Genomic DNA, 1,153,433 nt, shown 5'->3' with positions numbered 1-1,153,433 from the left:
CACTGCTAGCTTCTCTATCTGTTTAAAAAGAAGAGAACCATCACAGAATGGCAATTATGACAATGCATGACCACCTAAATCATCCCTTATCCCAAGCAAAATGAACTGTTCATTTCTCCCTCTAGGTCTGATGGATCTCAGCCTATCCCCCCTTTCTGGGTACTCTGCCCCTTCATCTCTTACCTCACTATTTTCCCACTACAACCTAACCCACTCACTTCGCCCCTCTAACGCCCACCCAATCACTGTACTTCGATCTCGTCTTTCTCAGGGGTGACCCTTTGCCCGTGTCCTCCCTCCTCCTACACATCTGCCAGTCCACCACTCTCCCCACCTTCAAAGCCTTATTAAAAATCACATCTTCTCCAAGAGGCCTTCCCCGACTAAGCCCTCATTTCTCCTACTCCCTCCTCTGCCTTTTGCATCCCCCTTGCACTTGGATACGCACCCTTTAAGCACTTGATATTCACCCCCTCCCTCGGCCCCACAGTACTTAAGTACATATCATTTATTTTAATGTCGGTCTTCCCTTCTACACCGTAAGCTGCCTTTGGGCAGGGAACTTGTCTACCAACTCTACTCTATTTTACTCCCCCAAGTGCTTAGTACAGTTCTCTGACCAGGATAAACGCTTTACAAATATCACCGATTGAACGAATGCCTTACTCCCATACTCAGCTAAAATACATCTAATAAGAAGACTGCTGAATCTTAAAGGTTTAAGATCACTGTATTTTTACCCTTTGGTTGAGGACCAGAAGTCCGCAAAAAAAGTCAGCGATTTGAATCGACAGCAAAGCTTCAGACTATTCATTCAATAGTATTTATTGAGCGCTTTCTATGTGCAGAGAACTGTACTAAGCGCTTGTAATGAACAAGTCGGCAACAGATAGAGACAGTCCCTGCCGTTTGACGGGCTTACAGTCTAACTGGGGGAGACAGACAAGAACAATAGAGTCAAGGGGAAGAACATCTCATTAAAACGATAGCTAATAAATAGAATCAAGAGCTAACTGTATCGTATTGTCCCAAATACTTAGTACTGTGCTCTGCATGTAGTAAATGCTCAGTAGATACCATTGATTGATAGGCTTCAACCTAATGGGGAGCTGAGTTTTGTAAAGGGATCATGGTGGAAGGAGGGAGGAAATGGTCAGCCTGCCTATGTGCCAATCTCCCATCTCTAATCAGTCTCCCTCAAATATGAGGATTGAATTTTGTATTGAGTCATTGTCCACTGGTCAGTGTTCTATTCACTGTCAAATCCTCCCACCTATCTTCTTACCCTCATTTTGATTGTCCCACTTTCTACAACTTGGTCATTCACTGTTTCAAATTTTGTGTTCCTTCCTAGATCTTACCCGGCCCCCCATCCTTTCTGCCCTTGTTTTCTTTTATTTTGACTTTTAGCTCATCCTTTCCTTCAGTAATATCTATTGATATTTCTTCTCTTTTTGTTTTGCCCTTTCCTCATTATGCATTTTTTAATTTCTGCACAATCGTTTTCCCATTTTTCCCAAGTTTTTTTTATTATTTTTTTCTTTCTCTGATTCCCTATACTATCCCTTTCTCCTAACTCTTTTCTCTGACTTAGCTGCTTTCCGCTCAAGTGAGAAAGCCACCGAAGGCCTTTGACTTCCAAACCCCAGAGGTCTTGGGAGGTGGGGAGGTGCAGCGAGGGAGATTGATCATAACATATTATCTGAGTTCCAATTCTCTAACCACGTTCAAGACATGAGAAGATGGCTTGGTCATAACCTTCCTAGTCTTGAGGATCCCGAGGGCCAGTGCTGCTGGGAGGGTTGGAGCCATTATCACCTGCTCCTGCTTTTCTCTCCCTTTCTGCTCTTTGGTGATGAATGGCCAGACAGAAATCTCTTCTTTCAGCTTTAAAGGAGCACAGATTTTGTACTAGTGGTGCTTCACTCTCCTTACGAGGGCTAGCAGAAGGTGACAGGTAGGGTAGACTTGGTGGAAAATTAGAATTGCATGATGTGTAAGGTATGTGGATTGAGTCTCTTCTCAGGAACAGCAGATAAGCCTCAGGCCCGAGATGCCAGGATTGAGCTCCTGAATGAAGGAATTGATTCTAATGCTGGGGGCGAACACAAGACTGCTTTCACTCCCCAATTTTTTGCGAGAGTGAAAAGAGCAGGGAGCGGGGCCAGGGTGCACCCCATTGCAAAGTACATGTATGGGTTGTTGTTTTTTCCTCCATTGTTCTTCCTCCCTATAGGGTTCCTGTCAAAGTATTTCTTAAAGGGTTTTGCAAGAGATCTTTGCAACAGACTAGGCACTGCTACAGAGAGAGAAGGGCAAAGTAGGAGTTTCTACTCTGACGAGAGTGGAGTATTTCCCCGCAAGGACTTTGTGAAGGAGAAAAAAAGGGCTGCCAGGACCAGAGTTTCTGGGTCCACACTTCAAACCAGGAATAATATCTTCAAGTTGTTCTCAAAATTGCTACTCCAGGTGGCAGCCTGGTCCGCCACTCCTCTCCCTACTCTCAGCAGAACTAGGAAGAGATAGCAGCGATTCCAAATGTCAGAGCTGTGCCAAGAAAAAGAGCTGAGAGAGGGACAGCAAAGCTGCAGCTGCAGTAATGAGGGAGGAAGGCTTGAGAATGGAGTGTCATCCAGCGTGGAGGCACTTGGGGAAATGCTCTAATAGGAGGAGAGGGGCAGGTAGGGTAGCAATGTGGAGGAGAGAAGGATGAGAACGGTAGTGGAAAGGCAGGAAGGAGAAGGGAAGCTGTGTCAGAAAAAAACAGGACTCCCTTCCTTCAAAGAGGGTTAGGAGAAAAAGTTTTCAAGGAGATTACAAAAAGAAAAGTGGTAACAAAGAAGAAAAATCCACTATAATGCCATCCACTATTATGCACTGTAATGTGAAACCAAAGGCAACAGTAAGAGTTTGGACTGGAGATAGAAAAACACGGATACAGAATTGGGATATTGAGTCATAAAAGGGCACTTGAATTATGTATGAAAGACACAGAAAAGTATCAGAATAGATGTGAATTGAAGATTGATATGATCTCAGTGATGGAGGAATGATCATTTTAACAGCAGCACTTTAAACAGACTTAAAGAAACAGAAAAGACAGTAATGGCTGTGAAGGTGAGAGCGAACCAATATCAAGGATGAGAGTTAATTATGGGAATAGAGAAATGGGTTCCTGTCCCACATCGGCCTCACAGAGTTAATCCCCATTTTATAGATGTGGTAACTGAGGCACAGAGAAGTAAAGCAACTTGATTCGACCAAGGTCACACAGCAGACAAGTGGCAGAGGCGGCCCTGGAACCAAGGTCCTTCTGACTCCCAGGCCTATGCTCTACCCTCTAGACCCACTGCTTCTCTGCTATCTGACACCTGAGAGATTCCAGCTAATCAGGTGATAGCTGGTATCTATCCCAGCAGTTAATACAGTGCCTGGCACATAGTAAGCACTTCACAAATACCATTAAAAAAGTTGTTACAATTAGATTTTTTTCTGAAAAATAACCAGTGAAGAAATTTGACAAGAGGAATGGCAACAAACTTTTCAATTCATAAGAGAACCTAAGCAGGAAAGCTTCCACTTAGCCAGAACAAAAGAAGTTAAGGTGTCCAAAGATAAGCAAGAATGAGAATTTGGGAATATAGTCAGATGCAGCATGAACACTGATCTTCTACCGATAGAGAGGATTAAAGTTACTGCCTTTAGAACAAGGTCTGGAATCAACAGAAAAATCCTAGAAATTTGATAGAAAATACTAGATCACTAGATATATAGCAAAGCAGTGCCCCTCAGATGAGGTGCAAAGAGTTCTCCATGGTTCCTCAATCGATCACTTTTATTGAGCACTTAGAATATGCAGAGCACTGTAATAAGCACTTGGGAGAGTACTAGCCAACAGAATTAGCAGAAACGTTCCCTGCCCATGATGAGCTTACTGTCTAGTGTCAACATGAGTCAATTATCACATACCTGGAGTTTCATTTGATACAGAATGACACACTATCCTCAAAATGATGCAGCCCAATATATGTGTGCTCCTCCCAATGTGTGATGGATGAGTTTGGATCTAGCTCAAAATGAGAATTTCCACATAGAGCTCTGAAGGGCTTGTCTTGCACATTTCTCCCAAAGCGCCAATGGGGGTCTTCCATATTTCATGTATTCTTTGGGGCAGAAGATATGGGGAAAGAGTGGCGTAGCAATAGAGACTGAAGATGACAGTGGAGAGAGAACACTGAAGGAAGTGGCAGTAATTTGTGGGAAGGTGAGAAGAAAACGAAGACTCGGAGGATCCTTAGTAAAGACCCACCAATTATTAGATTTAAAGAGAGGACAGATAGTTATGAAGAGTAAAACAGAATACTGCCAATGTTGCTGAACGTCAAAGTAGGGGGAAGAGAAGAAGGAAAGTTGTGAAAGAGAGTCAGATATTTCACGGGTCATCGGCAAAGGCTGAGTAACTGGAAAGACTTTCTCCTCATGAACACCAAGGTAATGACCTGCTAGAAGGTGCCAGATTTGAATAGGACAGTGAAGTCAGAGTCATCACGTTTTCTTTGGAGTGATCTTCCCTTCTGAATCTACTTTTCCTGAGTCTGTTCTGGCAAGGTTTGATTTCCCTTGGGACATGGCAAAAGAGAAGCAAATTTAGCAATATAACGTATTTGAATGAATAATGACTAATGGCCTGGTAAATTCATTATTTAAAGAATCACAGAATCTGAAGAATTTACACAGTTTATCCAGTGCATAAATAATCCGTTGCATTCTTTTACTTTCTAAATTACAATGCAGTGTTGTGCAGTGTACGGAACTGGCCTGCCAAGTGACCTCGGGCAAGTCAATTGTCTTTTCAGAGTCTCAATTTCCTCATCCCTAATATTCGGATAATCGTACCTGCCTTTCTTACTGCACAAGGATCCTGTAAGAACAAAGTGAGTGAGGGCTTTCATCAATTTAGAAAATGAAACACTATAAATAATTCCAAGTACAATTTAATGCAGAAAACCTAATTTTGGTGGCTTTACTGAAATACATTTTAAGCTTCTCTAAACTCCAGCTTAAATTTTCCTAAGCTACTTCAAAAGAGGAGCTTGAGTTCCCTGATCGAAAAACTCTCTCAAAACGAGTTTATATTTTTTCAATCAGTGTTACTTACTGAGCAATTACTGAGTGCAGAACACTATTTAGTGCATGGGAAAGTACAATACATGAGTTGGTGGACGTAATCCCTGCCCACAGGATCTTACAGCCTACAGGGGGACATTAAAATAAACTACGTAGATGGGCAATAGCAGAGTATAAGGCTATGTACTTAAATGGTGTGGGGTTGGGGTGGGTATCGAAGTGCTTAAGGGGTATGGGATAGACGGGATCAAGATACAGAGAACACGCTATTAAAAGATCAGAGTGTATGGACTGGGTTGTGGTGGGAGATCAGCAAAGCAAAGTGCTGTAAAGCTGACGGTAAGGAGTTTGATGTGAAGCGGCATGGCCTAGTGGATAGGGTAGGGTCCTGGAAGTCAGAAGGATCCGCCACTTGTCTTAATTTCTCTGTGCCTCAGTTACAGTATCTATAAAATGGGGATTGAGGCAGTGAGCCCCATGTGGGATAGGGACTGTGTCCAACCCAATTTGCTTGTATCCACCCCAGCGCTTAGTTCAGTGCAAGGCACAAGTCAGTCCTTAACAAATACCACAATTATAGTCATTATTGGACTGGAATGTAAAATGAGGTTAAATTTTATTTTTTCACAGAGCTAATAAAGAGGGCACCTTGGCCTAAAAACTTCTTCACTTCCATCCAAAATGCAAGTAACACTGTATTAAAGCTTTACAAGCCTTTCACTGTATGCCACATTATATATACCTCTAAAATACATTCATTCATTAGTATTTATTGAGCGCTTACTATGTGCAGAGCACTGTACTAAGCACTTGGAATGTACAATTCGGCAACAGACAGAGACAATCCCTGCCTAATGACAGGCTCACAGTCTAAACGGGGGTTCACAGTCTAAACGGTCTAAATACACCTAGCTATGTGATAAATACATTCAATCATCATCAGAAATCCAAATTACTGAATTGGCCACTGCTCCATAAGGTGTGTACAATTGAGTTCATACTGCCTTATCTTGCTCCTAATTATAGCATCATCAGCAAAACTGAAATCTTTAAAGGAAAAAGAGCATCAGGAGACTAAGTTTCTTTCAGCAAGACTAAATATAGGGGCAGAAAACTGAGGCTGCCACTGGGCTGAGGGGTTTAGAGTACAGGTCATCTCTCTCCCCAGATCCCTATTGTAAGGACTGGGAAAGAAAAAGGGAGAAGTTCATAAATTAGCAGGTGGCAGAAATTCATGTTATCATCCCATTTCCCCTCCCACTCCCACCTCCTTCCTCGTTATTGTGATCTCAGGTGTGAGCTGTGACAGCGTACAGGAGGTAGAGAATGTGTCTATCTGGTAACTGGTTGGGGAAAGGTGGAAGCACTAAAAGCACTCCTTACTTAAGGTTCTAAAGAGAGCTCTGCCTTTAAGCCTACTTCAAAACTGTATTATCTAAAAAGGCCTGCCTTTTTTTAAATAACAACTCATTCTACTAACCCCCAGCAGGATCCTTTTTTAATATTTCTTTTGTTCAATGTACGTGCCAGGCACTGTATTAAGCACTGGGGTAGATACTAACTAATGAGGTTTGGACATTGTCCATGTCCCGCACGGAACTCACGGTCAAAATCTCCATTTTATAGATGAGGAAACAGGCCCAGAGAAGTTAAGTGACTCACCCAAGGTCACCCAGCAGTCAAATGGCAGAGCTGAGTTGGAACCCAGGTCCTTGCTCTATTAGGCCACACTGGTTCTCTTATTTTAATTCTTTTTAATGTTTAATTCCTTTTCATTTTATTCCTAAAGGGAAAGGGAGGTGAAATCTTTTTTAGAGTCATAACTTAAAACACTGTTTTTCTGCCCTAGTTGCTTTAGCATTCTTATGGAAAGTCAAAAACAATTTTGCCTCCAAATCCATCCTTAAACTGAGAGGAACTGCTGTGAAGAGCACGGAGCTCAGGGTCAGAGAGTCAGTTATGCTTTCTTTGCCATATGTTCTTAATCCAAAGTCTCTTAATTAACACTGTGAATAGTAACGATTGCACAAGATGCACAGGTGTTGGAAGAAAATAAAAGGAAAATTTCCAAAGGGCACATAGGATTTGGAGATAGTTTAAACCTTAAGAAATGGCTTTGTTCCCATCCCTCTGGTTTCAACTGGCAGTAAAAACATGCATTTGAGAGCAGAGTTCGGTTGATCATGACATCAACGGTATTTATTAAGCACCTACTTAATGATAAACCTCTGTTAGATCTGTTTTTCTTCTCAAGACAAATCATTTCCAGGGAGAGGTCTGGCTCCCTGTTATTTGAAACAGGCTAGTCATTTTTTAAAAAATGCACTTTTCACATTAGGGAAAGATAGAAATACTTAGAAAAGGGGCAAGCAAAGGAAGATGACCACTTCATAAAGTAAAACAACATTAATAATAACGCCCTAGTTGGTTCAGTGATTTGGAAAAGAAGAATAGACGACATATACGCCTAGGCTCAGTGATATATTTAAGATCCTGCTAGGAAAGCAGAATTCCTCCCCAGGTGAAATCTGCTGGCGGCATTTAGACTAGTCTGTCCCCCTTTTACTTCCAGAATGCCCAACTCAATTCCGTCCGTTAGGGTCCATTAGCTCTCTGGCCTCCCCGCCAAACTGCTTCACAGACATCCAGTTATGGGGTAGATGCCAACTCAGCACCCAAGCACTCAGCTACGGGGAGCAGTTCAATAGAAAACTGGAAACACCCTGGCCCCGCTGATGAGGTCAATTTCAAAGTTCCCAGTTACTGTCCTTTACTTTGCTGAGGAAGGAAGAATCCACGTCTGTCCAAATCCCCATTAAAGTGTTTCAGCCACCCACCTTTTTAAGAACTCATGCACACTTTTGAATCCTAATAAAAAATGATAAACAGACTTAAAAAGAAAGATGAATATAGTATCTGTGAGGAGGACAACTTATAACACCAACTAAAAAATTTGAGCGATTCCTTGTGTCTTATGTCTGGAGCCGACAGTTAAGTTTAAAGTTGAAGTGCTTCCAAGCAAAACCACTACAAAAACAATCTGAAAAGCTTAGCGTCACTTCTGGAGAGCAAGCACTTGTTTAGAATATAACGTGCCGTACATAGCTGTATAGGAAGAGAGGATGTTGATGAGGCATGATTGCTGGTAACTAACATATCGAGTTTTGGTTCCTGCCTCCCAGGAGCTGAAGTTCTTAATTTTGAAATGCTACGGCAAATGGGGTAAGAACTGTTAATCCTTACGACATGCCAAGGCAAGCATTTTCCAATCAATAAAATGAGCAAAACAGCTGGACACTGATAATTCCAGAAGAAGGTTCCATTCGGTTTCCCGTGGAGAATACGATAAAAGGCAATTGTTATTTTAGGGATACACTTCATCCATCTTCTTCACTAACGTCTTTAAAGCATTTTGTGTTGCTCAAAAGAAAGTGCACAGTACGTTCTAAAAGATAAATGGCAGTCTGCTTTTAACTTAGTTCTGGGTCCCTTATTAACAACTTAAAAGTAAGCAATTTTTAAACATATTTGCTGCCATGCCCCTTTAACTGCTAAAAAGTCATATTTTGTGTATCCTTAATATATTTTTCACCTGAACGCTCAATCAAGTTTTTACACTTAGACATATGTAGCACCTGCTATTAATTCTGACACCGACAAGTTCCATAGGCAGCAGCTCAAATGCAGTGATGTAAATTTTTAAAATAAGTATTCTCTAGTGTGGGGAAATATTAAAAATAGGTCGCTTAAGTGAGTGCGTGTATTTCTAAAGCAATCATCATCAGGAGCAGAAAACTCCCTGAATTCCTAAAAGTATTCTAATTCTACACATAGTTGAAAATATTTAACTATAGGCGCTTAATAATAACCCTTGCAAACACTTTGCGAAAAGGAGACCACACCAGCCCGCAGCTGATGAATGTTCACAAACCACCTCAATCCTTCACACAAAATTCTCATTTTACATGCCATGTGCCACAACTCCAAGGAGAGCCTTGGGGAAGCCGATGAGGAATATAGAAAGGATTGTAGGTACGGGACGTTTGCTTCCACATAGTTCCTCTTGCCAGGCAAGAGTGCGGTTTCTTTTAAGAGGCAACGGCTAACATTTTGGGTGGTTTTTTATTACAGCAATTCCTGCCCGGCTTCCACTTTAAGTCCCAATTCCAGATATCGATCTAATAAAATCAACTGATGTAAAGATCGGGGATTAACAGCACCTAGAGTTTCCTCTAGCCACAAGCCCCCAGCAGATAAGAGACGAAGTTAATTGCTCTCCTGGAGAGTCAGAAAACGTAAGAACCTCAACAGGGAGATTTCTTGCCTTCTAACATGTAACTCTGACTTTCCTAAATGATGCTTTTCAGAAGCAACCCCGTCCCACCGGACAAGGACAAGCCAAACTACTAATCCTTGCCTCTGAAATGTAGTCACCAATTCGTTTTAGACCAACACTCCTGCCGAGTAGCTAGGTGGTGACTTCAGCTTCATCTTAAAGCTAGGGAAATTGAGGCCGGGGCGGTTTAAATGACTCGCCCAAGGTCACAGAGTCGCTCATGGCGAGCTAAAAATTAGCCACCTGGACTCTTGGCTGACATCTAGCCCGGAGATCTCACCTTTAATGGTATTTGTTTTTTATTAGGCCAGGCACTGTATTAAGCGCTGGGGTAGATCGCAGCTAATGAGATTGAGCCCCCCAAGGGGCTCTCAGTCTTAAGAGAAGCAGCGTGCCTCAGTGGAAAGAGCACGGGCTGGGGAGTCAGAGGTCGTGGGTTCTAATCCCGGCTCCGCGGCTTGTCAGCTGTGTGACCTTGGGCAAGTCACTTCACTTCCCTATGCCTCAGTTCCCTCAACTGTAAAATGGGGATGAAGACTGCGAGCCCTACGTGGAGCCCGTCACTGGGCAGGGATCGTCTCTCTCTGTTGCCGAACTGTCCATTCCAAGCGCTTAGTACAGTGTTCTGCACATAGTAAGCGCTCCATAAATACTACTGATTGAACGCACGACCCCCAGCGTCTACCCCCAGCGCTTAGAACCTGGTGAGCGCTCAACACATCCCACCCTGATTCTTCTTCTTAATCCCCCTCTGGCAGGTGAGGTGCCCGAGGCACAGAGAAGTGACTCGTCCAAGGTCACCCGGTTCTCGCTGGCAGCAGCGTGGCTCCAGTGGAAAGACCCCGGGCGGGGGAGGCAGAGATTATGAGTTCAAATCCCGGCTCCGCCGCTTGTCAGCTGGGTGGCTTTGGGCAAGTCACTTCGCGTCTCTGAGCCTCAGTGACCTCATCTGTAAAATGGGGATGAAGACCGTGAGCCCCATGTGGGACAACCTGATCACTCTGTATCCCCTCCAGCGCTTAGAACAGTGCTTGGCACATGGGAAGCGCTTAACAAATAACACCACTACTATTGTGAGCGGGACACCTGAAGACTTTGTTTCCCCCCCCCCCAGCGCTTAGAACAGTGCTTGGCACATAGGAAGCGCATAACAAATACCAACACCACTACTATTTTGTTAATTTTATTTTGTTAACGAAATGTACATCGCCTCGATTCTATTTAGTTGCCATTGTTTTTACGAGATGTTCTTCCCCTCCACTCGATTTATTGCCATTGTTCTCGTCTGTCCGTCTCCCCCCATTAGACCGTAAATCCGTCAAACGGCAGGGACTGTCTCTATCTGTTGCCGACTTGTTCACTCCAAGCGCTTAGCACAGCGTTCTGCACATAGTAAGCGCTCAATAAATACTATTGAATGAATGAATACTATTGGGAGCTAGGGACACCTGAAGACCTTGTATCCCCCCCCCCCCCAGCGCTTAGAACAGTGCTTGGCACATAGGAAGCGCCTAACAAATACCAACACCGCTACTATTGGGGGCTAGGGACACCTGAAGACCTTGTATCCCCCCCAGCGCTTAGAACAGTGCTTGGCACATAATAAGCGCCTAACAAATACCAACACCGCTACTATTGGGGGCTAGGGACACCTGAAGACCTTGTATCCCCCCCCAGCGCTTAGAACAGTGCTTGGCACATAATAAGCGCCTAACAAATACCAACACCGCTACTATTGGGGGCTAGGGACACCTGAAGACCTTGTATCCCCCCCCCAGCGCTTAGAACAGTGCTTGGCACATAATAAGCGCCTAACAAATACCAACACCGCTACTACTGTGAGCGAGGGACACCTAAAGACCTTGCATCCCCCCAGCGCTTAGAAGCGCTAAAATACCAACACCACTACTATTGTGAGCTCGGGACACTGAAGACCTTCATCTCCCCCAGCGCTTAGCACAGTGCTTGGCACAAAGGAAGCACTTAAATACCAACATCACTACTGTTGTGAGCTCGGGACACCTGAAGACCTTGCATCCCCCCCAGCGCTTAGAACAGTGCTTGGCACATAGGAAGCGCTTAAATACCAACACCACTACTTTATGAGCTCGGGACACCTGAAGACCTTTATCCCCCCCAGAGCTTAGAACAGTGCTTGGCCCATAATAAGCGCATAACAAATACCAACACCGCTACTATTGGGAGCGAGAAGCGTTTAAATACCATCACCACTACTGTTGTGAGCTCGGGACACCCGAAGACCTTGCATCCCTCCAGCGCTTAGAACAGTGCTTGGCACATAGGAAGCGCTTAAATACCAACCCCGCTACTATTGGGAGCTCGGGACACCTAAAGACCTTTATCTCCCCCAGCGCTTAGAACAGTGCTTGGCACAAAGGAAGCACTTAAATACCAACACCACTTCTATTGTGAGCAGGACATCTGAAGACCTTTATTCCCCCCCAGCGCTTAGAACAGTGCTTGGCACAAAGGAAGCGCTTAAATACCAACACCACTACTGTTGTGAGCGGGACACCTAAAGACCTTGCATCCCTCCAGCGCTCAGAACAGTGCTTGGCACAAAGGAAGCACTTAGATACCAACATCACTACTGTTGTGGGCTCGGAACACTGAAGACTTTTATCTCCCCCAGCGCTTAGCACAGTGCTTGGCACACAGGAAGCGCTTAACTACCAACACCACTACTATTTGGAGCTCGGGACACCCGAAGACCTTGCATCCCTCCAGCGCTCAGAACAGTGCTTGGCACAAAGGAAGCACTTAAATACCAACATCACTACTGTTGTGGGCTCGGAACACTGAAGACCTTTATCTCCCCCAGCGCTTAGCACAGTGCTTGGCACACAGGAAGCGCTTAACTACCAACACCACTACTATTTGGAGCTCGGGACACCCGAAGACCTTGCATCCCTCCAGCGCTCAGAACAGTGCTTGGCACCTAGGAAGCGCTTAACAATAGGCTGGCCAACTCCCTTCCCTTTCGCAGCCCCTCTCCCCGCATCGCCGAGCCCAAGGTGCAGGCTGCCACCTGCCCCGCCTGCCCGCCACTTCCCGCCTCTCTCTCGCCAGGACCGTCCCGAAGCCCGGGGGCTTCTTGCGGCCCCTCTGGATCCCCCCTAGAGTTTGGCCCCGCCTGGCCGGTCTGGCCTTACCGCAGGTGGCCAAGGATGCCATCCTGAGCCGTCCGGGAGCGGGCGGGCGGTCGGGGCGGCGGAGGGCGGGAGGAGGCCGGTGGAGGAGGAGGCGGCGGGCGGCCGGTCCCGGCCTCGGCCCCTCTCTGCGCATGCTCGGGCCCGGGCCGGCGGCGGGAAAGGGCGGGGTGGGGGGGAGGCGGGGACCGGCTCGGGCCGCTTCGGGCAGGTTCGGGCCGACTCGGGCCGGCCGGGACTGGCGGCGCGCGGCCCGCTGCCCCCTGAAGGCGGCCGGTCCTGCCCGGGGCAAGCGGGAGGAGGAGCCCGGGGAGGGCGGGGTCAAGAAAAAAACCCCACCTCCCTCCCTCCTTCCTGCCTATTTATTAATAATAATAATAACGTTGCTATTTGTTAATAATGCTGGTACTTGTTAAGCGCTTACTGTGTGCAGAGCACTGTTCTAAGCGCTGGGGTAGACACACAGGGGAATCAGGTTGTCCCACGTGGGGCTCCCAGTCTTCATCCCCATTTTACAGATGAGGGAACTGAGGCACAGAGAAGTGAAGTGACTTGCCCACAGTCACACAGCTGACAAGGGGCAAAGCCGGGATTTGCACTCATGACCTCTGACTCCAAAGCCCGGGCTCTTTCCGCTGAGCCACGATGTGTTAAGCGCTTACTCTGGGCAGAGCACTGTTCTAAGCGCTGGGGTGGATGCAGGGTCGTCAGGTGGTCCCACGTGAGGCTCACAGTTAATCCCCATTTGACAGAGGAGGGAACAGGTCCAGTGAAGTGACTTGATAATAGTAATGATGGTATTTGTTAAGCGCTTACTAGGTGCAGAGCACTGTTCTAAGCGCTGGGGTGGATACAGGGTCATGAGGTGGTCCCACGTGAGGCTCACAGTTAATCCCCATTTGACAGAGGAGGGAACTGAGGCCCAGAGAAGTGAAGTGACTTGCCCATAGTTCCACAGCTGACAAGTGGCAGAGCCGGGAGTCGAACCCATGACCTCTGACTCCGAAGCCCAGGCTCTTTCCACTGAGCCACGCAGCTGTGGGACCTTGGGCAAATGACTTCACTTCTCTGGGCCTCAGTGACCTCATCTGGAAAATGGGGATGAAGACTGGGAGCCTCCCGAGGGTCAACCTCATTACCCTGTATCTCCCCCAGCGCTTAGAACAGTGCCCTGTACATAGTAAGCGCTTAACAAATACCAACATTATGGCTCAGTGGAAAGAGCCTGGGCTTGGGAGTCAGAGGTCATGGGTTCGAATCCCAGCTCTGCCACTTGTCAGCTGTGGGACTGTGGGCAAGTCACTTCACTTCTCCGGGCCTCAACTACCTCATCTGTAAAATGGGGATTAACTGTGAGCCTCACGGGGGACAACCTGGTGACCCTGTATCTCCCCCAGCGCTTAGAACAGTGCTCTGCACAGAGTAAGCGCTTAACAAATACCAACATCATTATTATTATTATTACAATTCACCAGGATACATCGACGGGCCCGCTGCTCGGGCATCCCAACGAGGTTTAGCGAGAAAGACCGGGCTTGGGAATCCCCCCCTTTCCCTCTGCTCTCCCCCTCCTTCCCCTCAGCACTGGACTCATTTCTATATATTATTTATTACCCTATTTATTTTATTAATGAGGCGTCCTTGATTCTATTTATCTTGATGTTGTCTTGTTATCGTCTCTTTTGCTTCGTCGTCTGTCTCCCCCGTTTAGACTGTGAGCCCGTAATTGGGCAGGGATGGTCTCTGTTGCCGAATTGTCCATTCCAAGTGTTTAGTCCAGTGCTCTGCACACAGTAAGCGCTCAATAAATACTACTGAAGGAATGAGTCAGAGGTCGTGGGTTCTAATGCCGCCTCCGCCTCTTGCCAGCTGTGTGACTTCACTTCTCTGGGCCTCAGTTCCCTCATCTGGAAAATGGGGATTACAGCCCCACGCGGGACAACCTGATTACTTTGTATCTCCCCCAGCGCTTAGAACAGTGCTTGGCCCATAGTAAGCGCTTAACAAATACCGTAATTATTAACTCTTATCCCTCTGCCCTGCGGGTTCGGGGGCATCCCATCCAGGAGAAGCAGCATGGCCTAGTGGCTGCAGCCCGGGCCTGGGAGTCAGAGGGTCATGGGTTCTAATCCAGACCCCGCTACTTGTCAGCTGGGTGACCTGGGGCAGGTCACTGCACTTCTCTGGGCCTCAGTGACCTCGTCTGGAAAATGGGGATTGAGACTGGTGAGCCCCACGTGGGACAGGGACTGGGTCCATCCCGATTTGCCTGTATCCACCACAGCGCCTAGTACAGTGCCTGGCACAAAGTAAGCGCTTCACAAAGTCCATCATCATCATCATCATTATTATTATTATCATTATTATCATCATTACCCCCCCCCGACCCCTCCCTTAAAGTGGCCAGAGCCCAACCCCGGGCCCCTCGCCAGCCTTTGGCAGGGGTGAGGCGGGAGGGAAAACTGCTACTATTCATTCACCTGAGCTCATTGTGGGCAGAGGATGCGTTTGATGTCGTATAGTACCCTCCCAAGCGCCTAGTACAGTGCTCTGCCCGCAGTAAGCCCTCAATAAATACGGCTAATCGTAGTGATCCTTGCCATCTCTGTTAAGCGCTTCCTCTGTTGCCCAGCACTGAACTAAACGCTGGGGTAGGGACGAGGTAATGGGGCCTTCCAAGGGGGCTCTTGGTCTAAGTAGGAGGGAGAACGGGTATCGAATCCTCCTTTTGCCCCCGAGGGCACCGAGGCACAGAGAACTGACGTGATTCGCCCCAGGTCACACAGCAGACACGTGGTGGAGGCGGAATTAGAACCCAGGTCCTCCGACTCCCAGCCCTGCGCTCTAGCCTCTGCGCCACGCTAATGCCCCAGTACCTGCCTGAGGCTCTGCATTTCAGTAACGACGATGATAACAATGATGGTACTGATTACAAGGTAATCAGGTAGTCCCACGGGGGGCTCACAATCTTAATCCCCATTTTAGAGATGAGGGAACTGAGGCACAGAGAAGTGAAGCGGCTCGCTCAAGGTCACACGGCGACAAGTGGCGGAGGTCGGATTAGAACCCACGTCCCTGACTCCCAAACCCGTGCTCTTTCCACTGAGCCACGCTCCTTTTGCTTTTTGATCACAGGACATGTAGGGGAGAGCTCCTTGCTACCAGGACCGTCACCTCAACCGCCACCAATTTCCTTGCGACAGCTGCCGCCCTCATCATTTTGGGGACTAGACCGGTTTTCAAGTTTCCAGTTATTGCCCTCCACTCTGCTGACGAAGGAAGAAATCTGCTCTGTCCAATGGCCTGGGTGCTGTCAGCTTTGCGAGGAGCCGCGGGGGTTAGAAGTCGAGACCCATCCGTTGGTGGGCACCCCACTTCCAGATCCCAGATCCCAGTCCCAATCCCATTCCCAGTCCTAGATCCCAGCTCCGGTCCGAGCGCTGCTGCACCCCCGGAGCAGGTGTCCCTTCCAGGGGGCTGCTCCCCCCAGCCCCTCCCAACAATAGACTCCAGGCTGTTCAGGGCTTCTCTCCCTTTAAACCAGGAGCAGACTGAGGGAGCTCTCCAAATATTAAATACACAGTAAAAATGTAGCCCCTTCACTGACCAAAAAAAAAAAAGTTCCTCTTCTTATCGAATTTTAAAGTAGGGAACGAAGTCAGTAGAGACCAAAAAAGGATTTATAAAACATGAAGCAGAGGGACGGGGGTTTTAAAATATCCTCCACCCAGGAAGAAGGGGCTAGTGCTGCGGGACTGGGTTTCCGTGGGTTTTTCCGCCGGTGTTTAGCAAACACTGTCCCTAACTGCACGCTGGACCGGCCAACTCTTCTTTTGGGCCGGGACCTGCCTGTAGACTAGGCAGGAGATGGAGGACAGCAAAGGCGTGGCACAAAGGGGTGTCTAAGCGCAGTGGGGGCTTAATGGTGGCTTTTCTAGACTGGCAGCTCCTTGTGGCCAGAAGAGTTGTCTACCAACTCTATTGGACTGCCCTCTCCCAAGCTCTTTTACAGTGCTCTGCTCTCAGGAAGCACTCGATAAATACCACTGATTGATTGATTGATTTAAATGCTCACATTAGGTTCTTGTTCAATTGCCTCCCTTCTCTAGTTCCAAGCCTGAAAGTGCCCTGGCTCTCTTCTTTAGCCTTGACTCATGGCCTAATGGAAAGAGCAAAGGCCTGGGAGTCAGAGGATTTAGTCTTTCAGTTGGTTCCTACGTGACCTTGGATAAGTCACTTAACTTTTCTGTGGCTCAATCACCTCCTCTGTAAAATGGGAATTAAATCCTCCTCCCTCCAATTTAGACTTTGAGCACCATGTGGGGCAGGATCTGTGTCCAGCCTGCTAAACTCATATCTACCCCATTGCTTAGAACAGTGCTTGACACATAGTAAGTGCTTAACAAATACATACAAAAAATAGTGCCCGCTGGTACCACCCTGGGGGCCTGTCCCGATCCAGTCAGCGGGAGCATCACATCTCCTCACCCAAGCCTGGGATGTCCTACAGGGCTTCCCTTGCATTTTCCTTCCCGCACAGCAGGGTCTCCATCATTCTGTGACGAGGTGAGGAGCAGTGGCTCGCCTCCTGCATACCTCCAATCCTGGGTTAGCAATCGTCTCCCCAGTCCAAACGAGACGGTCCTCAACAGTAATAATAATAATAATGGTATTTCTTAGGTGCTTACTATGTGCTAGGCACTGTACTAAGCACTGGGGGAGGAATACAAGTAAATCGGGTTGGACACAGTCACTGTCCCATATCATGCTCACAGTCTTAATCCCCATTCTCCAGATGAGGTAACTGCAGGCCAGAGAAGTGAAGTGACTTGCCTAAGGTCACCCAGCAGACAGGTGGCGGAGCTGGGATTAGAACCCATGACCTTCTGGGTCCCAAGCCTGTGCTCTATCCACTAGGCCATGCTGCTCACCCTAAAGCGCTCAACCCTGACTAGGCTTTAGACCACTCCAGAAATGGTAGGGCCTTTGCAGAACCCCAGAACAGTGGCTCCCTTCACACCTGGTTTCCCCTACCAGCTGTCTCTAAGGGGACCTCCAGGGCAGCAAAGAGCATGAGGATTTGTCTGTCTTTTGTCTTTTGGTAATCCAGCACACTCCACACTCTCCAGCATCCTGTGCATTTTCCCCTCCCTTAGAAATCATGCATCTCCTCCCCACACTCACTTTGAGCACCTTTGGTCCCTAAACTTTTCAGAATGTATTTCTTACCACTTCCTACTTTCCTCCTACTTCTTCCAGTTGGAACGAAAATAACAAGTTCTTAGTGGTTAAAAACATTGTGTTTGAAATCTGTCTTCCTCAGGAGTGTGGGTGAATCTCACAGACATTGTTATTCATCATGTATACTTGTGTTTTACAGATATATCTATCTACATCTAGCTATATATATATATATATACACACACACACACATATATATATACCATTCCACTGCATCAGTCTCCTCACTGATGTCCCTGGCTCCAGCCTTTCCTCTCTCCGGTCAATATTTCATTCCGCTGTCCAGTCTAAAAAATCATTCTTTGCATGTCTTCCCACTCCCCAAAAATCCCCAGTGGTTACCCATCTATCTCACATTCACAGAAACTCCTCACCATTGGCTTCAAGGCAGTCAATCAGACCTTCATGAGTGAGAGGGCCTCAAACAACCCCTTGGTCCTTGCCCTGCTGCAGTGGAGAGGGCAAGATGGGGCCCATTTTTCAGGGGAATGAGGCTATCTGACCTTGGTTTCACAGACACAGAACACTTCTGGTTCTCCTCCTACCTCTCTGACCGCCGCTTCTCAGATTCATTCACTGGCTCCTCTCCACTTCTCATCCCTCAAAGCTTTATTCTGGATCCTCTAATTCTTCTTGCTTTATGCTTACTCTTTCAGGGAGCTCATAGGCACACTTGCCTTTAATTACCACTTCTACTGGGTGATTCTACCTCACCTGCCTCAACCTCCCACCAGTTTTAGTCTTGCTTTTCCTCTTGACACCAGGATATGTTCAGATGGATGGCCTGCCACACACCTCAAACTCAACACTGTTAAACTAGACTTCTCTTCTTCCTGCCTAAACCACTCCTCCTCAAAACTTTCTGATCACTTTAAAAAATACAACCATTCTCCCAGTCCCAGAAGCTCCCAGCGTTGGTGTCATTTTGGATTCCTCACTATCTAAAGTCCCCATGTTCAACCTGTAACCAAATTCTGACAGTTCCTTTTTCATAATATTCCTCAGCTGTACCCTTTCCTTTGCACCCAACAGCTCTCCACCCTGTGTGAAGTTCTCCTCAGTTGACCATAACCATCTCCTTTTATCTTCTTTTGATCTTAGGCTAAGATCAACCTAAGGAGCTAAGGCTTTAACTCTGCGTCTAATAGACATCCATTTGAAAAAGGAGGATCAAGGAAGACAATTTTTTCTCCTACTTTTTCAAAACGATAGAATTAAAATCGCTTCAAATGACAATGCTGTCTAAGATTAGTTGAGCCTTCTCTTTCAGTGAGGCTGTTGTATTTGGTGATCTGAAATAAAGATTTCATAAATGGGGTGGACTTGAGAGTATTTTGAAGACCCAATGAAGCAAAATATGAGGCATAATGTACGACAGTTATACAGTAGTGAAGAGAGGCAGCAACAGAGAGTGACCAACAGAAGCTTCAGGAAGATTGCCACAACAGAAGGAATTAATAAATACAGTGTCTGGCATTTTGGGTGTCAAATATTATTATTATCACATTTGTTAAGTGCTTACTACGTGCCAGGCACTGTTCTAAGCTTTGGGGTGGATACAACCAAATCAGAGTGGACAGAGTCCACTGGACATTATAACAGTACAATATAATTTCACCATCAGTAATATCATTTTCAAAGGTGAAGGAGAGCTATATAACAGTGAGTGGTGATTTCACAAGACAGTATCAGAGATGTGGTCATATACTGTGAAACAGTATTCCTAATGGAAAGAGCGTGAGACTAGGTGCCATAGGTCTGTTCTGTGAACTTGGGCAAATCATTTAGCCTTTATATACTCCAGTTTTCTCATCTGTAAAATAGGGACAAGATATCTTCTCTCCCTACACCTCAGACTGTAAGACCTGCATAGAACAGAGACTGTGACCTGATTAACTAGCACCTACAATACAGCAAACGCTTAGTAAAGACCATAACTATTATTAACAAAAAAAAACTTAACTTATCTTCCTGAATCATCCTGATGAAACTTAGAATGAGCCCAGAAATATGTAAAAAAAAAATACTGTGTATACAAATAAAGTAAAAGTCTTGTCTTCCAGCTCACTTGTTTCTAAAATTAATTCTTTATACCGTAATTCATTTTGCTTAAAAGCATAGTATAGTGAAACCTTGTTAACTTGAAAGTACAAGAACCTTGAAAACAGGCTTTGAAATAACCAATTTCACATTATTTTTTATAATTGGAAAAGAAAAATAGGTCATCTACCCAGCAGGAGAGTGGCAATTGCTTTGAATTATCCTATGGTTCGACTATTTTGCCTACTGAGAAGTGTGTAAAAAAATCATTACAGCAATAAATCTATACATCATAATGGAACACAAAATTCCTGCCACAAGTAAGAGCCTGACAGTTTCTTTAGACATAACATCCAAACAATTTCCATTTCTCAAATGGCCGAGCAATGTTCTTCAGTTGACAAGCGGCAGAGCAGCCCACATTGCAGGGTTCTGCATATTATTCTGCACTGTCTGGCTTTGCGTGAAGGTCTTTTATAGCACACCCCACTACTTTGCACTTGACAAACTAGCAAAATTCAGGACCGGCAGATCTTGGTTTTTGTTATACAATCCTGGTTTTGCTTCCCTTCTGTATCATCTTTCAGATAAATTATCGTAGGATTCAATTTAGTTTAGCTGTGTCTTTAGACATAAAAATACATTATACTATTTCTTGAAAACAAGTATTTACCCCAGTATAATAGAATCTAGTGAGATGTCAAAGATGAATTTCACAATATTTTAGCAATAAAAATTTTTTTCACATAAATTTTTATATGATTGCCTATTAGTCCCACATAGGCAAAAACAAACAAACAAACCTTGAGCTCCTTGATACAAAAAAAATTTAGTACCTATTTACAAAAATTCAAGCTTCCTTCCTCCACTAGTGTGTAAAGCAAGGGTGAGTGTAAGGACAGCATTGGGAGCATCCATAAAAGAAAAGAGATAATTAGACATAAATATTTAAAACATAAACTTGTTAGCTGAGGTGAGAAGTGGTTAAGTTATTCTAGGAGAATGAATATGTCCTAATAAAAGCCTCCTTCTGATGGTCTGGTCACTTGGTGTGAAATTTATCCTTTCCAATTTGGCATAAAACCAGCATTTATTGTGAAAAATTAGCTTCAAAAAGCACAACTGCCCTAAGTAGAAGCACAGTTCCCCAAAAGAAAACAAAAGCCTCAGAAGCAATTAAAAAATAAGTTGAACATAACTGTACAAAGTGAAGAACAAATAGAAAAAAGACATGAGAAATATGCTGAATATACATTGTTAAATGCCCCAGGAGCTCAATTTCTTGAGAGAAATATCCTCATTAGGGAAGATAATATTTGCTTCTACAGCAGAAATATACGTTGAGAAATGAAAAATAAACAAATTCCAGAAAGGCTGAAACAAAACAATAGCAGCAGGAACCTCCAATATAAGAAATGAAGAACACAAAGAAACTGTCAATTTCCAAAAGCCATTTAATGGTGGCATTTGTTAAGTGCTTACTATGTGCGAAGCACTGTTCTAAGCACTGGGGTAGATATAAGGTAATCAGATTGTCCCACATGGGGCTCACAGTCTTAATCCTCATTTTATAGATGAGGTACATGAGGCACAGAGAAGTTAAGTGGCTTGTCCAAGGTCACACAGCAGATGAGTGGCGGATCTGGGATTAGAACCCAGGACCTTCAGACTCCCAGGCCCATGATCAATTCACTGTGCCATGCTGCTTAGTGACTTCTTAAAGTGTGCCTTAACACTGCACAAAAAGACAATGTACGGTACCTTGCACATAAATAGGTCTCTGTATTTATCTAAGATATCGATGTTTGCTGTTTCCTTTCTGCATTTTTTCATTGCTGCTACAAAGTAAGTTCTACTGTGCTCAGAGCACTATATTAATCATTTTGGAGTACAATTCATCAGAGTCGATAGACACATTTCCTGTCCCACAAGGAGCTCACAGTGTAGAGTCTGTATTTCAGGCTTAATTGTTAATAGTACAATAAATACTTCTTTGTTGCTTGAAATACTTGTCATTTTAAAGGTGAGATCTTCACAATCTGGTCCACTTTAATCAATATAACCTTTCTTTGGATGAATGAGGTATAGAGTGGGACAGAACTAGGCAAAAATGGGAAGGGTAAAATCACTGGGAATGGGAGAGTCCAGACTTCGGAGCTTTAAAATGCAAATATTACTATAAAAGAAATTAACAAAATGACCATAAGTTATCTGTTAGGATAAGCTTAGAATTAGGTGGATTTTCATATTGCAAGAAAGAGTTAGCATGTTAAGGGAAGGCACCCAAATGTCCTAAGTGGGATTGTTATATTGTTGTGTCATAATCTCGCAAGCCCCTAGTAGAGCGGTCTGCGAACAGTAAGCACTCAATAAATATGATTGATTGATTGTCAAGCCATCAGCCTAAAAATTAATGCTGCAGATTATGTTGAGCATACCAAGAAAACAGCTGATAAAGAGAACACCTGGCTTTTCTTTTCTTTCTCCTTCAGATTCTGCAAAATCTCCCAAATTCTCTTTCTTATATAAACTCCTTAAGGACAGAGATTGTATATACTCTCCCAAGCGCTTAGTACATTGCTCTGTACAGTTAATATGTAATAAATTCAATTGGTTGATTAGATTTAGAAGTAGAACAGTTTAAATTTTGATGCCTATGAACTTCACGAATCTTAAGTTAAACCTCACCTCCAAATCAAAAGACCATTAAAGTACGGCTGAAATGAAAACAAAAAATACTTTAAGAAGTAATTGAGACTCTAAAGCAAGTGGTTCAAACCTACTTTAAACTCTTCGGTCCAAGCGACTATTATTTAATTACTGTATGCGATTGTACCGGGGTGCTTTCATTCAGCTCATGCAATCCCAGAGAAGACTATTTTCTGGACTTTGATGGTCTTACACAACTCTGAAGATGAATTATTTTTGCAGAATCAGGGCCCACAATTTCAAGTTTTGAGCATCTTCATAAAAAACTCCTGAGGCATGGCCTAGTTTATATCTCATGCCTCAGGACTCTCTGCTCTATTTATATACTGGCTTAGACTCTCGATTTGGTTTGAATTTTTTTTTTTAATGGAAACAAAAAACAAGATTGGGAATATTTTAACTAGAAACTCCTGTGAATGAGCTGTCATCTTCAAAGCCTGTATTACATCATGCCAATTCATGAAAAATTTTCTTTTTAATTGCTACCACGTGTTCCAAAATGGGTCTTTTCCTTTGTCGTCCTTGCCTCTCCTCTCCAACCCTCTCTCCAAGTGAAATGTCTTGCTTCAGCATCTTAATCACTACCAAATCTCTATTAGGTTTTTTTCTCCCATGACTGATTGTGTTCTCAAATGGATTCCTGAGATTTCATCTGTGAACCAAGCCAAAATCAATGATGGGATTTCTAGCATGCTTTATTATAACAGAAGTTCTTGCATCTGTCCCACTAATAATGCTTCCCAGAAGACCTGTCTCCTGTCAGTTGTAATATTAACTATCCTAGTAGATGAGCACTGAAGAGAATGGAGATTGGGGTCAATTTCACTACAAGAAGGATTTACCATATATATAGCCATATACACCTATAAACAAATGCACATAAATCCTCGCAGCTAATTTGTTCCTAATCTCCATCCTCACTTCTATATACTAAATAAAATTATATATGCCACCTTCCCAACTCTTAGCAAAAGATGGAAAGAAATATCAGGAACCCAGAACCTCAGGAACCCAGGACCTCAGGAGTTGGAACATCAGGCATCTGGAACCCCAAGAGGCCGGTACCTCAGAAGCCGGGAACCACGGGAGGCCTGAACCTCAGGAGCCCAGAACCTTGGGAACCTGGAATCTCAGGAACCTGGGACCTCAGGAACTCAGAGTCTCAGGAACCTAGAACCTTGGGAGCCCATAGGCTCAGGAGCTGGGGACCTCAGAAGCTGGGGACTTTGAGAGCCTAGAATCTCAATTATCTAGAACCTTGGGAGTTTAGAAACCTCAACAATCTAGAACCTCTGGAAGCTGGAGCCTCAGGAGGCTGGAAACCCCAAGAGACTGGAACCTCAATGATCTAGAATCTCAGGAGTCTAGAAGCTCACTAGTCTAGAACCTTGGAGCTGGGTCCTCCAGAGGCTGGAACTCCCAAGAGACCGGAAACTCTGGAGCCAGGGACCCCAGGAACCTAGGACCTCAATGATATAGAACCTCAAGATTCTAGAACCCCTGGAGTTTAGTGCCTCATGAGTCTAGAGTCTAGAAGCTGGGGACCCCAGGAACCTCAACAATCTAGAACATCAGGAGTCTGGAGCCCCAAGAGACCAGAAACTCTGGAACCAGGGACGCCAGGAACCTAGGAGCTCAATGATCTAGAACCCCTGAAGTTTAGAGCCCCATGAGTCTAGGTCTAGGAGCTGGGGAGCCCAGGAACCTCAACAATCTAGAACACCATGAGTCCAGAGCCCCCAAGAGAGTGAAAACTCAGGAGCCAGGGCCCCTCAGAACCTAGAACCTCACGAGTCTAGAACCTCAATGATCTAGAACCTCAATGATTTAGAACCTCACGAGTCTAGAACCTCAGTGATCTAGCACCTCGGTGATCTAGAGCCTCACGAGTCTAGAGTCGTTCCAGTCTAGGTTCAGCCTACCCCCAAGAGACCAGAAACTCTGGACCCAGGGATGCCAGTAACCTAGGTACCTCAATGATCTAGAACCCCTGGAGTTTAGAGGCTCATGAATCTAGAGTCTAGAAACTTAGGAGCCCAGGAACCTCAACAATCTAGAACATTGGGAGTCCGGAGCCCCCAAGAGAGTGGAAACTCAGGAGCCAGGCCCCCTCAGAATTTAGAACCTCAATGATCTGGAACATCACGGGGTCTAGAACCTCAGCAATCTAGAACCTCGGTGATCTAGACCCTCGATGATCTAGAACCTCACTAGTCTAGAACCTCGATGATCTAGCACCTCGGTGACCTAGCGCCTCACGAGTCTAGAGTCGTTGCAGTCTAGGTTCAGGGACGCCAGGAGCCTAGTTACCTCAATGATCTAGAACCCCTGGCGTTTAGAGTCTGATGAATCTAGAGTCTAAAAGCTGGGGAGCCCAGGAACCTCAACAATCTAGAACATCATGAGTCTGGAGCCCCCAAGAGTCCAGAAACTCTGGAGCCAAGGACCCCAGGAACCTAGGATCTCAATGATCTAGAACCCCTGGAGTTTAGAGCCTCGTAGGTCTAGAGTCTAGGAGCTGGGGACCCCAGGAACCTCAACAATCTAGAACATCATGAGTCTGGAGCCCCCCAGAGAGCGGAAACTCCCAAGCCAGAGACACCCAGGAAACTAGAACCTCGGGGAATCTAAAACCTCGATGATCTACAACCCCAGTGATCTAGAACCTCACGAGCCTAATGTGTTAGTGATTTAGAACCTCACAAGTGTAGAGTCTAGGGGCTGGGGAACCTCAGGAACCTAGAGTCTATGAGCTAGGGATCTCAGGAACCTAGAGCCACAGAGACCTAGAACCTTGGGAACCAAGAGCCTCAGTGATCTAGAACATAGGACAGGTATTGTGTTCGACCCAATAGTATCCATCCCAGCGCTTAGTACAGTGCCTGGCACACAGTAAGCACTTAACAAATGTCATTATTATGAGATTAAAGAGTCATGCAGGGTCCCATCAATTCTGACATGACTGACCAAACTATGATGAGCTGGATTGAAGATCTTGTTGAACATTTTAGGCCATCCTAATTTACTTTGAAGTTGACAGAGCCTGATGTTGAGATAATTTCAAATACTTTCGGAAGAGATCTGCAGAATGGTACAGAAGTCCTAGAGAGGACCTGGCCTTCTTCTGAATCTATTACTCTACAAAAATCATATCCATCTTGCTGTGTTTTGATTTGAAGTCATATGGTTATCCAGGTATGATTAAGTATGTTTGCTGGCTGAAAAAAAATTGAAGGGTCACTTGTCCCAGCACAGCAATTAAATTCAGAAGACATGACTTCACCAGTTCTAAAATGCTGAAGTTGCATTTTCACAAAATTTCTATATTAAGAAAAACACACAATGGTATCGTTTCATTTTTTTCGGTTTCCTAAATCGTCAGATAAGAGCACAATTGAATTGCATAGCATTTTAGTTGACATTGTTGTTGATTCATATCAATGTAGGACCTCCCTTTCAAATAAATGTTATATTCTTATTGTCTCAATCAAAGTATTTATTAAATACCTATGTGCTGAGGACTATATTTGAGAAAATCTAATGCAATTAACATGTTCCTCTTCTCAGGTTTACACTCTAGAAGGATAAACAAAGACAGATACTAGAATGCATTACAGATTATATTATATTGTTATACTCTACTCTCCCAAGTGCTTAGTACAGTGCTCTGCACACAGTAACTGTTCCCAACCCTCCCCAAACTTCTGACCATTGACTTCAAGGCACTCCATTAGCTCTCTCCTTCCTAATCAAGCAATCAGTGGTATTTATTGAGGGCTTACTCTGTGCAAAACACTGCTGTTATTAAGCACTTGGGAGAGTACAATCAAGAGAGTAGGCATGGTCCCTACCCTCAAAAAGCTTAGTCTTTCTTATCCACTCTCTTGTCCCACTATACTTCAGCTCCCACTCTTTGTTCTTTTGTAGTTAGCCTACTCCCTTTGACTCATTCTCATCTCTTTCACCTCTAATTCTTTGCTCTCATCTTTCTTCTTGACTTCTTCAGATAAACTCTTCCTATCTTCAAAGCCCTTTGAAATTATATCTCATCCATGAGGCCTTCCTCAATTTATTTTTCTTTACCCTGGGTTATAGCCCCCGAATTACCACCTCAGAAATTCCATACCAACTATGCACTTGTGCATTCACACCCACACATAGCATTTCTGAATGTAACATCTTACGTACCCTACTATTTAAGCATCTCCTCATCTACATATTCTCTCCCTCTGCTGTACTTGCTATACTCTTTATCTCAATAGCCTGATTTTCCATTTTTAATTAAAACAGGGACAAGAAATTCTTTGGAGCTATTCTGAAGGTTGTAACCAGGTTTACCAAAATAGCCCCATCCTGACAGCACCATAAAATGATGAAGCTCCTTTAAAATATGTCCATGTGTATTTATAATAATAATAATAATAATGTTGGTATTTGTTAAGTGCTTACTATGTGCCGAGCACTGTTCTAAGTGCTGGGTAGACACACGGGAATCAGGTTGTCCCACGTGGGGCTCACAGTCTTAATCCCCATTTTACAGATGAGGTAACTGAGGCACCGAGAAGTTAAGTGGCTTGCCCAAAGTCACACAGCTGACAAGTGGCCGAGCTGGGATACGAACCCATGACCTCTGACTCCAAAGCCCAGGCTCTTTCCACTGAGACACACTGCTTCTAAACTTATGAAGAATATGAACTTATGAAAAATATATCAAGCATTGGTCCAGCAGAATTACTTTAGAGTCAAAGCACTCTCAGTATTTATTTAGCAAGGGACTATCCTGGCTTAAAAGTAAACATCTGGTATTAAAAATTTCCTGTCTTCAAGAATTTCTTTCAAATACTTAGTAAAACAGGTCGATTAGGAGAATATTCTCATAGTCTAATTTCATGTAGACCAATTTAAGTTTTTTAGAACATTTAAATACATAGTTTGTCTTTCTCTTAATTGAAAGTGAAAATAACCAGAACAGGTTTGTTAAGGGTGAAAAGATTGTTAAAGGTGATAAATTTGAGATCCAAGAGCCCCAATACAGCTCCGTTTACATAGAGAACCCATGGTTTTTAGAGTTCATCCTTTTTCCAATCCAAAAACATCTTCTTCATTGATCTCTACAGAATGGAGCACATTAAATCATTTCCTACTGCTTTCTACCGTTTTTTATGGTTTTGTACTAAGTACTAAAATAATTGACTTTTTATAAATAATAAAGAAAATGCTAGCAGGATGTGTTTGTGGGATGGTTTCTGTGTGTGTGTGTTTCCATATGCAGCATGTGAAAACGTTATGAAGTATGGCTGGGCAACTCAGATTTGAAGGTTTTGTCTGACCTTTTCCCAAACCCCAGTGGAATAAAGCAGGCTGACTGTAGGCAGCGGGCAGCTTGGTCCAAACTTGTTTATCTTATTCTGCATAGCCATGCTTGAGGATGCAGCTAAGAATATGGGAGTTGGGATCAGAATGACTCCTACCCTCTGCAAAATATCTTACTCATCAGGATAAGGTACATTATCCAGAGTTCTTGCATAAGCCATATAGGCTTTGCTGATGACAGAATTCTGTAACCACATCCACCAAAACACACCCAGAGGATTAGAAAACTCTTTTCAGAGTCAGCATAGCACTATGGACAAACAATTAGCCTGAAGAAAATGAAGGCCATGTACCACTGGAATCAGGAATCCCAGACCCTTTGCTACTGGTCTACCAAATTACTTATGGTATTTATTAACCACAAACAATAATTAATGAGAATCAGTGAACAAATCACTCATGAGCAAGTCTGTCCATTCAATTCAAGGCTTGGCCATGGCTGATTAAAGCAACTGGTCAAGGGGATTGGGAACAGGCTGGCCCAGCAATAGCAGAGTATTATCACCTTTAACAGAGAGTGCTCCTCCGCATTCTCTCTGCCATGGCAAATACAGGGAAAAGAACAATGGATGGGGAGACTACGATTGTTCAAAAAGGGAAAACTCGGGTTGCTCAGAGCTTCTTTCCCCTTGGAACTGGAGGCAAGTTATGGCGAGGACTGTACGGAGCAAAGAAACATCGATTGGTGTCCTGGCTCTCTTCAAGTTATTTGGCACTGTCATTGAAACAGAGACCGTACACAAAGAAGCAGAAGAAACATTATGAAGATTTAATGAAGGAAACCTCAGAATTTGACATGTAGTAAAAAGTGACTGGTACACTTCGCAGCCTATAAGGACTAGCCTAGGGAGCTGCGATTAGAGATGAGGGTATGATGAGATTGAAAAGATTGTGCTCCACGAAAGAGAGAAGGGAAAACACTTTTAGGTACTCCTGAAAGCTTATGAAAAGTGGGGAAAGGGACCTTCGTCATCCACTGTTCCTTTTAGCAAACTTGCCATCCCATCCCTGGCTTCTTCTTCAAAGCCTGAAGAACAACTTTGTAGATACAGTCTAAGGTTTGTTTTTTTTTGGAACTGATGTTTAGTATGCATAAATACTACTGATTGATTGATTGATTGATTTAGTTATTTGGCTCTCCATGAGGTTGTAAACTCCTTATCGGCAAGAAGCATGCCTTTTGACTCTGTCAGATTTTTCCAAATAATAATAACAATGTTAATGTTGGCATTTTTAAGCGCTTACTATGTGCATAGCACTGTTCTAAGCGTTGGGGTAGATATGGTAATCAGGTTGTCCCACGTGAGGCTCACAGTTAATCCCCATTTTACAGATGAGATAACTGAGGCACAGAGAAGCTAAGTGATTTGCCCACAGTCACACAGCTGACAAGTGGCAGAGGTGGGATTCGAACCCATGACCTCTGACTCCCAAGCCCGGGCTCTTTCCACTAAGCCACGCTGCTTCTCATATGCAGAGCACTCACTAGATGCTCATCAGCAATCAGTGGTATTTATTGAATAATTTCTGTGTGCAAGGCACTGTACTAAGTACTTGGGATAATAAAATACTACGGAGTTGGTAGACATTATTCTTGCTCTCAAGGAGAAGCAGCATGAGTTTATAGAAAAAAGTCTAGGCCTGGGAGTCAGAGGACCTTTTCTTTTAATCGTTCTTTTAAGGGATTGCTGAGTCAAATTCTGTTCTAAGCATTTGGGTAGATACAAGTTAATTAGGTTAGGCACATTCCCTCTCCTGCATGGGGCTTACAGTTTAAGTAAGAGGAGAACTGAGGCATAGAGAAATTAAGTGACTTTATCCAAAGTCACAGGGCAAGCAATCAGCAGAACCAGGATTAGGCTCCCAGGCCTGTTTTTTCCCACTAGGTTAGGTTCTAATTCTGGCTCCACCACTTACTTACTGTGTGACTAAGGGAAGACACTTCATTTCTCTGAGGAAGCATGGACTGCTGTGTGCTTTACTCTAATTAGAATACCATGCTCTAAGTGTGTTTTAAATTCTAGGTGGCATCCACAGAATATTCTTTTAAAGATGGTCATAAACAGAAATCCCTGTTTTATTGTATACACTTGGAAACTGAAACTCAGAAGTTATGGATCAAATTAGTATCTGGCTAGAGTTATAGTCACTCACCCACAGTGTCTTTCAGTCATAATATAAGAATCGTAGAACTAAAATATACTGGCGTTATTATTCCTGGATTTCCATTTTATCTACTGTGTCCTTTGAAACTGGAAAGATGAAGCTGAGGGGTTTGGAACGTTCTCTTCTAAAAGGACAGTTGAAAAAGATAAATAATTCTCCCGATCTTTTCCAGTAGCTTCACTTCGCTTAAGCCTGGAAGTTCAGACAGCTCTGACTCGGGTACGAGGCAGCGCAGACCCTCAGGCTCCTTTTCTACTGTCCCAGAAAACCTCATGCACCCCCCACTCAATATGGCTGGGGTTACTTTTAGCCTGGAGCAGTAGCCTCAGATAATGCAACACGAGACAGGTACAGGATGAAGGGAGAAGGGAAAGGAAGAAGGGCCTAGTGCTTTCTTGGGACACTCCCTAAGAGCGGTGGGCTGAAGGCTGTGGCCCCTTTTATCCCATTATTAAAGTGGCTGCACCTTCCAGCCCGAATCTGGCTAAGCTTCAGACAGCTCTTTTCCAAAACCTGTTTGTCCTCAGAAAAACTTTGTTTTTATAAGCAAAAGACACTTCTGCTGGCAAAATCTGCTTTATGCTTAGTGTGGAAAAAGGCATGCACGAAAAGCATTCTCGACAGCCGATGGCCAACACAGAGGACTTCAAATGGATTTTCAAATAAAGTATGCCCATGCTATGTTGGGACTTCAGTAATGAAGAGCACCTGAAGTGTCTTCAGTATGCAATATTGTGATTAAATTGGTGAAAAAAAATCAGAGCAGATTATGTAGTTCATCAGTCAGGGTGGTTTTAGTGGAGAATGTCATTTGATTTGGGCTCTGTCCTTATTTGTGCTGCCAACTCAGATTGTGACCTTTAGAAAATCATTTCCAGTCCCTTGGCTTCTCCAGTTGGAAGTAGAAATGCCAGTTAACTGTTTAATTTGGAATGGTCAGATTTAATGAAGTAATGTTTATAATAACCTCAGTATAAGCATTATTAAACTGCTCCTATAGGTTCTTCTGCCTTCTGGAGTCAGAGGACCTGGATTCTAGTCCCTGCTCTGCCAACTGCTTGCTTGGTGACCTTGGGCAAGTAACAACTTCTCCGTGCTTCAGTTACCCCATCTGTACAATGGGGATTAAATCTTCTTCCCTTCAATTTAGACTGCGAGCCTCATATAAGACAGGGACTTTGTCCAACCGATAAACTTGCATCTACCCCAGTGCTTCGAATGGTTCTTGACACATAATAAGCATTTAACAAATACCATTAAAAAAAGTTTCCCTTCTGATTAACAAGAAATGTGTGGACATCGGGAAAGGCTGACCCTAAGGATGTCCTTTTCCAGTTTCCCAAGTTTTACAAGCTTATGCAGTTGAAGAAGGTTCAAATCAGGTGATGCTTCATCTAAGTGAAAGACAACTCCGTCTCCCTATTTTATAAGTACTTTTTTCTTCATTGTTACATTTACACAGGCAAAGGTTCAACTGAGATCAGCACTGCGAATCTGAATGCCAATGTTCTTCACTTTAGTTATCAGGGGATAGAGCCTTAGTTGTTATCACGGCGGGGACTATCGTTGTGATTGAAATGCGGTGTGTAGAATGACGAAGAGGTTTTGATCTCAGTAGAATACCAGAAGGTTCTTTACCAAAATGCTTCATTAAATGTAAATGATGCCAAAGTATACGTTTTTATTTTGATTTCCTTTTACTGGAGGAGAATGTGAACATGCAATGTAGCAAAAGGCTTTGGAATGGGGCTGTTTGGAAATAGTACTGTAGGTCTGTAGCTTGAGGCTTCCTGAAAATGCCAGCTAAAATGATGCTCACCCACTTAGAGTAGCTCATTATTCTGATGAATTCACTTCTGGATGAAACGCATCAGATGTGGCATACCACCCTAACAGATATGCCCCACACTGCTTTTTGACTGTGTGATTTTTCCCCTACTCCAGTCCTCTCCCTACCTACACCCTAACTCCCCATCCACCTCACCCTCCCCTTGACTCTTTGAATCTTCTACTATCCCAGCTCCTCTAAGCCCCATTCCCTGCACTCCTAACACCCCACTCTCCACCCCTGCACCCCACTTTCTTCCACTGGACTAGCTTAATGCTTCTAACATTCATTCATTCATTCAAGCATATTCATCGAGCGCTTACTGTGTGCAGACCACTGTACTGAGCACTTGGAAGAGTACGATATAACCCACAAAGAGCTTATAGTCTAAACGAAGCAGCATGACCTGCAGGATAGAGCCCGGACTTGGGAGTGAGAAGAACCTGGGTTCTAATCTTGACTCCACCACTTGTCGGCTTTGCGATCTTGGGCATGTCACTTCATTTCTCAGTTCCTTGGCTACCTCATCAGTAAAATGGGGATTAAGACTGTGATCCCTATTTAGGACAGGTACTGTATCCTACCTGATTAGCTTGTCTCTACCCCAGCATTTAGTAGAGCGCCTGACAGTAAGTGCTTAACAAATACCATTAAAAAAACCCATCATGCAGCTTTCTGTATTCCTTTTACCATAGATTGGCTGCAGCTTCACCTACCTCTCCCTAACAGCCCTGTTCCCCCCAAACCTTGGAGAAAAGATACAACTGAACAATAACAATAATTATAGTATTTGTTAAGCACTAACTTTACTTTATACTTTATTTTACTTGATATACTTTATTTGTCCTTGATGCCCAAGAGGGCATTCTACCCTAAAACACCTTTGGGTCAAGGTAATGAAATGTCACCCAAGAAAATGTTTATCTTAGGCAAATTGGTACAATTGTTCCTTTCTCCAAGCAGTGTTCTGTAAAACTACCTTTAGACATTGATTAATCCATAGATTTTCTTTGTTGGTGTTATTCCCATTTTTCCAGTGGGGAAAGCAAAACCATTAACAAATAATTATGTATTTGTTTAATGCTTACTATGTGCCAAGCACTGTTATGTGTTGGAATAGAGTTGAGTTAATCAGGTTGAAGACTGTCCCTGTCTCCCATTGGGCTCACAATCCAAGTAGAAGGGAGAACAGATAGTGAATATCCATTTCAGTTGAGGAAATGGAGACCCAGAGAAGTTAATTGACTTGCCCAAGGTAACACAGCAAACAGAAATGTGGCCAGTGATTTGTTCATGAGGAATAGAAAAACTATTTAACTCCTTGCCAATAACATGAAGCAGTAGAAGGTCAGATCGTCCAAACACGGCTACTCTCCGGGCTGTGTGAAGGTAGATGTTCTTTCGGTTCAGATCTCTGGCAGAGACAGTTTTTGGCCTGAAAGAGACTCTGATGGCTGACAGTGTTCCTTAAGTTTTCTTTTAGAGATAAGGGTGAGTCCAAGGGGAATTGAAGAGCAGCATTGCCTAGTGGAAAGCGCCGGTTTGGAAAGTCAGAGGACCTGAGTTCTAATCCCAACTCTGCCTACTGCCTGCTGCATGACCATGGGCAAGTCACTTATGTCTCTGCACTTCAGTTTCCTCATCTTTAAAACAGGGATTTCATACCTGTTCTTCCTTCTATTTAGACCCTGAGCCCCATGTGGAACAGGGACTCTGCCCAGCATAATTAACTCGTATCTACACCAGTGCTTAGAAGCCTTCCCTCTTAAGTTCCCATTGTCCCAAGTCATGCAAACCCACCAGCTTCTTCAGCACTTTTGTACATATACCCACCTCAGCACTTTTGTCTCTATCTTTACTCAAATGTACATTTAATTACATACTTTGATCCCTCTATTTGTAAATATTTTTACATTTGCCCTCCATATTAGAGTGCAAGTTCCTTGTGAGTAGGGAACACATCACTTCTCTGTGTTATACCTCTCAAGCACTACTTTAGAGTGCATTGTACCAGTGTGACCAATGCAGTGGTGACATTTTAGAGTACCCAATGGTTATTTTAATCCACCTGCAAGTATTCATACTTTCTAAGTAACACACTGTGCTAGCATCATTGACATATTTGGTAAATCCAGGTAGCAAACTCTTTGGAAAGTACTGAGCTTACTTTTAACTCTCTAATCTTGCAACATCCAATTCAATTTCCCCCCTCCTACAGAAAGAGTCTTTTTTAATAGAAGAAACTATGCATACACAGTATTTACCACAAAAAGCAAACAAAATCATCTTATTGTTTTGTTACAAGTCTCCAGCTAAGATGTTAAAACAATTCTGTTTTCATTAGATACAACATCTGTTCCTCATTCAAATACTAATTTTTCAACTGACTTTTAAACTCTGAAAAAGGCAAAGCATGTCCAGTTCGACCTTCTGAATTTCCCTTGCTTTGTTTTCTTGAAAACAACTCTTAAAGTCATCAAAGGAGATAGAGATGCATCCATAAAGTTCTAATCTAAGAAAACCAACACCATTACAGCACATAGCAACAAGTTGCAAAACAGAACATATTGAATTGTTTGAGACTCCAACTTCACATTTTACTAGAGGACTGATGCAAAATGGAGTGAATAAAGACTCTGGGAAATTGTAACTGCTCAAAATTAACTCTCCTTTCATGTTTAGTATTTAAATTACTTCATGGCTATTTTGTCTGTAAATCTCATTTGCCAAACATGGGAAGGAACAAGTAAGAAGAGTTACCATGACCAAAACTAAAGAGACTGCCACTGATCAAAAGAATTGAAGACCTTTAGTCAACATAACCCCTTACCTTACTTAATTTCATTTGGAATTACTTTAAAGAGAGCCTCACCATATTATATAAATAGCTTGGTTGAAAGAGATCTAATTAAGGTTTATGTCATCCATATTCTTTTCTCAGTTCTCATTTCCTTTTAAGGATGGAGAGGCTTCTAATAATGATGATGGCATTTGTTAAGAGCTTCTATATGCCAAGCACTGTTCTAAGCGCTGGGGTAGATACAGTTAAATTGTCCCACATGGGGCTCACACTTTTAATCCCCATTTTACAGAAGAGGTAACTGAGGCACAGAGAAGTTAAGTGACTTGCCCGAGGTCACGCAGCAGACACGTGGCGGAGGCGGCATTAGAACCCATGTCCTCTGACTCCCAAGCCTGCACTCTTTCCATTAAGCCACGCCGCTTCTCTGATGATAGGTAAGCCATAGTCCTGAGAATAGGAAGGAGGAGAAAGTAGGCTATGTTGAACTATGTCTTTACAACCTTGGACAGACCTCTCTAGATTGCAGACTCATCGTGGGCAGGGAGCATGTCTACCAACTTGGTTATACGCTACTCTCGCAAGCCCTAAGTACAGGGTTCTGCACACAGTAAGCCCTCAAATATGGCTGATTGATTATTTTATAGAAATCAAGTGGATAAAGGATCTCAATACCTTTATATACCAGTTCTTGACTAACAGATGGACAAGAGTTGAACCTGGTTTCAGAACACTTGGGTTCTGTTGCTGGTGGGCTGGTAATGGGTGAGTCTGGGCACATCAGATCATCTTTCTGGATCTCAATCTTCTCATCTGCAAAATGAAGACTGTAATAATTGCCACTTGCTCTCTCAAGAGGACTAACTAGATCATCCTACCAAAGCAGCAGGGCCTAGTGGAAAGAACACGGACCTGGGAGTCAGAGCCACACTGCTTCAATCAATCAATCAGTGGTAACTATTGAGTGCTTATTGTGAAGAGCACTATGCTAAGCACTTGGGAGAGTACAATCCAATAGAGTTAGCAGATAAGATCCCTGCTCAAGGAGGAGCTTACAGTATGCAGACAGAGATTTGAACCAAAAGAGCAACTTCCTTCACACAGTCTGGAGAGTAGCTGTGTTGGGACTCTCTGACCTTCTGTTGCTTCACGTCACTGGCAAGGAATTAAGTAGTTTTTCTATTCCCCACAAACAAACCACTGGCCACAGTTCTGCACAATTTGTTAGATTTGATCTGTACTTAATGGGGACATGGTGTTATTCCCTCTTCCTTTCTAGGAGGAAAGGAGACTTGTGGGCTTTAGGGTACACTATCCTTGTCTTGCTGCCTCTAGATTATCTAAAATCAATAAAGGGGCTGGTGAGCCTTTTTTAGCTTCCTATTCAGGTGGGTTGGACATTTTCATTTGTGGGATGCCCGCTGCCTGCTCTCTCTTTAGAAAAACAACAACATAAATCAACTGCAACAAATAAACCTGACAAATAGCTGAGTGAATTCTTTTAAGGTTGTTTCACAAAGATAAAGAAGACAGTTTTGTTTGAATTGCTTTGATTGTTGGTGCAAAAATCTCATAGGGCCGACTGTTTATTTTATCCTGCCAAGAACACGTTTGCTTTAAGAGCATCTAAAACATCATTGCGGTGAATACCTACCAGTGTTTTCTTGACAGACGGCTATAGAGAGGACAGATCTGGGGAGGTAGGGGTGACAAATGGTTATGCCCTTCCTGCCAGTTAATCAATTGTGTTTAATGAGTACTTACTGAGTGCAGAGCATTGTACTAAGTACTTGGAAGAGTACAGTATGACAGAGTTGGTAGACACGTTCCTTGCTCACAGCAAGCTTACAGTTAGCACTTGGTGTGACCTCTTCAGTGTGACCCCATAAAGCCACCAGTAGGAGCCTTGCGCTGTAGACCATAACATCTGAACCCCAAGGACTAGAGTGTCTTCAGGGCCTAGAAGTTCCGGCCAGTCCCACAGAAGCCCAGGGGCCCTGCTCTTAGTTTCAACTGTTCCAGGGGTATTGCCAATTAGGAGCAAGCCATCCCTTATGGCCCAGAGAATCCCCTGCTGGCCAAGGTCATTGCCAGCATTCAAGGGGTCAGAACCCCAGGACACTGATTTCATCAGGTTCCCATCCAAAACTCTCCTGAATCCATTGGAACAGGAAAGCTCTGGTTCTGCTCCACCTCCTAGGCATTCTCCATACTAGAAAGAGAAGCAGCATTGCTTAGTGGTTAGAGCACGGGCCTGGATGTTAGAAGGATCTGGGTTCCAATCCCTGATCTGACACTTGCCTGCTGTGTGACCATGGGCAAGTCACTTAATTTCTCTGTGCTTGAGTTACTTCATCTGTAAAATGGGGATTAAGACTGTGGGCCCCATGGGAGACAGGGACTGTGTCCAACCTAATTAGCTTGCATTTCCCCTGTGTTTAGAACAGTGCCTGGCACATAGTAAGTGCTTGACAAATATCATAAAAAAAACCAAACCCATTCCAGCCTGTCGCAGACCCATGGTTCTCCCTATCTTCTCTATACCTTCTGCCCTTCCAGTTTAGAGCAGCTGAAATTTGCTAGGCTGCCTGAGTTAATTCTACCTTTACCAGAGGATTCCGGTCATGATTTGTGGAGCTTTTAGCCTGGTGCTCCAAAATTAAAATCAGCAGTGTTGGCCACCAGAGGATCATGATTTTTTCCTGATTGGGGGGCAAGATTTGGTTGCCAGAAATCCACAATGCTGGATTTCCTGGCAGGTCCAACAGTTAATGAAATCCCGTTCTCCATATCCTTTGTGAGAAATATATAGCTCACTTGATGTCTGCCAAGAGCTGCCATTTGCCTATTAGACATGGCCTAACTTTCCATTTTTCAGCTGATCATAGGTTTAGCTGATCCTCTGCACCTCTCAAGTTACCCAGTTTTGTGGTATCTGCAAAACTGAGGAAGCATATAGGCCCTTCAGATAAAATGGGCACACTGAGACATGTATTATGGGTGGAAAGTATTTTTAATTTATGTCATGGCTTTTGGACTTATTAGACTGTCTAGGCGACCACAAAAATACTGGAAAGATCCTTTGCTCCGTGTTGACATTCTTGTAAATGAAACATTGCTGAACACTTTGCTCTCGGTTGACTATCCAGTTAGGATCAGATAAGATAGCCTAAGCATGTGAATTTATGTGCTAAAATATTCCAGTGGGATGCCCTGAAATATTCTAGTTTAAAAATAAGAAACTGTTTTACTTCGATATCATCACTTTTTTGCTTTGTGAAGTACTTCGGATCTTTTAAGCTGAAGTGGATAACTTTTCAAGTAACGCTTTTTAAATAATGGCAACTAAATGCTGTTTGTATTCCAGTTTGAAGAGTTTGAGCCACAAAACCGTAGCTCAACCTCAAACCCAATCTTCCCTGTCATCTTTCTCATTTAACGAAAGAAAACCAAAAAAACCACCCAATATATATATATGGAATCCTCTGATGCTTAAAAGATTTTCCTAGAAAATTCAATAAAAGTGCTGATGAAGGAGTTGGAGAATTTGGTTTAAAAGGTCATAGAAATGGAATTATTTTGTTCAAAGAGGACACAATGTTATAAATTGAGAAATGGTCTTCAGGGGCTCTCATACAAGCAGGGGACATAATGGTTTTGGTTTTTATTTAGATTAAAACAGTAGAAACTGACAACTATAGCATGAGAAATTCAGATTTCATAAAAGGAAGAACTTTCACCTAATAAGATTCGCTGAAGCCTGTGAAAGAGTATCGCCTCACCTGAAGTGTGTTCCTTGCAGGTTAGAGTCCATTCTTTCTGAATGTAGAACTGCAAGAGAGCACAGAGCAGCCTGGCCTGGCTTCTGCACTGGGATTCTATGATTTCCTAGGCAGCTCCATACCATTGTTTGAACTTAATTTTCTCTTCCTCCAGCTTATAGAGGAATCTGTGAACTTTTATAATTTACATACCATTGTAAATATTTAATCTATCTCATTTCATCACTACCTTCACATTTTATACTTATAAATACACTAATTGAATTTTATTAATTATTCATTAAACAGCAAGAGTTTTGGCTAAAGTAAAATATTAACTTTCCTTAAACTTTATTTATAGAGAGTATCTATTCAACCATTCATTACTTTTTCTTCAAGATATCTTTTCATAACTAATAACCGAAACCTCTAGGTGCAAACTAGGGTCTAATGAATTCCATTTCAATAATCTTTGCCTGCAACTTTTCTTTTCTTCAATTGACATAGATAGGGATCTATCAGATAGGTTTCTCTAACTATGGATAGACAGCACCAGGAGCTGCAAAACGACCTGACACAGGGCAGTCTACATGTGAGTATGTCATGGTCAGAACTTTGGGTCCCACATTGGCCTTATAAGCCAAACACATACTCCTAGGTGAATTTCCCTATTTCACTATGGTGTCTTCTGCGAATATGAAGGACAATACACATTCACAAATGCATACTCTCTCATGTGTGCATATGTACACTCTCTCTCAACTGGAGCCAATAAATATGCTCCCTACCTTCAAGGAACTTACAATCAAATAGAAATAGGTAGGCAGATACATATTATTTACAAATAGTAGGAGCAGAAGAAAAAACAAAGCTACCGTTGAGAATTATAGCAACACAAAAAGATGTATAGATTAAAAAAATGTGAAAAACCGGTGCATCTAAATCATTACCTTCATAAATGATAAGGATTGTTGTATTACCCTAAAGATGGCTGTTTGGCTTATGTGATTTTGGGCAGTGGACCTTTAATCAGGGAAGACATCCTGGAGGAGATTTTGATTATTTTTTTCCAGGACAGTTTTGCCTTTGGTAAGAACCTAGGTCTGGCTGATTTGAAAGAGAACATTCTAGAGAGAGAATAGGGTATCATCAAGGGGTCAGAAGCAGGAAAACAGAAAGTGAAGTTACCTAAGGGAAGTGAAGAGCATGAGCTGGGGAGTAGTTTGTGAAGAGAGTAAATATGAATGAAGGTTAGGGCTGTTGCAGAGTCTTGAAGCCCACTGGTCAGGGATAGGGATGGAGGAAGATGGGCAAATGGGTATTTGAGACAATATTTAAAGGTCTCAGAAAAAGAGAGAGGTATGATTTATTTGTTAAATAATACTTTGATGTCACAAGCAAATGATTAAAAGCTGTCATTAATTAGTAAACAATCAGGAAAAAAACAGGTAAAAGATCTTTACTTCCGCTACTATTTTGCATTTTTTTTTTAGGTAATGTTAGTTCGCTAAATCTTTCCCTTTTTTCCTAGGGTTACTCACTTCAATTGCACTCCCTCCCTCTGTCCCATGTAAACTCCAGCCCCAGCACATAAACATTTTTCTAATAGAACAGGACAGAGTTCATCAGTAACAAATGAACTAGAAGGAAGAAAGACAAAAACCAGGTTATTATGGAAGATAATTATAGAAAAAGTAAAGAATAGATATGGTCCATAATGCTAATTTAATTTTAAAATAGCTTTCATATTTAAAAGTAAAACAATGCCTAGATAACCAAAATAAGAACGGCTAGTTGTTATTCATTATTTACAAATTAGTTCAGCTGTTATGGAAGATACTAATCTCTTAGCATTGCCAGCTTTGTTAATGATTAGAATTTTGGCTTCTTTTTTTATTGTTTTGTACTTAATTCATAAGAACGCCTAGAAGGAGTTAAGCATATTTAACCCAAGATAATATTTGAAGGCTAGAGACTTGCTTATTTTAAGAAAGAAGATCTAATCAGCAGGCAGTAAATAATATTGACGTATGGGACTTGAAAATAATGTGTGGGATGTATTCTTGCAAAACCCCATGTTAAGGACAACTCACATTATAGTAAGCACCATGTTTGACACTACACCCCTGAGCAAAAAAGCCTAAGAAACAGTTTTTTCCTCTTATCACCAGCCTTCCAATCCCCAATCTTTCAATTCCCTTCTATAAAATCTACTGTACTGGTTTGGTAATTTTCTTTAGTGCCTCAAAAACCATGTGAAAACAAGTCAAACACTTGTCTCCTTCATGGTAGAACATTCCTTCCTCCTATTAGCCCTTGGTGCCTGACCAGTGCTCTCCTTAATGGCAAGGAACCAGAAAAGTGCACTATTATGTTTTAGTGAACAAACTGCAAATGTGCAAGAGCTGTCCTCTCAAAGACCCTCATATTCGTGGATGCAGTCTCACCATTCACAGCTTCTTCTTTGAACGGGGGGGGGGGGACAACTCTATTGTTAGTATCTTTGCCAACTCCACAACACTGCCATTCCCCCCTTCAAGAAAGGGGAAGAGGGCCCATTTCCCACTCCCATATCAACGTGCCTGGATTGTAATTGTAGTTCAACCTGAGTTTCTGTTGGCTCTCACCAATCAGCCTCAACTCTTTTCACCTGTGGTGAGAGAGTGGTTTCCAGAGAACTGAGCAGTGTTTTGCAGATCCACAATCACTGCCTGCCTGTTCTATTTAATGCATTTTCCAGCCAAGATCAATGCTTTGACTCCATTATTTTATCTGCCACTTGACAGCAAGATGATTTGATTGATTTTTTTAGCTCATTTTTACCTTGAAATCACAGCTAATCTTTAATGGGCTATCTTGGATTTGAACAAAATCAAGACTGTAGATATGGAAAACTGTTCATTCCATTGCTTAAACAAATCAATGTTATTATTTGGACATACCAAACTTCCTCTCTACTCTATTTTGCAATTAAGCTAAAATAATCAACTTTCTTTTAAAAAATTGATATATCTATAGCTATATCAATTTTCTTTTAAAAAATTGATATATCTATCTATAGCTATATACATATATATATATTTGTTTGGAAGTATTCAAACTATTCAAGCTAGGATCTTAAAAAATATTGTTAAAAATTAAGTACCTGAATAAGCATGTTAATGTTAATACTGATATTCTTGGGGAAATACTTATTGCTTTTACAATCACTAGTTATAATCATAGTCTGAGAGGACTCCTTAGAGGGTTTTGCTGGATTTGAAATCATACAAACCAATGCTACTGCTGTTTTTTCAAAATGTAATGAGCTTCCACAGCATACTAGGCTCTCTATCACAATATACATCTATATCGATTTTTCACATTTAAAGGTGAATTTAAAATTTTAAGTTTTGATTTGAAGGCTGGAAAACTCAGGAGAAGGATGTGGTCCCACACAGAAGTTTTAATGAAGATCCCTCATTCTAATGGCCAGCCATTCAAATAATTGAGGTTGTCAAACAATCTGGTGCACAATATCCAACTTAGAACAAGGTGATATTTCATTATAGGTCCAGTATCAGTGCCATGGGCTTCATAGTTCCATAAAAAAGCACTGTGGCCTAGTTGAAAGAACATGGGCCTGGGAGTCAGGAGACCTAGGTTCTAATCCTAGTTTCACTGTTTGTCAGCCAAATGTCCTCGAGCATGTCACAACTTCTCTGGGTCTCAGTTTCCTCATTTATAAAATGGGAATTTGATATCTGTGCTCCTTCATACTTAGACTGTGAGCCCCATGGAGGACAGGGACTGTGTCCCACCAGCTTAGTCTTTACAAATATCACTATAATCAATTACAAATTTTTACTGGAGATGTTCAGCAAACTTCTAGAATAATGAATAGTTTATTTTCAAAACTGGGAGTAAGAAATGATCGATCTGAAGATATAGGACAAAGCAAAAGGAAAAAATCATTCCCACCTATTAAAATAAGTTTGGTATTTCTAATTGACCAGAAAGTAAATGAAAACATGAAGTTTTATCACAGGGAATACCTCTTCATTGAATTAAAGACATTTGAAGTTGAATCACCTTCTTAGTGTAACCTCATCAAAACCATTGTAAAGAAAATGTATTTGCAAACACAATAAGGTAAATAAAAATGTGTTCTAAGATAAGAACAATTTCTCCTTAGTAAAGGAGCATTGGGAAGTGAGACAGGTGGTGGGAAAGGGGAGACAGGAAAGGGGAAGAGTCAGGAAGGGAGAGGGATGTAGCGGGAGAGAAAAGCGGTGGAAAGGCAGAGCTAAGGAGATGGAGAGGGGAGACGAAAAAAGAAATCTGCAAAGAAAGGGGTAGGGAAGAAGAGAGATTGACAAGCAGGACCACCACATTTACTTGTGGGGACAGCAGCAGTGGGTGGCAATCTGGGTTACAGTAGGGCTAATGCTGAGGTTAGTGGCAAAATCAATCAATCAGTCTTATTTATCTTTGGGTGTGTCTACTAAGTGCTTGGGAGAGTACAGTGTAATAGTGGTGATAGACATGTCCCCCGTCCACAAGGAGCTCACGGTTTAGAGGTGGCATAAGAAAGGCCAGCACCAGGATCAGGACTTCTGCCAGTTGGAGCTCAGGGGGGTGGCCCATCAGCAATGCCGACTGAGCTGGAAGCTCCCAGACTAACCCAGTTCACACCAGAAACTCCCATTCGTGGCCCCAGAATTCTGATGTGACCTGAGAGAGTATCAGCGAGTCCCACATGGGGCCCCAGGATTCGGTTAGTTCAGGGGCAGTGGTGATGGCGGCGATAGCAGCAGTAGTGGTGATTGATTCCCCCCTGCGACCTTGCTTCCATGGCTCTGTGTTCCTTCCCACCATCCTGGACAAAGGCAGGGCCCAAGGGACTTCTGTTCTCTGTCTTTTGAAAACAGAGTGGTTTAGTGGATAAAGCACGGGCCTGGGAGTCAGAAGGACCTGGGTTCTAATCCCTGCTCTGCCACTTGTCTGCTGCATGACAACTAACTTCACTTCTCTGGACCTCAGTTACCCCATCTTTAAAGGGATTAAGAGTATGATCCCCACTTGAAACAGGGACTGTGTGCAACCTGATTAACTTGCATCTACCCCAGTGTTTGGCACATAGAAAGTACTTAACAAGCACACATTATTATTATTATTTTGAGGAGTATGAGATAATAAATCCCATATTTGAGACTAGCCCATCTAATGAGGGACACCTGGTCACTGTCTTGTACCCAAGGGCCAAGTAACAAACGCTTTTTTAAAATGTGGATTCCTGACAGAAAGATGGATTGGTCTCTAGTGATTTCTGAATCAAACTTTAGCCATAAAAAGTATATTTTAGGATTGATCCTGGGCTTTCCAGGAGCAATTGAAATGCAACCATTTAGGAATGAACATTCTAAGCTCAGCAGTATTGTTCTGTCTAAAAAATTCAAGGTTATTCAGGGTCACAAATGGTAGGAAAGTTATCTACCCAAAAAGCTAGAGCCTGGTTGAATTGTGACAAATCATTTGCTTCTTGCCTTACTTCTTTTGCTGGCTCTCTATCTTATACAGATCTATTACAATTATTTCCCAAAGAGTTCTCTGTGCTTGTATAGCTATGTCTTACTAAATAAATCATGTCTCTGGAACTGTCTGGAAAAGAAGTAAATGCTATTTACAAAATGGATGGAACAGCAAGAGGGAAGTGCCCAGTTAGAAGGCAAACAGGATATAACCCCAAATTTCTGGCCTGCCTTTATTGTATAACACTACAGTGAGGATGCCTAATAATTCTAAAAGCTTTAATCTCAATTCCAGGGCATGGTAGTTTGATAACTTTTAAAATTCCAATTTAAATAAGCACATTTTTCATCTCTCTGATTTGCTCTCAAAATCCTTATTTCCAGGAAGTCAGACAGCTAATTCTGGGGATATTAAACAGTTAAAAATGTATAAAAGTGCTAAGCCTCTCTCCTCCACTTCTCACCCAAACCCTGCCAACCAGCCTGAATTTCCTAATTGTCTTTCAGTTAACTTCAAATGCAGGTATTCAATCTGCAAAATGTATTCTAGCCCACTGAAGTCCTGACTAGTTCCAATGTCAGATAAATTATTAAGTTCCAGACAGTTGGGAGTTGATTAAGTAGGAAAATCATTTGAAGGATAAAAGCATGGCTGTTTCTTTTAAAAGAATGTAGCATAATATCACTTGGTTTGGGCACCCCGTTGATTACGCACCATTGGCGAGAACCCCAGGGAATACTTTTTTAGTTTGTTACCAAGGAAAAGCCCAGCAGGGATCTAGGCTGTCTGATTTCTAAATCTCCTGGAGGAATCAGCCCTGCTGGTGTTTTTTGCTGGTTGCCCTTGAAATTCCCCTCAATCTGCCTGCACAAAATCAGATTTTGCTGAGAGCAGGGCCGGGTCACACGATTCTAATCACTCAATGTCACTACGTTGATTGTGTTTTTCCATTTGTTCTATGGTCACAACCACATGAATGAAGACCACCTAGAGATTACTCTATTTTGTCAGCATTTCAGGTAAAAGAGGTGTTACGTGTTAGACTAAGCAGAATTTCACTGCTGGCATTTTTGACAGTCAGCATTCCCAGAAATAAAGCAGAGCTGAAGCTGAATCCCCTTGGAGTGCAGTGAGAAAAACATATTCTGTCTGTAGATTGATTTGTTATCTCCCCATCTCCATTCATTTTGCTTCTTTTATTCTGTTCTCTGCTTCGGTACCCACAAACCATAAATGCCTGGTTCCTAGGAGGGGGTTTCCTAAATTTTCTGGTGACCTGGCTTTGCATGGGGCAAATCTAATCCTTCAGGCAAACAAAATGTGATGCAGACAGATGCTTGAGTCAACAAACAACTAATCCCAAACCAGACCCTCCGCAGATCTCTGACATGCCAAAACTAAAATTATTAGCGCTAGATACTCACTTCCATTGTCTGGGATCTGCACTTCCTTGAATCCCTGTGGTTCACCCACAGTCAATCACTAAACTCCCCATTTCACTTCTTGTGCTTCCTGTGCAATCCCGGGAAAACTTCGCCCAACCCTAGGAGTAATAAACTTCACTCACTGAGTTTGCATAGTTATCACTCCAATGAGGTTGGTAGGAGAAGATATTCTAAACCCCATTGTACAGATCAGAAACTGAGGCTCAGTGAAATGAACTTTCCCAAGGTTACGGAGTCAGAGATAGAACCCTAACACAATCCAAGGGTCCTGATTCTCACTCCTGCTCACACGGGTGTCCAGCTACAACCAATCAATCAATCCGACAAACTCATCTTCTAGACGGTGAGCCCACTGTGGGCAGGGAACCTGGCCACCACCTCTGTTATGCTGCACTCTCCCAAGCGCTTACTACAGTGCTCTGCACACAGTAAGCACTCAATAAATACGATTTATTGATTGAAATGTGAAAGAGGGAATGATCTTATTCTAATGCACTAGCCTTCTTACCAGGGAGCAACATAGACAAGGAGAAAAATCAAGCCTCGAGCCCTGTTATAATCAGGATTAGCAGTATTTATTGAGCATTTACAAATGCCAAAAGAGAGCTCAGGACACATTCAACCAATGGAGCCAGTCGAAGAGCACCTGCCTGGAAGTCAGAGGGACCCTGGGTTCTAATCCTGGCTCCGCCACTTGTGTGCTGTGTGACTTGGGCAAGTCACTTAACTTATCTGTGGCTCAGTTACCTCATCTGCCAAATGGGGATTAAGACTGTGAGCCTTATGTGGATCAGAGACTGTGCCCAACCTGATTCGCTTGTATCTATCCCAGGACTTAGTACAGTGCCTGGCACATAGTGAGCGCTTAACAAATGTCACAGTTATTATTATCATTAGGTGATCTGTGAAAACAAACCTTCCAACAGAGAATCATGGACTCCCAGAAGTCAGGGTCATCTGTCCCCAAGAAGAGGTTTGGTACAAAGTAGTGAAAGCCTTATTGAAGGCAGATCTTCAAGAGGCCTTCCCTAACTAAGCCCTCATTTCCTCATCTCCCATTCCCTTCTGCATCCCCTTTGCATTTGGATTTGCTCCCTTTTTTCACCCCTCCCTCAGCCCCAAAACACTTATGTACATAGCTATAATTAATGTATTTAGACTGTAGGCCCATCAAACGGCAGGGACCGTCTCTATCTGTTGCCGACTTGTTCATTCCAAGCGCTTAGTACAGTGCTCTGCACATAGTAAGTGCTCAATAAATACTATTGAAATACTATTGAATGAATATGTGTCTCAGTGGAAAGAGCCCGGCTGTGGGAGTCAGAGGTCATGGGTTCGAATCCCGCCTCTGCCACTTGTCAGCTGTGTGACTGTGGGCAAGTCACTTAACTTCTCTGTGCCTCAGTTCCCTCATCTGTAAAATGGGGGCAAAGACTGTGAGCCTCAAGTGGGACAACCTGATTACCCTGTAAATTTCCCCCAGCGCTTAGAACAGTGCTCTGCACTTAGTAAGCACTTAACAAGTACCAACATTATTGTTATTATTATATTAATGTCTGATTCACCCTGTAGAACGTATGCTTGGTGTGGGCAAGGAACATGCCTACCTATTCTGTAATATTATCCTCTCCCAAGCGCTTAGTTCAGTGCTTTGCACCCTGTAAACATTCAGTAGATGTGATTGATTGTAACTTACATCACTTAGGATAAAGGTCTTGGCAGTGCTGGCCTTGGCAGATACTAAGAAATATGATCATTTAATCTGGCTAATATCACATTTCGAAACTCCTCTACTGGGCCCAGTATGCTGAAATGTAAATCTAAAAGACGGCCACCCACTGACTAGTGTTCGATTTCCAAGTTTTGTTTTATATGGTCACATTAGATCTCCCTATTGCCAAGGCAGTAAATACAGCAATAAATACCTATAAGACATTACAAGGAACTTTAGTGGAGTATATACATCATTTATTATAATCTTATTGCAGCAGATGTTTATATTCGGCACAAAAATAGCTACTAGTGTACAGCGTATCAGGATGACCTACCACAGGGGTAATAAAGGGTGTTCTTTATTAAGTGCATTGGCCAACACGATTTGCTCCTTTTTTTGATACTCATCTTTTAGCCAAGTCAAATATAAAGCCCAGCATATTAGAAAAGCAAGCTTTGAAAAGTAGCAGTTACATTTTCGAATCACCTTTAACTCCTGGTACCACATACTCATCAAGATGAACATAGAACGTTTGACATAGGGTAACTGGATAAATGTGATTATCAATCCACCAGGGCTCTGCATTAAACACTTGGAAGAGTACACAAGAGTTAAAAGACATCGTTCTCGAGACATCAGAGAACAGATGATGAGAAGAGCAGAACTCTGTTCTCAAGTACCTTATCTAATAGGGGAGAGAGAAATTAGAATACATTTCAGATTGGCTCCATAACCACTCCCCCACTTATAGTATTGTTTCTTATCCGAACATTGTTTCCAGTTTGTAATGTTTTGACTTATATACAAGGCAGTTTTGGGAACCAGCTGTGAGTACTGTCCATTTGTAACACTAGTTTAGGATGCTAACTCTTTCTCTTGGGCAGTAGTCCATGTATATTTGACATTTCAACTTTTTTCCTAGGTCTAAGCTATACAGTGTGGTTAAAGATTAATTTTGCTTTCTACTTTATTGATTTTTCCTCCAAAGAATGAACTTATTTTTGCAGCATTTTCCACATCAATTACTATTTGGTTCATAAGGGAGAGCTCCAATTGCCTCATACATATCTGATCTATTTTCCAAATTACAAAATAGTTTGCCGAAACTATTTTCATTCTCTACATACATTGTTTGACCACTTCAGTTTATCCATAGCTTCCCAATTAAGCGTTTGACTCATCGTCACAATGAGTACATTTCATGTAGTCTTAATTGGTTATGAATGAGCAATGAGAGGTAAATCACAAGCTACAGTCCACTTTCTCCTTATAAGCAGTAATAACTGACTTTAGACTTGCTTCAAAATGTCCTTGTCCTTTTTCTGTTCACTTCTCACTGCACTTCCAAGATCTCTGAGCTCAGCCAGTCTCTGGAGACCTCCTTATTCAGCTCAGTACAGTTCCCACAAATTTCACTTCTACTCTTGAATCAATGCTTTGGTTGCAAACACTGTCCAACACAAGAGTCTCTGCTTGTAAATGAAGTTGACGGTTGACTCTTCTAAGATGTTTTGGTTACATAGAGGCCACGGTGCTTCACATAATATTATCACTATCAACACTTTAATGTATTACTCCATTCAGAACTGTGCCTTCTGCAGTAGGGAAAAAAATTAAAGAGAACAGAAAATAGATATGGCCTCTCCCACCAAGAGAATTACAGTCTAAGAGGAAGAGTTACTACCTTGCAGCAGATATTTTAGCTCTCCAGGTGCAGAAAGGCTTAGGATTGCAAAATCCTGAAAAAGCAGTTCCTACAGATCAACCAATTACTGGGCAAAGTCACAGTGCTTCAAAACCATTCCCTATTCTAAACCATCAGTCAATCAATTGATTTATTGAGGATTTTCTCTGTGCAGAGCACTTAACTGGTGCTTGAGAGAGTGCAGTGGAATAAGTATACACAATCCGTGCCCTCAAGGATTTAAAAGTCTAGCACAGGAGGCAGACGCCAAAATAAATTTCGAGCAGGAGGAAGAAGCAGAGTTTAAAAATATTTAAATAAGTACTGGGTCAGTTAAGTATCTACCTGCTAAGAGGGTGAGTACTCAAGGCTCAGGGTGAGCGGTAGGGGGGTGGAAATAGGATGGAGGGGTGAGAGATTATTCAAGGAAGCCCTTCTGGTGGAGATGTGATTTTAGTAGGGCTTTAAATGGCTTCTGGGCCTCCTCCACATCTGCAGAGAATAGGCCAGGGTTTAACTGGCTCAGGCATTACTGAGTTACAACTTCACACTCTGTGGACAGAGACTTGGGAGGTGTGCTGGGGCTTTGGACTTTGGGATGAGCCCCAATCAATCAACCAGTCAATCATTTGTTTTTTATCAAGTAATTATCAAGTGCTTGGGAGATTACAGTACTATACAGTTGATAGACACCATCCCTGCCCACAAGGAGCAGACAGTCTGGAGAGGGTGATCAACTTCAAAATAAATTACAACTAGGGGAAATGGCAGAGTATAAGGTTATGTATCTAAGTGGGTTAGGGCTAGGGTGAGGTGAGTATCCAAGATTATGCAGAAGGGAAGGTGAATTAGGACATCAGAATCCTGTTGCTCTCCAAGGTCAGGATCAGGAGGTCAAGATAGGTGAACGGAACAGTCTCTTGAAACACAGCCCAAAGCCAATAGAGTGGACAGACCAGAAGTACAACTTGCCATTGGTCAAGTCAATCATTCGACTGGACTTAAAGTGCACTGTACTGTGTGTACTATACTAAGACCTTAGGAGAGAACAACTGAGGTAAATAACTTCCAATCTAATTGGGAGACAGGTGGATACTCCTAACTGCAAAGAGTAGGGAAAAACAGAACTATGACTAGTAATGAGTAGGGAGAGAGTTGGATAAATGAAACAGTAAGTGAGTAAATGTTGGAGTATGTAAACTGAGATGCTCACAAATGCCGAGATTGCCACTTCTCATTCTCCCTCTTCTGGATCTTGGTAGTTCTAGCAGCGATAATCCTCCAATGGCCCTCAAATGGGCCAAGTGTTTTCAGAGAGCCAGTTTTCTGAGTGCCGCATTCCCTCCCCCCATTGAAAGTTCACCCGGGAGCAGGGGTGCATGGCATAATGGCTTGCTTATAGGTGGCTTGATGAAGTTGGTGTCCTGCCCCTTCTCCATCCTCAAGCCCACTGTCTACAGCCCACTCACTGGGCTTTGTCCAACACGCAACTTCTTCTTGGGACAGAGTACTCTTAAGGAGACTTTCCTGTCTGTAGTGTTGTCCCTGGATGTGGAGGGGGAGGGTAATGTTGATACCTGAGTTCTTAAGGCTTTGGAGTTGATTTGAAGGAGGGGTTTTGGGGTTTTTTTTTTGCTGGGGGAAGGAGAAAGGTCTAATGAATGCAGCCCTGCTTTAACCCTTATTAATTGAGATCAGAATTCCTAAAGTTTTAGATTTCTATAATTTCCCCTTGGCTAAGTTTTCCAGCTGAAATTTGCACAATACTTTATATGTAAAAGTCACCCTGCAATTTTCAGAAAGGTTGTGACCTCGGTGGACTGATTCCGAGACAGCTGAAAATATCAGGTAAATTACAAAGAAGAAATGGACTGTCACCCCCATTTCCATTTAGATTCAACAAGGGAAACTTCCCCAGATCATGGATTATTCCTTTTGCAATTTAAACATGATGAACACAATCCTTGGAGTGGGACTGTAAAAGTCAGAAATAATCTGTATAATAAATGTACAATTAGTATTTCTTTCACCTTGCCACCTCTGACAGTTTAAATTATACTTTGCAAGGGAGCAAAAAAACTTGCTTTCTCCTGTGAAGCTGGGAAACCGGAAAGCGACACAGAGACTGCCATTTCTTTGTTCCTGAATGGAGCTAATTTCAGACATCTCTGCAGGGTGATGAGCCTTTTGTGACAGTTGGTGTGTAAACAGGAACAATCACAGCTCGTTTTTGAGGTGAAATCATTTCTAGAGAAAGAATGGAGCCAAATAATTTAATTAAAAGGAAATGTTGCATTAAATAGGTTTTGAGGATTTTTTTTCAGTTAAATGAAGAATCACAAATATTCTATTAAAAAGTTCCTGAATTTAATGTACCTATGGATGGTTTAGTATGTGCTTTTTCTTCCTTCTTTCCCTAGGTTTATTTTTAATCCTTTTCAGAATGCACCACGGTGGGCTTCCGAGATTCTGCAAAGCAGTAGAATATAATAATAATACTTTACTTTTAGTGTTTCAATGTGCTTTACATTTTCGAAGTTCTTGGCCACAGTTAACTTTATCAATCATACAGAGAATCCTGCTGGCTAAGTAATTGCAGCTCTGCCTGTTTTTAGAGTACGGTGGGGAAGCCTCCGTTCCTTCAGGCATCTGTTAGAAGTCTGACACGTGGGAGCATTGACAGATATAGACCCAAAAATGGCTCCTGTGCTTGATCCTGGAAACACAGGACAAGAAAGAGCAAAAAACAGAAATGAGTACTTTTAACGTATGGAAATATGCCTTAGTCATCTAATGATTTTTCTACGTCCTCTCTCCTCTCAGGTAACCGATTGTTCATTGCAGCTTTCCTGACCAGTCAGGAACCAGTCCTGACCAGTCAGTCAACCGATGGTATTTACTGAGCACTTACTGTGTGCAGAACCTTGTCCTAAGCCCTTGGGAAAGCACAATATAACAGATCCCTCACCACAAAAATTAAATTTGCAGTATATTCTTCTTAGCAGTTCTATCTTTCTCTTTAATGAGTTTTTATTACATTATACTAGTCCTCATGCCTGGGTCATCTCTTAGACCATAAGAAAAAAAATTGAAATTTGCCAGCCTCATGCCCCAAAATGAATTCAAATTGCTGTCCAAAATGACTGCCCCAAAGCCTGAGTGATCCTATGATTGAAGCGCCAATTGAAAGTGGTACTATTACCAGCTAATCTGCTGATTATCCCAACACGTTAAAGACTGACCTACTCTATGAAAAAGACTCACAACTCTCAGAAGCAAGATAGGCCTCGCTGAGATGATCAGAAACAATTCTTCTTGCACATGGGGTACGAACAGCATTGAACTTGACTATCTGCAAGGATTCCTAAAACCATCTTGTAATTGTACCTCACTCTTAAGCCTTCTTACTGAGACCCTTTGCTCACTCAATTTCCCTGGCCTGTAACTTCCTCCCACCAACTCCACCATACCTCCTAATATCCTATCGCCTTAATAATTAATAACAATTATTTGTTGAGTGCTTACTATGTGCCAAGCACTGTACTAAACACTGGGGTGAATACAAGCAAATCAGATTGGACACAGTCCCTGTCCCACATGGGGCAAACAGTCCCAATCCCCATTTTCCAGATGAGGTAACTGAGGCCCAGAGAAATGAAGTGACTTGCCCAAGATCACGCAGCAGACAAGCTGCAGAGCCGGGATTAGAATCCATGAACTTCTGATCCCCAGACCCTATCCCAGGCTCAATCCACTATAGCAAGCTGAGGAAAGGTTCCCTGATCAATTCGCAAAAGCTTCTAAAAGCTTCATTTGGCACTTTTGCATTTTATTTCTATTCTCAACATTTTTCTTAGTATATCCAATGATTTATTCTGGAATATAATGGAATTCCCTGACTATTGAGATATATAGTCATTTATTAATAAACATCAGTGAGGTTCCATGATAGCCAGGCAGAAATCCCTCATTCTAGAAGTGACTGAAGTTGGGTCTTTTACAGATGATGTAACTGAGGCAAGTAGAAATTAAGTGACTTGTTCCAGGGAACACAGCAAACAAGTGTCAGAGCTGGGATTAGAACCTTCTGACCAAGCGCTTAGTACAGCGCTCTGCACACAGCAAGTGCTCAATAAATATGATTGAATGAATAAACCAACAACTCCCAAGCCCATGCTCCATCCACGAGGTCATGCCGCTTGGACATAGTGAGCCCTTAAATACTCATCATTGTTATTGGTAAGGATAATGATAATAATAATAATAATAATGTGACTTTCCACTGAGTCCATGGCACTGAAATCATCCTAAAATTGAGGAGAGGTACTCTTACTTTTTTTACTTTACAGATAGAGGAAAGGACATAAGGCAGCTTTGAATTATCTACTGCTTATGCCCTGAATGAGTGTCATGGCTGAAGAAACACTAAGATCTTCTAATTCTCAGTCCATTATTCTAAGTTAGACACCTCTCCTTACCAGATTCTACTGGCCCTGAATTCAGTCCAGTGATGTTATTTTCAAAAGAGTTCATAAGACTCAAAAACAAACTGTGCAAGAAATTTTGACCTTGAGTTTCGAAACCACAGAGTTAATAGAAACTAAATAATCATTTAATGTACTTCCAGGATGCTATGGATCTATTTTAAACCCAAAGCTATTACTTCGCTCTCAGGCAATGTCAAAATATGGAGAAAAGATTAGAGATTCTTTGATTTTCAGCTCTAAAGGATCCAGAGAGCAGGATAGGAGGAATGTTGTATACAATGAGTTTAAAATCTCTGACACTTTATGAAGTTGGAGAGTAATACAAAATGAAACTGCTTTAAATGACTAAATTGGGAAAAAACCAGCTCTTTAGTGTTGGGACAGTTTGTTTTTAAAAGGCTGAAATAGGGTAAGACAACCAAGTGAGAAGAAGCAGAATAAGAATGGAGTTGTGAAGATAAAGCAGGTGATTAGGAACAGAACAAGCAGAACCTATGCCCTTGACCATAATCAGTCAACGGTACCTATTAAGCAATTACTGTGTGCTGTGCACTGTACTGAGAGCTTGGGAGAATGCAGTACAATAGAGTTAGTTGACACATTCCCTGCCCACAAAGAACTTGCAGTCTAGAGGAGAGTATGGTCTCCAAGCAAAAATCAAGACTCCGCCTCCTGCCAAAACTGGATGAAGAGGTAGTCTTCTTCCCTTGGTGGAGAGGCTAAACTTGAAGATGCAGAGGGAGAAAAACCCTCATTATTGACATAGATACCATTACTATTTCTGCCATCTCCACCACTGCCTCTTGCTACTCCCAGATCCAGGCCAGTTTGCTGTACAAATGATGGAAACATCATCATTAATCTTCATTGGGTCTTACTGAGGGCCTAATGTGTGCTGACTCAGGTTTCTAAGACTGAAGCCATCTTGCTAAAATAACCTGACAGTCTTCTGTCCAACAGGACATTCAAATGAAATAAAGGAGGTGTGAAAACTGAATCTAAATGGAAATTCTGCATGGGTCTTTCGAAAATGAGAATACCACTCACTCTGAGAATACCAAATGCCTGAAATCTGGGGGAAAGTAGAAAGTAAAAATAAAGCCTGTTGCAGAAAATGTTGAAAATTCTGCTGTGAATATAAAAATGGCACTTAATCCTACATGACAAATAAGCATGGATCAGCTTCCTTGTTTCCACAGGATTCAATTTCAGCTAAGTAATTCCTGAGTAATGTCAGTAATGGATCATGAATCAATAATGATAATAATAATAATAATAATGGCATCTTTTAAGCACTTACTATGTTCCAGGCACTGTAGGAAGCACTGGAATAGATACAAGCAAACCGGATTGGACACTGTCTTTGTCGCATGTGGGGTTCACACTTTTAATCCCCATTTTTCGGATGAGGTAACTGAGGCACAGAGGAAGAGAAGCGACTCACCCAAGATCACACAACAGACAAGTGGTAGAGATGGTATCATAACCCACGACCATCTGACGCCCAGACCTGGGCTCTAACCACTACACCATGCTGCTTCTCCAATCAACTCCAGCACTGTTGGGCCCCAATTCTCCTTGGACATTGCTATTCTGCTTGCACAGCTTTGGTAAAGAAATCAATGAACTCATCAGCCACAGAGTGAAGAAAGAGCTTTTGTTCATTTTGACTTTATCCCTTTTAAGGTTCAGTGACTGTCCCTAGAGCTGGCTTTGTGAGCTTACATCATGAGTGAACTCCTTGATCCCTGCACAGAATAGTCACATCTACCAGCAGGTAGCTCCCAATCGATGCACACTTTAGCCTAGCTAAATGGAGGCTACTCATTCTATTCCCATAATAGAGTTCCCTGTATCCAGTATCCAGGATGACAGCCAAAAGGTTTGCAAATGTAGAGAGGCTTTTGAGAGACAGTTGAAGTTTAGCTATCTGGGATGCAAATTTTTTAAAAAAGACAGCTGATCATATTCCGGTTTGCTGAAAAATATCGATAAGACTGTATATGTAATAGAATCCTGCCCATGCCTAAGTTTTATAGCTCAGCCTAATAATGGTAATATTGTTATTAACAGCCATAACAATTCTGGTATTTGTTAATCACTTACTAGGTGCCAAGCACTTTACTGAGAACTGGGGTATACATAAGATTAACAGGTTAGAAACAGTTTCTGTCCCTCATGGAGGGAGAACAGCTATTGAATCCCCATTTCTCAGATGAAGTGGGCAAGTAATGAGTCTAGAAATTCTGTTATATTGTGTTTTCCCAAGCACTTAGTACAGTCTTCTGCAAACAGTAAGCGCTCAATAAACATTCATTCATTCATTCAAAAGTATTTATTGAGCACTTACTATGTGCAGAGCACTGTACTAAGTGCTTGGAATGTACAGATCGGCAACAGATAGAGACAGTTCCTGCCCTTTGACGGGCTTACAGTCTAATCGGGGGAGAACATGACTGATTGATGAAGGAACAGAGACACAGAGAAGTTAAGAGACTCACCCAAAGTCACACATCTGGCAAGTGGCAGAGCAAGGATTAGAATTCAGGTCCTCTAGGTCCTAGACCCATGCTCTTTCCACTAGACCATACTTCTTCCCAAGAAAGACCTAGAATGATCCCCAAAGGAACCAGGAAATTTGGGGCCCCCCATTCAGCTTTCCAAATGTTTGTATTTCACCCTGGTAGTCCCACAGATTTTAATATGGCCTCTTTAAATCACTCAGTGGGAGACCCCCCCACACACAGAAAAAGACCCCCCGAGGAAAACCAGACTAAACAAGTGCCATGCCGTTACTCTGTAGGAGTTCAGAAAAGGCTTAGGTTAGGAGATATTCCTTCGCTTGTCCTGGGGTCAAGAGAACAACGTGGCCTAGCAGGTAGAGCATGGGCCTGGGAGTCAGCAGGACCTAAGTTCGAATCCTGCTTCCACCACTTGTCTGCTGCGTGACATTAGGCAAGTCACTTAGCTTCTCTTTGCTTCAGTTCCCTCACCTGTGAAATAGGCAGTGAGCCCCAAGTGAGACATGAACTGTGTCCAACCTCATTATCTTATATCTACCCCAGCGCTTAGTTAGAGTGCCTGGCACATAGTAAGCACTTAACGAATACCATTTTAAAAAAAGGAGAGTAATTTAATCTATATTTTTACCCACCCTCCCATCTTGCTGTGAGGATCTAGGCAATGGGTACAGAGAGTAGCCTAACCTTTGGGAAAACTGCTGCTCAGCAATCTTCTCCTTTGTACTTACCACGGGACATGGGTGATAGGTGCCTGTGAACCACTCACTGCTCTGGGAAAAGAACATGGACTATTCCTGTGAATAGGCCTATATTTCTCAGCATGGATTGTCCCCCTCTTCTCCATCCATAGGTAGTGGTTTGAGCAGAGAAGGAACTAGTTATGGGCAGGGGATTTGTCCGTTTACTGTTATACTGTTCTCTCCCAAGCGCTAAGTACAGTGCTCTGCACGCTGTAAGCACTCATTAAATACCACTGAATGAATAAATTAGTTTAGGGGGAGTTTGGGGAAGGGGAGGAAAAGAGGGAGGGAGTGGGAAGAGGGAATGGATAAGGAATTGGTTTCTAAACTGTAGATGGGGGCCTAATGGGGTTATCTCATCCATCCTCCTGCATTCATGCAAAACTGCTGCTAAACCACCCTAGATCAATAAATGCTTCACAGTCTTATGCTTAACTATTTCCAAGGAATGAGCTTCCACAATCTCCCTAGGTACCATTCTAAGACACAACTCTTAAGGTCAGGAAGTTTCTCTCTATGCCGAATGTAACTCCCTCTTGTTGCAATGTGAATCCATTCATTCTTGTCATATCAACAGCAATTTTCAAGTACACTGTGAAACGGAAGAACAGTTGGTAGTTGGTTATCACCTTCCATATTATTTCTGCCACTTGTCTGCTGTGTGACCTTGGGCAAATCATTTTACTTCTCTATGCCTCAGTTGCCTCATCTGTAAAATGGGGGATTGATACTGATTGATATTTATGGAAGCAGCGTGGCTCAGTGGAAAGAGCCCGGGCTTGGGAGTCAAAGGTCATGGGCTCTAATCCCGGCTCCACCACTTGTGTGACCTTGGACAAGTCACTTAACTTCTCTGTGCCTCAGTTACCTCATCTGTGAAAATGGGGATTAAAAAATGTGAGCCCCACATGAGACAATCCGGTTACCCTGTATCTACCCCAGCACTTAGAACAGTGCTCTGCACATAGTAAGCACTTAACAAATTCCATGATTATTGTTACTGTCAGCCCCGAATGGGAAAGGGACCGTGTCCAACCTGATTTGCTTGTATCCACTCCAGGGTTTAGTACAGTGCCTGGCACAGAATAAGCACTTAAATACCATTATTATTATTATTACTAAGCACAGAGGCTTCACAGACCAAAATAAGCCAAAAGAACAAGCAACAACTAAACCTAGTTAACAATAATAATTGTAACAAAACTGTACGAAGAGCTAGAGTTAATACAAGATAATACACAGTTCCTGTCCCACAGAGTCAGGGTTAGAGTAGCCACCCAGGAGTAGGTAGCCAGCCTGGCCCTCAACCGAATGTCCAAATTCTTGCTGAACTAGTCCTACCTTGATGAGAAGAGAAATCATTACAGCATAAGTTCTTCCAAGGGTTGCAGTTTAACAGCATTACCCACTGGCTTCCAAATAACTGAGAAGACCCAATTGGCCTGGGAGAGCTGAGGAGCTGACAGCTTTGTTTCCCAAGTATCCCTTGCTGACTAAAAATAAGTCATTCTTGCAATAAAACCCCACAAGGTGAATTAGCAAGATTGTTCATAGAGAACGATGCTTGCCTCAAAAAGTCAGCCTTGTCTTCTGTTGGTGTGTAATAGGTCTCACTGGAACTCTGGGGAATCATAGCGTCAAAGCCTAGAGGGTATTGAGTTTATGTGTTTTGTGAAAACATAACTAGTGTACTTTTCCACAAAAATGTCTCAGGAAGTGTTGTTGAGGATCAAAGAAGGGGGCTTAGAATATAATGCCTTGTACACTGTTAATGAAGCATCTCTTTGTCTGAACTGAATTCAACGCAGTTGATAGACACAGACTCTGTCCCACTTACTGGCTTTACCTCCAAATCCTTGCTGAATAGGCAGGTGGCTCCAAGTTAATATTTTCTGTTTCCAGTGTGCTCAATTATTTGGGACTTTCTGCAGAATGAGATGTGGCCTTTTGCCAAGTTTTCATTAATGACGGTAAAAATGAGATTGCACTGCAGACAAGGAGAAATAGGCTAACATTTAAAGCTCCTTATTTGTTTCCTTTAGAACAAAATATTTTCTATCTGCAATCGTCACCTTTTTCCCTTCCTTCCCCCAACTAGGCTTCCATCTGGGCTTGTTCCTCCACCGTATCTTCTTGTGTGTGCTGATACTATCTCAAATTTACCATTAATTTTTAATTTGGCCTTTATGTCCCAAGTAGTCCTGGCAGGCTTCAAAGCCTGGGCTTTGTTCAATATACTGCACTTTCCTCCTCTCTCAGAATCCCTGGCTTGCAAAACATAGGACAGGATTTACTTTGGTTAAATATAGAAGCACAGGGGGCTATTTTTGCCCCTTTATGTCCATAGGCACCTAGCATTTGCTTTCATTTCTCATCAAAGCATTTAGGGTGTTAGGGCCTTTTAAAGAAAGTAAGCAACTGTGTAAAATTCTATTTTTCCCCCTTGTTCTTTCCAGTGAATAACCAAGATGGTCCCTTGCTGGACTTGTAAATACATTTTTGAAACAGTCACCAAAATCTTGAGGATGGAAGGAATATTGCTTAATTCTCTGAGTCAAGGCAGGATTACTGAAAACCACCTCATAAAGATGAGGCTCTCCTCTGGGTCTTTGAGAAGATTACCCACAACTTCTCTTGGTGACCTGTCTAATCATTCTCACAGTCAGAAAATGGTTCCTCACCTAAACCCACACCTTCCATCTTTAATAAAGATACAAAAGAGTTTTATTCTCCTAGAAGCCAGAAGTTTCCAAACTTCTGGAGAAATTCCAGTCCTGAAGTCTCAATCTTTCATCACACACCTCCCCTTAATGATTTCCGCCAACCTGACAACGAGGACAGCCACTTCCCAATACAACCCATACATATACACTACAAGACTTTCATTCACTTTTCCATAAGCCTGCACTATCCACCTTGGTTCCCAAAAGATTTTTCTGCTTTGCAGCCTCTGTTCTAAATGAGATTCCTTCATATACTGCCAAATCTGTTTGGTTCGGATGGTACTAGTCTGCAATTTGTGATCCTTTGACACTCCTTCTCTGATCCTCCCTTTGCCCTCTCTACTGATGCTAAAGTAAGGCAGCCCGTTTCTAAAGTACTGGATAGTAAACATCATACCACGGTTGCAAAGGCTCTGGGAGTCACATTTACCTAAAAGAGACTCACTTAATTACGTAGACTTTATTCAGGATTAAAAAAAAAATAAATTCCAGCCCAAGTCCCTCCCACCTCTCCTCCCAACCTCCTCCTCAGCTTTGGTGTTACAGTGTTGCTGGTACATTGCCGATATTACACTCCTTGCCCATATGCCAGCTGCTGATCACCCTCTAAAACATGCTGGACCCAATGACATGCTTGTCTGACCTAAACTGTGATAAACAAAGCTTCGGCAGGAGATAGGCAGAAAGAAGAAGGGGATGGGCAGGGCGTTGCCATGAGAGGAAGAGAGAGATGAGAAACACCTAACTCAGCAGCTCCCTTAGGCAAATTAGAGACAAACCAGGATAGACATCAGGAAGCAAAGCCTACCTTAGCCCATACAGAAAAGAAACATACATACGCACACACTTCTTTTTACTAAAAAAATTTACATTTAGACATTACGTCAATCAGATTGAATTCAGCTTTCAGTAAGACCAAGGGAGATCTTATGGAATTTGAAAATCTTTTTTCATTCATTCCCATTATAATTTAGGGAGTAGGGACTAGCATCCCCATAAATTGCGAGCTGAGGGAAAGACTTCCAGGGCTCTCCACAGCTTGTGCCCCTTGGTTCTAGGCATTAGGAGACATAGAAGGACTAGGAGGATGGGGGGAAAGTGACCGGGTTATAGACTCAAGACTCCTCCATGCAGCATCAGCCCAAAACTCAACTCAAAGTGATACTACAAGAGCTTCCTAAACCTAGGCTACTGATCCAGTCAACCTAAGCACTCTTAGGGCCATGTGTTTGTGTGGCAAGGTTGAGAGCAAGACTGGCATCATGACCTAGAGGAAAGAGCTTGGGCCTGAGACTCAGAAGACCTGCGTTTTAATCCAGATTCAACCATTTTCCTGCTGTGTGACTTTCAGCAAGTCGCTTGACTTTTCTGTGCCTCAGTTACCTCATCTGCAAAGTGGGGATTAAGGCTGCGAACCCCATATGGACTGTGGACTGTGTCCAAACTTGATTAGCTTGTATCTACCCCAGCATTTAGAACAGTGCTCAACAAGTTCCATAAAAAAAGAGTACAGAGAAAAGCAGGGCAGGCTCAAAGAAGCCACTTCCAGTTTCTGTAGGTTAGCAGCGGAGCCACAGAGACAAGTCGAGCCTGTTGAGGTTTCGGTGCCATTTCCCCCCCAAACGATGGAGGTAGCACAGTGGAAGTCCTTTTGGGGTGCTCAGCTCAAGTGGCCCAGGAGCTCTAAAACACAGGGAACACAATCCTTTCATAGGGCAGTTCTTCCTCCTCCTTTTCCTCCACCACCAGTCAGTCAGGTAGCGAAAGTCAGAACCAACAACCCATTCCACCTCCAGTTCCTTTCAGAGCTTAAAGGGAAATCAGGCTAGCTACAGCTTCCCACCTCACCACAAGAGCTGTGGGTTTGAAGATGATAACTTCACTCAGTGCCAATCCCACTGGGGTCAGGGCTGTTTTGGAAGAAGAGAGAATGTGGATGAGGAAGCAGGTTGGGAAGTTATGATGAGACGTGTTGACTCAATCATTAATTAGTGTCATTTATAGAGAGTTTGAGCACTTACGATGGACAGAACACTCTACTAAATTCTTGAGAGAGAACAAAAGCATCAGAAGATTTAGCCCTTACTTCAAGGAGTTTACAGTCTTGCAGAGGGCTGGGGGGCAGACACTAAAATAAACGCAAATAAACTACAGGTAGAAGCAAGAGTGGATAAAGATAAGTACATAGTGCTTGTGTTGAGAGAGGGGAGATACAGGAGAAAGTTTGAGTTCCTAAATGCTAAGGCAGCGCAGAAGTGCTGAAGTTAGGGTCATAACTGTGGGAAGGTGAAAATCAATCAGGAAGTCATCCTGGAAGAGATTCAGAGTTGATGGTAAATGGTACTAAGTGATGATGAGGTCCACTGTGGGTCCACATTGGGTTCAGTGGACTGGAGAAGAGAAAATGGCCCTTCAGTTTTCTGGATGAATAAATCCAGTTCCTTTAACCTTTCTTCTAAAGCCTCATTTTTCCAACCTTATAATCTTTAAAGTTCCTCTTGACTCTTTCCAGTTGTAAAGCCTAAATTGGACATGTAGTAAGGTCTAACCACATCTGAGTAAACTCTCCTTCCAAAAATGAAAGGAACAGGGCCTGCAAAGGCCATTTTGCTATTTTCATTTCAGTAGCTTCAAAGATTGTATTCTTGCTTAATTCTTAGTAAGATGCACCTTTGGTGAATTTTTTTTCCTTATTTTACCAGAGCCAGGCAAAACCCACTTTCTTCAACCAGAATAGCAACTTCATTAGTATTCTGAATCGTTCCCTTAGCCGTAACACACACGTAAACTCATAACTCTGTTGGGATTTCCTCCAGTAAGATAACTCACATTTTCCTCCCCATTACCACACAACTGAGGTTACAGAAGGAAGGAAGGAACTGAATTCACCCCAGATCAAAGAAAGGTCCTTCAGAGGTTGAGTAATTAAATAAAATATAGTGTTTATCAGTGGACTCTAGAGTTACGACGGATGCAAAATTGGTGTGAGAATATTGTACCACTAGAGGTCTCCATAGTACATATAGTAATAATTAAATCCCACCCGAGAAATTAAAGAATTTATGAACTCAAGCACATGACATGATGATGCTTCCACTCCCAGCAAGAAGTACAACAGATAAATGATTCACGTTCCCAAGGTCTCATATTTATTCCCATGCCCTCATCGGAGGTCATAGTGTCAGGCCCATGCCCATAACCCTAAAATCTTGTCACTTGCCTCGCTGGTCTTTCAATTGGCTTATTCGAATATTCCCTCTCCCTGCATATAATATGTGTTTACTATGAGTCAAGGACTGTTCTAGGTAGATTAGGGTGAATCAGGTCGGACAAAGTCCCTGTCCCGCTTAGGACTCACAGTCTAAGTGGAAGGGAGAACAGTTATTTAATCCCCAATTTACAGTTGAGGAAACTGAGGCACAGAGAAGTTAAACGATTTGCCCAAAGTCACACCACAGGCAACTGGCGGAGCCTGGATTAGGACCCACTCCTCTGACTCCCCGTCCTGTGCTCTATCCTGGCCATGCTGAAAGCTTCAAGCAGATGGTTTGGTCACTTCAGTGGATTTGAACACAAAAGATAAAGTAGTAAAATGCAGCCATTTTGAAGTTCTTTTAGGATTTTTTTTTCTGCCTGAAACAAACGAAATTGAATACAGAAGATTAACTCAAAACAGTTTCCATTTCAGCCAGTACGCCGCTTCAAGCCACTTAATTTTCACATGCATCTGTGTTAACAATTGAGAGACGTTGTTGAAGACATCTACAGACTCACCGTGGAGTCACAAAAACCACTCTATTGTGTGAATTCATGTTAGATGATAAACTACTAGAAAGATGTTCAACTAAATTCCATTAATCTGGAATGGGTTGGAACAGACCCTTTCTCGTTTTATAGGATTTTTCCAGAAAAATTGAACTCCTGTAGGGTCTTTTTCTGAGGGCAAGGGGGAAAATCCAATCCCTTAGCTCCAATAAAGACCTCCTTTGGGAGCTGTGGGCAAAATTCACTGGTTCCAGGCCGAGTCGAATGATGTCTATAGGAGCAGATGGCAACCACAGAGAATGCTTTCTGGAGATTTCCAGGAGAAAAAAAAAAGTAAGTATTCTAGAAGAACATCTAGACCCCAGGCTGCATTATAGCATTGTTCTACTTTCATGTATTCCTTTTCTGTTCCCTTTGGAAAATTACGCAGGTCTCTTACAAAAAAACCCCTAAGTTAATTGGGGAGATTATTCAGGTATCCCCAAAAGAGGCTACAATCGAATTCACCTTTACATTCACCTTGAAATGGATTCAAATCATGGTTCTAATTTGCCACGCATGTACTTAAATAAACTCAGAAAATAAACTCAGAAAAAGTCAAGAGGGTCAAGATAGACCACACATTTCAGAAGATGGAAAACGCCCCCAACAAAGTTTAAATTTAAAATTCAAAATGCTAGTCAATATATAATCTCACAGATCGTAGCCGCTAAATGCAGGTTTTTTATGTTTAAATTGGCATGAGAGATCATTTTCCCTCTGACCCAACCCAATAACTAAAATACTCAGGTTTTCAAAACATAACAACTCTTTTGGAAATACCCATTAAGTGAAACACAAAATTTGAAACTTGTATATTTTATTTATCATGAGGTTATACAAAATTAAAACTTGAATAGTACATAAGAAAAGATGCACAAATAATACTATTTTGTGTTCAAGAAGAGTTTTCTCCTAAAATCTGTTCCAAGTGCACAAAAGTGTTAACACACCCTCTTTGATACTATTACACTGCTTGCATTTGCACTCTCCACCCATACAAGTGAGGAAGACATCAGCCTTGTAGAACAGCAGTTCAAAATCAGTGATCCATATGGTATTGTATTTTCTGTAGATTCCCAAACAGAAGCTTTGATATACAAATACTTTAGGGCAAAGGAAATGAATTCAAACACTATTGCATTCTTTTGGCAGTTCAACGTTTTGTTTTTTTAATTCCTTTATTAATTCAGCCTTATTGTAGTCATGTTAGTTTTAAAAAATTAAGATTACCCATTTTCCTCCTGCCAACAATTTAAAGATCAACATTTTAAAATTAAAAGAATAAGCATTGGTATATTTCATAGTAGACAGCTGAAATAAAACTAAGTAGAGATGCCATTTCATGAATGGCGTTCTAAACAAACTCTAAGTTGTCTGTTGGAGTGATAAAATCATGCATTTTAAATTCATACTCTCTTCTGAGTAGCCTCTCTATAATAAATTAGCAATAGTATGAAAACTTTCCTTCTTAATTGTTCCATATATGAAGTTTTCTAATTCCCTGCAACTTGGGAACACAAAAATTAATTCTTATGCATACTGTTATATTAGCATTCATATATATATACATATGTCATGTGCTTTGATATCTCTTTTTCAAACTGTAATTCAAGTGTAACAATTTCAAAGGTTAAACTGCATGATCCCTAAACTGTCTTTACCACCACCTGATAGGTAAGGCATTTAATCATTAAAAAAGGACTTCTTTTATAAACTGAAAAACCTTTATTTACTCAAATTAAGTTTTTAAAATAGACTCAAACTTTGCTAAAATAAACTGTTCTCTTTAAAAAATAGGTCTGAGGAGTGATTATCAAAAACTTTAATGAATTATTGTATAGAAGGCTCCCAACAAATGTGTTTTTAATAGTTTTATAGTCATTTAAAGTCAGTCTCGAGTTCATAAGTACTAAGAGCACTGACACTATAAGATTTATATAGTTTTGAGATTATCTCTATAGACAGTTGTAAGCCACGTTCTCGGTAATATCTACTAGACACCAAGTGTTCCACACCCTATACGTAATAGCTGAACTAAGAAGCAAGAGCTGTACAAAAATACCCTTTTAAGAATCTGTCTAAGACTTCTGAGCAGACTTTAAGGAAGACCGTTATGTATCATTCTGCTCAGAATTTTTCCTTTCTATCACCAGTTATGTTATGGCTGTACTTGAAATGAGTTTTAACCTAAAATTAGCCGAAGGTTATTTTCAGCAGTATATCTCTAACGGCAAAATTTAATTTCTGAAGTCACTTGATACTGAAATATTGAAAAACAATTAGTGATGGTTTTCCTAGTTGTTGTGCTAAGGCACAATATGATCAAGAGCGACTGAGTCCTAGTTTTCCTCATAGAAAATTGCACAGTTACCCATGTAGAATGGGGTTTCTATAAGCTTGCACAGACAGTTTAATTACTGCCCATAATACAGTGTATCAATCAATAAGTTAAAGTTTATATTGAAACTATAATTATATAAAATATTAGTCTTTGAAAGAAAAACAGAAGAATCAACTCTGATTCCTGTCGGAAAAGCATATCGCTGAATAAATTAAAATCTAGAAGAGCCAAAGAAAGTCTACAGTAACAGAGTAAAGCCAGGCTGAACCAGCAGCATTTAATAACATTCAACCTGCTAAGTTTGGGGTTGTGCCAAAGCTAACTACATTTTTAAGCAAAATGCCAGGCTCTTTATTTTGCAAGAACCCATAGGCACAAGCAAATACCATGAGAATAACTGGTGCTTCATCTCACAGTTGACCCATTTACACAAAGATTACAAATGATAAACATTTTAGTAGCATCAGTTAGCCTTTGGATTTCCTTACAAGGACATTAACAAAATGCTGAAAATTTTAATCCAGTCATACTAAATTCCAACTGCTCAGTTCATGACTGTAAACCTCATCATTTTACCTTTTGCTGTAGCATATACACTCAGTTCTTTCATAACCTATTTCCTCTACATTTTTTTGAACAGAGCGATGTTGGTGACAAGGCACATTTTTCTGAATAGAAGAATTGTGATTTTTTTTGTTATTTTCAAAGTGGTAGGCACGTGGAATGGTATATTAAGGCACCCATAGCATGATGAGAGTTTTCTTTAATGAGGAGGACTCATCAAGAATGTAATCCCTAAGGTACAGGAGAAATGAGTATACTTGATTTCTGACACATATTAAGCCCTTCCCTGGGCCTATTTTTCAAACATCCCTGGATAAAGCAACAAATGGGAGAGTGAATATAAGATTTAAAAATACACACATTAACATTTCTTCTTTACTTTCTAGGCTTCTTGCTGCCAATCATAACAAAATAATGGTCATCTTCCTTCTTAAAAATAGGTTTTTTGGCACCACTAACTGTTTCCTTGTTAGCTAAGAGTGGCTTCTTTTCCGAAGAAGCCGGAATTTGGCCCGTTTTTTGTGGTGCTTTCACTGAAGACTGGCTCTTTGGGGAAGGTTGGGTCGTCTTTCCTATAATTTGTGTTTTTGAAGAAGACTGGGGAAGCTTCACAACTGACAGAGGGGTGCGCCCAATAGGTTTTGTGGAACTAGATCCAACCGGAAGGCCTTTAAACTTATTCTGGGGCTTATTTTTAGCAGTTGAAGCAGCGTTGTTACGATTCGATTCCAGGATAGGTGTCAACCTTGCAGCTTTGGCAGGAGAGGCTGAAGATACAGATGCTGGTGGGGTGAGCATCTGGGTTGATTTCACCTTCTGGGCCTGTTTCAAACCTGCTTGGGGCCCTCGGCCAGATAACTGAGGCCCTGTTACTGTTTTTGTTGTACTTTTGGAACAGGATTTTGCTGTTTTTGCAAGAGATTGATGTGAAGGTGGAAGCCTAGATCCCACGTGTAAATTTGTATTAGGTGTATGGCTAGGAGATTTTGATGAATTTAGGTGTGTTGCTGAATGGGACATTAAATTGCACTTGGTGGGAATAGCATTTTGGTGTTTAGAATCAGTGGTTTCTGTTTTACCGGAATGTTTACTGGAAGAGGGAGAAAGTGGAGCATTTGGCTTGCCTCTGGAAGAATTCTGGGATGGTGAAAACCTGATTCTGGGATTATCCGGTGACAAAATGCGCTTGCGCAGGGACTCGGGGCCAACAGCTGTGGGTGAAGAAGTGCTTTTACTTACTGGATGAGCAAGACGGGGAGCAACAACGGAAGACTGAACATTTTTGGCAGGAAAGTCCATTTTCTTTGACGATGCTTTTAAAGTTTTATGATGTAGCGGAGAATCTGTTGCCGGCGAACTTGCTAATTTAGAACGGCCTACACCAGAATTCAGTTGACCTGATTTCAGAGAGGACGAGGGGCACATTACAGCTTTTGGAGATGTCTGAGGGTGTTTGGAAGTAGCCTGCTTAACTCTGGCCCTGACGGCGGAAACTGGAGTAGAGGGTTTGAAATTTTGCTTCTGATACATATTGACTGCTGACAGAGGATTCATTAAGGGAGGCTGTGGTGGTCTAACTGACGAATCAGGGACACTTTCATTTGAAATGCCTTTTTGAAATGCAAGAATTTTTTGCTCAAGAGTTGCAAATTGCAACACACGGCAAGGATCATATTTGAGTAAAAAACCTTGAAGAGTATCCCAGCCTCCGCCAACACGAACCATTACATGCTTGCCATGAAGCATCTGGGGAAGAAAAAAACAGCACATTTTAAAAACATTTCATTCTACGATTCATTTTCTTTCCATTTTAAAGTAGGCTAAATTTTAATTGCAGAAGTTGACGGGTATTTTTAGTGTTCATTCTTGCATAGTTAGCTTTTGTCGGTGCGATCACACCATATAAAGTTACATAACAGCATGTAAAATCACATGCAATGGAAAACTAGATGTTGAGGGTGGTTTCCATAAAAGGACATCCAGATCTTTATACAGTCTAATCGAGAAGAAAAGCCAACAAGAATTGTTGAAACAGTGGCTGAAAAAGTAAAAATTCAATTTTTCTGGAAATGGAAAACCTTTCTTAGAATCATAGCCACTATTTCTATTAACGAAAAAGGAAATTAAGAAAATCAAATTCTTTTTCTTATGGTATTTGTTAAGCACTTGTGTCAAACACTGTGTTCAGCACTGGGAAGATACAAGTGAGTTAGGGTGGACTTAGTCCCCATCTGGCATGGGGCTCACAGTATAAGTAGGAGGGAGAACAAGAGAACTAAGGCATAGAAAAGTTAAATGACTTGCCTAAGGTCACAGAGCAAGTATTTGGCAGAGCTGGTATTGGAACCCAGGTCCTCTGACCCCCAGGCCTGTGCTCTTTCCAGTAGGCCGTACTGCTATACCATAATATAATTATACACAATTAGATTTTTAAAATCTACTTCTCTCTAAAGATTGGACTTACCCTTATAAAAAGTATTTTATCTCCCAACCGATAACGTCCTTCTGACAAGTACTCAATAGAAAATCGATGAGAACAGCTACAGGGAGGATCTTCAGCTATATGCTTAACCTATTTAAAAAATTGAAAAAAAGGATCTTGAATAACAATAGTTATTTTTTAAATGGAGGTTCAAATAGAAAATGAAATAGGCAGGTAGGAAAAATGCAAACTGAACAAACAGAATTCAGCAAAAAGAGAGGCTACCTAAAGAATTAAATGGCATTCAAGAAGCATGCCAGATAGAAAATTCTATCAGGAACAGCTAAGATGTATGAACCTGTTTGTGTGTATATTTATAAATGTACATACATGCTCATATTTTTATTTATATATATATAAAATATACATCTATAGAGAGAGAATGTGTGCACGCACACGCATGCATGCGTGTGTGTGTGTATGTGTACATGTGTGTATTTAGAGGAAATGAACCCTTGCAGTCAATTACGTTTTTTCCCAAAAAGCTTATAGCAGGTGTCCTGGTTCAAACTGTCTTAAATTATCTGAATAATGGTTATGTTTAATCACGTACATAAACCTAGTCCACATCCAGAAAGAAATCAAGCCTAATCAGGTTGTGGGAGAAGCACTCATTTGGTAAATAATTACATTATAATCTAAACACTTCTACAAGCCCTTGTACTCAACATCAGGTGCACCATCACTACAGAACTGGTTTAATATGGGTGAAACTTTAGCTGGCTGCTAAAAGTTTTTTAGCTAATGGATTTTAAAAAACTCTATCTGCAAGATGTGGATCAGCATTTTCTTTCACTTCCTATTTTTACATTAAAAAGCCCACATTGCCTAAAGTTATTTTTGGTTACCACATTAGCAATCATTCTTCCCAAATGCCATTACTGAGTGAACATTTCAAACCAAGGAACACAACATCTCTGAAGGTCTTGAACAGGATGGAGAACTACTCAAAATGTTAGATTTGGCCTTTCCCACTACTTTACTGCTCCTTTTAGGAGGCAGCCAAGGAACATCATTAATTCTTTTAAATCTTACAGTTATGTCTCAAACTTAGCAACTGGTGCAACCTCAAGCCTCACGTGAGCAAAATGAAAGTGCAGTTTGGACTTACAGCTTCATGTAGTTCCTCGTGGTGACAACATGTCTTCGGAGTGTTGATAGGAATTAGAGGTCCAGAGGTATTTAGCAAGGTCTCTTCCAGCTCAATTTCTTTCTCTAGTTTTACCAACACAGGTGGCTCAACTCCATATCTAGAAACAAATGAAAGAAAAGGGAAGGGGTTAGATCACGGGCCTGGGAGTCAGAAGGCCCTGCGTTCTAATTCCGGCTCCACCACTTGTCTGCAGCCTGATCTTGGGCAAATCACTTAACTTCTCTGTGCCTCAGTTACCTCAGTATAAATCTCGTGAGCCCCATGTGGAACATGGATTGGGTCCAACGTGATTAGCTTGTATCTACCCCAGTGCTTAAGTGCCTGCTACATTGTAAGCACTTAACAAATACCATTTTTAAAAAGGCACATAGCAAAGACTCTTAAACAAAGACGTTTATCAACAAAAATCTCAGTTACTCTCAAGCCTCCCTTTAACCAATAATTTTAATCTCCTCTCCCCCACCTCAAAATTTTACCAGAGCTCTTAAATTGAAACAAAGGGCTGATTTGAGTTTCACCTTATTGACTTTCAAGAAGGGTTCATGAGCACCAAACGCTCAGAAGACAGGCAGGAATCACAGAGTTGTATTTCTGAGTATTCACTACATGCAAGGAGTCTCAGCTGCCTTAGAACTTGCCTGGCCCCGTTCCAGTCCCCTGCCCTTCTCTGTCCAATTTGGACTGGCTGCAGTGTGGCAACACCACTACCTCCTACTTAAAATCAAAGACTTCAGGACAGGCAGAGAGAAGGATTATGCAGAGAGAAGGATTATTAAGTTTCCCCTAGATTTTTAAAAATGAACTAACTTAATCCCCAATATTTTTGAAGTTACAGTCTTGCAAATATATATGAAAATTTCCAGCCTTCTAGTAAATTTACCCCATGTTCCTTCAGTTTGATCATGCTTGATCTTGCTTATCTAAATGAGAAGAGATTGTAACTGCTATCAGTCTGCCCCAGTGTTTAGTATAGTGCCTGGCACATAGTAAGCACTTAAATACCAGAATTATTATTATCAGCCACACTCATACACCAATAAAAATTCAAACCTTAAGACTAATTCTACATGTGTATATATGTACCTATAAAAAAAAGCTACATTTTACACACACACACACACACACATAAAAATGTTACAATATGGTGACTAATAAAATCAAACCCTATGAGGTGACAGATATTGATGCCAAATACCAAATATGAAAAATGACAGAAAAGGGGGGAAGGAAAAGTAGCATTTTGGTCAATAAATTTTGAAATTAAATATTTACACTTTAAGTCTTTAGTTGTGGTTTTTTATTAGAATTCTCAGTTATTTATTTCAAGCCATTTGTGATCCATTACTTCCAGCATATATTTTGACTCTTTGTAGTAAAATTATTCTACCAATCATGTCTACTGAGCACTTACTCTGTGCAGAGCACTGTACTATGTGCCTGGGAAAGAACAATTTAACAATATAACAGAGTTGGTAGACATGTTCCCTGCCCACAACTAGCTTGCATTCTAGAGCGACACTAATGTAAATAAATTATGGATATGCACATAAATGCTGTGGGACTGAGGAAGGGGTGAATAAAGGGAGCAAATCAGGGTGAAGCAGAAGGGAGTGGGAGAAGAAGAAGGGGGACTTAGTCCTGAAAGGCCTCTTGGAGGAGATGTGCCTTCAGTAAAGCTTTGAAGGTGGGGACAGTAATTGTCAGATATGAGGAGGAAGGACATTCCAGGAGGGAGGCAGGATGTGGTCAGCAGTGAGAGAGATGAAAATGTATAGTGAGTGGTTTGGCATTAGAGGAGCAAAGTATGTAAGTGTAATCAGATACATATACTTGGTTTATTAACTTAATTTTTTTAATTGAAGTTATTTACCTACCTTGATACAATTCGACCAATTTCAAGCAAGCAAAGATACACTTGTCTTGGGTCTTTGTGCAAAACTATAAGAAAAATGAGATATTGGTTAACAAAAACTTACACAGAAACTTGTCCAAGCAAGGAAGAAAACTTGGAAAAAAATGCAATAAAGTAGGTGTCTATCCCATAATCTATGAAAAATAAAAATTGGGAGTATATGAAAATCTTACATCCATATACACTTTCAAAAACCTTTTCAGATTACACAGGTATTGACATTTTCTTTATGAATTTCCACTCATTTGTTAATACTTTTAAGACCTTCCATCTCACACCTCTGTTCATTTCAAGACAGAGGTTGAGGAAACTGGTTTTTAAAACAATCTTAGCACAGAACTGTGCCCTTAACTGTCGCTATTTAACCTCATTGCCTCTGGTTCACCATGTGACATAAAGAAATAATATTTACTTCGAATTGAATGCAATAAGTATTAAGCTACGTTAGACAGAGCCCATTTTCCAAATGCTAAATAAGTTCATCATAGCTCAAAAGAGATGGATTGATTTTAAGGCACTTCTTTTGGGATAAGCAATGTTTTACATTAGTGCCAGTTGCAAGTACCTTCCAGGTGTTTGATTTTCTCATTAAGTACATTTTTACTCTCTTAAGTATTCAATGGCTTCCCACTGCTTTAAATAAAAATCTGTAAGTAACATGTACTGACTTGCAGCACGACACGGTCCTTCTCCAATGAGGAGTTCGATGTTCTCGTGTTCCACACTGCAGTTTATGATTTAAGGGAAGGATTTAAAATTTTCCTACTTTAGAATACTGCATCAAGGCAGGTCGAAAGCTTGAATGAGATAAACATCATTTATGGTAGGAAAATGATCCTACATAATTTAGCCAAGGACATATTTGTATTGAAAGTTTTTAAAATTAGTTTTTTTTAATGCTTCTAGTATATATATATATACTTGCCATTATCTCAAAGGCATCTCTGCATTGCAACAACAATATCACTGCTTTGAGTTCTAGGTCCCTCTCCTCTTGCTCTCCCTTCTCCTCTCTTAAAAAGGGAGGCAGAAATCAACAGCCCTTTGCAGTGTACAAAAGCCTTAGATCATTAGTCACGATTTTATAAATTTTCAACATTATAGGGCTATTTACAGTTTAATACCTTTCTGACCTTCAGCCCTGGGCAAACAGCTTCATGAATGAGAAGAGAAATGCCCAGAACGGGACAATCGGTCTCATTTCCTTCATCAGGAAGTGAAGTGGGCAAAAGAAGACAATTTGCTTCTCCTTTGATCTCTAATGCTTTTAAAGATCGGTGCCACAAAATCAATTAGTGATGTTAAACTTGTAAGCAAAAATAAACATCCTTCAAAAGCACTAAAGGTGAGATGCAATTTTAGAAGGAGACCAAAACCTGCTACTACATTTTTATTTATAGTCAAACCCTAAAGGATGAATGCATATATTTGCTAACATGTACTCTAATACTGATGGACTTGTGCTAATTTAAAATCAATGCAAAGACTTAAGAATTCTTGAAAAAGTTTAGATTCTTCAACCTAAACTTCTTTTTTCAGATGATATAGGGCCTTTGAAACATATATTAACTTTTTAAATATAAGTTTCTGAGGTTCGTTGGCATCTAAAAAATAGGTCTGGCAGCTGCTATGTAAGCTCTTTGAGGGCAGGAATCCTGTCTACTCACTCCACTGTACTCTCCCAAAAGGTTTAGAACAATGTACTGCACACAGGAAGCACTTAATAAATATCACTGAGTTTAAAAAAAAAAGGCTAAATTATACAGTGTAATTTTTAATATGATTTTTAACTACCTAGATAGTTGCAACTTTGTGTATGGAATCTTATTCAGAAATTTATTTTCACACATTGATTTTCTATTATTACAGTTAAAGATGTTTGAGTCAGTGGACTCCTTGACATATATTTCTAGACTCTTTTATATTTTATCCTCCCAAGGGCTTAGTACAGTGCCCTGCACACAGTACGTGCTCCATAAATGCAAATGATTGGTGTTTTTCTGGGACTCTAAATTTTTTAATTACATTCACCCATCTCAGGGATCAGCTCTGCTTGTGGCTGCTCCTGCTACTCCTCCCGACACTATTCAAAGTCTTTCAGACAATGCTTAAGAGCTACTGACCTTAGAAGAAGGTTTCACCACTTGAGCACTCCTCGAACAAAAGATGGATCACTCCATCCATTTTCGACTTCACTTAATTTACTATTCCTGCAGTGAGGCTCCCCAGGAATGGCTAAGGAAACCCATCTGGAGGCCAGATGTACAATTTTTCCATCTTGAGAGGGGTAAATTCACCTGCCTTTGTACTGTAAATGTGTGTGTGGAAGTGTAGGACAACAACTATCTCAGATTGCCTGGAACCCTGCTGAAACATAGGCCTATGGAGTGAGATGTTAAGGCAGAGTCCCAGAGGACCCAGCTAAAGAAAGGTCTTAATGTAATTAATACAAAAAAAATATATTTTCCAATTATCCTTTTTATAAAATGCCACAAACCTTTTCACCTTGCGTTAAGGTTTGTCTTGGGAACAAGATGTAGCACTAAGATTTCCATCTACAGGATAAATGCGAAACTCTGGAAGTTAGACAATCAGTTAAGGTCTTTTTAAACATAAGCACTCACCTAAACCCTCAGATTCAAAGAGATAAGTCTCATCAACACCAAGGCACCTACACCAGTGAAGGAAATTTGCAGTATTGTCTCTAGCAAAAAATGAGCCTGAAGAAGCATCTTTTTTACAAGAGACTTTTTTCATTGGAAAATCCTGGAAAGATAAAAATTTGAAGTATCTAAAATGTATATACAAGTTCAAATGCCTATAAAGCAGTAATATTAGAAAGTATGCAATTTATTTGTCCACTTCGACTCAGAGACGTACATCTTCCCCGTTACTGAAGACAACCACCTTGCCACAATCTCCAAGGCACTCCCATCAGCCCTCTCCCTCCATCTTATCTATCATCTTTGCTCACTAACCCCAACTCACCCCTTCATTCCTCTCAAGACAACCTACTCGCTGTGCCTCATTCCCATCTCTCCCACATCTGAGCTCTTACTCTTGCCCTCTCTCCAGGCTGAAAATACCTCCCTCCCTCCAGCTTTCTTCAAAACTGACAGACCACAGCTCCCAATCTTAAAAATTCTGGAATCAGGAAGTTTTCCCCAATGAATTTATCTTCTCCCCAAGTTATATTCCCCCAAGAGCTACCACCTCAGCACTTCTACACTAACTGCACACTTGGTATACTCAAAGTTCACCTATTATACCTCTGTACACAGCAGTTGACAATATCCTACTATTTAACCCCTGACTTGAATACCTACCTATCCACTTCTCCCTCCTATCAGCAAATTACTGTACTGTCTGTCTCGCCCACTAGATTATAAACTCCGTAAGGGTAGAGATCAGTCCATTGGTTCTAATGTACTTCAACTCTCCCAAGAATTAACTACAGGGTTCTACATACAGTAGAGCTCAATAAATACTATTGCTTGATTGAGAAAAGACTCGGTTTAATGCCTCACATCAATATGGTAGCTTGAATCTGCCCTAGCACTTAGTACGATGCCTGGCACATAGTAAGTGCTTAACAAATACTGTTTAAACCAAAAGGCTGGGAAGAGGAAAATAATAACAATTATAGTATTTGTTAAGCGCTTACTATGTGCCAAGCACTGTTCTAAGCACTGGGGTAGATACAAGGTAATCAGGTTGTCCCACATGGGGCTCACAGTCTTAATCCCCATTGTACAGATGAGGTAATTGAGGCACAGAGAAGTGAAATGACTTGTCCAAGGTTACACAGCAGACACGTGGCAGAACCGGGATTAGAACCCACATTCTCTGACTCCCAAGCCCGTGCTCTTGCCACTAGGCCGTGCTGCTTCTCATCTATCAAAATCTGCCAGAACAGCATCTGAAACCTTCTCAGAACAGCCTAGGTAACCATTTAAAATAGGCAATTATTAGCTATGAAAACTTCACTGTGCGCGTATAAAAGAACCCTGTAAAACAAAAAGGTGACTCACTGATAGTTCCTTTGAGCTACAGCATACTTTAACAGTTTTTTGAAGGACTTCAATCAACTGACAAAGTAGTACCCCATTATCAAGTTCTTCCAATAACCTTTCAGTTGTAACTTTTACTCCTGAAATTAGACAAAAAAATTAATATTCTTCCAAAGGCAACAAACTCAAACAAAAAGAAAGTTATAGGTAGAGGAACATGGAATGGGTTGCTGTTGGAGTCCAGTTGAAAAACATTTCTCTAAAAACCTATCACACTTCATCAAGTAAAACTAAAACAGTTGACTTCAAATTCAACAATTTTAGAAAGAAAATTCACCCATCTGGCAAGGCACTGAAATTTATCAACTTGTAATTTATAGGATTTTACCTTATTATTATATTATTATTATTATTGCCTGGGAGCAAAATATTAAGGTAGTAATTGACTTTCCCAAGCACTTAGTACAGTGCTCTGCACCCAGTAAGCACTCAATAAATACCAAAGATTGACAGGTGATCATCAAAAATTCATGACTTTATTTCCTCTGGTTTCTGGAATATTCCTCTTCTAATAATAATAGTATCCGTTAAGCACCTACAGTGTGCCAAGAAATTTCTAAACTGGGGTAGTTACAAGATAATCAGGTCAGAAACAGTCCGTCTCCCACATACAGTTCACGGTCTAAATAGGAGGGAGGATAGGTATTGAATCTCCATTTTACATGTGAGAAAACTGAGGGTCAGGGACGTTAAGTGATTTTCCAAGGTCACACAGCAGGCAAGTGACAGGGCCAGTATTAGAACTCAGGTCCTCTGACTCCAGGACCCCTGTTCTTTCCACTAGGCCATGCTGCATCTGCAGAGTTGAACAGGAGATGCCCACCAACAATACGGGTTTTGCCAGGTTGACTAGTAATGTGCCACTGAATAAAAACAAAAAGCAAAAATTAGCATTCCTCTGCTATGCTTTTTTTCTGAAAATATGAGTCTTTTAATAGCAAAAGCATTCCAAAATGTTCTTATTTGTCAATAGGCAACGCTGGAAACTGGGCTGTTCTGAACCTGCAGGAGGTGTTCAGGATAAATATGACTGGAGAATGCCAGCAGAATATGCACGTGCAAGACTAATCAAATGAGCTGCATGCCGTTCCAACCCCAGGTTCAGTGATTAGTTACCCCATCAATACCAAACAGAAACTATTTTTGTTGTTCAGAAAAGAAGCAGTGCTGATAATCAATCAAAGGTATTTATTGAGCATTTATTATGTGCCAAACTCTTGAAAGAATACAATACATCAGAATTAGCAAACATGTTCCCTGCCCACAACAAGCCTATAATCTGGGGGTGGGAGGGTCCCAGGCTCACCTCTCCTGTTCTGTTGCCAGGGCTGAGGAGTCTCATTTATCAGAACCAGGAAACTTCCTTCCCTGCTATAACCTCCAAGGGGGGACAGGAGAGAAGGGGGTATAGCCCAAATCTGCATTATTATGCTTTGGGGTAATTGCCATTGTCCATCAACTGAGTTATCCGGACAGAATTACAATGAATTGCTGTAATGTCAGCGATGGGAGCCTCTGGGCACTCTTTCAAATACCTGCCTTTCCCAGGACTTGGAAATAACCAGAGAAGCAGTGTGGCCTAGTGAATAGAGCACGGGCCTGGGAGGCAGTAGAACCTGGGTCCTAATCAGGGCTCCGCCACTTGTCTGCTCTGTGACCTCTGGCAGGTCACTTAGCTTCTCTGGGCCTCGATTACCTCATCTGTAAAACAGGGATTAAATCCTACTCCCTCCTGCTTGGACTGTGAGCCCCAGTTGGGACAGGGACTGTGCCCAACCTGATTAGCTTGTATCTACCCAAGTGCTTAGTATAGTGCCTGGCACATAGTAAGTGCTTAACAAATACCATTAAAAAGACAAAAAAAATCAAGAAACGGGCAAAAAAACCCAAGAGGAAATTAGTCTATTTGAAACAAATAACCTTTCCATTTACGAAGAATCCACAGTAGAGGCTCTCTACCCTGGGAAAACTGCTGCCCATAACCTTAATTTCCACCTCGAGGCATGCCACTTCTGACTAATTTTACAAGTTTAGAATGATTCAAAATAGTGTTTATTCAAAAAAGGCTTTTAAAGTAGAGAATATAAATACTTTTCAAATGTAAAAACTGATGAACTAGGATGATCTTAAAAACAGCTGAGAGGTCAAGAGTTGACTAAGCAATTTCCCAGGCCTTACCTAGTAAACCAGTTAACCAGATTGAAAGATCTTCTTGCATAGGCACCAGGGTAGCTTCATGCCGGACAGCTATCCATTCATCATACTGATAAACATCTGCCAAACCTGGCCCATGTCTGGGAGTCAGAGGACTTCGTGGACTTAGAGGCAGATCTTCTCCAAACCACACCTAATAAGAATATAATAAGATGACTAAATTGTAGCCAAAAAGTAGATGGAAATCCCTCTAATGATGGGCTCTAAGGTTAACAGCGATGAATCAGAAAAGAGATCTAAGAGTCATAATAAATAGCATTATTATTAAATGCTTACTATGTGCCAAACAAGTGCTGTGGTTGAGGCAAGATAATCAGATCAGACATAATCCCTGTCCCACAGGAAGCGTTAGTTTTATCAACTTAATGTGAGGTGGCAGCCAAGAAGGACAACAAAACACTGAGTTTTATCAGGAAGAATTTGAGTTAAAAAATAAAAAAGAGCAGATTTCGATCATTATATAAAACTATGAATTGAGTGCACCGGGAATACCTCATTTAAATATGGCTGCCACAGCAGAGCTGAAGAAAGTATTGAGTATTGAAAGTATTGAGAAGGCCAACCAAGATAATCATGGGGAGGAAGAACACTCGCATGAGGACGGATGGAAATGATTAGGATTCTGAAGAAGATGATGACTTGGAGGAGACAGGAAACGGAAGAGGAAGAGGAGGAGGGAGAAGAGAAGGGGGAAGGGGATAAAGGGGAAAAGGGGTTGAAGGGGAAGGGGGGGGAAGAGGAGGGAAGGAGGAGGAGGTGGAAGAGGAGGAGCGAGAAGAAGAGGAGGGGAGGGGGAAGAGGAGGAGGTGGAAGAGGAGGAGGGAGAAGAGGGGGGAAGGGGAGATGGGAGAAGAGGAGGGAGAAGAGGAGGAGGGGAGAAGAGGAGGAGGGAGAAGATGGGGAAGAGGAGGAGAGGGAAGAGAAGGAAGAGGAAGATGAGAATTTCTTGGATTTCAACCACTCAAGGTCATAATATGGCAGGAGTGCAAAGAGGAGGTCTAGTTCCTTGCTTATTCACTCCAGGCTTTAGCAAGAGCAGTGTGTTAGCTTGTGCTTAACAAGTGCTTCAATATAACTGTTTGATTGTGTGTGGGTGAGCAGTGGGAGTATGTCTACAGGTATTAGCATTTTTCCAGTGTATATGAAAACATTTCTGGGTCTGAGTACATGTGTTATTGGTTTTTGAAAAAGTAGAGGAAAAGACTCCTTAAAAAAAGGACCAGAGAGGAAAGGTACATTCACAGGGAACAGATGAGACATTATTAGCAGTCAAGAAGTAAAATATTTTGACAATAGAAGATTAAAATAAACTACTGGTGCAATTTAGGATGTTCAGGATTAAGATGAAGATTAGTCAATACTTAAACCAGTTATACATCTGAAAAGTAAGTGGGTCAACAAGTCAACTCTTTAATCATAGCAGATCAAATATCAATTATTTTCTTTAAATAAAAATTAATGAGTACTTTGTGTCTTTTCAATGTGGATAGGGAATGTTACATAATCAAACCAAATGCCTAAGGTAATACTGCCAATACAGTATAATTATTTATATTCTTCGAAGAACCAACTAGTGCATGACTACTTCTGACAGAGAAAATCCTATCGTGAAATTACATGCTTAGAGTTTTGTAAGAGTTTGTTTAGTAAAAGAAACACAAGTCCATCAATTGCTTTAAAACCCTTTGCAAACATCACTGGAAGATTATTTGCCGACTTGTTAGACATGGTAGATTAGTCTTTGACGCATTTTGGTCATAGGCAAGAGACCAAGTATCTAACACCGGTAACGCTTCCAACCATAGACAATCAATTCATGACCCCTGGGGTCTGGTGGAAGGTTAGGAATTCCCAGCTTTAGATTTCCTTTTTCAAACCTCTCAACAGTGTTTATCACCATGATGCCAAAAATTAAAATAAATAAATAAAATAGTCCATTATCAAGAAAGAATTCACATACGTTTGGCTATTACAGGTACCAGGATGAAGGACTTCCCTAGAATATGATGGATGGCCCACATCATCAGCTAATAAAATATTTTCTGGGGGTAGCCCCAGTATGTTTCTACTTAGAATTAGGAGTTCTGTCAAATTACATTTGCCCCCAATTGTGATTAGAGTAATTCAGCAATCCCCCAGACACAAGAATATTTTAGTTCTTTCAGACTAATTTGAAAAGTCGAATATTTCTGAACGACTTTGAGCATTAATGCAACTTACCTGAAACCCAGCTTTCATAATTTGAAAAATGATTCAATCTGCCACCACATTGCCCTAAATGGCAGAGATTATTTGGCTGAAAATAATTAGTCTTTGGCCAGGAAACTATAAATAGCATCACAATTTTTACCTTATAGTTTTTATCTTTGAATTTTGGGCCCATACAGGTGGCTTGAGAAAATACAGTCAGACAAATATGTGAAATATTCTCTGGATTAAAACACAATTTTCAATACCCAAACATATGAAACACATACTATGAACTCCTTTAGAGTTAAATTTACATTATTTAATCAAAGATAAAACTTTGAATAAGTGTAGTACTTACTTGAACTGCATTCTGCATGTTTGTTCTGAAATTCAATCTTTTTCTGAAAATAAAACAAAAATTAAAATATAATCAATTGTTACACCTTAACTCTCTTAAAATATAAACATACAGATCATTCCATCAACTGTACTTCCTGAGAGCTTACTGTGTGCACATTTAACTCTTCAATCTATCCTACATTCGGCTGCCCCCTTCAACTTCCAAATGCTGTTCCGATCACATCACTCCCCTCCTCAAAACATACAGTAGTTTCCCAATTCACTCTACATCCAATACTGGACCACTGGATTCAAGGCTCTCCACCAAATATCTCATCATCATCGATGTATTTACTGAATGCTTACTGTTTGTAGAGCACTGTACTAAGTACCTGAGAGAGCATGACGTCTCCTAAGCTATCCACTCTCTAAACCACTATACTCCCGCTTACATATTTCACTCTTTCCACCTTAACCTCCTAACTGTACAGGACTCTCACGTCTCCTGTCTTCAGCCTATTATGAGTTCCCGTCCTCGGCATGGAACTCCTCCCACCCATCAAATCTGCCAAACTACATCCATCCCCACCTTCAAAGCCAATTTAATAACATACCTCTTCTGGGAAACATTCTGATTAATGTCATCCCATTAGCCATCCTTAATAGTCATGTATATCTCCATTAATTTATTCAATTCATTCATCTTATGCTTATATTTGTTTTTACTAGGTGTATCCTACGTTTCCAAGTGCTTACACCGACTGATGGCTTGCAATGTATGTCGACAGTCAGTGTCTATAAATCGCCTTCATTAGATTGGAAGCTCGAGGGCAGGAACTGTGTCTCCCACTTGAATTTTAATAATAATAATAATAATGATGATGGTATTTGTTAAGCTCTTACTATGTGCCAAGCACTGTTTGTGCCTAGTTCAGTCCTTTACACCCACAGACTCTCATTCTAATTACCTATGTGTAGGTGTTCATAAATAATGATTACCGGGGTCCTCCCTTCCCCAAATCCGAGCAGCCACGGCTGCGTAGGGACCAGAGACTCTATTAGATGAGTCAGGCAATAGGAGATTGCCTCCAGGATGAGAAGAGAAAAGTCATCTCTCTGTTTGGGCACAGCCCTAAAATATAATCATCCAGTAAGGAATGGGTTCTTTCAAGCACAAGTTTTCTAAGGAACGAGAGACAAGCAGGCAATATTGTTTTAATGAGATGTACATCCCCTTGATTCTATTTATTGCTATTGCTTTTGTCTGTCTGTCTCCCCCGATTAGACTGTAAACCCGTCAATGGGCAGGGACTGTCTCTATCTGTTGCCGATTTGTACATTCCAAGCGCTTAGTACAGTGCTCTGCACATAGTAAGTGCTCAATAAATACTATTGAATGAATGAATGAAAAGAGAAAACCACAAGAGGAGCTGCAAACATTAAACAGAATAACATCACAAGGGACAGTCTTTTTATGACCTCAGTGTGGCCCTAAGCTCATTGTGGGCAGGGAATGTGTCTGTTTATTACTGTATTGTACTTTCCCAAGCGCTTAATACAGTGCTCAAAAAATACGATTGAATGAATGAATGAATTATTCCTCATTGGCATTTTCCACTCCAAACACACTCATAGCTACATTTCACTGTCGGGGTGTCTTCTTAAAATACAAAGGAAACTACATATACTCTTCCTGAGCTGTCAGATTACTGAAGTTGAGGAGCAGGGTGACCAGAGGTGTTAGGAAGAGAAACCAGAGTTGGAAGGGAGATGTAAGGAGAAATTAGAAATCTCTAGAAAGGGCTGGTGAGAGTCTCCTACAGTAGACTAGGGGTGTCCAAGCCTGCCTCCCTCACTTGATTATAAGCTCCTTGAGGGCAGAGATCGGGTCTAATACATCTCTGGTGTTCCCCCCAAGCACTTAGTACAGTGTTATCCATAGAGGAAGCACTCAGTAAATACTATGGAGTGATAGACTGACTGCTTGAAGCTCGTGAGCCTCATGTGATTCTTCACATGCTGTAAGATCACTGTTCTGGGAAACAGGAGATCTCAGCTCTAATCCCAGCGCTCAGCGGAGCTAGCTAATGTGGGCAAAGACTGCATATGCACCTAGAAATATCCGGCACTCCTACTTCCCTACTGGCTCACTACACCCTGGACACCCAGCAGAAACATGATTGGTGGGAAAAAGAGAGTGTGGTTGGGATGGGACAATTCATTAGCTCTACAATCGATTCCTCTTTGCAAGTTCTCCATTTCAGGGCCAAGGCTCATACTTTGCTCCTTTTTGGGGTTTTTTTTTAATGGTATTTGTTAAGTGTTTACTTTGTGCCAGGCACTGTATTAAGCCCTAAGGTAGACAGAAGATCATCTGGTTGGATACAGTCTATGTTTCGCACGAGGTTCAAAATGGGAGATTCCACTCACCCACTAAATCGATCAATCAATTCTATTTAGCGAGAATTTACTGTGTGCTGAGATTGGGAGGATCCTCTAGACTGTGAGCTCCTGTAAGCTCTCTGTGGGAAGAATTGTTTACCAACTCTATCATATTGTACTCCTCCAAGTTAAGTACAGTGGTCTGCACTGAATAAACATGAGTGATTGCTTGACTGATTATATCACAAGAGATATAATGGAGACTTGTTTTTTCTGAATGCATCACTACAAGCTTTCTCTATAAAATAAAATTTAAAAAGTTATCGACAGCGCAAAACATTTTCAGTCATTTGCCTCTACTTTTGTGATCGTGAAGTTATGATCTCCATAAAAAGCTGGAGAACAATTCTTAATGCAAAAAAACATAATTATCAGTAATTGGTCTAGGTGGTGATTAAACTGGGCTGCCCTAAATCCCAAATTAGAAGCAGTATGGCCTTGTGGCAAGAACACGGGCTTGGGAGTCAGAGAACGTGGGTTCTAGTCCCAGCTTTGCACTTGTCTCCCGTGTGACCTTGGGCAAGACACTTAACTTCTCTGTGCCTCAGTCACCTCCTGGGTAAAATGGGGATTAAGGCTGTGAACCCCACGTGGGTTAACCTGATTACCTTGTATCTACCCCAGAGTTTAGCACAGTGCTTGGCACATAGTAAGCACTTAACAAAGACCATAATTATTATTAATATTATTATCCAGGAATCCAGTTATAAAGTATGGAGTCCAAGTACAGAATCCACAACAAATAGCGGACTTCACCCTACAAGCTTATTTCTTTTCCCTTAATTCCAAAGACCCACCAAAAGTTTTGTCCATTAATAGTTTTCTTGTTTTCAGGTCTTTGTATAATTTTTTTTTCTGTCAAATAGAAAACTTCTAACTTCCAAGAATGCCACAAAATGGAGTGGACTTCTAAACTGTATGTTTTTTAATACTCTTCAGATTAATTTTTGCCAATTTACTTCTGGATAAAACACACCAAGGTATTTTATTATATGCCTATTAAATTAAATTTAACAAGTCAACTGGGTCCCACAAAATATCACACAGAAGAACAAAAATGTATGCTATTTTAAATTACTGAAAAAATATTATTTACAATAAAAGGCTTATTTTTCCTGGTAAGAGATATAGCGTTAAAACTGCACTAACCCACGCCATCAATAACCTTACTTTATGAAGAGCCTATTTTTCTTCATTTAAGTCTAATAGTATTAATAAACCTGAGCTGAAGATTTAATTTACTCTATCATATTCTCCTTATATGAAAGTAAATCCAGCAGAAAATCCTTTCGCTGTTGTTTTTCTTTATCTGTACTATGGGAAAGAATAGGGTAACACTATCAAGCTTGTTTTGTGTCCCACGACTTAACTCAGAATAGGTTACATTTTTGTTTAGAATAAATAATCCTTTATTCCAAATAAAGGTCCACAGTAAGAGGCTTCCTTGATCATTTCATAAAAATGGCATTAGAGAAGTTGGTCTCATTAAAATAAGGAGCCCCACATAACTAGGCAAAACTCCTAAGAGTTGCAACTGCCAAGCTGGAACAAAAGAATGCCCAATTCACAAAGCAATTGCAAGAAAAATGAACAAAGTGACATATTCACAAAGAAGCTACTGTGTTACAAGAATGTTTAATAGCTGCTCTTTCTAAAGAACATTAGACTAAATTGTTCTGTGTGAAAAAAATGAAGACTTTATGCACTAGTTTGGTACTTGAACTTCACGGGTAGGTTTTTTCTTCTAGAAATTGGTTTGCAATGTTCCCGTCAGGTCTAATGGGGAGACTATTTCCAAGATGAAGAACTACATAAATAAGCACCTGAGAAAGCTTTTGAAAAAAAAGTTTTAATAAAATAGACTTCATGGTTTGTAGTGAATTATTTAACATATTTTAAAATTAATAAGGTACATTTATTTTGGGGTCTTTTTGTCCAAAACCTTTTACATACTTCAGTGGAGGAAGTATTTCCAAAATAAAGAAATACTGTATCCACCAACCATAATCAGGAGAAGTGAAAAAATATTACATCTAACTTGTTAAGTTTTGGGGGGGAATTTTGGAGTCACAGAATTTGAAAACTCTGAAAAGAAATTTGGTCGGGATGTTGGACCTACACCCTATTCTAATGTACAGACATCCTTCATAGGAAGATGACGCCACTAACGATATGTCGTAAACACATGTTAAAACATGAGTGTGGATTTGTCAAGGAAACCAACAGTCCCTACCATATTGTACGGCGAATCCCCATTGTGTAAGTGATTGCAGCGTCTGGTGCTGTTTTCAGTTGTACTGGAGCTTCCGTTAAAAAGAGCCACTCCTTTCTTAATTACACAGAGTCCAAGTTGCTTCCCAATAGCTGCCATGCTGTACAGTCTGAAGCTGCGCTTCACTGAATCCTCAAAAATGCTTCCTTAGCTTTGGGTCGTCCCATTTCAGCTTCCCTGGGTATCTCTTCGCGTGTACTACCTAGCAAAGCTGGGTTGAGGTGACCAGAGCTTTGATGCTCGTTTGATGGCCTACATTCTAAGGGCTCACTTTTGGGGATCTTATTCATTCATTCAATCGTATTTATTGAGCGCTTCGTGTATGCAGAGCATTGTACTAAGCGCTTGGAAAGTACAGTTCGGAAACAGAGACAATCGTATTGCCATCTGTCGACGAGTGGGGCACGTAGAGAAGGCTGACAAAACTAATCCATTTGCCAGATACGATGTCTGTGGCAGGTCCAGGTCTCACTACAGGCACTGCAACTTTAAAGGGAGGGAAAGAGGAGAGGAAAGCGGAAGGAGGATGGAAGCACAGAAGTAAGGAAGATCTAGACCGTAAGCTCCTTACGGGCAGGGAACGGGTCTACCACCTGTTGCTTTGGAACTCTCTTAATCATTTAGTACAGTGCCCTGCACACAGTAGGCACTCAATAAATACCATTGATCGATTAATTGGGAGACTTGGGAAAGAGGGAGAAAAGAAAAAGGGGGGAAAAACACAAGGCAGGAGGGAGTGTGGGCTGGTGATACTTACCACCACCATCTGCCATAGACTCAACCATCTTGGCCATGTCAGCTCGGTCACCTCACCTCCCTTCTCAGGGAAACGGAAGCTCCCGAGCCAAGCTCTGCCAACCAGAATGACAGTACTCCGGTTTCTGCTGCCTAGACTGTGGCAGCACAGCCCCTAACTGGCACAGAACGGGCAGTGATGGGGAAGCCCCAGGGAGCATCAGCTCATGGCCCATGGCTTCCCTTCCCCATCTTTTCCCACTCCCCCCACCCCCTTGGGAATAACATCCAATCTTCCCTGGACAAACCTAAGTTATTTCTAACCTGAATTTTTAATCTCAAATATTTACAGTTCATGCTAAACATCTGGTTTTCAGTGAATCTATTCATTTTATTTGGTGTTTCATCCCCTTAGAAGAACCCAAGAGATGCCATTATTGAGCCAGGACCGAAGTCCACCCAGCATAGTTTTTTTTTGCCAAATGAAGCAACGGAATGCTTGGAGGAAACGTGTGGGGAAGGCCTAGCTTGACATCTATCCTAAGGTTCAGGGACCATCAACTATTCCTAACTTCTCCATCTAAAACCCTCTTAAACCTATTTATAGTTCACCTCCATAGGTTCCTGTGATAACCAACACTCCTTTGGAAATCTCAACCATTCTACAGTTGCAGTGTAATATGCTTTTTATGAAGTGCCAAAACCCTTTAGATTGCAGTTTGGATGGAAATTTTGAATTTTAGGTGCTAATCATGCTAATTTTCACATGTAACTCAAAATGGGTCGTAGGCACACCTTCTTCCTGCACCTGTCCCGGTGCCAGTGGCCTGAGAGGTTTTGGGACAACAACTGTGACCATGAATATCAGAGTTGAGAGGGCAACGGCCAGGCCATCTCTTCTCACCTGCTCTTATTCAGCTATTCAGCTGTTCTTTGCTGGGATCATGGCAGGGGTGAGAGTGCTGGGAAATGAGATTAGAAACCAGCCCCTGTACTTCCTCCAGCCAATCGATGGTATTTACTGAGTGGTTCCTGTGTGCAGAGCACTCTACTAAATGCTTGGAAGAGTACATCAGAGTTGGTAGACATGTTCCTACCCAGCTCCCCAGAATCTGTTGCCACAAAGGGCACAGAAGGAAGAACAATCTGATTGTAAACTCCTTGTGGGCAGGGACCATGTCTACTAATTCTGTTGTTTCGTACTCTCCCAAACTGGGGGAACAGTTTCTGATCTTTCCTACCTACTGTTGCTTCACTCTAAGCGGATGTTGTCGGACTCTGGTTAGCGCTCCTTGAGAATCTGCTCTTCAAACAGTGTATGGCCCGTAGATCGGTATTTAATATACTTCGGTTATTACTATGTGACCTTCCTAAACCACAGCCTGGCCTCTTGGGAAATCCAAAGGAAAATGAAGATTGGTGATCTCCTCCTTTTCAGGGAGAAGCTGATAAGCGGCTGGTCTTCAACAGTCAACGAGAAAGGGTAGGGCTCAGGAGAGGAAGTGCTAAAATACAGTCGATATGGCCTCAGGAAAAGAGCACGGAGCTCGGAGTCAGAGGACCTGGTTTCTAATCCCCGCCCCACCATATGCCTGCTGTGTGACCTCGGGAAAGTCACTTAACTTCTCTGTGCTTTAGTTCCCTCATCTGCAAGATGGGGATTCGATAGCTGTTCTCCCTCCTACTTAGATTGTGAGCCCCATGAAGGTCTTGATTATCATGTACTTGCCCCAGCACATAGTAAGCACTTAGCAAATACCACATTTATTATAAAAAGTGACCAATCCCTGAGATACGATGCCTGCATTAGTTGTTTCAAAGACCAACTCTGCCCATGTCACCACCCCAAGCCGCTGAGAGTCTCCAGGGTCAACAGTATTGAGGAGTCTTTCCTTCCTCCTGTAGTTCTCTCCCAAGCGCTTAGGACAATGGTCTGCACCTAGTAAGTGCTCAATAAATACCACTGATGGATTCCTCCTCCCGGACTCGGGCTGAAATTGAGAATGTCACGAAACTTTTTTTGTGGGGGGAAAGGAAGCCGTTCCGGGAAGACAAAGTCACGAAGGGCAGGGATTGTCTCTATCTGTTGCCGAATTGTCCATTCCAAGTGCTTAGCCTTCTCTCTTTCTACTGCCCACCCCGTACACTCCGCTCCTCTGCCGCTCACCTCCTCACCGTCCCCCGTTCACACCTGTCCCGCCGTCGGGCCCTGGCCCACGTCCTCCCGCTGTCCTGGAATGTCCTCCCTCCTCACTTCCGCCAAACTCACTCTCTTCCCCTCTTCAAAGCCCTCCTGAGAGCTCACCTCCTCCAGGAGGCCTGCCCAGACTGAACCCCCTTTCCCTCTGCTCCTCCCCCTTCCCCTCAGCACTGTGCTCATTTGTATATATTAATTACCCTATTTATTTTGTTAATGAGGTGTCCATCCCCTCGATTCTATTTATCTCGATGATGTCTTGTTTTTGTTTTGTTCTCTTTTGCTTTGCTGCCTCCCCAGTTTAGACTGTCACTGGGCAGGGATGGTCTCTATCTGTTACCGAATTGTCCATTCCAAGCACTTTGCACAGTGCTCTGCACATAGTACTGGCTCGATAAACACGATTGAATGAATGACTGAGCACAGTGCTCTGCACATAGTAAGGGCTCGCTAAATATGATTGAATGAATCAGTACAATGCTCTGCACATAGTAAGTGCTCGATGAATACGACTGAGTGAATGAATGAGTACAGCGCTCTGCACATAGTAAGGGCTTGATGAATACGACTGAATGAATGAATGAATGAGTACAGTGCGCTGCACATAGTAAGGGCTCCATGAATACGATTGAATGAATGAGTACAGTGCTCTGCACATAGTAAGGGCTCCATGAATACGATTGCAGCGTGGCTCAGTGGAAAGAGCCCAGGCTTGGGAGTCAGAGGTCATGGGTTTGAATCCCGGCTCCGCCCCTTGTCAGCTGTGTGACTGTGGGTGTCACTTCACTTCTCTGAGCCTCAGTGAGCTCCTCTGTCAAATGGGGATGAAGACTGTGAGCCTCCTGTGGGACAACCTCATGACCCTGTATCCCCCCCAGACCTTAGAACAGTGCTCGGTGTTTTAATGAGATGTTCATCCCCTTGATTCTATTTATTGCTATTGTTCTGGTCCCTCCGTCTCCCCCGATTAGACAGTAAGCCCGTCCAAGGGCAGGGACCGTTTCTGTTACCGATCTGTACATTTCAAGCGCTTAGTACAGTGCTCTGCACCTAGTAAGCGCTCAATAAATACTATTGAATGAATGAATACCAACATTATTATTATCACTTCGCCTCTCTGGGCCGCAGTGACCTCCTCTGTCAAATGGGGATGATGACTGGGAGCCTCTTGTTGGACCACCTCATGACCCTGTATCCCACCCCAGCGCTTAGAACAGTGCTCTGCACCTAGTAAGCGCTTAACAAAGACCAACATTATTATTATTATTACTTTGCTTCTCTGGGCCTCAGTGACCTCCTCTGTCAAATGGGGATGATGACTGGGAGCCTCCCATGGGACCACCTCATGACCCTGTATTCCCGCCCCCAGCGCTTAGAACAGTGCCCTGCACCTAGTAAGCGCTTAACAAATACCAACATTATTATTATTACTTTGCTTCTCCGGGCCTCAGTGACCTCCTCTGTCAAATGGGGATGATGACTGGGAGCCTCTTGTTGGACCACCTCATGACCCTGTATCCCACCCCAGCGCTTAGAACAGTGCTCTGCACCTAGTAAGCGCTTAACAAATACCAACATTATTATTATTACTTTGCTTCTCCGGGCCTCAGTGACCTCCTCTGTCAAATGGGGATGATGACTGGGAGCCTCCCATGGGATCACCTCATGACCCCGTATCACCCCCCGCGCTTAGAACAGTGCTCTGCACCTAGTAAGTGCTCAATAAATACTATTGAATGAATGAATACCAACATTATTATTATTACTGTGCTTCTCTGGGCCTCAGTGACCTCCTCTGTCAAATGGGGATGATGACTGGGAGCCTCCCGTGGGACCACCTCATGACCCTGTATTCCCGCCCCCAGCGCTTAGAACAGTGCTCTGCACCTAGTAAGCGCTCAATAAATACTATTGAATGAATGAATACCAATATTATTATTACTTCGCTTCTCCGGGCCTCAGTGACCTCCTCTGTCAAATGGGGATGATGACTGGGAGCCTCTTGTTGGACCACCTCATGACCCTGTATCCCCCCCCAGCGCTTAGAACAGTTCTCGGTACAGAGTGGGCGCTGTATCCTGTATTACTTTGCTTCTCCGGGCCTCAGTGACCTCCTCTGTCAAATGGGGATGATGACTGGGAGCCTCTTGTTGGACCACCTCATGACCCTGTATCCCCCCCCCCAGCGCTTAGAACAGTTCTCGGCACAGAGTGGGCGCTTAACAAGTACCAACATGATTATTATGATGGGGGGGGGGGGCAGCGAGGGCGGAGCCCGAGCAGCACCTGCCGAGGGGCCACGAGGGGGCGGGGCGAAAGCGGGGCTCCGAGCCAGCGGGAGCCAATCAGGAGCCCCGCGCCGCCGGAGGGAGCCAATGGCCGCCCGCCCCGGGCCCGCGCGCCGCGGCCTCGCTCAGCCCGGCCGGGGGAGCCGGGGACAAGCCGGAGGCGGCTTCGGGAGGCAGGGCGGAGGGGAGGCGAGGCAGGCGGACAGACGGACAGGGAGACCCACCCCCGGGGGAGAAAGGTGCCCGACTCACCGAGGCCGGACACTCCGCCGGGCCGCCTCCCGCTCCGGCCGGACTCCACTCCCTCCGGCCGCGGCCGCCGCCCCGCCGCCAACCGCCTCCGCCCCCCCCCCTTTCGAAAGGACCAATCGGAAGCCGGGACGGCGCCGGAGGGGGCGGGGCTTCTTCCCCCTCCCTCCCGCTGCCCCCGCTGCGCTCACTCATTCATTCATTCATTCACTCATTCATTCACTAGTATTTATTGAGCGCTTACTATGTGCCGAGCACTGGACTAAGCGCGGGGAATGAACAAGTGGGCAACAGATAGAGACAGTGTCTGCCGTTTGACGGGCTTACGGTCTGATCGGGGGAGACGGACAGACGAGAACGATGGCAATAAATCGAGTCGAGGGGAAGAACATCTCGTAAAAACAATGGCAACTAAATAGAATCGAGGCGATGTACATTTCGTTAACAAAATAAATAGGGTAAAGAAAATAGATACAGTTGAGCGGACGAGTCCAGTGCTGAGGGGACGGGAAGGGGGTCATTCAATCACTCATTCGATCGCTTTCATTCATTCATTCACTCATGCGATCGCTCATTCGTTCAATCGCTCATCGTTCAATCACTCATTCGATTGCTTTCACTCATTCCCTCATTCATTCAATCACTCATTCAGTCATTCACGCAGTCGATCCCTTTCATTTATTCATTCACGCATGCGACCGCTCATTCGTTCAATCGCTCACTCATTCAATCACTCATTCAGTCATTCACACATTCGTTCGCTTTCATTCATTCACTCATTCGATTACTTTCATTCATTCACTCACTGATTCGATCGCTCATTCGTTCAATCGCTCACTCATTCAGTCATTCACACATTCGCTCACTTTCATTCATTCATTCATTCATTCATTCATTCACACATTCGATCACTCATTCGTTCAATCACTCACTCATTCAATCACTCATTCATTCACACATTCGATCACTTTCATTCATTCATTCAATCGCTCATTCGTTCAATCACTCCCTCATTCAATCACTCATTCATTCGTTCATTCACACATTCGTTCACTTTCATTCATTCATTCGCACACTCGATCACTTTCATTCATTCATTCACTCATTCAATCACTCATTCGTTCAATCACTCACTCATTCAATCACTCATTCATTCACACATTTGATCATTTTCATTCATTCATTCACACATTCGATCACTTTCATTCATTCAATCACTCATTCGTTCAATCACTCACTTGTTCACTCATTCAATCACTTATTCACTCATTCAATCACTCATTCACTCATTTATTCACTCATTCAATCACTTTCATTCATTCACTCACACATTCGATCACTTTCATTCATTCATAAACTCATTCAATCACTCACTCATTCAATCACTCATTCATTCATACATTCGATCGTTTTCATTCATTCATTCACACATTCGATCACTTTCATTCATTCAATCACTCATTCGTTCAATCACTCACTTGTTCACTCATTCAATCACTTATTCACTCATTCACTCATTTATTCACTCATTCAATCACTTTCATTCATTCACCACACATTCGATCACTTTCATTCATTCATTCACTCATTCAGTCACTCACTCATTCAATCACTCATTCATTCATACATTCGATCGTTTTCATTCATTCATTCACACATTCGATCATTTTCATTCATTCATTCACACATTCGATCACTTTCATTCATTCACTCAATCAATCACTCATTCATTCAATAGTATTTATTGAGCGCTTACTATGTGCAGAGCACTGTACTAGGCGCTTGGAATGTTCCATTCGGCAACAGAAAGAGCAATCCCTGCCCCATGATGGGCTCACAGTCTATCACTCATTCATTCATCCATCCATTCAATCGTATTTACTGAGCGCTGACTGTGTGCAGAGCACTGGACAAAGCGCTTGGGAGAGGACAACTCAGTAACAGAAAAGAAGCAGCATGTCTCAGTGAAAAGAGCCCGGGTTTAGGAGTCAGAGGTCATGGGTTCTAATCCCGGACCCGCCACCTGTCAGCTGGGTGACTTTGGGCAAGTCACAACTTCTCGGTGGCTCAGTTACCTCATCTGTAAAAGGGGGGTGAAGACTGTGAGCCTCATGTGGGACAACCTCATTACCTTGTATCTCCCCCAGCGCTTAGAACAGTGCTCGGCACATAATAAATGCTTAACGAATACCAACATTATTATTCTTATTATTATAGACACCATCCCTACCCATCAAGGGGCTCACACTCTCATCGAGGCTCACTGTGTGCCGAGCACTGTACTAAATGCTTGGGAGAGTACAATGTAACAATAAACGGACACGTTCCCCATCCACAACGAGTCTAGAGGGGGAGACAGACATTCTTAATGAAAATGATTATTTTGAGGCTCGGAGAAGTGAAGTGACTTGCCCAAGGTCACACAGCCGACTAGGGTGGAGTCGGAATTAGAACCCACGTCCTCTGACTCCCAAGCCCGTGTTCTTTCCACTAAGCCACGCTGCTTCTCTAGGGAAATCAGGCGTTGCTTTTAACATATGCAGCTGTATATAGTTGCAATTTATTTATCTATTTATTGATTGATCTGGCTATTTATATTAATGTCTATCTCGGTAATGACCGTGAGCTTGTTGTGGGCAGAGAATGTGTTTTGATGTGTTGTACTCTCCCAAGCACTTGGCACAGTGCTTTGCACAGAGTAAGCGCCCGGGAGGGCCGCACCCTCTGTTAACGACGAAAAGGGAAGCTCCGGATTAACCTCATTTTAGGTAACCTTCTCGCCGGCTCCTCACACTTCCTCAAGAGGAAAATGGGAAGGTACGAGTATGCCTTCACATGACAAAAATAATAATAATAATAATAATGTTGGCATTTGTTAAGCGTTTACTATGTGCAAAGCACTGTTCTAAGCGCTGGGGGCAAACATAGTGATCAGGTTGTCCCACGTGGGGCTCACAGTCTTCATCCCCATTTTACAGAGGAGGTAACTGAGGCCCAGAGAAGTGAAGTGACTTGCCCAAAGTCACACAGCTGACACCATCTTTTGAGTGCGTTCATTTGCTTGTCTGCAGTGTGACCTTGGGCGAGTCAGTTCACTTCTCTGGGCCTCAGTTACCTCCTCTGTAAAATGGAGGTTATTATTAATAATAATAATTGTGGTATCGGTTAAGCGCTTACTATGTGCCAAGCACTGTTCTAATCGCTGGGGTGAACACAGACTAATCAGGTTGTCCCATGTGGGGCTCAAACTCTTAATCCTCATTTTACAGATGAGATCACTGAGGCACAGAGAAGTGAAGTGACTTGCCCGAGGTCACACAGCAGACAAGTGGCAGGTCCGGGATTAGAACCCATGTCCTCTGACTCCCAAGCCACGCTGCTTCTCAGGTTAAGACTGTGAGCACCACGTGGGACAGCTCGATTACCTTGTATCACCCCAGCGTTTAGAACCGTGCTTAGCATGTAGTGAGCACTTAACACATACCATAATAATTATTATTATTATTGTTATTTCCTTGCGGCTAAGAGATAGCACTCGTTTTCTCCAAATTTGGGTGGAGACCAGCGTCCAGTGTCCTTAACAAATAAAAAAGACCACTGAGTACTTATTGTTGGGAAATCAATCAATCATATTTATTGAGCACTTACTGTGTGCAGAGCACTGTGGGAGAGTACAATATAAGAGTTGGTAGACGTGTTTCCTGCCCACAACGAGGTTACAGTCTAGAGGGACAGTTGTTAAATATTTAAAGAAAGTCAACACGCCTAAACTTTTTTTTCAGTATGGGGAAAGGATGATCCTTTCCTTTCCCAACTAGATAACCCTCTATTGAATCATTAATTTAGGGCCGAACAACACTAGACCTATGACTCACTGGTAGAAACAACTTCTCCTTCCTGCTACAGGAAAAGATCTCCAGAAGAGCCAAACTGAGAACAAAACGATTTTAAAGCATTGTGACTTGTTAACTTTGTATTTATAATGTACTTTCCATATGGTTTTTTTTCCACCCTCTCCATTTTATTAGGTCTTTCAAACTGTTCTTGTTTTTCTCTGTTTATACAATTATCTTATCTCCCTGACATTCATTCCTAATTACTGTGTTAAAGATCAAGATATGAAAGGGTTATAGCAACTGTTTCTCTTTCTGTGTAGGCTTTTTAATTACAGCTTAGGCTATTAATAGGACGTTAGTAGCCCTGTCTACTCAGTCAGCTAATTTGCTCCTAGCTGATATCAAGACAGCGCCTTTCCGGTTCACCTTTTCACCAAATCCTATCTGTTCAACCTTTACGACATCGCTAAAACAGGTTTCCTCTCCTTCCAAATTATTACTACATTAATCCAAGCTTTTATCAACCCTATCCCACCTTGATTACTGCATCAGCCTCCTTCCTGACCTCCCTGCCTCCTGGCTCTCCCCACCGGAGTCCATACTTCGCTCTGCTGCCCCGATCTTCTACAAAATCATTCAGTCCATGTTTTCACACTCCTGGAGAACCTCCAGTGGTTGCCCATCTTGTCACTCCCCTTCTTAAACAACTCCAGTGGTTGCCTATCGACCTCCGCTCCAAACAAAAACTCCTCACTCTAGGCTTCGAGGCTCTCCATCACCTTGCCCCTTCTTACCTCTCCTCCCTTCTCTCTTTCTACCGCCCACCCCGCACGCTCCGCTCCTCTGCCGCCCACCTCCTCGCCGTCCCTCGGTCTCGCCTATCCCGCCGTCGACCCCTGGGTCACGTCCTCCCGCGGTCCCGGAACGCCCTCCCTCCTCACCTCCGCCAAACTGATTCTCTTTCCCTCTTCAAAACCTTACTTAAAAATCACCTCCTCCTAGAGGCATTCCCAGACTGAGCTCCTCTTCCCCCTCTACTCCCTCTGCCATCCCCCCTTTACCTCTCCGCAGCTAAAGCCTCATTTTCCCCTTTTCCCTCTGCTCCTCCACCTCTCCCTTCCCATCCCCACAGCACCGTACTCGTCCGCTCGACTGTATATATTTTCGTTACCCTATTTATTTTGTTAATGAATTGTACATCGCCTTGATTCTATTTAGTTGCCATCGGTTTTTACGAGATGTTCTTCCCCTTGACGCTGTTTATTGCCACTGTTCTCGTCTGTCCGTTTCCCCCGATTAGACCGTAAGCCCGTCAAACGGCAGGGACTGTCTCTATCTGTTGCCGACTTGTTCATCCCAAGCTCTTAGTACAGTGCTCTGCACATAGTAAGCGCTCAATAAATACTATTGAATGAATGAATGAACCTCTACATCAAACAGAAACTCCTGACCACTGGCTTTAAAACACTCAACCACCATGCCCCTCCTACCTTACTTCACAGTTCTCATACTACAACTCAGCCCGCACACTTCATTCCTCTAATGCCAACCTACTCACCATGCCTCAATCTCGTCTATCTCACCACCGACTTCTCGCCCACATCCTGTCTCTGGCCGTCATATCCCAAAGACTACCACATCACAAAAACATATCTCCAAGAGGCCTTCCCTGACTAAGCCCTCATTTCCTCTTCTCCCATTCTCTTATACAGCTCCCTTGCACGTGATACACGCCCTTTATTCACCCTTCCCTCAGCCCCACAGCACTTATGCACATATTTGTAATTTATTTACTTATTAATGTCTGTCTCCCCCTCTAGACTGTGAGCTCCTTATGGGCAGGGAACATATCTACCAATTCTGTTATATTGTACCCTCCTAAGTGCTTAGTACAGTGCTCTACACACAGTAAGCGCTCAATAAATACAATTGATTGATCGATAGCTTTTGGAACTATTCATTCTTTCAAGTGCTTCCTCTTGGGCTTGACACTGTGGCAACTTTTAACAATTAAAATACTAAGTTCTCCAAGAGGGTTATTTTGGGAATGGAATCTTTCTGTAGAAAATTGGGGGTTCTCTATGAATCTTTAGGAGGCGCATTTAACCTTAGGCACCAAGTTAACATTAATGGATTTATACCTAGGGTCAGGCTGAATGGGGAACTCCGCCTCATGTCAATTTAATGCTAAAGCCCCGGGCCCCGTAACAGAAGCAGAGGCTGGATGAACGAGGAGTGAGACCATGTGTCGATGGTTAAGGGAGAAAGGCCCAGAACGGAGAAACAACCCATTCTTTAGGATCCCTCCACGGAAAAGCTTATTGGCATAGGATGTCAGTCACTTAGTTGATGACAGAAGCAGAAACACAACCAATAACAGGGGAGGATTTGAGCAAGGAAGAGGAGGATAGAAATCAGAATTTGCAGAGAAATGAGATAGGGCCGAGAGAAGGAGAGAGAAGGGGAGAAAATGAGAAGGGATAGCCCCAGGGGGTGTCAGAATGGGTTGCTAGCACCCAAGGCTTACTCCGGTCACCCAAACAGGCGCAGCTACTCATATTTTTTACGGTATTTGTTAAGCGCTTACTATGTGCCAGGCACTGAACTAAGTGCTGGGGTAGATACAAGCTCATCAGATTGGACACAGTCCATGTCCCACATGGGGCTCACAGTCTTAATCCTCATTTTCCTGGTGAGGTAACTGAGGCACAGAGAAGTTAAGTGACTTGCCCAAGGTCACATAAAAGACAAGTGGTGGAGATACAGCAGACAACTCCACTTACTGAGTGCTTACATTGTGCAGAGCACCTTGCTAAGTGCTTGGAAAAGTACACTATAATACAGTTGGTAGACATTTGCCTCTACTCTTTCCCTACCTACATTTGCATTTGACTCTATTTTCTCCTGGTCTCTGACTTTTTGTACCTCTGGCTCTTAATCTCTCCCTACCTTCCCATTTTCTTTAGGATTTAATTTTCTTTTCCTATCTTTCTTCCACTCTCTATTGGTATATTTTTTTGTGTACCTCGGTAACTTTCTGAAATGAGTAGATCTTTTCAGCTATTGTAATATTCCTGTCTATCATTTTAGGTTTCTGCCTCTCTCTTTATATCCGTTTCTTTTTATCTCCGTTTTTTTGTGTGTCTCCTATTTGGGATTGAATCTGTGTGTGGCTCTGTTTGATTTACCTTTCGCTCTGTTAAAATTCCTCACTTTTTCAGGGAACTGTTGCCATTTGTTGACTGGCTATTTGTAGGACACTGGACCCCACAGATGAGCAAAGTCAAGCTGAGGGCCCCAGCTTCCCAGGGAGGGGGCTGGTTGGGGACAAAGAAGCAGCATGGCCTAATGGATGGCCTAGCATGGGCCTGGGAGTCAGAAGGACCTGGGTCCCAGCTCCTCCACTTGTCTGCTGTGAGGCCTTGGGCAAGTTACTTGACTTCTTTGTACCTCAGCTACTTATTCTGTGAAATGGGGATTAATAATAATAATAATAATGAAGATGAAGCTCTTACTATGTGCAAAGCACTATTCTAAGCTCTGGGGTAGATATAAGGTAATCAGGGTATCCCATATAGGGCTCACAGGCTTCATCTCCATTTTACAGATGAGGGAACTGAGGCCCAGAGAAGATAAGATAGGAAACAAATACCAACATTATTATAAGTGACTTGCCCAAAGTCACACAGCTGACAAGCGGCAGAAACGGAATTAGACCTCTCGACCTCTGAGTCCCAAGCCTGTGTTCTTTCCACTAAACCACGCTGCTTCTACTAAGACTTAATAGACGACTCACAGTCTATTAAGACTGTGAGCCCCACGTGGGTCATGGACTGCGTGCAACCTGATTAGCTTGTGTCCACCCCAGCACTTAAAACAATGCCTGCCACACAGTAAGCACCTAATGAATACCATGGATTTATTTTTTTAATAAGTGGACAGTCGCAGAATGACAGTTCCCTGGTAAAAAGTCACTACTTCATTCTCTGTAACCTATTTAAACTCTGAGAAACTTAGAAACTGTCCCTTTGGGTCAGTGTTTAGAGGGTTGCTGCTGTTAAGCATCAATTGTCACTGAGACTTTCCCACAGCTGCATTCCGGTTATGCTACACTTTCATCTGTTGGTGCAGGTGCTGGTTTTTCTGCTTTGCTTTTGGGATCCAGGATCCTTCCCCGTTTGCTTTGACTTCCCTCTGTTTGTATCTGGTCTAGATTCAAATGCATATTTACATAGAGCCCTTTCCGCTGAGTTGAACTGGAGGTGACAGTCACGTTGGCCAAAGGGCTGGAAAACTGGGGTTCTTTGAGTAAAGCTTCCTGGAGTAGCCAGACCTTAAACTGTAATTTGAATTTGGGAAGGAAAGAGGCAAGGGGTACAGAAACAGGTGGGGGGGAAAGGAGCAAAATAGGCAAAACTTGGAGAAAGAGGACAGGAGGAGCTAAAAGAAGGTTGAGCAACTTGGCAGAGACCAGATTGGGTAATTGAACAAGATAAGGAAAGTCAGAAAAGCAGGTAGAGAGAGGCCAGCAGGCCAAGGGCTTGGAAACCACCAGTCAAAAGCTTGTATCTGATCCAGAAAACAATGAGGTGCTTCAGCTCCTGAAGAACTCTCCCTAAAGGAATTATGTAAGCCCTCCTGGCTGGGACTAGTGAATTTTTTTTAAAAACAATAGCACAGTGAAATCGATACTGGGCCGACAAAAACTGAGCTTCAGCTCGATGTTAATGAGTTTCGCGAAGATCAGTGAAATGGAGCCACATACCGCTAGCTTCACCTTCAGATCCATCCTTCCCTGGCAACTTATTTTGTTTTGCTGTCTCCCCCTTTTAGACTGTGAGCCCGCTGTTGGGCAAGGATTGTCTCTGTTGCTGAATTGTACATTCCAACTGCTTAGTACACTGCTCTGCACACAGTAAGCGCTCAATAAATACGAATGAATGAATGAATGAATGAATGAATGAATCCTTGGGCCCTTGACATTATCTGATTGTCATGGCCATTCATTTCAGGCTTTCCACTCCCCTGATTCTGTCGCTGTCCTGGGCAACTGGAGGGCAGAACTCAGGTTCCAAGAGGGCTGTAGATGGAGTGAGGGGATAGAGCCTAGCTCCTCCAACACTCTCAGGCAGCCCCTGTCAATCAGAAGAACCCGAAAACCAAGGTTAGGGAAACCTAAGGATTTAATCTTGAGGCATAACATCAAGCTCAGCCTCACACTTTTCTGCTCTTCGGTTCCAAATGGTGATAAAAGTATGGGTGTCAAGTTCCTTCTTGTTAGTTGGCTAAGCTACCAAATAGCATGAGCCTTTATAAAAGATCCAGATGTCAGCCTCTTAATTTGTCCCAAACAGAAGTCTTCATGATCAAAGTGGCTATTTGGGAATATGATTTGAGCTCCTGGGTTCCGGAGGCTTTGGAAGAAAAACTGGTAGCAAGAAGGATTCAGAATCCCAGGAATGAAGTAGCCAGCACCTGGATTAGGATTCCCACGTACCTGAGAGTGACTGACCACATTAAATATTGAAATGCTTCCTATGGGGAAGCAGCACGGCAAAATGGATAGAGCACGGGCCTGGGAGTCAGCAGGTCGTGGGTGTTAATCTCAGCTCTGCCACTTGTCTGCTGTGTGACCTTGGGTAAGTCACTTCACTTCTCTGTGCCTCATTACCTCATCTGTAATAAGGGGATTGAGACTGTGAGCCCCCAGTGAGACAGCGACTGCATCCAACCCGATTTGCTTGTACCCAACCCCATACCTAGTACGGTGCCCGGTACATAGTAAGCACTTAACAAATACCACAGTTATCATTATTATTATTATTCTGATGTGTTGCAGGAAAGTGGATTCAAACTCTGGATGGGGAAACCATTTCAAGGTCATGATCCAAGTGTGCAAAAGCCCGTCAAAGGGCAGGGATTGTCTCTATCTGTTGCCGAACTGTACATTCCAAGCGCTTAGTAAAGTGCTCTGCACATAGTAAGCGCTCAATAAATACTATTGAATGAATGAATGAATGAAAGCCCACCGTTACTGTGATGGTTAAACAACCAAACTTTTTTTATTAATGGCCTCTGTTAATCACTTACTATGTGCTAGGCACTGTGCTAAGCAGTGGGGTAGATACAAGCTAATCAGACTGGTCAGAACCCATGCCCCACATGGGGCTCATAGTCTTAATCCCCATTTTACAGATGAGGTAATGAAGTCATAGAGACGTTAAGTAACTTGCCCAAGGTCACACAGCAGAGACAAGTGGCAGAGTTGGGATTAGAACCCGGTTCCTTCTGACTCCCGGGCCCATGCTCTACCCAGTAGGCCACGCTGCTTCTCCTTCCAAGCTGACCTCCATGCTAGCTGACCCTTACGGGTTATTCTCCCCACGTGCTTTCCTTATCCTTGTATTGGACTTCAGTGGTGGCTGCAATAGCTTTAAACATTTTCAAAAAGTTCTCCTTTGCTAGAAAAATCTTTTTTGGCTAATTTTGGATTGAGTGAGATCAAGGTCATGTTTCTGTCTACTGAGGAATGCTGGAGAGAAAAAACACAGTGTTTCTAAGAGGATTGTCCTGATTTCCAATTGCAAAGAGACAGAACAACTATCCAAAATATTTGCAGGAAATCAACCAATTGTATTTATCAATCAATCAGTCAATCATATTTATTGAGCTCTTACTATCTGCAGGGCACTGTACTAAGCATTTGGGAGCGTACAATACAATGTAAATAGCAGGCACATTTCCTGACCATAAGGAGCTTATTTATTAAGCGCTTCTTGTGTGCAGAGCACTGTATTAAGCATTTGGGAGACAACAATCTGTTATCCATTACCCAGCATGGCCTAGTAGAAAGAACACAGGCCTAGGAGTCAGACGACCTGGATTCTAATCCCAGTTCCGCCACTTGCCACTAAACTTCTCTGTTCCTCAGTTTCCTCATTTGTAAAATGGAGATGTAGTATCTGTTCTCCCTTCTACTTAGTCACTGAGCCTGATGTGAGTCAGGGACTGAGTCTGACTTGATTATCTTGTACCTATCCCAGGGTTCGGCACATAATAAGCGCTTAACAAATACCACAATTATTGCTATTATTACAATACAGTGAAAACTGGTTGATACTTTTAAATGGACAGAAAGATTGAGAGAAGAAGCAGGAAAAGTGGCATGCCCCCTCCCCACAACCTTTCCGGCTCATTGTCTGTGCAAGAATTCCGCAATCGGTGTCTAACTATGGAGCACTAGTGTCAGAAAATGATTGTTTAGAAGAAATATTTTCTGGATCAACTCTGTTATAGTGTACTCTCCCAAGCACTTTGTACAGTACTCTGCACCACATGGTAAGCACTCAATAAATATGAATGATTGATTGGATTAATTTTTAGTATTTCCTACACATAGGGGTATAGAAAAAAACAAATTATTAGTGGTGAAACAACTACTAATTTAATATTCAATAGGTTTTCTGGGCAAACCTCATTAATGAAAAGGCCATCTTTCTCTCTGCTGAGGGAAGACTATTCCTGAACTCCAAAAGACACTTTTTATCATGTGAAGGAGCATGGGCGTATATGTTATACATTGCTAGGTTTATAGTTACAAGATAAGAGCACATAATGTCATTATTGTGATTTCTTACAGTGCACCGGTTTAGAATTCTTTAATAAAAATATGCAATAAAGAAAAGGTGAAGAAAAATATAATGAAACTAGCTTTTCCCTATTTCAGGAAAGAGTTGCAATGGCAATCAATTTAATTACTCAGGAAATAAACAGGGTAGACCAGTCATAGTGAATGATTCTCTTTATCTCCGTAAGGAATAATGAAGAAATATTCTACAACTACGCCATTCCTGTATTTACAGTTGCCAAGGTTTGAATAATTAGTATATACATATTAACAAGAATGAGGCATAAAATTCAATACGAATGCAAAAAATTAAAGATATACAGCCAATTCATTTTGCAAAGAAAATAAATGCATTATACCCCCCCCAAAAAATAACTGATCACTGAACGTCCCAGATTTCACAGAGTAGTGGAGTAAATTTATGATCATTCACTCTCCATGACATCAGCATCTCTGCATGATGATGGTTAAATGTCCTTAACTCAGTGAGACGACCCAGGAGGCAGGCAAAATGTTGAGGATTTCCAGGCTGGTGAATCTTGCACAACTTCTGTAGAACTTCAAGCAGTGGTTCCTGAAGCCTTTCTACAGATTCCCTATCTTTTAGGTACTGACGATCTATTGTGTGATTTAAAATAAGTGAGAGAAAAAATAAGCATCCATTCTGGCAAATATTAAACCCAGGGCCCCCCTCCCTTTCCTTTCTCCTCCCTCCTCTCATGCCTGCTTCCCTCTGCCCCTTTTTCTTCCTTGGCCCTTTGTAGGGTAGAAGCAGTAGACGGATCATGGAGGGTCTCACAAGAGAACACCCCCAGTGGCTTATAGAGTAGTTGGGGGATTGAGTCTAAGGTAGGACTGAAAGATGAGGCACAGGGGTGGATCACAAGGTCACAAGCTCTCCGTGGGCAGGGATCTCGCTTTCTAACTCTACTGTATTTTCCAAAGCACTCAGTACAGAGCTCTAAGCAGAATAAGCGCTCACTCAATCAATCGATGGAAAATTCTGCTGTCAGCATGGAACCGCTACCCTTTGACAGTTCCCCAACTTAGTGTGTGAGCTCGATGAGCAGTATTTGGGAGTTGTGGAGTCAAGCAAGAGGTAAGCAAGACCTTTAGATTCAGGCTCATTAGCAACTTCGAGATAAGGGATCATGGCCAGTGGTTCTCTGCTTTAAATTAAGTTTTTGCTCCCTGATTTTAAACATAAATTCAACTTAATGATGTTTGAATGATTTTCAATGAAATGCTGAGCATCCGAAAGGCCAATCATAAACATTTCCTTATTTTTTATTCTATTTCCCCCAAGATGATTAAGCGATGAGGTTTCATTTAGAGAGTACCTGGAGATAAGATTACAATTGCTGTGAGCAAAGCATATTCTTCTTGGGTCATTTTCAACTCTCCAATACTCTTATAAAAACTAAACATAGGAGTAATGTATTCATCGGATATACCTATGGGAGAGAAAACAATTTGTCTAATCGCATAACATAGCAAAGACTGCAAAGCTTTGAAAGCCTATAGCAACATCGGCACAAAAAACTAAATATGTGATTTCAAAGCACTTGAACCCGGCATTGATAAACTCTAATCCTAACATTTTTAAGGTACTCTTCCTGATCTGTGTAATTAAATAATCCCTTTCCTTAATGTCCTAATTGATTCTACAGAAGCTAATTCATGGTCAGCTCGGTGCGTAAATTTTTTCAAGAAAAATTAAATTCTTTAATCGGTACTAATAGACATTTAGATTCAAAAATGTGATGATGTAAAATTATGCATTAAAGAACACAAGAAGGGTTATAAATTGAAAATGGTCCTAAATGAAATCAATCCAAAATCTTTTCTAACATTAAAAGTGCAAAAATAACATAGTCATGACAAGTTTTTTTCTATTTTATATCTTTTTTCTGTCCTTTGCAGGAGAATAGCTTCACTTTTGATTATGCTACTGTACGATTACAAGCATTTTGCCACAAGAGGGAGCTATATTATAATGTAACAACAATGAAAAGATCAAAAAAACCCAGATGTGTTTACTAAAAACCAAAGATCATTATTGTCATTTCAGTTGTCTGACCAATAATGATAATAAAAACTCCATTTTGACAATAACCAGAACAAAAATACTGGCTGTGTTTGCCCAGAATAAACCTCCTAATTGAAAATATTTAACAATTATGTATTACATCAGAGCAAAATGATATCCACCAGATATAAAAATTAGTCTTGACAAGTTGATAAGTAAAACGAAGATGAAATTATATTCTTGGCTTATGTCTTATAAAAGGTCGTTGATGTCTTTCATTCAATAAAATGATACTATTTGTTGAATTATAATTTTTTAGCTACTATAAAATTAATTTCCAGACTTGTAAGAATGAAGAAGCCTTCAGTTTTATTTTAAGAGTTAACTGTGAAAAAGGTCTGAAGAATTAAGATATTTTAGAAACATAGAAATGAAACCAACATCACCCTTGGATGATTAAGCATTACTTTATTAGTGAGTTTGCTTACTATTTCCTCCCATAAAGTTAATTAACTTCCACTGTCATGTGTAAAAAACTGCCTTTTTCCACCAAGCTCAGAATTTGATGCCTATAATGATATTAATTACATATGCATAATGACATGAACATAATCTACCAATTGCATTAAGATTTCTAACCTCACTTTACTATGTTTAGCCTATCAAGGGCCACATTTAACATAAATATGCCTATGTATGCACACACATACATATATATTCCTAACAGAATAGCTATCTCTGAATACAACTAAATTAAAATGTTATTTTACTTTAAAGCATTTACTTTGGTTGTGTAGATTGGAGTATGCCCAAACAAATAAAAACTTTAAGGGTCTATTTATATTTTAAAACTTGGAACAATATAATGATTTAGCCAAAAACATCTAGAAATCTTGGTCTAATATTTCAAATCTGTGGCCATAAAAGTGGGTCCTTGATATCATTTAAAATTTAAATACTGTCATTAAAGCCTTGATAATCATAGCAATAAAGAATAAGAACTCATTTGAGAATTAGATAGACCAGTTCTACACTTTCATACTATCCAGATAATTTAACCAAAATGTACACAGTGGCTCAACTTTCAGTATTTCAGGTAAAAATATTTTTGAAGCTGAATTAGCAAATGATATATTTTTCATTTTAATTTACCTTTTTAGACATAAAGTTATAAAGGTACTGGTAAATTGCCAGTAAAAAGAGTTTGTCAGCTATATTTAGAAATACAATAAGAAGTTATAAATGAAATTACGAACACATTAGAATTGTGTGGAAACAGTCCAACCCATTTGCAGTTTGGCATCTAGGTCTGAGCATCAATTAACATGCATAAATAGTGCAATCTTCATTCAGTGAAGCTCAGAAGACAGTATCTTTGTATCTATAATTGGGTTTTAATAATGGCAAACTTATGAAAGGATAGGAAATTTGAGGAAGTAGAAAGAAATGTATTGTGGAAAAGGTTCTGAAGGCACAGAGAAAAACTGCTTTGAGATATGACATGATTCTGGAAATAAATGTATAATAAAAATGTGTACTACATTAGCATATGAATTACAATTCTCCTGAAAGACCATTGCCACCAGATAGCGGGCTTTTTTTTTTTTTTGAGCAGAAGCATTTTAAAATTCTAACCAGAGGAACAAAACCCAAAAATATTAATAAATGAGAACAAACAGATGACTAAACAGTTGTGGGAAATATGACTTCTCACATTTTTGAGCTGTCACAGAAACTATATATGAAATCAGAGGGTCTGATTTTTAGACACTTATATAGTGTCGGTTGACTGCGCTGATTTGTACATTTCGTACTCATGGTCTTGTCCTAAGAAAAGTCTAAATCTTTCTGACTCCCCTGATTTAGTAGATGTGTTGCTCATTTTTTCCATGCTGCCTATTCACCTTCTCAATCCAAGTGTTCTACGTAATGTCTGATATTTTATTTTTTGGGTTAAAGTTTCATTTTATTTTGGGATTTGTCTTTTTCTTTTTCCCTCCAGAGTTTTCCCCTTCAAAATTTTGCCTCCATTTGCTATTTCCAGAGGGACTGTGGGAGAAGTGTTGGCGCTGAGCAGCTCAGGTCCTTCTACCATTAACTGAAATCCTTACCACTTTTGCGAATCCTTTCTTCCAAGAGGTCGACGTGTCCAGCAGGAAGTTTCTTGTTGAAAATCTCAGCAGAACGGAGAAACATTGCTTCTACTGCAGAACCCTTCAACAAAGCAATTTGATCTTCATGGTCTAGAGTTTGAAATCCTGGAGCCAACCACATCAAATAATTAATATTCCTCCAAAGTATCAGGAGAACAACAGCAACACTATCATCAACAACTAACCATCCTGACTATATTCATTCAAGGACCTGAAATATTTTTGGCCAGTGGACCAAATTATGCAATCAGTGCAACGGCAGTTTCCTCAGTATCGCTCAGTATAATCGTATAATCAATCATTTCTTGATTCAAGACAGAACATGTGACATGGAGTTTCTTCTCGGTTCTCTTCCATAAACTAACTGGTTAATATCCTTCCAGTTCTCCCTTTCCCCAGCCCTCTCATCACCCCTAACCCCAGTTTTCATATTGGGTTATCTTGTTTTGGAGAAGGAGATAGTGTCTTCAACTCGATTAGCATATAACAAATTAAATTCCTCCTTCAGAGTTAATAAAGAAATGAGTGCATGTGAACGTTTCCGTGATGTGTGAATACTTTCTCTCCAAATTTTATGAATTTCATGCAAGTCTATGTCCATCAAAACTGGCTTTAATAAAATACCATAAGGGAAAAATGAGAGGTGGATTACTGCAATATTTCTAACACAGATTCCATGTTAGAAAGTTGCTTACTAGCTTGAAATACTGCCCTCAACACATGCAAATGCATTATAAAACCACAAAAGCACTAACAACTGCTGAAATTTAGAAAATGTAAAGCCTCCCGAACCCCAAGTATGCCTCAAGAATGCATGAATCAACGTGGTCTAATGAAAAGCAGGGGCCTGGGAGACAGAGGACCTGAGTTCTAATCCCGGACCTGCCCCTTGTCTGTTGTGTGACCTTGGGCAAGTCACTTAACTTCCCTGTGCCTCAGGTACCTAATCTATAAAATGGGGATTAAAGCTGTGAGTTCTATGTGGGGCCCTGTCCACATTGGACAGGGACAGTGTCCAACCTGATTACCTTGTATCCACTTCAATGCTTAAAACAGTGTTTGACACATAGTAAACGCTTAACAAATACCATTATTATTATTATTTTCACTATTAATAATAAGAAGAATAAGAATTTATAGTTAAACCTGAATAGGTGTTCTTTTTGTTTTCAAACATGAGATCAGACTCTCAGGCACCTTGGCTTCTCATAGACAATCTAAAATCATTTCCCACTTCTCCAGAAAAATAACACTCACTATTACAAGGTCGTTCTTACAAATAATATAGGTTGATAATCACGTGAGGAGCATACCTGGCAATTTTTTTGTGAATTCCACAAGAATCTGGACGTGACTGGTAGCCATTTCTGTTAAGATGAGAAAATTGTCTTCGGCACTAAATTCTTCCTTTAGCTAAATTTTTAAAATGAAGAAAACAATTACCGAATAGATGTGGAAAATATGTGCCAAAGCAAAACCATGAGGAAAACCATGGGAAGCAGAGCAGGGTTGCCTGGTGGAGAGAACAGGAGCCTGTAAATCAGACGACTTAGGTCTAATCTAGCTCATTGACTTATCTGTTGTGTGACCTTGGGTAAATCACTTAATTTCTCTGTGCATCATCTGTAAAATGGGGATTAAGACTGTGAGCCTCACATGGGACATGGACTGTGTCCAACCTGATTAGACTGTATCTACCCCAGTGCTTAGTATAGTGCAGTATATAATAAGCACTTCTTTTAACAAATACCATTAAAAAATGCATTCATTCATTCAATAGTATTTATTGAGTGCTTACTATGTGCAGAGCACTGTACTAAGCGCTTGGAATGTACAAATCGGTAACAGAGACAGTCCCTGCCCTTTGACGGGCTTACAGTCTAATCGGGGGAGACGGACAGACAAGAACAATAGTAATAAATAGAATCAAGGGGATGAACATCTCATTAAAACAATAGCAAATAAATAGAATCAAGGCGATGTACAGCTCATTAACAAAATAAATAGGGTAATGAAAATATATACAGTTGAGCAGACGAGTACAGTGCTGAGGGGATGGGAAGGGAGAGGGGGAGGAGTAGAGGGAGATGGGGGAAAAGAGGGTTTAGCTGCGGAGAGGTGAAGGGAGGTGGTAGAGGGAGTAGAGGGAGAAGAGGAGCTTAGTCTGGGAAGGCCTCTTGGAGGAGGTGAGCTGTAAGTAGGGTTTTGAAGAGGGGAAGAGAATGAGTTTGGCGGAGGTGAGGAGTTAGGGTGTTTCAGGACTGCGGGAGGACGTGGCCCAGGGGTCGACGGCGGGATAGGCGAGAACCGGGGACGGTGAGGAGGTGGGCGGCAGAGGAGCGGAGCATGCGGGGCGGGCAGTAGAAAGAGAAAATGAAAAAATGAGAAAAAATGAAAAAAGAGAGCATGAACTGATGTCCCAAACCTATACTCCAAAATTTCAATTAGGTATGTCCATAAAGCTTGACGGTAGTAGGCATTTGACATTTTACTGCATAATGGATAAATGTGGCTCTGATTTCTTATTTAATTTTGATTCCCAGTTGAAATCTATTATATTGGAATATTCCTAGCCACATCCAATTTGTGGAAGCTAGTGAAGGCTGGTAACTTACATATTTTGAAGCACCATACTTACAATTTTGTTGGCTATTTCCTGAGGCATCCTCTGTTTGCTGTATGAATCCATGATATAAAGCAAAAGATTCTGTTGATCTGGGGTAAGTTCTATTTTCTCCTATACTGGCCAGAAAAAAATTATAACCAGAAGGTTCAGTTTTTGTAGTTATCAAGTAAAAATAGAGGAATAATTTATTCTGAACAAGAGTTAGTAGGTAGTGAAACTACAGTAGAAATTCTAAAGGAATAAATGCTTCGACTTTCCACTTCACTTTGCGCATGCAGATTCAATCTGATTGTCATTATTAGTGAAGGAAGCATTTCTAAATAAATTCATTATATCGTGTGACCTTGGGCAAGTCACTTAACTTCTAGGAGCCTCTATTTCTTCAACTGTAAAATGGGGATTCAATACATGCTCTCTCCCTCTCCACTAAGACTGTGAACCCCATAAGAGACAAGGATTGTGTCCAACCTATCTGGTATCTAACCCAATACTTTAGAACAGTACTTGACACACAGTTAGAGCTTAACAAATACAACAATAATAATAATAACAATAATAATGACCTGAAAATTCAAGAGACAACATTATTTACCTGAAACCACACCTTTCATTATTTTTCCCATTTCTATTCAATTGAAGTACCATCAAGAGTATAGGAAATCTACCAGATAGGTACAGTTCAAATCTAAAAGCCTCACCCCATAATGTTTACATAGAGAGAATTTTCACTGCAGAATCTCTTCTAGAGAGGACTTTAAATATCACCTGAAACCACTGAATTTCCCTTACCAGATGGATGAATTGAAAATGAATCTAGAATTGGTAGGGCTTCTTGGGGGAAAGCTTTCCAAATAGAATTTCTTGTCTGTCCGTCTCCCCGATTAGACTGTAAGCCTGTCAAACGGCAGGGACTGTCTCTATCTGTTGCCAAGTTGTTCATTCCAAGCGCTTAGTACAGTGCTCTGCACATAGTAAGCGCTCAATAAATACTATTGAATGAATGAATAGAACAGTGGTTGATAAGTGTTCAGTTTCAATTTCTCCCCTGCTTCTCTCCTTGGCTTGGCACCAAGTGTCAGGATTTCAGGAGGCTATTTCAGAAAGGGGTCTTGGGGTCCCTGGCCAAGAGCTGGAGATGATAGCACTGCCAACTGCTATTGCATGCCTCTCTGGGCTTCCCGCCATCATTGGGAAGGGACAGTTCCCAGGGCCCACGGCTAGTTCATGGGCTCTAGTTCATGGTCCTCAACAGACTGCTTCTAAACTCACTCTCTTCCCCTCTTCAAAGCCCTACTGAGAGCTTACCTCCTCCAAGAGGCCTTCCCAGACTGAGCTTCCCCTTTTCCCTCTGCTCCCCCTCCCTTCCCCCCCTCAGCTAAGTCCCCTTTCCCTCTTCTCCTCCCTCTCTCCCTTCCCACTGTGCTCATTTGTCTGTATTTTTATTACCCTCTTAATTTTGTTAATGAGGTGTCCATCCCCTTGCTTCTCTTTATCGTGATGATGTTGTTTTGTTTTTGTCCGTCTGTCTCCCCCAATTAGACTGTAAGCCCGTCATTTGGCAGGGATGGTCTCTATCTGTTGCCAAATTGTCCATTCCAAGCGCTTAGTACAGTGCTCTGCACATAGTAAGCGGTCAATAAATACTATTGAATGAATTAATGGGTGGACAGGGAACACCAGGAACATTATTTGGTAGGGTTAATAATTAGGTAGGGTTAATATTAAGGTTACAAGAAGCAGCACGGTCCGGTGGCAAAACCAGGGGATCTTGGGAGTCAGAGGATGTGAATTCTAATCCCGTTCCGCCACTGGTCTACTGTGTGCCCTTGGGCAAGTCACAACTTCTCCGTGCCTCACTTACCTCAGCAGTAAAATGAGGATTAAGACCGTGAGCCCCATGTGGGACATTGGCTGTGTCCAATCTGATTAGCTTGTATCTACCCCAGCACTTAGTTCAATGCCTGGCACATAGTAAGTGCTTAACAAATACTATTATTATTATCATTATCATTATTATTAATCAAACCATATCAAGAAATAATTCATATTCACACCCACCCATAAAGTCATAATTTAATTTGATTACCCTGAATGACTTAGTTGTAGATGTCACTTGTTTCAGGTCAGACCCCTCACTATCTTCATTGGCTGACTGATCAGAGGGCTGTTTCACATTTTTTCTCAGGCGTTTAGACTTGCATTGTATTTCTGTTAATAAACCTGAAATATTAAAAAGATGTATTTACAGGATTTAACAGTGACAGAAGATTAATAATCTACGGCAGAATCCCCTATTAAGCCTTTGAAGGGCCCAATTAAATAAACAAATGTCGCTATACACATGTATTGCACCTCCAGTGCAAATAAGGAAAATTTGAGAATTGAGAAGCAGTGCGGCCTCATGGATTGAGCACGGGACTGGGAGCAGAAGGACTTGGGTTCTAATTCTGGCTCCACCATTTGTCTGCTGTGTGATCTTGGGCAAGTCACTTAACTTCTCTGTGCCTCAGTTACCTCACCTGTAAAATGGAGATTAAGACTGTGACCCCCATGTGGGACAGGGACTGTGTCCAATCTGTTTTGCCTGTATCTACCCTAACGCTTAGTACAGCACCTGGCAAATAGTGAGTGCTTAGCAAATACTATTAAAAAAAGGAAAATGGAACCAATCACTCAAAAGTTCCTTTCAACTTTAAATGTATATGGTGTGGCCTATGTTTTCCTCATATTCATAAAGATGTCTTCTTAAACTGAAAAATGGAAAACCTAACTTGATCTTTTCAATCTTTTGATAATATGCAGGAATATAAAAAGGTTGAAGATGTGGGATGAGAAGAAGTCACAGAGACTTCTAGTCCACGGACATCTTTTATCTTTCTAAAATCTCCAACAGCAAGTCCAAAGTAGGTCCATGGATGCAGCCCAGGTGAATGTTAATTTCATTATGAATACCAATGAGCTCCATGCAGAGGGACAACAGTGGTAGAAAAAAGTGAGGAGGTGTGGTCAATTTTGAGGGGTTTATTTTATATGTTTGTTTCTCTCTGGGTTAAGGTTGGGTATTTCTATGAAGGATTGCTGTAGCTTGAGAAGATGAAGCTTAAAAAACTGAAAACAAGGTACCAAGCAAGATAAAAACTGAAGACGGTCACTAAAAGGCTCCCATTCCTCAACATGAAAGTTAAAGAGCAAAGAGCCACACAGTTCTGAATCCAAGAAGTAGGGAAATGTCAAATAAACCCAAGCAAAGCTTTGATGTTTGCAGTCATGAGTGTTCATGCTTTAAAGCAATAATTATTTTAAAGTGGGGCAGGTTATTTGGGTTAATTAATAATGACTGGTTTTGCTTTGAGTCATCCTTTCTCCATCTGGCTAACAAATCCTCAAGATTAACTTTTAAATTCAAGTGTTTCATTCTTATAATTGGGATTTTTTTGCAGCAGCACGAACGGAATCAGCTAATCATACTTGTAAGTACATTTTTCTACAATCCTTTTCCCACATCCACCAAAATCCTGCTATACTCCATCAGCTCATAAAATAATGCTGAACATAAACTGTTCTCCTGGTGATGATGAAAATATAGCAAATTGCAGAAAAAGAAATCTGTTAAAAACAAATCACTATGAGCAATGTGTCATAAGCATTCAATTTTCAAGAAATATTTAAAATATTGAGTTTATTGAAAAGGTATAAAAGTAAATATGAACATAGGACATTATTTTGCATAGAAATCTTAGATATTACAAGAGGATAATACTAAAGTCAGTGTTCCAAGCTACATAAAACAATACTAAAATGCTGTTTATTTTCACCTCACTCCATAATTTCTTCCTCTGGAAAAAATCCTGTTGCTTTCTGTGCTGTCTATTATTGAGAACAAAAGCAACAACTTTCTAATGTCATCATCTACAAGTGAAATCTAGTAAATATTTTATGTCCTTCTGTAACTTTATATTTAAGTAGTTCAGAAATAGAGTGAAGCCATCGCAATTTATTCAACTCTTCCTCCTTTTCATTCTTCAGTAACACTTTTCTTTGTTTCCAGAACTAATTTCAGACTAATTCTTGCCTCTGTATCTTACTGCACATAAATGATTTTGGTCTACTGTTGAACCAGTTCAGATTTATATAATGAACATTACATCCTGAAATGCATTTGGTAGCTTGTAAAGGTCCTTCACTGCTCCTTTTAGAACACATTTATGTTTAAATTATGAGCAGTATAAGATCCCCAGTAACCAAGTCAGTGTTTCCACTGCAAGATCAGATTCAAATAGCACCTATTGTTGTCTTTTGTCTCATATATACAAGATAAGAAAATGATCAGTCTCTCTAAAAGTTTCATATGTCCTGAGATGGTATTATTTACACTGTCCTATTGCTTTTCCTTGTGCTCATTCATTCTTATAAAATCACCGAGCCTATCCTTGCTTCCCTTGAATTTTTGGACAATAAAACTGAGATCACTTTCTTCCAAGGCTTTTATTTCACTCCACATTGAACTCTGGGAATGTTATCATCTGCTGGGTGGAATTTGTTGGTATATTTACATACCATGCAAGAAGATGGCATATCTCAGAATCTCTGGGCTCTGTTAAATTTACTAAATGAAACATTAATTATATTATACTTGTATGCATTCCAAATATTGATAGAGATTATTGTTTCTCACAAAGCCAACAGTTAATTCAGCATCTCTATCTGATGAAAGGATAAAATTATATTAAAAACTAGGAGTAGATTAATTTCCTGTGCAAACCTATGCAAGCATCAAAACTACACTAAAAATGTGTTGAGTTCTCAACAAGATAAATGAATTAAAAGTTCCATTTAGACAGTCCAGAAGACTTTCATATTTTACAGAGCCCTTTATATTAAAACTTCCTATCTACATTTTCCTTTTCCAGAATGAGTCTTTGTTTTTGTTAATTAAATCAGACAGGGCTTCAAGTTTGCAGCTATCATAACTTCTTCCAGTCTAACAGCTTTGACTTTGTTCGGGTTGATTGAAATCTTCACTTTTAATTACATAACAACTATGAGTCCTGTCATTACACACTTCCAAAATCCACACAACCTTTCAGTCCAAATTACAGCAGAGGAGTAAACTACTCCTTTAAAGGAAAGTCAGACCATGAGTAAATTTCGGCTTTATGCCCCAAAAGAACTCCTGTCCTTTGCAATACCTCACATGCACCTAGGTGTTCTTGCTTTCCTGGAAGGAATTGGCTTTTTCAGTGACTTTCATTGCAATTTGATTCCTTGGTGAAAAATACCTGTATACATACATTCGGCCAACATCCCCATCTGTTTGCATTTCCGGAACCGACACTCTTGACACTTTCTCCTCATGTACATGTCCATCTCACAGTTCCCTCCATTTTTGCACTTGTACACAGCATTTTTCGTTATACTTCTTCTGAAGAATCCTGTGAAAGTAACACTAAAACAAGTAAAAAGGTTCTTAGCCACTTCAACTGGAAAAAAAAAAAGCCATCGAGATAGAAAATATTCCACAAGTTTACAGTATTACATTAACCCTCAGAGTGCACCCGAACAGCCTTTTCTGAACTGGGGAGATCACTGCAAGTTTCCATATTGTCTTGTCAAAAACCTACAATCCCTATTTTTACAGCTTAGGGGGGAAATAGGATTTTAGGCTCGTTTAAGCCAGAGAAAGTTTTATGTGGTTTAAACTCCAGGAGCCCTCAGACTCTAGAGCTAATCCAGAGATTCCAGGAATTTAGCATAATCCGCAGGGTTCTGCTTCTGGGTTGGTTCTCTCTGGGTGGTGATTCAGCCCGGTGGAGCCAGGAATTATTTTAAGATTTTCTCCAAGCAGGGCAGGCCTGCCCCAAAAAGCAGCATGGCCTAGTGGATAGACAACAGGCCTGGGAGTCAGCAGGACCTGGGTTCTAGTCCCAGCACCACCCCTTGTCTACTGGGTGACCTTGGGCAAGTCGCTTAACTTCTCTGGGCCTCAGCTACTTCATCTGTAAAATGGGGTTTAAGACTGTGAGCCTCATGTGGGACAGGGACAGCAGAATATTGAAATATATTAGGTGGGCTCTTGGAAACAAGGCTGGTTTACCGTGGAAATGCTGTCTCCTCTTCCATACTTTGTAAAACCCCCTCTAGACTAGGAGCATTTTAGGGGCAGGGAAGGTGTCTGCCAACTCATTTTGTATGGCATTATGATTTCCTAAATTTACTGCACACAATAAGAGTTCAATACCATAAATTGACTGATTGATTGGCTATCAGCTCCTCCTGTTTCCTGTCAGGTATGTCAGGATTTCTGGAAGGATTAGAGTTGGGATTGGAGATCCATGACTTGGCTCATTTTATTTGCCTAGACCAATAATAATAATTGTTAAGTGCTTGCTTTGTGCCAAGCACTGTGCTAGGTGCTGGAGTAGAAAATCAGATCAGACACTGTACCTGTGCTAAGAGGGAGAAAGAACAGACATTTCATCTCCATATTACCATTAGACTTAACAGGAGGCAACAGAAGGCTTTTCAGAGATGGTAATAGAACGCAGTTCTTCTGACTAGCACTCCTGTGATTTTCCACTAGACCATTTTGCTTCTAATGATGTTAGCTAATGCATTCATAAGGAATGATTTTGAAGGGACTGATTCCAGGGAAAATTCACATTTTTTTCCCCAACACACGTAGCCATCACTCTTCTATATTACCCATCTTAAGCATGCTCACAATAAATAAATAATATGAAGGAGTCTGCGGTTTTTCAGAGAATTTTGTTGCCTCCTTACTTCCCAGCTGAAAAATATGCTTCCTTCTGTACAACTCTGTGGTTTGCATCAAAGGCAGAAATTTGAGGCTAATAGGAGGAAGTCAATCAATCACTCAGTTAACCTATAGTATTTATTGAGAGCATATTGAGGTGATTAAAGAGGGCAGTGGTTTTCCAACTTGTTTAATGCATACCCTCTCTTCCGTGTGTTTCATCCATTTATCAAAAAAGAAGGAAATAGGGTAAGGTGATCATGCTGTTGATCTCCTCCCTTAATCATGAAATGATGAACTTAGAAGATGGAAGAGGAGATGAGGGCACAAAGGTAATGGTAGGAAAAGATATCAACAGTTTCAGGTTTGAGGAAGAAGATTGTGTAAAGGAGACATGCTGCCGTAAGCCAACAACTATTTCCAGACTACTTGACCTCCTCCTGACTCCACAATAGCCACCCTCCCTGGAGAGTTCCAAGTCCAACTGAGAAACACTACACTAAATCCATCACACTAGATCCATCTTGGCCAGTTTCACCTTCCGCCCACATTCTTTCCCATTTGCTAAGAGCTGTCACTGAACTCCCTCATCTGAAAACAATAGGTTGTAATCTGGCATTGGCTGGGTTCGGTTAAAGCAAAGCTTTAACAATCTTTCTAGGCTGAGGCGTTATGTGGCAGTAAAATCTATCTTTATGCTTCACCGGTCCACCCTTTTCTATTCTCTTGGCCCCAAAAGAAACCAACAACTACATCTATTCATTTCTCCCTTTTTAGGAGGTCCCCTCCTAATAGACTCAGGCTTGCCAAGTTTTATGAATAGGGTCAACAGTGAGTGTCATTGATGTTTGAAGTTACCTCACTATGATAGCCTCTTTGTCATGACCTGAAGTGAGTAGAATCACTGCCCTCGATATTCTACATTGAATTTTGAGGTGCTATCATTTTTTCCAAAGTGGAAAGTGGAAGAACTGCTTAGGAAACAGTATGTCAAGTATCCCGTCACCAGCCAAGTGGCAGAGTTGCCGGAGGGATGGCTAAACCATAAATGTTCTGTATCAATCTGTGTCAGTGTATACTGATGTCAGTTCTCCCGAGATAGGCTTGGAAGAAGAGGAACAAGAGCCCCGCACACAATTACAGACTTTCACTGCTGACATAAAACTTAATGTTGCCCGCTCCCCACCATGGAGCTGTTAGTGCCCACAGAGGATATGTGAGAAGAAGAAAAAATAGGGTGCCCACGCAGCTGTTGCAAGGTGAATTGAGACAGACAAATAGAACACACAAGCATAAAAGGAAGAATAAATGATTTAAAGGTACAGTAAACACCCTCCTAAACAATGTGATGAAACAGTGTTCTGTTTGGAGACCACCATAGCAAACGGACCAGTGTGAAATATGGGGTGAAAACGCAGTCACTTATTTTTTGGAAAGAGCACGGGCTTTGGAGTCAGAAGTCGTGAGTTCGAATCCCAGGTCTGCCACTTGTCAGCTGTGTGACTGTGGGCAAGTCACTTAACTTCTCTGTGCCTCAGTTACCTCATCTGCAAAATGGGGATTAAGACTGTGAGCCCCACGTGGGACAACCTGATTCCCCTATGTCTACCCCAGCGCTTAGAACAGTGCTCTGCACATAGTAAGCGCTTAACAAATACCAACATTATTATTATTATTTTTAATGACAGCAAATAAAAATGCCATAATGCCATTTGTGCCATATCTGTCAATTCAGATTATCTGTCAGCTCACAAGACTCAGACATCAGTCTATGAGAATCTTCTCAACAAGACTCAAATCACTACAGTTATTGATACTGAAAGGCAGATAATGAAGATCCAGTTATGAAATGTGCTTTTTAAGCAAGGAATTGAGAAGTTAATGTTTAATAGATGACAAATTTCTCTCTCTCTTTTTCAAGAGTCCCAAGAAAACTGAGTGATAATTTGGCTCATTCTTTTCCTTATGTGAGCTGAGTCAGAAACTATAATTCAAATTTTTATATTTGAACTAAACATTTCTCTCTGAGGTAGCAATGTTATACTACCCCTATGACACTTAATAATTTAAATGTGTTCCTTATTTGACACCAGTCTACACACCTGCAAATGCACACACACACATATTGTTTGTTTATATATTATTTTTCTTTGTAATTCATTTCAATAGGGATCAAATGAAAGAATCTAATTTGAAAGTGATTGGAAATAAAATTTTCTGAAAGAAGCAGGCTTCCATACCTTCCATGATTTCCAGGTTCTGAATATCTGAGAAAAATTCTGCTATCGCAAATTTTATATCTAACTTCTTTAGCACTGCATCATGATTAGCTATAGGCGGGACTTAATACCAAATAACGAAAGAGTATCCGAAAAAATGAGGTGTTGATATGAAGCCAGTTTACCGACAGCTGCCACAATAGCCATTTAATTACAGCCTCACTGCCGGTGGGAGTGGGGAGGGGAAGCACTTAGGGGAATGAATGGCTAAACCAACATACTAATCAGTTGCTATACAGTGTGCTAAAATGTGGGAATGGTGGAGGAGGAGATGAGGAGATTAAAGAGGAAAGGACCACCAACGAGGACTGAGAAAACCTGAAAAATTTCAAATGGTTTAGAGCAGCTATTCTGGTGTGAGGCAATTAGGAGTGAAACATCAATTAGTCAATCAGTCAGTGGTATTTGTTGAGCACTTATTATGTACAGAGCACTGGACTAAGCATTAAAAGCCCCTTTCTCAGAATTATTTTTTCATTTTGCTGCTGAAGCTCCTTCAGCCCAAAGTTGGCAAAATGATCTTGAAAGTGACCTGACATTTTGAAACCAAAGGGGATTACTTCCATGAGAAAATATATCAAAAAATCCCAGGTTGGTTTTGTATTCATCTCCGTGAAGTGCAATGACTGCATAAAAAGTCAGAATAAGTAATTACGCAGTAGTGTAAATTTAAAAAATAACGCCTGAAAGAGGTAGGTAGAAAGTACAAGGGAATGGATGTCCAATCCTGTCTGCCCCTTTAAAAGACCGGGGTAACTTTATAAATACATATAATAGAAATCTACATGATCAGGTACTCTAGAAGTAGCTAAACTCTTTTTTTTATCACCAGCATGCAATTCAACAAATGATCTCATCTAATATATTAACTGTCATCTTAGTTGAGGTCATTCTCCCCTGGAGGATAAGATGTACTCCTAATTTATTACTGCACTAGGAGGAAAGAGAATAAAATACTTTAAAGACATAAGCAATCATGCCCATGAATCAATTCAATTAAAATTTCAATACCGAGAGAAATAAAAGCCTTGATGTGCCATTAGAGATTCTGAATTGGACAGTCCTCAAAGTTTAAATAGGGGAGCCAAAAGAAAGGCCACTTTCCTGTGACCATCAGTTACTCAAGGGTCAGGACTATAAGCTAACATGGCCCAGCACTTAATTCTGTACTTGCAGGCAGGCAATCCTGAAGAAATGCTTTTTCACAATAACATGATAATCCTCTGCATAATTTAACAGGGCAAGTTTGAATACGACCTTTAGAGTAGCCACTAGAGTAGAGTATCCCATTGCCAAAATTTGGATAAATTCATGGTCGAGAAATCCCGAATCGGTTATAAAGTTAGAGGTGTTAGATATTGAAGTGGAATGAGAGTTCAACGGTAACCATGAGGATGGCGGTTACATACTTTTCTTTGAATCACTTTTTTGTTGAAAATCGTCAGTCAGGATTTTGATTTGGTCCCATCATCTGACCCAACATGGATGTAAAAATCGAAGGGGCATCAAAGTTGCTCACTTTGTTTATGTATTGCTTGTTTAAATAAAAAAAAGCTCTCCCAATGATTTTTGAGGAGCAACATTGGCCTAGTAGAAAGACCAAAGGCCTGGGGATCAAAGGACCTGGGTTCTAAACCCAGCTCTGCCAGTTGCCTGCTCTGTGACTTTGGGGAAGTCACTTAATATCTCTGTGCCTCAGTTTCCTCGACTATAAAATGAGTATTCAATAATTACCTGTTCTCCTTCCTACTTTGACTGTGAGGCCCATGGAGGACAGGAACTGCATCTGACCTGATTAACTTGTATCTGCCCAAATGCTTAGAAAAGTGCTTGATACATAGATGCACTTAACAAATACCATAATAATGTTAATTATTATTATTGTAGTCCCTTCTAAAATTGAAATGGGCATGACTGACACTGACCTATGTTGAAATTCAGACTGTTTGTTAACTTTCATTCAGCTCTAGATAGGGTTTTTTTTGTTGTTGTTGTTTAGGTTTGAAATTTGAATCACCATTCATACAGATGTCAGCACAGTTCCCTATGCTGTCTGAAGAGAACAAAGATCTTGATTTAATCTAATGTCAAATAAATGGCAGTTATTGTTGGCTCTGTATTATTTTGCTTGAATTTGCTATTTATTATGGTTTAAATCTAAGAAATTCCTCATCTGAGTGCCAAAGCTGTGAATACATGCAATCTAGAAAAAAAATGTTTTTAGATATTTATTAATGTGTCCCTTGGAAAAGTATTAATTTGGAAGAAGTATTTAGAAACTATTTCTATAAGAAAAAGCACACATATTGATATTTGGGATCTGAAATATAACACAATTTACATTAGCAAGTGTTTTATCAACAATTACAATAAGGTTTCTAATTTGTTCCATTTTTTTTTCTTTTAATATATTTCTCTTTTTCTTTCAACAGCTTATTTTTCCAAGATGTCTTTGTAATATTTGAAATGCAGGTAACCTTCACTAATACACTTTCATTGTTACACTTTCTCTAATTTAAAAATTTGAGGCCAAGAAATGTGTTTTCAGATGTCGGCATCATTTTTAAATACAATGGAAAGTGCAGAAAAGGGGGGAAAAATTCCTCACATATGTGTGGCAGGGCTGTTATTAGATCTATACTGATGAAGAAAACTCAAAATACACCACAGTTGGTGTGGAAATAATAATAATGTTGGTATTTGTTAAGCGCTTACTATGTGTAGGGCACTGTTCTAAGCGCTGGGGTAGGTACAGGGTAATCAGGTTGTCCCACGTGAGGCTCACAGTTAATCCCCATTTTACAGATGAGGTAAATGAGGCACAGAGAAGTTAAGTGACTTGTCCACACTCACACAGCTGACATGTGGCAGAGCTGGGATTCGAACCCAAGACCTCTGACTCCCAAGCCCGGGCTCTTTCCACTTAGCCACGCTGCTTCTCTACTTTTGAGACAGTATTTAGGCTGAACGAGAACTGACCTAAAAGACAATAAAATCATTTTTGAATACAGGTCTTCATGACCTCCTTGTGAAGTCTGTGATGAAGAGTGCTGTGGACATCGTGGGTGTTCCATAAATATTTGTGGAAAAGAAGGAAGAAAAAGGAGAAGGGGGAGAAAGGAGCATGAGGAAGAGGAAGAGGGCTGTTAATGATGATTTAACACCTGTGCTGAAACTTTAGGTAACTTCCTACAACTCTGCCTCCACCTTACCTCAAGTGTTCCCTCCCAGTGTGAGTTACAAGTGATGGAATTTGTGCAAATTGGGTGGCGTGCCTTTGTCCTAGTTCTTCTGCCAAAGGTGACAAAAAGATGTTCTCCCTTGAGAATGTTTCCTCTTGCCCTTATCACTTTAATTCCTCTCTCTTGTTTTAGGCCCACTAGATTAATTGTACTCCTTGGCAGAATCTGCTTGTAGTAAAGTTTAAACCCCTGTGGAGGCAGAACTGTAGTCAACAGGCTAAATTAAGATTAGGGGTCTAATATTAGCAGCTCACTGACTGCCTCAGTTACCTCATCTGTAAAATGGAGATCGAGACTGTTGAGCCCCATGTGGGACAAGGACTGTGTCCAACCTGATTTGCCTGTATCCACCCCACCACTTAATACAAAGCCTGGCAGTAAGCGCTTAACACATACAATAATAATAACAATGTAGTCTATCTTCTCTTTTGCTTTATATTCAAATTAAGCTTTTGTTTCAGACTTCTGTGGTGCTTTGATAATAACTGGGACAACCATGGTTTTTCCTTGGTTCTTCCACCTTTTAATTTAACAGATTTAAATAATGCAGAACCTAAAAATGGTCTTCCCTCACTATATAGTGCTGCTCTATCATTTTTCTACTTGTGAACTGAATTCATTCAAGATTTCACATGAAATAGCATCCCTACACGTTATAAACATAACACTTTTAAAGCCAGAAATCTCTGTTGAAAAGTATATGAATTTTTAAAATAACATTGCATAATTATTATAATTATAATATGTAGTCATGGTTACTTTAACAATGTTTGTTGAACATTATAAACATTTCTCATGATAGGTTTGATTTGGTTACCCATTATTTCAATTGATTCTAACATCTATTGTCTTGTAAATACATTATTCAGTTATATTCTCTCAGACACACTTTTTTAAATTTATGACTAGTTGAATTATCCACAGTGCTTTTGGCAAGGAACCTTAGGGACAGTTTTCTAAGGAATCCTAGCAGTAGGTTCAGCTATAAATTTTCAACTCTTCCATTGTGTCCTATGCTTATTAATTTTGCGGAGTCTATCCTTTAAATCTTTTTCACATTTTATTATTTTTCTTTTATGTTTGAGAGCCTGTATTCTGTTTTTTCCAGTTTATTAAGAGATTCTCAAAGTTGATTTGCTCAAAAGTGGCTTTTGTTGTAAAAGCGTAGGGTATGCTTTTGTAAAAATCACCTCCATCTTACCCCAATAAATTAACTTGGAAGAATTTGGGGCTTTGAAGAATGACTAAAACAAATTTCTAGTGGACTATAAAGCCTACTGGTATCTGCTGTCTTTATTCACAGCCCCAGATGGATTGTAGAGTTGTAAAGTTACTATTGGATGGGGCATATTAATCAGTTGAGCACATTTATTGAACTTTTACTGTGCCTAGAGCACAGCATTAAATGTTGGAAGGGTTCAGTATAACAGATTTGAAGACGTATTCCCTGCCCACAAGAAACTTGCAATCTAGTGCTCCATGAATGTGCTGTGAATGTGAAACTCTTTCAATCAACTCATTACTAAGTAATAGAGAAAAAAGTACTTGGTTCCTAATCACCTCCCCCAACCCACCTACACATGCACACACACACACCGCTACTGGTAATAATACAATCATGCCCATGTGTGTGAGTGAAGCAGAAATGACCAGTGGGTGACCAAAACTCTCAACGTCAAGCATCAGCAGTTTAAATGTTGCTGGTAGAGCCAACACATGCTTATTAAAGCAGTCCCCTTCCATTACGATCTTTACACATTTTTAAGTCAATCCTCGGCATCATTCACCCAGCTGTGCAAAGTGACATTGAAGTAAAGAGGAATCTGTACATGTTTTCAGACTTCTTTTCCTCTTCATCCAACTAACTCAGTTAACCTTTTGGGTTTTTGATACCAAACTTTATAGGAGAAGTCAATCCAAGCACCAGCATAGCCTAGTGGAAAAAGCTGGGTTTTAATCTCAGCCCTGCGCTCATCTGCTGGTTGACCTTGGTTGACCAGAGACATCACAACTTCTCTGTGCCTCAGTTTTCTCAACTGTAAAATGAAGATTCAAAACCTGTTCTCTCTCCTACTTTGCCAGTAAGACCCATGTGGGACAGGGACTGTATCCAACCTGATTAGAATAGCTTGGCAAATAGTAAGTGCTTAATAAGTACCATAATTTAAAAAAAACTCATTCACTTTTATAATTAGTGCCTTAGTCAAATATATTACTTACATTAATCTTTAAGATGATATACAGTACCTGAAATGGAATGATCTAGAAACCCAACATGACACATTTTAGAAAAAAGTGACTACATGGAAACATAGAAACATTTTAGAAAAAAGTGACTACGTAGAAACATGTTTCCAGGAGTAATGCATGATATGAGTTCTATGAAGTAGACTACTGAGAGCTTGTATTTCTGTCTTAGTCCAAAAAACAAGTCATTAGAATTGAGGATGGGAAATATGAAATTGTAACTTCAAACTCTCTTGGGGAAAAAAAACACAACTCAAGTGTTTGAATATAGATATGCTTGTATAAATGCTTCATATATTTGTATTTTTAAACTGCTTTCTTGACAGTTAAAATAAAATTGTATAAAGAATGCAATATCCACTACAACTTGATTGTGTTAATTTACTAATGAGAATTCAAAGATAAATTTATTCTATTTGCATTTATTTTAGTGTTCACTGCTTCTTTTAAGGGCAATCATTTGTGTCAGTGAAGAATCTGATCATGACTCAAACAGGTTTTGTTTTAACGTACCTAAAACAGAGACTGAGATCACCCATACTATTTGATGTAACCATGCAGAAGGTTTCAGTGATGTGTTAGCAAGCAGGTTTTCTAATCTTGCCATGTCTAATCCAAATTTCCAACAAGAATGATCTTACCTTTACAACCCTCACAAGTCAACGCATTATAATGATATCCAGAGGCTTTGTCTCCACAAACAACACAAAGCTCTTCTCCTTTTACTCTCCCTGCAGATGCCCCCATTCGGGACTTTTTGGTTACAGGCATATCCATAAACTCAGTCTCCCTTGTGCAGATATTATCAGAGGGTATTCGCCTGAGTTCATACATTCCAGGAGAATACCATTCTTCAGGCTGCTGGGGGTAGAAACCCAAGTTGGAATAATAAGACGGTGCCACTATTTGTTGTTGAACTTGAGGGAACTGTAAATTGCTGTATTGTAAATAATGCATTCCATCTGCATTTTGTCCAAGTGGATCTGTTTGCTCTGTGATTACACCTGAAACAGAAACAGTAAATACGTTAACATGAATTCATTGTATAAATGAGTCCTTCATTTTTTATATCTATTCAACTGCCAGGTAATACAAAACACATAATTAAAAAAAAAAACTTTTCATTTCTGAAAAGTCTCCAGCTGGGGCTGTACCAACAACCAAAACATTTGAATTTGTGTAAATTGGAAGAAAAAGAGGTTAGAAAACCAGCTCTTCCCAATATTTTTTCTGACATTCAGGGTAAATCAAGGACATATGTCAGTGGTCACTTGTTTGGTGATATATTTAGTACTTATATCCACAACTAGGCCTTCATTGTTCTTTTGAATCAGTCAGTATTTATTGAGTGCTTACTGTGTGCAGAGCCCTAAACTAGGTATTTGGGAGAGTACAGTAGCGGTGAAAGGCATGATTTTGATACTATACTGATGCTATAAGCCTTGACTAAAACATTTTTTTTTCCACAACACCAGTTCAAACATTATTTGAGGCTCTAACTCATCCAAGAACCCATTTTATCCACTGTCTTCCCTTGCAGGAAATGTGTCTGTTAGTTGTTGTATTATACTTTCCCAAGTGCTTAGTATAGTGCTTTGCACACAGTAAGTGCTCTATAAATACGATTGAATGAATGGTAACAATCCATTTTCCCTACCTTTCTACGCATTACTCATAAACAGAATTTCCCAGCATTTCCTCACTGCACAGAGAAAAGGGACCATAATATCACCTCAGTTTACCAAAATGTAATCTTTCCAGTTATTTTGGAGTCCAGTTAATATTTATTTGGATACTGAATAATGCAAAACATTGCTAAGTATTAAAGGAACTCCTTCTGAATTAGAATCCAGGAAGGAAGTGACTTTAGCTTATGTATAAACTGTTCTAAGGAATTTTTTTAACACAACACAAACATATCATGTCTACAGATGCATACTGACCATCAAAATATAGTTTATCATTTAAAAGCTCATATGATATTGCATCTGTAGCTGCCTTCATTTTCACATAAAAATATGTCCTTTCAATCAAACTGTAGGTGATGAATCCTTCCATTCTCTGTCACCAATGAGAATATAGTAGGGAAAAAGAGATACTTTGTTAAATGACTGGATTTCACAGATCCAAATATATCCATTAGGTTTCAGTTAAAGTGATCAGGAGATTGGACTGTTTACCACTTTAGTCTATTGGACAGAAAGCTCTGATACTTCAAGGCTTAAAAGCTAATAGTAAACAAGGGAGCAAGGTATCCTAGTGGAAAGAGCATGGGTCTAGGAGTCCCATGATCTGGATTCTAATCCTGGCTCCACTATTTGTCGTTTGTGTGACCTTGGGGAAATCACCTAACTTCTCTATGCCTTCGCTGCCTTAACTGTAAAATGGGGATTTACAAACCCTATAAGGTCCAGAAACATAGTATAGTGCCTGGCACGTAGTAGGTGCTTAACAAATCCATTTAAAAAAAAAAAACTGTCCATAAGTCTTGGAAGGATCATAACCAATTGATTCAGGGAGTAGCTTAGAAAATAGGCAGTCACCTACCTTTAGCTGTCTTCATACTAATCATTTCCATGCCAAGTCCAGAGGAATTTGGGCTGATTTCAGAACTCTCTGGTATTAGGTTTTCTAGATCCTGCAGCTGCATTAGCATTCTTCAGCTTTATTCATAGTAATTGAAAACTGGAACTTACTCCGTGTCCTTCCTCTGAGGCTAGGTAAGGAGTGACACAGGCCAGAGGTTATGCAGCTTACTGATTAACTTCATTACAGGGCAGAAAATTTGTCAATGTTTATATGAAATTGTCATGGTGCCAAATGGTAAAGAATGCTCTATACCGTTCTTTAGGACTTCCTTCTCCCAGGCAATTGCTAGAAATAAAATTTCTGTTCGACTGTTCTGGTATATTGAGATTTTTGTAAATGTGGATAATTACTATCTGTTTGGGCAAGTCATTTGTCTGGCATAATTTTCTAAAGGGTTATGGCTTTATTATAATCTTAAATCAGTGTTTAAGCCTTGTGTTTTGAGCTAACAATAAATAAATATATAAGCTCTTTCTGTCACATGAGCAATTCTTTTTGCCGCTGCATTTCATATTCATAGGAACTCGGTCAAGCTTTGGAAATAGCCATTCATTTAGCTGCCAAGCAAAGAGAAAAAAACCCGATGTCATTGACTATTTTCTTTGTGTAACCCAACAGGGAGAGGACCTAGTAAAATATGTGTGAGTTGCAAAATTTCCAATAAAACTATTTAAAACTATTGCCCCAATCTGTTTAGCATTTCAATCAATCAATTTATCGAACCTCTCCTGAGTGCAAAATCCTTCACTTAAGTGCTTGGGAAAGAACAGTAGAAACAAACCATGCATTCTCTGCCTTCAAGAGGTATATAGGGAGACACACAGACAGAAACTTTTGAATTGTGGGAAGAGGGTAGGCTATAGAAATCTTATAAAGTCATGAAAAACAGTCAGGGTTCTCCAGTTCTCACAACACCAAGACAAGGGGACATTTGAAACTTGAAACTGGTAGCTTCAAAAACAAATCAAAAGTACCAGGTGGAAATAATAATAATAACTGTGGCATTTGTTAAGCACTTTCTTATGTGCCAAGTACTTGACTAAGTGCCAGGATAGATACAAGAAAAGCAGGTCCCACATGAGGTTCACAGCCTAAGTAGGAGGGACAGCAGGTACTGGATCCCCATTTTGCAGATGAGGGAACTGAGGTACAGAGAAGTTAAGTAAGTTGCCCAAAGTCACACAACAGACAAGTAATGGAACTGGGATTAATGTCCAGGCCCTTTGACTCCCATTCTGTGGTCTTTCCACCAGGCCATGCTGCTTCCCTGGTCAGGGGAGTTGTGAATACAGAAAAAATATCCAAAGGTTCAAGAAGAAACTGGATACATTCATGGACAAGTCTACTATAGGTCATTATTAAAGTGAAAATTAGGGATGTTAGAAGGTACCATAGACACATATTTAATAAGTACATAATTGATAAGTTCATAGTGTGCTACTGGGGGAAATTTTAAAGATGAAAGATGGTGCAAACAAACCTTGAAGGTGGATTTGGAACAAAAAATTATCATACCATTCCTCTAAACATCTTCTTTTTGCTGCTGTTGGAAACAGAACAATGACCTGGATTGAAGTGAAGTCACTTCACTTCTCTGTGTCCAACCTGGTTTCCTTGTGTCCATCCCCAGTGCTTAATACAGTTCCTGGCACATAGTAAGTGCTTAACAAATATCATCATAATTATTATTATTATCTGGATGGAAGACCCCTGGGTTATGTCCTCTTGTTTTTATTTGAAATCCATCTAGGTAATCCTTGAAAATCTCAAAGGCCAGCAACTGTCTGTCCTTTATACTATATTTTAAATTTTCTCCATGCCTAACTCGAAGATGAACTCCAATATATCTGAATTTTAATGGTAGCAAAAAGGTAGCAAGCTGTATAAACCTCATACTTCTTTTCCTAGCTCGTCCTACTTTACCCCACCCAAAAACATGCAAGATCTAGATTCTCTGAAATCTGTCTGATTTAAGCCTTAGTGTCGCCACACCACTGCCATGAATAACTTAAAACAACCATGGAATAAAGGGAATACTTTAAAAATCCATAAAATTAGAATTACATTAAAACAGACTTATTTGTGGCTGAATTGATAATCTAGGGGGCAGTCGCATTTTATTTTCCCATTTTATTTTAAATGTTGCTTCTAGCACTTATTTCCTCTTCCCCCACTGAGCATTTAGATATCTTTAGGTCCATTTTTATCTTCACAGTAGAGACTGAGTAATGAGAGTACAATTTAGTTTACTTAAATGTCTTAAATCATATGTCAAATCTTTTTAAACAATAAATCAAAACAAAGTTGGATCAAAACATCTGTTAGAATATACATCTGGCCAACTCTTTATCTAAAACACAGTTATGTAAAAAAGTAAATCCAAAATGAGATTTTAAAAAGTAAAAACAGAGACAATTGACCTGATTAACAAAAGGATTCAGTGAGGCATACCACAGTGAAAAACATTTAGTAGAAATTCAAGCTAATGAATAGAACTAAGTAGAACAAGGCCACTTGGCTGCACATAATAAAAGAAAGGATCTCAAATGTACCCACTTACTGCTATACAAGTTTTTAATTTTCAACATGTCTGTTGTTTGGAGAAAAAAATGAAAATGAAACTATTTTTAAATAGTGGAAGAGCAGATTTTTTTAAATGAAGGCAAGAGAGAAACTAACTTTACTTCCCTTCGAGTGACTAAGATTTTTGACATATATCCAAAAGAACATTTATTTAATCAGTGGTCCAATCAATTAGGCAGTGGTATTCCCCGAGCACTTTCTGTATGCAAAACACTATACTAAGTACTACTGGGGAGAATACAACAGAATTGGTAGATATGCCCAGATATCCAATCCTGTAAGATTAATGTTTATATTGGTTTAGTGGATCAAAGGACGAGGTAAAGCCAAATAGGCTAGAAGACAAGTTCTGATGGGTTTTGGTCTGGAAAAGGCAACTCTTCCCAATTGCTAGCTGTGGTAGTGACTGAAGAAGGGTGACGGATGAGAGAAACCTTTCACTGGAGAGGACAACATTCACCGTCCCTACCGACACTGTCAGCCCACATAACTACTGCCAGGAAAGGAGAGGAGTAAGGCAAAGGATGGAATTTCTAATTTGGCATCTTCCTTGGATTGCTCTGAATTACAGGTTACTTAACATTAGCCCTGAACTCAAATTAACATCTACATAAGGTGCCTAACCCCTAATATGGTGGTGTACTGCTAAATAGCCCCAATCTCATATGAAGGGAAAGCTTCTGAGTGTAATAGTGAATGACCCATTCAATATAGGAAGTTTAGTTAGAGGGCACGAGCATCTTTGTCCTTTCTCTTTTACCTTTCCTCCATCCTCTTCTCCAGCAGGGTGTGGGTAGCATAAATGAGGTGTTGTGGGAGAAGAGGTAGGTAGATAAGAGCAAACCATCTGATGGGATGTCTTAAAGCAGATGGCCAGGGGCTTTTTTTTAATCCAAGACGCAATGGGGGAGTCAAAGAGGATTTAAGAGGTGGAAAGAACTGTGTTTTGATCTGCATTTTAAAAAGATAACTCATGCAGGCATATATATAGAAACTGAAGAGGTGAGAAACTGGAGGCAGTAAAACCAGAGAGCATTCACTGATTAAATTAACCAATTTGGAGGGGAGACGGATGGGAGTGGACCAGAGTTTCCAGGAGGTTGACTGTAAAGACATGGAAGACAGAAAAGTAGGCCCAGGAGGTGCTGAGGCAGAGAAAAAGAAGAAAGCAGAGGGAGAGAGGTGAGAGAGAATATGGATGACAGAAGTGAATTGGGGAGAGGAAGCAGGGTCTCCCTCTCTCTTTTTCTCTCTCTCTCTCTCTCACATACACACACCTGTACCTAAATACTCTTCACTCACAGCTTGGGCAGTGACCAAAATAAGAACAGATATGTTTACTTGATTGAAGGCTGAACAGGCAACAGGAGTTATGGCCTGATCCAAAAGGCAGGCAAACAGGCCAGTCAAAAGGTAGGGATCAAAGCAAGTAGCAAGTTAAACAGGATTGTCACCTGGTAAAGATCAGAGCAAGTCGAAGGTGAAACAGGATAGACAAGAGGAGGAGGTCAGAATTGACCACAGGTAAACAGGATTTAGCAGGAGGGCTAGGCTTAGACAAGAGCCTTAACTATCTTGTCACCTCTTGCTAGTCTGTCAAATATGAAGGAGAAAGGAATTTGCAACAAGGCCCAATTAAGCAAAGCCATAAATCTCTAAGTATCTGGAAGCTCCTTGACAGATACTGTGAAGCTTTTCCAATATCGAGAGAGGAATCACTTCCCTGTGCTACAAGAAGCCAGGTGTCATTACAGCTAAAAGGCCATATATTACATCACCTCTTTACCTTTTACCCTACATTAAGATACAGAGCCTGATTTACTCTCTCAGTAAAAACAATTTTTAATGAAATGCATTTCACAAATATATGAAATAAAGCAGTATTTAACTTTATTATCGTACCATTTAGTTACCAATCTTCTATAAATACCTTGGCACCGCACATCCTCAGAGTTAAATGACTAATCCTGCCTATATAGAGTAGATTCTCCTAGCAGCTCAACAGTGCTGATTACTGTAAGAGATGACTGACCAAGGGAAAATTTACTGCTGAGCCATAAGGAAAACACTCAAGTCTACTATAAGTGTATGTGTTCTAGCTGTAATGTGCCACTGTAAGTTTTATACTCCCAGTAAGTTTTAGACTCCCAGTATACTACTTGGGTAAGGGTGCTAAAAATGCAAAAAAACTACTAAGAAACTCCCAATATCATTTTTTTGGACTGTTACTTGAATTACTCAATTGGATCTGGTTTTGCTGTGTTTAAGTTACCAATAATTATAGGAATATTTGTTGCATAAAACAAAACTTTTGACCCTCAGCTTCACGGTTTTCTAACAGCCAGCTCCCTCTTACTCTCTTGTTGTCGGCATCAGAGAATACCGAGTGCCCCTCTGCCTATCCAGAAGCAATAAATCAACACTATGTATATCACATAAGTTACTTCATGTAATGGCTTTCAAAGGGTACATGGGCTTCGTGGAAATCTTCAGAACGTAGAGTCAAGAAGGCAGAGGGAAGGTTCTCTGTCCTTCTCTTCCACGTCATTGAATTCCACTCCCAGGCCCCTGTTAATGTAGGCGCCACTTCCGAGCCATAGGACTTGGCAGCAGGAACCAAGGCAAAGGGAAGCAGGAACATCTAAAATTAAAATACCAGGCTTAAAGACATCAGGTGCCATATCAGTACTCTAGAGAGGACGGCCAACTGAAAACCAGATGAATAGGCAGGGAACTCACTTTTACCTAGCAGCTTTGCCTAGTGGAAAACGCACGGGCCTGGGAGTCAGAAGAACCCGGGTTCTAATTACAGCTCTGCTTGTCAGCTGTGTGACCTTGGGTAAGTCACTGCACTTCTCTGTGCCTCAGTTACTTCATCTGTAAAATGGGGATTAAGACTATGAGCCCTATGTGGGACAGGGACTGGGCCCAACCTGATTACCTTGAATCTTTTCCAGTGCTTAGTACAGTGCTTAGCACATAGTAAGTGCTTCACACATACAAAGAAGTAGCTTGGCTCAGTGGAAAGAGCCCGGGCTTGGGAGTCAGAGGTCATGGGTTCGAATCCCGGCTCTGCTGCTTGTCAGCTGTGTGACCGTGGGCAAGTCACTTTACTTCTCTGTGCCTCAGTTACCTCATCTGTAAAATGGGGATTAACTGTGAGCCTCATGTGGGACAACCTGATTACCCTCTATCTGCCCCAGCGCTTAGAGCAGTGCTCTGCACATAGTAAGCACTTAACAAATACCAACATTATTATATACCATTATTATTATTACTCTCTCTTCTTCCACTACATTCCAGCTTATATTTATTGGTTATTGAAATGTTCAGCCCTACAGTACTTCTTGTTTCTTTATTATTTAGTCATTATTTATTTATTTATATTGATGTCTTTCCCCCACACTAGATTATAAGATCATTGTGGGCAGGAAATATGTCTACCAACTCTTAGTACAAACACTTAGGAAGGTGCTCTGCATACAGTGAGCACTCAATAAATACCATTGATTGACAGATCGATTGATTCAAGTCCAAACTGGAAAAGGAACTGAAAACAAAGGCAAATCAAAATGGAAATAGGTAATTTAATCTTGCAGTAACTCCAACCTAAGTACTAGGTACTGTCACTGTAGAAAACACCACCAGCCTCCCTGTCTCACAAGCCTGTAATCTTGGTGTTATCTTCCACTCATCTCTCTCATTCAACCCACATATTCCATGTCAACAAATCTTAGCGGTTCGGCCTTAACAATACTGCTAAAATCTACCCTTTCCTCTCCATCCAAACTGCTACCAGGTTAAAACGCAAGCACTCATCCTATCCTATCCTAATCAATGTTATTATTATTTGTAGTAATAATAATAATAGTGGTATTTGTTAAGCAGTCATTCATTCAATCTTATTTAGTGAGCACTTACTGTGTGCAGAGCACTGTATTATGTGCTTGGAAAGTACAATTCAGCCAGAGACAATCCCTGCCCACAATGGGTTAAGCACTTACCATGTGTCAATTTCTGTTTTAAGCACTGAAGTTGGTATGGGATAAGTAGATAGGACACAGTACCTGTCCTCCGTGAGCCTCACAGTCTAAGTAAGGAGGGAGAATAGGTATTCCATTGCCATTTCATAGATGAGGAAGCTGTTGCACAGACAAGCTAAGTGACTTGCCCAAGGTCACACAGCAGGGAAGTAGCAGAGCCAGGACCAGAACCCAGGTCCTCTGAAGTCTGAATTGTGTCTAAATTGTCTTCTGTATGTTCCATAAGGGCCTATAACAGCATTTGCATCTAATAAGAGTTCCATAAACACTATGGATGTTTAAATAAGATATGGAGAGTTTTAGTCAGATCCTTAAATACAGATCACTAGATTGGCTCACGTCTCTTGAGTGTTCAAGCCCTTCTAGCCAGAGATTGAAAACTAGGGTCAGAGTAGATCCAAAAGGAGGAAAAAGGAAAATAACTGAAAGGAAATGAGTGTGTAGAATCTATGGTTTTACCCAGCCCTTCTCGGAACACCCACACAGGCTATCCAACTGCCAAGTCTAATCCTAAATTAAACATTAAACTTTTTATTTTAGGAGGTATAGCATCCGAGGCTGACAGAATCATAAGTTGCTTAACTTTATAGGTCTGTTCGTAAGACAGATTCAACCTCAACTACAGGGCATGTGGTGGAACTGGAAGGATAATAGTACAGGGTTGAAGAATATTTGAAATCTCTGGAGACATTTCCTTCGTTTCTGCAAACTATGTGTGAAAACCTCTAATCACTCATTTTAAAAGCATCACTCATTTTAAAAGCACTCTATTCCTATAGCAATCCTTGTCCTTATTTGACTACTGTCTCCTTTAGGAATCTTGAACTTTGAACAAATTTTGCCCAGTGTCTCTTTGCTCAGCTGACAATTTCCAGGTTTGGTTGTTGTGGACATTTGGACTGTGCCCATTCAAGTTTCACTTCAATGGTTTGAGAAACTCCATGTTTCCCCAGAATTACCCTTTGCCCCAAAACCTCTACTCCCCACTATCAGAGAAGATTTTGGGTCACTCATTTCCCCTCCACTGATGCTTGATGGAGGTGTTGGGGGGTTGAAGCATTGATAATGCCCAGGGAGCAGCAGACTGAGGATTTTCATCTGCAGGAACCTCAGGGATCATCCCTGTAGAAAGTATATTTACTAAAGTAGCTGTGCTTTTCATTCTCCACCTCTCCCTCCTTCTCCTTCACTCAGCTGTGTCTGCAAACACACAAGGATCACAGAGAAGCAGTATAGTCTAATGAAAAGAGCACAGCCTGGAATTCAAAGCAGTCAGTGGTATTTTTTGAATACTTATTACTTGCACTGTACTAAGCACTAGGGAAAGTACAATACAACAGAGTTGGTAGATGAAAAGCTAACAGTTTACATGGGGAAACAGACATTAAAATAGACTAGGGATAGGGGAAATAGTAGAATATAAGAATATTTACAAGTACCATGGGGCTGCAGTGAGTATCAAACAAACTGCATGAAGGGTACACAGCCAAGTTCATAGTCGACACAGAGGGGAGAGAGGATCAGGGACATAAAGGGCTTAGTTGGGGGAGATATGATTTTAGGAGGATTTTGAAGATGGGGAGAGTGATGGTCAGTCGGATATGAAGGGAGAGGGAGTTCCAGGCCCAAGGGAGGATGTGGGCAAGGGGTCCGTGGAAGGATAGATGAGATTTCCAGGAAAAGAGGGTCATCAAGGCAGAAGCAGAAAGATCAAGGAGGATTAGGTTGGAATAGTGGTTATGGGATTTGGCAAGGAGGAGGTAATTGGTAGGTTCCAATCCCGGCGCTGCCACCTCCTGCAGGTTGACTTTGGGCAAATGACTTAACTTCTCCGTATCTCAGCTTCCTCATCTATAAAATGGGAATTCAATATCTGTTTTTCCTCCTACTCAACCTGTGAGTCCCATGTGGGACAGGGACTGAATCCATCCTTATTGTCTTGTATCTATCCCCAGAGCTTACTCTTGGCACATAGTAAGAGCTTAATAAATACCACAGTTATTTGATTACAGCTCCCCTCTTTCTACAAAATAATTGTCAGGGACCCTTTATCGTCAGTTTAGGAGAACCTAGCCAAACTCTACCAGAATTTTAAGAATAAACTAAGAAAGGAAAGACAAGAAGTAACAGCTTCCATTGGACTAAACTTTTGTACACTGCTACAAGGTCAAGAAAAAAAATGCACAAGACAATGTCTCTAAATCAGACCCGGATGCACTTAAAAAGGTTGTCTTTATTGTGAATGGCTATTAAAGCAAGACTTTCACCTTATCAGAATGATGGAGAGACACTCCTTCTATAGAAAGGCTGCCCAACCCTGTGGCCTGATGAGAGCATTCTACAAAGGAGATATTCAGGTCTAATTCCGGGATTGCCTTTGTACTCTAGGCAAGCTGTGTAGTCTTTCATGGTACTGAGCTTGTCAGCGATAAGAAGTACATAATCCAGATCATGATGTAAACTTAAAAATTGATTAAGGTTTTGAAATCTACAAAGTAGTAGGGTGTTGGGGGGATTTTTGGTGGAGGAGGGGATTCTCTTTCATTTAAACTTTTACACCTTTCTTTCACTGATAACATTCACAGTGTGTCAGGTGGAATGTAACCTCTGTTTCTTGGAATGCATTTCTTAATTTCGTATTTATTTATATAGTCACTTGTGTCTTTCATATTTATTTCCTCATCCTAGCTATATTTCTATCTCTGCCTACTATATCTTTCATTAGATTGTTTTTTGGATCTTGGATCCATTATTTTTTATTTTGCCCTAGTGTGTAGAACAGTGCTCTTCACACAGTAGGTGTCTGATCAACACTGTGGGTATTACTGTTCTATCCTTCCCTCAGCCTCCCTCTCAGATTTCTGCCAGACCTGCCATCACAGACATTCTCTTCCCCAGGTTACATACCAGCCCCACATTGATTCCTTCCGCATTTATGTCTATATCTGCAAGTTTCTTATTTATTTCATGTTTTTGGCTCCCAGCTAGACTTTGAATGCCTTGAGGGCAGGAGTGGGTCTACTACCTGTATCTTGGTACAGTGCTTGGCACGAAGCAAGTACTCAATAAGTAGTATAGATTAATTGGATAGATGCTGCAGCCTAGTTGAGAAAGATATGCCTGCCCTGGATATTTCCACAGTGGTATTTAGCAGAAAACTGTCCCTTATAAGTGGTTCACTTGAAAAAAGTGTGCCTTCCATTAATGCCCATGAATCTAGGAAAGCCTAGATCTCTAAGGAAGATTATTCAGCCTACTTCACCCTTAAAATACAATTATACAGTATTTCATTGTATTTCATTGCCTGACAATTCTTAAGATCAAAATGCTTTCCTTATTCCTAAATCCCCCCCTTTTTTTTTAATGGTATTTGGTAAGTGCTTACTACGAGTCTCCTGGAGCAAGAAGTTCTAGTACATTTTGGAGACATTTTTTTCCTAAATCCCATCCTGGCAACATCTTGAGCTCCTTTAGGTAGACTTACCCCCTAGTACATCCACAGCTGTGACCTGATATAGAAATAATCATGTAGGTATCTCTAATTATTTAGAACGTTTGTTTGCCTGAGGACTTTGGTCCAGCTGGAATGGATTTGTTCAACTGTTCATCTCCTTTAAAATAGTCTTGAAATAATATAACCCATTTTTTTCATGCTCTGTACGTGGTAATTGGCTTTGAAACTGTCTGCAACAGCTGCAGAATAAACAACCCAACATAAAATGAATTTCTTTGTCCCAATTTTTCCATATACTGTATGACTTACATTTAAAACTCAAAGGTTCCTAAGCAGTTACCCATATTTTGACCACTACAACTACTAGAATGTGTCAACAGGATTGAAAGCTAGGGAGAAATCCCCTTAACTGCATCATCAACAAAGTTAGAACAAAAGATCATTTGGAGGGGATTGACAATTCAAGCCATTTTGGTGTGAGAATTTCCTAAATTATGGCAAATGCATTTGTTAAGCATACAGGTGACATTAACTTGGGAGAGTTGCCGACACTTTAGATGATAGTAACCTTGACAAATAAAAAAAAACCCGATCAGGCTGAAGCAGGATAAGTTCAACAGGGAGCCCTTCGCCTTCAAGATCAGTTCTCCCTCTAGACTGTAAACTCCCTAAGGACAGGGAATATTTCTGCTAATTATATTGTATTGTACTCTCCCCAGTGCTTAGTACAATGCTCTGCACATTTTTAGTGCTCAATAAATACCGCAAATAGACTGATTGATTCTCCTTCTCAAGACCTCCCAGTACTACTTGTCCTAAATTTTATTACCCCTGTTACTTCACTAACAGCCCTCTTCTCTACAGATTTTAGTCAACAGTCTTCACACTGCCTCTCTCTAGAACTTTTTCCTGCCTTCCTAACCCCTAATCAATCAATTAATCAATCAATGGTATTTATTGAGCACTTACTAGGTGCAGAACACTGTTAACCTTGGGTCACCAATTCAGTTCACTTCCTCCATTCCCGTTCTCACACAGCTGAGCAGTCTTAGCAAAAACCCAGTATTCATTTCAAACTAATCCACGATAATTTACTCTTTTGTGTTCCACCTATGCATTTCACATGTAACTTTCTTGCCATTAGCCCCTGCCTGCTATTTTCCTCTTCTCTCTCTAATTCCCAAACAATCTTTCCATTTGATAGACATCACCACTTCTAAACTCACCCATAAATCCCCTTCCTCTTCTCAGTGTTTTCAGCCCACACCAACATCCTGATCCTTCCCAGCACCAAGATCTCTGGCCTGTGCCTTAAATCATACCTATCTCCTGTCATCTTTTGAAATTATCTTTTCCCAACCTTTTCTCCCCTCCTGTATTCGTCCCGTCAACCTTCCTCTCTCTTCTAGTCTTCAAACAAGCCTCTTGTATGCCTAAACATCTTTTGGTCTACCTTAGTCCCGCAATTGTTCCATTTCACTTTTCTCTAACCATCTGCATCAATTCTTCCAACTCTCCTCTGGATCCCCTGTGATTTGGGTTTTGCCCTCTTCATTTATTGAGATTGCTGAAACTTTGGGGTAAATCTAGCTTCCTTAACATGTGGCTTTCAGCAGATTTATCACCTCTGCTTCTTGAAGCTATCTCTATTCTTGGTTAATAATAATAATACTACTAATAACAATAATAATAATGGAATTTGTTAAGCTCTTACCATGTGTCAAGCACTATACTAAGTGCTGGAGTATATACAAGATAATTGAGTCCCATGTGGGGTTCACAATCTAAGTAGGAGGGAGAATAGGAATTTCATCCCCATTTTATGGATGAGGAAAACAAGATACGTAGAAGTTAAGTGACTTGTCCAAGATCACCTAACAGCAAATGGCAAAGCTGGGATTAGAACTCCGGTCCTCTGACTCCCAGACCCCTTCTCTTTCCACTAGGCAATATTGCTTCTCTGTGTGGAGTTTGCAAATTGCAAGAGCAGAGACCTTTTCTACCAATTACATTGTATTTTTCCCACTGTCTAGTCAGAGTTAGGTAAATCATAATGTACTTAACTAATAATCAAAGGTAGGAACAAATGCAGCATGAAAATATTTGAGCATCATTAAGTGAATTACACACTAAATCTCAGTTACCCATATTGTGCCATTAGAAAACCAATACAACTACTAGAATGTGTCAACAGGATTGAGAGCTAGGGAGAAATCCCCTTAATTGTATCATCAGCAAAGAATTGTGAATACCTATAGGGTGCACATAACTCACTGTTAGGTGCTAGACTACTTACTACGTCTGGGAGGTTATTAGAGTAATATACTTAGTTTTAATCTCTGAAGAAATTGGAGTGGGCCCAGGAAAGAAGATACACACACACACACACACACACACACACACACACACTCACTCAGGGTTGGAAATGGGCTGGGGGAAAAAATTTATTTAATCTAGGAAAGCCGTAACGCCATAAGATGACAACTAAAAACTATGCTCCATCTCAGCAAGGAACAGAAAAAGCACAAAATCTTTAGGTGCATGATTGGAGGGCAGAGTGACCTTATGGAAAGGGTCTGAGACTGAGCATGGGGAAATCCCAGGTTTCAATCTCAGCCTGCTGAGTGGACTTGAGCAAGTCACTTGGCCATTCTATGCCTCAGTTCCCTGCACTCCCTGCATCTGATTGTAAGTTCCATGTGGAGAATTGACCAATTTGATGATCTAATACTTATTCCAGTACTTAGCCCAGTGCCTGACACCTAGTAAGGGCTTAATAAGTACTATAATTATCAGTAAGTAGAATAGGAGGGAGAGACCTTGGCTGTGAAAAAGAACTTTCTGACAATACAGTTGTTAAACACAGAAACCAGAACAGGCTACCTGAGATGCTTGAAATCCCCTGCCCTGGAAGTCTTTTCTAGAAGCATACAGAAGTACTGCTCCTGGCTGGTTTAGTTATAGGGGAGAAGTTTGCTTGAGGGCAGGGGGTAGTGGACCCTTAATGTCTTTTCAAGCTCCTTGCCTCTGACAAGTGAATGTGATTACAGTAAGACATTATCTTTTCAATAAAGTCGGGGCAAGTAGAGTGGGTGGTAATTAACATTTATATTTTTAGATTTCATTTATAGAGTTGGCAATATTCTAACATTCACTGAAAAGACCTTTACTTTGACGCAAATGATTCATTGAAAGCAATGAAGAATGGACAGAAGAAGTGGTGGGTAGATAGGCCATACATCATGAATTTAGCCTTCTTTTGTGATCCCCAAATCTTTGTCATTTTTAGGTTAAATATTAATCCACAACCCAGTATCAAACTTGCATTTGGAGCAAAATAGGATATAGTGACCCTGCAGAGATGAAAACAAACAATTCTACGATGATCAATTTTGAAAATGAATAGTCTAGAGACCCTGATTCATCTGGCCTCTAGGCAAAGGAAAATACTTCAAGATGTCAAAATTATTGTTAATAATTATAATAATAGCGATATTTGTTAAGCATTTACTGTGGGCCAAGTCGGTACTAGGTGCTGCGGTAAAATATGAATTAATCAGGTCAGACATAGTCCCTCTCCCATCTGAGGCTTACACGATAAATAGGAGGAAGACCAGTATTTAATCCCCCTTTTACAGATAATGAATCTGAGCACGGAGATGTTGGGTGATTTTCCCAAGGTCACACAGCAGGCACGTGGCAGTGTCATAATTAGAACCCAAGTCCCCTGACTCCCAAGTCTGTGTGTTTTCCACTAGGTAACACTGCTAAGAATAGGGATGAAATAGACAACAGTTACTCTTATATTTGCATTTTTTATGAATGGTATGTCTTCCTGGTCAGAAATGCTTTGAGTTTGAGGTTGAGGGTTTATTATAACAGGTAATGGCCTCATTTCTTTGTAAACAGTTTCATTGTAATCATACAGTTCTCTTATCCTTTGTTTCATTTTTCTTTGGAAGTCAAAAAGACTTCTAATTTCTCTCATTTCAGAGGTCATTTTCATTGCCCAGAAATTCATGCATCAATTATACGCTTTTAAATGTTCTATTCAAGTACTGTACCTTTGCATTATTAACTCCCTTTGGTTCAATCTACAGCTAATTGTAAAAAAAAAATAGGAAAGTGGGACCTTAATTCACTGATTGCTAGTTAATTAAAACATTGCTTTTCTTCCTGCAGTAATAGATATTGGCCCCACAAAACCCTACTGGGATAACAAAGCTCGTATCAGTTGATTTACTGAGTGGAGGAAGAGAATGTTATCCAAGGCAACGACATGTGGAATCCCAAATTATAAGCCAGGCCAGGTGCTCATCTTTATTCGGAATTGCAAATGAAAATCTGATGAAGGAAAGAATTAGAAGCAATCAAACAGACCCTCTACAACAGAAGAGGAGCCCTTCTCTAAACAAGCAGGGGGTGGATCACCAACTCTCAGGCCAGACACAAATAGAAGCGCTCAGAACAAAAGAACTGTACAGTGTGATTTCAAAAACCCATTGCCGTAATAAATACGGAACTGTTGTTTGGATTCAAAGATGAAGCCCTGGCCCTAGCTCACTGTCCATGTGTGTGAAAGGCTGATGCGGTTTTCACGCTAGCAAATGCTCTGTTTGGTTTGCAGCTGGGCCTTGGGTTTCTCTTGCCTCTGCTTCCTCGACTCGGTTGTTCTGCCGCTGTCGGGCAGAGAGCTCTACTATTGGTTGCTGCACCCCAGGTAAATCTGTCTTCCTCTTCAACCACACAACACCTCCTACCTGAATCGCCACATTTCTTGGCTTTCCCAGGACCCTCAGACATCTCTTCTGCCCCTCTTGCCTCCCAGTTGAGCTCAAAGAATGGTAACTGAGGACTACTAAGGTTAATCTCTCCAGCTGCCTAGTGGAGTTAATAGACTAATAGGTTAATGTCCTATTAGAGTTAAGAGGACATTATGTGGCAGATTCTGTAGCCCCATGTGGGAGTGTGTCTTTGTGTAGAGAGTTCTGTGGGTGAAAGACGCCAATGAAGACAGTGTCACGGGTCTCAACTTTCCAAGTTGAGGGTGGGGGTGACCTTAGGGTGAAGCTCTTCGGGGGGAAACTTGGCTGTGGAGAATAAATAAGACAGATTTGCATGGAGCCTGGGAGGTGTGTGCCCAGATGTGGGGCCAGAGTAGGGAAATATACACCCAGATGGGTCAGGAAAGTGGACCTATAGACACATCCAGGACTGAGAGGATATCCAAGGACCACATTAAGAGCTCAGCAAGGAACTTGCTCGTTTCTTGAGTCTGTTGCTGGCGGGGTCTGAGCACTGAAATTCCCCGCGGAAGCTGGGGTCGGTAGAGAGCCCGTCCGGGGCCGGGGCACTGTTACGGCTCCAGGTTCCGTCTGGCCCCCATCCTGCTGAGAAGGGCGGGGTGGGCCGGCTGTGGGGCAGTGGACCACTTGACCCCTAAAAAGATCGGCATCCCCGCAAAGCAATTTCCTCCTGATCATACATCATTCTAGTGATGTTCCGTCTCACAGAGCCAACAGGACAGCACCCAAAGATCTATTTGGGAGCTGTGTCCGTTGAACCTATGAAAGCATGATAACCTGTGCTGGATCCAGTTCATTTCCAGTGGCAAACACATACTCTCTGGCTCCCAGTGAGCCCTGGGTAAGAGATTCCAAGGGAGCTCTCAGGCCAAGCTCGGCTGTCTCTCCACCTTCTCTTGAACCTATGAAACCCCTGGTATTGCAGTGCCCTCCTTCATGGGCAGAGTGGATGGTGTAGTGAAGGGATAAGGAAGCAGAGGAAGAGGAGGGAGAAAGGGAAGGAGAAAGGAGCAGTGGATTGTTGCGGCATCAGCATTATTGGCCCCACTGCCTTCCAGATCCTACTTCTCCACCTTGTCGTTACAGAGAACTTCTAGGAGGGTCTATCAATAATAATAATTAACAACAATTATGGTATTTGTTAAGTGCTTACTATGTGCCAAGCACTGGACTATATACGAAGTAATCAGTTTGGACACAGTCCCTGTCCCACATGGGGGTCACAGTCTTTATCCCCACTTTCACAGATGAGGTAACTGAAGCACAGAGAAGTTGTGACTTGCCCAAGGTCACACAGCAGACAAGTGGCAGAGCTGCGATTAGAACCCATGTCCTCTGACTTCCAAGCCTGAGCTCTTATCACTAGTCCATGCTGCTTCTCTCTCAGGAAATAGTCCTGAGCAAGTGACATTTTACATGCCTGACGGAGCAACCTCCATACCCTACCCTATCCTACCTTTCTATCTTCCTACCCTAGCCTACTTTTCTATTATTTAAATCTTTTATTTTCACAGCAGAGCCTGCAGGATCCATGGATGATCCAAATTAAGACCAGCTTACAAAATGACTATTTTGAGCTCTTGTCGGTACTAGGCTTTTTTGTTTTCTTTCTTCACAGCTTGGGAGCTAGAGATGGAATATCAAAAGCCACAGGATTTCAGATCCATTTTGTTCTTAGGAAGTCATGCTAAGAGCACTGCAAATTGCATCCTTATCCATCTTAAGAGGAGGAAAGTCAAAGGTTTATTTTTGCACCGCATTCTTAAAATCCTGCTTTATTGTAAGAAAACCTGGCCTTTTAGTTCTGATTAATGCATATTTTTTTGTTCCAGACAAATGAAAATTAAGTGGAGACTTGGATTGTAATTTTAAAACAATCCATCAAAGGATATATTTTATGCAAAATGAAATTTACAAAACGAAGCAAAAAAAAGGCAAATCGCTTTTGGAGAAAACATTGTAGAGAATTATTTTATTTCTTGCAACTTTCTGACTCCTTGGGATCAGACCCCTACAAAAGACCTTAATTTTAATTAATGGATTATGATATAAGGCTAGCAGAAATAAAAAGGGGTCTTGACTCAGACTGCTTTCTTTTTTTCTCTCTTCTGGGATCCCCCACATTTCCTTCTTCAAGGGACTGCCTCTCCCTGATCCTCACCCTCCCACCATCCACTCATCCTGTTCACCATCACCCAGCTTCTCCTGGGCCTCCCCATTCCTCTCCTCTGACACTCTTCCCCATTCCTTTTTTTCTGGATTGACCTCACCAACTCCTCTTGGATCCTTCCCAACTGTCCTGCTGGTTCCTCACCCTTCCTTCTCTCCTTAGTTCCTTCCTAATCCAAATGGGTTCACCTCATCCCCATTCCATCTGGGGACTCCCAACTCCTCTCCTCATTCAGCTTTTTGATTCTTCTCAGGAAATTGAAGTCACACAGAGAACTCACTCAGACACACACACAAACACACACACCACACCGTCTGTTCCCCTCACCGCCCCACACACCCGCCACCACCACTCCCTCTCCCACCAGCAGAGCTGGATTAATGCCCAGGCTTTCAGGGTAAGGTGGGGGGGGTCTATGCAAACCCCTCACAAGGTGGTCCACAGCTGCATGACCTACCACTACTAAGGTTAACAGCCGTTGTTTAGCCAAGCCCCCCTCCAGTGCCACCAGATGAAACCCCATACCCCTCCCATCGCTCCCTTGTCCATGGTGGAACCCCATCCTCCCCCCACGGCAGAACCTGTTAGATGGATTCCCAGGCTGTGTTCTCATCTGAAAATCTGAAGAGACAGATGAGAGGAGAAGCAGTGTGACCTAATGGAAAAACCATGGACCTGGGAGTCAGAAGACCTGCATTCTAATCCTAGATCCACCACTGGTGGAATGTCGAGCAGATTCATTCATTCATTCATTCAATAGTATTTACTGAGCGCTTACTATGTGCGGAGCACTGTACTAAGCACTTGGAATGTACAATCCAGCAACAGATAGAGACAATCCCTGCCCAATGACGGGCTCACAGACCTATGGGAGAACAGAACTGAGTGAACTTGTAATGGCAGAAGTGGGGCTGATGCCAGGATTCTCCCCAGCTGTGACTGTGGATTGTGGGGGGCAACCCAGGGCATGGGGTTTCTAGCGCAAGAACAATGGAAAGGAGAGGGCAAGGAATTCAAAATAGGAGGAGAGGGCAGATTTGAGAACATGTATTCTGACATCAGGGGAGAAGAGAGTGAGCAGGAAAACCCGACACATGGACACCCTCAGTGCATCCTCAGTTAAGAGGACTAAAATAGACAGAAAGTAGTTCTTAGGTGACAATGGCTGTTAACAGAATTGCAGCTCTTCGACTTACTTTTTTCTGTTTCTCAATCAATCAATGCCATTTATTGAACATTTTCTCTGTGTAGAGCTCTCTACTAAGTGTTTGGGAGAGTGCAATATAGTCGAGAGGTACAATTCCTGCTTCTGAGGAGCTTACAAGCTATTGGGAAAGGCAGGAACCTACTTTCCATTTGAGTTTCACTAGTTGTTCTCTTTGAAAGAGTACTGTGGGATAACCTTGAATTTCAGCCAAATCCTTCCCCGAAGGACAGTCTATTAATGGTTAGTAGTATTTCCAAAAGGAAATGTATCTATCTGTTTTTTCTTACTGGAACTCTCTTCCCTTCACATCTGGCAGACCATGACTCACTCTATCTTCTAATCCCTATTACACCTCCTCCAAGAAGCCTTCCCTGACTAATCTCACATCTCCTGAACCTATTTCATCATGGCCTAGAATTGGCATAGCCTAGAGAAGCAGCATGACAATAGAAAGGACATGGGCTTGGGTGTCAGAGGAAATGGGTTTTAATCTTGCCTCTGCTGCTGGCTTGCTCTGTGACTTTGGACAAGTCACTTAGCCTCTCTGTGCCTGAGCTTCCTCATCTGTAAAATGGGGATTAAATACCTGTTCTCCCTCTCCCTTAGACTGCGTGCTGGAGCTCAGAGGGATAGGGACTGTGTCAAGCTTGTCTTGTATCTATCTACCCCAGGGTTTAGTACAGTGCTTGACACATAATAAATGTGTCCTCTAGACTATAAACTCATTATAGGCTGGGAATGTGTTTGCTAGTTCTATTGTACTGTGCTTTCCTAAGTGCTTAGTACAGGGCTCTTCATATAGTAAGTGTTCAATAAATACCAGTGATTGATTGAAGAGTTTAACAAATGAATCATTATTAAAGCACTTGTCTTTACTCTCTGAGTACTCAGGTACTCACCCAACCACACAACACTTTTGTATATTTTGTTATTTTTGATTGTTTCCCCTACCCATTATTTATCTAATTTGTTTCCCACCACTATATTGTAAGCTCCTTGAGGGGAGAGGTCTTGTTTCTTTATTCTACAGCACTCTCCCAAGTGCCTACAGTGTTCTGCACAGAATAAGTGCTCAATATTCATTCATTCATTCAACAGTATTTATTGAGCGCTTACTGTGTGCAGAGCACTGTACTAAGTGCTTGGAAAGTACAAATCGGCAACAGATAGAGACAATCCCTACCCAACAACTGGCTTACAATCTAGAAGGGGGAGACAGACAACAAAACAAAACAAGTAAACAGGCATCAATACCATCGAAATACATAGAATTATAGATACATACACATCATTAATAGAGTAATAAATATGTACAAATATACATTCAATAGTATTTATTGAGCGCTTACTATGTGCAGAGCACTGTACTAAGCGCTTGGGATGAACAAGTCGGCAACAGATAGAGACAGTCCCTGCCGTTTGACGGGCTTACGGTCTAATCGGGGGAGACGGACAGACAAGAACAATGGCAATAAACAGCGTCAAGGGGAAGAACATCTCGTAAAAACCGATGGCAACTAAATAGAATCGAGGCGATGTACAATTTATTAACAAAATAAATAGGGTAACGAAAATATATACAGTCGAGCGGACGAGTACAGTGCTGTGGGGATGGGAAGGGAGAGGTGGAGGAGCAGAGGGAAAAGGGGGAAATGAGGTTTTAGCTGCGGAGAGGTAAAGGGGGGATGGCAGAGGGAGTAGAGGGGGAAGAGGAGCTCAGTCTGGGAACGCCTCTTGGAGGAGGTGATTTTTAAGTAAGGTTTTGAAGAGGGAAAGAGAATCAGTTTGGCGGAGGTGAGGAGGGAGGGCGTTCCGGGACCGCGGGAGGACGTGACCCAGGGGTCGACGGCGGGATGGGCGAGACCGAGGGACGGCGAGGAGGTGGGCGGCAGAGGAGCGGAGCGTGCGGGGTGGGCGGTAGAAAGAGAGAAGGGAGGAGAGGTAGGAAGGGGCGAGGTGATGGAGAGCCTTGAAGCCTAGAGTGAGGAGTTTTTGTTTGGAGCGGAGGTCGATAGGCAACCACTGGAGTTGTTTAAGAAGGGGAGTGACATGCCCAGATCGTTTCTGCAGGAAGATATACACAAGGGCTGTGGGGAGGGGAAGGGGATAGGGCAAAGTGAGGGAGTCGGGGCAATGGGGAGGAGAAGAGGAGCAGAGGAAAAGGGGGGCTCAGTCTGGGAAGGCCTCCTGGAGGAGGTGAGCGGCAGAGGAGCGGAGTGTGCACGCTGGGCTGTTGAAGGAGAGAAAGGAGGTGAGGTAGGAGGGGGCAAGGTGATGGAGATATTTGAAGTCAATAGTGAGGAGTTTTTCAATAAATACTGTTGACTAGTTCTATTTAAGTCCTGTGTTGCGGGATGCATTGAGTTCCTATTTAGTTATACTCTTGAATGGATACAATGAAAATCTGGGGTGCAAAAGGATTTAAGGCTATCCAACAGTATATACAAGTCAATTATTAAGGAACAGTGTCAATTTGCTCAAGCATCTACTCCCTGTGGAACTTCCCTAGTTCTCCCAGTGCCATATAGAATTTTTTTGGACAGGGGTCCTGGGTCTTAAGAATTGAGAGGAAGAGCTAAGGACACACTTTTCTTATCCTTAAATCAGTCTATAGTACTGACACCGTTCAGTCACTAGGTTGGCCATCTGGTTTTCATTTGGTCTGACTGTCCAATATAAGTACATTCCTCGTGCCTTTATGTCCTTTTCTAAAATTTTCAGCCCAGAGTCATTCATTCATTCGTATTTTTTGTACACTTACTGTGTGCGCAAAGTACCGTACTAAGCACCTGGGAGAGGACAATATAACAATGGACATATTTCTTGCCCATAATAAGCTCTTTCTCCACAGTAGCTTCTGCAGCCCAAATCCATGGCTTAGACATGGTAGTGGAGCTCATATGGATGTGGGAGAACAAGAAAGGGGTGGGGGGCATATTCAGTGGTCCTCCTAGAGAAATGCTCTAGGATCCTGAAAAATAGGCATCCTTCCACATAATCCCATATGTGCTGTCATCACATTATGCACATTTCATTATGACCTCACCCATGTAACCTTCCCTGGTAAGTGCCCTTCCTACTTTATGCCACAGTTGCCTGAATAAACAATTTAACTGCCAAGATATCAGAAACATCAACTTTTCCAGTGGCCTCGAGATCTCATCTAGGACCCCTCCTCGGCCCTAAGCCATCGAGCTGGGGTGAAATGTGCCAGTTTCATAGCTACTGAGTCCCCACCATTTTTTTGAGTTGGATTCCCAGGCTTGCTCATCTCAGATCTCTGACTCAGGGCGTTAGAGACCCACTGGTGTCTTTCTGGTCTGTTAGCTCACTGAAGACTATACCCGTCCAGGGCCCACCTTCCTAAAATCCCTGCACCCAGTTTCATCCCCACCCTCCAGAATGTTGAGTCATATGGTCGGAGGAGGTAGCTCTGTTCCTAACAGGCTCCAATCGGCGCTGGAGGCTGTGATGAGTGGTATGAGAGAACGGCAGCCAGAAGTAGAGAGACGCTTCCAGTACCCAAGCACCCTTCCCTACTCCCACTCCTAAATTTTCATGCCACGGATGTTCCGGTAAAGAGCCGGTTTAACCGGGTTTTAGTCCACGGCCTTCTAAGCATGTGATCAGTTACTCAGTAGGTAAAGGAAGATAAGGTTTACTCCATCAGACCATCATAGAGGCGAATATCCCAGCAGTGATTGTGCCAACTGTTTGAGAGGGAGCCAAGCTACACATCATCATGGAAGTCCTGGGATTAGGGTTAAGTAAATAGCAAGATTCTCTCCCACACTTAAAAGTACAGCCCAATTATCAGAGCTAAATTGGATTCCAAAAGAATATAGGGAAATATGGACTGCTTCTAAACTGTTCCACAGTCGTGACCCAACTCTTCAGTCTCTATGACTGAAAACTTAAGATTTCTCAGGTATTAAAAGATGCTGTAGAATGCTCAATATGGATTGATGTAGGAATTCATTTTTAGAATAGAGAATATGGTCATAGAAACCATACTTTTACCTTACATAGAAAGAGCTCAACATTTTGTTATACTTTGCAACCTTTATATTGAAACACAGAACTCAATTTTGGGTCTCCCTGATGTATGTCCTTTCATATTGAGTAAGCCACTAAAAATTAATTGATGATGAAGAGTATTCTCGGGAATATAGAAGTCTTTGTTTTGGAAAATGTATAATTGGAAATGCCAGACAGATACACTAATTTTGTATAAACATTCATGAATAAACCAGTTGAAAACATACATATATACTTAAGTCCAACCAAATCAATCACTGGAACTTATTGAGCACTGTACTATAAGCATTTGGGAGAGTACAGTGAGATTTTTCTAATTGTAAAGCAATTTAAATAAATTCTAAACTTAGCTAGGGCAGGGAACATAGGTAAAGAAAAGGCGGGGAGGGAGGTTACCAAAGTGATTGGACTGCCTGGAGCCAGGTGGGGTTTAGTCTAGAGGAGTTCTTCGTGGAGGAAGTGAACTTTGAGCACTGTATTGAAGAAAGCAAGAGATAAGACTTAGTAGGTGGACAGTCAAATGCAATGGGGCAGCAGTACTGGAGGGAGGCGTATGCTGGAATGGCAAGAAGGTTTATTTAAGTGAAGGAGACTTGTAGCCAGTTTGGAAATAAAGTACAAATACAGCACGTTGAATTGGAAAAAAAAATCTGCATGATTACAAAATTGCTTTCAGCCAACTCTGAACTGCTCTTCAGACTCATTATTAGAGACTGAATAAAATTAGACCCTTTACTTTAATCAGAGAGAGAAGACACGTGTAATTTATAAAAGCTTGGGGAAATAATTTAAGGACATAATTAAATGTGATTCTCTTCACTATGGGGTTTTAGATCTAATCAATCACACTACACATTTGAAGTTTACGAAATGTTTCCCTGGATCCTATAACATCAGGAAGAGGAAGCACCCATTGACGCTTAAAGGTGGTGGGTTTAAAGCAAAACAGAAGGAAACATTCACTCAGAGAGCAGGTGATAAAGCCAGATAGATTGAAAATATCAGTTGGTTCAAAAAACTACTGCAAATTCAATGTTATAAGATGCTGGAGTGAAAGTTAGGACTGTAGAAGGGGAAAGCTATGGATGAAAAGGAGAAGAGTTAAGGCTCCATGGTACATACATAAATAATGAGATCTATGTCAAGTAGGTCAACCATCTCACCGTTCCTCCAAGGATCCTTAGAGGTACAAGGGTCAATAACTTGCCCAAGGTAACACAGCTGAGAAGTGGCAGAGCCAGGATTAGAGCCCAGGTCTTCTAACTCCTAAACTCATGCTCTTTCCTCTAGGCTCTGCTGCTTCCCCAATTTAAATTAAATTTAAATTTTAAGTTTAAAGACGTCAGTTTAGTGGCAAGAATAACCCACAATGTAGTATTGGAATTACACAATGACCCCTGATGAGAAAGCAGTTCTGTGCAACAACACACTAGATAAAGATTGCAATATGTACTAATGCATAAAGGTCAGAGTTTAAAGATTGTGATCTTTCTTTTGAAGGATCTAGACCTTGATCCATTACCTGGAAATTGAAACAAAAATCATAATTCAAGATTTTCCTGGAAGTGTCACATCCTCCAGACCGTGAACTTGTTGTGGACAGGGATTATCCCTCTTTATAGCTGTTTCGTACTTTCCCAAGCACTTGGTACAGTGCTCTGCACACAGCAAGTGCTTCATAAATACTATTGAATGAATGAATGAAACCAAAGTTTAAGTGAACATTTTTTCCATACTGGGTCTTTTGGGATTTGTTGAAGAAAATTGATTATAGCTTATCTGCAATAATACCCAATTGTTTCTAGTCACGCATATCTCTATAGGGGCAACTGAACTGGTATTAGAATAATTAACATACTCTTTTTGACATTTTTACCCTTATTGGCTTTTAAAGTTCCCCAATAAAAAATAAGAAATTCATCAGCCACTGTGATCATTATAAAACTGGAAAACAGAAATCGAGATTAGAAAACAATTTCTCTTGAATTTACATTTTTTCTCAATTTTAGTTGTCACATTAATGAATAAATAATTGGACTCAACATAAATAATGTACAAATGTACAAAAAATTTGGATTTTCTTATTGAAAAATAAAATTCTTATCATGACCAGAGTTTATAGTTTCTCCAAGGGTTTCAAGTTTATAAAAAATTGTTCAAGAACCCCATAGACTAAAATGACATGATATTATGAAAAAATGTTGGTTTTTTTTATTACTGGGGACAGTATAAACCTATGGGGCAAGTTTGAGGTTGGGAGTCAAGAGACTTGAGTTCTAGTAACAGCTCGATCACTGACTGGCAATGAGCCCTCAGGCAAGTCATGATAACCCTCAAGATCTCAGTCAGGGGCATGTTGTGGGAATAAAGTAACAGTGGATGTGAGAGCTTTCAAAAAAATAAAAGCATACACAAATGATTACACAAGAGATTATCTTCATTTCCCTATGGATTCCAGAGCAGTAATAACTCAGGCCTATATGACCAACTTGAAGCAGAAAATTTTGACCATTTTTCAGACAATTCAGTGATTCAGCCAGAAGAAGGATCTTTAAATTTGGAGATCTCTGGTAATTGTCTCACCCTTATTTCACTTTGGCCTTTGAGATTAGGTTACTGTGACTTTGAAATAAATGATCATTCGGTAGTAAAGAAACAATCCAGACCGTGAAAATTTACAACAATCACAAAAGTATATAGATTAAATTATACAGTGATGTATCTTAAGACATAGCCTGGGGACAATCAGGATCTTTCAGGATCATTTGTTGAAGAGACCATGTTGGTCTTATATAGACCTAATTGGTGGTCAGCCATACCTGATACCAGAGTGATGGTGGTTTGCAAAGGCCTTGGAGTTTAAAAACCACGTATGGATAATCATTGAAAAAATTCACTTGCCTACATGCTCAGGAAGAATTACAAAAGAAAACAATGATCAGATTAGAAGAGAAAATGTTTTTGCCTCTCAAAGACAATTTAGAAGAGTCGGATTCAGTCGTTTTTCCACTGTCAAAATAAATCCTCGGAAATCAAATGATTAAAGTTCATTATCCACAAATTACCTACCTGTTTTTAAATAGTTTTTAAAAATGATATTTTCCTAAGCCTCTACTCCATGTCAGGCACTGTTCTAAGCTCTTGGAGAAGACAGAAGTTAATCAGGTTGGATTCAGTCACTGTCCCATAGGGGGCTCACAGTCCAAGTAGCAGAGAGAGAACAAGTACTTAATCCATATTTATATATGAGGAAACTGAGGCACAAAGAAAGTAAATGACTTGCCCGAGTTCACAAGAGCAGGCAGTTGGTAGAGCTGGGATTAAAACCCAGGTCCTTTGAGTCCCAGATCTATACTCTTTCCACTAGGCCATGCTTTTTCAATATTAAATTACTGACTGTCAAATCAATTTTTAAAAAAAGAAACCTCTATCCCAAACACCAATTCTAACCAAATTCTAAATTCCTAACCCTAAATTCTAACCTTAGTTTTATCTCTGATGCTAACTATTCACACTAACTCTAAACTTAATCTAAACCCAAGCCCTAATGAGGTGCTTTTAGCTTTTCACAACTGAAGTCGCCAACTTTTAGCTTTGATTTGGGAAATGCTGATGATTCAAATTTGTCTACTTTGGATTTTAGGTATTTGAACTGAGGTGATTAGTCATTTCCCCATTTTGGCCTATTCCTCATAGTCGAAATAACTCACTTGGGAAAGCAGTAAACCAAAGATCTACAGGCCCTTAGTTCAAAGTTGTATTATTTTCATGGCTATATTATGAACGATCTCCAGCACAGAAGACATTGTTTAATCATTGACTAGGTGTTGCCTAATCTGCCTCGAGTACTTACTCAGACTTCTAAAAGTCAACAGATAATAACATGAAATAAATAAAACCTTTGTCACTTTCTGCCACATCAAGTTTTCCACAAGGCTGTCAGAATGAATTGCAACAGATACCTTTGAACAGCAAGCCAATAAAAGGCTCTGTACTATATGAAAAGTCACTGATAAAGACATGTTTAAAATATAATCGTTACATTCCTGGAATTTAAGAGTAATTAAGCAAATACAGTGATTTCAAGACTCTTTGAACATTACACCTGTTTTTTCTAAGCAATAGAGATTTCCACTAAGCAAGCAAAGAACATAAAACATAATTTCTGCTTTTTCTTTTGATAATCGGAATTATGGTTGTCTTTTAATGCGCTGCACCTTACACTGATGGGTTTTTAAACTTGAAGACCCGATTGATTTTTTTTTTTTACAACCAAATGAAAAAGGAAGGAGGAGCAGGGTGGCCACATGTCTTCTGTGTGACCTTGGGCAAGTCATTTAACTATTCTGTGCCTCGGCTATCTCATCTGTAAAATGGGGATTAAGACTTTGAACCCCACATAAAACATGGACTGTTGAGCTGATGAGCTTGTATCTATCCCAGCACTTAGTACAGTGCCTAGCATGTATTAAGCACTTAACAAGTATCATGAAAAATATATATATAAGACAAGTAGCAAAGGCTGTCATAAACAAGTGAAAGAATTTTTGAGCCTTGAACTATGTTTCAAGGTGGTACAGTGTAAAAGTATTCAAGAAAGCATTTCATCATTTTAAAAATCCATTAATGATCATTTTGAACCATGCAATCTAAGAGAATATTAATACATGCTGTCTTCTAATAATATAAACACTTAGAACGTGATATGAAAAATGCTGTGAATTAGTAAAAGCACAGGACAGATTCTCTTGCTGTGTCATTATCATTAGCTGCACAAAAATGAATAAGCTCTTATTAAAGAAGATTTTCATCATGAAAAAATGCCCTTTAAGTGAACATATTCAATTGAGTTGACAAGGGTTTTTTCATAATTCCTTAAAAGAAATTCAATTAAAGGTCCGATTAAGGTTTTGGCGTTAGCATTATCCTTGTGGGGGGTTTCTTTAATGACTTTCATCATGTTGTGTTAGAGAGAAACTTTACAAGGACTTTATGGAGTTTCTCTTTACCATCGGCTTTAAAGTACTCCATCACCATGCCCCCTCCTACCTCACCTCGCTACTAACCTATTACAACCCAGCCCAAATACTTTGCTCCTCTAATGCCAATATTCTCACTGTATCTCGATCTCCTCTATCTAGCCACCCATCTCTAGCCCACATCCTGCCTCTGGCCTGGATCGCCCTCCCTCTCCATATCCGACACTGATCCTCCCCACCTTCAAAGGCTTGTTGAAAGTGCACCTCCTCCAAGAGGCCTTCTTCTCCCACTCCCTTCTGTGTCACCTTAACTTGCCCCCTTTATTCATCCCCCCTCCCAGCCCCACAGCACTAATGTACAAATCTGTAGTTTTATTTAAATGTCTGTCTCCCCCTCGAGACTGTAAACTTGTGCGGGCAGGGAATGGGTCTGTTACATTGTATTCTCCCCAGAGTTTAGTACAGTGCTATGCACACAGTAAGCGCTCAATAAATACCTCTAGTCTGTAAGCTTCTTGTGGGCAGGGAATGTCTGTTTATTATTGTATTGTACTCTTCCAAGAGCTGCGTACAGTGCTCCGCACACAGGACGTGCTCAATAAATACGACAGAATTAATGATTGACTGAGATTCCCTTTTCAGTTTCAGTAAAATGCTCTTGCTGTATTTTCACTGAGCATTTCATGCTAAAGAAAGAGAAACAGAGGTGATTTGATGCTTTGACTACCAGATTAGTAGGTCATAATTCAAAGTGGAGAGGGGCCCAAGGCCCCTGGCCCGCCCATGACTGTGCCCCGTTCCCAGGCCTGGGCGTGATTTCCCTGTCGGCTCTCTGCACACAGTAAAAACTCAATAAATACGACTGAATGAATGTTATCAACATGAGACCATGAAAGCAAGCTGCTCTTTCTAGACCAGCTTAGTGGGAGGAGGTTGGCTGCTCTGGATGGCAGCTGCTCGCTAAATTTGTTGATATTTGAATTTACAGTGATGAACACTTTAGGTGCCTTCTCCCTGCCCTTGAGGTCACAGGACTGTGGGTCTAATCCTGTATCTAGACTACAATTAAGGAATTAGGGAATGCTTTTCTGACAATGTGCCGGTTTGGGCTTGGCATTCTGCATTATTCAAGAAATTTCTCGAGCAGTGTCAAAACGGGGCAATGCAATGTCAGGGAAGAAGTGTGGTCTAGTGGAAAAAGCGTAGGCCTGGAAATCAGAAGACATGAGTTCTAATCTGGATCTGCCATTTGCTTGCTGTTTGACTTTGGGCAAGCCATTTAACTTCTCTGTGCTTCACTTTCCTCATCTGTAAAATGGGGATTCAATGCCCATACTCCCTCCCACTTAGACTATGAGCCCCATGTGAGACAGGTACTGTGTCCATCCTGATTATCTTGTATCTACCCCAGTGCCTAGAAGGGGCTTGGCACATAGAAAGCAGCTAACCAATACCATTATCATTTTCATAAGGAGATTTCACAAGAACATAACCCCTGCATTACAGGAGAGCTGGTTGTATTTTGAATCCAACACTGACTCCAGGATGCTGGGAGGAACCCTATGAGGTTTTCCTTCTTGACCTAAGTTTATTATTTAGAGATGAAATACTTAATACTTTCTCCTTCCCTCTATGAAATAACTTTCCTTTAATACAATTGGTGACCTTTTCATCCACTAATTTATCCAAATACTAATACGCCTATCGGTGTTTCCTGAAGGGAAAAAAAAAAATCCATGTTATTTCTTATCTCCTGTTGATTGCTGGACGGTGTACCATCTGGAGAGTAGAATTCTGCGGTGACCTTTAGTTCCAATTTGCCCATTAAAAATCTCAGTTTGCAGGTGGGATTTCTACCTCACTTTTTCTAACTCAGGGGAAGCAGCGTGGCATAGTGGAAAAAAGCACGGACCTGGGTTTTAATCCTGGCTCTGCCACATACCTGCTGTATGACCTTGGGCAAGCCACTTAATATCTCTGTGCCTCAGTTTCCTCATTTGAGCCCCATGTGGGACCTGATTATCTTAAATCTACACCATTACTGAGAACAGTGCTTGGCACATAGTAAGTACTTAACAAATACCACAATTACTATTGCAATCTATCATCCAATCTTAGTTCTGGGCCAACTCTGTAATATAGTTCCCAGTCACCCTGTGTCTTCTGGGATAAGTGCCTCTAAGTTACAGACACTCTCTTTCTAGGGCAGAACTTGACCAGCATAGTTATCTTGTATCTCCCCCAGCACTTAGAACAGTGCCTGCCACCTAGTAAGCCTTTAACAAATACCATTAAAAAAAGGACTCTAAACCTCATGTTAGCAGCAACACTTTCTGCATTTCCCAAAAAGCATAGCACCATGAAATTTTTGATCTATATTCAATTTCAAGCCTAGTTGTGAAAGTTTAACCGAAAAGTCACCACATCCCAAAATTTTAAAACTGAAAAAAAACCACCCCAAAACTTAGACAACCGCATTACATATTCTTTAAAAAAAATAGAATTATTTTCTCTACCACACCTTGACGCCTTATAAGGGAGCTATTTTGCAATCATACTGATGTTGTCCTTACTCTGAACATGAATATGGAGGGTCTGTGAGACTGAGGGAGATCAAGACTTGAATTTTGGATTGAATTAGGCACTTGATGTAAAGTCACTTTTTGTTTATCTAATTTTTCAAGAAAGGCAGGCACCAATTCCAATACTGTACCTAGGTAAAAGACACCACTACAAAATTGAACCATTTAATCTGCATTACCTACAGTTAGAATTTGGGGATTTTCACATTAAAGTTCTCAGCATAGATGACAGGGCACAGAAAATTTTGATAAAGTAACATTTTTTATCATTTTGATTTCTCTATGCATGTGGACATGGCTTTAAATGAGTCAATAAAAGACAACATTATAGGTTCCTAATACAGGTCAAAATATCATAAGGTAAAATGAGCTTTCATCTGATTTTGCGGACCTCACAAACAAAACATTTAAACCATACGTTACTAAGACTGTGTATTAGGAAAGCAGTGCTATTTGTCACAAGGAACTTTCTAGGGTGACTAGTGAGTTCAAATGCCATAGCATGCTTTCTTTGAACCTAGAAAACACAAAAGATGATTTCAAAGTAGTTTGATAATATCAAGCGTATACTAATGGCATGAAGGATATTATTTTACAGACAATCAGGTGCTTACTTAAAATGTTCGAAAGGCAGTATCCTGCACCTTATTCACCATGATTTACTGACCAGAAATATATAAAATGAAAAAAAACTTATTAGGATTAATTCTAGAAAAAAAAGTTCATTTTTTTTTACAGTGATGAACCCAAATCTGTGTTTTACTTTTGTACTAATGTTCTTTTGTAGAAATCAAGTCATTAAAAAAATAGGAAAAGTATTGGTTTTCAAATCATCTTCATGTCAACACAAAATCTATTTTAAAACTCTTTGAAATATCAATTATATTGTTTCATACAATTTTGAATGGATCTTATTCAAATTACTAGCTGGTGACTATCTCCAAAGCATTCAAATCCCAGGTTGCAGGTAAATTAACTCTGCCATTTTAACTGTTCATACTTAATAAATGAAATGATGCTGCTTTATAAACCTCTGAGTATTTGCAGTGTTTTATGCAAACTACAGGTGTGCTCACTGAAGGAGGCAATTCTAGTGACTAAAGCTTTTAAAAATCAAAATCAAAATGAGTTCTTTGCGGGCAGGGAGCATGTCTACAAACTCCATTATACCATACTTTCCCAAGTGCTTAGTACAGCACTCATCACATCGTAAGTGTTCAATGAATGAACACTGTTGGAAATTTTGAATATTTTCTATCTCTTCTTTAACTACCAGTAAACCAACTGGATAGTAGAAGAGAACAAAGCTAGAATATTTTGTCAGAGACATTTCACCCAGGATACTTAAGGGGTGACAACTTAGCATTTTGAATCTTCTTACCAATCTGGTGAAATGGAATGGGTATTCCGATCTCCATTTTGGGTCCTTGCGATTCTGAAGTAGTGAAATAAGAACAATTATCTGAGCCATTTTCTACACTCATTATTTACCCTTCCACTGACTAGAAATTTATCTTAATACTTTAATATTTTTCTTTTATTCTTGGCTCGCTAAGTAAATTTTAGTATATTTTGCACAGCTCCCCAAAACTCACTATTTCCTAAACTCTGTCCTAGACCAAAAGAGTCGGATGCAGACAGAAATGTCAGCTAATCTAACATTACCAACCATGGCCAGATTCAAAGCGGGTAGGCTTTAGCTCTAAACCAATGTAGAGGAACTGTGCCGATTGTACATTGCAAGGTAAACGCTCACTGACCAAATGGCTAATGAAATAATCTTTTTCTAATTCCTATCATATTTAGCATTCCACCATTTGGCAAGATTAGTCCAAGTAGGCAATAAGTATGGATACTGCCAGGTTTTACTGCCAGATTTTACAGTGGGAAGAAGGCAGAGTTCCCTTCCCAAATAAAAATTTTCATGTATTAAGACATATCTGGAAATTTTCCATTTTCCTATTGGTAGGAGGTCAACTCTTCTCCTTCTGATGTCACTCCCCTTTGGGCACTCTGTTCCTTTTTCTGAACCTCAGTATTCTGATCAGTGGCTCCGTAAGACATCATCTTCTTTGGACTGGCCATACTGTCGTGGTTCAGTCCCGTTTCTTCAGCCAGTTCATCTTGATCAATTATACCACACTTTTCTTCGCTAAGATTCTCGGGGTCGGCCCACTCTTGTTTCTCTCCAGAAGCAAAAACTCCATAGAAGATCACACCGCTGTAGTGCACCAGAGCAGCTATGAGGAAGACATTCTGCCATTCCTCCCGGGTCTAAAAATGAAATAAATATCGTTAGATTTTAAGCTTCAAAAGTTTCTTCTCTCTCCTTCCTGGGTCAGGATTCTTGCAGCGGAGTTTGTGTGAAGGAAACAGATTTTCTGAAGAGTGTTTTTCATTAGGGAAGTCTGTTTGGGGACCCAAATTTGCATAGGATGCACCTAACATGAAGCCCAGACCTTGCATGAAAAAAAAATTGGACCATATATGCCAGATCAGCATTTTTGGAGCTATCGTCCTACAATTCCTCCTCCAAGCAGACCCAGGAATCCTATCACAAATTCCTCCAACGAATCGATAGCAATTCCCCAGCCCTATCTTATTGTAACCCTTGGGAATGGGGTTTCAAAATCCTCTCCAGAGTCCAGGCAGAATGAGATGGACCATTAATTACCCTCCGGAAAACAGCTAAGTGGGCCACCCCATTCTCAGTCCAACAGAATTTATGTATATATCTATAATTTAATTTAATGTCTTTCCTCCCCACTAGACGGCAAGCTTCTGGTAGACAGGGCACATGTCAACCAACTCTACAGAATTGTACTCTCCCAACCACTTAGTACAACACTTTGCATGCATCAAGGGCTCAGTAAATACCACTGATTGAATGATCAATCTGGAAGTAACATCTGAGGAGACAGTCCCTAAATGAAGAGTCATATCAATGGTTCACCCAGCTTGTTACTGTTTCTCTGACAAGGGACCAAAATACCAGGTCTACTGATTTTCAGCCTTTTGTGCTGAATTTTGACATAGAGAATATAACAAGACTACTTCTTGCACTATGTAACTAGAGTTGGATGTCCTTTGTATTGTTCAGACATAAAGGGAATAAATAAAATTGTTTCAATCTCCCATTCCCATTTTCTCATGCAGATATAATCTGAAAAAGATGTACTTGGACAAAAGAGTCAATCTGTTAGGGCATACACTCCCAGTCACCAGGCTTGAATTTTTAAAGATGCAATATGGATTGCTTAAAAGGTGGTGTATGAGGGGAAAGGTGATAATCTCTTAGATTTAAAAGGCTATGAGACTGGAAAAACAAAAGGGGAAATCAAGTTCCTAAATTCTTCCTCTGGGGTTCATAGTCATAGCATGTTCTGAACCAAATCTGGGCCAGAACACATCTCTAAATGCAGACTAGGGGCAGAGCTTACTGCTCTCTTCTTTCCTGAGCAATCTGAAGGACTCATGTGATCATATTTTCAACTGGGAGGACAAGAGGCTGAACTAAGTGTGGAAACAACCTAAAGTCTGAAATCACGCATTTGTGATACTCAGTTTAAAGGTCAAATGTAAAGGCAGGGTAATCTGGAGCAGGAGTCCTGGAAGGAAAGATAATTCTAATGTGGTTCAAGGTGTTAAGCAACAAATTGGAATAAAGGAAACCGAACTAATTTCTACTTAGTCACTAAAGGATGTAGTCAAATGGCTAATTGATTGAACACTTCAGTTTCCTCTTGGAGTATTCTCAATCAGAGGTATTTACTAAGCACTTACTTTAATAGAGTTGATAGACACTTTACTTGCCCACATGAAATTTGCAACCTACAGATCACTCCTTTCTTCTCAGATAAGAAACTGAGGCCTCACTTCAGCACCCAGCTGCTAAATTTGCCCATTGGCACAGATAATCAGTCAAATCTGTCCATCATCACACCTTCCAAGACCTTCTAAAAAGCTTATTTCCTCCAAGAAGCATTCATTCATTCATTCATTCAACAGTATTTATTGAGTGCTTACTATGTGCAGAGCACTGTACTAAGCGCTTGGAATGTTCAAATTGGCAAAAGATACAGTCCCTGCCCTTTGACAGGCTTATAGTCTAATCAAGGGAGACTCTATTAGTCCTCACCCACTTAATCATGTCATCCCATCAACCATCCTCATCACCCTTCTCCTTTTGCCTGTTGCATGTCTGTAATTTTTGTCTAGTTGACTCCAGGACAGGACCTGGATCTTTTTTATTTTTCTCATAATTTCCCAGGCACGACAGACATTGCTCCGCCAATGGTAGATGCTCAAAAAATACTGGGGATGATGAGTTAAACGGATTCATTTATTCTCCACTGAGTCAACAAACTCAGGAAACACATTGTAAACACAAGTACAAGCATGTGTAGCTGGCAGCCAGGCAAGTAAAATTTGAGTAGACTTTCAAAAGAAGACTTTGAACTGTAGTCTTTGGCAAGCACCAGAAACGATTACCTTGTGTTTCGTCATCGCTCCGACAATGAGGGGGCAGACCATTCCTGAGAGGGTCCCCACACCGTTCGAGATCCCCATGAGAATACTGGCATAGCGAGGGGCGATGTCCAGGTGGTTGACATTGAATCCTATAACAAAACCCACAGCTTGAAATTGAATTCAGAAGCAGCTGCTCTAAATCCTTCCAGAATTGATTCGGTTTTCATGTGTTCTAACAGAGCGAGTCGTCAGCAAAACACTAGGATATAAACCAGCAGAGTAGCAATCTAAACCTCTTTAAGCCACTGTTGCCAACAATGCAGTGCTTGGACGAGGTGAGTTCGCTCTGCCGGGACCAGTTTAACGAGGTCCGCACTCTATCCGGCTACTTGGTTTATCGTGTCTATGGAGGATTGGAGTGCATCGCTGGGAATCATGAGGTCTGGGAAAGCTGGACGCTAGAAGACAACAGATCCCCATTTCTAGTTAGAGATCTGGGAAGAAATACACAGGAGCAAATTTAAAGAGGCTTTGTTTTTGAATCTACAGTAGGCTGTACCTAAAAATGAAAATCCAAAGTGAGGTCATTCTAGTCCCTGGCAAGTATTAGCCTTGGCCAGTATTAGCCTCATTTTCTTTCTGGGATGTTTTGAATAAGAACAATCTGAAATTTGAAAATGTCACTAGCCATACATTCTCGAATGACCTCAAAGTGCAGGCAAAGGGTTTTTTTTTTTTCTTTTTTACTTGACGAGAACAGTCTTTGTACCTGTATCTATTTATAGGGGGAGTTTGATAAATCACTTTTATAATGAACATACCTTAGTTTTCATAACCAGGCACCAGGCCATCAGAATATAAAGCAGCTGCAAGATTAATTATGGTACTGCCGATTTGGAGGTGATAAACATTGTATTAGAAAATAACCCTGAGATAAAAGGCAATTAATATGATTGTCAAGTATTATGCTAAAATATAAAGACTATGCATTTGTTTTCAGCTAGAGATAACCCAGGAAAATCATTTAGATTTTGGAGATGCATATTCTGCCAGGTTCAAAAGAAATGAAAACACTGGGAAAGTTGAACCCGAAGACGTATTTTCACTGCACATCTTGGGTAGGATGTGACACACGATGACTAAATCTGCATGTGGTAAGAATTCTTTTGAAAGGAATTTTCCAAATTAAAAACCATAATTTGTCCAGAATCCACGAGACAAACTTAACTTGGAATGGCAGGTTAATGTGAGCAGGGAAAAGGAAAAAAAATGCTTCCTTCCACCTCCAAACTCATCCCGGCTTGGGTGGTTATGGTGTAATGACACTGGCAGTGTTGCACAGTGGATAGAGCATAGGCCTGGGAGCCAGAAGGACCTGGATCCTAATCCCGGCTCCACCACTTGTCTGCTGTTTAATCTTGAGCAAGTCACTTCACTTCTTTTTGCCTCAGTTACCTCATCTGTAAAATGGGGTTTAAGACTGTGAGGCCCACATGGAACAGGGACTGTGTCCAACCTGAAAACCTTGTATCTACCTCAGTGTTTAGAACAGTGCTGGACACATAGTAACTGCTTAACAATTACCATTATTATTATTAATATTGGCACTGCCTACTTTATGTCAGATTACATTTCAGGGCTTTCCACCCCCAAGTAAGGTCTGCCACCTTAGATCATCTCAGAACAGCCCCAGGATGAAGGAAAAATCAGGCAGGATAGATTGCAAACCCTTAGAAGCCAAGGACCTGCTCTTTTCATTCTAGAATACTCTCCCAAGCATTCAGTACAGTGCTCTGCAGATAGTAGGCACTCAATAAATACCAATGGTTAAAGAGGGTTTGGGGCACTTTCCTGCTACAGCTGCTATTGTCTCTTGCTCTTACCATTAAGGCAAAAGAGCAAGGATATTGCAGGAATGTTTCGTAGCCAAACTATGGCTTTTCTGCCATAAGAGATTCTCCTGCTCTTATGTGTGTTACCATTACTGTGAAGGCCAAATCTAAGACTGTAAGCTCACTGTGGACAGGAAACATGTCTCTCAACTCTGCTATATTGTACTCTCCCAGTGCTTAGTACACTGTTCTGTACAAAGTAAGTGTTCAGGGAATACTATTGATGAATTGACTGAAGTTGCAAATCCATATAAATTTTTTACAAATAAATACAAAAAAGATCAGCAGCTATTAACACGGCAGTCCTCTGATCAAATGAGATGCTGAAATTGAGTACACAGTCTTGCGGGGAAAAAATCCTCCCTACATGCCCACAGCTAAATATTTTTTAGTCCTTGTTTTGTGGCTAAGTACTAGTATCAGTATGTGGATTTTACATTTTTTCTTTACAAATGGGTATTTGTTTTGTTCTATGGAGACTCAATTGGGGAAATAGTGGCAGAAATTTAGGCCTAACACATCTCTTGTTCTTATGAATTGATTTATAGCCATCACCAGCATGTGTGAGTGTGTGTGTATAGATGGACGATTCCAGTTATCTATTTTTTATGTGCGTCTCTCCCGTTAGAATTTACACTCCTGTGGGCAGGGAATGTGTCTTATGCTTTGTTGTTCCTTCCCAAAGGCTTATTACATTATTACATCGCATTGCACTCGTAAAGTGCCCCCAAATATCATTACCACCATTACTCTAACATATAGGCCCCTCACCAGCACTTGTCACTCACAACCAGCAGGGTATCAGAAAACCACTAAGATCTCTCTCGAAGTTCTCCCTGAATACTAACTTCCCTGCAGGCCAACTCTCAAGACCAAAGACTGAGAAACAGGATGGATCTTTTACCTGAAATAGCAAAGCCACTAAATCCGACTGCAAGGACAAGAAAGGAGATGGCCACACCTTTGGTATGAGAAAAGCCAACCACCAAGAGAAGTGTTGCTTCCATGCCAAAACCTGAAAATGAAAAAAAGCAGGAAGAAAATTCAGATGAAGGATTGGTAAACGCCAAGACTTACCAAGTTGTTGGTTTGTTTGTTTTCTAATGGTATTCATTAAGCACTTACTATGTGCCAGACACTGCACTAAGCACTGGGTAGATATAAGGCAACCGAGTTTGAAGCGGTCCACGTCCCACATGGGACTCAGTATCTTAATCCCCATTTTACAGATGAGCAAACTGAGGCACAGAAAAGTTAAGTGACTTGTCCAAGCGTGATCTAGTAACTAGTAGCAGTGCTGGGATTAGAACCCAGGTCCTTCTGACTTGCAGAACCATGCTCTATCCACTAGGACATGCTGCTTGTTCAATAACTAAAGCACAGTGGCTCACCTACTCAGGACATAAAAATCAATGTTCCATAGACAATCTAACGGCTTTTCCAAGCATTCTTGGTACTCCACAGAAGGGAAAAGGCTAGTGGCTACCAAATGTTCCTATAATTCAGTGGGAACCCAATGCTTTATGATTGAACTTGCTAAAGCAAGGATTGAAGCCTAACCACCTAGGAAATTTTTGAAGGTCTTTTCCATTAACTCTTCAAGCTCGAACATTACAAGAACGATATTCCATTTACACCTCATTGGAAAAGTCAAAAGTCTGGTAATTTAAGCCAAAGTAACCCTTTAACTCTCACAGCCAGGAGCATGGGATAGATTAAAGATCCACTAATTTCCAATCTGCTGGGCTTTGTTCATGGAATCCCGCTGTGTGGGACCTACAAACTCTGTTTTGCAATGTTGTCAGTAGGTCTGTAGAGTGCAACACGAAATTGAGAAAAATACGTATTCTTAATATGAAAGATTTCTGGATGTTTTCCCTGAAAAGCTGCCACCAGCCCAAAAACGGTGCCTCCATGGAGACCTTCAGGAAAATTCTCCAATGCGTCTACAAGGCTCTCCTCCTAAACGGCAGCTGGAATATTTTCCTCCAAATGTAGCTTCTAATGTTCTAAATATCACTGGATATTATCTGTCTTGTACCTTAGATACAGAATTGAACAATATCCTGCTTGTGATTGTGAGAATATAAGGAATGAAATGATAAAACACCATTTTTAAATGTACAAAAGCCATCAGAAAGATTTATGGGAACTTCTAAAATTTAAACTACAATTTTCTTTCATTTTACTTGCAATATGCCCTCACTTGGCATGATGGAAAGGTCTTACTTTTATAATCATTAAAGATTTATCTACCGGGCCATGTATTTTTGCCAAAAAGGAAGAGACAGGGATTTGCAGTGCACTGGAAAGAATCATAGAACTGAAAGGAAACTCAAGAGGCCAATTTGTAGGGGGGGGGGGGGGGCGGTGAGTGTGTGTGTGTGTGTGTGTGTGTGTGTGTGTGTGCATGCGCGCGCATGCACGACTGTAAAACAGGGAATTTTTACTTTGGTTTTGTGTTCTTACCACACAGTGATTGAAACAAGCTGGTGTCAGGTTAACCCAAAAAAACCCTGCTTTGTAAAATCCCATCCCAACTTACCTGATATTTTGGCAGTAGCTCAACAAGACAGAGGTGAGTCACCTTCCCAGAAGAATGCAAGACTGCCCCAAGAGAAGCAGCAAGGCGTAGTGCAAAGAACATGGACCTAAGCACCAGGAGACCTGGGTTCCAATCCCAGCTCCACCACTTGCCTGTTGTGTAACTTTGGGTAAGTCACTTCACTTCTCTGTGCCTCAGTGACCTCATCTGTAAAAGGGGGATCAAATCACCTTCCCTTCTACTTAGATGTGAGCCCCATGTGGGACAGGGACTCATTACTTCTCATTGTACTTTTGGAAATATTTTACATATTTTATTTGATCATTTTTGTAAATTATTTTGTCTCCCTGCTTGATCGTAAACCCCCTTGTAGACGGGGATTGCATCATCTCTTATTGTAGGTGGTCAATAAATACTACTGATTGAAGATACGTCTCATGCTTGTGGGTGGGCTTATCTATTGAGGAGTCCTGGTGTCAATCATCACTGGGGTTTTCTGACAGGGCCCTTGAGTTGATGTTGGACTAGGCTATTGGAGCCCACCCATTCTGTTGGAAAGGGTAAGAAAAGAGATCATCAAGAAATCAATCAGTGGCATCTCTTGAACGTTTATTGTGCACAAAGCACTGTACTAAGCACTCAGGAGAGTACAATATAACAGAGTTGGGAGATACATTCCCTGTCCACAAGATACATGTCTTTTTAAAAGTATAGACACAAACAGAATTCCTTGGGAAATAATATAACTGAAGTATGAAAAAACCAAAATAACATCTGGGACAGGGTTTCCGTGGCTGAATAAGTATTGCCCTCCTTAAAACATAGTGTCAGTACGTTGATAGTTCCAGCTGTTGAGATGAGCCAAGAAAACCCCAAATTTTCAATTTCAGTTTTCCACCTATAGTGAATATACTCTAATGCCTAACAACAGGTTGTACAATATGACTTTCATAACAGAATTATTACTTTGGTTTAAACCTATGGTAAATGAAACCTTGGATTTTTGGTGTGCTGACTGTCATTCTGGGATTTTCCAAGGCATGTATATCCAGCAACTATGTGATTTTCAAAATGCCATTATTTAAGACAGTCCTTGTTCTCTGTGGGTTGTAAAAACACTATGAAAAGGTTTTATCTGTAAACGCTACAGTACCTCCACAATTCATGATTTTTCTAACAGCAGTTGTGGTTAAAATTTTTCGGCTTCTTAAATAATCGGCCAGTTGTCCTCCAATAGGTACAATAATTGTCATAACCATGTGGGGAACTGCAGATAGAAGGCCCACCTGAAATGAAAATAATTTTTAATGAGTTTCTGGGATCCTCTAAAAAGCAATCCATTTCAGAATCAAGTTATTCATAATTAAATGAATTCAATATGTCTTATAATTGCTTAAAATTAGATTTTTAAATAAAATGATGAAGGCTCATTTCTGTCACCACGAGATCTTATTCTGAAATCATCTCAACTAAGGTAATGCTAATTTGATTTCCAAATTGACATTCCACTGAAACAAATTATGAACTACCTTAAATCAGTAAGAATTGTGCCTGTTTAGGGTTACTGTGGAAAAGTATTCATTTATCAGCATTGATTACTGGCTCCAAACCAGTAAAGAAGTGTTTACAAATATTTTGTAAGCAAATGTTTTTCATTCTTATTTTTCATTCTTGCTATTCTAAATTTCTTTTATCCATTAACATTAAAATCAGGATTTCAAGAGTGTACTCATTTTCAAGATGGATAGTATACGAGGACAAATTGAGATGGCAAAGTTAAGCATTCCTTTCTGTCCTTTTAGAAAAGCAGTTCATAAACGTTTTACAGCACTGAACGTCAGTTAAACCAGTAATGACGACGAAACAAGTCTCGGGAGTTTAAGTTATCTTGTGTCTAGCCTTCATCTGTGCTTCACAGGACTTCATTATACAGTTATTGATTGAGTAATAAAAAACTGAAAACAGACTATTTTAGGCCACTCACATACTCAGTTTTACCATAACACGGGGTTTCATTACGTTAGATAGAACACTGCTAAAAAATTAGGGATCGGTATTCCAACAACCTGAACTGGTTTTTGGAGACAGCACGCACGGTGCAGTGTTGGGAGAAAGGGTTATGAACATGGCATGTACACAAATGCGTGAGGTGTTGGGCAATGGGAGTTCTCTACAATTCATTCAATCATATTTACTGAGTGCTTACTGTGTGCAGAGCACTGTTTGAAAACATGGGGTTTTGCAAGAAGACATCTAGCATCTGACACCTGCCTGCTGTGTGACCTTGGGCAAGTCAATTAATTTCTCGGTGCCTCAGTTTCCTCAACTGTAAAATGAGGTTTCAATACTTAGACTGTGAGCCCCAAGTGGGACAGGGACTGTGTTCTACCCGATTAACTTGCATCTACCCCAGTGCTTGACACATAGTAAGCACTTAACAAATACCATTAAAAGAAAAACAAAAAATGAAGTCCCCTACGTGAGAACTAAATTTATTTCTTTGTCTCTATCAGACTCTATCGTTGACCAAATAATTCCTTCTCTTCCCCTGTCCCACTCCCCTTTTTCTTCCCCATTCTCCTTCTCCCCTTCTTTTCTTTTCCCACCCCCGCTGGCAACAACAGCTGTTGCTATGAAGCAGCCATGCAGCACAGTGACATCATGCACAGCATAATAGAATGACATCACAGATCATGTAAAGGAATCATAAATTGTATGGCTCTTTGTACACCAACTGCTTGAAGGTTTCATTTTGCTTGGCTCTTCTGCAAAAAAGGTTGCCAAACTCTAACCTAGAACTGACATTAAGATCCATATGGGCTGAAAAGCAGGGAAACCAGTGAAAAATAAAAATGTATAAGAACAGGAAGTATTGGAAACAAATGGATTTAAGCAGCGCCACCTCTCTAAACGAATAGATGATGGAAAGAGAGAAAAAGGAAGACTGAAATAATGACATGACAAAGTATGCAAATGTAATCACTAAAGCCCATAAATGGTTCCACGGTACTTAAGATTCATTACTCAATAATACCATATTGCCAGGAGTAGCTTGTTGATATTACATTTCAAAGATTTTTTTTTAAATAAACAGAGGATTTGCTTCTCATCTTTCATACTTGTCAATCGAGTAGTTTCTGTGGAAAAACAATTATAACCGCGAGAAATATTTCTTTATCAAAATCTGTTCATTTTGTTTTGCTTTTAGACTTTTCTTCCGCTGATTTTTTTTGCCACCACTATGATGCTTGTAAACAATTCTTTATCGGTTTGAAGCCAGTAATCAATGCTGATAAATGAATTCTTTTTCACAGTAATAACTCTAAACCGGCACAATCCTCACTGATTTAAGGTAGTTCATAATTTGCTTCCTCGGTAGGCCAGTTTGGGAATCAAATTAACATTACCTTAGTTGATCTGATTTCAGAATAAGATCTTGTGATGACAGAAATGAACCTTCATCATTTTATTTAAAAGTCTTATTTAAAACAATTTATAAGACATACTGAATTCATTTAATTATGAATAACTTTATTCTGAAATTGATAGCTTTATAGAGGATCCTAGAAACTCACTCATTAAAATAGCAAATTATCCTCTTTTAGCAACAGGTCATCATTATTACCATGGTATTTAAGTATCTCCTTTGAGCTAAGCTTTGAGGTAAAATAGGTGATACTCAGATCACAGTTTCTGTCTCATTTGCAGCTCATAACTTAAAAGGTGTGGAGCACAAATATCTTATGACCATTTCACATCAATCGTATTTATTGATTGCTTTCTTTGTGAGAGCGCTGTACCGAGCACTTGGGAGAGTACAGTATAACAGAGTTGGTAGACACAGTCCCTTCCCACAAGAACTTACAGCCTAGAGAAGAACTTACACGTAGGGAAACTCAAGCACAGAGCAGATCAGTGACTTGTCCAAGGTCATACAGCAGTTGAGTGGCAGAGCTAGGATTAGAACCCAGGCTCCTAACTCCCGACCCCATCTGAACAGCCTCCATTCACCAAGGGATAATCATGTCTGCAATGAACACTAGAGATCCTATTACTAACCCAGTCATTGGCAGTGAACTAATTAACCTTAAACTTCTTTGCTCTCACAGCAATGCTTAAACCAGTTTCAAAAATGTGAGTTTTATAAAAACAGGTAAAAAAATAAGGATTGCACACTGTGCACCAAACATATGATGCATTATCTAAATTTTTGTCTGATTTAAATGCATAACTTTGGAAGATAATTCTTTAGCTAAAGAAAAGACATTTTCAGTCACTGGGCATATTTAAAATTGAGGAAAACTTGAATCACTTAATGTGGCTGATATGAGAATCTTTTACCTTACTTATTGCAAATCCAAAGACCTCTTCAAAGTAAGCAGGCTGACTTATGAGCAGCAAATAGAAGGTCCAGCTTCTACAAAAATTTGCCACAATGATCGCATAAACTGGCAGCGACGTGAAAAATCTTTTCCAGGGTGTACTGAATTTCTACAAAGAGAAATCATGAGAGTTTTAGTGAATAAAATTAATTTGTAGATGTTATATCATAATTCTTTAAACTAGGATATTTATCCAGTAGGCTTGGGGATTACTATCCTGGAACCAAATTTCATCTCTGAGCCCTAATTTTAGTTCCAAAAGTGAAAAAGTCACTTTAGGTCTATCTTCATTACTTAAAACTTTGGAGACAAGGGAAGTTTCCATTTTAGTAGTTATAGGGCCTCCAAATGGGTTGCTTAGTCCTTTAGAGAACCTCTGAAATAAAAAAAAAATGGCCAGAACAATTCCTTTTAAGAAGGAAGCTTTTCAGATGTAAAGTGAGAGAATAAAAGAAGCGTATCTCAGTATCTCGTGAGTACCCAAGGGAGAAGTGTCACTAAGGTGCAAACTACATTGTATCCAAGCATATTCCCCAACTGAAGATGAATCAACCAATTTCACGAACAGATAGTTCAGAAATTTTTTAAATTATACTTACGCTTAGACTGACTAGATTAGTTCCCTCTCCTATACTTGTTTCAATATATGTTCGTTCTTCACTGGAAATGGTTGGATGAGCAGCAGGACTCTCATAGGCATGCAACAACCAAAACATGTACCATATAATTCCAAACATCCCTGTTTGGAGAAAGAATGGACTGCTTCAACAGGATACCTATCATTATTCATTTTCTCCTAGATATTCCCATACGATTTTGAATGGATCAACCCACCAAAATCAATGGAAAGAATAGAAAAAATTACATGTGGTACATAATTATTAAATGGGCCACAAATAGGGGATCTATTTTTGGACTTCATTGTGTATATTTTCTTAATTTCTGTTTGCATTCAATGGAATCCCAGAAAATCTCATGCTAGAATGAAATCATCTCTATCTGTTAGTCATTTAAGTGAACTTGGGATATAAAATAGCTCACCATAAATGTAGAAGACCGAAGACCATCCAATATATTGAACTAATACCCCTGCCAATGGCATGGCCACCACTGCCCCAGCATATGAGCCTAGGGACAAGAAGAGTTGATCAAATAATTAAGGGTTATTTACACTTACAATAATCATCAATCACTACCTCCTGCCCATAGTAAGAACTCACTGAATGTCACTGATTGATTGATTGATCCTTAGGTACAACTTAAGCAGAAATTCTTTCCCATGTGGAAACCTTTTTATAGTGTGGTCTTAGCCACACTCCCTTTCCATGCTCTCCTTAGGAGAGTTTGACCGTTCCCCAGGGGGGAGTGGGTCCTTCCCGCTATTGAGTCGATTGTATTGCATCTACTCCACCGCTTACCGTAGTGCATGGGACATAGTGAGAACTTAACAATACCACAATTGGCAGAATTACCAGATGCATTCCCTGGATAAAAAGGAAGCTAGGGTGAGATATTTGGTGAGCTGTTTTTAGTCTAAACTTTTTTTACAGCATTCCCCCAAGCACGACCTTCAGGTAGCCACATGATAATCAGAACTTCTAGTTTCTGTTAATCAGGTCTTCAAGTCCTTAAAGATATAAAAATTATGGTATTTGTTCAGTGCTTACTATGTTCCAGGCACTGTGCTAAACACTGGGGTGGACACGAGCAAGTCCTCGCAGCTGTAAACTCCAGTGGCTTTATTACCTCGTAATCCTCAACTTTGGTGTTTTCTGATGCTGTTCTCCCCAACTTGAGGTACTGATTAAGTGCCAACTTTGGTCATTATTTTGCTTGGGAATCTGGTTATCATAATCATAGGAACCCTAACAAATCTCTCAACTGGGTCCTGGCATCAAAAACAGCACATAACAAGAAATAATATCAAGGGTCATCAGCTGCCAAAATTCAAGGGGAGCCTGATTGATGGCTATGGCAGGAATTGGTATGAGTTCAATGCAGAGGTGTTCCAGAATAGCCTAAGAACTAGAGGAGAAGGCAAATTTGGAACACTGCAGTACTTCTAGCCTTTCCATAACCCTGTCCTCCTTTTATATCACAAAGGACAACACCAGCCTCTAGAAGCTTCCCTGCACGACCTGGCATCCTAGGAAATTTCTTGGCCAAAAGGCAAAGGAGAAGGTTCAAATTTTTTTCCAGAAAATTCCCTACCTTCAATAATCCAGGGACTATCACCTCGATTTCAAGTATTCATATTTAATTTGCAAAATACAGTGGAATACATAATGTACTTTACATACATGGAAATGTGGTCAATAAAGGATCAGTGTCCTTACCACAAAATGAGGTAGTTGCCAGTCTGCTTCTCTCCAGAGGGGGTGCCCACTTGCTCCACATTCCATGGCATGCTGGGTAGGTAACACCCTGGAAAATACGTTAGCACTTGAAGATTTGGTTTGCCTCCAACTGACATTTTCAGTACAGGTTTAATTTGTACTGGATATTCAAAAACGTGGAGAATGGAAATAGGGTAAAGGAACTGGGATATCTCTGAATTCCTGCTTTTGGCTATCAGAGCATCTTCACATTTAAAATTGTGCTCAATCATTGTGATACCATGCAATATGTTATAGTTAAGTGCCATTACTGTATTTTGGAAGTTCTTTCAGCTTTATCGCCATCAGTGGTATTTACTGAGCACTGACTGTGTGCAGAGCACTACACTAAGCACTTGAAAGAGTACAATATAACAGAGTTGGTAGACATATGTTTCCTGCCCACCGTGAGCTTACAGTCTAGAGAGGAGACAGACATTAATATAAACAATTTATAATATATAATTTAGCTATTTGTGATGCTAGCCATAAAAAGTCTATAATTTATTAAAGTGCAAAGCTTTGTTGAGTTTTTCTCTTTGACTTGGTTATTAGGTGCATTTTATATTAGCACTCAAACGTATTTTGCAAATCATAGTAAAACAAGTACCATCCTACCAGATAAAATGGTGCATTCCTACATAGCTATAGAAACATCTGGGTTCCTACCTCCACAAGGCCTTGCAAAATTCTCACACACATTACACATCCATAGTGAACTCTTGCTGCAGAAGGGATGAACATGTTCAGAGTAGAGGTTAAGAACACTGCTGCTCCAAAAACCCTGCAGGAAAAAAGCACGCAGATGAAATGGTACTTGAAAGGAAAGTTAAGCTCTTGGAAAGGAATGAGTTTCAGCTATTTTAATGGCATTCCTTTTTTATGATATTTGTTAAGCACTAACTATATGCCAAGCACTGTACTGGAGCAGATATAAACTAGTCAGGTTAAACACAGTCTATGGCCCACATGGGGCTCAATCCCCCTTTTACGGATGAGGTACCTGAAGCACTGAGAAGTTAAGTGATTTGCCCGAGATCACACAGCAGGCAAGTGGCAGAGCCCGCTTGATCCCATGGGATCATATGATACAAACTGGACACTTATACCTCATAAACAGAATGAAAAACCACCAGCACATTTAATGTAAATTGCTCCTTGGAAATCCAGGATATCATAAACTGAATTCAGTTCCAGCAAATGATCAACTTCTCAGCTTTGGGATTTTTTTGTAATGCTTTTCCTCAATCTTAAAAATAACTTCGAAGCATGCTGAGAAGATAGGAAGTAAAGAAGGAGGGAACGATCAGATATTTCCCCAGATATCGCATTACTGTTTGCCTCACGGCAGGTTAGGAGTGCTTTTTCAGACTCACAATTCCCCACAGTGGAGAAGCAGAATGACCTTTCCAGGTCCAAAGTCTGTGAAGAACCTATTTTTCTGCATCGTTAAATGATGCTATCACTTGACAAGCACCACCCAGTTGGAGTTAGCAAATGGGATTAATTACTCCTTAAAAGTGAGGGATGTGTTCCATCCCACTCAAAGGTTCTCATCACTACAGGGAAATAAATGACACTGCATCATGAAAAAAACATGGAGAAGAGGAGGAAAAGGTGTCCTGGAGGAGTGAAGTGGAAGTTCTCACATTTCTGACAATGTTTGAAGTGACTTCACACCCCGTAATGTGTTTCTTCATGTAATTTCCTCACAGGTCCGGGAATAAGTAACATGGGACTTGTTGGTTGATCTACATTATTTTTCTGAACAGAAGCAGAGAGAACTATAAAAATCAAACTGAATGATTTTCCTGAGTTACTCAGACTCTTTCTTTTCCCCCATGGTATTTGTAAACACTTACTATGTGCCAGGCACTGTCTTAAATGCTGGGGCAGACAGGTTAATCAGGTTGGACACAGTCCCTGTCCCACATAGGGCTCATGGTCTTACCTTACATATAAGGTAGCTGAGGCACAGAAAAGTGAAGTGACTTGCCCAAGGTCACCCAGCAGACAAGTGGTGGAGCTGGAATTAGAACCCAGGTCTTTCTGACTCCCAGACCCATGCTCTATTCACTAGGCCATGCTGTTTCTTTTGAGGAATCTAGTGTAATTTATAAATTATACTCTTCACTCCTCCTGTCAACTAACACTTAAAAATAACTTTTCCCACTTCACATGTAAGGAGGCTTTTAATATCCATTTGATAAAATTCTGTAAACATAAATGAAATTAGTGAATCTAAATAATCTCTTAAACAGTCCATTAGCTACAACCTAGTCTCTGTTACCTGGCTCTTTTCTCTTGCTAAATTAGCCCAGGCCTTTGAGTAGCAATATGTATGGTCTTACTACTATTTTTAGGTTAGCAAACTACTGCAGCAAAGACTGAGAAGAAGTGTAGCGTAGTAGTTGGTCTCAGGAGTCAAAAGACCTGGTTTCTAATACCCCCTCCACCAACTGACTTCTGTGTGACCTTTGGCAAGTCACTTAACTTCTCCATACTATAGTAACTTCAACTGTAAAATGGGAATGAAGACTGACCCCCATGTGGGACATGGTTGGACCTGACTCCAGCACTTAGTACTTTGCCTGGCACCTAGTAAGTACTTAGGGCCTAGTACTTACTACTGGGAGAGAAAGACTGTGGATATTTCTGATGAGAGAAGCCATTCAGCAAGAAGGTGATTTTCAAATTTCCAAGCAGTTACTGTAAATAATAGGTTTTTTTCTTCCCAAAGTTGCTCTATAAAAATTAGAACAATAAATTAGAAATGCTATTTTTCTGCTTTTAGGGTTCTTTTTTAGACATGACCCTCAGCAGGCTGAGCTTTTTATTCCTATACTCTGCAAATAGGACCTTATGAGTGCTTAAAGAGCAGCTACAATGCAGAGCACTTTTGTGTCCCTTGACATGAATGCAACTGCCTATGTGCTGTTCTGAGAAAATAAGAGTCCCAGCCCTGGTGAGCCCTAGTCAAAGAAACAAATGTCCAGACTCGTGTCCAGTCAATTTTTTTCTCTCTTCAAAAGCATGGATTTAGGCATTTTATCATTAATGTGGCTTTATATTTGTTTCTAGAGACAATGAATTAGGGCCCCACAAAAACATTCAACAGCGAGCACTTTCTGCTACAATTTATTTTTTTCCATTACACAAATATAGCCCCTTTCAGCTGGGAGCCAGGATTTTTGTGGCCTGACCAGTAAGCTCATCTGAAACAATGCGCGACTTTGGCCCAACGGCCCAAAGAGATGCAGCATGGACTTGTGAAAAGAGCACAGGCCTGGGAGTCAAAAGACTTGGGTTCTAATTCCAGCTCTGCCACGTGCCTGCTCTGTGACCTTGGACAGGTCACTCAGCTCTCTGTGCTTCAGTTCCCTCATGTGAAAAATGGGCATTCAATACCTGTTCTCCCTCCTGCCTGGACTCGAGCCCCATGTGGGATCTGATTATCTTGTATCTACCCCAGCTCATAGTACAGTGCTTGTTATGAAAATCCTGACATAAAATCTTGCCTGACACATAGTAAGCACTTAAGTACCATTAGAAAAAATGGCTTAGGCCAGGATTTTCAGAACAAGCAGGACTCTGCCCAATGAAAAATGAAAGAAGCAGGTTATGAGCTCCATATATCAAAAGCTGGAGCTGGACTTAAGTCTGTACAAAAATCCTCTTTCAAAAGGCAAGTGATTTTGAATCAAAATTAAAAATAAATAAATAAGAATTTACTCATATGGATTACATACAATTTGAGTGATGGAGGTCAAAACTCATAGCTATCACCCCTGCCCCTTTTTCCCTGTTGCTTTCCAACCTGTTACCATCACACCTACTAGTGAATTCAATGACATCCATGGCAATCTGCTTTGTGCTATGAATTTGTCCAATACATAAGCCTTTAGCCTGCATTTTTCTAGGGAAAAAAATCATATTGTGAAACAAGAGGTACTCTGAGGGGGTTTCTACTGTCACTTTTAACTCACTCCATTGCTTCACTCTCAGGCTAAAGCATCTGGTCAAAGCAGTGTGTTCTAGTGGATAGAGCAATGGCCAGGGAGGCAGAAGGACATGGATTCTAATCCCAGCTCTTCCACTTTTGGCTACCAGTCCTTAATGTTTCAACTCCAACTGAAGGCGAGATAAGGAAAGGCGGGGTGAAACTCAAGCTTAAAATGTTATGGCTCGTTAACTATCTTGACAAAGCTTTCAGATCAGTTGAAACTAAGGAACAAAATCACATTTATGTTTTTTCAGGGATCTCATTTTTTTTTGGTAATCTTACCTACTTGAACCTCAAAGCAGCTTTAGAGATATTTATGAAAAGACAAAATTGTGTTTACTACTATGTTATGCAAGCAAATCTGTCCAAGCTGAAAATATCAATAAGTTGAAAATTCACGATTGATGTGACCATGATGAATTATTTGAGGGAAAAGTTGGAGATGTTAGAAGGTACGTCTCTAACTGGGTCAAGGAAATCAACTGCAACACTTTCTCCAAGCAGCCTCTTATATGACTGCTGGAAACAGAACACGAAGCTGGATGGACCACTGGTCTAACCCAGGAGAGCTCTTCATAGGCTCTGTTTAAAACTGTCTTTATAAACTCAAATTATTTCATGTTGGCTTACCTGTTAGCAGCTAGTTTATTTGAGATGAAGCCTCCTGGAATTTGTGTCACGATGTAACCCCAGAAAAAAGATCCATGGATAAGCCCGACGGTCTCTGGATCCCAGTTGAACTGAGCTTTCTGCAAATGAGAAACAGGTCCTTTTTTATGCTTTTGAAACACTTTAATAATTTTTGATATGCATGGGATAAAGTGAAATGTGAAAGAAACTATAGTACATAATTCATAAATTTAATTCACAATTAATAAAGTAGAAATAAGATGTGAATCTCATAGCTTCCTGTTTTTAGTCCATTGAGTATCCTTTCCCATCTGGAGATTTACCCTAGATATTCAGGTTGCCACACTCAGCTGCAATTATGAAATGTCTTCCACTTGATCATGAGAGAAATGATGTCCAATTTCATGTGAATCACAAAATGGGGTTGAGCCAGGGCAGAACTGGAGGTAGCAAAATATTACTAAAGATCTACACCTGAGTCCTGAGACGCTGAAGTAAAGCATCTTTTAGATTAAAATCATTTCTGGGGGAATCAATGGGGAAAACCATGGAAACTGAAGAGCTCACATTGTATTGTTCCTTAGGTTTATCAACATGCCATCCCAGAGACCACAAAACAGACTCTACTCTGCCCTATCTTTCCAGGCAACAGACAAATGCAAATAGAATCTCATTTTGATCTGGGCCACAGTTTTAATTAGCTGGCAATGCATACAAAAGGCAAAAAGATAGAAGTGCCTGTGTGTTTGATATACACACCAGAAGCCATGCTAATATATGTATCACCCTTTTTCCAAAACATGATCACTGCAGTGCAAATTCAACCGTGCACTAGTCAAGTCTCAATGATTATAACTATATTTGCCAAGAGCAAAACAATATCACAAGTGAAAAGAGACTTTCCTTCCTAAAGATAAACTATGAGGTGCTCCTGCTCAGATCCAGTCACCCGAAGAATGTTCCATTTCTTTTATCTATAATCCTATGAATACTCTCAGGTAGATTTCTAATGATCAATATTAGTGAATTGGGACCAGAACAGTTTCAAATTCAACAAAGTATTGCAATGAAGCAGTGTGGTTTAATGGAAAGTGCACGGGCCTGCGAGTCAGGGGATTTAAGCTCTTAATACCCTCTCCTCCTCTTGTCTGATGTGTGACTTCATCTGTAAAAATATGTATTAAATCCTCCTCCCTCTAAATTAGACTGTGAGCCCCAGGTATGACAGGAACTGGGTCTAACCTGCCTGGGACATAGAACGTGTTTAACAAGTACCCTTGGAATAATAAAAAAAAAAAGATAGCTTTTTTTATGGGTCTTTACTTGTCTATAAATCTAAGAACCTTGTCTTCCATGACTTCTCATACATGTTATTTCAGAGCTTACTGTCAACTCTCCCATGAATTAAGAGGCTCTACATTACAAATGAATGCATTGAAAGTGCTTGAATCATCATCCCATTCACCCAATGGGTATTGGGTTGACATAAAGAATGGATTGAGGGTAGAGTTTAAAATCATTCTCTTTGAAGGCATTTACAACATACAACATAATACAACAATAATGACGATTCCTAATGGAAAACACATGGAATTGGGAAACACCAGTTCTAATCCCAGATCTACCACTGATATGCTGTGGTCTTGAGGCACTTCTCTGTGCCTCTGATTTCTGATCTGTCTTACGGAGATGAGATGCCCACTCTTCCTACCTCTTAAACCGTGAGCCCCACGTGGGACAGGGACTGTGTACGAGATCTGATACTCACCATAGCACTCAGCATAGTGTTTACCTTTGAGTGATTAAAAATACCAATAAAGGAACATGTTTTCATTGAAAAATGGACACACAGCTTGCCTCCTTGAGTTCTTTTGCTACATTTTCATGCATTTGGGAGTAGAAAGGACTAAAGATCAGGTCTCCTTTCCATCTGAATGCAGGGTTCAGTAACTCCAGAGGGCCCTTAGACAATTTCTGTTCAGTTAGTTTGCAAACTACCCCCTAGTCCCCTTGAGAGCTCCACATTGAGGTCTTGCAACCCAGGAATGTGCCTGGATAACAGAGTGAAGGGACGCAGATCTGGTTCCAACGTGCACCTATGGTTGGAACCATGACCATTATCTGTGTGAATGAGGGCTAAACATGAATCCAGTAAGAGTTGGCTATGCCATGTTTTTTATTTTGATTGTTAAACTACCCAATATATTTTCTAAGTTGAATATGAGCAGGTAAGTTAGATTTCTACATTAGCTTCTCAAGCTTGCTTCATAACTTCCCCACAGGTAAAACTCTGGGGAGTTACCACTAGGACTCTGGACACTGGAGATTGGCTGAATTAACAAAGCAAATTTAGTCCTTCTGGTTCCCGGGGAAGAACAGGTATTCTTTACCTGGACTTCTGGTTTTCCATCAACATACACTGTGCTGTTGTTGACCATTTCCACTATGGCAACACCAAGGTTACACCTAATTCCAAAGGAAATGCAAAAGCCCAAACCACTCATTATGGCGATGATGTAGCGTTTGGGCATTCCACAGCAGTAGCAGTCGCAGAGTGGGCGACTCCGAGCAGAAGCCTGGACTGGCCTCCCCTCTTCAGTCAGCTCTATATTGTCTTCTTCTACATTGGTCCCATCAATTTTTCTAAAAGAAGCACGAGACAGAAGAGACACATTTTTAATAGTGCTTTTTACAGTTTTTACAGAGAGAACTCTGTATGCACTCTTCTGTGAAAGAAAGGGAAGGGGAGGGGAGAATGAAATAAAGGATGGGGGGAGGAAGTAAAAGTTTTGCAATGTCCATGTTAGTAATATAAAATGTTGATGCTATTTTTTTCTCTCGAGAAGAGTTATGTTTATGTGATTTCAACAGTTGTCTAGATATGTGTTTCCATGAATACCAGGAGGACTCAACCTGATGACACTTGAAGGATTTCATTTAGATAAGAGAAGCTCAGCCCTTGGGAGAGGACACATTTATGGCTTTTTCTTGTTAATCAAGATCAGATGTGAATTATTCAAATCCCCAAATCACCTTTATCTTTCCTCTTTAGTCTCCAAAGTTGATTACAGAGCAAAACAAAATGCTTCTGAGAAAAGGTGAGAAAACATTCATTAGCTGCATTGGTGGCGGTTTCTTTCCTTTGAGGGCATTTCCTTGGAGGGGCTAAATGCTCACCGTTCCTCTGATCCAGAGGGGGAGGGTTTCTGGAAACTATTCGCTCCCAGAATTCAGGTTACAATTAAACAGTTTACAGAAACAACAACATGTCATCATAATACAAGCTGAACTCCATCTGTTGAGAACCAAAGAAACCATCACACCCATCATATCTGGTAAGCCTCTAGGGGTCTTAAAGATGCATTAATTAAGTCCTAAATTTCCTATTTGCTCAAAGGACAGCAGCTTCGTGATTTATGTAAAGCCACAGACAGGTGAACCTTTCAAATGCAGCTGCAATAGATGCTATACGAGTGAACGGAAACTGTTAACAGGATGGTTAAAAAATAAAAGCATGTTCACGGTCAAGTGAAGCATAAATTCTAAACCTCCATGAAACATAACCAGGGTTAGGTCATGATTTCACAGCCATACTACGAGTACTCAAATAGGCTAAGAATAATAATTTTGAGCCTGAGAGAGTTGGAGAAATTCAGAGAGGGTTGCAATCACATCCCACAGGGAGTTTGCAGGAGGAAGAGGAGCAGCATTGTTTCGTGGATAGAGCATGGGCTTGGAGTCCGAAGGACCTGAGTTCTAATCCCAATTCCCACACTGGTCTATGTTCCTTGGGCAAGTCACTGTGCCTCAGTTCTCTCATCTGTAAAATGGGGATTAAGACTGTGAGTCCCATATGGGACATGAACTGTGCCCAACCTGATTAGCTTGTATCTACTCCAGGGCTTAGTACAGTACCTGGCACATAGTAAGCACTCAAATACCATAAAAAAAATAGTTTTCCCTTCCCATCTGGTACACCGAGTCCATGCAGCAAGGAGATGTACAAATACAGATCCTGGTACTCTGTAAGAAGTTAAAGGAAGTACATCAGATTTGGGCTGCTTTGGGAGTTCCCTCCCCAAGCTTGTTACCATAAATAAGAAAAAAAAATCAGAAGATGGATCAGTCAGTATTTACTGAGCACTTACTCTCAAGAGCACTCTACTCAGTGCTTGGGGAGTACAAAAGAGAAAGGACTTTCTTGAGCTCTAAAACAAGTCTGCCTCGTGGGACATAGGAGGGTGAAGCAGGGAGGAGAATGTGGAGTCTAGCCTTTTCATTCTGAGCAGTCTTGCCACCCTGCAGTCCATTTATTGCTGAAAATACTTCGTGTTAAGTTGAAGATTTCCACGTTTGTCTACCCTCTACCCTGCTTCCAATCTAGACTGAGCTCCTTTAGGGCAGGGATTGTTTTTTAGCCCAAATTATCTATGGATTTTCCAAGAACTTGATATAGATGTATATACATTATAAATTCACCGTATATATTTATGGTGGTGAGGATAAGAATGGAGCTGGGGGTGAGCTGTGGTTCAGAGCCAGCCACTGTGAAGCCCTGACAGTGTTCCCCAAAGCGTTTCTTTGAGATTATGTACTGGAGTTGTGTTGCCAAAAGCTAAGAAAGCTGCCAGCACTGGGACAGCAATTTTTGGCCCGGGTGGCTTTATCCTGGCTCTAGTACAGAAACCTAGAGCTCCATATTTTACACTTAAATGTGTTAAAGAGTCTAAAATTCTCAACGCACCATGTTGATACATAAAAGCAGAATCCTCCATGTTTCTAAAACCATAATAGTAATGTAACGGATGACTGAAAATAACTTTCTCAAGCAGATACCCCATCTAAAGTAAGCTTTGTAGAAGCTGAATAATTCTAGCGGAATATAGACAACAGGCCAAAAATCAATCTTCAGCTGTTCCAAGAGGGTATCTTCCATGCACTGCAGAGAGCCATAATGTAGCACAAAGCCAAGTGAAAAATCAGGTGTTTGGTAAAAGTCCATCGAACCAATAGAGTCACAGATTGGAGTGTGCCTAACAGATGCTTTCTTCTTTGCAAGTCTTTCTACAATACAAAGTTGGTGTTTGAGAAAGTACGGTGCCTGAGTTTTATACAGTGTTTTGCATACGGTGGGACTCAATAAATACTTCGCCTGTCTGACTTGATTCTTAGGTTTATCTTCACTAAAATACTCCTTCCATCTTCCTTATTCCCCAAGCTCCCAACTTTGGTGATCCTCCACCCTGTAAATTCATTGTGGGCAGGGAACATTTCAACTATCTCTTTTGTACTGTATTCTCCCAAGTGCTTAGTACAGTGTTCTGCCCACAGTAAATGCTCAATAAATACCATTGATGGTGATGATGATATCTTTGACTTCTTTCATTACTTCCCACAAGCAATCTCTATAATAATAATGTTCGTATTTGTTAAGAGCTTACTATGTGCAGAGCACTGTTCTAAGCACTGGGGTAGATACAGGGTCATCAGGTTGTCCCACGTGAGGCTCATAGTCTTCATCCCCATTTTACAGATGAGGTAACTGAGGCACAGAGAAGTGACTTGCCCAAGGTCACACAGCAGACACGTGGTGGAGCCGGGATTAGAACCCATGACCTCTGACTTCCAAGCCCGGGCTCTTCCGCTAAGCCACGCTGCTTCTCCACACTTTATGTTCTACTAAGTCCTTCTTAATGAAAGCTCTCGGGCTCGTCTCCCCTTTTCCATCTTTATAATCACCTCCCAGGATAATTATTTCATCAGTGGCATTTATTGTGTGCAGAGCTACTAATAGAGCTTACAATCTAGCTGAAGCTTACAATCATCACAACCCAGCTGGACTACTCTAACGGGCCTCTTTCTCCCTTACCTCTGTTTATCTTATAATCACCTACACGTATCATCTTATTTCAACACAGATCAGAATAAATAACTCCACTTTTCAGATATCTCTGGTGGCTTTTCACATAAAACAAAACTGTGCATCAGAAGCAGTGTGGTCTAGTGGAAAGAGCATGGGCCTGGGTTCTAATCCTGGCTCTGCCACACGTCTGCTGTGTGACCTTGGGCAAGTCATTTAATTTCTCTGTGCTTCAGTTTCCTTATCTGTAAAATGGGGATTAAGACAGTGACCCATGTGGGACAGGGACTGTGTCCGACCTGATTACCTTGTATCTACCCCGCTGTACTAAGGTACAGTGCCTGGAACATCAGAAGCACTTAACAGTAATAATGATGATAATTTTGGAATTGGTTAGCTCCAGTGCTCTCCACCAATGGTTCTTCCTTACCTATCTGCTTCCTTCTGTGCTTTACATTCCAGCATGTGTCCTTTGTTCCTCCTAAGCAAATGGAGGAAACCTTTCAGTCAAACCTTTCTCTCTGGCTGGTATATTCTCCCAACTCGGCTAACAGATCTTAATAAGGAGATTCTGACACCACATAGCATAACCCACACTGATTTAAAAACTCCCAAATAAAAAGTTTCCAGGGAGCATGATTTTAATAAAAAAATCTGGTGCCCCCCCAAAAAATTAGTGAATCGTCACCACAAATATTTATGAAATTGCCACTATATACATGGCTGTTTAAGAAATGTTACGAGGATTAAGTGAGATGAGTAAACCCATGGTCCCTTGTCTTAAGGAACTTAAAAGCTATTAAAAAATAACCAAAAATTAGAGTTGATCTATTTCTAACTCTTCAGGCTAACTTTGCATATTGATTTTCTGAACACAGATGAAACCTGAAAGAATTCCAAGGGAAAAAATCCAGTGAAAGGAAACCTTTCCCATCTATTTCCTTCTCAAAACAATAAAAACAATTTAAAAGGTTTGCCTTTAAAATATTGAATTATTTTCACCCATTTTATTCCCATTAGCTTCTGTACTTTCAGAATATGATGCATCTACAATTTGACAAGAACATTGGATTTTGAAAGGCAAATCCTATAGACACTAGATGATGAACCTGAATTCTGAGACTCATCTGGAAGTTTAAATTGATCCATCCATTGTAACTTGGAATTCAAAAGTCTATTTGTTGTTTAGTATTTGTAGACTTCAGAGAAAACCTCTGGGAAGGGAGATATGACTGTTTCTGGATGGAAATAAGTACTAAATTAATTAAGAACCACAGACAAAGAATTCCTTTCTTTAGTAGTGAAATACTCTAACCGACCTTAGTAGCTGTTTATTTTGCCCTCTTTCCTTATGGAGTTGTCTGCAGAGCATCGTTAAACTTTTTCATTTTTTTTTTTGCTTCTGCAAAATTGGTCACTGTTTTATCTCCAAGGACAGGTAACTGTTATCTGTGGGTTAATGTTCTTTCTGGGATTTATACAATGTAAATGTTCATTGTTCACATACATAATTGTCTTATGAAACATTACAGCTCCAGTGGTCTAATTACTTAAGAAATGCTAATCAGTTACATTCTTTAGCCTTTAGGAGCTGCCAGAACTATTTACTTACAGTTCAAATGTTCATTGTAACTGTGAACACTTTTTTCCCCCCAAAATCCACATACATACTCCCTGATAAAGAAAATTTCTGAAGCACCAATTAAGTGAGAATAGATAACCCCTTTTTGGATTTTACAATGCTTTACTTTCAAAGACATCAACTTTTCTCTGGTGCCATATGAGGATGGTGTCTCTCTTCAAGATGAGTACTGAGACATCAGGTCTAAGAGCCGACCTCTATATAATGATATGTACATATCTATAATTCTATGTATTTATATTATTAATAATAATAATGGCATTTAAGTGCTATGTGCCAAGCACTGTTCTATGTGCTGAATAACAATTACGGTATTTATTAAGCGCTTACTATGTGCCAAGCACTGCTCTAAGCACTGGGGTAGATACAAGGTTATCAGGTTGTCCAACTTGGGGCTCACAGTCTTCACCCCCATTTTCCAGATGAGGTAACTGAGGCACAGAGAAGTTAAGTAACTTGACCAGGGTCACTCAGCAGACAAGTGGCAGAGGCAGGATTAGAACCCACGTTCTCTGACTCCCAAGCCATGCTGCTTCTCTACTAAACCACGGTATTGATGCTACTGATGCCTGTTTACTTGTTTTGATGTCTGTCTTCCCCCTTCTAGACTGTGAGCCCATGGTGGGCAGGGATTGTCTCTATTTGAATTGAATTTGAATTTAAATTTGAATTCTCTATTTGAATTGTATTTTCCAAGCACTTAGTATACTACTCTGTGCACAGTAAGCGCTCAAAAAATACGATTGAATGAATAAAAGGATTGATTATAGTGACAGTGTACGTAAGAGTGAATGTACTATCTTCCCTCTCTCAATCATACTAATCGAGCACTTACTGTGTGTGCAGAGCACTGTGCTGTGCTTGGGAGAGTACAATATAACAGAGTTGGTAGACACATTCCCTGCCCACAGTGACCCTCCCGTCTACAGAAACTGTTGGGTTTCAGATGTGTTGTGTTTCCACTAGGACACGGAGTGTAATGAACGTTTGGTCAATCTGCACCCTTTATTTACCCTTTCCCTCAGCCCCACGGCACTTACGTACATATCCGTAATTCATGCATTTATATTAATGTCTCTCTTCCTTCTTAGACTGTAAGCTCCTTGTGGCAAGGAATGTGCATATCAACTCTTATTCTATACTCTCCCAAGCACGTAGTACAGTGTTCTTCACACAGTAAATACTCTATAAATGTGACTGATGGATAGGTGGGCAGGGGTTTGGCACATTGTCTAGTGCATACAAAGGTGACCTACAAACAGGCCCCATTTCCAGCCCAAGTGACTGTATCCTCGTGTCAATCTTGTGCTGCATCACAATAACCTTGCAAGTGCTTATCTTGGTGGCAACCACGGCTGTGTTTAGACATGTAAGAAGTGAATTATTGAGACAATTTTCTGGATAATTTAGGCACTAAAGTCACCTTCGACTGAAAATGTGTACAAATAAAGAAAAAGCCTATTTCTAGGCCTCAATGATTTGGCTAATTTGCTAATGTAGGCCTCACTGGAACTGCAGAGATGTTGTTCATAGGTGCGTAAAAATAAAATTTTATCAAATACCACAGCGTCTGTAAAATTCAATTTTTGTTTTAAAAGCCTTAAATTTTCTCCCTGAAAGAAAAACTGGGATGCCAGGAAATCATGAGAACATTGGGATACTATGGCCGTGCAAAGGCACTGTTAATTTATTCATTCATTCAATCGTATTTATTGAGTGCTTACTATGTGCAGAGCACTGTACTAAGTGCTTGGAATGTACAATTCAGCAACAGATAGAGACAATCCCTGCCCAATAACAGGTGCTGTTCTGTGGTCACTTTAGTCTGACTGGGTTAAAAAAAAAAATTCTTGTGGGCACTTCACAGTATGCTACACCCCTGCCTGCCTATTCACTTAATAATAACAATAATGGCATTTGTTATGCGCTTACTATAAGCCAAGCACTGTTCTAAGCGCTATGGGGGATACAAGGTGATCAGGTTGTCCCACGTGGGGCTCACAGTCTTCATCCCCATTTTCCAGATGAGGTAATTGAGGCTCAGAGAAGTGAAGTGACTTGCTCAAAGTCATACAGCTGACAAGTGGCGGAGCCAGGATTAGAACCCACGACCTCTGACTCCCCAGCCTGGGGTCTTTCCACTGAGCCGCTGCTTCTGCTTCTCTTGTTGTACCCACTGATCGAGCAGCAACGTAGCTGGCAGGGACAAGGGCATGTTCGTGGCACTGTGCAAACCAATAGGACTATAATCAACTCCTCATGCAGATTTTTAGTCCCAAAGTCTTCATGACTGGACCAAGACTCACCCACATTTGTAATGGGAGCCTTTATCATTCCTAATGCATTCTCAGCCCTCAGATGCTAAATGGTCACCAAGTGCCTGAAAGGAAGCAGCCGTGCTCCACTGGGTGATCGGTAGTTGTCACAGCATAAAGCTGGCAATACTTTTGGAACTCAGAAACATGAAACCGAAAAAGTCGGGGTAGGGGAGGAACCGGGAGGAGGCGAGGAAAGGGCATGAGGAGGACGAGGAGAAATACAGGTGCTTATGGGGCCTGAAAATTCTTCCTGGAATTTTTTTTTTCCCTTAAATCCTTTTTAGTGGGAAGAAGATGAATCGCTTGGTAGTACAAGCCAGGGTTTGCAGTTGTGAGGACCAAGAAGCAGCATGGCATAGTGAATAGAGCACAGGCTCCACCATTTGTCTGCTGTGTGACCTTGGGCAAGCCACTTCACTTCTCTGCGCCTCAGTTACCTCATCTGCAAAATAGGGATTAAAACCGTGAGCCCCACGTGGGACAGGGACTGTGTCCAACCCGATTTGCTTGTATCTACTCCAGTGTTTAGTATAGTGACTGGCACATAGTAAGCGATGAACAAATACCATAATTATATTTTTATTACCTTAGTAAGGACGTAAATTTGTTGATCAAAGGAGTTCCAAGAGAATACTTACTCTCCTGGAAACATTTTAGGAAGAAAGACTACTTAGGACCTCACGGGTTTTCTTGCCATTTCCTGGCCAGCAGACCAGCCGGTTTCTAAACCGTCTTGAACAGATGGCTGTCTCTTCAACAAAGGTAATTCTACAACTATGCTCAGTCGCACTCTGTGATTTCCATAATCTGGCTCGTTATTCACAGTTCCTTTAATATTTCAGGCTCATAATTAGCTATTCATCAGGACCTCTCAGTCTTTACCGTACTGTCAACGACTAAGAACATTGAAATAATGGAACAGTGACAAGAATAGTGTCTGGTCAGTGCTAATCAAAGGCATCAGATAGTGCCAAAATGCTTCACTACAAGGGACTGCAAATGCCAATTTTGTTGTTCTCTAGCAGATGTTGAAATGGTCTGCCACGGTGGAACATGAATTAATAGTAGCCATCAAGAAATAGAAGAGAGTTCCAAGTTTGGGATGACATCCAAATCAGGAAATGTAAAGAAAGTCATTAGTTTTAGATTTGATATGATGAGAATAAACTCTTAAAATGGAGTACAAACCCATATTAGTCACATTTTAAATAATGAATTCCAAATTTCCATATTTTGATTTCTATACGACATTTACAAGTATCAATGAGGACCTATCTAATTTCACTTTATTTTCCTTACGAATTTATTAAAAGGCATTAAACTCTTTTCCCTAAGAACATGAAACGCCACACTACATAATCCATGAAACTCTGCCTAAATACCCTTCTTGAATCTTCTAGCTTTCCCAGTTTTCTCCTCTATCATTTCCAGCTTTTCCTCCTAGAAACTAATCGAGACCACTTATCCTTCAATTTAGTCAATTCTTTTTTAATATATTGATATCATTTGCCCGAACGGGTAGATGCCTTCTAGTTTCAGTGTTCTTAGATTTCTGATCTAAGCCTCTGCTAGCCCTTCTATAGGCTGACTATGGCATGATCTGCCCTTAGGAGCCCGGTCCTCTCCCCCAACTCATTTTGTAATTCTTGGATGGTTACCATCTTGACCTGGGGATTTACTAACATCTGTTTATCAATTTGGGCTGGTACTTTCAGTTGTGCCCCGATATTACACAACGCCAATTTTCCACAGAAAAAGAAGCCTTCCTAAAATCTTCCTCAAAAAAGAAGCCTCTAGACCATAAGCTTGTCGTGGGCAAGGAATGTGTCTGTTACACTGTTATTCTGTACTCTCTCAAGCACTTAGTACAGTGCTCTGCAGCGGGTCAGCGCTCAATAAATACAATTGACTGATTTACTGATTTGGCTATCTTTTTATGCCCGGTCCACCATTTACCCCATGATTATCAAAGGACTGCACTCCTTTTGGAATAATGGAAGAACCTTCCATTATTAGGTCTGGTCTCCATTTTAGCCTACATCATTTTCTGAATGCATTCAATCTGCTACTTTTTCTTGGCTTTTTTATTGTAGGCTAAGCTTTCGGTTTTTAAAAGTTAATCTTTTTTCCTCTGGTGACTCTTTCAATTTGCCACTACTTTTGTTTGAATTCCTACCTTGTTTTTCATTTTTGGTGCTGTGGTACACATTTTACCTAGGCATCAAATTAGTGCTTTAAACAACCAAATAATAACAACAATAAAAATTGAATTGAGGTATCTGTTATCCTTCAGATTTCTTGAAGATTACTTATTCTTTAAGCAACTCATTTCAGCTTCGTCTTTAAAGGCAATTTGGTTTTGTGATGAAAATCATTTTCACAGTTACCAATAAAATATTTGTAAATTTATAACTATCCCTTTTTACCCTGAAATATACCTAAAACAGCCTTGGTGATTTGAAGCCCCATTGTCCCAGGGCAAAAATAAATCCTACTCACTTCAAATTGTCCAGATCCAGCCTGTTACAGACTATAAAGGGTTTAATAACATAAGGGATGAAGGAATCTTAAAGTGGCAGTGAGGCGGCATATATGGGTTAAAACCTTTGTTAATCTATTCAACCATTTATCCAGGGACACATCCAGTGAGACGGGACTTAGAACTCCACCCATAGGTGGAATAGGAAGGAAAGAAACCTTTACTCTCTTGTAATCTAATTTCTGTGAGGTTTTGAATGATCCTTTACATAAATGCCCCATACCTCAGTTTCCCCTGCTCAGCAGGTATAAAACTACTTGATTCATCCCTCATCTGCTATTTTAGGAGTAAGTAATGTGGACCTAGTGAACAGTCACATGAAAGGCACAGTGGAGATGAATGAAATTTTACTATTTCAATACTTAGGTTGTTTAGTAATTTCTCCAGGCATTTTAAGTTTCCCTTTTCTAAGCTGGCATCCGGAAAGAATAAATATACTGAGCTAACATTTCAAATACTAAAGAAAACTGATCTGGGGTTTACTTTTTCATAAAAAAAAAATTCAAGCCCTAGCAAACCCAGGTATCTAATTTGAGTGCTCACGAAGAGTTAGAGATTCATCTGGGACAGAACCAGCAAGGACCCTAAGTTAATGAAGACCCAACTGGATATAGTTGAGAAATACAGGTTAGCATTACTACCCCTTATTTTCCTGGCAAAATCAAAATAATGCCTTCTGCTTGCATATGGATGTTCATTTTAAAAATCAGATAAGTCAGATAAAAGTACAGATCCCAGATATTTAAAGATTATAGGCTCAGAAGGAGTAGAAAGATTTTAGAGCCTATGAAGGCAAAACTTTAAACATATATAAAATCAGGCAGATAAATGCATTTTTTTGAAATAGAAAAATGCAGCATTAATTCTTACATTTAGACTAGGAATTCAAAGGCTAGTACCCACCCGCAAAATTCAGAAATTTAAAAAAACACAATTGCAATATTCAAAATAGTCCAAGAATACATTATTAAAACCTAGTATCTTCATTGACAGCTAGTCCAGTATAAGTTAATTTTAGAGTTGTGTTTTTCATATTCTTGTAGAAACAAACCATTTTTTAAATCATATACTATTTAAAATCTTGGCTTCAGTTTTAATATGGTGACTTTTTCCTGTCCTAATGAATAGCTGGTTTTTTGTCCTTTCTTCAAACAAAACTGAACCCTTTCCTTTGGAAATTAATCATTTTGGATATGATTTACATAGTTTTGATTTGGAGCAAAAACAATTTAAAACATTTAACCCCAGTAATTGAATGCTACGCAAAATAAAGAAAATATAAATCATTTGAACAAAGGAATGACAAATGAATTTTGGCTGAAAGCTAATTGTTCACATCACTTTATTAGCATCAAATAGTATATTCCCAAGTCTTTACCTGACTTAATCCTACCTAGACTTTATTCCAAAATATTATCACCTGGATGCTTTAAGTTCTGTTACGGAAGTGGAGTGCATTTTACATAACGCTGGCACTTACCAAATTAAGCCTTTAACCATTTAAAAAAATTATATTTAAAATATTGTTTACTCATTATGACCCAAACTCTGTCCAGAGGAAATAAACATATAGGTAACAAAGCAACTAAGCTCAATGGAAATTCTCATCAGATTTTACCTTTGTAAACTTCCCAAAGACTCCCCAAGCATAGTCTTCACTCCTTCCTTTCCAGGGTTCAAGAATTTTTCTTTGAATGTATCAAACTTTTTGAAAGGCATGTTGAATTCTTGCGGCTCCATTAAGTTAACAATTATTCACAATGCCTAACATATTGTCTCACTTTTCATTTAAGGGGAAATTGCTTTCTCGGACTTCCGTTCTTGACCCTTCGTTCTTGACCCTTCAGATGATCATTCCTACTGTAGTTGCTGAGGGGATGAATCCAACCAAGATCTTCCAGAACAGGGCAGGACGATGGGGAGAAAACTGCAGTGAAGCTGGGAAAACTCCTTGGCAAAACTAAAGACTCCGCAGCAGCTTAGTGGCAGCTATCACATCTGTCGGCTGAGGGGCTGGCAGTCTGAAAAAGGGAGCTTGCTCCCAGGGGCTGCAACTGGAGATGCTGAGGTTAGTACCTGCCCGTGGAGCCGCTCCGAACAAGAACGAGAGCCTCCCCCTTTTGTTCCCAATGAATCCCGTCCTTACATGATCAGGCTGAGTCCCTCTATCGTCTACCAAGCTTGGATGAGGCTCTCGCCCTGGAATCCTTTGCAAAGGGATGCTATAGTAACAGACACAATACCTGTCCTCTAGCCACTCAGGTTTATAAATAGGCTCTCATCTAAAGCAAGCGCCCAGATGCAAAGTTTATTAAACATTTACAGGTTTTCTTTCTTCCCAAGTACCAGCACAGAACACAGAGGCGGATAGTCCAAACTAGATAGCTATTTCCTCCGATCCCTCCCCTTTAAGGCCTAGGGGTTGCCCCTGGCAAACACGTCCAGTAGGCTCCTGAAATACTACCAAACTAGGATCACATCCCCTTCCCTTCACAGATGACCTGCCCCCAGTTAAGCAGTTAGTTGCACCTGTGTCCAAGTGAAGCATGGTATTCTAAAGCACTGAGCTAAAATGTCAGCAAGATCACCGTGAGGCCTACTGCACTCCACTTTGGTGGGTAGTCGGATTGTAGCCTCCATATTGTGGCATTCTTCAAGAACTAACTGAATTCTATTGAATCCTTAAAAAAAAAAAAAACCCAAACAAAATATTGGCTGCTCCAAGGTTTTAGGTAGGTTCAATAAGATTTTTGCTATTCCAGGATCTTCTCTGACCAATTCTTAGTCCAATTTCAGGGCTATGTCCAGATGGGCACTGATGACTTAATTGTAATGATAAAGATGATGTTCACGATGTTAATGATGGTGATGAGGAAATACTGCTAACTCCTCAGAGCTCTGCTTAGAGTCTCCCATGCCGATTATCCTTCAATTTAGTCAATTCTTTTTTAATATATTGATATTATATATTAATCACCGATCACTTCGTATTGAGCTCCTCACGCATACAACTTCTGAGCCCCCCATAGTAGCTTCTCTTCTGACCAGAAACCATTTCTTCGTGAGACAGTTTAAGGTTAGGGACCTTCTATCTGTTAATAAATCCAATCTATGGTATTTATTGAGCACTCGATCTCTACGCTATGTAATCAGTATGTTATGTATTTGGGGGCGTAAAAGTCAGCCCTCAAGGTGGTTACAATCTAGTGAATAACTGTAACATTTGTTGAGCAACAAGCAGTGTGGTCTAGTGGAAAGACCATGGGACTGGGAGTCAAGAAGACCTGAGTTCTAATCTCAGTTCTGCCACCTGCCTTCTGTGTGACCTATTGCAAGTCACTTCTCTTGTCTGTGCCCCAGTTTCCTCATCTGTAAAATGGGGAGTAAACACATGTTCTCCCTTCTACTCTCAATCAACCCATGGTATTTATTGAGCATTTACTGTGTGCATAACAAAATACTAATTACTTGGGAAAGTACAATCAGAGTTGGTAGACTCTATCCCCGCCCACAAGAAGCTTCCAGACTAGTGGGGGAGACAGCCATTAAAATAAATCACAGCTAGAGGAAATGGCAGAGCATAAGTGCTAAGGGGCTGGGGAGATTATCAAGTGCTTAAGGGATACAACTCCAAGAACATATACAACATACGAGGGGTGAATAAGGGAAATGAAGGCTTGTTTCGTCAGGGGAGAAGGTCTTTGCAGGGAAATGGGATTTTATGAGGGCTTTGATTGGGAGGAGAATGGTGGACTGTTGGATATATAGGGGAAGGGAGTTCTAGACTGAAAGGAGGATGTGGACAAAGGATTGGTGGTGAGACAGTCAAGATCACGGTACAGAGAGAAGATTGGTTTTAGAAGAGCAAAGTGTGTAGGGTGGGTTATAGTAGGAGATAGACACCTGATTGAGTTGGTAGGAGTTTCACAAATTTAGCATTTTATCCTAGTTTTGGTGACTAACAATCTCAATCTCTCTCTCTCTCTCTCTCACACACAGACACACACACACAAAGAATATGTTCATCCTTGGAGAGTCATACCAAACACCTAGTTGGACCTCACACCTGAGGCAAGGAAGTACTGTTTCTCCAAGACGTTAGCATCCATCTTGAATGGCACCATTCTCCTGCTGCCAAGTTATGAGTCACAATAACGCTTTTTGTTACAAAAAAAAATATATTTCACTTCCATTAGACTCTGGCCAATTGACATCCTGGGGTATAGTATTAATCAATCATAGTTATTGAGCACTAACTGTGTGCGCAGCACAGTGCTAAAGGGCTTGGGAGAACACCATACAACAGATTGGGTAGACATGTTCCCTGCCCATAGGGAGGTTACAAAGTTTGAGGGAAAAACAGACATTAAAATTAACTATAGATTTGTATGTAAATGGGATTGAGGGTAAAGTGAACAAACATCCAGTGCTTAAACTGTCCAAACCCAAGTCCACAGGCATCACGGAAGGGAGAGGGAATAGAGGAAATAAATGGGGGCTCAGTAGGGGAAGGTCTCTTGGAGGAAATATGATTTTAATAAGACTTTGAAGGTAGGGAGAATGATGGTCTATCATATATGAAGGGGGAAGAGCTCCAGGACAGAGGCAGGATGTGGGCGAAGGATCGGTGGCAAGATAAGGTCAGTGAGTTAGTTGGCTTTAGAGGAGCTAGGTGAGATGAGGGGACAAGGTGATTGAGTTTTAAAGCCAATTGTAAGGAGTTTCTGTTTGATGCAGAGGTAGATGGGCAACCACTTGAGGTTCTTGAGGAATAGGGAAACGTGGACGGAATCTTTCTTTTAGGAAAATGATCTGGGCAGCAGAGTGAAGTATGGACTGGAGTGGGAAGAGACCCGAGGCAGAGAGATCAGCAAGGAGACTGATGCAGTAGTTAAGGTGGGTGGGATAAGCCAAATGGATTAGCAAAACAGCAGTTTGGATGGAGAAGAGAAGGTGGATTTCAGCAATACTGTGAAGGTAGAACCGACAGGATTTGGTGACATTAAATATGTGGGTTGAATGAGAGATATGAGTCAAGGATAATGCAAGGTTATGGGCTTGGGGGACAGGGACATGTTGGTGTTGTCTATAGTGATGGGGAAGTCAGGGGGAGGACAGGGTGCTGAGGGTTATGTAAGAATTCAAATGACTGCATGCCCCTGAATGATCACAAACTAGATTTTTTCCCCCTCATGTCCAAAATACTATTGTAATTATAATAATAATGATAAATCACAATGATAATGGCATTTATTAAGCACTTACTATGTGCCAATCACTGTACTAGATGCTGGAGTAGATACTAGATATGTGGATGAAACTTATGAACATAATTTTACTGGAGGTAGTATAGTTAGTCTGGGAGTGTTCTGTGTAAGAGATTTGGATTGAGAAGTTCTGGATTCTAGTTCTAACTCTGCTGACAAATTGCTGTGAAATCTAAGGCCTATTTTGTAACTTCTCTGTGGGTCCATTTACCCGTAACTGTACACAGAAGATAATGATAGTAAAGGACTCAAAATGGCAGCAAGTATACAATATCTTGCAAACGTAAAATTCTTTAGGTTGGCCCAATAGAAATATTATCAATATTCTCCATCTTTATTGGCCCATCACTATAACTAATGCTTATATATATGCCTTATTAACAACTATGCTATTTCTGCATGTTTGAAATAAATAGGTGTAGGCAAGAACTGCTAACGGATAGAATACAAAACCCAGAACAAGGGAATATATGTGATCATGTACAACCTAAATCAATTTAATTAGGGCTTTAACACTTGCTAGAGCTATAAATTTTATAAATCAAGGAATTCAAGCAGCGTGGCTATAGGGAAGCAGCGTGGCTCATTGGAAAGACCACAGGCTAGGGAGTCAGAGGACATAGGTTCTAATCTCGCCTCTTCCACTTGTCTGCTGTGTGACCTTGGGTAAGTCACTTAACTTCTCTGTGCTTCAGTTCCCTCATCTGGAAAATGGGGATTAAGACTGTGAGCCCCACGTGGGACAACCTGATTACTGTGTATCTACTCCAGCACTTAGAATAATGCCTGGCACATAGTAAGCGCTTCACAAATACCATCATTATCTTCTAGACTGTGAGCCCGTTGTTGGGCAGGGATTGTCTCTGTTGTCTTAGTGTACTTTCCAAGCGCTTAGTACAATGCTCTGCACACAGTAAGTGCTCAAAACATACAACTGAATGAATGAAATGCTACTACTTTAGTGCTGAAGGGATAACCAAAACAACTGCTCATTTGAATTGCTAAAACATCCTAATGGTTCGTCTTACATTTAAGCAATGAATTAAAAAATACCAGGCATATTAACTGTTGGTCTCTAAGCCCTTGATATTCACCCCATTCTAAGCCCCACTTATGTATATAGCCTCACACTTCTCCCATTTTCTGCAATTTATTTTAACGACTTCTTTCCCTCTTTTAACTGTAAGGTCCTTGTGGGTAGGGATTGTGTCTACCCACTCTAGTGGACTGTACTTTCCCAAGCACTTACTACAGTGTTCTGCACACAGTAAGCACTCAATAAGTACCACCGATTGATCCCAAACACCAAGAAAGGATACTGTTGGGAACCAAATGGTAACTCGCTCTCACCCTCATCTAATCTTACCTCTGAAAAGATGCTCTTGCTGGTGCCCCATTTGTGTTTTCCAGCACCGCTGGGTCTCTCTGAATTCCAACTCTCGATTGGTTGGCAGCTGACTGTAAAATAAGGATAATAAAACAATTTATGTCATTCTCAAGACCTGCACAGTGTAGTAATTGAAATACTAACCTACTGTGCACAATTAACCTCTTTCTTGGCAGTTGGTTTTAGTTGGTAAAAGCTAAAAGCTCACACTAGGCAGCCATTACCTCTGCATAAGGCAGGTGCTTGATCTTAAAGCAAAAGACCCCTTATGCACGGATTCCCTCTAGAAAAACCCTAAAAGGTTCAGAAACCCCCAAGAAAACTTAGTAGAATGCAAACTACACCAACTGAATAACTTGGTGATAAACCCTGAGCCAGAAGATTACGTAATCTGGAAGGACCCCAGTTTGCTTGGAACACAACCACCATCTCAGGGAATGAGATTGTTTGGTATGGTGTGCAGTGAAGAGATGCGAGTCTGGGTAACTTTAACGATCCACTGGGCTATTTGAAAAGTCCCACAACCAATGTGTCCTACGTGCTTTAAAAAAAAAAATCAAGCAAATTGTTGAAACAAACCTGCACATGGATCTTTCAAAAGCTCCAGCCATGGACTTTTCAGAGAAAAACATACTACTATTCAGATACAAAAACAGGTGACAGGTTTGCTCCTCTGGTTGAGATTGGCGGTGTAGTTAGAAATAAAATGCCACACTTAATTACTTTGGATACAGTGACATCTCATGGTAGTTTACCGACACAACACATATTGAGTAATATCACTTGTAGATTTTTCAGAAATTAGTAGGAGTTATACTAAAAGGATTCTCACATTTCTGAAATAGGCATTAACCAAACAGAAAACACACTTGCTGACCAGCCTTCCTCTTACCAAACCATGATTTAAAACAAAAGACAAGCTCAACATTCATTAAAATTTATTGTCAAACATTTGGCTACTTGGAGCAAGATAAACTTTTTTTAAAATTTTAAAGACAATTCCTGGAACTTTTTTATGTAAAACTTAAGCAACCCTAAGCAGCCCCAGTTAGATGTCTCCATTTTCCTAAAAAACAAAGGTCAAAATGTTTTAACTCCACTGATCTGCTTTCAAATCATTCCCTACTAATAATGAATATGTAACACAGACCAAATAAAGCTAAAATTGACATTTAGAAAATGATTACTATGTCCATCTCATTTGGGCATAGAACCCATATGACCATTTTTGAGTAAGGACTTACACTACTCGGTTGAATTTGTCTTTAATAATAACTGAATCATTAATGCTCAAGATTCCGATTCAGGTGGGATTCTGGTCAAAAAGGCCTAGTTAAGTGCTCAAAATAGCATTTTTCCAATTAACTTGGTTTTCTCAATTAATTGTAAGCTCCTTGTGGTAAGGAAATATGTCTACCGTCTCTGTTATTGTATTCTCCTCAGTGCTTAGTGCAACATTCTGCAAACACAGTAGGCACTTAATAAATACCACTGATTAAGACTGATGTGGAATTATACCGACAGATGAATTCTGACTGCTTCCTCTAGCCACGTGGCAAGGTAAGATTATAAAACTATGAATTGGATTTTAGATTAAAATGGTACTATAAACACTTGGGCAAATGCGAGCAGAAAATCAGAATTCTCATTATGCATGTAAAATTGGCAACCTTTCCACTCACATACCATTTTGCTTTTCTTGTTTCGGCCTATATATTTGGTTATTAGCCAAAATGGCAGTGAGCAAGTATTCTCTCTAGTAAATTCATATATAAAGTGGCCCCCGGATTAGACCTTCAGCTTTTTGGACTTTCTTAAGCGAAATCTAAATCATAAATGTAGTCAAGAAAAGACAATGAGTTTAAACTGCTCTACATCAACTAAAACAATGGTGGACAGTTTGGTGGGCCAGCAAAAGTTAGTTAACTTTTCTATATGCTGCAGACAACTGAACCACCAAAAAAAAAAAAAACAAAACCTAATGGACGATCTTTATTTTGGGTCATTCGGCATATTTAAATAATACATAATAAATCTTCAAATAGAACTCACTTAACAATAAGCCCTTCAATCAAAGGACATGCTGAAAGCCCCATGAAAACTCCTAATCATCTGGAAGACCAAATATATGTGAATAAAAATATTCATTTGCGATCTCAAATTCAAACAAGGTAATATGAAAAGTTCATTTTAATAAGTAACCTAATTCATATTTGAAAACTACACCATTGTCATTCACAGTACAAAGTGAGAGGAATTAACTATTAAAGTACATTTTAAACATTGTAGCTTGCTGATTGAAAAGTTTATACAAGAATAGATTTCTCTCAAGAGTTATGTTGTCCATTACATTGAAGTACAGTAAAGTCATGCTACAAGGGTTAAGGATGAGCATGGGTCAGTGCTGACAGTTATTACACGATATATATATAGTTCATGAGAATTAAATGCTTTACAATCCAAAAAAAAGTTCACGAGATTGTACAGAGAGCAGAACAAAATTAAATATTTTGCACACAAGGCCTGAGTTCACAACAGCATATTTGAGCAGGCTTTTTTTTTTTTTTTTTTTTTACAAGTTTTGAGACCAGTGACCAAAATCAGTAGCTTAACAGACCTGTCCATAGAGTAGAACGGTCTAAATTTCAACACATCTACGGGATTGGTCATATATGATATGAAAGTCCTGGATAACCTTACTGAACTTCAAAGTATATCATAGTTTCACTAATCCAACTTACTTTTACAGCATATTTAGCATAGAAAATTAACCTGAAAATTAGTGAGGAAGACATTTCACTGAAACATTTACCTCAAAGTGGCTTTCAGAATTCACAAAAATAATCACGATAAATTGAAAGTGGGCATTTCAAAAAACGAAACATCTACAGAAAAGAATAAAGGACTACGTAAAATAGACGCAAGCAAGGAAAATGAAATACATGTTCCCTTCCCTAACCTGGGATTCATTATTTAAAAAAAACAATGATGCTGAATTTTAATGCAGTGCAATTTCATTGTTATATTTAACCCAAAAAGACAGCTTTTCATTTTATGATTCAGTTCAGATTTTAAACAGAGGGGCTAAGTAATGAGAGATGTGGTGAAAGGTTTCTCATTAGGGAAAAGTAGGTTTTATATGAAGGTGAAAAACTGTTTCAGCACCTAAGAACCCAGAGTACCTTTTAAATTTGATATTTCTATGAGGAATACTGTGTACTTAAACCACACATTTAATTTTTAGGCACTGGAGAATTATCTTGCAAGAGACATATCCAGGGCTTAGAACAGTGCTTGGCACATAGTGAGTGCTTAACAAAAATCATCACTAAATAATTGCCAATGGCTTTTATCAGTATTTTTCATGTTTACAGCAGGCCAATTTAATACTCTACAACATTCAACAAGATTTCAACATTAGATTATATAATAAAATTTGGACACTATTTGGAAGAGATGATCAAAGGGTGGTGATAAAATAATTTTATGATTTTTTCTTATAATAATCTACAAATAATAATTTAAAGGTTAATCATACCAATAAACAACAAAAAAATCATGATTTTAAACAAAGTGCTATTACATGTAGTTTGAATGTTAATTATACTTGTCCCATTCGGGAAAATACAACTTTTCATAAACAAAAAAAAAATTTTATGTCCCTCTAAATCTCTCTCTTTTTTTACTTGGCGCATGCACACAATTTTACCATTACACGTAAAAAATGGGAATTGTTATGCTACTTTTTAGAGTCCTCTAAACTGTAATCTCCCTGTGTACAGGGATGGTGTCAACCAACTCTATTATACTGTACTTTCCAAACTGTTCTGCCTAGAGTAAGTGCTCAATAAATACTTACGATTGGTTGATAGATACTATAATATTTCTACCTTAAGCGTAAAGGATGCAGATGCTATTTTAAAATTGTAATAATTCTGATGAGAATGTAGTATCTTTCATAAAATACTCTGCAGATAACACAATAAGCACAGTGAACATATTAATTATTATTGCCAAACGTTATCACCAGCCCCATGATCTAGATCTCACCATCTCTGTAAACTCGTTATGGGAAGGGAATGTGTCCGGGAACTCTGTTGTATCTCCCTAATGCTTAGTTCAGTGCTCTGCACATAGTAAGCACTCAATAAATACCACTGATCAATCGATTGATAATATGTGACATAACCCATTCTATTCTAAGGTCCCTAAGGGCAGAGATGGTTATCTTCATTCATTCATTCAATTATATTAATTGAGCATTTCCTTCCTGCAGAGCACTCTAAGTACTTGGAAGAGTGCAATACAATAAAAAGATGCATTTCCTGCCCACAGTGAGCTTATAGTCTGGGGAGGGGAAAGAGGCCTTAATATAAATAAATCCAAGTACATTGCTCTCTGCACAGAGTGGATACTCAAAAAAATTACTTAACTGGTTGGCTGACATGAAAGGTCAATTTCACACCATTTTTACCACGATTGGAAGTCACAATCGAGAATGCTAGCCCAATCTGGTTAGTCTTGGTGGTCAACATACAAAGTTTGTGCCAGGAGAATAAAGTGGTATTGGTAAAGTAAATGATATATTTTAAGTGAAATATCTAAATAGAATGAATAATATGGCTGAAAGGATGTAAAAGTTCTAAAACAAAGTACTTATTCCCTTTGTCAACTAAACAGATATACACCAGATGTTTCTGAGCAACAATGTAAATATATTTAAACCCCAGATAGAACTCTATTAAATTTAAAAATTTGATTGAGTTGATTTGCTTTCCTTCTAGTCAATATTAAAACACACTTGAAATATTTTTCCTAATGGGTAAATAATAATCAACTGATACTCCACATAGAACCCACCTGAAACTGTTCCAAATATTATACTATAAGTAAATTCTTCCTTACAGAAATTTTAATTCTAAATCTTAGAGCTATAACCACATAACTAACCATCAAAGAATTAGGTCATACTCTGAATATTTGCACAAGCATATGAATATTGGTAAAGCCCATGTTTTCCTAATTTCTTAAATAAATGGCCTCCAGTACCACTTCATATTAGGTCTGTCTTAAATCACTGCACAGGAAGTCCTCAGACTTATGACAAAATTGGTTCCTAAAATACCACATCTTAGGTCAAAATGCAAGTCAAAACCCATTTTTTTTTCCTCATAGGAACAAACGGATGATTAGTTTCTGAACAAAGGTCAGATGCCCTATCTTACCAAAACACCCACAGAATTGTGTACCCATTCAATTTTAGTTGAATAACATAACTACATTAATGTATACACTGAGTCAGAAAGGTTCTGCAACAGGGTAGCCAACTTTTACTTCATCGGAAGTAAAATGAACGTCCTTCACCTGGCTTATCTCACCATGTAGCTACCGGTCTCTTAAATATTTCTCCCTTACACCTTTCAAAAAGATTTCCCTTTGGGTCCTGTGCATTCCCCACTCTGCCCACATCCCTGAAAACAGTATATAAAGACACAAGGTGTTGTTACATTGAAACCAATGTCAACCAACGTAAAGCTGAAAGAGTGTAAATTTAGAAATGTTTTAAGTGCCATTCATCTTAACTTGAAACATCTTAAGTCGAGGACTTCCTGTATAACAAACTGCAGCTCATGCAGAAATCGGAGAGATGAGAAAATTGATTTATTGTTTTTCAAGTTCACTCATATTGTATGCTGGCAACAAGAACAGTTTGTTGTCAAATCACATTTTATAATCAAAGTAGAAAGCAAATACAATGTAACCCACAACACCTACTAAGAGTATCGATAGCACACAAAAATGTCACATGGTTTATTAAACCACTGCTGGTCCCAGATAATTTAAAATAAAAATACTAAGGCAGCATCTATAATACGCAAACAGTTCTTCGAAAGACAGGTTTAAAGTTATCACTGCTTTAAACTGTGGAAATATAAGTTAACAAAATACAAATCACATTTACAGCATAAGGCCCTGTGGTTTCTTAAGCAGCAAATGAAAGAACAATATCTTCATTGAGAAGCTTTGAAAATAAAGCATGTTGGTTTTCTGTAAAAAGATAACTTATTAATTCTTTCCTCCTGAAAATGGCCAACTATAGACTTCAAAATGGTATGTAAGAAAGTTCCTGATATGCCAAGGAAAGAAAGAATTAAAGTCCAGTAACAGTAACTGACAGAGGACAGGTTGCATCACAGGCAAGCTGAGCAACGGACTGTTGGCAAGCAGAATTAGAACTGCCCATTCATGGAGAAGGAAACTTTATTCCAATTGGAGCAATACAGCAGAGCTTCAAAAAATTATTTACCAAATACATTTTAAGTCTTAGAAATCTGCTTTCTAAAATTCATTTCAGATATACCGGAGCTTCGCAAAAATTTCGATTCAAAACAACAGAAAAATAGTAGTTAGGGAAATATCTTTCTCAAGTAACTGCACGTGGTACTAAATTCAGTCTGCATTCCTCTTCTGATCCCCAAGAAATGAATCACCACGAGTGTCAGTATTTGAGCAGACCACATCAAAAATCAGTGTACAGTGATTTGTTTGCCTTTAAGCTGTTCAAACCTATTAACCAATAAAAGTTTGAACCAATAAAAAACACTGTGAAATTAATACCAGTTTTTATTTCTAGTTCCTCCCGTAAAATATAGTTTAGCTGACAAGACCAGGATAAACTAATAACCAGAATAAGCTAATGGATGATGCCTTATATTTCATAAAAGCCAACCTTGAGTCATTCCAATTTACCAGAAAAACTACAGTGTCTGGACAAAACAAATAAAAAATTGAAACTTAAAGTACTTGTGCAAAAAGCCCATATCGCCTCAAAGGGCAGTCACCACCACCAATACAATTTTGATCAATTTATGATACAAAGCAACACAAATCAAGAAAAGGTAGTGATACAAATTTTGAACAACATATATACATTTAATGGCATTCCTCTTTTTGAATCAGAATGGTAAGGGCCAAGCTCTTTAAAAGACCCGAAAGGGAAGCAAGAAAATGGTGCTGCAGAATAAATGACTTCAGTGAATGCATAAGAAAAGGCAAAGAAAGGACTTCACCCAACTGCTTGGCTGGGGTGGAAGCAGTTGTTATGCTTTTACAAAACCTTAGTTCCTGGATGGAAAATTTCTTGCCATTAGACAGCTAACTAACCTTACTAAGATGTAAATCAGCTTACCCATGATTAAAATTGAATCCGTTTTTCTACAAGATAGCGTGTGACCTTACCCGAAAATATCTTTTAAATCATTGCTAGCTGAACTGCTGTTGGTGATAGTATTTGTTGGCTGAGCAAAGTTCTGGGGGTTAAAGAAAGGATTTCCCTGTATACCAAAGGCAGGCTGCCCAACCATGTTCATCTGAGTCCCCATTACTGAACTCCCTGCACCTGGGGACCCTTGAGGAGGTGCAAACTGGTTAAGCCACTGGTTTGGTTTCTGTTGAGATAACTGGTTCATGCTAACTTTGGGCTTCTGAGGACCAAAAAGACTATCTAAAGCAGACATGTCTGCGGGTCTCTGTGGGGTCTGCTGTGAAACTGCGGCTGAAGAACTCATAGCATTGAAGTTTGGCAAATTAGAGGGTGTCCCCACTGTCATCTTGGAGATTCCGGCGGATGTGCCCGCACCGCTGAAGAGATTCTGGTTTGTATTAGCCCCCATGTTGAATCCAGGAGAGTGAAAGCTCATATTGGCATTCAGTCCATTTGTCAAATTCCTCTTGGCATTATCGATTGGTGAAGAAAATCCCATGCCAATACCCATGGAAGGAACTGAAGAGAAACTGCTGGAAGCAACTTTAGGGGTGCCAATGGAAAGGCTGGTCAAGGAAGACATATTATCCATCAACGTGTCTGTCAAGTCCTTAGTCTGCAAAAAATATAAGGCAGGAGTTAGATCACATAAAGGTGAATAAACACTTGATTCTGATATCTCCGACTCACTGCTTACGGCTTCCACTGAACCTGAAATGCCCTATCCAGTCAGCAACTGTCAAACTACATTCATCTCCTCCTCCTGAGATACTCTTAAAAAGCATCTTCTACAGGAGGCCTCCCTTAATCACCTTACCTTCCAGATCACCCTAACATGTAGGCTTTTGTTTTTATTTATCGACCTGGTTTGGTGATTTATATCTCCTAACTCTTTTCAACTACTGAATTTCCCCCAGCCTGTGTCTTCTCTTTCCCATTAAGCTGTAAACTCCTCATGGGGAGATTGGATCCAATAGGTCTGATAGCACCCCAGTGTTCCGGAGACGGTAGCACTTTCTGTTGGTGACATCTGGAGGTGAAGGGACTACAATATATTCCAAATTTAACTCTACTGTTAAATCTGCATAACTTCAAGCTCCTTGGAGGAAAAGCTTTAGTCTTTTTAAGCTATTTCGATCGGAATGCGGTGATGACGTGTGAGCACGATCTGGACAGTCGGCTCAAGAGGTTCAAATGAAAACTCTCTAGGAGTGCAAATGGTTGCTAGAGTCACAAGACAAAGGTAATTTTTAGAAGCCATGTGAAAAAATCAATTTGGGGAGAGTAATTCAATGTCTGTCTCCCCCACAAGACTGTAAACTCCTTGAGGGCAGGGAGTGTGCCTACTAAGTTTAATATATTTTCCCAAGTCTTTAGTACGGTGCTCTGTATACAAAAAGCACCAAATACCACAGATTAATAGAGATTTTAACAAGTGGCGGATTCCCGGATAATTTCTGCTATCATACAACTAAAAATGGACAATGATTTAAAGCACTTAGGAACATAAATTAAAACTCCCGAATTTTAAAATAATGAATATGAAGTAATCTTTTTAATCCCTTCTGTTGGACATGAGAAGTCCAATTGTTGAAATCAATTTACTTATTGACCATATTTCTCTTCCTGACCCGCTCATTTTAAATAAAAGGCAAACTGCTTACGTATTGGCCCAAAATTTAGGAAACATGAAAACAGAGGAGGAAGTTACTACTGCTATAAGTACTATTATTACTAATAATTACAACAGTGGCAATTGTTAAACATTCACTTTGTGCCACCAACTCTGCTTAGTGCTGGCTTAGAAACAATATAATCCCATTACACAGTCCCTGTTCTACATGGAACTCACAGTCTAAGAGGGATGGTGAAAAGTATTTTATCCTTGTTTCACAAATGGGGAAAGGCACAGAGAGGTTAAGTGACTTGCCCAAGGTCCTAGAGCAGGTAAGTGGTGGAGCCTCGATTAATATATGAGAAATAAACTTTACCTTAATCTCTGAAGAATCCCTGTAAAGTGTCGCTGTAAATGTTTCAATTCTAGATTTCTTTGCTCTTGAAATGCTACAAAATAAAACAAATTCTCCCTTACCTGCTTGACTGGAGCAACTGGTGTGTGTGATTGAGGCTTGAGTGGCTGTTGGCTTTTCAATTTTTGTGCTTGTTCTTGTTCTTTTGCTAACTTTTGCTTCTCTTCAAGGGTAAGGGATGCCTTCAAAACAACAAAAGAAAATCACATTAGAAGAATTACCAATTCCCTTTAGTCTCACTTATCTAAGTAATAATATTATTCAGCTTTTGGAACGTATTAAAACATACACTCTGTAATTCAGAAATATATAACCCCTTGCTAAAATGCATGGAGTTTACGTCACAACATGATTCGAATTACGCAGGCACCTGGGCAGAATAAACATTTCCTTTCAGATAAAAGCTATTGCTTTTTGGCCAATGAGATGGTTCTGCTAATGAATATGCTATATTGTTGCCCTTTCTGCTCATCGGTGGGTGCTACATGTCAAAAATCCCTGCACGTACTTTTCAATGTGAGGCACCACTGCTACTTTTTTGCTCACGTCAGCCACTGCCCCAGCAGGGATGTGAATAGTTTAGGATAAGACAAGAAAAGCCCTATACAAACCATCATCTCTAAAATCGGTTACTGGTCTGGAAGTCTCTGGACTGGAGCTTGTCCACCATATCTGATGGGAGAGTCCTTCCCAGCCAAAAGTACAAGGTAATGATCTTCGATCCATTGGCTATGAGTCACCTCTTACTGACCTCATGGATCACTTTAAAATGTTTTACTTCACAAACCCAAACTAATGCACCAGAGGATGGATGTGGCAAAGGGGGAAAAAAACCAAAAACTTTTACTAAAGTTTGCCTCCTCTCTTTTTTTTAAGGACTGTAGACTGTACTTTCCACCTGTATATTCTTTCCCAGTGAGTACAGTGCTCTGCATACAGTAAGATTTTAATATACTCCAATATTAATTTAAATAAACTCATTGTAAGCATGTGTAATAATAATGGCTGTAGGATTTAAGTGCTTACTATGTGCCAAGCACTTTACTAATTAAGCGCTGGGGTAGACACAAAAGAATCAGGTCCCACATGGGGCTCACAGTCTTAAGTAGGAAGGAGAACGAGTATTGAGTCCCCATTTTGCAGTTGAAGGAATAGAAACATAAAGACTTTAAGTGACTTGCCCAGGGTCACAGAGCAGATTAGCAGGGAAGCCGGGATTAGAATCCAGGTCCTCTGACTTGGAAGCCTGTGCTCTTCCCACTAAGGTAGCAAAGTGGCATAGTGGATAGAACACGGGCCTGGGAGTCAGAAGGTCACGAGTTCTAATCCCAGCTCCATCACTCGTCTGCTATCTGGCTTTGGGAAAGTCACTACACTTCTTTGTGCACCTCAATTACCTCATTTGTAAAATGGGGATTACGCCTGTGAGCCCCATGCAGGAGAGGAACTGTGTCCAACCTGATTTACTTGTAACCACCCAACTGCTTACTACAGTGCCTGGCACATAGTAAGCATTTAACAAAAACCACTATTATTAATATTACTTTTACTAGGCCACTCCGCTTCCCTAAACAAAAGTGGATATAAAAAGCTGCCTGGACAAATTTATTAGGTTCACCCAGTCTCCTCTTCCCCACACTCTCACCAAACCACTTAGAACAGATGAAAAAGATGTGATTTTAACACTCAAATTATATGCAAATTGTTGACCTATTGGTGAAGAGAGGAAAGACTGAAAGTCTGTCTGGAACTGAATTGATCTGCTAGATAGAGAACTGCCAAAATGTTGGTTACCAAAGACAAGAGGCCACAAATCTCACACTCATTAGTATAAGAAAAGCAATTAAGTCTACAAGTAATTGTTCTGTAGACATGCCAGTAGCCATGTATGGAGGCCTAAAATTGCTTTTTTCTTCCTGACTAATGATTTTAACTTCTGCAATTCTAATCTTGGGATTGACATCCTTTCAGATGAGAAAGGAGGTCAAATAGATTTTTTTTTTAATAAATGACCCTGGAATAAAGGTCTCTAGAATCTACTCTCTCAAAATAATGTTCATTTAAGAGAAAAAAAAAAATAAAATCACAGTAATGATAAAGTACATTTAAAGGCCATTTATTTCAGACTGAAGAACTGGTTAACTTGTTCTTAGCACTTAAAATAGTGAATGGGCAATCCATAAGAAAATGTGAAATGGATTTGAATCTCCTTGAGGTTTTCAAAAGAGATACTAAATTGTAGATTCATGTTTGCTATTTAAATAACATTTTAAAAGGAATGCTGAATGGAGCAATATTCTCATATAAAATGAACTACTTCTTTAAATGTAATTTTGCATTTAAAAAGAATTAAATTCTATCTGCTCCCTACAATCTAGTCCTAACTCACGAAGAATGCTAAAAAAAATATTTCATAAGAGATCAACAAATCTTAAACATTTGTATAGAAAGATTAATGATTTGCATAAATGCAAAGGAGAATGGAAATCATTATATAGCATTTCTTAAGCACTAAACCTATGCTCAGTGCAGGGTAGAAATGAGAAAATCAGATTGGTGATCTTCCCTGTCCAAACCAGGATTCATAGGAAATAATGAACTTGCTATAATCTCTAATTTTGCCATTTTTTCTCAGGTAATAAAACTGTCCAGGAGTTTTACTATTGTACCTCAAAATATGCTAGTTCACTCCTGCATAATCCACTGAATTAACTTGTGGTCCCTTTGAGGCATTAAAACACAACAAATTAACCATTTATAACAGGCATCCTTTGGAACGCGAAAGGCTTGTCCTGTCAAGTTGACATTTAGCGACAAGTTAAAACTACAGAGCTTACCCTTTTTTGTTTAGTCTGTAATCCATTCTCTTTACCGTTTGATCCACCAGTAAGAATGTCTGTCCCCATACTGGTAAAGACCTTGTCAATCTGTTGAAAATGGAAAAGTTATATATTCATAAAAACCTGGTGATCTCATGAGTAAAAATTCTCACTGGATAACTTCAAAGGAGAAATGTGTCATGATGTAGCTTACATTTATATCACTTAAGCAAGGAAGTCGGGGAAAAAGGCACAGAGGAAGAAAAAGGAGAGCCAATAACCATTTCAGAAAGTCATTTACATTTCAGTGAGGACATTATTGCAAATGTGATCTTCAGTGACTCCTGCTATTGCTGCTGTTGTTGAGGTCTGTGGTTCAGATCCTATCCCAGACTTTACTTGACCTGGGAGTAGAACACAAAGGCTCTGGAGCAAGTTGGGGTTCAGGAAGCAACTAGGCCCACAGTGGTCACCAAGATGTAAAAGACAGTAGAAAGAGAGTAGAGTCTTTCCTGCCCAACCCCAGGGCACTTCAGAATGTTTTTGGACAGTAATGGGCTCCTGGCCAAGAGGATGAAAAGCCTTTCTGGGTAGGGGGGGAGCCAAGTTCTGGTGGGGGATGAGAAAGAAAAGTTCTCTTTGGCTAGAAGATGGGGAGGAGGTAGGAAGTTTTCTGTGGTGTCCTCAAAGACTTGAGGGCAGGGTAAATGATTTCTCTCTCAACAAGCTAAATGGGGATAAAATGGATGGTTAATATGGGTTATCTTGGTAATAGGTGACTAATTTCAGTTTAAATCCAGGTTTTCAGGGATGGCTCAAGCAACTCAGGACTACATCCACACGGCCAGTCGATCAGGACAAATTTCAAGGAGAAGGATCTGCTAATCACTCCTTATACTTGGAGAGCTATAGATAATAATCTAGAGAGTTTCCCTTTCAGTGTTCTGTATCTGTTTCCTGAATTTATGTTCTAAATGAAATCCTGTTTGTTTCTCTCATCTGTTTTATAAGGGTAGCTCAGTTATGGTCAAAGGAAGTTAATTAACTTCCTTAGGAGTAACTGGTGGCAGGCTTTATGACCAGGGGTGATTTCAAACCTAGGGTGGTCAGCTCTTCTAGCCTGAATCCATGAGCCAACAGTTTTACTAAGCACTTACTGTTTAAAGCGTTCAGACAGGGTACAATACAACAGAGTTGGTTGATTCCTGCCCTCAGGAACTTAAAAATCTAGCTGTAGTTGGATGGTATATAGCAGAGTAGCCCCAAATTTAGTCCAGCACAATATGAGTGCCCTAGGACCACGCAACATTTTCATACTTCCAGAAAGTGGAGTCTGCACATCTCCTAATCAAGTGGGGCTGTCAATGTCCACCCTAACGGGCACGGGCAGATTGTTAAAAATATCAGCACGCACTTGGGTGGACATGATGAAATCCAAGAGGGTAGAGCTATACAATGCCAGGGAGTGGCAGAAAGCTTTTAAGGTGTATTAGTGGGTCTTGGCAAAGTGGTCAAGAAACAGTAAAACAATTCAACAAAACTTTGGTACCACCTTACCTGATTGCCAGAATTAGGGACTTTTGTCTCTTCAGATACGCTAATTTGATTTGTTATATTCAAAGATCTGTAAAGTTCAAATATTACAAGGTAATGAGCAGAAGTCAAGCAGTAATCATTTATATTCATATACCAAAACGGGTTTGGCATCATGAAAAGAAGGGGAGAAATTTTTTTTTTTTAAAAGACAGACCTTAAGACCTTAAAAGGTCCTGAAATTCTGTGAGTTTTTATTTAAATTAAAAAATATTAACACTTAGATGATATACTCTTCTCTGATTTATAATCGTATTTGCCCCCACCATAAAAGAAACATCAACAAAAGAAAATTCTACCTTTCCTATTATTAAATTAACCTCAAATAAATGATACCTGGACAAAAAAAGACTTAGGTATCTGGACAATTAAATTTAACTGCTTAAAGCCAAAGTTATGTACAAATTTTCCACAGATGTAATCTCCTGCAGGCTAAGGACAATATATGGAACTAAGTCGCATGATTAACATCTCTTCTTCATTGGAAATATTAACAATGTCAAATTTTATTCCAATTTTGTACCTAATGTGAAAGTAACACACAAGTAAGTTTCAGCGGAGCCCTGTTCTGACTCTAAGGCTAAACAGTCAATTTGGGCCAGAACCAAACTACCCGGCTGAGTGAGCAGATGTGGACACATCTACTCCTCCCACTCTCCCCTAACCTTTAATTCCTTTCTCTGCTGCTTGAGTCCCAACTCTGCACTAAGAAATGGGAAACGAGCGATTACATGCCCCTTATATATTCTTCTGCTATTTAGCTTTGCATCCTGCTCAAATCTGTTGAAGTCAGAGAAAGATCGGGTCTCAAGTTTGCTGTGCTTGTCAGGTTGGGTCAGGATAGCCTTAGGTTGGGAGTTTAAGGGCCCCAACACAGAGTTCATGCAGGAGCCTAATTATGGATAGACTAAATCGTATCATTCCTCTACACCCTCACAGTAATAACTAAAGTTAATTATTAATGTTGTTTGCTCATCATTCCACTCCTCAAAAGCCTCCACTGGTTATCCAATCCTCTCTTTATCACATATCAACTCTTGGCCATTGGATTTAAACTACTAGATCAACTTTCTCCTTCACATTTAGTCACTCTATTTTACAATTTTATACTCCAACTCCGCACCTCACTCCTCCTACTGTGCCTCATTCTCACGTCTCCTAAGGCCAATTCCTTGCCCATGCCTCAAACTCCCTCCCCCTTAAAATCTGATAAACCACAGAGCTTCCCAGCTTCCATGTCCTCTTCAAATCACATTTTCTCCAAGAAACCATCCTAGTTCATTTCTACTCTCCCCCAGTTACATCCTGTTATCTCTGCACTTCTATACCCCCTAAGCACTTGGGAACTAACAAATAGATATCCTAGATACGTACTTACATACAGATCAGACATTCAGTAATGCTTAAACACTGACCCATGTACATAAACCCCCTTTACTCTTTTCTTTCAGAAAAGTATTTCAGTGTCTGCCTCCCCCATTAGAACATAAGCTCGTTGAAAAACAGGGATCACGTCCACTAACTTTATATTTTCCCAAGCACTTAAACAATGATTTGAATACAGTATGCCCTTAATAAATACAATGCACTGACTAATATCACCATGCTATCACTGATATCACCATGCTTTATGGAGTACCTTTTACACTGAAAGAAAATGGAAAAATCTTTGAGAAATAGTTCTGAGTGATAGTATTAGAAAAATACTAAATAGTATTAGTAGTAATAGAAATAAACAATACTTACTTCTGCTGTTCTTGCATGATATGAATTTGTTCCAATTTGGTCTTATGCTCAGCCTCCAATCTATGAAGCATTTCTTTTATGACCGAAATGAAAGAATTGAACTATAACAAAAGTTAATGATGTTACAAATTTGTAAGTTGGCAGCAAATTAAATTTCGGCACTGCAGACTAAGCTAATTCAGGGTTAGAATCCAAAGAATTCCATTTCTTTGTATTTTAGTCTAAAGAAAATATGCAAAACTATCAAAATTAAAGAAATGTAGAATCTAAGTATGCATGTAGACTATTGTACAGTGACACTTAGGAGGCTGTATCTGTCAATCAGTTGACAGTTCTTCCTTGAAAGTATACGATAGCCTCCTAAACAGGTTTTGGTGTTTGTCTGCCAGAAAGCATTCTCAATCCTGCCCAATAGAGTCCGGGTTGCCGATAAACTGAGACGAAGGAGAGCAGGAGCCCACAGGGGAGGAACTACGCCTAGAACTTCTCCCTTCTTCTTCAGAGTTATTATTTGCCCCAATTAATGCACAGGCCAATCTTAGTGGATTATAGTAAATGTTTCTTTATCTTTTCTAGATGTTAAAGTGATTAGCAACTCAGAAGAATCCATAAGCTCTGAAAAGTGTCACAATGAAGAAACGTAGATGCATCGTAAAGCCATAATGTAGCTCACAGCATAAGAAAAAAATATGGGAAATAAAGGATTAAATGAAAGTTGAAAATCGACTGAAGGATTCTTCTAATGCCCATAATTTATCCCATTAAGAATAACTTTCATTCATTAATATTTATTGAGCACTTACTATGTGCAAAGCACCATACTAGGCGGCTTAACTTTAATGTGCCATTCCAAATTACTTGAAAGTTTTTGAAAACTATTAAATCAGAACCTATAAATTTCCTATTTGGTCCTTGGTCGCTGGACCGAAATTACTGATTATCATTTTAGTAATTGTTCACCAAGTGCATCGCAAAAATTATTTGCTTAAATTTCTGTCATTTGTGATCTTCTGTAGCTCTATTTCATAAGCTGTGGATCTTTTAATATGATTATGTATGTGTTACTTCAAGTAGTTATTATTAACAGTGAATTCTACCCACAGGTGTGGGTACTTTGAAAAGACCAAAGCAGGATTATCCCGGTGGGCTGGCAGGCTTGCTGTCTGCAGCGCCTGACAACTGCTTTTGTTCCAGGGCCTCACGTTTATGATCCATTCTTGCCAGTTGATGATAATGCACGGCAGGTAAGTGATACTGTCAGAATTGCTCAGTAAGCTAGATGAGGTATCTAGTGAGAACAGACACACACTCATTTCCATGGTGGGAGAGTAATACAGCTGTTGATCTTCAGTTTGTTTCGAAGGTTAATGCAACTTTGCTTCCATACTCTCACAGCCTCCCAAGAAACATCACTCAATCAACTGTATTTATTGAGCGCTTACTGTGTGCAGAGAACACTACTAAGTGCTTGGAAGAGCACAATATAACAGAGTTGGTAGATACATTTCCTGACCACAATAACCTTACAGTCTAGAGAAGGGTCCTAGACTAAGTTCTACACTATCCTGGGCTTCCAAATCTTTTTTGATGGTACTTGTTAAGAATTTACTATGTGCCAGGCACTATACTAAGCACTGAGGGAGTGCCAGGATAATCGGGTTGGGTACAACTGCTGTCCCACATGGGGCTCATGTTGCATAATAGAGGGTGGAGGATTTAATTATTATTATTATAATAGCATTTGTTAAGCTCCTAGTATGTGCCAAGCACTGCTCTAAGCACTGGAATAGATACAAGGTAATCAGGTAGTCCCATGTGGGGCTCACAGTCTTAATCTCCATTTTACATATGGAGAAACTGAGGCCCAGAGAAGTTAAGTGACTTGCCCAAGGTCACACAGCAGACAAGTGGCGGAGCCAGGATTAGAACCCACATCCTCTGACTCCCAAGCCCATTTTCTCACCACTAGACCATGTCAGTTACTTAAATTACTAATCTGGTTGGACACTGCCCCTACCCCCCATAAGGCTCACACTCTAAATCTCCATTTTACAGATGAAGTAACTGAGGTACAGAGAAATTAAGGGACCTATCCAAGGTCACACAGCAGAAACAAGGTGGAGCTGGGATTAGAACTCAGGCTCTCTGGTTTCCAGGCCCACGCTCTTTCCACTTGTCTATGCTACTTTTGACTGGATTGTTTCTACTTCAAGTACTGGAACATCACTGGAGTTGACTAGACTGCAAAATTGTGTGACAGAAGTCAATTACAAGCAGTCAATGAAAATCTTCCAGTGTCCATAGGGTTTCCTTGACACAGGTTTGCTCCTCCATCTCGTCTAGCCCTCAACTCTCAATTCCTTGCACTTCTTTTTGCCTCCAGGTCATCTCCACATGGCTGTTCAGCCAGCTCCTCAAGCATAAAGTGTTCAAACAGAACTCTTCTTCTTGCTTCCCAAATCTTCTCCCTCCTCCTGACCTATTCGTTGTGACGGACATCATTATTGTTCTGTCTCAGAAGCTCACAACTTTGGCATTATCCTTGAGTTCTCTTTCAAGCCAATATTCACTCAGACCAAATCGTGATGAATTTTTCACCACATTCTTCAGCGTCGCCCATCCCTCTCCATCCAAAAGGCCACAATCCTCACTATAGCACTGTTTCAGCCTCTGCACTAGCACTTGATATTCACCCTACCTCAGCCCCAAAGCACTTATGTATACATCTCTAATTTATTTACTTTAATGTCTGTCTTCCTCTGTAAAATGTGAGCTCCTTGCGGGCGGGGAAAATGTCTATCAATTCTATTGTACTGTAGGATCCCAAGAAGCTTGGCCTAATGGATAGCGCATAGGCCTGGAAGTCAGAAGGACTTGGGTTATAATCCTGGCTTTGCCTCGTCTGCTATGTGTCGCTGGGCAAGTCACTGAACTTCTCATAGCCTCAATTACCTCAAGGTCTTGGAAGATTACAAAATCACGGCACAGGTAAAAAGGATACTAATCAAAAAACAGAATTCCCATGTACTTAAATAAATATGGGCCACTGAATATGAAAATGAATATGGGCAAATTCCAAGATTTTTTTTCCTTTAAAAAAGGATTTTCTGTTCAACAGCAATGGCACCACTGGGTCAGTGGGTCTGCTTTGCTTTTGCAGAATTCATACTAGACTTGTAAGTAAGTAGGTGAACAACAGCATGTTGAGCCTAAAACTTTTGTTATGGGTGATAACTGATAATTGGTGTCGGTTTTGAAGGTGGAAAAACTACTAGCTATTGGTGTGGATGTATACCATATGCAAAAACACCACTACCGGTAGAAATGGACCCACCCACTCATTTCCCACAAGGATAGAGGAAGTGAAGAGGGGAAAGGCAAGTGGGGTTATTGCCTCAGGAATGGCATGAAGTGAAGCTCAGTTCTGGCTGGCTACTCAAAAGCAGTAGCTACCACGACATCCAAGTTGCAGTGTCTTTACCAAGGTGGAGACATGGGTGAGAGCAGCACCTGTTGCAAGTCTGGCTGTCCTGATCAAAGAACAAAGCACTCTCTTTTCTCACCACCATCAACTTCCCCCACAGACTGCAAGCACTATTGGCCTCTCCAATCTCCATGTGTATGGCCTGCCCTGAACACTTAAACCAAAGAAATGATGGTAGTCCTACCTGATTGAGATTAAGATTGTTTTCGATGCTAAGAGGAATTAGATGAGGCAGAACTTTTCCAGCTAGCTGCTCTTTGGTGATTCCCAACTTCTTGTGAGTAAATGTACACTTGTAAATCCCTAACACACAAAATTACAAATTCAAACAATGTAGTTAAAAAACCTACAGATAAATTAACATATCAAAATATAGACATAACTCTGTCCTAAGTGTATACATATGAATGCTGACGTCTAAGCAAAGAAGAATGGTGAGGCTGATGCATATTCAGAGTAATTTCATCTTCACCATAAGCCCACATTTGAACGGTTTGGATATTATTTGGACACTAAGACCTGGGACCAAGATGGCAATATTACCCATAATGCCAATGGTAAACTAGAATTGGCCAGTATTCTCATGGAAAAGATACACGCAAAAAGAACCTTCTGGGAAGTATCCTGGTGAAAAGGTGTTCTTGCCAAAGATGAAGTTGGAATTTTATTCAGTGGGTCTGCTTTGCTTTTGCAGAATTCATACTAGACTTGTAAATAAGTAGGTGAACACCACCATGTTGGGCTTAAAACTTTTGTTATGGGTGATAAACTGGCATCTTGTTATAATTTAACTTTAACTGACTTGAGTGAGAGTCCATGATACTACTAATTTTTATTAAGTAGCAGCAAGCAATACAATGTGTTTATGAACATAACTAAGTGGGCTGTACTGCTACAACTGTGAATGTAGGAAGGTAAATAAGCTTTCTGCTTGCCTTAACAATGGAGACAGGTCTCCACTGCATCTTACATTGCAAAGGAAGCGTCAAACTTTAAAGGAAATGGCCACCTGAAATGATTACCAGTCAGTGGAGACAAGGAGGAGCTGGCTGGTCTCAGGCCAAGATGGAGTGGTTACGTGTCAGGAAAAATTGTAATTCTCCTGTGCTAAGCCTGAGATGAGGAGATGAAGAACCTACAATGTATCATTAGTACCCAAAAAAGAATACCCTAAGAGAGGTGTGAGAGGACCCCCGGGTGCATATGGATAAATGTTTTAGTCTGAGGAGAAGTATGTTTTGAGTCTAGCGTGAAATGTCTGCTTAAACAGTCCAGCCCTGCCCACGACTGGAAACTTGTTCATTTCCATTGTAAAATAAATTACAAACTCAATCTGCCTCATACTTTACAGCTGGGGAAATAATGTGTGCTCATCTGAATTTTGAGAAAAATATACATCAGGATGTTTATATTCATCCTGCATGATAAGGAGTAGATTAAGTGGTGAGTGAGTTTAATTGCCTTTGCTGGACCAGGCTTGTCTGATTTTTTTTTTAAATAGAAAGATTCTTATAATCTATATAAATCCAGGTTTTTAAAAAAATGAATAAAATTTCGCTACCTAAAATTCCCATGAGAACTGCAGGTTCTTTGGAAGGTATCTGCTGTAGAAAGGGCAAAATGTCATCCAGTACAAACCATTTATCCAGGTATTCCAAAATCTTTCCTAAGCACACTAATGAATTTACACGAACCTATTAAAGAGAAATAAATAACAGTAGATTACAACAGCTATGAGTAAAATTCCTAATAAGAGCATATATAATTTAAAATATATGTTAAATTTTAAATATGCTAGGTTATATAATAAAACTAACATTATTTGCATTTAACATACCATTATATTTTTTACAGCCTAGACTGTAAGCCTGGTGTGGGCAGGGATTGTTTCTCTCTATTGCTGAACTGTACTTTCCCAGCGCTTAGTACAGTGCTTTCCACACAATAAGCACTCAGTAAATGCGATTGAATGAAATAGAGCTTTTTAAAAGTAGGCGATTATGAAAAGGCCAAGTCATAAAAAAAAGCTGAACATAAAAACATGAGAACACATCAGATTTTATCAGCAATGTAGTATCATGAAAATAGACCATTTTAATTTGTTCTTTTTAGGTTCTAGAGAGAACTGATGCAGTGATACCAGCCTTCCCTCTGCAAAATGTTTTATTCCAAAGTAGATTATTATGTTGAAATAAAATAAAATTACTTTAAATACAAACTCTCTCTTTGTAGAATAAATCAGCTATTATTTACTTTTATTCAAAGTCCCAGTTTGAACATTTTAGAGATGGCATTTAAAATACCCACACAAAATGCAAGCCCCCAATTATTACCCAGTTATTCACAACTAACCTTCAGGAACAGATTAAGTAATTAGTCTTACAATGGAGTTCTCAGGCAGAAAACCATTGAATTGGAAAGGAAATTTTCATTGGTATACATGCCACAACTGGGTTGTATAAAATTCACTATAATTAAGTGCATGACAGAGAGGCCCACATAATGACACAATATTGCAGTTCCTCTAGCTTGGCTGCTATCATCAAGTTCCTTGCTTAAAAGAAAGGGACTCATAAAAACAAATACTATTCCAAAGGTTTCAAAACTCAATGAATTTTTTTTTAAAAAAAAGGGAATAAAGATCTAAACTTAGAACTAGTTGATGATGAAAAACCATTTACTTACTGCAAGAGAGGAAGTCTGTAAACAGGCATTTTTAATTCTTGGAATCAAAGAATTTTTCATAGAGGGATAATCTATAAGGTTTGCAAATGTTGGAATGATGTTCAGGCAGAGTTCCTGTGAAGGAAAGATCTCTGCATTAATCTTATGTCAATAAAAATATTTTCTAATAGTTTTTTTTATTTCTGTGACAATATTAAAATCGATCAGATGATTTACTTAAATTGTTGCCATCAATTAATAACAGTATTTTCACTAAGGCCCATTTTCCCTCTTCAAGCAAACATCTTTGCTCCAAGATACAAAAAGGAGAAAATAATATTACTCTGCTCCAAACTAGCCCACTCCAAAAAACACACCCTTGGCCCCCAATGGCCCAGTGTAGGAGCTACTTCACTATCCCAGAGGAAGAGAGACAGAGAAGGAACACTGGAAAAACAAGAGGACCTGGGTTCTAATCCTAGATCTGCAATTTCCCTGCTGGGTGATCTTTGGCAAGTCAGTTACCTCTGTGCCTCAGTTTCCTCATCTGGAAATGGGGAGTCATACTTGTTCTCCCTCCTACTTGACTATGAGCACCCTGTAGCACAGGGACTATTACTTGATTATCTTGTATTGACCCTAGCATTTACTGCAGTGCTTGGCACACAGTAAGCACTTAGCAAACACCACGTAATTATTAACCAACTTCTTAGAGTACCCCAGTATATTCTTAGAAGGGGATGAGTCAGGACTGCCAGTATTTTCTTAGAAGAGGAAGAGACAGGCCTGGCAGAGAGTAGGGTATCTTTTCCCCTACTTTTTTTAAAGCTGCAAAGGCCTCTGATTACCTACCTGCTAATGATCTTCCCTTTAGCTAGCTAAGCAGACTTCTGGCCGAAGAAATGGATATTTGAATCGAGTAGGTTCATCAAATACTCTCTTGCGTTACTATTCTTAATTACTTTTTTATAAAACCTGAGTTCAATTCCCCCACTTCTAAAATTATTTGGTATATTTCCAAGGGCCTAATCTTAAATTACCAGAGAATAAATTTGGGCACTGAGAAAACTGGGTTCCGAAAAAATCAAATACATTTTAGTATTATTAAGTATTAGAGAGCTCCATTTAATGGAGATCTTGAAACTTCTGGAAAAATGCTATTTTAATTGAAAACAGAAATGCAATTATTATTAACTTTACAATAATATCCCCAAACCCCTTTCAACGAGGTCAAATCAGATGGGATCAACAGAATGCCTTTTTTAGGAACTACAAGATAGATTATGCTTTTAAAAGTAATTCTGACTTTATTTCAAAAGTCCTGGCTAAAATCTTGGCAGAATTCAGGGGAGGAGGGACAAGGCATATCATAAATCCCAGAGTACAAAGCGAGTGGCTTCAGCTACAATTTTCAGAAGTTATTGGGAGATTCTAGGAGTCGTCTGGGCTTCTCAGCCAATTGCGGAAGCGCAAATCCCACTCTGGTTCAGTTTCATAAAAGAGATCATAAATCAGTTACTCTACCTGAATTTGAATGGACGGTGCTTCTAAGGCTCTGTAAACCATTGGAAGAACACTATTTTTGATTTCATCAGGCGGTGTTTTGGTTAGTAGCAAATCCATTTTTTGTAGGAAAATTAACAAAATCTGAATTGAAAAAATTAAAGATTTTTATCTTTGTAATCTTCAAAATGTTCACTAAGACATTCAGTGTGAATATTTAAAATAGTTTCATTAAAGTTCCTTACTATACAAAAGTTATATTTACACTTACCATGTTGCTAGCCTGAAAGCATGAAAATCAAAGAAAGACAAACCAAATATTTTATTTAATTTCTGAAAACAATTCAATCAATATGCATCATAATGTTTTTGATTTGAACTTCAGGATATGGCTTAATTAGTTCCGGTAATCCACTATGAGCTCTCTGTTTTAAGCTTTAAACATAATCAGTCATGAGTATTTACTGAGTGCTTATTGTGTGCAGACCATTAAGCACTTGGGAGAGTACAATAGAGGCTTACAATCTAGTGAGAGACACAGATATTTTAAAAACATTAAAGATAGAGAAAGCTGCATATACTGTACTGTAGGGGGTACAGACTCAAGTGAATAGGTGATGGAGTAAGAGGGAAAATTGAGTGTGAAAATGAGAGATTTCTTGGAGAAGGTTGCCTGGGGGACATGTGATTTTAGTAGTGGTTTGAAGATGCTAAGAGTAGAAGTCTGTCAAATGTGAAGGGAGAGGGGATACCAGGCAGGATAGATGGTGAGAGAGACAAGAGTGAGGCTCAGTGAGTCAACTGGTATTAGAGTGAAGTATATGGACTGATGGGAAGAGCAAAGGGCTGAGAATAGGTAGTGCTGAGAGTTGGCTGAGTACCTTAAATCACTGAACTTTCTCAAAGCTTATTGTGTGTAGAGCAGTGTACTCAGCACTTAAAGCAATGGTGAAGAGATTCTAGTTGATACAAAAACTGAGGCTTCATGAGTGGGGAGATGTGTACTATCATGATTTTGAGAGAGATGACATGGACAGCGGAATGATGCACGGACTGGAGAAGGGAGAGGCTGATGTGGTAATCAAGACTAACATAAGCAATGCCATGAGTAGAGAAGGCCCTGGCTCAATCCAATTTGATCTTGTTCTTTCTGTCCCAACTGTGACAGCACATTTGGAGGGGTGATGAAAGTACAGTCTTCTCTGACACCCATTTAAATGGCAGTGAAATAACTTATATTCCTAGTTTACTCTCTAGCAACACGGAGTACATTTACCTGTAAATTTATACAAACTATACCTCGACCGATTGTCAATGTTATACACTACACAATCGATCGGTGATATTTCAGTGGTTACTATGTGCAGAGCACTGTACTAAGAACTTTGGCAAAGTACAATATAACAGAACTAGCAGACAGGTTCCCTGCCCATAACGAGATAACAGTTGAGAAGGGGAGAAAGATATTAATATGAATAAAGAATTTATAGTATATAATTTAAAGATATGTACACAGGTGCTGAGGGGATGGGATGAATAACGGTGGCAGGAATAAGCATCAGTCAAAATGACCTCTGGCAGGAAGGGGAAGAAAATGTGAAATGATGAAAGAACACATGCCACTGGAATTCATTAGGGTTTCTTCCAGGAGTTAAAAAAATGTTAGGTCAAACAAACACCACAACAACAAAACTATTTCCACACCTGGATTGGTTCTTGCTGCTTAAAGACAGGGCCAAGATCAGGTAGAATCAATCTGACATATTCTTCTTTGGTGCATTCTTCAGCAATAAGTAGAACATTAGGTAAAACAAAAGGTACCATGTCAGGGTTCACAAACTCAGAAGTCAAGCAAGGCAAAATTCTTTGTACTACAACTCGCTAAAGGAGGAAAACAAACATTTTATTAGATATATATTTCCAAATATTAATTTTGAAATAAAATGTTAAAATGAATTGCAGCAGCTTCTCATTTAATAATGAAACACTTGGGGAGAATGTTAACTCTTTTGGGGCAGAGGCACTGTTTACTTTTTGGTTTTGCACATTAAAAGCTACCTACCCTAGTGGCCTGAAACTTTTAATACAATCCCAAAGGTGTTTTTCACCTAAGGACAATTTGCTTTTGGGGGAGGGGAGGGCCGCAGAGGGCTGTATATACCTTTGGTTGGAGCTGTCTGAGTAATAAAATTATGTGTTCGTATTAATATGGAAATTCTCTCAGACTGTAGGGGATATGTAGGATATGAGGCACATGACTATGCCAGAGAGAATGACTTCTTTCTTGGCCAAGAACACCTCTGTCATCCTACTACAAATCTCTGTAGGATTACCACAACAAACCAATTGGTCCTTCCACATGATTCCTGAGAATCTTTCTGTACCACAGTGTTTAATTTCAATGACCCATGAGTTTGTGTGAAGGAATCTCTCCTCTGTCTTTGGAAATACAACCAAATACACATAATGTGCTATAGTTTTAAAAATTAATACTGCTATATTCCCAGAGATATCAAATTAAGAACAAACTGCCTCCCTTCTAAATGTATACTCTTTACATCCAGTTACATAAACCCTATTAGAGATGATCTGACAGATGACCAACAATATGGAAGGGCTGTCACCAAACTGCATGAATCCTTGATTTCTCAGCTGCAATGGAAATGTTTATACACGGGATTATGATACAAATTTCCTTCTGGAAAACATTTTCAAAAAGCCCACTTGGTGTACTGTTGACATGACTTGAAATGACACCGAGTAGTAGACACATTAAAAATACCAGACAAGGTTAAGGCACTGAACAATGAAATTAACTGCCTTTCAATAGAGAAAATACCACTTCTCCTAATTTTATATACGCTCCTCAGGGAGAGAATTTAACATAAAAATCCACTTAATTTTACGTTGCAAAACAAAGTGGGCTTTAACAAGCTTTAACACTATCAATTTCCCAACCCTAACAATTAAAAAACATACTACCTGAAGACTATTTGTGTCAGAAAATTTTGATCACTCTCACTGATCAATAAATGCCAGTAATAACTCTGGGGTCTATCATCTCAAGCTAAGCAAAATAAAATTCTTAATCATTTTGAGGCCTAATCACTCATAGGCTTAAAAGTTAGCTTTAAATATTAATGCTGAGCTGCAATAGGAGTAATAATGAAAGCAAACCTTCGGTAATTTTGGTAGAATTTTTGGCAGTCCCTTAAAAAATTGTGACTTCTGAAGATTGTCTCTTTGGAACAAGGAATCAAAATATTGTAGGGTGACTGCCCCAACATCATCAAAGAAAGGAATCTACAAAAAGAGAGTAAAAAGATGTTTTAGAAAAAGATACAAAGATGTAACCAAGCACACTTTGAGAAATCATGCAAATCAATCCCATTTCCTCCCAGACAAATTTTGCCTATCAATATGAAGGGAATAAGCACAGATTTAAAAATGTCAAAAGGGGAAATATAAGTAAATGATAAAAAAAAAGAATCTTTTAGCTCAGTGTCCTATCTGCAAACCTCTCTCTAAATTCTATCTTTGAGATTACCATATAAATTGTATTTATAGAATGCTTGAATGTGGAAAAATCTCCAAGTTCAAAAAATCGGTGAACCAATGAATAAGTGATTAACCTCTCAAAACAGCTCACCTCTCCTTAGATTGCTCATTACCAGTGTGCCTATAAGATAATGGTCCTTCATAAATAGTGCTTCAGTGGACTATTATCCCAAACCTCTAAGTAATTCCCACAGCAACCTTTATTTAGAGCAGTTGTAAAATGAGGAAGAACTCTTCTTCTCTACTGTCACATGGCAGATTATTAGCTTGCCTTAGAACATGTGAGTCTTTAATAACATGTACAGAAAAGTATACAAATCCTGGAAAAAAACAGTACAACCTAATTTTTTTTAAGACATTCTTGCCTGGTTGTTGGAATATCAGCTGAGTGCCCCATATCCTCTGCTACTGTGACGATATGTACTATAATGTCTTAAAGTTCACAGCCCCAAAATGGCCTTGCCCTTTAAACGAAGCTTCCTCCCTGAGGGCATGGGTAGAGAGTAAAATCTTCTCCCAGAGCCCAACCTCAGAGGAGCAGAAGCAGCAGCATCACTCCTACAGGAAGGTGAGCAGGGAGAGGTGGAGACAGAGTTCGGAGCTCTGTCAGGTAAAGTGAGAAGGAGGAGCAATCTGGAGGCCAGGAAATAATAATAATAATAATGTTGGTATTTGTTAAGCGCTTACTATGTGCAGAGCACTGTTCTAAGTGCTGGGGTAGATACAGGGCAATCAGGTTGTCCCACATGAGGCTCGCAGTCTTAATCCCCACTTTACAGATGAGGTACCTGAGGCACAGAGAAGTTAAGTGACTTGCCCACAGTCACACAGCTGACAAGTGGCAGAGCTAGGATTCAAACCCATGACCTCTGACTCCCAAGCCCGGGCTCTTTCCACTGAGCCACACTAAGCCTGGAGTCTGCTACTAAGTAAGAGACAGGGACAAGAGTGGAAGATCAGCAGCACGAGTAGGAGGGAACTCACGTTTTGTGGGGCAGGTTTAATGATAGATTTTTCAGCTCATTTTAGCTGTAATTAACTGAAAATCAACCATAAAACCCTCTAGGAGAAGCAGGGTGACCTAGTAGAATGAGGTTGGGCTTGGGATTCAGAACACCTAGGTTCTATCTGGCTCTGCCACTTGGCTTCTGTGTGACTTTGCTCAAGTCACTTAACTCCTCTGGGCCTCAGTTCCCTCATATGTAAAATGGAGAGTCAAACAATACCATTCCTCTTCCTACTCACAAATATGAGCCTCACCTGGAACCTATCTTGTATTTACCCCAGTGCTTAGAACAGTGTTTGGCACCTATTAAGCACTTAATACCACAATTATGATGTTATTTATAATTATTTTGTTTAGCAGAGCCCTGGGGTTTCCACATATTTACTCTAGTGGCTGTGACTGCACGAGGCTTGGCTATAATATCATCAGTATCTCAGTTTTTGAGTACAACTCATATGCATCCATTTTGAGCACTAAAATGTAAAATGAAATCAAAACAAAACCATAAATGTCATATTTTGATTCTATCAGTCAAAGGCCCAAGCATTCTTCCCCCAAATTGTTACATGATTGATATTAATATTCATAATCCAGTTATCCAAATACATTGTATTTAATATTAATCTTTTAAAAAACTAGCCGTCAGACTAACATATTTGCTAACAACATTTTCAAGTCATTTTATGTATTTCACAATCACCGAACATCCTCGATGATATCTTCTGTGGTTAAAAAAAGCCAAACCATTTCAACTACATTGCTGCACCTTGGAGTGGTTTCTTGGCACTCACTTTTGTCATTTGATCGGCATCTGGTCTGACAGTTGGAGTTACATTTAGCAGTAACTTTACATGTTCACGGACTTCCTCCGGTATATTCAAAAGTGAACTGGATCCTAAACGACTCAGCTATCAAAAGAATTAGATACTGATCATAAATGCAGAAATGTCTATGAAAAGTTTAAATAAATGATATACTTTCAATTCAAAGTGAGCCTTTGTTCTTTTTTAATGCTTTTTTTGCAAAAGACAATTACAAATTTGGAAATTCTCTTTTTTGGCTCTCTGCAGCACCTGAAGGATTGTGGCCATGTCTTCAATTCCCAGGTTCTTGCACACCCTCTCGATTTTATGAACTATATGCAATGTAACAAATTGCTAAAATGAAATCTTGTCCATAAAAGTACAATTCATTTTTAGGGAACCATTACAGTGACTAGCAAACTAGTAACTATAAAACTAAGTTACAAGCCATGCATTTTTAAGGAATGCTAACATGTTCTATCATTTCAGATCTTTCCTTTAAAAATGATATTTTGGAAAGTGAGCATAGACACCTAATAAATTTATTGTATTCTCAATATTTACTCAAAACAAAAATATTTTTAGGCAGAGAAAGTACCTGATCCAACTGTCTACTGAAACTCTTATATATATCTTGTTTGTTGACTTCAAAGATAGGTTTTCCTTTATTAAACACAGCATATACAACAGCTCCTAAAGAGTACATATCACTGGCGGTCTCACAGCTCACGGAAAGTATGTACTCTGGGGCCAAATATTCAGGATTTGGAAGGCATAAGGACGGTAAATTTGGATCCCACTCTTTACAAGGGAACTTGGGCTACAAAGACAAACAGTAAAAAAAGTAAAGGTTAAATATTTTAAATTCAAATAACATCCTATACCCCATTTTAATCACGATATTTATTGCAGACCTAATAAATAAGTTGGATGTGGCCCAAAGGAAATCGGGTTGGAGGCGCACTCATCACATTACTGATACTCAGTGTAGTAACCACTTATATCTGTGCTTTTGGTGCTTCTGTCTAGGCAGCAACAGCAAGAAAAAGCAAGAGGGGGAGGAAGGGAAAGAGAGAAAAGCAGGACAATGGCCTGCTCTTTTTTTTCTTTTTTTTTTTTTAATGTTCTTTGTTAAGCACTCACTGCGTGCCAGGAACTCTATTAATCACTGGGAAAGATACAAGATAATCAGGTTAGACACAGTGCATGTCCCACTTTGGGCTCACCGTCTTAATCCCCATTTTACAAGATGAGGTAATTTAGCCACAGAGAAGTTTAGAGCCTCGCCCAAGGTCACACAGCAGACAAGTGTCAGAGCTGAGCTAGAACAAGGGGCTTCACACTCCCAAGGTCACACTACTTCTCCAAAGTTACCTCACAAGAGATGTATGAGGCTCTGTCTCATACCTTCTCCAAAGAACAAGGGGTGAAGATGCCCTTCTGACGCACCACTGACACTGCCCTATTATTCGATACCAGGCACATTATCAAAATGCAGATGCACAATCAATCAATGGCATTTACTGAACACTTACTATGTGCAGAGCACTGTACTAAATACTCAAAAGGCTAAAATGCAGAGTTGACAGATATAGTCCCTGGCCACAAGATGCTTACAGTCTTGAGGACCATCTAACAGAAAAGAATGGGAAGAGCGGAAGGGCTTGCGAAGGTTTTCTGTGAGATGCCAAATGGTTTGAAGGTAGAATATCTTTGGATATTTGCAAAACTGATGTTCCTGTGAAACACTGAATAAGGAAACCCACTCTATCATAAGCAGGGGCTGTGTACTTAGCTTTTGATGCCATTTCCCAAGCACTTAGGATACTGTGATGCACTCATTAGGCGTTCAATATCATTATGGAATAGCATTACTGCTAAGAAAAAAAGAGGTGCGTATATTTGCGGACTGTAAGCTCCTCGTGGCCAGGGAATGTGCCACTTCTATACCCTGTACTTCACAAACAACTGATACAGTGTACCATACCAAGTGGGCACTCAAAAAACACTATTATTACCACCATCTGTTTCCTGAAACACACACGCTGAGAAGCAGCGTGGCTCAGCGGAAAGAGTCCGGGTTTTGGAGTCAGAGGTCACGGGTTCGAATCCCGCCTCGGCCACTTGTCAGCTGTGTGACTTTGGGCAAGTCACTTAACTTCTCGGTGCCTCAGTTACCTCATCTGTCAAATGGGGATTAAGACTGCGAGCCCCACGTGGGACAACCTGATTCCCCTGTGTCTACCCCGGCGCTTAGAACAGTGCTCGGCACATAGTAAGCGCTTAACAAATACCAACATTATTACATAAGAAACCTAAACCAATACCTAACTTCAAATGTAGTCACCATAAATTATTTTTAACGAAAATAATGACAGTCTCATTACCTCTTGTTCAGAGGGATTTGTAGATGGAATACAAAAATCAAACCCCATAATTTTCCAAGCTCCACTTTTGTTTAAAATCAGATTTTCAGGAGTAAGATTTCCATGAACCATTTTCACACTGCTGTGTAAAAAGGACAAACCTTCAGAAACCTGTAAATGGAGAAAATAATCTGTTTTCTTACTAATAGCATTGCTTTAAATCAATACACAAAATATTTAGTGAGTCATTTTCATTAAAGCTCAGAATTACTTATTTAACTCCTCTTCCCCTTTAAGTTTATATTTATTATACAAGTCATTCAAGTTGGCTTTTATCAAAGCCAAAAGAGACATAAGAATGTTTAGTTAATAAAAAAGCTAAAATATAGCAAGCAGATAAGTAGAGTAGCAAAAGTGCTCTGGAATAAGAACTGTCTCCTTTTAAATTCCTTCCTGCTGCAGGTATATCAGAGAAAATAAGAATGACAAATTATTTTCCATGGAGCTAATTCACAATTCTATCCAAAGTCTCAACACTTTAATTTATGCCAGGGTGGGAAAACTTGTCCAGGAGTTCTAGTTAAATCACCTATCAAGGAGATCCCTTCTAGGAGAAGTAGCAAATGGTCTCGCTTATCACGTTTCACCACACTGATTTCTTGCTATAGCTTAAAATGTATTTACCTTTCCATGAAATCAAGGCAATTTGAAACCGGCAGTTGCTTCTGGCATATTACTGGGGCTGTCTAAGGTTGAGCCAAAGCCTGTAAGCACCACTCTACTGGGGGTTCAGACATGCCACCTCACTGCCCACTATGCCAATGATGCAGTTGAGGACTAGATGCTAGGTTGTTGGGGCCGAAAAGAAGGCACTGAAGCTGAGAGCATTCAAGGCTATTATGATCAAGATCTCTACGATACTGGTGCACAAAAATAGTTTTCGGACCACAAACTAGCAATTAAATCAATAAGCAAATTTTGTTTACCTGGATGCTTTCCTGATCACAGAGAGAACACCATATGATTTTCAGGCTTAAATGACAAAGCTCTTTCCAAAATTACCTTTATTCCTATTATTTAGCATATTAATATACAAGAATAAACCAAATGGCAAAGAGAAAGCAGGAAGGAAGGAAAAAAATGCTTCATCACCCCTTAATGCTTCCTGGACAATCAAGCCGCTAACTCTACAAGGAGAGTTAACTCACATACTGGGATTAAAAAATGTCAGTTTTGAATCCTGAAATCACAGGCAGGTGTGGTGATTGATCGTGGCTACCTTGCCTGGTGCTACTTTCTTGTGGACCTGCCCAGAAGGAGAGAGACAGAGTAAAGGGGAAGGGAGTAGAGTAAAATTGGGAATTACGGTTTAGTGGAATCCAACTCAGTGAGGTTTTACTGTATAGAAAACAGAATTTTCCAAGACAGCAAAAATGAGGACATACATTTAAAAGGAAGGAAAAGGGGAACCGATAGAAGATGACAAAGCAGAAAAACTAGTTCACAAATAAGCAATTGTTGTGACACGTACACAAAAATTATGGAGCTGAAAATAGGGAAGAAACCAATAAACTGTTCAAAACACACATACCTGAAGCAAACCATATTTGGTCTCCACATCATAAAGTTGGTAATCTTTAATATCGGGACACGCCGTTGAGGGTAGATTGTCCCAATTCCCAAGTACGTTGGCTAAACTTGCAAACACTGGTTCTGTACAAAATGCCAAACAATCTCTAAATATAAACAAAAATGAAAGTTTATGGTTTTTAATCATGCTTTCAAATTTTATTAAACACGAGATCATAATATATTAACCAGAATCTTTAGAGCATCAGGGAAAAAAAGGGTTAAACTGAGTTGATTTTAATGCAAATATTATAAGATTGCTCTAGCCTCAAGGGAATCTCCAAAGGTGTGAAAGACTGGTCACTTAAAGTGAGAATGAAAAGTCTACTGCATATTCATAAGTTCAAAATCAGAATTCATTCTGAATTAAATTCTAATCCATCAGCCACCCTCTAAAAAAGTCCTTGAAACCATGTTTTATGTTAGCAGTAATAAGTTGAGTATAAGATTTGGGATTTCTTGATTGAGTAAAATACCAATTAATCTACATTATACTTATATGACACTTTTTACTTTGAGACTGTTTATTAAGTGTTAGAAGAACAAAATATTAGTACAATATTTCTATAACTGTTATTAGTATTCAGCATCTTACTCCAAGAAGTTCAATGTGCTCCAGTAAAATCTTACCTAAAAGATGATACACTTCCTAAAATCTCCGAAAAGGTTAATAAAGTCACTTTTCCAGACATACCCTACTTCTCACTTCAAAAGGTATAATATTTTAAGAAGCCTCATACTGAACACATTAACAAAAGGCTAAGACATCACAGGTGACAAAGTTGTTGTCACTGAGACGGAAATACGAGAAAAGCGACACTGAAAAACGATCCCTTCTTCAAACTCCAGGATTACGAAGCACCTTCTTCTTGTGTCTATTCTAAGTGCCAGGGAAGAAAAAGAGGAAGAGAAAGGAAGAAGAAAGAACAGAATTGAGAAGGAGGTATGTGAGAATTGTACATTCCAAGCGCGCTGCACACTGCACAGTGCTCTGCACACAGTAAGCGCTCAATAAATATGATTGAATGAATGAATGAATAAGCTTCAGAGTGCTGGTGCTGGTAAAACAGCATTTAAGGAAAATACTTTTCCACTAAAGAGAAAGAAAATAAACTCTGGTTTAACTTCTGAAAGAGAAAATACTCATGCATAGCCCCAAAGGGAAAGCGATTAGAGGATTAAAAAGGACAACAACCGAGTAACTTTCTTTCTTTCCTGCAGTGAGTGACACAGAGAGGCCAACTCCCCCTTCATCCTTGCTGTGATGACTGCTGTTCTAAGGTAGAAGAATGGGAAGAGGAAAAGGAAAAGAAAAAGCTGTAGAGCCTTCATTACGTCTCTGAGGTTCATCTGCTGCCATCAGTACCATCATCACCATCACCAGGAATGGAATGATCTGTTCCCTACTGATTCCCACGGGTTTCTGGCGAGGCCTCTCTTTTGTGGCTAAGCAGCTTCTGAAACCTCCAGGCAATTTCCAGATATTATAGTAATAACAATCATTATGGTGTCGGGCACTGTGCTAAGCGCTGGGATGGATACAAGCAAGTCAGGTTGGACATAGTCTCTGTCCCAAATGTGGCTCACAGTCTCAATCCCCATTTTACAGAGGAGGAAACTGAGGCCCAGAGAAGTGAAGTGACTTAACCAAGGTCACACAAGTAGCAGAACCAGGATTAGAACCCCCAACTTTCTGACTCCCAGGCCTGTGCTCTATCCACTACACCACTCAACTTCCTAAGACTGGGTTAGCAGGAGGCCTGCTTCCAGGGGCCCCGTTACCTGGGCCAGGCTGGGGTAAAGCTTTCCATTTGTTCTGGCAATCCCGACACCCCAAAGCACAGTGGCAGGGTTTTCCTCTGAATAGCAAATAGGTTCTAACAGAAGGGAGCTTCCACTACTCAGAGCCACGATGGTGACAGTATGCGGATGCAGCACGGCCTAGTGGATAAAGCATGGGCCTGGGAGTCAGAAGAACCTGGGTTCTAATCCTTGCTCTGCCACTAGTTTGCTGTGTGGACTTGGGCAAATCACTCAACCTTTTTGTAGCTCAGTTACCTCATCTGTAAAATGAAAAATTAAGACTAAGTCCCCAGTGGGACATGAATCGTGTCCTATTAGCTTGTGTCTAGCACTCAATCACCTTGACTCCTGCTACCTCACCGTGCTACTTTCCTATGACAACCAGGCCCTCGTATTTCGCTCCTTTAATGCTAACCTTCTCGCTATACCTCAATCTCGTCTATCTTGCCCCAGACCCCCGGCCCACATCCTCCCTCTGGCCTGGAACACCCTCCCTCCTAAAATCTGACAATTACTCTCCCCCCTTTCAAAGCCTTATTGAAGGCACCTGGCCTCCAAGCAGTCTTCCCTGACTAAGCTCCCATTTCCTCTTCTCTCACTCCCTTCTGCATCTCTGACTTGCTCCCTTTGTCGTCCCCGTCCCCCTCAGTCCCAAACCACTCATTCACTGAATTCAGTCAGTATCCCAGAGCTTAGTACAGTGCTTGGCACATAGTAAGTGCTTAAATTCCATTTTTAAAAAAGAGAGATGGCATCATAAAGTTTCCCACCCTTCTCAGTCTCTATCCCTTTTCCTTTTCATCGTCTTCCCCCACTGACTCCACCCCATCTCCAAATGCCCTTTTTTCTTCCTCTCCATTTCTCTACCCCCAACTCCCACATACACACACCTCCACCCCCACCTCTCCCAGCCTCTCTCTCTCTGGAACTAATCCACCTTTGGCATCTAAACTCTTCTACCTAGTAAGATCAAATTTGTGATCGTTTCACTTGAATCAGTAGACAATGTACTCAAATTGTATTAAATCACATTTAGAAGCTTCTGAATAAATCTGTTTGCAGTTTGAGAAAGAACTATCCCTTTATGAGTCGAGGTGTGGTTGGAAAGAGCAATGCGTGACAATCCATTCCACGCTAGGTATAAAGATAACCTCTTGCTGCTCCAAGGAAACAATATAGAGGATGAATGGTTAACTTGATTATCTTATTCCAACAAAAAAATATCTGCAGTGTATTTGAATTTGCCTTCTCTGAAGTTGGAAAGTCTTTTATCCACCTGACTAAATTACAATTTAGAGCACCTCGATCATAAAAAGAAACCCAACAGAAGTTACGTGGTGGATTTATTTTAAATTAAATTAGGGGAAATTAAAAATCTGTATAAGTAATGAGGAGAATTAAATAACCCAACTGATGATACAGAAGGGACTCAATTCTAGACACTATATTTTCAGGTGGAATTCTGTGTAAGAAAGTGATAGCTAACATGACTGGATCCTTAACCTTACCTGTGATCTCTGAGTGCAGAATCAATATGTTCCCTGGATGGTTTAGGATAAAGCTCAATCCAGAGAAACAATGAATTAATTGAATCATTCAGCTCTGGCCCTGGGAAGGGACTCCAAAACCTTGGAAACCTATAGCAGTGATCCAGGCATCCCTAGTGTTCTTCTTTGCTCATGCCAACTTTGTCACAGCAGGAAACTGGAAGAAGCAGTAGGCTTCCCTGCTGGCCCCCTATGATATCCCTGTTGGCCCTGGAAGTAGTTCAGGTAGAGGAGAGTTCTGGAGCTGCCCAAATATCTTATACAGGATGTTAGCTCCCTGGAGCTTCCACTGATGCAGAAATACATCAAAAGCGCCTCTGCCAGAGCTCCAAAACAGCTGCCACCAACCCAACCCCTGGGGGTGCGGTACAGACAAGGGAAAATCGCTTTACTTCCAATTCCCATCATAAATGGAATATAGGACACAGAGATCTGTAAAGCTAGAAAAATTGAGGCACTGCTGGATCTTTCCTCCCAGTGCACCACCACCAATCACAGCTCAGAAACTCTTCCAAAACAAGAAAAAAGAACTTTTGGATTCAAAGGTGCAAAATGTGAATCAAACCCAAATAGACTCAAAGCTTGTTGGGGGCAAGAAATGTGTCCACCAACTCTGTTGTACTGTACTCTCTCAAGTGCTTAGTACAATGCTCTACACACAGTAAGCGCTCAATAGATACACACACAGGGACGTAGCAGAATCGACATATTATTCACTTGCAGCGTCCTCTAACCCCTTCCTTTGGCCAGTAGTAACCATTTGGATTTCATAATACCAGCCTTTACTAAAGTCAATCTTTAATAATGGATCCCGAACTAGAGCACGTGGGAATATATGCTGCTGAGAGAACAGGAGGGAAGAAAATCAGATGTTAAGAATATTTTTTATCATGGTTTCTTAGAATTCCTTAGAACAAAATTTTATGTATTCCATCAATCAGTGGTTTTATTGAATGCTTACAGTTCCCTGACCTGAACGAGCTCACAGTCTAGCAGTCATATAATATACAGTCGCCAAGAAGACGTATTTAAATGATATTTAAGTAACTTGGAACACTAAAAAAAAGCTAAACTCAAAAACATTAATCAAAGCAAAAAAATAAATGCAGAACAGCATCTAACCTGGAACTCATGTTTAAATTTAGATATAATATAGTGCATGTAGGAAGAATGCAAGAAAAACAGAGGAGGTATCTTCTTTTGTTCCCCCCAAAGCTATTACAGCTTCTGGATAACTTTATAACATTGTAAATTCCTGGTGGGTATTGCCTGGGCCACACCTACCAACTCTACCGTTTTGCACTCTCTCAGTGCTCCACAACACAGTTAAGTGCTCAATAAATGCCACTAATCAACTGATACAAAACTGGTTCGACAGTTGCTAAAATCAGTTGGCTTTGTTCGTTTGTATTTTCTCCACAATCCTCCAAGGAAGGATAATTCTGTGGCTGATTTTCCTTTATGAATATTCAATTTATGTTAGCACCAAAAAATATATTAAAAAACTGAACTTGTATTTAAAAATCTGCCTCTACTTCTTGTTTTCTAAGTCTGAATTCTGCCATTAGTGACTTAACACTATCAACTTGTCACATCAGTCTCATGGATACAAAAATACCAGAAAGAAGCTACATTTAGAGTTAATATTTCTCAGTTTAGTATTCATTTTTCAAATCATCCAGTTTTCACTGTAAATGTTTGGGGGGTTTTTTGCATGCAGTATTACTAGCTTTATATAATCAATTTCAAAATGTAAACTAAATTGGAAATGACTTTATAAAGCAGGCCATGGTTTAAACCAGACTAAATTTTACCTGGATTCTTCTAAAGGATGTTGAACAGTGAGAAGTCGAGGGTGTCGAAGTCGGGTTAATTGTTGGACTCCTCGTTTTAAAGAATCAATAATCTGATCTTTTTCAAATTTTTGATACTTGTCAATTAGCTTTTTATCAAAGACGAAAACAGCCACTTCCTAATAAGAGAATTATGTTCGATTAAACTTAAGTCAGCATAGTGGAAACAGTATAAATCACTACAATTTGTCACTAGAGTACAAATCAGTAATATGTAGTATTTTTCATAATAGCATTTTTTTTTTTGGAAAACATCCCAGTCTTAAGAGTGGACATTATTCTTTATATAAAAATGCGTTATTTCGTCGTTTCAGAAAGGTTTAATTGTTTTGGTAATTTGAAGGTATATTAGAAGTGTTTTACACAAAAGTTTTCATTTGAGTCTAGAGTAGAAAAGCCTCATCCTGGGTTTCTAAAACAATGTGGTGAAGATTTGAAACGTTAATGGTTCCAAAAGCTGGGAATGGTGTCTTTCCACCAAGGCAGAAAGTTAGAAGTAGCTTTCCCAAATATATGAAACATTGAACTCTTTATAGCCAGATTAAGGCCAGAAAAGTAGATGCGTCATGGTCAATAATAAAATGAGCCAGACATACTCTGCTGAGGTAACCGGATCTACTACAGATCAAACTTATGCAAAAAACCACATCCCAAACTTATTAGTTCACATAACAGAGCCATGTGCAGACCCAAGGGATGGTACAATTTCTGGACTACCTGATATGCCTGGTCCCCTGAGAGTCAAAGATTTGTCCTAAGGGTACACAAGTGACTGAGAGTTTAATGTGTGGAATCCTGATGAGATGCACTCCACGCAGACCACTGAATTCAACTCCAGCGGCAGGCATTGGGTCACCCTGATGGAAGTTAAATGACAAAAACCTCTTTCTAAACATGCATGCAATCGTAACAGGGATTTTAAAATAAGCGCAATACCCAAGAGGTCTCTGAACCCAACCAAACCAGACCAGGCTTGGGTATACATAAGGAAGCCCCTTACCCAACCTCCGGGGCTCAGGACCCATAGGCTCGGCCCCAACTTTCTCGGGGCTCTAACGCGAGACAAACAAAGGCAAGACTACTGGAAGGATGATAGTCCAAAGCCTGCAACACTGCAGGGGTACAGAATGGATGTTATTTTTTTGGAGCACATGGTCCGGGGATATCCACATGGCTGCTGAGCGAGGCAGAGTTTGGGGAAAGGTTGATGGTGATGGCAAGAATGTGGGAAAAAGAAATTCATGGTCAGAGTTCTCACTACCAAGACTGATAGGTGGGGAAGGTTACACTCACACGGGACATTTTTTGGGGTCAGGAGGCTGACCTACATAAGAGTCATTTTTCTTTAGAACCACACCCTCACTCTAAGGCCGTACAGCAAATCACTGAAGTCAAAAAGTGGCCTCATTACTGAACCACTGGGAAACAGTGGGGCCTAGTAAATAGAGAATGGGCCTGGGAGTCAGAAGGACCTGGGTTCTAATCCCTATTCCGCCACTTGCCTGTTGTGTGACCTCGGGCAAGTCACTTTAACTTCTCTGTCCTTCAGTTCCCTCGTCTGCAAAATGGGGATTAAGACTGTGAGCCCCATGTGGGGCATGCACAACCTAATTAGCTTGCATCCACCCCAGTCCTGGCACATAGTAAGCACTTAAATACCATAAAAAAGGCCTCAAATACTTTTTGACTAATGACCTAGAAATGTAAGTTGCAGTCTCTAATTAGCATTTGTGGGTACATCTTACTTTAGAGAAAAGTGTGCCGCCACTACATATTTTATAAAAGCATCTGAAGTAAAAATGTGTTTGTTTTCTCACGATAGTACATCTAAAAGCATCCAACTAATTTGCATATTTAACATTAAATACAGGAATAGTCATAAAAGTGGCTCAGGAGCTGTGGTACTGAGCTTGAGTTTTCAAACTCAAAAGTTGGAAAAAGACTTATGGCCAACCCAAATAAGAAAGTCTAAGTTTCGAAGACTGTTGGCTTCTAATAAGCAATCGGATCTTAGATTGTGAGTCCCCCGTGGGATAGGGACTGTGTCTAATTCCAACCTGTATATTCTCTCCCAATACTTAGCACTGTGCTCAGCATACAGCAATAAATACTATTACCACTTCTATTAGTAGCTCACGGATTAGAATCATGGTTTCCTTTGTCTTTATTTGAAGCTGCTACAAATTCAAGAATCCCCCTTGTAGGCGATAATGTTTGCAAACCCCAAGTCCCACACCTTTGAATGCATCCGTCCCTAAGGCTGTAAACACTATGGTAGAAAGTGCTGGTGCAAGAATAGAGCCCTGCTGGATGCCATTTGTGAAAGTGAAGGGTGTGGAGAAGAAGGTTAGTTCAGAATTCACGAAATGACTTTATAATGTAAATAAACTTTTCTAGGCAGCCAACAGCCCATCCCATTTGACTAAATTAAAAGCATTTAATGTCAGTGAAAACCATGTAGAGGTACTGGTTCTGCTTTCTGCATTTCTCCTGCAGCTGTCTGGCGGTTAAGATCAGGTCAGTAGCTCTGCACCTGAACTCGAAGGCAGACTGCCTTTCAGGAAATTGTACTTATTGAGCACTTCCTGTGTGCACATAGTTGTACTAAGCACTTGGGAGAATACAATATAACAGACTAGGGAGACATATTCCCTGCCCACAACTATCTTACAGACTAGAAGGGGAGGCAGACATTAATAGAAATAAACAAATTATGGATATGTACTAAATGCCGTGGAACTGAGGGAAGGATGAATAAAGGGATCAAATAGGGGTGATAGAAGGAAATGGGAGAAGAGGAAATGGAGGCTTAGTCAGGGAAGGTCTCTTGGAGGAGACGTCCCTCCAATAAGGCTTTGAAGGTGGGGAGAGCGATTATCTGTCAGATATGAAAAGGGAAGGCGTTCCAGGCCAGAGGTGCAACATGGAAGACAGGTCGACGGCAAGACAGATGAAATCGAGGTACAGTGTGTAGGTTGGGATTAGAGGAGCGAAGTAAGTGGGCTGGATTGTAATAGGAAAGCAGTAAGGTGAAGTAGGAGGGGGCAAGGTGATTGAGTGCTTTAAAGCCGATGGAAAGGAGTCTGCTTGATGTGCTGGTTGATGGGCAACCACTGGTCCCAAGGAGTTGGGACACGTACTGAATGTTTCTGTAGAAAAATGATTCGGGCAGCAGAATGAAGTATGGAGCTGGAGTGGGGAGACACAGGAGGCAGGGGGGGTCAGCAAGGAGGCTGATGCAGTAATCTAGGAGGGACAGGATGAGTGCTTGGATTAATGTTGAAGCAATTTGGATGGAGAGGAAAGAATTTGGTGATTGACTGAATATGTGGGTTGAATGAGAGAGAAGAGTCAAGAATAACGTCAAGGTTATGGGCTTCTGAGACACAAAGGATGGTGGTGCTGTTGACAGTGATTAGAAAAATCAAGGGAAGAATGGGGATTAGGTGGGAAGAAGCAGCGTGGCTTAGTGGAAAGAGCATGGGCTTGGGAGTCACAGGACATGGGTTCTAATCCCGGCTCCTTCCCTTGTCTCCTGTGTGACCTTGGGCAAGTCACTTAACTTCTCTTTCTCTCAGTTACCTCATCTGTAAAATGGGGATTAAAAGTGTGAGCCCCACAGGGACAACCTAATTACCTTGTAACTACCCCAGAGCTGAGAACAGTGCTTGGCATATATTAAGTGCTTAACAAATACCATAACTATTATTATTGTTGTTATAAGTAGTTCTGTTTTGTACATGTTAAGGTTGAAGTGTCAGTAGGACATCCACATGGAGATGTCTTGAAGAAAAGAGGAATGTGAGACTGCAGAGAGGGAGAGAGATTAGGGCTGGAGCTGCAGATTTGGGAATTATCTGCACAGAGGTGGTGGTTAAAAGGAGTGGGTGTAAATGGAGAAAAGAAGGGACCCAGAACTCAACCCTGAGGGATCCCCACAGTGAGGGGATGGGAAGCAGAGGATGAGAATGAGCAGCCAGAGAATTAGGAAGAGAAGCAGGAGAGGAAAGTGTTAGTTTTTATTGTTGTGTTGTACTCTCCCTAGCACTTAGCAAAGTGCTGTGCACACAGTAAGCACCACATAAATACAACTGAATGAATGAAGCCAAGGGTGGATAATGTTTCTTTCACTCATTCATTTAATCGTATTTATTAAACGAAGGGGGTGGTCAACAGTGTTGAAGGCAGCTGAGAGGTTGAGGAGGATTAGGATGGAGTAGAAACTGTAGGATTTGGCAAGAAGAAAATCATTCGTGACCTTTGAGAGGGAAGTTTTTGTGTTCCTCAATCTCTTTCACAGGCTCCTCCTCCGCCTCTCAGCCCCTAACTGTGGGGGTGCCTCCAGGTTCAGTTCTCGGTTCCCTTCTACTCTCCATCTATACCCATTTTCTTGGAGAACTCATTCACTCCTGTGGCTTCTATTACCGTCTCTAAGCAAATGATTCCCAAATTTAACTCTCCAGGCCCAACCTCTCTCCTCTGCAGACTCGCATTTCCACCTGTCTTCAGGATACTCCTTCTTGGACATCCCAAGGGCTCAAACTTAACATGTCAAAAACAGAACTCATCTTCCCACCCAAACTCTGTCCTCCCATCGACTTTCCCTGTCTCACCAACTTCTCTCACAAACCTGTAAACCTTTGCATTATCCCTGACTCACCTCTCTCACTCAACCCCGCATATACATCCTATAACCAAATCCTGTCATAGGGAACGTGTCTACCAACCCTGTTATATTGTACTCTCTCAAGTGCGAACTACAGTGTTCAGCACACTGTAAGCGCACAATAAATATGACTGCTTGATAACATTTCTAGACTCAGTCAGTGGGATTTGAGTGCTTACCATGTGCAGAGCAATCAAACATTCAATCATATGTACTGAGTGTTTACTGTGTGCATGGCACCATACCAATCACTTGGGAGAGTATAATGTAACACAATTGATAGACATGTTGCTTGCCACAACAATCTTACAATCTGGAGGGGGAGACAGTCATTTCTTCCTCTTCATCCAACCTTCTATCACCCTGGTTTATGCACTTATAGCCCAACTCAACTACTGCAGCCATCTCCTCACTGACCTTCCTGCTTCCTGTCTCTCCGTACCCCAGAGTCCCTACTAGAGTCTGCTGCCCAGATCATTTTTCTAAAATACCACTCAATCCTCAATTCAAACTGCTTCCATGTTAATCGAGCACTTATTCTAATTCACCTTGAGTACTGTATCGGCCCCCTTCATGACCTCCCGGCTTCCTGTCTCTCCCCACTCCCGTCCATACTTCGGTCTGCTGCCTAAATCATTTTTCTACAAAAAGATTCAGTCCAAGTGGCCCCACTCCTCGGAAACCTCCAGTGGTTGCCTATTCATCTCCAAATCGAAAAGACACTCCTTATCATCGGCTGTAAAGACTCAGTCATCCTGCCCCCTCCTACCTCACCTCACTGCTCTTCTACTACAACCCAGTCTTCACACTTTTCTTCTCTAATGTCAACCTACTCGCTGTACCTCAATCATGTACTAAGTGCTAAGTACAGTGCTTTGCACAGAGTAAGCTCTCAATAAATACGACTGAATGAATGTCTGTCTCATCAACCTCTCGCCCACATCCTGCTTCTGAAATACCCTGTCTTCATATCCAACAGACTATCACTCTCCCCACATTCAAAACATTATTTAAGGCATCTCTCCTCCAAGAGGGCTTCTGTGAATAATAGTCCAAAGTCAACCAACATCTACACATAACAATAAAATGTTCTTTCAAGACGTCTCATCAACTCTGGCTCTAGATATTAATTATTCAATACTACAAAACCAAAATATAAGGAAAAACAAAATCAGGAAAGTAAGGCTATTTTCAGAACACTTTGCACATTTTGATTTTATTTACATTTAAATTCTAATTCTAAGGAATTTAGCTCCAATACAATCACTAATTTTTTATCTAATATGAACTATGGAATTAGTTATAGACAATGGGCAGTCAAAATCCAAATTTCTGCTTCATGAGAATGACCAAATACTGACTTTCTCTATGGTGCTTTTCATTTCAAAACAACCATTCATGAAACAGGTGATTTGAAGAAGAAATGCAAGACAAGTATTTAGTTTGTTTTTCCTCAAAAATGATCACATCGGAGACCTTTTCCTCAGAGTTTAGAGAAAGCTAAAACAATTCTGGAAATATTAACTTCATTAGTATATGTTGATATAAGATTAGGAATATCAGAAACATTCAGCATTTAAATAACAAGGCACAATTCTAGGACCCATCTACAGGTGACCTATAAAACACAGTGAAAAAGAAAAATAAAATCTGTTGGAAAATAATTTTAAACAATCCACTAAAATTGTCCAAGGTAAACTAAACATTATAGCCTATAAATTTTCTTCTAAACATAAACTAGATAAAAATATTTTCAGGTTGAAGTTAAAATAATTTACAGACTACTGTTCCACAAAACGGTAGAAAATAGAGGAGAATTTCTAACTGAAAAAAAATAACTGAAAGAGAAATTTGTCAGTGGCTTTAACAATACCTAGTATCCTAACCAAGTGAAGAATCAAAAATGAATTCCATAGGAATTGATTTCCTAGACATAAATTTACAGACATACATACAAACATGACTGTACTTCATATATGAAAATAACTAACTCTATATGGTGAGAGTTCATCTTTGTGTGTGCTACTGAAAGGTAAGCTTTTCTATGTTAAATTCATAAAAAATCTAGTAGTCCGCCTTTTTTAACCCTGTCCAAGAGAGCATCACACTAGTAAGTAGCACTGCTCAGCCAACGCAGGGCTGCTGAAAGGCACTGCTGCCTCTCCTGCAACTTAAGAGACTCAAATGGAGCTGCTTATTTTGGTTCTGAATTTAGAGGAGGAGGAGGGAAAGGGATAGATCTCTACAGCGGGGCATGGTTTTGATTCGTTTTTGCACTATGCCATGTCTTGACGTACCCAATAACCCGCAAAGTGAAACAATAGGTAATTACATGTACTAATTTTAGCAACACTTGCCTCATTATTCTTACAATTATTATAACAATGATAAATAAAAGCACACTGCAAGATAAAAACATGAATGGGAAGTCTGCAATAAAAGTCACTCTAAACATGTTTGAAACCATTTTCCTCTGCTTTCATGACAGCTACCACGACTTGGATGATCTATAACGTAATTCTCAATATTTTCAGCATTAACATTCTTATTATATTTGGAATTCAAGAATATATTTTCTCTGACCTTTCATTACCAACCTACCTGCTTTGTTGACTTTTTTGTGCCATTAAAAATCTTCCAGGCTAATCCATTGCCACCACTGGCGATATGCCGACCAACATCAAACTCCCTGGTGACAGGATTCCCCATCACTGCACTGGTGACATCAGCTGTTACTTTCGTAACAGTGCTCTTCAGTTTATTAAGCATGGACTCCATTGTTGCAGTGCTTATGATCACGTTTACCTAGAAGCACAGAAAAGAAATTCTAAATGTTTCTATGATTTGAATTTAGCAAAATAAGACTCGAGATTTTAACACTTAATAGATCTGAAAAAGAAAAGCCCTGCTTGGCACCCAAGTCAATAGCAGGATGTAGTATGACCTCATTTTTGAGTTTCCTGCTACTGACTTCTTGCTTACAGCCTTCTTGCTTGCAACTCCATCCCCTTTCACATGTGATAGATTATTTCTTCCCCATCTCCAAAGTCCTTCTAAAAAAAAAAACAAACACCTCTTCCACAAGGTCTTCCTGGATCAATCTCTCCTGTCTCTCCCACTCTATTTCTCCCCTTATTGTCACTTTAACACTCTCAGGTCACCTATGCACTTGAGTCCTAACCACCAAGCACTTGCAGATCCACTCCCACCTAATAACATTTACATACATATCTTTAGACTCTATCTTGCCGCTTCCTGAGTTTATTTTAGTATCTGTCTCCTCTGCCAGATTACAAATTTCTAGAGAACAAAGATCATGTCTCATAACTCTGTTGCACTCTCCCAAACACTTAATAGGTGCTCTGCAAAGAATAAGCACTCAATAAATACCATCGGTAGCAAACTAGTTTACAAAATGAGAGCTTTATGTAAACATTAACATGGGAGTGAAAGATACTCAAGTTTCAATTCCAAACAACACCACACTGTTTTGCAATACGGCCAAGTCACTTCCTCTTTGTTTTGATTTCCGCAATTACAGTTTGGAAATGATCGACACTTGAGGTTTGTTAGCATTAGGAAGTACTCTGAAGGTAAAAGGTGACAAACCAGTTTTCAGTTTTATTCACTCGATCTTACTTATTACCACCCAGCTTCCAAATTCATTCTGGAAAAAAGCAGGCATTACACAAGCTCCTTTTAGAAAAACTTCCAAATTATTACCATCGACAATTGATGCTGACTTACTGAGTACCAATAATATAACAATCAACTAATATTACTGATTTTAAGCTCTTTTGAGGGCAAGGAGGTCATCTACTTCTGCTGTACTCTCCAAGGCATTTAGACCATACTGTCTAATATTATTAAGTGGAAACCTGTCCACAGAGCAGTTTAATGAACACCTTGGATGGTAAGCATGTGTGCGCAAATTACAGGTGAATAGAAGGTTTGAAAAATATTAGATATGCACATTCTACTTTGCAACAAATTCATAACAAAAACCAGGAATAAAACATCAGTCTAGGGAAAAAAAAAACCAAAAAAAACCACAAGATGCTAGAAATCACCAAGTGACCCAGTAAAATGTTGAACATATGTCTGAAGCCCAAAATTGTTTTAAGTTGTTGCAAAAGTACATCCAGCTCAACTGCAAGGCTCTTTGAAAGTCTCTGTCTAAAAATAGAAGACATCCGTATTTCTCCTGTTTCAGGATTATTTACATTTCCAGTTACCCCAGAGGACACTTTATGTGCCGCTTTCAATTACGTCCACACTTCTGTAGTTTCACATGTATGCTACTTTTGCAGTAAAATTAGGAAATCAATGTATACAGCCTTCTTTTCACATCTATTAACAATGAATTCTTGCAAATTACTGAAACTTCTATTGATCACAGCTGACTTTCAGTTCAAAGCTCACTCCCAAAGTTGACACTGAATCGGTGAGTGTGCATATCCTAGAAGAAGAATCTCTTATGCCCTTTGTCCGTACAAATACAGTCACATACCTTCTCTAGCCCTTTGCTCTTCAGGTGAGCATTGCCAGAACATCGAATTACTACTGGTGGCACGGAGAAATCCTTCTGTACAACACCTCCAGGCAAGGGAAAGATAAAGGTCTAAGTAAAAATGACGGCCATCAGTATGGCAGAGGAATTATGGAAATAAGTCAAGTAACAAATTCCCAAATGAGAAACTTGGAAGTAACACTGGTCAGTCTTGGTCCCACTGGGGATCAGGGGAAGGAAAAAAGATACAGGGGGACTTGGTGGAATCTGGAGAGAGCGAGACTAATGGCTCCTAAGTCTCTGAGAATGGGGGTTGCAGGTGCTTGGCCAACAGGGCCCTGAGGGGCTTTGCCATATTCCATTTCTGCTGCTTGGGCTTTGTCCCTAAGGCTCCAGGTCATGGTTCCAAGATTGCCAGCTCGGCTACAATCTCCTTGGCATCCCCAGCTTCATCTCCATCTGCCCATTCATTCATTCATTCAATAGTATTTACTTAGCGCTTACTATGTGCACAGCACTGTACAAGCATTTGAAATGTACAAATCGGCAACAGAGACAGTCCCTGCCCATTGATGGGCTTACAGTCTGGGAACCAGCCCTCAACAGCGGCTGCTCCTTTCTCACATCGCCTGGCCTTTACGAGGCACTGAGCTGTGCCGCCGGTCACTCCATACATGCTTTCCTGTATGCAGGGAATCGGAAGGGCAGCCGCCTGGTTAGTCCGTCCAGGCAGGGGGGCTGGGGAGAACAGGGGACGGTGATTCTCCCTGAGATATTTGGGTAGAGCTAGAGGACAAGTTTCTATCAAGGGAGATTTCTCAGCGAGGGAAATGAGGGAAAAGAAGAATTCCAGACAGACGTTCCTGTGGATTTGCTGTGCAATGGGGGCAATGTTGCACTGCATTCTCTCAAGAAGTGTGGCCTAGTGGAAAGAGCACAGGCTTTGAAGGGGCCTGGGCGCTTAGAACAGTGCTTGACACACAGTAAGTGCTTCACAAATACCATCATCATTATTATACTCCCACTTCTGCCAAAGGCTCGCTGTATGACCCTGGGCAAGCCACTTAACTTCTCACGCCTCAGTTCTTCTGTTCTCTCTCCTACTTAGACTGGTGAGCTCCATGCAGGTCAGGGACTATGTTCCATTCCAATTCGCTCAGGGTTTAGAACAGTGTTGGACACAAAGAAAGCACTTAAATACCATTCAAAAAGGCACTTAGTACAGTGCTCTGCACACAGTAAGCACTTAATCTGTATCATTGATTGGTCTCCCCTTTGCCCAAAACAATAGGGTCTTCAAGATGAGTAGGCAGGTCTTAAATCTAAATCAATATTAGGTTTGCCTGCAGACAAGATGAGTCAGAAATAACAATAATGGTATTTGTTAAGCGTTTACTATGTGCAAAGCACTGTTCTAAGCAGTGGTGGGATACAAGGTGATCAGGTTGTCCCACGTGGGGCTCAGAGTCTTCATCACCATTTTACAGATGAGGTAACTGAGGCACTGAGAAGTGAAGTGACTTGCTCAAAGTCACACAGCTGCCAAGCGGCGGATCTGGGGTTCGAACCCATGACCTCTTATTCCTAAGCCCAGGTTTCTTCCACTGAGCCACTCTGCTTCTCCAGAAATCTGATATGGTTCAGGATATACTAATGAAGGTTTAATATTATTCTCTGAGAAGAGTTACCAAGTTTCAAAAACTTTGGGAAAGGAGAAACAACAACTCCTGGTACAATGCAATGTTTAATATCAAGCAGAAAATGATTTTATCTCACATTATATCCTATTTTTCTCTATGACCTGGAAAAGGCAATTTCAGTTTTATAGGTTCAAGGAAAGTTTTTTTTGTCCAAAATTATAAAAGAGTTTTTAATGAAATGTTATAAACAATACCAGGAAAGCAATTCTAGTGCTAATGGATTTAACCACTGGAACCCCTAATATTCAATGATATTCTTGGGCCTTGAACAATGATCCAATGGCACAAACTGAAATAACAAATATCTCTGTCTTGTTCACATTCTTGATTTCAAGACAATTTTAGGGTGACAGGTTCCACAGTGTGGTTCAAAGCATTCTATACCAGACAACAGGTCTTAAGTAACCTGCACTCTGATCCTTCTTGGCATGGAAAAGACAGGAAGCCAGGTACAGTATTTATATCAACTCTCTCTTGCAATTTAGTGGGGAGTTCCTCAAGAAAAAAAAAATATTACCAGAGTCTCAATAATTGCAAATTTCTTGTGGAAAAAAAAGCAAACCTGAAAAAATGAAGCTTTTTAAAGTTTTAAAGATACCAAGATTTCATCTATCATTGCAAGAAATAAAATTTACAGAAAAGTTAAAAATTAACTTCCTAGATCCCTGGTTCTTTATTATGTATTTCATTCATCATATATTTGTGTGGAACAATGCTCTTTTTCTGTGCACAGGCACTTTTTAAAACTGGCAAAACAAAATGCACGGAAAAAGAAAATTTGGGGCTTGAAGGAAGTGATACTATTCTGTACAGAGTGAATATGTCTGACAGACTGCTCTTTCAACCTAATAAAAATGAAGATGAAAAAATTTGAAAGTGTATTGATTTCATACTAAATATTAAACTGCAAATATATCCCTATTTATAGTGTTTTTTGACACATCACAATAAAAACAAAAGAGAAACATAGGTCTAGTATTTATGACAGAATATGAACAAAGGGACGGTCTAATTTGAGGTGTCATCATATCCTCAACCCTGTCCCAAGTGAGATGCCTCACGCTTAAAACCAGAACAGATTGACACATACACAAAAGAGGACTATTTACCCCAAGACCTCCCTTAGGCTAGTGGCACTTGGTTGCACCATGGTTAGCCCAAGGAAACTCTGCTTCGATAGCAAAGAGGCCAACCTGCCCCAGAATTTCCTCAACTTCTACTTCTTGGGCTCTACATTTGTGCTCTACAAAAATGATGGAGCATCAGGATCGTGAGGCTGGGATTTCCCAATCTGCTCCTTCCTCTGAAGCCAAGCAAACCCGGATCCCATTCTCTCCCTTGATTCCTGCAACCCCTGACCCAAAGTGGAAATCTGAAAAACATTTCCTAATCTTCCAGCTCACAAACCCTGACCTCTGGCTCCTCGTACTCCCTCTTCACTCTGGGAAACCAGAGGAAAGGAAAATATGAAGCGAAGGAGCCAAGAAGCTAAGGCCCTTCCCCTCTGCAGAAGATAACAGACCCTAGCATGTAAAGAGAGAAAGGGGCCAAAGGGTGAAAACTGAATCAATGATTACAAGGATCCCAAAGGAAAAAGATTCAAGGGTCATTGGAGCCTATAGGCAGGATCAAGAGAAAAATAAAACTAGATCCCCATTTCCTTGCCCCAGTGACGGTGCTGTAAAATTCCAAGTTTCTGAGCTGTCAGACACAGTTTTTTGAGCTTACAGGATAGGCTGCATCAGGGGATGGGAGGATGTAAATTGGGTCCACACCTCTGCATAAGTGGGGGGAAAAAGTCACAGAGGCCCATTGGGTTGGGGAAGAAAATACCTTTGGTTAATACTGGGATATGGGTGATCACCTAGGCCAAGATTAGGGGAGGAAATCAGGTCCAGGTTTCCTCCCTCAAAATTACTGGTACTGCCAGACCCCATTCCCTTCTCCCACAGCAGCACTACCAGATTCCTTTTCCTCCCTGGCAGCTCCAAAGGACAAGGGAAGTAAGTGAGCTGGAAATCACCAGAGAGATACTGACTTAAAAAAAAAAAAAGCAGATAAATAGGGAGCCACCTCTGCCCCCAACACACACACACACACACACACACACACACACACTTTTCAAAAGTAGATATACGTCATCTCTTGTGCAATGGGGACTATGGCACATTTTAGCTGACATTCTCCCCGCATAAACATTTAGCCCTTCACCCATGGTTAACTAGAATTAATAGGTTCTATGAAATGGTGCCAATTTCAGAGTTGGAAAATCCAGGTATTCTAAAAAGGTACAATAAGGAATTTAACAGCTCAAAGTGACTCCATACCCTGGCCTTCTAGCCCCCACCTACTGGGAGGAAGAGAAAGCCAGAAGCAATGGGGCCTCTAGATTTCTCACTCCCTTTCCTCAGTTCCCCATGCTGATGCTGAGGAGCTTAAAACCACCACTGCTCACCACTGTTCTTTCCTGCCTGCAATTTGACATGAAAAAGAGAATAAAACAGAAGTCTTCCTGATAGAGATCTGTTTCAAATTGGATCTGCTTAAACCTACAGACCGTAGGGGTGGGACTAAAAGGAACCCAACAGCTTTGGGGCAGGCTCCTATCACATATGGACTGCCTGCTCCTTCTCCTATCTTTTTTATATTACCCAGGTTGAAGAGGTCAGCAAAATATTGCAGGGAGAGGATGGAGGGAGGAAATCACTCCTGCACAGACATTTACACATACTCATAAGGGCTATAAACGGGACACAGTGAAGGCTGGCTCCAAACCGCGCCTGGACAGAAATCCCGATAGCGTTCAGATGGAGTCAGGCTGAGCCTGAGCCTGGTCCGGCCTCTTAACTTTTAGCCTGTAAAGGAGGACCCTAATGTCTGGAGCTTCCACGCAGTTAAATGTTGGGACCGGATCAGAATCAATTCTTTCTAATCGTTAGAGGAATTTAAGGGTGCGGAGACAACTGTGGAAGGACGATGGCAGATGTGTGTGTAAACCCGAGGGACTGGATGGGGGGTGGGAAGAGGGTGTGTGTAAACAGTCTTGGATTTGGGATGTAAACTCGCTGCGGGCAGGGAATGTCTCCTATATTGCGCTTAGTACAGTGCTCCACACCCAGTAAGTGCTCAATGAGTACAACTGATTGGTGGATGTCTGGGTGTGAGCACAACTCGATATGTTTGTTGTATGTGGGTGAAGGTGTATGTGTTTTAGTACATTACATATTTAAGGGAAGTGTTTGTACCAAAACATTCTCTTAGGGACAGAAATATGTAGTCTTGCCAAAAAGAACAGCAGTCCTCATCCAATAACGCTCTTCCTCATCTCCTCCCCCACACCTAGTATAAGTGAATATGCTAATGCTTCCTTCCCTACAAAGGAAAGCAGTAACATGGATTCACAACACTCCTGCACTCCCTGCACGACTTCGTTCTCTCTGAAAACTTAATACGATCACGAAGGTGCCATGAAGTCTAACACGTATCCATTCTATAAAAGTTGATAATTACAGTGGAGTCATTTGGGCATAAAATGTTCACTTTCGCAGTATAACTCGGACGGCCTGAAACTTTTTTTCCACTAAACATGTCCAAACAGGGATCTGGAGCTAGAAACTAAAACGTCTTTTTTTCCAAAACGGTACTTTTATGCCCCAAGTCTACAGTCGCGTAATGACACACCATATTGATCTTCAATCTGCAGGCACTGCACTGTGTGGAAATGGGCAATTAATAATAATAATAATAATTATGAGGATGGTATTTGTTAAGCGCTTACTATGTGCAAAGCACTGTTCTAAGTGCTGGGGGGAGACAAAGTGAACAGGTTGTCCCAAGCGGGACTCAGAGTCTTAATCCCCATTTTACAGATGAGGAAACTGAGGCATGCAGAAGTGACTTGAAGTTAAGGGGCCTGCCCAAAGTCATCCAGCTGACAAGTGGCAGATCAGGGATTAGAACCCATGATCTCTGACTCCCCAGCCCAGGCTCTTTAATAATAATAAAAATAATGGTGGTATTTGTTAAGCACTTACTATGTGCAAAGCACTGTTCTAAGCGTTGGGGGGATACAAGGTGATCAGGTTGTGCCAAGTGGGACTCACAGCCTTAATCCCCATTTTACAGATGAGGGAACTGAGGCACGCAGAAGTTAAGTGACTTGCCCAAAGTCCGGAATTAGAACCCATGATCTCTGACTCCCCAACCCAGGCTCTTTCCACTGAACCACGCTGCTTCGGGGGCCAAGTTGATTTCAGAAGCTTGAACGGCTCCACTTCCAAAAGTTCACGGTCGGGGTCCCCGGGGCGGAGGTGAAGATCCCCTCCTCTCCGAAGAGCAGAGAGGGCTTAGGGCGGCTGCCCCGGGGGCGGAGGGTTCTTTCATCACCTACCGAGGCAGGAAAAATCATCAAGTATCCATAATAATAATAATAATAATAATAATAATGATGTTGGTATTTGTAAGTGCTTACTATGTGCCGAGCACTGTTCTAAGCACTAAGGTAGACACAGGGTAATCACGTTGTCCCACTTGAGACTCACAAATAACTTCTCTGTGCCTCAGTGACCTCATTAAAACTGTGAGCCCGTGGGATCACCAGATGACGTTGTATCCCCCCAGCGCTTAGAAGTGCTCCGCACATAGTAAGCACTTAAATACCACCATTCTTATCCCGACTCTGCCACTTGTCAGCTGTGTGACTGTGGGCAAGTCACTTAACTTCTCTGTGCCTCAGTGACCTGATTAAGACTGTGAGCCTCACATGGGTCAACCTGATTACCCTGTATCTACCCTAGCGCTTAGACCAGTGCTCTGCACATAGTAAGCGCTTAACGAATACCACCATTCTTCTCATTAATCCCCATTTTACAGATGAGGTCACTGAGGCACCGAGAAGTCAAGTGAAGTCAAGTGACCTGCCCGAAGTCACACAGCTGACAGGCGGCGGAGCAGGGATTAGAACCCATGACCTCTGACTCCAAAGCCCGGGCTCTTTCCACTGAGGCTGAAGGACGGGGTGACTGCGGACAGGGCTCGGGCCCATCGGTGCCGGGAGACTCTCTTTTCCTTAAGGCAAAACCTGCAGTGTCGGGTCATTCATTCAGTCACTCATTCACTTTATTTACTGAGTGCTTACTGTGTGCAGAGCACTGGACTAAGCGCTTGGACATGGGTTCAAGTCCCGGCTCTGCCACCTGTCAGCTGTGTGACTTTGGGCAAGTCACTTGATTTCTCGGTGCCTCAGGGACCTCATCTGGAAAATGGGGATTAATGATAAGAACGGTGGTATTTGTTAAGCACTTACTATTGCGGAGCACTGTTCTAAGCGCTGGGGGGGATACAAGGTCATCAGGTCGTCCCACGTAGGGCTCACAGGCTTCATCCCCATTTTCCAGATGAGGTCACTGAGGCCCAGAGAATTGACTTGCCCAAAGTCACCCAGCTGACAAATGGCGGGGAAGGGATTAGAATCCATGACCTCTGACTCCCCAGCCCGGGCTCTTTCTCCTGAGCCATGCTCAAGGACACCTCATTAACAGAATAGAGTAATAAATAAAATCTAATAATAATAATGTTGGTATGTGTTAAGCACTTACTATGTGCAGAGCACTGTTCTAAATTCTGGGGGAGATACAGGGGAATCAGATTGTCCCACGTGAGGCTCACAGTCTTAATCTCCATTTTCCAGATGGGGTCACTGAGGCCCACAGAAGTGAAGTGACTTGCCCAAAGTCACCCAGCTGACAAGTGAGGGAGGCGGTATTCAAACTCATGACCTCTGACTCGCCAGCCCGGACTCCTTTCACTGAGCCATGCCCAAGGACACCTCATTAACAGAATAAATAGGGCAATAAATAAACAAAATATAATAATGTTAATGTTGGTATTTGTTAAGTGCTTACCCTGTGCCAAGCACTATTCTAGGTGCTGGGGGAGATAAAGAGGAATCAGATTGTCCCATGCGAGGCTCACCGTCTTCATCTCCATTTTCCAGATGAGGTCACTGAGGCCCGGAGAAGTGAACTGACTTGCCCACAGTCACACAGCTGACAAGTGGCAGAGCCAGAATTTGAACCCATGACCTCTGACTCCCCAGCCCGGGCTCCTTCCACTGAGCCATGCTGCTTCTATATACTATATTATATAGCATTGTATATATATTATACAGTATAAAAATATAGCAATGAGCCCATCTGCCACTTGTCAGCTGTGTGACTGTGGGCAAGTCCCTTAATTTCTCTGTGCCTCAGTGACCTCATCTGGAAAATGGGCATTAAGACGGTGAGCTTCATGTGGGACAACCCGATGACCCTGTCTCTCCCCCAGCGCTTAGAACAGTGCTCTGCACAGAGTAAGCGCTTAACAAATACCAACCTTATTATTATTAAGTCACTTCACTGTGCCTCAGTTGCCTCCTCTGTCAAATGGGGATGAAGACGGTGAGCCCCATGAGGGACAACCTGATGACCCTGTCTCTTCCCTAGCGCTTAGAACATGGCTCTGCACAAATACCCTCAACAAATACCCTTAACAAATACCAACATTATTGTCACTTCACGTCTCTTACGTCACAGAGTAAGCCCTTAGCAAATACCAACGTTATTATTATTATTAAGTCACTTCTCTGGGCCTCAGTTCCCTCATCTGTCAAATGGGGATGAAGACGGTGAGCCTCACGTGGGACAACCCGATGACCCCGTCTGTCCCCCAGCGCTTAGAACAGTGCTCTGCACAAATACCCTTAACAAATACCCACATTATTATAGTCACTTCACGTCTCTGGGCCTCAGTTCCCTCATCTGTCAAATGGGGATGAAGACGGTGAGCCTCACGTGGGACAACCCGATGACCCCGTCTGTCCCCCAGCGCTTAGAACAGTGCTCTGCACAAATACCCTTAACAAATACCCACATTATTATAGTCACTTCACGTCTCTGGGCCTCAGTTCCCTCATCTGTCAAATGGGGATGAAGATGGTGAGCCCCATGAGGGACAACCCGATGACCCTGTCTCTCCCCCAGCGCTTAGAACGGCGCTCTGCACAAATACCCTCAACAAATACCCTTAACAAATACCCACATTATTATAGTCACTTCACGTCTCTGGGCCTCAGTTCCCTCATCTGTCAAATGGGGATGAAGACGGCGAGCCTCCCGCGGGAGAACCCGATGACCCCGTCTCTCCCCCAGCGCTTAGAACAGCGCTCTGCACAGAGGGAGCGCTTAACTACCACCAACACTGTTGTTGCTGGGGGGGGGGGGGCAGTCTGGGAAGGCCTCTTGGAGGCGGCGACTCGGTGGAGGGGTGCCCCGGGTGCGAAGGGGGGGGCGTGGTGGGGTGGAGGAGGGCTGAGGCGTCGCGGCCGAGGGCGGCTAGGACGGGGCCGGTGCGGTGTGCGCGGCCCCTCAGGCGCGGGGGTCGACGACGCCGCCGCCGCCGCGCGGCCCCACTCCCACCGGGCCGGGCTCCCCCTCACCTCTTCCCCCGCGCGCCACGGCTCCCGCACACGGCGCTGCCCGGGTCCGTCGGTCGTTCAGTCGGTCTGTCGGTCGACGGTTCGCTCCATGGCCGCCGCCGCCGCCTCAGAAAGCGAGGGGGGCAGGGGGAAGGAGGGGGACTCCCGAGCCGCGCTGACGTCACTTCCGGCGGAGGGGACGGGCGCGCGGCGGCGGCGGCGGAGGGCGCGCGGGCGGGGGAAGGAGGGCGCGCGGGGGGGGGGAAGGAGAGCGCGCGGGCGGGGGAAGGAGGGCGCGCGGGCGGGGGAAGGAGGGCGCGCGGGCGGGGGGAAGGAGGGCGCGCGCGCCACCGGCTCTTTTCTCGGCGGGGGCCGGGGGGAGGGGAGGGGGAGGGTCGGCCAGAGGGCGGCAGGTGCCGGGCCGCGCATGCGCCGGAGGACATGGCGCTCCTTTTGAGCCCGCGCTTTCGGCCGCTCGGCGAGGCCCGGGCTCCCAAGAAGAGGATCAGGACCGGCACGGTTACAGGTCAGCGCCTTCGTCCGAGGAGGCCCAATCAGAATCATTTATTATTCCTTCAGTAGTATTTGTTGAGCGCTTGCGACTGTAAGCCCGTCAAACGGCAGGGACTGTCTCTATCTGTTGCCCACTTGTTCATTCCAAGCGCTTAGTCCAGTGCTCTGCACAGAGTAAGCGCTCAATAAATACTATTGAATGAATGAATGCGGAGCACTGGATTTGGACTGTAAACCCGTTAATGGGCCGGGATTGTCCCTATCTGTTGCCGAATTGTCCATTCCAAGCGTTTAGTCCAGTGCTCAGCACATAGTAAGCGCTCGATAAATACTATTGAATGAATGAATTTGGAAGGGACAATTCGGCAGCAGATACAGTCCCTGCCCATTGACGGGCTTGCAAGTCTTTCTTAAGGGCTTACTCTGTGCAGAGCACTGTTCTAAGCGCTGGGGGAGAGACAGGGTCATCAGGGGGTCCCACGTGAGGCTCACAGTTAATCCTCCTTTGACATAGGAGGGAACTGAGGCCCAGAGAAGTGACTTAATAATAATGTTGGTATTTCTTAAGCGCTTAACTCTGTGCAGAACACTGTTCTAAGCGCTGGGGGAGAGACAGGGTCATCAGGTGGTCCTAAGTGAGGCTCACAGTTAATCCTCATTTGACAGAGGAGGGAACTGAGGCCCAGAGAAGTGACTTAATAATAATAATAATGTTGGTATTTGCTAAGGGCTTACTCTGTGCAAAGCACTGTTCTAAGCGCTGGGGCAGATACAGGGTCATCAGGTGGTCCCTCGTGAGGCTCACAGGTAATCTCCATTTTACAGAGGAGGGAACTGAGGCCCAGTGAAGTGACTTAGTAATAATAATAATGTTGGTATTTCTTAAGCGCTGACTCTGTGCAGAACACTGTTCTAAGCGCTGGGGGAGAGACAGGGTCATCGGTTGTCCCTCATGAGGCTCAAAGTTAATCCCCATTTTACAAAGGAGGGAACTGAGGCCTAGAGAAGTGAAGAGACTTAATAATAATAATAATGTTGGTATTTGTTAAGCGCTTGCTATGTGCAGAGCACTGTTCTAAACGCCGGGGGAGATAGAGGGTAATCAGGTTGTCTCACATGAGGCTCAGAGTTCATCCCCATTTTACAGAGGAGGGAACTGAGGCCCAAAGAAATGAAGTGACTTAATAATAATGTTGGTATTTCTTAAGCACTTACTCTGTGCAAAGCACTCTTCTAAGCACTGGAGGAGATACAGGGTCATGAGGTTGTCCCACGTGAGGCTCACAGTTAATCCCCATTTTACAGAGGAGGGAACTGAGGCCCAGAGAAATTAAGTGACTTGCCCACAGTCACACAGCTGACAAGTGGCAGAGGTGGCATTCAAACCCATGACCTCTGACTCCCAAGCCCGGGCTCTTTCCACAGGGCCACACTGCCTCTCCATCCGAATAGGGATGGGGGGCCAGGGAGAAGAGAGAAACCATCCTCCCAGACATTCATTCGATCGTATTTATTGAGCGCTCCCTGTGTGCAGAGCACTGGACTAAGCGCTCGGAATGGACAATTCGGCCACAGATAGAGACAATCCCTGCCCAATGACGGGCTCACAGTCTAATGGAGGGAGACAGACGGACCATTCATTCACTCGACAGTATTTATTGAGAGCTTACTATATGCAGAGCACTAGACTAAGCGCTTGGAAGGGACAATTCAGCAACAGATAGAGACCATCCCTGCCCAGTGATGGGCTCACGATCTAATCGGGGGAGACAGACGGACAAAAACAAGACAACATCATCACGATAAATAGAATCAAGGGGATGGACACCTCATTAACAAAATAAATAGGTAATAAATAATATATACAAATGAGCACAGTGCTGAGGGGAAGGGAGAGGGATAGGGGGCTCAGCTGAGGGGAAGGGGGAAGAGCAGAGGGTGGAGGGGGAGCAGAGGGAAAGGGGGGGGGGCTCAGTCTGGGAAGGCCTCTTGGAGGAGGTGAGCTCTCAGTAGGGCTTTGAAGAGGGGAAGAGAATTAGTTTGGAGGAGGTGAGGAGGGAGGGCATATCCAGGACAGCGGGAGGAGGTGGGCCAGGGGTCGACGGCGGGACAGGCGTGAAAGGGGTCGGTGAGGAGATAAGCGGCAGAGGAGTGGAGAGTAGGGGGTGGGCAGTAGAAGGAGAGAAGGGAGGTGAGGTAGGAGGGGCCAAGGGGATGGAGAGCCTTGAAGCCCAGAGTGAGGAGTTGTGGAGTTTTTGTTTACGTCGTGCATTCTAATTCCACTCTGTCTCTTGTCAGCTGGGTGACTTTGGGCAAGTCACTTCACTTCTCTGGGCCTCAGTTCCCTCCTCTGTAAAATGGGGATTAAAACTGTGAGCCCCACGGGGGACAACCTGATGACCTGGTATCTCCCCCAGCGTTTAGAACAGCGCTCTGCACATAGTAAGTGCTTAACAAATACCAACATTATTATTAAGTGCTTGGCACATAGTAAGCGCTTAACAAATACTACCATTATTATTGTCATTATTGTCTCCCCCCCAGCACTTAAAACAGTCCTTGACACATAGTAAGCGCTTAACAAATACCCTCATTATTATTATTACAATGATATCTCCCCCAGCGCTTAGAACAGTGTTTGGCACATAGTAAGCGCTTGACAAATACCACCATTATTATTATCATTATTGTATCTCCCCTAGTGCTTAGAACGGTGCTTGACACTTAGTAAGCACTTGACAAATACCACCACCGTCATTATTATTATTATTGTATCTCCCCCAGCGCTTAGAATAGTGCTTGGCACATAGTAAGCGCTTAACAAATACCAACATTATTATTATTATTAGATGACGCCTCCAAGCATCGGGGGCAGGGGTGTGTGGAGGCAGATGATTCTGAGCTTCAAAGGAAGGGAAGGAGCGGGAAGGGGGAAGGAGGGATGGTGCCAAAGGGGTGCTGGGGAGCCAGAAGGAGGCCGACCCCTCCTTATGTAATTTTCCAGGAGTCTCCGGTCCTTTTCAAGCCACTCAGCTGTGGAACGGTGTCATCCGTGCCCTTCAGACCCAGGTGGAAACCAAAAGAAGGCGGCAGCACCTGCGGGCCTACAGGGCCTGCTTCACGGGGGCCGACGCCGTGGACGTGGTGTTGAGTCACCTGATGCAGAATGGGCCCCTCGGCTCCCATGACCTCTCCCGGATTAAGGGAGCCCGGCTGTGCCAAGCCCTCATGGATCGGAAGATCTTTGAACCCGTCGGGACGAAGCTGTTCCGAAGTGAAAGGGAGGTGGAATTCGAAGATGCGAATAGTAGTCTTTACAGGTTTCCCGACAGCAGCCCCCCTCCCAGCCTGTGGGAGGAGAATACAGGGGTCGAAAATGCAGGACCTGATGAGAGAGATGCAAAAAGAGAGGCAAGGTCGGTGTTTCTAACGGCAACACGTTGGAACCGTGGGGATGTTCGATCAGCAACACCTTGAAACAGTCACACTTCCCCCCCCCTTCCAAAGCCCTACTGAAGGCTCACCTCCTCCAGGAGGCCTTCCTGAGAAGCAGCGTGGCTCAGTGGAAAGAGCATGGGCTTGGGAGCCAGAGGTCATGGGTTTGAATCCCGGATCTGCCACTTGTCAGCTGTAGGACTATGGGCCAGTCACTTAACTTCGCTGTGCCTCAGTGACCTCATCTGTAAAATGGGGATTACGACTGTGAGTCTCATGTGGGACAACCTGGTTACCCTGTATCTACTCCAGCGCTTAGGACAGTGCTCTGCGCATAGTAAGCGCTTAATAAATACCAACATTATTATTATTCCCAGGCTAAGGCCCCTTTTCCCTCTGCTCCCCTTCCCCTCCCCATTGCCCCGACTCCCTCTAGTTCTACCCCCTTCCCCAACCCACAGCACTTGTGTATATATGTAGATATTTATAATTCTATTTATATTAATGATGTGTGTATATCTATAATTCTATTTATATTGATGTCAGTTTACTTGTTTTGATGTCTGTCTCCCCGCCCCTGGCCCCCTTCTAGACTGTGAGTCCTCTGTGGGCAGGGATTGTCTCTCTTTGTTGCTGAATTGTACCTTCCAAGCACTTAATCCAGTGCCCTGCACAAAGTAAGTGCTCAATAAATACGTTTGAATGAATGACTGAATGAAATTGTGGAGATGTTTGCTTGTTTTTCTCTATTGCCGTTTGCTATATTGTACTTTTCAAGCACTTAGTACAGTGCTCAGCACACGGTAAGCACTCGATGAATGAATCCGGAAAATTAAATACCGATTGTTTTCTTTTAAATAGAATTGAAGCAGAAACGATAACCAATCCTCTAGCACAAGAAATGATTGATATAGGAATAGAAGACTTTATTCAAAGGGCAAATGGGAATCCGAATTTCCATGCAAATATCACGGTTAATAAGTCGGTCCACCCATTTCCCAAAAAAGGTAATTTTGCGTATTTTAAAAACTCTTGTTTCTTTTTAAGCATCGTATGTGTAACAGAGCTGTTTGTAACAATGGTATAAAAATGTATTTGAAGGTTGTCATGTGGGAACTGTTCCCAGAATTGAAGGATAATTGATAGAATATTTTTAAATCATGTAAAAAATGATTCTGTGTACCAATTGAAATTTATTGCTCTTGAGGCGAGGAAGAGTTAAAGATTTATACTATATTGGAAGTTTTGGTTTCTGTCCAACTAGAAAATGAAGCATTTGTGTCTGTCACTTGAGGGCAGACATCCCAAGCTAAATCAATCAGTAAAATTAACACTTATGATATTTTTTAAGTGCTTATTATGTGCCAAGCACTTTTCTAAGCACTGGGGTAGAAAGAAGCTAATCAGGTTGTCCCAGGTGGGGCTCACAGTCTTAATCCACATTTTACAGATGAGGGAACTGAAACCCGGAGAAGTAAAGTGATTTGCCCAAGGTCACAAAGCACACAAGTGGTGGAGTTGGGATTAGGACCCATGACTTTCTGACTCCCAGGCCTGTGCTCTACCTAATACACCATGGTGTTTCAGTAATATTTATTGATCACTTTGTACTGAAGAGTGCTGGAGAACATGCAATAGAGTTAGTAGACCCAATCCTTGCCTTCAAGGATCCTACAGTGAGACAAACACTAAATAAATTTCAGGGAGGAATAAGTAACAGAGTTTGAAGATATATACATAAGTGCTGTGGGGAGGGAGGAAGAAAGAGAGCTACAGAGTGAAGTTTGGCTGCATCCTCCTGTTTCTGAAGAAAATCATTAACTTAGTAAATGACTTTGTTATTCAAAGACCAATTTTAGAAAATAGGTTTCACATTAATTTGCTTTCTTTGAACATATGCGTAACCTATTGTGAGTGGGCTTTTTCTTTCTTGGTCAGCTAGCAAATACCATTTTATAGAAGCTAGTCTACAAGATGCATAATCTTGTTTCCAGTACTTTTAATACTGTGTTCCCTCTTCTTTCCTCTCTTTTTTAGCTGTGGAAGAAATCTGGAAACAGCAGACATTGTTACGGCTTCTTCAGTTAATTCACCTTCCTTTCTTGGAAGGTGTTTTGGAGTCTCCCATCAAAAGACTAAACCCTCAGTTGATCAGAGAAGATGATCTTATAATCTCTAACACTTTTCTGGACAGAGAAGTTACCCTGGGCTTAAATTTGCCAGTGTCAGTAATACGATTTTTATTTCAAGTCTTTAATGAAAATTAAATATACTTATCTTACATGGTTGGGAATGCCTCTTAGTCAAAAATGACACATAAGCATGCAGTGGACCAAAAAAGGCCCTTCTCTGCGAGTGCCAGAGAGATCTGTAACCCCACAGGCTAGAGGTATTTTTTCACAGTCTAGAACTATTTACTGATCGGATTAGGAAATAATCTCTGCTGGAGCCATTGTTTGAAGCAAGGGGCTGGTTGTTGATCTCCTTATCATAACAACACCCCCCGCCAACCCAAAGGTTCAAGGAGCTCTGCTAGGATTTGGAAAAATACATGAAAGCCCCAGGAGCATATACTCCCTGATCACCAGGGAACCAACATCAGCACTGATAGAATTCTCACTGATGGACTGATTAACTAGCAGATAGCTTTAGAGTATTATTAGCCGAGAGTTTATGCAAACACCTCAGGGGAGCTGCATATCCCTCAGAAGGACTGTACCTCTCTGCAAGTCCAATCTCTGCAAATCCTGAGTGTCTGTAAAGCTTTCCAGAATTAGAAAATGTTGGATTATATCGAATTATCGAATTTTGCTCTTGGTCTTGAAGTAGGCTGAGCCAGGTACTTGAAGAAGTAGACTGACACAAATTCTTCCCATTTCCATAGCTGTGTGATTTTTGGCAATGGGTCACTGCTATTTTTCACTGATGTGCATGTAGAAAAGAAGAGGTTAAAAGGTGGTTCTAGTTTAGCTTTCAGGATCATTTATTCAGTTATAGAAAAAAAGCTTTCCATTGACCTGAGTAGATAACCCCATAGTAGGTAAATTTGTAATTAAAATTGATATAAAAATGATTTAATAACTACTAAAATTTCTCAAAGATTTAGTTTTTACTTCTTAAATCTAAATATGGTATTAAGAATGCTTTGTTCACTTAAAGCAGTAACCCTTGATTTACTTTTTTTCCACTAGTACTGACAAATGGCTTAGTGCAGCAATTGAATGTTTGGAATATTTCCCAGACCAGCTGTTTGTGATGGTGAGCCAACAGTTAGTTCAGAATACTAATGAAGAATTAGAATTGAATATGCAGAAGAAGATACTCTTTGATGTTATAGTTAAATATTACAATCAGAAGAGAGACTGCCTCCTCACCGACTGTTATTCTGATGTTCATTCAGGAATACTCGAACTTCTGGGTAAGAAAAAAGGTCAATTTCTTTCAAAATTATGTCGAATGTTTTTCTCTACAAGATAAAGGTGCCAAAATTTCATTAGAAAATTAAAAAAAAAACCCAAGAGAATGGGATGAGTGCATTCTCAAGGGCCTCTCCAGGAAGCTCAGGTTGCTTACTGAGTCTCGTTGTACTTTCAGCATATCATAAGAAATATTTTGTAGTATAGCTCAGATGTTAGGGAACACTAGTAATTTAAACATTAGAGTGTTTGCACCTGGTACTATTAAAATGCAAAATAGAGATTACCTTTAAACACATTTCTCTGTCTTGGTTAGTGGCTGTACGGTTTAATTTTAAATCAAGAAATCTTATCCTTCCTTGATTTATCAGTATTTTACACAGGTATTAAAATGTTTTTCATCCAAAAATGCATGTATTTTAGAGGATGGTAAGAAGGGGAAAGCTCTGGAGGCATCACAGCTATTCTTACGATTACTTCTGCCAAATGTTAGAGAAGAACTGCGAAGGCTACTTACTTTTATGGCAGTTGCATCCAAACCAGATAGCTACAAAATACAAAAACAGGTAAACTTGTTTTTTGAAATATAAGATTAGTTTTTTTTATTATTGTCTCAAGGTACTAATTCTATACAATCATCTAATAATTTATTTTCTTTTTATAGTTTGATAATAAATCAGTGGTTATGAAAACTCTTGCCAAAGCAGTTTTACAACCCAAATCATTGTTAAAAGTACAGACTGAACATTTAATTAATTTTCTTCTGGAAAACCACTCTGAACTTTTCAAGGTATTCTCATGTCTTTCTTGAATTTCTCATGTCTTTCTTGAATCCGTTTGATATTAATCTGCTTTTGATAACCAAAATCTAAGTCATAGATCAGACTTCATTAGCCTTCAGATATGTATATTAAAGGGGTGGGGAGAAGAGATCTATTGTTTAACAACTTCAGTTTTGGGTGGAGAAAAGCATTCTTTAGAATTTTACTGTTTCTTTCATCATTGTTGCTTCCTGGCCTGTGCTGCAGTAGCTTTCACTTAATTAAAAGCTTTGAAATGTTTCTTTCCAAAAACCACCTACAATGCCCTAAATGCTATGCCTGGAGTTGCTCATAGTTCTATACTTCAACTTTTCTAAAAGTTGATTTTGTCCATTTTCTAAAATGTTTGTGGTCTCCATTGGACCTAGGCATTCATTAAGAATTTTAAAATGTCATTGCTTTAAAATCTAATTTTCTCTAGGGAAGAATTTCATCTCAAGTGAATAGAACAATCAAGTTGATATAATTTTGAAAAAATCAAAATAGTGCAATTTCTAAACAGTTATTCTACCATCCTTTCAACTGAAGCTCAAAAATGTTTCCAGCTAAATGCCCCCCTGCAGCACACTAAACTGATGGGGCCTTAACAAAAAGAAAAATTCTTGTCTTCATGTTAAATATACTGGATAAAGGCATCCAACACTAGAAAAATTTTGGGATGTTTATATCGATCAATGAATCAGCGGTATTTTTTGAGCACTTACGGTGTGCAGATCACTGTTCTAAGCATGTGGGAGAATAGCAGTACAACTGACTTAATGGTAATGTTCCAAGCCCACAAGGAACTTACAGTCTAGAGTCTACGGTCTAGGTCTCATGTTATACCGAGAGACAAAAAAGTCTTTGCATTTGAGAGTTCCAGTAGTCCCTTGTTTTCCAACAATATTGGATCTTAAAGACAGTCAGAAATGCACAGGAACCGGATGAAAAGGATACAAAACTTAAAATCTGAAAACGTTTTGTATTTTTCTACAGACACCTTTGATTTTGTTGGAAATGGTCAGTAAGAAATTTAGAAGCCTATTGGATGGAGAAGATCCAGATGCCACAACAGGTACAAAAACCAAATTTACGTGACTCTTCTGATAACTTCTTGTGCGTTTTGTAGCGGGAGTTCTACTGATAATTTTATCATGTCCAAAATGTAGTTTTCTCTAAATCAAGCTGAATTGTTCCTCAAATTTATTTACTGAGATTAGTTAATGTTTGGTTTAGGACTTTTTCAGCTCTGTAAAGCTTAAGTTTCAATTGTGAAAATGTGGCATACTTTAAATTCCATGTTAGAAAATAACCTGGTGAGAAAATCAAAAGGCCCTCAAAAATTTTCTGTAAATAAAAATACATTTGAAATCGAGCATGATGAGCTTTTTAATATGCCCTCTCTCCAAAAGTTAGCTCACGTATTAATTTTCTGTCGTGAAGGATTTTTATTACCTTGTTTAGGAATAATTATTTCTGAGTTTAGTGTACTACCGAAGACCCTGATGAGTAACCTTCTGTTGGTATTCTGTACAATGTTTTCCCGTCATTATTTTAAAAGACATTTTTCTCCATTTCAACTAAAATTTCATCCTCTTCTATTTCTTTAGGTTGCATATATTAAACTCCTTAATACTTCGTAATTGCAATCTTCATCAGCTTTTATCCTCAGTCTCTCTTTTATCCTCAGTCTCTCTGGGACTTCCTCAGTTTTCATTCTTTTCTTTTGCAATTGTTCTATATTTGTGTTAGATATGAGTTTTGATAGATTTACATTTCACTTCATTTCAGATTGTTGATTAAATTGGACAATAAAGTATGATCTTCTAGATAGCTTCCCATAGAAATAATCTGAGATTGCCTCTTAAGCTTTTTAAAAGTTTTACTCATTTCCTTTGTTCAGTTTTATAGTCCCTGTGAGTCACTTAGTATATTGAATCAAACAAAATGACTGAAATTTACAGGCAACGAATCTCTACCGGTCATTGCCCTGATTGTGTAAAGTTGATCGAGTTTTATATACGCCATACAAAATTTCAGTATTAACCTGTTTTGCCAAAGAACTATTAACTGTTCACTTCTAGAATCATCCTAGAATCACATGCCTTATGCTTACAGAACCAAATAGTGATTTTTTTTCTCATGCACACACTGGTTTTCAGCATCAAATTTGGAAAATGTTACCTACTATTGATAAACGAATAGGTCTTATTTCCTATATTCTTCTCTTTGAACATTAGCTCTGTGCGTATCGAGGACCTCTACTGTCCATGCAAAGCAATTGAAAATATTTTAATTGGAATAAAAGTGTCCTGTGATCAATATTTTGATTTTACCTAAACCTGGTTACTTTAAAATAGTTGTTTCACATTGATATTAATTGACCAAGCTGCTACTTTTCCTGATCTGCATTAATTTTCAAATGAAACCCAAGAACAAAGCACTGACTGAAGTATCCCAAACATTTATACACATCAAAAATGTGAAGCATACATAAAGAGAATATTAATATAAAGCTTATGAATTGTATTTAATATTTGTTTCCTAAACACACTTTTCTGCTTTAAGGATTTATATTTTGCCAACGTTTGCCCGGTAGAGATTACGAAAGGCAAAAGCAGACAACAATTCAACATCTCCAGCAGTTGATTCATGAAATTAATAGTAATTCCAGCATTCCTCTTAAACAGAAGAAAAAATTGCTTAAGGAATTTCAGAAACACCATCCTCCAGCTTTTGACCTCTAGGATGAAAATGTATTTTCTCTTGGGACTTAGTGCAAAATAAGGAACCATTTTCTCTATATCCCTGGTTTTATCCAAATGGTGGTGCTTTTAATTAAGAAAATCTACTGCAAAATATAACCTCAGGAGGGAGAACATAAAATTTTGAAAAGCAAAAACTATTTTTAAAAGACTATTCTAAAACTACTTGCACTATCATGCTACTGATTCATTTTGCTACTCTATAATTATACTGAGTAATACAATAGTTAAGTGTTTGTTAAAATTAGGAATTTGATGCAAGTCTCTTAGAAACGTATTAATTTCTTTAAAAGAATATCTTGCAGAAATTTTAAAGACATATCTCTTTCCACTCCCAATTCATTATTTCCAGGTTATTCTTTCGCTGCTATAATTTAAATGATTTGTATTTAAATGGTTTATGGTTTGTGTCCACTTGGAAAGTTATACTGTTTTTAACAATTTCATACTGATTTTTATTGCAAATTTATTGTATATCTATTCTTACTGCTGTTTTTACTCAGATGAAACACAAGAGAAAGCTGCTTGGGGGGAGCAGCATGGCATAGTGGATAGAGCCCAGGCCTGGGAGTCATGGGTTCTAATCCTGAATCTGCCACTTGTCTGCTGTGTGACCTTGGGCAAGTCACTTTGCTTCTCTGGGCCTCAGTGACCTGATTTGTAAAATAGAGATTGAGACTGTGAGCCCCACATGGGACAGGGACTGTGTCCAACCGGATCTGTCTGTATCCACGCCAGCACTTACAACGGTGCCTGGCACATAGTAAAGTGCTTAACAAATACCATAATTATAGGACTATTCTGTGAATATATCAATATATTACAATCTAATAATAATCATTGTGGTATCCTTTAAGCTCTTACTGTGTGCTAACCACTGTACTAAATCCTTGGGTAGATAGAAGATATTTAGGTCAGATACACTCCCTATGTCACATGGGCTCACAGTCTAAGTTGGAGGGAGAACAGATATTTATTTAATCTTCATATTACAGATGTAGGAACTGAGGCACAGAGTAGTTAAGTGAGTTGCCAATCAGCAGGCAAGTAGCAGAGTCGCAGTTTAGAACCCAGGTCCACTGAATCCCAGACCTGTGTTCTTTCCACTAAACTATGCTACACAGGATTATTTTTCCTCTTTGCCCTTTTAGTTGTCATTTATTTAGTACCTGTGGGATGCATACCAGTGTACTAGATCTTTTATAATGGGAAAGTCTTAATATAAAACATTAGTGCCCAGATTTTGGAGAGACTTGTTTCTTTTGGTAAAGCTAAACCTCAGATTAAAATGCTCTCTTTTTAAGAGTACTTTTCACTTCAAGTCTAGTGGTACAAGTATATTTCAGCATATTTCTCATGTGACTAAGAATACTATTCTATAAAGTGAATCTTCTCAAAAATAAATGTCATTATCCTTGTTTTTAAATAGTTTCATAAATATTTCTAAAATATCAAATTGTGTTCTGCTTGTCACTTAATGATTTTTAAATGCTGCTTTATTTGGTGAGTACTCCAAAAAATGTCACATTAACAGCTTTTAACTGGATTGTTCTTGGCCAATTTTTTCATCTTTAAATTGAGACAGTTAAACTGAAGATCAGTGGTATTTATTGAGTGCTTACTATATGCAGAGCACTGTACTAAGCAATATATGGATTATCCTCTTCGATTTTTTGATTATTAGTGTAATATTCTATAGTCCGTAATATTTCTTGAGTCCTCTGAAATGGGTTAGACCAACTAAGAATTATGTAGGAAGGACCACAGGAGAGTATTAGTTCAGCACCCCCCCACACACCCAGAGCAACTATATCAGGACAAATGCTGTATTATCTATTCATTTTAAAATATTCCTCTGGATAAAGACTTCACAACCTCCCTTTCTGGGATATTTATCATTGTGATAATCAACTTTTCTTATGTCCAGATAAACTCTGTCACTCAAGTGTAAACGTTTATGAGCTTATGAGCCATCTGGTATAGGCAGCACCCGAGTGCTGTAGAGAAACTAGTCTTTTTGATTGCCTTCTCCCTTTATGCAGTCCTTCCTGAATCGGAATTGGCTCCTTGCACTTTCCAGTCAATAGATGAATCACTGTCTTGCCAGAGTATTTTATTAATAATCATTGTGGTATTTGTTAGGCATTTACTATGTGCCAAGCGCCGGAGTGGATACAGGCAATCGGGTTGCGGCAGAGTCCCTGCCACACATGGGGCTGGATGGGTGTCCAGCATTTTATTCCCCTTTGAGATTGGGAAACCTGAAGTCCAGATCCTTCTGCTGCACCAGCTTCTGCCACACTTTCCTTTTCCTCTGAGGGATGCAGCAGGATGCTCAGAAAGCTAGACCGCTGTTGGTCTCCTTTGTCCTGCCCCCAATGCCTCAAGTTGACACCCCCAGAATTATTTGCTGCTAGATAGGTGTTGACTGTATTTTTTTAAGCTCCTACTAGGTCCTAAAACAGAACACAGCATCAGTGACCTAAGGTTTCTAGTCTAATGGGCATGAACAAGCAACATGGAAATATAAACAAGCTTAGCAAAGTACTCTGTAGGCAGTAAGTGCTCAGCAAATACCATTGCTGGATAAATTTAGTTATATTCATTCATTCAATTGTATTTAAGTGCTTACTGTGGGCAGAACACTGTACTAAGCGCTTAAACAAGTACTATGGAAGCTATAGTATGTGGTGTGATGTAGACAAAAAATGATGGGGAGGCTTTATGAAGGAGTGGGTTTTTAATATGGTAGTTGATGATCCCCTTTGATTCAGGAAGTCAAAGACTGTGAGAAAAGATAAAACAAACCGACCATATTATAATGGCAATTTTTTTGCTAATTTGTGAATTTAGTTTGTTTTGGAAGAATCAAAACCAAATTCCAGAATGTTTATATTAACACTTTGTAATGTTTTTTTCTTTAGGAAATCATTGAGATACATTTAAATGATTGCTATTAGTGTTTTTGTCAACTATTTTCAAAGAATTCAAAGCACTGAATTCTATTTTCATTTCTCTGAGGCTACAGTGACTGTGATAAAGCAAGGAACTTGGGTTTCTGCAGCATTCGAGCACCTTCTGAGGGCACAGCATATAATGAATATAATGGAAATAAAAAGTGTGGTCCCTGCCCTTGGAGTTAATTTTCTAGGATGCTTTAGGAATAACACTTGGCAAATGCTTGAGAGACAGTAATGAATCCAAACTATTAGGCCACATGAACCAAAAGTCAGTACTTAACTACAAGTAATATCAATGTAAATCAGTGCATTATATATTAAGTGAAAAAGCAGAAAAAATGAAAGAATTTAAAATTCATCCCATCTTTCATTCACCACTGACCAATTTGAAAAGACACATGCATGGCCAGTAGAGCTGTTTGATCTGTTTATTATTCAATGAACAATCCTCCTTCCCAAGTAGCCTTCCACGCTCCCAGCAATAAAAAAAAAATATGGCACAAATATTTACATCGGTCAAGAAAAACTCGTACAATAAAGGGTCACAACAACTGACATGCACTTCTTCAGGAAGAAGCATTTTGTAATTAAAGTGAGATATTCTATATCATACAATAGAATTAGTGTTAGTCCAGACAACTTTAAATATCAAATTTCTCTTCACATATGCAATGTCCATTTTCTTCATAATCATCTCTTGTTACTACCATATCTTCAAAATCATCATTTTCTGATATCAATTTTCCACCTTCCCAGGAGTAAGTAATGGGACTGAAAAGATGACCAGAAAAAAAGGACACGAACTCAGATTATTGTATGAGGCATCAAAATAACTGATAAGTGTATTGGGAACTGCAAAAACAATCTCCACCCAGATTTTAGCAAAAAGGAGGGTCAACTTCTGACATCTGGCCACCCTGAAGTAGGGAAAAGTTTTGCCATCCCCTTCGCTTCGATGCCATCGTGTTAGGCTGTTCTGCACTGACAACTTTACGTTAGTTACACTGCAGGCTCCTTCAGCATCCCATGTGACATATCAGATGCCTATGGTCACACCGCAGCTAGGTCTAGAACCATGGTGTTCTGACTCACAGCCCCAAAGCTATGCCATGGTTTTAGGAAGTATAATAATAATAATAATTGTGGCATTTGTTAAGCGCTTACTGTGTGCCAGAGACTTAATTTCTCAAAACATAGGACAACCCAGGCATCCTGTTAATCTCAATATTAATTGAGCTTAAATTCAAGATTCTGAAGCTTAAATGTATTGTAAGCAATCCTTTGAACAAAAAAAGAATAGAGGAAGCTACTCAAGGGGCCCTTCAAAGTAAAACATTATTTCCCAGGCAATTGATTTAAAAACTGTACATTTTTATCACGTCTGAGAGATTGTAGAATTTTACAATCAAGTCACTTAACTTCTCTGTGCCTCAGTTACCTCATCTGTAAAATAGGGATTAAAAAACTGAGCCCCACGTGGGACAATCTGATCACCCTGTATCTACCCCAGCGCTTAGAACAGTGCTCTGCACACAGTAAGCGCTTAATACAAACATTATTATTATCATATGAAAGTCTGTTCAAAACCTCGAACGTGGAGCATTACTCTGTGTTGTGAGAGTCACTGAGTTCCCCATTCCCAAAGGTGCCGCTTAGTTTCCCCTGCCCCTTCGACAGTTAGCTCTGGAGCATTCTTGTACCGTCTGAAGCTGGTTCTGGCCAAGATTATAGCCAGAGCACCTGATGGCAGAAAAACCATGACGAACTTGCGTCTCTGTTGTTATAAAAAGTATAACCGGAAGGGCACAGAGCACAAGAAAAACTTCCTACTATGGCCAAATTCTAACACCTGGTTAGGCCAGCAAATCTTTCCCTAGGAGCCTGCCGGCTCCAGAACTCAGCTCCCCCATTGAAGAAAAGGAGCAGAGATGACTGCCCAGCATCCAGCCTTCCCCACCCTCGGGGGCTCCGCTCAGCAACCCCTTGCTGTGCAGGAGGGAAGAGAAAGGGAGGAAAGGGAGTCGTTCTCCCACTCTGGGACTCAGTGAGTTCATTCTTTAACCTGAAGAGAGGTTGATGTATCGTTCTGTCACTTACCTGTTATGTGACACTGGGCAAGTCGCTTCTCCGTGCCGCAGTTCGTTCCCTCATCCACAAAATGGGGATTCAATACCTGTTTTCCCTCCTACTTAGACTATAAAGCCCATGTGGAACCTGATTATCTTGTATCTACTCCAGTGCTCAGCACAATGCTTGGTGCATAGTAAGTGCTTCACAAATACCACAATTACTATAAGTCTCTCTGAATAAGTACGGATTGACCACAAAGGTTGGAACAATTCCCTTTCCCATTCGCCTCTCCCCATATATCATATTTTAAGTCAATATTGAAAACTAAGACTTACTTTTCTGGCAAGACAACAGAAACTTCATAATCAGTTGGAGTGAGGCATCTAACTTCAGAGTAAACTCGATCCCTGAATCCCGGGAAGAGCGAATTTCCTCCAGTCAGAACAATGTTCTTAAAGAAATGGGGCTGCATTTCTTAAAGAAAGAAAATAGCAAGGGTGAATTGTTTTTTTTAACTAAAACTATTTTAGATGAAAAGAAAACACTGGAGTAACAATTTAACTAAGATTAACTACGATTAAGCAATAGATAAGTAACTTTTTAAATATTTAATGCAAAAGGAAATTTTTATTTCAGCACTGGGCCACTTATAGTGGTATAATTGTGGTATATTAACCATCATGTGATCAAACAGTACTTCACTATAGCATTGGCTTTTGTTCTCCATCCTCTTCCTTTGTAGAACTGTGAGTCCCTCAAGGGACAGAGCCTGTGTTTAATTCCCATTTGGGTACTCTTTTCCAGCAGCATTTGGTATAGTGCTCTGCACAGTAAGTGCTTAATAAATAGTTTTACTTCTCCCTCTCCCCACCCAAAATAGAGCAGGTACTGAATCTATAAAGAAGCTGTGAGTTGGTGACATAGAGAATCCACTGGTGATAACTTAATAACAGCTAGACTTACCTCCAGGAAGGGTACAGTGAAGCTTTAGAGATCAAACGAGCAAAAGTTACATAAGGAAGGTTTTCCGTATGAGGAACGGAATTTTATTTGCCTTACTGCTATATGAGAGAGCTAGATATAAATTGCTAATCTAACAATACCTACTCTAGAGGAGTAAAATAAATAATCACTTGGGGCAGACAGCATTTGACCCAAATACCCCTGTGTCCACCTGATAATGAAGATTCTGAAGCTTAAATGTATTGTAAGCAATCCTTTGAACAAAAAAAAGAATAGAGGAAGCTACTCAAGGGGTCCCTTCAAAAATAAAACATTATTTCCCAGGCAATTGGTTTAAAAACTGTACATTTCTATCACGTCTGAGAGGTTGTAGAATTTTATTCTCTGGAAATCTTTCAGAGTAATATGGACTATCAACTTGTCTAAAATGTTTTAAGAGTGGTGCTGCCTGAACTGATAGATTAGATGAATTCTCCAAGTCCTGGTATGATGACTCTGGTTCTAAAATACTGCTTAATCTGTCATGGAAGAAGATCACCTACAAAGCCATAAAGTGGACATTTAAATACAAATATTTTTGCAGCTAGGTACCTTCAGGTAAATTCTGAATAGAATAGACGATAGCTTCTGGAATTCCCATTTCTTGAATGCCTATATCTGAAGGATTGAAAAGTATTTCTGGAACCGCAAATCTCTCATTGGCCAGACGGAGTATTTGTTCCCCAGTTTTATATTTTCCGCTTAAAACCATCTCTTCTCTTGGCTATAAGAAATAAGACAGGAAAACATCTTAGAAAGAATCAGGGTGAATTTAAGTTCAATTAATACTGAGATTAAGAGGATGCCTGGGTTGTCCTATGTTTTGAGAAATTAAGTCTCTGGCAAACAGTAAGCGCTTAACAAATACCACAGTTATTATTATTATTATACTTCCTAAAACCATGGCATAGCGATGGGGCTGTGAGTCAGCACACCATGGTTCTAGACCTAGCTGTGGTGTGACCATAGGCATCTCACTTAACCATGCTGAGGCTCAGTTTCTTCATCTATAAAATTGAAATAAGATAACCCGCTCTTCCTATTTCTTAGTTTATGAGCTTTGTAGGGGCGGGGACTGGGTTTGAAATGCACCTTACACCTCTACTCTAGCACTGGCATGGTGCTTGGCACGTAGCTAAGTGCTTAATACTACAAATTCCAGCTTTCCAGAAATACCATCAATATAATGACTTCCTCCAAAATTTGATCCTGAAATTGGCATCTTCACATTATTAGGGAAGCAGCTTGGCCTAGTGGAAAGTGCATGGGCCTGGAAGTCAGAGGACCTGGGTTCTAATCCCAGTTCTGTCACTTGCCTGCTGTGTGACCTTGGGCAAATCATTTAACTTCTCTGTGCACCAGTTTCCTCATCTGTAAAATGGGGATTTAATATGTTGTCTCCCTCCTAGACTGTGAGCCACATAAGTGATGTGGACTGGGAATCTACCCCAGTGCTTAATACAGTGTCTTGCACATAGAAAGTGCTTAACAAATATCTTTAAAAATCTGGTTCAGAGTAAGCATTTAAGCACCCTCATATAATTATTATTATTATTTATTACTTCACCTAGCTTCATTATGCCTACTTTTGGGGTCCCAACTTGGGTCCCTGGATTCCCCGTATTTCAAACAGAAGTTAGTAACCCAGAATCTCCTTTATTTATGGTGTCTTTATTCAAAATCGATGTGACTAAGTTACATTCTTCTGGAAATTATCCCTTGCCCCAGCCAAACTGGTAACCCAGGCCGTCCTTACTGACGCACATTCATTTTGTGTTTATCCCTTGTATGAATGATGATCCAGGCAGTCATATAATGATGTTGGCATTTATTAAGCGCTTACTATGTGCCAAGCACTGTTCTAAATGTTGAGCACTGTTCTAAGCGCTAAAGCACACTGCTCCAGATGGGGATCTTTATTAATCTTCTATTGAATCTTCCTAATAATTAATAATTGTAGTATACATTAAGCACATTCCAGACTCTTTGTTAAGCTCTGGGGCTTAACACAGCTGATCAGATTGGAACAGACTCTGTTCCATAGTGGACTCTCTGTCTAAAAAGGAGGGAGAACTGATACTTAATTCCCGGTTTTCAGATAAGGAAATTGAGGCACAGATAAATTAAGTGATTTGCCTAAGGTCATACAGCAGGTAAATGGCAGAATCAGGAACAGAATCCAGGTAAGTCAGTTGTATTTATTAGGTGCTTACTATATGCAGAGCACTGTGTACTAAATGCTTGGAAGAATACAATATAACATATTCCCTACCTACAACGAGCTTACAGTCTAGAGGGGGAAACAGACCTTAATGTAAATAAATAAAATTACAGATAGGTTCCTAAGTGCTGTGGGGAGAAGAGGGTTGACTCATATTAGGTGCAGGAGGAAAGTCAAGCTACACCATGTGAGTCCTCTCCCTCTACTTGACAGCAGGGAGAGTCGTCTGGCTTCCAGTCCTATGTTTTTTCCACTAAGCTATACTGCTCTAATTCTGAATTCTTTAATCTCATGACTACCACCAACAAAATCCCCAAATGTAGGGGACTCCTATTTCATCACAGTAAAACTAGAAGTAGGAAATTTAAAGGCTTTCGAAAAGAACAGAGTATTGTCAGCTCTGTAAGGGCAGGGTACGTTTGCTTATGTCGTTCTCTCAACATGCTAAAAAAAAATGCCCCTGATTGACTGAACATTTTGCCAGTCAGGATTCATAACCCTCAAAATAAATTTGGTAAATACAAATTATGTCTATCAAAAATTCTAACCTCCTCGTAATCGCTTAATAAATTCAAAAGATATATCCTAGACTACTTACAAATTTAATTTTAAGATATCTTCAGTACAAGGGAAGTTAAAAAGTCCAACTTTGACAACAGAATCTCACCTTAATACTGGTACTATTATTCTTAAACTAAGTTTCTTTAATGACTGCATGTGTTAGGAATCTTGTTCCGCCTAGGAAAAGAAGAGCAATGTAAACCATCGCTTCCCTCACTCAGTTAAGTTGGTTCGACTCTGGCAAAGTGAAACACCAATTAATGCTTCATAATTGAGGGGTGGAGAGAGAGAGAGAGAGGGAGTTAAATAGCACTTCTTGGGATGTTTCTAGAGCAAAGAATGTCACACTGTTTGAATAAAAATGTTTTCTTTGGCTAAAGACAGATTATTAAAAACAATACACTGACCTTGAGAACTTCAGTAGTTAGTACTATTTATGAAAAACCCTAAGAGTCATTTTCACATTAATCCACTTCTAGGAAAAATATTTAAATTCCTTTCAATTATAGTCTATAATTCAGTTCAGAACAAAGTGAATTCTCCAGCAAGGAGCTCATATTCCATTGTACAAAATGCCATTTCCCAAGGAGAGCTAAAACCAAGATCATGAGGATTCAGTTCAAAAATGGCTACACATCAATGGCGGACATATAAATAATAATAATAATAATGTTGGTATTTGTTAAGCGCTTACTATGTGCAGAGCACTGTTCTAAGCGCTGGGGTAGACATAGGGGAATCAGGTTTCCCACGTGGGGCTCACAGTTAATCCCCATTTTACAGATGAGGTAACTGAGGCACAGAGAAGTGAAGTGACTTGCCCACAGTCACACAGCTGACAAGTGGCAGATCCGGGAGTCGAACTCATGACCTCTGACTCCGAAGCCCAGGCTCTTTTCCACTGAGCCACGCTGCTTCCCGCGTAATAATCAAATGGGTATAACAATTAATAATAAATCATACACAAAATATAAATGAAATAATCATAAATAGAACATAAATAATAAAGCATACACACTATGACCCTAATATAACCAACAATCATGAAACAAAAAATGATTTGTTACCTTACAAAATCCCTTCTTAATTGTACTGAAATCAGGCAAAACATAGTCTACCATGACTGTATTTTCTTCTCCTTTTAGTCTATGAAATAAAATTAAAACACGTCACACTATTCCTATAAATTCATATTAATTGATATGGCTATTGATTAGTTTATCACTATACCTACTTTGCAATATCCATATCTTTATAAAAATCCTGAGATACATAGCAAACATCTTCTTTCACTTGATTAATTACATGTGTTTCATCCATAACATGAAGTTGCCTGGTCAAAGTAAGAAAGGTACTGAAATTAAAACTGAGTATTTAATACCAAATTATTTTGACTATTCAATGAAAAATATTGCACATTTTGGCCCCAGTATTGAAACAATTTGCTATAAAAAATACCAGTTTGGGGGAACAAGAATTCTCTAGCTAGCACTCCCATCGACACAATTTTCAATATAAAAATTTCAAAATAAAAGTTAAATAATCAAATCCCATATCATCTTGCCAGCTCACTTTTCCCATTTAATTTCTTTTGATCTTGTGGCATTCAACATTTCCAGATTTTCAGGGAAATAATCATAGCTCCCCACCAAAACATTTTGCCTGACTTGAATTTCACAGGAGTCACCTGAGTATCCTAAGATTTTCAAAGGGTTTTTATGGAATAAAGTGGACACTTCTATAATTTTATAGTTTAAATAATCTTCACAAGAAACAATAGTGTTTTACCTGTAGGAGATGATCTCCTTTAAATGATTGGTTAAAAGCTTTCCTCCCACATTAATCCTGAAAAAAAAAAATTAACTTGCTTTATTTCTTCCTTTGATTAAACACTGTAATGGAAAAAAATAGCACATGCAATAAAAAACAGTTTACCGAATGATTGCTTCTTTTTTCTTTTTACTTCTGCAATAAGGCACAATGTGTGTAAAGGAATAGCCGCTGTCCACAATGATACAGCACAATTCAGATGGATTATCCCGGAAATACCTGTGTGCACTGAGAGCCCCAGCTGCCGCAAAAAAAACCAGTAACACATTAAACAACCTTCTAAAATACATTCATGCTTAAATGATGGAAGGCTGAAAAACTAGGTACGTCCCTGCGTTCTGCTAGTTGCAATAAGCGATTTAAAATGGGATCCCAAAAGGCTGTACTTTTATACCCCTAAACAGTTCTGAAAGGTTGAGAATCTGACAGTAAAATTCTCCTTCTGTAACTGCATCACTAAAAAGCCCCTGCAAATTTTATTATGCAGATTGTTAGTTCATTTGTTGTTTCTGAAGACCAAACATGGAATAGTTAAGTATTGCCAATGCTTGTTTACAGCTTTGATCTTCATGACTAAAGACTTAGGAGTAAAACCAAACTCTTTTCTGGTCCCAGAAGTACCTAGCACAATGTAGGTCATAAATGTCAATACTACTACCAACTTACCATTTACTCTAAGAACTGCTTGGAATTGATATTCTTCAAACAAGATTTCATTCATTGACTCCTGAATTGAACTGAAGTTAAAATAAGGCTCAGTGATGATGATATTGGTATCTAAAAAATCCACCTGTGGATTAAAATCCAAAATTTCAAGCATTTTTCAAGTGACATCACACAATTTACATTACTAAATCTAGGTGAATAAAAGGTTATGACATATCTGTATTTTGAAAAGATGTTGCTATGCTAGGAAAAAGTGAAAAAGGTTTGTACATTGGTGTTTTTTTTAATGTAAACTACCAGGATACCAAGGAAAAGAAGTCAAAGAGTAATTGCTTTTAGATATTATATACTCTCACTTTATGGAAACTGTTCCACTGAAAAAAATCAGAAATAGGGAAAGGCAGTCATTCTAAGTGAAATTAAAGCAAAACACTGTATTTAAGTTGACAGTTTTTCTTGATAAGCCTCTGAGTCACTTGGAGAAACATTACAATCTGAATATGCTTGATAAATTTTTATTTTCTGGGCCCCTCAGATGAGAATGGCACAAATCCCCAGCAATACAGCATGCAGATCCCCATGTGCAGGATGGTAGGGAGGCAGTCTGATAAAAGGCCAGTGCTTTCTGTCTCCCTCTCTGCTCCTGCCATCACCAGGGAAATTCAACTGTCCCCATCTCAAGGGCACAGCAGTCGGGGAGGCTGCAGTCACGCAGGCCAGAGCATGCCCACCATCAGGACTCCACAACAGCTCTCCCCTGGTTGCCCTCCACTGCCCATCCCCATCCCCTCGCCTGCCACCCTCTATGCGACAGCCCGCTGGAGTAGGGCAGCAGAGCCTTGTGACCTAAGGCTTCCTCACTAACAAGACTCTGGGTCTGGGGGATGAAAGCCTGGAGGCACAGGGAGGAGGAGGAGGAGGAAGAGAGGAGAGAGCCACCTTTCCCTCTCCACCCACCAGCCATCCCTGAGAGTAAGGCCCGTCTTAACTGGAGTGAGGCTGGCAAATAAATCTCTTCCCAATGTTTAGATGGTTTGGAAGGCACTTAGGATAGTTCTGCCGGGAGGGGAGGGGAAGGAACCTGAGGATTATTCCTTTTCTCGTTTTGCTCATGTTATTTTTGCTGAATTTACCCAATTATTTCTTTCCATGAATGCTTCTGCCCTTCCCAAACTTTTGGAATGTGAGCCCCAAGGAGGCCAGGTACTACATCTGAATCGCCACCTTGTACTTTTCCTCAGCATTTTTTTTTCAGGAACTGAATAAACTATGGAAAATAAAAAGCTAGTAGTTACTAGCTTAATGTAAACTACCTTGGTATCCTGGTAGTGTACATTAAGGGCACACCTTGCAAACAAATTGACAAACAATTCGCTTGTGGTGGGTGTTTTTAATATGTATACACACCAGAAAAAAACATATGAAATGCTCAACTGGGACAAGTCAATAGTTAATCCAGGGTAAAATTCAAACTCTGCCACAGGAAACAGGATCTGTTGAAGAACAGTTAAATCTACCTCTAGGCCTTGAGAGTAACTTTTCCAGTATCAGTACTATTACATTAAAAAGTTTAAGTTATACATTTGCATCTTAGAGCAGAGATACTGTTTTCCGTATCCCATGGGGATGAGTACTAAATTAATGATCTTTAAATGGTATACCTGAGTATACACTTTAAAATATATCTGACAGTGCACAGAACAATGTGCAGCTATTTCATTTGCAAAGAGTAAATGTTTCCTTCAGGCCAGAAATTTACTCTACAGAACTGAAAAGTGAAGATGAATATCGTTACTTCAAAATGAATACAATGGACAGTCTAGTAGTCTTTTAATGTAAATCCCTATTTGAACAAGATATGTAAACTGAAATCCAAAAACAGGAATGTGTTACCTGATACATTTCTTTTCCAAAAAGGTAATCCCAAACTTGTCTTTGAACATCCCAATTCACCAAGTAGCCCTAAAAGGTTTTAAAAATGCAAGGGGTTTGGAAGAATACTTTGTTAATGGCAATGGCAAAACTTTGTAAGTTGTAGAGCAAACTGTCAAAGAGAATCATACATTTTTCTTCTGTGTGTTCACTCCTCCCTTTGTATGGCTCCAGATTTCAACTTGGATATAGTTTCCGCTAAGAGTTGCCATAGCCCTAACTGCAGAATGGCTGCCTGACAAGTGCTCAAACAACACTCTCCTATCAAACTTCAGTGGATTATGACCCTCTCCGTAACTATGCCTCCAGCAGGTGATGGGTCAAAAGGAAATGTTCCTCTCATGCTGCTGCGCTGCATCTCTCCCTTAATGGAGGCCAGAAGAAAACTTGGCCATGATTAGTCCCTGTCATGGAGAGAGTGACAGGAAGAAAGGAAAGAAAAAGGGGTGGGAGAAACATGGAAAAAGTATAATGTCTGTTAAAAATCAAAAGGTCATGGGTTCTAATCCAAACTCCATCACATGTCTGCTGTGTGACCCTTGGCAAGTCACTTCAATTCTCAATTATCTGAAAAATGGGGATTGAGACTGGGAGCCCGACATGGGACAGGAGCTGTGTCCAACCTTATTTGCTTGTATCCACCTCAGCACTTAATACAGTGCTTGGCACATAGCAAGAGTTCAACAAATACCATTATTATTATTATTTCAGTGTTCAAAAATCTAGTTTTTCAAAGCGCCTCTCTGCATCTATGATCACCTCTAAATTATCCACATTGTTAAGGTGGCTTTGTCTCTGTATGTGGCCCTCAGCAGTGGAGTTCTGTAATCAGACTCCATGACCACTGAAACATTTCCTTTGATTATCTACTATCTAGGGCCACCACTTCTCTTCTGCTGGTTACATGGATCTAAGTATTGTATCACTGGATCATCATTACAACCACTGCTTCATTCATTCCCCAAGTGTAAATAAATAAGAGTTGACTACTTATTTTCCAATATGTGGTTTTTCATCTCCTCTGCTCGTAAATAGTTTAAATACAAAGTACATTCCTTCTGTGAAATATGCACATTTCAAGTGTGATTTACATGCCTATTGCTCCATAGCTATTTAAAAGTATTACAATCCTTTAGATTATAAACTCTTTAAGGTGTTTTGACTGATTCATTCAATTGTATTGATTGAGCGCTTACTGTGTGCAAAACACTGTACTAAGAACTTGGGAGATATAACACCAGACACATTCCTACCCACAATGAGTTCAGTTTCCTGCCCACAATGAGCTCACAGTCTACAGCAGGAGACAGACATTAATGTAAATAAGTACACAGATAGTATTGATTCTGCTGTAGCCTCCCAAGTCCTTAGTATACAGTAGTACTTTGCACTCAGTAGGTTCTTAATAAACACTGCTGGCTGACTTGAGTACAAGACTCCACAACTTCAGTCATAATTTCCATCTTTGCTACAAGCATAATTCCATCCCTTTGCTCTAGAGACTTCACAACATGTGGTACGTTGGCAGAAATTATCTGAATTCAGTCTAGAGATAAAAATAGAAGAACAGTTACCTTTTGAAATGGAAGAATGTAAAAAAGTCCCGAAGGGTCTTTGATTTCGTCTATCTGGTTAGCTGTAAAAGTTTTAAGACGTGCAGTCTTTGACCTGAATTGGCAGTTGGGAATAACACTGGAAAAAAAAAAAAGAGAAAGAAATCTCCCAAACAAATTCTGTGAATTCTAAATGAGGTAGGAGAAAGTTAAAACCGCTAAACTGTGACAAGTCAGGGTCTTGCATTCAGTCGGCAAGACCCAGCTTTCCCACATCTTACTGGATCAATATAGACCAGAAACTCCACTGCCCTGAAGGGGTCGAGGTGGGCACTAAGAGAAACACGTGGTCTGGAACCCCTACACTCTCTGGACTGGCCTCTGTGCCTCATGCTAGAAAACCATCCTTACCTTAGGAAAGCTGGGAGACGTTCACGTTTTGTAAAGAAAGACTGTGTGGACTTGAGGACTTCTTACTTCAAAAACTGTATTTTGCTCCTCTAACTCTGTTGAAGTTATCAAAGTCAAAGGATTTGGGGTCTAATCCCAGCTCTGCCACTTGCCTGCTGCGTGACCTTGGGCAAGTCGTTTCACTTATCTATGCCTCAGATTCCTCATCTGTACAACGAGACTTAAATCCTTCTCCCTCTTACTTAGATTGAGAACCCCGAGTCTCCAACCTTATTTTATTATCTACCCCAGCACTTAGTACAGTGCTTGATACATAGTAAGTGCTTAAAAAGTACTATTATCTTCCATGGTTGATTTTGTAATTTGCAGTTTGGGACTCTGCGAGGTTTAGGCATCTGTTCACCCATTTAGATTGTGAGCCCCTATCACATTGCTAATCTGTTTCTTTTACCTGTGCTTCACACATAAGCAGTTGAATTGCTTTCCATATCTGAAGAAATTTAGAGGGCCCCAAAGCTTCAATAACTTTGCTCTTGGAAGCTATTTTAAAGAGTTAATTTTTAAGGATTTCCTCCCAAACGGCGGGAACAACAGATGAGCCTCTGTTCTGAGACATAAGTAGTCTCAGGTAGTAATGGTATTTATTAGGCGCTTAACAGTGCAGAACACTCTACTAAGCACCGGGAGAGGATACAGAGATGGAAATAAGACACGGTCCCTGTCCCTCAGAGAACCCGTAAGTATAAGTGGGGAAAAGAGACTGGAGAAACAACTCAACCGGAATGATTAAACTGTAAAACATTAAAGTAGGATAAAACCCAAACAGAACCACAGGGAAATGGGCATTACTGTGTGACGGATATTGAACTAAGCGCTTGGAAGAGTACAATACAATAGAGTTGGTAGACACATTCTCTGCCCACAAGGAGCTAAATCCAAAACAATTCGGGACCAGGAACCTCAAATGAGGAATTGATTAGGGTGACAGTCCTACCGATTTTAATAAGAGTAGCTTGCACAGCTCCACTCAAGGTCCCTGACAGAGTTTCACTGGGGTAGAGTGAGTGCAGTAAGCAAACAGGCAGGCAAAGGTGCAGCATCTTGTTGTAGTGTCTTAATAATAATAATGTTGGTATTTGTTAAGCGCTTACTATATGCAAAGCACTGTTCTAAGCGCTGGGGAGGATACAAGGTGATCGGGTTGTCCCATGTGGGGCTCACAGTCTTAATCTCCATTTTACAGATGAGGGAACTGAGGCCCAGAGAAGTCAAGTGACTTGCCCAAAGTCACACAGCTGTCAAGTGGCGGAGCCGGGATTTGAACCCATGATCTCTGACTCCCCAGCCCGTGCTCTTTCCACTGAGCCATGCTGCTTTTAATCTGGCTGACGGTTGCCTCAGTAACCGCTGGGGTCTCCGCCATCCTCATCCACCTCACAGACGATGCACGTTAGGCGGTTCTCTGGTCATAACCTTCACCACTGATGGCAAAACCCTGCCACTAGTAAATAGAAAGAGTACTGCAAATTAGGAAACTGGGTTATGCCTGCTGGTTACGTAGTACTTTTTTTCAATTTATCTGCGAGAAGACGATGGATGGCTTTTAATAAACAGGGTAACCTTTAAGCCCCTTGCAGGCAGGGGCTGAATCTTACTTTAGATGCCTGCATCACAATACTAACCAAAAGCTATTGATGACTACTTCTGATTGCCTTTTAATGCTGACGTCTAGAACTACTTCACTCATTCTACGGTCATTTTTATTTCACCTGATCAAAACACTGAAATACAAAGCCTGTTACTAGCCACACCTTAGTAGCATTTGGTAGCACTCCACTGAAATGAGCCACAGAGTGTAACGTTACATAGTCCCTCGACTGTACATTTCTATAAGTTATTTATTTATATCAATGTATGTCTCCCTCCCTATACTGTAAGCTCATTTTGGGCAGGGAACGTGTCTACCAACTCTTGCAGCGTGGCACAGTAGAAAGAGCAGGGGCTTGGGAGTCGGAGGTCGGAAGTCATGGGTTCTAATCTCGGCTCTGCCACTCAGCTGTGGGACTTTGGGCAAGTCACTTAACTTCTCTGGGCCTCAGGTACCTCATCTGTAAAATGAGGATTAAGACTATGATGATGATCACGGTATTGGTTAAGCGCTTTCTATGTGCCAAGCACTGTTCTAAGCGCTAGGCACTGTCAGCCCCCGTGGGACAACTTGATTAGCTTGTACCCACCCCAGCACCTGGAAGAGTGCTTGGCACACAGTAAGCACTTAACGAATATCATTATTGTTATTATCAATACTCTCCCAAGGGTTTAGTACGGTGTTCTGTCAAGTCAGCCAGTCAAACAGACTTACCGACTGACAGTCCTGCAAACAGTAGGCGCTCAATAAACGCCACCTATGATCCAATCGGTGATGATGATGAAGAATTACGAGCACACACCAGGAAGTATATTTCAGGCTACGATTGCCCCAGCCGGTGTGACGGGAGGAGAGGGAGGTGCTAGCCTTCCGACAGATGATTTCCTGTACCGAATAATAATGATGATGCCATCTATTAAGCGCTTACTATGTGCCAGGCACTGTTCTAAGTGCTGGAGAGGTACAAGGTAATAATAATACTAATTCTGGTATCTGTTAAGCGCTTACTATGTGTCAGGCACTGTTCTAAGCGATGGAGAGGTACAAGGTAATAATAATAATTTTGGTATGTGATAAATGCTTAATATGTGCCAGGAACTGTTCTAAGCGCTGGAGAGGTACAAGGTAATAATGATAATAATAATTTTGGTATGTGTTTAGCGCTTACTATGTGCCAGGGACTGCTCTAAGCACTGGAGAGGTAATTTTGGTATTTGTTAAGTGCTTACTATGTGTCAAGCACTGTTCTAAGCGCTGAAAAGGGACAAGGTAATAATAATTTTGGTATCTGTTAAGTGCTTACTATGTGCCAGGCACTGCTCTAAGCGCAGGAGAGGTACAATAATGACAATAATAATTTTGGTATATGTTAAGTGCTTACTATGTGCCAGGCACTGTTCTAAGCGCTGGAGAGGTACAAGGTAATAATGATAATAATAATTTTGGTATCTGTTAAGCGCTTACTATGTGCCAGACACTGTTCTAAGCGCTGGAGAGGTACAAGGTAATAATAATAATTTTGGTATGTGAGAAGCAGCGTGGCTCAGTGGAAAGAGCCCGGGCTTGGGAGTCAGAGGTCATGAGTTCGAATCCCGCCTCTTGTCAGCTGTGTGACTGTGGGCAAGTCACTTCACTTCTCTGGGCCTGTTTCCTCACCTGTAAAATGGGGATTAACTGTGAGCCTCACGTGGGACAACCTGATCACCCTGTATCTCTCCCAGCGCTTAGAACAGTGCTCTGCACATAGTAAGCGCTTAACACATACCAACATTATTACAAGGTAATTATATTATTGTTGTAGTTACAATACAATTACAATAGTTGTATTACAGTACAATATTACAATATTGTAATAATACAATATTACAATTACAACAATTACAACAATAATTGCAATTATTACAAGGTAATAATGATCATAATAATAATTTGGGTATGTGTTAAGCGCTTACTCTGTGCCAGGCACTGTTCTAAGCGCTGGAGAGGTACAAGGGAATAATTTCATTCATTCATTCAACCGTATTTAATAATGTTGGTATTTGTTAAGCGCTTACTCTGTGCAGAGCACTGTTCTAAGCGCTGGGGTAGATACAGGGTGATCAGGTTGTCCCACGTGAGGCTCACAGTTAATCCCCATTTTCCAGATGAAGTAATTGAGGCCCAGAGAAGTGAAGTGACTGGCCCACAGTCCCACAGCTGACAAGTGGTGGAGCCGGGAGTCGAACCCGTGACCTCTGACTCCCAAGCCCAGGCCCTTTCCACGGAGCCAAGCTGCTTCCCTATAAATAAATACAGCTATTTATTGAGCGCTTACTATGTACAGGGCACTGTACCAAGCGCTTGGAATGAACAAGTCGGCAACAGAGAGGGACAGTCCCTGCCCTCTGACGGGCTTAGGGGGAGACAGGCAGACGAGAACAATGGCAATAAATAGAGTCAAGGGGAAGAACATCTCGTAAAAAACAATGGCAACTAAATAGAATCAGGGTGATGTACATTTCCTTAAACAAAATAGGGTGATGAAAATATATGCAGTCGAGCGGACGAGTACACTGTAAACAGAGTCAAGGGGAAGAACAGCTCGTAAAAAAACAATGGCAACTAAATAGAATCAGGGTGATGTACATTTCCTTAAACAAAATAAATAGGGTGATGAAGATATACGCAGTCGAGCGGACGAGTACACTGTAAACAGAGTCAAGGGGAAGAACAGCTCGTAAAAAAACAATGGCAACCAAATAGAATCAGGGTGATGTACATTTCCTTAAACAGAATAAATAGGGTGATGAAGATATATGCAGTCGAGCGGACGAGTACAATGTAAACAGAGTCGAATCCCAGCTCTGCCACTTGTCGGCTGTGTGACTGTGGGCAAGTCACTTAACTTCTCTGTGCCTCAGTTCCCTCATCTGTAAAATGGGGATTAAGACTGTGAGCCCCACGTGGGACCACCTGATTCCCCCTGTGTTTACCCCAGCGCTTAGAACAGTGCTCTGCACATAGTAAGCGCTTAACAAATACCAACATTATTATCATCATTATTAGAGTCAAGGGGAAGAACATCTCGTAAAAAAACAATGGCAACCAAATAGAATCAGGGTGATGTACATTTACTTAAACAAAATAAATAGGGTGATGAAGATATATGCAGTCGAGTGGACGAGTACAGTGCTGGGGTGGGGGGAGAGGAGAGGGAAAAGGGGGGAGAAGAGGGTTTAGCTGCGGAGAGGTGAAGGGGGGATAATAATAATAATGTTGGTATCTGTTAAGCGCTTATTATGTGCCGAGCCCTGTGCTAAACGCTGGGTAGCTTCCCCCACTGGGCCTTTGTGCGCTCACCTGACATTATCGTGGCTGTAGCCGATCTTGGCGTTGTAGGCCCCGTTGTCCAGGACCAGCGTGGCCATGGCCCCCTCGGCCGCCCGACTGCGCAGGCGCCAACTCCCCTCCCGGACCTCTATGGTTCTTCCTCTGGGGCCCGGATAGAGCGGCCCCACGGGGGAGGCCGGTGGCGGGGCATCACGGGACAGTGGAAGACGGCCGGCCTCTTCTCTCCGGACCGCCAGCGCGCCGGTCACGTGGTGCCTCCACCCTTTAATAAGAGTCATAGTAATAATGTAGGTATTTGTTAGGCACTTATTATGTGCAGGGCATTCTTCTAAGCGCTGGGGGGAGATACAGGGTCATCAGGTTGTCCCACCTGAGGCTCCCACCCTTTAATACTAGAAATAATAATAATAATGTTGGTATTTGTTAAGCGCTTATTATGTGCAGGGCATTGTTCTAAGCGCTGGGGGAGATACAGGGTCATCAGGTTGTCCCACCTGAGGCTCCCACCCTTTAATACTGGAAATAATAATAATAATGTTGGTATTTGTTAAGCGCTTATTATGTGCAGGGCATTGTTCTAAGCGCTGGGGGAGATACAGGGTCATCAGGTTGTCCCACCTGAGGCTCCCACCCTTTAATACTAGAAATAATAATAATAATGTTGGTATTTGTTAAGCGCTTATTATGTGCAGGGCATTGTTCTAAGCGCTGGGGGAGATACAGGGTCATCAGGTTGTCCCACCTGAGGCTCCCACCCTTTAATACTAGAAATAATAATAATGTTGGTATTTGGTAAGCGCTTATTATGTGCAGGGCACTGTTCTAAGCGCTGGGGGAGATACAGGGTCATCAGGTTGTCCCACCTGAGGCTCACAGTTAATCCCCATTTTCCAGATGAGGTCACTGAGGCCCATAGAAGTGAAGGGACCTGCCTACACTCCCCCAGCTGACAAGTGGCAGAGCTGGAATTCAAACCTATGACCTCTGACTCCCAAGCCCGGGTTCTTTCCACTGAGCCACGCTGCTTCTCTAGTAGTTCTGTTGGCATTTGTTAGGCACTTACTGTGTAATAATAATAATGTTGGTATTTGTTAAGCGCTTGCTCTGTGCAGAGCACTGTTCTAAGCACTGGGGGAGATACAGGGTAATGAGGTTGTCCCACGTGAGGCTCACAGTCTTCATCCCCATTTTCCAGATGAGGCCCAGAGAAGTGAAGTGACTCGCCCGAAGTCACACAGCTGACATGGGAGGGAGCCGGGATTGGAACCCACGATCTCTGACACCCCAGCCTGGGCTCTTTCCACTAGCCATGCTGCTTTCCATGTTCTTTCATTTCTTACTTCACTTGGCTTGTAATCTGCAGTCAGTGTCTCCCTTTTAAGATACTAGTTTTCTTTTCTGAATATTTTTCAAGTTTCGTCTAAATGATTCAGGATGTCCTAAGCTTTTCCGCTCTAACTGTTCAGATCACCGAGTTGTATAATGGGAGGTTTTCAAAAAGGAAGCCACTCGTTTCGGTGCTATTTTTGAACCTCTGCTGTGCTCTCAGGTTAAATGAAGTGCTACTGTGTCCTGTTCAAACCCTAAAGCGCTGAAGCGGCTAGAGTTAAAAATTTTTTATGGTATTAGTTTCAGAGCTTACTTTGTGCCAGACACTGTACTAGATGCTGGGGAAGATACTATTATTATTATTGCTATCGCTATTATTATACAAGCTAATCAGGTTGGACATAGTCCGTGTCCCAAATTAGGGCTCACAGTATTAATCCCCATTGTACAGATGAGGTACTGAGGCACAGAGAGGTTAAACGACTCATCCAAAGTCACAGAGCAGACAAATGGCAGAGCTGGGATTAGAACTCAAATCCTTTTTAAAACAAATCTACTTTCAGCTACCAGAAAATTTTTCGTGGTTTGAAAATACATCCTTAAAACATTTCTGTAATCGGGCAGAATTACATGTATGTATATATTTGTACTAAGTACTGTAAATTTCTGTGGAAAATCCCTGGTGTAGTCAATCAGTGGTATTTATGGAGTGCTTACTGTGTGTACAACACTGTACTAAATGTGTAGTAGAGTACAGTATTATAGAGGTGGTAGACAGGATCCCTACCATCAAGGAGTTTACAGCGTAGAGGACAAGTTTACATTCTGAACTGCAATCGCAAATACTTCCATTTATATCTGTATTCTTGCATTTTTACACTCTGGCTTATTAAATAATGGGTGCATCCAAATGAAACGTTTTCAGTTAAGTGGTCACCATCCTCCACTAATCTGTCAAAAGACAATAAATTAACTTTCTTCAATGCTTCCCATGAGAAAAGACCGTTTAGGACAGGCCGTGGGTTCTCTTTAGACCACACTGATACAATGGGTTCTTGATAAAGTGGTGTACTGTAAGACTGTGTTACTGTGTACTGTAAGACAGTGTTAGTTGAGAAACATGTGACCAAATGTTCCAGTGACCCAAATCCCCTCTCATCTCCTTCTCCTTCCACCCACCATTCATTCTCCATTGTGTTTATTGTGGGCCATCAACAACAGGTTGGGGGTTGGTGATAATCTCTCATGAATGTATTTCACCTTTCCCCCTTTAGGCCAGCCTCCTGGCTGCATGCCATAACACAGGTAAAGGTGATAATGGGAAGGTTACAAACAGCTCACCTGAGTGTGGCTTTACAGTGGGTGGCCCCTTGCCCTTTCAGACATACCGTGGAAACATGGTCGGGGTTGTCGTCACTACAAGTGTGCATTGCCCTGTATTTGGGATGGATAAATATTGAGGTCATTGTGTACCTGAACTCTCTTAACTCCACCAAAGTGATATAAATCTTATAGTCCAGTTCATGGTCAAATTTAGGATCCTGATAAAATCCTTATTTATGTAGCTCGAACAGAAATAACTAACATAAATAATTGAAGTCACAGGTATAAAATTCTGTTAAATTGCAAATTGGATTTTCATCACCATAATAATAATAATAATGTTGGTATTTGTTAAGCGCTTACTATGTGCCGAGCACTGTTCTAAGCGCTGGGGTAGACACAAGGGAATCAGGTTGTCCCACTTGGGGCTCACAGCCTTAATCCCCATTTTACAGATGAGGTAACTGAGGCACCGAGAAGTTAAGTGACTTGCCCAAAGTCACACAGCTGACAAATGGCCGAGCTGGGATTTGAACTCATGACCTTCTGACTCCAAAGCCCATGCTCTTTCCACTGAGCCACGCTGCTTCTCTAATGAGGTGTCCATCCCCTTGATTCTAATTATCGTGATTACGTTGTCTTGTTTTTGTCCGTCCATCTCCCCCGATTAGACTGTGAGCCCATCATTGGGCAGGGATTGTCTCTATCTGTTGCCGAATTGTACATTCCAAGCACTTAGTACAGTGCTCTGCACATAGTAAGCGCTCAATAAATTCTACTGAATGAATAATAACATTCTCCTTTATTTTAAATGAATAGTAACAAATTGACCTCTTCCATCCATATTATCAAATTATCCAATTCCATTCATTTTTACCCAAATGTGTTGGACAGAATTCTAAGTGGTTAGAATTACACTTTCCCTACAATACACATTTTCACATTTCCTTCGGCCTTCACAGCATCTCCACACAGTTGTCCTTCTAATAATTATAGTAATTGTGGTATTTATAAGCACTTACTATAGTCCAAACACTGTAATTAGTACAGGCAGGGGGTGGGGGGTTGGTTAGATACAAGATTATCAGATTGGATAAGCACTTGGTTCAGTGTTCTGTACACAGTAAGCATTGAATAAATACCATCTGATTGATTGACATAGTCATTGACCCACTTGGGGGCTCACAGTCCAAGTTACAGGGAGAACAGGTATTTAACCCCCATTTTACAGATGAGGAAATCGAGGTAGAGAGGAGTTAAATGACTTGCCCAAGATCACGCAGCGGGCAAATGGCTGAGCTGGGATTAGAACCCAGCTCATCTGTTTCCCAGACTATTTCCAGTAGGCCATGCTCAACCTGACATCATAGACTTAACATGTTTAACAACACACTGAACTCACCTTCCCTCCTAAATCCTCTCCTAGCCCTGCAGTTGGTCCAGTGAAAAGAGTATGGTTCTGGGTATTCTAGAAAGCAGCGTGGCTCAGTGGAAAGAGCACGGGCTTGGGAGTCAGAGGTCATGGGTTCAAATCCCAGGTCAGCCACTTGTCAGCTGTATGACTTTGGCCAAGTCACTTAACTTCTCTGTGCCTCAGTGACCTCATCTGTAAAATGGGGATTAAGGCTGTGAGCCCCATGTGGGACAACCTGATCATCTTGTATCCTCCCCAGTGCTTAGAACAGTGCTTTGCACGTAGTAAACACTTAACAAATGCCAACATTTATTTATTTTAAGAGAATTCCTGCTGGTGTCATGTCATTAATGGTGAAGGATTCAGATCAAAGAGCTATCTACGGACTTCTGTGAGACCGAGGTCCAACAGGAATCCTGAAATATAATTGGCTAACACAGATGGTGAAGGAAGCTGAGTTATGGAGGTAGTGCTTAGCACATAGTAAGCGCTTAACAAATGCCATCATATCATTATTACTATCGGCACTATGCCATACTGATCGCTTCTGCTCTAATAAACTTCTTTTAACACTTTGCCATGTGCTGCAACCCTGCCCATCTACAAGCTTGTCACCTTCGATGCCCGGGCCGGACCGTGGCTGCCAGCGACGACAGAGTGGTGTGCACAAACCGACTGTTGCTATAATTGATTCTTTTGTGTGGATTCTTGCTCCTGAATTATCAGGCCCCAGGTTTATCCTCTGTTCTTGAGGAAGACTCCTTAGATGAGACTGACACCGTGAGTAAGCTGGAGCTAGAGGAGCAGAGTGTGCAGGCTGGGCTGTAGTAGGAGATCGGTGAGGTGAGGAAGGATGGGGCAGGCTGATAGAGTGCTCTAAAGCCAATGCTAAGGAGTTTTTGTTTGATGTGGAGGTGAATGGGCAGCACCTGGAGGTTCTTGAGAAGTGGGGAGACATGGACTCAGTGTTCATTCAGCATAAAAACACTTAAAAAACTTGTTCGTTGGCAGTGCATGTAGTACTTGTTGGCGGAATTTGCATTTAGAAGATGTATGGTTTTAGTTCCCTTTGGAACAGGAAAAATGAGAAAAAAAAAGATAAAAGTTTCATCCAGTAACGATTAAAAAGGACTTTATATTCAAGTGCTCAGGCTTCCAAAGTTTGTAGAATAGTAGAACCTTCAGAAATTTCGACAAATTAACATTCACCCAAATAAATCAATATGGAATATTGCCCCCAGAATATCTACTACTACTAGTAATGGTGGTATTTGCTAAGTGCTTACTATGTGCAGAGCATTGTTCTAAGCGCTGGGGTAGATACAGGGTAATCAGGTTGTCCCACGTGAGGCTCAAAGTCTTCATCCCCATTTTACAGATGAGGTAACTGAGGCAGCGAGAAGTTAAGTGACTTGCCCAAATTCACACAGCTGGCAGGTGGTGGAGCCGGGATTAGAACCCACGACCTCTGACGCCTAAACCCGTGCTCTTTCCTCTGAGCCATGCTGCTTCTCTACTGTTATGTTATCTCCAAGGCAGCCTTCCCAGGCTTCAGTTTCTTAGCTTCTGATTTCCTTCTAGGATGCTTGATTTGATATCATACACGCAGGGCAACAACAACTTAGGACAATTTCCTACTTTCTTAATAGCTCCTGTTAAACTGTTGTTGGCATACTTCTATTTCACAATTGCAGTGCAATCTTGGCTCTTCTTCCTCTGGATTGTTACCAAAGTGAACTTCTCATCCACCCTCCATTTCTACTTCTCATCTACCTTCCGTTCCTCCCAGCTTCGATCTCTCTCTGTAACATCCCCATTCTCCCTGTCTCTGAAGCCTGCGGCGTTGGTTCATCCTTGCCTCCTCACTGCCGTTTAGTTCCCCCATCAAGTCCTGCCAATTCCTACTCCAAAACATTCCCCAGAGCCCCTCAATCAATGATCGATAAACATTATCGAGGGCCAACTGTGTGCAGAGCACTGTACCGAGCGCCTGAGAGAGTACAGGAGAATTAATAGACCAGATCCCTGTCCTTGAGAAATTTACTGTATGCTCATCCACTCTCCCTAGCTCACTTTCTTCATACTTTTCAAGCTCACCTTCTCACCTCTCACAGTGGAAAGAGCCGGGGGTTGGGAGTCAGAGGTCGTGGGTTCTAATCCCGGCTCTGCCACTTGCCAGCTGTGTGACTTTGGGCGAGTCACTTAACTTCTCTGTGCCTCAGTGACCTCACCTGTAAAACGGGGATTAAAACTGTGAGCCCCACTTGGGACAACCTGATCACCTTGTATCCCCCAGCACTTAGAACAGTGCTTTGCACATAGTAAGCGCTTAACAAATACCACAATTTATTTTATTTATATCTTGCCTTCCACTGGTCCTTTGCTCATGCTGCTTCTCCGGCCTGGATCTCCATCCCCCCCCCCACCAGCATGAGAAGCAGCTTGGTCTAGTGGAAAGAGCGCAGGCCCGGAGTCAAAAGACCTGGATTCTAATCCTGGCTGTGCCACTTGTCTGCTATAAGACCTTGGGCGAGTCACTTAGCTTCTCTGTGCCTCAGTTCTCTCATCTGCAAAATGGGGATTCGATACCTGTGCTTCTTCCTACGTTACACTTTGAGCTCCATGTGGGGCCTAATTATCTTGAATCTTCCCCAGAGCTTAGTACAGTGCTGGGCTCATAGTAAGCGCTTAACAAATATTATTATTATAATGATTAATAATAATGAGGATAAGTCCACCAGACCTCAATCCTCCCCACCTTCAAAGCTTTTCTAAAATTCCACGTCATCCAATAAGCTTTCTCTCATAATTTCCCATTCTGAATCATATTAACTCAACTGTTACCTCTGGCACTTATGAATTCACTTATATGGATCCTCATTTTATATATTCACTTTTATGAGTCATTAGCCCCGACATATGTCTTTATATAGTCACTTGTACTTTCAGTTCCATATTTTTGATTCCTTTACTGGTAAAAAATTTTTTATGTCTGCCTTCCATTAGAGTGTCGGCCGCTTGTGGGTGGGTACACAATCAATCAATCATCCGTATTTCCTGAGTGCTTACTATGTGCAGAGCACTGTACTAAGTGCTTGGGAAAGTACAGTATAACAGAATTGGTATAAACGTTCCCTGCCCACAACGAGTTTACAGTGTAGAGGGGGAAACAGACATTAATATAAATAGATAAATTTTGGATCTGTGCATAAGTGCTGTGGGACTGAGGGGAGGTGAATAAAGGGTGCGAATCCAACTGCAAGGATGATGCAGATGGGAGTGGAGAAGAGGAAATGAGGGCTCAGTTGGGGAAGGCTGCTTGGTGGAGATGTGCCCTTAATAAGACTTCAAAGGAGGGGAAAGTGATCGTCAGATATGAAGTAAGAAGAGGGAGGGCATTCCAGGCCAGAGGCAAGACAAGGGCAAGAGTCGGTGGTGAGATAGACAACGCGTCCTGTGCTGTTACACTTTTCCAAGCTCTCTCTAAGCGGGTATTGGATAAAAGCCAACGCTTCCATAATTACTGTCACGTTTTTTGTTAGCGCAACTTCCAAATGCACTAAAGTGATAAAACAACAGAGCCCAGTTTTTTCCCAATAGCTGTAAATCTGCTCTTTTTGTGTGTGATTTATTCCCTTAAAGCAAAAATTCACAATAATCACCATCTTCATTTTGCATTTCCCAGCCTATTGAAAATGTTGTTATGGACAATCTTCTTTCCCTAGTCCCATTTATCTAGCTTTCACACGTGTATTCCGGGGTGGAAATGAAAATTGCCTAGTACTATTAACTCGTATGCTTTTAAATGATTTGAATGTTGAAGGAAAGTGGGGAGACTCATCCCTATCCCTGGAGAGAATGTGTGCTTCTCTGGTTAATTTCAGGCCTCTGTGCCTGCCAATTGCCTCCCTTTAACTGGGAGACCTCACTGGGACGCTCGGCAGCCGAACTCGTCCATCAATTCAACTCTTCCTTCCTCCCTTGGTGACACTATGAATTCCCCCACCAGGGTTCGAGGGGGAAAAAACAGAATCAGAGACATAAAAGTCAGAAAGGAAAGGGGAGCTAGGTAGGAAAGAGGAACTTAGCTCATCCTCTATACTGTAACCTCGTTGTGGCCAGGGAACGTGTCTGTTTATTGTTAGATTATACTCTCCTGAGTGCTGTTAATCGTACAGCGTTCTGGACACAGAAAATACTCAATAAATACGATTGAATGAATGGAAAAACTTGAAGGCCTTTTGTGGGCAGGGAACATATGGGCCAACTCTGTTGTATTCTCCCAGGTGCTGAGTACAGTGCTCTGCACATAGCACTCAATAAATACATTTGATGCTACTGCTGCTGCTGCTGCTGCTGAAGGTCTAAATAAGGCTCTAGAGGATGTGGGTGAGGAGCAGAAGCCCAAATTTAGAGGACCCTGGGGGAGTCTAGACTGAGGCAGGACTTGGAGAGGGAGAGATAACAGAGACTGAAATCTCCTTTTTTTACACCAAATTGTACTTTCCAAGCACTTAGTACAGTGCTCTGCACACAGTAAGCACTCGATAAATATGACTGATGGAATGAATGTTATTTGTTAAGTACATACTATGTGCCAGACACTGTACTGAGCGCTGGGGTAGAGTCAAGCTAATCATGTTGGACACCGTCCATGTCCCACATGGGGCTCACGGTTTTATTCCCCATTTTACAGATGAGGTAACTGAGGCACAGAGATGGCAAGTGACTTGCCTATTGTAGTCACCCAGGCGCTTAGAACAGTGCTCTCTACCCACAGTGAGCGCGCAATAAATAGCATTGATGATAATGCAGCGTGGCTCAGTGGAAAGAGCCCGGGCTTGGGTGTCAGAGGTCATGGGTTCAAATCCCCCCTCCACCGCTTGGCAGCCATGTGACTTTGGGCAAGTCACTTCATTTCTCTGTGCCTCAGTGACCTCATTTGTAAAATGGGGATGAAGACCGTGAGCCCCACATGGGGCAACCTGATCACCTTGAATCCTCTCCAGCGCTTAGAACAGTGCTCTGCACATAGTAAGCGTTTAACAAATACCAACCTTATTATTATTAATGCTATGGGACGGTGGTAACCTGAAGCTGGTGTGAGGAGAAGGGGGTGGAGCTTGAGGGAAAAATGGGAGGGGCGTGAGGAAATAATACGGTTGGTATTTGTTGAGCGCTCACTCTGTGCCAAGCACTCTTCTAAGCGCTGGGTTAGGTACAAGGTCATCAGGTGGTCCCACGTGGGGTTCACAGTTTTAGTGCCCATTTTTTACAGATGGGGTAACTGAGGCCCAGAGAAGGGAAGTGACTTGCCCAAGGTCACACAGATGACAAGCGCGGGGCCGGAATTAGAACCCACGACCTCCGACTCCCCAGCCCGGGCTCTTTCCACTGAGCCACATTGCTTCGGTGGGGCGTGAGGAGAATAATAATAATAATAATGTTGGTATTTGTTAAGCACTTACTCTGTGCAGAGCACTGTTCTAAGCGCTGGGGAAGATACAGGGTCATCAGGTTGTCCCACGTGAGGCTCACAGTTAATTCCCATTTGACAGATGAGGTCACTGAGGCCCAGTGAAGTGACTTAATAATAATAATAATGTTGGTATTTGTTAAGCGCTTACTATGCACAGAGCGCTGTTCTAAGCGCTGGGGGAGATGCAGGGTCATCAGGTTGTCCCACGTGAGGCTCGCAGTCTGCAGCCCCATTTTCCAGAGGAGGGAACCGAGGCCCCCGAGCAGTGAAATGACTTGCCCACAGTCACACAGCTGAGAAGCGGTGGAGTGGCATTCGAACCCATGACCTCCGACTCCCCAGCCCCGGGGCTCTTTCCACTGAGCCACGCTGCTTCTCTAAGGGGGGAAGCTGCGAGGAGGGGAGGGGGGCGAGGCGTGAGGAGGAGGGGGCGGGGCTTGAGGAGGAGGGGGCGGGGCTTGAGGAAATATGGGCGGGGCTTGAAGAAACGGGCGGAGCGTGAGGGGAAGGGGGCGGGGCGTGAGAAGGGGCTGGGCTTGAGGTGATGGGGGGGAGAAGGGGCGGGGCTTGATCTGAAGGGGAGGGGCTCGGGGGCGGGGCTCGAGGAGAAGAGACGGGCTGGGAGGAGGAGAGGGGCGGGGCTTGAGGCGAAGGGGGCGGGGCTTGAGGAGAAGAGGACAGGCTGGAGGGGCTTGAGGCCAAGGGGCGGGGCTTGAGGAAATGGCGGTGAGAAGAGGGGGCGGGGCTGGAGGAAATGGGGGGGGGAAGGGGAAGGGGCGGGACTTGAGGAGAAGGGGGTGAGGAGAAGGGGCGGGGCTTGAAGAGAAGGGGACGGGATGGGAGGAGGAGAGGGGCGAGGCTTGAAGAGAAGGGGCGGGGCTTGAGGAGAAGGGGACGGGATGGGAGGAGGAGAGGGGCGGGGCTTGAGGAAATGGGGGTGAGAAGAGGACAGGCTGGGAGGCGGAGAGGGGGCGGGGCTCGAGGCCAAGAGGCCAGGCAGGGAGGAGGTCAAGGGGGCGGGGCTTGAGGCGAAGGGGGCGTGGCCGAGGCCGGTGGTCCCCGCGGGCGGTCTCTAGGTGATGGTGCAATGAAGATGGCGGCGTCGGCGTCGGCGTCGGCGTGGCGGGCGGCGCCGTGGGCGGCGGCGGGCTGAGCGGAGATGAGGCGGCGCGGCGGGGGCATCGGCGGGGGCGGTGGTTGCAGCGGCTCCCGCTCCGGCTCCGGCTCCCGGCGCCCTCCCGGCCTCACCGCCCTGCCCCGCCACCATGGCCGGGATCATCAAGAAGCAGATCCTCAAGCACCTCTCCAGGTCAGTCGCAGAGAAACGGCGAGACGGAGAGACAGAGAAAGGGCGGGCGGGGCGGGCGGGGCGGGCGGGGCGGCCGCCGCCGCCTCACGCTCTGTCTGTGTCTGTCTGTCTGTCTCCCCGTCTGCCCTCCCTCCCCGGGATCCTCTCTCCCGGGATGGCTCAGTCCTTCATTCATTCCTCGAGGAGTATTTATGGAGCGCTTACTCTTTGCGGAGGGAGCGCGGGGCTGAGGCGAGCGGGCCCCACGGACCATCCCGGCCCCACCACGGGCTCCCGGTCGAGACGGACGGCCGAGCCCAAGGGAGCAAAACCACACCGCATCATCAAGATAAACGGAAGCAAGGGAGATGCGATCATCATTGTAGTGTTCGTATTGGTTAATGGGTGATAGCCCTCATTAACAAAATGAGGTATGGGTTAAAAGCGCTCACTCGGTGCAGAGCGCTGCGCTAAGCGCTGGGGGAGAGACGGGGGAATGAGCTTGTCCCACGTGAGGCTCACCGTCTTCATCCCCATTTTAATAATAATAATAATAATATCGGTATTTGTTAAGCCCTTACTCGGTGCAGAGCACTGCTCTAAGCCCTGGGGGAGATTCAGGGTCATCAGGTTGGCCCTCGGGAGGCTCACCGTCTTCATCCCCCTTTTAATAATAATTAAATAATAATTAAATAATAATAATAATAATAATAATGTTGGCATTTGTTAAAAGCGCTCACTCGGTGCAGAGCACTGTTCTAAGCGTTGGGGGAGAGACGGGATCATGAGGTGGTCCCACGTGAGGCTCACCGTCTTCATCCTCATTTAATTAATAATAATGTTGGTCTTTGTTAAGCCCTTACTCTGTGCAGAGTACTGTACTAAGCCCTGGGGGAGATTCAGGGGAGTGAGGTTGTCCCACGTGAGGCTCACCGTCTTCATCTTCATTTTAATAATAATAATAATAAATAATGTTGGTATTTGTTAAGCTCTTACTCTGTGCAGAGCACTGTTCTGAGCCCTGGGGGAGATTCATGGTCATCAGGATGTCCCACGGGAGGCTCACCGTTTTAATCCCCATTTCAATAATAATAATAATGTTGGTATTTGTTAAACCCTTACTCTGTGCAGAGCGCTGCTCTAAGCGCTGAGGGAGAGACAGGGTCATGAGGTTGTCCCACGTGAGCCTCACCGTCTTCATCCCCATTTAATTAATAATAATAATGTTGGTATTTGTTAAACCCTTACTCTGTGCAGAGCACTGTTCTAAGCCCTGGGGGAGATTCAGGGGAATGAGGTTGTCCCACTTGAGTCTCACCGTCTTCATCCCCATTTTAATAATAATAATAATGTTGGTATTTGTTAAGCTCTTACTCTGTGCAGAGCACTGTTCTAAGCGCTGGCGGAGAGACAGGGTCATGAGCTTGTCCCACGTGAGGCTCACCGTCTTCATCCCCATTTTAATAATAATAATAATAATGTTGGTATTTGTTAAGCCCTTACTCTGTGCCGAGCACCGTTCTAAGCGCTGGGGGAGATACAGGGTCATGAGGTTGTGCCCCGTGGGGCTCACAGTCTTCATCCCCATTTTGCAGATGAGGTCACTGAGGCCCAGAGAAGTGAAGTGATAGACCTCATTAACAAAATAAATGGGATAATAATATATACCAGTGAGCACAGCAGTGAGAGGAGGGGAAGGGGGAAGGCTAGAGGGTGGGAGGGCCAGCGTGGCTCGGTGGAAAGAGCCCGGATTTAGGAGTCAGAGGTCGTGGGTTCTAATCCCTGTCTGCTGTGTGGCTTTGGGCAAGTGACTTCACCTCTCTGGGCCTCAGTGACCTCATCTGTAAAATGGGGATTAAGACGGTGACCCTCACGTGGGACATCCTCATTACCTTGTATCACCCCCAGCAATTAGAACAGTGCTGCCCACATAGTAAGCGCTGAGCCGATACCAACATTATTAGCGTTTATGCTGTCAGCCCGTCGTTGGGCAGGGATGGTCCCTATCTGTTGTCGAATTGTCCATTCCAAGCGCTTAGTCCAGTGCCCTGCACGTAGTAAGCGCTCGATAAATACGATTGGTTGAATGAATGAATGAGGGAGGGGGAGCAGAAGGAAAAGGGGGCTCAGTCTGGGCAGGCCTCCTGGAGGAGGGGAGCTCTCCGGAGGGCTTTGATGAGGGGAAGAGAGTGAGTTTGGCGGAGGTGAGGAGGGAGGACATTCCAGGACAGCGGGAGGACGTGGGCCAAGGGTCGATGGCCTAGTAAGCGCTCCTTACAGTCCCCTCCCCCCGGGATTGATTGATTGATTGATTCATTCATTCATTCAATAGTATTTATTGAGCGCTCACTATGTGCAGAGCACTGTACTAAGAGCTTGGAATGGACAATTGGGCAACAGATAGAGACCATCCCTGCCCAATGACGGGCTCGCAGTCTAATGGGGGGAGACAGACGGACAAAAACAAGACATCATCACGAAAGTAGAATCAAGGGGATGGACACCTCATTAACAAAATAAATAGTGTAATAAAAATATATGTAAATGAGCACAGTGTTGAGGGGAGGGGGAGGAGCAGAGGGAAAGGGGGCTAAGCTGAGGGAAGGTGAAGGGGGCAAGGGGGAGGGAGCAGAGGGCGGAGGGGGAGCAGAGAAGGAGCAGAGGGAAAAGGGGAAGCTCAGTCTGGGAAGGCCTCTTGGAGGAGGTGAGCTCTCGGGTGCTGTTCCCAGGGGACCCTGTCGCCTACCGGTTGAGGAAGCCTCCCACCTTGATGGCCCCCCAGGCGAAAGAAAACCCCCTCCTCCAAGCCCTGGAGTCCAGCTCGAGAATCACCGCCCCATCATGGTAACAATGATGGCATTCGTTAAGCGCTCACTCTGGGGCAAGCACTGTTCTCAGCGCCGGATCGATGGGCCGATTGATTTCAGGTCATCAAAAATACCCTCTCGTCAAATGATAATGATGGCATTTATTAAGCGCTTACAATGGGCAAAGCACTGGTCTAAGCCCTGGGGAGGATACAGGGTGATCAGGTTGTCCCACGTGGGGCTCACAGTCTTAATGCCCATTTTACAGATGGGGTAACTGAGGCACTGAGAAGTTAAGCGGCTTGCCCAAGGTCACACAGCAGACAGGCGGCGCCCTTGACCTCCGACTCCCCAGCCCGGGCTCTTTCCACTGAACCATGCTGATCCCATTGCAGATGACCCGGTGGATAAAGGCCTGGGCCGGGATGTCGGAGGCCGTGGCTTCTCATCCCGGCTCCGCCACTTATCTGCTGCATGACCTGGGGCCAGTCACTTTGTTTCTGTGCCTCAGTTGCCTCATCTGTAAAATGGGGATCAAGACTGTGAGCCCCATGCGGGGCAGCCTCGTTGCCTTGTATCTATCCCAGCGCCCAGAACAGTGCCAGGGCACCTAGTAAGCGCCTAACAGATACCCTCATAATTATCATTATGGTGTGGAATCCAGCTCATTTTGATCGTCGACCCTCCAGGTGGACGCCCCCTCAGCGGGCGAGCCTGCTCACCTGCCCTGGCCTTGTGAAGGTGAAGTCATTCAATAGTATTTATTGAGCGCTTACTAGGTGCAGAGCACTGTACTAATTACCAGAGGGGTTAATTTTCATAAATGGTTTTTGGAGTCACCTGGGCCGACGTCAGCCCGAAGTTAGGCAATGGCTTCTAAAGGAAGACGGGGTCCCGAAATTGAGAATCAGCTTATGTGATCACCCAAGAACTGTTATTCTTTCCATTTGACAGGGTGGTTCTAGTCTGGAGTATGACTCAGTAAAGCTGGCAACTTGTTAGGTTCATAGCTTCTCCATATTTGTCTCTTAAATCACAGGATTACTGCAATAATTCCTGGTAGTTTTGTCTGGAGTCGGGAAGCCAGCTAATTCTCTTTTGCTTTGTCGGGCATCGGCAGCCCACGTATTCCGTTTAAAGGCATCGAATGTAAAGCTGGTCACGATGGCATTTATATGACCAAAATTGCCATTTTATTTTTGTCAATGATTTCACTTTTCAAACCGAACAGGCTTTGATCCTCCTCTAGACTGGAAGCTCGTGGTGGGCAGGGAAAGGGTCACCGATTCCGTGTTCTCGTACTCGCCCGAGCGCTTAGTCTAATGCTCTGCGCATAGCAAGCACTCAGTAAGTGCGACGGAGCGATTGAGTTTGACTGTGGTGCTAAAAAATCTTTCCCTTCTAACTTTGCCACGTCATCTTCAAATAAAGCAGATAATATCTATAAGAAGAGGTGGTGGGTGGCCTTTCGAAAGGTAAAAGGCTTTCATAGTGCTAAGGACTTCAATATTGCCTAGAAGACTAGGTAGTTATGCTTGTGCATGTAGAAGATAATTTTATATTCAAGCAGTCTATTTTTGATGGTATAAGATTTGTTTAATATCAGAAATGTAGACACATCTAAAATTTAGGAACACCAAGTCTGTTTTTCCAAAGTAAATATCCACCCACATGTTTAAAATTGAACACGAGGTTCGTGTTCCTTTATGTAACTTGAAATTGCTCTGCAATAAAGAGTCTCTTAGTGATTCAGTGATTTTTACACTTGAAGGGGCACATACTTTGAGTGGCAGGAGGGTAGCTACACTACTGATCGCTGACCCTCCGGTCTTTCATTGCTGATAAAATCTGCGTTCTGGATCCCTCGGTGGGGTTGGGGGAATTGCCACTGCCTGCTCTGCTGGGCCCCCCCGGATTCTGGTAGGGAGCCAACTGGAAGCCTAGTTCAGGAGGAGTATTGATTAGGCCAGCGGGGACACAACCCTACCAGACTGCCTGGCTGACCCCAGGGAAAATTGGAACACTGTGGTCAGGGATTGGTTCTTCCTGCTCTATTGACATGTACTGTCCCAACCACTTAGTACAGAGCTCTGCCCACAGTAAGTGCTCAGTAAATAACCTGTCTTGACCTGTCTTTAAAAATTGTATCCAATGCCAGGAAGGAAACTCTTATGTTTCCTTAGAGAAGCAGCGTGGCTCAGTGGAAAGAGCACGGGCTTTGGAGTCAGGGGTCATGGGTTCGAATCCCAGCTCTCCCACTTGTCAGCTGTGTGACTGTGGGCAAGTCACTTAACTTCTCTGTGCCTCAGTTCCCTCATCTGTAAAATGGGGATTAAGACTGTGAGCCCCACGTGGGACAACCTGATTCCCCTGTGTCTACCCCAGCACTTAGAACAGTGCTTAACAAATACCAACATTATTATTATTATTATGTTAAAAACTCAGCTGCGCTCCTATAGGTTAAATCCCCAATTCATAGGTCACTTGTAGGCTTACAAGTTTTTGGTTCCAGAGTAGAAATTCCTCAGTGGCACATCACGTTTCTCCTTTGGATAGCTGAGCAAATTAGTGACTTCCAAAAACTAGTTATATCCTTGGAAATCGTCTGCAGCCAGCTGATTGCCACTGCAGAGTCCTGTTTCTTTGTAAAGGTCCATGATGACCACAGCTGCCTCTCTATAGGTTCATCTGGCCTCTGACTTTGTAGAATGCAATATATAAAAGAAAGCAATTGTCTTTTTTTTTTTTTACTTTTGCAGACTTTCTCTGATTTGGCTTAACAAGCTGACAGCCCTCAGATCTTTAGTGAGCAGCTAATGAGCCTCACCTATCTCTAGAACCAAAGAGTTCTCCTACACTCACTTAGTGACAAATGTGGATGAAGGGATAGGGATTCAAGGTAGTGGGCAGATTCGTTGCATCGATGCCAATGACTAAACGGGCTGATTTTTTTAGTGACATTTGAAGTTGAAGGTCATGAGGAACAAAATCCATCCATGGGTCTGAGGTTCAGCAGCTGTGCCAGTATCTCCAACCTAATCATCTGCTTACAGAAGAGATACCTTGGTCCTACTCAAGTTCTAATCAGTGATACCTTACAACTATCTCGATGTTTGATCCTGGCCGTGTTATTACTTGTATTCTCCACATGTTGGATCAATTCTTGTTTCATTCAAAACTTCCGCTAGCCAGTATATTATTACAAAGCCACATCCGGAGGTTTAAACCACAAAACACTTGCAAAGAGCTTCATGGCAACCTTAGATCGGGCCCATTTAAGAAGTTACTACCTGAATGAACCGTAAATGGAGGTCTCTGTGACAAGGTTTGGCTCGTGGGCTGAATCTGGCCCTCCATTTCATTCACTTCAGGTCCCACCACTTCCAGCTAAAGTGGAGTCAGTTCCGGCAAGCTCTGTGGTTTGGGGGCAAGTGGGAGCTGCCGACTGTATCTTGTGGGAGAATCTAGCTGCTCGTAGGCTTAGAGTGAATTAGGAGCGAAGGCAGGTAGGAGAAATGCCACTTTTTCCAGTTCCTGACTCCCAGGCCTGTGCTCTTCCCACTAGGCCATGCAGTTTCTCTAATTTATCAGGGAGAGGAAACACTGGAAAGGGGCGTTATCAAGCAGCGGGATTTATTTTGCGTCTCCTGTGTGCCAAACACTGTTCTAAGCACTTGGGGGAATACAGTGGAGGTAAAGGACACAATCCCTGCTCTCAGAGAACTTATAGTCCACCTGGGAAGGCAGATAAAGGCACGTACAATTAGGAGGAAAACATTGGAAAGATAGAACAACGAATTCATAATTACTTAAATAGTAGACTATATAAATTGGTATATGCATAAGAAGTGCTATGGCTAGTTGTGAGCACTAGTGCCCGTGGTCGTAGTTGGGAAGATGTGACCTGAGGAGAAGATTTAATCAAGGAATTCCTCATGGAGGAGATGGGATCTTAGAAGGACCTTCAAGGAGGAGAGTTGTGGTCTGGCAGATTTAAAGTGGGAGTTCCAGGTACATTAAGGCATGAATGAGCAAGAGGCTAGAAATGGGAGCGGTGAGAGAGAGAGCGACAGACGGTGAGAAGACCCCCTAGAGAGGAAAGTGTGGATTTATAAATAGGGCTTATGAAGTAGAAAGGAGGCAGGAGACATTCAGTTCTGCCATAACATGTGTCTTCAGTACACATTTTGGCTGGAACCTTGTTATGGCATTAGGGAACGTTTGCCTGACAACACAAACCTGTTGAGTTATTGCAGCCCACAGGATTGAAAGAAATGACTTGGATGCATGTCAGGACGTCAGAATGGGTGAAACCAGGTGGTGAGATTTCTTCGATGCAGGCAGGAATGCAACTCCCGGTGTTATGGGAGAACTGGGCGTACCTTACGTTCTTTTGTACTTAGGAATGTATGGGGTTAAATCAGGTTAATTATAGAATTATCTTTCAATGAGGTCACTGTTTCTTGTTGTTTCATTCCAGGTTAATGATTTACAACATTCCCTCACCAGAAGAACCTGAACAAGTCACCTTTAAAGCTCATAAACTTTGGTGATTCTTCCACAACGTGGATTAAGAAAAAATCACTAGGGATTAGGGAGTGATTGAACTATCACTAGGATTTTTTTTTTCCTGGAATAAGTAGAGGACATTTTGCTAGTTTGGGCAGGGAACGTGTTTGCTAACTCTCTTGTATTGTACTCTCCCAATGTGCTCTGCACATAGTAAGCACTCAGTAAATACCATTGATTTTAAATATGACTACTTGAGAAAGGGATCATAGTTCAAAAAGTAAAATGGTAATAATTATTGGTAGGTTTTCCTATGTGTCACACTGAGGAGGCAGCGTGGATTAGTGGAAGAGCTGCAGCCTTGGAAGTTGGAGGTCTCAGGTTCTAGTTCCTGATCTTCTACTTACCTGCTGGGTGACTGGGCAAGTCATTTAACCACTCCCTGCCTCGGTTTCCCCATCTTTAAAATGGGGATCATAATACCTGACCCCAACTTTCAGGGGTGTCATGAAGAATAAATTACAATAAGTAATATAAGGTGCTTTTGTAATAAAATCACTGAATACAACTCGCTTTCTCCCTCTAGACTGTAAGCTCTTTGTGGGTGGGGAACAAGTCCACCAACTGTTATAATGTACTCTCAAGGTCTTAGTACAGTGCTCTGCACACAGTAAGCACTTAATAAATGCAGGTGATTGGGTTGTAACTGGCAGGCAGCCAGTAGAGGTACTATGTTCACTTTGAGATTTTATAGCACTATTAACCGTATTTACATATGAGAGTTGCACATATTATTAGTTAAAAAATTTTTCCAAGGTGAAATAGATAAGAGTTACACGTACTTAGCTTAAGCAATAGCTGTATAGTATAGACTGCCTTACCTTACTTTTTCAAACCCTTTTCCTCCTTAGTTACTCTGGGTAAATTGTATCAAGGATTCCAGTTAATACTTGGATGACCACGTCAACAATTTTTGGCCACTATTTTCCTAACTTGGATTTGAGTCAACTCCTTGCAGATACATGTGCCTTCAACCTCTCTAGCCAAGAGGCTGCCTAGCCTGGTGAATAGAGCACGGGCCTGGGAGTCAGAAGGACCTGGGTTCTTATCCCAGCTTTGCCCCTTGTCTGCTCTCTGACCTTGAGCAAATCACTTAGCTTCTCTGTGCCTCAGTTACCTCATTTGTAAAATGGGGATTGACTGTGAGCCCCTTGAGGGGTATGGACTGTGTTCAAAACTGATTGTCTTGTGTCTCCTCCAACACTCAGTTCAGTGCCTGGCACATAGCATGTGCTTCAAATACCACTTAAAAAAAGAAAACCCAAAAAACCAAAAACCTGACTCTGCTCCCACAATTAAAGAATTGCAAAAAATAATGCTGTGAATTCCCTAACCACCACAGTGGTACCAGAAGCATCTCAGAAACCATGGCAACTGACCTCTTGCTTTCACCAGGAATGGGGGGCCTTTTAGCTGAATTTCTTGCCCTCAGGTAATTCTTCCCTTCCCCAGCATTTTGGATAGATTGCTAGCAGTCGGTATTCAGTTCCTTTAAAAAGACATTTTGGGGGGTCTGATGTTTGTTTGTGGTGTACTTAGGGGTGTCATTTTCTTGAACGTGAATATGCAGAGCTGAGAGCCAAATGATGTTTCAGAAAAGAATCAATTAAGCAAGAAGGATTGCTTCCAGAATCAGAACGTAGTAGACACTGAAGAGGAGAGAGGCTGGAGGCAGAGAGATTGGTGAGGAGGCTCTTCTCACTGTGGAAATCTTGCTAGGGTCTGGGGATGTGCTAAAAATTAGACGAGGACAAGGCTCTGGTCTTCTTTTTGGCAGTATTTTTTGCACTCATATTTTTGTAGATTCTTGATGGTGAGTAGACCTGTTTTGGGGGATGTAAGTGAAAGCACTGTGGTAGGTTTGTGGGTAATGAAATGTTATGAAAAACCTGAAAAAAAATTATTGCATCCCTAAGTGTGTACCTCCTTTAATGTTTAAGGGCTTACTCTGTGCCATTCACTGTGCTTACACTGGGACAGATGCAAGATCATCAGCGTACATGGTGCTCACAGGCTACGTTAGAAGGAGAATAGGCCCTGAACCCTCATTTTACAGATAAGGAAACTGTAGCACAGAGAAGTTAAATGAAGGAGTCAAGCGGTAGAGCCAGGATTAGAACCTGGGTCCTCTGATTTACAGTCGCTCACTTTTTCCACTAAACCATGCTGCTTCTCTAAGAATGAAAGCATTTAGAGGGACAGTACTTACCCTGGTAGATTCAGTAGGTGGGCAGACTTCTAGCTCCAAGATGTTTTTTTATATTGCATTATTTTGTATTTTTAAATTATTGTGTTTTGAAAAATCTCAGATTTTTCAGTTTTCTATATCTTTCTTCTTATGGATTATGCCTTGATTCCAACATAATGGGTATGGTATCCCCTGAGGGAGGCAGTAATCCACAGCTGGTCTGAATTCACAGAAACTGCAAAAGAGTGGGGAAACAATGGATTGGCAGCTAATATGGCATTAGAACTCTGTATTAATAAAGTCATTTAGCGTGCTTTCCAACATCTTCTCCGCCTGATTGGCTTCCTGCATCGTGACTTGCTTGTTTGTCCATACTTTGTCTCACTGTAGTTTTTGGTGATTTAGGCTTACATGGTTCTTAAGGTTCAGGAGTAAATAGCTCTGCAAAATACCGAGTTCATTACTAACATAAAACTTACTATTAGCTGTGAATTGATGTAGTATTTAATATTTGCAGTCCATCTTCATATAGCTCCAGAGTCTCTCTCTCGTTCATTACAGTATCATTTTTCAAAGCTGTATGTCAGTATTGTTTTATATTGTTTTCTATTTATATTGTTTTATATTGTAGCTTTTAGCCTTTCCCGATTAAAATGGTGACTGCAAATCCTCGCCATATGAAATCACTTAATTTAAAATGTAAACACTTATTTCCTTTGCTATAGCATGAATAAATATTACTGTGTGTTTAATTGCCCAGGAGCTAAATTTCTTTCATTGTATCACTCCTTTCCCTCTCCCACCCTCTCTTTAAACTTGCTCCTTTATGTGTCCCCCGTGTCCCCATTCCCTGCAGTGATCCCTGCTGGCTGTGGTGGAGATTGGTTTGCTGTGAGTTCCCTAATCACCACAGTGGTACCAGAAGCATCTCAGAAACCATGGCAACTGACCTCTTGCTTTCACCAGGAATGGGGGGGCCTTTTATCTGAATCCCTTGCCCTCAGGTAATTCCTCCCTTCCCCGGCATTTTGGATAGATTGCTAGCAGTCAGTATTCAGTCCCTTTAAGAAGACATTTTGGGGGTTATGATGTTCGTTCCTGGTGTACTTAGGGGTGTCATTTTCTTCAACGTGAATATGCAGATGCATGATCTTGGGAGCTCCTCTATAGGCTGAAGTTGCTATTTCATTATGACTTTATAAATCGGTCACCCTTTTGTGGTCAGTAAAAATTGTTTGATCTACTTACACCGGCTGAGATCTGTTAGCTCTACTTTGTGAAGTTTAAAAACTCTCTTTGGATGTCCTTGTGTGAATATCTTTGATCTAGTCTTCCATTCATCATGATAGAGTTTGGAGCTCTAATTTATTAAGTTAACTTTTAAGTTATTAATTGCTACTGCATAGAGGAGATTAAAATTTTTGTCAATTATTTTTAGATGACTTCGAAAATTGCGGTTAAAATTAGGAAAGGTTGGCAGTAGACTAAATTCACCCTTCCTTTTGATTCTTCAAGGTGAAAGAGGAAGTATTTACTTTTTAAAATTAGTTTTTAACGATGCTTTGACAGCATTGTTTTCTGGGGGGGATACTGTGTCATTTTGAAATGTTCCTCAAAATTAAGGATTTGACAAGAAAACTGGGGAATTGACTTGATATTTTAATTAGGTTATTTTTACACATCAAAAGCAGAAATCGTGGAAGAATGTGCAAAGATCTGGCTGGAATGAAATTTTTTGTTCAGAAGGAGGTGACAGGATGGCTCAGTGAATGCCATGTAGGCATATGCCTAAAATATTGGTAACCAGACCTTGCGGCGGCACAGTGGCCTGTTTTGATAGCCAGTGCACACCAGGTTATACCACCTTGCCTTCTCAATCTGGAGGTTTGAGTCTTTTCACATCAATTCTAAGGACACAGATTTCAACCAAGGAAGATCCAAAATAAGGTTACCACATGATCAGTAGAGATAGGACAGTCCCAATATTTGGGCGACTGACTCATCTTCCACATTAGGTTCTTTAGGACATATTTTTTGCCCCAAAAGGTAGCCAAAAAAGGATCATCATACCTTGTCGGTCAAGTAGGGGAAGAAGTGTGCTCCCAGGTTGGAAGAAAGGGGCTGTGAGAGAAGACAGGGAAAGACTCCTACCTCTGTCATGCAAACTGCAGGTCTGTGAGCCTAGATCTCTCTTTCTGGGTACCGAGTTCCCAAACTGCAAACTCTGGGTCTCTGAGTCCATAATTGTGCAAGGTGTAAACTGGGAATTTTGGCCACAACCCTCTGAGAAAACCCAACAGCCCCATGGCAGTGTGACTCAGGACACGAGGTAAATTTTCCTGTCCGGAACTCGTTCAACCTGGGCAGAAGCAGTAGAGAAGGCCTTGGAAACGGAGATTTTCTCTTCATGCCTCTGCCCTTGCCTCTCTTGGGTTTTTTTTCCCCCTTTGTCCTTCTCTCTCCCTCTTTCTTTTTCTGCTTTGCTCCTATCTTTACATCATCTTGCTCTCCTTGGGCCTTTCCTTTTCATCTTACTTTTTCTATTGTTTCAGATTAGAGCGACTTGAAAATGTCTCATTTTTAAGTAACACAGGGACCATGTCAAATTTCCATTTGTGTAATCTTTCCCAGTATTGAGTACAGTGTTCCTTATACAGTAAGCACTTTATAAATGCTATTACTATCTAAGGTCCCAGGCTATTAGTTAAGGAAGTACTTAAAACATTGAGTTTTTAAATTAAGCAAATCTGGAACTACATCACAAACAGCAGCAACAGCATTTATTATGCACATACAGCATTAGAGGGCTGTAAAACTAGAGGAATTCTTATCAATTTTTTTCCCATTTTCCCCATTTCTTATTGATTTATCTTAAAGTAGGTTCACTGGAAGGACTCAGGTTGTGGTGACTATAAAATATTGAGTAAAAAACGGAACTAATCAAACTCTGATCATTAGATCCTATTAAAGGAATCCTACCACTGACATTGTATTTTAAATAATTTTTATTATGGGGGTCTGTGTGAAAGTGATAGTTTGTGAAATATTCTATTCTTTTTGTCCATCTCTTGAGATCCACAGATATCATAGTACTAATATTTACAGACTGATAAATAGTTTCATAAACTTCTTAAGTAATGAAAATATCATTAGCCTCAAGCATATTCACATTCTGGCTTTAACACATTACAAGACAGCATAAAGTGTTCATTCCAGGTTGATCCTTTACATTTAGCTAAAAGTAATTCCTATGGAAGCTGTATTGGTAACTGGGCCAGTGAATGAGCTGTTCTTTTTTCCAGTTAGTCTATTTTTGTTTGGATGTATTTTTGCATATATATTACTATTTTATTCATAATAAGTACTTCTCTAAGGTCACTAAGTGACATTCTCTTCTGAAATAATTCACTCAAAAGATGAACAATTTCATGTAGAGAGTAGTTTATTGATATACGAGAAGTTCTGCTGAAATAGTAATAATTATGGCATTTGTTAAACGCTTACTATGTGTCAAGCACTGTTCTAAGCAGTGGGGTAGGTGCTAGATAATCAGGTTGTCCCACTTGGGGCTCACAGTTCTTAATCCACATTTTCCAGATGAGGTAACTGAAGCTCAGAGAAGTTATGTGGGTTGCCCAAGGCCACGCAGCAGACAGTTGGCCGGAGTTGGGATCTTGCTTGGAGAATGCAAGTTGCCAGTGAGTCATCATTTATAACTAATTAGGAGTCAGCAGTGACCAGCACTGATCAGCACTTTGTACACAGAGTCACACAGATGACCTGAGTGAAGCCCTGGGGTCATCTGTACGGAATTGGAAGGAGTGGGAATCACAGGGAATCCTGGCCTGTACTTGTTTGGCTGAACCCCAATTAATCAGGCAATGAATCAATACCATTTATCGAGCACTTACTGCGGGCAGAATACTGTACTAAGAACCCAAAGAACCCTTTGCTAAGATAGCAAAGGGAGTGCAATTCTGGTCAGCAGAGTTTTCTTGCCAAGCGCAGTTCCCTGGCATATTTATTCCGAGTCAGAGATTTATTACTTGGCTGTAGGGGCATGAGTTATAGGCACACAATACCAAAATTTCAGATCCCTCTCTCCCTCATTATGTCCTTCTTGGTCCTGCCTGGTCCGCCTTAGCTCTTTCACCATCATCCCAGTTCCTCCTCTTTCATCCCTCCTCCGGATATCCCTTTTTATGGTTTGAACGTTAGACCGTGTTCTTTGTCCAGTTGGGTCACGACTTATGCGAGGAGCTATGGGCGATCCTTATCCTAATTTTTCCACTGGGCATATGCTAGTCCTCATAACCAGTCCTTTAGTACATATGTGCTAGCTTTATATTCCTTCTTTAGTCCATCTCTACCCCTTCACACATACCTTTACAGAGCCCCATTCTAACCTAGCTCCCTTATCTTGTTTTGTAAATCATAAATCTGTCCCTCTCAACAGTCATTGTTTTCCATCCTCAGGGTTAACCATTTCCTCAACAGAGTTGACAGGCAGATGATTACTTATTGGATTAAGAGCTACCCTTCTGGTTTGAAAACTCTTTATGAACAGGGAACATGTCTGATAATTCTCTTGGATTGTACTCTCCCAAGCGCTTAGTTCTGTGCTCTGCACATTCAATAAATGCCATTGATGGATTGATTTGAAGCGCTGTGAGGACAGGAACTGTCTTTTCCTCTATTGTTTTCTTCCGGGCCCTTAATCTAGTACTAGGTACACAGTAAACACTCATAAATAATTATGGGTATAGGTTGATATAGAGTGAGGGCTGTTTGCTAATAATATTAACCCAAGGCAGTTCTGCTAGGAATCCAGGGAGAGCTTTGCAAGAGGCTCCTAAGCATGTTGCCTATTAGTCTGAGGAACTGGCATCATCAAGAGAGGGAATTTACTGTTCAGTGGTAGCTGAAACTGTTTGCAAACCAGATAGCCTAAACTTCTGCTAAATGGGGACTTGCATTTCCTCTAGAAATAACTCAAACATTGTAAACTCCTCCTTTGTAAGGGATCAAGTGGCCAAAGTGACCATTTTGTGGGAGAATATCCAAAGCATTGGCTCATCTGAAGCTTTCTGGTTGAAGTGTTGCATTACATAGTTATTACTTAGTATATTCTGTAATAGGATCCTCTCTTGCTGAGATAGGCAGCCTCTTTGTTCAGAAATGCCTAACAAAAGAATCTTTGAGCCATCTTTGAGTATGTGAAGAGCCACTCGAACAGTTGAAACCCACACTGACATAATATACTTAATTGTGAAGGTGTAATTCTGAAATAATACTAAGAGGAAGAATTTAAAGTTAACATTGTACTTGCACTGGGAGAGAGTAAAGGAGAGAGAAAAATGGGAGAGAAGGTAGATGAGAAAAGAAGATGGGGAGAGAGAATGTATTTATTACTGGTTCTTTTCATTGGGAAAAGGGGGAGTGTCAGAGGTTGCAAAGTACAGCGCCCGCTTTGGTAGCCATCTCACTCAACTCTTCCTCCTGCACCGTGTCACTGCTCAGCCACTCTGGGGGGGGGAGGGGGGCGAGTCTTCTCCAGCCTTGTGGGGACGCACTAGTAGGCCTAGTCCGTGGCCAGGGAACCACCCGCGTCCCCTTGTCCGGCTTTTCCCTACTCAGTGGGCAGTCTACCCGTGGCCGCTGTCAGCGCACATGGCACCCAGTTCTGGTGAACGGTTCTCTTTGCTGCCTGGCTTGGCTGGCTGGATAGCAGAAATTGCTCAGTGTTCACATATCTTGTATTTTCTCCCTTCAGATTCACCAAAAACTTATCCCCTGACAAGATAAACCTAAGCACACTAAAAGGAGAAGGCCAGCTGACCAATTTAGAACTGGATGAAGAGGTTCTCCAAAACATGCTGGATTTGCCAACATGGCTTGCAATCAACAAAGTCTTTTGCAATAAAGCATCCATTCGGGTAACAATTTCATTTTCCTTTTTTTCATTCCCTTCCCTCCCATACACCTTTTAAAATAAATCTTTTCCTTTGAAAACTAGTATGTAGGTGTATGTATATACAGACATAGTTGTCCTTCATACTTGAAGACCATTAATGGTGAAGATTAATGACTCATAACAAATTATTTTTATATCCAAAGTAGTTTCAAAAGAGTGGTCATATTTTTTTTTATCTATCAATAGTTTTTGGTCTTCATGAATAGAATTGAGAGCAAATGAAAATAGATTTAGTTGTTGATGTATGTTTTGTTTATACGTTAGGTCTTTCTTACATAGCATTCCTTATCCAACAGAGACAGCAGTAAATTTCTGTTGTGGGGGATCTCATTTCAAGTCAGTTTGAGATATTCCTGTGACATGTGATTCTTTTCTCTTGGTCCCCAAAATATTCTTTCTCTGTAACAGTTTTCCAGTAATCTCTCATTTTTCCCATCTTCTACCACCCAAAAACTAGATCCAGGGACCAAAACCCTGATTGAGTCAGCTAGTTATTTAGTTCCAGCTATCATAAGAGATTAGTTTTAGACGGAGGTGGGACAGGACATTAAAAATGTGCCCTCTAGTCATCTCCTATATCATCTAATTAAAACGTGATAAAGGAAAATAGTTATAATTTAGTTTTCCCAATGTAAAAGATAAATATCCTGGTTTTACACCTTATTCTTCTTTGGATATTTTTCAGTGAATCACTTCAAAAAAAGCGATTTGATTGTCTTGTTTTTCAGATCCCATGGACAAAACTGAAAACGCATCCAATCTGCTTGGTGAGTTCGAAAACACCTAAAAAAATTATTTGCACCAGCCTAATTTAGCTGTAAAGTGGTAAAATTATGCTGCTGTTTCAAAGTATCATTTAAATCTTGACTAGCTTATATTAGGCCCTTTTGTAAAATCATAGCAATGTTTTGGAAAAGAAATATTCTAACAGACTTATTTTCAATAGGAGAAAATAGGGAAAAATGTGTTGCCAGGAACATTAAAACATTAGGCTACCCAGTTTACCATCCTCAAGCTTTGGTGTACACTATTAAAAATGAATGATCTTTAACCAGAAAAGAGAAAATATTTACATTTAGATTTGATCTGGCACTGTTTGGGTAGATATCTGAGGTTTAAACTTCACCTTTCATTTTTATTACTAGTCTAAGCTTGTTTACTAGGCCAGGGGGCAGCATGGTTTATTGCAAAGAATATGAGCTGGGAGTCCCGGCTCTGCCATTGGCCAGCTGTGTGGCCTTGGGTAAGTGACAGCCTCTCAGCCTCAGTTACCTCATTTTTAAAATGGAGATAAAATATCTGCTCTGGCTTCCCTCCTAGATTGTGGGCCCATATGGGTCAGGCACTACCTCTGATCATCCTGTATAAAGACAGCACAGAGCAACATAGTTTAGGGCAGTGTTTGACTCATAATTAGGCACATACTATCATGCTTTTGTTAGGTCTTCTTAAACACCACTTTAGTATAAAGCTATCTTGTGTGGTTTATTTTTAAACCAGAAAATGTGGTTTAAATTTTACAATCACAAAATATGGTCAAGAGCAAGATTCTTTGAAAGTGCAATGTTTCATCTATGTTCTCCAGGAAAGAGTTTTGTTATGAATTTCAAAGGGGAGCTTGGCTTGCTAATATAAATAATCTAGAAATAGGGCTGGTAGTGAACACAGCAGCCCAATTTTTTCTTAGATTTGAGTTCTTCAAGAGTGCCACAACTGCATTCTTGGAGATCTGGATGTATTTTACATTAAGCAAATGGGTAAGGAAACTGTATGCATCCTTTTAACTCCAGAGTTTTGTGAACTAACCACTTTCTTTCATATTCCTTTGATTTGGGAGGTGACTTAATTTTCAATTATTCCCATTTCCCATCTTTGTTTCTAATGCTGGGAAAAATGTCCGAAGCGTAGTTTAGCATGCAGGAACTGGAGGTAATTCTCCTTCTGCACATACATTGGTCCTGTTTTGCTTTTAAAAGATGACCATATTCAGTTTGGGAGCCCACAACAGAAATATGGGGAGCATTTTGGTTTAGAGGAAATTAGAGAAAAACTATTCCTTTATATAGTTTTTTTCTGAATGAATTGGAACGTACTTACTTTTTTATGCTAACAATTCCCTTTGCAGATATTATAGGACCTTGTATAAAACACATTTCTGTGTCCTGATTTTGGCAAAAATGAGACTGATTCTTCACCTCCCTCTTCTTTCTCCCATTTCCCACCACATCCCACATATCTGGAGGAACATGAGATTTATCATAAAGCCCTTAAGATAAGGTTTTTCTATGCTTATAGCACTACTTTCTCCCTCCCTTTTCCTGGTATTTAATGTTAGGTATAGTTGGTAAGAAATCCTCTGCAAGCTTTCCGGACAGAAGGAAAATTTAGTGTACTAAAAAGCAGTAGCAGCCAAAAAAATATTGACACAGCACTTCTTCTCTTAGTTATGTGTGGGTTTAAAGTATGGTAATGAAAAACAATAGACCAGGATGATAATAATTAATGGTATTTGTTAAGCATTTACTTTGTGCCAAGCACTGTACTAAGCACTGAACAAATCAGGTTGGAGGTAATCCATGGCCCACATAGGCTTCACAGTCTAAATAGGAGGGAGAACAGCTATTTCATCTCCATTTTGCAATTCTTGCCCAAGGTCACAAAGTAGGTACATGGTGGAGCCAGGATTAGAACCCAGGTCCTTTGACTCCCAGATCTGTGCTCTTTCCACTAGACCACAGTGATCTCCTGGTGTAAAGCAAGTAGAGAAGGGCAGAAAGACAGGTTCTAAGGCACATAAACACACAGCTAAAGACCCAGAGCTATTAGCCTATGCATACGTACACTACTTAAAAATATTTTGACAAATATTGAAGAACAGATCTAGTTAAGGATTTTTACATAAATCCAAAACAGAGGTAGTGTTACGTACCTGGCACAATATTTTTCATGATGGTGAAAAATCTGATCTCAAAAACTTAACTCCCTAACACCGATTCAGTTATCCATATGGGACAGTGTCACTTTACACACTTTTCCCCAAGAACGATGCTGTTGGAAGAAGCAGCGTGGCCTAGTGGAAAAAGTAGGGGCCTGGGAGTCAGAAGACCTGGGTTCTAATCCCAGCTCTGCCACTTATCTGTGTTACTTTGGGCAAGATGCTTAACTTCTCTGTGCCTCAGTTACCTCATCTGTAAGTAAAATGGGGATTGTCTGCCTGTCCCATGTGGGACATGGACTGAATCCACCCTGAATATCTTGCAGCTACCCTAGCATTTGGGGTACAGAGCCTGGCACATAGAAGACACTTAACAAATGTCATTAAAAAAAAAAGGTCTCCCATGAGAACAGCAGATGAACGTGTTCGAAGGAATTGTGGTAATGGTTTGTGAAGTGCACTTGCGCTCTCCGTTCCTTGCCATTTTTATTCCCACAGGGCAAGAATGCAGAATTCTTAATCTGCTTTACACTGCTTTACTCCTTGTGAAGTACATACAAAGGATTATGTTCAGCACCTGTTCGGGTCCACAGTGACTTCAACATAGTGCCCAAGTTTGTATCACTTAGCAACCGAGCAACATGACCTAGTGGAAAGAACATGAGCCTGGGTGCCAGAGGACCTGGGTTCTAAACCCAGCTTTGCCAATTGCTTGCTGGGCGACCTTGGACAAGTCACTCAACTTCTCGGTGCTTCAGTTCTGTTCTACCTCCTACTTAGACTGAGCCCCATGGGACTGTGTCCAACCTAATTAACTTGTATCTACTCCAGTGCTTAGAAGAGCGTTTAACACATAGCGAGTGCTTAACAAATACCATTAAAAAAAACCCAAGAAAACCTAGCAGGCGGGGTGCCTCGGCTGCTATGGTCTTGGTGCCCCCTAACCCACAGTAGCTACCTTTTTTTCCGGGTCCCCACTGAGTCTATCAATCTTCCCTGATTAAGCCCCCGTTTTCTCTTCTCCGACTCCCTTCTGCTTCCCATTGCTCCCTGTGTTCATCCCCTCCCAGCCCCACAGCACTTATGTACATATTCGTAATTAATTTCTATTAACACCTGTCTCCCCTACTAGACCATAAGTCGGTTGTGGGCAGGGAATGTATCTGTTTCTTGGTATTGTGTACTCTCCCAAGCACTCAGTACAGTGCTCTGCACACAGTAAGTGCTTAATAAGTACGATTGACTGACTGACTGACTCTCTGGAAGCCCTAGATGATTCTTCACTCAGATGATGACCTATCCCCAGCAAGCACAATTCAGTCTTGCACCAAGTCGAATTCCTGTAACTGTGCTTTTTCTACTGGACCCGAGGCAGGTTTCTGAGAAGCAGCGTGCCGAGAAGCAGCGTGGCTCAGTGGAAAGAGCACGGCTCAGTGGAAAGAGCACGGGCTTTGGAGTCAGAGGTCATGGGTTCGAATCCCAGCTCTGCCGCTTGTCAGCTGTGTGACTCTGGGCAAGTCACTTAACTTCTCTGAGCCTCAGTTCCCTCATCTGTAAAATGGGGATTAAGACTGTGAGCCCCACGTGGGACAACCTGATTCCCTTGTGTCTACCCAGCGCTTAGAACAGTGCTCTGCACATAGTAAGCACTTAACAAATACCAACATTATTATTATTATTATTAGAATAGAAATACTCCATTCATTGTTCATTATTGTTAACGATGGGAGTCACTGCACATTGTAAGTGCTCGGTAAATACACCTGAATGAAAGTGGTGGAGCCAGGATTAGAACCCAGGTCCTGATTCCCAGGCCTGAGCTTTATCCACTAGGCCATCCCGCTTCTAGGCTGTTAGTTTGTTGTGGGCAAGGTATGCTTTCATAAGTGCTTTGTATAGTGATCTGTGTACAGTAAGAACTCAATAAATACGATTGTTTCTCTTGATTTCTGAGGGCTACAATAAATATTGTGTGGTTTGATTTACGGTCTGTAATCTGTACTTGGGTAATCTGTACCTGGGTAATCATGTGGTTAAAGGGAAGTATGATGAAAGTATTAAAACATGCTTCCCCCTGGAAAAAGCACATTTTGAAAAAAATAAATATGTAATTTAAAAGCCACCAGTTTTTATTCATTACTATACAGACACACATTTTGTTAACGGAGGGGTGCCAATAAATTTTGATTGTTTAAAAGCAATTCCAAATTGTATTGAATTGAAACCTTCCCCATTTCATATTTTAACATACTTTCTGCATTGCCTTAGTCCCTAGATAAAGTAATAATGGAAATGAGTACATGTGAAGAGCCACGCGTCCCTAATGGCCCATCGCCTATTGCTACAGCTTCAGGACAGAGGTCAGTAACTCTTAGCAACCACCATTGACCATCCTTGCTTCCCAGGGTGAATTTATGCCATTTCAATTTCAATGATCCTGAAATCATCCTAGAAAACTAAACTCAGATAATCCCCAACCTTTTTGCTCTTCTTCTGCTTCTTTTCTTCCCCCTTTTCCTCTCCTTCACAGGGTTGGTCTTCATTTAAGAGCAGGCCCTTGCCTTTGTGTCGAGTGCTTCATACATATTATATTTACAACATTGGCCAACAGTAATTAATTTTAGTATAATTATCGCAGCTTTCTGGCATTCCTACTTCCCTGGGTCTACCTTGTTATTTTGCTTTTATTGCCCACCACAAAAAAGCCTAATGGAAGGATATAGCAATCTAAGAGCGATCTATTTTGTAATAATCTCCTCTAACTAAACTACCTTTTAAGACATGAGAAGCAGCGTGGCTCACTGGAAAGAGCACGGGCTTTGGAGTCTGAGGTCATGGGTTCGAACCCCGGCTCTGCCACTTGCCAGCTGTGTGACTTTGGGCAAGTCACTCAACTTCTCGGTGCCTCAGTTCCCTCATCTGTAAAATGGGGATTAAGACTGTGAGCCCCACGTGGGACAACCTGATTCCCCTGTGTCTACCCCAGCGCTTAGAACAGTGCTCGTCACATAGTAAGCGCTTAACAAATACCAACATTAAATGCTACCATAATGTGTTCTGTACTTTTCAAAATCATTTAGGGTGCTGTTTTGTAACTTAATATTGATGTTAAGTGGTCTGGGCAAGTGAGTGGACAAGTCTGACCTCATCTGTAAAACACGTGCATGTCTTTCGCTTAGGGGAGATTTTGTAAGGGTAAAATGACTTTTTAAAAATATAAGTATGCTGTAAAAATAAAAATATTTTGTCAGTGTGAAATAATTGTCATAAATATTAAAGAATTAATCTGATGTTTCACACAAGCTTCTGTGGTTAGATACTCATGTTAGCATATCAACTAAAATAGAATTGTATTATGTATATGTGGTTTTAATAAAAATGAATGGGGGTATTGTGTTATCTGAAAGTATTATCACATATGGATAGGTAACTTATGCAAAAATATTAATAGATTAGTTTGGGAACGTTGACTTTTTTTTTAAAAAAAAGATCTCTGAGCAATTGCATTTTATGTTTTCTAGTGAATATGGTTTTGCTGAAAAAGTAGTGGAGGGAATTTCTGTTTCTGTAAATTCCATTGTGATCCGAATTGGAGCAAAAGCATTCAATGCTTCCTTTGAACTTTCTCAACTGAGAATATATAGTGTAAATGCAAACTGGGAACATGGAGATCTAAGATTTACACGAATACAAGATCCTCAACGCAGAGAGGTAATGATGCTCCCTTCATCAGAAATTGACAGCATAGGCAATTTTAAAAAAAATCTTTATGTTTAGTCTTTTATTCACCAGCCATCCACCATCATGCTTTTCCGTTGAACCTCATTATCTTTTAATCTTAATTATTTTGTTGTAAATTTTACTTCAGATATGCTTCCTATACTTAGGAAGCGTGTCCTGGTGTTTGTGTATCCAGCAAACTTTGAAAAATATAAAAGTGCCTGAAATTAGCAAAGGGCCATCCTCCTCTGCACCAACCTCAATCTGCTTTCTTTCACTTGAAATGCTTGGATTTCTGTAACCAGATTGGAGAGTATGTCATACATTGCTTTATAACAACATGTCAGCCTTCTCTCTGACCTCCCTTCCTCCTCTCTCGCCCCGCTCCGGTCTATTCTTCACTCCGCTGCCCGGCTCATCTTCCTGCAGAAACGATCTGGGCATGTCACTCCCCTTCTTAAACAACTCCAGTGGTTGCCTATCGACCTCCGCTCCAAACAAAAACTCCTCACTCTAGGCTTCAAGGCTCTCCATCACCTTGCCCCTTCCTACCTCTCCTCCCTTCTCTCTTTCTACCGCCCACCCCGCACGCTCCGCTCCTCTGCCGCCCACCTCCTCGCCGTCCCTCGGTCTCGCCTATCCCGCCGTCGACCCCTGGGTCACGTCCTCCCGCGGTCCTGGAACGCCCTCCCTCCTCACCTCCGCCAAACTGATTCTTTCCCTCTTCAAAACCTTACTTAAAAATCACCTCCTCCAAGAGGCCTTCCCAGACTGAGCTCCTCTTCCCCCTCTACTCCCTCTGCCATCCCCCCTTTACCTCTCCGCAGCTAAAGCCTCATTTTCCCCTTTTCCCTCTGCTCCTCCACCTCTCCCTTCCCATCCCCACAGCACTGTACCCATCCGCTCAACTGTATATATTTTCGTTACCCTATTTATTTTGTTAATGAATTGTACATCGCCTTGATTCTATTTAGTTGCCATTGTTTTTACGAGATGTTCTTCCCCTTGACGCTGTTTAGTGCCATTGTTCTTGTCTGTCCGTCTCCCCCGATTAGACTGTAAGCCCGTCAAACGGCAGGGACTGTCTCTATCTGTTGCCGACTTGTTCATCCCAAGCGCTTAGTACAGTGCTCTGCACATAGTAAGCGCTCAATAAATACTATTGAATATTGAATCAATCAATAGTATATGTTGAGCACTACTGTATGCCAAGCACTGGGTGAGGCATTTGGGAGCATACAATAGAGTTAAAAGATCTGAACCCTGCCCTTGAAGAATTTGCATTCCAGTTATGTCTTTACATCAATAGCTCAGTGGTTCATCCAACCCAGTATTCCGCTTCCAGCAGGAGAAACTAAATCCTTGGATAATACATGTGGTGGTTGCCTTCCTTGCATTGATCCTGATGTTTAGGGGTATGCCATCTAATAATGCTAACTTTCTCTGAAGTAGTTCTTACAGACCGGTTGTTCCCCAAATTTTGGACTAAAGCACTCTGGATCCTAAAACATTCAGTTTTCATGTTCCGACATCCCAGAATGAAGGGGGACTTTAATACTGCATTTACTGCTCCTATCCATCTGCTTCCTCAAGTAGGAATAAAATGTTGCTCAAACTTGTTATTGTGTCCTAGTATCGTACTTTACCAAATGGTCAGCACAACTTCAAAGGATCATTCCTTTCCCTTTTACCGACTGAAAGTTAGAGAATAAATCCTGTAAAGTTATTGACTCTTAAATAAGATTAAATATCTTTTCTTGGAACTTGCCCTATTTTTTAGAATTTAGATTATTAGTATATTTAATACACAGGAATTGTCTGACCTTCGTAGACAGAATTGATAAATATGCAGAGTAAATTCATATAAATCAGAGGGTTGAGAAAAGCATTATTTTCCTAAATCACTTAAAAAATTTTCTCTATTCCATATTCTTTCTGAATTGATGTTGCTTTTTTCAGAAATATGCAAGTTGTCTTTCTTTTCCCTAGGTTTTGACATTTAAAGAAATAAACTGGCAGATGATACGAATAGAAGCCGATGCTATCCAAAGTTCTAACCTTGAAATCATGAGTGCTCCAGTTCGATTGATAACTAATCAATCAAAAATCAGAGTCACCCTTAAAAGAAGGGTAAGTCTGAAAAATCACAAGACAATCACATTTTTGCATTTTTTAAACCTTTTTTATTTTTATATTTCTCATTTCATGAATAAAACAATTGCTGTTCACATTTAATATTCTTGTCTCTAGAAGACAAAATTGTGGTTAAAAAAATTAGATTTTCATGACTAATCTAATCAATAAATTATCGATGCTTTTTGTTGTCTATCTCGGTTTAATTCTGGGAGGATAAAGGTTATGAATATTTCTAAAGTTTTTTAGTTTGATTTTGAGAATTATATTTAATGGAGTACAGTGACACAATTCTATTTGTTCAAGCCTATCGAAAGTATTATACTTGAGAAAATTTTTTTCTTTTTCAACAGTTAAAGGACTGCAATGTCATAGCAACAAAATTAGTTCTAATACTGGATGACTTATTATGGGTTCTAACTGACTCCCAGTTGAAGGCCATGGTACAATATGCAAAATCTCTTAGTGAAGCAATAGAGAAGTCAACAGAGCAAAGGAAAAGCATGGCTTCTGAACCTATGCCGGTAAGCAATACTGTGTGCAGTTCTGACCTGCACATTTTTGGGAATGGCATGAGATTGCTGGAGGAGGTATAAGTGTGGGCGAACAAAGGTAATCAGCAGACGTGGAAAGGTTTATTCAAGGGGATAGACTGAAAGATCTCAGACTTCAGGTGGGAAAGATGAGGCGGAGAGTACATTTTTTAAGTCTGTACAATCATGAAGGATATGTTATTAATCGGTCATATTTACTGAGTGTTTACTGTGTGCAGGACACTGTATTACATGCTTGGGAGAGTATAGTATAACCGAATTGATGGACGTGGTCCCGGCCCACAATGGGCTTACAGTCTAGAGGGGGAGTCAGACATTAATAGAAATAAAAAAATTATGGGATATGTACATAAAGTGCTGTCAGGCCGAGGGAGGGGTGAATAAAGGCTGCGAATCCAAATTTGTAATACGATTCATGGCCCTCAGGACTTCCAGCTTTCAGTCCCTGTTTAGTTCTTATGCAGATAATTCTTTGGACACCAAGAGTACTTCCTTTTAAAGGGGAGATTACTCTGTTCCATTATTTCAAAGGAAGAATTAGTGGCAAATGGAAAATAAGTTCTGTGGCAATGAGTCCCAAGAGGGAGGCTAGAGGTGGCTTGAAGAGGTATCTGGAAAATCTGGTATGAGAGACTGGCTGGAACCACAAAGACGAGCAAGAGGATAAGGCTGAGGAATAGAAGCAGAGAAAGGTGAAGTTGGAGGGAAGAAACAGGAGGAGGTTTAAACCACCCTTTGCTAAATCTTGTACTTTCTTCCTCCCCTCCCAAGATCCTCTACACTTCCCTGGAGGAATCCCAGGGCTCTTGCTCCTCTGCTTCTTTCCCTTCTTCTCTCAGGGCTTCCCAGGTTCCAGTCTCACCCTCTCTGAGTCGTTCAGATGCAAGGGCTCACCTGGTCATGACAAGGCAAACAAATTTTCCTGCTAATCTACTGTCCATTTTCTTCAGGGATCTACCAGCAAAAAGAAGGCTGCAGTGGAAAAAGTTAACTTCTTATTTAAATTTTGGATCGTGTTAAAGGAGGATTTTTCACGCAACACAAGTTTGAAATAAGTTCTAAAAGTACCCAGCATGGTCAAGTGGATAGAGCATGGGCCAATCCCAGCTCCACCACTTGCCTTCTGTATGACCTTGAGCAAGTCACTGAACTTCTCTGTGCCTCAGTCTCCTCATCTGTGTGTAACCTGACTAATTTATATGTACCCCAGCAGACAGTACAGTGCCTGGCACATAGTAAAGACTTAACAAAAAACATGAAGAAACCATAAATGTGCTTTGCTATAATCATATTACTGAAAAGACGTTGATTTCCTTCAATTTTTTTATAGAACAAGTTGAGGAATTTCAAATGTTAACATATGATGATGGTTATTATGAATCTTTTTAGAGTTCCACCCCTGCCCCAAGTTCCCAGCAAGTGAAAACCCCACAGACTTCATCAACACCTGACCAAAATGATGCAATTGTGAAACTGTTTAGCGAATTTGATGTTAAGGAAACTTCACATCACTTAGTGATTTCCCACTTGGATCTCCATATATGTGATGACATTCAAGCTAAGGAAAAAGGTACTAAAATTTGCATTTCAGATTTAATTCCAATGATTCCAAAGTTCATTTCTGACTTTATTTGACTTTCATCTTATGTTGTGGACCATTTGCTGTTTTGCTTTGTGAAGGGTATCCTCTCTTTAAATTGGAATCTAGGCTGATAATGAAACCCAGGAAATAGCTCCAGGCTGAGTGAGACTAATTCTCACTAGTGTGTTTCCCCGCCCCTCAGAGTTTAGGGCAGTGCTTTTTACATAGTAAGTGCTAGTAAATATCATTAGTATTACTAGTATGAAACATTTCTTAAGGGTTAATGAGTTATTGACTTTGTAATTGACCTTGAGTCAGCCAATCTCTGTATACTTCAGTTTGTGCAAATACATATTAAATGGGTTAATTTCCCTCTCATTGAGAAGTTAAGATTAATTTGTTAGTCTGTAAAAGTGGCCTTTGAGATGCATGAATGAAAGGTGCTAAAGTAGATTTAAGTGTATTATAGAGGGGCATAAAACAGAATTATTAACTTCTGTGCTTTATCAATCTCCTTGAAACTGCTAACTCTTTCCTTTGCCCTTCTCTATTTGGCTTTCATCCCAGATTTAACTGGGTTTCAAATAGGTCATTGCAGTGCCACATTCCTTATCTAAGTGGCTGCCAATTTTCTTTGGCTTGAGGTAATTTTATTCATCATGAATTTTGATGATATTCTGTTCCAATTGCCAGTCATTTAGGAAGATGAAAAAATACATGTAGTGTGTCTTTGAACTTGAAGCTGAAAGACTGTGTTAGAACTTCAACTAAACACACAAGTAGAAAGGATTTTGAAGACCCTAACATCTACACATTAAGCAAAAAGACAACTTTCCCTTTTTTAAGTTGAATTTATGACAGGTATACCAGATCAGGTGATAAATATTGCATTTTAAGATGTCCATGAGGTGTATTTTACCTCACATACTCTTCAGTGTTGGCCTTAGTCCATATATGTTTTCATTTTCAGTTTAGGAAGGCCAAATCCACCCTTTTTCCTAAACTCTTTCAGTGAATCAGTCTACATATTCTTGCTGTTTATTGTTATGAGGATAAAACGAGATAACCAGCATGAAAAACATTTTGGTAAAAATAAAAGTGCTGTACAAATTCAAAGTATGACATTGTTATTCTTACTATTAGAGCTACCTGTGAGCTCAAGGAAATTTGGACTCGCTACAGTTCAGTCAAAAATCCCATTATTGGGATAGATTCTGAAATTGTAATATCTTTTGGATATTTTAATCTGTGAAATTTTTAATTGGTAGGATGTCTTTGCCTAAGATTTTGTTCACAGGGTGGGCAGGTGTGGAAGACAATGTACCGTGTAATATATGCTCCTTCCTTGCCCAAGGGAGCTGAGGGCACCTCCACTTATTCCCCCCAGGGTTTGTCCAGCTGCAGCCCCAGACTCTAAGTCAGAGCAGAACAATGTCTTCCCCCGTTTGGAGTTTCACGCTCCAGCAGAGATGTGGGAAGCCATGATCCCCTCTGCGAACATCATTGTCTCCCTCTTTAGACAGTGAGCTTGTTTTGGGCAGGTAATGTGTTTGATGTTATATCGTACTCTCGCAAATGCTTAGTACAGTTCTTTGCACACACTACATTTGAGAAATATAATTCTTTCTGCAATGTGTGAAAGAATTTGTTAGGAAGAGGCTGGGAGTGTGGGTGAAGTGCAGAGCCTGGCCCATTCTTGTGCAGTGTGGCCTGAGAAGTGGCCTGGTAGAGTCTGGGCCTGGGAATCCGAAGGACGTGGGTTCTAATCCCAGTTCCATCACTTGCCTGCTGTGTGACCTCAAGCAAGTCACTTAACTTTTCTATGCCTCACTTACCTCATCTGTAAAATGGAGATTGAGACAGGGAGCACTACGTGGGACAGGGACTGTGTCTAACCCAGTGCTAAGTACAGTGCTTGACGCATAGTAAGCTCTTTACAAATACTACAGTTATTATTAGTGCTCTATAGATTTCCAAGTGTCTAGTATGGTGCTGTGTAGGTTTTGGCTGCTCAGTAATTGCTGTCTTGTAAATAACCAGTAAACCTTGCAGTCATCTAGAGTGACCAAATTAGCACCTCTTTCTTTGGAATGAAGAAAAAGGGTTGAAACTGAAAAATGTATTGCTGAGGAATATTTGGCAAGATTTATTGAAAACTAGATGCCTGGGCCTTGGGAGAGGAAGAATTCAAAGGTATCTCCAAGGTTTCATGCCAGGGACATCTCCGTAGGTAGTAAGGACTGAGAATTGGGTGGAAAAATAATACTCTTGGTTTTAGACATTTTAAATTTTATGCTTTTTGCATTTTACGGATTGTTTGCGGTGCTAGTATTTCTACTTAGCCTATATCATTGTTCCCCATAGCTCAGTGGTTTTTGTATTTAACTTACCTGGCAGTATTATGAAAAAATTTCTTTGTAAATGATTTATCTAAAATAAATTGTAATAAGTGTGTTATTGACCATTTTGATATTATTTTCTTGTAAAACTAAGTGATGGGCAGTTGGAATAGAGGCTAGAATCTTTTTTCTCTGTATACGTGCTCTATTAAAAAAAACCCAAACACAACAAAAAAAATCTGCGCAGTTCTTTCATAGTAGATGAAACTTTTTACACCTAGATGTATTGTCTTTTACAGAGCCAAACAGACGCATTACTGGAGGGGCTATGCAAGTGTCTTTTAGTCAACTAACTGTAGACTATTATCCGTATCATAAAGCAGGTATGTATATTTAATTTAATGATTACTGAAAGATTCTTAAAGATTCCTGAAAAAAATGGATTATGTTAGTAAGAAAGAATGGATCATGAAGTCTTAAATCATGTTGGTTGAACCTGACAGTTATTTTCAATTTTATGTTTCATTTTAGTGATAAGACTCTGAGGTAAAGACAGAGAAGATAAAAGAAATGACTTATTGATTTTGTTTTCTGACTTCTCCCCCTGAAATAGAAAAGAATTGATATGGAAAGCAGATCTTGAGTCACAGTTGAAGGCCAAAAAAATCATTCAAATATATGTTACTTAATTTTAAATGGACCTTCAGCTATAAAAGTGCTGATGTTTAAAATTTTAATGATAAGGCTACTTTTTAGTTTCATGAATTAGGGCAGATAGGAAAATTTTGAGAATCACTGTCGGCTGCACAATTATTTAGATAGAAATAAATACATAATAAAATAACGGCCGCAAAGATTTATTTTTAAACCAAAATTGATAAGAAGCAATTATGGTTTAGCGGAAAGAGCACATGCCCAAGAGTCAGGACACCTGCCTTTTAGTCCCAGCTCTGCCATTTGCCTGCTCTTTGATTTTGGGCAAATCACTGAACTTGTCAGTTTCCTCATCTGTAAAATGAAAATTCAGTACTTGCTCTCCCTCCTGTTAGACTGTGATTCCCATGTGAGGCAACAGACTGTGTCTAACATAATTATCGTGTATCTCAGTGCTGGGCACATAACAAGGGCTTAACACATACTACAATTATTATACTAAGTAATTTTGACTTTCTGTATAATTTTAAATACTTTTGGGAAAATGCATCTTAGATATTTCTCTTGAGGCAGGAACACCTCTAGAAGAGCATAATATTCTAAACTAATCAGTGGTATTTATTGAGTGTTTATTGGGTGCAGAGCATTGTACTTACTTCTTGAGATAATATAATACAACAGAGTTGATAGACACATTCCCTGCCCAGAACAATAATGATCTTTGTATATTTTCAGGCCAATATTCTAAAGTGTTTGAACCTTTGAAATGGAGATGGTGTAATAATCTCAGGGCTCACTAATCCAAGATAATTATGAATGAGAAAAAAACATCAATTTTAATATAAAGACCTTCACACAGAGTTTTCTCCATTATCGTGAGGATTGAGCTTTGCCCTGAGCTAGGGATCATCTCCCACTTTCCCTCTTTTTTAAATTTTATTAATATGGTATTTGTTAAGAATTTACTATGTGCCAGGCACCGTTCTAGGTGCTGGGTAGGTACAGTTTAGGCACAGTCCATGTACTATGAGGGGATCACAGTCTTAATCCCCATTTGACAGATGAGGACCCTGAGGTACAGAGAAATTAAGTGACTTGGCCAAGGTTACACAGTCAAGTGGCAGAACCAGGATGAGAATCCAGTCCTCTGCGCTCTTTCCAATGCTGCTTCCCTTGAACTAACACAGTCTTTATATGGGCTAGGGAGTACCTCTAAATATTACTTATCACTATAATCTCTTAAATCTTCCTCTATTCTGAAACTATTTCTGTTGACCTCCTGACAACTTTGGAAATTTTTCACACTGAAAAGCAAAGCCAAACCTCAAGTCCACTTTTAGATGTTCATACCATTCTGTTGCAGTAAAAAGTTAGAAATACGAATCTGTTACTGATTTAGATAAGTAGTTTTGGATATTTGGGGATTTCAGGCCTCTTCAGTCATCTTAAAAATAATTTCCAGAAGATCAATCAGTCAGTGGTATTTATTGAGCACTTAGTGTGTGCAGCACACTGTACCAAGTGCTTGGCAAAGACGCGATCTCAGTCCGCAAGAAGCTCCATTCTCTTCTTCAAGTTAATCATCCAATAAGAGATATCCAATAGGGATGAAGCCTTTTTCACATCTTCCCTTCCTTTTCCCCTATTTCTTTCCCTCTGCCCTCCCCTCTTCCATATTGCAGGGGATTTAGAAATGCAAATAGTGGGCCCTCTGGACTATAAGCTTGTTGTGGGCAGGGAGTGTGTCTGCCAGCTCTCTTAGGTTGTATTCCCCCAAGAGCCTAGCACAATGCTCTGCACACAGCACTCAATAAGTATGATTGATTGATTGATCGGGACAGAGCAATGGCCCACATGAACTCCGACAGTAGCAATGGGATCTTTGGAGGGACAGAAAAATGGTTGCCCTCCAGTCAATATGGATTTATCATCTCCTGGCAACTTTTTCTCTAGCAATCCGTTATGACTCATATCCCTGAATTTATCCCTTCTGTTCCAACTATGGATATGTTTTGTCATGCACTAATAATTCCTGCCTTGATAGAATGACCACTACACTGTAAGGAGCTTCCAGTCAATTCATGCTATTTATTGAGCGCTGGCTGTGTGCAGAGCACTGTGCTAAGTGCTTAGGAGAGCATAATACAATAGAGTTGGTAGATACGATCCTCGTCCACAAATTTCCCCTTTGGTAGGAACCAGTGTCTATCAATCTGAGCTAGCCTGGGAAGCACTTGCCTGTGTTTTCTGCCAAGTCAGCAGTATTGCTGACCTGGGGGTGGGCAAAGAAGATGCTCTGTGGAAAAGCTACAGGAAATCCTGCCAAGACATTGCCATTAGGCAGCCCTCCTTCCCACACAGGATTAGGGAATCCACCATGAACTTTACAGTAAAATCTCCTGCATTTGGGCCTCTTTATCGTAAAATTTGTGATTATGTAGCGTGAAGCTTCACCGCTCAGTCCTACTAGCACAGACCTTACTGTAAATGCAGTGAGAGAGAATGAATAGGGGAGGGGAGGACGCTGCCGATAGAAAGAGGAACGAAGGAAGGAAAGGGGGAGAAGTCTGAGACTGGGGGGAGGCGAACCCAAGAGCAGAGCAGAGAAAGTGAGTCAGAATAGGTATTGTTCTGCTCCACTGTTTCACTGCCTCTCTTTTAGATTTAAAGAGGCTTTATTACACTTGTTTTGGAGTGCTATAATTTACGTTATGAATGTAATACTGTTCAATATGTTCAGGAGACAGTTGTAGTCATTGGATGTGTTATAGTGATGCCACAAAAACCAAGAGTGGATGGGCCAAAGAATTATTACATGAGTTCACGTGCAATGTCGAACTGCTTAAGCAAGCTGTGGAGGATCATAATGCGGGTTCACCTCCTAAATCTCCAACACATGGTTCTCCTCAGCATGTACAAACAGGTAATATGCCTATGATGATATTACATTGTTTCCTAATATTAAACAACGAAGGAGGCTGGGGAGGTGAGAGAGTCATAGTGGTGGGAGCCACAACAGAGCAACGAAAGCCACAGAGAGAAAAGCGGTAGAAAAGAGCATCAGTTTAAGAAAGTTTAGTGGAAGAGAGGCAGAAAAGTCAAGTTTCATACTGACCATAGTCATACTGACTATGACTCAAAGTGAATTGCTACTCCTCTGTTGGCTGCCACACGTTGATTCGTCGTAATTGTGCCACAGATCACACCCTTGTTTTATATTAATTTGTTCTACACTGTGGGGGTAGATTTTTCTGGAACTCCCCCACCCCAAGAAAGAACTCAAGTTGTAGTACATGCATCTTTACCTCTGACACTGAACACAAGAAACAGTTTCCTCTGGCATCCATGGCATTCCATTTTCAGAGTAATGTTCTGTAATTCCAAAATCCTTAGTGAAAACATGGATTACAGAAAAGGTGAGTGTATTAACATAGTAAATGTGTATAGCTGGACATTATTAACCCGAATTATAGAAAATATTCTAAACAAAAGAAATTCCTCAATTTTAAATTGAAGTACTTTTGAGTATTATAAATATCAGCATTTTTACCCCGAAGCAAATAATGCCACTCCTCACCCATTCCTGAAGGTTTTCTAGATCTTAGTTGGTACAGGGTTTAGAGCCAGCCTAAACTTTGCAGGAAGTTGTGCTTTGATGCTTTTACGGGGTCTGTTCTTTGTGTAAAAGTAGAGGGATTATTTGAAAATTAATTGTATTTATCCAGCTTCTTTGTTCTGTAGTGAACGATGATACCTCATGACCTTGAGTAGATCTCAAGTGTCTAAAGAACCTTACTTTTCCCACAGGGAAAGAACCCATACCCAAAGGGACTTCCAGAACTCCTTTGCTATCACCTCAGCAACCAAAAGCCAAACTGATGTCAAGCTCCGTTGTGGTTAGACTTGCAGATTTCAATGTATACCAGGTAAATTGTATTTTTTAAATGGAATTTCTCCTGGTGCACCAAAATATTCACCGTTATTGGACAGCAAAATGCTTTGGGTCTAAAAATGTATCTCTAAGTATCTCAACTTTTGATAAAAAAGCTTTATCTTCGTTTTAACAAAATGCTACTTTAATTAGCAAACATAATCTATTATGTTTGCAAGGCATTGTTTTCATTTACTTTGACTAATCCAGTATAGTTTTTTTAATGTATACAATATAGACCCTAGAACAAATACTTGTGACAATGAATGGTAAATTTATATTTTTAATTTTTTCTAGGGGTTAGTTTCAAAGCCATTGGTATAAAAAAAATTATTTCTAAAAATCAGGTTACAGGTTAAATCATATTTTCTTGTGACGGTATGTCCCCTTAAAGAGGGAGAAATTGTAAAATGTCTTTAATATTATTTTGCAGTAGCTGTTCTTTAAAATGTGTGAGCTTTTTTTTTAAAAAAAAAAAAACAAACCTTAAAGTGCACCCTTTATTGCTCTAGTCATCCTGTGAAAGCACGTTTCTTCAGTTGAATATAAAAATAGTTCAGTTTCAGTAAACTCAATTCTTTTTCAGGTCTCTACAGCAGACCAGTGTCGTTCTTCCCCCAAAACCATGATTTCCTGCAATAAAAAATCTCTTTATCTTCCACAAGAAATGTCGGCTGTTTATATAGAGTTCACTGAATACTACTACCCAGATGGAAAGGATTTTCCCAGTAAGACTTGTTTATTTCTATTTCATCAAAACAGGATGATACTTATTAATACCTTAAAAAGTTAGAGATGAAAGGTGATTTATAAAGTGCTTTATAAGTTTGTGGAGGGATAGAGGTAGTAGAATTTATAGAACAAAATTGAAAGTTAAATTTTCTTCACCTGGAGAAGCTCAGTGTTGATTTCATATCCTTTAAATATTAGACAAGCTTTTGCAAAATATGTTTTTCATGGTAGTGATTGTTATTAACTAGGAAAGGCACATTTGAGGAAAATTTAGCTTATAACATCACATTTGAATCAGTCAGTGGTAGTTATTGAGCACTTACTGTGTACAAAGCACCATACTAAGCACTTGGGAGAGTACAGTACAACAGAGCTGAAGGACATACTCCCTGCCTGTAACAAATGTAAAGTCTAGAGGGGAGACTGCAAATTGAAATAGTGAATTCAGAGTTGTTTCAAGCTAAAATTAGAACCCTCATGACAAATTTTGCTTAGAGCAGACTGATCTGGCTATCAAAGATCAGGGAGCCATCTCATGACTAAAAGAAGAAGGGTGGGATAACTTTGTGGGGAACAGAGGTGAGGAGGGTTCCCTTTCCTCCTGGCAGTAGCGAGCATTTGCAATAGTGCCAAAGAATGTCATGAAATAAGAGTATGCCCCTCCTCCCTTCCCTGGTACAGAGTTGTCCCCCCAGTTCCACAGTACTTATGTTAATGTCCTTATACACTACTATTTCCCCCATCATCAACAGTGGTATTTATTGAGCAATTACTTGGGTAAAGCACTGTACTAAGAATGCAAATCTATAAGCTATTTTAATGTCTATCTCCCCAGTAGACTAAGCTTCTTGTAGGCAGGGATTTCATCTACCAACTCTACTATGTTGTATTTTCCCAAACATATTCTGCCTACAGTTAAGCAGTCAGTAAATATCACGGATTGATTGAGAGCCATATGCTTTCTGGCAGCAGTTTTAGAGGTGTTCTGCAACAGGGACTTAGTGGGAGCAAGGGATAGATTGTTGCCAGCCGACGCAAATCCTAGAGTGTCTGAAGTAGCCAAAGGCCTATATGTACGGGGTTAACTATGCAGTGTGGCTCAGTGGAAAGAGCCCGGGCTTGGGAGCCAGAGGTCATGGGTTCAAATGCCGGCTCTGCCACTTGTCAGCTGTGTGACTGTGGGCAAGTCACTTAACTTCTCTGTGCCTCAGTTACCTCATCTGGAAAATGGGGATTAACTGTGAGCCTCAAGTGGGACAACCTGATTACCTTTTATCTACCCCAGTGCTTAGAACAGTGCTCTGCACATAGTAAGCGCTTAACAAATACCAACATCATCATTATCAGGTTTATAAGTAACTCATTCGAAACACTGAATTGACAACTGTTTCTAAGCACTTGGGGCAAATTTACTTCATCATTGCATTCAAAATATCTAATTTTTAAACTGGATAAGAGCAAGTAAATTTTCTGGCATATGCATTATATGAGTATTTAATTAAGTTGATCGGAAAAATACGGCTTCATGTCCATAACTGCACTCCTTATCTTCCCAACAAAACCCAGTCCTCCCCCGACTTCTCCCATCAGCATAGACAGCACCACATCCGCCCTCTCTCATCAGCCCAGAAGCTTGGCATTATCCTCGGCTCATCTCTCTCATTCAACACACATATTCAATATGTCACTAATCCTATCGGCTCAACCTCCACAACATCGTTCAAGTCCACCCTTTCCTCTCCATCCAAATTGCTACCATGTAATCCAAGCACTTATCCTACCCTACCTTGATTACTACATCAGCCTTCTCGCTGACCTTCCTGCCTCCTGTCTCTTCCCCACTCCAGTCCCAACTTTATTCTGCAATGTGGAACATTCTTCTCCAAAACTGTTCAGCCCATATCTCCCCACTTCTCAAGAACCCTCCAGGGTTTGCCCATTTACCTCCACATCAAATAGAAACTGCTTACCATTGGCTTTGAAGCACTCACCTGACCACCTTCTACCTAACCTCTCTGCTTTTCTATTAGAAACCAGTCTGCATACCTCACTTTTCTATTGCTGATCTAGTCGCTGTGCCTTAATCTCGTCAAACTGCCAACCATGTGCCCACGCCCTGCCTCTGGCTGTGAATACCTTCCCTCTTCATATCTGAAGATGATCCCTCTCCCCACCTTCAAAACCTTATTAAAAACATATCTTCCCATGAGGCCTTCCCTGAATAAGCCCTCATTTCTCTTCTCCCATTCCCTTTTGCATTGCCCTTGCACTGGGATTGGCACCCTTTATTCACCCCTCTCTCAGCCCGACAGCACTGAAGTACATATCCATGATTTATTTATATTAATGTCTATTTCCTTATCTAGACAGTAAGCTCCTGGGCAGGGAATACGCCCACCAACTCTATTATGCTCTCCCAAGTGCTTAGTACGGTGCTTTGCACATAGTAAGCACTCAATAAATACCACTGATTGATTGGCTAAAAAGACTAGACCTAAATAAAAAACTTTGTTTATGAAGAACTTACGTTTGTTAGCTTTCGTGTCACTTGCCTAGGCTTTTTGAACTTGTATAAACTTTCTGAGTCCGGATAAAGAAAACATTTTGTGGGTAATAAATTGTTTTTTGTTACCATTTTCAGTAAAGAACATAATCCAGGGTTTAAAATTACATATTTTAAAACTTTTAAATGTTTTTTCTCTCTCTAGTTCCGTGTCCCAATCTTTATGTTCAGCTAAATGCACTGCAGTTTACTCTCGATGAGAGAAGTATCCTTTGGTTAAATCAGTTTGTGTTGGATTTGAAACAGAGTCTCAATCAGTTTATGGCTATGTACAAATTGAATGAGAGTTCAGAATCTGATGAGCACGTGGATGTTCGAGTTGATGGATTGATGCTAAAGGTACTGTTTGAAAGGACTGTGTATTTTCAGAGTAAAACATAACTTTTCTTGTAAAAGATTTAGCATTTATCACCTAGATTTAGAGTTTAAATGGATACAGTCTGTTGAAAACCAGTTGATTTGTTTGGTTTTCATTAGCAATTTGATATTTACTATTGTCTACAATTTTGTACTCATAATGACCTCTTGACCATTATCTTGACAAATGAGTCAAGTTGGTAACTGCTGTTCCCGTTTGACCATTTCATTGCTCATGATCTTCTCCACCACTAGATAGCTGTGCTACTTGAGATAAGTGAAATCTTAGGTAAAATGAAATGTGGGGAGTAGTTGGGGATTTAATATATGCATCCTTTTCCGATTTTCAGTACCTTGGCTGTGACTTCCCTGTACCAAGTTGGGATTTGTCAAATAAAGAGTTTATTTGATCCATGTAGATTGGCTTTTAAACTGTAAACAGGCTCCAGGAGGAATCTCTTTGGACTGGATTATCTTCACCAAACAAAAAAAAATTCAAAAATGCTGTACCTTTACTATTTTCTCCAACAAATAATTTTTTGCATAGCAAATTCACTCCCAAATTGTTCCCATTTCCTAACCAGCAACAAACACAGAATAGGCCATTACTCTTTGTCCAAACTCAGGTCAGTGGGCGAAATTCTCGAGTCTGAGCCTGAGGAATCCTAGCGGAGTGGGCATGGGCCAGCACTGCCACAGACTCGCTTGAACAAGGTTGGGGGATTGAGTACTGTATCATTAGTATAATGTTCTCTTCACATTTCAGTATGTTTCTTTAAATCCAAAAGGGCCCGAGGGCCTTAAAAAGTCATACTACATGTTAATTCAGGTTTTCCCATGTGCTAAGAGTCTGTGTGATTTTTAGGAGTGATAGCATTCTCTTGAGAACAAGGTTGATAGAGCCTGAGATTTCTTACTCTTTAGACCATCATTTTCTTGATAGAGATGATTCAGGATATTTAAATGTAAACTCATTAGGGATAACTGATCTTTTGGATAGTAAATGTTCAGTTTAGATAGTGGAAAATTGAGTCAGTTAATGTGTTGTCCCAAACTGAGGCTAGAACACATATTAATATTTTCTTAAAAAGACCAACCTAAAACACCACAATCAACAATACTGGGCAAGCTTCTGTTGCAGAAAACCTAATGCCATTTGGTTCTATTTCAGTTAACAGTCTGGATACTTAGATAATTGACTTTTTATTATAAGCCTCCTCAGAAATTACCTTTACTCTTTCAAACTACAAGCATGCTTAATTCCACTTGGTTTAATGCTTTCCTGGCAAGCAACAATGTTGTTTGAAGGATTAATTCATCGCGCAAGATGTCTGAAGTAAAAGAATAGAAGAGTGGCAGTAATAGTATTTATTAAGTGCCTACTTTGTGCAAAGCACCAAACTAAGCACTTGGGGAGTATGAAGCGTAGAAGTGGCCCATTCCCTGTCCAAAAGGAGCTTACACTCTCCTGGAATTTGTCTGGAAGGCAAACATAAAAATATTAACAAATGTTCTACTTATTTTTTAGAGTTCCACATATTTTACTTTTTTTCATTCAGGTTAAATAAAACAATTATACAAATTGTTATAGTTTTATGAATAAGGTTAATTTAGAAAGGCAGATACTATTGTAAAACCATTGAATACTACTACTTGTAATATTAGAACTGAGTGGGGAGGAGAGTCACAGGAAAACATAATATCACTTGAAGCTTATTCCAGAAGTTTTATTTTTAATTTTCAGTTATTGCCTTACTAGCTTCTCTTAGTCACATGATTCTCATATCACATATCAAAAAAAAAATCCTATGAAAATTAAGTTTCTAAAAATCACTGTGAAATCATACAAGTTAAAGAGTTATGGCTCTTGTAATTCTGGCTCTTGAATAATCTTATTTTCCTTTAATTTTGTATTTGCTGTAAGATTTTGTCTGTCCATGTTGTAGATTCATAAAGTGTTAAAATATGTAGTGAGTAGACTTGTAAGGTATGAGAAGAAGAGTTTCATGTTTAAATAAGACTTTTTTTGAAACTGTTTAAAGTTGTCCTTAATCAGCATTCCCTGAAAGACTTCTTCAAAATAACTCAGTTTTTTTAAAAACAAAAAAACTAGAGTAATTAATTATCTTGTGACTGGGTGTTTTTTTTTTTTTTCAGTTTATCATTCCTTCTGGGAAGAAATCAGAACACCATCAAGATCAACCACATGCACTTTCAATTCAGAGTTCTGAAATGATTGCCACAAATACGAGGCACTCACCAAACTGTAGACACTCTGATCTGGAAGCTTTATTCCAAGAATTCAAAGACTGTGATTTTTTCAGTAAAACCTACACCAGTTTTCCCAAATCTTGTGACAATTTTAATCTTCTGCATCCGATCTTTCAGAGACATGCTCATGAGCAAGATACCAAAATGCATGATGTTTATAAGGGATACGTAACCCCCAAGTTGAATAAATACACTCTTAAAACCTCTGCTGCAACTGATGTCTGGGCTGTGCACTTTTCTCAATTTTGGATAGATTTTGAAGGAATGAAAAGTGGTAAAGGACGGCCAGTAAGTTTTGTAGATTCTTTTCCCCTTTCCATTTGGGTTTGCCAGCCAACAAGATTTGCAGAGTTGCAAAAAGAGCCCCAGAGTTGTGATCCAGCACCTTTAAACATTTCCAAAAGTGAAAGTAGTGATCTAGCTGGTCGCTTGAAGCGCAAAAAACTCCTGAAGGAATATTACAGCACAGAATCTGAGCCCTTGACCAACGGTATTCCAAAACCACTTTTATCAGACTTACCTTCTGCATCTTCATCATCAGATGCGGATATCCACGTCCTTGTTCACGTTCAAAAGCACGTGAGCATGCAGCTCAATCACTACCAGTATCTACTGTTGCTTTTTCTCCATGAGTCCCTTATTCTACTTTTAGAAAATCTAAGGAAGGATGTGGAAGCTGTAACAGGTAAACCTGTCAAGGAGACATCCGTCTGCATCGGGATTTTGCTTAAAAGTGCCGAAGTGGCCCTGTTGCTCCACCCACTGGCTCCCGCAAGCACTTTTAAGCCTCCTGTTTCTGAAGGTGAAAGCCCTAGGGCAACTGACTTTTCATCAATGGAGTATGGAGATGCTCTTTCATCAGAAAGGAAAGCAGTTCCTAATGACAGGACTCGGATCAGTAGCTCAAATGTAAATTTCAGTTCCGATAGTAGGTCTATGAGTGTTGATCTCAGTCAAGTTCCTTTGAGGGATTCCTCTCTTTTTAAATCAGCCAGTGATACAAATCTGCAGAAGGAGATTTCTTTTCTAGATTACTCATCCGATAAAAGTTTAGGGAAAATAAATGAAAATGAAAGTAATAGACTACCAACGAGTGGCTCGGAAGAAGCTGACTCAGACTTAAATGACAAAAATAGCCTATGTTGCACTGATTCAACAAGGAAGAGGCAAGATCCAAGTGGTTTGTTAGTTGAGAAAGATGATGGTCAAAATGTTTTTTCAAATAATCTAACTGATAAAGAAAATGGAATCATCGACTTGGCCTTTAAAGATACAGACTTGGTACAGGACACAGCTGTACTCCCCCAGGACCAATATATCAGCAAAGATAAGGCAACCTCAGCTAGAATGCTTACCTCCCAGTCCTCGTTAAGGTAAGAAAGATTGAATAATTTACAGTTGAGTTTCTTTATTTCCATTAACCTATATGGACCAAAAAGGGATACTGCATACAAGGATCATCTTGAAAGTAATGACTTTTGAAACCAAAGCTTCAGAGGAGAGCTATTGAAAATTATGAGGAAAAATAAGTACCCCCTGACCATTTTATATTGGATCACTCTAGACCCATTAAAGATCATTGGTGCCCAAGTCCTGACCTACTGCTGGACTAGAGGGTAGAGGACAGAGGGCTCAATCTGTGCTCCATGTTTCATCCAAGCCGGGGTGTTTGGGGATTCCTGACCCCCTTTTCCAGGGCTACCACCCGTCTCCTGGAGTAGAGGGAGAGTGACACATGAAGAACAACTTGAGCCCTCTGCACCATTAGAGTTGGACCTGTTAGGTGCTTGTGACCTTGTGGGGGCAGAGAGGGGCCCCTCCTGGGAGCACCACCTGACATTACTATGCCCAAATTCTCTCCTTCCACAGGAGGGGAAAGTGGGTGAAGCGGTGCTACAACAATATTTAGAATTTGGGGATTGTATTGTTTCTCAACTAGGGAGGGAGGAGAGGAAGGGAAAGGGTAAGGGTTCATTTTAATGTTTAAGTAGTAGTGATTTTTATGGGTTTCTCTTTAGCACTCCTTCCACTCGACCCCCTCCCCCTACCACATCCCTCTTTGACTGTAAGATCTTTGTGGTCAGGGACAGTCTTGGTTTTGTTTTCTTTTATATTTCCAAGTGTTTGCAGTGCTGTGAACAAAATAGGCACTCAACAAATATTTGTAATATTAGAGTCCTGGCATATTTATTTTGTGATAAGAAAGGACTTATGAATTGTCTGCCGAAGAGGTGTCGGGTGCTTAACTGGGAATGATATACTGGGACATTAAAGAAACTGAAAATTAGTAGCAGTAGGATTTTAAGTACCTACTGTGTGCAGAGTACTGTACTAAGTTCCTGGAAAAAGAGTACGCAGATAAGACCCAGTGCCAAGAGTAAGGGGTGGGTAAAGGATCGGTGACAGAAAAGGACAGATGAAAAAGCAAAAGATAAAGGACAAGGGTGATGATAGATACACCAAGGGTATTAAGACATTATATGGCAGGAGGGGCAAGATTTTAGTCCAACAGTAACAAAAGTCACAGTATTTCCAGTGCCTGTAAGGTTGAGAGGCTGTTCTTCCACTATTTTGGAGTACTTTCTGGACTGCAGCTGGGGCTGACCTAAGTCCTGGAGACATGGGGTTGAGGGGGAAGCTTCTCTCCCGTGCAGCTGACCCTCATGATCCACTTTTTGGGGACTGATTGGGAACTCAACCTGCTGCCACTGTTTGAGGCCTGCCCAGCTTTGAGCAGGGACCTCAGGGACTCCAAAGGCATGGGAGCCCTTTGTGAAAAGTCCTAAAGAGCTTGTCTGACTGAAATAAGACTATTTAGACTATTTTCAAATCCTCATAGGAGAGAATGGACATAGAGGACTCTTTCAAAAACATTCTGAAGAATTATGTGGAGGAATTGTAGATTTTAAAGTGATGAAATTATGCAAGCCAAACCTTGAAAATGTCTTGAATTCAACAGAACCTCAAGCCACTGAGACAAAGATATTATATGTTTTTTGGTCCACTTTCAAGTTTACATTATCTTTCTGGCATTAAGTAAAAAACTTAGACTAGATGTATAGGTATATTTTAATTTTGTGAGGTTGGACAGAATTTATCTTTCTAGAATACTGTGTTATGAGGGCTAATTTCCTAATTTTTTTTGTATGTTAAAAAGTGTAAAGCCTAAGGACCGCTGCCAGTCCAACCAGCCTGCATTCTCTGTTGCTTATAAGAACATGAAGAGAAGCTCTTCACAGGTCTCATTGGACACCATTTCAATTGACAGCATGATGCTGGAAGAACACTTATTAGAGAGTGATGGGAGTGATAACCATATCTTTTTGGAGAAAGGTAAACTTTTGCTTTCTGGTCATTTTTTCCAAAATCATTAGCGCAAGGAGCTTTATGATTATCTTAGACTCTCCGGTAAGTAGTTTTATTTTATTTTACTTTTTACCATAGGCTGAGATGGAGATGGGCTGGGAGGGAATTGTTATCGCCAGAACCGATCAGCTCCTATCTAATTATTCTGGAGCAAGCTCAAATTGGGAAGTGGATTTCATTACTTTACTACTTTCTGTCTTTTTGATACAGGAATTGAAGATCTGTCGACTATAAGTTATCAGAGTCAAGCAGAAAGTTCAAATGTAGGGTCCAGGATTGGAAATTGTGGTGAATCCTCTCCAGATGCCATTAGTGCAACCTCAGAAAGTGCTCAAGAGAACAATGAGGACCTGGTAATATTTGGAGGATCTTTTAAAATAAATGTAATATGCGATAATTGGCAAAATATTTACCTGCTTTTGTTAGTCAGTATTTGTGTAAAGGACTTGAAAAGTTTTATTATGCTTCCTTTTTCCTAGATACATTTTTCACAAATATTTCCTGAAGCGGTTGCACATGTTGAAATACATTTTCTACCCTTTCAGAAGCTGTCCGCAGAACTAATTAAATTTTGTCACTTGATGCCAAGATTTAAAAAATCTGTGCGTATTTTTTATACTGAAATCATTTTTATCTAAAACTTCCCCAGTAGTAACCGCAAACATCTTTTTTTAGGTTCTGTTTTTTCATTTCTCCCCACATTATGGAAATTTGCCATCCACGGCGAGTGACTCTAGCATGGGATCCAGAAGACTGAAATATGATCATTTTACTTATTGCTCTCTGTTGACTTCATACTGATCCTGTTAATGTATTTGTTCTTACGTATTGAGTAGACATACTTTCAAAACCAGTTCCCCTTAGTTGATATTTCAAAAGATTTTAAAACTTATTCGGAGATCTCAAAAATATGAATTGTCTTTCTACATGCTTGTGAGGTAGTTGCAAGAATGACTAGATTTGGTGACAAGAAAATTGTATAACTTCTTAAGTATTTCACAGCAAGCATGCAACAATGTAGAATTCCTTCTACCCTGCAGTATGCACAGGCTCCTGGATAACCCTGTGTGTCAAATCAGAATACATTTTCAGGAAAGTAAAAACAAACAGCACTGTATTGTTTGCTTATGAAGAGAAGCTTTTTTTTTTTATTATTTCATGATATTTCCCAACCAAGTTGAAAATGCCACTGTGGGCTCATGAAAAAGGACTTGGCATAGAATCAAAGATGAAATAAACCACTATTGATATAATATTGATTTAGCAATGCACTTAAATCTGCCAAATGGGTGTTCAGAAATGGCAAAAGGTAAACTTTCTCCACAGAAAATGTAATTTAAGATTTCAAAGTCATTCAACTTGAATTTTGGATTTATATTTCTGTTCTTATTTTCTGTGTCTATTAATAGATATCAGTTGTAGTGTTTAAAATCATGGGTGTAAATGGTGAAATTGACATCAGAGGTGAAGATACAGAAATTTGCCTTCAAGTGAACCAGGTGACACCAAGTCAATTGGGCAACATAAGTGTTCGGCATTATCTCTGCAACCGCCCTGTTGGTAAGGATTTTAATTATTTTGATATGGCTCACAGAGTCTAGTTTGAGGGCCATTCCTCTGTGGTTTTCATGACACAGTAAGATTTGTCACAGATCTTTTCTTTGATACTAATAATATTCATAAGAAGACTTCTCTTTAGTTTCAAAGAGGAAATACTGAAATGGCTGCCTAGAGTTGGGGAAAATTAATAGGGGAAGGCTTCCTGGAGGAGGTAAGATTTCAGGAGAGTTTTGGAGATGGGGAGAGCTGTGAATTGGTGAATTAAGAGGGTGAGGGAGTTCCAGGTAGGGTTAATGATATAAGCAGTACTTTGAAAGCAGGAGAGTTGAGAGAGGTGTATTTAGAAGGATCATTTAAGAGGAATAAAGAGCAGATCTGGGGAAGAGACATTATTATGGAGAGGATTGATGCCAACGGTGAAGAGTTTCTGTTTAATATGAGGGGAACTCAGTAGTCACTCAAATAATTTTAAGGAGTGGAAAGATATAGTTCAAATGACGCTTTAGGAAATGATCCGGACAACAGTAAAATAAATTAAATCGAGGCTGGGAGACCAGTGCAGAAACTGCCTGTGAGATCATAATAAAGGTATTTAAGATAGATATAGTACAATCAAATTGGACATAGTCCCTGTCCCAGATAGTAAGGGGGAGGGAGAGCAACTATCGTATCCCCATTTTTACAGAAGTGGAAACAGGCACATAAAAGTTAAGTGACTTGCCCCAAGGTCACAGAGCAGGCAAGTGATGAAGTCAGAATTAGAACCCAGGGCCTCATATTCCCAAGCCATGCTGTTTTCTTTCCACTAGGCTTTGCTTTTCTTCAACTGGGTCGAGATCTTGAACCAGGGTAGTAGTTGTCTCTGTGGGGAGGAAGGGGAGGATCAAATAACCAATGGCATTTACTGAGCGCTTACTTTGTACTTGCATTAAGTACTCTGCACTGTACTAAGTGCTCAAGGGAGTACAGTGTAACAAAGTTGATAGACATGTTCCCTGCCCACAAGGAGCTTACAGTCTAGAGGGGGAGATAGTAATATAAATGAATACATAAATAGTAGAAATGTTTAAAAGTTCAGTAAAATCATCATAAATAGTATTTGAGTGTCTACTTTTAAATACGGTATCTCACTGTCATGGGGACATAGAGAAGAAACGTTAGGGGCAAAATTTGCTCTAAAAAGCTTACAGTAGAATTACACTGTTGGTGCTGGGAGATAATTTTGGAAGAAGAGAGCAGCAGCAATTGTTTTCCGGTCAGGATTTCTAGATGCTCCCACTCATTGTTCCTCCCTGAAATGGCAGTTATCTATGATGGGCATTGTCATTTGTGTAGTAGTTCAGGGAGGATTTTCTCCTTCTACCTCTTACTCCCTTACTCTTAAAGGGATAAGAATGCTCCACATTTCTAAGCCTGAATCTAAGTAGGAGGGAGAACAGATTGAATCCATATGCATTCACATTGGACTCTCCCAAGTGTTTAATACAGTGTTCTCCACACAGTAAGTACCCAGTCAATATGGTTGATAGTAAAATGAGATTTTTACTGTCAAATCATATTTACTGAGTCATCTGAACCACAATTGAATAAGCACCCAATAAATATGGTTGATAGTAAAATGAGATTTTTACTGTTAAATCATATTTACTGACTCATTTGAACCACAGTTGAATAAGCACTTAAAAATTAGATTTTTACTATCAATCATGTTTATCGAGTGCTTATTGTATACAGAGCACTGTAGTAAGCACTTGGAAGAGTCCAATGTGAATGCATACGGATTCAATCTCTGTTCTCCCTCCTACTTACAGTGTGAATCCCATTTGGAATTTGATTAGGTTGTATCTACCATAGTGTTTATGAGAAGCAGCATGCCGTAGTGGATAGAGCACAGGCCTGGGAGTCAGAAGGTCATGGGTTCTAATCCTGACTCTGCCACTTGTCTGCTGTGCGGCTTTGGGCAAGTCACTTCATTTCTCTGGGCCTCAGTTACTTCATCTGTAAAAAGGGGATTGAGACTGTGAACCCCACGTGGACAGGAACTGTGTCCAACTCAATTTGCTTGTATCCATCCCAGCACTTAGTACAATGCCTGGCACATAGTAACAAATACCATCATTATTATTATTACAGTGCTTGGCATGTAGTAAGCGCTCAACAAAGACCACAGTATTTAAGAGTTGTAGAAATGTTTCCTGCTCACAAGGAGTTTATAGTCTCACTTACAGTCCTATTAAATTGTTTATTTGTTTTCATTTGGGGTGAAAATGATCAAAAACTTGAAACCACCTTTTTATGAAAAATAATTGGAATTATGTTTGTGTTGAAAAGTCTAAATTTCAGTTTGTTGTTGGTTGTTTTTTTTAATAGGTTCAGATCGCAAAACTGTACTTGGTCTTGCTAAATCTTCACCAGAGATTACACTTAGGTTTGAAAGTGGGCCTAGTGCTGAGATACACTCTCTATTAGCAGCCAAAAATGGATTTCTTCAGTGCCATATAGAAAATTTTAGCACCGAATTTCTAACATCCTCCCTTATGAACATTCAACATTTTCTTGAAGATGAAGCAGAAGCAACAGTTATGCCAATGAAGATACAAGTTTCCAACGCAAGGATAAATTTAAAAGTATGTGAATCAAGAGGTATTTTAATATTTTGCACCAAGAAATTAGATGTTAACAAGCTTGGTCAGATCAGCAGTCCATCCAACCTAATACACTGTCTCTAATGGTGGCACTTTGCTGTGTATGTCATTTATTTTGATGGGCTCTTGGGAGTTAAACATTAATGGTCTGAGTGTTGGGCAGGCTACTTTTGTTCTGCAGCTCTTTTAATCAGTCAGTAGGGGTTTTTTTGAACCCCTATTTTGTGCAGAGCACTGTATTATTCAATAGTATTTATTGAGCGCTTACTATGTGCAGAGCACTGTACTAAGCACTTGGAATGTACAATTGGGCAACAGATAGAGACAATCCCTGCCCATTGATGGGCTTACAGTATTAAGCACTTGGGAGCGTACAATGGAGCAGAGTTGGTAGACATGATCCCTGCCCACCAGGGGCTTACAGCGAACAGGGGGAGGCAGACGTTAAAATAGATTACAGATCGAAGAAATAGTCACAAATAAGAATATTTACATAAGGGCTGTGGGGCTGGGGAGAGTGTCAAGGTGCTTAAGGCACACATAGCCAGGTGCACAGTAGCTGCAGAGGGAAGGGTGGGTATGGGAAATAAAAGGCTTAGTCTGGGAAGGCCTTTTGGAGGAGATGTGATTTTAGGAGGGTTTTGAAGGTGGGGAAAGAGGTGGACTGTTTATTATTACCATAAAAGCTTTTACATGTTGAACAACAAATCTTACTAGGCAATGAAAATCATGTTTTTACTGAAGTCTAAAATGTTTATGAATTAAGTGTTCATTTCATTTTACGACTGACCAAGTTAGGGACAACATATAAAATATTGTGTGCTATTACTTTTTGCTCTAGGATGACAGTCCACGGAAGACTACCTTAACGCCACAACCAGCTCCTGTGATGTTACATATTGATCACCTAATTGTAGAGAGGAATGATGATGGTTCTTTCCATATCAGAGGTGTGTATGAAATGAATATTAAGCAAAATGTCTTAAGAAAAACATAAGTAAAAACATACCTACTGGGAAATCAACTTCAACTACTATTCATTTAGTTCTTTCTGGCTTGTGGTAAGGATAGACTTTCAGCAGATTTTGTAAATAACTTGCTACATAGTAGGATTAATGGTATTAACACTTAACTGAATGTGAAGCGTTATGTTAAGACCTGGGGCTCCCTGCAAATGGTCAATGTGTGATGAATGAAATGGAAACATCAGTAAGGATCATGGTATTTTAGTTATCATTTGTGGGTGTTTTTTTTTAAAAAAAAGGTTGCCAGGTTCATAAATGATCAGACATATACATTCATTTGAAAAGAAACAAACAACACATAGCTGTCCTAACAAAAATGACTGAAACTTTTATCTTTCATCTTGCTCTTATAATATCTGCCTTATTATAATTATTGGGTAACAGCATTTAAGTATCTATTAAGAAAAGAATAAACTATACATTTGCCCAGAAACTTAACCGTGCTGTTTCAATATACCAATTTTAGCTTTGAAAGTGCTTGGCTCCGTTGTCCGTATCGTTCAGATAGATAATGAGATCCACCAGGATTCTCCTTTCTTCTCCATCCAAACAGCCACTCTGCTGGGATTGTCTCTATCTGTTGCCAAATTGTACATTCCAAGCGCTTAGTACAGTGCTTTGCACATACTAAGCGCTCAATAAATACTATTGAATGAACGGTGCAGGCACTTGTCAGATTTCAATTGAACTACATTATCAGCCTCCTCACTGGCCTCCCCACTGCCCAGTCTCTCCCATCCTCCAGCCCATGCTTCACTTTGCTGCCCAGATCATTTTACTAAAACGTTACTTTGCTCACATCTCCCCACTTCTCAAAAACCTCAATGTACATGTCTCCTATTCCTTCTTCTTCCTCTTTGTAAATCTCTGTCTCCTATACCAGATTATAATCTCCTGGAGGGCACAAGTAAATATCTGTTGACTCGATTATTCTCGCCCAAGCACTTATTAGTACACGGGGGTACTTAGTAAATACTATTAATTTATCATGATGACGTTCGTATTTTAGATTTATGCACTTTTAAAAACTTGAAGCTGTTTAGGCTTTTAAAAAATGTTTGCATCTAATAGAATATTGTACTGTAAAGGATGTAAAATGTCCTTTAATTTTACGGCTATTTTGTAACTTCATGGCAGAGTCATCAAGGGAATGAAATTAAATGCTAAGGGAAGAAGCAGTCGAAGGCAACTATATTGGAGCAAGGATGTGGTTTCTAATTTGAATCCAGCCAGCTAATGCCATCATTGTCAATATCCCAATTCTTTATAAAATGCCCTTCACTTTGCACCTACTGTATATTTTAACATTTACACTTGTACACCCACTATGCCACCTACTGAATTAGGTTTTGGGGAAAATACTGTGAAAATTAGCACATATTCTTCCTCTCCTCAAGATGCTCATTATCTAAAATAGGGAAAGATTTACTTTGCAAAATTGTGGAAAAAGCAATAATATCTAATATCCCCCTCTTCATATCTGACATATAATTACTCTGTCCAAAACCTTATTGAAGGTACATCTCCTCCAAAAGGCCTTCCCTGACTAAGCCCTCATTTCCTCTTCTCCCACTTTCTTCTGCCCTGATTTGCACCCTTATCCACCCATACCCCACAGCACTTATGTACATATCTGTAATTTATTTATATTGTCCATCGCCCCCTCTAGATTGTGAGCTCATTGAGAGCAGGGACTGATTCAACCAACTCTGTTATTTTGTACTCTCCCAAGCGTTTAGTACAGTGCTGTGCACACGGTACATGCTCAATAAATGCGGTTGATTGATCTAATTATGATGAACACAGACCTTCAGCGACAGTTCAGGTCAGATAGTCCACATGCCACCAAAGCCAACTTCTGCCTGAGGTTTCCCCTAGCCAGCTCTTTAATACTCTCCTTGTGGCTGTAGGGATCAGTCTTCTCTTCCGGGTGCCAGTGGGTCCAGCAGTAGGTATCTGCTGTAGTAGTAGTAGTAGTCCAAGAGTTGTGTTGTCAGAGCGATTTTAGACCTCCCGACTAGTTCTCCATAAATCTTCCTGCAGTTATGGGGGACCTAGTTGTCCTACCTTAAGAGGAGGGGCAGTTATGTGCTTGTGTTTGACTTTCATCCCGTCTTCAAATCCTCGATCCCTTACTTGCCATTGGTAATCCCTTCCTACCCTTTGCCCTTGGAAATAGAAATAGTGAAGAAAAGCAGGAATGTGTGAAACACTTCCTGGCCTGCGTCTACAGCCCATTTGCCCGGCAGAGGTTTGCATTAATCAGTGACTACCTGTCAGCCCATTTTTAAAGTTGTGAAAGTAATACAGATTACTTTCTGTAAAATTAACAATATAGTAGAAACAGGCTAATATACGTAGATCTTATAGCTAAACCTTTTGAATCAATAGTATTTTCTTTTGATCAGATTCTCAGATTCTAAATACCAGTGTTGGGAAGAAAACCATCACAAGTGATACAGTGCAGCAAACTGGTGGAAATAATGAACTTCTGAAACAACAAACCTGTGTGTCTCAAGCTACACAGACATCTGCAGAAGTTCCTGGACCTTCTAGTTCAGTAGAACATCCTCCTAGGAATTCCAATGACCTTGTCAGAAAACAGGTAACAGGCAAATGAGTTGTCATTTACAGTTTTAGTAGGTATCATTAAAATGATGAAAACAATGAAATATTTTCTGGAGATCGTCATGCCTGTATATTTTTGGTTTGTACCCGACTATTTAGAAATATTGCATGGAGAAGAGGTAATAGGAAAATGAGTGGTCATTTAATCAAAATATTTTTTGGAGATCATCATGCTTCCCTGTATTTTTGGTGTGTATCCAAATATTTAGAAATGTTGTTTGGAGAAATTTTTAATGATTAAATGCCCTTATTTTCTAAATGCCTCATTTCAGCTCCTTGAAGAAAATGAATGTCTGAAACAGGAGCTGGCAAAAGCAAAAATGGCTCTTGCAGAGGCCCATATGAGAAATGATACTCTACTCCATCAAATAAAGAAGATGACAAGTGAACCTCAGTAGTGGCAATCAGATGTTCAGATTACTGCACTCACCTCGGAAGGGCTGCACTTACAGTACAGGACTTCTGAAGGACTCTTGCCTTTTCTTGCACATTGGAATGATGACTTCCAAAACAAATCTTAAAAGAATTAAGTTCAAATTATTTCATCAATCCTTTTTATTATTTTTTTTTGGGTGTGACTTTCTTTTAATGCTATTGCGATGCAGAGAAGTTTATTAATACTGTATAATATCCTTGGAATTGAATAAAAACACTCTCAATTGGAGCCTCATTCAAAGAATTTATGATTCAATATACGCTAAAACAGACCAATATATGATTTCCCCAATTCAAGTAATTTTACCACTTGTTATAACCACAGTTATAAATATTAAGTTTCAGATGTTTATGTAAACGTAAAATAAAACGGGGGTTGCATTTGCACTGTTCACACAATAATGTATTTAAAGCTGTAGCTATTCAGTTATTGTAAAAAGACCAATCAGATCAATCACTTGTATAATAGATCTCTTTGAAAACTTTGGAAAATCATCACCTGTTGAACTTGTGAAGCAACATGAAAATGTGAAGAGAATAGTTTAATGGGTGAGCTGTATAAACCTTCAGCTAAAAGGTACAGTTGTAAAAAGAAGCACAAAACTGTATAAAATGAGTAAAATTTTAGAGTATGCTTCTAAATTTTAAAACCACAAATTGTACATTCCTTTGAGAAAGCAGTAAATGAATAATTTATTTATCTTGTTTAATTTGACGGTATTTGTAACTTGAAAGGTTTTAATTAATATTATTTATGATTTCTTGAAACATGCTTCCTTTACATTAGGGGTTTTGATGAAAGTCTTGTTTTCACACACAATAGACTTTCTCATAACTGTTTCTCTAGTACCCTAGTGGACTTTATCCCTATTGAATTTATAGAGATGGTTTTTCATTAAAGCTTTATGTGGAATGTATAAAATTTGCTGTGATCGGAATAATTGGTAAAATTTGAAGTTGGAATTTTACTTGGGTCTATTATGGTTGTTACTATTATTATTGTTATGGTATTCGTTAAACACGTACTCTGTGCCAAGCACTGTACTAAGTGCTGGGTTAGAGAAAAAAATAATCAGATTGGACTCAGTGGCTGTCCCACACAGGGATCACAGTCTGTGTAGAAAGGAGAACAGGGTTTAGTCCCTATTTTGCTGATGAGGAAACTGAGGCACAGAGAAGTTGTGATTTGCCCAAGGTCACCCAGGAGGTAAGTGTCAGAACCAGGATTAGATCTCAGGTTTCCTGACTTCCAGGCCTGTGCTCTTTCCTCTACGTCACTGTGCTTCTCTCTATATAAAATTATTTTTGGGAGAAAGTTGTGGACTTCAAAATAGAGTTACAAAAGCTTTTAAGAAATACAGAATCTTAGGAACAACTTTATCAAGTAATTGTGGATTTAAAAAATTGTCTAGCAGCTCTCCATAAAAAAAAACACTAATTCCTACTACTCCCCAAGGTTCAACTGTAGGCAGCACTACAGAAGCTTTCATTATGTAAAGCTTGGGCATTTTAAAGCAATTTGAGGCAGTTTATTGTGCTTTTCTAGGTTGGATACTGTTCTAGTGGCTGAGAAGCAATGTGGCTAATGGAAAGGACATGGGCCTGGGAGACAGAGGACCAGGTTTCTAATTCTGGCTCTTCCACTTTTCTGTTGGGTGACCATAGGCAAGTCACTTAACTTCTCTGAGGCTAAATTCAGTTGACTGTAATATGAGGATTAAAATACCTGTTCTCCCTCCCACTTAGACTGAGCCCCATGTAGCACAGGGACTGTGTTCAGTCTGCTCATTTTGTATACTCCATAACTATAATGCTTGATACCTAATAAGTGCTTAACGAATGTCATAGTATTTTACTGGGAGGAAAAAAAGAGCATATTTTGTTTGCAGGAAACTCAGGTTTTCTAGATCCCCTGAAAAGAATATTTTCACTTGTAATAATACATATTATCTCTTTTCATTGCCACAAAAAAGGGAACTTTAATGTTTTAGGAGTCTCTTGTTTTTAATGATAACCTTTGCGTTGTGTAAGCTGGTTTATGTCCCTTTCACTCCATAGGTCAAAGATCACAGATGATCTCCTTTTTGTTAAATCCAGTGGTCTCTACTCCATCTTAATCCCCGACCTCTCAGCTGTCTTCGACACTTATCAACCACCTCCTCCTGGAAACAGTATTCAACCTCGGGATCACTGACACTGTCCTCTCCTGGTTCTCCTCCTATCTCTTTGGTCACTCATTCTTACTCTCTTTTACGGGCTCCTCCTCTACCTCCCATCCTCAAACTGTGGCATCCCTCAAGGCTCAGTTCTGGGTCCCCTTCTGTTCTCCATTTATACCCCTTTCCTTGGAGAACTCATTAGCTCCCACGGTTTCAACTACCACCTCTATGCGGTTGTTCCCCAAATCTATAGCTCCAGCCATGGTCACTCTCCCTCTGCAGTCTCGCATTTCCTCCTGCCTTCAAGATAGCTCCATTTGGATGTCCCACCGACATCTCAAACTTAACATGTCCAAAACAGAACTCCTTTTCTTCCCACCCAAACCCTGTGTTCCCCTTGAATTTCCTGACACTGTAGACGGCACCTACATCCTTCCTGCCTCACAAGCCTATAACCTTGGTGTTCTCCTTGACTCATCATCCTTGACTCACATGGGGCTCACAGTCTTAGAGAAGCAGCCTCGCCCAGTGGATAGAGCATGGACCTGGGAGGCAGAAGGACCTGCGTTCTAATCCTGGCTTGCCACTAGTCTGCTGTGTGACCTTAGGCAAGTCATTTAACTTCTCTGTGCCTGTCCATTTTACTGTGTCCAACCTAATTACTTTGTATCTACCCCAGTGCTTAGAACAGTGCCTGGCACATAAGTGCTTTAAAAATACTGTAAAAAAAAAAAAAAAGGAGGAAGAGTGGGTATTTCATCCCCATTTTGATTGAGAAAACTGAGGCAAAGAGAAGTGGTTTGCCCAAGGCCACGTAGAAGGGGCGGAGCTGGGTTTAAAACCCAGGCCCTCTGACACCCAGGTCTGTCCCCTTTCCAGTAGGCCAAGCTGCTTGAAAAACAGTGAAGTTGGAATATAATGTAACTATTATCAAAAATGATAGGACTGCTAGCTCTGCTCATCTAAAATATTAAATAATAATGCTCTGTCCATAAAGTGCTCAATAAGTACCACATTGATTCTATTTCTGTCTTTAGCAAAGCCAGAGAATCATTGGTTACTGCAAGGACTCCCTGACCCTGCAGCGGATGGAACCCCACTGCTCAGATGCGGTAGGTAGTTACAGATGGGATACAGCGTGGCTTATTTGCCAGCTATTGGGCTTCAAGGTTAATTGGGTGAAGCAGGCTTACTGTATGGACTGCTCCTCTCAGATGGACCATCTGCAAGAGGGTATCAGAACAAGAAGGAGCCAAGAGCAAGCCTGGCTTAGCCTTCCTCCCCTCCTCGCCCTCATTGCCTTTGAAAGCATGCATGCTTCACAGTCAGACTTCAGAACTCTGCCCATCCTGGATTTTCCTCTGCAGATAGGGTCTCAGTGGCTTCAGGCATTTGCACCTCTTTGTCCTCATGGCCACACCCCTGTATCTTCTCTCCTGGAGGCGGAGAGTTCGGGGCCTTCCATGGGGCCAGAGTCTGTGAGCAGGGACCCTGTGCCCGCCACAAGAGATGTGTGCCCTGATGACTGTCAGCTCCCAGGTGGGCTTGGCTCTTCCCAGAATGCAGAACTAGCCTGTGAGGGCTTCCCCAAGTGTTCACGGGGGGTTTTCTCGGAGTTCTTGTCCCGTTTCAGAGTCTTCATGGGGTCCTCCTACCCTTTCCTGGCAAGAGTTTCCCTGTGAGTAGAACTGTATACACTGATTCCAGCTTCAGGGCCACTTGTTCCATCAAGCTTGGCAACCTGGAATAAGTTGCATAGTAGTGGGCTTGCTGCCCAACCTAAAAAAAGCTGGCACTTAATAATAATTATGGTGTTAAGCACTTTGTTCCAGGCACTGTTCGAAGCGCTGGGGTGGATACAAGCAAAACAGGTTGGACACAGTCCCTGTCCCGCGTAGAACTCGCTGTCTTAATTCCCATTTTACAGATAAGGTAACTGAAGCACAGAGAAGTGAAGTGACTTGCCCAAGGCCATACAGCAGACAAGTGGCAGAGTAGGGATTAGAACCTATGACCTTCTGACTCCCAGGCCTGTGCTCTATCCACTAGGCCATGCTGCTTCACATCCCTGATAAATGATTTTGGTATGCACTCATTCTGCTTTACCGTGATGGTGATGGGGAAAGAGAGACAGTGCCTTCCTCGGTGACCGCACTCAGCATCATGGAGTGGCAGGGTCTTGGCAAACTTGTCTGGGCAAGAACTTTTGCTTCCGAGTTGCCAAGACCCAGGACTACTGATGCCATCAGATGGTTTGTGAGGAATATGAAAACATCACAGATGTTTTGGTGTTGCTCCCAGGACTTCTAAAACACTATTTTAAAGCCATGAATAGCTTATACCCTCTACAGTATATAGAATCTATATACAGTATATACACTGTAAGCGCTCAATAAATGCGATTGAATGAGTGGTATATATATATGTATATACATACATAGTATCAGAAAGTCCAAGGGGTTTTGGATAAAATTAAACTAAGACATCAATTCTGGATAACTACAGGGAAAGATAGAGAAGTTGGAAAAAAAAGTGATGTTCGAACCATGAAAATGAATGAATATTAAGGGAGAAAACCAGAAACTCTCCAAGTATGTTGTCATGGGTGAGGTTAATAGTGGGCTGGATGGGCCATTTGCCAATAATAACATTCCTGTAGTTATTCTATGAAGTAGAGAGGACTAACCCTGCTTCCATGTTCATTATTTGAATAATATGAGAATCTACTGAAATAGCTTTATTTCCCTTTGAAGTTCTCTTTTGGGGAAAAAAAAACCTTATGGCCTACATCCACAAGATGTGTGAGCTTTGCAAGAATCTAAATAGTTTAAATTAGATACCAGATAATTTTTTTGCACTATCATGCCAAAAACCACACATAAAACAACTAAGGTAGTATTTAACCTTGTTGCAAGGCATTCTAGAGAAAAGCAAATGTGCTTGCTTGCAAGTGCTGCACCATAACCCAATACAAAATAAAACAGTAGCAGGTTACAAACTAGTTTACTACAGTGCCAGAGTGTCATCTGGCATTGATTACAACATACTGTGTTGTGGCTGACAGGATCTGCCAGGCACACTTGCTAAACAAAATGGGAATTCAATTAGAAGGAAGGTCCCTGAATCTCTCTCTCTGATATGAGCGGATACCCGGGAAACTTTTGTTACACTTGGTTTCTTCAATCACAAGCCCAAATCTCTTTTCAGTCTACTGCCTAGACATGCTTCTGTTGGACTTCGAACTTTTCTTCCAATTTTCTTAGAATACACTTTAAAATATGGTAGCTTGTGAAGGAAAATGATCAACTTAGGGCAACTGCAAATTTAGTAGGTAAAATACCTGAGTACTCAAACATCCTAATAGTTTCATCCTCATCATTCTTGTCAATGCTATTTACTGACCGCTCACTGTGTGCAGAGCACTCTCCTGAGCGCTTGGGAGAATCCAATACAGCAGAGTTGGTAGACACGTTCCCTGCCCACAAGGACCTTACAGTCAAGAGACAAAATAACCATGTGCTGTATGGCACAGAATTCAGGCAACTAAAGCAATTATGTGGCAGGAACAAAGGTTTTCTTCTGTTGGTGCACAACATTAAGTACTCAGTGGCTCGTGGGTGGAGATTTCAAATACCTTGTAGTCCCACTTCGTTTAGAGCTGTTCTTGAATTAGAATAGAAGTTGTAGAAGGTGATACCTGCTAAGTTAAAATTTATCTCATGTGTTCAGGATTCCAGAAAAATTCAGCATGCAACAGTAGCCCTTCAAGTCTGCATTAACTGGCTTTTCAGTGCTGAACTATCATTTCCACTAGAAAGACAAATAAGTGCATGTCTTTTTATGGATAGGAGGCTCCCTACTTCAGAAATTACTCATCTTTCCATGTCTTTGAAACAATGGAGACAGAACCAACAAAACAAATGCATAGGAAGAATGACAAACCGAAAACTTACACAAAATCAAAAGGATAGGAATAAATCCAGGATAACAAACACAACCAACTCTGGCTAAATAGAGATAAGCTTATACATGGAGAGAAAGGAATACATGAGGTGGCAGGGGTATTGGTCGAACAGAGAGGGCCCTCGGAATAAGTGGAAACCAGGTGGGACTAGGCTAGCTGATCCATCATCAACAGAAGGGAAGAAAATTATATATTTCCTTGAAGCATTGTAACACAACTGATGCTAGGACAACTGTCTGCTGCTATCATTGATTAGAAGAATTTTAAGCAATTTTTGTAGATAAAATTTAACAGTGATGAAATTTTCAAAATGATCTCTGGTGTTTTGGGATTTGTTGTAAGACATGAAAACGGGTTTATTTTCTTGGTGTTCAAAGAAAAATATTTCTCCAAAGTCATAGCCAACAATTATTCTTGCATATAATTACTGGGACAAAATGAAGGGGCTGCAGCGTGGCTTAGTGGAAAGAGCATGGGCTTGGGAGTCAGAGGACGTGGGTTCTAATTCCGACTCCACCACTTGTCTGCTGTGTGATCTTGGGCAAGTCACTTGACTTCTCTGTGCCTCAGTTAATCTCCTCTGTAAAATGGAGATTAAAACTGTGAGCCCCACGTGGGACAGCCTGATTACCTTGTACCTACCCCAGCGCTTAGAACAGTACCTGTCACATAGTAAGCACTTAACATATACCATAATTATAATTATTATTTATAAATGAATTGATACTTGCTATGTACTTTAAGCCATTTATTGAATCAAACAGTTTACTTGTCTAATGTAAATAAAGCTGTGTAGAATACTTTTTTCCAGGAAGAACACATTTTCTCATTTCCTTGACATATATCCCCTTCTTGTTTATAAAAAACTGTAAATAATAGTGATCTAGGAGTAGAGTGAATGATTAATATTTCAATCAGTCAATGGTATTTATTGAGCACTTGCTATGTGCAGAGCACTGTTCTAAGTGCTTGGATGAGTACAATACAACAGAAGTGGTAGACAGGTTCCCTGTCCACAGTGAATTTTCAGTCTAGAAGGGGAGACAGACATTAATATAAATAATTTAAAATGTATAATTTAAAGATATATACATAAGTGCTGTTGGGTTGAGAGTGGGGTGAATAGCTCAATGCCCTAAGGTCACAGATCCAAGTGCATTTGGATTTCTTTGGCATTTTCCAGGAAAAACATTTTTAGGATATGACAGAAATGAGCTTCAGTACTTTCCATCTTAATGCCATGATTTAATGAGACTGAAATAAAATCTCGTATAGGAGGTTCAATAAGCAAGCAAAGACACAGTTTATAACTAGATACTTAGGGGTAAGAAAATTATGAGATGATCTTTGAAGTCTGACTTTCATAATCTTGAAGCCCCTTCAGCCAAAATGTGCAAGCAGTATAGTCCACCACTGGAGACAAGCTTCTTGAGGGCAAGGACTGTGTCCTTAATCAGTTGTACTCGAGAGCTTAGATCCACCAGCTTTGCCAAACCACTTGTTTCATTACATGATTTTGATAGAACATTTTAAAATTTAGGGAATTTTCACTAAGGTCTTTGTCTGGATAGAACACAATCTGACGCTGGAAGACATCACTGGGTGCCAGGGGCAAAGTGTTGGGAAAGTAATAAGTACCATAATGCAGGATTTGTCTTTAAGAACAAATCCCCGTATTATAGGAGAACAGGCTGTGCTTTGCACTCAGTAGGCATTCAATAAATACTATTGATTGATTGATAGTCAAAGTGGGGCTCACTAATATGCCATTCACAAACCAAGTGGATTGAGAATATTTACAGTCAAAAGCCATTAACTAAAGCACTTAGTGAGATCTACATTTAAGTGAATTCCTGAAGTTAACTTTTTCACTGTCAAGGATGACATGAAGAAAAAGGTAGGAAACAGTTCTGCGTGCAGCAGTGAAAAATTAACCATTCAAAGCTTTAGAAGGGACAGCATGTCTTTCATCTCCGGATGAGCTTTATTTAGAACAAAATCAACAAAGCTTTCATAGGCATTAATGGTTTGTTTAGTTTTTTTTAGTTCTAGTCCAAGGGTGTATTTTCTATTTGCACAACAGTACTCATCTTACAGTACCAATAATCATGATCAAATGTTTATTGAGGCCTTTGGTTTTTTTTAATGGTATCTGTTAAGCACTTCCCTATGTGCCAAGCACTGTATTGGGTCCGGCGGTAGACACAAGCTAATCAGGTTGGACACAGTCCATGTCCCACTTTATAGATGAGTTAACTGATGTATTCAGAAGTTAAGTGGCTTGCCCAAGGTCACAGAGCAGAAAAATGGTGGAGTTGGGATAAGAATCCAGACCCTCTGACTCCGAGGGCCATGCTCTTTCCAATAGGGCCTGCATTTTCTAGAGTTTTGTTTTACTAAGCATTGATCGTTTAGACTGTGAGCCCGTTATTGGGCAGGGATTGTCTCTATCTGTTGCCAAACTATATATTCCAAGAGCTTAGTACAGAGCTCTGCACATAGTAAGTGCTCAGTAAATACTATTGAATGAATGAATGAATTTATTTCAATCAATCACTGGTATTTATTGAGCACTTACTGTGTGCCGAGCATTTGGGAGAGTACAAAGCAACAGAATTGGTAGACACACTCCCTGCCCATAACAGATTCTATCCCTCAAATGAATTGTTTTCCTCGGCATTTAGGGCTGTCGGTTTCAATTCAGCTTACAACAAATTCTTGCCCTAAATTAGTGGGTGACTGTCCCATTCCACTCACATTCTGAAAATAAGCTTCTTGTTCCTAGAATAAGTGATGTACACTTATTTGACTGTGGCCAACTATTCTTCCTGTCTGCTGGACTAATCCCCTTAATGATCCAATCCCTTTGATATTTTTACAATATTTTCCATTTTTACACCATCTGTAATTTGGGTTCTTCCCAAGTGGTAGGATACTTCTGTAGTGGTGAGCTATGCAGTGGTATATCTTCTGTAACCTTTTACAAATCATGTTCAAACACTGCAAAATATTAAGGATTCTGCAGTAATATTAGTCTGACTGTAAATATTATGCGAGCTATGTTGTGTATTTAAAAGGGAACACGAAAAAAGCATAAATGTAACCCAAAAGGAGGAAACAAGTGCAATGTAGCCAAACTGATATCCTTAAATGCATTTCCTGATGTACAAATAATATCAGCCTGAATTTTCTCCTTTAATTCTTTTTTCATTGTTAAGAGCAATCCCATAATCTCGCCCCCCCGCAAAAAAAAAACACAAAAACAAAGAGAAGAAAAAGCACAAGAACACTCAAGAAGCAATCACAGAAAAACCTCTGCTCTTCACTGAGCCCTTGCTAAGTGACTATAAATGGGTGGAGAGGAGGATTTGATGGATGTCTCCTCTGCCTTGAAGTGTGCTCTTCTGAAGGTGCTTGAAAACAGAGCTGGCAGGAGGCCGAAAGGCTCTGGAAAAGAATCTAGAGTGTGTGCCCCATTGTTCTAACAAGGTGTAAAACTAAGACCGTCATAAAAAACGTGGAGAAAATGTTCTACTTACTGGTCACACCTTTAATACATTTTTTACACTTGTAAATATAAAAAGGAATTTCCAACATGTCAGAATGCAGGCTTGACTGAAATCACTTCAAAATCTGAATATTAAAAAAAGAATTTAATTATGGTATTTGTTAATTGCTTACTTTGTGTCAAGCACTGTTCTAAGTAGTGGGGTAGAGACAAGTTTACCAGCTTGGACACGGTCCCTGTTCCACATGAGTCTCACAGTTTGAGTAGGATAGAGAACCAGTATTTAAAACCCATTTTACAGATAAGGAAGTTGAAGCACAGAGAAATGACTTGCCCAAATCCCACAGCATGCGACTGGCAGAGCAGGAAATAGAACTCTGGGTTCTCTGACTACCAGGCTTGTGCTCTTTCCACTAGGCCATGCTGCTTCAGCTAGACTAGAATTAGCCTGGTCTAGTGGATAGAACCCAGATCTGGAAGTCAGAAGGACCTAGGTTCTCTAGTCCTGGCTCTTCCACTTGCCTGCTCTGTGACCTAGGACATGGCACTTTCCTTCTCTGTGCCTCGGTTCTCTCATCTGTATAATGGGGATTTAAGGCTGGGAGCCGCACGTGAGACATGGACTGGGTCCACCCTGATTACTTTTATTCTACTTCAGCGCTTAGAACAGTACCTGACACATAGTAAGACTTAACAAATACCATAAAAAAAAGAAAAAAATACGAGGTATGGAGAGAAAGGTGTAACAAGATACAGATGGGACAAATAACTTGACTGATTCAAAATTGAGTGAAAAAAGAGGCTCAAACTCATTCCCAACTTTTCTTTTAGGCTTCAAGGACATACATTTCATGGACAAGAGCTTCCACCTCCACATACAAAAATCATGGTAGAATTAAAAATTAATTCTGAAATCTCATCTAGGGTTTGCACCCCAAAGGACATAGAGCTGATCCTTCAGGTAATGGACTTAACTGTTGATTCTAATGATGGTCTCCAAATTTGATCTTTAACCAAGATAAAAAGTTGCTGCCTGGATCAGTTGTAGGTGATGTCCATTTAAATGTATACTTTTCCCATTTCTTCTGGAAATAGAATGTACTTGGGGACAAAACTGAAAAAGCTACAGAGAGGAACTCCCATGGCACAATACTTGTGTATGAATCTGTAATTATATTAACGCCTGTCTCTCCCTCTAGACTATATGCTCCTCGTGGGCAAGGAATACGTCTGCCAGCTCTGTTGTACTCTCCCAAGCACTGAAATCAGTGCTCTGAATAAAACTGATTTAGCATTTCTCACCCCCTTCCAAGCCTGCTGGTTGTCAAGAGTCAGAAAGAACTCTTTATATCAAATAACACCTAAACCCCCCCCACCCAAGGACATAAGTCCAACTCTGTCCTGGACCCCCTCCAATCTGGCTTCCGTCCCCTCCACTCTACCGAGACTGCCCTCTCAAAGGTCACCCGTGACCTTCTTGCCAAATCCAATGGCTCCTACTCTATCCTAATCCTCCTTGACCGCTTAGCTGCCTTGGACACTGTCGACCATCCCCTTCTCCTCCACACCTTATCTCACCTTGGCTTCATGGACTCTGTCCTCTCCTGGTTCTCCTCATCTTTCTGGCCGTTCATTCTGTCTCCTTCGCGGGCTCTTCCTCCCCCTCCCATCCTCTAACTGTAGGGGTTCTTCAAGGGTCAGTTCTTGGCCCTCTTCTGTTCTCCATCTACACCCACTCCCTTGGTGAACTCATTCGCTCCCACGGCTTCAATTATCATCTCTATGCAGATGACACACAGATCTACATCACCTCCCCTGTTTTCTCCTCCCTCCAGGCTCTTATCTCCTCCTGCCTCCTGGACGTCTCCACTTGGAAGAGTCAGCATGTCCAAAACTGAGCTCCTCATCTTCCCTCCCAAGCCCTGTCCTCTTCCGGACTTCTCTGTCAGTGTGGTCGGTACGGCCATCCTTTCCGTCTCTCAAGTCCGCAACCTTGGTGTCATCCTTGACTCTGCTTTCTCGTTCACCCCACACATCCAATCCGTCACCAAGGCCTGCCGGTCTCAGCTTTACAGTATCGCCAGGATCTGCTCTTTCCTCTCCATCCAAACGGCTGTCGTGCTGGTACAAGCTTTCATAATATCCCGGCTGGATTATTGTGTCAGCCTCCTCTCGGATCTCCCTTTCTCCTGTCTCTCCCCACTCCAGTCTCTTCTTCATTCCGCTGCCCGGCTCATCTTCCTGCAGAAACGCTCTGGGCCTGTCACTCCCCTCCTTAAAAACCTCCAGTTGTTGCCTATCAACCTCCGCCCAAAACAAAAACTTCTCACTCTGGGCTTCAAGGCTCTCCTTCCCCTTGCCCCTTCCTATCTCACCTCCCTTCTCTCTTTCTCCTGCCCACCCCGTACTCTCCACTCTCCTGCCGCTCACCTCCTCACCGTCCCCCGTTCACGCCTATCCCGCCGTCGACCCCTGGCCCACGTCCTACCACTGTCTTGGAATGCCCTCCCTCCTCCCCTCCGCCAAACTCACTCTCTTCCCCTCTTCAAAGCCCTCCTGAGAGCTCATCTCCTCCAAGAGGCCTTCCCAGACTGAGCTTCCCTTTGTCCCTCTGCTCCTCCTCAACCCTCTACTCCCTTCCCCTTTCCTCCCTCAGCTAAATCCCCTTTCCCTCTGCTCCTCCCCCTTCCCGTCCCCTCAGCACTATGCTCATTTGTGTATATTTTTATTACCCTATTTATTATGTTAATATACATCCCCTTAATTCTATTTATCGTGATTATGTTGTCTTTTGTCCGTCTGACTCCCCTGATTAGACTGTAAGCCCGTCATTGGGCAGGGATTGTCTCTGTTACCGAATTGTACGTACCAAGCGCTTAGTACAGTGCGCTGCGCATAGTAAGTGCCCAATAAATACTACTGAATGAATTAAAAGTCCATCTTCAGGAAATGATTTCAAGACAGACCTACCTACCCAGCCACCCTAATTCCTCTGCACCCAACTCTATTATTTATAGCTACGTTCTAGACAAACTATTTTTGCATTTAACGCTGACTGGCCATTTCCTGACCAGAGTGTTTAAGTTCCTAGAGGTCAGGGCCAATATCTATTTATGGGAAAGGCTTTAACTGTGTTCCAATCCTGGCTCTGCCACTTGTCTGCTCTGTGACCTTGGGTAAGTCACATACCTTCTCTGTTCCTCAGTTACCTTATCTGTAAAATGGGGATTAAGAATGTGAGCCCTATGTGGAACGGGAACTGTGTCCAACCCGATTACCTTGTCCATCTACTCCAGTGCCTAGGACAGTGCCTGGCAGATGGTAAGCACTGTCTCTATCTGTTGCCGAATTGTACATTCCAAGCGCTTAGTACATTGCTCTGCACATAGTAAGCACTCAATAAATACTATTGAAATAAATACTATTGAATGAACTTGAAGACCACAATTAAAACAGAGTACATGCATCTCCAGGATGCTCGGTAGCTATTCATGGAGGAGGAAAATATGAGAGTTAATCGATCACATTTATTGAGCGCTTACTGTGTGCAGTCCACTGTGCTTAGCGCTTGGGAGAGTACAATATAATCGAGTGGGTTGACACGTTCCCTTCCCACAACGACCTTACAGTCTAGAGGGAGAGTCAGGCGATAATGAATCAAGCAGCGTGGCTCAGTGGAAAGAGCCCGGGCTTGGAAGTCAGAGGTCAGGGGTTCGAATCCTGCCTCCGCCACTTGTCAGCTGTGTGACTGTGGGCAAGTCACTTAACTTCTCTGAGCCTCCGTTCCCTCATCTGTAAAATGGGGAATAAAACTGTGAGCCCCATGAGGGACAATCTGATCACCCTGTATCTACCTCAGCGCTTAGAACAGTGCTCTGCACATAGTAAGCGCTTAACGAATACCAACATTATTATTAATGTTACAGATACGTACATGAGTGCTGTGGGGCCGAGGAAGGTGTGAACAAAGCCAGTAAATCCAAGCGTGAGGGTGGCGCAGAAGTGGAAGAAAAGGAAATGAGGGTTTAATCGGGGAAGGCCTCTTGGAGGAGATGTGCCTACAGTAAGCTTTTGAATCGAATTAATTACCGAAGCATCGTGGCTCAGTGGAAAGATCCCGGGCTTGGGAGTCAGAGGTCATGTGTTCTAATCCCCTCTTTGCCGTTTGTCAGCGGTGTGACTTTGGGCAAAGTCCCTTGACTTCTCTGTGCCTCGGTGACCTCCTCTGTAAAATGGGGATGAAAACCGTAAGGCCCACGAGGGGCAACCTGATCACCTCCTATCCCCCCCCGGCGCTTAGAACAGTGCCTGTCACATAGTAAGCGCTTCACAAATACCGTCATGATTACGATTAATCGGGAGAGAAGGATTGTCTGTTGGCTGTGAAGGAGGAGGGCCTTCCAGGCCAGAGGCAGATGAGTTGAAGAAATTCCAGCATCGGGAGGGAGATCTCGGGGGGCCATGGCAGCGGAATGGTTTGGGGGGAGCAGCAGGCCCTTCCCCGGCCTGGGATCTCCGTTTTGCACCGAACCGATGTTGGGATTTTCCTTGGAGCCCCTTAGCAGGAGGGGTTTTCCGTAGTCGAGCAGATCCGTCGGACCCAACGCAGGGAGCCCCCCCCCCCCCCAACAGTCCTCGCTTCGGGGGGTGCGTCGATGGATTAGAAAGAAAAAAGAGCAGCGACCAAGTGTCACGACCGCGAAAGGGGGCCGGCGGGAGCTGCAGGCAGGTAGGCAGGCTGGCTCCTTTCCGCCCGGGCCCGCCCCAAGAAGCTGGAGAAAAGCTGGCCAAGTTGGCTTCTCCCGGGAAGCTGGAAAAATGAAGGCGTCTTGGGCAGCCCCGGCATCGGCGGCAGCATAATGGAGGAGGCCGCGCTGCTCGCCTTCGGGCCGGGGCCCGGCGGGGAGGCGCTCCCGGAGGGCTCCCGGGGGGCGGCGGCCGGCCGGCCTGCCTCCAGCCCATCCCCCGGTGGCAAGGGGAGCGCTCTCGGGGCTCCCCCGCCAACAAACAGACACAGACAGCCAGCTCCCGGCCGGGGCGGGCGGCTCCGGCCAGGCACCTGCCCCGTGCACGGAGCCACTGGGGCGGGGTCGCCTGCAGAACGTGTTGTCCTGGGCGGGAGCTGGAGAAGCTCCTCCCTCCCTCTCTCCCTCTCTCCCTCCCTCCCTGCCGCACCCCACCCCGGTCCTCCCCCCTTCCCTCCCGGCCTCAGCGGCTCCGGCTCCTCCGCCTCCCCTCCGACCCATCGAGGGAACCCCGAGCCGGGCGGGGACGGGCCCGGGTCCGGGCCTCCCAACCCGCTGCTCTCCCTCGCCCCGGGCCTGAGCTGCTCCTGCCCGTGCATCCCCCTCCAACCCCCGCTCCTTCGCTCCGGGCTCCTCCTCCCGCTCAGTCTCCATCCTCCCTCCCCGCACCCCCAAAAAGCCAAGCCGCCCCAGGCCTCGGAGCCCCCCGCGAATTGATCTAATTCCTTTGGAAAGGCTGCAGAGGAGGAGGAGGAGGAGGAGAAGAAGGACGTGGAGGGGCTTCCCCACGCCCGGCTGGAGGAATCTCTTCTTGGCTGGAAGCTGAACCTGGTGCCTGATTTTTTTTGGGGGGGGAGGGGCTCCTGGATTTATTTTTTTTTCCAGAAGGTGGGAGGTGGACCGAGACGACCTTTTTTTTCTCCCCCCCCCCCTTTTTTTTTTTGGCGTATGTGTGCATGTGTGTGAGTGATCATGGGGAAGGATCAGGAGCTGCTGGAAGCTGCTCGCACTGGAAATGTGGCTCTGGTGGAAAAACTCCTGTCGGGGAGAAAAGGAGGGATCCTGGGCGGTGGATCCGGAGCTCTGCCCCTGTCCAGCCTCTTAAGGTAGGGAAGCGCATCCCGTGGCCAGCCGGTCTTCTCCAGCCCTATAAAGCGCGACGAATGATGATGCCTCTTGCAGTTCTGATTAGGGTTGAACCTGTGGCTGCTGAGGTTTCGTCTCCAATTAAATTTCTTACCCTCTGCGTCAGGAGCTACTTGTTCTGGGATACGAGGTCTCCCTCGTATGCCATGCATGCATCTATTAATGTAGCTTGCTGAACATCGGGGGTTGGCTTTCCTATTTTAATACATTCTGCCTATTGTGTTTTCGAGTTTGGGTTCACTTGTGTTTTTCTTTTCCTTCCCTCCCCGCATCGTTGAATCGAAATGGCACAGAAGCGATTGCCCGCCGGCCCTTACATGGCAGAAGCTACAGCTTTTAGTTGCCGTCTTCAGTTGCAGAAAAACATTAGCCAGGCTAGGGGTTGTGATTCTACAAAATGAAGAAAGTGAGCCATGCCGTGAGGTGTCATCCGCACAGAGTAGCTAGCTATAAAACTTGATGAAGCAGGTTAGACAGCCCCAGCTTTACTTTCCAGTGATCTGGACACGGTTGAGTGAAACTTGACTGTTCTCTGCAAAGGGGAAAGGAGAATCTTAGGGATGGGGGGAGAAAGAGCTTAGGTGTGGAATGGAATTCAGGTGTGGGATGGAATTCAGCTGTGGAACAGATTAGCCGTTTTTGATGGGAAGCAGTTGCAGGTGGCACCTAAATTGCCTCAAACATTTCAGATTTTTGGTACGGTTCAAAAATTGGAGGGTTTGTCCAGCAGTCAGTATGGAAGGCATGGAAATAGCAAGAGATGGTGAAAAAAATTGTATCCATCTCATTTATGAGAGTATTCCTCTTGAAGAAAAGAAACAGACTTGAAGACATGAAAATTCTTTAGATGAAAGGTTAACATATGAAATGCCACAGTCTTAAACCCCACACTTTTCAAGGCCACGGGTGGTACCACAACCTGGATGTACTCTTAGGGAGAAACTTCAGTGCTTCTCCCCACCCCGCCCCACTAAAAGTACTGCACAGCATTCAGTTTGAAAGACAAATCATGCATTTCTTACACTTCTAAAGCTTAAGTGTTCTCCTAAGTTGTGTTTAATGCAAATTCCGTGGTGATGTGATGTTCACTGTTGCTGCATAGACAAGGGAGTACATTTAATTGTTTCTTAATTGCCAAGATGATGGGAGGAGGAGGGGAGGAAGGAACTTTTTGTTGTTGCTGTTGTAATTGGAATAAAATAACTGGTTTGCAGAGGAAGGTTGGATAAATATAATAGAAGATCTTTCTTCTCCACAATTGTTTTTCATTGGTTTCAGCAATCCACTGTGTAAATGGATACACTCTTTAGAGACTTTTTATATAGACCACTCCGTATGATAAAGTCTCCTCATTGATCGTTTCAGTTTGATCAGGCCCCAGTTAGAAGTGTTTACTTATATCTCTGTGACTGGTTACAGATATGCTTGTCATTGGGTCATATGTTAACAGACACGATGATTTAGGTTTAGAAGATAGAATGGTGGAAGCTAGTGGTTGTAATTATAGACTGCTAGGAATAAAAATTGAATACTATTCCCTCTGACTTATTTGCATCAATTTACGCTGCAATCATTTTGAGATCCACTTTTGTGACAGTTTTTTTGGTCCAAATAAAATGTTTCTGTGGGGAAAAATTAAAAATTTAAAATACTACTACTAAATGGTGGCATCCTTTCTTTAAAATCACCATTTTTTCTCAGTGAAAAGCACATCAGAATACTCAATCTGTGTGAGAGATTTTCACTTCCCTTACTTGGGAAATATGTGAGTCTGGGGAAGGTGGAGCAGCCAAGCATATAATATACCAAAATACAATAAAACTTACTGAGCCAAAGTTTAGAGTGCCTTGAACTAGGTTCAGTAGTCTTCCTAGTGTTATTGGCTCAGCTCAGTCTGAATTAAAAATTTGTATGCTATCGGGATGTTACCAAATGTTAAAATGCTATCGTTTAGAAGTTTCTTCTCCTGAAATTACTATCAAAAATCACATGCAACCTCTGTATGTGTAATAATGACTAAAGAAAAGATCACTTTTGGAGAAATATACAGCTATCACTCTGATTTATGGTAACAGCTAAAAAGGCTAGCAAAATGTTGGTTATGAGGAAAAGTATGCTGTTGCCATTAGACTATGGCATGTCCCTACCTTTCATTCTTTGTCATATTTATTGAGCACTTACTGTGTGCAGAGCACTGTACTAAGTGCTTGTGAAGAGTACAATACAACAATAAACAGTCACATTCTCTGCCCACAATGGGCTTACAGTCTAGAGTGAGGGAAACATCACGCTAGGCATGGATCTCCTCATCCTATTTCAGAAAATAGGTAGATTGTCAGCTCCTCGTGGGCAGGAATCAAATCTACCAATTGTATCGTACTCTCCAAAGCGTTTAGTAGAGGGCTGTGCACAGAGGAAGAGTTCAATAGATACCATTGATTGATTGGATGAAATAAGAAAGCTGGAGAAGGTACAGAGCTGAGCATCCAAGATGATTAAAGGGGTCCTTAATCAGCTTCCACCTACTTCCCTGGCCTGGAACGTCCTCTCACTGCGAATCCTAGGCCACAGAGCTCCCCACAGTCAGTAAACTCTCACCCATTACAATGTGCATTTCCCATTCTGCTTCCCCTACCCAAAATGTATTTTAATGTCTGTTTCCCCAAGTAAGCTGTAGGTTCCTCAAAGACAGAGATTGTGTCTACCAACTCTTGCGCTCTCCCAAGTTCTTAATACAGCACTTTGGCACACAGTAAGTGCTCAATAAATACCACTGAGTGATCGAGGAGCTTTTATATGAGGACAGACTGACAAGGTTAGGGATCTTCAATCGACTGACAATATTAAGCATTAATACTATAAATTTGAGCATTTAAAATATGCGGACATCATACTGTGGGAGATGACAGTAGATATACACAATGCGATTCCTGCTCACAAAGAGTTTACGGTCTAACAAAGGAGGCAGACATAATACAGGTAGAAGGAAGAAGTGCTCGAGTAGTAGAAGGTGAATTCAAGAGGCACAAAAGTGAAACTGGGGGTTGTGAGTGCAAAAGTGCTGAGGTGCTAGATGGGAGGATATAGCTTGGGAAGAAAGAAGTTAATTGGAATATTTTCTGGAGGCGATGGGATTTCAGAAGGGCTTTGAAGAGGGGAAGAGCTGAGGTCTGGCAGATTTGAAATGAGAAGGAGTTCCAAGTAGAAGGGACGGATATTAGAAGAAAGTTAGGATTTTTAGAAAGCAAGTTTGGCTGTAAGTAGGGCTAAAAAACGGGATAGGGTGATGGTTTCGTGATCGGAGAAGTTATGGCCTTTGGTGTCCAGTTCAGGATTATGACCTGTAGGCTGTAAACTCCTTGCGGGCAGGGAGAGTGTCTACCAACTCTGCTGTATCATACTTTTCCAAGAGCTAAGTACAGTGCTTTGCACACAGTAAGCACTTAATAAATACCATTGATTGATGAGTAGTCTTTGTTGCCACTTTTGGTGGACAGGATATTGAATATAATGACTGTTGGTTTCACTCAGTAATGACATTTATTTTGATTTTAGGATCTGTGTTGTGTTCCCCCCACTCAAGAATGAGCAAGCATGATTGGGTTTTAAAGCTGTAGATCTGGATGTGAGCCATGGAATGTGTTGGGCACTTAGATTTGAGCATGGTTACTTATATTGCCTCTCAGCATTTGAGCTCTCATTTTCATCTGTGTACTCTTACCCTAGCTCTTAGCACAGTGCTTTGCACACAGTAGACGCTTAGTAAATAGGTTACTGCTGCTGGATGCTCCGTTTAAGGGACCAAATTAAAAAAATGGCATTTTCATTCAGTTTTTTTAGTGATGTTTGTAACTTTCATTTTTCTAGTACTCCTCCGTTTGCATTGAAAAACAGTACAGCGCTCATGTTAATTTAAGTTTTGTAAATTCCCGGGACTGTCATTTGCAAAGCTTAGTATTGTGCTCTCCCAAATGTTTATTACGGTGGTCTACATATAGAAAGAACTCAATAAATACCATTGATCGATTGGTAGTGGAAACAGGTCTCTTTCAAAGATGTTTCTACATTGTTCCAAGAGAGGAGCAGTTTCTAGAATGGAGACCCGAAATGTGCTAGCGTGACACTGCAATTTTTGGTAGGGGGCATTAGAGTCTTGATACCATTGTAACATTAAAAAAGAGGTTTCCAAGTGAGTGATCCTGTTGGGATAAGGGCAGTCTTAAGTGGGAAAGTGTAGTTTTAATATCAGTCAATCAATCAGTGGTATTTATTGAGCTCTCACTATGTGTAGAGCACTGTACTAAGTGCTTGGGAGAATACAACAGAAATAGATATGTTCCCTGCCCATAATGAGCTTACAGTCTAGAGGGGGTTACAGATGTTAATATGAATAAATAAGTAGATAAGCGTGGCTGAGTGGAAAGAGCACGGGCTTGGGAGTCAGCGGTCATGGGTTCTAACCCTGGCTCCGCCGCTTGTCAGCTGTGTGACTTTGGGCAAATCACTCCACTTCTCTGTGCCTAAGTTAACTCATCTATAAAATGGGGATTAAGCCTGTGAGCCCCACTTGGGGCAACCTGATCACCTTGTATCCCCCCAAGTGGCTAGAACAGTGCTTCACACATAGTAAGCGCTGAACAAATACCATCATTATTATACATACATAACTGCTGTGATGTGGTGAGGGGGGAGGTGGCGCAAATATCAAATGTCCAAAGGTCACAGACCCAAGTGCACAGATGAAGCAGAAGGGAGAGAGAGCTGGGAAAAAGAGGACTTAATAGGGAAAGGCCTCTTGGAGAAGACATGATCTTAATGTTTTGAAAGTGGAGAGAGTGGTGGTCTGCTGTCTGTGGAAGGGGAAGGAATCCCAAGCTAGGGGCAGGATGTGGGAAAGGGGTCGGTGGTGATATAGATGAGATCAGGGCACAGTGAGTCAATTGGCACTGGAGAAGCGGAGTAGGTGGGCTGGGCTGTAGTAGAAGATCAGTGAGGTGAGGTGGGATGGGGGTGAGCTGAATGGCTGCTTTAAAGCCGATGGAAAGGAGTTTTTGTTTGATGTGGAGGTGGATGGACAACCAGTTCTTGAGGTTCTTGAGGAGTGGGGAGACATGGAGTGAACATTTTTGCTGAAAACTAATCTGTGAGGTATGGACCCTGCAAGGGGTGTAAACTGTGATACTGCTGTACTTAGGTTATTCTGGTTTTCACCTTTAAGGACAAGCACTTGACTGGGGGGATGCCAACTTTTAATTTTGAGAGGAGATGCACTTTGGGGGTGGAGCATTGGAGTCAAGGTTAGGAATAGAGAGGGTGAGGGAAAGAGAGGTAGAGAAGAAAAGGAAAAGAGGGGAGGAAAGGAGAGAGAAAGCATCTGAGACCACGTCAACTTCCATTGCCCCCTCTTAAGTGCTTAGAACAGTACTCTGCCAACAGTAGATATTGGACTTGCTCCCCTCGCCCCATGCCCAGCCACTTCATCTCCTTCTTTGCTACCATTTCTCTTGTAATAGCTGGGCCAGAGGCTCCTGTCACTTCTGGCTCCAGAAACTGGGAGGGAGAAGCCATCTGGAGCTGCTTTGGCGGTCATTTTAAGCCTCCCATGGCAGCATGCTCTCCAAGACCCCTACCCTCCCAGCCCTAATACCACACATCCATTGGTGTCATCAGCAAAATGGCAGCAGCCTTGCCGTTGGCCAGCTGAGCTGAAGCCACTGTTGCTCACTCTGGAGCCCCAGGAGTGGGCAAGCAGCAGTGGCGTCAGCCCGGGAAAAGGGCATGGAGGTTTTGGGAGATGCTGTAGAGACTGTTTAATCTCCATAGGTCAGGGCGGCTTGCTTCTTAGACCCTGGACCGATCCCACAACATGGTCAGGGTGAACAGAACAGGCCCCCAGGTGGTTGGGGCTGGCTGGGCTGAGGGACGTTCCCTGCCGATTGACCTCTCTCTGGCTCTAAGAGGTCGGTTGGGCGAGCTAAAATTGCCCACCTAGCCCTAAACCCTGTGGGGGTGGAGCTCTTGGGGTTCATTGCCCCCTTTTACTCTTTATGAAGCTAATAATTCGCCCCTAATTCTTCATTTCTTAGACCTCTGATAAGCAAAGGAGCAGTTCTTGTCTCACGGAGTTGCAGTTAAACCCCAGTCTTGTAATGTTGTTCTATTTCTTCATCAGGGCAGAGAGCACTTTAATTAGTTGTTAGCGTTCTCTACAGCAGCCAATTGAGGCCTGAGAAACATATATGGGTCTTTGTGTTCCTTTGTGTCATTTTCATCTTGCTCTATTCTTGTCTCTTTATAGCTTCCCATTTGAATCTCCCTCTTATTCCTCACCAGCGTCTCCTCTCCAGTCCTTTCCTACCCTCCATTTGTCTCTCCATTTCTCCCTCACTCTGGGCCCCTCACCTCCCTTTCCTCTGTCCTCTACTCTTTTCCTGTTTCCCCTTTCATCTTCCGTCTTCTCCCCCTTCTTATCTAGCTCCCTTGCCACCTTTTTTTTTGGTTCTTTCCTTGTCTCTGCCACCTTCCTCCATCCTCTCTCTCCTCCCTCCATCTGGTTTCTCCCAGATTCTTCCACTTCTTCCCACCCCGCATCCTCCTATCATCCTTTGCTTCTCGTTTTTATGCCCACTGCACTTCCTCTCCCTGTTTTAAGTTGCCCCCGCCTGGGATGGGCAGGTGCATTTTGGCAACAGTGAGAGGAGGAAGCACTTTACATGTTATGTGGCGGAACTTATCCAAGCAGTTGCTGCTGTGACAGGTAATTTCATTGCAACCAGAAGCACTGCAGTAGTAGAAAAGAAGTGACCTTTCCCCAACCTCTGCCTGCCACCATGGCTACTGCTGCTTCTAAGCTGTTGACATCTGAGCCAGTAGCAAGCTGTGCCAACTGCCAGCCCAGAGCATGATAATAATAATAATAATAATTATGATATTCGTCAACGTGCCTTCAATGTGCCGAGTACCGTGCTAAGCTCCGTGGTAGAGGCAAGACGATCATATCGGACCCAGTCCATGTGAGTGTTCATGGAGTAAGATAGGGATAACAGCTATTTAGTCCTCATTTCACAGATGAGGAAGTTGAGGCACAGGGAAGTTAGGTGACTAGCTGAAGGTCTGTGGACAGATCCCAAAGGTCTTAGAGATGAAAATGTAAATTCCTGTATTTGACTTTGTGTCAGTCTTGTTTTGTAAAGCCCAACTGCAGTTTTAAGAGACTAATTTTCAAAGTAGCCCTACAAAGTTGGTAAGTGAAAAGCAGAAGTATAGACTCATTCCTTTATCCCATAAGACACTCCCATGCTGTGTGTTTATGAGTACCTCTAAATAAATTGGGCTGTGACTTTGGACTGTAACTTGCCTTTTGAAGGGAGAACTCCAAGTAGTCCCCCAGCCCTGGACAGCCATGGCAATGTTTTGGTGGGTGTCTTCACTCTTTGGACCATAAATTAAGGTGCAGAGCTCCGATACAATCTAGTCACAAGCACCGCCTCACCACAGTCACAACAAACACTAACAATTTTTGGGCTTTTGTTGGCAGGTAGAGTAGAAAGCTACAATGAGAAGCAGTATGGCTATAGATAGTACCTTGAATTTGTAGAGAGCATTAAAATTTTTCTAAAATGCTTTCATATCAGTGATCTCATTTTTTTCCCACAACATCCCTGGGTGGTAGACAGAGGCAAGCATCATGATCCCCGATTTGTAGATGAGGAAAGGAAGGCACAGAGAGGGGAAGGGACAGAGAGGGCAAGTGATGTGCATGAGGTCACACAGCAGGCTACTGAGATTACTGGGACTAGTATCTTGGTCTCCTAACGCCCAGCCCCCTGCTCTTTCCTCTAGCCCGTGCTGCTCCCTTGCATGTTAAAATAATGTTCATTTTGGGTTGACTTTGAGTGCAAATCTTTAGGCCTGAAACACCAGGTAAAAGCATTTCATATTTCATAATCCTAATTAAGAATGAAGGAATTCAAGTGAAATATGTATAAAATCAGCTAAATTAGATCAGTTTCAATCAACCTTTCCTGGTGGGTGATGTGAGGATTTTCCAGCTTCTGCTACTTGAATATAATGGAGCAGAGTTAAAGCGGCCAGAGGAGGACTGCACGCGTCTGCTTCTTTCTTCCAGCCGCCAGAGTTCCCAGTTCTCTTTCTGCCTCCACAAGACCCTCGTAGGAATGCAGGGAGCTGGGCATGCTAGCTAGCTACCCTTCACCTACCCTAATGGCAGGGTGAACACTGCCCATCCTACCCAGAGCTTTCAGCCCAGTCTGGCACATCTCAGTTGACAGAAGGGTGAAACCTGCCTCCCATTTCCCTGACAGTAATGTACTAGTGTGATAAAAAACATAGTTCCTTCTGCTTACTGTTGGAACTTAACCTTTAGGGTGACAGTAAACACAACTTGTGAGGTTTCTGACAGGGACTTAGATCACGTATGTCCTTGACTGTTGTCTATTAGATCATCTATTATATGACAGTCTTTTGGAGAACCGACTGGAAATGAAACACCGTGCCAATAGAAAAGCACAACTTTGCCTTCTGGGTCATTGATAGTGGAGAGAGAAGATAATGTAAGTCTGTTGTCCAGCATTCCACATATGTGGGAATGCTGCTTTTAAGTTACATTAAGTTGGGTCAGTTTCAGTAGTGTCCCTCAGGGATTAAGACTCATCATCAGTAGGGAAAGTTTTTGATATTTATTACAAGAACCAACCGTCTTAATTCCAGTTGCATTTATGTGGTAAGAAGAAGGTGGGGTGGTTTCTCGAGAGTACTGCTAGTTGAATGGTTCCTGGAGATATGTTCAAGTAGATCTGGAAACAATCTTCCTATTTTTGGTAGCAAAGTAGAATTAAAATGGTGAGGCTTAGCTAGGATGAAGTCACTATCTTTATTTGGGTTAGTGAGGCTAAGAATTGCTGAGATTCAGTTGAATCACACATTTCTTAGTGGCTAAAGAAAAGTCTTCTTTCCTTCCTTTTCTTCTCCCCTTTCTTCCTCCCCTTTCTCCTCCCCATTCCTTTCCTTTTCTTCCTTAATTTCTATCCACCCTCCTTCCCCTCCTTCCCAAATTTCTTGCCTAAACCTCCAGATATCCCTCTTTTCTACTTCCACCTCTCCCAGATGATAGGTGATCAATAAAACGTGATTACTGTTGACTTTGGGATCTCTCTTTATTATGCCCATGCTGCTGATTCAGCCCAATTCTGGGTTCTTCAGGAATTGCATCATTTGCAAATGAGAAGCAGCAAGACCTAGTGGATAGAGCACAGGCCTGGGAGTCAGAAGGACCTGGGCTCTAATCCCAACTCCACCACTTGTCTGCTGTGTGACCTTGGGCAAGCCACTTCACTTTTCTGTGCCTCAGTTATCTCATCTGTAAAGTGGGGATTAAGCCTGTGAGCCCCATGTGGTAGTAATAATGACGATGATGGCATTTGTTAAATGCTTACTATGTGCCGAGCACTGTTCTAAGCCCTGGTATGGGGACTATGTCCAACCAGATTTGCGCTTGTATCCACCCTGGTGCTTAGTACAATGCCCGGAACATAGTAAGTGCATAACAAATACCATTATCATTATTACCCACATTTAGGTGAAAAGGAAAAGTCAAGGCCGCCCCCAAATGACTCATGATCAAACCAATTCCAAGAGCTTCACAGCATAAAATGACAGGTTTCTAAATGGAAGGAATCCACCTAAGCCTCCAACATGTCTACCTCAAGGAAGGGGGTGAGCACCCTGACTGCTTGTCTTCTTCCAACTCCTTTCACCTGCTGGGAGTCATCAGTGTCTCCTGCGGGCTCCGGGTAGTCCGCAAATCAGAGGAATGCACTTGGAAGCGATTCAGTCAGTGGTCATCGAAAGTAAAAGGCAGTCATTTCTGACTAGGGTACCGATAGGTGATCAGTTAATTTTCTGTAAAATCCTTCCAAAGCTCTCAGATGCCTCTAGGCTGCATTTTGGAGTGCTGCAAGGGAGCAGCACATCCTAGTGGAAAGATCATGGGCCTAGGAGTCAGAGGAACTGGGTTCAAATCCAGAATCTGCCATTTGCCTCCTGGGTGACCTTGGGCAAGTTTCTTAACTTTGGGCCTCAGTTTCCTCACCTGTGAAATGGGGATTCAGTGTATCTTCTTCCTCAGACTGTGAGCCTCATGTGGTACAGAGATTCTGTTTGACCTGAATAGCTTATATATGTTGACATTTAGAAAGCACTTGAGAGATTCATTCTAAGCGCTTGGAATGTACAATTAGGCAACAGAAACAATCACTGCCCAGTGATGGCCTCACAGTCTAAACAGATAGCATTGTCATCATCATAAGGAGCTGAACTCAAACTCTCCTCCTCCCCCCACTGATAAGCCTCCTTTCCTCAGGCTTGACATGACAGGAATGAAGACTTTGCTCCTCCACGCAATTCATCTGGGGCCGCCATTACTGGGTTGTGGACCTGGATCTCTCCTGGGCTCAGAGGAAACTGGCTGGCATAGAAGTGATTTGGACCTTTGGGGACATCATCTGGAGAAGGAAGGAATCATCCCCTCATCTGGTCTTAAAGCTATGATAAGATGGGTTCAGAAATAAAGGACCCGAGATTGGGTAGAGATTGGGGGTGCTTTGTTTCATTGACAGCGCACTGATCTCCCTCTCGGCTTGGTTCCATACTTATTCAGTGAAGTACAGGTGGTTAGCAAGTTTCCCACATTTCACTTTTACCTTTTTCTTCTTTGTGGTCAGGCAAATTTCGCTCCTGATATGCCCTCATCAATGGTATGTATTGGGCGCTTACTATGTGCAGAGCACTCTGCTAAGTACTTGGGGGAGTGCCGTACAGCAGAGTTGGAAACACGTTCCCTGCATGCAGTGAGCTGGTCTGGAAGAATGATCAGGTGCCTTCTTAAGAATTTAACATAGAGGCAGGCAATGTCTTAGACACTGGGGAGAATGAATTGTGCTGCGTTTTCCTGGCTATGGAAAACAGACCATATTATTTGGGTTAGGCAGTTTGAACTTAGAGAACAGGGAATTTTTCTTTTTGGGAATGCTTATTCCTATGAAAAAAATGAAACCACTTCTCCCCTATAGGGTTTGGAAAGCATCAGTAACACACCCTTCTAGGTATAGAGGAAAATAAATCTTCCTTCTCTCTCCTGGATCCTTGGAGTCCTGGGGCTTACAATCAATATCAAGCAGTAGTATTTATGGGGTGTGTACTTTGCACAGAGCACTAAGTTTTTGGGAGAGTCCCCAAGACGCTTGCAAAGTAGCAGGGGAGACGGATACTAAAATTATAGGTAAGAGGAAGTAGGGTATATGACATGTCGCCCTTGGACTTGGATTTGTACCCTTTATTCATTCCATCCTAAGCCCTACAGCACTTACATACATATCAGTAATTTATTTATTGATAGTAAAGTCCCTTTCCCCTTCTAGGCCCTACACTCCTTGTGGGCAGGTAACACGTCTACCACCTCTGTTATATTGTACTCTCCTCAGCTCTTAGTACAGTGCTCTGCACTTAATACAGTGCTCTGCCCAAATACGACAGATTGAAGTTCACAAGTGCTACGGAGAATAATCGGGTAGATGAGGTATGTACATAAATGCTACAGAGAGTAATAGAGTGTATGAGTTATTTATATATAAGTTCTGTGGCGACTTGTGACCACTTTAATGCTTAGGTAACTTATAGATGGGCCAAAGTGGCAATGGAGGGCTATTAAGTGTGGAGATTAGAAATTAATTGGGGAAAGAAGGCTTTCTGGAAGAGATATGGTTTCACAAGGGCTTTGAAGATGGGGAGAACTGTGATCCATTGGAATGGAGGAAGTTCCAGGCAGGGGAACGTCACTAACAAGAAGTCTATGGTGGGAGATATGAGCTCCTTGTGGGCAGGGAATGTGTCTACCAGCCCAGCTGTCTTGTATTGTTGACTTTCAGGTGCTTACCACAGTGAGTGTTTGCTACTACTCTGCACCTAGTGAGTGTTCAATTAATACCATTGATTGGTTTGTTTGAGAGGAACAAGGAGTGTGAAGTGTAGTGGAAGAAGAGAGTGAATTAGTAGACGGGAGAAATCCAATTGAGTTCCTTAAAGACAAAGGCCAGGAGTTCCTGCTTGATGTGAAAAGGAATGGGCAGTGGTTGGAGGTTTTTGAGGAGTGGGGTACGTGTGCAGAATGACAGTATAGAAGAGTGATCTGGGCAAAGTTTGGACTAGGAAGGGGAAGGATTGGCGGCGTGGAGATTGATGTAGTAATCCAGGCAAGCACCTGGATCAGCCTGGTGGCTGTTGAATGGAGAAGAAGGGGTGGATCCTGGACATGTTGTAGAGGAAGAACTGACAGGATTTGGCGACGGGCCATCCCCAGAGAATCGCTTGGCCACCACGGCAGTCCCTGTGCTGCAGCTGTAATTTTAGGCTCGTGATGCTTGGCAAGTCAGGAAGTTCTTTTCTCTGCATAGAAATTCAGCATGTACAATCGTGGGCTCTGGGTCGTAGATCGTCGTTGAAGACTGGGGAGGGGAGGTGATGCTGAAGGGGATCGAGCCAAGAAGCTGGGTGGCAGAATTAGTGGCAGGGAACCCTCCTGGCTCCTCTCTGCTACTCTTCAACTTGGCCCGATCTCAGCAACTCACTTGCACGATCTGGGTAACGACATGGGCATAGTGGCAAGAGCAGCCCCTGTCAGATATGAATCTCGAGGGCAGAAGAGGAAAGATGCTTGCCTCAACTTTGGAAAAAGCTGCAGCTGACTTTCCTGGGCAGCTTCTTGATGCTCCTGTCTCAGCCATCGGGAGAAACTGGTTTCAGTGATAGGATAATGAGATCCACCACCAAGGCCTAGGCAGTGTTCTTCAAGAGAAACTGAAGTAGTTAAGTGTCAGAGCGATGGATAGGAAAACAGTGCCACTGTAACAAGTGCCGACCCAGAGAGATGCCTTTATTCTATTGGAGTGAAATATTATTCAATGAATAGTATCTTTAGAGTGTGAAATTTTTGGCTGGTGTGTCTTCCACGCTGACCCAGATGCTCTCCCCAGAAAAGCAACCGACGCGAAGAGGACTAAATGATTGCAAACTGTTGGATGTGGGGGATGGAGGCATCTGGTTGTTGGTTTCCCCAACGGACCCGGGGAAACAGCTTTCAGCGATAGGACTCTGATGCCAAATGTTAGGATGCGTGTTCAATTTTCTGACTACGGAGCACTTCACATTTGAAAATAAACCACTGCTAAATTAAGCCAGCCCTATTTTTGTTATTCACTACATAGTTGGAAGGAGAGTAGAGGAATGACTAAAAAGGAGGAAAGAGATCTCATGTAAAAGACTGCAGAGTCTCTTCACAAAAAAGAAGGCTAATAGAACAATGAATACCAGGGTGTAGGATCCAGTTTTCTTGTTTTCTGAATTTACAACTTAGGCTTTTATGCATTGGTTGTACAATCCCAAGCTCTATAAATAGATGGAGTAGGAAGTGAATGATAGCTGTGATTAAGCATCATTTGGGATGAACATTCAAGTTGTTGTTAATGCAGTTCCAGCCTTTCCAAAAGCCATTGTTGTTTTATTTTCAGCTGTAGGTTGATTTCAATATGTAGGTCATTTCATGTCTTTCTTTCCCACCTTGCGGGAGAAACATTTCAAGTACTGACCCCAAGATCCCAATTAAAGCTTTGCCATGCTTTCTTTAATAGTTGCATTTACAATTTATCTTATTTTCCCCGCCACTGCAAGGTATTGTTTATACACTTCTGTCTCCTTCTTGGCATTTCTGTAGCTACTCCGCCAGTTTTTTTATTTGAATGTTTTTGCATTTGAATTAGTTTCTGTATTCCCCACGTGGTGGGCGCCGGCAGTGCTCATTGTATACAAAGCGAGGCTCCAAAAATACCGTTCAACGTACCGAATACGAGGTCAAGTATTAATAGACCTAGTCAGTTGGTCTTACAGTGTTCTTTTTATATTAGTGAAAAACTAGGAAAATGTGAGTGTTATCTTGGCATCTCATCAGTAAGCATCGCTCACACAGATCAGATGCGTATACATGGAAATGTATATGGGCAGATTGAGAAAGTTGCAATTCCTATTTTGCACTGTTCTGGAATTTATTTTTAACCTGTTCTGTCATGTGGTTTTGCACCATATGCAAAGTTTTGCTGCCAGTTTGCTTTTACTTGAAATTCCATGATTATGAAACTGTGAACTGAGTCTGAGAAAATCGCTAGCTAAAATTGTTTTTAAAAAGATGTTGCAGTTCTGTCACCAGGTTTGTTCTTATGGAGTTGGTTCGGCTGAGAATGGTTGGGCCAGTCCACTTTTGGCTTTTTCTCCATTTCGGAGGTGCTTTGGACTCTGCTCCCTCTCCTTACTTGGTTGTGTTGTTCTGTGAAGGTTATGAATGATGGTCACACACTGAGAATGACTGACCCACCTTGGTCTAGTGGTTTCAGGATTGAGAACTCGGGAGAAGGAATTGATAATAATGGGTGATTTGCTCAGCACCATTCCCAGTCTATCTCCCTGTCAGTTTTGTTCCCACTGGGTAGCCCATTGTTGGGTAGGGATTGTCTCTATCTGTTGCCGAATTGTACTTTCCAAGTGCTTAGTACAGTGCTCAGCACACAGTATGCACTCAATAAATAAGACTGAATGAGTGAATGAACGAACAAGCGAGCAGGTGGCAAGAGTGCAGCATATTGAAAAATACATATAAAGGGGTTTTACATGCAGGATCTATTGGCAGCTGAAGCAGCCTGTCCTAATGGAACAAGTGTGGGCCTGTGAGTCGGGATGACCTGGGTTCTAATCTCTGCTCTGCCACTTGCTGTGTGACCTTGGGAAAATCACTTAACTTCTCCATGTCTCAATTTTCTCATTGGTAAAATGGGAATAAAATACCTGTTCTTCCTCCCTCAGACTGTGAGCCCCATGAGGGGAAATGGTCTGAGCCCGACCTGATTATCTTGTATCTGCCACAGTGCTTAGCATTCCTTGGCACATAGTAAATACTTAACAAGCACCACTAATTATTATTATTATTATCATCATCATCCTCATCTCCATTATTGTTGTTACTATGTGAGTGCAGGAAAGGTCACTAATCACCCCTGGGAACAGCCAGTTTACCCATCCTTTTTTAGGTGTATTTTTCACCACTCCCTTTGTTTCAAAACACAGATGTCAACTTCCCATTTTGAGTACAGGGACAAATCTGGAATAGGGATTTTAGGGCTTACTAATGGTGGGCACTGCCAACAGGAACCAACAGGTCAAACCTGATTTGGGATTCCGATCCAGCCCCATTGGAGATGTGGCATGAGTGAGGCAGGAAGACCTTCCCCAAAATCTTTTTGGGTTAAAAAAACAAAACAACAAAAAGTGGGCTTGAGTCCACAGCTTGCTATCCTTGGGGCAATGGCCCCCGTCATCCCCTAGGGTCCCAGTATCATCTTCTTCATTTCTGCTGTTATTGGTCATGTGATTGGCTCTTCTCCTTTAGGTTGTGTATACGTGAAGTGAACTGCCGGGATAGAAAAGTTAATGGGTCTCACCTGAATCTTAAACAGCATAGGCCTTGGCTTCAATTCCAGCTTAATAGAAGATGGGGTAACTTGTGTTTCTTGTTGCATTCAGCACGGTTTGCACGGCACGCAGCACGTTGGGCTGGTGGAGATAGAGCAGCAAGTCCGGGGTGCCCCACTGCTCACCCGAGCCTCTTGATTGGTTCAGGAGTAAGCACAGTCAGCCCCCAGTGTCCAGGCTACCGACGGCCTCGTCCCCTCCCTCCTTCCACTGGAAGGAAAGGACTTTCCACTGGGTTGGAAAGGACTCATCGGTTACTGGAGATCTGGCAGAAGTATGACGTAAGTGATGCAGAACCATGCTCCGATCACATGGCTTTGCATCACATGCAAAAGAGAGGAGAGAGAACTTTGAGAAGGGAGTTGTGGCAACTGCTGACCCAAAATAGTGGAAGCTTCTACAGCTTCATCTTCTGGGCATCTCTCCCACTCTTTCTCTCTGGCCTGACCGGCTGCCTGTCCACAAGGCTCTGCAGGGTCAGTCAGTCAGTTGTATTTAGTGAGCGTTTAATGTGTGCAGAGCACTATACTAAGCACTTGGGAGAGTACGGTGTAACAGACACATTCCCTGCCTACAACAAGCTTATAGTCTATAGGGGTGGGTTGGGGAGGAAGCTGCATTTGACCAATCATGACCTCTTGCTGCTGCTCACTTCCTAGCTAAGATTTTCCCTTCCATTCCTCACCTACCTCCTGCCATTTGGCCCCGTAAAGTTTGTGGCTAGTGGTAGGCCAGCTTGCAGCGTTAAGCTGGCCTTTATAGGCTCATAGCACAAATGAGAGGCCCTGGGTGGATGTCTGTCGTGATATCAGGAGATTGTCTACTCTGGAGTGAGGTAAGTGATGGCAGCTCTAAAGGCCTAGATCTTCCAATTTTGTGCCAGGCCCCAGTAGCTATTGTCTGGACCACTCTAGGCTGGTGTGATAACCTACTGAGGGCTAAAATAAGGGAACGTGTCTACCAACTCTCTCGTATTATACTCTTAGTAAAGGGCTTAGTAAGCACTCTGCCCACAATAAGCGCTCCATAAGTACTATCGATTGATTGGGAAGGGTCTAAAAGTAAATTAAACTTTGGACAATTTTAATTGAGATTGAGGGCTCTTGGGATCCAACCCCTTCTCTTCTCCAAGGTATGCTACTATTACTAAAGATAGCATGGCCTAGTTCATGGGCTTGGAAGCAGAAGACCTGGGTTCTAATTCTGGCTCCGCCACTTGTCTGCTGTGTAACTTTGGGCAACACCTAACTTGCTTATGCCTATCTCATATGTAAAATTTGGATTAAGACTATGAGCCCATGTGAGCACATAGGAAGTGCTTCAATACCATAAAAACATCAACAAAAAAGCCGTCTTTTTCCACCCCACTCCACTGGCTGGGATCCCTAGATACAAACCAGTAATGGTTGGGGTGTCCAACAATCTCATTGCTGAGAATCCCGTGTCTTAGTTCTAATAACTCACACTCTACTGAACATATTCTCCTTCAGGATCCTGGAGCTCCCTGCCATCAGTTGAATCCCTACTGGAGGTTGGGAGTGCAGGGAAGGCTCCAAAATTGTTTTGCAAGTTAACGATTAACATCTTTATTTTTTAAAAAAAAACAACCCTGATTTTCTGGTGTTTTTATTTTCCTGCCGCAGTGGTGTGATTGTGGACTTGGTTGGGACTCTAGGGCTTATCGACTGAATAATAAGTTCCTGTACCGGGGCCGATCTAGATTGATACAGGCAGAACCATTAGATCGAACCAGAGTGCAGAGACGTTTGGTGGCTTTTTAGAGCAAATCAGTCTGTAAGGATTGGGCCAAGCCATGAAATAAACCTTAAAAAAAAATTAAGAATAAGCTTCACCAGGACTTTTCCTGGTTTCCAAGTAGCACTCATTTGTGGGGAAGGAAAATAGGGCAGAGAGGCAATAACCATCATCTTTGCAGTTGAACTGAAGGTGGTGACTGTTGCCAGTGATGTCTTATTTTCATTCCCTATTAATCTGCTCTTTGCTCCCCCCAACAACACTGAATAAGTTTGCAGTAACTGCTGAGGCTGCCGGTCTCTAAGACCCTTGCCCCACTGGGCATCATCTCTGTGCCCCGGTCTGGTCCACCTACACAATTTCTGCCCAGCACGTAACTGTCTTAATCCAGCATGACCTTAGCTGTATTTCTAAATTGGGGTTTTAACGGCATGCAAGGAAACAGGATTTCATTGCTTTTAGAAAGGCAGGCTGATCATGTCGGGAGATCAGACATCGGACTTATAAAGTCTATCCAGAGAAAGGAAGCATAATGAATACACGTTGTTAATAAATGGATATTTTGTTGTTAGATAATGTTTGGGCTGTGTTTTCAGATGGTTGGTCATGCACTGCTTCATTTGCATGCCCTGACTGACTGCTTATGCCAGTGTGGAACTGTCCTCTAGGGCTTCTTTAGGCCAGGGAAGACCTGATTCATTTCCAACCTTCAAATTTTCTCTCTGCCTGTCCTGAACTTTCATTGACACAAGGCTAGGCTGGAATTGTGCTGGTCTTCAGGTAGGGGGATGAATTAATCTTGCTAGATTATTCATTCCCTGGCATAGAGTGTTCAAGACATCCTGTCTGTATGAGATGGTACCTTATTTCACTGCTTATCCTGATTTTCCAGAGATGTCTGGCGGGGGGGACCTTGTAATTGTCCTGTGACTTGAGATCTGCCTTTTTGTACTGTACCATACTGGTGACGGAACTCTGTAAATGGTAATCTGACAACCAATTCCCCGGTATTTCTCTCATTTTAGGGACTTTCAGGGTCTGGCAGCTGTGAAGGAGGCTCATTAGAGCACCTGAGGAATAGAGGCCTTCAGAGAAGACACAGGGAAAGGGCCACGGGAAGACAAAGCATCAAAAGAGAAGTGCAGACAAGACCCAGTTAAAAAAAAACAAACCCACAAAGAACAAAACCTCAAGAGTTTAGTCTCTGAGCAGCATTTTATCTTGTGACTTAATGATTCATAAGATATGGTTTTAATGGAGTATAGGGAGATGAGACTCAAGAACCTAATCCTCTATTTCCCACTCATTTAATGATTCATGGAAAACAATTTCATGAGGATGAGATAGGAGGCCCAAATTTACTTTGGCTCCCCGATACCGCCTCTGTGAATCAGAAGGCAGGACAAATTCCATCTTCTCTCAGAGCAGGCGACTGGGGAGCTAGGGTTGGTCTGAGCCTTGTCATCCTCATTGGGGAAAGCTTTAGGACAGAGGGCCTGGGGGACTAAAGATCAATGTTTTATGAGGAGGTTCTTTAGAGCCCCCAAAGAGGGGGAACGTACAGAACTGAAGATATAAAATAATGAGGAAGGAGAGGAAGGGCAAAGCCCAGGCACCTCAATGTAGATAGGTACCTATCTTGCCTTATCTTGGGCACCCTCACTGTCCACTGGCAAACTGTCTTGGTGGCCTTATCAATGAACAGTGTCCTTCAGTACCTTTTTGGTTAGTGGTAGTTCAGCCACTTATTACTGTGCGATTCTTTTACCTGCCTGTTTTTCTGTTAAGTTGTTTTCTGTTCCAAACCCTTATACTCTCACCCACTATGATTTCAGACAGTCCAAACTCCAGTGAATCTCAACTTCACTCCTATTCAGGGACAAGAAGCATAGTCAAAATGTTGGCACTGTCTTAAAGGCCAAATATTTTCACTGCCCCATTGAAAGTAGTGGGTGGAAACATTTTGTAAATGTTTCCTTTGGCTGCTTTGATGGAAATGTTCACTTCACTATTGGAATCACTTGCCCTGAATGCATTTTCTTTGGAAGAACATGTTTGATCTCTAAGTGGTTTTAAATGAAAGTAGTATAGAAGTGGTCAAAGACAACAGAATGACCTGTGATCTGCCCAAATTACATCCCGATCAGTGGTATTTATTGAGCTTTTACTGTGTGCAGAGCACTGTACTAAGCACTTGGGAGGGTACAGTTCTACAGAGGTGATAGACACATTCCCTGTCCCTGTCCACAAGGACCTTCCAGACTAGAGGAGGGAGGTTTGCTGTGTAGTTTCAACTATAATAATGTTTATAATGGGCAAACAGCAACAGCTTGAAAAACAGGAAAATAATTGTAATGACTACAGTGTTTTCCCAACCTTCTTTTCAATCCAGAGAAAGGGTAATTGATAAGTGGTATTTTTAGTGGCAATCAAGTCTTGTTTTGTCTTAATGGTTATTTGCGTCTGTGAAGGCAAGGCAGCCGGTCCATGATATAGTTTCCTGAATGCCTTCGTCTGATTGGCCCATCTGTCTATGATTGATAGCTGATCCCTGGGATGATGGAGTGCACTGATTTCCTCCTTTTCCCTCCTCAGGCCGCCATTGGCTTGCCTGAACTCTGGGGATGATCCTGAAGCTATGCAGCCATAGGAATCGGAGAAGATGTGAGAGGGCTGATGCCTAAGGGACTCACTGTCAATCAGGGCAAAGTACTAGTATAATAATAGTAATAATTGTGCTATTTGCTAAGCACTTATGTGCCAAGCCCCGTGCTAAATGTCAGAGTAGATTAAAGATAACCAGGTTGGACACAATCTCTGTTCCACGTGGGGCTCACTGACCAAAGGCATGGGCATGAAGGGCACGGGGTTAGAGTTGGGGTCAGGACTAGTCACGCATGTCTCTGCTAATAATAATAATTGTGGTATTTGTTAAACGCTTACTATGGGCCAGGCACTGTAGTAAGCACTGGGGTGGATACCAGCAAATCGGTTTGGACACAGTCCCTGTCCCATGTGGGGCTCATAGTCTCAATCCCCATTTTAGATGAGGTAACTGAGGCACAGAGAAGTGAAGTGGCTTGCCCAAAGTCACACAACAGACAAGTAGCAGAGCTGGGATTAGAACCCCTGACCTTCTGACTCCCAGGCCCATGCTTCACCCACTATTCCATGCTGCTTAATTTGTGTATCTATATGGAGCAGAAACAAAGAGAGTTATACCCATGGGAAAGGAATAAATGCCTTCCAGAAAGCCCCAGGGGCTTCTGGCAAATGCAGACCCTCAGCCCCTTTGCTTCCTGGGACATGTGGGGTTTTTTTTTTTCCTCTTTTTCTTCCCAGTAATTCCTTTGCTAGCTCTCAACCAGTCCTCTGGGGGCTTTGAAATCACCCAGCTCTGAAAGACTGACTGTGACCCAGTCTTTTAACAACCTTATAATTTTTAGTCGTGTGATTTCAAACCCTCCAGAGGACTGGTTGAAAGCTGGCAAAGGAATTGAAAGGAAGAAAAGGGGAAAAAGCATCCTCATTATTTAGTTATGCTTTGGTCTGTGTAAAGGTCTCGTCCCATGCAGGTAGTTCTTTAAGAAGCTTAGAGCATAAAGTGATATGATTAGGAGGTAAAAATAATGTTAAATGTATAAAAAAGGAAAACAGTAGGACTTAGTGGCTACTTTTCATGTGGATGGTGAGTTTGTAGACTGAAAATGTTACATAGGGATATCAAGAAGGGGATTTTCCCTCTAGTTGATTTTCTTATGTTTTTTTTCAAAAAGCGTTGAAACACTACGTGTACGATCTGACCAAGATGATAAAATTCAGTGTTTCTCAGAGGCTTGATAGAAAACATCAAGCTATTGCTCCAGATGAGCCAAGAGAACTAGGAAATTTCAGACTGAAACTCTTCAGGCATGAAATTATGAATTTCCTAGAAACACCTGGGTGAAAAGCTTCCAGAAGTAGCCAAGGAAGTTGAAGCAAGGGAAATCTGTTTTAGAAGGCAAGAAAATGAATGGGTTAAAAACAAGGGGAGAGAGCCTTCTAAAAATAAAATAATTCAGAGCAGTTATATACTCAAGCCCATTCAGTTGTTCATTCAGCTGTGCCAAACACAGAAAAATAACCAGCAGGCGGTTTTGTCATTTGTGAGTTTCCTCCGCATCTACTTAAGCCAAGCTCAATTGAAATGACTCTCAGGATGCTATTCAAGCCTTTTGGTTTTGCTGGGCCAGACTGGAGGTGGGCAGGTAGGTCTACATTTAAGTAACACTCATCGCTTATAGGGGCTCTGAGGCGAAGAATAAGATGAGTCAGTTTTTGTCTCGTTAGGAAGTTCCTCCAGACTGTAAACTCGTTATGGGCAGGGAATGGGCATACCACGAGAAGCAGCATGGAAAAGTGGATAGAGCATGGACCTGAAAGTCAGAAGGGTCATGGGTTCTAATCCCGGCTCCACATTACTTGTCTGCCATGTGACCTTGGGCAACTTACTTGACTTCCCTGGGCCTCAGTTACCTCATCTGTACAATGGGGACTGAGACGGTGAGCCCCATGTGGGACAACTTACTTGACTTCCCTGGGCCTCAGTTACCTCATCTGTACAATGGGGACTGAGACGGTGAGCCCCATGTGGGACAGGGACTGTTTCCAACCCAGTTTGCTTGTATCCACCCCAGCTCTTAGCATAATGTATAACACATAGTAAACATTTAACAAATACCATTATTATTATTATGTCTCGCCCTGTAGAATATAAACTCATTATGGGCAGGGAACCTGTCTGCTAATTCTGTTGTACTCTCCCAAGCACTTAATGCAGTGCTCTGCTTATAATAAGTGCTCAATAAATACCCCTGAATGATTGAAATCAGTGGTACATGAAGTTTTTTTTTTCACTTGGAGCTTTTCAAAATCAACTTCCTAAAATTTCACGGGACCACCTTCCTACCAGACAGTTTATTCCAGTGTGATTGATTTTGAGTCAATACCACTGTTTCAGATTACAGCATTTTTACCAGTGACCTTGGAAACGTGCTGTCAATTTCATGTTTGTACATTTTCAAAATGAAAATTTAAAGTAACTATATGTTTAAAAAGTACTTTTCATTGGTGACCACCAGGACTGTCTATATATGAAATACTTCTAAATTTTTTTCATCTTATTGAAATTTATGATAGTCTTAAAGCTACTTTTTAAGTGTCTTACACCTTTAACCAAACATAATGACACATCTCTTTTGGTTTCCTATTGTCTATTTAATTATTTATGACCACTTGCTATTTAACTCCAAGGCACCCTTGAGAGCCTGTCCCAGAACTCAGCTTGGGGCTCAATAATTTAATTTGAGTAATCTGAAAGTGTTAATGCATTTCTCAAATTAAAACATTAGAGGCATTTGAGCTAGAGTGGTATCTGAAGGATTAGATGAATGAATGTGCTAGATTGTAGTCTCTTTGTGGGTGGGCAAAGTGTACTTTACAGAGTGCTTAGTATATTCAGTGGATTATACATAAGCGCTCAGTAAATCAAATTGCTACTAATTTACGCACAAGAAAGTAGCCATTCATTATTCATCTGAAAGATCAGAAAGGAGAATGTGTGTGTATGCACACACTTGTGCGCACACACACAAATGCTGTAGCCTAAATGTCAGCTTCTGATTGATGAACATTGACAAAAGTACATTTTAAAGCAAAGCGTGGAACAAAACACCAATGATTTTCAACAACCCTAGCTACCTAAAAAGATCGAGTAACAGAATCAACTACCATGCAAAATCATCCTTTCCTATTTGGTGGTGGCAGAAGTTGCTGGCCTTCATGAGGATGCTTGGGTAGCTAATTAGAGTTGTTTCTCTTATATATTTTTATAGCTCAGGTGATTGCTTGGATAGGAACTTCAAGCTGGAGAGTTAGAGGTTTTTTCCTGTGGAGAAAATTCCAAGAGTTTCAGTGGTTTCCAAAGGCAAAGGAGTCTTCTGGAGTAAAAATCATGCCAAGTGGACACAAGATCATTTCCTTTCAGACCAGGTGATATTATTTAATCAAGAGATACATGACACTTAATCAGCCTGGAATTGGGGATTTTCAGCATATTAGCTGGAGACTGGAAATGTCAGGATGGAGGCCCAGGCTTTCTGAAATTTGTGTGTGTTAATGAGGAGTATTGGGAGCAGAGGGAGCAAGAAGGGCCTGAAAGGTAGGGAAGGCGGAGAGGCAGTGATACCTATGAGAAAAGTTACCTACACACCTTCCCCATTCCCTATAACTTTGAGAATCCTGGAGACCTACCTTCCGTCTGACTCCTTTCCGTGAGATTAGATTGTGAGCTCCTGGAGGGCAGGGTCCGCTTCCAATTTAATCATATGCTCTCAAGCACCTAAGATACTGTGCATGTAGTAGGGGCTCATGATATACCCATGGTTATTGTGGATGAATTCGGCTGATCGCTGGTAGTGGAACTGAGTCAGTGTTGACTGGGCTCAGAATTTGTATTTCTGAGAAAATAAAGTCTGATCCCAATCACGCTCACTCAACTCCGTTACCAGTTATTGACCGGTGATCCACAACCAGGGCAATCCAGGTAAACGGCCATCTTCAAACTGAGGAAAAGAATTTGCAACTGGAGACAGAGGACTAAGTTGGGGCAGAAGGAGTGAGGGAGGAGCCCAGTACCCAAGTCCCTAGCCTCACTCGAGCTCCAGCTATGTCATCAGTCCTTTCCTTTAATAATAAAAATAGTAATGATAATTGTGGTATTTGTTAAGCACTTAATATGTGCCAAGCACTGTTCTAAGCACTGGGATAGATTCAGGGAAATCGGTTTGTCCCACGTGGGACTCACACTTTTAATCCCCATTTTACAAATGAGATAGCTGAGACACAGAGAAGTGAAGTGACTTGCCCAAGGTCACACAATAGACAAGTGCCGGAGTCGGGATTAGAACCCATGTACTCTGACCCCCAAGCCCGTGCTCTTTCCACTATGCCATACTGCTTCTCTACTGTTATAACTGTACAGTTTGCAGCTTCCTTTACAGTTATAACATGAAGCAAGTCTCCAATTGTCTTATCAGGAATAGGGAGGAGATCAGGGATGTAGATTGTTTATCTGGTTCTGGGCCAGACGTGGAGGTGCTATTCTTTGTATGCTTAGGAAATGAAATTTATTGATACGAATAGGGAGGCAGAATTATTCCATTACACAGATCAATTTTTTTCCCACATTAAACCAATTAGCGTTTACAGTGGGAGTGACATTTAAAGGAAAGGAGAGAAGACTAGTAGAGTATTACAATATTCTTCCTTTTAGGTAATGTGTCATCTTGCCCCGGTCCCAAAGGAAGTGCCTCCAGAGTCACATTTGATGTCTCAAAGGGGACTCGTTTTCAAAGCCTCATTTTCCTGCACTAAGCCAGATTTCGAAATCAGAAGTCAATTGATTGGAGAAAGCGTAGCAAACGTTTCTGGGAAACTTTCATTTCTGGCTTTGTTTTTCTGCGCTGAATTACTAACCGTATTGTTGAAATGCAACATTAGATACCTTTTGGCCCAGTTATTTAAGTCCAATGGGAAGGTCAAATCACCCATTTCAGTGGATGAACACAGTCAGTTCATCCAAAGTAAGGTGATGCTTATTGCATCTCAGCTCTGCTGGGCTATGTATGAGTTAATTGTGAGTGGTAGCAGGATGCCTAGAATGGATAGGTGAAATGGGCAGTTACAAACAAGGTGGACAGTGCTCAATGAAGTAGACGACAGGCTTATTGGAGCAAGAGGATTGGAGATGTAAAGAACAAGTGAGAATTCAGAAATAGCGGGTGCAAGCAGTGAGCATGGAAGTCAGCAAGGGAGGAGAAGTAGTATTGTTGGGCAGAGGAGAGGGCAGAGTTATAGCTGGTGAGGATGAGTTTGAGATGGTTGAGGTCGGCCTGTTGGCAGTAAGTGGAGGAATCCTATATGGGGGTGATCCAAGGGTTGTGTATTGATGGTGTGAGATTGATAGAATGACAGGAGTGCAAAGAGGTTGAGTTCAATGGAGGGGCTGAACTGAAGGTGTGGATATAGGCGTCATTAAAGGGAAGGATGGGTAGAGAAGCCAAATGGGACACGGTGATTAGGGATGACTGATGGGGAGGTTTCCGTGGTGTAGGGGGCGGGCCAGAGGAGACAGTTTTGTGGGAGGAGTAGTGGGGGAGAGAAGGCAGGTGAAGCTGTTGTGGTAGAAGACTGGGATTTCAGAGTTGGTAAGACTAGGGAATGTACAGCCATTATAAATGTCAAAATCAAGCATGGGTCCAAGTTGGTGAGAGAATGAGGAATAAATTTTCAGTGCTATTTAATTATGAAACTTCAAATATTTGTATTTTTAAAATTTTGATCCTTTGTATTGTTTCCTGTGGGAAACTCCTCCTCATTTAATGTCTTTCAATCAACACCATAAATGAGGTTTAGTGGTACTTGGTTAAAATGAAGCGACCAAGTCATAATCTGCCTCAACATAAAATCATGATATTCAACGTTGATCTCTGTTTCAATGAAAGAATGATAGTTGGAGGGGGAACTTACGAGAGATGTCCTGGGTCTGAATTTTGAACCTATGTGACTTCTTATTTGGAAGTCAGTGCCAATAACAGAAAAGAAACAGGGAGGAAACTCAGCACAAAAAAGTGAGGGATAGCAAACAAGATTTATTGGAGTACAGAGTAAGTTTCCCAGTAAGAAAAACAGCAACCCCTTCCAACATAGATTGTGATAAAGCTGAAGGATCTTGGGACTCTGACCCAGTGAGAGAGATCAGATCAAACTGTCCTTTAACATACTATTTTTCTAGATTTTTTTGCTTTTGTAATCTTTTTTAAAATTCTTTTTTATGGTCTTTGTTAAGCACTCACATTGTGTCAAGCATTGTTCTAAGTGCGGGATACACAGTACAGTCCCTATTTCATATGGGGCTCACTGTCTAACTAGGAAGGAAAACAGGCATTGAATCCCCATCTTTTAATTAAGGCATCTGAGGTACAGGGGAATTAATTTACTTGCCCAAGATCACACAGCAGAGAAATGGCAGAGCCAGGATTAGAACCCAGGTTCTCTAGCTCCTGGGCCTGTGCTTTATCCACTAGGCTATGAGCTGCTTTCCATCTTTTTCCTTCCAGCCAGGAGATATAAAGGCTGTTGGTTAGGGCTCAAGGGGCAATCTTTTTTTACCCTTGATGGTCATTTTGCATATCTGTGTGGGACACTTGCACAGTGAACCATGTCAAGTCAGTTCCTCCAAACTGGGAATCCTCAGTAGGCCAGTCAACAGCAGTTACTGAGTCCCTGGTGTAGGCAAGATGCTGTCGTGGGCTCTGTATACCCTCCTGGGAGATGAGAATCTGGGAGAATCCCCTGGCGAATAACAGAGTGGCAGAACTGGGTCCAGAATGTTTGCAGTAAAATGGTGTTTATTCCGGTAGAATTTATCAGCCATCAGCATGCCTGGCTTGTTGTTCGGTGACTGGGTCTCCCCAGGCCAGAGACACCTTTATCTGAAGCCTTTTCTAAGGAGGAAATGGGGTAAATTATTAATGATGGAGCCCTGTTTTCATTAACACATTTGCCATAATTCAAAAAGAGCATTTCATAATATAATTCCTCTCTTTCAGAGGAGTTGTTTTTTTCCAAACTTTTAGAAAAAGCATACCTTTCTGGACATTGATACTCTCTCTGGGAGGGATAGGTGTAATTTTTTCTTGCCAGCCAAGGTAGACTCTTTGCCTGAAGGCTAACTCCATTTCCAAGACATTTAGAACCACATTTGTCTTTTAGGTGTACTTTTCCGGCCCAAGGCCTTTCTTGGTCTTTGCCAACGTAATGTATCCATTGGCTATGCTATATCCTTGTAGAGGAAGAAGCTCAGCATGGAGGTCGGTCAGTTTAGTGTGGATAAGGAGGACTTTCTGTTTAGCCCTTCCCGAAGAACACCGAGGCTTCTGGTGCAAAGGCAAATGGTCACCCACAGTTTGGCCACTGAAGCAAGGTCTGCCAGGATTACCCCCTGGGTTTGTCTTTGGATCCGAGCAGAATTAAGTGACTTGTGGCAATTGTTTGAGGTCAGGGAATACTAGAGGACCTTTTCTTGGGAGGTTAGTCGGGGGTGGGGAGAGGTGGAGGGAGGTAGTGCCTCAAAAGCTTTCCATACTATGGGGGTCCTGGGATATTCCCAGGCCTATGATAACTTTTAAGAGCCAGAAGGCTCCGTTCCCTGGAGCTTCTCTAGCTTGACAGCTGTCATATCCTGGACTGGCCAGGATCCCAAGAGGCACTGAGGGCCCTGCCCTGGACTCTCTGGAGCTCTCTGCAGCCTGAACACAGAGCAAAGAGCAGCAAACCTGCCAGTATTTCACTGGCTCTAACAAGCACTGTGAAATATGAGGCGGGTGAATTTTGAAAATGTGATTTTTGTTACAGCAACAGGCTGAATAAAGACCAAGAAGATTTTTAATCCTGATTCAAATGCTCATTGTGTCTTAATGGAAGTCCCTTTACTACTTTATGTTTTAGGTCAGGTCTTCACAGGAAAATGTTTGAGAAGTGGAGCTTTTTGGCAATTAACTGGATAATTCTCAAGTAGGTATCCAACCAGACTTCCCAAGGAACTGGTTCCTGTAACTTTGGTTATGGGGTCATCCTAGAGTTAGATGGATTTTGGAAGGTAAAGCGTAGTTTGATATCAGCTTTATGGAACTGAGATATTTATGCAAGCTAACTTTTGAAAGTAGGCTTTACACTATTGATGATGATGACGGTTATTACTGTATAAGAGCTTATTTATGAGAATGAATTATATAGTTCCTGTTCCAAATGGGGCACAGAATCTGAGTTAGGCAGTGCAGGAAATTTATCTCCGTTTAACAGACGAGGAAACTGAGGCCCAGAACAGTTAATTGGCTTGGCCAAGGTCACCAGCAAGCCAGTGGCAGGGCCATATTACCTCTCCTATGGTTGCTCTTCCTACCTTCATTTCAGCTGTTGTCATATTTTGATCATATTTTGTCTGAGGAACAGCAAATGTGCATCAGCATTCCCAATTTTACTTGCTTTCATTTTATTCCCCAAGTTATTTTTCATAGGATGCAGTGTGGCCTAATGGAAAGAGCGTGGGCTGGAGAGTCAGAGTACTATACTGGCGAGTCAGAGTACTATACCTGGATTCTTAATCTCAGCTCTGACATTTTGATTTTGGGTGAGGCACTTAGCTTCCCTGAAGCTCAATTTCCTCATCTGTGAAAATGGGGATTCAATACCTGTTCTCCCTCCTACTTAGACTGCAAGCCCCATGTAGGGTAGAGATTGTCTCTGACCTGATTAACTTGTATCTACCCCAGAATTTAGTACAGTGCTTGGCACATAATCACTTAACATATTATTATTTTCTGTAACAGCCAGGGCAATAACTCTTGCAGGATTTTTTTTTTCCCCAGGAAGCTTGTAGTGGTAAGAAAGTAAAAGTCCTGAATGTTTTTTCCATCCGTGCTTGAGGGAGCATTACCTTTTCACTTCCCTTCCCTCCCAAGTAGTGCTTATTCTGAAACTAAAGCTTTAATCCCTGATCCTGACAAATCCTTATTATGTAAGCATCTCGTATTATGTTGCCAGGCCCTCTACTCTTCCAGAAAGTCTCCTCCTGCTGGTTTGCTACCACGCCTATTCAGATCATGCTCAGGTCCATACCTCTTTGACCAGGCCAGTCCTAGCGGAAAGTGATCAATGCCAAATGTGACACAATATCTTAGCTCCTCTCTCCAGGTCCTCCTTTGCCTAGCCTCATCAAGATAGCAAAAGCCTCCCTCTTACATCTGTCTCCAAGAATGGAGACCCCTGAGTGCTTTTTGGAACTCAAAAAGACTCTGAAAATAAGTTGCCCTTTAAGACAAGGCACACCAGTGACAATAGTGCTAACTGCTGGTTGAAGAATAATGGTGCCCCTTTATTCACTTCAAGAGAAGCAGCGTGGCTCAGTGGAAAGAGCACGGGCTTGGGAGTCAGAGATCATGGGTTTGAATCCCTGCTTTGCCACTTGTCAGCTGTGTGACTGTGGGCAAGTCACTTAACTTCTCTTTCCCTCAGTTACCTCATCTGTAAAAAGGGGGATTAAGACTGTGAGCCTCACGTGGGACAACTTGATTACCCTGTATCTACCCCAGCACTTAGAACAGTGCTCTGCACATAATAAGCGCTTAACAAATACCAACATTATTATTCACTTAGGGTTTTGTTTTTCATGGAAGCCTGTGTCTGTGAGGTACTTTGAATGCATTGTTAGTGGCAGATGCTTTTGTTCCCTTACAAATATGGGAAGCGGGAGTTTATAGAAAGGGCTGGGAGAGATTGTTAAGTGGGGGGTTGGCCAAGGTGATTTTGTTATTTTGGTGAGCATGGAGAGACTATGTGCTATGCTGGTTTACACAGTGGTGTGGATATTTTCTACCACTGGCCTCAATCAATCAATGGTATTTACTAAGAACTTATTATGTGCAGAACATTGTACTAGGTGCTTGGGAGAATACAATACAATGAATCTTCTCAAAGTGATAATGTGTGCATCTAATGTTCACCCTTCCTAAGACTTGGAAGAACTATGTATTTGGGATGAAGGCTTCATGCTGTAGAGTTGGTCATGGCTGTCTTAGATCTTGGATTTTAGTGCTAAAAAAAAAAAAAGGATCCTAAATGGTTTCTACCTAAAACTGTATCCCAGATAGTTTTCCCTACACAGAAATCAAGGCACATGATATGAGATTTCTGTGAGATCCTGCCTGATTTGAACCCTGCTCTATCACTCAATCTGAAAATGCAAACTATTATTCTCTCCTGACTTAAAGTAGAAGAAATATTTTCAGGACTGTTAATTTGTTTTTGAATTTTCTTAATTTGGTTAATTTTGTGGCATCTATGCAATAACAAGGTTTTTATTGCATGCATCACATCTCCTAGTAAATTTAAATGACACACTAAGGATATGGCCGTTTATATTATTGCATGTCATTTAATACTTTGTCCTTAATAGAAAAACCTAGGCTTACTTCACAGTCTCAGAGCTGAACCTGTCTTTCATGAAAAATACTTTTTGAGGGAACATACGGAGGTATGTGGAGGAATATTTACCTTATCGGTAGTATTTAATGTGTCTACTCTGTACAAAGCCCTGTACTAAGTGTCTGGAAGGCACAGTATCTGCCCCCAAGGAGCTTCTATTTCTTCACACTGGATCATCCAAACCAGCATTCTGCCTCCAACAGTGGCAGAAAAGGCAGCTTGGAGGAGCACAGTGATGTGTGCCCTCCTTGATATGCAACCCCATGGTTACTAGTCTATTTAGCCACCGTCTTACATTCCTACCTTTTTAGACTGTGAGCCCCACAAGGAACAGGAGCTGTGTTTAATTGCCATCTGTGCATCCTCCCCCAATGCTTCGAACAGTGCTCTGCCCATGGTCAACGCTTAATAAATACTACCTCTCCTACTATGCCTCCCGTCTTCTCGTTGTTGTCCACTGTCTTCCATTCTTTCCTTTTTCCTAATATTTCTCTCTGATCATTTAAGATTTACATCTGATCTTCAACTTTACCTCAGGACAACTTCTCCATGATGATCTTTGCAGAGTAAAGGCAGATCTATTTAAGTATTGCCACTTTGATCTCATATATTTTGGGCAGTGTGCCTGTGATCCTATTAGTATCTCAGCAGTGATTGTTACTGGCAGCAGGGCATCTTTTTATTCCTCTAAAATGACAATTAAAATATGTACACATAAAAATTTCATTATTTAAACAAAATCGTATTTTGACCATATAATTAAATTATTTATTTCAAATAACCTCTTAAATATGCAAGAGGAGTATTTTATTAACACAGCAAATTGGAACTAGGATATTGATTCACTGTGTTGAAAGTTTACATGAATTGTAGTGTGTGTTATTTAATAAAAGACTACATTTTTCATCAGCAATATTGCACTTGGCATCAAGTAACTAGTTGACTTCAGTGTTTACAAAATGAACATTAAATAAGTGGAAAGACAGTTTAGTTCTCATCTTGTATTTCTCGCCTTTGAGTAATGAAAAAATAAATCTCGCTAATTGCTTGCTTTTAGTTACATTTACGATCCTGGTAAAATTGTATAGTATATCACCTCCACTCGTGGTGTGAAAATATTTGTGCCTTAATGAGATTGTGATGATGGGACTTCCTCTGTAAATAGCACTGGGAAGAAGTTTAGATGAGATGCAGACTTGCCCTTCCCAAATAAGTGAGTTGGATTCTTCTGGGCTTGGAAATGGAAGTATCCTGAGAATCGAGGGGAAGAAGAACTCTCCTTGAAATACTCAAGAGCCCCATTTAAGATTGTGATCCCCACAAGGGACAGGGATGGTGTTTTTCCCATGTAGTGTTCTCTCCCAGTGCTTAGTACAGTGCTCTGCATACAGTAAGCACTTAATAAATACTAATAGTACTGTGCCCTTCACCCACATGACAATAGGAGAGATCAAGCCTTTGCAGTTATTGAGTTCTTACTGTCTGCAGAGCACTGTCCACAACGAGCTTGCATTCTAGAGGGAGAGGCAGATATTAATAGAAACAAATATATTTGGGGTGCGTTAGTCAATTCAAGAAGAAACAAGGCCAAGTACGTAGGCCAAATAACAAGAACAGTTGCATTTTTCGAAGCCATTAGAAATAAATACTATAGTGGATTGTGTGGCTACTTTATTTTTCTGATTGACTTATTTCTAACTATACAGACATAAGAAAAATATCATCACCATGCCAGGCTAATGATCCATCCATCACGGAGGGTAGCAGCAGGATGCTTGGAGAGGAACTGTGTGATGGTTGACTTGCCTTGACTAGTGCATCTGCCTTCCTGCTGACTTCCCAGCCTCCCATCTCGCCCCATTCCAGTCCATACTTAACTCTTCTGCAAGATCATTTCTCAACAGAAATGTTTGGTCCCTGTCTCCCCACGAACCTCCCATGGCTGCCCATCCCACCGCCACATCAAACAGAAACTCCTTGCCATTGGCTTTAAAGCAGCACTCAATCAGCTCTCCCCATCGTACCTCACCTAACTACTCTCCTGCTACAACTCGGCCCGTGCACTTTGTCCTTTTAGTCCCAACTTACTCACTGTGCCTCGATATTGTCCGTCTCACCGCCGATCCCTTTCCCATGTCTCTCCTGGCCTGAATCTCCCTCCCCCTCCTCATATGCCAGACCGCCACACTCTCCATCATCAAAGCGTTATTAAGGTCATGTCTCTTCCAAGAGGCCTTCCTCGATTAGGCTCTTTGTTCTCCAACTCCCTCTCCCTTCTGCATCATCTGTGCACTTGGATATGTGACCTTTGGACATTTGATAATTGCCCCACCCCAAACCCTATAACACTTAGGCACATATCTTTATATTATGTATTTTAAATTGTTTATTTATATTAATGTCCATCTCCCCCCTAGGCTGTAAGCTCATTATGGGCGGGAAATGTGTCCACTAATTCTATTATGTTGTACTCAAGCACGTAGTGCAGTGCTCTGCATACAAGGGCTCAATAGATGCCGTCGATGGGATTGGTTGTCCTACTGGACATCAGGACTGATGGTTAGGGACGTTCCATTTTCCAACCCCAATTTTCCGTTACAAATCTTGATTATGGACTGCTCATCCATGAATTTGTCCAAATCCCAAACTCTTAGTACAGTGCTTTGCACACAGTAAGCGCTCAAGCTCAAGCTGGAGGAGCAGCGTGGCTCAGTGGAAAGAGCCCGGGCTTTGGAGTCAGAGGTCATGAGTTCAAATCCCAGCTCTGCCACTTGTCAGCTGTGTGACTGTGGGCAAGTCACTTAACTTCTCTGTGCCTCAGTTACCTCATCTGTAAAATGGGGATTAAGAGTGTGAGCCCCACATGGGACATCCTGATTCCCCTGTGTCTACCCCAGCGCTTAGAACAGTGCTTGGCACATAGTAAGCGCTTAACAAATACCAACATTATTATTATTATTATTAAATATGATTGAATGAATCCCTGCTGAACCTACTAGTGTTTTCAGGCTGTACAACTGCCACAGCCCTGTTCAACCTAATTTTAGCCCCTATGGGCCCTGTGCCTTTCCCCCTTCTGAATCTTGATCCTTTTCTTCAGATTTTCTTGTTACCATGGCATCAAACTTAAACTGCCAGAGTTCAGCTGGAATGACTAGTGAGATTTGTTGGAATTAAATGGGCGGAACATGGGAGTGGGGATTGGGAAACTGGACTGCAACTGGCTTTCATCCATGACTCACTCATTGTGTAACTTTGGGCAGGTCTCTTAATCCTGTTGTGGCTTAGGGTCTCCTGATCCAAAATGGCAGTGAAAATATCTGTCTGCTGATCATTGATTATAATTGTCTTTGAAAACTTGCTTGTAAATAGGCTTTATTATGATCAAGAAGCAAACATTCTAAAAACAATTTCAGATCTAATCAGCAGCCTTTGGTACTTACTGGGTTAAAAGCCCAAGAGGGCTTTCCACAAGCCAAAGGAGCCCCAGCTGAAAGTCCTTAGTGTAAAGAGGCCAGCTGCCAGGCTGATTGGATCACAGAAGGGGCCTGAGAAGCAGAGAAACTAAAATGGCAGGAAGCCAGTTTGCCTCGTGGCAGAAAATGTGTGTGGTAGATGAGTTTTGCTTTTGAATATAATTTTTGGAGACAGTGAGAAAGATGAGACAAAAAATTATGGAATCCTGAGTGGCTACCCCTATCCGGAGTGTCCCTTTAACTGAGCCAAGGCGCAGTTAAAAGTTGAAAGAGTGGAAAGAGAATTGGGGGATCAGGAGTCAGAGCGTCAGTGTCAATTTACAACTCCAGCACTTGTTGTAGGGTAAGTGGCAGCTAGTTCTGTTATGTATGATGTAAAATAATCAAAGGGTATTTTTTTTAATTTGTAACTTCACTTTTCCTCAATCCCAAGAAACCTGTTTGTTGGGAGGAGGGTGTTCTGGAGTCTGGGTTCCCTTTAGTGCTTCCAGCCTCCTCCCTTGGCAAAAGGGAGAAAATCCCCGTTAGTGAGTTCTAAGTACTGCTCACATAGAAATGGGCTGGGTGGCTGGAGTGGGGGCCCTCATGGCTACCCTAGGCATAGTGAGAAGCATCACGTGCGGGGAAGGTCTTTTACTTCTGTTCTATTGCTGAAACTGGCTTCCTTGGCCCTAAAGCTCAGAGTCAATGAGAGTGGTCCAGCAGGGGAACAGGAAATTTTGGTAGCTGTTCAGCCTGATACTGCTGATGGTGGAGAGGCTGAAAACAGCCTGGGGCTGTGAGAGACAGTGGGCCTGTACTGGTTCCTCTGCTGTGCCAACTCTCTTAGGAGGTGGCGCTTATGCCCAGGCTGACAAAGGGACAGACTTTTTTTTACATTTCAATGGAGAAAAAAATAGCATAGGCCCAACCTCGAGGGTATTTCTCCCCTTGAGCCGAAGGCAAGGGAGAGGTGGCAGTGAGTTTTACTTGCTCTTGAGCCCTTTCTGAAAGGATTTTATTTTCAGGTAGTCTTGGAGTTAAGTAGCTCAGGTGGTCTGTTTTGCTTCTCCTGCCTGTGCAGTTCTGATTATCAGCTCTCTATTTAGCAGCTCTCTCACCCCTGTCTTCTCTCTGGGCTCAGTCCCTCCCCAGTGCCCTGGGAGGTTGTGAGCCCAACTGTAGTTTTGTCTTATGCAGTCGAGTCGTCTCTGACCCACAGTGACACCATGGACACATCTCTCTCAGAATGCCCCAGCTCCATCTGCAGTCGTTCTGGTAGTGTACCCAGAGAGTTTTCTTGGTAAAAATACGGAAGTGGTTGCCTCCTCCCACGCAGTAAACTTGAGTTTCTGTCCTCGACTCTCTCCTGTGCTGCTGTGGCCCAGAAAAGGGGAGTTTTAGCTAGTTCTAAACCCCTCTCACCTTCTCAATTTTCCTGTTTTCCAGTAGTCCCTCAAGAAGGTGAGGGTTCGGGGGAGGGGGCTCTTCCCCACCACCTACTCTTAAAACTTATCCCCTTCACCTGGGCCTCAGACTCCTTTAACTGTTGGAGTTCCTCAAGGGTCAGTTCTTGGCCCTCTTCTGTTCTCCATTTACACTCACTCCCTCGGTGAAGTCATTCGCTCTCACGGCTTTGACTACCATCTCTACGCAGATGACATGCAGATCTACATCTCCGCCCCTGTCCTCTCCCCCTCCCTTCAGGCTCGCATCTCCTCTGCCTCCGTGACGTCTCCACCTGGATGTCGGCCCGCCACCTAAAACTCAACATGAGCGAGACTGAGCTCCTCATCTTCCCTCCCAAACCCGGTCCTCTCCCAGACTTCTCTATCACCGTCGATGGCACGACCATCCTTCCCGTCTCTCGGGCCCGCGATCTCGGTGTCATCCTTGACTCGTCTCTCTCGTTCACCCCACACATCCTATCCGTTACCGAGACCTGCCGGTTTCACCTCTACGATATCGCCAAGATCCGCCCTTTCCTCTCCACCCAGACGGCTACCTTACTGTTACGGGCTCTCGTTATATCCCGGCTAGACTACTGTGTCAGCCTTCTCTCTGACCTCCCTTCCTCCTCTCTCGCCCGCTCCGGTCTATTCTTCACTCCGCTGCCCGGCTCATCTTCCTGCAGAAACGATCTGGGCATGTCACTCCCCTTCTTAAACAACTCCAGTGGTTGCCTATCGACCTCTGCTCCAAACAAAAACTCCTCACTCTAGGCTTCAAGGCTCTCCATCACCTTGCCCCTTCCTACCTCTCCTCCCTTCTCTCTTTCTACCACCCACCCCGCACGCTCCGCTCCTCCGCCGCCCACCTCCTCACCGTCCCTCGGTCTCGCCCATCCCGCCGTCGACCCCTGGGCCACGTCCTCCCGCGGTCCCGGAACGCCCTCCCTCCTCACCTCCGCCAAACTGATTCTCTTTCCCTCTTCAAAACCCTACTTAAAACTCACCTCCTCCAAAAGGCCTTCCCAGACTGAGCTCCTCTTCTCCCTCTACTCCCTCTGCCACCCCCCCTTTACCTCTCCGCAGCTAAACCCTCATTTTCCCCTTTTCCCTCTGCTCCTCCACCTCTCCCTTCCCATCCCCACAGCACTGTACTCGTCCGCTCGACTGTATATATTTTCATTACCCTATTTATTTTGTTAATGAATTGTACATCGCCTCGATTCTATTTAGTTGCCATCGGTTTTTACGAGATGTTCTTCCCCTCGACTCTATTTATTGCCATTGTTCTCGTCTGTCCATCTCCCCCGATTAGACCGTAAGCCCGTCAAGCGGCAGGGACTGTCTCTATCTGTTGCCGACTTGTTCATTCCAAGCGCTTAGTACAGTGCTCTGCACATAGTAAGCGCTCAATAAATACTATTGAATGAATGAATGAATGAACTTTTCTTGCTCCTTGCACCTCCCCACCCTCCCCACTCCTACCACTCTATTTAGTCTCTCTCTCTGCTGGCTTCTTTCCTTTCTGCCTTTTAAAGAATAGAGAGGCTAAGAAAATTTGGTATTTACTGGCCCTCCTGGCCTCGGGGTGAGGCAAGTGGCAATTTTGTAAGTGTGGCTTGAGGACTTAGGTGGTAGGAGCCAAAGAGCAAGTTTGGGGATAATAATAATAATAATTGTAGTATTTAAATGCTTATTGTGTGCCAGGCACTGGGGTAATACAGGATAATCCATTCAGACACATGGAGCTCACAATCTAAATAGGAGAGAGTTTGGATTTTGAATCCCTATTTTATAGATGAGAAAGCATAGAGGTACAGAGAGGTTGTGACTTGCCCAGGGTCACACAGCAGGCTAGTAGCAGGGCTGAGATTAGAACCCAGGTCCTCTAACTCCCAAGCCTGTTTCCTTGAGAAGAGGTGGGAGAAAGATGTTGTTTGAAATGAGATATGTAAAGCTCTGTTGTTGGCATTTCCAAAACCGACAAGAGGGTTCATTTTCAATCTCAGTTATATAAAAATCTCATTAGAGTTGGTTTTGGGATGATTGATTTGTCCATGAATGGGTGGCTGGTGACCAAGCCATTAGACAATTGATTTCTCAACCTCTGACCCATTGAGATTAGATTTTTAACAATTTATTCTTTGGCTTTAGGGATTCTCTTTGGCTATTTCAGGCTGAAGGAGTTTGGGTATGTTCTCCCTTTTGCTCTCCTATCTCAAAACTATACCCCACTTTGTGTTTAGGATCCTGTCACGTCCGGCACTGGCCTTTTGATATGGCTTGTAGTGTGTGAGCTGTGTAGATCCAGTGATCGATCCTGGAGGGGCACACAACTAGATGAATGTATGTATGAGTCCCCTCCGAGGACCCTGAGTCACCAGTTCAACCCGATTGGCAGAAAACAGTGCCGGCTTTTCCACTTCCTCTCCCCACTGCTCTTTATATATATATCCATAATTTATCTGTAGTAATATCGGTCTCCCCTTCTAGATTGTAAGCTGCTTTCGGGCAGTGTGCTTACCAACATCTGTTATATTGAACTCTCCCAAGTGTGCAGTAGAGTGCTCTGCACTCAATAAATATGACTGATCCCCCCACCTATTTGGAGACCCTCAAGAAATTCTCCAGAGTCCAAATAGGTCAGTGGTGGGGCTGGAGGGAAAAAGCAGGGCTACAAACATCATGTAACACGAGCTGTCATTCATGAGCCAGTGAGGAAGCCTGCTGCAGAGAACTATATTATGGATGTTGACTAGTCGCATAGGCTCAACCTGGGATTAGCAAGAGTTGAATTACAGCAATAAGGATTAGGTCCCAAACCCCTTTTTTATTGGCTGTGTGAACCCTGCTTTATGGAGCTCAGATTTTATTTGAGAAGTCCTGAAGTCTGTGAGCCCTCCTCAACCCTCCTTCCCAGTACCTGTTGAGGGTTCAGCCTGGTGGTGAGGAAGGAAGAGCAAATGAAAGTGACATCATACAGGACCAGTTGTATTGAATGTCACTGTAAAGATCACAAAGCTGCCTAGGGCTGTCAAAAATTGAAACCGCTGAGTCTGCTCCTTGATCTTCAAGTTGGCATCACTTATGCCTTCAGTACCTGCATGTGGCTTGAAACAATGCGTACCTCTCCTCCCACGACAGTTTCTCAGAATAAATCTAAGGACCCATCTTACTCTTAGCCTAGGGATTGTATTTGAAGGCTGATCTAACTGGAAAGCTTCAAAATTTTATTATATCTGCCCCACAGAAATCGCCTTTCCTTTTAATGCATTTGTTGTTGGAAAGGGGGTTTGAAGCTTTTCCCAGCTAATAACGGCTTGGAAATCTGACAACTACTTCCCTTTTTTTAAAAAAAAAGTAATCAAATTCAGTGCCTGTTATTTTTAAAAGCTTCTATATTGCACATTTAATTTTTTTTTAGCAGAATAGAAGTGCTAGATGTCAAGGAATATCCAGGTGGGGATTAGATACAGACCCTGTCCCTTGGGGGCCACAATCTGAAAAAAAAAGTGGTCAGAGTAGACTAGTGATAGAGGAGAGATGGAACAAAACACCAAGGCAAAGTAAAGACAAAAACAAAGATCTACGTGGCACTGTGGCTACAGGAGCAGAATTTCAGGCTTCTTGCAGCCTGGAGGCCACAATCCCAACTGCAGTCACAGTGTCCACTACAGCAGTAACCCGTCAAGGGCGTCCACGTTGGGAGACTCACTCTTCTTGTCGAAAAACTGGGTCGCCTGGCACCCAGTGACCACCTTTAGGGGGCGACAGCCCCAGATCTGAGAGAAGCGGGATAAGTAGGTCAGTCTTGGGTAGAAAATCAGTCCAGAAGGCCACAAATGCCAATCTAGAGTCCAGGAAGTGATCCAGGAAAACAGCTTGGGAACACAGGGGACCTTGGAATGCAGAACACTAGGATATGAGGAACAAAGAGCTTTGGCCAAGGGCCCTTTTTTGAGGAGTTCATTCCTTTGGTTTCTATAACGATTAGGGGAGACCTGCTCTCAGTTCAGAAAGAATTGAGAATTGAGACCCCCTTTGGTCTCAACTCTCAGTAGAGACACAGGAAACTAAGTTAATCACAAATCTGAGGCAAAACCTACTTTTTGGGACTTCGATTACTCTTTCACCCCTCCTTTCCAGAGTGGGCCACTGGTAACACTCAAGAACATCTTTTTGATGACTTGAGAGCAGCAAACATTTGTTTCACTTACTCCATAGGTTACATAATGGAACATCAGGGCATTGTGAGGACATATAAAAGGGTTCTCTGTGGATCTTACTGGTTGTTGCTGGGATAATCCCTGACTTCCTTGTTCCACGGCCATTGTCTTTCCCATCCAGATCTCTGTAATCACTGGGGCTGCTACTGAGCGTCAGGACTGTTTGGCAGAAGCTGAGGTTGGGAACTTAAAATAAAAATGTCACATAAACGGACATCAGTGCCATATCCCTACCAGATGGGAGACAATCATCATTATCGTCCTCACTAGTATTTATTGCATGCTTGCTGTGTGCAGAGGACTGTACTAATCAATCAAGTTGATTTATTGAGCACTTGTGTACAGAACACTGTACTAAGTGCTTGGGAGAGTACAATATGACAGAATTAATGGACATGTACCTTGACCATACTGCGCTTTTAGTATACAGAGACTAAGCGCAGAAGGCCCACCTTGTGGCAGGGAGCGTATCTACCAACTCTGTTATACTGCACTCTCCTAAGCACTTAGTACAGTCCTCTGCACACAGGAAACACGCAAAACCATTGATGCATTGATTCTCCCCAGCCCTTGGCTTCATTTTCCTTAGGATTTTTCCAGGGGAAACCGGAAGCGAGTGTGGTCTGTGTTTGTGCCCTGGCAGCACCGAACCTGTGCTTTTCACCCTTGGGGTACTAAAACTCGACAGCCCTTGATAGTAGGGTGGTAATGCCTCTTTTTCTAGACCTCACCATTAAGGAACTCATTTCCTTTACCCCAATGAGGACAAAGGAGTAGATTTTTGTCCCCTGTGTGAACATTCTCTTCCATTTTTGTGCATAAAATCACAAATCTGTTATGCAAAACTTGACAGACTTCCTGCCTCCTAGTAGGACTGCACTTTAAACCATCCTAGGAATATTGTTGTGTAGTCTTTCATTCAGAATTCCAGTTTCCCTTGGCAACAGATCCATAAGAATATGTCTTAGAATGAGATACTTCCTTTGGTTGCATGTCCCCAGAATAAAGAGGTTTCTTTTAGTAAATGATTGAATTGTATGTTAAAGGTTCAGTTGGTTATTCAGGCTACTTTTAAATGGCCCCGAGTATTTGATTAAAACAACAACGGGAGCCCTGAGAGAAGAGAATTATTTTAAGAATGGCATTTTGCCATCATCTTTTTTATTATTCGTGTTAAATGTTTCCACTTCTATTTTTCATCTTGGTTTCATCAGCTGTATTTAATATTAGGAAGACTTGCATTTTTCTTAAAATGCATAGAGTAATAGGGAATTACAGCCAAGTACTCCAGAAACCCAATCTGTCTTTACTGGTATAGTTGTATCAGTTATTCGAGGGCAAGAAGAATATGGCTTGGGGAAGGAGTATTTAGAATGGGGGAACTACAGAGTAAATTAAAGCAAATTCACCCAGTGAAGTTTAAATCCATTTTATGGGGCAAGAGAATGGAAGGTTAAACTTCTAATTACGTAATCTACTTTTAGTAGCTGGTGAATTACTGGAACGATGAATAAAGTAGTCAATCTGTGACACCAAGAGAATGAAGCGTTGATGTGTAACCGGCACAAAGGTTCATCAAAAACAAATCAGGCCCAACTAATTTAATTTCTTTTTTAATAGACTAATACACTCCCTGAATAAAGGAAATGCAGTGGACTGAGAACACTATGTCCAATACCTCAACTTTAGTAAGTCATTAGCTGCAATTCCACATTTCACGCATAAACTAGGGAAATAATAATTAGACGGAACTGCCATGAAACAGATGAACAATGCACTAAATCATCAAACATGCAATAATTCTTAATATCATCATCAAGTTAGGAAGTAGTGCCATGAGGCGTCCCAGTGGGGCCTCTCTTGATTCCTGTATTTAGTATTTCCTACAATGATTTGGAGGATGGAATTGGGACTGTTAATCTAGACATTGTAGAAAACACACGAAGCTGAGAGGTCGCAAATGTGTTCAAGGATAGAATTAAAGCCCAGTGAAACCTTGACAGGTTAGAGGGATCAAAAAGAGATTTCCATGAAAATGACCTACATAGGAGTAGTCTGGGTAGCCGGAGGATGTGCTGGCTAAGGCAGCAGAATCAATCAGTGGTATATATTGAGCACTTACTGTGTGCAGAGTACAGTACTAAAACACTTTGGAAAGTACAGTATAACTGAGTTGGTAGACATGTTCCCTGTCCACAAGTAGTGTGGAGTGTACAGAGGGAGACATCATTAAAATAAATTGCAGATAAGTACATAAATGTTGTGGAACTGAAGGTGGAGTGAATATCAAGTGCTTAAAGGGTATAGTTAGTGCATAAGTGATGTAGAAGAGAGAAGAAGTAGGGAAAATGAGGGCTTAGTTGGGGAAACCTCTTGGAAGAGATGTTCTTTTTGTTTGGGTTGGTTTTTTTTCGGTATGGCTTTGATGGCGGGGAGAGTGGTGGGCTGTTGGTTGTGCAGGAGGAGGGAATTTCAGGCCAGGGGGAGGACGTGGGCACGATAGATGAGCTCAAGATACAGTGAGTAGGTTGGATTTAGAGGAGTGAAATGTGTGGGCTAGGTTAGAGTAGGAAATCACTGAGGCGAGGTGGGATGGGGAGAGCTGATTACTGATTGAATGCTTTAAAGCTGATGGAAAGAAGTTTGTGTGATTTGGAGTTGGATGGGAAACCCCTGATGTTTCCTGAGGAGTGGGAAGGCTGAACTTTTTTTAAGAAAAATGATCTGGGCAGCAAAGTAAGGATCGAAGTGGTGAAAGATAAGAGTCAGGGAGGCCAGTGAGAAGGTTAATGAGTACACAAGGCAGAATAGGATGTGGCATTTTGAATAGAGAGAAAAGACAGATTTTGGAGAGGTTGTGAAGGTAGAATCGACAAGATTTGGTGACAGATCAAATATGTTAGTTGAATATCCCAATATACTACATTGTCATGATAGTGAAGCAGCGTAGAATAGTGGATAAAACTTGGGCCTGGGAGTCAGAAGGTCATGGGTTCTTATCCTGGCTCTGCTATTTGTCTGCTGGGTGACCTTGAGCAAGTCACTTTGCTTCTCTGTGCCTGAGTTCCCTCATCTGTAAAATGGGGATTGAGACTGTGAGCCCCGTGTGGACTGTGTCCAACCCAATTTGCTTGTCTCTACCCCAACATTTAATACAGTGCCTGGCACAGAGTAAGTGCTTAATGAATACTGTAGTTATTATTCTTATTAATATCCCCATTTTCATCTGTAAAATGGGGATTAAGACTCTGAGCCTCATATGGCACAGGGACTGTCTCACCAGATTGCCTTCTATCTACCCAGCACTTAGAACAGTGCTAGGCACATAAGTGTTTAACAAATGCCACAATTATTATTATTACTAATAATAATGACAGAGGTGGTGGTGTTGTCTAGTATGCTGGGAAAGACAGGGAGAGTAGGTTTGGATGAGGCTGTGAGGAATTCTGTTTTGGGTGTATTAAGTTTGAAATGTTGGCAGTACATACAAATAGAAATGTCCTGAAGGCAGGAGGAAATATGATCAGGACTGGAGAGAGAGATTTGGGAATCATCCATGGAGGGATGGTAGTTGAAACCATGGGAACAAATGAATTCTCCAAAGGAGTGGCTGTAGATGGAGAAGAGAAGGGGACCCAGAACTGAGTCTTGATGGACTCCCACTAGCTCAAGGTTGAAATGCATGACAAAACTGAATGTGAATTGACATGAGGACGATGATTAGGAATTGAAATCACACATAAGTCTTTTTTGATCCCTTTATCACCTGTGTTGTTTGTAAGGAAATATGTTCAAGTGGAGAACAATGAGGTGCCTGGCACCCTCTTCTATTGGCACCAACTTTTCATTTTGTGTGTGGGAGCAAAAGAGGGAATGACACTTGCTTGTGGCAGGCCTCCAGATATAATAAAGGATTATTGAGTGACTGGAAGATGGTTTAGGGAAATAACAAAAGTGGCATGGCATGGTGGTTTTTGTTCTGAAGGGTGTGTTCTTAGGTACATATTTGTGAATTATTCATTTATATTAATGTTTGACTCCCCCTCTAGACTGTAAGCTCTCTTTTTTCTTTATGGCATTTGTTAAGCACTTACTATTTTCCAGGCACTGTAGTAAGTGTTGAGGTAGATACAAGGCAATCTGGTTGTACTCTGTCCCTGCCCCACATGAGGCTCACAGCCTTAATCTTCATTTTACAGATGAGAAAACAGATGCAGAGGAAGTGAAGTGAATTACCCAAAGTCACTCAGCAGACAAGTGGTGGAGCCGGGATGAGAACCCGGGCCTTCTCACTCCCAAGCCTTGGCTTTTTCCACTAGGCCATGCTGCTGCTTGTCATGGGCAGAGAGCGTGAATACCAGCTCTGTTGTATTATACTCTCCCGAACACTTAGTACAGTGCTCTACACAAAGTAAGGGCTCAATAAATACCACCGACGGATGGACTGAGAGAGTCCAGACACCCCATTAGCACTAAGCCAGACAGAGCCCCCCACCCTGGTTCCTGAATGCGGGAGCATAGGGAGAGAGGAAGGGAAGCCACCAGTCCCAGACGACCACCTTCTAGGCTTTCTTAAGTCCTGTTCAGAAACTTCTGCTTTTGGGTTTTCTATTCGCCCCCCACTAGAAACAAGTGGGTCAACAATTGGGCTTTAAATCCCCCATGTCCCATTCTTGGGGAGCTGTACTTTGAATAAATGCCAGTAGCCACTGGTGTCTTCATTTTCTGTCCACCATGGTTTCGCTCTCACCCTTCTGGGTACAACTCCCTCCCAAACCAAAATGAAGGCCTAAATTCTCCCATTAAGTTCCAGTGGAAAGAGGTGTTTTAACTACTAAAAGAATCTTATAGATTAATGCAAGAACTCAAACCCCACATTGTGAAGTGTATGGAGGGATTAACCTGGCTTCACCTTCTCCCTTCCACTCATCATCTGTAATATTTATTGAACTCTTACTAGCATGGTCTAGTGGATGGCGCATGGGCCTGGGAGCCAGAAGGACCCTGGAGTCTGGGTCTAATCCCGGCTCTTCCACTTGTCTGCTGTGTGACCTTGGACAAGCCACTTAACTTCTCTGGGCCTCAGTTACCTCTTCTGTACTGAGTGTTTGAGAGAGTACAAAACAAGAGAGATGGCAGACATGTTCCCTGCCCACAGCTAGCTTAGTCTAGAGAGGGAGGCACCTATTAGTGAAAATAAATAATGTGTAATGTATAATTTAAGGATATAAGTTCTCTGGGGTTCAGCCAACTGTACACAGCTTTCCTTTGTCCACCATCTCGTCTCCAAAGCTGGCTTTGCACATTCTTGCTCAATAATCTGCATTCTGTGTTGTCCCATTTTCAGTAGCCATGGTTTTTCATGCCACAAGTCAGGCTGCCCCTTTCTATTTCAAAGCGTTTCCACTCTCTGCTCTTGCTTGTGCTGGTCCTTTCATGAGGATCTTAAGGGTGTATGGTCTTTGGGCCTCACCCTCTCAGACTTGCTTGATGCTTTCTGCTCTTAAGATCCAGTTTTGATGAGCTGTGCTTTTCTCCTGACTTTCCTGATTTTTGCTCTTAAATGGAATCTTGGTTTTAATCAATCATATTTATTGAACACTTACTATAGACAGAGCACCGTACTTAGCACTTGGGAGGGCACATTATAACACTGTTGGCAGACCCTTTCCCTGCTCACAAGGGCTTACCGTCTAAAGGGGGATGCAGACGTTAATATAAATTAAATACCGGATGTGTACGTAAGTGCTGTGGGGCTGAGAGTGGACTAAATAAAGGGTGAAATCAAAGTGCAAGGGTAACTCAGAAGGGAGTGGGAGAAGTGGAAATGAGGGCATAGTTGGATATGGCTTCTTGGAGGTTTCTTAAGTTTTCTAAATGAAAAGTGAGCAGTTCGCAATGCAGTGGGCAAAGCAATTAACTTCACCAGGTTATTATATTTAGAATGATTATACTTTTAATATCAACTAAGAGCATTGATGGGAAGTAAAAATGAATTTTTGCACTCAGGATGTTTCTTTAGATTTCTCCTGATTTTTGCAGCCTTGGGGTTCTGACTTGAGTATCAGGGGACTTTTTGAGCTTTATGCACAATAGCTAATGCAGAAACTGCCGAACCCCATTAGTCCCATAAGCCTTTGGTCTTACTAACCAGGGTATTGAGCCCCAAGCCTCTGTAGAAAGGAAGAATCTGGCACCTGTTTCTGTGAGCTGTCCCTTACTTCTTGCTTCACTCCATGCTAAGAAGTCGACTGCCTCATTGGCACCCATTCAGCAAGTGCCATTCACCGTATTGGAGGACTGTTTTCATTATCACATAGTGTCCTGAATTCCTGAGGACTTATTTCCTTTGGATTTGGAAATCTCTTGTTTGTTTCTACACTGCCAAATCCACTGGTGAATCTCATTTGTGTGGAGCAGGCAATTTTTAGAAAGACCTTTTGTAGTGGTCCTCCTGCTTCAGGATGAGTAGTGCATTCCTACCCAGAGCTGCTCAAAATCACGTTTAGGACTGTGAAATGGGCCCCAGAGAACCTGGTTCAAACCCCAGCTCTGCTGCTTGCCTGCTGAATGACCTTGGACAGGTCACTTAACTTTTCTTTTCCTCCGTTTCCACATCTTTAAAATGGAGATTCCATACCTGTTCTCCCTCGAACTTAGACTGCAAGCCCAGTGTGGGACAGGGACTCTCTCTGCCCCATTTACCTTGTGTCTATCCCAGTGCTCTGCACAATGCTGGGCACATAGTAAGTGCTTAGCAAATACTAAAACAACATTGTAACAATGAAAAGGACTTATTTCATTGGAAATGCAAATAGTTGTAGGGTGCCTTGCTCAGACCCGCAGAGTGCCTCTTTAGCACCAAGTCTTGAAGGCCCTGGGCCACCCGATCCCACAGGGCTTTTGTTTGGGGTTTCCCACCATCAGTGGGATCTGTGCTTGAGTTGAGTTCTGCGCCGTCATCCCTCTCTCACCCGGTCCTCTTGTTACCAGTTGTACATTTGCAAGGCCTCTAGCCTGGGGTTAAAAAGCCTGCGGGTGGCTTTGGAGCAGGATATCTCTGCCGCTTCTCATTGGCGGACGACACCGCTGTTCAGAATGGCCCTCGTTTCCACTTTTAAACCAGTTAGGGTCTTTGCAGTTTGTATAATACAGTAAGAATGGAATAATCCAAGTGAAGCTGGAGTGTCCTCAAGCTGTAAGAGATGATGAACTGAGGAAATTGGCAGACTGTTCAATCTGATAACCTTGCTGATGAACTCCACCACTTAGCCTGCAGTAAGCACTTAATACATGACATTATTATTATGGTTAGGAAGAAAATTGGCAGCCCATTTTTAGCATAACCTTCCAACTTTTCTGGCCACAGCATCTCAATGGTTCATATAGAATTTTGGGGCAGATTCTTGGTCCAAGGTGGCCTAGTACCCAATTTCTATTCTGTTCCCCGTATATATTGGGCTGTTTTTTTAATCAATCAGTCATATTTATTGAGCGCTTACTGTGTACACAGCACCATACTAAGCACCAGAGGAAGTACAGTATAACAGGGTTGGTAGACATGTTCCCTGCCCACAGTGAGCTAACTGTCTTTAATGTGTTGTGGGGAGAGAGTAAAGAAGTTTGTGAGGTGTTTTGTTTTTTTTTCTTGCCTTTTTGGGTACTGAGGAATTTGGTCAGGAATGGGAAAGGGTATGGCATGGGGCCAAGGAGGGATTTGAATAGTTAGCTCCCGATCTCCTGTTGAGGAGTACATTGGTGTAAGCTCATTTTGGGCAAGGAACATGTCTGCTAATTTTGTTGTGCTCTCCCAAGTGCTTAGAACAGTGCTCTGCATATAGTAAGCACTCAATGAATGCTAGGTGATTGATTGTTTCTTACCAAGAATACTCTAGTTTGTCACACAACTGCACCCACATCCAGCTCTGCAAGACCCAGATGGCTTTAGGGGATGCAAGTGGGGGCCCTGGGCTAGTGGGTGTCCCCGCCCATGAGACCTTTAGCTCCAGCCAGGTTTGTTCAGGAGATCCTGGGCTCAGGATCCCAGTGGAAATTTTCACTGGTGACTTCTATGCAACCCTTCTCCAATAACCCCAGTCTTGGTGACCTGATTGACCCAGTCTCACAGAACAAGTGTTGTGGTCTGGCTTCAAGTTTTTCCTCTCATGAGCCTCTACTCCTACGGTAGTAATGACCTAATCCCGGCCCTGATTTCTTTATTTCGCTGGAAGGAAATGGCGTGGCCTCCTAACACCCAGTTGCCTATTGTTTCCGAGCGTTAGAATGATGTCAGAGGTGTTTACCTGTTGTTGCAGGGACGCTGGATGTAATTCATCCTAATGGTACCCGTCACCCAGGTTAACCATTTTATTTGTCTTTACTTGATCTGCCTTTTCTGCTCCCATCTCCATTTGACCCACCTTATCCCCTTTTGGATCACAGACCCACTTCATAATAACAATGATGATAATAGTTATGGCATTTAAATGTCTTCAGTTTGTGTCAAGGGCTGTACTGGGTTAGATAGAAGATAAACCGATCAGACACGATCCCTGTCCTGCGTGGGGCTCTCTACTGACCCTAGACGAAGCCTGGCTCTCTCAAGCTCCTCTCACCAACTTTCCCTCCTGGGTTGAAGCTGAGACCGGGTCTTTCTACTGCTCTTCCTACCCGCAAAGTGTTCCACAAAGGAAGTGGGTCTTTATGGACAATGATCCAGCAGTATGGCAAAATCCCCCCAGATAATCCAATTAGTTGCCACAGAACCTTGCCGGCCACAATTTTCCAAATCTTTTAAACTTCACTAGTCGCAGGGCTAGCAAAGAGTGGGGAGGAGGAAGAGGCAGAGTTGGACTTCAGCTGGCTCAGCCAGCTAGCCCTTTCTCCCCAATGCAGATGGCTCCAAGCTACCCTCTTCCTCTACCTACTGGGGAACTTGGACAGAGCCATTTTGGTTTTCCTTCCTTCTTCTCTTTGTCCCCTTGAGGAGTTGTGGTGGCGGTAGGGGCTAATTGAGGGGAACTATAGTCAGGTGTGGGGAAACTGGGGCTCTCCACATCTGGCTGAGAGGCAGTGTCGAGTCTGAAGCCTCCTGGCGAGAGGAGAGGGGTAGGAGGATGGGGTTGGGGAAGGATACCGATTTTGAATTTTCAGAAGCATTCTCTCTGTCTCTTTCTTGATCTCTTTGTTTAACCTTCAAGTAACTATTACTTGAAAATCAACTGGTTCATTACCAGCAATACTTAGGAAAAACCCAAAGAAATGTTAAAGCAAAAACGCAAGAAACTCCTGACAAAAGGTGGAGCTGCCGCCACCTCCATTCCCCTCCCCCCTCTCATTTATCATTAATTTACTTATGAATTTTATTTATTGGTATTTATTGAATGCTTGGTATAGTACTCTGCCACTTTTCTGCTATTTGACCTTGGGCAAGTTACTTCTCTGTGCCTCAGTTATCTCATTCTGTAAAATGGGGATTGAAACTCTGGGACGGGGACTGTGTCCAGTCTGATTTGCTTGCATCTGTGCCAATGCTTAGTACAGTGCCTGGCACATAGTAAGTAAGCTCTTAAAAAATACTATTATTATTATTACTAGTAGTAATTATACAGTACAATGGAGTTGGCAGGCACAATCTTTGCTACCATTGCTATATCAGGAAGCATCTGTTCAATAGATACATTAGCTGGAGTGACAACTAATTGGATACTGTCTGGTGATGTCAATCAGAAAAGCGGCCTGCAACCGCAGTCAGCTACCTGACATTTGGTCATGAATTTTGTGGAGGAGCAGCGGGGCAGAGTTTGGGGCTCAGCAACTCTGCCCCCTTGTTTTTATACATACACACATACTTTCTCTTTCACTCACTCACTCACTGACTCTGAATTGGCAGATGGTCACACCAATCAGATCCTGGCTGAGGGAATCAGAGGAAGTGACCTGTAGGTGGGCTGTAAAACAAATAAATACCATTGATTAGTACTGTGTTCTGCATAGAGCAGGTGCTTAATAAATATTATGGATGGACAAACCAGGCTGATTCAGATAGGAACCTTCAGGTGGAATCCCATTAGTCACCATTAAGCCAAAAGACAGATATGCTATACGGGCCTGTAATGCAGTGAGAGTCAATTTCTCTGCCTGGTAATTGTGAATTTCCCCAGGATGGGATCTATTAAGGAGCAGTTTTTCTGATCTGCTATCTTGGCTCTAGTCTTTCTTTTTGAAAAGTATGATTATGGTGTTCTCCCTGAAGTGTTGGGGCATCTCTTCAGCATTCCATTTGTTGTGCATCAGCTTGTGCAGGGAGTTGAGGATTAGGTACCCTATCCTCTGTGCTTGGAGACTGTCCATGTCTTTGGGGTAAATCCAGGGCTCATGTTCTTAACCAACTTGGTGATCCCACCCACACTTTTGTTTTGAGATTAAAAACTTTGCTTTAATGGCCATTTCCCTTTTTTCTGCATGTTTCCCTCATGAAGCGTTTAATATGCTTGGGTGTCCTTGGAAAACCTTTTGCTAAAAGAATAGTTTTTGTTGGGGCTTAGGGCTCAGAGTGATTTGGTCTAGCATTAGGAATGGAAGTCTGAAAGGCTTACAGATACCTGTCCCTCAAAGTCTGTGTCAATCAGTTTCTTTTGCCAATCACCTTACCTGCTGGAATATAACATCTTCTAGAGGATATTATGTTTGGATTGGGATTCTAGGACAGCTGGCATTGGGATAATTGGTAAATTTTGAAATCTGACAGCCCCTGACAGTAGTGAGAATGGGAGTATTTGCTACTTTAATAGATGCAAAATCATGGACTGACTGAATGTGATTTATTTTTTTTCCCCACCTGCTGTAAATGACTTTTTCCTTCAATTTATCCCAGAAGCATTCCTATTTCTGTGCGTAGAATATAAAGTAATGTGTCATTTTTCTCTCTTCCGGGACACCAAGGTTTAAGACTATATTTGGTTTTTCTGTTACAAGTTCTCTTTAAGACTGAATTCACTGGAAGTTTTATCTAGAAAAAATGGAAGTGCTGGCAGCTGCTGCCTCAGAGATAACTTCTCCTAGAGGGTAATTGCAGTAAATCCTTATTCTTCTGCAGTTTGAAGTGTCCCATCAGGGAAGTCGAAAGTGGTATTTAGTTGTTGGGATCTAGACTCCCAAGCTGCTTCTCTGTCCTTGCTCCTGCGCGATGCGTTTTCTTTAGGGTTTTCGTTGACCCATCCGTGTCCTGAAAGCATTTGGGAACTGAGTTGCAATTTTGCAAAAGTAGAATGAAGTGTTTTGGTGGAGTTGGATTACCAGGCTTCATACCCATACCTGGAATTTGTGGAGGTGGGCAGAGGGGGATAGGTTGACCCCAGCTCCCTGCCATCCCAGGCTGCTGATCTTGGACTCTGCAAGTGAGACTCGAAACTGCAGTGGCACCAACTGGGAGACAGACCGCCCTTCCAAAAGGAAACTCTTTTGTAACCCGAGGCTGGTTTGATTTGGCTCTGCGTCACCACAAGATTGCATCCCACGTGCTGCTGAACGCCAAGTTGTTTTCAACAGCTGGGAATGGGCAATGAAGAGTGTGTTTGGTTTAAATCAAAAATAGGCGCATAGGCCTTTTGTGGAGATTTCAATAGCTTGATTGTAATTTTGGAGGCATTGAAATGATTGATTATGGATTTAGACCTATTTGAATGGATAGCTGAAGCCATGCTCACACTGGTTATTAGTATAGATCATTTACCCTTTTACAGTGGAACAGTTTGTTTATATTTACACCTGGTCAGCTGCCCTTCTGATTATCATATACTGTTTCATTTTGGAAAGGACCTCAGACTCACACTCTGTGATGCGATTTTAATAAGACTTTGAAGGTGGTGAGAGAGCTCATCCGTTGGATATGAACGGAGTGGGCGTTCTAGGCCAGAGGCAGGACGTGGGTGAGGGGTTGCTGGAGGGATAGACGAGATTGAAGTACAGTGAGTAGGTTGGCGTTAAGTAGGAGCAAAGTGCGCGGGCTGGGTCGTAGTGGGAGATGAGCGAGGTGAGGTCGGTGCTTTAAAACCAATGGTACGGAATTTCTGTTGGATGTGGAGGTGGATGGGCAACCACCTGAGGTTATTGAGGAGAGGGGAACCATGGAACAAACATTTTTGTAGAAAAATGATCTGGGCAGCACAGGGATGATGGACTGGAATGGGGAGAGATAGAAGCCTGGGCGGTCAGCATGGAGGCTGATGCAGTAATCCAGGCAGGGTAGGATGAGTGATTGTACTAATGTGGTAGCAGTTTGGATGGAAAGGAAAGGGCAGATTTGAGCAATGTTGTGAAGGATGAACTGACGTGATTTGGGCAAACATGGAATTCATTACCACAGGAAACTATGCAGGCCAAAACTGTCAGATTCAAGAGGAATTTGTCTAACTTCATGGATGAGAAAGAGCTATGAATTGTTTTTAGAGAGAAAATTAAGAGGGGAGAGTAAGGGTTAGGGATATTGGATTATTCTGTTAAAGGTTAGACCACGAATGAATTTACTTATTCTGTATGCACCCTACAGTGAATACAGTGTTCAGCACAATGCAAGCTCTGAGTGAAGTTTAAAAAACAAAAAACAAACCATCAGCATGAGGATGGATGCCAAGGAAGGCAACCTTCATACAGTGCCTGCACATACCCATTAACATTGTCAGAAGGAAGATCCAGAAATGTTTTTGGTTTTCATATAAAGAAATATGTTTAGGAATAATGCTAGGGGGAGAGATGAGTGGATTGCAATATAGGTTCTACCACAATTGGTCAGGACATTAACTGCTAAGATTTTGTTAAAGGAGCTTCCAATTAAAATACAATTGGGTTAGGGCGATGGAATAAACCTAACTTTTTCCCAGTGTCTCTTTGATTAGTTAGAACTGGCTTCTTACTCATCTTTCGCACCCAGACTCTGTTGCTGTTGAAGTGACCTTCGCTAATAAATGGTCCAACTGTCAAAATTGTTATGTAAATATTTTTCTTAGGAAATGCAAAAAAACTCCTACCCTAGAAACAAGCTAGTCTATTTTTAGTTGCAGATAATGTACAATGGCAATGTATTTTGGTGAAGCCGTGGGCAGGGACTTCAAGATTCTAGGCAGGCACATGAGCCTTAAGAGCCCAGTGAAGCAGAAAGTTTTGCTTGGGGATTGCGGTAAACAGAAAATATTGAAACTAGTCTGCTTGGCCTTATTGTGAAGGAAACAGCTGCTTCCCTCACTGGGATGGAAAGACAAGGAAGTCTTGGTTTTACCTCAGATCCCACATTTCCATCTCTGTCATTCTTTCATTCATTCAGTTGTATTTATTGAGCGTTTACTGTGTGCAGAGCACTGTACTAAGTGCTTGGAAAATAAAATTCAGCAATAAAGAGAGACAGTCCCTACCCACACCAGGCTTACCATCTAGAAGACCCAGTTCTTTCCCTGTCGGCTTCCCCAAACTCCATTTCTTCCTCCCTTCCAGTCTGCCGTGGTCAGGACTGGTTACAGACATGGAATTGATCAGTCAGTGGTATTTATTGAATGCTTTCTGGGTGCAGAGCATGTACTAAGCCTTTAGGAAAGTGCAGTACCGCAGAGGAGGTAGATGGGATCCTGGCCCACAAGAAACTTACAGTCCACAGGGAGAGGCAGACATTAAAATGGATTTTGGATGGGGAAATGGAAGAGAACAAGAATATCTACATAAGTACGCTGGGGCTGGGATGAGTATCCCAGTACTTCATGGGTACACAAACAAGCGCATAGTTGATGCCGACAGGAGGGCGAGTGGGGGAAGCAGTGTTGCTCAGTGGAAAGAGTAAAGGCCTGGGAATCAGAAGGACCTGGTTTCTAATTCCAGTGCTACCACATATCTGTTGGGAGATCTTGGGCAAGTCACTAGCTTCTACATGTTTCGGTTATCTGTAAAATGGGAATTAAGGCGGTGAGCCCCATTTGGAACATGGATGTGTCCAATCTTGTATCTACCCCAGCATTTAATACAGTGTCTAGCACACAGTAAGTGCTTGACAACTACCACTAAAAAAGGGGGAGAAATAAGGGGCTTTATCTAGAAAGGCAACAGGAAACAGTGCCTGGTGAAGAGGCTCTTGGGATATGAGTCCCCCCTGCCCAATATCAAATTTAGCTCTGTTTCTGGGTTGGAGATGTGGATTAGAGTGCCAGTGGGCGCTAAGGAGTGAGTTGTCCTGTTACATGTCAAACGGGCTTGGGCACTGAGGCCCCAGGAGAGGAAGGTCTGGAGATACTCAGCAATTCCAAGAGCTGTTAGCCTTCTAATTAAAAGGCCACTGGCAAGATTCTAAAATGTGACAAAGGCCTCGCTAAATTTTCTAAATTGATTCCAAAGTAATTTTTTTCCATTTAGCATTCCAACACCATATGAAGAAGTGACCATAAATTGAATTTTATGTGATTATTTTAGAACTTGGGACTTCAAGTTTATGATGCAATCTTGAATATAACATTTCTATTTTTGGCAGCCCCCCCACTTTTTAAATTCAGAAATTTCTCAGCATTGAGGATTTGTTGAGTTACACTGCTGCCCTATTTCCTACCAACTATTACACCTTGTCAGGAGTTGTTTGGAATCTGGAAACCTTGTTGCAGCTTGGAATCTGGAGGGAGATGAATCTGTCTGAGTGGACTCCCAGGGCCTGAGTGGGAGCCTTCCCGGGAGTGGGGGGCCTTCACCATGAGGTTGAGGGTGGTGGAGGTCTCTTCTCCCCGAGAATTACTCCCAAATCCTCCCTGGCTGCCATTTGCTGTAACGGATAAATGAGAGAACCTGGGTGAAGTAAACAGCCTCTTGTACGATGCAGTAGAATTGGCAAAAAGAAGTTAATCAGGTTGCACACAGTCCCTGTCCCACATTGGGTTCAAACTTGAAGAAGGAGGGAGAATCCCAATTTTATAATTGAGGAACCTGGGGCACAGAGAAGTTAAGTAACTTGTCCAAGATCACACAACAAGCAGTTGGCAAAGCGGGGATTAGAATCTAGGTTCTCGGACCCATGCTCTTTCCATTAGGCAAAGCTGCCCCATCAATCAGTTTTATTTATTGACTCCTTACTATGTGCAGAGCACTGTAGTAAGCGCTTGGGAGAGGACAGTGTCACACATTCCCTGCTCACAATGAGTTTACAGTCTAGAGGGGACTGTGGGCAGGGAACATGTCTACCAACTCTTTTGTACTCTCCCAAGGACCTAGTACAGTGCTCTGCACACAGATAGCGCTCAGTAAATACCATTGATTGAATGACAAGGGGACAGTAAAGGTGCTCTGCAGGATTTTTATGAGCAAAATATGCAAGAGACTGTCTCTCCATTACATGTACACATGCGACTACAAGCAGCAGCAGTTTTGAACATGAAAGACAGCTCCACTAAGTATAAACTCAGCAATCCATCTCAATTGAACAGAAGATTTAATCAGCAACATCCAATGGAGCAATTTCTCTGGTATTGATTAGCATCTTAGTCATTTCTGTCAGGGCAAAAGTCAACAATGTAGCCTTCCTGGCTCCTCCCCTCCCATCCCAAGGTCCAAGTGATGGCCCACACCGTCTCCTGTTATTTCCCCTGTGGTTTCTAGTACCAGTGGTCTTGGAAGCCAAGACGATCAACCCGAGACCTGGCGATGGTGGAGAAGCTGAATTCTGGAGGCAGCTTCTACATGGCATTTCATCATCAAGTAGTATCTATCAACCAATCAGTGGTATTTATGGAGCACCTACTGTGTCCTGTGCCTTTCATTCCTTCATTCGCTCGTATTTATTGAGCACTTTCTGTGTGCAGAGCACTGAACTAAGTGCTTGGGAGATTACAATATAACAATAAACCGACACATTCCCTGCCCACAATAAATTTAGTCTTCTTGGGGGAGGGGCATGGTGAGAGACAGACATTAATATAAATAAATTACAGATATGTACGTAAGTGCTGTGTGTAGAGTTCTGAACTGAGCCCTTAGATATGTGCCATAAAAGTAGAAAACATGTTTTCTGCCCATGAGCAGGTTACAGTTGTATGGGGGGACGGGCATGATTGTGTGCATTCAAAATGAACAGTGATAATAATTCCTTGACTTTATATGACACTTTTATTTTCCAAAGAGCTTTCCTGTTATCTCATTTTCATCCTCCCAACATCCCCATATTATAAGGAAAGACAGTATTTTTCACCTCAAATAGGAAAACTGAGGCACAGAGCAGTTAAGTGGCTTGCCCATGGCCAAACAGCTAATCAGTGGCAAGAGTTGGGATTAGAACCCAGGTCCTCTTCTTCCCAAGTCTCAGCTCTGGCTCTCTGAACTAGGCCATGCACCCTCTATAATGAGAGGAATAGCATAGATTCAACTGGAAAAAAATATAGTAATCCAGAAAAGGAACTGTTAAATGGAAGCACCTTGTGGACAGGGAATGTGTCTACCAACTCTGTGGTATTGTACTCTCCCAAGAACTGAGTACAGTGCTCTGCTGACAGTAAGCCCTCAAATACCATTAATTGATTGATTTGGAATAAACTCATCTATTTGGATGCTAAGGATGGTTGATGATGTTAGCTAATGATGATGCTTGTCAGTGTTTACTATGTGCCGAACACCAGACTAAGGGCAGAGGTAAATACAAAATAATCCAAAGCATGCTTCTTGCAAGAAACATGACCTAGTGGATAGAGCCCCGGACTGGGAGTCAGAAGGACATGGGTTCTAATCCCAGTTCTGCCACTTGTCTGCTGTGTGGTCTTGGGCAAGTCACTTCACTGTTCTGTCCCTCAGTTACCTCATCTGTAAAACAGGAATTAAGATTGTGAGCCCCACGTAGGACTTGGATTGTGCCCAACTTGTTAACTTGTATCTACCCCAGTGCTTAGTATAGTGCCTGGCATATAGTAAACACTTAATAAATACCATAAAAATAAAAAGGTAGCTCACAGTCTTACCCAGAGGGAAGACACAAGCATAGGGCGGTAGGAGTGAATTATGAGCAATACATAAATTAAAAATAAAACAGCCTAAACTAATAACGTTAAAATCAATGGCGGAGCAGGGAGCAGCCCCTTAGACTCTTGTCCGGTCCAGGTGAACAGTGCTGGCTGATTAGCTGCTGTAGTGTCCCCAGCCTTCTAATGGTTGCTTCAGACTTGGATCCGATGGAGGCAGGCAGGAGGACTGAGGCTGGGTTGGGCCTTGAGCCACACCAATGGGATGGTAGTTTGTTTTTTTTTAATACAGTATTTTGTTGTACGCTTGTGTGCCAGGCACTTACTTGTGGGCAGGGATTGTTTCTATTTATTGTTGTGTTGTACTTTCCCAAGTGCTAAGCTCAGTGCTTTGCCCACAGTAAGCACTTAATAAATATGATTGACTAAGTTGTGGGGGAGAATGAAGCTAATCAGGTGGGACACGGTCCATTGTCCCACGTAGGACTCACAGTCCTCATCCCCTTTTTACAGATGAGGGAACGGAGGCACAGAGAAGCAAAGTGACTTGCTCATGGTCCCAGAACAGACAAGCGGCAGAGTCGGGATTAGGACCCAGGTCCTTCTGACTCCTAGGCCTGGGCTCTATCCACTAGGAAACACTGCTTCTCATGATGTAGGGATGAGTTGGGAAATGCTTCCCGGAGAAAGTGGAATCCCTTTGCAGATGCCAGTGGTTGGTTGGGCTGCCTCTGGCACAGTCACCACATCAGCCAAAAGCAGCACTTCAGGTAGTAAGGAGGCAGTTGGCAATTCCCGGTGGCTCTGCCTTTCATGTGATCAATTGAAGGGGCAGAACAGTGATTAACCCTGTGTGGCTTCTCCCCGATTTCTGGCATTTCCTTCTTCTTACATAGCATTTAGGGATACGAAAACCATCCTTGCCCCGCTTTTCCCACCCCTCACCAGGCTGACCCTGGCACATCAACTTTTGCCAAAACAGCACCCTGCAGTTTTGACTTGCAGTTGGTAATAGTCTGCCGTTGCACAATTTCACTGCTATTTGCATATGAACTTGGAATGGCTTCCCACTTCCTGTGAATTCAGAGCTACTGTATGTCTTTCCTCCCTTTAAATGCCTCTTCAGAATCTATTTCTTTCATAAAGGCTTCCTGTGCTAATCTCCTCTTCCACGCTCATCATCTTGAGGCAGTGGAGCTGCTGGGTTTATGTAACCCATTTTTCTGAGTTTTTCAGGATGTGATTTAAGGAAGGGATTTCGTCTCTTGGTCGCTTTGGAAAACACTCGATACCTTTTAATGAAGTAAATATAAATGATTCAGATCTACAAACTGAATTTCCCTTGACGTACACAGGACTTTAAAAATTTAACAGCCTGGCAAAATTCATTTAGGTTTTTTGCCTAATCTCAGGCTTTTGAAGCACTGCCTGAAATATTTTTCCCAAACCCAAATGTCACTGAGCTTATTGCCCTTTCCGGCTTGGTCAAAATTTGGCCAGTATACTAAAATGAAAATTCATTTTTCCGGTTCTCGTATCGTTCATGGAATTTTTCTCTTGGGCTGCCCTCTGACTCGTTTTGACATGTCATTTGTGTTGAGTCCTCATTGTCCAGTCATTTTCTGGGACCTCATGTCAGTTTCTTTGTTCTGGGTGAACCTCTTGTCAGTTTAACTGGCAAGCATACTTAAGGACATCACCAATTTTTAATAGCAGTATGTTGGTATAAATATTGTATTAAAAGTCCCAGATTTCCAAGGGGGCTACTTTAGCTAATTGCTGTAGCTATGTCTTTAGAGGAGATGAATATTTCATTAAAGTTAGAATGTGAATCTCACAACTCATTGTTGTGTTTTGATTTTTCTCATTGATATCAGGTTTTCCTTGCCTTTAGAGATTGTAAGATTCTGGGTCAAGGATTATTTCATTATGAGTTGTTTCTGATGCCTAGTCACTGTTGCCGTTTAGAAAATGTTGATGAAAATCTGCGTATTTCGTCCTGTAGGAGAAAATGTCATGGGCAGGGATGCTAAGGCAAAAGTGATAATGCACAGTTTTAAGGTTGAATAATGGAGATGCCTGGGGTAGCTTTTGAGATTCTGTTTCGACACAAACAGAACCATCCAGTAATCATAGTTTTTGTTGGAATAGCTGCTCATAATGTTTGTAAGGCCATTTTTTAGGAAGGCCAATGACATTCTTTGGCAGTATCTTTTTATTCATTAATGACTTCTCAGAGGGAGTGCATGTAAGATGTTTCTTAAATTGTTTGAGTGCCAGAAAACATTTTTCATTTCATGTAGCAAAGCTATTTCTCTAATCCCAAAACCCATTTCTGCTACTGCATCAGCCTCCTTGCTGGCATTCATGCCTTCAGCCTCTCCCCTCTCCAGGTTATATTTCACTGTGCTCCCCAGGTCATTTTTTCCCCCACATCCTTTTTTGCACCCCTCCCCATTCCTCAAACCTCCTGTAGTTGCTCATCCATCTCCACTTCACCATTTTCACCATTAAGTTTGAGGCACTCAGTTGGCTCACCCCTCTTGCATTACAACTCAGCCTGCAAACTTTGTTCCTCTTTCACAAACCTACTTACTGGTCCTCGATCTTGAATCTCCCACCGCTGACCCCTTGCTCACGTCCTTCCTCTTCCCTAGAATTCCCTATCCCTTCATATACGACAGACCAGACCTCTTTTCAAAGCCTTCCCCAAGGTGTAATCTGTTCCAGGAAGCTTTCCCTGATTTCGCTCATTTTACCGTCCAATTAATTCAATCAGTCAATCGTATTTGAGTGCTTACTGTGTGCAGAGCATGGTTCTAAGCACTTGGGAGAGTACAATATAATGGAGTTGGTAGAACTCTTCCCTGCCCACAAGCAGCATGGTGTAGTGGATAGAGCACAGGCCCAGGACTCAGAAGGTCATGGGTTCCAATCCCTGCTCTGCCAATTGTCTGCTGTGTGACCTTAGGCAAGTCACTTCACTTCTGTGGGCTTCAGTTACTCAGTTAAGTTAGGGATCCCTTTTTCCCCATAGCCAAAACCTTGAGAGATGGGGCTTGGGAATTTTCCCAGGTTGCCCAGCTTTCAGATCATCCTACCAATAGCATCCAGATTATCCCAGAGGGGCAACTCCTAGCTGGTCATGTCAATCCATCATCCACCTCAACATTCTTGCACTTAGCTTTACTTATTTTTTTATTGATTTATCCACCTGTTTATTATTTAGATCTACTCTCATGCTCTCTCTCAGCTTTTGCATATTCATCAGTTCATCTGCTTGTTTTCCCTATCAGATTGTATATTTGCAGGGAGCTTTCAGTGAAAGAGATAGGATATGACTCTTCTATTGTGTATATCCCCAAGTGCCTAGACAGTGTTCCAATCACAACAGGGCTCTGTTGATGGAGGAGAAACACCTAATGCTGAAAGGGAATAGATGGGAGTGAGGGAGAGAGAGATTGGAGGATAGAAGCCAGAAGAACTGCCCAACTCTGTCTATGACCAGGTGATACAGTTTTGTAATTCCACACTTGCCCACCCAGCTTTGAAGACTAGAAGAGAATCTTTTGCCTCAAGACCCAAATTTAAACCTGACTCCTGAGAATACTCTGGGTTTCGCTAGACAATATGCCACTTCTGGTCTGGACTGGGAAAGAAAGCAGATGAAGGGGCCAGTCCAGGATTTTAAAGGCTCTTGGAAGAGAGAAAGGTAATTTGTGCTTTCTCAGGCATGAGGTAGTGGCTGAAAGTGGACTTGGACCCTGATGGGAGTCCAAGCTTCTGGAGAGATGCTAGAAACCAAGAAGGGCAACAGGATGGTAGGGGAGGGAATGGATTTAGAAGCTTCGGTAGGAGAAATTGAAAGTGTTAGGCCTTCTAGTCTGCATATTTCCAGACTGAAAGGAGATGTGATTAAAGACTACAAAATACTGGAAGATGTATACAGGGCAAACAGTTATTGTTCACCAAATCTTATATCACCACTGAACCTTAAAGGTGGTAGAGTTGAAATAAAATAAACGAAAGACTCATCCATGCATGGTAAACATACAGAACTTATGACGGTAAGTTGTATAGAGTGACCATATCGGAAGGTTCCAGAAGTTTGAAGAAATTCATTGGTGAGGGGTCCTTAGAGATTAGCAAGCATTTTGCACAGATAGGTTCGCGGTCCTGATGTCTCAGAACCTGAGCACCAGATGGGAGACTTCATTATCACTTGAGGGCAAATTATGAAATGTTGTGAGAAAAAGTTAAGGATGTGAGTCAGTGCTAAAAGTAAAAAGAAGAAATATCTAACTGGAATGCTGCCGCAGTGGCCAGTAGGCATTTGGATGAAGGAGGAAGTACTCACGGAGGCCAGTGAGCTGCCGAGGGGAAAGTGCATGGTAGCCAGAGGGCTGTCCAGGTGATGGAGACACGATGCCAGTGGGCTGTCCAGGGGAAGGAGGTGGATGAGCCTTGTTGGTCAGTGGGCTTTATGGGAGAAGGAGGAAGGTACTGCTTTGGTCAGTGGGCCCTCCTGGGGAAGGAGGGAAAGTAGTCATGGAGTCCAGTGAACTCTCCAGGGGAAGGATCCACAATGGCCAGTGGGCTTTCTGGGGGAAGGAGGGGAAAGTGGCATGGTGGGCAGTGGCCTTTGGGAAGAGTTAGGTTGCCGACATTCCTCTGAAACACTAGTTTTGGTACTCTTTCTTATTTTGGAGTTGTGCTTACTTCCCGCACTCATTATGTGGTGCATCTCTAGACATGAAGATGGATGTCAAGGAAGGAGAGCAGGGCATATTTCCTTGAAAAATCCTGTTGCCACTTTGAGAGACAGAATAATGGTTGGATGGACCATTGGTTATGACCAGTAATGGCATTTATTATGTTGTAGTGAACAAATTACCCAACCGATGAAGCCAATGCCTGGAAAAACATACCACGGTAAATAGCATTCAAAGAGTTCAATTTTAGAAAAAGTATGCATCAGTCAATTACCTAGGGATGCAGCGAAAATACAAACAAATCAATGCAAGTAACAGTGAAATAATTAACAATGAGCACAGTCAGAGATTTGGAAATAAATGATGGGTAGAGGGGTTATGGAAAAGATGAATTTGAAAACAGAAGATAAGTAAGGGAGTTAGCCATTCCACTCATATTAGTAATGAAAAAAGAACATAAAATGTCACCAAGTCATGCCAACACCCCAGGACAAACGTGATGCATTGTTAAGGAGCATTTAGAAATATTCTGGGATCTGCTGCACTGTAATGATCTGCAGTCCATCAACCAAGAAGGAGCAGTGGGAGTTAGAAAAAAAATCCTTAAATTCTTTATGTAAACACTAAACAAGGGTATTAGAGTCTTCTGCAAATGAAATACAGTGAAATCAAAGGAACCGTTTGTTCCAGCAGAAGGAAGTTTTAAGGGTCTGTTAATGTGCTTATATGTGTGAGGTGTGTTTATGTTTAAATTATAAGTTCTCTGGTACAAGCCAGACAAAATGACTTCAGCCCCAGGTTTAGATAACGATCCACACACAAGGTCGTCTTCTCAAAAGTGGTCATTCTTCTGACCCAAGCATTTCCAGCCTGTTGGGTTTAAATGGACTCTGTCTCGGGGTCGGCTCCCCTGTATGGTGCCCGACGGGCCGTTCGTCCAAAATCGCTCCCGTGCCCATTTGACCCTCTCCTGCCTCATCTTTGCATCAATCTCCATCTCCTCATTATTCCTTCTAGGTAAATAACTGATTGTTTGGCCTACGTGGACCTCAGCTGAGAGGGCCGTTCTGTTGACTGCAGATTTTCAGTAAGGATGAGGGAGGCCCAAGGAAGAGGTTCTGCAAGGGAAAGAGCAGAGAAACCTTCCGCAACAACAACTGGAGCTAGAGAAACCCTGATGATGGAGCATGGCAGGAGTCCATTGGATTGAATGATGGGACACAAATGGGAGTTGGTTGTATGGGATGAGAAGGCTAAGTAAGGGAAGCCAAAGAACTGATTTGGGGTCTGGCCAGGATTGTCTCCTAATCCTCATGATGGCAGCTGGGGCTGGCGATAGAGGGTGCGGTGGCGGCCTGCTGGAGCCATCTGGTCTCCGTGCCATGGAGACGATCTTTTTCGAGCTAAATCCCGAGGAGATGGGCCAGATCTTCTGTCTTCCAGACGCTCATCCTGCTCCCCTGTTCCACTCACCTCTCCTTTCTTGGCCTTGGGTCCATTATAGGGTGTAGGGCTTGGTGGTGAGGGTCTCAAATTGAAATGGGAGAAAAATGAAAATGAGGGTAACATTTTCATGTCTGTTGAGGAAAAATCCAGGCTGCAATTGCTAATTTAGATTCTGAGCTGATACCACTAGCTTTTTCCGGAATTTTAATGACACCTGTATTATCTGAGGATGGATCCTATTCAGAATATGTAGCTACACTAAAATCCAGAAGAGAGGCCCGGAGAAAAGCAGATTTGGTAAGAACATAATGACTGGAATCTCCAGCAGCATCTCGTTCAGCTAATCTATTGGTGGAATGTATTGGGTGACTGCTGTAGGCAGCGCACTGTACTTAGATTTCTGGAGAATACATTGGAAATAACAGACATGCTCTCTGCTCTACTAAAGGAGGTTTCAGTCTCATGGGAGAGAGAGAGAGACCAAATTATTTACCAAAAAAAAAAAGAATGGAAAGATGGAAGGGTTAAATAGTATTTAAGTCTTAAAGCATGCACAGAGAAGCAGTGTGGCTTAGTGAATAGAGCATGGGCCTGGGAGTCAGAAGGTCATGGGTTCTAATTCCAGCTCTGCCACATGTCTGCTCTGAGACCTTGGGCAAGTCACTTAACTTCTATGTGCCTGTTACCTCATCTGTAAAATGGGGATTTAGATTGTGAGCCTATGTGGAATAGGGATTGTGTCCAACCTGATTAACTTGTGTCTACCTCAGTGGTTAGAATTGTGCTTGGCACATAGTAAGGGACAGGGAAATGATTGGCGTGGGATGGAAAAGTGAAGAAGGTGGTTAAGTAAGAAGGATTGTGGCCTAGTGGAAACAGCACAGGACTCAAAGCAAGAAGACCTGGGTTCTAATCCTGACTTGCCATTTGCTTGCTGTGTGACATTGGGTTAGCCACTTAATGTCTCTGTGGAACGGTTTTCTTACATGTAGGTAAAATTCCTGTCCTCCCTCCCTTTTAGACTATAAGCCCTTCGTGGGACAGGAACTGTTTGATCTCATTATTTTGTACCTACCCCAGGGCTCAGCACAGAGCAAGTGCTCAACAAAACTACTCATTATCATCAGAAGAGAGGTGGCAGAGAAAGGAGAGGTGGCAGAGAACTTTCAAGACAGTAGGAGAAGTTTTTGGTTGATTTGGTGGGAAATAAACAGCTATTGTAGATTTTTGAGGTGGAGTGCTATGGATTGCATAGGAAGATGGTTCATGGTGAATAGAGAAAGGTTGGAGGCAGGGAGATCAGTTGGTATAATCGGATGTGACCAGAGCTTGAATAAGGGTAGGGGTCATTTGGATGGAAAGGAAGAACGGATGGAGAAATACTGGGGCAAAAGAACGGGTGACAAGCTTTGGTGGCAAAATTCAATCTCAGACATTTCCTGTTTCAGAAGGCTGGAGAGAGTTGGACCTAAAAAAAAAAAAAAACCCATCTCTCTCCCTCCAGCCCGCCCGTCATGATGAAGAGAGGTTAGGGCAGGAGGAGAGAGCTGGGTTGCAGAAACGTGGGTGAATTTTCATCCTTGGAAACTTGTAACTCACCCTGAGCTGCTCCAAGTGCTCAGAGAGCAGCTTCAGAGCCAACCAGAAGCCAGTGCAGTGGAAAGCACGGGAGCTGCCACACATCACTGGCTGAACAGAGTTAGTTCATAGGCTGTAGTCAGTCAGTAGTATTTAGTGAGTGCTTACTGTGTGCAGAACACTGTACTAAGTGTTTGGGAGAGTACGATACAATAGTACAACAGAGATGTTCCTTGCCCACAGAGTTTACAGTCGAGGGGGGTATGGATATTAATATAGATTACAGATATGTAATGGTGTTTTATCTTCCTCAGAAAAATACAGTCCGTATATGGTATTCCAACAGCCTGAATTGCCACAGAGAGGTTCCTACCTAGAAGATTGTTTTGTCTCCTTACATTTGTGTGTACAGTGACAACCTTGAAATACCTTATTCTTGGGTCTGGGAGAGTGTTTCCATGGGAAACACACCTGCATGTAAAAATAGTGGCTCGTCAATGAGGGGCATAAATCAAAGATTTGGGGCTGTCTTTTGGTGGTAATTATTTTGAAAATGCAAAACTGAAAATGTGCAAGTGTTTAAAATCATACACACCAGTCTAACGAAAGGATAAAAGAATCATCGCATTGAAAGTGATTGCACACTTCATTTTAATTGGGTTCCCTCCTCCCAACACACAGTTGGTCACAAAAGGCATGCAAATAAAATTCCAGAAAGTGTTAAATTTTTCTGGAGCCATTCCAGGAGCTTGTCAAAAGAACCTTGGAGAAGCACATCGATGGAACGGCCTGGGAATTCATAATGGAATTTATTAATGGGCTTTAAGAAGACACACTGGTAGATCCTACAGTTTGGACAAAGAAAGACTTGAACTGCTTTGTTATTGTTCACGATTTACTCAAGAATTGTTTGCATATGAACAGATTTAATTGTTAACATAAGCATAATATAAGTACAATGGGGAGAAATGTAATGGATTTTTGCCTTGAGAAGGGCTGATTACAATTCATGCTGTTTGAAGATATTCATCAAGAGAGCAGAATTTTTTGGTGGGGACAATCCTCGGAATAGCAAAATAATAGGGGTTGGGAGTTGTGTGTGTGTGTGTGTAAGTATATATCTTGGAGCATGGAATTTAATGATTCCAGCATCCCGAGGAATCTTTTGGGGCAAATATTTTACTCTCTCTTTCAAAACAAGGGAACAGACAGAGTCGTGCCTAAGCAGTTTCATGCCTGTGGCAAGGCTGTTATTTTTAGTGCTACCTAATATACTTACGCAGCAATGCTGTGGGACCTGGCGGGCTGTGGCACACTGAGTCTTTCCCCAAGGGTTGTCCCAAATTCTGGGAGGATGGCAGAGGACACTTGTGGACCTCTCTTAGCTCCTCCCTGTCCCACCTTCAACACCCCACTCCTCTTGCTTCCAGCTTCTTCTGCTACCTCGTTCTCACCTTCTAGAGAAGACACCGAGGAAAGCAGTCACGAAATATTAGATAACGAGTTCTGGGAAGCTTACAGTTCAGTCAGGCGGAAATAGTGGGAGACTTCAATTTTCTTCACCTAGATTGGCTCAAACAGGAAGGGAAGTGGGGTAAGGTTTTTGGATGTGATGAATGATTTTCTGAAAGAGTTACTTGTAGAGACAATGAGGAATGGTAATCTGACCATGAAATTTCAAGTAGTCACCAGGATCTGGCCCAGGAGGTATATGTGGGAAGATCATATTGTAGTAGTGACCACAATTCAATAAAAGCAACCGTTCTTGCTCATGGAGGGAGACCAAAACAACAAAGTTGTTTAATTTTGGAAAAGGAAAATCCACACTTTAATTGGTTATCCATTTCAGCTTTTTAAGAAAAAAAGTAACTTAACCAGAAGTCTGAGCACTGGAAAAAATGCTGTCTTAAGGGCCCTGATGAACGATCCCTGAGAACAACAAAAAACCGTAGGTGACCAAATGGAAACCCTGCATGGCTAATGGGAAAGGTAAAAGAGGTTATTAGAGTACATTATATTTTGAACATTGGAAAGCTGTCTAGATAAAGGTAACTGGCCATAGATTGGTGAATAGCTGCTTCTCAGTTTGGAGTAGAAAGGTCCCTCAGAGATCAACATTTTAACATCTTCATGATTGCTTTGGAAGAGAGTGAGTACTAGAAAATATCCCAAGTTCATTGACACTAAAAATTTTGGGTAGTAAAATGCCAAAGAGGCATGGATAAATCGCAGAAGGATATCCATAAAGATGTGTGAGTAGAGTGAAAGCCGACAGATGAGCTTCACTGTGAGCGAGAGCAAAGTATAATGCCCCTGGAGAAAAAGAATACCCAAGTATAATTACCTGATTATGGATTCGATTTGGAAAACAAATCACAATGTCATTGTCTTAAATCATTGGCCCTTTGTGGGGTAGCAGCTAGAAAGGCCAACCATTGCTAGCCATAATCAGGAGGGAGATTGGAAGCCAAATAAGACATCATTTTCCCTTGTACCATGGTACACATATCCAGTTCTTAAGCATTGTCATCAATATGCCAAGTTGACCTTTTTGTTTTCTTCCTGAGCCTGTCCATTTTTCCAAACAATGGCCTTAAGCAGATCCTAGCTTATCGTGATTTAAAATCAAGACCTGAAAAATTCATATTTTTGTTGTTATATTATTATTACTGTATTTGTTAAGTACTTGCTACATGTCAAGTGCTGTGGTAGATATAAATTAATCAGTTGGACACAATCCCTGTCCCACCCTTGGGCCTCACAATCTAAATAGGAGGGAATTGGATTTAACCCCATTTTATATTTGAGGAAACTGAAGCACAGAGAATTTAAGTGACTTACCCAAAGTCACACAGCAAGCAATTAGAACAGCTGGGATTAGAACTCAGATCCACTGACTCCTAGGTCTTGGCTCTGGATCTTTTCACTAGGCCACACCATTTTTCATTGTGCTCCCATTGTGTGTTTCCCAGTGTCACACTCAAGGAGATGTGCATTTCTATGGTGTCCAGCATTCACAGCTGGAGAAAAAGGCAGGACAACACTACAGTTCTGTGGACCTTTATTTTGGTCTGGAGCTTAAAAATCACCTTGCGGTGACAGCTGTAATTATCACCAAAGGATATCCTGATTTCCTTGACTCTGTTTCCTACTTTCTTGCCTTTCGGTGCATAACTCTTAATGCGGAGCTCTGCATACGGTAAGGGCTAAGCGAATACCATAGCTTGATTGATAGTTGGCTTGTGTTCCTCCTAGGTCACAGAATTCTGTGACAGTATTTATGTGTTGCCATTGTAAATTTTTGGTTGTATGGATGGCTTCTCTGGTGTATTATTGCAATTTCTTTTGTCGTCTTGTCAGTCCAAATGATTGGGTGAAACAGCAAAGCAATTTATAATCATTTGAATGTGTTTTTTGGGTTCTGCTTCTATGGTGCTGTTATCTGCACAGATCAATTCTTGGTAGAATTCTTCAATTCTTCGCCCTCCCTCCCTCCCTCCCTCCCTCCTCACCTCCGCCAAACTGATTCTCTTTCCCTCTTCAAAACCCTACTTAAAAATCACCTCCTCCAAGAGGCGTTCCCAGACTGAGCTCCTCTTCTCCCTCTACTCCCTCTGCCATCCCCCCTTTACCTCTCCGCAGCTAAAGCCTCATTTTCCCCTTTTCCCTCTGCTCCTCCACCTCTCCCTTCCCATCCCCACAGCACTGTACTCGTCCGCTCAACTGTATATATTTTCGTTACCCTATTTATTTTGTTAATGAATTGTACATCGCCTCGATTCTATTTAGTTGCCATTGTTTTTACGAGATGTTCTTCCCCTTGACGCTGTTTGTTACCATTGTTCTCGTCTGTCCGTCTCCCCCGATTAGACTGTAAGCCCGTCAAACGGCAGGGACTGTCTCTATCTGTTGCCGACTTGTTCATCCCAAGCGCTTAGTACACTGCTCTGCACATAGTAAGCGCTCAATAAATACTATTGAATGAATGAGTAGGTAGTATCTAGGACTTTAGGTAGTACCCAGTATTTGAGTTGCACTTAGATTTATACACTTTGGGCATTCGGTATTCACCCCACCCTCATACCCACAGCACTTTTATACATATATGTAAATGATTTATATAAAGATCTGTCTCCCCTGCTAGACTGTAAGCTCATTGTGTCACCGCGACTTGCTCCCTTTGCCCTTCTCTTCCCCCTCTGGCCCAAAGCACTTATGTATATATGTATATATGTATAAACCTATAATTCCATTTTATTTTGAATGCCTGCTTACTTGTATTTATGTCTGTCTCCCCCCCCCAGACTGTAAGCCAGTTGTGGGCAGGGATTGTCTCTCTTCATTGCTCTCTTGTACTTTCCAAGCACCCAGTACAGTGCTCTGTACAGAGTAAGTGCTCAATAGATATGATTGAAGGAATGAATGAGTAACTTGTCTACCAACTCTGTAGACTCTCCCAAGCACTGAGAATAGTGCTTTGCCCACGGTAAGTGTTCAATAAATACCACTGATTGAGTTGAAAGCATCTTCTAGAGGAGTCGGAGCACATTCTAACATTTCCACCCTGGTCGCCCATTCAGCATAACAAAGACAGAATTCTATGGATGTTTTTGGCCGTGACCCTGAAATTAGGAACTTGTCTATGCAGTGTGATGCTTAGACCCTTTAATTTAGGTCGGGGAAAGGAGAGAGTTTTTTTTTTTTTTAAATCAGGATGTGATCAGCACTGACAAAGGGTCTGCAGTGTTGACTTCTTGTACTTCTCCCTTCCGGGAACCTAACTGAACTATGGTCAGACTTCTGAGGAAGGTGGTGCTTCAGTTAGAGCTGAGGTGGATGGTCAAATTCCTAGGTAAAGTCTAAGATCTGGTGGCATATCTTCCACAGCTGAGAGGCAGAAGACACTACTTTAGCAGCTATGTGAGTTCTTCAGTTTGTGGAATACAGAGGAAACGATGCAGCATTTCAAAGGCATGCCAATCATCACCACTTTTGAGATGACTGGAAACTATTGAAGCATCTCACTCCTCGTCCTTTCCGGCAGGATCTAGGCATAGTCCTTCTAGATCAGTGTTGGAAAGCTAGCTGGTCCAGCTGACTGCAGATCTCAGCCTAGGCAGTGGACGGATTAATATCCACACCAGCCATTCAGTACTCAGTGTATGCAAAACATTGTACCAGGAACTTGGAATATTGCCCAAAGTCAGAGATAGGATTCCTGTTCTAAAGAAATGACACAGGAGAATCAATTAGTAGTATTTTTTGAGTGCTTACTCTGTGCAGAGCACTGTACTGAGCATTCGAGAGGGTACAGTACAACAGAGTTGGTACACACAATCCCTGCCCCAAGAGCTCACAGGCCAGGGAGCATTGGGGAAAGGCAATTAACAAGACATTTTGTGTCCCTAAGATGTTTATCAAGATCCTGCCGCTGTCCTACAATGAGATTGCATTGATATAATAAAACATACAAATAATCGTGAGAGACTTTGCAGAATTAGTACGGCACTCTGAGCTAACATTAAGCTTGAAGACATATGAGACAAAGCAAAGGCCTGAGTTTGCGAAGCTGTATGCAGAGATTGTATCCAGGAATAGCTGAGTACAAACAAGGGACCAAAAAACCATGCCTTAGAAATCCCACTCCTCATGCTGGTTTTTTTTTTTTCAGTGGTATTTGTTAAGCACTTATTATGTGCCATACACTGTACTAAGTGCTGGAGTAAATACAGGCTAATCAGGTTGGACATAGTCTGCATCCCAAATGGAGCTCACAGTCTTAATCCCTGCTTTACAGATGAGGTGACTGAGGCACAGAGAAGAGAAGTGATTTGCCTGAGATCACACAGCAGACAGGTGATGGAGCTGGTTTAGAACCTAGGTCTTGCTGACTCCAAGGTCCATGCTCTATCCTCAAGGCCACACTGCTCCTCTTCAATAGCTTAGTTACCTAGTTTAGTGCGGGGCCTAGGGACCTGGTGCGTAGGTGAGGTTAATGATGGGGAAGAAGGGAGTCAGACACTCCATCCCTGCTCTGTCCCTACCCCAGAGTCTTGAGGGGAAGAGAAGGGGCAGCAGAGAATCTGGATGGCAGATGAAACTCCTACTTCTGCTGGGTTCGAGACGGGGTACGATTAGCATGAGGCCTGGGAGGGGATCACAACTGTGCCTAGGGCCCATCTGATCTACCTTCACCTAGTTGAAGGGATTGATTTACGACCCGCTAATAATGAGGTGCGTCCTCTGATTGGATTCTGCAGATGTTCTGTCCTGGTTGCATGGGCTTCTTGCTTTCCAGCAGTGAGTAAAGCTGAAATGAGCCAGATTGCAATTGAGAACTCAGGGCAGAGGATGGGATTAATTGATGCCCAGAGGCTGAGTAGGCCTGATGCCCGGGAGCCTGTGTTTTGCAGAACTCCTGGGGGAGAAAAGCAATGGAAGAGGAGACCAGGGTAGTGTGGCTGATTCTTTCCATCCTTTATGAATGTGTACTTCAGGGTGCTTGGAAAAGCCCCAGGGGGTTAGTAGACGAACGGCAACATGTTGGTTATTGCTGCTGCACTTGGAATCTCATTGCTTACTGATCTCCTCTACCCCAGTCTCCTCTTCCATTTCTTCCTCCCCCAGGAGACTCGTAATGTGCTGGGAAACCGCACTTAGAAACTCGCTTTAAAGTCCACCTCATCCCACTTTTGCAAAGTAGTTAAAGAGTGCCTTGCCTTATTGATGGATGAAATTTAGACTTATCACTTTGTTCACATATGAATACTTGAGCAGATTTATCAGGGCCCCCTCATGCCAAACTTAATCAAATGGGCCGTCAGGATTACACGCACGGAGATTCTGAAACGGTCAATCAGTCGATTGTATTGAATGCTCACTGTGGGCAGAGCACTTTACTGATGGCTTGGAAAGTACGATATGACAGAGTTGGGGACACGTTCCAGTCTAGTTCACAGTCAGGCCACCAGTAAGGGAGATGAGCTCGTCGCAACAGTCTGAATAGAATGCGTGAGGAGAATGAATGTCAGGAGACGACCCACATAGATGCTGTATGATTAAGTGGGCAGGGATGGGCCAAACAAAGTGTGTTAAAGGTACAGAGAGGCACAACCACCCAGTGGTGCAACCTGATCACAGACTGCTGAGAGGCAACAAAGGGAGAAAGATGAATTTGGACTGTGGTGTTTAGCTCAAAGCTTCTCAAAGATGGTTGGAGAACATTGTGTTAACACAAAGCAGAACTGAAAATCGTGTAAACACTGCAATATAACAGATGGAACAGCACAGCATGGAAGGGGTTGCCTTTTCAGTCACATCTACATGGAAGGCTAGTTCACAGGGCAGCAGCTCGGCCTATTGGAAAGAGAATGGGACTGGGTCGGGGGACTGGAAGTGGCTGTGTGACCTTGAACAAGTCACTTAACATCTCTGTACTTCAGTTTTCTTATCTGTAAAATGGGAGTGAAATACCTATTCTCCCTCCCCATTAGACTGGGTGCTCTGGGAAAGAGGCTGTGTCTCACCAGATTATTTAATATATACCCCAGCGCTTAGCCCATAGCTGCTTCAAAATACCAAAATTATTATTGCTACGTCAATAGTCTCACCCTAAACTTTGAGGTCGATGCATTCTTCTCATATAGAGTTCATGCCAAGACACACTGTTTGTTTTCCTTAGGGATTGATTTGTCTGTAAATCAATCAGCCAACCAATCAATGGTATTTATTGAGTTCTCACTGTAAGTGAATTTTGATTCTAGTGCCTGGAATATGCTTTTTGATGGCTAAGCATTGGTCCTATCAACTTTGGTGGCTTATCAGCCAGCCCTGCAAGGAGCCCAAACGTTGGAAGATATTGTAACCGAAGCATTTAAGTGCCTCTGGGTGACAAGCTCTTGAACCAACTGGTGGGAGGCCCTGGCAGGGCTGGGCCATGGGACGGCCAGCATGGCAGGAGCTTTATGCCAAGTGATGGAAAGGGCACAGCTTCTCCTCTGCTGCCTCCTGGAGATTGGCTCAAACAGCAGGACACTTGGAAGCCCTACTTCAGGTTTGTGGGAGAAGCCTGCAGCCCAGGGACTTTCTGTTGCAGAACTTCCCTTTTTTATGGTATTAGGCACTCACTATGTGCTGGGCGCTGCAGTAAGCGCCGGGTTAGATAGAAGATAAGCAGCTTGGATACCGTCCCTATCCCACATGAGGCTTACGGTCACAATCCCCATTTTACAGATGAGGTAACAGAGGCAAAGTGAAGCTACTTACCCAAGGTCACACAGCAGACAAGTGGTGGAATTGGGTTTAGAACCCAGGTCCTTCTGACTCCCAGGCCTGTGCTGAATCCATTAGGCTAAGCTGCTTCCCTATGCCCGCAGAACCTTTGGGTGTAGCAGGGCAAAGAGGGAATCGGCAAACATACCAGGAACTTCCAAGGTGGCCAGAAGGTCTCGGAAGGGCACACCTGAACCTGCTGTTAGTGTGGGCGTTGGGAAAAGGATTCAGCACCCTGGTCTGGACCTCATGCAATGTCTTGCCACCCGCAATGACAGTCTGAAATGAGGCTAACTTGGAACCCAGCATAGAACCCACATTCGCTTGATGGCACGCCAAACAATTCTCATATCGATAGTCCCACTGGGCTATCCCGTGGGCTTTCCCTGGAGTTGGAATGTGTGAGACATAAATCTTAAGGAGGGAATCAGAAATGCTTTATGCAGACAGGTTACAGGTAAGATGCTGCTCCAGGGTTTTGAAGCATATGGAGTCACTTGGCACGCATCTCAACCTCAAATAGCTAAGTTAGCTTCATATTTCCCTCTGCCTCCAGGAGAAAAAAAAAACACCTCACAATCAGCTAAAAGTTTCTCACCAATTCTCCCCAATGTACACATCTATTCTCTTCACCCCACTAATCCCCAGTTTGGCCTTTTCATTCTTTCCAAGGAAGCCTTGTTTTAAAAATGGTATTTGTTAAGCCCTTACTATGTGCCTGATGCTCTACTAAGTGCTGTACTCTCCTTTCAACTGAATCCCACTCTCTCCTTTTTTGCCTCTAAATCCACTCTCACACTGTTCCCTTAGCCTGGAGTCTTCCACTCTACTCCTTGCACATTTATTTACAGACCACAGCTCTCCTAAAATCCTAGCTCCAACAATAGGTAAAAGCTACTTCAGTATATTACCCATAGCATTATGCTTAATACCATTGTGATAACTACTGGGTTGCAACTCTTGTAGCCAAGTATGTTTTTTGAACATGCAGGTGGCAATACTGCTCATTACTAATAATAGTGGCATTCGTTAAGTGCTTACTATGTACCCTGGACTATACTAAATACTGGGGCAGATGCAGGATAATCAGTTCCTGTTCCAGATGGGGATCATGATGGAAAACTGAAAATTGATTTGAATTTTAATTCTAATCTCTGAATATTTGTTTAGCATTTGTGAGCCCTCTGTGGGTTGGGGGACTGACTGTCCTGATTATCCCCACTACTGCTTAGTGTAGTGCTCATCATAATAACTGGCATTTGTGTAACTCAGGAATAGATACAAATTGATTCAGGTCAGGCAGTGATGAACAAATATCATCATCATTATTATTAGTCATGACCACAGGATGAAGTAGAAATTTGGGAAGCCAAGAAGATTTTCACATTTCTGACTGTTGGCATGGCAGAAGAGGATGAGTGACTGTGTGCAGTGGTTTGGTCCAGTGCACTTAGAACAGATAGTTCAGCTTTAGGTGAGAATGGAGTGTGTGCTCTTTTGCCTAAGTAATGTCATTTTTGTATGTTGTATTAATTATTTTGACATACATGACAGCTTAATAGACGAGAACACATTTTATTTTGTCACGTTTAGTTCCTGAAGGATTGCAATTTGCTGAACCATTGTCCTCAGACCTGCAGAAGACATTACAGTGATTCATTGGCATTATTAGGTAGTCGACATTCAGTTAATGAAACAAAATTTTATAAATGTCATCCACCAATGAGGAGGTGAAACTTTTGGTGTACTTAAGGCAGAGCCAAGTTGACCCCGACTGTCGTTCAAGGGAGGAGGCCAGGCTGTTAGGGGCAAGCAGACAGGAGCGATGGCAAAGCTCCTTTGTTGTAGGAAGAGGGATTGCTGCAGACCCTGCTCTTGTGTCTTGTGTAAGTGTCTTGTTTTTTGTCTTGTGTTTATAAATGAATAAATCTTTATATTTAATGTCTGTCTCCCCCTCTAGGGAATGTCTGTTAATTGTTATATCATACCCTCCCAAGTGCTTAGTACAGTGCTCTGCCCACAGTAAACACTCAATAAATATGATTGAATGAATAAACAGATGAATGAATCTTGGTGGGACTGATGTAAACCCCAGTTCTGGGGTAACTGTCCATTCTAATCCTATCTCTGAGCTACTTGGACTGCAAAAGGCGCTTCAAGTCATACTTCCTGTCCCTGTTGTACTCTCCCCAGTGCTGAACAGTGCTCTACAAAGAATAAGTGCTCAATAAATACCATTGACTGGCTGACTAGGCCTGTTCTGTAGTGGATCAGAACACTTTTCCTCTCCTGAGCCAGACTCACCTTGGGGGCTGAGTTGCCCCTTGCCTTTTGGCCTAGGGAGGCGGTTGGACCGTGTGACCATTTGTAGAATGTAGATCACCCGAAAGGCACCGTAATGGTGGCTGTAGCTCCTATTGTTGGACTCCAGAAAGTTGTGAAAAGACCATACTGTGCTGCTCTTCTAGTCACAGTATCCTACTGCTTTTTAAATTGTATTTTTATATTTCTCCCTGGCCGCCTCATTTTTGCCATTTCTGCATTATTATTCTTTTATCATTCTCTCTTGTCTGTCACCAGTCCCCTCACTTATCCATTTATTTTTGCATTGTGAACCCCTCAAGGGCCAGTGGTCATATCAAGTGTTTAGTACAGTGTTTTGCACATGGGAAGTGCTCAATAAATACAATTAAATGAATGTCTAAATCTTACCCATGTAAGAATGTGTCCCAGTGCTTAGGCAAGAGTAAGTGCTCAGTAAATACTCTTTCATACAGGGCCACACTCCATTCTCTCCTCCTGTATGCAGTGTTTTTAGCAGGTGAATTGGTTTAATGTTGACTCACAAGATTCACTTTGATGGTATCTCTTGAGCACTTACTGTCTGTGGAGCACTGTACTAAGTGCTTGGGAGAGTACAGTATAAAAGAGAAAGTAAAGGTGATCCCTGCTGATAGGAGCCTTACAGACTACAGGAGGAGAGAGATGTTGAAATAAATTATAAATTGATGTGTACCTAAGTGCTGAGGGGCCGTAGGAGAGTTGCATATCAAAGTGCTTAAGGGGAACAGATTCAAGTGTATAGGAGTTTCCGAAGTGAGGACTTAGCGAAGGCCTCTTGGAGAAGATCAATCCTTCAGTTGTATTTATTGCACACTTGCTCCTTGCCGAGCACTATACCAAGCACTTGGAAGAGTACAATACAACAGATTTGGTGGACACGTTCTCTGCCCACGTTCTCTAGGCTGGAGTTTGCAGCCTAGACAAAGGGGCTAAAGTCTAGAAGATGGGATGTTAATAAGGTTTTGAAGATGGGGAAAATGTTGGTTGGTAGGACATGAAGATGTGAGTTTCAAGCCAGAAGGAAGAGGTAGACAGGCGGTTTGGGGTGAGAAGATGAGATTGAGATTCAGAGAGACGGTTGGTGTTAGAGGAGCAAAATGTGTGGGTTGGATTGTAATAGGAGTTTATTCAATCATATTTATTGAGTGCTTACTGTGCTCAGAGCACTGTACTAAGCGCTCGGGAAAGTACCCAACAGCAGTAATGAGACAATCCCTGACCACAATGAGCGCATAGTCTAGAGGAGTTCAGGGAGGGAAGGTAGGCGGAGGAAAGCTGAGTGGGTAAGGAGGGCTTGCCTCCCTGCCTGTCTGCCTGCCTGTGACCTCATGGTAATACTGTTGCAAGTAAGTAAGGGACTGAGATGTGAAAAAAAAATAATAAAATATGTAGACACTTTACTGGCTCTCATCCAAATGAATAATTTGTGTTCTAATGCATTCTCCTTCCAGGATCTTTGAGGATTTACTTTACTCTCTCATAACTTACTGTTATCCCAGATTTCGACCTTGATGCCTGAAGCCAAGCAAAGTGAGGGGAAATGAGGATGGGGAAGCGGGAAAGCTGGAGACGGATCAAGTTTAGGAGGACTCTGTGTCTGAAATCTTTCTTTTTGTGATACAGTAGAGTCTGCATTTCAAGACATTATTCAAGGCCTCTCTTTTCACTTGAGCTCTTTGAGGGCATTGGTCTAGTACATCCTCTTTTAATTTTTATTTTTTGTACTGGATGTGCTGGGGATACTACCCAAACTTTCCTTCAGCTGGTGCTGCTGCGATATAGATAAAATATAAATAAGCTCAATATCTGCTCCTGAATTGTATATAGAGAAGGGGATTTCATCTTATTTAGAATATATTTGATCCTTTAAGGTTTTTTCCCTGAGATGTTTTTCATAACCACCTCTTTTCAGAGAGAAGCCGCAAGCCTCATTTAAAGCCCTAATCTCAACCTTTCCTTTAGTATCCAAATAAAACCCCATGTGAGTTTCACCTGGTTCACCTTTCCCTTTTCCCCCTCACTCCCTCGGCCCCCAGGTAGACGTTCTAGCCGGCAACACAATTCCCAGGAGGTGGGAATCTGAGTGAAAGAGGGTAATTATTGTGGATAATTTGGAGTTGGTTATAGCACTGAACTGAAGGGATGAACATTAAAAATAACTTTTAAGAGCTAAAGCCATAACAGTGAATTTTCCAGTCATTATAATATTTAAGCATTTTAGTTAGCTTTCTAAATTATTGAATTTAAAATGCCATCTCAAAATCAAGTGATCTGTTTTGTATTTAGTATAATAGTCATTTCATTTTTCCTCTTGAATTGTGTCAAGACCAAGATGAAGAATAGTTCATTTGTTGAATATTGGTGGGCCTGTTACCTACTGGGCTAGAAAATGCTTCCTTTGACAGTTTTTGAATATGTCAAAGTGTCTTCAGTGCTCTGCTTTTTCAGGAAGCTGAAATTAGCTCCTTCAATTGAAGGTGACAAAAATGAAGATGAGTCACTTGAATAGTTGATTGGGCAGGGCATGTTGATTAGCACAGTTAGAGTGATTTGCAAAGTTGTTGAGATATTCTTACTGTATACACAGGCTAACCATTAGGTCCCTTTAAAATAGGAAATGTCGATCCCCATTTTTGTGCCCAGACCTGGAATAATCAAATGTATGGTTTGTTTTTTTTAAGAATGCTGATCTATTTCCCGCATCGTGCAACTCCCCTCAACATTCAGATTTCTCTGTCAGTGGGAGAGTTCAATCTAATGTATGAATTGAGCAAAATGCATGAGTGAAAGTGGCTGTAAACACATTCCGATTCATGCTACGGTATCCCCAGGGGATCTCTGAGGGAATGATTGATCATATTGAATCAATGGTAATTATTGAGTGCTTACCGTGTGCAGAGCACTGTATTGAGCTCTTGGGAGAGTACGGTATAACAGAGTTGGTAGATACATTCCCTGCCCATAACAAGTTTACAGTCTAGGGGGTGCCTTCTATTAAGGAGTGTTGCCAGAGATGAGCCCAACCAAAATGTGAATTGGTCCATTTCCACACACTCGGCATTTCTGTGGCCAAAGTGCTGCTTGGCCAGAGGCAGCACAGGTGTCTTTTGGTTGATTTTAATGATTTTTCCAGCATGCTCCTGCTCAACAGTAACTCTGCCTTGTGCTTTGTTTGCAGCATCTGGCGAGGTCCCAATGTAAACTGCACAGACAGCTCGGGTTACACCGCTTTACACCATGCAGCTTTAAATGGACATAAGTAAGTGACACTTAATTAGGTCCTAACCGGAACCTGCGTGCATCTAGCCCTCTACAGACAAGGCGATGAACCGGGAAAGCTGGATTGTGGCACACCATCCTCGGCCCCTCAGGGCTCAACCTGGCGAGGCCGTTAGCTTGGTGAGACACCAGGTGGCAGGACCAAAAAGTCGAAAACCAAAGGAAGCGTTTGTTCTGCTTCCAAAGCGTGAACCATGAGGAAATTCTCTGATGTTCAGTACTGTACAACACTGCCAAAGTAATGAATAGATCGTTTTCCTTCTGGGTGGGTGTTTTTTTTTTAATAGAAAAGAATCGTTAAGGCTCTAAGGGTTAAAAGAAAAGGAAACACTCCCTCTCCCATTTCCAAAAGGAAAACTTTGAGGCCTTTCTTCACGTCCCTGGTCAATAAAGGACCAGAGGGGGCGATGAAAGAGGTATGCTTAATTTGAAATCTTGTGTTTCCCTCCTGAGTTAAGCCATGGAAGGCTTTCTTACATTCACTGATCCTCTCCTTTATATCATCCTTTTGTTACCGGGCCTTTTCTGGTTTCAGAGCCTCTGAACCGTATCTTGAAGCAAAATAGATTTGGAGTGAAATATCTTACGAAGTTCAGTGCTTCAAATGAAAAGGTTTCTGGTCAGTCCTGATCTGCAGGTATCTGCTGAGGTGATCTAATGGGTTGTAAGCCAAAGACATGAAATTTTCAGCCATTATCTTGTTGATTCAGAAAAAGAAGAAAGCTGCCTTTACCAGAGTGGTAGCCATTGACTGCCCCGATGAGCCTAAGTCACAGAGCAGGATGTTTTAGTATCTGTGGTCCATACACTCCTTCAGCCTTTTTCTTTGCCCTCCCCGAGGCCTGCTTTAAGTTTTGCAACCGCAGACTTTCCGAGCAGCAGGTGGCTGGATTTGCTTACTATGGCAGGCAGACAGGTAGGCAGGCAGGTCTTCAGCACTTCAAACTTTTGTCCCTCCCCCTCTCCCAAAGCAGCAGCGGGTGTGGCCCATTCCCCAGAGTTTGCCCGTGGAACAACTCTGTTGGGAGGAGCCGAGGATGCCTGGGTGATTCTTCACTGCACGGCAGCTCTGCTGTTATGGCCATTGAAGGCCTTTCCTGAGCTCATTCCTGTGACTGCCTAAAAAAAGAATTGAAGAAACAAACAAATATGTGGTTGAGTAAAAGGAAATCAGGGACAGAGAATTGGGTAAACTGTACTCTGCTTCTTGGGAGACTAGACATTATTGCTAGAAAGTTACTGAGGCTATGAGAAGCAGAATTGCCTAGTAGATAGAGCACAGGCCTGGAAGTCCTGTGAGAAGCAGCGTGGCTCAGTGGAAAGAGCACGGGCTTTGGAGTCAGAGTTCATGGGTTCGAATCCCAGCTCGGCCACTTGTCTGCCGTGTGACTTTGGGCAAGTCACTTAACTTCTCTGTGCCTCAGTTCCCTCATCTGTAAAATGGGGATTAAAACTGTGAGCCCCACGTGGGACAACCTGATTCACCTGTGTCTACCCCAGCGCTTAGAACAGTGCTCGGCACATAGTAAGCGCTTAACAAATACCAACATTATTATTATTAACATTATTATTAAGTCAGAAGGACCTAGATTCTAATTCTTGCTCTGCCACTTGTTGTCTGTGAACTTTAGGCAAGTCACTTCATTTCTTTGTGCCTCAGTTACTTCATCTATAAAATGGGGATTAAGACTGCGAGCCCCTTGTGGGACATGGACTGTGTCCAACCTGATTAACTTTGTATCTATCCCAGTGCCAAGTACAGTTCGTGGGACATAGTAAGAGCTTAACAAATTCCATAAAAAATCCAAGCATTTTTCTGAATTTTATTGCATTACTCAAATTAGCATTCCATGTGATCACGCCTCCAAGAAACAGAGTACTAGGAGCTTCATCGCTATAGTCTACAAGGATTTACTGAATGACCACATGGCACACTCTCCTGAGCTAGCAGTAGTAGTAATGATGATAATTGTGGGATTTGCTAAATGTTTAGACTGTACTAAATGCCGGGGTATTAGTTACAAGATAATGAGATGTGACACAGTCCTTTTCCACAGAGGGCTAAGTCTAAGGGGGAGGGAAAACAAGTATCCCTATTTTACTGATGAGGAAACTGAGTCGCAGAGAAGTTATTTGCCCAAAGTCACATAGGCAAGTGGCAGAGTCAGGATTCAAACCCTTGTCTTTCGATTCTCAAGCGTGCACTTTTTCTATTAGGCTTGCCACTTGATTTCTTTTCACGTCTTTATTATTCGATTTCTTTGTATATGCCACTCCATGAAAATAGTCACTGTATATGCCATCCAGTTTTAGGTTGCTATTAGGTCAGGTGTCTCTTTACTATCTTGTTTGCACAACTTAAAGAAATACGAAAGTGTCTCTTGAAAAAACTAGCTGACCTGGGTGGGATATGTGTATATATCCATCCTTACCACCAACCATTTACCGTTTTCCAAGCTGAAACTAACTGTATTTCTTGTCAGCTTCCTCAAACTTGCCAGGCTTCTCCTTCTTTCTTGAATTAGTATTCTTAACAACTGCCTATCAGTATAATCAGAAACTTTAACAAGGGCTCCTGTTAGTCCCCTAATAAAGATATTAGTAGGAGTTGGTATTGATTCTTACATGCCCATTACACCTCTCCAGCCAATTGGGTAATTTTTCTAGAGGCACTTTCTCCTGTCTTCAGCAGGTTTATAATAGTAACAATAAATCTAATTGAGATTAATTTAAAGAGAACTTCCTTGAGAAATTCACTCACGGGTTTTATTAAAATGAGGATTGCATGCTGTGTTTGCGCTTTTTTTCATTTGCAATAAACCTTCGATTTCTCGGGAAAAACAGCCTTGAAGGATTTTCCTCTCTCTGTTCCATTGAATTGAGAGAGCATTGAGGGTTTTTTTTAAACTTAATGACTGTTCACATTTTCTAATTTGAAAACTCTATGTATCTTTCCACCTTCCTGTGAAAGCCTTAGCATCAGGAAAGAAGCTAGTAGCTTTCACTCCTGTGTTGGTTTCTGCTCTATTTCGTGAATTCCATCCACCCGTTTCAAGGGTCATAGAGCCAAAGGCCTGGAAGAGAATATTTTTAGAAGCAATCTGGTGCGCACATCACCTCCCGTCTGGTGATCTCTTTAAGGAGACGAGGGGGAGGGGAGTTGTCTTGCCTGATTGCTAGATCCCCAGTTTTTTATTTGAATGAGTGCTATAATCATGCTTCCCAGGATGCATGCTGATGGCTGCCCCAAGATTCTCCGGTTCTACTGGACTGCTGATTTGGCCCATTCCCCTGGCAAAACACTATTCATGTTATTTCCCAATGGATGAGAATCTCTTTCACCCTAAAACACTCCCAGAATAGGAAATTCCACAACTCCTTGCATTAACTCACTTCCTTCTCTGTTTAATCCTCTCAACCTGCCATTTAAACACCTTTTTTTTTGGGGGGGGGGTTGTTTTTTTATTTTTAACAGTAATTGTTAAGCCTGTGCCAGGCACTGTACTAAGTACTCGGGTAGATACAAGATAATCAGATTGGGCACAGTCCATATCCCACATGGAGCTCAGTTTCAATCCCCATTTTATAGATGAGATAATTGAAACACAGAGAAGTGAAGTAGCTTGCTCAAGGTAAAATAGCCGACATGGAGGAAGCGGAATTATAACCCAGGTCCTCTGACTGTGCTCTTTCCACTAGGCCATACAGCATCTCCACACCCTCCTCTCCTAACTTTCAGCGATTCTGTTGTATGAGGCCAAGTGGGTTCTCTTTCCTAACTCTGGTTAGACACACCCACAGAGTCTCATCGGATGGTCATTGTTGTGGTATTTAGATTACATTTCTCGGGCACCTTTTTTGAATCTGCCTTTAAGAATCTTCTTTTAGGCTTCCTTTTTTAATTGAATGCAAAGGAGTTATTTACTGATGAAATTATATTCACGTTTCAGCAGTTGCCAAGTTCAGCCTTATTCTCTCATGAAAATCACACACGAAAAATTTGTTCAAGTAGTGTAAGAACCCCTCTCTTTGTGCCAAGAATCAATAAATAAGCGTTTTTTCTAATCAGAGTTAGGTTTATTTACGTAGCCCAGGAACATGGTTATTTCAGAATTATTTTAGAGTCAGTTTTCTGCATTAGCCAGTCTCTCATTTGTCCTTCAAACATATAGAGAAACCTATAAATTATCCTACATCTATTGGCTGGCATTGCCTATTCTGTTTCTTGATTTTTTTTGTCCTTATCTTTTATCTATAATTCTTTATGTGCCCATGTTTAATTCTATCTCTTTTCTATTTCCAGGATAATTGTTTGATTTTTTTTATTCGTTTCCTGGTCTCTTACTTAGAGAAATATCCGTTCCTAATTAGAAGGTTCATTAGGATACCAAACTGGGTAGGGCATTTTCCTGTAAGAACACAAGGAAGGAGTTTTTAAACCTCTGTTAGCGGAAGAAGAAAAGCACACGACAGATGGCAGCAGTCAGCAGCAGGAGAGCAGACATCTAAGCAAAGAAAAAAAATAAGTGGAAGGAATAGCATTTTAATTTTTTTAAAAGCCTGTCCTTCCCCTGCTGCCAGAAAGCAAGCATTCCTAGCCGCCACCTCCCCCCCCCCCCAAAAGGATAATTAGGCTGAAACCCAGGGGATGATGATTCAGAGGTCTTTATTAATATGAAAAACATGAACGCCATCCGTAACTTACAGTATTGAGTAAGATAAGGGGTACCTTGATAAAATACCTAGAGTGAGAAGCAATAGCCCTTCTTCATAGTGTCCGAAAAGGAATAAAAGGGGTATGGAATCTGGCCAGACTAGGAAAGGATTATTTGCTTGAATAATCTGAAGAACTATGAAACACTAACTGTACCTGATAACAAATGTAATTGGAGATGCAGTTGAATAAAATGCAAGAAAGTAAGTTCAAACACATTGAAAACAGGAAACTATGATTTCCACCAGGAAATAGTTTGACAGATCACTAGCCTCTCTCCTCTGTGGCCTCTCTTCCCATCATCTTAACTATAGGTCTAGATTCCTATGATGACCAGGAGAAGGCTCCAGTGTTGTTAGTTTATGCAGCCTGATGTAACTCCGTCATGTGGAGGTGGTGTGGATGCTATAAAATCCTCTAGCCCTAGCCCAAATTGGGAGTTAGCCTGCTCCATATGGCCTAGTAGAAAGAGCACGGGCCTGGGAGTCAGAAGGATCTGGGTTTTAATCCTGACTGCCACTTATCTGCTCTGTGACCTTGGGCAAGTCATGTAACTTCTCGGTGCCTCAGTGACTTCGTGTAAAATGGGGATGAAGACTGTGAGCTCCGTGTGGGGCAAGGACTGTGTCCAACCTAATTACTTTGTATCTGCCCCAGTGCTTAGAGCAGTGCTTGGCACATAGTAAATGCTTACAAATGCCATTATTATTATTATTAGGAGTCAATAAGTGAGGTTACAAAATTAAACCCATATACACTGTAACCCAAGTTGTGGCTGCTTAGAGAGCTTCAAAAGGGGCAGGCTAGTTCACTGAGCTGGATACTTGATTGATGATGTTGGTATTTGTTAAGTGCTTAGTATGTGCAGAGCACTGTTCTAAGCACTGGGGTAGATACAGGTTAATCAGGTTGTCCCATGTGAGGCTCACATTTAATCCCCATTTTACAGATGAGGTAACTGAGGCCCAGAGAAGTTAAGTGACTTGCCCACAGTCACACAGCTGACAAGTGGCAGAACCGGGATTTGAACCCGTGAACTCTGACTCCCAAGCCCAGGCTCTTTCCACTGAGCCACACAGCTTCTCTAATACTTGATTACCACTTTAGTCTCAAGTCTGGTGTTTTGAGGGATTCTGCACTGCTCTTTCAGGATCCCTGCCATGGTCTCCCGCCTCTTGCCAATGTCCTCATCCTCTGCTTACACTCTGAGCCCCTTTTGGGGCAGGTACTGAGTCCGACCTGATTTTCTTCTAACTGTCCCAGTGCTCAGAATAGTGCATGGCACATAGCCAGGACTTAACAAATGACCTTTTTTTATTATTATTTCTACTACTATTTCTACTCCCTACTCTAGTGCAAGAAGATTAGGAGTCAAGCCCCTTGACTTCCTGTGAAGTGTAGTTTATAACTCTTTTGCCAATCTTTGGTAGGTTCCTTTGAGTGGTCTGTTGGATGACCAAAGATTGACCATAATGCAGCATAAATATTTTCTCTCTCTGACCCTCACTTCTCCAGAATTCAGTTCTTGAAACTCTCCGACCTCTATTATCAGGAGTCATTCTTTAGCAAGTAGAATTGGGCTAATTCCATTTCAGTACGGCTATTGAGATATTCATATTCTTTTGACTTGTTTCATATTTGAATATAAAATGCAAAGATTTTTTCTTAGTTGATTGGCATTTTCAGGGGCCCTCTGTTTAGCCCAGGAAACACTTTTGCTATTACACCTGTATGTATCTTTTAGACAACAGATATCAAATAGTTAAAACTCCCAGGCGTTCATCCTGTAGCTTGGTAAACCTCAGTTGTCGATTGACTTCAAGGCTGAGCATCAGTAAAGAACTGGATATCTTGAACAAAGCCTTTGCTTGTACTGGAAATTCTTTCCAGAATTTCGACTGAGGAGCATAACCTTCATGAAAATCAGATGGGGAAGAAATCCCTGAGATGAGCTCAAAAGCCTTCAAGTATCGGCCCATTCTGCAACCCTCTGGGGGTGATTCCTTTTCATTTCAAAATGAGCTCTGGGTTTGGACAAGCTCTAAGGGAAGCATATGGAGCAAAATGAGAAATAAGCCCTCTCTGATGTTTTAATTCCTAGAAGTCTTGCAGCTGCTCTGTATCAATTTGATTTTGAAGGTTCAGGCTTCAGTATAATTTCATTTAGAATATAGTTTCCTGAACCATATACTTCAGGTTTAGCCTGAAGTTTCAGATTGATGATATTCTTCAGAAAAAAATGTTTTTATTATTACTATTATCTTTATTAAATCTATTTGTAGAAACGAAGTTCCCAAGCATTGAAGTTACAAAATGTCAGTAATGTAGGCTGATTCATGGTTATAAAGATATGTAATATGTAGATATTTCTTTTCATTGTAATCATTTTTAATACTGGCACATTATAAGAAGCTTCTCAATTACTCTTTCCATCAACATCTATTTTAGAATTTTTAGTATTGTTCTCAATTATTAGATGCTTAATAATTTTTTGGTACCTAAAACCTTCTAGCAGCCAGTTTCAGAATGTGAAGACATTCTTGGTCATTGACATAATGCCAGTAACAGTACCTAATAAAATTCCTCTGTTACATTTTATCTATTGTTATCAACCCGCAGCAACACGTATTCTAAATTTTAAAATATATATATTTTTAAAAATGGTATTCACATGCATGCAATATGCCAGACACTGTACTAAACTCTAGGGTAGATACAAATTAATCAGGCTGGACACAGTTCCTTTCCCCCGTGGGGCTCACAGTCTAAATTCCCCTTTGACAGATGAGGTCACGGAGGCACAGAGAAGTTGTGACTTGCCCAAGGTCACACAGCCAACAAGTGGCGGAGCCAGGATTAGAAGCAGGTCCTCTGACTCCCAGGCCCAGGTTCTGTCCACCAGACTACACTGCTTCTCTAATTTCTTAGTTGTGTGTGGAGTCCTATGTCAGAAAATAGCAAACAAAATTCATGTGTTGGCCGCCTAGCCTCAAGGGATTTGGGCTGCTATGCCTTTTAGAGCCCACTCAACACAGTGATAGAACTTTTCTGGGAGACCTGCACCTCTGTTGTTTCCTTTCTGGATCCTTCCATCCACATAATTAGGATTTTATGCTTCTTAGTTTATAAGTATATATTTTTTCCTCTTGAGAGCCGAGGACTGTTCTGTCTCCCTAGAAAGACATACATTCTTCACATAGAAAAGCCCATGAAATGCACTTTTTGTCTGCAGTTATAATAGCTGTTCAGTGGGAAGCTTAGAATCCCAGAGTATTTTCTGGAGAGCATCACAGTTGCCCACTCAGTGCCTTCCACGAGGGGTTAGTATGTTTCCTGAAATAAAAGCTGCAATGTAAATTGGGGCTCAGCCCAAAGATACATTTTCACATTGTTGCTGTGTATTGCCAATTATGTTATTTCTGGGGGAAAGCGGGGGCATTGAGAGCACGAAGAGCTTGTATTTGGCTGAGTTTCCCCCAGGGAATTTAGCTCTCTTTATCCTCAAATTTTAACTACATTCTCTTACATGTTAGGAACATAAGGGTCCCAAGCAGAAGACCCATTTTTGTAAAGCTGCCCTTTCCGTAGTGTTCATTTAACCAAGGAAGTGTAATTGCATTTTAATCTTATTAAAAGCCAATCAAAATGTGACACTGTTGAACTTGTAAGAGGAATGGTTAGTTCTCAAACCAGTGTTTATATTTTTCTGATGGATTTTTTTTTAAACCATTAAAATTTAAGAAAATGCTAATTGGACCCCAGGGCTGGCTTCAGATGGACCTTCTGTCTGGGAGGCAGGGGAGTGGCATAGTTCTTAGTAAAGATGGCCAATGCTAGGTCCATGTCTCCCTCTGTCCTTCTATGCGAGGGTGCATGGTGCATTATCAGGGCAGAAGTCCGGGTTTTGTCGCTGCCCAAATTTACGGTGGCGGATGCAGGGGCAGAAAAATACTCTGCAGACCGTTCTTCCATAAAACATTGCGTGGGCACATGTCGTGGGAATTTTAACCATTCTTGGGGCAGCAAAAGTCCTTAAGCTGGCCCTGATTCCACCCTATGTTAATTCATTTCTTAAACCAGTAGTCATAATCCCCGGATCCTGGAATGTCATCTGTTAGTAACATTGCATTGAATCGTAACACTGTAACAATCCCTTTTTCATGAGTCACCAGAAACTTATTTGATAGCCTTAGTCTAAGATTTCTTTTTTTTCCCCCCTTTCAGGGATATAGTCCTCAAATTACTACAGTACGAAGCTTCAACTAATGTGGCAGACAACAAAGGTTATTTTCCTATTCACCTGGCTGCCTGGAAAGGAGATGTAGATATTGTGAAGATTCTTATCCATCATGGACCTTCACATTCCAGAGTCAATGAGCAGGTGATTTAGTCAAATGTTGTGTTTGATTCATTCATTCAGTCGTATTTATTGAGAGCTTACGGTGTGCCAAGCACTGTTTGATCTAACCCTAGCCTTTGCCAGAAAGAACTGTAGACTTGCCTTTAGGCTACTGATGACTCTAACCCTGTGTTTTTTTTCCCTGAGAAGCCGTTGAACATCTGTGACTGATGTACATATCCTTAATTGTGGTTTATTTGCAATACTAGAGTTTATCAAGTAAAATCCTAATTGTATCATAACAGATATGCATGGAGTGTATCTGTGTGAAAGCGTCCATGGTGTGACAGTTCATTGCAGGGTCAAAGTAGAACTGAGTTTATATTTGTTACCATCATTATTGTTGTGAATCCTTGAATTGTTAAAATGACAATTTTTTCCAGGGGTGTGAGGTATACCTAATAGAAGAGAACTGAAAAGACATAGTTGAAATCCCCATTCAGGGCTCTAAATTTGAGGTGATCCTTACACTCCGATTCTACTGGATGTTGAGTCATTTTATTGTGATCTACCAGAAGCCTTACAGAGAGCCAGTGTCTTCACAGAAACACACTCCTCCAAGAGCCCACCCAACCTGCAAACTGGCTTATCTCCCTCGCATAATAATAATAATAATAATAATAATGTTGGTATTTTTTAAGCGCTTACTATGTGCAGAGCACTGTTCTAAGCGCTGGGGTAGATACAGGGTAATCGGGTTGTCCCACGTGAGGCTCACAGTTAACCCGCATTTTAAAGATGAGGTAACTGAGGCACAGAGAAGTTAAGTGACTTGCTCACAGTCACACAGCTGGCATACTCCAGGACTATAGCCACACTGCTCCTTGTATAATGCTCCCTGTCTCCAGCCGGGCTCACCTTGCTCCCAGGGAGGTTCCAGCACCTGAGCTCCACACAAACTTCCTGGCCGGTGTGGCTATAGTCAGTCAACCAATCAGTGGTATTTATTGAGCACTTACTAATGTTCTGACCACTGACTAACTGCTTGGGAGGGTACAATACAACAGAATTGTCCGGGGTTAGCCAGGACGCTCCCAAAGTTTTAGCAGCTGAATCAGACAATTTCTGGAAAATATACAACTGTCCTGGAACAAGTGTGGACAAACCGGTCACTATCTCGAACCAACCCTAGCTATGATTGTTCACTTTACATACTTACACTTAGATGTTGAGGCTGGAGCTGCTCAGTTTCGGTCCCGCAGCATCTTTTCAGGACTTGTAATTTGAAAATGCTGAATTCTGGGTGAATTTTTTTAATGTTTTTTTTTATGCTACACAGGATCCATGCCAAAATTGGAATGATAGCAGTAAATTCAGGGATATAGGACAGTTGAAGGTGACACAGCGTATCAGTATCAGTGTTCCTTAATGAAGGAATTTCTAATTTAATTTTCTTAATAGGCAAATGACCAGAGTGTCCTAAGCATCAAGGCTGGTCCACTAAAATGATAGAATCATACCAAGCATCTCGGGTTAGGCTTGCCCCCTGCTGCTCCTACTTTGTAAAACTGTATTTGAAAACCAGCAGGTAGCCTTGCAATTGAATTATAACCCGCAGCAGAAAAATGTCAGTTGGCGGTTACCCAAAATTAATGGAAGTGAGGCAAAAAGCTGTAGTCCGGTGCAACTGCAGAACTGTGGTGTCGCTACCTCACTGACGTCCAGGATAAATATCAAAGATGTGGTCTAAAGAAAGGCAATCTGAATGAGAGAAACATTTCCCAAATATCAAGAGATGTTTTTTAAAAAAATACATCGGTGCCATTGGGAAAAGGTGCTTTGATAAGTATTCTGCTAAAACCCTCAGTTTCAGGGAGGAGAAGGCAGTGTGCAGGTAGTTGATTTATAAATTCCAACTTTGATTAGGTGATCTAATCACTTCATGTTCTACTTGAATTTTAGCCAACATGAAAGGGAACCCCGGGAAAAGGGAGAATTCCTTATGTCGTGAGCCCTCTGGTGGCCGTCCTTGGAACTGTGGTGAAAGGAGCCACCTAAACGAGGCGAAAAGACAACTTTAAAATAATCACAAAAGTCAAATACTCCACTCTTTTCTTCTAGTTACATTTCCGCGTAAGATGAAATGAATCAGAGAAAAATAGCGGGGTCCCTCCCAATATGTTTCTTCCTTCTGGTTTTCTTCTGTTGGTGTAGTCGTAGAAAAGTTTTAGAGAGAGAGCATCTCCAGAAGAAAAGTGTTGGTAATAATAATAATGTTGGTATTTGTTAAGCGCTTACTATGTGCAGAGCACTGTGCTAAGCGCTGGGGTAGACACAGGGGAATCAGGTTGTCCCACCTGAGGCTCACAGTTAATCCCCATTTTGCAGATGAGGTAACTGAGGCACAGAGAAGTGAAGTGACATGTGGCAGAGCTGAAATTCGAACCCATGGCATATGACTCCCAAGCCGGGCACTTTCCACTGAGCCACGCCGCTTCTCATGTGGTTCCCGTCATGCTGCACAGAGCCCTGCTCCTGGTTCACCTGCAGGAGTTCGGCTCTGAGAATCAGAATGCAATACGGTACTACAGCACTTAGTACAGTGCTTTGCACACAGTAAGCGCTCAATAAATCGCCACCATCTCCAAGAGTCCAAGTCCTCCTTTCCTCTTCTCCCACTCCCTTCTGTGTCGCCCTGATTTGCTCTCTCTCTTAATCCCCCCTTCCCAGCCCCACAGTACTTATGAATGTATCTAATTTATTTATATTAATGTCCATCTTCCCATGTAGACTGTAAGCTCGTTGTGGGTAATCACAGTGTTCTGCATACAGTAAGTTGCTTAATAAGTTGCATTGATTGACTTATGGTGAAGGTTTCTGATTCAGGTACCACCTGGTTCGTTTATTCAGTTCATTCAATCGTATTTATTGAGTGCTTACCCTGTGCGGAGCACTGTACTAAGCACTTGGAAAGTACAACTCAGCAAAAAAGAGCCGCAATCCCTGCCGACAGAGGGTTCATCTCATGAGGTGAACAGACTCTGCAGGTATTTTGAAAAATAAATATCCTGGGTGGCAAAGATCACTAAGCCAACACCTTCCAGGTTTGGGTGCTATGGCGTGGTCTTGGCACTCTGTTGTGGTCATTTTGGTCACAGATGGGTTCTGGCCGTGGGTTCTCTGAGTCTCTACCCACACTTCATTGTGTGCTGGGTCCCTAACCCACTTGATCACTTCATACCCCACTGACAGTTCAGTGATTGAAATGCAGATATGCTAACCACCAGCACTCTAATCAGTTCCTTCCCCTCGGTTCTTGATGGGAGACTCTGGGCCACGCTGGTAGAAATGATCTTGAAATAATTTCTAAAGCAGTGACTAAATTCTCAACCCAAATTTTCAGGACATTTCCTGTAGAAACTACTTAAATTCAGATTTTGTCCCTTTAAAGCTTCTCGAGCTCATTTACCCCGGGATCATTTTAAAGCAAAGGCGTCAGGGATCAGAGCTCTTAATATTACAATATACTGTCCCATTCCTTCTTTTATGAGCTATGCCAAACTGCTAGTGCTACTCTTTCTTTCACGATGGGATTTGTAGAGCAACATTCGAGCACTTAAAAAAAATTAAAAATATGTCAAACACTTTTAAAAAATCAGTACCGGCCGCTTTTTTTCTCCATGTAAAGAACTTAAAACTTATCCCTCAGAATCCCAAACCTTCCCCCCTCTCAAAAATGGTGGATAATGTTACTAATAATATTCAATAAAAAAAAATTAAGGCCCTGAAAACTGTCAGACATCGCTTGAAAGAGCAAGTGAGTCTTGTGGTCCCAGTTGCTTTGACAGTCATCTCAAAATTTCCACTCGATGCTCATTTCGTGTTTTGTGTGTATTCTCTGGTAGGCGCCTTTCAATATGCGTGTTCTGAATTTTTCAGTTCCCTAAATGTTCTGGAGCGTAGCTTTTGGTCGAGTTACTTTGCAACCTAACTTTCAACCTAGCAAGCATTCAGAGTTACATAATTCTTGCTGATGCCCGGCTGCAGTCTACTTGAAGCAGTTGACAGGCCGTGGAAATCCTAGGCTTCAGCAAGTCGGAGAAGAATTTCCTCAATTGAAAATCAAAGTAAAGCAGGAAGTTAAGATCAATGGACAAGATAGGCTGGTGCGATTTAGGTGATATCCTGATTTCTGCACTCTTCCTCTCTTCTTACAGTGTCTGTATTTCCTTTCTTCCTTCTTCCTACTGTCTTTTCGTCATAACTGTTTCATTCCCGTCTGTCTTGCTTTCTTGGTCTCTTTCTTTCTCTCCTCTTCCCCAACCCATCTTTTTCTCTGTAGGGTCAGGCCAAGACTGGGAGTAGGATTGCAGGAGAAGCGTTTTGCCTCTGGTACTGGCTGGGGATTGAGTCTGCCGGGTATAGTGCATCCTTAAATCAGTTTCATTTTGCAGCTAGAGCGCCAGGTAACGGCTTTTGTGAGAAAGTGGAACGCTATTACATTTCTTCGGCAGCTGCGCTGGCTTTTCCCTGGGCATCGGACTGACTGAAAAGAGGCAGATCTCTGAGCTGTTCGCACATGTCCTGATTTAGCAGCACACCGATCGCTCATCAATTCTTGATTTCCTCGACAGCATATTCATCGCACATTACGGTGTTAATGGTGGTCATGGAAGGGCAGTACGAAGTGGTCGTTATGCATGTGCCCCACAAAAAGAATCCAGAAACATTATTAGAGACTCATGAATGGCTACCCTCATTGCTATTGAGCTATTTTTGCTGGCAGTGCTATTTATTATCATTATAATAAGCATTGCCACTGAGTCAGGCTTTGGGCCATAGCCAATGTCCCACTAGAGAAGGGGTTTTGAGATTTTTGCAATAGGTCCTCCTGTGCGATCCTATAGTGTGAAAAAGCGAAAGTAATAACACTGTATGAAGTGCCAGAAATTTGGCTTTGCGAGCGAGCCTCATGCCATGTCACACATCGGCGATGTGTGTTTACTGCAAGAGGAGGGAAGAAGGCACAGTAAGGCCAAAGCTTTTGCTGTGATTTCTTTCTTTTAAATGGGCCATTATCTAAAGTGTTTAAACAAGTGTGTCAAATTCCTCTTGGAGGACCGATTTGAACACCGTTAATGCCTTTTAATTATTCACGGAGAACCAGAAATGTATTACGCAATGAGCGTCAAACAGTTTTTGTCTAGTGGGTTCATTGCCTAACATTTCTGACCATCGATCTCTATTGACAATTTCACTCTCTCTGGGATTGTTAAGGAAAATTCAAGATAACTACTTTTACTGAAGAACTCAGTTTGTTTATTCATTAGAACTTAGCGAGCTCCCGTGTTCAGAGCACTGTACTGAGTTGCTTGGGGGAGTTCAGTGCTCTGCACACAGCAAGCGCTCAAGCAATCAGTGGTATTTATCGGTTGCTTTCTGTGTGCCGAGCACTGTACCGAGCACTTGGGAGAGTAATAGATACCACTGATGGATTGTTTCGACAAAAGACAAAGATGTGGCCCCTGCTCTCGAGGAGCTCATAGTGGTGGTGCTATTGAACCTAATACCCGTATGACTGGGCAGAAGTTTTAAAAACACATTTCCAATTGAAAGCACAATGTCATGTGACTCTCGGAGTGGTAAATCAAAACCCCATCCTTCTCAAAGTGCTTTCCATCGGGGGGCCGGAGAGCAGCATGGAGCTAAACTACTCGGTGACTTTTCAAAGCCGGTTTTACTACTTCTTCTCCGCCAGAATAATGAAAACGAGACGGCCCTGCACTGTGCGGCGCAGTACGGACACTCCGAGGTGGTCGCCGTTCTTCTGGAAGAGCTCACGGACCCCACGATACGAAACAACAAGTTGGAGACGCCGCTGGATCTGGCCGCACTCTACGGGCGGCTGCGCGTGGTGAAGCTGATCGTCGGGGCCCATCCCAACCTGATGAGCTGCAACACGCGGAAGCACACGCCGCTGCACCTGGCGGCGCGCAATGGTCACAAAGCGGTCGTCCAGGTCCTCCTCGAGGCCGGGATGGATGTCAGTTGCCAGGTGAGTGCTCCCCGGGCTCTGTGGGGTGAGGGAGGGAGGGAGAAGCGAGGCTGAGCTCATCTGTCACCGCGGTGGGGTCTCTCCCATCTCAGCTCTCACTCCCCCCTCTGCCCCCTGACTAGTCAGTTGTATCTACTGAGCACTTACTGTGAACAAAGCACTGTACTGAGGGCTTGGGAGAGCACAGTATGACCAAGTTGGGAGACGAGTTCCCTGCCGACTAGGAGGTTACGGTCTAGAAGGGGAGACAGACATTAAAAATAATACATTACAGATGCGTACATAGATGCTGTGGGGCTGCAGCACCTCTGAATGGGCGGAGGGCACCGGTGCCTACCGACCGACTTGATTCTGTGATCTCACTACCCCTCATTACGGGTTCCTCCAAATGAGGGCCCCTCCAGGCCTGCCTTCCAGTTGCTGCAGCAGCCGTAAAGCACAGTCACTTCATCTGCTCGGTGTCTCTGGGGAGACTCTAGATCTGAAGCGAGGCCCATTGGTTCCCAGCTCAGAGCTACTGTGTGGTTGGAACGGGCCAGACGTGTCAGCTGACTGCCCGGCCCCACGGCGGCCTCACCCTGGGGCCAGGGAGAGGAGATGTTTTGTCAGGGTCCTCGTTCCTCCGGGTGAGGCACCCATTGGGTCTGGGACTCTCTCTCCACCTTGCCCAGTCCACCTTCTCCCGCAGCTGGGTTCTGCTGCTGGCAAGCGGGGCTGGGAAATGGCCACCCAGACAGCTCAACACCATGGGTTATCCAATCGGCATATAGTTTGGAGGACCATGACATCCTCTGCTCACCTTCAGGGATGATTCAAATGAAGGGTAGGGTTATCTCCCGTTGGTCCAAGAAGGTTTGCCTAAACACGGATATCCTGAAGGCCAGAGCCACTGACCATAAACCTGAGTCCCGTTACTCGCTAGACACCCCAATGCGCCAATTAATCCCATGGGCAGCTAATACGGGAGACTTGGTGAATCACTGTTGGAATCACGGGACTTCTATAAGCCTCTGTGATTTGACTCTCTGGCTGGGTCACTATGTCACCTTCCCCAGGGTTGGGGCATTCCTTTAGCTGGGGAGATTCTGCTCTAATTAGGGAGAAGAGCTTAGCGGGTTTCCAGTGCCCCCCCAAAGCAGGAGTAGGGTGGGGAGGAGTTGCTCTGAGCTGGCATACACGTTTGCTTCCTGGAGTGTACTTCATGCTGGGATGTAGGATTGGGCTTCTAGAAACAGTGAGGAAATCACCATCCTGTTCCACAACCCCAAGAATATCCCACTTGGATCCAGTCCTACAGGAGTGGCAGCTGGGATTCTCCAAATGAATTCCAGGTGGCCGATGCCAGGATAAATACCAGCCCATCCCTGGAATTTGATTAGACCTGGCTGCAGAGATGATTGAGCTCAGGCTGGGTGCTAGGTGAGCATCCAATCGGCCGCAGGCCTGACCACGATGAGATCTCATGCCTGCACAAGGCCATCTGTTCCCCATAGCGCTTACCTCACTGCCTGTGCACCCGCTCGAGTCCCTAATGAAGAGCCCCCAACTTCCAGTTGAGAAGACAAGTCTGGCCCAGTTGCAGTGGGCTTAGCCAAACTAAGTGGCGGGCAATGAAATGACCTACAGGTTAAACCCAGGTTGCACTAGGCTGGGTTAGGCCAGTCTGGATCTCTGGAAGTTCAACCTGTCTTGGACTCTGCCAGAGATTCCACAGTTTCTCGGGTTCTGGATCTCTGGAGTCACAAATGAGGGTCCTCACCCACAGTCCTCCTTTCCTGTCAGCCCCCATATCTTGGCTATGTGGTTGGAGTCTTCTGGGAACTGGGGAAGCACGGGAGAAGGAGGCCCCCACCCACCATTTATCAAGCCCATTGGGGCTGCCTGAAACAAAGCATGTGCTCCAGAAGTTAAAGATTTATTGAAGATAAATATAGCCTGAATCTTGAGGTACTTCCTTATATGGAAGACCATCTCTCTGCTTCCACTGTCCCATAAATATATATCCGGTGCACATAAGCTGTACTTTATTGAAAGCCTTTTGAAATCCAAGTTTATTAAATGCTTTGCTTTTTCAGATCACCTCTGTGGTCTCTGAGGGCTTTTAAAAAGCTGCGAAAGCATGCTGCTCCTCATAAATCCACATTGGTATTACTTTGACTCGTTTACCCGAGGTTTGCTTTAAGTTTCGTAGGAACTTGATAAAAGAAAAGACTTTCCCGGTCCTTCTCTTGTTGTTTTTCTCTAATAAAAATAGAATATGGATACTGTCCAGAAAGGCAGGTGAATGGATTGCGAATCAGATGCACACGGATTGCAACTTGTGCCATTTAAGCTTTCTGGGCTCTGCCTCATCTTTGTGAAATTGAAACAATGTTTCCTTCTACTGAAATAACGTCCAGTTAAAAAGATTGTGCAGCGAAGTGTTTTGAACTCCTTGGAAGAAAGGGACAGCAGGAAGTTTAAATTTGAGGCATTGTCATTGCTATCGTTACTCCTTTACTCACTCTTTTCAGAATTGACCATGTATTTTTTAGGCTCTTGCAGATAAGCGCTAAGAACGAACTTGCAGATTCCAATTTTTCACTGACCTGCCTCTCTCTTATGCTCTGCTCCATGAACATGTAGCCTCTGTCATGGAACGCCCTCTTTTGTATCCCACAGATCGCTCTCCCTACCTTCAAAGCTTCAGTGAAGGCATGCCTCCTCCAAGAGGCCTTCCCTGACCGAGCCCTCATTTCCTCTTCTCCCACTCCCTTCTGCACCACCCTTGCACTTGGATTCCCTGCCTTTATTCACTCCTCTCTGTCCCACAGCACTCATGTATATATTTGTAATTTATTTATATTAATGTCTGTTGTCCCATCTAGAATGTAAACTCGCTGTGGGCTGGAAGCATGTTTGCCGACTTTATTATATTGTATACTCCGAAGCAGTAGTTCAGTGGTCTGCACACAGCACTAAATAAATATGATTGATAGGAATAAATTTATTTACTTCATGACTGCCCAATACACTTAAAGTAGGCTTGGAAATTCTTTATATTACACTCTATATGTAGGGATTGAAATTTTTTTAGTTGATTTTTTTTTTTTGCTGTTTTAGGAATGTATTTGGACAGTCCTTTAACCTTGTTGATGAGGCTAGATGCACACGGCATTGCTGAAGATCAAGTAGTGATATTTATGAGCACTTACTGTTCGCAAAGCACTATACTAGACGCAGCGTGGCTCAGTGGAAAAAGCCCGGGCTTGGGCATCAGAGTCACGGGTTCTAATTCCGGCTCTGCTGCTTGCTAGCTGTGTGACTTTGGGCAAGTCACTTAACTTCTCTGTGCCTCAGTTACCTCATCTGTAAAATGGGGATTAAGACTGTGAGCCCCACGTGGGACAACCTTGTATCCCCCCCGGCACTTAGCACAGTGCTTTGCACATAGTAAGCGCTTAACCAATACCACCATTATTATTATTATTATACTAAGTGCCTGGGAGAATTGATAGTTACCTTCCCTGCCCACAGTGAGCTGACAGTGTAGAGATAAGATTGTTGATATAAAGCTTGAATCTGTGAATGTGGGCTTAAGCTGAAAATTAATTCCCAATGTTTGACCAACTGCTCCGTTTAAATACACATGTCTAAGGAGGATGCTCTTACCTGCAGCTGCTGCATCTAATTTGGGACTCATGGACCATTTTATCCAAGGCTTAGCCTCAAAAACAGCCACTCCATTAAGCGACTGCGGTTGTTTCCCAGCAGCATCCAGCTGTGCCTCATGGTTGGAGTTTAACGTCTTTAAAGGGTACCTTCTGTTCTCTCATCTTACATTTGCCCTGTTTGAGTTGGTCATTCAGCAGCTGTTTCAATAGCCTGCTGTCGCCCAGATGACCCACCTAGGTGAAGTTCGGTTACAGGGAGCATTGCTTCATCCTAATGGATTGACTGTGATCCTGCCGTGCCCTGCAGTAGGGATATTTTAAGTACGGGTCGTTTGTGATGTTGATGAAACTGTTCAAGACCTGAATGAGAAATAGAGGTTGGACACTAGCCATTCTCTAAAGACCTTCAGCTTATCGGCTAGAGAAATACGGTTAATATCTCGGTCTGACAAGATTTGGACATGGCACCGGAGAGTAGGATTTTGAGATCGGGGATGAAATAGTTGCCTATTGAAAAGCGGCCCAGTTACTGAGCTTGGTATAGAAGAAGCCTGATAGGCTGGCGAAGCCTGGAAGCAGGGATTTGCTCTGAGGGGAGAGTGGGCGACAGGGGTGTGTGGCAGTGTGAAGATGGAAGAAGGAAATGGGGATTTAATGATTCTAGTAAAATTTAAGTGTTAGACTGTAATCTCCTTGGTAGATTGTATGATCATTGTGGCAGGGATTTGTCTTTTATCTTTTTTTATTTTCATATCTGTCTCCTCCCTCTAGACCGTGAGCTCCTTGTGGGCAGGGAATGTGCCTACAAACTCTGTTATATTGTACTTTCCAAAGCACTAAGTAGAGTGTTCTGTACATAGTAAGTGTTCAATAAATACCACTGGTTGATCTACTGTACTCTTCCAAGCGCTTAGAAATCTTAAATGTGAGAAGCAGCGTGACTTGGAGAGAGCACGGGCCGGGGAGTCAGAAGGACCTGGGTTCTAATTCTGGCTCCTCCACTTTTCTGCTGCGTGACCCTAGGCAAGTCACTTAACTTTTCTGGGCGGCAGTCACCTCATCTGTAAAATGGGGATGAAGACCATGAGCCCCATGTGGGGCATGGATTGTGTCCAACCTGAGTATCTTGTTATCTACCTCAGCACTTAATAATGTTGGTATTTGTTAAGCGCTTACTATGTGCCGAGCACTGTTCTAAGCGCTGGGGTAGACATAGGGGAATCAGGTTGTCCCACGTGGGGCTCACAGTCTTAATCCCCATTTTACAGATGAGGGAACTGAGGCACAGAGAAGCTAAGTGACTTGCCCACAGTCACACAGCCAACAAGTGGCAGAGCTGGGATTCGAACTCATGAGCCCTGACTCCAAAGCCCGTGCTCTTTCCACTGAGCCACGCTGCTTCTCCAATACAGTGCCTGGCTCAGTAAGTGCTTAACAAATTCCATTAAAAAATGCTTTGCAATTAGGTGCTCATTAAAAGCTGAGTCATCCACAGAGATAGGGCTGGATAGTATCAAACCCAGGCTTGAATGTGCAAGATGTTACTGTCATTGACTATATCGTTAAAATGATCAGTGGTACTTGTTGAGTGCCCACTGTGTGCAGAATCCTGAAATTAGGTCTATGGGGAATTACCAAAGAAAGAATAAAAGCTCTGATCCCTGCCTTTAAGGATGTGGGATGTGAAAGGGGTTCTTGCTGATGGAGGGCCCTTGTGAGAGATCCTGGGAAGTGAGGAGTCCAGTGGGAGATAAAGGTTTCAGCTTCCTAATTTGGACCAACCCATTCAAACTTGAAATGGCTCTTTATAAAAACATTTTCCTTATGTTTAAATCATGAGCGGCCTTGAGATTTTGCTGCTAAATGTCATGTTGGAAGAATTTAGTCATGCTACAAATGGCTTGGCTGGGGAAAATAGGTACTATATGATAGGGTACAATAAACCACAGGAAAGAGAATGGGAAAATGAGGTTTTACAATACAAGAAATCCCCAATTCTTCTAATCTCTTGCATTTAGAATAGATTTGTTGGGGGAAGAGCCCATTTGTTACAAGTGAGGAAAAAATATCCACAGATTTAACTCTTGTTTAAATACCACCTTTCTTATGAAACCACAAATACAGTGTTCAGTCACCTCAAGTTTCTGTCTAAAGCACTTAATGATAATAACAATAAACATGATATTTGTTAGACATTTTATTACATGTCAAGCACTGTTCTAAGCGCTGGGTAGATACAAGATAACCAGGTCAGAAACAGTCCCTGTCCCAGACAGGGCTCACAGTGTAGCAGGAAGAGCAGTCTATTGAGTGATGGGCTACCTGTGTTGCTGGACATATTGGAAATTGTGTTTTTTGAAGATTGCAAATGGTTTTGATACCATGACCACTTCATCTCATTTCTTATTTGTTTCAACATCCCTTTATATGCTTAGGTAAATACTATTTATTACCAGGGACTGGTGGGGCCGGGGGTAGGAGGTTCTGTCGGAATTAATTTTTCATCTTAATCTTTCCAGTAACTGTAATTGTCGGTGTTCTAAAGTAGATCTCTTCTCCTTTAAGAAAAAAATGTTAGTCGATTTACCTAACGGAGAGGCTTCCAAGTTCTTCTGGTAGAAGGATTTTCTAATATGTCCAGCCACCTAAATCGGACCGGGCTCTGCCGCTCAAGATGACAAAGTTTTCAGATTGGTGTTGTCAGGGAAACCTCTTGAGAAACTACATCAGAATTATGTTTGAAAGATATATCTAAATCCTGAAGTTATTTCTAATGAAAGGTGGTATCCTTTTGCAGACTGAAAAGGGGAGTGCCCTGCATGAAGCAGCCCTATTTGGAAAGATGGATGTTGTACGGGTTTTGTTAGAAACTGGTAAGCTATCATTATCCTCCTTTGGTAGTATTCATCCAAATAACATTCCCAATTTAGCAGGGTAAGAAGAGAAAATTGCATATCGCTTTCCATCATAAAACCATATATGTCTTCAGGGTAAGTTCCAACTCCTCAGTGTTATTCTGCAGAATTGAGCAAAAGCGGTTTGATGAAAGTATTGGTCGGGAAGAAAAAACTGTCAATCACAGTAGCTGGCCACATCTTTGACCGAAACAAAAGCGGGATTCCATGAGCATTAGATCCTGATGGAGGATTTCTCTTCTCGTGTGAACGTCTCCCACTCACCAGCCTAGCTTCTCCTAATGGATTTAGAATTTAGAAAGAGTGGTCACTCCCTGGTTCCACTAAGTGCCGTGAAAATTTTGTGTAAATATGGGTGAGAGAGGTGGAGAAAATATTATGTCAGTATTAGAGAGATCCAAAGAAGCACATTTGTAAAAGTCATTAGGATTCCTCAATCCTGATGGAAAAATCGGGTTCTAAAGAAGCCGTATGGCTAGTGGAAGGAGATCAGTGCTGGGAGTCAAGGGATCTTGGTTTTAATTCCGACTTCACCACTTGCCTGCTGGTTGACTGTAGGCAAGCCACTTAACTTCTCTGTGCTTTGGTTTCCTCATCCTCAAAATGGGGGTTCAATCCTTCTTCTTCTTCCCCCTTAAACTGTGAGCCTAGATTCCCTTTTCTAAAAACTAGAATGTCACTTTAAGGTAACCAGGGCTGTCTGGTTTACCATTGTGTGGGTTCAGTGATTAAATTGAACCACAGCTGGAGCTGAGATCACACCGAGTAGGGTTTAAGTGGCCTCTGTACACTAAATATGCTGGTTAAAAACCAATCTGAGAAGCCTGTGTGCACGAGTGCCTTGCCTCATGTAGAGCTGATCAATAGATGTTCAGTGAATATCAATAGAGAACAGCAGAAGAGCCCAACATCCAGGCTCAAATGATATATGGAGGAAAGAGTTCTTTTTAAAAAGCTGCCCTGTCCCCATCAGACAGTTGCTTAGGGTTCACCATATAAGAACAATCAGCAGTGTAGAGTGATACTGCTGGGGCTCCTGGAAGCAGCATGGCTCAGTGGAAAGAGCACGGGCTTTGGAGTCAGAGGTCATGAGTTTGAATCCCAGCTCTGCCACTTGTCAGCTGTGTGACTGTGGGCAAGTCACTTAACTTCTCTGTGTCTGTTACCTCATTTGTAAAATGGGGATTAAGACTGTGAGCCCCACGTGGGACATCCTGATTCCCCTGTCTACCCCAGCGCTTAGAACAGTGCTCGGCACATAGTAAGCGCTTAACAAATACCAACATTATTATTATTATTATTATATCATTGTCAGTCTCAACTATGAAGTTAACATTTCTGGGATTTTATAGTAGGGAGAAAATGACAAATATTGGGTATCAGTTTCCCTAATCTTCTCTACTTTGTAGACTTCAGTCGACTCTATCAAGAAACTTGTTGTCACTGAGTTTTGACTAGAGCCCCACAGCAGAATTAGGGAAGATTCTTCCGAAAGGTCTGTCCATATGCAGCCCGGCGGCGGGGTGGAAGAAATAGCTGTGTGCGGAATTAGACATAGGGAGGACCCTTCAGTGCAGGGTCCTGCAAGTATGTAAACTCCCCCGCTCTAGGAGAATTGATTGTATGTACGTTAAAGTTGGATTTAACCTGGTAACCTCTGCTGAAATACACTTTGTTGTCTTCCTTTCTTTCAGGAATTGATGCCAATATAAAGGATAGCGTAGGGAGAACAGTCTTAGATGTTCTCCAAGAACATCCATCCCAGAAATCACTGCAAATTGCTACTCTTCTACAAGGTAAAATCCATTTAATCATGTGTCAGTCTAACGATCCATGAATCTCAGTAACCCAAGCTTATACTAAACAAAAATTGGCAGGATGCCTTTCTTTAAGGCCGTGATTTAGTTTTCTTCCCTGCTGAATTGATCTATTAATCAACCAGTCATATTTATTGAATACTTACTGTGTGCAGAGCACTCTACTAACCACTTGGGAGAGTAAAATATAACAGAGTTGGTAGACATGTTCCTTTCCCACAGTGAGCTTATAGTCTAGAGAGGGAGGCAGACATGAATATAAATAAATGAATTTTGGATAGGTAAATAAGTGGTGTGGGCCTGAATAAAGGGAGCAGATCCAGGTGCAATCAAATTGTGTAGGCTGGGTTGTAATAGTAGAGCTGTGAGTGAGATAGGAGGGGTCAAGATTAGCTTGGTTTCTGTTTCCTGTGTTTGTATTGGATAGCCAACCCATCACGTCTCCCTGCCGAAGCCTTCTCCTATTTGATTCTAAGCACCTGTGTTCTAAACTTTCCATCCCGACAAACCAATATCTTTTCAATACATATCTGTAAAGTTTATTCCTTCTTCATATTTATAACTTATTTTAGTATCTATCTCCTCTGCTGGCTGTCTACTAATTGTGTTATACTCTTGCATACACTTAGGACAGTGCTTTGCATATATTAGGCACCCAGTGGATGCTATTGCTTTTATTAAGTGCTAATAAGGGGTAAAGCACTATAGAAAGCACTGGGGAAAGGCACACGGATATTAAATACACATGGCCCCTGGACCTTGAGGGGCTCCCTATATAGAGATGGGGAAGGTTGGTGTGGGAGCAAGACAGACAGGTGCAGAATTGTCAAAAATGGTAATAAATCAGACTGGGAGAAACAGAATGGCACTACTGAATGGCTTAAAGAGTTAAAAGGTGCTATAGTAGTTTACCTCACTCCTCTGGGCCAATAGGCCTGATGGAAAAAGAGCTGCAGCCTTCCCAGCATTCTGATTTCTGAGAAGGTAGGTGTGCTCCACAGGGCAGAAGGCTGCTTCCCAGAGACAGTGGTGAGGAGTGAGTGGGGCAAATCCTTGAGTAGCAGACCCTGGAGTCCTGATGTCGGGGGAGATTTTGGCCACCCATTTGCTGGAATTGTGCCTCTGCTCTGCTCCAGTAGGAGGGATGGGGCTTTACCCCAGAGAGGGGTCATGGAGTGAAGGGATCACTCTGGTCCTTGGGCCATTTTATGTGGACCCCCGAGCCCCAATATTAGGGTTGTTCAGGGCTCAGTATTTGTAACTTCTGTAGTGCATATGTCACCACTGACTTGCGGCTATGGAGGCCGTGATGGTTTGTGGGACATAAACTTTGAACTTGTATAGGGATGTCTTCAGAGTGGCCACATGCTTTCCGTGAGTCAGGGAAGGAGTTAGTTCGGACTCTGCCCTTTTGAGGGCTTCGGTGGTAGGCTTGGGAAGAGTTCACATTGAACACATTGCCACCATTTTGCCAGTCTCTTATTTTCCCATTAGATTTAAAAAGTCTGTAAGGAGCTTGGGATCCAAGTTCTTTGTCTTCCTTTCAGTTGACTAAGGCTGTCAGGGTGGTGTGCTACCTTTAAGACTTGGTAGATGTTCTCTATTTCTAGTCAACTGCCACACTGTGCAGCCACATAGTTGCCAGTTGCAGTATTATAGAACCACCTCTATATGGACCTTATTCTCTTGGTCCCGGGAAGCAGGAGACCTGGACTGTAGTTTAGAACCTGCAAGTCGGGGAATGCATGTTGGCACCATATCATCAGAGGTGAAAGTTTCAAACCAAACAACCTCTGTGGACGTTCCTCAGGCCCAGCAGGAATTCTGAGAAATAGTTGGCTTACTTGGGTGGTGAAGCTGTAGCAAACACAAGGCAAACCAACCACTGGTAAATCACACAGTTCACCGCCCTAGCGTGGGCACGATGCTATGGTCACCTTGGCCATAAATGAGTGTGCACATTCAAGCATTTTGTGTGTACCTCTTGATGTGCTCTACCTTGCCCGCTTTCTCACTTTTTTTCAAAATGATATTTGTTAAGTATTTACTATGTGCCAGGCACTGAACTAAGCACCCGCGTAGATACAAGCTGATCAAGTTGGATGTAGTCGCATGTCCCCCATGGAGCTCACAGTCTTAATCCCCATATTACAGATAAGGTAACTGTGGCACAGAGAAGTTACTTGCCCCAGGTCACACAGCAGATGAGGGTGGAGCAGGGATTAGAACCAGGTCTTTCTGACTCCCAGGCTCTGACCCTTTCCATTAGGCCACGCTACCTCTCACCTGCCTTACCCCAGAGGGATGAGAGAGTGTGAGTGGCGTACCCCAAACTGCTATTGATAATTCCTTCATCCAGGTTCATGCTTCTGAAGCCTCGGAATTGAGGTCAATCCATTATCATTTGTAGTGGGTGACTTCATCATCTTCCCAGAGAAAGCAGGCAGGGGAGTTGGATTCTAGTCCATCTAGAAGCACCCATTAGAAGGGCAAAGGAGCCACTCTGCCTCTCAGGAATTCTTTGATGCAAATGATAGGTCAAAGCCAGGATGGGAAAGGCAAACAGGGAATGGGAGAGGATTGAATCCTTGCAGCGTTTCAGTCCTCAGTTTCAAAGATCTGATTACTGTGTCCTGTGGATCTTCTCCTCTGGGATGCAGCCAGGTTGGAATGCCACAGTAGTATTTTTTTATTAATAGATAGAGGGTTAATTGCAGGTTAAGTGCATGGAGTGATGAATTGGAGGGAAAAAAAAGTCCTAACCTTTTTTGACAAGTGAAAGAAGAATCAAACCAATTAAAATGGGTCACCCTGCAGCGCCATTGTCAGTTTTGTATCGATCACTTAGTTCCATATTTGCATATGTCCCATAATCAGCTTATGAGTCTCTCCTCTTTGGAGTGAGAAGGAATCAATTTCGTCCTTAAAAAAAAAAAATTGATGCAAGGCTGTCAAGCTTAATATCTAATGCACTGGGTAATCCTGGATTAAAACTCCAAATTAACATTTATTTCAGCCTCCCCCAGAGAGGCAAATGCTTCTTTAGAGATTCCTGAGAACGTGTGAGATTGTCAGGCCCCTTATGGTTTAGGTATGGTCTCTGGTAGACAGGTGTGCTATTTTCTGATTCTGAGGAAAGACAGTTTAGAGCTCCTTCCTGCCTGCTAAGTCATCTGCAAATCTTTCTACCTACTGGAAAATTCCATTTCACTGGAGGATCACTGAAGGCAGTATGACTTAGTGGATAAAGCATGGACCTGGGGGCCAGAGGACCTGGATTCTAATTCCTCTTCCATCACTTACCTGCTGTGACCTTGGCCAAGTCACTTAACTTCTCTGTGCCTTAGTTTTGTCTACGGTAAAATAAGAATGAATACCCGTTCTCCCTTGTCCATACCCATTATGGACAAGGACTGTATCTGGTCGGTCTGATTAACTTGTACCTACCCCAAGGCTTAGAATAATGTCTAATACATAGTAAGCACTTAAAAAAGCCACTGATATATGTTAGGGATGAAAAGGTAGGGTGATCACTTTTTTAACTGCCCAGCTTTCCACAACATCGTGATCCTAAGTATTAGAGGCATTGAGTACTGTGACTTTTTTGGGTAAGGCAAATAAATTGGGATATTTAATCCCTATCCATCAGAACCAGGGCAGATATAAGGAAATGAAGCTTTTTCAGGCTTTTCTCAGCAGACCCAACTGTACGTGGAAGTGAGTTTGGAGTTCTGTGAGTTGATGTCAGGAGTAAAACTCCCAACGACTTTCATCCTAGGCCAAAGGTTCATCCTCGTGAAATGTGTTTTTCTTGAGCACCTCACTGAGGTTTGGTGTGGTGGGCTCATTTTCTGGATATGACATCTGGAATTAAAAAAAATGGCAATGAAAACAGCAGCTAGATATACTGACTGGAAGAAAGTTACCGTAATAATGCAGGAGTTCAGTTATGGCTCATCAAAGTCCTGTGTACTCAAAAAGCCTATAAAATAGCATAGAGTCAAAAGAGGTGGATGCAAGAGGTGGATGCAAAACATAAGCTATATAGGTGTCCCGATGAGGAGCCTTGAACACAAGTTCTTTATAACAAAGCCTAAGTAGCTAATTCTCAGCCTAATGCATTTTTTTTTTGTTTGGTCCCAGCAACTGACTGCAATTTAAATGTACTTTTAAAATTGCACAGAACATTGTCTTCAGAACTGGCTCCTTTAAAAAAATACTTTAGAATATATTTGAGAAAAATGTATCCTGAAACTTCAGTGTCAAGTATTTCATGATTCTTCAGCAGGTAGCAAATTTTTCTTTATTTTAAAAGTTAAAAAAAGTTGCCAACCTTGGGTGTAAAAGTGGATTTAGCAGTGTGATGGATTAGCTATGCCAGATTAAAAAAAAAAAAACAGTCATCAAACAAAACAGTTTTGATTCCGGGCAGGAGAAAAATGAAAGTCTGATTTTCTGTAGAGGAAGATAAAGTTGAATGAGAATTGGGAAAAAGCTATGAATTCAAGCATTTGGAACTGTAACTCTTTTTTCTTTTTTTGCCAAATTGTATATACACAGAATATTTGGAAGGCGGGGAAAAATCAACTTTCCTGGAAGAACATGTTCAGGATTGTCCTGAGCACCAAATGGGAATTTCATCCCCTGATGATTCTCCAGCCCAAAAGACCAAAAGTGAGTTGTCTTACAATGTCTTGGGAAATAGGACCTAAAATGAACAGTATCTAATGTGTTAACATTGGTAGACAAAATGAACTGCACTGATAGCTACCAACTTTTACAGTGCCTATTTTGTTTCTCATCAGTCAATAACATTTTCATTTACATTCTTCTTAGCAGTCATTTTTAGCACAGAATCAACCTAACCTTTTTCAACTTCTAATCTTCTTTAAACTATATTTTAAAAGGTGAAGCAGTGACTGGAGAATTATCCAAGCTGTTAAATGAAATAAAACTCTGCCAAGAAAAGGATTATTCTTTTGAAGATCTGTGTCATTCACTATCAGACCATTACTTAGACAATTTGAGCAAGATTTCTGAGGAAGAACTCGGGAAAAATGGAAGCCAGGCAATAGTAAGTAGGTGGCAAATGATTGGATACGAAAACCTTGCATTTTTAGCTAATGTTCAATGCTGTAAGTTTAATGTGGACATGAGTACAGTATGTCAGCTGCTCTCCTGAAGTCTGTACAGTAGGGAATTTTTGTATGTTTTTGTTCATCTAAGTAACCTCATATATAACATATGTATAGTTTTTCTGTCTTCCCTGACTGTCAGATCACAATCCCTAGCATGCACTTTGAAATCATAAAGTTCATATAATTACTCCCGGAATTATCATAAACATCTGACCTACAGAGGTCCAGTAAAATATTTTGAGTGCTTCATTCAAACTCACCATTCCCCAACCAATATGCATTTATTTTTTAATTTTTAAATCCATGAAAGTCTTAAATCATTTGGTGCTGAAATTTCAGAAAAGGTGTGCAAAAGGCACAACCTTTTAGGGATTCTGCTTCTTGAACACACATGATGGATAAAATCATAAGTTTGACAAGCTGTTTTGTTTGATTTTCGGAGTTCCATGTAAAGAACGATTCAGGTGTAAAACAAGCAATGTTGTGCTCATAGCCTGATGAGACAAATTTTAATGAACTTCACATATAACAGTCAAAAACAGCAAGAGAGCTTGCTGCTGTATAGAAATTTAAGTTACCAAGTTGCTCATTCATCCCTGTTGAATGGGGACTGGCCCAGATATTTTTTGACCACTCCAAACAGTTTTTGAAAAATATATGAGTGCCCCAGGATTGAGGCTGGGTCATTCTACCTTGCCCCAACCCTGAGTTGCTTGCTTACTTCAAATGCTTGGTCCTGCGTGCTGAGCATGATCGTGCTCAGTATAGGCGTGGTTTAGGTTCATAATGCTCTGGGCTCCGCAGGATGGTGTGAGACTTGAGGCCCAAACTTCCCTATCCCTCCAACCCCCCCGATTGACTTCTTAATGGACAGGAAAAAGTGTGCATTATTAGACTGGGACTTATTGGAAAATCTGCCACACTGTGTGTGGCTGCAGGAACCGATGTCGGGCTGAGAGTCTTGACCATATTATGAACACACAATGATTGATCCTGTGTGTTTTTGATATCTTTGCTGCTTGCAGTACCAAATTCTCTCCCGCCACTCACCTTTTTCTCTCAGTTCTTTCAAAACTTCTGCTCTAACTTCCGAAGTCTCAGAAATTCAGCTAGTCTGCTTAAGTGGGTGCTCAGTTCTGAGGGTACTCATTTCTGAATCCTTAAAGGATTTTTTCTGCCCTCTCGTGTTGCTTGCTTTGCCCAATTTTAGGTCAACATGTAGCAGCTGTTTGGGCAGCCTACAACAATTCATTCTCCTTGTCCTAACCAGAGAAGTTATATTCAGAGATCTGCAGTGCACAGATATTTAATGTCACAGCACATAGTGATGTAGAGCATGACCCATAAATGATGCTTATGGAACACACAGAGAGTCAAATGGAGCATCTGTGGTGTATCCAGATCTCTTGATCATATAGATGATAGGAAGGCACCATGGTTCTTCAGATCTTCCATTTGACTGGAGTCCTGATGACATATTGTCACAGTATTCTGTCTGTCTCCTAAATGATACCCTGGTTTTCTTGATTTAATCTCCTTTTTTTGTATCAAGGCATTGTTGAACAGCATGCTGCCTATTTTACAAAATTCCATAAGGTCTAGGTTGCCGGTGAAGATCTTTAGACCCAGTGAAGTCTTATTCATTACGTTGGCTTTCTTCAAATTTATTATGAACCTTCGGCACAGGGCTGACATGTTTGTCTTTTATTAGATTTGTGCCTCTAGAAGTGCAGTCACACACATATGGCATCTGCCAAGGACTTTTTCCAGGACTTTTGATGGTGTCCTTAGTGTTTGGAACTGCTTGCCTGTTGTTAGTGTCCCATGTCTCATTTCAGCAGCTATGCCATCAGGTCCTCATACTTTTGTGGCTCTGATTTCAGTGGAGACTTTTCTCAGATGCATGTTGCAACAAGGGTGCTGTAATATTACTGCAGAGCTCTTTGCAGGTGTTTTCATTCTGAAGAAATCCTTTAGTGGTATGGGAACACATTTTAATATAATTTCTGTACTCTGTCGTAGCAGTACCTCACTGTAGACTGACCTGTCTCTTTGTTGCCTTGCTCATGTTGAATTGGAACTCCCTTCCTCCCCGCATCAGATAGATCACAGCTCTCCCCACATTTAAATCCCCCTTTAAATTCCATCTCCCTCAACATTCTCACCTGATTAACCTCCCAGAACCCTGAGCCATATCCTTTCAGCCAACTCTAGAATTATGATTTTATTTACACCCTCCTAAGTGTTCACTATATATGCCTCTTTCTTTTTGACCTCTCGACTTGTAGATATTTTTGTGTTTTCTCCCATGCTAGAGTGTAAGCTCAGTGTGGGAAGAGAACATGTGACTTCTTTATTCTGTACTTCCCAAGCACCCAGTGCAGTGTTCCACACCGAGTTGGGACTCGCTAAATGATACAACTACTAAATTATTCTTTTTAATAGTATTTTTGAAGTCCTTAACTATGGGCCAGGCAGTGTTCTGAGTGCTGGGGTAGATACAAGTTAATCAGGTGGGACACCATCCATGCCCCACATGGGCTCTCAGCCTTAATCACTATTTTATAATGAGGTAACTGAGGCCCAAGGAAATTGTGATTTGTCCAAAGTCACACAGCAGACAAGTGGCAGAACTGCGATTGGAACTCAGATCTTCTAACTTCCAGGCCCTTTCTCTTTCCACTAGGCCACACTGCTTCCTAATCTAGCAATCTGTTCCTTAATGTTCAATCCAAGAACCTGTTTCATACATGGTTGCCAGGATCCACACATCCTTTAAGTTTTTCTCTGCTGCAGTGCAGCATAGTCAGTGAACTACTTCATGGTTCCATCACAGATATATGTATTTGGTAGGGGGAAGACAGTTGTAATCAACGAGAGACATTTGCTGAGTGTACCACTCCCTTGTGGTCCAGTATGTCTGGGCATCACTGCCATCACATGTGTTGGAAACTTCTCCCATTGTAGTAGTTCAGAGTTAAGCAATTTGAGTTCAAATTTTGTAAAGCACTTCAAATGCCATAGCTGCTTTTTTTTTTTTTAACTAAGTCTATGGCATATATTTTATCCTATATTGAGCAGTCGTAATTAATTGGTATTTTTAAGGCTAACACTAGTTTCAGTACTAAATATCATCAATAGAAAAATCTAATTCTAATCAGCATCAAATGAACAATCATTAGTAGGTTTGGTACATTTGTAAACTTAGAGGAATAATGCTTCCAATCCTTCTGTGTAAAGTACAGTAAAGTGTCTTACATTTTAATAAGAAGTAATGTGACCTAATGGAAACAGCAAGAGCTTGGAAGCCAGAAGGCCTGGGTTCTAATCCCGATTCCTCCATTTGCCTCCTGTGTGATGTTGGGCAAATCACTTAACTTCCGTATGTCTCAGTGTTCTCATCTGTAAAATGGAGATTAAATATCCATTCTACCTTCTGTGTAGACTGTGAGACCTGTGTGGGAGAGGGACTGTAACCTGCTTATTTTATATCTATTCCAACATAGTATAGTGTTTAGCACTTAGTAAATTATTACTAACCACAATCATTATTATTATGTTCTTCCCCTTGACTCTATTTATTGCCATTGTTCTTGTCTGTCCGTCTCCCCCGATTAGACTGTAAGCCCATCAAACGGCAGGGGCTGTCTCTATCTGTTGCCGACTTGTTCATTCCAAGCGCTTAGTACAGTGCTCTGCACATAGTAAGCGCTCAATAAATACTATTGAATGAATGAATGAATGAATCACTATTTTAGTCAGTTTGGGTGGAATTGAATCACCAAATTTCTTGTATAGCTATAAATAAAATAATCCCAATGGCAATGAAGAAAGGAGCTATATTTATAGGTCAATCATGTTTAACAGAATCACATTTTGTTTAGAAATGGTATTTTATTTTCAAAAAGACCCCTTTTCGGGAGTCTGTTTTTGTTTATGCCTTCTTTCAGTTAAATCTTTAATATTTTTTTCCCAATAGAGGGCACTCTAATTCAGTGATTGTAAAAAACAAAATCAGCCATTTTATGTAAGGATTTTTGTTTTCAATTTAGAGTTTTGAAAATATTGGTTTAAGTTTACAATTCTGTTGAATTGAAATACAATTTCATTTCCTATTTAAATTAGTGTATATGAAGAATACATACAAGCATACTTCAGGTTTCAATCTAGTTAAAATATTTCCATTTAAAAGTCTGATTTATTTTGCAATATTTTAAAAGTTTTTTTTCAAAGGAATTTAGAAGATGGTAGTAGGATATCCTGTGGAAAAACGAAACCTAGTGTTGTCAGATACATTGGAAGTATGTTCCTTACCCTCTACCGAGGAAGGTAAATGAGATATCTGCAATGACAGGGCTGTACACAAGGTTTCCTCATACATGGACCAAATTTTTATTTCAGCTACTTTGCCACACATGGGATTAAAGAAAAATAACATGGCTTTCTAGTGGAAACATATTTATTTAGTCAGAGGAAAATTGTGAGGAAAAAGTTTGGCAGGGTAAAAGGAGGTATTGTATGTGAAGAAAACAATTCCTCATTCTGAAATGTGAAATCCGTCCTTTCTCATCACACCTGCAGATCGCTGGGATTCAAATATCAGGGTCTCAGGCTGACATCCAAATTCCTTTTTCTGGCTGACAGAGACTCCAGACTGAGAAGCCCCCAAGGCTGCTGTCTGAAAGGGATTGTGTGGGCTGGGAGTGTGCAGTTTTTCCCATGTAACTCTGCCAATGCTTCTTATTTTTTGTTTTCAGTTTCCTCTCTCTCAAAGACAAAAATTCTAATTGCGTTGCAGGTTTTTGTTGGGTGAGTTATTTGAATGTTTCAATTTATTAAAACTGAACACTCTGAAAACTTCCAGGCATTAACACAAAAATAGTAATAAAGCAAATAAAAAGAGCCCCCAATTCTTACCCCTAAATTCCCAAAGATTGGAAAAAAGACCCCTTTCCTTGGTCAGGGAAGATCAGGTGAAGCGAAAATAGCACCTCGATCCGAAGAACAAATATTTGTTGTACCAGGAATATTCTGGAAATCCAGAAATGCATACCACACACAGAACATATTCTGACTTAAGTTGAGCATCTTCTGGTATCTTCAAGTGGCTTTTGTCATTTCTGCAAAATGTGAGAGTTGATGGCTGTAGCATTTGGCTTTCAAGTCTGTATCGATCAATTAGTGGTATTTATTGAGTATCGAGCACTTACTGTGTGCACAGCACTGTATTTAGAGCTTGGGAGAGTACAATAAAGTAGAGTTGGTAGATAGGATCTCTTTCTTCAAGGATCTTAGCAGTCCAGCCTAGTTGAGACAGCACGGTCCTGGGTGTCAGACTGGGTTCTAATCCCGGCTCTGCCACTTGTCTACTGAGCAACCTTGGACAAGGCACTTAACTTCTCTGTGCCTCAGTTACATCATCTGTAAAATGGGGATTAAGACTATGAGCCCCATGTAGGTCAGGGATTGTGTCCAATCCGATTTGCTTGTATCCACCCCAGTGCTTAGGATAGTGCTTGGCACATAGTACGCACTTACAAATACCATTAAAAAAGCCCACAGTGTAATAATAATAAATAATAATGTTGGTATTTGTTAAGCGCTTACTATGTGCAGAGCACTGTTCTAAGCGCTGGGGTAGACACAGGGGAATCAGGTTGTCCCACGTGGGGCTCACAGTCTTAATCCCCATTTTACAGATGAGGGAACTGAGGCACAGAGAAGTTAAGTGACTTGCCCACAGTCACACAGCTGACAAGTGGCAGAGCTGGGATTCGAACTCATGAGCCCTGACTCCAAAGCCCATGCTCTTTCCACTGCGCCACGCTGCTTCAGTGTAGTGGATGAGACCAACATTAGAAAGTAGAATTAATATTTAGCAGCTACTGTGGGCAAATGCTGTAAGAAGCACTGGCAGAAAACACATGGGTAAAAATTAGACATGGCTCCTGTCTCTCCAGAGCTCATATTCAAAGAATAAGCACGGAAGGTGTGTGTGATGCACATAAGGGAGGATGAAACAATAAAATTATGAAAATAGTGTTAAAGACAAGGTCACGTGTAAAAACAAAAAGAAAAAGGAAAAAAGTTGGGTACTGTGGATAGCGAGCAGAGTTTCCAGCTCCTCGTGGCTTGTCAGTCATACCCATGGCTGCGGTCACAGCTACGGTGTTCCTTAGTGTCCTTGGTTGTGTGGAGGTCGGGTACTGCTGCTGCTTCTGTCCTTCCCGCCGTACTGGTGCCAGATTGGGTAGGAGCTAGGCCTCAGGCTGACAGAGGGGAGGCCAGTACGTGCAGCTATTAGCAAAGCAGCTTGGTGATCCTGTGGCTTGGGAGTCTGAGGACATCTGCTGATGCTGCTTATGTCCTTTCTGCCATGCTAGCGTGAGGCTCTGATGATTGTAGCAGTTGTTAATGGCTTAAAGGGAAGCGTGGGACAAGGACAGGATTAGGAGTCAGGAGGCTTGGGTTCTAATTCTTGATCCAATACTTGCCCGCTCGTGTGTCCTTGGGTTTAACCTCTTTAATCTTCCTGCGCCTGAGTTTCCTCATCTGTAAAGTGGAGATAAAGTAAGTTTTCTCCCCCCCCACTTAGTCTGTGAGCCCTGTGTGAGGCAAACTGGTTTCTGATTATCTCGTATTTACTCCAGAGCTTTGCACAGTGCCTGGCAAATAATAAAGACTTCATAAATACCATTATTGTCATTATTAATAAGAAGTCATGGTAGAAATGCTATTTACTGAGTGCCTACTGAGTGCAGTGCATCATATTAAGTAAGCTTTTTGGAGAGGGAACAGGAACACATTATATGTTCCCTGTCCTCACAGTGCTTTTGTTGTAATGTGGGGGGAAAATAGAGGAAGATATGGAAATACCCAAAATGCATATACCCACCATTCCTCATGGGAAGTGAAAATATATAATTTGAACTCTATAGACTTAGAGGAGTGGTGCCCCAGGAAAGAAGGGAGCCCTTTTTTAGGATCGAAGACTAATCTCACTGGCATTTCCTGCTCTGCCTTCAGGAAGGAGTTTTTCTCAAAAGAATAAGCGGATAATCCCTGGGGCCCAGTAGCACCTCCCCACTGCCTATATATGAGTTGCTATGGCAGCAAGCCCCTCCTCCCCCCCCCCCCCCCCGCTTCCAACTTATTTATTTCTTTGGTAAAGGCGGAAATCTTACTGGGCATTATAGATGGAGTAGTTCACCGTTGAATAGCTGTCTATCCGGGCCCCAGATCCATTATGTACTTCCTTTTGGTATATAGAGATGGCTATCACCAAGGGTATTATAATAAGTTTTCTGCCACCAGCACTGTTGAAAAGGCAGCCTGCACACAAAGTTCCTGCTCAGTAAATGAATCTGAATGAATTAAAACCGTTGAGAAGCATTAGACGTTGTTATCCAACCTGAAGTTGGCAAAGCATAGCTATGTCAAGGCCATCTTCAGAAAACAGTTTCTCTAATAGGCTCAGAGCAATTTGCCAACCTATATCAACTGAGAGAACGGGTTTGTGGGGAATGGTCCTCTAGGCTCTAAGCTTCCTATGGGTCGGGATTGTGTTTTCCAACTCTACCGTACGTACTCTCCCAAGTGCTTAGCATAGTGCTCAAGAAATACCACTGATTGATCTGAGAAGAGCAAATGACTGGCTTCAGTAGAGGTACGGGGTTTATCCTGAGTGTAACAACATTTTCCATCTAGATGACATTGTGTCACGTGTGTACACCTGCTCTCTTCGTACGGTGTGTCAGTGTATCATTCATGGGGACCGAATGAGGCGCCGAGTGCATTTTCTCCTGGGAACCATTATTGCGAGTCCATTTCTGGGGGGGTAAGAAGCAATCCTCTGGGAAGGAGTAAGGGGGGAAAAGTAGCCAAGTAGATCGGTCAAGCAATCCAAAATGAGAAAAATATGAAAATCCCCTAGTAAGATAGTAACAGATATTTGACGTTATCCTCTACCTCCTACCTGTCAATTTCTGGGAAAGCAGGAAGCCAGTCCACTTGCTTCAGGATCCCAGTGACAATCAGCCAATCTCAGACTCCGAGGACCTCATCATTTCCTCACAGCCTCCCTGGTTCTGTAGGAACTAGGCCCTGGATTTCCAGGGAATCAGAGATATCTCCATTGAGGCACTTTCCCTTCTCTCCATGAAATCTTTCGACTGTGGATTTTCAACAGTGGCAGATTTGCAGCTGCACTTAGAAAAATCCGAATGAATGAGTTCATTTACCTGGATGAGCTTCAGGTTCACACAGCTTGTGACATTTAACATGCCTCTCAAAGGAAATGCATGAAACGACTTGTTTTCCCCTTCTCTCTGCTTTGTTAGAAATATCTATGTCTCAGCATGGTTGGAGTAGATTGGATTTAGTGAATAGTTCCGAAATGGAAGCTGAAAGAATGGCTTTGGATGGAAAAGTCAACAATTCCAAGAAACTACTTGGGACCAGTAGGGGGTTCAAGTCATGGAAGCCAAATTTAAACTGAGATCAAATGCAATCAGTTACAAATTCCTCTGACAGGCATTGCTTATAAATACTGGGAGTAAAAGCAGCATTTATAAACCCAGGAAACAGGAACCACGTCCCTGTTAACTTGAGAGTCAGGTAGCTGGCGTCTGCACCTAGCAATACGCTCATGGGAATGATTTCATTGATATTTAGAGAAGCAGCATGGCCTAGTGGACGGAGCACAAATCTGGGAGTCAGATGTGCCCAGGTTCCAATTCCGGCTCTGCCACTTGTCTGATGTGTGACCTTGGGCAAGTCAAGAGATTGTCCAACCCGATTAGCTTGAATCTTCCCCACACTTAGCACAGTGCCTGGCACACAGTAAGCGCTTAACAAATACCATTAAAATATTTAAACTTTTATTTGTATAGGGATATGGAACCTTTCAGTAACTGCATCTCTTTTCCACCATAAGAATGGTGGAATACATAAGAATGCATCTCTTATGTAGTCGATGCATGTTCTGACAACATACTAAGAAGGCTTTTCCATGGTAATTTTTCCTTTATAAAGTAACCTTCCTAAGGTTATTACTGAAAGAAGCTGTAACCCGCCAAATTTCTTAACTTTCTGGGAATGTGTGACTGTTGCATCTGACTTTCTGAGTCTTTTGTTGGTGAGACGGGAAAGTAGTGAAAGTTTACGTTGCCAGGCTTGTATCAGGTATGGTCGTTGGACTCGGCTAACTGAAACCAGATTTGGAAAGAGCAGTTCTGGTCATTTCTATTTCTTTGAAAGACCAGAGCATCAGTGCTACAGAACCAGGAAGCTTTGAGCAAGTGTGAAGGCCTCAGTCAGAGATTGTGGAGTGGTCCCTGGAATCCTGAGGCAAATGGAATTGCTTGCTAATTTCTCAGAGCCTGTTGGATAGGAAGGAACAGTTGAGACAGACTGTATTGTCTTACCAAGGAGTCTGGAAGTTGGTTTTTAGAAACTGCAGTCTGGATTTGGGGAGGACACAGGAATGTTACTCTCTCCCCAGAGGGGAGTGTTTTGTGTCTCCAAGATAGTTTTATTGCTTGTCTCTGTGAGCCAAAGTGAGCAAATTATCAGCATATTTGTGGAGAGGATTTTGCGGCAGTCTAACCTTGAGGAGCAGCATAGCCGAGTGGAAAGAACACAGACCTGGGAGTCAGAGGATGTAGGTTATAATCCCGGCTCCACCACGTGTCTGTTGTTTAACCTTGGGTAAGTCACTTCACTTCTCTGCACCTCAGTTACCTCATCTATAAAATGGGGATTAACACTGTGAGCCTACTGTGGGAAAGGGACAGTGTCTGATTGGATTACCTTGTATCTAACCCAGTACTTAATGCGTGGCACATATTAAGCACTTAACATATACTACCACTATATTATTATTATTACCTTTCAATGTTTGTTGTGGGCTAAGGTTAGGATATTGTGAATGAGTGCCATGGCTGTGGCAGAGAGCATAAAAATGTGAGTAATATCTCTTGCCTATCATTTACCCACTTGGCTGTACTGTACTCTCCCAAGTGCTTCGTACCGTAAATATCACTTAATACTCAGTAAATATCACTGATTGATTGAGCTATGCCAATTCCTCAGGTTTAAAAGATGAGGTTTTCTAAAGAAGGATTGTACCCGTGTGTGTGTGTGGATGTGACTAAAAAGAACAATGTGTGACTGGCAGTTACTTGCACCCTGTGCACAAATAATGGTCATCCTTTGCTGTCCTGTCAGATATGCCACTTAAAGTATCTGAAGGTATTTTTAGTTTTTCTGTCTCTCACTTTTACAGTCTCTTTGTACTGTCCCAAGTGCTTAGTACAGTGCTCTGTACACAGGAAGCACTCAAGAAATACTATGGATTGATTGATTTGTGAACTGGTTGCCGAGTTCAGGCTAGTCAATCTGCTTCCACTCTTTCCCAACTGTGTCAAGCTATGCTCTATTTTTTGAAGTTGAACGTACTGCTTTAAAAGCATTTCTTGCTTACCTTTCCCTTCGACTTCATCTCCTCATGCAACTGTGGTTTGGGTTCCCTGCTGCCATTTAGTCTCCTCAAGGACCTAAAATTGCATTGCAGTGTGTGATAAACATTTAGATGGTGATAAATTAACATCATCTTTGCATTCCAGGATTATGTCCTTTAATGGTCCTCTCTTGCAGTTTACTATTTGCCCCCTTGGGGATGAGGAATCTGTTAACTTTGTTATTCTGTACTCCACACCAAGTAGACACTCAGTAAATGCTACTACTAGGTATAGTTATTAAGTGATGTTGAGAAAACCACTTAAGTCTGATGTGAAGTCTGTGGCCCGACCAGAATTCAGAGCTATTTTCAAGGCTGAACACTACAGTTGCTCTGTAGACATTGTTTCCTTTGAAACTTGCTGTCTATCACTCCCACACACTAACAGATGACAAAAGATGTGACTATTGTTCTAGATTTGATTCTCTATTTCTGCTCATGCATCACTGTACAGAGTGCTGCCTAGGGAACAGAATCATTTGTCTGCATTATTGATGGAAATTTAGGGTTTAGGATTACTGGGTACAGGTGGATAGAACCTAATCTTGGTCATTTAGTTATTGTTGGTCCATAGAGCTTTCCTAATTCTCTCAAGTAGCTCATAGTCATCTGCTTGTCTTCTACCTCTGTGTATGCGCATACGCGTTACAGTGCCCAATCATTAGGAGAGAGTAGAAACTACTTTCAATGATGTGATAGCCTAAAAAGTTGGGAGATTTTAATAGTTATCAGAACCTTCCTAGCCTTTGTATCTGGGTGGTATTGGGCCCACTTTACATTTACCAGAAAGAGTTCTTGTCTTGTGAGTTTTCCGATCGTTTCTTTACTGAAACCACTTCCTATCACTTGAAGTTTTACCATTTGTGTCTAAAAGATGATGGTGGATATTTATTTCCAATTATCTCCCCATTAGACATTTTAAAGCTGGAGGAGCCCTGGTAATTATTTTCAAGTCAATTATTTCTCTTAATTGTCCATGAATAATAAATTGACTTAATATAGCTTCTGGTCATCATTATGTAACCTTCTGATGCATAATATCATTTCATTCACAGTCTTACAGAGATGTAGAAGCAGAATTGTCTCATTAGGATTGGTAACATGGTGGAGACATCAATTCTGAAGTAGAATATGTTTTCCATTTAAATTTTGTCAAGGGTCCTTGTTTCCCTCTCTGGGGATGTAACACTGGTCTGCTTCAGTTATGTAAATATCCTTTCTGCCAGCTCTGAGTTTAGTTTTCACCTGCCACACTGTAAACCTCCCCCCCCCCCAAAAAAAAACCTAGGCTAGTAATGGCAGACTCTTCCTGTACAACTATGCTTTATTTTTTTTCCCCATTTTCTGAGTTAATTGAAGTGTTTTTTGGAATAATTTGCCTTGATAATTCAAGTTATCTTTGACACCACTTCCCGTTAATTAAATTAATCTCTGCCACTTCTCAGCTTTTCTTCATCATTTGACATAATATATCAGTTTACTCATTCTATTTCAAAATACAAGTATGTGCATCCAAACAGCTCTTTTGATAAGAAAGGCTTGGATAAAATCGTATTGCCTAATGGCAAAGGAAGTTAGCACAAAATCTCAATTTTAAAGTGATACATTAGTAGAGAATACACTATTTCAGTATCCAGGAATATTATTTTTCACCCCGAAGAATAAATTCATTGTAAAAGAGGAGTAAGTCTAAGAAAATTATTTTAAGAAAATATGTCAGTTCCTATGTTTTAAGGCAATTTAGGGCAAAAATAAGGACTGTGTGTGTGGGGAGAGAGTTATCATTTTCCTCTCTTTATGTTGCTTTTCATTTTCATTATTTCAGTATGTCTTTATCTGTCCATCAGCAATTCCCTTCTTCTCCCACCTAGTCTTAGACTGTGAATCCTCTTTGGGCCAGGGCTTATGTCTAATTAATTGTCATCCTTGTATTTTTTTCCCTCAGTATCCAGCTCAGGGTTCTGCACACAGTAAAATCAATAAATACTTTTGGGATAAATGAATAAATGATTGCCAGATTTCAAAGACGGTCATATTAATATAGGGTCATATTCTTAGATAGATGAGTCTACATGAATAAGCCACTGACAACCTTACTGAGCTGTGAAACTAATCTCTGTCAGAGGGAAGTGTCCAATGGGGATCTTTCTTATGTTTTGCTGGTTTTCTCTCTGAAACCTTTTTCACTCATTCATCCTTTAGGATAATGTTTCTGCTAACCAGAATAAAACAAGTATCAGTAGCAACATAATTTACCGAGTGCATAGTGAAGACAGAACACTGAACTGGGTGAGTGGAGATTGTACAAAATAACAATTACCATCATTCTTCTCCTTGAGGAGTTTGCAATTGAATGAGGAGGACAGCAGACACATGGACAAATATTCCATAGTTAAGAGTGGAGAAGAGTGGAAGGCTTATTACTAAGGTTGTTAAAATTGTAAGCATCGGGTCATTCAGGGAGAGTGTTAAAGATTATCGGATTCAGTCAGTCACCAGGAGATCATTATTAGGGAAGGGAGGCCAAATGCTTCAGGGCTTAAAGTCTGTTGAAGATTATTCTCCCGGACCTTGTCAGTCAGCCAGTGAAAAATATCTACTAGGTGCAGAGCACTGTGATAGCCACTTGGAAGAGTACAATAACAGTAGAAAAGGCCATCTTATTTACAGCCTCCTTAGCAGTGAATTTACTCAAGTAATTTTTTCGACCACCCTAATTGTACATTTTTTGTGTTTGCCTGTCCCCCTAGAGCATAAACTCGCTGTGGGCAGGTACTTCATTATTCCTAAAATTATTCTGAACTTCCCAAGCACCTAACACAATGCGCCATACCTTCAACATGACTGCTACTATTACTAATGTACGTCCTCAAGGGGTTTACAATCTAAGAGAGGAGGAGTTAGACACCATACTATTTACAGTTAGGATAAAAATAATGGAAAGGTAGAGCTAGATGGATAAATGGTTATATAGTTATAGTATTAATTAAAGGATTTACAGTGTGCAGAACACTGTACTGAGTGCTGGGAGGGAACATGTCTACCTACTCTGTTGTTGTAGTCTCCCAAGCACATAGTACAATGCTTTACATGCAGTAGGCACACAAGAAGTAATTGATTGGGAAAGAGAACACAGGTGGGACTTAGATATAGTCCCTTCTGACTCTAGTAGTGGAAAAGACCCCCAAATTTAGATGGAATAGAATTCTTTTGATTAAACATAAGTGGATTAAACATAAATATTCAGTTACTTTGATTCGCACCATAATGCATCTTTTTGATTCCTTGCCATCTCTCTACTCATTCTTTTATTTCTATCCTTTTCCTTTGTGAAGTATTGAACTTTGCATGGTTGCATGTTTCTATGAAGGACCATGTAATAAAAGCACTAGAATTAAGGTAGATTTCTAAAAAAGACTCCATATAGAATTTTTAGATGTGGGTGACTTGAAAATTGCATTTGAGTAGAGAAATACCTTTTTGGACCACTCCCTGATTATTTTTGCAAGGTGTATGGAATTTTTTATTTTACACTTAATCCCTTTTTCTCTCTCCTGTCTTTTGCCTGAGGCTTTCTGAGGGCAGGGATCCGGTCTTCTATAGTATACTCTCTTCAAAGCACTTAATAATAATAATAAAATAATAATGGTACTTCTAAAGCTCTTACTACATGCCAAACACCATTCTATGCCTTGGGGTAGGTACAAGTTAATCAGGTTGGACACAGTCCCTGTCCCAAATGGAGCTCACACTCTTAATCTCCACTTAATAGTTGAGGTCACAGAGGCCCAGAGAAGTTGTGACTTGCCCAAGGTCATACAGCAGACATGTGTGAAGCCGGGTTAAAACCCAGGTCCTTCTGACTCCCAGGCCCATGCTCTATCCACTAAGCCACACACAACTTTTGCAGTAGTGACAATATTTATGGAGCCCCTACTTGGTGCAATGTACTGTACTAAACCCCTAGGAAGTACAAATCAAAATAGTGCCAGGTTTCCTGCCTCCAAGGAACTTAGACATTCAGTAAATATTATTGGATGATTCACTGTTTGAGCAGGAGTGCAGCTTGTGATTTTCAGCAAATATAGATGTAGGTCATGACTCCCTGAATAATCTTGCTTCCCATTATTGAATCTTGAGAACAGATTTCATTAGTCCCATTTTTTAGCGAGACAATCTGAGGGACTAAAGGTGGTGACTGTCTGTAGCACGACTGTGAAGGAGCCAAGAAATGATTTCAGGTCTCTACTATCCATAAAATTCCTTTAGCCACTAAAGCAGAGGCATTGTGAGGGAATTATGTGTCGTCTTATGTTTGGGAAGTCTGATAGGAATCGGTGCATCTGTTAAGCTAAGGGGAAAAAATGCCCCTTTTCCCTTTCACACACTTTTTTTCTCCTCTTAGGTTTTTTTTCTTTTCATTCTCTCTCTCCAAGCCCATCTGGAAACTGTAGGCAGTGTCTGCCTGACTCATTTTGAGTGGATTCTGCATCCAAAGGAAGACTGGTCCATCTGAGCTGGCCCAACAGTGAACCTAAGCCAGGCCGTTGTAAGACTCTGGGACTTGTTTCTTGGGACAGTGTTGGCAGTGCCCAAGCAGGGGCTGGTCATAGTTGTAGTCCAAGCAGCCCAGTGGCCACTGTCCCGGCAGCGGCGGTCCCACCCATATGATAGGCCTGGGATACTGCAGTCTCTGCAGTGGCTCTTCCATGTATCGTCCCCGTTGGAGGAGAGTCACAAATAGCCCCCCATGTTTGACCTTTTCTCTGGAGCAGCGTGCCAACTCACGAACAAGGTCTTCAGGTCTGAAAAGTGAGATCGCTTTTCTCTGTGTCTGTGTGAATGTCCTTTCTCGGTCTCTGGAGGAGAAACCAAACCCAGCTCAACCTGGGCCATAGTTCAGAGAGTCAGCCCAGCCCAGACCAGAGTAGCCCAGCTTAGATTGGGATTAGACTGTAAACCCGTCAAAGGGCAGGGACTGTCTCTATCTGTTACCGATTTGTACATTCCAAGCGCTTAGTACAGTGCTCTGCACATAGTAAGCGCTCAATAAATACTATTGAATGAATATATTTATGATTCCTTCTTGGAGCTGCATTCAGTACAGGATGGGAATTCTTTATGCTTCCAGGCATAAAGTAACTATTAACCTGCCCATGTTGAATGTGCCCCATTGACCTGGTGAAGAGTGGAAAACTGCAGGCATCTTTCCTGGAACACAACAGGTATTGATTATCAATGGAGGAAACAAAACCAATAATGGACTGCTTCAGTATGTCAATTTTTAGTTTCCCAGTCATTTAGCATTTAGAAACACACAGATAAAATGGAAGCTTGGATCTGAAAAGCAGATTTGGCATGTCTCTAATAGAGAGGATTAATCACAGAATGGTCACAGAAAAGAAAATAATTGCTTCGGAGAAGTAAGCCACTCGTGAATGCTAGAAAAATTCTCAACTAAAATTTAATGGGATGTCATTGATTTTTTTTTCCTGGATGTTATAGAAGGGCATCCAAAGTGATCTCGTGGAGTGGAAATGAGAATAGAAAATAAGTCATGAATGTCAGTAATTGGTTTTCGCATCAGCAAGGCAATCATTATTCCCATTCTATGCTCTTTTAAAATTGATATCACTTTTCCCTCAGCTTGTTTTTTTAGAGTTTGTGTTTTTGCTTAGTTGATGCAGAATCACAGGAAACCCAACAGAAGCATCCATTAACATTTGCTTTCTGTGCATTCATTTATTAATTAAAATTACCCTGGGCACAGTTGGAGTGTATCTTCTCTTAAAAGCATTAGACCTCTAAGAGAGATAATTTGAAGTTGCATTCCAAAAATGTATTATTTAAATAGAAGTTCCTGATAAAGTCGTTACAACATTGCCATTTCACTTAGAGCTGGCCAATGCATACTAATGTAGACATTGTGTTTGTAAATTTTAAGCTAATGAAATCTGTCTTTAAATGAACACAATGCAGGTATTAAAAAAATGAGGGAAATAATTCAAGAAACAGTCATCAAATGAAAGAAGTGAAATCTAATTCCCAAATCTGAAAAGAGGTATCCAGTCAATAGTCAACACCTTTGTGAAGTCTCTTCTGTGATTAACTGTAAAAAGAAAGTATCCACTTTCAGCCTGAAAGTGGTTAAGGAAAAGGTAACTTTCATTGTCTTTGGGGATTGCTTATGTTGCCATATTAACGAAATAGCGTGGCCTAGTGGAAAGAGTGCCAATTTTCATGACCGCAAAGTTATGTTATCAATCAGTTAAGCGTTTACTGTGTGCAGAGCACTGTGCTTGGGAGAGTACAGGGAAAAGACAATTAATTTTTCTGTCTCTCTCATAGATGTGATGTGTTTAGCCCATTTTCAATTCTTAAAATTAATTTTTGTTTTAATTTCCATCGGATTTTGGGGAGAAGGAAAGTGAAGTGAACGGAAGAAGCTTGGCTCAGATCACTGTGAGGTGGAAGAAGTGGTGGACAAAGGGATTATAGGAAGGGAGAGAGAAGGAAGCAAGAAGCTGACAAAGGGTCACTGATGCCATTTTCCATCAAGCTAAAGTTCTGTGCTGTCCTGATGGTGACATCTGTATGAAACAAATCAAGGCAACATAAAATCATTTGTTATGTCAAAACCTAAATAACTTTTCTTGGCTTAACCAAAGTGACAGCAAAATTTCAACCAGAGAAATGTTTAGAGTTGTCAGCAGCTTGGTATTTCTGAACTGTCAACAGCCCATGTTCTGAACTGAAAGGGTTTTCGGATTATATTGCAGATAGAATCAATCATTTTCTAGTTGCAGCTGGTCATTTCCATGGCAACAGAGCCAGTCATGTGGCTGGCGACATGTTAGTTCTTCAGGTCAGAGACTTGGCCAGATTTGCTCAGTCAGATCTCTGAGGTGCTATTGGAGCTGCAGTCAACAGCTTCAAAAATTGGACTACAATCCCTCTTGGCTGGTAAAAGCCACTTTGATGAAATGAATCTGTTGCTGTGAAAGAACTGAAAAGAAGGAAAGATTTTTTTCCCAGTTTCTGTGTTGATAGAATCTCAGTGTCTGCAGTCAAAGACTGGGTTATGTGGGTTTTGTCTTGCTTGGATAATTGCTTCTGGAGAGTAGAAAATATATATATATATAAAAAAAAGACCATTCTAATTCAAGGACAGTAGCAAGAACACTGAAGTTAAGTTGCCGTTCACAATGTATCTACTCCTTATCTCTGCATATCAAAGACGTTTTAATGCAATAATAGCTTCTGTCCATTACGCTCTCTTTAAAATCACAAAATTGACTGTGCCTTATTTTTACAGCCACTTTGGGTCTTAGTTTAACTTATATTTTAGACTTAACTTAGGTTAACTTAGATTTTAGAGTTAACTTAGTTTAACTTAGATTTTAAAGTTTAAACTTAGATTTTAAGTCAGTTCGGTAGATAGAATACTAGTGTCACAATCACGTTTGTGCTCAATTGGGGATATTTTATTTCCCTTGAATAATTGCAAGTTTACTTCTAGTTATTCTTCCATGTTTGGCTTGAAAGAATTATTTTTAGTGCTAGTTTACAGTTCTGTTAGTGGAAGACTTACATTGGCATTTCTGACGTAACACTAATTTGTATGGCTTATTCTGCCATAATAAAGTTGACATTTGAAAGCTTTTTCTTATATTGAACTCACACTTTCTTGTTTCCGTATTGGACTCCATTGATGTTTCAATCTTTTTCCCCCAGAATTGTTAATATTCTCTACCATCACTACTGTTTTAGCATAATGCCAGAATTACACGACACCACTTTCTGTTGATTATATTGCATTTATGATTTCCAGAAATGCAGGATCAACACAGGTCTAGGCAGAGATTCCAAAAAAGGGTATGGGATTTTTTCAAAGGCATAATTTAGAGGACAATTAGAACTTCAAACTTTCTTTCTAAGATGTTGTGCAATTCCAAGAATTTCAGCCTGGGACCAACTAAATATGCCACACTATTTTTTTTTTCCTTTTTGCTGGTAGTCTCCATGGAAAATTTTCCCCAAATATATCTGTTAGAGACAGGGTCAGTGTTTGCAGCATTATTGCTTTACTTAATCATTTTTATGACTAGTGACACATACTTCACCCACTGTCACATTCTCAGAGGGGTGGAGAATTACTGAAGAATAAAGTCACATCACAACTTTTAAGTTCTTGAATCCAATCTATGCACTGCAGCCCACTTCCAGTGAGGCAAAAATTTGTTCTATTAGTCCTGTCTTTTCCCGTACAACTCACATAAAGGGCAAAATTGGGTTTTAAATTGCTTACTCCCTTATAAGAAATGTTGCTCAGGCTCCAACAAGAGGGAAATGTAATTATCTAAGAGTTAGACTTCTTGGCAGACTTTAGAAATACCCAAGGACCAATTAAGGCAGAGGCTTTCGGGATGGTGGCCTGGGGCTAAGGAGAGGCCTACCAGATGTTGGGGGGATGCTCTAGCGAGGGGCTGGGAGTGGAGGAGAAGTCAGGTGAGCAAGGGCTCGGGGAAGTAGAGGCAGTGGGAAGGAAAGGGGGTATCACCATTGTGGGCCCAGCCCACAAGTTCGGCTGCTGTCATCGAGCCAAATTGGAAAGACCACAGGCCTGGGAATCAGAGGACCTGGATTCTAATCTGGATCTGCCACTTGCCTGCTGTGTGACCTTGGTCAAGTCACTTAACTTCTCTGTCTTATTTATTGAGCGCTTACTATGTGCAGAGCACTGTACTAAGTGCTAGGGAGAGTACAATATGTGAGGTGGTAGAGACGTTCACTGCCCACAGTTTCCACATGGGTAAAGTGGGGACTAAATACCTTTTTTCCCTCCTGCTTAAACTGTGAGCCTCTTGTTGGACAGGGGCTGTGTCTTGTATCAATTCCTGCGCTTAGAAGTGAGTTTGACAGATACTAAATATTTAAAAAATGTCAGTCGATTAAGTTAAGTGGAGGAGCTCAGGCCAACAAAAATCTTTAGTGGCGTGAGGATTAAGGCAGACACTTGAAGTGGTGGCTAATGACCTGCTTTCTCCATTAGGGTGGCCTCTTGCAGCCTTCTGTAGTTACAGCTTGGAACACACTCTTTCTGGCTACCTGCCCTTCCATAGAGGTAGAAAAAGGTGACAGTGGACTCTAGAATTGATTTGATTGGAATTAAAGCTTTCTAAAAGGATCTCATCTATCTCTCTACAGATCTCTCACCCATATCCTGCCTCTGGCATAGTACGTCCTCGCTTTATCCTTCAGATGGTCACTCTCCCCATCTTCAGAGCTGCCTTAAAAGCATATTTCCAAGAGGCCTTCCCTGAAAAATCCCTCATTTCCTCTTCTTCTACCTCCTTCAGTGTTGCCCTTGTACTTGGAGTAAGGCATTGGACAGTACCTTAGATTAAACAGAGACAATCCTCACCCTCAAAGAGTTTACATTCTAGAGGGGACAGATCTCATAATATCACTCTATCTTTGTATGCCATTAGCTGTGCTCAACTCGGAGCTCTCCCTGTTCCACAGCTCCAACTGAAAAAAGTGCAAATGGAACAAATGGCAAAGTAGCATGGACTCAGCTGGTGATAAAGGGTCTTTCCATTGTTCCATCATTCCTTCTCCAACTCTAGTGGAAGATTATTTATATCTAGATGCCTTTTAGATTAAAAATCAGTTTGAAGTTTGTAGGTTTTACAGAAATTGCTTCCAGTCAAATAATGACCAAAATCCCTCCAACACAGGAGTAATAAAAAAAATTTATCCGGAAAATTTAGATATGAAACTTTTCATTCTTTGTCAGAGATTGTTTAAAGAAAGGCACTAAGCCACCTCCTGTCACAGCTCAAAACATTTTACATTTAAACTGCCTGACAACGTATCACTGAACTAAATCTGTCCAGTGTTGTTATTTGACACAATTTCCAGCATTGGAGATACCAATCGGTTTATTTTAAACTCAAACTGTAGAAGAAGTACATGATCATTAATGTATAGCTATATGGAAGCAATTTCCTTACTGACTTGAGTCAGATGTGTTTGGACATCTATTTTTATAGAGTCAAGGGAGCTCCAGTTCCTTTGGTAGTGGGAGCTACACAGTATTAATGCTAGTTGATGACTGTTAGTAGCAGAAGGGACATCTAGACTAGGCATGGGAAAGGTTTTTTTTTTGAAAGCAGATTCCTTGCTGTTATCAACAATTGTTTGGAAACCCCAGTACTATTGAAGCCTCTTTCTACTCTTCCTCTATTTTCTCCATACCCCTCTCCCTACAGTCTCCCCAAGGATCACAGCCTACACTGGAATTCAAAAATCAGTGGTATTTATTGAACACTTGCTGTACTCTCAACCCCACAGCACTTATGTATATGCATATCTTTAAATTATGTATTATAAATGATTTACATTATGTCTGTCTCGCCCACTAGACTGTAAGCTTGTGGGAGGGGAATATATATGTCTATCAACTGTTATATTGTGCTCTCCTTAAAGTGCTCTGCATATAGTAAGCAGTCAATAAATACCACTGATGGTGAGAGTGGGTCAAGGAGAAAGCTGGTAGAGAGGAATTGAAGGTAACAGTGGTAGCAGTCTGAGGAATTGGCAGAGGAGTGAGAGCAGAATGATGGGTTGAAAGCTGGAGGGTGCATTTGGCTTCAGAGAAGGCTTTTTGACTCTAGGAGAAGCTGGAGCATTTTTTAAAGCAGAAGAAAAGTGCCTTTGCAAAGTGAGATATCGAAGCTGGAAATATAGGAGGGAAAAAGAGTGTGGGAGGCAGAAACTTTTGCTATAGTTTCATTTGTTCTCTCAAAATGAACCGTAGCTATTTTCTAAGGACTCTGTGTAAGTGGGTGCCTCAGTGCTTCGTATTTAGCATGAGTTAGAACTTTTCCAAATGCATTGAATATAACGAAGCAATTTTTCTTTATGTGTATCCTGAAGCAATAATTTACGCTCACTGTGCTTTAGATTGTCCTCTTCAGCTTACTGATCAACAGGTGCTCCTTTACTCTGGAATTGGCCATTTTCATCGTGCACCCCTCCTAGACCATCGATTTGGCCCAGACAAGGTTCTGCAGGTGCTGATGCCTGGCCGCTGGCCACGGTGTCAGCCCTCTGTGAAGGAGCCTCAGTTCCGAGTCAGGCCGCTCTCCAAGGCTCAGCACCACCTTCAGAAAAATCCACCAAACATTATCACTAGAATCGCAAATGCCCCCCACCACTATATCAAGTCAAGCAACTTAACCTGAAGGAGACTTAGATGAAATTGGAAATTGGAATTGGTTGAAAAGCGGGAAGCATTAAGGAGCCAAGCAAACGTATTTTAAAATAGTTGCCAAGGATGCATGCTTTTGTCAGCCTTATCTGATGGTTCCAGAATTATATCCCAACAGTCAAAGGTATTTGTTTTAACATGAAGGAGCCTTGAATTAATCATCAAAATCATCTTTTCTCTTGTTTTTCTAATCCTCTTAGCCCACTCCTTTAGACTGTTTTGGCCAGCAAAATAAAAAGTCCTTGAATCAGTCATGCAGGAGTTCCCTTACGCTAATGACTGTGAACTAGAAGCATATATGTGAGAGATGCTGATGAGTATTACGCTCTGCTTTTAAGAATCAGCTAAGTGCTATGGGTTGACAGTTAACCTGAAGAACTCTGAGTTTGCACCTGGCAAAGTGTGCACTTAGCCAAACCTGACAGAATTGAATATCATCACTGAATTCTGTTACTCAGGTTATCGGTGTTGTCAAACGCTTCCGGGATAGGGAAAAAGGTGGAAAGATGAATGAAGAGGGTTAGCATGTCCTTTGCAGGGTGACAGATGGAGGGTGATGCCAACCTGGCATCAAAATTCAGGCTAACTGAAGGTCTGTAAAGCAGTCATAGTGTCTAAGCCCTGGGGCTGAGGGAGTAGGATTGCAAATAGTTCCCTTGAGCAACCTCCATCAATGTCATCTACTTGTGATACTTCAAAGTCTGAAACAGATTCACACATAATGAGGTTCTAGAACAAAATCCTCCCTCTCAGGGTCGCACCTGGAGAGTTTCCAGTAATCTACCAGTCTCAGATACGGGAGGGAGAGTCAAGCAGAGGCATACCCATTCCATTCCTAGCTTGGGCAGTGGCTAGTGAGTGGAAGGCAATCTGGTGCATGTCAAAACTCAACCATGCTGGGCAGCAGCAGCATGGGAGAGAGTCGAGGGCGGAGTTTACTGCGCAGAAGGCGGCAATGCCACTTCCATATTTTTACCAGAAAAACTCTATGGATACACTACTGTAATGATTGCAGACAGAGAGCGGGGTGTTTTGGGAGAAATGTGTCTGTGGTGTCCCTGAGGGTCGGAAACGACTTGACGGCATAAGACAAGAGTAAAATTCACCAGCATCGGTGTAACACTGTTGACATTACACTGAAGCAGCGTGGCCAAGTGGAAAGAGCACAGTCCTGGGAGTCAGAGAACCTGAGTTCTCATCCTGGATCTTCCCCTTTCTCCTCCATGACCTTGAGCAAGTCTATTAATTCCTTGTTAAGTTTCCTCATCTCGAAAATGGGGCTACAATACCCGTTCTTCTCTAAATTCGACAGTGAGCCTGGTGAGGGACAGGAACCTTGTCCGACCTGATTACCTTGACCTTAGTACAGTGCCTGACATATGCCTGACTTATGGAGCACTTATTATATACAGCGCACTGTACTAAGCACATGGAGGAGTACAATACAACAGAGATGTTAGACTCACTCCCCGCCCACAAGGAGCATACAGCCCAGAGTATATGAGAAGAATGGATGGCAGCAAAGTACCTGAACTAGTGTTGTGCTGTGATCTGAAAAGGAGAAAAATTTACAGATTTAAAACTTTTTAAAGACAGTCAAGCCAAGCATGTCACGTTGTGGTTTAGCCGCACACCATAGCAGGACAGATTAGACTGGCATAAATCAAACAGTGGTATTTGAGGGCTCACCATGCAGAGCACTGTATTAAGTGCTTAAAGCAGTAGGAAATGGAGAGATTAAGACAGATGCTTTGGAAATTGCGACCCAAAGAGGAGGAAATAAAAAAAAGAATACTGTGGGTAACGGAGGGCAACAGCTCAGCATGGGGGAAACTTCGTACACGCCCTTTTTAAATAGTATTGTTGGTAACACACCAGTCTGGTCGCCTATCCTAATGCTACTAGAGATCTCACCCTGAGCTGTGTAGTCAGTCCATCAGCTCTTTGGGTATATATTTTGAACCATTTCCTACCCTTCCCCGAGCAAGGACCTCATGGTTTGTTTACGCTGGGTCCATCCAAAGGAGCCACCCAAGGGTTGTGCCAAAAGGTTAGTAACTCAAGAGCATATTCTCTTGCCATTTTCAGCCCCTACAGTGAACAACTTTGCACACCTTTTTGTGTGAATAAGAATCTTAACTTTATTAATTTTGCAATATGAGGGGGCGACCCTAAATGTTATTTGTTGAGAATGTGTATGGGCCCTATTTTAGATCCCTGTGCAGTGGAGCAAAAATAGGAACAGTATTTTGTCAAGGTTGGAAACAAGTGACTAAAGATAGGCTCCTGGGATGTGTTCTTCAACACGGTCACTGACTCTAGATGCCAGTGTTGCTCTTGTTTGGACTCTTGATTGTTCTTTTGAGGCTCACTGAAATTACTCTGGCTCCTAACGATTTTGCCACCGAGGCAAACTAGTCCCTTAAGCGGCAGCTGGAAAAAAGTTGGGATTGATGGATTCAGACTTCCGCATTCCCCTTTGACTTTTTACAGAAGTTTTGATAAGTGACAGTCTGTGTCGGTTGATTGCCCATTCAGCTTTTCATCAGGACAGTGATTCACAGCTGTATATGACATCTCCTTAGAAAGATTCTTCTCTAACCCCTCTTCCCCCGCCCAAATGCACTCTGTCGAGTCATAGTGATAAAGCCACGTAGCTAGAAAATAACTGTGCTTTTCGGCATCATACATCTGCTAGGAATGTGTTCTTTCAAGCAGAAACATATATGAGTTGGTAGGTGGCTTCAAAAAATGTGAGTGCTGCCTACCTCCTGATCCTATGCCCTTTCCCAGCTTCCTTAATTCTTGCTCCCTGCTGCACCTCTTCATGTGCAATAATGTGTGCCCTGTTAGCTTCCTCCTTCTGACACCCACACATCGCTTTCTCTTTCACAAGTGAGAGAAGGAAAATGATTTATTTTTTAGCTTGGAAAGTAGAGTTTTAAGGGATTCATATATTAGAATAGTGGTTAGATTTAGCTGCTGTTCAGTCTTTATGTGAAATTTCATTTAGCCAGACCCATTTTGTTTTGCCTCTGATTTGCTCTTTTTTCCCATGCCCCTAACACCAGTCTTTGCTCCGTAATCGCTTATGTCTCTTCTTTCTGTCCCTGAGGCAATTCTAGAGGGGAGAATGGCTGACCTGTCACAGATTGGTCCCTGCTGAGGGGCTGTTATGCCGACTTTTGAGAGTGATGCTATCTACCTATTGAAAATGTACTTTGAGAGGGTTCATGAATTAGGTGAGACTGCTGTGCTGCTTCTCAGGGAGGTGCATTCATCTCATTTGTGAACATCGCAAGCTGTAGGTTGTTGGCTGGGCAGGGGTTAGCACAACCCTCAGCAAGCCTAGTATCACCTGAGGAGAGGTCATGGAGGGGACACTATGGGTATGGCCTCATGACCTCTGCCTCTCTGGTTACTAGCTAAGCCAAGTAGGTTTGATAGGCATCCTGACTACCCAATTGGGACCCTCTATCCATTCGCGATGGAGGGAATAACATCCTCACTTTTCTTTGGAGAGAGAGGCCAGAGACAGGGATTTGGAGAAAACTCCCAGGCAGCTCTAATGAACCCTTCTCTGGCCTGGGAAATGTCACTTCACTGCTGAAGTCCTTGATCTCATCTGTCTCTCCACTAATGCCTTGCCCACGTCCTCCCTCTTGGCCTGGAGCTCCCTCCCCCTTCAGACCATGACAGACCACCACTCTCCCCACCTTCAACGCCTTATTAAATTCACATCTCCTCCTGGAGACCTTCCTTTACAAGCCCTCATTTCCCCTACTCCCTCTTCCTTCTGTGTCACCATTTCATTTGGATTTGTACCCTTGTACTTGATGTATACCCTTCCCTCTGTCCCACAGCATTTATGTACATATCCATAATTTATTTTAATGTCTAGCTCCTCCTCTAGACTGTAAACTCCTTGTGGGTAGGGAATATACCTGCCAACTCTATTGTATCGTACTCTCCCAAGTGCTTAGTACAGTGCTTTGCGTATAGTAATTGCTCAACAGATGCCACTGATGGATTGCTTCTATGAAGATCTGTTTTGGTATTGCTGAAATTTAATAAAATATTCAGGGTGGCTTAGAAAGAGCACAGGCTTTGGAGTCCGAGGACTTAGTTCCTTATCCTATGGTATTTATTAAGCACTTATTATGTGTCAGACACTGTACTAAGTACTGAGGTAATAATGATCATGGTATTTAAGTGCTTACTTATGTGCCAGGCACTGTATTAAGTGCTGGGGTAGATACAAGGTAATTGGGTTGGATGCAATCCCTGTCCAACATGGGGCTCAGAGTCGTAATCCCCATTTTATAGATGAGGGAACTGACGCACAGAGAAGTGAAGTGACTTGCCTGAGGTCACACAGCAGACAAGAGGAGGAGCAGGGATTAGAATTTGTATTCTTCTGATTCCCAGGCCCGTGCTCTTCCATAGGGAAGCAGCATGGCTTAGTGGGAAGAGTACGGGCTTGGGAGTCAGAGATCATGGGTTCTAATTCTGGCTCTGCCACTTGTCTGTTGTGTGCCCTTAATTTCTATGTGCCTCAGTTCCCTCATCTGTAAAGTGGGTATTAAGACTGTTATCCCCACAGGGGACAGCCTGATTAATTTATATCTACCCAGACACTTAGAACAGTGCTTGGCACATAGTAAGTGCTTAACAAAAACCGTAATTATTATTGTTGTTATCCATAAGATGATGCAGATACAAGCTTTTCAGATTGGACACAGTCTCTGTCTCCACATGGGGCTCACAGTCGTAATGCCCATTTCACAGATGAGGGAATCAAGGCCCAGAGAACTGAAGTGAGTTGTCCAAGGTCACACAGCAGGGAAGTGACAGAGCCAGGATTAGAACCCAGGTCTTGACTTCCAGGCCCGTGCTCTATCCACTAGGCAAGACTGTTTCTCCACACTGCTAATCCTAGCTCTGCCATTTGCCTTTCTGGACAAGTCACCTTAAGTTCTCTGTGCCTCAGTTTCTTCAGCTGTAAAATTGGGATTCAGTACTTAAACGATGAGCCCCATTCAATACTCTGTCCAGCTTGGTTATCTTTGATCTATCCGAGCATGTAATACAATACTTGGCACTTAGTAAGCTCTTAATAAGTGCCGCAACCACTATCATTGTTATTATTATTATTCCTAGGTTTCAAATTTTGAAACTTTTTACCGTGCTTCCATTTTCCTTCATCTGCCATTTGGAAATACACCAATAGATGGAAACCTGTATTTTTGGAAGGATAATTTTGAGATTAGTTAGCCTCCAACTTTACAGCCATTTCACCTAAGGAAGTCGGTTGTTGTGTCGTTTAAAACCGATTGCTCCCACCGTTTTGTGTTAAGCACAGCTGTGAAATTGAGTGTTTTCTGGGAATATTGGCACCTTAAAAATGGATGAGGAATACTGACTATTTATTTTAGCAATTCATATGGTTAATTTTCATTCAAGAGATTGGTGTAGGACAAGATTTTGGCCACGTTTAGAACTCTCCGTCTATAGTTCTGTTTTTCTGTCGACTAGCTGTTTATGTTGTTTCAAGTGACAAAAAAACCCCACCCAACCCACACATGCTATTTCTTTAATTGATGGGTACCATTCAGCCCTTAACCTTTGAAAAAGATCCATTTGTTTTTTTTTCCTAGAACTGGAAAGGGATCTAGCATTTTCATTTTAAAGTTAAATTGATGCCTGATGCATATTCAAGTAGGTGTGTTCTAGGCCTGGGAAATTCTGCTTTCTGATACACAGGAAAAGGCAAACTGAATTATTTTTTAACGCTCCTTGAGGAGAGATTCTACTGAATTCATTCCTCAGGTCATAAAATGAAAATATAATGATTTTATTAACATCTCTTCATTTTAACTATCCAGAGGTAATTGCTTTTGTTATTAAAAACCTCTGAGTTTTTCTGGAGTGCAAAATCTTGAGTGAATCCTACCAATATAATAATTCAAAACATTTTCCATATTCATCTTTCTTCCAAGTGAAGGAATTTTGCCTGGAGTTATAGAGCATGTAAAAGTAGAATACAAAGAATTATGCTAAAATACATTGAACCACTTCTATCATCTGTCCTTCAACTTTTAGCAAGGGCATATTCAAGTTTCTCCCTAATCCAGCTCTAGATCAGACCAGATAAAGGTTCGGGCCAGGACACGCTTATGGGGATAACTACAAAATCAGCACTTCAAAACTGGGAGAGGACCAATGGATGCTCTGTCAAGCCAGGTGCCTATGGTATGATAGTCCCTGTCCTACTCTAAACAAAGTCAATCAATCAATGGTATTATTGAGCACTTACCATGTGCAGAGCACTGTGCTAAGCACTTCGGAGAGTATAGTATAACCTAGTTGGTACACATATTCCCTGCCCAAAACAACAAGACCTGTCTGGAAGCCTAGGTGGTCTAGCTCACAGCCTAGAAGTCCTCTGCCAGGAGGCGGCCCAGGAAATTGGTCATTTGCTCTTTCATGAGCGGGGCTGGGCATTAGCTCATGTCCAGGGCCAACCTGGACCAGATTGAGCCATCAGTAACATATAATGAGTGCTTAAGCTGTGCCAAACACTGTACTAAGCCCTTGGGACGATGCAATAAAATCTTTGCCCTCAAGGAGCTTACAATATAGCATGGGAGATGGACACCAACATAAATTAGAGGTAGGGGAATCAAAGATTTATAGATATATATGGGTATATATACATTTATATATATATATATCCATATATATTTATATATATATATGGGTATATATACATTTATATATATATATCCATATATATTTATATATATATATATGGATATATATACATAAATGTATATATACCCATATATATATACATATATAATGTGGGGAGAGGTAGTGGGGTGATTAAGTGCTCAGGGAGCATGTATTCAAGTACATGGTGGCACAGGAGTGAGGGAAATAAAGTGGGGAGATGAGAGATGAGTCAGGGAAGGTTTCCTTGAGGATGTGTGATTTGTTAGGACTTTAAAGTTCTGGAGAAGAGTGCTTGTCTGCCATAGGTGAAGGAGCTAGGAGTTCCAGGCATGGGGGAGGGGGACAAGGATGGTGAGCCGTTCCTGGGGTGAAGGCCATAGAGTGAACAGAAAACCCTGCTGCAGTGGAGATGGGAGACCTGGGGCAGAGGTAGAGTAGGGTCCAATGGCTGGACCTATCTTGTAAATTAAAGAAAAAGAAAAACAGCCAAAAAACCACCCAGCTGCATAGGTGCTTTGTTTTCAGGTTAGAGACATAGGTTCTAATCCAGACTCTGTCACTTGTCTGTTGTGTGACTTCATGCAAATCACTTCACTTCTGTATGCCCCTGTGCCATGTGGAACAGGGACTGTAGCCAGCCTGATTACCTTGAATCTACCCCAGTGCTTAGATCAGCATTTGACAAACAGTAAGCAATTAACAAACACTATTGTTATGACTTTGATGATTATTGAGGGGGCGACAGAATATGTGTCAGGGGAGAGATGGGGGTTAGCCCCCAAGTCCCAGCAACTTTGGCCTGATGCTCCTGAGAAAGCCCAAATAGGCACCGCATCAGCAATGCTCCGGCCTTGGGGAAAGTTGAATTGGTAGCAATGATAATTGTAATATTTACTGAGTGTTCACAGGATACAAGGTACTGCATTAAGTATTTGGAAAGGAGAAAACATCCAGGCGATGCAGACCCTTCCCCACGAGAAGAAGCAGTGTGGCGTAAAGAGTAGTGGGGCCTTTTGGATAGAGCTCGAGCCTGGGAGTCAGAAGGACATGGGTCCTAATCCTGGTTCTGTCACTTGTTTGCTGTGTTATATTGGGCAAGTCAGGTAACTTCTCTGCCTCAGTTATGTCATCTGTAAATTGGAGATTAAGACTGTGAGCCCTATGTGGGACATGGACTGTGTCCAGCCTACCCCAGTGCTTAGTACAATCATTCATTCAATTGTATTTATTGAGCATTTACTGTTTGCAGAGCAGTGTACTAAGCATTTGGGAGAATACACTACAACAATAAACCGACACATTCCATGCCCTCAGCGAGCTTATGGCTTAGAGTGGGGAAGGCAGATATCAATATAAATAAATAAGTTACAGGTATGCACATAAGTGCTGTGGGGCTGGCAGTTGGAAGAACAAAGAAAGCAAGCCAGGGTAACCCAGAAGGGAGCGGGAGAAGAGGAAAGTGGGGGTTTAGTCAGGGAAGACCTCCTGGAGGAGATGTGCCGTCAGTAAGGCTTTGAAGGTGGGGAGGGTGATTGTCGGATTTGAGGAGGGAGTGTGTTCCAGGCCATAGGAAGGGCGTGTCAGATAGTAAGTGCTTAATGAATACCATAAGAAAAAAATTACGCCCTAATTGAGAAGACATACTTAAAAGGTTTTACAAGCAGAATAATTCATAAAGGTAATTGAATATGCAGTTGAATATATGGGCAGATAGGATTCAGTGCCATTACCCGATCCCCCCCTTGCTCCTGGAGGCCTTCAAGAACAGAGCAGATGAAACGGGGCTGAAGAGAGGGAAACCAGCCTCAACTGTAGCAGTAGACTGAACTCCTCGTGGGTAGGGATAGGGTCTACCACTCTATTATATTGAACTTTTTCAAGTGCTTAACACAGTGCTCTGTGCACAGTAAGTGCCCAGTAAATACCACTGATAGACATTGATCTTGCTGTGCCGAAATATAAAACCTTGAAAGAAGCAAATCCTGTGTCGGAGACTTTTAATTCCAGGGGGCAGCAGGAGGGTTGAGTCGAGAGACGATCAGTGAAGAATGAAGAAAAGATTTGGAGAAGCAGCGTGGCGCAGTGGAAAGAGCACGGGCTTTGGAGTCAGGGCTCATGAGTTCGAATCCCAGCTCTGCCACTTGTCAGCTGTGTGACTGTGGGCAAGTCACTTAACTTCTCTGTGCCTCAGTTCCCTCATCTGTAAAATGGGGATTAAGACTGTGAGCCCCACGTGGGACGACCTGATTCCCCTGTGTTTACCCCAGCGCTTAGAACAGTGCTCTGCACATAGTAAGCGCTTAATAAGTACCAACATTAATTTCAGTTTCGATTGGAAGTCTGAAGGACCAGAGAGATGGAAGTCATATGCTCATCTTTATAAGATTTAGTTTGGACACCGCCTTCCTAACATTGTAAGCTTCATGAAGCCATGAGGTCAGGTTCTAGATTTTCTTTCTGATTATGTCATCAGTATTGTGGGGAAACCAGTTTGAAGTTTCCTTCCAATAACAGTATGCTTTGTTCATCAATATTTATGTTCCTCCACTATGAGAGATGTTTATAAATGGGTAGAGAATGAGGCTCTGTAACTGTAGACTTCGAGAAGAAATGTGACCCATTATGCTACAAGGAAAACTATTAGTTTTACTGCCTTTAGTTATTTTTGTCCCCATAACTTTTGTGTATATTTTCATACATGCATTTGAATAGAAAGTTATTTACTTTTTTGATAATCAGATATGCTCAAAATCAATACTGCTGACAATTATTTGCCACTCTTTCATTAGCCAACCAAATAATTGAAAATATAACTTTCCCCGCAGCAAATGATGTGGATTACAGAAATTACCCACCAGCACAGATCCTTTGTTTAAACCATCTGTTCCACATCCCTCAGAAAACACCATGTCCTCATTTTCCCCTTGATTGTTTGGGCTTTCACTTCTGTCGCCTGAGCTCCTAACTCTTTCTTCTCACCTTTTTCCATTTTGCACTCTGGCATCATTATGATGAGTTTTGTTTCTGTGGCACAGAATGCTAAGTGTAAAACTTCTCTTCCCTTTTTTATTCATTTTGACATAATTTCTCAATATTTCATGCTTGAATTGCATGATTTGTTCTACTGCGTTTCTCTAAATGGTACAAGATTGCTTTATCTCCTACATTATATTTCAAACTTATCCCACCTGTTACGCATTCCTTTATAAAATGCCAAGAGTAACTTTTCTCATTCTTTTTGATGGCATCCTGAATAAAGGTACCGGGGAGAAAATAAGAGAGGAAGTAAGAGAAGCAGCATGGCCTAGTGGATAGAGCACTGGCCTGGGAGGGTCTGGGTTCTAACACCGCTACTTATCTGCTGTGTGACTTTGGTCAAGTCACTTAACTTCTCTGTGCCTGTTACCTAATCTGTAAAATGGGGATTAAGACTGTGACCCCCTTGTGGGACACAGCCTTTGTCCAACCTGATTAGCTTGTACCTACCCAAGCCCTTAGAACAGTGGTTGACATATTAAGTGCTTAAATATTTTATTGTTATTAATGTTATTATTATTGGAATGAGCAAGTAAGTTTGAGAAAATGGAGGTGAGGGAAAAATTGAACGACATGGCAATTGAAAGGCAGAATGAGTATTACCTATAGATCAGGGAGAGGGAAGCTTGCCCATTATCCTTGACTCATTTCTCTTCTTGAACCCGGCTTATTCAGTGACTCAAAATCCTGTGAGGTTTACCTTCACAGCATCTCCAGAGTAGGCCCTTTCCTCTCCAACCAAACTACTACCATGCTGGTCCAAGCACTTGACATATTTCTTTTGACCACTGCACCAGTCTGCCCTCAGACCTCCCTACCTCCAGACTCTCCTCTCTCCAGTCGTATTTCACTCTGCTGCCCATATTGTTTTCTAAAAGATTGTTCTGCACAGGTATCCCCACTTGTCAAAAACCTCCAAATCGTTACCCACCCATCTCCAAATCCAACAGAAACTCTTCACCATCAGCTTTAAGGAACTCATTCAACTGTCTCCCTCATACCTGTCCTTGCTCTTGTCCAACTACAACCAGCCCACTTACTGTGCATCAGTTTAGTTTTTCATATTGTCAACCCCTAACTTGTGCCCTCCTTCCTCTCCTTCCTGCTTCATATATGACCGATTACCATTCTCACCATAATAATAATAACTGTGCTATTTGTTAAGCACTTACTCATCTAATCCCAGCTCCACCATTTGTCCGCTGTGTGACCTTGGGTAAGTCACTTAACGGTCTCTGTGCCCCAGTTACCTCATCTGTAAAATGGGGTTAAAAAATGTGAACCCCATGTGGGACAACCTGATTACCCTGTATCTATCCCAGTGCTTAGAACAGTACTTGGCCCAGAGTAAGTGCTTAACAATTACCATAATAATTATTATTATTACTGTGTACCAGGCACTGTACAAAACACTGGAGTAGATGCATGATAATCGAGTTGGTTACAGCCTCTGTCTCACACCGGCCTCACAGTCTTAATCCCCATTTTGCAGATGAGGTAACTGAGGCATGGAGAAGTTGAGTGACTTGCCCAGGTTCACACAGCAGACAGGTAGCAGAGCTGGGATTAGAACCCAGAGCCTTCTGATACCCAGGCCTGTGCTCTGTCCTTTAGGCCATTCTGTTTCTCATCCAATCAGAACTTCCCTGAAATAATAAAGTCTTCCCTAATAATTCTCTCATTTCCTAACCATATTTGCCCTCTCTATGCTTTGCCTGTATCCTTGGCTCTGTACCCGTTAAGCAGTTTGATACCCCATTCACGGTCCTTATACTTATAGTACATATCCTTATACTTTGCCATTTCCCCTATCAGTATTTTATGTTAATGTTAGTGTCCCCCTCTAGACTGTATTCTGTGAGCAGAGATCGTCCCTAGCAGTTCTGTTATATCATACTCTCCCAAGCGTAGACTGTAAGCTCATGACTACCAACTCTGTTATATTGTACTCTCCCAAGCGCTTAGTACAGAGCTCTGCACACAGTAAGCACTCAGTAAATATAATCTTTCTGTACATGGGAAATGATCAATAAATAGCACTGATTGCATTAGTCTGAACTAATGTTTTTTTCTGAGGAGAAAAGAAAAACAGCAGTGACTTCAAGATCCTTTTATTGTATGGTAGCTGAGAATCAAAGTTGTTAAGCTTTAGTCATAATTTTGGGTTATTTTTTCCAGCCCCAGTAACTTGCACTTGTTCATCCTGAAACTCATCTGCAGACTTTCTTCCCACTCAGCTGTGTGAGATCTTCTTGCAGTTTATGCCCATTAACTCAGAAATCTAGTTCTTCCAGGCCTCTTTCTTCTGCTGTACTTGGGCTTGACCTAGTGCTTTGGACTCTAAAAAGTCAATAAATAGCACTAATTGGTAAGTGTGGCTCCAGACTGCAAACTTGGACATCTCACTGTTCACTCTACACTCCAGATTATTTATGCAAACATTAAAGCTGGTGTGACACCAGGCCCTGTATTTATACTTATACAGCTAAAAAAGTGACCGTTTATCCATCTCTTTCCATCTTTCAGCCAGTTTCCTTTCTAGGATTGTAGGTTCCTTGTGGGTAGGGATCATGTCTGCCAACTCTACTTCTTTTGTACTCTTCCAAGTACATAGTAAAATGCTCTGCACACACAAAGTGCTCAATAAAGACCATTGATTGATTGACAGATATTACTTTCTATTCTATGAAAACAGTCTTTAAAAAATGCTGGTGCCTAATTTTCCTAAAGTCCCATTAAAAATATAAGGCCGTTATGTCCAATAATTTTCTCCCATTCTACCTGCCCTGTGGGTCCTTCCAGAGAACTAAGGAAGATTTGTGAGGCATGATTTTCCCTTGATAAAGGACAGCACTCCCTGTTCTTAAACTTAATTCAGAGGCAGCTTACCATTTATGGAATTCCAAGAGCCAATTCCATAACCCATTTCTGAAGCCCTGTTAGAGTGTACACTCCCCAAAGGCAGTGACTGTGTTTCTTAGCTTTAGTGTAGATCCAAGTGGCCAGGATGGTGTTCTGCATATAAAGTAGGATTCAATAAATGCTACTTCTAGCAATTCTGAAATTTCCCCTACATGTTCCTGGAGAACTCTCTAACAGGTAGCATCTGGGCTTAGGGATTTGGGTGTATCTAATTTTTCTACTTGCTCTAAAGCATTCTGGACATGTATCACGTTCATTCCCGAATCTTTGATGTGCCTGCTTCAAGTCTTCATTGAGTAAAATTTCAGGTAGGTTTTCACATCCAAATTATCTTTGGGAGCAAATAATTCATTGAGCCTTTCTGTTAACTGCTTTTTATTTCTAAAAATCATAATCAGTGCTTCCTTTCTTAGCTTCTTGCTTTCAATATATTTGAAAAAATTTTTATTGCTTCTGGCATTTCATTAAATTTTTCTGTCCGTTTCTGTTCTCTTTGAGCAAGCAAGCTTAAAAGTTTTCAAGAGTGACTTCTTCCTTCTGGTAACCTGTTTTACTTAACGAGTTAGCCACTTAGGGCATCCTTTGGATTACCCTATCTTTTCCCATGAGAGACACATTTTCCCTCATCTCCCAACATATTTTACAACATTTTAGGTTTCTTGTAAATTCTTTTCTTTTTTAACTACAGTCAGTTCTCCCATAATGTGCATTTTTACTATATGTTTTGGATAAAATGCAGTTGGACAACTTACTTCAGTCTGCCCAGAGCACAATAGGATGTTGGAAGAAATAATTCTGTAATGGTAGCCAGTGCTTTTTATGAGGCATCTAGTTCCTTCTTCAGGACCACCGCACCCATATTTGACTTGAGAACTAGGATCATAATCTCAGCATCACTGGCATATCAGGTCAAGGTGTGTGTGTTACCATGCAAGTTTTTTGTAATGCAGAGTTGGTCAAGAATATAATCTCTGCTCTGATTTTTGTCCTTTCAGCTTCTACCTAATTTATATCACATCCTTACATAATTTCCTTTTATAAGACTTTTTAGCCTCTGTTGTTTTTGTCCTTAGGAACTTTACTTTTAATCATATTGATTTACTATTCCATGTACTCTCCCACATATGTCTCTGCCATCAGATTCTAACCACAACTCAGAATTATTAATTTTTAATGAGGACTTAGAGCACTGAAATAAGTGTTTAGGAAAATACAGTAGAGTAGGGTAGACATGATTCCCTGTCCTCTCAAGGACCTTACAAACTAGCTGGGCTTGGGTGTTACTCCGATTATTTTTCATGTCCGAAAATATCCATTTGTCCCTTTAATGAAATGTGCAGTCAACTATTAAAAGAAAATCAAAGCTTCACACTATTACCTTGGACAGATTATTTTTATTATTGTATTTCAATGTGTTTCAAGCACTCTACCATGCGCTAAGGTAATTACAGATAATCAGATTGGACACAGTCCCTGTTCCACATTGAGATACAATTAGGAAGGAATACAGGCATTGAATCCCCATTTTACAGGTAAGGAAACTGAGGCACAGAGAAGTTAAGGCACTTGCCCAGGTTCACACAGCAGGCAAGTGGCAGAGACAGGATTAGAACCTGAGCCTCCTGGGCCCCAACCCTCTGCTCTTGCCATTGAGTCTGGTTGCTTCGGTCAGTCACAGAATAGCATTCCTTTATCATCTTTTGTGTTTAAGAATGGAATTCTACCTGGTAGGAAGAGTAGTAGCATTTTTTACATGCCTTTTGGAGCAGTGAACTGTGTGAATTGCATGGCTTGGGAAATACAAAATAATCGAATGGCTTGTCACCTGCCCACAAGCAGCTTTCACTCAGATGGGTGAAACATAAATTTATTTACAACTAGAATGGCCAAATAAGGCAGTAGACTGTAGGACCCGTTAGACTGTAACCTCCCTGTAGACAGGGAGCATGTCTGCCATCCCTGTTATACTCTCCCAAGTTTGAATGGTGGTCTGAAACAATCAATTGTATTTCTTGAGTGCTTACTGTGTGCAGAGCACACAGTGCTTGGGAGAGTACAATATAAAAGGTACATTTCCTGCCCACAGCGAGTTTAGAGTCTACAGTCAGTCTAGTCTGAACACACTAAGCACTCAGGAATACCATTGACTGAATAAATAAATTGAGCAGACATAATGAATGCTAAGAAGGGTTACAAATTCTGCCACTTGTCTGGTAAGGTATCTGGTTTTATGTTTTTTCTCATGTCTTGCCATGTCCTACCTACTTTTTTTATATGGAACTTATAACCTGGGAGTGCTGGTTTCCTTTGCAGTTGAGTTTCAACAGTGTAAAATATCCAGATTCTCACTAGATGATCAATTTTACCACTTAGCCATTTTACTTTTTAATGCATTACCTTGTAACTGTTGGTCTGAGCTGAGCGGTGAGGAGTCTGCAATTCTGTTGTTCCTGTTGTATTTATTACTGTCCTCATTTTTATATTTTTGTTTCATCCATCCTCATGTGTTCACCAACCCATTATCTCATTTGTTTTTAGTCTATGAGCCCTCTGGGGGCAAGGAATTGAATCTACTCTAATCCGTATCCTCTTTGCCCCATTGCTCAGTACAGTGCCTTATGAATATTAGGAACTCAATACTATCACTACTGTATATAGTATCATTTATATATTTTTGCCTTTGCTTTTCTGATAAGCAGTGGGGAACTAAAAGGGTCAAGAAACCAGACTGGTCAATGAAAACTGATGGACTACTTTAATCTTTGTTCATATATGAGTTCCTACCAAAATAACCACTTTCATGGCTGTTGTTGTATCCCTTAATAAACACAAATTCTTTTCAAATTAAATCAATATTTTCACATATTTTTAAAATGTCCTGTACGCATCAAAGCATAATGTTAGAAATGCTAATGGTTAACTGTTCGGTGCTTTATGAAAAACCAGCCTAGTTTTTCCACTGCACTGTTGTAGGTGCCACAATTACTCACACAGAATATTTCTTGCTCTAACGACATAGCACTTCAGTATCAGAAAATTCCATTTTAAAATGTGCTAAAGAAACATGGTTTGTCACTTGTTTTATAACTGCACTGAAATACAGATTTTTATTAAAGCAAAGCCTGCTTAGATGGGGTGCCTTGGTTATCCAGTGCAAGAAGCCAACATAGTGAATGGTAGTAATAATAATTACGGTATTTGTTAAGTGCCCACTATGTGCCAGGCACTGTACTAAGTGCTGGGGGAGATACAATTAGGTTGGACCCAGTCCCTGTCCCTCACAGGGCTTACAGTTTTAATCTCCATTTTACAGATGAGGGAAATTAGGCACAGAGATATTAAGTGACATGCCCAAGGTCACATGACAGCCAAGTGTCAGAGCCAGGATTAGAACCCAGGCCCTTCTAACTGCAAGAATTATAATTGGATAGTTGACTGTTCATGTTCCTTTAGGTAATTCATTGTGTGGTTGCTGAAGGTCTTCAGAAGAACTACTATTCCTTTAGGGTTATTTGTATTAAGAATTATGCCAATTAGCGATAAAAAAGATCAATAGGTCACCTAATTGTGAAATGAGTGAAGATATTCTCATTTCCAGGAAGATTTTCTTATTACTCCTCTGAACTTTCTTTAATTTTCATCCCTAACGATAAGAAGCACTAAAGAAAATTCTTTCCATTCACATATACAAGTGCAGTGTTGCCATACCCTTCTCTCGAGTCGGAATGCGGCATCACGTATCGCCATATGTTACTTTGGGTTTCTGTCACTACTAACCAGATTTCAATCCTGGGTTGTTTTTTTTTTTTTCATTTAATCTGATAAAGTCTTTAAAAATAATCTTGGCTGTATCCACATTGTTACTTTGTATGTTGATTTAAAACATTTCTTTGACAGAGGCCTTCATCAGTGGTAAATCTGTCTCCAGGAGAGTTGGAGGAGGAGGAGGATGATCAAAACGGTTGTGGACCATCAGGATTGTGGGGGGCTCTGACGCCCTGTAACGGATGTCGGAACCTGGGATTCCCCATGCTTACACAGGTACTTTGCTCCTTCTAAATGTTCTAAATTGGAGTGTTTTCAGCTGTTATCCCTAACCTCGCTCTTGTTCCTAATGCCTCCTTAAACATGTGTTTAAACTAAGTGTTCAGAAGCAGCATGTTCTAGTGAAAAGAGCATGGACCTGGGGTTCTAATCCTGCCTCTGCCGTTTGCCTGCCGTATAGCTTTGAGCAAGTCACTTCTCTGAACCTCAATTTCCTCATCTGTAAAATGGAGTTTAAATACATATCCTCCCTCCTGCTTAGGTTGTTTGCCCCAAGTAGGAGAGAGGGACAGTGTTTGATATATCTGGTATCTCCCCCAGTGCATGGTAAAGTGTTTGGCACACAGTAGGAGTTTAACAAATAGTATAATAATATTTTCTGAATCATATAACTACATGAATAGATGAATAGATTTTATGTCTGTGTGATTTATCACCTAGAGTACAGATTATTTCTAGCTCAGCTTCCAGTATGCCCTGGACTTACTGGATATAGGAAACATATTTCCATTGTTTTCAGTTGTAAATTGAACAGAAGGGAAATCGAATACCTCAGGAGGTATTCAGGTCCAACTTCCTACTGCAAGGCAAAGGAGTGCCTAGATTATTCAGGATAGATAGTTCCCACAGCATCCTTTGGTGGATGGTTTGTAGTATACAAACACATTTTAAGCTAAGATGTCCAACTCAACTCTCTGTTGCTGTAGTTTAAATCCACCCCTTTGTTTGCCTATCAGGGGTCACTGTGGTGGAGTGTCTCTGTCTCTGGGGCATGGAATGATGATTATGATGATCATAATGGTATTTAAATGTTTACTTTGTACAAAGCACTGAGGAAGATAAAATATAATCAGGTTCGGCACAGTCTGTCCCACATGAGGCTCACAATTTAAGGGGGAGGGAGAAAAGGTATTGAATGCCCATTTTACAGATGAGGAAACTGAGGCATAGAGAAGTTAAGTGAGTTGATCAAGTCACCCAGCAGGCAAGTTGCAGAGCCAGAGTTAGAATCCAGGTCCTCAGATGTCCAGGCCCACTTTCCACTAGGCCATGCTGCATCTTGCAAGCACTGAGCTTATAGTGGTGCAAGATGCAGGGCATTACAAAATACATGGCAAGTTTTGTTTTTTTTAATGCCTGGACCCTATGATGGCTGAAGCAACCCTAGTGCAGGCTCCGGCTGCATGGTAACGCCACGACCCAGCTGCCACGGTCTTTTCCACCCACGTTAGCCAGCTATTTTTCAGGATGCCGTGGGGCCTGCCCACCTCGTGTGAGTTCCTAGGTCATGCCCTGATCAGAAACCTTCACCTGTGATGACATAGCTCCACCTGGAGGAACTGGGATGAGAAGCCAGGTCTTCTAATTCCCAGAGAACTGGCCGTAGGGGACAACTGGTTAGTGTCCTCTTCAGTAAAGCCCCTCGTATTCCTGAAGATAATGATTTAGTCCCTTCCCCTAGCCACTCTTCTCCAGGCTAAATAAACACAGTTCTGTAATCGTTCTTCACAAGACCCGATTTCCAGTCATATGATCATTTTTCGATAATTCTCACGACCCCTTTTCACAGCCCCTTAAAGGATGCCGTGACCAAATTTGTAAAATAAATTTGCATTAGAATCAGCCCAATATTTTGAAAGTAGAAGGATTATTCCTACTCTTGTAGGTTTTACCATATGAATAAATTGTAGAATCATGTTGTAACACACCTTACTAATTTACACTTCTAATATGTCCCCTATGTCTTTTGCTTCTGAAATTTTGCTCAGAGAGAATTTCCCCCATCTAAAATTGAATCCGTTTTCCTTTTTACCTCCAAGGGTACAAGCTTGCATCTGCCACTAATTAATTTTATAATGGCAATTGAGCTTCCGTGTTTAACTGAAATGTATGTGAGTCTGAAACAGTATTTATTAGCTGTTAGGTTAAAAATATTGATTTTTAATTGAATTGTCCCATTGAATTGTGGGAGAAGGGGAACTGTAAATAATTAAAAACTGTATCTAAAGGGGCTTCAGTCAAAAAAGCAGTGAACGAAGAGGTTTGAGGAGAACCAGAGTAGGTATCTGAGAGCTGAAAGACTCAGGAACAGAGTTTACTCTTGAAGTATTCTGCCAAAAAGTTTCTAGAAAGAAAAAGAGAATGATTTCAGTGAGGTCAGTGTCATATTGAAGTGCCAGAGATGAAAATTAATATGTGCAATATCACCAAATTTATAGCACAGCTTAAGATATATTTATCTAGCTTATATACCAGTTTCATTACTATCTTGTACTAGGGTTACAGTGATAAATATTTTCTACCTTAATATCAAAATCTGCCTGAGGAATATATGACAATATATAATGCATGGAGAGTTATTTCAACTTTTTGAGTTGGGGTAATAATATTTTGGTAAACTTCATTTCTTGACAGTGATGTCACAGCATGTAGCAAAACCCTAGGGGAGCCGTGTAACCATGTGGTATTTCTTGGTCATAAAATAACGTGGCTTTTATTTAACTAAGAGAGCTGCGTGGATGTGTCAAGTGTTGGGACACCTAGGTCACAAAGTAGATTGGATTTCCCTTCTCCCCAGTAAATTAATTTGTGTCAAAACAAGCCCTATGCTCGTTTTTTTTTTTTAAAAAAAAAACAGCACCAAAAGAACTGTATTTGCTTATTTCCTAATAATGAAAATGGAAACAGCCTCATGTTTTGTTTATAAAATGAAAATGTGATTTGAGAGCAGATTGTATAGATGGGCTGAAAGTTATTTGTTTGAAGCCTTGTAGAGGCAGCTTTTTTGCCTGTTTCATATTGCAGGGAAACTTTGATAGAGAGTTTGGTTTGTCATCATCATCAGTAGTATTTGTTGAGTGCTTACTTTGTGCAGAACACTGTATGAAGCACTTGGGGAAATACAATACGACAGAATTGGTAGATACATTCTCAGCCCACAGTAAGCTTACAGTCTCGAGTGAGAGACAGACATTAATATAAATGATTTATAATATGTAATTTATAGATTTGTAAATAAGTGTTATGAAGTTGAGGGTGGAGTGAATTTATATTGCCAAAGGTCACTGATCCAAGTGTTTATCTCGAGAAAGCCTTGTTAACCTCTCAAATGTGTCTTTTCCCTTTTCGAAAAGGAAATGTTGCAAAACTTGGAACGAGTGTTTTATTGTTTATATATTCAAATAATAACACTTTGATAATTTTATATCTAAAGATAAATGATAACATGGCCTTTTAAAAATGAAGATATTGGTAGAATCCCCTTCAAATTAGCAAATGGAACTAATCTCCAAGTTGCACGTTAGAAAACTTCTACTTTCTTTTCTTTGCTATTTGTTAAGCGCTTACTATGTGCCAGTTACTGTGCTAAGCGTTGGGGTAGATACAAACAAGATGGTCAGGTTGGACATAGTCCCTGTCAACAATCTTAATCCCCATGTTACAGATGAGGGAACTGAGTCACAGAGAAGTGAAATGACTTAGCCAAGGTGTCACAGCAGACAAATGGCAGAGCTTCATTTTCTCTGCTCAAATGGCTTCACATTCATTTCTTCCCCTGGTTCCTTTCCCTCGTTTCCATATTCCAAGATTCTAGGTGACTGGTCAATAGAAGAAGAAGCTCCCTTAGACTTAGACTATGAGCCATGTGGGATAGGGACTGTGTCCACCCTAACTAACTTGTATCTAACCCTGCGCTTAGAACACTGTTTGACATGTAGTAAGTGCTTGAAAACTACAATTAAATAAAAAAATAAAGGAAATACAGGACCAGCCACAATGTGGCACCCACAAACTGGGCAAGGAAAATGGCCATCCATAGGTATGCTTGTCAATTAGACATATTAGAAGCTTTTAGATTTTCTATGGCAGGTACCAAGGTAGGACTGTGGCACGTAACTCCCAGATCATTATTACTGGTAATGATAATTGTAATTGTGGTAATCATTAAGTACTTATTTTGTGCAGAGCATTCTACTGAAATAGGAGATAATCATATCAGACATAGGTCCTGTCGCGCATGAGGCTTAGGGTATAAGTAGCAGGGAGGACATGTACTTAGCCCCCCATTTTACAGCTGAGAAAACTGAGACACAGAAGTTGTGACTGCCACGGTCAGACAGCAGGGCAAGTGGCAGATCTGGGAATAAGATCCAGGTCCTTTGACTCCTAAATCCATACTTGCTCTTTTCATGAGGACACATGGTTTCATTAATTCTGCAGTATATGCAACCCCCATAGGCAGTGGAAGGTACTTGTGGATAGAGCATGGGCCTGGAAGTCAGAAGGACAATGGCTTCTAATCCTGACTCTGCTGTGTGGCCTTGGACAAGTCACTTCTCTGTGCCTCAGTTACCTCATCTGTAAAATGGTGATTAAGACTCTGAGTCCCATGTGAGACAGGGACTGTGTCCACCCGACTTGCTTGACTCCACCTCAGCACTTAGTACGGTGCCCAGAACATTTTAAGTGCTTAACAATTGCTATAATAATATTACTTTTGCCTTATCCACATTCTAGCCACAAATGGTTACCTCATTTGGAAAAAAATCCTATGTCTTTTGTTACAAAGTTATACTTAGTAGGCATTTCACACAAGCGGTCAACAGAGGTGTTGAGTGTCCATGTTGCGCAGTCCTGGCATAGGACTATGTAGGGAGAGCAAAGGAAGTGGAAGAAATAGCCGTCTCTCAGGAGCTTATTCTTAAATGGATGGCACAAGAGAAATACAAGTAAGTACAGTCAGGTCTGTAACTCAGGACCTGTATTCCTGAAAACACTTGCATTAAGGAAAATTCCTACTTTTAGTATTCTTCCCCACGGGGCTCTACGCACAACCATTTCTTCTAACATTATATTGCGTTCTATACAGCAGACATGCAATTTCAGGAGACTCTTCCTGAATTCTTTCGTCTCAATCCAAAACAAAATTAAAACCTGCTTTCTGGAAGAACTGACTATACCAACAACCAAAGTGTCCAGAATACAAGACAGTATTCAAAACCCTAAAACAAAACGACAACAGAATGGCAATCTATACATAAACAGCTGCAGTAGGGCATCGGTTCCTGATTGCCCTTCATCCAAATGACAAGTCAACCATGCCCCCAAATGCTCAAGGACACTTACTCAATCACGCACAAATCCCAAAACACTGCATGTGCACAAACTGTCCTAGAATCCTTATTTCCTCATTGCTGCTGCTACTCAAACTTTAAGTCTATTACGATCCCTCCTCTCTCACCCAACCAGCCTCAGCTAGTGTGGCACCTAACACTGCTCCTATTGGAGCTAGGTTGTCTTCAGTAGACTGGCCAGGCTGAGATGAGAAGAAGGGGGTAAAGAAGCGGTGTGGTCTACAGGATAGAGTACGGGCCTGGGAGTCAGAAGGACCTGGGTTCTAGTCCCAGCTGTGTGACTATGTGCAAGTCACTGAACTTCTCTGTGCCTGTTACCTCATCTGTAAAATGGAGATTGACTGTAAGATCCATGTGGGATATGGACTGTGTTCAACTTGATTACTTTGTATCTAGGCCAGCGTTTAGAACAGTGCCCGCCAGATAGTAAGGGCTTAATGAACACCATTTTTTTGTGTGTGAAAGGATCAACAGTGATAGCTGATGGTTTAATTTCTGTCCACTGGGAGAGCTATCCCTGTGGGACTGTACCTGCTCAGACACTTGTAGTGTTTAAAAGCTGCCCCCTGTGGGGGGGAGGAACAGCTGATGAGTGCTAAGGTGGTGGTGGAGATGACCGAGTTGAAATGTCCCTTCAGTAACAACAGAGAGCACTTTGCTGGACAAGAAAGGGAAGTGAAAGTCACTGCCATCCTGAGACTAGTCAGGGGTTGCCTCATGGGTAAAGGAGGGAAGTGGGAATGCTGGAATTTGTTTCCATTCCTGGACCTGCCTCAGCAAAAAGCCCCTCCTTGTTTCAATTTTCTTTAATAGTTGGGCTCTTCCTGTGTCACTGTATTACCTCTTCCCCCTTCTCTCTTCAGTATGTGAGTTGCTGAAGGCCAAGGACTATTTCTGAGTCAGTGTTTATGGTTCTGCTAAGATATTTAGTACAGTGCTGAGCTTCATAAATTGTTTTGATTGATTGGGAACAGAGGCAGCTTGGAAAGGGGTGTCCAGTTACTTTAGGATCATAATATTACTGATAAGGAGTCTTACAAAGACAGGATGTCATTTTAACACATCTTCTTAAATGTGGCTTGACCTTGGCCTTGTATACTGAATAAACAGTGGGGAAATGGAGAGGGGAGAGGATGCAGAGACTGGGAAGATGTATTGGAGCAGAGGGAGGAGTTGACCATATGTGACAGTGGGCCATTTTAAAGGTTCAGTCCCAAAAGATCCATCTTGAAACTCTCCCAAGAGTCTGGCTCCATAAAACATTTTCCTAGCCTGCTTAGAGTACCGAAGGTTTCTGAAGAATATGTGTGCATGTAAATATCAGATCATGGATCAAGCTTTAAAGTGTCAGCTTTATGGCATTTATTTTAGTCAGGCAGTGGCACTTGAAAAACTAGAAGTAGTAAAAAATCTGCATCAAGGGTAGTCATCACCATTATTTCTGCCCTTTATAATGAAATACCTGGCCATATAAAATTAGAATGCATCATAGTACAAAAGGGCATTCGAATTGATTTGTGCCCATAAGAGATGACAGGTGATGTCATTCTGGTCTATCAAATTCAGGCTTCCGAAAGCATATTGGAAAGCTTCTTTTATCCTCTGTTTCTAAGGAAAACAGGGGAAAAGAGCTTTTTGAAGCATGAAAAAATACTTATGACTTATTTAAATTGAGGAAGTATGAGGATGCAAGAATTACCATTCGGGTTTTTTTGAGAGCTAGAAGGATCCTGCTAGTCTGCCAAATTATTACCTAAAATAGGCAGATTAATTATGCTTTCCTATTTTTGGTGTCCTAGAGCCCAGCTTATCTCTATTGTGTCTCCCAGTTTAGAGCCCAGGAATTCCATCTGGACCGGAAAGATATTAAACTTAATGATACATTTTGTAACAAAGACTTAGTGCTCAAATTTCCTGTAGCTTATTTTTAATAAGCTATTGTAAACTGTGAGCTCCATGAAAGCAGGCATCACATCTACCATTTGCACTGTACTCTCCCAAGAACTTAGTACACTAAGAACACACTTAGTACACTCCCTACCCCTTGTGGGCATGGAACGTGTCTAACCACTCTGTTATATTCTCCGAAGTGCTTAGTACAGTGCTCTGCACACAAGAAGCGCTCAATAAATACAACTGATTGATACATACTAATCTGCACCAAGTAAACACTCAGTAGATACTGATGACTGACTAATGTGTGTTTTCCCATAGTAGGATTTGAAATTCTTTATGGGAGCTAAATGAAGAAAAGATATTGTTTCAATTTTTTCTCTACATTTTTTATCTTTACTACTCCAAGTTGGAGGCTCTTAGTATACTAGGCAAGAGTACTTTCCAAGTACAGTGACATTTTTCTTATCTTTAGTGTTTCACTATATATTTCCTGAATATGTGCCTCTCCTGAATGTTTCCCCTTCATTTTTTTTGGTGGGGGTGGGGGGGAAGAGAGGGAATGGTGTGTCCATAAACAGTATTTCAAAAAAGATAAGTGAAGTAGACTGTGTTCATTTGAACACATTCAGCTTTTGCCCCAATTTTCTTTATTTAGGATGGTAAAATCTATTATTAAGGCATTGCTCCTTTGTTCAAGAAACAAGGGATTGTTTTCAAATAGCACCATAGCATGCTATTCCATTTGTTAGCATAATAGTGATTTTGATTCTGCCTTCGTGCAGCTGTCCAAGGAGTTGGGTGCAAGCAACCCTGAAATACAGGCAAAAACAAAACCCAAAAGACTGTTGTTTTGCTTTGAATCCATCAAATAATTTAATAAGGATTTAGAACTTTTGTTTTGTTTTTTTCTGGAAAAAAAAATGCAGTCAGATGGGATATTCAGGAAGAAACCTGCTATTTAGATAGCGGGCAATAGTAACCTCAGGCCTTCACCACCTAAATCAGGAGCTATGCTCCAAGTATGCTATTGCTCCACAATGAAATTTTGCTACAGAATGATGAGTTCAGGCAGCATTCACTGCTGGCATTATGATTTCTCATTGCTGCTTTGGCCAGCAATTTCCAGTAAGCATAGGGAAGATGCAACCATTTGGATTAGCTCATAACATGTGTCCTTGGGGTTGAAGAGATTGGAAAGAGCTGTCCCTGGGAAATCTTGGGAACACAGGCCATATTCTCAGATCTCTAAGCCTCTGAGAACAAAGATGGTTATCCAGGGGGCTGGTCCGGCTCTGTCCCGGAGCTGGACTGAGTGGTGCCTCCTCAGGCCAGCAAAGCACTCGTCGTCCGTTTGGTGTCTCTGTCAGCCGTATTTATTGAGCGCTCACATGTGCAGAGCACTGTACCAAGCGCTTGGGAGAGTACGATACAACCATATACCAGACACATTCACTGTCCACATTGAGCTCCCAATCTAGAGGGGGTGACAGACATTAATGTACATGAATAAATTACAGATATGCACACAAGTGCTTGCCGGATAGTTCTGGATTTAAGGTCTTGAAAGCACACCTTGAACTTGGGACCTCAGGCAGTGCGGGTAACTGAGACATTGGAGAGGAACATCTGTCGTCCACCCTAGGGTACTTCAAGATGTCGGTTAAGGCATCTTACCTATTTTGACAGCCACGTAGCATAAGGTAGAATGCTACATGCACCATTTTGCAGAAGTATGCCAAAGCCCCCTAAACCTACAGCATCTAAAACAAAAAGTCCCCCGTCATCCTCCTCCCTTGCTCCAGAGCCTTTATATTCCCTTTCTAGTCTCTATGAAATCGGGACTGCTTATGTTCGTATCTTCAAATTATATATTATAAATGACTTATTCACATTAGTATGTCAGGTCGTTAGGGGTGGGTAACATGATTGTTAATTCTGATGTATTGTACTCTCCCAAGTACTTAATACTGTGTTCTGCACATAGTAAGTGCTCAATAATACCACTCATTGAACCGTGAAACTTGGCAACCGGAAGCTGGATGGTGCAAATAAAAGTGTCTGTCCTTGCCAGGAATCGAATGCTCAGAAACTGGAATGTCTGGTACAAAGCCAGATGATCAGCCACCAGATGTTGCCAATTTGTTGGTAGCCCTCCCAGCACCTATGGCTTGAAATTAGGAAAATGATCTATCCACTGATATCTGCTGTTTTCACAAGTGCTCTCCATTTAAAAAATTTCAAATTAAATGGGTGACTCCCTGCAGAGAATGACCATGGTAATTTTAAGGGATTTGTTTCCTATTCCTTATCTAAAATAATGCAACCCGTGTTAGAAATTGCCACAGTTCCTAGGAGAAAATAGAAAACTTATTTTAGCTCAGATGACATCACCTCCCTGTAGGGATTTGACATCTTGGATTTTAGGGTTGTTGTGAGAGTTTTTAAAAAAAAAAAAGAACAAAAACCAAACCCCAAACCAAGGGGTCTACCTTAGCTGTTAGAGCAGAATTCCCTTTGAATTTCTAAAGTTATTTAAACATTCCCAGGCCCATAGTTTAGAGACATGGGAGACCATGGATATTAATGCTGTGGATTATGTAGTAGCTAGATTTAAATCCTTTCATGCATTTTTAGATGGTGGAGCCTGGAGTTCAAGTGGAACCAGGAAATAACTGTGGTATTTCTTTTTGAATGGTGTGTTCCTCTCAGGACTGTGGTGGACCAGCACCTCCTCAGCTATTCATCTTGACCTAATAACCCCATTGTTGAGTCAGTTAAGGCCCAGATGTCTATTAAAGTTCATAATGTCCTAAAACCCTTTAGTTTTGGCCTTCCAAAATGTGGATGGGATTTGGAACCTCCAGGTGATCCTGGATTCTCCCCCGCTCTTAGGCTACAAGCACCACTCCTTGACTCTTAAATAAGCATCCCCAAGCAGCAAGGAGATTACTGGGGTGCAGCCAGCCATCATCCCTCCCGAGGTTGGCTGCAGGAAGCTCTCCTCTCTTTAGAGCCTTCCCTCCCTTAGCTTCCCAGGCAAATGAGTTCCTCCGGGACAGAGCTTCCCAACCCCCCCCCCCCCCAAATTGCCCACAGAAAGGTTATTTAAAATGGATTTAAATTTGAAAATTTGAAAGGACTTTTAATGAGTCGATTAGGTAACAAAATAAAATTCCAATCCAACGCTTCCATTTTCCCCAACACCCTTCAAACTTTCCTTTATGCATTCTAGTGCTCATGTTCTTTTGCTTCATTCCCCTCTTGCCATCTCTGGGAATTCCAGGATTCCAGTTTATCTCCTCCTGATCCTTCCCCCAGGACTTTTGGTTGCCAGGGTAGAACTGCTGTTGATCCACTCGACCATTTCCCCCAACATAGGGGTTGGAGCCTTGCTCCTTTGGGATCATAGCCATTCTTCTCCATCTTCCTCTCCTGTGGTCATGCCTCACCTCTGCTTGAAAGGGCTGAGGGGCTTCTTCCTCTCAGTTAAGTGGTCCCCTCCTGTTTTCCCCACCCTTTTCTGTAATCAGCCGTTTTTCTGATGGGGGTCACCATCTAAATATCTGGTACTTAGTCCACTTGGCCTTGCCTCAGGAAGTTTTTTCCTTTTCTAGTAATTTCTGAAGTTTCTCTTCTTATCTTTCTCTAGGGATGGGGCTAGCTAAAGTGATTATCACAGAAATACTGAACTCGGGAAGCGCCGTGGCCTACTGGAAAGAGCACACGCCTCGGAGTCAGAAGACCTGGGTTCTAATTCCGGCTCTGTCAGTTGGTCTCCAGGTTGCTTGCTGTGTAACCTTAGAAGAGTCAGTTAATTTCTTGTGCCTCAGTTTCCTCAGCTGTAAAATGGCGATTCAATATCTGTTCTCCCTTCTGCTTCAGACTGTGAATCCCCATTTGGGACAGACACTGTGTCCAACCTAATTAATTTGTACCTACCACAGCATTTAGAACAGTGTTTGACACATAGAAAGCACTTAACGAGTACCATAAAACAAATGCCCACAAACCCAGTAAATGCATGGTTACCAATGGCAGAGGCACACATCTGTTATTTATGAATCTACTAAAATATCTATGAAAATCCGACTGTGTTTTTTCACATTTGCCTATTTATTTTACCTGTCTGAGAAAATCTAGTATTTGTAAAGTGCTTCTATTTCTCCATAGTGCTTTCCCATCTCTTAGCTCATTATCCACAGCATCCTTGTGAGACAGGGAGAGGCAGGACTTTCAGGCCATTTTACAGATAAGTGAACTGAGGTACAGAGAGGTTGAGTGACTTGACTAAGGTTATACAAGCTGGATTGTGGAAGAGCTGAGGATAGAACCCAGGCTTTCTGATTCCCAGCTCTTTCAGTGAGAAGCACAGATGGCTAAAAAATGTCTTCTTGAGTCCAGGGTGAAGAACCAAACATTATTCAAATGCAGCAGCTTGTATGCTTAAATGAGACAGATGTACACATTTTTGTTGTGAGAAATTACAAAGCCATTTCTTTGCCTCTTCTTTCCACTTCTGTTGCTGATTCCCCAAACCGATTTCCTCTTCCTTAACGTTCAAACCCGAAAGATCCTAGCACAGTGGTGCATTCATATTACAAGTATTAGGCATTTGAGGAAGTGCAGTGGATTGACAAAAAATTATAATGTGTTCCTTAACACTTAACTGTTCAAAGCATTAATAAACCGAGAATGTCAGAAATACACAAGTGAAGAATAAAAGTTAAATTTTCCAACTGGAAAAGAGATCTTCACCTGTTTACTTGCAGAGTTTCAGTAGAGCCAGATTCAAGAGCACCAGCAGGTACACTATGAAAAGCATAGTGGTACTAGAAGTGTTGGTTTGATATCGCAAATGTAGTTTACAGTAAGAAGAGCTGGGAAAAATTAGGTCAGCGGATGACTCATCTGTCGCATGTTCATCAACCGAACAGACCTCTATGTTGCCTGTCTTTAGGCAGTGGGTGTAAGGGTGGAGGGGTATTTACAGATGATTGCCTTTTTTGTTTTACCTCCATCCAAGTTGTCTACTTTGGACTGTTTTTTCTGATGGGATTTTTTGCCGCTTTTGGAAAGCAGCAATAGAATGGAAGGTATGGCTTGCCGAGGTGTTTCTAGATGACTTCTTGTCATTAAACTGACATAGCCAAGGGGTTAGAAAACAGTGCACGTTGGTGTGCTTAGTTTTCCAGGGCTGGTCCAGTTGTTTCTATTGGCTTTGGTTCCATGTGGTGAGCAATGCATGAATGGGGAAACATCGACCCAAGATGTAAAATGAGAATAAACCCAAGGCTTTCAAATTGCTTTTCAGTAGCAACATTTTTGAAAATGTGTGTTGATTTTTTTCCCTCAGTAGAGTCAGCTTATGTTCCGTGTTTGCATGGGTTGAAGCTTAAGCATTCCAAGAGGCTGCAAGAAATCAACACAGTGATTGCCCTCACCTCAGTGTAGGTTCATTCTGTGTTTGATCACTCTGCTTCAGAGTTGTTTCTGCTCAAAAATGAAGTTGATTTGTTCCCTACTTCAGCTCTGAAGAGGCTTATGCTACCATTCATCATCCTACATTGTTCTGGTGGTTGTAGTTTGACAGGACTTGTGATTGCTAGGAATAGAGCAATTCTTACTAATCCTGGGCTGGCTGTCTGTATCACCTCTTTCCAAATGTTGCATATGCCTTGTTTATGAGGCGGTTACTGATTTTCAGGCTTTCCTTGGAAGAAACGATCCAAATGTATGTATAACACTTATGTGATTGAGCATCTCAGTTGTGGGAAAGAGAATTGCATTTTTGATATATGTGCATTCACTTTTTTGTATAACGTAGTTGATGTGCAAAGTTTGACAGAGGTAATAGACATTTTGTACATCCCTTATTCCTTCAGTCATATTTACTGAGCTCTTACTGTGTGCAGAGCACTGTACTAAGCGCTTGAAAAGTACAATTCAGCAGCAAAGGCAATCCCTGCCCAGATGGGGATTACGGTCTAGAAGAGGATAGACAAACAATGGTCATGATCCCATTTGTGGTGCGGGGTCTCAAGGAAGACAAATTGCATGACTACCCAAGTAGCAGGTCTTGCTTTCAGGGGAGATTTCATAGTCTTGGGGCTGGCTGCCAAGATGGAGGCTAGGGGTAGAGACACACTTGCGATAGTTGGTGTTTTTGAGAGCCAGCTCAGGGAATGCCCCCCGTTTCCTTTCTTGTCACTCAATAAATTAATGATGTTTATTGAACACTTATGTGTGCAGAGCACTGTACTAAGTGCTTGTGAGAGTACCATATGAAGAAGTATAGACAGTGCCTGCCCACAGGGAGCTTACCACCTAGAGGGGGAGATAGACATTAAAATGAATTATAGTTAGGGGAATTTGGAGAACATAAGGATATGTATGTAAGTGCTAGGGTGGGGTGGATATCAAGTGCTTAATGGGGGATAGATCCAAGGAGAGGAACAGCGGGGAAGACCTCTTGGAGGAGACGTGATTTTTAGGGTGATATTGAAGGTGGGGAGAGTGATGGTCCTTTATATATGAAGGATGAGGGAGTCCTAGGCCAGAGGGAGGAGGTGGGCAAGGGGTTGGTGGCAAAATAGATGAGATCAGGTACAGTGAGTAGGCTTGTGTTAGAGGAGCAAAGTGCACGTTGGATTGTAGGAGGGAAGGCAGGTTAAATAGGAAGGAGGGAGCTGATTGAGTGCTTGTTTGTTGTGGAGGTGGATGGGTAATCATCGGAGGTCCTGGGATATGCCAATCTATCAGCATCAGAGCAATGCTTTTCATATCATACCTACACCCATCAAAGGAGAATAGATTACAGAGGGAGGCTGAAAGATCTACCATTGATTTGCTAAAGTTAGGTATGAAAAAAGGAAGACTAAGGAAACATCTTAAAGAAACAGAGAAGGACATTTCTGAGATATGACACAACTAAGAGAAGCAGCATGGTGTAATGGATTGAGCATGGGCCTGGGAATTAGAAGGACCTGGGTTCTAATCCTGGCTCTGCCACTTGCTTGCTGGGTGACCTTGGGCAAGTCACTTAACTTGTCTGTGCCTCAGTTACCTCATCTGTAAAATGGGGATTAAGAGTGTGAGCCTCATGTGAGACAGGGACTGTGTCCAACCCGATTACCTTGTATCTACCATAATAGTTAATGCAGTGTCTGGAACACAGCGCTTAACAAATACCATAAAAACATAAAACCAAAAAATTATGGATGGCTAGGAAACAGCAGCAGGAGATAGAATGACTTGGTATGTAGCAATTAGAAATAAGGCCACTCTTTGAGCAGAGATTTCAAGAAGATTGTGACATCAAGAGGAGAAGCATAAACAGTGCCAGGCACTGCAGAGAACAAACATTATCACACAGCCAGGAGACAAGATTTACAAGAGCACCAAGTGGAAAGGATTTTCAGTCATTATTACTCCTATCAGCTACCCTTGGACACACTGATAAAATGATGGTAGCGTGATCTTCAAATTCTAACAGATATATAGAAATGTAGGAAAGTGCTGCATGTCTTCCAAAAAGAAGTGAACCAGAATAGACTGCTAAATTTTCCCTTTCCCCAAAAGAAAAAGTTAAAGCTAGGTAATTAGTCACCATAATTGAGCACACACTGAGTACCTAGCACTGTACTAGGTGTGGTGGAAAATTAAAAGTAGTGGAACCACAGTCCCTTTCTGATTTCTCGTGTGTGTCGACTGCACTCGAAGCTTAAAGGAAGCTATACTGTGTAAGTCCTTTTTCAGGCTTTAAAAATTATTTCTAAGGATACTTCCAACAGGCACTGTTGCTGTCAGTCTTTTATAGAGAAAATGCTGGCAGGAATTTGATTTTTTTTTTTTTGTATTTTTCCTTTGCCAGTTTTCATAACTGGAACTTCTAAACATTTCTGGAATGATGCTGTATAGGTTCTCTGGCAGACATTGCTCAATCAATCAATGGTATTTATTGAGCGTGTCTTATGTCTAGAGCACTGTACTAGGCACTTGAGAGAGTCCAGTAGAACAAAGTTTGTAGAAATGTTCCTGGCTACAAGGAGCTTACAGTCTAGAGGGGGAGACAGACATTAAAATAAATTATGGATCTGTAAACAAGGGTTATGGGGATGAGGGTGGGGTGAATCCAAGAGCAAGGGTGAATTAGACTGTAAGCCCATCAAACGGCAGGGACTGTCTCTATCTGTTGCCGACTTGTTCATCCCAAGCGCTTAGTACAGTGCTCTGCACATAGTAAGCGCTCAATAAATACTATTGAATAAAGGGAGGCATAGTAGGGGAAATGAGAGTGGTCTCTTGGAGGAGATGAGTTTTATTAAGGCTATGAAGGTGGGGAAAGTGGTGGTCTGTTTTATATGAAGGGGCAGGGAGTTCCAGATCAGAGGGAGGATGAGGGTAAAGGGTAGGTGGTGAGCTGGATGAGATCAAGAAAAAGCAGGATTTTTTTTGTGGGGTTTGTTAGCACTTACTTTGCTCCAGGCACATGCTGAAGAAGGTACAAGATTATCAGATAGGACACAGTCCTTGTCCCACATATGGCTCACAGTCTTAATCTCCATTTTACAATGAGGTAACTGAGGCACGGAGAAGTTGTTACTTGCCCAAAGTCACACATCCGAAAAATGGTGGAGTTGGGATTAGAACCCAAGTCCTCTGACTCCCAGGCCCCATGCTCTTTCCCCTAGGCCGCTGCTTCTTTTGATATTAAAGGAGTCAAGTGTATGGGTTGTGTTGTGTTAGGAAATCAGTGAGGCAAGATAAGAAGGGGCAAGCTGGTGGAGTGCTTTAAAACCAATAAGAAGGAATTTCTATTTAATGTGGAGGTGGATGGGCAACTTCTGGAGTCCTTGAGGAGTGGGGAAAAATGGACTGAGCATTTTTATAGAAAAATGCCCCAGGCAGTAGAGTGAAGTATGGACCGGTATGGTGGAAGAGAGGGGGCTTGGAAGTCAGTGAGGAAGCCGATGCGGTAGTCAAAATGGGTTAGGATAAATGCTTGGATGAGCATGGTAACAATTTGGATGGAGAGGAAATGGCAGATTTTAGTGATATCGTGAAGGTAGAATTGACAGGATTTGGTGACATTAAATATAGGGGTTGGATGAAAGAGAAGAGTTGAGGATAAATAGCAAGGTTGTGGTTTTGTGAGACAGGGAGGATGGAGGTGCTGTTTACAGTTATGGGAAAGTCAGAGGGAGTTAGGGTTTTGTTGGGAAGATGAGGAGTTCTGTTTTGGGCATGTTAAGTGTGAATTGCTGGCTTGACATCCAAGTAGAGAAGAAGCATGGCCTAGTGGAAAGAGCACAGCCCTGGGAGACAGAAGACTTGGGTTCTAATCCCTGCTGCACCCCTTGTCAGCTGTGTGACCTTGGGCAAGTCACCCATCTTCTATTTGCCTCAATTACTTTATCGGTAAAATTGGGATTGAATCCCCCTCCCTCTGACTTTAGACTGTTAGTTCCCTGTAGGGCAGAAACTATGTCCATCCTGTTTATCTTGTGCCTATACCTGTGCTTAATACAATGTTTATTATAGTAAACTTAACAAATACCTTTTTTTTTTTTTAAAAAAAGAGAAGGTTCAGGGCTGGAGATGTAGATTGGAGAATCATCTAGGTAGAGATGGTAGTTGAAGTCGTGGGAACAAATGAGTTATTTTAGGGAATAGGCGATAATGGAGAATAGAAGGGGGGACCTTGAGAGACTCCCACAGCTGGAGGAGGGTGAGAGGCAGAGGAGGAGCCTGCCAAAGAGACCAAAAGGGAGGGATCAGAGAGTTAGGAGGAGAACCAGGAGACTACAGTCTCAGTGAAACCAAGATTAAACAGCTTTTCCAGGAGAAAGGGGGTGGTCCACAGCATTGAGGGAAACTCAGAGGTCGAGGATTAGGATGGAGCAGAGGCCACTGGATTTGGGAAGAAGGAGGTCACTGGTGACCGTGAGAGTCCATCCTTTGTGAATAAAATGATTCTGATGATTGAAATAGAACAAATGGCCTAAAATTAGAAAGCTGCAGTTTTCAAAGTCCTTTTTATGAAAGCAGCCAACTGAATATAGAAGTGGGAAAACGACCGTTAATATATGAAGGTTGAGATTGATTCTATGGAGAGGGATTCTTAAACCAAGTGTGGCGATAGACTTACTGAGAAACTGTGTGAACTGTGCTTTAATGAGTGGTATGCTCTCTGTTAGTGGCCCTTAGTGAAACATAAAATTGAAAATTCTAGCAAGTATGAGTTGGTGGTTCCTCTGGAGTTGGATTTTAGACACTAATTACCAGGATGGCTCTGTTGTCTGTGTCTGTGCCTTGCTCTCATCTCCCCTTTTCCTATGCCCTTTCCTTTCCCCTTTCCTTTCCTTTCCCTCTCACTCTGTCTCCTCTTGTTAATGCCCTCCCTACCACCTGGAACTCCCATTTTACATCTGGTGTACTAGTCAATCAGTCCATGGAATTTGTTCATTCATTCATTCAATAGTATTTATTGAGCGCTTACTATGTGCAGAGCACTGTACTAAGCGCTTGGAATGTACAAATCGGCAACAGATAGAGACAATCCCTGCCCTTTGACGGGCTTACAGTCTAATCGGGGTGACAGGCAGACAAGAGCAATGGCAATAAATAGAGTCAAGGGGAAGAACATCTCATAAAAACAATGGCAAATAAATAGAATCAGGGTGATGTGCATCTCATTAAACAAAATAAATAGGGTGATGAAGATATATACAGGTGAGCAGACGAGTACAGTGCTGAGGGGGTGAAATGGGTTTAGCTGCGGAGAGGTGAAGGGGGGGTAGAGGGAGCAGAGGGAAAAGGGGACCTCAGTCTGGGAAGGCCTCTTGGAGGAGGTGAGCTTTAAGTAGGGATTTGAAGAGGGGAAGAGAATTAGATTGTCAGAGGTGAGGAGGGAGGGCGTTCCAGGACCGCGGGAGGACATGGCCCAGGGGTCGACGGCGGGACAGGCGAGACCGAGGGACGGTGAGGAGGTGGGCGGCAGAGGAGCGGAGCGTGCGGGGTGGGTGGTAGAAAGAGAGAAGAGAGGAGAGGTAGGAAGGGGCAAGGTGATGGAGAGCCTTGAAGCCTAGAGTGAGGAGTGCTTACTGCATGCAGAGCACCTTGAGCAGGAACATACAGACTAGGGAGCCACTACTATCCCCCATATTCAAAGCCTTATTAAAATCACATCTTTTTCTTCTTCAGGAGGCCTTCCCTGACTAGTGTCTCCTCTCCCCACTTTATTTCCCTCCCTAATGTGTCACCCATACCCTAGAGTCCATGCCTCCTAAAAGCTTACTCACCCAAACCCATACCTCCACAATACTTCTATGTATCAGCTTTGTAGTTGGATGTTTCCTCTACCTGTAACTTAGTATAGTGTCTGTGACCCGCCCCCACCCCCCAGATTGTTAGTTACTTAAGGGCAGGGATCATATTTAAGTACTTTATTGTATTCTCCCAAGTGCTTAGTACAGTGCTTTGGAGAGAGTAAATTCTCAACAACACCATTGAAAGAATGTTTGCCACTCGAGTTGCATGACTCGCAGCCATGATTGAGCAAGAGCTCACAAATGGAGTGGACCTCCCTCTCCCCAGTCCTTGGTTGAGACATCCCCAGGGAAAGCAGAGTAGCAGTTAACCAGGTGGAACCATCCCATTTTGCCTCAGTGTGTGCTAGATACCAAGAAGTGGATGGTGCTAACCTGTAGATGAATCAGTTGACGCTATCAAAAAGCCTTTGTCAATTAGAAGAGATATTGTGGCAGCTTCTTTCCTCCATACTTTCTTCAAAGCTGTTTAGATTTCAGAATAAAATGAGGATTGAGTTCTGAAATGACATTTTATAGAATTTAGTTCTCACCATTGTACTTGCAGAGTTAATTCCTCCTTTCCTAGCCTGGCTCGCTGTTAATCATGTAGCTGCCAAACATCTGTTCTTTTCCCACCCAGAGATTCAGGTACATTGTCCAGATCACACTTTAGGTCTGAAATCAGCAGAATAAAGGGCTTGCATGTGTAAGAAGGCCTTATTTAAAATTAAGGCACCCAAGTACAAAGACATTCAAATAAGACAGAGAAGCCTTGGCTTAACAAAGGGCAATGCTTTGTTCTTTTCTCTTCTAACACAGTGTCATCTTTTTTCTGTATGAGAAAATAATTTAGAGCCCTCATTATTGCTCTGGATCTGGAACTGAGGAGAAAGGCTTCATCAGAAAATAACTTCTGCATAGTGAGAAAACAGCCTTCATGAGAAATGGCTAATTTAATTTTTCATTTTCATACTATAATAGAAGGGTCTAATGTAACACCAAACTCTTTGTTTAGAATCAATGACATTTATTGTGTTTATTTTTTGATTTGTAGTAGACTTAAAATTTATTAGTAATTTCAAGAACATATCTATGACAGTCAAAATAATACAAAAAGTGGAATATGTATTCTATAAATTAAAATCTGCAGGTGATTATATCCTGAGTAATGTAAGTCCAGTGTATTTGAAAAAGCGTTGTAGCTGATATTAGCGCCACAGTAGCAAACAATGGAAGTTTTAAGCCAAGTAGAACCAAAGAATTTTCATTTTAGGTGGGTTCAGGAATACCCTAAATATGGGAAATAAATTTCCCTTTCCTATCATATATGGAATACTTTTAAAATGTATTATATTATCACCAAACTGATAGCTTGGGTAAAATAAAGAAGTATTTATTGTACAAGGGTTTTTGTTAAGTGCTACTGGCATCAATGGCTGACATTCCCTCTAATCATCTTTTTAAAAGAATGTCATGAATGCTAAGTGTACAGTGTATTCAGGTTGCCAAAGCAATTTAGAAGCTTGGAGTATTTTGATAAGATTTTGATGCATCCAAAACAAGTTAATGATAAAATAAGTGAATCTTTAGTTTGTAAAAGGAGAATCTCTCAAATTAGCCTGCCTGGGATGGTAGGGCAGCCCTAAACCCTTTTTCCACCTTGCCCAAATCCTTCAAGAACCTCTGTTCTTTCCAGTAGTATCTTGGGAGTTTATAAGGAAAGAGAATTGCCTGTCAAATTTTATTTCCTGTACTCAGCAGTGGCACATTAATAGAGTCAGCCTTTAATTCAGTAATGATCTTGTTGCTAATGAGATTGTATCCATGGATGTGGGTGTCCCACAGATAATTTTTTGACCACTGTGTCACTGAAAACAGAGCCATGCACCCTTACTAGATTTTTGTCTTTCATGTGAGTATTGCTCAGATATATTCCCCCCTCATACTAGTGGGACAAGTGTTTAAGTTGTTTTTGTAATAGTGGGGATGGTTTGTGCTGAGCTAGCCACACTGTTTCCTGATTTCCCCGCCTAAGCCCTGTGGCACATTTGGCAGGACAGCTGGTAGGAGATTGGGCACAAAAGGGAAACTCAAATGCTGCAACAGTCATTAATGTGTTCTCATGCATTTTGAGCCACCTTTGAATATGATCCCATGCGCTTTACAGTGCTCTGCACACAGTAAGCACTCAGAAGTTATTGATTGAGAGGTTGATTGATGATACTCCATTATGGCTTAGGAAAAGTTGAGGGAGTTCTTTTTTACTTCTTTCCAAAAGCCAGAAAAAAGCATAAACTGAGAAATGAAAAACAAAGAGCAACCGTGATTGCCAAAAAAAAAAAAAGTTGTCCTCTGCCCATCTAGACAATTTAGAGCCAGAAAAAAAGGCATATCAAAGCAGGATGTATACAAAATAATGGTTGTCCAGGGGAGAAAACAGTGTTAGACTGAGCAGATTTGGTAGGACTGTTTCCAGAAATTATTCCAATAAGGAAAGACTTCCCCAAAGCAAGGCACATACAGCATCTATGTCCGTGAGTCATCTTTCGTCAGGCAATGCAGCCTCAGCCAGTGCAATAGCAGCCTCATCTCTGAGAAGGAATTCGGTGATGTTACCAGGGGTCCTTAGCCCTAAATTCCAGCCAGAATACCTCACCTCTTGGTGTCCTTTCTGTCCCTCAGGGGTAGGACCCACTCTTTTGGATTCCTAACTCTGGATCCAAATCTCCAGAATATCTTAACCTTAATCCAGGATTATCTCCAACTCTTCCGTATGCCCTGTGTCTCTCCGGGTCACAGAAATAGACCTTCCCTGTGTCCATTGTCCTAAGTAAGAGACTAGCAACCACGTGCCAGAAGATGGCTGATGGTCTTCTTCCCTAACTACTCACCTACCCTACTTCCTTCCCAAACCCTTTCCCTGATTGGCTCAGCTACAAATCCTATCATATAAGGTATTAATTGCACTTCCTTTTAGGCAGGCCACCATGGAGTGACTATCCTGGCTTCTTCCTTCCCCTCCCGAGTGCAGGGGCTAGTTGGACTGATCACCATAAAGCCAAGAGTGGAGAAACCGTATTTCCCCAGAAGCTCCCCTTTCTGGATCAGGCCAGTTACAAAAAAGAGAAATGGGTAGCCCTGTTTACTGAGCTCCTGTTGTCTGAATCCAGTCTGCACTCTGCTATTATTGAGTAAGGCTTACTATGGATTTGTAAAATATTAGCTATTAGAAGAGGCTCAGTAATAGAAGTGCTTTGCAAATAGTGAAAGAGTGGGATATAAAAAGGAGAATTAAAATAAAGCCAGGGTGAAGATGTAGGAGATATTCAGGGGGCAGGGGACAGGGCTTTTCCAGAAACCCTCCTTTTTTTTATAGAATTTAAGCACTTACTATGTGCCAGACACTGTACTGAGCACTAGGGGAAGATACAAGCTAATCAGGTTGTACATAGTTCGTGTCCCACATGGCATGCACAGTTTTAATCCCCATTCTACAGCCTAAGTAACTGAGTCAAAGAAGAGTTAAATGGCTTGCCGCAGGTCACACAGCAGGTAAGTGGCAGAGCCAAGGTTAGAATCAGGGTCTTCTGACTCCCAGGTATGTGGTCTATCCACTAAACCACACTGCTTTTCTGTTCTCTATTTCTTGGCATAAGCCAGTGGAAGGACATGGGTGATGAAGAAAATAACAAACAATAAAGGAAGAAAGTAAGCTGGGTTGCTGTCATCTTGTTGCCTGATTCTCAATCTGATGCACATCAATGAAGAGCGGAGTTACCCAGAGCGTGGACTGGGGCCTGACACTGTTGGGATGGGATTAGTGCCCTGGGAAAGAAAGGTGTTCAATTGAGGACATACACAATCCTCCTCATCAGTCTTACCTTTTATTTCCTGGAAAGAATGCACACTTATCTAATTATCCTTTAAAGCGCTCAATTTTGCAAGGCATTCTGTGACTTGGAAATTGTTTAATTGCAAGCAATAGCAGAAGCCCAGCAGCGAACATTTCACAGATGGCATACATCTATTAAAATTGTTCTCATAAACATTTACCAAAGAATCATATTGTGTTGATTGTCGACACGTTAAAAAATATATATATCTATGCTATCATTTGGGGAGTTGCTGAAAAATCTGTAAACTTCCCAGGACACCATTTATAGGAGAAATTTGAAGCCTCATCTTTTTTGGTGCAATGAGATATGAATGGTAGTCCACTAGTGTTATGGACATATTATTTTTATTTAGTTGTTTCATAGAATTATTTGGCTTTTAATTGGTTTCTAAGAGAATTAAAAGATGCACCATTAGGCATTATAAGAATCAAAATATTGCAGGACTTAATTTGTAACTGTTTCTTAAGTGTGGGGGGTTATGAAGGAGTATTTCTCTTAGGGAAAATATGTTGGAATGCTTGGCTAGCCAATTGCTGTACTTAGTTCTTTAAATTGAACATAATAATGTTTTTGCATTTCCCCAAATGAATTATAAACCAGAATAATAGTAATAGGGATTCCCATTTTCTGAAAATTGGGTTTTGCACTCTCAGCATTTAAAGTCTAATGATCATGTCATCAATTTATGTTTGTTGCTAGGATATGAATTTATGAAATACCCAGGTGATAGCAGAACACTTTGTGCTGTTTCTCACACAATTTTCTACAGACTCTAAAGCAGATGCTGGCAAAGGAGTGTGTAAATAATCACATAATTAAAATGGTCCTATTTTTACATGTAATCAGGTATAGATTTCATATTTTTTTAAAATTGTATTTTAAACCAAACTAAAACATAGAACTTTTCAACCTTTGGAAAAGGTATTATTTCTTCATAAAATATTTGTGTGTGTGTGTGTGTTCACACACCATTCTTCATTTTGAAGGTGACTCTATTGATGGTAACTATCCACGCATGCAACTGTGCCTCAAAATACAGATGCATGATTGAAAATCCTAGAACACTGTTGTACTTGAGTATAGATCCCTGCTGCATAAATGGGTTTGTTCCATAGGATCTGCCTGTGTTTTTAAACCTGTCTCTTGGTATCCTGATCTCTTTGAGCTCTCTGTTCTAGCACCTCAACACCTCTTCTAATTGGTTCCAGCCAGACTAATTTGTCTACTCCAGTGATCTTCCAGTAGTCCATAACTTTGTTGCATTGATTGACAATATGATTCACTCTTTATATCATTTATTCCACCCCTCTGGTTTGCGTGGGCTGCCTATCAATACAACATCCAGCAGCTGCTTAGATATCGTGCTGTCCATTATTTTTTTTCACCTGTCCTGCCTAGCAGAGCTGTGTTGCCGGGAGCATTTCTTCAATGTTGGCAAGCTGTTTGCATTGCTGGTAACGCATTGTGGATAATCCTGTCCTGCCGCTTGATGTTGAATATAGTTTATAGATGGAGCCAGGAATATTGCTCTAATTTCAGATCAAAGTGCAGCTCAGCAGGTATGATTTTTACAGCATGACAGAGGAACTACAGAGAGAGTAACTGTTTATCAAAATCTCGATACAGGGTTCATTGCCTTTAAAAGAGCATTTGACCCCATCAACCAGCTAGAACTCCGGCAATTCTTAAGTACATTTAGATCTTAGAAATTCACCAACTGTATTTATTGAGAGTTTACTGTGTGCAGAGCACTGTACTAAGTACTTGGGAGAGTATAGGGTAGAGTTGGTAAACAGGTTCCCTGTCCACAATAAGCTTACAGTCTGGAGACTGTATCCTCAGGCTATTGGTGATCAGTTTCTTTGCGATACCTGATTTGACTCATTTTCACTCTTTCAATGCCGCATCTTAGCCTTCCAGATGCTTTTCTTGAAATCAGTCAGTCGATCAGTTATAACCTTATTAATTGCTTACCCTTAAGTGTGAAACTCTCTACTAAACCTAAGGAAAAGCAATGGATAATAATTCAGACCAAGGCCCAAGATAAAACCCAAGACTCAATCCAAGATGATAGTGATAATGATGATGATAATTGTGGTATTTAAGAGCTTACTACTTGCCAGGCACTGGGGCAGACACAGGATTTTCAGGTCAGATGTTATCTCTGTCCCGTATGGGGCTCAGAGCCCTCTACAGGCATTAACCCCCAATTTACCGGTGAGATCACTGAGGCCCAGAAAAGTTAAGTGACTTGAGAGGGAGGTGGTGGAAGCAGAATTGGACCTCAGATCCTCTGACTCCCTTGCCTGGGTTCTTTCCACTGAGCGACATTGCCAAGAGTGGGGATGACAGGTACATGTGTTGGCTACATTTGGTAAATTAAACACATGTTAATGAATCAGTTAATTCCTCAATTTGGGCTCCTTACGTCCCCATTCCAGACCACTCTGGTGACAGTGGTGACCGGCCAGGCTTCTCATGGTGGTGACAGGGTGCTTGAAGACCTGTGGGAGTGACATGGAAAATGGGCTTCTCATCTTGCCTTGAAAGACAGTATCTTTTAAACAGAGGTATTGGGGGCATATTTTGTGAAGTAGTAAAAGCTTTTAAGTCCTTTTTCCAATTTAGGAATTCATGCCCTTTTTTTTTTTTTTTTAAGTATTTTTGATAGCCCAAATTGAAGCTCGTTTATTGAACCCAATTACCGCTTTGATTTTATTGATCTACAAACATTTGAAGGAGCATGATTCTTAAAGGTTTTAATCGTAAACTATTTGTACTAGCACGGCATATGCTACAAAAAATAGTTGCTCTGCTTTCAGTGCCAGCTGTTTTCAATTCAGATCAGTGGAGCCATTTTTCCTTCGTCATCTTACCGGACTTCGAAATTACAGTCCTGGCTGTTAGCTTCACATAGTGTTCCTGACATCAGAGACCATTGTTCACTTGATGATGTTAGTGCTTTGTTCATGATACTTAGTCACTGCTACTTTTCACAGTAGGCTCTTTTTGTATAGAGATAGAGTCAATATGACATCTCCTTGTTTGACTGGTGGAGAATACTGGAATCCATCTCACTGCCTTCCAGGTTCGCACCTCATAACAATAGAAATATGGACCCGCAATCTGTTATGAAATCGGGGTTGGAACTGTTTGCAACTGTCATCATGAATAACGTTTCCTCCTCTTTACATAAATCACCAAAATGGCTTAATTATATAACATTATAAAAATTAGTTGGGTTTCAATCACAAAGAGGCAGATGGGGAAATTTTTGTTCCTAGTCATCAAATTACCATTACATTAATATGAACATAAGGTCACTCTTAAAGAATTTTACTGTGGCCTCTAATTATCTGCAGACATTATTTGGAAATGGAAGACCCATTTTCAACCTGTTTCAGTTTTAGTTTTTGTAATAACTATAAAAATTTATGTGCAATCTTTGTGGAATGTCATTGTCAAGACTATTTCTCAGTCTAAAGGAAGTTTGAAGCTTTATACTGCAGCAGCAATAATTATTGGAAAAAGATAGTTTATCAGATTAAGGTTCTTTTTAGATGTAATGTTCTGAGTCCATTAACTCAGCGTACCCACGAGGAATCAGATGTTCAGGAGACAGAGAAGAATTTGATTGGGAAGCTTAGAAGATTAAAATGTTTTATGATCACTAAGGATTTTTTCCCTCTTTTCTTCCAGTATGAAGAAATATAAAAATATCTGATCTTTGAGCTGCTGTTGTAGTAGTAAGCAAATGTATTTATTGAGCATCCGCTGATTGCAGTACATTAGACTGAGTGCTCAAGAGAGTATAATAGAACCAAGAGTCATGTTCTCTTCCCACAAGGAGCTTACATTCTTAAATTGGGAGGCAGATGTTAAATAAACAAATGAGATATTCAGTATCCCTGAATACATTAACTGATTAATTATTTGTATATATACCCAGAGAAGCAGGGTGGTCTAGTGGATAGAGCACGGGCCTGGCAGGTGGAAGGACCTGGTTCTAATCCCAGCTCTGCCACTTGTCTGCTCTGTGACCTTGGACAAGTCATTTCACTTCTCTGTGCTTGTCACCTCATCTGTAAAATGGGGATTAAGACTCTGAGCCCCATGTGTGACATGGGCTGTGACCAATGTGATTAGCTTGTCTACTACAGCGCTTAGTATTGTGCCTGGCACATAGTAAACACTTAACAAGAACCATAAAGAATAAATAAGTTCCGAGAGAAGGTGTAAATTTGTAAGTGTCAGAAATGCCTAATTTATTTATGTGACTTGTGTTGAGGCAGTGAATGGGGAAGATTTGTTGGAGGAGGTAGGATTTGAGGAAGGCTTTTAAGTTGAGTTTTGAGGGGTAGAGTGCAAGTCTGTTATATTGGTGTGAGGAAGTAAAGGTGAAAGGAGTTGAGAGTGAGGTACAGCTATAAGGTTCTATTGTATCCACTGGGTTTGATTTTCCAAACATGGGCTTTGAGGAGTTTATTAGTCTTCTGCAATGATCTCCTGAAGTTCACACATCCTAAGCCTTGTTAGTTAAATGTGGACTTTCCCCTTCCCCTTTCCTTCCCTCCCCTCAAGAGAAAAGCAGAAAAATCTCTAGTGTAAACCAAACCACTTGTCTTTCCTAGTGACAGTTTATTCATTCTTTGAGGGCATGCCCTGAGCTTTCCAACTTGTTCTCTGTAATTTGTCATGCCGACATCCGTCGTGTTCAACATTTCTTTTTCTGCTTCCGGGGTTGACGACTTTTCAACTTTATTCTGTCATGCTCTCTTCTTGGAGATGCAGCATTATATTTCTTGTTATATTCCAGGACTATTTTGGTGTGAGATAGTATCAGTTTTGCTCAGCCCTGTGAAATTGAATTGCATTCATCTTCATTTCAGTTTTATCTGAAAATGGTAAATTTGGACATTGTGGGTAATAATGATCTCCAGGAAAGTAAGCAGTAAAGTATGGGAATATGTCATGAAAAATGTTCCTACAGCAATAAACATCTTGGCCTTTTACGCAGAGTCTCAGGAATCACACTGCTAGCAGCTGGGGAAAGGAATAATTTCTCATTCTCTCTATCTCATTCTCTCTATCTCACATTTTCTCTCTCTCTCTCTCTCTCTCTTTAATTTCTACAAGTCTTGGCCATTCGGGTCATTCATAGAGGACATAAGCCTCTTGAAGGAATTTTAATCACGCTTGTCTTTAAAACCAAGTATCAAGATATCTCTCAACATGATATTACTCCCTCCCACCCAGACTTCATTCTCTCGTCATACTCAACCACCTCTCAGGTGGAAATCTTCCAGCTTTCAAGATCCATGCCTTCCACCAATGCCTCCAATCCCTGCACCCATCACCTTATAAAATCACTCAAGTCCGTGCTTCTCTCCCTTACTGCCATCGTCAATCTACTCATTCTCAGATGGCTTATTCTTCTCGGTCAATCAATCAGTGGTATATTTTGAGTGCTTACGATGTGCAGAGCACTGTACTAAGCGCTTGGGAGAGTACATTGTAACAGAGTTGGTAGACAAGTTCCCTGCCCATGTATTCCATTTCCCACAAAAACCTTTTCCAGACCTGCTAACTCCATCTCCTCTCCTTCAACTCTATCATTTCTCTTGGTAGGGCAACACCCACTTGAATTTTTTTTTTTGTAAAACATGCTATTTATAGCCCTAAAAAGGAATGAACTAAGTGGCCAAACAAATTTTCACTCCAGATCTATTTTGCATATTGCTCAAAATTATTTCAGTAGTACCTAGCAGAAGTGAGGATTGGTTCCTTCTTCCTAATCTGTAATCCCCATGACTCTGTTATATTGTACTCTCCCAAGCATTTAGTACATCGTTCTCTGCAGAGTAAATTCTCAATTAATTTAATTGATCAATTGACTTTTAAGAATTTACTATGCACACAGTGGGTGCACAATCAATGTTAGTAGAAGATAAAATTGTGCATGTGCATTTAGGTACTAGAGGAGGCTACCAACATTATCCACAAATGGAATTTTAAATAGACGAAACAACTATAAGAGTAGAGTCTTCTTTTTTCGCCTGTTGAGAGAGAAGCCAAACATTTTCAAACTAACTTTTATGAACCAGAGATTCTCAATAATGGAAAAATGTTGTGCAGTTCTATTTCAGTCTGTTGGCTCAAATAGCAACTTCATTAACTTTGGGAACAGAAACCATAAAAATGGGGGAGAATGCAGAATTTTCAGTTAGATCTTAAGATGCAATCGGTTTTTATCATGTTTAAGAGAAGTTTGGGCAAATTAATGGACAAAAAGTCTCTAATGGGTTATTAGAGGGATAGTTTGTGAGTCAGGGGGAAAGTTACACAGCTATGAAGTGGTATATCTTTAATAATTAGGATTGATGTCAAGAAGCGTTAGTAGCCACCATACAATTCCTCCAAGCTGCCCTCTTGCCGCTGTTGGAGTTAGAGTACTAGCCTGGATACTACATTAAATCTGCCTCAGAACTGCTAATCAATAATGTTTGATGACACAAAGGGCTCATGGCAAATGTGAGACTAGGAATTTGTATTTTCCATTTCTTCCTGTATCTAATCTTTAACCCATAACAGCAGGGGGAAACTGTTAAATATTTGTACATTTAGAATTCTGAAATTATGAATCCAGTATTATTCAGTGACTCAACCTAATTGCCTGAATATAGATGTGGATTATGGAAAAATTATGAATGAGCCGCAATGGCGTATTTATAGAAAATGTGCTGTTCCTGCTGCTACTCTCCTTATGGCAATAATTTGAGACAGCTATGTGTCCCGTGTTCCATGTGTCTAATGGAGCTTCAAAAGCTTTAGCTGCCAAAGGGTAGAAAACAGTCACGTTAAAAAAAAAGTCAGAATCTAAATGCAAAATCGCCATTGAAAATTTTCAGAAGTACCACAATCTAGCATTATACGGTCTTCAACTTGGCTTTTCCTCATTATTGAGATAGGCACTCTATACAGGTTAAAGAAACAGACAAGTTACTGCAGTGAGGGATACTTGAGACACAATGAGTGGAAAACAGACTGATAAAAACTTAACATTCAATTTGATCTATTTTGAAGTTACCTCAGAATACGGGTCATGACAGCACCAGTTGATTGGGTGGACTCCCAATCCAAACAGAAGACAAAGAGAAAGTAGTAATGTTGATGACAAAATTTCTGGGCAACAAAATCCCCACGATCATTTTTCAACTTTAATGGGTTGAACTGGAGCTGTAGCAATTCCTTGATTATTAGCTACTACTGAGTCATTATATTATGAAGTCTGTTAAGTAAGACATAGGCGGAGTCCATTACAGTGTTTCAACTGATCTGTTAAATTTATCAAGTGCAGATATGGCCATTGATTTGCCCATTTAATGCACCCTTAAAAGTAACCAATGTTTAATACAATTAAAATGACATTTTTGAAGTTTGAATATGTGGTCATTTAGCTAGTTTAAACTGGCATCTTCAATGGATAAATTTACCAGGACCCAAAAGAAGAACATCCTAAATGCAGTGTAATTAAAACTGAGTTCCACAGGCACTATCAGCTGCAACTGCTGATTTTCTTTTTTGCATAATTGTACAGTTGACATCTCATATTAAAAATTAAGAACTACATGGCCTATATTTGCATTCTCAGATGTCTTGAGCTTTCAGTTAAACTAAGCCCCACTAGACTGGCTTCAATAAAAGCAATTCAGAAGTATTATGGAATGCCCTTAAATGTAATGAGCTGGGCTTTTTTCCTTCTAAACAGAAAACTGTCCCAGAAGTGTTGAGGTGGGATTCTGGTGCTAAATACAGCTAGTAGGAAAGCATACAGCCTCTCTCTGTGGACAGAGATCATGTCTAACACCTGTCACATTGTAGTAGCCCAAGTGGTTAGTACAGTGCTCTGCACCCAGTACGACTAAATGGATATGACTGCTTGATTGTCCTTTTTTGCAGACTGATAATATCAAGTCTCTGAAAAATATGATGTCATTATTATGGTACTTGTTACACTTTACTATGTGCCTTGTGCTATACTAAGCACTGGGATTGACCAAAGATAGTTAGGTCAGAGACAGTCCCTATTCTACATTGGTCTCACAGTCAAAGTAGGAGAGAGTAAGATTTACAAATGAGTAAATTGAGGCATAGATAATTTAACTGACTTGCCCAAGTTCGCAGAGCAGACAAGTGGCAGAGCTGGGATTAAAATTCAGGTCTTCTGACTCCCTGACCTGTGCTCTTTCTACTAGGCCAAGCTATTTCTCTGTTGAACAGTGGTTGTCAGATTGATGATCAAGGCCCCCAGGAAGGTGACAGAGGAGGTGAAAAGGAAGTTTTAAATTTTTTTATTGTATATTTTTCATAGTATTTGTTAAGCACTTACTTTGTAATAGTAATAATAATTATTAAGGTATTTAAGCGCTTACTATGTGCCAAGCACTGTTTTAAGCACTACGGTAGATACAAGATAATCAGGTTGGATATACTCCCTGTCCCACGTGGGACTCACAGTCTTAATCTCCAATTTGCAGATGAGGTAACCGAGGCACAGAGAAGTTACATGACTTGCCCAAGGTCACACAATAGACAAGTCCATTCAATCGTATCTATTGAGCACTTACTGTGTGCAAAGCACTGTAGTAAGTGTTTGGGAGAGTACAATATAACAGACACATTATATTGTACACAACAAACTCATAGTCTAGAGGGGGAGACTGACATTAATCTTCATAAATAATAGATATATACATATGTGCTGTCAGGTTGGGAGAGAGGATGAATGAAGGGAGCAAGTCAGGGTGACGCTGAAGGGGGTGGGAGAAGAAGAGAGGAGGGCTTAGGGAAGGCTTCTTGGAAGTGGAATGCCTTCTATAAGGCTCTGAAGTGGTGGAGAGAAACTATCTCTCTGATATGAGGAGAGAAGGCATTCCAGGCCAGAGGTGGGATGTGGGTGAGAGGTTGGCGGTAAGATAGACGAGATTGAAGTACAGTGAGGAGATTAGCATTAAAGGAACGAAGTGTGCGGGCTCGGTTGTAGTAGGAGAGTAGCGAGGTGAGGTAGCAGAGGACAAGGTGATTTTAAAGCTATTGGTGAGGAGTTTTTATTTGATGCAGAGATGGATGGGTAGCCACTGGAGTTTCTTGAGGAGTGGGGAAACGTGAATTCAAACATTTTTGAAGGGAAATGATTTGCGGTGGAGCTGGGATTAGAACCCACGTCCTCTGACTTCTAAGCCCAGGCTCTTGCCAGTAGGCCTTGCAGCACTGTATTAAGTTCTAAGGTAGATACACGTTAATCATGTTGGACACAGTCCCTGTCCCACATGACGCTCACACTCTTAATCCTCATTTTACAGATGAGTGACCTGAGTCACAGAGAAGTGAACTGACTTGCCCAATGTCACACAATAGGCAAGTGGTGGAGCCAAGATTATGCTTTATAGGATTCAGAAAACAACTAGGGATTCTGTTTGGTCAGTTCTGATGCTCTTAGATGCTCCAAGAAGGATTGTGATCCATCTTATTCTGATGATTAGTTTGAACACTACAGTTTCAAGAAGTGTTAAAAGACTTCTTCCAATATGCATGAAAAGAAGCTGATCACCTTAAAGTTTAGTCCTCCAATTGAATATTCTGTCTATCAAAGAGTATACCAGTTTGACGGTTACGAAGGTTCCAACCTCATTTTTCATCCGGTGAAAGGTAGTCCGTAACAATCGTAATATTTAAGTGCTTATTTTGTGGCAAACCTTGGGGAAGAATATAGTGCAATCAGATCAGACATAGTCCTTGTCCTACATGGCGCTCACAACCTAAGTGGGAAAGAGAGCAAGTATTTAACTCACATTTTACAAATGAGGAAACTGAGGCACAGGAAAGTGAAGTAACTTGCCCAAGGTCACATAGCAAGCATGTATTGGAACCAGGATTAGAACCCAGGATTCCTTACTCCCTCTCTTGTGCTTTTTTCCCCAAACTACATTGCTTCTCATCATAACTAAAACATTTGGTCCTAGTTCCATCCAGCTTTCACTTTAATAATGGAGGGGCTGGCTCCTCATTAAGGCAGTAGGTCTATGGTGTCTTGGATAAGCCTTCTGTTTGGTCTGAGAAGATGCATGATAGTTTGTCACTTTATGGTATTTGTTAAGCGCTTTCTGTGTGTCAGACACTGTTGTGTGGGCTGGAGTAGATACAAGTCGGTTAGGTTGGACACAGTCCCTGTCCTGCATGGGGTTCACCATCTAAGACATCTAAGCTGAGGCCTAGGAGACTCGTTGGACTAGCTGTGCTTTCACATCTAATGATTGGTCTATTTGAGTTGTTGAGAGAGTTGGCAGAGATCGTTCCTTGCCCACAAAGAGATTATAGACTCTTCTTAATAATGGTATTCATTAAGCATTTGCTATGTGCTGAGTGCTAGTGGGGGACGCTAAGGCTCTGAGAGGTTGTGACTTGCCCAAGGTCAAACAGTGGCAAAGCTGGATCTCTTGTGCAGTGTTCTCTCCACTTACGTCAAGCTGTCTGCCTCAAGCTTTTCCATTTCTCTCTTTGAACCTACACCAAAGAAAATGCTGCCAACAGTCCTCTTTGGAAGGGGAATCCGGTTTATGGTGTCAGGACTTTTACATGCTTCCTGCAGATATTGCACCAGTCTCTCAAATCACGTAAATGCTGGGTGAGAGTGGGAGGTGCGGTTCTGCTGGAAGGACTCTAAATATTGAATCTTTGAATATGATCAATGGCTTAGAAAGCTATTCTCTGGATGAAAGGTAAGCCTTTCAGAGGCACATTAAGCCGTTTGAAGCCACTAGATGTCCTAAATGAGACCCCAGTGTTCTGCCACACCTCACAGTGTGCTTAAATTCAAAGGAAGAGCAGAGTTGCTGGGTTCCTACATTTGTATGAAGCAAAAACTCTTTCCCTACTGGTGATTTGCTGAACTGGGCAAGAATAAAAATGATCCCATTTCGACCTTATGTTGGGCATCATTGAGCTTTCCCCTGCTGAACCTGCGCCATCCAAAAAACAGAAAGGTGTCTTGGCAAAGTTGTATATCTTTGGGATTTCATACCCAGATAAGCCAGCCTCTCTAAGCTGAGTGGCAATTTGGTGGTGCCACGGGCAAGACTACATTAAAACAAATTCCTCATTTCATGTAACTTTTCCTGAATTCTCCATCCCAGCCCCCAAATTGTACAATTGAAGCACACCCAAGGCTACTTCAATCACAGATTTAGGGAGCAGGTGCAGAAGAAGCTGCTCTCCTCTCCCTCTGTGACTTCAAAGGGTACATTTCCATAATTGGGTTAAGTAGTAATGATTAAGTAGTAGTATTGACAGTGGGGCTCCTAAAAGCAGAGGAATTATGAAGAATTGACTCACTTTCAAAACTGACCTTATGTTATTGTTGGATATAGCTCCCTTTTCCTAAGATTAACTCAGTGATTAACTTAACACAGACCCTCTCTTTGTTATCCCTTTGAGAACTGGTCCATATTGCAGGAACTCTGCCTTTATTGAAATCCACCCTAGCGGGGAATTCAGTGCAGTGTAGCACAGGCTTCAGGAGAGCTCAATTGCCACAGTCCCGCCTAACAAAAAAACCCTAAATATCCTATAAACAAACAAGATTATATAATATATTAATAGATTAATTTGGCCTGCACTACAAGGCAGTTGTGATCCAATTTGGAGAGGGATCCTCTTTTCACATTCATTATTGCTAAAACTATGTAGCAGAAAAATAAGAATAATTCTTAAGGCTTATTAAGGGCCTTCTTTTTCTAAAAATGCTGTATTGAGATTTTCCAACTAATCCCTGCCAAAACTATCAGAGGTACAACAAATCAATCAGTGGTATTTTTTGAGTGCATGCTTAGTGCAGAGCCCTGTACTCAGTGCCGTATTGAGTTGGTAGATACAATTCCTGCCCACAAGGAGCTTATAGTATGTGAGGGAAGACAGACATTAAAATAGATTATGGGTAAGGAAAATAGTAGAGTATCAGAATATCCTCTAATTTTTTTTTCTTAAGTACTGTGGGCCTGGGGTGAGTATCCAAGTGCATCACTAAGGGGATCCAAGACCAGATTCCTGACTGATAAGGCTTCAGTGGAGTTCTCACATTGAGGTATTACCTGCTCTATGATTGCTATTTTCGAGATGGAAATACTAACTCTAGGGAGTCAACTCTTGGTTGAATGCTTTGTATTCTCCCACTTAAGGACCTTTTTTTTTTATTTGGAAATGAATGGTTAACCATGTCCCTTATGACTCCCAGGCCCATGCTCTGTCCACTAGGAGGTTCCAAGGACGTTAGCGAGATGTGTGTCAATGGAGTATAAGTGGCAACAGTCAAGGCTGTGATAAATGTGGAAATCAATCAATGGGATTTATCGAGTACTTACTGTGTGCAAAGCCCTGTACTGAGTCTTTTGGGGAGTACAGTACTGTAAAATGGGTAGACATGATCCCTGCCCTAGTTCCTTCTGTTTCCAGATCGATTCCTTGGATTTTCCCCCCCTCAGTCTTTGTGACCTTAATTCGGTTAGATTGTAAAATCCATGAGGGAAGGAATCGTGTCTACTAATGCCAGCCTAAGCGCTCAGTACTGTGCCCTACCCATATAACAGGTTCTCAGTAAGGACTATTGATGTTTTGTCGGAGAAAAGATGCAAACTGGGGCTTTTATTTTTTAGTAGAGATGTGATACGTGGGTTAGTCATGAAGCCCCAAGGGGCCAGGGGAGTGGAATTACTGGATGACAAAAATGGAAGACCAGTGCCCCAAAACTCCTTTCAATCAGTCAGTAGTATTTACTGAACACTCACTTTGTGCATTCGATTCATTCAGTCGTATTTATTGAGTGCTCACCGTGTGCAAAGCACTATACTAAGTGTTTGGGAGGGTACAATATGACAAATTCTAGACCCAGAAGTAGTGGTGTCAGATTGTGCAGTAGTAACGCACTGTAGCAATCCACCTTCCATGAAAGCCGTGTGATTTCGAGCATCTCCTCTCAGGTCCGCTTGGAGGTGGCAAGAAAACTGTAGGATGGGGAGGGGGAATGCTGCATTTCCCAGGAGACTCGGGCTGATTTATTACATTTTATAGCAGTAGGAGGCTGCTTTGGATATAGCCAAGCGCTCATAATTCTCTTGGAGAGTTTTGCAGGAACCCCTGCCTCTTCTCTAATTTTGGGAAGAGCAGCAGGGGGTTGCTTGGTTCCGAATTTTGGTCTTGTCCATGTGGTGACTGGTCTTCTCTTATGCCGTCTCTGTGGAGCAGATTGATCAGTGTCATAAAGGGCTGCCTGTCTTGTTTTGTAGCCTCTTGTTCTAGGATGTGGTTTCCATTAGAATCATGTCTTGCAATCGTTTCAGTTTTAATACCCAGTAAAATATCATTAAAGTATTATTTGTTAGTAGATGTATTTTATCAGAGTTTTGTAACTCTTTGAAGGAAACAGGCCGAGTTCTCATTTGGATTCTGGCCAGAATTTATATCTCCTGTATTCTTTTCGAATGCCTGGACTGGTGAAGTGTACTTTTTGCTTCTCACTTTGATACTGGGACAAGGTAACTCTAGTCTCCCAAACCAGACATAGGGGAGGAAGAGAGGAAGCAGCCCTAGTCACTAGAAGCCCTCAGAACATCTCTGAGTTGATGAAATAAGGAAGCGGCTTCAAGTGCTTTTCAGAAAGCCACCTTTGTGGGGGGGCCCATCCCCACAGCTGGACCATAAAAGTCCTGCTGAATGTCGTGAAGTCATGGAAACTGCCTTTCATACTGCAACAACAACAACAAAAAAGATAGATGGCAAGAGCAAAAATATTGGTGTGTAATATTTTGATTTTTGGATTTCCACATCCCAGCGTACTTCAAATTAACACCTAGCAAAGAAGGCTATGTGTGCCTATGTGGAAAGACCAATCATTTTTTAACATAGGTGCTAAACACTTAATCCCATTCTACCCAGCATGAAAGTTTGAGTCACACATCACTTTTTTTTCCCTCAACTGTAATTCTAACTTCACTCTTCATTTACAAATATAGCTTGTGGAGAGGAATTGCTTTGAGTAAAATTTAAATAGCATAGGTGGACCCAGCTGCTACGATTTGTCAGTTTTTCAAGGGTGAGGAGGAAGAAAGGGGCACATTTGGCTAAAGCTGATGATCTTGTACTGCAGAAGCTTTGTTGAGAATAGGCATAGAGAATGAAGCTTCAAAATCCTTTAGTTTATAAAGGTCCATAGTGTTAAACCCTAGTGGAACTTGGTACAATAGCTTAAACAGGAAGTGTGCACAGCTCTGGGGAAATAGTTACTTTCTGAAAAATCATTTCTGCCTGACATTTCAGATGTGCAATATGATAGAGAATCTGAGATTGACAAAGTGGTCTCCAGGAGTCATATAGACTAAACTTCTAGTTCCAGAACGGGCTCACCTCAGATTCTAGCCCTCTTGTTTGACCATGGGGGCATTGTTCAATCACTCTGTACACAGAATATGGAGTGCTTTTTTTAAATTTTTCGGTATATTTTAGGCACATGGTGTGGGTTAAGCACTGGTTTGAGCACTAGGGTAAATAAGAGTGCCCCACATGGGACTCCCAGTCTAAGTTGAAGGGAGAAGGATTTCATCCCTACTTTGCACATGAGGTAACAGACACACAGAGAAGTGACTTGCCCAAGATCACAGTTGGCAGAACAGGGATTAGAACCCAGGTCCTCTGACTCTCAGGCCTGTGCTTTTTCCAATTAGTCATCCTGCTTCTCATAGGCCACGCTGCTTCTGCTTTGCACCAGGATAGTAGCATCCACTCCTTCTTCCCTCATGAGGACATAAGGGTGGTGAGGATTAATAAAAATGCCCGTGACAGTGCTTTAGCGTGAGGATTAATGAAAATGCTCAAGTGAAAGTGCTTTAGCAATATGAATTTGTAATACAGTCGAGGAATTATAAAAAAATAATATATCATCACTATGTCTACACCACATTGAAAATTTCTGGGAAGAAAGATACCACAGTCTTTCTCTGAAGCCTTCTCCAAAAGTTGTCATCTCTGATTATGGAAAGTTAGGACTTATTTCTTATCCTGAGAAGAACTGGGCTGGAATTGAGAGCAAGGGAAATGGTCTTCTGAATCACCAATGCAGAGACATAAAGAGTGAAAGTACCAATACTTCAATTCACTGGAAACAGAAATCAGTCCCAGCCCACAACCAAAGTCACACAGAACTTAAAGTGTGCTGTCCAAAAGTGTGTGGGAAGACTAGATAGAAAGCAGAATCATGAGGGTGAGTAGGGCCTTTGGAAGACAGGAAGACCAAATGTGTGTAGGGGGTGCTCCACAATTTCACAGGGATGTTGTCAGGGTGAAATCAGATATTTGATATGAAAGTGCACTGGAAACATAAGACTCTGCAAATACATGATATTCCTTAATAACTCTTGACTTGTCTTATGCTGTCGACATAGTGACACTATGGACACCTCTCTCCCAGAACGCCAATCTCCATCTAGAGTTGTTCTGTTAGTGTATCCATAGAGTTTTCTTGGTAAAAATACAGAAGTGATTTACCACTGCCTCCTTCCGTGTAGTAAACTTGAGTCTCCACCCTCGACTCTCTCCCATGCGGCTGCTGCCCAGCACGGGGGAGTCTTGACTTGTAGCAGATTTCCTTCCACTCACTAGCCACTGGCCAAGCTAAGAATGGAATTGGTATGCCTCTGCTTTACTCTCCCTCCCTTAGTCAGGACTGAGTACTGGAAACTCTCAAGGTACGATTCTGTGAGAGTTTTAATATCTCACTCATTTGTAAATCTTCCTGTTTTCTAGGAACCTTTGTTGACTCTGACTTTATTTTATGACTAAATTGTGAAGTTGCATATGAACCTTATGTACAAAGTAAACCTAAGGTCAATAATGTATGTTTTAGTAAAGAGAGAGATTTGTAAATTAATGGGTTTTAATACCGACTCTGCTACGTGTCCACTGTGTGAACTCAGGCAAACCACTTCACTTCTCTGTGCTTGTTAACTCACCTGTAAAATAGTCATTAAGACTGTGAGCCCCAGGTGAGACAGGAACTGTGTCCAACCTGGTTACCGGTACTTTTGTGTCCAACCTGTACTACCAGTGCTTAGAACAGTGCCTGGCACATAGTAGGCACTTAACAAATAACACTATTATTAAGGAGCTCTCCGATTGCTGCATCCCAGGAACACCCCCAGTGGGGTGGCGGTGAGAGGAAGGAAAGAGGAGAGGGCAGGCTTCCTTCACCCAGAAACAACAGGTTTGAGGTGGGGTTGTATTGGGTGGGGGGTGGAGAATGGTAATGGGCTTGGAATTGAAGCAACTGGGTGGATAGCTGGGTGGTGCCCTCGGAGTCCGACCAGACCAGACTGGATAGGGAGGGGATCACACAGCTCAACCCTGCGTTCTTCAAACAGTTCCAGCCTCCACCCCTGGCTATGCTCCCTCCCCACAAGTTTTCCCTTCCCCTCCCCCTCCATTCTTTGTTCATTCAATCAATTAGTGGTTTTATTGAGAGCCTACTTTGATATAATGACACTAAAATTTGTTAAGTGCTCACTATGTGCCACGCACTTTTCTAAGCACTGGGGTAGACACTAGAAAATCAGGTCCCACATGGGGCTCACAGTTTAAGTAAGAAGAAGAATAGGTATTGAATCCCCATTTTGCAGATGAGGGAGCTGAGGCACAGAGAAGTGAAGTGACTTGCCCAAGATCACACAGGTTGTATGTGGAAGAGCCAGATTTAGAACCCAGGTCCTCTGACTCTCAGGCCCATGCTTTTCCACTGGATCATGCTGCTTCTCAAGTTCCCAGAAAGCACTCACCACAAGTAATAAGCACTTATCCGAAAATAAGGTAGGAAACATTGCTGCCATTAGGAAACATTTTTCATCTTATGTCAATTTAACTATTTAATGATATTCAACTATTGAAGATGTTGCTAGAAGAAGGGAGGCTGGGGAAAAGCCTTTTCCTAAAGGCCTCTCAAAATAGGACAATGACTGAAAGCAGAGAAAAGACATATAACTGATACTTTGGCTCCATTCGTTTGTGTATTTTCTCCCCTATTTGCTTGTAAGCTCTTTAAGAGCAGAGCAGATCTTTTGCCTTTTTTGATGTTTCCCAGGTACTTACTATAGTGCTCTGCACTAATTTAATAATTTGTAATGTAATATAAGGCACTTTTTGGTAAAAAAAAATATGCACAAAGTAATTTTAATTTTAAGCCATTTAATTTTTACCACAGTTGATGAGAATGTAAAGGACAAAGTCGACTTTAATGAAAAGGATACCTTATAATTTTGACCTTAAAATACAGGTCCATTTTGGGCACTTCTTTTCTGGATGAAGTTAGGTAGTTTTACCCCACCCACCTGACATTGATTTGAAATTGTCTGGCTCCTGTCAGTCATTTTGGGGCTATTGAGATTCATTCAGGAGCTTTATGTCCTAGAAAAATTATAGAATTATCATCTTTCTGAATTGTGATGAGTAGTTTAGAAGTCATTCTAAAGATTTCAGGCTTCCAACTCATCCAGGTCCATTGAAGCCATGACATAGAAAGACCTTTCACACTGGATTTGCTCTGAGCAGCTATTAGACAAAATCTCATAACAGCTTTTACAAATATACAAATTTGCAAATATTTCTCACAAAAGGTTTATGATAAAATACAAATTATTTAAAATTGTTTCCCTTTTTTTGGTTCTGGATTTAGTGATGAGTTTGAATTTTTCTGTATAAAAGCAGCAAAAAGGTTTTTGCAGATTATTTAGGTCATGTTTCTCAAAGCCTGACAAACAGATTTTGCCACGTTTTTTTTTTGCCCAAAATTTCTGAAAATACAAAATGTTAGTTTCAGAAATATAAAGATGGGTGTTCTGGGCAGGAACATGTCTGCTAATTCTTTTGTACTCTCCCAACTGCTTAGTACAGTGCTCTGCACATAGTAAATTCTGAAAAAATACCATTGATTGATGTATAGGGCTAAAGAGGTGAGTCATACTTGACTACTGCAACTGCCTTCTCTCTGACTTCCCTGCCTTCTGCCTCTCCCCACTCCAGTCCATACTTTACTCTGCTGCATGGATCATTTTTCAACAAAAACATACAGCCCACGTCTTCCCTCTCCTCAAGAACCTCTGGTAGCTGCTTATCCACCTCCACATCAAGCAGAAACTTCGTAGCATCAGCTTTCAAGCACTCAGTCAGCTCGCTCCATCCTATCTCATCTCACTGATCTCATACTTCAGCCCAGCCCACACATTTCACTTCTCTAGTGGCAGCTTACTCACCGTGCTCCAAGCTCATCTGTCTTACCGCAGACCCTTTTCCAACATCCTCCCCTTCTTCTGGAACTCCTTCCCCCTCCATATATGCCAGCCCATCATTCTCCCTTTCAAAGTCTTATCAAGGTATCATCTCCACAAGGCCTTCCCCATTTAAGCCCTCTTTTCCCCAACTCCTTGTCCCTTCTGCGTTGTCTGTGCTCTTATTTACCTCGGCCTCACAACACTTATGTACATATCCATAAATTACTCATTTATACTAATGTCCATCTCCCCCTCTAGACTATTAGCTTGGTGTGGGCAAGAAATGTGCCTACCAACTCTGTCGAATTTTCCCAAGCGCTCTATGCACATGGTAAGCACTCAGTAAATGTCATCGATTGATATTGAAAAGTATCACCAACTCTGTTATATTGTACTCTCCCAAGCATTTGGGAGCCAGAGGTCATGGGTTCGAATACTGGCTCTGCCACCTGTCAGCTTTGTGACTGTGGGCAAGTCACTTAACTTCTCTGTCCCTCAGTTACCTCATCTGGAAAATGGGGATGAAGACTGTGAGCCTCATGTGGGACAACCAGATTACCCTGTATCTACCCCAGTGCTTAGAACAGTGCTATGCACATAGTAAGCGCTTAAATACCAACATTATTAATATAGTGTTCTGCACACTTTAAGTACTCAGTAAATACCATTGATTGGAACTTTTTTTAATGGTATTTATGTGTTTACTATGTACTAAGCACTGTACTAATCGCTGTGGTAGATGCGAGATTAGACAAAGTCCATGTCCCACATGGGGCTCACAGTCTTAATTTCCATTTACAGAATGAAGTAAATGAGGCACAGAAAAGTTAAGTAATTCACCCAACGTCATACTGCAGACAAATGGGGGAGGTGGGATTAGAACCCAGGTCCTTCTGACTTCCAGGCCTGTGATCTGAGCACTAGGGCACACTACTTCTCTAACATTGGCAACATGCCCATGAAACCATGGTAGTGAACAAAGATGGATATTCTCAGAAGGATTGATTTTTAACTCATTAACCGAAGCAATGACTTTGATTCCCAGAAGATGCTGAGAAGTCTAAGGCTAATTTGGAAATGACAGCTTTGCTAGCCACCTTTTCTGAAGTTTAATCTCCTGCTAAGGCAAGAGCAGGAATCTCAGTTCAGTTTAATATTAAACCAGTTCAGTGGTTTAATTTTTCTGTGGAGAAATGACAGCTTTCCAGCCATGTGCATATATAAATAGACCTAGTTAAGGAGTCTCACGTTCAGAGCGCTGTTCATTAATTAGTACATGTTTCTTTCTTGCCAGTCTGCGAAGTCCACCATTTGTTTCTTGTGTTTTCTCTGCTGCTTTATTCACTGGCCATTTCTTTAAAGAAATGAAGAGGAGAGAGAGGGTGAGCCCTAGGAATTGCTAAATGGAAAGCAATGAGAAAATCAAACTTACACATTTTAGAGGCATTTTAGGAAGCAACAGGACCTGGGAGCGGTGCAGGAATTGTATGGTACTGCAGATTTGAAATGATTTTGTGGTTACCATTTGTTTACAGCTTGCACATTAAGCAGGGTAGAATAACATTTTTCCTTTTTTTTCCCCCCTCTGAGAAAACTCTGAAAAATGTTACCCTAGCCAGGTTTTTCTTCCTATGTTTGGGTTTACCTACCATAGAATTTTTAAAGTGTTATGTTTCAATCTCTGTAAAACTGCTATGTAATTAGTATTTGCATGTGAAAACCAGAGCCTTTGTTTTATATTCTTTAAACATTCAGTATCCTAGTACCATTGACATAACCTATTCCATTCCCTTGCTTATATCATTGGTTTTAGTTCCACAGAACTTCCCTTTGTTGCTTTTGAATACATTTCCAATTATATTCTGCATTGTTCTTCTTCATGATTCCTTTGATTTTTTTTAATTCTAAAGCCCTTTTCACTAGGTAATTATTCTTTTTTTCTATCACTTTACCCATAATATACCTTATTTCAGTGCACCATAGGCCACATCTGTCATATTCCTAGTTTTTACAATATTGACAGTCATTGTATCCACTCTTAATCACAATTAAGCCATGACCCAAGCCCCAGTTTTTCCCTTCACTTATTTCTTCTCTTTCCCATTGTCCTTCCTCTTTGTTTCTCCCACTCTTGCTCTCTCCCCGGCCTCCCCCCCCCCCCTTACCTTCTTGCTTTTTTTTTGCTGTGGATCTTTTGACCCTTTTCCCATCCTTCCACTGATCCTTAATCTTTTTGGCATGGATGGGGAAAGGGGAGGTTCTAGTCTTCATTGCCCCATTTTACCCTTCTCCTTGCAGATCTTTTCCATCTTTTTCATTGAGCCTTTTAGTTATTTTTTCACTTTTAATTTTCCTTAAACTCTTATCTGTGTTCTCCCCTTTAGTGCCCTCAGAGTTGTTTTAACCTGGTTTTTGGTGTCACTTTACTTTCTCTCCTTCCTTCCCATCATTATTATTCCCAGTTTTTTTAAGAGTACTGTCCTCTTTTCTCTCCTCCAGTTCAATTATTCCCCTTTTCTTCTTTTCCTTCCCCCTGATTCCTCTGTCCTCATTAAGCTCTGATTCCCAGCTTTCCAGATAGTTCTGAGCACTTCAGATTCACATGGCCTTTCCTATCTGTGTAAAGTACACTTTACTGCAGTATCACATTTCCTCTCTTCTTCATCTAAACAGGTAAGGACTCTACGTTCAAAACTCAAATGTCATTTTGACTTCTATTCGGAACACATTTTGGACCTCCCTCAATACTTATGCCCCAAACAAAATATCCCAAAGAGATAGTGATTTAAACTATCTTCCTCTGCAGAGCCAGTTGTACTTTCTTCTTGGACTCCCTTATTCAAATACATCATTATTTATTCCTGGTTGAGTGAAAACTTTACTGTGTCCCTTAAGCAGCACTGCAGCGTTTTTAACTGGCCCAGTTTTACTGCAAGTAAATGCTGATACAGGTTTTAGCCACCACCTGCCTGATCTCATAGCTAACTTTTTTCCAGGTCTCTTCCTTATTTTCCAGGCATTGTCTCTAGTGATAATCATCAGTAGTATCTGCTTTTCTGGTTCCGGTCAGACTCAGATCTAAAGCATGGTGTTTGCCTCTGGCCTTCATCAATTAATCAGTGGTATTTGCTGAGCAGTTACTCTGTGCAGAGCACTGTACAAAGTGCTTGGGGAGGGTGCAATAAAACAGAGTTAGTAGATACGTTCCCTGCGCACAGTGAGCTCAAAGGCTAAAATGAGCTCATCACATATTCTTAGTGTAAACTATGTCGTTTCAATCAGTTACAATTCCTGAGAACTTAGTGATATGCTTATGAGCGTGCACCCTCCTTAGCATAGAAGAACTGTGGCATAGTGGGGAGGGAATATGTCTGTTTATTGTATTGTACTTTCCTAAGCGCTTAGTACAGTGCTCTGCTCAGAGTAAGTGCTCAGTAACTATGACTGCCTGAATGAATAGTAAAACATGGTCCTGGGAGTCAGAAGACCTGGGTTCTAATCCTAGCTCTGCCACTTGCCTGCTGTGTGACCTTGGGCACTTAATTTTGCTATACCTCAGTTCCCTCACTTGTAAAATGATGATTCAAAAGCTGGTCTCTCTTCTACTTAGACTCTGAGTCCCATGTGCTTAGTACGGAGCTTACCACGTAGCACTTAACAGATACCAAAGTTGTTAGCATTCACGAATATGTGTGCTTAATTATTTCTTTTGACCACTGTAGTTTAGATATTTTGATGTTGATCTTTGCTGTTAGAGTGCAAGCTCCTTTGTGGGCAGGGAAAGAGTTACTTAAATATTTTGTACTTCCCCCGCATCTTGCAGAGTACACTGAAACCCATTGGGTGTTCAGCAAATGCTAACATTACTGTGGGCAGAGCACCTACTAAATGCCATTGGTTTTATTCCTGCAGAGCTTCCCTTTGTCTCCTCTAAATGCATTTCCAGTTGTATTCTTTGTTGGTCTACTTCATGGCTCCTTAAAACCCTTTGATTTCTTTGAGTTCTAAAGAGCTTTTCACTAACCCAGTGACTGTGAGAATATAACAGAATTAAGGGAGATTAATTGAGGCATATCTTCTGAAGAAAGTGTGTTTTCGGGAAGGCTTTGATAATAGAGAATGCTGAGAATCTTGTGGATTTGAAATGGAGGACATTCTGGCAGAAGGAAGGGCTTGAGTAGAAATGAGTGGGAGAGATGAGAAGGAGGAAAAGTGAGAAGTTTCCCTTGCGGGGAGGGTAGAGTCTAAACAGGGGAGAGGCAGGGGAAGAGAGTAGATATATGGAGGAGAGAGCTGATGAAGTGTCTTGAAGCCAGTAATCATGAATTTCTTCTGAATATTAAGGGAAACAGGCTGCCACTGGAGGTGTGTGAAGAGAGATGTGTGAATGATACTTTAGAAAGGCAATCTGGGTATGGAGTGGAGAGAGGAGAGGCAAGCCTAGGGAGACCAGTAATGAGGTGATGCCAAAGTCCATCTTGAATATGATGAGAACCTGTGTCGTGGTGATAGTTGTTTGGGAAGAGAGGAGAATAAATTCCAGCCTTCCGAGTCTGAGTTCAGAAGATACTGTTTGGTAGATAAAATGGAGCAAGCCTCAAGATCCTAGGGGAGGATAGTGGCAGTAAAAGAAGGTAAAATGTAGATGCATGAACGCATACACACACACACTCTTCCCCATACAACAGCAGCTATTCATTGAAATACTTCAGTACAGAGAAGCGGGAATGATTGGAGTGAGCAGAGAAGTGCCATTGGAAGCAACCTGCCCTGGTGCCGCTCCTGCTGACTTTCTGTATGTGCTGAGAAAGTGTTGGTCGCAGCAGCGGTCATGGCAATGGAAGATGCGGTTCCTTCCAACGCCATTTTTCCACCCTACTCTGCTTCTTCTGCCGTCTGCCCTGCCACATCTGCTGCCATAGCTATGACTGAAAGCAATACTTTGGGGATCTTGCTAGTCATTTTCCAGGTGGCTGAAAGGGAGAAAGTTTAAACACTGCCCCCAGAGTGCAGGACTCAGGGTCACATACCTGAAGAAACTTCCAGATCAGGACAATTAAAAATATAAAAATACTCAGTAATGAGAGAATTGAGAGTCTGTTAGCTGTCATATGTGGGAGAGAGTATGATAGGAATTGAACTTCTTGGTTTCTTAAACTCTGTGCTTTCGTGATCAATATTACTGTTTATCTGGGCTTATTTTTATGCTTCTTGATTGTTCAGGACAGTTCACACTTGCTTAGAAATTCAGTAGCAAGAATCATAATCTAGCAAGTGAGAATTATGTTTAATTAGTTTACTGGTTTCCAACCCTGTTGCAGGCATATACTAAAATCCATAAACATAAACAAGGTTATAAATAGGTTTTAGGGAAAATATGTACATTATTGATAGGTACAGCCTGGAGATAGAAGCTATTTCCATCTTGTCAGGGCAGAAGGGCATCTGTCTGTTTTCCGTGAAAGGGGATTGGAACTTTCTGTCTTTCCCCCTTTACCATACTCCACACCCCCCTCCCACCTCACTCATCAGTTGTGTTGTTTTTGAGTCGGTGGGAATTGAAAATCCAAATCCGAGGACCACAGTGGACCAATTCAGTTAGAGAAGCTTAAAAAATAAATTCATTTTCAATATCAAATGACAGACAATATATAGAGAGGACACGCATTTCAACTCTATGATAAGGAATTCCCTTAGCGAAAGGGGCACTATAAAGCCATTTTCTGTTATGGTTGTTACTCTTATATGGAATTATTTATTCGTACTGAGGAATTATCAGTTCTCAATCATTTTTTGGCAGAATGGTTGAAGTTGATTATGTCTTCCAGTTTTTATATGTCAAATAAGCCTGTCTCTCACATCTGCTTTTCTACTCTACAGGAGTCTTATCCAAAGAAGAGGAGTTATACTTTGGAAATTGTACCACCTGCTTCTCTAGATGTGTTTCCTTCTGAAAATGAAAGCAATCTATGTGATCTCATGGACATAGCAGTAACAAAGAAGCCCTGTTCTTTAGAAATAGCAAGAGCACCTTCCTCAAGAGCAGGTAATATTTCTTACCACTGCACTGACCTGTTAGTATGTAAATATTCCTACCGTATAATTGTTTAGCTGAGCCCATGGTACAGATTGAAAGTGATCACTGACGTTGTTTGCCAGCAGTAGATAGCATAAAACATCAGTGGAAAACTATCTCACATTAAGTGCTGTAAATGTTTTTATGGAGTCAATATTATGATCAGTGAGTCATATTTATTGAGTGCTTACTGTGTGCAGTGCACTGTACTAAGAACTTGGAAGAGTACAATATAACAGGCATAAGTAATGATCCAAATAATGCTTTTAATTTATATTTATTGTGCATGAATCCCAACACTTCAGAGGGCAGTAAACTAAGGTTCCCATTTCACAGTTCAAAAAATTAAGACCAATGTAATTGATTAATCAGCAGCCAAATAGAAATTTTGGGGTGGGGGGAGGGAAGACAGTCTCAATTTAAAAGATCTTTTTAATCTGCATTTCTTCATCACTTTTGAAGAGAGAACAAAAGAGCAAGAGAAATTGAGTATGAAATTCAGAATGGGATGTTGATTTGAAATGAAGAATTTTGGGTCAATAAGGATTATTAAACACTAGGATTGGTTGCCAAGAGTTGTTGCAAAATCTCTTCTCTGAAAATCTTTGACTAGAATAGGCAGCCATCTGCCATTGCTGTTATGGATGGTTTATTTTCCTCCTCCTCAGAAGCAGGGGATGGAATTGTGACCTACCCATTTGTTTGGGATCATGCAGAATACATTATATGTGGAGTGGTCATTTAGTCACAGTTAATTTACATTTTCTTAATACATTTTATGATTTCAAAAGAGAGGTATGATTCACCGAGCTGCACAAATCTCAGGAAGTATTTGACTATTGCATAGGCTCCTTCTCTGGAAGGAATTACTGGTTTGATTTCTCAGTAGACTAAAACGTTGGAAGGCTAAAATTTTAGGAACTGGGATTATTTAGGATAGAGAAGAGAAGGCCGAGAGACAATTAAAATAAGGTTATTTCAAGAATTATGGGACTGAGCCAATTACCTTTAGGGCTCCCCACTTCTTTCTCCATTCTATGCCAAAGAAACTCTCTCTCCAAATCTAAAATGGGTCTTCAGGTTTTATCATCTCATCAACTATCTTTAACACATATACTATATCAATTTATTTCATTTATGCATTATTTACTTATTTTGGTGGTACCAGACAAACGTGGCTTTTTCCTCCTGATCTCAGTATAATGCAGAGGTTATTGCTTGCCTGTCGTCTCCTTTTTATGGGGATCAAATTGAATGAGTATTGCTTACTTCCAAATGTGTAGTACAGTGCTCTGCCTGCAAAAGTTGCTGTGTAAACAGTGTTGAATGAAGAATGAAACCACCTGTATGTCTTCAAAACAGCTCAGCACTGGGGGCTGTAGAACTGTCTCATGTGTTAGCTGCTGACTGATCTTGTCTCCCAAGCTTCCTTTCCAAGCCCCGTCAATCAATCAGTGGTATTTAATGAGTGTTTACTCTGTACAGGGCACTGTACTAAGCCCTTGTAAGAGTACAATGAAAAGAATTGGGATACTTGTTGCCTGCCCGCCAGGAACGTACCCCATGAGACCCTGATTTTCAACCTGGGGACTTGGGGGACTCACAGATATCCTCTCCTTCCACCACACATCCGCTCATTTCCTGTAGACCTTCTATCTCCCTTTTAGCCATAAGAGATCACCTATTCACATTTTATCCAGAAGAAAGCAACCATCCAAATGTATCATCATTTATCATTCTTTCAATCAGTCAAGGGTATTCTTTGTGATGAGGGTGGAGCCATATACCAGTGGGGCTATGATTGTTGTTTGGGTGGGACTGTATACAGTCTTCATGGATGTATCATAGCTAGAGGAACATACAGTTACTTGCATGCCTTCTTGGGTAAATAATATCTCATCTTAACCTGTGTCTTTAGAGGCAGAAGAGACTTAACTCTTGCAGTCTATCTCGAGAAGCAAGCTTCTCCATTTTTTTGATTAGCTACGTTGCCTTTCTGTCTATCTTCAGCTCTCTACATCCTGGAGACCAGAATTGCCTGCTTGTTTGCCTATGCAGGAACTCCAGGGTAATAGTGGCAAAACCTTTGCATTTTGTTGAATTTTCTATTCCCTTTCTAATGATGCCAAGCATTTTATTGGCCTCTTTGTAAGCGATATAGTTTTTCAAAGTAAACAAGGGATTGTTGACTCACAGTTCTCATCCAGCTTCAGTAGGAGGGAATACTTAATCCAAATAAGAGGGCAATCAGTAGAAGCAGCACATTCAGCCTCCTACAAAATATAGAAGTTGGGCACATGTTTGTTTTCACTGCCTTGTGCTTAGAACAGATGAACCACCCTCCCACAGGCCTCAGAGTCTCTGAACCTTGATACTAGCTGGGCCAGTTGATCCTTTTGACTATCTGGCTAACCCACTTATTAAAGAAGCCTGACCTGGTCACTGGACTCAATCTGCCTTCTAAAAGCGTCAAATATGGGTTGAACAATAGCACTGTGCTAGATAAAGTAGGAGTAGTAATATTCATGAAGCATTTCCTGGGTGCAGAGCGCTAAGTGCTGAAACAGGCGAGAGTTAGACATGACCCCTGGTTCAGTACTTTACAGAGCTCTGTTGCTTTCTCTGAAGGAAAAAAAGAGGAAATTGGGGAGAGGAGGGTATTCAGGCCATAGTATTCACTGCCGAACTCGTTGTGGGCAGGGAATGTGTCTGTTTACTGTTATATCGTACTCTCCCAAGTGCTTAGTATAGTGCTCTACACACAGTAGATACAATTGAATGAATGAATACTTGAGTGTAAAGAGTGGTCGGTTGGTTCAGCCTCCACCTCATGCATTTCTGATAGTGATTGTTTTGGCTGCTCTTCTCATACTCACTGTGGCCTTCCAGGCATCCAGCATCTCTACTACCTGGATGAATAGAGTGAATGATTCTTGACCATTTGGTCGTCCAGTTGGACCCATCTACTTTTTTGAAGGGATGCCACGATTACTCTCATTTTTATTCTTTTCCTGAGCTTTCGGTTCTTTTAGGTCAAAGTGACATTGGTAGTTGTACAATTCGTCTTCCCTCTAAAGGTGACACTTTATCCACTGAGCAACATGTCCGAATAAGATAGAAGAAAAGAAGATATTTCAAAGGATAAAAATTGTATCTGTAATTGCACAGCTCAAAATAAAACTGCAGGAACTTAGCCAGAGGTCAGATATCTTTTCCCTTTATGGCTCATTTTGCCCAAAGTAGTAGAGTAAGGATATTCTGCAGTTATTGACTTTTACTGGCGAGGATGCCACCTCTTCCCCTCCTCACCCCCACTTATTTATTGACATTTACTGAAGAGGATACATGTCACCCCTGCCCCAAAGTTTAAGTGGACCTCATGTTGAAATGGTAATTTCCAAACAGGTTAACTGCTACTCCCAGCAATAACAAATGAATAAAAGACTCTATGAATCTCTGTTCTGTTCTGCTATGGCAATTTTAATATTCCCACTTTTCTGAAAACAGTGGATTTTGGGGGGGGGCAAAGATCTCAGTGTAGCAGAAAGTTCTAAATTTCACTTAACTTTCAACTCAGTCACAGGCTAGGAGTAGGCAAGGTCAAGACCAAATAACCTTAAATGCATCCCCATCCCCACCCCTCCAAGGCCATACTTCTGAAGAGTTTAGCAGTGTCATTCAAGTATGAGGAACAATGAGAGAGGCTGAAGTTAACTAAGAAGGTTTTGTCACACACATATCCTTTTACCATCCTTTTAAGCATCCTCAGAAACTATTAGACTACCTTATTTCTCACTCAAGAGGTAGAATTGAAATTCTCTTGGAGCATAAGTCAGGTGGAGCAGTTTTTGTAGCTTGTACAAAATATGTATATGGGTTAATGCCCATTTGCTTGCCCGTATTACTGATGGTAATGGTGGCATATAGTACCTGGGAAAAAAACCATAATTTTCATAGGGAAGTTCCTAGAATTGTAGACATATCACATCTGAAGAGACAATTTACAGTAAAACTATTCTTAAATTAAAGGTAATTTTTTTCTGTCCATAGTTTCACAAAAAATCCTTATCTCACTCTAACTGTGTCTAGTCTTGCATTTCACAAGGTAAGATTTGATATTATATTGATTGGATTTCCATCATGGTCCACTATTCTTTGGAAAAAGACATTGAATGGAATTTTAAATGTAGAATTTTCCCATCTGTTTCCCTGGGTGTGGGGTTTTTATATCTTATGGTTTCCAGGTTACAGCTACTTCTACCTCATATGATTAATTCCAAAACAGCTGTGAAATAGCCTTAAATATCCATCATATAGATTTTCTAGAGAAATCAATTATTTTGCTTTGAAAAGACATTTTTTGTATATGCTTTTATTGGAAAACACTGAAGTATGACAAATTGGAAGCACCCTTTTGAGTCATAAAATCATGGTTTTCAAGGAAAATGCACATTTCTGGTAATCATAAGGACTTTAATTAAACCAATAATGGTATGTAGCTCATGCAATATGTCCGATTTGCCCAATCATCATTGATATTTTGAGTGAAAAAGAATAGAAGATGGCCATAGGGGAGTTTTGTAATAACAGACCACTTTCTTAAAACAACCTAATTCTCTAAAACATTTCTTTACAAAGAAAAGTAACAATGTCTGATAATTTGTGTTTAAGTTGATGAAAGAGTTATAATCACTTTGGAATGAATGAATAGCTGTCCAGCCAGAATTTTTGCATATTAATAGGGGTATTTCATAGTAAGCCTCATAAATGGTTTAAATTTACCTTGAAAGCTAAATTTCAGTTGATTGAAGTTTAATGGATATTACAAAGAAAATAGAAAAATGAATAATGAAGTATTGTATTATTGTGCAAATCATTTTAGTTCCTCAATTAAAAATGAGGTACAGGTTATTGGCATAAACATAATTTCAGTTCTTTGCTAATGTTTGCGGTTTTCTATAATTAATTCAGGTAGGGGTAAAATTAGCAAACTATCCCAGGTTATTTCATGAGTACTTCTTAATAACTACTTTCAATGTAGAATGAAATTTCATATTTTAATGACAATAATGATAATGCCTTTGAAATACGGTTCATTGTTCCCTCTTGTGATAAAGCTAACAAGCTCAATTTTTCCCCCTGGGGCCAAACTTTTATTTATCAATATCTTTCTATTAATATAAAGTGAATCTGCCATCAAATAGAAATTACTTTTATTTCCAATTTAAGCCATTGTGCACTGTACATTTCTAAATTGCTAAGCTTGGCCCTGGACCCATAATGTAAATTTTACTTTGTATTTCAGATTTTTTATTCCGCATTTACATGAAAAATTAAGTACATTTTTCCATAGTATGTTTTGTAATAGGGCATGGTGGTCTCAACTGAATGCCAGGCAAGCTGAGTTTTAAATCTACTAAACTTCTCAAAGATAAATGTGCAATCAAGGCCAAAAGAACTACCACTTCAAAGTAGCCTTGATTATACTCAAGATATCTTAGTTTTGAGGGCATTTCTTGTTATTCAAAGTAATTAAGGGTGATCATCAGCTAAATTTCTACATTAACACGAGTAGTAGATGAAGCCAATTACATTTTTTAAAAAGACTGTTCAATTTATAATCCTGATACAGAGCAGCGCTTTCTTTCTCCAAGCTCCTGAGATCCGATCACTTTTTTCTTCTCTCTCTCTTTCTCACATTCCCACAATGCTGATTGACTCTTGGAAGTAGGCTTGCATTTAGTTCAAACCAAGAATTTTTGCTGGTATCCTATGGCCTGTACTCCGACAGCTTCGCTCCATTTCGACACAGCTGTCTTAGGTGAGTCACTGAGAGACAGAGGGGAGATAGCCACAGCAGGCTGCATTGCTTCTGCTAGCATCCCTGCCAACACAACCATATCCCAAACCCACCTGCTCTTCCTTGCTTGACTCCTAAACTTCCAGTACCCATACCCAGGGCGTGGGAAGCCGTTTCCTTTTGCCAGCTTAGGTCTGGAGAAGCACCCTTAGTATAAATTTACAATTGCCTGCTCTCCTAAGCAGGAACTAGGATGCCTACTCACCTGAAATAATTCAGTATTTTGGAGTGCCCGAGGAACATCTAGCACTGAACCAGGGTTTGACAGTGATGAACTACTTTTCCTGAAAAAGGAACTGTCAATGAATTCCCTAGAGGAAAGTGAATTCCTCAGCTGGGTAATTAGAAATAACAAAAGCCTCCAGAAAAACTAGGAAGATTCGATCCAAACTCCCCGCTAGGCAAGGGCATAATTGATGGATCATCGTTCCTAGAAAGGCAAGCGCGAACTTCTATAACTGCCTCCCAGCAGCAGACAATGGACTTGTCTCCAACTTTAATCCACATATCCAGGGAAGTTGGACAATCTCTATAGATTGCTGGTAATGCCAAGACATCCCAACCAACCACAGGTCGACTCAGGGGCCTCCAGAATTCCCAGGCTTACCTTAGGCAGAGACTGGCTCCTGATGTGTGCAACCCTTAGTAGATGGGACAGTTTCAAGCTCTGCTTAACTCCTCGCTTATCCTTATCAACTCTGGTAAATCCTGGAAGGGCTTTGTTCATCCAGGGCCATCCCATGCCCACCCCATGACCCCATGCCTTGTATGTACTTCTTTGGGACTCTCCTATTTGGTCTGTGAGATGCACAGTTGATAGCTGTTGTCTGCGAGGTGGGGAGGATTTTATGGCAATCGTCCGGTCTCTTTTCATACTCATCAGCCACCTCTTTAATCTACCCTGAGCTGTGTAACAGGGCTGGGATATCAGGAATAGGACAAAGAAAGAGACTGGAAGACTTTCTGTCAGTTAGAACAATGTAACCATAGCAGAGGTGCTAGGGTTGGGGAATGAAGGTAGAGGCAGAAGGGAGTCCAGAGATGTGTACTAGCAGAGAGACAGGCACACAGAGCAGCGTGTCTCTGAAGATCAAAAATAGTAAGAGAGAGCTGACACTGGGTTCTGGGTTTACCCCCCACAAAATCCACTACCCCTTCAGGGTCCCTTAAAACAGGATGGATCTTGAACATTAAATTGGCACAATTCCTTAGGACATATGCAAGGTGTTTGTTTTGTTTTGATTCGATGGTACTTAAGTGCTTACTATGCGCCAGACACCTTACTAAGCACTGGGGTAAATACAAGGTAATCAGGTGGGACAGAGAACATGTCCCAAGTGGAGTCCACAGTCTTAACCTCCATTTTACAGGTGAGGTAACTGAGACAGGGAAAAGTGTAGTGACTTGCCCACAGTAGGCAAATGGCAGAGCTGGTATTAGAACCCAGTGACTCACAGGCCCATGCCCTTTTCACTGGGCCACACTGCTTCTTCCTGTTGGGTTAAACTTGGGTGTTTGGTCCTTAAGATCAGGCTAGATTTTCACTCCGAGTCAACAACTGCTTTGTTAATAATGTTGATATTTGTTAAGCATGTATTATGTGCAGAGCACTGTTCTAAGTGCTGGGATAGATACAGGGTAATCAGGTTGTCCCACGTGAGGCTCACAGTTAATCCCCATTTTACAGATGAAATAACTGAGGCCCAGAGAAGTGAAGTGATTTGCCCACAGTCACACAGCTGAGAAGTGGCAGAGCCGGGATTAGAACCCATGAGCTCTGACTCCCAAGCTCGGGCTCTTTCCACTAAGCCACACTGCTCCTCTAACGGTATTAATCAATCAGTAGCATTTGAGCTCCTACTGGGTGTAGATCTGTGTTCTAAGTTTTGGGAAACTTAGAATAAAAGTAGATGACACAGCACAAGAAGCAGAACAAAAATAGCCCCAGCATGTACAGAGAGCCTGGCTCAGGCAGAGATTGCTGTATCAATCAGGATACCAGCCTTATTTAGCTTAATTTGAATATATTAGGTGAAATTCAATAGCCCTTCTAACTGTACGTAACTACACAAATCTCAGATGCAGTGTAGGTAACATGAGGCAGCTTTTTAGATACTGAATTCTACAGTTTTATGGATTAAAATGATCATGAATCTATCTTTAGAGCTAATTTCAGTTGTCTTTTTTACTCACTGTTATACATTTGTCAAAAGAAAACTCTTACTCTGATCTGAAGCTGAATTTTTAAAACATTGTTATATTTTTCCTGATTTTCTTCCCTTTTAATACATCTGCTGTTCCTGATGGCACTTTACTGTTTGTTGCCAGGAAACAGTGTTTTTTCCACTAATTTTCTTTTTAAAAAATCACCAATATCCTCTTAAATTTTCATCTTTAAATGGCTAATTTACAAAAGGGAGGAAAAAAATTGGTGACTTGAGTGTTCTAAATTATTGCTAAAAATGATCCTTAAGATACCTATTTTTAAAAATTCTACCTTTCCCTAACTAAAGCAATGTTGAGTTCAAGAGCTGTAGTTCCTCAACTCAACAATTCAGGTGACCTTTCTAAATAAAAATAGATTAGTTCATTGTTTATCTGCTCCTGGGTTTCACTTCATGAAAAGCAAATAGTCCCAGAGAAAATGGTGGCTCCTAACATCCATTTGTGAAGCTCTCAGGTTTTTAGTGCCACAGTAGAAGTGATGATTCTTTATATCAAGTACTGAAAATTCTCTTTGCAACATTTCACCAGTTCTTTATATGGAAAAAAAGATTCAAAAAGAAATTCTCTTTGAGGGGACCTCTGAGCTACTTGTGATGGGGAGTAGATTAGCTGGGACCCCTCTACTCTGGCACAACCAGCTATGCCACTGTGAAAAGGTCTCAAAATCTTAATGATCTTCTAAGGGGAGCCCATATCTACCAAAGGCATTAAATGATTTTGTAGACTGTACACTGTGGGCAGGGAACATGTCTCCAACTTTGTTAAAGCAACATGGCCTAGTGAATAGAGCATCGGCCTGGGAGTCATAAGGGCCTGGGTTCTAATCCCGGTTCTGCCACTTGTCTGCTGCTTATCCTTGGCCAAGTCACTTCACTTCTCTGGGCCTCAGTTGCCTCATCTGTACAGTGGGATTAGATCTGTGAGTCCCATGTAGGACAGGGACCGTATCCAACCTGATTTGCTTGTATCCATCCCAGTGCTTAGAACAGTGCCTGGGACATAATAAACACTTAACAAACACCACTATTATTATTGTATTGTATTCTCTAAAGTGCTTTATATAGTGTCTGCACACAGTAAGTGCTCAATAAATGTGACTGATTGGAAAGGACTTGGTGATACTCCCTGCACTTTTCCCATATTTGATGGGCTTCTGAGATCCTGTAGTCTTCAACCATATTGTGATTGTGGAACCAACTGGTCAGTAGTTTTCTTCAGCAGCTGGCCCAGAAGGATTTTGGTTAGGGAGACCATGATGCCCCTGTTCAGTGTCTTGTGTGTTGGGGAAATCTTGTAAGTGTTTCTGTGCTTCCTATCATTGACCGCTAATCTCAGGGTGCAGGTCACTGGGCCTGGTTGCTTTGCCATCTAACTGCAGTGGTGACTTCTTCAGTATGAGGAACAAGTGCCCATTCTTGTCATTTGGTTGGAGTTTGGTTGGACATTGTCATTTGGTTGGACAGAGGAAAGTACCCTTCCCTAGATATCCTACCTTCTCTGGACACAGCCAGTGGAAGCTAGAGGCAGGCAAGCCCCACTTCCCAGAAGTGCCCCTTTTTGGGCTAGGCTGGTGGGAAGATATAGAGGATGAAGAAACACTGAATATAAAGAGAGAGAAAAATATCCTTCTCCTGGGCCAGGCTCTGAGGCATATCTGAGAATGTGTGCTTTGGAAAAAAATACCGTAGCTAAATGACTTCAACTGATGTTTTCAGTGCTCTGTGCTAAATAGCAACAAAAAAAATCTCAATATAATTTAGGTGCAAGAGTCAGAGTGACATATCAATAAGCGCAGATGCTGTGGATGGTTTTTTGATGAGTTTTTGGTTGACAAATTCAGTCTATCCAACTACTTTCATATTTCCCCACCCCGATTTTTATGGAAGGATTAGAAGATTTTTTTTTTTTTGTACTCCATACTTGTCAGGAGTGAGAGTGATGGAGTGATGAGGAAGAGGAGAAGGGTAAGATAATGCATCAGAACCAGCTCACACCCAGCAGGGAAGTTTCTTCTTTAAAACTGGCACTCTTCTGGGGAGTAAAAGGGGAAGGAAGTAGTGCTAAGTCATTGAGGGACTCTTTGTTTCATCATCTGGGAGAGTCCAATAGATGTAAGGGATGGAGTCTCAAGTGCCCTCCTTCCTCTATTGCTGGACTCAACTGTACTATCACAGCCCCATCCCTGTTTTAATGTTACAGAAAGAATGCAAAAAAGTGGGGCAATTTTGTGAGGAAATTTGGATTATGGAGTGCATTTTGAACTGGTAGTACAATCTGGATGTTTGGTAGTGTTTTACAAATTTATGTCACTGCGCATTGCCTTTTGGGAACAATGAATACAACCAACAGTATTTTGGCAGTGAAGGGTTTTCACTGCTTCTCATTCTGCTGCCAGAAGTCAACGGTAGACAATCTGTTTAGATTTTCCCTGGCCAGTTTAGGGAATTATGGGGCTGCTCCAGATTCCAGAACAACTTTTGTTCCACCTGTGTTTTCTGGCAATGTGATAGGCTAACTAGGCAAGCCCCACATATAGATAAGGAGATGGAAAAGTCCAGATCTTTCTAGAATGGAGATACTGTTCACTACTTATGACCCCTCCCATAAGGAAAACTCTTATTGCAAAGTATGTCAATCACTCGCCTAATGAGGTCAGCAGGAACCCAGTCAATTTCAGGAAAGGATTTGAATGAGGGGTTACCAAGGAGAATAGATTACTCCAGAGTCACAAGGGCAGGGACAGATGTCATCTTGGGCACTAATAATAATAATAATAATAATGTTGGTATTTGTTAAGCGCTTACTATGTGCTGAGCACTGTTCTAAGCGCTGGGGTAGACACAGGGGAATCAGGTTGTCCCACGTGGGGCTCACAGTCTTAATCCCCATTTTACAGATGAGGGAACTGAGGCACCGAGAAGTTAAGTGACTTGCCCAAAGTCACACAGCTGGCAAGTGGCAGAGCCGGGGTTTGAACCCATGACCACTGACTCCAAAGCCCGTGCTCTTTCCAGTGAGCCACGCTGCTTCTCTCATAGCCACTTAACTTCTCTGGGCCTCAGTTACCACATCTGTAAAATGGGGATTAAGATTGTGATCCCCACGTGGGACAACCTGCTTACTTTGTATCTATCCTAGGGCTTAGAACAGTGCTTGGCACATAGTAAGCTCTTAGCAAATATCATAATTATTAGTAATTATTATTATAATATAAAGCAGCAGCCTGAGAGACCAACCAAATCCTGGTTTGTCAGAAAGAAACTTTAAAAACTGAACAGAAAACACAATTTTGCCTTGACCCAAAATCATGGAACTTCCTCCATAGATGGATTGTTGCATTCAGTTTAGATAGAAAAAAAATTCAGAGAAGGGCAACTGAGATGAATGAGACAGGGAACATTTTAGTACATGGACTTGTTCCTCTCATCCCACAGTACTGGAACCAGGAGGCACCCAGTGGAGCTGAAAAGAGCTTGGTAAAAAGCCGCAAAAAAAGACGACTTCATCTACTTGTAACACTTATAATTATTTGGCATGCATCTACACAGGAAGTGAGTGGGCAGATAATATCAATAGATTCGTGCAGACCTTAGCTAAATTAATGTATGAGAATTCCAAGATACTTTATTAGAAGGGGAAATTAAAGATGTTAGATGGAAAAGGTGATGATATTAGGAAGCTCAATAATGTTCCTGATTAATAGGTTCACTTCGTTTTGAGTCTCTTGTAGGCCAGCATCTGTGTCTAACTATTTTTGAAAGTACTCAGCCCTAAATTCAGTGCTATGCACACAGGAAATTCTTAATAAGTGCTAGTAATAATAAAGATTGCTCTAAGAGAAGGGCTTTATACCTCTACAGCCACCATTTCCTTCCAGCTTCCTTGGAGACTGTCTACTATCTGAATTGCTCCCTTATTCAGAGATATCAATGGCTCCATGTTGATTTTTGCAGGAATAAAACTTCACTCTCCATATGCTGTTTTTTTCCCACTGCCTCCTGGCCAGTGTTCCGTGCTCCTTTCAAGAAGATTTCCTAACTTAACTAGCCTTTCTTTTTGGTCTCCAGCCTCTAGTCCATTACTTATGCCACAAATCACTAAAAAGTACATGTTATACACCTGCTATATCCCGAGCGGTGTATTGAGTGTTTGATATCCTTTCCACTAAATTTCATGAACTCACAGCCCTTTCTCTTCTTCAGAGCCTTTCTAAGACCACCTTTTTCAAATGGCATTTCCCCAGTGAATTCCTCCCGACCCTGCTCACTTCGGTACTCACATATTAACCTTTTAAACTGCTTATATGGTATTTATCCACTTTCATTTGATATTCATATATGTTTTGACAGTTGTGTATTTCGTGAGATTGTTTTCCCATTAAATTTTAAGCTCCTTGAAGACTGGAATAATTTTACACTTCCAAAGATTTCTGGATGTCTAGTAAAGTTTTCTGCTTAATAAGGATAAGAGAACAGCTTGGGAGCCTTTACAAACACAACGGTAATATTAACAATGACAATAATAAGAATAGTATTTATTAAGCACTTATTATTTGTCAAGCACTGTACACTGATCGCTGGGGTAGATACAAGATACTCAGGCCAGGCATAGTTCCTGTCTCACGTGAAACTCATAGTACAAGTGAGAGAGAGAATACATATTGAATCCCATTTTACCTATGTGCAAAGTGAGGCACAGAAAAGTTGTGACTTGCCCAAGGTCATGCAGCAGGCAAAGTGGCAGAGCCAGGATTAGAACCCATGTCCTCTGTCTTCCAGGTCCATGCTCTTTCCAGGAGGGCCACCATCACATTAGTCCATCCATAATTCCAAGGGTTTCCTTGTTGGAAACAGGAACCTGGCCCAGCTGGAAAATGATTCTGTCCTAGTAGGGCATCTCTTAACAAAGTACATTATTTTTAGATAGTCTGATCTTCTCTTCTTCCATAGCTTCGGGGCTAGATATTAGTAAAGCTTTGTAATTACAAAGCCCCCTGAGCATTTCTGAGCATTAGCCCATGAGCTCAGTGATATCATTTCCTGACACTTTTGGCTGCTTTGGCTCCCAAGTGCATTTAATGGGAACGATTTCTAGTTCCCCTGCAGACTCCAATCTTCAAAGGTCACCCATTGGCTGTTGTACCCTGGTAAATTTAGGAAGTCAGTAGCTTGACCTTCCAGTCTTTCCCAACTCACACGAAACTCCCCTGTGTCTCACAAGAAGAAAAAGTTCCCCAGTCCTATACAACAAGCCAGCAGATTTGGCAGAATTAGGTGCATGGAACCACCCTAGTCCATCCTGTGGTGTCATCAGTGAGCTCAGCTGAAAAGCGATGAATTTGAACCACTTTCACACCATCCATTCTGGTGATGGGGGCCAGGTGGATTAGGTGAAGGGAGATAAAGATAAAGGTTTTATTTGAGAGACTGGATTCATCCACTATCTGAGTATCTGTCTACCTAGCTTTGGCTCGACACATCAGTTACTTAGCAGTAGCTGTAAAATCGAATAAGCTTCAGTGCTTCCAAAGAATTACATGCTAGTGATGTAGGCTGTTTCTAAGGTAACCACGACCCAATCCACAGAGACGAAAATTAGTATTGTAAGAAAAATATTCCTGTATTGGGTTTCTGTTCTGAGACTGCTTTAAAAAGCTCATCTATGAACCCTAATAAATTGAGGGTTAGGTTTGATTCTATCATTTTCCAGTTCTGCTTCATTTTTAGTAGGGATATTATTTGTGACCTGTGATCCAATAGAAACTCTGGGCAACTACATAGTCATTAATAGATTCATGGGTATTTGTGTCTTTAGGGAATCCAAACCTTTCCACATGAATTAACTAGTGGTATTTTTGGAGCCTCTGCTGTGTACATAGCAAGGTTCTAAGCACATAGAAGAGTGCATTAGAATTAGTAGATATGATCCCTGTCCTCAAAGAGTTTATGACCTAGTGGGAGAGACAGGCAGTAGAATTAATTACATATAAGAAGTCATATAGTATAATGGTGTGTATAGGAATGTGATGGGGGAGTTGATTTAAGCTCTTAGGTTTTTTTTTTAAATGGTATTTTTTAAGCACTTACTATGTGAAAAGCAATGTTCTAAGCACCTGGGTAAATACAAGATAATCAGGTTGGACTCAGTCCCTGCCCCACATGGAGTGCTCAGTCTTAATCCCCATTTTGCAGATGAGGTAACTGAGGTCCAGACAAGTGAAGTGATTTGCCTGAGGTCACATAGCAGAAAAGTAGCAGAACCAGGATTAGAGCGCAGGTCCTTCTGATTCCCAGGCCCGTGCTTTATCCCCTAGGCCTTGCTGCTTCACTTCACTGCTTCATTTCTAAGCTTAGGTTGCACAGATGTGCTGAAGTGGCAATTGTGTGTGGATGAGGAAGCCGGGGGTGGGCGGGCTGGGGAGGGTATAAGATAGAACGATGAGAACTTAATTGGGTCAGGCCACCTAGAGGACGTATTGTTCTAAGGAGGGAAGGATGTGCAGAGCCGCCTGCTGCTGGCAGTGAGTGGGAGGGAGTTCCAAACGGGGGCGCGGGGGGTGAGAGCATGAAAGTTTGCCTGCAGGAGAGATGAGAATGAGGCCCAGTGAGTGGGTCAGCTTTAGAAGCTTTGTTGTACTGGGAGAAGAGAGTAGATCACCAGGAAGGAGAGAGCTGATTCAATGCCTTAATTCCAGGAGATGTGGAGAGGAGTGAGCAACCACTGTAGGTTTTTGAAAAGTAGGAAGATGTCTGCAGGAGAAACAGATCCAGACAATTGGATTGGAGGCACAGAGTCATCAAGGAGGCTGATTTAGTAACCCAACTAAGATAAGAGCCTGGATGGACTAACTTGGTGGTTATGTGGATAGGGAGGAAGGAGTGGATTTGGGAAATATTGTGGAGGAAGAATCATCAGGATCTTCAACATTCTGATTATGAGAGTTGAGAGAGACAAATAATGCAAGGTTACAGAATTGAGAGACCGGAAGGATGGTGGTCATGTCAATTTTTACAGAAAAAATTAGGTTGAGAAGAAAATTTCGGAGGGAAGATGAATTCCGTTTTAGACATATTGAGCTTGAGGCTAGACACCAAGGTACTGATATCCCAGAGAGAGGAGGAAATGTGAGATTACGGAAGAGGGGTGGGGTTGTAAGGTAGATTTGGGGGTCATCCACATATAAGTGGTGATTGAAGTAGTGTGAGCGGATGAGCTCTCCAAAGGAGTGAGCATAGATTGAGCAGAGAAGGGAAACAATGAGAGAAATTTGATTTTCCAGTCCTTTAACCTTAGCGTGACCTCCATCATAGTTCTGAAAAGCAAATGGACACATTTCCATTAATATTTACACAACATATGGAAGGAATAGTAGCAGGGGGATTTAAAACGGTTAAGAGCCCAGCTTGGAACTGAGCAACAGTACTAGGTGATGGTAAATTCAAGCAGTACAGTATCTGAGTGGAGAAATCAGTGTAGCCTGGTTTATTTAGGTATATTTAGGACTGATGCATTGAGGGACCTATGCCCTAAGACTCTTCTGCTGCTGCTGCCAAAGAGCAAGTCCTAATAGTAATAGAGAATAGTAATAGCAGAGAAGCAATGTGGCTCAGTGGAAAGTGCCCGGGCTTGGGTCAGAGGTCATGGGTTCGAATCCCGGCTCTGCCACTTGTCAGCTGTGTGACTGTGGGCAAGTCACTTAACTTCTCTGTGCCTCAGTTCCCTCATCTGTAAAATGGGGATTAACTGTGAGCCTCACGTGGGACAACCTGATGACCCTGTATCTACCCCAGCTCTTAGAACAGTGCTCTGCACGTAGTAAGCACTTAAATACCAACATTATTATTATAGTAATAGCAATTATTAAGAACTTATTGTGTGCAGGGCTTTGTACTAAGTGCTAGGAGAAAGTACACAGGTAGAAATCAAACATGGTCCTAATAGCTTGGAGTTCTCCATCACTGCCATTCTCAGTCCAGAAAGCTTAAGGGTCAGTGAACATACAGAGAAGGAGATCTCCTTCCTTCTCTTTGATTTTTACATGATTCATTTTGTCTGAAAGTAGGAGTCTCTACGTGTCCTAGAATATTCCACCTGTTTTTCTTAGCTCTCATTTGATTCTCTGAAGCCCCTCAACCCATTTGTCACAGACAGCACTTGATGGTATTCAGAGAAGAAAATTGACTGTGAGATTCACAATGACCTTTTTCTAGCTTTGAATAACAAGAAGGGGGTGGAGGGAGGGAGAGAAAACACTTCAAGCTAACAAAACAACATTGTTTAATGGGTCTGACTCAGGTAGGCAGTGTGAGCAGTAATAGGACGCACTGAAAACCAAATGCTGAAAACCAGAAGTGAGCATTGCTAGGGAATCCTATTAACTAACTTCATAATCTTTGCAGGCAAGACTTAGGGTTTTTTTCCCAGTCAGCAATGCAATTGATTGCTGTATTATTTGAGTATAAATAGAAAAAGAAGCAAAAAAGAGGGAAAAAAAAACTGCAATTGGACTGTCAAAGGTGTCAGAGGAAAAACAGCAAACTATTTTTGAAGTCTGTCATCAAATAATTCTAATTTTGGGTGCTTCATAGACCCCTATTAACAGAATATGTTGCCTTCTTAATATCTGTATTTGACATTATTATGCTGCAGAATACATTTGTGACGAATGTTGAGTGTGTCTAGCTGGTTGTGCCAGGCTCCTTAGTTCTAATTCTAATTTTCCACCAAGTATAAATGCGAGTTTACCTAGAATATGTTAGTCATGGTCCTATAATGTAATGCACTCTCCATATAATGTTGTTGTCGTTTTCTGGGAAATTTCATTTCATCATAGAATACCTGCATAATAAAACCACTTTGCAATTTTGCACAGTAGGCAACCTCTCAACAAGTGAGAATCTGGTTTTTTCCCCCCTGATTCAAGGGATATTTGAAAATATCAAATAACAGTTCCAATTTTCAGTTAGCAGGTTCATCGATAAGAGGCCTTTACTTAAAAAAGAAAATCCAAATTATCCCAGAAAATGAAGAAGTAATTCCTTTTAGACTCTTCCAGAAATATGCATATGAAAATAGAATTCATATTTCTTTTAAATGAATTTCAGTCCTAGTAATTTTTATTGTAATTGTAGCAATATTTGTAGCTGAGCTGAATGATCTAGCATCATGAATCAAACAATTCTCCCAGTCCTTTCTTTGAATTATACTATAGGGGGTGATATTTACCAGCTTAAATTGAAACAAAGCATCTGACAAAGATATCTGAAAAATGTACAGTTCAGAATACTGCTCACTACATCACTGTAGATGATACCAACTCTAAGTTGAAGCTTCAATACATTTTGGTCCATAAAAAATGAATTCAGTGAATGGGTTCATGGAAATTTTGCTTTTATTCCCAGATAATGCATCTCAGGTAGCAATTACTGCACCAGGAACCAGTAACCATAGAAACAGCTCTACCGGCCCAACACCTGATTGCTCTCCTCCATCTCCTGACACTGCCCTCAAAAACATTGTAAAAGTTATTCGACCCCAGGTAGGTGGCCTTAAACGGGGATTTTCCAGTGATATGTCAATATGTTATCGTGCATTTGACTCTGAGCATGCTATTCATTTTTAACCGTGTAAGTGAATATCTAATTAAAAGAAGAAGCCAGATGAGCTTTTAAATATCATTTCACAACCTAGAGGGAGTGATCTCTGTTGGCTTTGGCTGAAATGAGAATTTGTTATGTTGTGATAAGAATTGTGTGCTGGTAACAAGATGGTCCACTTTGCTCATTATCCATTGCTTGATTTCACTTTTCTGGGTTTCAGTTTTTGGATTATTTACATTCTGTTGGCGAGAACATTTTCTCAAGCATTTCCTGTTCTCCTTGTTGTTCTCTCTAGACCTGCTGGCTCTTCTGGAGACTTTCTTCTCCAAACACTTGTTTTAATGAATTTTGCTTCAAACTCCCTTTTCCTTACATTTTCTTCTTGACTATTTTAGGGGGACCTAATGCCTAATCTCCCTGGACCCTCTTGTTTTTCTTTACTTTCGGCCTTCTTTTATTGAATTCGGCCTAACCTTTTCGCTCCTTTACCTTTCATGTCATTTCTCTGAATGTGTTTCTTTCTCCCCCCTTTCTTTTTGTGTTGGGGTTCGTAGTAGGCGGCTTTAGAAATATCATTGGGACAAGCTGTTCTGTGATATTTCATTGAAAATAGCATTTATAAAGCTGTTCACATTATTTTTTGCCAACAGATGGACCCAGAACATTGAATTGGTGTCTTCTCAACCTAGTTTATTCTGAATGGATCTCATAGGATTCGGGATAGGGAGGAATTCAGATTCAAATTGCAGCCATTCACCATTTTCCTAAGAGATACAGTACAATCCACTGTTCAAGCAGTTCGTAAAGATATCCTTCCCAACCAATGTGAAACAGAGTTGGTCATTTCCTCATCAAGCTTAGTGCCAGCATGCTCACCTGGTTTGGGAAAAATCTCGTGATCCCGGGTCATATATTCTATAGAATATCCATAGAGGAGAGTGTTCTGCCTGATCCAATAATCTCCTCTTTGCATGATGTTCTTTGTGGGGTTGAGGGAAAGGCAGGAAGGGGACAATTTTCAGCCTAGGGCTGTAATAATAATAACAATAGTAATAATAATAGTATGTATTAAGTGCTTACTATGTGCCAAGCACTGTTCTAAGCACTGGGGTAGAGGAGCAGCGTGGCGCAGTGGAAAGAGCACAGGCTTTGGAGTCAGGGCTCATGAGTTCAAATCCCAGCTCTGCCACTTGTCAGCTGTGTGACTCTGGGCAAGTCACTTAACTTCTCTGTGCCTCAGTTCCCTCATCTGTAAAATGGGGATTAAGACTGTGAGCCCCACGTGGGACAACCTGATTCCCCTGTGTTTACCCCAGCGCTTAGAACAGTGCTCGGCACATAGTAAGCGCTTAACAAATACCAACATTATTATTATTATTATTACTTCTGTGCCTTGGTTACCTCATCTGTTAAATGGGAATTAAGACTGCAAACCCCATGTGGGACTTGGACTGTGTCCAACCTGATTAACTTGTATCTATCCCAGGGCTTAATAATGTGCCTGGTACATAGTAAGCACATAACAAATACCAGAACAGCAGTGTTCTCATGCCACTGTGTCCACACTGTCTTCCTTCCCAGTTGTCTCCCAAAAAGAGATTTTCTTTCTCCTTTTAAGTTCTGTCCCCTTTAATTTATGCTTTGGATTTCATTCACAACCAGTCTCTTTTCTTCCTCTATAATGTTTCACGGACCTACTTCTCCTTATGTATCGGTTGCTAGTCTCCCCCCCCCCCCCCCGCTTTTATATTTAGATTGCGAGCCTCCCAAGGGAAGCAGCAAGGCCTAGTGGATAGAGTGTGGGCCTGGGAGTCAGAAGGTCCTGGATTCTAGTGTCTGCTCCATCATTTTTATGCTGAGGGACCTTGGGCAGGTCATGTAACTTCTCTCTGCCTCAGTTACCTCATCTGCAAAATGGGGAATAAGATCGTGAGCCCCATGAGGGACCCAATTACCTTGTGTCTACCTCTGTGCTTAGTCCAGTGCCTAGTAGGCACTTAACAAATACCATAAAAAAATTGGCTATGGGTCTCCATTTTACCTGTCAGTCAGGGATATTAATTGTGCATTTACTGTATGCAGAACATTCTACTAAGTGCTTGGGAGAGTACAGTACAACAGAGCTGGTAAACATGTTCCTTGCTCACCAGGAGCTTACAGTCTAGAAGGCAGGGGGGCAGACATTAAAATAAATAATGCATATGTACATGATTGCCATGGGGCTGAGGGTAGGTTGAATATCAACTGCTTAAAAGGGGGCAGCCCAAGTGCATAGGGATACAGAAGGGAAAGGGAGTACCCCCCCTTCACCTCTCCGCAGCTTAACCCTCTTTTCCCCCATTTCCCTCTGCTCCTCCCCCTCTCCCTTCCCATCCCCTCAGCACTGTACTCGTCCGCTCAACTGTATATATTTTCATTACCCTATTTATTTTGTTAATGAAATGTACATCGCCTTGATTCTATTTAGTTGCCATTGTTTTTACAAGATGTTCTTCCCCTCGACTCTATTTATTCCCATTGTTCTTGTCTGTCCGTCTCCCCCGATTAGACTGTAAGCCCGTCAAACGGCAGGGACCGTCTCTATCTGTTGCCGACTTGTTCATTCCAAGCGCTTAGTACAGTGCTCTGCACATAGTAAGCGCTCAATAAATGCTATTGAATACTAGATAATCAGGGCCCACATGGGACTCACAGTCTAAGTAGGAAAGAGAACAGGTATTGAATTGCCATTTTGCAGAAGATGGAACTGAGGCACAGAGAAATTAAGTGGCTTACCTAAGGTCCCACAGGAAGAAAGTGGTGGAGCCAGGATTAGAACCCAGATCCTATGATTCCTACACCCGTGCTCTTTCCACTCAGCTTCATTGCTTCCTTCTCTATATTTCCTATTCCCTTTGGGAAAAGTTCAGGACAATCCTTGGGTTTCCTGTTGTATTTCTTTCTTTATTAGTCTAGTACTGAATGCAGAGGTGATGATTTTGAAAGTATCCTTTCTTTCTCTCTGTTCCTTTTATTATGTTTTATATCAATGATGTTGTATATCATTTATACTCCTTTCAAGAAACTTGTCACAATGATTGATCTTGTGATGTAAGTTTCACTGTGAGGTCTCCTTATTAATTTATCAACAACACTCAGTATTGGGCTAGTTTACCTACTACTGTTGACAAAATCATTGAAATCAGCATTCTCTCTACTTCAGTGGCACAAGTTGTACTCATTCCAGGTAACTAGATGAGTGTCTAATCTTTGCTATAAGGCAAAGAGGAATGTCGAACTGGAATGAGGAAAATTCTATTCTAGTTCCAGCTCACCACCATTCTGCATCTGATATTCCCTACCTTTTTCTCCGGTGCACTGGGAGTGTAAATCATCAGAGCATTGAAGGAGATGCTTTAAGGCCACACGGGTGATAGCCTAGATATTCAAGGAGTTGGTATTTCACCAAACCTTGATGGGACAAGTATTGTGTGTGAAAGAAGAAACTAAGGCTATAAGGAATCAGTCTTGCCTAGTAGGTAGAGCTTGGGCCTGGGAGTCAAAAGGACCTGGGTTCTAATTCTGGCTTCATCACTTGTCTGCTGTGTGACCTGGGGCAAGTCCCTTGACTTCTTTCTTCCTCAGTTACCTCATCTGTAAAATGGGGATTAAGACAGTGAACCCAATGTGGATGTGGGACTGCATCCACCCCAATTACTTTGTATCTACCCTGTGCTTAGTACAGTGCCTCATGCATAATGTAATATCTTACAAAATACCACAATCTTTATGTAGTAATTATATAGTTTATTAATATAAAGGTCAATTAATGTCAGTATTATTAAATAATAATAATGCAAAGCCTTGTGATCATCTTTGGATAAACATATTGAAAGCACTCAAATTTGTGGAATGCTTTTCATTTTTCCAATCTATTTTCATGTCGATTAACAAATGTTAACTTTGCAGACATCACTGAAAGGTAGGGAGTGGCAGGAATTTTTAGCTTCATTTTACATATTAGGAAACTCAGGCAGAGAGGGTGTGAATTGCCTGAGATCGACAACAGGCTGCTGGAAAATCTGGGTTCTAGACCCCAGGGTTCCTGCCTGACTCCCAGACTTTAGGTCTTCTGTATGACAGGAGGGCTTCAAATACGAGTGGTGTTCCAGACAGGTTTCACTGTAATTCTCACCTGCAATAAGTGAGTTGGAATCGTAGACTAGTAAAATCCCTGATAGATCAAGTCCTCAAGCAATCAGTCAAACCATCCAGGGCAGATGATGTATCTTCTGTTTTTTAATCTGTTTTCAGTCTACTGTATTTATTGAGCTTTATCCTTCTACTTGTAGTTAAATCACTCCTCAGTACAGTGTGTTTCATACAGTGCATTGGCAAAGGAAGCTTCCATTAAATACTATAAATGCTCAGTAACTGGAGAAGCAGCATGGCCTGTCGGATAGACCACGGGCACGGGAGTCAGAAGGACCTGGTTTCCAATTCCAGCTCTGCCAGTCGTCTGCTGTGCCACCTTGGTCGAGTCACTTCATGTCTCTGTACTTCAGTTACCTCATCTGTAAAATGGGGATTAAGACTATGAGCTCCATGTGGTACATGGACTATGTCCATCTGATTGCTTGTGTCAATCCCAGACCTTAGTACAGTGCCTGGCTCATAAAAAAGTGCTTAACAAATACTGTAAAAAAAAAATACTATTACCATTTCTAGAACTCAGAATGATCTCTTTCAGTTTATAGTAAATAAAAATAGCATCCTAATGGCATGAAATATTTAACACGGCTCCCAAATGGCCTCCTGTCTGTAAATATCAAGGATAAAATCACTTCTTCAGGAGAGGAATAATGACTAATTTACAGAATTCTCCTTCTCCTCCACCTTTTTCTCCTCTTCTTCTAGAACTCCTTCTTGATAGCTCTGTTGAATTATAACACCAGCATTTCTTTTTCTCTCTTTTTGTGGTGCATTCAAAATTTACCATGGATCAAAGTTCTCCCTCTTTTCACCCTCCGTCCCTCAACCTTTCATGTGTTTCAGAGAAATTAAAAATCCCATTTCCAGCAGCCTATGCTGTATAAACCCATCAGCCAATTTTAGCACTCATGAATTTATACCCATCCTCAGGACTCCTGGGTATATATATATATGTATATATATATATATATATTTGATCGATTTTATGTGTGGTTATGTATGTTGACTATTTCTATCAATATTTTTATGTTAATTTCCCCCATTAACACCCAGTGGGTGCTCAGAAAATCCTATTGCTATCAGTCGATCGTATTTACTTAGCATTGTGTGCAGAACACTGTCCTAGCCACTTGGGAGAGTACAGTATAACAAAGTTGGTAGGGATTTTCCCTGTGCACAAAGAGCCTACAGTGTAGAGGAAAAAGATTCATCCCAGGCTTCCCGTGTGGCAGGAATTCTACCACAGAACCACCAGTGCTCACATGTATACTACTTCCGTTCATTCAGAAGTATTTATTGAGTGCTTACTATGTGCAGGGCACTGTATTAAGTGCTTGGAATGTACAGTTTGGCAACAGAGACAATCCCTGCCCAGTGATGGGCTCACAGTTTAAACAGGGGAGACAGCAAAGCAAAACAGAACAAAACAAAAACAAGACAACATCATCAAGATAGATCAAGTCAAGGAGATATACACCTCATTAACAAAATAAATAGGGTAATAATATATACAAATGAGCACAGTGCTGAGGGGAGGGGCAGGGGGAAGAGCAGAGGGTGGGAGGTGGGAGCAGAGGGAAAGGGCAGGCTCAGTCTGGGAAGGCCTCCTCGAGGAGGTGAACTCTCAGTAGGAGAGCTTCCACTACTACCACTTACACCTAGGTCCACCCCCGCTTGAGCTGGGCTGAAGATATATTAAAAAATTGGAGACCCAGACTTCTTAAACTCTGTTTCTTTTTCAGAGTTGGGGCTTGTCAGGACTGCACACTTCACTCCCCTGATGCTAATCTCCCTGTGCCTTGATCTCATCTGTCTTGTTGCTGACCTCTAGCCCACATCCTGCTTTGGCCTGGAAGACCTTCCCTCTTCAAAGCCTTATTGAAGGCACATCCCCACCAAGAGGCCTTCCCAGACTAACCCCTACCTTTCCTCATCTCCCACTCTCTTCTGCATCTCCATGACTCGCTCCCTTTGCTCTTCCCCCCTCCCGGCCCCATAGCACTTATGTACATATCTGTAATTTTATTTATTTGTATTGATGTCTGTCTCCCCCCTCCTTCTGCACTCCCTGCTAGACTGTAAATTCATTGTAAACCGGGAACGTGACACTGTATTGTTGTATTGTACTCTCCCAAGTGCTTGGTACAGTGCTCTGCACACAGTAAGTGCTCAGTACATACGACTGAATGAATGATTGATCGAGTGGGCACCTCATAATAGGTCAACTTGATCCCAGCTTATATTTAGGCAGAAGGCATTTAAATACTCTTCTGTGGTTTGTCATCCTCTGCCATTGAACTTCTGAGCTAAGCCAAAGTAAAAGAAACCATTTAAGTAGGTGTTTGAGCTTCCTCATCTCATTTTCCTGACAGCCTGTTAGATTGTAAGTGCCTCATCTTTTAAAGTCCCTGTTTGTCCCTCTCTCAGTGAATAGAGTCTCGATCAATACAGTTGGTGAAGGTGGTGATAACGACATCCAGTTGAGCAATGGGCAAGTATCTGTGATGGGGCAGGGGGATAGGGCTGCTGAGCCTGTTCTGTGCTGGGCCTGAGATGAATTCAGCTGTGAATCAACTAACCAGGTGCCTCCTCAGGTTCTCTGAAAACTCTCCACTGAGCTAGCACACAAGCAATTCATTGAATTCTTGTAACAGGGCACAGTTACCCTAAAAAGATTAATACACTTGCCTAAGTGACTTCCCTTCTTGCAAGGAAGTATATAAGCACCATTTTTTCGAGGGACTTGCTGTGAATGCATTCTTTCCCTTTCAAATATTTTTATGTTTCCTTACTGTGAACATATCGGCTTGTTTCTAGGCTGCGCTACTGTTGGATGGATTGTATGAGACTGTTTAGAGAAAAGATATAGAGTATAATTTTAGAGAGTATTCTTTTTGTGTCTCAATCCAATTTTATACAAAACATGAAGCATCCTACTCCAGATAATGCCTTCATAATGGATTATAAATGATCTGATATTTTGGAACATGTCTCACTTTTGAGCATTCTTATGGTGATGGTATGTTAAATTTAGGTCCGTCATCATTTGTCTTTGGCAAATTACCTCTTATGTGATCAGTATTTATGTGCATAAATTCCTTGCTATTCCCAATGACTTCCTTATTACCTCTTCACTGAATGAATTGCAGTTTCAATACTGTTGTTCTGTTATTCAGTATTATAATTTCTAGTCTCCTGCAAATCCTATTCATTCTTTGAGTTCATTATTCTCTATCTTTTAAGTGTTAAAAGTTAAAAGAAGATACTGGCATTTAAACTTGAGTCCCAGACAAGGTTTTCATACCAAAATTGTAGAAATGGCTAGGTGGTTTGTAAAACATTTTAACGATACTATGAATTTGGGAAGGAAGGTAATTTTGTCCAGAGCATTTCAATTAGATTGAATGAGAAAGGAGGTTCATTGATCAAGATGAGCATGCTACAATGCCCAAGTCAAGATTCTAGCGATAAAAAGCATCACTATTTAAAAATGATTAAATAATCTATAGGACACCCTGATAGAAGGAGAGTCAGAGTGGTGGTTTGTTTCCTTTTAACCAACTCTGGGACTCAACTGCTTTAAAGAGCAACACCAATTTAACTGATAAGACGAAGAAGATATAGAACACATTTTGTCAGAATAGGAACTGGGGTTGAGATAACCAAAAGAATTAATAAAGATGGAATTGTGATGATGAGGCAGGGAAATATTTCAGTAAGCAGAAGCTAAGAGAACACATTGGAAGGATAAAAATGAGAAGAAAAGAAATGAAGCTAGGAGGAAAATATCAAGGGGATCCCTGGAAATGAGAGAAGAACCCCAAGAGATCAGATTCCAGCAGTAGTAGGAGAAGAGTAAATGAGGAAGCAAGAGCATTGGTATTTTTTGAAATTAAGGGAAAGATGGAGCATAATAAGGAGAAAAAGTGCCAAATTGCCCCAGTACTCCAATGGATGTAATGTAGACTAACCAAGAGAATGAGGGATCTGGTAAATCAGAAAGAAAATATCCTTGTTCAAATTTACTTCTCAGAACAGGAACTCTAGGAACCTGAAAAGGAAAATTCAACAGTTAGAGCAACAGATAGATTGAAGATGATGTGTTTTTAGAAGGCTCTGTCAACACGACTTTGTCAGTAGTAAAATGTGTTTCCATTAGCTGAATTCAAAATATTTAACACATCAGGAAGAGTTGTTTAAAATAATGCGTGCATCAGCAAATCTTTGGGGCTTTATTTTTGTATAGTAGTCATGTGATCAACTTCATATTCTGTAGCCAAGGGAAAGCTACTCCCAGCAAGTACAAATCCAAGAAAAATGTAAACGTTCTTAAATCAGGGTTGCAGAGGAAAGTAGGATGGGCACATGAATTGGCTGGGACCTGATGCTCTACGGGGAAGGAACCTAGAATAAGATTTGATCTCAAACATTTTCTTCTTATCCCATCTTAGTAATTCTTTTTTCTTCATTGACGGATAAGGCAAGTTAGATATCTAATCAGCAGTGTCTCTGAGGGAACCCATGTGCTTCCTGTTTGTTCTCCCAAACAGGATTGTGATTGTGTGCCCCGTTTGGGACATGGATTGGGTCCAACTTGATTATCACATATCTACCAGAACATTTACCACAGTGCTTGGCACACAGTAAGCATTAAACAAATAGCACTCTTATCGTTATCATCATCATCATCACTACCAGCAACCCTCAACATGCTAAAAAAAGAGAACCAAATGGAAAGTCCAACATAAAATTCTAGGGGAAAACCAAGACTTGCCTGCTGTTTTCAAAGGGAAAAAAAATCAAAATCTATAGTGTTAAGTGTCCTAAAAAGGAGTGCAAATATGTATAGCCAATATGAACATCGTGTCAGGCAGTGTTTGGTGGGATATTATTATTTCTATTCATTCGGTATAACCCAGACAATACTGTGACAAATATGTAGAAAAACGGGTTTCTTAGTTATGTTCAATTTTTAAAAATATTCCCTCCCCATTTCTTATTCTAGGGTGAGCATATCATTCACTGTATTTTGTCTCCAAAGTGCTGAAGGAAGGGAACAAGCAAGCCTGATTCAAGATTTCTCTCCAATTTTTAGTGGTTTTTGTGGTGGTGTACAGGTGCACAAAAGGTGTCTTTTTTTGGCTTGCCTCTCCTTTGCAGTCATTGACATTGAAGCCAGTAGAAGACAATGGGCTATTAGAGAAAAGGTTTTAAATAGGGAAAAAGCATCATCCAGAGCAGCCTGGGGAGTATTCCCTTTCTCAGTAGTGTGGGCGACAGAGACTGTGAACAGAAGCTGTGAGTTCTATTCTTGATTCAACCAATGGAATGTCTTCCCTGTTGCACTCCCCCACTCCTCCTCCCAAAAAGACGAGCTCCTGCATCCCTTTGTGCCATTAGGGAAGGTCACCAAAGTCCAGTGAGTTGCCCCAGTTTCTTCATCTAGAGAGCCAAGAATCCGTGAATGAGCATGTGGAAGATATTAGATCCTATAAATAAACTCCAAGGTTAACAAGAATCCTTCCTATCAGGATTCAAATAGAACTAAATTATGGTTTCAGAAGTTGTAGCATTGAGCTAAGAGATAACAGGGTGCAAGAAGGCCATTGTCCAAAGGCTGTTGCACAGTCATTTGAGAAGAAATGAGGGAGGGAAGTGATACAGCCCATTCCTTTTGCATTAGTTCTAACAAATCGGGTTGGGATGTCTCTTTCCTCGTTGGGGGCATTTTGAGAGATTTGGGGGAGGGGAGGGAGATGGAAGCAGTCATAGAGCTCGGAACAGCTGCTTAGTGGGGGTGGAAGCATGACTCTTTAAAGCCAACCTTTTCCCCCATACAATCATCACTGTGCTTCTCTCTTCCAAGCCATTGCTTGTATTCCACAGCCCAACCCTGCCAAAATCAGTGGTCAGTTCTGCTTGCGCAACACAGACAGAGAATATCGGTAGTCATTAGAAAAAAGGTGATGGCCAAATTTTTCTGAACTCTTAAAAAAAAGATGAATGTGAGAAAATATGCTTCCCCTCCAGAAAGAGTATGTGATTATTATTGTGATGTTAGTTATTATCATTACTGTCACCAAGAATAGATAACGGGTCACACTGCAGAAATAGAGCTTTGCTTCGACTCCGTGCTGGGGAGCTTAAAGTCCTTAAAGAAGACCTTGTGTGCCCTTTCCTCCTGGGCTTTCCTTTTTTGGGCCAGAATTATACTGTGGGGAATAAACAGTAGAATGTGCTGTTTGGAGACTGTGGGTATGGGAGCAGCAGTGTATGGAGAGTGTATTGTGGAGAATACAGGGCTTGCCCTATCCCCACTTTTAGACACATACTCCCTCTGAGATGTGAATACAGAGGTTTCCACACTCGTCCCACGCTGCAGCACTTGTGCCTAGGGAGGGAGATATTTTCTCCCCATTCCCTTTCCTACCCCCAAACATAAACATTCTAGCCCACTGTCCCGCTTGTGGGGAAAGAGCCACAGTTTAGGGCATAGCAGGTTAAGGGAGAAATAAAGTCCTAGGGTTGGCAGGAAGGGGGAGAATTGGAATCCAGAAGTGAGCAGGTAATGAGTCGTCCAAGGTTTGAGGTGCCCCTCAATGGCTACCCATTTCTGTCTGCAACAAGCAAACATTCCTGACCCGTGGCTTCAAGAGTCTCTATCAGTTCTCTCCTTGTCTGTCTGCCTTTGTTACCCGTTACTCCCTGCCTGTGCTTTATAGTCTCCTCCCCTTTATGCTTAAACATTCTTACTGTTCCTTGTGGTTACTCACTACTCCGTCCTCCAACCCCTTGCTAATGCCCTCCATCTTCCTGGAGCTCCGTCCCCCTGCGTATTCACCTGACCACTCCCCCACATCTTCAAAGCCCTCCTGAAAAAATCCCTTCTCCTCTAGAAGTTAATATTACCTGATGAATATTCTTTTCTCATGGTCATTTCATTCCAGATTCCACCTCAGCACTTGTGCTTCACAGTCACTCAGTGCATGAATCTTCATATTGATTTACATGCCATGCTGAAAAAAAATGATTTATTCTTATTGATATTTCCATTCCCTTTTTCCTATTGGAAAATAATTTTGTTTGTAAGCTCTATGAGGGCATGTCATTTACCTCTATTATATTTTCCCTGGTGCTTAGTAGAGTTTTGTGCATGCAGTAGGTGCTCAGTGAATACTATTGATTGATTGACTGGCAGGTGAAGAGGGATCCAGCAGAGGAGAGGATACGTGGAGCTTTAGTTCAAGAAATGTGCCTTGGTCTCAGCTAGTTATTATAACCCATTGAAATGGTAATCAAAATGGATCATTAGTTTAGTGCTTCTGGGGAAGAGGTAAAAAATGATCATTCTGACCAAGATCGTTGTACAGAGTTATAGTGTGATACAGGTAAAGATTCAGAATAATAAAACTAGTGCTGGTGCCACCCACTCCACTTCACCATCCACATCTTTTTTCACTGCTGTCAAAGCGGTCTTATTTGATTATACCAGCAGTCACTTCTTTACCAGATAAAACTTTTGATGTAAGAGAAATGTCCCGTCATTGCTTCAGATTCAGTCTTAAGATACCCCAGAGGCCCGTTCCTAAATAGAACTCAGCAGTTTATTAGGAAGAAACTTGTAGAAAATCAGGCTGGGCATTGTGAGTTACCACTACCTCTTGACTATCCCCAGAAAACTGTATAATTCAGAGGGAAAGAATCAAAGAGAAAAATCAGTCACTCAGCGAATCAGTGGCATTTATTGAATGCTTGCTGTGGTCAGAGCACTGTACTGAGCACTTGAGAGGGTAGAATAGAGAGTTGGTGGACATGGCCCAGGTACTCAAAGAGCTTACAATCTAGTTGGGGAGGACAGATGTTAAAATGCACTAGTTAGGGGAAGCCGAAATGTATAATGATAATAGAAATAATAATTGTGGTTTTAAGTGCTTGCTAAGTGCCAAACACTGTTCTAAGCACTGGAGTAGATACAGGATAATCGGGCCAGACATAGTCCCTGCCCCACGTGAGGCTCACAGTCTTAATCTCCATTTTACAGATGAGGTAACTGAGGCACAGAGAGGTTAAGTGACCTGCAGACAGGTGGCACAGCTGGGTTTAGAACCCAGGTCCTCTGACTCCCAGGCCCGAGCTCTTTCCACTAGGCCATGCTGCTCTCCTGTAATGATATGTACATATATGATGAGGGAGTGGAGGCGGGATGGGGTATCACAGTGCTTAAAGGATATGGACCCAAGACCACAGTTGACACAGAGGAGAGAAAAACTAGGGTGGAGAGATCAGATGTCCTTGGAGGGCTTATGATTCTCGTAGGGATTTGAAGATGGGGAGAGTCATGCATGGTCTGTCAGATGTGAAGTAGAAGGGAGTTCCCACTAAGAAAGACGACATGAGCAAGGGGTTGGTGGTGAAAGACGCAAGTTTGAGGTATGGTAACTAACTAGGTTACTTGCTGTGGGAGAGGATGGAGGGTAGGTAGGAGGAAGAGACCTGATTGAGTTCCTTAAAGCTGATGGTGGGATGTGGTTTGATGCAGAGATGATTGGGATTCTCCTGTTGGGTGGGGAATCAGGCTCCAGGAATCAGCTTAATTTTGGGGGTGACTTGCAGAAACAGTAGAACACTCAAAATAATAAGAATGTCCTGTTGTGTCTTTTATAACTTTTTAACAGACAAGTTCATCATTAACTCTGAAGTAGAATGATATCTGAAAAATTGTGGTGACGTTATAAAGAACCTTTTCCAGGATGATGTTCTAAAACCTCTGACATTGTTAGGCTTCTATGTTTGCTCAACTCATTTGAAGAGAAAGAAATGTCACACATTTGAAATGAGAACTTTCTCTCTAGAAGGATTTTTCTGCATAATTACCAAGGATAATAATGGAGAGAAGACAAAGTAGTTCTGAGAAGACTGATTTGGAAAATAATAGGCCTACCCAATCGTAGTCACCAATTCATTTTTTTTCCCCGCAAATATAACCATACTCTAATTTACCAATAGGATAGTATAACTCTACTTTGGGTTCAAAGATAGTTACTGACAGTGAGATCTTAATGGGTTTATGTAGGTTTGGGTAATTACCTCAGTGAACAATGAGCAAATCCTTCCCCATTGTGTGCCTGCAAAGCTTGCTTTGCACCGTTGTACTCAGTTGGCTGCCCACAGATTCTGACAACATTTTCATTTCTCCCTCTTTGTGCTGCAGCCTTCTCGGACATCCACACTAAAGGAGGCTTACCATCCCTAACTGCTGAACTTCAGACTGTCTTCTGTTACCTTTTACTAACTCTCCATGCATTATGCCACTGTGTTTAGTTCGTCCGCTTTAGCTCAACAAAGCTTTTCAGATGTCCTACTTTCATCCATTCTCCTCACACATAACATTTAGCAAAAGTGTCATTAATAGAGCAAAGCCGATAGCAGTCAGGACATATGGCAAATGAAACAAGATCACCAATAATGAGGAATTGGGTGGGCAAACGGCAAACAGGATAGTCAACAAGGACAAATCAGGACTGACAAACACAGAAAGGCTGAAGTTATAGATGAGGGTGACTATGGACAGTACACACAGATTCTGGCCCTATTTTTGCACCCCAAAAGTAATATGATTGAATGAATGAAAGTGAGGACCTGCCAGATCCCTTCGTCCCAACACTAAGGCCAGCTTCCTGACAGAGCTGTTGTAATTCAGTGCTCAAAATGGACTTCAGATAGTAAAGGGCTGGGGGCAGATGCCGGCAAGGAAAGAGGAGACTTTGCTCTAGAAGGGCAGCCACTTCCAATGCGGCAACACCTTTCCGACGGATTTTAACGCAGATCCAGTTGCTAGTGGTATCCTGGTATCCTGGCCTGTTTCTGCTGGAATCCGTGGCTAGAACAAAGTGAGGCAGAAGCAGCTGTCTCTTAGTTGGCCCAAATCCAGTCCATGGGCCAGATTTAATCACTTGGCTGGTCAGCTATGTCCATAGGGCTGCATTTTTCCCACTCCTGATTTATAAGGCCATCACTTCAATTTTTAACTTCATTCTCACCAGGCTCAAATGAGCTCTATATTGTATTGTTCTGAATATTAAATATTTAAATTATTGCCAATTTCTCTCTTTTTTTAAATGGTTGCCTTTAATGGCAAAGAAGGTTATTGCCGGAACCTGTCTAGTGAGTCGTCCTGATGTAGTATCTGGCCGGGACGCTAGGAATCAGTCAGAGTCTAAACAAAAGAACTGAGAAATTGTATGGTAAGAAGTGAATTAAGATGCTTTATAATGTAATGACTTTAGTAGATACAATTTCTGGTTAAAAAATAGCGGTAATATTTATTTGTCTTTAATTTTTCTTTCAAAACTCCAGTGTCATTATGAGCTCTCTGTTGTGGCTGCTTGGGACATATTTTCTGCAAACTACTGTATAATTACTGCCTGCTGTTCTTAATAGGAATTAAGTTGTTAGAAGTTCTAAACTGGGATTTCAGTGTGGAGAATTGAGCTATAATTAGTTATAGCTGGTTCCAGTTAGATTTTAACATGAGATGAGAGTCCATGAAAAGATTAATGAACAGACTTGAAAGTTAGACAAGAAGCTACTTCTGGGCGGGGATCATTTCCACCAACTTTTTTGTATTGTACTTTCCCAAGCACTTAATACACTATTTACTTATAAATACCATTGATTGATATTGATTGATGACAGAAATCATGTCTACCAACTCTATTTTTCTCTCAAAAATACTTTGAACAGTGCTCTGCACATAATAAGTTCTCAATAAATTATTTTGATTAATAGAATGGAAAGTGGCAGTGCTTTTTTTGTTTCTAAGTTCCCACAACTTTGTGACTAGGTAACCCTTTAGAGATGTATCCAGACTCCACAGTCTGGAAGAAAGAAACACTTTTTATTACACCATAACTGGAAATATTAGTTGATGTTCAGTTGCTGCTTTTTGTTTATATGTTTGTAAAATAGGGCCTGTGGAGTGATGTTTCAGGAACATTTTCCATGATTGACAGATTTATGGTTGATGAATGATTAAAACAATGGGCAATAAGGGCTGTGCTCCCATAATAACCAAAGACCATCTACTCCACGATGTGTGGAATTGTTCTCTTGCAGAACTAATCTCAAAGTGAGGCAGAAGCTGCTGTCTCATACAGTTGTTTTAGCCAGTGTGTCAGGGAAGTAGTTTTGTGCAGAACCAATGGGCAGAGAACTAATCTTGTCTGGAACTAAAGTTGTTTTGAGTTTATGTTGTGTGGAGGATTAATTTTGAGAGGATTAATGCGGTACAGGAAGATAATAGAGGAAAACAAGTGTGGGGCAAGTTTAAGCCACAAAAGAGCAAAACGATGCTACAAAATGTGAGGTGATGTGCATGGGAGTAGTCGTGGGAATCAAACCTATGATTGTAAAAGTCTTTAAAAGGCAGGTCTGTCTTTGTATGTAACTGCTTTTCAGATACAAAGGTGATGCAACAGATAGAAAATTTTGTTTATGTTTGAGGATGTATGTCTAGAGACACGCATAGTCACATGCTCACATACACGGATGCTCTCAAGATACTGTGCTGAGGACAGGGAAAGTGTTTGTTGTTGTGTTGTACACTCCCAAGCACTTAGTACATTGACCTGCACACAGTAAGTGCTCAATAAATGTGATCGATCACTTGATTCTCATCTCTCCCACCACCCAACCTCATGCTCAGATCCTCACTGCTTCCTAAAATTCCTCCCGCTTCACATCCAACGAACCACTCTTCTTTCCATCTTCAAAGCTTTTCTGAAATGACATCTCCTCCAGGAGCCCTTCCCTGATTAAACTCACATCTCCCCACCAATCTCTCCCTTAACCATTTCTGAACTTGCGCACCACTTAAACACTCAGTTACACCCCACCGTAATATTTATGGACACATATTCTGTTACTACTTCCCATCTGTGATTGATTTTGGTGCCTGTCACCTGTACAATTTTCTAAGCTTATTGAGGGCAGGGTTCATATCTAATACTTTTACTGTATTCTCTCAAGCAATTTAGTTAACTGTGGCATTTGTTAAACGCTTACTATGTGCTTAGTACCAGATAATCAAGTTGAACACAGTCCCTGTCCTGCACTGAGTTAATCCTATTGTTTGGTCGATTGATTCTGCCATAAGTTCTGTTTTTCAATACCCATTTTGGCTAGAACACAAGTGTTCTTCCAATAACAAATCTGTTTCACCTATCTGTGCCACAGTATGGAAAAAACTGCTTGTGTGTGTATTGAGAAGAGGTGACTTTTAGCACAAAGCTTTTCTTGAGATATTTCTTAAGCGCAGAGATATGTCTTCTCTGGTGTTAGAAGAAAACCAGTCAATGAGTGGGATTTGAGCGTTTGCTGTGTGCAGAGCACTGTAGTAAGGACTTGGTAAAGAGCAATACAATGGAATTGGCATACCTACAGCAGGAGACAGACATTAAAATAAATTACACATAGGGAAAGTAAGAGGGAAAGAGAGCAGGTATTACTTTGGGCAAGTCAGTTAACTTTTCTGGGCCTCAGATTCCTCAAGTGTAAAATGGGGAATAAATATCTGCTTTCCTTCCTACTTAGATTATGAGCCCCATGTGAATTAGGTGCTGTATCTGGCCTGATTAACTTGTATCTACCTCAGAGCTTAAAAGAGTCCTTGACACATAGTAAATCCTTAACAAATCCCATTTTAAAAAAAGTAGGTAATCCCTATTTTAAAGGTGAGGAAACTGATTGGCACACCCAAGATTAGAATGTCCTCTGATTCCCAGGCTCTTTCCATTATTCCTTTCTGCTTCTTGATGATATACACTTCCGTTAGTAAAAATAAAATATAGAAAGCAGAAATTGGTGGAGAAAAAAACAAAAACTTTTTATTCCATTTCTTTGTTTGTTTTAAAGAACATGTGGTAGGCAGAAGGTATAAGTGCACCTCCGACCTTTGTTAAAAGTGGAGATGGGTAGTATTTTATTAGTGCTTTCTTTACACCCACTGTGTTTTCTGTTTTACTTCCTTCACCACAATGAAGATTTTATGGTGACATCAGTAGAATAAGTATCAGGAGGATGTCTCACTGGCCTAACAACAGATTAGAAACTCAGGAGCAGTGAGTTTTAACACTAGCTCTAGTACCTGATATTTCTTTGACTTAGAAGTTATTTAACCCCACTTCCCCCTACCCTTTGCTTTGGTTTTATTGCTTGAAGTTGGGATAGCCTTATTTTTAAAAATACTCTATAAATAATAGTTTCTTCTCTGCTTTGGAGACTCTGCTATACTCTAATAAAAAGAGCATGGGATTGGATTTCAGATGATCTGCGTGAATTTTAATTGCAGGTCTCCCATCGACCTGTGTGTGAGTTTGGACAAGTCACTTACCAGTGACTCTAAAAGGACATTCCTGTATGGAAACAAATGGGAGTGGCTGCCTGTTTTATTCCCCATTAAATTCCTCCCTTCTTGAGTATTGCCTCTGACCTGGTACCTTTTACTATTTGTGTTTTCAAATCAGTGGTACTTACTGAGCACTTACTGCATGCGTAACACTGTACTAACTGCTTGGGAAAGAAAAATACAACAGAATTGGTAAACATATTTCCTGCCCACAACGAGCTCACAGTTTCTGTGTAACATAAGCTTAGTTTTCTATTATTTGTCTTCTTACATATTTTCAGTTCTTTCATTTATATGTTTAAGATGTGATGTCTGCATCCTATTTATTTTACAGTATTTGTGCTATTCAGCCTCTTCCTTTCAATTATAATCTTTTTGAAGTCACGGGCCATATCTTGTTATTGTTTGACTCGCCTTCTATTGCAGGGCTCTATAGAGTACCTTTGTCTTTCTGCCCAAAGGTGACACTACCAACATTGAGATTGCATCCCTGTGTCTGAAAGAGAGTCATTTGCCCAAGAAAACAGAGTAGGATACCTTTTCTGGCCCCTTGGCATTTGGGTGAGCTGGGTTGGATGGGAAAGCTTGGATCTAAGGCCAGCAGGATATGGCCTTTGAGTTTTTTTTGGCTTTGTGGCTATGTTCTGCATTCATCCACTCACACAATCTCTCGCTTGGTCCTCCTGTACCCAGTGGCACTAGATGTGAGACAACTGGTAATAGATGGTATTTTTTGAGCACTTATTGTGGGCAGAGCACTCTACTGAGCACTTAGGAGAGTATATAACAAGGTAGGCAGATATATTCCCTGCCCAGAATGAACTCACAGTCTAGAGGGTGAGACAGACTTTAATATAAATGAATTAAGGATATGTACATAAGTGCTGTGGGGCTGACGAAGGGGTGAAAAAAGGAGCAAATCCAAGTCAAGGGCAATGCAGAAGGAAGTGGGAGAAGAGGAACTGAGGGCTTAGGGTGGTTGGCAGAATGAGTGTCATTGGTGGTCACTGAACAGAGTCCTCAAACACTTAGAACAGTGCTTGTCACATAGTAAGCACTTAACAAGTACCATCATTATTATGCAGTGGACACCTCTCTGCCCTCACCCATGTGGTAAGCCATTGCTGAGTAGGATACTCCTCATGTCCTGAGTAATGATCAGGAGGATATCTCCCATGTTCCACTTGGATGCTGTGCATACATGCTGAGCGATTAGTAAAAAATCACCCCCTGACCAAGAGACTGGACTTACCAGGAAAACGTTTCCAGATCTAATCATGTAACTGAAGAGACTGGCTGCCATCTGAAAGGAATCAGGAGCCCTCAAATGATATTTTTCTAGGAACAGTGGCTTATTCATTCCTTCTGCACTTCAGTGCTTCCTAAGCAGACTTCTCTATCAGCGGAATCCTAATCCAAATCCGGGAATATTCCGTAAATTTCTCCCTGTGCCTTTTTACTTGTAGGGGGTCTAACCTCTTTATCTGTGTGAAACAGAAATCTGTAAGGAGATGACTAGTATAAATTTATGTGTGTGTGTGTGTGTGTGTGTATGTATGTGTGAAGAGAGAGAGACAACCTATTTTAAAGAAATTAAAAGATTTTCCCATTTGGCAGATTCTTTCATATGGAGGAAGAAAATACAAAGACGGCAAAGTTTTGTGTGCCATCTTGTATTTGCACAGATTTTAGTTGAACTGAGGACTAGCCTTTTAAGTCTGAAAATACTTGAGCATTCATTTTGCAGCTTCTATAGATTTCCATGACTATAATTTGTAACTTTGTAGCAGTGGATTACAAAGGAATCTACTCTAAAAGTAGAGTAGAATTCCTACATTCAAATGCCTTCTTCCTTAAGCCTCTGAAGAAAATCACCTAAAAAGCCACTTGATTGAAGCTAGTAGGGCGATACAGTTTTTCATGGGGGACAGGGATTGATTGGTCACCGAGATACTTATTGATACTAAACTTAATGCTGCCTCTTAGTTCTTTAATGATGAAATTGGTTTTTTATATTATGAATTTAGCTTGAAATTTTCACAGCACCAGGCCTTGCCTTTCAACAAAGGAATCGATGATGCTGTATATTGATAACAATAATTCCATGGCAACACTTCTTTTTCTATCATGCTGAGCTCTTCTCACCCTTCCCCTTCCATGATTCATTATTTTTCAAAAGTAAAAATATTCTCTCTGCAACACAGCCATCCCATTCCCAGGGCCCCACTTCCCACCCACAACCCCACCCCTGCAGACCTTACCCTAACAGAATCCTGCTGTTTCCCAACTCCAGTCTGTCTAGTTATTTTGAAGGACATATGTAGATTTTGGCTTTTGTTTGTTTTATGTTTCATTTTGGTTTTTGCTTCCCATTGGCTTTTGAAAGAAAGTGGAAAAGGTCCCCCAAGCCCTACTAAATCATTTTAAGTGTCATCCTCAACAATGACTTGTTTAGTGAATGAGGGCAGAGTGATGTCTGCAGCTTCTGAGGATAGCAGTGTGGCCTGTTGGAAAGTGCACGGGTCTGTGAGTCAGAAGGGCATGGGTTCTAATTCTAGCTCCTCCCCTTGTCTGCTCTGTGACGTTGGGCAAGTCACTTCAGTTCTCTGTGCCTCAGTTACCTCATCTGTAAAATGGGGATTAAGACTGTGAGCCCTACATGGGACAGGGACTGTGTCCCACCTGTGTTGCATGCATCCACCCCAGATCTTAGTACAGTGCCTGGCACATAGCAGTTAATAAATACGTTTCTTATTATTATTATGGAGTGGTGAACATACTTAGGCAAATTACTGAGGCTTCACCTAATTCTAAGAGAATATTTTTCAAGATGTTTTGATATGCATGAAACTGATTCCACCACATTGCCTCCAAAAGCCCTTCCCAGACTAGTCAGTCAGTCATATTTATTGAACACTTCCTGTGTACAGAGCAGAGCACAGTATAACAGAGTTGGTAGACATGCTCCCTGTCCATAAAGAGTTTACAGTCTATAGGGGGAGACAGATATTAAAATAAATTATGGATATCTACATAAATTCTTTGCGACTGAGGTTAGGGTGAATTTTCTCCCCTATCTGCCCTCCCCTGTGAACTTGGCTGTGTTAAGCACTTAAGCCCTTCACTTTGATATTCACCCCAGCCCTAAAATATTCTTATACTCTAATATTTCCCTTATCCCTAATCTGTCTTAATCTCTGTCTCCTCCATAGACTTTAAACTCTTTGTGGATAGGGGTAACGCCTACCAACTCTGTTGTATTTTGCTTGACCAGGTGCTCGGTAGAGTGCTCTGCCCACAGTAAGTGCTCAATAAATACTGATTGATGGAAAATAATATTCTAAACAAAGTTGTAGAAGCAATAACAGTTATTTAACCATAAGACCTCATAAAGCACTTGAAAACTATGCTGTTGGGAATCATAAGTGCATTAGATCTAATACGTATATTACAGCTATAATTTCTGAGTGTATGTACTTGTTAAGTGCTTACTATGTACCAAGCACTGTTCCAAGAGCTGGGGTAGACACAAGTTAATCAGATTGGACACAGTCCCTGTCCCACATAGGACTCACAGTTTAAGTAGGAAGGAGTAGGATTTAATCCCATTTTACAGATGAGGGAGCTGAGATACTGAGAAGTGAAGTGGCTTGCCCAAGGTTGCACAGCGGGCATGTGGTGGAGCCAGGATTAGAATCCAGGACCTCTGGCTCCTTAAGCCCGTGCTCTTTCCACTAGGGCACACTGCTTCGCAACTGACTGCATGACATTTTGGATTACTTAATATCTCTTTAAAAATAATTATTTTACAAAAGTTAACTCTGCCAATTCCAGCTAGGTTTCTGGCATTTTCTATTTACTTCTAGGGTTAAGGTTTTAACACCAAGAATAAGAATCTGATAGAGAATATTTCTGCCACCAACTCTTAAGAACAAAAAGTACAGTAATGAAGGAGTTGCCATCTCAGAATTTGGGCGATAAGAAAAGGAGTCTTATGGAAAATGAAAGGGAAATTTCCAGAGACTTCAGGCGATGCATTTAAGAGTCTATCTTTTAGGAGAGTAAGAAATCTGATGCTCGACTGTGCAATTATCTTTCCTTGCTTCAAAATATCTTTGGCAATTGTACCAAGGCTTATGGAAATGAAATTCCTACTGAAAAACAACCAAGGAAATTTAGAATTTTATATAATAGGCTTGTTATCTTTAGTAATGTCAATCTATATATTTTAAGCATTAAGATGCTTAATATTTAAAATTTGAAATGCTGAGTTTTAAAGGAATATTCAAATGTACTGATTCACATACTATTCGTCCTTTTTCTCAGCCTAAACAACGCACATCTCTTGTGTCTGCTCTGGAGTTTCACCGACTGAACCACAGCCATGATTACTTTGAAATAAAGTCATCAACAGGGTTCACAAGCTTTATTTCCAGCCCTTCTATCAGCCCAACTAACTATGCCATTGGTTCCAGGGAAGGAAACACTAAAGGGATCAATCATTCAGGTAAAATAATTTTACTTCTATAGCCAAAATCCTTTTAATTTAGAAGAAATAAGGGTGTATTTGAATACACGCACTTGTTCAAGAACAGGTGTTTTCATGATGTGTTTTGAATAGGAGGCTGTTAGTGAATTGGTGATTCTCCAAATGGATGAAAAGCAGTCAGAAGAAATGTATTATTATGTGAATTTTCCATAATGTGGATCTCTTCAAGAGGATAACCTTAACTTTATAAGAGGATCGAGCATACCCTGATTATTTTGGGTTAATTACTAATGAAAAGTCCTATTTATAAAAGATGTTGGATCATGGCAGTCTTAACAGTAAAGTCTCTTTCAGAGATGTCGTATCTTTGGTGAGGTCCTGTGGTTCTTTAGAGGGAGAATATTCAGGCTGAACATTTTCTCACCACGTGGTGAGAAATGACAGAATGGTAAAATTTTCTCATAGAAGTCAAAGCCTCAAAGAAATCACCGGAAATATCAGAAGAAATGAAGGAATTTTCCAGGCTTTCCTTGAAGACACATTCATGTCCATAACCTGTAATGGTCAAATGGAATATTTCCATTCATTTCTAAGAGGAGAGGTATTGATCAAACTGCAGCTAGTGTCCTGCCTTTTAGATGTCCATTTATTGTTGTACTAATAATACTAGTGTTCATTGAGTATTCAGTGGCTGCAGTGCCCTGTACTGAGCGCTTGAAGTACAAATCAAGCAAGTGACACACTCCCTGCCCATAGGGAGCTCACCCTCTAACGGGGATGACAAAAATAAAAGTTTACAAAGTAATCCAAAGAAATTTTGATACTCACCCCTTCCACACAGTCCTTACAACCATAGCCTTCAACTTTACCATCGTCCCTGTCTGTAATGTATTTTAATATGTCTCTCCCTGGGTCTGCCAGTTCTATTGTATTGTAATAATAATAATAATAATGTTGGTATTTGTTAAGCGCTTACTATGTGCCGAGCACTGTTCTAAGCGCTGGGGTAGACATAGGGGAATCAGGTTGTCCCATGTGGGGCTCACAGTCTTAATCCCCATTTTACAGATGAGGGAACTGAGGCACAGAGAAGTTAAGTGACTTCCCCACAGTCACACAGCTGACAAGTGGCAGAGCTGGGATTCGAACTCATGAGCCCTGACTCTTTCCACTGAGCCACGCTGCTTCTCCTTGTACTTTCCCAAGTGCTTAGTACAGTGCTCTGCATATGGTAATGCACTGTAGACATACCATTGATTGATTGAGGGATGAATTCAACGTATATGTACAGGTGAGGAGGATGAATAAAACTAGGTTCATAAGAGGTGGAGACGGCTGATGGGTTTCTATGAGAACTAGTTGGGGAAGGCAGATTGGAGGTGGGGAGGTTCCATGGGGGCTTTGACTGTGGGCAGGGCTGTGATCCGATGGATTTGGGTGGCAAGAGCGATCCAAGCCTGGGGGAACAGCATGGGAGAGGGGAATGAGGTGGGAGAGTCAAGAGGGAGGTACAGTTATAAAATAGAAGCGTGGAAGAACTAAGAGAGCACAGTGGGCAGTGCTGCAGAGCCAGAGAAAAACAGATCCAAACAGCAGTCCCCCGTTCTACTACTGTATCCTTCTGAAAAAGAGATGCTGGGACCTGGGACCCGGGGATGAGAGACAGCATGGCTTAGTGGGAAGAGCATGGGCCTGGGAGTCAGAAGGGCCTGGATTTTAATCCCGGCTTTGCCACTTGTATGCTGTGCGACCTTGGGCAAGTTGCCTCACTTCTCTGTGCCTCAGTTACCTCATCTGGAAAATGGGGATGAAGACCATGAGCCTTATGTGGGACAGACACTGTGTCCAACCTGACACAGCATCCACCTTAGCGCTTAGTACAGTGCCTGGCACATAGTAAGCACTTACCAAGTACCATAAAAAAGGAGCCAGAAAAGGTGGGGGCCCAGCCTTGAGAAGTCTTTCTAATCATAACTAACAGGGAAATGATACAATGTGATTCCCCATTCAGACTATCTGATGGGGGCTCACTCCTACACTGGAAAACAACTTAAACCATAGGTTTTGATTAGAGAATAAACAAAGCACCTGCAAATATAAAAAGAAGAAAATAAAAACTCTTCAGAACCTCAAGTTTTTTGAATCAACAAACTGTCTCCCTTACAGAACAAGAACTCATGGAAAAATCTAGAGTATGGATATAGCGCTCTCTCCATTTTGTGTATCCTGGAGCCTTTAAAGCAAAAATATGTTTTGCTTTCAACATTTTTCGATGCCCCCTTTCTTCCTGTATCTTTTCTCATGATACATTTTTACACCCTCTTAATTGAGGGAATCTTTCCTAAGATTCACCACTCCACTTTCACCCATTCCCCACTTCCTCCTGCACAAATACATGCTCTCTGTCTGCTGATTCTCTCTCTCTCTGCATCTCTCTTCTGTTTCTCTCTCTCTGCCCCTCTCTATATCTCTCTCTGCATCTCTCTCTCTCTCCATCCTCCTCCCTCTACCCACCCTTCCTCCTCTCATTTCATCTGGAAAGGATCCAGAGAAGTGACAAAAAAAGATTTTGAAGGAATGAAAAAAGAATCTTACAAGAAAGATTGTTTAGTTTAGGGGAGAGAAGGCTAATAGGCAAATTAATGAGTGCTTTCAAATTTATAAAGGAATCTTTTGAGGCCACAGACCAATGATTTCCAATATATAGTGTATACAAGAGAAAACACATTTAAATTGAAGAGCAGAGAGCTTGTTTAGATATAAGGATTACTTTCCTGACTGAAAGAGAAATATGAACTCTGCCATGGGTTTCCTGGAGGAGATTTTAAAATCTATGTTCTTTCAGCTCTCAAAGAATGACCTCAGCACTTTAGTCATTTCTCTAGGCAGTAAGCTCCTTGTGGGCAGGGATCGTGACTACTGACTCATTTCATTGTACTTTTCCATAGTAAACATTCATTAAATACCATTGATTGATTATACAGCCAGAGGCCTGACTGGGCAGTAAATCCTAACCTAACCCCCCCGAGGTCAACCCCAGTCTTGAATTTGTGATTTGGATCACACCAAACCAGACGTGGGCTTGAATAGTGCCAGAAATGGCCCTAGACCCCATGTTCAGTTTCACTAATGCATAGAGTGGAAAGAGCCTGGGCTTCAGAGTCAGAGGTCATGGGTTCGACTCCCAGCTCCGCCACTTGTCAGCTGTGTGACTGTGGGCAAGTCACTTAACTTCTCTGTGCCTCAGTTACCTCATCTGTAAAATGGGGATTAACTGTGAGCCTCATGTGGGACAACCTGATTACCCTGTATCTACCCCAGTGCTTAGAACAGTGCCCTGCACATATTCATTCATTCATTCATTCAATAGTATTTATTGAGCGCTTACTATGTGCAGAGCACTGTACTAAGCGCTTGGGATGAACAAGTTGGCAACAGATAGAGACAGTCCCTGCTGTTTGACGGGCTTACAGTCTAATCGGGGGAGACGGACAGACAAGAACAATGGCAATAAACAGAGTCAAGGGGAAGAACATCTCGTAAAAACAATGGCAACTAAATAGAATCAAGGCGATGTACAATTCATTAACAAAATAAATAGGGTAACGAAAATATATACCGTTGAGCGGACGAGTACAGTGCTGTGGGGTTGGGAAGGGAGAGGTGGAGGAGCAGAGGGAAAAGGGGAAAATGAGGGTTTAGCTGCGGAGAGGTAAAGGGGGGGTGGCAGAGGGAGTAGAGGGAGAAGAGGAGCTCAGTCTGGGAACGCCTCTTGGAGGAGGTGAGTTTTAAGTAGGGTTTTGAAGAGGGAAAGAGATCAGTTTGGCGGAGGTGAGAAGGGAGGGCGTTCCAGGACCACGGGAGGACGTGACCCAGGGGTCGACGGCGGGATAGGCGAGACCGAGGGACGGTGAGGAGGTGGGCGGCAGAGGAGCGGAGCGTGCGGGGTGGGCGGTAGAAAAAGAGAAGGGAAGAGAGGTAGGAAGGGGCAAGGTGATGGAGAGCCTACATAGTCTCTCCTAAGCCTGGAGAGCTTACATAGTAAGCGCTTAACAAATAACAACATTATAGAGGTGATATTTTCACCCAAGGGTAGGTGTTGAGGGATTCCATTGCCTTGGATTGTAAATTCATTAAGAGCAGGGACTACCCTGACTTAAATTGAATATGTTTCCAAGCAACAGGTCTTGCATACAGCAGTCTGGCACACAGTGATGATACTGGAATTTATAATTTCAGCAGTCCATTGGAATAGCTCCAGCCCAAATTCTGTGATGTCACAGTCCCTATCTCTCTTCTTCCCTTCCACCTTGGTGTTCCCACCACTCACCTGGGTTGACAGGATACCGAGAGGGGCTGATGATTTTCAAGCCTGACTGGGTTGGATAGACAACAACCTGATGACTCTAATAATAATAATAATAATAATGATGGCATTTGTTAAGCGCTTACTATGTGCAAAGCACTGTTCTAAGCGCTGGGTAGGATACAAGGTGATCAGGTGGTCCCACGTGGGGCTCACAGTCTTAATCCCCTGATTAGACTGTAAGCCCATCAAACGGCTGGGACTGTCTCTATCTGTTGCCGACTTGTTCATTCCAAGCGCTTAGTACAGTGCTCTGCACATAGTAAGCGCTCAGTAAATACTATTGAATGAATGAATGAATCCCCATTTTATAGATGAGGTAACTGAGGCCCAGAGAAGTTAAGTGACTTGCCCAAAGTCACACAGCTGACAAATGGTGGAGCTGGGATTCGAATCCATGACCTCTGACTCCCAAGCCCGGGCTCTTTCCACTAAGCCGTGCTGCTTCTCTGCCTCTACAGAGTTCCAGTGGAGTTTATTTTTCGGCGATTCATTGAGTTTTTGTTTGCTTTATCGATTTACCAGATGCCCCTGGAAGATCTTTAATGCTTTCATGCCCTTCGACTGATTTAACATATTCCTCCTGTGGTGTTCTGATGGTTTACCTGGACCTGTTAATGTCCTGCCAAATATTTGAGCCATTCCTTTCCTTCTCACTAGCACAATGCTGCCCAATTAGCATTCTAATTCTTGATTTACTTTACTCTTCCATTTTCTGTTTGGTAGAGCCCACGCCTGGGTAAATAAAATGGCTGAATTTCTAAAGAACATACTCTAGATGAGGCTCACAGCATATATAATACTTGTAATAAATTTCAGATTGTCTTCAGGATAAGCAGAATATGAGACAAATCCTTGTTGAACATGACTACTAGTTTTAAGTCATTAACATCTTGACAAGTCTTTGTAGATAAATGAATTCAACACATCATATGTTACATAATTCCTAAGTGCTTTTCATTTTACCTTGCATGTCTCTCTTAATTTTCTTCTCTAATCCCCCTGTTCTTAAACTCCGACCATCCCATGTAAACACAAGGTCAACTGTTAAAATTGTCATCCTCAGAACTCAAGCCTCTGAAAGAGCCTCGAGATGAAAAATTCAGCTGTTTTCTGCAATCAGCAATCAGCTGTTTTCTGCAATAGGAGGGTACCATCCTATTCTGAAAGAAGGTGCTGGGGACAAGGATGGAATGGGGGCCGGGTGAGAATGGTGTACCTCAGCTGGGAATACAGTCACCATTGTTCCGAGATTCTATACCTTCGCCTGCCCCACCTCACCTGCTCAGTGCAGGTGGGATTGACAGACAGGAGAATGGTGTGTGAAAGCGGAGCAGGGCTAGCCCGAGAAGTAGCTGGGACACGGTGGTGTTGGGCTGTGGATAGTAATGGGGATGCTGCAGTTTACTGAACACTAGGCATTAGGTGTTCTCTGTGGTTTCCCATTTCTTCCTGCCTTCAGGACATCTCCTTAGCTGTACCACCTCAACTTTATCACATCTAGAACAAAATCCCTCCTCTTCCCACCCCAACCCTCTCCTTTTCTTGTCTTTCTCCTCACTGTAGACAACACCAATATCCCACACCCCCGCTGTCTCACAAGCCAGTAACCTTGGCATTGTCCTCAACTCATCTCTCTCATTCAACCCACACATTCAATCTGTCCTCAAATCTGGTTGGTTCAGCCTTCACAGCCTTGCTAAAATTTGACCTTTCTTCTCCATCCAAACTGCTGTTACAAGAATCCAAGCACTTATCTTTTCCCACCTTGACTTCTGCAGCAGTCCTTTATCCCTTCCTCCTGTCTCACCCCACTCCAATCCATGCTTTTCTCTGCTGCCTGGATTGTTTTTCTTAAAAAAAGTCACTGTTTTTCCACTCCTCAAGAACCTCCAGTGGTTGTCCATCCACCTCTGCATCAAACTGAAACTCGTTGCCATTGGCTTTGAGGCACTCAATCACCTCACCCCCTTATTCTTACCTTGCTGATTTCCTTCTACAATCCACCCCACTCACTTCACTCCTCCATTGCCAGACTACCTGGTTGTTGTTTATCTTTCCACTGACCTCTAGCCTACATCCTCCCACTGGCCCTGGAACTCCCCCATCATACCCAACAGATCACTATTCCCTCCACCCTCAAAGACTTACTAAAATCACATCTCCTTCCATAATTAAGCCCTCATTAACCCTAATTCTTCTTCCTTCTGCATTGCCTAAACCCATGGATGTGTACCCTTTAAGTACTTGATATTCACCTCACCTAAAGCCCCACAGCACTTATGTACGTATCCATAATTTATTGTTTACGTTAATGTCTGTATCTCCCTCTAGACTGTAAGCTTGTTGTGGGCAGAGAATGCCTCTACCAGTGTTATATCGTACTCTCCCAAGTGCTAAGTACAATGTTCTGCACCTGGTAAGCCCTCAGTAAATATCACTGATTGACATAAGTAGAAGATAACTAGATCAGGCACAGTCCCAGTCCCTTTTGAGGTTTATACAGTAAGAGATAGGAAGAGCAGGTACCTTATCCACATTTTACAAAATAACTGAGGTGTGGGTGAGATTACTGAAGCCCCAAAGGATTAAGTGATTTACCCAAGGTCTCACAGGAGGGCAGTAGCAGAGCCGATGGCAAAGTGGGACTTTTTTTATGGTGTTTGCTGAATGTTTACTATTATACCAGATGCTGCACTAAGCTAATCAGGTTGGGCACAGTCCGTCTCCCTCACAGGACTCAAAGTCTTAATCCCCATTTTACAGATGAGATAACTGAGGCCCAGAGAAGTGAAGTGACTTGCCCAAGGTCACACAGCCTACAAGTGGTAGAGCCGGGATTAGAACCCCCGGTCCTTCTGATTCCCAGGGCCACGTTCTTTCCACTAGGCTACACCGCTTCTCCAAGTGCTTGTTTGCCTAGGAGTACCAAAGGACTTGCATATTCAGAGCAGAAGGGAGAGCATTTTCTTCAGGGCCTTGGGGCCACTGTGAGGGGTGGAGAAAGACAAGTCTCTTCAAATTGACAGCCCTGAGGATGTTCCCATCTCTCTTACCCCTCAAACCTGCTCAGAGAAATAAGCTTTCTTGCCCCAAGGACTGTTTGCAAGGCTGTCTTTGCCTGGAAATATAAGGAGGTTTGGTTGGGTGGGTTGCTTGGTTGGTTGGTTTCTTTTAGCATTCCTTAGGTCCCTCGTGACCTTGTACTGTTCTTACAGTTTCAAAGTGTTATGTAACAGGTAATATCTCCTTGCCCTGATGGAATTTCTCAAACTACAGTTACAATAATGGAAAAAAATGCATTTTTCTTTTTTTTAGAATTTAGTAAGACTATGTAATTTTGGAAAACTCTTAGTAACATAGGCTTCTGAGTGGAATTCTAGCCTCATACTCCTTTATGAATGCTTTCTAGAATCAAAGAATTAATAGTGTTTATTGAGCTCTTAATGTGTGCAGAGCACTGTACTAAATTCTTGGTAGAATACACTAGAATTAGTAGACACAATCCCTGCTTCAAGGATTTTTCAATCTAGCTGGAAATGTATAGGGAATACAAAAATGTTTGGGGGTGAACGCCAGCAGCACATACTAAAACAAAATATGTAAAACTGGGCCTTTGCCATTTGGTGGTTTTTGCATTCATAGAAATCTCTGGGTCTTTGGAGGGACTGGTGGAAATTAAGTGTTCTAGTCAGATAGTTTCAAAGCACATTAAGTTCAGGCAAGTCTCAGATTTTCAAATGTACAGAGGGGATGGCGATGAGCAGTGATGCAAAATGCAGGACACCTTGCTCTCTGAATGAAGATCTCTGGATCAGACACGTGCTTCCTTTGTCGCTCAGCCATTTCTCACCTACAAATCAAGCAGAAGCAGCATGGCCTAGTGGAATGAGCATGGGCCTGGGAGTCAGAAGCACCTGGGTTCTAATCTCAGCTCTGCCACTTGTCTGCTGTGTGACCTTGGGCAAGTCACCTCACTTCTCTGGGCCTCAGTTTCCTCATCTGTAAAATGGATTTTGAGACTGTGAGCCCCATGTGGGACATGGACTGTGTCCAACTGGATTAGCCTGTATCTGCCATGGGGCTTAGTACAGTGCCTGGCACATAGTTCTTAACAAATACCTTAAAAAGATCAAGAAAGAGATCCTTAGGCCCTACCATCCCTAGCCTTCCCCCCCCCCCCCAAAATCTCTGTTCCTACCTCAACTCACCGTAGGAGGCTAATGAGGGCTGAAGTCAGGTGTAGAGGTTAGGTGAGGAGAGATGGCAGTCAGTGGTATTTATCGAGTGCTTACTCTGTGCAAAGCACTTGGGAGAATACAACAGTGTTGGTAGACATGTTCTCTGCCCACAAGGGCTTTACAGTACAGACAGGGAGACAGACATTAAATTATAGCTACATACGTAAGTGCTATGGGGTTGGGGTGAATATCAAGAGCTTAAAGGGTACTGATCCAACGGCAAAGGCGATGAAGAAAGGAGAGAGAGTAGGGGAAATGAGGGCTTAGTCTGGGAAGGCCTGTCTTTGTCTGGGTATAGGTAGGGGAGAGCAACTAACCCTGCTTTAAACTGGGAAGGTGAGCACTGATTTTAAAAGTGACTCTGGCTAGAAAACATCCCAATACCTTTAAATTAGTATAATATTTCTGGTTTTGCATACATGCAAAAGCTCCCAGGTTCCCCTGTTTTGTTTGGTTTTTGGTGTTTTTTTGGTCTTTATTCCCCCAAGGCCAAATTTTCTTCCTGTCAGCCACTCTCATTACCTGGATTTGATTGAAAGAAAAAAGCAAAATTGCAATGAAGAGAATGATTGAGCATGTGGGCAACTGATTCATTTCCCTGGATAGCACATGACTCACCCTCATTAGTGCAGGTTTGCTTTGTGATGCCTGCCTCCTTTATCTCAGAATTTTTACTGCCCTATATTGTGAACAATAAGATAAGTTTCTCTCAAGGGTCATTTTCCTCTCTTCATCTCTGCTATGAGTCAGATGTTTTGCATTTTGAAATTCTTTCCTGCCCACAGTTTCAATCTGAATAAATTATTTGGAAAACTTCTTCCACTGATGAACACGTCATTTGGTGGCTTCATGGATTTCCATCTGCAATATGTTGTAGTCATTTTGCCATCACCTAGTGGCAAGTTCCATGACAGTATTGAGTAGAGTATAGAGATTTTATTTGCATTGTGTTTTTTGTGTAAATATTTAGATAACCCTACTAGCTGAAATAAATACCTTCAACGATTTGTTTTCTACTAAAATACTTCTCTGAATGGGCTAGTAATTATCTGGTAGCCCCAGATAGAACCTGATTATCTAGGGAAGCAGTGCAGCCTAATGGAAAGAGGTTGGGTGTGGGAGTCAGAGGAGCTGGGTTCTAAATCCCAGCTCTGCCATTTACCTGCTGTGTGACCTTGAGCAAGTCACTTGGCTTCTTTGGGCCTCAGTTCCTGTCTCTGCAAAATGGGGATCAAAAATCTGTCCTTCCTCCTATTTAGTTTGTGAGCCCCCATGTGGGACCTGATTATCTTGTACTATCCCAGCTCTTGGTACAGTGATTGGCACATAATATGCACTCAGCAAATACCACGGTTATTAATAAGCCCAGACAGATTAGCGGCTTTGTTAAGCCCACAGAGAAAGTCATTCATTGTCGTATTTATTGAGCGCTTACAGTGTGCAGAGCACTGTACTATGCACTTGGAAAGTACAATTTGGCAACAAATAGAGACAATCCCTACCACAAAATGGACTCACAGTGTAGAAACGGTTTGAAGGCTTGCTGGAGAGAAGATAGTGTGCACACTGTCCAAACATTGCCCCACATCCTTTCCCAAAACGCTTCACCCAGGACATAGTAATAATAATAATGTTGGTATTTGTTAAGCGCTTACTATGTGTAGAGAACTTTTCTAAGCGCTGGGGTAGATACAGCGTAATCAGGTTGTCCCACATGAGGCTCACATTCTTAATCCCATTTTACAGATGAGGGAACTGAGACACAGAGAAGTTAGGTGACTTGCCCACAGTCACACAGCTGACAAGTGGCAGCGCCGGGATTCGAACCCATGACCTCTGACTCCTTAGCCCGTGCTCTTGCCACTGAGCCACGCTGCTTTTGGTGGCACTTCCAGAGACTGGGAAAAGTGGGAGTGTCACTGGTCTTCCTGTCATCAGATTGGCTACCTGTGCTTTGCCCCGGTCCATAATCATCTTCTCAACACAGCTCAAAGAGATCTATTGGCAGAGAACTGTGTAGGCCTCAATTCAAGGAGCCGTTTCCCAGGTGGTCAGTCTCCTTGTAAAGCAAGAGCAAGCCTGCTTCAAACTGTCAGGAAGAGTGGAGTGGGAGGCTCTTTCCCACTGGGACTCTCCAAAGGGCATTTTTGCAACCTTGAAGAGTTTTCAAAGGGTGATTGAGGAAATAACTGTGGGGTAATAATGAGCCCCCCACAGAAATCCAACCCCAGATTCCTTAAACATATTTCGGAGGTAGCAGGGTCTGTTATCAAGGATCTGGTAACTCCTGAATGTTGTCAGCTCTTCATGGAGCTTGGAATTGCTTCATAATATTAATCATATCTTCTATGCAATTACTATGTGTGAAGCAGTGGGCTATGCTCTGGGGTAGATAGAGGGAAATCAGGTCAGACAAAAGTCCATATACCTACGAGACTTTCTGTCTAAATTGGAAAGGAACAGGCATTAAATTCCCATTTTACAGATGAGGAAGTTGATGCACAGAGAAGTTAAGTGACTTGTCCAAGGTCACACAGCAGGCAAGTGGCAGGGCTGGGATTAGAGCACAGGTCCTCTGACTCCTAGGTTCTTTCCATTAGTTCACACTCCTTCATCATGGAAGAGGGAAATTTCAGATGAAGGTTGGTAGAGCTTGACCTTGGGACTGTCTTACATTGTGGAAAATGGAATAGGCCATCTGGAACCATGAGGAATAGAAGCAGCAGCCAAGATCAATGAGTTGTAAATGCCCCAAATGATTTCCCCGAGAAATGATTAAGATTGCCAAGACAGCCTGTTACATAGACAACAGACATCAATGAACATGTAATACACTATTATTCGGAGACTGCATTGATGATGGAAAATAGGATTTCTGAAGTTGAACTTAAATAGCATCAGGTTTGAATCAACACGGAAGCAGATGAAGAGGATCATGTTAATACCTTTAAGTGGTGAAAAAGATAAAGGAGGATGGGAAGCCGTGTGGTCTAGTGGACAGCTCATGGGACTGGGTTTCAGAAGAACCAGGTTCCGGACCGGCTCTGCCACTGGCACCACCTTATTCAATCATATTTATTGAGCGCTTACTGTGTGCAAAACGCTTAGGTGAATCACTTACCCTCTCTGGGCCTCGGTTTGCTCATCTGCAAAATAAGAATGATCCCTGATTTTCCTACCTCATAAATTGTGGGACTCACATAGGAGAGGGACTGTCTGATGTGATTGTCTTGGATCTTCCCCGGCACTTAGCCCGGTGCATCACACAAAGGTCAGTGCTTAATAAATATCATAATGAATTAAAGGAAGAGTCAGTGGTGACTCTGAATGAGTCAGGAAAATCACCATTGCTTCAAATTTCAGAGTATCATTGTAATCCTGCAAACACTGTACCTGGAAGTACTGATCCAACATGATACTATTCCAGTCTGCTCTGTGACCTTGGGCAAGTCACTTAACTTCTCTGTGCCTCAGTTACCTCATCTGAAAATGGGGATTAACTGTGAGCCTCACGTGGGACAACCTGATTACCCTGTATGTCCCCCAGCGCTTAGAACAGTGCTCTGCACATAATAAGCGCTTAACAAATACCAACATTATTATTATTATTATTATTAACTTCTCTCTGCCTCAGTTACCTCAACTGTTAAATGAGGGTTAAGATTGTGAGCCCCATGTGGGACAGGGTCTGTGCCCAACCCCATTTGCTTGTATCTGTCCCAGCGCTTAGAATAGTGCTTGGCACATAATAAGCTCTTAAATAACACAGTTTTTGTTATTACTATTATGACCGTTATTATTTGAACCTACCAGCATAATCAGATTTTACTCAATGTGGTGGAATATATCTAAAACCCGATTTTCTGTATTGCGCTTGTGGCTATTAGATCAATGGGCCTCGCAGTCAGGTTCTAATCCTGACTGCAGCACTCGCCTGCTGTGTGACCTTGGGGAAGTCACTTAACTTCTCTGTGCCTTAGTTTCCTTAATTGTAAAATGGGATTTTAACACCTTTTCATCCTCCCTCTTCAACTGGCCTGCCCATGTGGGACAGGGACTATAGCCAACCTGATTATCCTTTATCTATCCTAGTTCCCAACAAGTACTCTCATATAGTAAGCACTTAACAAATATTGTTATCATTATTGTTGTTTTTGTTAGTATTATTATTGTTATTATCTAACTAAAGAGTCCTATTGTAAGAGAGGTGGGCCAGATTCCCAAAAGGCACCAGTACTTAATACAGTGCTTGACTATTATTATTCTGCTAGATTGTAAGATCTTTGAGAGCAGAGATCATCTTCCTACCTCTAGTACTCTCCCAAGTCCTTAGTATAGTGCCCAGCACACAGTAACCGCTCAATAAATACCATTGATTGATCTAGCCACAAAAAGGATAAATATAGACCTCCTTTGATAGTCCTCTGTAATTAGTTTGAAAGATGGTTATGAGAGAGAAAGAGAGAAAGAGAGAAAAAAAGGAAGGAAGAAAACAAAAAATCAAAACATGGTTCTAAACTCTTAGGAGTTACATCCCAAACACTGTATTATTAGGACCACAGTGGCACCTTCCAGTGGCAGCAGTCTGTGCTCTTGATGAGCTATAGTCAATCAGAAGAGAATACTACTTGTGTAGTACATGGAAGTGGACAAATGATATTAAGGATGAGCAAGCAAAATAAAAAAAATCAGGGAGACAGCAAGAAATTGCCTGAACATGGATTTAGTTGAGCTAAAAACAAATGTGGATATTGGTGTCTGTCTCCCTGTAGACTATAAGCTCCCTGTGGACAGGGAATGGCTCCACTAATTGTGTTATTTTGTACTCTCCCAAGTGCTTAGTATAGTGCCCTGCATATAGCAAGTGCTAAATAAATACTACTGATTGATTGGAGAACAAATTAAATTGTCTTCATGGATAAATTGGTTTCACATATACAATATAAAAATCAATTTGAAAAGGGGGCAGTTCTGCTTATCACAATATCAAGAAATTTTATATTTCAAATAAGTCATTAGACTAGACTCAGCTACCATCTGCAGTGCCATAATGTTTGAACACCAGATTAATTAGAAAAAGAATGAAAGTGGAGCATGCACAAGAGAGGCAGAAGGCCCAGCCGGAGTCCTCCACCATCAGGTTCAAGCTGCTTGGGGATTTGAGCCTCAGTCTCAATCACTCAGTCGATGGTATATACTGAGTGGTTACTTTGTGCAGGGCACTGTATTGAGCACTAGAGAATACCCTAGAGTAGGTGGACACGATCCTTCTCCTCGGGAGTTTACTCTCCCTCTACCTTCCTGCCAAAGACTGCTGGTCGCCACTGCTGCACCCAAATTATTTCCTTCTTTTTCCCTCTTCTTCTCATTAAGAGCCATGGGAGATTCATTCATTCATTCTTTCATTCATTCGTATTTATTGAGCACTTAATGTGTGCAGAGCATGAAGCAAGACCTTTGTGAAATTGAAAATATTGGGGATTTTCTGTTCCTGGACTAAGAAAAGGATTAGACAAACCAAGATTCTGCTCAGCCGTATTATTGTTGATGGTCAATTGTTAGTAGTGTCTCTATTCATCACCCCACACTTCTCATCTCAATTAATATGTGAACTTTTACTGCAGTACAGAGTGTTATTCTGAGTGCCTGGAAGACTAAAAAACAGTTGGTAGACATGATTTCTGCCCCAAAGGAGTATGCACTCTAGTGGAGAGTCTAAAATCTAGATTGCAAATTTTTGTGGACAGGTACTGACATCAATTTATCTCTTCTTTGTATTTTCCTGAGTGTCTAGAACAGCACTGTGCAGTAGGGAGCACTCAATAAATTTCAGGAATGAATGTACAAACAAATAAGAGAAGGCTCAGAATCCAGTGTGTGAAAGGAGTTGGGAATCAGCGTAGCAAGAGCGGTTTTTTTTCTATGAAAGCAGTGACAAATTACAGGTGTTGGACATTTTGCTACCTCAAGTCTGTAATGAAATAAATAATTCCACCTTGAATCCCTGCTCCCCATTATGCTAGAGAACATAGTTCCCTCATGCCTATTCCCTTCTTCTGTTTGGCTGGTTCAGTTTATGAGAATGTTACTCTCACTGCTTGCACAGCGGGGGATAATTTTGCTCTCTAAATAAACCTTTAACATAGTCCAAGCAAGGACAGGTGAAGCAAACGTAAAGCTAGGTCTCTATACAAATATTATTTTGTGGATGAAAATTCAAATCCCTGTATCCAGCGCCTACTAGATTGAAGATGGCGCTTTCTAATTCATATACATATATATATATATATATATATATATATATATGCTATTTGTGTAGTGTTGAAATTAGCAATATCATCCTTCTCTGAAAAAAACTGGTTTGGATTTTGCTGCAGCCCAGTATAACCAGGAAGCACTAGAGCTTTCAAATGGAATATTCTTTGCTCGCATGGGTGTGTCCCTTACTGACCGTGAAGTTAATTTTCTATACATGTCTGTGGGTGTGTAGACCTAAGGGGATAAAGGGGCCAGAGGCTGCCTGACTCTGTAGAATTCTGGCCATCATTTAACATTTTTTGGCATAACTTAGAAGAGATAATTAACAATTAGTGATACTTGTTGAACCTGTACTCTATTCAGAGCCCTGTTCAAAGTACTCAGGAGAATGCATTAGAGTTAGTAGACAAAGTCTGTGACCACAAGGTGTTTACCATGTGTGGGGAAACATATACTAAAATAAATTACAGATAGTGGGAGCAACAGAGTTTAAAGATGTGTGTGTGTGTTTGTTGTGGGGTTCAGGAACTAGGGTGACTATCTACGGGTTTAGCAGGTTAAGGACTCATACATAGGTAACGTTGGAGGCAGATGAGCGATGAGTCAAGTTAGGCTTTCTGGAGGAGATGTGATTTGATTAGGGCTCTGAAGATGGGGAGAGAAGTGGACTGCTGGATGTGGATTAGAAGGGACTTTGTATTTATTGAGCATCTACTGTGTGCAAAGTACTGTACGAAGTGCTTCGCACTGTACTAAATTGGTGCTAGGGGAGCAAAATGTGTTCACTGGTTTGAGGTAGAACAGGAGCAAGGATAGGTAGGGAGGAGAAAGCTGGTGAGGGACGGGCAGCCATTGAAAATATTTGGGAAGTGGGGAGGTATGTGCAGTAAGATTAATCAATTTGATCAGTGGTAATTGAGTGCTTGGTGAATTTGGATGATTACAGTCCAACAGAGTTGGTAAACACAGTCCCTAACCTCAAGGAGCATGCAATCTGTGTGAACAGCAAAAGTTTACTCAGAGGAGAAACAACCCCTTCACCCCTACCCAATCCTTATCTGCCTTTCCTTCCTGTGGACAATGTATTTTATAATGGAAAATATATTCCTCTTCATCAGGAGTGGAAGCAGAAAGCTGAGCTGTCTTTATGGTCGTTCTTCCCTGTTTCCTTCTCCTACCAAACAGTGGTCTCATCTGGACCCTGATGCTTCAACTAGCCAATTATCCAGTTAGACTAGTTCAAATAATTCAAAATAAGTCAGGGAAACCAAAGAAAATGGGTGTGAGCAGGATCCGAGTTTCCAACAGGCTTTTTAGGACTCCAGCTAGGGCAGCAAATGCTGTGGGGGAGGCTGCATCTTTTTAGGAAAAAACAACCAATCAAGAATGAAAAACTCCTACATCAATAACACAAGAACCCTATATATTTGGTTTTCAGTTTCAGTTTGCACCCTACAAGCCATTGTAAGATGGGTCGTTTATAGGGCATGGGGAGGAAGGGTTCCTTGCACTGTCTGAGACTCCTAGGGGAACTCGTCTCAGGAACCCTGGGATCATGTTCACAAGAGAATACTTTTTTTTTTTTTAATCTCTGGGACACACTAAACTTAGTGCCTGGAGGCGGCACAGGTGCCTGCCTGTTAATTATGTTTCATTTCCCAATTTTTTGATTACCTGAACTAGCTTCAGTCCCAGAGAGTTTGTTCATCACTTGCCTTAGTTTCAAAAACTGCAAGAAAGCCCAAATGTGAAATGCTGGGACTTAAACTATCCATATGTTTCAAGCACTCCCTTGGTCGGGAGTTATTGAGGAATCGATTTGATAGGTGCCCTTCTTACTAAAAGTTTGTGTGTGTGTGTGTGTGTGTGTGTGTGTCTGTGAGAGAGAGAGAAGGCCAGTCACACACAAAGATTGTCCTTTGTTGTGCATTATGTTTATTTTTGGGGCTGCTTTCTATTGCCTCTTTATCCTATGGTTTTGTCAGAGCTTCTGCTGAGAAGCAACTCCTTTCTTGATGGAAGTGCACCATGATGTTCGTTTGCCATTTTGTCTTCCAGCTTCCCTCTGTGGTGCTACACTGTCTGAGGTTATGCTCTGCTGCATCCTTAAAATACTTGTCTGTCCCCCTTGCTTCTTGTCGTGCTTTTCAGATTACCATGCAACAGCTCTGTAAGAATCCTACTTTTATCAATAATGCTTATATGTCCCACCCAACAGAGACATTTTAAGGTGTATTTATCAGCAACATGGATAAATACCTTGAATACCACGTGGAATTAGTCCTGGTCTATTCGTGGGAGATTACAATTTGAATGGTAGTATTTTATGACCACGATTTTGGTTTTGGTCCTGGGAGATTAACACAGTCTCCTTTTAAATGAAAGACAGAAAGTATGGCCCATGGAGAGGTTCAAACCTATTCTTATGCATCAGCCTCCTCATGGATACAATTATTTGAGACTGCCATGTAGATTCCCAAGGACCTTTTTGAATCTGTTGAATATTCGGTTTTGGAATATATTTGAAATGCTTGTTTAGCAGGGATTTGCATCTGGAGTCTCCAAATCATTCCTCTGAAAATTCATAAAATAAGTCCATCTTTCAGGTGAATAAAAGACAATGCATGCGCAAAAAATAACTGGTCCCTTTTGGATATTCAAGTTTTTGAGATTGAGCAGAAGGGACAGAGGCCTCTGGTCATTGCCTTTAAACATGTGCGTGTGTGTGTGAGAGAGTGGAACAGGATGGAAATTTCTCATGCAGCAAGTATTTGCAGCAGTCAGTGACATCTAACGTCTAGGCTGATGAAGGTAACTGGACAGGTAGCTTATTGAAGAGCAGCACCTGGACCAGACTACTCTCTTTGGTAGAAATCAGTGTGTCGATCCCCACCTTAGGGAATAATGTTGAAATTGTCTGATGAGATTCTGATCTTTTCACTGAAGTATGAAATGCTCTTCAAATGAATGCCTGCCCTCCTGACTAGCATTTTCGGTATTCTTGCCAGAGCAGGAGATAGCGAGGTATTCAGCGGAAGTGCCCACTGGAGCACTTGACAACTCACTATCCCGTCCTAATAAGGAAGAGAGAGTGAACCTGAATTTGCCCAAATGCCCCCAGAGCAGAGATTCACATCTTCAGAGTGCACATTTAGGCGGGAAGAGAATATAGGAAGGTCTGTACTGACCTAATTGTACCCAGAGAGTCACCTGGAAGCACGAACACAGGATGCTCCCAGATGGCTCTGTTTCACACTGAGGAATTTAAATCAGCACTTTAAATGTCACTCTGTTCATGCAGATTTTTTCACATCCTCAAAATTTGTGCGTTGAATTATGCTTTCCCATTTACTAAATTCTGTTGCTTGAATTATGTCACAAATGAGTCAGGAAAAAAGATTAGAAGGTATCTTCATTTCCATATCGAAGTTCAGAAGTTCAATTTTTCTGTAGCATATGGATCGATACTTAGTCCTTGTGTGCAGGCTTACTTTCCCCATAACCAGGTAGCCTAGTTCATGCAGGGTGTTAATGTTGGTGATCCCTAGGTTAGATCATGTCCTGGACTCTCTCGTGTAATAAGCCACGCTCATATTTCAAATCTCTGAGTTCTTCTCTTCACACCAGGATCCTGAGTTTATTAGCCTCGGGGATGGGGATATTGTCAGGGGGAAGGATGTGAGGGGCATGTTGATGATTCATTCATAAAGGGAAAATGGACCTTAATATCCTATTTAGGTGATTGGTGCTACAGGGCATATACACTCAGAGATCCCAGTGAGGAGAGTTCTCCATTTCAAGAGAATGATTCAGCTAGAAGTGCCAAGTTGAAATCATTTTGAAAATAGCAATTCTTGCAAATGGTTCCTGAAAGAAAAATGAATAACCCTGAGATTGGTCTTTTCCTTATGTGCAGATTTGGTATACCATTTTCTATATTCTCCCCCGCCCCCAGTTTGTGGTGAGTAGGGAAAAAAATTACTTTCGAGGCAATTTGGGATATTTACTGAATAAGCAGTGAGTGGTCATTCTAGAATGTTACATAAGTAAAAATTAGTTTAGAGTATGAATGCGATATGAAAAAATGTAGCAGGCAGTACAATTCACTGAGAGCTGTTTAAAGCCTTCAAAAATGCCACTTTCTACAGAATGTATTCCCGGGTTAATCTTGCTGCTCTGAGCCTTCCCAGGAGTGCTGTTTCCTCAGCCTCCTCAGCACACTAACACACTCTGTACTTCTTTCCACTATGTGATTCGGATAGAACACTATTGGGGAATTAGGGATGGAGCCTCTTTCTGACAACGTATGCGTAGATATGGTGGTTTTTCCAAGAATGAATTCCCTCTTTATGGAACCACGTGGATGTTTCTTAATGGTTGTGTTTATCCCTCTCCATTTATGCCCAATTTAATATCAATTTTAAGTCTACTTGTCATTTCCACTATATGATAAGTTCCTAAGATGGAAAGATCTGTATCTTGTGCTTAATATATCAGTGCATGACCGTGTTAGGAAGTGGCCAGCAAATGCCGTTGTTGTTGATGAAAGTGAGGTTACAGTCCTCTAGACTGTAAGCTCCTCGTGGGCAGGGAGCATTTGTTGCATTGTACTTTCTCGTCTCCAGAGAGTAAGTTCATTGTGGGCAGGGAATGTGTCTGTTTATAGTTATACTCCCCCAAAGTGCTCTGCACACAGTACGCTCTCAATAAATACAATTGAGTGATTGAATAAATATGATTAAATGAATACTCTCCCAAGTGCTTAGTATACCGCTCTGCTCACAGTAAATCCCACTGATTGATTGATAATGACAGTTTATGGTTGACCTAGAGCTACTGTAATTCCAGCCAGAAGATAACATCTGTGTGGCCTCTGCTTAATCAATCATTGGTATTTATTGAGCACTTATCGTGTGGAGCACACTATACTAAGGTCTGGGGAGTGTACAACACAACCAAGTTGTTAGACGTGGTTCCTGCCTACAAGAAGTTTACTGTGTAGGCAGTCTAGGAGGGAAGACGGTCGTTAATATGAATAAATTACAGATGTGTATGTAAGTGCTGTGGAGCCGAGGGTGGGGGTGAATATCAAGTGCTTAAAGGGTACAGATCCAAGTCTATAGATGACATGGAAAGAGGAGGGAGTAAGGTGGGAAAGGCCTCTTGGAAGAGATGTGATTGCCCAAGAGCAGTAGCACCCCAGTGGCAGATACCTGACCCAAAGTCCCTGAAACAGGTAAGCACAGATCAGACCTGGATCCATTTTGAATGGGATAGATTTTGTGTAGAACCCACCTAACCCTGTAGGCTCAAAGTCAAATTTTTTTTTAAAAAAATGATTTTTGGTTGCTGAAGATTTAAATCCTTTTTCTTAGATATGAGGTTGATGAATCCAGATATTATCCTCCCTATTTTAAAGCTGAGCAAGCACATATGCAGATTTGAGAATTCAGACTTATAGAGTGGAAGACTCCATGTCCAATAACAGAATTCTAGGTCTTCTGACTCACAATCCACCTGTGATTCCTTTCAGCTATTGTATAATGTTGTTGGGGGAATTGAGACTGTGATGCCATCCTCCTTGGAACTGACTGGATTCCGGTGGTTGAATGTGTTATTACCATATTTTAATTAATTATGGCCAATAAAAAAAGCAATAAAATATTCTAAGAATATATTAGCTCAAGTCCTTAAATGTAATTGAATTCTGTCTTTGTGAAATTCCAGCCATTCAATTATATAAAATAATCTTAGATATCTTTCCTGAACTCATGGCTCAGTGGAAAGAGCCTGAGCTTGGGAGTCAGAGGTCATGGGTTCGAATCCCAGCTCCACCACTTGTCAGCTGTGTGACTGTGGGCAAGTCACTTAACTTCTCTGGGCCTAAATTGCCTCATCTGTAAAATGGGGATTAACTGTGAACCTCACGTGGGACAACTTGATTACCCTGTATCTACCTCAGTGCTTAGAACAGTGCTCTGCACATAGTAAGTGCTTAACAAATACCAGCATTATTATTATTATTACTGGGTAGAGTAGCCACTTACCATTATCTAGCCATTACCCTCCACTCCTGAAAGCTAAATGTGTCAGTGATCGGTGAAAAGATGTGTTTAGGTGATTTCAAATCAGCTTATGGATCCATTTTACAGATCCACTGGATCCATTAGTCTTTTCAACCAGACGAATTTGGTTCATTTTCCCTCATTGAAGATGAAGACTGACATTGGTCTTCCTCCTCCTGGAATTAAGGGAATTTTACTTTGCTGTTCCTATCGAAATTTTGAATTTTGATATGCTCCACAAACATAGTTGTTTCATTATTTTTGCTTCTTTTCCCAAAAAAAATGTCCCAGAACTCTTCTCTCCAATTGTAACCATGGTTGTGAGACAAGGTGTAGGGGAGGTAAGATTCTTTGGGAATCAGGAACCAGAGATGGGGAGGCATGAGGTTGCCTTGCACAGCTGTGTGGGTGGTCCAGAGGCAGGGCAGCTCTTTAATAACAACAGTAATACTAACCATGGTATTTAAATGCTTACTATGTGCCAAGCACTGTTCTAAATGCTTGGATAGATGCAAGTAATCAGGTTGGACACAGTCCCTGTCCCACATAGGGCTCGCACTCTTAATCCCCATTTTAAAAATGAAGTAACTGAGGCCCAGAGAATTTAAGTGACTTGTCCAAGGTCACACATAGTGCTCTGTGCACTAAGCCATGCTACAAAACCCTCTGCTTGCCTTTTCTCCATCTCCATGCAAGCCCTCTTTCTGGCCTGCTCTGGTTTGTTGTGACACCTCTCCAGCTAATACAACTTTATTTTAGAGTATTTATTAAAGTGGTGATATGTAATTATCACTCATACCTCTCATATTAAAAAATGGGCAGCCATGCCTAGTGGATAGAGCATGGGCCTAGAAGAAAATACAGGAAAAAAAAGTGAAAAAGAAGAGTGAAGGAAAAATATAAATAGGGTTCATAACCTCATAAGAACAGAGAATGGGTCTGATCTGATTGTCTTATATTTTCCCAGTGTCTAACAAAGTACTTAGAATCTGGTATGGCTTAAAAAGCATCAATATCATGGCAGAAAAAATATGCTGAACACCAAATGTAGGACAATAATAATAGAAATGATGAACCCAGTTCTCTCTGTGTTTGAAGTTTAGTCTTGGATAATAAATTAGGTGCTTTTGAAATGGACTACTGAGGCACTGTTTATTCCATTTTGGCAGTGTGTGCACAATTTATACATCAATTCACTCTATCGGGAGAGAATTGGGCTCCATGACAACAGTATTAACTTAGAAACGAGTAAGTCTACACTAGGGGTGACATAAAGGCTCATTTCATCATCCTCTAAAGGTAGGATGTGAGCATTGTAATCAGAGAGCAGAATGAGTTCTTGGTGCATAAAATCCTTTGATAAATTTGTATGTCGTTCCATAATTTGGAGATAAATTTACATATTAAAGTCAAGAGTCTTTACTATCTATTCTCTTTGCATACTGTAATAAATAAGGGATTAGTGTGCATGACACCTAAATTTGGTTCAAATCTTCAATAACCTAAAGTGTTTTTAAAATTGTTTATTTTAAACCAGAAGTTTCCATTTGATACTTTTAGATTCGGAAAAGGCAAGATCCACAGAGGGCAGATGTCAAAAAAAAAAATGTTTCTTTTGTAGTGAGAATTAGTTGATATGTTTTTTCTTCATGTTAAGTCACTTGAAAAGAGCAACGATTACCATAAGGAAAGTGCTGCCTACTTAAGAAATAATTGTAAGGATATGGAATTGACAACAAAATTAGTGCTCTTTAGGTTTTGTCATATTATTAGTTCCTTTTTAAGTTTCACTGGATAAATCTATTTTCTATTGCTTGTGGCTAATTAAAATATTAATACCTCTGTGGAAAATATCACTTGATCCCATGTAAACCATTACTTGTAGAAGCATGGCCCTATTGTAAATTTTGAATCACATCAAAGCAAATTGGATACATTTTATTTATTTGGCTCCTGTAGCTAATTTTCCTGAAAGCCTATGGAAATAATCTCTAAACTAGTGGTTACTAGTAGAGTTTTGTTTCTGAATGTCTATATGTTAAATTGAGGTTAAAAAAAAAATCCAACAAGTGGATTTTTTGTTGTTAGCCTAAAGAAAGCAGAAGTCAGCCTGTCTGCTCTTCTGTTTCATTCATTCCACAACTACCATGCATGCAGAGTCATCAAGAAACATTAGTGAGTGTTGTTCATATTAATTACTAATTGACAAGAACTAGTGACATGGGTCCAGAAACACTTTGGGGGTTTTTTACACCCTTTTTAATTGATCTACTAATTACTGTAATAAGATCTTAGAAATCCAAAATTGTGGTAAACCCTTGGGCATTCAGAGGCTGAGGATTCAGTTTGTGAATTTTCTCCATTCCGTACCGTGTGGCCTAGTGGAAAGAGCATAGGCCTGAGAGTCAGAGGACCTGGCTTCTAAACCCAGCTCCGCCACTTGTCTGCTGTCTGAAAATAGGGCAAGACATTTAACGTCTATGTGCCTCAGTTATCCTCATCTTCAAATGGGAATTCAGTTAACTGTCCTACTCCAACTTAGACTGTCAGGCCCCGTGCAGAACAGGGACTGTGTCCAATCTACTTATTGTGTGTTTACCCCAGCACTTAATGTATGGCACATAGTAAGTGCCAATGAATATTATTATCATCATCGTCATCATCCTATTCCCTCCTGTGACCTGAATTTTGTTGATTTCACTGTGCATTCAGGTTGCATTCACAAGATGTGTCGTTCTTTGGGGTGCAGAATTAAGGGTGAATGCTGTGTGCCCTGGCGGGGAGGCTTGCAAATGAAGTCTAGGACCCTTGGAAAGGCCTGTGTTTAGTTTTAGGGGACAGTACTATTGGGGTAGAGAAAGTACTCTTAAAGGAAAATAAACTAGTTGACAGAAATCTCTATATACATTTTAATCTATTTTATTTATCCATTCTCATTTGGTGTGGCTGGAATGCGTTTAGATTTACTCTTCCACTACCTGAGTGGCTACTTGAGCCAACTTGAGTGTCATTCTCCTCCTGATCTGTTCAAACACCTTAGACTACTCTGCTCTCCTTGGCAGTTGTCACTACGTGGGCTCCTAGGCACAGGACACCTCCTAGATGAGAGAGCGTGGATGGCTCAGGGCAAGCCATCTCCACTATGAAGAAAACAAATCAAGCATTGTGGTGTCAGTAGTAGGACCAAACCTTTCCTCCCTTCTACCTAAACAAAGAGCAGTAGAGAAATATGTCACCTCCATCAGCCATGGAATTGGTCCCACCAATAAAGAGAATTTCAGGATTTTCACTTTTTCTAATCCCAGATGAAGTCATGGAATTTGAGAACGCAGCTTGTGCTCATGCTCTTGTAGGCTAAATTTTTGATTTATAGACTTGGACTCTGCATTCTAAAATTAAAAATAATTGTCGCTCTCGTGGAAAACTTGGATTCAAAAAACAGTCATATGTGTGCCCTTGGGGATCGCTCATGCTAGCACAGAATTAGGTACAGGACAGTTTTATGACACAGATGTTCTCTTCCATTCCAAATTGGTAGAGAGATGATTGTTATTGTGCAAGGATATTTTTCATAAAAGCCCTGTGTGGGCAGCTTTCTTTCTGGCCAAGGATATTAACAAGAAGAAATGCTCAGATTGAAACAGTTAGGTTTTATAAATGTTACATTACAGTATGAATGCTTCTAATCACCCTCTAAAAGTAAAGGATGGCTGTAGGGAGTTTGGAATAGACAGAATAGAGCCCATTCAAGGATCTCAAAGCATTATTGAGGACACTAGTTGATACTGAGGAAAACAATTCAGTCATTTTTCCTAAAGGTGGAATAGAGAAGCAGTGTGGCTCAGCGGAAAGAGCCCGGGCTTGAGAGTCAGAGGTCATGAGTTTGAATTCCGGCTCTGCCACTTGTCAGCTGTGTGACTTTAGGCAAGTCACTTAACTTCTCTGTGCCTCAGTTACCTCATCTGTAAAATGGGGATTAACTGTGAGCCTCATGTGGGACAACCCGATTACCCTGTATCTACCCCAGCGCTCAGAACAGTGCTCTGCACATAGTAAGCGCTTAACAAATGCCAACATTATTATTAGACACCCTTTAAATAAACATAGAGACCATTTGGAGTTCTCTTACATATAAAATAAAATGCCAAGAGTAAAGATTTCCCTATAATCAGATGTATTCCAGCATTTGTAACTTGAGTCCTCAGTAGAGCTTTAATGATAAATTTGAATGAGTTGGGATCAAAACAATCCACATGCCCCTCTTCCAAAACTAATCTTATCCACTTTGATTTTCCCAGCTTGAGACCCTAATCACTAAATGGCATCTATTATCAATCAACCAATCAAAGATTTTTATTTATTGAACACTTTCTGTGTGGAGAACACTGAGCTAAGCACTCGGGCAAGTGCAACATGATAGAATTGATAGATATGATCCCTGATCCTCAGGATTTTACTGTCTAGAACAGTCCAGTGAGGAATTGAGTGTTGTCAGCACATAGTAAGCGCCTAACAAATACCATAATTATTATTATTACTATATGCAAAGCACTCTATTAAGATCCTTGAGGACAGCATTCATGACTACTAAGTTTATCATACTATCCAAAGCCCCCAGAGTTGGATTGAATTCTGACTTTACAGGTGAGGAAACTAAGGCACAGAAAAGTTAACTGATTTATCCAAGACCACATACCGGAGCTGAGATTAGAACCCGGTCTTCTGATTCCCAGGTCCACAAAATGGAAGTGTTTCACCCCAGTGTGCAATATTACTTTTTGGTGGTTGCACAACTGACAAGGTGTCCAAACCCAAAGAATGGTTTAAAGTGTCTCAGTATGCATCTAGAGGGAATTTACCAAATTTTCTCCAGTAAGAACTGGCATTCTCTTGTGAAAGCAGCCAGTGATATCTGCAAATGATCAAAGCTGGGTGGTGTCGCTCACACCTTCGAAGAGAGCAACTACAGTCGGATAAATTTGAGAAATGATTACTCAAATTCAAGGTCAAAGTCAAGAGGAACAAATTGAAAGGAATAATTTTAAGGACAAGAAGTCACTCCAGAGTTACAGGATTATTACAGAAAAAGACCCGGGAGTCATCGTGACCGCCATATGACAGTGAGTCAGCATTGAAGTGCTAATTTTAAAATAGCAGCCACCTTATATCCCCCAACTGCCACATCAGCACTTTTATACCACCTAACCACTTAAGAACTCACATTCTCAAAAGTACTTATTAACATATATGCTCTATTATTTCCACCTCTCCGTAGTTTCTGTTAATGTCTGTCTCCCAATCAGTCATATTCATTGAGTGCTTACGGTGGGCTGAGCACTGTACTAAGCGCTTGGGAGAGTTCAATACAATGGAATTAGCAGACACTTTCCCTTCCCATAACGAGCTCCACTGGAAGCAGGGATCATTTCTACTAATACTGTTGTACTTTCCTAGGCTCTTGGTACAATGCTCTGCTCAGAATTGATTTTTAAATATTAGAATGTTATGAATAGAAGTTTTATAAGAAAGATAATTTTATTGGATTTGTCACTGGCCAGATATTTGAGCTACTGTGTGACATTTTAATCTCTACATTCTAAAAACAATGGGGAAAACAGGAGAGGATCTGAAGAACAGTGACAGATGTTGATAAAAGAATAAGAATTAGGCCTAATGTGAAAAATGAATAGATTTGGAAATCATTAATCATATTGGAGGAGTGAATAAAAAGATGTTCATGGGACTTCTTTAACTGGAAACATTTAAGTGTATGTGCTGGGTGAAAAATGAATGTTAAGCATGTGTAATTTCTTATCACAGGAAACCTTGTGAGAAAATATCAGCAGGCTCAAGGGGTTTTGCAGAAATTCATAGACTTGCTGTTCATAGTGGGTTACTAGAGAGAATGTTACGGATATTAACCCTAGCCCTAACCATAAGACATTCAAGGATGGCAGTGGGTGCCTGCGGGGTTGGATGGACCATTGTTTCTGCTGAAAAATGACATTTCTTGTATTCTTACGTTATTTTGTTGTTAAACCATGTACACCTTTTCTCCACAGTGCCCAAGAATGTCACTAAGGAGAACTTAGTTTTAGATTATCGGTGTCAGTCTCTCTAAGGAAATGCATTTTCAACTGTGCGTGGCTCAGTGGAAAGAGCATGGGCTTTGGAGTCAGAGGTCATGAGTTCGAATCCCAGCTCTGCCACTTGTCAGCTGTGTGACTGTGGGCAGGTCACTTCACTTCTCTGGGCCTCAGTTCCCTCATCTGTAAAATGGGGATTAAGACTGTGAGCCCCACGTGGGACAACCCGATTCCCCTGTGTCTACCCCAGCGCTTAGAACAGTGCTCTGCACATAGTAAGCGCTTAACAAATACCAACATTATTAACTGTGGTTTCTATTTCGTTATGTGTGTATCATTCTTTAGTGTACTGCCTTGGTAACAATTTGTGCTGTCGATGAAAATCTTTGGTATGAGGGAGTGGTTCCCGATATTGGCTTTAGATGTCAATTTTGACCTTTGCTAACAGAATTTGAGTTGCCGGGGGAAACTTGAAGTCTCAGTTTTTAGTTATATTGGTTGTTAGCGGGAGGTGATTATCTTAGGCTTTTGCTTCTTTTCCTCCTCCCACTGGCTTCATACTTGCGTTTTGACCATTCACTGTTAATTCACACCTCCACCAATATCCATCTAAAAGGTAAAGCTATTTATTTGTGTATCTGTCAAGCTGTCTCTAGCTCTAGTTCTATTGATAGAACTGGCTCATTTGATAAGTCAGTCAATCAGTGGTATGCATTAAACCCTTGCCATGTGCTGAGCAGTGTAGCAAGTGTTTTGGAGATTACATAGCGTTAGTGGACCCAATCCCTGAGCTCAAGGGTCTTACAATGCAGCTGTAGATGTTAAAATAAGTAGGAGAAGCAACTGAGTATAAAGACGTGCACATAAGTGCTGTGGGAGGTGGGGTGAAGAACCTAAGTGTTTAGCGGGTATGGACTCAAGTGTGTAGGTGATACATTAGGGAGGGATACTAGGATGGGGAGATGAGATTAGTCAGGGAAGACTTCCTGGGGGAGATTTGATTTTAGTAGAGCTTTTAAACACCTTCTCTCTAGTCTCACATTTCCTCCTGCCTTCAGGACATCTCTACCTGAATGACCTGCTGACACCTCAAACTAAACATATCCATAACAGAACTTCTCATCTTAATAATAATAATAATAATAGTATTTGTTAAGTGCTTACTGTGTGCCAAGCACTGCTCTAAACGCTGGGGTATATACAAAGTAATCAGCTTGTCCCACATGGTAGATACAAGGTAATCAGGTTGTCCCACAGTCTTAATCCCCATTTTACAAATGAGGCTCAGAGAAGTTAAGTGGCTTGCCCAAGGCCACACAGCAGACAAGTGGCAGATCCGGGCTTAGAACCCATATCTTCTGACTCCCAAGTCCAGGCTCTTTCCCCTAAGCCACGCTGCTCTTCCCACCCAAACCCTGCTACCCGCTTCTCTTTCCCATCATGTAGACAGCACCATTATCCTCCATGTCTCACAAGCGCTAATCTTGGCATTATCCTTGACTCATCTCTCGCATTCAACCCACATGTTCAATCTATCACCAAATCCTGTCGGTTCTGCCATTGGAACATTACTAAAATTCATCCTGTCCTCACTATCCAAACTGCTACTACGTAGATCCAACCATTTGTTCTGTCCCGCCTTCACTAATGCATCAGCCTTCTTGCTGACCTCTCTGCCTCTTGCTTCTCCCCATGCCAGTCCAAATTTCACTTTGCTGCCCAGATCATTTTTCTAAAAAAATGTTCATTTCCTATCTCCCTATTCCCCAGGAATTTCCACTGGTTGCCTATCCACTTCCACATCAAACAGGAACCCCTCACGCTTGGGCTTTAAAGCATTAAATCAGCTCGCCCCCCTCCTACCTTGCCTCTCGGATTTCCCACTACAACCCGATCCGCTCACTTCCTGTAATGCCAACTTTCTCACTTTACCTCGATTTCGTCTATCTCCTAGCTGACCCCTTACCCATGTCCTGCATGAGACTCCCCTTTCATACAGACCACTTTCCCCACCTTCAAAGACTTATTAAAATCACGTCTCCAAGAGGCCTTCCCCAACTAAACCCTTATTTCCCTTACTCCCTCTCCCTCTGCATAGACCTATGCACTTGTATCTCTCCCTTTTCAGCATTTAATATTCCTCTCAGCCCAATAGCACCTAAGTACCTATCCATAATTTATTTTTTTATCTGTGCCCCCTCTAGACAGTAAGTTCCTTGTGGGCAGGGAACATATCTGCAAAATCTATTGCTTTATACTCTCCCAAGCACCTAGTACACTGCTCTGCACACAGAAGATGCTAAATAAATATGATTGCTTGACTGAAGATGTCAGCTACGAAGAGGGAGGGAGTTTTGGGCAGAAGAGAGGGAAAGCATTGATGTCCAGAGACAAGAGTGAGACAGAGTAGCTTGGTATTAGTGGAGCAAAGGGTGTATATTCACACATGCATGTATATATATACTTATACTAATAGCTTTGTCTATGTGTCAGTGATATATCGATAGATATGTAGTTGAACATTTGCACACACACAAAATGTAGGTACATAAATATAGCATCATCTTCAAGATTCCACAGAGCTGATCTGAGTACAAAGCTCCCAAAGACTTCAAAGGGAGCATCAGCCTGTATTAGTTCTTTGGAGCATGAAGGAAAAAGGCCCACAACCTAAAAGCTGGAATATCTTAAACATTTATTTATGCAAGTTTATAAATTCATCTACCAGTGCAAAAATTGGTTTACCAGCACATATGATCACTTCAAAACAAAATTCCACAGCACCTGCAATCTTTGAAAATTAATCTTCTTAAATTCATATTGAATTATGGAAATTTTACCCACAGTAAGATATGCTTTAGTTGATTTTTTTCTGCAAAATTATGAGGTCTAAATGGTAAATAGAAGACTACAGAAAAGAAAAGAATGTTGTACTCTTCAGGATAAAATATATCAAAGCACTCTTTTAATCTTCTAGTTAAAAATATAGCCTGTGATGAGTGGGGATTTCTTAATACACTGAACATGGACATTTGGAAACATCTGTCGGTGTACAGATGAGTGATTCTATAGAGGTCTAAGTTGGTCAGCGCTTGTGATAATTCTGAGAATCTAAACTGGCAGCCCAAAGTGGGCCCCAATGTCAGCAGCACAAGAACCTAGTATGTAGGCAAGGGAAAAGCATTAAAATGGGATGCTGGGATCAGAAAGGATGAGAAGAGGTAATTGGAAATTGCAAGTGTCACTCTGAACTGATAATCTCCTTAGTGCAAAATGTGCCTGGGGTTTTCCACAGTTTTTGGTTTTGTCACATGACAGTCGTTTCCTGCCACCACAGACGGCTCGATCACAGTGGTTTCCAATTAAACTAGCTAAATTTAGGGTAGTGGAAGGGTCATCAAACAAGATGGCTTGAAGAATTAATGGTCCTGGGGTCCCTCTGACTCTAGGATCAGGAGATCTTGACAAAAGGCAACAAAATCAAATGCCTCTTGGGCTTTTCCTGGGGCAAGGCCATTAATGAGCAGAATTTCTAACCTCAGAGCTAAGCAGCAGAGCACCCTCTTTTGGCTACCTGCTGGGCCCCTGCCTATGCTGACTTTCTTCCTGCTGTCTGCCGACTGTTTTCATCCTCCACTCAGCAGCCTCTTTCCCCCTTAAATGTCTTCAATCTAGTGAACCTGCTGCAAGCTGAGATGCCGTGAGCAATCTCGTTGTGGGCTGGGAATGTGTCTGCTAAGTCAGTTGGATTGTACCTCTCCCAAGGCTTAGTACAGTGCTCTGTACATAGGAAGCGCTCTATAAATACCAGTAGTTGAGAGACCCCAAAAAGAGCAGCGACTCCTTTTAGCCACCTCCTGTGTCCTGAATATACCTCAGGGACTTTTCATACAGAGTCCGCAGCTCTGCCATTCGGGGATGAAAGAAAATGATTTGTTCATTTCGTCTGAATGTAGGAAATAACCCACTTACCATTTATTAAAGGTGAAAGCTGGGTTGGCATTGTAAAGCATCTAACTGATAATCTCGTGCCACTCACTTGAGTGAAGAGAAGCTCTTACTCAAGCACTGGAATTCATCAATCAAATATATTCTCTACGCATTACATAATTATTTGAAGTAGTTGGGTTGGGTGGGAGGAGGACAGTTACAAAAGGATTAGAGGCAATGTCTGCTCAATCAACTTGTTAATACAAGAAGTCTGCAAGAGGTTAAAGCTGCAGCAGTCAATCATTGTTATTTAGGAAATGCTTACCATATACAGAACACTGAACTAAGCACTTGTAGAGTACAGTTGAATACATACACACTATCCCTGCCCTCATGGAGCTTATCATGGTAAAGGTTTAAAGAGAGGTGTGTTGTTATGGTAGTCAGCGAATTAGTATGACTCTGTTGCTTATGTGTGACTATAAAACAAGATAGCCTTCGGTACGTAATTGTGGCTAAGAGGGCTGAGTTGATTCTTTGAAATGCTTTGGGTTCAAATGTGTCAGTAATTTACCGACATTTATGGAACTAAAGATATGTAGCAAGCATAATTCCTGGACGTTTCATCTCTCTGAGCATGTGACTGCAGATTTTAGTAGATGTTCCTTGAGGGTATTCCATGTGGAGGTTCAAGCTTATCCCTCTGCCTACCCAGTTGATCTGGTGTAGTTCCAGAAAAGCAGTGAACTGCATTTGAAGGAGCGGTGCAGCGGTATTCCATATATATATTCATTCAACAGTATTTATTGAGCGCTTACTATGTGCAGAGCACTGTACTAAGCGCTTGGAATGTACAAATCGGTAACAGATATATACCAAGCCAAAGAGTGGAAATACTGATTTGCCTCAGCTTTTTGAGGAGAATGACAAGAGGGCACTGCATTGAGAGAGCTCCTGACCAGCTAGTTTCCACTCCTCCTCCTCTTCCTTCTGCCGGGCTCTTGGTACATCCCCGAAACCCCATATTGATCTACTGGCCTTGGGCCCATCCCTCCTGAACTACTGTCAATCAATCAGTGGCATTTACTGAGTGCTCACCGTGTACGGAACACTGTACTATGCTCTTGGGAGACTACAATATAACAGAGTCGGTAGGCACATTCCTTGCCCACAGTGAACTATAATCCAAGCTTTTTTTCTACAAAAAGATCTTGGAGTGGAGCTTGGAAACCTAAATGGAAGCGGTTGGGTTTGTAAGATTTACTGTTAAAAACTCAGTGATGAATTGTATCCTCCCAAACACTAAGCCCAGTGTTCTGCAAAAGTGAGCATTCGGTAAATACCCTTGCTTGAAACAACACTAATTGATGTTCCAATCTGAACATTATCAATCTTGTGGTGTATTGATAATGCTTTAGAACACAATCAGCCTCTAATCACATTCCATACAACAGCCACGGGGCAATCAGTTTCAGGCAAAATGAACACTTTTTTTTTTTTACTCTATTTGTTAGTGGCTTACTGTGTGCCAGACACTGTACTAAGCACTGGGTTGATACAGGCTAATCAGTTGAACACAGTCCATGTCCCACTTGGGACCCACAGTCTTAATCCCCATTTTACAGATGAGGTAACTGAGGCCCTTTGCACTTTACAAAAGCAAAATGTAATTTTTTTTTTTTAAAAAAAGAACTGTTTTCCCATGAAGCAAGTTCTACATTTCTTCCCTAACTTACGTTCCTCCAAACACATTGTCGGCATTCAATTAATATTAATTGGTGATGACTGGGAAAACTGATGAAAAACTTCTGAATATTTGTGACCATTCAGTCCTGGTTGATACTTGTTTCTATGAGTGGGCAGGTTGTTAACCCTGAGCATTTTAAAATTTAAATAATTATATGCCACCTACCTAAGTTTCCCTTGTAGATTCCAATTTGCATTCTTTTTCACTTCCAATTCCAAACTCTGGTATAATGTTGCTCTGTGTTGCTATCCTGCTGACACAATCATTCCCTGCAGAGTTTCACTGGTTAGTCAAGTAATTCCTTTAAACACAACCACACACACCCATATATAACAGTCTCATTGTAGGCAATGTGGATTTATGTTGGTTGTATATCAGGATAGCTCAATTAGTGGTATTTATTGGGCACTTAGTGTGTGCAGGACATTATAATAAGCACTTGGGAGACATGATCCCTACCCACAAGGAGCTTACTGTAAAGATAGGCTTTTAGTCCAGCTCTTTCTCCCCATCATCTTTAGAAGGTGAGGTTCCTAATCACCTATTCCTTAATGCTCCACTTGAGGATGCCACAAATGATCTGAAAGCTGGAGTTAGGTATGTGCTCACAGGCCTGGTATCGGGGGACCTCAGTTCTAATCCCAGCCCTACCACTTGCCAGATGTATGACCTTGGGCAAGTTACTTCTCTGTGCCTCCATTTCCTCTTTTGTAATTGAGGAATTTTTCCGTATTTTCCTGTTTTCCCTGCCACCTAGACTGTGAACCCCAAGTGGGACAGGGATTATGCCCTACTTGATTAACTTGTATCTGCCCCAGTACTTACTCCAGTACTTGGCACATAGTAAATACTGAACAAATATTATTATTGTTATTATCATTATTATTATTATTATTGTTGTGGCATCTTGCACCACTTGGCACCCTGCAAAATCAGATAATCCTCTGCCCACGCAGATATTGATGTGGTCCAAGACACGGGATCAGGATCCTTTCCTTAAGACTCTAAGCTCATTTTGGACAGGGAATGTGTATACCAACTCGGTTATATTGTACTCTTCCCAAGCACTAATTACAGTGCTCTGCACAGAGTAAACACTCAATAAATGAGATTGATTTCAGTAGATCTCATCCAGATTCTAATAGGCACCAAAATGACTTGGGCTTTCTTTTTTGCATTTCCAGTCACTGGAGGATGACTATTTACTCTTCCTTTTGAGAGTTTAGGGATTCCAGCTATGGTACCCTAAAAAGTTATGCATTCAATCCCTCCCAGAGCACTACCCACACCTATGTTAGTGTGATCCTGAGAGCTTTCTATCTCAGAGCTGCCTTTATAAAGCTCCTGGAGACAGAAGTGCAATTACCTTTCTTCAGGGGCCCAGCTCGTTTGGAGGACTCAGCCTCTCTCTTTTCTGAACTCAAGGAAGGCAGCGAGAACTCATCAGCACCTTCATGGTCGACCGACCCGGCTTTCCCTTGTAGTTCACATTAGGAAGATTAAATCTCCTTGTGGAATTTGCAAGCCAGCCTTTTCTGGCATGAGAATAATTTTGCATACTCTTACTGACTTCACTAGTGATTCTGTGTTGTTAAAGGTCACGAGCTTTTTCGGGTGTCGCCGTCCTGCCACCACCTCATCTCTTTTCATTCACTTGGGTGCTTAACTAAACGCACATTTAATTACTTCATCACCTTGGCAGTTCGCATTAATAGAGTCGGGTGCTTTCCCACTTGCACACAAGTACCTTCCTGCCTTCCCTCACCAGATTGTGGCTGGGAGCTTGTCTATCAGCTGTACAGTGCTGTGCACACGGTAAGCACTCCATATACATGACTGATTGATTGATTAATGATTGGCAGAGATCAGGCCGTAAAGTTGGTTCCACTCCAAATTCGTGGCTCAGGGTAGGCTCGTTCATACCACTAGCTCGTTTGTATAAAATGTTCGGTGGAGGTTATCATCACCCATTTACTACAGAATCCTCTAGGTTACTAACTTGAAAGGCCCCACATTTTGGAGGCAGTTAGTTTAAAGATGAAGTTGTTTTAGCGCAGCACAAATGAAGACTAAAGCTGTCTTTACGCCATATTGTCGGCCCCACAAGGACCGGGATTACCTCAGGAGCTTCATTACAAGGCCAGGCAGAAGGCATGCTATTTCCTGCTCTTCTAGTAAGTGCCCCCAAACTGTTTGTAATTAACTCTTTTTGGCTGTGGGCAAATTTTCAGCACATGGGTTTTCAGATGGAAAATCAAATTCATTGTGCTGTGTCTGTTGTATTGTGCTCTCCCAAGCGCTGGCTCTGCCACTTGTCAGCTGTGTGACTGTGGGCAGGTCACTTAACTTCTCTGCCTCAGTTCCCTCATCTGCAAAATGGGGATTGAGACTGTGAGCCTCATGTGGGACAACTTGATTACCCTGTATCTACCCCAGCACTTAGAACAGTGCTCTGCACATAGTAAGCCCTTAACAAATACCAACATTATTATTATTATTAAATACAATCGACTGACAAATCTGCAGATTTAAATGTGCCACTTTAAGGTATTTTCACAGATGTGTGGGCCATCTATGAAACCCAAAAGGACATTTGATGTCCAAGGAGGTCAATCACACACTTATAGCAGCATTTTATCAGCAGGAAGCAGCATCAACTAAGTGGAAAGAAGACCTGGGTTCTAATCCCAGCTTCGCCACTTGCCTGCTGTGTGACCTTAGGCAAGTCACTTAACTTCTCTGTGCCTCAGTTACCTCATCTGTAAAATGGAGATGAAGCACCCGCTCTCCCTCCTACTTAAACTATGAGCCCCATGTGGGACAGGGGTTGTGTCCGACTTGATTATCTTATATCTCTTCCAGTGTTTAGTGCAGTTTGGCACAGTTCTTAAAACGATTATAATTATACAATGATATATAATATATACTAATATTATGCTAATAAAATTATATTAATAGTAAGACACACTCAACGTAGGTGAAAGAGGAGGTGACCAGAAATCACCTCTGACAACTCTATTGTGTTGTACTTTCCCAAGCTATTAGTATAGTGTTCTGCACACAGCAGGTGCTCAATAAATGCCATTGATTGATTGATAAGGAAAAGGCTCGGCTAGTATTGGGGAGGTAGGCATGTGAGAGAGCGTGGGTAGGAGCAGAGCTAAAGCTTGGAGTCTAGGGGGAGGCCGGGCGGGGAGGCGGGGGAAGGTGGCAGATATCTGCTTTAGAAACTGCTCGTTTTGTATATGCAGTTAAAAATCAAACCCACTTCTCTGAAGCAGATTTCAGCAAAAATGATTCACCCTTAAAGTAACTTTACTATTGCCTGTATCTGTGATCAGTAAAGCTTGAAAAAATCTTGCTATTGATATCTTATTGAGCACAGGGTGTTTAATTCTCTGTGGTTGCAAGAGAGAATTTTCTGAAGGGATAAAGAAGGAGATAGAAATAAGTGTGTCTTCTAAGACTGTTCTCATAACCATTTTGCAGATCAGTTGGTTTATGGTGACCTTCAAACTGTGCCCCTACTCCCCAACACATGTTAACATTAGACATTAATTTTTTTAATGTGATGGGAATAGCCAAAGCACAAAGATGTCATGTTAACCTCTTCCTAATGCCGCTGCTTAACTGTTACTAAAAGAACTTGTGTGTATAACTTGTTCCTACCCATCTCAAAGGGATGTTTTGGGATTCCTTTGATATTTGAAATATTCGACTTTAACAAAATGGCTCCTTCAAAATACCACCTAAAGAAATGTAGGAAATTCAGTTTCTATTGTTACTGATATTAGTGAACCCTCAAAATGTCTTTGTAATGTTTTGGTAATTTTATAAACTCAATACAGAGGAAAAATTGGCCACAGATAATCCTGATAATAGTATTTATTAATCCAAGCATTGTATTAATCCTCAGGGGCGGGTACAGGGGAGATAGATCGAATCAACCCCTTCCCCTAGACTATAAGCTCGTTGTGGACAGGGAACATGTCTACCGACTCTTTTATATTGTACTCTCCCAAGTGCTTAGTACAATGCTGTGCACACAGCAAGTGCTCCATAAATATGATTGATTTATTCTTTGACCGGATCCAGGCCCTGTCCCATACGGGGCTTGCAAATAAGAGGGATGGAGAACAGCTGTTTCATCTCCATTTTACAGGTGAAGGAACTGAGGTACAGAGAGGTTAAGTGACTTGTTCCAGGTCACACAGTAGGTAGGTATCGGAGCTGGGATTAGAACCTGGGCCTCCTGACATCCTTTGCTCTTTCTGCTAGGCCCCTGCTGCCTCCACAGGGGCTGTACTCACCTTCCGTGAGGTCACTGATGCAGGACAGAAACCGGAACTCCTTACTCTCCATTAAATGTCCCTTGTCTGCAGTTTACCTAATTGTTTCACAGATCTCGCTCAGAAAAACTGAATATTGAATTTTAGGTGTAATTTTTACAGACCAGGTCTAATTGTATGATTCCTTGATCATCATTATTGCTATCAGTATTACTGAGCATTTAATGTATGCAATCATTGTACTAGATACTTTGGAGCGCACCATCAGAAGTAAGATTAATGTCTAATAGGGGAAATAAGCAAATGCAGATTGCAAGTGTGCAGTGGGAATAGGAGTGAGAACATATAAAGATAGAGATGATAAAAACAAAACTAATGAAGTCTCAGGTAGGGTGATGGGATAGATAACAAGATCAGGTTGAGGGAGATTAGAGAGGAATGCCTTCTAGAGCAGCTGGCCTTTTAGAAGGCCCTGAAAGGTGGGACAGAGGGACATTCCCTGACAGATTTTAGGGGAGGCTGTTATTCTTCAAGACCAGAACAAAGGCAGTGCTTAAACTGGATCAGACCAGTAATCTATCCTATTCAGTGTTCTCTGTCCAACAGTGGCAGAGGATACTTGTAAATATAAGAGAAGCAGGGTGGCTTAGTGGAAAGATCCCGGGCTTGGGAGTCAGAAGTCATGGGTTTGACTCCTGGCTCTGCCACTTGTCAGCTGTGTGCCTGTGGGCGAGTCACTTAACTTCTCTGTGCCTCAGTTACCTCATCTGTAAAATGGGGATTAACCGTGAGCCTCACGTGGGACAACCTGATTACCCTGTATCTACCCCAGCGCTTAGAACAGTGCTCTGCACATAGTAAGCGCTTAACAAATACCAACATTATGAAATATGGTTGTCCACTTGGACGTCCATCTGAATTAATCAGTGGTATTTATTGGGCACTTACTATGTGCAGAGCCCTGTATTAAGTGCTATAATAGTAATAATTATACAATAATAAGAGTAATAAAAATTGTTGTAGTCTTTAAGTGCGCTGTGCCAAGCACTGAAGTAAGAGCTGGGGTAGATACAAGAGAATCAGGCCATACAAAAGTTGCTTGTATGATGCCTGCTAGTATTGCAACAGGGGGCTCATAACTTAAATAGGAGGGAGAACGGGTATTATATCCCCATTTTACATATGCACAGAGATTTGAGTGACTTTTCCAAGACCACAGAGCAGGCAGGTGGTGCAGCCAGAATTAGAACTCAGTTCCCCTGACTCCTAGGGCCCCACTTTTACCACAAGGCCACACTGCTTAACTTTCTCTAAATCCTTACATTGATCTCTTGTCCATAAATTCTTTGAAATCCCTTTGAAACCTGTAAGGTGTCCGGTCGGCACAGTTTTCTGTGGCAATGAATTCCATAAGCCTATACCCAGCGAATGAAGTATTTTCTTTTCTTATGTTTGAGATTTCCACTTTCAAGCTTCAAAGAATATGCCTTGGTCTCACAGTTGCATGGTATTGTGAACAACAAGTCTATTTTCATCCAGTTCCCACCTGTCATGGTTACATTTAATTTAAACATGTCTCCTCTCAACTTTCATCCTTATATACTGAAGATTTAGAATCTTTTCATCCTTGCCTCATGTGGAAGTCTGACCATTCTTTCTGTTCATTTCAGTCATCCTTTTCTCTTCCAGCTTCCTTCTACAATGTGACAATCAGAGTTGCATGCAGTACTGCAGGGGTAGGGATGTTACGGTTTTATAGAGTGTTCCAGCTCTGCCTTTTGTTTTCTCTTTTCCTGTCCTGATGAAGACCAGCATTGGATTGCCTTTTTGGCTTTCACTGCACAGTGAACCAGTGGTTTGCAGAACAGTCAAAAGTCACTCTGAGATCTCCTTTCCAAACTCAGTGGTGGAGAGCATCTTGCCAGGTGGATTGGATTACATTCAATTTATACATTTGATTCAAATCATCCTGTGTGGCCATTCATGATTTAATGTAGTTCTTCTGACCTGTCTGCTTTAACAGTCAGTTGGGATAAAGGCCAAACTTATTAATTCATTGAGCATTTTGGCTTTATCCACTCATCTCCGACTACACCTTTTCGCCCATATCATCATTCTTTTTTTATCTGTATTCTCATTAGAGGTAGATGAAGAATATCTTGTTATTCACTTTGGCACCTGATGCAAGATGCACCTTCAATTTTTTTTTTAGCCCACTTAATTTCCTGTTTGCACCTGTTCAGCTGAAATTTACAGGTATCTTATCTTCTATTTTCCTTACTGTGTGTATTACTAGCTATTCTAGAAAACTCATTTATCCTATTCAGAAGCCTTACCTCCCCTTTTCTTTCAAATGAATTATTTGGCCAATCTACATAAGGATAATTGAAGTGTCTCACTGTTGTTACCTGCCCCAGTTTTACAACTTTTCCAATCTATCTGACATTTCCTGATTTCTTTCCTTATCTTGCTAGGGTGGCTTATAGTAGACTCTGACAACTCTTTATCTGGCCCACTCCTTTGTGTGTTGTATTATTCTGCACACTAGGGAAGTACCCACAAAGGTAAATAAAAATCTTAGTCTCCCTAATCATCTCTTCCAAGAGGCATTTTCTGACAAATAATAATGTTGGTATTTGTTAAGCGCTTACTATATGCAGAGCATTGTTCTAAGCGCTGGGGTAGATACAGGATCATCAGGTTGTCCCACGTGGGGCTCACAGTCAATCCCCATTTTACAGATGAGGTAACTGAGGCACAGAGAAGTCAAGTGTCTTGCCCAAAGTCACACAGCTGACAAGTGGCGGAGCTGGGATTAGAACCCATGACCTCTGACTCCCAAGCCCGGACTTTTCCAGGTCACATCATCCCAACAGCTGCCTTCGTACAGAGAAGCAGCGTGGCTTAGTGGCTAGAGCTTGGGCCTGGGAGTCAAAAGGACCTGGGTTCTAATCCCAGCTCTTCACATGTCTGCTGTGTGACCTTGGGCAAGTAACTGAACTTCTCTGGGCCTTTTAGTTTGCAATATAAAACTAAATTACCTAATCTGTAAAATGGGGATTAAGAGTGTGAGCCTCATGTGGAACAGGGTATGTGTCCAACCAAATTAACTTGAATCTATCCCAGCCTTTAGAACAGTGTTTAGCACAAAGTAAGCACTTTTACCCTAATTATTATTATTGCATTATATAATACATGTAAATGTATATTCAAATAACATCTTATTTATAATCAGCACATTTTATTTTGTCATTTGTGTTTATTTTCTTTTATACCTATTGTGCAATAGAGTACTCTGTGTCTTCTCATCTCAGCCATAAGATTATGAATTCCTCAGTGGCCCGGTTGAAATCCTTTATGTATATTGAGTGCCCATATATTCAGAACACTGTACTAGCATTTAGGAGAGTACAGTAGACAAAAAGCATAAGGTCCTGCCATCGAGGTTCCTATAGGTTAGTGGATGAGACAGGTGTGGGTGTGTGAATATATATACGTACAAACTTATAACACATGTGTGCTTCCTGGTCAACGAAGACATCATTGATAGCGAAATTCACCTGCGTGTACTTGAGGGGACGAAAAGGCCCACTGAAGTGTCCAAAGTCCCCGCCACATTGTGTGCATAAAAAAGCGTTCCCTTGTGTGGTTATATTCAGCGTTTGCAGTGCCTGGCACTCCTTTTTCTTCTGTCTCCTTGTCTCTCTTCCGGTTGAAAATTTTTGTTAAAAGGAAGAGATTTCTTCCTCCTGGCAATGTACCGTATTGGTTTGTCCTCAACATTTGCACTCACAGTTCTCAGCTGGGATGCAGCAATGTTTGAGACTTTGTGTCTCCACGTCCTTAAAATATTTCCTCTTCCCTCCTTGCTTTCAGTTTCGCAATTTTAGCTGCTCCTACAGCAGTAGTTTTAGTATCCTACTGTCGTTCATTCTCCACGTGTCCCACCCAGTGTAGTTGTGTTAAGCTGAATGAAGCTTTGATGCCAGAAGACTATGTTCCAAAGCTACATTGCTCACATCCTGGCCTGCCGTTTGATATCAGGTATGCCCCATAGATAACTGTTGTTTGAGCAGGACACGGGTAATAATTATAATAATTACGTTTTTTTGTTAAGCCCTTACTATGCGACAGGCACTGTTCTAAATGCAGGGATAGAAAGAAGAGATAAAAGATAATCAGATTGAAAACAGTCCCTGTCCCTCAGTTCAGGTAGGAGGGAGAGCAGTTATTGAATCAGCATTTTACAGTTGAGGAAACTGAGGCACAGAGAAATCAAGTAACTGGCCAATCTATTCAGGACCTGACAGGTCCTGAATGGCCTAGTTGAAAGAGCACAGGCCTGGGAGGCAGAGGACCAGGGTTCTAATCCCAGTTCTGCCACATATCTGCTGTCTGTAACCTTAGGCAAGTCACTTTACTTCTCTGTGCCTCAGTTTCCTCATCTGTAAAGTGAGAACTAAGACTGTGACGTGGACTGTGTGTCCCACTGATTAGCTTGTGTTTATCCCAGCTCTTGGTAGAGTTCCTGGCACATAGTAAAGGCTTAACAATTAAAATTGAAAAAAAAAAAAGGGGCCTCTGACTCCAAGGCCAGTGCTTTTTCCACTAGATCACTATGCTTCCCAAACAGTAGTTTGCAATATAAAAGAGATAGGACCATGGAAACCATACACAGAGGGGAAAAATTTAAATTCTCCAAAGCTGTTGATCCATAGCCAAGCCAAAGTGCCTCCATCACTAGGCTTCAACTCCTCATGAACAAGATAAGGGAAATAGAATTTCAGTGGGAACAAATGAAGGACCCATTAGTTGTCTTGTAGCTGTCATAACTTTGTGAATCAGTCAACTTCCTCAAAAAGTCCACTGTATGCGGCTTAGACTGAGGATGGATGTGTGGGTTTATGTAAGTGTCTGCAGGAAGCAAGCCGACCTTTCATTCAGAACACAAGGAGGAAATAAATGTCAACAGGTTTCGATTGTGCCAGTTAAATGCCCTGGAACTTAGCATGCCACAACTAGTAAAGTATCTCTTAAATCTAGAGAAACTGGCAAGCTGAAAGGTGGCTAGTCTAGATTCCTGGGGAGCGAATGTGTGCCTGGGAGTTAGAAGAAATTAGATAAAGTAGGAGCCGTTAATTATCGGGGAGCTGATTGCACAACTGTCTCCTGGAGATATGCGTATCTTGTCTCAGGCTGTCCACTCATCTCCGACCCGTAGCGACTCCATGGGCACATCTCTCCCAGAACGCCCCACTCTCCATCGGCAGTCGTTCTGGTAGCGTATCCATTGAATTTTCCCGGTAAACTTTACCATTGCCTTCTTCCGTGCAGTAAACTTGAGTCTCCACCCTCGACTCTCTCCCGTGCCACTGCTGCCCAGCACAGGTGAGTTTTGCCTTGTAGCAGATGGCCTTCCACTCGCTAGCCACTGTCCAAGCTAGGAATGGAATGGGTATATTATCGCTGCTTGACTCTGCCTCCCGTAGCCGAGACTGGAATAGCTAGTAGCAGCCAGAGTTACGTTTGACAGCCGTTTCCTTCCTTAAGACTTAAAAAGGATCTGGTTCTGCTCTAAGCCTCTTGGGTTCAGGTTACAATCAGTCTGGCCAAGACTGTCTTGGGAGAAAAGGGTCAGGCTTGATGTCCCTTTTGCTTGGACTTCAGGGCCATTTGGAGCCTGAGGCAGTTTCAGGCTGCTTTTGAGACTTCTGTAGATCAGAATGAAGCAGACCTCTGAGCCAACAAAGCAGCATCTTTTTCCCAGTCCCCATCAATTAGTCATTCATATTTATTGAGTGCTTGGGAGAGTGCAATATGACAGAGTCAGTAGACACGTTTCCTTCCCACAGCGAATTTACAGTCCTGTTCCGTGGTATGTAGCTTCCTCCCTATTCCCACCTCCATCCCCACCCACTCCTGCTTCCCTGGACCATGAAAGGTATTGAGCAGAGAGGATGGAGTTGGGAAGATGAGGCTGGGATGGTGCCTGAGAAGAAGTGAAGGACATGAAGCCAATGGGGCGGGGCAACAGGGCCAGTGGAGGAGAACCGGAGAGAAAGGGAGGGGAAGTTACAAAAGCACTAGGTGACTTGGTGAAGGCCATGGGAGCCATGTGGAGGTGGGAGGATAGGACCTGAGAAGGCCGGGCAGGGGTCAGAGGCCGAGGAAGACAGGTAAAAAACACCAAATGGCCCTCCTTGACGACAGTGCTCTGCACAGAGTAGGAGCTCAGTAAGTAAGATTGATTGATTCATAGTTAGGGAGCCCAGAGAGCGTCTTGGGATGGCCCAGATCCAATGCAAACCAGAACTAGAACAGACTAAAGGAAGGAATAAATATGCTTCTTACTATGAAGCTGTCTAATGAAATGCCTCAGGCCCTTGGATTGCTCCTGGGGGGATGGGACAGGAAACCCCACCCCATTCATTCAGGCCAGTTTTCCCATCTGTCTTCATAGGCCCTTTTGGGGCCCTATCAGCTTGGTCCACGTTCCATTGCTTTCCCCGGACCTCTGGTCCTCAAGGGTTTGAACGCGCCTGATTTGCCTTAGAAATTGTTCCCACAAATTAATGTTTTTTTCCCTCGTCAACTCGTTCAAATATCCTCTGGGTTTGGCTGACTGCCCATGGACTCAAATCCCTTGTCTCATTCCTCTGTAAAGAGAAGCAGGCGGAACTGAACATGTTTTCTCTTTTTTGTCCAGACAATCAGAAGCTGGTTCATAGCTATATCAAAAATCATATCCAACTTGCTGAGCAAAAAAAAAACAACAAAAAAAGGCCCCAGATGGGTGGATTACTCAAAATTCCAACACTGGACCTCTAATTCAGGTGTTTGAACTCTTTTTCCTGGTCAGTCAATCAATAGTGTTTACTGAACACCTACTTATGTGCAGAGCACTGTACTTGTACTTGGGTGGGTAAAATACAACAGAGTTGGTAGGTATGTTCTCTGCCCACTAGGTCAATGTTTGTTCTGTACTCAGTACTTTATACTTAATTGCCAAAAGAGGAAACTTAGGACATGCCAAGTCCCTAGTACAGTGCTCTGCGTACAGTAAGCACTCAATAAATACCATTGAGTTATTGATGTCAAAGTTGTGTGATTTTGCTGAACTTTCTAAATAAAATCTGAGGAAAAAATAGGGTCCAAGAGAGGTAAAATGGAAATGAGTTTTATGAAAAATGGACAACTTACTTAGTTTTATTTTCTGTTAGAGCCATTGGAAGGAGAATATTATAGCTGGGTGGAAATGAGGAAAAAACAAAACCCTTCCTTTGGGGGAAAAAAAGACCACTGAAGACTCTAGAAACTAGTCTGTGTAGTGTCAATATTGCAGAGTAACAAATTACATGAAATACATTCTGTTCCAATCTTTGCATTCCATTTTTACCTTTCTAATTAATTTGCCATTCCATCTCTTTTTCCAGGTGGAGACTTTATATTTTACATTCATAAATGTCCATGACTATTTCTAGTCAAAAATTGCATTACCTTTGGTTAAGGTCTCCCTTTTCATTCCCCTTCCTGTTTTTTTCCCCCCTCCCTTAGTGACATCTCGAACTATACACAACTTTGTGTAACAGCTTGCTCTATGATTTTCCTTCTAATAATAATAATAGTTTGGTATTATGTGTTTATGTGCCAGCTATCATGCTAATCACTGGCATTGATGCAAGATAAACATATCGAACACAGTCCCTGTCCACATGATGTTCGTGGTCTAGGAGGGGAGGAAAACAGATATTTTATTCCCATTTTATAGAAGAGGAAACCGAGGCACAGGCTAGTTAAAAGACTCACCTAAGGCCACACAGCAGAATTAGCAGACACATTCCCGGCCAACTATGAATTTACTACAGTCTTGAGGGAGCTTATGGTATTAAGCCCACCTTCCAGAAAGCGGTTAATTCAGGTTCAGGTTTGTTGTTATGCATCTGGATTAAGGTCTGCCTGGCACGTGTGATGTATCCACATGTTTTGTTTGGTTGTGGGAACCCAAGAGACCTATTTGTTACTGGGGCTTTCCCTTGGCTTCCATTCTGTCCGGGCAGGCTTGAGGGTCTAGTGGGAAATAGCTTGGGATTGGTCCAAGAACTGACCAGGAAAGAGCTAAGAAAACTTCCAGAGAAGAAATAAAAAGAGAAAACCAGAGCAGTAGATGTAGGATTTTGTTGTGTATTTATTCAGTAAACTCTAATGCAGGTCCATTATTCCTCCCAGATATGGAGCTTTGTGAGAATTTTTTTTTCAGAGCTTGAAGTCCTTTTTTAAAAAAAATTTCTCAAAGAAAACACTGAACTACCAGATTCACATCAAAGCTGGATGATCATGAATTGTTGCAGAGGTGTCGTGCAACAATAACAATAGCTTTTAACAAGCGCAGTGAAAGGTCTACTTAACACTTCTATTTATACACTGCTTATTTCTTCCACATCTTGATAAGCAAAGCATGTGAAATTCAATATTTTAAACAAACCAGCTAAATGCAGGAGGATTGGTACACTGGTGTCAGATAAAACACAATCCTGTATGTAGATCTTTTCACCTTGAAGCACTTTTAAGAACAATAAAAGATAAGAAAAACAGAGTTTCTAAAAATAGGGGGCTCGATGATTGAGAGAATTGTAGCATAAAATTACAGGATAATAGAATCCTTGTCCTTGCTTGGATGGTGTCACAATCTGAACCAAAGTTAGGGCAATGATAATTCCATTGGGACAATGAGTCACAATATTTGAGACATCTAAATTTTTTAAATCTCAAAAGTTTATGCCATCCAGCTGTCTCTTGAATTACTCCTAGTAATATGTCAGCTGGCCGTGTAATTTGTTTCGAAGTTCCCAGCAGGAGTTAAAAAGTTCTGCCTTGTTTCTGTGATATTTATTGTTTCTCAAGAACATTGCTCAAGTTTCTTAAGCTACAAATAAAATCAGATCTAAGTTACAAACTGTTATCACTTTGAAACAGTATCAAGTAAGGTGACTGAGAATTGTTCTGAAATGTATTCTCACCCTGATAATCAGTGATGATCCCCAGATTTGGGAGATTATGATTCTGTTTATTTTTAAATTTTGCCATATTGGAAATATTGTTTTCATCATTTCAGTCTTCAGGCTCATAAGAGTAAGCACTCTGGATTTTCAGGTTCTGGTCTGTCTATAATTTGTCCTTGAAGTGAGACTACCTTTTAATGACTGCAGAATGAAATTCAGATCCCTGATGCTTAGTTCTTAAAAAAAAAATTCAAAAAATCCACAGGTGACTTCTTAAGCAGTGCATCCTGACATTCCTAACAACCAGTAAAGTGTCTCTGTTTTTGCATAAAAACATTCCCCCCATTAGCGATGTTACATCTTGTATTTGACCATTGGCTTTAAAATACTCAATCACCTTGCCCCCCTCCTATCTTGCCTCATCAGTTTCCTTCTACAATCCAGTCCGCTAACTTGGCTCCTCTAATGCCAACTCACTCCCTGAACTTTCATTTTGTCTATTTCACTGCTGACCCCTTGCCCACGTCTTGCCTCTGGCCTGGAACTCTCTTTCCCTTCATATCTGACAGACCATCTCTCCCCACGTTCAAAACCTTATTAAAATCACATCTTCTCCAAGAGGCCTTCCTCAGTTAGGCCTCATTTCCCGAAGTCCCTATCCTTTCTGCATCTTCCTTGCACTTGGATCTGCACCCTTTATTTACTCTATACTCAGCCCCATTTATTTATTCTCCCAGAATTTATTGTGAGAAGCAGCATGGCTTAGTGGAAAGAGCCCAGGCTTTGGAGTCAGAGGTCGTGGGTTCTAATCCCAGCCCTGCCACTTGCCAGGTGTGTGACCTTGGGCAAGTCACTTAACTTCTCTGTGCCTCAGTTACATCATCTGTAAAATGGGGATGAAAACTGTGAGCCCCACGTGGCACAAACTGATTACCTTGTATCTACCGCAGCGTTTAGAACAGTGCTTGGCACATAGCTTTTAACAAATGCCAACATTATTATTTATTTGCGTAGCTGTAATGTATTTTCGTGTCTCTAAGTTCCTTGTGGGCGGGGAACTTGTCCACCAACTCTGTTATATTGGACTCTCCCAAAGTCTTAATACAGTGTTCTGCTTACAGTAAGTGCTCAACAAATAGGATTGATTGATTTTGTGAGGTTGCAGAATGGTAAGAGTTAGAAATGACCTTGGTGATTTTATAGACAGTGATTCCTGAATAATCCTTCCAAATGTCGAGCCTGAGCTTGATGTTAAGGGAGGAAAATTGCACCCTATCTTGGGCCAGGGCACGTTGCCGCTGCATGGCTTTGCCCAGATGATAAATTACAGGGCTACACACTCCCAAAAGGGGTCATGATATGGCAGGTGCTTCAGAGTTTAATGGTGGGAATTCTCCTCCCAGAAAGCTCTGCTTTGGAAACCCTCTCTTCCCACCCCCACCAGAGAAAGCAAAAGATCCCCTCATTCCTCCCTTCTTAGCAACCCCAGCGATCATCCTCTCCACTGGGTTGGAGGAGGAATCCTGGGGAGCGTGCATAGCCTATGAAAGCGTTGATATTTTTTATCATCCAAGTGTGTTGGAGGGGAGGGATGATTAACCCCTGTGAAGGTGTGGTAAATCCCTCTGACATGGAGAATACGGGATTTGCCGGCTCTCATTACTTTAGGCTCAGGTAAAATAGCCATCTTAAAGAGTACTTCTTCATCAGGTACTCTTGACATTTTCTGTACTATGACATTGTGTTAATTCTGATTGTAAAATGATGTCCTGTGTCTATTGCCTGTGCTTGACATTTGGAGCTGAAGTTATCCACAGCAGTTTCCTTTTTGTCTTCACAATAGCAAATCAAATTGACTAGAATCTCTCAGAATTATGGGTTTGTGATTTAGCTAGAAGACAAGTACTTCTCATTTTTAATTCATTTTCTGTACTGTTGGAAATTTTCAGAGTAATTCCTTTCCATCTCTAAACACAAGAATCTTTTCAGGGTCGTTGGTCTCAGCCCTTATTAATTAATGGAGTATCACTCCCATCCCAGATTTCTCTAGGTCAACAAGAAGTCGCGATCAAGCATTTTATAGCATATGTTCCAAGAGCTCTTCTATCTGGCAGAGCGGCTGTAGGGATCCTGAGAGAACAGGCTGAGATACTCGTCTGTGGAATTTGTATACATAAAGCTCTCAGAATTATTTTGTCCAACTCTCATGTGTATTATGGTAAACAAACTTCCCTCTCTATTCCAATTTTAGTCATATCATAAAACAGCATTCCATAATTATTTCCACCATGCCTTGCCACTTCTTCAGTGCACAGGAGCCCAGAAACATCAAACCATAACTCACACCTTTCACAGATATTTTTTCCAGGATTGCTCTTGTACAAGGGTGGGGAAAAGAGGTCCTGATCAAATGCAGAAGCAGTATGGAGGTCTAGTAATCAGTCAATCTATGTGTGGCTTTTTTAAAAATTTGTAATGCTATTTTCTAAGGCCCTATACTAAGGGCAGGTGTAGACACAAGATAATCAAGTTGGACACTGTCCCTTTCCCGCATGGGCTTAGAGTCTTAATCCCCATTTTATAGATTCATTCATTCATTCAATAGTATTTATTGAGCGCTTACTCTGTGCAGAGCACTGTACTAAGCGCTTGGAATGTACAAATCGGTAACAGATAGAGACAGTCCCTGCCCTTTGACGGGTTTACCGTCTAATCAGGGGAGACGGACAGACAAGAACAATAGCAATAAATAGAATCAACTTATTACCAGATAAGTGGTTGAGGCTCAGAGAAGTTAAGTGAGTTGCTCAAGGTCACACACTCAGCAGGCACGGGGCAGAGCTGGGACTAGAATCCAGGTCCTCTGATGCCTAGGTCCATGCTCTTTCCACTAGGTCATGCTGCTGCTCACGTTGCTTTGAGTATCTGCTGTGTGCGGACCACTTTATTAATCATTTGGGAAAGTACAATGCAACAGTTTTGGTATACATGAGACGAGGAGCTTACATTCTTGTGTTCTTGCTACTGCAGATGAGAGAATTGTTACAAAAGTCCAGCACTGTTTCTCTATTTCTAATTTATTCTGATTAGTGGTATTTATTGAGTGCTTACTGCATGCAGAGCACTTGGGAGAGTACAGTACAACAGATTTGATAGACTCTCTTCCCACAATGAGCTTACAGTGTAGATGACTATATTAAGATAATCATTACAGGGCCAGCTTCTTGTGCTTTTGTCCTTCATAGGTGGGAGTGGGCAGCTATGTAAAGATACTTCTTTTTATAATTAGAGAAGATTAGAGCCGTGGGTTAGACTATCTTGTCACCAAAAATCTACCCTAGGCCAGGGTCCCTCTTTACCCAATCCCCGGTATGCCATTGCACAGATTAGAACTCGACTCTCCTGCCCCGAAATCCCATGCACTTTCCACTTGGCCACACTCCTTCTCCATATATTGGCCTTAGTGCCTTTTGTGAAATAATTTTCCAAATTGACAGTCAGTAGATTTTACCCAGTACAGAAGTTACACATTAGGAGCAAGTAGGCTGCTTATGATATTGGCCATTCAATTACTGAAGAGACAGCAGTGGCATCTGGGAATGGTAGAGGGGTTTGAGCAGCCTGAATATGGAAGAAGCTAGAGGCCTAGAGGAAATCCCGGCTCCAAACTTGTCTGCTGGGTGATCTTGGGTAAGGGACTTAACTTCTCTGTGCCTCAGTTACCTGATCTTTAAAATGGTGAGTAAATCCTACTCCCTCCTGCTTAGATTGTGCACCCCATGTGGGACAGGGACTGTGTCCAACCTGATTATCTTGTCCTAGTACAGCCTAGTACAATGCTTGGCATATAGGAAATATTTAACACTACCATAAAAAGGCCCTAAAATTGACTTTGCTCACTTGACCAACACAGTCCCAACAGTAAAGGACAGACTAATTTTAATAGAAAATAAAGCCAAAAGAATAACCTCTGTGGTATAGAGTATCAGGATGTTCAGATAAGATTATGATAGTAGAGTCCAGACAGTTAATATTGAGGCACAGAAAAAAGCCAGACTGCTTAATGAAGGAAACAGGTGTGATAAATCTTTTGGAGAAAATTTCATTCTTCAGGGCGATGTCTTTCAGGCATCAGATTGCCATCAGACCATCCTTGATCTGAGTCGTCCTAATTCTGCCCAAAAGCAAAAGTGCTTGATTAATGACCCTAAACCTGTCACTAAAGTAAATTTACTTTGCCACAATCATTAGCTCACCTGCCCTAAAACTGACAACAAATGACAAAGGGAAAGAAAAATGTTATAAGGAGCTGGACATTTCATTGCAGCTGCACTTAAATCTGACAAGCTGATCATTATGAGAGATTTCGATGCATAGTTGGGGGATACTACTGAAATGTGGAAACGTCGACTGTGGACTAAAATGAGATTGAAGAACAAAGTAACAGTAGTCTATTTCTGCTTGGGTATTGTTGGGGAACCCGCTTGCAGTTACCATTCTCATCATCATCATCATCAGTGATTTATTTAAATCTAGCTGGGAGATTACAATTCAGCAGTCGGTAGTCATGATCCTGGCCCCCAACAAGGCCTTAAAACTTCTTCATGCCAGTTTGGCTGAACCGGTTATGATTGAAGGTGGCCTGTCCGTTTCCTTTTTCTGTTGGAGTTAGAGAGAGGTGAGCAACCTGTTCTGAGCTGCCATTCTTGAAGATACAGCAAGGGACTGCGACACTGGTCTTAAGATAAATTTTTAAAAGATGAATAAACCCATTAAATCTGTCCATCTTAATGGGCTAAGATGGCTATCGAAAGTCTGTGTGATCTAGCAATTTCCGGATGAGAACTATTAAGGCATTCCATTATTCTCCATTTCTGAAAAGAGCTGAGCTCGCTCGAGCCCTTCCGGACAGGCTACTGAAGGATATTATTGACCACACTGTCCCAGGAACATAATTTAGCTACAGGCCCCAGCATGACCCAGCAGATATTATTTTTGCAGCATGTAAGATGCAGGCATACGACTGCCGTATGTTTTTCCTAGACCTTATGAAATGGTTTGACTCTATAGGTGGAAATGACTTAGTACATTTGACTGCCCTGAGAAGTTCTTAAGATTCTCAAAATGCTTGTGACATCATGTCTGGCTGTATCAGAGCTGGTCTGGCCCAATTGATTCTTCGTGACACCGCTGGAGGGTTCAGTGAGAGTCCTAGATACAGATCTCTCACTGAATTATGCTTCTACTTCTGTGGAAAACTCTTCCTATTCAACAAATGACGTTACTCAAAGTCCACCCCGACCCCTTGCTCGTGCCCCTCCTCCTTCAGCCAATCAGTCATTCAATGGTATCTATTGAGCGCTTCCTGTGTTTGGAGAACAGTACTAAGTGCTCAAGAGACTACACTATTATAGAGTTGGTAGACACATTGTCTGCCCATGCAGAGCCTACTGTGTCCCACTTCAGTTACATACAAATTATGTCCAAACCATACAACTCCAACATCAATGCCCTTCTGAAATAATTGCTCATTCAGAATTATTTTTTTTCTCCCCTAGTCATACTTCCCCGACTCTGACCTCAGCACTTCTGAGACAGCTCTGCACTTACGTGCAGACTCATTTAAAACACTAAAGTTCCTGCGGTCTTACTATTTAATACTATTTGTTTAAGCACATACTATTTAATACTACTTAACAATACTATTTAAGCACATACTCGTCTGTTTGTTTTCACTGTTCGTCTGTAAGCTCCTTGAAGGCATGAATCATGTCTCCTAACTTTCTTTTCCTCTCCCAAGCACTTAGTACAGTTCTCTCCAGAACAGGCACTCAGTAAATGCTATTGATAGATTTTTGGCAATCATTTGAGATGAGCGAAACACAGATGACTCTGGCCTTGGACACACCCAAGAAGATGTGCAAATGATTGTAGATAGCGTCCCCCCAAAATGTATTAGCCTTTAAAACCAGAGAAGCCACATACATAAACCAAAAACCTAAAATGTCATCACAAAGCTAAATGCTTTCAGATAATTCTATTACCTAGGCAGCACACTGGCTCCCACAGAGGCAAGTCACAAGGAAATAGAACATCAAGTTAAGAAGGGCAGCATACCTGTCAAACAGTCTGTGATGGCATCATGGCATTAAACTCCAGTGCAAGCCAAAGATCTGCAGCCTAGTCCTGCTCTCCAACCCTCTCTATGGCCATAAGACCCAGCTGGGCCTCCTGCAGTCTTTAGAAGCTTGTTGTGGGCAGAGAACGTGTCTGTTATATTGTTAAATTGAAATCTCTCAAGTGCTCAGTATATTGCTCTGCTCAGTAAATATAATTGACAGACTGCACCCCCACGCAAGTGCCACATCTGACTCCTAGAGTAGCTTGATTACCATCAGTCAGTCGGTGGTATTTATTGAGCATTTATTGGGTGCAGAGGACTGAACTAGTTGCTTGGGAGAATGCAATATTAAAGATTTGGTAGACACATTCCCTTCTCAAAACGAGCCTATCAATCTATTGGGGTCAGTTGTAACCATTCATAATATCAAATGGCAGAAAAGAATCACAAACCACTGACCTCCAGAATAAAGGCACTCGCCTCTCTGAAATTTTGTTCATCTCCACACAGATATGGTAGATTGACCATGTGAAAAGAATGAACAACAGAAGAATACCAAACAGTTGCTATTCGGTGAAGTAAAACTGGGGGACCGGAAGGTGAGGAGAGTGAGGAAACATTTAAGGATTCAGTAAATAAGCTTCAGTTAATGCTATATTTCAGCTAAAATCAGGGAGACAACTGCTTGTCTTGTATCTCCTCCAGAGCTTAGTGCAGATCCTGGCAAATAGTAAGTGCTTAAATACCACCAAAAAATAAATAAATACCGAAGCAGACAGAGCAGCGTGGCACACTAAAATGCAGAAATAAGCAATTCTCTTTGAGTAGAAGCTTCTTAAGAATCATGAGACAGGGAGGCATAGGAGTAACAGGATTGGGTGCTACGAACATCAAGCCAAAGACAGCCTTTGTGTGTGAGCAGTGTGATTTGGAATGTCAGTCCCTCTGTGTCCTCTTCAGTCACCCAGTCAGGCCTAGGTGAGTTTTACTGTCATCCTCATCTTCTTTGAGAACAAAAGGCAACATACTCTTTCTCCCTCTTTCTCCCTTTCTCTGTCTCTCTCTCTCTCTGTGTCTCACTCTCTACCATCTACCCACACATATATATAGAGAGAGAGAAGTCCTTTGGTTGTCTATCTTCTCCACCACACTCACCTGCGTAAATGGAGATCACCATCAAGAATGTCACAAGGATTGATAAGTCTCACAGGATTAGGAACTGTTTTCATAACAGTATTCATATAAAAGTGTACACCATCAAAGTCTAAGATAACTAGTGTAAAATGGAATTTTTTCATCTGGAGCCTGCTGTTAAAATTTTCGGAATACTATTAAGTTATTTGCATCCTGGACTATTAGGAATATGTTTCAGTGCATTTCCACCATCCCTACAACTCCAGTTCTGTCATTTACCATGTGCTTCCGTCTTGTGGAGTGGGTAAAGGTGATAAATTGTCTGTACCAGAGCTACTCATTCAGTTAGAGAATCAAGCTTGGCAGCAGAAACCTCTAGGTGCAAAATCAGCTGCACAGATCATTACTGAACAAATCAGATTCTGTAACTGGAACAATGAATCAAAACCAGGAAATAAGCCAAGCTTGTTGGACTTGCCCCTTTATGATGCTGGCTCTATATGTGATAAACCACTAGGGCCCCAACCTTTAAGTAACTATTGGCAACATTTCCTTTCCCTGACAAGGATAGAGCTCAACTTAGATGCTTGTGATTCACGTTCTACTTGGCTACTATTGTACTGGATTTGCAAGTCAGAGGGAGAGACTTGAAATTTGTCCACTTGCAGCTTTCTTCCGTCCATCTGATGTCTCCCTGTCAGGTTTCAGACACCTTTCTTCCACCTTAGTGGCCTTCCCTGCCCAGTCTCATAGCTCATCCTCTAAAACTCGCTCTTCTTCTCCCACAGACTGGAATGGGTTGATGCAGTGCGTGAACTCTGGCTAAAGTGGCTGTGAGGAATGGGTGCCCCCGGGGAGATGAAAAAGGGATATGTCAATTCTGTAGCCTTCCAATCCCATCCTATGCCATTGTTTTTGGTTTTTTAATGGTATTTGTTAAGTACTTACTACACGTCAGGCACTATTCTAGACTCTGGGGTAAATACAAGCTAATCAGGTTGAACATAGTCTCTGTCCCACCTGGGGCTCACAGTCTTAAATCCCCATTTAACAGATGAGGTAACTGAAGCTCAGAGAAGTGAAGTGGCTCACCCAAAGTCACACAGCAGACAAGTGGCAGATCTGAGACTAGAACCCAGGTTCTTCTCACTCCCGAGCCCGTGATTTATCCACTAGACCAGTTCTCCAACTTGTGGGCAGGGAACATGCTATCATCTCTACCGTATTGTACTCTCCCAAGCGCTTGGTACAGTGCTCTGCACACAGTAAGCGCTCAATAAATACCCTTGATTGATTCATTGAAGGTGATCAGAACAGTGCTTGGCACAAGGTAAGTGCTCAACAAATACCATCATGATTATGACTCTTGTGGCTTTCAAAGTAAGCATGATAACATAAACTGCAGATCCAGTCTAAGGACAGGAAATGGAAATGGAAAGGAAATGCATGCTTGTAGATAGAAGTTGGCCAGTGACAGAACACCAAAAAGTTGGATTCCCAATCGCAGGTGAAATCACATATTCTATGCCGGCTTGTGGCTTGATGATTGTGCGACCTCCATTTTGTGGGAATCGGCTCAATTTGGCCCAGACTAAGAGCACTTCTCTCAGGTACATGGACCCAACTGGCCCAGAGGCTTTGTGTTCCTAGCCCAGGTCTGAGGGAAACCTGGCCCAAACTCTGAGCTGCGGCAGAGAAAAGCTGGGTGACAAAATGGACAGAAAAGCATCTGAGACTGTTTTAGAATCCGACAGGGGACCGACAATAATAATCATGAGAATAGTGGTATTTGCTAAGCACTCACATATGTGCTAGGCACTGTACTAATCGCTGGGGTAGATACAAGAAGATTGGGTTGAACATAGTCCCTGTCCCTCGTAGGGGTCACAGCCTTGATCTCCATTTTACAGATGAAGTAACTGCGGTTCAGAGAAGTAAAGTGACTTGTTCACGGTCACACAGCAGACAAACCGAAAACCAGGCTAATGCCAAACCCCTCACCACCCTACCTTTGATATATTCTCCGGGTTATATTTGAAAATGGTTATTACAGTGCGTAGCGTACAGTAAATGCTTACCAAATACCATTGATTGAAACAAAGCAAAGCTAAACATGAGTTACCAATGAGTAAATATACTTGTTTGTCCATCTATTGTCAGTGTTGCTGCAGCACTGGCTTATGTATTTTCATTTCTTAATATCTTCGGGTGCTATCATTTTATTCGTTCATCCGTGATTTTCATACAGACTGGTTTTAGAGTGGTTGGAAGATCTGTTAGTTGATCAGTGGTATTTATTGAGCACCTGCGGTGTACAGAGCACTGTGCTAAGCATGTGGGAAATTACAGTACAACAGAGTTGGTAGACACATTTTCGTCTGCCTTCCCAACTGAAGAATGGTAGAAGAAAGACGCTGCAGTTGATCCAGAAAATTTGAAGTCATCATTTCAAAATTCTGTGCTTGCTCTAGCAATGATTGATTTCGATTTGAAAGTGTTCTTTGACTGCAGTGCTATTTTGAACTGATTGAAGGCTCTACTGGATTCAGGACTCCCTTTCCTAGTGTCAGTGATTGCTCACAAGAATTAGTTATGAGTGACATAATTGCTCAATTGCTATCCGCCTTATTGTGTGCATTCCAAAGGATAATTTTTCCTAAATAAATGAACTCCGAAAATGATATTTGAAAGAGTAAAATAAAAACATATTTGCATGATTCATGCCAAACAACCACATATCCAGAATTAACATCTCAGCAGCAGCAGCAAATGAGTACTTGTGAAATTAAGATCTTGAGACTATGAGTGTAAATATTTTTGAATTTGATTTCCGTCTTAATTTTGATTTAAAAGCATTAATGAGGAGGTAACCATTTCCACTGCAGCAAGCAATTGCACATATTTAGAGTTCCTGATTTGCAATGAATAAATTCACAATGGGGTTGTCCTCTAGCCACTGTGTTTTCTGCTAATAGTAGGCTGTTGTCTCAAAGGTACTTCCATAAGAAGAACATAATAAAGAGAAGAACAGTATGAGGATTCAGACCCCTGCTTTTCCTGTGAATGCCCCACTACCTTAATCTTTTTTCCTCCTAATCTCTGCTCTGCCACTCTGTGTGACCTTGGGCAAGTGACTTCACTGCTCTGTGTCTGCTTCCTTATGTGTAAAGTAGAGGTTAAATGATTGCACTCTGTCTTGTTTGGACTGTGAGCCACATGTGGGAGAGGGACTTCGTCCAACCTAATTAACTTGTATCATCTATCCCAAAGCTTAATTCAGTGCTCAGCACATAGTAAATGCTTAAGAAATGCCACCATATTGTAGCTCATTTAATCAGTTGCTTTGTCAGTCTAAACAGATTTTTGTGTGTGTTTGTGGTTATTGCTATTTCCCTCTACACTTGCAGTCATTCTTAGTATCATGGATTGCTTTGTGGTCATTCTTATTTTAAACCAACCAATTCTGATCTCTTACTCCACCCTCTTTCCAACTACCTACTCGGTTTGTCTCTGAGACAACAAAGAGAGTACAGTAGACTTAAGAAACACTATCCATGCCGTCAGGTAATGTAATGGGGCAAATGGTCAAGAAAGTAAATTAGAGTCTGCAGAGGTAATAAAGTAGGTAAACAGCGTGGCTTAGTGAGTAGAGCACAGGCTGGGGAGTCAGAAGGTCATGGATTCTAATCCCAGCTCTGCCACTTATCTGCTCTGTGACCTTGGGCAAGTCACTTCACTTCTCTGTGCCTCAGTTACCCCATCTGTAAAATGGGGATCAAGGCTGTGAGCCTCATGAGAGACAGGGACTGTTGTCCATACTGAGTTGCTTGTATCGAACCCCAGTGCTTAGTACAGTGCCTGCACACAGTGAGCTCTTAAATACCATTATTAATACCATTATTATTATTATTACTACATATGTGCTATGGGAAATGTGAGTGCCCAGGTAATAATAATTTTCATGTTTGTTAAGTGCTTCGTATATGCCAGGCACTGTACTGAGCTCTGGGGTAGGTACAAGATAATTGGATTGGACACAGTCCCTTTCCTACAAGGGATTCATAGTCTCAATCCCCATTTTACAGGTGAGGAAACTGAGGCCCAGAGAAGTTAAGTACCTGACTCGGGGTCACAGAGCAGGCAAGTGGCAGAGCCAGGTTTTAGAGCCCAGGTTCTCGACTTTCAGTTTTGTGCTCTTTCCACTAGGCCATGTTGCTTCTTGTACGACAATCAATCAGTGGTAGTTATTGAGCGTTTACTTTGTGTAGAGCGTTACACTATATCCTGTTTTCTAAATGGTATTTGTGAAGCGCATACTATGTGGCAGGCACTGTACTAAGCATCGGAGTAGATTCAAGGTAATCAGGTTGGAACAGTCCACGGCCCACATGGTGCTCTCCGTATTCAAGCCCGTTTTACAGATGAGGTAAATGAGGCAAAGTAAAGTGACTTGCACAAGGTCAGACAGCAGACAAGTGGTAGAGCTGGGATTAGAACCCAGATCCTTCAGACTTCCAGACCCATATTCTGTCCAGTAAGCCTTGGGAGAGTACTGATATTTAGAGAGCCAGGTTTTTATAAGGTCCCTTTTGGAAAAAGCAGAGCTTCCAAGTGTCACTTTCAAGCACTGAACCCTCCACTGCACATGAATCCCTGGCCCTGTCGGCTCTGTTTGTTGCACCTGTGCCACCTCTCTGCTCCTTTTGACGTTTCCACAGTGCTGTCCCTTTTCCTCTCCCTGTAAAATGACACAGTGCCCCAAACCCTACAGAGAGAGAAATGATAAATTTGCTCTGTGACTGTGCTAGCTATCTCTACCCCAACTAACAAGGATTGCTCCACTCGTATCCTTAAATATGGTCAGTGGCAAAATTAAGCAGGCAAGTAATTTGCTTGAACTTATCGGAACTTGATTGCTAGTTTTGCTTTCTTCTGTATCAAACCAAAGAGTCACATGAACAGCTAAAGCTAATGTTTTATTTCCCTAGGTGTTAACATGTGTGCAGAGGACATACTGTTCCCCTTTCTGGAGTAAAGTGATGCAGGATTTGAATTGATGAATAGTACAGGTGCCATAATAGTGTTGTTGCCATGGCTATACCACAAATCTAAGGAGTTTTATTTCACATATGCTTTTACCATAGCAACAGCAGTGCTGACAACGGGAGATGCAATTTATTCTTTGTGATTTTGTGCATGTTCTGGGTATTTATTATTAATGGGCATTATACTTCTGATGACTCTCCAGCTCCTTTGAAATGAGGGATCTCCGGGGAGGTATATATGGGGAAAGAAAGGTTCCTCTGACGGAAATAAGAAATCCATTTAATCCATTGGAATCTAGTGTATTACAAACCCCTTACTGGGAAAATTAAAGTGACTTTAAGTCCAAACCATGCGTTTTCCTATTGTAAATTGAAGCACACAGTCATTATTCATTTCTATAGTAATTAAGAGTAACTTTCTGCCTATTCTCATAACAAAAAAATCTTTTATGTAAAGTTATGGCACTAATTATTTTCTTGGTTTTTCTTAAAGGCTCAAGACCAGTTCTTATTTTCATGTTCATTGGGAATAACTAAAATTTTTAGAGTATAAAACAACTCTTATATAAGAAAAATCTGTATACCACCCCACAATCAAATTTAAAAGGCCTGCTCTTCCATGATACTCTGATATGTTGACTATAGTGCCACAGTCAACAGGGTTTAAAAAAAAATTGAGGTAGTGCTAAGGTTTGGGTCAATTTATCAGTTTATCTCCGTGCCCTGCGAAGTAAACTGAAAGCCATCTCCTTTAGAAGTGGAAGTGCTGTAGAAGTTCAAAGACAAATGAAAATCTGATCCCATGAACTCAGTGTGTTCTAGAAAGAAAGAATTTAATGGCTGAGGGAGAGAAGGACAGTGGTGGGAAGGATTAAAGTGCCAAACTTCTTTTGCTTTCAAAGGCTACTTCTTTTCGTAGAATATGAATACCAAGACACATTGGACACTTAGCCAGACATGTGCAGAAATTTCGCAGTCTGCGTGCCAATGTAACAGTTGGAAATCATGAAGTTTTGAGAAGTACAACATACGTTAAAAAGTGGACCGATCATCTTCCCTTCTCTTGGGAAGGCAGAGAGTTAAGAAAGAAGTTTTGAAATGGCGGAAGCAACAGCCTGACAACATGGTCTTATCTGGCTTGTGAGCAGCTCGTAGACAAACATAGATGGGCTTGGAATACTGTCGACGTGGTGAGATTATCCAGCTAGATCCGATATAGTTTAGGCCAAAGCTCCTTAAGAATTTCTCCAGGCTATTACAGAATGGCAACTGGTAGCATTCCACTGATAAGGTGGGGATTTCATCACAGACTGCTTCTTCTGACAGTCAGCTTTCAGGTTTTAGCATTTGCATTTGTAGCAATAGCATTTTCTTCCAGTTATCACCTGTCTTGGGAGGTAGCCAGAGAAATCCTCAAATGGCCACTGATTTGCCTACTAGGATAAATTACTGGATGATTGCTTAATTTTTTCCTAAAGGAAGTAGATGCCAAAAGATCACAGAAATAAATGCAGTGGTTGTAGAGTGACCGTCTTCCTTCTTAGAGGACTGCGATTTTTAACTTTCTAAGTGGGACCCAAGACAAATATTTGATAAGCACTTACTATTTTCCAGGCACTGTTCTAAGCACTGGGGTAGATACAAGATAATTGGGTTGGACATAGTCTCTGTCCCACAGAGGGTTCACAGTCTTAATCCTCATTTTTCAGATGAGTGAACTGAGGCACTGAGAAATGAAGTGACATGCCCAAGGCCACACAGCAGACAAGTGGCAGAACTGGTCTTAGAACCCAGGTCCTTCTGACTCCCAGGCCTTTGCGCTACCCATTAGGCCATTCTGCTCCTCATATAAAATACGTATGAAATAATAATAATAATGTTGGTATTTGTTAAGCGCTTACTATGTGCAGAGCACTGTTCTAAGCCTTAGGGTAGACACAGGGGAATCAGGTCTCCCACCTGGGGCTCACAGTCTTAATCCCCATTTTACAGATGAGGTAACTGAGGCACAGAGAAGTTAAGTGACTTGCCCACAGTCACACAGCTGACAAGTGGCAGAGCCGGAATTCGAACTCATGACCTCTGACTCCAAAGCCCGTGCTCTTTCCACTGAGCCACGCTGCTTCTCTAATATATATACACACAATTTTTAAAGCATGAATGTTCTTATTCTAGTCCATGATTGTTGACCACTCCATTAGACTGTAAATTATTTTAGAGCAGGGAATGTATGTTTTGCTTAGAGTAAGCATTCAATAAATAAAATTGATTGATTGATTGCTACTCGTACTCTACTAGGTGCTTAGCACAGTGCTCTGCATCCAATTGCCCTTCCTTCAATTAAATTCCATTGACAGATGTCCAATAGATTTTTCTTTGCCGTAGATTCATGGTCAAGAATTTTATGGGCCTGTAAATTATAGCACCCTATTGCTATGATTCTCCAATGTTGCCAAATTTAGTGCCAAGACACAGATTTCCATCGAGGTGATTTCAGGCATTAGGGAGATTTTCAATTCTGAAATCCTTTGGGGCTGCCCCATCCCAAGATAAACTCAGGCAGATCATTCTGGATTTTGCTCTTCCAGTGGAATGGGGGAGGGCGAGTTTCAAACCATTTGACTCTCACTTGTGGGAGTCCTAGTCATCGAGATTAACCGAGCACCTACTGTGTGCAGCACTGTACGAAGAACCTTCTAGGCTCTAAGTTTTTTGTGGGCAGGGAATGTGTGTGCTAACTCTGTTGTACTCTCCCAAGCACTCAGTACAGTGTTCTGCACATAAGCACTCAATAAATATCATGGATTGATTGGGAGAGGACAACAGAAGTACTAGCATAATACCTGCCCACAGGGCGTTTGCAATCTATGACACTTGCAAAAATAGGGCAGTCTGGTTCTTCCCCTTTCTTCATCTCCCTCCTCTATTCTTCCACTCCAGCATTCTGATGGATTCCAATGGTCTCAAGGGATTTTATTCCACACAGTGCATTCAGGATTTCAGACACTAAGGGCCTGAGAACCTGAAAGTAGCTCACTGTACCTGTGGAGAAACAGTGTGTCCTGGTGATTAAGAGCATGGGTCTGGAAGTCAGAGGGTCCAGCTCTTCCACTTGTCTGCTATATGACCTTGGTCAAGGCCTTTAGCTTCTTTGTGCCTCACTTATCTCACCTATAAAATGGGGATTAAGACTGTGAGCCCTATGTGGGACAAGGATTCCATCCAATCTGATTATCTTGTATCTAATCTAGTGCTTAGAACAGTGACTGGCATGCTATAAACCTGTTGTGGCCAGGGATTGTTTCTCTTTACTGCTGTATTATTCTTCCCAAGCATTTAGTACAGTGCCCTGCACACAGTAAGTGCTCAATAAATACAATCGAATGAGTGAATGAATGAGTGTTTAACAAATGCTAAAGAAAAAAGGGAGAGCAAGATCCAGAATCAGTGGGCAACCTGATCTGGACCCCTCTGGGGCACCTGTAGCCCACAATAGGACTCTTAAAGCCATCATGAGATTGCCTTGAACAATGGCCCCAAGTTTGACTAGGTTTGGGGACTAGTCCTGGCCTGCCCCAGGAATCCATATTAGCAGAAATACTTACTGACATGCTCCCCAACTCAACTGACAAGTGATCTGTATCCCTAGCTTTGCGGGTGAGCCATTTGTCTCATGGTTTACCCTTGCTAACCACAAGCAATCAGTCAATCACTGGTGTTTATTGAGTGCTTATTATCTGCAGAGCACTTGTTACTAAGCTCTTGGGAGAGTACAATACAACAGAATTAGCAGACACATTCCCTGCCCATAGCAAGCTCACAGTCTAGAAGACTGTAGGTCAAAGATAGAATAGACAGCATGGAGCAATGGGAATTTTCTTCCATTTGCAAAGATTAGTGTTTAATCTCAAGCTCACTACTCCAAACTTTTTATAAAGTAGTGAGTGGGACAGAGCAGAGCATAACATTTAAGGAAAAGGAATGATTCTTATCTTTTAGAAAAATGATGTTTGCTTCAAGGAAAGTTGAAGGACACTATGGCGAGAACATACCTGGCTAGAATTCATGATCTAATATAACTCCCCAGAGGAGAACTCCACAAAACAGGAAAAGATGGAGTCACACGGACAGCAACTTTTGTTTTCTTGAGTCAGAGGCCTCCTTCTCAAATCTAAGATTTATTTAAATGAAGTACTGAGACTTTAACTTTTAGGGATGCATAATGATGTAATTGGTACACCTACCTGGGTGAATTTTTATTATTTATTCGATACACACTTCCATTGTGAAGTACAAAATACTGGAAAGGCAACCTGAATACTGCGATAAAGTAAATTATACTAAATTTATAGAAAAATTATATATAACTTCTCTAGCTATGGCTAGGAAAAACAGGCTACTCCCTGAAAGTAGAAAATAAGAAAATTAACTAAATTGACCTTTGTATTTCTATCACTAAATCCTGTCAGTTCAACCTTTACAGCATCACCAAAATCTGCCCTTTCCTCTCCATTGAAACTGCTACCATGTAAATCCCAGCTCTTATCTTATCCTGCCTTGATTTCTGTAACAGCCTCCTTGCTGACCTCCCTGCCTCTGGTGTCTCCCCACCCTGGTCCATACTTCACTCAGCTGCCGAGATCATTTTTCTACGGAAACATTTAGTCCATGTTTCCCCACTCCTCAAGAACTTCCAGAAGTTGCCCATCCACCTTTGCATCAAACAGAAACTCCTTACCATCAGCTTTAAAGCACTCAATCACCTTGCCCTCTCTTACCTCACCTTGCTGCTCTCCTATTACAACCCAGCCCACACACTTCACTCCTCTAGTGCCAGCTGCTCACTGCACCTCGTTCTCATCTATTTCGCCACTGACCTCTCGCCCACGTCCCGCCTCTGGCCTGAAACACCTTTCCTCTTCGAATCTGACAATCACTCTTCCAACCTTCAAAGCCTTATTGAAGACATGTCTCCTCCAAGATACCTTTCCGGGACTAAGCCCTCATTTCTCCTTTTCCCATTCTCTGCTGCAACACCCTGATTTGCTCCCTTTAATCACCCCTTCCCCAGCCCCACAGCACTCATATCTGTAATTATTTACATTACTCTCCATCTTCCTCCCTCTAAACTGTGAGCTGCTTGTGAGCAGGGAATGTGTCTACCAAAATGTGTCTACCTACTCTATTATATTGTACTCTCCCAAGTGCTTAGTATAGTGCTCAGCACACAATAAGCACTCAATAAATATGATTGATTCCTACCAGGTTTCCCTTTTGAACAAAGGGGAAAAGGAGTGATTTTAATTATTTCGCCCTGATTTCTTCATATAAACCCATCAGGCTGTCTTTTCTCTTTTCCTGCAACTCATGACTAGTTAGGGTCTTGGGAATGCACATTAACACTTTTGGGACAGCAGAGAATCATTTAGCACAAATGTGCTCGGTCTGGTATGTTTATTTACATTTTAGGATTTAGTTAAAGTTTCCTTGTTAAGCACCTAATTCACAGTATCACATAGTGCAAAGAATCAGGTTCTTCCCTGGGCTCGTCAGTCTCTTTTGTTAAGGATCCGAAGTGACGGAGACTCCACCGTTACTCTTGGCATCCAATTTTATAGCACAGTAGGATTCTAATAGCCTAGCAGTTCTTCTCTGGGTCCTTCTGAAACCTCTTCTGTTTTGATTTAATAACATCTCCCTTTGTGATATCTTCAGTGGACATGGAACACAACAGGTCACCCCCTTACTACAGGCAAATTTGAAATACTTGAAGAAATTTATTGTCATCCCTGCAGTTTCTTTTGTCTCAATTAATCCCAATTCCTTTAAAGCTCCTCCTTCTGCCTTTTTTCCACACTTCTAATGATTTTCTTGTTCTTCTCATGAGCCTATCCACTTTCTCTACTTGATTTTTAAAGTGTGATTACCAAAATGGAATGTGATAGGCTAATGTAGACATGTCTAGTGGAGCACGTAGTAGAAAAGTGACTTCCACACTTGCATGGCATAATCCTGTTAAAGCAAGCCTGTGCCATGTTGACTTTTTAATACAAGTCATGCTGATTCGTATGCATTTCATAGGGACCTAGGATTCCTAGATCTTTTTTCTGCTGAACTCTGCCTAACCATTCTTGCACATATTTTACAATCAATTGCTGGGTTTTTGTTTTTTTATTTTGTTTCTTTATTATTATGAATTAGAAGTTATCATTTTCAGGGTAAGCAGTCAAAAGGTAGCTAAAATAACTCTTAGAATTTAACTCTACTAATCCTATTCTGGTGTTTATATATTACCAGAGTTGAAAGAAAGCTGAGAAATGGCAAATCAACCTGCCTGTTTACTGTCTGATGGATAAATATTCCTGTTAAAGAATCAAACAAATCTAGAAATGAGTCAGAGCAGAACCCGGCTAGCCCAGGGTTCAGCACAACACTACTAGTATTTCCAATGTTTTGGGTGAAATGAAAGATGACAAAACAAAAGCCATTCTGAGCCGTGACAGCATATTTATTCTTTCGCAGATAATCTTTGTCTTCAGGAAAAAAGTCCTATTCCCGAGGAACCTGAACCTGGGCAATTTGCTGGCCTGCTTCACGGATCTTCTCCAGCTTGTGAGTCTCCTGAAAATCCACTGCAGCTCTATAGTAAAGCCCATCAGACTGAAGAGACATCAGAAGGAACCGGGTTGATAACTAATTCAATACCTCCTAAGCAACCACCACCAGAAAACAACCCAGAAACTGTAGTGAAGAAAATTAAACCCAAAGTGGTAAACAGGACAATATTTCATACAAAAATTAATCAACTAGAAAACCGGACCTTTATCGGCACGAGAACGACACGGAATGGCACCATGAGGAATGGCGACCAATGGATTATTAGCACGGGGGCGTTTGTGGAGCGGGCATGTACACTCGGGAGGATACGGTCCTTGCCCAGAGCCCTTCTAGATTTGCATTTATCCAGAAATGTATCCAAGTCAGACTCTGATCTCATTACCTATCCTTTGAGCGAGAAAACATCAAGAGTCAACTGGAGCGAGCCCTCAACCACTGAACATAGTTCGAAAGGGAATTCTGAACGAACACCATCCTTCACTTCAGAATGGGAAGAAGTAAGTACTGGACTCTCTGTCATTTGTGGGAAAAATTGGTTAATGGGGGGAAAATAAGCTTCCATACCTATTTAAGATTTAGAAAGGTGAGAAAAACAATGGGAATGAAGAATGATAAATATTCAGAAGGGGCAGTCTCCTGGAGTAATGTGTGGTGATTTTTGTGCAAATATGAAGGGAAAAGCATAGTTCTATCTGTGTAGGAAAATCTATCGTTTCCATAGGAATTGATTTTAAGGAAATAATGGCTATCCGGGCAGTACAAGAGAGTGTTCACAATATACCTTACAAATGTAGATGACAGACTGAGTGTAATATTTATGCTGATGCTTCCCTGCTTCTTATAGGTCCTTGTAAAATGCTTCATTAGCTTGTCCTTTTCCTTTAGAGCACCAAGTGCCCTAGGAATGCCTTGAAGGCTCCTTACCATCAGAACTTTAGTAGCAAACCTTTGTATGGGCTGTATGGTTTTAAATAATGGCAAAACTATGTGTTCTGGTTTTTTCATTTCCAGTATCCTTTGCAGTGACATCTAGCATTTTCTGGGTCATTTTTTTGGCTGCTACCCACTGGGTGAGTGATTTGAGGGCGCAGCCTCTTATGCCCCCCAGGAGCCTTTCCTGAGCTGTAACACATCAATCAGTAGTATTTATGTGTGCCTCATGGGTGCAGAGCACTGCAGGAAGTACTGTGACAGTACATCAGATACTCCTTCCTTCAAGATGGTTAACATCTAATGGGCAAGATGAGACCCATGGATAAGATATTAAAAGGAGCGGAAATATGGATAGCTGAAAAAATAAGTGCAGAGCACATCATCCTGTGGAATGGTTTGCGTCATTTTTATCTCAATCTCTGTTTAATACTTGGTCGCATTCTGAGCCGGCTTCAGATGGTAAGCAGAATAAGCCACTGCCTCAGGGTGTTGCGTGTTAGCTTCTCTTCTAGACTGTAAACTCGCTGTGGGGAGGGAATGTGTCTATTATATTGTACTCTCCCAAGTGCTTAGTACTGTGCTCAGCACACAGTAAGTGCTGAATAAATAAGATTGACTGACAAACTGACTCGGGTTGCCATGCTTGACCTTCCAAAGATGAGAAACAGCGTGGCATAGTGAATAGAGCACAGGCCTGGGAGTCAGAAGGACCTGGGTTCTAATCCCGGCTCTGCCACTTGCCTATTGGGTGATCTTGGGCAAGTCACTTTACTACTCTGTGTCTCAATTATCTCATCTGTAAATTGGGGATTAAGACCCCATGTGGTACAGGGACTCTGTCCAGCCTGATTTGCTTGTATTCACCCCAGCGCATAGTACAGTGCCTGGCACATAGTAAGCACTTAGGAAAATACCAGTTATTATTCTTATTATTATTGGTGGCCACTCTTTTCTTCCCACAGATGGCAGCAGCAGTAGCATAGATTCACTAAAAGATGGCCACACTACCGTCCTTTTCAAGTTTGGCAGTGTGATAATAGTGGTCCATTAGTGGGGTCTTTGATATTATTATATTATTTTGTGCAGGAAGTGATGGCAATGTGCAGAATGGTGTGATGGAGGATGGGGTTGGGATGGGGTGGCCTTTTGGTCTCACCTCAGTGTAGCTGAGTATCTGCAGCCAGCCCTGTTCACATTGGAGTCTTCTCTGCTCCAATTCTGCTCACTCATCAAATTGAGATCTTCCTGCATTTTCTCCCCATCTGTAAGCACAATGTCACCTGCAACTCCCCTCTCCAGATTATTTATCAGTAATATAATGAAACAATTCCAAACTGATATCCTCTGGGGCATACTCTATGTTTCTCAGCGTAGCAGTTTCCATTTATCCACATCCTCCGTTTTGTTTCATCCACTTTGTTAGTCTTGAAAGTTTCTTCCATTCCCTAGGTATCTCAGTTCCTATCTATTCAAATGCTTATTGAGCCATTCAGACACCTCCACCGGTCTTATGAGGAATATTATCGTTCTTCAGAAGTTACATTTAAGTGCTCATCTAATCTAAACTTTATAATGGTCTCCCTGTTTGTTATGAATTGAAGCAACACTCACCAGTCTGTAATCTTCAGGGTTTACTGGAGGGCGTTTTATAGATGGGTGCTACTTTGGCGATCTACCAGACCTCCAGTGGCCATTTGTAATCACAGATGAATCATTTTCAGCAGCAATTCAGTTCCCCCTCCAAGTTTCTTCATAACTCTTAAGGAGGCTGTCATCTGGTCCTGGTGATTTATTTACAGCTAGCTTTTCAATTTAGCCTAAAACATCCTGTGTGTTTACTACAATTTAATCCAGTATCTCTGTCTTGACAGCTATGAATCACTATTTGGGTGTAGGGACTTTCTTATATCTTTCTCAGTAAAGACTGAGGGAAAAGATTAATTCAGCCTTTCTTCCACCTTCTTTTCATCCCCAAATGTTACTTTTCCATTGTGATTATTGTGACTAATAATTGGGGTACTTAAGAGCTTACTGTATCCCAAGCAAAACACTAAACACTGGATTGGATTGCGAGCCCCCTGAGAGATGGGGACTGACTGAATCTAATTCCCAAACTCTGTATTCTTTCCCAGCGCTTCGTACAGTCCTCTGCACCCAGAAAGTGCTTAATAAATGCTAGTATAATATAGTACAATCATATCTGACATGATGTACCGAAAGAATTGTTCTATCATTATCAGTACATCGTCAGGTATGATTATACTATAGTAGTTTTAACTTTAAGTTTAAACTTTTCTTTTGTAGAGAGAAGTTTTTTCCCCTGATGGATATTTTGACTTGGCCAGTTAACCATGGTGGTATATATTGATCACCTGGTCTTTTTTGCTCTGTGGCATTTATCTTTCTGCATGTCTAATACTTTTTTAAAAAATAAACCGTAGATGATGTAGCATTAGTTTTATATTTTGCTTTTTGGAAGAGTTTTTCCTGTTTTAATAGAATCCTAGAGCATAAGGGGATGTCCAAAAATCATCTGATTCATCCCCCTGTCTCTGGGTAGGATGTGAGTTCAAGTAAACCAGAAAGATGGCATCTGTAGAGAGAGAGATTCTGCAACAGCTGGGGAATTGCATTAAGGTGGCCCACATTCTTTAATGTCTTTGTGGCTCTTCTTATTGTGCTTAAGAAGTTTTAAAGATAAAAGAAACTCTGAATATGCACTGAATTAGGCTTTAGAAACTCAAATGTTCTAATCCTGACATTTCACTTGCTTTTCCTTTGCAACTTGGTAAAATTCATAACTCCTTTCTACTGCTCAGTTTCTAAGTCTGTAAGGTGATATATATATATATGGGGTGTTTATAAGTGTTTATAAGCAGGCTATTTTCCTTTGTTATGAGAATGATGCAAGGGTTTGCTGATAAATGACAGCAGCCTAAACTGCTAATTAGGTCTGCATTGTTTACTCAGTGCAGGAGCAGAACTGTATATTATGGGGATTGGAAGATGTGATCCTGAGATGTAGCATGACCAATTGGAGTGTGAGCCTGGGAATCAGAGGACCTGGATTGTAATCCCAGCTCTACCAGTATCTTCCATGTTTCTGCTGTGTGACTTTGGAAGAGCCACTTAACTTCTCTGTGCCTCAGTTACCTCCTCTATAAACTGTAGATTAAATCCTACTCCCTCTTAAATTTGAGACCCATCTGGGACAGGGACAGTCTCCAAACTGATTAACTTGTATCCACACCAGCACTTATATGCTTGGCACATAGTATGTGCTTAACAATTCTTATTATTGTTATTAATATTGTTGTTATTATCCTGGCCATAGGAGTTCACTAGATAATACCCTACAGCAATGTAATAGCATGTTGTATACTACACTGTTTAGAAAAAGTTGATATTCCAATTGCATAAAATAGATTATTTGAAATTATTGATCACATTTAATCAGTAGCATTTAATAATAATAATAATGTTGGTATTTGTTAAGCGCTTACTATGTGCCGAGCACCGTTCTAAGCGCTGGGGTAGACATAGGGGAATCAGGTTGTCCCACGTGGGGCTCACAGTCTTAATCCCCATTTTACAGATGAGGGAACTGAGGCACAGAGAAGTTAAGTGACTTGCCCACAGTCACACAGCTGACAAGTGGCAGAGCTGGGATTCGAACTCATGAGCCCTGACTCCAAAGCCCATGCTCTTTCCACTGAGCCACGCTGCTTCTCCATATTACTGAGTGCCTGCTGTGTGCACAATATTGTACTAAGCCCTTCAGGGAGTATATGTGATTCCTGCCCTCTAGGAGCTTACAAGCGCTGGGGTAGATACAAGGTAATCAGGTTGTCCCACGTGAGGCTCACCGTCTTAATCTCCATTTTACAGATGAGGTAACTGAGGCACAGAGAAGTGAAGTGACTGGCCCACAGTCACACAGCTGCCAAGAGGCAGAGGCGGGATTCGAACCCATGACCTCTGACTCCCAAGCCCGTGTTCTTTCCACTGAGCCACGCTGCTTCGGGAGAGCAGTGGTCTCTATGAAGTGAAGGAAAAAGGAGTTCCAGGCTGGATGGAAGCTGTGAGAAAGAGGCCATTTGGAAGGAGAGAGAAAAATAATGGTATCTGTTAAGCGCTTACTATGAGCCAGGCACTGTACTAAGCACTGGGGTGGATCAATTGATCAGTCCCATTCAAAATAATTTCTCAGATAGTCTTGAAGTATTTAATTTTATTAAAGTTTTGCCATGGAAAATATGCCAATACATCGTAGAACCCTGCAGAGGAAAGAGTGTCAACCAGGATGTAGTGGAAGAAGATAGTGGAAAAGTAAAAGGGAGAGAGTTGTTTGAGCGCTTTAAAGCCAGTGGTCAGGAGTTTCTTCTTGATGCAGAGAAGATGGGGTACCCTTTGGAGGCTTTTGCGGAGTGGGGAGATATGGGCAGAACAACATTTATGAAAAATCATCTGGGCAGCTAGTGAAAATAGGACTGGAGAGAGAAGAGTTTGGAATAAGGGAGAAAAGTGCCAAGCATGAGGCAGTAGTCATCAATCAATTAATCAGTGGTACTTATTGAGCACTTACTGAGTGCGGAGCACTGGACTAAGCACTTGGAGATTACAGCATAACAGAGTTCATTCATTCGTATTTATTCAGTCAGAGTTGGTAGATATGTTCCATGCCTACAAGGAGCTTAAGTAGTAGGAAGAATTGGATTCTGTAAATTTTGAGGAGGAAAAATGAAGAGGACTTGGCAAATTTCGGCAATCATCTTATTCCTTGTTGTTCAATGAAGACACAGTAACAGTCTTTTTACACTTTATGCCCCTAACAGTTATATTGCTAGTTACCACTTAAGTTTCTGCCCCAAAGCTATTAGCATGAAAAAGGTATGTGCTTGTGTGAGCTCGGGGGTGGAATAGTGAAGAGTGGGGGGGAATCTAGCCATTTTTATATAAATGTGTCGAAGAATTCTTTATAGCTGAGAGGAAAGAGATACACAATTTTTTAAGTAAAAAAAAAGTCTTCCTCTTTCCCAATCAGTTTTTGCTAGTTGCCCGAGTATGATATTGCCTTGATAATAATGCTAAGAATGACCTAATCTCGTATTAAAAGATTATCATGAACTCCAATAGATGAATTTAATGAAGCGTTTTTCCTGTTTTGTTTCTTGCAGATTGATAAAATAATGAGCTCCATAGATGTTGGAATCAACGCTGAACTGGAAGAAATGAATGATGAGGCTGCAAGTAAGAAAACTTTTCCCTATTAAAAGAAAAGTGTGGTTTGGTTTTTTTTGGTGGAGATTTTTTTTTAAAGTGGTCTTGTGCAACAGCAAAGAACTGGTGCCAGCCTTTGGACAGCTAACCTTAAATAACTAATTCTTGTCTTTTATAGTGATGCTAATGTTAGTGTTGGAAATGAATTTCCTTCAGTTTTCAACTGCTGTCGGCAACAGCTCTACTCCAAAGTGGTTTGAGCAAGAATTGGACAAGATGGCAGTAGTGATTTTGCTTTATACCCTTCCAAAAAAATTGCTTCCACAGATCTGTTTTATGAGTACATTGCATTCAGAAAACACACACTACACACATATGGTGGTCAGGATTAATTGAAATATTCAGGAGCATGATCAATCCATTCAATGTGCGATGCCTTGCTTCCGGCTTTCTGTATCAGCTCGTATGTTTTATTAACCTCCCCTTGGGGGGTCCATTGACAGCAATGGGTATGATAGCATTCTTTTTGACTGACATGAATTGTAACTTAGTCATTACTCATTTGTTACTTATTACTCGGGACTGATTTATTTTGTTTCACTAGCAGTTTCTTGGTGTCTCGTATCCTAATAATTCCTGGAACCAAGAAATAATGGGATAAATAATAAAGTTGACTCTAGAGGCAACTAACATAGGGAAATTAACTGGTTCATTCTCATCTATTTGAAGCAACGAAGAAGGGAATTTTCAGGACCAGCTTCACTTGTGGACTGTAAATGGAGATCTCTGCTGTGCTTTTAGAAATAAGCGCTTAGAGGCCAGTAGTAGCCCATGTGTTTTTCCAGAGAAAGAAATTGCTTTGGGAGAAAACAGAATGATCCCTGTTTAGCTATTCCATGAAGTAACATTAAGGTTTATATCTGAGGAGTTATTATTTCTTAGAGCCCTTTGATGGCCAATCTTCTTAGAGCTACATTTAAGTCAATAGAAGCAGCAAATGTGTCATAAGAGGAAAGGCGATTTATCTCTAGAGCGATTTAAGCGGTACAATGAAAATTGGAGTCAAGTTTGGTTAAGATGAGCTCTGAAGTGCTGTGCAGGGACTTATTTGCATGACCATTTACGACTACTCCTACATGGTTAAAGTGTTTTAGTGTTATGGAACATCGTGGGAGGTTCCATTTTGCTTATAAATTTAGAGTCGGGAGGTTCTTGAAAGGTTATCAGTCAACATTATTTGCCCAGGGGGCTGCATAAATCATCTTGAGCTGTTCAGAAATCACAAGAGACAAACAGCTGAGGGGGGTGAGGGTTAGCAGGAATAGAGACTTGGACTGCATCTCTTTATTCTTGCTCCTTCCCGTTGCCTCTATCAAGACTTACACCTCCTTTTTATTAATAGTAATCATAATAATAATAATGATGGTATTTGTTAAGCGCCTACTATATGCCAAGCACTGTTGTAAGCACTGGGGTAGATACAAGGCAATCAGGATGTCCCACTTGGGGCTCACAGTCTTAATCCCCATTTTACAGATGAGGTAACTGAGGCACGGAGAAGTTAAATGCCTTGCCTAAGGTCACACAGCAGAAAGAGCACGGGCTTTGGAGTCAGGGCTCATGAGTTCGAATCCCAGCTCTGCCACTTGTCAGCTGTGTGACTGTGGGCAAGTCACTTAACTTCTCTGTGCCTCAGTTCCCTCATCTGTAAAATGGGGATTAAGACTGTGTGCCCCACGTGGGACAACCTGATTCCCCTGTGTCTACCCCAGCGCTTAGAACAGTGCTCTGCACATAGTAAGCGCTTAACAAATACCAACAAGTGGCAGGGCTGGGATTAGAACCCACGTCTTCTGGCTCCCAAGCCCGTGTTCTTTCCACTAAGCCACGCTGCTTCTTTTTAACACCAACACTTGTCTTTGTACACTGTATGATGCGTCGTGGGGCTAGAACTAGCTTTGCTGGGGGGACGTAGAAGTCCACCAGGTTGGGAGGTCACTGGTGTTGGCCGGAAGCAAAGCTTGATTGGGAGCGATCAGCTGGTGGGGGGTAACTACAGTGTGGTCATTCCCTGAAGGTACCCTGGGAGCCAAAACTCTGGTCTTAAAGGGGCCTCGAGAAGCTCAAAAGATAGCGTGGGGCAACTTCTAATTTAGGCCTTTTCTTTTCCATCTCTAGGATGGCCTCTACAGTGACCCCTCCCATGCCTAACCTGTCAGATAGTTTGGGATGATTGCAAATTATAGATGAACAAAAAGAGGCGGTAGGGATTTTTTTTTTACATCCGATTGTAAAAGAAATATAAAAATGTGTGAGAGAGTCCAATAATTGTAGTAATGATAACACAAATAATAATTGGAATATTCATTAAGTCTTACTGTGTGCCAAGTGAAGTACTAAGTGCTGGGATAGACGTCAGCTTATCAAGTCCCACATGGAGCTCACAGTCTGGGTGGGCAGGAGAACTGATATTGAATCCCCATTCTGCAAATGAGGGAACTGAGGCACAGAGAAGTTAAGTGACTTGCCCAAGGTCATGCAGCAGGTACGTGGCGGAGCTGGGTTTAGAACCCAGGTTCTCCGACTCCCAGGCTCATGCTCTTTCTTCTAGACCATATGCTTCTCCAAATGTAGATGCACTGTGAGCCCATTGTTGGGCAGGGATTGTTTCTATCTGTTGCCGAATTATTCATTCCAAGCGCTCAGTACAGTGCTCTGCACATAATAAGCACTCAATAAATACGATTGAATGAATGAATGAATCATATAGAAATATGTGACAATATAATAATTCTGCTATTTCTTTTGCACTTATTATATGCTAGGCACTGTACTAGTCACTGGGATAGATACAAGATAATAGGGTTCTTAATCCTCATTTTACAGATGAAGTAACTGAGGAACAGAGAAATTAAGTGAGTTGCCTACGGTCACACAGCAGACAAGTGGCAGGGCCACAGTTAGAACCCAAGTACTCCTGACTCCCAGGCCTGTGCTCTATTCCTGGGCCATGCTCCTTCTGTTATGCAGCTGGGCAGTATAAGGGTGGCTTTCATTAATATGCTATCAAAACTTCTCACTTGGATACTCATAGGACTTTGAAGTACTTTTTATTGAGCAAAAAAAATCCCAATTTTTTTAAACTTTGTGGATTGACTGCTCGCTCATATTAGTACAACACTAAAGCATTCCTAAATGAAAACAGGAGGAATGAATATCTTGTTAGAGGGGCACAATTTTCACAAGTGATTTCAGGATCATGGGCCCCTAGAAGAAGTCATACCCCATTATTGGACTGCTGATCAGCTTCACACTTAAGTGTGACAGAAAGTGAGCATGGGGGATGATATTGATCTAAAGTTATATTTGGGAATGACAGTTGTTTAGAAGTGAACATCTTCCACATTCATCCTTCTCTAATGCCCATTTCCCACACCTTAACTTTTTAAAACCATACTGCTTCATTATGGTTAGGATCTCCTTGTGTGCAGGCAATATGTCTACCAACTCTGCTGTATACTCTCCCAAGTGCTTAATACAGTGCTATACCAACAGTAGCGCCCAGTAAATGTGATTGATTGATTGAATGAGGGCAGAGACTTTGTGCAGAAAGAATCATTCACACTGTCAAGCCTCTCAGAGCTAACCAAGAGCTACAAGGCTCGACTCAGTGGTGTGGCCTTACTTATTAACTTCATATTATCAATTGTACTCTTTGAGCACTAAGTACTTGGGAGAGGAGAGTAGAACAGAGTTGGTAATAGGTTCCCTGCTCACAATGAGCTTATAACCTAGAAAAGGAGAAAGAGAATGTCCCTGGAATTGGAAGAAGCAGCACCTTAGTGGGTTGCATAGATTCCAAGAGTTAACTTTTAAACGATCAAGAGGGTAGGTGAATATCTGGCAAAATTTATGAGTGAGGAGAGGAACATTGTAAAAAAACAACAACAAAAAAACCCTCAAATTGCTTGGCAAGGAAAAGCACAAATCCAATGGGAAATCGATGGAAAGATGTTCTAAATGATGACAAAAAGCTTCCACTCAAACCTAATTATCCCGTCCTTTCTTTCAATACCTTGTTACATGAGAAAAAGGGAACTGCGCAATGAAATTAATGGGAGATAAGTTTTGATTTAGTTTAAGGAAATATTGCTTTATGCAGAGCGTGTCGTCAGGTTGTGGAATTTTGCCTCAGGACCCGACTGAGTCCAAGGCAGAGGCTCAATGTAAGAGAGCTAATTTTGTGAGCATTTATGATATTTGTAACTAAACCTGCTCAGAAAACAACAGGGGAAAAGAAATCACATGCTTTGTGAACCAACTAATTGTTACAGAGTTCAGCAAGGAATTTTCCATGCTCAGAAATAGGGTGGGTGTAAATATAGTTGTGAATTACAGGTCAGAAAAAAAGAATTATTTAACCAGAAAGATGCGGAAGCGTATGGGGGAAGTGAAAGGAGGCGGTGAGCAGTGGAGGACAAGAGAGAGCCTGGGGACGGGCTGTGGATGGGGCCTAAGTAAATCAGGTCAGGACCCCTGAGGGCAAGGAGGCTGCCTCCCAGGTGACTGAGGCAACAAAACACCGCAGCCTACTGCCATTTCCATGAACCTCACAGCAAGGAAAGAAGAGCCCATTTATCAGAAAGAAGAGCCCATTTATCACGGAAGCCCCAGTCGGGCCAGTTTGGGGTATATCTTTGAAACAGCTTCTCTCGTATTCGGGAAGATTGTAAAGGTGCCCAGAGAATGGTCATTTGTTAAAGTCTGTTGGTTGGAAAGGTCTGGTTCCCAGATTCAGAGGGCACAAACTAAAAACTATTTCTTCAGTTACAGTAGCTGTGACTATGCCAATCATTCCTGACTCGGGCTTCACAGTCAACAGCAGTCTTCAAGTGCAAGTACCAGTTGATCAGTCATATTTTTTAGTGCTTACAATGTGCAGAGCATTGCACTGAACACTTGGGAGAGTATAATCTAACAGAGTTGGTAGGCAGATTCATCACCAAACTGACCAATAAACGTTTCAGGTCCTCGGCCTTCAAGGACAGACATCAGTTTTTAGTTTTGTTTGTTTAAGTGGTATTTAATAATGATGGTATTTGTTAAGGGCTTACTATGTGCCAAGCACTGTTCTAAGCGCTGAAGAAATTCGCTGTGAGCAGGATTCGAACTTTTGAGGAGAAAGCCCATTGTATTTTAAGTCCCAACACCTTAACCGCTCGGCACCCACAGGGTATTTAAGTGCTTACTATGCAGCGGACACTGTACTAAGCACTGAGGTTGGTACAAGATAATCAGGTTAAACACAATCCATGTCCCACAGCCTCAATCCCCATTTTACAGATGAGGTAATGAAGGCACAGAAAAGTTTTGACTTTCCCAAGGTCACACAGCAGTCAAATGGCAGAGTCCAGGATTAGAACTCAGATCCTGTTACTCCCCTGTCTGTTCTCTTTCCTCTGGGCCACGCTGCTTCAGTTAAAATAATGATTTTGAACTAGGTTTATTGAAGCATGTTGCAAGAACCCGTTCATTGCACATTATGCTTTGTAAATGTTTTAAAATAATATATGCATAATATCAAGCATAATATATAGGCATGTAAAAGGTAAGTTGCTTGTATTCATATCCTGGAGTGACTTTTGCCCTAACATTTCAGAGTTGGGATGAGCAGTGATTCAGCCTGATGCACAGAAAGTTTATTTGATGCCGTGGTAACACAAAATAGTAATAATGCAAGTGGAAATCAAACCCAGAATTTCTGATTTCTCATCTGTCCCTCTTTCCCATCTAGGGTGTCACAAAAAATAACTAGGTATCTTATGAGGCTGTCTATAACAATGAAATATTTAAGGTGCTTCTGTGCTTGAATTTCATATGAGAAGTATTTTCGTTGTTCAATTGAAATCCCCTTTTTTTCCTTGCCAACCACTTTTCAATCATCACATAATTCCCTTACCGAGAAGGTGGCCAAGGGAAATCTGTGCGGTGTGGTTTTTAAGTGGTATTTGTTAAGCACTTACTAGGTGGCAGGCAGTGTACTAAGCACTGCGGGTTTCTGTGCTTCAAAGGCTTCTGGGATGACCTCTTGCCCCACATAAATTGGAATTTAGTTTCCTGACTCTTCGTTGCCATTCACTGCTGCCCTGGTTGTGGGTTGTTCCCTTCGCAGCTGTCAGAAATCCCCAAGAAGTAACTAGTGACCATGACAAAATGGGTGGTTTGGGCAGATATAACAGTGATATCACGGTAGTGGTCACATAGGAGAAGCAGCGTGGCTCAGTGGAAAGAGCACGGGCTTGGGAGTCAGAGGTCATGAGTTTGAATCCTGATCTGCCACTTTCATTCATTCATTCATTCAATAGTATTTATTGAGCGCTTACTATGTGCAGAGCACTGTACTAAGCGCTTGGAATGAACAAGTCGGCAACAGATAGAGACAGTCCCTGCCGTTTGACGGGCTTACAGTCTAATCGGGGGAGACGGACAGACAAGAACAATGGCAGTAAGTAGAGTCGAGGGGAAGAACATCTCGTAAAAGCAATGGCAACTAAATAGAATCAAGGCGATGTACATTTCATTAACAAAATAAATAGGGTAATGAAAATATATACAGTTGAGCGGACGAGTACAGTGCTGAGGGGATGGGAAGGGAGAGGGGGAGGAGCAGAGGGAAAGGGGGGATAAGAGGGTTTAGCTGCGGAGAGGTGAAGGGGGGGTGGTAGAGGTAGTAGAGGGAGAAGAGGAGCTCAGTCTGGGAAGGCCTCTTGGAGGAGGTGAGTTTTAAGTAGGGTTTTGAAGAGGGGAAGAGAATCAGTTTGGCAGAGGTGAGGAGGGAGGGCGTTCCGGGATCGCGGGAGGACGTGGCCCAGGGGTCGACGGCGGGATAGGCGAGACCGAGGGATGGTGAGGAGGTGGGCGGCGGAGGAGCGGAGCGTGCGGGGTGAGTGGTAGAAAGAGAGAAGGGAGGAGAGGTAGGAAGGGGCAAGGTGATGGAGAGCCTTGAAGCCTAGAGTGAGGAGTTTTCGTTTGGAGCAGAGGTCGATAGGCAACCACTGGAGTTGTTTAAGAAGGGGAGTGACATGCCCAGATCGTTTCTGCAGGAAGATGAGCCGGGCAGCGGAGTGAAGAATAGACCGGAGCGGGCAAGAGAGGAGGAAGGGAGGTCAGAGAGAAGGCTGACACAGTAGTCTAGCCGGGATATAACGAGAGCCCGTAACAGTAAGGTAGCCGTCTGGGTGGAGAGGAAAGGGCGGATCTTGGCGATATTGTAAAGGTGAAACCGGCAGGTCTCGGTAACGGATAGGATGTGTGGGGTGAACGAGAGGGACGAGTCAAGGATGACACCGAGATTGCGGGCCTGAGAGACGGGAAGGATGGTCGTGCCATCCACGGTGATAGAGAAGTCTGGGAGAGGACCGGGTTTGGGAGGGAAGATGAGGAGCTCTGTGACTGTGGGCAAGTCACTTAACTTCTCTGTGCTTCAGTTACCTCATCTGTAAAATGGGGATTAACTGTGAGCCTCATGTGGGACAATCTGATTACCCTGTATCTTCCCCATTGCTTAGAACAGTGCTCTGCACATAGTAAGCACTTAACAAATACCAACATTATTATGGGAGGAAAGGGAGAACTTGACTGCCTAACTTGGGACTTGCTCTTTTTGTGATTCTCTGATCTGGACATCAGCACATCAACTTGGCAAGTGCGTAATTGTACTCTCTCTCTGTATATGTGACAGCGTGAGGGTTTGTGTTGGGTTTGTGTCTGTATCTTGATAGTGAAGGTGTTGGAAGTTTGTTGATGTCTTTGCCCTTAAGTAAGCAGTCCATCACCTCTGCCTGAGTGTGTGCGTCTCTTTCACTGTGGAGCAGTGTGCCCTCATAGAAAAAACACAGGATTTGGGGGGAACCAGGAGACCCGAGTTCTAATCCGGGCTCTGCTACTTACCTACTGTATGACCTCGAGCAAGTCATTTAACTTCTTGGTGCCTCAGTTTCCTCATCCGTAAAATGGGGATAGAATATCTGTTCTCCTTCCTTTAAAACTGTGATCCTCACATAGGAAAGGACTGTGTTTGATCATCCCGCAACCAATCCAGAGCTTAATAAGGTTCTTGCCCATAGTAAGAACTTAACATAAACCAATTTTTGTATATTTTTTATGAAATGGGTTCTCATTTAATTTTCAACTTTATGAGAAATTATCCACTACTTTTTAAATGCTGTAAAATGTAAGTGACATTTTCTGCAGTCCTGTCTTTATATCACACTCCAGAAAATGTATTTTGCATCAGAGTAGTAGGTCTACTCTACATGATATATTTAATAAATGCAAGAATTGCTCTAACCTGTACAGTTTTGCTCTAGAAGATGGTACTTTTAGCCAAAACAGATGTTAATAAATGCATCTTAGCATACTCTGTGATTTATGGAGTTTTTTCCTCCAGTAACTCTCCCAAGGAGATTGCTAAAATGCAAATAGTTCTCAGAAATGTATTCATTTAGGAGAGCTATTCCAAACTCATGAGACTTTTCAAGGCCTCTCTACTTCAAAGTTGCATTCTGTAGTTGCTGTTGAGAGTCCTCTAATCTCTCAAGGGACTGAGATGTGGGGCTTCAGCTCTCTCCTAGACAATCTGAGTGCCGGATCGATTACGTTCGGTAATTTTAATCAGCATTAATCACTTATTCTGTTTGGATTTGGAGAGGGATTAAAGGGTCATTTCAAGAGATTGGATGAAAGCCTCTCAGTTTGTATGGCTCTCAGTCACTTGCATGTATTTTACTTCTTCGCTATTCTCTTATATTAATTATAGTTTCCCCCCACAAAAATATGTTGTTGAACATAGGTGCTGCATAACAATAAGCATAACATGGAAAAATCTTTCAAATTTTATGCACAGGAGACAAGATATTTTGGCCGGGACTGTGGATCAGAGCAGTGGCCCGGGAACCAAAATCTTCCACTGGGAAGAGGAGGTTGCGTCTCACACCAGCAAAGGAAATTTCAAAGTTTTCTGGGTCTCTGTTTACAGCGAAGGAAAATCATGACAGTGATGTATTTCAGTATTTTGCACAAGCGAATTTCATTGTTTTTTCAATTTTTTTTCAAGTATTGGATTAACAACTATTCCAGGTTTAATTTGCTATTAGGTGAAAAATTGGGGGACACCGGATGGGAAAGTTGGAAGGAGATGGGGGAGGGTGGGGTGTGAAATTGACTATTCTGACTGGAATCACTGGGGCCATCCTTGGAACAGTCTTATCTCTGGTTCCACAACATCACTGCCTTGCTCTGACTAGTTTCCAGGTCCTCATCAGTCCACCAGTGGTGGTTACTGAACTTGTGTTTTATGAGAGAGAGAGTAGATGAGAAATAAATGAAACAGTCTCTGCCCACAAGAACCTTATGATTGAAATGGGTGAGACAGACACAAAGTCTAACCTTGATATATATTACAAATTGATATGGATGACTATTAGTTCCACTGGGAAATGTGGAATTTAATTAGGGAAGGCTTCCTGGAGGAGGTGGGCTCTTGAAGAGGACTTTGAAGGTGAGGAGACCTGTGGTCTGGCAGATTTGAAGGAGAGGGCATTCCAGGTAGGGAAGCTTGGAATTGTGTTGAACCTGATTATCATGTATCTGTCCCAATCCTTTTATAGTGCTTACACACAGTAAGTCCTTAACAAATACCATAATTATCATTGTTATTATGATTATTACTACTACTACTAAGTTCCATTTTAGACACGTTGTGTTTAAGGTTCCGACAAGACGTCAATGAGAAGACGGTTTGATTGGAGAAGGGAATGCGAAGTTGTATAGACGGAAAGGTCGGGATGGTGAGGTGGATTTAGGAGTCATCGGATTAGAGATGGTAAATGAAGTTTCATAAGGGCAGACGATCTTCCCAAGAGAATGAATGTACAACGATTAGAGGGGAGTTAAGAAAACATGTCAAAACATTTCAGACTGTGACAACGTGAAAGTTTGAACTCAATCACAGATATTATGAGACAGCCTTGACTCTACACCAAAGTCAAGCCAGTTAGGGTAGTGTTGCTATTAATAACAAAGGTAATAATAATGATTGTGGCATTTGCAAAATGCTTACTGTGTGCCAAGCACTGTGCTAAGTGCTGGGTAGATACAAGATAATTATGTCAGACCCAATCCATGTCCCACCCAGGGTGCACATTCTAAATATGAGGGAGAACAAGTACTGATGAGGAATTTGAGGGCACAGAGAAGTTGTGACTTGCTCCAGGTCTTACAGCCTGCAAGTGGCAGAGCCAGGATTAGAACCCAGGACCTCTGAGTCCCAGGCCCGTGCTCTTTCCACTAGGCGATGCTCCTTATTCTCATCTTTGGATACCAAAGGAAAGAAAATATGGTTATGCACTTTAGTCAAAGGATTTCTATTGATGAATCATATAACAGAGAAAGAGCAATTATATTGATTTTGATCAATCAGTCATGTTTATTGAGCGTTTACTATGTGCAGAACACTGTACCGCTGTCCTGGAATGCCCTCCCTCCTCACCTCCGCCAAACTAACTCTCTTCCCTCTTCAAAGCCCTACTGATCTCACCTCCTCCAAGAGGCCTTCCCACACTGAGATTCTCCTTTTCCCTCCCTCTTCCCCACTTCCCTCCCCTCAGCTAAGCCCCCTTTCCCTCTGCTCCTCCCCCCTCCCTTCCCTGCCCCTCAGCACTGTGCTCATTTGTATATCTTTTTATTACCCTATTTATTTTGTTAATGACGTGTACATCCCCTTGATTCTATTTATCTATTTATGTTATCCTGTTTTTGTCTGTCAGTTTCCCCTGATTAGACTATAAGCCTGTCATTGTGCAGGGATTGTCTCTATCTGTTGCCGAATTTTTCAGTGCTCTGCCCATAATAAGTGCTCAATAAATACCATTGAATGAATGAATGAAACACTAAGCGCTTGGAAGAATACAGTGCAACAGAATTGGCAGACACTGAGCTTACAGTCAGGAGGGGTAGACAGACATTAATATTTCAGGAGAGGTTTCTTTTTTTTTTTGTTCTAGTTTGCCTTGATTTTGTTTTGCCTTTGTTCCTTCTAATAAACTACCTAATCTCGCAATTGTGTGAGCCTAAGTCTCTCCTGATTAAATCATAGTTTATGAATGACATCTCAAATTCTACATTGGTTTGAAAGACTTTCATGAACTCTTGAACTATAGTAGAGATACTTGATGAAGTCAGTTTGGGTGCTGATGGTATTGCAGTAATTATTGCCTGCTGTTAAAGCACTGAATTTCCCTGCTGTTTTTACTGAATTTCCCTCCAAGTGATAAGTCTGTTTGACTAATAATAACAATTGCAGGTTGGTAGTATTTGCTACCCTGCTATCTAGGATAGTAATGGTACTGACTGCAATACACTGCATTAACGGCTTGGGAAAGTACAACAGAAGCAGATTGCACATTATTAATCCTCAAGGAGGTTACAATATAATGAGGCAGGCAGGCAGACCAAAACTTGGCAAATAGTAGGAGCTGTAGGGAAAACAAGGGTCAAGTAGTAGAATGAATATGCCAGGATGAAATATCAAAATAAATGAAAATGATTGAATATACAACTGATAGATAAATGCTGAGGATGGGTACAAATACCCACCCTCAGGGTAGAAATACTCTGCAGATTGTAAGATCCTTGTGTGCAGAGATGTCTACCAAAGCATGACCAGTGGAAAGAGGACCTGGGTTCTAATCTTGGCTCTACCACTTACCTCCTCTGTGCCCTTAGGCAAGTCATTTACCTTCTTTGTGCCTCAGTTCCCTCAATGCAGGATGGGGACTTAATACCTATTCTCCCTCCTGTTTAGACTGTGAGTCCCATGTGGGACCAGATTATCTTGTATCTACTCTTAGTACAGTGCTTGGCATGTAGTAAGCGCATAAGAAATGCCATAAAAAACACCCCCACCAACAGAAAATTCAGAACAGAGTCTTGCATGACACCCATAGTTGAGGGGATGCAGTGGGGGAGAGAAACCAGCAAGTGAACTCAAAGAGAACTGTCAGAGGCCAAAGGAAATTCCTGTTGGCAAAACCAAGATCTGATAGCAGGCCAAAAAGAGGGTCAGTAATATCAAAGATGGCCCCGGTATTTCTGTTTCATCAGCAAAATGAAGGATACACAAGCATGCTTTAAATCATTCCCAAACACACTACTGTCACTTTTTATTTGGAGTCCAAACCACTTGAATTTTATTATTTTTCCTTCATCTGTTCTCAGACGAGAAAATGTGATTCATGCACCCAAGTGTGTGAATATGACCTCAGCTGTGGAGGCTGCAGCCCGTTCTCTGAAAGTAGTCAAGCTCATAGTAGAAAAACGTACTAATATTTGCAGGGCTCACTGTGGGGGAAAAGAACCTGATAATGATTGTATTTTTTAAGTCTTTACTATAGGCCTAACACTGAACTAAGTCCTGGGTTATGAGATGGTCAGATCGGATATAGTCCCTGTCCCATGTGAGACTCACAGTCTGAAGGAGGGAGAATAGGTATTTTATTTCCATTTTACATATGAGGCAACTGAAGCTCTAGATTGTATCCTCTGCCTCAAGACTGTAGGCTCCTTATGGGCAGGGAACATGCGTACCAACTCTGTTATACTATACTCTCCCAAGTGGTTAGTACAGAGCTCTGCACACAGTAATCCCACAATAAATGCGATTGATTGATTGATCAATAGATTGAAGCCCAAAGGAGTCAAAAGACTTGCACCTGGTTGTACCAGGAGGAAAGGGATGGAGCTAGGATTAAAACTTGGGTCTCCTAACTCTCAATCCTGTGCTCTTTCCAACAGGCCATATTGTTTCCCACAAGCCTTGGTTATAGGTGGAAACAGTGGCTGAGGCAAAAGATTCCCAGCTTTTGACCACCACCCATTTTTGGAAGTAGCAGTGTGGCTTAGTGGATAGACCATGGGCCTGGGAGTCAGAAGGACCTGGGTTGTAATCCCCTCTCCGCCACCTGTCTGCTCAGTGACCTTGGGCAAGTTACTTCACTTCTCTGAACCTCAGTCACCTCAATTGTAAATTGGGGATTAAGGCTGTGAGCACCATGTGGATCAGGGACTGTGTGCAACGTGATTAACTTGTAATAATAATAATGATGGTATGTTAGGTGCTTACTGTGTGCAAAGCACTGTTCTAAGCTCTGGGGGTGATACAAGGTGATCAGGTTATCTTACGTAGTGCTCACAGTCTTAATCCCCATTTTCCAGATGAGGTAACTGAGGGCCACAGAAGTTAAGTGACTTGCCCAAAGTCACACAGCTGACAAGTGACGGAGCCGGGATTAGAACCCATGACCTCTGACTCCTAAGCCCAGGCTCTTTCCACTGAGCCAGGCTGCTTTGCTGTATCTATCCCAGCACTTAGAACAGTGCTTGGCACACTTAACAAGTACCATAATTACTATGATGATGATAGTAATGATTTTTGTGTGTCCTGGATTGCACCACAGGATCCAGTCTGGCTCTTTATAGAGACAAATGCAGGATACTGGGAATGTGCTCTTTGCTGTTGGAAAGTTCAAGGTCTAGAGCTGTGTTACCCTGACAAGTGTTTCTCGCTGTGCTTTTTGTCTCCGAAGGATGCAGTCCTCAGGTGCTTGTACAGCTGGAGTCTGACCTCCAGTCTGCCTGAAATCTGTTCAGGGACCAGGGACCAGCCCTCAGACTCATATCTGTGGATGATGATTCATCACATGCTAATAGGTGTCGATGTTCATTTTTTTGGGTTCAGATTCTGAAACTGACACTTCTCCCCGCACGGCATCGCTAAATGTCTTCCCATCTTCCTCCCTCTCACAGGGAAATCGATGATCCAGACCCTAGTCATTTTTCATTCAAATTACTTTAACCTATTCTTCATGGATTTCCCTTCCTCTTGCCTTCCTTTAATTATCATCTTCGTCTTCATCAGCAACAGCATTTATTGAACGGCTGCTGCATGTAGAGCACCATAGTGAATCAGGTCATTGGGAAATAAGGGCAGATTTTATGAAGGATCCTGGAAGCCTTAGCTTACTGTGGCAAATTTTGTAGAGGCAAGAGTGGAGAAATTTAAAAATCAAAACTTTTGTTTTAGTAATGCAAGGTTCCAGTATGCATATCTATATTTATTAGCACTCTCATTTCTGTTCTGCCTCTCTACCTAAGGAATAGGACAAGAAATGTCTGGAGCCCAAATTTTTTTGTGCAAGATAGGATATGTCCATGGTGCCCTCCCCACCACCTTGCCACCCACCGTCCTCCAGCACAGCCCAACTCAACCAGCCGTAGGCCATTTGCCCAGGTTTTAGCGTTTCAGTCCTCTCTGCAGTGTGGGTATGGCATGGGATGCCTTTATGTCAGGTATTTTTCTATTAAGTTCCCATCCTTCCTCCTCCTCCTTGGCTCCTTCCACCTAATTCCACATCTCTGAGGTGGCATCCTCGTCGAGAGGGACCTGGGAGGGAAAGTGTATGGACCTGGAAGTCAGAGTTTGGATGGAATCAGTGGGATAGCCACAAAATGTTGGCTATGATATTGCATTATGCTGCGGGTCCAGCTTTATGCCCACGACATCCTGTGGGCCTCCGTGTCTGGTCTTCACCAACGCCATCAGTGACCACCTTTCCCTAGCCTCTCAGCTGCAGCTGAGGAAGGTGAGAACGGAGTAGGTAGTGTATTTTTTATGGTATTTGTTAAGCACTTTCTTTGTGGCAGGCAATGTGCTAGGTGCTGGGGTAGATAGAAACTAATCAGATTGGACACCGTCCATGTTCCACATGGGGCTCACAGTCTTGATTCCCATTTTACAGATGAGATAACTGAAGCAGAGAAGTTAAGTGACTTGCTCAAAGTCACAGAGCAGACAAGTGGCAGAGCCGGGATTCTCCCAAGCGCTTAGTAGAGTGCTGTGTTCACAGGCTCTCAACAAGCAATGCCATTGATTGAGAAGGTCAGTATGGGTCATCACTGTCATACCAGCCAGGAACCTCATTCGCCCTCTAGATTGTAAGCTCGCTGTGAGCGGGGAATGTGCCTGTTTATTGTTACACTGTACTCTCCCAAGTGCTTAGTACACTGCTCTGCACAGAGTAAGCACTCAATAAATACGATTGACTGTCGGACTGACGCATTTAGGCAGATGAGCCTGCTCTGTGACGACACCAGAGGTGGGAGTTGGGGGGAGTTTCTTCCCAGGACTTTCCCCGGTTCTGTTGACCTGAAAAGGGGACAGGGTTGGAGGATTCCTTGGCATCCCAGAGCACATAGCTAATTTTTAATAGCTCACAGTCCCCCTGCCTCTCGCTCCATGATTGTCGCTACATGATCCTCTAGGTATCTTCAAAATGCCAAACTGGGAATGTCATTTTGTACCTGACATTCTAACCTTTGGAATGAGCAGAGAAAGCCTGCTGAGGCCTGAGGGTGATCTGGAGGTCATCTAGGGCTTTCCTCTAAGGCTTTGAGGGCTCCAGGTTAACATGCAACTCTTAAAACTCGGTTAAGATTTCTTCTTTACCTTTTCTATTCTTAACAGTGATGGTATTTATTAAGTGCTTGTATGTTCTAGACAGTACAAGGGTACATACACTCCCTGTAGACTGGAAGCCTGTTTTGGGCAAGGAACGTGTCTACCAGCTCTGTTATACTGTTATGTTGTACTCTTCCAAGCACTTAGTACGGTGCTGTGCACACAGTAAGCACTCAATAAATACGATTGCACTGAGTTAGATTCAGGATCATCAGATGAGACATTCGGAAAATATGATTATCATTTAGTGATAGTATTATTACAAATATATAATTGCACCATATATATATGTGATAACCAGAGGAATAAAATATTAATTGTCATTACAGGCAGTGACTGAAACAAAAACTCAGTTTACTATATAAAAGGAACAGAAGAAATGAGGAAACCAGGGCAAGAGGAGGAGGTTGAGGACTCTATTTAGGGTAGAGTTGGCCTGCAAAGGCAAAATGTTGAAATGACCTGTTGTCGTGTCACCGTACCCTCCGGGGAGCCGTGTGACAGGTACAAAGAAGCAGACCGTGGCGGAGCCGAAGTAGAAACATAGCCATTGAAAAACCTATTAGATGAACCAGGTCACTGGGAAGAGTAATTGGCCTTTCGTTAAATGGCAGGAGTGGGAGGAGCCCCCTCAGAAGATAGGCAGAGATAAGTCAGCAGGTTCCTTTGGGGCCCCCTCCCGGCACTGTGAAATACTGGTTCAGATGGCCCTGAGAAATATAGTTCAAATACGGATTGCACAGTGCAGTGTCGCGCCGGACTGGGCCGGTCCCGGTGTTCGTAAGCCCCAAGGGAAACATTATGTTCACTCAGACTCAAATTATTGGATCAGTAGGAACCTCCATCACCCGGTGCCTCGGAAATACCATCTTTTGTTGGAATGGAGGCTTGTGTGCATACAGATGCCTCATTAGTCAAAAATTACCAAGGCTTTTACTTCCTCCCTTTATTCAAAGAGAACCTCATTGTTCACGTCTGTTTGCATTTTCCTTGTGTAACTTCCTTTACCGACCCAAGCATTAGCAGACTTAATCACTGAGGAGCCTTTGTAAGATCAGCTCTCTGCCCTGGGCCTTCTTGGATGCTGAGATAGATAGATGGACAAAAGGATAGATTGATGGATATGCAGATATAGATGGATGGATTCGATACTTGTTCTCCTTCCTACTTAGGCCGTAAGCCCCATATGAGACAAGGACTGTGTCTAGCCTGATTAACTGGTATCTACCCCAGTGGTTGGAACAGTGCTTGACACAGGATAAGCATTTAAGAAAATACCATAATAAATACCGTAACGAAAGAGTGAATAGAGTGGCCTAGTAGAAAGAGTATGGACCTGGGAGTCAGAGTATATGCTTCTAATCCTGGCTTTGTGGCTAATTATTTTAATGGTATTTGTTAAACGCTTACTATGTGCCAGACACTTTACTAAGCTCTGGGGTAGAAACAAGTTATCTGGTTGGACACAGTCCCTGACCCATGTGGGGTTCACAGTCTTCATCCCCATTTTACAGATGAGCTAGCTGAGGCACCGAGAATTGAAGCGACTTGCCCCAGGGTCACACAGCAGACAAGTAGCACAGCCGCAATTAGGACCCAGGTCCTTCTGACTCCCAGCCCCGTGCTCTGCCCACTTGACCTGCTGCTTCTCACTGCATGCCTGCAGTGTGACCATGGACAAGTCACTTAACTTCTAATTGCTTCAGTTTCCTCATCTGTAAAATGGGGATTAGATGTCTTTTTCCTTTGAGCCTGTGAGCCCCATGTGATGCAGGATCTATGCTGACTTGATTTTCTTGTATCTACCCCTTCCAGTGCCTGGCATACTGTAAGTGCTTGACAAAAGCCATTAAAAAAAAAAATTTGCTCCCAGTGGTTACAGTGGGCCAAATTCTGGATTCATGCATCACATGGTACTTATCCTTCTAAACATCTCTGCTTTCAAGAAAATAAAGTCAAATGCATGCATGCAACACTGCCCAGAGTACTTAAAATGATGGGAGGGCTATAAATTAAGGAATATATTAACATAACCCCCAGTAGGCTGTCAGATGTATTTGAGGCTTACTAGGTAGCTGAAATCACTCTTCATAAACTCATCCAAAGGAATGGTGAAATGGGAAAAGTTCAACTGTGGTGTCTGCTATGGTTTAGGATGAAGGATGAATTGTGTTTACTTCAAAATAGCTCCTGGTGTTTTCTTTAATGGTTTGTTGATTTATGTTATCTCCCACTTCCTAGTGGTTTGGATTTGTCACACTTAAGCAAGTAATTTGATTTCATACAGATTTTATGCTGTTGTCCTAGGAACCAGAGCAGGGTTTTGTATTTTGTGGGGCAGAATTTCATCTTGCATATTTGGAAAGATAGAGGTATATTTTCAGACGTATTCCCTGACTAAATGGTTTATATTATTGCGTACTGATACATCTGGAGGGGGTCGGCTTTGGGCTTATGGCCCACTTTTTCCATGCATCTCAGAACCAAACATTTATAAATTTCTCTCCAAGTTTTCCAGTTCCCTGGAAGAAAGTTGACAATTCCTTGTAATTCCTGCTGAATGCATTATCGATAACTTTCTATCTGTCGTGTAGTATGCATGGCCTAAGGATGAATTGTATAATCGTTGAGAATCAGACATGGACTTCTCAACTTCCAGGTTGACTTCACCCAAACCATCTCAAAGAATTGTCTCTTCCAGTGCAGTCAGTTTTCTCCTAAAGTAGTTATGAAAACAAAATTTTTAAGAACTTGTGTTAAGGAAAATTCATGTTAACAGCATTCATGCTTTGACCAATAGTGGGTTTGTTTTTCCTGGCATTTGTTAAGTGTTTACTATGTGCCAGGTACTCTACTAAGCACTTGGGTAGATACAAGCTAGGCAGGTTGGATACAGTCCATATCCCACGTGGGACTCACAGTCTTCATCCCCATTTTAGAGATGAGGTATCCGAGGCAAAGAAAAGTTAAGGGATTGGCCCGAGGTCACACAGAAGACAAGTATTGGAGCTGGGATTAGAACCCAAGTCCTTCAGACTCCCAGGCACATGCTGGGTGCATGCCCACAACTGTTTTCGGGGCCCTGGATCTACTTTTGCTGAGTTGTTGATTGTGTCCTGTCCAGAAAGACAAGCACTGTGGAAAGAACATTCCCCAGTTCTTCAAGAACATTCTACCCAAATTACATAATGAAAACATGTTTGATAGGAGAAGCAACTTTTCTCCCTGCTAGCTTCATTTCTGAATGTCCTGGGTCAAATCAGGATAGCCACAGGGGACAGGACACTATGTAGGCTGGAGCGAAAGAGCAGACGAAGTGGCTTAGATGGTTCTACCTCCCACCCAGCCAACCCCTGCTCATTTCTCACCACAAACTAAGAAGGGACTGATTAGCACGTTGAAAGTGTGTGAGTTGTGCTGGGGGACACAACTCAGTGTAGTTTAGTTTCATATAGCCACTTCTAATGGTTGACTGTTAGAATTCACTTGTATATGTATTTTTAAACTCTGTTGCATCCCCTTACTAGAAGCAGCATGGCCTAATGGATAGCGCATGGGCCTGGAAGTTAGAAGGACCTAGGTTCTAGTTATGGTTCTGCCACTTGTCTGCTATGTGAACTTAGGCAACTCACTTAGCTTCTCTGTGCCTTGGTTACCGCATCTGTGAAAAAGGGATTAAGACTGTGAAACCCATGTGGGACATGGACTATGTCCAAGCTGATTAACTGGTGTCTACCCCAGTGCTTAGTACAGGGCCTGGCACAAGTGCTTAACAAATACCACTGAAAAATAACATATAAATATGTGTTTCTGTGTGTGTGTGTAAGAATCTCCATGACTAAATTGCAAACTCCCTGAGGGGAAGGACCATGTATGTCAATTCTGTTGTACTTTCCAAACCCCCTTAGTTCAGAGCTCTGTGCAGCTCCATCGTCAGAGTTTAACTCTGTTCACTCCTCTCACTCCTCTAGGGTAGTGGTGTAGCTTAGTGTAAAGAGCATGAAATGGGAGTCAAAGGACCTGGGTTCTAATAATGGCTCTGCCACGTACCTGCTGTTGGACATTGAGCAAATCACTTAATTCCTCTGTGCCTCAGTTCCCTCATCTACAAAATGGGGATTCAACACCTGTTCTCCCTCCTATTTTGATCATGAGCCCCTTGAGGGACCTGATTATCTCGTATGTACCCCATGCTTAGTACAATGGTTGGCACTTAGCAAGCACTTTACAAATACCACAATTTTTATTGCAAAGAGCCAAGCCCTCCCGGGACCATCCCAACAACCCTGGAAAGAGTAAGGCATTGAGGAGGGAGATCTAGACTGAAATAATCTGACCTGGCTAATACTGTCATTTTAGTATTCTATTGTTTTGAAATGAATACAACTATCAACAATCTGAATTATCCATTCCTAGCATTCCTGCATTGAAGGAGCCCTGTTCTTCATGTAATGGCAGTGTTCTTGGTTTGTTTTCCCAAATGGAAATAGAAATATGATTAGTTGCAGAGGAATTGTGTTTTGAAAGCTGTGGGCCTTGTAAATGGTTACATAAAGAAAATGTTACTATCACACGAACAGAAGCTTGATGACAAGAAATCGTTTGAGTACACTTTGTCACTGCTGCTTAGAAGGCTGAAATATATTATCCCATAATTTAACAGAATTTCATAAACACTGAAATTCAGCCATCTCATGCTATGTTCTCTGAATTGATAGAAGCTGAAAACATTTTCTGGACAAGGCTACAAATAGGTTCTAATTGAATTCTATATCACTGTGGAAATAAACTAAAGTTTTATACTTATCTGCTAGTAGGAAAAGATCAACTATGAATGTTTAGTCTGATTTCACATTTACCACGTGAACTCTCTTGGCTTCTGTTCCATCTTGCTATTCTGTCTAAATCAACTAATGGGCTGCACCAGGAAATTCACTTTATTACTGCAGTTTTCCAGTTTGTAGCAGATGTTCTTTAATGTGCACCACTTCGTACATAACTAAGGCAATCACAAATAGGTCCTCTTTTAAAATGCACCCACAAGAATACATTCTTCCTGATCTCTTTCCTGACCATATTTGGCATCCGCCATATTCCAAGACAGTATTCTGGGTGACTTCTCCCCAGCTCATTTTCCACCCACACACCCTGTAAAACTCTTTCCTGTCACTGAACACTTTTGAGAAGTGAATTGACTCATGCCATTAGGATGAGGCATAAGTGTAGACTGCCAGGTACCATTAGTAGCCTTCCAGACCAGGACAGTGTGCAGCAAAATGTACGACTCCCTTAGAGCAGGAATTTCAAGAGACAGAATTAATGACGATAGCAAAAAGTGACCTTTTGTTTGCAACATGTGGGAGGGATTTTTAGTCTCAAATTGGTCTTTTCATCCACACATATCGATGTAAACATCTTATCTGGAGGGTCATCTTTGAAACCCAAAGGGATGGTACTATCTATTCACTATATGTTTCAAGCTTGGATATCAATCATTCAATTAAACCATAGTATTAATTGGCATTTATAAGTATGGTTCGAAGCACTTGGGAAAGAACAATAGAAGGCACATGTTTCATGTTCTCATTGAATGTGTAATCAGAATAGGGTAGGCATACTGACACAAAATATTTATAAGTGGGGAGAGCCGGAAGAAGAACAAGGTTGTAAGTGAATAAATAATTGAATGGACCAATAAATATGTCAGTAAATAAATATGGCTAAAATACCTAAATGCTGAGGGTGACAGGTAGACTGTTGGAAGATAATCTTTGGGAAGGATTCTCAGGGGTCACGGGATTTTAGAAAGACTTTGAAGATGGGGAGAGAAGCAAAGTACATGAGCCGGGAGGTAACGAGTTAAGAATTTTGCCAAATAGAGTGGGGAGGGTTGACGGACTGCTTTGAAGCCCAATTGGGAGGAGTTTTGCTTGATGTGGAGGGAGATGAGGCAACTGCAAGTGTCTGAGGCAGGAAGAGATGGGTTCAGAATGGAATTTCAGGAAGATGATCCTGGCAGTACTCTCTAGTGTAGATTGAAGCAGGAGAGACAGGAATGGGGAGTTCCATACCAGCGGGGGTGACAAAGTATTCTTAACTGCGATATGATGAGAGATTGATAAGGTTCATGGCTCTTTGAGTGAATAAGGAAGGGGCACATTTGGAGAATATTGAATAGAAGAACTGTTAGTTTTTAATAATGGATTAAATATAAGAGCCAAAAGACAGTGAGGCAATGAGGAAGAAGTCATCAAGGGCAGATGTGCAGTGGAGGGCAATTATGTACACTAAAAGGCAGTCCAGGGTGGCAAACACTACATAACTGCTGCCGCCCACCTCAGGTATTCTCCACTGGTTAGAGATCTTAATAATAATAATAGTATTTGTTAGTACTTACTATTTGTCAAGCACTGTACTAAGTGGTGGGGTAGTTACAATATAAGCAGATTGGATCCTGTCCTTGTCCCACATGGGTCTCCCAGTGTGGGAGGGAAGGAGGGAGAACAGATATTTATCCCAGTTTATAGTGAAGCACCTGAAGCACAGAGAAGTTAAATAAATTGCCCAAAGTCTCACAGCAGGTAAACAGCGGAGTCATAATTGATCAATCATATTTATTGAGCACTTGCTGTAAGCAGAACATTGTACTAAGTGCTTGGGAGAGTTCAGTATAAAAGTTGGTAGATATGTTCCCTGCCCACAATGAGGCTACAGTCTAGAGAACCCAGGTCTACCAACTGCTCTCTCCAGTAGGCCATACTGCCTCTCTGTGATCCATGATTGAGCTATCCACAAGTTTCTGCTGGCAGATTTGTGGGAAAAAATAGAGTTTTAGTCATTCTATTGCTGACTTCTTGCTGTATGTCACTGTGGGGGAACTCCAACCTCAGCTGCAATAAGTAGAGAGGAGAGCTTCCAAAGGGCAAGTACAGTAGAAGGATGAGTAAAATGAAGGCCTAGGAGCAAAATGCTGGAATTTCTGGGAAATCTGAGTTCTGGTGAGACCCAGCTAAAGCCATGGAATTCTACCTAGAAGGATGTTTTAATAAGAAGTGACTTGTTTTCCTGTCTCCAGGGTGAAATGCATTCTCCTCCCCTAATAAACCTCAATGCTCAGGAACATAAGTTTTCACAGAAAGTCCTCACTTCTCAGTGTATTTACCCTTCTCCTAACCAGACTCCTCAGGCTGCAATTTTCATTTTCTCTGCTCTCAAAATCCCAAGAGAATCCCTAACTTCTTCCCGTTGTGCCTTTCCTTCTTTCTTCCCTATGAGATGGGCTAAATATGGTGTAGAAATCTTTTTTTTTATCCCCGTTGCAATTTGGCCATCTCAGGTGCTGACTGGAGCCATCTTCACAGTCACTGCCTTGCATGGTCCTTTTGGGGGATGTTTCAGTGAAACATATTCTCGAGACTGGAATGTATCATCAGGATTCTCTTACCCTTTTGAAAAGAGGTCTAGAGATTTGAATACACGAAGTGCATGTAAATATGTTTTCATTAGATGTCTCCAAAATCCCACTCATCTTCCCTAGCAGTGTGTCCCCTTTTCCGGTTCCCTGTTTCTTTTTTAATAAAGATGGAGGTATGGAACACATTAATCATCTTCACCTATTTGATTTCTTCTATCATCCATCATCACCTTCCCATATAATAAAGAAGCAACATTCCCCTTAATTTGTCCCCTGTTCTTGGTATACCTAAAGAATATTTTTCTTTTCCCTTTTTGTCTTTTGAAAGTTGATTCACATTTCCTGCTTTAACTTCCTTGACCTTACTCCTACAAGTCTTTGCTAATTTTCTGTAAATCTGCCCTAGGTTTCACTTCTGTGGCATTTTCATTAGCATTTTAGCTCTGTGCAGTTCTTTATTTCTTATTTCTTTTTTTTCTATGTGTTTTTTATAGAACAAATATAGCGGATTGCATCAGAGCTTTACTTTGAAACATGTGTTGGTTAGTACAACCAGACACAGCTTGTTGGGCCAAATCACTTTCTGACCACAGTACAATCTGTGTAATAATAGCATCCAGGTAGCAGAAATCCATGATCAATTTCCATAAACAGGTAAGAAACTGAGCATTAGAGTTACTTGCTTACCCTGATGAGATATCAGGAAGTCGGTGGTATTTTAAATTCTTGACGAGCTACAGACTAGGAATGTGAATAATGTATATAACTTGGCTAGCTGAGATTTCAGGAGGCGATAATACTGGAATTGAAATATATAAAATGCATTAATTAAGGAATGAAAAGGATATATAATAGAATCTAAATCCCCCATTTTAAGTTCATGAAGAACCCAGCCCTATTGGAATTTAGCAGCTCCAAATAAAACATTTCTTAGCATTTCTTCTCGCATTTTACTAAACTACTTTCAAAGCTTCTGTTACTAATTGGATAATCTGTGCCATTTTTAGCTAGAGGAAGCATTTTTTAAAGTTATAAAACTTCTGTCGATTTTGATGCAAAAAGATTAACTCCCTCTTTACATAAAAGATAACCTAATGATAATATTCATCATAGACCTGGATTTCAAACATCAGTTAAAATTCTAACGGGAAGTCAGAAATTTTAAAGAATATAGCATATGCATTTATTCCTGTTTGGTCTCCTCCATGACAATTTCACTCCATGGAAATTAAGCCCACAATCCACTACAGTAAAGTGACCAGGTTTCAGGTGATTCCTAAATCAAAGATTGGGTGGCAAGATGACATGATCAAAGTAAGGGAGGTCAGAGATATGGAATGGGGTGAGGAGATTGGGAGAGGATTCTCACCAAGTTGTTTAGTTGTTTATCCTCAGCCTCAGCCCGTCACATCACTTGGGAGCAGAAGAAAACTCCCAGAGGATAGTAGGGCCCAAGGCAGTACTATTTCCTGCATAAACCGGTAGACTTAGTGTGCAAAGATTTTTGGGTGCATATGAAATATACACCGACTGTTTAATCTCCTTTTATCCATTTCAGGATGTGTTAGATTTTTGAAAAATGGATTTTGGAAATATTTCTTTGTTGTGCCTACCCATTTCATAAGAATCCCTAAAGAGAAGTAGAAATCAAATTAGGACTTTCACAAACAAAGAATAGTCTAAATTCTATATTGTAAGCATCTCGAAGGGTATTACGACTAAATAATTCTGTATTTAAAAATAAAAAGAAGATAGAAGACTAGGAAAATTTGTAAGCCAAGAGCCAGATGCTTTGGGGTTTGGAAAATTAGTTGCCATGATCTATAGCTAGGTGAATTTAAATGGGTGAAATTTTGCTTTGTGCTAAGATGGTAGATGTCATCTTTTGTTTTATGGTATTTATTAAGCCCTTACTGTATGCCAGGCACTGTACTAAACATTGGGGTAGGTATATGCTAATCAGGTTAGGCAGAGTCCATGTCCCCATATGAGGCTCACAGCCCCCATATTGCAGATGAGGAAACTGAGGCACAGAGAAGTTGTGACTTGCCCAAGGTCACACAGCAGACAAATGGCAGGCCAGTATGTTTTAGTAAGGGTAAAATATATCCAAGTATATTTTCCCATTATTTAAAATGTTGCATAATGAAAACTAAACTGTCTAGTGACTTGTGAGGCAGTTCATCGTTTTTACTGGAAATGAGCCTATTTGTGCTTGTAAATTGCTTAAGAAAGACATAATTATACAGCCAACTGTTTTCACAAAGATACATAACTCGAAAAATGCCCTTCATAATACTGAGCACATTTTTAAGATAGTATAAATATGATAGTTGGAACAAATCATAAATAATCGGATTAATGTACTGCCAGAAAATGCCTGGAAAATGAAAAAAGGCTTATTTGAAAGTTTGAATATTTTACTAGTTTATTGAGTCTTAGGACAGCTATTCTGGAGACCAAGGAAATCAGAACGTAAATGGTCCCTCTATTGCAAGCAAGGGTTTTAGCCATAAAATTCCCATATAGTCAATGGATGATGCTTAACAAAGTCCCAGAGGATCACCTTCAAAATCTATGCTATTAATATCCCACTTTTTTATAACGTTCATTCTCTCTCCCAAAGGATTACAAGTCTCTTTAACAAACTTAACAGAAATGATATACCAAACTATCCCCAGGGACCAATTTATCCATTTTGAAATGCACCAGTCGTTTGGATCAAATGCCAACATTTTACTCCACAGATTTTTTTTTTAAAGTTTCCAAGAATTTTCTTTGCAGATGTTATCATTTTATGTCTGGAGACTATATGTAGACCCTAAAGAAGGGGAGTTTTGTCAAATGTAAGGTGGAGCTCCCCCCTGCTGACCTGTGGTACTGACCTGAGGATATTTTTTTGAAAGAAACCCCTAAATGTCTAAATTCCCAAAATTCCTGAAATTTAAGTGATTAGAAAGGAACAGTGTTTTTACAAGATATCATTTCATCAGTTTACCACATATAAGTAATCAGGCATAAATTCAAACTCAGCCACTCTGACTTTTTCTATATGCCTCTAGCCAATCAACTTTAAGCCCTGTGGGTGTAAATAATCAATTGAGTACATTTTTTGAATAACTACTGGGTGTAAAGCACATTCCAAAGACTTGGGAGGGTCCAATAACATTGAAAGATACAATCCCTGCTCTCAAAGATGTTACAGTTTAGAAGGGATAACAAACACTTAAATAATTAGAGGTTTGGAGAGTATACAAGATATGTGAACAGTTTGTGGGTTGTGAGGAAATAAATGCATAGGTGGCACAGAAGGGGTAAATCCAGGTCCTAATTCTAATTTTGTCACTGGTCCTCTTTGTGAACTTGGGGAAGTCACTTAACTTCTCTGTGCCTCAGTTCTCTCATCTGTAAAAGGGGGATTAAGATCACAACACCATGTGGGACATAAACTGGTTCCAACTTGATTATCTTGTGTCTACCCTAGTACTCGGTGTAGTGCTGGGCACCTAGTCAACATTTAAAAAATACCATTAAAAAAAAAAGTAGCAGTTGGGTGATATGAAGTGGGGAGAAGAGAGATTCATCAGGGGAGTGCTCATGAAGGAGATATGATCTCAAAAGGGCTTTGATCTTAGGAGGGGAGAGCTGTGATTTGTCAGATGTGAAGGGGAAGGGAGTTCCAGATGGATGGGAAGGTGTGAGCAAGAGGCCAGTGGTGGGAGAGATGAGAACAAGATACGGTGAGTAGGCTTGCTTGAGAGAAATGAAGACTGTGAGCTGGGGTGTGGTGAGAGAAGGGAGTGGAAAGTAGGAGACAGAAAGTTGAGTGAGCATTTTGAACTCAGAAGTTTCTATTACAGTAGTCAAGCTGGTATATGTCAAGTTCCTAGACCAATGAAGTGGCAGGAAGGGGCAAATTCTAGAAATGATTTGGTGGAAAAGCTGACAGGATTTGGTGGCAGCCTTAATATAGGGGTTGAAAGAGAGGAAAAAGTCAAGGAAGATGCCAAGAATGTGGGTTTGCAACCAGTAACAGTCAATAGAATTAATTGAATGCTTACTCTAGGCTGAGCCCTATACTAATGGCTTGGGAAAGTTCACTCTTTGCCCATTTATGATGGGAATTAAGGTGGCAGAGAGGATGTGAGGGGGCAAATGAGGAGGTCAGTTTTAGATGTATTGAATTTGAGGCGCCAGCAGGATATGATGCATGAGACTCTCAGCTCCCACTGCTTCGCTGCCATTCCAAGTTGCTGTCAGGGGACCCGGTTCCATTTAGAGTTGTGAGTCTGGAGATAGAGTGGCAATCACTCTGTCTTCCTCTCCACCAAGGACCCCACTTTCCTTCTTTCTCTCCAGCCCTTTCCCCTAATCTGAGGTGGCACCCCCTCTTTTGTCAGCAGTAAACTGCCTGCTCTATTGTAGGCATCTCATTTTATTTCCCTCTGGGCGATTCTGAATTTTATATCTAATATAGTGCCACTTTCCAAAAAATGCTCCTGAGATTGCAATATTGGACAAAAGAACAGCCTAAATTGATAGCGTCTGCTGAGCCAAAATTGTCAGAATTCAGATCCTGTGATACAAAAGTCGTGTTTTCTCCAATGGTGTCCAAGCCTAAACTAGCTACTGGCTTAGGAACAAGAAATGCCATAGGGGAATCAAAGGCTGGTGATGGGATTTCAGGGGCTCAAGCTGTTACCTGGAATCGGGAGGATCATACAGGTTTGAGGGTTCTTGGGACAAAAAGACCTAGCACCAAGCAGAGAGCAGGTATCCCAGCCTGGAATCCCCGTGGCCATCCAGCGCCCTCCAGTCTTCAAGGCTCCCTATTCCCTTGAATCTGGGGTGACAAAACTTAGAGCCCCAGCATCCCTTGCAGAACAGATTAATCTTTTGCTGGAAGGCAACTCAATTCATTCGAAAGGTCCCCTGATTGAGGTCTGAACTCACTAGACTGTAAACTCCCTTGAGAAACTCCATGGCCTAGTGGATAGAACACAGGTCTGGGAGTCAGAAAGACCTGGGTTCTAGTCCTGGCTCTACCATTTGTCGGCTGTATGACCTTACGCAAGTCACTTCACTTCTCTGTGCCTCAGTTACCTTACCCTTAAAATGGGATTAAGACTGTGGGCTCCATGAGGGACATGAACTGTGATTATCTTATATCTTCCCCAACACTTAAAAAAGTGCCTGGCACATAGTAAGAATTTAACAAATACCATAAAAAAGCCCTCAAAAGGTCATAATAATAATAGTAATGTTGGTATTTGTTAAGAGCTTACTATGTGCAGAGCACTGTTCTAAGTGCTGGGGGAGATACAGGGTAATCAGTTCGTCCCACGTGAGGCTCACAGTCGTAATCCCCATTTTACAGATGAGATAACAGGCACAAAGAAGTTGTGACTTGCCCACAGTCTCACAGCTGCCAAGTGGCAGAGCCAGAATTCGAACCCATGACGTCTGACTCCCAAGCCCGTGCTCTTTCCACTGAGCTACGCTGCTTTATGACCCTCTCAATTCCAGGCAATAAGAAGATCTGCAACTCACTAGACGGTAAACTCCCTCTCTGGACAGTAAATTCCCTCCCTAGATTGTCGAGTCCCTGAGGGCAGGGTTCATGTCTATCAATCTATTGTACTGTACTTTTACAAGAGCTTAGTACAGTACTCTGCACACAGTAAATACCATATTTGTCTAACTTCTCCTCAACAATCTCTTGGTGATATGTTCTGGTGTTTCACTTGACAGAAATATGCCAGCCAGATAATATGCTGCTCTTTTAGCCTGAATTAGAGAGGCTTTACTCAGTCCTGAGCAGAAATGGATATTCAGTCAATCAGTAATATTCACTGAGGGTTTATTCTTTTAGAGCACTGTGCTAAACTCTTAAGAAAGTACAACAGACCTTTCTTCGCCAATCGCATTATCATAAGGGAATATTTACTGAGTTTCTACAGTTTGCCCAGCACTGAAGCAAATAACTTGATCAAGATAAAATATCTTTAATAGTCATGGACAAGCTGCTTTTTAAGTGAGGTTGTAAATGTTTTCCAGAAGGGAAGGAGTGGCTTAAATTCCTCCCCGAAATTATTCTTGATACTTTGCACAAGGAGAAAGAGATAATATTAATAATAATAATAGTATTTAAGTACTCAGTATTTCCCAAGTACTGTAATAAGTGCTGTGGTAAATACAGGGTAATCAAGTTGGACATAGTCCCTGACCCCTATAAGGCACCCAATCTAAAGGGAGAGAGAACTGGCATTTAATCCCCATTTTACAGATGAGGAAACTGAGGCTCAGAACAGTTAAGTCACTTGCCCAAAAACGCACAACTGGGATTAGAACCCAGATCCTCTGACTCCCAGACCCTTGCTGTTTCCAATAGACCATGCTGCTTCCTACTAGGCCTGTCTGCTGATGGTGAAATTATGTCCCTGGATGAAATTGTCACATTAAAAATCCCATACAACCCTGCTCAGAAATACAGCAGTGCACCTTTTCTCATCCTTTGCCATTTGGGGTGAGCATTGGTCCCACACCACCTATGAGAGAGATGGAGATGGAGGGCTCCAGCCCGGGATTTCTCTTTCCCATATTGCTTCAGAACCCAAATTCCATTTTCTTCCTCTGTGCCTCTCTCAGCAACCAGAAGTCAGAGAAGGAGTAATATTGGACTGCAGAAAAGGAAACTCCTTGTGCCTCTGAGTCCCACTTTGCCTGACTCCGACACCACTCAAGGCCTGGAAGAGTGCGGTGGAGATGATTAGGCTTCCTTGTTTCCAGGTGTCTAAGTAGTTCTCATACACCAAAGTGGTTTCGTCTGACAGATCGCCAGGACCTACGACATGCAGTCATCGCCATCAAACTGTTATCCACACCCACAGGGTACATGACATTGTAGAAAACACTGTGGGGACAGAGATTAGATGGAAGGGAAATGAGCCCATCTCGTAGATGGATGACTTTGGACTGATTTGATCCCTTATTAATTGAAACCAACCACATTTCATTTAAGAGAGATGGTCTATTTCTGAGCCTCAGATTCAATTTTGTTTCCGGGAAAACCGATCCAGAATCTGGTGCGGAGACAATTAGTTTTGTCTGAAACCTCAGTAAATTTCTCACCTTGCAAAAGTGTCAGTTGAGTCCCTGGCTTTTGTCTAAATGCATTTTCCAAGGCATTTACCACCTACAGCAGTAGTTTATGGATCCTTTCTTTTTGCTTTAATCATAACTCAGTATAAGCTGGCTCAAATTCTCACTCACTAGAGAATGCTTATGTAAAAGATAAATTTGGGCCCAATCCATGATAATAAATTATGACATTGGGATTGATTGATCTGAAGGTGATTTTTCAGTAGGAAAATCCATTTTTGATCTGAATCCTCTTGGGACATAAACCTAAGGTCTATCCAACATTAGCACTAATCCAAGCTGATCTATATTTTTGAAATCATGTTTAGCCCCAAAGCAAAGAATCTTATGATAGCCCATTCCCTTCATTAAAAGAGAGCATTCCAGACAAATTAGCCTCCTTAATCTCATTAGAGACTCTTACTCCAATTAGAAACCGTCTCTGATTAGAGATCCTATGTATTGAATCTAGACCTATGTGATCAGTTAGATGCAGACACTGAAATGGGCAAATAGGCTTTTCCTCTGAAATGGACACAGAGAATAAAGGCTAAATATAATTGCCCTCAAGTAATAATAATGATAATAATGAATATGGTATTTGTGCTTACAATGTGCCAAGCACTGTACTACGTGCTATGGTAGATACAAGATGAATCAATGATCTTTAATGAGTTTTTACTGTGTGCAAGGTAGCATACTAAGCACTTGGGAGAGTACAATACAACAGAGTTGGAAGGCATGTTCTCTGCCCACAATGAGCTTACCCTCAAGATGGGGAGACAGGCATTAATATAAATAAATTATAATATATAATTCATATACATATATACAGTCCCTTTTCTACATGATGGCTCATAGTCTAAGGTGGGGGCGGGAGAACAGGTATTTAATCCCCACTTTCCAGATAAGGCAACTGAGGTACAAGGATGTAAAGTGACTCGCCCAAGGTTACAAAACAGACAAGTTACAGAGCTGACATTAGAACCCGCTACTCCGCCCTGCTTCTTGGTGGCAGGATGAGAAAGGGAGTGGACGGATTCCAGCCCTATTAAGAAAAATCAGCAAGACTCTTAGGCCGTCTGGAGTCACACTGATGGCAAAACTTTGCCTCTCAGGGTTTTAAAGTCCCACCGTGCTGAATTGCTATTAAAACTACAAGTGTCATCTACCCCTGATATTAACTGATAAAGATAGTCAAATGTCATTATTATCATTAGCCTTTGATACCATTTAAATACCATTAGCACTCTTGAATTTGATTTCTGTGAACTTTTTTCAACCAGCTATTAGGTTTACTTCATTTAGAATCTGCCATTGCCCAGAGCCTTAATGAAACAGGATTCTTAGAGATTTTTGTGAGATCACAGATAAGATGGTTTTAATGTTCACTCAACCTGCTGATAAATACTTCTATAGAACTTTTGCTTAGGGATATGACAAGATATCACTGAATATTTTGTCTTCGATAGATGGATCAGTGAAAAAACTTGTCTTTAGTTAAAGGACCGGATGCAGTCCCTTATTTGATGTCAGGAGACTTTTAGTCAAACCACTGCCCAAGAATTATCCTCATGACTGCAACCTGTAATCATCATTCAAAACCAAGAACCAAATTGTGTTTAGTCAAAAATAACTTGGGGAAAAAAATTCCCTGTTTATCCAGGAGACCATTCAAGGTCCCCTACAAAAGCTGCCAAAGCATTGGGTTATTCAGTGGAACAGGGAGCCTTGTCAATTAAACAGAGAGAGAAAAAAGTACTGTTTAAGCCTGTTGGGTTGATAGCTGCTCTGTCTCTGAAATAGGATTATTTTTATTAATCATTTCCCCAAACCTCACCTCTCTCTTCCTTAGCCCTACTCTTACAGTATAAAATCAGGGTCCTCCCATCACCTCAAACGTAACATCTCTGAAATAGAGTTCCTTATCTTCCCACCAAACCCTGTCCTCCCACTGACTTTCCCATCACTGTAGACGGCACCACCATCCTTCCTGTCTCACACGCCTGTAACCTTGGCGTTATCCTTGGTCCTACCTTCACAGCATCGCTAAAATCCATCCTTTCCTCCCCATCCAAACTGCTGCCACATTAATACAATCCCTCATCCTATCCCACCCAGCCTCCTTGCGACCTCCCAGCCTCCTTTCTCTCCCCTCTCCAGTCCATAATTTACTCTGCTGCCCAGATCATTTTTCTACAAACACATTCAGGACATGTCACCCCACTCCTCAGAAAACTCCAGTTGTTGCCCATCCATCTCTGCATCAGACAAAAACTCCTCACCATTGGCTTTAAAACACTCCACTACCTTGCCAACCTCCTACCTCACCTCACTTCTCTCCTTCTACAACCCAGTCCGCACACATAGCTCCTCTAGTGCTAACCTTCTCACTGTGCCTCAATCTCTCCTGTCTCGCCGCCAACCCCTAGCCCCCATCTTACCTCTGGCCCGGAACACACTCCTTGTCAAATCTGAAAGACAATTACTCTCCCCCCATTCAAAGCCTTACTGAAGGCACATCTCCTTCAAGAGGCCTTCCCAGACTAAGCCCCACTTTTTCTCATCTCCCACTCCCTTCTGCTTTGCCCTGACTTGCTCTCTTTGCTCTTCTCCCCTCCCAGCCCCACAGCACTCATGTTCATATCTGTAATTTTATTTATTTGTACTGATATCTGTCTCCCCCATTCCTAGACTATGAATCCATTGTGGGCAGGGAATGTGACTATTGTTGTATTGTACTCTCCCAAGGGCTTAGTACAGTGCTCTGCACACAGTAAGCACTCAACAGATACGATTGGATGAATGAATTGACTGTTCTTTAGGGCAGTGAATTTGTATTGAATGTCTTGGATGATGCCTTTTTGGACATTTCCCAAGTACCTATAACTGTGCTCTTTGCACAATAAATGCTCAACAAAAATTGATGATATTGAGTCTTATACTGATGAAAATGCAGAAAGTGACTATATAAAAATACTGGTAGATAAAAAAGTGGAAGATCAATAAATGTGAGCACTAGATCACTGAAGCAATTGAGAGAACATTATGGCTAAGAAGGTGGAAAAGTGCTTCCAGGGGGAAGTGGCTTTAAAGGAGAGGAGGTGCACAGTTTGGACAAGCTGACAGAGGAAAGTGTCTTAAGTAGGGAAATAAATGGTGTGAAGTTAATTGCCTATTATCAGTAAGGTACTTGGACAGTCTGAACTGGAAATTTTGAATAAATATGATTTCAAAGCATTTTAGGTGACATTGCTTTATATGACATAAGGGGATGAAAAATGTCAAATACATTTTTATTAATAGATGAAACATGCCTATAAAGTTGTGAAATATTTATTTCTATAGAGGCATAGTGAAACTTGTTTTTAGTAACAGCAACAAGGCTGTTGGTAGTACCTGAAAATGCCTTACACTAATGCCTTACACTAAAGACAAAGGTTTTATAACTTCGGTTCGTAAAAAAAAAAATGTAACCCATCTAGTCAATCGATTGTCAATCTATTTTGAAAAAGAACAACGGAGTAGACTAACAGATGAAAATGGAAGCTTACTTCCTCAACATACCTGTGAGTGAGATTTAGAACCCTTTCAATTTATAATGACATTGGCATTAGGTAAATATGTATGACATTTCACTTTCCATGTATAAAAATGTGCACTTAGGGGGAAAAGAGATAAAATGCAGACACAGCCCTAATAGAATTAGCTTTATATTCATAAGATTTTACTGATAAAAGTTTGGCTTTCAAAGAAGCCAGCAATGAGTTGTACTCCAAGAATGCAAGAGCAACGTGTTGAAGATTATGTAAACATGTTATTTTGAAAAACAGTGCTTGAAAACCAAAGAATTGAAACACATGTGGACTCGTTCATCTAATAGTGACTATCAATAGAGGTAACATTGATCTAATTTTTCGTTGCTAGGATTTCTTCTTCCACACTATAAAAGTAGGACCAAAAGAAGATTAACTGCACATAAAATTAAAATTTTTATAGATTTCATTTGGTCATGAGTGATAAGATGAATAACACTTTTTCAGGTGTAAGGTAGAATGAAGTCCCATTATTTGGGATCCTATTTCTGACTCATGCTGTATGTACAGTAACAGTAAACTTTTTCTTCTGCTATGGCTTTGAATCATTATAATGATTTTCAAAGCGCTTTCAAAATTCCCTAATTATATGCTTATTTATTAGAATGAAGTTTTTATGATCTATTATTTTAACTCCCAATTTAAAGATGTCTTTTTTTCCCAGTGCTATTCTAGGGCTTGGGAACTTAGAGATAGAATAAAAGAACTAAACCGTGCCCTCAAGGAGTTTACAGTTTAATGGAGAAATGCTACAGGGGGTACCTGTGCTACCAACATCTTTGTGGAGGAAAGGAGAGCCAAAACTGTCCCCTCCTCCCACAGAAGTGTATGGCAAAGAGTCCATACCATTTTCTTTCCTCTGTGGGAGGAAAATTAGGATGGACGAAATATCCAGATTAATGAAGAAATCCCCTGAGGTGTCTGGGAAAATGATTCCGAATGAGTTTTGGTATTTTGACACTGACTTTCCATAATTTTGTTATTCGAACTCAGTGGATACAATTTTAGTTTCCCTTGTTATTCTGTGAGGTTTGTGAAGTTTTTTTCTGAGATGCAATGAAAAATGCTCAGGGTTTTGAATTCTTAACCTTTTGCACCAAGCCTTTTCTTAAAAATAAAAGTCCCAGGTTCACTAATTGAACTGAAACCTGAGTTTCAGTTGAATTTGTAAAGCAGGAACTACATTTTGCATTGGTCCTGGCCTAATTTGGGTTTCATTGTGCATTACCTTTTTCTATTTTCTGCTATGGTTCCTTCATATTTTAGATTGAGCATTTTGCAATGAGGTTCCTTTTAAAACATATTTAATTATGACACTTAAGCAAGTACTTTGTTCCAAGCCCTGTACTAAGATAAGACAAGCACTTAGTACAGTGCTCTGCACATAGTAAGCACCCAATAAATACTATTGAATGAAAAATAAGTGAATAAGGATATTAACTCAGGTAGGGACCCCTCCCTAACTCTTCAGAGACTCCCACCTAAAAGGAGGAAGCAGAGGGCAGATATGCCAAGGAAGAAATGATAACGTGTTTTCCCTATCTCTTAAATTGTGGGCCCCATGTGTTTAATCTAATTATCTTGCATGAACCCCAGCACTTGACCCAAAGTCAATGCCTTATCAATGCAGTAAATAAAAGGGTACATTTGATGAAAACGTTTCAACAACAGAAAGAGAAGAACACTACTGCCTGAAGGAAAAGCCCTCTGATTTTTCACTGTACCTGGCAAGGTAGCCACAGTCCACTGGGTGCACTGGGAAGCAGTAGAAGCAGCATGATCTAGTGGTTAGAGTATGGGCCTTGGTGTCCTGGGGACCTGGGTTCTAATCTTGGCTCTGCTACATGTCTGCTGTGTGACCTTGGGCAAGTCACATAACTTCTCTGTGCCTCAATTACCTCCACTGTAAAATAGAGATTAAGATTGTGAGCCCCATGTAGGATCTGATCTGTGTCCAACCTGATTAGCTCATATTTACCTCAGTGCTTAGAGCAGTGCCTGTAACACAGTGAAGTACTTAACAACAAATACCATAAAAAAGCAACAAAAAAACCCACTTCCCAATGTTCTAAAGTGGAGGGAGCAGCTTTTGCCCATCCTCCTATCAGTGGCAACAGGGGAGGGAGATGGTGCTCCCTGGATTAATTCTAGGGCCCCGATGTAGAGAGAGCTCTGGAACACTTGTCTGTCTCCTCCTCTGGACTGCAATCTCGTTGTGGCAGGAATTGTGTTTGTTTATTGGTATATTGCACTCTCCCAAACGCTTGGTACTGTACACAAATTAAACGCTCAATAAATACTTTTGACTGACTGACGTTCAGCTCCCTCTTACAGCTTCTTATCATCAGTGTTTCTCCTCCTTGAAAATGGACATTGAGTTTGTTCAGTTGAATGGAAGGGAAATCAATCATGAAAAATAAAATTATGCTGTTTTCTAATTAGATCTAAAATTGTTAGCTAGCCAAGCCATTGTCCTCGAGGAATGACTGTTTTGTAGACGTCCCTTCTGTTTTTCTGTCCTGTGACTATTTGAAGCTTAAAAGACAGGCAGGGAACAAGGACTTTTAAAATAAAAATAACCCCGTGACTTCCAAATTTGAATCATTTATCCCCCGAAGGCTGGGTCACCAGATGTCCCTTTTAAAAACATTTTGTCCTATTGCTCCTATAAAACTGGAAGGAGAAACAAATTGTACCATTTTTGTAAAAGCATATGTAGCCATAAGAACAAACCCTCCCTTTCCTTTAGGAGGAGTTTCAATTTTAAAGCAAACTGTGAACCCGTTGAGTAGTGGGGATATCCAAGGGGGAGTAGATCTTTAGGAGATGTTGTTTCTCAGGCTCGGGGCAGTGGGCCAGACTTGTAGACAAAGCTCAGATGAGAATCCATGCTCCCTTTCACGTGACCCACTTAGAGCAGGGTGTAATGTAATGTCTTAACCTAGTGGAATCTGAAGAACAAAAGAGGTCTGGAAACCAGTCTTATGTTGTGGGAGTTGTAGATTAGCAAGCGGCTAACCCAGCCTGCATTTACAGTGTCTGTAACATAGTAAGCCCTTCACAAATACCACAGTTATTATTATTATTACCTTTCGGATTCAGGTTGGCTTACTCAGGCCAGTATCACTTGATTTTTGCCATTCTGGGCCCAGCCTTTTGGAGGCCAAGCTTGTTATTCCCCTGAGGGGGATATCTCCACCCTGTAGAAAGTGTTCTCTGAATTCTGGTTTGGGTTGTCTATGATTTTCCTATCGCTGCAATACACTTCTGATGTGGGAGATCTGGGTCAAAGATGGTGGGTGGGTGAGAAAGTACAGAGAAGAAAAAAGTCAAAAAATTACAGAATCAAAGTGACAAGAATAAAATTTTAACTTAAAAATGTCTGAAAATTGACAGCCCAGTCTAATTAGTTACATACAGATTATAGCCCTCCCAAATATTTTATACATCTGGAAATGGTTTAGAGACTGCTGCTGAAGAATTTCTCTTTATTCTATCTTTGAAGATACCCAATTTCTAAAAAAATATTTTTTTTGCTCTTTCATATCGGTTAACTTAAGGAATCAATTCAGAAACCTATTCTGCAACTTCTGCAACCGTGCTGAACTGACCAAGAATAAACCAAAGCTGGTTGAGTGGCTATTTCAGTGTTAGATAAGGTGTATGTTAGTCCTGTGGAAAGAGGACAGCTCTAGGAATCAGGAGACTTAGAGAAGCAGCATGGCCTAGTGGAAAGAGCCTGAGCCGTAGAGTCAGAGGACCTGGGTTCTAATTCCAGCTCTACCATTTACCTGCTGTGTGACTTCGGGTAAGTCACTTCTCTGTGCCTCAGTTTCCTCAACTGTAAAGTGGGATTCAGTGTCTGTTCTCCCTCCTACTTGGACTGTGAGCCCTATGTGGGACCTGAATAGCTTATATCTATCCCAGTTCTTTTAGCTCTCTTTATTGCTGTTTTGTTCTTTCCCAAGCGCTTAGTACAGTACTCTGCACACAGAAGCGCTAGATAAATATGATTAAGTGAAGGAATCAATGAATAAATCCAGCTCTTAGCACATAGTAAGCACTTAAATACCACAGTTATTATCGTTATATCTTTGGTGTCTAGTGCCAGCTATTCAAGTAGGAAAATTCCTGCTGGGGCTCTGCCACTGGAGGTGACAGTTCCTAACCACGGAAGCACCTAGGAATTCTGTAAAGTGGACAGGCCCAGCAAGACTCCTAAAAAAAACTGCTGATAAAGCAGAAGTCAAAGCCTGCAGTGATTTTTCTGGCACAACACAGTGCTGGCATCTCACAGCAAGCATTCAGCCAAAATGGGGCCCGAACAAACAGTACCTTTGATTGCCCTTCACAAGGTACTCACTCATTGCGTTCTGTACCACAGTGGGTACAAAATGGGCAGAGAGAGAGGAGTGCCTGCACTCTCTCACTCTATTCCTTCATGTAGGTTCTCAGTCCTAAAGATTCAGGACTGAAGTTCCACCATCTTCCTCAAAGGGTACACTCCATCACTAGGATACATCTGCTAACTATTGCATGCTCCAAAGCACTTAGGGCAGTGCTCTGTACAGAATAAGCGCTCAGTAGATACTTCTGATTGATGATTTATTGATTGTTCCTAGAGCAGAAAGACGATTCTAGAGCCCTGCCACTAGTCCAGTGGAAAGGCTCTGGGAATCAGCAGAGTGGCCTAGTGGAAAGAGCACGGGCCTGGGAGTCAGAGGACGTGGGTTCTAATCCCGGCTCCACCACCTGTCTGTTGTGTGACCTTGGGCATATCACTTCACTTCTCTGGGCCTCAGTTTCTTCATCTGTAAAATGGGGATTAAGACTGTGAGTCCCCCATATGGGGCAGGGACTGTGTCCAACCCAATTATCTTGTACCACCTCAGTGCTTAATACAGTGCCTGGCACATAGTAAGCACTTAAATGCCACAGTAATTATTATTATCATTAGCTTCCCAGCTCAGGAATAGTCCCATCTCTGAAGGTTGGGTAATACCTTGTGGAGGTAGGCAGGCCATAGGGGGTCTCAAATTTTCTAACCAGAGATTCACGATTGAAGGCGGTCCATGAAGTGGACAAGCCAAACTGGAATCCTGAAAATGGCTGGCTAACGTGGCAAAGACAGCAGCGGTTGCTAAGGCAACAGCCTGATGGGTTAGGGCACTTCGACCCAGCGTCGGCACGAGGTGAGCTCACTTTAGCCACAAGTTGGACCTGAACTTAAAAAACTTAAGTGCACTTTGCAATATATTCTGCTTGGGCATGTCTGTTCACTTGTTACAATCCATGCCCTAATGGAACACACAGTAACAAAAATAATAATAATAATAATTGTGATATTTGTCAAGCACTGTACTAAGTGTTGAGGTCGACAGGATAATCAGGTCTCACACAGGGCTCACCATCTAGGGATGGAGAACAGGTATTGACTCCCCATTTTGCAGGTGAGGGAAAAGAGGCACAGAGAGGTTGTGATTTTCCTGAGGTCACACAGCAGATAAGTGGTGGAGCTGGGCTTAAAATCCAGGTGCTCTGACTCCCAGGCCCGTGCTCTTTCCAGTAGCCTCCCCCCCCCCGTAGTAACAAGAGAATGTAGATGTCACTGGACAAGCCACAGTTGCAATAATCAGTCCTAATCCTAGACCTCTCAGTAGCTTTTTGACAATGTAACCACCCCCTTCTCTTGAAATAGCTGGCACTGTTCTCTCCTGCTTCTCCCCATACATCTGGTAGCTCCTTCTCTCTCTCTTTCCCTGGGTCCTCTTTTCAAGACAGCAGAATTTACATTCATGTTCCCTGCCCATAATGAGCTTACAGTTTAGAGGGGAGACACACATGAATAGGAATAAATTAGACTACCTTTGCCTCCCTCCCCCTAATTCTGGTTGAACCTGTTGGTGCCCATGGCTTCAAGTACCATCTCTACTTGGATAACTTACAGATCTTCTCCTCCAAGTCCAAACTTTCTCCTTCTTTAACAGTCTTTCATTTCCTTCTGCTCTCGTTGACAGCTCACACTGTCCAAAGCAGAACTCATCTTCCCACCCAAACCCTCGCCTCCCCCAAACTCTCCCATCCCTTTCAACAGTAACCCCACCATCCCCATCTCACAAGCCCATGATCTCGCTATTATTCTTGACTCGTCCCTCCCCTGCAGCCCACATATTGTCAGTTACCAGATCCTCTCATTTCCATCGTCACAATATCCATCCCTTCCTCTTCATCCAACCTGCTACCATGCTGGACCAAGAACTTGCTATATCCCATCTAAATTCCTGTTCTGAACAACATCACCCTTCTTGCCGATCTTCCTGCCTTCAGCCTCTCCCCCTCAACAGTCCATACTTCACTCTGCTCCTCAGATGATTTTTCTAAAAAATCAATCTGTGCACATCTCCCCATTCCTCCAAAGCCTCCGGTGGTTGTCTAAATAGCTCCACATCGAACTCCTCACCATCAACTTTAAGGCACTCAGGTGTCTCCTTCCTACCTAGCCTCATTCCTCTCCCACTACAACCATCCTCCCCCACCTCCGGCACTTTGCTCATCCAACACCAATATATTCACGGTGCCTCAATCTTGTCTCTTTTTCTAACAACTCCTGTCTTGACCCTTTGTCATTCCTCTTCCCCCCACCCCCACCCGCTGTTTTCAAAGCCCTTCTTAACCAACACCTCCAGGAAGTCTTCCTTGACTGACCTCACATCTCCCCATCCTGTTGCTCCTCCCATCTGCATCACTTTAAAGTCCATATCCCCTAAGCAGTTTGATACTCACTCCAATCCTCACAGCACTTACATCCATATCCTTAGATTCTGTTGCCCTACTTGTAATTTATTTAAATGTCTGTCTCTCTCACTAGATTGTAAGTACCTCTCTCACTAGATTGTACTCTCCCAGGAGTTTAGCATAGTGATCCGCACTCAATAATCACTCAATAAATACCACCGATTGTTTGGTGTCCTTCATCTTGAAGAGTCAGAGTGATGACTGGTCCATCGCTATTGGTGAGAGATTCCATCACCCTCAGAAGACCTCAGCCAAGAGCAAGTAGTTTTACCCTGTGAAAATGAAAATAAAAAAGCATTGTTATGTGCTTCTGCTATTTTCAACATCAGAAGCTGTAATGGTAATGTGAAAAGCCATACCAATAAAAATCTCTACTGTATTCAGTTGCTTGCAAGTCAAAAGGGGAAAGCCCCAGTCAGCTAACTAAAAGGAGTTGGTCCTGTAGGTTCTCATGGTCAGTTTGATGTTTGAGTTTCCTTTCAGGTATCAAATAAATCTTTCAGCCTCTTCACCATTCAGTAAAACTCTATTTAGCTGCTATTTTTAGGAAAATATTTGCTTTTTATTTCTACCCAGTAGAATTTTACCCTTACTGCTAATTCAATGCACTGAACTTGAAATTTGACGATGAATGTCAGAGTGAAGAGTATGTCTTTTTACGGAAAATGCGTTCCTGCAAAATAAGCAAATTATTTGGACTAAAGGGTCGTGATGAAATTTGTATGTACTTTTCGGTGTTCCAGGAAAATGAATTCTGAAATGAAATACATTCTCGTTACTACATGGTTAAAAAAATGCATATTTATTTTTAGAACAATGTAAAGTGCATCCTCACAGCAGAAACACTTCTCCGTGCTGCATAAAAAAAGAACCTGTAGTGAACCATGCTATAGGCTCCAGTTAATGCTTTGCATTTCCTGCTGCCTTTTGAAACGTAAAAATCGACAACAAACAGCTCTGTAATGCGTAACGGGCATGAAGATTCTATTCCGATTTAAAAGGGCTTTACTTTGCTTCTGAATCGTGCTATTTTCTGCATTTGTTTTGACTGCTCTCATCATTCAAGATTGACGCTTGGATGGGTGTGTAGGAGGAAGCAGCAGCAGCGGCAGGCTTACAGCTTGCAGACAAAAAAAATCTGCCTTATCTGATGGCTATTATTGAAAATGCGAGGTGTAGCCTAGGCTGGGTAATGAAGGGGAGCCAGCGGAGGGGGATTGGAGATGGAGCTGCATACTGATGAGTGTAGGAGTACTTGATAAAAAGAATTCTTGCTGCTGGCAGTGCATTGCTCATTGTGGAGTATTCCAACAATCCCCTAGAACGGAGACCAGCATAGCTGACAGCTTGATATGCCTTTTTCTTCTTCTTCTTCTTCTGCTCCTTCTTTTTTTGGCTCTATGACGTACCGATCTGTAGTAAAGATGAATATGTAAGAAATGTTGAGCTAGGATCAAATCTTCCTCTGTTGACTGCCCTGCAAACTATGTTTTACTTCTGACTTTTCTTTCGGGCTGAGACCATTCGTCTGTCAAGCTGGCGGGCTCCTTTGATAGCAACTTTCCCAGGAACATGATGTGGCAATGCCACCTCTCAGCCCAGGACTACCGCTATTACCCAGTGGATGGCTACTCACTGCTTAAACGCTTCCCTCTTCACCCTCTTGCAGGACCCAGATGCCCCGTCCAAACGGTGGGACAATGGTTGGAAAACATTGGGCTACCTCAGTATGAGAACCACTTGATGGCTAATGGATTTGACAATATTCAGTTCATGGTAAGAAGCCGTCTCTGTCCACGTAGCTGCTTTCTGTCTCTCTTTGCTTCTTATTTGTCTTGAACAGCACAGAGCGAGTCGGGATTGCACTGAAATTGGTCAGTTTTTCCACTTGCCGAGGAATCGGGGATTAGCTTCAGCTGGCTCGGTACATAGATTTACAGATTTTCTGATGATGGTATTTACGAATGTGATTTTATATGTAGCTAGCTCTCTTTCTTATATCTCTGTATAGCTAGATGTCAGGGATCTGGACAGTAAACATTATAAAAAGGAGCAGGAGGGAGGGTGAGATCCTTAGTTTCCCTGTCATCCACTTTGGGATGTAGAAAAAGTACTAATGCCTAGGTGACGATAGTTCATTCTTGTTCAAAGCTGATCACTCCCAGTAAAACAATGTGTGCCCCCCCCCCCCAAATTATCTAAATCCCGTTGTATTTTACTACTGTATATAGTATTAGCAGTAAGATCGTAATTATGCAACTTGCTGCATTACTATGTGGCATGCTAGACAGTTGTTCCATAACCTGTTTAAATTACGTAAACCACCTTCAGTTTCTCGGCCGAATCTTCACGGAGTCAACCCGGTGGAGAAACGTGCTGCTTGAAGTATTGTTGCTTTAAATGGGAAACAGACCCTCTCCTACATTAGTTATCTGTATGTAGAAGAGATGGACCCAGGTGTCAAGCCAATTCGGGACTCCTCTGCTGTCCACATGGAGTCCCAACCTAATGTGAACAAACTTTCCACTGTGATGAATATAGGTTGGAAAGGGGGATGGGAGAAAGATGTGCCCATTGATAATGCTGCTCCTTAATGGTTTAGGAAGCGACTCCAGGCACCGGCACTTGTTACTCTACGTCATAACACCTTGCTAACTTAGTCCCCCCTACCCCTACCCCGCTAAGATCTTTTTTTTAATCATAGCTAGTTCCAAGCATAATAATCGTGGTATTTATTAAGTGCCTACCATGTGCCGAACACTGGGGTAGTTATATGATAATCAGATTGGAACAATCCCTATCCCACATGGGGCTCGCTGTCTAAGCGTAAATATCTCTAAATCACCCTACCCGTTCATTGTCTATATAAGACCACCCATGGCCGTATTTTTTTTTATATGAAACTACTTCCCCAGCTGTTTTTGAATAAAACAGTAAGCAGACGAGATACCTGAAGTTTATGGTTTAAAAAAGACTAAGAACTAGTCTAAGGTCTTCAGTTCTCCTGGAGATTAAGTTTTTTTTCCCATTCTAGATTTGGCTTGGGTCAGTTTTTTGGCTATTAAAATTGTTCAACTTCTGGCTTGTTTTCAAAATGCATTTAGCACCAGCCTGCAATTCAAAAAGGTAAATTTGTCAGTGCAGCACCACGAGTGATGAATGAGTTGGAACCCCCTCGGATCTGCGAACCGTTGTAGTGAAACCTGGAGTTATTGTTTTTCTCATCTTTCTGAAACTACTTTAAAATGATAAGCAGGTGAGAAATTATAGCCATCCGGGTAGAAATAAAATAGAAAAAGTTCTCAAATGGCCATCAAATAGGAGACTATAAGCTGACAAAATTGTGACTCTAGGAACTATTAAATGATTCAGAGGCCTTTTCAAATGTTTATAGATACATTTGAAAGAGTATATAGAGATACTCTACCCCCTCTCACTGGATTTCCTTCCCTTACTGTCAGAATATATTTTAAAGCTGAGAGGGAGGTCTCAAATAGTTATTTCACTGGTCAGTGTTTTCTACTTCCTCCCCAACTTGCTGAGGGAGATGGGTTAAAGGCTCAGATTTAGGGAGGGGGCCAGAGAGTTCCCCAACATTTATATAATTCAAATCATATCATGAGAATTGCATATGTGTATAGACCCACTCAGTCTTGCCATGAAGCAGTGTGATACACTGAGTGAATAATAGTTACAAAGTACTTAGGAGAAGCAGTGTTTATCTCATGGAGAAGCTTTAAGAACACTGCAGGCATTTGTGGCACATATAATGTTATGCAACATTTTCCATGCATTTAAAAGTGATCAGATCTTCTAATACTTTTATATTCTTTACTTTCCATTCTGTGGTAGGATACTCCTATCGTGATTCGTATTTTTTCATTAAGGTACCTTTTTAAGTAAGCCTAAGAAAGAAATTAAAATCAAATGAATTAATACCATTGTTAGGTGAGTTAATTTAGATTATTTTCGGGAAATGAGAAAATGGTGTTTCAATCCAATCTAGTGCTTTCCATGATGGCATGTGCTGTTTACATTCTACTACTAGTAATGCAAGAAAATTATGTCTTACTCATCACATTTTTCCAGCAATGCTAGGTAACCTAATTTATTTAACTATGAAATTGATTAAAATAGGTTGATGTGTTTGTCTGTTTTACTCTTTTTGAACCTGATTATATTAATATGGTAAAAAAAAAAGCAGCATCTGTTTATTCTACATTCTGTACAGTATTTCAGCTTTTGTTTTTCTTGAAGCACATTCTGACCTGCATTTATTCATTCTGTTGCCTAAGCAACATCCACCATTCCCCATATTAAATATGATGTAGTTAGTACAGGTCCTATTAGCTATTTAGAATAAGACAGAAGACATCAAGAGGACAAAATTAATGTTGATAGAAACTCATCTATGCACAGATGCATTCTATTTAGGAAATAGTCTCAATAGCTACATTTGTTAATTAAATTAGCATCTGTTAACTAATGTTGGGGGATGGTGTTTCAGATAAATGGATTTCTAGGTAAACCATTCATCAGTTCAACACTGAATTTGTGTTCTGTAATCTATGGGTGATTTATCCACAAAGCTCCATTAGGTTTACGAAAGAAGGCTTATCAATTCCTTTGCATGGACAGGAGAAGTGACTTCTTTTTTTATCTTCAAGTGCCATGAATTATTGAATTCTCCTTCAGGCTCTTGATTGTTCTTGATTTGGGAGAATAAGTTTTTTTCTTACGTATCAGTTCTGTAACTCTCCCATTATTTTCTTTCTTACATCTACCAAACTCTGTTAGTATGTAGTCACTGGTTTTGCACATATTGAGAGAAGGTAGTTCCCCAAAATATGATTCTAATAAAGGAGTAGGCATAAGGCTGTTGACCATGCCACTTCTTCAAGAGCCAGACATAGATCCCAACCCTGGGGGCTGAGTCAAATCCAACATGGAGTCATGTTGTAGCTGGCTTTAGAGCTCTCTGGCTTTTAGGTCCAGAATAACTCCTTTATGGGCAATCCAGAATTCCCAGAGAGGCAGGGAGCCCTGTCCATCTTGAATCTTCCTCGCTGTTACCACTTCCTCATCTGTCTGCACACACAGACACACAGACACACACACACACACACATTGTTTTTCTAAGCCAGTGAATGCTAGCACCTATTTTTGTACCACTTAATTCTAGTTCTTTGGCCCATCCAGTTGCCAGGACTAGCTCCACTATCTCTAGTAAAGAAACACTAGGTCCATTAAAGGTAAAGGAGGCTAACAGCATAGGTTCGGTCACTCAATCCGTCAGTCAGTGGTATTTGTCAAGGGCTTACTGAGCATAGAGCACTCTACTAAGTACAGTACAACAGAGTTGGTAGACGTGATCCCTGTCCACAAGGAGCTTTCGTCTACAGTGGGGAGACAGACGTTAAAGTAGATTAGAGGAAAGAGACAGCCCTGATTGTGCTACAATGCTGGCACTGTCAAGAATTCACTTTCACTCAAAATGACTCTATCAGAAATCTGAACCAGACAGGGAATTCAGACCTGACCGTCAGAGCTCAGTAATTAATTGTCAAACGTGTTTCCTGACTTTAGTTAATAAAAGAAAAATAATTCCATTGCCTTTGAGGTGGTTTTCAAGGTTATTTTGGTACAAAACAGAAGGGCTCCTCGCGGTGCCTTGAGAATTTCAAGAGCCTTGATATGGAATGGAGTAGCTCCCAAGGTCAAGTGATCTCATGAGGCCAAGGCTAGCTGTCTACATACTAGTAGTAGTATGAACAGTATGAACGCTTAGAACAGTGCTTTGCACAAAGTAAGTGCTTGACAAATACCATTATTATTAGTAGTAGTAGTTATAGTATTTATTAAGTACTTTCTGTGTGCAGAGCACTGTACTAAGCACTGGAAAAGATTTTTGGGCATCAGACTGATTATCTTTGGAAAAATACACATTCACCATCCTGGATCAGGGAAGATGAGAGTTTTAGGCTTCTACTAAAATATGGTATCTCTTTGGATGACATCAATTAAAAAAAAAAAAGATTAGGGTAGGAAACGGAATTATAAGAGACTATAGCTGAAACACTTTTTCCTCTCTCTATTTGTTGATGTGTGTTCTGCAGGTTAAAGGGCCAGACCAGTCTTATCTTTTTATCTCTGTAGATCCTTTCTTCACCAGGGTACCCTTTGAAGTTAAAATTTAATGCATCTTTAAACGGCACCATTTGATTATTCACCGACAGGGTTTAAAAGCGTCTTTGTAACAAATCCCAACTCTAACTAGAAATTGAAGAGAAATAAATACACGGTAGCCTTTATGTCTGGTCTAGAGGTCACAGAAATAAGGGGTTGAGATGGAAAATCTGAGCTTCGTTCATGGCACCGTCACCAAAGCCCAGGAAAGAGAAATATCTTGGAAATATGTGTTAGATTTGAAGACAGGAAAAGCATAAGGGATGGAGAGAGAGAAAAAAATTACTTCTGCCACGCTTTCCAAATCCTTCCTTTTTTATTCAAGTGGGACCAGAATAGGCTTGGAGCAGTGGGTGCCTGTGTGTTGGAGATAAATCTATGTAGTTTCACAAAGTCTGTTAACATCTTCTAGGCTAAGCCTCCTTCCCGAACAGAATCATTTTGGAGCAGCACTGCAGCAGGATAGGAAGCGGCAGCCTGACTGGGGAGTGGAAAATAAAGTGGGAGTTCTCGTTTTGGTGCTCTCCCTTCACCTCTTTGATTCCATTTACTCATCTGTAAATGAGGTTCACAACGACCCCGAATGATTATTCCTCATAGTGTTCCTTACCTATCAAGCAGGGTACAGAATTGGAGCTAAATGTAGTTATCAGATGTTCATCACATTCCTTTGCTCGGTTTCCTCTGAGCCCACTGAGTTCTGGTTCCAGAAAGGGGGCCCTCTCTGAGCTGACGGTTGCAGGCAAGCTCAGAAGATAGATTATTATTAATTAATACTTAGCAAGGTCCTCACCTACCCAAGGTTCCTAGATGAGAGAGCAAGTAGAATAATGGGATTGGTAACAGAGCAGGCAGAAGCCATGGTGATGACATCTGAAACTGGAGCTGTGCTTCAAACACACCAGTAAAAACCTAAGCAGAGACTCTCTGGTTACTGCTCTTAATTGATTCCATGAAGATAGATGGTTAAGCAAACGAGCACTAACTGATGTAGAGTTATCTTCCAATTTCTTCCCCCTCTTGAAGAAGGTCCAGGGTTCTGAGCCCTCTGTACCTCTCCTAGCCCACCCTCTGCTTTCAAGTCTCCAAAATCCCTATTCAGTATTGTAACTGACTTGTTATTTTTCCTTTTTTCCTTTAGACTGTAGGCTTTTTGTGGGCAGGGAACATTTAACCAACCCTGTTATATTGTACTCTCCCAAGCGCTTAGCATCTCAACACAGTAAATATGATTGAGTGATTGATTTTAAAATTACAACGTGATGGTACTTTCAAGAAATGCTGATACATTTGTACAATATCCGGTGTTTTTCATTGGTGTTGTGAAGTAACTCCTATTATTGAGCAATACAAACACTTAGATAAACTTTGATTTATATGGATAACCGTGTTCTGACCAAATATTTGGGAAAAGAGTTTCCCTTATGATTTCCTCCCTAGATGGTAACTCCTTGAGGGGAGAGATTGTATCTACCCAATTTATTATACTTTCCCAAGTGCTTAGTACAGTGCTGTACATACAGGAAGTGCTCAATAAATACCACTGGTTGATTTAATTAAATGATTTGGCCATGGCTGACTATCTTATCTAAAGAAATTATTAAATTTCCAGAGGCTAGGAAGTGACTTAAGACATCCACAAGAGGAGAAGTGGTTTCCTCTTGCCAATTCTTAAATGTTATCATAATGATTAACGAATCCTGAGAAATAGTCTGCTGAACAAGGCTATCCTTTGGCTCTTGAGCAAAGACAGCTTGTAGTAATTCTTGACAGCAGTAAGGAGGGAGAAGACTGAAGGATTCATTCCAGGAAAAAGCAGTGGGGAAGTTGACAAAACTTGGATTCACCGGTTCCCTTTCTGGAATTTTAGATCCCATCCAAACCCTTTGGTTCAGAATTGAATTGGCTTGGAGAGTCCCCATGGCACTCAAAACAGTTATACTAATTGGAGTATTTATTAAGCAATTAATATGTGCCAAACATTGTACTAAACCCTGGGGTAGCTACAGAGATAATCAGGTAGAATGTAGTCCCTATAGTCCGCCACAGTCTAAAATGGCGGGAGAACAGGTATTTAATCCCTATTTTACAAATGAAGAAACTGAGGCATGGAGAAGTCAAGTGACTCATTCAAGGTTACAGAGCAGGCAGTGGTGTGTCAGGATTAGAACCATATTGGTTCGGTAAGGGGCCTCAGAGGAGCATTGGAGAGGGGCTGGGGGCCCACCCAGCTGCTCCTCATCAGTCAGTTGACCGGTGGTATTTATTAAGCACTTACTGTGTGCAGAGCATTGTACTGAGCACTTAGAGTACAATGCGACAGAGTTGGTAGACATGTTCCCTGCCTATGGTGCTCACAAGGAGCTTAGAAAGTGGGGAAAGATATTCAAATAAATTACAGATGTATATGTAAGTGCTGTAGGGCTGAAGGTATTTAAGGGGTATGGATCCAAGTATAAAGGTGGTGCAGAAGAGAGAGGAAGTAAAGGAAATGAGGCCTTGGACAGGGAAGTCTCTTGGAGAGAATGCTATAATAAGGCTTTGAAGGTGGGAAAGGTGGTGGTCTGTTGTGTATGAAGGGGAAGGAGGTTCCAGGGCAGAGGAAAGATGTGGGTAAGGGATTGGTGTTGAGATATATGAGATGGTGGTACAGTGAATAGGTTGGCATTAAAGGAACTGGCTTGTAGTAGGAAATTAGGGAGATAAGGTCAGAGGGGGTGAGATGATTGAGTGCTTTAAAGCCACCGGTAGAAAGTTTCTGTTAGCTGAGGTGGATGGGTTCTTGAGGAGTGGAGAGATGTGGACTGAATTTTTTTAGAAAAACAACCTGGGCAGGACAGTGAAATATGGGCTGTAGTGGGAAGGGACAGGAGGCCGGGAGGTCAGCGTGAAGCAGAAAGATGCAATCAAAGGGGAATATAGTAAGTGCTTGGATCAGCATAGAAGCAGTTCGGATGGAGAAGAAAGGGTGGACTTGAATGGTGTTGATCCACTTCTCCTCTTGTGGATCTCTTAAGTCACTTCCTAGCCTCTGGAAATTTAATCATTTCTTTAGATAAGATAGTCAGCCTTGGCCAAATCATTTAATTAAATCAATCAGTGGTATTTATTGAGCACTTCCTGTATGTATAGCACTGTACTAAGCACTTGGGAGAGTGTAATAAATTGGACTATAGATGGACTATGTGGGGGTTTATATGGTGTTCGTTAAGTGCTTATTATGTGCCAGGCACTGTACTAAGCACTGGAGTAGATAGAAGATAATCAGGTTGGGTACAGTTCCTGTCCCATATAGGGCTCACAGTCCTGAACCCCATTTTACAGATGAGGTAACTGAGGTGCAGAGAAGTTGTGACTTGCCCAACATCACACTGTAACCAAGAGGTGTAGCTGCGATTAGAACCCAGGTCCCCTGAGTCTCAGACCCATGCTCTTTCCACTGCATCACACTGCTTCTCGGAGTGGGTTGAATGAGAGAGATGAGTCAAAAGTAATGTCAGTGTTATGGGTTATCATCATCATCATTGTGGTATTTGTTTAGCACTTACTATGTGTCAAGCAGTTATCTAAGCACTGAGATAGATACTAATCAGGTCAGAACAGTCACTGTCCCTCATAAGGAGGATATTAGTGCCGTCTAAAGTGACAGGAAAGTCAGTGGGAGGTCAGGGCTTGGGTTGGAAGGTGAAGATGAAGAGTTCTGTTTTGGACATGTTTAGTTTGAGATGTTGGAGAGACACTGGTATTGGTAGAGGTGTCCTGAAGCTAGGAAGAAATGAGAGACTGCAGAGAGGGAGAGAGGTCTTAGTACAGTGCTCTGCATCCAGTAAGCACTCAATAAATACGATTGAATGAATGAAAGATCAGGGCTGGAGAGGAAGATTCGGGAATCACCCAAGTAGTGGTGGTAGTCGAAGCCTTGGGTACAAGTGAGTTCTCCGAGGAAGTGGGTGTAAGTGGAAAATAGAGGGGGGACCCAGAACTGAGTCTTGAGGCACCCCTGCTCTTAGAGGATGGGAAGGAGAGGAGACCCTGTGAAAGAAACTGAGGGGCTGTCAGAAAGATAGGAGGAGAACTAGGCGAGGACAGTGTTAATTTCATCACAGTATTAGTTGTTAATATTAGACAGGAACATGGCAGTGGCAAAGAAAAGAATAAAACTATTGGGCTTCAGCATGAAAAATATTAACAACAAAGCAGAAAAGCCTATTGTCACCATTACATACACTATAGTGCCTGTGCCTGATAAATAGCATGTAGTTCGTGTCACACCACATTTTAGAAAAAAGAAGGCACAGAGAAGAGCAAATTAGATGACCTGGGGAAGAAATTAGTAAGGACAGGCTGTAAGCTCCTTATGGACAGGGTGTTCTGTCTACCAGCTTTGTTGTATTACACTCTCCCAGGCACTTAGTACAGTGCTCTGCACACAGAAAGTGCTCAATAAATACGCTTGCTCGATTGATTGATAAATCAAAGAGATTATGACAGGAAGGACAGAGGATAAGTGAGGCCACTATTGAAGTCTACAAAATCCCTGTGGATGCAAAAGGGGTGAAGTCGAAATCGGATACCCAAGAGTACACCACCGGGCGGAGGGACCTATTGAAGCTTTAAGGTATTAAAATCATGAATAGGGAAAAAGGACAACTTCATATACTATAGAATTTGTTTTTATAGGAAGTAATTTTAAAAAATCAGTAGATTCAGGACTGGGTTTAGAATAATGACTTCATGGACAATTTTATCATACTAAGTTACTAGAGGGAAATGTTAGGGATGACATGAGAGGATAGTGGTCAGGAAGGGTAGTTATCCTTTTGTGCCCTAAGTTTAGCCGAGGCCTCTGACATCAAGGCCAAGCTGCTCAAGATAAAGGTTTGAGGCCTCAGCCTTCCAGGAGAAAGTCCACTAATCACCCCTCGTTCACCTTCTTCCCTGTACTGGTTGGAAGAAGGAAAAAGGCATGATCTGAGCCATCACAACCAGGCTTTTGTGGAGTTTGGATTCCTAGACTCCCTCCCCTTGCAGGAACGCACTCACCGTTCCACCATCACAGCGCCCAGGCCCCACCCTCTGCTATGTTTCCAACCCACCGGATTCCACATTTTGTCATGGGGCAGGGAAGAAAGTGTGAAAATTGGGTGTGGAGATGGATGAAGCAGGATGTGTAGCTACAAGGGTGAGTTACTGTATGTGGAGCACTATATTAGGCACTTGTGGGAGAGTACAAGAAACATCACAAGAAACATAGTTTCAATATTCAAATAAACATAGAAACATAAATACCATTACTGGGTTAGAATGGTGATCTAGCCATCCCAGGATTCCATCACTAGCAATAGCCACAAGATGCTTAGAGGAATTATGCGATTACTGTCCTCTGTTAATAAATCTTAATATTTTGGAATATATCATCTAAAATCCCTACCTTTTCCCTTTTCCGCCTGAACTTTTCATAAAGGTATCCAAATGCCTTTTGGACATATTAATACTTTTTGCTTGCAAACCTACTTTTTAGAATACGATCCATATGCCAACCCACCCACCAGTATGTGAAGAAATGTTTCCTTTTGTAGGCTTTAAGTCAACCACCCTCAAGCTTCAGTAGATGTTCCCTTGTTCCCTTGTTTCCCATGTTGTGAGATTTGAGGAAGGGCTCCCTGCTATTCCCACTTCTTCATCCCCACAGTCATTTTACTCTCCTTTCTCCCAGGGACCGAGCAGAGGGTTGGAAGTAACAGCCAGAGAATCTTGGAACATTTTAAAATTATAAATATGTATGTTTATTCAGAAAGTCTCCAATCCAAACTACATTAGTTCTTTAGGAGCTCTAAAAGGAGACATTGCAATCAGAGCCATGGTTACAAGGAAATCTCAATTTAAACTTGAAAAGAAGCGCATCTCAAAGTTGATTTCTTTTAGAATGATGTCTTCAAATATTGAGCACCCTTTATACACAGACTGTATAAAGATTTACCAAGTATCCGTTCGTCCCTTCCTTACCACGCTGATCTCCTATAACATCCCAGCTCGCACTCTTGTTTCCTCTAATGCCAATCTACTCACCCTACCCTGATCTCATCAGCGTGGCTCAGTGGAAAGAGCCCGGGCTTGGGAGTCAGAGGTCATGGGTTCGAATCCTGGCCCCTGCCACTTGTCAGCTGTGTGACTGTGGGCAAGTCACTTAACTTCTCTGTGCCTCAGTTACCTCATCTGTAAAATGGGGATTAACTGTGAGCCTCACATGGGACAACCTGATTACCCTGTATCTCCCCCAGTGCTTAGAACGGTGCTCTGGACATAGTAAGCGCTTAACAAATACCAACATTATTATTATTATTATTATTGTTATTTTGCCACCGACCACTTGTCCATGTCTTCTTCCCTCTGCCCTGGAACTCTCTCCCAACTGGATATCTGACAGACAATAATTTTCCCCACTTGGATCTTTTTCCCTTAAGCACTGGATAGCCCCCCACCCTCAGCCCCACTGTACTTATACATATTTTTCTATCATGGCATTTCCTCTATCTGTAATTCATTTCAGTGTCTGTCTCCTTCAGACGGTATGCTCCTAGTAGGCAAGGATCACGTTCAACTTTATTGTACTCTCCCAAGCACAGAGCTATGTACAGAGCACTCAGTAAAAACCATTTATTGATTGATTGCCTGATTATTCCCCAGAGATATTCTTCATTCTGCATGAATATTTGGCTCTGACTACCCACCAAGAAGTTACCCTTGGAGAAATGCCAACAATGTGCAGGAGCGTAACTTTTTGCTGTTTGAATCATTCAGTGAGATTTGAAACCTATGAATAAGTGAAACTTTTGCAGTAGTTTTGTTGGCATGTTCTTGTTTTGCCCAAGTTGCCCAAGTGGGAGTCAGAGGACCTGGATTATAATTCTGACTCTACCACCTGCCTGCTGTGTGACCATGGGAAGGTCACTTAACTTCTTGGTGCCTGCATTTCCTCATCTGTAAAATATGGATTAGTCACAACTGCTAACTGCCTACAGTTCCTGATCTGTAAAATGGGGATTAAGTACCTGTTCTCCCTTCTACTTAGACTGTGATCCCCACATTGGAAAGGGACTGTGTCCTACCTGATTTTCTTGCATCTACCCAGCACTTAGCAAAGGAGCACTTAGTACAGATGCCTCTCATTATTATTGTTGTTTTTATTGGTATTATCATTGGCATTATTATTCCATAAAAGTAAAGGGAGCTTTTTTCAAGCACACCCCAAAAACCTGAATTCTGAAGATTTGGCTTAACTCCGGAGAAAGTTACGGATTTCTACAGACGTAGAGAGTATCTAAAATCCCAACACAGATTCACATAAATGAAGCATGTAAATTCATATACCTAAAGAAAAGCCATGTAAATTTGCCAGCAGATGAGTTTATCTCCAAGGATAGAGTTTTTGAGCTTATCTCCAAGGATAGAGTTAAGCAATACCATGTGTCAAATCCCTCTTTAAAATTGCGGAAATCTGGAACTGAGGCTGTTAGTCTCCTGGAGTTAGCTATAGAGAGACTCTGACATGGCTGTCATCAGATTAAGATCCAGGGCCGGCGGTCCTGTTTTAGTGACAGATTCTACCCCCAATTGCTGTCCTCTGGGGATGCAGGTCAACGCCAACATATGGCCAGTTTCCCCGTGACCTTAAATTGGTGATGCCGAGGCCTGGCCTAGTGCAAAGAGCACGGGCCCGGGAGTCAGAGGACCCAGGTTCTAGTCCCGGCTTCGCCACTCGTCTGCTGTCTGACCTTGCACGTCACTTAACTTCTCTGTGTCTCAGTTACATCATCTGTAAAATGGGGGTTATATTGTGAGTCCCACATGGGATATGGACCATGTCCAACCTGATTATCCTGAACCTACCCCAGAGCTTAATACAGTGCCTAGCACATAGTAAGCACTTAATGAGTACCATTAAAAGAAAAAAAAAGGCCCCAGAAGAGGGATGGCATGGACTAGCAAAGCTTCTGGTCAGTAATCCAATAAAGAACAAAGTCTCTTGTGTTAAACACCCTATAGATACTTTGCAGATCCTTGACGATGAAGTCAAAAAATGATGCAGAAAGACATCACATGCTTAGGGAGGTTACCAAAACATGGAGGCAATGAAACAGCAAACTGCAGACTAAGCTCAAAGTCCGCAGAGCCATATTTCGACTCCTGAACTCCCTTCCACCCATTTTTTTTTTTTTTGGCTGGGCTTGATTCCCTTATAGTGCAATCTTTCAGGAAGCCCACACTTCACCTCCTCTTCTGGCCCGGCGCTGACTGCTGCTCTTCACTGTAGTTCCCACCAGCATTCCCTGTTACCATGACAACCCACAGGCAGTGCTCAAAAGATACTGAGCGGTGCTCAGTCATAGCTGGCCAAGGTGTGGGAGGGAAAAACATCAGCAGCTGGTCTCACAGGGGAGCAAATCTTGAAAAGCTGAGGACCCAGGAGCTTACCAACCCCTGTGGTTAAAGGGGCCTTTGCAACTCCTTCTGCCAAAGAATGGCAGTTAAAGAGGAACCAGCCTGGTGCCACATTCAATGGATGACAAACAGCAGGAGGCCGAGTGGGCAAGACCCCCGGTGTTGCTGAGGCCTGCCTCCCCCTCTCTTTGTAAACTGTCCTTAATTCATCACTAAGAAAGTAACTTTACGGAGAGTAGGTAGAGTTGCAGATAACAAACACATTAGGTTTGTAAGTGAAGTAACAGGAGGGAGTAAGAGGTCATGGGTTCTAATCCCGCCTCTGCCACTCGTTAGCCGTGTGACTTTGGGCAAGTCACTTACCTTCTCTGGGCCTCAGTTACCTCAACTGTAAAATGGGGATTAAGACTGTGAGCCCCACCTGGGAACAACCTGATTACCCTGTATCTACCCCAGCGCTTAGAACAGTGCTTGGCATATAGTAAGTGCTTAACAAATACCATTATTATTTTATCCATCAGTCAATACCATTTATTGAATGCTTACTGTTTCAGAGCATTGTACTAAGCACATTAGACTTGATTCCTGACCTCAAGGATACTATGACTTTGCAGTTTTGAAAGATGCAAAGAGAGGGAGAAGTGGTCTGAATATAATAAAAGTTTAAGCTAAGTATTTGGGCAAATTGTGAATAACTGCCTCCTACTTAAACTGAGAGCCCCTTGTGGGACAGGGACTCTGTCCAATCTGTTAAAGGTGTATCTACCCCAGCTCGCCTATCAGTGCTTGACGCGTAGTAAGCACTTAACAGATGCCATTAAAAAAAGAAAAGGATAGAGAATTACGATGCCTCAAACTCAGAAGGTTTCTTCTGGGCAAAGTTTGTGGTTCAGTAGGTGGATAGAACACAGAACATGAATGAGATCACTTTATACTGTTTGTTCAGAAAGATGTGTGAGTGGGGTAAAAATAGGAGAACCTGAGTACCTGTAAATACAAAAGTAACTGCAAAAAGGACTAAAAGAATTAATTGTATATGCATGAAGTTAGTTGCTTCTAGTCTGTAAGCTCCTCCCTCTGCACCATAAACTCCTTGTGGGAAGCGGTCGTGTTTTCTAACTCTGTTGCATTGTGGTTTTCTAAGTGATTAGTACAGAGCTCTGCACACAGAAAGTGCTCAGTAAATGCAATTGATTGATCAACTAGTCATCTTTGAACATAGGTCATATGTTCTCTCTATATATTTGGCTTAGGTGTTCAAAAATGGCACTACTAAATTTTCTATTTGTGCGTAAAGTCAGTGTTTGAAGAGGGAATAAGGAAGTGGGATGGTTTATACAGAGGTGCACTTCTTTACTTGCTTATCTAGAAGACTTTTGGATAAACTCTTGCCAGCAAAAGAGAACAAAGAAATGCTTCTATAGTTCCCACAGTTTGCTTTCTTGTCTTTTTCTCTAAGGAAGTGAAGATAGTAGAATCTCTAAATGCTGTGGCATTTTCTCATAGTTCCAAATGTTGTGTAAATGCCTCAGGAGGGAAATTGATTGGGAATAGAGCTCAATCAAAAAATAAAAAAAAGGATAACCTGATCATAGGCATGTGAAACTGTAGCTTGATTGTTCTAAAGGGCATCATGTCCCATTTTGATCATCTAAAGCAAGACATGTAGAAATAAAAAGAACAAATTGCTTTTGCTGGTGAAAACCCCCTCACTCCCCCAAAACAGACTACTGCTAACAGTAGTTTCCTCAGCTATAAAATGGAAATTCAGACCTTTCTGTCTTCTACCTAGACTTGTAAGCCCCATGTGGGACAGGGATTGTGTCTGACCTGGTTAGCTTGTTTTGATCCCAGCGCTTATTACAGTGCTTGGCACAGAGGGCATACTTAACAAATACCACAAGTATTACTATTATTATAAGATATGTCAGAATAAATGAATATTTGTCAGGGTTCAAGCTGGGAGATGAAGGTGAAATAAGAGTTATTTCAGGTAGGAAAATAGTAAGTGAAGTCAATAAAATTCTCCCTATTGGCAGGTCGACTTGTACTTGTGAAATGGAGGCATTGTTAGGTTAGGAAGAGCAAAATGTTTGACAGTAGTGTATTCCATCACCCACATAGAATTTAGGATGTTGGACACATCTGTGGAAATACAGCTGTGTAAGAATCTATGGCCTACTGTGCCCTGAAATGAGAAGCAGTATGGCGTAGTGGGTAGAGCACGGGCCTGGGCGTCAAAAGGTCATTGGTTCTAATCCCAGCTCCGCCACCTGTCTGCTTTGTGACCTTGGGAAAGTCACTTCACTTTTCTGGGCTCCAGTTACCTCATCTGTAAAATGGGGAGTGAGACTGTGAGCCCCATTTGGAAGAGGGACTGCTTCCAACCCAATTTGCTTGAGTCCACTCCAGCGCTTAGTACAGTGCCTTGCACACAGTGAGAGTTTAATACCATTATTATTATTACAATTCAATAAAGCTTTGCACAGCTCTCCATTAGTGCATTTCTGAGTGTGTCCCATTAAGCTGGCCACTGATAGCTTGTCCTGAAGAGCTGGGTGACCTTGACCAATCAGTCAATCACATTTGAGTGCTTACTGTGTGCAGAGTACTGTACTAAGTGCTTGGAAGACTACAACGTAACAGGCACATTCTCTGCTCAAAATGAGCTTATTCTTGCTAAGGATTCTTTTCAAAGACCCCTTAAACTTTTGGCCTGCTTGTCTTGTGGGAGAGGAAGAAGTCTTCTGAAAGGGCTCTACCTATCTGGGTTCTCAAAGGACTTCATGGAGGCACTGACTTAGGAATCCTTGATTTCTCCAGCTAGGAGCCTGTGTGGGGTTCATCTAAAGAAAGAATAAAGAATTTCCCTGGAGAGTCTCACCTTGCAACTGCAGTTAGTCCTGAGGGAAATTTCGGTGAAGGTGGGGATCCAGGGACTGTGCTCTGTAGGGGTGACTGAATCTAGGACTGGCCAGTATAAGTGATAGTGTGTGTAGGAAGGAGGGGTGTTCAGGTCTTCACAGGAATATGGGTCATGGGAGCACCTCACATTTTCACTGATAGGGTAAGCTGCTATTATCAAAGCTACAAGCCTGGCTCTAAGCCTATCTATAAGAATCCCCTCTGTGGGAGGAAACTGTGGAATTATAATAATGTTGGTATTTGTTAAGGGCTTACTATGTGCAGAGCACTGTTCTAAGCACTGGGGTAGATACAGGGTAATCAGGTTGTCCCACTTGAGGATCACAGTCTTCATCCCCATTTTACAGATGAGGGAACTGAGGCCCAGAGAAGTGAAGTGACTTGCCCACAGTCACAACTGACAAGTGGCAGAGCCGGGATTCGAACCCATGGCCTCTGACTCCCAAGCCCGGGCTCTTTCCACTGAGCCACGCTCCTTCTTCAAGATGATCAAGTTTGCACTGACTGGTTGGGCAAGGATCATGTGTACTAGTTCTCTTGTACTCTCCCAAGCACTTAGATCAGGGCTGTGCCCACAGTCGCCTCAATAATTGTTACCAATTGGTTATTTCTAAGAAGTTGGAAATAGAATATATTGGCAGTAAAACCTGTGTGTAACCTTCCCCACATACTATTTGTTTCTTACACAAAACTTCAGCATTCCAGGTTCCAGTCACCAAAGCAGTATCTTCCCAAAATAATACTTTCTAAACTTCATTTTGTTCTACAGAAAGACTTCAGTGTAAGGGAAATGATCATTAAGGAAATACCGTGATGTGCATAAACGTAACAATGCTGAAGATGGTTTAATTAAGTTCCTTAGCTACATGACAACACAGAAGGTGCCCTCGATGTAGAAAAGATGGGAGAAGTAGCGTGGCCTAGTGGATAAAGCACAGACCTGTGAGTTCGAAGGAACTGGGCTCTGATCCAGGCTTCGTCACAGGTCCGCTGCGTGACCTTGGGGAAGTCACTTCATTTCTCCGTGCCTCAGTTACCTCATTTGTAAGATGGATTAAAACTGTGAGCCCCACATGGGACATGGACTATGTGCAACCTGATGAGATTCTGTCTACCCCATTGCTTAGAACAGTGTCTGGCACACAGTAAGCGCTTTGTAAATACTATAAAACAAGATGGGTATGAGTGAAGCTGGGAAAATAAATAAGAACCACATTTAAATCAGAGCCAGAGGACAGGAGAGGAATGAGAAGCTTCCTTAAATCATGCATAAAATTTCAAAACAAATATGAGTCTAATCTGATACCCCTCATTTGCTAAGACATTCAACAAAACCGAAAGTCTTAGTTTAGGAATACTGAGCAAGGATTTGAGAAATTTAGCAGCTTAAACCTTTAAACAGGTTTAGCCTCTGCAGAGAGCATGCTAAAATTTTGTCACTTAGAATCTCTTGAGGATCTTGAACAGTGATTGATCCTCTGGGGAATTGAAATCATCAAGCCCTGTTGTGAGAGGGTGGCTTTTGGGCATTGCAGCCCCTCACAATTCTGCCCCTGCACCAGGGTCAGCCCTCAGTGGCCGAGTGGCTGATCATACAGGACATCTCTGCTCTGACGAACACAGCTAGAGCACTGAGTGCTTCCCATGATCTGATGAGCACTGTACTGAGCACTGTACTGGGGTCCATACATTACATGCAAATCAGACACAGTCCCGTATGAGACGCACAATCTGAGGGGAGAGGGAGAACGGGTATGAATATATGGAATTAGTGGGCAGTGGTTTATTTCCACTGCAGTCATATTAACGGACAGTTATAGCCAAAGTCTTCACAGCACTCTTGGCTTGAGCAACAGCAGTATGATGAAAAATAATTCACTCTCTGCCCCTTACTCCCTTCTCTGAATTAGATTCTTTGGTCCTTCTTACCCAGGTCCCTAATCTTCGTAGATATATATAATAATGCAAAACATTAATTGTAGGTGCTCTAAACTGTAAGCTTCTCTATAGACTCTAAGCACCTTGTGGGCAGGAATCGCATCTACCAACTCTGTTATATTGTACTTTCCCAAGGGCTTAGTACAGTGCTCTGCACACAGTAAGCCCTCAATAGATGCCATGGATTGATATAAAAAGCAATAATACTATTTCAAAATGTTTGTGTTTAAAAATCCCTCTTCCAGGGTACATTGCGGTCTTTAGTAAATGCTTTTTCTGCTATTCTGTGGAGCAAGAAATTCACAGTTTACAAATGAGGAAATCAATTCCAGTTAGATGAACGTAGACCCAAACAGGAAATTTTGGGATTACCAGTCCCCTACTCAGCTCAGTCATTTTTATGTGTGAATTTGGAAGTTTTTTTAATTAGACAAAGCTACCACAAAAACCCCCAACAACATTTGAAATTTGTGTTTGATTATTTGATTTGATTTGTATCTGAAAGATTTAATTTTATAAAAGAGATTGTCTTATTTAGAGGAAATATGAGCAGCAACATTTGGAGCAAAGAGTTTTGGTAACTGTCTACTGCTCTGAAAAGAACGTAGATAAATTTCCATCTGAAGCCACAGATTGTACCCAAATCCCACTTAAATATATCCTCAAGTCAACATAGTAACAGCCGATCTGAATATAGTCTGAGCTGCTTAGCCTCATCTGAAAGTCAGTGAATTGCATGTTGACCTGCGCTTGCTCCAGAAGGAGAGATGCAAAGTTGTTTATTAGCTGACTATTTTTGCTTTTTCACACAAGTAACACGTTGCTTTAAAAACCATGAAATTCTAGTATAAATCCATCAGCCAACTCAGCACCTCTGAACTAATTTATACCCATCCTCAGCACTCGGGTATGTGTTCATTCAAATTGTTTAGTTTAATTACTCTAGTTGTAAATATTTTTGTGTTTGTCATCCCATTAAAGTGTAAGTTCCTTGTGGGTGGTATTGTGTCACTTCTTCATTCTGTACATCTCAAGTGCTTACTATAGTGCTCTGTACCATGGAGGGCTGGTGCTACTGCTATTACCTGAGGAATTTTTTTAAAAGAACTGCAGTTGGGGGCAACTCTCATTTATTCTTGACAACCGTAGATGAAAATGAATTTTATAGGCAAATTCCCTCTCCATCATTTCTTCTGGTCAATTGCCAAGATTAGAGGAGAGGAAGAAGGCAGGAAAGGGAGCCTGGGAAGTGGAGAACGGGAAACAGGGAGGGGAGGAGGATGGGGGCAGGGAAGGAGAAAGAGTGTCAAAGACAGAAAGAGAAAGGACAAGAATAGAGGCAGAGAGGGAGCGAAAGCAGAGAAAAAAGGCAAAGACAGAAACAGAGTGAGAGGGACTGATTAAAAAAAGGCAGATGGAGAGAGTCAGTTGAAAGGAAGGGCCAAGAGACAGTGAGATATAGTGAAAGGGAAGGAGGCAAAAAAAATAAGGAAATACACACACATACAGAGGCAGGGGTCCACATATGCCTTATGCACATACACGCATGTGCAGACACACGTGCACAAATACAATTATACCCCCCAGAGGGCTTCTTTTGCACACCAACAGCAAGTGAAGAGGCAGACAGGTAGACAAACATGCCCTGCCAGTCACCTGGCTGTGTCAGTAGCCTCACATGCCGTTCCCATCCACTCAGTGGACTTTGAAGAGCAGCCCAGCCTGGTGGGGGAAGCAGCAACTCCATTTTGTATCGAGGTGGTCAACAGCAGCAGAGGGGACAGAGGTGGGAGAGAAGAAGAGCATCCTTGACTGGTTCGCTCTTTCCTTTTCCACCTGGCACCTCCAGCCAGCTGTCCAGCACCGGGATGTTAGGGCTCTCAGCGACTCCCATCACCCTGGCTGAAAATAGATCTTGGAAGGTCCCTCAGCCTCAGGAGTTGCAAATGAGGATCTGGTTTGGGGAAGTTTCCGGGTAATGCAGAGTGTCTGTTACTTTAGTCCAGGGTTGAGCCCCCATTAATGATCTTCGCTGTCAAATTTGGGCCATGTGCTCTCTTCCCAGTTCCCAGCTTTGAAATTCTCCTGCTGACTGAGTGGACTCTGATAAATGAGAGGGTGATTTGCTCCCCAGGTAGATGGCACGGGTCAGTGTAAACCCACTCGGAACTGGGACTATCAAGATTAATGAAGGTACATTAGGAAAACTTCAGAAGAGTAGGAAAGGGGCTGTAAGGATTGAGGAAAGGTAAAAGAAAATCCATCTAAAATATCTGATTGTTTTTAGCAATCTTCACCAGTTCCTCCAGTGTGGGTTTACTCCTACATGTAGCTTTTTCGCCATCATAGCCCTGCAATTGCGACACGGTATTTTATAGGCCAATTATTCTGTGTACAGAGGTGGGAGTTTGCCTGTGGGCTTGTTGAGTGTGTCTTGGAGGTTTTGTAGCTTTCAGGAAAAAAGTTGCAGAAAGCAGTTCGGTTATAGATTCTTCTAGTATGTTTCAGATTTATGATTCTATGTTGGGATTGCATATGAGTAACATTTACCACCTGAAGCATCATCTTTAAAATGAATTATGGAGAGTAGGGGAAGGTGTGCATGTTTGTGTGTGTGTTTTCAATCAGCCCCCTAGATATTGGGGATTAGATTTTAGTGGTGCAAGTTTCCAATTTACCTTAGTCTAGTACCTCATTGGATTATTATTTGCTTGGGGGTTCCAGGAAAAAAATGCCACTAAAGCCAACAGTACATTTCTTGGGCTCCTGTCCATCTAACATCATCTTATTTTTAGTTTTTGGGTAGGGCCTTAGTAGGAAGCAGCTTGGCTCAGTGGAAAGAGTACGGGCTTGGGAGTCAGAGGCATGGGTTCGAATTCAGGCTCTGCCACTTGTCAGCTGTGTGACTGTGGGCAAGTCATTTCACTTCTCCGGGTCTAAGTTACCTCATCTATAAAATGGGGATTAAGACTGTGAGCTTCACGTGGGACAACCTGATTACCCTGTATCTACCCCAGCGCTTAGGACAGTGCTTTGCACATAGTAAGTGCTTAACAAATACCAACATTATCATTATTAGGGAATCGGGATACACCAGGTTAGAGCGGCCTTTGCACTTCTAAATCTGGTCAACACATTAGATTATGATGATGTAAAATGCTTGTGGACAGGGAGTTTGTGTTTTACTTCTGCTGCATTTTCCAAGCATTTAAATGCAATATATTGCACTTAGGAAGCTCATTGCAGACCACTGATTCATGGATCTATGTTACTTTCATCCATCTGGGAATACCAGAAACTACCTTCTGGCTTAGAGGAGTAGCTGCTGGGTTTTCTCGGAGAATCTGGAATAGAGGATATAGAAGGAGGAGATTCATCTATCTGCTTCTCCCAATGGATTAATTCTCCTTTGGAGCTGGCAACTGAGAAGTGACCGTGAATCAGATTCAGTACGTCTGAAATGAACTGATAATGGGAATTAGAGTGTTGGCTAGAGCACAGGAAAGAGAATCAGTAGTCACACGTTGTCTGTTGCCTCAACTGTGTCCTCTTTGATTTGAATGTGCTGGGGTCGTTGCAAAAGCAGAGAGAAGCTATGTAGCAGTGTAATCAAAAGAAACTATTCCTGTTTAAGAGAAGAAGTGATTCTCCCACTGCTCCTCATATTTCTGCTAAACCTTTCTCGTGATTCCCCCCACACAGTGGGAAAAGCTGGACTGAATTCAGAGTTATCTTCCACTTATTAAGATTAGTCCTGTTCCTTTTCCTTTGCAATAGGGCACAATCTTCAGAGTTCCTCCATTCACAGATGCAATGAACTTGGGGTTCTCTTCAATTTCTGATAAACTATCTGGTATTAAAGGATACTGTAACAGAACATTATGGTTATTGTCAAAGGTCCCAACTTCCCCTTCCCCAGAGAGGCAGTGTTGCCTAGTGTGGCTAAAGCACGGTCCTAGGAGCAAGAAGATCTCAGTTCTAATTCTGGCTCTGCCACCTGCCTGCAGTGCGACCTTGGGCAAGTCACTTAACTTTTCTTTGCCTGTTTCCGCATCTGCAAATAGGGATTTAGTAACTGTTCTCCCTATTACTTATACCGTGAGCCCCATGTGGGACCTGATTATTTTTATATCTACCCCAGAGCTCAGTACAGTGCTTGGCACATAGTAAGCATTTGACAGATACTATTATTATCATTATTATTATTATTATTCAGTGATTGGTTCCTTGGCCTCTTCTTGCCATCAAGTATTCAGTCAATGGTATTTATTGAGCACTTACTGTGTAAAGAGTACTCTACTAAGGTCTTGGGAGAGTCTGACCCCCTACTTCACCCCACCTCACTCAATCACCAACTGAGCACACACTTGATCTCATCATCTCTAATCACTGTGCAATCTCTATCGTCACCGATTCTGAAATTTCCTTATCAGACCATAACCTCTGCTCCTGCTATCTCTCCTACCCATACACCCACTCCCTGAAAATCTGTCCTGGTCTCCGACGGAGACCTCCGATCCTTTGACCCACTCCAATATTCTAGAGCCATCACGCCCCATTTGGTCTCCATACTCAAATTACTTCCTCTCGATGCACAAATTGATGTCTTCAACATTGCCGTTTCCTACGGAACTCAACTCTCGCTCCCCTGTACCTCTGCCAATCTCACCCCATTAACCTGCAAACCTGGATCACTTCCACAGTATGCTTCCTCTGCTCCTGCGCTTGAGTTGCAGAGCACTGTTGGCAGAAATCTATTTCTGTTTCAAATTAATCCTCATCTCCTTTAATTCTGTCCTCTCTTCCGTCTAACAATGATACTTTTCCATCCTAATTCACTCCCATACCCATTGTCCCTGCCAGCTCTTCCAGATGTTTAACTTCCTCAAACCTCCTGTTTCCCTGCCCCCCCCCAGTTTCTTTCCCCTAATAACTTAGCCACATACTTTTTTGACAAAACTGAATCTATGCACTTGTAGCTCCACCCTTCGGCACCACAGCCTTTATGTTCTTATCTGTAATTTATTCATTTATATTAATGTCTGTCTCCCCCTCTAGACTGTAAGCTCATCGGGGCAGGGAACATGTCTGTCAACTCTTTTGTAGTGAACTGTCCCAAGCACTTACTTAGTTCAGTGCTCTGCACACAGTGAGTGCTCAATAAATGCCATTGATTGATTGATACAGTACACCAGAGTTAGTAGACACATTCCCTGGCCACAATGAGCTTACAGTTTAGAGGAACAAAACAGGCATTAATGTAAATAAACTACAGATATGTATATATCTACTGTGTCATCGAGGGTAGGGTAAATAGCAAGTGCCAGAAGAGCACTAACCTGTACCCTTAGTGAGCAAAAAGAATAATTAATCAGAGTTCCTGAGAAATGTTGTTGTTTAATCCCTGTAAAGTGTAGAATATGGGAGTCCCACCTCACAAGACGAGGTTGGAATTTATAAACTGTTATTTTCCAAATATCAACTAATCATGCTAAACCATATTGCTACCTACATCAATTTTGACTCCTTTATCACTGAGATTGTGATGTCTCTTGCTGAAAGTCCAGGCCCTTGAGCCCAAAATATTACTTGGTGTGTCCTCAGCAATCACTTGAGTCCCAGTGGATCTTAGTGTGCCTATTTATTAAATTAGGATAATAATATTTGTTAGTTATACATGGGAGAATTCAGGGTGCTGTGAGAACAGAGGGGACTGTTTGTTGTTATAGCAACTCCTGATAAGTCAGGCAGGCTGACAGCATGCATTTACCAAATCGTGTTTGTGGAGCCACTAAACATTTTTGTAAATTGACCAGACCTGCATTTTTATTTTCATATATGTAGTTATTTGCCAAATATTTAACTATTTGGCATTTTGAAGCAGTTCTGCAGTAATATAGAAATGAGCTATTAGTTATGCTAAAAGTCAAGAGGGAAGGATGCATTAACCTTCTGGCTAGAAATATTAAGCGATATGTGGAGTAGGAACATAAATGCCTGCTGATTAAAGACCTTAATTGACTGAGCGAGTGAATCGGCATAAACAGAACTGGGTAATTCAGTTTCCAAGTTTATTGTTGTTTCTTTAAGAAGAGACCAGCTGCCATTCACATCCCTGACCAATCAGCCATATTTATTGAGCGCTTACTATGTTCCACTCGCATCCAGTACAGTTCCCCAGAGTGCATTTCTCTAGTGGTGTCTAGGAGAATCTGGCTTGGAGGCAGGACGTGGCTTTCAGATGTGTGATCTGTCTTTTGTTTTTGAGTGGCATATTTCTTTCTCTGGCAGGTTCCAGGCCTTTCCAGATTTTCTCCACTTCCAGGTCTTTTACTCTACCCAGTGCCAAGGTGACCCCATGGAGTCAGAGGGAGCCTCCTAAGTTTCTCCGTAGTAACTGGACCATCTCTTTCCTAGTCCAGAATAATAATAATAATACATGTCCCCTCCTTCTAGGCAGCGGATATATCTACCAAGTCCTTTATAACTCTCCCAAGCGCTTAGTGCATTTCTCTGCTCACAGTAAGCCTTCCATAAATACCCCTGGTTGATTGGTCTCCGACGTGCTTAGTCAGGCTCTGCAAACTCCATTTCTCCCACCACTTCAGTGCTGATGCCCAGAGACAAACCCATTTTCACTTCTTTCCACAGCTCATTGATCTGTGCTTACCTCTTCTTAAAGGGGATGAAGGGATTTTTCTCATTTGTTTTTGGTAGTTTGACAGGGCCACGCTCACTGTTCAACTCTCTGGAATTTTGAGTGTCATCCCCTGATTTTTATTCATAGCATTATTATCAGTTAGAGAGTGAGTCCCTCAAGGGATGTTCCTCAAGCATCTGGTACCGACTGTGTTCTGCAAAAGATTACACTTTATACCGATACGTGGGTATTAATAATATTTTTGCCAATTTTGCCTGGGTTGGGGCAGCAGCTTGCTAATTGATTCATCCCCTGATTCTCAGAGCAGTGCATTTCCTATGTCTTTCCTTCAATGAGTCCCCATGTGAATGAAAGTTTTCTTTCCAAGGGCACTGGGGAGATAGGCAGGCTTTAGTCGGTTCCTCAATCCTGCCCTCTAAAACCTTGACCCCTACACCACCCTCTAGCTAGAGAAGGGAGGAGCAGCAAAACTGAACCACTTCAATCCCAGGAGGAGACTCTGCCACAAATCTAGGTCCACCCCAGCAACTTTGTGGTTGACAAGAACAATGCATTTCTGAAGGAGCCCTGGGGCAGAGAGGAATGAATCTACTCAACCTCCAGGATGGCTCACGTTGTTCCTCCCCAACGTTCCCTACTTCCTTGGATGAAGTATGGGTGATTTGAGTGTAGGAAGGAGAGGGAGTCTGGGCGCCGCAGTATTATCAGTCGGCAAGCACAGTTCCATAGTTGGGTCCATTAAAAAAGAGGATGTGCAGATTCCAACCATTTTAAACCAATCAGGGAAGGGTGGGGCCCCACCGGCTGGGGGCCAGTTGCAGACTAAAGCTTCCCGAGACCCTCTTTCCTTTAGGTGCCCCCCCCCGCCGAAGATCTGTGTTACTATAGGAGTGTGCCAATAGGACATGGTAGGGCTGTTGCCTAATGCTGGAAGCAGTTTTTCTGTCAGCAGGGTAGCTGGTCAGATGTGCCGTAGACTGTAAATTCGGTAGACTGTCAGCTCCTTGTAGGCTGGACTCATATCTACCAATTTGTTGTCCTTTCCCAAGCACTTAGGACAATGCTCTGCATGTGATAAGCACTCAATAGGTACTACTGATTGATCTCTATGAGTGTGTGTCTCTGAGAGTGTCTCTCTCACTTCCTCTGTCTTTTCCCAATGTCTGGTGTATATCTTTTTCTTCTTTCTGTGTCTTTTTCCTTTTTCTCTCTGCCCTTCTAATTTGGGCCTTTAAAAGACTCCATCAGCCCTCTCCCTCTTCTTCCACTCTCTTCTTCCTCCACATCCCGGTTTGCAGGCTTTCTTCCATTAAAGCTAACCTGTAACCTGTACCCTGTTCCTGTACACTGTACCCTGTTCTCATCTCTCCCACCACCAAACCCTCACTTTCATCCATCCTTCTGCCTGGAATTCTCTCCCTGCCCCAAATTCCCTATAGGGTAGGAGTTTTCCCTGTCACTCCAACACTTTACTAAATCCTACCTCCCAGATGCTTCCCAGTTCATTTTTTCCAGTTGCCACCTCAGCCCTTGGTATCATCACTGGACCTATGCCCTCAAAACCACCACAGCACTTCTGAGCTTATGGATTTACTCTACTGCTGAAGCACTTATTCATACCCATTTTCCACTCCCATTAGACTGGCTGAATTGAGAATCAACCTGGCCTGGTGGAAAGAGCAAAGGAGTCAAAGGATCAGGATTCTAATCCCAACTCTGCCACGTGCCTGCTATATAACCTTGGACAGGTCACTTAACTTCTCGAGTTTCTACATCTGTAAATTGGGAATGAAGTGCCTGTTCTCCCACTCCTTGAGACTGTGACCCCCAGGTGGGAAAGACCCTGAATCAGACCTGAATATCTTGTGTCTACCCAGACCTTAGTACAGTGCTTGTCACATAGTAAGCACTTAACAAGTACCATGATGATAATAATGATGGTATTTGTTAAGCGCTTACTATGTGCCAAGTACTGTTCTAAGCATTGGGGTAGATACAAGGTAATCAGATTGTGTCCCTCGTGGGGCTCACAGGCTTCATCCCCATTTTGCAGATGAGGTAACTGAGGCACAGAGAAGTTGTGAGTTGCTCAAAGTCACACAGCTGACAGGTGGCAGAGGCAGGATTAGAACCCAAAACCTCTGACTCCCAAGCCTGTGCTTTTTCCACTAAGCCATGCTTCTTGTCTAATTACATGTCTACCAACTCTGTTCATTCAATGGTAATTATTGAGCGCTTACTGTGTGCAGAGCACTGGTCTAAGCGCTTGGAATGTACAAATCGGCAACAGATAGAGATAGTCCCTGCCCTTTGACGGGCTACTTTTCCAAGTGCTTAGTACAGTGCTCAGTAAATGTTCAGTAAGTACAATTGATTGATTTAGTATCATCCATCTCCTTTCTTCTATCTATTATTTCTTTTGTATCTGTCTCTACGTCTAGATTTTAGGCTCCTTGAGGATGGGATCATGTGTCCTAACTCTATTGAACTCTCCTGAGCGCTTAGAATAGTGCTCCATACAAAGTTAGTGCTCAAGAAATACTAGCATGATTGAGTCCAATCCCTGGACTTGTCCCTGACCCCATGGAAGCCCAGATCATTAATAGTGCATCTGCAGGAAATTGGTGAATAAAAGTATCTATTAATTTTATTTCCTTTTGTTACATTTAATAATAGTGTATAAGGTTGCTATTTTTTGAAGTGTAGCCTGCGAACAAATGAAGCTTTAAAAGCCATCCACCCACGGGAACAGATTTGACAAGCTTCCTATGAGCACTGGCGAGCTCTGGGGAAAGATGCTTCATCAATTCCAGACAGAATTATCTTACCTTTGGGACCATCTTCAGCTGTATTGTAGGAGATGTGTTAGGTAGTTCTGTTGCACCTTTTAGAATTCAGGTAATGGCTTGACAGTTTGTGAATGACATTGCTTCCCAGAGCAATGGGCGTGAAGGGGCTTTGTAAATGTTTAACAGCAAGGTAGATAAGCCAGTGAAGTACTAATGGATGTCTAAAATGGAACCGAAGATATAGCAGGTTTTAATTCTGCTTGTTGACTTGTTAGCTTATAACTGCAATATGGGAATTTTTGAATTGTCCAAGGTGTATTTTCTGTGTGTTGGGTTGACAGTCGATACCTAGAACCAGAAAAACAAGTCGTCTCTGTGGCTATTTTGGAGAGAGTTTCAGGAGATGCCTTCCTATGAACTGTTTGGTGTTTATAAGTGATGGTCTTGGCAAAGGCAGAGGAATGGGTTTGGAGTACTAGCTAAAGTCTTAAAAGCTTCCTGATGTCCTGAGAATCCTTCCAGGAAGGCTCAGGCACCTCAGGCAGAAGTCAAGCGGTGGCAGGGTGGCCACTGTAAGATAAGCTTTATACCACTGCAGTCAATCATTGTGGTATTTATTGAGCACTTACTTGATGAGAGTATAATATAAGAGAATCGGTAGACACAAGAAGTTTACAGTCCAAGGGAGCGAACTGAGGCCCAGAGAAGTTAAGTGAGTTGCCCAAGGTAATAATAATAATAATGTTGGTATTTGTTAAGCGCTTACTATGTGCCGAGCACTGTTCTAAGCGCTGGGGTAGACATAGGGGAATCAGGTTGTCCCACGTGGGGCTCACAGTCTTAATCCCCATTTTACAGATGAGGGAACTGAGGCACAGAGAAGTTAAGTGACTTGCCCACAGTCACACAGCCAACAAGTGGCAGAGCTGGGATTTGAACTCATGAGCCCTGACTCCAAAGCCCGTGCTCTTTCCACTGAGCCACACTGCTTCTCTGACACATCGCAGGCAAGTGGCAGAGGCAGGATTAGAACCCAGGTCCTCAAAATCCCCGGCCCGTGCTCTTTCCACTAGGCCACGCTGCAGTCAAGTGCGTTAAGGAATTGACTTTTGGAGTAGAGCCAGTGCCATCTTAGTGATGGCAGAAGTATCTGGAGTGCACACCTACCATCTAGCCCTTAATACCACCCAACCAGCTCTGTGCTACTTGCTTCTCAGTCAATCCGTCAACCAATAGTATTTATAGACTGCTTACTGTGTGCAAAACACTGTACGAAGCACTTGGGAGAGTACAGTATAACAGAGTTCATTCATTCAGTCGTATTTATTGAGCACTTACAGTGTGAGAGCACTGAACTAAGCGCTTCGGAAGTACAATTCAGCAACAAATAGAGACAATCCCTGCCCACAACAGCCTGGAAGGCATGCTTCCTTCCTTCCCACAAGGAACTTCCAGTCTATGGTCTCCCCGCATAGCCTGACTCTTGCAAGGATGTCACAAAATGTCCTTGAATGTGAACAAGGAAAAATACTAATAATGCTAATAATAATAATGGTATTTGTTAAGCACTTACTATGATACTGTACTTAGCCCTGGGGAAGATAGAAGATAATCAGGTGCTACCTAGAGCTCACATTCTACATAGGAGGGAGCACAAGTATTGAATCCCCATGGTGTGGGTCTCACAGCTGGTAAGTGGTGGAGCCGGGTTCGGAACCCAGATCTTCTGATTCCCAGTCCCGTGCTCTTTCCTCTAGTCTACACTGCTTTCCAGGTATGGACTAATTTTACTTTTTCCTCCCCTCTCAAAATCCCTGTAGACCTAGCTGCTTGTTCTTTGCAAACAAAAATTCAAGCTTACAAATAGTAGTAACAAATACAAGTTCTTTAATTTCCATAACACTTCTATATTTACCATGGGGCTAGCATATCATTCATCTCATTTGTTCCTTTAGTATTTTTTTATCTTCCGTGTTTTAAAGATGAGGAAACTGGGGCCCAGAGAGATCAAGTGACTTGACAAGTAAGGGGGCAGTTTAGTGTAAAGAGTGTGAACTAATCTTCATCACGTGACTGTGAATCCTGCCTTTTTGCCACGAGGAGAGGCAGCCTGCCAACTGTAAAGAAGGCTCAACTTTTATTACATTTCAGTTTTGAAAGACAAAGTTTCAGTGTGATTCGTGGGTTCAGAAAGTTCAGGACCGTGTTAAAAATTTCAATTCCAAGTAACTACTTTATCATTTGTCATATGTGAAACTCATTCCTGAGAGCTTCTAAAAGCAAAATTAAAGTTGACGATGGATGCTGAATATAGCACCCGCTACTCTTAGGAAAAGTGTTGCATAAAGTGCAAATAAATAGATACAAAAGTTAAATTGAGGCTTGATCATATAGAAGCTTTTATACTTTTTTCCTGGGACAGTCAATGCTTAGGAGAAATGTTAGATGATTTCTCAGCGATTTGTAGTTATTGTTTTTAGGTAATAAAGCAATCAATTTGCATAGCCTGAATCTATGATGTTACCCATTAGCTCACTGTTTTACAGATATCCATTTGCCTGTTTTGATGTCAGTCTCCCCCCTTCTAGACTGTAAGCCCATTGTAGGCAGGGATCGTCTCTCTTTGCTGCTGAATTGTACTTTCCAGGCACTTATTACAGTGCTCTGCACACAGTAAACACTCAATAAATATGATTGAATGAATGAATGAATTTACAGCATTTGTAGCACATCAGTTATATCTCAAAAAATTAGACGGAAGATTAGGAAAGCTAATTTGGTTCGATATTGTCAGTTGTGGAGTTCAGTAAGAGTGGCAATTCTTCTGAATATTTCAAAATATAGCTATTAATTGCAAATTGATTATTTCTGAGGAAGAATCAAATATTGTTTGAAATGGAAGAATGGGGCTCTCCGTAATGTGTTCGAAGACAACATACACTGTTAACCGATCAATCTAGGCCATTCTGGGTCTCCAGACAGGACTACGTCTCGACTAGGAATTGGCAGTTCCCCTCACGCAAGCCAGAGCTGACCCACCAAGTCATCCAAGTGGATATGCCAATCAGTAGTATCTATTGAGCACCTACCGGGTTCAGGACCCTGTACTGAGCGCTTGGGAGACTACACTACAGCAGAGTTGGTAAACAACCCCTTGCACACAAAGAACAGGAGTCTAGAGGAAGCTGATAGTCTCACAACTGATAGTCTAGAGTTTTATGCCAGCCTAAGGCTTGGGTAAGTTTTCAAAAGAGGACTTGCAATAGACCCGTCAGGCATTTTGGGGGTGTCAGGACAGGAGGCCACCCAACGTTGCCTCCATTCCCATTCACTTCTATGGTGGTTCTGCCCCGACTTTTAAGTATAAGCTATCACTTCGGGACCCATCCAACTCTGAAGAATCGTAGTGCCACCTGAGGGCCTCCAGCTGTTCTCCTCTATCACCCTACCTCTACCGGACGGCCAGGTAACCGTAGAAAGGCCCCAAAATGGTGATCCAAGAGTTTTCGGGCAACAGCGCGAACCTGGGATCTGTCACAATGGCTACATCTAGTCCCACCCATCCCACTTGGTCTGGGCCTCCCATCAGATTGCTAGAGCAGCAGAAAGTCCATTCTAGATACACCACCTCCTGTTCTGTCCCTAAATATCTCCAGAGAAGGAAATGAACCAATCCCCCTAGTCACACATTCCTAAGACTAGAGGGCTGTAAGCTCTTTTTTGTGTCATCTACCCTCATACCCCTTCTCCACCCTGCCCCCACCAGGAGAAACCTTCAATGCCTGGCTGGACATTCTTTTACCAACGGCCTCTGGTAATGGAAAGTGACCTGGGTGAGTCATTATTTAGGTCGGCAGAGCCATATAAATTACAATAATTGTGATTGCCTGATTGTTGTTAAGCAAATGCTAATGAATCCTGTTCGATCAGCATAGGAGACTTGCCCACAGATTCCCTCTAGACTTTGAACTTGTCGTGGGCACGGGATGTGTCTGCCAATGCTGTTGTACCGTACTCTCCCAAATGCTTATTACAGTGCTCTGCACATATTAAGTGCTCAGTAAATAATGATTGACTGATTGAATTTATCATCAAGCATAATGGCGTGATGCAGTTGACACAGGCACATGAGATCATATTACAGCCACCATCTTCTTGTTGCTATGGTGACCAGAACAGGCTGAGCTTCCCTGAGAGTTGAATTGGAAAGAACAAGAAAAATTCAGCCCACTTCCCACAATAAATGAATTACAAGTAGGGGGAAAGAAAAGAGAAGAAAATTGCTAACCCTTAATCAACTGTTTTTATTTTTTTATATAAAAAATAGAGCGGTGGGCGGGGGGTTCTCCTCTGTATACCCTTGACTTTCAGCAGTCTTGCAGGGTTGGAAGGTAGCATTTTACTGGAGGCTATGAAAATGAACCTAAAAAGCACATCAGGTTATATAAAAGCAATCTATTCCAGGCATGTGCAGTGTTAAGCAGCTGCTGATTCAAGCGTCTTTTATACCTCAAGCTTTAGGGCCAAAATAGAAAGTAATAAGTGTATATGGGTAAGAGTACCCTCAAATCTGAAAACCCAAAGATAGTCCTTTGATCTGTTGATCACATGAGGCTACAGTGAAATTACCCACAGCTTGCATGGCTGCATATATAAGTAAAAAGCATCATTTCCCTTTAGTTCTGTGGACAGATCTATAATCCCCAGAAACTAGCCTAGTTTTCGTATAGTACTAGTCAGTATCGCACAATATCTCAAGCATCGAGGTGTGCTAATACCAGGGATTACTACTTCACATTGCAGTCTAGAAAGCAGAAGGAGCAGATTTAATTGCTACTAACATTTTTCTCTTGCAAAATTCACTTAGCCAGAAGAAGTGGAAAAATATTGAGAAAATGAAAAATTAATTCAGATAAATCCAGAAGCCCTATTAATTACTGAATTCATAATGCCTGGGAGAGACTACATAAGCATTCCCCAACATTTCTCAGAATCACTTTCAGTTTTCAAATATTGCCAGGGGGAGAGAGGACTTTTCATTTTGCATTAATTCATAAAAAACAAGTGTGGTCTGCTTTTTACCTATTGAAATAGGCCCAGTCACCCAAGTGAGCAAACAAAAAGGGCAAATGAATAAATGACCTGGAATTATGAGAAATATTTTATAACTCTTCCTAATGTCATCCTCCAATCATTGCCTCCACTTCTGTCTTCACATTAGAGAATTCCAGTTTTCATCCAAGAATGTCTTGGCATAGTTTCTTGGCTCCCTTTCGGTTCAAGTAGGATGTATTTCAGTGATGTCATCCTCCTTTATAGAAGGGCCATTCTGAAGCTTTGTTTGGGGGAAATTTGTGCTGCCATGAGAGGCAACATGATTTAGTAAGACCCTTTAGTTCACATCACCTCCCTAGGTGACCTTTGGCTTGCTGGGTCTATTGGAGGTATTTTATTCCATTCTTCCTTCCCAGTGAACCATCAATATGACTGTTCCCTATCCTTTTTCATTATTAGTCCTCAATATTGCTTCCTCCCCTTTCTAGGCCTCTCTCTCAGCTTCTTTAGAAAAAGTAGCATTTTTTTTTTCCTGCTCCAGGCCAGTTCTTTTTCCTCCTCATCCCTCCTTCTCACTAATACAAAGGAAGAAATAATGGCCTGTTCTCAACTTTTAACTTTCTTTCAAAACTGTCTGCCATGCAGGTAGCCCTCCTGACTGTTCTCCTCAGCTTGAAACTTTGAGGACCTGTTCACAGGCAAAATTAATCTCCTTTATAAGGCTCTCACTTCCTTGTATTCTCTTTCTCCATCCATCCATAAATGTCTCTTCTGCCTTTTCCAATTGGTATTCATCCCCATCTGGCCTGACACCAAGAGTCCGCCCCATCTCCCTTTGCTACTGCTGTCTCCTGGTGGCTTGTTTCTCAGTGCCTCACCTCACAGGGACATCTTTTCATTAGAGTTCTATAGCTTCTGGGATTCAGTTTTCTCAGGTTCCTTTCTCTTTTCACATCGTGGTTCAGGAGTCCCTCTCCGTGTCATTTCCTTCCTAACATTCCACACATCTTTGCTCCTTGGTCCTATCTGAGAGCTCAGCGTATGTTGCTTTCAGAGCTCCACATCTTCATTCTGTCCAGTATTTATAGAATCCTGGTAACTGTAACTCCCAAACACTTGGCATTTTAATTTGAACTCATCCTGGCTGCCCTGTGAGACTGCTTGTGGTGCTATCTTCATTTTAGAGGTGAAGAAGCTGAGGCATCAAGAGGTTACAGCACTTCTAATGCTCAGTGGCACAGATAGCTTAAGTCCCTGGGCAATTGCTAGTTTGGTCTTGCCTTAACATTTTTTAGTATTTCTTGACAAGGGTAATCCCATTTAGTTATAGACCTCAGCTGGTCCTTTTGGAATGCAGTCACTGCATTTCAGCTTTTTAATATAGGACTTCAGTGTATTTCAACTTCCATTCGATCAGCCGATGGTGATTATTGAGCATTTACGATATGTGGTGTACTGTATTTAGCATTTCAGAAAGTAAAAAACAACAGTGGGTACATGTGATCTTGCTTCTCCAAGGCTCTCATGCATTCAGTCATATTTATTGAGCGCTTGCTGTGTGCAAAGTACAAAGCACTTGGATAAGAAGAGTGCATTGTTATTGAATAGATCTATCAGGTGTTGATCAAACATGAATAGGCACAGCCAGGCTGAAGATTTGGCCATTTCAGCTGTTGCCACAGGTGACAACAGCTATTCTCTCTCTCTCTTTCTCTCTCTCTCCCTTTCTATCCACAATTGAGTGAAATGTGTCCCTTGCATGCCTTAGGCCCTCCCACCATGGGTGAGGACCGCTCTGTCTGTCCCCAGTGGGTAAGGCTTCAAAGCCACTCCTGGGCCTCCTTGGTCCCTCTTGACCTCCAGCCGAGCGAAATATCTGGTAATTGCAGCCTTACCTCCCTGTGTAACCTCCGTTCTCCATCCCCCAGCCACCGTGGCTGAGGAGCTCTCTGCCTGCCCCCCCCAGCCTGCTTCGTGTGCCATCCGGGACACCTCCCTAGCCACCGGCCCCTGCTCCCCTCTGCACCACTGAAGAGACCCTATCTCACCCCGTTTTCCACCGGTCCGGCGGGAAAGCTTCCATAAAACCTCGTTAAGGCTAGTGACTGGTGAGTTTGTTGTGGGCAGGGAATGTGCCTGCCAACTCTGTTGTATTGAACTCTCTCAAGGGTTTAGTACAATGCTTTGCATTCAGTAAGCGCTCAGTAAATAGCATCAATTGATAGTGGCTATAATAGCCATTTCTTTGTCTTCAGGTATACCCTGAGGAGCCAGAATTTCGTCTCCAGCAGCAGCACCCTGCTGATTTTTGTTTTTATTGTGTTTTGTATATTTGCCCTTGTCTCTTATGCTGTTTTGTTTCATTATTGATTGCCTTCGATATGTCTTTCTCAAGTCTTCTCCCCCACTTTTATTTATAGACTGTTGTTCCCTCTAGGGACAAGGTCCATGCCTAATCTTTGCTGATATACCCTTTCCCAGCACTTAGTACAGTACTCTGCACACAGTAAGCTCTTATCAAATGCTATTACTACTTATACGATTATCTCTTTCTCTCCTTCCCCATCTCCCTTTCCCCAAGAAGAGAAGTATGGGCAAAAAAAGAGAACACAGGAGAAGACAGATCTGATCTGGGACTGGGGTCTCTAGGCAGACCTTATGAAGAAAATAATAACTACCTTCAGAAATTTAGACCCCATTTTTCTAATACATGCCCTTTTTTTAATACCTCATTTTAATTTTCAAAGTCTGCGTAGTGATTCCTGGAAACTCTAGGGTACTTCAGGCCTTCAAATCACCTTCTCGGGAAGGGTTACTCTTTGCCTGTGACTATGAGAGCCTCAGCTTTTGGATAAAGATATGTCATTCAGTCTCATCATAACTGGTTGGGCCTTATTTCAGCATTCTATAGGAGGAAATTAGATACCTCTGTCACCACTCCCTATCTTAATGTGGTCAGCTGCACAGCTCCCAGCCAAAACCAAAACTGGAAAACTTCCCCGCCTCAGCTCCACACCTAGCTCCTCACCTCACTGAATAAAACCAACCCCCTCTCAGAATATTCCCAATAACTCTTGGAGTAGGAGTATAGCCTGAGTCAGCCTGTGAGCTTGCTAACACATGGTTCATTTGAATAGGTCTTCTTAAAAAAGATACTGCTCCTAAGAAGAATAATAATAACGTTATTATTATTGTACTTGTTAAGCGCATACTGTGTGGTAAGCACTGTTCTAAGCATTGGGGTAGGTACAAGCTTAACAGGTTGATCACAGTATGTGTCCCACATGGGGCTCACAGTGTTCATCTCCATTTTACAGAAAATTAAACTGAGAAGCAGAGAAGTAAAGTCACTTGCTCATGGTCAAACAGGAGACCAGTGATGGAGGCGGGATTAAAACCCAGGTCTTCTGACTCCCAGGCCCGTGCTCTTTCCTCAAACACCGTTTTCTTGAGTCATACGGGAGTGAAGTGACTCTAAACCAGTGCAGTTAGCACTGTTTCTCCTTTCATGCCCAAGAGTCATCATCATCAATGGTATTTATCGAGCACTTACTGTGTGCAGAGCACTGAACTTAGTGCTTGGGAGAGAGTACAGTAGAACAGAGTTGGTAGACATGAGTCTTGGGTTTATAGTTGGCTGTTTCCTTCACTTTTCTATGAAGCAAAGTGTTCTCTTTCCCCGAGTCCTTCAGTGCTCTCCGAAAGGAAAGTCAGTGTTTGCATCCTTTACATTTAGTTGTCTCAACTGTAGAGATTGTTTTTTATTTTAACTCTACAAGTGCACTTCAGTTATCTTCATCTTTAGGCCTATCCTCCAGCCTATTTTTTTTTTAAGAGAGAGATTAGAGCTAATCTGGTCCATTAACCAAGTTAAGGAGCAGGAAGAGCAGTAAAAGATTCTACAGATGGTGCACCTTCAGGATCCTGTTATCTTCCAACACTAGTACATTCTATTTAGAGGAATCGAGGGTTCTGTGGTGGTGGTTGTACCAATTCCCTAATGTTCTTTGCTTTAAACAAGCGCTTAGCACAATGTTCTGCACCCAGTAAGTGCTAAATAAATACGATTGAATGAATGAATGGAGTAGAGGAAGATATAAAGACCGTTTGTTAATGTTGATTTCATTGTTGCTAGGCACTTATCAATCTTCGTTAGTGTGTGGGCGTATCTATTATTATTTTTATTAATGATTCGTTACAACAGCTCAGGAAGTGAACGAATGAAAAACCTACAAGGAACCACAGCTTGCCTACGCCTTGTGCTTTGCACAGTGTGGTCACTCGGTACCGATCTGAATGACTTGACCTAACATACCCTGGGAGACATGGAGTGATTGCAGGCTGCTCCAAAGACCGAGGGGCAGCCGTTCCCACCATAGGGGTGGAGTGGGGATGGCAGGTGGTGGGAAGAAGGGCAGTGAGAACACCCAACCCTCCAGCTCCCCATCCGGCGTAGGCCGGGTCATTCAGGCCTGCCAGGGTTTGCAAGCTGGAGTCTGACTATGCCTTTCAGATTGCTAGACAGACCGTAGTTCGCAGTGGATGGCCTATTAGCATGCTAGAAACACCAAGGAACCTTCACAAGTCCCGTAGCTTTTATTTTTCAATCATCTCTCTTATGACGTTTTTAAGCAGTGCAGAATCATACATAAATTACATATCTAAATTTCTTTGGAACTGCTTTATTTAGTCTTATTCCCACCCATTCCCTCCTTTCTGCTCACTCTCCTGCCTCTCCCCACCATATATCTCACTTGCAAATACCTAGGAGGGTTTTTCTGATACTTTGGGTGATGGTGAGCTCTTAGCTAAATTCAAGCTGAGACAATTAAGTCATCATCAATAACATTTATTGAGCACCTACTGTATGCAGAGCACTGCACTAAGAATTTGGGAGAGGGTGTCAGAGTGTGCGATTTGGTATCTGCAAGGGAGACAGGAGGTTAAATAAATTACAGGTATTCATTCAATAGTATTTATTGAGTGCTTACTATTTGCAGAGCACTGTACTAAGCGCTTGGAATGTAGAGCAGTAATAATAATAATGTTGGTATTTGTTAAGCGCTTACTATGTGCAGAGCACTGTTCTAAGCGCTGGGGTAGACACAGGGGAATCAGGTTGTCCCACATGGGGCTCACAGTCTTAATCCCATTTGACAGATGAGGTAACTGAGGCACAGAGAAGTTAAGTGACTTGCCCACAGTCACACAGCTGACAAGTGGCAGCGCCGGGATTTGAACCTATGACCTCTGACTCCAAAGCCTGGACTTTTTTTTTGCATGTTCTAATAGAGCATGCAAAGTATATATGTACATAAGGGCTGTGGGGGCTATGCTGATACAGGTGCTTAGGTGGCACAGGAGAGCCAGGGTGGCATTTGAAGATTTCCGAGGGGATACACTGCCCAACTGTGGGATCTTGGTCAAGTCACTTAACTTCTCTTTGTCTCACTCTCTTAGTCTGTGAAATGGGGATCCATTACCTGTTCTCCCTCCTACTTAGAGAGCTCATGTGGGGTAAGGACCTGTCTAACCTGGAAACCCCAGTGCTTAGTAATGTGCTTGGCATATAGAAAATGTTTAACAAATATTACTATTATTATTATTATGAAGAAGATGAGAGATTATTTGGAGAGAACTCCTGGAAAATATGTGATCTAGAAGGGCTTTGATTTTGAGGAGAACTGTGGTCGGTCCGTATGTCAAGTCCCATGGGATTGTAAGCTCGCGCTAGATTTTAAACTCCCTAAAGACAGGGATTGGGTCTACCTGCTCTATTGTATTCTCCCAAGCACACACAGTAATGTTCAAAAAATACCACTGATTGATTGAGGAGGAGAGAGAGAGAGATTCGGGCAGGGCAGAGCCCGAGCAAGAAGTTTACAGCGGGAGAGATGAGAACAAGGCGCAGTGAGTACCTTGAGAGGATCAAAAATCACGAGTTGGATTGTAGCAGGAGAAAACGTGGAGAAGTAGGAGGGAGAAAGCTGATTAAGTGCATGAAACCTATGGTTAGGAGTTGCTTCTGAAAGGATATGAAAATGATTGATAATAAGCCCTATTCACCTCTTCCACAGGGAGGCTGAAATTCCCAGGAGTTTCCCTCCCGTCTCTGGGAGAGGGAACGAGTGGAAGAGGGTCGAAGGAGAAGACCACGGAGCTCTTATCAGCCACAGGCAGGGAGGAAAACACCGCTCCCGCTGTGGGCCAGGAGAGCTGGCAGGCTTCAGACCCCTTGTGTAGCCCCTTCCTGAGAGCGCCTTTAGGTGCAATCAGGGAGAGCTTTCAGCCACTCAAACCAGCTTGGGCCGCCCTCCACCTCTCTGGAAGCACATTTTGTTCTTCACGGTATTTGTTAAGCACTTACTATGTTCTGGACACTGTACTAAGCACGGAGGTAGATACAAGGGAGTCAGATTGATCGCAATCCCTGTCCCACATGGGGCTCACAGCCTTAATCCCCATTTTACAGATGAGCTAACTGGGGCCCAGAGAAGTGAAGTGACTTGCCCAGGGTCACAAAGCATACACTGCATGTGGTGGAGTCCGGATTAGAACCCAGGTCCTTCTGACTACCAGGCCAATGCTCTGTCCACTAGGCCACACTACTTCTCTACCTGCACCCTCTGGAAGGAATTGAGTTCAGCGGTTTTCTGTGGCCACCGCCCAGATATTTTTTAATAGAAAATATTTCTGGGTTAGAATATAACAAAATGCCTTATCAAAATTTGACACCTCGTCATTATAGTGCCTTGCACCTGTGGCAGACACCAAGGACTTCCGGACAATTTACTGTCGTCATCGTTATTTTTGTGCACACACCACATGCACGTGATGCTGTGCCGATTTAGCTAAGACATGGTCCCTGCCCTTCCAGCTTACAAAATAAAGCAGATGGCATCGACACAGCCATATACAACATGCAATTAATGCAAGAAAATAGCACACAGCTAGAACACATTGAGAAAAGTGTTCTCGTCAAACGGCAAAGGGCAAATAATGTAAAATCCACTTACCCTGCCAATAAGAAGCGGGGCTCTTACACCAGAATGTTTAGAGGGGTGTGGAGTTGTGGGGCAGAATGAACTTAGGAGTCTTGAAAGGAACAGAGTGAAAAGAGGGAGAAGAAAGAACAAGAAGCTCCCAGCAGCCTGTTGTCAATTTTACCTCTAGGAAAATGCTGGGTTAGTGCCAAGACTGTTCTGACTCCCCAGGTCTTTCTGCCATCATGCCAACACCCTCAGAGTTTGGCGCCAGTTCTTGGCTGGCAAGAACGAAAAGTACCAGGCAGGAAAGTTTTCCTAAATGATTCCTTTTGGTTCTGCTTGTTATTTCATAAGAAAACCTCTGTGTTTTGGAACCTTAGCATAAGACCTAACCCAGGCGTTTTTTTATTTTGTCAGTGCCGTGTATTCTGTTGTCCTGAAATGATGTTAATCAAAGCTTCTTGTGCTGCTTGTAAATTAAGAGCTTTTTGACTTTCACAATTCTTTCCCTACTAGATATAAAACACTGTAGGAACATATGGGATTCTATCTTTTAGATGCTTTTAGATGATCAGATGCCTCAATTGGCAGTGCTGGACAGAAATCAAGTCAGGAAAATTTGTGAAAGTGAAAAGAAAAAAAAAAAAGCCTCAAGAACAGTTTGGTGTTATTTGCACTGGCAATTGAACATTTTCTCTCTGCCCAGAATAAAAGTACGGAGGGTATTAGCTTCACATAGAACCCTTATGAGGATTAAATATTCCCTTTGTACGCTCCCAAGCACTTAGTACAGTGCTTTGCACACAATAAGCCCTCAATGGATACAATTAATAATAATAATAATAATGTTGGTATTTGTTAAGCGCTTACTATGTGCAGAGCACTATTCTAAGCGCTGGGGTAGACACAGGGTCCTCAGGTTGTCCCACGTGGGGCTCACAGTCTTAATCCCCATTTTACAGATGAGGTAACTGAGGCACAGAGAAGTGAAGTGACTTGCCCACAGTCACACAGCTGACAAGTGGCAGAGCTGGGATTCGAACTCATGACCTCTGACTCCAAAGCCTGGATACTGGAAAACTTCATGAATTTTCTTTGAGGGCTTTTTCATGCATCATCTTTTCTGCCAGGATGGTGTGTATAAACTACCTCCGTCAACCTTAACGTCAGCAAAATATGTATTTCATATTTTCTTGGGTTTAGCCTCTCTCTGTCCTCTCCCCCATTGATCTGCCACTGGGCCCTCCATTGCAGCTGCCTTCGTTGCATGGGATGGCCATCCCCATGGCCACAATTGGGACTTTAATAGATCGTAGTGGCTATTTTCTGGGGGGCAGTGCTAGGACTTCAAATGTGTACCCAACTTTGATCCAAGAAGCAGACACAAAATCACCCATGCAAGTGTTGCCGACCTAGACATTCAGTACAAGGCATGATCTTTTCTCTTTCTTCTCTCTCTCCCACTCCTCGCCTTCTGCCCCTCTCTCTCTCTCTCTCTCTCTCTCTCTCTCTCTTTCTCATACCCTCTTCTTCCCTTACCCCTACCCAAATATTAAGTCCAACATGATGGTGATAGGTTGGCACCCTTAATCCTATCACCCATGTGTTCTTAAGAATAGGCTTGGGGCAAACTGACAAGGAGGCAGGAGACCTTATTTGCTGCCCAGAATCCTTACTCTCCAGCTGAGGATCCCCATTTAGCTTGCCCACTGGATCTGTGCCCTCGGTTGGTTCTCCATCCTGATATCATCCCTAAAACAGTCCTGGCAAGAAAACATAATGCAGGTGAAGTGTGGGATATTTGGGGCCAAGCAATGGTAGACTGCGGGATTTTGTAGCTTTGTGTTAAACATAGAGAGGGAGGGGGCTGCCAGGGCTGGGGGCTAGACCAGCCCTAGCAATGGGGTAAGAGCCAAACAGCAAGATCAGGTGCCCCAGTGGAAGGAGTAGCAGCAACTCTACTGAGAAGTGGAGCATTGTGTCCTAATGGCAAGGACCCGGGCCTGGGAGTTAGGAGACCTGAGTTCTAATTCTGGCTGCCACGTGACTGCTGTGTGGCCTTGAGCAAGTCACTTAACTTCTGTGCCATAGTTCCCTCATCTGCAAAATGGGGATTCAATTCTTACTACTCAGACTTTGATCCTCTTGAGGGACCTGATTATCTTAGGCTCTTAGTAGAATGGTTGACACAAAGCAAGCACTTAACAGACAGCACAATTATTATAGGAAGCAGTGTGACTTACTGGGTAAAGCATGGGTATGGGAGCCAGAGGACCTGGCTTCTAAATCCTAGTTCCTCCACTAGCCTGCTGTGTGACCTTGGGCAAGTCACTTAACTTCTCAGTGCCTCAGTTTCCTCAGTTGCAGAATGGGGATTCAATACCTCTTCTTACTCCTACTCAGTCTATGAGTCCCATCTTGGACAAGGACTGTGTCCAACCTGATTAACTTGTATCTACCCCAGCAGTTAAATAGTAGTGGACACATAGTAAACACTTAAGAAATGTCATTTTTAAACTAAGTGAATTTAGCAAGATGCTATAGAGCTGGCTGCAGACATCAAGCGCAGATAAGAGGAAAAGAGTGTCAGAACAACGGCAACATTAGGGTGAATGAGGAAGGGTTGGGGGTGATCACTGGACCCCCATGAAGGCTTATCCCCTTCGGAGGGAGAACTAAAGGAACAAAGGACACAGTACAGAGATGACGTTCTTGGGTAAGAATGGTCTCTATTTCTTGCCGAATTGTAATAATAATAATAATGTTGGTATTTGTTAAGTGCTTACTATGTGCCGAGCACTGTTCTAAGCACTGGGGTAGATCCAGGGTAATCAGGTTGTCCCACGTGAGGCTCACAGTCTTAATCCCCATTTTACAGATGAGGTAACTGAGGCACAGAGAAGTTAAGTGACTTGCCCACAGTCACACAGCTGACAAGTGGCACTTTCCCAAGCGCTTAGTACAGTGCTCTGCACACAGTAAGTGTTCAATAAATAAGATTGAATGAATGAAAGTGAATGAAAGAAGGGAAAGGAGGATTTCTAGAGGGCAGTAGGTTTGTGGATTTGGGATGTAGCAGATTTTATTTACGTTGAAGTAAAAGGAGCGTACAATCTAAGTATCATTTGGGTGGAGTTATTCTTTTCATTGAAAAGAAATCACATACAATATGTTGTCTCTTTCTCTTAAAGTACTTTCTCAGAAAATGTCTTGACAAAGTATATCTAATTAAAGGATATTAAAAAAAAAACTTGGTATCTAATGTTGGCCCTCAGAGATAGACCGAAGCAGATTCTGGGCATGTTAAACTGCAGAAATCTCAAAGAAGGGGGTGATTTTAAACCTGGTATTCTAGAAGAGTATTCTCACTGTTTCCTTGGGCGGGGGGAAGAACGTGCCTACCCACTTTGTTATATTGTACTCTCCAAAGTGTTTAGTTCAGTGCTCTGCACACAGTAAGCAATCAATCATATGTACTGAGTGCTTGCTGGGTACAGATCATAAATACGATTGAGAGATTGATTGTTTCTGATCAGAGCCAAGGTATGATATAAATCTAGGTCCATGGCGGGGAAAAAATGTTTGTCTTCATTAAAAACCCTGCCTTCCTGAAGCTGACCTTTTCAGAAGCTGAGGTAAATTGACACAGACTGCCTTCAGAAACCATGGTCCGCTCCCCAAAGCTAGCAATAACCTTTAGGGTCATTCAATATTTTAGTATGTCTGGTGAGTGGACTTCCAGCTAACCTAAGTAGTAAAGGAAAGAAGTCTCTGCTATCATTGTGCAAATAACAGTTTTCCAGAAAAGGACTCAGAATCACCATAACCACCTCAGAATAAAACTCTGTTCTTTCTACTGGCAAAATACCACTTGCCTCCATCAATTCCACCAGCTTTCTGTAGTTCTAGTTCCAGTTTCTACTTTGACTGGCAGAAGAATTATGGCCTGGAGAAACTAAGTGAATTATCCAATGTTGCCTACCACAGAGCAAGGCAGCAGGATAGAATTTAGGTCCAGAAGGGCCTACAGACCCAGGGTGGGGTGGGCCAATGCCATCCTCGCCTTGCTTGCCCCCCTACTCTGAACCCTCTAGCTGAGGCAGAGGCCACAGTGTGGCTTAGGACTCACTCTGAAGGAATGTTGTATCTCAGCTCCAAAGGTTCCTGAGATTACACTTAATCGTTGTAGTGTTTGTTAAGCATATACTATGTCCCAAGACCTGTGCGGAGTTCTAACATAGGTACAAAATGATCACAGCAGATACAGCCCCTGGCTCACTGCCTAAGGGTGGGGGAGCACAGGTATTTAAATCTCTGTTTTCATTCATTCATTCATTCATTCATTCAATAGTATTTATTGAGCGCTTACTATGTGCAGAGCACTGTACTAAGCGCTTGGAATGAACAAGTCGGCAACAGATAGAGACGGTCCCTGCCGTTTGATGGGCTTACGGTCTAATCGGGGGAGAGATTAAATCTATATCTATATAGATTTATATATAGATATAAATCTATATGAAATCTATATGGAATCTATAAATATATATGTAATCTCTATATATGAAATCTATATGAATCTATATATGAAATATATATGAAATGTATATGAAAGATATAGATTTCTATATATGAAATCTATATGAAATCACAAATCTTTATGAAATATATATGAAATATGAAATGTATATGAAATATATGTGAAATATATAGATTTCTATATATATATCTATATATGAATCTATATATGAAATCTATATGAAATCACAAATCTATATGAAATATAGTTAAGGTGCATGATTCCACAAAACCTCATTGTCCTTTGTGCAACAGATGCCCCTGTATGAAATCTCTACTCCCTCTGGGATTTTTTTAGATGAAGAAACTAGGGCTCAGAGAAGCTAAGCGACTTGCCCAAGGTCCCACTGCAGGCAAGTAGGGTACACAGGATTAGAACTCAGGTTGCCCAGCTCCAGGCTGTATGCCTGTTCTCCTAGGCCATGCTGCCTCTCTCTTCTAGACTGTAAGCTTGTTGTGGGCAGGGAACATGTCTGCCAAATCTGTTGTATTCTCCCAAGCGCTCGGTACAGTGCTTTGCAAATAGGAAGCACTCAATAAATACCATTGATTGATTCTCTACTCTTTTCTACTCTTCTCAACAATTCCCAACAGGCCAGAGGGCAAATGCAGACATACAAGAAGGACACTGCTTTTACATTATCTTAGAAAGTTCCCTCTGAATCCCACACTTGCTCCGGAGCCTTCGTGTTCTGCCAGATTCACTTGAAATTGGACACCGCATCTTAGCCATGGAACTCAACAGCAGGAGCCAAGGCAGAGAGAGGATTCATATTGAAAGTAATAAAGGAAATAAAAATGATGGGTATAAGGCAGGGAGTAGGCCAACGGAAAGCCAGACTCTCTGCTATAAAACTAAAAAATGGTCCGCCACAGATATGGGTGAATGCATTTTTTTAAGTTAGAATAAGCCCTCTTTTTTGGAACAGGAAATTTTGAACCAAAATATTTTCAAGATGACACTGTCTCAGTTGGGGGTATTGTCAGGTGCTCCCCACAAATCTATATGAAATATAGTTAAGGTACGTGATCCCACAAAACATCGTTGTTCTTTGTGCAACAGTTGCCCCTGTATGAAATCTCTACTCCCTCTGGGATTTTAAGAATATGTTTATGAAGTTATATTGAGTGTAGGTTTGAAGATTGAAAAGGAAAATAAAATTTAATAAGAAGGTGGAATACTATTCATTGTAATGGCATTTTTCATTAGCTATAAAAGTCTGATTTTTAAAAGCATGACCCCTGTTGTTAGGAAAAGAGCAGCAAAATGAAATGCCTAACAGGTTAAGAGGCTCTCAATTAATCCAGAAGACTTTAGCACATCTATGGTAAAACTGTATCAGCAATATGAAGAATACTGGAAAATTTATTCCAGGAAAATGAACAAATGATACAATAGAAAGTGGAAAGGCAGTGACGTAGAAATTTGCTCCGGTGAGCCAAGAAGAAAATTTTTTAAAAAGAGAAATAGAAGAGTATTCCAATTTTCTGCAGTTAGAATCTGACCTATCAGAGTAATAACTCTAAATGCGGTTGGGAGAACAGAGAGGTACACACTATCTGATTGCTCGTCAGAAAAACAAGGCCCTGTGGGATATGAGTCAACCAATACTGTGCTCTGTCACCGATAAGGGGTAGTTTGTGAAAAGCAAATCAAAACCCCCATTGAAGTTAGTATGTGGTTACCCAACAATTCTACAGGAGACATACTTGCTGATCACGGAAGTGGCTAAACCTTGAGGTTCTTTTTCCAAGTGGACCATACACCTCAGCACTTAGTTCGGTGCCTTTTCACGTAGTGCTTAACAAATACCGCAATTATTATCATTATCAAATATTGCCCAGCTTAATCATTTCTTAAGACAACAGAGAATTAAGCAAAAGCTGAACTTTGTGGTGAAAAGCCCAAACTTCATTATGATTTTGGTTCTTTGAGAGGAAGAACAGTTCACCAGACTTTGAGTATCTGCATCAAGCAAGATTTAATTGAAAATATTTAAGGCAACAGAATATAATACGTAAATCAGAGCAAATCCGGTTTCTTAGCATTTCTCATTTTGTATTACTTAAATCACAACAATGTTTTAAGATCAAAGTTTCACTTTGATCTTTAGCTCCGGACTAGAGGGAAGCGTGAAGTGAACGGTGTCATTCATCATTCTTTAAATATATCAAAGGCAGAAGAAGGCTAACTAGAGAATTGATGGGACCATCTGAGAATCAAGTGTAAAAGATACATTCAGTGATAAAAAGGAGATAGCTGAGAGGCTCAGTGGATTCTTTACTTTGGTCTTTCCTGAAAAATATATGAGAAATTTCCACACCCAAATTGTTTTTGGTAGCAAATGGGTCACAGAAACAGGATCTGATAACAGTGATTACACAGAATGTTTTAGGACTAATGAGTAATGATGTAAACAGATAGTAGGATTAGAGATGCCATCAATCCATGATTTCTGAAGGAAATTGGAGGGAAAGTTGAAGAGTGTGTAACCGTAATCATACATGCAGATGGCCTCTCTACCAGAAAACCAGATGTTAGCCAACATAACTCTTATTTAGCAGAGAGGTTATCAGATAATCCTGGAAATTATAGGTCAGTAAATTTCACTTGGGGTACCTACTCTTTAAATTTGGGATCGCTTTGCCCTCAGAGACAATGACAGCCTGTTCATTGTAAGGGAAATAAATTCCTCCCTAGTCTGCTGGAATTCTTTAAAGAACAATATGCAAGAGATTGTAAACTCCCCGAGGGCAGAAATCAAATCTCTTAATCAATCAATCAGTAGAATTAATAGACACAGGGATGTATAGCAATTACAAATATGTTTGAAAAGGAGCTTGACCTAGTGGATAGAGCATAGGCCAGGGAGTCAAAAGGACTTAGGTTCTAATCCTGGCTCTGCCACATATCTACTGTGTAACTTTGAGCAAGGCATTTAACTTCTCTGTGCATGTTACCTCATCTGTAAAATGAGGATTGAGACTGTGAGTCCCATTTGGAAGAGGGACTGTGTCCAACCCAAATAGCATTCTCTACCCCAGTGCTTAGAACAGTGCCTGGCACATGGTAAGTGCTTAAAAAATACCATAAAAAAGAGCTAGCTCCAGCAGGTGCCGGAACCAAATACACAAGCAGGTTCCTTGCCATTTGGTCAAATTCGAATTCGTAGAAGTCTCTCTGTGTTATTGAAGGGAGTGAAAACCTAAAAGTCAAATGTTTAGTGTTGGTCATATGCCTTTAAATCATATAATTTTGGACAAACCATGACCCCTGAATAAAGATAAGTGAGGCAGTCACATGCTTCCTTTTCCTCTATCAGTTTTCGCCTACTGATCGAGGAAGAGAAGGGGGAGCCCTTGACCCCTACCATCCCTAGCCTCATCACCCCATCTTTGGGCCCTATCTCAACCCACCGTACCATTATGTTGTCCTGCGGGCATCCGTAGTGTGGTGGGAGGGGCAGGGTAATGTGGTAGCAATGTATAGGAGGAGGCAGCAATTTTTCCCTGCCTCAGTGTGGCCCAACGTCCGAAGACAGCCCCGCATGCTGTGCCCCCCTCTGAATACTGAGGCCGTTCTGGATGCCATATCTTAGGCATCCAGAAGGTCTGGGTTCTTCAGTCTGGCATCATCTGAGTGGGGAAAAGTCCCAAAGCGAACACATTTGAGATGAAGGTGGATGAGGGTCATGGATTTGTTGTTCACCTGATTGCACGGCACCGGGATTAGAGGCAGAGGTGCTGTAGCTCGAAAGTGGTACAGTCAAAATAAACCAGAATAGAAGTTAGGAAACCGAACACCTACTTCCTGCTCTGGCCCTGGCCTGCTTGGTCACCTTGGCCAAGTCACTTAACTTCTCTGCCTCTCAGTTACTTCATTTATAAAATGGTAATAAGCTACCTATTCTCCCTACACATTGTGAGCCCCATATGGCTGTCCAATTTGATTGGAGTCTATCTACTTTTTTTTTTTAAAAAAAAAAAAAGGTACTTGTTAAGCACTTGTGTTCCAGACACAGTACTAAATTCTGGAGTGGATAGAAGATAATCAGTTTGGACACTGTTTTTGTCCCCTACGGGGCTCACAGTCTATGTCAGAGGGAGGCGGGATTTCATCTCCATTTTACAGATGAGGTAACTGAGGCCTTTAGAATTTAAGTGACTTGCCCAAGATCACACAGCACAGACGTGAAAGAGCCGGGATTAGAGCCCAGGTCTTGCGACTCCCAGGCCACGCTGCTTTTACTCTAATACTTAGCATGGAGCAAACCCTTAATAAATACCATCGACGTTATTCTTCAGACAAAACGTGATTGAATTACTCTGGGAAATGCGTGGACCAAGGGGTTTGGATATATTTATGAATGAGCAATCAATAATGGGTTAATGGGTTATAAGGTTGTTACATAAAACAGGGGGTGTCAAGTAGAGCAAACAACATAATGGTTTCTTCAGGCAAGCATCCTGTTGCCACTATCATACAACCAGAGTACTGTTGGATAGATCATTGGCTTGACCAAGTTCTGGCATTTCTTATAAACTTATGTTCTTATTATGTTAAAAATTGACAAGTACTCTGAGTTCTTCAGTGGAGCTTGATAATGAATGCAAAGTTACTAATGCCGTTGTATTCGTGTTCCATTTGAATTTCAGAAGGGACAGAAGTAACCAGCTCAGCCATTTTCAAATTATAATCACTATTATTAGTTGTTCTAAATCTAAGGGAACATTGAATATGAAAAAGTGACTTGAAGTTGGTCATTTTTACTGGTTTCTTAACAACTAGGAATTAGTCCCACGAACAAATCTATGGCAGCAGAAAGTTCAGCTTTTAACATCTCAGAACAAAAAGATTCTTGTGTTATTTTTCTTCTTTGTCAGGGTATCAAGGACCGCTAATGCCCCCAGATGGGAAATTTCTTATCAGATAGAGAAGAGGCGACCTAAGAACTTTGCTTCAGGCTTGTCCACTGGTCATTAGCTCAATATCTTCTCTGCTGATCATTAACACTGCTTAAATGCTTCTGATAATATGTCTAGCAGGATGCTAAGAAAATAGTGATTTAAGTTAATGGGCTGATCATTTGGATGATTCAGATTTATGACTCTTTAATAATGCAACATGTGATAGAAAAGAGGCATCTTAGCTGAGTAAAATCTACTATCCAATTCAGTCAGCCAGAAGATAATATTCTAAATGTTTTAAATGAGATACTTAGATTGAATAAATCTTGTGGGTTTAATTGTGTATCCCTGGGTATTTAAAAATTCCACTTTTAGTTTTAGTATTTTCAAAAAAGATAAAACTCAAGTTATTCTATTTTGATTCTCTTACTTTCCCCACTTTTCCTTCCCAAAAGCAATTTTATTTCAGCTTCCTTGTCTGTTACACTATGATTTATTCTAAGTGGGTCATCATAACGGTCCAGAACTTTGTCCAGGACTGGATTTGTCCAGGGATCCCATTTCAGCTTCATTTCTCCATTTCAAGGACCATGGCAGCACAACTTTAAACAGATTTAAAATCTCTAACCAGGCTTCCCTCTTTCAGGGGCTTGTTCTGATTGGTTGACCGATTGATAGATGGATTGGTTTGGTAATGTTTACACAGTGATTGAAATATTGCACTGAGTCCTGGATTGAACACACAGATGTTGTTCCAACATATAATAATATTAAAGGGGTGTGGATAAATGCACAAGGAAAGGTCAGCAATTAACATGAATCAGAACAGGGAAAGGCAAAAGGCAGCAACCAGCGTTAGGAATAACATAGTGGAAAACCATAGGGGAGATGATCTGTAGAATGTGGGCGAAGAACTGAAAAGCAGGAAGCTTCCTGGTCTGGATTTATCTTGAACCCCATTTTCTCTCTTTTCCTTCCCTACCTCTCATCCCTACCTTAGAAGAAATACAAATGAAAACCAAGCCGGTAGTTTTTCTATCTCCATTCCTCATCCTGCTCCACATATTTGCTCCGTAATTCCTTATCGCACTTAAACAAAGCCATAATTGGGACTGAAGTCAAAGAGGCATTATTTACATTAGACAACCTGGTAAATAAGGAGGCACTCGTGAGTTTGGAGCAGAACCATTTGGCCAATCTCATCAAAATAGAAATATGAATGGGCAGAACTCATTAAAAATATTTCATTCTGTAGAATTGGGCATTTTTCTGGAATATTCCGTTCTGGTAGTTCCATATTACGAACTATTACAGAGTGAAATTAGTTCATCCTTGATAAATGACCGTGTAGGCAGAGAGCAAAACTAGCTGCAGGTAGAAAAATGAAATGGTCCTGCCTGCTTGTTGCTAATAGTATGTCACCGTTCTAATGAGCTAATCTGAGACGGTGACCTGATAATAGCTTTTTCTGGCAAAGCCAGAAAGTCATGTTGAGGGGTACACAGGATGTGGGTTTGTTTTTTTTTAATTTTGAAGGTTTACACCATGGGACGTGGATCTAAACTGGTATTGTTTTAGAACTGCTGTTTACCTTGCCCTCCACTGTAGCCAGATGCCTGTATTCTGTAGACTATGCTGTGTTCCACTGAGAGTCATTGAGAGAGTGGGCCGTGGCTGGGAGCTAAGAAACTGAAATTGAAATTGGTCAGTCAAGCAGATGTGCTGATGTCTGGATCCCCAGGGCAGAGGAAGGCAGGATGGCTGGCAGCATAACCAGTTAACTGAGACCCAGAGAAGTAAAGTACTTGTCCTGGGTCACACAGCAGACAAGAAAGAGGTGGAGCCGGGAATAGAACCCGTGACCTTCCGACTCCCAAATCCACGCTCTATCCACTAAGCCATGCTATTTTCCCTACATGTAATCCTGGTTCTTGCCGTTGGGAATGGACAGTTGCAGAAAAATACCTTGTTTTCTGGCCTTTTTTTACAGTAGCAGCTTAGCAAGTTGAACCAAGGTCAAAAAGTGTATGTAAACGTTGGAAAAAAATAATTCTGATAATGTAAATATGGGTTTTACTATCTTTTATTTTAATTGGGTAATTTATATTCTTAACCATGTCATCCTTGTGTACTTCCATTAATTTCTTTAGAGCAATGTTTCCTATGAAACACTGCCAAGACTTTCTTTCATTATCACATTGTTGAATATCTGCCTTGGACTGACTCTGCTAGCTTGGCTCTTGTATCTTGAGTGTCAAGGTTATATTCTAAAGGTGGTGGAAGCAGTCCACCCAGGAAATCCCTTATTCAAATTTCTAACAGTAATAATAATAATGTTGGTATTTGTTAAGCGCTTACTATGTGCAGAGTACTGTACTAAGTGCTCGAGTAGATACAGGATCATCAGGTTGTCCCACATGAGGCTCACAATCTTAATGCCCATTTTACAGATGAGGTAACTGAGGCACAGAGAAGTTAAGTGACTTGCCCACAGTCACACAGCTGACAAGTGGCAGAGCTAGTTACATTCCTATTAACTGTGCTTTCATCCCTGTGTATGTGTACAATGTGTATGTGTGTGTTTGTGTGTAAGAAGCAGCATGACCTAGTGGAATGACCATGGGCCTGGATGTCAGAGGACCTGGGCTTATCCTGGGCTCTGCCACTGGTCTGCTGTGTGACCATGAGCAAGTCACTTAAGTTCTTCGTGCCTCAGTTACCTCATCTGTAAAATGGGGATTAAGACTGTGAGCCTAATGTGGGACATGGACTGTGTCCAACCTAATTAGCTTACGTCTACCCCGGGACTCAGTACAGTGCTTGGCACATAGTAAGTCCTTAACAAACAGCATTTTATTTTTTTATTAAGAAATCGGGTCAATGAGCAATCATTCATTCTTCCTTGTCAATAACCTCGATATTTCTATTTCAGGGAAGCAACGTAATGGAGGATCAGGATTTGCTGGAAATAGGAATCCTTAACTCTGGACACAGACAAAGAATTCTTCAGGCAATCCAGCTCCTTCCGAAGGTACAGAGTTTAAGTGTATATGCCAGGACTTGTACTTTAGAGGGCAAAAGTATGGGTTTACGCTTGGGACTGAATTCTATAAGAGTATTCCTTTCTCTGCAGTTTGTCAGCAGGTATTGACTAAGCCAGAGCTTGCCTCTTTTTAATCAATCAAGGGTATTTATTGAGTGCTTACTGTGTGCAGAACACTCTACTACGTGCCTGGGAATGTACAGTATGACAGAGTTGGTAGTCATGCTTTTAGGGTCTTTCCTGGACTGAAATTAGGGTCCAGTGTGCCCCAAGGCTCCCCTCTGTGCTGTAACTATGGTAACCACTGTGGTGTGATTGAAGTTTCCCTTGAGGCTCCTGGACTCTATAAACCACAAAGCAAACTTGCTCTCCGCCTCCTTTCTCCCTTATCCCCTCCCCAGTTTTCAGTCAGATTTGACTCTCTGCAGCTCCATGGCTCTCTTCATAAAATAGGGGTTCCACTGACTCAGTCTGTGCAAGGTTCTTTTAGCGAATAAGTTATTCTTTAGGAGAAACATGACCTACACTAATTGAATGAAACTTCACTGTGTGGATGACTAAATCTTTTCAGTGCCCCTGCAAGGGTTCTAGGATCCTGAGTTTTTGTCACTCCCTTACGTGATGAACTTTTGTGCAGCGTGTAGTATATGTACTGAGAAATTCATCAAGCATCCAGTTACGCTGGAAACTGCATTTTGGCTATTTACAAAATTAGTTAAAGTAATTCCCTTTTATTTGGAGAACTAGGTGGAAAAGCAGTGTAGTTTAGCAGAGAGAACTTGGGCCTGGGAATCAGAGGACCTGTGTTCTAATACCAGCTCCACTATTTGTCTGCTGTGTGACCTTAGGCAAGTCACTTCACTTTTCTGTGCCTCTGTTTCCCAAACTGTAAATTGGGGATTCAACACCTGTTCCCCTTCCTACATGGACTTTGAGCCCCTGCGGGACAGAGACTTTGTCTGACCTGATTTATTGTATCTACTCTGGCACTTAGGACAGTGGTGGACACCTAGAAAGTGCTTAACAAATACCATAAAAAAGTTTACAAACTGCCAGTTAAACAAAGCACACATTTAGCAATGTCATTAATTTGATGGAAGTGACCACTATTTGTAGCAAATAGGGGGTGTTTACTATACTAACCAGTGTTGACATATTTTTGAGGCAAAAATTGAAAAGATAGCGAGAAGAAATGTAAAAATAATAGTGGGATTTGTTAAGCACTTACTATGCACCAGACACTGTACTCAGCTTGGGGGCAATACAAATCAGTCAAGCCAGACGGAGTCTCCATTCCATGTGAGGTTCACAGTCTCAGTAGGAGGGAGAATTGATATCGCATCCCCCTTTACAGATAAGGAAACTGAGACACAGAAAAGTCAAGTGACTTGCCCAAAGTCACACAGCAGGCAAGTGGCACAGCCAGGATTGGAACCCAGGTCCTCTGACTCCCTAGCCTGTGTTCTTTCCTATAAGTCATGTAATAGAAGCTCCTTAAGGAGTTGGTCCTAAAGTAATTTGATTTCTTCCAGGGAGCTCTTCATGGTAATCTGTTTTCAAGGATCCCTTTGACGTCAGAAAGATTTCCCCTAAATTTTGGATGTAGTGATATGCAGAACAATAGTCAATAAAAACAAGAACATTTTAGAAAATGTAGAGGGATTTTGCTTCCAAGTCTCCATTAAGCAGAAAGTTATATGAAATGGAACACAAAATGACCAGCTCATAGGCCTTGGCATGTGTAGCCATATATGATGAGAGATGTATAAAAAGTATATGATACCATCCAACAGGTCTATAATTCACTGACAGTTTTGTTGCTGCAAATTGGTAATTTGCCTTGGTAAATAATGAGCTTAATTTTAGGTAGTTAATAGTGTAATTTTTCTGTCAGGGCATTCATTTGATTTCATTCTCATTTCCACTCCCAGAAGGTGGATGAAAAATATCTTCTCTTTATTTATGGAAATCTCATCTTTTGAATGTTTGCTTTTTATGAGTCACTATGAATGACTGCATTACTGATATCTGGGATCCTTTAACATGGTGGTTTGGAAGCTGGTGAAGGTCTTCCAAAGGAGAGTCGGAAGGCAACATGGCGTGCTTATTTCTAGTACCGTATTTTCAGAAGTATGCTTTAAAGCTTCCTTCTTAATTTAGGTTCTAAGGTATCGATTTGAGGTTCAGGTTTACAGTAGTAGTTATTTTCTAGTAATGAAAGCTTTCTTTATGGTACTTTTTAAGTGCTTACCTAATGCCAAGCACTGTACTAAGCGCTGGGGTTGACACAAGGTGATCAGTCCCTGTCCCCCTATGGGGCTCACAGTCTAACTAGGAAGCATTAGGATTTAATCACCATTTTACAGATGAGGAAACTGAAGCACAGACAAGTAACTTGCCCAAGTTCACACAGCAGACAAGTGGCAGAGCCACATTTAGAACCCAGGTCCAGTGAGTCCCACGTCCATGTTCTATCCACTGGGCAATGCAGCTTCTCTTATTCATTGGAAGTGTCTTACATGGGGAGCAGTACATTTAACATATTCAGAAAATAGACGTGTCCAAAGCGTGCATTCTCTTCAACTGTAATCACCTCAGATCCAGTTACTCCTATTTTCCTGTGTTCTCTTCCTCCATCTTAAAAAGTGTAACACCATTGAAATATAAGAAAAATAACTGCCAATTTTCATTCATTACACTCCACCCTGTATCTAGGGCTTCAAAATCTTAAATTTACCCCCTTTTCTCTTCCTAGGAAGGGAAACACGATGAACTACCATGAGCAAATTTCATATACTCTGTGCTAGCTTTTAAAATCTGTGTGCAATCTCACTCTTCCTTAAGCATCAGTCCTTTAAAACCCAAAAAAGTTTTCAGATTCTGCAGAGCCTCTGGATAAATTCAGCCTTTAAGGACAGTGTCTTTGAGTTCATATTTTTTTGTTGTTGTCACGACCTTCCCTCTGAAAGTGGAACCCAGAGGAGCAGACAAACAAAGAATGTTGGTAACAAGTGCCTACATTCACATGGAGCAGCACTCCATTAAACTCCATGGGAAATCTGCGGTTAAAACCTTGCACACTGAGTTGAAAATATTTCCCAATGTGTTAACATCTTTTATCCCTTTTTTCTGACTCCCTCTTCTCTGTTTTTTTTTCTTTTAATTTTATTACTCCTCACCCTCTCCCAGGGTTGTCTAGTGGTTGTCACAGACCACTCAGAGTAAAAGGCACAGTGCCTTTCCTGAAGGATTATCACTTAAATTTATTCAGACAATACAGTTCTGATATAGAAATCTCCAGGGTAGGGAGAATAAACCCCAACCCACAAGGTTTCTTAGCATTTTATGCAAATATGGTGCTGTTCTATTATTGCAGGGTATGCGTGTATATATTTTCATATGGATTGTAAAGGTGGTTTGTCAGAGAGTATTAGTCAAGGCTTATTAGCTACCAAAGAGAGTGGGAAAAGACACACAGTTGGCCATTTGACTTCAGGTTCCAGAAGAGCAACAACGAATAGAGCTATGAGTGTGAAAAAATAAGAGAAAAGATTAAGACAAGGTTGGAGGCTGGTGAGGAGGAATATCTTAAATTTGATGGGATCACAGATTATTTGTAGAGATCAAAAATAGTCACATGAATCATGCCAATAGAGTTACTGAAGCGTCACATAACCTTGGAAAATATCAGTCAGAATCAATGCTCTTCACGACTGTCCTGTCTTTTACTTATTTAAGAATCCAGCTGTTCATTTTTCTGTCCTTGACAGCTGATAGAATTGTATGACCATAAGAGGAAAAGTTGCACCATGGTAACTTCTAAAATATCGATCACTTAAAGTTGATGTAAGCCCATTTCTAATTCTCTTTCTTGAGGAGCTTGAATAGGGCAGTGATAACAGTCCTCGTCTCCTAAAGTTAGATCTTTGAGAGTATTGTAGAAGTGAAAGGGATTTGTCCATCTCCAAATACCACTTTACTCTTCCCCGGTGGTTTTGTGCCCATCTTATTTGGTAAGGACCTCTACATTATCTTGTTCAGATGTTTAACGAGTTCTCCAACAGACAGCTCTTCCTCGTGTACAATCTAAAGTTTTCTTAACCCTTTTCTTTTCTTTTGTCCTGAGAAATGGAGAAGAGATTTTCATCATACCCTATATAACACTTAATTTGGATCAATAGATCAGTGATATTTTTGAGATCTTACTTTGTGCAGATCACTGTAATAATAATAATAATGTTGGTATTTATTAAGCGCTGACTATGTGCAGAGCACTGTTCTAAGCGCTGGGGTAGACACAGGGGAATCAGGTTGTCCCACGTGGGGCTCACAGTCTTAATCCCCATTTTACAGATGAGAGAACTGAGGCACAGAGAAGTTAAGTGACTTGCCCACAGTCACACAGCTGACAAGTGGCAGAGCTGGGATTCGAACTCATGACCTCTGACTCCAAAGCCCATGCTCTTTCCACTGAAAGCTTGGTACACTACAATACAATCCTTGCCCTCAAGGAGCTTGCAGCATCCTTCTCTCTTGCCTGAATAGTCCTCTATCCTTTACCCATTTCTTTCGATGTTATTTTCCAGGCTCTTTAATCTTCTTCAGATTTTCAGATCTATCCATTGGCATTAGAGTGTTGCTATTCAAGCGCTTGGTACAGTGCTTTGCACATAGTGAGCACTCAATAAATGTGATTGAATGAATTATTTAGCATTCATTTTAAAAAAGAGTTAAATGAGGTAATTTTAGAGTAACTGGCTAATTAGTCAAGTTAGAGACTTGTTACTTTTATGCTCCTAGAAAGGAAAGCTAGCAGGCTGAAACCCTGTTTAAATATTATGTAGAAGCAAAGTTTCCGAGGAGGAAATCTGAGCTGTCAAGATCGGGCAGAGGACTAAAAATGCTAGACCAAAGGCCCTCAAGACAGACCTACTTCTGCGTTAGTGTCTCCATCTGCAGTGGAGACGATAGCACGGGACCTGCTACCTGATTCAGAGGGATGTTGCCCAAATTAATGCGCTAACGCCTGCCAAGCACTTTGAGCTTCCTGCAATGAAGGGAATACATACAAACCGAGAGAACACTGACCATGTTGTCATTCAGTGCTCGTGTTGAATATCAGAGGAAGGACAGCTGGGAGAGGCAGCAGGTGCAGCAAGGACTAACTTGTGGGCCCGTTCTAACGTTGGCTCAATCTGTATAGCAATTTGGTTGTTTACTCCATTGAGAGATTGTCTAGCTACTGAAAATTGTGTGCCTCAATTCTTCCTAAACAAGGGAGTTGGGTTGTTGTTTTTTTTCATGAATTAAATGTGGAGTCATTCATTACACCAAGTACAGAGATAGAATGCACTGTGTAAGAGATTTAGTCGAAGGGAACCCGGGGACAGAAAACTGGAATTTTGCTATATGAGTTTTTATTCCTGGCCTTAAAGGGAAATGAAGTGGGGTCTTTCCTTAGAGAATGCCACACAAACATTCCTGCCTATTTAACCATCCCGGGAAATGCAGTGTCAAGGTAGTTATCTGGATCTGACTAAAAACTTTAGAGAATTCATTTTGTTTCCCTGGGTCCATTTCACAGAAATAAACTATAACAAGTGTCAGGCTTAAAATGTGTGTTTCTTCATTGGTGCAGTGGCTGTAAAAAGCCTATTGTAATCTGACTGCAACTCTTTATGTCATAAGTTGACAGCACTTCAGAAGCTCTTCGTGTGGAAGTGACGAATACAGAGTCAGACCGCCCCTTCCTTTCAGGTTGACCCTTTAAATATTGACCAAAAATGATTCCTGTAGCCTGTACGTAAAAGTAGCTGTGTTCTTTAATAATAATAATAATAATAATTATGGTATTTGTTAAGTGCTTACTGTGTGCTGAGCACAGTTCTAAGCACTGGGGTAGATACAGGGTAATCAGAATGTCCCCCATGGGGCTCATATTTTTTTAATCCCATTTTTACAGATTAGGTAACTGAGGCACAGAGAAGTTAATGACTTGCCCAAGGTCACATAGCTGACAAGTGGCGGAGTCGGGATAAGAACCCACGTCCTCTGACTCCCAAGCCCGTCTCCTTTCCACTAAGCCATGCGATACTTATTCCCCAGTAGTGACCTCCAGAACCCCTGCTCGGTTTGCTAGTTGGCTGTCGAAGGTTGTGTGTCTACCTCATTCAATGACAGCTAGCTGGGAGTGTGAGTTTGTAAGCTAATCAATTAACTATAGTATTTGTTTTAAGTGCTTATATGTGCCAGGCACTGTAATGAGCGCTGGGTTGAATACAAGCAAGTAGGGTTGGGCACAGTTCCTGTCTCACCTAGAGCTCACATTTTACAGAAGAAGTAACTGAGGCCTAGAGAAGTGAAGTGACTTGCCCAAGGCCACACAGCAGACAAGTGGCAGAGTTGGGATTAGAACCAGGTCCTTCTGACTCCCAAGCCCGGGCCGTACCCACTACGCCATGCTGAGAGGAAGTCAGAGGTTGAACTCTGGGGAAGAAAGGGGAGGGTGAAAGTGAGGTGGGGATGAGGTACCAGGAGCTGCAGGAGAAGCAGCATGGCTCAGTGGCAAGACCCCGAGCTTGGGAGTCAGAGGTCATAGGTTCGAATGCTGGCTCTGCCACCTGTCAGCTGTGTGACTTTGGGCAAGTCATTAACTTCTCTGTGCCTCAGTTACCTAATCTGTAAAAATGGGATTAAAACAATACGAGCCTCACGTGGGACAACCTGATTTCCCTGTATCTCCCCCAGCGCTTAGAACAGTGCTCTGCACATAGTAAGCGCTTAACAAATACCAACATTATTATTATTATTAGAGAAGAGACCGGTGGTTACAGGAGTGAAAATCGGGCACCTCGTAGTCGAATTCCCACCACAGTAGCTACTGCTCAACTGATACAGATTCCACCCAAAACCAGGTTGATGTGGTATCCAATTAGATCAAATCGTCCCAAGATACTTGCCCGTTCAGATTTTAGTCATTACAGTAAGTAGACTACTGCATCCCAAAGCAGACAACTCCGAGAGGAAGAGGTTTTAGGGCTAGGTCAGTCAGTCAGGGGCATTTATTGAGTGCTTACTGTGTGCAGAGCATGTATTAAGCGCTTGGGAGAGTACAGTACAGTAGAGTTGGTAGACACGATCCCTGCCCGTGCAGTCTGATAAAACCTGGTTCATATTAAATGAGCCATCTCAGTAATTGTCTGTCGCAGAGTAATCAACTGTTTGATTTTCCTTCGTATTTGGGTTTTAGCCTGTGGGTTGGTTTCCACTGCACGCATAATAATCGATGGGATTGTCCAATGGCATCTCACAGAAATAGACACACCTTGAGGCCAATCAATTGCCCAGAAAAGATCATCTGTCCATGAGAAGGCCTTTGGAAAGGGAATTACTCACTGGTATGCACAGATTCTCTTCCTAATCCCACATCAAAACTCAGTTTTCTTGAAAACTGCCAGCTAACATCAACTCTTACCTCCCAGAGGATATGAATGCTGAGCATACAGCTGAATCCCACTTCAAAAACCTGCAGAGACACTGAGATTTCAGCTGAACTTCTGGTTCCCTGAATACATCTCATGTAAATGCTAAATAAAGACACTCTAAAAACATTTTAAGATTACAGATCACAAGGCCTTGACAGTTTAAAAGCTTTTCCATTCACCTTTCATCTATACCTCGTTTTCAGTTTCTTCCCATTGGAGGTGATTGCTTCATGAGGAATGGATTGTTTTCACAATTTAATCCTTACAGAAGACATTTTTGATTTAAAATTTCCAGGTGTGAAATGTTCTATAGATGTGCTTAAGGGACGATTAGTGTAATTTACCTGCCTACCCGATATAGGAATCATCATTGACTGATGTGCCCCGGAAACAAAGCTCATTAACGGTACATACGTTGAAAGCACCCTTTTGTTCTAAGGCCACACCCTTGGAAAAAGAGGGTTGATGAGAAAGCAGGAAGACCCTAGCAGTAAATGGAAACCTCTGAGATCCCCAGACCCTCAGATTCTTCTTGGCAGTGTCAGGATATGAGCTGTCTGACACAATAGGAAGAGGGATATGATTTCTCCTTTTCTTTCCCTCCTCTGAGTGCTAGGAATGGGAGTATTAGGTATTAGGGAGAGTAGATGGATTTCATTTCTTGGTTCCAGTTTCTTCCCAGAACTGAAAGAGGAAATTGAGTTGAAACCCTGGAGGGTAGAATGTACCATCCAGTGGGCACATCTGGATTTGCCCCCCTGTGGACTGTGACCAGAACAAATATAAAAGAGGGAGAGGGAAAGAAAGGAAAGAAAGAAAAGGAAGAAAGAAAAGAAAGAAAGAAAGGAAAGAAAGAAAAGAAAGAAAAGAAGGAAAGAAAAAGAAAGAAAAGAAGGAAAGAAAAAGAAAGAAAGAAAGAAAGAAAAGAAAGAAAGAAAAAGAAAGAAAAGAAAAAGAAAGAAAGGAAGAAAGGAAGAAAGGAAGAAAGGAAGAAAGGAAGAAAGGAAGGAAGGAAGAAAGAAAGAAAGAAAGAAAGAAAGAAAGAAAGAAAGAAAGAAAGAAAGAAAGAAAGAAAGAAAGAAAGAAAGAAAGAAAGAAAGAAAGAAAGGAAGAAAGAAAGAAAGAGAGGAAGGAAGAAAGGAGGAAGGAAGAAAGAAATTAAATTTATCTGTTCTGGTCCCAGTCCAATTCTTTTTCATTGACTTCATTCCTGCAATCTTGTTTCCCCCTACACCTTGACGCCCCTTTCTACTCCATCTTCTAACCCCCCAACCAAGATGTCAGAAAGGATAAGAACTGCTTACATGTCAAGGACGTACCTCAGTTTCTCCTAGCTCCTAGGAATACACGTTGCATTCTCATTTCCCAGTTAGCTCTGCTGACTGGAAGTTCTGAGCTATCCAGGCGGGAGACCAGGGACCAACCACTCTCTATAAGTTCTCAGCTTCCTTTCACTGCGCTTTATCTTCTCCATTAGATTGTAAGGACAGGGATCAGATTTTTTATTTCTTCTTTTTTGTCCCCCAGCACGTAGCCCAGTTCTCTACAGACAGTTGACACTGTTGCTGATGATAGTGAGGATGACCTTAACATCCAGACTTAATCCTGAATCACTCCTCATACTTAAGTTCACTGAGCTAATGGCATCCCAGTTTTTTTTTATTAGTGACAGTTTCAGTAAGAGGTCCATTCCTTTTCAATTTTAGGACAAGACATTAGCATATCTTGTAAAATTAGCCTAACCAGTTGAAATGGTAAAGAAAACAATTGTGTTGCTGCCTTCAGTTTGAAGTATTTAAATCAGCAATTTCTATTTTTCTTGTTACTAGAGGCACTAAATGACAAATACAATTTTAAAATTCTAAGGAATAATTTCAAATAAATAAATAAAAGTGACATTCAGAAAATGTGTTACTTTCTTTAAGAACTATGGAGTTTTAAATTCTAAAGCAAATGAGAAATAATATGCAAATCATCTTATCAAGTTGGCAAGATTGATATTAGCATTTAAAGCTCTCGGTTTTAATCGGAAAGCAATATGTTTCATTACCATTGAAGAGTTCCATGAATGTCAGGAAACATATTTCTATTAATTTCAGCGTGTAACATTCTGAAACCTCTTTCTTGACTCATGTATAGTCAGAAGGAACAGACCATGTGTCTATTGCCAGTATTGTGCGGTACTGATAGAGCTTGAAAATTTGGAAGATGCTCCATACCCAGAGTTTTAATAAATAAATGAAGAAGTAGTGTGGCCTGGTGGAAGAAGCACAGGCCTGAAAGTGAGAGGATCTGGGTTCTAATCCTGACTCCACCATTTGCCTGCTGTGTGATCGGGCAAGTTGGCTTAACTTATCTGGGCCTCCATTTCCCCATCTGGCAAATGGAAATTAACTTCTACTTCCTTCGTTGAAGACTATCAGCTGCATGTTAGGCAGGGACTTTGTCCAACCTGAGTATCTTGTAACTACTCCAGCACTTAGCATAGTGCTTAGCATATAGTAAGGGCTTAATAAATATCATTAAAAATCCTCTTTTTCATGATATCTTATTTTTATAAAATTATTTCAATGGTCAAAAAATTAGTAGAGGATTAGTACAGTGCTCTGCACATAGTAAGCGCTCAATAAATACTGTTGAATATTAAAGTTCTCAAGAATTAACATCACAAGCTTCATTTTTAGGGAAAAGAAAATGTGTAAAATGTTTCCTGGAAATGTAAGCTTGGATAATGGTGCCATGAATCAAAGGATAATAGAAAAGATCCTATTTTTAAACTCAGCAGCCATGCAAATTAGTACAGGCCCAAGGATCCATGCCTTAAAGAAATGTGTCTGCAGGCAAATAAATTGTAATATCAAATTGAAATATCAACCCATAACATTAGTTCAGTGAGCTGTACTACTTACAAAATTACCAACAGATCAAAACTTATAATGAAAAATTATGAGGAACAAAATATCTTTGGAAACTCCCGAGTTTTGCTAGCCGAATCTACATCCATACTAGTCCAGCATTATTTTGCCCAAGTATGCATGTGATAGTATTTTTCATAATTCAACCCAGAAAATAATACTACTGACCCGTTAGTTATCTTCTTATAATGACCATTGCATGAGCATTTTTTAATCAATCAATCAATCAATCATATTGAAAACTTACTGAGTGCAAAGCAGTCTACTAAGTGCTTCAGAATGAATGCTGTAACAGAGTTGGTAGACATGTTCCCTGCCCACAAAGAGGTTACAGTCTAACAACACAACTGTTGGTCCAGTCGCTTTTGCCCTCCAGGATTTCTCTGCCCAATTGGCAGGGTCCTCTATGTTCAGTTCGGATCACAGATCCCACCCTGGGTGCGCTTAAGAGATTGGGCGGAGATCGAGGTCTTGTCTTTGCTGTTGAGTGGTCTCTGACCTGTAGCGACTCCATGGACACATCTCTCCCAAAATGTCCCGCTCTCCATCTGCAATCGTTCTGGTAGTGTATTCATAGAGTTTTCTTGGTAAAAATACAGAAATGAGTTTACCGTTGCCTTCCACGCAGTAAACCTGAGTTTCTGCTCTCGACTTTCTCCCATGCTGCTGCTGCTCAGCACGGCTGAGTTTTGACTTGTAGCAGGTCGTCTTTCCCTCGCTAACTGCAACCCAAGATAGGAATGGAATGGTTATGCCTCTGCTTGACTCTGCCTCCTGTAGCTGAGACTGGTAGGGTACTGGTAACCCTCCGGGTGCGATCCGAGAGAGGAGAGATGGAGGTACAGCAAGTAAATTGAGGTTAGAGGAGCAAAGTGAACATGACGCATCGTAGTAGGAAGTCAGTTAAGGTAGGACGGGGTGAGCTGATTGAGTGCTTTAAAGCTGATGGTAAGTAGTTTCTTCTTGCAGGAGTGGATGGGCAACCACTGGAGTTTCTTGAGGAGGGGAAAGTGTGGACTGAGCAGTTTTTTTTAGAAGAACGGCATTGGTGGTGATTTACCCAAGGTCACACAGCAGACAAGTGGTGAAGTCAGGATTAGAACCCACTTCCTTCCAACTCCCAGTCCATGCTCTATCTGCTAGGCAACCCTGCTTCTCTTACGTGCTTGTGAGACAGGGAGGTTAGCGGTGTTGTCTACAGTGATGAGAAAGATGGGGGAAGAACAGGGTATGGCTGGCAATATGAAGAGTTTTGTTTTGGATATGTTAAATTTGAGGAGTCAGTGGGAGATTCAAGTAGAGATGTCCTGAAGGCAGAAGAAATGTGACACTGAAGAGAAGGAGAGAGGTTAAGGCAGGAAATATAGATTTAGGAATCATTCACATAGAAGTGGTCGTTGAAGCCATGGCCCTGAATGAGTTCTCCAAGGGGGCGGGTGTAGATGGAGAATAGAAGGGAACCCAGAACTGAACCTTGAGGCACCCCCAGAGTTAGAGGGTGGTAGGCAGAGGAGGAGCCTGCTAAGGACATTGAGAAGGAGCAGCCAGAAAGATAGGAAGAGAACCAGTGTCAGAAAGCATTAGAACAGATAGGAAAAATTTATTAATGGCAAAACACAAAGTATTTGTTTATAGATGAATCTTGTATCAGATATCCAAGCTAATATCTCAGTAGGTGAATACATTTTGCCCCTTAAGCCCACTTTATCATATTTATACCTATGAATATGAAAGGAGAAAAAATCTACAAGTGCAGTTTTCTTCATTTGACTGTTCATGCTGGAAATTGCCCCTTTGTATCACACCATAATGATGAGGTACATATCTTTAAGCTCTATCATTTCCCCTTACCTGGAATTTATTTCAGTGTCTTTCCCCCAACACCTTGAGGGTAAGGGTCTTGTGTACAACTGTTCCAAGCAATGGTCTGCACAAGAGTAAGCATGTGGTAAATACTACTGATTGATTGAATTTTTTTTTATACTGTTGAGCATTTACTATGTGCTAAGCCCTGTACTAAGCGCTGTACTAAGTACAAAGTAATGAGATTGGATGCAGTCCCTGTCCCACATGGGGCTCATAATCTAAGAAGGGAGTAGGAGTCAATCCCCTTTTTACAGATGAGGAAACTGAGGCCCAGGGAAGTTAAGTGACTTGCTAAGGTCACACAAGCAGACAAGTGGTAGAACTGGGATTAAAACCCAGGCCTCAAGATTCCCAGGCTTGTGTTCTTTCCACTAGACCACAGTGCTAAGTAGTAGTTTGGATGAATTGATAAAGTGCTGGCTGTCTCTCCACTGATTGAAGGAATGAAACGTATGTGCCCGGTTAAAAAACAAATACAAAAAACACTGCAATTTCCAGAAGCATGTTGCCTTAAAAATCAAATCCTTAGTTTAAGGCCAAACTTAATTTCAGTCAGTCACTTGATAAATCACTGGTATGTATTGACTGCTTACTGTCTGCAGGAATTATCCTAAGCACATGGGATAGGACAATTCAAAACAGTTGGTGACACATTCCCAGCCCATTAGGAGCTTACAGCCTAGAAGGGGAGAAGGTTTAATGGCTGAAAATAATTCATGAAAAATTTTATACTCAGAAATTTCTCTTGCTGGAATCACTTTCTCTCTCTGATACAAGTTCAGAAACATTATGCTGCTGTCATCCTTCATGGTTCTCTTAAAGTAAAGTATGTTCTGCATATAGTTGTCAGAAAATGGGAGAATGTCTACCAGTTTGCCCATATTACTAGTTGTCAGACTATAGATTCTATGAACACGTAGTCTTAAAATCCTCATAAATCCTTATTTACAGACTCACCACAGGAGTGTGGTAGTTTCCAGCAGTATATCAGAACAAATTACAATAGTTTTGAATCTCTTTCAAAAGCATAATAATAATAATAATGGATTTGTTAAGCACTTACTATATACAGCACTGTTCTAAGGCCTAGGGTAGATACAAGCTAATCAGGTTGGACATAGTATCTTTCCCACCTGGGTCTCACAGTCTTAATCTCCATTTTACAGATGAGGTAACTGAGGCCCAGAGAAGTGAAGTGACTTCTCTGTCACACAGCAAACAAGTGGCATAGATGAAATTAGAACCCAGTGCCTTCTGACTCCCAGGACCATGCTCTATCCACGAGACCATGCTGCTTCCCAAAAATATAGCTAAATTTTGAAATTTCTGATGTATACTTTTGCTCACATGTTTTTATGTTTTATAGCTATAGCATATATAGTATACATATATATCCCATATGCATTTACAGAAATAAAAACATAAATATGGAATGTCATTCCCATTTAAGGGTGAAACTCCCTTCCCATCAAACACCGTATCTCATCCTTCTTGACTGCACATCACTTCAAATTCCTTCCTACTTAATGCCAATAACATCTGAAACAGAGGTTTGACACATTTAGTACTTTCAGATAAGGGGTAGAAATAGCAGCTAAATTGAAATTCATCAAATATATTTTGGGGAGCCAATTCAACGTGAGAATTATTAAAGACTTAGTATCAAAATAAGTTCAAAATGCCGCATATGGCATTCACTGGGGGTATAAAGTACTGTTTTAAACCAGATACGGTTTTGATTTTGAGACATCAGTGCTAAGTTAAAAATACCCCTTAATGTATGTTCTTACATTTCAGATGAGGCCTATCGGTCAGGATGGCTACCACCCCACCTCAGTGGCCGAGTGGCTGGATTCCATTGAACTGGGAGACTACACCAAGCCCTTTCTGATCAACGGCTACACGTCGATGGATCTGTTGAAAAAAATCTGGGAGGTCGAATTAATTAATGTAAGTTGATATTTCTATACTACTTTGATCACTCATTTTGCTATGAATGAAATTCTCATTTTAGACAATGCTTCCCAAGTTGTTCTTAACCCTTTGGGTATCTAGGTTTCTTGGGACTCTCCTTGGCTTTCATTTCTCCTCTCTGTATTTTGAGGGCTAGTGTGGTTTAGCTCCAACTCTACTGATTCCACTGGGGACAGTTGAGCCTGGGGACTCCTCTACAGGATCTGTTTCATCAAGCAGCAGAGCCTGAATATCTGATCCTTCCCTGGAAGAGTCCCGGATCCAAACACTCCAGGGAGACTGGGTCACTCCAGTGAAGTCCTGGATTCCTCGGGATATTTGGGTCTTAAGATAATCTAGACTGGAGTGCACTCTCATCCCGATCAACCTAGGATGGTCTTAGAACAAACCCAAGTTGTTAAGGCAGGTCAGTCAGTCGATCGTATTGAGAATTTACTGTGTGCAGAACACTGTACTGAGTGCTTGGGAAAGTACAGTAGAGCAATGAACAGACACATTTCCTGCCCATGATGAACTTACAGTCCTTTATCAGATTCCTCAGGGGGAGAAAGCTAGGCCAAATAACGTTCAGTTGGCTGCTTCTGCCGTCTGACCAAGAAACATCATTTCCAGTCCAGAGGTCTGAGGGAGAGGGGTGTTGGGGGACACTTGCATAAACTAGTCCATTTTAGAAGATGCTGACAGTCTACCTAGGGGACAGATAGGGAATTGTCCATTCGATCTAAGTGACAATATAAGGTACAGTAGAAGAATAGTCCCACCAGTAGCAATAGTATTTACTAAGTGATTAGTATATGCCTGACTACTAAATCCTGGGAAAGGATACACGGGGGAATTTGACAGTCACTGTCAATCTAAGCATAGAAGGTGGTAGAAGGGGAAGGGATCTGGTGACAGACGGATGAGGAGAGATGAAACAATGAAATACTAAAACAACAAGAAAAGACCAAGGGAAATACACAAAATAAAAATGAAAAAGAGTCATTGGGTACTGTGGCTAGAGGAGCAGGGTATCAATCTCCAAGAGGGTCAGAGTCCAACAGAAATAACCACAGCCAAAGTAGCTGCCTCTCCTTCAGCAACTACCATGGCCCTCCCAATGTTCTGTGTTGTGTGGACCAGGCCGTTGTCACTGTCTGTTAATCGATCCTATTTATTGAGCGCTTACTGTTTGCAGAGAGCACTGTAATAGGTGCTTCTGACCTTCTGGCCCCAGTGGAGCAAGACATGTTAGGAATGAGACCCTAGAGTGGTTCAGAGTGTCCCAGCACAGGTCACCAGTGAGGAAGAGGGGCCTGTGTCCATCCCATGTTAGGAGGGAGTTGTATTGTTTTTCATTCTGGTAGGTTTTTTATGTCTACCGCTGATAATTGCTGCAATCATTTATGAGTTGACTATGTCCTTTTAAAACTGCTCGGCTTTATTAATTTGGTTTCATTAATATTTAACAGTGTACTGGATCAACCATCTAGAGTTAATGACTAACCTATTTACTGTTTATCTCTTGTTGAATGAAAAATGGGAGAATGTCTGCCAGCGAGGTCTTGTATTAATGCTTGGCATCCTGTAGATTCTTTGTAGACACGTAGTGTCTTCTTTGAACATGGAAGGACGACCATATAACAAACTTGGGGTAGACTTGCTGTGTAATTGGTTAATTCCTTCACAGGTTAGTGGAGAACCAAGTTCAGACCAAGTAGAAAAAATATTGCAAAACTTGGGTTTGTTGGATACTCTAGTTTTGGGCATATCCTTTGGTTTCATTATCTCTCAGCTACTCTGCTGCTGGTGACACATAAATAATTGTAGGAAAATAGAGCATTGAAACATCAAAGTAAACTGACAGTAGGTTAAGTCTGGTTTGGTATTATGAAAATGAATAAATATCGCATCAGCAAGCAAGCATGGATTCAGTCATTTAGAAAATAATGAAAATATTTGGAGATTTTAGTTGTTGAAAATAAAAAGATTTCATAAACAAAAAGATGAAGGTGGTCATTTTTCTAAATTCACTAGAAAAAGTGCTTTATCCTGTAATTAGCATCAGTTTCTCTCAGTGGAAATTTCAGGGTTGCATAGCTCTACCAATTCCAATAATTAATATAAACCAAGTGTCACATAATACAAATTGCAGAATATGAAAAAAGACCACTTGTCCACGCTTAGCAAAATTTTAAAAGGACTGATTTTTTTTTTTTCTTAGACATGTATGTTTCTTGGGACGGACTAGGTATTTATTTAGAAAATTGTAGAATGGCAACATTTTCAAAGGATTTTTTCAGGAAGTAGTGAGTGTCATGAGTTTGGTGACTTATTTCAGTGAGAGGCACTGTGCAGCACCTAGAAGTAATATTTCTCCTGCCTTCTGGATTATGGTACTATAGAACAGCATTGGCCCTGTGTTGTGGTCACTTTGAACATAAATGTTTAAAACCTCTGTAGCCATTTTGCATCATTTTGACCAGCAGGGATGAAAGAGTTTGAGCGGCATTAAACAAACCCCTAGCACCCTAATTTCTTCATGCAGTTTCTCAGTCATGAAGCCTTAGGATCGAGGTTCATCCATCAATCCCAATGGAGACTCCGTCCAGGTTCCAACCATTTCTCAAATAGACTAATTAATAGCTAAAATTAACAGCATTTATTGGGGTTGATTGCTCAGTAGAATGAGATTTGCAGTGGAATGTGGGCTTGTTCATAGGGCCAGGTATAGTACATTAAGGAAATTATGTGACTGTAAACAAAAATCCACAGTACCACCAAGGAGTACATTTCTCTCAGGCCGGGCAGTCATTACCACAGGCAAAGCCGGGAAAAGTGATGATGATAATAATTATGGTATTTGTTAAGCACTTACTATGTGCCAAGCACTGTTCTAAATGCTGTGGTAGATTCAGGGTAATCAGATTGTCCCACGTCAGGCTCACACTTTTAATCCCCATTTTACAGATGAGATAACTGAGGCACAGAGAAGTTAAGTGACTTGGCCAAGGTCACACAGCAGACAAGTGGCGGAGAAGGGATTAGAATCCACGTCCTTTAATTCCCAAGCCCGTGCTCTTTTGAAGCACCTGGAACTGAGTGCATTGGATGGAACTGAACCATTCTGTAGGAATCTCCCAGCAAGGAGGAGATTTTATCCTTAGCACAGGCTTTTCCTCAGTATACCACCATAATTGCTATTTTCAGTTGGAACATAAGGGAACTTGACTAGTATGACATGGCTCTCCATAGCTGGCAAGATAGCCAGAATTCCTCTGGACAGGGTGTTGAAAAGCATCAGTAACCGTGCACTCTCAGAATGAGAAAGTGGCTTCAGATAAAAGCAGAGCATAATACAAATGACCTTTACAGCAAGTCAGATGTAGAAGAAGGGCAACATCAAGACCTCTATATGCTGTTCATAAATCTCGCAGTTGCCCATCAGTTTACCCCTCAACATGCCTCTGGTAACAACTCCACAGAATTGGCTGCCCCAAAGAGATCGATATCCTCAAGGTATACACAGAGGAATGGTTGATAAGGTCACTGTTGAGGCGCTCTGTCTAATCCTTAATCGGTCACCATCAGAGTAAAGCAGAATCGTATAGATTCACTCCTATTTAAGCCACATTAAAGCTGTTGTCAGAATTCACTTCCAATCCCCCAGGACCTCTTCCAACTCAATAGGCTATATGAGCATCCCCTGAAGTCTCTGTGACAGGAACTGCTAAAAAGTTGTTGCTTTATGGTCTTGAGGCCCACATCGAAAGGACGGCAAGGAGCTTCAGGTCCTCTGGTTGTGACCACCTGCACTCTTTCAAGGGGGGGAGATTTCCATCCTCTGTTCAAACAATCGATGGTATCACTGAACTAAGCCCTGGTCACATGGTAGGAAGCAGCGAGGCCGGTCTGGGCATCAGGTAGCCACATGGCCTCTTGAGCATCCGGCCACATGGTGTCCAAGTGTGCCCATGCCCATTCTGGATCAGGGTCAGTTGGTCAGCAGTGAGGCGTTGTCTATTTCATTACAGTTTTGCTGAACAAGCTTGATAGAGGAATGTGGAAAGCTGTAAGAGAGCTTGTAGAAACAAAGAGCACAGAAGAAACATGTAAAAGTGTAGTCAAGCCCAGTCGCAAGCCGTGTGATAGAGCAGTGAGTTGTTCGTAGAAAACAACAACGGCCCACTAGCTTAGCCAGCGGCAATCAAGAGAGAGAGGTTGTTCTCTTGGTAAAAGGCAAATGCAGCAGGATAACAAGGAAGTACCTTTCCGGGCTCACGGTATGGAAGGGATTTTACATCGTGCTTGGATCTTTTCTGGCCTGCCTGCACTTATGGAGAGAAGGGCACCACCTCAGAAAACAAAAGTCAAACTTGGTATACTGCTGTTCTGTGTACACTCACTGTGCATAGATAGTAAGTATTGGGCCCCTTACAATACACAGATATGTGTACTGTGCAGTAAAAATTGCATGTGCCAGTGTTTGGAACAAGGTCAGCACAGATTTGTGGTTATGCTGAGTGGGTGGCATCTTTCTCTCTCAGTCTACCAAAGATCACACATCGAGAGTGCAGTGGACTCTGAACTAATGGGCTTTCGTAGGCCCTGAGGTCAAAATGTGTCTTCTCTTACCTCTCCCTTCGGTGGGAATACGGGCTGGCCTTTACACTTTCTCTATGGTAAGTGTTTCCCTTGCCAACACCTTGGAGATTGTTTACGTCCCTGGAATAGCGGCTGCAGGGGAGGTGAAGTGGAGAAATAGAGGGGGTGCTTGTCAAGAGGTCCGGGGAGAGCCACCTTGCCCCCTGAGGAGCCCTCTGAGGACCCCGAAATGCAGCCCAGTTGATTGAGTGGATAATGTGGTAATCATGATAAATGACAAGTAAAACTAAAGGACTGGGAAAAAGGAGGTAAAATTATTTCATATGCCTTGGTGAACATTATATGTCATTCACTGAACTCTGCTGGTAGAACACAGTACTCCACTCTGTCTTGTATTCAGTTTATACAAAAATTTATATTCCAACATAACATCTCGTACAACAGCTTACATTTTCCTGCTTTTTTTTTTTAAATGTTTTTCATAAGTACCGAACTACAGAATGTAAAAATCTGGATCTTGCCTAGCTCAGAAAAATCTGGATAATGGTTTGCCTGGGTCCAGTACAAATCATGCATGTGTTCATAGTATATTAGAAATCACATCTCACATTTATTCTTATGGAATACAGTGACTTTGTATGATGCAATCAGTTGTTTCTTTGTTTTCTAGACTTGATCTCTTGCATCTATAGGAAAGTCAAAAATGCTCGTTGCAAAATTTGCGATCTGAAGTTTGGATGTGGATTATTCAGGACTCGTTCTTTTCTTAGGTGAAATAAATGATTCACCCTCTTCTTGGAAGAATATTTGCATAACTTTTTAGGATAAATAGTGAGCCTCATACTTATATAATACATTTTCTTCTCAGTATAGGTAAAGTTTATAATTTAAACTTGTGACTTACTGCAATTTGAAGCTTTATACTTATATAATCTTTTATCTTTGAAGAATATTGCCTTTTGATCCTTTAACGAGAATTATTTCTGAAAATCTAAATACCCAGGGTCATAGTAAGAATAGTCTGAGAATAAGAAGTGATTCCAGCTGCATTTCATTAATCAATCAATCAACCGTATTTCTTGAGTGCTTACTGCGTGCAGAGCACTGTACGAAATGTTTGGGAGAGTGCAATAGAAGTTTTTAGCACTGTGATTAATAGATGAGTTTGCCTATTAAGGAAGCACTGGTAGGGTCTCAGTCAACTCCAAGACCTTCTTTGAAGATTTTAATATATATGGCAAGCATGGTCACTTACTCCGAGTTCCTTTCCACCACCTTTCGCTCTTCCTGCCTCTCCCATCCCCATCATTTAGAATGGTAGACGCATGGAAAGATACAAATGACTCTCCAGTCTTTTTTCACTGGACTGGAAAAGAGCGAACCTAGTTTCTAAGAATTTCCTTTGCGAGCTGGAGTTGAAGAGGGACGTTAAACATGGTGCTGTCAGTCTCCATATATTCATACACTTTGCCCGAAGCAGGCATGGGTGATTGGCTTTGCCCTTCCAATTTGCCTCTTCCCGGTGACCCAAGAGCACTACAAAGTTAAAGAAAATCCAAGATAACCACAACTGCAGGATCAGAGTTCAGTCGAACAAAGAAATCAAAGTAATGCAGATGCAGTAAAAAAAAAAAATTCTAATCAACAATGGCTGTCAAGCACTTGCTGGCAATAATAATCCCCCTTTTATTATTTCTCTCTTCCATAGAAAGGACAGGGAGCAGGAAACAGTGTGACCCAATGAAAAGAGCGTGGACCTGGGTGTCAGACAATCTGGGTTTTAATTCTGGTTCTGCCACTTTCTTCCTGTGTGACCTTGGACAAGTCACTTCTTTCTGTGTCTCAGTTTCCTCATCTATAAATTGGGTTGCAAAACCTGTTCTACCTACTATTCAGACTGTTATCCCCATGTGATAATAATAATAATAATGTTGGTATTTGTTAAGCGCGTACTATGTGCCGAGCACTGTTCTAAGCACTGGGGGAGACACAGGGGAATCAGGTTGTCCCACGTGGGGCTCACAGTCTTAATCCCCATTTTACAGATGAGAGAACTGAGGCACCGAGAAGTTAAGTGACTTGCCCAAGGTCACACAGCTGACAAGTGGCGGAACCGGGATTCGAACCCATGACCTCTGACTCCAAAGCCCGTGCTCTTTCCACTGAGTCCAACCTGATTGTCTTGTTATCTACTCAGTGTTTACTACGATGCTTGGCACATAGTAAGTGCTTAGTTTATACCACCAACTGAGATACTTTAATTTGAGAGCCCTTAGGACTTAACAGGATGTTTTAGAGAAAAGAAGAGGACTAAGGAGTCAGGCTCTTAGGAGTTGAATTAGCTAGCCCTTCCATATAGCTGGTTTGAGCTCCATACTTCATTGGCCTCAAGTTCTGGTTGAGGAAAGCTCCTTAATCCTGGCCTTTCTCATTTCTCTTTTCATTCATTCATTCAATTGTATTTATTGAGTGCTTACTGTGTGCAGAGCACTGTACTAAGCACTTGGAATGTACAATTGAACAACAGATAGAGACAGTCCCTGCCCAACAACAGACTCATAGTTCAAAAGGGGGTAACACACAGCAAAACAAAACAAGTAGGCATCAATACCATCAAAATAGATCAGTAGAATCATAGATCATTAATAAAATAGAGTAATAAGTAATATATACAAATATACATAAGTGCTGTGGGGAGGGGAAGGGGGTAGAGCAGAGGGAGGGAGTAGGGGAAGTGGGGAGGGGAAGAGGGGCATAAACTCTATTTTTGGGTGGTCCTTACAGGCAAATAGACATTTTAAAATGGAAGAGCAGTTTGAAACTTTCCAAAAAAGCTGGAAGTACCAAAACACCCTGGTTTGCCTCAAGGGCCAGCGGGCTGTGACCTGCTGACACTTTGCCCTACAGACATCACTGATACGAACAAATAGAAAAAAACATCAAGGTCTAGGTTGGAAGATCGTAAAAATATACTTTATCATGCAGTATATTATGTTTTAGAGAAAACACCTATTGCCTTGAAAGAAAAAGGCAATTAGGCGGTGGTCAGTTATTTGACACTAAGCATTTGACTCTTCATGGAAAATACAAACATATATACATACATACATATATACATATGTATGTATGTATATATGTTTGTATTTTCCATGAATATGTATTTTCCATATATATATATATATATTTTACAAGGTGGAATAGAAATTCCAACCTAAATAATATGATTTCACATGGATTTTGCTGGCCTGGGCTTACTAGTAGCTCCTAGTTGGCTGGAATTCACTATGAGAAGTTAAAACCTTCTTTTTCTGAACAGTTAATTTCTCATTGTTAAAGGTTTAAAACCAAACTAAGCAGAAGGAAAAATAGTTGTTTTAAGTGGAGGAAAGTACCAGACTCTAGAAAAATTTGCATATGAAAGCTTAATTCCCGGTTTTATACAAAATTTCAAATTTGACAAGACATATAGGATTGGGTACCCAAACTAAACTGATAAAAATAAATCCAGAGACCAAGGCAGTCTGAGAGAGCGACTTTTGCACAGTACTATCCTACTTTTCTCTCTTTTCTTCCTTTCCTATGCCCTTTTCCGAACCTTGGTTTGAATGATAATTTAATAGCAGTGGATAATTAATATCCCACTTAGAGCACTGCTTCACCAGTTGATGAACAGTATTACTCCTGCTAAGCAACTGTGATATATTTAAGATTGCTTCTTTCAGATATCCTTTTGGAAATGGAGTATCTCTCTGCAGTTGATCTTGGACCAAATAGTGTCAAGCACATCTTTCCCTTGATTATTCTCTCTGGAAGTTCTCTTGATAGTGTGAATGTTTCTTTCTTTCTTTCCTCTAGATTTTATGATATCTATTAACCTCTCCTCTGTAGGTTTTGGGCACTTTTCCTGCTCCTTGCCCTGATGTACAACTTGCTCACTGTGCTTTTGATAGCGATGGAGGAGAAGCGAAAGCTCTAATAAATCCACAATTCACCGGCCTACACTGTTAACTTTGAAGGCTAAATCCAGTACAAATCCTGGCAATTTCTAGCTGTTTTCCTCTGCATTACCCCCTCCTCCCTCCTCTCTTCAAGGATCAGATAGACAGATCAGAGCTAAAATGAAATAATCAGTGCATTTAGTATTCAGGGTGGAATTCGGGAAATGATTATGAGGATGGCAAAAAGGGCCGAGCACGACCATCCCACCCTTCTGCATTGTTTGCTCTAAAACAAAATTCCCAGCTGCACTGATGCATTTGTACGTGGACCTGGGGCTCAGGTCAACCTGGGTTCTAATCTTGACTCCGTCACTTGTCTGCTCTGTGACCTTGGGCAAGTCACTTCACTTTTCTGGGCCTCAGTTACCTCACCTGTAAAATGGGGAATGAGACTGTGACCTCATGTAGAACAGTGACTGAGCCCAACCCGATTTGCTTGTATGCGCCATAGTAAGCTCTCAACAAATACCACAATTATCATTATCATTCAGACCTGGTTTCTATTTTCAAACTACCCTCTGAGTATCGCAATCTCTCCGGAGCCTTTACAAAGCACTGTTGCAAGAGCAGATTTTTTTTTTTAAATGAACCCTCTTTTTCAATTGCAAAGAATTTTCCCAAAATTGCCATCAATCAATCAATCGTATTTATTGAGTGATTACTGTGCCAAGCACTGTACTAAGCACTTGGGAGAGGACAGTACAACAGTACTAGGAGATACGTGCCTAGTCCATAACAAGCTTACAGCCATGTAATAGAATTCAAGGAGGAAATAATTCAACAGAGATTTGACTGATGACTGTAAGCTCATTTTGGGTAGGCCATGTGTCTGTTATTTTGTACTCTCCCAAGCACTTAGTACAGTGCTCTGCATATGGGAAGTGCTCAATAAATATGAGTGACCGACATACTGATTGACCGGGTAACTCTCTTGGTTTTAAGTTTTCTGGAGTGAAAATGTCTCGAACATTTCAAGCCGGTGCCTCCCTCTCACACCTGGAACAGAGTAATAAACCAAGGTTATCTCTAAGGAGCTCTGTGTCACAGGACACCTGGAAACTGCACATTTCCAAAATTACACTTAGCATTTCAGTGCATCAGCCACATAGATCTTTATCCCCAAAGCAACAATGTATTCCCTCAATTATAGTTATTCATCTGAGATCTTTGTTGGGTTAAAAGAACAACAACCATGAATTGGAGTCTGATAGTCTAATAGTTATGAGGTAGGTTTCCTTAAGTCCAAAATAAAAGGGAATATTAAAAAATCTGAAAACAATTTTCTGCAATGATAATGTAGTATACTGAGGAAAAAAATGTAGGCAGATCATTAGACTCAAATTGGAAAGGTAAGATTAAAGCAACTGGCATGCACCCCAATTGCATTCAGAAACAGTATGGCTTAGTAGAAAGAGCATAGGCCTGGAAGTCAGATATCAGAGGGCCTGGGTTCTAATCCTAGATCCACCACTTGTTTGCTGTGTGACCTTGGACAAGTGACTTGTCTGTGCTTCAGTTCCCTCATCTGCACAATGGGGTTTCAGTACTTGTTCCTCCTCCTTGTTAGAGTGAGAGCCCCATGTGGAACTTGATTATCTTGTATCTACCCCAGGCTTTATCACAGTGCTTGGTACGTAGTAAGCACTTAACTAACACAATTATTATTATTATTACCCCAATAAATTGCATACTGTTTATGCATTCAAGCCACTGCCCTCCCCATATTCAAGGCCTTTGTGAAATCTCATCTCCTCCAGGAATCCTTTCCTGATTAATCTTCCATCTCCAATCACTATTTCCCCACAGCCCTTAATTATCAGAATAATTTGCTGGAATAGACCTGATCTTAATATTAACTTTGTTTCTTGGAAATATTGGACTCATTATGCAGTTTAATCCCCTGAAAAAAATATATTGGTCCTTCCTGACAATGAATCTTTCCCCTAAGATTTATAAAGTATAGTTCTTAAGTGACAGTAAGATTTGCAATTAATTAATTAGCAATTCATTGAAAGAAATGCAGCCAATGTGTTCCATCCCAAAAATCGAAACAGAAGGAAGCCAGTAACTGAGCCCTAATTTGCCTGTCTTTTCAAACACTACAAATCCTCGAAGCTTTCACATTTACCAGATTTTCCACACACCCCTTTCCTGCTGGTATCCCTTCCGAACAACTGCCATTACTGCCAGTCAGGAAATGAAAGGGAAATTATAGAATCTTAGAAATAAATTGGAGAGAAAGGGAGAAGGAAAGGAGAAACAATAGGAAAACCTGGAAGTCATAAACTATCAAAAACTAAATGTAAGTCAGTAATGTAGTAATAGTAAGTAGGTGTAGTGGAAAGAGCACTGGCCTGGAGTCAGAAGGTCTGAGTTCTAATCCCACTCCGCCACTTGTCTGCTGTGTGGCCTTGGGCAAGTCACTTCACTTCTCTGTTCCTCAGTTATCTGTAAAATGAGGATTAAAACTGTGAACCCCACCTGGGACAGGGACTGTGTCTAACTCATTCTGCTTATATCCATCGCAGCACTTAGTACAGTGCCTGGTACAAAGTAAGCATTTAACAAATACAACCATTTTTTTTTTAGTAGTAGTAACATTTATTAAGCACTTACTGTGTGCAGAGCACTGTACAAAAATACACTGGTGGGAATTAAAGTGGTCCCTGTCCCTTGTGTGGTTCATAATGGTGACAATCACAAAATGATATCAAGATGCATTGAGTGAGGATTTCAAGAAGTATTTAAGTCATCTTCTACAGGAGACATTCCCTGATTATTCCCTTCACCTTTCCTACTGTGTCTCTCCATCAGCCACCTCCACATTCACTAGTTAGTTTGTTTACTTCGGTTTGGTTTATTGATACATCTGAACCTGTTATTTGTATCTGCTCTAACTAGTGTCTCTGGCCTCTTCCTTCAGACCATAGCTCCATGGGGCCCGTGATCACCTCTTTTACTTCATTTTTATGTTCTCCAAGTACCTAGTACAGTACTCTAGTAATTAATAATAACTGTGGTATTTGTTAATCGCTTAGCTATGGGCCAAGCACTGAACTAAGCACTGGAATAGATGTGGGATAATCAGGTTGGACACAGTCCCTGTCTCAGATGGGGCACACGGTCTAAATAGCTTTCACTCTGAATAAAAAAAATGTAAGCTCTCTGATTCTATAACAGTGGTTGACCAAAGTCCCATTTTGTTGAGATGCGGAATCCATAAACTTGACTTGGAATGGATTGCATTTCAGCTTTCTACATTTTCCAGGAACAATGTTGTATGTCTAACTGTGTTGTGGGGTTTATGTTAAGCCATGCACTTGTGATTCTTTGTAGTCCTCAAAAACTGTGAATCAAGTATTTCTAAAAATACTCCCACAATTAATTTTGTCCTGTTGGTGTAAAACATGTTGGTCCGTGTACTCAGCTTGAGATTTTCATAACTGTTTCCATGGTGACAAAGCATCAACCGCCATATATTCTGTATTGCTAAGGTCTGGTGCTCCTTCTGTACTAGGAAATACAACCTTTTAGAAAGATAACGATTTGTTCCGAGTACCACATTCCTTACAAAAGGGTTTTGAAGTGGCATAGCACCACAAAACTTTTAACTTCCTCAGACTCAGTAAACTACGCAGCCCTCGTAGTCAACTCAAAACAAATTGCAGGAAGTGGCTAAAAATAAAGTGAATCTATTTCCTGGCGTTCCAAGTGAATTAAACAGCAGTGCTTCTGAGGTTGGGGCTGGCTGGGAGATAGGGCCAATGGTCTGGAGTTGGAGAGAAGAAAAAGTCAGATTAGAGACAGTGAGATGAAGGAGGAGGAAAAGGGGAAAAGAAAGGGGAGAGATCTAGAGGAAGAAGGAGAGGAAGAAGGAACAGAAAAAGAGGAGAAATGGAGAGAGGATAATGGAGAAGAAAGCGGTGAAGGAGTGGGGAATGGGAAGAGAAGTCACTGGCCCTCTGCTGCTTCCCGTGTTTCCTGCTATCTACCACTGCCGGTACCGACCAACTGGCAGAGGTTTCAGTGCTCGTTCCAGGATGCCCGGTTGAGTTGACGATATTGCTGCTGTTACCTCCCCTTAGGTGTGGCGGTGGAGGAAGGTGGTCCCACCCTATCTGGGAACCAGAACTGCCGAGTCTGATGTCGGGCCCCCGAGACAACGTGCCACTCGATCACCCTGTGGTACAGTGTTCGGATCTGTCACGTGAGGTGTGCCATGGTAGTTCTGGTGCCAGAACCTCCGTGGGCCCCAGCCTGCTAGAAGCCTCTCCTTCCCTACTCTCCAACGTTCCCCTCCAAGTGGCAGCCCCACTCTTCCCCTTCTGCTTTGCTTCCCTTTCCACTCCTCTCTTCATTACTGCTAAACTCTGCTCACCCTCGACTCCTGTAAAGGGGGACATGGGTACCAACGTGGGCATATGTCTTCTCTCTGTCATTTGGCTAGTAGCCTAAGATGTTCATGCATTTCGGCTGGTGTTTTTTCCTTGGACGTTCCAGAATCGGTGGGAAACCAAAAAGAAATGGCCGGACAGACCCTTAAATTTGTGGAGTCTCTTACCCAAATTGGCTTATCTTTCACACTTAGGTGTTCACACACTCTAAATTCATTCTCATACATACCCTTTCATGCACACACACACACACACACACAGACACACACTCTTTCTCTCTCTTTCTCTAATGCAGAACAATCAGACTACATCCTTTAAGATCTTTATGGGCAGGGATCACATTCATCAACTCTATTGTATTCTTCCAAGGACTTAATACAGTTCTCTGCACAGAGTAAGCACTCAGTAGTACTACTGATCGATCGATTGATTCTCTTGGGACAGCTTTCTGGTAGCAGCAAATAAATGGAAATATGTCTTCATGGTGTCAATACTGTTGACTTCCCATTCTGTCCCAGACAACACAGAGGAGCCAACAGTGACACTGACAGTGGCAGGCAACTGCAGCTCTGTTGCAGGTAGCCAGGGTTTAGCAATTACATTTTCTCTCTCTCCTTCTCTCCCTTTCTTCCTCTCTCCCTCCCACCTTTCTCCCCTTCCTCCTCCTCTTTTTCTCTTCTCTTTTACGAGCAGCAGCATAGTCTAGTGGAAAGAGCACAGACCCGAGAGATGGAGGACCTGGGTTCTAATCCTGGCTCTGCCACTTGCCTGCTGTATGACTTGAGCGAGTCACTTCACTTCTCTGCATTTCAGTTTCCTCTTCTGTAAAATGGGGATTCAGTACCTGTTCTCCCTCCTCTTTAGACAGTGAGCAGCATGTGGAACAGGGAATGTGACCAATCTCCTTATACTGTATCAATCCCAATGCTTAGTACAGTGCTTTGCACATAGTAAGCACTTAAATACAATTATTGTTCTCTCTTTACATCTTCCTCCCACCTCCATCTCTCACTCTGATGCTCACTCTGATTTCGCTCTTCTCTCCCTCCATCCCTCCCTTCCTCTCACCTGAACTCCCCACTGCTGTGGTAGATGCTTGGGTTCTTCTAGTGGTTTTGGGGATGAGGAACTCAACCCTGAAAATTGGGCTCCTCCCAGGAAATGCAGAACTCCCCAGCCTTTTAGCACAGCATTAATGTGGATGGGTTTTAAATCATATCTGAGGTCACTGCCTGTCAGTCTCACTCTGCTGCACTCCCTTCTATTTTGCTCCGGGGTCTTGGGAGCATGTGCATCTGAATTACAAATCAAGAAGAGATGAGCACAGGTTTCTGTATGAATCTGCACTGGTTTTAGCTCAAGAGTAAAACTGGTTGAAGCTGTACCATGTGCTTAAGGCAGTTTATAGCATCACCTCAGTTTTGTGTTGAGCATTAATAATAAAGGATATTAAGGGTTAGAATTACAGTAACATAACATCTGGTTCGTTTGCAGATTCCTATATAACTTAATATTTCAGTGTATTTGCAGAGCCCTACCCCATTGCCTAATACAGACATTTTGGATACACCTATTGCAGGTTACTCTTTAACTACATCTGGGCTGAACCTACTAATATAGAACAACTGAAAGATTTTATATGGTAGGAATGGTGGGCATGAATAAAAGGATTGTCTTAGATCAGGTATATTAACCAATCAATCAATGATATTTTTTGAGTGCTTACCTAATGCAGAGCACTGTATTAAGCACTTGGGAGAGGGGACAATACAACAAAGTTTGGATTAGTCAGGGAAGATTCCTTGGAGGAGATGTGATTTTAGGAGGCTTTGAAGGTGGGGAGAGTGGTGGACTGGCAGATAAGACGGGGGAGGGAGTTCCAGGCCAGAGGGAGGATGTTGGAAAGGGATTGGCGGTGAGATAGATGAAATCAATATATGACAAGTAGGTTAGTGTAAGAATGGTGAAGTGTTGTGGGTTGGGTTATAGTAGGACATCAGAGAGGTAAGGTAGGAGGGGGAAAGCTGATTGAATGCCTAAAAGACAATGGTAAGGATATCCAGGATCCAAGATTGAGCTTGGGTAGGCAAGGAAGAGTTCTTTCAATAATAACATTCAAGAAGGTTGCTCATATCGGGAGTTCTGTTCTGCTCGCAGTAATTCTTGGCTGCCCATTTTCAGGACTCCAGGTGATGCTCCAAGTCAGTTAAGTCAAAAGAGTTTCCCAGAGGTGCAAAAGCACATTCTACCACCTGTATCTCTAGTGTCATCTTCTAGCATGGCTGTTACAGAACAATAGAACAGCAATATGGTTCTTGTCTTACATATGTTTGAGAATAGATCCTTCTTTTATTTTCTTCCTAGAATAAAATGGTGTTGCTCATTGTAGCAGTTGTTGAGGAATCCTTTAGGGGAAAATAGCATCCCTGAGTGTCTTTCTACTTCCACATTTGCTGGCGTGCTATATGGAGAGGGTATTTTCTTTTAGAATAGTTCCGCTTGGTGCCATCTGAACACCTCCGCACCTAGCTACCCCCTTACTGTAGCAGTGACTCGCTGCTGTGCCAAGGCAATCAGGAAGGAGCTGCCACTAGAGATCCAAGTCCTGAGAACGCCACCAGCGAATTCAGATTACTGCTCTGTTTCAGTCCGCCAGGGTTATCTATTTTCAGGTGGCCCTTGGGAGCTGCATATTGTCAAAAATGAATGTGGTGTGTTCTTTGGATTAGGTCTTAGTTTCAGTTTGGCTACCTTCTGCAGCAGAAGAAAACTGCAGTTATGAGCCAAACTGTCTGTGTGCGTGCATGGGCGTATGCAGGTGGGTATTTCTATGTACATGCATAACTGTCAGACGTAGTTGTCAAGCTGGCGTCGGTGCCAGGCCTGCATCTGCATTACCTCCTACAGAAACCTCCTGTATCTGAATCTCTCGTATCTTCCTCCCAATTATTGCTGCTGGTGATTAGGAACAAAACGGGGACAAAATAGAAATCCAAGACACTGCCACATTCCTCCATGCTGGCTTGTAAAGGAGCCGCCCCCGTGGGGGAACTCTGAAATGCCATGCTCTGCTCCTGCACTCTGCAGTGGATGAAGCTGTTCCCTTCACAAAATGCTTTCTGCTACCAATCATTCTCTCTCCTAATGGAGTGGATCATATCCCGAGTCTAACATTTAGTCTTGTGAGAGAACAGCTGGTTCTTGATGGAAAAGTTTGAAAGCTGACCTCTTCAGAATGTGTGTGTGTGTGTGTGTGTGTGTGATATATATAAAATCCTTATTTGATATTTCTTGTCTCTCTTGCTAAGGATATTTGCATGAAAAGAGTCATTTGTTGCTTAGGAAATCTTCTCCTGCTGCTTATTTCCCACCTGATGTTCTAATCTGCTCTTTGTGAGCTCATAATCAATTATAGAGCTGCTATTATCATGCATACACATGCAGGGGAACGTTGGAGGAGGCATGCAGATGGTATTAGAGGCATTTTAAGCAGCAACGCTTTTCATTTTTTCACTTCATAATTAATTTTTAAAATCAGAGATACTTAGCAGACCACACATAGGGACATTTGAAATATGATTCTCATATAAACAGTGGTTTCTTGCTATAGGAAATTCATCTGGACTAAAAACATATATCAGGAAATTTAAACCAGTGCTCTGGTGAAATGATGAAAGATTATATTTTTAAAATGGAAATAAAAGCTTGGATAAACATGTCTTGGGCTCATCTAGAGTCCTGCAGCCACACTGGCATTTACTGCCAAACACTGAGCTGGGGTTTTTTGTTTTTGTTTTTTTTTGTTTTTTACTGCTTCGCTTTTCAGCTACGTTCTAAATGGTTATTATCAGTGACCTTGTATTCTTGCAGAGACCTTCTGACTAGCCCAAAGTGGCCTAAATTATAGAGCAGCTATTACCCCTTTTCTTTCTTCATATTCTCAGTTACTTTATATTTCCCCATTATCCTAGAGCTTTGTTCACCAAGTCTCTGCACCCTCCAATAATGATAACATTTATTAAGCTCTTACTGTGGCAAGCACTGGCCTAAGATAATCAGATAGGACACAGTCCCTGTCGCACATGGGGTTTAAGCTCCGAGAGAGAGGGAGAACAACTATTTCGTCTCCATTTTGCAGATGAGGAAACTGATTCAAAGAGAACTTAAGTGACTTGCCCAAGGTCACGCAGTAGACAAGTGGTATAATTAAGACAAGATCCTAGGTCCTCTGTATCTATCCCAATGCTGAGAATAAATTGTATTCAATATATTTGTATTAGTTTTTGAAGTCTACCTGTTTCCCTTATTCATCCAGTTCCTCCTCTTCCTCTGTCCCTTTCCTGGGACCACACTTTCCAACTGCCATTTCCAGTATATTTGGAAGAGAGGAGACAGTGTTTATTGTGAATATACAGCAAGTTCACATCTTCAGGATTTAATTCTTAGCAGATAAAGGGTGAAAACAAATCTCACTTCCTCAGATCTATAAAAGATATCAGAAACAGTGATTTAAATTGTAAACTTTCTTGGATAAATGTTTATGTCTAACTTTTTTTGAAATTGGTGGTGTTGAATGCCCCAAATGGAATGACTTGCCTAAACAATGAAGAGATACTTTCAGCTGCTGCATGGGAAGATGAAAGCCACACACCCATTCCCAGGTTTGCCCTGCTGGTATGGCATCATTAACCATCATCATCAGTGGTATTTATTGAATGCTTTCTTTGTGCAGAGCATAGGGTTCTAAATGTTTGGAAGAGTACAACGGAGTTGGTAGACATGTTCCCTGCCCACAGAAAGCTTACAGGCTATAGGCGGGCATGGTACCAGCTGATTTATGGACTACCTCATCTAATAATAATATGATTTTTATATTATTATATACTATTATAGTATGATTATTATACTATACTACATACTATACTATACACTGTATACTATACTATATACTATACTATACATATACTATTATAATATAATAATCATCGTGGTATTTGTTAAGCACTAAATATGTGCCAAGCACTGTTCTCAGCACTGGGATAGATACAATTTTATCAGGTTGGACACAGTCCCTGTCCCTCATGGGGCCCACACTCTTAATCTCCATTTTACATTTGAGGGAACCAAGACCCAGAGAAGTTAAGTAACTTGCCAAGGTCACACAGCAAACTTGGCGTAGCCAGGATTAGAATGCAGGTACTTCTGACTCCCACCAAGATCGTGAGCCTCACGTGGGACAGGGACTATATCTGATCTGCTGTATTAGTTTTGAAACCAGAGCGTACCACAGTGCTTGGTGCCTAGAAAGCATTTAATAAGGGAAGCAGCAAGGCCTAGTGGAAAAAGCATGGACCCGAAATAATTCTGTGTAACTGTAGGCAAGTAACAACTTCTCTGTGCCTCAATTTCTGCTTGTGTAACATGGGGATTAAACACTAATCCCTCCTTCCTAGATTGTGAGCCCCATGTGGAACAGGAGCTGTGTCCAACCTGATTATTTTGTAACAGTTCCTGGAGTAAGCACTTAACAAGCACCATTAAAAAAAAAGAATGCCATAACTAATTTTTGGTAGCTGCACTGAAACTTGCGCCATTGTTTTTTGACTAGTGTGATAATAATAATTATGGTATTTGCTAAGTGCTTACTATGTGCCAGGCACTGTTCTAAGCACTGGGTTAGGTGCAAGATAATCCCTGTCCCACACAGGGCTCACAGTCTGAATCCTCATTTTACAAATGAGGGAACTGAGGCACAAAGAAGTTGAGTAACTTGCCCAAGGTGACACAGCAGACAAGTGACTAGGACTAGATATTGAAAATCCACTGAGGCAATAAGATGGTATCATTTCATTGGCACAAAATGACTGAGCCTGCTGGACCAATCTGGTTATTGTCAGGAAAAATGCTCTTAGCTAGACGTCGGCAACAAGCTTTTATTGAACCTTCTGTCATCAGCCCATAGCCATTTGTTTATCACTCTTTTTTAATGGTGGTGGTGAAGTGCTTACTATGTGCCAGGTACTGTACTAAACACTGGGGTAGATACAAATTACTCATGTTGGGCATAGTTTATGTCCCACATGGGGCTCACAGTTCCTAATCCCCATTTTACAGGTGAGGTAACTGCAACAGAGTAAAGTGACTTGCCTAAGATCACCTAGCAGACTCCTCTGTACCTCAGTTTCCTCATCTTTAAAATAGGGGATTCAGTGCCAGCTCTCCTCCTACTTAGAATGTGAGCCCTATGTGGGACAGGATCTGTGTCCAACTTAATAACTTATATCCACCCCATTGCTTTGAACAGGGTTTGAGGTGTAGTAAGCGCTTAACAGGTATAATAATAGTAATGATACAAGAAAGGCAGCTACAGTTCCTTTTGCTATGTAATCCCCATCTCTGTCTCAGGTGAGGAAGGGAGATCTGGATTCAACAGGTTCTTATTCAATCTGAGGTTTCACTGGACGTGGAGGGTAAAGTAGCCACATGGTTGAGGGACGTCTCTCAGTTGACCCCAGAAGCAAGCTTGATACCCATTATATATTTGGATAGCTGGTTGTATAGTTGATCACAACTTATTTAGGCTCCCTAAATTCATTCGATGGCCACTGAAGGTATTTTGTTTCAAAAATATGAAATGTATCACTAGGCCCAGAAAAAATGGGATTTTTGTCTTTTTTAAAAAAAAGTGCTGGAACTGTAGTGGTTATCTCTTTAATTGTGTGAAGTGAAACATAGTAATAATAATAATAATAATGTTGGTATTTGTTAAAAATGTTGGTATTTGTTAAGCGCTTACTATGTGCAGAGCACTGTTCTAAGCGCTGGGGTAGATACAGGGTAATCGGGTTATCCCACATGAGGCTCACAGTCTTATTCCCCATTTTACAGATAGGTAACTGAGGCCCAGAGAAGTTAAGTGACTTGCCCACAGTCACACAGCTGACAAGTGGCAGAGCCGGGATTTGAACCCATGACCTCTGACCCCCAAGCCCGGGCTCTTTCCACTGAGCCATGCTGCTTCTCTATTTGTTAAGCGCTTACTATGTGCAGAGCACTGTTTTAAGTGCTGGGGTAGATACAGGGTAATCAGGTTGTCCCACATGAGGCTCACTGTCTTCATCCCCATTTTACAGATGAGGTAACTGAGGCACAGAGAAGTTAAGTGATTTGCCCACAGTCAGCTGACAAGTGGCAGAGCCGGGATTCAAACCTGTGACCTCTGGGATAGTAGGTGTTCGATTTTTGGCTAAGGGTTTAGGTTTAGGGTTTAGGTTAGGAAAGGATGGAGGGGTTTTTTCTTAAGGAACTGCCTTGCTCCCGGCCAGAACCAATTAGCTGCACAGCTTCCAAATCAGGTTCCTCAAGCAGCATGAGCAAGGCTAACCGAGAAGGTCAGCAGTTCCAGAACTTTTTAAAGGAGTGTCTTGTATGTAGGTCAAGCCATTTGCTTTCTAAATGGTTTTTGAGTTGTGTGGGAACCCAACTTTTCTCCATCTATATTGTTGCTGTGTCTCCTCTTTGGCCTGGAAGGGACATGGCAGATTGATTTCCGCAGTTTTCCTTCCTTGCTGGTTATTCAGACAAGATTGAGGTACAAGTTTCGTGTACATCTCAGCAGTGGAATTTTAACTCAGGATGGGTTTCTAAATATTTGTATATATTTTTATTACCCTATTTATTTTGTTAATGAGATGTACATCCCCTTGATTCTATTTATTGCTGTTGTTTTTGTCTGTCCGTCTCCCCGATTAGACTGTAAGCCCGTCAATGGGCAGGGATTGTCTCTGTTGCCGAATTGTCCATTCCAAGCGCTTAGCGCAGTGCTCTGCACGTAGTAAGCGCTCAATAAATACTAGTGAATGAATGAATAAATAAGGAGGAAAGAGGATTACTTCGACCACCTGGAGAGAGTTCACCTTGGGGTTTATCTCTGCAATTACTATTTGTCTCTGCAACTACTATTTTACTGAGCTTCCCCTTTTCCCTCTGCTCCCTCTCTGCCCCCCCTTCACCTCCCCTCAGCTAGACCCCCTTTTCCTCCCCTTTACCTCTGCTCCTCCCCCTATCCCTTCCCCTCCCCTCAGCACTGTCCTCGTCCGCTCATTTGTATATATTTTTATTACCCTATTTATTTTGTTAATGAGATGTACATCACCTTGATTCTATTTATTGCTATTGTTTTTGTCTGTCTCCCCCGATTAGACTGTAAGCCCGTCAATGGGCAGGGATTGTCTCTCTCTGTTGCCGAATTGTCCATTCCAAGCGCTTAGTATAGTGCTCTGCACATAGAAAGCGCTCAATAAATACTATTGAATGAATGAATTTATCGAGTAGGATTAAAATTCAGTGTAGTTCAAACAAACTCCACTAGATGGTCCTGGTGTTCTGCAAACAAGAAGCCCGCATTTAGACTATAATAATCTGCTTTTCCTTTGGCATTCGAAAAATGCCCCAAATTTTGGAGCTTAAAATATTTACTGCCATATTTATTAGAAATTTCAAACCATCTGTACCACTAAGTAATGTCTATACTGCTTCAAAAAAACAACCACCCCTAAAAACAATGATTTTGTCAGGGGATGTATGCGACTAAAAGAGCTAAGTTTTGAAAATTAACTCTAACCTCGGTTTTTTTTAAAGATTGACTTTAGAAGTTTGAAACCTGGAAAAGTACCCTCATTAATATTTCCAAATTATGCTATCAGAGCTTTCCAGTTTTATGTGATAACTGATTTCCCTGTACGATTCCTGCAGTAGTCCTCACTGGAGGTTGAAAAGAGCTTCCTAGAAGAGAATGCTCTTCAGTTATTTTTAAATCTATCTTCTGCTCTATTACCCTCCGAATTTCCATCACATTTTTTATCATATTCTCACTAGTACTTTCTATTGCTTTTTTTCAGGCGCTCTTTATAAGAGCTCATCAGTCTTTGAGGTTGCTGTTACTCTCTGCCTATCTCCAAAACACTAACTTTAAAATCAAAATGATTCTTCAAACTAGAGAACTGTGGGGAACAGCAATAGGACAACATTATTGATACAGATAATAAGGCCGCATCCTTATTTTAAGCAGGATTTCTGTTTAACCCTCCCATTTCTTCACAGTGTGGTAACAGCACCCTCTTCTGTCTAGTTCCAGTGCTCCATGGCTGTTCTTCACCTCCATTTTGGTGTTATCGATCAATGAAGATCTTTCCCTTAAACTATGAATGAAAGGGGAATACTGTAATCTGTTAAAGGGAAACAAAGAAATAAGATGAGAAACAAATGAGGCTGGAGGTGAAACCCATTTTTCCCAAAATAAATGAACAAAACTAATTGGAATTTGAAATTCATGGAGACTTTGGGAAAAGCTAATTTTTAATAATGAGACAGATCAACTAATAGTATTTTTGAGGGCTTACTCGATGCAGAGGACTGTCCTAGGCTATTGGGAGAGTAAAAGTGACTACAAACCCTGCTCTCAAAGGGCAAACACATATAGAAAGCATTAAATGTATTCCAACGTTTCGGGCATTTTGCATTCAATTTACCATGATGATTTTGACTCATGGCAGATAGGAAATTCAAAATGTTGGGATTCTACTCACATAATGAATTCTTCTCTTAGAGAGGCTGAATGTTCTTGAAAACACAACTCGTGCAATCAGGTGTTCAGTTCCAGATTGTCTGTTTCCTTCCTGCCTGAAACTCGCTCTTCTTTCTCATTCAGCAGAACACTGCACATCCCATCTTCATAATCTCTCTAAAGTCACATTTCCTCCAAAGGCCTCACCAGTCTCTCAGCTCCCCACCCTCTCTCCCCCGTTAATAATAATGTTGGTATTCGTTAAGCGCTTACTATGTGCCGAGCACTGTTCTAATAATAATGTTGGTATTTGTTAAGCGCTTACTGTGTGCAGAGCACTGTTCTAAGCACTGGGGTAGATACAGGGTAATCAGGTTGTCCCACGCAGGGCTCACAAACCTCATCCCCATTTTACAGATGAGGGAACTGAGGTACAGAGAAGTTAAGTGACTTGCCCAAGGTCACACAGCTGACAACTGGCAGAGCCGGGATTAAACCCATGACCTCTGACTCCCAAGCCCATGCACTGAGCCACGTTAATCCCACTTGAGCAGTTCTGTATCACTTGGACACTCCTTTTTTAAAACAAAAAACAGTATTTGTTAAGGGCTTACTATATGCAAGGTGCTATACTAAGTAATAATGTTGGTATTTGTTAAGCGCTTACTATGCGCCGAGCACTATTCTAAGTGCTGGGGTAGACACAAGGGAATCAGGTTGTCCCACCTGGGGCTCACAGTCTTAATCCCCATTTTAATAAATAATGTTGGTATTTGTTAAGCGCTTACTATGTGCCGAGCACTGTTCTAAGCGCTGGGGTAGACATAGGGGAATCAGGTTGTCCCACGTGGGGCTCACAGTCTTAATCCCCATTTTACAGATGAGGGAACTGTGGCACAGAGAAGTTAAGTGACTTGCCCACAGTCACACAGCCGACAAGTGGCAGAGCTGGTATTCGAACTCATGAGCCCTGACTCCAAAGCCTGTGCTCTTTCCACTGAGCCACGCTGCTGCTAGATACAAGCTAATCAGGTTGGACACAGTGCCTGTTCCTCATAGGGCTCACAGTCTTAGTTCCCATTTTACAGATGAGGTAACTGAGGCCCAGAGAAGTGAAGTGCCCTAGGTTGCACAGCAGACAAGTGGCAGAGATGGGATTAAAACCCAGGTCCTCTGATTCCCAGGGCCGGGCTTCTACTTGCACACTCCAACTCTGGAGCACTTAGTTGACTATCTTTAAACTCTCTCGTTTGCCCCACCTGTAATTTCTTTTAGTATCTGTCTCCTCACTAGATTGTAAAGGCAGGATCCTTGAGGGCAGGATCATGTCTACTAATCCTATTATATTCTCCCAAGCATATCATGCAGCGCTTTGCACAGAGTAAAGGCTTAGTAAATACTATTGATTGATTGACTAGAAAGTTAAACTTATTTTAGCACCTCCTTCACTTTCATCCTGAGACATGCAGTTGTTTCCCTCCCAGGTTAAAGGAGAAAAAGTCAAGTGTGGAAAAAGAGGGATTTTGTGAAAAAATTGCTTGAAAAAACTGAATGTTTCAAAAATCAGTAGGCTGCGATGCAGTATTTCCTAAAATATTTCAAAATTGGCTGAGAAAACATGGAAAATAAGGATAGAGTCCAAAAAGACTGGAAGAGAGCTAACATGCCCTTGTTTTTTTCCAAGACGAGAGAGAGCTTCCTCCAGAATCATAGGCCACTTTATCTTTGAAATCTAAAATAACACTGGAAATAATAATTTAGCAGAGATTCTTTAGTCATTGGAGAAGCCGTATGGCTTAGTGAATAGAGCACAGCTCTGGGAGTCAGAAGGACCTGGGTTCTAATCCCAGCTCCTCCACAGGTCTGCTTTGTGACCTTGGGCAAGTCACTCGACTTCTCTGTGCCTCAGTTACCTCATCTGTAAAATGGGGATAAGAGTGTGAGCCCCATGTGGGGCAGGGACTGTGACCAACCTAATTAACTTGTGTCTGCCTCAGTGCTTAGAACTGTGCTTGGCACGTAGTAAGCACTTAACAAGTACCAAAGTTATTATTATTATTATTTTTGGACAAAAAGGGGTTGCCCCGGCTGCCCACCCCAGAGATCCACCATGCCTGTGAAGGGACCCGCTGGGTGATTCCAGAAGTTAATCAGGCTCTTCAGGGACTGACTTGACAGGGAACCCCTCCCCACTCACTATAACCAAGTAAAAGACACCCAAAGAAGTGGAATGGGAGGAAAGGAGGAAGGAGGAAAGGATAGTTGGGAGGGGGGGGGGATTGTGGAGTGAACATTCCTGGGAGGGGGGCAAACATCCGACTGAAGCCCCTAGGTCTTCAGTCTAGGACTGGCCAGTGCCTTAATTCAGTCCTGCCCCAAAATGTTGAGTAATCATCATTGTGGCTTTCTGTAACTTAGTTTCTTTTGGTTAAAAAAAAGGAAGGCCTTCTAGGTTACAGCTAAGGTCCCCAAAACTGTATCTTTTCTTCAGTATTGTCTCTACTCCATAAGCTTTAGGAATATGCATAGGGATCATGAGCTCCCCAAGCATCTTACCTAGTGACCCTCAGGTGGCCCTGCATATCCTGAGTTAGTTGTGACGGATAGCAATGTAAAGCCTCCAATGTATATGCTGGGCAGAAGTTGCATTAGGAAGATCGGTTAAGCGACAAGGTTATTCGGGGGAAATTGTTGCCGAATAGCGAAAACCCCAAATCCTGTGCTTGACGTAAGAACAAAGTAAGGAAAGCAGAAGTGACAAATCAGTAGAATCCCCAGTGGATGGCGGTGGGCAAATGTAAGACCAGAAAAGAAAAAAAATCACTATAAAAGGGCCTCAAATCAAAGAGCCTCTCACTTGGATTAGGTTCTCTACCCATTTGGTACCCTTTGAAATTTTGCGTCTTTTTAAGCCACAAACACCCGGATGGGTGAAAACTGAAGTGATCATTCAAGGGAAAGGTACAGATGCTGGTAGACTGCACAGAGCAGTGAGCTGCTAGCCTGTCAGCCCAAACCTTTGGAGATAAAGTAACCTGGGACAAAAGGGAAGATGGAACCTACAACTTCTTTTAGTCAGTCACGTGAATGTTTAACAAACTCCTCTCCTTCATTCAAACCCGCTATAGATAAGAGCACTGTGCTAGGCTTGTGGGACAGTATGATACAAGGAAAGGGCACAGTACCAGGCCTTGAGGAATTTACAGTGGTGAAATATAAACTAATTTCTCTTGTTCTATTTTCAAGGAAAATGGAGAACAGACTTGACATGTACTTGGCAGAGGGTCTGTAATCTCTTAGCCTTGTCTTTTTCTAAGATACGTTTTGCCAACCTTTTCATCATTTTTGTTTATTTTCCTATCAGTCAATATCAATCATATTTATTGAGCGCTTACTATGGGCACAGCACAGTAGTAGGCTCTTGGGAGAGTAGAGCTTCCAGTCTAATGAGATCTTACTGTGTGCAGAGCACCGTGCTAAGGGCTTGGGAGAGTAGAGTACAGTAGAGTCGTTAGATCCTTGCCTTCAAGGAGCATACAATCTTGTGGAAGAGATTACAGTCTCTTTTACCCCTTACTAACTTTTCCACACTGATGTTAAAGTGTGGTCTGAGAATTCAAGTTGTGAAGCTCAGATCATAATGGCTTAGTAAATACGTGTATGGCATTGAATAGTATATCTTATTCCATCAAGTATGGTTGCCCATTTCATGTATATTTTTTAATAGTTGACTTGTAGCCACTCGGCTAGCTAATTTAGGGATTTGAATGGTTGCTCTACTTATTGGTCCAAATCAGCTCTACAAAGATTGGGCCTTTCCCCGTGAAATGTCCCTCAGGTAGATTAATTTAAATCCTTGTTTCAAAAATGAATGTTGTGTAATGTGGGGACATTTTCATTTTCCAGGATTATTTTATTACCAGAATACACTTACATATGATGTTCTTGTACATATGAGGACAGTCGAAATGAATTAGTATTAATTAACCTTTTGACATCGTTTCCTTGAAGGCCAAATTAATATTTCTCTGTATTAGACTTGTGGTTTCTACCCTTCCTTGAATTCATTTATACAAAAACAAAAAACTAGACTGTGAGTTAATTGCATAATGATTTCTGCAGTATAGTCCATTATCCCAGGCAATGAGGGCCTGACATGAGCTCTGGATAGTATAACAACTACAAGGTACTAGGAAAATTGGTTTTATGCAGGAATTATTTTCCTTCGGGATTAATATTGTTTTTAATGGCAAGTTTAATTAGAATTCATTTGGACCTCTTAAGCCTCTTTCCTCCACAAAACTCAGATTCATATAACAAATTTTTTTTACAAAAGATTAAATACTTTAGTCAATATGGGTAATAAAGATTTCTATTATGACCAATTCATATGAAGCAAGTAGAATAAGTTAAACATACTTAAGGAGTCAAATGCAGGCTATAATTAGCAGCTTTACGCAGCATAACATGTATCTCTTTCCTGTTTATAAAATTTAGAAAAAGAAATGTCTAATTATAGAACTCTATCATGAAAACAGAGCAGTACTCTTTCATGCAACTCGCTCCTCTCTTACAATGTTTCAGTAACCCGTTTGTGTTAGTGCGTTGGTAAAGGCACAAAGGACTCTTTGGAATGAAGTGACAGAAAAATAAAGGTCTGGGATGGTTGACAGATTTACTGAAAGGTGAGTGAGTAAAAGGAAAATGAGGTGGCCGAGACTTTTAAAGCAGCGTTGCTGGAGAAGCAGCGTGGCTCAGTGGAAAGAGCATGGGCTTTGGAGTCAGGGCTCATGAGTTCGAATCCCAGTTCTGCCACTTGTCGGCTGTGTGACTGTGGGCAAGTCACTTAACTTCTCTGTGCCTCAGTTCCCTCATCTGTAAAATGGGGATTAAGACTGTGAGCCCCACGTGGGACAACCTGATTCCCCTATGTCTACCCCAGCGCTTAGAACAGTGCTCGGCACATAGTAAGCGCTTAACAAATACCAACATTATTATTATTATTATTATTACCACAGCGCTTAGAACAGTGCTCGGCACATAGTAAGCACTTAACAAATACCAACATTATTATTAAAGAGCATGGGCTTTGGAGTCAAAGGTCATGGGTTCGAATCCCAGCTCGGCCACTTGTCAGATGTGTGACTTTGGGCAAGTCACTTAACTTCTCGGTGTCTCAGTTACCTCATCTGTAAAATGGGGATGCAGACTGTGAGCCCCACGTGGGACAACCTGATCCCCCTGTGTCTACCCCAGCGCTTAGAACAGTGCTCGGCACATAGTAAGCGCTTAACAAATACCAACATTATTATTATTAAAGTAGAGGTGTGAATGAAGATGGGTGGGGCTTGGAAAGAAACCATCAATACTATTGTCTGAGAGATGATTTCTAACCGAGAAAACAAACAAATCGAAGAAGAATTTGAAGGAAGCCTATCTGTTGACTTTTTGGGTTGACAGACATCACTCTGTTTTAATATGTTCTGGGATCAAAGTCAAATGACTGATGTACCTTGATACCCTCAACCATGAAAATCAGTACAACTCAGACACTCAAAGTATCTAAAGCACAATGAGGTGGCTGTGTGACTTTGCTATGTGAGTTTGGGCAAGTCACTTCATGTCTCTGGGCCTCAATTACCTCTTCTGTAAAATGAGAATTGAGACTGTGAGCCCCTTGTGGGTCAGGGACTGTGTCCCACCTGATTTGCGTATATCCACCATAGCGCTTAGTACAGTGCCTGGCACATGGTAAGTGCTTAACAAATACCGTGATTATTATTATTATTATTAAAGAGAAGGTTTAAATGGAAATTCTTGATCAGACAGGGCTTTCTGAAGAAAAAGTGATTTTTTAGAAGGTCTTTCTCCTGCAGAGAAGGCCAAATAACTGGTCGTAGTCGTTGCCCACAATCGGGAGTGGGTGTCTGCCTGGGCCTCGAAGAGCCCTGCCCTTGGCCATCTTCTGGGATGAAAAGGTTGGAAGGAAGAGTTTAGCTGCTCAGACATACTCTGAACTTCTCTTCCATTTTCAAGCGAAGGGGAAAGCTCCAGAGGAGAGTGAAAGGTTAACATAACCACTTGTTGTTAGGATTCCTGTTGGGCCTATTTACCTCCCTGTATTCCTTATGTAGTTTTTGAATCAAAAACCTTAACCATTAATGGTATATAACCCAGCAGGCATTCCGCTCTGTGCAGAGCCAAAACTAGGACCCGGGTTTCCTGATTCAGAGTAAGAGGAAACCTTAGTCCTGGACAGGAGCCTGACGGTAGGGGAGAGGGAAGCTGGGAGAAAAACGGAGTCTCAGAACAGTCAAGGAATGGATGGGAGAAGAGGGATGGGTGTTTAACTGTTTTTCATCCTCTGACTCTCTCCACTCTCTCTCCCCTTCCCTCCCTCATTCACAGTGCATTAGCTCTGTCTCTATCTTGCTCTAATTCTCTAAAGAGAATTCCTTATTCTTTACCATAAAGTCTTTGTTATAACCAACGAGGAAAGACGGTTTGTAAAAATGCATTGCAGCCTGTTGAGCTAGCCAGGACCAAGCAGTGAATCGAGTTATAATCCAGTTCTTGTCTAAAGAGAGCTTGTTTTAACCAGGTCCTCATGCAATTACATAAATCTTAATCTTTCCGCCACTACCTTCTGTGCTCTAGCCCGTACATATTTATTCATTTTTTTGAGATGGGTTTCACACTTACTAAAAATAAGCAACAATTTGAGAAATGCCCCATTGTGTTCAGTTTATTGCCTACAATTGTCGCTGACTCACTTGACCCGTAAATAACAGCCTTTCCTCATTGATGAATGTAATTACGTCAATCTTGACTTCTCGTTCAAACCTGATGCAGACACTGGTTGTGAAACAGGCTATAGAGATATCTCATCCAAATGGTGTCTCTTTGACACAGGGAATGGAGGAGGCATCCATTATGCTTATCTATCCAAGCATAGGTCTGTCTCCGGTCTTTCATGCCTGAAATTAATTGTCTTTACCACATGTAATAGGGACAGTGTCTAAAAAAAACGCACCTAATTCTCTGAAGAAATACTAAAGCTAGGATGTTATCTTTCATGCCTATGAGGGAATGCAAGTCTCCCTCTGAAAGGTCAAGCCTCCATTTCAAGATGTTGAACAGAAATATACTTAAAAATCACTCCAGTGGTTAAGTTCAGGATAGCGGAAAAAGTGTAGGAATTTTTTCTGGGCCTCAAGTACTTTCATAAAAAGACATTTCAATTCATTTTAAAATTTTGTCTTAGTTTATTTGTTTAGAGAAAGTTGACCAAGTGTTGGTGGTTCTCCCACTCTAGACTCTAAGCTCACTGAGGTCAGGGAACTTATCTACTGAGTCTGTTCTGTTGTAGTCCCACAAGTGCTTAGTACAGTGTTCTGCACGCATAGACACTCAATAAATATGATTGATTGCCCTATTGAGGTCAGTAATATCGCCTCAGTGTATTATTGGCAAGATACTTAAGAAGTTAAAGATCATTTTCATTGATTAGTTGCCCAAGAAAGTTTAGCTTAAACTTATTGTCCATCAAATAAGCTTTCTTCCTCATCCTTCTTTCTCATTTCCCTTGTAACCCCATTTTTTTTTCACTTAGAACCAACTTCCTTTTAACTCAAAAGGATTTTTAGGGATCATTACATCAAAGGTAGGAAAGACAAGGGCTGGAAGTTGAATGAAGAGAGCAAGATATGGAATAGAAGGTGAGGAGAGTAAACAGATATGTTTGAGCCACAGATAGATGGATAGATATGGTTGAACCAGATAGATGTGGTTAAGCAGATAGATAGCTGAGCCTTGAAGCGGAAGTGGAGGAGTTTTTGTTTAATGGAAAAACACAGGAAATCATTGGAGGACTTTGGGGAAAGGAGAGAGAGAGAGATGGGCCAAGGGATGCTTCAGGCAGTCGATTGGTGCAGCATCATGTAAAAGAGATTGGAGGCAGAGAGAGGCTGGAGACTGGGAAACTGATGAGCAGGATAATTCAGTAGAAACAGTGTGGCCTCATGGAAGGGGCATGGGCCTTTTACATGAATTCTAATCCCAGCTCTGCCTCTTGACTGCTGTGTGACCTTGGGCAAGTTACTTAACTTCTCTGTGCCTCAGTTACCTCATCTTTAAAATGAGAAACAAGACTGTGAGCCTCATGTGGGGCAGGGACTGTGTCTAACCCACCTATCTTGTATCTACCCCAGCGCTTGGAACAGCACTTAGCAAATACCACAATAATAATAATAATAACATTATTATTAGTCTAACCGTGATCTGTACCAGGATGGGTGAAGAACTAGGGGCAAATCTGGGTGATGTATAGGAAAAACCAACTGTATTTAGCAGTAAATTGAATGTGAGGTTTGAAAAACAGCGAAGAGTCGGGCATGACTCTGAGGGTGCTGACTTCTAGGCCGGGGGATGGAGATACTATCAATCACTATCAAACACTATGGAATGTTTAATTTTGAAATTGTTGAGCCCAATCTCCCAGTATCTGGCAGTGAGACACTTTTGGAGATGTGTTATCACTTTTTAAAAAAATGGTATTTATTTAAAAGCTTACTATGTGCCAGGCACTGTACTAACTGCTGGGGTTGGTACAAGATAACTATGTTGGTCACGGTCCTTGTCCCGCACAGGGCTCACAGCCTTAATCCCATTGTGCAGATGAGGTAACTGAGGCAGAGAGAAGTTAAGTGACCAGCCCAAGGTCGCATAATTAGAAACCAAGTCCTTTGACACGTAGGCCCATGCTCTTTCCACTGGCCTAGGCTGCTTTTGAAAACATTCGAGAAGCATCGTGGTCTAGGGGAAAGACCACAGGCCTGGGAGTCAGAGGACCTGGATTCTAATGCTGTCTCCACCACTTGGCTACTATGTAATTAACGCTGTGAGCCCTGTGTGGGACAAGGACTGTGACCAACATAGTTATCTTACACCTACCTCAATGGTTAGTTCAGTGCCGGGCACGTAGTAAGTATTTAACAAATACAACTTTAAACAGTTCTTGCTGTCATACTTCCTAAGGACTCTCTTTTATAACTACACCAAAATATAGGTATGGCACATATAAGGGTTAAAACTTTAACACGGTAAATCCATGTTGGCTAAACTTCCTTTGCCATAATAATTTCAATCATTTGTACAAAACAGAGGTGGTGAGAAGTGTGAAGTATTTATCCCTAGTCTTATAAAACCACAACTTGTTTTATTTTAATTTAGCTCTTAGCTTCGGCTATTGTTGTGCAGAAAATGGTGCTGCATTTATTTTAGATGCTGACTTATTTCTCCCCTCTCATCCTCCTCTCCTCCGTTTCCCAATATAGTATTCTTGATTATCCTAGGGATTCAGTTGGATTCAAGGGCCAAGTCTCCATAATTGATAAAAGTCCTCATTTTGCCTTTTTGAGTTTGATTTAGATGTTAATGTTCCATAAGAATTTGTTGTTTCGAGAAGCACGGTGGGCAAGAGTACATTAGCTACCTGTAAACTTTGATGAATAGGATCGATGGTTGTAACGAGGTATGTTGCTCTCTCAGCTCCTTTGGAAAGGTGCCAGGACATGTGGTGAAGCTGAGTTAAGTGTCCTTTGGAAGGTGTGATGATGCTATTAACCTGGTGAAAAGCCTTCAGAAGTTGCTTAAAGAGTTGAAGAATGTGTGGCCCGTTCCTTTCTCATTTCCCTCGACACAACTATTTCCACTGGTAGTGGTCCAGTAACTGGGGTGCCAGGGCTCTACGCTATGCTGGACTTCTTGCGGTAGGAGGGGAGGGGAAACCATCTGTGGCTTTTTCAATTTAACCTTCACTCATTTGAATCCATGAGATCAGTTGGGAAGTTGGTTACATATATGGAGCATGGCGCTGTTAGCTACAGCTGTTACCCAGTGGGTCACCTACCGCACGTGGGAAAAGAAACACATTTCTGAGCATTTCACAGGCCTTCATTAAAACTACCGGCAGACTAATTTTGGAAACCGTAATTGATGGGACACCTGCACTGATCTACTGAAAAGATGCTCATTTCATAGACTTAAGTAAATGGTTTAAAATAACAAATGATAAAAGTAACTTTGAAATTACTTTGTCTTAATTCTGAGGCAGTATTCTACGGCCTGCATAGACTGATGGATCCCCTCCCCGCCAACCAATGTCTGACCTGCCACTTGTAATCAAATGCTTATTTCCATTTTGAGTCTTGGGGGCAATTACAACTTCATCTAAAAAATGGCACAGTAATAGATCATTGTACTCAGTAACAGATGAAACTTGGTGTCATTCACAAATTCCATTCTCACTAAAGGACTTATTCCAATGTCAATTTAATGTTACCAGAGGAAAACATTTTGACCAGGCGGAGGATTTTAAGTCATTCCAAACCAAGCCATAGCAACTGCAAACTAGTCTTCATTCAGAGCGGTGACCCTTGCCCATGATAAATAGTTGCTTGCTAGAGTTTGCCTAATTTTAAAAATTATCAAAAGGAGCTATTGAACTTTTCTCCTTAGTGAGCATTAAATAATTAATCCACTGGAAATTAAATTCAGCAAAAATTCCTTATGTTCCATCAAGGCTTGTTCCTCTGCCTTTTTTTTTTCAGGCAGAAAGACAGCCATACCTAACTTAGAACCCCTAGCTCTAGGCATTCCTGGGAGACCTGTCATTTGATGGATCATAGCAAAATGGGATCCCTCAGCTACATAGAAGTAGATGATCCATCACTTCTAATACATTATCTTTAAAGAATAGAAGATACCAAAACCCTGTATTTTAATTTAGGGTAAAACTCTGTATTCCTAACCTGTCTAGACCCTAGCATTGGCTAACCCTAATCGCCATCTCTTAGTTTTACTCACTTTAAGATTCAAGTGCTGGGAAGCAGCATGGCCTAGTGAATAGAGCATGGACTCTGGGAGTTAAAAGGACCTGAGTTCCAGTCCCGGCTCTACCACTTGCCTGCTGTGTGACTTTGGGTGAAGTCACTTCACATCTCTGTACCTCGTTTACCTCATCTGTAAAATGGAGACGGAGACGGTGGACTGTTGGACTGCGTGCAACCTGATTAGCTTGTATCTACCCCAGTGCTCAGAACAGTGTCTGGCTCATAGTAAGCGCTTAACAAATACCATAAAACAGTATAGAGTACCCATACATGTTTTAAGTTGATTTTTCCAAAAATGGCTTGGAGAACACTCTCTTTTCATTTCTGTTTATTCACATTTTTGTCCTTTTGCAGGGTCCCTATGCCCATCTCCATGCCAGAGACTGTGCCAGATGGCACATTCTTATAATTCTACAATTAAATGAAATGTATCATCAATTCACTCAAAAGCATTAATTCCATATTATTAGAAGAAAAATTGTTTTATCATAGATACTAGCCCTAATAATTAAAGGCGGTGAAGCCAGTTGGCATAAACCAAGTATTCAATAGCTTCCTTTGTTCCTTTGACGAAGTCACATTAATTAGCCCCCCTTCCCTCCAGATCTTTCAGAGTTCCCCAAAAATCAAATCAGTTATTCTTCTGAGGTCTTATTCTTTCCACATCACTGATCGTAGAATCAAAGATCTGGAAGGTGAGGCCATCTGCCGTCTGACTTATAGTCTGCAGCAGTTAGCACTGCTTTGCCTTTACTTTGTTTCACAATCACTCGGAGCTTTGGCCCAAAATCACAGTCGAGCTGGCATTCCTGCAGTACCGATCTAAGTCTTTGTGGAAGTGTTCTTTTTCTTCATCATAATTCATAATTGTAGGAGCATGAATCAGGGAATCAGAGGACCTGGGTTCTAATCCCAGCTCCGCCACCTTGGGCAAGTCACTTAATTCTCTATGCCTCAGTTACCTCATCTGTAAAATAGGGATTAATAATAATAATAATAATGGTGTTTGTTAAGCGCTTACTATGTGCTAAGCACTGTTCTAAGCACTGGAGTAGATACAGGGTAATCAGGTTGTCCCACGTGGGGCTCACAGCTTTACTCCCCATTTTGCAGATGAGGTCACTGAGGCACAGAGAAGTGACTTGCCCATAGTCACAAAGCTGACAAGTGGAGGAGCAAGGATTAGAACCTCTGACCTCTGACTCACAAGCACTTGCTCTTTCTACTGAGTCTCACTGCTTTGGATTGTGCTCAACCTGACTATCTTGCATCTACCCCAGTGTTCAGTATGGTGCCTAGCATGCGATAAGTGCTTAAATCCCCCCCCCAAATAAAAATGGAGGAGTGTATGTGCTGATGACAGTGGCAGGACACTGATTTGTAAGCCTGTTGTGGGCAGGGATTGTCTCTCTTTATCTCTATATTGTACTTTCCAATCGCTTAGTAGAGTGCTCAGCACACAGTAAGCGCTCAAAAAATACGATTGAATGAATGAATGGGCAGATGTAGCATCATCGCATGGTCTCCTGTATGTCTGGGCAGACTTGGGCGGCCCAATATTAGTGATTATCTGACTGCAAACCCAACTCCCAAGAGCGGCTTTTCTGAAGCAAAAAGTTCTCAAAACTAACTGGTCCTGTTTCCCTGAGCTATTCTTCATCGGTGAGGCTAGGTTTGCTCTGTGCAGTGATATTGATACTCCATCTGACCTGTTCATATGTTACGAGGGCTGTTTTTCATTCTGAACAATAGCTGTTCTCATTGTCACATATAGATGAGATTCAAGATTAAGAAATCTCTGAAACGGAAAGGTAGCATAGTAAAGGTTTTAATCATTTTGCCTGAAAGCTGCAGATGCTGTCAAAAAGAAGGTTTAATTTATAAACCTTAATATTTAACACATGACTGGAATGACGGTATTTCAGAATTGCAGGGAGAAGGATGATTTATAATGAAAATGCAGTTTATACTGTGGTCCTTTTTTTTAGAGTATAAGCCTCTAAGGAATGTCATTACTTGGTTAGACCAAATGTCTATCATCCCTAATCTCTCCCTGATAGTGACAACACGATGTTCCAAAGAAGCAGCATGGTCTAGGGGTAAGAGCACAGGCCCGGAAGTCAAAGGACCTGGGTTCTGATCCTGGCTATGCCATGTGTCTACTGTGTGAACTTGGGTAAGTCACTAAACCCTTGCTGTGCCTCAGTTACCTCATCTGTTCCGTGGAGATTAAACCGTACTTCTTCCTACTTAAACCGAGACCCATGTGAGACAGGAACTGTGTCCACACTTGATTACCTTGTATCCAACCCAGAGCTAAGCACAGTGCTTGGTACACACAGTAAGTGCTTAACAAATACCATAAAAAAACCAATGAGATAGTTGACCTCCTTGGAATCTGTCCTATTGGTTACAGTGAAACCACCTAATACTCTTACCTCTTCCTTCCGTGTCCAGAATTCCCCCTCTTGCAATCCATTATAGATTTTTCATTATTAAATTTATCCAAACCTCTTGGCCTGGAGATTATTTTCAGTTAACACAGTGTTTTATGGTAGCCAAGGGAAGGTGCTTTCCAGTTGCTATGAGAAGTGTTTCCTTTGTTTTAAACTTAGCATCTTCCAGCTTCAAAGGATTCCTCCTTGTCCTGTTTGCTTAGGATTTAATGAACAGTGATTTCATGCTTGCCCTATTCATGCCTTTTATATTTTTCCATATTTCAATCTTGTCTCTCCCAGCCTATGCTTCCAAATTGGTCACTCTGTCTCATTACAAAAGCTTTTCTATCCCCTGAGCGGTTGCCCTTCTCCAGCTCTAAAATACACATGCTAGAACTGCACACAGTATTCTAGGAATGGGTATAGTAGTCAGATTCTAATTTTGCAATGGTTCTTCACACTAATTCACATTTACACTATAAGCATTTGTGTTTTTATTCTGCTGTTTTGTTTTTGGAAGTATGGGATTTAGCTCACCCCTTAATATGTAAAATTGAATTTACAAAGATTCTGCTTTTTCTCAGAACCCACTCCCAGTGCACATCTGTATGTGTCCAGAATTCACCAGTCCTGATTCAGAAAGGCTGCATTCTCAGCTTTGCTACATTTACCCCCAGTCAACTTGTCACCTTTAGGATAGTGACCTGCCTTCCCATATGAAAGGCCACCTTTTTTCATATGGCATCGGTTCAGTGTATTCCATTCACACAGTATTAATTTCTACTCCAGTTCTCCTATGAGTACAATGTATCATTCCCTGAATGACAATAAATGTGATATCTATTTGCTCACTGTATGCCAAGAACTGACCTAATCGCTAGGATAGATACCACACTATCAGATCAGACACAGTCCCTATCCCACAGTGTAAGGGGGAGGGACCACAACTATTTAATCCCTATTTTACAGATGAGGAAACTGAGACCCAGAAAAGTTGTGACTTTCCCAGGGTTTGCAACAGACAAGTGGTGGTCCTCTGACACCTAAGCGCATGTTCGTTCCACTAGGCCACACTGAACAAATGTTCCTTCATTCACACTCTCTTTCTGAGAATCACCGCACCTTCTTCTTTATAAACCTCAAGGTTAGTGTTTTGTGTAAGTAAGGAGAAAGGCCATCACAATCCCTACCATAAATAATAAAAATTATTATGGTACTTGTTAAACTTACTATGTGCCAAGCACTATTCTAAGTGCTGGGGCAGATACAAGTTAGGTTGGACACAGTCTTTGTCCCACATAGGGCTCACACTCTTAATCCCCATTTTACAGATGAGGTAACTGAGGCACAGAGAAGTGAAGTGATTTGCACAAGGTCACAGCTGACATTTGGCGGAGCTGGGATTAGAGCCCATGACATTCTGACTTCCAGGCCCATACTCTATCCGCTAAGCCACGCGGCTTCTTAGCTACAGTTAGAATCACCCCATCAAGTTATCCCTGAGTAGTCAATCGTAATAGGATTGTTAAGCAGCACTCCAGGCCTGTATCCAGACCCCCACGGAGTCCCAGGAGAGGAGGAAGTAGAGACCTCTGTGGCCTCCTCTCCCTCCCACCCAATACTACAGAATAGAAATCCATCCTCTTGCAGGAGCGGAGAGCAGGCGAAGCTTTTGGTTTCCCACCAGTTGGAACGGTGCATGAATTGTGGGAGGTTCTCTAGGGGAGACCCTGCCTAGAGAGAGCCATTCTCTCAGCAGTTACAAGCTGTTACATTCTTAACTCTCTCCAATTTTCGTTTGTTAAATCAAGTCCATTATTTGGAGCTCTTAGGGTTTTTGTTTGGCTTTTTTTTCCCCCTGGGTATGCTTCCTTCACCATTTGATTAGACCTCCTTGGGGACCAAACCTCATGACTAAATTAAGAATCACATATGTATTCTGCCCAGAGCTTTGTACAGGGCTTTTGAACACTGACAGTCTTTAATAGATTTTAATGCTTGGCTGATTGAAGTAGTTTCTGTAGCTCCCCCTCTACTCCAAGTCTGTTAAGGAGGCATGCAGTGACACGTCACCGTCTCTGCCTCCGAATAACTCAAACTTCAGTTACCTGGATATCAAGGAACCTGGTATTTTCGAGCTCCTGGTACAATTTTTGCATTCCATCCCTTTATTCCCACATGAACTTAGCTAGGGTCCTTCAGTATTGACTCCTGAAGAATGTGATTAACCACATCCTAAATTGCAGTGTAGCCTCAGACCACAAAAACAGCAGAGCCGAAATTCACTTTTCAGCACAAAAGAGGGAAGAGGAGTCCAGGGGAAAACATCCAAGACCTATATATTACACTTAAAGATTTTACAAAAGAATTTGGCACCTTCAGTAGACCTGGATTTGACTCTAACTAAGCAGATTTGGCTGCCCTGAGAAGTGAAACAAGATTCCAAGCTTGCACTGTAAAAGTACAGCCGGCTGACCCTGTCCCATTATCAAGGATAAAAGTAGGTTGTACCAGAGGTTCTGCCCTGTTATATGACAAGGAAACTGGAAGCAGGCAGTCGAAAAAACAAGTCCGATTCACCAGGAAGTCCTTCGAGCCCAAAAGGACTTATAATAATGTTGGTATTTGCTAAGTGCTTACTATGTGCAGAGCACTCTTCTAAGTGCTGGGGTAGACACAGGGGAATCAGGTTGTCCCACGTGGGGTTCACAGTCTTCCTCCCCATTTTACAGATGAGGAAACTGAGGCACAGAGAAGGTAAGTGACTTGCCCACAGTCACACAGCTGACAAGTGGCGGAGCCATGATTCGAACCCATGACCTCTGACTCCAAAGCCCAGTCTCTTTCCACTGAGCCACGCTGCTTCTCTATGGCTCATATATGGCTCAGTGAATATCTTTAAGATAGTTTTCCAACTGCTGCACCTTGATGACCGAGCTGTGGAGTTACTAATTCAAGAAAACCAGACTACTAATACGAGACAAGCAGCACGGCCTAGTGGATAGAGCACAAAAGGAATCAAAAGGACCTGGGTTTTAATAATGGCTCCGTCACTTGTCTGCTTGTGACCTTGGACAAGTCACTTTACTTCTCTGAACCCCAGTTATCTAAACTGTAAAATAGGATTAAGACTATGAGCCCCATGTGGAACACGAACTGTCTTCAAACTGATTAGCTTGTATCTACCCCAGTGCTTAGTAAAGTGAGTGGCACCAGAGTAAGCACTTAAACAAATACCATTTTAAAAAAAAGTTACACATATAAATAATAATTGTGGTATTTAAGTGCTTACTATGTATAATGTAACTGAAAGTATTAGGGCCCAGATAGAGTTCAAATATGACTCAGAATTAATGGGAAAATCCCAAGCCTGGCAGTTTGACACATGCCTGTGAAGTTTTAGACTGCTTCACCGGCAGTATTATTATGACATCTTTAACTCTGAAACAGAACATCCAAGAACTAGGTTTCTACGAGATTTTCAGAGAGCATTCTATAATGTTCTTGCTATGTTGATTGACAGAGGGGAAGGGAACGGAACATTTAGCTAGCACAACTTGGAAATAAAGGTTGGGGACGATCAGAAGAAAACAAAGGCCAGAGTCAAAACATAATAAGAAAAACTGAGAAAAATGATGTTTAATGAGAAAGATAGTATTGGGAACTAAAGAAGTGAGGATGGGACGTGAAATTAAAAAAAAAAAACAAGAAAAACCTTTAAAGAAATATTGCAGTCTTGGAAGGAAAACGAAGTTTGTGCGAAACCAAGGGAAATGATTGAATAGAGCAATAAAGGTATTGCACAGCACAATAAATAGTATCATGGAAAAATTCAGAAGCTAGAAAGGGACTTAATAAAGAGGGAGGATATAAAAGATTACGTGGTCTGCATACAGATTTCAAATTGCTATACATGCCTGTGAATGACTCATTATTTCTCTCATTTCTCCTCCTCCTCCTCCTCCTCCTCAGAGGTTTATCCTTTGTAACTGCAGAGACCCAGCTGTGAAGTTACTAGTACATGTACTGAAAATGGGTGAATTTTTATAGACTAGGAGAGAATCTCATCTCTAGGAAGAGAAATGATAGGTGCAAAATTTCTTGTCTCTCGCGTAATAGAGCCTATTGAATTTTGAAACTGATGGAGTTTTTTTGTTGTATTTAAGTGATTACTATGTGCCAGGCACTGTGGGTAGATACGAGATAATCAGGTTGGACACATTCCCTGTGCTACATAGGGCTCACCGACGAAGTCAGGGAGAGGAGGATTCAATCCCCATTTTACAGTTGAGGAAACCCAAGCGCCAAGAAGTGAAGTGACTTACTCAAGGTCACACAGCCGGAAAGTGGTGAAGCCGACATTAGAATGCAGGACCTCTGAGACCCTGGCCTGGGCTCTTTCCACTAGTCCATGCTGCTTCTAGGTTGGACTCTGATGAATTCTGCCAGCACTGAACAAAATAAAAACAGGTCCTGAATACTCCCAACATTTTTTCACACTACGATTCATAATGTCTGCCCACTCTACAAGAGGTAGAGGTGGGAGATAAAGTCAATCAATTGATTTCAAGTAGAGCATGCAGAGCTCTGCACTGTGAACTTGGGAGAGAGTACAGTAGAATTAATTAGAAGACATTCATTCATTCAGTCGTATTTATTGAGCGCTTACTCTGTGCAGAGCACTGTACTAAGTGCTTGGAAAGTACAACTCAGCAACAAATAGAGACAATCCCTGCCCATAACGGGCTCAGAGTCTAGAAGGGGGGAGAACGTGATCCCTGGAAGAACCTTACAATCCTCTAGTGGAGGAGGCAGACACTAAAATCATGGGAGGAAGAAGGGAAAGGGAAGAAGCGCCTGAGTTACCACTTAAATACTAGTGTGCAAGAATTCGGCTCTGAGCTGGACTGGGCCAAAGTGACCAACCCAGGAAAGCAATTTCTTTGGAGAAAGCTCCAAAACACTACATCAGCCTGCTTCTTCTTCTGCCTTGAAAGGCTTTTCGGTGATTTATTAAGCAGATCATAACTACATAGTCAACGTGGAAGCTTCATTTCAACTCTGGTCAGGCTCTTGATGCATCCAACTTGAAGCTCATCATTGAGCTCAATAGTTAATTAGATTTTTGTATCTAAAGTGATTAGTCGTTTATTTCTTTAGCATTTTCTAATGAAGAAATTTAAAAAGAGCCTGATAGGTTAGTTACATAAAGGAGAGATTCGAGACTTAAGCTTTTCTTTGCTTGGAGCCTTTGAGGATATTGATTTCTTATTTAAAAGAAATAGGACCCTGCTTTCTGTTTTTGCCTATCACTGGTTTTTTCATCATATAGAAAGTAAGGGTTTCTAGCCCTATCTTCAAAGTCCTTAATGAGATGTTGCATAGTAGCCTTTCACGTGACTTGCAGAGAACAGTGCTCAGTGCTTAGAACAGTGCTTGGCATGTAGTAAGCGCTTAACATATATCATCGCCATGTCAAAGGGAGGTGATCGCATAAGAGATTCATTCAGTCATATTTACTGAGCACTAACTGTGTGCAGAGCTCTGTACTAAGTGCTTGGGGGATTACAATATAACAATAGACAGACATATTTTCTGCCCACACGGCTGAACTCTTTGTAAAGTCCAATAAGCCCACCAGTGTACAGTTGGCAGTCATAAATTTCAAAGTCTGGGTTTGGCCACAATAAAAATTCCATATTGATATGTGTTTTTTAATTACATGTAAACTATTATACTCTAATCAGTCATATTGAGCGCTTGCCGTGTGCAGAGCACTGTACTAAACACTTAGAAGAGTACAGTATAACAGAGGAAGAGACTTTACTATAAAGAAATTATGGATATATACATAAGTGCTTTGGGGCTGAGAGTATGGTGAATGAAGGGTGCATATCCATCCACTTTCTGTTCCATCCCACAGCAGCACGATTGCTACCAAGCGATAATTTGACACATAAAAGAGAATGTACAACACAGAAAGTCCCATGCATCAGTTAGTAATTGTGGCTTTTATTAAGTGCCTACTCTGGGCCAAGCACTGTACTAAGTACTTGAAAATATACAACATAATAAGGTAGGGCACGGTCTAAGGGGGAGAGAGATCTTAGGTATTTTATCCCATTTTTACAGATGAGGAAACAGGCACAGAGGAAGTGAAATGACTTGCCCAAGGTCATACAGCAGGGCAAGTGGCAAGGCCAATATTAGAAGCCAGGTCATCAGACTCCCAAACCCATGCTCTTTCCACTAAGCCAAGCTGTTTCTCTAAAAAAGGCACCTACTTTAAAACTTCACAATTCACAGTGATTTGTCAAAATCTCTTTTGTACAGTTTATTACTAGTGTCATGAAGCTAGCAAATTTTTGCAGAATGTATCTGGTTATAATTGCTAAATTATAATCATAACCTAATCAAAAACTTCCATAATCTCCCAGCTACCTTTCCTATCTGATATGTTTTTAATTTATAAACAGCCTCAGTGATATATCAAACATGGTAATAAATTAATAATCATCTCCATGAAGTAGAATATTCTGCAGTACTATTTTAAGAAATTAATAACAGAGAAGACATCATTTAGATTAAATTAAGCCCAATGGCAAAGGCTCATTGAACTGTTCTGGAAGGGAAAAACTGGACATGATTTAGGTACTTATGATTTGCTTATAAGCAAGTGCGTTGATGAAAAGTAGGGAATAAAAAAAACAATAAATCTTAAAGAGTTTGGGTGATGTACATGATGAACTATGAGAGTGTTTTTCTTTTTTTTCCTGCTATGGTGACTTTATCCTAATTTTGTCTAGAATGTTGTCCTTCAATTCAAAAATAACGCTTTCTACGGTGAAACCGTATTCATGCGTTCTAGTGTCACTGAGAGGGATTGTCTTGAACAACTGCACCCAAGAAGCCTGTGAGAGGCTAGAAGAGTAGGTTGGTGAAGTTGAGGAACAAGTGTGTTCTAAATTGTTAAATGAGCTCACTGTGGCCAGCGAACTTTTCTACCAACTCTTTTATATGTACTCCCCCAAGCACAGAGTACAGTGCTCTGCACACAGTGCTTAATAAATAGAATTGATTGATTTGAAAAACTGACAGAATTACCGCACTTCCCAGAGTAGTTTTCATATTGATCGAGTTGGACTGATGGGCAAGGGTTTAGTTCTACACACTTCTATGATTTAATGAATCAGAACTGATTTTGTTCTAGTTGATAATTTGAAAGGGTTTGTTAGCTGTTTTGGGACATTATGAATTTCAGGTATTGAAAGTGTAAGACCCAACACTTAGTATTTTGATCGTTTCTTTCTATTTAGGGTTTTTGACTGATGGAAGCTATTTAGCAGTTTCCTCGAGTCTGGCATAAACTAAGCATGTTATCTGTTAAGATAAGTCATTCTTCCATTGTGGAAATTACATGGACCCACTCGTAAAATTGATTTATTATGAAGGAGGTTGATGATATATTGTCTTGTCTTAGGCCGTCAAGTCAGCGTGGCTCAGTGGAAAGAGCACGGGCTTTGGAGTCAGAGGTCATGAGTTCAAATCCCAGCTCTGCCACTTGTCAGCTGTGTGACTGTGGGCAAGTCACTTAACTTCTCTGTGCCTCAGTTACCTCATCTGTAAAATGGGGATTAGGAGTGTGAGCCCCACATGGGACAACCTGATTCCCTTGTGTCTACCCCAGCGCTTAGAACAGTGCTCGGCACATAGTAAGCGCTTAACAAATACCAATATTATTAAGTCATCTTAACCCTTAGCGACTCCAAGGACACATCTCTCCCAGAAAGGCCCACCTCCCTCTGCAATCAATCTGGTAGTTTATAGAATAACTGTTACAAAACCACACCTATTTCTTGGGAGATAGCCTCCAACTTTTTGAATAGTTACTATATGGTAGATGAAAACATTTTGTACTGGCATAATGAATACTTTGTATTTCTTATAATGCTTTTCATTTGAAACTTCTCAGTACCCTTTTAGTATTGGCATTCTACATTAAATCTGCTCTTTTCCAGATTTTAAGCCTCTTTCTTCTCTTGGCACTTAAATTCTACCTTCCCTTAAAACTGTAAAGGGGATATGAAGGAAACCCCAAAACAGAGCCCTTTAAATATAGAATTTTATACTTCTTCAAACTATATCTGATTGATTAATCCACTTGTGCCATAGAGATTGAGAGTCCAGTCATAAATTAAAGTTGAGTCAATATGTAACAGATACAGTAACTCAAACAGCTCTAAACCAGTGTCTAGGAAACACTGTGTTTAGTTTACTGTAGATAAATTTAATGTATATGTGTCCGTTCAGCAGCTGTCCAACCCTGAAATAAAGCTGCAGTGGGAAGTCAATGTTTTTTTCTGAATGAAAGTAGGCTATTTGGGTTTAAATGGGCAGCTTGAATGAGAGAGGCAAGGGAAAAATCCGTGTTGTCGGTCATTAAGATAAGAACCTTGGTCATTAAAATGCTGGCTATCTTTCCTTTGTTCACAGTTTGAGTCCTCACACCTGTTTTTATTTGCAAAGTTGTCAGCTGCAAAATCTACTGGGGCTTGCAGAGCATTACAATTACAATCAGCCTGACTGAGCAGAATTCAAGAGGGAAACTTTTGTCAGACAAAATATCCATCTTATTATGTGATTGAAGAAGGAAAAAGGAACACTTGATGCATGTATGAAGCCCGGTCTGAATGCTAGGAGCCAGAGGCAGAGCAGAATTTCATAGCGTCACCCATCGAAGTCAGTCAGCAATGGGATCTATCAATGAGTGGTATTTATTGAACGTTTACTTTGTGCATAATACTGTGCTATGTTGGTAGACTCATAGCAAAGACACTAGACAACTAGCAACTAGACACTAGATAACTAGCAAAGTTAATAGACACATCCCCTGCCCACGAGGAGCTTACAGTCTAAAGAGGAAGATTCAATCGTATTTATTAAACACTTTCTTTGAAGGGTAGCTAGAAAAATAAAAGTGAAAAGGATCTTATCATGATAAAATATTTTTGTTAATAAGAAATCTTTTAAAATCACAATACCATTCCTTGTTAGGAGCGATGGAGGAGGCTGAAATGTGGGTTTAGGTGGGACTGATTGCACCACCTGAAGTGGGGTGGTGTCAAAGAACTGTGCCTATGGAATTTAGTAGTCTCGGGAACCTCTATGGTTTTCTTAGGGTTTGGGAAGTTTCTCCTCTTCCTCCCCGCTTCCCTGAAATTGCTTTTTTTCAGATTGAGATTAAGTACCCTGTGTGTATGCATTTTCTTGAAATGCTCATGAGAAAGCACCCTAAATGTTGAGTGTGGGAGGAACTGAACACTGCTTCTCTAAGGGAGTCTGCCCAGAAGTTTCCAACCAGAGGCAGTTAAGGACCAGCTGTGTCTCATTGAGGTCTAATTTCAGTTCCAAAGGAGGACGGCAGCAAAGAATGGGGAGGGAGAGACGATTTTCTGCTCTCTGGATAAGCAGCTGGGAAGACCCCCAAACTGCCGAGGGAGAAGAGAGGAGATTTCTTTCTGGCAGAAGAGTCAACTCTGGCAAATCAAAGAAACAATTATTAGTCTGAGGATTGAGTAAGGAAAGGGAGCAGCAGAAGATGGTGGTTTCCCTCTCCACCTAAAAATCCGGGGAGAGAATTTTAAAGGCAGAATATCTGGATCTGAAGATCAAGGAGTCCACCAAAGAAGGTGATGTGAGGAAAATCTAGAACTGACCACTCTGATGGTTGTGTGTGACTCATTAAAACTGCAAGTGAGTAAAAGTTTTGAGTTTAATTTTTTAACTTTGGGACAATATCCAGTTACCTGAATATGATCCTGTCTGATAAATATTAGTTATTTAAGGGAGCAAAAGTTGCAAGAAAGTTTCAAGAAAGTATTATACACATTTTCATAGACTATAAAGTGAAGGCTTTAAGATTTAAGATAATTCTTTCTTTCCCTTCAGCATAAACGGCTAAGAAAGTGTATCCTCTCCCTGACTTCTAATTAAAAAAACAATACTTCTGGTAAGACTCTTCTCCTTGAAGGTGGCGCATACCTTTAAGCTAGTTCTTTCCCTTTAGTATAAATGCCAAGAAAATGGTCTGTCTCCTGACTTCTACTAAAAAAGAAAATACTTCTGGTAAGGCTTTTCTCCTTGAAGATGGTGTCCCAACAGCTTTCCTTGGGCAGTGGACTCCTGCAACCTGGTAACCCAAGGTCTATAACAATTAGATTTCAGAACATTTTTTCTCCCACAGTATTTGGGTTAGCTCTTTTATTTGGATTACCCTAGATACTATCCCGAGCCTGAACTGTTTCTCTTTTAACTTTGTGTTTCCTAAAGGTGACTTGTCTGTCAGTAGCTATTCATGTTTTTCTTACTTCAATGGGAATTTCCAGCCCTTTTTCCTCATGGCTTGATGTCTATTTCATTGCTCTTTTTTATGATTCTATAGGTTCAGTTTTAAAATAGCTTGTTATGAACCTGTGATTCATTAATTCATCCTAACCTTTCTGACATTGACATTTTTTACCTGCACAATTTCTGGTGGGGATACATTTCTGCATCAAGAAGTATTATTTTGTGTCTATCTTGAACTGACTAAAATGCTTCAATCTAGGAGTTATCATGTAGGATCTCATATTGCTTGTATTACTGAGCTGCCTTTTTTTAAAAAAAAATGGTAATAAGTACTTACTATGTGCCCGGCACTGTACTAAGTGCTGGCGTAGATGCAAGCACACAGTCCATGGGGCTGCACAGTCTTAATCCCCATTTTACAGATGAAGTAACTGAATTGCAGTGAAGTGATGTGCCCAAGGTCACATAGTAGATAAGTGGCATAGTTGGGATTAGAACCCAGGTCCTTCTGACTCCCAGGCCCGTGCTCTATCCACCAGACCTCACTGCTTCTCACAATTGCTATCTAGAACCAGGGCCTTAGGACTCTGACTCGTGCTCTGTCCATTAGACCATACTGCCCCTCAACACTGCTATCTAATCTTGGCCTGTCTGAGCTGCCTCTCAGCTCACCTCCTTCAAAGAGATGTAGGAGGCCAGCACTCTCTTTCCCAGGTGTTGCTCGTGGCTGTTCAGGGTTCCTGTCCAGTTTCAGGATCTTCATAATGTCATCAAAGTCCATAATTTTCTTATATGACCAGAGACCATCTGCAGTCACACAAAGAACAAATGAGAGTAATTGATGTGAAAGTGCTTGGGGAAATAAGTGTTGCAATGATTATTTCTCTTATCTCTCTTATTTCTATATTTCTCTTGAAGCAGCGTGGCTCAGTGGCAAGAGCCCCGGCTTGGGAGTCAGAGGTCATGGGTTCGAATGCCGGCTCTGCCACGTCAGCTGTGTGACTGTGGGCGTCACTGAACTTCTCTGTGCCTCAGTTCCCTCCTCTGTAAAATGGGAATTAAGACTGTGAGCCACACATGGGGCAATCTGATTACCCTGTATCTACCCCAGTGCTTAGAACAGTGCTCTGCACATAATAAGCGCTTAACAAATACCAACATCATTATTATTATTATTATCCAAACATCCGTCTTTCATTCACAGCCTTTTTCATCAGCTGAATTTTTAAATTAAACCTCTGTAAAAATAATTCTTCCAGAAATCTTTCTCTTTAAACTGAAAATATTATGAATAAATGTGGTGATTTAAAAAACCAAATTCTGATTTCAGGTAAGACAAGACTAGATTAATGGAAGAATGTCAACTAGACAATAATGGGAGAGAGAAAATAGGAAAGCACTAAAGCATTTGCATTCAATACAGGGATGGTTATGCTGTGAGCTGGAATTTACTTTTATAAAATACTTGCTAATAAGGAACTATGATTTAACTTTCAGTGGAAAAAGTCCAGTCTACATAAAGTGAGGAATGTTGGTAAAAATTATGAGTTTGCTAATGTGCTTTCTAACCACCAAAATTCTGAAACAAGTGTTATGTTTAGATAAGAGAATAAATTGCACAAACAGAATCATATTTGTTAGCAAACCAGACTGTGAGTTGGAAGAAAGTTTCTGTAACTGTTAACATGAAAGATAGAAACAGTTTCAACTGAATAAGCATATGCTGGCCTGAAAAGTATTGAGTACCTACTGTGTGCAAAATACTGTACTAAGCACCTGTTTGTTTTTTATGGTACTTGTTAAGAACTCATTATGTGTCAAACACTGTTCTAAGTGCTGGGGTGGGTACATAGTCCCTGTTCCAAATGGGGCTCACAGTCTTAAGTGGGAGGAAGAACAGGTATTGAATGGCCATTTTACAGTTGAGGAAACAGGAACAGCGAAGTTGTGACACATCAATAGCAATTGGCAGATCAATTGGTAGATCTGGGATTAGAACCCAGGACCTCTGACTCTCAGGCCTGTGCTCTTTCCACTGTTGACAGAGAGTTTTTTAGTTGTTCATTTATTCAATAGTATTTATTGAGCGCTTACTATGTGCAGAGCACTGTACTAAGCGCTTGGAATGAACAAGTCGGCAACAGATAGAGACAGTCCCTGCCGTTTGACGGGCTTACAGTCTAATCGGGGGAGATGGACAGACAAGAACAATGGCAATAAATACAGTCGAGGGGAAGAACATCTCCTAAAAACAATGGCAAGTTGTCCTCCACTCCTTCACTTGGATGAAGTGTGTGTCTGTGTGTCTGCCTGTCTGCCTATCTCTCAAAAGGCCGATATAGAATCCACAGTCCCGGCCACATCATAATGTTGGCAGCCACAATCTCCACTCTCAAGGAGGAGGAGGCTTACAGTACAGCCAGAGAAACAGACACATAATGTATAGTTTAAGTAAGAAAAGTGAATTTGTGAATGAATGCAGGCTCAAGTGATAGGGTGTGTAAGATATGTACAGAAGTGCTACAAGGGGAAGTTGGGAAGAAGAAATCTGGGAAGAAACTAAAATGTTAATTTGGGTAGTGGGGAGGTGGAGTTTGAAGATAGAGAGAGCTGTAGCCTGACAGATTTGATGGGGAAGGCAGTGTCAGGCAGGAAAGAGAAGGAAAGCAAGGGGTCGGAGGCGGAAGAGTATGAGGATAAAAAGCATTTTAAAGAATGAATAGAAACACACTTGTGAGGAGATTACAGATAGACCAAGTTGGTGTACATTTAGAAACAGAATTGTTCTCTATGAATAGGAGCTTCAAGAAGATCACAAAGAGGCAATACCAAAATTAGTGTCAGGCACTGCAAATACGACACAATTGCAGAGAACATCTTTTTCATCTTTTCAGCCACATGTGCACAGGTCTACAGTCCAATATCAGTGGTGTCGGAGAAAGCCACTTTTTATTCGAGGCATGGAGTTGAAAAGGAGCAAAATTATGGCAGGGAAGAGAACTGGAGCAGGAAGTTTTCAAATAACTAGCAGCCTCGAAAGCCACTATTTTTGGTGTTTTTCATCCCAGATTAGACTCTCTCTGGACATGTCAGAGAACTGAATTGAGTGAGGTGGGGTTCCTGTTTCAAAAAGCTTGGCTCCAACATCCCTGTTGATTTAGCCTTTATGTGTGGTGTCATCTTCAAAAGCAAAGTACTACTTTTCACGTTAATTTCAACCGTACTCTTGAAATGTTTCACCCAACAAATCTTTGATTTTTTAATTTTTTTAATAGTTTTAATGTTGAAATTAACTATTGCTTCTGAAGTTTTTTTTAAGGTGTATTATATTTCTACCAAATCAAGCTTTAGGTGATTTAAAGGAATGACATTTTTCCAAGTATGGGACATTGCCATAGGATAATGAACATGATTGAAACTGATCTAGTCAAATCACTTCCCAAGACTAGTTCATATTTAGCTGAGTGAGAAGTGGTGCCTGGATATAGGATTTCTTCAAAAAAGCTTTTCCTTTCAAAGTCATGCTTCTCTGATAAGATGTCAAGAGGAATATGAGAAATAAATTGAATATTGAACATTTGATATAGCACTATGCTTGCCTAGAGCCAAACCAGCTCTAGTTTCAAAAAAAAAATATTGGAAGTCCAGAACTCAGATATATGAAGGCATTCTACTCTGTTTCACTCCAAACGGTGATTAGAAATTGATGCAGTATTGTCTCAGTAATTTAAAATAAGGCTGAGGCCACTGGATGTGGATTTTTGACTAGGCTTTTTGATTTCCTTGCATGTTTTTGATTACCAAGGAAGCTGCCTGACACTTCACAGCTGAAAAGGAAATGTAGCTAAACTTAAAATGTGTCTCTTGCTCTTTCTGCCAGAATGTAGCTATGTGCATTCTGTACTCAAAGGCAGGATTTCTCAAACTGCAGGCACCTACCAGACTTTGGAAAGGAAATGAAATAACAGCATCGGGTGATATGAATATTTTTGTCATCCATCCAGTGATAAGAAGAGGAATAGTGGTATTTGTTAAGCACTTACTATGTGCCAAGTACTGGGGTAGATATAAGAACATCAGATCTCACATGGCGCTCACAGTCTAAGTAAGAGGGAGAACGGGTACTGAATCTCCATTCTGCAAATGAGGAAACTGAGGCACAGAGAAGTTAAATGACTTGCCCAAGGTCACATTTATTTTAGAGATCCTTTAAGCTCGCCGCAGTGATAAGCTGTCTGTTATTACTGCTTGTGTTCACACTTTCCTATTCAAGGAAGTTCTCCTTTCCTCCTTCCCTTCTATCCCTATAGTCCCTCTGCTCTGAGAGAGGGAAGAAAAGATCCAAGAACAGAGAGCCACCAAACCAGCAGGACTATAGACACTCATCCTGTCCTTCAAAAGTATGGTGGCCAATAAAGACTATGACCTTCCTCTTCCCTTCCTTCCCGTTTGTCTTTCGAGAAGGAGTGTCTCTTCTCCTCCCTTACTGCTATCTTCAGTTTCCCAATTTCTGTTGGCGAGTCTTTTCTGCTTTTTCTATCCTAAAATAGCTGGACAGAGGTGTTGGGATCCAGCGAAGGCTACCTGCCCCACCATCCCACTCCCGCCTTCCTGGTCTTCACTGTGTCTACTAGGATGTATTCAGAATATCTACTAGAATTAGATTAAACTCCATACTTTAGTATAGCCTAAATCAATGGTTTCCATTAAGAATAGTCATAATCAGGTCTATGAAATATCAAAAATACGTATGCACATAGCTTGCACATGATTTGTGAATGAATGGCTTATTGGACTCTGGTCTATTTTCAGGCCACTTGCGAGATCAAATATAATTGTTGCTATTTTTAAGATTGCCGTTTCTTGATTTTTCTTTCTCACTTTCCCACTCTAATTTCTGAGATGCAGCTGTTTGCTGAATCCTTCTGGTGTAGGGGCCAGAGGGAGGATGCATAGAGGCGAGGGGAAAATATTGGAGGACAACCAAGGCCATGGGAAGTCTTTATCACAGTTTGGAGGACAAGTCTAAACGGCCATAGGATGCCCTCATGGCTAAAAATGTAATGGAACGTCTTACCTTTTGAACGGCATGTGATTCTCTTACTGCCTTTGAACTTTTCTATATGAGATTTTTCACTTAACTTTCAAAACTCTTTCCTTAGCTATCATAGCTGAGCTTGCCAGGTTTTTATGTGATCATCCCTGAATATATAATCAGATTTCAAAAGATTCTGCTTCAACTTCCTTGATTGCCCCCAAATTCCAGTCTCCAATAGAACTAGGAGCTGAGGTGTGGGGAATAAGCCTCAGATGCTGCCATCAGTAATGACTCAGATAGCTCAATCAATCAATTGTATTTATTGAACACTCACTGTGGGCAGAGCACTGTACTAAGTGCTTGAGAGAGTACAGTGTAACATGGTCAAATGTGTTTCCCTACCCACAGAGGGTTTACAGTATAGATGGGGATATAGGCATTAATGTAAATTATGGAGATGAACATGAGTGCGGTGGAATTCAGCGAGGGGTGAAGAAAGGGCGCAAATCCAAAGTGCAAGGGTGACACAGAAGGAAGTGGGAGAAGAGGAGATGAGGGCTTATTCAGAGAAACCCTCTTGAGGAGATGGGCCTTTAAAAAGAACTTTGAAAGTAGGGAGAGTAATTGTCTGTCGGATATGAGGTTGTGGGTTCTAATTCCGCCTCCAGCACTTGTCAACTGTGTGACTTTGGGCAAGTCACTTAACTTCTCTGTGCCCTCAGTTACCTCATCTGTAAAAGGGGGGTGAAGACTATGAGCCCCACATGGGACAATCTGATAACCTTGTATCTATCCTAGCGTTAGAACGGTGCTCGGCACACAGTAAGTGCTTAACAAATACCATCATCATTATTATTATTATATGCGACGTATTGTGGCCTATTGGCTAGGGCGCAGGCCCGAGTGTCAGAAGGGCCCGAGTTCTAATCCCAGCTCTGCCACTTGTCTGCTGTGTGACCTTTGGCGAGGTACTTAACTTCTCTGTATCTCAGTTTCCTTATCTGTAAAATGGGGGTTAAGACTGTGAGCCCCATAGAACATGGACTGGGTCCAACCTGATTAGCTTGTATTTACCCCAGCTTTTAGAACTGTGCCTGGCACATAGGTAGTGCTTAACAAGTAGCATTTGGAAGAAATTATGAGGAGGGAAGGCCTTCCAGCCCAGAGGCTGGATGTAGGCAAGAGGTCAATGGCGAGATAGATGAGATTGAGGTACAATGAGTAGGATGGCATTAGAGGAGCAAAGTTTGCAGGCTGGGTTATAGTAGGAAAGCAGCGAGGCAAGGTGATTGAATGCTTTAAAGCCTACGGTAAGGAGCTTCTGATTGCAGAGGAGCACGGGCAACCCCTGGAGGTCCCTGAGGAGTGGGGAAACATGGACTGAATGTTTTTGTAGAAAAGTAATCTGGGCAGCAGAGTGAAGTATGGACCGGAGTGGGGAGAGAGAGGAGACAGGGAGGTCAGCAAGGAGGCCTCAGTTGGGTAAAAGTGAAGCTCTCAATGCCTAAACCCTTGTAGAGGCTGATTGATCAGTCTATCAGTGGTATTTATTGAGTGCTTACTACGTGCAGAGCACTGTACTAAGCACTTGGGAGAGTACTTTATAACAGAGTTGACAGACACATTCCCTTTCCACAGTGAGCTTCTGTCTGCCACAACCTCTTCTGTGATTTCCTTGTCTTGTAGTCTCCTTAAATTGGTCCATCCTACCCACATCCTGAAGAATCTTCTTTGTCTGGCAGTTAGTCTGATCATAGATCATAGAGCTGGATGGGACCTCGAGATCCAAGCCCCTGCCTCCATGCTACCAAAGTCCAAGCATCTGGTCCAAGTAGACCGCTTCTTGATTTCTGGATCTCCAGACAAGGAGACTCCATATCTTCTCTCAGTATCTTGTTCCAAGAAGTTTACTCCTATGTCCAAAAGAGAGATCTCATCTGAATTGAAACTGAATTCCTTTTGTTTGACCTTCTGTGGACTGGCAGCACCCTCTTAAAAACATTTCATATGGTTGAAGAGAGCTATTAACTCACCTTGTACATTTTCTCTCCTAGTCAAAGCAACAAAATTTATTTCATCTTTTTCTGCCTTAAAAATCCAAAATATTTATTGAGCACTTACTATGTGCAGAGCCCTGTACTAAGTGCTTGAGAGAATTTATTGCCTGGATCCCCTTCCCATACCCACCTAAATAGATCTTTTACCTATCTTCCTCTCCCTAATTGATATGCTTGAGCACACATGCCTGTATTAATCATGGAAATTTCCCAGATCCTCCCTGAGCTGTCGGATTGCATCATACGATTGGCAGATATTCCAAAGAATCAGATCCCATCTGCAGGAACCAATCAGAGGACCTGGCCCTTTAATGACTTCTAAATCAACAACCAGGTGGCTGAAGGAAATCACACAGGGGGCCTAGGCATACCGGAAATCCAATTAAATGTGCCTTAGGCAATGGGTACCCCTATGTTATACTCCAATAGAGTGAGCAGATATGATTGTGCCTTCAAGGAGTTTCCATTCTAATGATGAATATAAACACCATTAGCCTTTCTAAGTTTAGGATTAGGAGGTTTAGGACAGGATGGTTTTAGGGTTGGTCTGTATTTGAGCTCCTTGGGAACAAAAGGGCTAGCATTGAGCTTTAGAGTTGTGTTTAAGGGTGAAGTTTAGGATTATCCTGATACTAGCATTCAGTGGGTTTAGGGAACAAGGATAGCTATATCAAAATAGAGATTATTAGTTTTGCCATTTGGACCGTTGAGAACAGAACCTTAGACATATGATTTGTCTTGGTGTTTGATTTTTTTGGATGATGTTCACATAGGTTTTATATCCGAAGACTCGGGCTAGAGGCCACAGGCTAGCTCATTTTGGGCAGGGAATGTGTCTGTCATATTGTTATACTCTCCCAAGCACTTAATACAGTGCTTTGCCCACAGTGAGTTCTAAAGAAATATGATTGACTGGCAGCAAAGGCAAGCAGCACTGAATGAGATGGAGAGTCCTCTCCCTTACACTTTCTGAGGAGTTGTAAGGTGAGAACTGAATAAAAGTATCTCAAATAATGCTGGAAAAGAGCTTTTCCGTCTCATGTTTTCCACTTTCCCACATTTGACCATATGTTTCCACTTTATGTTAGTCAAATGGGTTGTGAAGAACATTGCCCACATTTTTGTTGTTGTTCCTTGGTAGCATCATCTTAACCCACCCACTTATGAAGTCGTCCATAGAGGAATTCTGAAAGACCAGTAAGGAGGGGGAAAAATCAGGAAAGCATATCTGAATGGCCTTAGATGAGGAAAATGATTGGGGAGGGAAAATAAAACAAAGTTGTTGTGCGGATGATAAGCAGTGTGACTTAGTGGAAAGAGCATGGCCTGGGAGGCAGGGGACCTGGTTCTAATCCTGACTCTTCCACTGGTCTGCTGTGTGATTTTGGGCTAGTCACTTAACTTCTCTGTGCCTCAGTTCCCTCATCTGTAAAATGGGGATTAAGACCATCAGCTCCATGTGGGATATGGACTGTTTCCAACCTGTTTTCTTGTGTCTACCCAAGTATTTAGTTCAGCGCTTGGCACATAGTAAGCACTTAACAGATACCATGGGAAAAAAAAGGCTTGCCCTCCTGAATGTATCTTTGAGCACATTAACAGTGTAGTCTAGGGGACAGAATATGGGACTGGAAATTAGGAGATACAGGTTCTAGTGCCTCTTCTGCCATATCATAATAAGAAAGATTTGTGGTATTAAGTGTCTACTATGTACCAAGCATTTACTAAATGCCGGTGTAGGGACAGAATAATCAGGTTGGAAATAGTCCCTGTCCCAAATGGGATCGCAGTCTTAGAAAAACTCTAGATGGTGAACTTGCTGTGGTCAGGTAATGTGTCTACCAACTGTTTTATTGTACTCTTCCAAGCACTTAGTGCAGTGTTCTGCACACAATAGGCCCTCAGATATGGATGATTGCAGGTGTTTAATCCCCATTTAAAGATTAGGACACTGAATCCCAGAGAAATTGACTTGCCCAAGGTTACACAGCAGATCTGTGGTGGAGTGGGGATCTCTGACTCCCAGGCCTGTGCCTTTTCCACTAGACCGTGCTGTCAGTTCTGTGACCTTGAGCAAATCACATCATTTAACTTCTCTGTGCCTCAGTTTCTCACCTGTGAAATACTGTGAACCTCATGTAGGACAAGGAATGGGTCCAATCTAATTATTTTGTATATTCCCCAGCGTTTTGCTCCATATATGATATATAAACACAATCACAATTTATCAAAAAATCCCTGTTCTCCCTTCCTTTTGGACCCCATGTGGGATAGGAACTGTATGATATGATCTTGTATCTATCACCCATACTTAGCACAGTGTTTGGTACATAGTAAGCACTTAAAAGCCATTGTTATTATTACTAGTAATAACATTTATAAAAGATATTGAATTTGTCTGGACCCAGTCCAGCCTGTGAGTCCCAATTCTCTTATGCCCCTTCTCTTCCCTCTCTCCTGCCCCTCCACCCTGTTTGACCCCTCTCTACCCTGGGTCAGCCAAAGATTTCATTTCCTTGAGCTGGACCTTTCCCCTCTCCTTTCCATCCCACAGTCTTCCCTGCCCTTTTCCGCCTATATTCCGCCAACCTTGAAGCTTCTTAATCACATGTACCCTTGCAAGCTTTCTCCTTGTTAGAAAGAGAACAGGCTGAACTGGCCTTTTCCAACCGCTCCTCCCATCCACTCTCTTACCTCTATCTTAGTCCCACCAAGCAGGGTGGACTTCAGCTCCACAAATCCAGCCTCCTCATCCTCCTCCATCTTATCTTGTCCCTTTCCCCCCCAGCCTTTTCGTAACTTCTCAAAAATAGCCGGATTATCTTTGCCAAAAATATAGAGGGCAGAATTCTGCTTCCCCAGGGAGATAAGATATTGTAATTGTGCCTTTGATACATTTTGCCCACCCGCCTTGAAGTATGGGGAGATCAAGCAGTCTATCCTATGTTATCAGTGACTCAACAAAAACCTTTAAGAGAATACTGTTTAAACTACTGGCTCTCTCCTCTGCTCTACATTGTACTGTTGCCCAATGTAGATCTACAAGAGAAAACAGTATGACAGAAGAAACATAAGCAAGGAGAACTTCCAAATGGCGGCTCTTCTTAGCCATTGAATCCAGTTATTTTTAGCCCATTTTTAATTAGCTAAAAAAAGGCTTTCCTGTAGTTAGTCATATCCAGCCATCAGAACCTATCTTTATTTTGCTTATGAATAGATTGCCTCAGATCAATTCTAGGTTTTGTATTTTAGATAACCGTTTTAATGTCTTGTTAGGAAGATGTCATTTTTGTCTTCCAGATTATAACAGAAACTGTTAAAGTTTATAATACATTCTTGAACAGTTACCTGAGACAATTTTGGACAAAATTAATTTGATTTCACCTCCAAAATTGAAGAGTCCCAGTTGTGTGGCTGTGGCTTTTTCCTGAAGTTATTGTTTTGGGAGCCTGTTGAATAAAACTATTTTTGAGGTTTCCTCTAATGTCAGTGTCAAACATATTTGGCCAAAGGTGCAAGGCATGTTAATTCCTGAATCCTTTCTTTAGAAAGTGAAGGATGGTGAAAACTTCTGATGCACAAGGTCATTGCAGATTACCATTGTCAGTAAGGTCTTCAGAAGCAGCCAGGAGAAAAATACATATAAAACATAGTGCTAGCAGGAGGAATAATGGAAAAACTATGCAGTATAGGTGTAACTGAGTTAGCGTGGAATTGGAAATTATTCAAGGGTATTCATTGAGCATTTGCTGTGTACTAAGGACTTGGGAAGGTACAGTAGAGTAAATAGACACAATGCTTGCCCTCAACGGGCTTGTGGTCTAGTGGGGAGACCACAATGTCTGTCTCCCCACATTAAAATAAACTGCGGCTAGAGAAAACAACCAAGTATAAAGATGTCAGCAAAAGAGCTGGGGGTGGGGGGAGGGAGGGTGTCTCTGGGTTAGTGCCCAATTGCTCAAGGCCACGGATTCAAGTGCATAGGTGATGAAGAAGGGAGGGAGAACAGGGTGAGGAGATGAGAGGTGAGTTAGGGAAGACTTCCTGGTTGGAAATTTAATTTTAGTAGGACTTTGAAAATGGGGAGCAAAGTGGTCTGTCGGATGTGCAGGGCGAGCAGGAGAGAAGGAAGGTGTAAGCAAGCAGATGAATGTGAGAGAGGTGAGTGGCTGTGAGTAGTTAATGTTTGAGGAGCAAAGTGAGAGTTGGGTTGAAGTGGGAGAGGAGAGAGGAGAGAGCTCACTGAGTGCCTTTAAAATTAATGGTGAGAAGTTTTCATTTGATATGGAAATGTCTGGGCAACCACTGGAGGCTTTTGAGGAGAGGGGAGATATGCATAGCATGATTGGAGTGCGAGAAGAAATTGACTGTTACCTTTCTGTTAAATGTAGTGCCAACATTATAATATTCTGAGCTATCAAATGATGTTTGTATCTAGCCATTTTTTATATTATTTTAATGTGAAATTATGTTTTCTCTCATGCACTTTGATTTCTTCCCCCATTAGCTACTCCAGTTAATCTGCTGTTTATCAAATACTGATTAGTATCAGTTATTGAAGTTGTTAATAATAAAGCACTAAGCATCCTCGGAGTTGTAGATTACTACACTCTAGTGGCTTTCCTGCTAAGAAATATTTCGATTTTAATTTTATTTCATTATTTTGAGTCAAGATCATGTTAGTTACATATAATAGATTTGTGGGCTGCAAATCACTTTGATTTGAACAATTGTCAAGCTGTCGTTTCCCTTTCATTAGACTGCTTGGTCTCTGCATGAATTGTTTTTGGGTGTTGGTTTTTTTTTTTTTTTGGTTTGTTTTATTTTTTTGAATAGGCTCAACTTTTCCCATTTGCAAAAATGTGCTTGATCTTTGAGTTCTTAATTACAGAAGTCAGATTTCTAGACAATAATGGAGATGATCATAGAAAAGTAGCTCAGCTTTTGTCAGACTAAATCCATCTTTGTGATGGAGGTCATATAGTAAACTGACAAAAAAAGAACTTGAGTGGTTTGAACTGCTGTCACTCCGACCTAACACCCACTTTCGGAGAAGGAACATTTCTTCAACTGTCCATTTTGGTTCATTGGCCATGGCCTCAAGATTTGCAAAGCGGGGGTAGGAGAAGGGGAGGTTATTTGATGGTCAGCGGGAAGCTACGGCTACACTGGAAATTGGCCTTAGTCTGACCGTCTTTATTAGCGAGGATAAACTGTTTCTCTTTACCTTCATCAGATGCACCCAAGCAAGGTAAAATGATTGGGATCAGAGAATTGAGAGGACAATGAGCTCATCCCCCTCTAGTCTGTAAACTCCATTACATTGTACTCTCTCAAGTGCTTAGTAGAGTGCTCTGGATACAATAAGCACTTAAGAAAATGCCACGGAATGATTGAGATGTTCAAGCTTCCTGTGGTGAAATTCACCAAGATCACTCACCCTGCATTAGCAAGCAGAGATGCTAGACTCAGACACAATGTCTCTAAAGGAGGGAATGAGTCAAACTGACTCTGTGGGAGGGAACAGGAACTGTATTTGTTTCCATCTTTTGTCCTAATATGGATGTACCAGCCCTTCTCTCAGAAGGCTTAGATTGTCTTTCACAAGATGATGATTGAGAGATCAAAGGCAGGAACAAAAAGCTTCATGGTTCATCTTTGAGGAGCAGGATTTGAGATAAGCAGCTATCATCTTTTCTGTTTTTCCAAGTCCATCAGGACACAGAGTTTTAGAGGAATGTGTAGTTATAGAATGAACAGTTTAAGGCTCAAATGCAATTAATATACCTAAGAAATACCTTTAACGATATGTAGCGATAAAAGAAAAACCACTATGGAGTGGGTAAAACATTCTGCTCAGTCCAACTCCAACACACTACCCACTGAGAAGGGTGCAGAAAATCCTAAGTAGCTAGCATTGAATTTCTAAAGTTATCAAGTATTTAGTGTGATCCTGCTGCCTCCAAAGCGGGGAGTCTTGAGTCTGCGATGGAACCCGCATGTGAATATTAATGCCTGGGGAAAGGGAAGAAAGCAGGTGAACGTGTTATTCCCTCCATTCCATCTCTAGTGATAATAATAATAATGTTGGTATTTATTAAGCGCTTACTATGTGCCGAGCACTGTTCTAAGCGCTGGGGTAGACACAAGGGAATCAGGTTGTCCCAGGTGGGGCTCACAGTCTTAATCCCCATTTTACAGATGAGGTAACTGAGGCACAGAGAAGTTAAGTGACTCGCCCACAGTCACACAGCTGACAAGTGGCCGAGCCGGGATTCGAGCTCATGACCCCTGACTCCAAAGCCCGTGCTCTTTCCACTGAGCCACGCTGCTAGTGCAAGGATGCTATTGCCCCACCCTTTCTCCGAGCCCTGGGTGCCTCTGGGGGTGGTCACTGAGGCTGAGGTCATTGAAGGGGCCCCTCCCGTGGCAACTGGTTTCAGCTTGGCTGCACCACTTAGCTCTGTATTCGGAGCTGAGATGAGATGGGGCAGATGAGGCAGAAAGGGCAACGTTGCAGATGGTTGGGCATCAGTGTTCCATCTGAAGGGGCTGCCAGCCTCCTTCCAATGAAGGAATTAAGGCAGCGGTTGGGTGGGGGTGGAGGAAGGGGGCTATTCTCAATGGGACTCCTAGAAACTGTTGCTTCACAGTCAGGAGCTCAGGATTGGAGAGGAACAGTCAGACTTCTTACCTGCCAAAGACCCCAAAGAAGTTGAGCTTTTCTTACAAAGGTACACCAAAAAATGGATGAAGAGTTTCTTTTAAAACTCTTTCTGGAGTCACTACAGTGCTCGACTATTTTTTTCCTCTTATTGGAGTGTGAAATGCAAGTGTTTTCAATCTTGATCGGATTATTTCCATCTATTTACTAAATACAGTGGTTCTATATCTTCAGGAAAGGGCTTGAGGAATGTTGATTATCCACCAGAAGAATGTTAAAGGCATCTGGATTCACGTAGATGTACGGTGCTGGAAAAATGTTGTAGTTGAGCAGAAACAAGAAGGCATATCTGAAAGTTGACAGATTCCTTAGGGTAATTGTATTATTAAATATTAACATGAAAATGTGTAAAGAAATCTAATCAAATATGCTGGCCTCGAGCAAACTTAACACAAATGGAAATAACTGAAACATCATATATGCAGAGTATTTCTGAATATAAAGGGCTCACCAATTCATTATTTCCCTGTTGATATCTACAGGAGAAATAAAAACTTAAAGACCAGAGAGAACAGTATTCACCCTAGATTGAAGTTATCGGAAGGTTTGTCATAATAATTATTAATGTGGTATTTGTTAAGCATTTACAGTGTGTCCAGCACTGCACTAAGCACTGGGATAAATGTCATGCCTTCAGACATAGTCCCCGTCCCATATGGCGTTCACAGTCTACTCTACTCACTGGGCTCCATTCTTCCCTCCTGCATCCAACCTCTGCTTTTTCTCCCTTCCCTATGCCTGGAACTTCCTCCACCTTCACATCTAACAAGCCATTACTCTCCCCATCTTAAAAACCCTTCTGAAATCACTTTTCACCCAGAAGGCCCTACCCAATTAATTTCTAATCTCCCAGTTGTATATTATTTCCTACTGCCACTTCAATCAGTGGTATTTATTGAGTGCTTACTCTGTTCACTACACTGTACTAGGCACTTGAAAGAACAGTACAGTAGAGTTGGTAGACAGTTTTCCTAACCACAAGGAATCATTACTCTCCCCATCTTAAAAACGCTTCTGAAATCACTTTTCACCCAGAAGGCCCTACCCAGTTAATTTCTAATCTCCCAGTTGTATATTATCTCCTACTGTCACTTCAATCAGTGGTATTTATTGAGTGCTTACTCTGTTCACCACACTGTACTAGGCCCTCGAAAGAACAGTAGAGTTGGTAGACAGTTTTCCTAACCACAAGGAGCATGTGTGCATATTCTTATACTCTATCAATTTTTATCTCTATATTTTTTCCAAACATTTTCCTAACCAAAAAGAGCATATGTGCCTATTTTTATACTCTCTCATCTTTTATCTATATACTTTATTTCAATATTTTTCTTCCCTGCTAGATTGTAAACTCCTTGAAGTCAGGGATTACACTGTACTCATTGTGTTGTATTTACCCAAGAACTTTGTAGAGTGCTTTCCACCCAGAAGCTCAAACAGTACTTCGGATTCATCACTAGCTGAAGAAAAAGTGAAATATAATTATACTTTTTTTTATTTTTTTAAATGCTGCACTGGCCTTTTCCTTTGTAAATGTACCAATTATTAAGGAAAATAGCACCAGACCTGCTTCTGATCTTGAGACTCAGCTAAATGGCCCTCCTGGTCCCCTTCTTTAATTGGCCCTAGATGTACCTGGCTGTTCTCCGTCTCCAAGGAGGGCTGCCCAAGCAATCACTTAATTTAGAGCAAACCAAGGGTTTGGTTAGACTTAAAGAAGTACGTCGCTCTTATAGTCGTAACTAAACCTAGGAGCAGGCTATCAGTGTTCTCTCCATCCTTGAAGTTCACTAAAGATAGGTAGACATTTATCTCTCTTGGATGGTTTAACTGCATTGTCCTGATATGGCAGGGTGAGCGTGGGAGCAAGGGAAAGTGAATACACCACAATTTCTTGAGTTCCTTTCCAGCTCTATGGCTCTGTGAGGACTGAAGTCAACTCAACCAAGACTCTGAACTTTTCCTGATAATTGTAATACCTTTGCAATTATGCAGCCACAAAAATTCCCTTAAGGCTGCAAATTTTTCATTGATTGTTGCCCACATTTAGCAACACTCACCATCTAATTAGGGTATAAAAATACAAACTCCTGCCTGAATCAAATACACTGACGTCTCCCACAGTCCTAAATTCCCAGGAAACACTCAGCTCTCCTAGAAGCAAATAGAAAATACAAAAGAGGCAGAGAAAACTCAACTTGTAGGCCTGATGCCAGTTTTCCATTAGGCCCACCTGGGTTTTGTTTGTTCCACTTCACTAATATTTCCAGGAAATCTGTTTTTATGCAGTATTGTAATAAATGCAGCTTAGAAGTCTAAAGCACCGAATTTAAAAACAAATCCTTGGAAATGATTAGGATATTATAAATAAGCATTTTCTCCTGAATAAATGGGTCGGCAGGAGAGGACCCCAGTATGGGATGAATGGGGCAGAGGTTCTCTTCGTCTGATGTGCCTCTGACTATGCAGCCTAGAAATACTAAGAGGGAGTGGAGATGGCAGTGCAACACCGGGATATCTGAGCACAAAAGCAGAGTCCTGCCTTGACTACACCATCTCCCAGCTGTTGCTGCCACTCTGACCAGTTGACCCTCAGAGAGTCTGATGAAATAAGGCTCTGCATTGTTGGGGCCAATTTCTTCTGACAGTGGGTGACTCTAATAATGGTGGAATTTGTGAAACGCTTACTGTGTGCTAAGGCCTGGGGTACATAGATCAGACTCAGTATCTGTCCCATATGGGGGTGACAGGATAAAGGGGAGAGAGAATAGGTATTCCATCCCCATTTTACAGATGAGGGAACTGAGCCACAGAGGTTATGACTTGCCCAAAGTCATACAGTCAAGTGACAGAGCTGGGATTAAAACCCAGTTTTTCCAACATACAGAACCATGCTTTTTCTACTGAGTCACTCAAGCATCAGGTCCAATTCATATTAACCATTGAATCACCCTTGCGATCATGCTGCCTGTGATGTGCAGAGGTACAGTTTAAATTTACATAACTTCATGAAAACTAGAGTTTCGCCTCAAAAAAAAAAAAAGTACATATAGACACAAATTCATCGACTTCCATAATGAGGTCCTAAGGATGTCCAGATTATTTCTCAGACTGTCTTAGGTGGCCAGTAATTGCCCAAAAGCTGTGCTCCGTTACTGTACTCCACTCTCGGATGAGTCAGATGGATGACTGGAATACTGACTCTGCTTGCTGGGATTACTACAACGCCCTGTTCATTAGGAGAAATTCTGCCACAGAGAGCAGTCTGCATTTGAATTGATGCTAATAACATCAGATGTATGTCCCAAATGCAATTATCCAGAGACTTCCCATTGTCACAGACATGAGGGTACCCTGTACATGAGTTGCTGTCAGCACCGAGCCTAGAGTCATGGAGGGCTTGACGAAAACGGTTGCCATGGGATCAGGGCCAACTTTCTTCAGCAGCGGGTAAGGTGATGGCCTTCTTTCCGAGCATCGTTGTCCTGCAGCTCATCCCTATCTCTTGATACCCTCCATTCCCGCCTGATACCTTCTTTGATCCTTGCTAATGCTGAGAAGCCAGGTACCCATCCTGGATGCTGCGACTTCCGCAGAGGAACTCCCCTAATGACTCCAGTTCCCTTGGGCCACTGGAAAACACTCACGGGTCTAATAATAAATGATGGTATTTGTTAAACTCTTACCATGTGCCAAGCACTGTTGTAAGTGCTGAAGTAGATACCAGTTAATCAGATTGGACACAGTCGCTGTCCCATATGGGACTCACAGTCTTACTCGCCATTTACAGATAAGGCAACTGAGCCAAGTGACTTGCCCAAGGTCACACAGGAGACAAATGGCAGAACCGGGATTACCGAACCCGCTGGGGAAAGGGACCGAGCTGAAGCTTCAACAAGTTGACAGTGGAAAGGACGCAGGGATGGGATTCTTAGGGACCCTGGATCTAGTCCCAAATCTGTCGCTCACTTGCCGTGTGACCGTGGGCAAGACACTTTACTTCTCCGTGCCTCCGTTTCCTCCTGTTTAAAGTGGGGATGAAAGTACCTCTTCTCCCTCCCTCTTCAGCTATGAGCCCCATGTTGGGCAGGGACTCTGAGCAATCTGATTATCATGTATCTGTCTCGGTATTTAGCAGAGTGCTAGGCACATATTGACCATATTGAGAAGCAGTATGGCCAAATAGAAAGAGCACAGCCATGGAAGTCAAGGGACCTGGGTTCTAATCCCGACTCCCTCATTTGTCCAATGTATAACCAAGGGCAAGTCAGTTAACTTCCCTGTGCCTCAGTAACCTCATATGTAAAATGGGGAGTTCTCCCTCCCACATAGATGGTGAGCCCCTTGTGGAACAAGGACTGTGTCCATCCTAATAACTTTATATCTACATCAGCACTTAATACGGTGCTTGGCACATAGTAAGTGCTTAACAGGTGTCATCGTCATTATTATTAACATTCATCTCTTTTATTGTTTAGCATTCAAGGTGACTGCTGTGTCTTTATGTAACTTTTTTTGTTTCTCTTTTATAACATGGCTGCCAAGTTGAAAGCAATGCTTCAGCGCAGTATAACAGTGCCCAGGACTGCGCTGACTTACCAGAATGGTTTCAACTGTAATATTCCTTTTGGTGCAACCCACTGCAGTATTTAGTTACTCTTTTATGACATCATCATCCTATTGACTTATGCGAGTTTATTATCCACTCTAAGCACCGGATTGCTCCCTGATGTTCAACTACTTAACCGTGATTCATTATATATATTATGCCTATAACTTCTATTACTTCCTGAATAATACAATAATTCTTCAGAGCGCCGATCTCCAAGGAGATCCAAACACTTAGCAGACATCATGTACTAATTGCTTACTATAACGTCCCCTTGAGGTTGGCAGTGGGCAGGTGTTAGTTTCACCTTTTATACTTTGGGAACAACAAGACAAAGGAAGTGATAAATTATTTATTCAAAGATGCAGAGTAAGTGAAATTTAAAAAAGAATGTAACTGAGGCTTCCTGACTCCATCTCCCTACATTTGACAATATTCCTTCCTTCCCACAGTCGGGTCTTCCTTCCTTCCCGAAAAGACTCTATCTCTCATCCACTGAATGTTTCTTTGTGACAGAGAGAGGTGAAAACCTGCCAAGTTTGTATCTAATATATAGTGGTCCTCCCTATTCAAAGAAGAAACCACTAATGAAGCCTCCAAACTGTTGTAACTGTTACAAACAACAGTTTGTAAGGCGGTTGTGGACAGCGAATGTGTCTCTTACGTTGTTATATTGTACTCTGCCAAGTGCTTAGTACAGTGCTCTGCACAGAGTAAGCGCTCAAATGCAAGTGACAGTAAAATTTGATATTTGGGATTTGATATTCACCCCACCCTCAATGCCACTGCGCTTATGTACATATCTTTAAATTGTATGATACTTATATTAATGTCTGTCTTGGAAAGTACAGCACAGCAAATAAAGACAGAGAATCTCTGCCCATAATGGGCTCATGCCCAGGGTCACACAGCTGACAAGGGGCAGAGCTGGGATTAGAACCAAGGTTCTTCTGACTGCCAAGCCCGTGCTCTAGCATTTAGGCCATGCCGGTACAGGTCTTTGACTAAACATTTGCAGGAAACTAACCTTCCAAATATAGACATACAGTGGTTTGCCCTGGATATGGACTGTGATAAATAATGTGGTAATTGGGTACTTTTCCAAAGAGATTGTCCCGTGTAGCTTCAGCTGAGCCATAAGGCATAATTCAATATAGATTATTCCCAGTTCTGTTTGTGAGAGTCAGGAGCCTTTGATAACGTCATTTAATTTGACTCTTCACCTAAAACCTTATCTTTATGGAGGTTTTTATTTTTCTGTGGTATTTAAATGCTTACCATGTGCCAAGCACTGTACTAGGCACTGGGTTAAAAACAAGATAATCAAGTTGGACAGAATCCCTGTCCCACCTGTGGCTCGTAGTCTAGGAAGGAGAAAGGTTTAATTTCCATTTAACCGTTGAGAAAACAGAGGCACAGTGAAGTTAAGTGAGTTGCCCAAGGTAATGCAGCAGGCATTGTCAGAGCCAGGATTAGAATCCTGGTCCTCTGACTCCCAGGCTTGTGGTCTCTCCACTAGGCCAAGCTGTTTATGTTGATGTACAGCTTCCATTAATTGCTTATAATTAACACCTCTATGGTTTTCCTGTGAGGATGCCAGGGTGCATGTCATTCATTCAGTCGTATTTATTGCGCACTTCCTGTGTGCAAAGCACTATACTAAGTGCTTGGGAGAGTACAATACAATAATAAACAGACACATTACTGGCCTTTGAGTCAAGTGGATCAACTGAAATTTCATTTGAATGTATTAAACGTGCGTTTTTGTTGTGTCTTCACCTCACTGTGATATTTCTTCCCATTTTCCCTACAATGGATTCTAATTTTGGTTTCATAATATCCTTTGGTTTCCTTCCGTAAACTTTTTGTGTGATTTCTCCCCTCTTGGTTTCTCTCCCCCTTTATAATGATCTACCACATACCTTGAGTGTGGCTGGTTCATGCCATCCTCCATGTTCACTCAATAGTTTGCAATATGGAAGTCCATGTCCAGGCCTCCAATATACTTTGTAAGCGTCTTTGGACAATCACATGTGTATCCTAATTACTTCAGTCCAAATCTACTGAGGGAGGAAAGAATGCTGGGATGAGGCTAGTGAAGACAGAAGAGTTTGGGGTTCATTATTTGAATTTGCATCTGCCTGTCTGCAAATACCATAGCAGTTGTGCCTCAGTGTGGCATGAAGTGACGTAGTGACCCTTGTAGGACCCAGATGGCAATGTTAATCTTGTAAGCGTTCCAAAGAAGCTCTGGCTAGAATCTTGCCATTAATGTGCATTACAGCAGGCAGCGTGAAACGATAGTTCATACTATTATATTTTTCATTTTTCCTGATATGGAAGATTTTGCTGGTGTGGCATTTCTAAAATCTTGTGAGGCTCCCTCTCAGTCTTATTATATATTTTAGACAGAGCCCATCTCAATAGTGACAATAAGAGACAACTCAGTAGAATGCCACCAACAGATCCTAGAACTTCACAGTTCTTTGTGGCTTTATTTGACTTCCTGAAGAAATGGAGTGGGATTTTTGTTGTCTTGATGGTGATAACTGATTGTTCTATTATTTATAGGTATATGCGTATTTCTAACACTGTAAATGGGCTTCTGTGCTTAGATTATCAGAAAATTATTTCTTCAATTAGGTGCTTTACATAGTATATAGCTTAACTTGTAGTTTCTGAAATATTTCTAGGTCAAAATTGATTTGAGTTCATTTACAGTTTTTAGATGATATTTTCTCTTGCTCCATTAATCTTTCTTGTCACTATTCCCTCAACTTGTTCAGGACCAATGTGTCATTGCCATCGTCAATAAACATTTGCTGAGTGGCCATTATATGCATGGAACTATTCCAAGCACCATGGGGATTCCAGGGAGGGGAAAAAGCAAAATCCATCCTCTAGCGAGCTTGTATCCTAAGGCATGGGAGCTATGTTTCCTCTGATATTTGTTCTCTTTCTAAATTAGAAGCAAGATTTTCCCTTCCCCTTCTTCTTCTCTCTCCTTCTGGATACACAGTGCTTTTCTTACTGTCTTGCATCTTGTGGGGAAAAGGACCTGGCAGACCTGGGGTTAAAATCCTCTATCCTCCCAGCAAACTGAGTCCCACAGGCTGTTAATTAACTCTGATGGATCAGCACCTGGTCTCATCATGAAGTCACAATAAGCCTACTGGCTCCTGGCCGCTGACTTGCTGAGGGTAAAGTAGAAACTTGGAGCAGGAAGAGTTGGCACTTGCTGAAGGGAGGTGAAGCCAGCTGATCTTGCACTTTTCCGATTTGACTTGTCTAAAGAACGGTGGTTCTTGAACTCTCGGACTTGGTCGAGCCAAGCGTGCTTCTGCAAACATTGTAACCGACTGAAACGTGTTCCTTTGTTTGGGGCCTTTTAGGTGCCAGATGAATTTCGGGAGTGATTTTACTTTTGATCAGTCATTCAGAGAGCTAACCTGCCTATGTTGCTTTTCCTCCCAATCTTTTTCCTTCTTTCCTAGTCCCTTTCAATAAGCTCACTCTTCTTTGGCAATGCTCTCTCTTTGTAGTTTCTATTTGGTTTAGTTCATTTTCAGGATTTAGAAGATCAGTTACGGTTGCTGGACCTGCACTTTAAATGTAGACGTTTTTAAAAAAATGCATGAATACCTTCTTTACAAATAATCAAACCGGCCAAATATACTTGGTGTGTCCCTGCTTCATACAGTGGAATTTCCAGAGAGGCACTGGTAGTCACTTAGAACATAGGCCATTGCTTGTGACGATTTTTTTTTTAATGCATCAACAAAAAAAGTGACTGTGAGAATTCCTTGAAAAGATGTAGTGTGATACCTCCATGGGAGCAGAGCTGTCACACAGATCCCTAACACCAGTTAATTGTATTTGAATGCCTACTGTTTGCAAAACACTGTTCTAAGCGCTTGGGAGAGTACATTAAAAACTGAGTTGATAAACATGTTCCCTGACCACAACGGGTTTTCAGTCTAGACGGGGAGAAAGTTAAGGTTGGGGCCTTTAACTTCTGGGTGTGTGTTGAGCCCATACAAACTCGATCAGACTCTACCCTCTGCACCCTGTCTTCTGGTTTTTTTTTTTCTTCTCTCCGTGGCAGTGAAATCTGTCCTCACTCTCGAAGTAGGTTCGGGATGTCCCCTCTATATGAACTGAAATGTGGCCCTTGCTGGACTTTTACATCTGAAATTTAAAGAGGGGAAGCTTTTGAAAGGTTGTTGGTTTTTTTTAAATGTGTTTCAAGCAGGCTGGGTCTAAATTATTTCCAAGTCTGGTGGGTTTAGTCCTGAGGTGATCTAGGGCAGATCGGAAGCAGTGATCTGACCTGTGCATCACCTGAGGATTTTTTTATGGTTTTTCTTCAGCGCTTACTTTGTGCCAGGCACTGAACTAAGCACTGGGGTAAATACAGGTTAATCAGGTTGGACACAGTCCGTCCCCCATTGTGGGACTCACAGTTGTAATTCCCATTGTAAAGATGAGATAACCGAGGCACAGAGAATTGACGTGACTTGCCCAAGATCACACAGTGGATGAATGGCTGAGCCGAGATTAGAACCCAGGTCCTTCTGACTTCCAGGCCTATGCTTTATCCACTAGGCCATGCTGCTTATCACGTTGCCGGCCCTCTGGGTCTCACACTACTCAAGGAGTAGAGACTTCCAGGCCGTGTTCTCTTCTGCTCCAACTGATCCCTAGGAGTTGGGATGGGGCTGGGGGGTTCCTGCAGCTTGGAGCCAGGAGACCCCAAGTCTGCAGAAGATGTAGGAGTCTCAGGTTAGTGATCACTGTGGGGCATCCAAAAATCTTCAGTCCTGCTCGATAGCAAGAATTGGTTGTGGTCACAAATATTTTCAGTACCCTGAAGTTTCAGAGCATCATATCTAGTCAGTTAAGAGGAAGTCCCAGGGGGTTGGCGTCAAACAGTTTACTAAAGAGCTTCTTGGCCTATAACAAAAGGACCAGAAGGGAGAGGAGAAAGGGGGAGAATGATAAAAGGGAGGAAAGATTGGGATAAGCTATTATGAAAATTCTCAAGATCCATGGCCAAGGAGAAGTACCTGGCGAAATCATTCCACGACGGAGTCTCCTTGTGGTTCTGTTTTGGCTCTGGAGAATATAAACAAAAGGGTATAAATTATTCCTAAAGGGTCTTTCACTCTCTCTCTCTTATAATCCTAGGACATTACAGGGAGAGAATTTTGGATAGCATAAAACTGCTAATTACATTTTAAATTAACCCACAAAATTGTTTTCCAATTTTCCCTCCCTGGAGCTCATTTTTGTACAAGAGCATAAAGCTTTTTAATGCATACTTCTTCCCCTTCAGCATGTATTTGATGAAAGTGCACACAGTGATGGTATCTGTTGTGCATTTTAGAGAAATACAATGTAGCAAAACCTTTGTCCATTTTTCTGGGTTTGAGGAAAATATCACAAATAGAGGGAAAATGTATATTGTATGAAGTTAATAAATTCACTAAGAATTGGGAGGGAAGGTCTGTGGAGTGGACGAGTGGTGTTCAAACACTGGACCATTATTGTTAGCTAGAGAATTGATCAAATATATGTGCTTACTGTGTGCAGAGCACTGTGCTAAGAGCTTGGGAGCAGCGTGGCTTAGTGGAAAGAGCCCGGGCTTGGGAGTCAGAGGTCATGGGTTCTAATCCCAGCTCTACCACTTGTCAGCTGTGTGACTTTGGGCAAGTCACTTCACTGCTCTGGGCCTCAGTCACCTCATCTGTAAAATGGGGATTAAGACTGTGAGCCCTACGTGGGACAACCTGATGACCTTGTATCTCCCCCAGCGCTTAGAACAGCGCTTGGCACATTGTAAGCGCTTAACAAATACCAACATCATTATCATTGTTATTTGGAGAGTACAGTATAACAGAGTTGGTAGGCACATTCCCAGCCCTTAATGAGCTTACAGTCTAGAGGAGAGCTGAGAAAGTGCAAGGAGAGAAGGAATGAATATCAAGCAGGGCCACCATCAACTGATGCTCCAGGTAGCCTGTTGTCCCCGTTGGAGACACAACATTAGACTACTTAGATTGGCCATTGGTTCGGCCCAGCAATGGTATCTTTAATATCTGTATTTTTTAAAAAAGATAGAGGTCTCTCCCTCTAACACTTGTGCTTGGCGGAGAGAGCTGTTCATAATCTGTACCCACATCCCTTCTCTTCTGAGCAGGGTAGGGAGGCAAGCACTGTGGAAAGGGAAGGGATGGATTTCACTTGTTTTCATTCCTCCAAGGGCTTATCCTCACAATTTGGGGACACCAGCCGTGGAAGAGGCCGGCCCCTCTCGGTGCTTCCTCTCTCTTCCTGGCCCAACTCCTGGCCATGCCTTCCATACGTGGAACTTAGGGCTGAGCCAGAGGTAGGAGAATCATGGAATACCAACAGCTCTTTCCATCGCCCTAAAACAAAGTCTTCCAGATTAAAAGAAATTGAGGGAAATTCATTTTACAGAAGACTATGCACACTCTATCGGTTGTATCAGCAAATATTAGAGAACAAGTACAAACCTAATAATGGAAGACAGTGAGAGGTGATCAGTTTAGAACCCCAGAAGTCCATAGCTGCTTCCATCCCTACAGAGTCAAGTTAAATACCACTGACTGAAAGTTAATGTGGATGTGGAAAAGATAATGGAGAGGAACTCACTGGAGCATATTACGGAGACAGGCTTTACCCCCTTTATTAATGGTGCTTGAGCACTTACTGTGTGGCAGGCACTGTACTAAGCACTAAGGTAGATCTAAAATAATCAGGTTGGACACAGTCCCTCTCCCACATGGGGCTCAGTCAATTTCCATTTTACAGATGAGGTAACTTGGGCACAGGGAAGTTAAGTGATTTGCCCAAGGTCATACAGCAGACAAGTGATGGAGCTGGGATTAGGACCCAGGTCTTCTGACTCCCAGGCCCGTGCTCTTTCACTAGGCTATGGTCTCTTCCAGTGAAGGCACTTGACCTCTGAGTATTTCTTTAAGTACTTAGTACAGTGCCCTGCACATATTAAGAGCTCAATAAATGTGATTGATCCTATCTGCCCAAGTAGAACCAAGTGGTATTAAGGTGAATCTAGTTCTATTCCTCAAGTCCCTGGAGACTGTCAAGTCTCAAAATAGCTGTCTGTTAATTCTCACTTCCTTATTGGTCCATTACAGCAAAACTTTCCGAGCGCCACCTTGAAAATTTCACCTAGTGCCATGCATAATAGTCCAGTTGGTAAAAAGTTGTTCATTTGAGAAGTACATCACACTAGCATTCTGTAGCTAGACAGGCTATCCTTTTTTTTTTTTGGCCAGTGAAGGCTGAAAGTTGACATACTGTATTTGTTGCTCAAAAAGGATTCTGTCTAAGGTTAGGTCCTGAATGTAAGTAAAAATCAAGTAAAAGGATTTCATTCAGTAGATTGGGTCAGGGTGTTCCTGGCAGCTAGGACTCAGTCCTGAAATGTGTTCCACCTGGATTCCGAGTTTACTTTTCACTGGGAAAAAGTGTAAATTCCTACTGCTTATTCAGGGTTTTGCCGGAGGGGTGGCTTCTGTTAGTTTTGTAGCTGCATATGGAAATGAGTCAGTAGTTCATATTGAAAGACGCAGGCTATGCATCTCATCTGCTATTGCATTTAATGTAGAAACTGAGCAACAGAAAATAAAACCTTTGTAAATCAACTTGCCTTCAGCTTGAATGGCACTCTGCCTTCCTAATTGCAAATAAGCAATGAGAATGAACACAGTAGAGGACAATGACAATTTTACTTATTCTCCCCTCTGATAAAACCACCCAGCACCATTTCAGAGAGTTGAACTACTCAATGCTTTATGCCATGCTAATTCCATTTTTTCCCTAGTAGAATTCATTCTGCTGCTGCCCCGCTTCTTGCATAAGGTCACTGTTCAAGATGACGCGTCCTGTGTTGGAACTGTACCGATAATGAGCGTGGCCTAGTTGAAAGAGTCCGGGCGTGGGAGTCAGAAGACCTGGGTGCTAATGCCGGCTCCACCAGTTGCCTACTCAGTGACTTTGGGCAAGTCGCTTAACTACTCTGTGCCTCAGTTTCCTCTGCTGCAAAATAGGGGTTCAAAACCTGTTCTCCCTACTCCTTAGACCGTGAGCCTCATACGGAAGAGGGACTGTGCCCAACTTGCTTGCATCTACCTCAGCTCTTAGAACAGTGTTTGACACATAAGTAAGCACTTACCAATACCTTAAGTTTGCAGAACCCAAAAGACTGCTGTCTACATATTTCAGAGTGAATATTAAAAAAATTCGTTCACATATTCATAAAGTTCCTCTCCCTACTTTATCTTCTTTGTGAAACCTCATCATAGTATCATATAATCAGTTGTATTAATTGAGCGCTTACTGTTTGCAGAGCACTGTACTAAGCACTCAGGAACAGATTGGTAAACACATTCCCTGCCCACAAGAAGGTGATAGTCTAGAGGGGGAGACAGACATTAAAGTAAGTAATGGATGTGCCCTTACGTACTGAGGGGTTCAGGGTGGGGTGAACATCGAGAACTAAAAGGGTTCGGATCCAAGTACATAGGCAGCACAAGTGCCTAGCTTGACTCTTAAAATGATTAAAAATAAAATATTTTTTCCACCGAGTCTCAGATAGGGATTACACATCCATTATCCTTTGTTAAAGACTGCAAGCATAAAAAGATCTTTCTTACTATTTGAACCTATGATTTTTTTAAAAAATGAACAGTATGGGGGCGGGGTGGAGGGGGTGTGGGGGTGGGTGGGTGACTGCTGAGAGATTTCTCCATTAGCTGTTCATTGATTTATCTAACGTTAGAAACTCTTTTATCTTAGGCCAGAGTAATTTTCCTCTGTGGCGCCAGGTGATAAGTTCCATTGGCCTATTTCCTTTTTTTGGAAAATTACCTCCCCAAGTTCCCAATTTTCTGAGATGAGTAGTGTTGGAGAGAAGTGGTGGCAGCCATATTCTATCTTGGATCTGTCAGGCATGCACAGATCAGTCAGCAAATATATCCCTAAAGCTTTCCTGACCCTCACATAATTCACCACCATCCTTGATCTGGGTTTTGAGCTGGATTGTGCCCCCAGAGACGGGGCCATCTCAAATGTCAAACACGATGTCGGTCCATCAAATAGAGATTGCTTATTCTGATACCAAGAAAAGATTTAGAAACCATGGAAGCTATCGATGTGCAATTGATATTCTTTTAGCCAGCTATTTTAAACTCCAGTGTGTTGTGTTGCAAGCCGGATCTTTGTTGGCTCCACAAATAAATATAGAAGGTTCTTCCTTGTCAGGTATTTTGAGAGCTGGAGAGGCTGGGGTCAGGCTGACCTCTGGAAGTTGGAAATTTTTTTTAAAAAACTGAGTTTCACTGGGCCTGAAACCAAGCATTCCCTAGCAGAATACTAGGTCCTGTGGAAGAGCCTCAGGCCCCACATCTGGTCATGTCACTAAAAAGTATAGAGACCCAAGTAAGAGAGCTTTGGTTTGATTTTTTTTTTCAAGAAAAAATTATCCAAAAAGTTCAAAATTGTGGAAAGACCAGATATGAGCTCTGACAAAAAGCAGAATAGCATAAAAGTAGCCGTTTCAGATTTCAGAAATAGGAAGCTCTGTGACTGCCAAAAGGTTGAAAAGCACTGTTCTGTGGGTTGTTATATCAACCAACATGAAATTCCCGCTGGCTACCCATTTATTGATACCTCATGACTTTTAACTTTTATATATGGGAACTGTACCAATCTCCCATTAAGCTTGTGGAGGAGCCAATTCACCGAACTTCCTGGTTGATGGAAACTATTGGAACCTGAAGATTCTTTCTCAAGGTCATCAGTAGTTGTCATCACGGACAGCGACCTTTCCTCCCTCACAGTGGTCTTTCCCTGAACGTCGAATCTACGTATCAGTCAGTGGCATTTCCTGAGGGCTTACTGTGTGCAGAGCACTGTCCTAAGCGCTTGGGAGAGCATAACAGACTATGTAGACACGATCCCTGCCCTCAAGGAGCTTGCAGTCTAACAGGGGAGCTATCTCCAAGTCGTTCCTTCTTAGGTGAGAGGCCATGCTAAAAGCGAAGCAGAACCCCTTCCCTTGTCTCCCTCCCAGAGGTGGCGGTGATGTGAACTTGCTGCTTTGTACAACTCCCTAAATCCCTTCCGAACCCACAAATAGTACCCTTCCTCCAAATTTTCCAGAAATTTTGCCAACTCAGCTCCAGAAATGTATTTAGTACATTACATACATGGTACTTTGAGACAGCAGGTCACACATCAGGAAAATGTCTAGTCAGACAAGGTGGGTAGCATTCCATTCCATCACAGGGCACTTGGTTAGCCTTTTAATTACCACCACAGACTGTCAAACCCTGCCGAGGGCCTGGGTAGCCTAACTTTGGGACATATGGGCTACGTCCTCACGTGTTTATGCTAAGCGTGCCATTTAGATAGAATCTCCTGTATATTAAGTCAGGATGAATCTAGTTGTTTTTTTTAAACTTGGCTTGGCATATTGGCAAACAACAAAATAGTTAGGACTTCATTTATGTAGTTTTCATTGTGTGACACATTGTACCTGTGAGTTTGTTCACCCTGTGAGGCACAGGCCGCTAGTATCACCATCAAATAGAGATGACTACAAGTCCTTCAAAGCGTGCCTAGGGCTGTTACTGCATCCATTTCATAGGGAGAGAAATCATGTTGTGACCTACCTGAAGCCCCAAAGAAGAGAAGGTAACAGCCAACTCTTATGATTTCCTAGTTCAGTGCTTTAACTGATAACATGTTATCAAAAGAATAGGCTAGGACGGTGTACGCCATGTCAGAGAGCACAGGAGCAGTTGCTTCAGTTTTTCATTCATAAAGAAATCGCACGACCGTCGAATGACCGTTTTGTGCCATTTAATAGATTATGGAAGTACGGAAGGGATTTTCGTACTCTGACCGTTTTTCTGGTCAATGAAGGGTATTTACTCTGTTAAGCCTTTAAAACTCATCCAAATACGTGCAGATCTTTCTTCATTGAAGATAGTGTTCTGACCTAAAAGGAAACTGTACATGATATTGCTTGCTTTTAGATTTAGAAGGTGATGCTAATGTACATGAAAGTGATAACTCATTATCCAGGTTTAAGGCTGACATCTCCTAGGGCAAAATATTTCCCTAAATCATTTTGACAGCCTTAATCAATACCGAATCTCGCTGCCTCGATACAAGAGCTTGTACTCCTTGGTCTCCTTTCAGAGATGACTGGCCAAGGTGCTGACTTTTAAACACTGGTTGAATTTTAAACCGAGATTGAGGATCGGACCACCAAGGCTTTAGATGACGTGTTATTTCATTCAGTCGAATTTATTGGAGCACCTACTGTTGCAGAGCACGGTACTAACCTCTTGGGAGAGTACGATACAACAATAGACACATTCCCTGCCCATAACGGGCTTACAGTCTAGAGGGTAATGATGGTATTTAAGTGCCTACTATGTGCTAATAATAATAATAATGTTGGTATTTGTTAAGCGCTTACTATGTGCCGAGCACTGTTCTAAGCACTGGGGTAGACACAGGGGAATCAGGCTGTCCCACGTGGGGCTCACAGTCTGCATCCCCATTTTACAGATGAGGTAACTGAGGCCCCGAGAAGTTAAGTGACTTGCCCAAAGTCACACAGCTGACAAGTGACCGAGCCGGGATTCGAACCCATGACCTCTGACTCCAAAGCCCGTGCTCTTTCCACTGAGCCACGCTGCTAGACACTCGGGGCTCAGTGGAAAGAGCCCACCCAGGCTTGGGAGGCAGAGGTCAGGGGTTCTCATCCCGGCTCTGCCACTTGTCAGCTATGTGACTCTGGGCAAGTCACTTAACTTCTCTGTGCCTCAGTTACCTCATCTGTAAAATGGGGATGAGCACTGTGAGCCGTATGTGGGACAACCTAATTACCTTGTATCTCCCCCAGTGCTTAGAACAGTGCTCGGCACACAGCAAGCGCTTAACAAATACCGACATTATTATTATTATTACTAAGCACCGCGGTCGCTACAAGAGAGTCAGGTTGGACACAATCCCTGGCCCACATGGGGCTCACAGCCTTAATCCCTATTTTACAGATGAGGTGACTGAGGCCCCAGAGAAGTGAAAGTGTCTTGCCCAGGGTCACAGAGCAGACAAACGGCAGAGCCGGGATTAGAACCCATGACCTTCCGATTCCCCGGCCCCGTGCTCCACCCACTACACCATGCTGTTTCTGAAATCTAAAGCACTCAGGTCTGTGGCTTCTCACCAAACATCTTCCGCAGTGTAGTTCAGAGTTTCTGTCCCAAATATAAGGAGAACTTTCAAGGCCTCACATAAAGAGGCTTGCAGATGTTCAGGAGGAGGTCTGTGAAAGCCCCCTGCCTGACAAGTAAGCCAGAGGGACAGCGTGGCTCAGTGGAAAGAGCCCAAGCTTGGGAGGCAGAGGTGATGGGTTCTAATTCCGGCTCTGCCTTTTGTCTGCTCTCCGATCCAGGGCAAATCACTTCACTTCTCTGGGGCCCCAGTTCCCTCATCTGTCAAATGGGGATGAAGACTGTGAGCCCCACGTGGGACAACCTGATCACCTCGTATCCCCCCAGCGCTTAGAACAGTGCTTTGCACATAGTAAGCTCTTACCAAATACCATCATCATGATTACTATTATGCCCCTCCCTTGCCGTGGGCAGGGTACCCAACAGCCCGAACGGAAGCCTGGAAAGGAATTCAACGAGGTTTGGAGGATTAGGAAGTTTTCCATGGGAGAAAAATAACCAGAGATCTGAAAGTCAATTCTTGCACTAGATCGCCTGCGGTCTAGAATGCCAACCTCAATCTAAACTTCAGTCGATCGCGTCCATTGTCAGACCGGTGTGTTGGATGCTTTTTTTCCCCCCTCCGCGTTTCTGAACCAAAAAAGACACCGGGGGGGGGGGAGGGGGATCTTAATTTTTCCCAAATGCAACTTGGAATGGTAAAGTCGGATGCGCTCTCGGCGCTCGCCCCGCAGGTACCGGTGAGATCGTCTTAGTTCGCAGAGCGACTTGAGAATCTTGGGCTGCAGCGGGTTTGCGAGCGACTTGGGTCAGGGAGCAGGGGTTTGCGGGGCGCTGCTGGTGTAGACGCCCAGTCCTGCTCCCCTCTCCAGCTGCAGCAGCTGCAGCAGCTGCAGCAGCTGCAGCGGCAACAACTACTATTGCTGCAGCTGCAGCCGCCGAGTCGGTCACCTGGGCGCTTGCGGAGCGGCGTCGCTGCCGCTGTTGCCTCTTCGCAAGTGAGAGGAGGGGAGTGGAGGAGGAAAGAGAGGATATCCATAGTAACAGAGGATGCGAGGGGCGCCCAGCAGGACGGGGAGCAGCCGCCGGGGCTGTTAGGTAACCGACTGCAGCCACAGCCGTCCGCCGGCCAGGGCTGGAGCAGCCCTATCGGGGAAGACCCCCCTCTTCCCCCCCCCAGCCGAGTGAGTACCCCAACCGGCCCCAGTCCCCCCGCCCCCCTCCGTCTCCTCGGACCCGACCCCCTCCGGCTAAAAGACGGGAACAATGGAGCCCCTGTGCAGCGGGCGTGCAGCAAGGCGTGCAAGCAAGGCGTGCAGCGGGACTGCAGGCGCGTGTGTGTGTGTGTGTGCGCGGTTGTGGAGACGCGGCTGCTCGCGTGCGGAGGGGGGGACGACGACGACACCTTCTCTGGGGTGCGGGCGAGTGTGTGCACGGGCGTGCAAAAGGGAGAGAGAGAGAGGAGGGAGCGTGCAAGGGCGAGTTGCGCGCTCGGCAGGTCGCCGGTGCGGGGGAGCGCTCCCTCTCCATCCCTCCCCATCCCTCTCCATCCCTCCCCATCCCTCCCTCTCCCTCCTTTTCCCTCCCTCCTCCTCCTTCCCCGTCGCCCGCCTCCTCTGATTCATCGCGGGGCGGGTGGGGGCCCAGAAAGAGGCCCAGAGGAGCCGGCTAAAAAAATATACAAAAGAGCTGCCCCGTGCTAGGACCCCCCCCCTCCCCCGGGGAGGGGACCCCAGAGCCCCCAGCTCTTGCAGATCCCCTGGCCAAGGACCGGCCAACTGCTGCCGCCGCTCCCGCTTTTGCTGCTTCTGCCGCCGCCAGGGCTGGGTGAGTAGTAACCGTGGCATGGCACATCTCCTTCCTAATTCCACATCCCCCGGTCGCGGAGCCGAGCTTTGCAAGGGACCGCTTGGTGCAACTGGGTCGGAAGGGTGAACGGTGGAGCCGAACAGGAGGGACGGATGAGCCGCCTCTGCTCCGATCCAGGTATCCAACCGGAGGTGTAGCCTTACCTCCGCCCCTCTGCTCCTTTCTCTTTTTTCTTCTTCAACGCGTTGGCGTCGCGCTGCCGAACAAAGGATCGCCAAGTGTTAAGGCGCGTCGCTTCCCTCGGCGCCTCGGCCTGATGGCTGTGTTTTCCAGAGGTCATTTGGCCGTCGGCTTTTCAAAGGCGACACTAACCCCGGATCATTCACTTTGGGGGGCCCGACGAGCTGTGCTTTGAGAGCGAACCCAGAAGGCTGATTTTTCGGTGTGCCCTCTCCATCTGTGCTCATGCGTTGATGAATCCTAGGGAAAAAGTGGGCATCCACTTGAAAATGCTACACCCCAGAGAGCAGTAAGATAGCGGCGGAGCCCGCGTTTATTGTCTTCGTGAAGGTTGTGTCAGCGTTTCCGTTGTCAAGCCTATTTCCAGAAGCTTTTAATTTAGTGGTGATTTACTCCAGGCTGAAACTTGCCAAAGCCAAGCCAGAGCCCGGCTTCGCAAGACTGATGCTGCGGTCTCTTCTGTTAACACCCTCTAAAGGGAACCGAGCCGTCTGTTTATATCATTAAAACATGCGTGAACTCGGGGAGGCTTTGCATTGTGAAATGAGATTGGCCGGGGCGTCAGTCCCCGCTGCAGTTTCGATTGCTGCTGTTGGGCCGATGAGGATGTTAAATTTTTGAAAATCTCTAAGTGAGACGCACACATGTGCGGCTCACAGTTGCCTCTGAAGGCTGGAAGCATGTGGACCCTGGAGCTCCATCCGGATTCCTCTGAGGTGCCCGGGCATGAATTTTTGAAAATCTAAAAGACTCTCGTGAGTCTTGAAAGGCAGGGCAAAAGGAAATGGGCTCCCATTACGGAAGAAGGGATCTGAGCTTTTATATTAAAAAAGATGGATTGGATTACAGCGGAGGCTATTTAAGCCTTAAAACAGCTTATCTGGGGGGATGTGAAAACCCGTCACTGGAAGTCTGTATAGATCTCACAGATTCTCCTCCGCCTCGATGATTAGGCATGGTCTGATCTGCCAGTGGGGACTCAGTGGCCTCTCGAATCCCCCTGTGGCCCTGGGATTCAGTGTATCGTGGCTAGATCAATTAACACGGGTGCCCTGCGCGAAACAAGTGCTCCATAAATACCGTGGATTGATTGATGAATTGGCCAGTGAGATGACAATTTGGTCAGCCTGCCTGACATCAAGATTGAGCCTCTGGCGGTAATGGGTGAATCGCAGTCACATCCACGGTGTGAGCGTTAAGGGTGGACTTTGGGGGCCATTGCAGATTGTAAAAGCCCTTTACCAGGCCTGAGGTCTGTCCCGTCAATAGTCTTCAAACTGACGGGAGTCAAAGGAGCTCTGGATAGGAAGGTATTATTATTATGGTCTTCGTTAAGCACTTCCTAAGTGTCAAGTACTGTTCTAAGCGCTCGGGTAGATTGCACGCTAATCAGGTTGGACACGGCCCTTGTCCCACATGGGACTCAGCGAGCGATGACTCTTTTGGACCCTTTTAGACTAAAGAGACAAACCAACAAACTATTTAGTCCACTGGGGGGCAAAATAAGTTGAAACAGGACACCCTTATCCTGGAATTTCATACATCCCAATGGATATACCAACATTATTATTATTATTATTATATGCAGGCCGGCGATTGGGAAAAAATAATGCAGAATCAGTGTTCGCCTCCAAAGGGAGAATGTGATCTTTAGGGCCCAAGTTGTGTTTTTCTTGAAAACTAGATTTGGATGATTTGAGTATATTTTGTAGAAACATGCTCCCGTCTTCCCTGTAGATGTGTAACGCCAAAGAAGAGGAAAGTTACACATATGCATATAAGGGGAAGTCTCTATCATTTGGGTTCTGTTCAGACTGGAAGAAAACCTTATAAATATTTCCTCTAAACCAGTCAGAAATCAGGCTTTTACTATTAAACTAAGTTTTGAAAATCGTGAAGAATTGATTGATTTGAGAGTGGCTAAAGCCTTTTTTAATTTTCCTTTATATTTTATCAGTTTTTGTCATTCAATGGTTAGGATAAAACAAACCTCATCGAAAGCCATCCGATGATCCAACAGGTTGTTGAACTTCTGTTTAGTTTAAATGAGAAACCAATTTTGAAAACTATGTTAAGTACATGTTGACTTTGTGATGGCTCATCGACTCTGTGATGCTATATTAGGAATGGATGTACCAGGATTTTAGGAGGCAGATAACTTAGGCAAAAGAAAAGAACTAGTGTTCTTCAGTAATATGTAACTACTAAATGTGAAGTGAAATACAGAAAGGAAATTCACTCCATTCTTGTCCTTTAAAAGTTATTCTACTCAAGATCTTGTACTGTATTTTAGGTTTGCCAATGAATTCTTAAATTTAGGGTTTTGTACACGTGAACCCCAAGTGTTCTTTCTCTTCCTGTATTGTGAGCAAGCCTTGATGGTCTGATGAGCGGGACACCTGATTGGCCACTGAGAAATTTAGACTTTAAGACAGAAAAGCAAAAGAAAGAATTATGATCATCCAGAAATGTTTCCTCTTCCATGGTTTCCGTGACGTTTTCGCCATTAAAGTAGTTTGTGGAACCATTAAGATTCGTTATCATTGCAGTTTCCTATAGTATAATGCAAAAATAATATCAATACAGATTTTTTTTACATGAAGTCTATAGATTCCGGAGTAAATAGAGATTACCGCACTATCAAATTCTGCGGAGTGGAAAAATACATTAGTAGCTACATAGTTACCTCGTTTCTCCCAAACTTAGTTTTCACCCAGGCATCATATTCCTATAATTTTCTGTCATCTGAGTATGACCTAAAAACTGCACATCTAATTCATAAGCCAAAAATAAATAACCTTGCTATACTTTTCTCTAATCCATTAACAACAAAAGATTAATATTTGGATTTTATGGAGTAAATATGTGGCTCTTACCCCGACATTCTATAGGTCCTTTTTTCTGAGGAAAGGAATACTAGATTAGCCTTAAACTCAGAAAGCAATCCCAAGGCTCATGATCATTATGCAGTACTCTTCACCTTATTCTGCTAGAGTTCCACAATCCCAACTTCTACCAGGTCTTTGTTTTGCCAAAATTTCATTATCTACACCAATATGGATATGTGTCCACAACATGGATGGAAACTCAAATAGAGAGAGAGTGAAAATAGATATTCTAAACTCCATAAGTGTTTTTTGGTACTGGTAAATCTAAAGATCTGAAGATTGAATAGGGGCAGCTTGTTTCTGGGAAATTCTGAAGTAACTGAAAAGTAGAGACACTACTCCAGTGGACACATATTGATTTCAAGAAATCAGCATTGCATTGAGATTTTCCTTGGCACAAGATGTATGGATTCTTTCTAGAAATTCTTTCTGGCATTGTAACTTCCATGTCACTGGAACCCAATTAGTAAATAAAAGTGAAGCAAAAGTTCTGTTAGCATTCACATGTTTGTGTCAGTAATTAAAAGGGTTTCATGATCATTGTTCTTTTGAAAGCATATTTGTGTGACCCACAGAATCTGAACCAAAATGTAGATTCACTGTGACAGTTGTTTATAAAGCATTCATCCGAAGCAAATGATTCAATAGTAAACGCCACTGTTTAATAAAAGTTGAAGGGTGTCCTTGTACCATTCCTTTTCTCACCCTGAAGTTTGGTTTCTTGAAGATAGTTCTTGACAGCCAGGAAAATACTTTATTGTTCTCCCCTTACATTCTTGGCCTATTGTCCTCAACAATGGGAGTTATTACTCTTTGCAAAGGATAGGGAATCAGTTCTCTCACTTCATTTTAAGCAAAAAACCTTTGGTGATTTATCATTCTTTTTGGTTCAAATTGCTTTGAACACTTCAGTGAAGAAATTGCTGCTGAACCTCCAATTAGCAATTATAGGCTCCGATGATTGTGACCTCAGAAATTGGATGTGCAAAGACAGTGAAGCATGATGGATCTCCACCCTTTGTTTCGTATGTTTGATGGAGCCAGCCCAAATTCCACTGACCGTAGACAGCACAGAAGACCTTGGCATAATTTCTCCTACTTCAGATCCCCTTGCTCGTTTCCTTCTTCGTGCCTGGAACTGTGTCCCTCATCAGATCTGCCAGTTCACCCTTCTCCTCATCTTCAAAGCTTTTCCAAAATCCCACTCCCTCTAGGAGATTTTCCCTGATTAATTTTTTTAATCTGCATCACATCCTCCCAGCTATCACCTCAGCATGTATGCACTCACAGCCACCCAAAACGCTTCTGTACATATCATTATATAGATTCCACTATGGAAGAAGTTATCATCAACATATCTTTTCATTCTCTTCTTCCTCATATCTGTAAATTATTTTCACCCATTTAGATTTCAGTAGTATTTATTGACCGCTTACTCTGTGCAGGGCACGTACTAAGTGCTTGGGAAAGTACAACACAGCAACAAACAGTGACATTCCGTGCCCACAACAAGCTTACAGACAGGCATCGATACAAATAAATAAAATTACAGATAGGTACATAAGTGCCCTGGGCCTGGGAGAGCGGGGAAGAGCAAAGGGAGCAAGTCAGGGCGATGCGGAAGGGCGTGGGAGATGAGGAAAACTGGGGATCGTAAACTCCTGACGGATCATATCTTCTGGACATAAACTCTATTAATTGATCCGATGACTGAATTCACACAGTTAAAAGATATTTAGGTATGTCAATCAAGCTGTGAACGTAAGCAAAGTTGTATTTCTCACCTCTTTTTGGCCACGGACAAAGTCACATTGGGTGCAAGGGTGGAGGGGGGAAATACCTAATGTCATATATAAGGTAAATCTTCCCCAATTCCAAGTTTATGTTACTTTCGTGCTACTATTGTGATACCACTATTGTGAGAGTACTTTGCTGTATTATGGGTACAGAATTATCTAGTTTCCTAAATTTAGAAAATTACTTTTTGTAGTTAACAATGGAAAAATGATTATCATTACTAAAATATGTTTCCCCAGATAAGATTCACAACCCATGCACAGGGTTTTTTTTTTAATGTTTTAATACTTGTTTAAAAATCACCTCGTTGCCTGCGTGTGGTTCCGTTCCCTCGGAAATGTGAGACATGGCACCGCCTACTTACTAAGGATCTATCAACTCTCCCAATTTGTGGGGATCGTATATTACCAAACTGGTCATTTTGCTACAAAAATGTGTTTTAGAAAACTTTGAATCCAAAGTCTCACCTTAGAATCATATTTCTTCCAAGTGAAAAGTAAAAGTTATGATGGCAGTATTTCGTTATAAAAATGAAGCTACCTCTACTGGTTTGGGGTATTTCTTGGTTTTTATCACTCAGTCATATTTTATTTTTTGCTGTAGAGGAAAAGAGTTATATAAATATAAGATGAATTCTTATTTTTCTGTAAATTCTAAACCAGGCATTGCCATGGATTTTAACCCCATAGTGCAAGATATGGTCAAGTATAATTATTTATAGAGTGCTTGGAGAGCATACAAAAATAGAGGCGTGATTCTTGCTTTCAGGCATCTTATGATTGGGCGGTATGGACTGCTGAACTCTTTGATCCTCTTTTCCCAGTTTACATAGTGAATGTTAATTTTTAATGTTGATTACTAGCCAATATGGTTATTTTAGCACACTTATTTACTTTTTCCTGCCACGGGTTGTCAGATAAAAGTTTCAGTGTTGGAGAAGTTAGACATTGACTACTATTAATTTTGTCAACTTGATTTTTCGCATACTTTGGGGTAGTTAGGGCATAAACTGGACTATTGTGGGGATTTGAGTCTCTGTTTAAAGCCTTTGCTGTATAAATCCTGCAGACCTGAATTTACCTGTTTCAATTTATGAGAGTCTCAAGTGCCCCGTTTCCAGCCATATGAACAAGGGGTTGGTTTTAACCTTGATCTTAAAACTTCTGGCAATCTCAAACACTTCCATCAAATCATGATATTTATTGAGCATTGCAGAGCACTGTACTAAGCCCTTGGGGGACTACAATACAGTGGAGTTGGTGGATACCATCCCTGCCCACACTATTTGATTGCACCTGTTTATTAAAAGCCAATGGCAATGTTTAGGGGTGCTACCAATAGGAAAAAAGTGGGTGAAAGTGTAATGAGAGCCACCGAGTTAAATGGTTTTTTCATCTCTAGAGCTGGAGAGCTGATTAAATGCATGAAGGGCAGGTGATTAGGATGCCAGTAGATATATAGAAAACAGAGCCCAAGCCTGAGAAGCTCCCATGTAGCCCCTGGGGACTCCTGTTGGAATATCCATAAAATGTTTTCATTATTGGCCAGTTATGTAGAAAAAATACTTTTCTCCCCTACTCGCGCTCTCTCTTCAGCAGGTAAGCACTCCGAGATGGGCAATTTTAGAAATACAAGTATATGCAAATATATGTCTCTAGATACTTATCCAGATTTATTTATTATAGTATTTGTTAAGCACTTACTATGTCAAGCACTTATTTTAAGTGCTGGAGCAAATACAATTTAATCAGGTTGGACAGAGTTCCACGTGAGGCTCACCATTTAAAGTAGGAGGGAGAACAGGTGTTGAATCCCCATTGTGCAGATGAGAAAATTGAGGCACAGAAGAGTTGTGACTTGCTCAAGGTCATGAAGCAGTTCCTAGATTAGAACCCAAGTTTCTCTGACTCCCAGGTCCATGCTCTTTCCACAAGGCCATGCTGCTTTAATATATCATACGTACACACTAAATATATGTATGTATAAAAATGCACATACATACAGTGTGTGTATGTTTATGCATTTGCGTGTATACTTATATGTATACGTGTGTATATAAATGAATATGTGTGTGCATAAAAATGTGTGTATTACGTGCCCTGACATATACGTATGTGTGTTATGTACCAAAGAGATACATTTCATATCTGCGCTTTGCATTCAGAGATGAGGTGATTTCATTGCATGGCTCAGTGGAAAGAGCCCGGGCTTGGAAGTCAGAGGTCATGGGTTTGAATCCCGGGCTCTGCCACTTGTCAGCTGTGTGACTGTGGGCAAGTCACTTCACTTCCTCTGTGCCTCGGTTACCTCATCTGTAAAATAGGAATGAAGACTGTGAGCCTCACGTAGGACAACCTGATTACCCTGTATCTATCCCAGCACTTAGAACAGTGTTCTGCACATAGCAAGCGCTTAACAAATACCAGCATTATTATTATTATTCATCCTTGTTGTTGTGACCAAAAAGATTCTCTCTACACCTTCTGTTTATCTAGTTCATAGGACACTTTTTTGAACTCCTTGCCCAACAGGAGCCAGCAGTGCGTCCCCAAATTCCTAACTGGGGCATCTGAGGCACCAAGGGGTTGCCTGAAGGCATGGCCAATTCTTTTATCCCCTCCCTGGCCCCTAGAACATGGATCTGCCCAGCCTGGGAATGTCATAAACACTTGTTGCCCTTGAGAGGGATGACATTGGTTCCTGGAACTCAGAAATCAGAGCAGGAATGATCCTTGGTGTTCCCCGTCGACACATGGAATTCCAGGCCATCAGAATAACAAGAGTCCCAAAAGCCTGGGTTAATTTAGCAGGAGCAAAGCTGAGTATATATTTGATGACAAACCAGTCAGTAACAGTGGTTAAGTATAGTGCTGCAAAATGTTATATAAAATACAGGTTGTGATTTTTGTGCAATTAAGAGTGTAGGATTGCCTTTTGAATTCAGTAAGCAAGAATGAATGCAACTGAAATTGACACTTTAAGATGTTGTTGGAACTCCATTTTCCGTAAGCAGTGCCAACTCAGATATTAATAGTGTGTGGTGATTCTTTTCTAGAATCTATGCATTTCCAAGATCTCTCTGAGCAGGAATATTAGATTTAAATATTGGCAGGTCTCAGTGGTGCATGTTCTATCAAAATTCAGGCTGTGAACACACTTTCAAATGAAAATCAAGAATCTCTTTAAATTTTGAATTTCTGAGCTTTTTAATAATGTTTATTCTTTATGAATGTTCTCTTGACATAAAACCAAGGATTTTTTTTTTTTTTTGCAGTGTAGCAGTTACTTGCCCAGTTGCTAGGTAACAAGGTAGATCTGTATAGCTTTATTTGAAGGAACAGCAAGATGAGTTGCCTTTGGTGACAATGATTTATATCCATTATATTGAAGGATACTAAAACTAATAATAATTACCAGGATTGTTGATTTATTTATGCTGTTTTCATTGGAAACTGTTATTAAACCACAAGATCAATTTTTCTTCATTTGTAGGTAAAAAAAATACTGTATCACTAAAAGTGATAGGATTGATAAAGTAACAGTTGCCTGGTTTTTTACGCGTGTCTATTTGGTAGTCTTTTCGATTGGGAGGTAAGTCTGAGTGCTTTTAGTTTTCAGCAATGCATTGAGTCTTGGCAGTGCATTTCACACCAGCTGTAGTATAATTAATAAAACAGTTATTCTGATTTTTCATTAAAGGATCATTTAAAAATTGCTTTTAACTTCTCACTAGCTGAACTTCTCTTAGAAAGTGTGCTTTAACTCGCCATCTCTCTCTCACACTCCTGTTCCCAGGGCCCCTTAGATACTGGAGTACTGATTCTAGAGATATTCTCAGTTATGGCTGACATAACTGAGAACACTGATTGAATTATATTCCTGTTTTCCAATATAGGGTTGCAAAATTGAGAAAGCCTAACACTGTTAGTAGGCAGTCAACACAAATCATGAGTTATACACCCAGTTCTCCTAGGCCACAGCTTGAAAAATATCATGTTGTGGGAAATCCCCTGTCTTTATTATTGATTCCAAAGAAATTAATGGGTTTGGCAGGATAGATGATTAGCAAATACCACCATGACTGACATTTGCCAGTTCAGTCGTCTGTATTATTGTGTCCACTACTAGCATCCTGCTTTACACCCTTGCCACTCATTGTTATTTGACTCATTGTAAACTCACTGTAAAGTTGCAAAACCACAAACAGAAAGTACACTCGAGGTGAGGCAGAAATTGGGGAAGTACAGCAACATCTGGCCTTGACCAGTAGCACGTGTGTACACAACTCTTCCTACGTCTGATCTGTTCGTGCCAACTCGTGGATCTTTTTATACCCACAGCAGCCTAATGTAATCAGGAGCCTATATGCTAATTCTTTCATCAGGTTATATCCAAGCACATGATATCATGATATGTGCGTTGTTAAATTGAGTTAAGTATAAGGCTTACAGTCTAAGTGCTCTGATGACTGGATTTACACATGTAAAAAAATGTCCTTTTTTCCCCAATCGTCATTTTTCCTACAAAGTTCTGCCTTGATTACATGGCCATTGATAAGATTGGATTTAAAGAAAATGTGGTTAGACAAGTGGAATGATGAATCCCAATTCACTTGAATCCCTTCCTTTTGGGTTTTTGCACTCATTTATTTAGAATAGATAATATCAAAAATAAAATGATACCTTGAGTATTTGAAAAACAAACTACACACCTGCTGAACGTTACACTTTTTTATGGCGCGTCTGTGATGAGACAGTGGACCGTGAAAGATCGGTCAAGAAGTGATCATCCTTTCAATTTTATATCCTAGTACGGATCACAATGATATGGTGTCAGTAGTCTTTCAAAATTTATATTTAGTTTGTGAAACAGCAACATAAGGAAATGGTGCAAAGCATTCACATTCAGATTTTATTCTGTGATGAGGGCAGAATAAATGTCATCTGCAATATTAAAATATTTTCCCTCCAAAAAGTGTGACTTATTGGCAATCTGTTGGGGAACACAAGATAAACATGTCAGTTGGAAATGAGAATACGATGAAGCTTCCCTAAATGCAAAGTAGCTTTTACTGAAAAATTACATGTTAATACTTTTTAGATTGTGAGCCCCCAAAGGTACAGGGACTGAATCTAATTCCCACCTGGATATTCTCTCTCAAAGCTAAGTACAGGGTCCTGTACATTGTAGGTTCTTAGTATTACTTTTACTATTTACGAAATTGTACCCAGGTTCAGTACCAAAGCAGTTCTCGTTGCTCAGAAAGCCATGAAAACCAACCTGAATGATATATTTTTTCTAAATTGCTGTAGCTTTGAGGAAACAAGGGTCAGGTAGAGGGACTGAAGGCCACTTAACAGGACAGTTCACCGGTAACTTATTTGACTCGTTACGTGGTACTGCTCAGGTCTTATTGTGGACTAAGTAGCTTCACGGATCAAAAATGAAGTGCAAGTCTACAATGGACCCTAGTTGGCTGTTAGGTGCTGTTCTAGGTAATCTTGTCAGGAAATAAAACTTCCTTTAGGATAAATTCACTTTTGGTTCTTTGTGGGACTTAAGCTGAGTATTTTTATCTCAAATACTTCCAGCAACTCCCTGAGAAAGTTGAATTTCCCATGAATAATATGAGATGGGCTCGGAAACCTAATGACTTCCCTGGACTTATATTCTTTCTCTTAGATCCATCATTTAGGCTGTTTTCAAAAATGTCATTTATCTTCTTGACACCTGTTCTTGACTCCTGTTGATGAAAGTGTGGGCATTTCCTGGTTTAAACAATTTCTTTACTTTAGCATTTTAAGACTATGCTTCATAAAAAAAACTTCTGAGGATGCAGTAAAATGTTTTCATTGAATATTTTGGTATGAAACTGAATATAGTAGACCTAGAAAGAGGCTTATAGGAGAGTATTGGAAAGGGGCCCATATGTTGACGTTAGTGTGTCATCTTATTGATGTGTATGAAAAAATAAAGCATTAATCTTAAATCATATTTATTTAGTGCTTACTGTGTGCAGAGCACTGTACTAAGCGCTTGGAAAGTACAATTCAGCAATAGAGACAATCCCTGCCCACACAAGGCTTTCAGTCTCCCACTTTAACAATCTTCTGGAAAACCTGGGTGAGGGGCTAAGTGATATTTAGTAGCTATTTTAAACACAAATATTAGCAATTACTTTTGAAAAAGTTAAAGCTAGTATTCAGCATATTGATTGAGGAAATTCAATTTCCTAACTTTGTGCAGTCCAGGCAGCCAAATAATTTATTGCCATACATTGTTTATTTTGACAGTTGATAGACCAGCCTTCCTCTTAAGATCTCAGAGCAATATACAAAATACTTCCAATCAAAACTATTCTCAAAATTGTGAAGCTGGGAATAGTAGAAAAGGAAAGTGAGGAAACAAAGTGAAAAAGGAGAATCAGTATGAACCTGAAAACTAAAGAGAGGGGGCAGGAGAGAAAGTAAGGCATATCAGACATTCAGTCAGTGGCATTTGTTGAGTGCTTGCTTTATGCACAGCACTAAACTCGGCGCTTGAGAGGGTACAATGCAAAATACTTGGTAGACATGATCCCTGCCCCTAAGTAGTTTACAGGTCAGATAATGATGGTATTTGTTAAGCACTTACTATGTGCCAAGCACTGTTCAGGACGCATAGGAGTATGCTGTTAGTTCAAAATTGTCAGTCTCTTTTATTATTGTACCTTTTATTGCAGGCCTTCTGCAGTTGATTTTTAAAGTTAATGCAGTTACAAAGAGGTGAGCCACCCAATACCTTAATCATAAGTAGAATCAGTGCTGATTATCTAAATCGATTCAAACTTGGGAACAAAATGGTTAAAAGATAAAAACCTAAGCATACAAACAAGCAAGAAAATATAAACCCTCTCCCAAACATAAACCTGAAATTGTAAGGTCCTTGAGAGTTGGAATTATCTACCAATTGATGTAGTTGCCCAACTGCTCAGTGCTCTGCACAAAATAAGGACTCCATAAATACTACGGATTGACTGACCGATTGAACTTTCCCTTTGCCCAAACATTGGTTTGGGTGAGAAAAGTGATTTTTAAATTGCACACCCAGAGAGGCATATGTACTATTGGTCACACAAATTGTGGCTTGTACCGACTCAAACCCATCTTGCTGAAGAAGAGATTTGTTTCACCCACATTGTAATCAGAGAAAATATATTCCTTTTTATTATTTCAGTGGTAGTAATAGAGATTCACCAGGATTCAAGAAGCAGAGGTATAAATACCTTGCTTACTATGTTCTGCTGATGTTCGACTAACTTGAAAAAGTCTGTTTTATTTTTATGGTGAAATTTCATATATACTTCCTGTACAGGGATGTGATTTGCAGGAGAAGACTGACCAATCTTTATGTGTTGGGTGTCCATTACCAGAACGGAGGGATGGGTTTTGAAGAAATAAATGAACGGGTGTGAATTCTATCCACTCAAGTTACTCATTGGTAATTTAACTCTTCTAGTATCCTAGGGGACTAGGTGAAGTTAGAAACTGGTCTGTTTTCATGAGCTTTTATTATTTTGGTTTATATTCCTGTGCCTTTTAAGAATGGATCCATAATTCATTCAGTGATATTTATTGAGAGCTTAATGTGAGCAATGGACTCTACTGAGCGCTTGGGAGAGTACAGTATAACAACAGACACATTCCTGCCCACAACCAGCACATGATGGGACTGAATTCAAATTGGTTCGGTTGCAATTTGGATAAACAGACATCAAGACTGTTCATTTTTCCCTAGGTAAAAATCCCAACCGTTCAAACACCTACTGTAGATGTTTTTTAAATGAGGAAAAAGTAATCCCCTGGACTCATATTAGCAACAAAAAAAGTATACTCCTCCTTAGTGTGTGTTGTTTAGCTGCATAATCTTTTATGAGTCACACAGATCTAATCTGGCCTCATTTTGATTCCATGTACTGCTATTCTGGTTAATTGTATGTCACTTAATTGCATAATTTAGCTATATTCTTAGTGAACTCAGCCTCAAATGCTGTTTTTTTCTGTAATTACTCTGGGTAAATTCATTTTCAGAACAAAGATTTTTTTTAAGAAAGATTCTTAGTTTAAAAATACTTGTTGCAATATACAATAACATCATTAGGGAAAGCCGTGATACTTTTTTATTTAATCAGCATAAATATATTGTAAGATTTCATATTATATGCATTTAGTACAGTACTCTGTGCCTAGTAAGCACTCAATAATTACCACTGATTGATTTTAGCAAGAATTGCCACCGGATTTAATGTTTATGAGTCAACTCCTCGGTCCTCATTATTATTCAAAACTTGATCATCATCTTTCAGGTAATGAAAAGATGGTTAAAGTATTTCAAAAGCACTCCTCTTCACTCTAAGGAAAGATGGATGCTGCAAATATTAGTCATTTGCCCTATCTCGAAGATGTCTAAGCCATCACTGCCCAAATGGTAGCAGGAAATCCATGTCTGGGGTTTAGGTTGGCAAGTTAGGAAGCTGTGGATGGTTGTGCCTCTGTCTTTGAGTATAGGCTGGGCTAAGCCAGACTGAAACCTGAACTTTCTGGTGCATTGATTGCACTTTTTTATGGTATTTAAGCAGTTACTACATGCCAGACACTGTACTAAGTGCTGGGGTAGATACAAGCTAATCAAGTTGGACAATGTCCATGTCCCACGTGGGGCTCACAGTCTTAATCCCCGTTTTGCAGATGAGGTAACTGAGGCACAGATAAGTTAAGTGACTTACCCAAGGTCACACAGCCGACTACTGGCAGTACCAGAATTAGAACCCAGATCCTTCTGACCCCCAGGCCCGTGCTCTGTCCATTAGGCCATGCTGCTTCTTATGCTGCACTTGAAGCTCAGTTTACATTAGTGTTCAGCCCATCCACCTGAAGGTCCCGTTGCCGGTCGTGGCTATTTTCTGGCCTGGTGGATGGCTAAAATCGAGCAGTCCCAACCCTAGCAACAGGATATCTGCCGGCTGTCCGCCCCACTTTTATTCAGTGGTAATAATTGCTTTAGGCTGTGTTTAGTGTATTACTGAAATGCTTTGCCTGACCTCCTTTTCCATGCCAACCTTTCTTCAGTTCATTTTATGTGTGCGTATGTGTGTGTTTAAAATACTGAAAACAAATTTAGAGTAATTATTCAGAAAAGAATGGCACTTCCTCACACCTCTTGTCCAACAGTTTAAATCTACTTGTAATTTCCATAATCACAGTTTCCGCTTCTGAGAAGTAGATGAGGCCGTTTGAATTTTGTATATCGCGTCTGTGTGCAGTTGGCCTGTCTACTGATCATGACGGGTCTAGGTCCAGATAGCAGTGAGGCTCAGTGGAAAGAGCCCGGGCTTGGGAGTCCGAGGTCATGGGTTCGAATCCCGACTCTGCCACTTGTCAGCTGTGTGACTGTGGGTAAGTCACTTAACCTTTCTGTGCCTCAGTTACCTCATCTGTAAAATGGGGATTAACTGTGAGCCTCACGTGGGACAACCACATTACCCTGTATCTACCCCAGTGCTTAGAACAGTGCTCTGCACATAGTAAGCGCTTAACAAATACCAACATTATTATTATATAAATCAATCAGTGGTACTTATTGCATGCTTACTGTGCAGAGTACTGTACTAAAAGTCTAGACATCAAACCATGAAAGAGCCTAGGCCTCCTGGAAAGACTATCATTCTCATCTGGTAATCCAGTCCAGTTACTGCAAGGATCTTCTGGATTTTCCACCCTAGGTAGCTCCCTTCCTACATTCATTTATTCAAATGTATTTATTGAGCACTTATTGTGTGCAGAGCACTGTACATTAAAGTTGCCATTTCCTTATCTAGGAATGTTTGACCACATCATGGTCTTATCGGAGAGCTAAATTCAGCTTTTAGCTTTTAGCCATCCCTGGAGATTCAGTTTTGTCCACACCTTTGTCATTTCCAGGATAGGGTGGTGCTGATTAACTACTGGCCAGGATTCTAATCCCAGATATACCAGCTGCCAGCAGTGTGACCTTGGGCAAGTCAGTTTCTCTGTGCCTCAGTTTCTTCAACCGTAAATTGGGAATTCAATACCTGTTCCCCCTCCTACTTAGGCTGTGAGCCCCTGTGGGAGAGAGACTGTGTCTGATCTGATGATCCTGTATCTATCCCAGTGCTTAGGACAGTCCTCTAAACTGTAAACTCGTTGTGGGAAGGAATATGTCTGTTTATTGTTATATTGTACTCTCCCAAGTGCTTAGTACAGTGCTCTGCACACTGTAAATGCTCAATAAATGTGATTGACTAACTGGATGGCAGATGGTAAGTGCTGAAAATACCGCAATTATTACCATTATTATCACTATTATGTCATTATATAATAATTGCTTGTGTGAGCCTAATAACTTCTTGAATGACTGTGGAAATTCACTCTACTCAGATGAAGAATACAGCACTCTAGAAGAATGCTAATGAACTTCCACAGAGGTGTGTGAACTTTTTTTGTAACACCAGTCATAGCAACAGAGAGAGGAGAAAAAGTTGGGATATTGGAGCTGGACCTCACTGAAGTTTAGCCTGAAAGGCCAGAAAGGATTTGAGACTGACTGTCTTTATCTCAGAACATTTGGAAGGATTTGAAATTACATGTAAACTGGTTTAATATTTTTCAACCTTGGTATAAGATCATCTTTAAGCTCCCAGAATCCTTTCTGTAAAATCCCCAAGAATTGTTTGGTCCAGACAAGATCTCATTGCGTTGTACTATTGTAGCATAACGTCTGTCATTAAAATCAATCAATGGTATTTATTGAGCACTTACTGCATGCAGAGCACTGTATTAAGAATTTGGGAGAGTTTAGTACAATAGAGTTGGTAGACACACTCTCTGTCCACCAGGAACTTACAGTCCAGAGGGGGAGAGAGATCTTTAGATAAATGGCAGGATCTGTGTGAGCCATATATAGAACAATGGGCACCAAAATAGCTTCTCTTTCTCTCCATGCCCCAACTCCCAAGCAAACATGGCTTATCCCATACAACAAGAGCAAAGGTCCATGGGCAGTATATGAGGGAGGACCACTGTGATGAGCAGTTGCTCTGACCTCGTCTTCTGCAGTTTCTTTAAGCAATAGGTGATGATTCTGTGCTTTGAGGAAGGGGTTGCCTGCTCCCAGCCCGAGTATCAGAGAGGCAGAGGCAGGTTGTGTTTCTTTTCATCGTTCCAATACCTTATGCCCTCGAGGCACCATAATAATTGTGGTATTTGTAAAATGCTTACTGTGTGCCAGGCTCACTCTTCTAAGCTCTAGGATAGATAAAAGATCATCTTGTTGGACATAGTCTCTGTCCCACATAGTGCTCCCAGTCTTAATCCCTATTTTACAGATGAGGGAACTGAGGCACAGAGAAGTGTAGGGGCTTGCCAAGGTCACAAAGCAGACAAGTGGCACTGGGAACTTTCACTCCTTTCATATTTCAGATTTCCCAATCCAATAGTTTCCTAAAAGTATTTTTAAAAACTTGAATTTTTCCAATCTAATTCTGTTTCTCATTGGTCTGCTTCATCTCCAAGTTTTGTATCGTCTAAAAACTCCATTAGATGCTTCCCCTTGTGTATCTGTGAAGAGACAGTATAGAATTCCTTGCATTACCTCTCATCTACTTCCTCAAGTTGAGAGTCAACAGATATTTTTGTTCTTCATTTATTAGTCCCTCTAGACTGTAAGCGCATTTGGGGCTGGGAATGTGTCTGCTGATCCTATTGCACTGTACCCTCCCAAGCCCTTAGTACAGTGCTCTTTACATAGTAAGTGCGCAATAAATACAATAGATTCATATTACTCCTCCATCTAGGTCCAAGCCACAGCAATTTAGTTAATGAAGAAAACTCGCCCAAGTCAGTCTGCCAAATACTCTAATAAAGCCTAAACATATTATTATTATTATTATTTAATAAGCTTGTGGTTTTATTTTTTAGAAGCCTACTTTGGCATTTTTGCTAAAAGCAGTGTTTCTGTGTTTACCTGAAATTCAACCAGCTGATAACATTTTGTTTTCCCTTTTGATATTGTAATTTAAAAAATTGGAATTTCCAAGATTGCTTTAATCTTTTAAAAGCCAGAGTCTTCATTACCTTTGTTCTGTTATTTTACATCCCCTCATTTGGCTCATCTTGTATTTGTTCAGATTTGACCAAATCCTCCCTTTGTGGAAAGATGAAGTGAGAAGGGATGGACAAAGTATAGTCTTCAGTACTTTTTAATTGTCCAGGAACATTCCTGTAACTCTCATTTTGGAGTCATCCTCTGTGACATTGCATTACCATTTTCTAGTTCCTTTCTAGTGTTCTCTTTTCATTTGCAAAAATCTTTTTCTGAAGCAATCCACTGAGCATTGCCTAATTTTTCTTATGCTGTTTTTTAGAACATCTTGTGCATTTGTGTTTAATTCTTATTTTTACTTCCATATCCCTAAGTAGCCTCTGACAAAGTCATATAGAGTGCGTGTCCCTATGTGATTCATTAATTCCTCTAAATTTGCTTTGGGGATATTCAGTCTGTACTTTAATTCCTCTCTTTCTGAGCTACATCCAAGTATCCCATAATCACGGATAATGACTTAATCTATTTTCATTTATCATGCTTTCTAATTCCTGACAAGAAGATGCAAATCTGGGGCCTTATATTGTCTTTGAATTTGAGCACTGTTGTATTTAATAATAATGGTGGTATTTGTTAAGCACTTATTATTTGCAAAGCACTGTTGTAAGCGCTGGGGGGATACAAGGTGATCAGGTTGTCCCACATGGGGCTCACAGTCTTCATCCTCATTTTACAGATGAGGGAACTGAGGCACAGAGAAGTTAAGTGTCTCACCCCACGTCACACAGCTGACAAGTGGTGGAGCCGAGATTAGACCCATGACCTCTGACTCCCAAGCCCTTGCTTTATCCACTGAGCCACACTGCTTCTCTATTTGTTAAGCGCTTACTATGTGTAGAGCACTGTTCCAAGCGCTGGGGTAGATACAGGGTGATCAAGTTGTCCCACATGAGGCTCACAGTCTTAATCCCATTATCTCTGACCCCCCAGGCCAGGCTCTTTCCACTGAGCCATGCTAGTATAGAGACTTTTTTTCCTCAATAATTATGGTATCTGCTAAATGCCTACTAGGTGCCAGGCACTGTACTAACTGCTGAGGTAGATGCAAGCAGATCGGGTTGGACCCAATTCCTGTCCCAAGTGGGGCTCAGAGTCTCAATCCCCATTTTACAGATGAGATAACTAAGGCACAGAGAAGTGAAGTGACTTGCCCAAGATCATACAACAGACAAGTGGCGGAGCCAGGACTAGAACCCCTGACCTTCTGACTGCCAGGTCTGTGCTGTATTCAGTGAGCCATTGCTCTGCACACGTGACTGCACCTATGACTAAATTGATATTTGAGCAGTTAGAGACCCCAGTAAGTGAGAATATTTTTTCATCCTACATTTCCATTTGGTTTGAGAATCCAAAGTAGTAACCCACTTTAGCTCTCCCTTTATTTTTTAAGTCCCTAAATTTTTGACCTTCTTTGTCCCCTAGCAGAACCAGAAGGGAGCAAGGTGATTGAATGCTTTGATTGAGGAGTTTTTGTTTGATGTTCATGAGGAGTGGGGAAGTATGGAATGAACATTTAAAAAAAAAATGATCCGGGCAGGAAAGTGAAGTATGGACTGCAGTAGGGAGAGACAGGAGGCAGGGAGGTCAGCAAGGAGGCTGATGCAGTAATCCTGGTGGGATAGGGTAAGTGCTTGGAATAATTTGGTAGCAGTTGGAATAGAGAGGAAAGGGCAGATTTAAGTGGTGGTGTGAAGGTAGAACTGACAGGATTTAGTGATGGACTGAATGTGTGGGTTGAATGAGAGAGGTGCCATGGATAGTGCCAGGGTTTCGGGCTTGTGAGACAGGAAGGTTGATGGTGCTGTCCGCAGTGATGGGACAGTCAGGGAGAGAATGGAGTTTGGGTGGAAAGACAAGGAGCTGTTTTTTAGACGTTAAGTTCGAGGTGATGACAGAATATCCAAGTGGAGATTTCTTGAAAGTGGAAGTGTGACCCTGCAGAAAGAGAGAGAGAGCTAGCGATGAAGATTTCCACAGAAGGGTGGTAATAATAATAAAAATAATTATGGCATTTGTTAAGCGCTTACTGTGTGCCAATTACTTTTCTAAGTGCTGGAGTTGAAGCCTTTTGAGTGAATGAGTTCCCCGAGGGATTGGGTGTAGATGCAGAATAGAAGGGATTCCAGCACAGAACCTTGAGGGGCACCCACAGTTAGGAGGTGGGGAGCAGAGGAAAGAGATTGAGAATGAGCAGCCGGAGAGTTAGGAGAAGAACAGAAGGGCACAGCGTCAGTGAAGCTGAAATTAAATAATGTTTCCAGGAGAAGGGGGTGGTCAACCGTGTCGAAGGCAGCTGAGAGGCCGAGGAGGATTAGGATGGAGTAGAGGACATTGGATTTGGCAAGATTCTCCCTGCTATTTAGACTGTAGGACAGAGATAGTGCCCAACCTTACTATCTTGCATCGTGTATCTACTTCAGTGCTTGGCACAGAGTAAGCTTCTTAACAAACACCTATAACTATGATTACTACTGACCTTAAAATAATATTTAATTTGATCAGCAGGTTGAAGTAATTGAAATTGGTAATCCAATCCAACTATGAGTAACTCCCCAAGATTCTTAGGCGGAACCATGACAGAATGGTTGATCGTCATAGTTGAAGGAAACCTGTCTGAGTCCTTGCATCTCACTTTCTGAGCTAGGCAGAGCTGTGGGAGTAGTCCAGTTCCCGTCAACATATTTTATACTGCCACAGTTGAGGTTGCAGTGAGAGATCTGCGATCTGAAATAAGAATGAACTTTAGATTCTTTGGGAAGTGCTTTCAGGATGGCAGGCTATAAGCATCATCAGGTCTTTGAGAGAGGTTTTCCAGGCTTGCTCTGTGCACACATCGATGCTCTGGAGGCACCTATACAAGATAACACCAAATAATTATGAGTTGATATGCAAATTGAGCAGAGCACTATGGCTTGATAATAAATCTAAACTAAACAGAATTTATGTAGCAGCCCATGCCCAGAAAATCATACACACAGCCAGAGGTTTTCATTAACAACGCAGAACTTAAAGCAGTCATAAGATTCTCTTACCAATGATGTATGTCCAGTAGTGCTTAGACCGAGATGTAAAGCAGAATCAAAGACAGGAAAACACAGTGCAGTGGTGACAAGGCATCAGATGCTTTAAGTTGAAGTTTACGAGGCTGTTGTGGTACCCAGTCTTCTCTGTGTCTGGGAGATGTGATAAATACTAGAGAAAATGCATCCATATTCAGTAAGTTCAGCATCAGATGGCAGAACAAGATTGCTGTCAAACAGCTCCTGGAATGCGACATATAGGTCACCAGCTTTGAAACAGTGCTCTCTGACAACCCAGTTCCTTGGGGTGGAGCATTGGAGGAGGATGGAGAATGGCAGAATACCCAAGCAGTGACCAGAGGGTAGGAAGCATGGATTTCACACTTGGAAAAGCACACCCTCAAGCAGTGAGACATCAGTGGACTCTTGGGAGGCTATTGAAGCAGGCAGACACTCCTGGTAGGCAAGAATTTTGAAGAAGCAGGAAAGAATATGAGCCTGAGAGTCAGGGGACCTGGGTTCTAATCCTAACTTTGCCAATTACTTGCTGTGTGACCTTGGGCAAGTCACTTAACTTCCTCAGCTGTAAAATGGAGATTAAATCCCTGTTCTCCCTGTTATTTAGAGTGTGAGCCCCATATGGGACAGGGTCTGAGTCTGACCTGGTTAATTGTATCAACCCCAATGATTAGAACAGTGCTTGCCACGTAGTGAGCGTTTACAAGTACCATTAAAATTTTCAAAAAAGGATTGGGAGATTGCTCTCCTCAAAGAAAAGTTCCGTGAAGATTAAGAGTAAGGAGGCAATCAGAAACAGAGGATTTCACCTTACCTGTAAATCTGTCGATCAGTGGTACTGATTGAGCACTTACTGTGTGCAGAGCACTATACTAAGCCCGTGGGAGAGTACGATGCAACAGAGTTTGTAGATTCATTCTCTGCCCACAATTAGCCCACTGTCTAGAGGAGGAGATAGACATGAATCTATCTAGAGAAGCAGCGTGGCTCAGTGGAAAGAGCACGGGCTTTGGAGTCAGAGGTCATGGGTTTAAATCCCGCCTCGGCCATTTGTCAGCTGTGTGACTTTGGGCAAGTCACTTAACTTCTCGGTGCCTCAGTTACCTCAGCTGTAAAATGGGGATGAAGACTGTGAGCCCCATGTGGGACAACCTGATTCCCCTGTGTCTACCCCAGCGCTTAGAACAGTGCTCGGCACATAGTAAGCGCTTAACAAATACCAACATTATTACATGAATATAAATAAGTAATTTTACAGAAAAGTGCATAAGTGCTGTGGGGTTGAGGGTGGGGTGAAAATCAAGTCCCCAAAGGGTACAGATACAAGTGATGTAGAAGGGAAGATGTTACAGAAGGGAAAGGGAGTTGGGGAGAGAGGCCTTAACTGGGGAAGACCTCTTGGAGGAGATGTGACCTTAATAAGGCTTTGAAGGTGGGGGGAACCATCCCGAAGGCTGTAATAATAATAATAGTGTTGGTATTTGTTGAGCGTTTACTATGTGCAGAGAGCCCTGTTCTAAGCACTGAGGGAGATACAGGGAAATCAGGTTGTCCCACGTGAGGCTCACAGTCTTAATCCCCATTTTACAGATGAGGTAACTAAGGCACAGAGAAGTTAAGTGACTTGCCCACAGTCACACAGTTGACAAGTGGCAGATCCGGGTTTCGAACCCATGACCTCTGACTCCCAAGCCCGGGCTCTTTCCACTGAGCCTCGCTGCTGATCTTGTATCAGACTTTTCAGCCACACTTCTACATAAGCCACCACTTTTCAGGATTGTAACCTTCAAACATGAAGAACAGCTGTATATAATATAAATTATTATATTATATTGGCATCTAGAATATCATTCTGATATTGGCAACTTTCTAGATTTAACCATATAGTTCTGTTTAAAACTGTATGATGCTAAAAGCACACCCAATTTAATTTTAAATTCTTTCTCTAAAGAAACAGAATCCTGAACACTGTGTGACAAATTTCTGTTATTGCAGTAAAAGCAAAAGCATTCATTTTGGCGAGGAAAAGATGAGGCTTTAAATTGCTTAATTTCCAGTCACTTCCTGCAATAGTTTTAGATTTATTTGGATTTAGATGGATCATTGTGTTTCATAATTGGGAAAGGGAACACATTTAAAAACTTAAAAAAAAAAAACTACTTAAAGGCTTTCTTGAGTTTCCATTAAAGGACATAATTCTGGTAATTTGTCTCTAAATTTTAAGAGGTTGGAAATTTAATTCATTTGCCTCACCGCCATTTTTTCTCTCTTTTCTAGTCTCCATGATTTTTAAAAGTCTGTTACTAAATGCATTACCTTTTCAAAATTTCCTTAAAATGGTACTTTTTTCCCATAAATTTGAATTCTAGTTTTTAATATTTTTTAAGCCATCCTTTTGAAAAACCAATGAAATGTTAGTAAATGAAACCAAACTTTCAAAATAGCAACCATATCATTATTCAACGGTTAAGTTCAACTACTATCCATAGAAAATTGGTGACAATACTACTGGTGAGGTGTTTAAAAAAGTTATAGCCCACGAACAAGGTGCTAATTACATATCATCTCCACACAGTTGAGAAATGATCCAGCACTTATTTCTCATCAGCATTTTCCCATGCATTATGTGGGAGTCAAAATTCTAGGCTTTCAGCAGCCTAAATCCCAAAGGGGTGAATAAATATATCTTAGTTACAGGTTAAGAATTGTGAAAAATAAGATGGCTTTCCTGTTTTTTTTTGAGTTGGAAGAGGGTTCGTCATTGATCTTCTGACTCGTAGTCTAGGCTTCTTCAGGTCTCACTAACTCATCTGATGAGTACAGGAGAGGCTGGAAATCACTGGGTGATCCAAATATTGGATTTCCATGTGGACGTCATCTTTTAATCCATTATTACTGCCCTTAGAGTTATGTTGCTAGGTAATGCATTTGAGCATTGTGTGGACATCATTTTTTGAAATTGTGCAGAGCACTCTACTAAGTGCTTGGGAGATTACGCTGCAGCAGAGTCAGCGGGCACGTTCCCTGCCCAAACGAGCTTACGGTCTGGAGGGATTCCACATTCAAAACCTGTTTTTTCATCAGTTGTGCAGCACTGACTGTAGCGGGTGACTCAATACATCAGTAGCCGCTGCAGTCTTTGCTGCCATTGATTTTTTACAAACTATTTTCAGAATTCCTGCTGAGGCCATCGACCACGTAAGAAGCCATAGGTGACGCTTTCACTAAGAAAGCTCCACCACTGATGGCATCACCCCAGCAAATATGCCCCTTCTTCTGGCTGTTTCACTCCCCTGCCTCGGGGACCTTGGAAATCAGACTTTGTGGAGGGTTGAGTGCATAGAAGAACATTTCGAGCCTATAAATCTCTTCAGCCGTGGTAACCCACCACTTAATATGCATTTCCTTAGTTGAGTGCATATTCTGAGACATAAGCTTCAATAAGGGTGATTCCATTAGATTCATGAGGATGGAAAGTTGCTAACCACCATCACACTAGTCCTTGTGTTAGCAGACTCTAAAGGGTGCCTGGTAAAGAGTGCCTCTTGTTTATTTCTAGTGAATCAGATAAGGTTTCTTGCCCCCAATAAGTTGCATCAATGTTGTGAAATTTCTTTCCTGCATATTCATTCTCCAGGAGTTTGACATTCTGCCATCTGAATGGCTTGAAAGCCATTATGAAGTGCATCGGTGGTATCTTTAGACTGTATCTCTAGACTCCAAGCTCGGGGTAGGTAGAGAACTCTGTTGTGGTGCATTCTCCCAAGTGCTCACAGTGCTCTGCCCACAAGAAGTGCTCAAAAAGTACAATTGATTGATCTTTAGGGAAATTGGGAACGCATTAGGCAGAAGCATTAGATTGTTGTATGGGTAGAGCTGCACAGAATGGCAGCGTTGTAAACATCGGAAGGGTCTCATGGTTAGGCAGTGATACATTCAGAAAGCTGCCACTTATGTTTGGCCCATCACTCAGCCGTTCAACTTTCTAATTCTGGTGTTTCTCCATGGTTTGGTATCACCACCCAGAGATGCACTGTAATCTCCCTTCAATATCAGCTGTACTTATTGAATGCTCCTTGGGCAGAGTTGTGTACGAGACACTTGGGAACGTGCCAAAGAAATTAAATGTGTAATCCTTGCCCTTTTATTACAGCAATCTAATGGGGAAGGCAATAGACTCAGATTGATGAATATTCATTTCACTTATAATCAGTTTAAGTGAGAAATATGTATAAATAATAGACACAAGTGGGTACATAATGAGTAAAGAATGAGTGTTTGGGTTGCCTGTTGGGAAGGTGCGGGGGGGAGGAGTGAGTTAATCAGGCAGTGCTTTTGGATGGAGTTTACCTTCCTAAGAGGCTTTGAAGGAGAGGAGAGTTATAGCTTTGCAAAGCTGAGGAAGGAGAGAATTACAGCCAGGAGGAAAGGTGCGAGAAGGAGAGGAAGAAGGAGAATTGATCTCTAGGGTCAGAAAGAGCAAACTATATGACCCCACGTGTAACAGAAGTAAGAAGGATAAATAAAGAGTAAATAAGGATGAATAAACAAGAAACAGAGTGGCCTAATAGATAGAGCTTGGACCTGGAGTTAGACGGACCTGGGTTCTAATGCCGGCTCTGCTGCTTGTCTGCTTTGTGACCTTGGGCAGTCACTTAGTGATTCTGTGCTTCAGATCTCTCATCTGAAAAATGGGGATTAAGACTGTGAGCCCTGTGTGGAATATGGACTGTCTCCAACCTGAGTACTTGGTATCTACCCCAGTGCTTAGAAGAGTGCTTGGAACAAAGTACTTAAGTCCATGTTCTTCCTCTGACCTGGAACTCCCTCCCCCTTCATATACAACAGACCACTACTCTCCCCACCTTCAGAGCCTCACTAAAAGCACATCTCCGAGAAAACTCCCCAAACTAAGCCCTCATTTCCCCTACTCTTTCCCTCTGTGTCACCTAAACACTGTCAGGCAGTGCTTTTGAATGGAGTTTTCTTTCATTTCATTTCATTTTACTTGATGCCTTTTAAACATTTGCTATTCACCCCAACCTCTGCCCCCCAGAACTTATGAACATATCTGTAATTAATTTTAATGGCTTTCTCTCCTGTCTGTAAATTCCTGGTGGGCAGGGATCGTGTCTACCAACTCTGTTGTACTCTCCCAAGAGCTTCGTACAGTGCTCTGCACACAGTTCATGCTCAACAAATACCCCTGATTGATTGATGTAGAACACCTAAAAGTAATTGTGGTATTTGTTGAGCCCTGACTATGTGCCAGGCACCGTACTAAGTGCTGGGTTGGATACATGCTAATTGGGTTGGACACAGTCCCTGTCCCTCATGGGGCTCACAGTCTTAATCCCCATTTTACAGATGAGGTAAGTGAGGCACAGAGAAGTGAAATGACTTGCCCAAGGCCACACAGCAAACAAGTGGCAGAGCCAGGATTAGAACCATGACCTTCTGACTCCTAGGCCTGTGCTGTATCCATTATGCCATTCCGCTTCCCTAAAAGTGGCTTAACAAACACAGTTTAGTTGTATAATGGAGACCCATGGCTATTCCACACCCTTAGGCTTCAAGAGAACTTGTGGAACTAATCTGAAAGGGTGGACATGGAAGGCAAATTTGGGGACTTTGCCAAGAAGAGGCTGGACAAGAATTGGTGAACTACCAATGATCTGTAGAATTAGCAGTACCTGGTGTCAAGAGGATTATTGAGAGATTGAGGTGTCCAGACCTGTGTGTCCTCGGACATGTAAGTCAGTGATCCCAAAGATGATGACATGCAACTTTGGGGTTTCCCAAAGCTCATAAAGGTCAAAGTAACCTTTTCAAGGTTTGCCAGAATTTCAGGGTTTGGAGATCAGCATTTGTAAAACATTAACCTCAGGTTCCAGGCTGTGGGTGGCATAGGGTGGAGGAGAGCAGATTTTCCTGAAGAATTATAAATCCCATAGTCTTCTCTCCCTATCAGCATGGCCTAGTAGAGAGAGCGTGGGTCTAGGCTTCAGGATCTGAGTTATAGTTCTAGTTCCACACTTGCTAGCTGTGTGACCATGGGTAAGTCATTTCTCTGTGTCTCAGTTTCCTCATCTATAAAATGGAGATTTAATCCCTGTTCACCTTCCTACTTAGACTGTGAGCCCCATGTGGGACAGAAACTGGGTCTGTCCTGTTTATCTTTCATCTACCCCAGCACACAGTATATTGCTTGGCACATAGCCCGTTGTGGGCTGGGATTGCCTCTCTTTATTGCTGAATTGTATTTTCCAAGTGCTTAGTACAGGGCTGTGCACACTGTAAGAGCTCAATAAATATTACTGAATGAATTAATAACACTTAGATACCACAATTATTATTATCACTAACCAATCCAGGCCATAGAAATCTGAAATCCCCCACTCCAAATTCACCTGCCATCTGAGGCCAGTATTCTGCAGATCACCAACCTGCAGTAACAATTTGCCAAGGAGCCATGCTGGTTGCTTTCTATGAAGAGGGAGATAATATTGGGAAATAATCCAAGATTCACACTTTGTACAGTTGAAATTCCCATTTTTCCAAGCTGCAAGACTGGCAAAGCTTTATTAGTCTAGTCTCATCCTTATTTTAAAATCACTTTCCAGGGGTACCCAACTGACATAACTTTTCCCTGAGCAAAATGGGTACAACCAGAATCCAGAAATAGAGGCGCGAAGTCTGAAAATTCTTGGATTTAATCCAATCTTGAAAATAAGCACTGTTCCATATGCCCGTGACCTAAAAGAAAACAAGGTAATAGGTCTGATGAATATAAGGCTAGGAGCCTTAGGAGACCTTTTGTTTGTTTTCGTTTGTAGCTATTTAGCTTTTGAATATATTTGCCGAAGACAGGTAATTTTGTCACTTAAGCACAGTTAGATGGAAGAGGTAAGAGAGCATGCCTTTACCTGACTAGCAGCAGGGTCTAGTGGAAAAAGCACAGACCTGAGAGTCAGAGAACCTGGATGCTAATTCTGGCTCTGCCACTTGTCTGCTGCTTAACCTCGATTAAGTCACCTAACTTGGCTGTGCCTCAGTTACTCAACTGCAGTATAGAGATTCAATATCTCTTCTCCTATTAAGACTGTGAGCCCCACGTGGGACTGGATTATACTGTACCTAACCCAGAACTTGAAACATAGTAATCACTTAAATGCTACAATAATTATATATATTCTTGCTACCACCAGTTGAAGCCTTAATCTTCCCTGTCTCCTATTAGATATAAACAATTGATGTCTGCACATCTCCCCCATTAGATTATAAGCAGCGTGGCTCAATGGAAAGAACCTGAGCTTAAGAGTCAGAGGTCATGGGTTCGAATGCCGGCTCTGCCACTTGTCAGCTGTGTGACTGTGGGCAAGTCACTTAACTTCTCTGGGCCTCAGTTACCTCATCTGGAAAATGGGGATTAACTGTGGGCCTCACGTGGGACAACCTGATTTCCCTGTATCTATCCCAGCGCTTAGAACAGTGCTCTGCACATAGCGCTTAAGAAATACCAACATTATTATTATGATGATAAGCCCTCTGAGAGTAGAGATCAGTTCTTTTGCTCAACTAGAGTGTTCTGTAACTAGTAGAAGCTTAATAAAGTACCACTGATGGAAATGCATGGCCTAATGCCCAAAGATCTTGTCCTGTTCTGCAATTCCAAAGGCGTAATGTAGAGAACTGGAGGATAGAGTTCATTCAACCGTACTTATTGAGCACTTACCATGTGCAGAGCACGGTACTAAGTGCTTGGAAGAGTTCACAGTCCCTGCCCACATAGAGCTTGCAGTCTAGACGGGGACACAGATATTAAATAAATAAATTACAGATAAGTACATAAGTGTTGTGGGGCTCAGAACGGGCTTCTGGTCTGTCAGGAAACTCCAGCTCATCAGGTTACAGAGATCATGGTATGTCTTTGAGACAGACACCCAGGAGGTGCTGTATGCTGATGACTGTACTTTTGAGACATAACACAAGAAGATATGCTAATCATTCTTCATCGCTTTGCAGACTTGGCACAGATATAAGGACTGACAAGTCTGCAGAAAAACAAAGTTTTGTACCAGCCAACACCGGCTACTTCCTACAAACAATTGCATACTGGCAATACAGAACTTATGCTGGCACTAAATTCTGCTTCTTAAGCAGTATGTTCTCCAAGATGAATGGATAGATAAATAGAAATGGACTCAAAAAAACCAGCAGCATAAAGTTTAAAATCATCCTGAAGGAATGTCAGGCATCGAATAAGACCATGGGGCTTGGATATACTCTACAAGACACAACAGCGTCTTGAATAGTTTCACAAGTGGCTCATGTAAAACATTCACAACATTGAATAGCATACAGCGTCCTCAATAGTGAATTATTGTTATCTGGATAATGTGCTTCTCAATAGCCTGATGATTTCATCAATTTTTTTTTTTGATAACTGAGCAGCAGGAATTGATGATGATGGTATTTTATAAGAGCTTACTATGTTCCAGGCACTGTACTAAGCCTTGAGATGGATGCAAGCAAATCAGGTTGGACGCAGTCTCCATCCCATATGGGGCTCACAGTTTCAAAACCCATTTTGCAGAGGAGGTAATTGAGGTCCAGAGAAGTGATGTGACTCGCCCAAGGTCACACAGCAGACAAGTGGTAGAGCCGGGGTGTGGTGCAGTAGGCACCTCCTAAAGGCCATTCTGGGATTCGAGATAGGACCCAGGTATCTCCTCTTGCCGTTGCAACCTCAAACTCCAATAGAGACTGGGCTATTTTGAACCTACTCTCCAGAGTCCAAGACTGCAAGATATGGAAAAGCAGCCTACCCAAATTTAGTACTGTACTCTCTCAAATATGGAAAATCATCCTCAACAATATTAAACACTGCAGTAGGGAAGAAATTGAAAAGAAATGCAGTTAGTTCTATTTCTGCCTTCCAGAAGATTACAAGAAACAATTCAGGCACCTGAAAATTAACATTTCTGCTATGCAGATACTTGAGATTTTCCAGTATATGAAAATCAAAGGTGCCAGACAGTTTTAGGGCCTATCATTCCAAATTCTTAAGCCTCCAGGTTTTAGCTACTGCCATAGGTAAATGCTTTTTCCCTCAGGTTATTAGATGATGTACTTCTCAGTCCTCTCTTTCTAGATTCTTTTCTTTTTTTCTCCTAATGTGGTCTGTCGCACTTTTCTGGCATGGACCCCTTTTGTTGTCTCCTGTCCATACATTTGTTCTTTCTTGGGTGTGTTTTTGTGTCCTTGTATGTTTATGAATGTGATTTTTGTATGGTATTTAAGTGCTTACTTTGTGTCAAGCACCATTCTAAGCCCTGGAGTAGATACAAGTTTATCAGGTTGGACACAGTCCCTTTTCCACATGGGGCTCATAGTCTTAAATTGGAGGGAGGATGATTTAATCCCCATTTTATAGATGAGGTAACAAGCACAGAGAAGTTAAGTGAGTTGCCCAAGGTCACACAGCAAGCAATTGGCAGAACTGGGATTAGAACCCAAGGCCTCTGACTCCCAGGACCATGCTCTTTTACCAGCCATGGTGCTTCTTTCCTGCGGCTATGCCACCAAGTTCCCAGTCTGCAGTCTCTGTGTATGAATAATAATAATAATCTCAAGTACTTACTATGTGCTGGGCACTTTACTAAACGAGTTTGTGCTTAGGTGGCAAAAAGGATAGAGAGGGTAGAGGTAAATGATATGAAGTAAATGATTGTTTCATTTTTAAAATACTTTTTTTTCAAGCTGTGGAGAGGGCTCTGATGCCCCACCTCGGTTTCTCCCATATATATTTCTGCCTCACTCTTTCTCCCCTCCTTCTTCCCTTTCTCTCCTGACCCTTCCTAGCCTCAGCCTGACTGGGCTGCCCTTCTCACGCCTCTGAATCCCTTTTTCCACCGTCCTGGCTGTGCTCATTCTTTGCCAACCTCTTCTTCCTTGCTTCTTCCAGATTCAGCATTTTATATTCCTAGAAAACAGCTTTCCAGAGGGAGGCAGTGCTTCATGTCACTGGGATCAGTGACACAGGAGAGAAAGCTCCTTTTGGAGCTTTCTGGGCGGAGTTGCATCTTGACAGGCAGATTGGCAGATATGCTCACCAATTAAATCCTGCTTGTGGGAATGAATCATTCATTTAATTGTATTTATTAAGCCCTTACTGTGCACAGAGCACTGTCCATAGCACAGCGTTTCTAACTGATGGACTACAATTAAAGAAGGTTGTTTGGCTGCGTAAATCTCAACAATTTGAAATTTATTGGATTTGCTCACTTATCATGTACCCAGGGAAGTTTGGCGGAAATCCTTCTTTTTCCTCTATTGCCGATTTACCTCTGATTACCCCTCGTGGAGTCTGTAGTAGCTTTCTTATTCAGTGGGGCACATGATCAGCTCATGACCTTTGGCTTGATTCACTTTACTCCAAAATATGTCAAATCTGACATAGCTACTACATATCTGTCACATCTACTACGGGGTTTGGAATTCAGCAGGAAAGTTAAGAGCCAAAGTACAAGTCAGTGAGAAAAGTGTATAAAGCATTTAAGAATGAAAAACATTAGCCTACATGTAGCATATGGCAACCTCTCCCACACTGTTCTGCCAGATTCACTGACAAGAACAGTATTTGTTCCATTTGTATTTTTTTCTGAAAAATCCTCCTGCCTGAATATGTTTATGAAAAATGTTCTGCTCTTATCAAAACATTTTAATGCAAATTCATTGAGACACACTAAAGCCCTAATGATGCTTCTCAAGGGGCTCTATCCTTTGTAGACTTCTAAATTGGGAACACATTTTAGGAGGGAAATAGAAATTAGAGGCACTTAGAATCTAAAAATTTGAACATAACGTGTGGGGGGGTATTCTAAGTGGAAATTTGGGGGAATTTTATTGAGTATCTTCTCCAGATGGGAAGAGCCCATTAACACAGCAAGGATCTGTCCTTAAGTGCAAATAATGCAGCATGGAGTGGAAGCTCTAGATGCTAAACTCTTTGTGGTATGTAACATGTCTATTAACTCTGTTGTACAGTACTCTCCCAAGCGCTTACTACAGCAGTAAGCGCACAGTAAATACTGTTGATTGATTGATTGTTGGTTAAGCATCAGTCTTTCCACTCACACAAGTGCAAGAGAAGCTTAATATCTGCACCTTTATCTTCAAGTCAAGTGTAATAATAATAATTGTGGTATTTGTTAAGGATTTACATGTGCCATGCATTGAGCTGAGCACTGGGGTGGATACAAGCAAATGGGGTTGGATACGGTCCCTGTCCCACATGGGGCTAACAGTCTCAATCCCCATTTTACAAATAAGGGAACTGAGGCCCAAAGAAGTGAAGTGACATGTCCAAGGTCACACAGCAGGCAACTGGCAGAGCCAGGATTAGAACCCTTGACTTTCTGACTCCCAGACCCGTGCTCTGTGTACTACCTCTGAGATATGTGCAGTGTTTAGTCATATAGTTATGCCTTCAGAAAAGGCAAATACATAAAAAAGTTTTATTGTGGGTTCTGTCAACTCTCCTTTCAGCTGTGAGATGGCGCAAAAGAATGGGGACAATCCCAGCCATCGGGTCAGCCCTTCAGAAACTCTGATGGAAGTGGAACTTGACCCTCATGTTCCTTTGATATTTCTGTTGAAGGAAGGTCAGAGATTTGGAGGCTGTCATATTTTATAGGTCTTATGAGTTGAAAGCAGTCTAAATTTTGGAAATAAACTGAAACGGTGTAGGAATGACATTAGGTCTTTCAGGGTCTGTGATGCAGTTTGTGAATTTCATTTATATCCTCATCACCAGTCATCCTTTTTAGGTCTAGGCTTTTGTGAATTAAGCCATTTCTTGACCACTTTATATTGTTTGACTCAACACTCTCTTCTGTTAGAAGGTATAAACCGTTTAGACTAGCTTCTAGATATCCATGATAAATATGTAATTAAGGATGTAACTACGATCCTGAAAGTACTTTTGCAAGTCTATTAAGGAATGTACTGCAGCAAAAAAATAGTGAATTTGCAATACCAATTTTCTCAAGAGATACACTGTCACCAGTCTGCTCTCATTGCCTAAGAATTGAAAAGAGTAATAGAAGAAAAAATTTAATTGGATGTATAGCTAAATGAAGGTTAAACTGTATTCTTGAGCTACAAGTTTTCTTATACATTTTCTTTGGTGATTACTGAATTGTATTACCTCATATGTATATACAAATAATTGCCATCCTTCAGGTTTACAAATGAAGAAGTTAAACGAGCATGTGGATTTTATTTTTATACCAAAAATATTTGTGTTTTTCTGGAATACACAGTTAAACTTTTGATTCGTAATTAATCCCAGAAGCTATGCCAACTTGCTGCTAAATGTTCAGAAAGGCTTAGTTTTTTGGAAACTGTTGAGTTTTTTTTATAGTCTCTCCACAGTGAATTAAGTACTGTCCAATGCATCTATAAACATGATATGATTGGTTAATGCCCAAAATATACACATCAAGTACATTGTTTTGATTTTTACAAGTGAAGATTCAAGTTCCTTTAGCCAGAATCCCAAGTTGTCTCATATTTCACCCCTGGAGAATTTTGCAGTCCAAAGCAAGGAATCTAATAAAAGTTGATAGAGCTGTCTGTGAACTTAATGCATGTGCCTGAGCTGCCTCTCCATGGCCACTAGCTCAGTGTTTTTTGAGAAGATGAGAACTTTTATCACTTGACAATAAAATAGACAAGATTTGCAGAGTTGTCCTTCAATTCAACCAGATTAGAATGCATTAACCACTACAACCTCAGAAATGATATAGATAGATAAACGGGGTGAGTGTATGTGTGTGAATGTGCATGTATAAATATATATATATATATATGTATATATATATTCATCTATTATTTCCTTTCTCTGTATTTTCTTTCGTTTGTCACCTGTGAATTTGTACGTTCTGTAGGCTCTGATCATAATAATAATAATAATAATGTTGGTATTTGTTAAGCGCTTACTATGTGCCAAGCACTGTTCTAAGCGCTGGGGTAGACACAAGGGAATCAGGTTGTCCCACGTGGGGCTCACAGTCTTAATCCCCATTTTACAGATGAGGTAACTGAGGCACCGAGAAGTTAAGTGACTTGCCCAAAGTCACACAGCTGACAAATGGCCGAGCCAGGATTTGAACCCATGACCTCTGACTCCAAAGCCCGTGTTCTTTCCACTGAGCCACGCTGCTGCTTCATGCCTGCCAACTTGATTTTATTGTATTTGGATTTGCATCTTTTATTCACACACCCTCCCCTCCACAGCACTTGTGCACGTTGTCAGTAATTTAGTTTATCCATTTGTATTAATGTCTTTCCTCCCCTCTAGTCTGTAAGTTCATTAGGGCAGAGAACGTTTCTACCAACTATTTTTATTGTACTCTCCCAAGCACTTAGTACAGTGCTTTGCACACAGCAAGTGCTCAGTAAATGCGATTGATTGTTACAGCACTTAGAACAGAGCTTGGCACAAAGTAAGCACTTAACAAATACCATAATTATTATTATTATTATTATTACAGTGCTCTGAACTCATAAGGATATACCAAGTGCTTAAAAGAATCATGATGGTGGAGGGCCTGAGTCTTCAGCCCACTGCTAAGGATTTATAATCAATCAGGATTGTAATGATAGTGATTTGCACAGCACCACTCACACTGTTACAGAAGCAAAACACATATACCTGCCCTCAAGGAGCTTAAAATCTAATGGAGGAGATAGCCAACAAAAATAAATGGCATATAGTGGAAGCAGAAATAAGAACAAGGATATAATAAGTGGTATGTTGGGGTGAATTAGCTGAATAAGTGATTCAATCTCCAGTTGAACATAAATAGATGCCTAAGTGTTGAGGATGGGTCTAAATATGAAGTGCTGAGGATGATTTTTAAATTGATGGCAACTGATGATGTGTTGGGAATAAATCAGACTTTCTGGATGAGATGAGGATTTTCAGGAGAGCTTCTATGATGGTGGAAGCTCTTGTTTGCTGGATATGATGAGGAATCCTGGTCGGGGGACAGGTGTATGAGATTGGGCATGGAAGAGTTGAGAGTGCAGTTGAGGAGCAGAGAGTGTGAGCTGGTGAATAGCAGCGTTAGTAAACTAATGTGTAATTTCTGCCTGATGCAGAGTGATATGTCTAGCCAGTGGAAGGCTTTTAAGTAACATTGTGAGTTGAACATTTTAGGAAGTTGATCCCAGAAGCAGAGTATAATATAGATTGGAAGAAGGACAGGGGAGCCACAGGCTGAAAAAGATAGCAGGAACTTACCTCTGCTCTTCACCCTTGCTACATCTGCCTCTTATGTGACCCCAGAGAAGAAATGGAGTGGGGGGATTCCCTTAGAGGATCCTGGTGGCCCTGGCCACAAATTTTGAGTTTACTGAGGAGAGAGATGCCAGATTTCACTGTGGAGGCTCTAACCTAAACCTTGTAAAACCCAAGGTCGTGAGAAATAAAGTGAATTCCCAGCAGAAAAGGGGCAGAACCAGGAATAGAACTCGAGTCCTCTGACTCCCAGGCTTGTAATTTCCCCACTAGTCTGGGCTGCTTCTCAGGTATAGGTTCTACAGATTCCTGCCAAGAGTCTTTTGGGGTGTGTCTGTCAATGCCCTTACTAACATACTACTTGCATAAAATAATGAGTGTTTTTATGTTTCTTTGGTTTTTTCAAGCATTTTCAAATACTTAATTCCTTGATTCATTCAATTGTATTTACTCAGTGTTTACAGCGTGCAGAGCACTATACCAAGTGCTTGGAAAGTACAGTTCAGCAACAGAGACAGGCCCTGCCCACAATGGGCTCACAGTCTATAAGAGGGGAGACAGACATCAAAACAGGTAAACAGGCATCAATAGCATCAATATAAATAAATAGAATTACAGATATTTATACACATCAGAACAAGTAAAACAGGCATTAATAAAAATAAATAGGATTACAGATATATATACACAAGTGCTATGGGGCGCGGGGGTAGAGCAAAGGGAGAATGTTGGGACGTGGTTGGGGGGGGCTTAGGAAAAGGGGGGGCTTAGTCTTGGAAGGCCTCTTGGAGGAGGTGAGCCCTCAGTTGGGCTTTCAAGGGGATGGGAGGAAAATGTGATTGTCCAAGACAACTTTGCAGACAGACCACTCCGCTGGCAAATGCGATCACTTTAGAAGTCTGACAGCTTGATTTAATATTCTTAATTAGGGTTGTGAAATTTGAGGTGTATAGTTTGCAAAGCCCACAGACAAATCGGAGCGTTCATTTTGATCATTTCCATTTTAAATGGCATCTTTCCCAGAGGAACGATCATCTGATACTTAATGGAAACTTAGCTTCCAAAGAAAAATTGTATCTTTCCAGCAGATTTATGACATACAGTGAAACCATGAGCACTTTATTTTTTTTTAATCTGTTTGGGGAAGGTTAAAGGAGTCTGTCAGTGATATTTGGTATCATCGTGTCATATATCTTATTGAAAGTTTCCAGATACGACTTGCCTCCCTCTCTACATCTGTAACCTGTGATTTTTTACCTCCTCTCCATCAGTTCACTTCTCCCTCTGTCAAGCACATAGCCACTTGAAATTCTTCCCATCACCCTGTGCTGTCTAAGACTCAGCATATCTAATATTACACATCCCTAATAACACCAGCTTTGGAAGCAGTGTTGCTTAGTGGATAGAGCAAGAACCTTGGAGTCGGGGTCCTGGGTTCTAATGCGGCTCTGCCCCTTGTCATATGGTCTTGGGCAAGTCATTTGACTTCTCTGTGCCTCAGTTACCTCATCTGTAAAATGGGGATTAAAGCTGTGAGCCCCATTTGGGACATGGACTGTGTCCAACCTGATTATCTTATATCTTTCGCAGCCCTTAATACAGTGCCTGGCACACAGTAAGCACTTAAATGCCGAAAAAAAAGGAAATCACACCATCGCACTACCAGGTCCTTCACTTGAGTCCTTGGACTCATCTTTCATTCTTTCAGATATCCTAATAACTAGCTTTGCACTACCATTTCCTCTACCATAATTTGTTTTAAAGTCAGTCTCCCCCTCTAGATTGTCAGCTCTTTGTGAATGGGATCATGACTACCAACTCTAGCGGATTGTACTCTCCAGGGGCTTATCACGGTGCTGTGCACAAAGTAAGCACTCAGTAAATACCAATGATTCAATCTGATTCAATCTGCCACCAGGATGTACTGATATTTTGTCTCCAAATCCACCACTTGTTAGATATGGTCTTTTCTCAGCTATGGCCCAGTTTGTACCTTCTGTCATAAAGTATCATACTTGCTTATTGTCCCTCATACCTCTCACCTGTGATCCCTTTTTTTTAATGGTATTTAGCACTGGAGTAGGCACAAGCTAATCGGGTGGACACAGTCTGTATCCCTCGCAGGGCTCACAGTTTTGATCCCCATTTTACAATTGAGGTAACTGAGGCACAGAGAAGTTAAGTGACTTGCCCAATTTCATACAGCAGACAAGTTGGCAGAGTGAGGATTAGAAGCCACATCCTCTGCCTCCCAGGCCAATGCTTTTTCCACTAGGCCATACTGCTTCTAACTGATTCCCAAGTGCCGTCTATTTCCTAGTCATGGTTATGAACCTTAGGATGAAAGGTTTAAAAAAGGGAAAAAGGAGCTTGGTGTAACACATTTCATGTGGACCTTGAGCCACCAATTGCGAATCATTACATCTGTAAGTGTCAATAAAATTTATCATAATTAAAGTTATTCTCATTAAATAATGAGAATTGAAAATGTGCTCTATCCACTAGGGCACACTCTTTCCGTTTCTCTCTGGAGGAGCTTCTGTACGAGCCTTTGGGCAGGGTTGAGCTCCCTCTGAGAGGCACAGAGAAGTTAAGTGATTTGTCCAAGGCCATACAGCCGGCAAGAGGCCGAGCTGGGATTAGAACCCAGGTCCTCTGACTCTCAGGCCCAGGCTTTGTCCATTAGGCCATGCTGCTTCCCAATCTACTCATTGGACCTTGATCTCACTGAAACAAAATATCAGTACATCTTGGCCTCTGTGCCTCAGTTTCCTCAACTGTAAAATGGGGGTTCGATATCTTTACACCTTCGTACTGAGATCCCCTTGTGGGACAGGGACGGTGTTTGACCTGATCAACTTGTGTCTACCCCAGAAATGAGAACAGTGCTTGACACATACTAAGCCCTTACAAATACCATTAAAAAAGAGAAGTGAAGGGTGCAGATTTAGATGTCATAGATTAGTGAGGTAAGGAAGGAGAGAGCAGATCGAGTGCCTTAAAGTAGGTGGTAAGGAGTTTCTGTTGGATTCAGAGAGGTAGATAGACAACCATTGGAGGTTTTTGAGGCGTGGAGGGGATATGGACTGAATTTAAAAAATAAAAATAAAAATGATTTGGGCAGTGTAGTAAAGTTTGGACTGGAGAGGGCATAGGCAGGAGGTCAATGAGGAGGCTCATGCAGTAGTCAGGGTGGGAAATGAGTGTCTGGTAGCTGCTAGGATGGAGGAGAAAGTATGGATTCTAGAGATGTGAGGGTAGTACCTTCAGGATTTCATGACAGGTTGAATGTTGATGAGTTGAGGATATGGCCAGGGTTACGGGTTGGGATGTGGGACAGGGAAGATGGTGGTGTTGCCTGCAGCGCTAGTAAAATCATGAGGAGACCAGGATTTGCACTGGAAGATGAGAGTTCTGTTTTGGACACATTGAGTCTGAGGTGTCTGTGGGACATCCAAGTAGTGATGTCCTGAAGACAGGAGGAAATGTGAGACTCCAGGGAAGGAGAGAGGTCAGGGCTGGAGAGGAAGATTTGGGACTCATGCACGTAGAGATGGTAGTTGGAAACATGGGAATAAGTGAGTTCTCCAAGAGAGTGGGTGTAGATGGAGAATAAAAGGGGAACTTTGAGGCACCCCCACATGTAAATAGGAAATATGAGTGGATTCATGTTGACAGGGGAAATCCATGATGCTTTGACAGGTATCTGAGAAATCTTAAAATTGGCCTACGACTCAGTATGAGGGTAGTTAAAGAGTGCTTTTTTTTTGGTCTTTATTTTCAAGTGACTTTTGGTTTTTCAATATTTCTCAAATGGTGTAGTGGGAGAGGAGTCATTTTAGTATCAGAGCAGCTTTTTATACCGTGCGTGTATTTTTTTCTTGTGCAACAGTTACTTCCACCTTTGAATAATCTAAAAGTTTGTGTAATCAAAATAAGTAACCAGAAATTATTTTGCACTTTCACTTTAGAAGAACTAGCCAAAATCAGATTTGCTGAAGCAATTTTCTAGTATGGGATCATTTTTCACATCTGTTAGAACATAATAATTCATAAAAAAATCAGTTTCTTCTCCAGGAGGAATTTCCGAGAGCACCACGAAGATATAACAGATCCTCAGATGAAAATGTTTTCTAGGGCCCTTAAAACACTCACAAGCAATTATAATCCTAGGTCTCTTTTTCTATTTGCTTATGATTAGTGCCTCCAAGTTTCTTAGAGAAAAAACAAGTTCAATAAGTATCTCCCTGTCACTATCTCTTTCTCCTTTTTCACTCTGTAACTTGGCACCTCTTTCCCATAGGTTGCTAAATTCTGCAGAACCCAATTGTATGGCATCTGTCATGCAAACTGTTATCTGCAGTTAGATCAGATAATTACCAAATGAAGTAATAACGGAAGAGAAACTGAGACATCTAGGCAAGAGAGGAGAGGACAGTTTTTTTAGATGAGGAGGAAGATTGAAGGAATGCAGCTCCAGATGGCAGGATTAGGTCATTTTTCCCAATAATAATAATAACTATGCTATTTGTTAAGTGCTTACTATTTGCCAGGCACTAATCTAAACGTTGGAGTAGTTCTAATTAGTTGGATACAATCCCTGCCCATAGAGGACTCACAGTCAATATCCCCATTTTATAGATGAGGAAACTGAGGCACAGAGAAGTTAAATGACTTACCTAGGGTTACACAGCAGATAAGTGGCAGAGCCGGGATTAGAGGCCAGGTTCTTCTGGCTCCCAGGCCCATTCTCTATCCATTAGGCCACGCTGCTTCTCTAGTTCCTTCACCACTGGGATCAGATCTGAGAATTTATCAGGTCCCATCTGATTGACGTGGGGCAGGGACTGAGTCCAACCTGATTATGTTGTATCCCAGTGCTTAGTATAGTACCTTAGTATGCGCTTACCAATACTATTATTATTATTATTATCATTGCAATTCTGGAAGGAAGTAATTTTGAAAGGGCTATTGAAATAGGCTGCCCTGAGGAAGATTGGTGCAGAAAGCTTCCCTTTCTTCTACTAGCCTTGCTGCAGGAATAATAGTAGTTGTGGATGAACAAAAATTCAAGTCCAGAAAAAAACACATTTTTTTACGAGCATGTACATTTGAAAATAAGGTTCATAAGTTAGAGAGACCCAGTTTAGAATATTTGCAATAAGGATCTTGACTGGTTTTAAATACTGCTAATATGATGCCACATTTGTGTGGGATGGCCTCTGCTGTTTGAAAAGATCCAGAAGAGATTGGGCAAGGGTGGTTTCACCTAAAATGGATATGCCGTGTCCAAATGCAGTAAAAGATGGTTTTATACCAATGAAAAAAGTCAGAGCAAAAAGAAAAAATTAGTTTTATGCTAGGCATAATAAAAATAGCTTGTGTTCAGCATCTGTACATGTGTATTCCTTGGGGAATTGTCTAGCTACATGTGTTATTTCACGTCTGTCATCCACATCTGAGCTCCAAAACATAACAAATGCAAAATGTAACACTCAGGAACATTATGTGAATTTGTGATTCTCCCTGGAGGACTCAATCCACCAAGCAATAAATAGATTCCATGCAGAACATGGAAACATACTGTAACTACACAAATTTCCTCAGTGACTCAAACTCCCTATATTTTTCTTTTAGTATTTCATACCAAGTGTAGTTAAACATGTACATGTAAATTGCAGGTACAGGCATTTTTCAGCAGGTAATATGTATGGCATCAGAATGGGAGGTATATTGTACCATCTTATAAGTGTTGTGACATACTCTGACATAAGTTCTCTAGTATCACATTAGCAGCTTGGAGACATTGTCTAGGTGAATTCCCACTGCTAAATCCCAGAAGCAGAGATTACCTCATATAATGACAATGATACGATATCTCACAACTCCAACTACATAATTTCACTCACTTCTTGCTGGGAGGTGAACTAGTCTCACCTCTCCTCTCTCATCTCCAGCCCCTTGCTCATGTGTCCTTCCCCCTGTCTGGGATTCCTTCCCCCTTTAAATCCTCCAGGCCTCAACTCTCCCCACCATTAGACCTTCCTGAAATCCCACTTCCTTCAGGAGGTGTTCTTCAATTAATTTTCTTCTCCTCAGTCATATATTGAGATCCATCACGTCAGCATGTATCACATTTACTCACATAATTTCCTCCACCAGTTTATTTGTCCCAACCCCACTTTTTGAAGAGGAAATAATAGATTTATAAGCAGTATTAACTGTGGTCACTAGGATAGAAAGAGAAGGGCCCCAATGTTCCAGGCTACTGCTGGGTGGGGGTTGTGCAAACTCCAGGTAGGAAGAGGAAGTAAGGAGGGACGGTTAATTTTTTGAATGACTAATGTGCAGCACTTGGGAGGGTATGAGATAAGCTGTGGTCTCAGATGCCTTCTTTAATTTGTCTTCCTCATTCTCTTCTATCCTCCTTTTTTTCTCTTTTTTTTAATCTTTTGCTCTCTCGAGAATCGGCCTTTCTACACTTGCTGTCTCTACTTCCTCTCCTCCAGTCCTCTCCCTCACCCCCTCCAATCTGACTTCCACCCCCTTCTCTCCACAGTAACTGTACTCCCAAAGGTCATCAGTGATCTTCTTGCCCAATCCGCCTCGACCTCTCAGCTGTCTTCAACACTTGTCAACTACCTCCTTCTCTTGGACATTATCCAACTTTGGCTTCACTGACACTGTCCTCTCCTGTTTCTCCTATCTCTCTGATTCCTCATTCTCAGTCTCTTCGATGGCCTTCTTCTCTGCTTCCCACCCCTAACTGTGGGAGTCCCTCAAGGCTCAGTTCTGGATCCCTTTCTATTCTGCATCTACACCCACTCTCTTGGAGAACTCAGCTGCTCCCACAGCTTTAACTGCCACCTCTTCAGGTGATTCCCAAATGTACATCTCCAATCCTGATCTCTCTCCATCTCTACAGTCTCTTATTTCCTCCTTTCTCCAGTGCATCCCTACTTGGATGTCTTACCAGCACCTCTCACTTACCATGTCCAAAATGCAACTCCTTATCTTCCCACCCAAACTATGACCTCCTCATGATTTATCTATCACTGTAGACAGCACCACCATCCTCTCTGTCTCACAAGTCTGTAACCTTGGCATTATCCTTGACTCATCTCTTCCATTAAACCCAAATAAAATATGTGGGTGAATGTAGGAACTGAAGTCAGATTTCATGGGACAGGGAATATGTGGCAGAAGATTTGAGCATAATTGTCTCATTTAACTGTCAACTTTGAATTATAAATTATATTATGTGAAGATTGGTTAGGCAGCAGCTGGGGTTCAAATATGGAAGGAATAGCCAGGTCTTTTTTTTACTATACCTGCTTAGGGAATATAACTGGCCTCAAAATTCCATAGAGACCCATCTATATATGTGGGTGGGTAAAAATCACACAATTCTCTAACCAAGAACTAGAATTAAACCAGTAAATCATTATAAAAGTAGACCAATATCTACTCTTGGGCATCATAAATATCACTGCAGCGACATGGTACCTTTTCAAGGTTAGTCAGATTTGTTAATACAAAGTTCCAGTATTGTATTCAGCATACTGATAAGTACATCTCTGTGAAAACTATACAGTTTCCTTGGGTCTGTATATTTCCATGAGCTCAGACACATTAAATACTAGTTTTCTGTGGGCTAAATTATCTGTGAGGTATTACTGAGACTTGAAAATGTATTCCTTTCCAAGCCAAAACCCAATTGCATTTAAGCAAGTTATTTAAATGTAGTTATTCCTATTGAATTTCATTTTGGTTTTCCCAACCAGAAAGCATTTAAGTACATGTAATAACTTTGAGAATTTGATTTTCATTTGGTCGTCTTTCCAAAACCATCCTGTTCTTCAGATACCAGGGATCTGAATTGTTGGAAGGGAGATGTTTTTCAGAAGTGCCAGTGTGTTCTACTCAGCCAGTTCACTTTCCGTAATTATGTTTCCCTATGACATCACCTCATTCCCTCATTTAAAACAGTGCTAAGACTTTGTATTGAGCTAAGGCACGTACAAGGACTTTTTATAGCCATTACTTTCAGTTTATTCATAGAGAATGTGACATCGTGTTTGCATGTTTCAAAAAGCAAAATGTGTCTGCAATAGTAAATATCCTTCAGATTTTCAAATGGGAGATCCTTCAACACAGTGCATCATCTATTTAGTATTAGTAACAGAAAGCTAGTTAATCAATTGATGGCATTTATTGAGCACTTACTGTGTGCAGAACACTGAACTAAGTGCTTGGGAGTAAGTAGGTATGATTCATGTCCTCAAGGATCTTATAGTCTAGTAGTGGAGATCAACATTACAATAAGTAGGTAGGGAAAGCACCTGAAAATGAAGATATGAACATGAATACTTAAGCATAACAGAATACAGACCACTTATCACTTACCCTCTTTTTTATATTTTGAAATTAGCACAAATACAAAATCAGTGATTATCGAAACTCATATTTGCCCTGTTTTGGTAAATGAAATTGAGTTTAAAGTATTTGTAGCCACGTTTTTAAATTGTTTTCTAAATGTAATACAAAAGCTTAGAACAGGATTCTCTTAAAAGTTCCCCCAGATGTGGCATAAGACTACCGAGTAGTTTTTAAACTTATTGGGATTGTATGTGAACTGCTGTACAGTGGATTAGTGTATTCTGATGTGACTGAATTGGGGGCAGTTCTGCAGTGCCTGCAGCAATTGTTGTTGCCCGGTACCCTCTCTATTTCATGCTTCTCGAGGTTTTGCACACACCAACTCTTATTTTCCTCCCTCTAATTTTTCCTCCTGGGTTGTCCTCCATTTCCCTTTCTGCCACCTCTGCTCCCCTTGGGTGCATGTATTTTGATTACTAGCCTGCTCTCTACCCTGTACCTCCTCCACCTCTATCATCTCCACTCATCTTGGAGAATTGCTATTTTCTCTCCATTTCAAAGATAGTTTTTTCATTCATGTTTTCCCTTCAACTAATCTACCAGCACTCAGCTGCACTTTCTTTCCTCATTGGCTCTCTTCCCTGGCTACTCTCCCACACTGTTTTCCATTGCTTCCCTTGTTTTCTACTCCACTTTGCTTCTCAGAAGCTAGCTGCTTAGCTTCCCAATTCTGCCTTCCACAGTCTTCTTAATTCCCTACCATTCTATTCTCTGCTTTTTCTCCCGTTCTTGCTCATTTTTCACACGTAACTATTGTAGTAATGCGAGTATCTCTGAGCTCCATCATGCTGTGGTTTTCTTTCTGTTGTTTTTTTTCCACAGTAAAATATGTTCAAAGCAAACGTGTTCTGTTTTAGGTTTTAAAAATCAGTTTGATTGGCCACCGGAAGCGTATTTTGGCATCTCTGGGAGACAGACTGCACGAGGATCCTCCCCAGAAACCGCCACGGTCCATCACCCTCAGGGTAAGTGTCCAACACCTTGTATCAGTCCTTCCCGATTATCCTTTACAAGCCCTGTACTGTATGGCATTAGAACTTGTCGCTGATCCTGTACAAGTACCGTACTGTACGATATGAGAACTTGTCGATGAAGAGAACCCAGCCATTTCTCTTGAGCCGACCCCAGATAAAAGTCTCATTCTCTTGACAAGTCTTAAAAACTGGAGGTTTGTTGTTCCCAAAGCCTGCATGTGGACACTTGATTATTGACATTGCAGCTATTAGAATTTAGAGAAAATCTCTGTCCGGTTTTGAAGGTCTGAGGGTGAGCGGGAGGGGCAGTGAGAGACCTGGCTTCTGCACAGTATGACCTAACCGACCGACCCCACGACCATTCCTCCTTTGTATTGTATTAATTGGCTCTCTTGTGGTCTCTCCTACCACTCCTGCCATGGTGTCCCCCTATCGTACCCCCACTGTGGAGGCCCCAGACATGAGATGGGGTCCTTTGACTAGTGGTCTTTAACTGCAGAACTGCAGTATAGTACAGCCTGGCTGATCACTGCTATCAAGGGCTGTTTCTGGTGTCTTCCTCATGCGCATCATCGCTTTGGTTCACGAAAGTCAGTTTTCTGCACCCACAATCCCATTTTCAGTGTCTCGGGAAAAGTTTCTGGCAATAACTTCCCATTGCAAAAGAGCATTTTCAAACTGCTATTTTTCCAAAATAGAGCTGGTAATAAAATGCAATAGAATTCACAAGGAAAATTAACTTTAATGAGCAGTTTAACTTTTTTTTTTAGAAGGTGTGAGATCTCCGGTCTCCGAAGCTATGCTGTAGGATGCAGAAGAGGAACAGAACAGGGAAAAGTCAGCTGAAAGGCCCAAACCAGCAGCATAGCGTAGTGGATAGAGTTGGGTCGGGGAATCAGAGGACATGGATTCTAATCCCAGCTCTGCCACTTGACTGCTATGTGGGCCTTGGGCGAGTCATTTAACTTCTGTATCTCAGTTTCCTCATCTGTAAAATGGGGATTCAATACCTGTTCTCCCTCCTACTTAGACCTGAGCCTCATTTGGTATAGGGATTGTTTTCGACCTGATTATCTTGTATCTTGTCCAGTGGTTAGTACGGTGCTTGTCACAGACTAAGTGCTTAATACCACAGTTGTAATTATTATTGGATCATTGGGAGGCATGAGAACAAGATCCACTAGATAATTTGGTTACAAGCTGCAGCCACTCTTAATAAGGCTAATGAGCTTTAGCTGCCTTTTAAAAATGATATAAATGCATAAAGTTCTCTATGTATGTGCCTTATAAGTTTACTCAAAAGGTCAGTTTTGCAGAGGAGGATTTTGAGGCATGAAAAAATATACTTGTTTAGACTTACACCATAGTTTCAGGGGTCAACCCACCTCTTCCCCAGATTCCTCCCCAGCTTCCCTCCCATATAATGGTCTTCTTGCTTTTGGCAAACCTTCTTGCAGCCTTTCTCTCCCAGAGCTCCCTCCCAGTATAAATGTAACTCTGCTTCCCCTCCTACTTGGATCCCTATCCGCTAGATCCTTTCCCATTCCCCAAAACTGATAACCTTACTACATTCGACCTATGGATTTTGTAGACACTTGTTTCACATGCCACGTCACACTCAACCTCGAGTTCGGATCTCTTCTGATAAAATAGCACCAAAAACCCTTGTTCCCATCTGATGTTTATTGCCACTGCAATGGACATGCAGTTGCAGGTCTTTGGGGCTCCAAAGCCCCCATATGGATACCCAGTTTCTAATTCCTCCGCATAGATGTTGGGGTTTAACTGACGGCAACAAATCTTAGGCATTTACCTGGAGTGCTGGCTACAGAAAATAAGGGCTTGATGATTTCCACTCTGTCTTTTCAAATGTAGCCCTTAGAAGAAGAACTGCTGACTCGATGACAGCAGGCAACTAATGAAATGGAGGATCGTGAGGAAGTCTTGGTGGTCAGCTTCAAAACTGCCCTGGAATCTGAACTCTGTCAGGAGTTCACATTTTTGAAATGAAAGAATAACCTTTCGATTATGGTTTTTTTTTTCCATGATGTGTTTCCCTTTAGGAACCCAGTGGTAATCACACTCCTCCTCAGCTGTCTCCATCACTTAGCCAAAGCACTTACACCACTGGTGGCTCTCTGGACGTTCCGCATATTATCATGCAGGGGGATGCAAGGAGAAGAAGAAATGAAAACTATTTCGATGATATTCCCCGATCAAAACTGGAGAGACAGATGGCTCAGGTACAGTGGAAAAAGAAACGGTTTTTCTGGGGCAACAAGTATTCTATTCTACAATAGTAACCTTGACTTTTTGTACTTATGCCGTATATTTCTTCCCACAAACTGTCAGCTGGACTGTAACTTTAGCTTTTTTTATCTTTTCTCATATAGGAAATGAATTGTCAGAACTCATTATAGCACTCACCCTACTCAAATTATTTACCCAAAGGGAGAGACATTATAAGATAAAGAAGCAAGTTATGTATTAAAAAAAATGTTGAAAACTGGATATCTGAGGGCTGAAATGAGTAGGAAGGAAACCTGGATTTTGATTCCTTTCAGGTTTAAATATATATTTGTATTGCTGTGAGAAATTTTAAAAGTAACATGATTTTGTTTTGCATTTCCAGATACAAATGTAGTTGATAATTTGGTTACAAGCTGCAACCACTCTTAATAAGGCCAGTGAGCTTTAGCTGCCTTTTAAAAATGATATAAATGCATAAAGTTCTCTATGTATGTGCCTTAGAAGTTTACTCAAAAGGTCAGTTTTGCAGAGGAGGATTTTGAGGCATGAAAAAATATACTTGTCTAGACTTACACCATAGTTTTAGGGGTCAACCCATTTCTCATATTCTGTATTGGTGATTCAGAAATCTTCTCGTCATCCTAGGGACTTGAGATAAATATGTCAGGCTAAAAGTTTAAATTTTTTCTTGACTTTTTTTTCCACTTTTTTCTTGGAAATCTTATTCCTAAGTCCAGCTCTTTAGGTAGACAATCAGATTGTAGCTCTCTAATGGAAGAATATGTTCAGTGCACATATCAGAAAGAATAGCAGGCATCAAGCTAGTCTTGCCAGAAAAACCTTGGAGGATAAAGGGGATTGTTGGGGCCTGTCATGGTTACATTCTTTTAGCACTCACTGTTCTTCAAAAAGCGAGAGTCAATGTCAAGTAATTTGGGGAATTAGATTGGCAGTACAATTGAAGTGAAAAAAATCAAAACAAAAGCACCTAGTTGCTTCTCTACCAATTGATCTGATTTCTGTAATTGTTTATGTTTTAGATGTAAAGACATGTAGTTAATTTTGTTAATATTATTTGTTTTATAACTACTTGGTAGATTTTGTGGATATAGTCAAATATAGGGCCCTGTAGATTTATATTACTAAGAGTACTTGTCACTTAATATTATTTGGTCCTATAAACCAACAAACTCTTACTCGGACCTTTTAATATTTTCCCTTTGCTTCTGAGATACTGTAGGCTTTAGCTAACTGGTTTAGTAATGAGCAGTTTCCTCAGAGAGCATCAGTTACAGCAGGCTATTCCCTATCATGTCTAGTAATATCATTTTTCAAGTTGAAGATATCTTCAAATATTGGAGTTTTGTTCAATAGCAAGATATCTCTACAGAGATTTAGTTCCTAATTCAATTCAGCTCCTCTTGGTCAGAGGAAAAAGTTAAATAGTTCTTTCTGAGAAGCAGAATCAAATGTATATTTAACCCATCACCCCATTGAGGTTTTCAGGAGTCTACTTTATTATATCTTAACCTTGAGAAAATTCTGAAAACTTGATCAAAGACTCATCTATATCACTGTAATATGATTGATGATTAGAGGTCCTGCACTTGCCCCAGGAGTACTCACCAATCAGAATCTGCCCTTTTACTCTCTCCAAGGAATGGCAGAGGGATCTGGAGAGAGTCAGACTGCAGGAGCTTCAAGAAGACACTGCAGAGGGCATATGTTTGGGTTTTGTCAAACAGTGATACATGTATGTTGTGGAGGGGAGAAGTGATTAGAAGAGAAATAGATTTTATTGTTGTGGACTATTGTGGTTGATAAGTCCAATGCAAGACTTACACCCCTTGTCACATTCTGTGCACTTAAGGACTTGAATTTGTGATGCTAAGGGGATCACAGGGCCCGTCTTTAGAGCCAGATAGGGTGGCTGTCATCTGATCCAGCCTCCACTACTGGCATGTGAAAGCTCTACTAAGAGTCTCCAGGATGGAGGCAACCCAACTTTTCAGCTGATGCATGACCACCAACCTAAGTTTAAAGTCTGACTTGCTATGTAGACACCCAGTGATACCCTTCCCTTTCTTTCTGGGGAGGGTCTGCCAGGGCTCAGGAGGGCCTCTTCCTTGTAAATCACATTGTTGTCCAACTACTCTCTTTAGGCCAACTGTGCAGCCGGACATTCATCTCTATCAAATTCCTACCTCTCTTTTCATCTCAAGCAGGAGAATCCTTTCGTACACCCCCTCTGAAACCCGTAATCCATCCTGATAGCCACTGAACTAAATAATCCAGCAGTTCTATTCCTAAAGTCTTGGATCTGGGCCCTGTGCTGACCGATTGGCAGTAGGTGTCCCTGACTCACATAAAGAGTCAATATCCATCAGCATCCATTTAAACCTGCTCCCCAGTCCGCTCCATCCACTTATCGCCCTATCCTCCTACCATTCCTCTCCAAACTCCTTCAGTGAGTTATCTACATCCTCTGCCTCCACTTCCTCTCTTCCAATTCTCTCTTTGATCCCCTTCCATTCTGGCTTCCTCCCCTTTCACTCCATGGAAACTGCCCTCTCAAAGGTCACCAATGACCTCACTCTTGCCAAATCCAAAGGCCTCTCTTCCACCTTAATTCTCCTCAGCATGTCAGCTGCTTTCGACAACGTGGACCACCCCCAACTTCTGGAAACATTAACCCTCTATTAACGTCTCTGTCTTCCCCTCTAGACTGGGAGCTTGTTGTGGCAGGGAATGTGTCTGCCAACTCTGTTGGCTTGTTCTCTTCCTAGTGCTTAGTACAGAGCTCTGCAAACTGTAAGTGCTCAAAAAATATGATCTGACACTGTCCTCTCTTCATTCTCCTATTTCTCTGGATGCTCATTCTCAGTCTCTTCAAAGGCTCCTCCTCCGCCTCCCACCCCTAACTGTGGAAGTCCCTCAAGGCTCTTTCACATTAAGTGCTCAATAAATACGATTCATTGGTTGTCCTTCCTGGGAGCTGCTATCATTCCTCTAATCATCAAAGTCTTCATTTCTTCCCCTCTTATAATAAAGATATTCTCTTCCTGTGAGGCAAAGATTAACTGGTTCCATTGACACTTTCAAAGATTCTTGGTGTGGAACCTCGTATATTATACTAACGTTTCTCTAAACAGAAAGAAAGATTAGATAAGCAGTAATATATCTGTATGTGTGTATTTGATGCATCCGTCTGTACAAACATACAGCAGCCCCATGACCGTAGGAAATGCTCACCGTGACACAACTGAGAGAATTGCAGATTAGAGCTCCGCTCAGCTGAATGCCGGGATTACCAAAGGGGTTGGTGGGGAGGGATCCTATCATCTGGTCCTCTCCCAGCCGTGAAAAATGAATCAGCAGCTTCTTCGAAAGCCTCAGAGAGTCTTCAGCTGATGAGAGCCTGCAGGATTTGTTCAGAGCCTTTGACTGATACCTTCTCCCTGGGGCTCGAGTTTGCTGTTCCCTGCTCTTCTAATCACCTCCTTGCCTCCTCCTATTTTTCCCATCCTGTTCTCTCTCCTGGTTCCCCTGTTTTAAATTGTTTAATGTTTGATTTTGTAAAGTCCTTTGTTCAACACCTTTAGATCATTGGCGAAAGGTGTCATAGAAATCTAACAAAAAGAAAAAGGCTTTTGGTTTGTTGGGTATTTTTAAAGAAATTGGTTAGACAGTTAAACCTAAGGCTTTTTCAAGAGTTATTTTGAAGTTCAATAAATGAGTGTGACAGAAATGAAATATTTAATTGTGGTGAATAGATTGGAATTTTTTAACATTTTGCCTCTCAATTCACACTCTACCCACTCCTCTTTCTATGATTTTCTAACATCAGTTGCTATTTTAGCAAGCTATCTCCTTCTCTCCAAATCACATCTTTCACTGAAGATGTAACTTCTCATCCCACTTGATTCCCAGGATTTCATAAAAGGTTAAAATTAAAATCCCCCCAAGCGGTGAGCGGTACCCCTATCCAAAGAGAAAATTTGGACATTTAGTTCCTCAAATGTGACTCGGATGTTAAAAAGCTTTCAGAAATTCACTCTGAAAATTGGTATACAACCGTTTCTCTCCTTTCGCTCTTTCTCATCTTCAAGCTCTTGTCAGCCACTAACACAAAGGAAAACACAATCAAGAGAAAATTATCTTGGAGTGGGCTTGATATAAACCCATTTTATTCACAAAGCACCGATTAGCCTCTCTTCTGAAAATTTCACTTTCCCCCCTGAGGCTGTATTTCCAGGTTTCCATGATGCGAAGTTCCCTGTAGCTTTAATTTTTTGTCCTTCTGGAACCTTTAAGAAAATACTCTTTGTTGTATTCACTTAGATTTGATGAAAAATGATAGGCTCTTTCAAATAAGGATTTTTTTCCTCCTCGTTACGAAATGGCCTGGTTAGAAATATTTAAACCAAACAAGACATTCAAATAGTTTTTAAACTACTTGAACTCCATTTGGTTTTTAAAAACCCTTTTGGAGGTCAGCCTTGCAAATCAATATTAACCTCTCCAAAGGGAAGGAAATGCGAAGTAATTCAGGTGTTATTCAGTTTCAGCAGCATTTATACTTGGAACCATCTCCAAAGGATGTGAAATTTTCTCATTTGTAATACTTATCTGATCAAGTGTGGCATTTCTTATAAGTTCTCAAATTATAATCTACAATACAACAATATTATAACAAGTGCTAATGATGTACAAAACACTGTACCTAAGTGCAGGGAAGAATATGTGGACATTCATTCAGATATGGTTCCTGACCCACAGACAAAGATAGGGAAGGAAAGATAGAGATAAAATAATTGTCTAAATAAACAAATCAGAAGCAACAACACCAAAAATCTTTTTAATTGTGCCATCACTGTTCTAGTCTGGATTGCTTTGTTCATGCAGTCAGTTTTCCTAACAGTGCAGACTTCCTCTCCTACACTGCCTGATGGGAAAAGGGGGGAATTAGCCATTGGGCCACCCCTTCAAAGACTCTGTAGTCCCTTAGAGTGGGAGAGCTCCTGGCCAAATATTGTTGTCCTCCTTACTACCTAATCTCAGCAAACTTTGGTATTTCTGTTTCCTCAGAAGGTTAGGGAGGGAAATAAGAGTCCAAGTGAATTAGCCTTAACGATCAGATACTCCACTCTGATTTTCAAACTTAACTGCTCTTTTATTCAAAGTGGTGAGACTTATAGTGTTCACATGGCATGATTAACCAACTTAATTCAATGTCATTGAGAACAAAGCAACAAAAAGTAACGACAAAGGTCTTTAATCCAGGGCTTAATTACTTATATATAGAAAAGCAGATTTGGGCCTTGGCCCAAAGTCTCCTTAGAATCAACGTGGTTCAGAAGATTGTGTAGGTTAATTGATTAACAACTGGTTTATTAACTCTTCTCATGGCACGAATGTTGCTGTTTTCATTTTATAAAACAAGGCAAAGCTAAATTAGTGTCACACTAGGCATCAGAATGCAGGGCTGTGGCATGTATTATTGTTTGAGAAGGCAGAGAATATTCTCAAGGGAAAATATATATCCTATATAAAGTATAGGCAGTAGGAAATGATTTTCCTCTCTGTGTAGCTGTAGTAGGCCTGGAAGGGCTTTTATCTATGACTATTTTGGGGAAAAAAGACCTAATTCTTAACTGCTATCACTTGAAGTTGCTCCCAACACGAACAGCCTGTCTCTCCTACTGCTTTAAGCGGGGTGTTGTCTGAGATGGAAATTGTTTGAGTGAAGTAGGCTGGACTAATGGAAAGAACTTGGGCTTGAGAGTCGAAGGATCTGGGTTTTTTTGTATTTCCATCTCTGTCAGTTGCCTCCTGTGTAACCTTGGGCAAGTCACCTAACTTCCCCGAATCCTAGTTTCCTTATCTTTAAAATGGGGATTCAACTCTTCTCCCATGTGGGACAAGGTCTGTGTCCAACCTGATTATCTTGTCTCCACTCCAGTGCTTAGTACAGTGCTTGACATATAGGAGACACATATTAATACCACGAATATCATTATTTGGCTCAAATCTTATTCCCAAAAGATTTCAAAAACAGTTCCTTAAGTAGAATATACAGTCTGAACCTCCGTGCTGTCAGCAGGTAGTAGAGAGGTTGTCTCTTAAGACAGAAACAGCAGCAGGATAGATAGAAGAGGAGAACATTTCAGGCAAGCTCCCTTGCTTAGAAGCTTGCTGAAGAAGCAGAGTTCAGTTTAATCTGCAAGAGGTTTTGGAGTCTAGGACAAGTGGTGTGGAGAATTGACATTCTCCCTGGCTCCCCCCCCCCCAAGGAATAATTAAGCTGTTGGAGTCTCCCTTCTGCAGCGATGGATGACTCTCAGCACTGAGAACTTGCACAGAGAAATTAATGATTGAGCTGGTGGTTTAAGCAGTTCCATTCGCAGTCTTTCATTCCTGCCAGTGGTGTTCCTGCTGGGACATCAGTTGCAGTGAGTGAGTAAACAGGCAGGCGTGCAGCACATTCCAGAGTGCCCGAGCAATCTTTGCCCACATCAGACAGCTCTAGGTGGAACCAGATGTAAAACCCAGGTCTCCTGATTTCCCTTGCAGTTCTCTTTCCCCTGGATCAACAGCAGAACTAAACAAGAGCAGCATGGTCTAGTGGAAGGAGCCCAGGCCCTGGGAGGTTCTAATCCTGCCTCCACAACTTGTCTACTGTGGGTTTTTTTTCCCCGGGGGTGATTTGGGGTTGGGTTTTGGGGTATTTGTTAGGCACTTACTGTGTGTCGGGCACCGTTCTAAGCGCTGGGGTAGATAGAGGTTAATCAGGTCGGACACAGTCCCTGGCCCACGGACGGCTCCTACTCCAAGTTACAGAGAGGAGGATTTAATCATCATTTTACAGATGAGGTAACGGAAGCCCAGAGAAGTTAAGGACTCGTCCAAGGTCACGTAGCAAGCATTTGGCAGAGCTGGGATTACAGCCCAGGTCCTCTGACTCCCATGTGTGTGCTCTTTCCACTAGTCCGTGATTCTGCTTGACTTTGGGCAAGTCACTTAACATCTCTGTGCCTCTGTTTCCTCATCTGTAAAATGGGGATTTAATACCTGTTCTCCCCTTCAAAGACTGCAAATACCATATGAGTCAGGGATTGTGTCCAATCTGATTATTTTGTATTTACCCCAGCGCTTACTACAGGCTTTGCACCTAGGACGCATCTTCCCAGATTAGAGATCTTGTACAGTCATTAGTACAAGAGGAGAAATTGGGAAACAGAATAAGATTTTCAGAGATGGTTAAACTGATATTAGAGGTATTGGTTCACTAGCAGCTAGTCTGGAGGTGCCTTTTGGTCAACCCCCAGGGAGCTGATCTACTTTGCCAATAGCGGGCAAGGTAGTCATTTTCCAGTCTGTCGCCCAGCAAGGCATCTAGATTTCAGACTCTAAAAGGTAAGGCAGCATAAAGGGTCGTGCAGAGATGTCTATCTGAATGGATTCTAGATGTTTGAAAGCAAAATCTTAAATTCCCAGTGCTCTTTTGTTATTGAACTATACCTTGCCTTTCTTTAATTCAGTTATTGATGTTGTGCCTCATTACCCAATATCTAGCTAGATCTTGAGGTTCCATTACTCATCTTTATAATGCTTTTGTTATTATTGAAGCAGAATGCTCTGAACAATTATGGTGCTTGGTAAATTTTTAGTTGCTTGGCAACCATGAAACCTGATCTTAGATTTTGTGTGATGTCGCAACGTCTGCCGGGGAACAGTGGAGTTCACAGAAATCAGTATCTGAAGATGGTCTGAAGAGGCACTGTGTGTTTCTCTACAGTTTAAGTGACGTGTAACTTGAGTTGGATGATTTCTTCCTGCCACTGGATAGATGTAGAAGGGAGAGTATGTTTGTCAAATGGAGTAATTATGAACAGTTTGTTGGTTATTGCCTATAATCTGTGACCACTCTTCTGATCTATCACTTTAACAAGCTAGAATCAATCACCTAGCTATTCGTGACTATGATCAAATGGTAGGATACATTGAATTTTGCTTCAGCTGGTTATATAATTTTATTATGTTTTGATTAGTTATCTATGCAAAGTATCCAAATATTTTATTCAGCCTGTGCCTCCATATTGATAAGCAAAATGACTTTGAATTTGTAATTTGTAGCATTTTCAGTGTCATTTTTGAAAATGTGATTCTCAGTAGTTTTGTTTGAGTTCTTGATTCTGCTTTTTGATAGAAATGTGCTTTAATATTTACAAGATGAGATGTAGTTTTCTGTTTATATTAGCAGTCGTCTGTCTGTGAAATTTGGACGAACCAGAATGCTGGATTTCCTTTCTCAGCGATCCATCAGGTTCATAATGTAAGAGATTTCTATGGTTCTGTTGTCTTTTTAAAAATAATTACAGTTTATATGTTATGCTGTAGTGTCATCAGTAGTTAAATTTATATAAAGGGGCTGTGTGCTAGCATTGCAAAACAACTGGATTACTTATCTGTCCATTCATTTTTCGTGGTTTGTGATTAGTTGATGTTGAAAAATTTGTCCGAGTCAAGGGTATTCTTGAGTCTAAAGTCTTCGGTTAAAACGTGTCCTCTGTCGGTTTTGACTATCATTTCAGATGTTTGTGTTGGCTTGCTTTTTCAGAGAAAAGGCAGAGGGTAAATTGTTACATATCTGTGCAGTTCCGGCTCTTTCATATTACTTCTTCCTGTGTCTGCGTTCCCATGTCAACGCTTTTGCCTAACTGCCTGAGAGTTATGCTGTTGAGATGTGAACAAGTCTTTATTTGAGTATGATTTGCATGGTAACCTGCATAAAGCCTTAGTTTTGTGCAGTTGATTAAAAAGTCAAAGTGGGGTGGCATGGATGGGCAATAACATAGCTGCAATGTGGTTCTAAACTTTTTTTTTTTAAAGATTTAGCAGATTTCCGGAATCTCTGTGATTTGCCCCTCGTTTCACTCTGGGTTACTTCACTTCAGAATGCTTTCAGTCCTGCCCTACCCCCCTTTTTTAAAAAATTGAGGAATTCCTTTCTGCTTAAAATCCAAGCTGCTCACTTTCTTAATTCTTTTTAATTTTCAAAAGTTTATGCCTGCATCCTTCTGAATGTTTTCCCATTTCATAAATATTTTTGGCACAGGTGGGTCAAGGCTATGGTTGCCACCGCTCCAGATTTTGACTAGAGTCACTAGAGAGAAATTAGAGTGCAGATTCTGGTCTCCAAAGAGGACAAGTAAATCCTCTGCTCTATTCTGAAATATCTGGGTTTCTAAATTCATGAGTTTGGACTTCATTCTGGCACATTCTCAGGATGGGGTGAAATTTAGTCTAGCTGTAGATCAGAGCGGCATCCAGCTGCTTCTGAAGCCCACCTGGCTCCTTTCCCGCTCTTTTCCAAGCCCTCCCTCCAATTGGTGCCTTCCCAGGTTGAGTCGACCATTCCTGAGCTCTTTTTGGACTTCAAGAGGTGACATGGTGGCAATCCTAGTCAGGGGCCCATCAAGTTATCTGAACATCTTGGTTGAGAATCACTGAACTTGATGAATAAAATGTCTTGGGAGGCCTTCTCTCCATGTGCTGTGTGGGCACACTGACCTCTTCTGTGGCATGAATCCTTCATCGGGGCAGGGTGCTGGCCTCTGGGAGCTGTGGTGTATACAATATTATAAGCTACAATATCACTAACTGGTACATACTTTTCCATGAGAGACCAGTTTGACAGCAGTGGCTGCATAGTTCCTCAAAGCTTTCTCAACTAAATCTATCTTTAGGTCTTCAAAACCAACCATCAGTGTTCTTCAGCTCTAAAGGTAATTTCACAATATCACTCAGTGGTATACATTGAGTGTTTACTGTGTGCAGAGCATTGTAGTTAACACTTGGGATAATGCTAAGTACTTGAGGGAGTACAGGGTAACAGAGTTGGTAGAAACATTCCCAGCCCAGCCTGTCTAGAGGACAGTTACCCCATTAAGCATTTTAGTGTTCCTCTAAAGCGGCACATACACACGATTCTGTATATGTTTATTTACCTGTGTTTATCATATATTCACATTAAATATTTGCACAACTATAATGACACATTCTTGGAAGCCTCAGCATTAACCAAAAGACTTATAGTCACGTTTATATACTTGTGAAGATCATGGTCAGGAAAAATTGAGAGTAAAATACTGTAATCGAAATTATCATAAAATTCATTTTAAAACGTTTAGGATTAAAGTTCTGGTGATTCTTCTAGAAAGAGAAAGTATACTGGTTGTTAGTACCTGGGTCTAAATTTACAAGTAGGTAGGAGGACACAGTCTCAAAACAAAATTGAAAATGCTACTGCCGAAACAAAGATCAATTAAGTTCTAATCACAGAAGAGTATTTTAAGTTTTTGCACCTTACTTTTCATTAAGGAAAAATAATCTGTAATTGTGGTCTGTAATTATTTGCAGATCTCTTGTACTTTTATTTCATTTCAGGAAGATGATTATTGGAATACCTCAAATATTTCCCACCCAAGGTGCCTGGGCATTTAGAATAGAATTTAATATGTACAATTATGATACTATCTACAGATTTGCCTTCCTTCAGGGCAGGCCTACATGAGATTTTTCTGTGCTGGAATTTAGCTCAAGACTCTAGTGCATTAACAGGCCAATAAAGAGCAACCCCCACCTTTTGTGAATTATGCAGGGAAAACCTTTCCTTGGAAACAGTTATTGTTTGTTTTGTGGCAATTGTTAAATGCTTACTATGTGTCAAACACTGTTCTAAGCGTTTGGGGTACGTTCCAATCAATTAGGTCGAACATTTGTTAAGTGCTTACTCTCTTCCAGGCACAATCTTCAGTGCTGAAGTAACATACGACCTAATCCACACTGGATTAAATAAGAGCTAGTTCCAAGAAAACCTGGAATGCTACATTTGAGAGCAAACTTCAGGATTAGTGTATCTCAAGTTTATCTAACTTTAGTCGTTTCATCTTCGACAGTTCCATCAATAATTTGTACATTATCTTTGCTTCATTTTAGACTATTTTAATCTAAATGGTTTTAAGGGAAATTAATTCAGCTTCCATCCATTTATATTGATTTTGAAATCAATTTATGAATCACATGGGATAAAATACCTCCAGACATATTAAAAAACATTGGGAGATAACACTCAAGTCTGCCATAGCTCAGATTCTGCGTGGCTCAGTGGAAAGAGTCCGGGCTTGTGAGCCAGAGGTCATGGGTTCGAATCCTGGATCTGCCACTTAATAATTAAGTTCTAATTAATAATTACATTTTTGTACCCTACAGACTAATGTGGGACCGTAAACATTTTCCATACTACACCAGCATATGAGAGTGAATTCTCTCTTTTGGAAAATTTTCTGTTAGTAGAAAGATGCTTATTATAAGCACAATTAAACTAAACTCAGAAGTTCTTTAGGCTTAAATACGCTTTTTTAAAAAAAAAAAACAGTCTTTATAGAAATGGGCATCTAAATACAGGGAAATATATCGAAAGCAAGGAATAAAGGGAGTCACAAAACAATAAAAGGAAAAATGTTAATCTGAATAGCAAGAATAAAGTAGGACACAGATAGGGAAAGACTATAATTCACAGATTTTTTTCCTGTGATTATTCAAAATGACCCTCGTGCTGTATCCAGACAGGCTCATGTTGTTGTGAGAGCAATTTTACACCTGCCATCCCATTCTAACCAAAGCACGTTGTTAATAATGTTGGTATTTGTTAAGTGCTTACTATGTGCCAAGCACTGTTTTAAGCACCGGGATAGATACAAGGTTATCAGGTTGTCCCACGTGGGGCTCGTAGTCTTAATCCCCATTGTACAGATGAGGTAACTGAGGCACAGAGAAGTAAAGTGACTTGCCCAGACTCACACAGCTGACAAGTGGCGGCGGAGGTGTGATTAGAACCCAAGTTCTCTGACTTCCAAGCCCACTCTCTTTCCGGTAAGCCACGCTGCTTCTCTGTTAAAATCTCAATTAAAAGCAGGATTCAGGACAAATTCTATGAGGTCAGTAAATGGTTCATATAATCATTGGGCCTTACTGTACAACAGGTTAATATGCAGGAATCAATGTTTGAAAGAAAGAGGTTTCCAAGTGTTTGTTAAGGGTCCAAGAGTATCTGGAAGAAAAAAGTTCCTTGCCTCTTAGCTCTGGCTCCCAAGACCCCATTTTTCTTTTAGTCTGTTGAAAATATATTTCAGGAGAAGCACTGAATTTTTGATTTCAGGAATACAGGTTTATCCACTATAGGGAATTTTTCATTCTATGGCCCAGCGCTGAAGCTGAGTGCATTTCCCAGGCCCTTTTGCCTGTATGGATCAAAGGTCTGACTTCCTGGGCCATCCCATTCGATTAAATCGTGGATTGTATGTAGGTGTATGACTCCTTGGCAAGATTACATTGATTGGAGCTGCTAAGAATACTGCTACCCTACTCTAAATGAGGTCTAAAGATGTGCCACGGCCACTGATTTCTCCAAATGACCCCTGGACGAACATACTAGAGTGATTTCATATGCGGATATGAATTTGAATGATGGTGCTTGCTATTCCTTAAGGGCTGCTCTACTTGTCTTTATGATATTTACATTTGGAGCCATGTTTGGCCGCAGGTCTGCTTTAAGTGTATGGATTTCAGCTCTGCTCTTCTATCGCAAACGGTGGCCCAGCGGAGGAAACAAAAAAGCATAGCTGCCAACTTGCATATCATTTGCATTGCATGATGTCTAAATGCTCCTTGTCCCCAGTACTCCATAAACTTTGTCATGTGTGAATGAATAGGCTCATCTAGCCCGGAAAGCTACTGGTTGAATTCCGCATAGCTCTTCCTTGATTTGATTGCCCATTGATAGAACTGGGTCCTTACTTCGGTGCTTGCTTTGAGTTTCCACTTCAGCAGAGTCAAGCATTGGTATTGGTGCTGGCCTAATTCTCCTTCTGTATCGTTTCGTGTAACTAGTATTGTTCCGTTACAGTGTTCCCCGTGCAACTAAATGTGTTGTACTTGTTTATTATGTTGTGGTTTAACCAACATAATTAGTGTGAAGTGGTTCTTTAGAATTCTTAATGCTCATTCTTATTGTCCTGAAATTTGTACTATGTTTTCAAAAATGTGTTTACCTGTCTAATAGCCTGTGCTTAAAATTTTAAGCAATTTTTAGCCAAAATGATTCAATGCCAATTGAAATACAAATTAAGCCAAAATAATTTTCTCAAAAGATGATTTTCGGGGTAGGAATGAGAGAGGAGGAGGAAGACGAGGAGAGTGGAAAATGTAATCTTGAGGATTATTGCAGTCAGAGAATAAATGCTTTTGTGGTTTGAAAATTCTTATATAGAAAAAAAGTCTCCTTAAAGCCAGAATGAGTCATAAATGAGTCAGAAAACAGAGGAGAAATGCCAAATGAAATATTTATAGGGAAACAGGTGAAAAGTATCAGGATAACAAACCAAATAAGCATGTTCATTGGAAATTTAAAAGGATGAGGATATAGAGATGATAGAATGTACTAATGAAAAATGAAAGGGCAAACAAACACAGTGTGATCAGGAGTTAGAAATTGAACATGAAATGCATAAGGAATTGAAAATAGTAATAAAAAAAGAATCCATTATGGATAGAAACTTGAATGCTGTGTTTTACTGTGTATAGGTATATTTTGGAATATGCAAGATCCAAAACTTGGACCAATATGCGATAAATCTATAGGTCCAGGTTGGATGATGTTGACTGTTTCATTGGGTCTGGCCCAAAATATCTAATTTGAATTATACCTCTCTGAAATAGAAGAAATACAAATGAAAATAATCTAAATCACCTGAGAAATTGTAGAAATACACTGAGGGAGAAAAAGAGGAAATTCAGACCCAGGCATTTGAATGTGATTCAGTCACTTCAACAAGTTAAGACAAATAAGCATTAAACATATGAAAGGCAATACAGTGTATGTGTGAACATATATAAATGTATGCCTAAAGACTGATATAAATGAATTTATACCCTTATATGCTTACTTAGGCGTATATGGTCAGTTTTACTTTTTAACTTGTAATTTTCATGCTAACTTTCCAAGAGAAGATTCCGTTGCAAGTCCTCAATAATAGTACTGTTATATTATTAAGATTTGAGAAACCAACTGTTACATCAAAATACACTTCAAGAATCCTGGGTAAATATAAATAGCATCTTTTCTCTAAAGAAATGAAAGTATTTAAACAGTATTTAGCACTTGCTTTTCACTATTTTTCTGGATGTTTGGTGATCTCAATGATCAGTATTTAAATTGGGCAAATACTGTTGAAATCCATGAGTGCAGCTTAAATAATCTTGTTAATTAGATTTTTGTTCAATTTTTATTCAACTTGAATTTCAAAGAAAAGTTTTCAATGTAATGGAAAAGTTCTTCCCTATTGGTGAAACTTGTCTGTAGGTTTACAGATGTCTTCATGACGCAGTAAACTTGTTATAATTTAAGCGTAAAACTTATTGTAGTTTAAGCTTAACTTGTACATTTTTTAAAAAGTTTCAAGCATTAAAATTTTTATTCTACAATTAGAATTCACGTCAGTCTACTATCTAAGTAGAAAATAGAAATGTGTTACAAATAATATGTGTAGGTATATATATAATATAAAAACACATGTAGAGTAAATATATATATTTGTGTGTCTATATATATCTTGGCCCTTTCTCAAATGAAAAATATACACATTCCTAGGCATGCTCATAAAATAGACTCATAGTAAAATCTTGTCTGCTTCTTATACTCCTTTGAGATTAAATATGATTTTTAGACAGGAGACTGGGGAGAGCCTTCGATTACCTTGCGACCACCCAACGAAGCCACAGCCTCAACGCCTGTCCAGTACTGGCAGCATCACCCAGAGAAACTCATCTTCCAGTCGTGTGATTATAAGGCATTTGTAAGTCACGGTAAATTCAGCATTTAGGTACAAATGGGGTGGAGTGAACACTGCATGTTCTACAGAAAATGTGTATATTTCTTTCATTTAGTGGCATAGCTCCCAGTAATTCTTTTCTCCAGCGTGTATTTCAAGTGCAGTTTTTTAAAAGCATTTATTCAAAGCCTAGAATTTGCCAAGAGGAAACATCTGAAATACTTCATCATTTAAATCCACTACAAGTTTTGGCTCCTACTTTCACAAGAAATAGGTTTAAAAGTATCATCCTCCTAATGGGAAAACATGAGCAAAATTCTTATCTGCAAAGTGATGTTTATGGATCCTCCCATCAGGAAACACAGATGACCTCAGTCCTAAGGCTTCTGGACCAAGACTTGTGCGTAGGAATTATTTATAGTGGCACCGGCTTGCCTAATACCATTTACACTCTCTGTTCTCCGTGCTGGAGGCCCGAGTGCATCTAGTCAGTAGAAGAGCAGGAGGGCAGCACATTCCAAAGGGGCAAACAGCATGTCCTACTGAAATGAGCATAGAATTGGGAGTCAGGAGTCCTAGGTTTTGTTTCCATCTCCACCACTTGCCTGCTGTGCTTCCTAGGGCCGGTCACTAAACTTCTCTTGGGCCTCCTTTCGTCATCTGTAAAATGGGGATAAAATATCTTTTCTCCATCCTCTAAAACTATGAGCCCCATGTGGGCCAGGTATGTACCCCAGTTCTTAGCACACAATTCTTGGGATAGAGAGAGTGCTTAGGAAATATTATTAATAGCATTATTGTCCTTATTGTGAGAGCACATAAATCTTCACGTACATTAGCCAGCTATGGGCAGACTGGGACTAGAACTCAGGTCTTCTGATTTCTAGAGAATTGCTCTTTGCACTGGACCAATAGGAGGTCAAATTGCTACAGTATCTCTTTTGATTATCTTTAACAAAAAACAACTGCTATGACCAATCTATTAGCTGTGGCAGTATTTTCGTTGTTATTTTGAAGGAGAAGGAATTCATTTTTGCCTAACTGAAGTTATAAGGTGCGGAGGTAAACTTTGACGGGATCATGTAGGCGATGCTGTGGTTTCTGGGGAGTTGCAAATGACTCTCTACAGCTTGTTGGAATGGCTCCCTCAAAGAGGGTTGTTTCAATTAAGGTAACTTCCAAATTGACTGAAAACGCGGATATAGCTAGTTTAGCTTTAGCTTAACTAACTGATATGAAGTCATTCCTCTAGTGGTATTTCCTAAGCCCGCTGTGAGACAGGGGACTGTGTATCCATCCCAGCGCTTAGAACAGTGCTTGCCACATAGTAAGCCTTTAAAAAATACCTTAATACCAGTAATCATAACAATAAAATGTGTCCACTCTGCAGACTATTGTGATCGCTGATCCCATTCTGAAGTGTCACCACTATCTTTTTATGTTTGATGTAATTGAGTGGCAGCCAGCTTGGGAAATGGTATTGGCTCGACATAATGATGGTATATGTTAAGCGCTTACCGTGTGTCCAGCGCTGTTCTAAACGCTGTGGTAGATTTAAGCTAATCAGGTTGGACACAGTTCCTGTCCCACCTGGGGCTCACAGTCTTAATCCCCATTTTACAGATGAGGTAACTGAGGCATGGAGCAGTTAAGTGAATTGCCCAAGATCACACTGTGAACAAGTGGTGGAGCCGGGATTAGAACCCAGGTCCTTCTGACTCCCAGGCCCATGCTCTATCCACTAGGCCACATGCTGCTTCTCTACCCTCATCTTCCTCTAGGAGTGCCCAGCTCAATTTTGTCAGGTGGCACCAACAGGATTAACCTTGGAGCTGACTGACCAGTATGCCTTGAAGCCAAAGACTAGTGGCTTCTTAGTTGGCCTTATTCAAAGTCCTGACATATCAAGCACTTAGTACAGTGCCCTGCATAGAGTAAGTGCTCAATAAATACCTTTGATTGATATCCTTGCCAAGTGAGCAGGAACCTTGTCTTTGTTAGCCCTGCAATGGGATGAACTCAATGGAGAAGAGATCTGGGACTTCCTATGGTTTGCCTGGAACTTTAATTCTTGGGGATTTTCCCTGCAAAGGCATCACTCTATAGGGAATCTCCAAGAATAAAATGATCCCCATGGGCAAAATCTCCAAACGTTAAATTAGGAAAATAACTCTTGGAAATCCTGGGCCTACTTCCTGAGTTGGCCTTTTGCCCAGGGATCTCACAGTCCAGATGTCCTCTCTCCTGGTGGGGACCTGAAACGGCCCTACTCAATCCACAACATAATAAGAATTTCTGTCAGACTTGATTTTTTCAGTGAATATTTTCACTTCCATTCCTTCGTTAGTTGGGACATGAATCTAGAGGCATCCAGTGCTGGTCATCCAAAAGCTGCAGTAGTTGATGTTTCCTGGAACAAAACTTTTCCTCTATTTTCTGTAGCTTGGAGATGTGGAGAAGGATTCTGCTCATCCAGAAACCCTAGTGTTAACTCCGTCACCTCTGTTCGTTGTCTAGCTTTCTCCATCCTGAAACATTGGAATTCTCCCTTAGAGCTCATTCAAGTCTGTGTACAGGCACACAGCTGTGAATGAAAAGGGTTCAAACAGCATATACATGCCAGGAAATGGCATAATATAACTACCTATGCACACAAATAAGCATAAATGGGGTGCACAATGCTTAACTTTCCAGCTGCCTTGGCAACCCTGCAATTATATAGATAGTACCATGATTTATTTATTTTTGCAGACATTGCTGCCTCAGAAAAAGAAACATTTTAAAATACTCCATCTTGCTGTAAGAAGTGATTTGCAAGACGGCACCGCTTAACCAGCGGTTCTGTTCTAAAGAAGAAATAATGGTAACCAGAGGGCTCATAGGCAGCTCTCATGCATTCTCCCTCTATATGAACTTATTAGCACATATCCTGCCTTTTAAGACATGTAGCTAAAGGTTGTCACTTCATATATTAATATCTTTTCACACTCGTCAAAAGAAAGGAAAAGTTCACAAAGGCATTATTAGCAAAGGAACAGAATCATTTTTTTAACTTCCACGTATTTTTTCTTCATCAGCATGAATGGTGAATTTATGCTTGCTCTGAAAATTGAATTCATTTTTTATTTTAGTATTTAGGTTCTATGCTGATAAAAGAACTCAGGGGGACAGAATCGACACAGGACGCTTGTGCAAAAATGAGGGTAAGTTAGCAGATCAGTTTTATTTTGTACAACTAAATATCTAAATGCAAGTGTATAGCTCTAAATTGCTATTTTCAAATTAATTTCTTTCATCAGTGGGTCCTTCATATTGCAATGGCATTCCAAAAGATTTCTTCTTCCACTCCAATTTCATAGCTTTTCGGGATTGTTTTCTTTTACACATTGATACCATATTAGTTTTGCTCTTGATTTTAACATTTTTAAACATGTATACCTTACATTTGCAAATTAATAAGTAATGGCACTTTATTAATAATGTGTTTTTTTTGAGCTCCTGGTTGATAGTCTTATGTTTCAGAAAGTCAATTTATTGAAAATATACTTAAATACATTTTAGAACCATGGTATAAAAGTCCGTAATTTCCTAACAGGTGTTCAAATTAAGTACTTTGGAAAAATTAAAAAGGAAAAATTTTGAAGGATGTTGACAAATTGATTGGAACAAAATTTGGCTAAATTTAGATTCGTAGTCCTCAAAACCTCTCCCTGCCAGTAAGTGAGGCAATGTAATCCATTTGTCATTGCTGTGCCCATTTGGGAAATGGACCTTGTCCAAACTAATTGCTGTGCTAAGCACCTAGTAGAGTAGTCTGCATTCAGGAGACTCAGTAAATGATGAAAAAGATAAAGTTAAGGCCCATACTGATCATCTCCTTAAAGAGATAGAAATTGACTTTCCTAGCGAGCATGTAGATGGTTTGAAGCTCTCTGATACTGAGACCAAATACTTCAAATATGTGTGGTCCACTTAATCGAGCATAATTTTGTGGCCTATTTTAAAAGATTAAGATATGCGGCCCAGGATGGCTGTTATGGCTTGTCATGAATTTTGTATTAGCCAATTTTGTTGAGCTGTATTTACTAGCTTACAGCCACCTGTAGCTATCAGACACTATGTATCAAGCACTGTTCTAGGCGCTGGGGTAGATAGAAGCTAATCAAGGTTGGACACAGTCCCAATCCCTGCCCTCAAGATGTTTGTAATCTAGCAAGAGAGAAGCAGTGCGGCCTGGTGGATAGAGCATGGGCATCAGAAGGATCTAAGTTTTAATTCTGTTTCCCTGCTGTGTTATCTTGCATAAAACACTACTGAGCTACTCTGTGCTTTGGTTACCTCATCTGTAAAAGTGGGGATTAAGACTGTGAGCCCCACGTGGGACATGGACCGTGTCCAAGCTGTTTAACTTGAATCTACCTTAATACATTGCCTGTCATGTAGTAAGAACTTAATAAGTACCATAAAAAAGATAGATAGACACAAAATAAATTGCAGCTAGGAGGAAGATGATTATGGGAAGATGGACATATGGATGAGTCCTTAAATGATGAAATATGTCATCATAATTATTGTTACGGTATTAAGCACTTACCAGATACCAAATACAGGGTTAAGCATTGGGGAAAGATACAAGATAATCAGATCAGACGTATTCCCTGCCTCACCTGAAAAAAAGGAGAGACAAAAGCTCTTTTCTTCCCATTTTCCAGTTAAGGAAACTGAAGCACAGATAGGTCAAGTGGCTTGCCCAAAGTCACCCAGCAAAGAAAGACCAGAATCCAGGTCTTCTGATTTCCAGCTATGTGCTCTTTCCACAAGGTCATGCATCTGTTTTAACATGTACACAAGTGTGTGAATGAAAGCAGTGCTATGGAAACCGATGTGGTAGTTAAGAAAGGTATGTCCTGGAAACACGAAAAAATGGGGGGTAGGCTTAAAGGGGAGGTAGAGTGTCAGAAGGGCTTAAAAGTAGGGAAAGAGCTGTGGTCTGTTAGATTTGAAAAAGGAGGAATTCTCAGATAGGAGGAAGGCATCAGAGGTGTGAGATAAGAGCAAGGTACAGAGGTATAGCTGTGAGCTGGGTTGTAGTGGGAGGAGAAAAGTGGGGCCCCACCGCATGCTTTCTAATAAGCATACCACCCCTTCCTTGCAGACTTTTTGGTCTTTCCCCCAGCATCCTCTGAATAATATAAATAATGATATTGGTTAAGCGCTTACTGTGTATCAAGCACTGTTCTAGGCACTGGGGTAGATAGAAGCTAATCAAGGTTGGACACAGTCCCAATCCTCATTTTAGAGATGAAGTAACTGAGGCCCAGAGAAGTTAAGTGAAAGTGAAGTGACTTGCCCAAGATCACCCAGCAGACAAGTGGCAGGCACCAGGATTAAAACCCAGGTGCCTCTGACTCCCAGGCCTACGCTCTATTGCCTCTGACTCCCAAGCCTACGCTCTATCCACTAGGCCACACTGCTTCCATTCTATATCTGCTTTTGGATGTAGTAGTCCTTGCTGGCCGGGAGAGAGCAGGGAGAGGTTGGGTGCATGGCGGGAAAGGGAATGTCCCAAGTACTGCTCTGGTCTCCCTTGTTTCTCTCCCAACACCATGAGAAATTGGGAGAAGGGCTAAGAAGAGGGGCAGGGGAGAGTGACTTGGCTCCCCCTTCTTCCTCCAAAATACCTCTCTTCCTCTACCCTGCCACCCTTCCCACCCTGCCTGCTGGCCCCTTGGCCCAGCTGTGTGGCATAAACCTACTCCCCCTCTGGCTTTGCAGTCCCAGAGGGTGAGCCCCGGATGCAGGAGGGGCCAGGATGGCAGCTTCAGTAGCAGGGTCCGCATTGGAGCTGCCCAAAGAGAAAGTTACAAAATAGATTCTAAATCGTAGCGGGAGACCAGGGTTAAGCCCACAGTTGTAGAGGGGAGGGCTGGAAAGCCCCAAATCCATGGACTTCTGGGGCAGGAGAGAAAGAGGCAGGGCTAGAAGTATGTACTTGACTGGAAATCGCTTCCTTTTTGTGCCTTATCAGAAAGAAGGATGAGTTCAGAAGCTCCTAAAGGGGCAAAATTCCCTCTTCCTATGGATAGCTCATCAGCATGCCTACTTTTCATTGTAGAATTCTTTTCCTTTTTTGTTATCACTTGATTTCCAACCATATTCTTTCAGAAAATCTTCATGATTTCTTTATCTTTAATCTCTACCCACTGGGAAAGCCACGTTTCCACTTTGGGTAAAACCATGGTGTGGATGTTTTCAGCCCGGAGTCCGGATCATTTATCTTATTCTAAACTAAGAACTGCTTGTAATAATGTCCCTTAACAGTGAGTTGGGAGGTTGTTGAATGAAGTCCCTGAGACCCAGGTGGTAATCTGCTTTTTAGGATTAAGGGAATTATACTTTTGCCAAGAGATACCTTCTGCTTGCATGTTTCTATATAAAGAGGGTCCATGTGACAGACTGGGAAAAATCCCGTTAGGTTCTCCTTACCAGAGCCGTGGTGAACGCCACCTCACTGAGAGGATATTTTGATTTGTGTTACTTAATAGCAATTCTTCTCTCCAATATCTGTACTATAGTTATTTTAATCTTGGCTACACCAGTAGGCAAACTGAATTTAGGAGCCATTTAAATAGCTAATCCTAATTCAGTGGACTGGAGATTAATGCTTTGTCTTTTTATGACTAACCTCTGTATTTTATTTATGGAATAAATTCCAAAGCAACTTACATTCCCTCAGAAACAGTGGAAGAATTAAGTAATGTTCTTTAATGCTTTGAAGACAAAGAGCTACCAGTGTTTTGTGAAATAAAGATCAGTGTATTAAGATAAAATATCACTTAGTTGTTCAGTCAGTTCTCCCCACAATAACATGTGTTTTCACTATGCAATTTGGATACAACACTGTTGGGAAATTAGGCAGTGTGTATTCTCAATAGAAACAGTGGGATATCAGAAAAAGCAGTTGTTTACATGTGCACTATCGATCAAGGCATGTGTATTATCAATCAACCAAGAGTGCTTTTGAGCACTTGCCCGAGTTTACAGACAGGCGGGGAAGATGGACATTAAAGTAAAAATTACAGGTGGGGGAGTCAAGATAGTTAAAAGATCTATCCGTAAGAACTGAGTGATGAGAGGCGAGGGAGCGAAGCTGCGTAATGAATGCCAAAGTGTCGGTAGAAGGAGGAATTGGGTGCGGAGGTGAGAGATTAACTCAAGGAGGCCTCCTGGAGGAGATGTGATTTCAGAAGAGCCTCGAGGAGAAGTGTTCTGTCACATCTGTGGGGAAGGAAGTTAGTCAATTCGTATTTATTGATTGCCTACTTGTGTGCTGAGCACTGTAATAAGCGCTGGGATAGTACAGTTTAACAGACACATTCCCTCCCCACACTGAGCTTACATCCTACGGGGGGAGACAGCCATTAATATAAATAAATGAATTACAGATATGGACATAAGTGCTATGGGGGGCTGGAAGTGGGAGTGAATAAAGGGAGCAAGTCAGGGTGACACAGAAAGGAGTGGGAGAAGAGGAAAGGAGGGCTTAGGGAAAGCCTCTTGGAGGAGATGTGCCTTCAGTAAACTCAAAACTAAACCCTTCATCTTTCCCTTCATCGCCACCCCTCACTATATGGGAGTGGGTGGTTCCTGGCCATACGCAGCAGGAGTATGTGAACAACGGGTTGGTGGAGAAAGGCAAGAGCAAGGCACAGTTAGTAGGTTGGCTTGAGAGGAGCAAAGTGTATGAGCTGAAATGTGATGGGAGAGTAATGAGGTTAAGTAGCAGGGAGAATGCTGACAGACTGGAGATTCCTGTACACAGGGTTCTTTGATTATCTAATCCTTACTTTATAGGAGAACTGATGGTTTCATTGCAGGCCACATAGTAATTGTGCAGAAGGATCAGTAGTAAATGCTGCATTTGATAGAATATAGACTGAGGGTACAAGTTATGGCAAATACCTCAGATGTAGGATTTTTCATTCGATTGTATTCATTTAGGTTTAGTGTGAGGAGAACTCTGAACTAGGTGTTAGGGTAAATACGTGCAATAGAGAACTTAGACATGATCGCTGCCCACGAGAGAGGAGTTTACCGAAGACATCAGCGTACGGTGCCATATGTTGTCTGGTTGGTTCTGGGATTAAAAACAGGTAACTTCATTCCACCAGAGAGTTGTAACAAGTCTTGGGACTGGATGGAGCCAATACAGGATCCATATCATTCCCAAACCTGAATCACTGTGGGCAGATTGGAATGGATCCTTAATCTGAACAGCTCCAAAGGAGATCTCACTGCCTGTCTGAGGAGACTGATCCTATCAATCTGGGACAAACCCTCATCAAACCCAGCTAAATTACTGGATTGCCTTTAGGCTCTCTTCATTCGAGGAGGGGAGATTAGAGGAACCATCTGGGTCACCTCTGTGTTCTGTATTTGGCTGGAAGTGAAGCAGGGGAGAGGCTATTGGAGGGGTTTGGATGAGTTTAAGTGGCAGTTGGCTGCCGGGGTCAGGCAGGGGAAAATCCTAGCCCTTCCTACCCTTTGCAGTTCACCGAGCTCTCAGCGCCTAAGCACTTGGCTACTTCGTCAGGTGACACTCACGTACATGACTTTACACTTCATTTCTTCCCCTAATGTTTTTTAAGGGTTCGTCTCCCCCGCTAGACAGCAGTTACCTTTAAGGCAGGGAACGTGTCCGTTGTATTCCCCCGAGAGCTAAGTGCGGTGCTCTTCACAGAGTAGAGGATCGATAATTATGGATTGATTACCCAGAACAAATACAGTCTTTCCTTCTTTACCCATGAGCATCCCCTTGGTTAGAAACTTAAATATGAACCCACAGAGGTGACCAGACTCCAAAGGTGACAAGTTCCAGGCTGACAGAAGAACATAAGCATGTTTAAGGCTCCAGTGATTCTGACCTAAGCTGCTGGTTTAGTCCCCAGCGTGGATCCAGCTGGCTCTGCCAGGCAGCCACAAGGACTAGGCCTCTGCCACATCTGTAGATGTGTTTCCCTGCTGCTGCTACACTCCGCAGTGAGTCCAAACCACACCACAATCGTAAACGGTTGGTTAAGTTGCTACATTGCCTGTTTATAAGGTTTCAGCAAAGCTAGCGACATTTCCCGGGAAAGCTGGCAACCCCTACACTGACTTCATCAGTTGTCAGCTGTACTGGAACAGTCAAGACTGGGTATGAATTTTAATTTGTGTTTGTGTGTGTGTGTGTGTGTGTGTGTGTTACTGAATGCCTGAGCAGGTGAGTGGAACATATGTTGTTATGAGAGAAGAATTGGTAGGAAGACCCAGAGTGAAAGAAATGGTCAAGGGAGAAAGAAGCAGGAGGAAAAGTGAGGAGACAGTGTGTGTCTGAGAAGCAGGATGGCTTGGTGGATAGAGCACAGACCTGGGAGTCGGAAGGACTTGGTTTCTGATACCGGCTCTGATACTCGTCTGCTGCGTGACCTTGGGCAAGTCACTTCACTTCTCTGTGCATCAGTTACCTTGTCTGCAAAATGAGGATTAAGATTCTGAACCCCATGTGGGACAAGGACCGTGTCTAAATTGATTAGCTTGTATTTACCCCAGCCCATTAGACAGTGCCCGACGCACAGTAAGTGCTTGACAGATAACATTAAAAAAAAACACCCCAAAACAGGATCTCCCAAGTCCTTCAGACAGTAGTAATCTACAGTGTGCCATCTGTGGTCACATCATTTTTGCCTGTCCCCAAAGTTCAACTTTAGCTTCCTTCTTTGCAAGTGTGGACCAGATAGGTGCTTCCTGGGTTCTTTTAAAAAACTGAGTTGCTGCAGCTCGCTCCATTCTAACAGTGGCTGTCTCCAATCCGCCATACTTATTTATTTACATTTACTGTGTGCAGAGCACCATAATAAGCTCTTGGAAGAGTAAAATCTCCAGAATTCAGTTGGGGACAAGCACAATCTCTTTCCCCAACAAGTGACCATCTGTGGGACCAAAGGAGGATACTATCCCCTGGAGGTGGACAGTCCACACAGAGATTCTCTGATTGAAGAGTTGAGGGGCCAGGGAGGGTGGGGAAAACTGCTCTAAAAATGATATGTGCCAGTGCAGCTTGTGAATTATTGGAGTTACATTGAAATGAGGGGAAAATCACCACTTCCAGCCTGAAGTGAACTGTGAATTTTTACTGCATAAGTTAATTGAGTAGCAGAGATTGGTCTTTCTAGGTAAGATAAGCATAAGATAAAGGCCGAAGTTACGATTTAAGAACAATGGAAAACTATAAAACTGTATTTGTTCTTCTGCAAAATTCAGGCCATCAGATTATAGAAAGCATCTTTGTGGCCTGGGATAATTCTACCTTAATGAAATGTTAAAGTGCTTTTTAATAACTGCAAGACGCCAGAAGACTTTCGGTTATTAAGCTGTTTCTTTCCCCTAAAAAATCCAGTTAATTTTAAAGTAGAAATAATAAATTAGTAAGAGCATAGTTAAAGTTGGGGGCCATTGACAACCCATTTCTTTGGGGACTCTGGAATAGATTTGGGTTTTCTAAGGATGGTACTGATAAATTCAGTCTAAGAAATTGGGATGACTTCAGTTGTGGAAGAAATAATTTCCTTGTTTCAAGCAGAGAGCTCTTGCAGGGAAACAAGGAATGGAAGGGCTTTGTTAATAAAACTGAACATATGCCATACTAGTTATCCAAGGACTCTGAGCAAATGCAGATAGGTTAAGTCAATTAATATTATGAGAGATCTCATCTTTTAGAAGGACCAGGCTGGCAAAACACACTGTGTTTATGAACAGATGTCCTTTTGCTGTTAAAAGTAGAAAAATGGTGATTTCTGCAATAAGTGGGAAGCCACAGTACTAATCATTTGGCACACGATTGAAGTGAAAGTGTTATCACATTCAGTTTTTTGTAAAATCTTGATAGAACAAAATGTATGCTTGAGTGATTCCTCACTGTCATATTTGCCATCTCCCCCTAAAGTTTCATAAAATTCCTATGCTTTATGATTTTTTAAAACCTTCTTCAAAATTAATTTTAAGAAAGCATTTGGAAATTGCTTCAAAAAGTACTTGAGCATCTGTTGATCAGTGGGAGGGTGGGTCGAGCAGGGCATGGGCAAAGCTCTAACTAGCAGTTAGGTTTTGATCTGTTAGAATGACTGCTTTCCTTAAAGGAGAAAGATGGGCTAGCTGTACTTTTAAAGTCATTCCAGCCCCAGGATTGTATCATGAGAAAAGAATACAAATACCCTGTACTCAGAGAAATGCAAATGAATCAGAGGCTTTCAGCAGTTCTAGCTGAGTCTCCTCTGGAAGCCACACTAGGTTATTTCTTTCATCTGCTGAACATTCTAAAACTCTCATCTATATAGTTAGGGTTGGGTTGTTTTGCATAGTTGTTGGTAACCTAAATTACTACACCCTGGATATAGGCTCCAACTCACCCTTGGGAACATCCCGGAGATGTTTTCACACCTAGGAACGTAAACTTTTGCTATACTAGTGCTGGAGATGAAGAATTATATCGGTTTCAAGTCCAGGCTCCTTTTTTCAGTCAGTGCTGCTCAACTCCTATCTAAGGTGGTTCTGTGTTCCATTCTTAAATGCAAACAGGGACTTCTCCTATAATGCAGGTATGGTGGTTTTGAAGAAACTCATGTTAAGGATAAGCTACATGATGGTACTTGTATCTTGATCAACAGCTCGGCGTGGGTGCACGATCATTCCTTCCTTAACCACAGCGTGTTAAGTCCAATCAGAAGGCTGTTCCTTTATCCCTCAATAGTGTTCTAGTCAAAATGCTCCAAGAAAATGCACAGTGTGCACTCACTCATCCATTTCATAATTTGTTTTGGTAGTCTGTTCTCATGTTTAATAAGCCTGGTGGTCTGAAAATTCTTTCTCACGCATAATGTACATCTCTCTTACTGGAAGTTATGCCTGGACTATCTGCTTCCCTCCTCTACTGAGTAAAGAACGTGATTAAAATTACCATCTTTTTCCCTTGGACGTAGTGCGGTAGTTCAATTTTTCAGAAATAATCTCTTGGGATTAGGAGACATGATATTTTGACACTATATTTTTGTGCCTCCAGAAAAGAGTAAACTTCTCTAAGGTTGCCCAAAATTTGAAAACAGATAAGGAATGAATGGCCACTTTTTCCTAACATCCGAAAGGAATTGATGAAATATCTGCAATTCAAATGAGATGGCAAACTTTTTGCGCATGTCATAAAGTAGGGCGTGTACTAAGAAGATTATTAGGTTCAGTCCACACATAATTACTGATGCTAAAAAGATTAGTTTTAAGAAAATTGTAATGCCATCTTTTCTGTTCCATGAATTTTAAAACCCTATTCTCCGTTTGGCCTTCAGCCGTGAAAGTCATCCAGTCACTTTGTTTAAGTAACTGAAATGCATTAGGATATAATGAGGCTGCTATTTTTTTATTCAGAGTATGCCTTTCGTAAATGGTAAATAAAACATGATGGTCATCTACCATTTGTACCTCATTTTCTTTCTCTAGGACTCAGCATCTACAAATTATCTGCCTAATGAAACCTCAAAGCACATTGGCTGAGTAACCTAGATATTTTAGTCAGATAAAATAGTTTGTGGGGGTGCTTTCTAACCTGAATATCTAGATTATTAAAGTCTAATGTGAATTTGGGACCTCTGAAAGCCAGAAAATATGTGTGGACCTAATTAAGGGTAAAGTATATAAAGAACTTTAAACTGTTGGGAAGAAAGATCATAGTCAATTTACTTCAAATTTATTCATGGCACCTCTCAGAATGATTTACAGAATTCCTCAAATTACATTGCATGGTTTAAATTAATCTTGAGAGAAAAAAATCAGGCAAGAAAGACCTCTTTTTTTCATGTAATTTAAATTATGCCTTTCCATAGTCAGGAATTGCAAAGATGGAGATTCCTATGTGCCAGTAGTAAAATGAGGGGAAAAAAAGGGGGTAGATTGAATAAATGAGGCAGCATGACCTAGTGGAAAGGGCTGGAGTTAGAAGATCCGGGTTCTAATTGCAACTCTGCCGTTTCCCTGCTGGGTTATTTTAATCTCTCTGAACCTGTTTCCTCATTTGTATCTGTTATTATCTCTTGGATTGGGAGCTCCTTATGGTATAGGGATTTGTCTGTTCTCATTATCTTGCACTTGTCTTAGTGTTTAGTGCAGTGACATATAGTAAGTGCTCAAGAAATATCCTAACAGAAAAACAAGGTCTACAAAAACCTGCAGTATTTTTAAAAAATGAAAATGCTTTTAGCTGGATCTCAGAGTGCCTCATTAAAATCTTTTCCATCTTCTGGCAAAACTTATTTTCAATAATTTTGTTGTGGTTGGTGAATTTAAAGGTTTTTTTTTTCAACTTTTCATATATTTTCTCTTTTATTACATTCCCATCTATTTTACCTGGAAAATCCAAGGCTAATTGTCAGGTAGGTTCTTCTTTGCAATTTCAGGGGTGTAGACAAGGGGAAATTACTGAAGGAAAAAAATGGGGAAAGAAGTGGGCTCAAAATCAAGTAAGCCTATAGTGAAATCAAGGAGACTTAGTGAATAGTGAGTTAGGAAAAACACTGAACCGATCAATCGGTCATATTTACTGAGCATTGTACCAAGTGCTTGGGAGAGTACAGCATAACAGATGTGTGAAATGGATTTCCATACTGGCAGTCTAAATGCTAATGAAAACATATGAGGAAAAGTTGAAAATTTAGCTGAGGAATTGGCAAAAAGTAAAATCATTCTGTGGTCTAAGAAATGGAGGAAAAGACAAGGGCATCAGAACCTCTCCCTGTAGATAGGTTACAAACATGCATCTCAAGTTAAGAAACATACACAACCAGGGACAGAATCCCAAGGCTGAATAGACCCTACCAAACTTCTTCCTCTTCTCTCCCTCCTCTTTTTTCTCCCCCTAATCATTAATAATATTTATTGAGTTCCTCTTGAGTGTTAAACACTGTATTTGGAGCGTGGATGACAAAGACATGATCCCTGCCTTCAAGGAGCTTACAGTCTAATGTTTGTAATACTCATCAGTAAGGAAACCAGAGCACGTAGATGAGTACTCTGCACACAGCAGGTGCTCAAGAGATACTATTAATGGAATAACAGACTGCTGACGAGTTCAGTTTCTACAGTCGCATTGTAACTAAGGAGGGAATCCAGCAACCACAACATTTCAATTAGCCCTAACACATCTCCACGATCCAAGATGAGGCCCAGCACATTTCCTGCCAAAGTGGAAGTGTTGACAAAGAAACAAGAAAATATTAATGACAATCCTTGAGCACAAGGAATAGAAAGGTGAATTTTTGTTCTATTTAAAAACATATAAGAAGAAGTAGAAATGCGGAAACCTACTAAAAAGCACCCCAGAAAATGTTGAATTAGCACATTAAATACAACAAAAATCTGATTTGATCTGCTAAAATCCCAACTTGTTTCTTTGTTTCACACCTTGTTTCTAACTTGAGTAAGGCAACCAACATGTCCTTGGAGAGGCAGAAAGGTGTGTCTCTGCTAAGTTTCATAATGTAGAAAAAGGTTCCATCCATCTCAATAGCAGTTAAATCCAGGAACAATCAAAAAAGGCACATCAGCTTTATAAGCAGTTTTGTCAACTTCACCTATGAGGCATACTCAATATTAAGTGGCACAGAAGAGTTACCAACATTGAAATCCTGGAAAACAAACAGTCATTCGGTGTTTTTTTAATTGAGTGCTTACTGTGTGCGGAGCACTGTATTAAGTGCTTGGAAGAGTCAATATAAGAGAGTTGGTAGATACAGTCCCTCCCCACAACGAGTTTACGGTTCACAACATGAAGGCAATGTGGTGCTACTTAGCCAGGCTAGCACAGAGACTAGAGTTGATCATAATGTCCACACAGCTACTCTGTGATGAGCTGCAAAGGAGCAGACATTTGCAGGGAAGACTGAACAGTGGATAGGAGAGATAGAGCAGCAAACAGATAAAATGGTGGATTGTTAGGGAGCGACAGAAGGAAACAGACACGCCTGACAGGACACAATCAGGGGCTGCTCCCCTTGAGCAGAGACTCTGGGAGAATGAGGTTGTCAGGAGACATTATAAACTCTGGCAAAAACATGAGTACCTCAGAGACAACCATCTCACTCACCATATGTGGAATGGATTTCAGGCCCACCTGTACACATGGACAGGTGAATAAAGAGAGAGAAAGTGTAATTATCGATCCCGTTTGCATTTTACCTGAATACAGAGAGACCCTGTCAAGGGCAGCATTTAGCATTTAAGTTTCTTGGGGCTTTTTGTTTTTTTAAATCTTGATCAGGTTTTATAAAACTTAGGTTGCTGCATGTCTAATCTCTAGCACTGAATATGTGTTCAGACCTAAATGAATAATATGACTAGAGAAAAAGACTAATGTGTTTTTAATGCCACTCATTCTAGGAGAATCTAAAGTGGCCTGAAAAAATCCTAGGAATAGGTTGCAAACACCTAATGCATTTCTTTAGTGTCAGAAAAAGGGAGTTCGGTATTCCTTCTCCCACATGAACTAGAACATGGCTCTCGAAAGATGTCAGAGTGCAAGACAGGTACTTCATAAGCACAAAGCATAACCAAGTTCAAGAGGAGAACTGTTTGAAATTAGTGTTTGTGAGTGTATTTTTTCAAACTTTAGCTCATTTATATCTTTTGAAAGGAAAAAAAAACTGTTTTGGTTGCTATGCAACACAACCTATTTTTAACAGCTTTCTAATTTTAATTTCAGAAATCTACAGAGCAAATGAAGAAAGTCCCGACTATTGTTCTCTCAGTCTCTTACAAAGGAGTCAAATTTATCGATGCAACGAATAAGGTACGTGTAAGGAGGACATACACTTCAGAGGAGTACCTCTCTGATGTAGAGGCCATGAAAAGAAATGCCAAATAGAGTTAGGAGTTAAAGCCCCAGCCTCCTGTACATTCTTCCATCCCCCTTCTTCCCACTCCCAGCAAGCTGGGTTTGCTTTGTTTATTTGCTCTTTGGGGTTTTCTGTTTGATGTGGGAATGTTATAAAGAGGCCAAAAGGAGGCGATGCTTCTATCCTCCCACCTTTCCTTAATATTTTCCGCCAGAACTCCAAAAACCACTCTCATTCTCCATCACCACTACCATTCTATCTTCCCTATCACTATCCTGCCCTAGAATAGTGAAGCATCATTTGCAGACATCTGAGTAACCTATAACAGATTTCTTTGGTTAGCGGGAAGGATAATGGAATAATGCACAAACATATATATATGTGTATATGTGCGTGTGTGTGTGTATATAAATACATCTGTGACTATATTTTCCTTCCCTCAAGGCAGCCTAATTTGTAGGTAGAGGAAAAACCCCTGGAACTTTGTTCATCCCAAATTTCATGTAATTACCAAATAGCTCTTCCCATATGTTTTGTTTTGAGCACCAAACTCCTACATTTCTCTCTAAGGAAATATGAATTGTAGGCTTTTGGAAGTGTTCTTACTATGAATAAGATTCCCATACTGCTACGTAGAGTGTAAAAATGTGTATATATTTTAAGGTCTTACTCCTTTTGAAGATGACCCAAACGAGGCAGAACAAAAGTGTGTGTCCCATGTATTTTGGTTCGTTTCACTCAAGAAAATGTATTGGCAGAATAACACTCCCCACACACTTCCATCCATTTAAATAGTACAGTTATGACTAAAGTAGTATGAGCATGACAGATTCCAAATATCAATGATTCTGTATCACCTAAATATGGAAGGTAACAATATTAGGGGATTTGGAATAACAGGACTCCAAATAACAACACATTTTTATTTCTGGAAATCAAGTTTAAATAAACATAGAGGGAAGGGTTTGATTGCCACTTTTTTAGTCTTGGAATTGTAACTCACTACTAGAAAAATAATGTGTTTGATTTTTAGAATAATTCATTTCTAGGTGTACCCTAATAAATGAAAATATTATTTTGATTAAATAAATAACTCTTTACATTGTTGAGTATATAGTGTTGATATTTTATTGCTTATATATTGTGGAAAAGTGGATAAATGAAAATTTAAAGATCATGGATGATGAGAAGAATTGGCTTTCAAAGCAGCAGCACCCCAAACTGAAGGTCTTGAGTGGAAAACGGATCCATTACAGCTGCAACATCTGGCTTCTTGAGTGGTTTACTACAACATCTATGAGCCTATGAGCCATAGATATTAAAATTATGAAATCCCACAATTAAGAATTCTGTCAGCATTGAAACAGTACTTGTGACAAGACAGAACAATCTGCTGGTCCAAATATCTAGAGGGAAATCTGATTTTTAACAGATTTCCCTGGTGTAAAATGAGTTAAAACTGGGGAAAAGAAGATAATCTGCCATGTGATTCACAGTCTAACAAGATACCTAATTTAAGGAAATTAAATTTAATGTAGGAGGATGGGCTCTAAAATAATTTTCGATAGGATTATTATTAATTTTTTTTTAATTTTCCTGGGGGGAAATGCAGCCTTGCTGGAAGGAAATAATCATGGAGATAAACCATGCAAAGCCAGAAGAAACTTATTCCCACTTTATTCATTTATGGATTTTAAATAGAAAGGGAGCAAATTTCATCCTTAATACAATTGGATCCCAAATAAATAGGCCGACAATCAAGAGAAGGTCCAATTTTCACCAGTCCTCCCTTTCATGTACATCCATTGCGTAGACGATTGCTCTTCTATGCAGAAAAGACTGTCCTTTGGCAGTTGTTGGCTACCCTTTTTAGATCCATCAAAAATGAATGAAGACAGAAAATGCTAGATTCTTGATTATATAAATATCCTAACTGTACCTCTCTCTTCCTCTGCCATTAAAGTGGAACTCAAACTTTTCTGATTAGTTCCCAGGGGAATGTGCACCATTCTCCCGGGAAATTTTAGAACTACAATTTGAACGTATAATGCAGAAACAATGTTCCACAAACCTTACTCTGGAAATTTAGTAATGGGAAGAGGCCTGTTCATAAAAATAGCAGGGGAATTTTCACTGCAATTAACAATCCAATTCCCCAAAATTGTGTTTCTTAGTCTTTGTCCTTTAGCGAGTAAAGTGCCAATTTGGCTACAAGCACCTCTTATGAAGGAAGACTTTATATAGCATGTGATGACCTAGTCCCCGCCGAGGTAATCAATCAAGATGGTCATAGTTTGCTAATGATAAAGTGTGGAGATGTAACTGCGTATCATTTAGAATGATTACAAGCATTTGAAAATCTGGGCAGTTACCTCACTTTTAGCATCTTATGCTCAAATGCCCATCAACAAAGTAATCAAATTGTATACTCTAGAAACTGTAATATGTAAAATTGATATTTTTATTGGGAGCTAATTTTAATCCTACCCATTTTTGATAATAGTTTTGCGTATGTCACAATTAACTTCAGACTATTCTGATGAAGGGGCCAGGGCCTTGTTCATGTTTTTGACATTAAGGCTATAATTACTCCCAGTAGAATGTGGATATTAAACGTCTGTGGTGCGTTAAATGGCTGCAGATGATATTGAGACATACTTTTATGAAATTCTAGACATCAGTGGATATTTGAAGTTCAGGGTATATTTGTGCAATCCTCTTTACAAGAAGAGCTGAGATTTGTTTATTGTGATAGTTGTGAAAAAGATAGACTACATAATGGAAATCAAATATTTGTCCTTTGAAGTACATCGTCATGTCGTCTTAGTTTGCCTCTGGAATTTAATGACCTAAATGTGTTTATCAAAGTTATGGAAATGCATGCTGAAGAAATGATGCCCTTAAAAGATAGTCTAAGCTTGGAAAAGTGGGTATTTTTAAGTAGCTTTCTCCAATTAGCAAGTTACTTTGTCAAATTAGTGAGCATCCTCTTTCAATCTGGCATCTCTTTTGGCTTTGGGTTGATGAAACTAGATTTGATGCTGTTACTTGGAAATATTTTCGCAAAAAAGACTATAGTTTTAAGTGCCTGCTTTACCGTGATATGCATATAATCCCGCCTCCTGATTTGGAAAGAAAAAGTGGCAATTGTATAATTTTTTCCAGAACATAATTGCTGAGCATGAAATTCGTAACATCTCCTGTGCTGCTCAGGACCCTGAAGACCTCTCAACGTTTGCTTATATCACTAAAGATTTGAAGTCTAATCACCACTACTGCCATGTATTCACTGCCTTTGATGTGGTGAGTCAATATACCAGCTCTCGTTTGGCAATTTACTTTCGAACCTTGTTTTTATTGAAAACCCTCTTTGTAAGTACTATAAATGCTTTACCATGTATTCCAAACACAGGGCGTCATGCAGATGGACAACTGAATGGTGCGTAGGCGGAATATTGGAGCTTATTTCTGAGATTGGCACATTTTCACTCTCTCATTGATTATTGCCATTTTCTCTGTGTCATATCTCATTCCTTTTTGCTCAGCTACCAACTCCATTTTTCAGGCTTGACAAGCTCCTTTCTCCATTGTCAAAATATAGTAAATATCATTTCATTGTACCTGATCTAAAGTGGTCCCTCTGTCACCTGCTAGACTCTTTCAAAATGTGAGCCTGCTACAGAGAAGTGTTTTTCATTCGGCAGTCAAGACAACTGCTGATACATCCTGTTCTTGGGTTTCTGATTTAGACATCTGCCTGTGTTAAATGAACTAGGCCTAGCCTGTTATAAACTTATTTGCTATCGTAGACCTGGAAGACACTTGGGCATTCAGATTTTTCTGACCCAGTTGTAATATTTAGTCGAATCAATAAATCATAGCAATTGAAAATTTGTAAATATTAGGTGATTGAGGGAAACAAAATGCTCATTTCAATTGCACTAAACACGGTATGGTGCAGCTGTAAATATAACTTGAGAATATTGGCTATATTTAGTCTCTGTGATTGAATAGATAGCCACGGATTCAGAGAATACTATTGTAACTAAATTGTGATCAGAAGAATTTTCAAGTACATTTGCAATTTTAGTTTTACTTTTTCTAAGCTAGCCTATTTGAGGACTATCAAAATATTCAGCTATCAAATGCCCAAGAATCCATTCCTCGCTACATCATTTCCTGGTGGACATAGAGGAAAAATAAAAAGTAACTTCAATGAAGTTGGTAGATAAGAGAAATAATAATAATGATGAAGATGGCATTTGTTAAACACTTACTATGTGCAAAGTGCTGTTCTAAGCGCTGGGGTAGATAGAGGGTAATCAGGTTGCCCCCGGTGGGGTTCACAGTCTTCATCCCCATTTTACAGATGAGGTAACTGAGGCACAGAGAAGTGAAGTGACTTGCCCAAAGTCACACAGCGGACAAGTGGCAGAGACGGGACCAAAACCCAAGACCGCTGACTCCCAAACCTGTGCTCTTTCCACCAGGCCACTACCTCCTATTTAGATTGAACCCCATGTGGGCTGCAACCAACTTGCTAAACTTGCATCTACCCCAGTGCTTAGAACAGTGCTTATAACACACAGCAGACACTTAGCAAGTCCCGTAAAACAAGCAAAAAACAATATTGCAACCTAGAAAAAGCATATTTATTTTTGTGAACTTAGCTTATTTGAATACTAGCTCGACGGTTAAATAGAGCATTTTCTAACCAGTGTCATATTTATGAGCAAATGGGTAAACGTCTAGTCACATTTTACTATTTGTTAAATTAAATCTTACCATTTACGAACAATGACATTTTGATAGATCTAGATTTCACATTTATTTAGTGAACTTCCTCTGTCAGAATTCTGACATTGCAACTAACACCTCAAGCTTATTCTCCTTCTAGAATGGAGTGAGTGGACATCTCTGTTGCAAAATCCACCTGCTGCCTTATCAATCAGTCGTTTATTGAGTGCTTACTCTGTGCAGCACACTGTACTAAATGATTGGGAGAGTACAGTACAACAGAATTAGCAGACGTGCCCTGCCCATAATGAGTTTACAGTCTAGAGACGAGCAGAACCGTGCTTTAAATTCCCTGCTGGAATGTGAGTGAAGGTGAATTTTTGTCTTAGAGAGAGTTATATTTCCCAGATAGTGATTTAAATTGAAATTCCACTATATTTTCATGAAAAATTATCATCAAAGTGTTGTTGTTCTTAATGATATCAACATTTTGACAATCAAAATTCTCATTACAGGATAATCATTTAAAAATATTTAAAGTTATTATGCCAGGCCCTTAAAAAGAATGCTCTTATTTCAGGTTGTCAGCCTCTCTGGGTTTCCTAAACCACTCACTGTCCTTGGAATCCCTCATAAGGGGAGAAAAATTGGCAGGGTCTTATTTCAGGCTCAGAAGAATGCATTTCTAATGGAAAAATCTGCTCTCTGATAGCTCTCTAGAGACAACAGTTGGCAAACTTCAGAAATAGCCACAAAGGTTTTCACGGCTGCTACCAACTTATACCAAGACCTTTGAGCTTTCTTTAAAGTGTCTTCATACTTTGCTTCACTAAAAATTCTTTTATATCGATGCTCAAGATGGTAATATAGGGCAGCTTAGAAAAGGATGCACGCTGGAGACTGTTCTTGAAGCTATAAAATCGTTTTTTTCCCCCTCTTTCCCAAAGAACTTTCTGTGTTCCCTGGTATGAAAATATGTTTAAGAATAGAATTGAAATCATATTAATGTTTGTGCTACACTTTGATCTTGTTGGCTGTAATAGGAGTTGGGATTGTTGGCATTTGATGATATACGTATTTTGAAACTTTTGTAGCTTCAGCAATTATCTAAGGCTATGGGAGTACCCCTCCTGCACAACACACCTTGTTTTGTTTTCATATTGTTTAATAATAATAATAATAATAATAATAATGTTGGTATTTGTTAAGCGCTTTCTATGTGCCGAGCACTGTTCTAAGCGCTGGGGTAGACACAGGGGAATCAGGTTGTCCCATGTGGGGCTCACAGTCTGCATCCCCATTTTACAGATGAGGTAACTGAGGCACCAAGAAGTTAAGGGACTTGCCCAAAGTCACACAGCTGACAAGTGACCGAGCCGGAATTCAAACCCATGACCTCTGACTCCAAAGCCCGTGCTCTTTCCACTGAGCCACACTGCTTCTCTAGAAGACTCCCTTTTTAATGATGCATTTATCTCGTGGGATCTAAGAATCCTATGAAATGCTCATAAAATTATAAGACCTAAATTTTCTGTAAATGAAGATATATGGGATAGATCTGACATCAGTTAGTGTTGGTTTTAAGAAAAGTGACCTCTAGGAATGTTAAAAAAATTAAAAGGGTTTTATTTTTTGTTGGAGAAAGCAGGAATGGTTTGTTTAAAACACAACACACACAGAGACTTCTTAATTCTCACTTTGCTAATCCACAAAGTACATTTTGCACTGTCTTCAATATAATAATGATTATTTTATTCCTTGCAAATAGAGTTCCGCAATCTGAGGCAGAAAGTTTAATTCAATGGGTTTGGAAGGAATGTCAGAATTATGATAATTAGGGCTGACAGTGGAGGTATCTGTCTCACATTTTCTGCCTCTATTTCTCTCTGACTTTGGGTTTAATTCTCACTCCCTCATGTTCTCGGTCTTTCTGCATTTCTCACTCACTTGTTCTATGTCTCGGTTTCTCTTGCTCTCTCATTTTCTTTCTCTGTTTCTCTCTTTAACCCAAACCTGAAATATGAGAGGAGCTGGTTCATGGAAATTATAAATATTTAAAATATTTGAGGAACAATGGTCAACAAAACTCACTGGTAATCATCAAGATAACCTTTAAGGGTATAATTTAGTAGGAAGACTTTCGAGGAAGATTTTTAATTGTCACAGTCCCTCAAAACAGTTTCACAACCTGGCTGTTTCCTTTCTTAATGAGCTGTGTCTCTTAGAAGTGACCCGCACACTAGAATGTCTGATAAAGTAAAATGTCTTCGATTTGGATTCCACTAATCTGGAATTCCTGATAATTTGGATATGTTTTTAGTTCCTGCTTTCTTCCTTGGCTCCCTTTGTACTATTGCCAAAGGAAATATTTATTCTACCTCATGATTAACAAAGCCTTAATTAAATAACCAATAACAAAAATTATGCAGAAGATACAGCAGTGGGAGAGCAAAAGAACTTTCAGCTTCAGTAGGCAGATTTGACAATTGAAAGAAAGAAAAGATTAATGCCAGCACCAAATGTTTAATCTAAAATGAACACATGCATTCACATGCACATATAATTCCCTCATTCATATTACTTGTCAGCTGTGTGACTGTGGGCAAGTCACTTAACTTCTCTGTGCCTCAGTTCCCTCATCTGTAAAATGGGGATTAAGACTGTGAGCCCCACGTGGGACAACCTGATTCCCCTGTGTCTACCCCAGTGCTTAGAACAGTGCTCTGCACATAGTAAGCGCTTAACAAATACCAACATTATTAAAATTCCCTACTATTCTGAGTATTTATTGTTCAGATTGGACTCCCCTTTACCCCCATTTTTTCATTCACATTAGTGAGATTTTAACTATATGCATCACATCTTTAGGAGGATAGTAATTTAACAGCTATAATAATAATAATAATAATAATTGTGGTTTTTAAGCACTTAGATACAAGATAATCAGGGCCCATATGGGACTCACAGTCTAAGTAGGAGAGAGAACAGGTATTGAATCCCCATTTAGCAGTTGGGAAAACTGAGGTACAGAGAAGCTAAGTGACTTGCCCAAGGTAACGCAGCAGGTAAGAGGTGGAGCCGAAATTAGAACCCAGATCCTCTGACTTCCAGGCCCATGTTCTTTCCACTAGGCCATGCCGCTTCCCAAATACAAAGACAGAGATGTTTGGTGCTTCTAGCTGGCTTAGCTAGGCTTTAATGTGGCTGTCCATTTTATGAAACTACTGTCTGATTCCTAACCAAATTATAGAAGTGTTATTATGATTTAGGTCCCTGCTGGGAATTGCTCAAGTCCCTTGAAGAAAAGCAAGGTCAGTGCAAGTTAGTTTTGGCTTCTAAGCCACTTGCACTCCTACACATATGTTAGTTGGCGAGGTCCCAACTGTAGTAATATAATTTAACCGTAGCCATATCATTTAAAACCCTTTCAGCACCACCCCAGCAGGAGAACTGCAGGAAAGGAAGCAGAGGCACAGTCTAACAAAACCCATAGTGCAAAGGGGCTGGTTTAAGCAACGCTCTCCAGAATCTATTGGGACATTTGGGGAGGAGCTTATCTTCCCTGCTAATACAGGGAGACTTTTAAGGCCCTTGGGGCCCAAGCAGAGTTTTTCTCTGGGAGAACTTGGGAGAAGAAGCAGTTTCAGCTTCTGGGTTATGCGCTCTGCCTGCCTTTCTGCTGCTCTTGGACCTAGCCAGAAGGAGTTCCGTTTATTAATGCATTTCTCTCTGCCTACGCTATATCTGAGGTTAAAAAGGAAGCCAGAGTTAACAAGAACTAGAAAACCTAAAAGTTGGGCAAGTTTGGCACTTGACCAAATAACTTGATCAAGTCATTTAGTCAGTCAATCATATTTATTGAGTTCTGGGTGCAGAGAACTATACTAAGCTCTTGGGAGAGTACAGTATAACAGACACATCCCATGTCCACGAGTTGCTTTCTGGGCCTCAATTGTCCCCATCTATAAAGTGAAAATAGCAGTTACTCACTTGATCTATTCAATCCTTGTTGTGACAGCAAGTGAAATATGAAAGCACTCTGAGACTTCTAAGGAAGAAAGGTGCTCTCCAGGCCCAAGCTGGGTTTTACCATTTTGCTCATCCTCCCTTCTGCGGCAGGATACATGCTACCAAAGATTTTAAGGCCAGTGGTTTCACTCTGGATTACTTTGATTTGATTGGCACCTGCCATGTAGTTCCAACAAGGAAAGAGTTTATTCTGATATGCTCCTGGGAGGATCATATAATTCATTCTCTCTGCTAAACAAACTTAAACTCTTCCTCAAACTTCCCCTCATACATATCCTGTAGAAGGCAGTGAACATTTTGGCAGACCAAGCTCTGGCTTTGTTCGTGCCCCAGGCTGTGCTCTCTTCCGTGCTGTCTTCACCAGCAATGGAAAGGGTTGAGGACAGAAGAGAAGAGTTCATAGTATCATGCTCTGGATGGAAAGCCTAGAGTGTTGTAGGAAGAAGCATTTGGTGATTCATTCAGCAAGAGTCAGTGTTCTTTTTGAAGTCATTACTAAGCCTATACCCCAGCAAAATATCTCCCGCTTAAGTATAAAATATTAGCAATCATTAAAAAATTGCATAGCATCTTCAGTCACAGGTAATGGATACTGTGGAAGTTGCTGTCAGTTAGCATCCAAGTCCTGAAGAGCGTAGGTACCTCTTAGCAGAATATTCCTCCAAGCCAAAGAAAACCAATTTAGGGAGTGTTTTTATTTTAGAAATATAACCTATCAAATATGATTTCTCACACCATCCCTGTGAAATTGTAGAGCTAGCTGGGGAGATTGTATGAAAGGCAGTGTGCCCTGAGGGAAAAAAAAAAATTCCAGCTTTCCAAATATATTTTAATATTGAGAAAATAGGCGAGATGAGTGGTAGGTGGGCCTGTCCATTTGGGGAACAAAGGGCCCAAGAGAAATAGGCCTAGAAGGGTCCCCTTTGAGAGAACACCCCAGAGAAACAGCGTAGCCAAGTGGGTAGACCATGGGCCTGGGAATCAGAAGGTCTTGGCTTCTAAACCCTGCTCCTCCACCTACCTGCCATGCTTGGGCAAGTGACTTAACTTCTCTACATCTGTTGCCTCATCTGAAAAATGGGGATCGATTCTGTGAGCCCTGTGTGGGACGGGGACTGTGTCCGATCTGATTAGCTTGTATCTACCTAGTGCTTAGTACAGTGCCTAGCACATAGTAGGTGCTTAACAAATACCGTAAAACGATTTGCCGGCACGGGAGGTCTAGGAACCAGCCTCTTTGTTCTCGGAGACTCGGGACACCTTAAATGCGTTGGTCAGCCTCAAGTAAGGCTGACCCCAGCTGCTTTGGTAAGGCGGGGAAGGGGAGCAAGGCTTGGGTGAGTTGTTGAGTTCAGGCACTTACCACTGGTGATAACAGTAGTGATACTTGTGGTGTTTCAGTGCTTTCTATGTGCCAAGTACTTTACTAAGGGCTGGATGTAGGATCAGGTGAGATACAGTCCCTGTCCCACATGGTCTCTCATGGGAGGGAGGTCAGATACTAAATCTCCATTTTACAGATAAACTGAGGCACAGAGAAGTTAAGCGACTTGCCAAAAGTCATTCAGCAGCTTAAGTGGCAGAGCTGGGATTAGAAGCCAGGTTGCCCTGACTCCCAAACCCGTACTCTTTCCACTATTCCACAGAGTAGCCCAACAGACAGTGTAATATAGCAGCATGGGAAAGATTCCTGGTTGGAGACACCCCATTACTGGCTGCCTCTGAGGTGTAGCTTTCTATAAATAGATTGGGGCTCATCACAGATAACAGAAGGCGACTGGGTTAAAGATCCAAAAAGCACAATTAGAGAGCAAATTGATTTGTTTGAATCCAGGCAGCACCTTGAGAGGAGTATAGAGTAGGATATAGAGTAGGATTTCCAGGTGAGAGGCCAGCCAGAGATTTCCCAGTGACAGGGACCTAGCTTTCTCCTTTAATGCACCGTTTGTATTTTTTACCCTTTATGGGGGTTCAGTGAAAGTCTTTTTGTCTTTTATTTCCTTTTGAACCATACGTAAGGTGGAGTCATTCAGTTCTAACTACCTAGCCTCTATTTTTCAGAAAATCAGTGGGTTAACCAGAAAGGATGTACTCTTCACCAGCTAGAGTATTTTTTTGGCCAGTGTTAAATTGTTCCCTTATGAAGCTTTTTGGGTCTGGAGATCTTTACACAGGCTGGAGAAATCTAGACAGCACCACTATCCTCCCTGTCTCACAAGCTGATAATTTTTATTTTTTTTTAATGGTATGCACTTAAGCACTTACTATGTGCCAGGCCTGTTCTAAATGCTGGGGTAGATTCAAAACAATCACGTTGGACACAGTCCCTGTCCCACATGGGTCTGACAGTCTTAATCCCCATTTTGCATATGAGGTAACTGAGGCACAGAGAAGTGAAGTGACTTGTTCAAGGTCAAATAGCAGGTAGGGTTACTGCCACAGCAACTAAAAAGGGGGCAGACAGTCCTCAGTCTCTCTGCAATCCTTTATTGGCCTAGGCCACACGCATAAGCTAGGCACCGTCTACATTGAGGGTTTCCGACTCCATCAGATCAGTTTCTCCAGTCTCTGAAGGAAATGCATAATGCATCACTTCACAACACTTAGATTAGGATCCAGCTCTAAAGTTGACAGTTTTCTGAATTCTTCTAATGGTTCATTTTTTAAAAACCTAGATATAGGTCACACTTCATGCCTTCTGCCCAAAGCGCTCCTCCTGGCAATCTATAGATAGCCCTGGGCATGTCGCCCAAGTCAACTGCAAGGTCGGCACCTTCCCGTAATTTATGTTAGTGGAAAAATTTCACTGGGGTGAATAAAAAGTCCAAGGCAGTTGCTTCTCTGACAGATACTCTGGAACAGAAGTGTGGTCAGATCAGACAAATCCCTTGGGTGGCTTCTGAGAAAGTGTATATTGGGGAACAACCTGGTCTCGTAGGCAAGTTAGAGGATTGTTGTGACCTCAAAAGCTTTTACTGACCTGGAAAATTATTTCTTCTAGCATTACGATAGTGTTGTATCTAGGTAGATGCCTATTGCAAAGAAAGGTTCCCTAATATCATTCTCTCTAAAACAGCGACTGAAAATGCACACTTTGGGAGAACAGGCTCAGGTCAGCACCGGTTAAACTCAGACTTCTTCTCCCCTCAGGGCCCTACTGGGTGCCTTACCTCTCCTTGTGGTTCTGGATTTGTTTTCTAGTCTCCACATTCTTTCCCAGTTCCTCTCCTGTAATTCATTCTTTCATTCAGTTGTATTTCCTGAGCGCTTACTATGCACAGAGCACTGTCCTAAGCACTTGGGAGAGTGCTTATTGTGTTTATTTATAACAATGAGTTTTTATTGTATAACAATAACAATAGAGTGTTTATTGTATAAAAATAAACAGACACATTCTCTGCTCACAACGAGCTTGCTCCACTTCCTCTTTTCATCATCTCTCATTTCCACTGCTTCTCCAGTTGCTAGACTTTGTTCCCCACATAATTACACCTACCCTGTTTTAGGATTGCAAAATTATGCCAAAAATTGGATAAATTTTCTAAGTAAGCATGATATATAAGGGGGCTAATCAGAGCCATCACATTGCATGCGGATAGTGTCCAGATTGGGGCTCTAAAAGCTGAAGGAGTTATCACGTCTCTCTCTACGCACAACTTTGCTCAGAGGCATTTGGGCTCACACTGAAGAAAATTGAACTTCTTACCCATAGGGAGACATTAGATGCAAACTTGATTTGTTTCAGATTCATTTGTGACATTAATAACTACTTAGTTTTATGTTCCTAAATTTTTGCCCACGTTCCCTTTATGCAACAGTTTTCTTGCAGCTATTTTGGTATCTTCAATAATAGTATATCTGCTGTAATTAGTTGTCCAAAATAATAGTGTAATTGCATTGCTTATGAAGATGCAAAGGCATTCATTCACTCTGACCCGTCATCTTTTCTGGAGGTATTTCTAGATCTGGAATTCCCACTTGCATTAAACTATTGCGATCCCAGCATCAGAAGACTTCATCTTCATTCCGTAACCTTTTTTATGGTATTTGTTAAGCGCTGGCTATGTGACAGGAGCTGTATTAAGTGATGGAGTAGATGCATTGTGGACAGGGAACATGTCTGCTAATTTTCTTGTATCGTGCTCTCCCAAGCACTTAGTACAGTTTTCCTCACATAGCCCTCAGTAAATTAATCAGTCATAATAATCAGTCTGGTATTGTTTTTCACTAAGAGTTTCAGAGATCACACACTCTTCAGGGGAGATGAAATCTAGATAAAGCCAGATTCCCACTCAGCCTCTACTCCCCTCTTGTCTCAGTCTGTGTCTTTCCCAGTTGAAAGAGCAGTCTTTTTTCCTAGGAATGTCTGCCTCTCGTGGCTATCCCCCTCAATCAATTCAGAATGATGCTGGACACATATTATCCCTACCTAAAACTTAAACTAAACTAATTTCACAATACCCACCAAATTGTTTAAGCATCTCAAACTTTCTTCGGTGGCTTTCCACCACTCCGTTGCCTCCTACATCTCATCACTCATTTCTCTGTTCCTCTATTCAACTTGTTCTCTTCGATCATAGCTCCTCTCCGTCCTGCCTTTTCTTGGCTCCTGTCACTACGCATTCTTCCGCATCCTCTCCTGAAAGTTGAAACTACTTCTTTGATTCCCCACCTCTCGGCCACCTCCCCACCACCTACTTCTAAATCCCTCCTCAGAATCTCTAGAATGTTCGACATTAATGACAGAATCAGCTAGCCACATCCTGTGTTCTGCCCATATTTGCTCTTTTTTGTGTAGCACAGTGTATCTGGATTTTCTCTCATCAAGTATGTCTAATATATACTGCAAGAAGTATTAGTAATAGAATTTATTGGGCACCTACTATGTGCAAAACACTGTGCTGAGCACTGGAAAGAGATACACAAGGAACAGGTGTTTTGTCCTGTGTGGTGTCCAGAGAATTGTCAGAGTAAAAATGAATAATTGTGCACTTGAGGGATTTCCCTGTGTCTTTGGGAAAAAAAGCATTCGAGTTGTGGACAATATTTCCTGTGATCTTATGAATTTGCAGCAGGACAGTCTGAACCCTGGCCTGTTATGGCTAGACGATTTCAGAAATCATGCATCAAGCTGAAGGCAAGAATGAAAATGAGAACAAGATAGAGTGTATGGAAGGGAAGGAAAAGACTAAGAATAGAAGGGCATAGAATAAAAGATCAGCATACCACTTTAGAGCACCATTTTGTATTCCGGAAGCAAACCATAAACCCCAACCTCTCCCTCACTGATATTATGACAAAATACAGAACAAAGCCATAGGGAAAGCAAAACATCAAGCTAATGTATTGATAATTGGCTCTGTTTGAACATTATTTTTAGGCTTACTGCTGTAACTCTGCCAGATTATGCTTGAGTGACTAATGATTTTCCTTGAGCCTAATTTAGGTTTTGATTGTATTCCATAGATGTTTACTGAATCACAGATGTGTGAGGTGAAAAAGACCAAGAAGATTTCTCTGGACCTCCTGCAGTGTGTGTAGGATTGTCCTTGCTGGAATGTTTGTCTTTATCGTGAATTTCAGTGAGATTTAATAGCAACTGCTCCTCCCCCGTGCAGTCAAAAACCGATCGAGAGGTGAAAGGGAAACAGAAATGCAGATGTTTGCTTGTGTAAAGTTTAAAAACTCAGTGGGCCCTTAGCCAACGAGATCCTAATGTCACAAATTTCCAGGTGCTGTGAAAATGCCCAGAGTGACTGTCAGTCAACAGCATGTACTTATCGCCCTCTCTGTTTAGAGTGCTAGGGACAGTTGGAAGGTACTCCTTGCCCTCAGAGTGTTTATAATAATAATAATTGTGCCGCTTGTTAAGTGCTTACTATGTGCCAGGCACTGTACTAAGCACTGGGGTGGATGAAAGCAGATTGGGTTAGACACAGTCCCTGTCCTACATAGGTTTCACCATCTTAATACCCATTTTACAAATGAGGTAGTAGAGGCACAGAGAAGCTAAGTGACTTGCCCAAGATCACACCGTGGACAAGTGGCGGAGCCGGGATTAGAACCCAAGTCCTTCCGCCTCCCAAGCCCAGGCTCTATCTGCTAGGCCACTCTGCTTCTCTAATCCATTGTAGGTGCCAGGGGAAACACAAATAAAAAATAATACGATTAGTCAGAAACATTTAAACATGCATGTAAGTTCTAGATAGGTCCTAAGCACACTGCTGGACTGATTAGCAATGTCAAGAGCCAAGTTCTGTCAGTCTATGAATTCCTCAAGAAAGAGCTGAATCTGGAACAGTGTTTGAAAAGAAGGACAAGATTTTCAGAGGAAACTTTTAAACTTTACACAGCAAAAAAAAAGAAAAAAAGAATGTGCAATCATTCCAGCTCAGTTGGGCAAGGGCAGTTGCAGATTCTCAGAAATGGAAGGGGCAAGCTGCAGATGGCAAACGTGATGGCAGAGGCAGAGCAAAATCAATCTATTTGATTGCAAGATCCTTGAGAGAAAGTACTGTGCCCTTTACTGCTAGTTTATGTTGCCAAGGTCTTAGTCCCGTGCACATCCTAAGTGCTCAAATGTCATTGCTGATGATGTACCTGCCTATAAAAGCGACGAAATACCCACTAATAATAATAATAATAATAACTGTGGTGTTTGAGCACTTACTGTGTGCCGGGCATGATACTAAACATTGAGCTGAATACAAGCAAATCAAGTTGGGCACAGTCCCTGTCCCACATGGGGCTCTCAGTCTGAATCCCCATTTCACAGATGAGGGAACTAAGGCCCAGAGAAGTGATGTGACTTGCCCAAGGTCGCACAGGAGACAAGTGGCAGAGCCAGGATTAGACGGCCGGTCTTTCGGACTCCCGGGCCTGGACTCTATTAGGTCATGCTGCTTCTCTAAAGGCATGATCAAAAATGGGAACCGTATAGGCTTCTGATCTTGGGAGGGATGTGACGCAAGTCTGGCTGCTAGAAATGGAAAAACGAAGAATCCCAGCAGCCAGTTAGGCTGTCGGAGTGAGCGGTCCAGCGATGAGACGGTTACACTTGTGAGTAAGAGGGGCAGGTACTCGGTGGGATTTAAAAACCAGAGATAACGCCTTCAGAGATCTGAGCCGTTGCATTTAATGAATGACTAATGTCTTTCATCAAACATAAATTGGAATTTTATTGTTCCAGGCTTTCTTGTACCTGTTGACTGACTCACTGAATTTCAGGGTGAAAAGACCGAGGTCATCTCCATCTCACCTCCCATCATGCACTTGGGTGCTTTCTTATCCTGATTTTCAGTTTGAAATGTTCCTATAAATCTTTTTCCATTTGTTTTACAGAATTTAGCCTATGAAATAATTCTAACCCTAGGACAGGCATTTGAAGTGGCCTACCAGCTAGCACTACAGGCTCGGAAAGGGGGCCACTCCTCAACCCTCCCAGAAAGCTTTGAAAACAAGCCCTCCAAACCCATTCCCAAACCACGTGTTAGTATTCGCAAATCAGTGGTAAGTAGAAAAAGTGATTTCTCGAGATTCCAGAGTCAAATGAAACCAAGAGTTTGTTTCGGCATGAATGTGTTGGTTTTTCTGGTTTGTCTTCTGGTGGCAAGTTTCACTTGGACTTTCCCGAGTAAAACTGTTTTTCATCTCCTCCCCAATGCCTCAATCACTTTTAACAGGACTTTGCATGATACTCTCCCTAAGCTCAGGCTGATTGTGGTGAAGCAGGGAAGCGAGCTGTACTAAACCCAAATCACTGATCTAACACTCCATACCCTCCTTTCCAGTGACTCTTTGCACATGTGCAATAAAGTAGTTGAGCCAAGAGTCTCAGATTTTTTAGTCTCCTTTTCAACACCGTGCATGAGAGACGGTCCCAAAGGTAGTTTCATGGCCACTGCTTACGCAGTGGTTAAATGTTGCCGACGTGTTCATTCCAAGCGCTTAGTACAGGGCTCTGCACATAGTAAGCACTCAATAAATACTATTGAATGAATATACATGTGGGCAACTACGTAAGATGTTTTTGTAGCAAAGTGGAAGAAATCTTGAAGCCGTGAGTTATATAGAGAAGCAGCGTGGCTCAGTGGAAAGAGGATGGGCTTGGGAGTCAGAGGTCATGAGTTTGAATCCTGGCTCTGCCACTTGTCAACTGTGTGACTTTGGGCAAGTCACTTCACTTCTCTGTGCCTCAGTTCCCTCATCTGTAAAATGGGGATTAAGACTGTGAGCCTCACATGGGATAAGCTGATGAACCTGTATCTACCCCAGCGCTTAGAACAGTGCTCTGCACATAGTAAGCGCTTAACAAATACCAACATTATTATGTGTTTCTATGCCCAATTTTCCTATACAAGCCTTAATTTGGGAATGCAATGATTTGGGCACACATGAACAGCTGTTGTGCAACACCCCCACTTCCTGTCTTTTGTCTCTTTTTCCCCACTTCTGTGCCCCCTCCCTTTCCTGTTCACATTCCAGGAAGGTTGCCCTAGCAAATTATAACTTGCAAGAGGCTCCAGCCCCTTGGAGAGAGTCCATAATGGAAATGTTCCCAATCAAGCATCCGTATCTTGTCCCTGGCCTGGCCCGCAGTCATTGTATTGCGGATGCTTATGGCTAACAAAAAATTTCCCCAGAATATATTTCCTCTCCTCCGTCAGCACCTTCCCTAGGATGTAGGATAAAACTAGGATTTCATCAGATCTGAAGACAGTCACCTGCCCAACCCAAAAAAATCTTGTTATGGACCTGAGCGAAGGTAGGTCATGTGCAGATGTTTGAGAAATGGAGAAAGTTACAATTTTTAATATTTAGAGAACATTGATTTTGTTTCTAGAATTTGCGTACATCATTTGCCTATCTTTAATGGGTCTGCTTTTTATAAACTCCTCATTCAAGTTACCTGCATTTATTTAGTCCCCAAAGATTTCTTTCTAATGTACATAAAATTGAGTGGACTGAGGCTGATTGGTCAGACTTCTGCCTCAACTACCCAGCTCACCCAGTCCCGAGCCAACACTGCCTCTGAGCGGGAATCCTAACCCAGGTTAGCAGGTCTTAAGGGAATCGTTGGTGGCCCCAAAGTGGAGGGTCAAATCGTTCCCTGCAGTATGCGCATAGAGTCCCGTGATGTCTCTCTCCATGAGGGACATGACAATACATGTCAAACCCAAAAGATTGGAGAGCAGTATATCACGATCCCATCCTCTCACCGTCCCTTGTCTTGGTGCCTTCCTGCTTGAGAATTTAGTGCTGGATCATGATAATATTTACAATCTTCGAAATGATCTCTTGAGTTTCATTAATTGGAACCAGCTCACCGAGGCTCTGCTGGGAAAAGGTGTCTCCCACCTCCTCTGCAGTATTTGCCTTTCAAAATGGAAGCAAAGTTCAAGAGAGAGAGAAGCGTGCAGCCCTTCTGCACAGGAAAGGCTGAAGGGGATCATTTAGGCAGATGAAAGGTGAGCCAGCCAAAGTGCCTCTGGTCCTAACTCGTGTTCATTTTTTACATTTGTGGGAAAACTACACAATGTTTCTTCCTGAGGAATTTATCATTTTGTCTCAATTCCCAAATTTCAATGAGGCCTTCCCTTCTGGTGAAGATTATGTGTCCCGTGCAGCCCAGCAAGTCAAGTGAGGTTTATAGGTACATTCTGTGTCTACTGTCAAATATACCTATATTTACATATATTTGTATATTTTTTTTAAAGCAGATAGATCCATCTGAACAAAAGACTCTTGCCAATCTACCGTGGATTGTAGAACCAGGACAAGAAGCAAAAAGAGGGATTAATACCAAGTATGAAACTACAATTTTCTGATCCGAAACAGACATTTTGTCCTTGTTGTGCCTTGCACTCCAAGCAGTCACAGCACAGCCTCTCCTTTCCGGCACCATTTCGATCCAGTCGAGGGGAAGGCTGCACTGTTAGCGTGGCCTTGTCACTCACAAAAGGCTGCCGGCCATTTCTGGTGATGTTCTTCCTGCAGCAAATGACAGAAGAATGCTAACCGAGACTTTCCGATTGCAATCTGTAAGAGGAGCAAGCTGAGAGTTTCTTTTCCCAAATCAGTATTTAATGTGACTCTGCCACAGTGCTTTCTTTGGTTTCTTATTTTAGGGTTCTAGTTTTTTAAACGGGGTCACGAATGCTGTCTCTAAGAGTTTAAAAATTGGGGTTTATTTTTAAATTTTTGGCAGTTTCTAAATCGAATCAGACCAGAATTGCGCAATACAGTATTTATGAAACCACTGAACTCCTGAAACATTACATAGTGTTATTTATTGTAAAGGGGCAAAAATCACCCTCAATTTGCCAAATTTAGTTTCTATCTTTGCAGATTTTATATATAATCGATATTGTCATGATCGCCTATACAGAGAGAGCCTTTCCTTAAGGGACAGAGTCAACCTTTAAGAATGATAAAAAGAGGAATTTATTATGCACAGAAAATGTCTTGTATTAAATATTTTTATTAAAAGAATGTTTCATTAATGCATTGATAAGGAAGCTGGGCTAGTTGTGAAGAATGTCTGTCTTTTATTTTCAATTACTGACTCCACCGCTACCACTTGGCAAATCTCAGCAGTCATGGCAAGTGTTCTAGGTGTTTCATGGAGCAGGAGAAACAAAAAAAAAGCAAAACAACAGGCTAGTCATTGCACTCGAGATTTCACATTTAAACAGTTAAATGTTGCTATAGCCATGAATCCTGCAAATACTTTCAGATCTCATCAGTGTTTGAAAAAAACACGCTCACAACCTAGGGACTTAGCTGTAAAAATTTCTGTCAGAGAAACCTTGTTCGAGGGAAGTGTTAATAAAGCTCTATTGCAAAAATTTTTCTAAGAAAAAGAAAAACCAAAAAAAAAAGCCAAAAAGAAGAAATTCCAAAGTAATAAAACTCTCTTTTCTGGAAAGAAAAACTTAAAGCGTTTGCTTACTATTTGATTAAATAAAATTTACTTACATTTTATTTAAGGTATTTTAATTTTTTTTAATGTCTCTGTGAAGTATTTGTATGACACCATAATGTATATTTATGTAGAACTGAATTATACAAACAGTACCAATATCACTATAGAAGAAAATGGCATTTTAATGTATATTGTTCTAACCGGTCATATTGTGAATCATTTTGAAGTTCATTATAGAGATACTGATAAATTGTGTAGTTGTCTTAATTTTTTTTTAATTACTATTATTTTAAATCTAACCAAGCCTATCAGTTATTATCATCAGTGGGTGAATTCCAAAGATGGATAACTGAACTCTGTTTCCAACTGATAAATATATATGGTTTAGATGAACCTGAATATAGCTCTGAGTGATGAAAACTTTTAATACAATATTAAATTACTTGAACTGAACAATTCCTTGTACATATTTTGCCCATTCACTGTTGATATGTATGTAGGTAACTGATGGTAAAAAATAACATTGAGAAAGGGTACCAAATGGAAATTGTATAGGAGCAAAGTAAATAGTAGCCTCACTGCAGCAAAAACATATTTGTAAATATGCTTGGGCTTCCAGTTATAAATTTTGTAATTTTGTCATTATTTATAACCTATAAAAGCACACAAAATAAAAAGGAGTTGTACAGTCACTGATGCTTGGCATCATTCTGTGCGCACTGTCCAGATCAGCTCAGGAGCAGTGCCCACTGTGAAGGAATATTTTTGCTTTTTTAACATGTTTTCCGTGAGACCTTTTCCATTTTCAGTCACATTACATTTCAGGAAAAATGGCCACAGCTGCTGGCATTGAGATCAATAAACTAAATTGGCCCTGATTTTAATCAAAAGGGCAAAGGAATCAAAATAAGTGGAAAGAATGTTACTTGGTTTGTTCTACCCTATCGGGGCCAGGTGAGTTTTCAGGGACAGTGCCACTTTTGCGCCAAAAATATCATTAAACATTTTAACGAAATCTTTTCTTTTGTATACAGCAAGTAGCCTCTGGGGTCTTGAGCTTTTCGTAAAGCAGGAACGTGTCCTGTCTGTACAAGGCTGGTCAATCAGCTTTCACCCTCCCCTCCAAGCCCTCCAGTCCTGCGGATTAATGATCTGCCGTGGCTAGTTGGAGCTTACTCTTACCCCAAGAAGTCCCGAGAGCACCCATTTATCTTTCCTCAGACTTCTTCTAGAACATAAAGATTTTGCAACGTTCAGATTTCCATCCTTGGGGCCTGATATCCTAAATCTATTGCAGAATTCTAAATTTTTCTCATTTAGGATCCGATGACCTTTTGAAAACCCTACAGACGGTGTGTCCTCAGCATGCTTTCTATAGAGGTCTGCAGGGTGAAAGTCAACAGTCCACTGGCCGTTGGATATAGACCTTGCACTCTCAGAAACCAGTGACAAGAAGCTTCCAAATGCTTGTGAATTGCAAGTGAAGTCCCAGAGCTACCAGACCCTCCCAGCTCCAGTAGGTGAGGGATTGAGGTGGGGAGGGGGGAGAAAAGTCTCCAAGTCCAACCCAGTTCACTAATGCTTTTACTCTTTGTTTATAATGCCAAACTTCACTCTTACTGCCAATGGGAATAATTCTCGCCTCAGAATGAAGTTTACTTCTAATGGTTTACTATTTGGGGCTGAGTTTTAAGTGTTTATGATGATTTATGTAAAAGAGATAAGCACCCCGGTAGTATTTGCTTCACCCCCTTTTAAAGCAGATATCTGTGGGTAAGGCATCTGATTCATAGATGAATACTTGCAGTGTACAATTGTAGGAGATTGAACCCGAATTTCACATTGTGTAGAAAGTGACTCCATTTGTGTTGGAACATTTTATTTTTTCTGAGAGTTATCTGGTAGGTAACATCCTTATGAATCATCGCTACCTCAGCAATGGTGTGTTAATAGGTCATGGAAAAGCTTTCCTTCTCTCTGTGAGTCAAATTGTTCTGTAGGTTTTTCAGTTGGAATACGCACATATTTCTGGTCAGATGAGCCCCATCTTCTCATGTTTTGGTGGGTGAGCCAGGATGATGTGCAGGATGATGTGAGGCAAATGTGTTGCAAGCACAAGCCCCATCCCTATGCTCTGGTTCTTATCACCCCTGCCCTCCAACCCACACACCTTTTGAGGAGCGGGTAAATAAATATGTATGGGGTGAAAGGGGATTGGATGTCCTGGGAGTAAAAGAAAGGTGAATGTCTGATGCAAAAAATAATAATAATAATCTCTAATCAGGCCTGCTTTGCCTTTGGATCATAAAAAGATTCTTCAGGAATACCATTTTTAATTACGTGTCCTTAAAATGGGATAATGAAACTAAGCCAGCTTGTACTGCTGCTATTTACCTTATATCCCTCTCCGTCTAAGCCAGTCCTGTACTCTTCTAGTGTCCCCATTCCGTAAACTAAGCAAACACAGAAATCTGCCTGAAGCAAACATCCGTAATCCAGATTCTTGTGGAAACCAGGCAACGGAGAAGGAAAGAAACAGGGTACATTCAGTTTTGGTTTGATTCTTCTCCAGACCCCTATCTCATATTATCTTGTGCCTTAAGAATATTAGCTTATGCCTATTTGCTGGGCTGATTTCAACCTGTGTGTACATGTAGTCACTTAAACTGGGAAAGCCGATGGGATGAGATAGGACAGTGGGGAAGGACAGAGTCAAGGATAGAAGATTCCACCTTTCAAAATACTTTCCAGTTTTAAAACCTGACATGTGTACTTAGAAAAACTTGGGCCTAAATAGAGCCCAACGTAACGAATGTAATGAAAACCCACCAAATCCTGTTGTCACTGAAGCTTTTTATCCTAGTTCATGGGAGGTGATAAGTACATTTTTGCGAGTTCCAGGGAGTATAATTTGAGAGACCACAAATCCGGAGGGGTGGTATTTATCGTCTTTTTCCGATGAGTCATATTAAATGGAGCTGAATTTTTATTCTGTGAATTGATTTATTAATAGAAGTGTTTGTTTAGCCCAAGAAGCACAAGAGGGGTCTTGTGGGCTTCAACTGAGAGATTACTGAACAGTCATTGGATTTTTTTTCCAGTGGAAAATATCTATTTGACCCCACAATAAATGGTTGTCAAAAATCTGTCCATGGCACCAAGCTGCTTTAGCAGGGTTGCTCCAAGAAGAACAGATATTTATGCAACCATGCCCCATTGCACCCAATGTTAGCATGTCAACGAGATTCACAAATGGCATTTCAGGATTTTACAGGTGAGCACGCATGTGCGCGCACACACACACACACCTACCTCCCCCCCAACCCATCTCATCCTACTGGTACCCTAGATTGGGGGGGAGGTGTGAGCTCAGGTTAGATTCAGTAGTATTTATTGAGCGCTTACTATGTGCAGAGCACTGTACTAAGTGCTTGGAATGTACAGTTCGGCAACAGATAGAGACAATCCCTGCCCACCGACGGGCTTACAGTCTGATCATATTTATGCGCTTACTATGGGCCGAGCACTGTTCTAAGCCCTGAGGTAGATATAGGGTAATCAGGTTGTCCCACATGAGGCTCACAGTTAATGCCCATTTTACAGATAACTGAGGCACAGAAAAGTTAAGTGACTTGACCACAGTCACACAGCTGACAAGTGGCAGAGCTGGGATTTGAACCCATGACCTCCGACTCCCAAGCCCGGGCTCTTTCCAATGAGCCACACTGCTTGTCTAGATCGAGATTGCAGTCAGGGTGTGGGGGCAAGTTTCTGCAGAGGCTATAGTTCTATTATTCTGCTGTTTTTCCTCAATGCAAAAAAAGCAGAGTTATGACAAGAATTGTTTAACCAAATCTTAGACCCATATAGGGTCCTAAACAACTGAAAAGCTTTAAATTTGCAACTGTGAATAGGGAGCAGCTGTGTATAGGCAGGACCCTCCTCAGCTTTACCTTTCCAGGAGCTATTTGGGAGTCAAACACAAAAGTGTGGGCTCTCTTCTAAAAAATAAAATAAAAATCCCCTAAGCCCCGGGTGGCCAGACCTTAAAGGATTCTTTGCTAACTTGAAGCAAAAAAGTAAAGCTTGCAAAATCCTATTTTCACCGGGTTGAAAGCAAGGCTTAATTGTCGGGGCAGTTAAGAAACACTATGGATTTTGAATTTGCTTTTTGTTCTTACACAGACATTTGTTTTTCCCTTTGCGGCCTATCGGAAATGTCAAAAGCAAAATGAATCCAGTAGTTCTTTAAGCCTGCCTTAGGGACAGTGTGTTCTTTGTTGTGGAGTGTGTGTAGTAGCCATAAGTAAATGTTAAAATAAAGGTAGATATTCTGAATTTTCCATATAACGATAATGACTGTGGTATTCATTAAGGGCTTATACTCTGTACCGAAATGCTAGATAATCAGGTTGGACACAGTCCCTGTCTCACATGAGGCTCACAGTCTTAGAATGGAAGAAAACTCAAAAACACATGGCAGTAAAATAGAAAAATGGTTTAGAGCAATATATATTCTACAAGCAATTTAATTTCATCCTAAAAGTTTCAAAACTTCAGTCAAGCACCCCAACAGTTGTTCCCAGCCTAAGGATATGTTTATAGCAACCAGTGCAAGTTCATAACTGACTATAAGGTTTTCAGCTAGTGCACATGCTTCCCAAAGAAGCAAAATCAACTGATCTCACCCCTTAGCAGAGGGCACTTGCTTGTCTGAAAGAGAATGAAATGTTCAAAGCTGTAAAAAGATAGTGCTGGGTGAGAAATAAAATTGCACTTCAGTATCCTGCAATTACTGGGGAAACTTATTTCTAAGTCATGAGAACTAACCATTATCTTGGGCCATATCCATCTACTCTAGGAGCAAAGACAATTTCCGTAGCTGTAGTAGAAAAACAGGACGCCAGGTAAGGTAACTTTTTTGATGCCTTAAATCTCTTTTTCTTTTATTATTATTCAGTTTCTGCTTAAAAAGCCAGAACTCACACCAGTGACTGCCCTGATAGGGCCCAGTTCTTCTAAATTCCATGATAATGAAATCTTGAGAATTCGTGTCCAATCCCATGCGCAGTTCTCCAAGCCGTTTCTTCCACCCCATGATATCTCTACCCAGACAGGCACCCTTTGTTCGACGCCTGTGTCCTAATTCCCTGACATTCTGGCAGAACTGGGTGTAGTTATCTCCTGCTCGTTAAACTTTGGGGTTGATTGAGGTCCCTTTAACAATTTAGCCAGTGAAGCCCCAGGAAGTGATATTGGCTTTGTAGCTGGTGAGGGTGAATAACGGAGGAGCCTGGCTAGAGGGGGGAAAAAAACCCTCGAATTCCAAGCTGTAATGGCTTTTTATTGTGTTATACAGCCTGTGCCCAAATTCTTATTCTACTTGCGGGTTGTGGATGAATGCAAGCGGAGTCTCAGAACACCCTTCATGAATCTCAATTAGAGCTCTGTATGCCGCTTGGCCCTGACACATGGGGGGAAAATATGCTTTCTTAAATTTTTGCAAACAAAGCAGAATCACTTTGCTCTGAAGGATATTTATTTAATAGTTGCTTCAGCCCTGCCGTCACTCAGATTCCAGCCCTCCCTGAGAAATGACAGCCAATACAACGTTGAGGGTTATCAACCGGCTACCGGGCCATGAGCCAGCTGCCTTCTATTACATTATTTTCTCGTACTGTTAAAGCAGAGCAACAGTCAAGCTTCTGCTGGGCACATTTATCATATTTAACATCTATCACACTTAGAATTTTTTTCCAAATCCAATCAAACCGCCCCAAGCAGCTTGTGGGGGAAGTTGAATAATGAATGGATGAAGAAGACCTTTATTTTTTTCCCATCAGGCAGTATCCTCACCACTCATTTTGTCTGCAGTTCTCTGCCCTGCAAAACAGAGCCTCTTTTACTCTGGTTACCCTTTACTTGAAAAGATTTCTGTGTGCTATTTGGCATTTTTATGATTTGAACCGCCTGATCTGTTTCCTGTTGAGTAGTTTAATTTCAAAGCAGTGGGAACTAAAGTGTCAAAATAGTATTGGGTTTTTTGTGGGTTTTTTTAATGAGGCCACTAAATGATTTTGCTTAAAGGACAACTGAAGTTATAAGCCATCTTGTTTTTGAACCCATTTCTGAAAAATAATCCCACTTTTCACTGTGGTCCTGGGAGCAGCAGTGCATTAACTCATAACCAGCAAGGTTATGATTAAGGTTGATTTTGAGATTTACATAAATTGCAGGAATTCCTCTTCCCTTCTTTTTTGACTCTGCCTTTTTTCTCATCAGCTGAATGCTTTGGGCGTTTCAAGCTAAAATACCAGGGTTTAATGTTTTCATTTAGAGAACCATAGATGCCTGAACAATTTTTTTCTTTCCTTTTATATATTTTGTCCTTGGTCAGCTTGGATTGAAAGGCAGAAGTGTATTCACATCTGTTGAATAAGTACAATTCCCAGGTCTTTTGCCATCTTTGAGGAAAATGAATTACTGTAGTTCACTATAAGTATAATCATCAAAGTAGAAATAAAGATTTTGTAATTTCTTCTATGTGGACATTTCCTAACAAGGCAGAGAAAATGACTTTTATCAAAGTCCTGTCTCTAAAGACAGATGCTTAACAGTCCACTCTCTCAGGATGTGCCCTTCTTACACATCTGAATCAGGTGTTCCTCTCATGGGGCTGAAACTGCGGAATGCCTCCAAGCAGTATTCTTTTTCACTAATTTGTTTAGCCAGAAAGATAGAGCTTCATTTCTCCAAAACAGAAAAATATCAATCCCCACCTGCCGTTTTAGCACTTGTGGGCCATCCTAAGCACTTATGCATAAAACTTATTTTTCTTTTTCCTGTAATTTATTCTATTGTCTGATTCCTGCTGGATTGTAAACTCCTTGAGCACAATGATTTTACCTACTAATTCTATTGTAGTACTCTCTCAAGTAAGTGCATGATACAGTACTCCACACCCAGCAGTAGTTCCTCAACCAATACTATCGACTGATGGATTGAAATGAGGAATCTTGAATTTAGTCTTCCTTTACATAAGAATTACCAGCAAATTCTTTCTTTCTCTAAGAGGTAAGTGAATTACGATAGTCACACATTTAATGACTAAAATGCTTTGGGGCTAGTCCTAAAAAAGATTTCATGCCATTGTAATGAAGTACTATATGTGGTTTTTATTTTTAGAATGAGAAATACATTAAGAAAAATCAAAACTATAATGAATTTATAAAAATTGCAAAAATAAAATTGGTCCATTATCAGTTGGGAATTGGATTCTGTGATCAGCAGAAACAAAAATGGTCTGTTTATATAAGAACTCTTAAGAAATCCAGGCATAGCATAAGATATAACTCGATTATGGTCCTTGAAAATATTGTATAGAGTTGTATCACGGTGCAAGTTTGTGCAATTTATTGGGTTCCATTTAGTACCAGCTCCTATATGATGGCCAAGCACTACAAGTAAGTAAACATTACATCGTAAATCCCTCTCCCTTTCTCCTGTTCCCGTTGACTGTTACACCCCCAAAGCTTTGGCTAGGATGGGAAACGTAGTGGGCAGCACAGTGACAGTGGTGTCTGGTGTTACACTGGCTGTGGGCAGGGAATGTGTCTATTTGTCATATTGTATTCTCCCAAGCGCTTAGTACAGTGTTCTGCTCACAGTGAGTTTTCAATAAATAAGCTTGACTGACCGATTAGTTTAAAGTGAGAGAAGATAGAGGCATGACAGCTTGAGGAAGAGAGAAAGGAGAGGAAAACTGACTTACTGGCAGTGATTGGATGTATCACTGAGGTGGGGTTTGTGTATGCTGGAACAAGTCAGAAAACAGCACAGGTTTTACATACTGTGGGGTGGTTGGAACTGGGAGTAGTTCTTGTACCCTGGAAGAAATGTATCTAGGAATAACTAATATGTTTGTGTATAAGCCCTGTAGTTAATAATATTAATAATGAATGATAAAATCCATAATAATTGCTTAATAATCAAGACTCCTCTGGCTCTATGGACGTATCGATTATCTAGGCAGATGCATTTTTCCCAGTTGGAACAAGAAAAGAGGATGGGTCTAATGGTGGCAAAAATGTCCAAAGTGACCAATGAGGAAAACCTGCCTTAAGAGGAAAGTGACAAACTAAAGAAGGGGAGGGCACGTGGATTTCCGATGACTCAAAATATTCTGGACAAGGTAAAGAGCTGGGAAAACATTCCTTCCCTTCAATGTAGACAAACCTACATTGATTACATTTACGTAAAAACGAGTCATCTGATTGGATTGTAGAGTCTTAAAAAAATTTGATTTTATTTTAAAAAGCTAGGTCAACAATCAAACCACATAAATTATACAAATAACTTTCAACACACACTTACATAGTAAGAGCCGCAGAATAAAAAAGCAAACTTGTTCGAAGTAAAGGTTGTTGTGTAGGTGGAAGTGTATAACACATTTCCATCAGATGTCTAATACAACTAAAAAGCCTTTTTCTTGGGCCTTGCAGTTGGCAAATTCCTATCACTTGAAGCATTTCTCTTTGACCTAACTGATGAGGTTCGAGAGATGAGTATTCCTTTGCATAGAAACAGCAAAATGTACTACCCCTTTCCATTTCCAAAATGGATGTTCCCTACAAAATTCTTTAAAATTTAGCTACCAAGATTTTAATACGAATTGCGAATGCAGTGCTGATGGTTGTATTTCTACAGCACACTGAGGTTCATGATGACCCTGCACTGTATGGACGAGGTAAGCTACCGAAAATTTCTAACTGATAAAAAGTCTGAGGCTCATACTGAACACCAGCAATTTAGGACCCACAGAAGATTTGATGCCAAGACTGCAACGGTAAGAGTCAAACAGCAACCGAAACGTGAATTGTATGCATTACATTATTTCAACTTAAATGAATTCATCTTTAAGACAAGGCGTAACAGTCTAGCAAGCTACAGATTTTCATTTGCAAGTAAGAAATAGTCAAGGAAAACAAAATTAAATGGATATTCATTGGGGGGGAAGCTACATACATATTCATCGATGAATGAAATACTGTAAAAGACATCACAGCTTTACAAAATTTGAAATATGGACTTCTGAATGGCAATATAAAAAGGTCTTACATCATTTCACTCCAACATCTGTAGAACATATAAAATGCCAAGATTATCAACGGTAACATAAGATTTGAAACTAGGAGACACAAATATTGTCTTGAGATTGGTTCCATTTGTGTAAAAGGTCTGTAAGGATTCTCCTGTGTCCATATTCCACCACTGTGAAGATAAAATGGATAGTGTCAGAATCAGCTAATTATTTAGCATAAAGAATAAAACCAAAATAATAGCTCTTCATTCCCACTGTCACCCTAACCCCACCACTCTTGACCAGATGTCTGAAATATATCCTTATTTGAGAAAGCTCTTAACAACACCAAGTTTCCCCCTCACTACTCTTCAGCCACCTGAATGTGTTTCCCTCTTTGTTTGCTTCAGCAGGCACTCCTTTGGGCCTCTGTGAGACCTGGTGAACAACTCCGGTTGTGTTCTTGCCATACCTTTTATAGTTTTGATAATCTCAACCACATCCAGGATCTACCTTCACCTTTTCAGATAGAGAAGTCTTGATCTTCTCAAAAATACAAATTTTTGCTGACCAGTAAAAGGCAAGCTGGTGGGCAAGGGGCCATATTCTATAAAATCACACTTCACCTTAATTCTTCCTTGCACAGGAACGTGTCAAGGAAGCAAATAAGAGCCTGGAACAACAGTTCTGCAACAGTCCACGGGTGAGATTTGATTCACCTTCTCCCCAAAAGCCCTCCTGTTAACATGGTCACATTCTCTGTGATTATTTATTTATTTATATTTTCTATCTCCCCCTCAAGAATGTAGGCTTGTTATGGGCAGCGAATTTGTTGTTATAGTGTACTCTCCCAAGCACTCAGTACAGTGCTGTGCACATAGTAAGCACTCAAGAAGTCCAATTGACCGTGACACGAACGTACATAAACAATTCATGCTGTATATACTAACACACAAATGTGAGTTTAAGTGTGTGTTAATGCATCGACATTGAGATTTATATTTGATTTGAATTTCCCAGTGTGTGACATAACCTATTTCATCTATTTTGTACCAACTTTATCTTACTGCTAATCAATTTATGCTGTCTCGGTAGAGCATAAACAGGCCCAAATACCCTTTTTTGTGGTATATTTTCACAGCTGTTCCTTTTATTTTTAATTTGCCCAGTGCTTTAGGATATGCACATTACCAGTTCTATGTAAATTCAATTTGCACTCTATTGCAATAAGCTCAAGTCTATTTTTCATCTAATACTAAAATAAAATAACCTTCATAACATTTACCCTAAAATATTCAAAATGCCGCTGGGCGTTTAGCTCTTCGTGCTCAAGATAGTAGTAGTGTAATGGCAATGTAGTTCTTTATCCCAAACTGTTCACTTTAAAGATATAATCGTTTATCATGCCAGCACTGATGCAAACCAGCTATAGTAATAATATACTGTTATTAATAATGATTAATATATTATCAGTTCTAACATCCCCACTGTACTACTTGAGGCTTTGGGGAGTCAAATGACTTGGTCACATCATAACTGCAGTGCTTGGCCCATAGTAAGCACTTAACAAATGCCATTTTTATTGTACAGTTACTCCTTCAATGGTCCCACTTTCTGCTGGACCTAGAGAAGCAGCGTGGCTCAGTGGAAAGAGCCCGGGCTTAGGATTCAGATGTCATGGGTTCTAATCCTGGCCCCGCCACTTGTCAGCTGTGTGACTTTGGGAAAGTCACTTAACTTCTTGGTGCCTCAGTTATCTCATCTGGAAAATGGGGATTAAGACTGTGAGGCTCATGTGGGACAACTTAAATTACCTTGTATCTCCCCCAGCGCTTAGAACAGTGCTCGGCATATAGTTAACAAATACCAACATTATTATTATTAACCAGGTACTTTACCTTAAGGAATCCACCAGCCGACACCAGGATTTTGCTATCGGGGGAAAAGCAGAGGTCGGTCACCCAACCACCATGAGTGGATGCTTCACCCACTGGGCCGGGAGCACACAAGTGGAGGATCTCGCCTTTTGAGACATCCCATATCTAAAACAAAGTCATATGCAGTCCATTAGCCTGTTATCCAAAGTTGGTCTTTAGAGGTGTTTCAGCCTTGTAGCTGCTTTTGGAAACCTAGGGTCTTCAGAGTATTGGAATTGGGACAATTCACAAACATTGTACTGTCTTTTTCTAAAGGACAAGATTTCATTCCCAACTACCAACTTTTTTTATATAAAATAACATTAAAACAACGGAACCCTAAAGTTAGAGGGGGGGAAAAAGTCACTCATTAATGGAAGAAGGGTTTTGCCTTGTACAAACCAGTAAAAAGAGCAAGAAACAAAATACTTTTCCCAATCCCAGTAAAAATCATAGTAAAGAAAATGAGTAACGGTATTCATCGGTCCCAATTGATGGTTATATATAAATGTATTCTAATTAGCAATCAGAAGGAAAGCTCCACTTTTGAAAACATAAAGGAAGTACTTCAGATGTTTGAATGAATTTTTGTCTATTTCTAATATTTTTTCCTCATTTCTATATTTAATCCTAGCAATTTAATTTTTCAATATTTACTATCGTTTCCTATGACCAAGCCTAAAATAGAGTATAATAATCTAATTCACACAGGAAACATGGCAGGGGACCATTTTACAGAGATGAAGTAGGAGATCTTTACCCCTCAAAGGAAAAACTAATTTAAAAATTTGGAATTTTCAAAGCAGTTTTTATTTTCCCACAAGCCCACTGCTTTAAAAGCACATGAAAGTGAAATATGTTGCTGTGAAGGCACCTCAGCCTTAATACTCCCCCAAAAGACACTTTGAGCAGTCCCTGGGCCTGGACTTTTGGATTTAGCAGGGAGATGGAGGGCATTAAGAAGGTCCTAAATGCTAAACACTTGCAGATGACTTGCACAGCGTGTCCTGGAAGGGGGTATTCTGATCACCTTCATTGCAATCCCACATCCAGAACCAAACTCCTTTCTCCCTACCCATTTCTGAAATTGAAATTCAACAATTATAGCTTACTACTATCTCTGGAGTAGGAAAGAGAACAATGATACCAGATTTCATGTCTAATTCTAATTGCCACAAAATATACATTCACTTCGGAGTTGCAGAGACATAAAACAAGGTAGAAAGCAGTATTAGCAAGCTTTAGTTCTGCACATAGTGTTTTGTTACAGTGCTGTCTTCTCTTGTTCCACTTACTGTTAATTAATGTTAATGTAACGTTAATGTTAGTACTCCGTAGCAAAGCTAATGAACCTTAAGTGTGCTCTAATGTCATCTTTAAATTTCAGGGATTGAGTTAAATCCTCAAAAGTAGCTGTTTTTTCTCTCTGCAGCTCATAATGCCCAAACAAGGAATAACTTTAGGGCCATTAATCGAGTCAGCAACAGGCTCCAAAGCGTTGTGAACTTCTATTACCAAAGGATCGTGTTTTTAAAATGTTCTGAAGGTGTAAAAAGGCTGTACCCTTATTTCTCCGTTGTCATCTCCAGTTGCCAGTAATGAACTGTCATCAGAAAAGGCAGAACATCTCACACAGCCTTCATGGCCGCTCAGTTCATGAAGAAGTGACGAGTTCTCAAAACTCCAAATCTGGAAATATATTGTAACTTTTAATTATTTACAAACTAGCCTCCCTATTTGAAGACGGTGATGCTTACTTACAAACAGTTCATTGTCAATTCTTTATCAGGAACCAATATAAATAGATCCCATGAAAATTAACAAGAAAACGTCCTTAACCCACAGAACCAATTATAAATACCTAGGTCAATAAATCCATTAATATTAATATAATTTTGATTATCTATGTGCAGGATACTAGACTAGGGAGAATATTTTAAGAGGCAGACACAGGAGTTTACAATCTAATGCTTCCATGAATTACAAAGGCTATGGGATGTCGACTTCTTGAGGGCAGTGCTAATAAATTCTACTGATTAACTTTTGTTAATGGTAAATGGATGTGTTAGATGGTACATTCATAACGATGAGGATGGTTGTCAAAGAAGGCCCCTTCCTCCAAGTATCTTGTTATAATGATGATGGTGATATAATAATAATAATTGTGGTATTTATGTGCCAAGAACTACATTAAGTACTGGGGTAGACAACAAGATAATTATTGTCTACAGTCTCTGTCTCACACAGTGCCGAAGATTTTTTGAACTTCAAGATCTTCTGCATGAACTTTTAACTAAATATTGTAACAGGAAATCTACTGATGCCTCAAGAACTCAGGAAGCACAGAAATCAAAATTATAATCAAGACCCAAAATATGATACAAAGAGTCATGGAATTTGTTAACATGAATATCCTGGGTTACACTGTAAAGATTTTCGCAGATAGTATCTGATAGAAAAGTAATCATTGGAATGAGCGATAGAACTTCACTGGCTAGACGATTTGGACTCAGCACCAGTGCCACAATATAAACAGTAGTTTTTGGTCTACTGACCCACCTTGGCAGTTTTGTCGGCAGAGGTAGATGAAAACTTTGTGGCATCCGGTGAAATATTACAAGACAGAACTGCACCTTGATGACAGAAAAAGTCTTTTTCTACTTTCCCCGTCAAAATGTTCCAAACCTCAAAAAAAAAAAAAAAATTGAATACAGATTTAATTTAGTATAAGATTGTTTTAAATAGCAAACAAATTTAGGGGTACCAGAATTCTAGCAATAAAACCTTAATGCTTAGTGGTGGAGATTCCAATAGTTGTGATGTGATGCAAATAAGTTATGCAACGACAGATTTAACAAAATAATACCTCTGATCTTCCCTTTAATACAAGTATCAAATAGAAACAATATATTTGCTTCAGGTAAATGGAATATAGGAGCATCTGTTTACCACCCAAATTTTCAAGTTTAGTGCTTACTCTGCCCACAATCCAGCTACTTAAGAGTAAAGGTAGAAGAGTTAAGTATGATTATAAAGAACAATTTTAACAAGTTTGTACTGCACTGTACCTTAATTGTTCCATCAAAGGACCAGGAAAATAATCTTGAATTCTGCAAAAGCCTAAAATCCTTCACTGATTCTTGGTGTGCTTGAAGAAACACATATTCTTCCGTCTGCCAAATCCACACCTGTATTTCAAAGGAATACATTTCTATTAATAAAATACTCCACACCTTGCCTTTTATTTTTTCAAAATACATCCAAAGCATAGTATAATTCTAGATTTGGGATATCAGTAGAATTACTCACACTTCCAGATGGAGAGATTGAAACCCCTTAATGGACTTGGCCATGGTCAAAATTGGTTTTCTTTCCAGTACACAAAAATAATTTTGTAAATCAATAGTATTTATTGAGCGCTTACTGTGTTGATTTTTGAGAGCAAACTGAATTACAGTGCTCTCCAAAATTCAAAGGAAAGCTATGAGAAGCTGGTGGGTTCACCATCTAATAAAGTTTCCCATGGGTTGCATCCAGAAAAGTCAACAAGAAATAATATGGCCAAGTCAATGCTCTTTCCACTGACCCCCATATTTGATCGTTTCCCAGAAAAGCACCATCTTCTGTATCAGTTAACCTGAGTTCTGAGGCATAACGTTTGTGCCAATCTTCACTCAGCAGAGTTCTCACAGGACCTAAGAGTGTTTCTCCTTCATCTCCAGGTGTAAGAAACCACAAAATGGGTCCAGGTAAAGGAGTAAAAAAGAAGCTAAAATGTGTCAGTCAGTACCCTGTTTGGGCACCTTTAAAGCTAAAGTTTGAGATCATGTTTTTCACCCTTCACAAACAAGGCTCCACAATACAGGCTTTCCGGTTCCACTCCTCCCTGTTCTGTCCCACCAGAGCTCAAGACTAGTGAGACTTCCAACAGATCATTTGGTTAATATTTCTTTACCGGTATGTACTCCTATACATTATCCATTAACAAAGATGTCACAGAATTATTTAATTTGGATTTGGGGAGAAAAATATTCATTTACATTTTAGTCAATTTGGAAATGACTATTAATTGAGTTGTGTGAGCAGTGTGCCCTAAAATAATTATTCACAATCACCTAAAAAGAAAATAAGGCATTTGTAAACCATAAACAATTTTGGAAAATACAGGTTTCCTTTTCTAATCATTGTGTTTAAGTTCCTGGAAGTACCTGCAGTTGATAAAAGCATTGGCTCTGCCAATCGTTTGCTGTGGGACTCTGGGTAAGTCATTTAACTTCTCTCCGCCTCAGTTTCCTCAAATGTAAAATGTTCTCCCACCCACTTGGACTGTGAACCCTGGGCAGGACAGGGACTGTGTCTGATTTAATTAACTTGTACCTACCCAAACATTTAGAACAGTGTCTGACGCATAGTAAGTGATCAACAAATATAAAAAAAATTAGTATGACCCAAAACGTATAAAATAAAGGTGGTGCAGGACTGCCTAGCTTCGATAATACCTGGTGAAATTCAAGATTGATGGAAAGCAATTACATTTATAAATTATATAAATACATTGTATTTTGTCATCATCAATGGTATTTGAGTGCTTACTCTATGCACAGCATAGTAGTAAGCACTTGGGAGAGCACAACAGAATTGATAGACATGTTCCCCGCCCACAATGAGCTTATTTTAAAATAATACATTGAATTTTATGCCTGTTTTCAAGCACTCAGAAGATGGCTTAATGCTTTTTCACTGTTTAAAGAGTTTACTAGCACTACACAAGAAACTAATTGTATCTTTAAAAGTTCATGATTGCTGCTAAAATTTTGGTGATAGTAAGCTTAAGCAGTTATAGTTATTTACCTATATGTATTAATGGTAATAAACTACCAATACACTACACAAGCACAGGGAGATCAAATGACAGGTGAAGAAAGCCATAAGTGTACACTGGGAAAATCAAAATGGTATTCAAAAAAAACCACCAAAAACCATGGATGTTCAAAACCTCAACTGCAAAAAAACTGCAGAAAGAAACAAATAAAAACAATAAAAATGAAATGTACCCTAACACATATTTCTAAAAATTAGCCAAAGCCAATTTAATTTGCTGACCCTTGCCAAGGGACCCAGAAATGCAGGTTGGTCATAAAAGTTCATGATTTCATTTTCTCTCAGACAAGCTAAATACAATAGCCCTTCATGATTTCATCAATTTTGTTGATATTTGTAGTTTGATTTCATTTGTTTCAAAGGCATTTGGGGAGGGAAAAGGAGCAGTCTTCTGAGCTTCCTTTTACCACTAGGTCCAGTGGGGATAACAAGTCCAGCTCTAGGCTGAATCAAAACAGAATTATCGTAAAAGTCGCCCAATATAAAAGCTCCATAAAAGGTGACCTTTTAAAAAGTTTTTCTAGGAGCAAGTTTGAAATGCTCTGAATTAAGTAACATCCTAAAACGTATATGTTTATCTGGAATGTTAGTCATCCCCCACGCCCCCACCAGTTTTTAACAGCTTCAATTAAATGAATGGATTACATAAAAAGTACAACCTCTAAGATCTCTCCATTTTATTAGGAGAAAATTTTTAAGGATTTTTTTTCAGCTGTCGCTGCTGTAATGAAAAAGCAGTGATACAGTGAGTCTTTAACACAACCTCCTTGTGGACCAAAAATGTGATTTACCCAATAGTAATCTTAGTATTCTTATATCAAGAAATTTAAATAGTCTCTCTCACCTGAATGACAGGGTCATCAGAGCTTGAAATAACAGTCTTGCCATCTGATGTAAATCGGCAGTGTTGTACAGGTTTCTTATGCTTAATCTTGGATTTGAACATTCTTCCATTTGGGAGCTCCAAAATCTAAGAAACCCAAATATGACTCATGGGTGACCCAAATATAAAACAAAATGCCTTCCAACACTCTAATATTTCAGACCACAGGCTCCTTTTAGCAAACAAACATTAGTAAGGTGCCAGTAGGGAGTAGAAACCAGGGGTCCTGGGAATTAAAGCCCTCTACAGGTCATCACGAGGCAGCGGAATCAGACAACTCTAAGGTAATCTATGATAATTAAGATAAACTCATTGACTGTTTGATAGAAAGATGCATTCTCTCCCGTCCACCACCCAGGAATTTTATTTGAAAGAATGCTCAGAAATGTATTAGATACTAAAAATAATGGTATTAAGTGCTTAAACATGCCAAGCACTGGGATAGATACAAGGTATTCAGGTTGTCACCACGTGGGGCTCAGAGTCTTAATCCCTATTTTACAGATAAGGCACAGAGAAGTTGCGCGGCTGGCCCAAGGTCACACAGCAGACAGGTGGCAGAGCCGGAATTAGAACCCATACCCTCTGACTCCCAAGCCTATGCTCTTTCCACTAAACCACACTGCTTCTCTTAAATCACAAAGGCATTTTACCTAGCACAATAAATTATCTATGAAACCAAAGAACTGCAAAGTCATAGATATTCTGCTGGCCAGGGTAGGGCTCTTACCTTGACAGTTCCATCTTCTTCTCCAAAAGCTAGAGATATGAGAGTCGGACTTAGACAACAGCAACAAATGAGAGATTCCTGAGCTTCAGTCAAATAATCCGTTTGACCAGTTTTTCCATTTATTAGCTAAAAAAAAATCCATAACAATTTAAGGCAGAGAAGCAGGTTGTGATGGTCTGAAAAAAGGTTTTCAGTTGAAAACTACATAAATCACAAAATATGGATGACTACAACTTTCTTAGAAAGCTATGAAATTCTATGGGAGACATAACTCCCACATTATGGGAGAATTGAGGATACACTCATCATGATACCACTTCCACTTATAACATTAAATAATGTTTTATTAAATAATAATGTTGGTATTTGTTAAGCGCTTACTATGTGCCGAGCACTGTTCTAAGCTCTGGGGTAGATACAGGGTAATCAGGTTGTCCCACGTGAGGCTCACAGTTAATGCCCATTTTGCAGATGAGGTAACTGAGGCACAGAGAAGTTAAGTGACTTGCCCACAGTCACACAGCTAAGTGGCAGATCTGGGATTTGAACTCATGACCTCTGACTCCCAAGCCCGTGCTCTTTCCACTGAGCCACGCTACATCTCCTACATCTCCTACATTAAAGCATCTCCTACATTATATCTGCCGTTTTCTACTGAAGATTGACTTAGCAAACATCTTTTCTTTCCTCTTTAACAGCTGCCCTTATTAGAAAGGAAAATTGTCAACAATGTGATTCACTTAATTGTATCTTTTTTTCTAAATTCACCCCTCTTCTAAACCCTTGCAAGAATGAACCCAGTAGATATTATTTTAGGTGACTTGGATCCATAAAACCCTCTCCTATAGAATCCTGCAAAGGCCCAACACTGTCTAGCTGGAATGAATGAAACAAAATTAGAATTAGAGGATTCTGTTCTCAGGTTCACTTGTATGTTACTCTGAGACAGTCATATCGCCAGCCTGTCTCAAGCTTCCACTTGATACCGCAGCATTGTCCACCCTCTCTCCCGCTGAGGGAGAATGAAACACACTGAGCATATTAGAAAGAAGCATAATGTCAATATTAGTTTGTAGAAGGAACCTGAACCAGGATTGAGCCAGGGGAACTTGAACTTGAACCAGGGAGTTAGCACTTTAAGTAGTAATATAAACTCATTCAGGCCACTTGTGCACTCACTGAGGTAGCAATTTACTACATGGTACCCCACCTTCTAACCATGTCTAACATTCCCAGAGAGAATCAAACATGGTACAGCGCCAGCCTAACGAGTTGGGTCAACATAAAGTCAAAACAATCAGTTCTGAACTTCGTTCAGGCAGCCTCGTTGCTCCTTTTTGATCTTGGGACCATGATGGAGTTTTAAACCTGAAGGTGAACCCAGCCACACTGGCCCTGGCCTTACTTCTATTGGGATCTACTCCATATGAGAAGGGGCTTTGCTCAACTATAGTCACCCCTTGCCCTGCTAAGGAAATGTGGCTTTGAAATTCCAAAGTCACTTCCAAATTGGCCCAGGCTCACCGTACTTGGATTTAGCTCCATTTCAAAAGGTCCAACCAAAGATTTCTGATCAGTGCACTGCTCCATGGATTGAATCATATCCTGCTAGGCCTCAGAGCAAAATGAGGAACAAAGAATAGCTAAATCCCTAAATGACAAAACTATCCAGAGATTTTTTTCCATAGTTCCCCAATTTCCTTACTTCAAAAAAATGCACTCACTTGCAGATGTCTTAGGCTGTCAACAGCAAGAACCATCACTTCATTGTCCCGGAATACAACATCTATTTCTTGCTTTAACATTACAGCTGAATTCTTGCACACTTTACTTGTATCCCAAACCTGGGTTAAAAAAATTAAAGATAATTTTACCACCAGCTAAGATAAGCCACTTGATAGCTCTAAAAATCTGAACTGTTTGTTCTTTAATAAGGGTAAAAAGATTATATCTTTCATGATACGATCTCACTCTCAGTTCAGCATTTCCACGGAATCAAAAATACAATTTGAAGTTAGAATGGAAAGTTCAAAGTGCCCTCTTCACGTTCACTTAAGCTAGCTTGCACATAAAGAGAAGGGGGAGGAGAATCTTGCTAAAAGTGATAGGAAACTCCCTCCTTATGACTCCCTCCCTGAGGAAAAGAAAGGTTAATTGGATTATGTACTAGATACTTAGCTGAAGCCTCCAACTGGAACACTGGCAACCACAGGGACAGATTGGAAGAGAGGAGGGAGCTGCTTAAATGGGAGAAGAAATTTCTCAGCCACTATGAGTAGGAGTTAAGAAGCAATCCTGGAGGGGCAGGGGCAGGGTGCAGGAGGAAGGTTATCATCCAACAATTAGGATCCCAGGACTCCAGAGGCTCCTACCCCCTGCATGAGTAAAACCATCAGCAGCAGTTCTACCCCAGCATCTGAAAATCCTACAGAAAGGAAGGAAAGGGCAAAATCTAAAGCCTGGGATTCTCTGAGAGGAGGAGGAGGAAGCCTAAAGGAAAGGGAGAAAGGAGTACAGGAAAGGGAAAGGTATTTTGGCCACTTATTACCTCACTGAAAATAATTTTAGTTCACTGATATCCATCCATGGCATTTATTGATCATTTACTGTGTGCAGAGCACTGAACTCAGCGCTTGGGAAAATACCATAGAGCTGATAGACACGATCCCTGCCTACAAGGAATCTACAGTCTGCTGGGTGGAGCTTATAGTCTACAATTATACAACTCATTTTATATTAATTTATATTTTATTTGCTAAAACTCATTTTATTTTTGTGACTGCTTGTAGTAGGGCTTTGGCTAGCTCCTGGGGGCCCATTTTCCTGGGAAGCTAAGGGGCTGGGGGGATGGGGGGATGGCTGGTTGGACTTTGAATGATCCTCTTGCTGTTTGGAGTTATACTTATTTGAGGGCCAAGGGGTGGAGCAATTGGGGAACGCTTGGGGTGACTCCCAAATTCCCACCTATTCCCAGAAAGAAAAGTGTGGTGTGGGTGTGGGGGGGGGGGAAAGGATGGAGGCGTGAAAAACATTACTGCAGACATTACTGGTAGTCTGGTCCCTCCTAATTGAATCCTGGAGCTATATCAGATTAGTATGAAGGGACAAAGACATCCCAGTCCATCACACCTCACTGAACTCTGGCCAAAGCCAAAGAAAGTCTGATGGGGAAATAAACAAGAACACCAGTAACTGTGTTGTTTAATTAAAGTACATTTACAGTATTCCTGAATTCTTAACCATACTGGCCACTGAAATTTCTAATTCTAATTCACTCTTTTCCTCATTTTCAAAGCTTAGTCAAGAACAGAGTGAAATTTAATTGCAATTCAGCTACCTTAGAAACTACTTAACACAGTAAGTTAACACCTCTAATCAAATCACCAAATGGCAGAAAATGAGTTACTGTACCATTAGAAAATTCCTAAAAATAAAAATTTTCTTACCCTAATTGTCTGGTCATCAGAAGATGTCAAAAACGAAGATCCATCAGGAGAAAATGTCACACAATGGACCCAGCTTAGGTGTCCTCTACAGTCAGCTACTTTAAGACAAGAATCTGTATTCCATAACTAGGACAAACACCAAAAATATAATAACCAGCATTACACTTCACCTTTCAAAAATGCAAGGAATGAACACAAAAAAATACACAGTCACAAAGTCCATGACTCGACCCAAATAGCTGCCTAAAACAGTTCAAATTTATGCTTATTGTTGGGCTGTCAGTCTGTTTTCGATTTGGTGGGACTTGGGCCTCAATTTCTAATTTGATAAAATATTCACTTTACCCACAGTGGAGCTGAAAGTGTGAAATATTATTGTAACCCACACACGATGGCAGGTACAACAGTCTTATCCTTGATTAGACTGTCCAATATTAGTAATTTAAGTAGGGAGTTTCGATTAGATTCTTTCCTGAAATTCCTTTCTCAGATTGTTTCCTGACTTGCTTGGGAATCTTACCTTAATACTAACAAGATACTCCCCGACAAAAATCACTGGAAATGATCTACAGGTAGAGGGATGGCCCTAGTCTCCTCTTCCGGTTGTTCCAGTGGTCAGTGAGGGTACATCACAAACTTATTATTACTTAATGAATGTCTTGTTCACTTGGAATAGTTGTATTGTTAATGCCAGGTGAATCAGTCCATAACTTAAAAAAATTAGAGTTTTAAATAGTCATTAGAGGTTGTTAAAACAATCCAATTGCCTCGCTTTTCAACACTCAAAACCATCATTTACTAGCTATCACATTCTTCACTACTTTAGCAATGAGTATACATTCTCTCGAGTTAACACGTGTTGTCCCCATCCCGTATGCCACAAGATAACACAGTTTACTGAATTTGACTACTTACCTCCACACAGTAATGTGACAGGGCAACTACTGCCAAGTGGCTGCACGGATAGAAGTCACAGTATTGTATGGTGCTGTGATGGCTTGTTTGGATTTCTGCTGACAGGCCACTAGTTTTCACATCGAAAAGCTGTGGATTTATGGTATAGATAAAAATCAATGCACAAAGCTTAAAACTTTTGAGGTTAAACCCAAGCAGAACCTAAATTATAAGTACAAACCTGCATTATATTAAATACAAATTTTTACCAACTAGTAGCTACATTTTTTTTAGTAGTTGCAGTTATAAAATGTGGGAAAGCAACTTTAAAATACATTGTTTATGCAACTCCTTATAAAATGTTCTGTAAAAAGAATAAGTCAACTCCTTATAAAATGTCTGGTAAAAATAATAAGCCTTTTTCTCCCAAGTAAGTTAATACCTGGTGGAGTTGTTAATAGTAGTGATAATAATGATGATAAATAGGCACTTGGGGAGACCACTATTCATTGCAACAATATATGAAGTCTTCATTAAACAGTCTTACCCAGGAATGGTTAATGTGCTTCCCAAAGCCTGTTACTAGAAGAGAGTAACAAGGCATTGGAAGAATGCTCAATCTTATTTATGCAAACATATCCTAAGAACCTCATAAGAAAAGGCCTATTGAGTTGATAATGCGAGAGAAAACTCCATCACGGGGGAAGTTGTTTATAGTCACATTATGACCTGTGCTTATGTCTGATAGAAACCACACAGCAGGAACTCATTCATCAACTTAAGTATAGCCGACAGGAATAAAGACAAATTAACCCTTCAAAGGGACCATGCCTGACATGCTTAAATTAAAACAACATCTGATCTTGAAAGGCCCTACTCTAAGTGATCTCTGCTTATCGTGAATATGTTTTCCTGCCCTTGCTGTAGCTCAGATTCCACTGAGCACTGTCATGACAAAGTACACAATAGGAGAGTACACTGAATGGCACATAGTAAGCACTTAAATATCATTATTATTATTACTGTAAGCATGTATGGAACTAATCACGGGGTGGACTAGCCACAAACCTAGAAGACCCCTGCAAATGATTTTAGGGTACCTCCACTGAGTAGAGGAAATCAGGTCAGGTCAGGCAGAGAAAGGCAAATGATAACTGAAAAGATTCACCGAACAGATGGGCTTTTTTAAAATTAGTTTTTGAAAGTGGTAAGAGATGAAGCTTGGTGACTGCTGCGAAGGTTGCACCAATTATCTGAGGGGCTAGAAGAAAGGTCTGACCATAGGAGTGGGCTAGCCCACAGGGAACAGGTGGGAGGAAATACAAATGGATGTGTAGCCAAAGGAGATGATAACCAGCACTTTGAAAGTAAAATAGAGGAGCTTTATTTAATTCAAGATGGAAAGGGAGGGAAATTCAGTGTACAGATTTGAGAAGCAGGAGAACATTGTGTGCTGTTCCAAATTCGCCTTCCAATCAATTTCCCTTAAACACATCTTTTAAAATCTTCAAAAACACTTCTGCAACAGCAGTTTTGTCATTCTTTGATGCATACAAGGTTAAAGAAAATTAATTCAGTACCAAGAAAAATATTCATTTTTTTTCCTCCCTAACTAAAACATCTTAAACGTCAGACCATGGTACTAGCTGCTACATAGCTCCTATAAAACCATCAATGATCCTTCAGAAAAATTAGACATTTGTTTCTATAAACAACTCATTATTTAATTTTTCTCCCCCAAGGACCTCAACTCCTCTAAAGAAGGTAAAAGGCATGCATCTCCAAGTTATCTAGCTTCCAAGGATATATAAAAAAATCACGTTTAGTCCAGCTGTCAATATAATTCTTGATGACTTCAATAGTCATACACAGATTCAAGGAAACACTGTATGAAGTAGGGCATCAGGGTAATCAAAAAAAGGTCTCAGTTATGTTACATATTTTTCCTCTCAAAACTATATACTATCAAAAATGTGCAGGCTCGCAAAAAAGATCACTTTAAAAGCAGCACTTACAAAAATCATGTTTTTGGCTGTCACCATTATTGTGGCACCATCAGTTGTCCACGAACAACACTTCACCAAAACTTCCACATCTTCCTCATGTTCTGAAGTTTGAAAAAACTTACTCACATCGATGCTTTTCCACTCATTTGCTGAAGCCACTTTCCAAAGCTTTAACAAAAAAAATAGGGAAAATTATCATCACATCAAACCTCTAGAATGACCACAAGTCATCCCACCCCACTGCATAAATTAATTTAATGAATTACCATATTTTCGAGGGAAGTCCTTAGTATCCAGCCAGAACACAAAAATCAAAACTAAAAACCTCTGAATTTTTGAAGCCTGTTCCCTCCTCTTCATGCTACACCGGGATGTGCGGGGGAACACTTAGGAGTGGAATTCCAATTTGTGGATCAACGTGCCCCCTGCCTATTTAAGACTACTGAGGCCTTCCAGCAGCACTCTTTCCTCAAATACACCTTTGGACCCTGTCGAGGGAGACCAGTCTCCCCTACCTTTTATGGACTCTTCAAAGCTGCAACAGCTCCAGAAAAGCAGGAATCCAAAACGGTATCTGACGAAGTGACAAAAGAAGCCTTGCGGCTTCAAATATGCAGAAACCGGCCAGGGCTGCACATTTTATTTCCCTCTAGCCTTTCCTCTCTCATCCAGTCACGCAGGTGCCCCAGCTGTTTGGGTGAAGAGTAATTTGTATACCCAGTTACAAACCTTCCCTCTCTTAACCATGGCCAATTTACTAAAAATGAAAAACGGGAGAGTCTCAGCAACCAAATATGTATATAGCTTTCAATAGATAACGTTCTTTTGTTATCCTGGCTGTCAACACTTGGAGTATCAAGAGTTCCTAAATACAGAACATGAGGCTGGACGAACCACTGCTCTGGCCCCAAATTGGCAATTCTTTATGTATCTCTCTCAGAATCTCAGGCTTATTACAGTGCTTGGCACACAGTAAGCACTTAAATAGCACAGGTATTTATCATTATTGTTAATGCAAGAGTAAAGACCACCTATGTGTTTAAATATGTAAAAAATATACAATTAGGGAACGTATAAGATTCTAAATTATTCCTGGAAATTTACTAAAGGACTATTAAGACATGCTCTTGAGCAGGGACTTTACAAAAGATATGAGAGCTCAGAACAGATTACTGTAGAGAAATAAACCGATGATAATTTTATTGAAAATATTTATCAAGCTATTTTAAGAAAATATAAAAGTATACCTTTAATGTCCCATCTGCTGAACAACTAGCCAAATACTTATCATCTGGGGAAAACTTGCAGTGGTTGACTGAATCTGAATGACCAAACATTGTATTCCGACATCCTTTTTGGTTCAAGTCCCAGAGCTTCATTAGAGGGGAAAAGAAGAAAAAAAAAAACCACTAAAGAAAGGGAAAAATGATCATTCAGAACTCTCACCTCACCCTTTAATCACTAAGTGTCCTGCTTAATATTTCAGAGCACAATAAAGGTCCTGAAATCATAAAATAGGAGAGGAACCCCAGGCCAGGGGAATGCTCGTGATTGGCAGTTCAATCCACGGAGTGTCCAGTTGATGGAGTGGCCAAACATGGTACTCTGATAGAATAATTTAGAAAGGCCATTCCCTTGTTTCTGAGTTCAGATTTTAATACTGTGAAACTTCAAAAACAGTGTGTTACCCACACATTTTTTCCAAGTCTAAATACTTGGAATGAAGACTGAAAAGAAATGGTAAAACAGATGGGAGGCACATCAACAGGTTCATTATAAATGCACTGATCTCATTTTAGTCAATCCTATTAAAGTATGACTGGTTATAACCTCCTGGAGGACAGGGCTGTGTCTTTTACTTATATTACCTGATGCCAAGCACCCATCTCAGGGCTCTTCACCTTGTAAAAGTACAATAAATACACTTGATCATTATTGATGAAGCAACTTGCTGACAGAAGAAATAATAACTAGAAATATATGATGCTGTACGTGGCAGTTTAATATGTTCTAAGTAACCCTTTACACTGCACGTGCTAAGATGACGCCTGCCGCCCAACTGTTCTTACCACCACCTGTGGTTATCGGGATGATCCGAGGGCCAAACTCTGGAAATTTGCTGCATTTGGGTCCCCCAGCCTGGGACTACTTGGTAACATTCTACATTCTTTTTAAGTAATAATAACGTTGGCACTTGTTAAGCGCTTACTACGTGCAGAGCACTGTTCTAAGAGCTGGGGTAGATACAGGGTAATGAGGTTGTCCCACGTGAGACTAAAATCTTAATCCCCATTTTACAAATGAGGGAACTGAGGTTCAGAGAAGTTCAGTGACTTGCCCACAGTCACACAGCTGACAAGTGGCAGACTCGGGATTTGAGTCCATGACCTCTGACTCCCAAGCCCGGGCTCTTTCCCCTGAGCCACATGGCTTCTCTAAAGCAAGAGACTTAATGCCGACGGGCAAGAAAAGACAGGGGAGGATAGGTTTCAGGCAGGACAAAGGCGAGGTAGGGAGGTCTAGAACCAGAGGTCAAAGCTGTATGTGGAGAAGGCACGATCCCTGGAGATCCCTGGATCATGGTGTCACGGCTTTTGCAATTAATCCATCATTGTGGTGGGGCGCTCAATAGCTAAGGAGTGTCAAAAGTGTGAGAAACAGCATGGCTTAGTGGAAAGAGCACAGGCTTGGGAATCAGAGGACCTGGGTTCTAGTCCCATCTGTCTGCTGTGTAACCTTGGGCAAGCCACTTAACTTCTCTGTGCCTCAGGCACCTCATTTGTAAAATGCGGATGAAGACTGTGAGCCCCGCATGGGACAACTTGATTACCTTGAATCTACCCCAGCACTTGGCACAGAGTAAGCGCTTAATACTATTATTATTATTATTATTAATAAAAGTTACAAGAAAAGTTACAATTTTTAACTTATAAGACTTTAGCTTACAATAGCATATTCTACATAATTTTACAATGAAGAATTACTCCTAATGAAAAACAAAGGAAATCTTCATGGTTTTTTGCTTTGCTTTTTCCCACATCTGAGATTCTCCCTGCACCTGGCTTTAAACAGAATATTCAAGCACTGGGTCTCCAAACCCTCTTGTTAGCAGAGGCCACAGTCAGCAGCTTCATCTTCCTCAATCCTCATGGATTATTTAAGATTAAAAAATCTTAACGAACATGGGATTCTAAAAGATTATGTTTTTCTAACATTCCTCCTAGCAGGTCTAACACATCTACAACTTCATCAACTAGTTTCATAGAATTAGGGTATAAATTCAGTACTGAATCTATATGAATTAAAAATAATACCACGATAAACAGTATTTGTGCATCTATTGGGTGTCGAACACAATCCTAGACACCAATAGGCTGATTCATCGATAAGTGTCAAGTTCATCTGTTGAACTCTTACAAGGTCCAGAGCTCTGACATAGGTGCTGGGGATCATGGAGTAGAAATAAAAGATAGCCCTGCCGTCAAGGAGGTTACAATCTAAGAGATGACCTGTCCTTAATAGGATTGACTAAAATGAGATCGATGAGGATGTTTCTGAGGGAGTGGGGAGATAAACATAAACCAAAGCTTGTATAATTGTTAAAATTCTGAGTACAGATATGGACAGAAGTAAATGATAAATACACATTGGAATGTGTAGAAAGAGTACTCTGGTGCCTGAGGAGTTGGCAGAGGGGGAAGATATCAAATGGGGGGTATGAAAAAGAGCTTCATTATACACTGCTAAATTGGCCTATAAAAATTTCTTACCACTCATACTTACTTTGAGGAACTGGTCATTGGAACAGGTGGCTAACAAAGGGTGACTGGATGTGTTGGAGAATTGGCAGAAGTTGACCTGCTCTGTATGCTCCTCATAAGTATGAACTAGTTTCCCTGTCTGCGAATTCCAAACCTTAATAGAATAGACAAAATGCACCAAGTCGGAGAGTTAAGGGTAGAAACCATGATACTTCATTCCAGTTACTAGTACCAGCCACTACTACTGAATAGAAGAGAACCCACAAAATAAAAATGTGGATATTTATAGTTTCAGGAGTTCAACATTGGCCTACCTTCACTTTTTTATCGGTCGAACAGGTTGCTACAAATTTGTCATCCGGAGAGAATGCACAACAAAGCACTTCATCTTCATGGGCCTTGATTTCCAGAAGTTTCTCACCAGTTTCAGCTTTAAATACCTGTGCAAGCAACAACAAAATACTCTCAACTATTCCTGTATTTAAGTCATAAGAACACGAATAGCCTTTCAATGATTGTCAATGAGGCTCTGAGGATATTTTCATGATAAGTGCGTTTCAAAAGTTTCAATATCGAATCTCAGAGTTGAGAGAGACCTTGATGATCATCTGGTCGAGGCAAATGAATACTTAAACCACCAAGGCATTCACAAATGAGACACAGTTGCCCGATTATCTTTCATAATTCTTCCCTCCATTACTCCTCTTAACTATCCTTCTTGCTTCCAAATTCCTGACATTTAATTACCTCCTTGTATTTAAATCCCTTCAAGTTTTTTCACTTCTTCCTTCAGGTCTCTAACGTGTTCTTTATTAGAAATAATGCAATCATTCTACTAGATTAAATATAATTATTATAATAGTGATATGTGTCTCAGCATCCTACTGGCTAAATGAATAAAAATCATTTTATTATGATAGTATCACAGATTATAACAATATAGATCATCCATGCCTCACATACCATGATTGGCTAGTGAATAAAAATCAACTTCACAAAGGTCTTCAAATAGTAAATGGGATTATTTATCTAATCTCAGTTTGTGAAAAACTGGAAAATATTCTCCATTAACATCAACGATTTTTTAAAAATCCACCTCCAGAATAGCAGAACACTGAGAAAAGGCAATAGTACTGAAATACAGCTTTTGATTTTCTCAAAGGTTTACTGTGTTTTTAGTTTTAGATCAAAGCAGCAGCACATGCTTTAGGTTTTCAGGCAGCTGTTCAGAAAAATAATTCCACAGAATCAACCCAGCAGTGGCAGAGTTAATTTCACATAAGCATGGAAGCATATCACAATAACCAAAACGATGCCAGATGGACAAACAGGATAAAAATCCACCAATATATTTTCTCAACTGGATATCAGAGTTTCACAACACCCAACAAACAATACTAGTCATGTTTGTTTAACAGGCCTGGAGAGAAGCCTGGAGAGAATGCCGTCAGAAACTAAGTCACATTTGTAATTTAGCAATTAGGGTCCCAGTTGCCAATGTTCAAAGGGACAGAATTTCTTTTGGGGTAAAAAACAAAAAACAACAACAAAAAAAAGTACACAAAAAGCTCTGCCCTTCCCTTTGGCAGCCTGGACTATTCTGCCCAGCTGGAAGACTGGCTGGTGGGCTGCGGGCATTCTCTGAGGGTCAGTGGATTACCTCTAGGCAGACCGCTGGTAGATTTACAATCCAATCACATCTCCCCTCAGCTCCTATCCACTTCATGCACTTTCCTAACCATATTTTCCCCATTTCATTAGCATCATTTAATGACTTTTAAGTCATTGCTCTATTTCTGATGCTGCCATTTTGAAGTAATTATATGGCAAAGGCTTATCACAGTTCCAAGTTAATTTTTTAAAAAACACAGAGCCTGCCTAAAAGGAGTTTCCAAACTAACAAAAAAGTAATGGAAGGAGGCATACATTTTTATCATGCAGGAAATATTGGGAAATGTGAAAAATATCTTATTTATCTTGCTAGGTTTTCTTTCATTTATTTGTTCTCCCTAGCCGATCTCAGCCTGATAAATACAGTTAATATAGGGGATTTGAGCTATTTCCAGAAAATTTTGGTTTTTACAAAGCACCTAAGCAAAATAGAACACAATGCGCTTCAGGTGGAAATTTCAAAATAATATTTCAGACAGACCAAATGGTCATAGTGGAAATAAAATATCACCTGTCAAAAATGTCTTTGTGCAACCCTATCAAAATAAAAAATATTGACCTACATACTTACATACCCTTCTGAACAAAATGATGTCAAGAAAAGGTAAATTATCAAAACAGTGTTAATCTTAACTGATGAATGAATCATATAATCACATGGACATCTGGAAGGACCTCCAAAGGTCATCAAAAAGTCCAACTTCATCTTATACGTAGGAGAGGCACATTTCACATGGTGCCTCTCATCCATTCTTAATGTTTGGGAAGAGTATTTTAAAAGCTTGTAATGGTAATGTAACCAAGAAATATAATTAAAATATTAATTCCTCTGTGATTTCCAGTCATCCATTCTCTTGGCTTTTAGAATAAAATATGAACTGGACAATGTCTTAGTTTTTGCTTTCAAACAGCTATTGGTTTTACCTGTACGGTTTTATCAGCTCCACAAGAAGCTATTCTCTGGCCATCCTCAGAGAAGCAGGCATGGTAAACAGCATCTGTATGTGGGCGGACAACCAAGCGGGAGAGGTTCTTGATGTTTTTTTTGTTTCTATATATATACACACACACACACACAAGGGGAAAATGAATACCAATCTAATAAATGGAAGTACGTTCTTACGATAATAACCATTTTAAGAATATTAACTCTCAAAATACAGTCAATATTTTACAGAAGTGTACATTTCTTCTATTAAAACTTTTCATAAATCTGAGCTATCAAAACATGAATCAAAGGAATAAAAATCTCAACTGTACAATCTGAATTTTCCTGTATAATGCTTGGTCCTATTAAGTATATTGCTAAAAGCACGAATGTCAACTGGTGGAAAAGCAAGCAAAATATATTTCAGCAAAAGCTGTTAGACCATTTTGTTATCTTATGATCCCTTTATTCAAATATGACAGCAGTAAATGAGAACTTGCAAACCCTTAAAAAATTTGTATAAGCTCCTCTTCTTCTAAAAGTACTCAACTAATCCAAGAACTAAAAGTTAGTTTCTTTTTTAAATAAAAGATGACTCCATGCCTACGAGCATTAAAATGCAGAGCACTTAATGTTTTTCTCTATCTGCAATTCATAATGGAAAGAAAAAACCCAGCTACTTTTCATGTACCTCTAAGCAACTGAACAGGTAGTTCATATACAGTTGAAATGGATATATTTCAGGTATACAGATTGTTTTCTTTTGTAGACTGAAAAGTATAGAAATGATCTGTATTGATGGGGTAAACAGGTGCTAGAATATAACATTAATTTTGATAACTTTAAAACTTCCTTCAAATTCTGATTATAACGTCTGGTGTACCTGTTATGTTTTTGTGTGTGCACACTCCGGTGTAATCATTTGACCCTCCATTAAACTGTGCATTGAAACAGCGGGAGGCAGTTAGCATATCTTGACTGGTCACATCCCACTTTCCCATGAGAACAGAAGTCAAAGGAAAATGCAAGGAAATGGGAAAGGTGACCGATCTAACTTCAACACGTAAGAAACAAAGAATCCATCTCTGGAGATCTAAAACATTGCTTTCAATGATGGAAATTAAAGCAAATATCAAATACGGTTTCTCCTTTCTGCCATTTCCAGAGAAGCACTGTGACTAGTGGAAAGGGCATAGGACTGGGAGTCAGAAGACCTGGATTTTAGTATTGGCTCCATTTTCCTGCTGTGTGACCTCAGACAAGTCACTTAACATCTCTGTGTTTCAGTGTAAACCAGGCACGTGTAATCCCTTAAATGAGGATAAAATACCTACGCTCCCTTCCTCTTCCACTGAGTCCGACACAGGACGGCATCACTGGATTGTATCTAACCCAGCACTTAATAAATACCACAAACATTACTATTATGTAAAGAGTTGAGACTCCTTCAGACATGAAAAAAAAAGTTACATAGCAGGAAGCAACTAAATAAACAGCAGGGTGTATAATTTTATGACAACAAATTATCATTACCTTCCTCCTCTATTTCAGGCTATTTCTAATAAGTGGTTTACGTAAGCCCTTCTACAAAAGAAAACTCTTAAACAACTTAGCATTTGTATTTCAAGGGACCAGGAGATTTGTCCGCTGGTTACCTTCACTAGCAACTCCTAGTGAAGTTAGGAGTTACTAACTTTAATTACATGCAAATTACTTACTTCTGTAACATGCTCTTTTAATAGTTCGGAAACTTGGCAAAAATTAGAGCCATCACACATTCCTGAGCCTCTAACGCTTAAGATGAATTTGTTCAATGCAAGAAAAACATCCACCCAACTATAACTCCCTACCCCTACTTACATCCATTCCAGGTAAAGCATTCCTTTATCAACCTCTTGCTTGGCCCGTAATTTGGCTTGTCGATACACTTCAGAAGTTTCAGGTTCACAGAGTCCTAGTTGTACAATGTTAGGAAATGGCTGCCTTCCTAGAAGATGTCCATTTAAAGACAAAAACTCCTGAAAATTCTCACAGACGGTGCAATCCTGTGTTTAAATTGACAGCTCTTAGTACACAGCCAGATCTAAAACGACATTTCTCAAAAAGGCTCCAAAATCTAATCATAGACTTAAATGAAATATGCTGCCTCCAAATTAAAACTGAATTAACTATCAACAAATATGGTGATCTATATTATTCTTACTTTTAAAACATGCATTAAATTTCCTTGTTGCAAGTACCCAAATAAGGTTCTATGCTACTGTTCCAACATATCTTTTGATCTGAAATCCACTGGTTCTATTCCTCCCCCAGTACAAAAACATATAAAGCAAAAAGGCAAGCAGAGGATATTGGTTAGAAGAAAAAAGATGCATAAGATCCCCACTGTAACAAATTATCAATGATCAATGGCTTAATTATCTACATCCATCAATCAAATGGATTATTTAACCCTAATCCTAAACCAAAGCATAACCCTAGCTCACGTATGCAATTTTTCAGGAATTAATTTGATCAATGATAAGATTTTCTTGACAGTTGGGAGGGTTTTTTTGGGTGCAGGCAGGGAGAGTTGACAATACTCCATGGAGCCATAAAATCTGCTCAAAGAATATCAAGTTTTCCTGCATTCTATTTCTTTCTATTGCTGAACTAGTCCAAATATACAAATGGGCTTTCCTTAGAGAGCCTAATTTTCTTTCGAACACCCATACCTTCTCATCCAATATATGGCTATATTCTGCAAACTCATGAATCAGATGAGCAGGTCCTACCAGCTCCGTTTTTGATTTAATCCAATCCAGGGAAAACATGAGAGCACAAAGTTCCTGAGGAAAAAAAAAGGAAGGAGAGAGGAGGGTTTGAGAGAGAGGAAATTGCTTTCTACCTTTTCTACCTACTGCTTTTAAAAAGTTGATGGTCCAAGCTAGTATTCCTGTTTGACAAATGAAAATTATAATCACTATAAAGACACAGCAAGAGAAAATAAATAGCTCTAAATGTGTAGTAAAAAATTAAATTTGGCCAATAACAAATATCACAATCTTTGGAGAAAGCCATGTTTTGTAGCAAGTTATGAAATCTAGGATACAGTGGTATCTAGAAAATGATGATTCTCACACTATGAATTCAACAAAATGCAATTAAATTTAAGCAATTAAATGAAAAAATCAAATCCAAATTTATTAATCTCAACTTTGAAATGAATCCCTTCCCTTCTATCTATTGAACTTCCATCCCATTTATTGAACACTTGCTGTGTTGGAGAACACTATTCTAAGTGCTTGGGGAAGTACAATACAACAGAGTTGGTAGACACAGTCTCTGCCCACAAGGATCTTACTGACTAGGAGAGACAGACACTACAATAAATTACACATAAGGGAAATGGCAGAGTATAAGGTTACCTACATAAATGCTGAGGGTGGGGAGAAGCAGTGTGGTCTAGTGGAAAGCGCCTGGTCCTGGAGTCAAGAAACCTGGATTCTAATCTCAGCTCTCCCATTTACCTGCAGGGTGACCTTGGGTAATACACTTAACTTCTCTGCGCCTCAATTTCCTCATTTGCAAACTGGGGATTCAATACCTGCTCTCCCTCCCTCACCTACGAGTACCATCTGGGACAGGGACTTTGTCCAACCTGATTATCCTGTATCTACCCCATTGCTTGGCATGTAGTAAACACTTAAATACCACAATTAAAATTAACATCAAGTGCTTCAGGGATATATATCTGAGTGCATAGGCACTTCATCAGGGCAGAACCTCCAACTTGAATTTATCAATCAGTAGCATTTCTTAAGTGCTTACTGTGTGCAGAGCACTATACTAAGTGGTTTGGAGAGTAAAATAGAGTAAGTAGATGTAATTCCTGTCCTCAAAGTGTAATTTATTGAGTGCTATTTATTTACTGAGGGGAAAAGTACTATACTGAACAATATTTTTTTTACAGAAAATTCTAAGCTTCTCCTGTTTATAATAGAAACATTAGACTTATGCCTTCGCAGAGAATCCAGAAACATTACCTACATTCCACTCTCCATACAATCTGGAGATATACAAAACACCATTTGCTGATATACCGGAGATGGGTACAGCCCCGCCTTGGCTATTATTTTCAATCACTGCGGGAAAATCAATCTCCTCTTCAGTTCCTCCTGCCTTTGTACCACTCTGTTCTCATTCTCTCCGGTTCTACTCAGTTTTCAATTGATTAAACCCCTCCGGATCCCTGATCTGGCCTTTCCAGACCTCTAATCTGGCCATTCCCCCACTTGTCTCCTCATGACAGCTTTCCACAGAAATTTTGTTAACCAGTAATGTCCGAGATGCCCTAGTCAAGTCACAGGTTGGCAGTGAAAGAAGGCCAGTCAGTCAGTCAATCGTATTTATTGAACGCTTCCTGGGCGCAGACCTTTGTACTAAGCACTTGGGAAAGTACTGTATAGATGTACATATCTATTATTCCATTTATTTTATGAATGAGGTGTATATATCTGTAATTCTATTTATTTATTTTAATCTACTGATGCCTGTCTACTTGCTTTGTTGTCTGTCTCTCCCCTTCTAGACTGTGAGCCCCTTGTTGGGTAGGGATTGTCTTTGTTGCCGAACTGTACTTTCCAAGCGCTTAGAACAGTGCTCTGCACACAGTAAGCGCTCAATAACTACGACTGAATGAAGTCACATTCCCAGCCCGCAATGAGCTTACCCTCTAGAAGGGGAGACAGACATTAATATAAATAAATTGCAGATACGTACATAAAAAGAAAATTCTGTCTAGATGCCGGGCTTCCAGCCTCACTTCCTTTTTCCAAGACGCACAGGGTTGGCTAGGTTTGACCCAACTGCCTCGTTGTCACCACTCAGTCCTCCAGCTCTGACCTCTACCATCCCCAGCCATAAGCACCCAGGCTCCATGCTCTCAGCAACTGTCCTCTCCCCCCAGCCCCCGCAGTTGCTCCAGGCCACCCAGTCCCCAAGAAGTGTTAGTCCCTATTGCAGGGACTGACATCTCTAGTCCCCTTTCTCCTCTCACCCCCACGGCAGATGCAAGTGGCTGAGGTTGATACTGTCCCTGGTCTCCACGGTAACAGTGCTGGCTGCTCTGCTACACACTGACAACGGAGGCGAGCGCTAGGCTCTATTTGCCAGGAAACTAGAGGAGATATGCAGTGGGGAAGAGGCTAGAGAGGAGACAGCGAAGGCAAGAGCTAGCCAGAGTGGTGAGAGGGAGGCAGCAGGATCAATCTGAGGATCTCCCGGCATCTTGAGGCAAAGAGGCGGGACTGAGACAGAGCCCACCACTGGGAGGGTTTCAGTCAAGATCCCTTTAACATTTTCCTGTGGGATGCATCACCGTCACTGGTTTGAAAAAAATAAATAAATCAATACAAGAGGGGAAAGTGTTGAAGGGCGCTGGGAAGACACAGATGGAAAAGCGGAGTCTGGGGTGCAGAGGAGTCAGAAAAATCCCTAAGAATAGTAGAGGAGAAAGAATGAGGGAGGGAGATGGAGGAGAGGTACCTACAATGTAATTTTTATTTTCCTGCAGAACTCAATTATTTCTGAGCTAGATCTGAAACAGAACATAGCTGTTTGCATTTTGCCTTGGCAAAGAGTATTTTTCTCTCCTTCACACTGGTGCCCTTCGACTTTATTCCATGTGGGATAAATGTTCATGATCTAACAAAAGACTCTCCTTAAGGTGAATCTTCAGGAAATATTTCTGGGCAAGTGAATATAGCTACACTGAGGTTCCTGAACTGCAGGTGGCTCTCTATTGGGAAACCAAAGCAGTTCCACAAAATTTGTCTTTCCACACCACCCAGTGATTGGCTAGAAAAATACATGATACTACGGGATCAGAAAAAAAAAAAAGAAGAATGTACATTTTTCTACCCCCTCTTCTCAACGTTTAATGTGAAACAGAGTGACTACAAAGGAAAATACACACACACAGACACACACGAATCTCCTTCTGCTGGTGAGAAGGGAATACACTGCTCATTGTGGAAATGTTATATCTCAGGTGACTTCAGTACCATTCAAAACCATATCACCCACAAAAAGGCAAAAATGCTTCTCAGTGATCTATGACAAATGGAATCTAATGATCTGATAAAAAAAATACAAATATTGGACATATTGAAAATGGAAACCATGATGCAGGTCAAATTGAACTTACTTTATGCATATTGGCACTTGCCATGTGATAGGCCAGAAAGTTGTACCAATACATACAGTCGTCCTGATCTGGAGATAGGGTGCGTAACTGGTAATATTTCTGATATTGATTGACTATCTTTTTATGCAGCTCCTGTAAGTAAAACAAAAATGTTTTCAGTAGATGAACAGCAAATCATATTCTACTCCAACAAATTTCAAGTAGTTTCTCTTTACAAAAGCAGTGGGCTTAACAAAGGAAATTTTGTCTGAGCAGAATTATCATTCTTCTCTGGTGAACCAAACAAGCATCTGAAAGGGTGTGTATGGAAAATTACTCTGGTCAGGAATTTGTTCCAGTAGTTTGTACAAATAAAGTCAGGCAGGTAGAAGTGAATACAACTTGAAGTAAAAGATATCTATACAACTTATGATTCACTGCCCTGAAAAGGTATGTCAGGCTATACTGTCTCGATGGTACTAATGGCAATGTTACTTTAAAAATGCAAAGTAGTGTTAAATTTTGAGTTTTTCGTTACAATTAATTGCGAGCATTAGACACAAATGCCCCCTCAACTCCACCTGACATTCACTTCTACTCTTTCACTCTTCTCATCCATCTCGAGATCCATCTGCTTTGAAAAAAATTTACCCCCCCATCCTGTGCCTCTACTCCCCACTTTGTCATCTTTTAAAAACACTTTGTTTAAAGTGTTTTAAAAACACTTTCTCTGAATGCCATCTTCCACTATCATTCTGATGGCCCCTTCCCCTCTGCCTTCAATCAATCAACCAATCATGTTTTTTGAGCACTTACTGTATGTACTCTATATGCCTGCCACTAAGTAAACCACTATATATCAACACCTGAAATTCCAAATGCAGTTCTGGAAGCCATATCCTAAAGTGAGCATAAGAGATCTGAGAGAGGACATGACTGAAGTCTATGAAATCATGTTGAATGAGGCAGTGTGACCACGTAATTAACTTTCACCAAATCCCAAACCACTTGGACACTGCTGATGCTTGAGGGTAACATGTTCATGACAAAAGAAAATATCAGGTAAGGAATTCATTTTCTCAGGAACTTGTATGGGCAGAAAAGGTTCCAAAAGGATTTATGAAAATTAATGGGTAATAGTGTCACTGATAACTCATAACCTGAATCCAGCAACCCCTGAGGTCAGGTCTGAAAGCCAATGCCTGCTGGAATAATTGGGCTGCCCTTAGAGGTGTGAAGAAAAACAGACTGGACTGGGGCCTAAACATTGAGAACCATCACAACAGCTCGAGCCCCAAGACAAAATTGTTTAAAAAATATTCCCTTAAATTCAAGTACCTGAAGTTGACTGCGATTTTTCTCTGTAAGAAAGTCAACTTGAAGATCATGTAAATAATAATGAAATGTCTTTCCATTGCGATCACAAAACAGGAGAGATTTATTGACAAATTCTTGTAGTATGTCTTCAACTTCTTCAGTCTCCATTTCCCAGAGAATGCATATCACCTGAAAAGTATTTTAAGCATTTAATGAAAGATACTGAACATACAGGGAACTGCAGAGTCTTCAAGGAGCAAAACATGACTATTTGCATAAAATTCTTGAACTGCTCTGTTAACTCAGACATTCTCATTTGCAAATACAACAGGGATGGGGGACTCATACATTGAAAAATACCATAATTTGCCTGATTACCTTGGCATTTTGGGGGGACGCGTTTAAAGCTGGTTTATTTTGGTGAAGAAGTTGCCCTTAATCTTCCTAGCAATCTCTATTTGCGGCACTGCCACCTAAAAGAGTCTTTGATTGCTGAAGCTGGCTTTCAGGTTTGAACGCGTGTCTAACTCCACCGACGGATCTATGTTAACTCATGAAATTATTTTAGTCTCGTATGTGGTATTAAATCAGGCAACAAGAAGCCGGGATCAGACAGTTTTCACATTATCTCTACCTTGACACCTTCGCCTAAGGGTGATGCATTTCCCACTCTTTAAATTAAAAGTACATAGGCTCCCGTGGAGGGATTTGTTTTCTCAGCTAGCTTCCTGGAGTACCCGAAGCAGCACCACCCAGCAGGATAAGGGAAGAGGGCTTGGGAGGAAGTGGAAAATCCTGTAGGCAGTGAGTCTATCAGGCAGGCCTGCTAGCCTTAAATTCCCCAGGCAGGCTCTGAGGTAGGACTTACTGTTTTGTGCCTGCGGAAACAATCCCGACACATGTCTGTTGGAGTCTGGGGAGCTTTAGATCAGGAGTGACTCTCTCTGCTGAGACCTAGCTTGAAAAAAACCCCCCCAAAACCCCACTCACTCCATGCATGCTGGCTCAAACTGTATGCCCAGAACTGCTGCCCTCACTGTCATACAAAGCAGTCACGGTTTTGGTCTGTTCTGCTCAAGCGACAAAATAAATCAAAGATCATAGGAAGCCGTTTCCTTCCTAGTGCCTGGCCTTGCTCGTACTTTCTTGGAAGCTAAACTGGAACAGAAGGACCAAGAAATGTGCCTTTGCCCCTGTAATCCACCCCAATTCTTGGCCCTGAGTCTTTCTCACCTGCAGTTCGGGTGTCGAAAGGGTCTCCAGGAAACCCTCCTGGGTCTATTTCAATAAAGATTTCAGAAAATAACTTGCAAACACACTTTACCCAAACATTTCAAGAGAGATGGTGTAATCTGGCTGTTACCTTGGTGGGTACTTTAACATCCTTTTGAAGGACAGAAAGATCTTTGTAATAGTCTTTGAATTCTTCTGTGAGCATTTCAACACTTATTGACATGGCTTCATCCAAGGCTTCATAATCATAAGATGACGATTTCCTTATTCTTTTAAACTGCTTATTCTGAAGCTGTCTGAGGTAGTACTCCCAGCGATTGGGAAAATCACGCAATAATGCTCCAATTAAAGATACTACAAGAGGTGAACCTATAATACACAAATCACTGCAAGCATCAATATTTTGAAAAGCAAGCATCTCTGAAAAACTAGCTCACGGGCAGAGAAATTTGTCAGTTCACGTCAGTCATAGTGAAACAAAAGGAATTGGGCACTGCTTCCAATAAAGCACTAGTGCATGTGAGTGATTCACAAATACTCAAGATACAACTATCTTAGGTCATCAAACCTTAACTCAATAAACAAATTTACAACCATTTCAAGAAAAGCAGCATGGCCTACTAAACAGAACACAAACCTGGGAGTCAGAAGGACCTGGGTTCCAATGCCAGCTCTGCCACTTGTCTGCTGTGTGACTTTGGGTAAGTCACTTCACTTCTTGGTGTCTCAGTTCCCTTAACTGCAAAATGGGGATTCAACACCTCTTTTTCCTTCTGCTTAGGTTGTGAGCAGTGCATGGGACAGGAACTGTGTCTGACCTCATTATCTTGTATCTTACAACAGTGCTTGACAAGTAGTAAGTGCTTAAGAAATACCACAACTATTATTACTATTTCAAGATCTAACAACCCATTCCTATCCTCAATGAAATTACTATCATCAACAGTCGTCTTCTATGTACTGTATTGGCCTTTGGGAACACGTTAAAGATGATGATAGAGTCTCTTGATAAGACTGGCAGATGAGCTACGATTTTGAAGTCTCATGAACCAGAGCCAAGGAACTGATTTCAGAGCTAGTGTGTGAACAGTGCCACTCACACTCTCATCCCTGTCGGTCACGTTCCCGCTGGACACAAAATGCAACGATCAATCAGGCAGGCAGGGGTGCAGCACACTTTGAAGGGCACACGAGAATTTTACATACAAGGCCCATTTACAGTCAGATAGACTGTAGCACACAGTCACTGGGGATATGTCATAAAAGAGCACTCTTGGGTAGGATAGCCCCTCTAAGATCCACGACCGTCTTTGCCAGCCACGATGTCCAACTATTTTCAGCATTTCTGCTGGGCCTCTCTACCTCATGGAATGCTCTAGGTGGTTCTTCAGTCAGAAACTTTCCTGACTGACCGCACTGACCAAGCAGCCCTTCCTCTATTTCTGGCTCTTCCACCTCTCCGCCCATTCCAAGACGAGGGGTGAGTTGGACCTTCCAGAAGACAGCGATTTTAATAATTTGGTGAAATCCACAATGCTCCATGTCCAACCAATATCCAGCCCGACCCTCTTGGAAATATTCTACCTAAATTTAAGGCCTGGTCCCTCCCATAGAGGAACTTATTATCTAACAGGGGAGAGCTCAAATAGCACTGCAACTGAAGACACAAATTCACCATAATCTTGGAGCTACCCCATCATTCAGCATAGCAAGCACATACATACACACACAACACAAACACATACTTATAGACATACATATATATGTGCATCTATCTCAAGATGTCTCACTCCAAATATATATACAGTCATTTCTGCCACAAGGCATGCATTTTCACTCTACATTTTGGATGGAATGTGATTGCATAATTAGGGATTGTGCTTACAACAGTATGCTTGTCTGAGTACAACACAATGCAAAAGAAATGGCTGGGCACACGCACAAGAAGTCAGCCATGGCCTGAGTACAAAAACAAAATTCTTCCTTAAAATGAGGTGCTTAGAGAACACACCTCCAGTGTTATGGGACAACCAGCTGAAAATAGAAACTAGCTCTTGGACACAGTTGGGAGATGATTTAATTTTTAAAGTGCCATCTGGTCATTACTTCTTACAAGACTTTAAGTGGTACACCAATATCCTGAGGATATAAAGTAATATTCATTATGCACACAAATGCACTGAAAAAACTGTCTCCTGCCTCTTTTGTCTCACTGAAATAATGCAGATGTGGTTTACTTCCTTAATTCCTGAGACCTGGCATTTGACTTGATGCTTGCCAGGCACATCATAAGCCAAAGGTAAATTAAGTGGGAGGTTAAATTGGGGAAAAGCTACAGAAGATAAAAATAAAGAACTAGTCTCCCATCCTTTCAGCAAGTGCATTAAGTGGATAAATCCTGCAACAATCAAGCTGAGTCTGGCCTATGGCCTAAAGCGATAAGAGAGTAAAAAAACTTGAGAAAAATGAAAGGAAACTTAATTTCCATTGTAAGAGGGGTGCTAAAAGAGTATTTGGAATGAAAATTTACCTTGTGACTGCTATTAATCAATGGTATTGAGTGCTTTTTGTGTGCCGAGCACTGAACTGAGCACATGGAAATGTACGATACAATAAAGTTGGCAGATGGGAGCTTTGGAGACAAACATTAAATTAAATTACAGACAGACATGTATATAAGTGATGTAGGGCTGAGGGAAAGGTGAATATCAAGGTACTTAAGGGTACAGATCCAAGTGAATAAGTGACAAAGAAGAAGGACTTAGGCAGGGAAGTAAGGGCTTGGTCATGGAAGGTCTCTTAGAGGAGAGATGATTTTAGTAAGGCTTTGAAGGTGGGCAAGTAGTTTCAAGCCAGAGGAGGACATGGGCAAAGCGTCGATGACAAGAATGACGAAATTGAATAGACTGGCGTTAGAAGAATGAAGTGTGTGAGCGGGGTTACAATCCGAAATCAATGGGGAAAATCAATCCTGGCCTCGCTGATCTGAATCCTGCTGACTCAACACTTGAGTCAATTCCTCTGCTCCAAGAAACTGCTAGTCAACTTGGGAATTCTTCTTCCCACCCTTTGCTGAAGCTCTGGGATAGTTCAGTATTGAACCACCCCAGCAGGACCAATATGTGCTGACAAGGAACAAGACTGATTGGGGAAAGATGACTTTTGGAAGGGGTTTACGCTTAGCAGGCACAAGAAACTTGGCAAAAAAAATAAATATTTTTAAATTATGAAAAATATGAAATTGAAAACCCAATTCCTGATTTCCTACAAGCTCAGCTATTTCTAAAGAAATGATTTCAGGACAGTACTATCCAAAAAGGCAACTACAGTGCATATGAGGTAGAAATGTGCTTACAAATTTAGAAAATTAAAATTAACTTTCCCCAAAAATAATTGATATAATTTACCTTTACACTCCTGGACAATACTATGAGCTTGTTCTGGAAGGTCTGTCTTTTTCATATTAACAAAAAGGGACAAAATCTCAAGTCCTTTCTCCTTGCCCAACCCACTCTCCACAGGGACAACATATTTTTGACCTACAGAAAAGAAGAAAACAATAATTGCAATGAACATTTCATGAACTTTGTATGCAAGTCATTCTGATTTATGAGTAAAAGCAAATGAAATGTCATTCAAAATAATATTATAACTAGAGGAAAGTCTCCGCTGTAATTTTAGATGAAGATCAGCACCTGTCAGAGACTAGCCTGGGGAACAGGGTGAGGCTGAGCCAAAGTTGTTCTCAACTGATACGGGACCCGATTTGAACCTGTCTGTCCTCTCAGGGCCATTTTAGACCAAGGTTGGGGCACTATTTCTTTAGATGGAATGACAAATCCCAACAGTCTAATGGGAAAAGCCTAAAAGTAAGGTTCAAGCCTCTTGTTGAGATCAGTGGGCTATTCTGGATCAGGACAAGTCTCTACCCCTTGTTGGGAAACAGTCACACAGAATGACATGTATCTGGGCAATATTTGTAGTTATTCAAACTTACCCTGGCTTCCAAAGTGAAAAAGGGTAGAAGAAATCAACAAGAGTCAACCAGAATCTATTAGACTTTTAGTTCTTTGAAGGCAGGAGACATGTCTACCAACTCTATTATAATGCCCTCCCCCAAGGGCTTAATACAGTGCTCTGTACACATTAAGTGCCCAATAAACACCCTAGAATGATTAATTTTTTATGGTAATTGTTAATTGCATACTATGTGCTTAAGGGCTAAGCAACTGGGTAGATACAGATTAATCAAGTTGGACACAGTACCTGTCCCACATGAGGCTCACAGTCCTAATCTCCATTTTACAGATAAGAACTGAGGCACAGATAAATTAAGTGACTTGCCCAAGGTCACACAGCAAACAAGTGGAGGAGCCAGGATTAGAACCCAGGTACTTCTGACTCCCAGGCCCGTGCCTGGATTAACTGGAACAGCAGTTATGGAACAGCAGTGCCCATTAGTTGTAAAATCACTATCAGACGAAGGTTATAATTACTAAGAAAAATAATAAACATTTACATGCCTTCGCAAACTTAGCATGATGCTCTAACATCCCTTGACATTACAAAATGCTTTGGGCCTCTCTAAACACTGAAGAACAATTGATTTCAGCGGAACTGGAAAGGTGTCAGATATGGCTGTTTCCATCCTCTCCCACTTCTGCCAGTCTTTTCATCACCCTATTACATCAAAGAGCTCTTCTCCCCCAATCCCCAGCCATGCCCCACCCAACAGTAAGAGCAACGCAATTCGCTTAGAAACCAGGGAAAAATGACTCTGTAATCTTTTTGTGGAATCAGTCTCAGCTGATCAGTACTGTTTACTGAATGCTTACTGTGTACAGAGCTCTGTACTAGGCACTTGGGATAGCACGATAAAATCAGACATGATCCCTACCCTCAAGGGACTGACATTCTAGCAAGAGGGGAGGGGGACAGATACTAAAATTCCAAATAAGAGAAAGCAATAAGATATAGATATACGTATATAAGTATTTCAGGGGTGAGAGTACAAGTGACTAGTTGATGCTGGCCAATAAAGTCAAATGCAAGATAACCATATAGCACTTTTTTCCAGTGTCAAAGGAATATCCATCCCAAGGCAAAGAATGTAAACAGCAATCGAATGATTAAAAATTCTTATTCTTACTTTATAAATGCACCCATAAGTTAAGGACTTTAACGACAGCCCCCTAAAGGAGATCAGAACTGAATTCTTCCTAATGCACAATTCTCCTCCACCAAACCATATTCCCCTTCCCTTGATATACTAGATGACATTTATTTGGGGAAAATGTCAAAGTGAGGACAAAAAGAATAGTAATCCTTACCCATAACAGAGTCAGTCACACTCTTGTCTCTGCTTGTGAGAAGAACTTGACACTGAATATCAAAAGCTTTTAACACCCAGGAATCCCAGACATCATCCAGGATCAAGAGAGACCTAAATAAAGGGAAAGACTCCAATGAAAGACTGATGGTACTGCATAACTGCCCTTGAAAAGTCTAAAAGCAATAGTATTATTTTTGTAATCCACAAAGGACAATAGAGCAATCTGAGTTCTGATTCTATCATGATCCTTCCTTTCTAACCCTCTTTACTTCCTTTCCTCCGTACTAAAGAGGGGAAAAAAGGGAAATGAAATGTAAATAGGATGAAGCAATCCTGAGGTTTTAAAAAAAAATGAAATATCCAATGGTCAGTATACATCAAAAAACTACAAAGTTCCTACAAAGTTAACTTCAGCAACAGTGACTATTCTAATTCTGTTCTTAATTTCTATTATGAAAAAGGATCTGTTAATGCAACAACTCTGACATTAGCATTGCAAAGGGGATCAATTCCAGCACTTAAATTCATGGGTTACGTGTTCTCCATGAGGTTCTCTGACTACTGATAAAGGGTCAGACAGTGTAGGATAATTGAAACAATATCTAGAAAGTTTCTGAGTCTTCCTTACCTTTTGGAATTTCACCATTGACAGAAGCAGTATGCCATTTCCACTGTTTTAAAACCATCTTCCTTATCTACTGTGGAATCAATGCTATTTGCATAAATGCTCCCCTCGGCCCCAACACTGTTAGCTAAGCACGGCTCCTGCTTTTCCCTCAACCCAATGTCTTTTCCGTTTCTGCACGCTGTCAATTCCTGCACCTCGGGGAAGCAATCTGTGGAAGAACACGCCTCAGTGATACTGGGCAAAAGAAGACAGGATCACTTCCTGCCTAACCCATTTCATCAAAACCTGACAGGCAGCAAAACGGTCCAGAGATCTGCAGTACAGTTAGGGGCTCAGCTGCCAACTTCTTTCCTTCCCTTGGCGGGGCCTGGGGCGGGGCAAGGGGAAGAAGGCTGGAATCAATTCTTCATTGATCTTGGAGCTCCCTTAGGATGAAATGCAGTGCAGTACTGGCTCTCTATATAAAATGAGCATTTTAGAAAGCCCCCTCTGAGCCAGCTCCCTCTCCGTTCAGCAGAAGCACACAAGCCCCCAGCATTTTTTGACCTAGAGGGTTATGGTGGATTCTAAGGGGTAGATGGTAAAAACGGTAACCTATTGTTACCATGGTGAGGACTTCGGTCTTACGCCCTCTACTCCCAGCGAAAACCCTAAGGGGGAACCCCAAATGAGGGAAACCCCAATTTTAGAATCCAGTAGAGATATCCCTTCTGCAAATCGGTAGCTGTATCCTCCTTTCTTCAAAATGTTATATTGTGTCAACCACTGATTTCACAGTAGATAAGGAAGATGGTTTAAAAACAGTGGAAACAGGACATTGCTTTTGTCAATCGTGAGATTCAAAAAGGTAAGGAAGACTCAAAAATTTTCTAGATATTGTTTCAGTTATTCTTCATCATCTGACGCTTTATCAGCAGTCAGAGAACCTCATGGAGAACACATAACCAGCTAATTTAAGTGTTGGAATTGATCCCCTCTGCACTGTTAATGAATCAGTGATCATGTTGCCCCAGTATTTTGACATTCTGTTTGATCCAAGCTTTAGAGGCACAGTTGGTTATAACCAGTTCACCACCGCATCTCAGAAAATACATTTCCTTATTCTTCTATTGCAGTCCATCAAAACTGAGCTCTAAAATGTCACATGCCATCAGGAATGCCGGTAATAGCTATCTTTACTGGCAGCAGAAAAAAGGCCCAACTGAAGCCATATTCTTTGGGAGCTAATCGGCAAAGGAAGCCAACTTTGTTGTACTGTACTCTCCCAAGCACTTAGAACAGTGCTGTGCTCATAGTAAGCACTCAAAAAACTCTGCTGCTGCTGCTGCTGATGCAGGAAGGATATGCTCCTTATGTTCCCATCTGCTAACTTCACTGGGGCCTTGAACACAATCATTCAACACTAACTAGTTCCTCTGTCACTACAGTTTTTGTTTATGGTATCTGTTAAGTTACCTATGTGCCAGGCACTCTACTAAATGCTGGGATAGACACAAGCTAATCAGGTTGGTCACAATCTATGTCCCACATGGGGCTCACGGTTTTAATCCCCAGAGCAGGCAAGTGATGGAGCCGGGCTTAGAATTAGAATCCAAATCCTTCTGACACCCAGGCACGTGCTCTATCCACTAGGCAACACTGTTACCTTGGGTATTTACGCAGCATCAGAACACGAAGCCGATCTTTAGCCTCTTCGATGTTTAACGGTGGCCTCTGGGAGAAGTTAGAGCCTTGATCGAACCGCATGCAAAGATTCTGAAGTTTCATGAGGAGCCCTGCTTTATCTTGTTTTCCAATCGAAATCCAATGCACGCCTCCTGGAAAGCAATCTGAACAAGACAAGGATCAGTGCTGTGATGACTGCTTTCTCCATGAATGATACCACTCCATTTCTACCCAATTATCTGGCTACTGAATTCACTCACTCATTCAACAGTATTTATTGAGCGCTTATTATGTGCAGAGCACTGTACTAAGCACTTGGAATATACAATTCGGCAACAGATAGAGACCATCCCTGCCCAATGACGGGCTCCCAGTCCAATCGGGGGAGACAGATGGACAAAAACAAAACAACATAAACACGATAAATAGAATCAAGGGGATGTACACCTCATTAACAAAATAGATAGGGTAATACAAATCTATACAAATGAACACAGTGCGGAGTGGAAGGGAGAGGGGGAGGAGGAGAGGGAAAGGGGGCTTAGCTGAGGGGAGGTGAAGGGGGGAAAGGGGAGAAGTACTGAATCTGTACTTTGAAGAATTCACCAAAGCCATATTAGTTGCAAGTAATACTAGTGAGATCTCTATACGCGGGAATATGATTTTGCAGGAAGTCAACTATGAATCTGAGCCCTGCAATGCCCCTAAATTGTATGAGCGGATCCATACCCATTGTCTCTGCAGAGAAATGGAAAAAAAAAAACAGCTTATGGGAATTGACAGTGTTCATGTAAATCTGTTAGGGAAAGGAACCAGGCATTACCTAAGGAATCACTGACTGCTAAGTATTTGGACAGAGGAATCCATAGTATGGGTAAGATTCTGAATTTGCTAGTCCTACAGCAAAACATCATCTGCAAATATGGGGTGAATGTTCCCAGTGAAGGTGACTGGAGGTTCAAAAGGCCAGGAGACCCTACCCTCTTGACAAGTAACAGGAGCGGCTTTGGTGAACTTTCTTTAAGTCAAAATTCCAGATGATGATTAGAAGAAACAGTGGAATTAGGTCCTCCCCAGAAAAGCATTATTCTGATTTCTGATTCAATTCTGATTTACAGGTTTTTAAGTAACAAGGGCTGGAGAAAGGCCTCTCAAGGACCCTTTGGCCTTAGACCAAATGCCTGGGACCACCCACCATCATAGTGTCTGAGTCTCCCAAACCCCCCAAAAAGTGGAGGGCAGACGATGGAAGATTGTGGCCTTCAGAGAACTTCAAACACAAGGGAGGATTTCGAGGCACTGGCCACAGGGCTTCTCATGCTAGATTGAGCAATCTGAGTAGCAATGATTAGGTCCTCAAATGTTAAATTGCTCATTTTTTCAGTATTTGTAGTCCCCGTGCCCCAGAGTTTGTGAACTCCTTATGGCCAAGAATTACCTTTACTCAACTTTTCTATGTGGGTTACCTACCACTTTGCACAGCATGACACACAGTGAAGGCATTCAACAAATGCTTTGGATTACGAGAATACCAAATAGAAAAATTCCACAAAAGAAACCGATAAAACCACCACCCAAAAAGTTAATGTGCCATTAGTATACACAGAGAAATCTTTAATGAGAAGAAACCCTCAACTTGAAAAACTTTTAAGAGATAAACTTTTTCTCAGAACAACGACTAAGGAATTTTTCCAGGGTTAAAATTTAAAAAAAGGGGGGGGGGGTTTCAGCATGTCCTGAAAAGAATTTGTGTCCCACATCCCAAATGCTACTAACATATGGCCATGGTAAAAAGAACCCCTTGTTCCTATTGATTCATAGAGCCTTGTGTTTGACAATACACACCCAAAGTAGTGCATCATATTTTCAAACATGCTTAGTCCTCCCAAAGCAGTGGTAAAGTTCCCGACAAACCCCTAAGGAAAAGCATGGCAGAGAAGCAATGTGGCCTAGTGGAAAGAGCACAGGCCTGGGAGACCGAGGACTATGGCTGTCATCCCGGCTCCACCACTTGTCTGCTGGGTGACCCTGGGCGAGTCACTTAACCTCTCTGGTCCTCAGTTACCTCATCTGTAAAATGGGGATTAAGACTGTGGGACACGGACTGTGTCGAACCCGATTAGCTTATATCGACTCCAGTGCTTAGGACAGTCTGGCACGTAAGTGCTTCACAAATACCCGTTTTTGTTTCATTCTCCCTCAACACCCCTTCCCCCAAAATAAGGAACACACAATAAGGTGCCCTCCCCTTCACCAACACCATGTGCCTAACCATTTATTTCAACAACGCATCGCATCCTACCCTGGTATATGTTGTTGAATTGTATTTTCCAAGCGCTTAGTACAGTGCTCTGCATGCAGTATAAGTTCAATAAATACAACTGAATGAATGAATGAATGAATGAAAGGTCCTTAATTCCCTACAGCATACAGCAAGACACATAGTGAAAACAGACGTTATAGAGATACAGAAGAATGAAGTGTACTGGATCATTAAACGATCTGAATAAGTTCATTATGGGCACAAGAGGGAGCCATTTAACTTATTGCTCTGCTGTATTCTTCAATAATTAAATTATTGAAGTAAATTTTTCTGGCCATTCATTTAGGCAAGGAGGACAAACCACCATTTTAAAACTTAACTTCAAATACTGTAATACCACAGCACAGGGAAGTGACAGAAATGTGATTAGAAGCTAACTCTCCTGATTCCCAGACCCATGCTCTACTAGGCCACACTTGGTAATTTAGTTCAACAAGCAAGATCACCATGGTCAGCTGCTCTTTCCCTTCTCCTGGGTGTGTGATCTGACATAGTTTCGGCTGTTTTTCTCTCATCTCAGTGTCTTCCTGCTCCACTGCTGTGCTTGCTAATTACGTTTTAAGTTTGTATTTTTTTTTAAACAGTACTTAAGGGCTTACTATGTGGTCATCAATGTACTAAATGCACACCACAGTTAAATAATAATAATGTTGGTATTTGTTAAGCGCTTACTACGTGCAGAGCACTGTTCTAAGCACTGGGGTAGATACAAGACAATCGGGTTGCAAAAGTCCCTGACCCATCTGGGACTCACTATCTAAGTAGGAGGGAATAGGATTTAATCCCCATTTTACAGATGAGGTAACTGAGGCACAGAGAAGTGATTTGTCCAAGGTCAGAAAGTCCCTTCAAACTTATGATTCTATCATTTAAATCAACAGTAATAATATTTGAGCATTTACTACATGCACAGCATTGTATTAAATGCTGGAAAAGAATACACGAGTGGAAATTGGATACGGGTCCTGTCCCTTGGCAGGCTGGCAACCTAAAAATTACTAAAACAGTAATTATTACCACTGAGAGATGATAGTATTACTGAGTGCCCATTGTTTGCAGAACACTGTTCTCAGAGTTTAGGCATGTACAATAGAATTAGTATTCAATGGGCAGGGATTGTCTCTATCTGTTGCCGAATTACACATTCCAAGCGCTTGGTACAGTGCTCTGCACATAGTAAGTGATCAGTAAATACTATTGAATGAATTAGTAGACACGATCTCTACCCTCAAAGGGTTTACAATCTAGTGAGGGAGACAAAAGCAACAAGAAATCACAGACAGAAAGAAACAACAGAGAATAAGGACATACTTAAGTGCCATGGAGGGACGTCAATTCTCAAGTGCAGAAGTTGGGAACATAAACTGAGGAGATTAGAAATCAAAACTGGGGAAGGCCTCCTGGAGAAGATGTGACTTTCAGAAGCCCTTGAAGATGAAGAGAGCAGTGCTCTGTAAGATGTGAAGGAGGAGGGCATTCCAGCCAGGAAGAAGGGTCCAATCAAGAAGAGAGGAGAATGTATCATTTGTATGCTCTTTTTCCCCCCTACACCCCAGCTAAGACTCTCTGTTCCCTTTAAGCAAACTGACTCAACTGGCATGTAGTGGGGGAAGACAATGGAAGAGAGGGAGAAAGCTGACAAAGTCTAAAAGCCAATTACCAGGAGTTTCTTTTTGATGCAGAAAGGAAAGAGCAAACATTGGAGGCGTTTGAGCAGTGGGAAAACATGTACAGAATGACATTTCAGAAAAATTATCTGAGCATTCTACACATATAGGAATGATTCTATAGTTAGTACAATGTCCTGCAAACATTACTTTCAATGATGACCATGAAGCAAAAAAAGATAATATTAATCACTGATATTTTTCAACTTACCTACTAAGAGACGGTGGTCTCTGAGAGCTTCAGCTGCTAAAACTGACTTTCCGCAGCCTGCCATACCATACACCGTGACCCAGCCTGGTTCATCATTCAGTCTGTACAACTTCTGTTGAATTTCATTCACCAGTTTTTTCCGAGTAACAAACACAACTGGCCGCTGAGGTACTCCACCTTCACACAAGACTGTCCTGACTGAAATCCGAATGAACGACGATAACGAAAACAAAACAGAGAAGCGTGATTATAACTTTAAATGACTACCTATCTTTAGTATTTATTGATAATTACTGTTTGCAAAGCACTGCACTGAGTGGTTGGGAGAGCATAATAGTGTAAGAAGACACAATCCCACTACTCAGGTAATATAGTTCAAAAGTTTAGAAAAGGTGTGCTACGGTTGGAAAGCACACAATGTACTACACAAAGGAACAGAATATCCCTACTTATTGGTTGTACAATCTAAGGCAGAGAAATGAACTACAATGTACAAAAAACACCAAGAAGCAAATTTTACTAGTGGGATAGATTATTTGCTAGAGGTTCACTCTCTTCCATCTGCTCTTCTAAGTTGTAATATCCACCTTGTGGTCATTGCAGAGACAGAATGTTTCTCTTCCTGGTTCTGGAAACTAAGATTAAAAGTTAAAAAGTGTCCTGTTGTGAACATGTTTCAAAAACCGACATTCCCAGAGGTTGAGACTGTAAAAAAACTGGAATGAAGAATTTGGAAAACTCTAGTACAAAAACTGGGCTCGCTATAGACAGGGAATGTATCTGCTAATTCTGTCGTATTGTACTCTTCCAAGAGCATAGTGCAGTGCTCTGCACATAGTAAATGCCCAATAAATACAATTGACTGATATTAAACAAATGAAAACTAACTGATCAGGAAGACTCTTTGGAAAAACAGGTGTGAACTTCACGTTCTTAACCTCAAAGAGACCAAATAAAAATGAACGTGGAAGACCAACACTGTAATGGTGAGAAAACCTTCCTTTTTTTTTTTTAATTGGACACAGCTTTGAAACTTTGGAATTGAAAACAGCAATAGCAAAGGGCTTGCAAGGTCCCTTTTAATTACTGAAATTAACCCCACAGGTCTTGTAAAGTAAAGCAACCTTGTGGAGCCGCAGTTTGATAACACTATCACAAGCCCCTTCTCTAAATTCTGACTACTACTGCTATTAATAATGATGGTATTTGTCAAGTGCTTACCACATGCGAGGCACTGTACTAAGCGCTGGGGTGGATACAGGCAGATCGGGTCAGACACAGTCCCTCTCCCACATGGGACTCACAGTCTCAATCCCCATTTTACAGATGAGGTAACTGCGGCACAAAGAAGGGAAATGACTCGCCCAGGTCACAGACCAGACTAGTGGCAGAGCTGGGATTAGAACCCATGATCATCTGACTCCCAGGCCCACGCTCTATCCACTAAGCCATGTTGCTTATTCTACTGTAAGTACTAGGCTGCTAATAATAATAATAATAATAAATGAAGTGCTACCAAACTCTGTACTGAACACTGAGGCAGATACAAAATAAGTAGATCAGACAAAGACCTTGTTCCACAGGGTGCTTCCAGTCTGCAGGGGAGGGAGAACAAGTTGCTTATCTCCACTTTTAGGGATGAGTGAAGCACAGGTTAGTTAAAATTATGGGCCCAAGGTCACATGGCGGGCAAGTGGCGGAGCCAGAATTAGAACCACTACCTGGTTAATAAATATTCTAAAGGCAATAAGATATAATAAGGTATTAAGACGGTGAACTCTATGCAGGTCAAGAACTTTGTCCAACTTGATTTGCTTTCGTTCTCACCAGCACTTAAGTACAGTACCTGGCACAAAGCGAGAGCTTAACAAATACTGTAATTATTATTAGATATGATCCCTGCCCACACAGACCTCATGGTCTAGAGAGAGGAGTCTGCAATCTAGAGGAGGGGCTCTTTACTCGGGAATATTTTCAATTTGGCACACAAAAATTTGTGTAAGTCACCAAAAAAGATATGCAGTTTTTCCTTAGAATGTCAAAAGAACCACTGGCTACCCAGTAGAATTCCTCCTACTTCTAGCAGCCAGGCTTGTGCCTAATCTCGTTTGGGATCTAAATTCCCATTTATCAATATCAAATGACTCAGATAATTGACATGCTACAAAACTGTTGCGTATAAAAACAAATCTAACACGTTAAACTTCAAGGTTCTTTTTTTTTTTGCATTTTTAATGTTGGTACTTTCTCCCAAATAAGTCACATTATCACTGTGATAACAGCTAAATGGCAAGTACATTACGGGTAATGCTCCCAACACCTCTCAACAGATTTATGATACCTAACTGGTGAAAATTATGTAAAATATTAAATACGAGGTAGGTTTTTTGGCAAACCTCAAACTTACAACTACTTATAAAAGAACTGTCTAATTGAAATGTTGGAAGTTGGATTCAATTTCTCAGAGAAAATTATAATAAATAAGGGATTGGTTCCCAGCCTGCTTTTATCAAAACTGCCCAGAATTGTACACTTACATATGTATATCGTCAGAGGGGTTCCATGATAGATTACCCAGTTTTACTTCCATAAAAGCAAAATCAACAAATGAACCCTTCCTGATAATTCAGCCTGGCAAACAGCTAACCACTCTCGGGACCCCTCACCCTTTTTTCAGCTGCCCACCCACCCTTTAAGCTTTCCTCCCCATTACCCCCCATCCCTTTGAAACTTTTTAATTTGCCCATTTGCCCCAGTTCCTCCGATGACTCACATCCCCGAGTGCCACAGAAGAGCACACTATTGTATTGTACACTCAAAACCAATGTAAAGGTGACACACTGAAAGTATTAAACTGACTTAAAACCAAGGACCGCCTAGAGTGCAAAGATGAAATATGCAATTTAAGATGCGCTCAACCCAATCTTTAAAAAGAGATTTTGTTAACATCTTCACTACGGAAAATCATTCCCTTTTTTAAGTGAACTGATCACTTTCCTCAGCAAGTACTTTACGAATTAAACTGTTGCTTCAGTGAAACATATCGTAGGCCGAAGCAGACAAACTGACCATAAGAAGTCACGCCATCCAATGAATCATTTCCCTTGGGAGAAGCAGTGAACGGAATCCCATCTTGGAGAAGGGCGGCGAGATCTCTGTACCCCTCATGTAACAGAGCATTGTAGAATGATATGTATGAAAAATTGTCTTTTTCAAGAATCAATTTAATTAACATTGCAGCTCTTTCCTCTTGGGTGCCCTAACCAGAAAAAGAAAAAGATGATCAGTGTATTACATATTGGAAAGATGCTTTTTGTAACATCAATTTCATCTCAGAAATTAAAAAAACAACTCTGTCATCTTAAGAAGTCCTAAGGGGAAGAGTAAGAGAGGTGTACTTTACCTGATTTCTTACTTTCTCCTCTTCTGATAAGGTTAATGTTCTATCTGAAATCATGTGGTCCATAATATAGGAGGTCTTGATATCTTTTTCCAATGCCTCCATATGCTTAAGCAAGCAATTTCGAGCTCTGGCATCCATCCTCCCAATCTATCTTCAGCTCCTGAATCAAGATCTTGAGCTACAGACAGAACGACCAGAAAAATAAAGTCATGCAGCAATTCTGATATTCAAAAGTGGCATTTTAAAACTTAAAACTAGCCTCAAGTGACATTTATGTGACGAATCGGTCTGCCTAACAAGGAGAAGGAAGTATGTGTGCTCAGGGTCTTTGAAGAAACCTATTCATTCAATAGTATTTATTTATTCATTCAATAGTATTTATTGAGCGCTTACTATGTGCAGAGCACTGTACTAAGCGCTTGGGATGAACAAGTGGGCAACAGATAGAGACAGTCCCTGCCGTTTGACGGGCTTACAGTCTAATCGGGGGAGACGGACAGACGAGAACAATGGCAATAAACAGCGTCAAGGGGAAGAACATCTCGTAAAAACCGATGGCAACTAAATAGAATCGAGGCGATGTACAATTCATTAACAAAATAAATAGGGTAACGAAAATACATACAGTCGAGCGGACGGGTACAGTGCTGTGGGGATGGGAAGGGAGAGGTGGAGGAGCAGAGGGAAAAGGGGAAAATGAGGCTTTAGCTGCGGAGAGGTAAAGGGGGGATGGCAGAGGGAGTAGAGGGGGAAGAGGAGCTCAGTCTGGGAAGGCCTCTTGGAGGAGGTGATTTTTAAGTAGGGTTTTGAAGAGGGAAAGAGAATCAGTTTGGCGGAGGTGAGGAGGGAGGGCGTTCCAGGACCGCGGGAGGACGTGACCCGGGGGTCGACGGCGGGATAGGCGAGACCGAGGGATGGTGAGGAGGTGGGCGGCGGAGGAGCGGAGCGTGCGGGGTGGGCGGTAGAAAGAGAGAAGGGAGGAGAGGTAGGAAGGGGCAAGGTGATGGAGAGCCTCGAAGCCTAGAGTGAGGAGTTTTTGTTTGGAGCAGAGGTCGATAGGCAACCACTGGAGTTGTTTAAGAAGGGGAGTGACATGCCCAGATCGTTTCTGCGGGAAGATGAGCCGGGCAGCGGAGTGAAGAATAGACCGGAGCGGGGCGAGAGAGGAGGAAGGGAGGTCAGAGAGAAGGCTGACACAGTAGTCTAGCCGGGATATAACGAGAGCCCGTAATAGTAAGGTAGCCGTCTGGGTGGAGAGGAAAGGGCGGATCTTGGCGATATTGTAGAGGTGAAACCGGCAGGTCTTGGTAACGGATAGGATGTGTGGGGTGAACGAGAGGGACGAGTCAAGGATGACACCGAGATCGCGGGCCCGAGAGATGGGAAGGATGGTCGTGCCATCCACGGTGATAGAGAAGTCTGGGAGAGGACCGGGTTTGGGAGGGAAGATGAGGAGCTCAGTCTCGCTCATGTTGAGTTTTAGGTGGCGGGCCGACATCCAGGTGGAGACGTCCCGGAGGCAGGAGGAGATGCGAGCCTGAAGGGAGGGGGAGAGGACGGGGCGGAGATGTAGATCTGCGTGTCATCTGCGTAGAGATGGTAGTCAAAGCCGTGAGAGCGAATGAGTTCACCGAGGGAGTGAGTGTAAATGGAGAACAGAAGAGGGCCGAGAACTGACCCTTGAGGAACTCCAACAGTTAAAGGATGGGAGGGGGAGGAGGCTCCAGCGAAGTGACAATATTTGTTGTGGCAGCTGGGCTACTGAGTGTGACAAAACGACAGGAAATTCGTCCTATCCTACCACTATGGTCGTTTCTGGGTTCCGGAGCACACAAAAGTACGGAGCGACAATAAAATTCTCTGTTTTCACACAGTCTAGGGCAAACTGGCGCGAAGATTCAGAAGCCTAAAACGACAGCAGGCAGAGAGTAAAATCTATATCCCTTCCAAGACCAACACAGCAATTCCCCGGAGAGAGGGCCCACGTTGATTTTTCAGCAATTATCCTGGATGTCAAAACCCGGCAATTCGGTGCTGGCATGAATTTCTTTCTAAAGAAAAGTCATTAAGTCCGTAAGCTCCTTATGGGCAGGGAAGGTGCTTAATGCTGTTGCTGGGTATTCGGTGACTTCATCCGTAAAATGGGGATGGAGACAGTGAGCCCCATGTGGGACAGGGACTGTATCCAACCCACTTGGCTTTTTTTTTAAACGGAATTTGTAATAATAATGATGGCATTTGTTAAGTGCTTACTATGTGCAAAGCACTTTTCTAAGCACTGGAGAGGTTACAAGGTGATCAGGTTGTCCCACGTGGGGCTCACAGTCTTCATCCCCATTTTACAGAGGAGGGAACTGAGGCACAGAGAAGTGAAGTGACTTGCCCAAACTCACACAGTAGACAAGCGGCGGAGCTGGGATTTGAACCCATGATCGCCAACTCCCAAGCCTGTGCTCTTCCCACTGAGCCACGCTGCTTCTCAATAATAATAATGCTGGTATTTGTTAAGCGCTTACTATATGCCAAGCACTGTTGTAAGCGCTAGGGGACATACAAGGTCAGCAGGTTGTCCCTCGTGGGGCTCCCAGGTTTCATCCCCCTTTTACAGATGAGGGAACTGAGGCCCAGAGAAGTGGCTCACCCAAGGTCACACAGTTGAAAAGTGTGGCTCAGTGGAAAGAGCCTGACCTTGGGAGTCAGAGGTAATGGGTTCGAATTCCGGATCTGCCACTTGTCAGCTGTGTGACTGTGGGCAAGTCACTTCACTTTTCTGGGCCTCCGTGACCTCATCTGTAAAATAGGGTGAAGACAGGGAGCCTCACGTGGGACAACCTGATCACCCTGTATCTCCCCCACCGCTTAGAACAGTGATCGGCACAGAGTAAGCGCTTAACAAATGCCAACATTACTATTATTATTAGTAAGGGCTTAAGGCATGTCATCATTATTACGTGGGACAACCTGATCCCCCTGTATCTCCCCCAACGCTTAGAACAGTGCTCTGCACATAGTAAGTGCTTAACAATATTATTTTTATTATCATTTTGTATCCTCCCCCAGCGCTCAAAACAGTGCTTGACACCTTCTTCTCCCAGTAGAAGCAGCGTGGCTCAGTGGAAAGAGCCCGGGCTTGGGAGTCAGAGGTCATGGGTTCGAATCCAGGCTCTGCCACTTGTCAGCTGGGTAACTGGGGGCAAGTCGCTTCACTTCTCTGGGCCTCAGTGACCTCATCTGTAAAATGGGGATGAAGACTGTGAGCCTCACATGGGACAACCTGATGACCCTGTATCTCCCCCAGCGCTTACAACAGTGCTGTGCACATATTAAGTGCTTAACAAATATCATTTTCATTATCACCTTGTATTCTCCCAGCGCTTAGAGCGGTGCTTGGCACCTAGTAAGGGCTTAAGGCATGTCATCGTTATTACGTGGGACAACCTGATGACCCTGTATCTCCCCCAACGCTTAGAACAGTGCTCTGCACAGAGTTAGCGCTTCACAAATCCCAACATTATTATTATTCTCTGGGCCTCAGTTCCCTCCTCAGTAAAATGGGGATGAAGACGGTGAGCCCCACGTGGGACAACCTGATGACCCTGTCTCTCCCCCAGCGCTTAGAACAGTGCTCTGCACCTAGTAAGCGCTTAACAAGTCCCAACATTCTTCTTCTTCTCTGTGCCTCAGTGACCTCTTCTGCAAAATGGGGATGAAGACTGGGACCCCCAAGTGGGACCACCTCATTCCCCTGTCTCTCCCCCAGCGCTCAGAACAGTGCCCTGCACAGAATAAGCACCTAACAAATACCAACATCATTATTATTATTCTCTGGGCCTCAGTGCCCTTCTCTCTAAAATGGGGGTGAAGACTGGGAGCCTCACGTGGGACAGTCTGATGACTCTGTATCTCCCCCAGCGCTTAGGACAGTGCTTTGCACATAGTAAGTGCCTAACAAGTCCCAACATTATTCTTCTTCTCTGTGCCTCAGTGACCTCCTCTGTAAAATGGGGATGAAGACTGGGAGCCCAATGAGGGACAGCTGATGACCCCATATCTCCTCCAGCGCTTCGAACAGTGCCCTGCACAGAGTAAGCGCCTAACAAATCCCAACATCATCATTATTATTATTATTCTTCTCTGGGCCTCAGTGCCCTCCTCTGTCAAATGGGGGTGAAGACTGGGAGCCTCACGTGGGACCACCTCATGACCCTGGATCTCCCCCAGCGCTTAGAAAAGGGCTCGGCACAGAGTAAGAGCTTAACAAGTACCAACATTATTATTATTATTACTGCACTTCTCTGGGCCTCAGTGCCCTCCTCTGTCAAATGGGGATGAAGACTGGGAGCCCCAAGCGGGACCACCTGAGGACCCTGGATCTCCCCCAGCGCTTAGAACAGGGCTCGGCACCGAGTAAGCGCTTAACAAATCCCAACATTGTTATTATTATTATTATTAGTGTGGGGTGGGGCTGAGGACCGGCGGCCTCGGAGTGGCGGGGGGGGGGGGGGGGGGGGGGGCCGGGGGCCTCCACCATCGCCGGCCCCGGCGCGGCCGCAGTCACCGCTACCTTCTCCTCCTCTTCGTCCCGCTCCTGCTCCTCCTCCCGGGCCGGGGAGCCGAAAAATGTCCTGAGCGACCGCCCGGCCGAGCCCGATCCGGCCGAGCCCGAATCCGAGCCCGATCCGCCCGCCGCCCTCCGCCCTGGGCCCGGGCCGCCCAACCGGAAGCCCCGGAGCGCCGGGCCCGGCGGGACGCGCATGCGCCGGGCCTCAGCCGCCGGCCGGGGGCGCGCGCCCGACGTGGCCGGCCCCTCCCGCGCGCCCCCGTGCGGCCGGCGGAGGTGGGGCGCTAACGGTCCGGAGGGACGGCGGGGGGAGGAGACGGGACGGGACGGGACGGGACCGGACCCCCCCGCCCCCCGACGGCCCCGCGTCTCTGTCTGCCTGTCTGTCTGTCTGGGTCCGCCCGGGAGCCCCCAGACATGTCGGAGGCGAAGCAGAGGAAGAAAGGGGGCCCGAAGAGAGGCCCGGGGCCGGGGCCGGGGGCGGGGGCGGAGCCGGGCCGGGCCGGGGAGGGCAGGAGGGCGTCGGGAGCCGGAGGGGGTGTCGGGGCGGACCCCCGCACGGCGCTCAGCCTCCTCTCCTTCGGGGCCTGTCTGCTCCTCGCCTGGTAAGTCGCTGACCCGCCACGGCCCTACCCTCCTCCTCCCCCTCCTCTTCTGCTCTTTCTTCCTCCTCCTCTTCTTCCTCTTCCTCCTCTTCTTTTTCCTCCCCCTCCTCCTCTTCTTCTTCCTCTTCCTCTTCTTCCCCCTCCTCCTCTTCTTCCTCTTCCTCTTCTTCTCCTTCCTCCTCTTCCTCTTCTCCTTCTTCTCCTTCCTCCTCTTCTTCTTCTCCTCCCTCCTCTTCTTCTTCTCCTCCCTCCTCTTCTTCTTCTCCTTCCTCTTCTCCTTCCTCTTCTTCTTCTTCTTCTCCTTCTTCCTCCTCTTCTTCTTCTCCTTCCTCCTCTTCTTCCTCCTCCTCCTCTTCTTCTTCTCCTCCCTCCTCCTCCTCTTCTTCTTCTCCTCCTTCCTCCTCCTCTTCTTCTCCCTCCTCCTCTTCTTCTCCTTCCTCTTCTCCTTCTCCTTCCTCCTCTTCTTCTTCTTCCTCCCCCTCCTTTTCTTCTTCCTCTTCCTCCTCTTCTTCTTCTTCCTCCTCTTCTTCCTCCTCCTCCTCTTCCTCCTCCTCTTCTTCTTCTTCCTCTTCCTCCTCTTCTTCCTCCTCCTCCTCTTCTTCTCCTTCCTCCTCTTCTTCCTCTTCTTCTCCTTCCTCCTCCTCCTCCTCCTCTTCTTCTCCTTCTTCCTCCCCCTCTTCCTCTTCTTCCTCTTCTACCCTGCACTAAGCGCTGCGGGCCCCTCCCCCCTGCAGGGGTCCACCGCCTTCCCCTCTCCCAACTGGTCACTTTGGCGGGGCGGCCCGGACCCCCCACGCCCATCCCCCAATGCCGCCTTTATGCCCCTCCCCTAATAATAAAAATAATGATAACGGCGTTTGCTAGGCGCTTACTGAAATCATGATAACGGCATTTGTTAAGCACTTACTATGTGCCGAGCACTGTTCGAAGCACTGGAGTAGATACAGGGTAAATCAGGTTGTCCCATGTGGGGCTCACAGTCTTCATCCCCATTTTACAGATGAGGTCACTGAGGCAAACTTTGGGAACTTGCCCAAAGTCACACAGCTGATCAGTGGCAGAGCCAGGATTAGAACCCACGACCTCTGACTCCCAAGCCCGTGCTCTTTCCACTCTGCCACACTCCTCCTCTACTAATAATATAATAATAATAATGGGATTTGTTAAGCGCTCACTATGTTCCAAGCACATTCTAAGCGCTGGAGTCGATACAAGTTCATCAGGATGTCCCACGTGGGGCTCACAGTCTTCATCCCCATTTTACAGATGAGGGAACCGAGGCGCAGAGAAGTGAAGCGAGTTGCTCGTTGTTATGATTAAGACCCTCACAAACTTTAATCCTTGTCTCGTTAGTTGTATCGTCTTGTTAAATCAAATGACCTTGAAGTTCCGAAGTGCTCTAGACTGTAAGTTCGTGGTGGGCAGGGAACATGTCTACCAACTGGGTGGTGCTGTACTCTCCCAAATGCTTAGTTCAGGGTTATGTACAGAGTAAGTGCTTAGTAATTACCATTGATTGATTATGTCACACTTTCATGTGTTTCCTTGTGTATAAAGAGAAGCAGGCCTCGGAGTCCGAAGGACCTGGGTTCCAATCCTGGCTCTGCCACTTGTCTTTTGTGTGACTTTGGGGAAGTCACTTCACTTCTCTGGGCCTCAGTTACTTCATCTGTAAAATGGGGATTAAGTCCGTTACCCCCATGTGGGGCCTGAGCCGTGTGCAACCTGATCAGCTAGTATCTACCCCAGCGCTTAGTACAGTGCCTGGAGGTGCTTAACAAATACCATAAAAAAAACACCATAGCAGTGTGGCCTAGTGGAAAGAGCATGGGCCTCGGAGTCAGAGGACCTGGATTCTAATCCTCGCTTGGCCATCTGTCTTCCGTGCGACTTTGGTCAAGTCACTTAACTTCTCTGTCTTCAGTTTCCTCAAATGTAAAATGGAGATTTAATGCCTCATCTCCCCCATACTACAAATATGAGCCCCATGTACCACAAGGACTCTGTACGACGTGATTAACTTGTATCTATCCCAGTGCTTAGAACAGTGCTTGACACCTGGTAAGCTCTTAGAAAGTACCATAATATGTATATTAATTCACTCTCCTTCCACTCATTTCTAATTTACCCCCGCTTTCTATTCTTTTCAGGTAGAGTGAGGAACATGCCTTTGGGTTGAATTTATCCATTTAAAGCTTTTAAGGATAGTATTCTGTTTCTAAAATACGGTCCACTTAGGCGCTCCTTTGAAGTAAAGCAAAGATGTGGTTATTCACTTTAAAATTGTGTGGGGTGATTTTTGTTTGCATTTATTTCTCGGAGCAGGGATACCAAGATCATGATCAGCTGATCGTGTAAGACAAGCTTGAGGTGGATCTTCGAGGGAGCTAGGGGAAAATAAAGCAGTGGAAATGGGGAAGAGAAGAGAAAAGCCAAGAGTAGGTGAAATGGGAGAGAGAATGAGGGGAAACGGACGGGCAGGAAATGCGGTTAAATAGTTCAGAGAAGAATACTTGAAAAATATGTGCTTTATGCTCTAAACCTATCATATACCTTGAATCCTATGGAAAAACTACATTTGAGCCTTAGGCCGGTATTACGATAAGCACTATTACAAAGTGCCTGGTAGTGTTTAGTGTTTGTCTCCCCGTCTAGACTGGAAACCCCCTGTGGGCAGGGGTTGTGTCTACCAACGCTATTTCCTGAGCACTTAGTACAGTGTTCTACACACAGTAAGTGCTCAATAAATACCATTCATTGATTGATTGATTAGGGGAAACGCTTTCACTGGTCCTGACAGAAATTCTCCATAGTCTCACCTGGCAAAGAATTCTGGAGAACTTCTCCTCACCCTTCTCCTGAATTTGAGGATCTCCCCTCTCACCGTCATGTACATCTGGTATAGGAGATCTGAGAACACAGTGGTGAGAATTCAGAAGTAATCTTAAAGAGAGCAATAATGTATTTTTTAACTTGGAACCTGATTGTGCAAACTACAGTTTTCTATGCTCATTATAGTTAATTGGCACAGGCCAGGAGTTGTCCAAGCCTCTTGAACTGTTGGGTTACACACCAAAAACATAATATGCAAGAGAGCTGCAATCCCCCCGCCCCCCAAAAAATACTTTAGTTGGAATTGTAATCGGGAGAAGCAGCGTGGCTCAGTGGAAAGAGCCCGGGCTTTGGAGTCAGAGGTCATGGGTTCGAACCCCGGCTCTGCCACTTGTCAGCTGTGTGACTGTGGGCAAGTCACTTAACTTCTCTGGGCCTCAGTTACGGCATCTGTAAAATGGGGATGAAGACTGTGAGCCCCACGTGGGACAACCTGATTCCCCTGTGTCTACCCCAGCGCTTAGAACAGTGCTCTGCACATAGTAAGCGCTTAACAAATACCAACATTAATTGCAAGTCCCAGCATGGGGAGGTGATGGCACGAGAACAAGAGTTCTGGGGCGGTAGTGGCCAGGACAGCAAAGAAGCAGCAGGGACAAAGATGGAGATGGCACCGAGCCTCACAGCCCTCTCCGGCCCAAGCCCACAGCAAGGAATAGCAAAGCATGCAGCACAAGCCACGAAGCAAGCGAAGGAGAGCCACCGGTGGCTCGGGAGCCATAGTTTGGTTACCCCTGGAAGCCAAATTGTCTACCAATTACTCTCCCCCTGCCCCGTCAAAGCCTTAGTGAAGGTACATCTCCTCCAAGAGACCTTCCCTGACTAAGCCCTCCTTTCCCCTTTTCCCACTTCCTTCTGCATTGCCCTGATTTGCTCCCTTTGTTCTTACCCCCTTCCAGCCCCACAGCACTATATCCATATCTGTACTTTATATTAATTTCTGTCCCCCCTCTAGACTGGAAGCTCACTGTGGGCAGGGAATGTCTGTTGATTGTTGTACTCTCCCAAGCGCATAGAACAGGGCTGGGCACACAGTAAACTCTCAATAAATATGATTGACTTTGATTTTTCTCTTGGGGAAACTCCTTGTAGAGCACCCTATGAAACTTGAAGGTACAGATTCAAAGCAAACAACGGGAAGAATGTAAAAGAATTAATAGCTTGGAGAAATTCATGACTGAGGTCCAAGCTCCAGAGGAAGAATGTAAAAAAATTAATAGCTTGGAGAAATTCAGACTGAGGTCCAAGCTCCAGAAAGGTTCAACAAGATTCATGGACAACAGCGTCATTGTCAATTATTATAGTGAAGGGTGAGAGATATTAGAAAATAGAAGATCTGGTGATGGACTCTTCTGTTGGAATCTATCAATCGATGGTATTTATTGAGCACTTCCTGCATTGAGAGCACTATATTAAGCACTCGGGAGAGTACAATACAGCAGAATTGGAAGACCCGTTCCCTGCCCACAGTGAGCTTCAGTCTAGAAGAACGATGGGTAAATCTCGGTACTTAAGTCCGAGGACCGAGAATCTACACACAGCGTACTTGATTAGAGGGCTAGTGGCCTGTGCGATGGCTGCCAATCCTCTTTCTCATGGGGCACAAGTGCCACAACCAAGGAGGGGAGACAGGGGTGTAGCAAAATCCATCTGTGGTCTTCACCCAGCTTCACCAGGACTAGAGCCAAGTCTTTCCACTGGACCTACAACTGGGCTCTAGAAAGGTCAAGAGGGTAGATGGAAAGAGGATGACCATAATCGTGGATGGAGCACAGGCCTGGGGGTCAGAAAGGCGTGGTTCTAATCCTGGCTCTGGGCCTCAGTTTCTCATCCGCAAAAGCAGGGTTCAGACTGTGAGCCCCATATGGGACAAGGGACTGTGTCCAACCTGATTTGCTTGTATCCACCCCAGCGCTTAGTATAGTGCCTAGCACACAAGAAGTGCTTATCAAATACCAGAATTATTATTAATTGTGTTTTACCATGCCTCTTTTTAGTGTTCTAGGAGAGTCCGGGTATTGGGTCAGTTAGACTATTGGTCTGACCCAGTGTGGCATTTCTTAGTTTCTCATGAGTGTATCTCTTAATAAGCTTACTTGTAAAGTCCTAATAAGGTATCCAACTAATTTTTGTTTTTTCTTGCCTTTCACAGGTTCATATTTCAGCAATCAGAAAAATTTGCCAGTGTGGACAACAAATACCAATTTATGGAAATGAGTGCCAAGGAATTCCAGGACCTGAAAAATAAAGTCAGTTTACTTTCTGAGAAGGTAATCCTAATTTATTTCTTTTTGCTACCAGTGCACATATTAAACATTTTCTTAGATGCTTTTGGAAAGCATAAGTATGTTTAGATAAGGGGATTTTGCTCACCTGAAAAGAGAATTCTTATGATGATAATAATAATGTTTTTTGTTAAGCACTTACAGTGTACCAAACACCGTACTAAGCACTGGAATAGATACAAGATAATCAGGGACTCCCAGTTTAAGTAGGAGGAAGAACAGGTATTGAATCCCCTTTTTGCAGATGAGGGAACAGAGAAGTTAAGTGACTTGCCCAAGGTCACACAGCAGACAAGTGGCGGATCCAGGAATAGAACCCAGATATTTTGACTCCCGGGCATAGATATTTTCTGCAAGTCCATGCTGCTTCTCTACTAAAATGTTACTAAAAGTGTTTTCATTTGAAGGACCTCCCTAACTCCCTATTCAACCGTTAGAGTATATGCATTAGTGTACCTCATGGGTATAGGATCAAAAAACATTAATAAAAGGTTTATCAAAGAAAAAAACAATGTTTGAAAAGATCCAGTAGAATATCTAGGGGATTGTCCTTCCTCCCACCAGGATTGCTCTCTGTGGTAATCCTTAGGAACCGTAAAGAAATTAACTGTAGTGCTTAAAGTAAGTTAGGCTGTAAACACACAAAACTAACACTCTGCTCCTACCGTTATGGTTTGTCCCATAGGCCACAGATGTTCACTGTCAGTAGATCTATTATTATTAGACTAGACTCTAAGCTTCCTGGGGGCAAGGAACATGTCTGTCAACTCTGTTGTATTGTAGTATTCCAAAAACTTAGTGCTCTGCAAACAGTAAGCTCTCAACAAATACCATTGATTGATTATTACTCTTACAGTGATACTGTTGGAAGGATTGACTTACATTTTGAAGTCGGGAAGTCTTTGAAGCCGAAATTTTAAAAATCGGTTTGCAAATCTGTTTCGGTGTTGGCCATTCATAATTTAAACGTCTGAATTTGTGTCCATTTGCCTAATTAGCTTTTAAAAGCATATTCCAGGTGATCAAAAAAGGGGAGGCGGACATTAAAATAAATTATGTATACGTACATAAGTACTGTGGGGCTGAGGGTGAGGTGAATATCCAGTGCTCTTCCCAAACCGTTTAATTTATCAACAGTGACTCTGAGGAATAATTCTGTCGACACCAGAGCCTTCAGCTAGCAGTTGAACTCCGTAGAATCTCTATTAGTTTTGGCCTGAATCTCAGGTGATTTCCGTGGAAGGGATATTGATAGATAGACAGAAGGAATGTGTTTTTGATTTGCTTTTTTTGTAAACATGCTTTAAGGAGGAAAAATGGAAAATTATTGTCCAAGTTGGAACTGGGAGAAAGACACTGAAGTTAAAATTAGACTTTGGATTTATGAGGTTCTTATCTTCAAAACCTAGAAGGGTGAACATGAAAGGAAATACAGATTTCTTTTACTTTTCCAGTATTATTTGCTGAATGTGACAGCATGAAGATACCCAAATCAACACGTTCCTAATTTGGGTGGTTTTATGTTTTCCTAGCACATTAATTTTGATAAAATTGGTTACTGTGCAGTTATTCGAAGGACAATTGCATTTTTTAAGCCACTGTCATTAATGCTGATTTACTCGTTACCGTTATTGCCTTTAAAGCTTTAACTAATTTACTCCTGTTTGTTAAAATGTGTTCCTCCACTATGATTTCTATTAAGTAGACTTGGGAATTGTTTTGTGTTATAAATGCAGCTTGAGTCTACTGAAAGTATCCTGCAGGAAGCTACCTCATCTATGGCTCTGGTGACCAAGTTTGAGCAGGAGGTGTCCAGTCTCCATAGCACCATATATGACATTCAGAATAGTGAGCAGCTGCTCACTCAAAAGATACAAAGCATTAATGTGAAATTTGAAAATGTCTCGGACTCCTGGAAAAGAAGCTTGGATGAAATGACTGCCAATACTGTCATTTTAAAATCAGAAGCAAAACGTGTCCACACTCAAGTCACTGCCCAAATTAACTCTGCTGAGCAAGGAGTGAAATCACTTACGGAAAGGTTAAAAGATTTGGAAGATAGTACAGTGAGAAATATTAGAACATTAAAGAGTCAGGAAGACGATGACCTTTCTCGAGTGGAAAAACAGCTGGGCTCTGATACCAAAGCGGTTGAAAAATTGGAAGAGGAACAGAGTAATCTTTTTGCTAGAGATTTAGATCTAAATAATAAACTTACTGCCTATGAACCTAAAGTTGAAGAATGCAAGACGCATATGCCAGTAATTGAAAATGCTATTCATTCAGTTCTTAAGGTCTCTCAAGAACTGATTGGTATAGAAAAAAAGATGGAAGATTTGGCCGAACAGATGTTTAACATGGAAGATGATATGCTGAAAGCAGTGTCGGAGATAATGGAGATGCAGAAAGCCCTTGAAGGAATGCAGTTTGACAACAGCATTCTAAAAATGCAGAATGAACTAGTTGTTTTGAAGGAAAAAGTCCAAGAATTCATAGTTTCTCAGAATGCAAGAGAAAAGGGAACTTTAAAAGAACACAATCTACCTAGCAAAAAATTCTCAAGTGGCGGGGAACAGTAAAATCACTATGTTAGTGTTCTGACTGGAGCATGCTATTTTATATATTAATATGGTCAGTTTGCACAGTGTTTTTTATAACATATGTAATATAGTGAAAGGCAAAAATAGAGGGCATTAAACCTGTGTCCTGCTTTGGAAAGGAAAAAAAACCCAGCACCAGTTAAATTGTGAAAATTAGGGGTAAAAACAATGTAAAAAGAACTGTGCCCATTTCTAATTGAATCTCTTTTCCTCAGATTTTAACCTACTTTAAATTGGTGAACTGAACTATTTCTGGACTTTTTTCAAACCGAAAACTTATTACATAATAGCTCTTCCACCTCCAGCCTTCTACACATCGTCATTTCTTAGTCTTGGTGACACTGTTTGCTTGTTCTTAAATCACATGTACTTGGCATAAATGAGATATGATTCTCATTATGAAAAGGCACAAAAAAAAGCTCATCTCAAAATGAAGTAACTAAGACAAGGGGTGCCCTTGAAGAGTCAAAATGGCACCTAGCCTGGAATATGAGGCTTATTATCAGACTATAGACCAAATTGCAGCTTTTCAATAGAGAAGGAAAATACGGACAGAACGCGGGTCCTTTCAAGTGCTTTCTCATAACAATTTTCATTTCAAGCTCTAAGTAATTATCACCAGTGTTTTTATTTCACATATAGCCAAATTCCTTCTTGTCCCCCAATTTTTTATGGAGCAGTTGAACTTTAATAAAATATTTAATGAAACAAATATGATAATTCTAAAACTTGCTTTATTTTTTTATAACTCATTAAAATTCCCAGAAGCTTATATTGGGTCCTTCTTTGAGCATAATTCTTAATTTTATTTTCATTCCAAACATTTTTCAGGTAGTTCTCTACCCTTTCATTCATATTTTTCAACTCAAAAGAGATCCCTTACAAAAGAAATCATATAATCTGAACTTTCTTTAACAATGAATAACATTTGATTCACTTTCCAGGTTTATTTGGAGTATTTGATAGAAATGACCATATCTGTATTATATATATATATATATATTTTTTTTTTTTAAATGGAAAGTGTTTGTTTGCTTAAAGTGCTTAGTGGTTTGTTAGCTTAAAGTGTTTAGTGGTACCTGTAAATCACCTAAAATAACTGTTAATGTAATCGCTACATAAACAGGACTTTACTTTTCGGTTTGGCAGGAATTTGGTCCATTGACTGACCTGATGTAAACAAATAAACCTGGTTTTGTTTAGTTCTGTTGTGCAATGTCCTATTGGACTGAGTTGAATAGAAACCGCTTCTCAGACACCTGTGGGTAAAAAAAACCCTCAAGCCTGGAGCCAAACCACTACTGTCCCGCCTAATAATGAACAGGCAGGAACACACCCGGAGCCAGAGCATGCATTTTCAGCTGTTAATTAACAAGCCAGGTGTTAGTTCTCGGTGTATCTAACTTGCATCCAAGAAACAGATCGAGATGAATATTCCCGCAGAGAACATCACTGCTAGGGCCCACTCTTTGGTGTCGTGTAAGAAATCAACCAGTGAGAGGAAGGAGAGGGAAGCCCAGCACAGTTTAGATTGAGTGCTCCTGAACTAGGCTTCTCAAATGCCACCGGTCCACCAAGCTGGGAGTCAGGGGACCTGGGTTCTCATCCCGACTCCACCACTTATTGTGTGACCTCGGGCAAGTCACTTAATTTCTCTGTGCCTCAGTTACCTCCTTGGTAAAATGAGGATTAAAACTGTCCAACCTGATTACCTTGTATCTACTTCAGTGCATAATTCAGTGCCTGCCTGGCATACAGTAAGCGCTGAACAAATACCATAAAAATAAATCCCTGGCATCCCCAAGAACCCGAGGCCAAGTTGACATACTCTTAAAACAAAAGTTGTACCGAACAACATTTTGATCCACTATTTACTTTCAAAAACATACATTAGGTGCTCATTTAAGCACCACCCTAGGTGGGGCATTCTATAAAACAAGTTAGATGGGGTTCAAACTCTTAAGGAATGTACCATCTGCTAGACAGTACAAATGTAGGCAGAATTTTTTTCGGTTTTATTTGTCCTTGTATTTATGCTATGTCAGTGTTTTATTATTTCAAAACTCCTGAAGTGTCTGTCTCCAAGTCCCACTCCTCCACTTCGAGCCTTACTTTATGAGCTCCCTGAGGGACAGGGGCTGTGTCCAAATTCTCACTTGTGTATTCTTTGCCAGCACTTATTACCGAGCTCAACACACTTTCAGCACCTAATTATCACTACTACTAATACTGCTTTAGATCTGAATCGACTCAGGGCTAGAGGGTATTATTTTCAACTCTTCTGTGCTATGCAAAAGTATCACAGAAAAAAGCTGCCATATACAAAAACATTTCAATTGGGTATGCAGAACTGCATTAACTGTTCTGGGTGTCCCACATGGTCCATTTGCCTTTCAAGTAGAATCCTCAAAATACGCATTTTTAAAATAATGTAACTATTTTATAGCAAAGGCGAAAAAGCTAAAGATGAAATGTATTTGAAATAGAAAATTAAGATAAATTATCTGCTTACTAGTACTTACAGATCATTCCAGGGAAGAAATCATTCTCAGAGAGGAAACAGGCCCTTCCAAGTCAACAAAGAACTATTTGTTTGGGAGCAATAACTTAGTCATTTTTACGTTTAGTGACCTACAATAATGAGTGCATCCCCCCCAAAAAAATTTTGGATCACCACACTGGTATAAAATATAAGAGGTACTACAATTACCATAATTTTGGTGGCAATGTCCAGAATTCATTTTCTCTCTTGCTTCGGCCAATCGGGATTGTTTGAAGTTCAACTTCTAAGATTTTGGTTAATTGAAAGGGAAATAGTAGATTAACTGATAAGATGCTTTAATGTTTTTATAATTCGATTATCATTGCAAAACCCCAGTGAACTAAAGAGCAAGAATAATGAAATGTCATTTTCTTAAAAAGTTGCTTTTTTTGAATTTCTATTCTTCAGGTTCATTCATTCAATTGTATTTACTGAGAGCTTCTTGTATGCAAAGCACTGTATTAAGCGCTTGGGAGAGTACGATACAACAACTAATGGATGCATTTCCTGCCCACAATGAGCTCACGGTCTAGAAGCAGCATGCCTCGGTGGAAAGAGGAGTCAGAGGTCATGGGTTCGAATCCCAGATCTGCCACTTAGCTGTGTGACTGTGGGCAAGTCACTTCACTTCTCTGTGCCTCAGTTACCTCATCTGTAAAATGGGGATTAAAAGTGTATGAGCCCCACGTGGGACAATCTGATGACCCTGTATCTCCCCCAGCGCTTAGAACAGTGCTCTGCACATAATAAGCGCTTAACAAATAACATTATTATTATCATTAGAGGCAGCTAAACTCCTACAGTTTACATAGAGATGGGCAAAATCTAGGTGGTGTACAATTGCTGAAATACTTTCATTTCAATAAGAAAATCCTGCTCAGCCGATTAGTTTAGGACCTTTAGGACTGTCAGATTTCAGGATGAAACGGATAAAGTTGCACTTCACATCTGCTTGTTAGAATTTGTAATCTTACTGTGTTTTATTTTCCTGCAGTGTGAGATGTCAGATGCGAAAATAGAGCGACTGAAGGATTTCCAGATAACGATACTACTGGAACATCTTCAAGAGGATGTCTATAACATGAAAACGTGGTCTAGCCAAATGGCAGGAAAAAGAGAAGAACTAAGTAACAACATCACTGCTCTTTTTCAGGCAGTTGCCAGTATAGACCAGAGCACAGCTTCCACAGCGAGAGAGGTCTCTCTCAAGATTACCGCTGTAAAAACAGACATACGACGCATTTCAGGTTTAGTAACTGAGGTAACCTCATTGACCGATTCTGTGCAAGAACTGGAAAATAAAGTTGAAAAATCTGAAAAAAAGACAATAGAACACATAGGTGACCTCCTCTCAAGTAGTATCGACCGCACTGCGAATCTACGAAATTCTGTTACAGAAAATTCCAAAAGAATTGAATTGGTTAAGAAGACCCTGATCGAGCTGAAGAACGACTTCAACAAACACTCCGACAGGCTTTTGAACCTAGAAGGCGACAGAGCTAAGGTTATGAAGACAGTGACTTTTGCGCATGATTTGAAACCCAAGATACATAACTTAAAGAAGGACTTTGCCCGTTTGGAACCAATGATAAATGATTTAACATCAAGAATTGGAAGATTGGTAACTGATCTGCTACAAAGAGAAAATGAAATTGCTCTCTTAAATGAAAAAATATCTAATTTAACAGTTGTTCGAACTGAGATTAAGAATATGAAAGATGAAATAACGAAAATTTCTGATATGAGCTAATTCCCTTTTGGAATCAATCTTCCTAGTAGGTAGCAAGTGAAACTTCTAAGATAAAATGATTTGAATTATTTTAAAAATTTGGAACAGTTTCAGAGTACAGACATCTTTTTTGTAATTGATAACTGTTTTGAACAATAAAAATTGCATTTTTTTTTTAGCAAACTAGATTTAGTGGCCATTAATAAGTGTATCATGTTCTTTAGGGAGGGGGAGGAATGTTTCTTTCTGGAGGTTTTTTTGTGTGATTTAGATTATTAAATTGAAGCACAAAGCCTTATTTATAAGCAGGAGTCCAAATTTTTCCAGCAGTGCTAGCCACTCTCTTCCTCTTTCCGTGGCAGAAAGAACGGTAGTCTGAATTAAGTGTGTGGTCCTCTTGGTCTTTCCTTAGCTATATTAGGCTCAGCTACAGCTATGCATAATCAAAGACCTAAAACCTACTAACCTCTGTGCGGGAGGAAGACACAAATCCATATCGGACAGATCTGTATGGGGCCACAGTGTTTTTTATACAAAATGTTTTGGTAGTAAAGTTGATGTCACACTGATCTTTTCAGGGTAAACCCGGTGCTAAGTACCGATCCAACATGAATGGATTTTTCTTTAGAGGTATAACGATTCTGGAACCAGATAGCACTAGTTATAGTTCGAAGACCACCCCACGAGCCCCAGTAAGGGTCTTACGATACGACGTCAACCGTCCCTGGTGCTGGAGTGACAGCTGGATCTACTGCCATATTAGTCCCCACGGTCAGTATGTTCACCTGATTGACAATCTGCATTTCAGGCTTTTTCAACCTCTGCAGCCTCATTGATAACCCTCCTGTGGCCTTGATGGGGATTCTAGGGAATTCCATACCTGCTGGAAGTTGGATGAAAGGGGAGCGCACAAGGCATGTTTAGCATACTTTCACATATTCTTTTTTATACTAGCTATTCATAATGATAATACAAATGATTATGGTATTTGTTAAATACTATGTGCCAGTCACTGTACTAAGCGCTGGGGGTGGATAAAAGCAAATTGGGTTGGACACAGTCCCTCTCCTGCATGAGGCTCACAGTCTCAATCCCCATTTTGCAGAGGTGACAGACACAGAGAAGGTAAGTGACTTGCCCAAGGTCATGCAGCAGATAAGTGGTGGAGTCGGGATTAGGACGCGTGACCTTACTCCCAAGCCCATGCTCTATCCACTGCACCGTGACTGTCAGCTTCCAACCATTTTGACTGTCCTCAGTACCTTGACTGGCATTTGCAAGGTAAACAAATACTATATATAGTGTGTCCAATAGCGTACAGATTGCTCAGGGTGGCATTTGTGCAAGACTTCATACAGGGGCCTTAAAAAGCAATTTTTGCTATAGAAGGTTTTCACTACACAATTTGGATACAACCTAAAGGAAGTATTTGGAAACTTTCTTCTCAATGGATTGAAGCCAGAGTAATGAAAAAGAGAGTGGAGTAGGGGTCAGTGGGTTGTGAGTTTTTTATGGCATTTAAGTGCTTACTATACGCCAGCACTATACTAAGTGTAGGGGTAGATACAAGATAACCAGGTTGGACCCGGTCCCTTTCCCATACAGGGCTCAGTCTTAATCCCCATTAGAGGAAACTGAGGCCCAGAGAAGTAAAGTCACTCGTCCAAGGTCACCACAGCAGACAACTGGCAGAGCTGGGATTAAAACCCAGGCCAATCTCTATCCACTGGACCTTGCGGCTTCAGGGTCGGGCATGTAGACACCCAATTCAGGGTGAGGGAGTGGAGGACGTGTGGAATGGGGAAGATAGAGCAAGGCACGGCTCGGGGGAAGACATGTGGAATTGACTCAGCTGAGGGGAATGGGCTTATCAGCACAGATTCATTCATTCACTCAATCATATTTTTTGAACACTTACTATGTGCAGAGCACTGTACTAAGCACTTGGAAAGTACAATTCAGCAATCGAGACAATCCCCACCCACACCAGGTTTATGGTCTAGAAGGGGGGAGATAGACAACCAAACAAGTAAACAGGCAGCAATATAAATAAAGAGAATTATATACACATTATATAATGTGAGCAGCGTGACTCACTGGAAAGAGCACGGGCTTGGGAGTCAGAAGTCATGGGTTCGAATTCCGGCTCTGCCACTTGTCAGCTGTGTGACTGTGGGCAAGTCACTTAACTTCTCTGTGCCTGTTACCTCATCTGTAAAATGGGGATTAAGACTGTGAGCCTCATGTGGGACAACCTGATTACCTTGTATACCCCAGCGCTTGGAACAGTGCTCTGCACATAGTAAGCACTTAGCAAATACCAACATTATACATATATGTATATATATATATATATATGTATATATATGCTATGGGCGGGGGTTGGGGAAGGGCAAAGGGAGCGAGTTGAGGTGACACGGAAGAGAGGGGGAGCTGAGGAAAAGGGGGCTTAGTCTGGGAAGGCCTCTGGGGAGGAGGTGAGCCTTCAGTAGGGCTTTCAAGTGGGGGGGAAGAGTGATTGTTGGGCAGATTTGAGGAGGGCGTTCCAGGCCAGAGGTAGGATGAGGGCCTGGGGTTGACGACAGGACAGGTGAGATGGAGGCACAGTGAGGTTAGCACCAGAGGAGCAGAGTGTGTGGGCTGGGCTGTAGGAGAGAAGGGGGAGGTGAGGTAAGAAGGGGCAAGGTGTGATGGAGAGCTTTGAGGACAATAGTGAGGAGTATTTGTTTGATAGGGAGGTTGATAGGTAACCACTGAAGATTTTGGAGGAGCGGCGGTGACATGCCCAGAGCGCTTCTGTAGAAAGATAATCCTGGCAGCAAAGTGAAGGTATGGACTGAAGTGGAGAGAGACAGGAGGTTGGGAGGTCAGAAAGGAGGCTGATGGGGTACAGGTCGTACATACGTGGACGTCAGCAAATAGTGCAGCTATATAACTGGGTTGTAATTTTGGTGGGGTATCTTGAGTCTTGCCAGCATTTTCGTTCAGGGTTCAGTAGGGCACGTCTGCCTCATGATAGTACCGTTAATATCAGAAGCCGAGCTCTGCTTCACTGCACATTAGGACATTAATGTATTTTTAATTAATAGACCCAGAGAGAGGTGAGGATCTAAAAGTGCAAATGACCAGTGAGTACATCTTAAAAGTCCATAGTTTAACCATTTTTAAGTGCTACCGGAGGGCTTAAAGCTAAGCCTACAGTTCTGAGAAGCAAATATAAGTATTATAAAGCTTTAAAGTTTTATAGCTTTAAAGCTGATTATCCCATGAACTGATAGGACCTGGTAATCCTGGTAATCATGCTCATAAAATGTATATATGAAGGAATAATGCTTGCTGTAACAGCAAGTTTGAGCCAAATACTCGTGTATATGCCAAACAACTGTTGGCTATGAAGACTACCTGTAAAATTTTATTTGATAAGCACATGACCTAGTGGTTACAGCACAGGCCTGGGAAGGTCATGGGTTCTAATTCCAGCTCTGCCACTTGCCTGCCGTGTGGCCTTGGGCAAGTAATTTTATTTCTGTCTGTTACTTCATCCGTAAAATGGGATTGAGACTGTATCCAACTCGATTTGCTGGGATCTGTACCAGCGCTTAGTACAGTGCCTGACAAGTGCTTAACAAATACCATAATTGTTAAACACCCATGACTAAGTCATTTAAAAAAAGGTAGAATGAAAAATCCAACTGAATTTTACATTCAAACTAAAGCGATTCTGTGCCAAGTAACTGAGTCACAAGAGGCCCATAAAGTATGGGGTGCAAGTTCTACCAAATACATTTTAAAGCTCTCAGCTGCAGAAACTCTGCTATTAAGCTTATTGTGGGCAGGGAATATGCCTGCTAATTCTGTTGCTTTGTACTCTCCTAGCCACTTAGTATGTAAATACTCAATACTACTGATTGATTCCCTACATTTAAGTCAGGAGGCTTTTGAAAGAAAAATGAGGACCAAGCACTCACCTACATTATCCCCTTATGCTTGCCTGCAAATTATTGTAGTATATAATTCTTGCTCTGCCACTTGACTGGGGTGTGACCTCAAGCAAGTCTCAACTTCTCCATGCCCACATTTATAACACAGGTATTTAATATCTATTCTCCCTCCTACACTGTGAGCCCCATGAAAAACCTGATGATCTTGTATCTCTCCCAATGCTTAGTATAATGTTTGGCACATAACATTTAACATATACCACAATTATCTACCTTCTTAGATGATAAACTCCTTGAAGGCAGGAATGTCAAATAGCTCCACTGGAAGCACCTGAAATGATATTTATTTCTAGAAGGAACAGGCCAAGTTCGCCATTTAGGCGAAGCATGGGCCTGGGAGTCACAAGCCCTGGTTCTAATCCCAGCTTTCCCAATTGCTCTCTGTGTGACCTTGGGCAAGTCCCTTCACTTCTCTTTGCCTCAATGTCCTCAACTGTAAAATGGGGATTAAATGCCTGTTCTCCCTCCTAGATTGTCAACCCCCTGCAGGACAAAGCCTAGCCCAGGACTCACAAGTGTTTGACACACAGTAAGCATTTAATACCATATTCTCCCAAACTGAGTTCTAAGGAAGTACAATGTGGGACCAAGATACAACCATAAAGAACACCGTACAGACTACTAGAGATTATTGTAGACTGTTACTATAAAGAAGCAGTGTGGCTAATGGATAGATCAGGGACCTAGGTTCTAATCCTGGCTCCACCTCGTGTCCGCTGTGACCCTGGACAAGTCACTTCTGAGCCTCAGTTCCCTCATCTGTAAAATGGGGAATAAGATTGTCCAACCCCCTTTCCTTATCTACTCCAGCACTTGGTATAGAGCCTGCCACATAGTAAGCACTTTATACCAGTTATTATTACCATATACCTTCCCACTAAGAAGTACATCTGTACAGAAGGTTAAGCCATACTATGTTTTGTCTAGGACATACAATAGAGTTGCTAGTTCTTATTGCCACTCAACCCCTGGAGCCTTAAAAGGTTCAAGTGGATTCATTTCCAGCCCAACTGCAGCTTGGAAAGGAAGATTATCTTGTATCTTTCCCAATGCTTAGTATAATGTTTGGCACATAACACTTAACCTACCACAATTATCTACCTTCTTAGATGATAAACTCCTTGAAGGCAGGAATGTCAACTAGCTCCACCGCAAGCACCTGAAATATTGATCTTCCTCTAGGCCTGAAATCCACAGGCTAGACTAGATTCCCACTGAATCCTATAATCCACTTCATGTTCAGACAAGTTTTTACCTGAACTATTATGACTCAAACAGAAAAAAATTCCACATTCAAGGACATCTCCTTCAATTTCACTCAAAGGTGTTTAGTAGGACTAAATCATTAAAAAAAGCTTTGACAGACCCATCTGCTTTTAACCCATCCCTCCTGCGATCATCTACTTTCAAATGTAATCTGGCCCTTTTCTACACAAAATCATAACTTTTTTTTTTGCAAGGCTTGGGTTCAAAATGGAGCAAGGATTTCCATTTTCAGACTGAAAGGAGAAATGGAAGGTAAAAGGCAGCACTGTTGGTTCACTTGATTAGTTAAGAATAGGAGCAGAGTCCAACATAAGGATTATAAACTATTTCAGCATGCAGGGAAATTACCTTTACCCTTTGGTACAATTAGTCAGGCCCCTTACAATTCCCTTAGTGAGCTCTCTCTGGCTAAGTATTTAAATTGTGTCTTCCGGATTGCAAATTTAAGTCAAGTGAAGATATCCAATCACCAGCCGGGAATCGTGAATAGTTTGTTTATTGCAACAGTTACGATTTAGAAGCCCTCACACCTGCCAAGGGCACAACCATTAATCACATCAGGAACAGACTTAATTGCCTACATTTTCAAATATATAAAAGTTTCTTTTACTTAAGTACTTTGCTCAACACTGATCAGCAAGCAGATTCAGTCCATAGTTTATCTCGATCTGTCTACTGGGTCAGTCCAAGCTTCTTCTTCAGAGATTCGGGCATCTCAGGTGGAGGGGGACGCGGAAGTCTGAAGTAGACCTTCACTGAATCGTAGATGAACCACTGTAGTGCAGTTAGGGTACCAATCATGATGATACGGGCAAACAATCCCTTCCAAACACCTGGTGGACCCAGGAAAGAGCAATGAAACATGACAAGAGTGAGAAGTGCAAAATACAATCTAGAGGTAACAGGCAGCGTGTCTAACATTTTGTACTCTCCCAAGTGCTTACTACAGTGCTCTGCACACAGTAAGCACGCAATAAATACAACTGGTTGTTTCATACCCAAGAACTTTTTTTGAAAGGGTTCCCTACCTTTGAATCCAAGTCTCTGGAGAACTTGAGAGGCAGAACTGCCCTTTTCTTTGTTCAACACGGATACCACAGAATCCGCCGGGTGAGATACAATGGCACAGAACACACCAGCTTAAAAAAACCCCAAAAAAAACAAGCCAACTGTCAATGAGCCATTCATAGCTTCTCATCTGAAGTCACTCAAGACAATAACTCCTGCCAGTAAAGGGGAGAGGGGGCTAGTTCTCCATGCACATTGGTAAGATCTAATTTTAAAATAAATTAGCTCCAAGAAGTGGGTTTGGGTTTTGTAAGACTGATCAAAAACTGCTGCCTCGTTCTATGCAGGATGCAAATACGGACGGTCGAGTTCCTGGAATATTTTAACAAGCGATAGCCTAAGGGATAAGTTCAGAAAATAGGTTTAACGTTCCAACCAATCTTACCTATATATCCAGCCACAAATGTTACAACCAGTTGCTCTGCCTTCGAACATTCACTTCGGGGTTTAGGAACCACGTACTTGTAGAGAGCTTCAACGGTACGTTCAAAACAAGCAAATTTCATCATTGTGTATGGTATCTGCCTCATCCATAGAGGAGCAACCCCCTTGTAGAATCTAAAAAAAGTCCAAGCGGTTAACTTAAAATAACGTTCTAAAAGAGTTAGGGGCCCCGAGTTTTACCTGAAGTGTCCACACACCAGTCAGGCTCTGATCGTGAGAAATGACACGCAATGCTGCTGTCACTTGCAATCAGAACGTATGACTAACATGCAGGTATATTTCTCTTACATGCCAATGACTCAAGCACCTTTGACTGTACAACCAAAGAAGTTGCCGGATGCCTCTTGACTGGAACTACCAGAAACAAAGAGTTTAACTGGCGGAACTCAGTTCAAGGTGGGCAACCACAAAGGTGGATCTAAGGAAGCATGTTATCTTCTTAATTCTGGTAGGGTCGGCTAAGGAGGCCTTTCAAACAAGGCCTCACCCCCACGTCCATTACTGAAATAATCAAGGTCACACCACTAGAGATTGACTTGGAGTTAAGGGATTTCTGTTCAGTTTTGCTCTTCAACAAAGCCCACACAGGCACAGTACAGAAAAATGAGACCACCACGACAGAAGAATAATCCCCCTCAGTTCAGTCCAGTTGGTTTGCTGGCAGATCTGGAGAGGCTGATGTCATAAAAACCTACAGGCTTTTAAAATTGCAAGTCCCAGATGATTACTTACGCCCATAGGCCTTCTTCTTTGAACATTTTGGGAGCAGCTTCCCTCAGAGTGTTAGCATAGCCCGGCTGGGTCTGAATTCGAACCTTAGCAGCTTCCATTGGAGCCAACGCTATATCTGCAAAGAATTCAGCACTGGCGGAGGAAGCCAAGTAAAGTGATGTACGCCAGAGGTAAGTATTCTCCTGAAATATAAAAAGGAGGAGTGAAAAACAGAAGGGAAAGAAGAGGAAACTTTGGCCTTAAGGATCACTTTTAAGCTGTATTTCGGTGTCAACGTTTCAAATTTCAAAAGGAAATTAACCTACAATGAGTTACCTCTCCAAGAATGTTGCTATAAAGAACTTTGAAGACTTCATAAAAACCAAACTTGCAGAGCCCCTGCATGGAGTAGCCGATGAAAGTTGGAGCCCATCCTTTGGCCAATCCACGAACTCCATCCTCCTTCAGTGTGACTGAAAATCCATTAAAGATGCCTTTGTACTTCTGGGGGTCCACCTTCAGAGAACACACATAAAATCAAAATCGGATTTTTTTTAAACAGCGACTTTAACCGTACATACGCGAGACACCAAGTCCAAAGCGGTTTTCCTTTTTACTGGTAATGAACTCAAGCTTGGATGCTTGGTTCCCTCAGGCCACCCACATTTCTGTCCCCTCAGTTTTCTAGTGGTTTGCTAACGTGGGATTAATGGCTGAGCGTTACGCAGTTAGCCCAGCACTACTAAGTACATTTTAGTAAACACACCAAGCAGTTGGCACTTCAAGCTGCTGGGCAATCACACCACAGTCATAAACTGCTCCCAATTACAGCCATTATTAAATGCGACCAGTTACTCTTAGTTTATTAAATTTGACTTTTACAACTAACACCTTTACCACCACTGGTCAAGTTCGGGCACTCAAATTGGATTCACTGCTTAAAATGGTGCATCTTCAACACTAAAACTCCTGATCTAATAAAGAAATCAAGGTTATTAAAAAGTCTCTTTAGCTTGCGGAACCTGATTCTCTAACAAGTGCTCTTAGCTCCATACTGCTGGCCTCTCCGTCCTTTCTTAGAGGTAAGTGGACTTCTAATCCTGTTTGAGACAAATACGCTTTTCATAATTCATTATTTTGCCTTCAGGATAGATGCTTTTAAATAAAAAATGATCTAAAATGCCTTACTATGCAGAAAAGGCAACCACAGTAAGGGGACCCAAGACAAAGATGAAATGAGACCCAGAAAAGCATCTCTGTAATGAAGGGGGTTAGCTTTCCTTTAGATTTACATACTTCTAGAACACTTACTCTTGCAGCTCCTCAGGGCTTTAAGGAAGCCCACTACTCTAAAAGGGTTGTTGGACAACCTATCCACAGTTGGCGACTGATTTCTTATCTGGTTATCACCTGGCTATTAATCCTACTCTAGACAAGATGGTGGGCAGGGAGGAACACACACCTAGGTAGGACTAAGGGTCAGAATTCAGTTCTCTTGATTAAGGCAAAGGGCAGCCGGAAAGGAAGTCACCCGCACAAAGGTCACTCAAAGCTTACTTGACAATATGCTTTGGTATTTTCCCTTTACAATAACTAATATCCAGTCAAGATACCTAGAACTCTTTTAGTTTTCTTCTCCTCCTGACTTTGAAAGCATGTTGAGTCAACACATTAAGATACTCCAAATCTTACTCCAAAACTCTGTCTTTTCAAAATACAAACCTGCATGCGGCATTTCACTAAATCCAGAGGTACGACAGCAGTGTGTGTCAGACCACAACTTAGGACCCCACCAAAGCCACAGAGTGCATAATACTTCAATGAGCCATATTCACAACTGTATTCTGTAGCAAAAACAAGACACGCCATGCTTTTTAATGAAAGACATCATACGTTATAGGAAAACGGTTTATCTGTTGGTCATAGGTTTTCACAACCTGTTAGTTCATACATACATTTAGCACACCAGTATCCATGCTTCGCGAATATGTTCATTGTAACATGCAAAACCAACCTGCATCCTGCATTTAACCAGATCTAGGGGCACCAGTGCTGTATGTGTAGTACCACAGCTAATAATTCCACCAAGGCCACAGAGGATAAAGAATCTGCCAGATCCACATTCACAGCTATATTCTTCTGCTTAGTTAAAAAGAAGTACATTTTGTCTTCATCAGTTATTAACATTTAAGCTACTGGAAGCTGAAAACAAATGGGGATTAACCCCTGCTGAAAAACACTAGCTTCTGTCCACCGTTCCATGTGTCATTCCAGAGCCCCTCCTGCATTTAACTGCCGACTGAAACTAGGAGGCAAGACATTTCACTTCCCTTCAGTTTGAAGCAACAAGTACAGCTCTTGAATTTTCTTCTAAAGGATAAAGATTAGGTGACATTTTAATAAGAATCTGATCATTTAGTTATAACACTGCCTTTGCAATTATTACTTGCTAAAATAAGCCTTTGGTATAGGAATTTGGAGCCTGACTTCACCCCCTAATTTAAAACCATCCAGAAGAATCCGTCCTACAGATTCCCAAATCAATGAGCTAGGGGGAGAAGAAAAAAAAGAATGCAGATAGTTTTAAAAAAAGTCAAGCAAGTTTTTCCTAGTTTGTTGCCTACAGGGACTGTATCTCCCCCAGTGCTTAGTAACATAGGGTACTTTACTGTACTCCTCTAGCCTCTAAGCTCATCGTTGGCAGGAAATGTCTGTTTATTGCTTATTATACTCCCCTAAACACTTACCACAGTGCTCTGCACACAGTAAACGCTCAATAAGTACGATCGATTGACTTTTCAGGCCTTAGGAATGTACTGGTTCCTATGGTTCGTCTACAAACCATACGCTGTGTAAAATTGGCCTTCCCTTCCACATTTCCACCCCCAACCTAAATGGGATGACGACCTACAGGATCAATAACTCTGCTGCTTGCTCCTTCGACCTCACTGGAAGGGTGCTATGGGGCTCAGTCGTCTACCACCTTACTAATTGGGAAAAGAGCCTCTCCTCTTCCCTATTCAATCATATTTACTGGGCGCTTACTCTGTGCAAAGCACTTGTAAGTGTGGTATTTGTGAAGTGCTTACTACGTGCCAAGCACTGTATTAAGCCCTGGGGTAGATACAGCACATTAGGTTGGACACAGTCCCGGGTCCCATGTGGGGCTCACAGTCTCGATCCCCATTTTACAGATGAGGTAACTGAGGCCCAGAGAGGGGAAGTGACCTACCCAAGGTCACCGCAGACCAGTGGCAGAGCCGGGAATAGAACCCACGACCTCTGACTGTACTTGGCCCTTAGAATCCATTCATTCATGGTTCATGGAAAGAGTCCGGGCTTGGGAGTCAGAGGTCATGGGTTTGAATCCCAGCTCGCCACTTGTCAGCTTCTCTGTGCCCCAGTGACCACATCTGTAAAATGGGGGATGAAGATTGTGAGCCTCACATGGGACAACCTGAGGACCCTGTATCTCCCCTAGCGCTTAGAACAGTGCTCTGCACATAGTAAGTGCTTAACAAATACTAACATCATTATTATTATTATAAGTGGTTACTATGTGCAGAGCGCCATACTAAGTGCTTGGAATATACAATTGGGCCACAGATGGAGGCCACCCCTGCCCAACAGGCCCGGCCTCTCTGCCTCACATCCGTCCTATGGCCTTGACCCCGGTCCTCAACTTTAACCTCAAAAAGGAGGGGGCGGAGGGGGGCAATGGTGGAGAAAGGCACGGGATCTTCGATTTTGGGATGGAAGGATGGGGGAAAAAACAACCCAAAAAACAGAGTTTGGGGATTTCATTCATTTGGGAATCAGGGAATTCCCAATTCGGGAAGCAGCTTGGCTTTGTGGAAAGAGCCTGGGCTGGGAAGTCAGAGGTCAGGGCTTCGAATCTCGGCCCTTCCACTTATCAGTTGTGTGACTGTGGGCAAGTCACTTCTCTGGGCTTCAGTTACCTCATCTGGAAAATGGGGATGAAGATGTGAGCCTCACGTGAGACAACCTGATGACCCTGTATCTCCCCCAGCGCTTAGTACAGTGTTCTTCACAGAGTATGCGCTTAACAAATACCAACATTATCATTCAACAGTATTGATTGAGCCCTTACTATGTGCACAGCACTGTACTAAGCGCTTGGAATGGACAATTCGGTCACACCTAGAGACCATCCCTTGATTCTATTTATTGCTATTGTTTTAATGAGATGTACATCCCCTTGATTCTATTTATTGCTATTGTTCCTGTCTGTCTCCCCCGATTAGACTGTAAGCCCGTCATTGGGCAGGGACTATCTTTATCTGTTGCCGATTTGTCCTTTCCAAGCGCTTAAGTCCAGTGCTCTGCACATAGTAAGTGCTCAATAAATACTATTGAATGAATAGTAAGCGCTCGATAAATACTATTGACTGAATGAATCCCTGCCCCCTGACGGGCTCGCAGTCTAATGGGGGGGGGGGACAGACGGCCAAAAACAAGACATCATTGCGATAAACAGAATCAAGGGGATGGACTCCGACATTAACAAAATACGGTGATTAAAAGTAGATGCAAATGAGCCCAGTGCTGAGGGATGGGGAAGGAGCAGAGGGAAAGGGGGCTACGTTGAGGGGATGGAGCAGAGGGAAAAGGGGATTTCAGTAGGAAATAGATCCCAACGACTAAGCAAAGGGCAGACACTGTCTCTGTCACAGATTCGTCCATTCCGAGCGCTTAGCGCAGTGCTCTGCACATAGTAAGCGCTCAATAAATACTCCTGAACGAATAGTAAGCGCTCGATAAATACTATTGACTGAATGAATCCCTGCCCCCTGACGGGCTCGCAGTCTAATGGGGGGAGACAGACGGCCAAAAACAAGACATCATTGCGATAAATAGAATCAAGGGGATGGACTCGTCCTTAACAAAATGAACAGGGTAATAAAAACAGATGCAAACAAGCCCAGTGCCGAGGAGTGGGGGAGGAGCAGGGGGAAAGGGGGCTTAGCTGAGGCGAAGGAGCAGAGGGAAAAGGGGATTTCAATAGGAAATAGATCCCCAACGACTAAGCAGAAGTGTGTCACCGATTCGTCCATTCCGAGCGCTTAGTGCAGTGCTCTGCACATAGTGAGCGCTCAATACTATGACTAAGGGAGGATGCGGCGATGGGGGGGGGGGGCTGCCCCTCCTCCTCCCCGCGGGGTCCTTGAGGGGCTCGAGGTCACCGTGAGCGGCGGCGGCGGCGGCGGCTCCGCCCCGTGTCCTTCCCCGTCCTCCAGCGCGGGCCCGGGCCTGGCGGGGGCGCGCGCGCGCGCGCGCGGCCGGGGCCCCCTCACCTTCGGCGGCGGCGGCGGCGAGGGCGCGTGGGCGGCGGCGGGGCCCGTCCTCGCGCACCAGCTGCAGGTGCGGCGCGTTGAAGGGGTTGGCGCGCGCCAGGTGCGCCACCGACGAGAACATCCTCCTGAGGGGGGGAGGGGGAGGGCGACACGACAGAGGGGCCGGCGGTGAGGGAGGAGGTCACCGCCGGCCCCCGAGGCTCGCGGCCACCCGCGCCGGGGCCCTGGCGGACCACCCTCCCTCCCCACCCGCACACGGCAGCCGGGCCGGGCCGGGCCGGGGCCCCCCTCACCCTCTAAGATGGCGGCGAGGCGACCTTCCCCGCGCGCAGGCTGCCGCTCACAGAGGCCGAACGTCCTCCCGGCCCTAATGTCTCTGCCCTTCAGCCCCGCGTCAGCCTGACGTCACCGCCTCCGCCGGGCCCCCATTGGCGCGCGGGGCCGTGACGCCACCACGTTCTAGAGCCCGCCCCCCCCTCCCCGCCTTTGCGCAAGGTGATCCCACTGCGCACGCGCCCCAGTCCCTGACCTCTGACCTGCTCGGCAGGGAATCATTCATTCATTCATTCATTCATTCGTATTTATTGAGCGCTTACTATAATAGTAATAATGATGGTATTTGTTAAGCGCTTACTATGTGCCAAACACTGTTCTAAGCGCTGGGGTAGATCCAAGGCAATCAGGTTGTCCCACACAGGGCTCACTTACTATGTGCAGGGCACTGTACTAAGCACTTGGATTGTACAAATCGATAACAGATAGACATAGTCCCTGCCCTTGGACGGGCTTACAGTCTAAATAATAATAATGGTGCTCTGTTAAGCGCTTACTGATAATGTTGGTATTTGTTAAGTGCTTACTATGTGCAGAGCACTGTAGTAAGCGCTTGGAATGGACAAATCGGCCACAGTTAGACAGTCCCTGTCCTTTGATGGGCTTACAGTCTAAATAATAATAATGGTGCTCTTTGTTAAACGTTTACTAATAATGTTGGTATTTGTTAAGCGCTTCCTATGTGCAGAGCACTGTACTAAGCGCTTGGAATGGACAAATCGGTAACAGAGACAGTCCCTGCCCTTTGACGGGCTTAAAGGCTAAATAATAATAATGGTGCTCTTTGTTAAACGCTTACTAATAATGTTGGTATTTGTTAAGCGCTTACTATGTGCAGAGCACTGTTCTAAGCGCTAGGGTAGATACAGGGTAATCGGGTTGTCCCACATGGGGCTCACACTTAATCCCCATTTTACAGATGAGGTAACTGCGGCACAGAGAAGTGAAGTGACTTGCCCACAGTCACACAGCTGACAAGTGGCAGAGCCGGGATTCAAACTAGGCACTTGGGAAAGAATATAATTAGTAGACAGAATCCCTGCCCTCTAGCTTCCAATCTAGCTGGACACCTTACATAATGAGTAAAATAACAATGGGTAACAAGGATATAAAACATAATGAGTAAGGGCTCAATCAGTACAATTGAATAACTGAATTTTTGAATCTATGTGATTTTTTGGTTTTTGCTCTGTGATACTATGCCATTATTTGCAGGAATTACTGTCATTATATCACCTCCTCAGTAGGTGACTTGAAAAATGGAGAGAGCTGGAACAACTGACCTTGCCCTTACGTGGCCTGTGCTCCAAAGATGCCCAGGTTTCTAGTCCAATGGAGAATCAGTGGAAGGATTTTGCATCCTCATGCTCTACACCGAAAATCTGATAGGTTACGTTAGAGAAGCAGCCTGGCTTGGTGGAAACGGCATGGGCTTGGGACTCCCAGGACGTGGGTTTTAATCCCGGCTCTGTTACTTGTCTGCTGTGTGACCTTGGGCAAATCATGTAACTTCTCTGTGCCTCAGTTACCTCATCTGTAAAATGGGGATTAAGACTGTAAACCCACGTGGGACAACCCTGTATCTACCTCAGCACTTAGAACAGTGCTTAGTCAAATACCATAATTATTATCTTTTGTCAGCCATGAAAATTGACACAACATGCAATGCAATTGAAGACAAACATCCGAACTGGGAGTTACTTCAGACAAGTTTAAAAAGACTCACAAACACAAAATTGGATGTCATACTCTGACCAGTAAGACTTTTAATTCTGTTTAGTTATCCTCAACTTAATACTTAGATTTTCAAATTCAAATAATTTGCATTTCAGTACACATGAATTTATGTTATGCCCACAGTCATACTGAGTACTGGATATAGCAAGCATGGCAACTGAATGGACAAGGAATATGTCTACTAACTCTGTTATATTGTACTCTCCCGAGCTCTTAGTACAGTGCTTTGCACACAGTAAGCATTCAATAAAAATGATTGACTATACTCAGAAATTCAGGTTAGATTCTTTTGCTTCCAGCAGTTTCGTTCCCCATGTTTTTTTTTTTTTGCTTTACACTCACTCACTTGAGTAGTTTAGTAGCGTATTAGCAGATGACTCCCAAATCTAACTCACTAGCCCAGCCCTCACTTGCCTAGCAATTCCTCTTGCTCTCAGAGGGCATCTCCACACAGATATACTTCCAGCACTTCAAGGTCAATATATCAAAAACTGAGCTCATCTTCCTTCCCAAACCCATTCTTCCACATAAATTCCCCATCACCACTACCATCTTCCCTGTCCCACAAGTCCACAATCATGACACCATTCATGACTTCTCATTGTCTTTCAAACTGTTCATGTTCCAGGTAGTGGCCAACTAGAGAGGGTCAGAAAGCTCACCCCCACCCCCACTGTCACATCCATTCATTCATTCATTCAATAGTATTTATTGAGCGCTTACTATGTGCAGAGCACTGTACTAAGCGCTTGGGATGAACAAGTCAGCAACAGATAGAGACGGTCCCTGCCGTTTGACGGGCTTACAGTCTAATCGGGGGAGATGGACAGACAAGAACAATGGCAATAAACAGCGTCGAGGGGAAGAACATCTCGTAAAAACCGATGGCAACTAAATAGAATCAAGGCGATGTACAATTCATTAACAAAATAAATAGGGTAACGAAAATACATACAGTTGAGCGGACGAGTACAGTGCTGTGGGGATGGGAAGGGAGAGGTGGAGGAGCAGAGGGAAAAGGGGAAAATGAGGCTTTAGCTGCGGAGAGGTAAAGGGGGGATGGCAGAGGGAGTAGAGGGGGAAGAGGAGCTCAGTCTGGGAACGCCTCTTGGAGGAGGTGATTTTTAAGTAGGGTTTTGAAGAGGGAAAGAGAATCAGTTTGGCGGAGGTGAGGAGGGAGGGCGTTCCGGGACCGCGGGAGGACGTGACCCAGGGGTCGACGGCGGGATAGGCGAGACCGAGGGACGGTGAGGTGGGCGGCAGAAGAGCGGAGCGTGCGGGGTGGGCGGTAGAAAGAGAGAAGGGAGGAGAGGTAGGAAGGGGCAAGGTGATGGAGAGCCTCGAAGCCTAGAGTGAGGAGTTTTTGTTTGGAGCGGAGGTCGATAGGCAACCACTGGAGTTGTTTAAGAAGGGGAGTGACATGCCCAGATCGTTTCTGCGGGAAGATGAGCCGGGCAGCGGAGTGAAGAATAGACCGGAGCGGGGCGAGAGAGGAGGAAGGGAGGTCAGAGAGAAGGCTGACACAGTAGTCTAGCCGGGATATAACGAGAGCCCGTAATAGTAAGGTAGCCGTCTGGGTGGAGAGAAGAGGGCGGATCTTGGCGATATTGTAGAGGTGAAACCGGCAGGTCTTGGTAACGGATAGGATGTGTGGGGTGAACGAGAGGGACGAGTCAAGGATGACACCGAGATTGTGGGCCTGAGAGACGGGAAGGATGGTCGTGCCATCCACAGTGATAGAGAAGTCTGGGAGAGGACCGGGAGGACATCCCATCCTGAGGCAACTGATTACCTCAATCACCATCTGATACTGTCCCTGCTTTAGCTGCTATCTCCGGTCACTGAGCAAAGCTCTTCTTTTAAACCCCATTATTAATAGGAAGTTTCTCTATAACTGAATTATCTATTGCTGAAGTATTTCGGGAAGCTAGGTATCGTAAAATTTGCAATCTTAAAAGTGACAACTGTCTGCTGGTGTCAAATAAAGAGCCAGCAGGAAACCAGCCGAACCCCTGATTGGTATCGGGGCTGACTGAACCAGCATAGGTTAAATAATTGGGTCTGGGCCCAGAACTAGAGAAAAGCTTGAACAGAAGGTAAGCGGGAATTGCATAAGTCTTAGTGACTGAGTGTGGCTCACTGAAGCGCCAAGTAGCTCCAGCAGAGGAGCCTTAGTGTGGCAAGTAGCAGGGGTACTCCAGTACCCTCATGCCAGCTGGATGCCTTCACTAGCTGGCACTGGGTGGGAATTTTTACCCAGATGCACTTGTCATCCAGGTAAGCCATTTACCCTCCCTATCCTCTCTTCCCCATACCTCACCTTGCCTTCCTAAAAATTTGGGTGGTTTGTCCCTGAAGCTCCTTGCCCCTTAGCTCCAAAAATGACATTTTCCCCCCTTCCCCAACTCTTTTTTTGCACACCACCCTCCTCTCCCTCTCCCCTATAGGTCTGCCTTGTTGGTTCCATTTTATCCTTTGCCACTCGGGTTTTCCCAAACCATGGGCCAGTGGGAATAGGACCAGGGCAACTAGGGAGGAGGATCAAGGGGGAAAGGGGAATGAAGGAGACAGATGCTCCACTGTTCTCAGAGCTTAGAACAGTGCTTGGCACATAGTAAGCCCTTGACAGACACCATCATCATTGTCATTCTCAAGCTTCCAACAAAGGTGGAAACATGGTGGGCAACAAAGCAATTAATACAGATAGAAAATGTGGGGTTTTTATAATCATACTCAATAGCAAGTCAGAGAATTTTTAAGAATTTCTATGAAAACTGTATTCACTTTAATTTTGCCCCATAATTGATGCTCTGTCTTCACTGTTGCCAGAACCATTTGGGTCAATACCATTTTAAAAAACAAATCTATGAAAGAATTTAAACCCTTTCTAATTCCTCCAAGCCATCACTTAAACAAATTCTAGAATGATATTTGTACAGTAGATTACATTACATGCAAGATAGTAAGCTAGTTGGGCAAGTAAATTGAGGGGATAGCTTTGGTGAGCTAAAAAGTGAAGTAAACAATAATAATGGTAATTGTTAAGCCTTTACCTTTGCTATGTGCCGATCACTGCACTAAGTGCTGGGGTAGATACAAAATAATCAGTTTAGATACAGTCCCTGTCCCACATGAGACTTGCAGTCTGAGTGGGAGAGAAAACAGGCATTTAGCCCCCACTTGACAGATGAGAACACTGAGGCACAGAAAATTAAGTCATTTGCCCAGTGTCACATAGTAGGCAAGGAGCAGAGCTGAGAGTAGAAACTGCGTCCTCTGATTCCCATTCAGGCCCAAGTTCATTCCCCAAGGTCACACTGCTTGGAGCTGATACACTGAACATTAGACAGTTATTTGATTTCTGATTGACAAAATTAACCTGAAATCTATGAAGTTTTGTTTCAGTTTTTGACAACTCATATTATTTTGGAAAAGTTGTGGCCCAAACACAGTAAGGAACAGGATGCATCTCTAAAATTGGTAGATTCAGGAAGGGAGAGGAATTTTCCACTAGAAATTCTCAGTCAGTTGACCAATGGTATCGTGATGATTGTGTGACTAGCACAATACTAATAGCTTGGAAAAATGCAGAACAATAGAGTTAATACACGTGATCCCTGCCCACAAGGAACTTACAGTCTGCAGGGCGAGACAGGCATTAAAATAAATTACAGATAGGGGCAATATACTTCTCCTATGTAGGCTAAGCCATAATGGGTTTACATATACAAATTAGCAGGATAATTTAAAATGTTCAGGGCAATGTATAATTTCTGGCTTCAGCTCTCTGGATAATTTTCATCAAAACAGAATTAATTTGGGCATTTATCAAGTGCTCGGCACCTGTGCTAGAAGATCAGATGCAGTCCCTGTCCTTTATGGGGTTCACAAGGTAAGCGGTACGGGAGAATAGGCAATGCAACCCCCATTTTACAAATGAGGAAACAGAGGTAATATGTCCTTGGAGAGGTCACCTCGGAGCCCAGTGCAGAGCTGGGACTAGAACCCCAGCTTCCTGACTCCCCGTTTTGGGTTCTTTCCATTAAGCCACACTGCCTCCCCATAGGCACTACTGTGAGTTACTGCTAGGCTATTTTAAGCTTTTTTTTTTTTTTTTACACTTCCTTTAGCCCTGTGGGGCAGTTTTATTTTCGTGGATAATTTGACAAATGGTGAAAACTCAGAACTGGACACCCCAAACCTTGACATGCCTCATGCTATTTAAGCTCTGATTGCCAACTGGTTCTGGCTGGCCTACCAATCTGGCCTACTGTCCTCAGTTCTTTCTAATCAGCGGTTCCATTCTTACACAGCTTCCCCTGGCATTCTCAACTGAAGATAGGATGCAGTCGCTCGTGTAACCCGAGAAACCCACCCGACCCCAACGGAGCCTTATGAATCGTTGCCTTAGCCCAGAACCAGATTTTGGTTCTGCCCCGAGCGTCATCACTTCAATGCAGTCACATTCTCTGCCTTTGCCGTTTTGGGGAGCCCCTTGGCATAACAAGCGATTCAGATTCTAAAGTCAAAAATAGATTTATCTCTGCTGCGGTTTATCTCTGTGCTGCACATTCCAACAGGGAAATTGGAATCAGCGGCTCAAGTCTATTAAAATTCTTCTGGGTTCTGTTTTATTCCTCCTGTGTTTTCCTGACCCTTGGTAAAAGGGTTGCAGGCAATATGATTTAAGGAACACATTTTTACTATGAGACCAACACTGGGTAACTGTGAACTTTAACAATATTCTAACAGGCACCGAGGCATCAGTAACGCCAAACAAATGGCTCACTGGGGCAGCAAAAATTCTGTTTTTCCTTAACTTAGAATGCAAATGCTTGGTTGATATTAACAATTTAGCATTTCATTTTAGGAGATTAATACATAACAATAATAATGATGATGGGATTTATTAAGCGCTTACTATGTGCCAAGCACTGTTCTAAGCGCTGGGGTAGATACAAGGTAATCAGGTTGTCCCACATCGGGGTTAAAAGGCTTCATCCCCATTTTACAGATGAAGTACCTGAGGCCCAGAGAAGTTAAGTGACTTGCCCAAAGTCACACTGCTGACAAGTGACAGAGGTGGAATTAGAACTCAGGACCTCGGACTCCCAAGCCCATGCTCTTTCCACTAAGCCGTGCTAAAACATAGTGTGGCCCATGTTATCAATCCACCAGGGGTGTTTATAATGTTGGTATTGGTTAAGCGCTTACTATGTGCAGAGCACTGTTCTAAGCACTGGGGTAGATACAGGGTAATCAGGTTGTCCCACGTGAGGCTCACAGTTAATCCCCATTTTACAGATGAGGTCACTGAGGCACAGAGAAGTTAAGTGACTTGCCCACAGTCACACAGTTGACAAGTGGCAGAGCCGGGATTCCAACTCATGACCTCTGACTCCCAAGCCCGTGCTCTTTCCGCTGAGCCACGTTGTTTACTGAGTGCTTGCTATGTGCAGAGCACTGTACTAAGCATGTGGGAGAGTACGATAGAATTAGCAAACACGTTCCCTTCCCATAAGGGGTTTATGTTCTATTCTGAACAAGGTTCTCAAGTAATAGCTCCAGAACAGCACCTCTCTATATTTGGGCAATCATTTCTCAAAATCTCTCACCCTCTTCAGTATACAGCAGAAGAAAGGGAGGCCCAGAGATATTGGAAAACTGGGCAGAACCACAACTCAGTGCTAATCCACAGGGTACTCAATTACTCCATACCACACTTACATACTTATATTAATATTCTATTTTCTCTCCTACCTGGACTTTATTTTGGTGTCTGTTTCCCACTCCTCTTGCTAGACTGAAAGATATTTGAGGGCAGGACCCAAGTCATTACAACTCTCCCCATTTGCTGCCAAATTGTACTTTCCAAGCACTTAGTACAGTGCTCTGCACACAAGCGCTCAATAAATGATTGAATGAATGAATGAGTACAGTGCTCTACCTAGAGTAAGCTCTCAAATAATGCTATTGATGAATTGATCATGCTTCTCCAATTTCAATGTAATGGACATTACCTTTTTTTAATGCTTTACCAACTGGCATAATTGAACAAGTGATTTTAGAGCCCTGGACTGGGGGCTAAAAAGGAAGCGCTATTTCACTAATATTTAAATTTTGCTTAAGTGCAAATAATGGCACTAAGGAATGTGAATGACCATGCCTGGCGGCATTCTGACTGAATTAAGTAACACAGGAAGGCTGTTGCCAAGGTTGATCTGCCTAGTGTCTCTCAAACACAGTCCCTCATTGAAAGCAGCAACTAGGATGGACTTTCCGCTGCTGTAAACTTGCAATTGCATCGGGGGAAGCGGCAAAGGAAGGGAAGGGAAACTGGCTGGAAACGGGCAATGGGTGCTGAGCAAGAAAAAGGAGGTAAAAGGTTGAGAGGAGGGCCAGGTGAGGATGCTTACCTGCTGCTTGTCTGCTGGCTGACCTTGGGCAAATCGCTTAACTTCTCTGTGCTTCAGCTACATCTGGAAACTGGGGATTAAAACTGTGAGCCCCATTTGCGACAGGGACTCTGTTTAACCTTGTATGTATCCCAGTGCTTAGTACAATGCCTGACATTGGAAAGCACTTAAAAAAAAATCGTAAAAAATGTAAATAGATGTAAATCAACGCCTGTTGGTTTACAACCTGATCATTAGCCACTATCTGTTGTACTGAATTCATTCATTCGTTTCATTTCAATCGCATTTATTGAGTGCTTACTGTGTGCAGAGCACTGTATTAGATACTTGGGAGAGTACATCACAACAATGTAACAGAAACATGCTCTGCACACAGTGAGCTAATGGTTGTGGAACTTATGTGACAAGCACTGTTCTAAGTGCTGGAATAGTTACAAGTTAGGTTGGACACAGTCCCTGTGCCCCATGGGACTCACACTCTTAATCCCCATTTTACAGAGAAGGTAATTTAGGCCCAGAGAAGTGAAGTGACTTGCTCAAGGTCACACAGCAGACATGAAGGGAAGACGGGATTAGAAGCCAGGTCCTTCCGACTTCCAGGCCCATGCTCTATCCACTAAGCCACGCTGCGAGCGACCACCGTTGCAGGAGCACGGGGGACCCTCACTAAAACTACGGATACCTTTTAAAGCTGGATGTGAGGTAGAAGTATCTTCAGCACGTTCTAGAGTGACATCTAGTGTACTTTTATAGCTGTTTCAGATGTCTGTTTGAAATTCTGTGGCACATTCACTCTTTCATTGATTCATCGGTCACTAGTTAGCAGTCGCACTGCAGAACGCTGCCTTGGCTGCTGTGGGAGGAACAAAGGAAAAAACAAGAGATGCTCTGCACATTAAGTAAATGTATTGGAAGATTCGAATACAGGGACCCGTGCTTACATTTTCTATTATGTACTTGGTGCAGAGGTCTACACACAGCACGCACTCAAATATTTCCAGTCTATGTGGTCTTAAGAATGAAAAATGATGAGTTGAAGGAAGGCCAGAGAAGTAGATAAGTGCAGAGTGAAACCAGAGTTTACAGAGGGAACAATAGCTTGGGCAAAGACTGCTCTGATCAGAAATTTCAGTCAGAATTCGTCTGGGAAGAAGGCCTAGTGGATAAAGCATGGGCTCAGCAGGCAGAGGACCTGGGTTCTAATCCCAGCTCTGCCATTTATCTGCTGTGTGACCTTGGGCAAGTCACCGAGCTTCTCTGTGCCTCAGTTACCTCATCTGTCAATCCTATTTATTGAGCTCTTACTGTGTGCAGAGCACAGTACAACAATAAGCAGCCACGTTGCCTGCCCACAGTCGTCTTGTCTAGAGTGGGCAAGACAGACAACAATACAAAGAAATTACAGATATGTACAAAAGTGCTTTGGGGCTGGGAGGTGGGGAAGGGCAAAGGGAGCAAGTCAGAGTGACACAGAAGGGGAGTTGAGGAAAGGTGGAGTTTAGTCTGGGAGGGCCTCTTGGAGGAGATCTGCCTTCAATAAGACTGAACTAGCGGAGATTAATTGTCTATCAGATTTGAGAAGAGGCCAGAGGTGGGATGAGGGCTAGGGATCAGCGGCGAGATAGGCAAGTTTGTTTGTTGTGTGACCTTGGGCAAGTGACTCTAGACTAAGTCCGTTGTGGGTAGGGATTGTCTCTATGTACTTTCCAAGTGCTTAGTACAGTGATCTGCACACAGTAAGCGCTCAAAAAATACTAATAAACTTCTTTGTGCCTCAGTTACCTCATCTGGAAAATGGGGATTGAAACTGAGCCCCATGTAGACAGAGACTGTCCAACCTGATTGCCTTGTATCTACCACAGTGCTTAGAACAGTGCTTGGCACATAGTAAGCACTTAAATACCTTAATGATTATCATTATCAGGGCACAGGAAGGTTAGCACTAGAGGAGTGAAGTGTGCGGGCTGGGTTGTAAAAGGAGAGAAGCGAGGTGAGGTAAGAGGGGGTAAGGTGGTGGAGTATTTTAAAGCCAATGGTGAGGAGTTTTTGACTGATGTCGAGGTGGATGGGCGACCACTGGAGTTTTTTGAGAAGCGGGGTGACTCCCAACACGGGTTTGGGAGTCAGAGGTTGTGGGTTCTAATCCCAGATCTGCTTCTTGTCAGCTGTGTGACTTTGGACTAGTCACTTAACTTCTCTGGGTCTCAGTGACCTCATCTGTAAAATGGGGATTAAGACTGTGAGCCCCACTCTCTATCTACCCCAGCGCTTAGAATAGTGCTCTGCACATAGTAAGCATCTAACAAATACTGTGATTCTTATTATTTTGTCCTGAAAGTTTTTGTAGAAAAATGATCCAGGCAGCAGAATGAAGCCCTGCCCACGAGAAGATTACAGTCTATTTCACCAGTGGCAGCATGGGTAGCTAAAGATGTGAGTGCGAGACTTACAATCCTGACTGTTCTGCCCCACCCAGAGTCTATCCCTTGCTGTGCTTGCAGCTTTTGGGGTTGGCATTGCTTTTGTAGCTGGAGAAGACTGGTAGAATAGAGATGAAGACTGGTAAAATAGAAATGAAGACTGTGAATCCTTGGTGGAACAAGGACAAGGACTGTGTCAGCGAGACTTGGCCTTGAGGTTGAAGGTCCTACAGCTGATGTTGGGGAACACTGGAAGGAGCTGGAGAATGGGGTGGGGCAGGCAGTTCCTGGCAATAACACAAAAGGCAGGTATCCAGAGCCACACAATAGTAAATGGAACACAAAAGGAGGATGACCTCAGGGCAGTCACAAGGGACAACAGAGGAATAAAAGAAGACTAGATAATCCTATCACCACCAGGAAAGCTATTGATTTTGGCAATATGAAGGGGCAGGGAAACAGTCCCCAGACCTTGGGCCCAACAAAGTCATACTAGAGGACCCAGCCGTGATCCTTTTGCAAGACTCCCAACCAGAAGATTCTCCACCTCGGCTTGACGTTTTTCATTCATTCAATAGTATTTATTGAGCGCTTACTATGTGCAGAGCACTGTACTAAGCTCTTGGAATGCCACTTGTCGGCTGTGTGACTGTGGGCAAGTCACTTAACTTCTCTGTGCCTCAGTTCCCTCATCTGTAAAATGGGGATTAAGACTGTGAGCCCCACGTGGGACAACCTGATTCCCCTATGTCTACCCCAGCGCTTAGAACAGTGCTCGGCACATAGTAAGCGCTTAACAAATACCAACATTATTATGTACAAATCGGCAACAGATAGAGACAGTCCCTGCCCTTTGACGGGCTTACAGTCTAATCAGGGAAGACAGGGCAGACAAGAACAATGGCAATAAATAGACTCAAGGGGAAGTACATCTCATTAAAACAATGGCAAATAAATAGAATCAGGGTGATGTACATCTCATTAAACAAAATAAATAGGGTGATGAAGATATATACAGTTGAGCGGACGAGTACAGTGCTGAGGGGATGGGACGGGAGAGGGGGAGGAGCAGAGGGAAAGTGGGGAGAAGAGGGCTTAGCTGCGGAGAGGTGAAGGGGGGTAGGTAGAGGGAGCAGAGGGAAAAGGGGGGAGCTCAGTCTGGGAAGGCCTCTTGGAGGAGGTGAGCTTTAAGTAGGGATTTGAAGAGGGGAAGAGAATTAGATTGTCGGAGGTGAGGAGGGAGGGCATTCCGGGACCGCGGGAGGATGTGGCCCAGGGGTCGACGGCGGGATGGGCGAGACTGAGGGCCGGTGAAGAGGTGGGCGGCAGAGGAGCGGAGCGTGCGGGGTGGGCAGTAGAAAGAAAGAAGGGAGAGGTAGGAAGGGGCAAGGTGATGGAGAGCCTAGGAGAGAGACAAGCATGAGGCCTCCAGAAAACTTAAAGCTATTGGCTTCTGTGGTGGTCACTGTGGCTTTGAGTGTGCCTTGGTCTCGGCCAAGGGGAGCCTGAAACTCTTTTGCCACAGCACTCTGATTTTTGTTTTAATTGTGTGTAACGGTCCTTGCATTATGCTTCTTCAGTGTCTGTTTCATTACTCCAGATTTGTCCGCTTATAACCCCCCCCGCCCACGACTTATATTCTTAGATTGTGAGCCCCCCTACAGTGGACAGGAAACATACCTAAATTTCCACCTGCGTATTCTTTCCCACCACTTAGTATAGTGGTCTGCACACAGTGAGCACTCAATATTTCTTCACTCTCTTCTATAGCTATACCCCTGCTCCCACTCTTCGCTAAGTATAAGCAGCATGGGAAGTATGGCCTAGGGGCAAGAGCACAGGCTTGGGAGTCAGAGGATGTGGGTTCTAATCTACCACTTGTCTGATGATCATGATGATGGCATTTGTTAAGCACTTACTATGTGCCAAGCACTTTTCTAAGCACTGGGGGAGACACAAGGTAATCAGATTGCACACAGTTCCTGTTCCACACTGGGGCTCACAGTCTTCATCCCCATTTTACAGATGTGGTAACTGAGGCACAGAGTAGCTAAGTGACTTGCACAAACTTCTCTGTGCCTCCGTTACCTCATCTGTAAAATGGGGATGAAGACTGAGCCCTACGTGGGACAACCCGATTACCTGTATCTCCCCCCATAGTAAGTGCTTAACAATTATTACAATAAGTACAGAGATAAGTTAGCTTGAGAACTTTTTTGTCTCTTCCAACGCTGCCCTTCACTGCCCTGCTGGATCTTTGTATTCTGGCAGACCCCTGCTCTTCTCCAGCTACAAAAGCAATGCCAGCCCCAAAGGCTGCAAACCCAGGCAAGCACAGAAAAGGATAGACTCTGGGTGGGGCAGAACAGTCAGGATTGTAAGTCTTGTACTCACATCTTTAGTTACCCATGCTCCCACTGGTGAATTTCTCCTATTTGGTGTTTTCTTCCAAAACAAACTATACACACACCGATATACCTTATCACGATGGTCACGTGCACCGAGACATCCTCACCTTGTGTCTTTTATTCAGTACAGATGGTCCTGGGAACTCCCTTAAATTGGGTCCTGATGAGCATAGCCATTATGGCGGTTCAACTTATACCTTCACCCAGTGCAGATGATCTTGGGCCCTTTTTCCTGTGGGCTGATCCTGATGAGTTCAGGTCCTCGGTGGAGACGGTTCTGGGCCGCCCTCCTCCTCAAGTCTGGGTCCTGAGCAGAGAGATTAATAGCCCTATTGAAGTGTCTCCCAGAGCTAATTGACCATCATCTTCCTGACCTCCCAGCTCCTTCTGGATCCTCCTTGTGACTCTCTGAACGCCAAACTTGGTGCTGGCCTCCTCTGAGCCTCCCGACGTGTTAACTGGGGGTTTTCTGTGGATTCTGTGCTGTTTCACGGTCTTTTAGTTGATGTGAATGAAACTCAATGTCATTCATTCCATCTTCATTGGAGACGGAAGGTAAATACATACAGAGGAGTCATCCTGGCCAGAGCATCTTACAGTGATACATTCCTGAAGATAATATAGATATCAAGGGGGACATGTGACGTTATATGGAAACGGGATGGGCCATGAGTCTAACCCAGGCTTAGGATAGGTTAAAAAAGTGGCTAAAATGATCAGAAAGTCATTAACATTTACTTCTGAAATTTGATAGTTGTGTCCCCACGGCTGCAAAAGGCCAATCATGTCTTTAAAGTTGAGTTTAACAAATGCCATTGATTGATACTATTCTGATATGCCCATTTAAAACAAACTGAAAAGCAGCTCCTATTTGAAAGAGTCAGAGTCTACAGACTACTTAGAAACTTAGAGAGTCAAAACTCCACAAAAGCAAATAATTGAGAAAGTAACACAGACCATGGTCATATATATCACAAATCTCCACTATACCTGAAGTAATGGTTGTTCAGCTACACTGAAATGAAAATACAAAATGTGAACCAATGCAGTAGGATGAAATGATAGTCAAGCCTTTCATTCTTAATTTTCCTTAATTGGGATTTAGTAGGTTATACATTCTGCTCAAGAAATCAACAAGAAAGTTAAGATAGTTGAAATTTATTTCCTTGATAGACATATATACTACTAAGTTTTCATTACAAAAGGCACTTCCAAGTACACAACTGATATTTCCTTTAATGGCTGTTCAGCACAGCAGTACTGTACTCATTTTCTGCCTCTTTAAACCCTTTGAAGCAAGTTTTATTTTAAAGCCATTGGAAACCAGTTTAAAATCCAAGGTCCTTCAAAAATAAATGGTTAAAATGATATGTTTACGGAGCATTTGTACACTTATAAATAAAAAAATTGTCAGTGATGGTTTCGATATGGCACTTCTAGACAAGATGACTAGACACCCACAAATCTACTAGTCCAAAACCATCCCGCTGGCCAAATAGGTCCAAATCTCTGGGATCAGATCAGAAGCAGCCAGGCACAAGAGTCTATAGTGGAGAGCCCTAAATTGGAAGACCTAATCTGATCTCAACGGATTAGAAATACAGGAGGAAAACGGCTAGCTAATAAATTGTTACCTACATTCGCCACGACATAATCCGTGCCACAGGTATCCAACTGTCCATGAATATTCAAATATTTTTGCAACTGCAGATAGAAATAACTAAGTGCAGTACGTATCAGATGAGGCTACAAAGGAACGGCAGATGCTAAGCACAATCTTCACTGATTTATTCTCCTTGCTTTTTGCATTATTTCTCAAGTTTATTCACTTTCCACATCTTTCACTTCTATTTTCATGTGGAAAGACCAACACCACACATATTTGGTGGCCTATTATGTCTCTAGACCAGTCCCGCTGCCCATTCCGAAATCCAAAACCAGCTCCACCCAACACATTTCATTCCTCCGGGACTCCAACCTGTCCTTTTCATCCCCTACACATTGCTAGTACTACAGTGTGTGTCCAGGATGGAAATAAAATCAAAATCTCATGTTGACAATACCAAAAATTTTTAAGAACAGCAGCAATTTGCGTATTTCATACCTTTATGAAAAAAGACCTAAAAGTAAACATATTTCTCTTCAGATGAGTGTTAGGTAAATGACTGCCACATTAAAAAAAGGTACATACTTGTTGAACGTCACTGGAAAGGTGGTTCAACTCTGAAAACTTCTCAAAAGAGGTCACTGAACACTATTATCAGGGATATATAATTTCAGAGATAGGTACACTTACGTTAGTTTTTTCATCACTGTGGGCTCTATTTATTTGAATTCTAAGCAGACTACTTTATAGGGTACACAGTTCTCAGAAACCATTCTGGAATCAATTGTAGGATTAGCATTACCCAAAATACATTCTACACTAAGGTATAATTATCAACAGAGTAAACTACCCCATAACTCATTTGGTCACTGACGCTTGTAAGAGCATATGAAATGAGCTCAGGCCTCAGAGTTGGAAGACCTGAGTTCTAATCCTGGCTCTGCCTCTTGTCTGCTGTGAGACCATTTATTCATTCAATTGTATTTATTGAGAGCTTCTTCTGTGCAGAGCACGGTACTAAACACTTGAAAGAGAGTACGATATAACAATAAGCAGACATATTCCCTGCCCTGGGCACGACACTTAACTGCTCTGTTAAGAATATGATGATTTTGTATCCACATAGTACAAGGTCTGGTACATAGTAAACTCTTAATTACCAAAAAAAAATTTTTAAATGTATCCTAGTAACAATGCAAACCACACTAAGCATAATGCAGCATCAGTGAAAAACCCTTATTTTCTAACCAAACAGAAAAATGTTCTTCTAAACGTCAGTATGCCGGGTCACCATTTATTTGCTAAAACAAGAAAACAAGCCCTAAGAGTTAACTAGGAAATGTTTGTTTTCAGCTATTTGTTACTGTTCCAAATTTTCCATCTACTTATATCTGTTATCTAACCTTATTTCAAAGTCTGTACACACAATAGGTGCTCACATGCTGTCGATGATAAAAAGCATTGCTGCCTTAAATGTTAATCAAAATGTAAAATAACTGGTCGTCTCTAGGTATAAGGAACAAGACTAGGTGAAAGCAAGTGACTATAAACTCTAAGTGTAAGGTAACTGTAATATACCTGTGTAGTCCGCGCTGACATCTGTGGAAAGCATTATTCAGCCAAAACATCACAAACAGCAAATCATTTGCGTACAAATAAAGGGGTCGGGTACCCCCACCACTGGATAGAGTATTAATTTTGGATGGAAGTGATGTTACTGTGACCTAATTTTGTGGGGAACCAATTTTATACTCAGGGAACTAAATTTTCAACATAAATAATATTGACAATATTGTATGGGGAAGACGTGTTTTGTAAAGGATTGGAAGTTTGCTGGAAGGGTCGGGCAAATAATTAGTAAGAAAAAACAGAGGGATTTAAATCTTAACGCTAGCCAAGTAGGAACGCAGGGTACGGATACAGGATTCATGGCTTTTGGGTGCCTGGGCATCCTTCGTTAGGGCAGAACACAGCCGTCTCTGAATCGACTTCTTGATCATGGTGAACTTCTACCTCCTGCACTAGACTGTTCCCAAACCTGAATCTTAAAAATTTAGTACTCTTTTACATTCAAAATTAAATTCAAAGGTGGGGGCAGCTAAACTGCAAACACACTAATTCCAAAGAGTTAAGAACACAAAGAGAAATGTAAACTATCACTGGTACATACTAATTCAGAAGTAGTATAGTGCTCTGCACACACGAAGAGTTCAAAAACCACCACTGATTAATTGGTTGCAATCAAATTATTTCTTAAAATACAATTCAGAATATCTAAAACTGGTAAGACAATGAACCGAATGAATTAAAAGCTCAGGCAGGTAAATACATTAGCATATTAAAACACACTCCAGTCAGCATCCACAGGGCCCCTAAATTGCTAAATGTGGAAATGTGATCAAATGCTGTGAAACTGGTGCCAACTGCATAAAACAGAGCAGAGTGTTTGGTGGCAATTTTGGCTGAGAAAATGCCAACCCTGCCCAAAGAGCAGCCCCTAGGACTGCTGGTTGGCAAATAAAAATAGTTGGTAATGCCTATGCTCTCCTAATTACTTACAATGGAGAAAAAGTATAGGCAAATATAGTCGCCAACAAGCCCAAGGAATTTGCACTTGTACACTGTAGCGCCAATAAGAATAACTTATCTGAAAAGAACTGAAAGCCTACAAGAAACTTTTGCTTTTTCCCCGGATGTATTTTTGTATGTCTATGAAGGAAATTCTATTATTACCACAAATTAGGTGAAAGCTAACAACATCCATCAAGTGCTTGAGTAAAAAACGTAGACAATTCATAAATACCCTACAAGAAAATATTTAACGGTTGATCGAAAGGTTTGCTCTGCTAAATGAAAAGCATTTAATCCACTGACAAGAACTACATCATTTATTTTTTTATTAATCAAATATCATAAAGATCTCGCTACTGCTTCTACAGTTTAATTAAAAAAGAAATGCTTTACGTTGACTACACGGACACACTTACTCTAGTGGTATAAGACAGAACCAAAAGAGCTAGTACATGTTAAGTTCATTTTGACTAGAGGTCTCAGCTTGTCCTACCTATTCAGTTTAGGACACAATTCCTATCCGAGAGAACAGACCTTACATAGACATTAAAATTATTTATTTCTCCCCACATTTTAAAACATCAAAGGTATCTTGTTACAATTTTGTAAAGAATGAAACCAAGATTTAAACGTGAAAACTGAAAAATACAATTTAAGAATAAAGTGAGCACGGAGTTATCATCAAACCCCAAACTCACACGGAGTTAATACGCACATAGGCAATCTGACATAGTTAAGCAATTTCTTTCCAAGGGTTGGGGTCTGCCACAGGTCCATGCGCTGCTTATTTTTTTTCTTGAATATACAGCAAATGAAATGTTTGCAAGTTGCTTAAAGAGGAAGTTTAGATTATATTTTGTCCAGCTCAGAATTTAGTGCCAGGGAATGTGGTCATATTTTATAATACAGAGTCTTTAAAAATGTTCTAATTTGAAGAGCATGGCGTGCAGTATGGCAAATTGTAGCTTTAAACTTAAGTGCCTAAGTTTTAATTTTGACATATTTTACATGATTTGACTGAAATCTCACTTGTAGGCTTTGCCCAGTTATATATGAGGTAAATTTTGATTAAGAGAATAAAAGTCAACTGCAAAAAGTAACTGAACTAGTACATGAACACACACACAGCGTAATGCCCTCCTCACGTCAAGAGTAAAAAAAATTCAAGAGTTGTATGGAGTATCCGAGAAAAGTAAATAAACATTTTAAAAAAGAAACATCTTCGCACACTGCTTATAGCTAGTACATGTTTTATCAGGTTACATTAAGCAAAAGACTTGGCAATATATTTTTGGTGAGGCCTTTGATGAAGCAAGTAGGTAAAGACAATGAAAGAAAATGTAAATTTTCCCAAACGCTTTATGTAAAAAAATTTAATCAAAGAAAATATCTTGGAAGCAAATTAAGACTTGTCATACACAAATGTTCCTCGGTAAAGTTACATCTATGTTGCCGATTATGTCTCACCATTAAACAGCTTTCTACATGTGTAGGTTTACCTGAAAGATCTTCAGTTAAAAACCAAGTCTATGCTTAGGTCAAGCTACTAATAGAATTCATGATACTAGGAAATCTGTTACAAAAATGGGTACAACAGGATTACACGAACACAGTACTAAAAAGTTACAGTATTCTACAGAAGAGACGTTGCCGTACTTTCTCCCGGAAATAAAAAATCAAACTCAGGTACAGCTAAGGAAAGCATCTCGAATGAATTCCTCCCTACCCTGCCTTTGATTTTGACTTGCTTCTCTTCTTACGATTTTGTCTAATAGAGAAAGAATACCAGAAAGATCTTTTCTGTACGAATTCAAAGCATTTCAACATATAGCTTCACATTATACTAACATGTTGCCTCATCTCCACAAAAACAAATATACATTTTTCTCAAAAATGGATTATGATGTCCACATTAAAAAAATAAAGCCTACAAAAAAGTTCCAGAGATCTAAAAAAAGATTATGTATGGCACAAAGTGATCTCCTACGTCCACAGTCCAAAATATTTAAATGAAGTCCAGTTGTACTGTCTTGAATTTTCAATTACATTTATCAAGTTGCAATCACATTATTTGTAAGTTGTTCTTGAGCCAACAAAAGGACAGAAAAGTTCTTTCTACAGTTATTTAAAATAGGAGACCAAGTTGGATGTGCCATATTGGACAGCTCATTTAGCCTGTCCCTGAACCTCAGAGTCATCAGTACGAAAATTAGAGAAGGGATTTCCTTGGTTGGTTTCCATAGCTTGATAGACCAAGAACAAGAAAATGGCCACAACAACAAACAGCAAAATTTTTATCCACATGGGAATGGAGCGTCCTTTCTTTGTCTTTTCTGACTTCATGTCTGCCAGGGGAACGTATTTGGGAACGTACTTAGATGAAAAACTTTCTTCCATTCTGAATTCACTGAGTTCTAAGGGTCGACCGGCAGCTCCTCTGATTGGTCGGCGGCAGCTAGCGCTGTAGGATGAGGAAAACAGATTAAGAGAGGCTTGGTTGAGATAAGTCATTAGCATTTTAAAAAACCGGTGACATAAAAACTCAATTTTCTAATCTGGTGCATTATCTGGCAAATATAAGTAAATGGCACAACAGTAAGCCAGAGAGCAGAACCTGTTTAAAAATCAAGACCTCATTCATTCAATGGTATTTACGGAGGGCTTACTGTGTGCAGAGCCCTGTACTAAGCGTACAATATAACAATAAGCAGACATATTCCCTGCCCACAACAAGCTCACAGTGTAGAGCCTAGACCTCTAAGCCTTATGGGCTGCCACAATCCAAACCAGTCACCCTATTGCCTCCACAGACCATCACAACAAGCCTCCCTCCCGCTAGAATTCCTATTACATTGGGCGTGAATGTCGGATCCTACGAATGGTCAAGATCCCCACTCCAGGTATTGCTTAGCAACATATTCACAACTCTAGAAACAGATTTCCTATTGTGCCTTTTTTTAAACAATCTCATTGAGCGTTCCAATTAAAATAGGTCATTTAATGAAAGAGCACCCCGTATTATTTTCATTTAAAAAAAAAAAGAGATTGAGATACACACCATTGCAATATCTGGGCAAACCCAATCTCTTTCTAGGGGTGCTAGAGTTGGTTAGTGGAAAGGCAATATTTGGGACATCCCACATTTTTAAATGATTCTGGTTGTGAAATTAGATCTTTAGATCCACTTTTTTGTGGGGAACAGTTTCAAGCTTGCCTCTGTTCTTAAGAATGTTTAGTAGTGAAAGTGTATTAAGCACATTTGAGAGGGGAATTAACCACTGTTGGAAAGGTTGGAGAAAAAAAGGGGAGCACGATACTCTGTTATTGGCCCTCGAGAGGTTCACGATCTTATGAATTACGGAAAAATTACTGCAATTATTTTAGAAATTTATAGAGGCTCTAAAGCACCAGTGAAAACAAGCACAATGCTTACAGCTCACTAGGGTACAAGTGACCTTTCTATGCAGAAAGTGTGAAATAGATACTTCAATACCTAATTCCTGTTGGTGTTGATGCTTCATAGGGAAACATTTCCTTAAGAATATCCCTTTCAACTCTTCTTTCCTCTGTAAATGTTTTTTCTTCTACCTGCAGAAAATAAGATGAAAAATCCCTTACAGATTGCATATATGAAAATCAAAGAGAGACTTTTTATTATGGCCACCGCCCTAGGGGACTCCAAGTGAAAATTTCATTCACCCCAATTTTAATGATAAAAATCACTTTCCAGTTTACAACTGGAATGTAATTATTTTTAATGACTTATTGCCCAAACGTCTTAAGAGTTGGGTAAAACTAACCACTCTTCTAGATTCTCTTCCAGTTCTCTCAAGGTATTATTATGTGGTCACCACCATATAAACAGAGAGGGTTCAAAAAAAGCAATCAGGACATCTAACACGTCTAGATTTCCCTAGAAATTATGAGTAACACTTATGATTTTACGAGGACAACCTGTTTCTTCTTATGCTCGGAAATTAAGAGCCCTGAAATATAATTACAAGGGCTCTGTATGTTCAGTGTAAATATGATCGTTTAAAATAGGTCAGCGAGAAAACCAGAACGGCCGTTATTTAAAAATCAATTTATATTTTAACCCAGCCAAAACGATGCCTATATAAACAGTAGTCCAGTCATGTGGTGAGTAACCTATAAATCCCTCCCAGTAACCCAGTGGATATGCCTTCGGGAAAATCTCAAACTTCTCTATTAAAAAATAAGCATGATAGCATATTGCATCATGCACAGTTAATAATGGTCATGCATGATCAACATATACACTCTATGGAAAAACAATGCAATAAATCAACTCAAAATCTTGAGGTTACCTCAAAACCAACAACTTATGACTATCTTTAAAAATGCATATATTTCAATGACAAGGATAAAATGTTCTGCAATAAAGACAGCACTAAAAAACTCCCCCTTCTGCAAAGTGACACTAAAGAATTACAAAGCAGCAGAATAGTCATGTTAGTTTCGCCACAATATACCAAATGTATTTTTACTAGTAAAATGTAGATGTTTCTTTGTAGTGAGCATTCATCCAAAAGGAGAACTCTCCTTGAAGCAAAAACAACAATCCTTCCCTGGGCTGAATATTCTTATGCCACCCTTTAAAAAAATGCCCTAACTCCCACTCCAGTAATACATATTATTTCCTGCCCAAAAGGATCAATAAGAGCATCGTTCTGAACTTTATTTACTTCAGCTTTCGCCAGTGATTTCTTTGGTGTTCTTCTGGGTATGTCTGAGAATTCCCTGAGTGACACATAAGGAGTTGCAAGCTTGATATTTCCAGTCCCCCTATTGACAACCTGCCAAGATTCAAATTATTCAGACTCAATTAGCCACGTAAAACAATGACAAAAAAAGTTCAGAAAATCACACTCTATATTTATGCTAAATATAAGAAAACATTAACTTGCTCTGAGTAAAGATTTAGGAAATTAACTTAGCACTACATTACTCAGTTTTAGTAATTCCTCAAATTATTTGTGAAAAAATATTTTGCAGTATTGAGGATTTTTCACCCAGCATTATGCTCATTAACACACTACTTTTTAAATTAACTGTGCTTATAAAATTTAAGTGTTTTGCATAATAGATTCATGTTTAGGAATAAAAATATCCTTTAACAGCATATAAATTTAAAGTCTATAAGAATCATAGTCATCCCAGTTTTAATTATCGGGTAGTTTATAGACGAATGCCACTTGCATAATTTATTAAATATATTTACTAAAGTCTCGTTGCTTGAAGCCTTTATAGTTTCAGCTATAGGAGTATTCTCTGTAATTACTGCACCATCTACACGCAACTGTTCTGCAGTTTCCACCTGTTAGTTTAAAAACAAAACAAAAACAATAAATGTAAAGAACTAAGCCCCTGCCAATCTGACAAAACCAATTCTGAAGTTCAATAAGCCTTGCATCACCCTTTTCCTTGGAGTTCTTCTTGACACTCTTGTAGACTCCCTAGTTAATGTCTGAAGAGGTCCGCTTTTTGAAGATCCACTTGTCCAGACAGTCTCAGAAATTCCAGTTCGAGAATAGCTCTAGTCAAGCATTGACATGTTAGAAAGCCATATACTAATAGAAAACTAATGGCCGTTTTAACATACGCACACTGAAGTGTTTATGTTGCCCCACTAAACAATCCCCAAAGTTATTTGCAAAAAAGGTTTAGGCAGACCTAAATAAGGATTTAGGAACTTCCAGTCGGGCTTTAAAACGATTCCTCATACATTCGATGTAACTTCATTTATTGCACTGATAGGTGATCAGAATCCACAATTATAAATATTAGAATAAAGAAAGAAGCCCCTTCTACAGCAAGCACAGGCAGAGTACCAACCACCAAACCCCAAGCAACAGAGTAAACTCTCCAAGAACCCTTTCGTAATATCAGGTTAGGTTACCACAGACATGCACACAGTTGGTCAATGCTGATAAAATCAGAATTTATACCAGTAATTTATGGTGTAACCACTGGCTTAGAATATTATGCTATTTTTAAAATGGTATTCGTTAAGCCCTTACTATGTACCAGGCGCTACACTAAGCGCTGGGGTGGATTCGAGCTAATCTGGTTGGACGCAGTCCCTGTCCCATGTGAGGCTCACAGTCTTAATTCTGCATTTTACGGATTAGTTTAACTGAGGCTCAGAAAAGTTAGGTGCCCTGCCCAAGGTCACACAGCAGACATGGAGCAGCTGAGATCGGAACCCAGGTCCTCTGACTCCCAGGCTCTTGCTTTTTCCACTGGGTCACTACTCCTCTAATTCTTCTTATGAGCAAATGTGATTTAAGGAAATTTTGATATGCTGTTGATCTTCACTTTGTGTATGTCTTTATTTCTGCCTCACAGTATTTACAGGTCACTCTGATCATGCGTACCAATCGACTGATGGTATTTATTGAGCATTGCACATTACAATGTGCAGAGCACTGTGATATGTGCTTGGGAAAGTACATAGACGGGATGGAATCATTTCACCCATCCTGTTCTCTGTCCAAGACTCTTAAATTTTTGTATATAAGAAAGTTTCTTTATGTCCCTTTATGGGTGCATGCCCTAGGAAACATATCTGAAGACACCTAAAATTCCAGAATCCTATATTCTCAAATGCTGTATTTCAACTCCACTCAAAACATGTAATCTTACCAAAGAGAATTTTTTAGTAACAGCCACTGTCAATACCCAATGTCAAAAAGATGTGAAATATGCTCATTATGAAAGATCTAACTCAATGGATAAAATTATAAGTAGAGTTAATGACAATAATTGTGAAAATAATGAAAGCTTAATGGAAGCAGAGGATGGCCTAGTGGAAATGTGATGGGGCCGGGGGGCAGGAGACCTGGGTCCTAATTCTACCTCTGCCACTTGAGGTTCTATGTGACATGGGAAAGTCACTTCATTTTTTTGTGCCTCAGTTTCCTCATCTGTAAAAACAGGGACAGGATACCTCTTCTCGCTCCCCTTAGACTGTGAGCCCCAGATGGGATAGGGACTATGACTAATCTGCTTATATTATCCATCGTAGTGTGGATAATATATTTACTGATGAGGTGGAGTTCTCTCTTGGTTTGGTGAGACTGCATCAATGAATGTGGAGATCTTTGAGACAGAATCCCTCGCACAGTTCCATACTTCGGTGGTTTGTATAAAAGTCAAATGGCAGAAAAAATTCCAGTGCATCTAAATCAGCCACACATGCATTTAATTAAAAATTAAACCTGTCACTCTTTTACTTGCCTACAAGTAGGTGGAAGAGGTGATCCAGGAGGCCGGTGGGATTTAGCAGCTACTCTTTTATGAAATCACTACAAAAGAGTCCTCCACTTTTTGCCATAACATTTTGCATTGTCCTACCATAAAACAATTAAACACCTTGGAAGCTCATCCATGAGCTTACCAAGCTAGCTCTAGAAATGGTTGTATTAAAACACTGTGGTCTGGGACAGGGTTTGTTGCCGATGTAACCACCACAAATCTAGATTTTCTCCAAAAGCTACAAGGGGCAGCCACCACTCTCGCCACCTTCTAAGCCCAATAATCAAGCAGGGGTCCTTACAGAATGCTTACTTTGTGCAGAGGAATACAATGGAGTTGGTAGACATACGCCCTGCCCATAAGGAACTTACAGTTTAAAGGATAGCCTAGTAAATTAATATACCCTCCAGGAAACCTTTCCTGACTAACCTCATCTCCCTACCCAATTCTCCCTCCCTTCTGCATCGCTTATACATTTATGGCCATATTTCCTAAGCATTTTGATATTCACCCCAGCCCACTTATGTATAAATCCTTATATTCTGTTGCCCACCCCCACCTTTACTTTAATGTATATGACCTCCCCTAAGTTTTACAATCTGGGGACATGAAACATGCCTACCAACTAACTGTATTGTAGTCCCCCAAGTGCTTAGTACATTGCTCTGCACATAATAAGCTGTCAGTACAAACCACTGACTAATTGACGGAAGAAGTGGCGGCACCTGATCTACTGTAACCTTCTGTGGAGTTGCTCTCCACCTATCTTTCTTCAAGACTGGAACTCTAGAAATTCACTGCTTGTAGTCTCTCAATCAATGGTATTTATTGAGCACTTTCGAGGTGCAGAGCGCTATACAAAACATTTGGAAGAGTTCAGTACAACAGAGTTGGTAGACACGTCCCCTGACCACCAGGAGCTTAGTCCACAGGGGAGTCTACTTGAAGGGTCTATCATTGTCAGGGTGTGAGAAACTGTTCCCCAGAGTTCCAGACCAGAAGATGGCAACTGATTTCTCAAGGGACTTCCAATTTGGGCTCTCAGGATCCCTGCTTCCGGCACATCCTTCGCAGGCAGACTGTGGGGACTTAAGCCCCTGCAGAGTGCTCCGTGGCCCATGAATCAGTCACGACTGCTGCCTTCTCACCGTGGCATCCATGGCCCCATCCTCCTCCTCTAGCTGATCGTCAAGCTGTCTGCTGCACCAGCTCTCCACGTCACTGAAGACCCTCCGTTCCAGTCTCAACTGCACCATCCCGGTGGGACACAGAAAAGCGAATGTAGCATCGCTGCCTCCAACAGACCTTGGAAAGACAGTGGAGGCTTCTCCTAATCACTCACAGTAATCACTGTGAAGTCTGAACAGTGAGGAGCCTGAAATTCCACTTCTCTAGCAACAGTATCCTAAAGATCTTTGGTTTTTCTCTTTATGTCGTTTTAGTCTTTTGTTTCATCTCTCACATGTCTGACATCAGTCTCCTCTCCCACACCTTTTCAGATTGAGCCCTCTTAGGAACTGTGTCTGATTCCCAACTTTATGTTCTTTCCCACCACTTAGTTCAGTGCTCTCTGCCCACAGTAAGTGCTTAATAAATACTATTACTAGTCGATCTGTTGAAAGCCTGCGGTTGAAAGGCAAGAGGGTAGTCTAACACGTCTAAAAGGGAGAGGGAACTGGCGTCAGACAGCTGAGCGGGAACGGCACTAATCGTTTTGCCCAGGCACGGGAGTGGAAGAGAAGAGCAGTCCTCATTTTTGGGTGCCAAGCGTACTGATCAGTCCCCACAGGCACTGGAGAAGAGAAAAATTCATTCCTTAGGTGTGGTTGGTCAGGAGCAATCGAATTAAATGGCAGGAGCAGCAATGAAGGAGAAGATGAGTGAGACAGCAACACAGCAGGCAGGCAAAGTTTTAATTCATCTACTTAATTTTGCTTTTCCTGCGGGCTCCTAAACAGCATGCCTGGCCTTGGGCATAGTCACGTGAACAGACAAGCAAAGTCTTGATTCAAGTTGTAGAGGTCTCACCTACACAACACTGTTTAAATCTAATGTGCAAGCATGGTGCATTACCACTCTGATACCCAGTCTTTCCCTTTCCCAAATAAAAAACAACCAGGAACAAGTTTTCCTTTCCTATTTCCTTGATCCTCTTTGTTAATGTTCCCATACCTCTCTTTAACTTTAAAATTATAATTTCTTAATCGCACCTTCACAAAGAAGCTATGTTAACGTGTGTGTAAATTGCATAATTGAGCAGTTGGCAGACAGGGTGAGGGGTTTCACTTTTTGGGCTCTTCTGCTGGAAAAGATTGCTGACCCTTTTCCTGGAGTACAAATCCAGGAAGGGGTCTCATTGGAAAAGAAATCTTTGGGAGGTGCCATGCTTCTTCTGTCATAGGTATCGAACCTTTTGCATAAGCTCAGTTTTATGAAATGAGAAGTGCAGTTTTGATAACACCGAAGACAAGAGATCCCACAGGATATGCCTTTCAAATGTTCTCAAAATTTTTCAAATTTAGTATCCTCTATAAAATCATTTTAATTTCAATCTTTAAATTATTACAGATTGTCGAGTTCAGTGATTCTAACCTAGTCAGCTGGGTTCAAGATTTATAGAGCAAGAAAAATGTACTGATTTACAAGTGTGTAAAATGAGAAAATCAAGTTCAGTCTCACGTACAGTACAGCCAAAAATTAGAGTGCTACATTTTAAGAGTTCTATAAATTGGTTAAAAAGTAGCAGGAGGAGAAAGAGTAGAGAGACGTCAACTAGAAGTATACCAAAAAGGTAGTTACACAAACTGAGAGCACTTTAAGCTTGAGAATGCTTTTAAAATATTTTAAATGATGTGCTCTATCAGACTGAATTTACCTGACCTGAAAAAGAAGAGCATTATTTCAGTTGTAAGCATAGAGTTCCATTACCTCTGCAGATGAATTACATAAACAGCAGGCTTCCCCTGGGGCTAATTCCCACAACAAACAAAACTACTAATCTTTCCTCCACACTCCTCTATGTTCACCTCTCCTAATACCGTGGGCAATGTGATCCTATGTCTGAAGAAAGAATCCTTGAAGTACTTTTGGGGCTCATTGCTCTCCTTACATATACTCAAAATAGTCTACCTTCACATTTCCCAAAACTGCCTCTTTCTCTTTATTCTTTAACATAGTCCTTAATAATAATAATAACAACAACAACAACAATCATGGTACTTGCTAAGCGCTTACAGGTGCCAAGCACTCTTCTACGCTCTGTGTAAATGCAAGTTAACCAGGTTGGACACAGTCCTTGTCCCACATGGGGCTCACACTCTTACTTCCCACTTTACAGATAAGTTAACTGAGATCCAGAGAAGTTAGGTGACTTGCCCAAGGCCATACAGCAGGTATGTGGCAGAGGAGGGATTAGAACCCCCTGGTCCTTTTGACTCCAGGCCAGTACTCTATCTACTAAGCCACAGTACAGGCCCAAACGTCTCATCTTGACCAGGCTCCCAGCCACTATTAGGGCCTTTAATGGACATATTAGCACCACTAATAAAGATATCTTCTCTTCCAAACAATTCCACCAAGTCCCCCCTTCACGACCCACACACTAGCATCAGATTCAAGATCCTCATCTTTTGCTGGCCTGCGTCTCCACAGCTTGACCTGAAAGGGCCCTGAAGGGTTGCAGGCCCGTGGCCAGGGCCATTAAGGTGGGAAGGCAGGATCATACAGGCACAGATTTGTAGCTCCAAATCACGGGGATTACACATGTGAGATTTTCATGCACATATGGCACTTCCACTCCCTGCCTCTCCTTCCACTTGGCCCTGCAGCCCAGATCCCCAAAGCAGTAAGGGTCCTAGCGTCCCTCTCCCTTGGTTGAGGGAGACCAAAACTAACCTTGTTCTTTTTTAGCCCAGGGATAACCCCAGTCTAGTGCTCCCCTCCTCGTTTTACGCCCTAACTTGTCCCTCATATTCTAATCCTATTTGTGACATTGGGACTCAATGCCCACCCGCAACCCTCCTCAACTTCCTAGCTATCTCTCAGATTGCATCCTACTGTCTGAAACGTCTGCTCCCCTTTCTACCCTTTGGACAGCCTCTGAAATGCTTCTCCTATGAAATCATCCCGAGCCCTATCCTGGTTCCCTGACTATGCACACCTCTCACTACCCAATCTTTGCTCATGTAGAAGGCATAGACCGTGTCTCATTTATCGTCCAGTTAGTACTTAACTACTTTCAATCAGAACGTTTTCACAGAAAGAAAAAGCAACTGCACACCGGGCAGCAGGAGAATCTGGATTGAAGTCTAGAAAATATTAGTAGCAGCGATTGTGAGAAAAACTTAGCACAAGCAGTCTGAAAATGCTCACAGGTCTGTAATGACTATCTGCCGCAAAGTAAATGAGCCAGGTTAAATCAAAGAGGTGTTTGTTCAAGCATTTTAAGATCTTACACAGCTGCCAATGACTGGACTTTACGACAAGAGAGATACCTGGTTGTGCTCAGCTCTTCTTTGCTTGAGCGTTACCGGAGGCTTTGTCTTGCCCTTCAGAGGTTCTCTCTTCTCAAGCTTGAGCTCAATTTTAGAGTCTGGAAATAACATTAAAGATGTCATTACTCTTTAGCATTGAAAATGAACTGATGATCTGCTTCATTCAGGTGCTGTTTGGGTAGGTTTTTTTTGTTTGGTTTGTTTTTTTAAATGTCCACTGTTGTTAAAGTTCAAGTACGTCTCTTGTCCTGAAATTAAAGAACTAAAGGAGCTTGTGGGGGGAGGAAAAAAAATTAAATTCCTGTATCCTATTAATTTTTTCCATTCCCTATTTTCCGACAAATACAATTATTATTATTATTTTCCACTTAGTGGATCTAATTAGATGTGACTTAGGGCAAGATCTATCCCGACTTGTTCAACAGAAAAGGGAAGGAACATGTTTATAGCATTTTTCAGTAGCCATAATGGTAGCTAACAGCTAGGTAGAATGCACCACACAGTCCTCTAGATGAATAAGTGATAATTGATAGTGAGGCTGAGCTCTATAATTGAAATACTGATAAATTTGTGCCTCATCTTTCCTTTGATCTTTCACCATCTTTGGGAATGAAAATAAAGACAAAGAAATGACACAAAACCAAAACCGTAACCATTTATCACACATTTCTTCTCTTTAATGTCTGTCTCCTCCACTAGACTGTGGGCAAGGAACTTGTCTACCAACTCTAATGTATTTGTACTCTCACAAGTGCTTAATACTGTGCTGTGCACATAGTTAAGTGCACAGTAAATACCTCTGATTATTATGAAAGCTAGAGAAATATCAGGTGATGTATATTAACTTATGGATCCCGAACAGATTTGCTGACAGTTACCAATTGTTTGAAACTGATATTCTATTCTTCTGGCTCTAGGTCTTTATCACTGTGCTCACTGGCCTGTTGCATCTTTTGGGCAACTGATTAATATTGCTGAAAATTAGTAGCTTCCATTTCTTAATTTCCATTCTGAATAACCACTTTATGCTAGAGTAGTGCTGGTAGGTCAGTGCACAGACATTCACCCACGGGCCGAGTATGGATGGTTGCCTAAAATGCAGACAAGCATGTGCTTTCTATTCTCAAAGTCGTCTGGGCGCTAATTTCCAGGAAACGCATTGTGAAATTAAGTAAGTTTAGCATGATTTATGAGTAGAGGTCTGTCAACATGGGGATAACTCTGGCCTTCCTTTAGTGTACTCAATTTGGCACGCAAGTGCACATGAGACTTGAATAGTTAAGTGCCTTTCTCAGAGAAAATACTGTTTTTTAAATGAACTCAGAATCCTGGAATTGGAAACAACAAAAAAAGATCCACATACACAAAAACCCCAAACCTAGACCAATAATAAATTTTGAATTAACCAGGTAAATGGCTAGAAATTAATTCACTTTCCACAGATTGAGGTCTTTGGAGAAATTCTAAGTGGTAAAGCAGCCTTTATTGGCAACTCAAGCTTCCCATTTTAATAAGCTCCACCAGATGTTATAAATAAATATCAGAGTGGGAAAGGGGTCCACTTATGTGAAAATCCTCTTTCTTGTTTAGATTCAGAGTAAAAAAAAAAAACCCAACATATTCATCATCTTTATGGAGACCACACACTTTTTTTTCTTTTCAAATTTAGAGACTTTATTGAATTTGCAGAAACATTCTACAGTTTTACAGTTTGTATAGCATTTGATAGTACATACATACGAGAGGATTCAGAGGATAGAAATAAAGATTTCAAATATACAAAGATAGTTCCTAGGTAGTAAGTGTGGGGAAAAAAATCCCCCCCAAAAACAAATAAAATGAGCTTTGGGTTGTACGTACCCAAGTAAATAGATTTTCAGTGTTATGCATTATTAATGTTCTCCCATAGCTTGAGATATATGAAAATGCACCTACTCCTAAACTCCAGCTTCATGAAAAAAAGAATAAGAATCTGACTGTAAGGACTTTATCCTTTCCCCAAACACTGTACTCTGCCTAGCCCGAAAGTAAACTGCACAGCCCTAAGGCTACCTATTTTCTCCTAAAAACACACAATTCCCAATTTCGTATAGAAACTACTACCTAACGCACATTGTCGTTAAATTTTCCCCTAGTGTCTTCAGTTTTCTTCAAACTGCCAATCAGAAAACCGACAGAAAAAAATCCCTCCTCTGTATAAAGCTGTCTGAATATCTTTTTGGAATTCCACTTACCTTCCCGCCTAAAACTGAGATGCATTTAAAAGTTAATTTTAAACTTTGAGCTTAAAAATGTTTATGCTTTGGGGGGAGATGTTTCATCCAAAAAAGCCAAAATGTCCCTCCCACCCAAAACAACCCTGTTCTTTTCAGTCCTTCAAGGGGAAATTCTAAAGACAGGTATATCATTACTTTAAACAATTCAAAATAGCATGAAGCCTATCTTCAAAACTGTGAATTTTGCTTAACAGAAGTCACAGTTATAATTAAAAACCGTCAGTTAAGCTTGAAGCACTATTCGGAGACAATCTAGGGAAAAATAATGAAATTTTGCATCAAATATTTATACGAGTTTAATTTGGTCTCCATGTATTTGTAAAAATTAGGACATATTTGATTTTTAAATTTCTCTGACATTTATAACGATTGTTTTTCAAAGATCAAACTTGCTACTGGTACTCAGTTTTGCAGAAGAAGAAAATTATATTAGGGAAATGAAATTGGTAGAGCTGAAGTGTTTAGGTGAAAATTATATATGCTTCCTATCCCCAAATGTTCTACCAGCCTGTCTTCTACCTAGGCTGCAAGACCAGGTGCCTGGATTGATATATTACAAAACAGTAACCTGGCAATAAATTGCAAAAAAAAATTAAAAGGTTGTAGCTAAGCCCTGAAAAGCTCTTCATCCTCTATTAAAAAAACAAAGGATGTTTTAAACTAATCTGTACTATAAGGATGTACCTAGCCAAGCTTCTGGGATACTAATATAGTAGGTGGGACAGTAGTCAATCTCATGAACTCTCATCTCTATCATCACTTTCGATTCCCTCTCTTTTTAATCACTTTGCCAATCTCCCCGCCAAATAACGTCCCCCCTCGGAAGGGCAGAACTGCCAGTTTCTTCTTAGAAGCTGAATTAATATTGCAACCCTTCAGCCAGAGATGCCGACGCCCAGTGGTAGAGGAGCCCATGGCACAAGCAGCCATCTGTATTTCATCAAATGCAGCATCACAGAGGAATGAACCCGCATCGTAGGTTTTGCTTAATATGCCAAGCGCCTCGGGTACCTGGTTAGGATCGGCGCTGAGGAGCTGCGCAACACGCCTAATGTCCGCTTGCATAGCTCGAGCTACAAAAGCAGAATGGGTTGCAATCTGCAATGTTGAGGCTGCGGCCTCATATGCCCTACAGAGGGCAAGTTCAACATCCTTATCACAAGAATCAGTTGCAGTTGTCCTATTATCTGCTGGATGAGCTGCCTCAGATGTTAGCTCCAGGACTTCATAGTCCACTTTGGGAACTGAAAATAATTGTACTGCTTCTTTCGAAGAAACGGGGTACTTGTGGGACATAGATGGAAATGGCCTATCAATCTGATTCCATTCCTGATGAATGACTCTTACAATGGAGTCGTGTAGGGGAAAGGACGGCACTGAGCTCCCTAACGTCTCATGCCGAAGTCCCTTAGCTGATTCGATGCCCAAAGTAGTGAGTGATTGCGATATAATATTTTTAGCAAAGGCAGAAGGTGCTTCTCGCTCACCTACCAGAGAATCTTGAAAAGCACAAACATCAGCTAAGCCCCCCTCTTCAGCTGGTCTCTCACTTAACTTGGGAGGCTTTTGAGGAGAGCAGAGGAGTTCAGGGTTTTGAGGGGGAACGGTAGGGTCGACTGTCATCTTATGCCTAGAAGTCCCAGGCAAACTATCTGCTCCTCCCTGTTTCAAGAGGTAATCTACATACTCTTTAATGGCCTGAGCAAGGGGTGGAGAAATCATCTGTGAGCTCTCAGGTTCGCTTGAGCCAGTCCACTCTTTGGCAACGATCGAGTGGTCAGAACTGCTTGACCTTACGTGGGGTGCTGGCTGAAGCCCACCCATCTCTCCACAAAAAACATGTTCCTTCTGCTTTGTGAAGCTTGGAGGGGTGGGTTTAGTCACCACCGTAGGAGAGCGTGAGGTCTTAGCTGCAGCAGAAACCAGCAAAGAAGCCAGATCGTGGTGGGTAGACAACAGATTCGTTCCCATGAACCTGTCATGGCTAAATTTAGGAAAACCGAAAAAATCTCTCCCATGCCCCAATTCTTCTACATGGCCTGTACCGGGTAAGCTTGTAGAACTGAGAGGCTCCCTGGGAGGGTCTCTTTCAGAAGAATGCACGCTCTCACCTGCCTGAGAGCTAGTCTGCAATTCTGTCCAGCCCAAAGGAGGCCGGGAAGAGACCGCAGGAAAAGAAACTGACTGAAAAAATCCACCAGAGGGAGGAGTTGAAAATTCAGAAATAGGGACAGAATCCCTAGTGGACTTCACTTTCTTGGGTTCTTTCTTCTTCTTCCCTGTGGGAGAAGCAAAAGAGGCAGGAAAGATAAGCATGGTAGTTAGCTAAGCTGATCCTCTCTTTGCCTCCTTGCTAAAAAGATGTTCTTGAAGGAAAAGGTGCTGTTTTGCAAAAATAAGACTGTCGGTGACTTAGATGACAGTCAGTTATAACAATCTGGCATGGTGACAGAATATTTATGCCCTGCAGTTGGTTTGTGGTTTTTTGGGTGGGGAGGGTATGTGTTAAGCATTTACTATGTGTCGGGCACTCTACTAAGATAGAAGTTAGGTAGGATAGCTTTCCTACCACTGCCGTGTTATGATTATAGGGGCAGCCTGTTTATGCATCCTGATTTTTATCCTTTTCACTGGCCAGTAAATTTTTCTTTGTTGACCCCATGCGATATTTTTGGATACCCCACCAACCTTTTTGTTGAACTGCAAATGAAAAGGGCAGAGAGCACATGAGAAAGGTAATTGGGTTGACTGATGAACTAAGTCAACTTCTCCTGAGCCCTGCTGCTACACCAAAGTGCACACTGTTCTCGACAGTTTAAATATCAGATTTAATTTTCTTCTAATATTTGAACTCAATAATTAAGCCTAGTTTAAAACAGAGGGAGGAATACCATGGAAAATATGAAAATGGATGTCAGGGAGGGCAAACTACCACACGATTCTTACAAGTGCCCCATGGCGACGTTACTGGAGGCAGACTACTAGGCTGAAAGGCTAGATCCACTCCAACACCATTTACATTTTTAAGTTTAATTCTTTCATGCCTTTTAATACCCACAAAAAACGCTACATACATTGTGTGGTTTCGGATCTTAGAATTTCAAGGATATTTCAAAATTATATTTCTTCCACTTGGTTTCCCCAAAGTCTACAGAAACAGACAAATCGGACAGCTAATGGACTGTCGGTCCTCCTGCACCCTCACATTATCTGGGCTCATCACTTAAGGCTTGAACAAAATTAGGGAACAAAAGCAAGAGGGTGTGTAATGCATGCATGTGGGGGTGCTTGGGGAAAAGAAAATGACCACCAAATAAAAATAGAGTCCAAATTTGGCCAAAAAAGTACCGATGACAGCCCTGCAACAGTAATCTGTAAGGAAGGAATCCCAGAGCCCTGAGATTCAGGTATAAACGAATTATCTAAGCTAGTCTACCCAAGTCTAACAAAGCTACGTGCATTCTTGCCATTGTGTTTTTACTTTACCTTCTTCATTGTCACTGTACTGATCAGAGTCATCGTTTCCATTCTGTCTAGTATTTTCTGCTGCTGAAGTAACTGTTGGAAGAGGTGTGGACGACCTTGATCCGGGACCTTGTTCTCTCAGCTTCAGCAGCTTTTTCTCATACAGCTTCCTGGTGGTTCCTGGATTACGGCAAAAACATACTTAAATAGTTAATACTCTTAATGCAGTTCCTAATTTCATAATTCAATTTTTTAATAAAATATGCTTTGCATTCCACATACAAATGTGCAAATATGAAATTTAAGAACTGATTTTTAAACTACAGGATACCTATTAACTCAGTGTCTTATTCAGTATTTAAACTGAGAATGGAAAGAGAGAATCAATCGATAATCTCAATCAAGTTACATAACATTTTGTGTTAGATGTAAAAGAGAATATACCACACGGTTTCTTCCAAATTTGACTGCATTTAAAACATCTGACTTCCAAGGAAGAGATGAAAAAGGAATTATAAAGCATTTTACAAAAACCATGAAATAGCTAATTTGGCTGTGAACTGTTTTCAGCACCAACTTCCTGTGTTTTAAATTCTATGTACACTGAAATCAGTCTTGAAAGATGTTCCCACAAAACGTGCAACGCCACAGCCTCCAGAGCCAAGAGAAAACAATGTTTGGTTGTGTACTTATGATTTTTGGGGCATTAGACTTATCATGGTCTAGTTCTAGACAGTACAACTCAGTTTTAGTTCAGAGTGATCAATACAGACAGAGATTTATGTAATTTAAGAGCAATCCAATACTTCAAAGATTGGGGCAATTTGGCTGGCAAGCCCCACATGAAAGAGTTTCGGTTGTTTTATTAACCTACCCACAATAGGACCAGGGTTCACTCCGTATTTCACCAGTTCCTCCAGAAGGTCTTCATTAGTGAGGTCAGTTACATCTAGATCATCTTTCTCCTCTGGTCTGGGCTTATCAGTTTTCTTTGTGGCTTTCTGAAAACAAGAGATGATTAATTTAAAATATCTGTAATTTATTCTCCTATGAATGACAAAAATATCCTTATTTCACTACGAGAAGTATCCTATTCATTTACAATAGGATTAAAGAGCCTATATTTAGAGTGTCTTCACACTTTTAGCCAAGATTTGGGGTGGATGGAAACCCTTATTTACTAACTTTTATGAAAACAGTGGCAGACTAAACTACCTACTTTTTAATGTGATATTCTGATCAAAATATAACTTACTTGAAAGTCTTCTCTAAAGCTAAGTAAGCTATTTAAAAGTAGCCCAGAAATAAACTTAAGCAAACGGTAGTATCAAATGTTTAATTTTCTGTTATATTTTCAACATGCTTTCCATATGCAAGTAGGGAACCCCCCTTACCTACATGTGCAAGCCTTCTTAGAATATTAAATCAAGCTAGGCTACACCTGAATTAGAGCAGTGTTTGAGAATTTAATGCCATAGTTTTATGTCTCAGTTAACCACGGAAGAAACTGTAATTTCTGCAAAAATGTTAAGGAACCACCAAGTGTTTCAAGACATATTTTTACTTTCACATCTTGAACAATACACCGAAATTTCACACTAAGATTCAAGATGCTCTAATCTACAAAACAAACACACATAAATTATTTCAAAGAAATCTTTATGGTCTTTAAGTGGGTTGTGGGAAAATGTGGAAGTTGAGTACATTACTTTTTTTGTACATTACTGAAAAGTTAATTCTAAGCTAAGGCCAGGCTTGATCTTTAATGGTCTGATTCCTTCTGCCTAAAAGTTCCATGCAGTGGGTCGAGCACTTTGGTGGAGAGGCACTATTTCAAGGTCATAACCACCACCTTATTTGGGTATTGTGCAGCTGTCCTTCCCGTTACTGAGAAGTGACAGTCACTTTCAATGTAGTGAAACAATTTAAAGCTGAACATTAAAAAAGTTACTTTACACTCATAGCTATTTCCTACCTTCCACAAGGACAGATGAGGTCCACTACCATTACGATATACGGAGAAAATCCTTCTAAAATTTAAGGTAAGCTCCCTCTAGACTGTAAATTCATTGTGGGCAGGGAATGTTTCTGCAACTCCATTGTACTGTACTTTCCCAAGCGCTCGATACAGTTCTCTGCACACGGTAAGCGCTCAATAAATACCACTGAATGAATGAATGAGGGAATTAGAACTCCCGGTAACTCTTTCAGGCGGGGTAACGTGTTCACCCTAGAGAAGCAGCATGACCTAATAGAGAAGCAGCTTGAGCCTTGGAGACAGAGCAGGGTTCTAATCTGGCCACTGCCACTTGCCTTGCATGTAACCTTGGACAAGTCACTTCTCTGTGCCTTGAATCTTCTCTTCTGTAAAATGGGATTAACCATTATATTAGTTCTCCTCTCAGATTGTGAACCCTTATGAGCGACAGGGACGGTATACAAACTGAATACCTTGTATCAACCCCAACACTATATAAACTGAATAACTTCTAAAAACCCTAGCACTCTGTACAGTGCTTGGCATATAGTAAGAACAATTATTAGTGAAATTATGTTCACAACTCATTAACGCACACATGAAGCCACGCTTTTTGGTGACTAAAAAAGTGACTGACTTTCAAAGTGTGAAGAACTACGGGCTGGGTTTGAATTAAGAAAATTACACCCCCTGCCCCTCAAATGAGTTAATACAAACTATTTTTCTTATATCTGCTCAGAAAGAACTTAATTCACCAAACTAGTCCTAAACAAGTGTTCCAGATCTAATATGGACTGGATCTGACTCTCTTTTACCAGAAATATTAGCTTTGAAATAGCAACATTACATTTTGAAGCCATGAGAACGTTGTAATTTAATTAGAAGCATTAGTTATTATTTAGCACAGCATTTTCCTTAATTCTTTTAAAATACAGTTTTTGGCTTGGGTTTTTAAAAGACCAAGTAGTACCCCAAAAAGCAGTAACTCACTAGAATAAACTGAAATCAGGAATGTAATTTCCATATCCAAGTCCCCCTAAGTAACTTTTGCTCCTGTCTTCATTAGTTTATTTTGCTAGAAAGGCATACATTACATCTTCAAGAGCTTAAATGTTAAGAGTGGCAGTGTAATCCCCTCTAAATCCTTTATTCAGTGACTACCTTGATCACTTCAACCCACGGAAATTCTGATATAATACACTAAAGAAGAACAAAAGTTTGCTAAAATTTGCTGGTGACTTGACAGACAAGTTTTCAACATACGATTTCTGTAAAAGCATACCAAATTTGGTTGAGAGAAAAAACCAGCTTTAACAAAAATTCAATCAATTTCTCTTTTCATTCCAAACAATACCTTTATGTTAGCTAATTCATTTACTCATTTAATCGTAATTATTGAGCCGCTTACTCTGTGCAGAGCACTAAGTGCTTGGGAGAGGCAATAACACAATCAACAGGCACATTCCCTGCCCAAAACAAGTTTACAGTCTAGAGTTTATCGACTCGGACTAAGATAGATAGATTATTCATGCGTAAGAGTAGGGAGATACTAAGTTAGAGGTAAATCTTCTCCGATTTTCTGACAGGCCTTTACCTTCAACTCACAATCTGCTTAGCTGAGATTTTTGTTTCATCTTATCAAAGTTATGCAAGCAGCTCAGTGAAATTGCTGTTCTGTGGCTTTCTAGGTGTCAAGTTCACCCTTTTCACATGAACACTGGGCTTCTAAAGCAAACACGTGTAAAATGCTAAAGTGGACTCTAGAATACTTCCTGTTAATTTCAGAATGACCATGGTTTAGCCCAGTAAACTTTGGGTCTATTTTCCAGCTCTTCGGTAAAAACATTACCATTAGAGATTGTTCGGTAAAATCCCAACTATACAGGATTTAGCTTTTGAATGCGTGAGTTTGCGGGAGATAACTATTACACTATGGAAGGGAGAGGTTCTAACTGCTTAAAAACAAAAATCTATTCTTGGGAATAAGCCACCAGTGTGAGGGAGTAGCAGAACTCAAAAAACGGAAATAGGAATAGGAACCGCTTATATATGAAACCGTGATTAGAGTAACATGAAACTAAAACAAGGTCATATTTTGTATCAGAACCCCTCCACCTTGCATAAAGTACTTAAATCCTTGGAATTGTTCTATTAGTCTCCTTATTTGTAATCTGTTTTAAAGTACGTCTCCCCTCGTAGCTTGGAATTGTGTATTCCAAGTCTGTTGCACTCTACTGTCCCAAGGACCCTAGTTTGATGCTCTGCCCAGTAAGCACTCAATAAATACTAATGACTGGAAAGAAAAAACTCCCAAATAAATTGGCTCTGAAAAGATGAAGGAAACAAGTAGTCGAATAAATATCTGGTGCGTTTTAGCTATCGGCATCTTCACCACAGACTTTGACTATATTTTTAACCACGTAAAAAATCGGTTTACTGTGGAATTTCATAAATGCCAATATTTAAGTGCTTTAAACTTAAAGCTTGTATTACACAATGAGAGTTTGAGGTATCGCTATGGATCAGGAAACTCTAAAGCTACTTTTAAAAAAACAAGGCAACCAGTTGAATAAAAGGGGAACTGCTACAAAACGGCACGATTTCACTACGTAAGTCAAGTTTCTCACATTTTGAAGCTTATAAACACACACCTAAGTACAAGTCAAAATGTTCTTGCTTTTAAATACAGGATTAACAACTGCTTTTAGCTACAAAAAAAAAATCATCTTAAGGCTGCAAAACGCTGGAAACATCATAAAACAAATCAGTTCCCAAACTACAGGATTCCAAATCTCCCTCTCCTTGCTCTGGATTCTGCTATCAGTACACCATCCAGTGACTTCAATCAACGTTGTCGAAGGCACTGAGTGGGTGCAGAGCACTATGTGTGACATCTGGAAACGAACAACACGGTCCCATCCCGGAGGAGTTTATAATGAACCACAATCTATTAGTAGCTTTCAATTCTACTAGTGACTGAACTAGTCTACCCTACATTACATCTTTAAAATGTAGGTAACCTGCCAAATACCAATAGTCATTTTGATGCAGTCAATCCTGGTAGTGGGCTATTAGCCACCTGGCAAATTCCTTCCCGAAACATGAATTCCTTCCACAATAAAACCATTTTCTACTAAAAATTCTCATTTTTCAGTACCGCCTGAAAAGTAGAATCCAGTTTGCAACGCCGGCACCCAACGCCTGGAAATCCAAAGATGCTGGTCCGGTTAGAAGGCATGGTTTCATTTCCGCCCCCCAAATTGAAATTCGATGGCACAGGTTATGAAAAGGAAACGCCAGATACCAACCAGATGGGTAAAACCGGGATTTTTAAAATTATTATTTTTTTTTTTAAAGGAGCCCGCTCTTCCTCCACCTCCCCATGAAGGCTGGAAACGCTGCCTTGGGGCGACGCAAGTTTCTCCTTTTGAAAACAGCGTAATAATAATGATGGTGGTACTTGTTAAGCGCTTACTATGTGCCAAGCACTGTTCTAAGCACTGGGGAGGATACAAGGTGATCAGGTTGTCCCACATGGGGCTCACAGTTTTCATCCCCATTTTCCAGATGAGGTAACTGAGGCACGGAGAAGTGAAGTGACTTGCCCAAAGTCACAGCTGGCAAGTGGCGGAGCCGGGATTCGAACCCACGACCTCTGACTCCCGAGGCCGGGCTCTTTCCATTGAGCCTCACTGCGTGGTGTCCCAATGAGCTGTGAGCTCGTTGCGGGCAGGGAGATGTGCGGTCCTATTGTCTTCTCCCAGGCGTTTAGTACAGGGTTTGCCCCACGATAAGCGCTCAATAAATACGATTATTCATTCAGTCGTATTTATTGAGCATTTACCCTGGGCCAAGCCCTGTACTTGCCTCTCCCAAGCACTCAGTCCAGTGCTCTGCACAGAGTAAGCGCTCAATAAATACGATTATTCATTCAGTCGTACTCATTGAGCGCTTACCCTGGGCCAAGCCCTGTACTTGCCTCTCCCAAGTGCTTAGTCCAGTGTTCTGCACAGAGTAAGCGCTCAATAAATACGACTGAATGAATAATCGTACTAATTCTCTTCCCCTCTTCAAATCCCTACTTAAAGCTCACCTCCTCCAAGAGGCCTTCCCAGACTGAGCTCCCCTTTTCTTCTGCTCTCCCTCTACCCTCCCTTCATCTCTCCTCAGCTAAGCCCTCTTTCCCCTCCCTTTCCCTTCCCTTCAGCACTGTACTCGTCCACTCAACTGTTTATATTTTCATTACCCTATTTATTTTGTTAATGAGATGTACATCACCTTGATTTTATTTATTTGCTATTGCTTTAATGAGATGTTCTTCCCCCTTGATTGTATTTATTGCCATTGTTCTTGTCTGCCTGTCTCCCCGGATTAGACTGTAAGCCCGTCAAAGAGCAGGGACTGTCTCTATCTGTTACCGATTTGTCCGTTCCAAGCGCTCAGTACAGTGCTCTGCACAGTGTTCAAAAATACTATGAAATGAATTTATTGAGCCCTTACCGTGGGCCAAACCCTGTACTTGCCTCTCCCAAGCGCTTAGCACAGTGCTCTGCACACAGTAAGCTCTCAATAAATACGACTGAATAACCGTATTTATTGAGTGCTTACCGTGGGCCAAGCCCTGTACTTGCCTCTCCCAAGCGCTTAGTCCAGTGTTCTGCACAGAGGAAGCGCTCAATAAATACGATTATTCATTCAGTCCTATTTATTGGGTGCTTACCCTGGGCCAAGCCCTGTACTTGCCTCTCCCAAGCGCTTAGTCCAGTGCTCGGCACCAAGTAAGCGCTCAATAAATAGGACTGAATAACTGTATTTATTGAGCGCTTACCGTGGGCCAAGCCCTGTACTTGCCTCTCCCAAGCGCTTAGTCCAGTGCTCTGCACAGAGGAAGCGCTCAATAACGACGACTGAATAATCGTATTTATTGAGCTCTTCCTTTGTGCGGAGCCCTGGACTGAGCGCTTGGGAGAGGCAAGCAGATAAAGACCATCCCTGCCCAATGTCCCTCTAATCGGGGGGGAGGAGACGGACAGATGATTACTGATGACAATTAGGAGGGGTTGGGGGCCTCCTCCAAGAAGCCTTCCCAGACTGAGCCCCCCTTCACCTCTCCGCAGCTAAACCCTCTTTCCCCCGCATTTCCCTCCCCGCCTCCCCCTAGCACTATCCTCGTCCGCTCAACTGTCTCTATCTTCATCCCCCTATTTAGTTAATGAGCTTTCCCATCGCCTTGATTCCGTTTATTTGCTACTGTTTCAAGGAGATGTGCAGCCCCTCGATTCTATTTCTTTGCCCTTCTTCTGGTCTGTCCCGTCTCCCCGGATTAGCCCGTGAGCCCGTCAAAGGGCAGGGGCTGTCTCTCTCTGTTACCCATCTGTCCGTCAGCACGGTGTTCTGCGCCCGCTCAATAAATATTATTGAGTGAATGAAAAAAAAAAAAAAGGCTGGTGGTGGATGAGAGGAGGCCTTAAAAAAAGGCGGGAAGCGAGTTTGAAATGGGGCCGGGCGGCGGCGGCGGCGGCAGGGCGCGCTCCGGGCGCCCCCTAGCGGCCGGGCCCATCAAGCGGGAAAAGGCGGCCAAACCAGGGCCGCGTCCGGCCAGTCCTCAGACCCCCAAACCGCCCTCTGGCCGGGCTCCGGCGACCCCCAGGATGACCAAAATCAATAAAAGAAACCCCCCCCGATCTCCCCTTTAGGAAGACAACCGCCCCCCCTTCCCCTAGCCCGACCCCACAGCCGAAGCCCGGGCTCGGCCGCGGACCACAGGACCGGTCTCCAGCGCTAACACCGACGTCGCTTCCTACAGGACAGCGTGGAGGCCCCGAGGGAGGACGAGGCCTCGTTGGCGTCCACCACCTGCCCGGGAGGAGGAGGGTCTTACCCTGCCGGCGGCGCGGCTCCTGGCGGCGCCGAGGACGGGGGTGGGCTCCCGCTCCTCGTCGCTGGAGAAGTCGGGGGGGCCCCTGTTGTTGAGGCCGGCGGCGTGGGGCGGCCGGTTGCGCGCCGTGAGGTGCTGCAGGTAGAGCTGCACGTAGACGTCTTTGCGCTGCTCCCCCGCCGGCAGGGCCACGCTGTTGGCGATCAGCTCGCTCTTCAACTTGTCTTTGGTCAGCACCGAGGGGTCCTCCAGGAACTCCGGCATCTTGTCGGCGGGCGCGGCGGCCCCTCACCGGCCCCTCCGGGGTCCCGCTCCGGCGTCCGGACAGCCCTCGGCAGGGCCACGAAGCGGCGGCAGCGGCGGCGGCGGCCCGGCCCCCCCTCGCCACGGTCCCAACGAGGCCGACGAGCAGCCGCCTTCGCCCACGCCCCAAGAAGGCGCCCGGCGATTGGCCCGCAGCGGCAGGAAGGGCGGCGCTGATTGGCCGGCGGGGCGGGGGCCGGCGGGGCCTGGCGAGAGGCTGGAGGAACGCAGTTCAAAAGCGGCCGGGGCGGGAGCGGCCTGTGTGGGCTTCTCGCCCCTCTCCAGCCCTTTCTCATTCATTTGATGCTATTTATTGAGCGCTTACTAGGTGCAGGGTACTGGACTGAGCGCTGGGAGTCTACAAATCGGCCACACATTTCCCCTCGCGGGGACCCGATCGAGGAAAGCAAACGATGTTATTTCCCCGCCCGGACCCGCCCACCCACCCACCCTCCCCGCTCCCTTTTTTCGTTCATTCATTCAATACTATTTATTGAGCGCTTACTATGTGCAGGGCACTGGACTGAGCGCTTGGAATCGACAAATCGGTAACAGAGAGAGACAGTCCCTGCCCTTTGACGGGCTTACAGTCTAATCGGGGGAGACGGGACAGACAAGAACAATGGCAATAAATAGAATCGAGGGGATGAACACCTCATTAAAACAATAGCAGATAAATAGAATCAAGGCGATGTGCATTTCATTAACAAAATAAATAGGGTGATGAAAATATATACAGTTGAGCAGATGAGTACAGTGCTGAGGGGAAGGGAGAGGGGGAGGAGCAGAGGGAGATGGGGGGAAAAGAGGGTTTTCCCCGCCCTTTTGGGGACCGAATAAAGGACCAGCCCCTCCACCTCCCTCCCGCCCTGATAAAATAATGTTGGTATTTGTTAAGCGTTTACTATGTGCAGAGCACTGTTCTAAGCGCTGGGGTAGATACAGGGTAATCGGGTTGTCCCAGGTGAGGCTCACAGTCCCCATTTTACAGATGAGGGAACTGAGGCCCTGAGAAGTCAAGTGACTTGCCCACAGTCACACAGCTGATAAGTGGTAGGGCTGGGATTCGAACCCATGACCTCTGACTCCCAAGCCTATGCTCTTTCCACTGAGCCACGCTGCTTCTTTGACATTGTTGATATCAAACGATGGTATTTATTGAGCGCTCACTATTCATTCCTTCATTCAATAGTATTTATTGAGCGCTCACTATTCATTCCTTCATTCGATAGTATTTAGTGAGCGCTCGCTATTCATTCCTTCATTCGATAGTATTTAGTGAGCGCTCGCTATTCATTCCTTCATTCGATAGTATTTAGTGAGCGCTCGCTAGTCATTCCTTCATTCGATAGTATTTAGTGAGCGCTCGCTAGTCATTCCTTCATTCGATAGTATTTAGTGAGCGCTCGCTAGTCATTCCTTCATTTGATAGTATTTAGTGAGCGCTCGCTAGTCATTCCTTCATTCGATAGTATTTACTGAGCGCTCACTAATCATTCCTTCATTCGATAGTATTTATTGAACGCTTGCTATATGCAGAGCAGTGGACAATTGGGCACCAGATAGAGACCATCCCTGCCCCATGACGGGCTCACGGTCTAATCGGGGGAGACAGACGGCAGAGCAAAGCAGAACGAAACAAAAACAAGACAACATTATCATGATAAATAGAATCAAGGGGATGGACATCTCATGAACAAAATAAATAGGGGAATAAATAATATATACAAATGAGCACAATGCTGAAGGAAGGGGAAGGGAGAGGGAAAGGGGGCTCAGCTGAGGGGAGGTGAAGGGGGAAGGGGGAGGAGCAGAGGGCAGAGGGGGAGCAGAGGGAAAAGGGGGGCTCAGTCTGGGAAGGCCTCTTGGAGGAGGTGAGCTCTCAGTAGGGCTATGAAGAGGGGAAGAGAGTTAGTTTGGCGGAGGTGAAGAGGGAGGGCATTCCAGGACAGCGGGAGGATGTGGGCCAGGGGTCGACGGCGGGACAGGCGTGAACGGGGGACGGTGAGGAGGTGAGCGGCGGAGGAGCGGAGTTTGTGGGGTGGGCAGTAGAAAGAGAGAAGGGAGGTGAGTTAGGAGGGGACACAGGCCGGGGACCTGGGTTCTAAATCCGCTCCACCACTTCTCTGCTCTGTGACCTTGGACAGGTCGCTTCACTTCTCTTCACTTCACACCTCCGTTCCCTCATCTGTAAAACGGGATTAAGACTGACCTTTACGTGTGACAGGGACTATGACCGACCCGATGATCTTAAATACACCCCAGGGCTTAGCACAGTGACTGGAACGTAGTAAACACTTGAACATCATAATTTTTAATTAGCGTTATTATTTTTACTAAGCACTTGGGAGAGTATAGTACAACAGAATTAGTGGACAAGAGCCCTCTAGAATATAGAAGATAAATTTCCTTCTCTCCCCCAGCACTCTAGCTTTCCCCTAAGGTTGGGTTACTGGGTTAATGGGCCTAGTTTTGAGCATTAATGACTCCGGGTCGGTTGGTCAACGCCCTCTCAACCCCGGCGAGCATTTCATTACCCCACTTGGGTTACGTGAATCTATGGGGAAAGTTGGTGATAAGCACTTGCGATATACAGATTTTAAAGCACCATGCCTTGGAACCTGAGTTTGAGTACATTTGTTCCCAACACATTTATAGATCCTCGGGGTAAAGGTCAAGGCGAGGAAGGCCCGCACAGTGCTTGCTGAAGTTGCCACAGATTACAACTCTGTGGCCAGGCACTCCATTGACTTACTACATGGCACTGAACGTATTTGGGACTCTGAATGACTGGCAAGTTTGCTAATAGAGCTCGACCACAAATAAGGTTCTTATTATAGTCCTGGTATTTAAATTGGGAGCTGGTTGGGATTTGGTGGCCCTGAATTGCCCTGAAAAATGGTTATTTACTTCTTTCGGTTTTAGCATTTATAATTCAGTTTGTGGAGACTCGGATGTCAGAATCAAAACCCTGCATCAAATCAACTACAAATGGCCATTTTGCATGATAGTTATAATCATATAGTTATAGTAATAGTTGCATAATTAGGCAGTTAAGGCTGCTTTTGGATGGTACTGCAGACTACTAACCAAGAAAACGTTCTCTCCTGTGCCATCCAAAAAGGTTCTCACTTTAGTTTACCGTAGCAGACACACACCCTGAATGCACCAGCTGGGCTGTAGAGTTGACTGAAGAGCCAGCCTATCCATAGTACGCATTCTAATCATTTAGTTACATAAAACAGTTTTGCCTAAATATTTGATCTAAATGAAGTGAGACTAAATTACTGAGGATTCAGACTATTTATTCACTCGATCGTATTTATCAAGCACTTACTGGGTGCAGAGCATTGTGTTAAACGCTTGGGAGAGTACAAAATAGCAATAGACAGGCGCATTCCCTGCCCACAATGAACTTACAGTCTAGAGGGGGAGACAGACATTAATATAAATTACAGATATATAAATAAGTGCTGTGGGGCTGGGAAGGGGGATGAATAAAGGGAGCAGGTCAGGGAGATGCAGAGTGAGTGGGAAAGAGGAAAGGAGGAGAGAAGCCTTCAATTAGGCTTTGCAAAGGAGGAGTCTTTCGGATGTGATGAGGGAGAACATTCGAGGCCAGAGGCAGGAGGTGGACAAGAGGTCGGAGGTGAGACAGATGAGATCGAGGTACAGTAAGAAGGTTAGCATTAGAAGAGCTAAGTGTGAGGGCTGGGTAGTAGTAGGAGAATGCTTTAAAGCCAACAGGGAGGAGTTTTTGTTTGATGTGGAGGTGGATGGGCAACCACTTAAGTTTCTTGAGGAGTGGGGAAACATGGCCCCAGTGTTTTTGTAGAAAAATGTCCTGGCAGCAGAGTGAAGTATGGGGAGAGTGGGAAGAGACAGGAGGCAGGGACGTCAGCTAGGAGGCTGATGCGGTTAACAAGGCGGGATAGGATAAATGATTGGATTAACATGATATCAGTTTGGATGGAGAGGAAAGGGCAGATTTTAGCGATGTTGTGAAGGTGGAACCGACAGAATTTAGTGATGGATTGAATTTGTGGGTTGAATGAGAGAGAAGAGTCAAGGCTAATGGCAAAGTTATGGGCTTGTGAGACAGAGAGGACGGTGCTGCTGTCTACAGTATTGGAAAAGTCAGGGGGCGGTCAGGGAATATGATGAGTTCTGTTTTAGATATGTTAAATTTGAAGTGTCACCTGGACATCCAAGTAGAAATGTCCTAAAGGCAAGAGGAAGTACAAGACTGCAGAGAAGGAGAAAGATCAGGGCTGGAGATGTACAGCTGGGAATCATCTGCACAGAGACAGTAGTTGAAGCCATTGGAATGAATAAAGTCTCCAAGGGAGTGGGTATAGATGGAGGATAGAAGGGGACCAGAACTGAGCCTCTGGGAACTCCCACAGTTAGGGGGTGGGAAGCAGAGGAGAAGCCTGTGAAAGAGACTGAGAATGAGCTTCCAGAGAGATAGGAGGAGAACCAGGAGAGGACAGTGTCAGTGAAGCCAAGACTGGATAACGTTTCCAAGCTCAGAGGTCGAAGAGGATTAGGATGGAGTACAGGCTGTTGCTGACCCTTCGCCCTGCCTCTGGCCTGCAACGCCCTCCTTCCTCAAATCCGACAATTACTCTCCCAACCTTCAAAGCCTTATTGAGGGCACATCTCCTCCAAGAAGCCTTCCCTGACTAAGCCCCCCTTTCGGCCTCTCCCACTCCCTCTGCATCGTCCTGATTCGCACCCTTTATTTACTCCCGCCTCCAGCCCCACAACATCCAAGTACATATATGTAATTCATTTATATATATTAATGTTTGTCTCCTCATCTAGACTATAAGCTTGTTTGGGTAGGGAATGTTTGTGGTTCCATCGTACTCCCCCACGCGCTTAGTATAGTTCTGCACACAGTAAGCGTTCAATATATACGATTGAATAAATGAAAGGATTTGACCAGGAGGAGATCACTCGTAACTTTGAGAAGGCAGTTTCGGTGCAATGAAGGGGGCCAAAGAGAGAACTGGAGGAGCGACAGTGGAGGCAGTGGGTGTAGATAACCAGGTCTAGAAGTTTGGAGAGGGATGGTAGGAGGGAGATGGAGCGTTAACTGGAGGGAGCTGTGGGATCAAGGATAAGAACATAAGAGCATAGAGCAATAGAGCGTACGATGCATACATAAATGCTATGAGGGTTTGTGAGCACTTAGGTGTTTAGGTGGAATAAAAGTGTTGAAGTGCAGTTGGAATATAAGGAGGGATAGTATGAAATAATTGTGGAAGACCTCCTGGAGGAGCTGTGATTTCAGAAGGGCTTTGAAGATGGGAAGAGCAGTAATCTGTCAGATGTAAAATGGAAGTGAGCTCCAGGCAAGACGGAGGGAATTCGGAGGACAAAGATGAGGTAGACAGTGAGTAGGAGGACACAGATGAGGCACAGTGAGTAGGTCAATTTGAGGGGGGGTGAAGACTGTGAGCTGGGGTGTGGTGGGAGAAGAGTATGGATGTCGGAGGGAGAGAAGCTAATTGAGTATCCCAAAGCCAACTGTCAGCAGAAGCTGCGTGGCCTAATGGACAGAGCACGGGCCTGCGAGTCAGAGGACCTGGGTTCTAATTCTGGCTCCACCACTTGTCTGCTGTGGGACTTTGGGCAGGTCACTTAACTTCTGTGCCTCAGTTACCTCAGCTGTAAAATGGGGATTAAAGCTGTGAGCCCCATGTGGGACATGGACAGTGCTCAACCTAATGGTCCTGTATCTACTCCAGCATTTAGTGGCATGCCTGGCACACAGTAAGTGCTTAACAAATACCATAAACAAATTGCTTAATGTGGCAAAAAATAGGTAACCATTAGAGGTTTTTGAGGAGGAATAATAATAATGTTGGCATTTGTTAAGCACTTACTATTTGCCAGGTACTGTACTAAGTGCTTGGGTACATACCAGATGATCGTCAGACTCAGTCCCTGTCCCATAAGGGACTCACAATCTTAAGTAAAAGGGAGAACAGGCAATTAAACCTCATTTTACAGTAAGCAGAGGCACAGAGAAGTTAAGTCATTTGCTCAAGGTCACCCAGCAGGCCAGTGGCGGAGTTGGGATTAGAACCCAAGTCCTCTGACTCCCAGGCCTGTCCACAGTCCACTAGGCCATGTTGCTATGGACTGGAGAGGAGGGAGACTGGAGGCAAGGAGCTTAGTGAGGAAGTCTCTACTGGTCTGTCTTTCGGGTATCTGAATCATTAAATTTGCCTGTAGGGTAAGTAGGTTAACAGACGTGCTTTGTGCTTCTCCCTGTAATATAGTCTTTTGCATGCACATGTGAAGAAAGTCTTTGTTAACCCCAGTTAAAATGAAAAGCTTTCTATTTTATACCAAAAGTTGCCTTCTTTTAGCAACAGTAGAGAAGCTAAAAGGAAAGAGTAGGGGATAAAGAGCCTGGTTTGAATGATCAAAATGGTCAGGTGAACAAGGTCCAAATTAATGAGGTTTTACTGAATTTAAAAAATATGGTGCTTACAACCACTTGTGAACTGGTCTCGCCTACATCCTTCTTCTGCCTTGGAATGCCTTCCCTTCTCTTATCAGACAGGCAATGACTCCCCCCTACTTCACAGCCTTATTGAAGGCACATCTCCTTCAAGAAGCCTTCCCTGACTATGCCCTCCTCTTCCCCCCTTCCCTCTGCGTGGCCCTGACTTGCTCCATTCATCCTCCCTCCCATCCCCAAAGCACATATGTGCATATCTGTCATTTCTTTATTTATTTATGTCTATTATTGTCTGACTCCCCGTCTAGACTGTGAGCTCACTGTGGGCAGGGAATGTTTTTGTTGTACCGTACCCTCCCAACTGCTTAGTACAGTGCTCTGCACACAGTAAGCACTCAATACATATGATCAAATGAGTGAATGACGATAGGACGATTGGCGGGAAGAGAAGGTTTGGGTGGAAAGGCAAGGAGTTCAATTTGAGATTGAGATAGAGTGAGAAGGTTAGCGTTAGAAGAATGAGGTGTGAGAGCTGGTATGTAGTAGGAGAGTGGCCAGCTGAGGTAAAAAAGGGCAAGGTGATTGAGTGCTTTAAAGTCACACTGCCAACACCAACATCCTCACTTTCTCACAAACCCCCACCGTTGCCATTATCTCTGATTCATAAACCCGCATACTCAATCAGTTACCAAACTGTAACAGTTCTATCTTCACAACATCTCCAGAATTCACCACTTCCTCTCCATCCAAATTGCTACTACCCTCATTTAAGCGCTTGTCAACAACGACCACTTTTTCAGCCTTTTCGCCGACCACCCTGCCTTCAGCCTCTCCCATCTCCAATCCATACTCTCCTGTTGTCTGGATCATTTTCTGAAAAAAATTATGCCGTGCAAGTCTCTCCGCTCCTCAAAAACCTCCAATGGGTTGTTCATCCATCTCCTCATCAAGCCGAACCTTCTCGTCATCAGCCTTAAGACACCCAATAAATTCTATCTCCCACTATTTCATTCATTCATCCAATCATATTTATTGAGCACTTACTATGTGCAGAGTGCTGTACTAAGTGCTTAGCACTGTGTACTATTTCTTCTTGTTTCCCTCCCGCTTCAACGCAGCTCACACACTTCACTTTTCTAATACCAACCTACTTACTGTGCCTTACTCTTCTTTCTCTCACTAGTGACCCTTTGCTCACACCCTCCCTCTTGCCTGGAACTCCCTCTACCTTTACATCCAACAAACCACCGGTCTCCCCATCTTCAAAATCCCTACTAAAAATCACACCTCCTCCAGGAAGCTTTCCCTAACTTTCACTGTCTCATCACATTTTCCCTCTCTACTACTTTACCCATGAAATGGAGAATCGGTACCCACTTAAGCACTTAGGTGTTCCTTCCCTCACTCCCATAGCACTTATATTTATGTCTTTATACTGGGTTGCTTCCCTTACCTGAAAATTTTTTTATTATTATTATTAGTAGTAAAAATAATAATGTCTGTTTTTTCCACTAGTTTGTAAGCTCCATGAGGGAAGGGATCATACCTAATTATAGTGTTTAGTTGATTGATAGCTGGACTGAATAGAGTGGAAGTAAGGGGGAAGTACATAGCAGTAGAGAATGAGCGATGGGCAAACCTGAATCCACAGTATGCTAGTTAACCTATATTGAATTTTATTTAATTTTAATGTTGTATTTGAAACTCTCATACTGCAGAAATGAAACTGAAGTAAGAAGTCCAGCTGTGCCTACAGTCAAGGCCAGAAGAAAGTGGCTCCACACTTTTTCACTCTTACTCTGACTAGGACTAAAGAAAGCTTGAAAATAATATATTTTAAAGAAGCAACATTGAACATTAGACGTACAATTCTATTTGTTCTTAAAATAAAAAAGTATTTTTTGCCATAATTTATCTGTAATATATTTTAATGTCTATCTCCCCCTAGACTGTGGATGGGGCGGGGGGGTCTACCAACTCTATTGTATTCTCCCAAGCACTTACTATAGTGCTTTGCCTGCAGTAAGCACTTAATAAATATCATTGATTGATTGACCAATTGATTGATTGATTTTTATAGTTATTGCTGAAAAGCCACATTTATAGGTATTGATTCCACATAGATTATAAACTCACGAATAAAGTTTTTCCCAACAATTCATTCATTCAGTTGTATTTATTGAGTGCTTACTGTGTGCAGAGCACTGTACTAAGTGCTTGGGAGAGTACAATACAGCAATAAATGGGCACATTCCCTGCCCACAGTGAGCTTTCAGTCAGATGGGGGGAGACAGATATAAATATAAATAAATTACAGATATGTAAATAAAGGCTGTGGGGCTAGGAGGGGGGATGAAGTCAGGGTAACAAAGAAGGGAGTGGGAGAGAGGAAAGGGGGGGACTTAGGGGAGATCCCTTGGAGGAGCAGTGCAAATCTTCCATTGTCTAGAACAGGACATTGTACTAGACAACGGAAGATTTGCACTATTCCTCCAAGAGAAGCAGTGTCCTCTTCTCAGCAGACAATACAATAATACAGGATGATGGTCATAATTTTATGCAATTCACTCATTCATATTTACTGAGGGCTTACTGTGTTTATTGAGCTCTTACTTTCAATTGGAAAATACACTTCAGTGACAAATAGAGACAATCCCTGCCCACAATGGGCTCTTTGCTTGTTTAATTCATTCATTCAATTGTATTTATTAAGTGCTTATTTTGTGCAGAGCACTGTACTGAGCGCTTGGGAAAGTACCATACAACAGTGATCTGAATGCTATTTTTTTTGTTTTATTTTGTTGTATAAACCATAAATAAAAGTTTGCAAAATAACACAAGAAGATACCTTACTATAATTCATTTTTTATCAAGTATTAAATAATTAATCACTCTCATTTTGAAAAAAAACAATACATAGCCCTTGATTATTATTTCTTTTTTAGGGGAGAAGAATAACAAGGTAAAGTGGAAGTCACAAATTTTAAACTAGTCATACTAATGCATTACAAGGATATTTATACTATATAACCATCCCCTTTTAAATGCTCTTTTTTTAGGGCCCTTTCAAATAGCAGTATTGGATTTCAGTGTAAATATTTCTTGCCGCACCTCCTTTCTTCTTCAATCTTTGAAGTATTTGACTAACTTGAATACTGTAATTGAAACCCATTCAATTTAGCATCAGATAATGACAGATCTATATATTATTTTGGTAAATTATTTGATCTTGGTACTAATTATTACACTTCACATTATGTTTTCCAATGGGAAATGGTACTCGATTTTACACTATCGCTTAACATGTTTTCATGAAACCAAATTAAGCAGACCCTAACGCAGATGAAGTTCACTTATGGGTGTATGAGGGACCTACAGTTTAAACTCTTCCACGCAGACACAAAACAGTCCTTTGTTGTGCTATTGCCTTTATTGTTTGCAGGGCCTGTCGCTGTTTCCACTTTTTGCCTCCCTGTTTAACATTCCTAGCGAAGCTTCTGCTCAAAAAGATCTGCACCGTTTGAAATCCGTGTGCCAGGCCGGTTTGTCTGCTGCGGTGGTTTCCCAATGTGGGGCTAAAAAAGCACAATTATGGCTATGCCAACAGGGGAACAGTGACCACACACTCAGAGGGGATTCACACAGTACCAAATTAATTCCCCTTCTTTCTCTTACTTACCCTCAGGTGTGAATTCAGGGGATCGGACAGAAGGTGAGCAGCAAGTGGAATGTGTAGGGCATAAAACGTGCCTGAAGAACACACAAACAAGAACACACATAATCAAGAATAGGCTGCACGTTGATTATTTTTTGCAATGAGAGCATCGTTCATGTCATCACAAAGACTCTCTGAAGACCATGTTGCACACTGCAGACATCTGCTCTAAAATAGGCTTGATATCTGTAGGAAGGTTTCTTTGAATAATAGTAATAATATTTGTTAAGCTCTTAGTATGTGCCAAGCACTGTTTTGAGGGAAGCGCCAAATAAGGTCATCTTAGAGCAGATCTAAAGCCAAATAGAGTATTTCATCAGTTAAGAGTGGTGGGTGTCTGACCAGTGAATGATTGCTGAGAGATATAAACATATTTCTCTTTTTCTTCCTAGTTCTTCAGGTTGAGAATAATTCAGGTCATTCAGAAGACGGCGATTGCTGTCAATAACAAAATGACTTATCCCTCCTTTTTCAGGTTGAGAATAAGGTGATTCAGAAGAGGGTGATTGGGGCTACAACTAAAATGCCTTATTCCCTCCTTTTTCAGGTTGAGAATAATTAAGGCGATTTAGAAGAGGGCGATTGGGGCTACTACTAAAATGCCTTGTTCCCTCCTTTTTCAGGGTGAGAATAAGGCGATTCAGAAGAGGGCTACTGGGGCTACTACTAAAATGCCTTATTCCCTCTTTTTCAGGGTGAGAATAATTAAGGCGATTCAGAAGGGGGCGAGTGGAGCTACTATTAAAATGCCTTATTCCCTCCTTTTTCAGGTTGAGAATAATTAAGGCGATTTAGAAGAGGGCGATTGGGGCTACTACTAAAATGCCTTGTTCCCTCCTTTTTCAGGGTGAGAATAAGGCGATTCAGAAGAGGGCTACTGGGGCTACTACTAAAATGCCTTATTCCCTCTTTTTCAGGGTGAGAATAATTAAGGCGATTCAGAAGGGGGCGAGTGGAGCTACTATTAAAATGCCTTATTCCCTCCTTTTTCAGGTTGAGAATAAGGCGATTCACAGAAGAGGGCGATTGCGGCTACTACTAAAATGCCTTATTCCCTCCTTTTTCAGGGCGAAAACGAATTAAGGCGATTTAGAAGAGGGCGATTGCGGTTACTCCTAAAATGCCTTATCCCTCCTTTTTCAGGAGGGATTTGTTTCATTACTCATTATGAAATGATGCAGGGGAGAATAACGAGGGCGATCGCCGCTGATATTAAAACGATGGAGGGTGGCTAAGGGCGGCCGGCAGGGGGGGGGGGTTAAAAAGCCTTGACCCCGACGTGATTCGAACACGCAGCCTTCTGATCTGGAGTCAGACGCGCTACCGTTGCGCCACGAGGTCCTGCTGGGCTGTGCCTGGCGCGGGCTCTTACAGCTCCGAGGAGGCCGACGCTGCCCGCCCGCCCGCCTGCCGGTCCTTCGGCTCTCCCCGTCCCTCGACCAGCCCCGCATCTCCTCCTCCCGCATCTCCTCCGCCCTCCGTCCTGCGGGCAGGACCGGCCCGGACCCGGGGATCCCCGCCCCGGCCTTCCCGTCCTATCGCCCCCGGCGCCACCAACGGGCCGGGCCTAACGGGGGCCTAAACAGGGGCCTTCCACCATCGTCCCCTTTCAACTTCCTCCTTCGAATGGCGCCCCTTTCCCCAGTCGATTATTATTAGTGCATTATCATCACTAAGCCTAGACTATGTATTCTTCTAAAGGCTGGAGTTAATGAGAGCTCACCTCCTCCAAGAGGCCTTCCCACACTGAGCTTCCCCCTTCCCCTCAGCTCAGCCCCCTTTCCCTCTGCTCCTCCCCCTCCCCTCAGCACTGTGCTCATCTGTATATATTTTTATTACTCTATTTATTTTGTTAATGAGGTGTCCATCCCCTTGATTCTATTTATCGCGATTAAGTTATCTTGTTTTTGTCCGTCTCCCTCGAATAGACTGTAAACGCGTCAATGGGCAGAAATTGTCTCTGTTACCGAACTGTCCATTACAAGAGCTTAAGTCCAGTGCTCTGCACATAGTAAGCGCTCAATAAATACTACTGAATGAATGAACTTCCCCGTTTGAAGGCCGCCCCTTTCCCCAGTCGATTATTATTAGTGCATTATCATCACTAAGCCTAGACTATGTATTCTTCTAAAGGCTGGAGTTAATGAGAGCTCACCTCCTCCAAGAGGCCTTCCCACACTGAGCTTCCCCCTTCCCCTCAGCTCCTCCCCCTCTCCTCAGCACTGTGCTCATCTGTATATATTTTTATTACCCTATTTATTTTGTTAATGAGGTGTCCATCCCCTTGATTCTATTTATCGTGATTGTTTTTGTCCGTCTCCCCCAATAGACTAGACTGTAAGCCCGTCAATGGGCAGAAATTGTCTCTGTTACCGAATTGTCCATTACAAGAGCTTAAGTTCAGTGCTCTGCACACAGTAAGTGCTCAATAAATACTATTGAATGAATGAACTTCCCCGTTTGAAGGCCGCCCCTTTCCCCAGTCGATTATTATTAGTTCATTATGATCAGTAAGCCTAGACTATGTATTCTTCTAAAGGCTGGAGTTAATGAGAGCTCACCTCCTCCAAGAGGCCTTCCCACACTGAGCTTCCCCTATTCCTTCTGCTCCTTCCCCCTTCCCCTCAGCTAAGCCTCCTTTCCCTCTGCTCCTCCCCCTCTCCTCAGCATTGTGCTCATCTGTATATACTTTTATTACCCTATTTATTTAGTTAATGAAGTGTCCATCCCCTTGATTCTATTTATAGTGATTGTTATCTTGTTTTTGTCCTTCTCCCCCGAATAGACTGTAAACCCGTCAATGGGCAGAAATTGTCTCTGTTGCCGAATTGTCCATGACAAGCGCTTAAGTCCAGTGCTCTGCACATAGTAAGCGCTCAATAAATACTATTGAATGAATGAACTTCCCCATTTGAAGGCCGCCCTTTACCCAGTCGATTATTATCTGTACATTATTATCACTAAGCCTAGACTATGTATTCTAAAAGCTGGAGTTAATAATAATAATAATAATAATGGTATTTGTTAAGCGCTTACTATGTGCAGAGCACTGTTCTAAGCGCTGGATTATTGAGTTAATGAGAGCTCACCTCCACCAAAAGGCCTTCCCAGACTGAGCTCCCCCTTTTCCCTCTGCTTCTTCCCCCTTCCTTTCCCCTCAGCTAAGCCCCCTTTCCTTTTCATTCATTCATTCAATAGTATTGATTGAGCGCTAACTATGTGCAGAGCACTGGACTAAGCGCTTGGAATGGACAATTCGGCAACAGATAGAGACAATCCCTGCCCATTGACGGGCTTCCCTCTGCTTCTCCCCCTCTCCCTTCCCCTCAGCACTGTGATCATTTGTCTATATTTTTATTACCCTACTAATTTTGTTAATAAGGCGTCCATCCCCTTGATTCTATTTATCGTGATGAAGTTGTCTTGTTTTTGTCCGTCCGTCCCCCCCCATTAGACTGAGAGCCCGTCATGGGGCAGGGATGGTCTCTATCTGTTGGCCGAAATGTCCATTCCCAGCGCTTAGTACAGTGCCCTGCACATAGTAAGCGCTCAATAAATACCACTGAATGAAGAAAAGTTACTTTGGGTGGGATTTAATCGAAGAGTTCAGCGACTTGGGCCTCCTCCTCCTGCCCTTTCTCTTCCCTTCCCGCCCCCAGCTTCATACCTACTCTTCTTTTGCGGTCTGTCTCCCCCCTTCTAGACCGTGAGCCCGTTGTGGGGGAGGGATGGTCTCTCTCGGTTGCCGAATTGTACGTTCCAAGCGTTTAGCCCAGTGCTCTGCACACCGTTAGCGCTCAATAAGTAAGAATGAATGAATGACTACTCCTCCCCCTCGCTCCGCCCCCGCCGGGAGCGCGCCCGCGTTGGAGGGCGAAGGTCACCGAGGCGCCGGACCCTCTGCCGCCCCAAAGGCCCTTCTCCACAACGCTTAGTCCAGTGCTCCGCACATAGGAAGCGCTCAATAAATTGGGCTCAATAAATGTGGCAGGGACTGTATCTGCTGCCGAATTGACCATTCCAAGCGCTTAGTCCAGTGCTCTGCACATAGGAAGCGCTCAATAAATTGGACAAAATAAATTGCTCAATAAATGGGGCAGGGACTGTCTCTATCTGCTGCCGAATTGTCCATTCCAAGCGCTTAGTCCAGTGCTCTGCACGTAGGAAGCGCTCAATAAATTGGGCTCAATAAGCTGCTCAATAAGTGGGGCAGGACGGTCTCTATCTGCTGCACAATTATCTATTCCAAGCGCTTAGTCCAGTGCTCTGCACATAGGAAGCGTTCAATAAATTGGGCTTAATAAATGGGGCAGGGACTGTCTCTATCTGCTGCCGAATTGTCCATTCCAAGCGCTTAGTCCAGTGCTCTGCACATAGGAAGCACTCAATCAATACTATTGAGTGAATGAATGAAATAGGGTGGAAGGAATGAATGAATGAAGGCGCTCGGCCGCCCCCTGCTGCTCGGACAGCGCCACATCTCCCCCTGCCAACTCTGCGTCCGGAAGAAACCGCTCATTTGTAATTTAAATTTCCAAATATCTTCTTGGAATAAATAAAGGAGAGCAGGAAAAGACGGGAAAAAATGTGCTGCGCCAACCATTGCCGAGAGGAAAAATAAAGCATCCACAATCTCCCCGTCGGGGAATTGAACCCCGGTCTCCCGCGTGACAGGCGGGGATACTGACCACTATACTAACGAGGAGCTGCTGCTAACAGGCCTCAAAACAACCTTCTTCAAGGCAATGGCGGAACCGCCGCGTTGGAGCTGTTTCTCTTCGGCCTCGTTAAACTCCAGCTCACTGACTCAGAGAAGCCGCTGCAATATTTTTGGCAACACTTCCCTTCTTTCCCATGCACGGGCCACTGTGGAGGCCCGAATAATGTCCGTGTATGACTTGGTTAGAGCCGACCTTAGAGAAGCACTGAGGCTTCGTGGGAAGTAAACAGAATTGGGAGGCCGAGGACGTGGGTTTTAATCCCCGCTCTGCCACTTGTCTGCTGGGGCGAGACCCTTAATTTCTCTGGGGCTCAGTTACCCCATCTGGAAAATGGGACAACCTGATTGCCTTGTGTCAGTCAGTGCTTGGCACATCGTAAGCGTTTAATAGATACCATCAATACCAGCTAGTGAACTTCAAGAAAGTAACGAGTGGCCCGTGACCTACTTTCTAATTTAACTGACCGCTTTAGTTGGGGAAGAATCATTTTGGACTCATTTAGGACTTCTTTAAAAAGCTTAAAAAAACCCTGTTAGCACAACACTCAGCTGAAAGTGTTAACCATAGACTTGAAGGCACTCCAGTTTGTCTTTTCATCCTACCTCTCCGTTCTTTTTTCCGCTCCACCAAATTCACACTCCTCATTCCTCGCGAACTACCTACTCACTTTGCCTCTTCTGCCATCAACCTCTTTGGCTTACACATTTCCCTCTGCCTGTTATTCTTTCCCTCTTAAAATATGACAGGTCACAGCCCTCTCCATATACAGAGACTTTCTAAAATCACAGGCCTTCCAAGAAGCCTAACCTGATTAACCTCCCCAGGAAATAAACCGTCTCCCCCACTCCATCTGCCGTAGCCTCCAACTCTCCCAAAACACTTACACACATGCCTTATATGTTCTATTATTTAAGCATTAACTCACATCCTCTTCTCCTTCTTCCTCCTCTAGGTCTTTGTAGGCGGGGAACATGGCTACCAACTCATACTGTATTCTCCCAAGTGTTCAGAACAGTGCTCTGCACACAGTAAGCACTCATTCACTATAACCGATTGATCGATTGATTTTAGTGCTCCCTCCCTGGCTCAATAGTAAAGTCTTTGAGGGCAGGGATCGTGTCTACTCTCTGGAGCACAAAGTACAGTGCTCTGCAGAGTCGATGCTCAGTAAATACTATTGATATAATGATCCTGCTTAAGTTACCTTTTGTAGTTCTCTTACCATTTCAAAAAAATTAGAGAGAAAAGATATTGACTAGGAAAATTCTGGGAATCAGCATTGCTAGGTTGGAGCCAAAATGAGCGACCCCCCAAGCCTTTTTAGAAACACTCCCCTGCTGGGGAGGCCGGGCAATCTGAGAAGCAGTTTGAGTCAGCGATGGCAGAGAACTAAGAGCAGGCACCTGCTGTCTGTATTCCTAAAAAGGAAAGGCAAAAGGAGACCAATTACTTTCGGATATGCAAGCAGGACGGGATGAAAATGACTAGCTTGGGCTGGAGTTTAGCTAGAAAATAAATGAGAACCATCACTTCCGAACAGTAGGTGCTGGAGCTATCTACCAGGAAAATATTGCTCTAGTTTTCAAAGGAAGCTGCTACTCTATACATTTGAGAGGCTTATCCGAATAAACTAAACTTATTCATCCATTCAGTCGTATTCACTGAGCGCTTACTGTGTGCAGAGCACTGTACTAAGCACTTGGGAGAGTACAATACAAGAATAAACAGACACGGTCCTTGCTCTCAATGAGCTTACAGTCAACCAGACACTCATAAACAAGTTTTGGTGACAAATCTTCTTTAAAAAACTGAGGTGTCTGTTCTCAGTCCCCTGCCGAGGGAGGCTTAAAAGTAAAGCTCTCCTCTCCTAGAATTATAAAGTAGAAACTAGGTTGACCTTTGCAACGTGAAGCAATAGATGATATTTTAAGTTCTGTGATTTATAATTTATAATGCTGATTAAAAATTAGAGATGTTTTAGTTCATGTAACCTTTAGGTAAAACCCCAAGGCATCGGCCACTTGCCAGGCAACTGGTCATTTTTATGCTGCTGATTATTCTTTACATCAGTTTTGCCAACAATTTCAGCTCACCAATAATCCTCATCCTCATGCCTGGGGCATGACAGAAAGAAAGACACATGGAGGCAGAACAAAAGAGAGAGACACAAAGAGAGAAGAAAACAGAAGCAAAAAAGCAGGCTCACAGATGGGGAAAGCTGTCCAGACATCCCTATTTGGGCATCTGCCCTACCTTCCTCTTTAAGTTCTTTGGGTCTTAGTTATTTCTCAAAAAACCTGAAGGAAAATAAAAATGGTCAGCTGAGATCCAGGTGCTGCTTGACCAGCAGAGCCGCCTTTGGTCTAAGCCTGGAGCATGGTAGACTGTTTCCTCTGTTGACACTTCTAGTTGACTTTAAAAAGTGATTATCACTTTAATAAGGGTTTTTAATCATCGATGTGCACTAATCTACTTTACTAGAGAGCAAGGTGGGAAGGAGAGGGGGCAGAGGGAGAGAGGGTCCCTGGCAGGGTAAGATTCCAGAGAAGTGCTGTCTTTGCCATCTCTCCCCTCCAGAGAGTCACCTGAACTAGCCTTGGGCCGACTAACACTTTGAAACCTGTAGGGATGAGAACTGAGAAACGCTGGGCAAGGTGAAGCAGTTTGACTTAGTGGATAGAGCACAGGCCTGGGAGTCAGAAGGATCTGGGTTCTAAACCAGGATCCTCCATTCGTCTGCTGTTTGACCTTAGGCAAGTCACTTCACTTCTCTGTGCCTCAGTTACCTCAACTGTAAAATGGGGAAGAAGATTGTGAGCCCCAGGTGGGATATGGACTGGTCCAACCTGATATGCTTGTAGATACCCCAGTGCTAAGGTTCAGTGTCTGGTACATAGTGAGTGCTCAACCACTACCATAAAAAATTGCATCAGGAGGACAGGACAGGGAGAGACAGATAGCTTGGTCCTCTTTCGTAGTTTTTGTTGCTCCCTACATGCTGTCCTCTCGCTGTCCTCTCCCTTGCTGCCTCAGGTGAAATGCTGAAGTGCTGGGCTTCCAAAGTTGCAAAGTGACCTATGGATGAGCCAACTCTGCTTAAGCTCACTCAGTCATACTTATTTAATAGTATTCGTTACGTATTTACTTGTGTTCGACACATAGTGAATGCTGGGGTAGATACAAGATAATCAGGTTGGACCCAGCCCTCGTCCTACGTGGAGCTCACAATCTTAGCCTCAGTCTTAACCTCATTTTACACATGAGGTAAGTGAGGCACAGGGAAGTTAATTTGCCCTAGGTTATATAGGGGATGTGTGATTAGAACCCAGGTCCTCTGACTCCCAGGCCCATGCTCTTTCCACTAGACCATGTTGCTTCTTATTGAGCATTTACTGGGTGCAGAGCACTATGTAATAGAGATGGTAGTCACGTTCCCTGCACAAAAGGAGCTTAATAATAATAATGTTGGTATTTGTTAAGCACTTTCTATTTGCAGAGCACTGTTCTAAGTGCTGGTGTAGATAAAGGGTAATCAGCTTGTCCCACATGAGGCTCACAGTTAATCCCCATTTTACAGATGAGGGAACTGAGGCACAGAGAAGTGAAGTGACTTGCCCATAGTCACACAGCTGACAAGTGGCAGAGCCGGGAGTCGAACCCATGACCTCTGACTCCGAAACCCAGGCTCTTTTCCACTGAGCCAAGGAGCTTACAGTCTAGATCTCAGCAACCAGAGCAACCACAACAGGAAGGGCTGTGATAAACCAGAGTCGATAGAGGCCGTAACAGTGGTGGTGACCACACTAGCTAGCGTGAGGATATCACCCAATGCTGTGATATCAAGTGAAAACCTTTTCGTATGTTCAGTTGTGATTGGAATTGTAGATCCCACATTGGTCTTGAAAGCCACAAACTCACTCCCAGGTGAACTTCACCATCATTAGTGTTTTGATACTTGTGTCAGACACTTGTACTAAACCCTGGAATAGATACAAGATAATCAGGTTGGGCACAGTCCATGTCCCACGTGGAGCTCACAGTCTTAACCTCACAGTCAGTCCAATTTGATATAAAAAACTTAAAATATGGGGATAATAATATTTGCCTGTACCTCAAAGGGTTGTTTTGAGGGCAAAATGAGATAAGTAATGTGAGAGTGCTTTGGGACTAAAAGTGCTACACAAAACCAAGGAATGATTATTATCTGTATCAACTTCACACCTGGTCAGTCCATATGCCGTGACACCATACTTTCTCCCAGTAAATTGTCACCATCGTGCATTGTACCTATCAGGGGGGAAACAATGTGCAAGTGACTCTTGAAATAGCTTTGGAGCAGGATGAAAAAACCTAAAAATCCACTCTCTGTGTCATGCCATCCAAGGACAGGAGCAGAGGAAGCACAGTTTCCCAGAAGCCTCTTTTTACGGCTCTGGTCAGGAGAATGACACATAATAGAAAAGTTAGTTTACAACACTTATATTCCCTCAATCCCATTTGCACTCTATTGTTGAGTCAGACTTCCATATATTTCAGTGTGTAAAATAACAGCAACCATAAGGGTTCACTAATGGAGTTGCCAGTTGCCACTGGAAAAGCAAAAAATGAATTTAATCTAGTGAAGTCCCTTAGCACTGTTCATGGAACTGACTGTAAGGGAGAGATGGTGTTTAACAACGCTATTGTATTGTCATCACCCAAGTACTTAGTACAATGCTCTGCACACAGTAAGCACTAAATAAATACCATTGATTGATTGACTATTTAACTTCGTACTCTTCTCCATGTTAGACAAGGGGGGACTAGCGTTTCCAGAAACAACCCTCTTTCCTAGGCTTAACCAAATGTAAGGTTACAGAGGTTAAAAGCGAAAGAACAGAATTAGCAAAGTGGCTTACTCTGCTCGCTGCTTTTCTGTTGTCGAATTCAACTAGCAGCACAAGTAAATTGTGTTGAATTCAAAGTGTGAGTTGGGAAATTCTAGACTTTTAACGCCCACTTTTATGGGCTCTGCTCATTTTGGTGGGGGGGAGTTAACTTTTTTTGGGTACCAGTTTGGCATTAACCACGGTGCTAGCATAACAAAAAGATGGGGTGTTAGAAAATTAATGACTTCTAGCAGCAAGACAACTTATGGGTTCATTATCAAGTAATACAGGAGCGTCCTCATGCATCCTATACCTCTTTATCCCACCACCTCCTAAGAGAGAAGATTATTAGACAGGGCTGATGTGTCTGTTAGCATCTGGTTGTACTCTTCTTCCCTGAAGTCCTATTTCCTGAATGATTCTTTTGGGGAGAGGTGGTTTTCAGCTCAAGCAATATAGTTAAAGCAAATAAAACAGAACTACAGCTGTGCCAATTCATTTGATGTTCCACGGTGATCTCTTGCTACTGGCAGATTTTGTCATTTTTCTACTTAAAATGTTACGTATTTCGAGTCCATTTTTAAAACCTCAGCTCTAGCAAAGCTATTAGCAGATTTGATCATTTTTCTATTTAAAATGTTACGTATTTCGAAGTCCATTTTTGAAACCTCAGCTCTAGCAAAGCTGTGCTTCAACCTCTTACCTGTAATTTATTTATTCTTAAGGTTATTCTTCTATTCTCTTTGCCGCTGAGGCCTTCAAACAAAACTGTTAACATTTCTGGCTCCCTCTGGTGTCCGATTTATTCAAAGCTGGATGAAACTGATAAAGCCTTACAGCTTGGTAATTAACAAAATCATTTGACAAAATGTCTCAGATTTTTCAAAATTAGACAAAAAAACTTGATATATCCATCCTCAAGACCAAAAATTGTTCTAATGAAGATAGAATATAGAGGTTCAAACAATAGCTTTAAAAACGTAGCTGATCAAACCAAATCTTAAAAAAAAAATTGAACCAGCTTAAATTTAGTGATTAAGACAGAAAAGCTTACCCACCTAGGAGATATACATAGTGTAGGTACTGATGACCCTTGCCAGGACCAGATATGGAGACCCATGTGATGTCACATTTGTTATGCCAGGCATGTAGCATATGGAGAGCTCACCTCCTCCAAGAGGCCTTCCCAGACTGAACTTCCCCTTTCTCTCTTCTCCCTCTCCGCTCCCCCTCCGTCCTCTGCTCCTTCCCCCTCCCCCCCTTCACCTCCCCTCAGCTAAGCCCCCTTTCCCTCCGCTCCTCCCCCTCTCCCTGCCCCTCCCCTCAGCACTGTGCTCATCTGTATATATTTTTATTACCCTATTTATTTTGTTAATGAGGTGTCCATCCCCTTGATTCTATTTATCATGATTACGTTGTCTTGTTTTGATCCATCTGCCTCCCCCGATTAGACTGTAAGCCCATCATTGGGCAGGGATTGTCTCTATCTGTTGCCAAATTGTACATTCCAAGGGCTTAGTGCAGTGCTCTGCACATAGTAAGCGCTCAATAAATACTATTGAATGAATGAATGACATCATACATACCATCTAGCTGAAACACAACTGAGGTTGCCCCAAACCAGAGCGTTTCTCTAGGCAGACCTCTGCTCTCCAGTCATTTTCCCCAGCCAGATCCCTCTGAACATCAGTGCCGCTGCCAAGCCATGAAAGTTTGTGGCTTGAGCTGCAGTGGAAGGAGGCTGAGGAATTAAAGTAAAAATACTGGGCATGAAGAAGTCTGGTGTAGCTGTACTGGCCAAGGGACAGATAATTTGGAAACTAGACATTCCAGTTCAAAACCTGATGACTCTCCTCCCTCCATACACGGCCTGATCTGTCTACCTTTCTCCTCCCCATATTTCATTCTCTAAGGGCCTCACCCTCTGAGCATTAACCCAAATAGGAAAATACTTGAGGTCTGGCACTGAGCTCATTCCACCCTATGTAGCTGCTCTCAGGGCACTTTTATTCTTTTCTCTGAAACCTGGTCCTGGAACTTTTAACTTGCCAATTCAAACCTGGCTAAGAGTCTGTGGTGGAGAGGAAATATTACATAATAACGTCGGGCCAGTAGATTGTGAGTTTTGGTAGGGAGTAGGGACAAAGTGTCTCATAATAAAACTTCCTCCCCCCTCTTATCTTTCCCGGTCTAGGTATTTCCTGTGTGACTTTAATACTTACTCGGTGCTTTCATTTCCTTCACTAGCCGTTAGTAGTTAAGAAGAATCCCTGAGGTAGAAAATTTAGCAGGGCTGGTTAAAGGATAAGTGAAATGGGCAGTTTCCTGGATCTGCTCATTTTGGTGGGGGGGAGTTAACTTTTTTTGGGTACCAGTTTGGCATTAACCACGGTGCTAGCATAACAAAAAGATGGGGTGTTAGAAAATTAATGACTTCTAGCAGCAAGACAACTTATGGGTTCATTATCAAGTAATACAGGAGCGTCCTCATGCATCCTATACCTCTTTATCCCACCACCTCCTAAGAGAGAAGATTATTAGACAGGGCTGATGTGGCAGAAGCTATCTCCAGCTGTCTAAACCTTCCTCTTCACGTCTCCATGTCCTTCTATAATGTGTCTAGTAGTATGCCTAGATCTCTTTAGTATGGTGTCTAATAAGGTGTCTAGAACTGTCTAGTAAAGTATCAGTCAATTTGTAGTCTTTATTGAGAACTTGCTCTGTACTAAGTGCTTGGGAAAATGCAATAGAGTTAGGATAAACGATCTCTGCTCTCAAGAAGTTCACATTTATCTAAACTGCTCTAGAAATGGATCTAAACTATTGAGCTTATTTTTTTTTGCCATCATCACACACACACACATACACCCCACAAGCATAAATTACCAATCATGCTTATTTGCAGATCAAAGGAGTTTCACTCACTGCCTTTTTCCATGAACCTAAAAGTGCCCTTCTCAATTATCTTATGAGGAGACCAAGATTTCTGGCACAGTACTTTGTACATTGGCCAGATCTGCAAGGAGAAAGTATATTTTGGGCTTTCTTAGCCTCTATCCTTCTCTTTCCCATCCTAGTGCCATCCCTGGGAGCCTCTGACAGTTTCCAGAATCCTGGCAGTCTGGCTACGGCAAACACTCCCCAGAAGTACCTATCAATTACTATATTCCTGGGATAATCAGAAAGCAGGAAGGGTATGGACAGGGCAATCCAAGCATTGTTTTTCTCTAAATCCCATTACAGCAGAAGGAGGCATCAATTCGAGGGTTGAAGATGAACAAAAGAAACATTACTTATACAGCAAGTGGTAAAAATAAAGAATTTGGTACCTCCAAAATGACCAAACTTCTTGATTTGGATGGGACTATCCTACTTTTGGCAGGATGCATGGGAGAGAATCCTTCACTGAGATAGCAGAAGGGAGAACTGAGAATAAAGGAAAAGGCCTTAACTTCCCCCTCTTAAATATTGGTAAACAGCAGCTTTTAGTGCTGCCATTACCACCTGAACTGATTTGGTCCTCCTAGGCCTTTTTAAATTTTGAATGCTTACTATGTGCCAGCCACTGTACTAAACACTGGGATAGATACAAGTTAATCAGGTTGGACACCGTCTATGTGCCTCACGAGGCTCATAGTCTTAATCCCCATTTTACAGAAGAGGTAATTGAGGCTCTGAGAAGTTAAGTGACTTGCCCAAAGTCACGCAGCAGACAAGGAGATAAGAACCTAGGTCCTTCTGACTCCCATCCAGTAGGCCACGCTGCTTCACTTCTCATGCTGCCTTTGGTGGGAATTTCTAGGAAACAGGACAGGAAACAGGTCAGGTCAGAAATTTCCACCAGCATCACAAGAGAAGGGCCCGTTAATCTGAGGCTGAGCAGTCATGATTGCGGTCACCTACTGGTCACTACGACCATTTTCCTTGCTGTCTGGCCTCCCTGCTCTGGTGGAATTACTGGGGTTAATTGACAGGGGAGGTGATGGAGGGTGGCAGAACATAAGCTGGCAGCAGCGAAGGATGAGTAGAAACTTGGCAGCAGCTTGGCAATTCCTTCTTGACCCTCTCTCTCCTCCTCTGTCTCTCTTCTTCCAACTCTCGCCATCTTTTCCTCTTACCTCCCTTCTGCCTCTTCCTCTAAACTTCTCTTTCTCTCTCATTATCCCCCTCCTAACAGGATGCTAGGATAAAGTGAAAATTCAAAATCGGAGTCTCCAAGCAGGTTCCGAGAAGGGGCTTTACTAAGCTGCTAGTGGAAGAATGGAGGCTGATGACTGCACCAGCAACCTCTCTTCTCCCTCCTTCAGCTGCTATGTTGCGTTGAGCAGGGGTGTGCACCTGGGGCTGGGAGTTAGCAGTAGTAATCATATTGGTATGTGCTAAGCAATTACTATAAGCCAAGCATGGTATTAAGTGCTGGGGAAGGTACAAGACAGTTGGGTTGGAGACAGCTCCTGTTCCACATGTTACTCACAGTTGGAGAGGGAGGGAGAATAGGCTCTTCATCCCCATTTTACTGTTGAAGAAACTGAGGCCCAGAGAAGTTAGGTGACTTGGCCAAGGTCACACAGCAGGCAAGTGGTGGAGCCAGGATTAGAACCCGGGTCCTCTGATTCCCAGGCTCAGGGTCTTTCCACTAGGCCACATTGGTGACTTTGGCTTCCGTTCTGTCCTGTGGCCTCTTTTACATAGCAGACAACTCCTCTTGCTGGAATGAGAGTGGGAGAAGTTCAGATTCACTTTATAACTGTTTTTAGTTAATATTAAAAAAAGGTGACTGTATACAACTTCATTCAACGCAGTATATCTTGTAAGTTGAACAAGATCCTGCCTCCTCTTTTAAATTAACTATGTGGTGAGGCCCAGAGAACATTATTAATAATAGATTAGTCACTGGTTGTTTTAGAAGCGGATCAACTCTGAATTACTGCATGATTCATTGCCTTTTGAAACCAATATCTATGCGCGAACATGTCCCTCTTGTATTTTGGGGTTTATGAAACTGCTTCTTTCCAAAGACAGGAAAAAAGAACCATGGTGGAATGTACCTATAGTACCCACAGTATGTAACGATTTAAACCAAAAGGTACAGCTGAAGATAACACTGTAAGGGAAGATGGGAATTTAAGAAAACTTCATTAGAATTGATACTTGGTGCTCATGTAAATAAAAAAAAGTAATTGCTTGTGTACCGCAGGTTAAAACTATTCAAATTACTTTGGATTCATTTGAGAAGATCCTTGAGTTTTACTGCTTCATTATCGTAAAAGCACAGGGCTCACCTCCCTTTCCTCAGACTGTGGACCCCATGTGGGATGGGGACAGTGTCTGATCTGATTATATCTATCCCGTATTTAACTAAGCTATGTAAGGCACACTTAAAAATGAACACAGTTATTATCATTATTTAATTATTGATTAGACTGTAAGCCCGTCAAACGGCAGGGACTGTCTCTATCTGTTGCCGACTTGTTCATCCCAAGCGCTTAGTACAGTGCTCTGCATATAGTAAGCGCTCAATAAATACTATTGAATGAATTATTGTTCTTATTATAATCAATAATAATCAAGCATAAAAATTTGGGATAGAAAACATTAGATCCCCAGATTTTTTTAAGAAGCTTTTTCATTGCCAATTGATAGGTTTGCTTTTCTGTCCCTGAAAAACTTTTAAATAAGTGTTTATCAAAACAAAATAAACAAACAAAAAAAGGAAAAATGATCAGATGGTGAAAGATAGTTATATAAATAAGCTGTAAAATGATCCAAAGGATTCACAACCCAGGTGGGTCAGGCACTAGGTCCAATCTGATTTCTTTATTAGTAACCCTAGTTCTTAGCACAGTTCTTTGCACATAGTAAACACCTCATAATCAGAACAAAGGGAAGAGAGTGCCACAACTGACAAGGAATTCCCCGAAGAACAATGGTAACCATCTGCTTCTCAGATCTCAGCAGGCTCCAGTGGATCAGACCACTGCAGTAAACTGGATTCAGGAGAAAATGGGGAATGTATCCAGGCCTCTGCTCAGTGTTCCTAAACTTTGGTTTTGGCAAGAATTAAAAATGCAGGGTGGCCCTGTGGAAAAAAAAATTAAAAACCTGAACATTAGTCCATTACCAATGAAATAATAATACTTATTATGGTATTTATTAAGCACTGACTGAGAGCCAAGCACAATACTAAGTGCTGGGGCAGAGATGAGATCATCAATTTCCACATAGGGCTCATTCTCTAAGTAGGAAGGAGAACAAGGTATTGAATTCCCATTTTGCAGATGAGGGAACTGAGGTTCAGAGAAGTTAAACTGACGTCCACAGTCAAACAGCAGATACATGGAGTTTGGGGATTAGAACCCAGGCCCTCTGACTCCCAGGCCTGTGCTCTTTCCACCCAGCCACGCTGCAGGGACGACTAACAGTTTTCCTCAGCCAGGCTCCAGGATGCAAGCAACGAGGAACCCGGAAACTTGGGTCACAATTTGATTCTGATCCTTTGGGAGACAACTCCGTTGGCTGAGTCAAGAGGGAATGAGTTTCCTGGGAGGGAGTCGACAGGGAGGGAGTCGATGGGGAGAGATCAATTGAAAGGGCGTTGACAAGGTAACAAGGAGAGACTCGAGAGACAGGTTAAGACAATCCTAGACTGTGAGGCCTGTGTGGGACAGGGATTGGGTCTGACCTGCTTAACTTGTATCTCCCAAAGGGCTTAGAACAGTGCTTGAAACTGTAAACGTGTAACAAAAATAAATAAATAAATAAATTCTACAGTTGGATTCATTGATCTATTGATATATTATTTGGGATAGAACATCAGCATTAGAAGCACAGTATTCCAAATCTTTTTGTAGCAGCATGGTCTAGTTGGGAAAAACTTGACCCGGAAGTCTTAAAGACCGGGATTCTCATCCTGGCTTCAGCACAAGTCTGCGGTGTGACTTTGGGCAAGTCACTTCACTTCTCTGTGCCTCAATTACTTAATCTGCTAAATGGGGATTAAGACTGTGAGTCCTGTATGGGACATGTTCTAAGTGCTTGGATAGATAGTAAGCATTATCAAATACAATCATCATCATCATCATCACCATTAATTACAATAATTACAATTAAAATATAATATGTAATATAATGCTACTAATTATTAATAATAACAAAAACCATTCAAAAAAGAACACATTTTTGCCATGACAAAAGAGGGAAAATCATGAGAAAATCCATTGCAAACAGCTTGTAGAACATTTTGTTCCTCCAAATTTATGGCTACTAAAGCCAAAAGCAACTTACTGAATATTCAGATCTACTCAAGTGAATATCAGAAGACTCTCAGAAGCAATATTATCATTTCTGCTTTTAAAATTGAATTCAAAATCATATGTTCCTATTTCACAAGTCCAGTTTCTGCTACTGGTTTCCAAACTTAAATAAAATTAGGAAGCTCTGCAATTTTCATCAAACATTGCATAACTGTTGCAGGTCATCGCCTCTGCTGGAGAATTGAATACATTCCATTTAGATAAAGTGGGTATAGTTTTCACAGTCTATTCAACGACTAAATGATAGGGTAATTTTAGATTATGAGTCATAAAAGAAAATATTGCTTAGCATTTTCAATTTTTATTGAATACGCTATAAAAATAATTCTTTTTTCCAAGCACTGTACTTGTCCTACTTATATGTTTGAAGAACATCAGTTTCTAGGTGGGCTTGGCTTCACACTGTTCTGAATTGTCAAATATCATTATTTGGAAAAAGTTAGAATTCTCATCCTAAATTTTACAAACTCAATGTAAATCCTCCCCTTAGTTCTGAAGATTTCATATAAATGACATCCCGCAAGCAAATGAAGATAATTTCCAACAAGCAATGGCCAACTGTTAATATAAGATTAATAGTCCCATTTTCACAAGCAGGCTTCAGGGATTTGAAAGATTGATCTTTAAAGGGAAATGAATAGATGTCACAAATAGGTAGGTACAGTGTGACAACCTCTCCACATGGAGCATTTGTAGCATGAATTGAGGAATAGAATTATTATTGATTTAGGCTACTGAATAGTAAAAAAAAAAAAAAGAAAAATGAAGGGAAGCTAAAAAACATAGTATAGGTTAAAATTAATTTTTACATTTTTTACAAATTGAGAAATAGCTTGGTAAAATGTGTGGGTGGGAACAAATGTCTTAAACACAGTATCTAAAACATAGGAATTATTCACCTATTTTTTCTAAAATCACAAAATGTGATTTTTTTATGTCAACATGGGAGTTTTCCAGAATGCAACTGTCATGTTGTAACAGGAATAACTTATTTCACGATAAAAAAGTTTATAATTCATGTAATAACCCATTAATTTATGAAAATGTGTGGCTTGCATCTACGCTAGCAAAAAATGGTTAATTTAGCTTCCCCAAAATACATTTTGATAACAATTAGAGAGTATGATCCTTGAAGTCACAGGATGTGCCTTTTTTTTTCTAGGTTCTCAAATCCCCTCTCCGGCATTTTCCACATAATGGATGCTCAATAAATACTGTTGCTGTTGATAATTGCAGTTATATCAAGCAAAAGATGACAAACCAAATGATCGTTTATCAGTATAAACCAAGCCATATTCCAAATTTACAGATGGAAAATTCTTAGATTAGCAATCATACAGGAAAAGTGACAAACGTCTCTGTTGGGAAAGGAAAAGGTTAAGGTTAGAGAAGCAGCGTGACTTGGGGAATAGAACATGGTTCTAGTAGTCAGAAAGACTTGGGTTCTAATCCCAGATCTGCCATATGTCTGCTGTGTAACTTTGAGAAGTCACTTAACTTCTCTGAGTCTCAGTTGCCTCCTCTGTAAAATGGGGTTTAAGACTGTGAGCCTCATATGGCATGTAGACTGTGTCCAACCTGATTATCTTGTATCTACTCCAAAACTTAGTGCAGGGCTTGGCACAGTCTGCATTTAATCAATACAATAAAAAAATGTTGCTATGCTCCTGAAAACATTTCTGGTGCAACCAGTTCCCCAAGGATGGGACTGAATGTAAAGAGTGGAGGATTGCCTGAGACAATTTTGGAACAGTTGGTCTGGGACAGTACTAGAACAGCCTTTCTGGCACCAATTGGCAATTGACTGGATACCCTCTTGGGACGTAGGTAGAGTTGTCCAGCGCTTAGAACAGTGCTTGGCACATCGTAAGCGCTTAACAAAGATCATCATTATTATTAGCTGACCTGTGCCCTTGCCACTGCTGTTGAATTTCAGAAATCGTAGGAGATCATCCAGGTGCATAAAAGTGCATATAGGTGCATAAACTCCTTTGTGTTTACAAGACCTGGCAGTCCTACAAGTCCTGTGGGCAGGGATTGTCTCTCTTTGTTCCTGAATTGTACTTTCCAAGCGCTTAGTACAGTGCTCTGCACACAGTAAGCGCTCAATAAATACAACTGAATGAATAAATAATAATGCTACTATAGTCTCCCAAGCAGTAAGTGCTCTACACCCAGTAGGTGCTCAATAAATACTACTGATTAATTGATGGATTTTCCTTATAACCACTACCTTGACTAACAGTGCACAGGAACACCATGTTAGGACTTCTGAGGTTTAAATAGATTTTATTATTATTAGTATTAATAATAATGATATTTACTAAGCCCTTACTATGTGCCAAGCACCGGGTTAGATACAGGGTAATCAGGTTGTCCCACGTGAGGCTCACAGTCTTAATCCCCATTTTGCAGATGAGGGAACTGAGGCGCAGAGAAGTTAAGTGACTTGGGCAAAGTCACATAGCTGAAAAGTGGCCGAGCTGGGATTAGAACCTATGACCTCTGACTCCTAAGCCCATGGTCTTTCCACTAGGCCACGGGAGAAGATACACTCATACCCCGTAAAGAACAGTTACAGTATGAATTCGTCTTTGATCTGGAGGTCCTTTGAGAATTTTCTCACACCGTAGAAGAATCCCAAATTTTCTTGTTAAAGGTAGCTATATTTTTTAATCATTTGATGAACAGCCACACTTTTGGGAGTGGCACTTAGTTTCAACAGCGTGGCTCAGTGGAAAGAGCACGGGCTTTGGAGTCAGAGGTCATGGGTTCGAATCCCGACTCTGCCACTTGTCAGCTGTGTGACTGTGGGCAAGTCACTTAACTTCTCTGTGCCTCAGTTACCTCATCTGTAAAATGGGGATAAAGACTGTGAGCCCCTCGTGGGACAACCTGATTCCCCATGTCTACCCCAGCGCTTAGAACAGTGCTCTGCACACAGTAAGCGCTTAACAAATACCAACATTATTATTATTCAAGTTCTTCAGGAGAAAAGCTCAGAATTCTCTTGGTCAATTCAGACTCTCAGAATTAGAAAAATGCATTTAGCTTATAAGTGACATCAGTTAAGAAGAACTGGAGGAAAAGGGCATCAGTCTGTTATCCCTTGCTCATATCTTTACCAGCAAAATTTAAAATCTACTACGACTTTCAGGGACTCTTTATTTGGAAATTCATTATTAAAGTTGGATCTGCAGAATATGGAAAAATATTTGAGAAGACTGAGGTCATCTTGTGGCGGATTAGAAAATTTCAAGCGTTGTTTTTTTCTCAGGCAGGTTCTGAAACAACAGCATACAGTGTTGGGAGAGTAAGAGAGGAATCACTGGAGGAATGCCTTTCCATACCAGGACCCAAGAGAGTACAAGTACCATGCCATCATTCATTCATTCAATTCGTATCTATCGAGCTCTCACTGTGCTGCAGAGCACTGTACTAAGCGCTTGGAAAGTATTTTCTCCTGTGGCTTAGTGGAAAGACCATGGGCTTGGGAGTCAGAGGTCACTGGAAGCAGCGTGGCTTAGTGGAAAGATCCCGGCCTTGGGAGTCAGAGGTCGTGGGTCTAATCCCAGCTCCGCCGCTTGTCTGCTGGGTGATTTTGGTTTAAGTCACTTAACTTTTCTGTGCCTCAGTTACCTCATCTGTAAAAATGGGGATTTAAAAATGTGAACCCCACGTGGGACAATCCGATTACCTGTATCTACCCCAGAGTTTAGAACAGTGCTCTGCACATAGAAAGCGCTTAACAAATACCATTATTATTATTATTGTAGGTTCTAATCCCAGCTCTGCCACTTGTCAGCCGTGTGACTTTGGCCTAGTCACTTAACTTCTCTGTGCCTCAGTTCCCTCGTCTGCTAAATGGGGATTAAGACTGTGAGCCCCAGGTGTGATAATCTGATTGCCTTGTCTCTAACCCAGTGCGTGGCACATAGTAAGGGTTTAATGAACATCATCATTATTAGGGCTTAGATCAGTGCTTGGCACATAGTAAGCGCTTAACAAATGCCATTATTATTATTATTACAATTCGGCAACACATAGAGACAATCCCTACCCAGCAACGGGCTCACAGTCTAGAAGGGGGAGACAGAAAACAAAACAAAACAAGTAGGCCATCAAGCTTGAGAAGCAGCGTGGCTCAGTGGAAAGAGCACGGGCTTTGGAGTCAGGGCTCATGAGTTCAAATCCCAGCTCTGCCACTTGTCGGCTGTGTGACTGTGGGCAAGTCACTTAACTTCTCTGTGCCTCAGTTCCCTCATCTGTAAAATGGGGATTAAGACTGTGAGCCCCACGTGGGACAACCTGATTCCCCTATGTCTACCCCAGCGCTTAGAACAGTGCTCGGCACATAGTAAGCGCTTAACAAATACCAACATTATTATTATTAAGCTTCCCTCTGTGAATTCTCATTACTCTGTGTACACCTTCGACTCCTCTGGAGGAACCGCCTTAAAATACTGCAGTGTGTTTGTGGGAGAAATGTTTTTCATCTCTTTTCCTACAAGTTTAGCTCAGAACAGGAGCTGCATATTTTCTAAACATAGCCCCATCCACTGACATGTCTGCTTGGAGAAAGCATATTCATTTTTGAGAAGCTTTAGAAGAAAACGTCATTTTTCTCGGCCTCTGTCTCTGCATTTGGTGAGGTTGCCTTCCTGGGTGGTGTAGAACAAAACCATTCTTGGCGCTTCAGATCACTAGCAAGTCCCAACACTGAATCTCTTCTAGGACCTCAACAACTGTGTGATTTGTATTGCATTTCTGGAATTTCCCTCTTTAGATATGAATACACTGGTAGAGGGATGAGGAGGGGGAGATAAAACAGGTTGACTGTCTCCTCTGGTCAATTGTGCAGGCTGAGGGGCAGTCAGGAGCACCACGAGAATGGAATTTCTTGCCACATTCTCCACAACCCCACCACCCTGGGTCTACTCTAGCAGCGTGGCTCAGTGGAACGAGCAGGGGTTTGGGAGTCAGAGGTCACGGTTTGGAATCCCTGATCTGCCACTTGTCAGCTGTGTGACTGTGGGTAAGTCACTTAATTTCTCTGTGCCTCAGTTCCCTCATCTGTAAAATGGGGATGAAGACTGTGAGCCTCACGTGGGACAACCTGATTACCCTGTATCTATCCCAGCATTTAGAACAGTGCTCTACACATAGTAAGCACTTAACAAATACCAACATTATTATTATTATTGCTCTGTTATTCTATCCTGGATCAAGGATGGTGAGGTTCCAGGAGATGAGGGGGTGAATTTGGGTTACAGGGAATCAGTAAAGCCTCTAAGAACAAGGGAAGGGAATAAATGAGGAGAGGTTAGGAAGGGAGGGCTCTCTCTGTGGGAAGCAGCGTGGCTCAGTGGAAAAGAGCCTGGGCTTCGGAGTCAGAGGTCATGAGTTCGACTCCCGGCTCTGCCACTTGTCAGCTGTGTGACTGTGGACAAGTCACTTAACTTCTCTGTGCCTCAGTTACCTCATCTGTAAAATGGGGATTAAGTTTGTGAGCCTCACTGGGACAACCTGATGACCCTGTATCTACCCTAGCGCTTAGAACAGTGCTCTGCACATAGTAAGCGCTTAACGAATACCAACATTATTATTATTATAGTGCAATTTTAACTTGGAGGGCTTGGTTACCACATCAGGAACAGATCCAAACAAGTTGCACGTGAGACTTTGGGGAACTAACTCCCCCAACTGACTTCCTTCCAGAACATCACAGCGTGAGATCTTGTCATGCCATTTGATGTTGCTGTACCTGGAAATGATGCCTGGAAAGGAATCAGATGTGTGAGGTCCAGGACTCCATAGCCACAGAGAAAGTTGGACACCTCTACTGCTCTGTAGGAATTTCATTTGGTCTGGAGCCTGATTCCATGTCACCACCACATTTCTGTCAGTCTCTCAGACGTTGAACTGGGTTGTGGAGGGATGGAAAGATGCTATTGAAAACGCTAAAGGATGTTCTTGGGCCCAAAGGAGACAGAAGAAGACAGAGAGAGAATTAGAAATTGAAAGAGGGTTAATGTGGTCTTGCCCAAAGGTACAGAGTAAATCATTGATGTTCCTAAGACTAGAATCTTAAATAATCATTCATACATTCATTCATTCATTCATATTTATTGAATACTTATGGTGTGCCGAACATCGTACTAAGCACTTGGTAGAGTACAAAATGACAATAAACAGACACATTCCCTGCCCACAACGAGTTTACAGTCTAGAGGGATAGACATCTATTAATGTTAATTATTTAATTCATATAAATGAATAATCAAATAAATTATTGCCAAGTTCCTCATACTAACCAATCTGGGGTGTGCTGTGTCTTTTACTGAGTGCGTCTAGCGTATTGAACACATTCATTCAGAAAATCTTAAATGACATCGGTACAGAGGCTATCAAAGCTACATGGCAATGAAGTCCCAAGCACCTCGAAAATGCGATTGTATATCTAGGAAAACCTACCATCTTTAGTCATTCAAGTCCCCAGATTTAACCCCCTAAAATACATGTCAAAGATTTACCTCCTGGTCATATAAATTGCTAAAGAAAAATACAGTAGGTAAGGCTCACATAATAATATCCATCAAGCACTTTGAATGTCCAAGATCGACACAGTAATCACTATTTTCCAGGATGTTAAACTTGATTGTGAAAATACATATCAAACCTCTTCAGTTCCAGGTTAAAAATATGGAGGAAAAATTGATGGAATATTATTTTTTATGAGGGATATTTCAAGCAAAAAAAAAAGGGAAAGAAGCATAAAGAAAAAATACTTGATAGAACCCTTTCAAAGGTCAGAACTAATTTCCACTTCAAACGCTGATTTATCATTTGGTGCGGATGATATATTCCTTGAAAAAAAAAAACCTTCCTTTTCTTCTGCCCTGGCCCTCCCTCACAGCTTAAAAAAAATTCCAAGGAATATAATCTTCAAATACCATAATCTGGGTTATCACTTGATATTTCAAAATAAAATAAAACCCTCCTGCCTCTCTGCTCTTCCCAGTTCATAAACCCATTTTTAACCCCTCTTTCAGAGCCCCCAGCCCTTGGGGCCTGAGAGGTCTGGGAAATAATGCTTGGCAGAGTTTCCCTTTTCAATCAGTCTGAAGACTTGTTCTTGAACAATGTGTGGAACTGCCCCTCCCCTTCCTCCCCTATCTCTCTTCTAACCAGAAAGCTCTACTTCAAGAAAATTCCCAAGACATTATGTCCATCCAGATAAGAACGGAAGAGATATGAATATTTCAAAAAAGGTGATCCTTTGTGGGTTGAGTTCACAAAGCAAGATTCTTTGCTGGCCCTGCATTTAGAGTCTCTAAGTGCTTTTGTGTCGAAGCTCTTGGCAGGGAACAGATCACTACTAAAGTGGCAGGACTAGATGGAAAATTGAGACTTTTTTACGGTAACTCCCTGTGACCCAGCAGTTGAAACCTTTGAGTTGCAGCCTGTGAAGGAGGTCAAATCCTGAACTTTCATAAAGCAAATTCCCAACAGAGAGCCCCAGAGTTTGGGTAAGACAATCCCTTCTGAATGCTCTTATATTATTTACCTAGGTGTTGGAATTTTGGAACAAGAAGATAAGGGAAGTAGAAGATTAATCCTTAATCCACATTATATTTTGAATTCCTTTTAGGGTACTCTTCATCACTTTTATAAATTCCCACTATTCCAACGTTTCAAGGCAGGCTATTGAATCTGTATGTACAGTTCAATTATCTACTGATGTTTCTATCTTAAATTCATAGTTTTGGGATTTTTTTCTCAACCAGGAAATTCAGTTGTGTAATCACTCACTACATGGTTTCAGACTGAAAACCAACTGAATTTAAAATAATTCAATCCAGTTATTTCTCTGCTATAGGAATAAAAACATTTTAAAGTGATCATTCCTAAATTAAAACAGAGACTATTTCAAAGACATCTTTAAAATCAGTGTGAATGAGTCTAACTTCGTACTTTCTTCGGAATGAAAATTGAGATAATGAATTAATGTGGCCTTGGCATTACATACCATAGTTATCTCCAATAAGGATGCATCCATAATAATAATAATGATAATCATTATTATATTTAAGCGCTTACTATAGGCTGAGCACTGTTCTAAGGGCTGGGGTAGATACGTGGTAATCAGACTGTCCCACGAGGGACTCATGTTTTTTAATCCCCATGTTTACAGATGAGGTAACTGAGGCTCAGAGAAGTTAAGTGACTTGTCCAAGGTCACACAGCAGACAAGTGGCGGAGTCAGGATTAGAACCCATGACCTCTGACTCCCAAGCCTGTTCTTTCAACTAAACCTCGTTGCTTCTCATGAATACAAATTCATTTCTGCTTATATTCAAAAGAGCAGGTATGTTGGGCAGTTACGTTTTAAATATATCAAAGCTTGGACACATGTCCTATGTTTGATATTTATTGACTGATTGAATGAATGAATGAATGAATGAAGCAATGATATTTATTGAGCTCTTACCATGTGCACAGCACTGTATTAAGTGCCTAGGAAAGTACATACAACAGATTTGGTAGGGACATTCCCTGCCCAGAAGGAGTTTATAGTCTACAAGAGGAAGGACGGGCATTAAATTGCAGTTGTGGGCATGAATGCCGTAGGGCTGAGGGTGTGGTGAGTATTAAGTGCTTAAAGGTATAAATGCTTTGGTGACACATAGGCAAGAGGGAGTAGGGGACAAGAGGGCTTTGTCAGGGATAATGTAATACAGCTCATTTCTCCCACAACATAGATTTTCACTGCATATTTTGGGCAGAATGCTACTAGGGAATAAGGGAATACTGTACGGACAAGATGTGTTCGGATATGGCAGTCTCCCAATGTCTAAGGGTGTGCCTCAACTAAGTGTCAGAAGTGGGGTGAATAATACAATATGTGTTTTCATTAATGCAAGCTTAAGGAGTTACTATCCCTCCATTACAGGAGAACTGACTACCACAAAGGAGAATGAACAACCCAATTATGTGTTTTCCAAGAATATGAGATATGTAACTTTTTACTGACTTGCATACCAAATTCTAACAATCTTATTCTTACATTTAGCATATTTTATAAAGGGAAATGTAAAAGTCTTTTGGGTTGGAAACACCTACCGAATAAATATCAAACATAGGACATGTGTCCAAGCTTTGATATATTTAAAACGTAACTGCCTAACATACCTGCTCTTTTGAATATAAGCAGAAATGAATTTGTATTCATGAGAAGCAACGAGGTTTAGTGGAAAGAAAAGACCTGGGAGTCAGAAGGTCATGGGTTCTAATCCCGGCTCCACCACTTGTCTGCTGTGTCACCTTGGGCAAGTCGTTTCACTTCTCTGGGCCTCAGTTACCTCATCTGTAAAATGGGGATTGAGACTGTGAGCTTTATGTAGGACAGCGATTGTGTCCAACCCAATATTCTTGTATCCACCTCAGTGCTTAGTACAGTGCCTGGAACATTGTAAGTGCTTAATGAATACCATATATATGCATATCTACATAGACAATAAACTGACACATTCCCTGACCACAACGAGCTTCAGTCTAGAGGGGGGAGGATAGAATGAAATCCCCATGGGTTAGAACTGTGTCAGGAAATACATTTATTAATACAGACATCAGGGTTACGTGATGAACTTTTCAGTAGAATGAAAGGTTAATTGAAGGGAAGAACGATGGATAAACTAAACAAAGTGGGTGGAGAGTGGCATGAGGTTTGTGACAGAGTTGCTCTCTGTGAATGCTCTGGAGCTATCAAACTTCAGTTGATGGAGAGGTAGATTTCAGAACTCCAATCAGTTGGATTTATTGAGTGCTTACTGTGTGCAGCACACTGTACTAATCACTTGAGGAGAGTACAATATAATAGAGTTTCGGTAGACACGTCCCCTGCCCACAGCGACTTTAAAGCCTAAAGGGATACAAACTATTTCCGGTTTTCCATTGGTGGTCTGGAGTGTCCTCTTGGTCCTTTATTCTCTCTGGTCCCCCAAACCCCGCTCTCTTGTGGAATGAAGGTCTCACTCGCTTGGCTCTAGGGCAAATTTTTCAAATCTTGAAAAAATGGAATCCAAAGTATTTAGGATGGGCTACAGGGTGGGTCATCCTAACCCTACCCCTCTATCATCCACCATCTAGTTACTACACATGTTCACTAGAACACATTCTGTTAGATGGTAAATTACTCAACTCTGTTTTCTACTTCCTTGGAAACTCTCCACAATAGTGCGTATTTAGTGCCAAAACCTGTGCAGTACACTGCCCTAAGCCCTTAGGAGAGTCAATTTTATAATGTAGACCTGATCGCTGCCCTCAGGAAGCATACAGTCTAGTGGGGGAGGCAGACACCCAAATAAATTAATAATAATAATAATGTTGGTATTTGTTAAGTGCTTACTATGTGCAGAGCACTGTTCTAAGCGCTGGGGTAGATACAGGTCATCAGGTTGTCCCACGTGAGGCTCACAAATTTTACAGATGAGGTTACCTGAGGCACAGAGAAGTTAAGTGACTTGCCCACAGTCACACAGCTGACAAGTGGCAGAGCCGGGTTTAGGCTCTGCCAATTAGAGGAATGGAAAGCCGTGGCACATAGTATACAGCCCTACACATATTGGGTACTCAGTACAAGTATTTTTTAGGTGTCATCCTTATTTACAGATCATTCTTAAATCTCTCAAGTCATCTCCGCCCCAGAGTAAACACTCTATATTTGTTTAACCTCTCCATTTAGGATTTATTTTTTAAACCTTAATCATCCTGGTAGTGCTTGCATAAAAGCAGTTGGATATTTGAATTCCTAAAATATGTTCTTGCTTAAATTAATTAGATTATCATATCATTTTTATTTTCCTATTTGGCAAATGCTGCTTAATAGAGAAGCTTTGGAAACTGGGGCTCGCAATTATACTCGAAAGCTAGGTTATTAAATAAACAGAGGGAAGAGAAAGCAAATGAAAATAATGTTGCACTTTAGAATGGATGCCAAAGAACTAAGTTGCCTCAGAAATCAAAAGAGTACCTACCGAATAAATACAAAACGTATTGGAAATGCTACACTTTCACCAATTACAACGGATAAGAATATTAATAAACATTATTTCGGTAGTGAAGTACCTTGCATAATACATACCTTAGATACACTGTGAATGATGATTTAATTATAATAACTAGTCAAGAGACAAAATCAGTTTTTATTTCTGCACATATTGCTTTTGAAGGATCCAAAGCATTGCTAGAAACAATGATATCTTCTCTGGACCAGAAGATTTTATAATAGCCATCCATGGACAACTGGTACAAAAGTCGCATGCTTAATGAAATTCATTTTAGCCATGTATTGATTACTCAGTTTGCATGGAGCATAACTAATGCTCTTTTGGAAAAAAAACAACAACCAACTCACACAGTTCTTAATGACCCGGACAAAAGCATTTCTATAGTCACTCAAATGAAAGGGGAATTAGCAATAGCTCTTTTATCTTTCTACACTCTATTACTTTCTCTTATCTGTAATTTACTTAAGTATCTGTCTCTTGCTGGATTGGAAACTCTTTGAGGGCACAAATCACATCTACTAATTCTACTGTACTCTCCCAAATGCTTAGCACAGTGTTCTCGGCCCTCACCCCACCCTCAGACCTACAGCATTTATGTACCTATATGTAATTTATTTATTTACAATAATATGTCTCCCCCTCTAAATTCCTCATGGGCGGGAACATGTCTTTGGTGTATCCTACTCTCCCAAATATTTAGTAAGGTGCTCTGCACACAGTAAGTGCTCAATAAATACCATTGATTGATTGTTCTGCACACAGAAGGCGCTCAATGAATAGTTGTCACCGCTTGATTACCATGGTTTATATGGATCAGTTGAACTCCATTTGGTGGAAATCAAAAAAGCAGCTTTTTGTGATCCAGGTTTGGTCCTTGGGGTAGCTCCTTACTGGCTGGGAGTCTGACAGATTGGTAGAGACTCAAACTGGAAAGAAACCTGTTTATTTCTGTGTATGAAGCAACTTCTCTTTTCTTTAATCTTTCTTACTAACTTCCTTCTTCTGGGTTGGCCAACAGGCACCGTAGGCAGACCCTCTTGGTAATAGGTTTGCAAATAAATGTATCTTCCTTTAATGGCGTTAACCTGCTGGTGTCTGTTTCCTCAGAATTTCTCAAAAAGGTAAGGGGCAGGGCTGGGGGCAGTTGGAACATATCACCATGCTGCCATTAATAATTAAGAATTGGGTTCTCAGATGGACTTAATGGCACAAATTATTGGCAAAAGAGAAAACAACACAACAAAGATCAGTTTTGGGAATGTACACTGAGGATGGAATTGAAGATCCCACATTGGCTTTTTCAGTCACTCACTCATGGGCAAAATTCATAATCAATCATTCAATCAGTCAATCATATCAATCATTGTACTAAGCCCTTGGGAGCATACAATACAATAGAATTAGTAGAAATAGTCAGTACGGTTTTTGAGTATGAAAGAAACTATATATATAGTGGCATGAAAATATTAGCTGCTAATATTTGGATTTGTGGCTGAGCTTAAGGTGCCCCATTTAGAGTAACTCAAAAATATATTTTTCCAGTGGAAAAAAAAATCCTCTCCAAAAATTTACTTCCTCTCACAGACTCTCTTACTTTTGTAGTTTCACCGTGAAGGTTAGAAAAAGTTAGCCTTTCATCCTATCCCCCAAATTGTCCCTTTAATTGGATATTCTTCTGTTTCAAAATTGAAGATTTGAAAAATCTCTTCAGGGTAGGAGTGCTTTGGGAGCAATGATATTTTGATAAAACAGATTGCAAAAGTTTGTCCTGCTAACTCCATTTATGTTTTCTGGCACTATTGCCCTGCTCTTGTCAATCATCGGGGAGAAACAAACTTGAAAGTGGATGTCCATGCTATGATAAAGAAAAAAGTTTGATTTAATATTTATTGCTTGGTCCCACTGTGCTGGGCACTATTAAAAAAAAGGAGCTAAAATCTCAACCTTCTGAGATTACCATTATTCTTACATAACATTTTTAGTATCTGCACTTTAACCACAGTTAAACAAAGACATTTTTAAAAAATAGCACAAATATTTTTTTCCCATGGTCAATCTCCCTTCAGAAAGTTCAGATCTAGTGAAATAAACAAAAATCAGCAAGCTTTCTAATCACACAGCACAGGATGGATGTAGTCCCTGTCCCACATGGGGCTTATAGTCTAAATCAGAGGGAGGAAAATTTAATCACTATTTTACTGAGGCACAGAGAAGTTAAGTGAGTTGGCCAAGGTCACACAGCAGACAAGTGATGGAGGCAGGAATAGAACCCAGGCTTATCCTCTTTCCACTAGGCTACACTGCCTTCCTAAACAGCGTGGCTTAGTGGAAAGAGCTTGGGCTTGGGAGTCAGAGATCATGAGTTCGAGTCCCAGCTCTGCCACTTGTCAGCTGTGTGACTGTGGGCAAGTCACTTCACTTCTCTGTGCCTCGGTTACCTCATCTGTAAAATGGGGATTAACTGTGAGCCTCACGTGGGACCACCTGATGACCCTGTATCTTCCCCAGCGCTTAGAACAGTGCTCTGCACATAGTAAGCGCTTAACAAATACCAACATTATTATCAGGCCACTCTGCTTCCCTTGCCTTTGGCAATCAGGCAAGTGCTGTACTCGAGGCCGAGTTAACAGAGAGATAGAAATGTAAAACTGGAATGGGGATGGGGTTTTATTCCCCATCCTTGAAGTCTAACATATCAACATTTTCTTAATTTCTTATAGCAGATTTTTCAGATCAAGGCTTGAGTTGTCAAGGTAAAAGTCTATAGTATAAGTCTATAATTGCATCCAAAACTTAGTTTTCCTCAAATGTTCTCAGGTTTCTAAAAAATTATAACACTTACTTTTTACTTGATTTACTGAGAATTTCTCTCCAGGGTGCTTTCACCAATGAACATCCCCCCGGATAAGTATAGTAGTAAAGTTTTGAAAGTTATTCAAAGTGCCCTTCAAGGAGTCAAGGAAATGCGGCTGGGTCAAAAGGTATAGTTGTCACCACCACTTAGAATGATTTTTATAATAAAAATGTACAAGGGGCTAAAAAGAGGAGCTAATTATACTCATCAGCATATTGCCAATACTGATGTAATCCCTCGTGGAAGGCATCCACTGCAAAAGGAAGATGCCTAGCCCCATCACAGACATCCATACAAAGGCAAACAGAAAGCCAAAATGATTATATAATTGCCTTAAAATCCTGCTCCCATGGGGTGAGAGTGAGAAGACTTGAAATAAATGCCCTCGAAAATCAGGGCTTCATCTTAATTAGCCCATTCCAGGCAGAAATCTCCCTTAATCAGACTCTTGGTAAGATTTTCTTAGCCGTAAGGCCTCAACAGATCTGGAAATAACACAAGAGTACCATTTACTGTGAGCTCTCATTACCATTTTTTTCTGCTTCCAGCCAAAATGAAAGAGTTCAGAAATTTACATATTTTTAAAGTTAAATTTTTGAGAAGCCAACCTTCCTTCGTACAGGATTTTTAAGGACTTTGCACTTTAACCCTCGTATTGTCCTCCTCAGCACTGCACACCCTTTAGATTTTAACTGACCCCACCGATGGTGGGACTGTCTTCGATAACATTCGCACGAGGAGGAAATCTCTTGCCAGGATAATATGGAAAAGCAGCATGACCTAGTGGAGAGAGCACCGGCCTGAGAATCAGAAGGACCTGGGTTCTAATCACGGCTCCACCACTTGTCTGCTGTGTGTGACCCCACGGTTGATATGAGATAAACACCTTGGACACAAGCCCTGTTCCATACAGAGCTTACAGTCTAAGAGGTAGAGAGTTCAGGGGCTTTATTACCATTTTACAAGTAAGGAAGCTGAAACGTAGAGTGGTAAAGTGACTTTTCCAAGGCCACACTGAAATTCAGTATCAGAGCTGGGAATAGGAGCTGTGTCTTCCAGTCCCATGTTCTTTCCAAATTCCTTGACTGTATTGGTAAGCAGAAATCAGAGTTTTTAAGTATTGGAAGCAGCGTGGCATAATGAAAAGAGCATAGGCTCGGGAGTTGGAGGATCTGGGTTCTAGTCCTGGCTTCATCATTTGACTGCTGTGTGACCTTGGGCAAGTCCCTTACCTTTTCTGGGCCTCAGTTTACTCAACTGTAAAATGAGGCTGAAAATACCTGGTCTCCCTCCTACTTAGACTGTGAGCTCCATGAGGAACAGGGACTGTGTCTTAGATTATTTTCTATCTACCCCAGCACTTAGAAAAGTGCTTGGCATATAGTAAGCACTTAACAAATGCTGTAATTATTATTATTATCATTATTTTGAGCTCACCACCCCGCAGAAGCAATACAATCAGCCTTCAGTTACTTCGGTCAAACAGAGAAATAAAAGATCTGGACAGACTCCTGACAGCAGCACCAACATGACCATTGTGGCTGACGAATCAATCAATCAGTGGTATTTATGGAGCACTTATTGTGTGCAGAACACTGTACTAGGTGCCGGAGAGAGTACAGTACAACAGAGTTGGTAGACATGTTCCCTGCTCTCAAGGAGCTTGTATCTACCTCAGCAAATAGCACGTTTGGTACAAAGTAAAGGCTCAGTACCATTATTATTATTCTTATTTAGCACCTGCTGCTGCTTTTTTTCTGCATAAAGTCATCAGCTTTGTGAATATGGTAATGGGAGCTAATGAACTCAAACTAATGTCTGCTTTAACCTGTTCTGGGTTGTGATTTTATATATACAAATTTCAGTAGAACAAGAGGAGATATGAATACCCAGACTTTTTTCATCGTGTGTTTGAGCTCCAGAGAGAACAAATCACTTGTGTATTTGGAGACGGTTTTCATAATTCTTTCGATTTTAAAATTTAGGAACCCTGCTTCATTATTTGGGTCAAATAATCAAATCGCTACAATCCCCTTTTGAGAAGCAGTGTAGCCTGACCCCACTACCATCTCTGAAACCCCAGGCAGGTCACTTAATTTCTCTGAGTCTCATTTTTCTCAATCTGCAAATTGGGAATGAAATAACTCTTCTCCCTCTCCCTTAGACTCGATGATGATGGTATTTGTTAGACGCTTACTATGTACCAGGCATCGCACTAAGCGCTAAAGTGGATATAAGCAAATCGGGTTGGACACAGTCCCTGTCCCACTTGGAGTTCACAGTCTCAATTCCCGTTTTTCCAGATGAGGTAACTGAGGCATAGAGAAGTGAGGTGACTTGCCAAAGGTCACACAGCAGACGAGTAGTGGAGCCAGAATTAGAACCCATGACCTTCTGACTCCCAGGCCTGTGCTTTATCCACTATGCCAAGCTGTTTCTCTATGAGTAGGCCAGGCACTGTGTCTGACTTGATTATCTTGTACCTTCCCCAACATTTAGTACAGTGCTTGGCACAGAGAAAGCCCTTTAAATACAATGATGGTTATTCATATTAACTAACATCATATTAATTAGAATAATCACCGTGGCTCAGTGGAAAGAGCCCGGGCCTGGGAGTCAGAGGTCATGGGTTTGAATCCCGGATCCACCACTTGTCAGCTGTGTGACTGTGGGCAAGTCACTTCACTTCTCTGTGCCTCAGTTACCTCATCTGTAAAATGGGGATTAAGACTGTGAGCCTCACGAGGATCAATCTGATTACCCTTTATCTACCCCAGCGCTTAGAACAGTGCTCTGCACATAGTAAGCGCTTAATGAATACCAACATTATTATTATTAACAATATATTCTAGAATATAATTCACATATAATAATATGATAATTATACATATAATAATATCTGAGGCTTTTGGGCATTCTATGAGGAACAAAACATTCCTCAACTCACCTGGATGCCCATCATTATAATGATCAATAATACTAACAATATATTATAGAATATAATTCATATACAATAGTATAATAATTATACATATAATAATAATATCTGAGGCTATTTAGCATTCTATGAGGAACAAAACATTCCTCATCTCACCTGGATGCCCATCATTATAATGATAATGATCAAAAATACTAACAATATATTATAGAATATAATTCATACATAATAATATAATAATTGTACATACAATAATACTACCTGAGGCTATCTGGCATTCTATGAGGAACAAAACATTCCTCATCTCACCCGGATGCCAGTCATTAGAATGATAATGATCAATAATACCAACAATATATTATAGAATGTAATTCATATATACATATATAATCATTATACCTATAATAATAATAACAATATCTGAGGCTGTTTGGCATTCTATGAGGAACAAAACATTCTTCATCTCCCCAGGATACCCAAATCACCAAAGTGCCATGACCCCAGACAGCAATCACGCAATCAGTGGCATTTGCCCCTGTGGTGGTGGAAGTTTGTGAATCTTGGTCCTATTCCGTGATTCCAGGCGTAACCTTCACCTTTATTCCTTGGAAATGTATTTATTCATCCTGAAAATTGAAGCAGCGACCACTGGATGGCAGTAGGATCATGGACTATCAGTATTGCCAGCGCCAAACCTTCGCGCCTCTGCCAAGACGTTATATTTATTACTACTCGTTAGGATCTTCTGTTCCGTGTGCGGTCCCAAATTGAACCCGACAGCTTCTATCATTCGTATGGATTTACAGAATAACGTTCCTTGCGGTTAATTATAATGTGGAATTAAATTCAAAGAGGTGGGAATACTGTTATACGCTTGCAAAGCCCCTTTCAAATTTCCAGCTTACGTTTCCCCCCCCCGATCGTGAATCAAGAGACATAAAATGAAGTAGTCACTAACTTTAAAAAAACCCCCAAACAACCGGTGATGTTGGGGAAAGTACATTTACCTTTTGTTACTTAACCTTTTTATAAAAAGTACATTTCCTCAGATCTGCATAACATCAGCTGAAGACTTAGAAAGAGTGACAGGAACGACAGAGTACAAGCTTTACTTGTACCCGGTTAGTCTAGAGTGTGGTTTTTCAGTCACACCAACTTGAATGAATAGAATCACCCAATCAATAATAATAATAATAATTGGAATCTTTGTTAGGCACTTACTACGTGTGCCAAGCACTGTACTAAACACTGGGATAGATACAAGATAATCGGGTTGAACAGAATCCTTGTCCCACATAGGCCTCACAGTCTTGGGAGGGAGAACGGGCATTTAATATCATTGTTATTAGCATCAGTATTACCACTATTGTATTTGTTAAATCCTGACTATGTGTCAAGCTCTGTTCTAAGCGCTGGGGAAGATACAAGTTAATAAGGTTGGACCCAGTTCCTGTCCCACATGGGACTCACTGTCTAAGTAGGAGGGAGAACTGGTGTTGAATCCCCATTTTTCAGTTGAGGAAACTGAAGCCCAGAGAAGTTAACTGGCTTGTACAAGGTCATACAGCAGGCACGTGGTGAAGTTCACTCATTCATTCAATCGTATTCATCTATTGCTTACTGCTTGCAGAGCACTGTACTAAGCACTTGGAATTAGAACCCAGGTCCTCTGACTCCCGGCCCATCCTCTTTCTCTAGGCCCTGCTGGTTTAATCTCTATTTAATCCCTTTAGTCTGTAAATTTCACATGGGGAGGGATTGTCAATACATACTCTTTTGTAATGCGCTCTCCCAAACACTTACTGCACATAGTAAGCACTCAATAAATATACCATTGAAAGATGGATTGACTTTACAGATGAGAAAACTGAGGCACAGAAAAGTTAGGTGACTTGCCCAAGGTCACACAGCGAGCAAGTAGCAGAACAAGAACAGGAATTAGAACCCAGATTGCCTGACTCCCAGGCCCATGCTGCTTCCCACTACATTCAACTTCCGATAAGGCGTATGCCTATCAGAATCACGTACTTATACATCACCCATATCTCGTGGTCATCAGATTTAATGAGGTCATCTTCAGTTCTTTCATGCAGGTCATTGTTGAAGTTATTGAATGATCCTGGGCCCCGAACAGATTCCTATGGCATACTTAGTTCCTCTCAGAGGGTCACGGCATTGATAAACATTGCCCTACTACTTCTAGATTATCTTCCCAAGTGGAAATGGAAGGAAGGCAGCGGGGAATTGATCCTGGGAGACACTCTTTGGTTCTTTTCTCCACGTTGACCGTCATTGATGACATCTTTTAGGTGCCACCTTCCAACCAGTTGTGTACCTTCTTAACAGTAGTCTAGAGTGGTTAACCCAAACTAGAAGGGGTACCACAGATGTGGGAAAGTGTGCGAACAAAAGTGGACATCAGTGCTCAAGCCAAGGCCAGAGGCGGCGGTGCTAGTCTCAGTGACTACAGAACCGGAGGATTGCCAGTCTTCCTAGAGTGTCACAAACTCCTGCAGGAAGGAATAAAGCAAAGGTGTGCAGTCAGATCATGGAAGTCATGCATTCTTACCAACCAGTAATCTAAAAACAGCACTATTAAAGAAAAGATTGGGGCAAAGTCTGTGACACTGAAAGGGGAGCTGAGGTCAGGGAACTGAAGGGGAAATAGGAAACTTTCCTGGGAACTGCATTTCCCCAAAGACCGAGGCCTAACTTTCTTCGAATCATCTGGGAATGAGAGCCAAATGAAATGGGTCGAGCCTTTGTCTTTCTCTCTCTCTCTCTCTTGCCTGCCTTTCCGTTGAGTTGTTCCGGTAGAAGTGTTAAAGATCTTGCCATATTGCTGGTTTTTGTTTTTCTTCAGGACTTTATATATCTAAGGAGCTTTACTTGTAAAGTTAAACAACTAGGTGCTTATAGTGGCGTGGGATAATTTGGATCTTTCCCTTCTTCCCCTTCCTGTAGTACATTTATTATTAATAAATTCCTTACTAATTAATATATTTATTATTCATAAGTTCCTATACTAGATTTCTGTGTCTTAGTTCTAAGTGTTTGCAAAATGTTTGGGAACATTTCTTTCAGGCATCTCTGGGCTAGAACTGTGGAAGATTGTGGTCTGATGTCATGTTCTGAGAGTCCAGCGTGCCTTCCGATCCTTCCAGCTTTATCTAAGTTTCCTTGGATGATGACAAAGCCGTGCTTTAGAAGTACACTTCTTTGGTCTGTGGTGAGAGTTTGCAGCATGCACAGTAATTATGTAAGTGGGCCAGGGTCTGAGAGCAGGGAATAGGGGCATTGCCCAGGGAGCGGAGGAGTCTGACATTCTGAAGCCCACATGGCCGGGGGTGGAATCAGATGGGCAACAGAAAGGTTTCGTTCACAGCAACAGTAGTACGTCAGCAGGAAGAGCCATTGTCTTTAGCTCAACGATGAAAATGATGGCTGCTGTTAATGCTGTTTTGTTTTCATTCCCTCCTAATGGGTGTTGGAGGAAAGCTGGGAGAACTCCCGGAGGAGGCTCTATTTGAGTTGTTTTTGGTATACGTGGCATGTGACCTGATCCCGTTTCAACAGCATGGCTTTAAAATCCACTGACACCCTTGCTGGATCGGATATACCTAGTTCTCCTAGAACCCAGGGGCTGCGTTCTTGCAAGGACCCACGATAAAGAAAGCTCATTTTACAGTTCTCACCCATGTCCGACACCGCGCAAATCCACACAACTGTTTTTTCCGGGACACGGGCATGATTTGTTTAAAACAGGCTTGCATCGTCAGGAAGAGCATGCCCTAATTCCTTAATCCATCAGTGGTATTTACTGAACGCTTGCTGTGTCTGTGCGGGACACTGTACTAAGCACTTCGGAGAGAACAATATGCCAGAACTGGGAGAAGCTTTCCCTGATCACAAGTAGCTTACAATCTGTGGTCTAGTTTAACTTCCTAACTGAGTTCTTGCCAAATCTCCAATGAAAACATGCAGTGGGGCAGAACTGAGTATATATTTACTGCTTCCCCCTTTCTACAAGGTCTGCCTCGCTATCAGAAGGAGATTTAGTTGGTCAGGCCAGATATACTCTTCACAGAGACATGATAATTGCTTTTTAGAATCATTTACACTTGGGGGTTAGCTCAAAATTTGTTGTTTAATGATTTTTTTTCCTGCCCAAGAATCAGAGTTTAGCTGACCAAGCTGTAATTACCAGGGAGCTGCCTCTTTTTTTTTTTCCTTTCTAAAAGATTTGCCCTTTCCTTCTCTTCCCTGAGTTCCCATCACTAATGGCTAACGGTTCCACAATAACATCTGCCATTTCCCTAAACCGTCTAGGATGTCTGTGATCAGGCTTGGCTTATTTGAACACAGCCAATGTTGCAACTGCTATAGATTAGAGACCGAGCAAGAAAAAGTTAGCCTCCAAGGTAACGCTAATGCTTACCCTGGTTAGCCAACGAGATACGTACATCCACAGTTTTAAACTTGAAGGACGCTACTTTTGGATGACAGAAAAGTTAGCAAACGGATGGGAAAACAGCAGAGGGAGTGAACAGCATTAGAATGCAAAGTTCTTTTTTTCTTCGAGGAGAAATTCTAAGTTCATCTCAAAATCAGTTTCAAGTTTTCTACCAAGAACTCAACAGAAAATAATTAGACATGTTAGGTAGAAGCCAAGAAGGGCTAATATTCTTTGGCAACATTGTAATTTACTTTTTTTCTCTTGGGATAGTGTAAACATCAGGTTAGTAATCTACTTTATGTGACCAAATTGCACACATAAGCTAGAAATAGTTGATTAAATGTAACGTTATAGATCAAGATGGAAGAATGAGCATTAGGTTTTCAATTAAAGTAACTGATCCAGGACCCTGACTCTCAAGCTGCTATTTTCATTGACGAAGGTCAACTGCTGGGAGCATTTCTAAAATTGCCTTCTTGTTTTGGCATAAAATAAGCTTGTGGTCTTCTTTCTCTGTGCTGAACAAGGCTGAAATGACTGGGGTGAGGAGGGTGTCTCTGAAAATGGTAGTGCCCATACCCCGGAGTGTAAATTTTTAAGGCTCAGCTACAATTAAAAGAAACAATGTAATTTAAGCAAAATTTGGTTGTTTTGAGAGTTTAACAGTTTTACCATCCCCTAGTCTGCAAGCTACTTGTAGGCAGGGAACATGCTACCGGCTCTGTTATACTGCCCTCCCAAATGCCTACTACTGTATTCTGCACCTACTTAGTGCTCAGTAAATACAATCGATTGATAACTGTCCTAGAAAATGGTTAGTTACAGTACCGAAAACCTTGCTGGCAACGCTTCCACTTGTATTTCCTACAAATCAATGGTACTTATTATGCTCTTACTGTGTACAGAGCAGCACTAGGCTAAACATTTAGGAGAGTATAATAAATAATGTTGGTAGATTGTAATGTAAATGTAAATAACAGTTGCTCTGCACTGTTCTAAGCGCTGGGGTAGACACAGGGGAATCAGGTGGTCCCACGTGGGGCTCACAGTCTTAATCCCCATTTTACAGACAAGGTGACTGAGGCACAGAGAAGTGAAGTGACTTGCCCACAGTCACACAGCTGACAAGTGGCAGGGCTGGGATTCGAACTCATGACCTCTGACTCCAAAGCCCGGGCTCTTTCCACTGAGCCACGCTGCTGCTCTAATAATAATAATAATAATATACCACAGAGTTGGTAGATACAGTCCCCGCCCACAGTGACCTTACAGCCTACAACGAGTTTACAGTATATCCATGTGATTCTGGATTACGGGCTTGATTTAGAGAGGTTGGAGAAATACCTGGAGTAGTGAGACTCTTTTCCTGAGAAGCCCTACTCACTCCATTTAAACAATGATTAATAACTGTGGTATTTGTTAAGCACCTACTATGTGCCAACCACTGTGCTAAACACTGGGGGAGATGCAAGATAATCAGGTTCGATACAGTTCCTGTCCGAAGTGGGGTTCAGAGTCTAAGCAGGAGGAGAACAAGTATTTAATCCCCATTTTACAGGTGAGAAAACTGAGGCACTGATAAATTTAAGTCACTCGCTCAAGGCCAGGATTAGAACCTAAGTCCTCTGACTCTCAGGCTAAAGCTCTTCCTAACGGGCCATGTTGCTACTCTAATTTTATAAAAATTTTGCAAAATAATAGCTAAGCAGTATTTCTTATCTAAGCAGTCCCCTCTGTGTTGCAATGTAACATTCCTTGAGCACCACTTTCAGCTAACCGGCTTTAGATGATTTACATAAGAGCAGGAGTGAAAATGAAGGGAGAGTTTCCGTGATTTATGAGACTGATTTTTGTTCTCTGTAAGAGAAAAATTTTAAGATCATTCCTCATGGAAATCCGTTCACTGAAATGAGTCTAGTTAACTACATGAAATACAATTTAGGAGTTATTATTTGCCAAGAAGGGGGCAGAGAATTTGCAGGGTGCCGAGATGAATATTTACAATATAAGCACAGTTAGGGCACAGTCCTTTTTAGCTGCTCAAGAAGTAATAGGAACTGTAGGGGGTGCTTCAAAGAGGAATATGAGGTTGATGAGCAACATTATTAGCTGGACCCTATTTATAAATAATTTTTATACAAAAATACTAGCAGTTATGCATTTGCCACAAGCAGTGGTAGAAAATTAGTTGCTAATAGTCTTTGCAAAACAACTGAAGAACAACTAAACATTAGGGCTTGAACTTGCAGAATTGAAATTCTTTCTCCCAAACTGAAAAGTAAGAAACTTTGTTAGTGGGAACATTTAGAATCTTGTAATCTCCCAGCTATAACTAAGGGCTATTCATGCCTCTCTTGATTAAGAAGGGTCTCATTAAAATCTTAAACAAAGTCAGACTTCTGCTTTGCTCTGAATGGTTGCTGGGGTACAAATACAGTCACAGACTGAAGAATCATCAAGGCACTTCAGGTGGTTGAAGGAATCTTGGAAAGAACTGGCTGATGCCCGAGTGTATGGGAGAGTACAATATAACAGAGTTGGTAGACATTATTATTACTATTATTATCGTATTTGTTAAGTTCTTACTATGTGCCAGGCACTGTACTACGTGCTGGGGCTCACAGTCCCAATCCCCATTATACAGATGAGGTAACTGAGGCACAGAGAAGTGAAGCGACTTACCCAAGGTCACACAGCAGACAAGTGTCAGAGAACCCATGACCCTCTGACTCCCAGGCCACTACACGATGCTGGTTAAAGATGCATTTTGAAAAAACAGACAATCACTGGTTCTTATCGTATATGATGCTAGTGGCAGGACAGAAAGCTTGCAAGAAATTGGGACTGGGGAAGTGAAAAACAGAGTGAGGAGAAATAATGGATTTACTGCCAGCATTCACAAGGGATTTTTAGTCATCCAGGATTAGAAAGAAAGAAAATATAGTTGTGAATAAGGATAGGAAGTGAAAGAAACAAGTGATTCCTAGGAGGGGAAAGAAGAAAATGATCGTGTCTGTAATTTATTTATATTGGTGTCTGTCTCCCCCTCTAGACTGTAAGCTCATTGTGGGCAGGGAATGTGTCTGTTATATTGTTGTAATGTACTCTCACAAGTGCTTAGTACACAGTGCTCTGCACACAGTAAGGGGTCTATAATTAGGATTGACTGATTGATCTATCACCTGAGGACTGGTGAACCATCACCACTACTGGAAAAACATGCACGTGATACTGATGGTGGAAATGCCCTTCACTCACGCTCCTAACAAGTCCCAGGCAAGTAGGCCGCTCAGTTGGAAGCATACTGTCTGATGATATTTACTGGGCAAACGGTGGGAGGAGGCAAAATAACACTGAAACACTTTAATGTGAAGATCTGGGAACAGGTGAGGGGAGGGGATGAAGCTCAAGAGTTCAAGAGCTGGAAAGTTTACTTAGCAATTGTTTGGGCCATAAACACTGTCCCGTGATAGGAGCTGAGGCTCTTCCATGTAGTGTGTTTGCAGCTGGAATGAGTTGCAGGAGCAGGTTAGTGGTTTTGAGGAGCCACTTGAGACACCCTAAAGGCCCAGGAAGTCGTCAGATTCCAAGTCCTCAAAATTGCTTTGCCACAGCTTCTATGTTAAAAAATGTAGTCGAATTAGTTCATTTTCTGGAGGAAGTTTTTAATGATTTCTGAGGCAGACCCCTCTCTTTCAACAAAGAATCCTGGTCATGTGCCCTCTTTCACTTTTTATCTTTGCCCTTTTTTACTCCATAATGATCATTTGGCTTATGCCCCACTCAGCGTGCCTATAGTAACGGGACTCTGTTCTTAGACTGATTACAGAAATAGTTACCCCACAAGTGGAAGTTTCTAATTCTTCATCATTAGAGTAACATAATGCACAATCACTTCCCATTCAGCTCACTACCATAGCCATGGCTTGGATGCCCATTCAAAGGTGATGCGAAAATGTATTGATGCTATTACTCCCATTACCTGTGGCTTATCGCCGCCATTAGAGAAAAGAGGGTTTGAGATGGGTTCGCTCAGACAGGATTGGAGAAGGTTAGCTCCCAGCCCCCGGGGTGGTCAGAGGCCATTCTTATCCCATGCCGAAACACAGCCTCAGGGAAGTTTTTTGAGGGAAAACTCGTTAGCCGTAAAATGAAATTCTATTTGGGGTCCACTGAAGGTTTGTCATAACCTTTTCACTGACCTATTCCACATCTGCAAGCCCTCTGGACTGCTGCTTGTATATTTTCTGCGGCTGCTAGTGGGAAAGAAAAAAAAAAGATGCGATGGATTCTGAGAGAGAGAGAGCAAAAAAGAGAGACCGCCAATTACTGCACCTGTCAGTGTTCAACCACAGCTAAAATGAATTCAGAAACCTAAACAATCTGCAGAAAACTGAACACAATTATCTAAGAAATTAAGTTATACAGTTGCCATGACCTTTAATCAATCATCCAACTGTTAATGTTAATTTTGTGATCTAAAAATCATAGTTCTATTTGCATTTTAATGGCTGTTAAATGAGTGTCATCAGGAAGAAATAATGGCAGCATGGCCTTTTGATACAAATTCTTCCCTCTTAATGGCAGGCACGAGATGAGGAAACACTGTTTGGAAAAGGTTTTGTTTCACCTTGCAGCAGACATATGGAGCAGCTCTGCCACAGTGAAAAAACAAGCAATTCCATACAAATACCACAGCCTGAACGTTGCTATAAATAAATCCAAGCTATAAAATGGAAAGAAAGCTGAATGGTAAAATCATTACCCACATGCTATCAACCTAACCCATCCTCCTAAACCCTTCATAATAGCTTTTTAACGACTTGTTTCACAGTAATGTGCCTTTTTAATCATTCGACTAGGACTTGGGCCCTGTGTCTGTACGAGAGGGTATCTGCACATTTGCGTCTTTGGTTCTGAAAATATAAATAATCAGAACAGCAAAGGACAGTGGACTCGAAATCAAATCACAAGCAGGTGTTTTCTATTTATTGGCTGCCTTGCATGGCCAGATAGGGATCAAGCAATCAATCGAGCACCGTTTTTAGATTGCCTGGGACTGGATTTGCTATGTTTAAGCATCAAGTTTAGGAGCCACTCTCCTATTTAGAATTAGCAAGAAAATGTGCAGTGGTATATTTCATAACTAGCCAAACTACACTTCGAATACTAAAATGAAAATCCTAATTAAACCAGGACATCACTAGCTTATTGACAGCTTGTTTACAAATCAGCTGAATTGTGAGTGTGAATGCAGGAAAACTGCTCGGTGTCAGGATCTTGATGTCATCTCCTTCAATTATTTTTTCCTTGCTACCACAAAGTCTATTTCCCTTCCTCTGAACGCATTGATTGGTTTAGCAGGCAAAGTGCATTAAACTTATTAAAATGTTGCACTTTCCACCTAAAACATAACATCTTTCTTTAAATCTCCTGGGAGATAGCCCATATGAATCACACTCGTCAGAGAGAAGGTCTTGGAATTACATGTTCAGAAATGGAAGTAATACAGAAATAAAAGCCCTGAGACTTTTAGGCACTAGTGTTCTCCCATAGGGAAGGGAGAAAGAAAATGCCATAGATCACCTTGAACTTTGTGTTTTATTTAGAAAAGGTAAATTAAGGTAAAAAAGTACCTGCAAAGACTGTGAAGTTCCATTTCATAAAATATTTATTGGCCATGACAAAGAGGAATGGCTAAGCAGAACTCTGATAAATGCCTAGGATTTTTACTGCTCTAAAATGGTGGGTTTTGTGCACTAAGAATTGACGCCACTGGACTTCATTTAGTATGGGTGTTCATTTTCACCGAGAAATTAGTAAAAGTGGAAGGAGTGTATGGCTGGGAATCAGGAAATCTGGGCTCCAGTCCTAGCTTTGCCACTGACAAGCTGTGGAACCTTGGAAAAGTCACAAATGTATCTCTGTGCCTCAATTTCCTTATCTGTAAACTAAGGATAAGATTCCTGCCCTTAGGCTGTGGACCTCATGTGGGACACGGCTTTCTCTAGGCCTGATTATCCTACTCCAGCACTTGGATCACAGTAAGGTCTCAGTGAAGGCCGTCAATTCAAGAACGCTTTGTTGAGATTCATAGTAAGATCAATGGCATTAGAATTATCATTGGAATGAATGGAGAAAATTGCTGAGGGCTATATAGTAATAATAATAACTGTGGTATTTGTAAGCGCTTACTATGTGCCAGGCACTGTACTACGTGCTGGGGTGGATACAAGCAAATCGGGTTGGACACAGCCCCTGTCCCACATGGGACTCACAGTCTCAATCCCCATTTTACAGATGAGGTAACCGAGGCACAGAAAAGTGAAGCGACTTGCCCAAGGTCACACGGCAGACCAGCGGTGGATCCGGGCTTAGAACCCACATCCTCTGTCTCCCAAGCCCGTGCTCTTGTCACTAGGCCACACATCTTCTCTAAAAGTAAAAGCAGAAGGGCAGGACGGTGCTGCTCATCAGATATCACTGGGCCAATCAGAAGACAGGGATAAGGAAGCCCACAGCTCTGATCTACTGTCTGGTCTCCGCCAGCCCAATCTTCACTATCATGAACTCTTTTGAACAACCAAAAAAACAATTAGTTCCCAATTTCCATTTTATTGGACTGCATATGAAAATTCAATAGTAAGGAAAAGCAGGCACTACCCACTCATAACTTTAATTTTTTCATATTTCTGCACTGGCTAATGTGCCAAGTGTGTATAAATGGGGCTTCCTCTCCTGTCTTTATCTTTTTAATGGTGTCTTTTAAACTCTTACTATGTGCCAAATACTGCACTAAGCACTGGGTTAGATACAAGCTAATCAGGTTGGACACAGTTCCTGTCCCGCATGGGCTTTACAGTCTTAATTCTCATTTTACAGATGATTTATCTGAGGTACAGAGAAGTTAAATGACTTGCTCAACATCACACAGCAGACAAGTGGCAGACCCGGGACTAGAACCCAAATCCTGCTGACTCCCAGGCCCATGTTCTACCCACTAGACCACACTGCTTCTTTGTGCACTTTCCATTGTGCAGTGGAGACTGTATCTACAGATGACAGGCGGGTGACGGGGGGGCAAGAAACCTCCTTTCTCTTTCATGTTTACAATGAGCATTCATTCAATTATATTTAGTAAGCGCTTACTGTGTGCAGAGCACTGTACTAAGCACTTGGGAAAGTACAATACAATAATAAACAGTGACATTCTCTGCTCATAATGAGTTCACAGTCTAGAGGGCCATTAATCATCACTCTACTCTTGTGTCCATCCAGCAAATGTGGAGTTTCAGGGTTATTTGCTATAGACTATTTAGAACCTTTCATATGTGACATGTCTACCTAGCCTAAAACTGTCTTCCTCTGTCACTACCATTAACCACTGCTCCTGGAAAAACACCTATTTGCTTTCCAGTCAATCAATCAATCAAACGGTCAATCCATTTTCCTTATTGAGCACTTAGTTGGGGACAGAGCACTGTAGTAAGGGCTTGGGAGAGTACAAAACAATAGAGTTGGCCGGTTCGTTCCCTGCCCGCAGCCAGCTTCCAGTCTAGAGGGAGCACTAAGATTTGGTCAAATAAGTCCTGAAGATAAACAGCTCCACAGAATTAACTTTGAATGTAAGCAGAATGAGTCTCTTCACGAACTTCAAAGGAGGAGGTGATGAGGAATAGATTCAGAAAGATGTTGCATGATAAGAAATGAAAACTGAGGTCTTTGATGTTAGTAACATGACAATATTCGATGTAAGACAAAGAACTAACATATTGGTATCAGAGAAATGGAAACAGTGAAGTTATTTACTAAGAATTGGTAACCTGAAGATATTGTGATTTTGTGCTTTACCTTTCTCTCCTCCCCCCTACACACACACACACACACACACACACACACACACACACACACATTCAGAACGTAACCATAGCACCTGTAAAATGAAGGATCATTGAATATTAAAACCACTGGGTGATCTGAGAGTTCTTCTAGTTAATCAGCCAGTCGGTCCATTGTCTAGATAAGTATTTATTGAGAACTTGCAGGTGCATTACCATAGCACAGTTCTGTCAACTTATCTATCACTGACATTGCATTTCCTCACAGCCTTAGCGGTAAGTACACTTTCCCCTTGTGTCTGGCAATGTCTTTCTTTTAATCAACTATGTTTGATCGTTGGGATGAAGGCACTGATTATTTCCGGGAAGGAATTCTGCAATGCATGATGCTTGGGATGGTGCCAGAAAAACTTAAATGTTGCAGAAAAGCAGTTTACCTATGGTTTTGTTATGGGTAGGAAAAGTGTCCACTGATTCTGTTGTATTGGAATAGTAATGATAAAATAATAATAATAGTATTTATTAAGCACTATGTGTCAAGCAGTGTTCTAAGTGCCGGGATAGATACAAGCTAATCAGGTTGGACGGTAGTCTCTATCCCACATAAGGCACACAGTTTAATCCACATTTTACAGGTGAGGTAACTGAGGCACAGAGAAGTGAAGTGACTTGCCCGAGGTAGCACAGCAGGCAAGTGGCAGAGCCGGCATTAGAACCCAGGTCCTCTGACTCCCAGGCCTGTGCTCTATACACTAGAGTTTCCTACTCTCCCAAGTGCTTAGTACAGTGCTCTGCATATAGTTAAGCACTCAAGAAATACCATCGATTGATAGATCGAAACCTTCTTTAATAATAATGTTGGTATTTGTTAAGCGCTTACTATGTGCAGAGCACTGTTCTAAGCACTGGGGTAGATACAGGGTCATCAGGTTGTCCCACGTGAGGCTCACAAACTTAATCCCCATTTTACAGATGAGGTAACTGAGGCACAGAGAAGTTAAGTGACTTGCCCACAGTCACACAGCTGACAGGTGGGGTAGATGATCTTTACCGATCATCTACCCCACAAACACCATGCCTTACTCCGATGGATGAACCAATTCAATTCAAGGAATCTGGATCCTTGGAAATCGATTCAATGGCAAAATTCCTTTGCAACCAAACTATTTTGTTTCTGGAGCTCTGGTCATCTGAAAAGTAGTCATGGTGCAAGAAAGGATGTGGATGGGTCTCTCTCTTCCTTTAATTAGGACTACACTCCTTCCCGACCTGTTCCCAGATTGTGAGCCCACCTATGCATAATAATAATTCTGAGCACTTACGCAGGGCTCTGCACACAGTAAGCACTTAATACGATTACTACTACTAGTTCTGTTTCAGGCAATTGATCACTAATATTATTGAGGGCCAAATGTGTGCAGAACACTACAATGATGGCCTTTTCTGTGGAGAATGATGGGCAAGTTCTGGTCCTGAGACTTCAGGAATGAGAAATGGAGGTTTTAGAGGAGGGGCGAGATGTGAGCAGAATAAGGTTTTAGGAATATAATTTGGCCTACAGAGTGTAGTACAATTTGAGGACTGTAAGCTTCTTGTAGGCAGGGGAACATGTCTACCAACTCTGTCATATTGTACTCTTCCAAGGGCTTAGTACAGTTCTCTGCACACAGTAAGCGGTCAATAAATTTGATCCATCGATTGAGTGACAGAAGAGGGGAGAGGACAGAGGCCAGACTATTACGAGACAGAGGCCAGACTGTTACGACGAACTACCGATAGAGCAATCTAATAGGGAAAGCTATGTTTGATAACTCTCCCTGATAGGAGATTCTCCTACCTGTCTAACTTAAATGCTTCACGTTTTCTATTTCTTCCACCTAATCATCGTTAAAAATGTCAAATAACAGAGAGCCCCGGTCAAGCCCGGCAAAACATCCTTCCTGTTCCACTCGGAACGTTCCCTCAGAGAAGGTGCAAGATGCATTTCTGTGAGTCACTGAGAAGTCTGGAACAAATCAGACGCGCTCCCGCTGTTTTGGTCCCCGAGCAACCTGGCTCTTACAATAAGAATAAATTCTTCCTCCTCTTCTGCTTTAATAACAACCTGTCACAGCACCAAGGATGTTAGGGGCTGTACACTTAGATAGATTTCCATACAAAGCTGAATTTGGATAAAGCATTCTCTAGCAGCATGAATCAATAGCACAAACTAGCCGGAGCTGCTTTACAACATGTCTGCAAGCTGGGCACTGGAACCGAGCACACAATTCAATGTCTCTTCACCCCACCTCCAATTTCAGATGAATTGATTCTCATGTCTCCGATCACTTCCCTGACTAAAGTCCTCTATTTAGTTGCGGGAGATTTAAGTGACCTTGCGAAGCACCTGCCATCTTCCTCAACCCCAGACCAAGGGGACCGCCTCTCAGGCATAAGAGGGTCGATGGGGGAATCTGCCCATTCAGCCTTTTGCTTTCCAGCTGCGATGTCCAAAGGAGGTGTCAGTAGCCGTCAACTGCCACGTCCAGGAGGATCTGAACGGACCGGGCTGAGACTCACGGCGAGTTCCACACTGCCCCCTAAACAGCTGTTAGGTCGTAACTACTTTCAATCACTTCGGCCCTAAGATGGATTTAAATGGGCAACCTAGGGGTGAAATGTTCCATCCATATCCCATTACCCTCTTCCCTGGGCCTCCCTGCTTCCCTCCCCGGCCTGTCTTGGCTACCATGATTGCTCTTGCTTAAGATGTCCATGAAAAAGGCATTTACTGACAGCTCCTTGCTACTTGTCAGCCCAGGGAAGTTGCAAAATAGCTAACCTGGTGCCGTTTCAATCTTTAACTTTCCCCGTAAATGCTGAAGTAAAGAAGCTGATGTCAATTTTAAGGCTCTCTTAGCTGGAAATGATCTATGTAGGATGGTGTTCGAATGAAGGTCACAAATCAGGCACCTGCCTCAGGCTAAATGATTCAGAAGGCATTTAGCAGGGCAAGAAAAACTCTGCTTCTGATTTACAAACGTCTGAGTTTGGGGAATTTACCAACTTACAGTTGGGCTTGATGTGACGCACCTCCTCACCCCTCACGTAAAATGCCTCATGCCTCCATCTGGTCCAGAGAGGGATTAATTTTGAATTTAGGAAAAAAGCCATTTCTTTTGTCTTGTCTAATCTAGAAGAGTCTCACCACCTATCTTGAAGAAGAAGGGCCAGACCTCCACCTGGCTAAATAGGCAAGGACAAGGGAGTTGAATATGTCTATTTGCCACCTCTACTAGCTCTGTGGGGGACTTGGTCTGGAGTCAAGGTTCCTCATCTCACAGTTAAAGGCTCTGAATTGCCCTCTTCACAGAGAGATTCTTTTCTGTGGTCAGCATCACCTCAAATTCCTGATTACGTGCTACCAGCCCTTGAGCTGATCCGTAGGATTCAGGAACCTGACATCTGCAGAGTCTTGGTCTCTGAAAGCACACAAAACACGTGCACACACACCCCTCCTGCCACTAAACACCTCTCTGAGTTCTAAGGAATTGAAGAAAGATTAAATAAACAACATACCATACGCTGTCAAATCTGGCCTTAGTTTGGATTAATTGCTATAAGAGGTTCTAATTTCCAATTAGATTCCTGAATCTGTCTACTGAATACTGTATTCATTTCCCTCCCTCTCCCTCCAACTCAGCTCAGGGGAGTTAGAAAGAAGACATCAGGAATCAGGTACATGAGAAAGTTGTGCTTTGTTAAAGCAAGAAGGACTGTGAAATGACTGGTCTCCGGGAGTCCGTCTGTGATCGTGTTCCGAGTCACTTAACTTCTCTGTGCCTCAGTTACCTCATCTGTGCAATGGGGATTAAGACCGTGAGCTCCATGTGGGATATGGACTGTTTCAAATCTGATTACCTTGTATCCACCCCAGCCCTTAGAACAGAGCCTGGCATACAGTAAGTGCTTAACAAATACCATATATTATTATTATTGCCAGTTGAAATCATTGATTTATGGAGCATTTACTGATCTCCCTCTTATTGGTTTCCCCAAGGCAGGATCTGACTGGCTGGAGAGAGAAGGGAATGAAGGGGAAAGAAAATAGAGGCACTGGCTGAAACCTATGCTAGAAATTTCATGTTTCATAATTAAAGTGCCCTAGAATCCCTGAAGAAAATAAAATTAAGTTTTTGTTTTAAAATATGCAAATCTCACTCCTGGGTCTTTTTTTTGGGTGCGTGGGGGTGAGGGAAGGGTGGGTGATTTGACCACGGTAGCGGGAGCCAGCATAGTTCGGATTCCCAATACAGGATCTGATTAGTGTCCCCATCAGGTTTTGGGATTTTTTTCCTAATTAAAAATAGCCTAGAATCCTTGAAGTAAACAGATTCGTTTTAAAATGTGTATCGTGAAAACTCTGCAACCTGGGTGGCTACCCTAGCATAGTTTGGATTCAAAGCTCACTAGCTGGCAGGGCGGGTGATGCAGCCAAATTTACGGAAGACAGGAAGGGAGGTGAATGGACTAGGGGGAAATAAATGGACTGAGGCAAGAGGACAGTCTGACCCTGCTTGCTGTCCCTACTTATCCCATCCCCTTCTATGCTAATATAGGCAAAAATGACACTTAAAAGATTTGGGAAAACACTGAGTCGGCCTCATGGCTACTAATCATATGGAGATTCACCAAATAGCAGCATCACTGTCCATAAAGAGGACAGTCTGACCCTGCTTGCTTTTCCTACTTATCCTGTCCCCATCTTGGCTAATACAGGCAAAAACAACACTTAAAAGACTTGGGAAAGCATTGAGTCGGCCTCATGGCTAATAATCATACGGGGATTCACCAAATAGCAGCCTCGCTGCCCATAGAGAGGACAGCCTGACCCTGCTTGCTTCCCTTGTCTGCCCATCCCTTTGCTAGTACAGGCAAAAGGAACACTTAAAGGACTTGGGAAAGCATGGAGTCGGGCTGCTACGCAGGCCTCATGGCCACCGATCTTCAAGGGGATTTGCCAAATCGCAGCGAACTCTGTCCCTAAAGTAAAGGTATGGGTCCTTCGTGGAAACCTCTTATCCGGAAGAGGGCACTATGCTCCAAGTCTACGGCCTAACTTCTTTCCTTGGTGGCAGCAATTGGATTAATAAAACCCATTTTTAAACACTGAAACTGCAACACCTGTCATAAAACATGAACTAAACCACTCGCTAGTAACGTACTCCACGAAAAGTAAGAAACCTACAAGTTATCAACCACTTCTAGATTTCAGATGGTGTAAACTTTGTTGTTCAACCAACAAAATAAGTCTTTCATGGCACACTCTTCACGCATTGCCGAAAGGTGCCATTTTGCTGGTGAGACCCCGTGGAGCACTTGTGTTGGTTTCCAAGCAGTGATAGAGAGGGCTAAATGGTCAGAAAATGAATCACATTCAATCAATCGTATTTATTTTGTGCTTACTGTGTGCAGAGCACTGTATTAAGATCTTGGGAGAGTACAATATAACAGAGTTGGTGGACATCCCACAACGAGCTTACAGTCCAGAGGGGGAGACACATTAATACAAATAAATGTTTAGGCAGCTTTCCCTCCACACTGTCTGCTGGTGTTCTCCAGAAGAACTGGAGAAGCAGCGTGGCTCAGTGGAAAGAGCATGGGCTTTGGAGTCAGGACTCATGAGTTCGAATCCCAGCTCTGCCACTTGTTGGCTGTGTGACTGTGGGCAAGTTACTTAACTTCTCTGTGCCTCAGTTCCCTCATCTGTAAAATGGGGATTAAGACTGTGAGCCCCACGTGGGACAACCTGATTCCCCTATGTCTACCCCAGCGCTTAGAACAGTGCTCGGCACATAGTAAGCGCTTAACAAATACCAACATTATTATTATTATGTGGGACAACCTGATTACCCTGTATCTACCCCAGCTCTGCACATAGTAAGCACTTAACAAATACCAACATTATTATTATTATTCTCCTATCTTCACAATATGTCTGAACAGCAAGAAAGCTTCTGTTAATATATTTATTACACTGGGTAAGAGAGTCAAATATAAGTAAGTGCTTAGGAAAATTGATGGTAAACAAAGTGGTTTCAAACATTCATTTCATTCTCCACAAAAAGGAGGAATATATCTCACACAGAATTAGTGGTAAGTTACTGGCAATGAGCTGATTAATTTAGGCTGTGATGACTGACTGCCAAGATGAATAATTCCAGACAAAAACACTTTTTAACCTCGAATTACTTCAATTGGCCACCTAACCATCTTGAGAGTCTCTATAATTCACTGTAAATTCTCCTCTTGGCTTCGGGCTTCACAAGCCGAGTTTTACAAACACAGTTGCGAAGACTTGCTGGAACCTTGTAACTAATCTAGAAAGCAATGGAATGATGAGACTAAAGGAAGATAATCGAGGGACTGCCTCTGTTTCCCTAGGCACACCTAGGAATTAAATTTTCCTAGCTTTGGAGAGAGGAATGGGGTCAGGAGTTGGGGGTGAGGGGGAGCGGACATAGTAACATAGCTGTTTACAGAGTATTGATGGAAGTCAAAGGAGTGGGAACCTGAGGTAAACATTCTCCATAAAAGACCTACATGGGGATAAACTTCCAACCTACAGATGCTCACAGGTCCCCTCCATTCTGGCTCTACCTCTCGTTCAAAGGAACGGGGAGCCCGCTATCTGAAAATGTAATATTTTCTCCTCAACAGAATGAGAACAGAACTGCAAAACTGCAAGGAAGAATGATAGAAGTAACTGATTTGGCTCAGGAATAATGTCTTCTTTAAGGGTTCTATAGAACAGCACTGGAAGCTGGTCCTTTTCACAGGTGCACATGCTCAGTTATCATGCCACCCTCATCGCTGCTAATAGGGGAAGGGGGAAAAACTATGCTAGGTAGCAAGGGGTCCTGTTGTCATTAGTATTCTTACCATCAAGTTGTCTTTCAGTTGTGAGCTGAAACAGCAGCTAAGAGGAAGGGAGCTAAGAGCTAAGAGAAGCTAAGAGGAAGAGGACAGCATCCTCCCTATTAGTAAATTCCCAAGGGCAACAAGAGATCGAGAAGAGGGGCAGAGGAGAGCTTTGTTCCACATTCACTTAAGAGGCCAGGCTTTTCCCAACTTCATATAATCATAGTGACATATGGAAACATAGAGTCCTCCTGTCTCCATGCCAGTGAATGCAAACCCTGTTCTTAAAGATCTTTGAAGAACTTCAATCTCACTCCAAACCTGTTCTACTACTTAGTTCCACTTATTGTCAGGAAGCTCTTCTTTAAAATTAACTGAAATCTCTCCTATTGTAATTTGAGTTCATCTGCTCGAGATACAGGTCTCTAAAAACGTTTGCCCTTTCCTGTAGGGAGGGAAAACATAGTAAACTCCAAGTTCTTCTGGATGGTGAAATGCCATACAGATGGGAGCCTGCAGGAAAATCATAAAGCTAAGTGAATGGGCTGGAAAGTGGCAGAGGAGCTGCAGTGTGAGCGAGTGCAAACTAATGAATCCAGCGAGAACCGATCCAACCACAACAACATGATGGGCTCTAAGTTATTGATGTTCAGAGTTGCAGCAGCTTGAAAGAGCAAATGGAGGGCTGGATGGCACAAGGAAGGGGAAAGAAACCCCAAAAAACCCACTAAGCTTTTCCAGAGTAAAAAAAAATAAAACAACATAGAGCCTCTGAACCTGTAATTTTGAACGCACGTCTCAAATCTGCATTTAAGAAGGACATAATAAAAAACAGAAAAGGTACAGAAAAGGAAAACCAAAAATACAGAGGATACTGTAACTTCCAAATAAGGAGAGAATGAACAGATTAAGACCTTTCAGCCTGTAAAGACTAAGGCAGGGGACAAACACAAATGAGTAATAATTGTAATAATAATAATAATGGTATTTGTTAAGTGCTTGCTATGAGCCAGGCCCTGTTCTAAAGTGTGGTATTTAAGTGGTTACCATGTGCCAAGCCCTGTACCGAGTGATGGGGAAAATACAAGATAATCAGGACCCAGATGGAGCTCCAAGTCTAAGTAAGGAGGGAGCACTGGAACTGAATCCTCATTTTGCAGATGAGGGAACTGAGGCTTAGAGAAGTGAGTGACTTACCCAAGGTAATGCAGCAGGTAAGGGCAGAGCCAGGAGTAGAATTCAGGTTCTCTGACTCCCAAGCCTGTGCTCTTTCCACTAGGCCACACTTCTTCTCAATAAAGACTACAAAATATGAAGGGGGTTGACAGGGCAGACAGAATAGTGTACAATTTCACAACATTAGTACAAGGAGCCCCCACTGAAACTCAAAGGTGAAAGGAAATGCTTCTTCACATGATGGAGTGCTCTCAGCTGCCTTAGACAAAATGGACCAGAGCCTTCTTCTGGAAACATTATCACCTTGGCTTCGCTGACACTGTCCTCTCCTGGTTCTCCTTCTCAATCTCCTTCGTGGGCTCCTCTTCTGTTTCCCACCCGCTAACAGTGGGAGTGTCTCAGGGCTCAGTTCTGAGTCCCTTTATATTCCCCATCTAATTCCATTCCCTTGGAGAACTCATTTGAACTCCCAGCTTCAACTACTGTCTCTAGCCCTGATTCTCAAATCAACCTTTCTAACCCTGACCTCTCCTCTTCTCTGCAGTCTCACATTTCCTCCTATCTTCAGGACATCACTACCTGGATGTCCCTCTGACACCTCAGACTAAATATGTCCCAAAACAGAGCTCTTCATCTTCTCACCCCTGTCCTTTCCCAGCTTTCCAATCACTGTAGACAAAACCACTCTCCTCCCTGTCTCACAAGTCTGTAAACCGAGCATTATCCTCGATTTATCTCTCTCATTCAACCCACATATTCAAGCTGTCACCAAATCCTGTCAGTTCTACCTTCACAACACTGCTAAACTTCACCCTTTCCTTTCCAACCAAACTGTTACTGTGCGGCACTTATCATATCCCACCTTGACTACTGTATCACCTTCCTTGCTGACTTTCCTTCCTCCCCTCTTCAGTCCATACTCTACTCTGCTGTGTGGATCTTCTAAAAAAAATTCAGTTCATATATCCCTCAGCATTTAGGCACATAGATATTTTGCACGTAGACATATATATATATATACAAATAAAAGAATAATGGATGTCTCCCCCTCAAGACTGTAAGGCATGTTCCCTGCCTACCAACTCTGCACACAGGGCTTAGTACCGTGCTCTGCACACAGTAAGCACTCAATAAAAACCATTGATGGATTATTCTCCCCACCCCTTAAAATCCTCTGGTAATTGTCCATACACTTCTGCATCAAACAGGAATTCCTTACCATTGGCTTTAAAGCATTGTCAGCTCATCCGTTCTACCTTACCTCGCTGATTTCCCACTACAATCCAACCCTCTGATCACTCTTCTAATGCTAATCTACTCATTTTACCTCAATCTCATCACTGACCCCCTTCCTACAGCCTCTCTCTTGCTTACAACTTCCTTTCCCTTCAATTATGACAGACCACCTCTCTTCCCAACTTCAAAGCCTTAATAAAATCACGTCTCCTCCAAGAAGTTTTCCCTAACTCAGCCCTCTCTTCCTTGTGTAAGCTTTCCCTTCTGCAACACCTATGCACTTAGGCCTGTTCCTCTTAAGCACTTTGATAGCCACCCCTCCCCGAGCCCTAAGGCACTTGTGTATATATCCATCCATAACTTATTTTATTGACTGTCTCCTCCTCTGATCTGTAAGCTACTTGTGAGCAGGTGTTGTCTATATGTACTCCTTGGTATTGGGCTTTCCCAAGCACTTATTTCACTCCTGTGTCCACAGAACTCAGAAAATACAACTGATTGACTCCTTAGATCCTTACATAACCAATAAAGTAACGTTGGTATTTGTTAAGCGCTTACTATGTGCTGAGCACTGTTCTAAGCGCAGCTATTCATATGCTATAAAGTCAAAGTTTGGGGCTGCTTGGATTTTTTTCTAATAAATATCAAAGAAACATTTGTAAAGCTGAGAAATGCTTAAGTAAAGCAAGTACACCAACAATGATCATAATGATAACAACAATAATAATAACTGTGGTATTTCCCAAGTCCTTACTTTGTGCCAAGCACTGTATTAAGCGCCAGGAGAGATATAAGATAATCAGGTCATACACATTCCTTGTCCCTCATGGGGCTCACAGAAACAGTGGGAGACAGAGAGCAGGCAAGTAGCAGAGCTGGATGAATATATTTTAAGTTGTACTTTTACTAATGGAGCTTTCTTCTGACATTTTGGGTCCTAGCTGGCTTTCTTCAGAGGAGTTTCATGTGTTTTATAAATGTAATTACATCTTTAGTGTCTTGCATGAAATCAGGTAAGTGGCAAGTATTTTTTTCTCTTATTTTATCATAGGAAAGTTGCACAGCAGATTGGCTAGCTGTTTAATCCATGATCAGCAAGAAAGGAAGCAACACAGTGAAGATCCAGACTCGGAACTCCAGGTTTCTGATTCAGTGCTCAATCTTCTAGACCACCCTCAAATCATTTAACTCAACTATTATTCGTAGATAAAATCAAACCCTTTAAGGAAAACTGCCAGAGTCAGTAGGACCATATGGAATCTAATCACTCAGGAATCTTACAAATATTACTCCACTGGATTGTGAAGGGTAACAAACTAAAAAACATCATCCCAATAGAATGAGAACTGCCAGCCTCGGTAAAAATCTAACCTTTGTCTCTGGGTGATTCATCAAAGACGAAGGCAGAAATAGCACTCGAGTTTGCAAGCCCCAATTTCAAACTTTGCCTTTCTGCTGCATCATGACCGGATGAGGAATGAGGTCTATAAGAATCCTGATCGGAAAGTTCTTGCAGAACCGCGCAAAGAACACATAATCCTAACTAAACTGCCAGGTCTAATTTTATACTTGCCAGCTTGGACAGGGCACCTCTCAGTAAACAACTTCCTAAACTGAAGGATCAGCGTTGACAAATTCTCTGGGAAAGTTCCTCGGTGAAAAGCATTTGAAATTCCCTTTGGGTGGGCCTTCTGTAAGGTATGCTCAAGAAGCGTTCATTGAAAGGCACAGTAGCACGTTCTTATCTAATTACTGGCCAAATGCCAACATATTTTTAATTAGAAACCCAACCACAGTGTAATTATAATACATGACATTGGTCCCTTATTGCAGACTACTTGGGAATTACACCTAGGCGATTTCAAGGCTATAATAATAATAATAATAATAATAATACTTAAGTGCTTACTATGTGCCAAGCACTGTTTTAATCGCTGGGGTGGATACAAGCAAATCGGGTTGTACACATTCCCAATCCCCATTTTCCAGATGAAGTAACTGAGGCCCAGAGAAGTGAACTAACTTGCCCAAGTCACACAGCAGCCAAGTGGAAGAGCCAGGATTAGAACCCATGACCTTCTGACTTCCAGGTCCGTGGTCTATCCACTATGTCAGGCCATCACTAACTACCCCGGTTTGGGATATTCTAGCACAGAAAAAGCCATTTTTTGTAGTGCCATCACATCCATACTGAAAACGTTCAGGTCTCTCACAACATAAATATGGTTCTGAGAGACCCCAGTTCTTCTCGGGGAAATGTGGATTTCCTACAGGTGAGGAAGAGGAGCAACTCCCTTTCTTTTCCTGTTGTTCCCTTCACTGGGGCTTTCACCTGTGGGAGGAAAGAGCCACCTTGACTTCTCTGGGAAGGGCTTTTACAGAACTCTGGTACAGAATGTCGATGACGGTGCTTGACCAGTGCCCAAGTCTGATCAGAATTCCCCAGGGAACTACTGGATTGGAGGGAAGTCAGGACCACCCTTGCTCATGGTTACGGGCCCCCTGAGAACTAGCTCCTTGTGGGCAGGGGACGGGCCTGTTTACTGTTATATTTTACTCTCCCAAGTGTTTAGTAGAGTGCTATCCTTGCGCATAGTGAGCGCTCAATACGATCGAATGAATGAACTGAGTCTAAAGTGTAATTAAAATTGCTCCATTTGTAGTAGTTACTAGCCTTGAAAATAAGCACTCATCCACTCGCCAAGGGCAAGTACCAATTGATCCTAGGTTCGTAGAAAAGAGTGATGCTATCATTTACTGTGTCTCTCCCGGAGGGGCAGGCTGGTAAAGCAATTTGTTGGCTGGTGAAGTTTTGGTCATTATTAGCCAGGCTCACGTCCTGACACTGCTAAGCAGAGGCTCTAATTTATCTAAGAGCCGAGTGTGTATCTTCACCTCACTTTGACACAACCTTAGGGACCTTGCAGAGATATCACATTCTAAATTAATTGCTTCTGCTGATCAGTCTTTGATACTGTAGCCTTAGAGGACACAGATCACAACGTTTAAATAAATACAAAGACATTTTTTGACACAGACTTTTTTCCTCAACCCAATGGAATATTATCTCAAGTTAGAAATCTCATTCTCAAATGTACCACAACATTTCTCTGTCATATTGGAATATCATCATCAACAAAAAAACATTTACAGTATTGAGCCCTTTTGGGTGCCCCGGACACCATCTCCCTCAAGATGTCTCAGTAAATACAGTTGCAACTTGTAGTGGTTTGTACTCACCTTCAGTGTTTAGGCTTTATTTAAGGCTGCCAGAAGCATTTTTAAAACAAATCTAAAGCCTTGGATTCGGGCGAAAAAGAGCAAACCAGAATGACTGAAGCTGAGCTCTTGAATCTAAGTTCTGGCCACTGCAGGTGTGAGTCTAATGTTTTATCTCAAGCGGTGCACACCAACAAAGGAACACCTGCACCTAAGACAGACATTTTCTTTTTCATTTTGATTAAGTTCCATAATAAAATGGAACACCGAGGTGCCCGACACTAAGGTGTCATTAAAATGAACAAATCGGAGTGAGTGTTGCTTGAGCTGGGCGGCTGATATGTTTATTTTCCCTAGATTTGTGATGGCTGACAGGCTGAATCGCTACTCCCCAGATCCCTCACAGAGAGAGCGGGGTGAGCCAGGCACCGTAAGAGAAGGGGAATGTGAGAGAGCTTCAACGATCACTGTCCTAATTTGTTTTAAAGAGCATTAAGAGTTAAACCGCTTAAAGCCTGATCAATTAGCAAGGTTCACAAGAAGGCATTAAAAAAGAGGCACAATAAGGTAATTACATAGAAGATACACACTATAGAGGCTAGAAACATGAATAGTATTTGGGTGTTCGGTTTATCTGCTATAGATCGCACTGAGTCTAGGCGATTTTCCTAAACAAACAAAAATCTTATTTGCTCCAGCTTTTGAAAGAATGGATAGCTTTCAGACATATATACTTTTGTGTTTTCTTGGGATCATGAACAACGTCTAGTTCTGTTCTTTTCTAAAATGGCCACTTTTCATAGACAAGATCCCCTCTTCCCGTTAATGTCATTAGCAGGCACAGCAGCAGCATCTACAAAGTTCAGAGCAGAGAAATGATACCCACGAGACTGCTTGATGCCAAATAAATGCGAGGTGATTGACTATTTTCATCACCAAATCCACTGCAGTGCTGAAGAGCATTAGTAATTGGACTGTCTTATGCCTATCACATGGTGACCCAATCAGGCAGGACTGCAGCAGTCTGCATTTTCTGCAAGGACCGTTTCAGTCTCTAGTGAAAAATATGCAGGTTATACCAATTTACTCTAAAGGAAGAATCAAAAACCATTTCTTAAAAAACCTCTTTCATTTGACTAATAATGGCAAAGTCTTTTACTTTTAAGAATATGGCCTACCCTTAAAGCTCTTCATGAAAAAATATTTTGCTACTTTCAGGGAATGGAGCCTCTTTCTGATTTATCTGTTGCACTGGATGTTACGAAGGAATTTTCAGGGATCTGACAGAAAAGGAAATATTCTGCCACTTACTCAAATCTTCTCTGAGGGCATAATTACAGACATTTTTGCTCTGGGCTTCCAGAATATTCCTATCATGCTAGTCTCACAGATTTTATGCATTCAGGAAACATAGCCATCGTCCCTCTATTTCAGCATGTCGACAGAAAAGGAACTGACATCAGATGACGGTCTATTCTTGAGCTGTCTCAGAGCTTCTAACACCAATGTCCTTTCCGTGCAATTTGGATTTACAGACAATTCTTTCTTGCCACTTAGCAATCTCAAATAAAGATGAGGGACCTTGTCATACAAATGACTATGAAAACACAAGAATTAAGGGCAATCTCTAGCCACTTTAAAATAAGTGGGATTTAGTTCTTAATTAGAACGGAATTTCCATGAAATCACACATCACATTAACGTTAAGCATGGCTTAAGTGCCACAGAGCTTTAAAATTCAAGTACCTGTGTACTCAAAAAACACCCGATATCAAAAAGAAAATGACAATCATTTTAAATGTTATATTTTCCATTAAAAATAATTCACAGATATGAACAAATGAAATGAAAAAGGGATATATTAAAAAAATGTAAAACCAAAACCAATTTAAAAATTTAAAGTCTGCTTGAATAATGGTCTATTCCTTGTCAGGGCTTTGCACACAGTAAAAGTTCAATAAATGCCATTGATTGATGGATGTACCAAGTTTGTTTTGGACTCTTTTGAACAGGCACACAGTATTCAAAAAATCCTTAAAATATTGGCTCTGAAAACAGCAGCTTCTTGTGGGACCATTTTGGTTTTAATATAAACTCTGGCACTTCACTCATATCATTTCTCATGTGGCCTAGACTACAAAGTGTCCTAACTCCGGCATTCCAATTCAGTTGTTGTACTCTGTAAACACCCAGAGCATCAAGAAGTGTCTAGTAGAGTGGACTACACAGTGTTCAACAGATGCTGCTATTGACGATGATGATCTCTGGCTTCTTCTGTCGTTCTTTTTCTAGTGTTTCGTTGTAAATGTCTAATAACATTCTCATTCACGGAATCCCTTAGCTTTCTTCTCACAGTTCACTTTTTTTTTTAAAGGTGAGCTTTAAAAGGCAAGTCTCTGCACTGACCCTAGATTCTTCTTAGGTTTCTTCTTTTTGGTAACTGATCTCTCAAAATTATCATCATCAACAAAAATAATTGAGGCTATTTCCAGGAGGGAAAAATCCTGAAAGTCTGGATATGTGAAAAAGGGAGATCCATGTATTTGCCTTATGACATTTTCCTGGTAAACCTTCTATTCTGCTCCTGGAATTTTACTCCCTCTTGCTCCTTCTTCCACTGTGCCATGGTACCAATGAAAGAATACCCTCTGCCTCCTATGAGCTGCCAGACTGGGGCTGAAGCTGAGATGGCACTATAATAATAATAATAATTATTATTATTAATAAAACAGGGCCCTTGAAGTCCTACCTGCAGGAGTTCTGTCTTCTCCAGCTCTAGACTGTGAACTCTCTGTGGGCAGGGAATGTTGCCTAGCAACTCCGTTATATTATAATCTTCAAAGCTCTTAGTACTATGCTCTGCAGAGAGTAAGCTGTCAGGAAATGCTTGATGAATTGATTGACTGATTCTTGAAAACTTGCTCCAGAAGCTCCATCCAGTGGCTTGATTTGAGATGTCTCAATACTTTCCCAAGCCCTGTCCTAGGGAATATGTCAGCAGGCAATAACTAAATTCATGCTTATTCTCACCTGTGAAGAAAACACCCAGTCACTAGTACACTTTCATGGACCCATGGAAAGTTGACTGGTTTTGTAGTTTAGATATGGTAGTCTAAATTGCCTGTACCTACCTCAGTGAATACTTTAACTTTCAGAATCATATTCCCAGAGGTAAAAAGCAAAGAAGCAGCCTGGTTTAGCGGATAGAGTATGGGCCTCGGAGTCCGAAGGAACTGGGTTCTAATCCCAGATCCATCATTAACCTGTTGTCTGTGCCTCAATTTCCTCATCTGTAAAATGAGGATTATGATTGTGAACTCCACATAGGACATGGACTGTATCCAACATGAATAACTTGTACCTACTCCAGTGTTTAGTACAATGCTGGCAAATAGTAAGTGCTTAACAAATCCCATTAAAAAGAGTCAGAAATCTCTCCCAGAGTAACGGTCTCTTCCTTTTTTGTACCATGGTTCTCTTTGGAATAGACCGCTTTAATAACTCTTTGACAAAACAAGGTTAATTCACCCAATCACAGTCAGAGGGGTAGTCTAGAAAGGTGGTTCCCCCTAGCTCGACATCATATTTTGTTTCCTTTGCTATTCACTACTTTAGTGAGGTTTGCTGGGCGGGGGAGGAGGGGAAAAGAAGGGGGAGGAAAGATAGAGGGGTAGCTAGCAGAACACAATTGCTGAGGCTCTGAGAGAGGAATAAATCTTACATACCAAGATGTATTGTGGAAGGAAGAGATGTTGCTGGGCCTTGGCAGTGATGTTTTATTCTTTTGGACACTGATAAGAGGGCATGTTATGGCACGTAGAAACGTTCTTGGTGGTGACACAGAGAGGCATTCCTCATGCTGGCTGCGTTCAACACCTAAGTGAAAGGGCTTTGTGATGTGGAAGTGAGAATGTGTCAGAATGCTAAGTTGCTTGTCGGCTGCCCTGAAGTGCTGTGTGCAGAGTTGTTGATGCGCATACACATCAAGGCTCTTTCCAAGCAAGTCCCTAGCATCGAGCTCAGCCAGGCACTGAGGTGGGGATTTGCGGCAGGGTTAGGGTTTAATGACACCTGCAAGAGAAGATAGCACAGTTTTCATTCGTAATCAGACTTGATTTTGCATTTCCGGGTATATAGAAGAAGAAAAAGTGGACAAGAAAAATACAGAGGAGCCACTTAGAAGGAAGAATAACAAGTTGCCAATAAAAGAAATTGGGAACCTGTCTATCAATTCTATTATATTGCACTCTCTCAAGCATTTAGTTCAGTGCTCTGCTCACGGTCAGTGCTCAATAAATATCAACAGCTGATTAATTGGTCTTATTACATCACCCTGAAGATCGTAAATGGATCTCAGAATACATCGCCTGAAACAAAGCCCCTACTCGCCAGCACACCCAATCCCTGGAGCAGAAAGTCCACCGAGTTTTCAATCAATGAAACCCCAAGCAAATCCGTGCCCTGCAAATATTGAACATTAGTTAATCTAAGAGCCAAATGGATTATATTTCCGTAACCAATTGATTCACATAGTTATATTTTTTCCATTTTTAATTGGAGAAAAGAGATAATTCTCTTAGAATATATAAATTAATGAATACTTCACTAGTAATTTTAATAAAAAAAACTATGATGTGGAAAGTGTACTAAACCACAAGGCATTTACTTAAACAGCATTTGAGGGAGCAAGGTGATATGAAAATCTGTCACTTAGACCAGTCTGAAACTCATTTCAAAACATTTAACCAAGGTGATCAGGGAGAAATGTATGGTTGTTAGTTGCAGGATCATTTAACTAACAGCAGGGCACTTCCAAATTAAATCTTCCATTTGAAAATGTTGAATGTATGCGTGGGCGTATGTGTGTACACACTAGACACTGTATTTATCATTTTAAAGTGAACTCCTCTAACTTTTAGGAAACTGTGTGCTTTGTGACACCTTGGCCGTTCTTGGGCAAAAAAATACCATTCCTAACAAAGTAGCAGTATTCATTCATTCATACAATTGTATTTATTGAGCGCTTACTCTGTCCAGAGTACTGTACTAAGCACTTGGGAGAGTACAATACAACAATAAACGGATGCGTTCCCTGCCCACAGCGAGCTTACAGTTTAGATGAACGAGCGGCTCTTCAGCTGTGGGCTGGACAGAGCAAGGCCTCATTGAAAGCATTTATAAAGGGGCATCTATATTTTCAATCCATCGATAGGACTTCTGAAGGCTCTCCTGTGTGTAAAGCACTAAACTATGCTAGTTAGGTATGGTACTGAATAAGTGCTTACTATGTACCAAGGAGTGTACTAAGTACCGGGCTAGATAATCACATCTGGCAACGTACTTGCCCTACACGGGACTTATCTAAAAGGGAATTGCTGCTTGGGAGAGTAGAGCAGTCGTAGAGGACACCGTCTCTGTCCTCTAGGAGCTTACAATTTAATCGGAGAGACAGTTTCAAAATAATTTACAGATAAGTGGAAGACTTGTTTTAATGGAGGAATCCAAAAGTGCTATAGGAAATTAAGAGTACATAAGTACTGAGATGTGCAGGTATGCTGAGGTCATCTTAGGTACGATAAAACAATCAATCGATGGCATTTATTGAGTGTTTGCTTTACACAGGACACTCTACAACTACCTGGTAAAAAGTACAATTCATTCATTCAGTCATATTTATTGAGTGCTTACTGTGTGCAGAGCACTGTACTAAGCACTTGGAAGGTAAAATTTAGCAACAACTAGAGACAATCCTTGCCCGTAGTGGGCTCACAGTCTAGAAGGGGGGAGACAGGTATCAAATCAAGAAAGCAGGCATCAGTAGCATCATTATAAACAAATATAATTAAATATGTATACATTTATATAAATAAATAGAATTATAAATATGTACATATATACACAAGTGCTGTGGCAAGGAGGAGGGGTAGAGCAAAGGGAGAGAGTCGGGGCGAGTTGGTAGATGCAATTCCTCATCACCAGGAATTTACATGTGATCTGGGGAGAAGAAAAATTAACTGGGGAAAGCTTTCTGTAGAAGGTGGAAATTTCAAAAGGTCTTTGAAGTTGGGGAGAGGTGAGGTCTGGTGGATTTGAAGAGGGAGGGAGCCCCAGGTATGCATTAGAGGTAGGAGAGAGAGATGAAGCACAGTGAGGTGAAATTGGAAGGAAGGGACAGTGTGAACTGGGTGTGGGAAGGAGAAGAAGAGAGTGGATAGAGCTGACCTTAGTACCTTAAAGCCAGTGGCCAGGAGTTTCTCTTTGTCTCTGTTCAATGAAGAGAGGAATGGGAAACCACTGCTTTCAGGAGCGGAGAGATATTTGCAAAACATTTCTGAAAGTAGGATAGTGAAGCGTAGACTGGGAAAGGGAGAGCCTGGAGACAAGGGAAACCTGTGAAAAGGCTGATAAAATAGTCTAGTTGTGATAATGTGAGGCACCTGAGAGAATGGTGGCTGTTCAAAAGGAGGGGTGGGAGGCGGGGGGATAATTGGCAGAATTTAGTGACAGTGTGAAAAATGAAAGACTTCAGAGATGAGAAGAAGGTGTTGTCATTACATATGATGGGAAAGTTAGATGGGGGAAAGGATTTGGGAGGGAAGATAAGAAAAAAGAGATTTTAGTTTGAAATGTATGCCAATATAATTTAGTGTATGCTAACACTCTAAAACCGGAGATGATGCCAGATAATACGTTTTCTTTTCATACAGTATGGTGGCGTATGGCAGAATAAATGACTGAATGCTGTTCTGTATGCATACAAAGGGAGATTCTCTCATAGAAGAGAGTCTCCTTCTCCATGGACATTAGTGATAATACATCTGGAACATTTCATTATCTCTCTGCACATCTGGCTTCCAGCAAAGGAGTAAAAATTGTATTAGGAATCTAACAGCATAGAAATAAATAAGGGAACTGAGGGCTTGACTACAAAGCCAGAGGATATATGCTCAGCTTCGGCTATCAAGTTACCTAATGTACAATTCAGGGCGAGAAAGAAGGGTTTCTTCCATAAATAGACTTTACCTGACCCTATCACTCCAGGCAAGTCAAGCAGTCATTCTGCCTTGTCCAAAAGTCCACCTTATGGACTTAAATACTTAAAATGGGAGAAACAGTAAAAGTAGGAGAAATAATTCAATGAGCAAGGAATAAAGGTATTTAAAATTGAGCGATGTCTATCAACTCCCTTGTATTGTACGCTCCCAAACGCTTAGTACAGTGCTCTGCACACAGTTACCATTCAATAAATACCAACGATTGTCTGAGAGGTTCATTTTGAATCGAGTTTTACAGAATAGAACAATGAGGGAAAAAATTCCAAACGGGCATATTTTGGATCCTGGAGGGGAAATTACTTGGAAATGATTAATGCCGCCAGCATCCCCACAGTATTCAGTGTCAGCTCGAACAACTACAGAACAACAAAAACCAAATAGTCCCTCACATGGTCCCAAATTAGGAATCTCATCTGTGACACCTTTTAGATAGCATGGATTGAGGAAACCTGTGGGCCTCTCCAGTCTGGACTGCAGTCAACTATTGAAGAAACAGACATGAGCCAAGTTCTCTTTCTTCTCCTGGTCCCATTTTACATTAGAAGGTCCCTCTCCCCTGATTTAAATACTAATATATTAATGGTTAGTCATTTTGGAACTTAGAACTTCCAGAAGAAAGTTTCATTGAATATACTGCCAGAGCTCACAGTGAAGAAAGTTGAAACTGCTCAGTTGCAGGTGAGAGAGAAGTTCAGTTTTTGAAAAGATCGATCGGCTTATATAGGTTTGGACACAGATGAAATTGAACCGTTGGATTGGGTCAGTTGCTACTAGTGACAGGGATAACACGGAGAAGTGCCTGCATAATTCTCTCTTAGTTTGGGAGATCTCAGAAGTTACTTTCATCTTTTAAGTCTACCTCTTGTTTATCCTTTAAAGATTTTGGTATTTCCTTGTTTTACACTATTATGTTTCACAAGTTATCGGGGATATGTATACATCCTTAGGGATTCTGTAACCTGATGGGTAGCAAGTGTTTTCTTAGTGGGATGCTAGGATTTAATACCTTTGCTCTACTAAATATGAGTTCTTTTGATAGTTGCCAGCCTAACAGCTTCCCTAACTATAATAACTAATTTCAATTTATAGGTTTAGTCCAGCTTTACTCCCAACAAAGTGGTGGGGTGCTTCAATCACTGCAATATTTATGATTCAACAGGGACCGGTTAGGTCACCGGTCAGTAAATTGATTTTTGCCCATTTTCTCTCCCTAGTTTCAAAAATTCAGTTTACTAGAATAGAACCAGAAAATAATGTTTAGATAGATGTTTGTTTGTCTAAGCCCAAATAAATCATCATCTGGATGCTTTTGAGTGCACTGGGGCACACCGTTTACCTGGTGGGTGAAAGAAAGTGATGAATCCTCAGTGAAACAGACACGTGGAAAACAACTCGAAGCAGTAATCGTGGTCAGTTCTATTGGTTCTCAAATTGACTATTTCCAGCATTCAAGACCGGATTGGATAGTGCACTGTCGTAGAAAATGATCCATTTTGATATATGTCGGTACTTACAAGAAACATGGTCAATACCTTCAGTTGATAGCCTCAGTTCTAGTTAGCTGTGGAAGATATTAAAGTACGGTTGCATTACAACTCCTGCTTTTCCCCATCTCTAATTGCTCTGCACATAGTAAGTGTTCAGTAAATACCATTGAAAGAATGAATGAATAATTGTAGGTTCCAAGAGCTCCAGATTGCAACAGTGCATAAGATAGGGCTCACAGCTATGATTAACACTAATAGATACTCAGTATTCCCTAGAAACAAAAGAATTAGGAAAATACATTAGCGACATCCTAAATAAGTGAGACTAAACAAGTCTGTGATGTTTACAGTTATCCGGGTACTAGGGAAGCGTAGGCTTCAGAACTGAGTTATTTTTCCCTTGGATCCTGAGAGGATCTGGGTGGTGGGATACATCGTATTAGTTGTCCGATGCCCCTTTATGGAGGACAAAGGGCACCGCTTGTCAATTCTGTCAGACAATTTCACCTATGTATGGAAAAAGCCCCATACAATTATTGAAATGAAATATTGGTGAAATGGATTTCACAATTTGAGGGGAGTTAAAGCTACCACTGAAAGAACTTCATTCAAAATAGGGTACAGCCTGGAACACTAAAGTTGTAATGGAAACAATGATTTTGGTTTCTCAAATGTCTTGGTAGGGTCCTCCTTTTGTCTGGGATTTTCCTCCAAGCATTTATCTGAGTTTCAGGCTGCTCACCATGATGCCTTTCAGTGGGTTCATGACATAGTAATCCTGGACTCTGAAAAGAATTGGTAGTACTTTAATTACCAGATTCACCTGCTAAGAATGAAAATAATTATTTGGTGGTTTCAACTCTAAGGAGATGGAAATTTCAGAAGTCATTCAAATTTTTTTCCTCCCATTTGATATCCACTCACTAGACCGAAGTGACTGACAGAACTATATTTGAATGTTTGTAATTGATTTATAAAGCAGGACTCAGGGTGAGATTAACACCTTTTCAAATTGGAAGTCGGTCTCCAGAGGTGGGCAGCTTCCATCTGCAAAGCATCCATAAGGAATTCTTTAAATATGAGGCAGCAATATCATGTTTATTTTTCTGAATTCTGAAGATGTGCCCATCACTCAAAAAGCCTCTGGAGCACACACAAAACATTTATTGCATTGAAAAAGGAACTGATAACTGAATGCAGGAGAGAGAGAGAGAGAATAATGTTCTAATGGCTTGGGCTAGAATTCTTGAATTTTGGCTTCAGCTCTGGCATAAACGTCCTCTGGAGTCTTAGGAGTGGAAGGCAGGTTTTTATCTTGAAGTAATTTTGCTGTCAATATTTTTTTACTCCAACCCCCACTTTTGCTTTTCAATCTCTATCCCAATTTCCTCTCATGAAGAATAATCTGGTTTCTCTCGCACTATTCATCTCAATTATGTTTAATTCTGTTTAACTTCCCGTATATTTCAGAGATGCTCTGATTGCTGTTTGTCCGGAGTTCAACAGGCACATTTAAAGCAAATCTATAAACTCAAATGAAAAATCAGGTTCAAAAGGAAAAGTAAACATTCCCAACTAAAGTCCATTATAAATACCGACACTTCGCAAATCTGATGAGACAACAAGGCGGGAGAAAAGCATAAGGTAAATGGAATTCATGTCAGACGGAAATGGCAAATGACCAGAACACGATGATTATCCTTGAACCCAATCTTCAGAAGGGTTGCTGGAAGGAGAAACTACAGATGTGCAACACTGTTAAATCAGCTGGTGGCAGAAGCAATTTCAAAAATAAAAGGCCATGCCTAATTTTTAAATACAAGCAGAACAGCAACAAAATCTACATAGGGAGAGGAGGAAAGAGGCAGGGGACAGCCAGAGAACAAAATTCCATAAATACTAAAAAGGTATTAAGTTCCAACACAGTACAACTTCAGAACAAATAAAACACACAGAAAGACAAATGAATTGTTGATAACCCGTCTTGGTATATGGGGAAATATAAACAGCACTTTACCTGGACTTTCATATCTAGGCGGAGAGCCTCAAGAGAGTCAAGTGGTGTGGAATGAATACTAAATAGGAGAGAGAGAATCATCAGAAACCGAGGCTTGGAATTTGGATAACCAAACTCTTCGGTGACAGTTGACACCTTTACACCCAGGTCACCCAGGTCCAAATTTAAGGGGTTGGCAGATTAAAGGTTTATTTTAGGGAGGATTTATAAGATTGAAGATGTAGATGTAAGAGGTGTGAACCTGAATTAACGGAACAAACGGCGAAAGAGAAATGAATAACTGCCTTCAGAGCCAGGAATATGAAACTGTGATCATCAGAGGTCAAGGGTACTGACTAAAACGGGGAAAGTCATCTTTCACAGAAGGGAACATTATACACATATGCATGTTCCCTATAGAGAGTATAATAAATATACAATTATTATTATGAATATATATATATACACATATATATTACATGAAAGGCAGATCATATATCCTTGCATTTTTATTAGCACGGTGTCTTAAGAAAAATCAGTTTCTACCTAAGCTTCTGGACCCTCCATGAAAGTCCTTGTGAGTGAGTGATGAAAATTGGGTAGTATCACTGATGCAATAATTCCTTCAGAATATCTCTAGAACTCGCCCTTTCCTCGCCATCCAAACAGCAACGCTGCTGATCCAAGCATTCATCGTTTCCTGCCTTGATAACTGCATCAGCCTCCACTCTGGCCTCCTTTCCTCCTGT

The 1,153,433-nt window shown here is 41.6% G+C and overlaps 13 protein-coding genes, 1 long non-coding RNA gene and 4 other non-coding genes across 50 annotated transcripts in view; 5 read left to right on the top strand and 13 right to left on the bottom strand.

The window, feature by feature from the left end:
• ANO4 (anoctamin 4) overlaps nt 1-12,712 on the bottom strand; it is a 173,046-nt gene extending 160,334 nt beyond the window's left edge. For all 4 annotated transcript variants that reach the window (XM_029079553.2, XM_029079555.2, XM_029079554.2 and 1 more), the window contains exons 1-2: nt 12,637-12,712; nt 1-18 (exon numbers count right to left, since the gene is read on the bottom strand). The exon at nt 1-18 is cut by the window's left edge and continues 66 nt beyond it. In XM_029079553.2, coding sequence (XP_028935386.1) covers nt 1-18; nt 12,637-12,658 — 40 coding nt within the window. In that variant the 5' untranslated portion in view covers nt 12,659-12,712. The remainder of the gene's footprint in view (nt 19-12,636) is intronic.
• Nucleotides 12,713-63,988: 51,276 nt separating this feature from the next.
• GAS2L3 (growth arrest specific 2 like 3) lies at nt 63,989-90,699 on the bottom strand. Its single transcript, XM_029079551.2, has 9 exons — nt 90,636-90,699; nt 80,469-80,511; nt 77,885-78,053; nt 75,668-75,786; nt 74,261-74,402; nt 71,599-71,662; nt 69,683-69,821; nt 68,554-68,661; nt 63,989-67,835 (listed from the first exon to the last, which is right to left on the bottom strand). Exons 2-9 carry the CDS (start codon nt 80,484-80,486, stop codon nt 66,465-66,467), a joined length of 2,130 nt encoding a protein of 709 aa, XP_028935384.1. The 5' UTR covers nt 80,487-80,511; nt 90,636-90,699; the 3' UTR covers nt 63,989-66,464.
• Nucleotides 90,700-102,111: 11,412 nt separating this feature from the next.
• On the bottom strand, nt 102,112-126,140 carry NR1H4 (nuclear receptor subfamily 1 group H member 4). 2 transcript variants are annotated; one of them, XM_001506529.5, is made up of 9 exons: nt 125,973-126,140; nt 124,067-124,429; nt 114,183-114,335; nt 110,990-111,123; nt 108,916-109,014; nt 107,591-107,690; nt 106,236-106,382; nt 103,436-103,549; nt 102,112-102,713 (listed from the first exon to the last, which is right to left on the bottom strand). In XM_001506529.5, exons 1-9 carry the CDS (start codon nt 126,079-126,081, stop codon nt 102,475-102,477), a joined length of 1,458 nt encoding a protein of 485 aa, XP_001506579.3. In that variant the 5' UTR covers nt 126,082-126,140; the 3' UTR covers nt 102,112-102,474. The 2 variants fall into 2 exon arrangements, with proteins under 2 accessions (XP_001506579.3, XP_007668200.1); XM_007670010.3 differs by having other exon boundaries at nt 114,195-114,335.
• A 30,956-nt stretch (nt 126,141-157,096) lies between these two features.
• Nucleotides 157,097-190,741, bottom strand: SLC17A8 (solute carrier family 17 member 8). Its single transcript, XM_039914135.1, has 12 exons — nt 190,150-190,741; nt 178,563-178,815; nt 176,173-176,291; nt 172,209-172,323; nt 171,501-171,588; nt 170,206-170,292; nt 169,764-169,903; nt 169,124-169,273; nt 165,936-166,068; nt 163,142-163,252; nt 160,367-160,494; nt 157,097-158,149 (listed from the first exon to the last, which is right to left on the bottom strand). The coding sequence occupies exons 1-12, from the start codon at nt 190,269-190,271 to the stop codon at nt 157,835-157,837; spliced, it is 1,761 nt and encodes a 586-aa protein (XP_039770069.1). The 5' UTR covers nt 190,272-190,741; the 3' UTR covers nt 157,097-157,834.
• A 10,083-nt stretch (nt 190,742-200,824) lies between these two features.
• SCYL2 (SCY1 like pseudokinase 2) lies at nt 200,825-251,339 on the bottom strand. Of its 4 annotated transcripts, XM_029078904.2 has the most exons (20): nt 251,207-251,339; nt 242,030-242,115; nt 240,121-240,324; nt 232,815-232,972; nt 227,613-227,757; nt 226,043-226,192; nt 224,254-224,475; nt 223,644-223,760; nt 221,466-221,591; nt 219,993-220,169; nt 218,560-218,571; nt 218,310-218,432; nt 216,807-216,920; nt 215,683-215,815; nt 214,306-214,424; nt 210,638-210,738; nt 208,856-208,922; nt 207,317-207,406; nt 204,542-204,661; nt 200,825-203,065 (listed from the first exon to the last, which is right to left on the bottom strand). In XM_029078904.2, exons 3-20 carry the CDS (start codon nt 240,295-240,297, stop codon nt 202,421-202,423), a joined length of 2,796 nt encoding a protein of 931 aa, XP_028934737.1. In that variant the 5' UTR covers nt 240,298-240,324; nt 242,030-242,115; nt 251,207-251,339; the 3' UTR covers nt 200,825-202,420. The 4 variants fall into 4 exon arrangements, with proteins under 4 accessions (XP_028934737.1, XP_028934736.1, XP_028934738.1 ...); XM_029078903.2 differs by lacking the exon at nt 242,030-242,115; XM_029078905.2 differs by lacking the exons at nt 218,560-218,571; nt 242,030-242,115.
• A 250-nt stretch (nt 251,340-251,589) lies between these two features.
• DEPDC4 (DEP domain containing 4) lies at nt 251,590-262,684 on the top strand. Its single transcript, XM_029078491.2, has 9 exons — nt 251,590-251,711; nt 254,703-255,114; nt 255,995-256,140; nt 257,171-257,357; nt 258,325-258,551; nt 258,973-259,115; nt 259,214-259,339; nt 260,346-260,424; nt 261,918-262,684. The coding sequence occupies exons 1-9, from the start codon at nt 251,627-251,629 to the stop codon at nt 262,094-262,096; spliced, it is 1,584 nt and encodes a 527-aa protein (XP_028934324.1). The 5' UTR covers nt 251,590-251,626; the 3' UTR covers nt 262,097-262,684.
• A 2,803-nt stretch (nt 262,685-265,487) lies between these two features.
• ACTR6 (actin related protein 6) lies at nt 265,488-282,423 on the bottom strand. The gene is made up of 11 exons (XM_029079198.2): nt 282,308-282,423; nt 276,931-277,048; nt 275,318-275,386; nt 273,425-273,548; nt 272,864-272,999; nt 272,717-272,773; nt 272,163-272,261; nt 271,996-272,074; nt 268,699-268,870; nt 267,480-267,618; nt 265,488-265,845 (listed from the first exon to the last, which is right to left on the bottom strand). Exons 1-11 carry the CDS (start codon nt 282,373-282,375, stop codon nt 265,716-265,718), a joined length of 1,191 nt encoding a protein of 396 aa, XP_028935031.1. The 5' UTR covers nt 282,376-282,423; the 3' UTR covers nt 265,488-265,715.
• A 10,612-nt stretch (nt 282,424-293,035) lies between these two features.
• UHRF1BP1L (UHRF1 binding protein 1 like) lies at nt 293,036-345,067 on the top strand. 4 transcript variants are annotated; one of them, XM_029078729.2, is made up of 22 exons: nt 293,036-293,152; nt 308,469-308,631; nt 309,398-309,436; nt 313,873-313,964; nt 315,126-315,315; nt 317,314-317,454; nt 317,811-317,981; nt 319,401-319,581; nt 322,232-322,315; nt 325,327-325,509; nt 326,394-326,512; nt 327,104-327,245; nt 329,958-330,151; nt 332,327-333,813; nt 335,598-335,773; nt 336,017-336,159; nt 336,286-336,408; nt 337,216-337,366; nt 339,737-339,993; nt 340,853-340,961; nt 343,445-343,641; nt 343,937-345,067. In XM_029078729.2, the coding sequence occupies exons 1-22, from the start codon at nt 293,109-293,111 to the stop codon at nt 344,060-344,062; spliced, it is 4,512 nt and encodes a 1,503-aa protein (XP_028934562.1). In that variant the 5' UTR covers nt 293,036-293,108; the 3' UTR covers nt 344,063-345,067. The 4 variants fall into 4 exon arrangements, with proteins under 4 accessions (XP_028934562.1, XP_028934564.1, XP_028934565.1 ...); XM_039914025.1 differs by lacking the exon at nt 293,036-293,152 and adding an exon at nt 293,543-293,562; XM_029078731.2 differs by lacking the exon at nt 336,286-336,408 and having other exon boundaries at nt 336,017-336,189.
• Nucleotides 345,068-359,004: 13,937 nt separating this feature from the next.
• ANKS1B (ankyrin repeat and sterile alpha motif domain containing 1B) lies at nt 359,005-946,736 on the top strand. 11 transcript variants are annotated; one of them, XM_029079024.2, is made up of 28 exons: nt 359,005-359,581; nt 437,678-437,758; nt 446,717-446,873; nt 452,590-452,886; nt 459,337-459,412; nt 461,149-461,250; nt 465,832-465,945; nt 466,179-466,345; nt 479,131-479,217; nt 504,794-504,937; nt 551,419-551,584; nt 569,102-569,238; nt 591,222-591,402; nt 656,188-656,780; nt 662,394-662,466; nt 704,625-704,731; nt 756,353-756,451; nt 770,526-770,678; nt 893,180-893,287; nt 895,360-895,539; nt 903,810-903,881; nt 910,336-910,464; nt 913,572-913,643; nt 923,886-923,897; nt 926,222-926,308; nt 929,520-929,657; nt 942,462-942,629; nt 944,837-946,736. In XM_029079024.2, the coding sequence occupies exons 1-28, from the start codon at nt 359,448-359,450 to the stop codon at nt 944,945-944,947; spliced, it is 3,945 nt and encodes a 1,314-aa protein (XP_028934857.1). In that variant the 5' UTR covers nt 359,005-359,447; the 3' UTR covers nt 944,948-946,736. The 11 variants fall into 11 exon arrangements, with proteins under 11 accessions (XP_028934857.1, XP_007668195.1, XP_028934859.1 ...); XM_007670005.4 differs by having other exon boundaries at nt 903,807-903,881; XM_029079026.2 differs by lacking the exon at nt 903,810-903,881.
• LOC114816852 lies at nt 488,947-489,084 on the top strand. The gene has a single exon (XR_003764656.1). It is a non-coding gene; the product is annotated as a small nucleolar RNA SNORA7 (small nucleolar RNA).
• Nucleotides 946,737-954,322: 7,586 nt separating the features above from the next.
• APAF1 (apoptotic peptidase activating factor 1) lies at nt 954,323-1,004,872 on the bottom strand. Of its 5 annotated transcripts, XM_029078911.2 has the most exons (28): nt 1,004,749-1,004,872; nt 1,001,986-1,002,090; nt 1,000,185-1,000,362; nt 999,851-1,000,040; nt 996,782-996,979; nt 992,561-992,744; nt 990,286-990,398; nt 988,363-988,494; nt 985,086-985,324; nt 983,744-983,911; nt 982,427-982,558; nt 978,954-979,067; nt 978,100-978,284; nt 976,236-976,362; nt 973,955-974,080; nt 973,663-973,794; nt 971,127-971,252; nt 969,889-970,047; nt 967,895-968,023; nt 966,980-967,105; nt 965,258-965,377; nt 963,534-963,659; nt 962,765-962,890; nt 960,108-960,227; nt 959,599-959,724; nt 958,603-958,728; nt 957,022-957,165; nt 954,323-955,314 (listed from the first exon to the last, which is right to left on the bottom strand). In XM_029078911.2, exons 3-28 carry the CDS (start codon nt 1,000,320-1,000,322, stop codon nt 955,168-955,170), a joined length of 3,753 nt encoding a protein of 1,250 aa, XP_028934744.1. In that variant the 5' UTR covers nt 1,000,323-1,000,362; nt 1,001,986-1,002,090; nt 1,004,749-1,004,872; the 3' UTR covers nt 954,323-955,167. The 5 variants fall into 5 exon arrangements, 3 of the variants coding, with proteins under 3 accessions (XP_028934744.1, XP_028934743.1, XP_028934747.1); XM_029078910.2 differs by lacking the exon at nt 1,001,986-1,002,090; XR_005660759.1 differs by lacking the exons at nt 954,323-955,314; nt 957,022-957,165; nt 958,603-958,728; ... (4 more) ...; nt 965,258-965,377; nt 1,001,986-1,002,090 and adding an exon at nt 967,500-967,689 and having other exon boundaries at nt 967,035-967,105.
• Nucleotides 1,004,873-1,005,080: 208 nt separating this feature from the next.
• Nucleotides 1,005,081-1,017,586, top strand: LOC100074508 (IKBKB interacting protein). Of its 4 annotated transcripts, none has more exons than XR_003764460.2 (4): nt 1,005,084-1,005,350; nt 1,010,395-1,010,512; nt 1,012,264-1,013,158; nt 1,016,664-1,016,839. XR_003764460.2 is itself a non-coding variant. In XM_029079365.2 (4 exons), the coding sequence occupies exons 1-3, from the start codon at nt 1,005,163-1,005,165 to the stop codon at nt 1,013,104-1,013,106; spliced, it is 1,149 nt and encodes a 382-aa protein (XP_028935198.1). In that variant the 5' UTR covers nt 1,005,084-1,005,162; the 3' UTR covers nt 1,013,107-1,013,115; nt 1,016,664-1,016,747. The 4 variants fall into 4 exon arrangements, 3 of the variants coding, with proteins under 3 accessions (XP_028935199.1, XP_028935198.1, XP_028935197.1); XM_029079365.2 differs by having other exon boundaries at nt 1,012,264-1,013,115; nt 1,016,664-1,016,747; XM_029079366.2 differs by lacking the exon at nt 1,012,264-1,013,158 and having other exon boundaries at nt 1,005,081-1,005,350; nt 1,016,664-1,017,586.
• A 5,557-nt stretch (nt 1,017,587-1,023,143) lies between these two features.
• On the bottom strand, nt 1,023,144-1,030,601 carry SLC25A3 (solute carrier family 25 member 3). Of its 3 annotated transcripts, none has more exons than XM_029079200.2 (8): nt 1,030,497-1,030,601; nt 1,030,204-1,030,328; nt 1,026,903-1,027,027; nt 1,025,225-1,025,404; nt 1,024,910-1,025,091; nt 1,024,119-1,024,291; nt 1,023,694-1,023,804; nt 1,023,338-1,023,498 (listed from the first exon to the last, which is right to left on the bottom strand). In XM_029079200.2, the coding sequence occupies exons 2-8, from the start codon at nt 1,030,322-1,030,324 to the stop codon at nt 1,023,338-1,023,340; spliced, it is 1,053 nt and encodes a 350-aa protein (XP_028935033.1). In that variant the 5' UTR covers nt 1,030,325-1,030,328; nt 1,030,497-1,030,601. The 3 variants fall into 3 exon arrangements, with proteins under 3 accessions (XP_039770017.1, XP_028935033.1, XP_028935034.1); XM_029079201.2 differs by lacking the exon at nt 1,026,903-1,027,027 and adding an exon at nt 1,026,611-1,026,732 and having other exon boundaries at nt 1,030,497-1,030,600; XM_039914083.1 differs by lacking the exon at nt 1,030,497-1,030,601 and having other exon boundaries at nt 1,023,144-1,023,498; nt 1,030,204-1,030,324.
• Nucleotides 1,024,362-1,024,610, bottom strand: LOC114816823. Its single transcript, XR_003764630.1, has one exon. It is a non-coding gene; the product is annotated as a small nucleolar RNA SNORA53 (small nucleolar RNA).
• Nucleotides 1,030,602-1,048,003: 17,402 nt separating the features above from the next.
• TMPO (thymopoietin) lies at nt 1,048,004-1,073,445 on the bottom strand. 4 transcript variants are annotated; one of them, XM_029078612.2, is made up of 9 exons: nt 1,073,066-1,073,424; nt 1,066,081-1,066,207; nt 1,065,228-1,065,386; nt 1,059,466-1,059,563; nt 1,053,132-1,053,251; nt 1,052,937-1,053,032; nt 1,052,401-1,052,511; nt 1,051,188-1,051,282; nt 1,048,004-1,050,155 (listed from the first exon to the last, which is right to left on the bottom strand). In XM_029078612.2, the coding sequence occupies exons 1-9, from the start codon at nt 1,073,324-1,073,326 to the stop codon at nt 1,049,861-1,049,863; spliced, it is 1,362 nt and encodes a 453-aa protein (XP_028934445.1). In that variant the 5' UTR covers nt 1,073,327-1,073,424; the 3' UTR covers nt 1,048,004-1,049,860. The 4 variants fall into 4 exon arrangements, with proteins under 4 accessions (XP_028934445.1, XP_028934446.1, XP_028934447.1 ...); XM_029078613.2 differs by lacking the exon at nt 1,053,132-1,053,251 and having other exon boundaries at nt 1,073,066-1,073,427; XM_029078614.2 differs by lacking the exons at nt 1,052,401-1,052,511; nt 1,052,937-1,053,032; nt 1,053,132-1,053,251.
• Nucleotides 1,073,446-1,084,827: 11,382 nt separating this feature from the next.
• TRNAW-CCA lies at nt 1,084,828-1,084,899 on the bottom strand. The gene has a single exon. It is a non-coding gene; the product is annotated as a tRNA-Trp (tRNA).
• A 3,292-nt stretch (nt 1,084,900-1,088,191) lies between these two features.
• Nucleotides 1,088,192-1,088,263, bottom strand: TRNAD-GUC. The gene has a single exon. It is a non-coding gene; the product is annotated as a tRNA-Asp (tRNA).
• A 31,102-nt stretch (nt 1,088,264-1,119,365) lies between these two features.
• LOC120638822 lies at nt 1,119,366-1,146,192 on the bottom strand. Its single transcript, XR_005660801.1, has 2 exons — nt 1,145,872-1,146,192; nt 1,119,366-1,119,831 (listed from the first exon to the last, which is right to left on the bottom strand). It is a non-coding gene; the product is annotated as an uncharacterized LOC120638822 (long non-coding RNA).
• Between the last annotated feature and the right edge of the window lie 7,241 nt (nt 1,146,193-1,153,433).

The sequence above is a fragment of the Ornithorhynchus anatinus genome, chromosome 14, assembly GCF_004115215.2.
Source record: "Ornithorhynchus anatinus isolate Pmale09 chromosome 14, mOrnAna1.pri.v4, whole genome shotgun sequence".
Taxonomy (NCBI): Eukaryota; Metazoa; Chordata; class Mammalia; order Monotremata; family Ornithorhynchidae; genus Ornithorhynchus; species Ornithorhynchus anatinus.
The sequence above is the reverse complement of the archived record's forward strand: the minus strand, read 5'-3'. Positions and strand labels throughout refer to the sequence as shown.

Bases quoted from the DNA above. Each gene is read 5' to 3' on its own strand.
- GAS2L3 (XM_029079551.2), bottom strand. The intron at 75,787-77,884 runs GTAAGGCCTGGG...GTCTAATTTCAG, and splicing joins CTGGTTAACTGGTTTACTAG to GAGTAAAAGTTACAACTGAA. The intron at 74,403-75,667 runs GTGAGTCACCTT...TTATCTTTCCAG, and splicing joins GTAGCTCAAAGGAACTATCA to GATTTTCCAATGAAAAAAGT.
- SCYL2 (XM_029078904.2), bottom strand. From the start codon at position 240,297: ATGGAGTCCATGCTTAATAAACTGAAGAGCACTGTTACGAAAGTAACA. The intron at 220,170-221,465 runs GTTTGCTTTCAT...TTCCTCCTTTAG, and splicing joins TTCTACCAAAATTACCGAAG to CGAGTTGTAGTACAAAGAAT. The intron at 210,739-214,305 runs GTAGGACTACCA...CTTTTGTTATAG, and splicing joins ACAATCTTAATCTCAATCAG to TTCAATTCTTTCATTTCGGT.
- SLC25A3 (XM_029079200.2), bottom strand. From the start codon at position 1,030,324: ATGTTCTCGTCGGTGGCGCACCTGGCGCGCGCCAACCCCTTCAACGCG. The intron at 1,025,092-1,025,224 runs GTAACTCATTGT...TTTATATTTCAG, and splicing joins ATAGCAACATTCTTGGAGAG to GAGAATACTTACCTCTGGCG. The intron at 1,023,499-1,023,693 runs GTAGGGAACCCT...TGGGTCCACCAG, and splicing joins CCAGAGACTTGGATTCAAAG to GTGTTTGGAAGGGATTGTTT.
- UHRF1BP1L (XM_029078729.2), top strand. From the start codon at position 293,109: ATGGCCGGGATCATCAAGAAGCAGATCCTCAAGCACCTCTCCAG. The intron at 325,510-326,393 runs GTAATATGCCTA...CTTTTCCCACAG, and splicing joins TCCTCAGCATGTACAAACAG to GGAAAGAACCCATACCCAAA. The intron at 336,160-336,285 runs GTAATATTTGGA...CCTTTTTCCTAG, and splicing joins AAGAGAACAATGAGGACCTG to ATACATTTTTCACAAATATT.
- ANKS1B (XM_007670005.4), top strand. From the start codon at position 359,448: ATGGGGAAGGATCAGGAGCTGCTGGAAGCTGCTCGCACTGGAAATGTG. The intron at 461,251-465,831 runs GTAAAATCCATT...GTATATACACAG, and splicing joins AATTGCTACTCTTCTACAAG to AATATTTGGAAGGCGGGGAA. The intron at 756,452-770,525 runs GTACAGAGTTTA...CTTACATTTCAG, and splicing joins CAATCCAGCTCCTTCCGAAG to ATGAGGCCTATCGGTCAGGA.
- NR1H4 (XM_001506529.5), bottom strand. From the start codon at position 126,081: ATGCTAATGCAGCTGCAGGATCTAGAAAACCTAATACCAGAGAGTTCT. The intron at 114,336-124,066 runs GTAAGATCATTC...TTACTTTCACAG, and splicing joins GACTTGTGAGGGTTGTAAAG to GATTCTTCAGAAGAAGTATA. The intron at 107,691-108,915 runs GTAAGTATGGTG...TTAAAAATTTAG, and splicing joins AGGAAATAGCCAACAAAATT to CTAAAGGAAGAATTTAGTGC.
- DEPDC4 (XM_029078491.2), top strand. From the start codon at position 251,627: ATGGCGCTCCTTTTGAGCCCGCGCTTTCGGCCGCTCGGCGAGGCCCGG. The intron at 256,141-257,170 runs GTAATTTTGCGT...TCTCTTTTTTAG, and splicing joins CCACCCATTTCCCAAAAAAG to CTGTGGAAGAAATCTGGAAA. The intron at 259,116-259,213 runs GTAAACTTGTTT...TTCTTTTTATAG, and splicing joins GCTACAAAATACAAAAACAG to TTTGATAATAAATCAGTGGT.
- APAF1 (XM_029078911.2), bottom strand. From the start codon at position 1,000,322: ATGGATGCCAGAGCTCGAAATTGCTTGCTTAAGCATATGGAGGCATTG. The intron at 978,285-978,953 runs GTATGGGTGTTC...ATTTAAACACAG, and splicing joins GCCATATATTGGATGAGAAG to GATTGCACCGTCTGTGAGAA. The intron at 963,660-965,257 runs GTGAGTGCATTT...ATTTTTTTTTAG, and splicing joins ACAGCCTAAGACATCTGCAA to CTAATAAATGGAAAAACTGG.
- ACTR6 (XM_029079198.2), bottom strand. From the start codon at position 282,375: ATGGCCACGCTGGTCCTGGACAACGGGGCCTACAACGCCAAGATCGGC. The intron at 272,774-272,863 runs GTAAACTGTTTT...TTTTTTTTTCAG, and splicing joins AAAAAAGAAGCAATCATTCG to GATTAATGTGGGAGGAAAGC. The intron at 272,262-272,716 runs GTAAAACACTAT...TACTTTGACCAG, and splicing joins AAGGAGATCATCTCCTACAG to GCAACTTCATGTTATGGATG.
- TMPO (XM_029078611.2), bottom strand. From the start codon at position 1,073,326: ATGCCGGAGTTCCTGGAGGACCCCTCGGTGCTGACCAAAGACAAGTTG. The intron at 1,066,208-1,073,065 runs GTAAGACCCTCC...TCTTGTTTTCAG, and splicing joins GGAGCCGCGCCGCCGGCAGG to AAAGCCACAAAGAAAACTGA. The intron at 1,065,387-1,066,080 runs GTAGGTTAATAA...GCCGTAATCCAG, and splicing joins GAACCCTGGTCCTATTGTGG to GAACCACCAGGAAGCTGTAT.
- LOC100074508 (XM_029079365.2), top strand. From the start codon at position 1,005,163: ATGTCGGAGGCGAAGCAGAGGAAGAAAGGGGGCCCGAAGAGAGGCCCG. The intron at 1,005,351-1,010,394 runs GTAAGTCGCTGA...TGCCTTTCACAG, and splicing joins GCCTGTCTGCTCCTCGCCTG to GTTCATATTTCAGCAATCAG. The intron at 1,010,513-1,012,263 runs GTAATCCTAATT...TTATAAATGCAG, and splicing joins TCAGTTTACTTTCTGAGAAG to CTTGAGTCTACTGAAAGTAT.
- SLC17A8 (XM_039914135.1), bottom strand. From the start codon at position 190,271: ATGGAGCCGCAAGAATTCAACATGCCTTTCAAAAAGTTTGATACATTC. The intron at 169,904-170,205 runs GTGAGCTATTTT...TTCTCCAAACAG, and splicing joins TTCGGTCTTCTACATTTATG to GGATGTTTGGAATTATATGG. The intron at 163,253-165,935 runs GTACTGTAGCGT...TTTCATTTTCAG, and splicing joins AAAAATCATGAATTGTGGAG to GTTTTGGCATGGAAGCAACA.